This window comes from Lissotriton vulgaris, chromosome 6 (genome assembly GCF_964263255.1).
Source record: "Lissotriton vulgaris chromosome 6, aLisVul1.2, whole genome shotgun sequence".
NCBI classification, from domain to species: Eukaryota; Metazoa; Chordata; class Amphibia; order Caudata; family Salamandridae; genus Lissotriton; species Lissotriton vulgaris.
Genome location: NC_141694.1, coordinates 1,168,112,114 through 1,169,265,546, shown reverse-complemented (window position 1 = coordinate 1,169,265,546; position 1,153,433 = coordinate 1,168,112,114). Strand labels below are relative to the sequence as shown.

Sequence of the window (1,153,433 nt, the reverse complement as noted above, 5' to 3'; positions counted from 1 at the left end):
ATATTTTCCCCTGCATTTGCAAAGGGGAAGGGGTTTTGAGATCGCAAAGCATACATACATGGCTTTGGGGTCGCTATTAGGAAGGGAACGCCCCTTCCTAATAGCGACTCGAATTTCCTAAATAGTGACTCGCAAATAAATTGCGACTCGCTATTCAGGAATTGTACATGATCCTGTCACATTTTGCATGTGCAAACGGATAGCAAACCCGTTTACCCATTCAAAATAGGGTTGTACATCTGGCCCCAGATCTATTGATTTAGCCAATGCTTTTTTTTTACCTTGCTTCCAAATCCTGTCTCTGTGCGTCATGTGGTTTTGGTTTCCATGCCACTTTATTTCCATATTTACTTTTTCCAGTCAAATTCCAAACCAAATGCAGATAGTTGTTGTGAAAAGTCTAGCCACACGTGTTAATCCAGCAGATGATTTACATGCCCAGACCAATAATTTCATCCTTGGTGTCAGAAAAAACAAATCTCAAGATTCTGTCTGCCTATTTAGGCGATATCACGCTGCATCCCTGAGGTAAACGCTATCAGATAAGCTTGTAAAAATGCGAGAAGACAACAAGAAGGCAGCAAGAATTCTATGGCACTTTTAATGCTGGAAGGAAATAATTTTACATGAAGTGTAGATAAAACATCAGAGAAACCATTCAATATACTTGTTAACTGATGCAAGGAACAGTGGCAATTAACGCTTACTCACTCAAAATCAAATAATTGATAAACAACTTTCCCAAATAAATGTGTTCATTTGTCTTTAAAAGGGTTCTGTGTTCCTTAAACGCTTATTGATACCAGGTGCAGACACTGATAATGTCTTCCCACACAGAAAGGCTCAGAAATTACTGCAAAATGTGTAAGAATATTTTCAATTACTGTTTGCAGAGATATTTTGGATTTTTCTAAAAGCTGATACAAGACAGGATTTCAAGACATCCAGGCCAAGGTGGTCTTAGTCTCAGTTAAGGGGCTACTTTTTTCTCCATCATACACGCCTGTCCTCCTTCAGGAGGCAAATACGACCCCAAAATGTTGACATTGCTTTCTACCTTTCACATTTTCAACTTTTAACCAAGATGAACATAGGACTTGTTTTTCTTACACATGTCCGTAGTAGCACAGTCGAAAGGATACAACAGTATTTTTCAGTGACATCTTAAGAGAATCTTGTATCTTTCATGATATGGCAGATGCCCACGTCTGCTTCAGGTATGAGGTTTGTAATGGGAACCAATGTTATTTTCCAAGACTTATTAGAACATTAGAATGTTGAGTGCTCCATTGAAAACAGTAGAGTGGTCCGGGATTCTAATGGCCGGTAGAAACCCCGGAACATCAACATTCCAATGTTTATCAAAGGCCTCACGGAGCCCGAGAAGATTTCACCCCCTTTGGGCTCCCTGAGGCCTTTATTCTACAAATTAGAACATTCTGCTCTCTAGGGGCAACATTTTCTAATAGCCTTAGAGCCCTGCGTCGCGGGATCTTGCGGCCTTTAAAGGCCTGCTCTCTAGTTAAAGGCCCTCGCTGATGCGGGCCTTTAATGACTGATAGAGTTCGCAACGGCGGGCTCTAAGGCTATAATGAAGCAATATATTGTCACAAAGCCAGGAGTGCTTTTCTTATGTTTATGCAATGGAACCATACATTTGGAGGATGGACCAAAATTATAGACTTGTCAGACAAGTGTGGCTGCAAATAATTATACTATTGATTCTAGAGAGCAGAAATACTCTTGCTATTCATCAAAGGTCTATTTAGACAATGATGGAGAAGGATCTAGCCTTTCATATTCGCCAAAGAGAGGGAGAGACCGGTATATCCTACTTTAAAAAAAAACTAAAAATGTTGGCTTAAGTGGCACCTCAGATGGGACACAAACCCACAATCCCTGGCTTAGGAGGCCAGTGCCTTATCCATTAGGTATATCCTACTTTTCCTTCTCTTCTCAATGCACCAGTCTATGTCCCCCATATTATGTAAAAACTATCACTTTTAGCAACTTGCAGACGGTTATCCTTTTTGCAACACCCCCTCTCAATGACACATATGGGAAATATGTTACATGAGGTAAAAAAAACTGGAATGCAGAAGAACAGATGGAAGGTAGGGGAGCATGAATTCTCCTGACCCCCAAACAATAAATAGCATAAAATGGACTTTAGTGATTTTTAGCCAAGACCTTTTGATTTCCCATAATTATATGTAAAATATACTTACGTAAAGGACTTTCAGCCACTTATCTTCATCCGTTGGTATTTTCTTGTGTCATTCGCATTTGGCTCCCGCACACTACAGTCTACAGCATGTGGCAATGGATCAGCATACTTCGTCACTGGTTAGCTTCATTTTGAGTGAATGCATTTAGACCTTTTCCAAGGAGCACATCCACAAGATTGGCCCCTTTAGTGCCAGAATTTTTATTTTGACTATATTATTACTTTAGTGTTTACTCTGTTTGTAGAGTCTTACGTGATAACAAACACACAAGGGATACTGGAGGTCTATAATGGGCTCAATATTGTGTGCCAATTCCAAAGTGGAGCATGCATGAACAAGTGTATGATCAAAACGGAAGATAAAGTGGGAGAACAAGACAAGAATACTCCCATCAGCCCACCACTTGGCGAAAATTCATCATCTGGGATTTTTTGTACATAAACTGGTATCTGTTAGGTCTCTCACCTGATGATAATGTGAGGAGACCTAAAAACAGATCCTCCAGTGACGAAGGAAAAATATGAATGACATGGCTAGAAGGGAGGGATTGCAGTGAAAAGTTGTGAAAAAAAAGAGTGAAATAAAATTACCTAGTGTGATGCCAAGGCAATGTACTTTATTAAGGGGGTCATCACAGAGGTCATTTTAAAAGCAACAGTATGTGGATAGTATTTAAACAAATATTACTATCAATCAGATGGATCTGGTCGACATGTTTCAGCCTATAAAGGCTTTCTTCAGGACCTATGATATGGGATACTACTGCAACAAATGCTATACAAGTTAACAATCACTTGATAGAAAAACAACAAACTATGTGGATGCCTACCATGTACCATGTAGTAGGTCAATGGATTCTCACCTGTATAAAAATATAGAAAGAACAGACACAAGACATACATGCATGGATTATGAAAAACAGCAATGTATACACTGAACAACACTGGCCTTTGGACCACATCCTCTGTCCACTGCTTTATGTTCAAAAATAGGTAGTTTGAGTAATACTCATAATGAATATGGATTAATAAATCATTATCTGTTATTTTTCAAAAGAATAATTTGAAAACAGATATGTTGTTACCTTTTCTATTTCCTCAGAGTGGGGCCTCTTTTAGACCTGAGCAAGTGCCAGGCGAGCTGAGGCCTTTCCCCATAAATTCTTTGGGTGAGTCCTTTTTCACTATATTTGTCCCACATGGGATGTTAGGCCAATATATGTGTGGTTCAGTGTATACATTGCTGTTTAGGTCGAGCAGACCTAAAATGCATGCAAAGCATGCTTTTGTCTGCGAAGACCTCTTTTGCTGGCGTGTCTGGGGGAATGTGAGACGGTGTCCATGCACGAGCCTCTGCCGTCTCCGATTTGCCCTCGAGGGCGCGCACGGCGCAGTGCACATCCCCTGCCTGCCATTCACATGCTCTTGCAATCCAACACCACACACGCATGCGCACACACACGAGCGCCCATGCACACATGCACATACATACAGAGACACCCCCCTCCCCCCGACCCTGCAGCAGCACACACAGAGACACTGACACACACCAGCGCACCTACACACGCACGCACACACACATACAGAGACCCCCGGCCCCCCACCCGCCCCGCCCCACCCCACCACACACATACACAGAAGCGCACCCCCCCTACAACTAAGGCCCACTTACCGCCACTCCGGACATCTGCAGCCTCCGCGGGGCTCTTTGTCTGGCCAGGCACTCCGTGGGCGCGGGCTTCACAAAACGGAAGTCCCGCCCCACAATAGGTTTCGTTTTTGCGAGTGCGCGTGCGCGCGCACGTATTAGCTCTTCAGGCCGGCTTGCACAACTTCCTGCGAAGCAACGCAGCTTTGTGCAAAGCTCCGGCATTTCCCAGGTCTATGATGGACGTGCTCATCCGGTCAAAGATTTTGCTTTGCTTTCTGACACTTGCAGTCCTGTTACTGCTGTAGGTGAATTCCGCACTACACGTTCCAGAATGCAAATCTGCGTTCTACAGCACAGCACCGCAGCAGCTTCTCTGGGGCATTGCAGAAGCTGGAAGCTCTACTCCTTTGGTATATGTGGTATGAGTTTCAAAATTAAAGGACCAATTAGGGCACCCTTCCAGTTGCACACATAGTTTCACTTTAGCTCCCCCGTGCTGCAGTGTGTACAGCCCATGTGATTCCTCTGCTGCACACATGGTTCGTCTGAAGAATCTCTGGATACTCTGAGGCTGCAGTATCTCAGGGCATCGGAGGTAAGTCCAACTTTGGGAAAAGTGCTTTTTGTTTTGAGGGGATTGCCACCTTTGTGTGATCCGCAAAGAAAGGAATGATTTTTACTCTTTTGTCCACTCAAGCCGCTGGCATTACATGCACTTCCCCTTATGCTTCGCTGCCATCACGTTGTCATTTCCACCCCTTGGCTGACCTCTCTTTCCCTACTTACACCCGGGTCTCTGCCCCCCATACTGTTTAGGTTTCTGCTCTGCACCCCTCTCCTGTCATTCTTTCTGTCTCCTCTTGATCCCCCTCTGGATTGCTCTACATTCCGCACCAACTTTTTTTTTTTACACTTTGTGGTCAAAGACTAGCCCAGTTATAAATACTAATTGACACCCTGTCCTCCACGCCTTTTATTTGGTTTCACTTTATTCACGTTGAAGACTGCATCACAATGACCGGATGCAGCCAACTCAGCCCCGTACCGGGATTTATACAATTTAAATTCTGCTTTGCTGGTGAACATGAATCTATATCACAGGAGACGCTGGCTTCTAAATATTGTGTTTTCAAAACATCCCAGTAAAATAACCAAAATCAAATTAATTAGGTAAAGCTGCGTGTCGCCATCTGGCCACTTTGTAATTCCCCAACATTTTTGTTTGAAACCATACCTTTTTTGCTTCAATTGGGTTACTTATAATTCTTATGTCCACCCTTTGCTGGAATTACCAGGCAAAGCCCTGAGAACTCACTATTGGTTAGAAGGTGGCATGGGGAGAGCTACCTGCAGGGCTCATACTCACTGTGATAGGCAAATAATTGACTGTCTAAGTGAAATGTGCTTCCTAAATCCATTATTTCACTTGTATATTCGTACTGAAACAGTTACTCAGCTGTCCCCTACATCGTCAATATTGTAGTACAATCTCTTTTCAGCAGGACCGCTGTAATCATAATGTCCAGTGCAGCCCCTTTCAGAAGTGATGCTCTACTCGTAGTGGGCAGCAGTAGCCCATTCCAGTATGGCTCCCACTTTCATGATAGTATTGTGGTCTATGATTGCCCAATACAGCCCAATCTTTTCTGTCATAAAATGCTGTAAACTTCAGCTGCTACTATGCAATATAATGATACTGAATTCAATGACGTGGGAAGGTTGAAAGACTGAGTTGGTACTGCTAACTATAAAGCTTTTTATGGAGGTTTATCAGTACATACCAATGGGGCTGCCATAATTTCAGCGGGATGGTACTTGCATGTCTGCTGTACTGCCTTATTTATAATGAATTGTTATAACTCTTGCCCGCAGTACTGTTGTATTTTAAATGCAATAGTACAACTACTTTTATGCAGAAAGTACATCTTTAGTGCTTATGTAATTGTAAATGCTCAGTATTTTTACACCTAAAATGGTCAGACGCAAATATGACAAACCTTAAAAAGTTTCTTATCACAAATCATTTAATGTAAGCAGAAGACACGAATTATAGAAAATACCTTTCAATTTATTAGTACTTTAGACTGTGCTGATAAAATGTCAAAGTACAGGAATTTACTGTCCAGCCCTACATTTTGTTCCCCCTCACTCACCCAGTGCCCTTTAATAAAATATTGTGTCTCATTTTATGTAACGCTGTCCGTTTTTAGAGTGTCTTCATCACCCAGCTGGTGCACAACGCCAAACAGCTCACCTTCTCACTTCTTGCACATAAAGGTATCAAAAACACTCATTAAGGAGCTAGTGACACACATAAATTCACCCGGGAGTCCTGGGATGCTACTTTTCCAACACCCTGAACACTGTGAACATAAGGTGTAAGCATACTTGTGTGGTTGTTGGTATTTTTGGCTGCATAGAATATGTGAAAATATGTCCATAACACAGAAAATGTGACTACCGAGCATATAGTATAGTAATATGTACTCTGGAACCTTTCTGTCTATAGTGATCATTTTTCGTGTGATTTTCTCCTATAGTGCTCCCTAGTTTTTTAGAATACATTTACTTTACTACCAATTCTTAATTTGTTCTCCTCCTCACACACACCCACACACTCACACACACACACACTTACTCTCCTATCACACATATAACACACTCCTTTCACTTATACATACAGCACACACACACTCCTATCACTTACACACAAACGCACACTCACAGTCCACACACACACACACGCATACACTCCTATCATTTAGACATACAGCATTCACACAAAATAACCCACCGATTATGTTTTGGGAAACTGAAGGCAGTGCATTAAGCTGCAAGTGTGGCTTGGAAAAAAGATGGCTGCTTGTCGTTTGGAGGTACTAGGCCTTGAGGGCGAAAACCTTTTTACAGACTTTGCTAAAAATTTAATGCAACCCATTGTCATATACAATGCCAATAACTCAAACTTTAATGCTGCGAGACCTATTGCATTGCAAATGCTTGTTTTCATAATCCATGCATGTATGTCTCGTGTCTGTTCTTTCTATATTTTTATACAGGTGAGAATCCACTGACCTACTACATGGTACACGCTAGGCATCCACATAGTTTGTGGTTTTTCTATCAAGTGATCGTTAACTTGGATAGCATTTGTTGCAGTAGTATCCCATATCATAGGTCCTGAAGAAAGCCTTTATAGGCTGAAACATGTCGACCAGATCCATCTGATTGATAGTAATATTTGTTTAAATACTATCCACATACTGTTGCTTTTAATATTACCTCTGTGATGACCTCCCTAATAAAGTACATTGCATTGGCATCACACTAGGTAATTTTATTTCACTCTTTTCTTTCACAACCTTTCACTGCAACCCTTCCCTTATAGCCATGTCATTCATATTTTTCCTTCGTCACTGGAGGATTTATTTTTAGATCTCCTCACAATATCATCAGGTGAGAGACCTAACAGATACCAGTTTATGTACAAAAAATCCCAGATGACGAATTTCCGCCAAGTGGTGGGCTGATGGGAGTATTCTTGTCTTGTTCTCACACTTTATCTTCCATTTTGATCAGACACTTGTTAATACATGCTCCACTTTGGAATTGGCACACAATATTGAGACCATTATAGACCTCCAGTATCCCTTGTGTGTTTGTTATAATTGGATTGGGGATAGGATACTTTGTAGGTCTTTAAATGTGTTTCCCCTATAGACCCTCCCATACAGAGTCTTATGTGATAGCAGGGCTTTCTACCAGATGAGCGCACAGGGCGCATTCCAGCCTTTTCACTTTCTGTCGCCTGATAATGCTTTTGTAAATTCCTTTCGAATTGGCTTTTGTTTAACTGACTGCTGATTGTTCACACTGTGAGAAACCAGGATCTGTTTGCAGTGCCCCACTCATTTTTGCCCCCATTTTTACCACTAGATGCTGTTTTTCTGACTCTGATTAATTCCTGGGCTCTGCAAACTAGACCCAGAGCCTCTGCTCTGTGTTGAAAGTATATAGTACTTGGGTATGATTACATTGGCAATGACAGACCCCTGTCAGTCCCTAGTAAATAAAGGGTAAAAGGTTTCAAACTACCTATCAGTCCCTAGTATATTAAAGGGGGTGGAGGTTTAGAGGCCCAGCAGATTTCCTGCACTTGCATGTGTGCACTGTTGTGGTCCCAGTGTCACTGCTAAAGGATGTCCTGCCTTGCAGGGAAGTTTAGTTATGGTAAGTTGGTATAATTACAAATGGCACTGACAGAACCTATACGTCTCTAGTATATTATAGGGTAAGGGGGTTCAAACTACCTATAAGTCACTAGTATGTAATAGGGCTGAAGGTTTAGAGGCCCTGCAGACTTCGTGCATTTAAATGTGTGCACTGCTGTATGCCTGCTGTCATTTTAAAGGCAGCCTTGCTTTGCAGACTGTTTTAAAAATAAATCATATGCAAATTCGATGTTGGTGGTATGGACACTTTAAAAGTAATAATCTACCTTATTTAAACATTATAGGTGCCCCCATGGTCTCCCCTAGGTGTCCCATGAGGTAGGGGCCCATGTAACAACCATATGCAGGGACTTTAGAAAATGATGTGTTATATGCCCTGGTGATGGAAAAACAGGCAATTTAATTTTTCCCCATTATAGGTACTGAGGTCCATAGGCTAATATTGCAATATTTTATTTAAGTATAACTATTGTTAGGAAAGGAGTACATGTCATTGAAGGACTTAAAAGATTGGTATTGATGAATTCAATAATTTGTCATAACTAGTACAGAAAAGAAGTTCTAAGACTTTCTTTTCTGTGAGCCAATATCCAGCCTTCTAGCAGTCTACCCTGATTGGTGAGTTCTATCAGGCTTATTTTTATTCCAGGGGGTGTGATCTGTTATTAAAATTCTAATGGGTATGCTATCAGATCAAGTAACTGGATCTCGGTATATCACTTTAAACATACAGTCAACATGTTTCAGCTCCGTATTACCCGGCCGGGTCTGTGGAGCATTCGTCAGGACAAAACAGAAAGTAAAATATACTTATACGTCTTGTGTAGTATGTTAGTGGATTTTGTTATACCCACCGTTTTATGAAAACAAGGTTTAATTTACCTTAATTTTCGCGATATCGTGTCAGGGGTTTAAGACCTATGGGTCTCAGGCCGCAATGTGGAGTGTCTCCGGCGTCTGGTGCTGGCGCTGCCCCCGGACCCATTAGAATTTTAATAACAGATCACACCCCCTGGAATAAAAATAGTAATATGGTTGATGACTTGTTTTTTAACATAACTCAACCTTCAAAGTGGTGATACCCAAACTCATCTCTGGACACTGCCACGCTGCTCCAGAGTGGTCCTCAGGCTTGAGGCTGGCATTTTGCACGAATAGATCACCCAATGACAATTGCCAAACGTCTATGAGGGGCGGAGAACTAAGATACATCGCACTTACGAAAAATCATAGCGTTTATGAGGGTTTTCTATACCACTTCATGTAACGTAGTTACAAGTGTCCTTGTCTACTTTTGATATTGAATATCTTGTATGAGGAAGTGACTGGGCACATATTCCTCCTCCCTAATCTTGATTGATATTATATATATTTATATGCAAGCAATATTAACACACTTGGTAAATGCAACAGTTAAATGCATGGATAATAATATGAAATACAAGCAGCAAATAATATGAGATAAAACTCAAGCAAATAATATGGGATGTCCTGCAAGAGATCAGAACGATATATATACACTAAATATATCAAATGATTACTTTGGATGTGCACTCTGACTCACTCACACATCACAAAGAAAACACCTCAAACGACCACAGCCACTGGAACCACGCATCACAGTGGCAATAGTCAGAAACAAATCACCTCACCTGATCGTTCACTCGACATCCTTGTCAACTAAAGCTGGAGGAGCCCGTTACAGCCAGGCAAAGGACTCTCGATCAGGACTCAAATCCAGATTTTTGTGGCAATACATCTATTCTACAAGTGAACTCCCACCCTGGCTGTCAACAACGCTCAGCTTTATAGTCTCACTACACACTAGAAGGTTCGAGAGTCTTCCCCTCTGCACCAAGGAAACTTACTGGAACTGGACAGCTTCCAAGCAAGCATTCCACAGCAAGAAGGAGTTCCCATGTTCCCTCTACATTCTCACATGTTCCAGCTTTTATCTTGACAAAGTTTACGAAAGCCTTCCAGGGTACATTAAACAATCTCTCACAAAACAATGCTGGAACGTGATTGACCCAACCAACTTGCAAACACTCTGGGGGCCTGTCTATGCGTGCAAAAAAGCTCAAGCAAGGCAGAGTTAGAATTCAGGATGACATGAGTCCATGTCAAAGCCAATAGTAAGAACTTCATAATTCTTGCCAATGTACAACACAATGCACATTTGTGCAGCACTGCTCATAACACTGCACTTCGAGACCAAAAAGTACATTCCACACTGCTCTCTCATGCTTTCAAATGCACATCCCACACGTTCTGTTCTTGGCAAGGCTATTCTACGCTGACAGCTCCCACTTCAAAACTACGAGAAGAGAAACAAGGCATATGCAGGACGTCGTACATTCAGGCTAGGATAAAATAACACACCAAAGTCTGTTAAAGTGATGGTACTCAAAGGTCATCACATGGTGTCAGACTGCAAGAGTGCCTCTAGCACTGCACAGGTTTAGGACAGAAATTTGCAGAGGTAGGAGAGGTAATGGAAATGAGCCACAGTGTGGGTTGGTTTAACAAGCTCCTACTCCTCCGGAGAGAAATCATCCATATTGGAGTTTGGAAGTGCAGTCCTTTGTGGGACAAAAAGATGCCACACGTTGGAGGAAGTTGTCATACTTTTGGGTGGCACCCAGTGTTGGACCTGTCAGCCTTAGGGTGGTCTTCCCCTACCTTTTTGCCTTAGCGCATCCCATTTTCACTGTACCTTTTTGTTGGACCTAGGACACTGGGCGCCTCACCACTGCTAAACAGTGCTGAGGTGCAGGTGCTCTCTCCTAAAACCTTGTGATGCTGGCATATCTGCCACAAGCCCCTGCTACTGCAGTGAGGCTTAACTCTCTATAGGCTAGCATTGGGAACCCCCTTATGGAATAATTTCTAACAGAGACCTAATAAGTCTGTCATGTTAGGTCTTGTTGGACTCAGGGCGGGGAACCCTTTCCGATGATACATGTGGTTTGGGCACTACTACGCTAGGGATCCCACTTTAGGAAAGTGGACCTTTTCCTGCCTAAACTTAGATTGGGCACTGCAGACTCCCCCCTCCCCTCTGCATACTGATAGCTGCCTGGGTTGAGAAGTGGCAGTGGTGATTCACACCTTCTCCACTGGGATGAGCTGTGATGGTCTGCCCACTGTAGCCTTAACGGCCTGTCTCTCGTCACTGTGACAGCCAGGTCAGGGAAGGCAGGGAACATACCAGAACTCCTGGGACTCTTACAGAAGCCCCTGCCCCCGGACCCTTCCAGAGACTTCTACCACGTTCTAGCCCCTAGACTGAAAGATATATAAGGGAGGGTCCTGGCCTCACTTATTTGTTACACTGCTGGGCCACGACGACACCCTGCTGGATTGAGGACTGCTGCGCAAGAGGATTGCCATTGGGAAGGAGGCTGACTGCTCCAAGGAACCGCTGCCCCCCAACCTGCTGAGCTGCCCTACTGTCTGCTGATCCTGCCCTGCTAGGGAGAACTGGGTATAACATCACCAGAGTGTCTCCACCATACACTGATTGCTGGGGGTTCATAACGACAGCACAAAATCATGAGAACTGCCTCATTGGGGTTACAGAGCTTTTAAAAACTACCCTTGGGGCGCTGAAACAGCCACGTGTCCTCGGGAACTGCTCTGCAGCACTGAGCGCCTGGAACTGCACCTCGCTTGAAGGTCTGCTGTGCCTAAGGAAGACTTGGTGATCAGAATCGGCACCGCGCGGGGCACGTGAGGCTGTGCCCAACTCGGGACCTGAGCGCGTTGTGTAGCGCTGACACAGGAGTGAAGCCCTGGGGGCCGGAATCACCGCTGTCGGCCCGGGCGCCTAATCTCCTGATCACCTCGGGCACTGGGGAAGGGCTGTGGAAGTGAAGCGCTGTGCCCCCTCAAGTTACCGCTGGCCCGAACTGAGTGCAGTATTCAAATTGCCCCCGGGGTGCTGAGCACGGGCGTCTGCACTCCCTTGGAGACCGTATTTGAACACTGGCACCAGGATCACCGCATGAATCCCTGCAGCCGGCCCGAGAGCCTCGAGTAGCGCGGAGTGAGAAACCCCCGTGACGTCACAGGGACCCCGCTGTGTTTCGTGGAGGCGCCGGGGAGTTGCCTAGGAACGGAAACATCATCACGAGAGCCGTGCTGAGACAGAGGCAAGGCCCTGCGCCCCGCCCCGGTCCCACGATCAACTGTTGCCGGCCGGAGAGGCAGGCGAAGGAGAGACCCTGGGCTGGTGACCGCCCCTAAGAACACCCCCGCAAGAGACCAGATCCCAGGTAACCCCTTAGCGTGCGCGCTGAGGCCGGAGGAGCTAGAATAGCTGCCGGGGACTGCCTTAAAGTGAATAGCGGGACCACCAGGGACTGTTGAAGCACACCCCTGTGATAGGGCCTGCCGGGATCTCAGTGTGACATCGGCCGAGAGTCATTACATTTCCTTCAAGTGCGGGGACTTCAGTCACTTAAACACGGGCCCACCGGGAACTGGGTACACGGCATATGATGACAAACCTGCCAGGGACTGCCTCGATCTGTTAGTAAGCCGCGGTATACTGGTGGGACTTACTCTGCCCCCGTACACTGGCCCAAGCATTACCATATTGTCCCTAGGGGGAGCCCAGGTGGATTCTAGTCCTGGATTGCCCTGAATGCAAAGAACTGCACTACCTAGGCGGTACAAATTAATAATGACTGCGAACAGGAGACAACTTATTGCACACGAGGAACTGACTTTCCTTTAATGAAGAATACTGTCATCCACTTTCCCAGGACATTACACTGACCCCTTTCTGATCATATATGTACCTGTGGAGCCTTATTATTTCCTTTTTATCTTGCGCAATTTCTAGATAGGGATAACTTTACCTCCCCTATTTGCAACTGGCTTCACTTTTATTATTGATTTTGCCTGCAACTGCATTTGTTTGATGATTGATCTTGCCTGAAACTTGAGATAAAGATACTTTTATTTTTATAACAGATTAGTGTAGTGTCTTTTTCTTTTGTGCGTGTTTTACTGGGAAACTGTTGGTGTGTTGCACAAATACTTTACACATTGCCTCTGAAGTTAAGCCTTCTTGCTCTGCACCAGGCTACCCTGTCGGAAGCGGTGGTCCCTACTTGGACTAGGCTGCATACCCCGGCCAACTAGAGACCCCGGTTCTAACACCCAGCATCTCATTGGACAGAGGAATCTGGACTTGCACCCAAAAGCCTACACTGTGAATGACTGTGCCTTCTGCACAATCTTGTACTACAGATCTGGGGACTGTGCCTTGCTTCAAGACGGATTAAGAAGTGGACTACCTACAAGCTACAGGCTATCAGAACCCACCTGCATAATCTCCACCATCCTGGAGTGGACTTTTAAGTATTTGGCCAGGTGCATTGTGGGAATTGTCGTCCAGACATCCCAGAGACCATCTAGGAGATTTCAGACATTTGGATTGGTGTTCAGGACACTTGGAACCTACAAGGATACTTTTAGGAAACTCCTCTGGAAGTTTCGAGAAATTTGTAGAACTTTTGTGAAAAAGCTCCATGAGGTGACCGAACCTGCGTCAACAGTCAAGCCGACTACCTTCAACTGCAACCCTGTCAGGATTTCAGGTTCATCCCGCTGAAAGCTCCAGACTTCCAGGATTTGACCAGGGCCTCGCAGAAAGTCAAGCCAGTGAACCCTCATCGAATTCAGCCCGCTGCGAAGGGTCGAGCGACGTCTGAAGAAAAAGCTCCAGAAATGTTTCTAAGTGAAGGTAAAATTTTGACTGGGGCCTCCCGCTTACTGTATCTGACAAGGGCTCCATCGCGGTAGGCCTCAAACTATCACTTTGTCCCAGTCAAGCGTGACCAGATGTCCCAAAGAGGCCCAATATGTTTTTTGGCGCTATACAGTGGTTAATCTTTAAGAATTCATATCTCTGGTTGCCTACATTGGATGTTTGTAATGTTGGTGTCTATTTATTCCAAACAATAGTTCCTATTGTTATAAATTGGTGTGGGATTGTTATTGTGTGTTGCGTCTTACTTATTTGATGTATTTGTCTTTTTAAATGCTTTACACTCCTGTCTCCTTAGTTAGGCTTGACTGCTCATTGTCAGCTACCAAGGGTTGAGCAAGAGGCTAATTTTCTGAGCTCTTTATTGGACCCTAACCCGTTTTGGTGGCATTATTACTAGTGGTAGGTGCATACTTACCCCTACCGATAACCCACTTTCCAACACACACCATACCATCAGCTCACATGCACCCATAATCTTATGAGAGGGGTCTATCTTTGCAACTCTAAGTGTCTTTCTTTCTTTCTTTCTTTCTTTCTTTCTTTCTTTCTTTCTTTCTTTCTTTCTTTCTTTCTTTCTTTCTTTCTTTCTTTCGTGCCTTCCTCTTTCTTTCTTCATTCATTAATCCATGGTTCTGTCATTCTCATGTTACTTCCACCCACTCCAGCATGTATCAAGGGGCAATGTGGCGACTTCACTAAGAATTGCAGTTTGCTTTCCTTTCACACTGAGCCAATCAACACAAAAAGTAGTTCCCTTCGGTGCCAGGGAGTATTATGGCAATGTGTGATTTTTGTGAGACCAAAGCAACATTTTTGCCATTTGCCAATGTTTTTTTTTTGATTGAAGTGGGCCCAGCAGCTTCACAAACAAATAATATTTTGCAAAAATCATTGCAAAAAAAGAATTGCTAAGAGAGTGGCAGCCGACACCAGACCTATTGGCTTCGTCAATATTTGTTGTCCAATGTATTGTTTCAAAGTAGGGAGACAACAGCACATATTTACCACCTTCTGACCTTTATCCTTGTGTGTCTGCACTCACTTTTTCAGTCACTACCTTTAGTGCTGCGATTTTGAAAAACACTGCTATATTCATCTAAAATATCACCAGTAAACCTATAGCATTAACTGACTATAGAAAGCCAGTTAGTTACTTTTCCTATATTACTGTTGTTCACCCCTGGAAACCCAAGCTAATGTGAAAGGAATGGGCGAAGGGAGAAGACAGCTTTTTCGCAGTATGAGGACAGCAAAGTTTGAGTTAGAAGAAACTGGTACACAAATCAAAAGAGGTATACTTTACATAATGCCTGATAATAAGCAAAACCTGCAGGATTATATTAGCTCCTACATAATGGAGAACATAGTACCGCTGTTATCTCCAAAAACAAAAGCTAAATGGAACAACCACAGTTTGAATTCGAAGTGAAAGAGTTGACAATTAAAAAAGTTAAAATAAACCGAATAGAAGGGCCCTTGAAAATGAGAAATTGTTCATGAGTTCTTTGATCACTTCTAGAGCTGAGTACGCCTTGGCACTAAGAACACAGGGAGAAATCAGGGACCTTACTGGCAGCTCAACTCAAAAGGAGAGAGACCCAATTTGTGAAAAATTATTCCATTTATATACTATGATCAGAGTAGCCTTCCCGCGCACCCTGAAGATATAGCCGAACCATTCACCACCTTCTGTAGGACACCTTATAGATCCAAGGAACCAGACACCCCATCAGCAGAACATGAGTTTTTATATTAAAATGTTTTGCATTACACAACATTAATTCACATGCAAATCTTATTTTTAGATATCATTTATGTTCTTTCAGGTTTATATTGACTATTCCAGCTAATGGAGTCCTCCATTACAAAATGGATACACTTGTTTGTCATCTTGGTTTGTGACACTTGAAGATTTTTTTTCTAAGTGAATTGAAGTCCTAATTAATTAACCACTTGGCTGCTAAGGTACAATTACTCCTCTGCATTAATTTCCATTGAAATCAATGGAAAGTCCATGACGAGTTACCCTTGTCATTAGCGGCGAAGAGGTTAACACAATGTTCTCTTTCCTATTTTTCATGTGAAGAAATGCTTTCCTTCCTTCTTATAATCATGGGATATTTTAATGAGTAGCCCGTTCAGAAGATACCTTCAGATTACAACTTGGTACATGTATCTTATCCTGTTATAGATAGTTTACATTCGAAGGACGCTGAGAGAAGCCTGTATTGTGAAGAGTGCTGACAACTTAACAGGCACGTAATTATAGCATCTTGCGGTCACCTGATTGGACAGCTTTATGAGAACCGCTTCTAGGTGTGTAAAGTGTTAGGATTGTGTGTTTTAGGTTATTGCACTATAGGTTCAGGGCACAAGTCCTAAAAAAAGAAGTGGGGGGAAGCTGTCACTGGAAGTGACGTCATGACAGGAAGTGACGTCATGAAAGGTGGCTCCGATCTCGTCCCAGAGAGGCCAAAAAGGTGAAGTCCAGCTGTTTGGCAGGGGGGACGGTGTCCCCCCTGTAAAATAAGTAGGGGGGCACCGCCCCCCGCGTGGTACCCCCACTCGAGCCCTGTATAGGTTACAGTTCAACAATTTGATGCAGTTTAGAGCAGAGTATGATATTGCAAGTGCTCTCCCAGTGAGCGAAGTGACTTTCCTTTGTCTTTCCTTTTGAGGCAGCCCCCATGCTGGGTCATCCTCTGAATTTAAGATTTTGGTTTACTCTGAATTGCATATTATTAGTAGCATGTAGATTTTGATTACTAATTGATGCTCACCTGATCTTGCCTTCTGTAAATCAATAGCCTTTAATAAACCTTCATAGTTTGGAACATAATCATTTTCTGTCTTTCCTATGGAGCCGCAAGCATTTCAAATGTTTTGAATATTTGATTTATTCAAGCCTTGTTTAAACTTTGATACATTCGATAGTGCTTTATGGCCCTTAAAATGTGCACATACAAAAGTGCTAAAACTGCCAAGGCTGTCAGATGGGAAGGGTCTTCCTAGGTGGGGAACCATCATTAAAGGTTAACCCCTTCTGTGCTGATGACGAGCCTAGGCTCGTCATGCAGCACGGTGCTCGTGTGCTGGTGACGAGCCTAGGCTCGTCATGAGCCATGGAACGCTCACACGCGGGGCTAATTTCCCCGCTGTGCTGAGCGTTCCATTGCGCGGGCGTGGTCATGACGAGCCCAGGCTCGTCACCAGCACACGAGCACCGTGAGCACAGCGGCGCCGTGCGCGGCCCCCCCCCGCGCTGTGGGGAAATTAGCCCCGCAGTGAAGGGGTTAAATTGCATCAGCCATTGTTGACTTACCTTACAACAAATCCCCTGGTTAAAACGCCTTCCAAGGGGCATTTTGTAAGCTCCACAAAATGCTCATTACGGGTGATATGTTTTAAGCTTACAAGAAAACTGAGAACATTGGCTCCCTGACTTTTACATTAAAGAAGGATCATTGGGCCCGATGTAGGTAAATCTCATTTACCGACTCTAGAATACCGAACTTTACCGATTCGGTATTCTAGATTCGGTAAATGAGATGTAGGGAAAAAATCTGTAATTTTTACCGAATCGGTATGATTCGGTAATTACCGAATCTGTATTTACCGATTCTGTAATTGCCATTGATTCCTATGGGCTTTGAGACCCATAGGAATCAATGTCAATTACCGAATCGGTAAATACTGATTCGGTGAAATTACAGAATTGTCAAGGGGGACAAGGTGTCACTTTGACACCCTGTAGCACCCCTGATTCTGGCTTGTGTGCTATGTGACACACATACATGCCCTTAAGGCAATCTATGTGTGCCACATGGCACAGGTGTACATGCACATGCATGTACACTCGAATTCGTTATTTACCACGAAATATTATTTCGTGGTAAATAACTAATTCTTAAGGGCCTGTGGCAGTGTTTTCAGTGCCACCTACATCTAGATTTACAGCATCGGCAAATTTACCGATTCAGTATTTTACTGATTCTGTAAATTTACCGAATCGGTAAATTTACTGATTCTGTAAAATTGAAGCCCCCTACATCTAAAACTCCAAATACTGGTCGGTAACGGCCGAAATTGTCTGTTACCGATCGGTATTTGGCCACCTACATCTGGCCCTGAGTTCTGTACTCCCAAAGGCAAATAAAGGTGCCCTACATTGTGCCAATTACTGTCTGATCTTGGTCATCAATGTAGGCATTCCAATCTTGGCGATAATTTTAGCTAATAGGCTTTAAAATGTAATTACTCAATTAATACACCCATCTCAAGTGAGTGTTTTCCCTTGGAGGCCATCTTGCAATCACCTCCAAATATTGGCTCCCCTGTTATGACTCGTCAAGGATTCACCAGAGAACACCAGGTAATAACTTTATATCAAAAGTGCCATAGTTATTCACCAATCTGTCAGTGCATGTGAATTGCAGAAGCTTCTTTGCCTCCACGTTTGAGATGCACAGATGCACTGATGAACGAGGCAGGCATGTCCTCTCTCTCCCTTGCTGTTGTTTGTGCTGCAAACCGGAAGCCTTGGCATTGGCCTCAATGTTGCTGGAGACGATCAGAGTTTATCCATAGAAGCTGACAAGGCTAATAAGTGCTGTGTGCAGATGACATACAACTCACCCTGTCTTAGAGATGTCACTGCCCTCACTGATTTACCTAAATGACAGGTTTTCCATGGTTTCAGGCTTTAGGGTCAACAGGGGAAAAGTGAGGTTCTCCATATGTTTAATGTTTACTCCAATGCATAAGTTGCGGGCTTTAAGTTCCAATGGATAGGAACCAAGCTCAAATATCTAGACATCCTTAGTAAAAGGGACCTTGAACATTGTAATTAAAATTGGATTTATATAGCACTTACTACCCATAGCAAGGAGTTGAAGCGCTTTGTGGCGAGTAACATTCTACTCCAAAACCCAAGGCTGGTGGGTGGCCCAGTGGTTATTGTTGATTATTGTGATTAGTACTGTGCTTCCAAAAATAACTGCTTGTATTTACTCAATTTACTTTATAATATATTCATACCATGTCCAGGACTGTCTCAATGGGAGTGTGAGTGAGTGTCTCAATAGGGCCTGTCAGTGTGTGTGTGTGTGTCCTAGTGGGTCTGTAAGTGGGTATGTGAATTTGAGGGGTCTGTGAGTGGGTGCATGAGTGTTTGAGTGGGTGTGTGTGTCTGTTTGGGCCTATGTGTGAGTAAGTGGGTCTGTAAGTGGGTGTGTGAGTGGCCAGGCCACATTTGAATGGGGAGGGGAGATACGCAGCCCTCCTCCCCTGGCAGTTTTCCATCGAGGAGACGACATCTCCGAGGGCGTGACCATAGTTAAATGGGGTCGGGGTGTACCGCCCCCCTCCCTGGGCTTGTTTTCACCCTGGGGACCCCATTCCATGGCACCAGCCGCAATAGAATTGGGGAGAGGAGCCTACGTGGCTCTCCTTCCCAGGCCAATTTATGTCCCGGGACCCCGGCCTTTATAGTATAGGGTGGGGGAAAGCATGGCCCCTCTCCACAGGCTGATTTCGTCCCTGGGGGTTCCCATCCTTGAAGCCTGGCCATTATACCATGGGAAGGGGCCGAGCACCCCCACTCCCTGGGCTGATTTTAGCCCCAGGGACCATTTCACATGTCACATGGGCACCCAGTGTGTAATGGGACAGCGGGGTTGCCTCAAGACCCCTGCGGTCTCAGGTGTCTCCCTGCCTCCTGCAGGAGCTGACATTACTGCCGCAAGCAGGGAGCTGCTTTAAGTGGCATATTTGCATGCAAGGAAACAGATGAAAAGCCGAAGCTGTTGTAGAAAGCAGAGCTATGCTTGTTTTTGCTTGCCGGGTGTTGTCAGCTCCCGCCACGCAAAAGCACAAAGCAACCTCTTGATGGTGGGCACCTCAGGAGGTAACAGGAACCAGCCCTGGGGGTGGCGGTCCCCAGGGCCATCAATGGCTAAATGAGAGGGGCTGTGCGGTGCCCCTAATTGTAGTAGTTATGCCCTGGGAGGTGCTTGTCTCTGTGACTGCAGGGGATGCACTGCCCCCTTAATTGGAAGGAATTGCCCTGGGGAGGTGGCTGTCCCCAGGGCTGCAGGGAGGCCATACTGCCACTGCATTAATTCTATCTTTAGCCATGGGGAGGTGGAGGTCCCGATGGTTGTGGGGAGGCCATAATGGCTCCCCACATTAATTTTATGATAAATCCTTGGTACGTGTTGGTCCCTGGGGCTACAGGGGAGGCTGTATGGGCCCCCCACAATAATATGTTTAACTCTGGGGCATATATGCTTTTGAGTGCCCCAGGGAGGTGGTGGTCCCCGGGGCTGCGGAGGGCCTTGTGTGCCTCCTACATTTATTTGAGATTTGACCTGGGGAGGTGGCGTTCCTCAGGGCTTTCATAAGTCCTAGTAGGGGGCCCCCCTCCTGCATATATTTCCTCATGCCCCTGGTCAAACCGGTGGCTAAACATATGAGAAGAGTGGGATCCTGTGCTTGTTTCTTTTTATTTTTGATTGAGAGCGGCAGATCCAATGTGGCTCTCACAGAAAATAAAGAAAGAAAAGGCTTTTTTGCCATGGCAGCGTTCCTCTGGGATCCCATCACCATATCTAGGGGGTCAGGGTATTCCTACCTTGCCTCCTTTTTTTTTCTTTAAACGTTTTAACGCTTTTTGTGGAACTCAGGTGAAACTGAATCCCAAGATGGCTGCCAATACTTCAACCAAGAAGTGTTGAATCAGATTTCTGGACAGGGATTGTCGAATCCTCAGAGGATCTGTGTCCCAATATATACAAAATTGTTTTTCCCTTAATATTTCTAAATCTACTGAACGGGTTTACAGCAATTTATATAAAGGCCACTTTCTGGACCAACAGCTACCTTTCTGCCAAATTTGGTGTAATTCCATTCTGCGGTTTGGGTTCGGTCTTTTCTAAAATCTCAATGATAATAAACGTGGGGAAAACATGTTTTGGAACCCCCCCTTTTCCTTGGCCCCGCTAGATGGATCACCATGAAACTTTCAAGACAGCAGCTGAAATGAGCCTCATATTAGTTTAGAAAACTTAGTGAGGATTCGTCAAATCATACCAAAATTATTGGCAAAACAAAAAAACGATCTTCCTATGAAAACTAGGTCCTAACTATAATTACCTACTGGCGACTGCCGGTAGGTAATATATACACTCATACACATATATACAATATGCAGAGTAATTTTAGGGTTTTAGGGGTGGGTATTGATAAAAAGGTGTTTGGGTTAATTGTAGGATTTAGGGGTGGGTTGTGTTAAAGGGAGGTAAAGCTAATTTTAGAGTTTAGGTGCGGGCAGAAGTATAGGGTGGTAAGGGTACCTTTAGGGTTTGGAGTGGGTAGGGGTAAAGGGTGGTAAGGGTAATTTTAGGGTTCAGTGGTGAGTAGTAGTATTAGGTGGTAAGGATAGTTTTAGGGTTTGGGGTAATTTGGGGTTTACGGATGGGTAGTGGTATAGGGTTGTAAGGGTAATTTGAAAGTTTACAGAGGGTAGCAGGAAAGAGGGTAGGGAAATTTTAGGGTTTAAGGGTACAGAGTGGTATAAGGTACTATTAAGATTTAGCAGGAGGTATTGGTAGAGGGTGGTAAGGTCAACTTTATGATTGAGGGGTGGGTAGTGGAAATGGGTGGGAGGGTAATGTTTGCATTTAGGGGTGGGTAGAGATTAAGGATGGCAAGGTTAATTTAAAAAGGGGAGTTTGTGTGGATTCTCATAAAAAAATTGTAACATTTAAAATAAAATCATATACACCCACACATGCACACACACATATATATATATTAAGGATGGGCTGAACTCGCAAAGTTTCACTCAGTGGAATCCCGCAGACTTACATGAAAACTCTGCAAGATTCCATGGAGTTCCGCAAATGGGTGGAATTGGGGATGTTGCGCTACTGGTGCTGTTTTTTTCACCAGGTGCTCATTTCACACAGAAAAATAAGCATGAGCGGCATCACTCTGTGTGCCAAAGGGCGCTGCTTCTTGAGTTATTTATGCTGCCGCTTGAGTAGATTTTCCATGTGATCTGTAGCTTTTTGACCATGAACGTTTGCGACTGCTTGCGCTGCCCTCGAGTGCCCTCCCACAGACCAAAAATTATGCTAGGGAACGTCATATCTCGCTCGTCAACTGACTGCTGGCAAGCCGTGCACATAAAATAACTCTGTCACGCGGTGGTTGGCTGAATTTGTTACATGGCCAAAACTGCCAAATCCACCAAAGGGGCAGAATTTATTGCCCACCCTAATATACATATATATGCGTGTGGTTTTACTTACCTTAAATATATTTACCATGCTTGGTAAAGGCATCTGCGTGGTAAAGACATGCGTGGTAAAGTCTGAGTTTTAAGGAATGCGTGGTAACATCATACAACCCAGAGGTGGTAATGCCAATTAAATGAAGGTGTCAATATCACAGCTAACAGGCAGTGCCAAATTATCTTGTATCAATAACACCTTTATGATAGGAAAACTGACCCCAAATATGATCTATTTCTTCTAGTATGGGATGTTTCAATGATATTTTTATATGCTGAAGACATCTTTCTTATATATAGTCACTTGAGGACGTCATCATCGCCTGTGCTTATTATCTCCTGGCTTCCCACATCCTGCCCAACAATTGTGACTAACTATAGAAAACTAGTAGTTCATTTTGTTCGAGGCAAACTACCAATCATAATTGTTTGTAGCCAACCTTACTCTAGTGCATGCAATACAGGTCCTCAGAAATATCCCATCATAGAGAGTCACATTCCAGTTCAAGCATCTCCCCAAGTTCTAACTTGCATGTGTGATTTGGTAATGTCATCAAAATGGTGTGATGGCTTGAAATAGTGTCTTTTATGCTCTGCCATGTGGCCAAAAACATCTCACTTGACACAATTTACACATTTCCGCCATTCCCACAACAGGGTATATCACCATGTGTATGAACTGCACATAATACAATATTCCTCCTTTGTCTGTCCCAAAGTCTTGCCTGCATTTTGTAAAATCCTTAACCATGCCCACCCCAAACAGATCTGAAATCATCCTACACCCAACTCCTCTACTTTCATACCAGCGCCTTAATAATGGCCAGGTCAAAATGTACCTAAAATGAACTGGAGTATAAAGTTAAGGGGAAGAAATCAGGCCACTGTATTTACACATTCAATGACAGCTGGAATTCTATGGTAAATACGAAGCAAACGTTAAGTAACAATAAATAGCAACATTTAATTGCAAATGTGGCAAAGCTGTAGCAGAAGCATGTTGACGTTCAAAAACGTGCATGATGAATCAGTGAGTTAGACAGCTGCTGTTGACATAAATGTGGAAAGCAGGTCACAAGTTCAAATCTTAACTGGATATGAGTAAGGCCTGTTATTTGCAGCACTTAGGAATGGCAGTAGTGTCATATAAAGCTATATATCAAAAACAAGTTAGCAATATTTTTTGAGAATACTCACTACTCAAATTAAAAAGCTTGACATCTGAAAAGATATGCCCTAAAGGAGAAATCGGGACTTTGTCGCATGCAATACTGATCAATTAATTGAGTGAGAATGGAGGTTTAAAGGCCTCTACATCGAATCATGGGCTTTTATATAAAAAAAAATCATTGGGGACTCCCTGAACATTACCAAGTCAGACCTCTAGAGAACTGTTTAAAAACCAGAGCAACTCATAAAAAAAAACATCGAAATTATCAATAATTGATTTTGAAAATCCTAACCTCTTATCATGAATTGGGCTAGTCTATGGCAGAGTAAGCATTGGTTAAAAGATCATGTGATTGAAGGAGGGGTCCTGGATGGACTAGAATCACCTACTTGGCCACTGGAAAGCTGGTTCTGCTTGCTATCTAGCATGAATTGTGAGCCCAAGGTAAAGACAGTTTTAACACAGATCTTGATTTAGCAAATATAAATTCTGGGGGTTATGGATCAGACACCTGGGACTTGGATATAACCCACCAGCCAAACATGAACAGTATTTTCAAAAAAGTTCTACGTCATCATGTGTGTAACAAAGAACATGATCACGTAACAAGCCTTGGTTTTCAGGCAACCAATCGTCCCCTAGTGACAGTCCTTTTCAGGATACAGTGAAAGGGAGACGGGTTAGGTGATCAACTGGTTTGAAGCATATGTAGAGCAGCAGTAACTGCTGGCAGAAAGAACTTTCACTGGAGCCTGTATCTCAAAAAGAGACAGTCCAGGGCACGGGTTTCAGTGGGAGTTATAACCCAAAAGGCAGAGACACACAGTGGACGTGGGTAAGGGAAAGGCGTGGCTCTACATCAGTGATTGTAACCTTTCATCCTCCAACCCTTGCGTGTCATTTCAGGCACTAAGAGGGTCAGTACTGCACTTGCTTAGTGCATGAACTGCATACAGCACAGTCGAAAAATATTTGTTTGCGTAGCACTTTTCACCCTAAGTGGGAGGGGTATGCCCAGACGTGGGTCCCTTGCTCACTGTGCCACTGGATTCAAGCTAGCCTGACTGAAGAAAGGGTAATATCCAGAAACCATGATGCTAGTTTCCGGTCCAGGGAGGACCTAGCTTGGCAGTTTGGTCTGGACTGTTCCCATGAGGCACAGGGTCAAGACTGATTTACATATGGCCATGTCTGAACTGGGGTGGCATGGTGAGGTAAAAAACAATGAATTTAACCCTGGTCTTTTCACTGGGGGTGAATGTATGATTTATTCAGCATTCCATTCATCATTTGTTTGCGTAGCACTTTTCACCCTAAGTGGGATGGTTATGTCCATATGTGTGCCCCTTGCTCACTGTGCCACTGAATTCAAGCTATACAAAAGGGGTGGTAATTAACAGAGCATCTGAACCATTCAAACACTCACACCCAGTCAAAAGATCTGGGTTTAATCCATCACCGTTCTTTAGCCCACTCTGCCACCCCAGTTCAGACATGGCTATATGCAAATCAGTCTGACCCTGTCCCTCATGGGAACAGTCCAGCCCGAACTGCCAAGCCATGCCTTCCCTGGACCGGAAACAAGCTTCTGAGGACCGGTTTCTGGCATTCCAGCCGTCTTCAGCCCGGCTTGCTTGAATCCAGTGGCAAAGTGAGCAAGGGACTCACGTCTGAGCATACCCTGCCACAATTATGGCGGCCAAATCGGTACAAAAGGGGGTGGTAATGGACGGAGCATCTGAACCAATCAAACACTCACACCCAGTCAAAAGATCTGGGTTTAATCCATCACTGTTCTTTAGCCCACTCTGCCACCCCAGTTCAGACATGGCTATATTCAAATCAGTCTTACCCTGTGCCTCATGGGAAAAGTCCAGCCCGAACTGCCAAGCCCTGCCTTCCCTGGACTGGAAACAAGATTCCGAGGACCGGTTTCTGGCATTCCAGCCGTCTTCAGTCCGGCTTGCTTGAATCCAGTGGCAAAGTGAGCAAGGGACTCACGTCTGAGCATACCCTGCCACACTTATGGCAGCCAAAAGCGGTACAAAAGGGGGTGGTAATGGATGGAGCATCTGAACCAATCAAACACTCACACCCAGTCAAAAGATCTGGGTTTAATCCATCACCGTTCTTTAGCCCACTCTGCAACCCCAGTTCAGACATGGCTATATGCAAATCAGTCTGATCCTGTGCCTCATGGGAACAGTCCAGCCCGAACTGCCAAGCCATGCCTTCCCTGGACCGGAAACAAGCTTCCGAGGACCGGTTTCTGGTATTCCAGCCGTCTTCAGCCCGGCTTGCCTGAATCCAGTGGCAAAGTGAGCAAGGGACTCACGTCTGAGCATACCCTGCCACACTTATGGCGGCCAAAAGCGGTACAAAAGGGGGTGGTAATGGACGGAGCATCTGAACCAATCAAACACTCACACCCAGTCAAAAGATCTGGGTTTAATCCATCACCGTTCTTTAGCCCACTCTGCCACCCCAGTTCAGACATGGCTATATGCAAATCAGTCTGACCCTGTGCCTCATGGGAACAGTCCAGCCCGAACTGCCAAGCCATGCCTTCCCTGGACCGGAAACAAGCTTCTGAGGACCGGTTTCTGGCATTCCAGCCGTCTTCAGTCCGGCTTGCTTGAATCCAGTGGTAAAGTGAGCAAGGGACTCACGTCTGAGCATACCCTGCCACACTTATGGCAGCCAAAAGCAGTACAAAAGGGGTGGTAATGGACGGATTCAAGCTAGCCTGGCTGATGAAGGGTAATACCCAGAAACCGGTCCCAGGGTGCTAGTTTCCCGTCCAGGGAGGACCTGGCTTGGCAGTTCGGTGTTTCGTGTGTACTGTTCCCATGAGGCACAGGGTCAAGACTGATTTGCATATGGCTGGGTCTAAACTCGGGTGGCATGGTGAGCAAAAGAACAATGTATTTAATCCAGATCTTTTGACTGGGGTGAATGTATGATTTATTCAGCATTCCGTCCATCATTTGTTTGCGTAGCACTTTTCACCCTAAGCGTGATGGGTATGCCCAGACATGGGTCCCTTGCTCACTGTGCCACTGGATTCAAGATAGCCTGGCTGATGAAGGGTAATACCCAGAAACTGGTCCCAGAATGTTAGTTTCCGGTCCAGGGAAGACCTGGCTTGGCAGTTTGGTCTGGACTGTTCCCATGAGGCAGAGGGTCAAGACTGATTTGCATATGGCTAGGTCTAAACTGGGATGGCATGGTGAGCAAAAGAACAATGGATTTAACCCAAATCTCTTGAGTGGGGGTGAATGTATGATTTATTCAGCATTCGTCCATCATTTGTTCGCGTAGCACAGTCGAAAAACAGAGCAGTGTTTGCTTCTCTGTGTTTCTGACAGCTGAGGCTTCTGCACTTGGGCGGGGTAGTGCCACAGGAAAAAATTAAATGGCAATGAAAAGATTTCATTGCCATTTTATTTTTTACTGTTATGCGTGCTGCAGCATCAAGCCTGCCCTGAGCTCAGAGACATACAGGGCGTGTCCTCTGCTGCCGACTGGCAGCAGAAGACAGGAGCAGTGGCTGGCTGGATGTTCCAAAGTGCACATGTTACTTTGGCCGGCTGTCTTGCGCCGGCCTAAGTGACATGCACAATTTGAAGCTCTCCACCCAACTGTCTTAAGACAGCTGGGTGGAGACTAAGCACAGGCCAACACGACCTGAAGGAGCATCCAACCAGCCCGCTCCATCCAATCCTAGTGCTGCTCTTAGAGCATGAGAGCAGTGCCAGGATTGGTTAGGAGAATTGGCTGGGCCCATGCTGCAGGGAAGATGAAAATCGGGACCGGAGTGAGGAGAGTCACCCCATTGCCAGCAGATGATAAAATGACAATAACAAGTTGCTATTATTGTTCTATTTATCTCTGTCGGAGTTATCTACGTCGGACAGAGGGGCGAATCAGGTCAGGGCAAGGAGGACTACTGTGCACTTATAAGTGCACATGTGTTTGGCCAGCTCTGTCAGACCAGCCAAACACACATGCGCACTTATATTTTTCCAACCTGTATAGTACAGCAGAGTTGGAGAAATCCCACAGGCTCCCAGGCACCGTATGAGGGGCAAACGAGGCCGCTCAGACCAACCCTGGCAATGCTCTGGTGCTACATAGCAGCGTCTGGATTGGGTGTGGAGTCTGTGCCTTTAGGCCCTTCCCCTTCCAAGCTTTTGGGATTTGTGGAGCAGGAGGAACAAGACAGCCGGCAGCGAGAGCAGAGCGGCAAGTAAGTGTTTTTTTTTATTATTTATTTGAGTTATATCCCAACCTCTCCTCTCCCCCTCGCCCTGTCGCCCTACCGGTTTTGATTGATGGCAGTCGCAACTGGCAGCCAGGTACGTGGCATATTTTCTTTATTTTCTTGTGATGTATTTTCAAAAGCAGTTTGCCTACTTCACCACCCCACATAGCTGGCAGCCACCACTGGTTTCCGAGCTGTTGTGCCTGCGCTCATCCACTATCGCATAGATTTTTCGAATTCATGCATGTGCTACAGAAAGCACAATTTGGCAAACAGGCACATGGCCTCATTTTTTGTGTGTGTAATGGCGCTTAAGGAATTAATGATGCCTTATCCCGATTCGAAAACAATCACTTTCCATGGTAACAATCCTCAAAGGACCTAAAAAAGTCAACCATCCAGGAATAAAGCGGTGGCTAGGTAATCATGCAGGTGGAACGAAACTATTACAGATGAATACTTCAAAAAGCATGACATAATTAGAAGAGTGTGAACTGTTTGAGAATGAGCTTAATATCCTGACGTATATCCTCTGCTACTCATGCACATTAGTGCTTTATAAAAAACAATTGGTCAAATACGGGAATGTTCCCGGAAACACAGGGATAATACAAAGTGTTTGGAGCCACACTGCACTGACAGGGTCACCATCTATTGTGGGTCCACACGCATAGACCATTAGTCGAGGAAGGAGGGGTGGAAATTCCTCCTGTATACAGTGAAATTGGTCCCGGACAGTGTGGTTCCATGATACATAATTATTGCTTCATCATGCATTATTATTGTTTTGAAACATGTCGCTCCAATTGAATAAATACTAGAAAATCATCAACTAACAGGATGATATTTTTGTGAACGTTTTTTGGACGCAATATTTATGTCAGTAAAACAAATCTATTATTAAACAACAGAAGAGTGACAAATCAATAAAGGACAACCTCGTGGTAAAACACGAAGTGTCTAGAAAAGACAAGAGAAAAGAGAAAACTCAGAGGGGAGGGACAGTACAAAAGAAGTTTTTAAGAACCCTCACTCACCAACCTAGTGGTGACATGCTTCATCACTGGGTTCCCACTGGAAAGACCTAGTGTCTTTCCAGTGTGCTTCAACGCCTGTTTACAGCGGAGCTGGTTTTGTGTGTGTTGAGGGTGTTTTGTGAAGCCAAATAAAGCTAAGTGAGTGCAAGGAAATAGAAAGAAATTAAAAAGTGCAAGTACGTGACTTTCAAATATTTTATTACTAGTCCGATTTGCACTGGTTAAAAACAAGTGTGAATGGACCCATAGGTGTGGCCTCAATTATGATAGACCGCTCAGTCGCTCAGCTTTCTTCAGGACCTTAAAAATTTGATCCTCCGGTGGTGTAAACGCCCTAAGGTGCACCCTGCCGTGAGGAATTTGTCTGAGTCAGTCCGGGCTGCGGCAGTGCTTGATCAGGTGCAGAGAGGGGAGTCGCTGGCAGAAATTTTGCAGCGTGAAGATTACCCCACACCGCCATATGTGCCCATGAGGTTCTGTATTGATGTACCTCCTGTACACGACTCCAGCAAAATTGCTGCGTGGGTCTAAAACGGCTTCACAGCCGTAAGTATAAACATACTTTTTTGGAAAAAGATAATATTTCCAATTTTTTTACACAAATTCCTCACGGCAGGGTGCACCTTAGGGCGTGTACACCACCGGAGGATCACATTTTTAAGGTCCTGAAGAAAGCTGAGCGACTCGGGCTCGCCATAAGCAGAAATATATCGACCAAATTCACTTATATGGACTAGGGGTCTATCATAATTGAGGCCACACCTATGGGTCCTTGCACTCACTTAGCTTCACAAAACACCCTCAACACACACAAAACCAGCTCACAGGCGTTGAAGCACACTGGAAAGACACTAGGTCTTTCCATTGGGAACCCAGTGATGAAGCATGTCACCACTAGTTTGGTGAGTGAGGGTTCTTAAAAACTTCTTTTGTACTGTCCCTCCCCTCTGAGTTTTCTCTTTTCTCTTGTCTTTTCTAGACACTCCGTGTTTTACCACAAGGTTGTCCTTTATTGATTTGTCACTCTTCTGTTGTTTAATAATAGTAAGAAAAGGGGTGTAAGAGTGAAACATCCAAACCCTTTCTCTCCTGTTGTTCTTGGTTGGTAGTAAAACAAATCTATCCACGAAAATCTGACCATCCTCATGGAACCCAGCTTGATTTGCTGATTTAAAACCTGTGTGACAATATGCCACTAGATATGACTTAATCATCGAAAATAATTTGTGAAACAAACTTTTGGCTGTACAAACTGTATTGAACTTTGTTGTTATAACACAGATGTCCACATAAGTTTGTGCAGTTTCACGATCAGACTGACATAATTTTGAATATTTATTTGTAATTAGCGTTGACTGTGCAAATCATTTGAAATCAAGTCGTGTGTGTTCTTTGAAGTATTTCTTGAAATTATTTGTCACCACTGAATCATACTAATCTGATAAACCTGAGCTGGTATTGCAACTTCATCCAAATGGCACAGCTGCATCTATAAAGTAACATTTTGTGGGCATGTATCTAGTATGCATGGGGTTGTGGTACAGAATTCTTACACAGTCCCCTGAGAGACCCTTTTTTCTAACAATCCTTTAAAATCCCCCCTTTAAACTCTTGCCCATATATATCCTGTGAGGAAAGGGTGCTAACGGGCCAATTTTACCATCTGGCTGGTGAACAGATGCAAAAAGTAATCAACATGGCAAAATGTTATAGAGTACAACTAGGTAACACCTCCTTGAGGCCAATGGAACACACCTCCAAGGACCACCAGGTACGTGACTTGAGGGATTTTAAGCAATTAAGCTGGTGAGGAAAACAGCCTGCAAAGACAAAATGTAACAAACATGAATGCGAATTGCTGTCTAGAGTCACTGCCCTACTGGGTACATGAGAAAACAAAAAGAAGCCAACATCAGAGAGGCTGGGTGTGAACTTAAGTGAGCAGAGAGGAAGCCTTCAAAACTAAATACAGAATTCTAAGACATACTTAAGATTCCTTAGTGACTAACACAAATGACATCCTTATAGTTCTACAATGAAACATAACCATTCTAGTATTTTACTGTTGAGCAGGTTAATACAATTACAGGATTCCACACATCTCCCTTCCTTAATAAACGTAATCAGGAAGATATGATGGACGTTTACACATTCTAGTAGAGTTTCTGGTAACAGGAATACTAAAACAGTTTTCACTTACTCTAGGCTTTATCTTCTTATCAACAACCACAACTCTATTTAAATTCCAAATTCGATGATCACAAGTCTTTACTGTATTATTGAAAACCTTTATGACTTCAATAGGTTTAAATTTGGACACAGAGTTTCCAAGGATACCCGGACGTTTGATCATTACAAAATTCCCTACAGCAACACTTGTTTTCCTTACACCTTTTTTTTCATCAAAATACTGTTTACGTTGTATAGCCTTCTCTTCTTCCCTTTTATGAATTTCGGTATTAATAGATTTGCTCTCTTTACCTTTCTCAAACTCATATTTATTCACACATGCAGGTGCTGCTCAAGTATTAGGTACCCTTCCTCAAAACAGCAAAAACTGAATTTTCCCTGTAGTCGAATGAGAAGATAGCCTATACTCCTCAATTTTTTTTAAAACTTCACTCTTCCAATTCAAGGCTGATGATTTTGTTAAGATAATGGTTTCTTTAATTGCCTTATTGAATCTTTTAATCATTCCACTAGCCTCTGGGTGGAACAATGAGCACGTTTTGTGAATAATGCCTTTGGAAGACAAAAAATCTTTCATTTATTTTGATATTAGTTGAACTGCATTGTCTGTTAAAATCGGCACAGAAATCCCTTCTCTGGCAAATAAACTTTCTAAACAATGAATAACATGTGAAGAATCAATAACAGACAAAAAAAAACTTCAGGCCATCTTGAATGCATGTCAATAATAACTAAAACAAAAGTTTGAGAATCATTACTGTGGATAGGCTCTAGAATATCGGATGCAATATCTTGCCAAGGACCAGATGGGCGTCTCCTTAAAACCTTAGGTTGAACTCTGGTATTTTTGGACGTATCACTTAAGGCACATGGAATGCAATCATGAACCACACCTCTGTCCATTCCAGGCCACCAGTAGGACATCCTCAATCTCTCTTTGCTTTTAGTGAGACCTGAATGACACGAATGAACTAAATCAATCAATTCACTTTTCAGAATACTTGGAGGTATAAGTCTCTTGCCACGAAACAATAAACCATTTTCTAATGACAATTCATTATGCATAATCCAGTATTGTTTCGTTGCTTCTGAACCCATCTTGCTGCTCACCCAGTTCGTGTTTAAAAGAGATATTACCTCATTCAACACTATGTCTTTAGACAATTCTTCACTCCATCTTTTCTCAGAAATTATTTTCTGGTCTACAACACAGACCCACTCATCAAGATCATCACAGCACTCATCTCATGTTTTCCTATTGGTGTGAGACGAGAAAGAACATCAGCTATGTTATTATCAACCCCAGGGATGTACTTAATCTCGAAGTTATACTCCTGAAGACTTAGAATCCACTTTGTTATTCTACTCAAAATCGAGTCAAGCCCTTTTTTATTGAAAATTTCAACCAAAGGTTTATGATCAGTGCGTACTTGAAAATCACTGCCTCACAGAAACTTTTTAAGTTTTTTAATAGCCCAAAAGACCGCTAAAGATTCTTTCTCCACAACAGAATACCTTCTTTCTGGATCTTTTAAACTGCGTGATAGAAACATTATAGTTTGGATTCCATCAGAGTATTGTTGTTGCAAGACAGCCCCAAGACCTTTGTCACTAGCATCGGTAAGGAGTACTGGTTTTATTTTAGGATTAAAACTCCTAAGCGAAGGTGCATCTTTAAGTTTCTCTTTTATGTCATTAAATTGTAGTGACGTTCCTATATTCCCAATAAGCTCTGCGCATTGGAATAACATAAACAGCAGAGTAGACGTAGGACTGAGGACATCTAGGTCTCTACTGACTATGTTAGACTTAATTAGTTTTGCCAGCTAGCTCAGAGGTCACTCGAAACTTTCTTGAATGTTCAGGAAAGGGTTAACCGTCCTGATTTAGACAAGAAGGGATTCGTTTCTGACAACCGCATAAACATGACAACTTTGCTCCCTCAGAATAAAGAGTGTATCTCTAGAGTCCTGTGAAAACAATAGACAGCTATTTCACTCAGTCAATCGTGCATTCTTAATTTCACCAGAGTGCAGAGAAATAGAGAGACGGGCGTTTTCAATAAAAGGTGTTATTTTATTGAGCAGTCTTCTTTCTCATGCAAGAGAAATGAATTGCCACAATTGCAATACTTATTATAAAGAAAAGTGCGTACAGTAAAAGTAGTATTATGAAATAATACTGTAAAAGCATTGATATGGTTTCTTATCCATATGATACTTTAAAATGTATAAAATATATACATACATAAAAACATTGACTAACAAACTCAACTGGTGCTTCTAAGATACGCCTACCCTGGTGTACCTGACCTAAGCCTAATACGTGGGAAGGAGTAAGTAAGTTGCAGTTTTAAGTTAAGGTTTTTGCCAAGTATCTGAATCAAGAATTCTCTCTAAGGTTTTAATCAGCTCCGTACCTTGGTTATGGAATGAAGGAGGTCTTGTATCTCGTTTCTCAGGACTCGATCTCCTAGCAACCCGCGAGGGTGACTTGGGAACACCGGAGCTGGATTTTCTCGGCTGGAGAAAAAGACAGCGTCTCTCTCAGTGCGTCAAAGGTAGGGGCGTTTTCCTTCGGCTCTGGCAACAGCTGGGCTCCCGTACAAGTAGACCGTCGCTCTGCTCCCCACCACATTGTGTTTGCTTAAGGCAACGTTGGTATATTTATACCTGAAAGGTGCCGGGTTTGACGTAAGGTTGGACATAGGACGTCACTAAGAACTAACAGTTCTTTCTGGACTCCAGGAGTTCTTGTGCAAATCAAAACAGAAGCAGGGGGAATTCCCGGTCTGCTGGAGGTTTGGTTTGTTTAAAGAATGCGTTGTGCTTTCTAGGAGTCTATGGGAGTAGCCTTGCCGTGTTTTGGACTGCATGGGCTATTACTAAATATGGATATGATTCCTATGCCTTTATAAGGATATTATTTGTTATAACCACATAAGGGCATGAATCGGGAATATCGAATTAGGGTCCTAGATAGAAATACAACACCCACTCTACGTATTAATGTCCATCATTACTAAAAAATAAGCAATATTAAACATAGGATGCATATGTGTTTTCCAACCCACCCCAAGGGCCAGATGTAGGTAAAATAGATTTACCGATTTTTAATTACCGAATTTTACCGGTTCGGTAATTAAAAATCGGTAAATCTAAGGGGTGGATATGTAGGCATTCCAGATGTGCTGGAATACCGATTCGGAAGAATTCGGTATTTACCAATTTGGTAAATACCGAATCGGTAATGCCCATTAAGTCCTATGGGCTTTGAAGCCCATAGGAATGAATGGCCATTACCGATTCGGTATTTACCGAATCGTTAAATACCGATTTTCACAAGGGTGCAGGGGGTGTCCCTTTGACACCCTCTGGCACCCCCAAAACAAGCTCGGGTGCCATGTGGCAGGCATACATGCCCTAAGGGCAGGTCTGCCTGTCACATGGCATAGGTGTGCATGCACACATGTGCATGCACACCGGAATCGGAATGTTACCATCAAATTGGATTTGATGGTAAAATACCGATTCGGTAAGGCCTCTGGGACTCAGAAGAGTCCCACCTACATCTGGGTGCCTCAGAATCTGTAAAATTACCGAAGTTTTATTTTACCGAATCGGTAAAATTACCGAATCGGTAATTTTACCGAATCGGTAAAATAATGCCCCCTACATACCTGTCACCCATTTACCGATCGGCAACGGCCAAAATCGGCCGTTTCCGCTCGGTAAAGGGCCTCAAACGGCCATCTACATCTGGCCCTAAAATACATAATTGCATTTGAAATGGTGTATGGTTTATTCACGAAAATGAGTATTGGTACTGTACGTTTTTTAAGCAGGGTTATCAATCAGTTAAATGCATATATATATCAGCTGAATGCATTGCGAAAATTACACATGAAATGGCTCTGTATACAGAAAAGAAGGTCAACATCCTTTCATCACATATTTATACAATAATGTACATGTGCTAGAGGCTGAGGTAAAGTATTGTCTCTAATGTCTCTAAAAATAGAAGCTCTGTTCTCTAAGAATAGTTCTACTGTAAGCAGAGTACCATGTGCCGGGAAAAAAAAATGGTAAATATTTTTGATGTGAAAGAGAAATAATTTCGCTTTCAGGGGAAAAAATAGTTCCAAATGTTTTCAATAGCTTTGTTTAAAAAAAACTGAAGGCTGAATTCAGAGTTCAGGGAACGCTGTGTGCTTGTTGTTTTTAAAAGTTATTCCTGTTGTTCAGGGGAGAACATCATATCAGACAGGCTTGCAAAGAATAGGTCTACATCATCAGGTGGAAGTTCGACCAAGTTTGAAAATACTGAAACTGTGCAGTTCTGTGCGTGATTGCTATCATCGATGTTTGGATCAGCAATGCTCACAGAAGGTTGTAACTGTTTGGTGCTGCTTTCCTCTCGTACTTCACCACCACCTACTCGTAATGGTGAAGTCTCAACGAATGCCGTCATCAGAATAGGTAGCCGCTGGGGACAACACGTTGCATGAGTCGTTACTGGACACAGCAAAGTATCGATATCCATTGGTACTGCTGATGTTAGTGTAAGACAGACGTCCAACACACATTCTTCTCCGCATAGCAGACATCGAAGCATAGGTAAGATGCAATCCTGCCAGATTGGTCTGAATGAAAGAAACCAAGTTGTACTCAGATTTCTTAGCCGGGCCAATCCGAGAACTTTAGTGATACGGTCTCGGTATCGTATTGCTAGGATCGTTTCTTCCATTGTTGCTGGAGTCTTGTCTGTGGATTGGCTTGCCATATCGGAGCAGAAGGAACAAAAATAAAATCCCTGCTACAAGTCCCAAAATTAAAGGTAGGCCGCCAAAGACAGAATGGACAAAATTCGGGAAGATGCCCAGAACTGTTTCAAATGGTGTTAACAGTCCCGAAAAAATAGTCTTAAATACATGTGCGATGCCACTGGTATTAGACATGTTTAAAATTTGACTTAACATTTCTGCGAAATGCACGGGGCAATTTGTCGATAAAAGGGTATGTATCTCTGCCGCTGTCCTTGCAACTTGAAGATCATACATTTCTTTAGATGAGGTCAAAGGCACAGTAGTCTGTAAAAGAATAGACTTCATTCTGCTTAAAGTATCAATTCGAATAGAAGAGATATTCACATAAGTCCATATTGCCGCCTCCATGTCTGGATTGCTGTTTGGATACAATACTTGCATATAGCAAACGACCCTGGAAGTAACAGTTACGAGATAGCACTCTCCTGGCACCATTCCACAACAGTTGTGGTCATTTATTAAAATGTAGCTCCCGTTGGAAAGCTGTCTGAAGAATGGTTCTATCTGTATTGCAGGAGTGCCTTGCAGGTGACATGAAAGGTTATTCGAAGACCCTTCGCAGGCTCCATGCAAGTTAATACCTTGACACAGAAGTGTACCGCTTAGTGATTTTTTACAATTATTGCCACTAAGGAATACCTCCTTTTTCCCTTCACTATAACATTTGTGTGTGTAAGGTAAATCCCAGGTTGATTTGATGTATCCTTTACCCAACCTTTCATACTGGCCTGCTGGTATATATTCTTGGCAATATTTAAACTGGAAAGTTGTTATCGGAATTGTAATTGTTCCGTGTATTATCCATTCAATAACAGTTCTCTCTGACATTGTCAATGGTAATCTCTCAAGTTTTTCAATGCTCAGAATCGTATAATCTGCTCCTTTTTGTGCCAAACTGATTTGTTTATCAGTAAGGTTAAAGATAGAAAATAATGACGTTATGTTGATTAGACGCCATGGCACGTAGCCTGAACGTAGGTTTTGCAACATCCAGCCAAGCTGTACAATAGAACGCAATTGGGACTAACCATGTTGTAACATTAGCAAGTCTTGCTCTATTATATTAAAGGCAGATGATACAATACTGTCCAGTGAATATATTTTGGAAGACAGAGTCGTTAACCCATTGTCCACAACAGAAAGTGATTTTTCCAAATTTATACAATCAATTTCTCGTATTTTTTCTGCTGTTTCAATTTGCATTACCTTCCAAGCTTCGTTGTATGCAGCGTATATAACGGCCGCTATGAAACGCTTTTGACGCTGTTTGCGAGGTCCCATTATGAAATCTTGTAAGTCAGCACCTTCTTTAAGTAAAGTCAAGTGTTGCTTAATTTCAGCCAGTGTGGATTTCTGTAGCCACTCAAGGCATAGTTTCCCTACACTGTATGTTGTAACTATCCCTGGATGTTGTCTCTGGGAATATCTTGGGTCTGGCCTGGTCATTTTGAACCCCTGTCTTTTTTTCAGGAATCTATCTTGACAGTTGTTTGTGTCTGTGGGCCAGATCAACCATTTTTTCCAATCAGGATTTGTTCTGTTTTGGTGAAAAATATGGGATACGTCTATTTCCACATCCGTAGTACTATTGCCATCAGGTATGGGCTTCGGAATAGGCAGTTTATTTAAGTCTTTTATCTTAGCTAAACCAAGACAAGTAGTTTGTTGAATGGTATCATTCAGGAATATTATTTGTTTTGGGATCATGCAGGCTCTAAATAATGATTCTAGACCTTGTACCTGCCAGTCTTTTGTTCCCCAGATGGTTTTTGTTTCAATGTTATTTTTCCAAAATTCAAAACCAAATGTAGACATTTTGTCATAAAATGTTTCAGAATAAATCAGTTTAGTATTTGTCAACATTGTTTTCATTCCTGTCTTATTTAACATTTTAAAATAAAACGTTTCTGGATCACTGTTGTGAAACCCTGAGAAGTATGGAAATTTTTCAAAAAATGTCTTAGAACTTCCTTTTGGTGGAGTTGGACAATGTTCCCATTGATTATAATTAAAAACATTTCTAGGTTGTGCAGATTTATGCAAATAGTGATGCCCATAGTGATTGTAACAGTATAACTCTTCATAATTTGATGAGCCCTGTAAATAATCATGTTCTGTAAATTTAGCTGACATTAGCCCTACATTATTTAATGTCTACATGTCCCCGCTGGAGGAAGTGGTCACCCCGTTTGGAGTAAAAATCATTAGCTACGCCGATGATACCCAACTGGTAGTATCACTATCCCATCCCAACCAAAAACCGTCCAACCTTCACACCTGCCTCTCTGAAATCTTCATGTGGATGAACAAATCAGCGCTCAAACTCAACGGGTCCAAAACCGAAATCATGCTCCTTGGACAGAAAGGGCCCACTCTCTCCTCTAACCTCTGGCCTACCTGCCTGGGAGAGCCCCCTGCTCCCAAAGAGGAGATTAAGAGCTTAGGGATCTGGATAGAGAAGGACCTGTCCTTCAAAACCCAAGCGAAAAAAACTGCTGGGATCTGCTTCGGTCTTCTCAGATCAGTTAGAAAAATTTTGCCCCTGCTCCCACAAACCTCCCGGAAACTGCTCATCCAAGGCCTGATTCTTTCCAGGTTAGATTATAGTAACGCCATCTACTTAGGAGCTCCTGAAGCCACCCTTAACAAACTACAACGAATTCAGAACGCCGCTGCCCGGCTTCTCACGAACACTCCGGCCAGAACCTCGGCCAAGCCAGCTCTGAAACTCCTGCACTGGCTCCCAATAAGAGAAAGAGTAAAATTCAAGGCCTTCTGTTTGGCGCATAAACTGCTACAGGACAAGGGTCCCCCCATCCTTAAATATTTCATCATGCCCTATAAACCCACAAGGTCCCTCCATTCAGATCACGAACACCTTATCACAGTCCACAGAGTAAAAAAGGCACGCACAGGAGGCCGGCGTTTCTCTGTGAATACGGCTAAACTGTGGAATGCCCTACCTCTCAAACTCAGGAGTGAACCCAGTCCTCTCTGCTTCAAAAAACTATTGAAAACCCACCTCTTCCCATGATCCACTTCCCCTCTTCTCTCCTGGAACACCCCACCGAATCTGCTGTCTCGGTTTTTAGCGCTGGGATGCTCACGGGTTACTATGTGCTCTAAAAAACCCATATTCATTCATTCAGTCATTACTAAATCTTACATCATATTATTAATATGTTCAAAGTCCCAATCATCAGAAAAAGAACTTGGTATCACAAAGTCACTTAAGGAAACCTTAAACTGGTGTAAATACTTCAAGAGCTCCATCGGGCCATAAATATCATAGTCAGTTCTGTCCCATGCTATACCCCCAGGTATTGGGTTGGCTGTGATGTTCACTGATGATAGTTCTCTTTTCTCGATGTGAGAGGATCTGTGAGACTTTAGGACCAAGTTGATGTTCTGTCTTGCTGTGTCCATTGTACTATATTTTCCTTCAATGAATCTACCCAAGCATAAAACCACGATGAGCCAAAAAGTACAGCTAACACAGTCCAAAATTCAATCCATGGTGAAATCAGATATGTTTCTTTTAGTTGGTGAAAAAGCTCGGTCATTTTTTCTTTGAAAGTTTTTGTTGCTGGCTTGTCTCCATGTTCACTTGGATCATCGGAAAAGTCATCAAAGTTGATAAAATAGCCAGATGCAGTTCTGTCAATTGGTGGGATTGCTTCCGGATTTCCATTGATCTTTGCATTTTCTTTTGTTACATTTGTACAGTCTGAGGATACATCGTTGTAGATCGGTGTATCATCATGACTTGTTGCAATTTGGGTTTCAAGAGGCACAAGTTCCATGGCTTTGTTGCATAGTCCTTTTTTATTTACTGCAGGTTTATCGAATGTGATTAGTCTTTCAGTTTGAACCTCTTGGATTGTAGCAAAGTTTGGTCTTCTGCTATTTCTTGGTAGTCCACTGGGCCTGCTATTTATTATCGGCAACATGTTTGTGGTTTCACCAGATCGATGGAAACAATTCGGTTTTCCTTTTCACCAGCAAGTGGCGGTAGTACTACTGATCTTGTTCCGCTGACAGCTAAGACAGGTACTGCTTTTCTGTAAGAAGGCCCAAATTCCTTCTTCACCGCAATCTTTTCTCTGACCAGATCCCCAATCTTTGGAATCCAGACAGGTCTTTCTGGGACAGGTGGTTCTTCAGTGGTTGTTGGCTTAAACTTTATGGGCCAGATGTAGGTAAATGTCCTTTACCGATTCTTAAATACTGAATTTTACCGATTCGGTATTCAAGAATCGGTAAATGAGATGTAGTGAAAAAATCAGTATTTATTACCGATTCGGTAAAAATCGGTATCGGACTTTCGGAATTTACTGAATCGGTATTTACCGTATCGGTAATTACCGAATCAGTAATTCCCATTCACCCCTATGGGCCAAAAGGCCCATAGGAATGCATTGGAAATACCGAATCGGTAAATACCGAATCGGTAAATACTGAATCGGTAAATTCCGAATCGGAAAGCAAGCAAAAGTGAAACTAATGAAAACAGCCAATCAGGTGCTACCACCCTCCCCCTCCCTACCAGGAAGTGGCTACCCAGGCAGCTGCAACTCATTAGAAGGTTCTGGAGAGGCAGTCAGAGCTGAGCAGAGACACAGAGCAGCAGGGAGAGTATTTTAGGAGTTTACAACAAGAAAAATGGCAAGCAGCAGTGAGAGCCAGAAGGCAGAGAGGAAAAGAAAAATTAAGTTCAGCAGCATGGAGCTGCAGGTACTGGTGGAGGAAGTTGTGAGAGTCCACAAGCAACTATTTGGCAGGCAATCCCTCACTGTACCTGAGTCTGCAAAAAGGAAAATGTGGCTTGCAATTGAAGAAAAGGTCAATGCAATGGGAGTCACAAGCAGGAACATTGAGGAGCTGAAGAAACGCTTTCATGACATCAGGAGCCTCACAAAAAAGAAGATGTCAGAAATACATAAGCAGGCTGGTGTCACCGGTGGAGGCAGGAACCCAGCGCCCCCCTGACTGACCTGGAGGAGTTGGTGGCCTCAACCATCGAGCCAGACAGTGTTGTGGGACTTGGAGATGTGGACAGCTCAGCCAGAGCTTCAAGAAAAGGTAAGACGCATGCCAACCTGCTTCCCTTTAGCCTTTGTGTACATGCCAACCCCAGTCCAGTACTGCTAGCACTATACAGGAGCAATGCATTATGGGAAATGTAGTCAGCTAATGTAGGACCATGTGTAAGTGCACAGACATCAGCAAGACACTGAAAGTAATTCAGATAAATGAATGTTAAATGTGCAAAGCATTTATTGTAGTGACTGTGACACAGTAGCACTCAGTTGACATACGCTTATTTATACCTAGGGGCAACATCAGGCAGTCGAGCCACGGCAACAGAAGGGACTGCACCAACGAGGGAGGAGAGTGAGGAGGCAGGGCCAAGCCATGTACAAGCCTCGCAGGAGGAAGAAGACACAACTGCCATCTCCAATGAAGATGAGACAGTACAGACCCCGAGTTTCCGCACTCCCCACACCTTTCACAATCCCCTCCATTGGTTTTCTCACCAGACACCCCCCATCACAGTCCTTGTCTGCACCTGCAACCTCACCAGCCAGAAGGAGAGTCGTGGCCCCACTGCCGGTAATGGAGGCAGCAGAGGGTGAGGCACAAGCCACTGTACATGTGAGTCCTGCTGCACTGCAGTCCACCAATGAGTCAATCACCTCGCGGAGACGCCAACGCAGACCCAGCAGTGCAGGTGGACCTGGAGATGGCACTGTGTTCCGTGGGCTGGAGGGGAGCATGGTGCGCATACAACGGATGCAGGGAAAATCCATACAGGCCTGCCACCGCCAATTTAGAGTCCTAAATTAACAAATAGGAGACATGGGGAAGGGCATCAGAGACAATTTAGAAACTAACAGGGAGGTAGCAAAAACAAATGCAGACATTGCAGCAGGAATGCAGCAAATGAGCAACTCTATCACCCAGCTCTGCTCAAAACTGGACAGCCTGGAACACACAAGGCGCATGGATGCCCGTGTTCACAATAGGGCCATGAATCGTCTGGCCACTGCCACATCCCAGCTATGCCGTAGAGGCATTAATATGCAGGAGAGCCTCACACAGAACACGGCAGAGGTCACCAGGGGCATGGCCAGGATCACTAGTGCCCTAGAGGCTATGATTATATCACACACTGCACTAAATCCTGCCCTGGATGTGGCAGAGGCAGACAACAGCAGTAGCCGCAGCAGCTTGGCAAGCGCTGTAGTTGAGCCACATAGGAGTAGCAGGCGCTCAGCTGAGCCTGCAGGCCATGCGGAAAGCAGCGACCAACATCCCAGTGGCTCAGGGAAGCGCGGGCGCAAGTGACATTGCCGGTGTGGGTGAGGAAACCCGGGACATACAGTCCCCACGTTTATTTAGTTTGTGTTGTTGCACTTCAGTGCATTAACGTTGTGGCAACATTAAATTACGTTCTTTTCATTCACAACCTGTCTGTGTCTCATTACTCACTCTGAAATAGTTGTGTGTAATCTCCTCACGTCTGTATCTGCCATCACTTGGTGTTGACACTCCAGCAGGTTGTGTTTCAGGCACAGCACTGTTGTTGTCATGATCCTCGTAGTCTGACAACTCCACCTCAGTACCCTTCTTCACCGCAAGGTTGTGCAACATGCCACAGGCAGCAATAATCTTACAGCAGGTGATGGGGGTATACTGCCTTGCACCTCCACTCTTGTGCAAGCATCTGAATCTGCTTTTCCAGATGCCAAAGGTCCGTTCGACCACATTCCGTGTGCTTTTGAGGGCCCGGGTATACCTCCTTTGGCTGGGTGTTGAGGGGTTGAGGTAGGGGGTGAGTATAAATGAGCGGAGGGCATATGCACTGTCTCCTAAAAGGAAAAGGGAATACATTGCTCACATGCATACATGTACTTCTTACTGCAATAGGTCTTATGGGGCCAGACACTGTGTCTTACCTAGGAGGTATCCTTCGCCAAATTCCCCTGCAGTCAGCAGTGCATAGATGCCGCTGTTGTGAAAAATATAGGAGTCGTGGCTACTCCCTGGGAATTTAGCCACAAAGTCAGTGATGGCGCACTTTGCATTGCAAATCACCTGCACATTGATGGTGTGGGTGGACTTCCTATTTCTGTAGACATATTCTGTGGCAGCAGGAGGACAAATGGGAATGTGCGTGCCATCTATGCAGCCAATTATATTTGGAAATCGAGCCATCTGGTAAAAGTCAGATTTTGTTTGGACCATTTCAGCATGGGTAGCAGGAAAATATATGTAATGGTCCATCCTCTGTAACATGGCGTCAAGGAATTTGTGGAAAAACCTTGAGAGGCTGCTCTGGGTCTCCCCACCCACCGCAGCAACCACGCTCTGGTAGCTCCCAGACGCAAGCAGGTGGAGGCTGCACAGCACCTGCACATGGGGTGGAATAGCATGTGCCCTTGGGGTAGTGTGCTGCAACAGTGGTTGGAGGTCCCTGATGAGCTCCAAGATGGTGTCAGGGGCCAACCTGTACCTCTGCAGTATCTCTGCCTCTGTGAGCATGAACAAGCTAACCCTCTGCCTGTAGACCTGCTCCTGTCTCTGCCATTCCCTCTCTCCTTCCTCCTGTAGCCAAAGACGTCTTGCAATGACATAAAATGCCGCCATTGTGCTGACAGAATTGCATTTTGGGTCCATTTTTATAGACTGCACCTGGTTACCACCTGATTTGAATCCATGGTAAATACTGACTCTTAAATACCGAATTTGAAGCAAATTCGGTATTTCAGAGCTTACCTACATCTCAATCTTCAATTTTACCACTTCTTAATTACCGATTCGGTATTTTACTGAATCGGTAAATTTTCTGATTCAGTAAATTTACTGATTCAGTAAATTTTCCGATTCGGTAAATTTTCCGATTCGGTAAATTGACCGATTCGGTACATTTACAGATTTAGCCGATTTTCGCTCACCCACATCCCGATTGCTCAATACCGGTCGGTAACGGCCTAAAATACCGATTTTCGGCCGTTACCGACCGGTAAAGGGCTACCTACATCTGGCCCTTAGACTCTTTCTTGTTTCATTCAAATCCTGTAAAACAGCCAAACGATTTTTGATATCAAAAGTTTTTTCTTCTACCACTGAAGTTTGACGATCCAGATCCTGGATAATCATTCTAGTACCAAACAAAAGTTCATACGGACTGATACGTTATGTTATGTTATGTTATGTTATGTTAGTGCTATTTGTATTGCGCACGGCTGCTCCAGCGAAGGAGCGTCCCGGCGCACCGACAAGGTGGCGAACACAACACAACAGGGGAACAGAAAATATTACTAAAATGGGGGAGTGAAGGATTTAACAGAGCTCAGAAAATAAATGGGTTTTAGCGGCCTTGCCGAAGGAAAGCAGGTCACCAAGGGTCCGAAGTTTCAAAGGGAGAGCGTTCCAGAGTGCGGCTGCCCGCACCTTAAAGGAGCGACCCCCCACCCGACTGAGTTTGAACCGAGGGGCTACCGCTAATTCTTGGTCCAGCGAGCGCAAAGTGCGGCCCGGGATATAAGGGCACAAAAGTTGGCGCAGTAAGGGAGGCAATAGGCCCTTCAGAATCTTGAAGGAAAGGCACAAAACTTTAAAGTGGATCCGCTGCCTAACGGGTAACCAATGCAGGGCTCGCAAAGATGGACCGGCCGAGCAAAACCTAGGAAGACCTACGATTGCTCTGGCCGCAGCGTTCTGCACTCTTTGAAGTCGGGTTAACTCAGCCTGGTTTAATCCTATGAAAAGGGAGCTGGCATAGTCCAGCCTAGCCAAAACCGTTGCTTGCACCACCAATTGACGAGTTGCGGCATCAAAGTATTTAAGGGCAGGGCGCAGATTGCGCAAGATGCCGAAGCAACACGCCGCCGTCCTTTTGGTGTGGCCGACAAAGTTGAGGGAGGGGTCCAGCCAAACACCAAGATTTTTGATCTCCGCAACCGGAGTGGGGGTCGGCCCCAGCTCAGAGGGCCACCAAGTATCTCCCCATAGGTCCGTCCGCTTCCCAAAGATCATCACCTCCGTTTTTTTGGCGTTTAGTTGGAGACAGTTGGACGTCATCCAACCAGCCACCGCCCTGAGTCCTTCTCTGAATCTTGGGGCATCCACCCCAGAGTCCCCGCTGATCGTGACCGCTAGCTGGGTGTCATCTGCGTACGACACCATGGTCATACCACAGAGCTTCACAACCTCAGCCAGCGGCCTCACGTAGATGTTAAACAACGTGGGGCTCAGCGAGGAACCCTGTGGGACCCCAAGAGACAGAGGATGACATTTGGACTGGTAGGGCGGGGACGCCACACAGAAGGAACGATCCCTGAGAAACGAACGAAACCACTGGTGTGCAGTACCGATCACCCCTATCTCCTCAAGACGTTGCAGGAGAATATCATTGGAGACCGTGTCAAAGGCGGCGCTTAGGTCTAACAAAACAAGCGCCACCGTTTGACCTGCATCCAGAACTGCCCGCAGGTGCTCGACCATAGATAGCAGTGCGGTCTCCGTACTGTGGTCAGCCCGAAAACCATTCTGGGTGTCGTCCAGAATGTTGGCACGCGACAGATGACCAGTGAGGGCGGTGTTAACATCCGCCTCCGCGAGTTTGGCTGGCCACGGGAGAAGCGAAATCGGGCGGTAGTTCTCCGATTTTGTAGGGTTGAGAGATGGTTTTTTCAAAATGGGCATTACTACTGCATGCTTCCATTTCAAAGGCACCTGGCCTGATGATAGCGACGTGTTGATTAAGTCGCAAACCGGGCGAGCAAAAATCTGGTCTCTGAACATTGGTGGCTTGAGCGGGTCGTCCGGCGACCCAGACTTAACTCGGAGAACCAAGGCCGTGTAAGCCTCCAAAGAGAGAGAGGGGAGAGAGTCTAGCACCACCTGATCCGGCAGGATGGGTGGCCCCATACTGGTTTGTGCAGTGGAGGGGGGGAAGTCCCTATATATGGTCTGGACCTTCTCCAGGAAGAAAGCCGCCAGCGCTTCACAATGAGTATTGGAGCTGATGGAGTTACCGGCAGGCTTCCTTGCCACAAGGTCTTTAAGGGCCTTAAAGATGGTTTTAACAGGGTTCCCACTACTGCGAAACTCCAGAGCGTAGTATTCAGCCCGGGTTCTACAAACCGCGCGGTGATAAGACTTAACCGCAGCCATGTACAGGGTTTTTTTGCTGCTGTCATACCTCTTCCTCCAGTCTCTCTCTGCACGTCTGCAGACACTTTTCAGAGCCCTCAGATTGCCATCATACCAGGGGCTAGGGGCGCGGGAGCCACACTTACTGGAAACCATCGGGATAAGGGAGTTGAGGGCCCTGGTTACCCATCCGCAGAAATGGTCATAACCAGACTCCGCGTTCTCCACTGCACCCAGTGGATCGTCAGTGAGAAGGCGATGGAGATCTTCCGTCTTTAATTTACTCCAGCGCCGTCTGGGCATGGCTCGCAGTGGCACCTAATTCCTAGAGAATTTCTTGGCATGTTATTAAAACTACGTTGGACACTTATTAAACGTTTTACCCACCCATCACCCGAACCTAATACCCTCGCCGTTATAGATTGCTTTATGTCACGTTTTTTTCTTTCCACTACCGCATTTCTCTCAGGATGGAAGGGAGAAGAGTACTGCAATGCAATGCCCATGCTGGTCATGGCCTCTTTGTAAGCTCGAGAGCTAAACGCAGGACCCTGGTTAGAATGTAGCATGCCAATTGCGTATGTGCCGATAAAGACTCGCAAATCTTTTATAACAGTTCTGGCGTCAGCCGAGCGCTGGGGTCTACATTTTTAAGTAAATCTAGTCTTAATAATTATGGGGACGCATTTCTCCGGCTGGATTTCTGCGTATAGATCGCCTGATGCTTTCTAATAAAGGTGTCCTGGCAATAGTTTGGTCCAGTTCGCAACTGCGATCTCTGTTGCAGTCTAGACAATTCCTTGCAAATTTGTAAATCTGCAAGCTCATCCCCGGCCACCAGTATTCTGATTTAATTCTATTAGAGATTTCAAGATCTCTTGGTGCCTCGGACCCAGTGTGCGTCTTCATTCAAGAAAACTCTCCGGTTCATGTTTGGAATTACACTATCCCCCACTCCAGGGATTTGAGCAAAAGGAACGGAGTTTGCATCAATTATGTATGTATTACTGAGTGGATAGTTGAGAGGTAATGCTGCATAATCGCCTCTTAACGACGCTTTTACCGCCAGCATGGTTTCTCCATCTATGTGTTTTTTAGAACGCTTTTTTGTGGCTACGGAAGCCGGTTGAACCGCTTTCGCTTTGGCTCTGTTAGCCAATGAATTCCCTGCAACGTGAACGCCATCACGTTGATGACTCAGTGTATGTATCATGTGAGTCTTTTGTAGTTCTTTCTGTAAAAGAACTACCTGTTCCCAAAGTGTTTTATGCTTTATTGTGGCACCTGTGTCATCTTTGTAACCGTTTTGCTCCATGTCTGCATGTCACTATTGTATGACTTGACGCAGTAATGCGAATCGCACACTATCAGTGTGGGGAATTCGCGATCGGCATTTTCAAGCGCCATCTTTAAAGATCTTATTTTAGCTCGCTGAGCTGAACAGTTTCTGAGTGATTCAGTTTTGGTAATCATTGGTTTGAATTTACCAGAGCGCCAGCGACCTTTAACAATCGCGCAAGCTGCATTGTAGGATTTTTTCTCTACTTCGTAATGGTGTGCAAATCTGTCCATATAGATCACACAGTTATAGTGTTCGAGAGGCAGAATTTCGATTGGCAGAGGATATTCTTGTTCGTATTCTAGATCATCTAGTTTTTTCATTTTCGGGTCAAAATAGTATTTCACGTCGTCTGCAGCAAGAGAATTTTCCCATTGTATACATTTTGGATCTAATGCCACTGCATTCAGATTGCGTGGACTTGTTAATGCCTCAAGGGCAGATTCTGCTGTATAAACAGTTATTCTTTTGCCTTGGGCTAGGGCTCTTTCTCTTGCTACAGCAGTTTGAACCGCTGTCAGAATTTGTTCTGTAGAACTGAATTTCATTTCAGCCTGAGTGTACAAATGTGATTTGTAAGCTATAGGTACCGTTTCTCCCTCATTAGAGGTCAGGTATGTGAATCCGCATCTTCCTGGGATGACTTGGATTACAAGGTTGCGTACGTTTTCGCGAGTTTGGAGTTTTGTTTTAGCTAACATGTCTTTCTGTAATGATCTCAAAATTTCTGTGTGTTTTTGAGTCCAATGTATTGGTTTCAAATCAGGTTTTATCAATTCATAGAGAGGTTTAACCCTCTCTGTATAATTTAGAATGTATGTTCTACCGAAATTCAGGAAGCCTAGTATTGATTGTAAATTTTTCAGCGTCTTCGGTGCTTGGAGTACTGCACACTTCTCTAGGAAGTTGTCTGCCAGGTTTTTGCCTTCACTTGCTAATTCATATCCTAAAAATAGGACTGTTAGATGGGCAATTCCTGACTTTTTAAAGTTGAATTTGTAATCCTCTGATGCGAACCCAAGAATTATGGTGTTCGCTCTTTTTAAGTGAGTCTCCAGGTCATCCTCTGTGAGATAGATGTCATCAACATAGGATAATGCCTCACCATCATATATTTATAGTAACTCTGTTACCCTTGCTGAGAATAATTCTGGGCTATTCTTGAATCCCCGTGGGAGTCGGCAAAATTGTTTTTGCGACCCCATTATTGAGAAAGCGGTCAAATACCTGCTTTCAGGTGCAATGTTTTGACAGAAGAATCCATTAGAGATATCTAATGTCATTTTATATTTTTATTTGCACGATGTTGTTCATTAGTGCTGCACTGTGTGAGTTTTGTACTGCAAAAGTTTTGCAGCAGGAGTTTAAATGTCTGTAGTCCCAAACTAGGCAATATGAATCGTCTGGCTTGGAGACAGGAAACAAAGGATTGTTCATTTGTGAGGTGCATGTTTCAATCACCCCTTGATATTCAAGTTGATCTAAGATCTCCCTGACTTGCTTTTTAGCTTCTTGTTTAATTGGGTACTGCCTTTGTGCAGTGGGTTGATTTTTTAACTGGATTTTGTGGGAAGGAGAGTCCTCATCCCATCCTACATGATTTTTGTATAATGCAGGGGCTTGGGCCACTGCCCATTTTCTTGCAAATGTGTATTTTGTATGAATCGGGACATGATTTGAGAAGGCAGGCATAATCATTTCTTCGCCATGAGGGCACTCCCTGACAAACTCTGGTGGCCAGTCTTTTTCAGCTAACAGGATGTCATAGCCTTTAGAAAGATTCTCCCAAAAGAGACCTTTTATTTTCCTAGTTTTATCTCCCTCTATATGTAATGTTATTTCACATAGTTTACGGGGCACGCTAACTTGTGTGTCTGCAGTTTCCACCTGAATGTATTCATTCGTGCCCCTGTCTCCAGAGGATTCATCAGGATCTTGCGAGCTATAGTCACTTCTGCTGCGCTGTCTAGCATTGTCTAGGCCCACTCTCTGTTTTTCAGTTGTGTCCTCAGAATCCTCGGCATGTTTAATTTTAATACTTGCTACCTTCTTTCTGGGAAATTCTGATTTTTTACTTTGATGAGCAGGTTCTTTGTCTTTGGACTTGACGTGCTCTTCCTTGTGTTCTGACCATCCTCTTCTTTCCGATTTCTGTGAGGAAGTCTGAAAAGATCGAGAGGGACGTGTATCAATATCTTGATATCTATCAGGCTTTCTCAATTTATCCCTGTCTCTAAGGCTGTATCTTTTCTCAGAGGGTTCCCTTTGGGGAGACTTGCCTCTTCGGCCAGGAGATCTTTCTCTCCGTTGAGGAGACCTTCCTCTGGAATGGAATCGTTTTTCCTGGGGAGTGGATTGTTTATTAAAATAGCAACCCTTTTTTGGAGTTTTTAGATTATTTTTGATAAATGTTTTTTCAGGATTTTCAGTTAGTTGGGGTTTTATTGGTTTCCCACCCAAACTGTCTCTTCCTAGCTCTTCATAGGATTTTTCTATGATTCTGGCAAGTTCAAATGGTTGGTCTGCAATATCTCTCTCCTACAATTTCTGGAGGTACTTTATATCGTCCCTTGCCAATTGAACTAATTCTCTATATGCCTTTGTTAATTCTTTTAGTTTAACTAGGAGTTCTTCACTTGACATTGTTTCAATGTCTGGGTGTGTTGTGTAACTGGCTAGAACCGCCCACGTGGCTCCTGGTCTACCTAGTGGACCGTGCCTGGTGATGTGATTTTGATGTTTTAGGGCGCCTTTAAACCAGAGCAGGTGCTCTTGGTAAGTTAGTGGGATTTCAACGTCCTCGAAAGGAGTGTATTTATCCGGAGGTTCCTCTATTTTGTAATAGTGGAAATCTTTTGTCACAGCGTGTGCTGCTGGAAAATGTATCCATGAATAGAAAACCTCTCTCTGCTGATACTCATGTGCTTCTATCACGAATATGACCGTACCACCTCTTGGTGATAGTCCATTCTCTATAAGTTTAAGAGTTATAGTTCTTCTTATATTGACCGGAATGATTATAGCACCCGGGTCATTTTCTTGGATGGTTGTGTCTTCCGCTAAGAGTTGAGTTGCTAATGCTTCTCTATCTCTTTCTTCTTCACTTTCCGTCATTTTACTGAAAGAAAGTTTTTTGTTGCAGATCAAGTTTCAAGGAAACAAAGATTAGGTGCACAATATTTTGTAACACTGTATCCTTCAACGTTGACTAAACCAAAAACTAATACATAGGATTCTCATCCTACTAAGATCCGGCAGATATTAACCTTTCACCCACTCCAGACGTCTATTAGAGTTTTTACGGGAAAAAGGGGTCTGTGTGAAAAGCACGACTGAGTTACTCTAGTGTCTTGCGTTAGATTATCCCCTTACCAAACGTTGGGCGCCATGTAGTGTAGTTCCTATATTCACAATAGGCTCTGCGCATTGGAATAACATAAACAGCAGTGTAGACGTAGGACTGAGGTCATCTAGGTCTCTACTGACGATGTTAGACTTAATTAGTTTTGCCAGCTAGCTCAGAGGTCACTAGAAACTTTCTCGAATGTTCAGGAAAGGGTTAACCATCCTGTTTTAGACAATAAGGGATTAGTTTCTGACAACCGCATAAACATGACTACTTTGCTACCTCAGAATAAAGAGTGTATCTCTAGAGTCGTGTGAAAACAATAGACAGCTATTTCACTCAGTCAATCGTGCATGCTTAATTTCACCAGAGTGCAGAGAAATATAGAGACGGGCGTTTTCAATAAAAGGTGTTATTTTATTGAGCAGTCTTCTTTCTCATGCAAGAGAAATGAATTGCCACAATTGCAATACTTATTATAAAGTAAAGTGCATACAGTAAAAGTAGTATTATGAAATAATACTGTAAAAGCATTGATATAGTTTCTTAGCCATATGATACTTTAAAATGGGTAAATATATACATACATAAAAACATTGACTAACGAACTCAACTGGTGCTTCTAAGATACGCCTACCCACGTTGGTATATTTATACCTAAAAGGTGCCGGGTTTGACGTAAGGTTGGGCATAAGACGTCACTAAGAACTAACAGTACTTTCTGGACTCCAGGAGTTCTTGTGCAAATCAAAACAGAAGCAGGGGGAATTCCCGGGTTGCGGGAGGCTTGCTTTGTTTAAAGAACGCGTTGTGCTTTCTAGGAGTCTATGGGAGTAGCTTCGCTGTGTTTTGGACTGCATGGGCTATTACTAAATATGGATATGATTCCTATGCCTTTATAAGGATATTATTTGTTATAACCACATAAGGGCATGAATCGGGAATATCGAATTAGGGTCCTAGATAGAAATACAACAAAATTCTCTTTCACAAAGATCATTCCAATCAAATTCAACTTCTTTTCTCAACAGTAATCTCATATTGGCAGCACAATCTGCAGTTTTTAACAAACTTAGCGTAATACTCAACAACACCTAAAAACTTTTGTTAGTGGGAGAACACATGTTTTGAATTGTGTTAATCAACTCAGATTTCGGTTTGACTCCTTCACCAGTTATATTGTGTCCTAGATAGTTTATAGAATTTGATCTAAACTTACACTTTTCTGCCTTATTGGTTAGGTTGTGATCACACAATCTCCATAAAACCATTCTCAAGCGACAATCATGTTGATTGGTGTCCTCACCAAAAATCAAAATATAGTCTTGATATACACAGATTCCTTCTAAACCTTGTAAATTATTTTCCATGACTCTTTGGAAAACAGAGGAGGCTGACACCAATCCAAACAGCATACGAATAAATCTATATGTCCCAAATGGAGTTATAAAGGATGTGAGATCTCTACATGTTGTTTCCAATTCAATTTGATGATAGGCAGAACTCAAGTGTAAGGTTGTAAAGACTTTCGCTCCAGCCAATAAAAGCAATAACTCATTGATATTTGGCAATTGGTACCTGTCAACAACCACATTTTTATTAAGCTGCCTCAAATCAATATATAACCTTAGATCTCCATTGGGTTTGCGAGCTGCGACCAACGGAGCCAACCTTTCAGTACCCTCAACTTTCTCAATGATACCACTACTTTCTAATTTGTGAATTTATTTTTGCATCTTTTCTCTAACAGAGAGGGGCACATTCCTAACCTTGCAACATACAGGAACAGCATTTTTTTAGCTTTATCTTATGCTGATATCCTTTTAGACAACCTAACTCCTTTCTAAAAAAAACCCTGAAATTCTCTGTTTAATTTTGCAACCAAATTTTTATCTTTTTTCTCAACAATTGAATTCACTTCACATCTAATTTGAATAGGAGGGTTGGCATTGGGATCAAGGTAAACACCAAGATCGGCTTGATGTATCCAGCCGATCAAGGTAAACAAAAAGATCGTCTTTGATTATCCAGCTAATGATACTGTCTCCTTTTTTTGAAACATAAATTTTCCCAGATACAAACCTATTCCTATACTCAATTAAACCAGTAAAATAACCATGCAATTTGATAGGTTCCCTCCATATGCCAACGGTGTTATGTCAGGTTTCACAAGTTTGACTTTGTCTTTTAAATTGTTCATGAAGAAAGCATTAGACACAATGGTGATTTTAGCACCTGAGTCAAATAAAACATTGGTTTTAGCGCCTTCAACCAATATAACATCAAATGGACAAGATTTATTTTTCCCCCATTATCCACTTGAACTACAATTTGTCCACATTCAAAGTCATTATTGCAAGATTCATCAACGTCTTCATTAACAACTTCAACCTCATTAACCTCATTGAGCCTGCATCAATATGTTGTCACTAAACTCCTGAAAACATGCAGTGAAGCTCCCAATACAGAATAGAGAAATATGTTTGAATAGAAAACGAGTAAAAGGAATCAAATAAAGTTTTCCTTTAGTTCAAGTCAATTTTAAATTTTAAATTGGAAAGTTCTCACCAAACTTTTATCTTGGGATCCTCAGAGCCATGCCGACTACGCCAGTGAAGTATACCATGTAAATAAAGGATTGTCCACATATAGGTTCTTGAAGAATTTATTCATAAGAGGATACCATCCACCAAGCAACAGGTCAGGACAGCAACTGATATTTCTTATCTTCAAAACTAAATACAGAATTCTAAGACGTATTTAAGATTCCTTAGTGACTAACACAAATGACATCCTTATAGTTCTACAATGACACATAACCATTCTAGTATTTTACTATTGAGCAGGTTAATACAATTACAGGATTCCACACACACTCATCAAAAAGTACCAACAATCAGCAAAGAAAGAGTTGTCTAAAAACTCATGTTTTAAAATTCTTTCTGAGAGATTTAAATTCTGTTTCTGTACGTATGTGAGCTGAGCGTGACTTCTAGTGGCTACGTGATAACACAGACAAACTCTAACCTCCAAGTCAACACAGAGATTCATATCCTGAACTATTTTTTGTTTGATCCTAAGAGAGTATCCACTTTCCAAATGAGTTTTGAATCGATGCACTGAGTTACAAGAAGGAGTGCAAAAAGCACTGATAGCCACAGTATATTTTGGTTGAGATGCTGTCCTAACCCTGAAGGAGCAGATAATTAAAGAAGCAAGGGTCTGTGGTCAGTTTCATTATTAGTATAGCTTTGTCTCCTTGCATCATGGTATTTTAGGGCAACAATGAAAATAAAGGCAGTTCAGACGTTGTGATTTTCATAAATGAATGCTAAAATGGTATGGTACCTCTGAACATTCTCGACTGGTTTAGAGTTCAAGTGGGCTAGTAAGGAGGAGACCACTGCTTTGGATGAGGAGAGAAAGACGATTGTTGGATTGAGGAAAAGGACAAAGCTTGAACAATGCAGGTGGGATCCCAAGAGAAAAAAAAACTGGTGGTTGAACAGTTAAGCCCACCATAGGGACAGAAGACTAAAGGTTTGCCCCTCAAAAGAAACAGAACATGGTAGAATCCGTTCATAAGTGCCACAATTGATAGTTCTAAAGAAGGCCCATCGAGTGCAAAAGACCAGTAAGTGTCTAAAGATGTTTGTCTGAGACATATGGTTAGTGGACATGTGGTGGTCATTGAACTGGGAGGTGAGAAATTAGTTCTATGTCACAGACATCTGGCAGATGTCCACCTAAGTTGAAATATTTCATTGTTTCATAGCAACCATTGAGGGAATTATCAGAGACGAACATTGGAATCATCTACATTTCAGACCATTCTGACGTGGTTTTCTTTTGAGAGGTAGGTGGTCGAATTACTATTAATTTTCAGAGAGGGAGCTGATTCAGAAGGCTCCCAGGGCAAGGGATCGCTATCAGCGCAAATCCCCATGAAGCCCAGTCCATCAAACAATCTCCCACTCAGAAGCGGTATGGAACACTGTACAGCAAGTAAACAACAAAGAAAAAGCCCAAAAACCTGTACCATTGAACAATCTCCCTGGATCCACTGCAGTGGATCCTGCTCAGACCTACAAAGACTCTCCTCATCTGCCACTCACCACCCAGGATCCGAGGGCTGGGGAGACCCCATCCAAACACCAATGGTGTAAACGACGGCGACCTACAGTGCAGGGAGCCCGTGGCACTGTCACTGCCCACCCCATAAAGCCCGCCCCTGCCCTAACCCCTCACTCAGCTGCTGGGACTCTCTGACACTCTGGTCCCTGCTGGAAGAGCACTGCCCGGGGCAAAGCTGCACTTGCATTTCTTGCCTTTGTTCGTTCAGTGAGAAAAGGCGGTCCGATCACTGCAGAGTGGGCCTGCTACCTCCTCGACCAGTAGTCATTCGACACCCACTGTGCTCGTCCCTGGCCAGGGGCACGTAACCCTCCAACCCTTTACCCCTGACCTTAAAGGAACCCGCTCGGTCCCTCCAACATGTTCTTTTCAAGGGAATTTGTAGTGGGGTACTGCCTGAACACTGGCGGACCGACATGTTGGCCACAAATACTTAGAATACAAGTAAGACACGGACACTGCGTTTTCTTGGCATGGGTCTGACACCGGAATTCCGGTCTTAATCCTCTTTATTCTTCTTTCCTCTTTTGGCTTTCCCCCCACATGAGTTGTACCAGCAAGAGGTGGTTTACAGGAGCTGACGGGGCACATCGCTCATGCTTCAGTGTGGTGGGACAAACCCACCAAACATACCATTCCTCCTTTGTTTGAAATGAAATAAAATAGTTACCACAATGGGCATCACAATTCCGCATGGAAACAACTGTAGAGGAGAAAAATAGAGTGAGAGAGAGACAGAGAGAGAAAGAGGGAAAGAGAGAGTGAGGGAGAGAGAGATATATTTAGGCAACACTCTAGATCAATATAAAGTCTCTCAAATGGGAAGATGCAGCAGGACTGGGTCTAAGATGGTACCTCCGTCTCCCACAACGGTCATTATCGCCTGGACTGTCACATTCTCAGATCGCTCTTGGGCACAGACCGTCTTCAGGGGCATTTAGAGGACCTGGCTCCGATGGCGGGATGGAATCAGTCTATGTGTTATCTATTGAGTATGGGTCACTGGCTGCAGGTGGCCGGACGATTCCCTCACTGGGCTCAGGGGATACCTCGACCTCATTCGACTCTGTAGTCTCTGCGCTCACTGATATAGGATGTCGGTACTTTTTTAAATAGAATATGTTCCTAGTGTTGGTATCTTTGGCCTTCTGGGCCGTGAACATTGGCCCTTTTATCGCTTGGATGAGACATTAATGCAGCTCGAACAGGAGTTTAAATTTCTCTTTTGGATTCCGATTCTTCACCAGGATCAGATCACCTACAGCGAATGACTTTTCCTTCGCGTGTCATAGCTTGGACATATGATAATTCCTGTCCTACCTCTGTTTTAGCTTCGCTGCTACTTGATCTTGTAGGCGAGATGGTTTTTTCGCTTGGGGAATAACATCCTCCACCTTCCTGTTGATGAATAACAACCCCGGGCTGACTTGGGTCGTAGAGTGGGGTGTTAGTCGGTATTCTCTCAAAAATGTATACAGGGTGCACTCCATGTTCTGTCCACGAGCCACAATGATCTGAAGAAGTTTATTTAGTGTGCGTATGAAGCGCTCTGCTTCCCCGTTGGCTTGGGGCCAGTGGGGGTAATATTGCGGTGCTGAACACCCCGAGAATGCAAATATTCTGGAATCTCGTGGCTGGAGAAAGGAGGACTATTGTCAGTGCGCAACTCTTTTAGGAGTCCATGGCAGGCATTATCATTTCAATGTGGGTTATGGTGTTATTCGCAGTGGTTGATTCTAGGATCTCGACCTCCGGAAACTTTGAGAAGTCATCAATGACCAATAGCATGTGTCTCCTATCTGGGAGACTTCCAAAATCTGAACTTGCTCTGTGCCAGGGATGAAGTGGTATCTGTTCTGTCAGAATCGGTCCAGGTGGTTCAGCTGGGCCAACTGCCTGACACAGAGGGCACAAATGAACTGTATGCTCCACGACTTCATCAAGGTTGTGGAACCACACTTTACAGTATAGACGGGATTTGGTCTTGACAATACCTTGGTGAGTAATGTGTGCTAGATCGACCTCCCGCTGTTCCAATGCCTTGGGAATCACTCTCATGAGGCAGCCTTCTGGTGACACAGCCTGGTCTGTGCGTATGTTGTGTAAAGCACTTAGTGCTGTGCATGCTTCATCATTTCTGCAGGGTGACTTGTCAAGTAACAGGTGCCACTTGCCTGACGTCACTGCCAAGATGGCCATCTGCAACCACTCATCGCCGGTCGTGGTTCTCACGATTGCTTCCAACGAGATGGGCAGAGGACGGGATCGCTCTACCACCAGCTTGACATACTCCTCGACCTCGTCCTCCTCAGATTCTTCCTCCTCAGTAGCTGGTCTGACATGTATTGACAAGAAATCGGCAGGGTTTTGCGCCCGTGGGCGCTTGACCACTTGGAATTGATACGCCTGTAACTGCAGGATCCACTTTTCAATCCTTGGTGGAGGTTTTGAGGAGACTCCCAAGAAGAGTTCAGCCAGTGGTTTTTGGTCTGTGTGGACTGTGAACGGCTGTCCGTAAAGGTACAAGTGGAAATGCCGGCACGCTCAGTGAACCCCTATGGCCTCCTTCTCGATGTGCCAGTATTGTTGTTCAGCCCGACTTGCATAGGCTACAGGTGCCAATTCTTCGTCCTTTTGTCTCTGCGACAGCACTGCCCCAAGTTCAATAGGGCTTGCATCCACAGATAGTTAGGATTCTCAGGCTGGGTCAAAGTATACCAGCCTGGTGTTGGCCTATAGTGCTTGTTTGGTATCCTGAAATGCTTTCTCTTGTACAAGCCCCACTCCCAGTTGGTGCTATAATTCGTATGTTCTCTCAGGAGTGCCGTGAGGTCGGTCAGGTTGTGGATGAAATGACCACAGTATGTGACCATACCTAGGAAACTCCTCACACCGGTCACTGTGGTGGGGGCTGGCGCCTTCTGGATATCACTAACTTTGGCCGGGTCAGGTGATACTCCGTGGTAGGAGAAATGGTATCCAAAGAATGCTATTTTCTTCTGGAGAAACGCACATTTCTCTCAATGTAGAGGGAGGCCGCTGTTGCGTAACCTTTGGAAAACATCTCTCAGACTGTCCATGTGTTCCTCCAGAGTGGGAGAATGTACCAGAATGTCATCACTGACATTTAGAACTCCTTTTAGGCTGGCGAGTACTCCTCGAATGGTATCTTGGAAGACCTCAGATGCTCTGAACAATCCGAAACTGAGGCGCTTGTATCTTCGGAGCCCTACGTGTGTCACAAATGTGGTTATGCCCTTTGACTTTGGATCCAGTAGTAGTTGGCAGTACCCGGCAGGTCCATTTTGGAGAACCATTGCGAGCCGCTCACTTCAGCTTCATTGTCATCTACCGAAAGAGTCAGATGACGCTCCCTCTTTATTTCATGATTGGGTAGCCTCATCTCCATGCACTAAGGAGGTGAGCGGGGAGCCGGTAAATGAGGCGGAGCTGACTCTTGAGTCCTAAGCTGGTTGGAAGGTTGGAAGTGGCGCCTGACCTTAAGATGGCGTCCAGGCGGCGGTCTCGCTCATGATAGGGGAAAAATGAATATACACTGGCTACTAGTCTGGGAAACAGACCTAGAAAGCCATAGATCTGAAGAATCTCATCCATAAGTGCAAGGTGAAAAGGCTGATGCACATTGCGCTGCTACAAAGGTATACCACACGCCTGACCCTAAGATAGCCACCTCAGGCTGAACTTGGCAAGACCACAATTGACTGGGCTCAAGCCTGACTGCCACTATTTAGCATCAGCCTACATGAAGGGCCGCAAAGCGGAGGGGGAGGCCGCCCACCCAAGAGAGGAAGGCCTACAACACAGCCCTTATGCCACAGAAAGAAGCGGCATAAATGGTGTGGTGCCCAAGTGTGGAACTCGTGAGGGCACAATAGCTTGGTGGCATGACCTGGTCACACGGACTACTTCTGGCACGGGCGCTTCCAGCCTGGCGACGCGGTTGGGCTCCCCCACATACTGACCTTGATCCCAGATCTAGAGACTAGAGGCCTGAAGGCAAGAATCATGGATTGTCCCACAATCTACAGACTTAGGCTAGTGGGAGAACAAAGCGGAGGGTGTTTCCCAATTACACTGGGACCAATGCCTTCGATTGAACTATGATGATGCCCTATGGGTGAAAAACCAAATCTGTTTGTAATTACCACTGAACCTGAGTACCATTGGCCTTTACCCGGTGGAGCTGTCCTATGCAGCTATAGAGGAGTCTGGCCATGGTTCACCCCCTCAGCCGTCACCAACCCAGCCGGACATCGGACATTGTTTTTAACGGTGCTTCACGGTCTTGTCTATATTCCACTTTGACTGCTTGTTTCCCCTGAAATCCCTTCTTCCCTCTGGTCTGCCTGATGCTATCTGCATTCCTTTCCCCCTGTGTTTCTGTCTTTGCTATGTAATCCGAAAATAACCTATGTTATCGTGTAATCTCATGTGTTTATACTGTCTGCTCTCACCGCGGAGTCCGAACAACCTTGGCTGATGCCCGGTGGAGCTGTCCTATGCAGCTATAGAGGAGTCTGTCTAGGGTTCACCCCTCGGCCGTCACCTACCCAGCTGGACATCGGACATTGTTCTTAACAGTGCTTCACGGCCTGTCTATCTTTCACTCTGACTGCTTGTTTCCCCTGAAGTCCCTGCCCCCCTCTGGTCTGCCTGATGCTACCTGCATTCTTTTTCCCCCTGTTTACCTCTCCCCATCAACCTTCCATTCCACATAAGATGTTTTGTCTTTGCTACATAATGCGAAAATAACTTATGTTATTGTGTAAAAGCATGTTTTTTGACTGTCTGTTCTACCTGTGTAGAGTCCGAAAAACCTTGGCCGATGCCCGGTGGAGCTGTTCTATGCAGCTATAGAGTAGTTTGGCCCTGGTTCACCCCTTCGGCCGTCACTTACCCAGCCGGACATCTGACATTGTTTTCCTCGCATCCCCATTATGTTTCCCTTCCTCTATCTTTCTCTTATGTCTATACTTGGAATCTGTCTCTGAAGTAATTATGTAATATTTAACTTGCTGATCATCATGTAGAGCGCTCCGATACCTACGGGTCTAGCCAGCGCTATATAAAACGTTGCAAATAAAAATAAAATAAATAAAGAGTTTGGATTTCTTGCTACCACGATGGGAGATACCCAGGATGTCGGGACCTCGACTCATTCGATGATGACGGCGTGCTCTAGCTTCCTCAGCTTTTCCTTTGGCCTCAGTTGAAAATCCACTCTATGGTGCTTGAGGGCCACCGGTTGTATCTAGGGATCGATGTGAAGTCAATCCATGTGGTCTTTGAGACATCCTATGCCTTTGAAGATGGACTTCAATTCTTCCACCAGAGATTCCACGCTCTCCTGATGAACAGCAAACGCGAACACCACAAGTTGCAGGTGCTTTGCTGTGCAGCAGCTTTACAACTTCCCGGACCCTTCCTGGGTGACCTAGGCTTTGGCTCAGGCGGATCGAGAATTATGGGCGATACTGGTAGAAAATGCACCAGCCAATGGAAGAGGAGTCATGAAGCCATATGCAAATACTTGGGTGGATGTGGGCCGTAGGACCAGTTGCGTTAGGAGAGTCTGTAGGATGGAGTGTGCCATGATATTTATGGAGGCCCCAGTGTCTATCAGTCCCTGCATTGGGTGTCCTGCAATCAGTACACTGCATTTTGGGATTTGTGTCCGTGGGCATCCGTTCGGTTGCAAGGCATGAATGACGTTGACAGCTCCCTCAACCTCGTCATCATCCATGTCTTCTTATTCTTCTGTTGTTTTTGAGGTGTTCATGGTGTTGACCTATTTTTCCGCTGTCTCCTTTCTGTGGCGGAGTGGCACAGCTTCGCAAAATGGTGAAGTTTATTGCACACAGAACATTTCTTTCCTTAGGCAGGGCACGGACCTCGGTGGGGAAAAATCCCCCACATCCATAGCATGTCCTGGCAGTGGGTTGTGATTCACTGAGCTCCGGTTTCTTTCCAGTAGTCCCAGTTGCTACAGCATTTACTGGTTCCATCTTTACCTGTCCTTGCAACGCTGCTTCCATGTGCACGGACCGCACCTTTGACAATTCTTTAGACCTCCTCATTGTTAGTATGTCAGCCATGGGCATTCCCAGGACTTGGAGTATGTGTTCTCTCAGTTTGGCGGACGCACATCCTTGGATGAATTGCGCTCTTATTTCATTGTTAGCATCATACAGTGTGCAAGTGTTCGCTAATTCTTTCCGGCGGGCGTAGAAACCATCCACTGACTCCTCAGGAAGCTGCCTCGCCTGACGCAGCAAGAAGCGTTCAAACTCAGGTTTGGCGAGGGGTTCAAAGTGTGCAGTCAGGGCCGCCTTGAGTGTGGTATCCTTGGGTGGCGGGCCAGCTTCCACCACCGATTTTCCCAGCTTATGTAGTGCAGCACCATCCAGGTGCAGTAGCATGGGGCTTTGATGTTCCAGCTTCAGGCCCAGCGCCACAAAGTATGTCTCTAAGTGCTCTAACCAGTCTTTCCATTTGGCCTCCTGCGCGGATGGCAGGCCATCCAGCAAGAAAGCTTTGACTGGGGGTAACGTTGCCATGTTGTGTGGGTGCACCCTCTCCGGGGACAGGCGGGCAGCAAGTTGCTCGAGCGGGTGCTGATTCGTGGGGTCTTGGTACTTGCAGTGTAGTGATGGGTCTTTGGGCTATTCCGTGCCACAGCCCTGGGGTAAATCACTCTTCAGGCCTTAGTGGGTTGTGAGCCTTTATTATGGTGTCGAACGTGGTGAATACCACCTGTCCACAATTAAAGCACCATTTGTGTGCTTGTCTCTGGGCCTCAACACATACTTGAGTAGCCTGATTATCCTCGGTGCCCTCGAACAGTCTTCTGTATCAAAATCATGCACTCCTTTTCAGTGGTGGAGATTGATGATTGACTGGGCCTCAAGGGTTGGGCAGCAGGAGATGAGGGCCTGAGTACTTAAACCCTGCAGCCTTACGAATTGGAGCAGAAAACAGGGCTGCCACGGTCATAGGTGGGTACGCGTGCGTGCCACACGTAGAAATTAGCTGTGGGGCTGAGGCCTCAGGATCAGCAAACATGCAGGATGCAGCTACGCGGCAGGGGCCACAGATCTGGGCAGACACAGTGAGCAGCAAACAGGCAGGTTGGCAGCAAGCTCACCATTGCAGGCATACAACAGGAAACGCTCCACACCTGATACCGCTTCACGTCCTCAGTGGGTGGTATCCAGAGGAACACGGGCAACAGTCAACGTCAGCCGTTGCAGGTGAGAGCGCATGCGGGTCACCGCAACACGACCACCCTCATAGTTGTTCAGTTCAAGGGAATTTGTAGTGGGGTACTGCACGAGCAATGGTGGAACGACACGTGGGCCACAAATACTTAGAATACAAGCACAACACAGACACTGTGTTTGCTTGGCATGGCTCTGACCCCTGCAGCCCATTATCGATCCCCTTTTTTCCTCTCACCTCTTCCAGCTTTCCCCCACATAGGTTGTACCACCAAGAGGTGGTTCACAGGAGCCAACGGGCACACCCCACATGCTTCAGTCTGGTGGGACGAACCCACAAAACATAAGACAGCATATCCCAGGTACCTATGTCAGCAAGAGCACTGCTACAAACTAGGAAACCCTGTCCACGCTCTCAGCAGTGAGTAAAGTCTTGGTCTCACATCTCAACACTGCCCGACCCCAAGAACCCCACCAAATAACAAGGGCTCTCCAAAGTCTGTCTTCATCTATAACTGCCTCACCGGCCTAACCCGGGCCTGACAGCCAAGAGACCTCTGCGCACCATTTGGAATATTCTCCTGTGTTCGGGAAAGGAGGTAAAATGGCCACCGGCACTACAGGGTGGACCCGCTAACACAGCATTATTTGGCATCCAACCTACCCACCCCAGGCTGGATGGCTCTTGAGCCTCTAACCCGAACTAGAAAGGAGCCTGCCAGTCCTGCCTGCACTCCCCTGGAGGTCCCTCTTTACTTTAAAAAGTACATACCCCAGTACTCCCCTGATGGCCCAGGGGTCGCAACCCCCACCTGGCAGCCAAACCTAACGATCATTGACAGGAAAAGCGCTGGTCAGCTGGTTGAGAGTTTCAACCAATGGTAACACCAATTGTTCAACAGGCACCAATTTAACTCTGTTCTGCGATTTGAAAACGGTGCTCCCTTCTGTATAGGAAAAGGCAGAAGAGAATAAGAAGGTCCCAGTGCCACCTACCGGCCTGTACTTATACCTCTGGCTAGAAATAAAAATTCTCAACCAAGCTACATGAAATTAAAGTGAAAGAGCTAATTTATTATTACTGAAGCCAAGCCGATTCACAGAATTCCTTTGTTTAAAGTCAGGATAAGATCATATCACAGAACATTCCCTGCTCCCACTACTCCCCCAACTCAAACATCAGAGGGTCAATACTGCCCTTTAGTGCTCATACCTCTTCCGGGGGACCTGGCCACAGACCTCGATAGATCCCACCCAACAGGCGACCCACTCAGGGGCAGCTGCACCAGTTCCCCTTGATGAGCCTTAAGGCCCCTCCCCTTTGCATCCCAGCACTCAGCCCCTTCTAATTTTCCACGATCCACTGCCCTGGCCCTGGCCCTGGAATGAGCTGCCCCTTGATGGAAACTGGGCCACCACTCGATCATCCTCCTATAATCTTCATGCTTGCAAACTCTCAATCATCCTCCTATAATCCTCACGGTCGCAAACTTGGGACCCTGCTCTTCTGCGCTCTTTCCTCCACACCAGACACTCAACCAGCAGTGCGATCCACCCACCCATTCTCTCCTGCATTTAATTAAACCAAACATCTACACTGGACACTCCATCAGCAATGCAGTATACACACCCTAGTTCTCCTGCATTTAATCAGATGATCCTTCCTTATCAGACACTCCCTTTGCAGTACTCACTTACAACTAGACTCATCTTCATCAACATCGTAAACCCATGCTATTATCCCCCCTAAAACCTAGTGCCCCTTTTACTCTACCATCACCACATTAGCCATCTTCCTATACACCCCCTCATACATCATGAACAACTTAGCTTCTCATTACACAACCTTATGACTCTGATCCCAGCCCATCCCTCACATTAACTATCTGTTCTAGGGATAAAAAAAGCAGTCTGCTTTAGTCACTGCCCAGAGCCCTAACCAAGGGCCACTCCTCTTTGGCGCCACATGACACCTCTGCAACCATACATAACCACTTTCATCTCTGCCATGGAAAGACATGGTCTCAATTCCCACCACATGAAATGTCCACTCAATATCTCCAAACATGCCACAAATCAGTCAAGCGCACTACTCACCCATGAGGGTCTGAAGGTGCTGGGGCGGGATAAGGAGCTCCATTTAGTCAAAGAGCCAGGTCTTCAGGGTTTTCCTGAAGATGTTTAGAGAGGGGTCGTGCCTGATGTCGATCAGGATCTGGTTTCAGGTCTTGGCCGCGATGTAGGAGAAGGCTCGTTCACCCTTTCTGGCTCTGCAGCTGTGTGGGGTTTCGGCGAGAGCGAGGTAGGCCGATCAGAGCTTCTTCTTGGGTATGTGGAAGGAGATTCTCTTGTTGAGGTATAGGGGTCCAGTGTTGTGGAGGCATTTGTAGGCGTGGGTGAGTATCTTGAAGGCTACCCTCTTCTCGATGGGGAACCAGTGGAGGTCTCGTAGGTGTTGGGTAATATGTACATGTCGGGAGATGTCGAAAACCTACAAACACAAACTCCTCAAAGAACACCGTAAACAAACACCGATAACAGCCATCTACCACAGTTCTGTACATGGAGGCCTTATAACAGATCTAATTTGCTGCACTAAAAAACTTGCCCAATGGAGTCGCAACTTCCTACTGCACCCTCAGGTAACGGACACCATAAAAATCCTATTTGGATTGAAACTTATAATATCCCCATACCAACGTTTAGGGGTAACTTACCCATATCCATTTACAGAAGTGAAAACATCGTAATACAAGCCTCAGAACACAATCTCGCCATCTTGGAATGGCACTTCCACATCCTCCCTACCTCCTACTCTTCCGTCACTAAACCAACTCATAGCCCACCATCGTGGAACATTACCTCACTTCTTCTCCTCACACAACTGAGCCTGTCACCCCTCACCCCTCATCCTCCTAAATCCAGACCCCACCTCACCACACACTCTTCCTCCCCACTCCCCATTCAACCTGGAATCTTTAATCCCATCACAAAAACCCTGTTCCCATCCACATCAAGACCTACCCCCGCTCCATTAACTCCCCAGTGCACCCCCCCCCCCCCGAAACCCACACAGGCCACTAACCATTTCAGACCAGCCCCCAACTACCACACCCTCTCCTTCTTATGATGGCCACCAGTCCACACTACTTGCTTCCCCCGAGCCCAGCACATCCCATCTGATCTCCACAATGAACTGCCTAGAACTCAAAATTAACACCACACTGGAAGAAATCAACTCACTTTGCAAGGACTCCAAAATCTACCCCAAGCCATCCTGTTAGCGCTCGACCATGACAAACAAAGTATCTCCCGCTAGCATGCACTCTGACACCCCACACTTCACCACCTAGACAACTGACACCTCATGCTCCTCCACCTGGACAACTACCCCCTTCAATAAGTACCATCTTAAACCCAGATGCGCCACATGTGGATTGTCACAATTTGAAGTGGAAAAGTTGAGCAACTCGTACGCAAATGCACCCAGACAACGCTATCAATCCAAGGTCCCAGTCATCCTCAGCCCTAACAGGATCCCTCTCCCCAATTGCTCCCCAGGCAACAAGCCTCATATTCCATCCAAACCATTGTGAACCAAAATCCTCACCCGCATTAAACTGCATGTTTCTAAACTGTTGGTCATCAGCCAAGCATGCCGCTGAAATACCAGAATCCATCCTTCTCCATAAAATCGATATATGCTTTGTGACTGAAACCTGGCTAAACGACCACTCTTTAGCCATTATTGACCTACTTACTCCACTGGGCTTCTCAATCATTCATGAGGACTGTAAAGACTGTACTGGTGGTGGTCTAGCTATCATTACACAGCAAAGGCACCAGCGTAAAACTCTTCCACACTATCAATTACTCAACTTTCGAATATCTAGGAGTTGATCTCCCATCTAAAGACTCAATCCCCATCAAACTTCATTCCATCTATCGCCCCCGAGGTGAAAAGATGCTATTTCTTGACGAGTAAATAGACCTTATAACACTAAACTCCATGAAAGATTCCACAGACATCGTACTAGGAAATCTAAACTTGCACCTGAATGATGTCAACAACATAACAGTGCCAGGCCTATCCACCTTCCTTGAATCGAAAGGTCCCACTCAACAGTGCAAAAAAACAAACCCACAATAAAAGCTCTATTCCTGACGCAATTCTCTCCAACCATAATGGCATATCCCTCCACTCCATAGTTTCCCTCAACTGGACCAGCCACCACCTAATTTTCTTCTACCTTAACCTCAACTAGCCTAAGCTCTCCAACCAAACTCCTTATCCAAAACACTGGATGAGGAACAAACACCACATCCAGCAATCAGAGCTTGAATCCCTAATCAGCTCCCAAATTCTTAACCTTCCTGAACTTACTACAGTTGATGACCTATTCTCTCACTGTAACGTTAATTTGTCTGATCTCATTGACACCATTGCCCCCTAAATACTCAACAAATCAAGAAGCATCCCCTCCAGATCCTGGTTTAACACAGACCTAAACAAGGAGAGCAACAACTCAGACTGATTGAAAGAACCTAGAGAAAATAACCCTCATTAGCACATCTTTCTCCTCCAAGCGGAACGTATAAAACCAAAAACACATCTGCAGAGAAAAGTCATCTTTCTTCTGAGCCCAGTTGTACCAGTCCAGAAACGGACTCAAGGACCTCTTCAATATCATCAAACACCAAACCTCCTCCATCGTCTCAACATCCTGTGGATACCTCCACCAAGTGCTGGGAAGAGTTCGCAGAATTGTTCTCAGACAAAATAACAAACATTGAACTCTCACTTGTCCCTCTCTCCCTCTCTCCACTACAGCCTCCCAAAGACGCCTCCCCCGGTACATGCTACTCCACCCCACAGAGAACCTCAACACCCTCACCAATCACTTACATTCAAAAACTAACGCAACATGGTCTACGTTCAAAACCATCTCTGAAAATGAAGTCCTCAAAATACCATCATGCCTGAAGCCAACCTACCAACCTTTCTGACCCTCTCTCCTACTCCCTTGTCAAAAATCTCAGACACATCATTGCACCAACTTGGACCAAAGTCATGAACTCCTCCCTATCCAGCGGCTCCATGCCAGCTTCTCTTAAACTCGGCCAAATCATCCCCTTCTCAAAAAGCCTAATGCTGACCCCAGTGACCTCAATAACTATAGACCTATAACCAACCTCCCTCTCCTTGCCAAAACTATGACAAAATGTGTGCTCTCCCAGCTAAATAATCACATCAAATAATTCAACTTAAATGAGGCCTTCCAATCTGGATTCAGGAAAGGCTGCAGTACTGAGACCGCAATCCTAAACATCACTGACGACCTACATAGACCCCGCAACAATGGGGTTGTATTTATATTATCCTTTCTACTCATTATTAATTAGTATGGTCTCTTCCACACATGATGTATTTTCAATATTGTTTTAACCTGTAATAATTATTTATTGTTATTTTGGTTTGTTCCGTTTACCCCACCCTCTGTTATTTTGGAATATGCCTGTTTGGAATGTTTGGTCTGTGACAGTTATTCTCATTCAGCTGAGATGAGTTGAGATTGTGACTGGATATAAGTTATTCCTATGATCACTGCATGTGAAGAATTCCATGCGGACTTAATTCTGACAGATGGCAACTCCTACCTCCTAATCCTCTTGGACCTCTCCTTGACCTTTGACACCGTCAATCACAACTCACTACTAAACACCCTCTTACAACGAGCTAGCATCAGCGGTGCTGTCCTGCAACGGGTTGCATCATTCCTGAATGAAAAATCCCACTTAATCAAAATAAACAATTCAACATCTCCAGCTGCACTAGTCAAATGAGGAGTTCCCCAAGGCTCAACCCTGTTCCCTGCCATGAACAATTTCTAAATGGAACCCCTTTCTGAGATCCTTAAAAAAAATCCAAGACAGCCTACCATATTTACACTGACGCCCAAATCTACATCAAAATCTTGTCACCTAAAGTCATCCAACACCTAAATAACATGCTCTCCCTGATACAAACCTAGCTAACCAACAACCACCTACAGCTTAACCCCAACAAATCTGAACTTCTCCTCCAGCCAAACACTAGCCCGCTCCAATCCACAGCTGGCTTGACAACCTAACAGCACTTAACTGTAAAATAAATCTTCCTGCCAAGCTACACATCCTGTCCTGGGAACATACTGTCTCTCTCCTGACCTACCATGCTATGCCCCATTTCATAATCTCCTTTAACAACCCCAGAACTGTATTGACAATCCTCTTCTTCCCCACTGTATATTCTGCCCTTTTTATATATTGTGTTTTAGTGTATGCTTTTTTCCTGTATTACATCTCCTGTATACATCCATTGTTTTACAGCCCATGTAATTGTTGTTTATGCATCCCCTGTAAAGTGCTCTGATGCTCTAGGGCCAAGTTTGTGCTATATTAAGCTTGAAATAAATAAATAAACATAAGAAGGGCATGCTTCAAGATCCCACCATTGGCCTTTCTCAACCGATAGATGTTGATCAATCTGGTTTTGACCTGGGCAGACAAAGCCATCATAATATAATGAAAACGGTCCACCTCAAAGAGAAGGTTCAGCATGAGCAGATTTAGGCAATCCTGTTTGCCTAGGGCACTGAGAAGGTTTAAGCCTAGGTCAGCATCCTTCATGACAGATGTGATCTCAAAAATGGGATTTGGGTTGCAGGTTATGGTCTGCATCAAAGCCAATTACAGGAACCCAAATGCTGGAGTTTTACTCTGTGGTGCAAAATATGAGACTTTCTGTTTAGAACGAGTCATTATGAGTATCTCCTCTCTCCTTTTCTAGTTTTGTTAGCAACAGAGTTCTTTAACTGGAATTGAGACATCATTGGGATACCACTTGGAGGAGAAACATAAAAACAAGCATTGGAAATGCAATAGGTCTCGCATTAGAAAAGTTGGAGCTATTGGTCTTGTAAATGACAAATATTTTATTTATTTGTTGGTTTTTAAAATAGCTAAATTGATAGCTTTGTCATTTACAATGCCAATAGTTATAACTTTTGCGAATGTGACACCTATAGCATTTGGAATGCAACATTGCTAGCCATAAGTGAAGGACTCTAAAGGAGTGCAAGAGTAAGGGACCGTGAGAGAGGTTTACCGGTGGAATGAAGCTGAGAGGAGTTCAGCGCTGTATGCAAAGTATAACAAGTGTCTAAGGGGAAAGGAATTAGACAGTTAATTACGGTCATATTGCCCAAAAAAGGGGCTGCCATTATTGCGGAAAAAACTTACCACGAGGTGGGGCCAAGGGGAGTATTGAAGACGTCTGTGGGGAGAGAGGGGAGAGTGAACTGGGGTATCAATTACCGAGTGTGCAGTGAAAAAAGGGTGATCTAATAAACGAGCTTACCAGCGGGAACAGTGCCCTTGATGGATAATGTGCGGGAAGGGAAAGTGCACATAAACAATTGACACATAAAAATTGAAGGCGGGTTCAAATAAATAAAGCATGTCTGGAGCCTCGAATATGTCGCGCATCTATAAGGGCTTACCCCACAGGAAGAATTGCAGGTCCGCAATGGGGGTCCTTGGTAGGCGTGAGAGATCTTCACGATACGCCCTCAGCAATGTGTTGTCATAATAAGAAAGCCGCTCGCGGTCACATGGAAGCAAATGACCAATGGGCGCGCGGCAGAAAGTTGTGGCCATTTTGGGTTGGGAGTGTAATGAAAAAATATATGGACAGACCAAAGGTGCATGCAGAGCGTCTGCGGCGGCCCTCTTGAGGGAACTGGAGCCAAGGGGTCCACAATATGGATTGAGGGCATACAGAAGAAAGAGCTTGGAAGCTCTAAGAGTAAGAGTGGTGCAATTCGAGACAACGCTGTAGCCTAGATCTGGGAGGTCCAGTCTTCGGTACAATTCCGGCCAGTGTGCAGGGGGCGGAGCGGGGAGAGGGGAGAGGTGCGACACGGCAGGCAGAGTAGGAGGAGGAGGGGGGAGGAGAGTAGGGGAGGCACGGCCTAGCGGCCGTGCAATCAAGAAGTGAGGGGGCGGAGCTGGGGAGGGGAGCTGGGGAGGAGAAATGCGACGTGCGGATGAGGGAACTGATGTGCACGCGCTTTTAAGCTCAATGCGCATGCGCATTGAGCTTAAAAGTCACGGGCACTGCAAGGAATCGCCACGATTCCTTGCAAGTTGGTTCAAGAGTGGATAAGCCCCCATAGTCTCGCAAGCTCGATGCGCATGCGCATCGACAGGCGAGACCTAAAAAGGGCTTGTCTGCAGAGGATGCTCTCCTGTCCATCGATAAACCGGGACTCTGAGTCCCTACTGGGTGGACTAGTGGATTTTAAAACCACATCTTGATAAAAGTGTATTATAACAAGTCAGAAATTCTTATTGGGGGAGGGGGGGGGTTGTGGATGCAATTACACTGATGGACCCACCCCTTTCAAGCGATCTAAATAAATTAATATTTGGACATTTATTTAAGTAGATCAGTAAATGCCTGTATATTTGCCACCAGGCAGCAAATTGCTTAAGAAATCACAAATGACTTAAAAAAAATAAGTTCCCACTTAATTTAGTGGTAGGCAAAATAAACATAGTCAGAATTAAAATACAACTCTGGCAATTGTTTCAGGGCATATCCTCTGGCATTCCTTATCAGGAACTCATAGTATTACAATCTGTGATACGCAAATATGTATTAGGAAGGGAAAACACCCATAATAGCAAGCATACAATGACAGCTCACCTCAGTAACATTCCGGTGAAACACTATTGCACGAAGTATACAAAAAAATTGATGAGTGGAATGCTAGAGTTATTCTCAGTCACTGCTGGCAATTACTCGGGCCGTATCCCAATCCATTGTTATTTTGCAGACCATGCCATCTAAGATCAAACCCAGCCAGATGCAAACCAGTCTTGACCCTGCTCCAGTAAGAACATTTCAGCCTGAACTGTCAGGCCAGGTCCTCCCTGAACTGCAACACAAGCAACCCAGGTTTCGGTTTGTAGGCAAAAAAATTATGGTGTACTCGTATGTGACCTTGAGTAATTACCATTGGCCGAGATTAACTCAAGCATCCCACCAATCAATTTTTTTCCCTAAAGTGCGATACCCTAAGTGTGACAGGAATGCCCAGTCATGGGTCCCATGTTCATTTGGCCACTGAAACCAAGCTGCACCAGACTGAAGGGCCCCATCTAGGACAGAAACGGTCTTGGATTGCTTGTGTTCCATTTCAGGGAGGACCTGGCTGTTCAGTCTAGAAGGTTTCTATTTGAGCAGGATCATGGCTGATTTTCATGTGTCTGTGTCCAATTTGAAGTGATGTGTGCAAAATAACGATGGACTGTAATTAGTAATTACCAGTGGCTGAGATAGACTCAAGCATTCCTTCCATCACTTTTTTCTTCACTTCAATAGTATCGTACTAATGCATCTGCAGATATAGGGACAGTGGACCAGCTATGAATTCAGAAAACAGTGAGCCCACATGGATGGGACTGTCGCTGGTCACGACTCATGGAGCCACTTTGGTTACCAAAAGTGGACAGGCCTTGTAATCGCTATTGAGAACTACGTTCATACCTGTCAACTTGAAGAACAATCTCACCGTGGGAGGAGGGGGCGGGGCCTTTAAGGTGGTGAGGCTAGGATGACCAGGCATCCTGGATTTGCCCGGAAGGTCCCAGTTTTTTGCCAGCTGTCCCAGCAGATTTCAGGAAATGAATATAATATCTCATTTTTAATAGAGGGGCGACTGAAAACGGTGGGCGGTATCTTTTTATGTTTTGCAAAGCAAGATAGTTAGCAGCTGTTATAAGAAAGTAATTTAATTAACAGGCATGCCACTGGCTTTAAAAACGGCATTTTATGCATGTTCCTACTGCCTCTTCTGTAATTCTCTGCTAAGGAGCACTGTCATTCTGTGCGCCTGGTTGAAGTAAAATTGTAGTCCTTCAATTTCTGGGAAATGTCCCGGTTTTTGGCTTCAAAATTCTGGTCACCCTAGGTAAGTCCTCGTGCCAAAAAGTACCTATGATGCATTTTTCAACCCCACCCAGCCCCCATGCTCTTTCACCAGAAAAGAACAATAAGAATGCTGGCTGAGACTGGTGCCGATGTCCTGGGGTGTTTTCACCCCCCCCCTTTTTTTTAACCAATTTCCCATACAAAAGAACATCCAGCCAACACGTTTCGTTCAAACAGGTTTTGAACTTTGTCAGGGCTCAAAAAGTGTTAAAGTTCCTTATAATCTTGATGCCTGATTTTTTTGTTTTAATTGTATTTATTGAGCACTGCAAGTATCATACAGGAGTACACAGTAAATCAGATGCATTTTGAAAGCATCACTGAGGAGTGATTTGGCCGGAATCTCGTCCGCATGTTGAAACAAAGCATACAAGTAGTGCAAGGAATTTACAGATAATACCGCATTACTAACAGCATAAGTGCATAAACTGTAAATGTTCACACCCCTTAATGGACGTCGGCAGTTCAAAGCCTCAGAAAACAACTGGAAAACTCTATGTCCAGTCAAGTCAAGTCAAATGTACCTTTATTACGGCCAACATGGCCCAGAAAGTGCAAAATTTTACAGCAAATTATTTTTAAAAACATTAGAAAAGAAGAAGCTATGATTTTAAAAAACCCGTGACATATATACAGTTAAACATGTTAGTTAAAAAAAAAATGGAATCAGAGTTTTGTCTTTCTGCCAGAATCTTTACATAACAGCATGAGATTTGATTTCAAAGTGCATGGTGCATTATTCATAATTTATTTGCTCCCCCCCCCTAGTTGGTCTTTTCCAATCCACCGAGAACCAAATGGTAAAAATGAGGGAATTCAATAGCTAATTCTTAGTTGCTAGGACATTTGGAGATTTAAGAAAGACCCTTCTTGTGCACCACATTGAGAACAGAAACCCCCAGTGGTTTTCAGCTCGTCTTTCCTGCCACTGGGTGATATTGGATCCTCACCGGGAGGGAGGGTGGCACCGTGTGAGTTGACAGGTGTGTACACTTAGGATGAAAGTGGCTTATGTGTAACAAAAAATCACTACAGGCCAGATTATAAAAGGGATGTGATCCCTCGTAGACACATGTGATCCGTAATCACAGCTGAAATCTTGGAGATGCAGTAGGCCGGAGGGTGAATTTTTTGCTTGTGAGGTAGTCCTGTTTAACTGAGTTGCCACCTTTCTAAAAAAAGAAATTCCCGTCATTCGTTTTTAGGTCTCGGCCTAGAGACGCGCTGAAAGCGCGTTCTCGGCAGAGAATTATTGCAATCGTTTCAGTCTCCAAAGCCGACAAAAGGAGACAAGAGCTGGGCACGCGCCCAGCATTCTCAATGGGAGAGGTGCGACAAGTGCTGGCCACGCGCGGATTCAGTCGCGCGCACGCTCACGGCGCCAGCGTGCCCGCCGCGCGCCGATCACTGCTCTCTTCCTGGCGGGCATCGCGAAGTTTGGCAAGGCAGTGAGGGGACCGAGAGGTAGGTGCTTGTTCAGAATGTTATGTCCTCTAATTGCATGGACTTGCGGGAGTGTTTGCAGTGTAAAGTACCGGAATGGCGGGAGCAAAGAATGATGTCAGATGTGCTTTGAAGGATTCTGCTAATGTACACAGAACATTCAGTACAGTCTGCTCTCGAAGCGTGCACGTTACTGATCACCTATTCTTTATTGGACACCATGTGTTTTTTTAAATTCAACCCACCAAGATAAACGTGTCTATTCTCTTCTAGAAAAGAGTGTTAACCGTGACCAGTGTAAAATTAATCAGTAGCCTTGCCTGCTTTCAGAGTGGTGAGTAGTGAGTGGTGAGTAGTGAGTGGTGAGTGCAGAGTGGTGAGTGCAGAGTGGTGAGTGCAGAGTAGTGAGTAGAGCGTGCAGAGTAGTGAGTAGTGAGTGAGTGCAGAGTAGTGAGTAGTGAGTGAGTGCAGAGTAGTGAGTAGTTAGTGAGTAGTGAGTAGTGAGTGAGTGCAGAGTAGTGAGTGCAGAGTAGTGAGTAGTGAGTGAGTGCAGAGTAGTGAGTGCAGAGTAGTGAGTGAGTGCAGAGTAGTGAGTGCAGAGTAGTGAGTGCAGAGTAGTGAGGGGTGAGTGCAAAGTGGTGAGTGCAGAGTAGTGAGTGCAGAGTAGTGAGTGCAGAGTAGTGAGTGCAGAGTAGTGAGTACAGAGTAGTGAGTATAGAGTGGTGAGTGCAGAGTAGTGAGTACAGAGTGGTGAGTGCAGAGTGGTGAGTGCAGAGTAGTGAGTAGTGAGTGAGTGCAGAGTAGTGAGTGCAGAGTAGTGAGTGAGTGCAGAGTAGTGAGTGCAGAGTAGTGAGTGCAGAGTAGTGAGTGGTGAGTGCAAAGTGGTGAGTGCAGAGTAGTGAGTGCAGAGTAGTGAGTGCAGAGTAGTGAGTACAGAGTAGTGAGTATAGAGTGGTGAGTGCAGAGTAGTGAGTACAGAGTGGTGAGTGCAGAGTGGTGAGTGCAGAGTAGTGAGTACAGAGTAGTGAGTACAGAGTAGTGAGTAGTGAGTGCAGAGTAGTGAGTAGTGAGTGCAGAGTAGTGAGTGCAGAGTAGTGGGTACAGAGTAGTGAGTAGTGAGTGCAGAGTAGTGAGTGCAGAGTAGTGAGTAGTGAGTGCAGCATAGTGAGTAGTGAGTGCAGAGTAGTGAGTGCAGAGTAGTGAGTGCAGAGTAGTGAGTGCAGAGTAGTGAGTAGTGAGTGCAGAGTAGTGAGTGCAGAGTAGTGAGTACAGAGTAGTGAGTAGTGAGTGCAGAGTAGTGAGTAGTGAGTGCAGAGTAGTGAGTGCAGCGTAGTGAGTAGTGAGTGCAGAGTAGTGAGTGCAGAGTAGTGAGTGCAGAGTAGTGAGTGCAGAGTAGTGAGTGCAGAGTGGTGAGTACAAAGTGGTGAGTACAGAGTGGTGAGTGCAGAGTAGTGAGTACAGAGTAGTGAGTAGTGAGTGCAGAGTAGTGAGTAGTGAGTGCAGAGTAGTGAGTGCAGAGGAGTGAGTACAGAGTAGTGAGTAGTGAGTGCAGAGTAGTGAGTAGTGAGTGCAGAGTAGTGAGTAGTGAGTGCAGCATAGTGAGTAGTGAGTGCAGAGTAGTGAGTGCACAGTAGTGAGTGCAGAGTAGTGAGTGCAGAGTAGTGAGTAGTGAGTGCAGAGTAGTGAGTGCAGAGTAGTGAGTACAGAGTAGTGAGTAGTGAGTGCAGAGTAGTGAGTAGTGAGTGCAGAGTAGTGAGTGCAGCGTAGTGAGTAGTGAGTGCAGAGTAGTGAGTGCAGAGTAGTGAGTACAGAGTAGTGAATAGTGAGTGCAGAGTAGTGAGTAGTGAGTGCAGAGTAGTGAGTAGTGAGTGCAGAGTAGTGAGTGCAGAGTAGTGAGTGCGAAGTAGTGAGTGCAGAGTAGTGAGTAGTGAGTGCAGAGTAGTGAGTAGTGAGTGCAGAGTAGTGAGTGCAGAGTAGTGAGTGCAGAGTAGTGAGTAGTGAGTGCAGAGTAGTGAGTGCAGAATAGTGAGTGCAGAGTAGTGAGTGCAGAGTAGTGAGTGAGTGCAGAGTAGTGAGTGAGTGCAGAGTAGTGAGTAGTGAGTGAGTGCAGAGTAGTGAGTAGTGAGTGAGTGCAGAGTAGTGAGTAGTGAGTGAGTGCAGAGTAGTGAGTGCAGAGTAGTGAGTAGTGAGTGCAGAGTAGTGAGTAGTGAGTGCAGAGTAGTGAGTGCAGAGTAGTGAGTAGTGAGTGAGTGCAGAGTAGTGAGTAGTGAGTGCAGAGTAGTGAGTGCAGAGTAGTGAGTAGTGAGTGCAGAGTAGTGAGTAGTGAGTGCAGAGTAGTGAGTGCAGAGTAGTGAGTGCAGAGTAGTGAGTGCAGATTAGTGAGCAGTGAGTGCAGAGTAGTGAGTAGTGAGTGCAGAGTAGTGAGTGCAGAGTAGTGAGTGAGTGCAGAGTAGTGAGTAGTGAGTGAGTGCAGAGTAGTGAGTAGTGAGTGCAGAGTAGTGAGTAGTGAGTGCAGAGTAGTGAGTGCAGAGTAGTGAGTGCAGAGTAGTGAGTACAGAGTACTGAGTACAGAGTAGTGAGTAGTGAGTGCAGAGCAGTGAGTAGTGAGTGCAGAGTAGTGAGTGCAGAGTAGTGAGTGGAGTAGTGAGTGCAGAGTAGTGAGTGCAGAGTAGTGAGTAGTGAGTGCAGAGTAGTGAGTGCAGAGTAGTGAGTGCAGAGTAGTGAGTGCAGAGTAGTGAGCGCAGAGTAGTGAGTAGTGAGTGAGTTCAGAGTAGTGAGTGCAGAGTAGTGAGTAGTGAGTGCAGAGTAGTGAGTAGTGAGTGCAGCGTAGTGAGTGCAGAGTAGTGAGTGCAGAGTAGTGAGTGCAGAGTAGTGAGTGCAGAGTAGTGAGTGCAGAGTGGTGAGTGCAGAGTAGTGAGTACAGAGTAGTGAGTAGTGAGTGCAGAGTAGTGAGTAGTGAGTGCAGAGTAGTGAGTGCAGAGTAGTGAGTGCAGAGTAGTGAGTACAGAGTAGTGAGTAGTGAGTGCAGAGTAGTGAGTAGTGAGTGCAGAGTAGTGAGTGCAGAGTAGTGAGTGCAGAGTAGTGAGTAGTGAGTGCAGAGTAGTGAGTGCAGAGTAGTGAGTGCAAAGTAGTGAGTGAGTGCAGAGTAGTGAGTGAGTGCAGAGTAGTGAGTAGTGAGTGAGTGCAGAGTAGTGAGTAGTGAGTGAGTGCAGAGTAGTGAGTAGTGAGTGCAGAGTAGTGAGTAGTGAGTGCAGAGTAGTGAGTAGTGAGTGCAGAGTAGTGAGTGCAGAGTAGTGAGTAGTAAGTGAGTGCAGAGTAGTGAGTAGTGAGTGCAGAGTAGTGAGTGCAGAGTAGTGAGTAGTGAGTGCAGAGTAGTGAGTAGTGAGTGCAGAGTAGTGAGTGCAGAGTAGTGAGTGCAGAGTAGTGAGTGCAGATTAGTGAGCAGTGAGTGCAGAGTAGTGAGTAGTGAGTGCAGAGTAGTGAGTGCAGAGTAGTGAGTGCAGAGTAGTGAGTGAGTGCAGAGTAGTGAGTAGTGAGTGAGTGCAGAGTAGTGAGTAGTGAGTACAGAGTAGTGAGTAGTGAGTGCAGAGTAGTGAGTAGTGAGTGCAGAGTAGTGAGTGCAGAGTAGTGAGTGCAGAGTAGTGAGTACAGAGTACTGAGTACAGAGTAGTGAGTAGTGAGTGCAGAGCAGTGAGTAGTGAGTGCAGAGTAGTGAGTGCAGAGTAGTGAGTGCAGAGTAGTGAGTACAGAGTAGTGAATAGTGAGTGCAGAGTAGTGAGTAGTGAGTGCAGAGTAGTGAGTAGTGAGTGCAGAGTAGTGAGTGCAGAGTAGTGAGTGCGAAGTAGTGAGTGCAGAGTAGTGAGTAGTGAGTGCAGAGTAGTGAGTAGTGAGTGCAGAGTAGTGAGTGGTGAGTGCAGAGTAGTGAGTGCAGAGTAGTGAGTGCAGAGTAGTGAGTGCAGAGTAGTGAGTGAGTGCAGAGTAGTGAGTGAGTGCAGAGTAGTGAGTAGTGAGTGAGTGCAGAGTAGTGAGTAGTGAGTGAGTGCAGAGTAGTGAGTAGTGAGTGAGTGCAGAGTAGTGAGTAGTGAGTGCAGAGTAGTGAGTAGTGAGTGCAGAGAAGTGAGTAGTGAGTGCAGAGTAGTGAGTGCAGAGTAGTGAGTAGTGAGTGAGTGCAGAGTAGTGAGTAGTGAGTGCAGAGTAGTGAGTGCAGAGTAGTGAGTAGTGAGTGCAGAGTAGTGAGTAGTGAGTGCAGAGTAGTGAGTGCAGAGTAGTGAGTGCAGATTAGTGAGCAGTGAGTGCAGAGTAGTGAGTAGTGAGTGCAGAGTAGTGAGTGCAGAGTAGTGAGTGAGTGCAGAGTAGTGAGTAGTGAGTGAGTGCAGAGTAGTGAGTAGTGAGTGCAGAGTAGTGAGTAGTGAGTGCAGAGTAGTGAGTAGTGAGTGCAGAGTAGTGAGTGCAGAGTAGTGAGTGCAGAGTAGTGAGTACAGAGTACTGAGTACAGAGTAGTGAGTAGTGAGTGCAGAGCAGTGAGTAGTGAGTGCAGAGTAGTGAGTTCAGAGTAGTGAGTGGAGTAGTGAGTGCAGAGTAGTGAGTGCAGAGTAGTGAGTAGTGAGTGCAGAGTAGTGAGTGCAGAGTAGTGAGTGCAGAGTAGTGAGTGCAGAGTAGTGAGCGCAGAGTAGTGAGTAGTGAGTGAGTTCAGAGTAGTGAGTGCAGAGTAGTGAGTAGTGAGTGCAGAGTAGTGAGTAGTGAGTGCAGCGTAGTGATTGCAGAGTAGTGAGTGCAGAGTAGTGAGTGCAGAGTAGTGAGTGCAGAGTAGTGAGTGCAGAGTGGTGAGTGCAGAGTAGTGAGTACAGAGTAGTGAGTAGTGAGTGCAGAGTAGTGAGTAGTGAGTGCAGAGTAGTGAGTGCAGAGTAGTGAGTGCAGAGTAGTGAGTACAGAGTAGTGAGTAGTGAGTGCAGAGTAGTGAGTAGTGAGTGCAGAGTAGTGAGTGCAGAGTAGTGAGTGCAGAGTAGTGAGTAGTGAGTGCAGAGTAGTGAGTGCAGAGTAGTGAGTGCAGAGTAGTGAGTGCAGAGTAGTGAGTGAGTGCAGAGTAGTGAGTGAGTGCAGAGTAGTGAGTAGTGAGTGAGTGCAGAGTAGTGAGTAGTGAGTGAGTGCAGAGTAGTGAGTAGTGAGTGCAGAGTAGTGAGTAGTGAGTGCAGAGTAGTGAGTAGTGAGTGCAGAGTAGTGAGTGCAGAGTAGTGAGTAGTGAGTGAGTGCAGAGTAGTGAGTAGTGAGTGCAGAGTAGTGAGTAGTGAGTGCAGAGTAGTGAGTAGTGAGTGCAGAGTAGTGAGTGCAGAGTAGTGAGTGCAGAGTAGTGAGTGCAGATTAGTGAGCAGTGAGTGCAGAGTAGTGAGTAGTGGGTGCAGAGTAGTGAGTGCAGAGTAGTGAGTGCAGAGTAGTGAGTGAGTGCAGAGTAGTGAGTAGTGAGTGAGTGCAGAGTAGTGAGTAGTGAGTGCAGAGTAGTGAGTAGTGAGTGCAGAGTAGTGAGTAGTGAGTGCAGAGTAGTGAGTGCAGAGTAGTGAGTGCAGAGTAGTGAGTACAGAGTACTGAGTACAGAGTAGTGAGTAGTGAGTGCAGAGCAGTGAGTAGTGAGTGCAGAGTAGTGAGTGCAGAGTAGTGAGTGGAGTAGTGAGTGCAGAGTAGTGAGTGCAGAGTAGTGAGTAGTGAGTGCAGAGTAGTGAGTGCAGAGTAGTGAGTGCAGAGTAGTGAGTGCAGAGTAGTGAGTGCAGAGTAGTGAGTGGTGAGCAGTGAGCAGTGAGTGCAGAGTAGTGAGTAGTGAGTGCAGAGTAGTGAGTAGTGAGTGCAGAGTAGTGAGTGCAGAGTAGTGAGTGCAGAGTAGTGAGTGCAGATTAGTGAGCAGTGAGTGCAGAGTAGTGAGTAGTGAGTGCAGAGTAGTGAGTGCAGAGTAGTGAGTGCAGAGTAGTGAGTGAGTGCAGAGTAGTGAGTAGTGAGTGAGTGCAGAGTAGTGAGTAGTGAGTACAGAGTAGTGAGTAGTGAGTGCAGAGTAGTGAGTAGTGAGTGCAGAGTAGTGAGTGCAGAGTAGTGAGTGCAGAGTAGTGAGTACAGAGTACTGAGTACAGAGTAGTGAGTAGTGAGTGCAGAGCAGTGAGTAGTGAGTGCAGAGTAGTGAGTGCAGAGTAGTGAGTGCAGAGTAGTGAGTACAGAGTAGTGAATAGTGAGTGCAGAGTAGTGAGTAGTGAGTGCAGAGTAGTGAGTAGTGAGTGCAGAGTAGTGAGTGCAGAGTAGTGAGTGCGAAGTAGTGAGTGCAGAGTAGTGAGTAGTGAGTGCAGAGTAGTGAGTAGTGAGTGCAGAGTAGTGAGTAGTGAGTGCAGAGTAGTGAGTGCAGAGTAGTGAGTGCAGAGTAGTGAGTGCAGAGTAGTGAGTGAGTGCAGAGTAGTGAGTGAGTGCAGAGTAGTGAGTAGTGAGTGAGTGCAGAGTAGTGAGTAGTGAGTGAGTGCAGAGTAGTGAGTAGTGAGTGAGTGCAGAGTAGTGAGTAGTGAGTGCAGAGTAGTGAGTAGTGAGTGCAGAGAAGTGAGTAGTGAGTGCAGAGTAGTGAGTGCAGAGTAGTGAGTAGTGAGTGAGTGCAGAGTAGTGAGTAGTGAGTGCAGAGTAGTGAGTGCAGAGTAGTGAGTAGTGAGTGCAGAGTAGTGAGTAGTGAGTGCAGAGTAGTCAGTGCAGAGTAGTGAGTGCAGAGTAGTGAGTGCAGATTAGTGAGCAGTGAGTGCAGAGTAGTGAGTAGTGAGTGCAGAGTAGTGAGTGCAGAGTAGTGAGTGAGTGCAGAGTAGTGAGTAGTGAGTGAGTGCAGAGTAGTGAGTAGTGAGTGCAGAGTAGTGAGTAGTGAGTGCAGAGTAGTGAGTAGTGAGTGCAGAGTAGTGAGTGCAGAGTAGTGAGTGCAGAGTAGTGAGTACAGAGTACTGAGTACAGAGTAGTGAGTAGTGAGTGCAGAGCAGTGAGTAGTGAGTGCAGAGTAGTGAGTTCAGAGTAGTGAGTGGAGTAGTGAGTGCAGAGTAGTGAGTGCAGAGTAGTGAGTAGTGAGTGCAGAGTAGTGAGTGCAGAGTAGTGAGTGCAGAGTAGTGAGTGCAGAGTAGTGAGCGCAGAGTAGTGAGTAGTGAGTGAGTTCAGAGTAGTGAGTGCAGAGTAGTGAGTAGTGAGTGCAGAGTAGTGAGTAGTGAGTGCAGCGTAGTGAGTGCAGAGTAGTGAGTGCAGAGTAGTGAGTGCAGAGTAGTGAGTGCAGAGTAGTGAGTGCAGAGTGGTGAGTGCAGAGTAGTGAGTACAGAGTAGTGAGTAGTGAGTGCAGAGTAGTGAGTAGTGAGTGCAGAGTAGTGAGTGCAGAGTAGTGAGTGCAGAGTAGTGAGTACAGAGTAGTGAGTAGTGAGTGCAGAGTAGTGAGTAGTGAGTGCAGAGTAGTGAGTGCAGAGTAGTGAGTGCAGAGTAGTGAGTAGTGAGTGCAGAGTAGTGAGTGCAGAGTAGTGAGTGCAGAGTAGTGAGTGCAGAGTAGTGAGTGAGTGCAGAGTAGTGAGTGAGTGCAGAGTAGTGAGTAGTGAGTGAGTGCAGAGTAGTGAGTAGTGAGTGAGTGCAGAGTAGTGAGTAGTGAGTGCAGAGTAGTGAGTAGTGAGTGCAGAGTAGTGAGTGCAGAGTAGTGAGTAGTGAGTGAGTGCAGAGTAGTGAGTAGTGAGTGCAGAGTAGTGAGTAGTGAGTGCAGAGTAGTGAGTAGTGAGTGCAGAGTAGTGAGTGCAGAGTAGTGAGTGCAGAGTAGGGAGTGCAGATTAGTGAGCAGTGAGTGCAGAGTAGTGAGTAGTGAGTGCAGAGTAGTGAGTGCAGAGTAGTGAGTGCAGAGTAGTGAGTGAGTGCAGAGTAGTGAGTAGTGAGTGAGTGCAGAGTAGTGAGTAGTGAGTGCAGAGTAGTGAGTAGTGAGTGCAGAGTAGTGAGTAGTGAGTGCAGAGTAGTGAGTGCAGAGTAGTGAGTGCAGAGTAGTGAGTACAGAGTACTGAGTACAGAGTAGTGAGTAGTGAGTGCAGAGCAATCAATCAATCAATCAGTGAAACTTGTAAAGCACGCTACATACCCGTAGGGTCTCAAGGCGCTTGGGGGGGGGGGGGGTGCCGCTACTGCTCGAACAGCCAGGTCTTCAGCTTCTTCCTGAAGGAGAGGTGGTCTTGGGTCAGGCGCAGGTCGGACGGGAGGGAGTTCCAGGTTTTGGCGGCCAGGTAGGAGAAGGACCTTCCTCCTGTGGTCGCTCTTCGGATGCGGGGGACGGCGGCGAGGGCGTGGTTGGCTGATCGGAGGTGGCGTTTGGGAGCGTAGAAGTTGACTCGGCTGTTGAGGTAGCTCGGGCCTTGGTCGTGTAGGGCTTTGTGTGCGTGGGTGAGGAGGCGGAAGGTGATTCTCTTGTTGATGGGGAGCCAGTGAAGGTCTCTCAGATGTCCGGAGATGTGGCTGGATCGTGGGATGTCGAGGATGAGTCTGGCTGAGGCGTTTTGGATCCGCTGGAGTCTCTTCTGGAGCTTGGCGGTGGTCCCGGCGTAGAGGGCGTTGCCGTAGTCCAGTCGGCTGGTGACGAGGGCCTGGGTGACGGTCTTCCTGGTCTCTGTGGGGATCCACCAGAAGATCTTTCGTAGCATGCGTAGGATGTTGAAGCACGTCGAGGAGACGCTGTTGACTTGCCTGGTCATGGAGAGGGAGGAGTCCAGGATGAAGCCCAGGTTTCGTGCATGGTCTGTCGGTTTGGGTGCGGTGCCCAGGGCGGGAGGCCACCAGGAGTCGTCCCAGGCGGAGGGTGAGGAGCCCAGGATGAGGACCTCCGTCTTGTCAGAGTTCAGTTTCAGGCGGCTGGTCGTCATCCACTCGGCTACCTCTCTCATCCCTTCGTGCAGGTTGGCTCTGGCGGCGGCGGGGTCGTTGGTCAGGGAGAGGACCAGCTGGGTGTCGTCGGCGTAGGAGATGATGCTGAGGTGGTGAGGTGAGCAGTGAGTAGTGAGTGCAGAGTAGTGAGTGCAGAGTAGTGAGTGGAGTAGTGAGTGCAGAGTAGTGAGTGCAGAGTAGTGAGTAGTGAGTGCAGAGTAGTGAGTGCAGAGTAGTGAGTGCAGAGTAGTGAGTGCAGAGTAGTGAGTGCAGAGTAGTGAGTGGTGAGCAGTGAGCAGTGAGTGCAGAGTAGTGAGTAGTGAGTGCAGAGTCGTGAGTAGTGAGTGCAGAGTAGTGAGTGCAGAGTAGTTAGTGCAGAGTAGTGAGTGCAGAGTAGTGAGTGCAGAGTAGTGAGTAGTGAGTGAGTGCAGAGTAGTGAGTGCAGAGTAGTGAGTGCAGAGTAGTGAGTGCAGAGTAGTGAGTGCAGAGTAGTGAGCGCAGAGTAGTGAGTAGTGAGTGAGTTCAGAGTAGTGAGTGCAGAGTAGTGAGTAGTGAGTGCAGAGTAGTGAGTAGTGAGTGCAGAGTAGTGAGGAGTGAGTGCAGAGTAGTGAGTAGTGCGTGCAGAGTAGTGAGTGAGTGCAGAGTAGTGAGTGCAGAGTAGTGCGTGCAGAGTAGTGAGTGAGTGCAGAGTAGTGAGTAGTGAGTGCAGAGTAGTGAGTAGTGAGTGCAGAGTAGTGAGTAGTGAGTGCAGAGTAGTGAGTAGTGAGTGAGTAGTGAGTGCAGAGTAGTGAGTGCAGAGTAGTGAGTAGTGAGTGAGTGCAGAGTAGTGAGTAGTGAGTGCAGAGTAGTGAGTGCAGAGTAGTGAGTAGTGAGTGATTGCAGAGTAGTGAGTAGTGAGTGCAGAGTAGTGAGTAGTGAGTGCAGAGTAGTGAGTAGTGAGTGAGTGCAGAGTAGTGAGTAGTGAATAGTGAGTGCTGAGTAGTGAGTGCAGAGTAGTGAGTGCAGAGTAGTGAGTAGTGAGTGAGTGCAGAGTAGTGAGTAGTGAGTGATTGCAGAGTAGTGAGTAGTGAGTGCAGAGTAGTGAGTAGTGAGTGAGTGCAGAGTAGTGAGTGCAGAGTAGTGAGTGCAGAGTAGTGAGTGCAGAGTAGTGAGTAGTGAGTGCAGAGTAGTGAGTGCAGAGTAGTGAGTGCAGAGTAGTGAGTGCAGAGTAGTGAGTACTGAGTGCAGAGTAGTGAGTAGTGAGTGCAGAGTAGTGAGTGCAGAGTAGTGAGTAGTGAGTGCAGAGTAGTGAGTGCAGAGTAGTGAGTAGTGAGTGCAGAGTAGTGAGTAGTGAGTGCAGAGTAGTGAGTAGTGAGTGCAGAGTAGTGAGTGCAAAGTAGTGAGTAGTGAGTGAGTGCAGAGTAGTGAGTAGTGAGTGCAGAGTAGTGAGTGCAGAGTAGTGAGTAGTGAGTGCAGAGTAGTGAGTGCAGAGTAGTGAGTGCAGAGTAGTGAGTGCAGAGTAGTGAGTACAGAGTAGTGAGTACAGAGTAGTGAGTAGTGAGTGCAGAGCAGTGAATAGTGAGTGCAGAGTAGTGAGTGCAGAGTAGTGAGTGGAGTAGTGAGTGCAGAGTAGTGAGTGCAGAGTAGTGAGTAGTGAGTGCAGAATAGTGAGTGCAGAGTAGTGAGTGCAGAGTAGTGAGTGCAGAGTAGTGAGTGCAGAGTAGTGAGTGGTGAGTAGTGAGCAGTGAGTGCAGAGTAGTGAGTAGTGAGTGCAGAGTCGTGAGTAGTGAGTGCAGAGTAGTGAGTAGTGAGTGCAGAGTAGTGAGTAGTGAGTAGTGAGTGCAGAGTAATGAGTGCAGAGTAGTGAGTGCAGAGTAGTGAGTGCAGAGTAGTAAGTGCAGAGTAGTGAGTGCAGAGTAGTGAGTACAGAGTAGTGAGTAGTGAGTGAGTGCAGAGTAGTGAGTGCAGAGTAGTGAGTGCAGAGTAGTGAGTGCAGAGTAGTGAGTGCAGAGTAGTGAGTGCAGAGTAGTGAGTAGTGAGTGAGTTCAGAGTAGTGAGTGCAGAGTAGTGAGTAGTGAGTGCAGAGTAGTGAGTAGTGAGTGCCGAGTAGTGAGTAGTGAGTGCAGAGTAGTGAGTAGTGCGTGCAGAGTAGTGAGTGAGTGCAGAGTAGTGAGTGCAGAGTAGTGCGTGCAGAGTAGTGAGTGAGTGCAGAGTAGTGAGTAGTGAGTGCAGAGTAGTGAGTAGTGAGTGCAGAGTAGTGAGTAGTGAGTGCAGAGTAGTGAGTAGTGAGTGCAGAGTAGTGAGTGCAGAGTAGTGAGTGCAGAGTAGTGAGTAGTGAGTGAGTGCAGAGTAGTGAGTAGTGAGTGCAGAGTAGTGAGTGCAGAGTAGTGAGTAGTGAGTGAGTGCAGAGTAGTGAGTAGTGAGTGCAGAGTAGTGAGTAGTGAGTGCAGAGTAGTGAGTAGTGAGTGCAGAGTAGTGAGTAGTGAGTGAGTGCAGAGTAGTGAGTAGTGAGTAGTGAGTAGTTAGTAGTGAGTAGTGAGTGCAGAGTAGTGAGTGCAGAGTAGTGAGTGCAGAGTAGTAAGTAGTGAGTGAGTGCAGAGTAGTGAGTAGTGAGTGATTGCAGAGTAGTGAGTAGTGAGTGCAGAGTAGTGAGTAGTGAGTGAGTGCAGAGTAGTGGGTGCAGAGTAGTGAGTGCAGAGTAGTGAGTGCAGAGTAGTGAGTGCAGAGTAGTGAGTAGTGAGTGCAGAATAGTGAGTGCAAAGTAGTGAGTGCAGAGTAGTGAGTAGTGAGTGCAGAGTAGTGAGTGCAGAGTAGTGAGTAGTGAGTGCAGAGTAGTGAGTGCAGAGTAGTGAGTAGTGAGTGCAGAGTAGTGAGTAGTGAGTGCAGAGTAGTGAGTAGTGAGTGCAGAGTAGTGAGTGCAGAGTAGTGAGTAGTGAGTGAGTGCAGAGTAGTGAGTGCAGAGTAGTGAGTGCAGAGTAGTGAGTAGTGAGTGCAGAATAGTGAGTGCAGAGTAGTGAGTGCAGAGTAGTGAGTGCAGAGTAGTGAGTACAGAGTAGTGAGTACAGAGTAGTGAGTAGTGAGTGCAGAGTAGTGAGTAGTGAGCGCAGAGTAGTGAGTAGTGAGTGCAGAGTAGTGAGTGCAGAGTAGTGAGTGCAGAGTAGTGAGTGCAGAGTAGTGAGTGAAGAGTAGTGAGTAGTGAGTGCAGAGTAGTGAGTGCAGAGTAGTGAGTGCAGAGTAGTGAGTGCAGAGTAGTGAGTAGTGAGTGCAGAGTAGTGAGCAGTGAGTGCAGAGTAGTGAGTGCAGAGTAGTGAGTAGTGAGTGCAGAGTAGTGAGTGCAGAGTAGTGAGTAGTGAGTGCAGAGTCGTGAGTAGTGAGTGCAGAGTAGTGAGTGCAGAGTAGTGAGTAGTGAGTGCAGAGTAGTGAGTGCAGAGTAGTGAGTGCAGAGTAGTGAGTACAGAGTAGTGAGTAGTGAGTGAGTGCAGAGTAGTGAGTGCAGAGTAGTGAGTGCAGAGTAGTGAGTGCAGAGTAGTGAGTGAAGAGTAGTGAGTAGTGAGTGCAGAGTAGTGAGTGCAGAGTAGTGAGTGCAGAGTAGTGAGTGCAGAGTAGTGAGTAATGAGTGCAGAGTAGTGAGCAGTGAGTGCAGAGTAGTGAGTGCAGAGTAGTGAGTAGTGAGTGCAGAGTAGTGAGTGCAGAGTAGTGAGTAGTGAGTGAGTGCAGAGTAGTGAGTGCAGAGTAGTCAGTAGTGAGTAGTGAGTGAGTGCAGAGTAGTGAGTGCAGAGTAGTGAGTAGTGAGTGAGTGCAGAGTAGTGAGTGAGTGCAGAGTAGTGAGTAGTGAGTGAGTGCAGAGTAGTGAGTGAGTGCAGAGTAGTGAGTAGTGAGTGCAGAGTAGTGAGTAGTGAGTGCAGAGTAGTGAGTAGTAGTGCAGAGTAGTGAGTAGTGAGTAGTGCGTGCAGAGTAGTGAGTGAGTGCAGAGTAGTGAGTGCAGAGTAGTGCGTGCAGAGTAGTGCGTGCAGAGTAGTGAGTGAGTGCAGAGTAGTGAGTAGTGAGTGCAGAGTAGTGAGTAGTGAGTGCAGAGTAGTGAGTAGTGAGTGCAGAGTAGTGAGTAGTGAGTGCAGAGTAGTGAGTAGTGAGTGAGTAGTGAGTGCAGAGTAGTGAGTGCAGAGTAGTGAGTGCAGAGTAGTGAGTGCAGAGTGGTGAGTGCAGAGTGGTGAGTACAAAGTGGTGAGTACAGAGTGGTGAGTGCAGAGTAGTGAGTACAGAGTAGTAAGTAGTGAGTGCAGAGTAGTGAGTAGTGAGTGCAGAGCAGTGAGTGCAGAGTAGTGAGTACAGAGTAGTGAGTAGTGAGTGCAGAGTAGTGAGTAGTGAGTGCAGAGTAGTGAGTAGTGAGTGCAGAGTAGTGAGTAGTGAGTAGTGAGTGCAGAGTAGTGAGTAGTGAGTAGTGCATGCAGAGTAGTGAGTGAGTGCAGAGTAGTGAGTGAGTGCAGAGTAGTGAGTGCAGAGTAGTGAGTAGTGAGTGAGTGCAGAGTAGTGAGTAGTGAGTGAGTGCAGAGTAGTGAGTAGTGAGTGCAGAGCAGTGAGTGCAGAGTAGTGAGTACAGAGTAGTGAGTAGTGAGTGCAGAGTAGTGAGTAGTTAGTGCAGAGTAGTGAGTAGTGAGTGCAGAGTAGTGAGTAGTGAGTAGTGAGTGCAGAGTAGTGAGTAGTGAGTAGTGCATGCAGAGTAGTGAGTGAGTGCAGAGTAGTGAGTGAGTGCAGAGTAGTGAGTGCAGAGTAGTGAGTGAGTGCAGAGTAGTGAGTAGTGAGTGAGTGCAGAGTAGTGAGTAGTGAGTGCAGAGTAGTGAGTAGTGAGTGCAGAGTAGTGAGTAGTGAGTGCAGAGTAGTGAGTAGTGAGTGAGTGTCAGCTGCAAAGTTTATCAAGATGTCTGCCTCCTCCTCAGTGAAGTACCTCTGGCTCTTGAGAGGGATGGTTGGCATCTCCAATAGGCTTGAGGTTGACTGGCTCCAAACTGACACATTTCACCACCGAAAGAGTGCAGGGTGGGAGAGGAAGAGAAAGGACTAGGTAAATACTAGTAATAGTCCGAGCAGCCTTAGATGTACTTCTACACACAAGTAACATTATGATCAGATGGTTCTTGGAAATCTTACCTTGTGGATCTCAGTGACACACGTAGTATGGTAAAGATATCCTAGTGGCATCTTCCTCTAAGCTGGTCATTAGTCCTTATGTGTGAATCATGTAGTAGTTCATGAAGATCTAAAACTTCTGTGGAAATGACTAACATTTTCCAGTTTGTTTCTGTTTACTCTGGTCTTACAATCCATATTTTCCTAATAGTTTGCTCTGTATTCTAGATTATCTTCTTTCATCTCTCACTATTTCATTCGCTATCCTCAATACCACTTTCTCCTTTATCATTTATCCGCTCCTGCTTCCTAACATAACATCTACTTCTGCACTCTTGGGTTCTTTTAATTCCTTCCAATTCTTACCTCTGTGCATCATGTGTCCTTTGCATTCATGCAACTATATTTCCATATTTACTTCTTCCAATCAAATTCAAACTGAGATGCAAATATTTGTTGCTCAACGTCTAGCCAACTGTGTTGCTGTTGCAGATGATTTACATGCCCAGACCAACATTTTTATCCTTGGTGTCAGTGAAACCAAATTTAAGGATTATCACTGTACTATTTAGGCAGCGTCACATCAACCCTTAATGGTAGATGCTGTGCAGCTGCAAGCCAAATACGGGAGGACTCCAGTTCAAAACGCGTAACGACACTAGGTCTCCAGACCAAAGGGGTAGAGCCCAATTTCACTTAAGATACTCTGGAGATTTCCACTACAAGGGCAAACAAGTCTGGTAATATTGACCATGGCTACTATAGATTTGCTCATAGGCATTCTCACTTCATTGGAATACTTCTTGGGCATCCTGATAAATACATTCATTGCAGCTGTGATCAGCCAGGACTGGGCCAAGACCCATCATCTGACCATTTCTGATGTCATCTCCTTGATCATCGCCATGTCTAGAGCTTCTCTGCTCTCTGCAGATCTTATTTACCTTCTCTATTTCCTTTTCAGGCCCCAAACTAAAGTCCCTCAGTGGCTGAGTGATATGGTGATATATCTTTCCATGTTTTTGGGTTTTTACAGTTACTGGCTGACTGCTTTACTTTACGTTTACTACTGTGCTACCATTGCCAATTTCCACCAGCTGCTCTTTACCCGCCTGAAGGCAAAGATCCCCCAGTGGATGCCTCGGCTGATCTTTGGAAGCACGGTTGTATCACTGTTGTATGCAGTGCCCTCTCCGTGGATTTTCCGAGAATCGATCTCCTACAATTCAACTACTGACTACATTGGCAATTTTAGCATCGAAGGCAATGAAATAAAAACAAACTTCTTCTGGCCAGTGTTTTATTACTCCTTTGGATATTCCCCCCCATTTCTCATATTCTGTGTCTCAGCCATCCTCCTCATCGCTTCTCTCTTCAAGCACACTAGGAGGATGCAACGCAGTGCCAGTGGTTTCAACCCCCCGCACCTGGATGCCCACTACAGAGCTGGGAAGAGTGTACTGGCCTTCTACCTCCTCTTTACTCTATACTATGCAGCTTGCCTTTTTGAAAGAATGACTACACTCTTCCCTCCGGAGACCTGGGGCCTCGTCCACCCTGTAATGACCCAGTGGTACCCATTTGTGCACTCCGCTATCTTAATCTGGAGCTGTCCCAAACTCAATAAGGCAGCAGTGAGGATCCTACAGCAGTTCCAGTGTCGGAAAGAGAGGATTTCATCTCAAGAGCAGATGTAACCTCAGTGATGAGAAATCCTATTGTTGTCATCTGAAGAAAGAATTCTTAGGTGATAGAAGATACTGAGGTGATCTCCAAAGCACAATCACTCAGAACTAGAGAATTGATCTGTACCTATCACACACAAAAGCTGTGCCTGTCTTCAAGAGAGCACTGGGTCCTTAAGCAATGCATCTAACGCAGAAACCAGGTGGTATAACCCCTCATTCCATCTTCCTACCCTGAAAGGGACAGAAATGACTGCCAAGCATTTACGAAGAGAATGTTTCCAAATATTGTCATGAGAAATGCATTGCATTTTCCTTAAGGCTGATTCAAAGTTGTTGAAAAGATTTCACAATTTCAGTACCATGTTCGCGTGGTTCTTCAGTGGAAAAACTACTTTTTGTCCAAGAGGAAACTTATGTCATCTTTCTAAAGAGGCAAATTGGAACCCAGAATGTTGACATCCTGTACTGCATCTTGCCACCAGCCTTTAACGTTTTCATCAATATTGTTTGTCACAATATGAAATGCTTTTCTTACACATAATGCTGCTTTTATTTTCTCTTTTGGGTGCATACTGGTGTTTTTATACATTACATGGTTTGCCATCAGAAAAAATACTTATCTTTCATTAAATGACAAATGTTCAATCGAGCTTCAGGCTGGAGGTTAGCATTGTGGACCTATGTGTTTGACCAAATCCCTTGATGAAAGGTTCACTGTAATGCTTAGAGCCCTTTTTATTGTTAATGTAACACAAGCATACGTTTGGAACATGGATGAAGTGTTGTTCAGACATTGTTTACACTGGGCAGATATACTCTTTCACTCAAGAGAGAGTTCATTTCCAAATAAGTTGAACATTGGCAGGCCCGGACTGTCCATCTGTCCCATCGGGCATTTCCCCGAGAGGCTGGAGCCTTTGGAAGCCGTTTTTTTTTAAATGACAGTTTCTCCGGCTCCTCATTACAGTAGGCCTAGAAGGGGAGTGGGATGGGGAGATGAAGCACGGGGGGCGAGGGAGAGTGACAGAGAGGGAGGGAGACGAATGGAAAGAGAAAGAGAGAGGGAATGGATGGAAAGCATAATGGACAGAGAGAGGTAATGGAAGGAGGGAGAAGGGCTGCTGGTTTAAACACTTTTTCAAGAGCTGATGTTGATTCTCTGCTCTGCTGTGGAGACCAACAGAGCTTTTGACAGTATTTCGAAGTCACTGAAAAAGTACAACTAACTTGTCAGTCTTAGTATTGGTTTGGGGCCCACCTGAACAATTAACAACTATGTAGTAAGAAACTGAAACCACTCCCCAACGTTGAACCACACCACTAATAACAAGACGTGAGCAAAGCTAGACCCTTCCTGGAAGACTTTGTTTCACTCTTCGATCATTGGTCTATCCGCCAATCCTTTCATCCTTCCATCTACCATCCAATCCTAATGTTATCAATTCACCCTTTATTCTTTCCTTTTACCTTTGCTTCCTAAAACCATTCTGGCCTTTCACCATTTGTACTTCCTTCTTTTCACCCATTCATCTTTCCTTACACCCTTCATTCCACTCTTTCAAGTTCTTTCTCACTCTTCCTTTCATTGCCTCTTCCTTTCATCTTTCACTAATCTTTTTCTTTATCTTCCTTTTTACTCTCCCACCTTCTGTACATGCCTCTCTCGTGTCCCTATTTCCCTTTCCACCGTTACCCCTTCTCTATCACTGTACTTGGGAACCCTCGAACCCACCCCTCTGTTCTACAATGCCCTTCCCTTACAGTTTTACTAGTAAACATGTATATTCCCATGCAGACAGAAGAGGATGCGAAATTAGTCAACATTTTAGTGCGAACGAGCGCAGCAGCCAGAGGCTACCCACTGTTTAATTTCTAGATTATGTGACATCACGACACCTGAAAATCCCTATATTAGTAGACTCAGGCCCCGATTACGGTAGCTCTGGTTTCTAAGGATGCCGGAAGCACGTGTACTTGGCATGTTCCATGAATCTCAATTCTAAGTTTTTCGGAGTTCACCACACCGGATAATGGGCAGTTAGGAAAAGGTTCAGGCCCCTGGAAAAATTCTGACAGATCAAACCTTCCAAAATTTAACAGGGGTAAAAGGCCAACGAAATACAGCCCCCCACCCCCCCCCCCCCACCCAACGCCCTACACATTTTGAAGTGTTGGGAATATGGTGCATATCACAACACCTTCAGTAAACAGGCTCATGTTAGTCTTTTAGTTTGTAGTACACCAGGGCCTGACCGTATTCCAAACTATCTTTTTGCGTGACCTGCCCATTAAACGAAAGTTTTAACGCCTCCTATTTAAGAAATAGTTGAATATGGTAAATTCTTGGAATAGGAAGATTGTTGTTCTAATTTATAAATACGGAAATATGGTCCTCCTTGCTAACCATAGAATTATTATTTCATAATACATGCATTATTTGGTTTGCAAACTTGTGCTAAAGAGAAAGGTCGAATCTCTGAGGCTGACACAGGATTTTGGAGGGAACATTCAACACCAGATAACTGCCTGACCCTCAAACGGCTTTTTACAATGTACGCAGGAAGGTCAAAAGGCCCTTTGTGTGATGTTTGTGGATTTTTCCTTATCCTTCAAATGGGTGGCAGATCAAGACTGTGGAGAAAATTAAAGATGTTTTGCATCCTGAATGGCTTGCTCAGAGTGTGCGGGAATGCCACGCGAATACCTCAATCTGTTCAACAATGGGTGTAGCAGGAGACGTTTCAGGTTATATCTACACCCATAGCAGTCTCGAGCAGGGCTGGTTTCTGGTTCCTTTGCTTCTGCCCCTTTATATTTCAGTTCTCCTAGCAATGGCTAGATTTTTTCTTCTTGCTTTAAGTGCATAGGTGTTAGCTCCTTGCTGAAGGTCGTGTGATTCTGAGCAACTCACAGTGTTTATTATTTTTAATGAATGCTTTCATTTCCAGGTCCTTAAAAAGTGGTATTTTCTATCATGAACGAACATGTCCCATAACTACACCTAATTCATGTATATGAACTGAGTTAGTTGCTTTGCAATGCAAACTTCAGCCAGCTGGAGATTGCATGACTTCGGCCTCAAACATTGTTGGCTAAAGAAATAAGGGGCTCATTTATTCAATTTTGGAAGGCTATTCTGCAGGGCAGGAATGCACCTATTTTCAAGCAGTACTGTGCATACCTCTCTGTTAGAACTGGGATTTCTGGTTGGCTAAGGCTTACGCCAAAGCCAGGCAGAAACCACCATTCTAGTCAGGGCAAGGGAGTCACACGCCAAGATAACCCCTGCTCACCCCTTGGTAGCTTGGCACGAGCAGACAGGCTTATCCCGGAGGCAATGTGTAAAGCATTTGCACACGTACACAACAGCAACAACATCCTAGGCACACCACAAAAGGAACTCCACACAAGGTTATATAAAAATAACTTTTGTATTGTCAAAACACATCAGATAATAATCACACAATATACATTGTGCCAACTGGCACGGGCAATATTCACACGGGATTATTTACACCAGGACAGGGCCACATGGGCCACTGTCAGAATCAACACTTAGCAGCAATAGCACTTCTAGAACTTAGAATAAGTGTAGCACAAAATAACAATTATAGACCACAACCAGTAACCACTGGGAACAGGTAGGTACACACTACGCAATACTAATAACCGTAGGCCTAGAACACGCCTGGACACATAACCTCTCTAGTATAACATAATAGGCAAAGCAAACTTCTAAGCATAAGCACCTTTAGAAGTATCACATAAGCATAAAGGCAAAGCACATTACGCATAGTCACATTTAGGCCTAAACTGTATAACTACAGTAGGCAATCTCTCACTAGTCTAAACACATTAGACTCTCCCCCTAAGCATAACTCACATTTAGGGGCGTGACTCACAGTGAAGTCAACTCTCACTAACATAAACCTACACAGGTAAAGTAACCTCACAATCACAGTAACATCACATTGCGCAAAAATCACATTAGGCAATTACCATTATAAACATAGTAAAATCATATTGCGCAGAAATCACATACCAGCCCCCTGGCCATCTCAAGGAGGGCTCAAATGCCCTGTGTCTAGAACGTCAGGGCGTGCTGCCAATGCAGCGCCAGTCAGGGGTGCACCACCGGTGCAAACCTAAACGTTGCAGCTGCCCACTACTTGCTGGGCAGCTGGGGACAATCACAAGACCTAAACGTTGCAGCTGGCACTAAGTGCTGCGCAGCTGTAGAAGGCCTGGCACCTCTGTGCCATCTGTCCCTCCCAGGGACTCTCACTCTCAAATTGCGCCTAAAAGGAGCACCTGCCCACTAATTGCTGGGCAGCTGGAGACAAAACTGCGACAGGGGCTCTCACTAGCCCCTAGAGCAAATCTGCACCATCTGTTGGACCCCTACCGGCTCTGGGCAACCACAAAAATGCGGCTTGGGCCCTCGCTGGCCCTCTATTTAAACAAATGTCACAATCTGGAGCCATCTGGGCTTGGAAATATAGTTAATTAATTATAATTAACTTAGGCCAAGTATAGGGAGGGCGGTGGCGTTGTAAGAAAATAAGGCCAGGCTAGAGCCACACAGGCTCTTTCAATAACCATGCCCCTTCTTGGGAGTCATTTGGTTCTGCATAACAATGCCCAAAACGTTGGAGCGGCCCGCTGCCAGACGGGGCCGCTCTTGACTGCCAGGGGGGGCCTCGGGACCCTCCAGATCCAATCCGGCCACGTTGGGGCGGCCCACTGTGGAGCCGGGGCAGCCCTGACTCTGTCTACCCCCCCGGCGCCACTACCACAGAGAGGCTACTCTTACCTGGCTCTCCAGGTGCAGGGAGCAGTCTCGACTTCCCTTCCTCGCCCGTGGTGGGGGCAGCCTCACGCCCCCTCCTCCTCCACGGCTGCGGCGGTGCTTCACCCGGGCACCCTCCTGGGACCCGGGGCTCCTCTGGACACCACTGGGCTCCCTCGGCTCATGGGCGCCCCACAACACCTCTCCCCTCACTCGTCTGACTTTCTGGTTTGCCGCAGCGGCGGCGGCAGCACCTTTCTCGGCACCGGTACATTCTACGGAATCTGTGGTACTCTCAGTGGTTGATGAGCTCAGACGTAGTGCTGACACTAATTCCCCCCAGGCCTTAGTCCTACTTGATTTGTCTGCGGCCTTTGACACAGTCAACCATTCCATCCTTCTTGACCTTGTCAGGGGCACCGGCCTACAGGGGTCAGCCTTGTCTTGGCTCACCTCTTTTTTAGCAGGCCGAACTCAGGCCGTTCGTTTGGAAGGTTTTCTTGCACCCACCGCCCCGTCTCCTGTGGGGTACCCCAAGTCTCCTCCCTTTGCCCTCTTCTGTTCAATCTCTACATACACCCCCTAATTGCTGCTTTACAGGTTATGGAGGTCACGGCGTTTAATTACGCCTATGACCTCCAGCTTATTTTCAATCTCTTCTCTTCTCCCGAATCAGTATCCAGGGTTCACTCCACTCTTACCTTCATTTATAACTGGATGAATCTCAATCAACTCAAATTGAACCCTGATAAGACGGAGTTGGTTCTTCAACCCTTGGTCCTCTGCTTTCTGGCCCCCCATCCTTGGTTTCCCCTCATCTCCCTCTGCCTCTGTCAGAACCCTCGGCATCAAGGTCAGCCAGGACCTTTCCTTACCCCCCCAGATAAACGCAGTAGTCTCTTCTTGTTTTCTCTCTCTTAGAACTATCCGTAAAGTTTCACATTACTTTTCGGCTGAAGCCCTCAAACTTATTGTCTCGGCTTTGATCCTCTCCCGACTAGATTATGGTAATGCCCTCTTTGTGGGCGTTCCAGCCTATGAATGTCGTCGTTTGCAGCTCATCCAAAACCAAGCGGCTCACCTCATTTTTAGGCTCCCCAAATCTAGCCATACCACCCCTCTGCTCAAGACTCTTCATTGGCTCCCTGTCAAGGAGCGCTCACTTTTCAAGCTGGGTTGTCTGACCTTCATGTCTCTAGCTGGCACTGCCCCTGCTTTCATCAGATCCAAGATCACCGCATATGTTCCTGCTAGACATCTTCGATCCTCCACCCAGCTCCATCTTTTGGTCCCCCGATTTCGTAAGAAGAAATCGGGTGGCTCCAGGTTTTCGATACTTGCCCCCCTTTTTTGGTATTCACTTCCTCTGACAATCAGATCCATCCCTTCCTATCTGGACTTTCGGGCTGCTTTGAAAACTCATCTTTTTTCTTTGGCTTATACTCCTTAAATCTCACCCTCTTCCTTCCTCAGTTTTAGTTTCTGTCTGCAGCGCCAAGAAACCGCTTGGTAGTAGAGCGCTATACAACACCTTTTCAACTTCAACAGACGGGCAATATGCAGGGTAGGCTCCTGCCTAAAAACACGAGCAGGGCAGAGAGCAGCTCCATGCTGCAAAGGTCAAATAAAGCACTTTCTGCCCGAGATAAGGCGCTGGGGGGGCTGCTCACGATCCTGGCAACGTTAACAGCCAGCAAAATGAAGGTCCCAGCAGTCCTGGAAGAATAAAGATGGAGCAACCCAGCTCCCAGTAAGGAAAATCCTCCAGCATCCAGGGGTAGGACATCCAGGGGCTGGGCAGGGCCCAGGGAGGCAAGCCTTCCCCTGGGCCCAAGCAGCAGCACGCCCCTAGTAGATTCTAGTCAGAAACAAGAACCTTTTCAGAGTGTCACAGCACCCTTTTTATACCCAAAATCCTTTGTCTAGCAGGGTGCAGGCAATGTGAGAACCAGCTACAACTGGTTATGGGGAACTCCTTTCACTGGCCAGGCTAGGGACATCAGACGCACCACAGGGGGTGGAGCCAGCTTTGTGGAGGGAAAACCCAGCCCTATTCAGGTGCCAGGTGTACCCCTCCCTCACATCAGCATGCTAATCACTCCATTCACCACCGGGGCAGACCCCTCCCGACTCTTGGAGCCAGGCTCCCCAGCCAGCTCCAGCCAATCACACGCCATACACAAATTACACAAACATGCCAACTTCTAGAAGTGGCACTTCCACACTAGACACAATCATGCCGCATACATCATTGCACAGCATTCAATCTCATGAGTTCGCACATACCAAACTCGACCCTGCACTCCCCACACATCAGGAACTACCATGGTCACATATATTCCCCATGCATTCCTGTGGAGGGCAGGTCACTCTAACCACACACACAGAGAGTGCACGCACTTTACACTGAACCACAGTGAAAAAGTGCGCAGAGACCTAAAATCACCAACACCAGGTTACAGAAATAGGCTAGTAAAAAGGAAAAAGTTTCGGGGTGAACCTGCCAAAAAGGGCCAGGTCCAACACTCTCCTTTCTGACTAAGCTGGTGCTGTTTTCATAGCCGGTGTCAACATAGGCGACGTTGCACCATGGTGCAAGAATACCTCTGTTGCTGGTAGGATTTTTTTGTACAGAAAGGGGCACTTTCTTGCAGAAAAACAGTACTACGAGGCGTTTTCCTCTTCCAATATGTGCTGCATCCCGCAGCACACATGGAAAGAAAACAAATGAGGAGAAATTAACAGATTTCTCCATGTTACGCCTCACCTCAGGAGACGTATGGATTTGACACTTCCCCAGGTTAACGTCACTTTGTAATTCTGGGGCAGAGTCAAATGTCAAGGGTGTTGCAAGGAAAACCCTCCGCAACTCTCATGGAACGCCTCCCTTGGGCAGACGTAAGATTATGCAGCGATTTGCGCTGCGTCACCTTACTCATGATTTATACGGTCACTCAAAGCCACGCATTGTAGCTTCTGGTGGAAATGATGCAGTAAACCAGGCCAGTTGAGATTACAAGGCTGCATTATGAGGGCAGGTAGGCAGTTCTGAAACTCATTACAACATTTTAGAATTCTTGAAATTCATTGCCTCACTAATACAATAAACAAATCCTAACCCCCACCATTAAACCTCCCCAACAATTAAAATCCCCAAATCAATTTTAAGACTATTAATCTTCACCATCCCTTTTCTTTCATCCTCTGACTTTCACATGTGATCCAAGCATTGCTCCCTTGTGTACCCTCTGCCAAAGTCTACCCTGCAACACCTCCAATCTATCTGGCCTGTTGCGAGTTCCTCCATTTCTGCCACCTGTAGGAAAAAATCCTGTCAAGACATTTTTCTTGTCTCCCCCGATTGGTGCATAAAAAGAGAAGACCGTCAGCACCTGAAAAAATCTATCACCACAACAGCCATCCCTGGTGAATGCACTTTGAGCTAGAAATAACTGACTGTCACCAAAACAGCCTGACCATAGTTAACACCCCTTTTGATGGCTAATGTCAAGGCAAATGTTTCCCTAATTTCAAGCAAATATAATTAGTTGCCCATAAACAATAGGTGAACACTATCCTGTCTAAAAAACTGAAAATCTTCTTTTTTGATGTCAGAATGCTCCAGCCAACCAACCCCCCTACTCCTACAAACAAGCTGCATTTCCCAGTAACCTTTCACCTCGCTCGTTTAAGTGCTGTGCTGTGAATTTTACCATACCTAAATTCTTCTAGGCACTAGAGCTGTCAAAAAGTTTTGTACCTGACCTGTACCTGACCAAGACTTCCCAATCATATCAAGATCTTTCTTCATTTCTTTTATCAATCTCAGACCTAAAAACTATACAAAGTCGTTTTCACCTAAATTTAACAGTAAAAAGTTCAAGCACACTCTCTTTGATACCAGATTAGACAAGCAAGGTAGCAGCTGACCACATTTTATGCCATCCCTTAAAACCCTGATAAAAACAACCTCTCGTATTTTCTGTGGCCCAGCCTTGTAACATTTTCCTACCCATCTCACCGGCTGAAGACTCATAGCCTCAGAAAAACTTGCCATAAAAATTCAAACCAGCTAACTTGTCAACAATTGTTGCAGTAGAAATTGTTATTTCTATATTGGTCATGATAAAACCAAAAACATCATCTCTCCGCAGCAGGAGACTTTGCTCATTTTAAGTCTACGAGGCGCCCCCATAGTGCAAAATCCTCCAATGCTCTTCTATAAGAGGTTTTAGTGCTTACTTCCAGAGACATTTCAATAAGTTCAAGCATTCTCAGTACACTAGCTTCCATACCTCATGTGGCACCATTGTTTTCTGCAAATCTGCTCTGGGCACCAAACCACAAAATCTCTGCCACAGTGAACGAGAAAATGCATCTACGATATGTTTATCCTCACTTGGCACATGCTTGGCTCTAAAGACAATGTTCTACGTCAAGCAGCCTAGCAGAAATCTTTGCAGCAACCTCAAAATATGCTTATCTTTTACCTTCTGACCATTGACTAAGTCCACTACTGTTTTGTAGTCCACATTGAAAGTGACTGCATTGTTTTCTAGGCTTTTCCCCCATACTGCCTGAGCCACCACCAAAGGGAGTATTTCAAAGAAAGCGATGCTCCAATCTTCTTCCAACCAGTTCGCTAGCCACTTCTCCGCACATCACCTACCTTCCCGGAGCAAACCAAAACCACTGGCTCCAGATGCATCTGAAAATATCTGAACCATCCAAAAGAAATCCAAGTCGAGGGATCACACGGTGATGCCATTGAACCCTTTCGAGAACAATAACCAAACAAATCCGCTTGCTTGGCTGTGGAAATCCTGATCCTGTGGTGGGGTAGCTTCCCTCCTGACATGGCAAAACCTAGCTGACAAAAAAAATATCCTGCCTGTTCTAACCACCCTACAAGCATAATTGAGATGACCCAAAAGACATTGAATTTGTTTCAGTTGTAGCTTAGATGCTGTCATTGCTTTATCCAGTAAAGCAATGATCTCTTTAACCTTCTGCTCAGGTAACCTCACCTCGATTTTAACTGAGTTCCAATTCAATGCCAAGAAACACTAGACATGTAATAGGATCCTCAGTGTTTTTGGGTGCCAGAGGTACACTCAACTTTACTGTCATATCCTGAAACCATCTCAAAGCCTCATCACAATCTTGATTGCCAGCTGCACCCACAAACAGAAAATCATCCAAATAATGGATAATTGATTAATAATCTTGTCTGAAAGTAAAACGCCGCTGCAAAAAGGTACTAAATGACTTAAACATACTATAAGAGATGGCATAACCTATGGTAACACTTTATCAACACATAATTTGTTTTCAAACTGAATACCTAGCACAGAAAATTCCATAGAGTGAATTGGGAGTAGACAAAAAAGCTGACTTAATGTTGCCTTTTTCTAACTCAGCTCCTGGGCCCATGTCTCTCACTAGACCTATGGCTACATCCACTGACGCAAATTGCATTGCAGCCTCCTTCCTCACTATATGGTCATTGACAGGCAAGCCATGGGGCCAGTAAAGATGGTGAATCCTGGGAAATTCTCCCTCGATTTTCTTTTAGTACCAGGAGAAACCCTCAAATCAGGCAAAGGACAAAATGTGAAAGAACCATCCATTCTTCTTTCTTCTACAAATTTGTTCAGGATGTTCTTTTGCTGTCTTTAAATTACCTGCAAACCTGTGTATTCTAGGGCCCTGATAACCAAGTCTGAAGCCTTCTTTGAAATCTCAATTCCAACTTTGTAGCCTCATCTCTGATAGGGTAACATTTTAACAACAACTCTAACAGTCAACCTTAATTGGCATTAAAGCTTTTGTAACCTGGATGGAAATCTTACCCCCTCCCCCCAGCCCGTGCCTAGGTCACTGCCCCCAAAATGTGCCAGGCCTAGGTCACTGCCCCCAAAATGTGCCAGTTCCTCATAAAACTGGAGGACTGCGTGCTTACCACCTCATTTGGAAACTGTATGTGGATACTCACACAGGTTTCTCGAACAATAGCCATGTTGAAGCTCTAGCAGACACCTGAATTGGGACTTTGACCTCTGCCCCGTGATTTCCCCCGAGGTGGGTGTCCCCAGAATGGACTGATGTGGTATTTCCAAACTACTTTCAGTGCGCATTGTTAGAGGAGGCTGTTGAGGATACATCCATTACAGCTAGAGTTAATTGTGAACTTTCCGCCATGATTTATCTGGTATAAGCACCATTTGGGCCCTAATCTCCTCATCATAGTGCAACTCTGCAAAACCTCAAAATTTCAATTGAACTTTATGAAGGGTATCAATATACTTGAATATGGAGACAACCTTCCCTGGAAATTTTCCATAGTTGATGTTGGTGAATATTAAAAATCCTGATGTACACGTGCCAATTGTTTGGGTACTCTTGGTCTCTTTGCTAATTCCAAAGCCCCTTCTCTAGAAACCTCCTTGGATTGTATATTCCTATGTAATAATTTGTACACATCTACAAACTCACCCCTTCAGATTTCTTCTGTCGTGGCATTGCTCACTTGCACTCCCGAAGGCATAAATAACCCCCATGTAAGGCAATTTTTTCTAAATCTTCCATCTTACTCTTTGCCACATCATCCTTTGGTTGCTCTTCTTTGTCTGTCACCATCTTAGAAGTGTTATCAGTGTTTCCCCTTACATTTGTAGTCTTTCCTGCACCAGCCCCAGTATCCCTCTTACCTGTTCAGTGTGTATCATTTCTGATAGGATCTGTACGAACAACCTTATCCACTGCTTAAAGCCTTCTTCCTTTGTGCACCCTTTTGTGCAGCTCTTTTGTGTTACTGCCCTCCCAACTGCTCCACCATTGAGTCTCACCTGTACTCAATCTGGCCGCTGACTCTGGGGACAATTGCCTGCGTTCACCTTTATCCTGTGTTCTCTTAAAACCCATTCAATTGTCCTCTGAATGCACTTGTGAAACTGTAACCTATAAGATATGATTCTTGGAAAGAAATTTAGCGTTGCCCGTTTTAGCTCCATCCCTTTTGTTCTTGACAACTTGGTATTTCCTCTTATTCCAATTCCTCTTCGTTATCCTCATAGTCCAATTCACATTCCACTTGCCCCCCAGCATAGGCATTACTCACACCTGGACACTTCCCATCACCCAAACCCTAATCAAAATGCTTCCAATCCACCTTTTTAGAGCATTGAGGTGGCGCAGACAACGTCTTCCTCTCCCTTGCCTTCAGGATGGTTGCACCAAATCTCTTCCTCTCTTCAGGTCGGTCATCCCAGGTCGCTGCAAACCCTGTTGACTGGTCCTCACTGCATCTGTGGCCCTGCAAGCCTCCACAACCTGCAGGGACTAAGGTCCTGTTTCCTGCTTGACTTGCATCACCATGGCTAAACGTGGTTCCTCCAGAGACCCATGCCCACCCACCTATAGGTAAAACACCTCTGGGCTCATTCTAGCCTTGACAAAACCCACTGCCCATCTCTTCAATATCTACCTGAACACTGTCACATTGACTGCTTGGTGCATTATGCTGTAATGTCTCTTTAAAATATTTAACACCCTATCCTGCCACCTTCTCTTCTCTAACCAGCAGACCCACCTTAGCTGAATTTCTCAAGATATCCCCTTAGGGAGAACAAGTAAAGGATAGGAGCTCTTTCTCTACATTAGAACCAGCCTCTTCCTGAGAAACACTTCTTATGGCATTTGGTAAGAAAGGCACATTTTTGAACTGAGTGCTCATGCTGAACAACAGGCGCAAGCACTCTGCTGCCACCTGCTGGCCTGTTCCTTGCACCACACAACTCACGCGCTGTTCCCAAAAGCCTCTACTAAATCCCCGGGAGCCTGCTTTTCTTTTGCCGGGCACTTACCTTTAGGCACACATGTGCCTCTGCAGCCACTGCCTCCTCTCCCTTCACTTGACGCACGCTCCTCATGGGGTAAGTCAAATAAGACCTCTGCTTTGCTCGCATCTGCTGGCGCCTGCATACTCTCCTCCCCTTGGCAACAAACACTTGGACAATTCGGGCCTTATTTATGAAGGACTTGCGCCGCCGGTGCGTCACTTTTAACATGGGGAAAAAGTGACGCAACGGCGGCGCAAGTTCATACTTTGTTGCTGAGGCGAATATGCCAACACTGCCGCCGCAAACTCACTGGCCGCAGAGCATTTGGGATGTGACATCCACTAAGGCCTGCGACAACACACCAGGCTTAATGAGGTCTTTATTGCCCGCTTAACATAACACCCAGAGCGCCTCTCTAACTGCTGCAGCTTCATGCACCATAATTATCGTAACCACCACTATAGACCCCAAATAACCAGGACAAGGACAAAAAGAAATCCCCTACCCTGAAGGGACCATAGTTTCGGAATGACGCTGACACTAATGAAAAAAACCTAACAACTATTTAAAAACTCCACCACCCTCACGCAAAAGGAACCAATGGGAGCTACACCATTTGCCTGAAGCTGCCCGGGACTGGACATCCTACGGATGCCACCACCCACCCCCCCATCACATACACATCCAATTGCGTTGCTCCATACATTTTTATGAGAGCCCTGCGTCACACATGTACTACTTTACGAGGTGCCAAAGAAACACAGGGCTCTCATACATAAGCCCCATAGAATGCACCAGACAGACATAATGTAGGTTAATGAATGATTTGGAATTTTGATGTTATAGTAATTACATCCCAGAACTACAGCGCCATATACAATGGCAGTACCTTCAACTGTCAATCATAGTGATTAAGGGCCAGATGTAGGTAGGCATTTACCGTTCGGTAACGGCCGAATTCGGCCGTTACCGACCGGTAAATGCAAATTGAGATGTAGGGCCCTGTATTTTACAGAATCGGTAAATTTACCGATCGGTAAATTTACCGATTCTGTAAAATACCGAATCGGTATTTTTACAGATTTGGTAATAATGAGATGTAGGTGGGACTCTTCTGAGTCCCACAAGCCTTACAGAATCGGTATTTTACCATCAAATACTATTTGATGGTAAAATACCGATTGTGGTGTGCATGCACATGTGTGCATGCACACCTGTGCCATATGACAGGCAGACCTGCCCTTAGGGCAGGTATGCCTGCCACATGGCCCCCGAACCTTTTCTGGGGGTGCTAGAGGGTGTCAAAGTGACACCCCCTGCACCCTTGTCAAAATCGGTATTTACCGATTCGGTAAATACCGACCGGTAAAGCCCCATTCATTCCTATGGGCTTCAAAGCCCATAGGAATGAATGGGGCATTACCGGTCGGTATTTACCGAATCGGTAAATACCGATTTTTACCGATTCGGTAAAAGGGAACATCTGGATTCCCTACATACCCACCCCTCACATTTACCGATTCTTAATTACCGAATCGGTAAAATTCGGTAATTTTCGGTAATTGAGAATCGGTAAATGTTACTTACCTACATCTGGCCCTAAGAGTTGTACTTATATTACTTGCTCTCTTATTACTATGTAGTAGTTCTTTTCTAGCAGTCTTTACAGAGCGTGTGTGACTGCAGACAACAGCCATCAAGAATCCCCTTTGCTGCCTTTGGTTTGCCAATAAAGCTTTTCATTTTACCCTCAATGTTACTGGGCACCATTGATGATTGCTTTGCGAGGGTGTGCAACAGAAATGTAATTTTTTAATACCAACCTGCAGGTATAGAAACTTCACAATATCAACTACCAACATATTGTCAAGGTAAGCAGACATGGAGTTAAGAATAGTTAATTTATTAATTAATGTATTCATTTACACTTTTATGAAAAGCCAACTAGACCTAAGCAGTGTCAGAGGACTGTACAAATAGTTGTTGATTTGGTGCATGATTACAAAGTAAATAGCACATTGCAGATAGTGAAGGGGACGGGGCAGGGCAGAGAAGTGCTAATACGTAATGTATATAAACTTCTTTATTCGTTTTTTTTTTTAAATGAAAAACCATAAAAGAGACATTAAAAAAGTACAAATTACAATACACGTTACAATATTACACAGATAAAGAAGTTCGTTAAAATGTCATACATGTACAGAGTAACAGGCAAACATCATATTATTGAGCCATATTATTAATCAGAAGTAGTATTACAAAATACTGGTTATAGATTTTGCTTATGCTTCATAGTACATTTAAAAAAATTAAGAACAAAGTAACAAACTGTTTCAGATTCAAGCATTTGAAGTCTAAGCATTGCCGGCCTACATTGTCTGAGGCCCCAGCTCCTCAGTATGGGAAGTAACCAAATTATCCTATGTGAGCGGTGGAATTTACAAAACATGATTACATGTAAATTAGACTGAGTTGATTTTTCGTCGCAGGGGCATAAAGGATAATTAGAACCACTCCCTTTTCTCATAGGAAACGCAACTAATCTGAAAAATTTGTCTAGCCTGAATCTTGTCATCAGCATTCTCTCGTAAATTGTTACCTGTAGTGTCAAGTAGGGATGGATGCCATACGTTGTTTGTACCATATTTGCATGAATGACCGAAGTTTTTGACGCTTCAGATGCCAATCTCAGGGACTCTAGATGACGAAGGGCTTGTTGTTTTAATACCTTTTTTGGAAGGTCAATTATGGACTCTGGCTGGAAGTAATATTTCTCAAGTCCGAGATCTTTTAAGAAGTTTCTGATATAGGAGAGCCATCTTACTCTGTCAGACTTGTCGAGAGCCATTGTATCGGCTACGATAGACTGGGTCAACGCGTTTTTGACAGACGTCCAGATGCGCCGCCACAGCATCAAAGGTTGAATCTTGATCAAGTCCTCCAGGTAAGGGATTCCTAACTCTAAATGAGAGGCTTAGGTTGAAGTGCCTTTTGGGGTGGCTAATAGGAATATTAAGAAAGCATTTTCTGCTATCTGGATTGAACTGGGATCAGTATGTCCCCAGACTCCAGCTCCATACAGCGCAATGGCCTGACATTTGGCACTATAGATTTTCAGTAACTCCACTGGGGCCTTTTTCCCTAGTCTCTGGGAGAAGCTCATTAAGGCCGCTATTGATCTTTTAACCAGGTGGCATCTTGTCTCTACGGCTGGCTTCCATGTCAATCGTTCGTCTATCATGATACCAAGGTACGGATACTTGGTGGATACTTGGTGGTAACCTCAAGTTTGTGATTATCGAGGTAGATTTCTTTTACTCCTTTTTTCTTCGTACCTGATATCATGACAAACGTTTTCTTGACATTTACCTGTAGATCCAGACCCCCCATGAAAGTTGTGTATCTATTCAAGGAGTTCTGAAGCTCTCGCGGAGTGCGCGCGAGGATGACCGCGTCATCCGCGTAGAGCAGAGTGGGAATCAGGCGCTGTTTAATGTGTGGGAGGTCCTGGGCCCCCCTCAACATTCCTTCCTCCAAACCGTTGGTGTAAAATGAGAAAAGGAGGGGGGCCAGGACACATCCTTGCCTGACTCCACGCTCTACTCCAAAAGGCGCCGTCAGCTCGCCATTCAGTCCATAGCGTACTCTGGCCGAGGTTCCTGAGTAGAGCTCCCTCAGAAAATCTAAAAGAGGGGATTCCACTCCCATGTGACGTAGAACCGACCACAGCTTTGAGTGCGAAATGCAGTCTATGTAGTTCTTTTAATATCGCTAATAGGTCAGTAGGGATATTATATTTAATCAGACACTCCCAAAGTTTCCCGCAATCCACTGAGTCGAAGGCTGCCTGGAAGTCGACAAAGCAACAGAACAAGTTTCCCCTTTGCTCTACCGACTTCCGGGCCAGCGCCCAAAGTGCATACCAGTGGTCCATTGTGGAATGGCCTTCCTTAAATCCTCCCTGATCCACTGGGATAATTAGATTTGTCTCTACCCAGTTTTTTAATTTGCCTAGTACTATTTTGGCGAAGATCTTCTCCCCAATGTCAAGTAAATTGATTAGCCTATAGTTTTTAGGACTATGCATATCCCCTTTCTTATGTATGGGCCGTATTATGGCCCCTTTCCAGGTATCGGGGAATCTCCCGGTTTCTAGGATTATTTGAAACATATCAGCAAAAAATTTTGCCCACCAGTCTGGCTGTGTTTTGATTATCAGTGCTGGGAGGTTATCAGGTCCTGCCGCTCTCGTAAGATTTAAACTCTTTATCGTTTTTCTAACCTCATCGACAGACAACTCAGGTTTCATACCTACTACCAGACCGCTCCAATCTGTGTACAGGTTCTCTTCCTGATCTGTTTTTGCGCTATACAGGTCCTGTAAATATTCCTCCCGGCCGCCTCCTCAACAATGCTGTTCATTGCCCCTTTATAGCCTTCTGCTGCTGAATTCACTAGTTGCCAAAACTGGCGTAGGTTCCTTGTTTCAATCGTCTCTAGAAGTTTTACCCAACATCCTTCTTTAAATTCTCTTTTTACCCTCCTTGTTAACATGTTGTACTACCTTTTTAGGGCCACTAATGCCTTTCCACTGGCCTGATTCCCATTTAGTGCAAACCGGCGAGCCATTCTCTTGACTTCTCTTTTCTTCTCCAGCCATTCCTTTGTGAACCAGCCTGATAGTTTACCTATTTTTCTATTACTCACTTTGGTTTTGTTATTTCCCCCATTACCATCTCTTAATCCTTTGCAGAGTATTTGGACAACCTCCTCGATTTTTCTTACAAACCAGTCAAGGGTTTGTCCACTAACTATCTGTAGATCTAGATTTTGTTGCAACCTGATTAGTCTTGAGATATATTCATCCGTTAGTTTAGTTGTACGGCGTCTAGGGTAATCCATCTGTTGCTCTAAGACTTGAGGGCGGGGTTCTACCTTTACTACTGGAAACTCTAAGGATAGCACATTATGGCCACTCCCTTCTCTATTTGTGATGCTAAACCCAGAGACTAAGTGGAAGTTCCAGGGTGCCAGAAAACATAGTCAATAGGGCAACTCTGTGTACCCAATTTAAATGTTCTCTTGGCAGGACAGTCTTAGGGGCCCCTTCCGTTTAGGCAGAAGAGATTTTTAGCTCCTAAGACGTTAGCCAACCGTGTGTCCTTTGCACCTAGTAAACATTTGGGGAATGTTGCCTGCGGTATGTCATATGCCTCTAGTATTTCTCGGAAACAGCCATCTACATTCTTTGTGTGTAATTTGTGGTTAAAATCTCCAAGAAGCAAAGTAATGTCCTTACAGTACTTTTCACATAGAGAAACCAAATCCTTTTTAAAAAGAGTCATTTCCTCCACATATTGCTCCATAGAGGCCCATTGGGTGTACACATTTATAATCAGTATTGTATCAAGATTTATACATTCTGATAACATTATTCTACAAACCAGCAGCCATTTGCATCTTACAGTTATTTCCACTACTTCCTTCATAATTCTTGTAGACACTAGGGTCATTATTCCACCTGCAGGACGCCCAAATCTATTCTTCTTTGCAGGTCGAATTAACTGGTAGAAACCATCGAAAATTAGTGTCTTGCCACATAACCAGGTCTCCTGGATACACATAATTTCTACGTTTTCTCCAAGTTCATTTACATTTTTATGTTTTTCATCAGCTCCTAACCCATTTATGTTCCAGGAGGCCAGTCTTATGCCATGTGACATACCTTTTTCCTATTCAATGTCCTCTAACCAACCTTCCTCCCCCTGTTCTTCCACAAATTTCTGTGATGGGCCTGCCTGCCCTAACTCCTTGCTCCAGTTCCCCCACCACTGGTCAATATTTGAGTTATTTGCTGTTATTTTTATGTTTCCTGGCATCTCGCCATCCTCAACCTCGTACTCACAAAACCTGACCTGTCTCTTTCCTAGATCTGCGTGGTATTTAAGGAAGTGTTGCCCCTGCCCTTTCTTCTCGCCTATGTCTACCAATACTTCGTTCTCCTCTAGCAGTCTTATTCCCTCCTTCTGTAACTCAGTTGCTGCTTTCTTGATCGTCTCTATTACCAGGTTGGAATACAGTGTAACTTTTGTAATCTCTTTCCCTTCTCTGACCTGACTGAACCCCACTCCCCTTAGGTCGTTTGTACCAATTGCTTTGAGATTCTGACATTTTGCAAAACCCTGCAGCAGTTGTGACCTATTTAGGGGCGGCCTCTTTCCAAGATTCTTCCCCCCTTTTCTTATTGGGATTTGATCAAAGTATAACTCCATGTTCCCATTAATCTCTTTTCTTACCCTAGATAGAGGGGAGATTTCTTTCATATTAGCTTTAACTACTTTTTCATTCGAACTACCAGGTCTAATCTCCCTTGTGACCCAGGTCTGCAGATTTCCTCCCAATGGCCTTGCGGTCACTTTGGACACAGCTAGGGGGGTATTTCTATCTAGGTTCTTTTGTGTGTTCGAACTCTTGAGACGGGGCGTCACATTTAACTGCCCTTTTGCAGTTTCTTTTTCTTGTGTACTACTATAGTGTGCAGATCCTTTTGTGACTCTTCCCTGTGTACCTCCTACCTTTACCATCCCCGTTTCCTTGACCATTGTTTGTTTCCTTTTACTTATGCTTTTTTTACCTACACCCCTTGCACTTTTGGTTACACTACTTCTATGCCCACATCTATTATGCTCTGCTCTCCTTATTACCCTCATAGGCCATTTTGATATATATACTTGATGGCTCTCCTTGAGGAGGTTATCGGTTTGTAGCTGACTTTCCCCCTTCATATCTCTTTCTGGCATTGACGTTTTATCTACAATCTTTGGCAAAAGCTCCTTCCCTAATGGCGGTTCATTGCTTTCCTCCTGTATCTGTATTGATGACTCATGATCGGGGATTTGTCTTACCATTGCTGGCATGAGAGCCCTTATCTCCTGCAGCTCCCCCTCTATTTTGCCTAAGTAAACAGTTTGATTTTTTAACACTGTATTATTAGACAGGGTTACTTCTAGTAGACCTTGTAAGGTCTTTTGGAGAATCAACATTAGATCCAGCATAGAGACTGCAGACATTGATGATAAATCCCGATTTAAATCTGGATTTATCTCTGGGGTTGTATTTAGTTCGTCGGTTTGCTTCAAGCTGTTATCTAGGGTTCCCAACAGACTTTTAAGGTCCATTCTTTTCTGGGTTGTCCTGCAGCTCAGAGAGATTTCTGACCCTTTCTCCTTCCCTTCCACGGGTGTTGGACTGTCCTGTTGAATCAGGCTATCCAGGGCGTCTCTCTCCAAGTCATATGAGAAGAGTGCCTGTGGTGATGATGACGACAACCGTGGCAAAGGTAGACCCCCCTGATCCAGTAATAACTGTAGAGAGTGGTTGATCATATTAAGAGAATCAGTCTCGTGCACCTCCACCGGTAGGGAGGTGTGAGAAGTTGGCCTGATATATGATTTTTTTTTTTAACATCATTTTTATTGCATCACCAATAGAAATGTACAGACAAAATAATCATCAGTAGATATACAGCATGTACAAGATCAGTATGGTCCAGTCCTTCTTCATCCGGGGGGTGCACCTCGTCCTCGGTGTGGGTGACCTCGCCCCTGATCACTTCTCGTAACTCCTTACAACGTCTGACCGCTACATTAGGCAAATATCTCTGGGTTGCTTTTGTGATTTTCACCCCTCCCCCTCCCCAAATTTCGGTACCCCAACACCTCTCCAAACCAGCCTCCTACCCACCCTCCCCCGTGGTCGCTCTGCGCTGGGCTAACAGTGTAAAAGTGTCCGGTGTGTCGCAGGAGGAAGTAGTCATTTACTAAGGTGTGTTCTCCTGTGTAGTGACAGGGTCTGCCCGGTCCAGTTCGCTCTCGCCATCCTGCCCCTCATCATCCATATCACGGAGCGCCTGCACCATCACTTCCCATGCAGTCGCCCTCTCCAGAGCCTTCTCGTCATTCAACCTCCAGGCCATCTGGTACCGTAGAGTACTTTCACACGCGGCCCATCTCAGGCATTCCCCATACCATCTTTTATACGTGGGTCCCACTCTGGACTTCCAGTTTCGCGTGATCTCCCGCTTGGCCAGGATAAGCCCCAAATCCATAAATTTACTAGTCGTCTTGTTCCTAGGCGTGTGAGGGAACCAATGAAGGACGCCAACCGCTTTAGTGAACTGGATATCCCTATCTGTCGCGCCGTTAAGGGCCCGCCCAACTTCCTGCCAATAATCTCCCAGTGAGGGGCAATCCCACAACATATGGCCCAAATCCGCCCCAATTGTGTTACATCTGGGGCAAGCAGCGTCGGCCACCCCAAAATACTGTTGGATTTTCCCGGGGGTGAGGTATGCCCTGTGGGTGACATAGAAGTGAATTAATTGAAACCTGGCATTTCTCGAGCTCTTCCGTGCCCTCCTTAGCAGCTGGCCCCAGGTCGCGTCAGGTATCTCCACTTGAAGGTCCAGCTCCCACTTGGCCTTCAGGGCCGCCAAAGGCTGCAAGGCCTCCCGCTGCATCCTGGAGTACAAGCACGTGACAGCCTTAAAAGTACCCGCCGCCATCATAGTGTACTGGCAGGCCATCGAGGTGCCCGGTTCCTGCAGTCCTTCCCCCCAGTGGGCTTGCATAGCGCCCGTGACTGCTGCGTGCAGCAAGTAGTCGCCCCTCGGAAGGTCAAACCGCTCCTGCAGGTCCTGGAACGGCAGCAACACCCCATCTTCGTAGAGATCACCTAGCATTTGTATTCCCGCCTCCTCCCATCCTAGCAAGCGTGACCAGTCGCCTCCATGTGGGAGGGCGGTGACCATTCCCAGCGGAATTTCGGGGGCATACATAAGGCGGACACCCGCCCGCTTACGGGCCCGGTCCCAGCATAGCCGGAACGTCTGCTCCTCGACCGTCAGGTCTCCCACCCGGAGCTTCTGGTGCAGCGTAATGTACGCCAGGACGTGCCGCGGGGTACCCTCCACTCTCGCGTCCTCGGGGCCTCTATATACTCTCGCCACCTCCTGAGTAAAAATCTGCAGCTGCGCGGCCAGGTAATACCCTTCAAAATCCGGCACCGCCATACCTCCTTCATCCTTGGGGCGCAACAGGGTGTCAAGCGCTATGCGCCTCCTTCCCGTGCCCCACAAGAAAGCTATGACCAACGACCTCAGGCGTTTGAAAACAGAGCTCGGGACCCATACCGGGAGCGTCCTAAAATAGTACAAAAGCCTGGGCAGGGCTATCATTTTAAGCAGGGAGATTCTACCAGCCAGGGATAGCGGCAGAGTCGCCCAGAAGTCCATGGACCCCCGCAGGGCATTAATACAGCGGGTGATGTTGCCGTCCAGTAAGTCGGTCGGGGTATGATAAACATAGACCCCCAAATAATGCAGACAACACAGCTCCCACCGGAGTTCCTGAGCAGTGAGTGGGCACGGCTCTCCCGGCCTCAGGGGGAACAGGCAGGATTTAGGCCAGTTGACCCTCAGGCCCGACAACCGGCCGAACTGTCCCAGTAGTTGCCGCGCCCCCTGGAGCTCGGGGCCCGCATCGGCCAGAAACATAAGCAGGTCATCTGCATACAGGGAGATGAAGTGCGGCCTTCCCCTGAATGATAAACCTGCGTAGTGGCGGCCCAGTCTGGCCTCCGCAGCGAAGGGTTCCATCGCCAATGCGAAGAGGAGCGGGGATAAGGAACAACCCTGCCTAGTACCACGCCTGATCGGGTATTGTCTCGAGATCAGTGTGCCCACCCGAACCCTCGCTACCGCCTCGGTGTACAGGACCTTGGTCCACTGGATGTATCCGTCCCCCAGCCCGAAGTGGCGCATCACCTCATACAAGTACCCCCATTCAAGGCTGTCAAATGCCTTCTCAATATCAATGGAGAGGACAAATGGGGAGACGGCACCCGGCCAGTCTGCACCCATCAGTCTCATAAGTCTACGAATGTTATGAGTGGTGTTGCGTGTCGGTATGAAACCACATTGGTCACCGTGAACCAGGCTTGTCATGTGTACCAGCAGTCTGTTGGCCAGAATTTTACTGAGGATCTTGTAGTCCGTCGTCAACATAGACAACGGACGGTACGAGGATAAAGCCGTACCCTCTCTGCCCGGTTTCAAGAGCGGAATCATGAGGGCCTCGCACATGGAGCCCGGGAGTCGACCCCCCGCCTGTGCCTCATTGTACACCTCGCGCAGCCGTGGGGCAAGGAATTCTAGGTATTTACTATAGAATTCGATCGGCAGCCCGTCAAGTCCCGGTGTCTTATTTCTGGCCATCTGTTTTATTGCACAGCCTATTTCTCCAAGAGAGATGGGCCGACCCAGCTCTTCCGCCTCCGAGTCCTCCACCCGTGGTAACTGTAGCCCGTCCAAGAACTCTTCAAGCTCCTCCGCCCCTCCCGTTCCACCACTCTCATAGAGCCCCTCATAATAAGCCCGAAACTTATTCAGGATCCCGGGTTGAGTGTGGCAGGGCTCCTCCCCTGTCTCCTGGATCCCCATGATCGGCACTCCCCTCCGAACTGGGTTAGCGAGCCAGGCCAGCATCGACCCCGCCTTATCACCTTCCGCATGCGCCCTCGTCATGTACGCCTTGTGATCGAAACTACGCAGCCGCTCCAACTCCACCGCCAGCCCCTCCCGTGCCCCGCTAAGCTCCTCCTGCAACCCAGGATGATTCGGGCGCCTCTGCTCCAAGTCCCTCAATCGTGCCTCAGCCTTATCTAAGTCATCCAACAGAGTTTTCCGAGCCCCAGCCGTGTGCCCAATACAGTGTCCCCGCACTACCACCTTAAACGCATCCCATTCTACCGCCCTCGTGGAGGCCGAGCCACTGTTCTCCTCAAAGTACCTCTCAATGCGCTCACCCAGGGCCTCCCTGAACAACAAGTCATCTAGGATGTCAGGTTGCAGGCGCCATGTCGGCACGCAGTTAACAGTCACCATCCAGTCCAGAGACATCAACAAAGGGTTGTGGTCCGATAGCGTTCTGGCCAAGTATTCCGCCCCTCCCACCGCGGGGAGCACACACGCCGAACAAAGAAACGCATCCAGCCTCACATGCAGGTCATGTAGGTGCGAGTGAAAGGAGTAGTCCCTAGTGGTGGGGTGCAGCGCCCTCCATGCATCCGTGAGGGCCCAGCTCTCCTGCCATTCCATCCTACGCTTGGCGACCCTATGCACTGGGGACGCGCGCAGCGGGGGATGGGACCTATCTAGTAACACATCCTCCACCGAGTTGAAGTCCCCCCCCAAGAGGACCGGCCCTGCCAAATAACCCGCCAATTTGCCCGAGATGGTAGACAAGAAGGCAGGCAGGTCTACATTAGGAGCATACACATTGCAGAGAGATATCACCCTGCCTCTCAGCCTCCCCTCCACCGCCACATACCTGCCCTCCGGGTCCACCAATGACTTTGTGACCTGGAAGGGGACCCCCGCCCGTATCCAAATCAGTGTCCCCCTTGCAAAAGCTGAGAATGTCGTATACAATAGCTGCCCCCTCCAGCGCCTTTGCAGAGCAGCCCCTTCCTGCTTATTTAGATGCGTCTCCTGCAGGAACGCTATGTGAACCCCCCTACGCTTGAGGTACGCCTGGACTTTATGTCTGCGCGTCATAGACTGCATACCCCGCACATTCCAGGTCACACATTTCAACGCCCCGGTACTAGCCATCCCCCCCTACACAACCGGACCAGATAACAAAGAACAATGTCCTTACACGTCCCGCGACCACGGGCCCACCCACCCACCCTCTCCGAACAGGAAGCCAAACCCCCCCAACAACAACTACCCCCCGAGCAACCCCAACTGCTCGCAACTCCCACCCCCCCAGGACAGGCCCCCCGCAACTGGAAGTACCCCCATCCAAACCAACACTCCCGACCACCCCTCAAGGAAAGGTGGTAATGGTCGCAGTCCCCACTGCGGTGACCTTAGGGGCCAGTAAGGCGTGGCTCGATGCGATAGAAACTCAAGGAAATCAGCCCCGCGCACTCCACCCCGCAATCCCCACATTACAGCTCCCCAAAACCTCAAGTAATAGCGTCCCGCTGCCACGGGCCCAGTGCCCCGGTGTCCAACCAACGAGTTCACTCCACCAGTTCAGTTCAACACGCCTCTAGTATCACCTCCGAGGTCTGTGGTGTCACAATAGGGCCCCGGGCTCCACCAAATTCCGATTGTCCCGTCTCCGAGCCCGTGCCCGGGTCCTCTGAATCCGTGCCCTTCCCGGACTGAGTCCTGGCGGCCTTGGACAAGTCCACTACCGCCTGTAGCGCCGCCTGCCTCTCCGCCTCCGTCTGCGGCACCGATGGTTTTCCGGTCCTCCTGCGGTTCCTCCTGATCCGTTGGGATTGCCTGACCGGTTGCGCCATCTTAGCCTCCTCCTCCCTGGCCTTAGCACCGTCCGTACCTGCTTTATAAGTGTCCCACCAGTCCCAAGCGTCCGCGGAGGTCGTGAAGAATAGTGATTGCTCGTCCACCACCACCCTCAGCTTGGCGGGGAACAGCAGGGAGTACTTGATGCCTTCCTTGCGGAGCTCCCGCTTGAGGGACAGAAAGTTTGCCCGGAGCCGCTGCGTCTCAAATGTATAGTCCGGGAACATGGTGACTTTGTTGTTGTCCACTTGAAAGGGCCCTGCCTCTCTCGCCCTCTGTAAAAGCCAGTCTCTGTCCCGGTAATGAAGCAACTTGAACACCACTGGGCGAGGAGGAAGGCCCAACGCGGGCGGGCGCGCTGGAACTCTATGGGCCCGTTCCAGGGAGAAGAAGGGGGACAATCCTTCCGGTGCCACCTCCGTCCGCAGCCAGTTATCAAGGTAGCCCACCATGTCGTCGCCTTCGATTTTTTCCGGCAGGCCCACTAGGCGTACGTTATTGCGCCTGTTCCGGTTTTCCGCATCTTCGGCCCTCCGTTCCAGCACCTTCAAGCGGTCCATCACATCCGTCATCTGGGCCCTCATCGTTGCTTGGCCCAGGGCTAATTCCTTAACTGTGATCTCCACGGACTTCACCCTGTCCTTAAGTTTATCATGGTCGGCCTTCAGGAGGCCCAAGCCCGTCGCCACCTGAGCTATATATTGTTGTAGGGCGTCCTTGGTGGTGGCGATGGCCTCCAGGATACGATCTTGCATCCGCTGTAATGCCGCTTGGTCTCGCTCCGCTCCCTCCGCAGCCTCAGTATCGGCCGTGCCATCTCCCTTTCCCTTCGTTTTTCCCATCTGGGCCGGCCTGAGCGGTGGTCTCCGAGTATGTTCCTGGTCGCACTCCGAGCGTCGCCGGGTTTCGCCCTCCGGCAGGGTCCCCGGATCCAAGATTGCCTCCAAGCAGCAGGAACTCTGAACAACCGTCAGCCCGGCTGGCGCCAGTCGTGCCAGGGGCCCGGGGCTTCCGTCACTGGGACACTGCCGCGCTATCATCGCCACTACCAGGGGGCGGTCCCCAGCCACCGTCCCAGGGTGCGCCCAAAGTCCACTCCGGCACCTCGGGAGAGGCGCGATACAATCGCCAGCGCCTCTGATTTGTCAGGGAGCAGTCCTCAGCGGGTCTCCGGGCAGATGTCTCCGTCGTCTTCGAGTCTCATGCCACCGCCGCCATTTTAGGGTCTGCGACTTCTTGCCTGGGTTCAACTTTCAAAGTCGAAATCCTGCCGTGGAATGGCTCGGCGTCGTCCACCGTGGGCACCGGACCCTCCGCAGTACCTTCCAGTACCGGATGATGTCGATTACATCGGGGTCCGATCAGATTTTCAGGATATTTACCGGGATCGGGCACGGAGCTCCGAGCTCACGCTGCCTATCTCCTCGGCATCCAAGCCACGCCCCCTTGGCCTGATATATGATGCTCACTAGTTCTAGTGATCCCCTTGTATCAGTCCAAACAACCCTTATGGTGAATGGTTGTAAGTCAACCTTATAGACCAGCTATCCTAGTAGCGTGGACAAAAGCAGTCTTTAGGCTAAACTCTTTATGGCATGTGAAGCCAGCTGTTTTACCACATACAACCTTTGAATACCAAATGAAAAGGACACCACACAGGTTGTTATGAAAATAAACAGTTATTTATTAACTAACATACACCTCTGCACTCTTTATGAGGTCATAGGGCTAAGCACATGACAATACTAAAAGGGAAATACGAGTTCGCACAATATTTACAAGTGCGCCTTAGGGGCACGACAAACCATATACTCAGAACAATGGAATGCGAGGAAAGAAAGTACTGTAAGGAGATCCAGAGGCTGGAGGATCGCTGGGACTACGCTACGAACTAGGTAAGTAAGGAGCAGGAGGCCCACGGGACTCACGTGCTGAGTGGGAACTCTCACGTGGGATGCGTACCAACGTCTATGGATCTTACAGTTTAGAAAGTTACGGATTCCGGACGAACCCGGCTGGATGGAGGGAAAACAACAGTGGACCTGGACACTAAGATAGTGTACACAGACTTCAGCACCTAGAAGCTTTAGTTACCTAACCCACAGGCTGCGGGTGCATAGGGCTGAAGTTGAGTCGGGTTTGCTGCGTTGATCCCGGTGATGCCTGAAACAAGGAGTTGCTGGCAGGCAGCCAGATGGAGGAGTCCGGTGGTTCCAAGGATGGAACTGGAAGGAAGAAGTCCTGAAAGGGAAGGGGACAGAGTCTCGGTCACTAGCCAGTGACGGTGCTGGAACCAGGAGGGAACCAGATGCTGTCGCCGCAGTCAGGTGAAGGAAGGGTCGCTTCTCTCTGTAGCTGCGTGGACCAGGAGCTGCTCTTCACAACCAGGCTGGAGGCACGAGCTGTCCGCCATAGTCTGCTGCTGTCGGCGGTGTCGGATCGTCGATCTGGACAACAGGCCTTGGCTAATGCAAGCCACGCGGTGGAACAAAGATGGCATCTGGTGCGGACCAGGAGGGTCTGGGGTGCTTCTCGTTCACAGGGAAGCAAGGGCCAGTCTGGGGGACCAGACCAGCAGTGTTGGATTCTTCGGGTCGTCGTCTCAGAGGTCACGAGCCAGCCGGCAAGTGACCAGACAACAGAAAAAGCAGCAACCAGGCAAAAGGGCCCCACGCAGATCTCGCGGATGCTGGGGGGCTGGTCTTTGGTGCAGGAGCTGCGTCGGTGTGGGGCTTCTCAGACCTCAAGGCACTCACTCGAGGATCCCTCGGCGGTCGTGCTGGAAGCGCTGTGCAGGTTTCTCAAGATGGCGTCTCCACGGTGCTCGTCGCACCCACGGGTCCCAGCTGTGCCGAGGATGTGGTTAGAGGTCAGAGAGGTCTGGAGGTCCGGGTCTTGTCGAGCTGGGTCAACCGCACAGGAGCTTGATGGTACCTGCGAAGCAGGATGGTCACTCCCTGACCATAGGGGAGATTCTTCAGTCTTCTGATGGTTCAGGAGGGAGAAGGTCAAGAGTTCTTCGTAGAAGTTGTCAAGAGTAATCTAATCTGGAATGGGATCAGCTCCTATCTTTATTCAGCTAAAGGGGGCTGCACTACTACTAGGTCCCTCCTCTGGGTGGGACCAGGAAGGGGGGTGGTTACACCCCCTATCCTTTGTCCGGTCTTGCGCCAGCTCTGGGGCTGGAGTGCCCCAGGAACTGGTTCAGACCGGTGTATGCACAGGGACACCTTGTGTGCCCCAGGCATGTCTCATTCCTTTCAGCCCTGTCCTACCTAATACACAAAATCCTGTCTGGGGTAGTGCTAGCACCTCCCAAGGCAGGAAACCCTTTGTCCAAATCTCCCTCGCTGGAAGGACTCCCAGCAGCAGGAGGTCAGACTTGTGTCTGTAGTGGCGGCATCCATTTTGTGATGCTGAGGCTCGAGTTAACTTTAACCGGGGTTCACAGTTACATACAGTCGTGTCCCTCTAGAAGGGTGGAATGCTACCCCCGTCGCCAGAATTGGCGAGGGGGTAGTATTCCAATTCGTATGACACCTTACTCGACATGTTTTGATAATGCTATACCGAAGTTAGCATTTGACCGCGAGGTTCATAATGCACTTAAGAGTATATGGAATAGCGTTATCATGGAACAGCTATTAGGACTTGGTTCCACAAGCTGCAAACGGGCTCAGCTCATGCCAGAGCACCATCTCACATAATTCCAAGCACTCTGCCTTCAGGATTGACAAGGCCTGCCATAGGAGTGACTGATAGGAATATATGTGTCCATTTTAGGGTTAGATATAGAGATACTATACCTAAAGCAAAGGGTGATTACACCACCTCGCCCAAGCTGATTGATCAGCCAGTTGTGTCAGATTTGGATGGCCAGCCAGGGGTGGCATAATACATGCTGCAGCCCCTGGTAGGCCCTGGGTGCACCTATGCCCTGGGTACCTAAGGTACACTGTACAGGGGCTGATAAGGTGACTCAGTATCCAATTAGTTATGTACCCAGAGTACATGGAATCCATTTTATAGAGAGAGCAGTGGGCCTGGGGTCCTGAATAGCAGGGCCTCAGGTCAACTAATTTGAAAAACTAGCAAAACACCAGGCAAAAAGTTGGGGGCAACCATAGTCAGATATCCACCTTCCTACAGGAGGTACCTCCTTTCTCGCCCATATCAGAGTTCCCATTTCTTGTACCTGTTTCACTTATAGATTTTACGTGGATTCGATTTTTGTCATGTATTTGCACTGATGTGACAACTTTTTTGAAGTGTCTCCCCACAAAATCCTTCATTGTTGTGGCTCTGGTTGTAGGGTCAACCACAGCTTTGGTCTTCTTTAGCCCCCTTCTTTTCCCTTTAACTGGGGACAAGTCTATACTCCCACTGTTCCCTTCCAGGGAACCCGGGCTTACTACGTTTGCCACCTTCGCTTTTGACTTTGAGTTTTGCACCGCCACTTTTTTGCCTTTTTTTGCAGCCATCTTGTCAACTTCTCCCGGTGTTAATGTTACTCTTGGGGCTACTGGCTCTTTTTCGTAGTGTGGGATGGGGGTGGGGGGTGATTTGGTAGTATGTTTTGGTCCACTACTATTGAACTCTACCTCTCCTCTGCCTCGCTTCAGCTGATGAGTTAATACCACGTGGGTCCTCCTGAAAGTTCTGCTGCTCCCACCGTAATGTGAGGGCAGTACGCGGCTCCTACTATGCTGTGAAGAAAATTGCAACTGTCCACCTCACTGGCCACCTCACTAGTGTGCGGTTCTTGCCTGCGCAGTAAGGTGATTACACTAGAGGACCTACTGCAGTGTTGGGTGATAACAGCTACTCACCGCGTCTCACCACCGTCATGCTGTGTGCTCTCTGCGTGCACTCCGCCTACAGCAAGGCAGCACGCTGTGCCTGCCGCTTTGTTTAGTGGTTTAGTTGTTTAGTTATTAAACTCTCCACCGGCTCTCCACCACGCCGGGGGATTGGTAGGGACTGCTCTCTGCCACGTCTCAAATAATTCTGCCGGTGTGCTGCAGCGCCGCGCTCACGACTCCTCTGGGGCGTCCCGCAGCATCCCATGGCACCCGCAGCGTCGGAGCCCACAGGGCTCGCAGAGCTCACGGGGCTCAACAGGCAAGGGGGATCACGGTCCCGATCCCGGTGCTCTGGGGCACTGTCCCCTGCCTGGATAGCTTCTTGCTTTCTTGTCTTATCGCTCTGCACAGGATGACAGAGTATGCCCGCGTTTCTGGCCAACCGCCGACCAAGGCACTGCCCCGGGAGGGGCACGGAGGTCACGATGCAGACGCTCAGGGCTCGGGATTTTGACCGCGCCTCTTAGCGGTGTCTCATGGCATCTCTGATAGCGGTAGCGGTGTCCGCTGTGCTTCCCTCCTGCTCTGCTCCGGACTACTCTGATTGACGAGATTGCAGCAAAGTTGAAAACAGACAGTGGTGCAGGCTACAACTCACCATGAGATGACAGGCAGCGCTTAGGGAGAAGGGTAATATAGGAGGAGATCCTAAGAAGTCGCAAGTGTGGGTGTAGATAGCACAAGATCAACTATTAAAACTACCTCTTGATAGATCTATGTTGTTTTTATTCCTGTCCCCAAAGAGTAGAGGTAATTAAAGAGGTATAATTTGTGTCAATGTGCAAAGTCGACAAGTTTCTGCTCTTATTGAACCCTTAAAGCAGATGTAGAGGCATTCATCAGAACCACAAAAGAATCACCCTGGAAAAGTAGTTAATGTGGTTGGGTTTTCATGCCCCAGTGTTGAGCCTTACTGCTGCATGGAGATTTGCTTAAGAAAAGCTAGATGGATTTTCACAATACCACATAGAATTGAATTGCCAGACCAGTCTAGAACGCAATAGAGCCTGTGTTCCAAGTCTAAAGCCTGCTTCATGGATGAGCTGTTTAATTCCCCCAGCTGTTTCAATTGATGTGTTCCCTTAGCAACAGAATTTAAGTGAGCAAATAGGTTTACATTTATTTTAATAAAAATCCAAAGAATGAAGCAGAATACACAATTCTGGACTATGTTCTAAAGAGTGAAGATTGTTCGGTCATTGTTGTGTGGGCATGAAACAACCGGGTGGAGTGATAAGTAGAAACTTTTGTTGGAAAGGATTATGTTTGATGTAGTAGAATATCATCCATACATTAATTTGATAAAGAGATAAAGGTACTCTGTCTATGTCATTTGAAGAGGCGATTTTCATGTAGGGCGGAATATCATTAGTACAGATGTGGAATTAGCAACTAGTGTTTCTATGGAGATTAGCTAGAGGTTTCATATACAGTTTAAAAAGAGTAGGTTAGAGAGCTAAGCTTTGCGAGACTCTCTGGCCTACTCTAGAGGAGTCAGAATTTTTTTTTAATCCTTGGCCTCTGTTATGAGAATAGAAACTTAACCAATAGAGGACTATGTCTTCCAGGCATATTGTGTGCGTTAGGGGCCTATTCACAAACTGCACATTGTAGTACTACAAGAGTACTACTTACATGCTACTAAATGCCATTCACCAATTTACACAAGGAGGTCTCTACAGTATTGCTAGGCTGTCCACAACACACAGACAACATACAATACAGTGAATTAAACTGACATATGTCACATGAAAAATCTGAAATCCAGTCACAATCACCATGAATTGATTTGAAAGGGTAGTGTGCATCCAAGGCTAAGGATGTTTGGGTGATTCCTACCCCATTTTATTCATCTTGTGTACCCTGGCTTGAGACCAGGATGGCATGGAATATACTTTGAATACATTCCTTAGGGCGCAAATTGTGGTGGTCCTGGATTCTCTCGCTGTTGTTTGCTGTCCTCTAGCACCAAATCATCAGATATGTTTATCAGTTTGTGTCCTGGTACCCATGCTTGCCGCATTGCTCTTCCCATCAGTATTTTGTGGGGACTCAAGTCTGTCTTCTGGTCTGGAATACTTCTAAGTCCCATCAAGACAAGGGGCAAAGCATCTATCCACTCCATTTTAGTCGATTCACACATTTTTCCCAATCTTGATTTGATTGTGCCATTCAGTTGTTCTACCACTCCAGAAGCCTCTGGGCGATATGCAAAGTGCAATTTTTGCGTGATTTTAAAGGCTTCACCGATTTGTCCTATTGTTTCGCTCTGAAAATGCCCACCTCTGTCTGATTCAATTGTGACTGGAAAACTGTACCTAGGTATTAGTTCCCTCAGTAACAATTTGGCTACAGTGATGCTGTCGTTTCTGTGTGCAGGATAAGCTTCTACCCATTTTGAAAATAGGCAGACAATGACGAGGACGTACTTCATTCCTCAACAGGGGGGTAACTGAATAAAATCAATTTGTAATCTTATGAAAGGACCATCTGCTTTTCCAATTGTACCTGGTAAAACTACTGTTTTCTTTCCGGGATTAAATTGCTGACATATCAAACACCTCTGGCAGAGTGCCACTGCTATGTTTCTGAATTTCGAATTGAACCATGTCTGTCTAAAAACACATATCATTGCATCTTTTCCTATATGGGTATCTCCGTGTATCAATCTAGCCATAGGAGCAAGCATGCAGTCTGGCAACACAGGCGTATCATCAAGGTAAACAATAACACCATCCTCATTCCTCCTCCGACAACCAAATTTTCTCCACCTTTCCTTTTCTTTTGGTTCTGCTGCATCCTGTAAATATCTCAGTTCTTCCCATGTTTTTATGTCTTCAAACACCATAAGTTGGCAGCTGTTTCCGCTTACCCCCAAATTTGTAGTGATTGATATTTTGTATTTAGCACAATGTTGAGCCAGTTGGTCAGCATATCGATTACCTGCTGTCACTTTCTCATCACCAGATTTGTGAGCAGCACATTTGACCACTGCCAATGCTTTTGGTAACTGGATTGCTTCCAGTAATTCTTGCACAAAATTTCCATTTCTGATAGGAGTACCTGAAGAAGTCAGGAACTCTCTTTACAGCCACAATTGGCCAAAGTCATGCACAACCCCATAACCATACTGGCTATCAGTGTATATGGTTATTTTCATGTTTTTCCCAAATTTACAGGCTTTTGTCAATGCAACCAATTCGGCTACTTGTGCAGACTTTACTCCATACATATAGGATGCTACTACTGGACCTCCTAAAGTGCACACCGCATAGGCAGCACTTAAGCCTCCGCTCTCATGTCTCATGCATGAGCCATCTACAAACAGCTCATAATCTTCATCAGTTAAGGGTATTGTTCTTATGTCAGGGCGTGGTTTTGTACTGAATTCAGTCAGGTCTAGGCAGTCATGCTCAACTTCTCCCCTTACTCCTGCTGTGAGTGAGTTTGGTAGGAGAGTGGCTGGATTCAAGATAATACATCGAGAAATGGTTACATTGCTTGCACCTACAAGAATTCTCTCATACTTAGTCAGCCGACTAGGTGTGAGGTACTGAGTTTTGGTTCTGGTAAACAATATTACAACTGCATGTGGAACATACACAGTTACAGGATGTCCCATAATGATAGTTTCACTTTGTTCAAGACTCATGCAAGTTGCAGCTACTGCTTTCAGTCATCCAGGTAATCCAGCAGCCACTTGATCCAAAGCAGAGGAAAAATACGCTACAGGTCGTCTGGTTAAACCATGACTTTGAGTCAGGACTGAAAGTGCACAATTGTCTCGTGTGTCACAGAACAATGCAAACTCCTTTGTGTAATCAGGCATTCCCAATGCGGGAGCTGTACACAGACAGTCTCGTAATTTTACAAAAGCTGTCATGCTTTCATCATCCCATTCCACTGGGTCTTTTGCTCCTTTCTTTGTCATTTTTATTAATGGTCTTGCTAGGACTGCAAATCCCACAATCCACTGCCTACAGTATCCTACAACTCCAAGAAACATTCTGATTTCCTTCTGAGTATTTGGTATTTCCATGTTTCAAATTATTCTAATCCTTTCTCTGGTAACCTTCCTGATACCGCTCTCTATCTGGTGTCCCAGATATTTCACTGAGGAGGTGCAGAACTGTAATTTGTCTGGTGATACTTTATGTCCTTCTTCACCTAAATGGTTCAGTAAGGCAATGGTGTCAACAACACAGTCTTTTCGACTTTTAGACGCCACCAAGAGGTCGTCTATGTATTGGACCAGGACTGATTCTCCAGGTAAGACCAAAGATTCAAGGCATTTTTTCAGAATCTGATTAAAAATCGAAGGACTCTCCGTGTACCCCTGAGGGACACGATTCCAGACGTAAACATGACTGTTGAATTCAAATGAGAAAAGAAATTTGCTGTCCGGATGCAATGGAATTAAAAAGAATGCGTGACATAGGTCAATGACGGTAAACCATCCAGCATTCCATGGAATTTGATACAAAATCACTGCAGGGTTTGGAACAATAGGACAACAAGGAACGACAATTTTGTTAACCTTGCGCAGGTCCTGTACTACCCTGTACTTCCCACTAGGTTTCTTGATTCCAATTATGGGCGAATTACAAGGACTGCTCATCACTTCTTGTATAATGTTTGCTTCTAACAATCTTTTTATTTCAATGGCAACTCCTGCTTTTACTTCTGCACTCATTTTATACTGTTTAGTGTTCGGGTAAACTGCATCTTCTTTTATGGAGATTTTAATTGTGTCAAAATTTGCCATTAATCCTATATCTTTCCAGTAAAATCCCATACCTCTGGTTTCACTATCTGTTGGAGTTCTTCAGGTAAGTTTTATATTGTCAGTCTTTTGATTTCTGAGTCAGGTCTTATTAACATTAATTTGTATATTCCGTCTTCATCTGGGGTTTGTATTTCAATGCCTTTTGGTGTGCAAAAGATGGTGCAGTTCATTTTGCACAGCAAATCTCGTCCTAGTAAGTTCACATGACTTGAGTCACAGACAACGAACCTATGCATTTCTTTGAAATTCCCTATTTTGATCTCCATGGGTTCTGTAACTGGGGTACTAATTAATTGATTAGAAACACCCACTACTTGGATCGCTTCTCGCAAGAGGGGTAGGTTTGGAACGCCTGCTGTTCTCACAGTAGAACGGGTAGCACCAGTGTCCAACAGAAAGGTGACATCATTTCCTTCAACCTTTCCTTCAATGTATGGCCCTGTCTGGTCCACCGGCAAGGAGGCACCAAGCACGCACTCCTCGTCCTCCCATATTAGGCACCGTCAGAAAGGTTCATCACAGAGGAATGTGTCATTCAACAGAAATTGCGAAGTTGCTGCATTTCTATCCTCCCTTCCTTCCCAAACCTCTGCTTCCTCACTCTGTTGTGCTTTGCTCCTATAGTTTGGCCTAGGTGCACAAGGCAACTGTTGCTGTTTTACCTGTTGCTGTGTCTTTCGTGGTCCCTCATTCTGCACCTGCGGATTTAAATCATTAATTTGCGCATTATCATTCTGCACAGCCTTACACTCGTCCCTCCAGTGCCCTATTTTTCCGCACCCGTGACAGGGGAACTTAGGTTTAGCTTGCCAAGAGATTTTATTGTCTTTTATCAACTGAGAAATCTCAGGTCTTAACCCTAACACGAATTGATAAATGAAGTGGGTCATGTCCTTCATATCAATGTTATAATAATAATAATAATAATACAGCATTTTATAAAGCGCAAACAACTTCCTCACACGGAGGTGTCCCGGCGCTGGAAGAAACAGACCTAGCCACGAGGACCTGAAATGAGCGCCTAGTGCGGTTGGGTGAAAAGCCAGGCCTTCAGCATCTGCTTAAAGCAGGACTCGGAGGGGGCCTGCTGAAGCGCTGGGGGCAGGGTATTCCATAGTGCCGCCACATTGGCCGAGAAAGTACGTCCTCCCAACCGAGCCCTTTTTGCTTGTGGAACTGCAAGCTGAACGCGGCAGTTAGAGCGGAGAGAGCGGGCCTGGATGTATCTTGGCAGCCGAGCTTTCAGGTAATTTGGGCAGGTGCCATACAGGGATCTAAAGGCCAACGTGAGTGCCTTAAATTTGATCCTGCTGGCTACTGGTAACCAGTGAAGTGAAAGAAGGTGCGGAGAGACCGAATGCTTAAAAGGAATACGCATTAACAGTCTCGCAGCCGCATTCTGGACCAGTTGCAACCGCTGAGTTAGGTACTTTGGTAAGCCCAGATAGAGGCTGTTTGCGTAATCCAGCCTTGATGTCACTGTGGCATGGATTACTGGTAGAAGTCGCAGAATCTTCAGAAGATTCCTCAACTTACACAGACAGCACCCAACTACTTGCTGGATGTGTGAGGCAAAGGACAAACTGTCGTCCCACCGCACCCCTACATTTTTGCCGTTTGGCTAGGTGAAGGGGCCTGTCCCATCGCCTCCAGCTACCAAAGCACCGAGGGTGGAGGGGAGCCTTTGCCAAAGAAAATCACTTCCGTCTTGTTTGCATTAAGTTTTAATTTGTTTGTGTTCATCCAGCACGCAACGTCTTGGAGACAGACCTTGAAGCTTGAGAAGGACGCCTCCGACACCTCCGAATCTAGTCCACTGTACGTTTTGAACACCTGTAACAGTCGTTCATCGTATGAATGTACAGTTTCATCTTGATTCTGGGTAGTTCTATCTATTCAAGTCCAATCTGTCTCTTTTGAAGGCACCTTTCCTTTCAGGTACAATATTACCTGGTCATACTTCCTCATCACCTCCCCTGAAGGAGCTCCTGTCTTTGGGTCTCTGGCATATTCTTCACTTGGCCAATCAACAGCAATTTTACATTCTGTCCACAAATCTACGGGAACTACAATGTCAAAGAACCCATCTAGAGCTTTCAGGAGGCATTTTTGAACTTTAACAAATCTCTCAACTTGTCTGTACCACTCTACAGGTTTCTCTCGTAATTTTGGGAAATCATTTGTAAATGACACAATATCTTGTCTGGACCATGGAACATGTACATATCCTCCACCTGGCACTTCTCTCATAGGATATAATGTTTCTGCATTGTCAGCTTCTTTTAGGACATATTCAGAAGTCACTTGTCTGGGTCTACTGTCTTCCTTTTTCTTTGCCCAGCTGGCTTACCATTTTTCTAAGTCTCCCCATTTCTGTAACAGGTTCAACAATTCTCTTATCTGCACCATTTTTCCTGACACGTTCATGTTTTCTAAATCTTTGTCAGAAAATTTTGCTCTGTAGGGCTTTTGCAACACTTTAGATCTGCTGACGTCTATTCCCATGCTAGCTGCGGTGTCCATTAATTTTTCATGGAACATGGTGTTTCGAGTAATACTTTTACAAATGAACAGTAATTCTTCCTCACTAAGGGTGTCCAGCCTGTCCAGTCCCACGTTCCCAGCCATCAGTTCTTCCAATTCTATTCTTAATTTGTAAATATCAAATGGTTTTGGCTGAGGATTTATTTTCTCTAGTTCTCGGGTCCATCGATCTATTTCTTCAGGAGTCACTACTGTGGCACTTCTAGTACCAGACGAGGACTCAATCTGGACTTCTCTTGCACCAATGTGGATGTTCTTTCTCTGTGAATTGCCTTCTGGTTCCCTTATGGGTAAATCCATCAGGGAAATTACAGACTCGCATTCACTTACCTGATCATCAACTATTAAGGTCTCTTTTCTTGGCTGCACTACAGCTGGAGTTACAACTGGAGTTTTTGGACTAGCCTGTTTATCCCCCTACAGAGGAACAACTGGGCCAATAGTTACCAGAATTGTCAAAGCCTCAGGACTTGTATTTAACTGGGAAATATTCTGGATAAGTTCAGTTCTCTGTTTAATTAAAGCCTCTCTCTCTCGGTCCTGTAAGCCCTTTTCCATGGTGGTTTAATGTACAATCTGTGGGATCAAAGGAGGGTAAAGATTCGGTGCACTTGGATTCACCATACTTGGTCCCTCATTACATGAAGGCCTATAATATGGAACAGTCAATTCGGGCGTGCTCGACCCCTCATTACAGGGAGGCCTAAAGAATGGATTTTTCGTACTCAGGGACCTAGGTTCCTCATTATATGGTGGTGGATTTTTCATTAATAAATCCTCCAGGTATTCATCCTCAAAATCACCAGTAGTCATTAAGTGTCTAGTTTTCTCGGTCCTTTTACCTCCCACGGGTTCGTCTACAGTTAATACTGGGAACAGTCCTTCTACCATCATGTTCTGTCCCCATTCTTTCATTCTTTTCTCTCGGGTCTCTCTCTTAGCCTTTGGATAAAATTTTGCTAACCCTTTGTCCATTCTGGGTCTATCTCGCTCAAAAGCCTCTATTTCCCATTCTTCTAGGGCCTCATATTGCGTTAGTCTGGGTCTGGGATGAAAATCATTCATTCGAGTCCTCAAATTAAACAAAATCCTACCATTAAAGGCACTTTCTAAGGGAAATGCTAAAATTCCGTCATCTTTAGTGTATTCCACCCAACCATACGCAAGCAGGTACCCTCTGTCAAACATCATAAATGAAGCGGGAGTGTTTGGTGGTGGAATGATAACTCCTTCTCTAGTTCTGATTGGCTTGTCTTTTTTAAAATAATTCTTTACTTTGTCTACTAGAGTCATTTTTCTCTTGCCTTCGTACATTCCGTGCAGTCTACGACCTTTCCACTGATCTCTCACAAACCCTTAATATCTAGGATCAGGTCGAGTCTCTGGATGAGTCGGATACCACATATATTTTTGCAAAGACTTAAATCATGTAAAACTACATACTTCTGTTTACTATATTCTTCCAATGCTAGCGCGTCTTTCAATTTTGACAACCAATCAACACTGTGGTTGCAAATAGTTTCGACCAATGGGAGCACGGCCTTTCCGTGAGACGCATTCTCACGCTCCTGTGCTCAACCCTCCTTCACAATACCCGCTCCGTTACACACCCCCTGTTTTGACCAATACCAGCGCGGCACAGAGTGACATCGGCGCAGCTCCGCGACTGACTCCCTCCTTCACAAGGTAACGGAAACTTGATTTCTCTTTCTTAAAGTGCAAGTGCTTTATTTAATTTACAACGTATAACATTCGCCACTGTACTCGAGTGTCTAGAAAGGAAAGATTTGTTTCACTGCCAGTAAACTTCTTCGGTCTACTTTTTATACACTGCTGATAGATCCCTTCTGCCTACCCTTCACACAAGCATTAGAGAACCTGCTACTTCTTTGACTCATTCACTCTTTTCGAGATATACACTAAGTCTAAAGTTTCACTAGCGAACTCTTTTGCTATCACTCAAGCTCCGAAGAACCTACTACTCCTTCCGTGTGACCCTTACTAGGTTATATCACAATTGAAGTTTCGTTAGCGAACTCGTTGCTATCATTTATTCAACTATTTATACAGAAAACCCTAATTAGCGCTTTCAGTTCTGCCTAATCATGCACTAACTTTCTTCGACGTAAGTGACCTCTCTGCAAAGTGGATTCTCCTCACCACCCGCTATTCTGGCCCTGGGGATTCCAGACAACATATAACAATCACTGACGAGTTGTGTTAACACATAAATCAATATCACAGAATTTCATCAAAAATTATTTCAAAGACACATTTCATAACATTTCAAAGCAATTTTTGTTTCATTCGATCGATCGATACTTTTAGCAGCAATAAACTGTTAACAGCAATTATATTTTGCACAGTTATCAGCAAGTAACCTTTCTACCTATCTTAACTAGTCCTTAACCATCACCCGACTAACCAAATATGCACACTTGGGCCCTTAAAATATTGTCATTACACTTTAATCAGGTAACCTACACACTACTACCAGCAATTCAGTTCCTTTCTGTTTATTCCCGTGTACCTGACTTACCAATCCTCGTCACAGGTACCTAAGATCACAATGGATCAAGGAACTAGCTATGGAATAAGTAGACAACACAAATACCATATAAAATTGAATAATGTTTGTACTCTTTACATTGACCACAGACTCAAGAAGTTTTGAAAACCTTTATCTAATCATCATCATCATCATATGCCATGAGCCACAGATTTACACAGATCAAACTGTCTATAACTAGAATTAGAAATATCGTATAGCTATGAATGAGAGTAAGAATCATTTAGAAATCGAAAATAAAGGGAAGGAAAAATAAGGAACACGCTATTTTAGATTAACAGACTTTCACAACTTTACTAAAGGCGGGTAAAGAAAGGGAACATACTAATCAAAGTAGGCTTTTGACATTCACTAACGGTTCAGAGGAAACGAAACTTATGCAATTTGATTTATCCAGATGCACTTAGTTTCTAAGGGATGGTAAGATTGGAACAAACTGTATATGCAAAATGATTAAGTATTTGACTAAAGGTAGGTAGAAAAGTGGAACATGCTAATGGACAATAATGCATGAAAATTTCAATTACAGGAAAAGGAGAGAAAAGGGACGTATGCAATTATGCTTTATTCGAGACGTTAGGAAGGAAGTGTAGAAAACGAACACCCACATGGATTTATATTTACCTAGGATAGATTGAAGACTAACCCTGGCCACGGGTCGGTTTGGAAAGACGGGAAAGGACCCTCAAGGACTTAGGTTGCCAGTAGGCGAGCAGGTACAGCTCATGGACAGTCAGGACAGGATAACCCCAGGATTTGGATCAGGACCGGGTTCACCAAAGGGTACGACCAACACCCGCAGCTTCGGTTGCAACGCCTGCGCTACTCCCTCTCTGCAAGGAATCTTCCAATAACCCCGATTGGGTTCTCGAATCTCCCAGCAAAGTGCTTCGCCAGCACTTAAGGTTCCCCAAACCTGACTGGGTCTGTGGAAAATACGGACAGAGTGCTCCACAGCTCTCTGTATCAGTCACCTATAGAGTACGTTGGGTCAGTGACAGGTCAGCTATTCGGACAAGTCGGACAAATTCTCTAGCTAAACCTAGGCTAGTTATACTGTTTTTGGGGTCAGTGTACCACCCCCCAATGTTGCAAGTGAAAGGATCCCCAAGTTCTGATTGGATAAAGGAGGAGGTTAAGTCATCACACCACCTACAATTTAGACTTTCTCAGGCTTAATATTCATTTTCGAACCCACCCCTTACATTCTATTTTCCCATGGCATATACTTTACAGAGGACCATGGGATATACAGCAGTTTAATACAATTGTTGCGAATTCAGGTACAAGTCAGCTTCTTCAGCTAGGTTGGAGTTCAGGTTCCCAGGAGCATCTTGGCTGTGGCTGCCAGCTGGCTGAGTTCCACTGCTGCATGGCTTTCTATTCCCCCATCACATGACTGGGACCATACGAGCTTCCAAAATGGAGTACCAAGCGCCTCCCAGGCCCAAAGAATACGATACATGAAAAAATCAAATTAGACTATGACTTGTTTAAAAGTTATATGGCATGGTAGCCAGAGACGAGAGAGAGCGCCCGCGGTCGAGTTGCTGCTACTCAACGGCGGACGCTATCTCTCGTCTCCGGCTACCATGCCGTATAACGTTTAAACAAGTCAAGTCATAGTCTGAAAATGAAAGAGTTCAAGGAATTGTAATTTGATGTTACCTAACACAAGTAACTGTCACACATTTGAATCAATGCTAACCACCCATTGAGCCCTGAAGAAGTCTCGGTCACGAGACGAAACGCGTTGGCTAAAAGAGAATTACATGTATATTTGGATTTTTATTGTCTGGATCAAATAATAAAGAACTCATTCCAATCAACAGTGGAGTCCGGACCTGTTCATTATAAAATTCCTCTTTGGACTTGATGAATACAGGCCTCAGCAGGGCCTGCGAGTGCGAAAAGGGTTCGCTCTTCTGTACGCAAAGTCCTCAGACTACATAAGAAATTGGCACGGAAACTGGAAATACAAAAACATAGTTTAATAAACCTTTAAAGGTGGTACTACAGCCCACACAACACTCTACAGTATTGTACAAGGTAGCACAAAGAACTCGGACACGCAGTCCCCTTTTATACACAAAGAAGGGGCCTATAAGTGGGTGGTTACAACTCAAAGAGCATGCTTTACTTCCATATATGGATATTTTGAAGACATGATCGGTACATGGGCGGAGTTAACGGTTCATGGGACCCTTGAATGCACATTCCAATCCTCTCTTACCAAGAACAGATGTTACACATACTGGGCATGCGCAAAACAGGCTAGAACTATTTATAGCCTGTTGCCGGGCAAACTTCAGGGGTGACAGTCAGCGAGGTAGGACTTGCCTCGTGGCGAGCACATGGCGGAGTGTAACATTCAAGATGGACGCCAGAAAACAAGATGGAGTCCGGCCGTATTTTTAAGCATGAACGGGAAAACTACACATTCGGTTTTCTTGGGTAATCTAAATACTCATCATTTATATCGATGCTCATCATATCCGCTATCTCTCTAGTTATAGTTTTCTTATGGGCAGCATCTGCAACAGCTTGTTTATTAGGCACACAAAGTGAAACACACAACGAGCATATCATAGGGCTACATTGAATGCATACACAGTAGGTGAATAATATATCAACAATTATGCATAGCCCAGTAAGAACCTTCCAACCCCATGTGGAAATCAGGGTCCAGAACCACCCAGAGAATGTCCAAGATCCATTTTCTTGATGAATATCAGCTGCAATTTTGTGCAATTTGTTAATGGCTTTGTACACAGAAGGAGTATGATCAGGGATAAACACACAGCAGCTACTTCCGATAATTCTGCAAGCTCCACCCCTATCTGCTAACATAACGTGGAGAACCATTCGGTTCTGCAACACAACAATTCTAGTGATTTGTAGCTCTTCAGTAAGGTTCCCAAGAGCTGCAGCAGTTTGATTAGTAACAGCCTCTACTACTTTCGACAATCGCCGTATTTTCCTGCTATTCAGAGCAGGTCCCACAAAGAAAAACAGTCCTAAATTGAAGTCTATGTACTGTTGCAGACTAGTGTCCGTCTGATCGACATCATCTATAGACAGAGTCTGTTTGAATCGGTTCACAGTTACATTATTCAATAATTTCAAGTCCTTATGATATGAAGCAGGCACCAAGAATACAGGTGGCAATAGGAATGATACATAACATACTCCAGACCAACCGGCTGGTAATCGATAATAAGCCTTATTCCCACATACAAAATAGGTATTATGTGAAGCAAGAAAAGTACTGTTATTCAGGCCATCAATATTCAATACTGTAATACAATCACTAACACCTACAGGAATGTGGCCTACACTCTGTACACATAAATCAGCTTGCGCTTGGGCCACCGAAATCACAAACTTTTCTTGTCCAACAGTGTCTCTAGTGTTCGTGAAGATATAAGGGGTCGATTCCTTGTCTGGTCAATATTCTTCCCACTCCCATATAGTTCCGTTGGCTTGTGGATAGCCATCTTTGTCTTGATGACATTCCTTGTTCAATTTGAAAATCAGTCGTCCTACTGTAGGCTTTCTTGTAGCGAAAAGCAAAGTGTACCATGCTCTACAAGAGCCATTGTGAGAAAAGGGAAGCGGTATGAACGGCGTTCCCCCTTTCTTTTGGTGCGCTGGCATCATCCCACATATCCAGCAATCTGTGTCGTTTGTAGCAACGTGGGTATGATGCAACATCTGAATGAAGGTATTATTCAAATATGACTGTCGATGTTTCAACTCTTGATATGGGAGTGAATAGAAAAAGTGTTCATCAGGGACTGGAGTAGAAGCAACATACAGTTCACGGGCAGGAGCTTTCTCCTCAACAAACCACATGACTGTAGCAATGACTGCTATAACGAATATGAACCCTACAGAACCAAGAATCTTCTTCTTATCCATCTCGAGCAAAATGTACACAGTATCTTCCTGAAACTAAAGTGTTGTCAGAACTCTTACCCCTGAGGTAGCCGTTGTTTTTTTCACCATCGGGCCAAGACGGGTGTGACTACTCTAATGCATGGCTGATCCCCCCCTTGCCTCATTGGCTCTCTGTTTCACAAACCTAGGGACCGTTCTGACAACTTCTCATACAATTGCAGATTCTTTCCTTGGTCGTAGATTGTATCTTCTAGATGCAGGCGTCGTTTGGTCCGGGAAGAACTCCTCAGAATCGTCAGGTACCACAGCACGGCCTCTCTCCGTAGTCAGGATATCTCGATGGTCAATCAGCACAGCAGGTTCCACCAGATCAGGTTGCACTTTCCGGCAGTGAACAGAATGGATCCAGTTCCTGCGATTCGTCACTCGTACTGCTGTTCTTGTGGCCAGGAGGACCTGTTCAGGGCCACACCATCTCGTTTCCAGACTGTTCGACCTCTCGAAGGATTTGATCAGAACAAAATCGCCAGGCCGGAGATTGTGACCTTCTCCTGTGGACCGATCAGGGAGTGCTTCTCGAACCTGTTGATGAATGGAAAACAAGCTATCAGTTAATTGTGCCAAATAGTCATTCATTAAAACACAAGGTACATCATACACTGAACTTAGTTTGGGTACCCCCATATATTCATGGGGCGCCCGAAAACTATCTTGTTGTCCGAGAATGTGGTACCGATCTGATAGACAACAACGCCAAAGGCAGAGCATCTGGCCAAGTCAGAGAAGTGGAAGCTTGAATCTTCACTATCTTCAATTTAAGCGTGCCATTGTACTTTTCCACCAATCCAGCCGATTGAGGGTGGAATACTACGTGGAACTTCTGTACAATGCCTAATCCCTTCAGGACATACTTAATAACATCCGCCACAAAATGGGGCCCATTATCCCTCCACAGCAATCTACAAACACCGAAACGAGGGAAAAATTCCTTCGAAAGCACCTTAGCAGTAGTCATGGCAGTATTGTCCTTGGTAGGGTATGCTTCAATCCATTTACTAAATCCACAAACCACAACCAGGACATACTTTAGATTATTACAGCGTTCCAGCTGGATATAATCCATTTGCAGTACTTCAAAAGGTGCAGTAGGTGTTGCAAATCCTCCTGCCGGAGTTCGTGTCCCTTTTCCCGGATTGTATTTAAGGCAAATCATGCAGGTCTGCACCACTCTCTTAGCTGTGCTAGCAATCTCTGGATGCTCCCATACTTGCGTAAGCAACTTCACAAGTGCCGAAGCTCCAACATGTGCTAGCCCATGTGCCATCTGAACCATAGGTTGTAAGAAGGCTGTGGGTAACTTCCACTTATCCATCTGCTTATTCCTCCAACAACCCTCATCGTCCAATTCTCCATCTTTGGACCATTGCTCTCGTTCTTTCTCAGTAGTAGTCTTTTGTATTTCTAATACTTCTCCCCTAGCATCGTGCCCCCGCTCAGCTTGTGACTTCACGACATGCATTGAAGTAGAGCTAGGCTGCATCGCAATTTCACGTGCCACTTGATCTACAAAAGCGTTTCCTTGTCCCACTTTGTCTGTCACTTTCTTGTGCGGACTACATTTTACTATAGCTATCTTCTTAGGGAGCGTCAATGCAGTCAAGAGGTTTTGTACTAATTCTCCATACATTATTTGGGTTCCATGTGATGTTAGAAAGCCCCGTTCCTTCCAGAGCAGGCCAAAATCGTGCGCTACTCCGAAGGCATAGCGGCTGTCTGTGTAGACATTCACACATAATCCTGCACTAAGCTCACAAGCTCGTGTCAATGCTATCAGTTCTGCTGCCTGAGCTGATTTCTGTGGTATGCGTGCTGTCTCCACTATCGTGTATAGTGTGGTAATTGCATATGCTGCAGAAGTAGTTCCGTCTGGTAACTTTAAACAGGACCCATCCACCCACAGCTCTCCATCCACATCTGTAAAGGGCGTGTCTTGTAAATCAATACGACCCTTTGTCTGTTCCTCGGTCACAAAGACACAGTCATGTGTCTCTTGCGCCTTAGGCTGAGTTGCTGGGAAGGGTAACAACGTGGCTGGATTCAATGTTGTACATCTCTTCAATGTAGTATGAGGAGCCAATAATGTCAGCTCATATCCTGTCAGACGAGCACTAGTTAAATGCTGCGTCTTTGTCTGATTCAAAAGGGCATCAACAGCATGGGGAACCAACACCAACAGCTTATGAGATAAGACTATCCCTTCACTCTGGTGTATTGACACAGCTGTCGCCGCAACTGAGCGGAAACACCCAGGTAACGCTCGGGCAACAGGATCAAGTACTGCTGAGAAGTATGCACAAGGGCGCTGTTTATCGCCGTGCATCTGCACTAACACTGATAACGCGCATCCATCTCTCTCATGTACATACAATGTAAAAAGCTTTATATAGTCAGGGGTGCCTAATACTGGTGCTGAACAAAGGGCCTGACGTAATTGGTGAAAACGAGAAAAAGAGAGAAAGGCTGGGTCCTGTCTCTGACCGGCTGGACCACTCTTTTATACAAAACACAAGAAAGTGCCGGACAGTCTGAATAGATGCAAACAAATGCACACCTAGTATAAGTAATTGCTAGGTGGACAACCTATTCGTGATTGATCACTTGTATTTTATAGAAAATTTTTTTTTTGAAACGTTTTTGGCATCAAAGAATACACACCACATTCAAAAAAAGTACACAAATGCATTGAAACCAAAATACAGTACATAACATTATAACATACACATATAATGATTGTGATTACAATGAACAACTGTGCTATGCCTCACAATGTAGTGTTATACTGAGGCACCAATCCTGAATTACAAATGAACAAGTGGACAGAGAAATGAAATACTAGCCTACTTGTTTCCACCACCCTAGACACGTGTTGATTTTAACATATGGTACAAAAATAGGAACACACAAAAAACTAAGCAGACATGTAGAATTTGTGCGAATTCTGTTCCTATTGTGCCCTAATATTCGCAGTATCTGGGTGGAGCAGGACGCGTCCTGCTCCACCCAGATACTGCGAATATTAGGGCACAATAGGAACAGAATTCGCACAAATTCTACATGTCTGCTTAGTTTTTTGTGTGTTCCTATTTTTGTACCATATGTTAAAATCAACACGTGTCTAGGGTGGTGGAAACAAGTAGGCTAGTATTTCATTTCTCTGTCCACTTGTTCATTTGTAATTCAGGATTGGTGCCTCAGTATAACACTACATTGTGAGGCATAGCACAGTTGTTCATTGTAATCACAATCATTATATGTGTATGTTATAATGTTATGTACTGTATTTTGGTTTCAATGCATTTGTGTACTTTTTTTGAAAGTGGTGTGTATTCTTTGATGCCAAAAACGTTTCAAATTTTTTTTTCTATAAAATACAAGTGATCAATCACGAATGGGTTGTCCACCTAGCAATTACTTATACTAGGTGTGCATTTGTTTGCATCTATTCAGACTGTCCGGCACTTTCTTGTGTTTTGTAATTGGTGAAAAGCACTCTCACATTCATCCGTCCATGGAAGGGGAACTGGGGTATCCTTTGTCAACAAGCCTAACAATGGTTTAACTATGTAGGAAAACCCCAATATCCACTGTCTACAAAAGGATGTAAGGCCTAGAAAGGCTCGAACTTCTTTCTGCGTAGATGGTACTGGTGTGTCTAAAATAGCTTGAATACGATCTGGTGTGAGTGCACGCCCCTCCTTAGACAAAAGGTGACCTAAGTAGGTTACCTACCTTTGGTCTACAATATTGTAGTTTCTTTTTCGATACTTTGTGGTTGTGGGATGCCAAAAAGGTGAGCAAGGACAAAGTGCACTTTTCACATTGTTCAGGGGTGTTGGCGGCCAACAAGATGTCGTCGACATATTGTATGAGCGCCACACCGTCAGGTAAAACAAAGGAATCTAATTGTCGTTTCAATGCCTGACTGTAAATGCTAGGGCTCTCAGTATAGCCTTGAGGAACCCTACAGAATCTGTATTTATTTATTTATTTAGTGTATCTTGTATAGCGCACGGCTACCCCAACGGGGTGTCCCAGCGCTCGTGCTCGGTACGATCTATTATTCAACGTGAAACCGAAAAGGTATCGGCTATCAGGATGAATAGGGATCGAAAAGAAGGCATTCTTCAAGTCTATAACAGAGAACGTTGTTGTAGTTGGTGGGACCAAAGTAAGAAGTGTTGTAATATCGGAAACCACGGGGTATTGAGGTATCACTATCTTATTAACCTCCCTTAAATCGATAATAAATCGATAAATCCTAGTATCAGTGTCTTTCTTCAAAATCGGTAGGATAGGACTGTTGCACACATTATATGGAACTTCCTCAACAACCCCAACTTTGATCAAATCCTGAACTATCTGTGTAAGTGCCTCCTACCCCTCCTGTGATATCCGATACTGAGGCAGGCGTGGCAGCACAGCTACCTCCTTTACACTGATGTGCACAGGAGGGATGATCATCTGTCCCACGTCGGTATCGGACGTGGCCCACAAAGAGTCAGGCAAAGAGGCCAGTGCAGCCTCTATGGTGATCATGTACACCCTCTCCATCGATGGATAATTGTCATTTAAAATAACACGTACTCCCTCCGGGGAGCACCGTATCGTGGCCCGAAAATATTTGAGCATATCCAGGCCAACGATATTATCAGGAGTGTTTGGGGAAAGTAGGAATGGGCATGGTGCAGCAAACTGATCTACATAGAGTGCAAGAGGTTGTGACAGTGGGCTAACAGAAGGCGTTCCATCGAACCCTATTGACGTAATCGTTGAGCCAGACAGGGGAGCCCTCAGAACCAATTTTTTGGACAAAGCGCTACGAGTAGCTCCTGTGTCAACCAGGAACCTATCAGTAGAGCCCAAAACATGTGCTGTAACATAAGGACCCCTCTTATCTACTGGCACTTCAACTGATTCCTTACCCCAGCCTACGCATTCCTATACATACTGTGAATCATGCTGCTCGGGAGGTGCATAGTCAGACATTTGATACTGATTCCGTCGATCAAAAACATTGGACCAATCTCGGGGTCGTACATTAGAATCAAATCTAGCTCGGTCATTCGTGTTATTTCTAGGGCCTGAAAAGTTTCCTCTACCCCTCATAGACACTCGTTCGCCCAATGGCCTCTCTGCCTACAATACGCACATTGATCTCGGGCCAAATCAGTACGACCCGTAGAAGGGTTAGGAAAAGTCCTGCCACCCCGATCCTTACCTCTACGAGGCGGTCCATATACTTGCGCTAACATAACCTTCATTTTCAAATGTTTAGATTTCTTTTCCTCACTACCCTTTGCTTCTAATTCCTGACGCTCGTAATACTGAGCCATCGTCTGGAGGGATGCTGGTGTCGAAGTTGTCCAAGAACTTTCACTCGCTTTTAATCGAGCTGCTATACTTGGCAATAAATTTGAAACATATTTATCAACAAAAAGGTGTCGGCCCGTGTCGTCCGTGAGCGACTGACCACTAAAATCATGAAATGTTTCTTCAAATCGTGTGAAGAAATCTGAAACGGATTCATCTACTTTCTGTTTACATGACGCTAACATAGTCCAATCAATCTTTTTAGGGGGGGATAAGCGTTTTCAATTTAGCTACAATAGCAGCGGGAAGATCTAAAATGGTCTGGGGCGGTTTCTGTGCTGGTCTCCTCTCCCTGTCCTCATCCTCAAGATCCACCCATCGAGCTTTAAATGCCTGAAGGTCATCAACCTTTCGTATTGACCTCCACATATCTGGGGGTAATATGAGCCCAAAGAATAAATCAATATCAGACAGAGTCATAGTGCAGGAATTCAAAGCCCCCTCAACTTCTTCGTAAAAAGCTGCAGGATTCTTTCGAGGATCAGGTAAGGCTGCCTTTAATGCCATAACATCAGCCCTGTTCCAAGGAGTATAAACCCAGTTATAGATAAAATACCCTTGAGCATCAGGAGACCCTTTGTCCGAACTAGTACCCGCTCCTTTAGGAGGAACATACAAAGGCGCCGCCTCCCGCATTGGTTTAGCATGCACTGCATCGATCTTATCTGAATAAAAGATGGATGACTGCTTCCCGCCGCCGCTCAGACTCGATTGTTCCTCGTCCGCTTTCTGTTTCCGTGCTTCATCCCGTAGCAGAAACATTTCATCCCGTAACACAAATAGCCGTCGGATTGCATCAGGTACCTGAGGGGAGAGAAAAAGACCTTTACGCAAATCCTTTGCATCAGCTATCACATCCGCTGGTTCTAGAACATCGGAGTATTTCCGAAAGGCTGACACTATTTCATTAGAAAGATAATCAGTAAAGTACAATTTCTCCCTATCTTCCCATGACTCAAGCTCTGTCAACTGAGCAGCGAGAGTAATAGAATCCTTATTAACCCAATGAGCAATCTTACGAAGCTCAGGCATACGGTCGGTCGATAACATAGACCGCGTATCCACCTTCTGTCTGGGCGGTCTAGAATCCTGATCTCCTCCTCTCGGGGCAGACGGACCAACATACGGGGGCGGTGAGCGATCTAGTAATGAAAAATCATCATCCGATTTATTAAGGACAGGATAAAGAGGCTGTCGAACAGGGTACTGACCAGATATTTGCAACCAACGTTCTTTCTCCTGCCTCTCTTCTAATCCTTTTGCTTCGGGGTTTTTCGCTTCATGCGCTTTCTCACGCTCACTCTTACGTTGCTCTTTCTCAATCAGTGCTTGCTCACGCTTCTCTCGCTCTCGCACCTCTTTCACCCACATTCGTATACATTCAAACATATCTTGCCCCACTCGCCGCTTACACATACACTGCTCTACATACTCAATTTTCCTCAAATCAAACGATCCATACATAGGCCATCGTAACTCAGGATCCTTTTTGGTGTATTTCCGCCACAACGTGCTGTACATTATGGGGGAAAGACCAAACTTCACATACATATCCCTATTCGGCGTCCCCTCTGGGGGAGCCGGCTGTGATTCTTCAAGTACCAACCGATTATTTCCAAAACAGCAGCACCACTTACGCAGTGCGCTAAAAACAGGCATGTCTAAAAATAATGCAAAATGCAATATTATACTAAAATGGCACTTAAAACGTTGCGCCGCTCAAATTCACAGGTCAGGAGAAATATCCCCACATTGCCTGCCTATATGGGTTGCAACTCATATATACCTCTACAGACTCAATAATGTGACTAGTCACTAACAAACAATCAATCAAAGAAGTGGGGGCAAGCGTATAAAATGCCTTGCCAAACAAGACTATCAAAAGCTCGGGGAAAGCATCGTACAACGATTCTTACCAATCAAGAGCGTCCGGATTCCAACTGCCAAGTTCCAAATTCGCCCAAACGGCCACTATGCGGCAAACCGACAGAAGAGGTCTCAGTCGATGACCGGCGCCACCCAGATGGTCAGATCGGAAAGGGAAGGAAGAATACCTCGGGATGGCAGGACTAAAAGGCGCCGCTGGCAGTGATCACGTCCCCGGCAAGGTTCCAATCCTTCGTCACGACCAGTCCTTCGAGCATCCGAGTCGCCGATGAGCCCCACGTGACGGGCGCCAATTGATGAATACAGGCCTCAGCAGGGCCTGCAAGTGCGAAAAGGGTTCGCTCTTCTGTACGCAAAGTCCTCAGACTACATAAGAAATTGGCACGAAAACTGGAAATACAAAAACATAGTTTAATAAACCTTTAAAGGTGGTACTACAGCCCACACAACACTCTACAGTATTGTACAAGGTAGCACAAAGAACTCGGACACGCGGTCCTCTTTTATACACAAAGAAGGGGCCTATAAGTGGGTGGTTACAACTCAAAGAGCATGATTTACTTCCAAATATGGATATTTTGAAGACATGATCGGTACATGGGCGGAGTTAACGGTTCATGGGACCCCTTGAATGCACATTCCAATCCTCTCTAACCAAGAACAGATGTTACACATACTGGGAATGCGCAAAACAGGCTAGAACTATATATAGCCTGTTGCCGGGCAAACTTCAGGGGTGACAGTCAGCGAGGTAGGACTTGCCTCGTGGCGAGCACATGGCAGAGTGTCCATTCAAGATGGACGCCAGAAAACAAGATGGAGTCCGGCCGTATTTTTAAGCATGAACGGGAAAACTACACTGAAGACACAACAACATGTCTTCAGCGAATGCTTAACATTATCACTGTTTTATTTACAACAGACTGACTCAACATAAAAAGACTTATATTTCCTTTATGGGTGCTGATTCCGAATATTTCTAACTGTAATAAACATATATTATGATAAATATATTTTATCAAAATCGCGTCGGGTGCGGCCTCCTTGCACGCTCGGTTCGCGATTGCCCTGTGACCTTAAAAAAAACCATATGATTGCTTCATAACATTTCCCATTGTAACAGTTGGACGACCTCACTCATTTTACTCATTCTCTCCGCAGCGTTTGAGGAGAAACACCTCTTCTGCTTAGAAAGCTTTTTTGAAAAGTGTTTTCCTGTATACGCATATCTTATACTACACACAACATGCAACGATCATCTTGATTAATATTCATGGTCTGTACATTAGACTTCCACGTGTGATTGCCATGCATCTCAAACGTTCCATCAAAAAACAAATATGTGTTACACGATGCCCCTGGTGTGTGTGTGCACATTATTGTGCTCCCTTTCGGCCCGGGTATTCGTGGCTCTAAGAAGAATCAGGAGCCAAGGGCAGAGTGCACATCCTAGATCACATGTGAGAAACAGTAAACAGCAATGTGTAGATTTCTTTTGCTGTACGTTCTGTTGTCAGGCTTTACCAATATAGTAGTGTGTTATATGTGAGATTTTCAGATTTACATTTGACATGCATTGCTTGACTGTAATGAGTGTTATCACTGTGCATGACGTAGCCTCACTGCTGATCCTCCCTCCATCTGAGCACATTCACATGTGTACGCTTTGCGATAGCACCACTTTCAATAATACCGCACACCATTGACATACGTGTCTGCGCATATCCACAATTTTGACAACGACATGTGATGTTCGCCATTCAATCTTTTCAAACACCATCTCAGTAGCGATGATTGCAGCCCTACCGAGACATGCTACACTAATGTAATTCGCACACTCTGTGAGGTCAAAACTACGAAAGAAACACACATAAGTACACTTCCTGGCCAGGCAGGAACTGACCGATGCCCAGGTCCCCGGAAAAATTATTCACACCTCTATGCTGGCCTGGTGTGCGCAAGCCCAGCCCACTTTGCGTACGTATAAATAGCCACGACGCCACATGTCCCTCTTCTTCCACACTGCCTCAGGTGATATGGCCGAATCCACTACGCATATCACAATGCGCAAAAAAAAAATGGGATCCATGAGGTGTACACCATCCTGGCAATCAACACTGGCTCTAAATTGTGAGCCCTACTGCCCGTCATCTTCGAAAGGGATCCATGCAGTGTACACAATTCTGAAATCATCACTCCCGCTGAATTGTGAGCACTGCTGCCCGTAGTGTTTGCTCACACAACAATGACAGCAGGTGAGCAGAGCGGCCTGGGTGCACAGGGCTTTCAATTGAGTGCGGTGCGGCGGGTGGGGTGGGGGAGATCAGCCTGGTTGCGCAGGTGCGAACAAGCGACATTGCCGTGCGTAATGATGTGATCTCTGACCTGAATCAGTCTCATCTCTGCCTCATTTTAAAGACCCGTCTGGGCATACCCATCCCACTTAGGGCGAAAAGTGTTCCAGCAAACAAATGATGTACGGAATGCTGACAATGCAACTGTTGTTTTTGCATTTGTCACCCCATGTGGGATGGGTATGCTCAGACGTGAGTCCTGTGCTCTCGATGCCACTGGAAACAAGCTATCCTGGCTGATGTTGGCTGAAAGCCTAAAACCGGTCCTAGGATGCTTGTTTCCAGTCCAGGGCGGACCTGGCTTGGCAGTTCGGGCGGGACTGTTCCCATGGGGCACAGGGTCAAGACAGATAGGCATATGGCTGGGTTCAAACTGGAATGGCATGGTGAGCAAAATAACAATGGATTTAGGCCCAGATCTCTGTACTGGGGTGAATGTATGACATTGTTCTGCATTCTGTCCATCTACTGTTGTTTTTGCATTTGTCACCCAGAGTGGGACAGGTATGCTCAGACGTGAGTCCCGTGCTCTCCATGCCACTGGAATCAAGCTATCCTGGCTGATGAGGGCTGAAAGCCCGAAACCAGTCCTAGGATGCTTGTTTCCAGTCCAGGGAGGACCTGGCTTGGCAGTTCGGGCTGGACTGTTCCCATGGGGCACAGGGTCAAGACTGATTTGCATATGGCTGGGTTCAAACTGGAATGGCATGGTGAGCAAAAAAGCGATGGATTTGGGCCCAGACATTGTTCTCCATTCTGTCCATCAACTGTTGTTTTTGTATTTGTCACCCCGAGTCTGACGGGTATGCTCAGGCGTGAGTCCGTGCTCTCCATGCCACTGGAATCAAGCTATCCTGGCTGAAAGCCCGAAACTGGTCCTAGGATGCATGTTTCCAGTTCAGGGAGGACATGGCTTGGCAGTTCGGGCTGGACTGTTCCCATGCGGCACAGGGTTAAGACTGATTTGCATATTACTGGGTTCAAACTGGAATTGCATGGTGAGCAAAAAAACGATGGATTTAGGCCCATATCTCTGTACTGGGTGAATGAATGACATTGTTCTGCATTCTGTTCATCAACTGTTGTTTTTGTCTTAAAAGAGCCGGCAGGAAGCGCCCAACACCTCTATCAGACTGGGAAATCTACATAAGAAGTCTATATGTGTTTCCATCTACAGCCAGTGCCTTGTTTGCAGTCCAGCAGTCAGAAAGAAGCATAGGCAAAACGGAAATAACACAGCCCTAGGTGGAAAAGACAATTAACACAAGGTGCACAAACGGCGCACCAGGGCTGAGTGGAATTCCAGCAGCCAGTATTTAAATGAGCCCCCAGTAAATAGGCAGCAGTCATAGCCCCAATATTCCAATCTTATTTGTTAGGGGCATCCATACAGATACATGTAGATGCTCGCTCTTCGTACCATTATACAACAAAAAAGGGGACCGTTCTTGCCCGGGGAATTACTGGTTGATTGCACTCCTTGATACAGATGGGAAGTGCTATGCTAGCATCCTCAACACAGATTTGCAGAAATAAGCAGTAGACAAGAAATTGATTCCCCGCAGTCAAACAGGATTTCAAAAGGACTGCCATATTCAGGTCAATCTATTTTGCATCACACACCTGATTGAGGAGGCAAAGGTGCTAAAAATAAGGTCCTATAAGTATGGTTGATAGACTTCATAACAGTTGTCAATATTGTCTCAAGAGAGAAACATTGGGCGAAGCAAAATAACTGAGGTATCCATCTCACTTCTAAAGGCCATCATATCATTGTACTCAAACATCTGGGTAAAGATCAAAGTGAGCTCTGGAAAGTCCACAACTCCAAAAATCATAAACAATAAAGGCCTGAAGCAAGGCTGTATGCTGGCCCTGTTATTATTCAACCTCTATGTAGTCGACCTATAAAACTACCTTGAAAAGAGAAGGATATTGCTTCCAAGGGCAGACCGCTTAGAGTCCAGACGCAGAAGCATGCAAATGATACGGTACTTCTTGATCAGACGCAGATAGGCCTCCAGAGACGTTTTAATTCACTGGCTACCTGTTCTGAGGCCAACAATTTAAAGATCAATGCAGCAAAGACAATGGTCATGGTCCTCACTTGTATACTTATAAAAGGAGGAGATTGACTTAAACAGGGTATTATAATCAAGACAGTTAAGTCCTAGAAGTATTTGGGGGTGTGGCTAGACAGCAGGATTCGTATTTCTCTTCACATTCTCACTTAACAGGCGGTGGCAAATTCATTGACTTGGGCATTCTGCACAATTCAAAAACCATTGATAATCCCAATATGTGCCCCCTTCTAAGGGTGATGGCTAGCAAGCTATTACCAACAAATACATATGGGTGCATGATATTTATTGACAAGTTGGCAAACTGGCTGGATAAGGGGCAAGCCACCTGTCATAGAAGGATTTGTTCACTACCGGATTGTACTACACATGCTCTAATTTACTTAGAATTTTTCCTGATCTCACAACACCTGACATTGAACGCAAAATTCCAAACTTAATGCGTAAAAGCTAAGCAAGCACAGACTCACACCTTAAACACACAATAGGGATGGTAATAAACTCCCCTCACTGTAGATGGCATAGGTATCTGAATATTTCATTGACTGACCTGGAAGCACAAGACATTTAGCTAAGCAACCTCCCAGCTGTCTGGCAAAAGACATTTTTTCTATTGTGGAAGAACTCTCGCACCCAGATAGGATTACTATTAAACCTCCCCCTCCCAGGCACTTTGTGACTCCCTTAATTTGTTTTTCATTGAAAGGATTGTTAAATTTTAAAACAGTATTTCTTGTTTTGCCCCCCCTGACTCATCTACTCCAGCCACCACTCCTGCTGTTCATAATCCTCAGCAAATTACACAGATACCCCCTATTTCGGAGGACGAGTTTTTAGCCCTGCTAAATAAGGTGACCTCTGGCTCCCCCACTGACTGCTGCCCCCCCATGTCCTGCGTGAGGCCTTTACTGTTTGTCCCACCCCCCCTCTGACTCTTCTCAATAACTCACTCAAAGTGGGCTTGGTCCCTAGCTCTTTTAAAACCGCTGCAGTGATGCCCATTCTCAAGAAGCCCAATGCTGACCCGTCCCTTATGAACAACATTCGCCCCATTTCCCTACTCCCTTACCTCAGTAAAGACTTGAGGCCCATGTCACCCACTTCCTGAGCTCATTTATTGAGCACTCGCAGTTCCTCGACCCTCAACAGGCCGGTTTTCAACCTGCCTATTCAACTGAGTTGGTCATTCTCTCAGTGATGGAGGAGCTGCGGAGGGATGCGGACTGTAACATCAGTCAGGCTTTGGTGCTTCTGGATTTGTCGGCTGCCTTCGGCACGGTCGACCATGATATCCTGGTCGGCCGTGTTGAGGAGGCCGGCATCCGGGGATTAGCCCTCGACTGGGTTCGCTCGTTCGTGAGCAGTCGTCACCAGGCTGTCCATCTCTCCCAGTTCTCTGCTGACAAGGTTGGGTTGACATGCGGTGTCCCGCAGGGTGCCTCTCTTTACCGCCTCCTTTTCAACTTGTATCTTACCCCCGTTATTCGGTCTTTACGAGGCAGCAATGTCACTGCATTTAATTATGCAGATGACATTCAACCAATCCTCGATATCGACCCCTCGGACCAATACATCCACAACTTCCAATCCACTCTGTGCCACATCAGCGGCTGGATGGGGGCAAATCATCTGAAACTCAACCCCGATAAGACCGAATTGGTTCTTATCGGGGGTGCCTCCAACCCGTGGAGCTCTAACTTTTGGCCTACTCGTCTATGTCCCCCCCCCCCTCCCCCCCAGCCCTGCTGACTCCGCAAAAAGCCTTGGGGTGGTCATCTGTAAAGACCTTTCGATGAAACCCCAGATTAATACGGTGGTCTCCTCTAGTTTTTTTTCACTTACGTAAAATCCGCAAGATATCCCGATTCCTCACTACAGAGGCTCTCACCCTGGCCTTATTGGCCCTGGTTATCTCCAGGTTAGATTATGCCAAATCCCTTTATGTTGGCATTCCTTCCTACCAGTTGAATCGATTGCAGCTGGTTCAGAACCAGGCTGCACAATTGATTTTCAAACAGCCCAGGCATCAGCATGTTCGCCCCCTGGTAAAAACTCTTCACTGGCTTCCTGTGGCCGAACGCTGTAACTTCAAACTAGGCTGCACCATCTTTAAAGCGCTGGCCTGCCTCGGCCCAGCCTTCATCTCTTCTCTCCTCTACCACTATGCCCCTTCTCGCAACCTCCGATCCTCCCATCTTGCCTTACATAAGATATCCACCTTCAAACGCAAGAAACATGGAGGGCTCAGAGTCTCGTTTCTTGCCTCTTCTTTTTGGAACGCACTCCCTTTAGAGTTTAGGCCCACTACCTCTTACTCCCACTTCAGGTCTCTTCTGAAAACCCACTTGTTCTGCAAAGCACATAACTAGGTCTTCCTCCTGTCCCCCGTCCCTTTTTTTTCCCCTCCCCGTTCTCACCTCTCCTCATCTATCTCCCTCTTGCCCATAGCGCCAAGAAACCGTTTGATGTAAGTGCGCTCTATAAGAACTTTTACATAACATCCATGGAGTGGGATGTGAGTGCCTTGAAGGGAAAAATGCATGGCAGTCGGGCAGCAAATGCTTTGTGAACTGGGTGTTCAAAATTACCTCTCCCAAACGCTTGCAAGGAAATGAAAAAAGTTGGGATGATCCCCTTAAAAGTTTACTGGTAGGACCAGAAGGAACACGATGACAATGGGCAATGTTACTTTGTGGGCTGGGCAAGTAGAAACTTTGAATCACATTCTCTGTATTTGTAAACATTTAATTCCGCACAGAAGATTATAGTTGTGTCAAATATTTAGAGCATTAAATATCCAGATTTGCCACAATGCTATACAATCCTGCTTGAAATCGAATCTACAAGGTTATCTGCTCGCTTTCTGAAATTAATTTCAAGTTACAATATCACTTCTGCAAACAACCCGTATTACAAATAATATGCATGCAATAGGCACGCCTTGGTTAAACTGCAGAAAAATATAGCTTTTTTTTGCTTTTTTGATGCAATGCACTCTGAACTTTACTGGACTTTCATAAATGGACTTTCTAAAATATATGACCAGAAGTAAAAAACAGTACTTTAACCACATTGTAAATTGATTCCTCTCAGTAGGCTAATCTTGATTCACATGGTACTGTACTGGTCTCCCACGGAAAGGCTCCCAAAATATTTGGCAAAATGGCTATTGGTGCATTTAATTAATTGAGAATTGATTTTGCTAGTTGATAAACTTTCGATAAATATTTTAAATTTAAAGGTATGTTGCCTAATGCAGAGCTTTATTTAGGTCTTGTGTTCAATTGTAATCCTTTTTACCATATGGACTTGTAGACTGATTAGCTTTTATAATGATGGTCTGAGAATTATCGCATTATTGCAATGATTACTGGATTTTAATCATTTCTAATCATAATGCTTAAAAGACAAATGCTTACTGAATTAATAATTAAGCTAAAATATTGATTACTAAAACCCTTTAACTCACACAAATTATCATTATTGGCTATACTAAAGTCTTTAATGATTTTATCATTTATATGGTTTGATGTAGATGATTGCTCCATCTAACTTCTCCTTGTCAACGAACAATGTTTCATACAACCAATGACGGAAATACATAATGATTACACCTGAAGATTAAGATATAGAAAACCTACTATTGAAGGACAATGTCACAAATAGCTCAAATAAACTGTGAGAATGACTGAAATACAATGTAATACTCCTGTAACAGAATCTCTGAATGTAATCTGTAGTAAAATGTTTCTTCTAGCTTGTTCCTTATTGGTGGATATCCTGTGAACCATGAACTTGTGTAGAATGAATACATTTTTTTGGCTAAAGCCCTATAAAAGGATTCATATTTTCTGTACCCTGGAAACCCCTATTCCCTTGTTTTAAAACGTGAATCCATGCTGGATTTTATATGAACTGTACTGAGGACTTTGTAATCATGACTTATGCCCTCTGCTGCTAAACTTACTGATGGCATATTTCATGTATATTGTCTATTAATATTAATTCTTAGCATAAAATGTCGAATTGCAACTCTTGTCTGTACTTTTCAAAAGAATGTTTCAGTATTGATTACTGAATTTGATCAAATGAGTATTAGTGATAGATCCAATCAGGGAGCACCAAGGTCCGTATTGGGACTACACTGCTCCCGTTCCTAGCTGTTGGCACATTTTTTGGAGTATGATCATTTAGGATACGTTTGCATGCCGAAACTAGGATTGAGAGAATGTAATCTGACTTTGAGACTTATGCTACAAGGGTGGATTGCATTGGATCAGACATCACCAGGGGGCCTACAACAGGCTCTATTCTATCAGAGGTTTAGCAAATCTCTTTAGAATAATCTGCACAATCCATTTTAAGTTGTTGTTTCAACTCCACTTTAGACCCTTGCCCACCACAGGTCCTCATTCAAGCTTTTCTGGTAGCGAATGCAATTCTGAATAGGCTATGTAAACAATCAGAACTTTGGTAGTACTGGAAAACTGGAAACATGCACAGCTTATTTCACTGTTAAAAATGGCAACTGCTGACCCTAACAATCTCTGCAAATTTAGGCGCATATTGCTGTTTTTGGCAGCCTCAAAAGTACTGGAGCTGAATATAAAGGAGAAATGACTAGACTTTCCTGGGTGCCAAGACATCCAACCTGCGATTGAAGGAAAGAAACTCTAACCCTGCAAGGGAGGTGGTTTGAGGAAATTTCTGCTGTAGTTCTACCATGAGTAGGGTCTGTCCGACAAATGCTCTCTAAGCAAGTACGCTGATGGATTCACTGAACTCTTTGATCGGGCAGCGCAGTGCAGGCTTCATAATTTATCCCCATTATAGCTGCCAAGTCACCTACAGCTCTGCGCCCATGTGGTAGGGCAGAGTGAAGCCAGGATAAGTGACTGCTAGTGGTCCATATGCCCCAAAAGTTGAGTGCATTACCACAGCACTGCCAAATGTGTCATTGGGTTGGGATCAGTCCTGAGAGGTTACATTGGGCACCTTGTGATGAATCAAAGTCACATCTTCGAGGTACCCTATACCAAAAATAGTTACTGGCTTCCACTGCACCAATGAATCATCATCTAGAGGTATATGGTTGTCGCTTTCAAGAAAACGTGTCAAGTACCCACCAGACTGACAGAATGAGTCACAATCTGCTGCCCTCCAACCTAAAGACGGCCCCCAACAAAAGCATCGGCTCCACCACAACCCACAAGTGATTGGCTATGTGCCTGCTGTCGTGCTACTCCTATGAAGACTGCTGCTTGCTGTCTGGCAGCTTCCCATTACAGGTGAGACCCCACTGCCATAGGAAGGCCGAACGTAGGCCCATGCTCCTTCTACAAATTGGTAAGAGACTGAACTAGTCTATGCTTAAGAGACATACAGGCACATGCATCAATATTGCATTTTGCGATTCCTTAATTGCGAAAAATAAGGAATCGCAATTAAGGAATTGCAAAATGCAATGCTTCAAGAAATTGCTAAAAAGAATTGCGATTTCTTAATATTCCTTAATTGCGACTCGCAAATTGCGAATCGCAATTAAGGAATACCTCCCCATTCATTCCTATGGGCCTAGAGGCCCTTAGGAATGAATGGGAAGACATTCTCAATTTGCGATTCGCAATTAGCGAATCGCAAATTGAGAATGCGATTTCAAGGGTGCAGGGGTGTCCAAAGGACACCCAGTTGCACCCCTGAAATCAACCTGTGCACATATGGTGTGCACACACATGCCCTGAGGGCATGTGTGTGCACAACATGAAACTTTGAAAAATGCAAAAAAGTTTTCGCAAATTACCATGAGGTTCAACCTCATGGTAATTTGCTCCCCCTAATTGCAAAATCGCAATTTTTTAAAGTTTCATGCTTTGCGTTTGAGGAATCGAAATGCAATCGCAATTTGAGAATTCGCAAATATTTGCGAATTCTCAAATTGCGAGGGCCTTCACCTTCATGCATTCCAAAAGCAGATTTTGAAATCGCAAACGGACGATTTTTGCGGTTCGCACCGTTTGCGATCACAAAAATCCTTTGATGCATGTGCCTGTGAGTGCTGAGACTAGATCAAAAATGGTGGGATTTTGAGCTAAACCCTTTGATCTACCCCAAATGTTGAACCTGGGTAAGGGAGCTGAGTTACATGGGGACCCACGGGGGCAGGTGGAGGATTAGTCGGCAGAGGACCCTAAAACACAAATGCTCACATGCATCAAGGTAAATTGCATTCGCAAGCGGTGCAAATCACATTTTTCGGCCGTTTGCAAATGCAATTTCCTGATTTGGGATGCACCAACCTTTTTCAGAAATTCGCAATGTAAGAAATCGCACAATTGCGATTTCTTAAATTGCGAATGCATTGAAGGAATCTCAATTTGAGATTCCTTAAATGCAATTCATCATACTTTTAGAAATTGCGAATTCGCAAATTAGAAATGCAAATTACCATGAAGTTGACCTTCATGGTAATTTTCGAAAATCTAGAAAAATGCTTTTAAATGCATTTTTTTTTGTTACATGTTACACACAAACATGCCCTTGGGGCATGTGTGTGTGTAAGATGTATCCAAAAGCAAATTTCAGGGGTGCAACAGGGTGTCATTTGGACACCCCTGCACCCTTGAATTTGCATTCTCAATTTGCTAATTCACAATGATGAATTGCAAATTGAGAATGCCCTCCCATTCATTCCTATGGGCCTCCAGGCCCATAGGAATGAATGGGTAGAAATTCCTTAATTGCGATTCTCAATTAGAGAATCGCAATTAAGGAATTTGAAGAAATCGCAATTTTTTTGCTATTTTCTTAATGAATTGCATTTTGCAATTCCTTACTTGCGATTCCTTAATTTTCGCAATTAAGGAATCGCAAAATTGAACAATGATGCATGTGGGGGTAAGACTCAAGCCTGTGAACCAGGTATTTGTGCATTATTGATTGTGTAGTGGAATTCTCACGGGTAAAAAGAGCCTGCCACTATAATTCCCCAACTATGGCATGCTGTCATCACTCTGCTCCATGCAGGAAACTTGCGAAGTGGATCATAGTCCTCGTCGCTAGGATGGGTCACTTGCTGTGCCTCTCCTAGTTCAGGACAAGGTCCAGATCCGATCTCTGTCACAGACCATAATTAGTTCAATGCACACACATAGGTTTAGTGTGTGACGTGAACAAAAACCAAATACCAGAATCACAGGTATATGCAGTTCGAACACGAAGAGAAGGGGACACGACTGCACAATAAAAGTTGGTGCACTGCCAAGGCTAAGTAGTGACAGCTGCACCTCAAAAGCATGAACACCTGTGACCACTTCTGCCAGAGGTGAAGGAAAATGCTCACTCCCTGGCCTGTACTTGAAAATATATGCCCTCATTCCTCCAAGTGCAGCCTAGAATTTAGGTTCCAGTGGCTTTCACATGCCATCTAGTGAGCAGTTTCTGCAAGAGTGGCTACCATCACTTTGTGGATATGACCTCCAATAATGCTGGACCTACTCTGTGAGTTCAGATTCTCAACTTGGAAGCGTTATAAAACAGAGCCATCCCCCACTTTCTCTTTCTTTTATGTACAGAAGTAATACTCTCAACGGACATTATTTTTTAGAAGTTTTATACAGCGCTGGGAAAACCGACTGGGTATCAGAGCACTTTATCGCAATGTTACAACAAATTTCAGACAAACACGGTACAATAAAAAAATACAATATCAAGAGTCCAGAAAAAATTTCCGTCAATCTCAGAGCAATAATAAGATAACAGTTTAAAGAACTTGGTAATTCTATTTACAGAAATCATGTGTTGTGATTGCAGAGTTGAGTGTAAAATTGTTGCGTAGAGCGTGCAGGAGGGGTAACAAGCAGCTAGGTTGAGATTCAGTGGTGCAATAGAATAAATTCCTGGAGGGATAAAAGTGTTGGTTTAGGAGAAATTATTTTAGTTGTCTTTTGTAGCTCGTGAAGGAAGGGCAGGTTCTGATATGTACTGGATGAGTGTTTCAAAGTTTGGGGGCGTTGGCTGAGAAAGAGCAGGAGAAGGCTTTTTGTTTGTGTCTTTTTTAGGGGGGGAGAAGAAGTGTGTTGGAACTTCCTAGGTTTCCCGATTGGCCTGCTTTTGTGAGTTTGACTGCAAGGTAATCTGGTTTGCTAGTGTGTAGGGCTTTGTAAGTGAGACAGGCAGCTTTGAAAAGCAGCATGCTTTAATTGGTGGCCACTTTAGATTATGGATTACGGGGGAGATTTGATCATGTTTCTTTTTTCAGGCAAACATTCTTGCTGCTGCATTTATAGTGGCTCTCATGGGGGCAATGTGAGCTTTATCTGCTCCTGTTAATGTGGCATTGCCATAGTCTAGTCTGCACAGGATCAATGCTAGAGTTGCGATTTTTAGGTCATCAGGAGGGAGGAAGGGCTTCATTTTGTTGGGGAGTTTTAAGCTGTAAAAGGCACCCTTTGCTGTGGACCTTATGTGTGATCACATTGTGTGTTAATTATTGTGCAAATGTTTGAATTTCTAAGCCAGTACTGCTTTCTGGAGAAATCTCTCACTCCTTGAATTCTCTCCCCCTTGAGAGTCAAGTGGCTAAAATAATAAGTTAGTTTTTCCAACTGGAGTGCATCAGTATCTGCTGCTGAACTGGGACACCAATGGGAAACAATAATATCCACCACTTAATGGCACAGGACTAAAAGAAAATAGCTCACTGTTGGCGAATGATCAAGGGATAGGTGCTGTTGAAATTGACCATAAGTGCATCCTGTTACCTATTTGTGCATAGTGCTTAGATCAAGGACGATGTATACATCTCACATTCCTCACGGAAGAGGAAATTTAAATCGCAAATGTTCTGTCCTTTGCCTGTGTATTATTATATACTTTAGAAAGAAACACTCTTGTTCAAGTAAGTTTCTAAGTACTTTATTGAGTCCACCACAGGTGATGGACTGCTGCAGTAAGGACTTCTACCAGTTCTGAACAGGCCAAAGAGAATGAGAAACACAGAATGCATATAACATTCTAAGGACAAATACATAAGCATACAAGAAAAATAATGAAACATGTAAACAAACAACTACATCAGACTGTGTACTAACACAAGTATATAACACGCATACTCTGTTGACATAGACTTAACAGGTGAACATAAAGAATGCAGCAAAAACCATAATTTTAAGAGCATAATATAATTGACCATAATATTGAAAAGATTCTCGGTGTTATACACAAGTATGTATAAAGCAAAATGACTCCTGCTTTGTGTAATTTGAAATAGAGTCGCTCATTGTTGGGTTAACTGTTGAAAGTTATGATAGCTTAAGGACACAGTATCACACACAGCTGCATTGGTTACATTTCAGCCTCATCAATCCTTTTCCTAAGGAATACTATCTAACCTTTAAAATTGTATTTTCTGGAAAACCTTTACAGGAATTATTATTTTTTTTTTTTTTTAATAGAATGTGCCCAAGATGATTATATTGCATGATCAGATGTCTTAAAGCTTTTCCCACAAGATTAATATCTGGGATTGTCTGAAGTCTACTCAATAAAAGAGTAAACTAGTGAAAGGCAGTTCAGTTATCAGGCAGCCAGATAAATTTCAAAATGACAACATAAGCAGTGCTCAATATACATCCTATATCTATTTAAATTCAGTATTTTCGCTTAGTGATAGCAGTATTGAAAAAGCATGGCATCAAGTGCCTACTTGATAGGTTTCAATTGCAAGAAAGGGCGCTTAATACACTCCCAGAACAACATGGGAGTAGACTCCATTAACCGTCACCTCCTCCTCCACCTTTTGCAATCTCACACATTTCTTTTTTTTTTCTCCCCCGGGTCCAATGATTAAGCTGACATACTCCTCGAACCTGTTTGTGGCTTCGCCCAATAAAGAGAACAAACTGGGTCCAACAGGCTGAAAGACGCCTTGATGGAGTAAAGATTCCTGAAAGCTTCTCCCGCCAATCTGCTACCATTGTTTTGGCTTGGGAAAGGATCATGTTTTTTGCCCTGTGCCAATTGCTGCTCAAGGTGGTTGGCGCTTTCTATGGAACGAGAGTTCGGCAAATGAGGACAAAAAAAAGACCTGGCTCTTCGGGTTACTCCAGTACTCAATGGAGCCATCCCCTTCCACAGCTCCTTGAGACCCTCACAGGTAAGTAGTTGCCATTTACTAACCCTGATTGATTAATTGAAACTTACAGCTAAATACAATAAAATACATTGTTAGCTTAAAATTCAAGATATTCAACATTCTCTAAACAGCAAGGGAACAATGCTGAGGTAGAAGAGGTAAATCTTAGATTATGAAATCTTTGGAACAGAGTAAATGTATCTTCTTTAATAATATGATTTCAATTTGTTAGCCCTCTAGTGCTCCATCACAATCAGTTTCCAAATGTTAATATTACCGTTTTGATATTTGCATGGATAAGTAACCCCCCCCCCCCACCACCATGTCACCAGGGAGTTATTGCAATTTAAAGTCACATGATGTGTAATATGTGCTACTGTCTCATTTTTGCTCTCCTCTTGTGGACACAAGAGGCATGCTGTCTTTCCCTCCTGATTACATAGCCGACATGGCTCAGAAATGTTGTCATCAACTATGTATCAACATTAACACAATGTCAAATATTATGTGATGACAGTCATTTAAAACATTTTTCTGACATATAGTTTTGCAGTCATCTCTGTTTGTGTCTGCATGGGAAGTCTGCAATATCTGTTAATGAACTTCATTTCTTCGTTAAATGCATCCTCTCGAAGACAGGCACACCTTTTTTTGAAATATTGAAAATAAGTTTACAGATTTAGAGTGTGTAAACTGCCCAGTTTACCTCAGTGCCTGAAACCAACTGATAGGCATTGGTCACTATCAAGAAAACGTGTTCATTATGGCTGATGCTATATGTCCACCTCAGATGGTCCTCTCTTCCTGCAGCACCGAACACGCTGTAGAAGGCTCCCTGCTGCCTTGCTGAGTTTGGGATTGGTCCGGATTAAGAGAGCAGAGTGTGCGGATGCGAACCATAGGGTAAACACTGGGCTGAAGACGCCCCGGGTCTCCAGAGGAAAGAGCAGAAACATAGTTTCACACAAACAGGCTGCATAGTATGCCGCAAAGAGGAGGAAGAAACCCACTACACCCTTCACAACACGATAGTGGGCATCTAAACGTGGAGAGCGGAAGTCACTGGCGCTGCGTTGCATCCTCCTGGTGTGTCTGATGAGGGATGTGATCAGAAGGACGGCAGAGACACAAAATATGATAAATGGAGACGAGTAGCCAAGTGTGTAATAGAGCACAGGTCCAAGGAAGTTTGTTTCTGTTTGGTAATTGCCCGTACTAAAATTGCTAATGTGGTCAGCAGTTGAAATATTGGGGGTCAATTCATAGAAAATCCATTTTGAAGGAATAAGGCACAACAGTGATATAGCAGTGCACGCCAGGAGCAGCCTAGGCATCAACTGGGGAATCTTTGCTTTCAGATGGCTGAAGAGCAAGCAGCGGAAGTTGGCAATGGTCGTGCAGTAATAGGCATAAAGCAAAGCTGTGAACCAGAAGCTGAAAAAACTTAAAAGGACAAAAAAGTATTTGAACACATAACTCAGCCAAGAAGGGGTGTAGAGGCCTGGGCATAATGATATCAAGAGAATATAAGTGAGATCGGAAGAAAGTAGAAAAGTTCTAAACACGCCCAAAATCAAGGAAATGGCATCACAGGAGGTCAGATGATGGTTCTTGGCCCACTTTAGGCTGAGCACAGCTGCAATAAATGTATTGATCAGGATCCCCAAGACGAATTCCAAAAAATATATGATCATCTTCATTAGCATAAGTATGTAATCTAAGGGCATCATAGCTGCCTCCTAAATATCTTCTAGGTTAAGGTGTCTTGTGCCACCCCAGGAGGCAGACTTGTATTCTCGCAATTGTGACGAGGCCGCCTGCCCATCCTTGGCACACAGTTGCAATGTCTCTGGCATTAACAAATGTGTGTGATGTCCCTTTAAATAATGGACTGATAATTCTGAGATTTGCATTCAGGGAAACTAAGAATGAAAATATTAGCCAAAGTATGTAAATATTCTATATCGACAACTCACTTGGCTGGAGTGTGCATACAAAATATTTGCATCTCTGAGTTTGAATTCATTTAAGGTCATTAAAATGCAAATAAAGAATCACACATGCAAAGGACAGGTTACACAAGGAGGCAGGGTTGGGAAGGAATTGAAAGAAGATATCCAAGGGAGAGAGAGGGAAGTACAAATCTATATCCAAGGTATAGAGAAGAAAGTACAAATCTATATCCAAGGTATAGAGAAGAAAGTACACAATAAAGGAGAGAACACTGCAAAAGTCAGTTGATGGAGGAAGGAAGGACACATCAATGATGAAGAGTAAAACAATCGGGAAACCAGACAATTTTGATAATTCTACCATAGCAATTAACATAAACACTGGAAATAGAAATCCTTTATACTGGGGATTTAGAGGTTTATGAACAGCTCCCACATCTATACCTAAGCAAATGTAGCTACTTTTGCAATGGTGTATGTGAACAAATTGAAGTTTACACAAATTCTTACCAAGGTCTAATAAGCTGAATGAAGATCAAGGGCAACATTGGAATATAAAGAGAAGTATAAAATGAAGAGGGTGATCAGGGGACGTGAGAAATAAAAGGTTACAACTAGACAAGAAGAGTATGGAAGCAAGAGAAGTTGAAAAGAGAAATTGGACACAATTAGTCAAAGGCACAAGCAGGAAAACTGATGGGAGAGGGATTAGTAATATATAAAAGAAGACAGATTTTTTCACTTTCGGAAAGGCCACATGACACAAAATTTCCATATGGCAGAACTCAGGATCGAATCAGATTCTGACAGTTTGCACTGTCCAATAGGTGAACGTAGCTCCTCCCTCTTGACCTAAATACACTTAGATTTCATGTACTTACACCTAGAGAACTCTCCTATGTTCTCATTTTTTTTGACTTAAGGCCTGAATTAGAGTTTGGCGGATGGGTTACGTCATCACAAACTTGACAGAAATCCTGTCCACCTCATTGCATGTGCCAAAGGACAGTGTTTGCCAAACAGTGGGTCACCACCCACTGGTGGGTCACCAGGAAATTTCTGGTGGCTTGCAAAAGAGCAATAAATAAAATGCTTTTCCATTTTGTATTTATCTTGACACATTTACTGTGCTTTAAAGACAGGTCAAATGTCGTTTGGCCAGGTATAGCTGAGGCCTCCAGAACAGTTTTGACCCTTACATCCTCCGGCTACCGACAGTTGTCCCCGGCACAAGTCACTGGTAAATACAACCACTGGTTAACACAATCAAACTTATTTATGGGTTAAGGGTCGTAAACGACTACTGGATTTATTGTGTGCACAAAAATTCAAAAACATTTCACATTATTAACGCACAGTAGCCCATCATATTTACAGTTATATTTACAAGAATTAGCAATCTAACTGTAACAGAGACACTAATGCAGTAATTTTCCTAACAATATTTAAAACTTTGCTACTGTGCCTCCACCAGTATTTCTTCAAGTGAGATCTTGACTGGTCCCAGTGTCTCTTGGTCTGAACCTTCCTTGCCCAGCCACGAATTGGACCTGATTGGGTCCCTCCTCATTGGAAGACCCCACCCACCTTCATCACCTCCCCTACTGGTTTATTTCTGTGCCGGGGGCCCGCTTGTCTGCTAGGATAACTACCTCGGGCACCCCCTACACCCTTCCTCTTCCCCCCCAAGGGCCAGTGACAGCTGGGCATCCTTTGCACCTGAGTAGGTGGTTGGCTGATAAGGACCACCTACTAGTGACTTCTCCCGACCCCTCGCACCCCTGTAACCTCACTTCAACTCGCTGCCAGCACCCCTTAGAGGGTCCATGAAACCGTTGTTATTTCTGTCTAAAAGGAAAAGGATGCTCAATATGAACCAAAATTGTCCCATCAATTATAACCTCACCCGCCACAGGCCAGGATAGTTCACCTACTTTCTGGCTCCCTCACTAACCTACTGTGAGCAACGACTCAACCATGCAAGTAAGTTCCCTAGAAACATTTCATTGTTAACCTTTGACAAGAGAACCCAGTCCTACAAGAAAACATGCTTACCCTTCAAGCAATCATGACGTGCGACCGAAAGCCTGGCTGACGGAAGCAACTTACCAATTTTAATATTTACTTGCTTTACCGAATCTTTGAGGGCCTTGACAGACTCACCACCCCTGTAGGGCAACCTGGAAATGATGTTTGATCCTGCAAGCAGAGCCTGTGGCTATATTCCCACCAGCTAACCAAACTTCGACATCACCAGATCAAACAAGCACTTCCTGCCAACTTCCATTAAGTCACTGCAACCAAGATGAACCACAAAGACCCCAGGAAGCGTATACCCGTGTGGCAATAGAGTGTCCAATGTACTCCTCAAATGGGCTAAACAAAGCCCTCTTTGTCCACAAAAAGTGAGCTGGTATCCTGCCTGCCTACCCCTGTCAGCAAAGACACCTGTCAAATAAAAAGCCTTCATGCGCTGAACCTAAGAATGGCCCAGCACCAGCACCTCTGTGTTCTCCGTCACCTCTGGGTTAACAGGGATCATCAAGGAAAGCAGTGGCTGATTCTAATCCCCATGTTTCACAACTACGTCCACAGGAGAACAAAAAGGGGAAAAGGAGGGATTAACAGTAGACTCTACAACATATTCAGTCTCACATAGCACTTTTAACAATCCAAGGTCCATTTGCTGATCCTTTACTAAGGCTGGCCTGTGCGGCCCATTGCCACTGTGGCAGTCCTGAAAGAGTGCTAACCATACTCACTAGGATCTAATCCCACTGGCCTCAAGGCCTGATTACGTATTCTAACGAACTGAAGCCTGGTCAGGGGTGTCACATTCACATGCACCAGGAGTGGACCTCCTTTTTCTCGGGCCCGATGTGGTAGGAAAACCTCAAGGTTGCCCAACAGACAGCATGCATTGCCTGGTGTGCTATGCAATAAGGTGTGATTGCCCCTGTCAGCATGATCCATCTTAGAGCAGGAAATAGCAATTGCTAGGGAGCGATTAAACGACTGGATGTCTCTAGACTGCAAGCCCCCTCAAGGTCCTTTTTAAGTCGAGCATCAGCGTGCATGAACTGTCTGCAAGACCTTTAGCCTTCCCACGTTTTCCTGCCTCCCGCTTGCCATAGGTTCAGACAACTGTCGCTCTTCTTGCCTACCTCCTAACGCGTTGGCTCGTCCGATACCTCACTTCCATTTAAAGCTGAGGAGCACAGGCAAAGCACAGGTTTCTCCTGCATGCATCCTTATCTAACCTTTGAGGGAACTCCTTTTAAATTATTGAATTCCGCCTGTCGCAAACTTCTATTGGCACCGTCACCCCATCTGCCTTGTAAATATTATTTTCGGCTGCCAGGGAGCGTCTGCTTTGTAATTATTCATTTCCGCTGCCAGGGAGCGTTTTTCAGCAACACACAGCTACATGCATGGGTGCCATGCTTTATGTTTCAGCACAACGCCCGATTTTCTCTTACACCCCTTCTGCTTGCTTCCTTTCAGGGAGCTAGTGTTTCTTGCCCAGGTCTGCCCGGGAGCCAGGGCACGGTGGCAGTGTGCACACTAACACAAGCACACAACTGTATGCATGGGCACCGTGCTTTATATTTCAGCATGGTGCCCGAATTTCTATTGCACTCTTTCTGCTTGTTTTTTATGTTATCTTTCTCAAATTCAATCCTCACCATGTTAGATGCTCTAGGGGCCATATTATCAAGAAAGGGCAATACATTATCGCCGCTTTTATCTGCAGGAAACTGCTGATAAAGCGGCGATAATGGGCTTGATAATAGGCCATTGTGAATTCCCATAGAAGCCAAGGTTAACACCAGAACCTGGGCTTCTATGGGAATTCACAAGGGCATATTATCAAGCCCATTATCGCCGCTTTAGCAGCAATTTCCTGCTGATAAAAGCAGCGATAATGTATCGCCCTTTCTTGATAATATGGTCCCAAGTGTTATAAAATGGTGGCATTGAAATGGAAAGAAACTGTGGGGCATATGTGTATGTGCAGGACATCTAACCTGAGCTTCTATTGGAATTCTATAACGTATATTAGCAAGCCCATTATCGCCATTTTAGCGGCAGTTTCCTGCCGATAAAACAGCGATATTTTTATGCAGGGTTCTTGCTAATATGCCCCTGTGATCCTATTTGGCTCAAGCTCAATCTCTTGATTGTGATGGAGATGCGTTTATCGGCCTGGAGATCTAGGCAGGCTTGACAGGTCCCTTCATTTTGCAGCAGGCCTTTGCAAAACTGTCGCCTCTGCGCAAGCTGAGCATGAGAGATCGTATCAAAATTGAGCCTACAATAACAATGCAGGACTCTTCCTGTGTGTCATAGTTTGTGTGCTTCCCTCAAGTGTCTGTCCCTGTGCTGACATCAGTAATGCAGCACTAAAGGAAACAAGCACCTGCAATGCAAAAGGTCTCGCATTTACTCGAGTTTGAACTATTGACATTGTAAAAAACAATGACTTTAATTTATGTGTTTGTTTTTAAAACACAAATAAAAGGCATTTTCATTTACAATGCCAATAGCTTAAACACTTGCAAATGCGTGACCTGTTGCATTCCAAATGCTGGTTGTTTTTGGCCACCAGCTAAGGGCTCCATAGAAGGCTAGGGCAAATGGCGCCCTAAAGCGATGGACCTCCTCCGGTGACCTGCAATGGCTTTTTAGGGTGGCCATGATTGCTGCTAGTTTCGCCGTGTCAATTGGGAATTTCGAATCAGGTTTGACCCCCTCCAGATGCGTCCAACCCCTCAAGGCCCTCTGGACCAGGAAAGGTTTTGTCACATCTGTGCACCCCAATATCCTCGCAAAGAAAGATATCACCGCAGTGTGGCGTCTGGCGATTCCAACTGACCTTCGCCCCTAAGAGACCCCAAGAATGCCATCACTGACATGGGGGCAAACCAATCCCCAACCCCAGTGCACCCCAGGAAATTGCAATATGCATGAAATGCCCCCCTAATAGGCATCCCTCATCATGGGCGCTAGACTGGCCGCCACAAGGTCTGGTAAGCTTGGGCACCAAGGCGCCATATTTGGTCCGCAAAAGCCATAGGGAGCTCTACTGCTCCTGGGTGATGGTACTTAAAAACCTGCGTCTTGGAGCAAGATAGACCATCAGCTGCATTGTTCGGTACACCTGGCACATGTTTGGCTTTAACAATTACATTAAGCTTCAGACATAGCAAAACAATCTCCTTTAAAAGCCTAAGGATAATTTTACACTACGCTGCCTGCTGGTTGATGCAATCTACCAATGTCATGTTGTCAGACTAGAACACCACAGACTGGTTGCGGAGCTGCTCTGGCCAAATGGAGAGGGCAATTATGATGGGGAAAAGCTCAAGAAAACCAACGTTAGCGACTAAGCCAGACTGCACCCAATTCCTATGCCTAACTGAGCACACCATGTGGGACCCAAAATAGCACCAAAACATTTGCTGCTCACCGCATCCGTGAACAAACAAATCTACTTGTTGATCCGGGGTGGGCTGGGCCACACCACTGTCCCATTAAAATCATGCAAGAATGCCTCCAAGACCCTCATTTCCTGACGAACCTCCCCTGACAACCTGGTACGATGGTGTCTCTCCTTCAACCCAGGTATGGCCTGTGCAATTGACTGCAAAAAGGGAATAATGTGCAAATCGAAATTCTGCTGTCCAAGCACCTCTTGTAATTGGTGCAATGTAATGTAAACTTCTTAACCCCCAGGCATGTTTCAGGGTTTGGGAAAAGTGTGCACCTTTCCCAAGGGGAGCCTCGAGACCCCAGCAACAATGCTTCAGAATTTCATAGTAGTCGCTGGCTCAAAAGTCTTACCCTGTGCAAGGGGTACCCCAAAAATCTCCATCACTTCCTGGAAAGACTGCAAGTCCTCAGCATACTCCAATGTCCCGGTAAGACCCAGAAACAAGAAATCGTGAATGTAGTGCAAAACCCACTGATGACATGATTACCGCCTTAAGACCCATGAGAAACGTACATGAGACTGAGAAGTCCATGGACATGCATTTGTCAAATTCAAATGAGCCTTCAAATTGCAAACCCAAAAGTTGAAAATCCTCTGAATGTACCGGTAGCAAGTGGAAAGCTGACTGAATATACATTTCAGCTAGGAGAGACACTTGCCTCAACTTCTGCAGTAAGTGAATTGCCTGGTCCAAAGAAGCATACTTGACCAAGCATAAAGTCCCATCAATATCCTCATTTACTGACTGACCCAAAGTGCAGAAAAGTTGAGTATCAATCTATATTCCTCAGGTTCTTTTTTGGGAACTACCCCCAGTGGAGAGCAGATAAACTCATCAAACGGAAGCGACTAGAAAGGGCCTGCCACCCTCCCTAGATTCAGCTCCTCAAGGATCTTCACCCTCGTTACCCCAGAACTGGACCTGAGTGACTGCTTATTTCTGCAATAAGACACACCCATGTACCCTTTAGCTGGGAATCTAAAGCTGTCTTTGAAACCTTCATACAATGCCTGCGCTGCCGGGGGATTATTGTACATATTGAGCCTTCAAATACCGGAGAAGTACGCCCTGGATACAGAGATGGTCTTATAAAGGTCCCAGTCTTAGTCTTTTACCAAAACCACATCCCCGACATTGGCTTATGGTCGTCCTACTATAACCCTGCCAGAATATTTAGGAGCCGTCCCTGGATTTGCACAAGAGGACTTGCTATACGTCATAGAACACGCACCTTCTCACATGACAAATTGGTTGTTCACATCCATTGGTATTTTGAGCAACACAAGGCCACCATTGTAAGTGCCACTTTGAAATGGAACATAAATTGTTTGCCATTCTCTACCAGCACCAAGTTTAAAACATCTAAGGCTTGAAAAAGTCACTGCATGACAAAACACTTGTCGGATATCATCAATGTATTGAAAACTGCAAGAAATGATCTTTGGAACAAGACTATACTAGGAAATACTCAAACAATGTTTTTCTGCATTAAAGAAAACCCTTTTGTCTAACATAAGTCTTTACTGTTTGGACCTCATTTGTTTCTAGAACATTTCGTACGGAGTGCTGTGGTATTCCTTTCTGTTACATTGAGTCATGGGACCATTACCAACCAGTTGACCGGTGAGGAGGTTGTGACCAAAAGGGGATGGTCATTCCTGTTTCTTAGCACCCCTATCCCTGGACTTTCTGAAACATTTGGACTCTGGGTGTGATGGCAAGCCACAGAATGAGCAAACATGTTTGAGCTTGCAGCCCCCCTGGAGCTGTGAACAGGGTTGTTTGTTAAAGTCCCAACATGAACCTTTCTTACCCCCCACATGGGCTGCCATTTGACCCTAAGCATTCCCAAGAGGATTGATTGGGTGTAGCATCAACGCCCTGCAGCTTCATGAGCAGGGGCGTAACACAGGCCCCCGCGCTCCAGTGGCCACCTTGGCTCTGCACCCCCAGCTCTTAATAAATTAAATCGTATGCACGCTCCAGCCCTGCCAAGTATCACGCATCGGCTCCACCACAACCCACCAAGTGATTGTCTATGTGCCTGCTGTCGTGCTACTCCTATGGAGACTGCTGCTTGCTGTCTGGTGGCTTCCCATTACAGGTGAGATCCCACTGCCACAGGAAGGCCGAACGTAGGCCCGTCCTCCTTCTACAAATTGGTAAGAGACTGAACTAGTCCATGCTCGAGAGACTGAGTGCTGGGACTAGCTCACAAATGGTGGGATTATGAGCTAAACCCTTTGATCTACCACAAATGTTGAACCTGGGTAAGGGAGCTGAGTTACATGGGGACCCACGGGGGCAGGTGGAGGATTAGTCGGCAGAGGACCCAAAACACAAAGACTCAAGCCTGTGAACCAGGTATTTGTGCATTATTGATTGTGTAGTAGAATTCTCACAGGTAAAAAGAGCCTGCCACTATAATTCCCCAACTATGGCATGCTGTCATCACTCTGCTCCATGCATGTAACTTGGAAGTGGATCATAGTCCTCGTCACTAGGATGGGTCACTTGCTGAGCCTCTCCTAGTTCAGGACAAGGTCCAGATTCGATCTCTGTCACAGACCATAATTAGTTTAATGCACAAACATAGGTTTAGTGTGTGACATGAACAAAAACCAAATACCAGAATCACAGGTATATGCAGTTCGAACACGAAGGGAAGGGGACACGACTGCACAATAAAAGTTGGTGCACTGCCAAGGCTAAGTAGTGACAGCTGCACCTCAAAAGCATGAACACCTGTGACCACTTATGCCAGAGGTGAAGGAAAATGCTCACTCCCTGACCTGTATTGAAAATATATGCCCTCATTCCTCCTTGTGCAGCCTAGAATTTAGGTTCCAGTGGCTTTCACATGCCATCTGGTGTGCAGTTTCTGCAAGAGTGGCTACCGTCACTTTGTGGATATGACCTCCAATAATGCTGGACCTACTCTGTGAGTTCAGATTCTCATCTTGGAAGCGTTATAAAACAGAGCCATCCCCCACTTTCTCTTTCTTTTATGTACAGAATAATACTCTTAAAGGACATTATTTTTTAGAAGTTTTATATAGCGCTGGCAAAACCGAGGGATATCAGAGCACTTTATCGCAATGTTACAACAAATTTCCGACAAACACAGTACAATAAAAAAATACAATATCAAGAGTCTAGACAAAATTTCCGTCAATCTCAGAGCATTAAAAAGATAACAGTTTAAAGAACTTGGTCATTCTATTTACAGAAATCATGTGTTATGATAGCAGAGTTGAGTGTAAAATTGTTGCGTAGGGCTTGCAGGAGGGGTAACAAGCAGCTAGGTTGAGATTTAGTGGTGCGATAGAATAGATCATTTCCTGGAGGGATAAAGGTGTCGGTTTAGGAGAAATTCTTGTAGTTGTCTCTTGTGGCTCGTGAAGGAAGGGCAGGTTCCGATATGTACTGGACGAGTGTTTCAGAGTTTGGGGGCGTTGGCTGAGAAAGATCAGGAGAAGGCTTATTGTTTGTGTCTTTTAGGGGTGGAGAAGAAGTGTGTTGGAACTTCCTAGGTTTCCCGATTGGCCTGCTTTTGTGAGTTTGACTGCAAGGTAATCTGGTTTGCTAGTGTGTAGGGCTTTGTAAGTGAGACAGGCAGCTTTGAAAAGCAGCATGCTTTGATTGGTAGCCACTTTAGATTATGAAGTACGGGGGAGATTTGATCATGTTTCTTTGCTCAGGCAAACATTCTTGCTGCTGCATTTATAGTGGCTCTCATGGGGGCACTGTGAGCTTTATCTGCTCCTGTTAAGGTGGCATTGCCATAGTCTAGTCTGCACAGGATCAATGCTAGTGTTGCGGTTTTTAGGTCATCAGGAGGAAGGAAGGGCTTAATTATTTGGGGAGTTTTAAGCTGTAATAGGCACCCTTTGCAGTGGACCTTATGTGTGATCACATTGTGTGTTAATTATTGTGCAAATGTTTGAATTTCTAAGCCAGTACTGCTTTCTGGAGAAATCTCTCACTCCTTGACTTCTCTCCCCCTTGAGAGTCAAGTGACTAAAATAATAAGTTAGTTTTTCCAACTGGAGTGCATCAGTATCTGCTGCTGAACTGGGACACCAATGGGAAACAATAATACCCACCACATGTTGTGCCCGGTAACCACTTAATGGCACAGGACTAAAAAAAAAAATAGCTCACTGTTGGCGAATGATCAAGTGCTGTTGAAATTGACCATAAGTGCATTCTGTTACCTATTTGTGCATAGTGCTTAGATCAAGGACGATGTATACATCTCACATTCCTCACGGAAAAGGAAATTTAAATCGCAAATGTTCTGTCCTTTGCCTGTGTATTATTATATACTTTAGAAAGAAACACTCTTGTTCAAGTAAGTTTCTAAGTACTTTATTGAGTCCACCACCGGTGATGGACTGCTGCAGTAAGGACTTCCACCTGTTCTGAGTAGGCTAAAAAGAATGAGAAACACAGAATGCATATAACATTCTAAGGAAAAATACATAAGCATCCCAGAAAAATAATGAAACATGTAAACAAACAACTACATCAGACTGTGTACTAATACAACTATATAACACGCATACTCTGTTGACATAAACTCAACTGGTGAACATAAAGAATGCAGCAAAAACCATAATTTTAAGAGCATAATATAATTTATTACAATATTGAAAATAATCTCAGTGTATACACAAGTATGCATAAAGCAAAATGACTCCTGCTTTGTGTAATTTGAAATAGAGTCGCTCATTGTTGGGTTAATTGTTGAAAGTTGTGATAGCTTAAGGACACAGTATCACACACAGCTGCATTGGTTACATTTCAGCCTCATCAATCCTTTTCCTAAGGAACAATATCTAACCTTTAAAATTGTATTTTCTGGAAAACCTTTACAGGAATTTTTTTTTTTTTAAATAGAATGTGCCCAAGATGATAATATTGCATGATCAGATGTCTTAAAGCTTTTCTCACAAGATTAATATCTGGGATTGTCTGAAGTCTACTCATTAAAAGAGTAAACAAGTGAAAGGCAGTCTAGTTATCAGGCAGCCAGATTAATTTCAAAATGACAACATAAGCAGTGCTCACTATACATCCTATATCTATTTAAATTCAGCATTTTCGCTTAGTGATAGCAGTATTGAAAAAGCATGGCATCAAGTGCCTACTTGATAGGTTTCAATTGCAAGAAAGGGAGCTTAATACACTTCCAGAACAACATGGGAGTAAACTCCATTAACCTTCACCTCCCCCTCCACCTCCTGCAATCTCACACATTGCCCCAGTTCAGGAAAGATCTCAAGACCTGGCACTTCGGATTACTCCAGTACTCAATGGAGCCATCCCCTCCCACAGCTCCTTGAGACCCTCACAGGTAAGTATTTGGCATTTACCAACCCTGATTGATTAATTGAAACTTTCAGCTAAATACCATAAAATACATTGTTAGCTTAAAATTCAAGATATTCAACCTTCTCTAAACAGCAAGGGAACAATGCTGAGGTAGAAGAGGTTAATCTTAGATTATGAAATCTTTGGACCAGAGTAAATGTATCTTCTTTAATAATATGATTTCAATTTGTTAGCCTTCTAGTGCGCCAACACAAACAGTTTTCAAATGTTAATAATAACGTTTTGATATTTGCATGGAGAAGTAACCCCCCCCACCACCATATCACCAGGGAGTCATTGCAATTTAAAATCACATGATGTGTAATATGTGCTACTAGCTAATTTTTGCTCTCCTCTTGAGGACACCAGAGCTGTCTTTCCCTCCTAATTACATAGCCGACATGGCTCAGAAATGTTGCCATCAACTATGTATCAACATTAACACGATGTCAAATATTAAGTGATGACAGTCATTTAAAACATTTTTCTGACATATAGTTTTGCAGTCATCTCTGTTTGTTTCTGCATGGGAAGTCTGCAATATCTGTTAATTAACTTCATTTCTTCATTAAATGCATCCTCTCGAAGACAGGCACACCTTTTTTTGAAATATTGAAAATAAGTTTACAGATTTTGAGTGTGTAAACTGCCCAGTTTACCTCAGTGCCCGAAACCAACTGAAAGGCATTGGTCACTATCAAGAAAGAAAAAAAGCGTGTTCATTATGGCTATATGTTCACTTCAGATGGTCCTCTCTTCCTGCAGCACCGAATGCTCCCTGCTGCCTTGCTGAGTTTGGGATTGGTCCGGATTAAGAGAGCAGAGTGTGCGGATGCAAACCATAGGGTAAACACTGGGCTGTAGAAGCCCGGGGTCTCGACAAGCAAAAGCAGAAACATAGTTTCACACAAACAGGCTGCATAGTATGCCGCAAAGAGGAGGAAGAAACCCACTACACCCTTCACAACACGATAGTGGGCATCTAAACGTGGAGAGGTGAAGTCACTGGTGCTGCGTTTCATCCTCCTGGTGTGTCTGATGAGGGTTGTGATCAGAAGGACGGCAGAGACACAAAATATGATAAATGGAGGCGAGTAGCCAAGTGTGTAATAGAGCACAGGTCCAAGGAAGTTTGTTTCTGTTTGGTGATTGCCCGTACTAAAATTGCTAATGTGGTCAGCAGTTGAAATGTTGGGGGTCAATTCATAGAAAATCCATTTTGAAGGAATAAGGCATAACAGTGATATAGCAGTGCACGCCAGGAGCAGCCTAGGCATCAACTGGGGAATCTTTGCTTTCAGATGGCTAAAAAGCAAGAAGCGGAAGTTGGCAATGGTCGTGCAGTAATAGGCATAAAGCAAAGCTGTGAACCAGAAGCTGGAAAAACTCAAAAGGACAAAAAGGCTTTTGAACACATAACTCAGCCAAGAAGGGATGTAGAGGCCTGGGCATAATATGGCCAAGAGAATATAAGTGAGATCGGAAGAAAGTAGAAAAGCTCTTAACACGCCAAAAATCAAGGAAATGGCATCACAGGAGGTCAGATGATGGTTCTTGGCCCACTTTAGGCTGAGCACAGCTGCAATAAATGTATTGATCAGGATCCCCAAGACGAATTCCAATAACATGATCATATGCATTAGCATAATAATGTAATCTAAGGGCATCATAGCTGCCTCCTAGATATCTTCTAGGTTAAGGTGTCATGTGCCACCCCAGGAGGCAGACTTGTATTCTCGCAATTGTGACAAGGCAGCCTGCCCATCTTTGGCACACAGTTGCAATGTCTCTGGCATTAACAAATGTGTGTGATGTCCCTTTAAATAATGGACTGATAATTCTGAGATTTGCATTCAGGGAAACTAAGAATGAAAATATTAGCCAAAGTATGTAAATATTCTATATCAACAACTCACTTGGCTGGAGTGTGCATAACAAAATATTTGCATCTGTGAGTTTGAATTCATTTAAGGTCATTAAAATGCAAATAAAGAATCACACATGCAAAGGACAGGTTACACAAGGAGGCAGGGTTGGGAAGGAATTGAAAGAAGATATCCAAGGTAGAGAGGGAGAAGTACAAATCTATATGCAAGGTATAGAGAAGAAAGTACACAATAAAGGAGAGAACACTGCAAAAGTCAGTTGATGGTGGAAGGAAAGACACATCAAGGACGAAGAGTAAAACAATCGGGAAACCAGACAATTTTGATAATTCTACCTTAGCAAATAACATAAACACTGGAAATATAAATCCTTTATACTGGGGATTTATAGGTTCATGAACAGCTCCCACATTTATACCTAAGCAAAGGAGTTGGGCCGGAGTTGGGCCGGACTCCCTGGCTAAGCCCATAATGAACCATCCGGGAGATGGTCTCTCGGGAGCTACCTCCTCGAAAGTGACTCCCAGGAGCCCCCCGTAAATCTCCCCCCTGAGTGTCACCCATATGTTGCGGTTCTTCTGAATGTCCCTCAACTGAAGGATTATCAGTTTGAAACCCACCAGACCCTAAAAAACAAAACCTTGCACTGGCTAAAAACCAATAAACCATTACCTAGGGGCTTGGATGGGTTGATTCTTGGAGTCCGCAGGGTGGGCTGGGTTGGTTATAGCAAGAAACGATTGGAAGGTGATTGTGTGGTTGTCAATTTTAAAGACAACAGAGTAGCCCAGACAATCTGTAGCCAACACCAGGTGGCGGGCGGACCTGGCATTAGTGTAGTGGAACTGACCTATTTCTACCCGCGTCCCGCTCCGATGCATGCTGGGCCAGTATTTGGGGAAACACGCCACAGCACTAGTGGATGCCCTCCATATCCGGTGGTGCCTCAGTTCTACCCTCAGGCAGATTGGCCAGGTGCGAGCTGGGGCTCTATGGGATATTGACTCAATGAAGTTTGTGGGTTGGAGTTGGGGGAACATAATAGTGGAGTGCCTTCCCACCCTATTGAAACATTGACTAGTTTGCCATCCCCAATGGGAAACTATACAGCACCAATGGCCAGTCGGGAACCCAATGGGGGACAGGCCTATACTGGAGAAGGCAGTAGACCAGCCGTCCAGGTCGGGGTTTTTGTCGACTGTGATGCCGCTTCTGGTAACGTCCCAGCCATGACGGATCCAGTTCTTAGGGTCTTCAGCTGGAACGTGGCTGGAATCGGCAGAAAGTTGGCCCTGCCCGACTCGAACGCCTTAGTGGAAGAGTATTCTATCTGCATCTTCCAGGAGACATGGAGTAGGGAGGCCACCCATAAGGTGGGGTATTCTTCCTACTCTATTCCGGCTGTCTATCCAGAATCAGGGAGGGGTCGCCCGTCGGGTGGTCTTCTCATCTGGGTGGCTACTTCTCTGAATTGCAGGGTAGAGGAGCAGCAGACCAATTCTCCTGATCTGCTCAATATCACACTAAAAGATGTTCGGGCCGTCCCATCCTGAATATCTATAACATCTATGCTCGTGGCACTAGGGGTGGTAGTCAGTCACCCGCAATTGCCCTCTTGGAGGGCTTGTTAAGGTCATCCCCACATAAATCTTGCACCCTGGTCGCTGGTGATCTGAACTGTACGTTCGAGCCCCTGGGCTCGGATGACACTTTAGACCAGGAGGAGGGGGACAATAGGAGGGGGATCCCTGCCCTAGAACTAACCCCTATTAAAAGGTGGACTGAAGTTATACTTCAGATCAACTCCCTTAACATGGAATTTGACCTGAGGGCCCTTAATGGGAGGACATGTTCGGACAAGGGAGGTGCCCATACATACAACAGGCCAGGCCCCACGTCAAGGATTGATTACATCCTGTTAGATGTGGGCCTGTGGAGCTCAGTAAGGGATATGGTGATTATTCCATCTGTTGAGAGTGATCACAACTTGCTCTTTCTTACTTTGCTTCCTTGGTGGGTTAGGAGCATAGGGGGTTCTTTGCCCCGTACCGCCGCCAGCCATGGGGGAACAACTATTTCGCATTGTGGCAGGAGGCTGAAGTGGGCACAGCTTACCCTCTCTGCAGACAAGGTTGCAGCTATAACGCAACTTTTGGCTTCAGCCCAAACCAAATTGGCTATTTCTGAGGGCGGGCCTGGGGAGGTAGTCGGGAAGTTTTGCGACCTGACTATGGCCTTAACCAAACTGTTTACTGTTCCGATTGGGCAAAAGGGAGTCAAGAATAGGACATGGAGAAGACAGGGGTGGTACACACATACATGTAGGGTAAGAAAGAAAATGTTGGTGGAGGCTGTCAAGTCAAAATCCCAAGTCACGATCAGGGGGGCTAGGAAGCTCTTTTCCCAGAGTCTTCAAATAGCCAAAAAAGAATGGGAAGAAAAGTTTTGGGCAGACCTTTTAGTTGCCAGTTAAGGGAAGGATGTCAGGGGATTCTGGAACCTGGTGGGATCCAGGACCAGACCTGACGACACATTGAGGACCTGTACTATTCCATCCCAGACCTGGTTCAATCAATTTGGGGCCCTATACTCCCTAGTAGAAGGGCCTCTGAATGAGCCAGTCTCACTTTCCACCTTGGCAAGGGATAGTACCCTCGATTCCTTCAGTGTGAGGGAGGTGGAGAATGTAATAAAGTCTGTGGCACCCTTGAAAGCAGCCGGCCCTGATGGTCTCCCAGGGGACTTACTCCGAGCCTATCCGAATGAATGGGCTAATTTAGTTTCCGCCCTCTTGAATGCCATCCTAGAGGGGGGGCCTGTCCCAGAATCTTGGAAGGGGGCAGAGGTGGTCCCCATTTTTAAAAAGGGGTGTCGGGACAATCCAGGGAATTACAGGCCGATAAGCCTGATCGACTCGACACAAAAGGTGGCCGGGAAGGCCATTCTAGGGAGGATCCTACAATGGGTGGATGAGAACCAGGTCCTATCCGACTTCCAGGCAGGATTCCGTTCTGGAACGGGCACCATTGAGCAGGTTTTTAGATTAATGCTTCTGCACTGGAAGGTGGTGGAGCTGGGCAAAGGCAGTCTTTACTTGGCCTTCATTGACCTGAAGACTGCCTTTGACCTGGTTCCTAGGGTGGAACTCTGGAGGGTTCTGCAGGATCTTGGACTCCCCCCCTACATTTTGTCGCTCCTGATCAAATTACACACAGACAATTTTGCCCAGGTGCGCTGGGGCCAGAATGGGGAAACGACCGACAGGATCCCGGTCTGTAGGGGTGTCAGACAGGGTTGTGTGTTAGCTCCCACCCTATTTTCCCTGTATGTAAATGGCGTGGTAGAGCACTTGCTCCAAGAACCATCGGATGCACCCTCCCTGGGGGGTGTTCGGATCCCCACACTGTTGTTTGCAGACGACACCCTCCTTATTTCCAAGACCCCCCAGGGTCTCCAGGAGCTTTTGACCCGTTTTCAGGATTTCTGCTTGTCAAAGGGACTGGTTATCAATGTGGACAAAACCAAATACCTGATAATCCATCCACCACGGAAACTAGGCCGACCTCCTGTTCTAAATTCAGTTGCCCTGGAGAAAGTCCCTGAATTTGACTATTTGGGAATACGCCTGAACAACACTATGACTTGGACGCCACACATCAACAAGATGGTTCTCAACCACAAAAGGATAGGGGGTGCAATATTAAGGGAATATCGAGCCTCTCCCAAACACTTTGTGGCACCTGCAATTGACATCTATAAAGCAAGAGGAGCCACGTCAGCACTCTACGGGGCAGAGCTGTGGGGCCACTGCAACTTGGACTCCTTATCCAAGTCTGATAGCACATTTTTGAAAGACTTATTAGCTCTCCCCTTGAGCACCCCGACAGTTCCTGTGCTCTTGGATGTGGGCTGCAAGTCGATTAAGGACCAGGCCCTTCTCTGGCCTTTGCTTTTATGGGCCCGCCTGTGGAGGGTCCCAGAGTTAAAATCCTATGCTGATGGGCTGTCCGAGGTGATGGGAATGGGGGGCTGGCATAAAATCAAGTGGCTAAGGGACAATAAAAACCTTTTGGGGGAGCTGGGTTTGGGGGACTGTTGAACTACAAAATCCGCCCCACCAAAAGCTGTCCTAAAAAAACTGTACTGGGACTGGGTCTCCTGCCAACTCATCAGCAACCCACGCCACTGCAATTCGACCGCAGTATTTTTAAGAATCAAAGACATGGTAGCGTACGAACCCTACCTGGACTTGATCACCATGCCAGTGGATAGGGCTCTTTACTTAAAGTTTAGAATAGGCACTCTCCCGATTGGGGACCTTCTTTCCAGATGGAAATCGCCAGTTCAGCTATCGCCTTTTTGTGCCCTTTGCTCCACAAGACGTGAGACGGTGGCTCATATCCTTTTTGAGTGCCCGGATTACATTCGCCCAAGGAGGCATTGGCTTTAACCCTTATTCAGACGTTTGGGGACGCGCCAGCAATTGGTGGCGCTACGCATCTTGTTAACTGACACTTCCCCTCTTATAGTTTGTGGCATCTCCAAATTTTTTAAGTGGATATGGTTGATTCGCAGTAATAGATCGTCTATTTCAATTTAATCTATTTTTAGCTAATTTATTATTGTATATAAGGTATCCTTTTGCCTTTTTTAATAACTGACACATTTGTATTATTTTGATCTGCAGTTTTAAATGTATGTAATGCTTTTAACATATCTCTGCATGTCGAAATAAAGCTTTCAACCAACCTAAGCAAATGTAGCTACTTTTTCAATGGTGTATGTGAACAAATTGAAGTTTACACAAATTATTACCAAGGTCTAATAAGCTGAATGAAGATCAAGGGCAAAATTGGAATATAAATAGAAGTATAAAATGTATAGGGTGATCAGGGGACATGAGAAATAAAAGGTTACAACTAGACAAGAAGAGTATGGAAGCAAGAGAAGTTGAAAAGAGAAATTGGACAAAATAAGTCAAAGGCACAAACAGGAAAACTGATGGGAGAGGGATTAGCGATATATAAAAGAAGACAGATTTTTTCACTTTTGGAAAGGCCACATGACACAAAATTTCCATATGGCAGAACTCAGGATCGAATCAGATTCTGACAGTTTGCACTGTCCAATAGGTGAACGTAGCTCCTCCCTCTTGACCTAAATACACTTAGATTTCATGTACTTAAACCTAGAGAACTCTCCTATGTTCTCATTGTGTTTGACTTAGGGCCTGAATTAGAGTTTGGCGGATGGGTTACATCATCACAAACTTGACAGAAATCCCGTCCACCTCATTGCATGTGCCATAGGACAGTGTTTTCCAAACAGTGGGTCACCACCCACTGGTGGGTCACCAGGGAATTTCTGGTGGCTTGCAAAAGAGCAATAAATAAAATGCTTTTCCATTTTGTATTTATCTTGACACATTTACTGTGCTTCAAAGACTGGTCAAATGTCGTTTGGCCAGGTATAGCTGAGGCCTCCAGAACAGTTTTTACCCTTACATCCTCCGGCTACCGACAGTTGTCCCCGGCACAAGTCACTGGTAAATACAACCACTGGTTAACACAATCAAACTTATTTATGAGATAAGGGTCGTAAACGACTACTGGATTTATTGTGTGCACAAATATTCAAAAACATTTCACATTATTAACGCACAGTAGCCCATCATATTTACAGTTATATTTACAAGAATTAGCAATCTAACTGTAACAGAGACACTAATGCAGTAATTTTCCTAACAATATTTAAAACTTTGCTACTGTGCCTACATCAGAATTTCTTCAAGTGAGATCATGACTGGTCCCAGTGTCCCTTGGTCTGAACCTCCATTGCCCAGCCACGAATTGGACCTGATTGGGTCCCTCCTCATTGGAAGACCCGACTCACCTTCATCACCTCCCCTACCGGTTTATTCCTGTGCCGGGGGCCCGCTTGTCTGCTAGGATAACTACCTCGGGCACCCCCTACACCCTTCCTCTTCCCCTCCAAGGGCCAGTGACAGCTTGGCATCCTTTGCACCTGTGTAGGTGGTTGGCTGATAAGGACCACCTACTAGTGACTTCTCCCGACCCCTCGCACCCCTGTAACCTCACTTCAACTCTCTGCCAGCACCCGTTAGAGGGTCCATGGAACCGCTGTTATTTCTGTCTAAAAGGAAAAGGATGCTCAATATGAACCAAAATTGTCCCATCAATCATAACCTCACCCGCCACAGGCCAGGATAGTTCACCTACTATCTGGCTCCTGTGAGCAATGACTCAACCATGCAAGTAAGTTCTCCAGAAACATTTCATTGTTAACCTTTGACAAGGGAACCCAGTCCTACAAGAAAACATGCTTACCCTTCAAGCAATCATGACGTGCGACCGAAAGCCTGGCTGACAGAAGCAACTTACCAATTTTAATATTTACTTTCTTTACCGAATCTTTGAGGGCCTTGACAGACTCACCACCCCTGCAGGGCAACCTGGAAATGATGTTGGATCCTGCAAGCAGAGCCTGTGGCTATTTTCTCACCAGCTAACCAAACTTGGACATCACCAGATCAAACAAGTACTTTCTGCCAACTTCCATTAAGCCACTGCCGCCAAGAATAACCACAAAGACCCCAGGAAGCGTATACCCCTGTGGCAATAGAGTGTCCAATGTACTCCTCAAATGGACCAAACAAAGCCCTCTTTGTCCACAAAAAGTGAGCTGGTATCCTGCCTGCCTACCCTTGTCAGCAAAGGCACCTGTCAAATAAAAAGCCTTCATGCGCTGAACCTAAGAATGGCCCAGCACCAGCACCTCTGTGTTCTCCGTCACCTCTGGGTTTACAGGGATAATCAAGGAAAGCAGTGGCTGATTCTAATCCCCACGTTTCACAACTGCGACCACAGGAGAACAAATATGGGAAAAGGAGGGATTAACAGTAGGCTCTACAACATATTCAGTCCCACATAGCACTTTTAACAATCCAAGGTCCATCTGCCAATCCTTTACTCAGGCTGGCCTGTGCAGCCCATTGCCACTGTGGCAGTCCTAAAAGAGTGCTAGCCATACTCAGTAGGATCTAATCCCACTGGCCTCAAGGCCTGATTACGTATTCTACCGAACTGAAGCCTGGTCAGGGGAGTCACATTCACATGCACCAGGAGTGGACCTCCTTTTTCTCGGGCCCGATGTGGTAGGAAAACCTCAAGGTTGCCCAACAGACAGCATGCATTGCCTGGTGTGCTATGCAATAGGGTGTGATTGCCCCTGTCAGCATGATCATCTTAGAGCAGAAAATAGCAATTGCTAGGGAGCGATTAAACGACTGGATGTCTCTAGACTGCAAGCCCCCTCAAGGTCCTTTTTAAGTCGAGCATCAGCGTGCATGAACTGTCTGCAGACCTTTAGCCTTCCCACGTTTTCCTGCCTCCTGCTTGCCATAGGTTCAGACAACTGTCGCTCTTGTTGCCTACCTCCTAACTCGTTGGCTCGGCCGATACCTCACTTCCATTTAAAGCTGAGGAGCACAGGCAAAGCACAGGCTTCTCCTGCATGCATCCTTATCTAACTTTTGAGGGAACACCTTTTAAATTATTGAATTCCGCCTGTCGCAAACTTCTATTGGCACCATCACCCCATCTGCCTTGTAATTATTATTTTCGGCTGCTAGAGAGCGTCTGCTTTGTAATTATTCATTTCTGCTGCCAGGGAGCGTCTGCTTTGTAATTATTCATTTCCGCTGCCAGGGAGCGTCTGCTTTGTAATTATTCATTTCCGCTGCCATGGAGCGTTTTTTAGCAACACACAGCTATATGCATGGGCGCCGTGCTTTATGTTTCAGCACAACGCCCGATTTTCTCTTACACCCCTTCTTCTATGGGAATTCAAAAGGGCATATTATCAAGCCCATTATCGCCGCTTTAGCGGCAGTTTTCTGCTGATAACAGCAGCGATAATGTATCGCCCTTTCTTGATAATATGGTCCAAAGTGTTATAAAATGGTGGCATTGAAATGGAAAGAAACAGTGGGGCATATGTGTATGTGCAGGACATCTAACCTGGGCTTCTATTGGAACGCTATAACGCATATTAGCAAGCCCATTGTCGCCATTTTAGCGGCAGTTTCCTGCCGATAAAACAGCGATAATTTTATGCAGGGTTCTTGCTAATATGCCCCTGTGATCCTATCTAGCTCAAGCTCAATCTCCTGATTGTGATGGAGATGCGTTTATCGGCCTGGAGATCTAGGCAGGTTTGCAGCAGGCCTTTGCAAAACTGTCGCCTCTGCGCGAGCTGAGCATGAGAGATCGTATCAAAATTGAGCCTACAATAACAATGCAGGACTCTTCCTGTGTGTTATAGTTTGTGTGCTTCCCTCAAGTGTCTGTCCCTGTGCTGACATCAGTAATGCAGCACTAAAGGAAACAAGCACCTGCAATGCAAAAGGTCTCGCATTTACTCAAGTTTGAACTATTGACATTGTAAATGACAATGCCTTTAATTTATGTTTTGTTTTTTAAAACACAAATAAAAGGCATTTTCATTTACAATGCCAACAGCTTAAACTCTTGCAAATGCGAGACCTGTTGCATTCCAAATGCTGGTTGTTTTTGTCCACCAGCTAAGGGCTCCATAGAAGGCTAGGGCAAATGGCGCCCTAAAGCGATGGACCTCCTCCGGTGACCTGCAATGGCTTTTTAGGGTTGCCTTGATTGCTGCTAGTTTCGCCGTGTCAATTGGGAATTTCGAATCAGGTTTGACCTCCTCCAGATGCTTCCAAACCCTCAAGGCCCTCTGGACCAGGAAAGTTTTTGTCACATCTGTGCACCCCAATATCCTCGCAAAGAAAGATACATTAAGCTTCAGACATAGCAAAACAATCTCCTTTAAAAGCCTAAGGATAATTTTACACTACGCTGCCTGCTGGTTGATGCAAGCTACCAATGTCATGTTGTCAGACGAGAAAACCACAGACTGGTTGTGGAGCTGCTCTGGCCAAATGGAGAGGGCAATTATGATGGGGAAAAGCTCAAGAAAACCAACGTTAGCGACTAAGCCAGACTGCATCCAATCCCCGGGCCGCAACTGAGCACACCATGTGGGACCCAAAATAGCACCAAAACATTTGCTGCTCACCGCATCCTTGAACAAACAAATCTACTTGTTGATCCGGGTAGGGCTGGGCCACACTACTGTCCCATTAAAATCATGCAAGAATGCCTCCAAGACCCTCATATCCTGACGAACTCCCCTGACAACCTGGTACGATGGTGTCTCTCCTTCAACCCAGGTATGGCCTGTGCAATTGGCTGCAAAAAGGGAATAATGTGCAAATCGAAATTCTGCTGTCCAAGCACCACTTGTAATTGGTGCAATGTAACCTTCTTAACCCCCAGGCATGTTTCAGGGTTTGGGAAAAGTGTGCACCTTTCCCAAGGGGAGCCTCAAGACCCCAGCAACAATGCTTCAGAATTTCATAGTAGTCGCTGGCTCAAAAGTCTTACCCTGTGCTAGGGGTACCCCAAAAATCTCCATCACTTCCTGGAAAGACTGCAAGTCCTCAGCATACTCCAATGTCCCGGTAAGACCCAGAAACAAGAAATCATGAATGTAGTGCAAAACCCACTGATGACCTGATTTCCGCCTAAAGACCCATGAGAAACGTACATGAGACTGAGAAGTCCATGGACATGCATTTGTTAAATTCAAATGAGCCTTCCAATTGCAAACCCCAAAGTTGAAAATCCTCTGAATGTACCGGGAGCAAGTGGAAAGCTGACTAAATATACATTTTTGCTAGGAGAGACACTTGCCCCAACTTCTGCAGTAAGTGAATTGCCTGGTCCAAAGAAGCATACTTGACCAAGCATAAAGTCCCATCAATATCCTCATTTACTGACTGACCCAAAGTGCAGACAAATTGAGTATCAATCTATATTCCTCCGGTTCTTTTTTGGGAACTACCCCCAGTGGAGAGCAGATAAACTCATCAAACGGAAGCGACTAGAAAGGGCTTGCCACCCTCCCTAGATTCAGCTCCTCAAGGATCTTCACCCTTGTTACCCCAGAACTGGAAAAGAGTGACTGCTGATTTCTGCAATAAGACATACCCATGTACCCCTTAGCTGGGAATCTAAAGCTGTCTTTGAAACCTTCATACAATGCCTGCGCTGCCGGGGTATTATTGTACATATTGAGCCTTCAAATACCGGAGACGTACGCCCTGGATACAGAGAGGGTCTTATCAAGGTCCCAGTCTTAGCCTTTTACCAAAACCACATCCCCGACATTGGCTTATGGTCGCCCTACTATAACCCTGCCAGAATATTTAGGAGCTGTCCTTGGATTTGCACAAGAGGACTTGCTATACATCATAGAACACACACCTTCTCACATGACAAATTGGTTGTTCACATCCATTGGTATTTTGAGCAACACAAGGCCACCGTTTGAAGTGCCACTTTGAAATGGAACATACATTGTTTGCCATTCTCTACCAGCACCAAGTTTAAAGCATCTAAGGCTTGAAAAAGTCAATGTATTGAAAACTGCAAGAAATGATCTTTGGAACAAGACTATACTAGGAAATACTCAAACAATGTTTTTCTAGTGTGGGAGAAGAGGAAGATGGCGGCAGGCTAACGCCGGCTGCGAGAGCACGTCCCTGACCTGGGAGAGACTGCCGAGTGAAACTGCGGTGTCAATGCCGGCAGGAGCGAGATTCAGTGCTTTAACCGGTGAGGATATGCAGGGCTTCTTTTAGAAAATAATTGTTCCTCGGGATCTTGACTGTTCTGTTGATTTTTTTTGAGATACTGCTGCCGAGTGGGAACCCAGGGGCACTAGGACCTCGCGCACGCATGGGACGACCTCGGGAGAGCAACGCGAAGGACGCGACGCTACGGGTAGCTGCAGAGCAGTGCGGCGCCTGGAGTTTGGCAAGAGTTTGGTGCAGGGCTCGAGCGGCAGCAGCGAGGATTTACCTACATAGCAGTGGTAGAGGCAGGTTAGCGGCGAATACGGTGAGCGTGATCAGTTCCCCTCATGGAAAGCAAAGAGGGGGGCTGCTGAATGATATATGGGTGCCTAATGAAAGCGAGGAGCACTGGGAGCGGTTTGGTGCAGCGTCAGTTGTGGAGCTAAAGGGTCAGGCCCCAGCAGGGTATAGGAACCCCGAAGTAATGGACATTGAGACGGTATCGCCCATAACTAGTGTTGAGGAGAGGCCGTGTCCACTGCAGGGGAGCCAGGAGGGTCAGAGGGGCCAGGAGAGTCAGAAAAACGGAGGGGCAGGCATAACATTGAAACAAGCTTCAGGAGTTATTGTCCCCCCAGTAGTTAGGAATAGATACCTCCTACGTTCATTACATGATAAAGAGCTGCTACTCCCAGGAAGAAGTGGACCAGGCTGCCCAGCCACATTAACCCCCTTAACCCCGAAACATAAGAAAAAAGAAAAAAGTAAACTAGGGGATTGCAAAAAGCAGAAGAGAGGCTGTAATATTGCAAAATCAACAAAGCCTCCTCCCTCTTTGGTATCTTACTTTAAAATAATGGAGAAGACAGTCTCCAGTCCTATATCAAACATTGGATCAGGTCTAAAGGGGGGTGGTAGGCAAATGGAGCAAGTGGAGCAAGCAAGTACTGGTGCAGGTACAGGACAGGCCCCCCCGGCTAATGTATTGGGAAATTCTTCACAATCAAATGTTATGCTCCAGAACAAATATGCCCCTCTGCTGTCGGACCCTGAGACTGACCTGGGAGATTCAGGGGGGACCCCAGAGGAGCTTGAGACAACACCTATATCTATATCTTCTTCTATACTTGTATCTGCATCCATGTCCATGTCAGCGTCAGCATCATCAGATGAACCGCCGAAAGAGAATCAAAGTTTAGAGACCCTTTTACTTACTTTGAGGGAAGATCTCCTGGCGAGTTTGCTCCCTAAATTTGTTACATCGGAAGCCAACCAGAGTGAGATTACTCGAAAATGTACCAGTTTGGAGAATAAAATGGATGAGATAGGTACTAGAACGGAGGCCTTAGAGGGAGAGGTTGCTACCCTCACGAAAGTCTATGAGGCACACTCAAAGGCCATAACTGAATTGAAAGAGCAGAACAGGTCTCTGCAACTAGATCTGGAGCGATTGGAAATCCATTCCAGGAGAAATAATTTGAAGTTTCTAAAAGTTCCGGAGGGAGTAGAAAATGGGGATGTGAAGACTCTAGTATGCAAATTACTGCGTGAAGGTGTATTGAAAGACAGACCAGACATTGAATTGGAAAAGGAGATCCAAAGAGCACATAGGGATCCCTTTCAGCAACATCCTGGGAGGAATGCCCCAAGGAAAATCTTAGTAAATTTCCTAACATTCTCGGTGAAGGAGCTGATTTTGAGCAGGGCACTAACAGACACATCATTGCAGATTGACTCAGTTAAATATTCAATTCGTTCAGATGTAGGCAAGGTAACAGCTCAGCGACAGTAGGAGTTAGGATCACGTATGCAGGAACTGAGAAGTTTTGGCGCTCAAGTCATGATAAAATTCCCAGCATCATTACGAGTTGTTTGGAACAACAAGACATATAACTTCATATCCCCACAGGAAGTAGACCGTTTTCTTGAAGCTATGAAGGATCACCAAGAAGTTCAGCAAGCGCAAAGAGAGGCCCGAAACTAGATAAATGTAAAAAACATTGTAAATAATACAACAAAGAAAGGAAGAAAAAAGAAGGAAGAAGGGAAGGGAAAGGGAAAAAAGGAAGGGAAAAAAGAAGAAAAGCAAGAGAAAAAAAATATATATATATGTATATATATATAAATAAACAGGGAGTTCAGGAGTGTGGAAAGGGGAAGAAAAAACGTTTTTTTTTTCCTTGCACATACATACACAGATATGAGGTGGAGATAGAGGCATTGACACATTATATTTAAATACACAAAGGTGTGGCAGAGACCGGGCCAGGGACAAGGCTCTCACCGGCGATAAGATCGCCAATGTTCAAGAGGGGGGGTTCCTCAAGGGAGGGGAGGTGGGGGAGGGGTTAAAAAATATAAAAGAACATTTTCCTCATATATCAATGTTATTTGAAATGGCTATGAGAATAATAGTAATAGCAAATAATGACGACAGGAGGGTTGGAATAAATGCAGTGATGGTCATCTTTGTCTTGTTTCTTCTCTATGATTAATGGCGGGGATAATTTAAAGTTTATAAGCTGGAATGTGAACGGGCTTAGGGAGGATAAAAAGTTTAATAGAATCTGCGAGTTGTTGAGAAAATCAGAAGCCCATATTATTATGTTAGAAGAAACACATCTTGACCAGAAAGAATGTAAAATAGCCTTCAAAAATCTAAAATGGATACAAGATCTCCTCCGCTCCAATCAAAGCAGCAAAATTAGGGGAGTGGCTATCATTGTTAGAGTAAATAGTGGGATAAGGGTGGAAAAGTATGATACGGATGACACGGGAAGATGGCTGACTGCTTTCTTAACTATTAATAACATGAGGTTGACATGTGGAGTGTACTATGGGCCAAACCAGGATTGTCCAGACGCATTAATTAGCTTAAAATCTAGTCTGTTGGAGCAAGATACACCTATTATTTTAGGAGGTGATTTTAATTTAGTTTTTGATTCGAGCCTTGATCGTACTTCTAGGGCTGTTTCTCTTTCTCTACCTAAATCGAAGAGAGAACTTAAAACTATCATGAAAGAATTTAGTCTCTTAGACGTATGGAGAGTCAAAAACCAGAAAAATAGGGATTACTCATTTTACAGCCACAGGCATAAACATCACTCGCATATAGATTTCTTCTTAATCGATCAAGGGCTCTTATCTAAAGTCACAACCACTTCCTATGTTCCAGCAATATTATCGGACCACTCAGTAGTAACCCTGTCTATAAAGATTCCGCAGGGAGGGCAGGTCAGAAGGTGGACATTAGATAGATCGATACTACAACAGGAGGAAATCAAGGGAGATCTGAGGAGACAGATGGAGGAATATTTTATGTTTAACAAGGCCACCGCTCCAGAACAAATAGTGTGGAAAGCTTTCAAGACTTACTTAAGGGGTCTATTTACAACTATAATGATAAGGAGAAGTAAGATTAGAAAGGAAACAGAGAGGAATTCATTACAAGAGATCAAGCAAAAAGAGCAACAGCTGCAGAAGGCTTCACTCGAACAACATGCTAACATACACATCTTACGACAAGAGTTAGAAAATTTGAAAGCTAAATATCAGGCGAATCTTGATAAGGTTATCAAAGAAAAATGGGATTCAAGTAAACTTCGCAACTTCTCATATGGGGAAAAATGTGGCCGCCTTCTTGCATGGAAGGCTAGGTCTGATAGAGCAAGAAATCAAATCAACGGCCTCAGAGTGCAAAGTTCTGGAGATGTCTCCTATGCTAATGAGTTAATATCGGAAGAAGCAAGAAGATACATGCAGACCCTATATTCCGAAACCAAGGATAAATCTAATCTGGATGTAGATGGATGGTTGGAGGGGGTCAGACTTCCGCAGTGTCAGGAGGAAGACTTTGACTTTGTTAGATCTGAGATAAAAGAGGGGGAAGTACATAATCAGCTGAAGACGATGGCAAAAGGAAAAGCTGCGGGCCCGGATGGACTCCCTGTGGAGGTATATCAAATTGGTGCGGAGATAATTGTCCCAGTTCTCACTTCTCTGTTTAACAAAATATATCTGGCTGGTGAACCTATTCCAAAGACCTGGTTGGAGGGAGGCCTCAGTTGCTTTGATCCTGAAGCCGAATAAGGACCCCCTGACTATTGAATCATATAGGCCAATCTCGCTGCTGAACACTGACTACAAATTTTTTGCAGGAGTCTTGGCGGCGAGGCTGGCCAAAGTAATTAAAACTATCGTGCATGAGGATCAGAGGGGTTTCATGCCAGGTAGGCAGATTAACGAGTTGACTTTTCAGGCCATTACAGCAATAGACTATGCTACTGATAAGAAACTTCCGTTGACCATTGTAGCAATAGACGCCGCAAATGCATTTGATCAAGTCAATTGGGAATATCTCTGGGATGTACTGTCCGGTTTCGGCTTACCAACTAACTTTATTACCTCTATAAAAGCGCTGTACCTGAACCCAAAGGCAAAGATTTTTGTAAATGGGACGCTCACAGACTGGGTTCAAATATCAAGGGGTACTAGGCAGGGGTGCCCCCTTTCCCCCTTATTGTTCAACTTATATATTGAGCCATTAGTGATTAAGTTAATGGCAGATCATTTAATAAAACCCTTTTCCATAACAGATTTGGATCTAAAGTTCGCCTTATATGCAGATGACCTTTTAATGTTCACTTCCAATCCTGAGGTAGCAATACCTAGACTTTTCGAACATGCAGAAGCTTTTGGAGAGACCTCTGGATATAGAATAAATAGGGAAAAAACAGAAACCATGCAATGGAATCAGGAGGTAGTGTTGCCTGAAGCAAAATTAAGGATGAGGTACCTTGGGATCCAGTTAGTCCAGGACATTACTTAGATATCGAAAGTTAATTTGGACAAGGTGTATAAGGACATTTGTGGACAATTACAGCGTTGGTCCGGGCTCCCATTAAACATCTTCGGGAGGGTCAATCTTATAAAGATGATTATACTGCCAAAGGTAACTTTCCTATTTAACTCAATACCCTTATCTTTTGACACAAAGGAGGTGGGTAAACTACAAGGAAAAATAGGTTCATTTATTTGGAACTCCAAAATGCCCAGAATTTCTGCTAAGAAGTTAAGGAGACAATTAAAAATTGGAGGACTGGCGCTACCTGACATTTTGCATTATGGCCATTCCTTCCATTTTAAAAATTTCCGAGTTATGGCAAGCAAGGCAGATGCATCTTTTTTGGGATGTTTGTTTCAGGCAATACTGCATGATATCCCCCAAGGCTATGAATATTTCTTATTTAAGTTTGGAGACCCCAGATTTTATAAAAAGGTCAGACTAAAGGTTTTAGTTACGGCTCTGAAGAATTGGGTTTTCTTCAGGAAAAAACTACAAATTCCATACTATGCTCCTCAGGCCCCAATATGGGACTCTCCAGGGACCCCAGAATGTCTTAGAGACCAACTGTCAACCCCTCTCAAATTAGCAGGGCTAATGCAGTGGAGAGATCTACAAAATGACCAACAGCTATTGGGGTGGGATTCCCTCTTCATGTTGACTGGAGGAACCTTTACAAGATTTAAATATTACCAGCTGTCAAGCTGGTGGTCTACTGAAATATTGGATTGTGCATCTAACCCGAAATTTGATTTTGTAAATAGAAAGGGGCGTTGGGATAAAGAGCTCTCTTTCTGGTATGAGGCATTGATGGAAAAAGAGGGAGTTACTGATTTGGAACTTCAGAATCTCTGGGGAAATGTTGAGGGATTGGATAGTAACAAACTGGTAGACCTGTGGGGGGATTCTTTTAGCCTGGTGAACGGAATAGTAAAGCCAGCTCCTCTTAAACGAAACCATCTGTTCACACTGTACAGGGTGTATTTTTCCCCAAAAAGATTGACAAGGATCACAAACCTGCAATATAGCTGCCCACGGTGCAAATCTTTAGAGGCAGATGACTTACATATGTTTGTTGAATGTCCTAGTCTCAACCTGTTTTGGAAAAAAATCGAGGGTTTTTTGGTGGATGTATGAGGAACACAGATTGTGGTGTCACCGGTAATGATCCTGTTCGGTCTAGAGGCGGATTACCACCTTGATAATCTGCAGACTAAATTTATTTTCTATGTGATGTTATTGGCAAGACGAGAAATATGGAAAGTATGGAAATCTGAAGATGCTCCCACTTTTTCTGAATGCTTAAGGTATATTATATATATATTAGTGAGTCTGATATAGCATGTGATAATTCCTCAGAGTTCAAGATCTGGGAGCTCCTTGTGGCATGGCGGAACAGATGAGAGTATTCCGATGATTTCACCTGGGTACTGTTGGTGCTTAGTCCTCAACCAATCCGGGGGCCGCCAAGTCTCAGAGGTTGGTGGATAAAGCAAACAGTAAACACTAGAGGGGGGTATCTTTTCCTGCCTCCACTGGCATCAAATTCTGTGGTCGTAACATCGAGATGTCAGGGGGGGAAAAAGGATCTCCGTCTAGAGAACCCAAAAAATTGGTATATGAGGAATACAAAAAAAAACAAAAAAAAAAAAACAATGTTTTTCTGCATTAAAGGAAACCCTTTGGTCTAACATAAGGCTTTACTGTTTGGACCTCATTTGTTTCTTGAACATTTCATATGGAGTGCTGTGGTATTCATTTCTGTTACATTGAGTCATGGGACCATTACCAACCAGTTGACCGGTGAGGAGGTTGTGACCAAAAGGGGATGGTCATTCCTGTTTCTTAGCACCCCTATCCCTGGACTTTCTGAAACATATGGACTCTGGGTGTGATGGCAAGCCACCGAATGAGCAAAAATGTTTGAACTTGCAGGCCCCCTGAAGCTGTGAACAGGGTTGTTTGTTAAAGTCCAAACATGAACCTTTCTTACCCCCCACCTAGACTGCCATTTGACCCTGCGCATGCCTAAGAGGATTGATTGGGTGTAGCATCAACGCCCTGCAGCTTCATGAGCAGGGGCGTAACACAGGCCCGCAGCCCCGAGTTGCGGGGGGCCCCGCGCTCCAATGGCCACCTTGGCTCTGCACCCCCAGCCTCTTAATAAATGAAATGGTATGCACGCTCCAGCCCTGCCAAGTATCACGCATCGGTGTTCGACGCATTTGTAGCGCCTCCTTAGCAAGCGGAGCCTAGTACTATAATTACACCACACTCTGTTACACCGAGCTCCTAGCAGCCTGCTGCGCATCACTGCGCTGCTTGCAGCAGGCTTGGTGGCTGGCTTAGATGGTTACAATGTAAAACATTCACCCGTCACGTGACTTCGGAGCTGCAGCACATTTTGTTCACTCAGGAATTCTTCATGAGTTGAGTAAGTTATACCTGAAATCAATACTGTTGAGTCATCCTGCCAGGACACACTGTCTGTGAATCCATTCCACTCCTATAGGCTGTGGGAGGGCAAGGGCGTGGATTAGTGTAAACTTTGGAAGCCAGCACTGAAGCCGGGAGCCCGCCTCTGCTGCAGCTCTAACCGCGCTGTGCTGGGCAGGCACAGAAGGCTCCCAGCGTGGTAATGAACACTTACTACCAACCCCAGGGAGAGTCGTGGCTGCCAGGACTGCAAAAGGTCTGAAAGGCTCTGGCGGCGCAGTTATGCGCCTGAGGAGAAACTGAAGTACAGGGGTGCGATAAAATCTTACCATAGACAGATTGCCGAAGCTAAAAAGATCTACTTCGAGCATAGAATAGACCAGGCTGATAACACGAGCCGGGAACTATTTCGAATTGTGAAGGAATTCACAGAACCGGTGGCGGCCGCTAGGGCTCACTCCCATACTGAGGAGTGGATCAAGCAGCTTGCTGACTTCTTTGTGGACAAGATCCGTAGGATTCAGGCCTCTTTCGATCGGGTGGAGTCCCTGGAAGTGGAGGCAGTTATGGAAAGTGATCTGAAGGTCCTTCCACCCGCTGCAGCCGAGCAGGTGCCCACTCTTTCGACGTTCCCCCCGCTATCCTGCGAGTCCTCTCTGGAGCTGTTTTCCCGGTTGAAATCTGGTTCTCCCTTGGATGCTTGTTCGGCCAAATGCCTGAGCTCGGTGGCACCAGCTATTAACAACTTGCTGAACCCCTTGCTCAACATGTCTCTGAGTTCTGGAGTGGTCCCCAAAGAATGGAAGCATGCTCTCATTCTCCCGCTCATTAAGAAACCTCTGCTTGACCCTTTACAGTGGGCCAACTATAGACCAATCTCCCTCCTCCCTGCCCTGGCGAAGGTGGCGGAGAAACATGTTCAGCATACTCTTACCACCTTTATAGAGAATAACAATCTGCTGCATGACTCCAAATCTGGTTTCCGTGCTAACTACAGTACGGAGACAGCTCTTGTGGAGGTGACCGACGCCATCAGGGAGACGCTTGATCTTGGGGGAAAGGCCATGTTGGTCTTGCTGGACCTGTCGGCGGCATTCGACACCGTCCCCCACGCCGGCCTCCTCCGGAGACTCCGGGAGGTAGGTCTGCGGGGGACGGTGTTGAACTGGTTTCAATCCTTCTTAACCGACCGTCGGCAGGTGATCTGGGCTCCTCCGTTCTCCGCGGAAATGCCTTCGCTAGAGGTGGGGGTGCCTCAGGGATCCATCCTGAGCCCCACCATTTTTAACATTTATGTGGCCCCTTTGGCGAAGGTCGCGGAGGCATTTGGAGCCCGGGTCATTTCATACGCTGACGACACCCAGCTCCTGTTCACCTGCAGGAAGGGAGAGGTTTTTAATGGCGACAGAATCAGAGACTGCCTGAGTGCTGTTTTTGCATGGTTTCAGCACCAGAACCTGAAATGTAACTCGGATAAGTCCGAGTTGCTCTTTTTTGGTTGCGCTGAGGACCCTGGCTGGAAATCATGGTGGCCTTCCGACATGTTCCCCCCTGAGAAACCATCTGCCCAAGTAAAAAATCTGGGTGTGGTATTCGACGACAGTCTTTCTTTTCGTCCCCACATCACGGGCCTGGCGGGGAAATGTTATGGTATATTGAAGATGGTGAGGAAATTTCTCCCACTGCTTTCCCTTCAATATCGCAAGAACATCGTGCAAGCACTCGTGGGTTCGCGTTTAGATTACGCTAACGCACTTTTCGCTGGTCTGCCTAAATATCTGGTATCCAGATTGCAAGTTGTCCAAAACTCGGCGGCCAGAGCCATCTTTGGCCTCCCACGGAGAGCCAGTGCCTCTCTACTGCGCGGCAGGCTGCATTGGCTGCCTATCCCCAGCAGAATACGTTTCAAGGTCCTAACGTTGGCGTTTAAAGCCCTCCACTGCATTGGCCCAGCTTACCTCAGGAAGCGGATTGTTCGCTACGTTCCCCGGAGGAGTTTGAGATCTGCAGATCTGGCCAAAGTGGAGATACCAGTGATCAAACGAGTGCGGATGGGAGGCCGGTCTTTCCAGTTTATGGCGGCTAGGCTGTGGAATGAGCTCCCTCTATCACTCCGCAAGGCTAATAATCTTCTGGCCTTTAGAAAGGAGCTCAAGACGCTCCTATTCTCCACCTAACCAGTGGGCCTACAGTGTTTCTGCCGCTGGGGTTTTTCTTGGTTGTGTTCAGGACTCTCTGTCAAAGCGCCGGGACACCCGCTCTGGGTAGCCGTGCGCTCAAGAAATACAGTTCTAACATAACATAACATTACTAAGTTGTGGCCTGGTGACTTAGCATTGCAGCCTGGTCCCCAGGTATGTAAAGTTAAACTTAAGAGTTCCATGCCAGCCAGACCGTATTTTTGCGTTTGAGTGTAAAATTTAAGCATATGCACGGTAGACTGCCTCAAGGAATGAGCATGCGCGTGTCTGAATAGTGTCTTTATATGCACTTGTGAGGTGAAAGTGTGAGAGTATCTATGTATCTAGTGCTCACCTCTGAAAAGATGCTGCCACCACAAATCCACAATCCTAGCTTTGACACTCTTCAGACTGACACATCGTTAAACATAAGAAAGCGGCGGTGCAGGAATGAGCTGTTGTAATACAGAGCAGGATTCATAAATGCTAGAGTTGCCTCTTAGAATGAGTGCAAGAGTATAAAACTTTTAAAGGAAGTGAAACATCTAGAAAGAAAACAGCGGAACTGGAGGAAAGTAGTAGGAAAATTAGCATGCGGTTCAGAGAGAGAGTACAGGTGCATTTGCCTTGTGTCCTGGTGGAGTATTCTAACAAACAAACAACAGGAATCCACCTGAGTGTGATAGGTATGGTCCCCACATTGGCGGGAACGACACTGTGTACTTTAAATACCCCTCTCACGCCAAAATGGCCCTTGGTGTCATGCTTCATCATAAAGGTCTTCGCACCCCTCTACGGGATGCGGCGTGCTACTAACCAACGGCTACGCAAAATCACTGATGTCATCACTATGTGTGGTGCGTGAGGGTTGAAATAGTGAAGAGAGTTGTGGGGTCAGATGTGAAATAATGCGTGAATGTTAATAAATACCTGGCAAGTGAGGGCTAAAATAATTGTAATAAACCTCCTTGCTGGTATTGCTAAAAAGGGGTGTAGTGGAGGTACTTTGTGTTTAATGTACATTACCTCTCGTGTGGTAAATATAACCACTATCGAACTAACAGACACCCAGAAGGCAGTCCTGGATAAGGGCTTAGGCTTTGTGCCCACTAACAGACTGGACACTTTAAAAATCCATGCAGAAATGTAGGAAATCGTACGAAAATTGAAACTCCAAGCATTCTTCAAAGACAAGGAGGATGTTTCCCCCACACGCACAAACACCGGTCTGAGGCTGAAATCAACATTCAATCCACCTGATGCTACCTAGGACCAGTGGAGCTACTCACTTTCAAAAAAGCAGTAATGACATATCTAGGCCAACTGACTACAGACAACAGTGGCGTCTTTCACAACACCAGCAAATTGGAGCAAGAAGCTATCCGCCAACTTGCTGAAAATAAGGAAATTATCATAAAACCTGCCGACAAGGGGAGGGGGTAATTGTAATTCAAACATCATCAGCATATGACCAGGAAGGCCGCAGACTCCTATCAGCCAGAAGGAACTATACCATCTTACAGGAGGATCCAACAGAGGTATTACGAATCAGAATCATGGGAATGGTGGAAGAAGTCCTAGCACACAACTGGCTGTCCAAAAAGGAGGCAGAGTTTCTGGTCCAAAAATCACCTATGACTCCGTATTTTTACACCATTCCCAAGATACACAAAGACCTGGAACACCCGCCAGGGAGACCGATAGTTTCGGGCATCGGTTCCATTCTGTAACCATTTTATAAGTTTGGGAACACTTTCTTACGCCTACTGGTCCAGGCTACGGATACCTACCTAAGAGACAGCAAAGCGATACTCCAACTTTTACAACATCTAACTTTTGACCCGGAGAAACAACTGCTCCTGAGCCTGGATGTAGACAGTCTACACCAGTCTACCTCATGACGAAACACTCAATATTATGGAGGAGATTCTGTTCTCCGCACCATGGAAATACCAGACTCCCAGAAACCTCATGATGGAATGTATCACCCTGGCACTTACAAAGAATTTCTTTCAGTACAAAACAACTCTGTACTTACAGAGACATGGGACCAGCATGTGGAGCACTTTTGCTCCTATCCTGGCTGGTCTCTATGTCCACCATTTGGAGGAAAACAAAATTATCCACCAGAGTAACCCCTACAAGCAGAACATTAAGACCTGGAGAAGCTACATTGATGATGTGCCGGTAATCTGGAAGGGTGACAGTCAATCCATTGAGCAATTAATGGTGTGGCTCAACGCACAGGACCCCTTCCTGAAATATACAAGAACCACATCCCGCAACCAACTGGTTTTTCTGGATCTGAACATCTACCCGGACTAAGGGAAATTGAAGACAAAATCGTGAATAAACACCGGAGGACCCTTGTGTGTGGCGACCTTGACTTAGAGAAACCAATATTTGCTTATCCGAGGGGCAGGAATCTGAAAGACATTCTGGTTCACACTCGGCCCCGGACAACCCAACCTGAGAAATCTACTGCCCAATGGGTTCAGGGTCAACATCCCTGTGGCAACTGTAGCAGTTGCCATCTAACCAAAAAAAGTAAACGGCAGAAATTCCATAATGGCAGTGAATGGGAACAAAGCAAATTCACCAATTGCAATGGCGTAATGTTGTGTACATGATCACGTGCCTATGTGGCCTCGAGTACATTGGCATGACATCAAGACCAACTAAGATCAGAATTGGAGAACATAAAAGTAATGTCAGATGTAAGAAGAGTACAACTAAAATGGCGTCTCACTTCTTATCAGAAACCCATACAGTGAATGATTTGAACTGGACAATAATAGAACAGCTACCCTCAGAGAATGGGCTCGTTGAAAAGGAGCAACGCTGGTTTTTTTGCCTAGGGACTAACACTAATGGATTGGATGATGATGTTCCATCAAACCAATTCAGTTAGTTACCTTCTCGTATTCACTTCCCTGTTGGGGCCATTATTATCAACTGGAAAATCATTCTTTCAGTTTGCACTGACCTGTGATGTGTAATTTTAATTTACTCCAACTGTCACTGACGCCTGCTCTGCCCTTTACATTACGCCAACTGACGTTGAGAAGGGCCATTTGAAATTGGTTAGCATTTTGTTTGTGGAGAAGCATTCGCTTTGTTCCACCTACAATACCAGGGCTCTGTGCTCATATTCTATGACACAGTTTGTTATGCACAATATTGGAGTGGCTATTTAATATTGTACAATTTCATCTCCATACAGTATTGTTTGGTGACCAATGATGACAAACGGATAGAACTCCCTGTTTTTCCAAAATACACAATATCCATTTTTCCACTTTCTATTTGTAAGTCAGTTTTTTGGCGCTGTCCTGGTTACCCTTCTCAATCACTCCTCTAGAAAATGTGGTTGATTTAAACAACCAAAACCTTGTTTGGGATATCATTCTCTTTGCCCAAGTGTGTATTAATTAACTTTGTGGCCATATGTTACTTTGAAAGAGTGACATTGCGTACAGACTACATGCATGCGCCATACAAGTGGCAGTTCGGCGCTCTAGTTTCCAAAGAATCTAACCCAGACGCGCATGCGTGGGCGAGCCCTGTCTCCACTATAGTCGTGTGGTAGATTTCATGGCCCGGAACTACGACCGGAAGCTCTAGGAAACACCCGACTTCAAACGAATACTTCTCCCCAGCTGTTTCTAATTGTTGGACGATCATCCAATTAAGGAGAGTATTTGTACTGGTCCCGCCTCGCTCCCCAGTATACCACGGAGCCACGGACGGGACAGTCTTGGCAGGTAGCATCTCCTGAATTGTAAGTATGGCATAGCCGATGAGGAAACCACGAGAGCCCAACCACAGCTACTAAGTGAGTACTGTCCTAAGTGCTAATTAAAGACTGTGGATTATTTCTTTTTATCTACTCACTCTGCAGAGTGCTATTAAGCATGAGGTCCCTCCGTTATACAGGCTCATGATGCCATAACCAATTTGTAGCAAGTATGCACTGTTTTTTCCCCCTTGTTCACCTAAAAAATTGACTTTTCAAAGAACCATAGACCACCAAACCAACCAGTGGATTTACGATAGAGTGTGGGCTTTATGTTATGTGTTAGTTTGTCTTGTATTTGTCCATCGTATTAAATAATAATAAAGACATTTATAGTGCCCCATGGTTACGCCATCCCGGCGTGTCCCCGCGCTAAAAGAGAGAAGAAAGCTTGGGCACTGCACCAGATGGATTAGGATGACAAAATATGTCTAGAGAGTGTATTCTCAATTTTTTAGGTCACTATCCCAACATGCTGGATGTTGCAACTAAATATCCCATGTACCGTTTTTTCCCTGTGTTCTTCTTCATTTCAGGTCCTCTTTGCAGGCACTTACGCTTTGGAAACCTATGATAGTCACATTTAGTCTACTTCTGCATTTATTATACATAAATTGCCTGTAATCTAATGACATTACACTATCTTGACGTGAGTAAGGTGGGGATCTGTGCACCCCGTCCTGAAGAAGAAGCTTTAAGCCTCGAAACATGTCGACGCACGCGAGAGGTAATGTACATTAAATACAAAGTAGCTCCACTACACCCTTTTTTAGCAATACAAGCACGGAGGTTTATTAAAATTATTTTAGCCCTCACGTGCCAGGTATTTTTCAACATTCACGTATTAATTCATATCTGACCCCACCACTCACTTTACTATTTAAACCCTCATGCACCACACATTGTGATTACATCAGCGCTCCAGCGTAGCCGTTGGTTAGTAGCACACCGCCTCCCATAGAGGGGTGCGAAGACCCCTATGATAAAGCATGGCACCAAGGGCCCTTTTGGTGTGTGAGGGGTATTTAACGAACACAGTGTCGTTCCCACCAATGTAGGGACCATATCTATCACACTCAGGTGGATTCCTGTTGTTTGTTAGAATTGTAGCCAGGGAGATCAAATCCACTTGTGTGTCCAGGAGGACACTTCCTCTCTCCACTTCCCTTTTTGTTATACTTTTTACTGGTGAGGTATTCTCCACGCAATAAAACGTACCAATGGGCCTTTTGTACCCAAAGCCTCCCATTGCTTTACCCAGTACCCTCCACAGGCCCGTAAATCCTGCAGCAACGTCCCCCGTGCAAAGCATGTGATCCAGCGTGCCAAAGGAAATTCAGTCTCATATGAACAACTCTACACCATGATACTCACCATAATTCATAAATTTAACACTAGGCTCATAAATGACTGAGACATGAATTGACCAACTAATCATATGACCTAATTAATCAGAAACACTTTATATACATTTAATTAAGTCAGAATCATAGGCAATGGATTAACTAATGGTAACTCAAGGAAACAAACAAGTCCAGCTTGTCATTTCAAAATCTATTTTATTAACTTTATTATAGAGCAAAATGCATTTTTAAGCTTAAATTCTTTTATTAGCAATTTTATTAAGCAAAATTATTTATTAGAAAGGCACATTTGACTGTCAGCTCAAATCAAAATTAGCATGAGAAGTGCTCAAACATTTGGAAGTTTCCCTAGACCCTATTTCCCTAACTTTAACTAAAGAAAACCTAAAGGGAAAAAGTAAAGTTCAAATGGCTCTTACGTGAATCAAAAGTCCGACAGCATCTCTGGAGCACAGGAACGAGCCAACAGTGCTCTTTCCAAGGGGGCAATTTTTATACCTTTTTTCTATCTAAAACGAACTAAAAGAATACAAATATCCGAGCGACACGAAGCACGATTGGTCAAGAAATGTCATTCGATGAAGTCATTTGCCTTTCGCATAGCAAAAATCACGTTTCCTCAAGAGCGGCATTGTTCATTGATTATGAGTGTCACAGGCTCTTCCGAGACTCGCAACATTAGGCAAAATTATCCGTTGCTTCCTCCGTCCAAGCCTTTCCGCCGCTACACATCTTGTCCTTGGCAATGAAAGTGTTATCAAAGTTTACTTCAATGCTCCACACAGCCTTGCTTTCATGAGCGTTTTTCAAAGAATTATTGAAGAAAATATTTTCCTTTTCAAACGCTGCTGTGCAAGGCCCAACTTTGACAGGACTTCGGACATCCATTTTAGAAATAGGCCACAGGCCTCTTTTAGCATGACTCTAGTATGCAAGGAAACACAAGACAACAATTAATTTAGGAAATGATAATTATTCTGTTACCCACCCCCTTTGCTAATGTTAACCCATTAGTCTATGTTACCTAGCTTTGCATACAAAAGACAAACATAGCACAGTCACATAAAAAGACCCAACATAAACAAACGCACATTTAAAAGAATGCACATGCTATTATTTGAAACAGCCGCAATTAATATTTGACAAAACAAAAGACAAGGTAAATATATTATTTAAAATGAAATGACAAACACGACAAGAGCACATATAATTAAACCCAAATGTTTATGTCGGTGCACATTATTCTAGGTTGAATTAATACAAAAACATGCAACACTCATTAGTGAATTAAAAATTATGGAAGTTTTAAATCAGCGTACTTAATTCTAAACTTATTTCAAAAGTCCGCTTCATCACATGCATAACGAGTCAATAGTGAGGGGTATTCTTTTGCACAGTGTGCACGCCACGCACGTTAAGTTCTGGTGCTGTCTGCTCTGACTGCACTTGATGTGTGCAAACGGTCATGCTAGGGAGTCATAGGTCTCTGGGGACATAACACGTTATCATTCCAATACTGTCGCATTCAGACCAGTGTTCAGGGGCGGATTGGAAATGCGGGCATTCGGGCATCGGCCGAAGGGCCGGTATCTCCGTGCCCTTTGTGGGCCGTTTGTTTTTCTCCCCTTTCCCAGCCGAACAGTGAAGCTGCATTAATTTCTCTGTCTCTGTCTCCGTGATCTCTGTGGACTAGGAAAGGGGAGAAAAAAAACGGCCCACAGAGGGCATGGAGACAGAGACAGAGAAATTAATGCAGCTTTACTGTGCAGTGATTATCCGCTGTGGCCTCTCCTTCACCCCCTGCCCTGCAAAGCAATCAGGCTGAGGGTGGCTGGGAGGGGGTGATTGTTTGCAAAAATCGGCCTCCCTGGGGGACAGGTGTTGCTCAGGCCTTTGAGCCATTTTCACCTCGGCCCCCCCTGGGGCCCACGCAGCACATAAACAGTGTTAGGTTTTTTTTGTTGTTTTTTTTAATTTATTGCGATTTTATATAGCGCAAACTTTACCAGAAGGTGTCAGAGCGCTTTACATAAGAATCAGTTGCGAAACATAAAAACTTAGGATTACATGCGTTACATAAAAGATACAAGCAGAAAAAATTGCAAATGTACAAGATGTAAAGTCACACAAGGAAGAGATACAAACAGAAAGAAAAAATGCAAATGTACAATTAGTAAAGTCACTTAAGGAAGAGAAACAAATGGATATACTCTAAGAGTCAAATAGGAATGGTAGAGAGTACAAAGGTCTACTGCATATACTAGTGCACAGCTTTCCAAACTGTGTGGCGCAACACATTACTGTGTCGCGCCCCAACCGTAGGTGTGTCGCGCAATGAGATAACTTCTGCCGGGAATCGGCAGAGTCCAGCTGCAGGGGCTCTTAGAAGGGGTGAAACAACAACAAAGCCCTATTAACATGCACAAGGTCTTTAATGACCAGTGAAGTGCTCGGGTGCGGCTGTGAGCAGTCCCGGGATGGGTGGGATGGGGTGGGGGTGGATGAGTGGGGGCTGAACCCCTTTGATGCTAATGGGGGTGGGGGCTGAAACCCTTTGATGCCCACCTCATCTCCCGTAGAAGGCAACCCTCCGGGCACTCATCACCACTGTCGTTTGAAGCTGTCACCCCAGCCACATTCCATTTCTGTAGCTGCAGTGTGTGGATTTCGGTATCTTTGCCTGCCTATTGTATTGACCTTATATCACTACCCTGCTGTTTATTTTTTTTCTCTTTAATATTATCCTCTTGCTTTGATCAATACAGTAACTTTATTACTTTGTTGCTGCCTTTGTATGTACAAGATCTTTTGTACTTTCGCAGTTTGCTAGCCTTTTTCAGCTCAATATCGTAAATGTTCTTGTCTTTACATACTGCTCAAAAGGCTGCATGTAGTTAGATTTTATTCTGGGGTTTTTATGACCCAAGTGCATGGACAGTCGGTATCGAAAGAGGAGTGGAGACGGTATAAAAGGGTTTCATTGCAGGATTAAGAACACTAGCCAATGATGTGCCTTAAAACCTTTATCGTTTGCATAGTTGTAGACTATTTACTTGTTAATGATTATATTAGATCACTTGGGCCACTGGAATTATGCTGAAGGGATGGTCCTAATTATGCAACAGGGTCGACTAAATGATACTGGAAGAAAAGGCAAATTAGGTGGCATAATACATCACAGTTTGTGATAGTACTACTATTTAATTATTTTGTCTTTTTTTTTTACACATTAACGCTATTGTGCCAAAGGTTATACGTCATTAGTACCAGTTTAACACTGAACAGCAGCTATAAGTAACAGGTAGGTGATGAGTCCACCTTTGCAAAATACTTTCCACTGTGTTGCAACACGTGTTCTCACGTTTTATGGTAACTGCAAATTTATAATTTTGAAAAATACGCCCGGTCGTAAAATCTCCTAATTCCAGTAGCTCTGCTTATCACCAACTGAAAACAGTGTTCATCTTCTGCTTTCTGATTCATGTTTAATTTTATAATGTAATATGAAATTGTGCTACCTAAAAGGTAACCAAACAAGTATATCCCTTGAAGATGGGGTGATCAGATGGTAACTTCCAGGCTTTGTTGTAGTGTTAGTCCTATCTACGGAGCAGTTTGAGTGCTGCTCTTGGGGAATTTTTAGCAAAGATGAACACAATTGTCATAAATCTGCTTGTATTCTAGCACAGTCCTTCTGGTGGTTTCCTACAGAGTGCATTGCGTGCTGCTGCTACACTCATAGTCCACGCACCAGATAATCTGTGGTACAATGATAACTTTCCAACTCCCCCTTGCCCTGTGCAGGGTTGATTGGGGGGTGTGGTGAGGGTTGTGTGGGGTGTGTGTGGGTGGGGTGTAGGGGGGTGTAAGGGTGTGTGTGTGGGGTGTGTGTGGGGGTGGGGGTGTGGGGTGTGTGTGGGGGGTTGTGTGGGGGGTGTGTGTGTGGGGTGGGGTGTCTGTGGGGTGGTATGTGTGGGGTTGTGCGTGGGGTGTGTGTGGGGGGTGTGGGGGGTTGTGTAGGGTGTGTGTGTGGGTGTGTGTAGGGTGTGGGTGTGTGGGGTGTGTGTGGGGGTGTGTATGTGTGGGGTGTGTGTGGGGTTGGGGGTGTTGTGTGGCGTGTGTGCGGTGGTGTGTCTGTGGGGTGGTGTGTGTGGGGTTGTGTGGGGGTTGTGTGTGGGGTGGGGTATGTGTGTGTGTGGAGTGTGGGGCCTGAACCCACCATACGGTTGATTGGGGGGGGGTGGGTTGTGTGGTGTGTGTGTGGGTAAGGTGTGGGGGATGTAGGGGTGTGTGTGGGGGTGGGGTGTGTATGTGTGGGGTGGTGTGTCTGTGGGGTGGTATGTGTGGGGTTGTGTGGGGTGTGTGTGGGGAGTATGGGGGGGTTGTGTGTGGGGGTGTGTATGGGGGTGTGTGGGGTGTGTGTGTGGGGGGGTGTGTGTGGGGTGGGGTATGTGTGTGTGGGGCCTGAACCCACCATAGGTGGATCGGGCTCGCTCGCTGCGCTTCCTCGCGTTACCGTGTCCCTGAATTTTTTTTCACAAAAAGGTGTGTCACCAACATGAAAAGTTTGGAAAGCTGTGTACTAGTGATTAGAGTATCTCTAAACACCTAAGGAAGGGATTCAAATGGATATACTCTAAGAGTCACATAGGAATGGTAGATAGTACAAAGGTCTACTTCATATACTAGTGATTAGAGTTCTCTATATACATATATATATACACACATAGTACATTTTCTCAGGCAGAGTTCCATTAAGTGGGGTTGGAGGGGGGATGAAGTCACAGCACCAAGGGAGGGTGGGAGGGATACAAGGGTACGGAGAAAAGGCAAAACAGAAAAGGGAAGAAACATTTGAGGATCAAGGGGGAAACGAGGGAGAAGGGTACAAGACGAGGGAATGGACAAGATGGCGGGTCGGGGTCCAGAGAAAAACGGCCGAGGGAATAGTGGGCGAGGAAGAATGGGTCTCGCTGTGGGGGCCAGGTGATCTTTGCAACTTGCACCATCTTCACCTGAGCCTCCCCCTAGCTACCATGGATGGCCCAGCAGCTGTGTTTTGTGCTCCCCTGTCATGACATTGCCCTGAGGCCTGGAGGGCTGATTAGTTTACTAATTGCAGGGGCCTTACTGCTGTTCATGTGCTTCTGAGCTGAAGGTCTGAGGAGGGATGAGTAGGTTAGTAATAGCAGGGGCTTTGCTGCTTATTAGGTGCTCCTTCCCTGAAGGGCTCGAATAATTTTGTGACAGAAAGGGGCCTTGCTATTTTTAGTTGCTCAGCATGGCGCCATTGTCACATCCCCCCCCCGTGTCTCCTATGCAAGAACAGTATCCTCTCACTTTACTTCATTTCTGTGCCAAACATCTTAAGGATTTTGGGGGCCTTGGGCCAAACATATTTTTGGGCCCCTGTTCGGAATAGATTTGAATTTATAATCCAATTTCTGATCTTTGATGCCCTCTTTCAGCTGGTCACAGGACAGTGCACTACGATGCTTGCCCAAATTCCTAATGTATTTACATCTAATATTCAAGGACATTGACGTGTGTAACCAAATGGTGTTTCATGAAAGGGCACGCCCCTTGAATGTGGGCCACGCCCCTTAATTGTGGGCCATGCCCCTTGAATGTGGGCCACTTTTTTCGTCAGTGCCCGGGCCAAATTGTGATCCCAATCCGACCCTGCCAGTGTTTCATGCAACCAGAGAGTTTCATGTCAGAGAACTCGACAAGGTGGGTGAGGGAAGAATGCCCCCTACCTCATTTTTTCAGGAGCTGTGACAAGACACTAATACAAAGAGAGAAGGGGAGGGAGAGACTAGTCAAGATAGGAAGAGGAACATTGTATAGAAAGGCAGGGGAGTGCGATGGAGTTGCAGAGGTATCGAGAGAGCAGAGCAACGAAGATTTGACTAGCACCGATTTAGTTAGGGAGGAATCAAATGATAATCGGACACATTATCATGTATGACTTTACATAATATAGTGGACGTAGCCACCTTTAGTGAAATATGTCAGGCAAGCATTCTCCAATAATACATTTATTGGATTGCAAAATAAAAGGCACAGATCCTATTATGCATTGTGGGTATAATCCTTATATGGATGAGTAACTTTATTTTCGTTGCTTTTCATGTTTTGTTTTGGAGGAGCGCAGCGTATCATCAATCAGCCTGTAGTATAAGTCAAGTTATATCTCCTCTGCATTGATTGGAGTCACTGTTTGCCAGTCTGTGTGATGATTATACATTTGTTTAACAGTAAGACCAGTTTACAAGGGCCCTACGTTAGTGCCTTTCATTTTCTGGTGCTTTTCAGCACTTTTAAGATCTTATAATTTCTCGTTGCTCAAATGAGTGTAATTTCTAATAGTGTTATGGTTCCCTCGTCTTCATTGCTTGATTTTGCTTGCAAGAAAAGTGTCACTCCTAGGCCTTGAAATGTCACTTATAAATCCTGTGAAATTATGAAAATGTCACACATAGCAATCTGAAACCTTGGCAGCTATGACGCCCGCCCTCAGAGGCAGCTCTTCATTAATTAAATGTTGCGCAAGTACAACTGCGCACACGCGGGCCCCCGCCAGGCCTCAGTCTAAGGCCCTTCCCTTCATTAATTAAATGTAAATGTAATGTAATGTAAATTGATACTTGTATAGCACACTACTCACCCGCAAGGGTCTCAAGGCGCTTGTACGAATACCGCTATGGAACCTATCCTGGCTTTCTCTGTGAGGCGTCCACTCCTGGTCACCTCCAAGGTGGAGGCCAGGCATCCTTAGAGTTGTGAGGGCCGTTGTGGAGATTAAGCAAGCTATTGCCCAGCGTTGCAGAGTGGGACTCCATGATTGGAAAAGGCACCGAGGCAAGAATTATCAGGTTCGTGGAATTTTGAGCCCAAGACCCGCCGAGGCGGGGAATTGAACCCTGGTCCAGGGCCAGACCTTTGCATCAGGGTCTGCCACTCTAATCATTGACCAAGTAAGTCTAGCAAAAATCCCTGGAATAGTTTTAGAGATTACGGCGAATAGGGGACAGATGTTCTTTTTTTTATCCACAGGACCCATACGCCTATTGTAAGGGGACACACCAGAAACCAAAGTATGACGTTTACAATCTTTTATTAAAAATGAAAATCTGGTATTTAAATTTCAGAAAAAAATCAATCAATTCTTCTGAAAACATACATTTCTTTTTGGAAAAAATTACAATGTCAACAAAGTAAATTACATTTCATACTAAAAATTTGGTAAAAAGACACATAAATGACATATTCTGAATTTAAAAAGAAAGTCATATAAAAATGTAGACATGAAACATATACAATACAGTACAGTAATAGCAGTGACACAGAATACACAGAACAAAAAAACCCCACTTGTAATACTTGCTCAAATATTATATCAACTGATCTATGGGATCCAATAGCCTTACTGGGTTTGCATTATTGTACCACAATTGCTAGGATTTGCATACAATTGGTCTCTTCTAGGCTTTATTGGATTCTCAATCTTTTCTGGGCGTCGACGCGTTTCGGTGTTAGTGCCCTTGATACGGGCACACCTTCCTCAGGACATTTAATATTGGGGTCCACAGTTTCACAAAGAAAAAGTTTCTTTCTGTGTATTAAAGAAATATCTATCATTATTGTTCACCTTGAGATTTTACGTTATTGAAATGATAGCTTTTACATTTCCATTTCCATACTGACACGCGTTTACTCTTTACATCTCATAAGGGAACTGATGTATATACGAGGTTGCAGATGTCTTAAATCCTCACCACAAGTCAGTTTCGCATTTAAAATGAATCACTGTATTCTCCACATTTTGCTATCTAGAAATCACCACTAGAGGAAGCAAAGTCACAGGAGTCCCAGCCACTTTAGTCCAGGCCTACCAAATATATAGCATGTTTACAAATCTATACAGTCTTACAATTGACCAACATTTTATGGGTATCCAAGCCTCCGCAATACGTTGGTTAATGATATTAGTAGGATGGGTGTGTAAGGGAGCCCTTAGGACCCTAGTATAATTTTCAATGGTCGGTGGGTTAAAGGGGGTCACATTCCTGGTCTCGTCTGGATTTAGTTGATAATTAATATAAACAACCAGAATCTATTGGCCATTTGACTTCTGAATACCTGGTCAGGACATATAGATTACTAACCTGTAGGGATCTTGACAGAAAGGCCCGATAGTATATTAACGGTCTCCCTTAGCGGCCAGTCTCCCTGGGTTCTTGAGATGTGTATTTACGTTGCGAGTTATAGATCATTTCTATCTGTCAAACATAATTATTATGCCAGTTATATATCCGCATTCTTTAGCCTTTTACTCTGCTCGTTAGTGCTCAAGCCTCATATCTAGCTTACCTTCTGCAAGGGAGTTAAGCATATACATTTGGTTTGTATATTGGTGAATTTTCACGTGGTGTATCCTGCTCTTCGGATTTCACGTGTGGCTACTTCGTGGGTATCTGTGTTATTTAGAAGTAGGTATAAATCTAGCTTAGTTTTTATCGATATATATTTTGTAACAACCCCTCCCCCCTAGGTTATCAGCATTCTAGTCATTGGCTTACCTTTTCTTAAATTTAGAGACAATTGCCCACAAATAGCCTTGCTTACAGAGGGTGGCTGGTTTTGGCGTTTGTCTGCGGTTTCAAAACCCGATATGTTCTGGGGAGAGGAGCAGAATAATGGTAGCTCTACTTATTTAGAAAATATACATTCTATTTCCTATGTTGCTAAACTGATGCGCCAGAAGCCATATCTCATGTTTGCATGTTAGTTAGTAGGTTTGATAATGCTCCCTGGGTATGGACTCGACACTTCTATACTAATTGTGAAGTTAAGAAGCTCCCTCCTAGTCTAGCCTTTTTCTTTTACTTAGTTTTAAACATGCACCGATACCTCCAGATTGAGTTGGGTGCGTTTCTTTTCTTCTATCGAATTGGTCCCTTTAAATACTTGACAGGGTCTCGCTACAGGCTTAATCTCACTGGCGGTCTCACTCCTCTGTTTTCTCCGCTCACCTGCCGTCTTCCGCCCCGGGCTTCCCCTCCTGTGTACCGGCATTGCAATGATGACCGGACTCGTATACTGGCCTCTATTTGAACCGCAATTCGTAATGCGGTTCAGCTGAGAAGTGCGCGGTATTCCTGCACTACATTCTCGCGCATGTGTGTTATTACTCGTTGGGAGCATCTAGAAGCAGCGGCCATCTTTGAATGGGTTTATAGCTGTATTAAACGATGGTTTTAACTTAACTATGTTGTTATCTCGCAATCGTTTTTGTTACACCGCACTTACACCACAGTAAATAAATATTGTAGCTCCCGTTTTTTGTATATAATTTTGTTTAGCGTTCTACATTATCCCCTGCTTTTAATTCCCACCAACTTGCACTGTAATTTGGAAAACCCACCGCTTTTTGCGGGTCCTTGTCCCTTTCTTTGACTTCCTGATTCCGACTTTGGCGGCCATCTTGGGGGTAAGTGGGACGCTATTCCTCACTCGGTCTAGTTGTCACAAGGACGCTAGACCTCCTACAAAAGGTGGACAAACTAGGTGCTCTGCCTTGTTTATTTCGAAGGGGTATTGGCAGTAGGAAGGACGCGCTGCAGTTTGCTTAAGCGTGCTGCGCTTCAGTGCAATTCACAAGCAGTATTTCGCGAATAATTTTAAAACTCCAGTTTTTTGTATATAATTTTGTTTAGAGTTCTACATTATCCCCTGCTTTTAATTCCCACCAACTTGCACTGTAATTTGGACAACCCACCGCTTTTTGCGGGTCCTTGTCCCTTTTCTTTGACTTCCTGATTCCGACTTTGGCGGCCATCTTGGGGGTAAGTGGGACGCTATTCCTCACTCGGTCTAGTCGTCAAAAGGACGCTAGACCTCCTACAAAAGGCGGACAAACTAGGTGCTCTGCCTTGTTTATTTCGAAGGGGTATTGGCAGTAGGAAGGACGCGCTGCAGTTTGCTTAAGTGTGCTGCGCTTCAGTGCAATTCACAAGCAGTATTTCGCGAATAATTTTAAAACGCCCGTTTTTTGTATATAAATTTGTTTAGAGTTCTACATTATCCCCTGCTTTTAATACCCACCAACTTGCACTGTAATTTGGAAAACCAACCGCTTTTTGCGGGTCCTTGTCCCTTTCTTTGACTTCCTGATTCCGACTTTGGCGGCCATCTTGGGGGTAAGTGGGACGCTATTCCTCACTCGGTCTAGTCGTCACAAGGACGCTAGACCTCCTACAAAAGGCGGACAAACTAGGTGCTCTGCCTTGTTTATTTCAAAGGGGTATTGGCAGTAGAAAGGACGCGCTGCAGTTTGCTTAAGCGTGCTGCGCTTCAGTGCAATTCACAAGCAGTATTTCGCGAATAATTTTAAAACGCCAGTTTTTTGTATATAATTTTGTTTAGAGTTCTACATTATCCCCCGCTTTTAATTCCCACCAACTTGCACTGTAATTTGGAAAACCCACCGCTTTTTGCGGGTCCTTGTCCCTTTCTTTGACTTCCTGATTCCGACTTTGGCGGCCATCTTGGGGGTAAGTGGGACGCTATTCCTCACTCGGTCTAGTCGTCACAAGGATGCTAGACCTCCTACAAAAGGCGGACAAACTAGGTGCTCTGCCTTTTTTATTTGTAAGGGGTATTGGCAGTAAGAAGGACGTGCTGCAGTTTGCTTGAGCGTGCTGCGCTTCAGTGCAATTCACAAGCAGTGTTTCGCGAATAATTTTAAAACGCCCGTTTTTTGTATATAAATTTGTTTAGAGTTCAACATTATCCCCTGCTTTTAATTCCCACCAACTTGCACTGTAATTTGGAAAACCCACCGCTTTTTGCGGGTCCTTGTCCCTTTCTTTGACTTCCTGATTCCAACTTTGGCGGCCATCTTGGGGGTAAGTGGGACGCTATTCCTCACTCGGTCTAGTTGTCACAAGGACGCAAGACCTCCTACAAAAGGCGGACAAACTAGGTGCTCTGCCTTGTTTATTTCGAATGGGTATTGGCAGTAGGAAGGACGCGCTGCAGTTTGCTTAAGCGTGCTGCGCTTCAGTGCAATTCACAAGCAGTATTTCGCGAATAATTTTAAAACGCCCGTTTTTTGTATATAATTTTGTTCAGAGTTCTACATTATTCCCTGCTTTTAGTTCCCACCAACTTGCACTGTAATTTGGAAAACCCACCGCTTTTTGCGGGTCCTTGTCCCTTTCTTTGACTTCCTGATTCTGACTTTGGCGGCCATCTTGGGGGTAAGTGGGACGCTATTCCTCACTCGGTCTAGTCATCACAAGGACGCTAGACCTCCTACAAAAGGCGGCCATGCTAACGCGCAGCGGGTACGTGCAGCGGGTCTGTCGTCATTCCGCCGGAGTTACGCCAGAGTTCAGCCCGTCTGTGCCCGTCCGGGCCCAGACGAGCTTAGGGCTAGACACCCTGGCTTTTTCCCCTAAGGTCGGTATAACATAGACTAGAAATTATTTGATATCATTACGCCCTTCGGATGAAGTGCCTTGCAATGTTATCCATAAAAGTGATTTACCGTTTGTGACGTGTAATCGATGCATTAAAGGCCAGAGAGCCATAGGAAATAAGCCTCTACTAATGGCTCTGTTGAACTGTAGGTCCCTCCGTAGTCATTCCACCAAAATCAATTCCCTAGTTATGGATTATGAGTTGGATATCCTATTTTTATCAGAAACCTGGACCACGTCTAGTTCGGGCCCAGATATGGTGCAAGCCCTCCCCCCTGGCTATCTAATTTATCATCTAGATAGGCCTATTGGACGAGGAGGTGGTCTTGCTATCATCTATAGGGACACGCTGGCTTGCAGAGCCCAGGATGGAGGGGTGCTCGATTGTGAGAGCTGTCAATTCTCACTACGGATGTCAGCCACGACCTCCATTTCAGGCCTCCTAGTGTACCGCCCTCCGGGGTGTGTAGGCAATTTCGCCAGTTCATTGATGGAAACTGTTACGCTTCTGGCATCGTCGACTGCCAATTTTGTGGCACTTGGAGATTTCAATCTCCATTTTGACGACCCTGCGGACACACTCGCTGCCGACCTGCTGAGTGATTTGAAAGCCTTTGATATGAGCCTAATCAACTCAGGGGCCACACATTGTAAGGGCCACCTACTGGATCCAGTCTTTTCGAATATGGACAGGATTGAAGCCTCGACTCCTTTGGCTTTACCGTGGTCAGACCATTTTTTGGTTCCTTTCAATTGGCAGTATGACTTAACGGATGCAACGATTCCTAGGACCTACTTGGTTGACAGGGCTTGGTCCAGGTTACATGTAGAGCGCTGGATTGCTAACTTAGATGCTACCTGCCCGCGCCCGGTGCTGGATCCACTAATTGCTGATATAAACTTGGAAAATTGGCTAAACAGGTCCTTGGACGCTATTCTTCCCAAAAAGAAAATGCCAAAGAGGGAGAAAAGAGTGGGATCAGCCCCTTGGTATGCCCAGATGTTGAGAACTCTCAGGAAAGGCTGCAAAAGGCTAGAGAGGATTTGGAGAAAGGATTGGGGAGAGGCAACCCGGAATGAGTATCGTACGGCAATGAGAGGATATAAAGCCGCTCTCCGGGACGCCAAAGCCAAGTTCTACGAGGAGAGAATTGGCAACTCGGCTAACTCCTCTAGAGAGTCGTTCAAGGTCTTTAGAGACCTTTTGAAAACTCCGGAACCGCCAGTGAGCCATGAGAGCCCTCAAAAGAAATGTACGGAACTGGCTAACTACTTTGGTATGAAAGTATAAAACATCGTAAGTTCCCTACCACCAGCCCAGGAATTAGATATAGGCGAACAGCGAGCTGATGTTCAGATTAAACTTGACGTCTTTGGCCCAGTGACCTCTGACGAAGTCCTTAAGGTTCTAGGGGCCATGAAGAGTGGTTCACCGAGGGATCCTGTCCCGATGAGATATCTCAAGCAGATAACAACTACTATCGCGGCACCAGTAACAGATCTTATCAATGCATCTTTTGCGCAGGGGTTGGTTCCACCTAGTTGGAAAAAAGCGGTTGTAAAGGCCCTTCTGAAAAAGCCCGGTCTAGATCCATCTGACCTGGCTAATTTCAGACCGATCTCCTTGCTGCCTGGGTTCGGTAAGATTGCGGAGAAACTGGTGAACAGGCAACTGTCACAGTTCCTGGAGTCCAATGGCTTGCTGCGGAATTCCCAAACGGGATTCAGGCCGGGCCAAGGCACTGATACTGCCCTTCTGGCAGTCGTGGAAGAAGCCAGTAGCATTTTGGATTCAGGAGGATCTTTGGCAGTGATCCTCCTGGACCTTAGTGCAGCTTTTTTTTTCAAAACCAATTTTATTATGGGTTCAAGCAAGGCTCAACACAGCCCTCCACAGACAGGAGGAGACTGTCAACGACAGATAGAAAGAGACACATCATTAGCACAGCATCGAACCCAACGTTATATAGTGAAGGACATCGAACTACCCCACCCACCCAACCCCAAAAAAACACCAACCAGCCCCGCCCCCAGCTACCCACCCCTTATCCCACCCTAACCCAGTGCACGTGATCACAGTCCAGCAACATGAGATAACCTACAGAGGTGGAGCCGGCCAGCGGCCTAGAGTGCGGGATCCACATCCAGCTGTAATGCATCAACAATGTCCACGGGGGGGTCAAGGAGCAGGCCCCGGTAGTCCGCCCACCGTTTCCAGATTTTGTAATGTTTGCGGGGACATCCCCGGGCTTCAAAAACAGGCTGCTCCAGACCCATGAGGAAATCCAGGCCCGCCCTCCAAGCCCCGAGTGGGGGGGCGCGCTCGCTCTTCCAGGCCTGCGCCAGGTCCCTCTTCCCCACCACCAGCCCCAGCAACAGCAAATGGCGTTTGTAAATATTGCCCCCAACATTCTCTAGAACATGAAGAAGGCCCAACCTGGGGGTACGGGGCAGGTCCCAACCCAACACCTCTGACAGGCAGTCCCACACCCCAGCCCAGAATCGAGTCAGTCTCTCACAGGACCATACTGTATGAAACAAGGTGCCCTCTTCAGAACCACACCTCAGGCATTCCGGAGACGCGATAAGGCCTGCCCGCCATAGGCGGTGTCTAGTATAATACGCCCGGTGGAGGTATTTGAACTGGATGAAGCGAAGGCGGATGGCTATAGCAGCACCTCGGGGAGATTCCAAGGCCTCACGCCAGTCGTCATCATCCAATGGACCAACATCACCCTCCCAAGAGGCCCTCAGCGCTGCGAGTGAAGGGGAACAGTGAGTGACCAGAGAGCGATATATCTGCGAGACCTTCTTGTCACCTAGGTCTCCCATAAACAGTTTAGCCTCAATAGGGCTAAAATCAGGGAGCTGTTCCAGGCCCACCAGACTAGGAGTAAGTGCGTGGCGAAATTGAAGGTAACGGAAAAACTGTGTCTTGGGCATGCTAAATTCGGAGCTAAGTTCCCGAAAGGACTTTAGGGTAGTACCAGAGAGGACATGACCCAGGGACGAGATCCCAATCGCATCCCAGCCGTCAAATCCGGACAGAGACGCCAGCGCCGGTAACAGGCCATTCCGCCACAACGGGGTTTCAGCTGTAAGCCGACCCCACCAGCCCACCCGGTGCAGGGCCCGCCGCCAGACAGCGAAGACCACTTGGGTAACTTGCGGAAGCAGTCGCCTCCACCTAGCCGAGTACAGCAGGGTGTGGAGGGAGGCGTCACCCATCAGTGAATGCTCAAGGGCATAAGCCGGATCGCTACGGTCTCCATACCACCATTCGTTGAGCACAAGGAGATGGGAGGCCTGATAGTAAGATAAAATATCCGCGGCCGCCAAGCCGCCGCAGTAGGTAGAGAGGAAGCACGTGCGCAGCGCCACCCTGGCAGCACCGCCAGCCCACAGAAACCGGCCCAGCACAGAATCAACAGTACGGAACCACTGCGGGTCAACCTGGAAGGGATGATTCTGCAGCTGATATAGCAGACGGGGCAAAGCCACCATCTTAAAGATGGCCGACCGGCCGTAGATATTAAGTGGCATGCGCGTCCACGTCTTGACGTCCAGTTGGACCCGATCCCATACCGGCAGGATGTTCCGGTCCCATGCCACTGCTGGCGAGGCAGAGAGGAAGACACCCAGGTACTTCACACCCTCCACAGCCATCTGAAGGGATGCAGCCCAAGGGCAGTCCACTGTGGCACCCCCCAGCACCCACATGGTCGATTTGCGCGGGTTAAGGAAGAGCCCCGATGCCCGACCAAACTCCTGCATCAACTCCAGGACACGAGGACCCGTACGCTGCAGGTCAGTCATGAAAAATAGCACATCATCCGCATATAAAGCTATGCGGTCTGAGTGATCCGCACCCCAGACGAAGCCACGGTAGAGCTCATCGCGGCGCACCCTGGCGGCCAGCGGCTCCATGGCCAGCGCGAAAAGGTAAGGGGAGAGCGGACACCCCTGACGCGTGCCCCTGGACACCGGAAAACGAGCAGACGCCGTTCCCGAGATACGCACCGAGGCCGTGATCTCAGTGTAGAGCAGCCTGACATAGGAGAGGAATATCGGGCCGAGATTCAGCAGCGGCAACAGAGCAAAAAGAAAGGTCCAGCTGACCGAATTGAAGGCACTATCAATATCAGCCAGCAGGAGCGCCGCCGGGTCCTCTGAAGACTCAATCGCTTGTATCGCGGCCTGCGCCCGTCGTATATTGTGTCTCGTTGCCCTGCGCGGCATAAAACCCGCCTGATCTGGGTGGACAAGGGCCGAAATGTGTGGAAGTAAGCGGTTCGCCAGCGCCTTCGCCAGGAGCTTGGCCTCGAAGTTGATGAGGGATATGGGGCGATAAGAGTCATGGCGATCCGGGGGCCTACCTGGCTTCAAAAACACCACTATTTCGGCATGACGCCAGTCCGGTGGAAGGCGGCCATGCTCTCGCGCCTGTTCCAGGGCCCGCAAGTAGAGCGGCCCGAGCTGCAGATGAAACTTCTTATAAAATTCGCTGGGAAAACCGCTCGGCCCCGGCGCCTTGCCTACATTTAACTGACCCAGTGCATCACCCAGCTCCTCAGCCGACAGGGGAAGGTCTAGGGCCGCGCGCACCTCATCAGATACAGCAGATGGGGGAACAGATGCAATATAATCTGCGATAATGGCAGGGGAGAGAGTCTCCCGAGAGGCATACTGGTGCCCATAATAGCGCGCAAAGCTCGTTGCAAGAGTTGCCGGATCTGTAATCGCCACTCCTGCACCATCAACGAGGCCCGGCAGTGTAAGAGGCTGTAGGTTCTGTTGGCACAGCCTATGGAGCATGGTGCAAGACTTGTCGCCCCACTGGTAGACCCGGCTACGGGTGGCTAACCATGCCTGACGAGCCTCGTCCAACAGGACCGAGGAATAAGACTGTTGCGCCTGCAGGAGTAGCCGCAGTGACATATCATCGGGTGCCTCACTGTGCCGAGCCTCGAGCTCCTCCACCCGCTCTGCGGCCGCATCAATGCCTCCCAGCCGAGTCCGGCGAGCCGACGCACACCAAGCAATATCTATGCCCCGCAGGGTGGGTTTCATAGCCTCCCAGACTGTCACCGCATCCATCCCTCCGGTAAGGTTGTCCTGCCAATAATGGGCGATCGCGCTACGCAGATGCTGGGAATAATCAGGGCGCTGCAGATGCCACGCGGACATTCGCCATCGGAAGGGGGAGCGCGCTTTGCACAAGTCAATTTGTACCGCCACTGGGGAGTGATCCGAGAGCCCGCGAGGCCGAATCGCTGCCCCCTTCACCCTGTCAAGGAAAGCCCTCGGGACAAACACACAGTCCAAACGCGAAAGGGAGCCATGGACAGCCGAGACAAAGGTGTACTCTCGCCGTTCTGCATGCAGATGTCTCCATACATCCACCCAGCCCAGACCATCAACCATAGCCCCCAACCGTGTAGGGGAGGATACAAGTGCCACTCCAGGCCTCCTCTGTCGGTCCAAAGCCACATCCATCACATCATTCCAGTCTCCGCCAATCACAGCCATGGAGCGGGGGAACTCAGCCCATAAGGAAAACAAACGTTCAGCTAAGGCCCACTGCAAGGGGGGGGGGCATACACACAGCCAAACACAACCGGCTCCACCCCGACCTTCCCCTGTACAAAGACAAAACGTCCCTGGGGGTCAAGCCACTGACGCTCATGTACATATGCCAGCCGTCTATGAATAAGAATGGCCACACCCCTGGAGCCCCTGGTAAATCCGGCATGGAACACTTGATGGAAGCCAAAGCGCTGCAAACTCTGGGCTTTTGTACCCAGCATGTGCGTTTCTTGAAGGAGGAGCACATCCGCCAAGTCCCTCTTAGCCCAGCGAAGCACCGCCCCCCGTTTAATCTTGTCCAATAGTCCTCGTACATTTCAGCTAAGAATACACATGGAAGCGCCATTGGGCGCTAAGTGAGGAACATCAACCATGATCACAATGCTCCCAGCCCCACACTCCCCGACCCCCGGCCCATGCCCCAGACCCCACAGTTGCAAAATACACAGAGACCACGTGCACCCCCAGAACCAGAACCCCAGACCCCACGAACCCCGAATCCCCAAACCCTAACACCCCTCCGACCCCGACCCAACTCACAAGCAACCAAACACCCCGGTTCCCCCCACCCCCACCCCCATACCTCAAGGAACAATGAAGTATCTGTCGCGGTATACGGTACTTCAGGCCCAAAACACAGCGCCCAAAGCCAGCCATACCAATGGATCCCAACTAGTCCCCCCCGAACTAATCAGACACGCTCCCAGAACCACCCCCCAGACCCAACAGGAGGAGGCAGCCCAAAGTACGTGCCCTGAACCCCAACAAACATACAATAGAGTCATGAGCAAAGCACCACAAGAAAGTTACAGCCCACGAAGGCCCCGGCATTCGCCAAGAAGAAGTAGTCAATACTGCACCAGCCATTGTATGTCCCACCGATCACAGCTCAGCCTCTGCCAGATATAGTCACATATAGAAGGCAACCAGCAGACAGTCCCCATGAAGGGCGATCAGGAGCCTCCATCAGATTGATCCGCATCAGGCTGTGTGTCCCCCAAGAGGGGGTCCCGGGACAGGGACCTCCGCCGGGAGCGGGACTTGCGATGACGTTTCCCTTTGCCAGACGGGTTGCTCCTGTCCTGAGATGAGCCACGCGATGATCCAGAGTGCAGCCCCGGTTGGACGTGAGGTCGGATTCTGACTGTTTCATCGGTCCAGTTGAAGACGGCTTCTGGTGTATCAAAGAAGAGGGTCTTGGAATTGAAGATCACCCGGAGGCGGGCCGGGTAGAGCAGCGAGTATTGGATCTTCAGGCCACGCAGCTTGGCCTTAGCATCCAGGAAGTAGTGCCTTTGTTGGTGGACCAGTTTGGTATAGTCTGGGAAGATCATTATTTTATGATTGTCATACAGCAGGGTGTCCTTCATCCACGCTTCCCGGAGAATGACGTCCCTGTCGTGGAAGTTGAGGAGCCTGGCGATGATCGGGCAGGGACGCTCCCCGGCAGGCGGCTTCTGTGTCAGGGCGCGGTGGGCACGCTCCACTATGAGGCATCGCGACAGGGAGTCCGGTGGTAGCCAGCTCTCCAGCCACCGGGACAGAAAAGCGTCCATAGGCCCCTTCTCGCAGTCCTCCGGAAAGCCAATGAAGCGCAGGTTGTTCCGCCTCGCCCGCCCCTCGGCATCCTCCACACGAAGTGCCAGGCCCCGTTGGATCTGTTCCATGTCGGCAATCTTCTTCTTAAGGGTACCAACATCTCCCTCCACTGCCGTGACCTTGGTCTCAGTTTCGGCAATGCGGGCGACTGCATTGCGAAGATCTTGACGCAGCAGCATCACATCGGCCCTCACCGCGCCAATTTTCGCATCCAGCATGTCGTGGGACTGGGTAATGGCCGCCATCAACGCCGCGTTGTCTGGACCAGCCGGATGACTCCCACCAGCCGCCCCGGCTCCTCCACCATGGCCAGTGAACTTGTCGATGGGTCCTGTCTTAGTGGCCGGCGAGCCCCTCGTCATGGCGGCCGCTCAGACGGTGGAGCAGTGACACGCACCTGTATCAGGGCCGCTTCTCGCGATGGTCCACCAGCTAGGCCCCGGCCGAGGCGTCCCGAACACACCCGGCCGCTCGAGAGTCCCTCGCCACCGGCCCACAGATCGGGTACACCCCAGGCAATGTCGCCCCGCCAAGGTGTATGAAGTCGTCTTCGCGCCCTCCGGCACTGCGCAGATATGGGCCACTCTAGCGCAAACCACAAGTTCTCCAACCGCCGCCCCAGGTACCACAGGAGCCGGATAGGGCAATTATCCGGGCCAGGCGCCTGTTTAACACCTCAGTTCCCGGGGGACCCCCGCCGTGTCCACTCACCAGGGCTATGGGTCTGGGCTGGTGACTTCGGGCGGGGATCACCAAACTAGAGGTCCCGGCTGCACCAAGGCCAGGCAGGCCGCAGATCTTCCGACACCCCCTCCAGCCGCAGGCCCCTCCGCAAACACGGTGAGGAAAGGCAGGGGATCTCACTGTAGGTCGTCAGGAACAGGCAGCCCCGGATCGTGGCCAGCCCAGGCTGCGAAGATCAAGGTCCCGGCTGCGCCCGGCCCCTTCGCCACGTCCACACCACCTGTAGGTCCAGCCAAGCCCTGGGAGGATAATACCAGCGTGTATGTCCTCGGGCGGGGGTCGCCAAACTCGAGGCCCCGGCTCCGGCAAGGCCAGGCAGGCCACAGCTCCTCCGAGGCCCCCCACCAGTCCAGGCCCCCACCGCCGGCAATGTAAGGATCGGCAGGGCACTCCGCTGTGAATCGCCGACGGCAGGCAGCCTCGGATCGCGGTCAGGGAGCGGCAGCGCCGGCTCCGGGTCAGGTCCCCCCGTCGGGGATGCCAAAATTGAGGCCCCGGCTTGTCCGGCGGGCACCAGGCCGCTCGCAGCACTCACTCGCCCCAAGGCCGCAGACGGTCTAGGCGCGTCGTTTCCAGCACCGGACGGTTCCCGGTGTCCTCCGCCAACACCACCTTGGATGCGGTGCACTTTTCGGGGTTCAGGGCCAGGATAATCCTAGGATAATCGGCGGGCCGGCGGGAGCTCTTAGGCAGCCACGTCCGCCATGCTCGCCCGCTAAGTCACGCCCCCTTAGTGCGGCTTTTGACACCGTAAACCATCAGGTGTTGCTCCAACGACTGTCAGAGGTGGGCCTGCCTGGAATGGCCTTGAAGTGGCTCGCGTCGTTTCTTCACCAACGAACCGACCAAGTCTGGGAAGGTAGTGCACAATCTGCCCCCATATCCCTTCAATGTGGTGTGCCTCAGGGCTCCTCCCTGAGCCCCACATTGTTTAATGTCTATATGGCACCATTGGAGGATGTGGTGGCACCACTGGGTATCAAAATAATCAGCTATGCTGATGATACCCAGTTGGTGGTGGCCCTCTCCCAATCGGGGGACCATCCGGACCTCTTGCACTCCTGCTTGTCCAAGGTATATTCTTGGATGGGCAACTCAGCATTAAAATTGAACGGCTCTAAAACAGAGCTGATGTTGTTGGGACATACGGGGCCTTCTTTGCCGCCAGGCAGCTGGCCGAGTTGCCTTGGCGATTCTCCAAGCCCCAAAAAAGAGATCAAAAGTTTGGGTGTGTGGCTTGAACAAGATCTGTCTTTCAAGACCCATGCAAAGAAAACTGTCGGAGTCTGCTTTGCTTTGCTTCGATCAGCCCGTAAGATTCTACCCCTTCTCCCTCCGACCTCCAGGAAACTTCTTATCCAGGGGCTGATTGTCTCGAGGTTGGACTACAGCAATGCGCTTTTCTTATGCGCTCCGGAGGCAACGCTCAATAAACTTCAACAAGTGCAGAATGCAGCAGCAAGGCTGCTGTTGAATATTTCAAGGAGACAGTCAGCAAAAACGGCTCTAGGCAGGATCCCTCTTGCTATAGACCAATTTCACTAATCGATTCTTCAGTAAAGGTCCTGGGAAGGGTGGTCCTGCACAGACTAGGTGATTGGTTGAAGGAGAAAGGGGTCCTGTCTAACTTGCAATATGGTTTTAGGTCAAATAGAGGAGCCATTGAACAATGTCTAAATTTGCATTTATTAGTCAGCAAGTATACTGTGGCCAAGGAGGGCAACTTATACATGGGTTTTATGGACCTATCCTCAGCGTTCGACCTAGTTAATAGGTCGAAGCTTTGGATGGGTCTCCTTGAGCTAGGTCTTGACCCTCCCTTAGTGCACTTTCTTGCAAACTTGCATACAAACTTGTCTGCAAAAATAAGTGTGAGTATGGAAGGGCGTTGTACTAGGCCATTCAGAATTGAAAGAGGGGTAAGACAGGGGTGCATCTTGGCGCCCCTGTTGTTTACCCTCTACATTAATGCCCTAGGGGCTGAGCTGGGGGAGGTCTCACAGGACATTCCACGCATAGGGGAACAGGTAATACCTGTTCTCCTATACGCGGACGATGCCGTACTTATGGCTCGTACCGGGGTGAGCCTTCAAAAACTGCTGAATGCCTTTGGCACTTTTATGAGTAACCTTGATCTCAAGATCAATGCCAAAAAATCCCAGGTTCTAATAGCAGGGAAGGGCAGAAATAAGGGGAAACAAAAAAGCTTTTATTGCAATAATGAAGTGGTATGTAGGGTCCCCTCCTTTCCCTATTTAGGGGTTCTATTTGATGAAAAGGGTACCTGGGGTCCACAACACACAAGTCGTAGCGTGGTTTTTAGTAGAAGTGTTTCGGGGCTCATGGGCTTTGCCAAAAAACTGGGAGGTAGACCGGTTGAAGCTATCATTAAGGTCTACAAAGCAAAATGTTTGGCAGTGGCCTTCTATGGATGCCAGATATGGGGTTATACCACACCTAAAAAAATCCAATTGGTAGAAAACAAATTCCTGAGGGGTCTCCTTTCAGTTCCTCAGTCTACCCCCACTTTTACAACACACACTGAAGTGGGGATTGGCTATATTTCAGACCATATCCAAATAGCACCCCTCTTGTATTGGCTAAAAATCTGGCTCAACAAAGAAATAACCTTAAACCACTCTATTATTAAGGACTGCTTGCATTTAGAGAGGGCCGATAAAATTGAATGGCTGAACTATATTAAAAAGGGTCTGCAAAAAATAGGTCGCTCAGCCATGTTTTACTCTCCCGAATTAATAACAAAAAAGGACATCCTCCCAACAAAAAAGGCCCTAATGGACCGTTTTGCATTGGATCGGGAGGAGACGGAGCTGAGAAAACCTCTTGTAAGAATAAACTATGGGCTGGTTAGTTGCACAGGCCCGGAACCATACTTAATAGTGGTGAATAACCGACATCATAGATTCCTCCTGACAAGATTCCGCCTAAATTTGATCCACTATTCTTTGGGAGTCTTCCATACTTGGTGCGCACCTGACAAGGCGGATCCTTGTTCTTGTGATTGTTTTTCACTACAGGATACGCTTCATTTTTTCATGTTTTGCACTCATTATGACCCATGTAGACGGAAATATCTGTTACCACTCCTGAAGAAGGCGGGCTTTATTCAGGTTAGGCCCGCCCTAATATACTTAATGCAACTGGGTAGCCCTTATGTTTTGTGTGGCTAGTTTTCTGACGGCAGCCATTCGCATAAGACAAAATATTAACAGCTTACCGCAGATCCAAAGTTGTTTTGAGTAATGCTTTTCTGTAAAAAGAAAAGTATTATACTAAAGTAGTAACGCTGCAGTATTAACAGTTTATAAAAGGCACACATTTTTAAATGCTAGAAATTCTTTTAAATAGGTACTGTATTTTTAATATTGATAATGAATGTATTGTATTTTATCCTGTTAACCCCTTCGATGCTCATGACGGAATGGTTCCGTCATGAGCATCGGTTGAGCTGTGCTCATGACGGAACCATTCCGTCATGACCACACCCATTAACATTAGGGGTCAGCACTGGTGATAAATCTGGGCAGCAGCCAAGGTGTTAAATCAAATTGAAATGTGTTATATAAATATGATTGTACCATCTCTTTTATGATATTAATTTTATCGAATAAAAAATTCTTGACTGACTGACTGACTGAGACAGTCAGCAAAACCAGCATTAAGAGCACTGCATTGGCTCCCAGTACGGGAGAGGATAAAATTTAAATCTCTCTGTACGGCTCATAAAATCCTGAGAGGGAAAGGTCCTACCATCTTGGATAATATGGTGCTCCCCTATAAGGCTACTAGAGGCCCTACGCTCTGACCACAAATCCTTGGTACAAGTGGCCAGAGTAAAAAGAGCCCGGACGGGCGGTAGAAGATTCTCGGTGAATGCGGCCAAGTTATGGAATGCGTTGCCCCTGAATTTATGGACAGAGACTGGTACTATTCGGTTCCGAAAGCTGCTTAAGACCCACCTATTCCCTGCTTAATGCTGTCTTTTCTCAGCCCCATTCCTCTGAGTTATGAACGAGCGCTGGGATGCCCGAGGGTAACCACGCGCTATATAAGATTCCAAATAATAATAATAATAATAATAATAATAATAATAATAATAATAATTATCTTTATATTTGCTATAGCTATTTTTGAAAACATGCTCTAGCAATTGTAACATTTCAGTAGCTCTCACTTATTATGAGAATAGTCCGTTATGTTAGATACTCATAAGGGGCGTCAAGAAGCTGTGACCATCTTTGAATGGGTTCATAGTTATAATTAACGATAGTTTTAACTTAACTATGTTGTTGTATCACAATCGTTTCTGTTACACTATAGTTAATCAGTATTGTAGCTTCCATTATATTTGTTTTTACTCCGACTATTTTTACAGACATACTCTAGCGATTATACCTATTTATTAGCTGTCACTTTTTGTAAAAAATATAGTCCGTTGGGTTAAATACGGATTTCAACAGAAAAGATGAGGTGTATGATCTGTATAGTATCTATGTACTCTAGATGCGATTATGTGCTGTTAGGCAACGAGAACCAATATTCTGTGGCCTTATTGGAAAGATTTGACTGTCATGGTACGCTTGTGGGAAGCTACACTCCATATTATTTAGACAAGTTTTACATTGACAGATCTTACGGAGCATTTGTTAGTTCCGCCCGGCGACTAATTTCCCTTGTCCGGTATACCAACTACCTTTTCACATAGGTTGGTGCCAAATTATTCCAAGAATATTGGTTGATAATTGATACTTATGTATTTATATTGTGTATAACTATGTTCATTGAAGGGTATTATAGTATTTTTTATAACCAGAGTTCTAGTCTCACCTAAGTGTAATTTATTTGTGTTTCCTGTGTTAGTTAAATTAAAGAATCCCAGTCCTCTCTTGTGTTCAATCCATTTTTAATGGTATTGAACTTAACCATATACCATTGTTCTTGTTTCCTCCTTTTTTTACTATCTCCCATTCTGGTCTGTTCTTTTATTTTCTCCACTATAATCCATCTAATGTCCTTGTCAATGTGATTTTTTTCATTCCAGTGGTTCACTAGCGGGGCGTTTTCCTTATTTAGTCTAATTGCTGATTTGTGTTCCCCTATTCTCACTCTAAGTTCTCTTCCTGTTTCCCCTATATATCCTAGGCCGCAAGGGCACAGAATCAGGTAGATCAGATTTTTACTTCTGCAGTTATTTAGTGTGCATATCTTGTGACTTGCCGAGTTTATACAGACTTCTTTTGTTACACGACACTGATCGCAGACACTGCAGGATCCACATTTGTGGTTTCCTACCGCTTTTTCTCCAGTGAGGGTTTTCTGGTTCTCTATGATGTCTTCCCTGTAGGTGTGAACTAGGGTCGAACGGAGATTTTTATTTTTCCTATAGGCATATAGGGGTCTAGGAAGCATATTATCTGTTCCGTCATTGAGGATCTTCCAATTGTGGTTGATCACATTTTTTAATTTGGTTGGCAATGCCAGAGAATTGGCTTACCATGACAATCTGATCTGCAACAGACTTTTTGTTTTTGTTTTCTAGGAGGCTGTCCCTATTATAGTAGCGTGCTTGTTTAAGAGAGTGGTTAATCACTTTATTCGGATACCCTCTTTCTTTAAATTTTAACTTAGTTTGTTCTGCATGTTTATAAAAATCCTCTATGGATGTGCAATTTCTCCTCAAGCGGAGAAATTATCCAAATGGGATGTTGTCACGCTGGCTCTTCGGGTGATAACTTTTATAATGGAGAATTGTATTTCGGCCAGTCTCCTTTTTGTATAGTTCCACTGTCAATTTTTTGTTTTCATTTTTTATGGTAATGTCCAAAAAGTTTACTTTTAAATTGCTGTAGGAGGCTGCAAATTTTAGATTACTGTCTCCTAGGTTGATCCACGTGAGAAATTAATTTAGATTTTCTTCTGTCCCTGACCAAATGAAGAAAATGTCGTCTATAAACCTCACCCAGTTGCGGATGTTCTCATAGAAGGGACTGACTTCATTGTAAATGTGCATTTCTTCGAAAACGCTAACATAAATACAGGCCAGACTAGGGGCGCAAGTTGCGCCCATACTGGTACCTTTGCACTGTCGGTAAAGGTCTTTTTTGAAAAGGAAGATGTTATTTAGGAGCACCAATGACACACATTTCACTATAAATTCCTTACTACCTCCTATGATTTCAGTTTCTTCTAGAAGTTTTTTAATGACCTCTATTGTGTCGTGTTGGGGAATGTTTGTATATAATGACTCTACGTCTAGAGTCACCATATACTTACATCCCCCCTCAAATGGTAACCCTTCCACTTTTCTGATCATGTCAGATGTATCTTTGATATAGGATTTCTGTTGTTGAACTAAGGGTTTTAGAAATCTGTCAGCATACTTGCTGAGTGGCTCTAATAAAGAATCGATAGAAGCCACTATGGGTCTTAAAGGAGGATTGTCCAAACTCTTATGGACTTTAGGCAGCCCGTAGAATGCTGGTATTTTTGGACTTTCATTGTGTAGGAACTTATACTCTTCTTCTGTTATGTCTCCTTTGTCTATCGCTGTTTTTAGCATGGTTTCCACTTCTTTTTTTAGAATATCTAGACTTGTTTGGGATATCCTCGTATAATGTTCTGGGTTGGATAGGAGGGACATTGCTCTTCGCTCATAGTCAGCTGTATCTAAGATTACAACCCCTCCGCCCTTTTCTGCTGGTTTTATAGTTATCTGGGTATCCTGGGAGAGAGAAATCATGGCTTCTCTCTGGTTGGTGGAGATGTTATGGGTTTGGAATTGTTTCTTCTCTAGCAATTGACCTATTTCTAGTTTTACCATACTTTCAAAGATGTCAATGTTTTTATCTACCATACCTAAACTAGGGGTGAAATTCGATTTGGCTCTTAATCCTGAGTCTATGGGGGGTTCCCTTTCTGGCTTATTTTCGAAGAATCTTCAGAGTCGTATTTTCCTAAAAAAGGATCTGAGATCTTTTTCAAGTTGGAATTTATTAATGCCCGCCGTGGGGACAAAACTGAATCCCATCTTGAGTACCTGTTTCTCTACACTGGTTAGGGTTCTACTAGAAAGATTAATGATCGGTGTACTTTCTATCTCCAGTACACCTTGTTTCTTGTTCGTTTGTATTCCTGAGGGGCCGGATTGCTCTGATACTCCTGATCTTGATATCTTGGACATGGTTTCCGTGTGTATTACCCTCGTCCCCTGTTTGAGAATCCCCTTTGGGGTCTTTGGGGACGATGATCTAAAAAATCATCAAAGTCTCTGTTGGGATGAGTATACCCTAAGTCCTCTCTCTGCGGGGTATCTTCTTCACCTCCGCTGCTCTCCGAGGACCCAGAGAAGTTTGCATGTTTAGGTCTTCTCTGTTGGAACCTAACTCTTGGTTCCCTCCCCCAGGTTTGTTCCGATTGTTCCGTATAGTAGTCTTTTTAAAGAAAAGGGTAGATGACTTCTTGACTAAATTTGTTTATGTCCTTTCTCAATTTCTGGGTGTTTCTGTTTGTTAGATACTCACAGTATCCATTCATATCCTGGTTGATTTCATCTATTTTTTTCTTTGCCTCCTCCAGAGCATTCGAGTCTAATAATGTTTTCTCTAGTTCTTCCATTTCCCTTTTCTCTATCATGATGGTACTTTGTGCCCTCTCAATTATTAGAATCATCCGTCTCGACTGCATCTGTTGGAGATGAATGTCCAGGTATCCAAAAATTTGGGGTTGTCAATAAAGAGCCCGGGTTCGTTACGGATTTGAAGCCCTATCGGTATGGTGCCTGCTCGCACATACTGGGTCATAAATTCGGCGTGCAATTCCGTCCGAATGATTTTCTTTTTAAGATTTACTAACTGATTCCATTTCCCCCCCCCATTAGGGACCACTGTTACTGTGTTCCCATTTCGATTGGAGCCCAAGATTTTGGTAATTTGTTCCTCACTGAAGCCAAAGGTCCTCAGCGTATCCATCTGAATATTGGATCAGATAATTAGGTTTTTAAGGAAAACCAGAGATAAAACCTGTAAAGTCTCTCCAGCACAAGGCCGTACTTATGAGTTAAGATAAGAGAGAAGACCCCTCATGTTCCAGGGAACAGGGTACTATTTGACCAAGTAAGTCTAGCAAAAAATCCCTGGAATAGTTTTAGAGATTACGGCGAATAGGGGACAGATGTTCTTTTTTTATCCACAGGACCCATACCCCTATTGTAAGGGGACACACCAGAAACCAAAGTATGACGTTTAAAATCTTTTATTAAAAATGAAAATCTTGTATTAAAATTTCAGAAAAAAATCAATCAATTCTTCTGAAAACATACAATTCTTTTTGGAAAAAATTACAATGTCAACAAAGTAAATTACATTTCATACTAAAAATTTGGTAAAAAGACACATAAATGACATATTCTGAATTTAAAAAGAAAGTCATATAAAAATGTAGACATGAAACATATAAAATACAGTACAGTAATAGCAGTGACACAGAATACACAGAACAAAAAACCCCACTTGTAATACTTGCTCAAATATTATATCAACTGATCTCTAAAACTATTCCAGGGATTTTTTATAGACTTACTTGGTCAAATAGTACCCTGTTCCCTGGAACACGAGGGGTCTTCTCTCTTATCTTAACTCTAACCATTGAGCCACACTTCTCCACAATTAAAGAGGAAATGGTGGTGGGCGCGCGTCGCGTAGTTGTCTCCTTCACTCTCCGCGTCTGCGCGGTCTTCAGGGTGGGGGTGGGGCTGGTCCATTGTCTTGTGCATTGTGGAGCGCAATTAAAAGTGCACGTGTTGGACTTGAGGTTAGGCATCCCCAGGACTGAGCCATGCGGCGCCAGAGACTGAGAAGGACAGTCAAACTCTGCCATGCCATAATCTCAATTATTACTAGCCCTGGGCCCTGCCTGGCTAGCGCTAGCCTTGCCTTGCCCTGTCTTCTATCTGCTGCCCGCTTTCTCCTACCTCTGAAGCTGCGGGTGGCAGGCCAGGCCTCAGCCCTCAGCCCTCAGGTGAGTGAGTCTATCCGAAGCAGGAATGGTCCGTGGGTGGTGGCGATAATTTGAAGGGATCATAGTTTGATGATTGATTTGGTGGAGCCCGCAGGGAATAAAAGTAAAGTAAAGCATGATATAGTAGGCCCAGACAGTGAATAACACAGGCCCCGCGTTGCGGGGGGGGGGGGGAGTGGAGGGGGGGGGGAGAGGGAGAGGAGGAAGCCTCTTCATTAATTAAAGGTGTGCACGCCAGGGCCCCGGCCGGGGCCTGTTCCCGCGCACGTTTATTACAATGCACAGCCCCTGCATAGCACTGTGTTGTAGTTTAATTGCATTCATATAGCGTTTACTACTGTTGCAATCATCCTGTGTGAAAAATTGCAGCATGATCCCAGTGAGGGCAGGGCTGAGGGCAGAAGTGCATGACTAAACGCTTCATCAAACACAATGGTGCTACACAGCAGTCTGTGCACCCAAAATACATGGGTTGACAAAGACGATTTGTCTTCAAAGTTCAAACTGTACTTTTTTACAGGAAAAATATTTCTGATGTGAGCGCCTCCCAGAACTGGGCTTCTGTATTTGAAGCTGGCCCTTCTGGGGCAAGTGTGCGTTTTTTATTGTCTCTTTCTTTATAGTTTACTGTTTTATGCAACCAGATCAGACAAACTTTTCAAAGTTGGAAAATACTTTGGGGACTTTGAGAATTGATCACAGGTGATTACCCCTGAAATCCAAGGATGTGGTAGTGAGCATCTTGGGTTCAGGAGCTGGGTCAGATTTTCAACAAAGCTGCTTTTCAATAGGAAGCTTAGTTTACATTCAATGTATGAAAACTTACCTTACAATGATATCCTGAAAATCTGGTGTGGATGCCTGTCTTGTGGACCTACACTGGATTCTTATGCCGTTAGGTAGTGCGGCTACTACATCAGTTGGAGAAATTCAGTCTCATCCCTTTTGCGATAATTTACCAGTGTAAGAGAAGGAGGCACTTTAAAGGTGGGATGTTAGCAATTCCAGTGTGTGAGCCCATGGCAGACTCCAACTAACAGGAGCCATTCACTTTCCTTTATATGTTCTGGTTGGAACAGAAGGCCTTGCAAATCTTTTTAATCCGATTTCTGCTTAGACCTCTGCTCAGCACAGGGGCTTATTCTCCAAGGGTCCTCCTGGAGCAAAGGAACAACACGTGTAGAGGCAGTGTCCCAAAATGACACAACTTAGCACGTTAGCAGGGTGTCATTCAATGGAGGACTCTACGGTGACAACGTTGATTATAGACTGCAGTCACAAGAGAACATAAGTTAGGAGTCCTAGGAGGAGATTGGAAAATAAATTGTGTTTGGCAGACTTAATATCAGTAAGTCTGCATCACAAGCCCGTTAGTCAAACTGCTAATATCCACACAGCCTATTGGTAAAAACACAAAATAACTATCGGCTGGCAGCTACTTACAGTAGCACATTACAGATATCTCGCTAGCCTGGAAACCCATATATTATACACATCATTTGTTAACATTAACATTGGCCTCCATCCTTCTCTTCCACTGACCTCCTGAACAAAGCCTCTCCAGTAACTCCCCAAACTGCCTCCACAACCTGTAGGTGGGCTATTCATTATTGTAACCTCTGCATCTCACTTGCAGGATTAGATGGAAAAAACCTATGGATTCCTACGGCTGTCTCTGACTTCCATCTGGGATGCGTTTTGCCATTGTATTTTCAAGACTATGTGCCTTTGTGTGTGTACAGCAGTTTTTCAATGGACTTGATACATGTAGCATTCTTGCAACTTATTCCTAAGCTTTTCCCGATTGGACTTTAGAAGATACTTGTTGTACGTTTTTGTGGTCTACTCTCCTGCATGGATTATTATTTTGTAGCTACTCACACTCTGCATTGCGATGACAAAATAAGTACATACATTTGGTTGTACATATGTTTTGCGACAAAGATGCATCATAGAGTAGTTATGGAATTGCAAGAAATCTATATATTACAATTATGCCGGAAGGATGTAACCCCAGCCCTTATTTTTTTCGGAAGGTCGGTAGATTGAGTGCCATTAAACTGAGTTATAGAAAATCTCCTATTTACAGTGCTTACAAATGGCAGAAATGTGTTAAGAAGCAGCACTATATAAAACAAGCATTAGCAAAGCCAATAGGTGTCTCCTACAAGAGGTATTGACGTTAATGTTTATTTAACCATGTTGTGCAGCAGCATAAACAACGGAGGGAGGCATGTGGGCGGCAACATAGACAATGGCAGGAGAGCGGTTGCGGGTCAACATGTACAACAGAGGATGGTCAGGAGGGGTAAGGCAAGCAGACGGACAAATGGTGGGCTGGAGAGAAGGGCTGGAAGCAAGCACACAGACAAAGAAGAGTAGAAGGGAGGTGGGTAGGCGAGCAGATGGACATCAAAGGGTGGCAGGAAGATGCTGGGGATATCCAGATGTACAGTAGAGGATTGGCTGGAGGAACAAAGGGGTGAATAGTACAGGAGGGAGATGTAGAGTGTTTAAACACAAAGAAAAAAGTAGCACCGTCAAAACATGAGTGGTTAAAGGACACAAGTAACACGATCATGCTTCAGGGGAGGGAAAATACACAAAGAGGAAGAAAGCCTATGGCAGCTGACCAAGAGAAACAAGCAAATGAGAGTGACAAGAAAGCCAACAAATGGTAAGTGATAGACAGTTTCTGAGCCCACTATTAGAAGACAAAAGGACAGACAAGAGACAACGCATGTGCTGTCTTGGATGAGACCTAAAATTATGTTGTTATTATTATGAGTGCACCTGCTGCATCATACTTACTCATGGAGATTGACCGCAGGTGAACAATTATCATGATTATGTATCATGAAAATCAGCATTGTACCTTTTAAAACAATATCTCCACAGAGAAATTCTGCACCCCCTATAAACTGGTGGTATTTCATTTTTCTTTTCCACCTCAAAAGCACACCTAAGGCCAAATTCACAAAGATAGGTTTATATCTGTAGATCCCCTCATGTGTAGCTCTACAATTACACATGGGTGTAAATCTGTATTCCTTTTAAGTTTACAATTTCCGAGTGTGGATTTATCCCAGGTGTAGACTTAGACTTAACAGTTTCTGCGCCATTATAAGGGGTGGGGGAAGACTCCTACGACTGAATTTATTTATGAAAGCTACTGTTAGTAACTTTTCTCCTGTTTGTGGAGATCTCCTCCACCTGGATTGAGATCTCCCTATAGCAAAACATAGAGTGGTTTATCAATCTTAATTTAAGCAAATCAAATTAATGAAAAACAAAAATAGAACATACATTTAAACAAATAGCGTTAACCTATGACTACTTAACGGAAAAAGATATAAGCCACTACCTCCTAAAATTGACTTGGTATTCAATTGTAAATTAATTTAAATATATTAATTCATTTTTAAAATATTATTTTCGAGCAATACTTTAAAAGTATCACCTACCCTCACCTGCATTTGTATTTAATTTGTAACACACTTGGTTAAAAGTTATGATTTTAACTAATTTTAATTTGTTTATTAGACTTTTTAATCGAACTTAAAATGTAATTTAATTTATTCCAAATTTATGACTAATATTATATTCAAAATAATGAAATGTAGAATTAGTCCTTATGGGGTGATAGTGCTATAGTCTACCTCCTATGCTTTCAATGGAAGTGTGTTTCCGTTCCAGAGGCAGGCCACGTGTGGTGCTTGACTTACACCAAGTCTGGGTTGGAGAACATTACAGACATTTAACCCTATTTTGTCACTATTCGGGCTGAAGTAGAATTTGAAGTGTATTTTGTGACGTAGCGAATGGCTTACTCTTATATGGCTGTGTGTTCTTTATCAGCACTTCCCTCCCTAAACCCTTCTTAAATTTATGTAAACCCCACCCATTTTGTAGCAATTATTCCCCATTTCCCCACCACTCACTCTTGTCCCTCTCACATTTACTACTAAATCCCACACGTATGCGTGTGATCATCTCAGCCACCGGGCGCAGACCTATGCACAGGAAAGACTGGATAAGCAGGGTTGGAAATCTCTGGCGTTGGGTTTGTGAATTGCATTTTGTAGTATGTGAAGTAGTACTACTGGAGTACTGCTTTACGTATTCCACAATGTCTTTTGTGAATGTGTGTTTACATTACCCTACAAGGCAGAAAGGTTAAGCAGTAATCAAAGAGACGGGCATACACAAGCAGTGTGTTTAGAACTATTAAACTCCTTTTTCAAGGAGTTCCTTACAACTTTAGCTGTCAGGTAGCAGGCAGCACCTGCTCGCAGAGCAGCGGGTATATCTGTGCCTTACTGAAATAGTGCGCATCACTGTCAAGAGTGGTGCACACCAGTGGTGTAAAAACAGCCTCCGGGGTGCATGTGGGCCTACTGGCACTGTGCACAGGTGCGCATGAGAGCTCTTGACTGGGTCAGAAGGGTGGAGGGCCCCCTCCATGCACTTTGCAGGGGGCCCCCTCAGCTTTGTTACACCACTGTTCAATTGGCAATGCTCCACAGCTCTATGTTCTATCCACCAGGTGCCTGGACATCTACCAAATCATAAAGATACACATACACATGGTAGCAAACCGTATACAGCAGAAATCAGATATATTGCCGACATGCATATAGAAAAAGTTCAATGTTGGCATTGTTGCAGAACAGGATTACAATATTTACAATATCTTCAAACCATAATCAACCACTCTTCCGAGGGACACCTGAGTTTTGGGGAAATCTCTGGTCTTTACACTACAGGACATAGCTGACATAGACCACAAATGTTGACATATTGTCTTCAACTTTGTGTCTGTGCCAAATACAATTCAAATAATGCCTGAAAACAATCATTCAAAAACGTATTTCTGATCCATATTTCAGCTTTTTCTGTCCTTTGATTCATGGTGAGCCTGCATTTGAAAATAAGTCCAAGTGGGGCACAACTCTTGTGCACCCTACTGTCGCACTGTAAATAAGGACATCTTTCCTACATCATATTTACCATACAACGATTCAGCATTTAACTCTCTTTGACAATGTTTATACAAAATCTTTAGTCATTTTTCTGCTTTAGTATTGCACCACTGCGGAGACAGCATGTTTGTTCTGTGAATTTTTATTCGACATTTTGAAGTGTCTGACGTTGCCAATCCAGGCTTTTACGAAGACATGTGAAGACAAACATGTTCTCAAAAGGGATCTTTAAACGTAAGCATGTCCCAATGCATTTCGAATCTTTTAGATTCTTCGTCAGGGGTTAGCTACAAGTAAAAAATAAGGAAACAGTTCAACTAGCTGTTCAGTCATAGTTTCAGTGCAAAAAAACCCAAGCTCATTTCTCTAATTTCAACCACACCCTAACTCAACAACAAAAAAACAGCTTTTCCCTAAACCAAACATAACCTCCAAGTTTGCTCTTATCCATCCCAATTATCAAAATATACACCCCCCCATTTATGTTAACCTATCTAGCGTCACGTCTCTCATCCATTAAAACAGCATAACAAAAGCTACAAGCGATCATCTCTCCCAATTACCTTATCTGTGCCATGTTTGGCGACATAGCTCATTTCCCTTGCTTGTCACAGAAATGATCGTTGTAACTCCCTCCCGTCCGTAACGTTTTTAAAGATAAAGTTGTTCCCACCTGTTCCCAATCAGGTCATGATTCACTCAACCCCCCTTAATGAAACGTGCCCCTAAACCAAAAAACGACATCTCCCACTGTGCACTATAAATAATATTTGGACAACGAAACCCCTCAACTTGAGTGCCCTCAATTTAAATACATTCCCATGAATTCAAAAATGTGTGAAACCACTAACGTAAGTCCATATTAGAGCAAAGCAAAAATGTTGAGAAACAGTGTTGAAATAACATGTTTAGGTTCGATGAAAAGTGTTTAGGCAGCGAAGTCGGTTGCTTCCTTGATTCAATACCAGAGAGATGAGTCATTACATTTAAAACTTTACACTTTCGATGTTATTTTGCTTGTATCTCCGTCGTGATGCTTTCTTTAAATTTAAACTTAAAATTTGGGGTGCAAGCTCTTGAGGCGATATATTGCGAAGCAAAAGAGTCAAAATAGGGCGGCTGCACTCCTTCCCTTTACTCATTCCTCTAGTTAATCAACTGTGTAGTTTAAATGCGTGCGGAACAGCAGCCGTGGAGCACCTCTTCACGGCTCAATATGAAAATAAGTCCAAGTGGGGCACAACTCTTGTGCACCCTACTGTCTCACTGTGAATAAGGAAATCTTTCCAACATCATATTTACCATACAACGATTCAGCATTTAACTCTCTTTGACAATGTTTATACAAAATCTTTAGTCATTTTTCTGCTTTAGTATTGCACCACTGCGGAGACAGCATGTTTGTTCTGTGAATTTTTATTCGACATTTTGAAGTGTCTGACGTTGCCAATCCAGGCTTTTACGAAGACATGTGAAGACAAACATGTTCTCAAAAGTGATCTTTAAAGGTAAGCATGTCCCACTGCATTTCGAATCTTTTAGATTCTTCGTCAGGGGTTAGCTACAAGTAAAAATAAGGAAACAGTTCAACTAGCTGTTCAGTCATAGTTTCAGTGCAAAAAACCCCAAGCTCATTTCTCTAATTTCAACCACACCCTAACTCAACAACAAAAAAAACAGCAACAAAAAAAACGATGTTTTCCCTAAACCAAAAATAACCTCCCAGTTTACTCTTATCCATCCCAATTATCAAAATATACATCCCCCATTTATGTTAACCTATCTAGTGTCACGACTCTCATCCATTAAAACAGTATCCCAAAAGCTACGAGCGACCCTCTCTCCCAATTACCTCATCTGTGCCATGTTTGGCCACATAGCTCATTTCCCTTGCTTGTCACAGAAATGATCGTTGTAACTCCCTCCCGTCCATAACGTTTTTAAAGATAAAGTTTTTCCCACCTGTTCACAATCAGGTTGTGATTCACCCCACCCCCCTTAATGAAACGTGTCCCTAAACCAAAAAACTACATCTCCCACTGTGCACTACAAATAATATTTGGACAACGGAACCCCTCAAAATTCACAGAACAAACATGCTGTCTCCGCAGTGGTGCAATACTAAAGCAGAAAAATGATTAAAGATTTTGTATAAACATTGTCAAAGAGAGTTAAATGCTGAATCGTTGTATGGTAAATATGATGTAGGAAAGATTTCCTTATTCACAGTGCAACAGTAGGGTGCACAAGAGTTGTGCCCCACTTGGACTTATTTTCATATTGAGCCGTGAAGAGGCGCTCCACGGCTGCTGTTCCGCACGCATTTAAACTAAACAGTTGATGAACTAGAGGAATGAGTTAAGGGAAGGAGTGCAGCCGCTCTATTTTGACTCTTTTGAGCCTGCATTTGAAGGCATTGCATCTAATTTCTCAGGTGAGTTTGTTGTTTATGAAACCAGTGTCTATTTGAAGGCAGGCACAACTTTATTTTGAAAACATTTTGACAGATTTTATGGGGTAAGCTGCCCAGTTCACCTCAGTATCTTGAATCAATGGCGGGACGCTAGCTCATCTATTCTTCAGATGGAGCTCTCTTCCTGCAGCACCAAACATGTTGAAGAATTCTCCCTGCTGCCTTGTTGAGTTTTGGATAGTTCCGGATTAAGAGAGCAGAGTGTGCGGATGAGTACCACAGGGTAATCACTGGGCTGACAAAGGCCCAGGTCTTCACAGGAAAGAGCAGATTTCTACTTTCACAAAGGCACGCTGCAAAGTATGCAGCAAAGAGGAGGAAGAAACCCACTACACTCTTCACTGCACGGTAGTGGGCATCTAAACGCGGAGAGCTGAAGTCACTGGCGCTGCGTTGCATCCTCCTGGTGTGTCTGAAAAGAGATGCAATCAAGAGAATGGCGGAGATGCAGAATATGAAAAATGGTGGAGAGTATCCAAGTGTGTAATAGAGCACAGGTCCAAGAAAGTCTATTTCTATTTGGTAATTGTCCGTACTGTAATTGCTTTGGGAGGCAGCAGTTGAATTCATTAGTGGTACTCCATTGAAAATCCATGGTGAAGGGAGGGCACATAAAAGTGATATGGCAATGCAAACAAGAAGCAGACAAGGCATTAGCTGGGGGATCCTTACTTTCATCCTGGAAAAGAGCACATTGCGGAAGTTGGCAATGGTTGCACAGTAATAGACATAAATCAAAGTGGTACACCAGAAGCTGCAAAAACTCAAAAACATTGAAAAACACTTGAAAATAATATACAGCCACTGAGTGGCATACAAGTTGGGGTACAGCATAAAAAGGATAATATAAGTAAGATGTGCAGAGAGAAGAGACGCTCTAGACACACCAATGAACAAGCCAATGACATCACAAGAGGTAAGATGATGGTTTTTGGCCGAGTCCAAACTGATAACAGTTGCAATAAAAGAATTGATGAGGATGCCCAGGATTATTTCCAGCAATAATATGATAATGATCATTAATTCAACTCTATCTGCCGGGGTCATCTTGTCTTGACAGAGGGATCTTTGCAATAGAGATTATCTGGTGATATTCTCGACAAATGTTTCTTGCTCCCCTTTGATCAGCGATGTATTAGGTTTCTGACATTGGCCTGTACATCTTTAGCTCACAGTTACTCCATGTCTCTCATTAAGAAGTAGGTGTAATGTCACCTAAATAATGCAGTGATAATTCTCATATTTGCATTCATGGGCAATGTAGATGAAAATTTTAGTCTGGGTATGTAAATTTTCTGCTGGTCAACTCGCTTGGTAGATTTTCAACATTTGCATCTCTGAGTTTGAATTCGATTAGGAACATTAAATACACAAATACAGTGTCAGAAATGCAAAGGGTACACAAAGAGGCTCAGATGGAAAGGACTTGAGGGAGATTATTGGTATAGGGGAAGTAAATGGCAAATGAGAGTGGAAATATATGATAAAGGAGAGGAAGTAGTAGAGAATAGATGATGGAGAAAAGAAGGTGACGTGTTTGTACCAGAGCGAGAGTAAGGGTATTTTGTAGGTACCTACTCCTTAGGCCCCTAAATAATATTTCAAAAAACAGAGTAGTAGACCACCTTTTAATTCACATTTTTGATACTGCTTGGCCAATATAACCATGAGAAGTATCTCACTTGTTTTTACTTGTGTCACACTGGCTCCAGAATAAATTCATTTGAGGAGCACATGATGTACACCTTTTAATATTTCACTATTTCCTTTTTTCACATTTTCACCAAAAAAACCCAGCTCCGTTGCAATTGCAGGCGTCGCAGCACACCTAAGTGGCACTCAGCTACTTGGGTGGGCCCCGATGATGAAGCATGTCACCGACCAGGTCGGTGAGTGAGGGGTTTCTTAGAAAAAGAAAAATGTTTTTTCTTTTTCCTTTTTCTTTACTCTTCTCCGTTCTGGATTGCTAGGACTTCCTTTCCTGGTGACTACTCCTTTCTCGTTTTTTTTAAAAGAAGGTGACACCAAGGGAAGTAGCGAAATAATGAGGTATGAAAAGAGATGAGAAAGCGTATATAGTAAAACAATTAAAAAAAATATTGGAATATTTTTCGTAGCAGTGAAAACAAACACAAGAAAATGGTTCTACTTTATATTGGGGATTTAGAGCTTCACGCACTACAACCACATTTATACCTAAGTTAATATATTTACATTTTCAAAGTTAGACATGAATTTCACAATCTACAAAATAAAGAAGTCTTTACTTGTTTTTGGGAAAAGGCGGTAAGAGTGAACATCAAGACCAAAAAGGGAAACATACTAGTAAAGAAATAAAATTAGATGTACTTTATAGAGAAATCTTGAGATGAAGGAGCAGCTATAGTAAAAACTGGGAAGATGGAGAGCAGAAGAACCAGATAGTGAGAAGGGATCTTGAGTGATAGAAGAAAAAGAAGAGAGAGGAGAACTGAAGTGAAAGTGTTAATGAATCAAGGTGAAGCATGAGCAGCAATGTTTGATGATTGTTATCACCTTCAAGTGGCCAGGCTTATGGACATCTCCTTAAACCAGGAATGAGTATGAAATCATATTCTGATAGAACACACAGTTCAAAAGCCAGATGTAACAAGTCCCGTTTGAACTAATCTTACTTATATTTGATGCACTTAAACCATGGGCCCTTTTCTGGTTTCCTAGTGTATTTAAATAGGTGTTTGGTATACCAGCTATTATTTCTGTTCTGATCTACCCCACGAGCCTCGGGTTAAGGAAAATTCCTGACTATTGCTGATCTAAAGTGATTCAACCCTCGTAGTTGGTTTGCATGGTATCCTAATGGTCACAATGTTCACTAAAAAGAAGCTGGGCTTTCACTTTATAGGTAATTTCTATGAAACTCAAGAGGCCTGCACTAGTGTTCCAATTGATTATTGTGTCATTTGTGCCATGGTTGGGCACAGCATCTTCGCAGCTCCTAGAAAGGATCCTACCACGTGTCATGCATCATGGCTGACAGGCTTCTATTATCCATTTCCAGTCTCTGGAATGTATTCATGACAGCATGGGATCCTGCAAATACTTCAGAGGATCATTTATCAAGGAGTCACTCATTTTTGAGAAGTGTGATTTTGTAGGAAATAGCTCATTTATGTCAGGACAGTAAACTCATATTACATGCACTTCCCTTTTAAGTACAGTTCTTCAATGGCAAAACAGGAACATTTTAAGAAGTTAAGTAATTATCAGCCAAATGGGCCTTAAAGGAAAATTACAAGCAAGTAGGATAGAAGTGGAAGCAGGACCCTGCAAATATGAACTTTGCCTAAAGGATAAAATTGCCCACAAGGCATGGATGTGACTGAAGGAGAACATGAGTAGAATTTTAAAAAAATGTTTTTTTTACGATTAACACAGAGAAGATGAAGGAAATGAATATTATGATGCAGGTGAAGATATCTGTGAAGACTGAAATGAGTAAAAAGGATCAATATGTTGGAACATCTGAAGTTAATGATATGGATGTGAGCATACGCTGGGCAGACATCTCATCACAGGGACATACAAGAATAAAGGTGGAATTAAATTGTTCCAGGAGGAAACATTAGTAGGATCTAATAGAACTTATTCTAAATCTGGTCAGACACATTCTGTTCATGGTATTCCAGACCATGTCAAGGGATGGCTCAAGGCCAGCAGTGGTCTGATTCATTACATTCTCTGTGACTTGAGGTCTGGTTGCTCCGTCATCTCTCTTCCCCACTGCAAACAATCCAAAAAGGACTTCGCAACCCAAGGTTGATCCGATTTGGTTAGGTCGCATGGTTGGAAAAAAAAGGTTGCTCTGTCAAGTGTCATGCACATTTTATCAATATAACAGAGTCATGGGTCCGCCTGCCCAAATTACACAGTAGACACCCATCAATGATATCGCTGTTGAAGGTATCATGGGGATTTGTTGAAAAAGAGCACCACAACCAAGGTGGGGCCAACTTAATCGAATCTTACACATAAGCCATGCCCACATTCTGAAGCATAATATAAGTGGAAATACTTGATGGGAGACCGGGAAATTGCGTACAAAATCTATTTTCCTCAGCTTGTATGCCAGTGACTTTTTATATCCCCACAGGCCAGAGCCATACAATAAAATTGGCAATTATTTTGTCTTATGAATGTCCAAAAGTGGAACAATTGTCTTCCTGCCTATCCTCGTGGCCTGGTTAAAAATAAACTCAACAGAGATTATAAAATGCCTCCTTTCCCTCACAAGACATCCGGCCTACATGCATTGAGAGTCAAAATTGACAGTAAGATAGAGGAAATCATGGGTTATAGCAATAGGTTTTGTTTGGAGGGACAGACAACAAGCCTTAGTTTCCTAGGGCCCCAGATCATTATAAAGGTTTTTGTTAAGTTGGTTTTCAAGTTTAATAAACCCATATGATCACTGAAGGCGTCCAACAAAGATTAAAGCCTGTTTTGCATTCTTGAAAGTTGAACTGCATCTTCCAAATACAGCAACACGGAACTAGGCCTTTTTTTTCATAACTAGTATGTCATGGCATTTACATACCAAGGCAGCTTCTAACCCATTAATATATTCTAAAAAAGGTTTGGAGCAAGGACGCATCCCTGCGTGAGCCCTGGCCCAGCCCAAACGGCTTAGTACATACTTCATTTGGGCCATATTTAACTGAGACAGCAAGATCCTAATGTAAGGCCCACACAAAATCCAAAAGTCCTTTCTCCACCCCCCATTGCCTCTAATAACGACTAAAGCTTCGACCTGATCACACTATCAAAGGTGCATGGCAGGTTCATAAATGTTAGGTAAATGGAACTCTGTTTTGCTACAGTATATTTGCCTTTCGAAAGATGCAAATTGAGTCATTGTTCCATCATTCCCAGCCCTGCCCTAAACCCATAATGTGCCTCAGAAAAGATACCAGGGTTCATGACCCATTGAGTTAGATGTACTAAAACAAGCCTGCCTATAATCTTCACAGAACAGAGAGAACAGAAAAGAGAAATCAGACGATAACACCTAGGGTCTTGTCTACTCCCCTACACATGAATGATAACTTCCATTCTCCAAGACAATGGAAAGACAGGTTTAAGGCATGATTAATACAGTTGATAAGGTGTGGGGGCCACAGCTCCTGGTTTTATTTGTAACAGCCAATTGGTACCATATCAGGTCCCAGCACATAATTTGAGGTGCAAATCTAAATAGCTTCTATAACTTCATCCAGGGACAACACAATACTGAGGAGAAAACTTGGCAAGGTTGGATCTGAGTTTTCCTGTACCGTAGGCACAAAGGTAGACAACTGAGAAATTTGCCACCCAATGATCAGTAGCTTTGTTTATAACTAGTTAGTTCCTTGGAGCGTTTAAAGCGTGTTTTTATTTAAAGTATCCCAGAACAGCCTTGTGTTTTTAATCCTGCAGAAGAAAACCTTTCCCACATCTTTCTCTGCAGGTCCAATTTCCGCTATCTCAGGAATAATCTATAGTCTCATTTGCATTTAGCAGTAAAGGGTCTATTTTGGGGGTCGGCCTGGAAGGCAGTAGGAAGCCTGGTGTGCGCTTTTCTGCAAATGCTATCAGACCAGGAGTGTTGAGTATTTTTCTAGGGCCTGATGGTCTTCGTCAACAGGAAACTAATAACGTTGCCCATCTACACAATATCCTAAACCGCAATTCCTCCGATGGATCTTGTTCTGTGCTGAAAGGAACTGGATATTCAGAGGATGAGCAATTATCAAATGAGGACCAGGAATAAGATAATTGCTATAGTTAACGTTAGCTCTAACTTTAGGGAAAAACAATCCATAAGCTTTAAAGTACATCAATCAAATGATTTACCCACAAGCAAATAACGAGGTAAATCAGCAGATTTTAATTAAAAATTTAAAGGTTTAGTTATTCATTCAAGGGTAAGAACATTGAGTAAGGCCATACAATCCTAAATTAAACTCAAAATAGGTTTAATAAAGCAATATCAAACTCTGCGAGATCAAAGGGCAAGGGGAAAAATCTTCCTCAGTTGAGGGAGATTAGAGGATAACTTTAGCAGTTTGTTCAATAGGAAATCGGTTGACCTCATACAAACCCTTAGGGAAGTTCAGATAGTTCCAAGTGACCAGTTCCATTCACCATGCCATACACATATGGACCACTCTGGTCTACCTCTAAGGATGCACCAAGCACGCATTCCTCCTCCCCTCTCAGGCACCATCATTGTGACAAATCAGAATCACTGTCATCAATCTGCATCAAATATTACCGAGTAACATTTGGATTCGAATCAGTTGAATCATTAGTATGAAATCCAATGTTCACATTGCATTTTTTAACTTGTCCATTCATGTTTGGCATAGGAGCTTGTAGCATGTCTATATTTGAATTCTTCTACCTTTGAGCCTGCTGATTCTGCATCTTATCACCTGCTTGGAGCTATACATTTCTATCCTGGGATATCTGCCCATTCACCTGATTGTGTGGGTTAAACCTACACTTGTGCTTCCAACCACCAAACTTGCTTCAAATATGACACAAATTGCTTTTCTTCAACATCTCTTTAGAAGATCCTCTACATCTGGCTTGAGTTGACGCATTCTGTTGTTGTCCATCTGCTACTTTCCGCATGCATGTATTCGCTTGACCCTTTCCCTGTGTGACAACAGTACAATCAGCACCAACACCCATGTAACCTTTCTTTGCTGCCCTCATTTGAACCATTATTAACTCTTCCTTTAATCTCTTATGTTTGAAATCCACTTCATCTCCACAATCTTTTGTATCCTGAAGAATCTCGTCTATGGGTTTGCTCTGCCAGCAAATCAAATGCTGTTGTGCCATGGCACTTATTTCAGGTCTTCGCCCATACACAAAACGATACACTGAATGTACCACATCCTTTCCAGACACATTTTCTATTCTACGGTGCTGCTTAAACACCTGTAAACTCATTCAAAATACACATCTCCTTCAACTCTTGTGGTGTTCTATCGATCTTTACCCAATTAGTCTCTTTTAGAGAAATCTTTCCTTTCAAATGAGTAAGGACTTAATTATATTTTTTCATCACCTCTGGCGATTGTGCACCAGTTCTCGGATCTCTCACAGGTTCTATTTCTGGCAAATCTATAGCAATTTTACATTCAGTCCATAAATCAGTAGGAACCACAATGTCAAACACAGTGTCCAAATCCTTTAGCAAAACTTTTGAAACTTTCATGAGTCTTTCAACTTGTCTATACCATTCCACAGGTTTCTCCCTTAGTTTTGGTAAATCGTTTCTAAAGGACAGTATATCGGGTCTAATCCATGGCACATGAACATAACCTCCCCCTATCACTTCCCTTCCTGTGTTTTCTAACTCCCCTCCAAACATTCGATACATAGGCATAAACTTTTTCCTCGTCTACTTTTTTTTAGTCCATCTGTCTTCCCATCTGTCCAACTCACACCATTTCCCAAGAGTTGTCAATAACTCCTTAATCTGTAATCTTTTTGTAAAGTTTTTGGATTTTTGTATGTCCACCCCACATTTCTGTTCAACCTGAGCTAATTTTTCATGAGTATGTCTAGCTCTCCTGGTAATATCTTTACATACAAAAAACAATTCATCATCCCAATAATATATGATTCTACCTGGGCCGATTGTACCCAAAATAATTTCTTTCAACTCCACTTTAAGTTTTGCTAAATCAAGTGATTTTTCATTTGGGTCTTTACCATAGATGTTCCGTGTATTTCCGTACCTTTGTCAAATGTAGAAGGTGCTAGGGGCCAGATGTAGGTGGCCGTTTGAGGCCATTTACCGAACGGTAACGGCCGATTTTGGCCGTTACCGATCGGTAAATGGGTGACAGGTATGTAGCGGGCATTATTTTACCGATTCAGTAATTTTACCGATTCGGTAAAATAAAAATTCGGTAATTTTACAGATTCTGAGGCACCCAGATGTAGGTGGGACTCTTCAGAGGCCTTACCGAATCAGTATTTTACCATCAAATCCAATTTGATGGTAAAATAGTGATTCCGGTGTGCATGCACATGTGTGCATGCACACCGATGCCATGTGACAGGGAGACCTGCCCTTAGGGCATGTATGCCTGCCACATGGCACCCGAGCCTGTTTTGGGGGTGCCAGAGGGTGTCAAAGTGACACCCCCTGCACCCTAGTGAAAATCGGTATTTACCGATTCGGTAAATACCGAATTGGTAATGCCCATTCATTCCTATGGGCTTCAAAGCCCATAGGAATGAATGGGCATTACCGATTCGGTATTTACCGAATCGGTAAATACCGAATTCTTCCGAATCGGTATTCCAGCACATCTGGAATACCTACATATCCACCCCTTAGATTTACCGATTTTTAATTACCAAATCGGTAATTAAAAATCAGTAAATCTATTTGACCTACATCTGGCCCTATATCTTTAATCAAATCATCGAGTTCCTATGGGGTAAGCCCTATCAGTCTATCTAATGCATTCTCTTGCGATCCTCCACTAGCTCCTTACAGTCGTGTTGTAGTAATCATTTCTGAACCTCATGTAGCCATTTGTAGAGTCTTTCCTACCATGGCTCACATTCCTCTACTAGGAGTCTCTATATTTCTTTCTACTGCACCTGATAATGAAGCCTCTCTCACTTGATTGTGTTTTACATTAGTCTGGGTTGTCTCTACACTAACTCCTAATTCATTTCCTTGATGAGAAATATTACCATTCGGATTTGTCGAATTAAGATTGATTTGTTAGCTACCTGATCTCTGTGAAATAATGTTTGCTCCTCCCAAACCAGTCGGAATGGTCAAGGAATGTACTTGCAGTCCTCTGTTACCTAATTGATAAAGAGGAACCACATGTCCTATGATTACTAGAACTATAAGAGCATCAGGACCATTCAGTATCATAGGGTATTTAAACCCTGCTCCCCTAAATGTTTTCTCTTCGATCAGGAAAGGGTTATTATGATTTGAGCTATTAGGCTTTGGAGGTGCATCTGGTTGAATTCTCACAAAAGGATAAGACCCAGTTTGTGATTGTTTTTTGCTATATGGTGGAGGTTAATTTAATAATAGTTCATTCAAAAACTCATCATCTAGTTCGTTATCAATTTCATCTGTTAATGCCAATGTCTGAGAGCTCTCAAGATGTTTTTTCTTTTCTTTACATATTTCTCCTTTACCCTTTTCTGCAATTAATGCAGGATACATTTGTGCTCCCTCTGCAATATCTTTTCTTCAGATCTTCTGTTGACAATCATAGCCTCAACATACCTAGTTAAGGTATTCTTATATCTTCCCTCATATTTCTGCTTTTCTTTCTGATTGTGCAACATGTTCTGATTCTCAGAGGGCTTCAAATTGCATAGGTCTCGGAGGTGGTTTAATGTCATTCAGCTGTCTTCTGAAATTTTCAAGAATTTGTACATTGAATGTTCCATATTGGGGAAAAGCTAAAGGCCCATAGTTTTCAGTATATTTCATCCAATTCTCTGATCATGTGAATGTATGATGGCCTTTCTCTTGAGTCATATACAAAGCTGGCGTGCCTTTGGGCGGTATCGGTACCCCTTCTCTAGTAGGTTCAGGCATATCTCCCTGTATTAATGTTTTCATACTTTTCAAAATATTCATGGTTCACAATAAATTGTTTCTAATGTCCTTATCAAAATATTTCACACCAACCGACCAATCGTAGCGTAACACTTTATGATATTAGACTACTCCTTACAGCAGCTGACCTTCCTTCACAATAAAACCTGTCTTCACCTCTGATCTCAAATACAGCTTATTAAGATTTCCATTCAATCAGAAATGTATTGACACATTCTGAGCAACACCTCGACTCTACCTAAAAATCCATACGATTAAACTCTGGGCACTTTGAGAAAAACACCAATGATTAAACTTCACACTCTCACAACGTTCCCTTCTCTGGTGGTACTGCTGATGACGCCTCATGCACAGCACCTTCGAAACACATCAGCCAAACTTGCTCAGCATATGCCACACTGAGAACATCCGTAGGTGTATTTTCTGAGATCTTAGGCCACTTCGGACCTGATAACAATATCAATACAACAACCACTTACTCAAACATTAAGCACTAAACATTGCTCTACCAACTCTCTCCATTTACATATCAAGCCTCACACAAGCCGCACACAAAACTCACACCTCTTGTCTTGTTTTTCCCCTTCCTTTTCTTCAGAACTGGCACTAGGCCACATTTCACTGAACTTGGGGTTTGGGTAAATCTATAGTGACCTCAATATGCATCCCCCTTATAACCCAGTTTTGTCAGACAGCTAAAAACATCCGACACACTACCAGAAAACCTGTTATATCGTCTCGCACTGGAACCAAGAATATTTATTACTTGTATTTTTATATTATTTTTATCTAAACTCTAGTTACCATCATAATCAATTGGACCTCCAAACTGTTTTGTGCTGGAGGGACTGAATATTCTGAGAGATAACTTTATCTCTAACTTTAGGGATAAACAATCCATAAGCCTAAAGTACATAAGTCAAATGATGAGATCCAAGGGCAAAGTGAAATATTTTCCTCAGCTGAGGGAGATTTGTCAATAACTTTAGCAATTTGTTCAATTGAAAATCTGGTGAGCCAACTACAAACCTTTAGGGAAGTTCAGCTAGTTCCAAGTGACAAGTTCCAGTTCGTTAAACACAAAAGTCTGTCTTAGCCCATCACTGTGACATTAAAGTCACGGCAGCATGAAGCGAACCCTCTCAGCCGAAAAGGTTCCACTACGCTAGCATATCAGCAGGCAGCAGGTCACAGTATTTTGTCACAGTTCGTCTTGTCTTTAGATGTCCAAGATATCAGTTCAATGTTGCAAAATGGGTGAGCCCAGTTCAGTACTTGGGGCCCAGGTTGTGGAGAGCCTTGTGTGCGTGGGTGAGGAATCTGAACATGATTCTCTTGCTGGCGGGGAGCCAGTGCAGGTCTCTCAGGTGTCCGGTGATGTGGCTGTGTCGGGGGATGTCGAGGATGAGTCGTGCGGAGGCGTTTTGGATGCGTTGGAGTCTTTTTTGAAGTTTGTCTGTGGTTCCGGAGTAGAGGATGTTCCCGTAGTCTAGTCGGCTGGTGACGAGTGCCTGGGTGACGGTCTTCCTGGTTTCCGTGGGGATCCATCTGAAGATCTTGCGAAGCATGTGCAGGGTGTTGAAGCACAAGGATGAGACGGCGTTGACTTGTCTGGTCATATACAGGGAGGAGTCCAGGATGAAGCCCAGGTTTCGTGCGTGGTCCTTTGGTTTGGGAGCGGTGCCCAGGGCCGGGGGCCACCAGGTGTCGTCCCAGGCGGAGGGTGATGATCCAAGGACTTCCGTCTTGTCTGAGTTCAGTTTAAGGCGGCTGTTTCTCATCCAGTCGGCGAAGTCTTTCATCCCTTCGTGTAGGTTGGCTCTGGCGGTGGTGGGGTCGTTGGCGAGGGAGAGGATGAGCTGGGTGTCGTCGGCGTAGGAGATGATGTTGAGGTTGTGCTGGCGTGCGATGGCAGCGAGGGGGCTCATGTAGACGGTGAAGAGGGTTGGGCTGAGTGAAGATCCTTGTGGTACGCCGCAGATGACTTCGGTGGCCTCAGATCTGAACGGAGGGAGGCGGACTCTCTGGGTTCTTCCGGTGAGGAACGTGATGATCCACTCCAGCGCTTTCTCTCGGATTCCGACGTTGCTGAGGCGCTTCACTAGGGTGGGGTGGCAGACGGTGTCGAATGCTGCAGAGAGGTCCAGGAGGATGAGGGCCGCTGTTTCCCCGTTGTCGATCAGGGTTCTGATGTCGTCGGTGGCAGCGATGAGGGCGTTCTCGGTGCTGTGGTTGGCCAAAAACCCGGACTGCGAGGGGTCGAGGAATCCGTTCGTCTCGAGGAAGGCGGCAAGCTGTTTGTTGACGGTCTTCTTGATGACTTTGGCCGGAAAAGGAAGGATTGAGATGGGACGGTAGTTCTTGAGGTCGGTGGGGTCCGCCGTTGGTTTCTTCAGGAGGGCGGTCAGCTCGGCGTGCTTCCAGCTCTCCGGGAAGGTGGTGGTGTGGAAGGAGGAGTTGATGGTGTCTCTGAGATGGGGTACGATGGTGGCGCCGGCTTTGTTGAAGACGTGGTGTGGGCACGGGTCGGTTGGTGATCCGGAGTGGATGGAGTTCATCATGCGGGTGGTGTCTTCGGTGCTGATCGGGGTCCAGATGCCGAGGGTGGTGGTGGCGGGCGCTGGTTCGGTGGTAGAGTGCGTGGTCTGTACGTCGAAGCTGTTGTGTATGTCGGCGATCTTGCGGTGGAAGAACGAGGCGAGTGAGTTGCAAAGGTCTTGCGAGGGAGTGATGTCGTTGTTTCCGGCGCTGGGGTTGGAGAACTCTTTGACGATGCTGAAGAGTTCCTTGATGTCGTGGGTGTTGTTGTCCAGTCGTTCTTTGAGTGCCGTCTTCTTGGTGGCGCGGATCAGCTGATGGTGTTTGCGGATGGCGTGCTTGAGGGCGGTCCTGTTGTCTGTGGTGTGGTCAAGGCGCCAGGCTTTCTTGAGGGTGCGGCAGTTCTTCTTGGATTCCTTGAGTTCGTTGGTGAACCGAGGGTTTTCTTGCTGCTGGGTCTGCTGGGAGGGTTCTTTAGTGGTGCGAGGTCATCGGCGCAGGCGGTCAGGCACTTGGTGAGGTTGCTGGCTGCTTCGTTGGGGTCTGTTGTGCTGGTCGGAGTGTTCTGACTGAGGGAGGCGGTGAGCTGCTCGGAGGTGATCTTGCTCCAGCTTCGGCGGGGGACCTGTTGCGGGTCGTGGTGGGTCGTAGTTCTTCTGAAGCTGAAGTGAACGCAGCTGTGGTCGGTCCAGTGGAGTCCGGTGTCGTGGCTGAAGGAGATGTGCTTGCTGGATGAGAAGACGGGGTCAAGCGTGTGGCCGGCGTAGTGGGTGGGGGTGTTCACCAGTTGCTTGAGTCCGAGGTTGGCGAGGTTGTCCAGCAAGGCGGTGGTGTTACTGTCGTTGTTGTTCTCCAGGTGAAAGTTGAGGTCCCCTAGGAGGATGTAGTCGGCGGAGGAAAGGGCGTGCGGGCTGATGAAGTCTGCGATGTCTTCGCTGAATTGTGTGCGTGGTCCCGGTGGTCTGTAGATGAGGGTGCCTCTGAGGTTGGTCTTGGGGTCAGTGTGTATCTGGAAGTGCAGGTGTTCGGCGGCGGTGAAGGTTTTGTCGGAGTTAGTCGAGATGCGGATGGTGTTCTTGTGTACGATGGCGACGCCTCCTCCCGTCTGGTTGACGCGGTCCCTCCGGGTGATCTTGTAGCTGTCCGGGATGGCTATGGCGATGTCGGGCGCTGAGGAGGCATTCATCCAGGTTTCGTCGAGGAAGGCGCCGTCCGGTGCTGTCTCGTCGAGCAGGTCCCAGAGTTCCACGGCGTGCCTGTGGACGGAGCGGGTGTTGAGCAGGATGCATTTCAGGTGGTTGCTGTTGGTGTTGGACTCGGTGGGGGTGGTGCAGGTCCGGTAGCAGGCGAATCGGCAGGCTCTGCAGGTGAAGGGTCCGTGGGTGCGTCTCGGGGTGGCTCGGTAGCTGGCAGGGTTCCGGCCGGCATTGAGTGCGTTAAGAGTGGCGGTGTCGTAGGTCCGTCGTGTAGTCTTGCATCGGCGGTGGGGGCCAGGGGTCTTCGCGCTGGGCACGGTCCAGGCGCGGACGGGCGCAGACGGGCTTGCCTTTGGCGCGCCTTCGACGCACAATCGGCGCGCCCGCTGCGCGTCAACTCTACATAAGTAGTGTGAGCTGGATAACAAGGATCTTGATGTTATACAGTACTGCAGAGATCGAAGATCAGCATATATAAAGCCAAACGACATCACCCACGATCACATGTTTTTGCAAACACCATTGAATCCCTTATCTTGAATAGACTGCTATTGCTAAAATACAGGGTTTTACCTAGCTTAGCATTAAAATCCTCATGAGGATTAAATTAAGGGCATTATCCATCAAGGGGTACTTACTATGTAGCCTGGCTATGAAATCAAACAAAAGACAAAAAAATTGGATTAATACTTGTAACAAAATCATCATTATAAAAACTAACGATGATCATACTAAGGTTGTTATTGCTTCCTGCCAGATGAAATGCTTGAAATAGATCACTATTAGTGGGGATCGTGCAAATACTACAATCTAGGTCTTAAACCATGAGGTTAGGCCCTTTCGGGCCTACCCTAAAGCTGAGCAGGTACGGGGACTGAATCATAAATAAAACCACCACAACATGCATTGTGAGTGGCCCCTGTTTCCTGAAACAAGGCAATATTGTAGAATTTTACATAATTCACTCACTTTTCCAGACACAATGTGCTCGATACCCCAGCAATGTTCCAACCTAATAACTTAATGAAATTGGGTGAGCCAACTTCTGGGGATGGTAAATATGATAAGGGCCGTAAATTCTGAGATGGAGTGACATCCTCTGCAATTCCACTCCTAGGGCCCGATTCACAGTGCTTAATTTGTAAAATATGAAGTGCAGGTGCTCAAATTTTTGTCGGAGGCCACACCTACTTTTCTCTGGCTCCACCCACTTTCTCCATTGGCTCCAGCCACTTCCTCTATTAGCTCCATAATGGGTTTTTTTTGCGCTATTACATCATTTATGTAATATGACCACATCAGTCAAAACATGACACATTTTAGCAGGCAGTGCAATTGTAGCACAAGAAGAGAGTGTACAGGTGTCCATGGTCAGCACTGGAAATAACCTTGCTTGGCTTTCTGGCCTCTCCTCTTTTGTGAAACCATAAATCCACACTTCTGTGAATTTCAGGCTGGCTCTTCATGTCACCCCCAGACCCCATCTGATTGATCCTGGCTGGGTTTTGGGCTATTGCACATGAAGGGTTTCCACCTGGCCACCTTTTATAGCATTTGTTTTATTGTCCCAGGTGGTACAAAAATGAGGAAAATACCTTAATGCTGGTATTTTTACCTTTTATCATTAAAGCCTTAAAACTGTAACTATGAGAAGAAAGCACTTTAAAATGTGTTCTACAGCTCCTTGAACATCCCAGAGTGATAATTAAAGTACACAAAGACAGGCCACATTAAAACTGAATACAGGTGAATTTCCATAACGTTGTTTTTAAGTATCATGTCCTGGCCCTAGCAGACTCTTAACAAGTAAACAAATGACTAGTATTTTTCTGTGGGAAACGTGGCTACCCTCTTCACAGGGCTTCTCCATGTTTGGGTTTCTGCCACTCTCCTCCTTCCTTGTCAGGGCTCAAGCACTGCTCCCTTGAATCAGTTTATTAAGTGATATACTTTGTAGTTTGATACAGCATGTATCAGACCTGGTACGGGCATGTTACAATAAGGTGAGAGAGAGCGTAAAAATACAAATACAAGAGCGAAATGTATGCACACACCACTAAGACCTGATAGGTGGGAAATGATAAAGTGTAATGAACAAGTCAGATGATATTATACTAAGTAAATTAGCAATGGGAGTCAACACAAACAAGTCATCTGGATGCTGTTAGCGGCGTTCGTTAGCGTGATCTGAGGTATCACCTTGAATGGTGCTGGTAGGTTTGTTGGAGGAGTTAGACTAGGAATCAGTGCTGTTGAAATAGAAGGTTCTTCAACCCACTTTGAAATACATCTGTAACAAACCATGCAATCTGTAGCGTATGTTACACAAACAGCACCATAAAGCTTGCCTCACTTTTGCCGATGATAGAATGTGGCCAGCCACTATTCTACCCAGAACCAGGCCTAGAGCTAAATAGCCAAGGACATGCCCTGGAACCGCTGAGGTGAAGAAAGATGGCTCATTGGAGTAGCAAAGTTATGCAATGTAATTGCTTTACGCTGTTACTTGCCAATGAAGAGGTTACCAGGAAGGTGAGCAGTAGTACCTGCAGGAGAGGTGTGTATCACCGGGAGGCAGGGCAGAGGGTCTGGAGGGGTAGGGAACTGATGGAACAAAAGGTGAGAGTACGGAATGCTGATGGATGAATTGCACACATCGAAGAGCCAAAACAACTGGGAAATGTTGGAAAGCCCTGACGGAGTTCCTGCGCTGAGTTTATATGGTCACTGCCTACCAGAAGCCCGACCCATAGTCCAAAGGTATCCATCAAGTTAAACATCAGGATCCCATGAGCCATATATGCCAATACTGACATTTAAATATAACTGAAGGCATGATGCCTGCATGGCTGAGTATTGGCCTTTCATTAGCTAGATCTTTACCTCCCTGCTAGCAAAAATCTTTACTCCTTTGGACTTTACCTCTCAGAGTTAATTTCTTGGGGTACTGCTGGAGAAATGTAATAACCTGGCGGGCTTGCTTAAAAGAGGCTTGCTCCCAGGATTCTTTTAGAGGCATCATAACTATATGTGCGCAAAATTAACATAATTATGCAAAATTAGAAGGATGCATTTTGCGTTAATAAAAGTGCAAACAATCAAAAGCACATAAACACCAGCCACTCATGTTCTGTTGTTCTAGGGCACTTGAGTCAAACAGAGCGTTCGCTGTAAATGTTCACAGTGAATGGCACCTGGTTGGTTCTGATAGGGGTGCCGTTGCTCACACACACTGTGGCTTCGCCAGTGATGATCAGTCTGACTCTGACCCCTGAGTCTCTAGCATGCTCTGTCGGAGGCTGCGAGGCACCAGTTGTGTGATAGTGTCCCTTCCTCTGCACCCACTCCTCTCCCCCCCACCAAGTGTTGCACACAGTCACACTGCGGCCTCAGTGATGCTGCGTGCCTCCCTGTCGTCTGAGAGTGTTGCCCGGGCCGGGGTTACTACTCAGAGCACTTTGTTAACGACAACGCCAAGCCACCACACCCAAGTCCGACCCGAGAAAGTGAAACCATGGGGCTCGGCTTTGTGCACCAGCCGCCATGTTTGGGCAAGTCAGCGAGTGGCTTGGCGGGTAGGCTAGGGCAGCAGGGCCTAGCCCTAGTTTTACTTATTTCCGCAGCCTGCGCAGGCCAGTACAGTACTGCGGGCCAGCACATTATACCGCTACAGCCTTCAGCGAATCTGATTCTTTGAATGAATGAAAACATGGATGCATTGATGCATTAATAGCAGCATTTGCATCCTACTATTCCTAATAATCACTATTACATTATCGTAGCCTTTGGAGCTGCCGTCTTCCCCTATTGTGAACTGCGCCATGCACAGCACTCTCGTGAGGCACCTCTGAACTCACCGCCACAATGCTCTGAGACAGTCACTCTTGTCTCTGTTGTCGGACATCACCCACTGACAGCCCCCATCGAGAGGTTCACAGCATGCCAGCACTGCACACCTCTTGTCTCCTGCAGCTGGCACAACGGCCCCCTTTCTTTGAGCTTTGCAGCACTACAGAGAGCCACAATCCTGAACTGTGCTGTGCACCAGTGTGCTGGCACTGTGAGCTACCATACTACCTTGACATAAATGTTGCAGGGGTGAGACGCCCAATAAGCTCTAAGACTAATGACGCACATCTGTCCTGACTGGAGAGTGCACTTGTACCCTAGAAGTGCCTCATTAACACAGCTCCCACAATGAACCTCTGTTTTAAGGAGCAGTGCATGGTCTGACATCTGAGGACGGAGACTCTGAGAGCACTCCTGGCACCTGACACGGCCCAAAACGGTTGAAACACTTCTCTCTTTGAGGTAGTTCGGGGGTTAACATGCCTGCTGCAGAGATCTGCTTGGGTGGAGTGAGACAAGCCTCACGCTGCTGTTTACTCTTCTTTGCTCTCCAATACCGCAAGACCTGTATTTCCTCAGGGCAGTGAGTGTGAACAGTATTTTGGTTTGAAAGTGCTCCAAACGAGGCATTTCCAGGGAAATAAATGTTCACACTGCGCTTTCGGGGTGTTTGCTCGTCGTTCCAAGGACGTTTCACAGGGAAAATTACACCTGCTTTGCTTTTCATTGGCAAAGTGTGTCCTGTAATGAACCCGATGGTGTGATTTTCTAGTCATTACTTTACATTACATTCCTGAAAACTGGTACCGAGGCCTGCACGTCCCTGAACCTTCAAATGGCGGATAGACACACATAAATGCAAACTTCTCTTACTCAGTAGTTTACTAACTAATTAATTCAATCTTTTATTTAACGTAATCCTTACTGTTACTCGTGGTGGGCGATCCGGCTCAGTGAATAACTTTCTTTTACGATTAGGCGGCCTGGTGGTCTGCCTGCCCTGCTGCACACAGGCTGCCCTCAGGCTCAGCCTCAACGTCATCATCTGTGGGAGGGAAGTTCGGGCAGCGCCGGTGGCCCGCGGATAATTCAACGGATAACCAGGAGGTTAGCAGTGAGCTGCGGTGGCTATGCGGGGCGTGGCGCCGCGCGCGTGCGTGGTCATGTGAAATAAAAAAAATCTGCGCGCGCTTCGCGTACAGCCCCTACCCCCTAACAGAACCGAAACCAAATCCAGCCGGCCCCTGGTGCCCCAATAAATCAGCGTGTGTGACAGTAAGTAACCAAGGGTGCGGCCGCCGTGATCACATGCAAGCAACTGCAACAAATTGTATACATCATTTATTCTCTTGGACCGGATGAATGGATGGCACCGCAGGCAGGCAGGCAGCCTCAGGGCAGGCAGGGCAGCTATTGTTAACCTCTCACTGTGACGCTGAGCATAGTATTATTACGGTCAGACTCGGTAAATTAAAAAGAACATCAATGTGCACGTGTGACGCACGTTTGAGATGTGTAGACCCGGCCCTGTCAATTAAGTGCCGGTGCTAAGCACCGGAAAGCACCGGCACAAATTAAGCACTGCCGATTCACAGAATGAACTTGAGACTCTATCCTAAACTTACTACTATTTTGGTATTCCCAGAATGCACTTACTACTTTTGGCATTCACAGAATGAACTTACTACTTTTGGTATTCACAAAATGAACTTACTACTTTTGGTATTCACAGAATAGACTTACGACTACTAACTTTACGTCCGCACCCGTGCTGGAAATTCCTCTTCCGGGCTGGAATTTACGGCACTGCAGCAGATTTTCCGATTCCAGGCTGGAATTTTCGATTCCAGACCGAAAGATACAAATGATGGCAGTTGATCATGTTAGCCAAGGGTAAACACCTGTCCAAGAGTTTACCATCCCCCACCATGGATCAGCTGACACACTGCAGCCAATCCTAACCCTGCAGCATGTATAAATGCAGAGCAGACACACACACAAACCCTTTCAACATGTCACTGAATGTCTTTGTTGCACTGCCCCTTGCCATGCGGCAAAACTAATTTAGGAGGAGGAGGAGAGCAGAGAGAATCTTCAGACAGAGGATCAACCTATTTGGAATATCCAGCCAAGATGTAAGGGCCAGGTCCGTTTCCCTCAAGAAGTCATCTTGGATATGGTATGTGAGTGGGAGCAGGAACTTGACTCTGTGCCCTGCTGCTCACATGCAATACGAGCATATCTCAAGATCCTTTATGCTCTCCATTTATTTGCCACTGGGTCTTTCCAAATGGTCTCCAGTGACCATGTGGGCATTTCCCAGAAGAGTCAGTCGTGGTGCGTGCATCAGGTACTGAGATGCATCATTGCTAGAGCCCACAACCACATACAAATGCCACATGCACTGGCCATGAAACAAAGGGCAGCGAGAGATTTCTATCTCCTTGCACAATTCCCATGTGTGCTGGGTGCAATTGATTGTACTCGTGTGGCCCTTCAGCCACCCCACCACATTGCACACATCTTCTGCAACAGACACAGATGGTATTCCATCAATGAGCAAGCTGTCTGTGATGCCAGTGGGAGGTTCATTAATGTGCATGCAGTGTTCCCAGGCAGTACACATGACAGCTTCATATTCCGCATGTCACCCCTTGCCCGACGGATGGCTGCTGGAGAATTTGGCAACATGTGGCTACTGGTAAGTACCACACAATAAAAATGAGTGATATGTGTCATTGATATGTCTGAAAGCCCCCCAATATTAACCATTGTACAATAAGAATCATGGCCCAACAGACACTGCATGTACTAACGTATAGATCATGTTCTGTGCAAGTCAAAGAGGGAAATGTAAACAACTGCCCTTTCGTCCCCCCTCAGGCGACACTGGGTATGCACTCTCCCACATCTCCTTACCCCTTACAGGCGTGCAAACACTGTACCTCAGCGTAGGTACAATAGGGCACACATACGGACTCGATCCATATAGAGCGCACTTTTGGTCTGTTGAAATCGTGATTCAGATGTCTCGACCGTACAGGGGGTGTGCTGCTGTACTCCCCAGAAGTCGTGTGCAAGATCATATTAGCCTGTTGTGTTTTGCACAACATTGCTTTAACGCATGGCTTACACATACCTCTGGATCCTCGGCTAGCTCTGAATCTGGGAAACTGGGCCATTGCACATAAATGACCTCAGGGCATGCAAGTCCGTGATCAGCTCATTGCCACGTTTTTCACACGAGTAACTTGTAATGTTGTGGACAAAATGTGGTTTGCTGTCCGGTGTCAATGATGAAACTTGAATAGACATGACTGTGTCAATAAATTCCACCCTGAGACGAGTTTGCAATCCACACTAACTGCATGTAAGTCACAGCTGCTAACAGTAGTCAAAAGGTGGAGTGTGCCTCAGGTCATGTGCCCATGTCAGCGATCAATGTAGTGGATGTCCCTAAAAACAACTATTCACGCTGATGACACACAATGCATGTCCTGAGAGACCTACCTGGACCTCATGAGAATGGGTCACTTAATCACAAAAGGCCATAACCCTTGCATACTCAGGCCTGTGACCTCAACAGAGATGACTCCCCCACAAATGATGGTCCAACATCGTGAGTGATGATGTCATGGGTGAATCAGGCACCATGGGGCAGATTTACAGTTACTGGTGCATCCCTGCATATCAGCAGGGATGGGCCAGTTATTGTGCATCATGGCAGACACACCTTGCGCCACCATGGATGCGCCGCATTTACAATGCGGTGCACCATGGTGCAAGAATAGACAGATGCGAGACACATTTGCTGCCGTAAAGGTGATACATTGCTGGAGTCGCGTCGCAAGTGCAACGCAGCTCCAGCAAGGCTCGGGGTGACCCCTAACATGCTGCGTCAATCCATATGCCTGCTTCAATCAGCCGCAGGGTTTTGACGCAACATGGCCATAAAAGTGACTGAGTGAAATCTTGTAGATTTCACTCAGCCACTTTTAGGAGGCGTTCCTGTGCTAGAACGCCCCCCCCCCCCCTTTGCCGGAACGCCCATCTGTGGCGCAGGACTTTACAACGTGACACATCTCCCAGATGCATCACGTTGAAAATACGCCGCAGCATGGCGCTGGCTTTGTACTGCCGCTGCATCACAAAAAAGACGCAACAGTGGCGCAAATGTGGTATACGGGGCTTGTAAACCTGCCCCCATGTGTCTGTAATATATCCACACTGCTCCACCCCAATGTTACGTAACACATCACACAACTCTGATAATGAGCACTCAATATGGAATACATGTACCATAATGCAAAGTAGGAGAAAATGAAACTGGGGTTTGATGTTGTGTCACCTCCCCCCCCTGTCTGTGCAGAAATGTCATTAAATGGTCTGTTCCCCCTTTTGTTACATATTCATAATTCTCACCTGCACTGTAATTTCAGTTTTTTTTTACAACAGAACAGCAGGATGGCAGTGGATTGGATTACTGATTGTGGATGGATCAGGATGAATACAAAATGGCTGTCAACTACTTCTTTTGATGTATTTACTGTCTCTCACTTCCTGTATAACATTTTCTCTATGAAATGATGTGTTCCGGGTCATTTTTGGAGATTACGGCCCAAAAACGTAATTTCCGGTTTTGTGGCGTAATGCGCATGCGAGGACCCGACGCTCCGGACCCAGAAACTACGTTTTCGTGTCGTAATCTCTGAAAATAAACTGGAACACGTAATACAGGCAATGTTATACAGGAAGTGGGAGACAGGAAATACATCACAGGAAGTAGTTGGAAGCCATTTTGTGTTCATTCTGAGTCATCCTCTATCACTGATCAGATCCTCAGACATCCTGCTGCTCTCATCACACTTAATTTCCCCAAAATGGCTGAGGAGTATGAAGAGAGAGCACCCCCTTTCACAGAAAGGGAATTGGACATCTTGGTAGAGGGGGTGCTGGACAAATATCCTCAGCTGTATGGGGACCCTGAGTACCAGCTGAGCACTGCAGCCCGGGTCAGGCTATGGGCCAACATCGGTGAGTGCTGCAGTGCAGTGGGAGTCTAGACCAGGAGTGCAAGGGCATGCCGCAAGCGCTGGGAGGACCTAAGCACTGGTCCCGCCACAAGGCTACGGAGCTGGCGGGCCTGTCTTCCAAGCACCATGTGCATCATCCTCGCCTCTCCCCACTGTACAGGAGGGTCCTGCGAGCAGCTTGGCCAACCCTCCATGCTCAGCTGGAGGAGCATGAGCAGCAGGGACCTAGTAAGTGCATCATATGCAATATGTGTCTGGGAGTATGATGTGAGTGAAACAGTGCTGTACTATTGTGTGACCCATGCCTCCATTCACCAATTCCGTGTCCATGCAGCAGTCACCAAGATTAAAAAGGCACACTGTGGCATATGGACTGTACAGGGCAGAGTGCATTTTGGGAGCTGTAGTTTCTTCATGACAACTGGGTAAATGAGCCACACTTTTGCATTCATATTGAATTCTGCTCTGCCAGCACCACTACCATTGAACCAAGGAAATCATAACTGCTGTGTGCATTGGATGAGTAATGGTACAAACACTGTCCAGTGTGTGCATGGCAGGCCAAAGGGTATTGGAGGCTGTGACTTGCATTGCATTTGTAGAGTTTGGGTTCCAATTGAGACAGATCATCATGTGCCATGGAGTCAAGACAGACTTTGAGATCCTTGCCTCACCCTTAAGTGTTCCTAAATTTGCAAGGTGTGTCCACTGACAGACATCTCACCCTCAGTGGCCTGTATGACATTTCATATGTACAGGTTGCTGTCACAGCCACCCAAAACTGTTCACCGGTGTACTGCACTACCTTTTAAGTCAACAAAGCCAATATGTGGCACTGGATTGTCCGATGATGTGTGGAGACGGGAAAAGGCTAGACTCACAATGTAGCTAGAGAAGTAGCCCAGACTCTATGTGGATGTGTGACCCACATTCGGCATTCGTCTTGTCCCATACAATGTTACAAAGCAGATGACACTTGTCCAGACGTTAAATAGCTGCAACTCCATATCAATGGCCAAATTCAATTAAATCTGGACTCTTGAGGGAGGAGCCAAGCTCGCGACCGTGATGGCCGCACTGTAGCTCGGCTCCGCCAACCTTCCTGCCTAAACGCATATCCTGATCTTCATCCTGCTCCGAGGCGACACAGTCGGCAACAAATGGAAAGGTGAAACAATGCTCGCACTCACCGTTTGTCCCGGGGGCTCCTGTGTGCTGCGGATCTGGAGTTATGCCCTTGCTTGGTCCGGGGGCCTCCGCGGCGTGCAGACCTGGGACTTGCCTGCGATGGTCGGCCGGAGTGAGGGTGTCGGCAGCGGCCCCTGGTGGAGGAGAGGGGTCGGCTGAAGAGGCGGTTGTGCGGTGGCGACTGACCGGGCCCGGTCTGGCGGCCTGGGGGCCCGGTGGTAGGGCGTGGTCCGCCACAGATGGTGGTAGACCGCGCAGGTGGCATGCCCCCTCTTTGTTGCCCTGTCCGGCCATCTTGAAGCCCTTCGCCCGGATTCGGTGGGCGGTGTCCGTGGGACGGTGCCGCTGGCGCTCCCCGTTTTTGGTGGCCCTCCTTTCTGCACCAAGGTTACCATTTCCGTGGCTCCCGGGGACCCCAGCGGTGGGCCTTGCTTGAGAGCCCACTCCAGAAGTTGAGGCACGGAGAAGCACGGCTGAATTTACAAGATGGCGACCGGCGCCCTGAGTCACAGATCTACTCGGAGCGGCAAACCTGGGTCGCTGAAGTGCACGAGGGCCGCGTCCTGTGATCATGAGCCTACGATTGGTGATGTCCTTGGCGCCCTGCATTCTTTACGTGAGGCCATGGTCTTCGGCTGCGGTGTGAAAGATAATGGGTCTGCCGCCATGTTTGTTGGATCGTCCCTTATGGACGCGGCTCGACTTTGAATGTGTGCTCCTTCGCTCCCCACGGCTGCTGCGAGGAGTTCTGCCGCTGTGCATCTGCAGGACCGTACGCCTGCGGCCCCGAATCTCCAGGTAGCTTTGATTGTGGCGGGTGTGGGCGTGAGCCCCCGTCCGGGTCCGTTCATGCCCGAATGACTGGGGAGCGAGGTAGATGCTCGATTCGAACTGCTTTGGTGTGGCCCCCCTGTTACCCTGCGGGGGAGACCTCGCTTTATTGGGCGGCGAGACTACACCCATACTTCTTGCTGCTCCTGATGTTGCTATTGGAAAGTCTAGACTGCCGCAGCCATTGCTTGCTCTGCCGTTTGATACTGGGGTCCTCTGGTTTACCCCCCTGGCCTGATTTGTTCTGATCCTGTGCCCATCTCACCTTGAACTATTTGCTACCCACTAAACTATTGCGCATGATGGCTATGGTCAGGAGAGGACAGGGGTGAGCCGGACTGGACCCGGCGGACTACTGGTTAACGGATGGAGATGAGGACTGCCCGCAGCCGTGCCAATATGGCCAATTCCTTCGAATGTTTCTGATACTTGAGGTTGTGTCGATCTCGCTTGGATGTGGTTTCGTGTGTGTGAAGGCGGGCGGTGAGGGCCGAATGACTTGATTGCAGATCTCCTCTCCCACTGATTCTTTTTCCCCCTCTTCTCTGTTTTGTTTCTTTCTCACTTTCTACTTTCCTATACTTCGGGTCTCTATTTAGGGCGACAGGCACGCTGCTGGGGGGGGGGGGGGTAGGCCGTAGCCTTCTGCAGGGGTGCAGGGTGGGGCGGGTGGGATGGGGTTTCTTTACTGTTCGTTTTTTTTTTTTTAGTTCTATGGCTCTTTTGTATCCCTTTATCGGGACGCTGTGGCTGTACCTGTTTCCCATGGTATGATAGCTGGTGGGATGGGGGATGACTTGCTTGCTTCTACGGTATTGATTGCACATATATCATGACTTGCACGCCCTAACCCCGATAGCAGATCTCTCACAGTCTTGCGCGCTTTTATCGCTGTGGGGCGCGTGCAGTAGCGCGGCGTTCTTTCTCTCCCTCTTCTACTATTTTTACTTCCTCCTTCCCCCTTTCTTTTTTTTTTATTTACTTAGGTTAGTATAGAGGATGACTACAACTAAGCTGCTGCTCTGGTTCCTCTGTTATGTACTAGCACATATATAGGTGGTCGACGGGTGCGTGATGGGCCACATTGGGACTGTTCTGAACTGGGGTGTCTATAAGTTTAATTCCTGTTAACCGCGGCTGTCACCTGTTTTTTATCGATGCCCTTCTGTTTTGATGTTGGATATGTGGCCCGCCAAGGGAACTTAGATGGCTAAAAGTTGCAACTGATCCTGCTATACTTCCTATTACATTATAAAATTAACCTTCCTTAATCCTGTTTCCAGCGGTCATATTCAGCCCCCCCCTCTTTTAATATTAGATCGCTTGCTTGTACAACGCTGGGTGACTGCCGGGAAATCTTGTTGTTGGCTCATGTGCTTTCATAATGTGTCGTGGCCGGCCTGACTGGTTGTAGGCCCGTATATGTATACTTCCATCTGCACAATAAAGGTTTTAAAAAAAAATCTGGACTCTTCATGTTCTCCTTTGGTGGACTGGTTTTGGAACTGGCACATGTAGCAGTGACAGGACTCACAGATCACAAGAATGCCAAGGTTGTGGGTTGGCCAATATAGTTGCGTAAGCCACAAAAATACACATGAGATGTCCATGTCAGACTAAATTCAGTAAATGACAGTGAACATACATGTAATGTAAGTTCATAAATATTGAGGGGCAGATTTACAAGCCCCTTGTGTCTCTTTTACACCGCCGTTGGTTCACTTTTGTGACGCAGCGGCGGCACAAGGCCAGCGCCATGCTGCAGGGTTATTACAACGTGACGTATCTGGGAGATGCGTCACGTTGTAAAGCCCCGCGCCACATTTAGGTGTTCTTGCACAGGGGGGTTTCCGGCGCAGGAACGTCTCCTAAAAGTGGCTGAGTGAAATCTACAAGATTACACATAGTCACTTTTAGGGCCGTGCTGCGTCAAAACCCTGCTCCTGCTTGAAGCAGGCGTAAGGATTAATGCAGCATGTTAGAGATAGGGCACCCCCGAGCCTTGCTGGAGCTGGGTTGCCCTTGCGGCGCAACTCCAGCAATGCACCGCATTTCCGCCAGGGAAGTGGCACGCATGTGCCCATCTGAGCGCCACATTGTAAAAGCAGCGCATCAGTGGTGGCACACAGGTGGGCAGATGCGTCGCAACTCTTCTGGCACATCTCTGCTGATTAGCAGAGATGAGCCAGAAGTTGTTAATCTGTCCCTGACAACGGTAGAGTGTGATCAGAGTAAAACAAATTCTGATCTTGGCTCATCTATGTATGTGTCTCGTCCTGCATGAAACAACCACCACATCAGGAATTTGCTTAATTTTCAGCAAGCGCGGCTGGTGATATGGAAGAACTGCAGGAACAAGTCCGGAGTAGGAGGCCATCAGTTCGCAAGTTGCTACACACTCTTTCCTCCAGCGAGGAAGAAGAGGAGGAGGAGGAGGGATCCTCAACATCAGGAGGCCAGGGGATTGCACCCACCTGGAATGAGGAAGAACAGCACTCTGGTGCTACGTCCCGGGTGGAGGCCGTTGACATTGAAGGTGGGGGGGAAGGTCCCGACACCTCTGACCATGATGTTGTGGAGAGCTACTCTCCCCGACACTCTTCACCAGTGGCTCTTGAAGGGGTGTCCCTGGGGCAGGCCAACACTCAATCTGGGCCTGTCATCAGCCCCTCCCTACCTACAGAGTCCCCCATGCCATCGGGGCTCCAGCTGCATCCCCTGCAACCTGACCCCATCCTTGTAGCCGCCAAACCGAACGCAACATCTTCTCTGGAGCTGAGGCACAACATCTCTCCTGTCCCCCCCAGGCCCCTCCCGGTGTTGTTCCTCCTGTGGCTGTGCCAGGGGATTTGACTTGGATGTGTGAGGATCAACTGGTCATGTCCGCTCGCATCATGCTACAAGTGTGTACAGAGATACGCACGATGCGAGTGGACATTGTCCCATCTCTGGACAACCTCACCACCAGTGTCAATTCCATGGCCACAGCCATGCCGTCTTTTGTCTCCCAAATCACTTCCCATACCACCGTCAATGTCTCCCTCTGTCCTTTGTCCCACACTGTTTCCCACCATACTCCTCGTGTGTCACAAGCCCATGTGGTGCCTGTTCCTGCACCAGCCACCCGTGTGCCTGCATCAGACACTGAGGATCTGGACACTGTGGTCCTGGAGGATGCCCAGAAGAACACTTGACTTTTTGACTGAGACGTTGTTGTGGACAAAGATTTCATTTTCCCCTTGTAAATAGACTGGTTTCCCTGACGCTTCCTGGCGTATTATATTTTGTTTGCCCCACCCCAATCCAAGTTCCCTTCTCCTTCTGCATTAAAATCATCATTTGCTTTCCTTTCTCCCTTCCAAACAGACAGTTATTTTCTGTTCCTACATAAATATCTTTGAGGAATTCTACTTAGTTTAACTTGTTTGACTTCATTTTCAAAGTCTGTTTCCGAATACGGACACATATTTTGTGAGTCATATGCTATGCACATAATAGCTTGTTGCAATGATGGGTTACACTTGTAACTGTGTCACACACATATACCTACATCATTAGACAGGACATCATACACAACAGATTATTACGTTAATAGATCTTTATTTTTACTATACACATAAGAACCACAAGATAAATTGACCACGTGAATGTCACTGGCGATCGTACTTGCGACTCCGCAATTTTGGAGGTGATGATCGCTGTGAGGGTCCTGAAACTATTAATTATGATGATTGACTTAATCAATTATAATACCCACAGATTTTTGTGTGTAGAGCAACCACAACCAGTCTGCTCTATTGTACTCAAGTTGCTTAGTACCACGAGATAAACCTACACCACGGTTAAAGAAAATACTTTTAATTTTTTAGCTTGTTTTTCATTGTTTTTAATTTTTTAGTAGTTCATTTTATACACAATATATAATTTCAAAGTAGATAAAAACAGAATGCTTGCCAAAAAAGGAGCGTGAAAAGAAAAAGCGTGATCAGGAGTGTGAAACAGGTGAACAGAAAGGAAAATTCACAGTAGTGGACAGAAATTATTCACATTCTTTGACAAGTAATATCGGACATATCATTTGCCGTATTGGGTACCTGGCCAAACCTTTTTTTTTACTTTTTTCAATCAGAACATTATTACATACAGACATATATGTCTTAAGGTTTTTTCACTATATAAAAAGTTTTAAATAGTTGGTCCAAGGTTATATGAAGATACCGTCGACGTTTCGACTCGTCTTATGCCTAAACGGTGATTTGAACCTGGGGATTGCGAGTCTTCATCAGGACTGGAAAAACTGACTGGGACAACCAAGGGATAATAATAACCCTATGAAAAATAGAGTTGGAGAGTACTAACCGTGGTGGATGAGATTAATTTAAAAAAAACATAACCCATGAATGGGTAGGGTCTTATTTCTTACCCTTCAAAAATGAGAAAGCAATAGGAGGTGGTCCATAGTTACAACTTCCCATCAAGTCTCCTGTAAAACGAATGATACCTAGAATTTGTCTAGGTCTGATAATTGGCAATTCTCTAACCATTACCAGTGTTAAAGAAGGAATTGTTTACCTTAATATAAGATTCTCTCCTCACTCATGTTGGGAGGGCACAATACTTCATGTATGCATCATGGCGAATTAATACCTACAAATAATTCATGATAGTATCAGTATACCATTCACCCTAGTAGAGGCATAAAGGTAAGCACCGGGCCCAAACGGTATCCCGAATGCAATATTTAAGGTTGAATTGAGTAATTGGCCTGAGTTATTAATGCTTTTATTTAATGAAATTCTTAAATCAGGTCTTCTTCCGTGTGGAGAAGTGTGGCTCAGTGGTTAGAGACGGCAGACCCGGAGGCTGAGAGCGGCCGTGGACCAGGGTTCGATTCCCGACGCGGCAGGGTCTCGGGCTCAAAAAATCCACGGACTCGATAATTCTCGCGCCGGTGCCTACTCAACTCACGGGGTCACACTCTGCGACTCTGGGCAATAGCTTGCTTAATCTCCACTACGGCCCCTTGTGGTGGGATGCCTGGCTTTCACCTTGTGGATACCCTGCCGGGGTATCTCACAGGGGAATACCAGGACGGGTTCCCTAAGCAAGCGCCCTGAGACCTTCGGGTGATTTGTGCGCTATATAAGTCAAATTACATTACATTTACATTACATTTTACATCCTGGCACAGGAGTATTATACAGCCGATTTACAATTGTGGCCCACAGGATAATCCGGATAATTACCGTTTAATTACACTCGCTGACGTAGAGGCAAAAATATTTGCTAGTTGCTCGCTGGAAGAGTTAGAGACTTGGGCCTCACAGGAGGAGCTGATTCCTAAATTTCAAACAGGGTTTAGAAGGGGCGAATCAACCCATACAAATTTGATTTTATTAACGTTATTAGGTGAGAGAGCCAAAAGTAGGAAGCAAAGATTATGTTTGTTTTATTGATTTAAAAACCGCATTTGATTCTGTACCACGAAATAGACTTTGGAGGAAGCTACAGAATTGGGATATTCCAGAGTCTCTATTAAAAATGATTATATTGCTATACTCCAACACCTGGGTGCAAATCAAAATAGGCGATGGTAAACACATGACCCAACGTTTAGTTACAAATGTGGGACTAAAACAGGGGTGTGTCTTGGCTCCTTGCCTTTTTAATCTTTTTATGGCTGATTTACCAGCCCATTTTAAAAATATAAATTTGCATTCGCCTTTTATTCATGGCCAGGAAATCAAATATATGCAATATGCAGATGATACGATTTTAATGAGCCAAACAGAAATAGGATTAAAAAGGTTAATTAACTCTTTTAATGGTTATGTTACACAAAACGGTCTGACAATTAATATAAAAAAGACAAAGATAATGACTATGGGAAAAGGAAAGCCTAGGATTAAAGAGTGGAATATTAACGGTATGATAATTGAAAATGTGAAATTATACAAATACCTTGGAATCATGTTTGACGATGGTTTGATTTTTAGACAGCATTTTAACAGTCTTGAAGCTAGGGGTTGCTCACTTGCATTTGCTTTTAGAAAATTAAGAGACAAACTATTATGCCCCAATTACGGCCATCTGATAAAGGTGACGCGAACAAAATTAATGCCATCTTTGGAATATTGCTCATTCATCTTTAGGGGCAAAGACGCTAAAGTGCTCGACGATATAGAGATTAGAATATATAAAACTGTTTTTAAAATCCCCAAATATATTAGTCGAGCAAACATAAGACTGGAATTTGGTTTGAAAAACAATCTCTGGTGCGTCAATCTACATTCTTGAAGTCTCTTTTAACATTCAGAAGAAGGCTCACTGGCAAAGTTATGCTGGCTTGAAATCTCAGAAGGGGAATATTCAAAAAATTGGCAGCTGTATTTTAATGAATGCATAAGTAAATTTGACTGCTCTAATTTGGCTGATGAATTGAGGAGCAGGATAGTTTTTTAAAAAAGAAATGAATCAAATGTCCGCATTATTAACGACTATAGCGGGCAAGGAGGAATTAAGAAAAAAAAGTCATTTCTGGACAGTTGCTAACTCTTTCGGTAGGCTGTCACCTCAATCTTACTTGTCTTATCATTTAAAACTTAGGCTTAAGAATACATTTATGTATTTAAGGCTGGGAAGATATCCGACAAAGGATGGTATACCAAAAAGGGAAAATCTATGGGCATCGAGCATCTGCAGGCTTTGTAGTCAAAGGGAGGAAACACTAACACACATCGTAACCTTATGTCCAGCTGTGGCAGAGGCTCGGAAGTTGATCCTAAAACCTATTTTTAATGAATTAGGAATTAGAACATGCAGGCAAGCAATTATTACCTGTTTGAGTGGGGCCAATATAAAACTTACCTACCACTTTGTTAAGTTCATTATTATTGTTGAGAAGAAACTCAAAGACGAAGAACAAGTAAATAACTGTTTATTGTGATCCAAAGTAAAAAAAAGAAACTTATTTTAGGAATAGTTTAAATCAAAATGTATGCCAGTTGAAGGGTCTATTAGTGTAATTTACTATACTTATGCACATTGCACTTTACTATAGCTAGCAAATGGAAAACAGCAAGAAATATATTATACTAGTATTTCCTACTGCTAACACTGTCACTTTAAGTTACATGCTGCTATAACAGTGATTGCTGCTAATATATTGTACTCTAGTGAATACCTGTATATTAATCGGTGTGTAAACGCTTAAACATTATTATGGAATTTACTGTATTAATGCAATTTTAGATGATCATTTTAATATGATTATAACTCTGTGCATAGTATGTTTGTTTATGTAGGGTGCTTTTATCTATTCTTATTTGTATTGATTTTAAATAATCAACAAATAAAAAAATACTTACCCTCCCTGCGTTGGCCGTGAAGGGGGACTTTGGATCACTTTCAGCATGCCCTCCATCATCTTCATGGCCAAGGCATGGTGTCTTGCACTCTTTTCCCTTTGGATGGATATTCAGTCTCTCATATTCCTGGACATGTCCTGCCAAGTTCTATTCATCCTATCCAAAACTTGGCTCACCCTGTCCACCACCTGAGGGAATTGGACCATGTCCTGCAGGGACTCAGACATGTCTGACAGGGTAGCCCCTATGGCACGAATGTCCTGCCTCACATCTGCCTGCTGTTGGAAGAAGTCCTGCTCCCACTGGCCACCATAGCCAGGTTCGGTCCCCCTCTGCAGGTTTCTGCCATGGGTGGGATGAGCAGGTCCAACACCATGTAGGGTGGCAGGTGGAAGCCTGAGGGCAGGAGAATGGTGCACAGGGGATACCTGCACCACAACAGGGGTGGTACTTCTCACAGACGGTGGAGAGGATGGCAGGGATACACTGTGTGGGGAAGAGCGGGTAGGGGAACCACCATGTCGGGCCTGTATGTGAGTGCTGTGAGGGAGTGATGTCTGTGTTGGGAAGTATGGGAGTGGCAGCTGGTTTGATCTATGCTGAGGAAAGGGAATAGTTTGTTTGGGAGGAGGATGACAAACGTTGCTTGGCAGAGGATGTGATGCCCTGACATCAGTATCATCATCCACAGAGTGGATGGACGTGTAGTCATCATCATCCACAAAGACAAGGTCCTCATGAACTTCTTCCTCCTCTTGAGCATGACTTGCTGCTGACATAACTGCCTGGAGAATCAGGGATTCTCCCCTCTGATTCCCCGTCGGCCAGCACTGGTCGTAGGTATGTCATCCTCTCCCTCAACATCATCTGGAACACAGAAATTGCAACCGTATTAGTGATTGACCTGGTATTACATATGGTGCAACACCAGGGTTGTATTAACTGTACTTTGCATCAGCAGATGAGGATCATGTGACCTGGTTAGGGTACCACCACAAATGACCGCTCACACCATAGCACTGAGGTGTTACACAGAAATGTACATATTACTAGCAAATTCACCAGCTCCAGCCACAACTTTCTGTCCCTTCGCGTTCCCCCTGGTGTAACCTGCTGAACCTGTCTCCTCATAGATGTTGGAGACATAGCTGTAGAGGGTAGAGACAACATTCTCTACATCACCAATTGACAGACAGACACATGTGACACTCCTGATTTGTATTTCACTTTGTAAACAACAACTGTTGATTCCATGCGGAAGGGGATCTCGATCTCTGTCATGGCTTAGTAATCTAAGCTAGTGACACACCTCATGCCAGATTTACCTTAAGGACAGATGCACAAGGGTTTCACTGCTGCAGCCAGGATGTCATGCATCCCCCGGGATGTTGTCCACTGCAGTGGTATTATCCTGTCAGCAGCTGTGATTACACATACATGTCCATATTTTAGTACAACAGATGGTAGCTATGAGCCAACATGTCATTCTCAATACCCATTTGCGGATAATCCAGGACAATGTGTAGCATGTTTACCTCATGAACTTTACATATCGGCACCTGCTCACATGCAGCATTTACACGTTGATTGCAGTGCCAAATTACAGGCGCTGTGCCCACGGACACTCCTCTGAGAATCTAATCTCTATGATTCATTTCATGTAATCCGTTTTTAAAGAATGTGAGAATTTACAATTACTCCTTGGTAAATTGTTGTAATTACTTCTTTAATTCATTCTTGTCTTCAAATCAGTTCTTCAACGTTATTAATTGTTTCATCAAGTATCAACAACTCATGACATTCACTACTTCATTTGATATCCTCTCAAATTGCGACGTAAATTTCCCCTTTCCATTTAGGGACCCAGCCCTTCTTCAGGGGTTTAATTTATCATCTGAAATTCAAAAATTCTACGTTTTACTAATGAGGGCAGTTGACTCCTTCTACAATAAGCTTAAATGTGGAGAAAAACGTGCTTAAGAAATGAAACAAAACCGGGAATATGTGAATTACGGTGATTATTCGTGTTAACTTAGGTACAAAAAAACAATGGATTATGGAAGAAACAGAACCCAATGGTGCGTGATAGCTTAAATGCAGGCGATATTGTGAAGACACATAACGAGATTTAGAAGTGTGAGATAAGCATAAAATTGTGCCCCAAAACAATGGCAGTTCCAAGGGTGAAAAAATGAGTGTTCTTTAAAGTGCAAATCGGAGAATAACGGGTTCAATCGACATGCGGTTGTGGTTAGTTTTGAGTGCTAATCCACGAGTAAGTCGGGTGATAAGACTCTTACCGCATGAGAGTCTAGGACTGTGTGTCGAAATATCCTCGTACCCGTTCGTCGGTAACGCGGAACTCCGAATGAGGGATCCCATGTGTTATTAAAAGAAAGTAACGACGGACTTAAATTTAGCGGCCATCTTAAAGTGGTGACAGAGCTGTGTTGAAAATCGAAGACGGACCTAGGGCCGTGTGTGTGGAATATGACTTAAAAAGGGCTGAATAATACGCGGCCATTTTAGAAATGATAGTAGCTAAAGTGCAAAACAAAGAACACCACAAAAAGAATGTGTGAAACCTATGGTAGAGTTAAGAATATATGGAATAAGTGTCAAGTGTTCCATGTAACTTCGTTTCACAATAATCAGTCAGAATTTAAAATGTACACACATGACAAGGTAATGACAGTATATGGAAACTAGTCCAAATAGAGATTATATGAAATATTAAGGTTGATATATTGAATTCAATTATATCAAAGTAATGGAAAAAATAAGGTGCCATGATAAAACAAGGACAATGGAACGTAAAACATAACAGATCATTCCTCATGTAATTTCGCAATTGATATGCCGTTAAAGAAAGCAACTGTATTCAATCCTGTCATTGAGCCCTTTAGGCTGGCAAGTATCAAGCCTTTTTATCCAAATCAATTTGCGCTGTAGTAGTCTCTTCCTGTTGTCTACACCCTGTTTAAGAGGAACAACTTCCAATACCAAAAATCTAATTTGGCTGGTGTTGTGTTTGTTGTTGACGAAGTGTGCAGCGAATGGAGCTTTCATCATCTTATTCCTGATGGTGCTCTTGTGTTCAGTTAGACAAACTTTTATTTTTCTTTCAGTCTTCCCCATGTAGGGTAATCCATAGGGACATTTTAAGAGATATACCACGTTTTTCGAGTCGCAGGTAGCATTAGTAAATAGTCTCATAGTTTTACCAGAGGTTGGGTGATTCAATGTGTTTCCTGTGATAATATTGTGACAATGACTGCAATTATGACAAGGTCTCGTGCCCGTGAATGTGGTATTAGATGTTAATGGTGTACTTTCCAATAAGTCTTTGATGTTTTTAGATCTCTGGAAAGCAAAAAGTGGAACATGATTAAATATTCCATTAAAATCGGGTTCAGTTTGTATTATCTGCCAATTTCTCAAGATGATTTTCTTGATTTGGGCACTTTTGGTTGAAAATTTCGAGACAAAAACGGGTCTGTTGGTAGATATCTGTCTTGTCTGGATGGACAAAAGATCTTGACGTCTAAGGTTGCCCACTCGTTGTTTTGCTGAATCAAGTATTTTCTGTCTTTAAACTTTGATAGAATCATTTGTTCGTTATTGATGTAGGTTTCTGATTGAGAACAGATTCTTTTGACCCTGAGAAGTTGTGAATATGGTAGATGTTTTTTTAAAGAAAAAGGATGGCAACTGTCAAAGTGGAGAGTGTTGTGCCTATCAGTATTTTTGATGTACAGGTCAGTTTGCAGTTTGTTTTCCTGGTATTTGACTAATATATCCAAGAAAGGTATATTCTGAAAAATCATTGAGTGAGTGAATTTGACATGGTCATCAATGTCATTAATGTACGTAATGAACTCTGAAATTTCATCCATGGTTCCATCCCATATAAGAAAAATGTCGTCTATATATCTCCAGAATTTTTTTATGTTGTTAGACCATCTTGGATTGTTCAAGATGTGATCAAGTTCCAGTCTGTGCATAAAAAGATCTGCATGGCTGGGGGATGCACAATTTCCCATTGATGTACCAACCAATTGTTGGTAATACACTCCGTCGTATAGAAAGTAGCTGTGGTACAAAGTGTATTGTATTAGTTGAAGTAGTAATACTTTTAGTTCTCTTTGATTGGATGTTGCAGAAGGAATGATTCAATCGCCTCTAGACCTCTATTGTGTGGAATGGATGTGTATAATGCACACACATCGATGGTACATAGTATGATATTGGCATTGGGGTCGAGTGAAGTCTGGTCAAGTTTGTTCAAAAAATTAGTAGTGTCCTGTAAATATGTGGACATTTCTTTCACCAATGGTTGTAAATACATGTCAATATATTTTCCTGTTAGTTCGTGGATGGAGCCTCTAGTGGATACTATTGGCCGGAACGGTGGTTTGTTGGAATCTTTGTGAATCTACGGGAGCATATGAAGACTAGGACTTTTTGGATTTGCTTGAATTTAGTATTTCTTGTCTTTCTCTGTGATGGTTCCCATGGCTAGTGCTTTTTCAAGAATGTCTTTTAAAATGTCAAAAAACACTTTGGTTGGATCTTGAGCCAATTTCATGTATAAGTCCGGATTGGATATGTGAGCGATTAAGCTTTCTTAGTAGAACTGTGTGTCCATAATTACCAACGCTCCTCCTTTATCTGCTTTGCAACAGATTATGTTTTTGTTGTTGATGATTTGTCAGATGGCTTGTTTTTGTTTAGCATTGAAATTACAACGGTTAGAGTTCGGTTTCTTATGAAGTTCTCTATACAATTTAGGTTCCCCCAGGGTCAGAGGGGAACACACCAAGAGGCACCCAAAAACAGCCATTTAATTTATATATAGTGAAGCCACGAACAACATTCAGGTGTGCCACGCATCAATACTTTTTTCACATGCAGCATTTGCCAGCTGTTACCTCCATGCAGCACTGACATCAATAAGATGACACATTAACTGACAAACTTGTATGAGACAAGTCTGTTGACAAGTCAGAAAGGAGTTCATGTGTGAGATGTGCAGTAGTCAGGGACATGATGTTGCTCATTTGTGCTTCCCTACCCATGAGGTCACACAGCTCATTTTTGAATGAGAGAACACCGATTTCTTATGTATATCCTTTGAGTGTCCTCTGTTCCCATACTCTATTTCCAACATCATGGTGCTCCTTAGCTGACAACGGGTGGTGTCTTGTACAGCAGACATCCAAACTGCATATGTCAAACACTCATCTATTCATGTGAATATGGTAAAAGAGGAGGCAAGCAGAAAACAACATTTGGTCATGATCACACATTGAGGATAAAGTGAGAATCTCTGATGCTTCCCTCCTGCACTGGATTATTGTGTTGCTCTTCAGCCAAGTTATTTTGCAGGTGTAACTGTATGAAGATTCACCTTAGCAGCCCCTACACCCATCTCAAAGGTACACAACTGGCATCAGTGTGTGCCTCAGCCATACCAATTTCATTTTGATTTAAACATGTATATTTTGCTAGGGATTTATTCTATCATTGAATTGCAAGTCTGCTGTGTTTTGGTCAGTTCATATGATACATTGTTCTATTGTATGTCCATTCTGCACTCACTTGGCATACATTTTGTGTCAGCCTTTCATTTGCCATCAGGGTCTGTTCTGCCATGTGTTCAAATGCCATATGTGAGCATATTGTGATGCAGGACAACAGTGTTGTACAACACATACAACATACGGTGGAGGTGAAACGCCCAATTAATGAGCATTCAGCCAGAATTATTCTAGGGTTGACTTACCTTGACCCAGCACCGGAACAGTGTGTGGTCCCCGAACGGATGTCACGTCCTACCTTGTAGCAGAAGTCAGTGTGTTTCTTTGATTCTGGGAGGACCGCATTGTACCTACAATGATAAGTGTGTTTTGCAACTTTACATTTCTGCTGCCACATGTGATGCACTAAATTTCTGGCACAAGGACGAGCACAAGCAGTTGTGGGAACCACCTTTGCAGAAGTGTGCTATACATAATGTCATGAGTGATCCCACATACGACTTAAAATGGGCCCACTACCTAGATGCAACCTATGTCACAATTACATGCCTACAAATCCAGAGGTAAGGTCCACTATCATGTTTTGTTGATGCCCAAAAAATATTCCATCTAATGTAAGAAGTACATGACCAGTTGTGTGGACTGTGCAATTTAATGTATATTGGAAAGATTTAAAGTTGGACACTGGATGCATTGTCAATACTACTGAGACTGGTATCTCACTGCATGTTCATCATTACCATATTTGTGCAAATAGGATTTCTTGATTAGGTCTACAGACACTATTACAATATAGTTGTATAGTTTCTGGGGAGGAGCCGGGAGCCGAGCGGACATGGATCGCCTCGGCTCCCGGGTCACGAGCTGCACGAACCCGGCTCTGGGCTGATCTGGCCCTTCTTCGGATCCCCCCTTGTTACTCACATGTGGAGGAGCAATTGGGGTATTTGCTGGGCTGCGGCAGTCGATCCTGGCTTGGCGGACGGGTCCGGTATCCCGAGGAAAAGGAGGAGAGGTGCGGCGGCGCTCAAAATGGCGGGCGGCATCTCGCCGTGGACTCCGCCGTCTGCGGCCGCCGCTCCCCCGGCTTGCCCAGTCTCGCACCAATTGTTCGCAGCAGCCGACGGGTCCTGGCTCCGTCTAGCCCCAACTTTGGTATTCGCTGAAGTCCTTACACCATATACCACCCCTATGCGTCTTCTAGAGTTTGGCCAGTCATATCCCTTCCTATGTGTACGTAATTGACCCTTATCACTAGTGTTGGCAGTGGACCTATGTATTCTCTACCACCCCTATGTGACCCCTAGAATTAGTTGTAAAAGGGCAGCTGAAATTCCAGGAGCCTAGTCCCGACAGCTCGACGACTTCGGAGGGCTGGAAGAGGTCCCCCGCTACACGGCGGAGGAGGGCACTGGACATCGAAGGCTGTCCTATGTAAAGCCCTTTGATAACCTAATCGGTTCAAGATCCTGAAATGTGCAACGTAACTGATTCTATGTAAACTGCTGTGATAACATGTAACGGAACTGGTGCTATGTAAAGCGCTCTGATAACCTAATCGGTTCAGGTTCGCGCTATAGAAAACTCTAAAAATAAAAATAAATAAATAAATAGTGGGGAGACCCTTTTGACTAGTTGTGGCACTCGATTACAGGATTGCATTCCCAGGTCTGGGACTGATGGTGAAATACATGTTATGTTCCACAATTACAAAGGTATGATGAGCCAAGACATGTTATATTTTGTCTTTTACTGTTCACAAATGTCATATGGTAAAGGTGAAAGTCCATTGAAAACTCCGATTGTTATGAAGCAAATTTTTCATATGTGGCACTATATGTCCCTCTGTCGTCTCCTGACCATATATGCATTTTGACCATCTCCTGGCCAGTTTGACTTACCAGATAGTGAGGTTGTGATGCCTTCCGTACGTTGTCGATTCCTCCCAGTAGATTCAGGGACCTCTGCTACTGCACTTGTCTGTGTTGTGGCTGAATGTGTCAATGGGTGAGAAGAGAGAAAAGTAACCAAATGGGAAATGTGCTTGTGGAACTTTTCAGGGATTTCCCCATATCTTCTGCATGCTAACAGGGTTGTGAAGTAAGGCCGCAGATAGGGCAGGTAGAAGCAGTGGTGTGTTGGGGATGTAATGGCATGGCAGAGTGGGAAATGGACAACAGAATATGTGTATGACATATTTTGATCTGATGATTCCCTCACCTTATGCTTTGTGATTTGGGCTGGCACAGGTTGATTTACTTCTTGGATAATTTGTGGTAGTTTTGTACACCCCTTGAAAAACATTTACACTGCTGCTGTGTCACTTCTGTGACACAGCGGTGGTGTACAACAGATAACATATTTTGGATTATTCGCAACGTGACGCATCTATGGTGTAGCGTCACTTGTGAAGCCCTGTGCAACATTGAACCTGAGTTAGCTTTGATCTAGGCAGGGTGGGCATTCCTTTGGGATATGCCACGTAAAAGTGATGCAGTGAAATATACAAGAGTTCACAGAGTCACTTTTCAGAGGCCGCTGCAACGCAACCTTACGCCAGCTTGAAGCAGACGAAAGGAGTGGCGCAGCACATTAGGTATGGGCAGTCCATGGACATTGTTGGAGTTGCATCGCACTTGCAACACCACTCCAGCAAAGCACCCCCCTAATGCCATTAGATGCAACACACATCTGTCTATCCCTGCGCCACAGTGCACCGCAATGTAAATGCGGCGCATCCGTGGTTGCGCAAGGGTTGAATTGCATGTCACATTGGGACTGGCGCTTCCCTGCTAATATTTGTCAATTGCTACTTAGCAGGGTTGTGTATGTACGGCAGCAGTTCTGTGCCCATGTTTTTAAAAGGGGGGGAGGGATTTGCCATTTCTAATGCTAAGGATTCTGGGACTTGTGGTGCTACATACAGAGGGTGACACATGAGTCTCTGACTGACTATATTTTTATATACACTTTGGACAAGTTCCTTACAATGACAGTGCAACACAGACAATCTTTTCATGCACTTTCTCTTTTCATTCCATTTACCTAGTACCACGTGGAGGACGTCACTAACAGGCAGCCCATGGACCAAGTGGGGGTGTATTGTGGTAAGGATATCGTCCTCCAGAGGGGTGACGGATGCGTGGTTCAAGGTATGCAGCAGGGAGGATCATGCTTAATTCAATTTTGGAGTACTTCTCCTTCACTCTCTGCCTTTCATCCTGCCACTTTTTCTTGATGTCCTGTACTGTGCACCACTCCTCCCCCAATGCTGAGACAGCAGTGGCTAATTGCTGCCATAGGGCTGCCTTCTGTGTCCCACTGGTGCAGTAGGGTGGGAGTCCATATAGGCGTTTTGTGGTGCCTCACTATGAACTCCACAGCCATAATTGTCTCCTCTGCAGTGAAGTTCCTCTTTCTCCTCATTTGTTCCATTTTTCTATGGCAATGTGAGCGTTATGAACACAAACTCTCTGTTGCCAAACCTGTTCCTTCAATGTGTGCTGCTTTTATGTGTTTTGTGGTGCTGGTCAATTAGTCTTAATTGGCCTCAGCTCGAGTGTGGTGGGGGATGGTAGGCACTTGCAACATTCATCATGGCAAAATGGAACTATTGGCTGCAATTGGCTGCAGTGTGTCAGCTGATCCAAGGTGGGGATGGTATGTACTTGGACAGGTGTTTACCCTTGGCTAACATGATCAACTGCCATAATTCATATCTTCCAGCCTGGAATCGGAAATTCCGGCCCGGAATTGCAAAATCCGCCGCAGTGCCGTAAATTCCGGCCCGGAAGCGGAATTTCCGGCCCGGGTGCGAACGTAAAGTTAGTTGTCGTAAGTCTATTCTGTGAATACCAAAAGTAGTAAGTCTATTCTGTGAATACCAAAAGTAGTAAGTTCATTTTGTGAATACCAAAAGTAGTAAGTCTATTCTGTGAATACCAAAAGTAGTAAGGTAATTCTGTGAATACCAAAAGTAGTAAGTTCATTCTGTCAATGCCAAAAGTAGTAAGTGCATTCTGTGAATACCAAAATAGTAATAAGTTTAGGACTGAGTCTTAAGTTCATTCTGTGAATCGAGCCCAACGAATCTAAGCTCATCCGTGAGGAAGAGTGTTGTTATACAAAAGGTAATTGTTTATCAACTGAGCCAGTATCAGTACTTGCCACCATATACCACACATGTCAATCATTATCTGGCTTTTCATTTAAAAATAAAAAATCTTTTGGAAGTAGGGATGGAAATGACGTGGAGTGTAGGAGTTTTGTCAGATACCAGATCCCCATCGGGAGACTTCAGGGCTCTGTATTTGAAACCCAACAGGAGAATATTAATTGAGTCAGGGCGCCTTAAGCCAGAGAATGATGCCAGAATAAGATTGCCAACAACTAGCAGAGTTCTGAAATTGACAATCATTATTTAAATTTTATTTTTAATTATTTTATTTTTGTATTTTATAGAGCGTGAACTTGACCCGTTAGGGTATCAGAGTGCCTTACTGGGATCATAGAAGTGTACAATAGGCATGGAATCACAAAGTACAAAAGATAAAGAGGGGGCGGGGGTGCAGGATATATAAGTGATAGAGGACACATATGTACAGATTACATTTATGATTACTCAAGATAAGGCCCCAGGATTCTTGGTGAGGTAGCTCGGTACTCAGATGGGCGGTGCAAGTCAGTAGTTTGTCAGGGTCTCTGTGTTGGTAGGAGGCAACATTTAGGAAAGGAATTTACCCGAAAGGAACGTTTTGCCCTCCTTTTTGAAATGTGCCAGAGAATGGATTCTTCTGATGGCGGGAGGAAGAGAGTTCCATATTCTTGGAGCGGCCCCAGAGAAAGCCCGACTGAAAGTTGTTTTTTTCTGGAAAAGTGCAGGTTGCAGTAAGAGGTCTTTGGCGGACCGGTAGTTTCTGATTCTGCTGGATACCACAAGTTTCTGAACAAGATAAACCGGGGAATTTGAGTATAAAGGCTTGTGTGTGATACAGGCCAGTTTAAGTTGCATTCTAGCCTCCAGGGGAAGCCAGTTCACAGCTTTCAAGTGTGGAGAGATGTGGTTGAATTTTCTTGAGCTTGTAAGAAGTCTGACGGCAGCGTTGAAGCAGTTTTTTAATGGTGCCAGGGAGATCTTGGGTAAACCCGAGAGGGTGGAACAGCAATACTCCAGTCTGGAGATTACTAGTGCATGGACTGCACTTTTTAGGTCGGCAGCGTTGAGGAAGGGTTTCAGTTTCCGAAGGTAGCTCAAGTGGAATCTGGCTGATTTGGCCATCAATTTGATGTGGTCCTGCATGTTCAAATTGCTAGCCAGGGTTATTCCCAGCGATTCTGCTGAGTCCACGATGGTTGGTGGGCAATCTAAGGTTGTGATAGCCTTGATCCACATCTGTATCTCAGTATTGGTATTCGGAGGGGAGATTAGGAGAAATTCTGTTTTATTTGCGTTGAGTTTGAGTTGATTGGGGGTGAGCCAATGGACGGTTGATTTCAGGGCCTCATTCAGGGAGAGAATCTCCTTGAGAGATGAGGTTTTGATGTAGAGCTGGGTGTCGTCAGCGTACTTAAAGTAGGAGATATTTCCTGTGCGAAGTGCTTCGGTAAGTGGTTCAAGGTAAAGGTTGAAAAGGGTAGCGGACTGGGTTGATCCTTGAGGGACTCTGATCGTGAGCGGAGAGGCAGCAGATAGGTTCCCGTTGATTAGGTATTGCTGCGATTGGTTTTGGAGGAAGGATCTAAACCATTCTAGATCAGAGCCATCCATATCCATCCTGAGTTTGAAGTGTTCAAGAAGTTTTTCGTGGTTGACTGTGACGAAGGCCGAGGTTTGATCTAGGAGGTTTAGAAGGCAAGTTTTCCCTTGGTCAAGGGCTTGAAGGGCATTGTCAATAATGTGGAGCATGGTATTTTCAGTACTGTGCCCAGGTCTGAAACCAGATTTGAAGTCATCGAGAAGGTGGAAGTTGTTGATATGTTGGCTTAGTTGCTGTTGCACACACTTCTCCAACACTTTAGCTAAGAGGGGGATGTTGGAAATTGGTCTGAAGTTGTCGGGGGAGGCTAAATCCAGTGACAGCTTTTTCAAAATGGGGAGGACTTGGCCAGTTTTCAGAGAGTCAGGAATAGATCCCTGCCAGAGGGAGGTGTTTATTATTGCAGTCCAGCTAGGAATAATGGACTGGGCGAAGGCCGCTAGGCAGTTGGAGGGGAGCGGTTCATTGTAATGGTTATTCGGGTTTATAGACTATAGGATTTTAGAGACTGAGTCTTCGTCATAGAGTTTGAAGTCGGTCCAGAGTGCTTGATTTTTAGGTGAAATCTGTGGGGGCATCGCAAGAGGAGGACGCAGGTCAGGAAGGGATAGAGAGAATATGGCAGCACTAAGTTTGTCTCCTAACTTTGTGACTTTGTTGGCGAAATAGGAGGAGAATTCCTCTGATGATATTAGGGACTCGGGGTTTATTTCGAAGTTTTGGCTAGTTTATTGGATTGGTGTTTGACCAGTTCAAAGAGCTTGCGGGGTCTATTCTTGGCGTTCTCAAGTTCAGATCTGAATTTTTTTATAGTTAAGGATGTTCCTATTCTATGCGGTTTCTGGCCTGACGGAGAAGTTTTAGATGTACGGCAGAGAGGTGCTGCCTCCAGATTCGTTCGGATTGCCGGAGGGATGTCCTCTAATTATTGAGGGATCCAGTGAACCAGGGCTTCCTGTCTTTGATTTGGGTTCTGTTTAGCTTTAGTGCGGCTAGGTCATCCATAATGTTCAAAATAGTTGCAGAGTAGTGATTATTGAGGTCACTGACCGTTGTGATATGCGAGGGGGGGGGGCAGATTTCCAGCGAGCCTCCAGTTCATTGTGGTCTAGGTTCTTAATGTCTCTAACCCAGCTTTTAGGCAGCACTGGTTGCTGTGCCCGTGTCTTGTGGGTGCCCGGTAGTAGGAATGCAATGGCGTGGTGGTCAGACCAGTCACAAGGGTCTATAGAGATAAGCGTGACTGTTGGTTCCTTAGAGATGATCCAGTGAAGGGTGGCCCCTTTCAAGTGTGTAGGGAGTGAACAGGCTTGGATCAGGGCTTGATCGGTCAGGAGGTCTTTGATGTCATTGACATGGGGGTCCTTAGGGTCATTCCAGTGCAGGTTGAAATCACCCAGAAAAATATCTTTATCGATGGAGGAAATCTTACTTGTGATGAGTTCCATGAGGTGATCCGTGAAGGAGTCGTTCCTGCCTGGGGGGGTGATAAAGGATGTGTAGGTTGCACAGTAGGGTAGAGTTGCTGCAAATGGAGAGTGCGAGGTATTCACAAAAATCAGATGTATCTGCCAGGAGTTCCGTGACATTGAGGTTAGAACTGTAGATGCAGGCGATTCCTCCTCCTTTCCTGGTAGATTGCCTGTCCAGCCTGGCAATGTTGTAGTTGGGGGCACTAAGAGGTCCAGGCATGGAGATGAAGAGTCGTTAAGCCACGATTCTGTTAGAATTGCCTAGTCAAAATTTTTGTTCAGGATGAGTTCAGCAATATCGGCGGCGTGTTTAAACGCTGATCGGCAATGTTGGGACTGGGGGTGGATAGGTGTAGAGGCGCTAGGTTGCTTTTTACTACACTTCTGTTGGGAGGTTAGCCGATCTGTTAGGGTTGATAGTGACCTTGCAGATGGCATGTTTGGCAGTTTTTGTCTAGAGGGCCAAGGGTAATTGGGGCAGAGTTGTAGTCGCGGAGGATGTCAAGGATTTCCTCTTCAGTGAGATCCGACAGACTATGGGTGGCAGGCATGGATTTGTAGGAGAGGACGAGAGCTAGAGTTTCCTCCTTCGAGAGGGGGCAAGGTTACTTGCGAAGGTGTCTAGAGGCTAGCGATAGTGGGTGCTTGGGGATCTCTGTGAAATGGAGGGGTGGAGTTCCAATCGGTTTTGAGGTTTGCGAAGGAGAGTTAAGAGAGCTGTAGTGGTAGTGGGTGCTTGGGGATCTCTGTAATTTGGGGGTAGAATTGCGCTATGTTTTGAGGTTGAGGTTGGCGAGGGAGGGTTCAGCGAGGTGAAGGAGATTCATTAGATCCAGTATGGAGATGAGGATGATCTGAGTTAATTTGGCAGCTCTGGAGTGCAGGGTTTCAATGTCCCTATAAGAGGGAGGCATTAGAGGGCAGGGGGGAAGTTGTTTTGGTGCAGTACTATTGGTATCCCTGTAAGAGGGAGGCATTAGAGGGCAAGGGGCAGTAGTTATGGAGCAATACTATCGGCATGCATAGGAGACTGGGTAGAAGGGGTAGCTTGACCTGTATCGTAGGTTTTCGGCAGCAATCCTGTTTCATGGTCAGCGAGGGGAGCTAGCAGGGAGGAGGCCAACGGTCTAGAGACTAATCTATTGGCAAAGCTGGGAAATGTGCTAACGAGGTTCGAGAGATCAGTGGTATAGACTCTTAGAGGGGTGGTTTGTGGGCTGGACGGGCTGGCTCTACCTGCATCAAAGGTGTTTGGAGGTATACCGGCCTCATAATTGGAGTGGGGAGCTAGCGAGGAGGGGATCAAGGGTGTAGAGACAATTCTTCTGGTACGGCCGGGAGCCATGCATGAGGGGGTAGGATGATCCATGTTGGAAATCCTTAGAGGGGTGGTTTGTGGGTGGCTAGGGACACTAGACAGGTTGGTCAGAGGGTTGTCGGGCCAGGTGTTAGTTACCCTGCAGATGGGTACTGAGGAGGGTAAAAAGGCTTACAAATTTGTTAAGGTGTTTTGTTGAGGCTTGGATTAGGACTATGCCGCTTTTGTTGAGGGTGATTGTGAGGTCAGATTGCAGGGTTGCGGAGGGTGCTATTGTAAACATAGTGCCGTGTGGACTGTTCCTGTTTGCACGTACATTGAGGAAGTGCGCAAAGGTTTTGCGCCAAGAGGGGGGTTCTTCTGGTGTAGAAGATTAGTTCATTAATGACTATGCCCTTGTCCACGCTGTAACATAGGTCAGAGATCAATGTCTCAGGGTGGCTTTTCAGAGTGGAGTGCTTGAAAGTTTTTGCAGCGGTTTTGGAGAGGTTAGGAGGGTAAACCAGAGTAAAAAAGGATTTCCCCTGTAGCAATTAGACTGGGCCCTGCCATGGTGGCAAGAGTGTGGTACTATAGGAACGAGAAAGGTCAGTTAAGCAGTTGAGCAGCTGTCTGATCATTGGGGCGAAGTCCCCCAAGCATGCTAGCAATGATCGGAAGAGGCCGCCTGCAAGGGTAGGGCTGCAGTAGAGACTGAGAGGCTAGGCCAGCCACAACGCCTTCATCTTGAAAGATGACAAGGCAGGCAGGGGCCAGTAGACGTCGGAGCTCGCCTTACCACAGGCGATACATTTCACAATGTATTCCTTCTTCACTGGGACCCTTGCAAACATAATCTCATTATGCACATGTTATCTATAATAAATGTTACTATGTAACCAGCGAGTCACCTTATTAATTAGCTGTTCTGTAGTTTTCTCTGACTGTTTGGCTAAGGTGGGCACATCAGCCAAAACTAGGACAGTGAGGTAAGCTGCAGGTGGTAGGTTAAACATTGGAGTCTTGTCAGCTCTTGAAGGTGGAATGCAGGAGAGTTCTTTACGCCCCTCTCCGTCTCACGATTAACTTCTCAAACTCTTTACACCTACCCCTAAAACTTCCTCCATTTTTATATACTTACTATCCCCAGATTCTTCTCATCCTGAAACCAACATAGACTTCAGTAGGGAAGTAGATTTGGGATGTGATTGGACTATACCCTTCTGTTACAAAATTAGGGCTAGAATATTTAAATGTCATGGACAGCCTCTACCACTCAGTCCGTGTTCTTTTATTATCACAGAGTATAATATACACCTATGTCCATAGCGAATGTTTCATCTTTGAGTAATAAAGCTTGTTTGTCCTGTGGTCATCCTCAATGTGATGTGTTACACCATTTTTTTCCTTTTGCTCCCACTGATGCTTTTTGGAAGAAAATTTGGTCACAGGCTCTGGTTTCAGGAACACAAACCATATCAGATCCACACCCGGTTAAAAAGGTGACCACCGAAAGATTTGCTTTGTTGTCAATAATAGAGAGAGGTTCGACCATGTCTCTGGAGAGCGAGAGATACCTTTCTGCTAAATGAATTTCTTTGTCTATTACCCCAGTAGCCCATTCAATAAAGGCATCCAGGGGTTAGTACAGGCTTTCACATTCCACATAACGACTTCAAGGAAGAAATGTCGGGAGTCACAATATAATCAAAAGTGTTCAGCCTCAATTGTTGACACAAGTTACAACTTAAATATCAATGCCCTACAAATGCAAGACAATACCTTTTATTAGTCCCTGTGCAGAGTTGGAGAGCCACGAGTGGGAACACAACCAGCCTCTTTTGTGCAATTACATTTTCCCTCTTGGCCTGGGCTTTGTGGCTTGCATGCATCCCTTGCAGCGGTTGACTCTGCCCAATGCTGATGGCTCCAGGGGCCAGTAGTCCCTTGCAGGTACATCCAGCAAAAGCATCCCACACAGCAAAAGCAGTAGAGCACTTTTACAATGCTTGTTGAATCCTTCTCATGCCTGATGGCTCCCCAAGACTGTAGTCAGTTGCAGGCACCTCCAGCAAAATTGTTTAATAATGTTTAAATGTCCTTTTAAGAATAAAAGGTACAGTGCAATGAGTAGTGGATCCAGAGGCCCAATGAGTACCATCCACAGCATGAACATGTTATTCTTTCTCTTTTTCTTGTATTGTTAGACCTGGTTATTTAACGAAATCCCAATCTGCAAAATGTCCTGTAAACCCTTAATCAATCCATGCCATTAAATTAGAAAAATATCAGCTTTTTTTACATAAGGACACAACCCTAAAAATATATACGAAGAGCTCTGTGTTGTATGGTATTGAACAGGATGTTTTCATACATGGTAAATTTAGATATTGTGCTGAAAGGTTTGATCCCTCCACCCGTCAAGCTTTCTCATTTTTCAGCCAGGATTTCTATTGTCTCCTTTAGACAGACTCTCAAAAAATTATTATCTGACCCACAGTATAAACAAAGATTATTTGCCTTTCTGTGTTCCTTCCCTTCTGTAGTTACTTGCATGTGAATTGTCCAATTGAATTGGCTCTGGTTCAGAGTTATAAACAGATTTATTTCTAAGTTTCTCATGCAATTTACTTCTAATTTCATTTGCTTTTTCCCTTTTACTTTTAGAATTATCACAGTCAATTGGTATATGCCAAATTTGTGCCAACAAATATTTAATCTCATAAATTACCCCGTGTAAAACAGGGCACTCATTTTTCTGCCAGCCAGACTTTTACTAATGCTAATCATTGAAATTAAGTTAGCTAAACGAAGAGATCTTTTTTTACCCTACCTCAACACGTGCAGCTCATTATCTGCTGAATGTGGTATAGCTCTCTGATAAACAATTTGACATAGCACAGTGCTGAATTACTCTTAATCATAAAATATAGGGCACTTTTTGTTGCATCACTGGCATAGACCGTGCTGCCCTCTCTCCAGACAATTTGAAAATCATGAACACAACTCTAGACTCTTGAGTTGTTAAGGAAGAAGAGCAACAACAGAAACTGAGACTACATTGATTGACCAAAATGTCTAGCCTGTGAGAGTCCCCCCCTTTATATTTCAGGTAAGGCCTGAGGAATCTGTGACGTATAGATTATAGCCTGAGAAGGTATTGTTATATTGGAAGAGTTCTTATATTCCTAGAATTTTAGGATTTTAAACAGTACTTTTTGAATTATCAGGAAGAGGTGTACAAGTTGCAGCTAAATGATCTACTCTGTTAGACATATATAACATTTGTTGGCACAGCCATTGATTTTCAGAGTATGCTTTAGGAACTTCGGGCCATACTTATAATTTGTCCACTCAATGCAACACAGTAAGACTCATTGCCTCACTGTGTGAAACGGAGAGGGCAGGAATGCACCAGATCCATCAAGATATGGCACATTCTTTCTCTCCTTATGGTGATGCACTTTTGGCTACCTAGTACCAATACAGACACCCTCACACCATGGTGCAAGGGTGCGTGGGTTGCAAGCAGGATTGTTTTTGTCCTTAAAGGGACACAGTCCTGCACAAATACAATCCTTTGAGGTGCTTTCCTCTGTCTACGTGTGCTGTAGAATGCAACACTTGTAGAAAGAGGAAACATTTAGGGAGAAATAAGATATTTCTTCTCGATATGCCTTCCCTGGTAAGGTGTAGCATTTTGACATATTCCCAGGTCTAACACTCACAGTTGATCTGGGAACAAGCCACAATCCATGGGTGGATGCGTAGGAACACCAATGCTCCACCCATGAAACACCTCCCAGGGGCAGAGTAACGTAACCCAGAGATATGCACTGTGTTACGTTACTCCAGATTAATCAAGCTATGCAGGGCCAACAAGGTTGCCTTGTGTGGCTTGATAAATCTTACTTTAGTGTTGTGTCGCCATGCACTCTCCTTGCAAGGCACCAGGGAGACACAAGAAATAGATAAATATGCGCCTGAGTCTTTTTAACATATTTCTACAAGTGGATAAATCATCTTCATAATTGACCTCCCATGGAGATATATCCTAAATCCTTTGAAGATGCCAAAAACCAGACTGGAAAGCACAAGAACAAGTCTATTCAGTGTTCATCCATGTACCTCTGTTTCTTACAGTAACCAAATCTCATCTCTGAACATCTGAATTTACAACCATCATGACACTGTGGCACCACAGGCTGCCTGGAGAAGAGAAGCACTTCAAGAAAGGAACATGTGTTCCTTGAATGACAACAATCACTCACAATAATTTACAAACTGAAGAGCCATAGTAAAACTTGTAAAATGATTTTCCAAATCTATGCTAAAATATTGACCAAGCACCTACTTCCAAGCCTGATTTACCCAGATCAGTACAGGTTATGCCTAACAGGAGCACCTAACAATGTCTCCGTAGGTAGTATATAGCCCTGATCTCCCTCTCAATGCTAGGGGACCATACCGCTCTTCTCTTATTAGATTTGGAGAAAGCATTTGACTCCTCTAACTGGACCTTTCTTGACAAAGTAATGGTGAAGGTGGGTTTAGGGCCCAAATTTAGATTGTTAGTCCAGGTATTGTACCACTACCCCAGGTCCCAAATCCATACAACAACATTCTCTCAGCCCCCCCTTATAATTGGCTGTGGCTCTCACCAGGGATGCTCCTTTCGCCACTTCTCTTTGCACTTCCAAGGCCCGGTCCCTGGCAGTATGGTGCCCAAGTATGGGGGTTTTACTGGCGTATAGCGGCTACAGAGCACATTGCACTATATGTATACGAAGTTCTTCCAAATATCTACCAACGTTCCTCACAATCCCATGATTGTTACGGATACTTACCTACACAGCAATACCTCAGGGCTACAAATTAAAAGGCCTATATAATGAGTCAGAATGACAGTAGCAACTCACAATATACAGAATCAGCTTTCGATATCCGAGACTACACAAAGTCCTCAAACCAAGTCTCACCTGGAGTCTTAGCATAACGCCCCTAATGTCCCAACTTACGACAGACCTTAGCCACTGGACGAAACTGCCTATTAAAGTCTTCTGCCGTGTAACACTGTTTTAAATAATTTTATTTCCTCACCTGCTGTATACCTGCAAAATTATCCCCTGCTCTTGTCACTGGTTTCGGAACCTCTTGACCAAAATATGCTAATTTATACGGCTTGACAACTCTTCCTGATTTGCCTTTGGCAAATGCACCTAATCAGCCTGGGACAGTATGTTGGGTTGGGTATGGCAGATGTCTGCCTATATTACTGGGCAGCCTATTTGCTAGTGGCCATTGACTGGTTGAACGTTGGTTGGGAAGACCCAGCATTCTGGTTAGAGGTGGCCATCCACGGTCTTGACAAAATTAAAGGTATGCTATATGCGAGCCCCATCCCTTCTCACCTCCCTGAACACACACTGTGGTCCTCCTGAGATGATGTTAAGTGCTAAAATGGATAAAATAGGATAGGAGGGATACACTTGACTATTGTCAGGATGATGGGTCAGTCCCATATCTTTCCTGTTTGGATTTGGTGGATGGTACAAAATAAGGATCTCTACAGTGGAGGATATATGGCAGGGTTCACCCATCAAAAAATGTTAGACTCTACAAGAGGAATCCGATCTGCATAGATCTCAGTTGTTTAAATACACATGACTATGTTATGCCCTTGAACAACACTGTGACTCCCTTGAAACATTCCCGAATACAACCCCCTTGAATGCCAAATCATCAAAATCATGATTTCTTTGACTTAAAAAGCTTTCATGTGACCGGGAAGAAAAATTGCATCAGATTTTCTCATTGTAAGTTGTTGGACTATCATCAACTCTTCTACCGTCCCATCAGCCAAATTAGCTTTTCTCTTCTTATTAGCATAAATGCCCATCCTTGTTTTGGCTTTTTAATCTCAAGTGACATCTTGGTGACAAATTCTCCAACTGAGGTAGTCTGTTGTGACAGATTTGTAAAGAAGGGGTCGCACTCCGACTCCACCCACCAGCAGGTGTACCCCAGGAGCATCATGGTAGATGCAGTCTTTGATAGCGTGTGCGCTAGTTCGATGAAAAGTGTGTTATAGCAAGGTTGCAGCACCAACTCTGGACACCGGTGTTTCGGAATTGTTGTTCCTCGTCAGCAGAGTGTAGGTTTTTCGGGGGTTAGCTGTGCAGGCTGCCAAGTGTTCTCAGGTTGATACCTCTCAAGGCGCGGGTGCGGGATCCGAGCTAGTCAGCTCTAGCTCGAGGGAGCCAATTAACTGTAAAGAAGGGGTCACACTCCGACTCCACCCACCAGCAGGTGTACCCCAGGAGCACCATGGTAGATGCAGTCTTTGATAGCATGTGCGCTAATTCGATGAAAAGTGTGTTATAGCAAGGTTGCAGCACCAACTCTGGACACCGGTGTTTCGGAATTGTTGTTCCTCGTCAGCAGAGTGTAGGTTTTTCGGGGGTTAGCTGTACCTGCTGGTGGGTGGAGTCGGAGTGCGACCCCTTCTTTCCAGTTAATTGGCTCCCTCGAGCTAGAGCTGACGAGCTCGGATCCCGCACCCGCGCCTTGAGAGCTATCAACCTGAGAACACTTGGCAGCCTGCACAGCTAACCCCCGAAAAACCTACACTCTGCTGACGAGGAACAACAATTCCGAAACACCGGTGTCCAGAGTTGGTGCTGCAACCTTGCTATAACACACTTTTCATCGAACTAGCGCACACGCTATCAAAGACTGCATCTACCATGATGCTCCTGGGGTACACCTGCTGGTGGGTGGAGTCGGAGTGCGACCCCTTCTTTACTGTTGTGACAGATTTGACTAATCTTAAATTCAAATTAGAATTTTCCTGTATACTAATGTAAGGTATTTCTATTTTGTAGTAATAGTTAACAAAAAGCCTCATTGAGGGTAAGCCCTGCTTTCTGAACTGTCTGTATAAAAATTACCTGCGATTACCTAAATATAGCATGAATGTCTTGGCGTGTACACCACAGAAGGTGTTGATGGCGTGAGCTACAGAAGATTTTGTGTGTACCCCATTCAGATCAATCACCCCCATAACAAAGTAATATATTGATTTTGATTGCTGTGTATTAACCAAAACACACACATTACACGTGGGAAATGCTTTGCACTAATAGGTTTAAATAACATATTAATTGGTGATGTAAAACGCATGTTTAATCTACTTTGTGCATTTAAGTGGTGTAATAATGCATGTCTGTTTCGTAATGTGCATTGTGCATTTGCATGTTGCTTTTCTGCTTTATTTTTAATGGCTTGCAGTGTGATGCTTTTCTGCTAGGTAACAGTTTTAAAGGGTAAATATTAGTACTGGTGGTTGGGGGGACAGAAAACACATATATTCTGTGTATTTACATTTTCTTTTTCTGTTTATCGTAGTTTTGGTGGGTTGCCAATTCCAAAATGGCTTCGTTTTTCCCAGTTCTGCGCAGTACAAAAAAGCTTAAATTATTTTGCTGAAATAAACTCGTCCATGCTCTGTGCTACACTGTCAACTTTGCAACCTCAGCTAACTATGATTCAAGGCCACTTGATACAAATGCTGGTGAAGTGGCTGCGGGCCAAAGTGATAACCACGAGAACAGCTGAATGTCTGCCAAGGACAAAAGCAGAGTGCCTTTCAAAAAATGACCACTTGGAAACAGCTGAATCACTGAAAATGATCATTTAAACAGGCCTGATGAGGAACAGGAACTGTCGACGTGTATTTATCAGTTTGTCAAACAAAGTTATTCACGGACATCCTGGAAGTTGAGAATTGCATGGACAGTCGAATTTGTATCTGTCAGTCTTTTAATCAGAAAGTTATTCATGGACATCCTGAAAGTTAAACAATACATTGTTGATTAACGAACATCCGGAGAGCTAATAATTGCTATGTCATGACCAATCAGAGAAAGGAAACCGGAAAGTGTTGAAACATTTGAGGGTAGAGAGCCAGAAAATACAGTATAAATATCAGAGTAAAATTGGAGTTTAATGTCACTGGAGCTGATTGCAGAGGGAGAGGCTTTTTGCACTGCAGCTGTTTGCAGAGATGCTGGGAGCCTGAAACTATGCCAGACTGCTCACTGATAAACCCCTGTAGGTTGGAGATTCGTTGCGGGACACTAAGCCTGGGTGAGAGACTGCATCCGAGGAGACTTGGGTTAGTAAGTATAGAATTGGGGTTTAGTGCTGGGTAGGCAGGTTTTTAGTGTAGAAATCTTTAGAATTTAATGCATTTTTTAACTATGGTTCTCTGATGTTTTCATGCAGAATTTTACTTTCAGTTGCATTGACCAAGGTTTGATGTTTTATTTAGAGAATAATGCAATTAATGTGAACCTGAATTTTCTCGTCATGATTTTTCTTAAACAGTTGTACTTGATTTATTGCCTGAATAAATAGCAATTCTCAGTGAGAATTAACAATGATAGAATAAATGCTAATTTTCTTTTCTGCAAATTAATTACATAAAATCTTTTAAATGATTTCAGGTGATTGTGATTCTTTAGAGTCAATTATTTATGCAAATCAATGCATTGTTGTAGTGAGGTTAAGCTGGTCTTGACAATCACCATCAACTTGCTCAACTAATTGGTCCATCAACCTAATTGGCGGGGTACATTGATGCATAGATTAGTTTAGTAGGATTATTGATGAAAACAAATGTTGGTGTTAAAAATCTGTGCTTAGAGGTATCCTGTCATAGGAAAGAATACACTCAACCCATTTTATGTATATATATTTGCAAGGGTCTGGGGTAAAGTGTGTGAGACTAGGTGTGTGGTACTTCGGTGTTATGGGCCCCACCGGAGTGACCTGGACCCTGGTTTGGTGATATTTCTGGGTGAGTGCTGCATCAGAATACTTGGTAGCAGAGTAAAGGTTATTATTGACTAGTTTGGTTATTATCCACGAAAAAGAAAGGTTGCCCCATGGAAGAGCCACCAGGTAGGTTTTAAAAGCACATTTATTCTTGAGATGCTGCAAAACTTTCCATCACAAAACCGGGCTTTAAGTTCATAAACCTCCTTGCCAGACGCTTTTCAGGTTCTCCCCATAATCATTGGCATGTGGTTTGGCGATATTTTTGGGAAGAATACGACTGCTGGTAATTATACATTGGAACCTCCCCCAGTGGGCGTGGCTGCTCCTGCAGCCTGCTGGTTCCTGTAGTCACCTCTATGTTACTCCAGTGAGCTTCTAACCAAAGTTCGCATACAGCCTTATTAAAAAACCCCAGTGGGTAAAAGCAACAGTCTTGTTGGAACGCTTTGCTTTTTTCATGCTTCTCATGAGACTACTACCTCCTGCTATAGCGATGACCTCACCTTTGAAGTCATCTCGGGTCTGCTACAGCAGAGTGGCTTTTCCAGCGGCCGGACCAGCCGCTGTTTTATCCACGAAAAAGAAAGGTTGCCCCATTGAAGAGCCGCCAGGTAGGTTTTAAAAGCACATTTATTCTTGAGATGCTGCAAAACTTTCCATCACAAAACCAGGCTTTAAGTTCATAAACCTCCTTGCCAGACGCGTTTCAGGTTCTCCCCTTAATCATTGGCATGTGGTTTGGCGATATTTTTGGGAAGAATACGAGTGCTGGTAATTATACATTGGAACCTCCCCCAGTGGGCGTGGCTGCTCATGCAGCCTGCTGGTTCATGTAGTCACTTCTGTGTTACTCCAGTGAGCTTCTAACCAAAGTTTGCATACAGTCTTATTAAAAAACCCCAGTGGGTAAAAGCAACAGTCTTGTTGGAACGCTTTGCTTTTTTCATGCTTCTCATGAGGCTACTAGCTCCCGCTATAGCGATGACCTCACCTTTGAAGTCATCTCGGGTCTGCTGCAGCAGAGTGGCTTCTCCCGCGGCCGGACCAGCCGCTGTTTTATCCACGAAAAAGAAAGGTTGCCCTATGGAAGAGCCGCCAGGTAGGTTTTAAAAGCACATTTATTCTTGAGATGCTGCAAAACTTTCCATCACAAAACCAGGCTTTAAGTTCATAAACCTCCTTGCCAGACGCGTTTCAGGTTCTCCCCTTAATCATTGGCATGTGGTTTGGCGATATTTTTGGGAAGAATACGAGTGCTGGTAATTATACATTGGAACCTCCCCCAGTGGGCGTGGCTGCTCATGCAGCCTGCTGGTTCATGTAGTCACTTCTGTGTTACTCCAGTGAGCTTCTAACCAAAGTTCGCATACAGTCTTATTAAAAAACCCCAGTGGGTAAAAGCAACAGTCTTGTTGGAACGCTTTGCTTTTTTCATGCTTCTCATGAGGCTACTAGCTCCCGCTATAGCGATGACCTCACCTTTGAAGTCATCTCGGGTCTGCTGCAGCAGAGTGGCTTCTCCCGCGGCCGGACCAGCCGCTGTTTTATCCACGAAAAAGAAAGGTTGCCCTATGGAAGAGCCGCTAGGTAAGTTTTAAAAGCACATTTATTCTTGAGATGCTGCAAAACTTTCCATCACAAAACTGGGCTTTAAGTTCATAAACCTCCTTGCCAGACGTGTTTCAGGTTCTCCCCTTAATCATTGGCATGTAGTTTGGCGATATTTTTGGGAAGAATACGAGTGCTGGTAATTATACATTGGAACCTCCCCCAGTGGGCGTGGCTGCTCCTGCAGCCTGCTGGTTCCTCTAGTCACCTCTGTGTTACTCCAGTGAGCTTCTAACCAAAGTTTGCATACAGTCTTATTAAAAAACCCCAGTGGATAAAAGCAACAGTCTTGTTGGAATGCTTTGCTTTTTTCATGCTTCTCATGAGGCTACTACCTCCCGCTATAGCGATGACCTCACCTTTGAAGTCATCTGGGGCCTGCTACAGCAGAGTGGCTTCTCCCGCGGCCAGACCAGGAGAGGTGTCAGCTGGTGTTCGTATTGAATTCTGAAAAGCGGGGCAGGCGAACCACATGGAACTAAGCACAAATCCACGGTGTCAAAACTATGAACAATTTACATGAGTTACAAGAGCGCCCCCACAGCGGAATACCTTGATGCACTACGTGTACCAGAAGGCTTTGAAAAAGGCCACGCCCACTGGGGCAGGTAATATGTATTTAAAAGTGTGCGAGAAACATTGCTTTGTGTAACCATGACTTGCCACTGATGAAGGGAAAATTGGGACTCCCGAAACGAGTTTGGCACTTTGACTTTACTGATGCCTGTATCCTGTGTGTTGCCTGCTTGCAAGTGTTCAAATAAACAGCGTGAACTACTTTATCTTCTTGTGGTTGAACTCCTTGGGGCTTACCTGCTTTGTGGCATATTTAGATTGGCTGTTTCCCAGCCGCGGAGCTTCAACCCACTGCTCAAGAGCGGGTTCGTGCTGGCGCCATGATGGTGCTACATTTCACGGAAAGAAGAAGTCGATGCCTCTGCAGTAGGTGTGTCAGCTGGTGTTCTTATTGAATTCTAAAATGCCGGGCAGGCGAACCACATGGAACTAAGCACAAACCCACTGGGGTCAAAACTGTGAACAATTTACATGAGTTACAAGAGCGCCCCCACAGCAGACTACCTTGACGCACTACGTGTACCAGAAGGCTTTGAAAAAGGCCACGCCCACGGGCAGGTAATATGTATTTAAAAGTGCGCGAGAAACATTGCTTTGTGTAACCATGACTTGCCACTGATGAAGGGAAAATTGGGACTCCCGAAACGAGTTTGGCACTTTGACTTTACTGATGCCTGTATCCTGTGTGTTGCCTGCTTGCAAGTGTTCAAATAAACAGCGTGAACTACTTTATCTTCTTGTGGTTGAACTCCTTGGGGCTTACCTGCTTGTGGCATATTTAGAGCGGCTGTTGCCCAGCCGCGGACCTTCAACCCACCGCTCAAGAGCGGGTTCGTGCTGGCGCCATGATGGTGCTACATTTCACGGAAAGAAGAAGTCGATGCCTCTGCAGTAGGTGTGTCAGCTGGTGTTCTTATTGAATTCTAAAAAGCGGGGCAGGCGAACCACATGGAACTAAGCACAAACCCACTGGGGTCAAAACTGTGAACAATTTACATGAGTTACAAGAGCGCCCCCACAGCGGAATACCTTGACGCACTACGTGTACCAGAAGGCTTTGAAAAAGGCCACGCCCACTGGGGCAGGTAATATGTACTTAAAAGTGCATGAGAAACATTGCTTTGTGTAACCATGACTTGCCACTGATGAACGGAAAATTGGGACTCCCGAAACGCGTTTGGCACTTTGAATTTACTGATGCCTGTATCCTGTGTGTTGCCTGTTTGCAAGTGTTCAAATGAACAGCGTGAACTACTTTATCTTCTTGTGGCTGAACTCCTTGGGGCTTACCTGCTTGTTGCATAGTTTGGTGATTAGTAATGGTTATTTTTACTAGCTTAGTGTATATAGAACCCCTATATTCAAAGGTTAATGTATATAGAGTTTGATGTACAGAATTATGACTAACATCTGTTGAGTTCGTATTATGTTATATGTAGTCCTGAGAAGGCTTCCAAGTGTTGCATGAAGCCAGTGCCTCTGTCTGCAGGCAGAGAAAGTGTGGCAAGTAAAGTCGCACAGTGCATTGGTCTGTTTCAAAATAGTAGTATCGTTGTGTACTGCGGTGGTATTGTCATATATCACTGTTTAGGGAAATTAGGTGTGAAAGGATAAATGAGAAAGAATTTGCTGAACTAACAAAAAAATATTGAGAAGAAGTGGCTGATCGAATAAATGTAGTGGAAAATATGGTTGGTCTTGGGTTTTTGGTGATGATTCACAAATCATTCAAGGTATTCAGGATTTGTTATCATCAAAGGAGAGAATTGATGGCGTACAGAAGATTTTGTGTGTACCCCATTCAGATCAATCACCCCCATAACAAAGTAATGTATTCATTTTGATTGCTGTGTATTAACCAAAACACACACTTTACATGTGGGAAATGCTTTGCACTAACAGGTTTAAATAACATATTAGTTGATGATGTAAAACGCATGTTTAATCTACTTTGTGCATTTAAGTGGTGTAATAATGAATGTCTGTGTCGTAATGTACATTGTGCATTTGCATGTTGCTTTTCTGCTTTATTTTTAATGGCTTGCAGTGTGATGCTTTTCTGCTAGGTAACAGTGTTAAAGGGTAAATATTAGCTCTGGTGGTTGGGGGGACAGAAAACACATATATTCTGTGTATTTACATTTTCTTTTTCTGTTTATTGTAGTTTTGGTAGGTTGCCAATTCCAAAATGGCTTCGTTTTTCCCGGTTATGCGTAGTACAAAAAAGCTTAAATCATTTTGCTGAAAGAAACTCGTCCATGCTCTGTGCTGCACTGACAACTTTGCAACCTCAGCTAACTATGATTCGAGGCCACTTGATATGAATACTGGTGAAGTGGCTGCAGGCCAAAATGATAACCACAAGAACAGCTGAATGTCTGCCAAGGACAAAAGCAGAGTGCCTTTCAAAAAATGACCACGTGGAAACAGCTGAATCACTGAAAATGAACATTTAAAAAGGCCTGATGAGGAACAGGAACTGTCGAACGTGTATTTATCAGTTTGTCAAACAATGTTATTCACGGACATCCTGGAAGTTGAGAAATGCATGGACAGTCGAATTTGTATCTGTCAGTCTTTTAATCAGAAAGGTATTCATGGACATCCTGAAAGTTAAGCAATATATTGTTGATTAACGAACATCCTGAGAGCAAATAATTGCAATGTCATGACCAATCCGAGAAAAGAAACCGGGCAGTGTTGAAACATTTGATGGTAGAGAGCCAGAAAATACAGTATAAATATCAGAGCAAAATTGGGGTTTAATGTCACTGGAGACGATTGCAGAGGGAGATGCTCTTTGCATTGAAGCTGTTTGCAGAGATGCTGGGAGCCTGAAACTATGCCAGACTGCTCGCTGATAAACCCCTGTAGGTTGGAGATTCGTTGCGGGACACTAAGCCTGGGTGAGAGACTGCATCCGAGGAGACTTGGGTTAGTAAGTATAGAATTGGGGTTTAGTGCTGGGTAGGCAGGTTTTTAGTGTAGAAATCTTTAGAATTTAATGCATGTTTTAACTATGGTTCTCTGATCTTTTCATGCAGAATTTTACTTTCAGTTGCATTGACCAAGGTTCGATGTTTTATTTAGAGAATAATGCAATTAATGTGGACCTGAATTTTCTCTTCATGATTTTTCTTAAACAGTTTTACTTGATTTATTGCCTGAATAAATAGCAATGCTCAGTGAGAATTAACAATGATAAAATAAATGCTAATTTTCTTTTCTGCAAACTAATTACATAAAATCTTTTAAATGATTTCAGGTGTTTGTGATTCTCTAGAGTCAATTATTTATGCAAATCAATGTATTGTTGTAGTGAGGCTAAGCTGGTCTTGACAATCACCATCAACTTGCTCAACTAATTGGTCCATTGACCTAATTGGCGGGGTACATTGATGCATAGATTAGTTTAGTAGGATTATTGATGAAAGCAAATGGTGTCAAAAAACTGTGCTTAGAGGTATCCTGTCATGGGAAAGAATACACTCAACCCATTTTATGTATATATATTTGTAAGGGTCTGGGGTAAAGTGTGTGAGACTAGGTGTGTTGTACTTCGGTGTTATGGGCCCCACCGGAGTGACCTGGACCCTGGTTTGGTGATATTTCTGGGTGAGTGCGGCATCAGTGTCAATTGACTTACTTTAGATTGCATGGTATATAGATATAGAAAATATATTATCAAGGGTTAGTATATAAGATATTAACGCTACTCCCTAACAATTTTAAACCCTGAATACTCATCTTTATAAAATAAATAGATAGTACCCTGATTCCAATAACACAAATCAATAGTTATTGTTGACCATACGATCTCTGTGTCACAAGACATGATGAGTCTTGGTGTGGAATCTACTTTTTCTATACTTTCACAAAGATGACACAAATATATCACATCATGCCCTAAGGCATCCAATAACTTCTGAATGACATTTACACAATTACCTTTATGAGCAAGGCCAACTACTTTAGTGCTGAGCAAACATGGGATGGGATGAAAATTCTTACTCCTCTCAACAGTAGATCTTCTGCTGGCGCAGACTTTGTTCTTGCCGAAAGAACCCAAAATTAATTCTCTTTGTATTCCAATGTCAAGCATACAGGCTCTGTTTATGTGTGGTAATTTATTGTCTGTGACCACTTAGATTACTTTGCGCAATGTTGCTTCTTTCATTGTTGCTATTATGAATTCACACTTCAGTATTCTCTCTGTTCTTAACCTTTTTTAATGAATGCATGCATTTCTCTGCTAGAAATGTGCCATACTCTGTTACTGGTAATAAATGTCTCTATATGTAATCAGCTTTGCTCTATTTGTATAAAATGATGACGAGGGACTTGAGTGGTGAGTGAATTAAATCCAGTTTATTGAAGAGCATAGGAGAATACGTCCATACATTGAGCCTGGGTCTTAACTGTCATCTCTGGAATCACGAGCGCGCACTGTTCCTGATTCCAGACATGACATCAAGACACCACACATTTCCCTTCGTAAAAGGAAAAAAATTGCATGAACAGAAATGTGTAGAAAAACAATTAGTAGTAGAACATGAAAGCAAAAGAATGATGCATACAGCATTGAAGAGAAAAAGTACATCCTGAAAAATACATACTTGTGAACATATGACAATTGAAACTAGCAATTTTTATACAAAAGATGGAAGAAACCATTACAACCTTAACCGAACCCATTACTTTTCGAAAGAGTAATCTTTATGCCACATAGGACTTTGACGGTTTCTTTGTGGACGTTGATTACAAGGAACACCACGAAATGAAGTAGAAAACTTTCTCCAATTTTTCGCGGCATTGGCAGAATTCTAACAAAAAGGTCCAAAAGAATCATGGACATTTTCTTTCGGCCACAACCAACGAGGAACTTTAACAACTTTAGATAAGCTCCACACATTTCCATCTGATAGTTCAACTACCTGCCTGCCAATGCGTATGACTTTCAAAGGATCTGAATACCGTGACTCTCCAGATTAGCCGTGCTGGGGGGGTTCAGTTCCAAATCACTATCGGAACCCAGAATGCTTTCCTCCTCAGAGGACCTCTCCTCATCTGACCATTCCGCATCCTCTGATACTGAGAAAAAGCATTCGCTACTGTCTTTCTCCTTCTCTTGTTCTATATACATCTCATCCGTAAGAGTCAGCTGAGCTAGAGGAGGGCACAATTGTGTAATCTCTTTCACTTTTACTCTGCCCACATCATCTTCAAACACTACAGCTTGCCCCGGAGCCAACTCCAGCTGATTACTTGACTGTGGGGATTGTTCAGGCACCGGTTGTGCGGTATTTGAAACGGGTTCAATTGACCCCCCACTATCAAGTGTAGCCCCACCGGGTTGTTTGTCTGTACCTGTAAGTGTAAAGAGCTCATCAGCAATCACTTGTTCTTCGGTTTCGGACGAATCATCGGCTTGCCCAGCCACAACCACAGCCACTGGCAACGTCTCATCCACCTGCTCCACCTGCTCCTCTTCTTCATCCGGAAGGGGGGCAAGTTTAGGATCGATACCTGCTTCTTTGGATTCCTTACATTTTTGTGTTGCTGTCTCCTGTGCTGCGGGCTGCAGGACCACCACATCAGCATTCTTTTGGTTCTTGCCACCACAAATCAACAGCTCTGAAATTGAAGGGGACTGCCGTAGGCGCTGTGCCGCTAATTTTCCTCTCCTGGTTTGCGCCGGTGATTCAGCGTTTTCACCTATATTCAGTCCTGCTGAGGGTGGAGAAAGGTTTGTTGTCTCATGCTGCGTTTGCTCTGTGCTTGGAGCATCTGCTTGAGCCATCTGTGCAGTCTGCATTGATTGTGCTGCCTGGGCTTTCTTCTTTGCAGCAGCCGCTGCCCTTGCTAATGCTCCTGCTATCGTTTTCGGGGCCATAGTTAGGCTGGTAATGACTGAATGCAGCCCTCGTTGCAAGTGTCCGAGCAGAGCAGCTCCTCCCGCTGGTCTTCCCTCGGCTCGACCGACCTGCCTTGGCCAAACTCTGACACGCCCCCAGCGCCTCAAGCGTCGGCTCCAAAACGTCAGAACGGCCGCTAGCAGCAGCCTCTGTATCCCGTCTGCAGCCGCGATCGGCCTCGCACTGAAGCCCGCTGCTCCGGTCTTCCAAGGGCTGTGTATCATCCGTGCACCTTCCCTCGGCTGGGTAAGTTTAGACCTCGCTCGGGAGCTGGAAGCAGCGACAAGCCAAGGGCAGTCTTGATTTTCTTTGGAAACTTTGTTCTGCGACAGCTTGTCTCTGAAAAGGCCCGCCCTGATGCAAAAAGATCTAGCGAGGGAGTGACCTTTTTTGTGAGACCGGATTTTTGCCATGCAACGGTCGAGAGGCGGTGGAGACTCCGCCAGTTGATTAAGCCCTTTCAGGATAAACATCTCCAGGTCTACTTGGTGAATCCAGCGCAGTTAAAGATAATTAAGGATGGCAGGACTCTCTATTTCTCGTCAGAAGTAAAAGCGAGGGAGTTCTTGGACTCTCTATAACTCGAATAAGCTTAGATAGCGGAAGACTCAGTCTATTGAGGGGTTTAAAATGCATAACATGACTGTTCTTTTTTTTTTTTTTTGGTTGTTAGATCTGTTTAGTGTTATAGTATGACTTGTGGTATAAGGGTTTAGAAGGATTTATGTTTAGGGCTTCATATTTAGACTTAGTCTAGATTCACTCTTTTGATTTTTCTTCTTTATCTTTTCTTTTTCTTTTTCTCGCAGGGGGGTATGGGAGGGGTAAGATATAGTTCACTTGATTGTTTTGGTTCAATGTATTGCTGCGCCCACGCTCCGTGCTGCTGTACTCAACCATCATCAGCTCAGACCAAGGTCTGAGTGCTTCCAGTGGGAGGGGGGTAGGAAGCAGGAGGGAGGGTGGGAGGGTAGTTTGAGGTGTGGGGGGGTCAGGGGTTTGGGGGATAAAGGGGGGAAAAGCAAAATAAAACGAGAATTTATGATACAGCGATCTTTGTAGTTTTCGTACTCTTAGGAAATTACATTTATGGTACGGAAAAAATCTTCATGTTATATTTTCTGCAGGAAAGAGTAGGGTGCCTTTTTTGTAATAGGTATGGCGAGCCTTAGTGTATATTCAATAAATATAGGTGGGTTGAATGAATGGAGAAAGAGAACAAGATTGGCACAGTTTGTTAAAACCGAACCTATCGACATCCTATGCCTACAGGAAACCCACCTACCATGGGCTAAGAAGCAGCTCCTCAGGCCTGAGGGGTTCAATATATTGGCATGCTCTACTCAAACCTCAACAGTAAGAAGAGTTGTGATTCTGGGGAGAACTATGCTGGGGGCGGTGAAACGGGCTAAGTCTGATGCACATGGTAGATGGGCCCTGGCGGAGCTGGAGTGTGGCCTCACAGGGCCCGATTCACAGAATGAACTTAAGACTAAATCCTAAACTTACTACTATTTGGTATTCACAGAATGCACTTACTACTTTCGGGATTCACAGAGTGAACTTACTACTTTCGGGATTCACAGAATGAACTTACTACTTTCGGTATTCACAGAATAGACTTAAGACTACTAACTTTACGTCCGAACTCGGGCCGTAAATTACGGCCCGGGGGCGGAATTTCCGGCTTGGGGGCGGAGCTTGCGGCCCGGAGGCGGAGCTTCCGGGCTGGAGGCGGAGCTTCCGGGCCAGAGGCGGAGCTTGCGGCCCAGAGGTGGGCATTTCAGCCATGCCTAAATCCCCACTTCTGGGCCGCAAGCTCCGCCTCCGGCCCGGAAGCTCCGCCTCCAGCCCGGAAGCTCCGCCTCCGGGCCGCAAGCTCCGCCCCCAAGCCGGAAATTCCGCCCCCGGGCCGTAATTTACGGCCCGAGTTCGGACGTAAAGTTAGTAGTCTTAAGTCTATTCTGTGAATACCGAAAGTAGTAAGTTCATTCTGTGAATCCCGAAAGTAGTAAGTTCACTCTGTGAATCCCGAAAGTAGTAAGTGCATTCTGTGAATACCAAATAGTAGTAAGTTTAGGATTTAGTCTTAAGTTCATTCTGTGAATCGGGCCCACAATCTGCAGTATTTATAGGTCAAATCAGGATGACCCAGCGGTTTTTGAAATATTGGAAGAAGAATTGACTGCCTGGCCGGTCCCCATCCTTGTTTGCGGGGATTTCAATATTTCTATAGACCTTTCTGCAGGGAGTTTGTATGCCGGCAGAAAACCCAGGGTAGCTACGGCTCTCGGTCTATGATGTCATCCCATGGCCTAACGGATGTCTGGGAGGCAAAGGAGCCTAATGACCCATGCCACACATATTTTTCCTGTCCCCTCCAGAGGTATAGAAAGTTGGATTACTTCCTTGTTTCGTCCACGGAAATTAGTACGTTAAGTATCAGGAAACTCCCCAAGGTCCTCTCGGATCATAGTCCGCTTGCAATCTCATACAATGGTATAGCATTGGTTAGGAACTGCAGGGCTTGGACATTCAATCGAAAACTCCTGTCAGACGCACAGTTTGTGGAATATATGCAAAAATGGACCATAGAATACTTTGATGCCAATAGATATAGCGCATCAAGAAACTGTGTGTAGGATTCATTTAAGGCAGCACTGAGTGGGGAAGTCATTAGCTATACCGCTCATTCCAGGAAAAAAGCTCAAGCCAATAGGAATAGGCTCATGGCAGAATTAGTAAAGGCAGAGGAACAGCATTGTCAAGATCTATCACAAGGAAAGGAAGGAAAAGAGAGTCAAACCAGTATCTGCCTAATTAAAGCGGAAATACAAAAACAACTGGCAGAGAAGGCGGCAGCAGAATACTGGACTTATAGGAGGAGAGTGTATGAGACGGGTGAGCAGGCAGGGAAGGAGCTGGCGTTAAGGGTCAGGCAAGGTAATACTCAAAATACAATAACTAGCATTCAAGAGAATGGAAGGGAGGTTGTGGAACCACAGGGTATCCTTGCAGTATTTGCACATTTCTATCAATCCTTGTACAAGGAAGAAACGGGTGGGGTGCGCCCACTTGGCAGATATCCGGTCATTGTGGGATCAGAGAACAGAGCAAGGTTGGAGCTGGACATAACACTGGAAGAGATTCGGGGGGCGCTGTCTGAACTGGCCTCCGGAAAGGCTGCTGGGCCAGACCGCATCCCCCTTGAGATGTACAAGTGTCTCTCGGGCGAGCTGGCTCCAATTTTGCTGGACCTATTTAACGCTCATCAAATCGCCTCCAATGTGTGGGAATCTCTCTTACTTTGAACAATGGCCAAAATTGGAGGTTAATCCTCATGAATGCCTACGTCCGCCCAAACACAGCATCCAGGAAATCCTTTGTAGACGAAGTAACAGCGTCAGTAGTAAGAGTGCAAACAGGTTTTCCAAACTCAGAAATCCTACTCACTGGTGACTTTAACATGTGGTTAATGTCAGTCCTTCAAAAAAATGAGGATACCAAATCACATGATAGCATCTGGGTGATACCACCGCAAGCTAAGCCTGGTTGGCACAAGGACGGTCCGCATGGAAGTTCTCTACAAGGTAACCTTGAAAATCTGGGCCTAAGAGCCTTAAATGGGCGTTATCCTGCTGACAAGCCACCTCGATTCTCCTATCTATCGAAAAAAGGCACTTCATTAATTGACTATACCTTCATCAGCATTTCATTTCATTGCTCCATCAAGTAGCAGGATATTGTCTTTGAAACAGAACAGAAAGTGATCACTGCCCGCAAGAAATTATTCTGAGGACTTGCCTTACACAACACAAAAAGGTAAGGGACTTGCCATCTGAGAGCCTCACAATCAACCTCAAACGCATCAAATGTTCCTTTAAGAATCTTCAACTCATATCAGCAGAGGCTAAACAAATAATTGAGCGCCAAACGTGCCCGGACAACATATGTGCCAACTGGTCAACATGTGCTACCGAACTTACTGACAGATTTGCGAAACCAACAAAACACAAAAGTCAAACTGATCAAAAGTATACGCCGCGCTCGAATTCTGAGATACTATCTGCAACAAGGTCAATGAATCACTTATGGCGGGCTTTAAAAACTGATCCAATGGATCCAACTAAAATAATAAAATTGAGAGAGGACCGCAATCACCTCAAGAAAGCAAAACGTGAACTACGCACAAGCCAATGGAACCTGTTTTGGGTCAAACTGCAGCATGACATTAAAACAAACAACTCTGCCAGGTTTTGGCGCACAATAAATAGTGCATCTGGGCGCACATCCAAAGTTGCTTCTTCGAGCATTCTTGAAATAGAGTGGGTTGAATTTCTCTCTTCCCACTTTAATGACCAGGAACTGCTCATCAACCATCCAAATCCCCCTCCCATGGACACATTAACACAAACAGAGATTGTCCCGGAACCTCTCCTGAACACTTCAAACTCCCTAAAGAAGCTAGGTCACAAAAGGACACCAACAAAAGAACGTCACTCGACCCAAAGCTGCGTCAACTTTGCGACAGTCCAGGAGGTCGAAATTGAAAAAATAATAAAAAAGGGACGCAAGGATGGCGCGCCTGGTCCAGGTGGAATTCCTCAAGCTCTGTTCAAGGAAGATGCAACTTTCTGGGCTGCGAAACTAAGCCCCCTTTTTAACACATGTCTGCAAAACAACACCATACCGCCCTCCTGGCGTGGATCCATCTTTGCACCAATCTTCAAAGGCGGGGACAAAAAATCCCCAGGGAGTTACCGTCTCATCGCACTCATCGACAACGAAGCAAAGTATTTTGCGGGAGTGCTGCTCAACTCACTTAGGGCATGGGCTGATGAAAACTCTATAATTCCTCCGAATCAAGCCGGTTTCACAATAAACACCGGTACCTCAGTCAATCTCATGACCCTTTCATGCTTGATTGACCAAGCGAAATTCTGCTCTTGTTCACTTTATATGGGTTTATTGACTATCAAGCGGCTTTTGACAATGTCAACAGAAGTAAACTCTGGCAGAAGTTGTCCAGACTTAACATTCAAGAGGCCCTCCTAAGAGCCATACAACTCCTACACCAGGACACATGGGTTAGAATTAAGATCGGGGACGGCTCAAGACTGTCTCGCCCGATTCTGAGGGAAAAAGGCCTCAAACAGGGTTGTGTCTTGGCCCGACACTTTTTAACCTATTCTTAAATGACCTCCCTGAAGCTCTTAAAAAGGTCAACTCCCACGCTCCCACACTATCTGGCTTGCCGCTGACAAATCTATTATATGCTGATGACGTGGTACTGTTAAGGAAAACAAAGATCGGAATGCAAAGTCTTCTGGATGCTACTTCCGACTATTCAAACGACAATGAGCTTCGCATCAACAACAGAAAGACGAAAAATTTAGCGGTGCACTCAAGGAAAGTTAAGAAACTGTCTTGGGCTTTGAACAATGAAAGCATTGTTGAATCAAATTGTCAAGTGGAGTCACTTTCAACAACAATGGAAAATACAAATCCCACCTAGAAGAGCAAAAAAGGAAGGGTACGGCACTCACTTTTGCAATCGGACTAATTCAAAAGAAACTACAAGGCCCTACTCTTGCACCCACACTACAGGTGGCTCAGGCAAAAATCATTCCTACCTTAACTTACGGCAGCAAATCTTTAAAAGGATTGGGCAGTGACCATCTGGATAAAATAATTACTAAGATCTACAGGTCTGTGTTCAAATTACCAAATCATACATCACCGGCACAAATTAGGTTGGAACTTGGTATCTGCAAACAACGATTGGCCAGAGCCATGTCTTTCCTCGTGTGCTGTCACAAATTGAGGTTATCAAAGGAGGGAAGTTTAGGATACCATTTGTGGGCCAGCATTGATAACAACTCATGGCGAGCAGGACATGAATACTGGTCAAAAGGCTTAAAAACCCTGTGCCAAAATGACCTCTGGAGCTTGCACGCTAGCCAGATGGAATTTTAATGGCTAGCAAAAATCAGCACCAAACAATTATCAATATTTGAAGACAAAGCCAGCCTTGCAAAAAGAAGTCATGGGTGGAGGACCCTTCAGTCCTATGCCTTGCTAATTCCACAGCCGTACCTACCTATATCGTTTAGTGCTCAGACAAAATTAAGTTTTTTAAAACTGAGACTGGGAGTTTTTAACCTGTTGACTCATTGGCCAAAATGGAAAAGAGAACATGGAAAAGTTCAATGCCGACTGTGTGGGACCCACAAAGAAGATATCATACACATCATATGCCTGTGCCCTCTACTACTGACAGAGAGACGGGCCCTACTCAAGCATCATTGGAATAGAAACATGATTAGAAGCTGTAGAGCAGCAGTCCTGGCCTGTTTCGACCCTAGGAACACTAAATTAAATTGTGCCCTAGTAAGATTCATGGAGCGCGCTGCAAAAAAACTTACTGAGCTGCCCAGAGTTTGCGACCCCCCATTGGAATAATGCTGTCAAATTTTACTTGCTGTTGCTGGCTTTTTATTTCATGAATATGACTTTTTAAATGGAAGTGTCATTTGTTATCATCTATACATACTGACTTTTAATGAATTTAACATTCTAAATGCAATCTTGAACCTTTTAAATGTTTTGTACTTGCAACAGTTTATTTTTAAATCACGCAATAAAGATTATTACACCTTTCAATTTGTGGTGCCATTTTTCTCAGTGAGTTCCCAAAAACAGTTAGTAGTACCTGGTTTGGTGGTCAGTCAAAATTGTAAATGACTTTACAAATAGTAACATAATGAAATACACGAGGTCAAACTTCTAAGCTTTCATTCTCAGGCTGCGAATAAATGTTTTCAGTTCCACTTAAAACTCTACTACTATATGAATATATGTGACTTGGAGATCTCCTCCTAGTTTGTGTTTTGCCAAAATGTCTCCAAGACCAAAATGGCTATCTTCAACTGCTAGTTCAGTAGAACATTCGGAATAGAAGTAACCCATATGATTTGCGGATGATGTATTTTTCTTGATGGTATCAAACACAGAGTTACAGTCTTGAATCCCTTTGAATGTTGTCCTGTCTTGATTCACCCTCTTAGAGGTGCACCAGTACTTGAAAAGGGATGAACTTAAGGGGCACAATAACCACCCAGGCTGAAAAATGACTATCCTTTCGATACATCACTTGTATGTGAATGGTCTACTTTTCCAGAATCAGGTCACAATCCTTTATGTGAAAACATATGCGTCCAGTTCACATTGTTCTATATTAAACGGCAAACCTATAGTTTCTAAGCAAGAATATACTTCTAAAAGTATGTCATCATGTTTTTCTTGTGAATTTTGAAATATGAGAGTGTCGTCATTACACTTTACACGAAAAATGTACTGGCAGAATCGATTTTTACAGCTTCCTTGAAGACTTCTGCAGTAAAATAATCCAAAACTTAGCCTTGCATGTATAATCAAAACACTTTGGGTTATAAAAGACGTATCATAACGAGATTCTTCATCTAATTCTAGTTTTTGCCATCCCTTGTACTGGTCTAACTTTGATAATGGTGTTGGTCCATTTTAACAACTTGCCATATCTCCTACCAATAGTCTAGGATGTGGTTACCTTTCAAAAGGAGTGGCACAGGTAACAGCGGTGGGCGGGAAGTGTACAGGACGATCAGATGGAGAAAGTTTTTTAAAAAGCTTACTTTGCGCTCACAGCATAAGGTAAGTGGTTTTATTTATTTTTTATTTTACTTTTCCTGTGCCATCAACCGTCCACTTACCCCAACCTGCCCAGACAGGCCCCCGCCCCGGCCCCTCCACCCTACTGCTGTTACCTGTGCCGGCCGCACCTGGCTTTCAATAGTTGTATTAGGAATTCTCATACCTATAGAGATGCATATCTTGTTACCATTCACTTTTACTGGGGACACCACAGGGTTGGTTGAGGGCCTTGCTTCATGATGACTTGCTCTTCCAAACTTCAAACTTATTCTACTTCTTCCTGTAAATGATTGGTAAATTGCAATGATTGTGAGCCACTGGGTAGATAGCCTCCCTAATGTGTACTGTAACTTGGATGTTCTTTAACTTGCTGAGTCCTATACATAGATATTAAAATTACATTTACCTAAAATATGATGCTCAGGTTTTATGAAAAGTCATCACAACTAAATCTAGTAATTGGGCTGTGCAATTTCAAAAGAGACATGGGGCTGGCACTTTCTATTTGAGTGACGTGGGATCATATGCTAGTGTTTCTTGAAAACATTCTGGAGTTGTTACTGTCCTGCTGGAACCCCATTGACATACGTCCACATGTGATGGCGTCAATTAAGGGTTGACATCCATTTTGTTCATATTCAGAGGCACAACTGATATTAAAGGCGCCTCCAGTGCCCAAAATAAAGTAGCTATGTGTTGACCCTAGAGAACAATAGATGTATTTTTCATTTACTGTTGATAAAGTAGATTGATCTGTTTATGTTATTCTGTTACATTGTCATTTGTATTCCTTCATTGCGCATAATCCTTCATTTGTGAGAGAGATCCAATGTATCCTACTCTTCCTGGGTTTCCATATGTTTTGCATATTTGGTTATTGTTTCTGTCTTTTTTATTTGTTTAATTTGATTCTGTTCTCTTTGGCATATATTTACAAAAGTATTCTCTCTGTTGCTTTCACAACATCTTGCCGAATCTGGATATATTCCTTCTTTGGGAAATATAAACCACAAATATATCACATCTTGTCTGATCTAGTCTCTTTTCTTATATTTGGTTTTGTCTCAATAACTCGTTCCAATGTTTTGTTGCATGCAGTTTCCATATTATTTCCCTGCTATTCAGCACTTGCTCAGTGTGAGTCACGACCGCTTTTTCGCACTGCATGCTGTTGAATGATAATCTTCTGTTGTGCATAGACGAATAGTTTCTTCATAATTGAGCTTATGAAACCTAAATATGTGACCACTTTTCAGACCCTCGTGGCAAACTAATCCGTTGACTCATTTGCTCCGTGCCCAGTTGTATTATATGTATAATGTTCAAAATTTGTTTTGTGTTGAGGCTAAAAGTGGTCTTTTAAATATTTCAACATGCACCCCCATAAGTTTGATTTTCCTCTGCTGGTATTGTCATGAGTAAATCTTCCACGTCATGTGTTACTAATAGGAACATTTAGGGCACGATGGATGAAACATTTTACCACTAGCAAATCGCCCATCTAGCCTTTTGAAAACTGTAAAATGCTTTTTGGCATGTACAAAAGGCAAAATGCGACCTAGTAACTTGTTACCGATTCACATTTTGTGATTTGCTACTAGGAATGGGTGTGTTTAGGGTGTCCCTTCCAAATACCGAATAGCACAGGCATGTAGGATTTTTTTGCAACCAGAAATGCGGTGGCAAAACATTTGCAGTTACCACCAACTTGAAGTTGGTGGTTACCCATTCGCAAACGGGAAGGGACCGCCGAAGGACTCCTTCCCTTTTATGAATGTGGGCACCATCATTTTTAGTGCAGGCATCGGTCCGACAGACCACTGTCTACTCTTTAAAAATTAAAAGGAAACTTTTAATTTTTCTTTATTAAATTCAGCATGTTTTATTTTATGGAAAACGGTCTACATTTAAAAAAAACCTCTTTATTTAAAAATCAGTAACAGACATGTTGGTCTGCTGACCCCAGCAGGAAACCATCCATGTGGGTGCTAGCCATTTCCAATGGATAGAAATTGTGACCTGTCTCATTAATATTAATGAGACAGGTCCTTTGCGACCCGTTGGGAATTGCAAACAATGTAAAAGACACTGTTCTACATAGCTGTTTGCGATTTCCTAATAGCGAATCGCAAACTTTCGCTATTAGGAAAACTCAAACAGAAGTCTATGTACATCTGGCCCTATGTCTCTTACGTGCTCATATGTTTTGGTTTTGCATGCAGCCTTTACATAATGTTTAAATTGACGTCTCCACTTTTCACAACTTGTCCCTTGTCTCTGTTATTGTGAAGAGATATCAAAAAAAATTGCTTCAGTCTCTTCTTCAGTTTTTTTCACTGTTGGCATGCTTGTTGTTTGCATGCTTTCCTGTTCCTGATAACTGTTATTCTGTGATGTTGCTTCTTTGTTTTGTTAAATTGACCTTTTTCTTCAGTTTTTTAATATTTGCTTTTTTTTGTTTTTAACTTATTTTGATCTGTTTGGGCATTCAGTTTTCACTTCTCTCTTCTTTTTTCATATTTGTTTCTATTCTGCATCTATTTAAATATTAGTGGGCTCTTTTTCATCTGTGTACTGCACTATGGGCCAGATGTAGGTGGCCATTTACCGGCCGGTAACGGCCGATTTCGGCCGTTACCGACCGGTAAATGGGTATTTGGGATGTAGGGGGCCAATTTTACAGATTCGGTAAATTTACCGAATTTGTAAAATACCGAATCGGTATTTTTACCGATTCGGTAACTTCTAGATGTAGGTGGGACTCTTCTGAGTCCCAAAGGCCTTTCAGATTCAGTATTTTACCACCCAATCCAATTGGGTGGTAAAATACCGAATCCAGGTGTGCATGCACATGTGTGCATGCACACCTATGCCATGTGACAGACAGACATGCCCTTAGGGCATGTCTGTGTGCCACATGGCACACATGCCTGTATTTGGGGTGCTAGAGGGTGTCAAAGTGACACCCCCTACACCCTTGCTGGAATTGGTATTTACCGAATCTGTAAATACTGATTCGGTAATGCCCATTGATTCCTATGATTCGGTATTTACAGATTCTGTAAAACCTATATCCCCCCCCCTCTATTTTACCACTTCTTAATTACCGATTCGGTAAAATTCGGTATTTAAGAAGTGGTAAAATAAAATTACCTACATCTAGGCCTAGGTTCTTTCTTTTCTGTTCATATATTTTTTTGCAAATTTCCTTTGTTTTTATCTGATCCACATTTGCTCATTGTTTTGTTCATGTCAGCTTGAGAGAGCTCTACTTTGTTATTTTCTTATCAAATGCTGCTTCTTCATGTGCACATTACCCTCTGAACGGTCTCATCATCTGCCTTTTTACAGAGGCCTCCCTTTTGCTAAGAAAACCAAAAAAACACTACACATAGCGAAGCCCAAGTCTGAATAGCATTTAACACAAAATAGCATGCAGCCAAGCAAGATATCAATAGGCAATTGTTATTGCAATTGACCAGGGGCCTCGCTCGAAAATGGTCAATTGGAGCAGTAAGCTGAACACATGTAAAATTCGTTCTAGTATGTATACAGTTTCTCTTAATACAAGCCAATGTAGCAGGGTCATGTGACAGCAATTAGTTTTAGCTGAAATTTATCTGGTGTGGGGGTGTCTAGATCTTTCCCACAAGGAAGCACCAGATGGCATTGAAGGGACAATATCATTAATTTCCATAAATACTAACGAAGCCCCCGCTTCCCTTTGCCAGGTTTGAAAAGAAAGTTATGCCTACTAAAATGCGCTGTGAACAAGATGAGACTTCATTGTTCCGAGGCTTACTATAGCTCTGCAGAGGTATGAGCTATTGTCATACTGTGTGAAGCTTTAAAACATAAGAATACATCATTCAGATTTGGTCTTCAGTTATATATCTAAACATAAATATATCTATATATCTATATATCTATAACAAGAAGGTAGCCCCACTGAAGATGCCACCACGGAGAGTTGAAATGCCTTTTATTGAAGATTTCAGTGCGGCAGAATAGCAGTCAGCTTCTCCAACATACAATGCCCAACGCGTTTCAAACACATGGTGTCCTTGTTCACGGGCTGTAGGAAAGGAAATGGCCTATGGCACTATGAAGGTGATGGCTGCACCCACTGGGGTTAAACTGTGAGGAACTACGAGGACCAACAGGCTTTGCAGCACACGCCCACCTGGACGGGTCTTTGAACATTTATCAGCTGTTCCTTAGCTCTGACTGCCATTTCCTTTCCTACAGCCCGTGAACAAGGACACCGTGTGTTTGAAACGCGTTGGGCATTGTATGTTGGAGAAGCTGACTGCTATTCTGCTGCACTGAAATCTTCAATAAAAGGCATTTCAACTCTCCGTGGTGGCATCATCATGTGGGGCAACCTTCTTGTTTTTGATGTTAGCGGCTTTTGCTCGGCCACGAAGATGCCCGCTGCGTGCAATGCAGATCCTGCGGTTGGTATCACCGAACGCATTGGAACGGAGGGGCCGCATTGAGAGATATTTTATGGACAGTCTGACAGACTTTCAGCTGCCTTCTCACCCACAGGGGGAAAACTACGAGGAGCACTATGAAGGTGATTGCTGCACCCACTGGGGTTAAACTGTGAGGAACTACGAGGACCAACAGGCTTTGCAGCACACGCCCACTGGGGCGGGTCTTTAAACATTTATCAGCTGTTCCCTAGCTCTGACTGCCATTTCCTTTCCTACAGCCCGTGAACAAGGACACCGTGTGTTTGAAACGCGTTGGGCATTGTATGTTGGAGAAGCTGACTGCTATTCTGCCGCTCTGAAATCTTCAATAAAAGGCATTTCAGCTCTCCGTGGTGGCATCTTCATGTGGGGCAACCTTCTTGTTTTTGATGTTAGCGGCTTTTGCTCGGCCGCGAAGATGCCCGCTGCGTGCAATGCAGATCCTGCGGTTGGTATCACCGAACGCATTGGAACAAGGGGCTGCATTGAGAGATATTTTATGGACAGTCTGACAGACTTTTAGCTGCCTTTTCACCCACTTTGAGTAAAACTACGAGGAGCACTATAAAGGTGATGGCTGCACCCACTGGGGTTAAACTTTAAGGAACTACGAGGACCAACAGGCTTTGCAGCACACGCCCACTGGGGCGGGTCTTCGAACATTTATCAGCTGTTCCTTAGCTCTGACTGCCGTTTCCTTTCCGACAGCCCGTGAACAAGGACACCATGTGTTTGAAACGCGTTGGGCATTGTATGTTGGAAAAGCTGACTGCTATTCTGCCGCACTGAAATCTTCAATAAAAGGCATTTCAACTCTCCGCGGTGGCATCTTCATGTGGGGCAACCTTCTTGTTTTTGATGTTAGCAGCTTTTGCTTGGCCGCGAAGATGCCTGCTGCGTGCAATGCAGATCCTGCGGTTCGTATCACCGAACGCATTGGAACGGAGGGGCAGCATTGAGAGATATTTTATGGACAGTCTGACAGACTTTCAGCTACCTTCTCACCTACTGGGGTAAATCTACAAGGAGCACTATGAAGGTGATGGCTGCACCCTCTGGGGTTACACATTGAGGAACTACGAGGACCAACAGGCTTTGCAGCACACGCCCACTGGGGCGGGTCTTCGAACATTTATCAGCTGTTCCTTAGCTCTGACTGCCATTTCCTTTCCTACAGCCCGTGATCAAGGACACCATGCGTTTGAAACGCGTTGGGCATTGTATGTTGGAGAAGCTGACTGCTTTTCTGCCACACTGAAATCTTCAATAAAAGGCATTTCAACTCTCCGTGGTGGCATCTTCATGTGGGGCAACCTTCTTGTTTTTGATCTATATATCTATATATATATATGTACATATATATATAATCTCAAGTAACTATAACTCACGCGCCTGCCATGCACAGTTTTCTCATCAATCATTTTATAACAAATGTTGCACTTACTATTAAGATGTTATAGAAAATGTCATGAGTGATGTAATATGTGGGGTAATTAGCAGTGCATGGCGAGATCAGTTCTCTGAAGATTTTAGGTGCAAGACAGAAGAGAAACACTTGTTGGTGGAAGAAGGACACTTCATTCAATTTAACCTCAGTATTAAAAAAGCTGCTAAATTCTTACATGTCTTTTCTGGATAAGTGCCAGATTTAAAAACCTTAAAAGTCAGTGAGGTGAGGAAGGAAAGGCACGCACCCGATAACTTGCTAATAGCGGCCTCAGCTCCCCACAGTGCGGGATGCCAGTTTTGTTGTTGCTACCATTTAACCATGTCTGGGGTGGGACTTCATCTCTCAGAAGTCAGTGAACTGAGGATGAGGGGCATGCACCTGATAATGTGCTAAAAGCGCTTGAGCCCCCTGCGGGATGGGACACCAGTTTTGTTGTTGCTACCATCAATCTCTGTCTGGGGTGGGATACCGCCCTCTAGAAGTCAGTGAACTGAGGAGGCGGGACGCCAGTTTTGTATTGCACCTGATAACACTCTAAAAGTGCTTTCAGGTCGCCGCACCACAGAACACCGGTTTTGTTGTTTCTATCATCAAGCCTTGTCTGGGGTGGGACTCCATCCCTTAGAAGTCAGTGAACTGAGGAGGAAGGGAACATACCTGATAATGGTGTAAAAAAGATCTCGGCTTCCCACAGCATGGGACACCAGTTTAGTTGTTGGTACTATCGAGCCCTGTGTGAGATAGGACTTCTGGTTTGGTAATCTTAAAGAACTTCATTAGTAGAATTGTACCCAATTCAATTGAATTCAAGAATAAGAATTTCGATTACACATTTTATTTTTGCATGTTCTATTGGCAGTGCAGAGGTATTCCAGATTTAACCTGGAAAGCTATGAGTATTTAGTCATTTTGAGTAGTTTTCTTTATTGCATAAACTGTAGCACCAAAGTGCACACTTCTCATGTTTAACTGTATTTTTCCCTGAACAGTGCTTGGATTAGGAGGAGGACAAGCTGTCATTAGGTCTGACCCTGTGAAAATTTATATCACCAACAAAGATATGATTGTTGATAGACAAAATGAATTGGGAGTTTATATGTTCCACTCATTCTTCGACAAAGGAGTTGCTCTCCTCGATGAAGAGAGATAATTGGAATTCTGGTGGATTTAGAGGATAACGACTGAAGCTCTACAATTAAATTATGAAACGTGGCCAGGAGTCAGAGGCAACCAGAGGACAAGGGATATAGGGGCAGATGTATCATCCGTTTTTTTTGTCGCAAACGCTGCGATTCGGAAAATAGCAGCGTTTGCGACAAAAAAAACGGGATTTGGAATGTATCAAGCAAAAAGCCTCGCAATATTAAGGAATCGCAAATTTAGCGATTCCTTAATATTGCGAGGCTTTTAAAGAATCGCAAATTGCGATAACTTATTTGAAATGTATTAAGCATTTCAGTGTTGCGATTTTTGACTAAGAATTCGCAAATTGCCATCAACTTGTAGTTGGTGGTAACTTGCGAATTCTTTTCAAAAAGCACTTTTTTTAAATTCTAAAGGTGCCATATGACGCTCATACATGCCCTTAGGGCATGTATGTGCGCCATATGCGTACACATATCACATTCAGGGGTGCAGCAGGGTGTCCTTTAGACACCCTTGCACCCTTGAAATTATTCTCAATTTGCGATTAGCTAATTGCTAATCGCAAATTGAGTATAATTTTACATTCATTCCTATGGGCCTCCTGCCCATAGAAATGAATGGGAAATTATTCCTTAATTGCGATTAGCAATTTGCTAATCGCAATTAAGGAATTCTAAGGAATCGCTAATAAATAGCGAAATTCTACATACATACCATTTTGCACTTCTCAAATAGCGATTCCTTAACAATCGCTATTTGAGAAGTGCAAAATGGTATCTTGATACATCTGCCCCACAATTTCTGCAAATCATTCCAACTCCATCTCCAATTTGACCTTTCCTGCACAGACCCAAAATTAGAGTAATGAGTAAATCCATGACATGTTTGTACACTTCCTAGTACCTTGTTGCCACCAGAATCATTGGGTCTAGATCCCTATCAATGGTTGAATCAGGATTCGTTATTCAGTGTTTGATCACAGACCAACAATGGTTTAGAATATATTATAACATTGGAATGTTGGGAGCTCCATTGAAAACAATGGAGTGCTCCGGGCTTATAATGGCTGGTATAAGCCTGGAGCTCCAACATTCCAATGTTTCTTTGTTCATAGCTCTGGCTGTGAACAAAGGCTTCAAGGAACCTGAGGAGATTCCAATCCCCTCAGCTCCCATAAGGCTTTGTTCTTTTTTGTTAAAACATTCTACCCTCTAGTGGCAGAATGTTCTAATCGCCTTATAGCCCTTTGTAGCTGACCTATACCAGCTATTAAAGTCTCTCTCCCTGGAGAGGGCCTTTAATTTAATTTAATTTAATTGTGGGTTTCTAATGCGCTAGAATCGACTCCCGAAGGAGTATCTCTGCGTAATAGACCGCTGGGGAACCCGTCCTGGCTTTCCCTGTGAGATGGTCCCTACTGGGTATCTCCAGGGTGAAACCAGGCATCCCCGGCGTATGTGGGGGGCCGTTGTGTAGATGAGGCAAGCTAATGCCCAGAGTTGCCAAGTGTGACCCCAGATTGGAGTAGGCACCGAGGTGAGAATTATCGAGTCCGCTGACCCTGGTCCACGACCCTGCCGCGTCAGGAATTGAACCCTGGTCCCGGGCCGTCCACTGCTCCCAGGTCTGCCGCCTCTAACCAGTGAGCCACACCACTCCACACTTAATAGCCGGTATAACTCTCTACGGCGGGCTATAAGGCTATATTAGCAACGCCTTAGGCTCACAGGGATAGTCTTCCAAAAGTGTATTAATTTTCCCAGGGAAAAGAGAAGTGACAGATCTATGCAAAAGTGATAGATCACTGATCCTCATTGTTCTCTTACATGTTTTTACATCGACATTTTACTTTAATATTGTAGGTGTTGATTACCAGAAGATCAAATTCCCTGGTTAAATAATCCACTTTGTTGAGTAAAGTGCAAAGTCCCTTGGCTAGCTAGTTGAGTGAGGGGGCCCTGTCTACATAAGTGACTACATTTAGACTCAGAGAGGTGATAATGATGATAATGATGATCCAATTTATTAAGAGGTGCAGAGTTCGCATCTCAGTGTGTTTATCAGGAAGTATTGGAAGTATCAGCTCAAGGGCTGGTGTGTAGACAGAGTCAGGAAACATATTATTGCCACTTTAGGCAATGTCCAAAGGATACACGCCGTTGTGAGGAGCCGAAGAAAACACATATGATGGAGAGGACAGGTTGGAAAGAAAGGTGGTTCGAACATTCAAGGATGGAGGAGAAATGGGAGGTCGTCTCAGGAGTGAAGAGATGAAGTGGCAAAGTAACAGGTGAACGAGACAGTTAAAGAATTCCTTAGAAATGTTGCAGGTGTAGGATTGGGAGGGGAGGTCTGGTATTCGGAGATGAGATAGAGAATACAAATTGGAAGAAGGAAGGAAAGTCAAGATGATTTAAATCGAGAAAGGGTTTCTCAGTAGGAACACACATTTTTAGGGAGTAAGGAGCAGATGTGGGCCATTTATTCCACTGTATACAGGAAGGAATGTGTTATTTTTATCCTGTTGTGTGTGCTATGCTTAGCCCCATTGCAGTTATTTGCCTGCTCCTGTTCTTTTCTATCCTCATTTGAAGTGAACTCACCTACATTCATCAACAAACAGGGTAAGGACCCCTCTACAAACTAAGCTAACGGCACATGGACTGCACCCTACTTCGCCATGCAGAATATGGCACCTGTTTCTTGCTTGATCAATCATCCCCAGCATGCACAGCGAGCCGGCAAATTCTCTTCAATTCCTGTTCACAGAGAATGGCAACTATGTATTGCAATTGCATGATCAGACTATTAAAAACAGGTGAATATACCTACAATTGTGACGTGTATACAAACAGAATTTTCCTTCTTTTTTCATGCAGCACTTATGTTTCATTTGTAGACCTGAGTACATTTATTTGCAATTATATTAAATATTTACTGGAAACGGCTACACTTTTCTATGTGGAGTGCTGATCATTATCTGTCCTCTGCTTTGAATGACAAATTATGTAATTACAGTGAAAGGCACTGTGAACTAGTGAATGGTTTCTTTTCTATGGAGAACTCTCCCCTATCCCTTTAAATTGGGCTACTAGGATTCTTTGATATGGCATGTCATTTCATGGCAAGTTCTTAGTTGTATATGGAGCGTATTTATCAGCAAGTGGTCTTTTATCTCTAAGATGATAAGTTCCACTGCAGCGGTGTTGACAAGCACAGAACAAATATTTATTTTACCTGTTTTCAATGTTGAAAGCTATTTTTCGGTTGTTGTAGGTATAGTGTTGTAATTACATGTTGGTAATTTCACTATTCCTAGTCCATTTTTCCTCATTCCATTAATCACTGCTGGAGTTTAATTTGTCAATCAATCAATCAATCAATCAATCTAGACAGGCACTTTGTTGCCATATTTTCCCTTTAGCCTCCTTTCCTCCTCTGCTTTCACATGTTTTTGCACCTCTGTGCCTTATGTACACCATACTCTCCCAAGCCTGAAATCACAACCCTTTATTTTCATATTTAATGGTTCGAGTCCAATTCAAATGCGGAGATGCAAAGATCTGCTCCGGTGACTTCGGCCAAGCGAGCTTACGGTGCACGCAATGTACATCCCCCAAAGCAACATCTGAAATCTCTGGCTGAAGGCATGCAAATCTCACAATTATTACTGCACACTTAGAAAATCTACAAATGTAGGGGGTACCAACAAGCAGAGTTACGTCGCTCTTGCACCACTTAAGTCCTAAATGCGATTTATGAAGCCACACAAGGCCACTTTGCGTGGCTCCAAAATATGGAGTAAAGCAACACAGTGCAAATCGCTGTGTTGTCTTAATGTACCCTGGGAAGCCCTTCCAAGGGTATTCCCACGCAACTCCCATGGATTTTAGAAGCTATCCCAGGTTTACTGGAACTGGTAAACCTGGGAATGCGCCAAAAAGGCACTGCTTCCAAGGGAGACATAACAAGGAGAAATATCTTTATTTTTCTCCATTACTTCCTCTTTCTATGAGTGCTGCATTCCTGCACAAAACAACCCTGCATGCAATGCAGGCACCCTTCCACCATGGTGCAAGGGTGCCTGCATTGGCACTAGAATACCAAAATGGTGCCAATGCAGGGGCAAAAGTTAGGAATGCACAGTGCGCTTTAAATACCCCGTATTCCTGTCTTTTCCCAGTGGCGCAGCACAGCAAAGTGACTTGGTGCGCTGCGTGTACCAGTGGTATTAAACCATCTTCTGGGGAAGACTGGTTGATTGCCATCAATAGCATCATCAATAGTGTTCATGAGCATGGCAAAGTCTGACAGAGAGGGGCTAGTAACAAGAATGGCAGACAATTCACATAGGTTGATTGAAACTGTATATTATGCCAAAGATGATGATGCTCGTTATCATGGGCTCTTGTGGTCAGGAAAGGGTATATCTGTAAGTTTATAAAAAAAATTTAATTTGAAAAATGCTCGAAAGAATTGACCGATACCTAGGTCTATGATGTGATTTTCAGGATTAAACAGAAAATCTAGTATGTGATGTGCTCAGTAATGAGAATGTCCTAGCACTTCTATTGTGTGGAAGCTTCAGTCTTTCTTTGTATTTGATTAAACTCTTTATTGCACCATATTGAGAAACCGACGACAGGCACATGTACAGAAGTGGCGGCTGGCCAATTTGTGCATGGTGAGTATGGCCCCATTAATTTCCTGTCACCAATCATGCCCTGTGGTTTGCTAAACAGAGCGCCCTAATTCAGGCCATACGCGTAGCTAATGACCTTCTCTCATGTATGCACTGCATGTCACCGGCGAGCGCCCATCTTCCACATGCAAAGTGCATGTAAAGAAAGTACGCCTGCAGCTTTACTGCCACCAAGGACAGTGTATGGACAAGCCCTTGCACAGGGAAAGATTCCCTTAATCATTCCCTAGTTTGCGTTTGCCTGTCAGTTTGAGCCACAAGAACTGGCATCAAGGACCTGGGTGCCAAAAGCACAACCTGTCAATCTTGATGCTTTCTTCCTGTTCCTACTGACTAGAATCTGACCATGTGTGGCAGCAGTAAATGTAAGTACTTAATAAAAATCACACCCCGATGTTGGGGACCAATCACTTATTGACTAAAAATGAGAAAATTGCATTTTTGCACCCAAACATAATTATTTCATGAGAAATATGATGCAGGTACATATGTGATTCAGGGATAACAGGTGAGCAGATAACATCGGGGTGGATCATTGGGCAAATGTTTTGCACATTTAGGAGGGGATATGTGGGATCACCCTTCCATTCCTTATATCACCCTTGTGCAGCCTAATTAGGGATAATTGCTATTTCCGGAGGGGTAGAGTATATTCCAAATCAAGGCGACAAGTCGGTATGGGCTAGAGCGAGCTCTGGATCCGTCCTCTCCAATCTGTCAAGATATCCTCTAATCTGTAAAAACCGTGTTGACCAGTTGAAATTATACCCCTTCCTCATTTGTCCACTCCTCAACATCTTTTGCTTATTCATTCTGTTTAGGCACATTAACCCTCATCCATTGAATGTCCCTCTTGTTTCAGCCGGCAATAGGAATAGCAATGAATTTCAAACCTGGTGACAAATAAGATGATACCCATCAGTTGTCATCATCTGATGGGCAGCCTAGTGGAAGTATTTTTCGTACACTTGTGTTCCAATTTGCAGCCACCTTTAGGCAGAAACGAGGCATCTGGAGCTTTGAATTTAGGACAACATCTGCTCCGGTGGCATTACAATTAATTTGTTGATGCTATAATGTGCGGAGAAAAACATTTAAAAGAGTTATCTTCAACCTTGCATTGCTACTCGCTTTTCTAAGACGTGAAAGCACCACTTCCAGTTAATTAAGCATGTAGCATAGTTCTACTCTCTCTTACCCCTCAGAGCTAAGCTTTCCTAAGAGGACTGTGCATTTGTGACATTGTTCTGCTCAATGTTATCAAATCCAATCGTGTAGATAGGGCAGTAGTTACCGCTGGTGCCCCTTACAAACAGTCCCAGGTGTCAATGCCTCCCTTATGAAAACTACAGCATTGAAAAGAAATTGCTTTTGGAAATACATGACATTAATTGGGCATCTTGAAAAATGAAGAATTTTTCATTCTCCTACAGATCTACCATGAACTCACGTTGCCTTTCACTCCAGCTGAAGATGTTCATTCCTTCAGCTATACAGCAGAACTTGGAAAGGCTCTATAATATTGTTTAGAGCATAAGAGGCATCAGATCGCAATGCGTTCAGCGTCATTCTCTAATGTTGTGAAGCCGCTCTAAGCGTGGTTAACTAGCAGGGCCGTAGCAGGCACCCGTCATTTCCACGGAAGACTGGAAGGGTGGAGGCCGCTTTTGTTACTGGGTGCCGGTATCAGCCGTAGTGCTTCACACTTGTCCCCACCCCCTCGGGAGGGGTGGGCTATTCCAACAAAATTGTACGGGGGATGTATGACATTACAACGCATACTTTTACAACACAATTTTTACACCGCAACATCCATTACAACGCATACCATTACAACGCATGCCATTACAACGAATTCTTTGAAACTACCTTTACAACGCATTCTACTACAGCGCATACTACATTTACAACGCATACCATTACAAAGCATAACATTACATTGCATGTAAGGTAAGTCTTGGATAGTGTAGGGGTAAAAATTACTATTCTAACTCCAGGGGTGCAACAGTAGGGTAAGTGTTGGATAGTGTAGGGGTAAAATGTACTATTTTAACTCCAGGGGGTGCAACAGTAGGATAAGTGTTGGATAGTGTAAGGGTACTATGTGTTGTAATTCTATGTGTTGTAATGGTATGCGTTGTAATGACTGCATTGTAATGGCATGCGTTGTAGTGGTTTGCGTTGTAGTGTCATGCGCTGTAATGGTTGCGTTGTAAATGCATTCGTTGTAATGGATGTTGTGTTGTAAAAGTTTTGTTGTAATGGTAGTGCTGTGTAAATTTTGCTTTGTAAAGGTTGTTTCCCTTGTACGGGATGCTTTCGGTTCCTTGTCTAGGACCCTGTTTGTTGGAGTCCTGTGAGACAGGGGCCCAAATACAGCAGTCTAGACTGGCACCTTGGACGAGGTCTCAGAGACATTCCTTGTGATACCTGAGCTTCTGTGGGGACCAGCGGATGACAAACAGGAGCCACACAGACACGTAGTTCCCTTTTCTTCATGACCGGACTGGGAACCAAAACCCTCTTTAGTAAGATCAGGTACATCCTATAAAATACTCAAGGTTACCTATTTTCTTAAACAAAATATACATTAAAGATAAACATCCCATCACATGTTGACTACTTACGGCTGAGTATTCCTCCTACCCCTTTCTGTGGGATGTCGATATTGCATTCGAATTTCTCAATTAATGGCCGGATAATGATTTGTTGTCTCTAAACAGTATTTCAGCTAAATTGACAACGTTGTTCAATATCTTTTAAAAGAGTATTTATTGGATATTAAAGATTTGACCTGTGGGCCTGGCAATATACTCCTATCAGGGTCTTTTTCTTGCTTTCAAGGAGAACAAAGACTCTTACTTCATCTAAAGCTCAGTGTTCTTCATTGTTTCAAAGAATATGAGACTCAAAAGGCTGCTCTCCGATCTCGATCTTCTCAGTTGCTAATACCTTCCATAAAACCTCATGCTTCATTCTCTTCTGTTACTCAACCAAGATGGGTTAAATCGATTCTCTCACAAGCCGACAATGATATTTATTGCTGCGGAGCCCATTCCTTGAGCAGATCCATGGTCTCAAAAGCCTTCACAGCAGGTGCTAAACTGGAGGATATTTTGAGAGAAGACCATTGGTCTTCACCTTCCACGTGTTTGTACTATAAACCTATTCCTCATACTTTCTTTCCTGTGATTATTATGATTTGAAATTGCATAATATGAGCCTTTGGTCTTGAGATAAAATGTGGATTTTCCAAGAGTTGATGATGAGTTAATATTGAAAGCCACAATTGAATCAAAGACACGGGGATGAGTGTTATCCATCATCTATTTCCTGTAAACATATTTACTAATCGTATTGATGTTTGCTGTTTTCATCTATGTTGCTCTTGCCCACATCTTCTGAAACTAAACTGACTTGGTCTGCATCAAGAAAGACGAAGGACTATAACCTCTCTACTATTATTCAGCCTCTGATAGAACTCTATTAACACATCCTTAACCACTTGGATGCTATGGTGCTTCTGGCACTTCAATGCAATTTCCATTGAAATCAATGGAAACTCCATGACGAGTTACCCTTGTCATTAGCGGCGAAGAGGTTAAAGAGCTTCTGTGAGGAAATCATGCCACATCAATGATAGAACTACTCAGTGGGGAGGGGGGTGGTAGTGAATGAAGAAGGAATTTAAATGATTGCTTCTTTCTGAATAAAAAGAAGCAAAATGCACAAAAAATATACTGGGATTATACATTTCAAGGCACGGGGTTACGTGCTTGGTAGTGCATTCCACAATTTGCCACTACGTTAGTTATTGTGTAGTTGTATTGTGTCCATCAGGGACTTCGAGTTTTGCGATTTCTGGTCTGTAGTATGTCAATGCTTTATAAGATTGTAAGCCTTGAGTGAGAGGACTTTTCCTCTTTTAGTTTTGGATAAAAGGTGTGAAGTAACTGAGCTACATTCTTCGTTGGCCTGAGGAGGTGTTTTGATACTTGTTAAATGTTTCATGGACACTGGTGTAGTTAAAGAAGGCTTAGCAACCATTGTTGTTCTATCACAGAGATGTACAATGTTTTATTTTTTTCTTTGGAGGTAACATGCATCTAGCATTGGTGGTTGTTGTGTAACCACCCTTAGATGCATGTATTGAGGTCAATATTGTCTCTACTAATATGTCTTCTGTTACCGGAAAATCAGTCTTGATTGATCAGGATTCAAATCCTGTTAACATTCACTGTCTTTGCCAAAAGAAGTGTTGTTATAAAAGCATTACTAGGGGATCAGAAGCACTTTTGAAATAAGTAATGACCTCCATGTCTGCAACCAAGACCAGACCCCCTAGGACATTGCTGGCATTGGTTTGAAAAATGTTGCTGCAGTGAAATAAGGAAATTATGGGCAGACAAAGCAACATTTGCAGTATTTTTGCAACAGGTACAATATGTGCCTGTCACAAAAATACTGTGGTACCGACAGCAAACCAGCACTACACGGCCAGCATGATCTTGGAAACAAGATGTCTGATGCCAGAGAGAGTGCAGAATACAGTTTAAAATATGCTCTCTCTGCCTCTAGTAGCATACTTACATGTTGTTTTCCAACGTGACACACATACTACAGGAGGGAGCTGTTAATAAGTCCCACTGTGCCCTCCTCCCATCTTAAAGTAAGGTGGGAGGAGTGTGGAGTGGCCTCCTGTAATGACCCCTTGCAACAGCATGTATTTCACGCTCCGCCGTGGTGCAGAAAGTTTTGGAGGAGTAGAAAGGTCAACGGGAAGAGGCGGGATAACTAAAGGGCTATTAGATAGAAGGGGAGGGGCAGGAAAGGAATGGTTACTGAATTAGGGTCAAAAAGCAAGGGCAGGTGGGTGGGGGAGGGCACCATGATGCCTGTGAGGCACTGGATTGGGGACCAGGACAATGCCTGCCAAGGAAGACGCAGACACTCTCCTTCTGTGCCCCATCTCCAGCAAGCTTTCTCCTTTTTTGAGGGCCTACACCACTTGTTTTGAAGTATTTGGAGACAGGTCCGACTCCCAAGAAGTTCAAAGTTGTGTCGCTGAGCAGGAGAAAGGGAATAAAAACACCGCTCTCCTGCCCACCCTACTTTTATTGAACCAGTGCTGTAGCGCAGGGGCAATAAAAAGAGGGGCGAATATGTTCTTGTATTGATTTTGTAAAAATTATAAGATTTTCACAAAAGTCCCAATTTCACATTTTTTCTCTCCAAATTGCTAAATCCTGGAGGGTCTGCTCTAAAAGGTAAGGCAGTTGCATATCGTAATTAGTCCTTCCTATTTTTGGCATGCAATCCAGTCCAGTATTTATAAAAGCTTTTTGGCAGGGCTTGAAAGAAAAAATCAGAGATCCAGTCTTCTTGCAAATTTCATACCATTCATCTTCAATGGTAATGGAATTGTCAATTACCCTAAGTAGACTTAACTGAGAATTACAACTATGCGCCAAGATGGTCCTTGGGAAATTCTCTCATGAGGTCTGCAATGAATGACAGTTAAGTTCAGAACAGAGCCACTTCTCTCTGTATGCTACTTTCTGACTATATACAGCCCGCAGGGGACAAGACCTCACCCACCGCTGCGAACACATAGAAAATCCGCCTCATAACGCTGACACGGAGAGGTTGATCTGGATCGTAAGGCCTCGGGGTCGTGGATACCATGATCTTTGAAGCAGATCCTAGCTAGCACAAATTCTGGATTGCAAGGCCTTGGGAGCGAGGAGATCTTGATCCTGGAAGTGAATAGCTGGCAGGTGCTGCAGTCCCGAAGCTCTGCAGGCTGCATAGGACTTCAGCTAGTCAGCGCAGGTAAGCGGGGGAGTGACATCATCCAACTTGGAGTGCACAGACCAAATTGCCCTATGTATGTTTCTGCCAGCAAATTCCTCTCTTGTATGCTTGGATTGGAGTAGTTGAGTGACCAATGCTGTTGCTGCTTCTGGTAGGAACTACATGTCCCAGGAGCCTTGAGTGAAGAAGGAGGATCACATTTTTCATGTGCTATATGGTGCCTGCTTGTTACCTGCAGCGCAGGGCCATTGCTGTTTCTACTGCATCTGGGAAGTGCATGTCCCAGGAACCTTGAGGGTCGCATACCTGATGCATTATATAGCGCCTGTTTGTTACCAGCAGCTCCAGACGCGCCTGGGCCAAAAGCGGGTACGTTTTCGTCCATCATTGGCAGGAAGAGACTAGGCTGGGCCACCCCCCCTTATGTCTTCCTTATTTATTACTTTTAAGGACCTAACCTTCTCCATGCCCAGCTCTCCCATGCTGCTGTAATGCTCTGCTTCCCCCCCGTTTCCTCTCGAGTGCTTTCTCCTGCCAGTGCCTTATTTTTTTTACTGCTTTCTCCTTCCTTTCACCCTGGTTCTCTGAGTGCTTTCTCACGCTTTTGCCTCGTTTTTTGCGGCTTTCTCCTTCCTTTCCCTCCATTTTTCTGAGTGCTTTCTGCCACTTTTGTCTAGTTTTTTACTGTTTTCTTCTTCCTTCCCCCCTGTGTTTCTGAGTGCTTTCTCCTGCTTTTGACTCATTTGTTTTACTGCTTTCTCCACCCTTCCTACCATTTTTCTGAGTGCATCCTCCTACTTTCCCTAATTTTTAACTGCATCTCCTTGTTCTTCCTCATTTTCTGCTCCCGCCTGCCGTCTGTTTTCCCGCCTTCCCCCTAGCCCCGCCCACTGCATTCCAGCACCCCTCCCTCCTCCCAGGACCTACCTAATGGAAGCTGCAGTGCAACCTCATTGAGAAGGCGCCAGTCCCAGCTCTCCAATGCCTCTGCACAGCTCTGCTTCCTCCCCATTTCTCTGAGTGTTTTATCCTGCTTTTTCCTAGCTTGTTACTGCTTTCTCTTTCCTTGTCCCCTTTTTTTGAGTGCTTTCTACTGCTTTTGCTTAATTTTTCTACTGCTTTCTCCTTATTTCCTCTTGTTTTCTGGGTGCTTTTCCCAAGTATTTCACTGCTTTTCCTTGTTTTTCCTCATTGGCTCTTCTGCCTGCTGCACAATTTCTTGTCTTGACTACCCCCGCCCACAACCTCCTAGTGCCCCTCCCTTTTGCCAGGACCTATTCAATGGAGGTGGCAGTGCGAACCCATTGAGCATGTCCTAGGCCCAGCTCTCTCGTGCTGCTGAACATCTCTGCTTCCTCCCCGTTTCTCTGAGTGCTTTCTCCTGCTTTTGCTTCATTAGGTCGAGCATTCGAGGCCTCTTGTAAATACTTTAGTATATACTTATATCTGTTTGTACTTTGTGAGCTCTGGCGATCAGCCCTAGGACTTGTCTGCTTTCACTTAGGGACTTTTTTTCTGTTCAACTGCCTCTATTTAACTGTCTTGATAGAAAACAACCAGCAGAGGTCAGTAAAATACCAGAATTGCGTTCTGCTGAGGGACTTTCTTTTTTCTATTTTCCTGGTAACTGCCTCTATTTAACTTTCTTGTTAGAAAACGACCAGCAGAGGTCAGTAAAATACCAGAATCACTTTAGCATTCTCTAAATTCCAGTCCATAGAAATTGTATTCCACAAGCACCCGTATACAATATTATTTTTTGCAAACGTATTTTCAGTGATAAGACCACCGAAGGCCCTAATTTTATATTAAAACATAGCTTTGGACTATACCAATTCCCACTGAAAGGCAATATTTCTCTCCATGTGTTCCCATACCTGGTGTGTCACGCAGTTTGGTGTTTACTTTCCCTCCATGTTAAATAACAGTAGATGTTTCAGCACCCAGGCTAAGGTGCTGCACAGCTAAATACATATAAGATCACAAATGCTGGACTGATTGCATTGCAAATGCTTGTTTTTTACTGCTTTCTCCTTCCAAAAGCTTTGAGGCACTTGGTATGAGCTTCTTATGAATTTATGTTGGATTTAAACTTTTCAATTAATTTTACTAAATTCCAAACCATGGCATGTGGACCCAAACACTATTTGTTGTGTACTCTATGTGTTAATGAGAAGAGCTTAGAGAGTGTTCCGAGATTTCCTTATTTTGGTCTTCTTTTTGATGCCAATGGTTCTTGGGCAGAAAACGTCAGGTATACGAACACAATATTTAGGCAAGCTATGTGCTGTTTATTTATTATTTGTGAAGAAGTGGAGGGCAAGCCGATATCTTCATGTATAGAAATATACTCGAAGCAATGCATACCTATTGCCAGTTATGGTATGGTCTCTTGGAGAATATCGGGGTCTGGAGTCAGAGGCACACCACTTTTGCAGGTGTCTCCTTTCACTTCCTCTCTCAACCCCCACTACTTTTGTCATGATGGACTGGCTCTGCTATATCTTGGGTCATGAAAAATCCCAGGGCCTTGTTATGTCCCACCATAATTAATGATTGTGTTCGGTGTGATGGGGTTTTTATATCCCCTGGCTTGAATATATTACGCAGAATTCTGCTGCTTTGTGCAAACAGCTTTATTTGAAAGTCCCTTATCAATATGCAAGACTGACAAACTTTCTAGGAAGCATTTAGTTATGGAAAGACGCTGTGCTATAAGAGAAAGTATGAAATTATGTATACCGCTGGTCAGGAATTACATCCCCCTTAAAATTAACCCTGGCCTAGAATCATATTTTCTTTTTATGTCCAACAACTGGGAAAGAGCCCTATGATTAAAATTCTGTGGTGGCATTATGTTTTATGCTTTGTTTCCCATGGGGATATTATGGGAACCTTGAACGGAGGAAATACGCTTGTGATAATGTGTCTCCTCAGTCCTTATTGCACTTTGTGGTGTTTTGTAAGCTGTACAAATCTTTTAGAGTTCAATAATTATTACCTCTTTTTAACACTTAACAATTTAAAAAATGAAGAGTGGTTCTCGTTCTCCGGTTTTACAAATGCTACCTAGCACTGATGTTTGTTTCAGAATGGTCAGTTTTCTCAAAGCAGCTACATCTTATCGTAAGAGTCTAAAGGCCAGATGTAGGTAACTTTAATTTAGCAAGTCCTTAATAACGATTTTTACCGAATCGCTATTAAGGACTCGCTAAATGGAATGTAGGTAGGAATTGCTAAAATATTAGCAATTCCTTAACATTCCTCAATAACGAATCGGTAATTGAGATTCGTTTTTAAGGAATACCTAGCCATTCATTCCTATGGGCTAGGAGGCCCATAGTAATGAATGGGAAGAGATTCACTATTAGCGATTCGGTGTTACCGAATCGCTAATAGCGGGAGCTATTTCAAGAGTGCCAGGGTGTCCAAAGGACACCCTGTTGCACCCCTGAAATGTACATGTGTGCACATGTGGCACACATACATGCCCTAAGGGCATGGATGTGTGCCACATGGCACATTTAAAAAACTTGAAGTTGGTGGTAATTAGGGATTCCTTAAGGCCGAAGTGCACTATTTTTAGTGCTACGTACATTGCATTTAAGGAATCGGTATTTCCGATTCCTTAAATGCAAGAGCAAAATAATGAGTCACTATTTTGCAAGTAGGTTTCAACCTACCTACATTGCAAATGGCTAAATACCAGTTGCTAACACAGAAATTTAATGAATTTTGGCGTTACCGACCGGTATTTAGCCACCTACATCTGACCCTAAATTTTTAGATTATGATGTTTTTGTAATTACTAGTTTTTCCCATTGTAATACAATATGTCTATTTTTTTATATATAAAATCCATAAGTCACTAGTAAAACCACCAGGGAGACCTATAGTGAGTTCAATTGGGTCTCTATTAGAATCAACATCGAGATTCATTGACATCTTCCTGATGCACTATGTGACTACTCAACCCTCCTTCTTAAGGGACACAATGGATTTTTTGCAGAGAATTTCTAACTGTGAATGGAAATCAACTTATCGAATGACAACAATTGATGTGACATCACTGTACACCTCAATACGCCACGAGGATGGCATTGAGGCTGTAAAAGAGATCCTCAAAACACGTTCTGTCAATTTCTTGGAACATTCAGCAATGTTATTGGACATGCTCCAATATTGTCTAACACACAACGCATTTCTCTTCCTGGGAGACACATATCTCCAAAAGCAGGGGACCGCTATGGGGACATCTTTTGCGCCCACATATGCGAACATCATGATGGGGGCATGGGAAACTGAGGTGGTCAGGAAAGACCAGGAAGACCCGGATGGACCCAGAATTAAACTATGGTGTCGTTTTATAGACAACTTATTCGTCATCTGGGATGGAGACGAGGAATCGATAACAAAATTCACAGAAACCTTGAACAACAATCGATTCACTCTAAAATTTACATCAACTACAAGCTCCCAATCATTGATATTCCTGGATGTGGAGGTATTTATCAAGAATAACAAACTTTGCTCCAGAATCCACAGAAAGCCAACTGCATGCAATAGCATCCTGCATGCCAACAGTGGACACCCAACTAGGTTAAAATGGAGCATCCCATACGGACAAATGCTGAGGGCAAAAAGGAATTGCTCTGAAGTAGAGGATCTAGAGGAAGAGATAAACAACATGAGTCTCAGATTCCTCGAAAGGGGATATCCAAATGAAGTCATCATTTCTGCTAGAAATCGGATGCACCTAAAGAAGAGAGAAGAATTGCTGACACCAAAAGATAAGAGATTGCGCAGAAACCAAGAACATGACACAGATTCAAGTAGCACACCAACTAGAATCATTGTGGAATATGACAATCAGAGCACACAATTAAAGAAAGCCTATAAAAAACACTGGGCAATCTTGCGCATGGACAAAACCCTGAATGAAAGCCTTTCAGCCAACCCGAGCATAACATATAGAAAGACCTCATCCCTAAGAGACATACTTACGCAAAGCCATTTGGGAATATGCAGAGAGAAGAAACCGAGATGGCTGACAACACCTGGCTTTTGGAAATGTCATAAGTGTAAGGCCTGTGAACATGGGGAGAACATCAAGAACTATGTACTTCAAAATGGAAGAAAAGAAACCATCTATGACCACATTACATGTGAATCCAAATGTGTTGTCTATCGACTCAAATGTCCTTGTGACAAGTACTACATTGGGAGCACTATAAACAAATTGAAACTGAGGATACTACAACACCTAAGGGCGATCAAGAACAAGGACCCATGCTACCCAATGGCCTCCCACTTCACTGAATACCATCAAAGTGACACTTCCCTTTTGAAATATTCGGGAATCAGACTATGTAAAACACCAGAACGAGGTGGAGATCAATTGCAACTTCTAAGACGTCTAGAATCCCGAATGATATTGAGTATGGGAACGGAGGCACCGTTCGGCCATAATCTGGACGCTGAACTACATGTACATTTGTGACTTCCTGATGAACTAATGATAATGTTGTCACTTGATTAGATTGAATTCCAAGGAATCATGTCTTTACCTAATTGATGCTGGATACTGTACATTTTAAATCTATATAGATATTGAACCGGTTAATATCGATGGTCCGATACACCCAATGTTATTCACTGAGGAGAGAGATATTGTGGCTTTCTGTCAAATTGAATTTGTAGGGTACTATGAGAATGAGACGTAATAACTTTGGTACTTCACCATAGGAATCTTTCGAAATCTTATAAAAATAACTTTTAAGTTGAATGGGTTGAAAAGAGGCACTTAGAAATCTGATCTTATTTAATATAGAAATTTCACCCAAACTTCCCCTAGATCCCCACATTACTATCTCGTTAGGCTACCACCATACAATCTCTGCCCTACCCATTAGGCTAAATTACCCTCACTCTCTCAACTGATATTGCGCAGTGTATGAATGAATACTACATGCCAGGACCATATTGTATATAATTGTGAATACTTTATTTAAATTACCGGTTCAACTTCTTCTTTCTTCAATTTCAGGGGTACTTCACGTTAATTTTGTAACACAAATATGTACAAATGAGAAATATTGTAAATACTTTATTTTTTCTGAAAAGTGATGAAAAAAGAACATGTGGTAGAGTACTTTACACTAATTGATTGTACATAGTTTTGTGTATATACCTTTAAAATGTACAGGCCATGTGTATACTGCTGGGCGGGTTGGTCAAGATGACCATGGAAATGGTAGAGGGTACTTACACTTACAATACACTATTTAAATCAGGTCTAGACCTAGGGACTCTATGGTCCAGTTGAAGGCAGGAGCCGAAACGCGTAGACCGTCCTTTTTTGTTGCACGTTATGTTTGCACTGGTGTGTAAATAAAAAAACGCTAAAAATTACTGCTGCTGTGCCGTGTCCTTTGATCCGTAAGAAGTGGAGAGAAGAAGCTGTGGCAATATATATATATATATATATATATATATATATATATATATATATATATATATATATATATATACATATATATATATATATATATATATATATATATATATATATATATAATTTATATGCTTTATAATTACTGGATCCGCGTGATTTCCAGGGTCGCTGTGGTCGGAGCCTGGGAGATTGCACTTGATCACATAACGTACCTGAAACCTATGTTTTTTCAGTGAATTTCAATTGTTTTGTAAATGCTAATTTCTAACTACAATGTCCTTGAAACCAATATGGTTTTTAAGTAAATTTTAAAAAGACGTGCATACTTTTTATAGTGAAAAACTAACTGTAACAGTAGTCTGTTATAAGTTATAATTTAACAATGTTTAAAACTTAATTAGCACTAATTAACATATAAGTGTGGAAAAAGTGTGATGCAGCAGCTATGATACCTGACTTCAAACAACAGCATTCACAGTTCGATTCCCGGCTCCAGCGGCAGGTTAGCCCACCACTATCAGCTAGATTCATGAAGCATTTTTGCGGGCGCAAACGGTGCGAATCGCAGAATTCGACCATTTGCACCCGCAAAAATGCCATTTGAAATTTATCATTGGGTCATGTACTCGCAATTTGAGAAATCGCAAAAAATTTGCGATTTCTCAAAATGTGATCACATTTAAGGAATCTCAATTTGAGATTCCTTAAATGCTATTCATGACCCAATAAAAAAATGCTAATTCGCTATTTATTCCCGCTATTTACCGCAAAGACAGACTTCGTGGTAAATAGCGAAAACTGAGAAAAATGAACTTTTGTGCATTTTTCTCAGTTGTATGTTACACACACACATGTCCTTTGGACATGTGTGTGTGCAACATGAGTCTAATTTACATTTCAGGGGTGCTACAGGGTGTCCTGTGGACACCCCTAGCACCATTGAAATCGCATCCTTACTTGCGATTAGCAATTTGCTAATCGTAAATGAGGAATGTGTAGGAATCGCAATTTATTTTGCGATTCCTACATGAATCCTGTTTTGCGAGTCTGTAATAGCGATTCCTTATTATTCACTATTACAGACTCGCAAAACATGCCGATGATGAGTCGGGCTGTATGCCACTGTGGGCAACACCTTGCTACATTTTCCCGATGCCTCTGAGCGCCTGGACACCTCTCTTGGAGTAGCTGTACGCTTTAAAAATGCTGGATTTTTGAAAATTTAAAACCATAGTGATGAGAAATATTAGCACGTATTTTATTTTTCTTTTATTCTGAATTATATTTTTTTTATTTCTTCTATTTGGAATTACGGCAATTAATAGATTGACACGGTTTGCCGGGTAACAGTTTTTAAGCTCTCCAATGTATGTACATATTAAGGAGCTTATACTGGTGATGATCAAAATTGAAACATTTACCGCTTCACGTTTTGTAACTTTTCCCAACATGTGCACAAGTTAAACAGTGACAACGTGAGCACGTGTTAACTGTAAAACGTGACATCTAAATGGGCGGAGCCGCATCTTCCTTCCATAGACTACTCAATAACCAAAAAGTATATAAACCACACCCGTTGATTGATTAGTTTCGTTTTTGCAAGTTATTTACGCGTGCCCATTTTGTGATGCAGGTTCCCTTTTGTAGCGCCGGATTCTTCTTTTGCGACAACAAAACATATTACGGAGTTGTAAGTTGTTTGATTATGGCATAGTACATGTTTATAATACGTAGCTATTTGTCAAAATTTATAGATTTGTATTTATAAAAAATTGTTATTGGTTGTTTTTGCCATTTATATGTAACGTCAGCAGCTTATTTTGAGAAACAGACAGAATAGAGCAAACACTGTTCTTTTTCTGGCTCCTTTGAGCTCATATACTTTGACTTTGTATATTATAATATTGACACTATACTTGACCTCAGAGGTGTTGGTGACCCGTGAGTGCGAAGACTAAAGATTTATATGTAATGTCAACAGATTCTGGTTCTCACTCTTTTTCCCCCCTGGGATCATATAGTGTAAATATGTATATTATAATATTCACAGTCATTATGATCTCAGAGGACTTTATGACCCGTCGGTGTGAAGAGGAAAGATTTCAAAGTCCCGGAGAAAAGAAGCTTTGAACATATTCACCGCAGGAAAATATTTCGATATTGATCTTGTTTTGTGTTCATGACTTTCTTTTTCTTTTTTTTCTTTTCCTTTTGTGTGGCATCAGTTACACTGTATATTCTAATACAGTGTCATATTTTCAGACAACATGAGTTGGGGCTTTGTCGGCGGCAGGAGTAAACAATCTGAAATACAGCTTACTGACCTTTATAACTTACATATATTTTTACAGTGAGATTATTTTTCGAAATTGCAGTTTAAAAAATGATTGCTTGCATAGATACTTTCTTACTGAATACCTTTGATAAACCTTACATTTCTGAAATTTATTGTCGTATTTCTCTTTTTCTCTGTTGCTGTTCCTATTCACCTTCTCCCTATAGAATATATAAGACCAGTAGTGTATATCATTACACTACTATCCTATATGTTCTTAAAGGAGTACATGATTTGTTAGCGGAGCAGTGAGCAACTTCTAAGCACTACAACAGAACTTTCCCGAGTTCTACAGAATAGAAATTGTAAAAAATGATAAAGTGTACATTTTTTATGTAATTTGAAGTAATTTGTGTTTAACTGTTTTTTACTTGTTATTGCTCTTGTGACCTAAGATGATGTAGTGCGGGAGTGTTTCTTGTAGCACTTCTTTTCTACTTTATCTAGAAGTAACTCATGCCCACTTATATTAACAAGAATATGGAGCAACACTTTTACAAACTATAGGCGACAAAAAAAAGGGAGGGTGTGGCTACGCTTAAGGAATATTTGATGAATTGTGTTTTTATTTGTCACCCCTCTGATATATGCAGCTACACTTTCCGAAGAAAGTATATTTGTATTTGCTTAATAAAAACTGTTTAAAACCTAGACTGAAAATTTTGCAGCGTAACCACACCTTCCCGTCAGAAAAGTAAACACCACATTATAAGTAAATAGTGCTCCTGGGAAGTATCCCACCCGCGGACTTAATAAAAAGAAGACCACAACTCACTCCGTTATTTTCCCGCTGTGATTTGTACACCCCATATAAACTATATAAATGGCCCTTAAAATATATTAAAAACTATTTTTACGTTCACAGTCCCTGTATACCACCTGTGACCACTGTACAGAGTTAATAGTGTTCCTACCCTCCCCTATACTACTTTGTTTTCCCGTACTCCTTTGAAGTGTGTCACAAAATAGCTCACAACAGTAAACTGTTCCCAACCTATAAGCATCAAACTTATACTCGGAACACTTTAGCCAATAAAATGTCCATGGTATTCCGCAGACGGGGAGGGAATGGCGGCCAACACTTCTACTTTTAATGCTTCACAGCCAAGGAACATTAAGCTTGGGAAGGTACTGCTTGGAACAGTTTACCCAATCAGATGTCCCTGATACCCCGCGGAGGGGGAGGGAATCTCTGACAACACTTTTACTTTCAATGGTTTGCAGCCAATGAACATTAAGCTTGGGAAGGTCCTGCTTGGAACAGGTCAGCCAATCAGATGTCCCTTCTACTGCGCGGAGGGGAGGGAATGGCTGGCAACACTTCTACTTTCAATGGTTCACAACCAATGAACATTAAGCTCTGGAAGGGCCAGCTTAGATAATGTGAGCCAATCAGATGTCCTTGCTACTCCCCGGATGGAGAGGGAATGGCTGGCAAAACTTCAGCTTTAAAGGCTTCGCTGCCAATGAACATTGAGCTCATTGTTGGAACACCTCAGTCAATTAGATGTTTATTTTGTTCCGGGGACAGGGACAGAACATGCCCTCCCACATAATATTACATTTCCTCTAACAAAGTGACTCTATCCTTGATAAATGTTAACACTGCATTATAAGTGAACATTACTGTGCATTATATTAAAGGAAGGCCACAAAAGGGCACATTGTTGTTTTCCCAATATGATTTCCACAGCTGTAACAACCGGATTTTCGGACCGAATAGAATCAGCTCACCAAGACACCACCAACCCAGCCGAAACGTAACCACCTCCCTCCTCAGGACCTACTTACCTCAGTACCTGGGTACCTACCTGGGGATGGGGAATTTGCAATATACAAGCTTAGATCATCAAAAATACCACCAAATCCATAGGGATTACTAGAAACAACAATCACTAATTGCTACGGAATTCCATATTCTACACCACACTCATATCTTATAGTCTCGCGGCAACTCAGGCCCAGACTATGCTACCCTCCTCCTCATAGTGAAGGGGGCAATTCTGATTACTTACCATTACACACTGACCACAATCAGTGTTCACACACGAGCCATAATCCTGTGGGTATACACACCGTATCCTCCCGGTGCTCTCTCTCTCTCTCAAGCCGCAATCATGTAGGTATACACACCGTATCCTCCCGGTGCTCACGCTTCCGTCACAATCAGGTGACGATACACACCATATCCCCCCGGTGCTCTCAATAAACCCGCTACACAACGGCGATTACTGTCCTATTGTTACCTTCAACTCTCTCTCTCTCTGTTGGGAAGTTTCTCTATATACCTAATATCTACTGGGAATGTCTCATGTATAATATTATAGGTTATGTGATAGATAGATAGTTCAATCCTCTCACACAAGAATGGCCAAATCACGGTATCCAAAGGTTATTCTCTGATTTAGGCGCTCCCTGCTCCCTTGCTCAGTTACCACTTACCCGGACGGGAAACGCATCCGTCCACATAACAGCATCTGACTAGAAGAAAGGTTAGTCCTATCGTAATAATAACAGTTGCACAGTGGTTCACTAAGAACTGGGGTCCCTTTATTACACAATAGCAAATTATAACAACAATATAATACTGCAATATAACATACAGCATGAAAAGCAAAGGAAAGAATTGGTATATGTGTGTGTGCACGCTAATAAGAAAGGGTCGACGTCACCTTATGAGTACGAAGTCTGGACTTAGTTGTCATCTGGGTTCCCTTCTCGTCTGTGCCTTGGCTCATCTTAGGATCACCCCTGCAGTCACGGATACACGTCTGCACCGCTATGCTCTGTCTCGTCTGGTCCCCTCCAAGTCACTGGAACCTCTCTCTTGTTCTCTGTTTCATCTGTCTCACTCTCGTCGTTCTGCACTACTCCTCTCTCGTCTCGATCACGGACTATCTTCACCTTCCAACTTCGATCTTATAAATCAGTTACTGCCTCTCTAGTATTCGTTCGCTCCGCTAACTTCTTCACTCTGCATGCTCTGATCTCAGTATCAAAGCTCACCAGCTGCTCCAACTAAAGTAACTTCAATCTTTCTGAGAGATTATCAGCCTTCGGTCTTCTCGGACTTCAAAATGGCGACTGTCTGCTTCAAATTGATTAACTGCAAGAATGCTAACGACTAGCTGCCGTCTACTAACTGACTGAATGAACTGTCCTCCTCTCTGTACTTTCACTAATATAGAACCCTTTTCATGCATGGAAATTTCCAGCCAGTAACCTGCCGTCCACCAAATTCTTGTACCACCCCGTGCCAAGGACACGTTCTCAGCCGGCCGGCCTGATGTTGTGTCTTTGACACAAAGAAAAATACAGTCTTTCGATCAGGACCAGCCCGAGCCGGTTCTCTCCAAGCGAACAACACCTTATAACTAAAACATCACATTTGACCTAAAAGCATCTCAAGCAGCCGAGGCAGAAAGAAAGATGGAGTCTCTCCCGTTCGAGGCCTACAAGGCCCGAAGTAAGCAGAAAGATGAATAACTCTATCAGGAATATACTAGTAACCTTACAAAAGGACGAAATAATACCAATACTAAGGAATCTGTCCCCTAACATAAGCTTATAGGCCCTAAAGTAGAAAAAAGAATAGGGAATTATGTCAAACATCTTGTAAATAGGCCAAATCTAAGGCTCTAATCCCTCTATTAGAATGATAGTAGGCTAAAGTCACCTTCACTCAAAAATAGAACAAAAACCCGGTCAGAACAACAGCCCACTGAACATTGTCGCAATACTGCGCATCATTGTTTTGCGGACATGATTTCCACGACCTACACAACATTCACACTACCTGTGTGTGCACCCTACACACTGCTTCCCGCAATATGGCACACTGTTTTCCAGATGGGATTTCCAGAGCCTACGCAACCTTGCTGCAATACCGCGCACTGTTGTTCTGCAGACATGATTTCCACAACCTACGCAGCATTCAAACTCCCTGCCTCTGCACCGTACAGACTGCTTAGACTAAGTCCACAGTGTTCCTACTATACCCTCTTATACAATTATTCTCTTTTTTCCCCCTTCGCCTTTCAACTGAGCCACAAAATGTCTGCCAACACTTCCTACTTAAAACAGTTCGCAGCGAATGAGCCGCTCGCTTGTGCTCGTAACGCCTCAGCCAACCAGATATAGGAATTCTCAAATATTGATAGCTGTAAAATTTGATATTTCTCAAAAACTATTCAACAGATTTACCCCATTTAAACAAAAGGTTGGTTTCTGGACCAAGACCTTTCTCCCTGCCAAATTTGGCGTAATTCTGTTCAGCAGTTTGGCCTGTAGCCTTGTCTAAAGTTTCCTATGGAAATTGTGGGGAGAAAACAGGTTTTGGGCCCTCCCTTTTTTGTCAGACCCCCTTCACGAATCACCCTTAAACTTTCAAGATAGGAGCTTATCTGAAAAAAGATTTTTTGGGAAAATTTCGTAAAGATTTGTCAAACGACGCCAAAGTTATAAGCAAATCAAAAAATGTTTTTCCTACGGAAACTTAGTCCTAACTATAACTACCTACTGACGACCGCCAGTAGGTAATATATATCCTTCTGTGTCCCCCCCGCCCCAGATAGGCAGATCGTAGTTTGCTGGCGGAGCGCGCTGGTTTTCAATTTTCTTCCACGAGCCTATATAAACGAACACAAAGAGGTTGTTTCCACCACCAGTTGTTTAATTTTTAGTTGGTACCGCGTTATGCCTGACACAGCAGGCTTGCTCACACACTGAGCTGAGGGAGAGACATGCATATATAATGTGTAGTACACAAAGCAAGAAACAGGAAACATACTTATTACAGGCAGTCATGTATTATGCATTAACATGGCGGTCATATTGGAATATTACTGAGTACATATACATAAGTAAAAACTTAGTGTATTTACACAATTTCTTCACTGTATTTAACCTGCTAAAGATCTATGAAAAATTGCAATTATCCAACAATAAAACACATTAAAATGCATTGCAGTCCCAAACGAAAATAAGGTGTTTAAGTATAATTATGTGATAGGCATGGGAATCGGGTTTGAAGGTCCAGTCCAGTTCTGGAGAAAAAAGAATAATATTTCAATTTTTGTTTGGGACTGCAATGTATTTTAATATGTATATGATCTGTTTCTCGCAGCGTTTCTTTTACAATATAATACACGCTGATGTGCTTATCCTATGTGATGCACTCACTGCTGCATTTTCGTGCTCACGGATGCCTGAAACCTTTTTTCCATTCTTTTCACGATTCAATGTTTTTTGTCCGCTTCCCCAAAATATAAATGACACCAATATGTATGACTTTCTTTCGTTGTCACTGTCTGAACCAATTACATTTGTTACGTACTTCACCACTGTGAATGCTTCATATCTTGAAATCTATCACCCCACAATGGGTCTTATCTCCTGCCTACCAGTATGGCACACCGCCTATGGTCTCTTGCATAATGTGTCTCTGATTCCGTATTTTCTTTTATGAATACCAATAACTTGAATAACACTTCATATCTATGAAAATATTCTCCCCACTCTCTCATTTTTAATTCTAATTTTTTTTTCATCATGTTTGTCTCCATTACGTGATAGTGTATTTTCATGCCAATTATGTCATGTGCGTATGGTTTTTCTTGCTGTATATTGCCTCCACTTAATTACCTTCATGTCGTCTTTCTTTTTGACTTGGTGTTATTTCCATGAGTCTGTTTTTCACCAACCCCCCACCCCCTCATCTCTTTCTCTACCTCACCTTCCATTCACATTGTATTCTCCCACCTTATGATACTGAATGCCTTGGTCAATTATCGTGACTTAATGTACAGCCCTGAGGAAGCCCCGGGCCGGATGGCCATGTAATGGGGTGAAACACGTGTTGGCTGCTTGTTATTTTCTTGCACACCCATTCAGTCTTTCTTCAATGAGTCCCAACACCGATAAATATTATTTTTACAATAAATCCAGCTTATTGGAATTATTCCTGAAAAACTATGATTACCTTGCCCTGACACCCACCTTTGAGTTTGTTAAAGTTTAGGGGGTAGGGGTACCCCCCTGTCCAGGACAAGTAACCTAACAACAAATCTTTGCTCAATATTCAATGACGAGCAAGGGATTGGGACCCACCACCCCTCATATATATATTCTCTATGCTATATTTTATGATTGTCTTTGACACTCAAATAAAGAAAATAATGGTTTGGTTGATTGAAGTTCAGAACAGGTGATCTTAAGTATTATTGTTTTATATTATACATTTCACATACCCATGCTCTGAAAATCTTAGCTGTCTGACTGATCCTTCCTTGTAGTATAAATACGATTAAATCCTTAGGGTACTTTCACAAATAGGTGACCCAGACGCAACCTGATTTCTTAGTAGGCAGCATAATAACTTCTTTATGGATGTCAGCTAATTTCCTCCTTTCCAGAAAAAGACACATATCCATTCCATTAGAGAAATCATGCCATTCCTAATAGAAACACTTATGGGATGGACCAAACATATAAAAAGACAGGAATTTCATAGTATTTATTTCCTTTGGATTTTCAGATGCAAGTGTCACACCCACAAAGAGATAATTCTGATCGAAAGCAGACAGTCAGTTCATTTAATGCAAGATGAATACTGGATCTCTGATCACATCTTGTTTTGTATCAGTAGTCCATTTCCTGTAAGGCTTTTTAATCAACATTATAACGTATACCCCATCTTGGGTTGTAAGAGACACCGAACATTTTTATTTGGACAGCGATATTAGATGAAGGGAGATAATGGTATTTGATCAAAAACAATTTGTCTGATATTTGTTGCTGCTGCCATACAGGTCTTAATACAATCATATGAGGCTTGGTCGTTAAAAGCTAGTGACTTATTCTGAACTGGTGAATACATGTGTTTAGTAATTACTTATGATCTTCTGCTTTGTTATCTACCCCTTTCAGGACTCCGACCATGTCAACCAGAAAGCTAATTTTAAACACCGCTGCTGAGAAGCCTATATAAAAAGCCCATCATGTGTTTCGGATGCCTGATAACTGGAAGCAGAGCATAGGAAAGGATCTGTTGGACAGGGAGAGGATGATGTAAGTCAAAGAAGAGGAACCGATAGAAGTAGAGCAGACAGGCAGCTACATAATTTAGTTCTTTCCTTAAGCCAACCAGATTCTCATTTTTTTCTTGATGGCATAAAGGAGACTGACTGTAGGAACCGAAGGGGTAAAATAATGGCAATTGAAGCTATGTCCCTCCTCACAATTGAGTACCTTTGGATTAGATGCCTTAATGTGCATGGCATGGATGTGACAAGAAGCCATACTTCTCTTTTGAACAAACTTTTTAAACAATTTTAAAAGATCACTGACTGCTCCATCTGACAAACCCAGCTCATGAGGGACATTTAGGTTGAATAAAAAACAGTTTCTTGATTTTAAAGGAAACATCTTTACCAACATCACATGCCACTGAGCTTGATTTATTTAATTAACCGGCTGCTGATGACCTTGGGAATTTATGTACAGAAATAATTGTTTACCATAGTCTTACTTGGTAAACAATAATTTTTTGTACCGTCGATTCAATCACTAAAAACAATGGATGCAAGCATAAAAGCCATTTGTCTAGCCTCACGCACTCACTTATAGAAAATGTATTATCCATAAACAACAGACGTACAGCTTGGCTCACAATAAAAAGAGAGAGAGAGGAAATTAGGTGCTCACCCCCCCCCCCCAGTGATAACACAGAAGAGAAAAAAGTATATCATTTATTTTGACAACCATGTAGATTGTGTATTTGCTTGAGGCACACAGCTCAGAACTATTCATTGAGCAGGGCTTTATTTTCCTGCGATTTAATATGAGAGGCCCATTTCCTAATTGTGTGTGCCATATTTTTTTATGGCGTTTCAACTCCGTTTAGAATATGGAGGTGTCATCAAGAAAGAGCGGTTGAGGGACAACTAGGTGGGAAAATCAGGCCAAGGATATGTTAGAAAGTGTTTAGTGACTAGTTTACAAGGCTAGACTAGCAAAGTAGGTGAGGTACCTGTAATTGGTCATTGACCTCTGAATTAGAGAAGCAGTCTCAATGGAAGCCTGAAAAATGAAACCCAAAATTAAATGGGTAACTTTTAGCCAAGGTTCATGATAGGGCTGAATGTAAGAAAAGAGGGTTTGTGTGTTCACCGTAGTAATATATACTGGCTTAGTGAAGTACAACACTGGGTTGAGAAGAATGGAAATGAATGTTCACTGAGCAAGTCATTGGAGATGGACCTATCGTAAAACTGTCAATCATTATTGTCTTGCAGTAAATTGTGTAGTATTTTGAGAAGTCGCATCAGAAAATGACTTACCTGGAGTAAAGAGTAACATGTAGTCCTGTCAGCAGACATGAATCCTGTGGAGGACCCTGCATGAGGGTTATAATAACCTCATCGGAGGCCATGCGGTCTACTTTCATTATCAGTGATCACCCTGTCAGCAAGAATGAGCCAACCGCGGGAGGTTCAAGAGCACAGAGGAAACTCGAGGGTGGGCACCGGAACCTACAAGCTGCAAACTGCGTTACAATTTGAGAAGCCACTTGTGGGGTAGTAGCACTTCAAGAGGTGCAAAATTCTATGTTTCTTGGTAATGCAGTTAGGTGCGACGTGGTGAGATAGTGCGAACCACCTCTGTCTGAGAGGGGATGAATCCTAGCCCAGACAAGGTGGGAGTACACTTTAGAGTGAGGTTTGGAGAACGTGAGGAAAGTCCACTTCTGAGATTCTACTTAATGGAACATGACTTAAATACATTATGGAAGTGTTAAGGCAAAATTGGAAGAGGAAAAGTAGGGAAAATAAAAAAGAAGTGTAGTCAGTTGAAAACTGATAACATCCCATAGGGCACTCCAATATTTGGGAAATAATCCTCCTCTGTTTAATTCAAAAATCACATGAATTCATTTTCAAAGATTTATTCTTCATTAATCCATCCTTAATTCAGATAAATCGTGTTTTCATCAAACAAACGATGCCATTTATATTGTGGAACATATATATTTTTCTCTCTTATTCCATTTCATATTCGCTCCAATGCATTTCGGGCATTGCCCTTCGTCGGGGAGCATCTAAAAAAAACGACATATGTTGTTCTAAGTGCAATATCACCATTTATAATAAACAAAAATCAACAAATCTCTATTATCTCACTAAAACAATAATCATGTGATACTACAAATGTAACAATTAGATAAGGTATTGTGAATACGATTTACGTGTTAAACGAACCTAATTCAGCGTGTGCTTATATTTATGCAGTGTGTAATAAAGATAGATACGGCGTGCTCTCGTTGATACAGCGTGCTTTAGTTGAAAAGATGAAAATAAAGTCTGCCCCAAGATCCCCTGAATGTGTGGACTGTGGATTTACCAAAGTAAAAAGTCGTGGCTAGACGAAAGTGAGAAACGCGTAATCAGGAAGAGTTAAAGAACTGTGATTAAACAGAGTTAAAAAACGCGAGTTGCGTAAAACAGATGGTGAAGCGGGTTAGCTGGCAGCTCGTGTGACCAAGAGAGGCGTCGAGCAGTCAGGAAAGTCAGTAAAGAGTGAACGAGTTTTAGATAACTTACTAAATGGAAAGCGGCAAGGCTTGTAATGGCATCTTCACGGGGCTGGTCGCTACGGAACCAGTCTGCGGTCAAAATATAATGTGAGAAACCAGGAAGTGGTGTATTCACGTGAGCGTGATGGTGAAAATAAATATAGGACCAAGGTGAATGTAAACATAAAGATAGGACCAGGGTGAATATCGTGGTCAGGATGTAAACATAGATGCAGCTGAAAATAACTGTGATAAAATGCGAAAACAAGATTAACATCAGAATGAACCCTGTAATTTGTAACAATATATAATACTGACGCAAAGTGCCAAATTATAACAACAATGACAGTTAAATTATAATATTATAAACAATAAAATTATAAACAACAGGCCAAATGGATATTCAGAACAGAGAGCCCCCAGCATCGAGGGATGACTTATAAATAACAAGCAAATTCGATGCGTTCATTGATCGAATTGAGTCTGTAAATCCAATAATTTTCGCGCATTAACAATGTCCTGTTATTATCTCTGCCTTCAATTTTATGAATGGTTTCCAACACCATAAACTTGAGTTGAGAAATATTGTGATTCATTTCAACAAAATGACTTGCTACTGATGATTTCAAGTTTTTAGTTCTGATATTAGATTTGTGCTCGTTTAAGCGAGTTTTCATCTTACGTTCAGTCTTCCCAATATATACCATTCCACAAGGGCATTTGAGTAAATATATGAGATTGCTGGTGTCACAGGTGGCTGTGACTTTTAATGAAATGTCATAACCTTTCATAGGATGGCTGACTTTGGTTCCTGGAATGATGTTATGACAGTTATTGCAGTTATTGCAGGGTCTTGTTCCTCTTGAGGCTACTTGTTTCCTGTATGGCTGTTTTAGAATTTCACCTACATTTTTACCTCTCGTGTAGGCGAATAAAGGTTTTGATTTAAACATATTTTTAAAGTCAGGTTCCACTTGTAACATTGGCCAATGTTTTAGCATGATATTTTTGTACAGTTGACTCATATTGGAATATTTTGATACAACAACCATGCGGTCATCTGTAGTTTTAGTGTGTGTTGGTTTAAGCAAATCCTTTCTTTGAGTATTTTGTACTTGTATCTTCGCTGTTTTCAATATTTGTTCCGGGTAACCTCTTTCTCTAAATTGGCCAAACATTTCCTCCATTCTTATCTCCGCTACCTCGGGATCAGATGTAATGCATTTCACTCGAAGTAATTGAGATTTGGGCAAATGTCTTTTCAAAGATGGTTGGTAAAAACTAGTGTAGTGCAAAAGATTGTTTCGGTCTGTTGGTTTTCGAAAAATGTCTGTGATAAGTTCATTGTTGTTTATAGTGATGTGTGTATCCAAAAATGTAATGGATTTTGAATCAATTGTCCAAGTGAATTGTATTCTTTGGTTAACTGAATTTAAATTCAACAGAGCTTCCTCCAAATTCTCTTTGGTATCTTTCCAAAGGAAAAATAAATCATCTATGTAACGTGCGTACATTTTCAAGTGTCTTGCCCATGTTGGATTGGTCCAAATGTGAGTCTGTTCAAACTCACCCATGAAGGTGTTAGCGTATATCGGCGCTGCGCTGTTTCCCATACTAGTGCCTACCAGTTGCAAAAAACAATCGTTCTCATATTTAAAGTATCTGTGATACAGCGTAAACATCATTAATTCCATTAGGAACACTTTCATTGTCTCTTCCACTTCCAATTTTAAGATAGCCTGTTCTATGGCTTCAATGCCTTCCTGGTGCGGGATCGAAGTATACAGGGAAGAAACATCTGCTGTACATAACAATAACTGTTCATTGGGTTCAATTTCAATGACATTTAATTTGCACAGAAAGTCTGTTGTGTCTGGAATATAACTGGTGAGTGATTGTACCATCGGTTGCAGATGGCGATCTAAAAATTGTCCCACCGGTTGATGAATGCTACCACAAGTTGATACTATAGGTCGTATAGGTGGATCCATTATGTTTTTGTGTATTTTTGGAGCTGCATAGATAAATGGACTTTTAGGGTTGGTCTTAGTCAAAAAGTTCTTCGTTTTCTGATTGATAGTACCCATGTTAAATACTTTTTCCACAATTTCTTTTAAAATCCTTGCATATTCTGTAGTTGGATTCCCAGGAAATCGCATGTACGTTAGTTCATCCGATAGGTGTTCTGTCAATTTTAGCTGGTACATGTTGGAATTCATAACAACTAGGGCTCCTCCCTTATCTGCTTTGGTACAGATTATGTTTTTGTCATTCGCTATTTTCAGCAATTTGTCATGGTCCTTTTTAGTCATGTTTTTATATGAGCTTTTTTTTAAATTGATAGACTGTATATCCTTCTTGACCAACTGTTCAAATAGGTCTATGCTTTTATGGCTTACAGGAGGTTGAAAAGAACTAGTAGTCTTTAAGCCCATTAGAGGGTCTGGTTCATTAGTTGTTTGTGGAGGTACTACATTAGTAGAAAAGTGTCGTATTTTTCTAGTCAATTTAAATGTGCTTATCTCCAATTCCAATAAATCTGTCTGTGCAGTTGGTACAAATTATGTGCCTTTTTGAAGTAATTTAGTTTCTTGTTCTGTCAACATGTGGCTGGAAATGTTTATCACTAAGTTACATTTTGTTTCTTCCTGTTGTCTTTCTTTGGCTGTGTGGTACTCCTTGTTTGTGGTGGTCCTTTTTGCTTTACTCCTCCTGGGTCTTCTGGTTCTACGACCTGTTCTAAAAAATCACTATTTAACGAGTTGGTTGAAGTACTTGGAGTTTGTACATTTTTATCACCAGGTTGTGGATCTTGTGTTTTTTGAGACGATTGCATTCCAGGTCTCCTCGGTCGGTTGGTATCGCTATCCGAAGAAGATGTCTCTGTGTTTTGTGTATATGGTCAGCTTCTTCTTTTTTGAGCATACACCTCTGCCCAGGTGTATACTTCCCCTAATTTATGATCTAGGGTATCACGGCGAAATGTTCTTATTTTGCGGTCATTAATATCATTTGTATGTTTCTCAAGCTGAAGTTTCATATCCACGATAAATGTCCACACATTCAGGGGATCTTGGGGCAGACTTTATTTTCATCTTTTCAACTAGAGCACGCCGTATCAACTAGAGCACGCCGTATCTATCGTTATTACACACTGCATAAATATAAGCACATGCTGAATTAGGTTCGTTTAACACGTGAATCGTATTCACAGCACCTTATCTATCTAATTGTTACATATGTAGTATCACATGATTATTGTTTTAGTGAGATAATAGAGATTTGTTGATTTTTGTTTATTATAAATGGTGATATTGCACTTAGAACAACATATGTCGTTTTGTTTAGATGCTCCCCAACGAAGGGCAATGCCCGAAATGCATTGGAGCGAATATGAAATGGAATGAGAGAGAAAAATATATATGTTCCACAATATAAATGGCATCGTTTGTTTGATAAAAACACGATTTATCTGAATTAAGGATGAATTAATGAAGAATAAATCTTTGAAAACGAATTCATGTGATTTTTTAATTGAACAGAGGAGGATTATTTCCCAAATATTGGAGTGCCCTATGGGATGTTATCAGTTTTCAACTGACTACACTTATCTTACACTTGTTCTCATTCGCCTAAAGGGTGGAGGGCGATACCAAAGGAGCACCCTTTGAATAAACATATTGGAGTACTGAATTTAATTCGAGTTGAGGTGTGCACGGGTCAACTAAATAACATAAAATAAAAAAGAAGACATAGAAGAAATACTAGAACGTAAAGGGATGCACTGTTTGTTACTCCATTGTTTAATTCAACTGATGTCTTAGTAATGAGTTGAAATGAAACCTATCCATTTCTTTATTGTACTTAAACCATTTTCGTCGTAGTTCAGCATTGGACCCACTTGCATTCAACTTTTTGTAGGATAGGCCCAACGTTTTCTCCACTTTTTGTTTTTCAGGCTGCCAATGAGACTGCTTCTACGAATTCTATGTTATTTGATGTACTACAGGTACTACACCTTCTTTTTTAGTCTAGCCTTATAAACTAGTCGCCAAATACGTTCTAATATATTCTTGACCTGATTTTCCCACCTAGGTGTTCATCGGCCGGTCTGTCCTAATGAGGACTTGATATTTCCATCTGTCGACAAATACAACACATATACCTAAGAAACTGACATTTTATATTGAGATAATGTCCTGGCGAATGATCAGTTCTGAGATGTGTGTTTCTTGTAAATACAGAAGATAAATATTGCTTTTCATCTGTGTTAACACTAGGAACACTAAACTCTAAATCTCCTCTCACTCTCTTTTCTATGTGTTCCAAGCTTAAAAAGCTGTTTTATGTTTGTTCTTCATGGATAAGAAATCTGCTAGAATCGATTGCTTGAGGTTAGAGAAATTGCTTTTATGGTCACATTCATTGTTTTCAGTGATTAGATCGATTGACCAAACTAACAATGGGGCATATTACCAAGAAATAGCGATAATTATCGCTATTGCTTGGTTAGCGTGAAAAAATTATCGCTGAGCTGCGGCTATTTTTATCGCAAATGTGATAAAAATCGTCCGCAATGCATGAATATCGCTGAAAAGTCAGCGATATTCATGCATTAGCGAGCTAATGCTCTTAGCCATGTTATCCACCTCCCATTGGATAACATTGCTAAGAACTGCTCAGGGCAGGTGTTAGCTTTTGGAGATATTCGCGCTTAGCGCGAATATCTCCAAAAGTTGGTAATAGGAGATAGCGATGTTAGCGACTGTTTCCAGTTGCTAACATCTTGGCAAGCCCACTTTGCATGTCATTAGTGATAAATATCACTGACATGCAAAGTGGGGCCCAAGATGGTCGCTATCTCCTACTAGCTGTCGCTAACTGGTGTTTGCGACAGCTAGGTAATAGGGAGATAATTTTATCTCCGCTTTCTTGGCTTTTCAAGCCAAAAAAGCGGAGATAAACCCCCTTGATAATATGCCCCAATGTTTACTAAGTGAGTCCTTGGCGAGCCATTGTTTCTGTACATACGTTTATGTGCTGGTTCCTACCGATAAAATGGGTTGCTCTTGTATTTCTTAAAGATCAGATTAGGCACAGCCATTTTTGACTTGGAACAATCTCCCAGTCACCCACAATAACCTTTAGGATAAGTGATTCTCAATAGTTAGGAGTCTCCTTAGGTTATTTTAATGAACCAGGATTAGTGAAGCCTCTCGAACAGTGTCTAAAGTAAAAAGGTTAGCACTCTTTTCAACGATGAGGGCAAATTATTAACTAATGGTAGAGGGGTGTGGCTTGCCACCTGGCAACAGAACTCCAGCCTTTCCTTTTCCAGTTTAGATTAAAGTAGTAGGGGAATTTCTTTGTCACCTCATCACAAATTCAATAAAAAAAAAGTTAAAATATAAATATAGACACATACATTTATAAAAGCAAACAATATTCATGTAGATGTTGTAGTAGCAGCCTACGGAGGTGGCCCAATCAAGACTTTTTGGGCTATGTTAGGTTTGCATGTGCAAATTCTTGGCTGTATTTCACCACACACAAGACTGTGGCATACCGATGGTGCATGCAGCCTGGCAGTCTTGTGTAGAATGTGGCCATCGCACCCAGCTGGAATCACAGGTGGGATCAAAAAGCTGGCTAAATCGCCACATGCAGTCAGGAGAGAAGCGCCTAAAACAGTTCTGACAAACGTTGGGGCGTTCAGCGGAGTGAGAGATGAAAAAGCAGCAGAGCACCATTCTCCCCCATCAGGAGCAACAAGGACTTGTGCATTGCCCAACAATCCAATCCAACAATTATTGGGTCCCATCTATAGCTTGAATAAAGAGTGAAAGACAAGTTATTCTAGGGGCCAGCTGCTACACAGCCAGCAGAGGACAGATTCAGGCAGTTACGGAGAAAGGATAAGATGGTGGAGGCAAGTGGAAAAAACAGCAGAACACCCCCAAAGGTAACATTAACACATTTACACCCTTTTGTACCATCTTACAGGGGGATAGAAATGTAGGATGGTATAACCCATTTTGCACTGAAGTCCTCTGTTTATCACTACGTAAATGTGAGGTAATAATGCTCTTCTTCAATATTTAATGTTTGCATGGTTTTGTGGCTGAGATCTTGCACAATACACACAATTCATATCTAATTAGTTTGCCCTGGGTCTCTCGTTTTTTTGTACAGTTGGGTGTTAGGTTTTCTTGGGTGTCTCACAAATTTGGAGCCAATATCTTAAAACATACCACTTGGCAAATTATGGGGACAAAACCATGCATGCCAAAATGCTCCATACATGGTTGAAGTTCTTGCATATCCCTCTCCTTTATAGTATGGTCATTCATATATATGGCCCCATTTGACAGATGCCAGTATGGGATAGTTGGAGGGGGGTAAGGGGGGAACAAAAGGGAGGCAGACACTAGGCTGCAAAGAACAGCTCCTGCATATTCTTCTGATCTCAAAAATAAATTATCCGTTGTAGACAATGGGTCATCGTTCCTGTGGGTGATAGGATGGGAGATATGTTCTCTGATCTACTCCCCAAAGGACAAAAGAATGGACAAAAGATATGCCATTTTACATATGGGTATAAATGTATGCAGGAGTTCACTGGTATTTCTGATCACCCATTGGGGAAGTACATGGGGTAACACTCCAATTTGGTTCCCTGGGTTAGTTGAAATGCAGATGATGAGTAGAAGTCCACGAGAGGTACGCCTTGTACCAGGATACATGGCTTATTCATATCTTTGGCCAGGAACCCAAGACAAAGATTTGAAGTTCTAATTAGTTTCGCAGTGGGACCTGTAATTAGTTTTAGTGTGGGATCTACACTGGCAGCAGAGGACCAAGAGTCCACACCAATATCTGAATGAGAAACACAAGAGATGAGAGGCTAGCAGTACCCATCTGCAATCATTATATTGGTCCCAGGGGTGGCCTAAGACTATGCAAGAAGTAGCGCCTCCTGGAAATAAGAAAAGTCCCAAATGTGGCATTAACAGAGGATGTCCATGCATGGGCACAGTACCTTTTCAAGGGTACAATAGCCTCTATTATTTAGCATTTCAAAATGATCGGGAAAGCCAGTTGATCATGTGTAGTTCTGAACACTTCCATGTGTTCCTTTTCCCATGGAAAATAGGACTGTGTGGGTGTGATTGTGAGTGTTTCAGGGTCGGTTAGGATTTTAGTGTATGTTATTTATTTTTCCTATTGACATTTTACCTGCCAAGGAAAGTGTCTAGCTCTTGTTGAGTTTCCTTGTTTGGTTCGCACAACCTCATTGAAAGCTATTGTCCAGGGCTTTCTTTCCTTGCCTATTTCTATTTATTTTATTTATAGAGCGCCCGAATCACCCCATTAGGGTATCTCTGCACTAGGACCGCACAAGTGAGCTAGGGAAGGACGATTAGAACAGTGAGGTTTTCAACAGTTTTCTGAATGCCAGATAATCCAAGCATTGATGCATATGAATGGAGAGTTCATTCCAGTAACGTGGGGCTAGATGGTAAAAAACTTTTCCACCTTGTCAGGTTTTTTTAAAGTGTGGGACTTGGAGCAATGCTTTAGCTCCCAAGCGGATGGGTCTGGCGGGAACATAGTTAACAAATTTATAGTTTATGTAGCTAGGGCCTAGGTTGTTTACTGCTTTGTATGCCATACAGCAGATCTTAAATTTGATCCTCTTCTGTATTGGCAGCCAATGCAGTTTTTGAAGTAAAGGGAGTGATGCAGTTCTTGGGGGTGGCATTGGTCACCAGTCGGGCTGCAGTGTTCTGAACCACTTGGAGTTTGTTTAAGGAACTTTCATTGGCTGAAATCAGCGGGGCATTACAGTAGTCCAAGCGGCTCAGGATTAGAGCCTGGATCAAGGTTCTCCTGGTTGATAGTGGTAAGAAAGGGAAAACTCTTCTGAGTAGGCTGAAGTTATGGAAACACGCTCCAGTAGTGGAAAGGGATGATCTCCCAATGTGAGTTTGTGGTCTAACCAAACTCTGAGTTTTTTTACCACCTGTTTTGGGCATGGAGTAGGACCTAAATCCTCTGGCCACCAGCTAGGGGACCATTTCACAGTGGCTTCGCCAAATAGCATACTCTCCGACTTAGCAGCATTGAGTTGGAGAAAATTGGCTTTCAACCACTCCGCTACGGCTTTCATTCCTTCTGCAAAGGTGTTCTTAATGTTGGAGTTGCATTTGTCAAATGAAAGGAGAAGTTGGGTATCATCAGCGTAAGATATGGGGATATATCCCAGCTTCCTCAATAGTCTTGCCAAGGGAGTCACTTAGATGTTAAACATGGTGGGGCTCAGCCCTGGAGCCCTGTGGTACTCCCTTGGTCACCCTGGTAGTCTGTGAGTGGAATGGGCCTCGGGTAACGGTCTGAGTTCTATCGGATAGAAAGTTGGACAACCATTTCAAAGCATTCCCTGAGAGGCCTATGTCTCCCAATCTTCTGAGTAGAGTCTGGTGTGAAATGGTATTGAATGCTGCGGAAAGGTCAAGCAGCACCAATAGTACCGCTTGACCATTTTTGAGCAACATCCTGATATTGTCCGTGACTGCCACTAGTGCGGATTCAGTGCTATATCTAGGACGGAATCCCAATTGGGAGGACTCCAGGCAGTTTGTGGATTCAGCAAAATCTGAGAGGTGTTTCTTAATGTGTTTTTCCAGGATTTTAGTGTGTAGGGAAAGTAGGAAAATGGGGCGGTAGTTAGTTATGCTATCTGCGGACATTTTAGGATTCTTTTTGTATTCTCTTCTTTTGTGCACCCTTCAACCAGTAGCCTAGCGAGGATGCCATGGGCGCTGGTGCAAGCAAGGAAAATGGTCCCTTTAACTGTGGTAGGGGGTAGTAAAATGCAGCAATTATCAGGGTTCAATGAGTCCCTCAAGGATCTGGGCCTGTGCTACTGCACCTGTTGCACCAATGGTAGATATGCCCCTCCCTTCAACGTTCTTCTGACTTTATGAACTCCATTTTACCCACTTATGATCTATTTTATCATTTCTCATTTTCACCTCCTCCATCTTCCCTGTTCTGTTTTTTCATCTCTCTTCCCTCCCCTCCAATGCCTTCTGTACACCAGATTCCCTCATTTTACTTTCTGTTCCTTCAATTACGCCACAATATTTTCATGCTTGCTAGTTCTAGTCTAGTCCCAGTCAGATATGCAAAAATCTGTCCGGGGACTCTGGCCAAGGTGAGTTGGCACCATGCATGGTTTATGCACCACAATCAACATTTAAAATCTCCAGGTCAATGCATGCAAATCTGAGAATTATTCAAATACTATTTGGGAAGCATTTTGTTGTTTGTGTCAAAGACAGTACAGACTTGATCTTTAAACTGGCTGGCCGCCTTGCCACAAAGCTTCAGTGCTGGAGTAGAAGGCATCAACCATGTTGACTGTGGAAAAGAATTATGTGCTCATGGGCATTATTTTGCTTCTGGAATACTTGTCTGGAATCCTGATCAATATATTCATCACAGTTGTGATCAGCCTGGATTGGGTCAAAAGGCAACATGTCATCCCCTGTGATATCATCGGCCTGGTCATTGCCTTTTCGAGAACATTAGTGCTGTCAGGAAACATGGTCTATGTTGTGCTCATTAATGTCTACTATGGACAGTGTGTCGCTGTTTGGGTGGATATAGTTTTCCTGTATTTTGGTATTTTTTTGAGTATCTCCAGCTTCTGGTTCACTGCATTACTTTATGTCTATTACTGTGTGACCATTGCCAACTTCCGCCAGATGCTCTTTGTTCGCCTTAAGGTGAAGATCCCTCAGCTGATGCCATGGCTGATCTTTGCATGCACTGCTGTATCCCGGTTGTATGCCCTTCCCTCACCATGGTTTCATAAAGTGTCCATCAACAATTCAGTGGCCATCTTCTTCGGCAACAACAGCAGGAAAGATTCCACAATGGAAACCGTCCACTGGAAACCTGTGCTGTACTACTTGCTTGGTTATGTCCCACCATTTCTTATATTTTGTGTTGCTGCCGTCCTCCTGATTGCATCACTCTTCAGACACACCAGGAGCATGCAAGGCTGCACCGATGCTTCCAGCTGCCCACGCATGGATGCCCACTACCGCGCAGTGAAGTGCGTAGTGGCTTTCTTCCTTTTGTTTGCAGCATACGGTGTTGCCTGTCTGTTTGAAACAATGGGTCCCTTTCTCACTCAGGAGACCTGGAATTTTTTCACCCCAGCGATTACACAGTGGTACCCATTTGTGCACTCGGCTCTCCTCATCCGGAGCTATCCCAAACTCAACAAGGCGGCAAGGAGGGCTCTACGACATGCTCAATGCTGGAAGCAGAGAGCCGCCCCTGAGGAGCAGATGCTGTCTCATAGATAGAAAACAAATTTTATCTTGATAGAAGAAATATGTAGCATCACGATTTGAAATGCCTTCAAATTAAGCGACATCAAAGACAACCCTGAGACAATGGGTGCAAGGATTGTGCACAAAATCAAGGTTTATTTGCATCTAACTGCAGACTACATATGCTGGAATTGGTAGAAAATATTTGAAACCACATAGGGGCCGATTCACAAAAGCATTATATGGGCATAACCCTACGTAAGAATGTTTTGCGACTGCAACAGCGGTCGCAAAACACTCGCAATTTACTGTCCTCTTCAACAGGGTGGTAATGCAGTCGCAAATGGGATGGGGTCCCCAGGGGACCCCTTCCCCTTTGCAAATACAGGGGAAAATAAATTTTAGGGGCAGGTGGTGATCCCAGGGACAATCTACCTGCTCTTAAAAAATTAAACAAAAACGTTTAATTTTGCTTTCTTTAAATGCATCCCATTTTCCTTTAAGGAAAACAGGATGCATTAAAAAAAGAACTGCTTTATTTTAAAGAAGTCCAAGACATGGAGGTCTGCTGAGCCCAGCAGGCCACTATACCTGGGAGGACCAGCCATTCTCAATTGGGTCTCAAATTGCAAGTGTCTCATTAATATGAATGAGGCATGCAATTTGCGACTCCATTCGTAATCGAAATCAGTATCACAGACTCTGTTGTACATACTAATTTGCGACTCGCTAATTGCAATTCGCTATTGGGACGTAATTTGAGAGTCACAAATTCCTTGGTCGTACATATGGCCCTATATGTTTTTTCTACATATGTTTAAAGCATTTTCTCCTCCTGCTTTCCCGTGTTCTTCCTGTGGGATGATATGTCTTCTGACTTCACCATTAGATATTTTGAGATTGCAGAAGATACATATCTTTGAGATTATGGCAGATGCACAAGGAGGTTTAAGCGTGACTGTGAGTAGGATGAGATGTGAACCCATGTTATTAATGTGATCCCATCATCCTGAATCATGTCACTATAATGATTTATTCTAGTGTTTATAGCATAAAAACAACCAATTTGGTGAATGGACCAATGGAATAGACCACTTTAGGAAATCTGCCTATCTGTCATTAGCGGCTACTACTGGACTCGGGTGGTGAGGCAGGGATGGCAGGGCGGGTTAGGTGGGGGAAATTAAAAAGATACAATAGAAAAAAACACTTACCTGGCTACGTCTGGTGTTGCCGCTAACTCTCCTTTGATCCTCCTCATCTTCTTGTCTTCTTCCTGTCTGGAGCCCAGCAGCAGGAAGCCCCCAGGCTCCCAAGCTCCCCGATCGGCACTCAGACCAAGCTGGGGAGCTTGGGGCATGTTTTCCAGCCAGGTTTCAATGCAGCCTGGATGAAGAACATGGCAAGTGCGCACGAGGGGCAGCACGAGGGGGCCGGTCAAAATGTCATGCACACTTGGGGCCCCATTAGGATGGCGGGCGGATCCGCCCGCTATCGGTGCCAGAGTGCCAGAATGACCCCCGCCATATTATTATGGCTGGGGAGTCCGGGGCGGACGGAAAGACCGCCCGCCGCTTTTCGGGTGCCATGTAGTTGCGGTGTCTATCAGATACCGCCAGCCATATCAGAATGGGCTTTTTCCAATGCCTTTCTGTGGTGGCATTGCCGCCACGGAAAGGCATGTAGAGTCTGCTTTGGGGGCCAGTTGCAGGCCCTCAGGGACTCTGGGGGGTGGGGGGTGCATATGGGGGGTACCTATGGTACCCCCCCAGCATTCCAAAGACCAACGTGGTAGGCACAGCGCGGTGCATGTCATGTTGTGCTTTGAAATGCACAACATGTATTTTTGCCATTGAGACGGGCGTGCTTTCAGCACCGCCCACCACAATGTTAAAAATACAGTGGCGGGCGCATCCTAATTTCCCCCACGGGACCCCCGTCCTTATGGCGGACGGTCCCTTTCTACGATGGGATGGCGGGCGGACAAAGTCCACCTGTCATCCTAATGGGCCCCTTGGAGTGCCACCACTCCTCCCCCTGCAGTGATCTGGCGTCAGGGGACCCATCCCCAGCCCCAGGAAACAATGGAGCAACTGCAGTTCCTTTTTTCACTGCTCGGAGAGCAGTGGGGCAAAGCTTCTCCGCCCTAGTGGAGGAGCCGCCACAGCTAACTATAGGCAAGGGCGGCCGGTACAACTCACAGGTAGTGGGGGTTTCGGCCATGGGCTGCTTCAAAAAAATAATACATAAAAATAATTAAAACGCATAATAATACATACAAATAAGTAAAGCTTACCTTACCGCTGATGGGTCCCAACTCTTCTCTCCTGCTCACCTGTGTCTGACTCCAGGTCGGAACAGGAAGCAGGCAGCCAGGCTCCCACCCCTAAGCCAATCACAATGCTCCAATGGATTGGTCTGAGAGTTGTGACACGGCATTCAGCTAGGGGCTGTAGAGGTAGGCATTTTCTCCATGCAGGCTGCGATGCAGAGCAGACCAAAGAGTCATTGCACACTCAGGAGTGAGCAAACTCCTCCTCCCCTGCCCTGGTCCATAAACAGGGCAGCCCCCCACCCGCCCTCCGGACTGAAAGACATAAAATGGTAATAACTAAAAGTTATTACCATTTTATGTTTTTGCTTCTTTCACTGCTAGAAAACAGTGGGGCGACCTTCCTCCACCATAGTGGTGGAGCTGCGACTGTCTGTAGGGCTATTCTTAATTGATTGAGGAAGCTTTGTTGTTCACTACAGAGAGATCTGGTTTGGCATAAAGTGAGAACAATGCAGCTCTTCAAATTTGGTAAAGTAATAACACACAAGGGTCTGTTATCTCCTGTGTACCTTACCTTTTCTACAAATAATTTAAATTCTTCCCTCTTCCTTACAAGATATGATATTCTCAAGAAAAAGAAAGGGTCATTTAATTGTAGTTCTTTCCAGACAATATTATAAACTTTTCAATGCAGGTGAGGCTGAAAATATGTATTGGGTCCTATGTATCCTAGTATGCCTATAGAATGTGTAAAAAGTTTGCTATTAATATATTCAGCCAATCTTGACATGCATATGTTATGGTGATGGCAACAATTACATTTGTTGCTGGAAGGACTAGATTCACTGTACTTCCTAGGATTTTATTTCTGTGGTGGGAAGGAGTGATAATTGATAGAACCTTAAATATTTTATTTCTCAGAAGAGTTTGCTGAATGTGATCATGTAGAGCACAGACCTATGGTTTCCTCGCATTTTAACAGCTTCAGTAGATGTACACAATGATGTTTCTATGCAAAAAACTGAAAGTAAATAAACTGAAAAAACAGAAGCAAGAAAAGAACTACATCCAAAATATTGACTGTGATTAAATATATCCCTACACAAATATCATATCAATCTTTTTTAACTTAGTGATTCCAGCAAAAGTCACTTCCAACCTATTATACGACTGGGTAACTATAATCTAACTCATGCCCAGGCAAATTTAGGTGGCAAGTGATCGACCATGATGGTGGATATCAACATTTCTAGGTAGATATTTTTGTATGGTAAATAGCTTGTATATAGGTGACTTTTCTTTATGTTTTTAGTTTGTTTTTACAGGTACATTTTATTTTCTATACTTTCACTCAGTATACTGAAAAAGGTAACATGAAATGTGCCTACATTTAAGGCTCTAATTCCTAGTTAAAGGGTAAATTCCGACCCCTGCACTGAAGTTTTGCCTTGAAAAATGTCCTCAGGTTAAACCAAGCATAACTTCTTGAATGAAAGTAGGGAGACATGCAGATTTCGGTGTGATAAACATCCATGTGTAATGCTTCATTCCTGGAGGGAGGGTGTCTTGGAATGGGAAACATCCATTCCTCTGCGGGCATTGCATCGCAATGCCTTTACATCGTGGGTATTATAACGCAAGTCGTTACAACGACTTGCGCTGGATGGCACTCTAACCTAAGAAATAGTATGATTTACTATTCCAACACCTTCCCTACTGTACGTAGACTGCTGTTGGAATAGTAAATCATACTATTCCTAAGTCCAACGCCCTCCAGCGCAAGTTGTTGTGACAACTTGCATTGTAAAAACTGTGATATTACGTACCGCGATCATTTTGATCACGTCGTAACGTCACATATTCTCTCGGAACAGGAGGTATTTACTGCACTCGCTAAATATCTTATCCTGGGAAATTGGTATTCAGCATGTGTGGTAAATACCCTACTATTTTCTATAGTCAGAATCAGTACCGAATTGATTGTGCTTTTTCATAAAATCCACTAGTCTTTGCCACTCTATTTTTTTCTTTTAAGCCCTGGTTGTACTGAAGTGAAGAAGTGTAATCTATTCCATCTGAAGAGAATGTAGGAGTGCACCATACTCACAAATAGTCAGCACTCTAATATACTCTGTTTTAACTAATGTACTAATAGGAGTGGGATATTATATACCAAAGATATTTTGTTTTGAAACATGCATTTAGAATGGGATTAATATGGTCATGTGACAAGTTAGGTATTTATGCGACAGGAGAAAATGACATGAAATGTTGTATTTTGAGATACTTAATTAGGATGTGTGCAACTAATGTTTAATGTTTATATGCATAATTGTATTTAATTAATTGCAGATGCATTTACACTGAAATGCTTATAATTAATTTTACTTATTCGTCCTCTAAGCAGTTGCATTGATTTGTTTGCACAGGGGTGCACATATTCTGTATCCCTGTGCACATGTCAACTTAGTAAACAAGGCATTGAGAAGAAATTCATTCAGTTGCTGCTCACATTAAGATTTGAAATGTAATTCACATTTAGCCTGCATTATGAAAACTATGTAGGTGAATTGCTTCTATTGGAGGTGGATAAGCTTTATTATTTAGTCTTGTGTTAATAGTTAGCAAAGCACAAGAAGGAGGAGTCGGCAGAAATAATCAAATGTTTTTTTTTCTTTTTTCAAAGATACTGAATTAATCCCTCTGAAAGTATGTAAAAAAAACTTGTTGTAAAGTATTTCTACATCAAATAAGTTAAAAGCCTAACAAAAATAATTGAACCAACAAGGGAGGAGAGGAGTTCTCATGGGAATGAAATGGGCAAGCATGAGAAGTGATAATGTGTTATTTGGCTGGTAGAGGTACTGAATGTTTTCCAATTGTGCAGGAGCTCTGGAAATCTCCCAAGAAGGAGCCACATGAGAGTGTTACATCAACTGCAGGCTATATTGTGTGCTGTGTTTAGTTAGGAAGAGTCTATCTTGGGTTTCCTAAGAGAGCAGACCTAAGCTACTGCTTGCATGGCTTTAGGCTACTTGACCCATTATCGAAGTATTTTTATTGAATACTCTAATGGCTGACACCTTTCTCCCTTCCTAACTTGATTATGCCCTTACTCATATTCTTTAGTTTAGGTTAAACCTTTTAGGTAGCAGAGGGAAAGTTAGGTTACTCATGCTTGTTAAGGAGAATCATGTGAAGCAATTAAACCTTCATTTCTTCTTTCTGATTACCTGCATTGTTATCTTCGTTAGTAATTTTTGTACTATATTGGGTTCATTTCTTAAGGAGATTAGACTTGGATCTTTTTGTATTTTTGCATGATTATATTGGGAATTATTTATATTCACTTGTTTCTGAATTTGTACATTGAATTTATGAAACTCAGATCAAAGAGTCCGGTGGATTAATATGTGGCCACATTGGTTACACTGTACTGATATGCTAACAAATTATTTGATTTCTTTCACCACTTACTCTACTAGAAAGACCTGTCCCCTCTTGAGAGAGATGTGTAAATGACATAGGCTTTAACAGTCTGAAGGTTACCTTTACTCAGTACTTTTACATAACACCATTATAGATGTGTTTACTAAGTTTTGTTTGGTTCTAAATTATATTGTTTTGTATGTTTTGTATATAATTCTGTAATTATAAATGTCTGAAACAGAGCAAGACAGAACGAGAGGGCGAAGGAAGGGAGCCTGACTTGAAAAGAGAGAGGAAATTTAGAAGCGAAAGTGAGAAATGGAAGGAAAGAAAGAGCTATATAGGTAGCGGATCACTGACATAATATTGACAACAACAATATCGACCTACCAGAATATCGTGTCAACAATATCGATGTAGCTGGAGATTGGTCAAAAAACTGGGCCTATATGCGGATGACATTATTATTTACTCTTCTAATCTACATCACTCGCTGGATAATCTGGTGAAAATAACGAAAGAATTTGGAAAAGCTTCAGGTTATCAAATAAATCAGGATAAAACTAAGATAATGGCCTGGAATCTAAGTACAGAAGGAGTAATTAGCAAATCTGAAATGAGGTATCTGGGGATTAGGATAACTCACAAGATTGAAGATCTTGCTAAAGTTAACTTTTTTAAGATCAAGAAAGAAATTATGGCTACTTTAAAAGGATGGATGAATCTTCCTTTGTCACTGTATGGTCGGACTAATCTTGTGAAGATGGTGATTGTACCGAAAGTTACTTATCTGTTTGAGACTATACCGCTGGGATTTAGAAAAGAATGGTTGGCTAAGTTGCAGAGTGAGGTAGCTTCATTTATCTGGGCATCAAAAGGTGCACGATTATCATGGAAAAAGCTGAAGAGGAGAATTAACAAAGGCGGCTTGGCTGCACCAGACTTACAAATGCATGCGTGGGCTTTTTGCTTAAAGAACTGTAGGATGATGTTTAGTACCCTAACTAAATCCACAATTGGAGACATATTTGGTGCGTTGCTAAAATGCAGTGGGTTTGATGATTTTGGTTTTCTATATAAGTTTGCAGATCCCACATTTTTTAAAAAGGTGAGACTTAAGATTTTGCGGGACTTGGCGGAGGTATGGTATAAAATAAGAAGAACATTGAAATTGCCTTATTTTAGTTACATGGCCCCAATATGGGATTCTCCTGGAGCTCCACTTTGGACAAAGGATGCTTTGGCTTTTCAGTTGAAAAAAGAGGAAGGATTGCAAAGATGGAAAGATTTGCTCCAGGATGGTAACTTGCTGTCTTGGAGCCTCTGTCAACAACTATGGGGTCAGGCTTTTTCAAGATACAAATACATACAGATACAGAGTTGGGCAAGTGATCCGGAAAATGTGATTGGGACTCAGAATGATTTTGAGATGAAGTTGGGGATAGGGATTTTTAAGAAGGAAGTGGCCACATGGTATTGGACGATACTAGAAATGGAAGATGGACCATTCGTGCTTCCGGAGGCCCTGTGGTTGGAAAGCTTGCCGAAGATTGCGATGGAGAGTCAATGGCAAGTAACGATGTCTATGCTCTACAGTATTGTTAAACCTGCAAATTTAAGGAGGAATCTTTTGTTTACTATCCATAGGGCATACTGGTCCCCTCGTAGATTATCCAAATTTAAAACTGGTGGAGTTGTGGGGTGTCCGAAATGCAAGACCCCAAATGCCGATGATCTACATATGTTTGTCTTTTGCCCAAATATAAGACAATTCTGGTTGGACGTAAGTAATTGTTTATCCAACCTGCGAATGGAGGTAAGCCCGAATTCATAATAACGGGGAGATATAATTTAGAAAATAAATGTATGAATTATAATGTAAGATTTATTTCTTATGCCATACTGCTAGCCCGTAGAGAGATATGTAAGTTGTGGGCCTCTCCATCTAGCCCTAACTTAATGGATTGGATTCTAGCCATGAGGTATGTGGCTAAGCTTGATACTTTAGACCATACTAAGAGAAATCGAGGATTTTGGGTACCTTTTCTTGTAGTTTTTGGTTGATTCTATATTATTTGGTATGATTTTCCGATGATTAAGCCTGCGGCTATCTTGCTGGTATTAATTGTATGGGACCCTAGGTCGAAAACGGAGTAAGAGGTGGACACACCCGGTGAGTCAGATGGTCAAGAAAGGTTGCTTGACGAACGACCAGACTCAAAATGGGTGTAGTTTTTGCCACAATACTCTAACTAGCATATGAGATAAAATGCCCAGTGGTGGACTTAGTTAGAAGAAATGGGTGGCGAGACGGCAAATGAGGAAAAAAAACAAACAAAAAAAAAAAAACAATATCGATGTCCAGAATATCGACATCCCATCTACAACATGTTAAGTACAAAAATAGCGAAAATAAAATATCATTGTTTAAAATATCAAAGTTAAATATATTGTTTTTTTTATGTTAGAATTTTTTTTGTAAAATAAGGAAAAAATACTATTAGCTTACATTTTTTTAAAAATGTATTTGTAAATGTAAAAATTTATAAATATTAAATTTAATGTAAACAAATAAACATACATATTTACAGCTTAATATAAAAATATTTACTTTAAAATAATTAATACATAATCTTTTTATTTAATTATTACATATTATAAATATATCAAAAATACAATTAAATATATATACACAAACACCTGTAACATATATATATATATTATAAATGTAAAAAATTATATTATCATTTTAATATATAAAATAGTAATTACATTTCAAATAATAATTTAGTACGAAAGTAGGGAAAGTGTTGGATAGCGGAGGGGTACAAATTACTATTCCCACTCCAGTGGGTGCAATAGTAGGGAAATGGTTGGATAGCAGGTAGGTAAAATTTACAATTCCCACTCCAGCGAGAGCAACAGTAGGGAAAGTGTTGAATAGCGGAGGGGAATAATTTACTATTCCTACTCCAGCAAATGCAACAGTAGGGTGAGGGGGCGTGGCTTGGATGCCGAGGGAATAGGCGGCGTGAGCCCGGAGCTCCTCGCCCGATCCCCGCGTTTATCCTGTATAACAGCACGAAATTCATCGTGAATCGGATGATTTGAGCATAAAAAGACACCGGAACGGCGGCGGACCCCCAGGCACGGGGTTTAAGGCTTCTCCAGTACCACATTAGCCCAGCAAAAGAACAAAGAGACACCGGGCACGCTAAAGCAATATGGCGGCCAGAACTTGGAATCAGAGACGATAAAGATCAAGCGAGCGCGGCGCTCCCTCAGCGACGGCCCGAAACAACGGTAGTGCCACTCAAACTTGTCTGGGCTCCCCTCCTTGCCTGCGGACAGGGGAGCCACTCAATCCTGCAGCTGAGGCGACTTGGATCCCGAACGGACGGCGATTACAGAGGGCAAGATGGCGGCCGTCCCTGAACTCAGCAGCCGAGAGAAGCCCTATGTGTAATGGCGGAGCAGGGGGATGTCAGCCGCGCTGAGCAGAGGCAAGCCAGGTGACGAGCTTTGCTGCGGGACGAGCGGCGACTTGAGGCTCCGGAGTGCAAATCCCTCGGAGATCGGAAGCAAGCACCAAATAAGCCTGACGCGGGTAGTGCAGGGCGGAGAGCAGCGAGCGGAGGCTGCTGGATCAGGAGCCTAGCCTAGCCTGCTGCGGAGACTGGCGCGCGGGCCTGGGGCTGCGCTGAGCCTCATTGCGTGTTGGATGGCTCTGAGCCCATAGGGGCTGACCCGGCGGACTGCAGAAGGAAATCCTCCGAGGGCGACAGGAACTCGAGGGAAGCGGAGATGCCCGCGTCAGTGAGGCCAAGAAACACGTAGGGAGACTGGCGGTCCCCTGCGGGAGCAGACCCTGCCCAGGGCTCAGACGAATGCTGAGGGGCTGACTGAGAAGCCCTAGGTCGACCCGGAATAGTGCCGAGACTCTTTGAAACTCGTTGCTAGCTGGGACTGAGCTGCGATTGTGTTGGAGACCCCTAAAGATAGCAACACACCAAGAAGCAGGTCAGAGCGAGAGCTTGAACGCTGTGGCGGCCTGGAGCGAGAGCATAGAGGCACAGGACGTCGAACGGGCCTCGGAACACTGGGAGAGCGACCACTAGTAGGGGGCATTGGTGGTATCACCGGCATATCGGGGTCGACCGAATCCGAATGGGCACTGCGGATTTGAAGTGGTACTGTACCATACCCACGGGCGGCTGAGAAAGCACAGCGCTGCGGAACTTGTGGGATATCAGCGCTAACTGACGCTACCTGGCGCCGGCGATCCGCTGCCTGGGGATCATCGGGGGTATCCAGAGGCCGGGTACTCACCACTCACGGCGCCTGAATAGCGGACCCGCTTGTTTCCTCTTATCCAGGAGAGAGTGGGGAAGAAGCTCCCCACCCCTCCCCCCATCCGGGAAGGTGAAACGGAGCCTAAGTGCGGGCCCACACCTCCTGAGAGAACCTGGAGGCAGCTGAGGTTACGTGGGGACCCCCGATCCCAAGAGGGGGAGCTTCATTGGAGACGGCTACTCGAGCTGGGCTGGGATAGCGCAGATAGGTTTGGGAGGCCAAGAGTGCCGTAAAGTGGGCAACGACAGGAGCGGCCATATCCAGCCCGAGGCTTCAACATAGGCCGGAGATGAGCAAAGCAGTGACCTGTTAGGGGTGGGGGAATCCCTATTTCCTGGCGGAGCGCAGGCCTGGCAGCGGCTGAAGGGAGGCCTAATACAACATAGATGACTAGACCAAGCCGGACAGGGCTGATGTCGTGAGGGACCCCGCCTGAACTGGTTACTGTCACGTAAAGGGAGTTGACCGGAGGATGCGACATTGTGAGCTGGCCAGAACGTACAGTCCGGAGTCTGCGGTCCCATTGGAACGATTCACGAAAGGGCAGTTGAGCCACCCCGGGACAGTGAGAGAGCCCCCCTCCCTAATTTTGGGTTTTCAAGGAGAGAAGCCGCCGGCAGGCGAACAAATCGAGATGGGGAAGCCAAAAGGAAAAGGGGAAGGAGCTACTGGCTCTGAAACGAAAGACGGAACAGAGCAGGGCCCTACAGAATTACAACAAATGCAAGATCGTATATTGGAAGCTATCACGGCCACAAAAGAAGCTCTACAACAAGATATAGCTCAAGTAGCAACAGGATTGGGGCTCCTGCGAGCGGATCACGATAAATTAAAGGACAGAGTCAAGAGCACGGAGGTCACTCTACAAGAGATAGTACCGGAGCATAAATCTATGGAAGGACGGTTGGGTGATGCTATAGACCGAATACTAGGGCTGGAACGGCGAGCGGAGGAGGCTGAAAATCGTAGTAGGCGCAATAACGTACGCTTGGTTAGCCTTCCAGAGAAAAAGGAGGGTGACGACATGGTGGGATTTCTGGATAACTGGTTGTGGACGGAAGTGGCGCCAGAGGGGCTTTCACCTTTCTTCACGCTGGAACGGGCGCACCGGGTCCCGGCCAGACCACCTGCCCCCGGCCATCCGCCCCGTCCAGTGGTGATAAAACTGTTGCATTATAAGGACAGGGACTGGTTGTTGCAAAGGGCCAGGGAAGCGGGCCCCTTCCCGGTGGACAATAACAACGTTACAATGTTCCCGGACTTCACATTTGAAACACAGAAACTGTGAGCCTCCTTTTTGTCCCTCAAGCGTGAGCTGCGTGTGGAGGGCATAAAATATTCACTCCTCTTTCCGGCCAAGCTTAGAGTTGTTGTGGATGACAAAACACTCTTCTTTCCCACATCAGCAGATGCCTGGGCATGGTGGGATACTTATAAGGCCGGGACGGATGGAGCATAGTTCAGAGCTGAGTAGGATAAGCGGAGACAGCCGACCCGAAAATCACAGCGACTCCGGAAGCGCCGACAGAGAACTAAGAAACCGACAGCATCTCAAACGGAGGAGGAGAGGAGGGCAGCACTATAAGCGGTGGTGGACTTATCGGGAACGGTGCGCAACCAATCATGTAAGGGCTCGGACTCTGAGGGCCAGGCCAAAGGCTCAGAAACGGACCTCTCAGAACTTGGTGGTGCCAGGGGCCCAGTGGTGACACCACAAACATCGGAGGAAATTATAGAAGCTTGAGAGGAAAAGCGTACAGAACTATATATACGAAGTCCCTGGGGGGATCGAGACCCCTCGATGCAAAAGACTATGGCGAAGAAGATCGGAAACTCGTGAGTGATTATGGGGGGATTGTGGGGCGGGGGGATGGGATTGTGGTAGCCAACCTCGGAGTCGTGTCACGCCCTGCTGGCCCATAAGGCCACCGTAGTGGAGACTGCGGAGTAAAGGGATAGCGATTGGGATAGTTGACCCTTTTGTTGAAGTGTGGATGGGAGCTGCTTTTGTAAAGTTGGGTCTTGTTCTGGGGGGAGGATGCCGAGAGTAGTTGGGGGGGCTCAAGGCGAGGGGTGTGGGGTTTGGGGGATTGTTGCATGGGGGGGATGGGTTGGGGGGAAGCCGCCATAAGCGCCTGGAAGAGGACTGGTATTACTGAGAATTGGTTTACAAGAGACAATGGCTAGCTCTGGAGTGCTGAAATGTGTGACCTGGAATGTGCGGGGGCTGCACACTATGGCGAGGAGGCACAAGGTGCATGCTTATTTAGTTTGTAGAGGAGTTCAGATTGCACTATTACAGGAAACACACCTGACAAAACAGGAGGGCATAGCGCTGCAGCGAAGGTGGAGAGGGCAACTGTTCACCACCACATACTCTGCATTTGCAAGGGGGGCGCTGATATGGATCCGAGCGGGGGTTCCCTTCCAAGTGACTAGACAAGTAATAGACCCGGAGGGCAGATTTGTGGCCATAGAGGGGAAACTTAGGGGCCGGGACATAGTACTATGCAGCGTGTACGCACCCAATATTGCTCAGTCAGCCTTTTTGACAAAGCTTTCAGGCACACTGGTGAGCTACTTAGCAGGCCCTATCGTCATGGGAGGAGATTTTAATTCCGTGGCAGACATTACGTTAGACAGGTCTCACCCACCACTGGCAGCATCGCCGGTGCATAGACTGGCGAAGCGTAGGCTCGAATGGCAGGAGAGATGGGAATTGGTGGACGCTTGGAGGGCGCTGCACCCAACAGTGAGGGATTATTCATATTACTCTAGTCTACACGATCTTCACGTCCGTCTGGACGTGTTTTTGTGCTCCTCGCTCGTAATTTCTACTGTGGCAAAAGCTGAGTACTTGACCCGCACGCTGTCCGACCACAATCCCCTATTGTTGACGTTAAACTGGATGACCGAGATCTCGCGAGTCCCGACGTGGCAGCTACGACTGGACATCCCGGACGACTTACTGTTCAGGGAAGCGCTAGGGGAGAGAATCACTCAATACTTAGAAGAAAATAGTGGCACCACGACCTCCAGAGCGATGGAGTGGGATGCCTTCAAGGGTGTCATCAGAGGACATTGTATCGGGAAATATGCGGGAGCCCGTAAGACGCTCTTGGACGATCCAGATAGGGCTGAGGGAGCACTGCGGAAAGCCGAGTTGGCGCGTCCTAACCATCCTGAGCTACAGGAAGTGGTTAGCAAGGCCAAGGAGGCAGTGGCGGTTGAAATGGAAAGGCTACGGAGCTTTGATCATAAGGTCTACCTGACGAGGGCGCATGCCAAGGGGGACAAGGCAGGGATGATGCTTGCCTGGTTGGCTAACCCAACTAGGCGTAGTCACCCGATCTTGGCCATTGAGGAAGAAGGGGGAAACACCTACAATACCCAGGCAGAGATCTTGGACAGCTTCCGGTCATATTATGAAAGGTTATACGAGAGCGGATCAGAGGGCCAGGAGTCTGAGATTGACACCTTTTTGGAGGGACTGCAATTGCCACAGCTAGAACAAGACCAATCAGATGATCTGGGTAGGGACATTACACTGGGGGAGATAGGGTGTGCGGTGAAGCAGATGGCTCGGAACAAAACCCCGGGATAGGATGGCTTGCCCATAGAGTTTTACAGTAAATACCTGGTGCACCTAGCTCCGCTGCTCCAGGCGTTATACAACGAAGCTAGGTCGAGAGGGAGGCTGCCTCAATCCATGCGGGAAGCTCTAATGATCCCGTTGCTGAAGCCGGGGAGGGAGAGTAATAAACTGTCCTTCTATCGTCCGCTGTCCATGTTGACGACGGACTATAAAATCCATTAGCAAAAAACTGGCCAATAGACTGTTGAGCCACATGACGGAGCTGATCCACAGGGACCAATCCGGCTTCATTCCCGCGCGGAACACTACCATCAATATACGCCGACTGATACGACTAATTGGGGACCCAATGTCAGAGACGAGCATGCCTTTGGTGTTATCAATTGATATCGAGAAGGCGTTAGACCATCTGGAACGGGAATATCTTTATAGGGTCATGAAGCGCTTTGGCCTGGGAGATAATTATATTGGTTGGACCAAAGTGTTGTACACGTCGGCGAAAGCACAAGTCCGGATAGGCTCCCTAATTTCGAGCCAATATCAAGTGGGCCGCGGCACTAGGCAGGGGTGCTCGCTATCTCCTCTGCTGTTTGCATTGGCGATGGAGCCTTTTGCGGTAGAAGCACGGACGGGATGATATTACAAGGGCCTAGTCCACAGGGGGAACCCGCAGGCTATCTCGCTGTATGCGGACAACCTCTTATTATTTTTGGAGAATGCGGATGAGGCACTGGAGGGCGCAGTAAGACTTCTCGAACTTTTTGGTACGCTATCAGGCTTAAAGGTTAAGTGGGCAAAATCCTGTTTATTCCCACTACGACAGGGGGAGAAGCGGCCTACTAATCTCCAGCTACTCAAATGCGAGCCTAATTGTTTGAAATACCTGGGAGTATATGTGTACCATTCGGCGGCAGATATGTTGGAGGGCAATGTATCAGGGCATTGAAGGGAAGCATGGCCTTTTGGGCCACTCTTCCGCTCTCGGTGACAGGCCGTATCTCCTTAATGAAAATGATAGCCATACCGCGTCTCCTCTACTACTTCTGCACGTTGCCGGTGTGGATACCGGGCTCTATCTTTCGGCAGCTGAGATCGTTGCTGATATCATTCCTATGGGTTACGGGCAGACGCAGAATAGCTTTAGACACGTTGATTAGACCAAAAGACGAGGGGGGCATGGCAGTGCCGGATTTTGAGTTCTACTACCTGGCGGCTCAATTGCAGGTCTTCACGCAGAAGGTGGCGAGGATGTACCAGGGCCCAGAACAAGAAAGGGACGGGGGCACCCCCCGACATGTGCTTGCGTACATCACCCTACAGCAGAGACCCCTCGATGCAAAAGACTATGGCCAAGAAGATCGGAAACTCGTGAGTGATTATGGGGGGATTGTGGGGCGGGGGGATGGGATTGTGGTAGCCAACCTCGGAGTCGTGTCACGCCCTGCTGGCCCATAAGGCCACCGTAGTGGAGACTGCAGAGTAAAGGGATAGCGATTGGGATAGTTGACCCTTTTGTTGAAGTGTGGATGGGAGCTGCTTTTGTAAAGTTGGGTCCTGTTCTGGGGGGAGGATGCCGAGAGTAGTTGGGGGGGCTCAAGGCGAGGGGTGTGGGGTTTGGGGGATTGTTGCATGGGGGGGATGGGTTGGGGGGAAGCCGCCATAAGCGCCTGGAAGAGGACTGGTATTACTGTGAATTGGTTTACAAGAAACAATGGCTAGCTCTGGAGTGCTGAAATGTGTGACCTGGAATGTGCGGGGGCTGCACACTATGGCGAGGAGGCACAAGGTGCATGCTTATTTAGTTTGTAGAGGAGTTCAGATTGCACTATTACAGGAAACACACCTGACAAAACAGGAGGGCATAGCGCTGCAGCGAAGGTGGAGAGGGCAACTGTTCACCACCACATACTCTGCATTTGCAAGGGGGGCGCTGATATGGATCCGAGCGGGGGTTCCCTTCCAAGTGACTAGACAAGTAATAGACCCGGAGGGCAGATTTGTGGCCATAGAGGGGAAACTTAGGGGCCGGGACATAGTACTATGCAGCGTGTACGCACCCAATTTTGCTCAGTCAGCCTTTTTGACAAAGCTTTCAGGCACACTGGTGAGCTACTTAGCAGGCCCTATCGTCATGGGAGGAGATTTTAATTCCGTGGCAGACATTACGTTAGACAGGTCTCACCCACCACTGGCAGCATCGCCGGTGCATAGACTGGCGAAGCGTAGGCTCGAATGGCAGGAGAGATGGGAATTGGTGGACGCTTGGAGGGCGCTGCACCCAACAGTGAGGGATTATTCATATTACTCTAGTCTACACGATCTTCACGTCCGTCTGGACGTGTTTTTGTGCTCCTCGCTCGTAATTTCTACTGTGGCAAAAGCTGAGTACTTGACCCGCACGCTGTCCGACCACAATCCCCTATTGTTGACGTTAAACTGGATGACCGAGATCTCGCGAGTCCCGACGTGGCAGCTACGACTGGACACCCCGGATGACTTACTGTTCAGGGAAGCGCTAGGGGAGAGAATCACTCAATACTTTGAAGAAAATAGTGGCACCACGACCTCCAGAGCGATGGAGTGGGATGCCTTCAAGGGTGTCATCAGAGGACATTGTATCGGGAAATATGCGGGAGCCCGTAAGACGCTCTTGGACGATCTAGATAGGGCCGAGGGAGCACTGCGGAAAGCCGAGTTGGCGCGTCCTAACCATCCTGAGGTACAGGAAGTGGTTAGCAAGGCCAAGGAGGCAGTGGCGGTTGAAATGGAAAGGCTACGGAGCTTTGATCATAAGGTCTACCTGACGAGGGCGCATGCCAAGGGGGACAAGGCAGGGACGATGCTTGCCTGGTTGGCTAACCCAACTAGGCGTAGTCACCCGATCTTGGCCATTGAGGAAGAAGGGGGAAACACCTACAATACCCAAGCAGAGATCTTGGACAGCTTCCGGTCATATTATGAAAGGTTATACGAGAGCGGATCAGAGGGCCAGGAGTCTGAGATTGACACCTTTTTGGAGGGACTGCAATTGCCACAGCTAGAACAAGACCAATCAGATGATCTGGGTAGGGACATTACACTGGGGGAGATAGGGTGTGCGGTGAAGCAGATGGCTCGGAACAAAACCCCGGGATAGGATGGCTTGCCCATAGAGTTTTACAGTAAATACCTGGTGCACCTAGCTCCGCTGCTCCAGGCGTTATACAACGAAGCTAGGTCGAGAGGGAGGCTGCCTCAATCCATGCGGGAAGCTCTAATGATCCCGTTGCTGAAGCCGGGGAGGGAGAGTAATAAACTGTCCTTCTATCGTCCGCTGTCCATGTTGACGACGGACTATAAAATCCTGAGCAAAATACTGGCCAATAGACTGTTGAGCCACATGACGGAGCTGATCCACAGGGACCAATCCGGCTTCATTCCCGCGCGGAACACTACCATCAATACACGCCGACTGATACGACTAATTGGGGACCCAATGTCAGAGACGAGCATGCCTTTGGTGTTATCAATTGATATCGAGAAGGCGTTTGACCATCTGGAATGGGAATATCTTTATAGGGTCATGAAGCGCTTTGGCCTGGGAGATAATTATATTGGTTGGACCAAAGTGTTGTACACGTCGGCGAAAGCACAAGTCCGGATAGGCTCCCTAATTTCGAGCCAATATCAAGTGGGCCGTGGCACTAGGCAGGGGTGCTCGCTATCTCCTCTGCTGTTTGCATTGGCGATGGAGCCTTTTGCGGTAGAAGCACGGATGGGACGATATTACAAGGGCCTAGTCCACAGGGGGAACCCGCAGGCTATCTCGCTGTATGCGGACAACCTCTTATTATTTTTGGAGAATGCGGATGAGGCACTGGAGGGCGCAGTAAGACTTCTCGAACTTTTTGGTACGCTATCAGGCTTAAAGGTTAAGTGGGCCAAATCCTGTTTATTCCCACTACGACAGGGGGAGAAGCGGCCTACTAATCTCCAGCTACTCAAATGCGAGCCTAATTGTTTGAAATACCTGGGAGTATATGTGTACCATTCGGCGGCAGATATGTTGGAGGGCAATGTATCAGGGCATTGAAGGGAAGCATGGCCTTTTGGGCCACTCTTCCGCTCTCGGTGACAGGCCGTATCTCCTTAATGAAAATGATAGCCATACCGCGTCTCCTCTACTACTTCCACACGTTGCCGGTGTGGATACCGGGCTCTATCTTTCGGCAGCTGAGATCGTTGCTGATATCATTCCTATGGGTTACGGGCAGACGCAGAATAGCTTTAGACACGTTGATTAGACCAAAAGACGAGGGGGGCATGGCAGTGCCGGATTTTGAGTTCTACTACCTGGCGGCTCAATTGCAGGTCTTCACGCAGAAGGTGGCGAGGATGTACCAGGGCCCAGAACAAGAAAGGGACGGGGTCACCCCCCGACATGTGCTTGCGTACATCACCCTACAGCAGAGGCTCCTCCTCAGAGATCTCTCCCTAAAGGAGCAGCCATTTAGGCTCTGTTGGAATCGAGCGCGGCGGAGAGCAGGGGTATGATGTATGTATGTACCTGAGATACGGTTGGGAATGGTGACAGCACTCCCTCACCGCGGCGACTGGTCACGACTGCAGGGGTGGGAAGATGCGGGGTTACAAATGCTAGGTGACCTGTATGAGAACGGGGTATTACTCCCATACCAGACCTTGCAGGATCGATTCTATTTGCCGAGAGGAGACTATCTGATGCATGCTGCTGTGACCAGAGTCATGCAGGCACACTGTGGGGGAAGGTTGCAGGAGCCCGCCACATCCACGGCCTGCCAGTACACGATGATGGCAGTTGGCACTTATAAGGCAGTGACCTGCCTTTACTCTCGAATGCTACGAGAAACGTTAAAACCACTGACATCACTGAAGGCCAAATGGGAATTGGACCTCCAGCTGGAGATTCCTGACACAACTTGGGCGCAACTGCTGAAGCGAGCGAGGAAGAGCACGAGAAATGCACAATTTCAATTGATACATTTCTATATCCTCCAAAGGGCCTACCTCACACCGGGGAAAATTGGGGAAATACTTTGGGGTGCAAAATGCAGCTTGCCCCAGATGTAATACAGCAGAGGCGGATTTGGGACATATTCTATGGGATTGCCCACATTTACGAGACTATTGGCAGGAGATTGGAGAGACATTGAATAACGCAATGGACAGGGAGCTACAGTACACTAAGGCGGTAGGAGTGCTGCACTGGTTTCCGCACACACCCAAGAATAAGATAACTAGTAAGTTTATAGATATGGGATTAATATTGCTAGGAGGGGAATTACTAGAAATTGGAAATCAAAAAAAGGACCCACGTACAAGCGGTGGTATAATGAATGTCTTAAATGGGCGGCGAGCGAAAGTACACTTAGGTATCAACTAGCCCGTCGCAATGCTGACGAAAAGGCGCTAGAAAGGGCGACAGCATGGGAGGCACTAGTGCAAGCGCTCAGAGATAGTACGCTGGAGGAGGAAGAGGGGCACTCTGACTCAGGACCTGAAGATACCCCTGGCACACTAGGAGCACACTCTTTGTGAACAACGCGTTCCTCCTGGCAACGGTCATATACATACACTAACTGCAAATCGAGGCGTAGGCGAAGGCATTGGGGAAGAATCGGGGGGGGAGTTGGGAAGTTGGGGAGGAGGAGAAGTTAGGGGGGGAGCGGCGAAAAATGTAAAAGCAGACTGCAGACATATTTGCACGAGGATTTAAAGTGCTCAGGGATTGCTTAGAGGGGTGCACAATTGTTTGACGCCGCCATACCTCTGGGTTGTGGGCCAATAGGCTGTGTAGACGAATCACCCGAGCAAGTAATAAGTACTGTTAATGGTTATGTAAAGTGCTCATAAATGTATGGTATAAGTAAGATCTGGTTCAGCAATAAAAACGATGTAAAAAAAAAATGCAACAGTAGGGTAAGTGTTGGATAACGGAGGGAAATAATTTAGTATTCCCACTCCATCAAAATAATTAACATTAATTAACAAATATTTAAATATTCAATAATAATTTACCTCCCACCATATTCCCCTATAAACAAACCCACCAATATTGTAGAACATGACAAAATTAACATAATTAATTGACAAATAATTAACTAATACCAATTAACAAGCAAATTAAAAACAATCACTAATAAATTACTTCACACAATGGACACTATAAAATAACTTTAAAGTAATATTATTAATCCTCCTACTCCCCTATCAATGCACAACAAACGCGTTAAAAAGGCACAATTAACATAATTATTAAATTAATATTTATTTATTTATTTATTTGCGAGTTTATAACACGCTTGAATAAACTCCCGAAGGAGTAGCTCCGCGCTCCAGAGACAACAGTGGCAAAACCAAGGGACAGTAATCCTGAACAAAGAATCATATATGATTAAATCTTGGCATAGCTAGTTTAGGCCTGAAACAAGAAGGTTTTCAATTTTTTTCTGAAGGCAAAGTGGTCCGAGCACTGCCTTAAATAATCAATAATAAATTAATAACCGCATTTAACAATATCAAATATTAAAAACATAAATAATAATTAATACAAAAAGGAAAATTATAAATAAATTACTTCCCACCTCACTCCCCTATAAACCCACAACCCACTCCTAGAAAATGAGACAATTAACGTATTTAACAATTAATTAATAAGTATTAATAATCAATACATAATCATTAATATTAAATTAAATTAATAATATATTAATTAACAATATAAATTCTTAAATACATAAATAATAATTATTAAACGTCATTAATTAATTCATATTAATTAAATTACTTCCCACCCTATTCTCCTACAACCGATTACGGAACTAAAAAGCAAAATGTTGTTAACAATTATTTAATAACTTATACATATGTAACACATATATTAAAATACAAAAGCAATACTTACACAAAAATATAGAACACATACATTTAAATGAAATACTAACATACATAACACTAACTAAATATTTTAAAAACCGATATTTCATACCTTCAACTTGATATTCTTGTCAATGATATTCTGACTGTCGATATTCTGGCATGACGATATTTCCACATCGATAGTCTGGTAGGTCGATAATTTCAACTCAATATTTTGTCTGTTTACCATAGGTAGCAAACAAGAAACCGAAAAAGTCGCTCAGAGAGTGGGAAAACAGTTATAGAAGGAGTATTGGGAGAAAAGCAAATACAATGGGGTGACACCAAGAAGGTCTGTGCAGGAAATCAGAAAGGGAATTTCTTCCTTTCTGAATTCATTTTTCTACTAATATGAGACTAGTCATTAGTGCCCAAGGATTATTTAATAAATATACAGTTTGTTTTGGCTCTTATTTCCACATTGCCTTTCTCAGTGCAGTAATTCTACGCCATTGTTCGTGCGCTAAAAATACTATTCACACCATAGATGTTTGTACAGGCTCTTGTATTGTTGGGAAAGTACAGCCTGGGGTGGAAGTTCTTTGGAAAATATGGATTCAAGTCATCCATTAATTACATCACGGATTAGCCTTTTGTGTCTTAGAGATTTACACATGAAGAAAGGATTTCCTGCAAAGGAGAGGTGTGACTACCTCTCTTTTAGAATTAGGTGGAGTGGGGCACGTCAAACCACCAACAGACTGCATTGAAGGGCACATTTGGTGCCCTCCTTGCATAAACCAGTTTGGCCAGTTCAGAAGCCCTTTACTCCCACTCTGGTGTGAAACTACATAAAGGATAGGGAAGTGTTCACTCCCCTGTCCAGCTCCTCCCTATGGAAGTGCCCAGAGATCCTCCATGTGGCCACTTGATTCTGACATGTTGAATCTTGGTCCCTGTTAGCATTTGATAAGTAGAGTCTCTGGTGGGTCACCACAGAAGAAGTCCTTCCCCCTTTTTGGTTTACTTAAGGGCTCCCCTGAGGGTGGGTCCTTAGAATCGTCCAGACAACATCTTCAAGATTCGACTGCCTGTCCTCTGTTAGGATCATCTAAGGACTCTTCTTCTGGTGGGCACTGGAACTCTGCTGTTGCTTTGTGCCAGGACCAAAGACAAGACTGTTCTTGGTGGAAAGACTCCTGCCACAACTTTGTCTCCAAGTTTCTCCAACTCCATGACCAATCATCCGCCGAGTCAGAAAGGACTCTGCAAGCATCCCTTGGAATGAAGGGGTCACTTCCCTGCATCCACCAGCACCTCAGTGTCGACGACAGGTCTCCTAATACTGCTGTCCCAAGGATACCTCCTGGTTCTGCAACACATGTGAAGGTTTGTTGATTCTGCAGAGGCCTGACCAGTTTTCCCTGCAACTTGGGAGACTGTAATCCCTCTCTAGACGGCCTGAGCTGCATCCCTGTGCACAGAATCTGTTTTTCATTGCCATGGCTTGGTGACTCTCCTGCCTGAAGTTCTTAAAGCTCCAAGAAGCCCCAGCATCTCAAAGCTCCAACAACAATGTCCTGCCTGTATCCTCTGCATCGTGGGCCTTCATCTGCTACGTGCTTCTGTGGTTTCCCTGTGACTCTACGTGCCTGCTGCCAGAGGGTCTTTGAGTGGGCTCCTGCAATTCCTGATGACTTGCCTGCATGCTGAGTACTAGCCCTGACTTAGCCTTGCCGGGTTAGTCCCACAGAACTTGCTGGTCTGCAACCAAGCATCTGCTGCTTCAACCCAACTGTTGCCTTTGCCAAGCTTTGTTGGTGGTCCTGTCGGCCACAAACTCTCCTGCCTTCTTCAACTATCATGGGACAGTTTGTGGATGACTCCTGTGCTCCTGCATCATCACCTGGGCTCCACAGCTGCTTCATCAACACTGTTGTGCTACAGCAAGTACCTTCAACAAGGGGTGGCATTGTGCTCCTGCTCCTCCTGGTCACCTCTGGGTGGTTTGGACTCTGTCCCCTCTGCTTTCAGGTACTCTTCATGCAGAATCTACATTTGGATTCCACAGGCCTGGTCCATGAGTCGCTGTAGCTGCTGGACTTCCAAGATCCTCCATTGCCATCAGCGGGAGGTTCCAACACCACTTCACTCCCATGCACACAGGCTTTCTGGTGTGGGTATCCTGGTTCCATAGATATACAATGATGGGAGCCCTCCAATCTCCTCTGAACCAATTAGTGTCCTCTGGGTCATTTGGGAAGGGTTCTGAAACACAAAAATACCAACCACAACTTACCCCATTATCCTATCAACTTTGGACCTGGTATAACCACTCTTCACCCAGGCGCCTTGGGGTCCCTAGCTAATCATCTTTAGTAGCTCTCTGCTTCCTCTGAGCCTCTCCATCCATGGGTGATGGTCTCATTTTGATACCTAGTCACAAACAACTTTCATAGTACATGACGTGCCCCCCTCCCACCCCTGTAGGGCTCCATGTTTTTTTCTATGCTACTTACAGTTTTTGAAGTGTTCCTGATGTGTTTTTGATATCTCTGGGATGGAGATATACTAAGTTAGTCGTTAGTGTTTTTTATAAACTCTTGTGTGGCGTTTTCTTGTGTGAAAACTTGCTGACTTACTATGTGGTAAATGTGCCCGCTTTACACCCTCCTGAATAAGCCTTAGCTGTTCTCCACAGCTACCCCTTGAGAACTTTGGTTATCAGGGACCTAAACACTATAACAAAGGGTTGCCTGGACTCAATGCACAGTGCCTCACCATAGGTGGACACTATATACTGAGCCAGCCTCCTAAAAATACTGTACTCAATACTGATCATAAAAAGGGGTAAGAGGATAGGAATATGAGAGAAAGCTCAGAAGAGAAATCGTTGAGTTGTAGTCACACATCTTGTCTCATCAGATTGAGGTTCTATCAGTGTTCCTCAATCTCTCTTGAGTGATGGATCTTTTATACTAAACAGAACACAAGACCACAGTTACTCTTACATGAATTTAAACTGCATGCAGTTTTATTCTTCTTTTACCTGGATTTCACATGATGGTACTATTCTACAGGAACTAAAATAATATGCAGGAATCGCTCACACAATACGTGCATTATAATAAACACTTAACATATGAATGGCTTTTATATTTCATACAAAAGAATGAGATAATGCCAACAAAGTAGGTTAATTCTGCATCACCAGTTCCAATCAGCTGCTGGCTTACAATACAAACTTTCTGCAGACGAAAGTTGACAGCTCGTGGAATGTTCAACTAACACAGTAAGATAAGTGGTGAAAGGTAAAAGGTGAATAGGATGCTTCTACATTGAAATGTGGTATAGTCCAATAAGTAAGAAGTATAAGAGGACTGAATTACCATAATGGCATAGTACATTTAGTTTGATAGAGTCAACGTATTCATTGATAGACTTGTCTCGGTCCGATGTCATATACACAGTTGTTAAAGTGCCACAACTTGACACATCGAGCAGACTCAAAGGTTTACTCAGAATTTATAAGTCGCTCAGCAAAAGCTCAAGAAACAGTTGAGCAACAGTTGAATAACTTAGAAGCAAAATTGCAATATTTAGGTGCAAAGGGAAATTATAGAATCCAGCACTAGTTTCATATCCCAAACATAAATCTACCTCTCACTAGCTAATCACTATCAAGAGACCTCTGAAGATATTGCTGGAGGAGATTGAAGAGTGTTAAGGTGGGAAGAAATTATTTGAAGTGATGCTATAGAGGACTGCCTCAGCTAGAGAGCGAGGGACACAGGTGAAGAGCAGATTGCAAGCAGAGAAACACAAATGAATATCAGAGTCTAAGCAGAGGTTGCTTCTCATCAACAGGAAAAAATCCGAGCTCCGGGCCATGTACTGGGTGTGGCTTTTATAGCCTGTGGGATCCTTGAACTCTGCAGTAGATCCCGAAACCTCTGTAGCCTGACCTTCAGATGGGGCATAACATCAGAGTTTTTGGTTTGCCCACATGGGGACAAAATTGGGATGGGCTGGGGATTGGAGATAAACTGAGCAGCTACAATTCTGGATGACAAGATGCCTGTCACGCCAGGATGGATCCCATCCTGAGTGGCAATGTCATGTGCAAGAGGTGGAAAGGATAGTCATTAATCCATTGAATAATAATGAGTTCTTGTGAGAAAATTCTGAATCCATGCAGTGAAGTCCTGGCTGCAGCATCATTGTAGCATGATTCCCTAGCTAAGTAAGCCTTGAACATTAAGAAAAAGTTATACCAATAATGCAATGCTTCCTGGGACATGCAAGAGTTTGTGGCCTGCTAGGAATCGTATTACCAGCATATTGCCATTCAGTGTTCTCTGTGTGCGTGCAGCTTCAGTCCAAAGAGCGTCAGCACTCCAAGATGATGTGAGACTTTTGTTCTCCTGAAAGGCACCCAATGCCTCCATACACATGGCACCCAAAATAATTGGCAAGCAGATCCTCTGTAGTGAAGGCAGGGCCTTGCTTGCACACATTGCTATGTTAGCCTAAACTTGTTAGAAGTTTAAATGCCATTTTGCCTTTTTACCGCTTTGCACACGACACTGCATGTAGCTGTTGTCGTAAGTTAGACTTCGTGAATATCTTAACATGAGAATGGCTTGTTTTCAACATCCCTAGACTTACATTGCGACCTTAGTCTGCACAGTGAGTTCTGAAGCCTCCAAAGCTATCATAACAATTTTAGCTGTTATTCGGGCTGATCGGCTCACGCTTAGACACAACATGCACGCAGGTGCAGCTAATTGAAATTCTGGTGCCTTTAATATTGCACTGCATACATGATTTTAGACACTTGGAGAAAATCAGTTTCCAGAGAGACAGAGAGCTTTTGCAGATCCTGATGTGATTCATGTCTGCTGATCTTGGAGGTATGGGGTCCCCTATTCAAGCCTAAGAGACCTACTATATTTTATAAAACATAGTTCCTAGCTAGGGAGGGTGGCATACAAGGCACTATAGGACCTGTTTACACTATCATTATAATATGATTTCTCCTTTTGTGTTTTATGGAATTGTAACAATGTTGATCGTATTATTTTTAATCATATGCCTGCTTATGTTTGCAAAAATACTGCATTTTAGAGCATGTCATTAAAATAAACATTTTAAACTTTAGTGTGACTCTTTTTACCCATGTTGTGAACTGGTATGAGAATACAATGAAAGAGTGCTCTTGATTCCCACCATTCCTAAGAGTGACCTAAGTCACATGTTCTGGGTTGTCTAATCATTGGTACCTTTGCTATAGGAAGAAGAGCTAATGTGACACTGATGCTAGTCGGTTAGGAGTCCTAGGTACTGAGGTGACTTTTTTGGTCCACCACAATTCACTGATGTTCTGGGTCTCTGTGCATAGTTCTGTGTCTGAGCAGAATCCCTGCAACATGGTGCACCTCATGATGTGGTCTTATTTTGAGACTATCGAGTAGTGCTTATATCAGTCCACGACACCCTCACTATTATTTCCGGTTGACAGTGGTGACGTATTAACCTACCTATAGTGACATAGGTTTTTTCAAGCTTGATAATTTAAAAAAAGGTTTGCACTTTGAGTTGCTACCCATTAGTGCTATGCTTCATTTTCTGTGTACTTCTCTACTGTGTCCTTATGGCTGACGTTGAGAATGAGATCCCTCAATATAGTAGAGTGGCCGTCCGCAATCATATGGCGTCAATGTGGATGGCATGGCGGTTGTTTTTGTGGTGTGTCCTGAAGCAGCATACCCGTTTGAGCTTTTCTACTCATGGGTTACCTTTCCTGTAGTCAATGTGGATTCTGGTCTGTATCACGTTTACACTCCCACAGCCATGCCTCTGAACTAGACCCCATATAGGACACCGGAGATTCCTATTTCAGCTTCGAGTTTGGGTTAATGGTGCCCTTCCCCAATCGGGAACACCAGTTCCGTTGGGCCCTTTGTCTATTCCTGGGGCCATGTGGCCAGTTTTGGCCGGTACACACCGCATCCGCGTTATCTGCAAGTTACTATAGAAGAGTTGTATGCTCATCCACAATGAGACCCTTCGCTGACAAATAGGCAATGGCCACAGTGTATATTTGTATCCCTGGCATAGATAGCACGCACACATTTCCATTGTTTCAAGTGAAATTAAAAAAGGGAATGATGTGTTTTAATATTGCTCACCAAAAGACAAATTCTAGCTCCACAGTAGCTCCACAGTTACTTTGGCAAACACCATTTGCCATCACTGCCTGTCCCAGGGGGAAGACCTCACACCCTACCTCTACTTATAAACCTTCTCAGCAGATGTGGTCTCTAAGTGCCACTGCCTCCTCAAAACATTTGAGGACTTGCATTGACCACTTTCTGATTTCATAATAGCTTTAAATATCCAGTGCCTGTGCCATTATGCCATCAGGTGGAGTTCTGTGCAACTCTTTCAAAGGCATGCCACTTGATTTCACTGCATATGCATTCATCATTGTCTCAATGGGGTAATGAGCATCAAAGGCCCAAAGAAGTAATGGGCATCAAGAACAACAGGTAGTAACAAGCTTCATATTAGGCATTTGTTCATCCCTGAAATTAATAACACATGCATTCATCTACTCTCCCACTCATTCAAGCAACATTCATTAATGTATCCACCCTTTAACTCATTCTCATTTCCACCCACTGACCAAACTACACAATCACACAGAGAAAGGCTCTAATAATGACCCGCTGACTTCATTGATGCCCATCACTTCTGTGTTTTGATAGAGCAGCTGTCAAATTGACCTATTGCTTTGAATGTATAGAGAGTGGGCTTTGGGCCTGCTCCTTTCAACCAGTACAATCCAATGCGGTGACCCAGTAAACCTCAGGTGACGGGTATCATGTATTATAAACAACAAAAATCCTGTTGGTTGCTAATTCTATGTAAGACCAAAATAAATAAAAGGGCAACCAGAAGCACTAATTAACGACAACATGGGGAATCAAAAGACACCACCAGTGGAAATGATTACTGCACAAAGCATTATTCAAATGTTAGTACAAAAAATAATCTATGTGCAATAAACTGAAGGTTGCTCTAAAAAGTGGATCAGTGTGACATCAGTGCTCATGCAAAGTGAACAGGTGCAAGATAAAGTGACTAAGAGTAAAAGACAATAAAAGATAAAACAACACAGTGCTTAGGCAGCCTCCAATCTGTTTGTTCAGAACAAATCGAACAAATCCGTATCAGAGGGGCATCTAGAAATTTCTTAGAGATCTAGGGGGGATCTTTTGCTTTAGCACAGACAATCAATATCGTCGATTTTTCAACCCCGATGGTCGCTATAGCTTGGAACCATCACAGGTAGTCTTCATCAAGACATGGTAGAGGGGCAACCTTAAGTTGCATGAAAACTCCCTTCCATGGAAGAGGACATATGGAGGGTGGAAACACAGCAAGCCTGCTTGGCTTGGCTTGGCTGAGTTCTAGGACAAAACATTGGTTGCCTCAACTCGACCTGGGTCTTTCCAATAATAAATGTACAAGAATAGGACAATAGGGGATGTGCTTGCCTTCCTAAGTAAATAAGAAGAAAAACCCTCCTTGCACTTCTATCCCTGCTGAAATTCCCACTAAAACTACCTCACTGCCATTTCTCTCTTCTCTAGTTAATAATCAATTAATGTATTTATGGTTTTATATACAATGAACTAGACCTTTTAAGGTGGCAGAGAACTCTGAAAAATAGAAATTAATAAAATGGGTATAGTAGAAGAGGGAAGATGTACAATTTCCACAAAAGTCAAATTTACATGTATTTATGAATGTATATGGTATTTTCATAGCATAAATCTAGCATAAAGTCAGAGGTGTGCTGTAGGTGGTCAAAGTCCAGTATATATCAGCGAGTGAATGGAGAGGTAGCTGGCTTGTGGAATGTTAATGCAATTTGATGTAGCACATAAAAACAGGCAGTGGAGTACAATTAGAGAAGAGGCAGATGATTTACTGTTAATGGGGTAGGAGTTGATTTGGGAAGCGGCGAAAGAAGAGCAACTTGTTGACAGCTAAGTCAGTAAGATGTAAAGGGAAGGGAAATCAGTAGATTTCGAACAAGTGGTTAAACAGTAGAATTTTTTTGTTATGTTTAAAAAGCTTTATTAGATAATATCAGGAGATGCATAAGGCCAGCAAATACACGAAAGGCATGATAAACAAAGGAATACAAAGTACAGCAAGCAATAAAAACAAAAAGAAAGCTGTTTATATTTTATAAGGGCAATAAGGGTGAGGAAGTAAGGGGAGGGAAGGGAGGGGGAAAAAGGTAATACTCTTACAACTGAGTAACAAGCATGTTGCATAGTCTTAAATGATTGTAAAAAGCAATCTTATTATGAGTAGAAAAACAGAGAAATGAAAACATTTACGGATGTTTGAAATTTTCTGAATATAAACGAGAATTTTTTGTTAATAAATTCTTATCTAAATATGATGTAAGTGGCGACCAAAATTGATCTGTATTAAAAAATGGATCACATGAGGAGGCAAAAGCACTATCTAGTCGATAAAAATGGCACAGATTATTCCACTAGTGCTGGATGGAAAGTTTTGTTAAATTGTTCTAATTAAGTACTATTTGTTGGAAAGCTAAAGCCACCATAAGGTCAAATACACCATGCTTATGAGTAGATAGAGACAAGGATTCTAGTAAACTCCCAGTGAAAAGAATGAGAGTAGAAAAAGGAAGATGAATATTAAATGTAAGAGAAATATAGGACCATATTTTCCTCCAAAAAGAAATAACGACAGGGCAAAGAATGAGAAGGTGCATGAGGTCAGCTGTAGGGGATCCACATGTCCAACAGGTCTTGCTAGTGGAGTGGGAAAAAGTAGCTATAGAAATAGAGGTGAAATAAAGTCTATGATAAGATTGAGTATCAGTGGCAGATCTAGAGATTTTGAGACAACGGGTCCAGAATTTGTCCCAGAAATTGATGCTCCATTCACATCCCAGATCCGATTCCCAGGCAAGTTCTACTTTACTCTTAGGTTGATCAGGAGAGAAGGCATGTTTACATATTAGAGAAGTCTTAGGAAGGGTAACAAGAATCTTAAGAAGAAAGTTTTCTCCAGAAGAAAGAGGAATTGATGGAAGAGAATAAAATGTGTCAAGAATAACTGCCACAAAAATAGAGAATTTCTGCCAAAAGTAACAGGGACAGTAAAAGGTGGATTGGAGTTGAGAAAATGAACAGAGAGTCGAACCATCAAATAGGTCATTGACCCAAGCTATTCCCTTTAGTCTCCAGGATTTACAAAAGACAGTTATGTTATTAATGGTAATAAGGGATTATGCCATATTGGTGAACATAAAAAATATTCCCTGGAAATAATCTTTGGCTGGGTCAAAGGTTTCAACAAGGAACACGTGTGCCTGAAAAAAGGAAGAGAAGTGTGAGGAGTTTTGGCTGAAAAGACCAGAACTTCCTTTATAGAAAAGGGTAGAAGCAAAGAGCGTTCAATAGTAAACCATAGAGGCGTAAAAGGGGAGGGATCGGAAAGGAGCCATTTAGAGGCTTGACAGAGGCAAAAGGATTTATTATAAATACGAAAATCAGGAAAATTTACACCTGCATTGAATTTTGTCTTCCAAAGAAGTGATAAGGTTATTCTACCTTTTTTATTTTTCTAAAGAAATTTGGAAAGGCGAGAATCAATCTTCCTAAAATAACAAGATGGAATATGAATAGGGAGCATAGAGAATATAAGTAAAATAGGATTGATCATCATTTTAATGGAGTCTAGCCATCCCCACCACAAGAGAAAGAGGGGATTCCAAGAATAAAGTAATTTGTCAATGCAAGATAAAGCCTCTACCATATTTAGTTTGACAGAGGAAGATATAGAATTAGAGAACCATGTTCCTAAGTACTTCATTTTAGATCTGTTCCACAAAAGACTAGTCGAAGAAAAGGAATATCGAGTATAAAATCTTGTAGGGGAAGAAATTCAGTATTATCCAAATTGATCTTGTAACTAGAGACCAGGGAGAATGAAGAGATTTTGTGTTGTAAGGAAGGTATAGATATTTCAGGGTTGGAAATAAAAAGTAAAATGTCATCCGCATATGCAGAAAGTTTTAAATGGTGCTTACCATAGGAAAATCCGGATATAGAATCCTTATTGCGGACAGATGATAAAAAGGGTTCAAGGGCTAGGATAAAGAGAAAAGAAGAAAGGGGACAACCTTGACGGACTACACAATGTACAACCATTAACTAACCAAGGCTCCAGGGGAAGAATATAATAAGGAAATAGGAGAGATCATTTCGGGACCGAAGCCATGTCACTTCAGAGATTCTAATAAAAAGGACCATCTACCCTATTGAATGCTTTTTCAGCATCCACAGAAATTTCTGCTAAAGAGGTGGAAAGAGAAGGGATTTTGTTTAAGACATTAAGAAATAGACGAGAGTTATCCAAGGTTAGTCTACCCTTGACAAACCCACACTGCTCCTTACCAACCAAGTAAGACAGAAGAGGAGAGGTTCTAGTCTTAGAGGCGGTAATTTAGCAAATATTTTATAGTCTACATTGACCAAAGATATAGGGTGATAATTTTTACAAAACATAGGGTCTCAACCTTCTTTATGAATCAAACAAATTGTGGCTTCTTCAAAGGTACTGTTCGCTTTACCGGAAAGAAAAAATGAATGAAAAAGATATAAAAATTTAGGAAACAATACAATAGAGAAATGGAGAACAAATTGGACTGTAAAGCCATCGGGTCCAGGGATTTTACCTTTTTTAGAACTGTGAGGGCATTGGAGATTTCTTTAAGATATAGATCCGTTTCAAGTGCAGAAAAGTTGAGATGACCATTAGAAGGGGCATGGATTTTATTGAGATAAGATTCGATGAGGGGAATAGAAGGAGGGGATTCTGGAGAGTATAAATCTTTATAAAATAACATAAATTCATTGAGGATGTCCGGATCTTTATGGATACGTTTTCCATCTGAGGAGTAAATTGAGTCAATTAGAGTAAGATCCTTCTAGGATTTAAGGTAATTAACCAGAAGTTTACCCACTTTAATACGTCTGCTGCAGTAGCGAGCGCTGCTCCGGAGAAGTTTAGATGATGTGTTATCAGTAGTAGCTTTATTAAAATTTAGCACAAAGACGTTCTTGTATGATAGAGTCCAATGGTGATGTGCAAAATGTGTGCTCTAGGGATTTAATATTTGCTAGTGTAGCTTTGTGTTGTTGAAGGAAACATTCTTTTTTTTTAGACAAAGTCTATGATAAAACCTCTAGCCGTAGCCTTAAAAGAATCCCATAATATATGGGGAGGAGTACTATTATCATTATTCATTTAATAATATTCTTTAGCAAAGGAGGTAAATTAGAAATGAGGGTCTAGCAGAAGGGAATTACTAAATCGCCAGCAGGAAGATCTAGGATGTGGAGGGCGCAGGTCAAAATTAGCAACAATCGGAGCGTGATCAGAAATAACAATAGGTCGATAGAGGTAGAGATAAGATTTTGAGATAAGGATTGTGAATGAAAGATATAGTCTAGTTGAGAAAATGAATAATGAGGTGGAGAGAAAAATAAAAAGTCAATAGTGCCAGGGTAAGGAAGCCTCCAAGCATCCACAGGTGTGATTGGGAAATTGGATTAAGAATTTGCTTATGGGATTTATGAGGAATGAAGCGTACCTGGGACTGGCGATCAAATAAGGCGTCAAAAAGCTCTTTGCAATCACCTCCTAGAATAAAGAGATCGTCACTAAACTGAATACATTTGTGTGTAACAGTAGGCCGAAAAGAATAGTCCAGATGCCAAGGGCCATAAACATTACATACAGTCAAAGAGGTATTATTAATGAGCAATTTTATCAAACAACTATCTCCCCTCCGTATCTACCTCCTGCGATAGAACCTTACATTTCAATTTTTTATGACATAAAACTTTCACACCATTTTTTAGAGATAGTGGGAGAGACTAAAACTGAACCAACCCAACCCATTTTCAATTTTAATACCTCTGGTTCTGTAAGATGGGTTACTTGTAGAAAGGCCAAATCAGGGTTATAAGAGGCAAGATGTGATAATATTCTCTGTCTTTTGATTGGCCTAATGAAACCTTTCACATTCCAAGAGATAACTCTGAATATAAAATATCAACAATATATAAAGAACAATGCATTCAACAGTGAAATAATAATGCAAGAGAAGATAGAAGGAAGGGAGAGGGAGAGATAGAAACTGCAGTGGTGTCAAGGAGAAAGAAGAAAATAAAGAGATGAAAAATATCAAGAAATCATGAAAAGGGAAAAACATAGATGACAAAGAATGCAATAACACCAGGAGAATGAAACGGAAATAGACATAGAAGAGTTACGAGGAAAAGGGGAGGAAAATTAAGAGTAAGAGGAAACAGTACATGACAAAATTTTCTACTGTAGTACATACCTTCACGGGGGAACAAAGGAAAGAATGAGAAGCAGCAATGGACAAACGAAAACAGCACACCCAACAAAGTGCAACACACCACACCAGGATGTCAATTAAGCATAGACAGGAGAGGGAAAATTAGGCAGGTACACAATGAGTTCCAAAGGACCTGTAATAGGAATCAGAAAGTCATGTAAACAAGAAGACAATGGAACTAAATAACGTGCTTCAATAAAGCAGAATAAATGATACGAACACTACAGAAGAACCATTAAAGTCAAGTGTTAGCAGGAGGGCCAGCAATCTCCATTGAGGAAGTAGAATCAGACTGAATGAATTTTCTGAGATCCGCAGGATCCTCAAATATAGAAGTTTTGTTTAAGAAGGTGACCTTAAATAGGCACAGGTGGAATAATCCATTCCACGCACCAAATAACAAAGAGCAGGACGAAGATCCAGGAATTCTTTTTGTCATTTGGCGGTGACCATAAAAACATCCTGAGAAATAAACAGTTTGTGCACGCCAAATCAGTTGTTTCTTGGTTTTAGCTGCACTTAAAACTTGTAGGAGGTCCGTGAACTTTAGAAATAGAAGAATTACTCCATGAGGCTTAGATGGAGCAGATGAGAAAGACAAGCATGGACCCAGTCTATGTGCTCGTTGAATATTTAATTTGGTCAAAGCTGGAAGACCCTAGAGCTGTGGAAGGGAAGTAGTAAAGTATGTAACAAGGTCATCTCCCTCAAGGCATTCAGGAAGACCATATTAGCGCAGGGTATTGTGACGATTTCTATTTTCAAGATCTTCAATCGACCTTCCTAGTTGTAGAACCTCTATCTCCAAAAATTACATTCTGGAAGATGAATCCTGTACATCGCTAATATGTTGTTCCACCACACTAAGGTGGGATTCCATAGACATCTACATGGCGAAATTTGAGAATGATTATATTCTTAGAAACAAGGAATGGACTCAAGGTATAGCACAATATTGTCGATACATCGATGATATCTTTTTGATCTGGACCCGCCCAAAAGAATTGTTAATACAATTCATTGAGGAACTCAATAGTAGAGAACCCAGGATTAAGTTAACTTTTTCTATCAGTCAAGACAAAATCAATTATTTGGATGTCCTCATCAAGAAACAGCAAAACAAATTGAGTACTGAAATCTTCACAAAGCCCACTGATCGCAACAGTACACTGATGCATTCAAGCTTTCATCCTAGGAGTCTTGTGGAAAATCTTCCGTATTCCCAGTTTACAAGGATCAAAAGAATATGTTCGGACCCTGAGGTTGCAGAACAAAAAATCGAAGAATTCAAGGAGAGATTTGCCAATAGAGGTTATCCAGAAACACTACTACAGAAAAATATGGCTAGAATCCACATGAAGGAAAGGGATGAACTATTTGTGAAGAAAGCAACGAAAGGGTCAAACACCCTGACCTTTGTCTCAAAATTCTCCAACAAATCAACTCAAATTAAGAAAATCATCAAGAAAAGATGGGAGTTGTTGGTCAACGAACCTGAGTTTCATGGCATCTTCAGAGAACTACCTACGTTCGCATACACGAGGGCAAGAAACCTTCAGGAACTGATACAGTTAGGATCCAGTAAGGTTAAAAATGTGGAGTATAAAGGGACTCAAAAGTGTTACAATTGTATACACTGCAATAACATTATAACTGGTAAAATCCTTACACACCCTATCACAGGTGCTAAGATCAAACTGCGGCATACTTCAGACTGCAACACAACTAATATAATCTACAGTTTAAAATGTCCATGCGGTAAAGCATATGTAGGTAAAACTGAGAGGAAATTTAAATTGAGATTATCAGAACACAAAAGTACCATAAGACTCAAAAATCTAACATCGGGTGTCGCTACACATTGGGCTGAGGAGAAACACACAATAGCTCAACTTCGGGCACAAATAGTGGAAGTGGTCACTAAAACTGATGGAATAGACAACACCCAAAAATTGTTACAGCGAGAGGTATTCTGGATAGAGTTCTTACAAACCATGCAGCCAAAAGGTCTAAATGATAAGTTAGACATGAGTTGTTTTCTGTGAACGATAGTAAGTTTTGTGAATACCTCATAGGGTTCAATAATAACAACATAATGGACTGAATGGCATAATGCTTGTAATATCTCCTATGGGAATACAGTTTTTAGCATGTAATAACTTGCCACTAGTCTAACATAGATGAACATGGCTCAACAGGGAATACTAGACCTCTTTTTGTTTTTATGAGTTGTATTATACAGTGCAATATGTTAGGGGGTATACATGTGTGTTTAGCTCCTATTACCGTGCAATAGTACAAGAGGAAGATAGTCACACATGTTTTGCTGGTTAACTTCTTGGCTTGTAAATATCTACTGCGAATTGTCAATTTGGACTGTTGAAATGTTAACTTCTTGGTTTATAATCAACCATTGTTAATTGTTAATTCGGACTTCTGAAATGTTCACACATCTGGGAACTGCAAAGTCGCTATCTCTATAACTTGAGTAAAAGACTAGAGGTTACATAATTCTATCAGTTTTTACTATGCATATCTACTTGCAGACAATTTGTATGAACCAAAATTTGAATGTGATATTAAGTCAATATGTGAACCGATAAACGTTTTGCACAATATTATTATTTTACGTTGCTGAGATTTGCCGGTCCCCACAGGTATACATGTTTACGTTATATAATTTTTTAGCAGACATCATATAGGGTCTAGACAGCCGAACACCAATTAACACTATAAGGCAAGAGAAGGGTAAACTTGGACAGTGTCCGCGTGTTGAACATGTCAAATCATAGCAGCTACAGAAACGCGATTTAACTAACAGAATATGTTCGCCCTTATGAGGAACTACATAACCCACCTAACCTGCGGTCATATGACAGTAACAAACTTAGTACCCATGAAAGGAACTACATATCCCAGCACTCCAGCGGCCACAGGACAGCAAGACTATGCACGCATTAAGTGCGTTTGGCGCGCCAATCTAGTGTCGAGACATTTTCCCGGGAAACGCCAGCAGACACGGACGAGAGTAGGAAGAGCAGCGTCATTCAATCAGTAAGTGGATTGAGATAGGAGAGCGTTACATAGCTTATATAGCTAGCACGATACTGATCATTTAGTAACTAAAATTAATCATTTACTCATTTAGAATGCAGAGGAACGAACTGTAACGAATTGACGATCGGAATACACTGCCCAGTCACAACGGCACAAGTAAAAAGCACAATCAAAAGTAAGTTGCGATTGTGAACATGTTCGACGTTTGCGTTTTTGGTAAAAGCTTTTCAAGAAGATGAGACCCATTGGTCCCTCATTTCTCTTTTAGTTAATAGCGAAGAGAAGTGAATCAGAAATAGCCATACACAGTGAGGGAGGTCGTCTTTTCTTCTGAGTCGGGTGAGTTAGTAATGACAATCACTACGTTTCTTTTAAAACATGTAGACAGAAAAGACAAATGGATTAAATAAATGATACATTTAGTTGCAGACAAGGCTGACATTGTATCCTGATTATTCCTCGAAGCAACAGTAACCATCATCATAACACAGAGAGTTGCACAGGTAATTCAAGTGGGTAGAACAAGGTTTCTATACTTCATTGGTACTAGAAGCACCTCATTCCTCCATGTAATGTTATGCAAAATAGACATCTCTATTTATTAGCAATTATCAATATAACTGTGCATTCTTGCAACAACAGAAGGATTAAAGTGACACCTTTTGTGTGCATATATCCGTACCAGAGGTATTGACAGCAATATTGATGTTTCATTGTACACCTCATTAGTTGCCTATGATGTTGCAGTTAGTCAACATAACACCTATGAATAAGTTGATATACACCGATAGTTAACTATGCATTATATGGACAATGTCTAGAGAAAGGAATTTGTTATTATGTATAAATGATTTATGTTGAGATGTTGCAATGGTAGACCCCATGAACTTTAACACTGGATGAAATGTATAAATATTAATGTATAGATACATGTAGAGTAATTGCAATTTTTATTTGCAGAGTACAGCCCCTGAGGAAGGAACTACGTTCCGAAATGCATTGGGCCAGATACTAAATATGGTTCAGTAGCTACAACATGTGTATAGAAGAACTTAAGGAGAAAACTTGTATAGAGTATATGGATGATTTTTGAGATTAATGAAAATACCACTTTGAGTGTCATATGATTATGAATATGCATTTATATTAGCTATATAACTATGTTTTTGGTTAAAAATAAGGAAAAATAAGTAAATACAAGAACAAAACAAACTGAATTTGTGGCATGATGAGTATTATTTCAAATTAACTAAATGTTAAGAATTGTGAACATTGTGTTCATTAGGAACAGTGCACACTAGAGCAGGTTTTCCTGTTCCAGGTCGGAGGGGATTCCATAGACGACCATTTGTTATCCATAGTCTGTAGGCAAGAGTTTGTTCCCTCAATGAATGGTCTTAGGGCACGAATTTCCACCAAAAACAACATCCAAAGAAACAGGAGAAACAGATTTGGGAGGAATTTTTAATTCTCTTTTGAAGACTTTCTGCAAGGTATTCATTCTGATAGAGGGCCGGATAAAAGTTCCAACCGCTGGGTGCGCATCCTGAAAATATTGCAAGGGCGTTCCTTTCTTTTTGCAAGTAGTAGACTGAATCCGGAGGGTGTCACACCTCAGTTGTCATCTCTGGCTATCAGAGCTGGTCAGCTTGTGGGCAGGTTTATTTCTTTTTAATTGAGCATGACTTTCTGGTTTATAGATACCAACTTATGTGTACATCAGGCCTCAACCGGGAGCCACTTTGGTGAAATCAAGACTGAGGTAATGTGATCAAGCTTACTGGTGACCAGTCTGGCTACTGAGTGCATGGCTGCTTTGAGGGAAGCTAGACGCAGTGTCATCAGTTTGAGAGTGGTAGAAAAGGTGAGAGTTTTTAGGAAGAGATACAAGAGGTACTAAGTATAGATTAAAGAGAATCAAAGATAGGATTAAGCCTGTGGAACACCCTGTTTTTTAAATGTTTTAAAAAAAATAGATTTATATTGTGCGAACCTGACCCAAAGGTATCAATTATCAGAGCACTTTACAGGAGCACCAGTTGCATTACACAAGAACACACTCATTTTTTGCAGGCACGGGGTGATTAAGTAATTTGCCCAGAATCACAGGATGTTGAGTGTCATTGCCGAGACTAGAACCCAGTTCCCCAGGTTTGAGATCGACCGCCTTAGCCCTTAGGCTACATCCTCGACCCATTGGAGGAGGGAGGGGTTTGAAATGAATTCTGAGATTATTATGTGCTGTCTTTGATTGCCCATGTATCATGCAAACCATTTTAAGACATAGGGCCAGATGTAGGTAAATCCAAAATACGGATTCTAAAAAAACAAATTTTACCGATTCGGTATTTTAGAATCGGTAAATGGGATGTAGATAAAAATTCAGTAAATATTACTGAATCGTTAATATTCGGTATCATCCATTCGGTATTTACCGAATCGGTATTCACCAATTCGGTATTTACCAATTCGTTTATTCCCAATCATTCCTATGGGCCTCCAGGGAATTAACAAATCAGTAAATACAAAATCGGCTATTCCAAATAAGAAAAAACCCAGGATTAAGCCAATCAGGTGCAACCACCCTCCTCCCAACCTGGAAGTGGCCACACCCATCCAGGTGCAAGCAATCAGAAACTTCTGGAGATGCTGTGAGAGCAGAGCAGAGCCCCTGAGCCACAGGAAAACTTTACTACTTTTGAAAGTGACAAAATGGCAGACAACACTGAGAGGGAAGGTGCAGAGAGGAAGAGGATGATCAAAGTCAGCACCACGGAGCTGCAGGTCCTCGTGGAGGAGGTGGTAAAGGAACACCAAAAATTGTTTGGGAAGCAGTCCCTGCTGGTGGCAGAATCTGCCAAAAGGAAGATTTGGCTGACAATACAGTCAAAGGTAAATGCTGTTGGAGTGACCCCACAGGAGATTGATGACCTGAAGAAGAGGTGGTACGACCTCAGGAGCTTGACATAACAAAAGATGGCTGAGCTCCACAAACAGACGAACCTGACTGGAGGAGGGAGGAACAGGGCACCTGCCCTGACAGAGCTGCAGGAGCTGGTGGAGTCCACCATTGATTTAGACGTTAGATTGTGGTGAACAGTCGCACTCCTATAGTTCATTACAGCTTTAAAATCCAAGTGAAATGGTGGGTAGGTGCAATCAGGTGAACCCTCCTGAGGTTAAGGGTGTGAATGGATTCAGTAGAAGCGTTGTCCCAACAGTGGGCAACGGGACTTGATTGCACTCTTTTCAATAAAATTAATTCCATTCAAAATAAGATTGGTAGGATAAGGTTTTCTTAGCTGTTCATTATTTTTTATTTTTCTTTTGTCAAAGTTCACATTGATATATCCAAATTCAGATTATTTTAATCATAATCGTTGCCTTGTATGCCCATTGCATTTCGGGGCTTGCCCTTCATCAGGGGCCTTTGAATTTCTATTAGAAGTAGAATAAACAAACAATTCAGTGCAATACTCTCATGAAAGCAATACCAACACAACATTTCATATGGTTGTATAACAATAGTGACTGTGAAATGCAACGCACCTTTTGAAGGTGAAAAAAGTGAGGAAAAAATTGTGAGAAAAAAGTGATGCAGAGGGTACAACGTCGTGAACGGACAAGGAATTAGAACAGGCGGTGCATTTAGCAACAAAACGCAAAGATGAGGTGAATGTGACGGAAATCAGGTAGGTAGTGAGTGATGTATTAAGATGCGGAAGTATTGAGAAAACAAGTGACAAAAAAAGATTCTATCACTGATGTGAAGTGACAAGGTTTGAAACGTGAAAGGAAAACGAATGTGCCAGTCGCAAGACTGCTGTGAGAACGGGTGAGTGCTTACGTGATATCTCCGAGGTATTCAAATTTTCCCGAAGATGCGCTTAAGAAGGCGCACGGGTATGGTACCTGAAATCGAGTATGAAAAGGTGTAATAAAGAGTACTCAATGTTTTCATCATTATGATGTGCCTGAAGAAAATAGACTTACATGTATCCGGTGAGGTCTATAATTTGACCATACAATTGCGTTCGGAACCGGAGTAGTAAACTGTAAATGAAAAATGCATCTACATGAAATGCGCAGTGTATGAAAAAGTGTCAAACATTAACGCTCTGCCGTCAGCAATACGGAAAACTTACGATTTCGGGAAGAAGGTAGCGTTCTGCCTGGAGGTCCACCATGACACGCGGAAGTGAGGGGCTTAAACGTGTACTCACGTGTGAATGACGTGTAATAGACAAAAAAGCGGAAGCGATAGGAAAAGCCAGTCAGTGAAAAGGAGAAGTCAGATCCCGTAGGAAACGAACGGAGTGTGTTAGGGGCAAGCTTGCCATGGAAACTAAGAGGGATATAAAAAAAATTGACAAATGTGAGTTGCAACATAGTCCACTATACTTTAAATGCCACTAAATATAAACATGCATACCTGTAAATAAAAAATCATTATTACCAAGTGAACAAATGTATATCATATGATAAACATTTTCTAATGACATCCATAAACTTTGCAAGAATAAATCAAAATGGAATATATCTATCAGAGTGGGCAGTTCTGTACACGAGTGGTAACTTCAATGTATCATGCTATAGTTCATTAAAGAAAACAGTGTAAGTCCACCCGTTCATTCAAACCCTTTGGTTGGATGGTATTCAAATAATTAATCCAATGTATTTCCCTGCGCAATAAGTGCTGTGTATTGTCTCTTCCAGGGAGTGGTGTAACCAGTTCCAACACTAGAAAATGTAGCTGACTGGGATTGTGGTTGTGGATATTACAATGGCATGCGAAAGGAGATTTAAAAATTTTTGTGTGTACATTGCTCTTGTGCTCGATAAATCGTGTTTTTATTTTTCTCTCCATTTTGCCCATATAACCCACTCCACATGGGCATTTAATCATATATATATGGATGCTACTGTCACAGGAAGACGTTACTTTCAATTTGATTGGTGTACCTTTATTTGGATGCGTGATCTGTTCTCCTTTAATTATGGCATTGCAGCTACCACAATTGTGACATGGTAACGTCCCTTTGTGTATCAGTTTGAAAGTTTCATCGGCTTTGTTAAGAATTTCCTCTAGTGTAAGTAGTGACCAATGTTTCAGGATGATTTTTTTGATGTTGAAGCTCTTTGTCGAAGATTTAGAAATGAAAGTCATTCTAGGTTCACCCGATTGTCTCCTTTTTTAGAGTAAGTAGTCTGTCTCTTTGGATGTTAATGACTTTGCTTTTGGCTTCCTCCAATATTTTTTCAGGATAAGATCTATCTTTAAATTTACCAATGGTAATATTAATTTTCTCTTCAATTGATTCTTGGGTAGATGCGATTCTCTTAAGTCTTTGTAACTGTGAGTATGGAAGTTGTTTTTTTAATGCTGGCTGGTGAAAACTCCTGCAGTGCAACAAATTGTTTCTGTCTGTTGGCTTGGTGTATACCGTGGTCGTCAGGACTCCATTCTTATTGCAGACCTATTGTTTCCACGGTTAACACCATTCATGAAACAGTCGGACAATATTTGGATAAGCATTTGCAACCAATAGTAAAGAACATGACAACATACATAAAAGACACCATGCATTTTCTCAATATTCTGAGTGAAAACCGATCCAAATTCACAACCGACATGATCCTGTGCACTATAGATGTTAAATCATTGTACACATCCTTTCCCCATAACCTTGGCTTAGAAGCAGTGGCATCTTCACTAATGATGACTCACATTGATGACGACTTAAAGGAATTTTTGATGGACCTTCTCCACTTTACACTCTATCACAGTCATTTTGAATGGAACAATGAATTTTTCATCCAAGCTTCTGGAACATCCATGGGAAATTGTGCGGCCCCGGCTTATGTCAATATCTTTATGTACTGCTTCGAACAAGACCATGTTTTAAACCAACCGGAATGGATTGAGAATTGAGAGGATCTTTTACTATATAAAAGATACATAGATGACATCTTCATCTTATGGAAAGGGACAGAACAAGCTTTGGTTCAAGCCATTGAAATACTGAACCAGGTTAACAACAGAATCGTTTCACAGACAACATTGATAAAAATGCCATAACGTTTCTGGATGTTATGGTTCACAATGAGAATGGAGTCTTGACGACCACGGTATACACCAAGCCAACAGACAGAAACAATTTGTTGCAATGCCAGAGTTTTCACCAGCCAGCGTTAAAAAAAACATATTCCATACTCACAGTTACTAAGACTTAAGAGAATCGCTTCTACCCAAGAATCATTTGAAGAGAAAATGAATATTACCAATGGTAAATTTAAAGATAGATCTTATCCTGAAAAAATCTTGGAGGAAGCCAAAAGCAAAGTCATTAACATCCAAAGAAACAGATTACTTACTCCCAAAATGAGACAATCGGGTGAACCTAGAATGACTTACATTTCTAAATATTCGACAAACAGCATCAACATAAAAAAAAATCCTGAAACATTGGTCACTACTTACACTAGAGGAAGATTTCAATGGAATTTTGGCCAGACAACCGAGATTCGCGTATTTGCGAACCAAGAACATCAAAAAAAATCTTAACAAAGCCGATGAAACTTCCAAACTGATATACAAAGGGACGTTACCGTGTCACAATTGTGGTAGCTGCAACGCCATAATTAAAGGAGACCGCATACACATCCAAATAAAGGTACACCGATCAAACTGAAAGTAACGGATACCTGTGACGGGAGCAACCTTATATATATGATTAAATGCCCTTGTGGACTGGCTTATTTGTGCAAAACAGAGAGAAAAATAAAAACACAATGTATCAAGCACAAGAGCAATGTACGCACAAAACATTTCTAATCTCTTTTGGCATGCCATTGTAATACCCACAACCACAATCCCAGTCAGCTACTTTTTCTAGTGTTGGAACTGGTTAAACCACTCCCTGAAATAGACAATACACACCACTTATTGCGCAGGGAAATACATTGGATTAATTATTTGAATACCACCCAACCCAAGGGTTTGAATGAACGGGTGGACTTACACTGTTTTCTTTAATGAACTATAGCATGATACATTGAAGTTACCACTCGTGTACAGAACTGCCCACTCTGATAGATATATTCCATTTTGATTTATTCTTGCAACGTTTATGGATGTCATTAGAAAAATGTTTATCATGTGATATACATTTGTTCACTTGGTAATAATGATTTTTTATTTACAGGTATGCATGTTTATATTTAGTTGCATTTAAAGTATAGTGGACGCTGTTGCAACTCACATTGGTTAAATTTTTTAACATCTCTCTCATTTTCCATGGCAAGCTGGCACCTAACACATTCTGTGTGTTTCATAGGGGATCTGTCTTCTACTTTTCACCGACCTGCTTTTCCTATCGCTTCCGTGTCACGCGTTTATGTCTATTACACGTCATTCACGTGTGAGTACACATTTAAGCCCCTCACTGCCGCGTGTCATGGCGGACCTCCAGGCAGAACACTACCTTCTTCTTGAAATTGTAAGCGTTCCGTATTGCCGATGGCAGAGCGTTATTGTTTGACACTTTTTAATACACAGTGCATTTCAATGTGGATGCATTTTTCATTTACAGTTTACTACTACGGTTCCGAACGCAGTTGTACGGGCAAATTATAGACCTCACCGGATACATGTAAGTCTATTTTCTTCAGGCACATCATAATGATGAAAACATTGAGTACTCTTTATTACTCCTTTTCGTACTCGATTTCAGGTACCATACCCGTGTACCTTCTTAAGCACACCTTCGGGAAAACTTGAATACCTCGGAGATATCACGTATGTGCTCACCCGTTCTCACAGCAGTCCCGCAACTGGCATGTTAGTTTTCCTTTCACGTTTCAAACCTTGCCACTTCACATCGTTGATAGAATCTTTTTTTTTCACTTTTTTCTCAATACTTCCGCATCTTAATACATCACTCACTACTTACCTGATTTCCGTCACTTTCACCTCATCATTACGTTTTGTTGCTTAATTCACCGCCTGTTCTAATTCCTTATCCGTTCACAACGTTGTACCCTCTGCATCACTTTTTTCTCACAATTGTTTCCTCACTTTTGTCACCTCCATAAGTTACTTTGCATTTCACAGTTACTATTGTTATTCGACCATATAAAATGTGTTGGTATTGCTTTCATGAGAATATTGCACTGAATTGTTTGCGTATTCTACTTCTTATAGAAATTCAAAGTCCCCTGATGAAGGGCAAGCCCCGAAATGCATTGGGCATACAAAGCAACGATTATGATTAAAATAATCTGAATTTGGATATATCAATGTGAACTTTGACAAAATAAAAAAAAAATAATGAACAACTAAGAAAACCTTATCCTACCAATCTTATTTTGAATGGAATGATCTTTATTGAAAAGAGTGCAATCAAGTCCCATTGCCCACTGTTGGGACAACGCTTCTACGGAGTCCACCATTGAACCAGACAGCGTCTGTGGGATTGGAGATGCAGACAGCTCAGCCAGAGCTGCTACCATAAAAGGTAAGAAGCATGCACAGCAATCACCCCCACCCCATCCCCTTCCCTTTCCCCTTCCCCTATGTGGTAGTGTTAACCCCACTCCAGTAGAGGTAGCAATATACACCAGCAATGCATTATGGGGAATATAGTCATTGAAACACCTACCATGTCATACAGCACACCAAACAACAAGGCATGCGACACACATCAGTGATAAGCAAGCTGAGGCAAAAGCGACAGTGTTTCAGAGATTAGAATTTACTTGTATAAGCAGTGCTGCAGGACCACAGAGCTAATGTACGAATTTCTGTACACAGGCGAGACATCTCACAGGCGTACCAACCAAGGAGAAGGAAGGCAGTGCACCACAGAGGGGAGTGACACAGGAGGCAAGCACAAGTGCAGGGAATACCACACAGGAAACTGGTGCACCAACAGCACAGCCAGCCTCCCAAGACCTTCAAATGTCACCACAGCTGCAGGCCTCCCCAGAGCATTTTGGCTCACCTCTACTCCTGTCCTCACCTGAACTGCTTGCGTCACCGGCTAACGCAACACCTGCAGTCCAAAAAATCAAGAGGCACGTAGTTGCACACTAGTTCAAATGGAGCCATCAGCAGGTGACACAGTGGGGGGTGATGCACCAACCTTGGCTGGTGAAGAAAGCACTGCCAATCAGCAGTCCAGCGCCAAGGGGGCCCGCACAGGTACCAGAAACCACAGGCCCAGAGACAGCAGTGATTCGCAACATGTTGAGGGTCCCAGTGTCTTCCGTGGACTGGAGGGTAGCATGGTGAAAATACAGCGTATGCAGGGGGAGGCCATCTAGTCGGTGCAACGTCAGATGAGGCACCTGAATGAGAACATGGCAAACATAGGAAAGGGCATCAGCTCAATGGTGGATGAAAACAGAGAGTTGGCAACAGGCATGAGAGAGATGGCTGTGGGGATTTGGGACATGTCCCAGCCCGTGCTGCTCTTGAGCACCAAGATTGACCAGGACAGGGCAACAAGGCAGAAGGACAGGCAGCAAGCACAACAACACACTAAGCCTGGCCACTGCCACTTCCCTACTTTGCAGGCAATGCGTAAACATGTAGGAGGGACTGGCACACAGCAGCAGTGAAGTCTTCAGCGGCCTTGTGAGGGTGGCAAGTGCTGTTGAGGTGCTGCTTAATGCGCAGTCAGAACATACTGTTGCTCTGGATGTGGGTGAGAGTGAGGAGAGCACCAGTAGGAGCAGCATGACAACCCCCCCTATTGCTGACACATGGAGGAGCAGCAGGCTCCATGGGGCTGCCACTGCCCACACACCCAGTGAGGACAGCCAGCCAATTTCATCTGGCACCGGCAGACATGGCCGCAGATAACTAATGCTGCCCACACTCCCTGACCTGAATGGGGAAGTAACCCAGGACTCCCAGTATGGATGGATACAATTTGTGTTGCACATTTGTGCCTTTGTGTACTGGCGTAGTGTGTTGTGTACATACTCCACCTGGGTGTGTCTCTTTACTTACTTAAAAGTAGTTGCGTGTGATCTCTGCCCGTCTCTGTCTCCCATTTGTTGCTGGTGCCACTCCTGTTGTGTTGGGCTCAGGCTGTGCACATTCATCATCGTGGTCCTCAAAATCACTTAATTCCACTTCTGTACCTTTCTTTGTAGCAAGGTTGTGCAACATTGCGTAAGTTGCAATGATCTTACAGCAGATGAGTGGTGAGTACTGGTGTTGGGTGCTCCAGGAGTGGGTGCAGGTCCCTAATCAAGTCCAGGATGGTGTGAGGGTGTAGCCTGTACCTTTGCAAGATCTCTGCCTCAGTAAGTTGGAAGAGAGTGATCCGCTGTCTGTAGACTTGCTCCTCCCATCTCCAGATCCTCTCTTCTGCTGCCTGTAGCCGTAGCCGCCTTGCTATCACATAGAATGACGCCATTCTGATCACACTGTTGCATTTTGGGGCCTTTTTTATAGCCTGCACCTGGTTACCACCTGCTTTCAATCCATGGTAATTACTGACTCTTAAATACCGAATTTCATTGAATTAAGTATTCAGAAGTTACCTACATCTCTATTCTCATTTTTTACCATTTCTTATTTACCGATTCGGTAAAAAGGAATTCTGTATTTTCCGAATCGGTAAATACCGATTCGGTAACATCCGATTCGGAATTTACCAATTTGTATTTACCGAACCGGTCTATTTTGGGTTCCTACATCGCAAAAGCCCAATACCGGTCGGTAACGGCTGAAATTTGGTAATTTTGGCTGTTACCGACCGGTATTGGGCTACTTACATCTGGCCCTATATCTTTTATTAGCTTCTTTCAATGAGAATTTTCAAACAAATATGATTGATGAAAGTGTAAAGTTTACGGACAGGTCTCAAATGATGAGTAGACAAGACTCCCCATCATCTACAATGGGTAAGGCATTATCAGGGATTTGCTAAATTGACAGTCTCACACTGCTGCAGCTTCACATAAGACAAGGATGGAAGCTGCTGAGAAGATTATTTTAATAATTTATTGTTTATTTGGATCTCTACACTACTTTCCATGACTTTTGCTGGGAAGGATATATTGGAAACGTTAAAACACCTTCATTCAGCAATTTTCATTCCGCATACCTTTAGTCTGCATACCATTAGTACGAAAGTACCATCAGTCCGCAAAATTTTAAAACGCATGCCATTACATCTTATACGGTTTTACCACGTATACTTTTACAATGAAATTCGTTGTAAAAGCATGAATGGTAAAAGCATATGTTTTTAATTTTTAAGTGTAAGGTAAGTATATGGTTTTAGTTTGGGGGTGTTGGGGTATATGTTTTAGGGGTTCAAGAGTATTTTAAGAGTGAGTTTGGGGGTGTTGGGGTATATGTTTTAAGGGTGTTTTTGGGTTATTGTGTATAGGGGTATTTTAAGGGTTCAGAGCTAGGCTTGGGTTTTTGGATACAGGGGTATTTTTAGGCTTCAGGGCTAGGTTTGGGGTTTGGGGTCCAGGGGTATTTTTAGGCTTCAGGGCTAGGTTTGGGATTTGGATTACAAGGGTATTTTTAGGGTTCTGTGATAGGTTTGGGTTTTGGGGTACAGGGGTATTTTTAGGGTTCAGGGCTAGGTTTGGGGTTTGGGCTACAGGGGTATTTTAAGGGTTCTGGGATAGATTTGGGTTTTGGGGTATAGGGGTATTTTTAGGGTTCAGGGCTAGGTTTGGGTTTTGGGGTACAGGTGTATTTTTAGGGTTCAGGGCTAGGTTTAGGTTTTGGGGTACAGGGGTATTTTTAGGCTTCAGGGATACGCTTGGGTTTTGGGGTACAGGGGTTTTTAAGGGATCAGGGATAGGTTTGGGTTTTGGGGTACATGGGTATTTTTAGGGTTCAGGGATAGGGTTGGGTTTTGGGGTACCGGGGAACTTTAAGTGTTCAGGGATAGGTTTGGGTTTTGGGGTACAGGGGTATTTTTAGGGTTTATGGATAGGTTTGGGTTTTGGGATACAGGGGTATTTTTAGGGTTCATGGCTAGGTTTGGGTTTTGGAGTACAGGGTTTTTTTAGGATTCAGGGCTAGGTTTGGGTTTTGGGGTACAGGGGTATTTTAGGGTTCAGGGGTATGTTTGGGTTTTGGCGTACACGGCGGTTGTTGACCGGGCTGGGCCGGTGGTGGGTGACTGGCCTGGCACGGCGGTTGTGGACCGGCGAGGCCGGCCGGTGTAGGGTGGATGATGCAATGTGACTGTAAAGGGGGTCATGAACAGCCATTTTGAATTTCATCATCACAAGGATGTGTTGGCCTGCACCTCCCCTGCGGAATGCGTGCACCGCCATGGTGGCGCTACTGATTGAACATTGTTGCAAAAGAAGCATCTGTCCCGGAAACGCGCACATGCGGTTGCCGATGTGTGACCGTGACGGTCCGTGCACATGCAGCCAATGGGAAGAGGTAATGCGGGGCGCGTATGCCCAATCGAAAATAGCGGAATCCGTGCACCGCCACACCAGGGCCAGTCATTGGCCCTTTTTGAAAGAGGCATCCAGGGGGAACCAATTGCTGCCGACGTATGCCACTCACATGGGCTCAGGGCCCTATATATTTGTGATTTCCAAAATCACACATTCACGGCTGTGATCCAGTGCTGCCTGTGACCATCACCTCGACCTGCTGCTGCTGAGCTGACCAACGACTGCTGCCTGTGACTATCACCTCGACCTGCTGCTGCTGAGCTGACCAACGACTGCTGCTGTAGTGCCATAGTCCAGGACCTTGCCATGCAGAGAGTGCGAGAGATCCGGTCTCGTTCCTTCACCGCAGCGGAACTAGATGTTCTTGTGGCCGGTGTGCTCAGCCACTACAAACAGCTCTCTGGTGCACCCGGACAGGTGGTAAGTGCAGTGGTGTACATGTTGTTGGCCCTGAGGGAGTCAGTGGCTCCTGTCTTCTGTAAGCCTGCCGGTGTGCTGTGGGACCTTCACATGTGTTGTGCAGAGCATGGCTGCATGAAGATACGTGTTTCTACGTAGTTTGTGCATGTCATACTGTCCACTTACGTTATCCTCTTGTCTCCCATCATGGTAGGTAAAGCTGCACCTTCGCAAGGCCGTGTGGAGGACCATAGCACGTGATGTATGGGCAGTGGGGGTGTGCAATAGACAACACACACACTGCCACAAGCGCTGGGACGACATATCCAGGCTTAGCAAGAATGTAGCGGAGATGACACTGGGGATGATTCCAAGAACGACACGTCTGGCCCGACGCACCATGACCCCTCTTATGCACCGTATCATTGCTGTGACGCATCCTGACTTGTCCGCCCGGCTGAGTGTGGATCAACAGCAAACTAGCGGTAAGCAGACTGTATGTGTATGTTACTTGGGAGTGCAATGCATGTATTGGTGCTCAGACACAGTAGTGACTTCCGTGGTGCGTATGTTTTGCAGGAATACCATGTTGGTGCCATTAGCGGAGTGTAATTTGCCATCCGTGTCCGCCATGTTGACACGCCACTTGCTTAGTAGTTGAGGGTTCAAGGACATGCCGTAGAGGTCTGTGGTCCCATGGCAAGACATGTGTGCAGATCTACATGCACTTGCCCTGTTCGTATGATGTACATGTTTCACTGCCACCACCAGTTATTTCATGTGAGGATGACTGGTAGGGGTGGGACGTGTGCAGGATGGGGGCTACATGTTCTTTGTCTGAAATGGAATTAGAGATTTGTTGTCCTTCTGTACGTGAGTATGGGACTTACTTACACCTCTTTTCTCTCTATTTCAGCTTTGGCAGAGGGCACTGAGCCACAGACGACGGAGATGAGTGGTGGCAATGCATCCGGATCAGACATCACACACACGCAGACTGACACAGAAGAGGGCAGCTCCGGAGAGGGGGACAGGACCGTCCCTGAGGACTCGCATGTCGAGACACCATTGTCCTCATCTTCCGACAGTGTTGGTGAGTCAGCACTGTTGTCACAGACAGGGAGTGGGCAATCAACACCTTCGGTCGAGCCATAGCACACAGGGCCCACACTGCCGCCAACTGCACCAAGTACTGCTCGTGCACGCAGATGTAGGGGGAGCAGAGTGGGGTTCGGTGCAGGCACTGCTGCCCCTGCCCCGGTGACACAAAGTGCACTTTGTGCTGAGGCTGCTGATCTGCTGTGACAGCTGTGTGTGGGGCAGACCAACATGATCAATGCATTCCAAGACCACGATAGGAAGTTGGGGCAGGTGGTGGCATTCATGGAAGGGATGCATGGCGATGTTGCTGGTCTACACAGGACAGTTCAGTCATTGGCAAACACTGTGTCTTCTGCCATTGTACAGTTGCATAGACAGGGTGCTACTTCTGTTCCCCCATCTACACCACTTGATGTCTCAGGGGGGAGTGAATATTCTGACCAGGACTCTTTTACAGGTTATTGCACTAGAAGCAGCCACAAGCAGCATGGCAGGGCATGGAGGGCACAGACACCATCCCCTAGGACAGGAAAATCTGTTACCAAAGACGACGTGAGATACACTGGAGTTCACACACAGGATCCCCATGTGGTGTTGGGGGAAATGCCTTCACATGCTACACAGGCATCCCACACAAAAGGTACTCCCAAGGCAAGGGATACTCCCAAGTCCAGGGACACTCCCTTGGACAAGAACACTACAAAGACAAAGGCACCTCAAAAGAGCAGGGACACTCCCAAGGACAAGGACACTACTAAGGAAGGGGCGACTCCCAAAAGCAGGGACAAGGACACTACAAAGGCAAAGGCACCTCAAAAGAGCAGGGACACTCCCAAGGACAAGGACACTACTAAGGAAGGGGCGACTCCCAAAAGCAGGGACAAGGACACTACAAAGACTAAGTCACCTCAAAAGAGCAGGGACACTCCCAAGGACAAGGACAAAACTAAGGAAGGGGCTACTCCCAAGAGCAGGGACACTCCCAGGGACAGGCACACTACAGAGGAAGGGGCATCTCCCAAGGGCAGGGACACACCCAGGGACAAGGTGTCTTCTAGAGACAGGTACACTACAAAGGACAAGGCCTTCTGCCAGGGACAGGGCACCATCCAGGGAACAGGGAAAGTCCAGAGACAAGACTCCTCCTACGGCCAAGGCACATCCAAGGGACAAGGCTTCTCCCATAGACACTAGCTCCATCAAGGACAGGCATACATCACCCCTGGCTGCACTGAGGCTGATGTTGTTGAAGGAACGGAAAACAGATGTCTCCGCGGCAGAGTACCCCCATACCTCCACTCCCATCCAGGCCCGTCAGAAGCAGAGGAAGGAGTACCCTGTTGTTGCATCCCCCATTACACATGATGCAGAGGCCAGAAGGCAGGCACACAGCAAACGACAAGCAGGGTCCAGCACGTCCCCAGAGAGCAGACCCCAGCAGCAGATGCTCCACCTTTGGTGGGTGATATTTCATTAGAGTGCGCACCACTTGCCAGTCCTGTCATGTCCAGGGTGCCCTCACATATCCCTAAGAAACGTAGACACACACCATTGACACCAGACCACCCCGATGTCGCTCCAGTACAGCTATCCCCAGCTCCCAGAGCCACCCTGCCTCCTGGCCCATACAGCCCTGTGGCTCATCATTTCGGTGTGACCAGTGGCGCGTCAGAGGTTTACTCTCAGTTGTCAGATAGTGGCACTGTGTCTGTTGTTTGCTGTCATGCATCATGTAGTGGCACTGTCTCAGTTGTGCCCTCTCCTGTTTCTGGTGCTGGCAGTGTGTCTGGGTCTATGGCTCATGTGTCAGTCAGTAGAGCTGGGTCTGTGTGTCACACTCCACGTTCTGGTGCTGGCAGTGTGTCTGAGTCTATGGCTCATGTGTCAGTCACTAGAACTGTGGCTGTGTCTCACACTCCTATGTCTGGTGCTGGCAGTGTGTCTGGGTCGATGGCTCATGTGTCAGTCACTAGAGCTGTGGCTGTATCTCACACTCCGGTTTCGGGTGCTGGCAGTGTGTCTGGGTCTATGGCTCATGTGTCAGTCACTAGGGCTGTGGCTGTGTCTCACACTCCTATGTCTGGTGCTGGCAGTGTGTCTGGGTCTATGGCTCATGTGTCAGTCACTAGAGCTGTGGCTGTGTCTCACACTCCAGTTTCTGGTGCTACCAGTGTGTCAGAGGCAAGTAGTTCAGGCAGTCCACCAGCTCAGTGATGTGAGGTGTATTTACCTTCACTCACATGTAATTTGACTTGGTGTGTAGATTGTCCATTGTATTATTTTTGAAAGTAGGGGACCCCTATATATTGGTAAAAATATACTTGCTATACATAGGGAAGTAACTCAGGTTGCTGCCTCTGATGTACCTGTTCGATGCCATGGACTGTTGATGCACTTAGCCCCTCTCATGTGCTGCCTCTGATGTACCTGTTCAATGTCATGGACTGTTGATGCACCTAGCCCCTCTCATGTGCTGCCTCTTATGTACCTGTTCGATGCCATGGACTGTTGATGCACTTAGCCCCTCTCATGTGCTGCCTCTGATGTACCTGTTCAATGCAATGGACTGTTGATGCACTTAGCCCCTCTTATGTGCTGCCTCTGATGTACCTGCTCTGTTGGCCACAATGCCCTGTTGCTGTTCTGATACTGCAGTCTGCCCTCTCATGTGCTGCCTCTGATGTACCTGCTCTGTTGGCCACAATGACATGTTGGTGTTCTGATACTGCAGTCTGCCCTCATGTGCTGCCTCTGATGTACCTGTTTGATGCCATGGACTGTTGCTGCACTTAGCCCCTCTCATGTGCTGCCTCTGATATACCTGTTCAATGCAATGGACTGTTGATGCACTTAGCCCCTCTTATGTGCTGCCTCTGATGTACCTGTTCTGTTGGCCACAATGCCCTGTTGCTGTTCTGATACTGCAGTCTGCCCTCTCTTGTGCTGCCTCTGATGTACCTGATTTGTTGTACTCAGTGCCCATGCTCTTGCATACTCAGTGATTATACCCCTATTATGTCTAATAAAGCAAGTCAATCATGTGTAGTGGTTTGTCGTTGTCATTCCTGCTTGTGTACTCCAATTGTGGATATCTATTTGCGATGTGATGTGGTTTCTCAAACATGACACTCCCCCTCCCAACGTCATGACCCTGGCAGGTACTCCCCTTCAAACAGCAAATGGTGTGTTGCGTACCTGCGTCGTCGTCGATGATGGTCCATGACTTGCAGGTGGTGGATCGCGAAGAGTATCAGAAATGTGTGTAGCGCTGGGTCCATGACGGCGAGCAGCTTGTGGTCGGTATCTCTGCTATGTGTGGTTTCTTCGCTGTGGGGAATTCGCTGTGTTCAGGCAGGTTGTTTTTCCGCAGCGGTTTTATGCGTGTTTTCCGCCATCTTGATTTGGGGGACGGTCGTTGACGTCAGTCTGTACGACGGTGTCTCTGGATTGGTTACGTCCGCCGCGGGGTCGGTGTAGTTAGGCGGCGGTGCGTGCTCTTCTGTCGCGCACAGACTCTTGACACTCTTTACTATCCTAATATGGCGGACGGAGTGACCGCGGCAGGCGGACACGGAAAAGGCATTTTCCGCCTACTCCAGGACTGCGGTTGCACTTCCGTTTGCCATCCTAATGAGCCCCATAGTTAATTATTAGCACTTAAAAAACCTTGCAAATTTACAAAAAAAACCCATAGGTTTCAGGCCATATATAGTTAGGAACTAGCATTTAAAAAACCTTGCAAATTCAATGAAAAAACCATAGGTTTCAGGCCATATAGAGTTAGGAATTAGCATTTAAAAAACCTTGCAAATTCACTTAAAAAACCAAAGGTTTCAGGCCTTATATAGTTAGAAATCAGCATTTAAAAAACCTTGCAAATTCACTTAAAAAAATAGGTTTCAGGCCTTACACGATTTTATAAAAAAAAAAATAATAATTTTGCCCTTGGGGGACCTTCTAGGACAACCTGAGAAGGGTTAGGGGGTCAGGGGGTCTCTACCCTGCCCCCCTTTCCGCGTTTTCCACTCTTGTTTTGTGCTCTCTTGTGCCTCACTTCTCCTGAGAACCAAGATGGCTGCTCAGGTGGTCCCAGAAGGATAATAACATATATAAACGTTATCCGCTAATAGAATTAGCATTTACAAAACCTTTGAAATTTATTGAAAAAAAATATAGGTTTCACGCCTGAAATAGTTAGGAATTAGCATTTAAAAAACCTTGCAAATTCACTTAAATAACCATAGGTTTCAGGCCTTATATAGTTAGGAATTAGCCTTTAAAAAACCTTGCAAATTCACTTAAAAAAACATAGGTTTCAGGCCTTATATAGTTAGGAATTAGCATTTAAAAAATCTTGCAAATTCACTTAAAAAAACATAGGTTTCAGGCCTTATATAGTTAGGAATTAGCATTTAAAAAACCTTTGAAATTCACTGAAAAAACCATAGGTTTCAGGCCTTATATAGTTAGGAATTAGCTTTAAAAAAAACTTTGAAATTCACTCAAAAAAGTTTTAGGGGTGTTATAGTTTGCTGGACATTTCACTCATACAAAACCATTGAAATTGCTCCTATATAGTTAGTTGGACTAACTATATTTCGCGCACCCGCAATGCACTGCTGATGATGTCACATATTAGATCATTCATGACATGGTCAGTGACATCACTGATGACATCTCAAATGACATCACTGATGGCATCACTGATGACATCATCCACGTGACAATCACATACACCTTTTCATACACTAGTAAAATCTTTCATCACTCAATGTAAAATACAGAGTATCATATTTGAATCCATTGTCACAGCAATACAAGTATCTAAAAATCCACTCAGTGATTCATAGATGTATGCACACATCTAATCACTTACCTGTAGATTCACTCATACATGCTGTCAATGAACAATTAAACACTTTCAAAAATACTTATACACCTATATCGACATTAAACAACAGCACACATCCTATTCACATGTGAAGTCATCCTACTCACTTAGGCAAACAATGGATCATACTTACATACTTACTTAACTACACACTTATACAAACACCACTTCATCTATTCCTTTAGATAGTAAGTCATACTTAGTGAATCATAAAATCATTATTACAAGTATATAGTTCTCCATACAGTCACTCACACAATCATTGAGTCTTATGGATACTTATTTATATACAACAACTGACACGTACACTTCCTTTTATTTTTCTAGTTTGTTGGACATGTACAATTGAGAAATATATTTGCTCATCACTACACCCTTAAAGAGATTCACTCACCCAAACTGTTAGAACATGTCATTTTAACTTCATATATCTACTTAATCAACTATTCACACATCTTTGGGCAGTCACACACCCCCAACAAACCACACACACTTTCACTCTCCCATACAATACGCAGTTATCTAATCAATAACTAATAGAGACTTTCACATAGCTAGTAAGCAACTGGAGAACCAGTTTACACAACAACTGACAAAGTGATACAGATATTCGCAGTTTAGTCCCTATCCACTATATTTAGTGAGACACTATAAATTGGTCAAGTAAACAGTCAATTACACTGCTACTAAATCCTCCATCCAAATATTTATTGATATATATCCACTCATTCTTCAATGCAAATTGCTATATATATAATGCATATTTAAATAAAGAAGCAAACCAAATTCACTGGATGATGTCATCAGTGATGTCATCAGTTATGTCATTTGGGATGTCATCAGTGATGTCACTGACCATGTCATGAATGATCTAGTATGTGACATCATCAGCAGTGCATTGCGGGTGCATGAAATATAGTTAGTCCAACTAACTATATAGGAGCAATTTCAATGGTTTTGTATGAGTGAAATGTCCAGCAAACTATAACACCCCTAAAACTTTTTTTGAGTGAATTTCAAAGTTTTTTTTAAAGCTAATTCCTAACTATATAAGGCCTGAAACCTATGGTTTTTTCAGTGAATACACATATATATATATATATATATATATATATATATATATATATATATATATATATATATATATATATACATTCAGTTTCACAACGCGCAGCCTGAACTGCGCCAATGCACTCTTCTCCGAAAGTAAGAGATCACGCCAATTACCAATGCACAGTCCATGGAAAGTTTAATTCCTTCATTGCAGCATGTGAAAAACGGGCAGTGGAGCAAAACCCCAACGCGTTTCGGCAAAACACTCGCCTTGGTCACGGGTATTTTTACAATGATGCTAGACAGTAAATAAAGTTTATTTCAACAAACAACTCTCGTGTGAGTACAAGTGTGAGAATAAAGGAAGGAATAAGGCTCGTTACGAAGCGGCCATCTTATAGCGGTGTATTCCTGGTATAACAGTGAATCAATGGCTAAACCAGTGCAAGTGCATTAAGAATGATATAAAGGCAAAACACTCTAAATCATTGGTGACAGGTCATAAGAATATTGTTTTAAGCATAATCTCAATAACCAAAATTCTGACACAAATTTGTTAAACATGTTCCTTAGCATAAGAGGGTAACATTCTTAAGTATTGTCCATATCCATATCTGTACAAGTTAATTCTGACAGTATAAGTGGCCAAGTGGCACCCACAATACATATCCAATAACCCCAGTGGGCAAAGGTAATGAACTAAATGTGGTGATTTAACCCAAATTGAATTTGTGGAACATATCTGATTAGTCCCAAGTGGGAATTTCAAACAACGAAGTCCAAGCAGAATGATGGTTCTTTAACAAAACCCCAGTGGGTACTATATCCGGTGACCTGCCATTCTTAAATTGCCTAAAAAAGAAAAAGAAAAATGGTGGAAGCCAATCAGACTAGGGATATCTGATAACCATATAAACACCACAAGGGACCAGTACGGGCCAAATTTATTCAACAGTTCAAAATAATAAAATCAAAAATGTGCGTGAATTAAAACCAACATCATAAGAAGTTAGGAGGACACTTGGATCATCAGTTAAACATGACATCATTAAAATTTGGAATGATATGTACATCAGCAACTGTAATGTCATTAAGAATTGAAAAAAGGCGGTGGGGGTGTTTTTATACGGGGATGCACCCATCTAGGACACTATGACATTCTAATCACCCAAATGCCATTTCATTTCTTCTTCAGAATTTAGACCATTTGGCATCGAGTTGTCTAGATTAAGAATGTAACGGTTCTCCATTTGTCTCAGTTGCCGAATCTTATCACCTCCTCTGCTCATCATAGGGAGTTTGTCAAAACGAAGAACTTCAAAAGATTGCGGCTGCTATTGTGAAGTTCCTCGAAATGGCGGGCAACTGGCGATGTCTGGTCTTTATTTTGGATGGCCCGCATGTGCTCCAACACACGTTTCTTTGCAGGGAACATTGTGCTCCCTACATATTTTTTGGAGCAAGGGCACACCAAGATATAGACACAATATTCTGATAAACACGTCAGATGTTTGCAAATTGTTTTTTCTACAGCTTCTACTGGGAAAAAAAACCTTTTTAACATTGTTGCTAAACTTGCACGCTTTACATTTCATGCAGGTATAGAAACCCTGTATGTCATTAGTCCTAGATACAATGGTGCTCACTTCGTTTTTACTCAACTTATCCCTAAGTGAGTTAGCCTTCCGGTATGTTATGTTAGGAATGTCCCCCAAAACGTCCACTAAGGTATGCTCCGTCTTGAGTACATTCCAGTGTCTTTTAAGGCTGCTTTGTACCTGGCAAGATATATATATATATATATATATATATATATATATATATATATATATATATATATATATATATATATATATATATATATATCTATATATATATATATATATATATATATATATATATATATATATATATATATATAAAAAATAAAATATATATATATATATATATATATATATATATATATATATATATATATATATATACAAATATAATTATAAATAATTCAATTTAAATGAAGAAAAGTTTATTTTTAAATTAAGTAAATTATATTTGTATATATGGGTTGCAGTTCTGACTGTTCGTGTATATATATATATATATATATATATATATATATATATATATATATATATATATATATATCTCGCAACGCACTTCCAAACAATTACGTCTAGAAAAACGGCAAGCACTCCGATGTTGTGATCAAAAAAGTTGATTTATTTCCAAACCCCCTTCACCCCCGACAGACGCGTTTCGCTCACAGGCTTCGTCAGTGTCAGTATTGTGCAAACTTTCTCGCCATTTTAAACTATCCTCCCTCCTTCATATCATCAAAATAGATGACGGTCAATTACTTTTTTCGTGGCGGCCATCTTGTAGTATGTAAATACCAGGATTTTCACAGTGTTCGAAAATGACGACAGATAAAGTGCTAAGTGCAAAATTAAAAGTGTTTGACAACAACAAATAATATTACAATAGAGTGCACATTTTAAGTATTTCATGTTGGGTACCATATATTTACAAATCAGTTCAGTTCGTTTGGGTTACTTCCCAAAAAAAAAAAAATATATATATATATATTCTGTATGCAGCCCTATATGAAAGTAGATACATACTGTACATCATTTGAATTTGAAGTTGAATTTGTTTCTTGTTTAAATTGTGATAACATTATCCGATTTATTGAATGTGTTTTGATAGTCATATTCGTGACCAAAGTAGAGACGTAGATTGTCCTTGGATATACGAATCATGACGATTATTTATTATTCACCTCACTTTTTGTCACTATGGTAGAGATACTGTATTATGTCTCGTTCTAGTCGAGGTTAGGTTGAAAGGTGCAATTGTATCTTTCCACTATTTTTAATACATTTAACACGTAACATATTATTTACACAGGGTACTTGTGTTTTGTAGAGAAATCTAGAAAGCAGCTTCTTTATGCACTTATTCTTTTGTATATCCCCCCCCTTCTTTTCACTGAAGTCACAATTCAGAGTATAGCAATATGCATTCATGCAGTTGAAATTGTATCATTGCACTTTTTTAAGTGTTTGTGGATTTAACCAGGAATGTTTGGCGAAATGCTAAAAATGTAATATGCGTTCTTGAAATTATTTAAATTATAATTTCATTTTAAACTGCTATGACGCATTAATATTGCAAATGAAATTTCCGATGTATATACCGATATATTTGGAATAACAGTGTCAAGGTTTTGCAAAAAATGATTTACGCCTTGATGGGACAGCTTAATTACTTTGATTAATTATAAATCAGGCAGTCTTTCTGCTATGTCCATCGTTTTGTTCTCTGAACATGTGACCCCGGTGGGAAGGGCATTTTATTTAAAAATGGCTTTAATCACACACAGCCTTTATGTGAACAAGGGCGCCTGAGCCCGAAACGCGTCATCTGTCGACTGCTGTTTGGTTACATTAAACATCTTGCCTGAATTCAGAAGTGGTTCGTGTCTCTTTCTTCGCCACCGAGGCTTTCTGGTGGAAGTGGAAGGAGAAACCTGCTCGTAATATATATATATATATATATATATATATATATATATATATATATATATATATATATATATATATATATATATATATATATATATATATATATTGTGCTTTTACAAAATATATGCCTTCACCACGCATGCCTTTGCGTTGTGATGGCATGCGTGGTAAAGGCATATGCTGAGTGAATGTTTGCGGGATCATGGTATTTCGTTATAAACGCACTTGTGTTATAAAAAATGAGGACTAATGGTATGCGGGATATTATCCTGCGGCATAACGTCACATATTCATTGGAAACAAGCCAGAAGTTGTCTTCCTAATTCACATATTTTTAGTGTAGCAGAAGAAACATGACAATTTATTAGGCAGTCTGTTTAAGAGTATAGCATTTTTGAGGTAGGTAGAGAAGGCCACTAAAGAGAAGGTGATGTCTTCAATGAGGGACGGGAATGTAATCTATGAAACGCAAAGGTAGACTAAGCTTAGTATAGTGTCGCGCATACCAGAGGAGGTGACCTCTTTAAAAGAAGACCAAGTTCCCTGAGTTTTTCGCATAGTTGCTGGGTGACATTTGAGCTTGTGAGGGTGGGTGAAGGAACCCTCAATCGTGTAAAGTTCATTCTCACGAAATATGGAAAATGTTTGTATTCATCATTGTCATAAATACTCTTTGTGTACTTTATTCTCTGTTTAGACAGTTTTTCAAGATTTTTGGTCAAGTGGTTATAATACTATAGTTTTTCTGTGGCTCCAAGAGCTCTGCTTTCATAGTTTAGTGGCTTAGATTTCTGCCTCATCAGCTTCTTTGGGAATAAATCATCTATAATCCTGTTCATATTTTCAGATAATAGATTAGTCAGGTCATTGGCCTTTTACAAAAACTGGATTTCCTGGTGATTCAAGGATATTCTATATGATAGGGACTTTACATTTATGTCCTTGTAATTCCCTAAATATTGTTTTGGTAATTCAAGGTGACCACTAGCACCAAGTCCTGAAGAAAGAAAGTTGAAAAGTACCTGGAAGTAATCAAACCACTTGACCGGAAATGGAGTCTCAAACTTCAGGATCCCTTCATTTGTGATTCTCAGGTTCAGCACACAGCTTCTTTTATGTTTCAGAGAAGTGGAGAGTATAGTGAGTTCCCAGCTTGATATGAATGACACCCATTATGAAACACAAGCAATACTTTGGTCATCCCAGTGAAGATTAAAGTCCCAAAGAAAAAGGTGGTTGAAAAATGGATTGTTTGTCTATCATGTATCTGTGTGAGAGTGCTGGTTTTTTCAACAAAGACTAGTTTGTGTCCGCACACAACATTAGATGTAATTTTAAAGGAACTTTGTCAGGCATTGCTATTTCTGCTACAAGGGATTAGAAGGTAGGGAATTGGTCATCATACAGATTCTTGGATTTGAGAGAGTTTATCCCTAATGAGATAATCGCAATCCACTCCTCCAGCACAGAGTTCTCTTTATCAGATCTTCTCTAATGATTGTGTACCGATTAAGGATGAGTAGGTCACTTACTGGCTGGGAGGCATAATTAAACCAGATTGTTGTCAGGAATAGATGGTCTAGGGCCTTGAAAGTGATCAGGTCTCCAATCCCTAGTCTGTGTTTGGCAAGATAATCTACTGTAATGTAAGAAACAGCTTGGAGTGGATTTCCTCATTTTGCTCATTTGTGTGGTTTCAGGCATCATTTTAATAAGGTTTCTCAAATTAGGCTACTTCTTACTCAGTATAAATCTGTTGCATCGATATGGGGATTGTGATCATTGCTTTTATGATCTGTTGAAATTTTTGTTCAGCTAGAAGGGTATCTATTTCAGAGGCAAGTGTGGTTAAGACAGTACATAACTCTGGAGGCAAAGAGAGGCTCTAAGTAGTCCTTCTTTGGAGAGAGTTCAGAGATTTGTGTATCTTTGGAATAGTTGAATGAGGGACCATGAGAAGGGCTATTGCATGAGAGATATTGGATAACTATCTTACTCAGTATAAATCTGTTGCATCAATATGGGGATTGTGATCATTGCTAGTGGTGTTAGTTGTTTCTTACTATTTTCATTCTTAGAGAAGTATTTTCACATTCTCAGTTACCGTGAGACTTGTGATTCACACATGGATGAGAGCTAGAGAGGGAAGGCGGGAGTTTTGCTTGATAAAGTTTTAAATAAAAAAGCAACACCTGAAAACGTTTATGATCTGTTGAAATTTTTGTTCAGCTAGAAGGGTATCTATTTCAGAGGCAAGTGTGGTTAAGACAGTACATAACTCTGGAGGCAAAGAGAGGCTCTAAGTAGTCCTTTTTTGGAGAGAGTTCAGAGATTTGTGTATCTTTGGAATAGCTGAATGAGGGACCATGAGAAGGGCTATTGCATGAAAGATATTGGATAACTATCAAGGGGTGTGTAGTTAAGAAGATTCGTTGATTGTTGTGCAGTGTTTGTTGAGTGTATTGGCTTGTTATGGGAAGGCATGCTAAAGTTTAATTTAACTGTGGTGTATGAGGATGGAATGGGTGCTGGAAGGGTATTTGGTGTAATTGTGAATTTGAGAATACTGCATCAGTAGCTTAAATGTGAAAAAGAGGTTGAGGACATTAATGTTGAAGCATTGTGTCTATAAATGTTACTAGTACCATTTATTTATTTGTGCTCACTTTCATAACTGTCAAGGGTTAGCTTGGATGGTACATTTCTAGAGGTGAGCGTGAAAATATGTTATTGCTAGGTGCACTAGTAGTGGGCATTTCTTATTTAATGATGAGATTATGGTTGAGAGGGGTGTTTTTCAAATTCATCCTTGTTGGAAAGATGGAAAATGGCCCTAAAGATCTGTAATCATTGTTGGAAGTTTGGTCATCCCATTACTGAATACCAATATGGATAATTCTGCAGATAGTGAAGTGGAAGGGGCAATGGTTAGGTTCATTCTACAGGGGATGTTGGGTTTGTGAGAGCACATTCATGATTCAATAAAGGTCTCATGCCAGAGTTGTGTTTTGTTACAAAAGAATATGAGGTCCAGTATCTGTTTGCCCCTATTGGGATAGAAGTATTGGTGTGAGATGAGGGCTTCCTGGAGTTCTTCTATCAGTTTCTGCTTCAATTTTTAACTTACATTTTTCTATGTTACATTGGGCGATTTTGATTATTTTAAAAGATTCAGAAACAGTTTTCAAGTGATTCAGAGATATATGATGGTTGGACTTTGATGACATGGTAATAGTAAGGGAATCTCTGGAGGAAGAGGAGAAATATGCGGGTAAAGGGCAAGAAAGGGAAACAGGGTGGGAAATAGTCCAGTAGATGTTTCTGGTATTACTGGGCATGAGCAGTAGGGTGTGACCTTGTTGACAAAATCAAAGGGAGTCAGATATAGTTGGAAGATCACCAACTGATACTCTTACAATTGAATCTAGTTTAGATGGGATACAGTAATAGATTAAGAATTGCATTTCACCAGAAAGAGCCTGTTTGTCTAGTGATTGTTATTGTATAGATATATCAGTGTGGATACATGGCCTATCTTCCCTACCAGTCTGAAACAGTTTTTATCTAAAATAATGATATTGAGCTCCAGATAAAAAGGAGCCATATACTACTGCTTATTTGCTGGAATACCTGCCCGTATGTAGCTGCCCATTCCATTTCCAACTACATGGCTGGTATCTTCTGGAGTAGCAGCAAAAACGGAAGAAACTCCAACAATGTGTTGAGTGCCTGCCCCAACATTGCTTCCACCCCACTGCTGCATGCTCATCCTCTCTTCTGATATTGCTTCCTGAGTATTGTGCTATTGCCCATACTCTACCTCAAAACAGCTTCTGCCACCTGTCGCCCTCTTCTCTACTTCGCATCAGCTTCCTCTCCCATCGTCTCTGCCACAACCGCTTCACAACTCTTGTTTCCTCTCCCTCCTCACCATTTCTAAATGGTGTTTTAGCCACATATAATCCAAACAGCACTGTAAAATTATAAATAGATACAATACTTTTAACATATATGCACAAATTATAATTACATATATTTAAAATAGAACTAAATACAAACCAAGTTTCCTACAGCAGTGTCAAAAAAATAGCATTTCTACAACAACAAACATAGCAATTAAACTAAATAAATTCAAACCAACCAATAAAAATGACCCATTCTTAAAACATCCAATCAAATTAAAGAACTAATCAAATACACAGTATAAAAGGATTATTCTCCAACTGCTATTTCCTGCTTCTAACTCTAAAGAAAGAAGAAGGTGACACTCTGACCGACTGTTTCCTGAGAAAAATACTTTTCCAAACAAGACTCCTACAGAAATAATTCAAGTAAGTTAAACTATTTTTTGATTAACACAAAAGTAGTAGACTAAAAGTGTAACTATTTCTCTAACAATTTAAATAATTTTCTTTTTTGCCTTTACATTTCTTCTACACAGATCTCCAAAACACAACAAAAACACTTAACTGTTTATTCACTAGAAATTCCTTATTGTAAGTATCTTTAAATGTTGTTTGACAAACTAACTACATTTATTAAACCCAAGTTTCTAATACACATTTTATCTTTATTCTATGTTCTTTACCGAAATTTTGAAAACATCCAAAAACTACTGCAGCAAAGCTAAAGACTAGACAATTTAAACAAGTGAGTATATTTGTTACATTTTTTAAAAAGCGTTAAATGCTAACTAGATGATTGCTTCCCCTATAAAAGACTCAAATTGTAATAAAAGAATAGATCTTCTAATTTTTGTAATCTTCTACCAACAGAAATAAAACAAAGCAATACAAGAAAAAGCTTGAAAACACCTTCTCAAAATTTCAAATTACAACACAGAATACATGTAAGTAAATGCTAAGCAAAAGAAAGCTTCCCCCTAGAAAAGGCTCAAAGTGTAATAAAAGAATAGATTTTCTAATTATTAAAATTTTCTACCAACAGAAATAAAGCAAGCAAATATAATAAAAAGCTTGAAAACACCTTCTCAACATTTCAAATTACAACACAGAATAAACGTAATTATAATCATTGAAAGAGGAATGTATAAAAACTAAGTATAGCAATATTTAAACTTAAAATATATTTCTTTCTAATATTTCCTACCACAAGAAATAGAAAAATGACTGAAGGTGCTGAGTTTGTTATGTCTCAGAAAAACAAGCTTTTACTGTGTTATATGGGGTTAGTGTATACGCAAGAAAAACAATCAAGACGCAAAGTATTTTGGAAATGTAGTAAATACTACTCTAATAAATGTTATGGTAGGGCTACAACTGAAGAAGCTAATGTATTATTTACCAAAGAACACAATCACCCCCTAATGTAACTGAAATTGAGGTCAGGGATGCTCTTGAAAGCATAAAAGAAGCAAGTACAGGAACTGACAAACCACCTACCCAAATACTGAAAGAGGAACTATTAAAAGTTCCTCAACATGCTTCTGGTCAACTACCATCAATTGACTCTCTAAAACGCACAATTGCCAGACAAAAAAGAGTCACAACAATGACTCAACCTAAACCCGAAACATTCGAAGAAGTTGTCATTCCTCCTGAATTGAGTATAACACATAATAAAGAACCATTTGTACTATTTGATAACAAAAGCCCTACCAACCGAATTATGTTTGCTACTGCAAACAATCCAAGAAAACTCCACGAATACGAAACAGAAGATATTTCCCTCATGACCTAAATTACTTTACAATTGTCAACATTTATACTTCCAAAAGAGACCTTCAACACACAGTGACTACATATATTTTTTTGATATTTATGACTTTTATTAACTCTTTTTATATTCTTTTTTACAAAATTATTATTTTTTACTGTGTTTCTTCAAGTTCATCATAATCATTTTACAAAAAGAAATTACATTCATTTAATTAGCAGTACATCTATGGACAGTTAAAGATACCATATAGAGAACAATTCTAACTCACTCCAGGAATACGAACACTGGATGATGGATGGTACTTTTAAAACATGCCCTAAACCATTTTATCAACTCTACAGCATACATGGATTGTACCATCATTCCAACATCCCATGTATTTACTGTTTGTTACCCAACAAACAACAAAATACTTACACAGAAGTCCTGAATACAATTAAACAAGAAATCAACAATTATTTTCCCAAAAAAATAATTATTGATTTCGAGGTAGCAATGATTAATAGCATATTGAAAACATTTCCCCACACAGCAATACAAGGTTGCTATTATCATTTCAATCAGAGCATTTGGAGACATCTCAAAAAAACCTACCTTAAGCGTGCAATATGCTACCGATAGCACTTTTGCATACCAAATAAAAAACATAATTTCACTATCCTATGTCCCTGTTACAGATGTAGCAGAACATTATGACATACTAATTGACAGCCCATACTACAAAAAATATGAGGAAAAACTAGCCCCACTCCTAGACTACTTTGAAGATACATGGGTGGGAAGGCTACTGATCAGGACACAGACGCCAACCTAAATTTCACATAGCTTGGTGGAATGTAAATTTAAGTACACGGAATCAAGAAGCTAAAACAAACAACTGTGTAGAAGGATGGCACAATGCATTTCAAGCTACCACTAGCAGAGGAAAACCCACCGTACAGAAACTAATTGAAGCTTTACAAAAAGAACAAAGCTACCAAGCACTACGCATCGAACAATCAGTAACACAAATAGGACCAAAACTAATTAAACAAACAAAACAAATGTTTACTCTACTCCAAAGCCAAGTCACCCTATATCCTTCTACAAGAGGCCTAGACTACCTATCCCTAATAGCAAAAAGCCTACTGTGAATTATGTGATCCAAAAAAACAATACCTTATCAATATTAAAAATAAGTTCAAATTAACTAAATAATATTGGATCATAAAAAATATTCCATAATTGTCATACATAATTATTTCAAATTAAAAAACATTGTCTAGACAATTACGAAATATTTATTATGACATCAAATATACCAACAATAATAACAATACCATTTCCCACCCAAATAATAAGAAATAAAAACTCTTACAATTTATGTTGCTGAAGAATACGTATTCCAGCCACTTGTTATCCATGTACTCCGCTGGTAATCCATTACAAATCCAATTGACAAAACCCTCAAAAACCCGAAAATAAGTAAAAATATGAAAAAACGCTCCAGGAAATCCAGATAAAAACAAGTGTGGCAACTTTATTAATTAAAGTGACATACACACACTTTTGGTTAAAAATAAAACGCATAGTCTTCTCCAAATCCAAAAAGATACCCTTAAAAACCCGAAAATTAGACAAAAAGATTAAAAATCGCTCCATGAAACCATGAGAAAAGTAGAGAGAGAGTTTAAAACATTACTTTAATAAAGTAATACACTCTTTTCTCCCAAAACAAAAAAAATGCATCCATTTTCAGAACGAAACCGCAAAATCCCGGAACCTATAAAAAATGGTTACAACAAAGCCACCCATACAAACACCAAAACATTTCAAAATATACATAATCATCATTAAAAAACATTAAAATAAACATATTATAACATTAACCTAAAAAAATACACTAGGCCTTAAACAGTCACAACACTTCCGTAAAAACCAACTTACACCTAAAACATACCAAAACCACGACTAAAACCACACAATAACACAACACACCTCCTAAATACACTCAAACACTACTACTCTATAACATATAATAATTAAAAAACACCTTACCTTTCCGAACGCGACGCAGCATCCAACCGAGAGCTTCTCCAGTCCGGAATGAAGCAAAATAACCTTACGCGGTGAAAAAATAGTCCCATTTAAACAAAAATTGAAACTTGAACATTTTTAATACAATGTTCTAAGAAAAACAAAATACATTACTAGACTTAAAATTTAATTAAAGAAATTCTAACACTTATAAATATAATATTTAATTTAATCTCCTTAGTAAATTCATGATAACTAATAATAATATATTATTAATTATTATTAATACTTCATTAAATATGTAAACATTATAATAAATACATAGAACAAATTAATTTTGAGTTTATATAAAATTTTACATTTACAAAATACGTGTGAAGTTTCTAGACAAATATATATAATTTGTAAATTAATAATAATAAATATAAAATAATATTTATTATTAATATTAATCATATTTATGTATCTAAATTGTAAATAAGTATAAAAGAAATATACACTCGAGTTAATATTTTTAAAATATGTTTATGTTGTTTTTAAAAATATGTAATAATTAAATAACATTTGTAAATTAATAATAATAATTACTACAATACAATAATTAATGTTATTAATTATATCTATGTATGTAAATAATTTTAAAATACATATCAAACATTGTATCCAACTGTAAAACTAAATTACTTTTTCATTCTGTATTATAATTAGTTTTTTTGGTCAAAGCACAATTATATTGTTAATAATAATTCATTTCAATTTTTTGTCTTTATTAAAAACATTGTATTTAATATGTAAAGATATTATAAAAAACATATTTTGCATGTAAATGATGCAAATATATACTTACCTTTTTATTATTTTCTGTTTATGTAAATATTCTAAATATATAATTAATAATATTAATATATAATATATTAACATTATTAATTAAATATTTATTAGATAGAAAAAGTAAATGTTTGTAATTATTTAATTAAAGTTACAAATTGTTTACAAAATTTTCTAAAACAACAAGGTATACTTTTTTTATAAATACTGTTTACAATATTTTTTATGGAAATGTAAAACATTTATGAATACAAATAAATGTAATGTAATACATTCTATTTACCTAATGTTATAATGAAAACATTAGAATTATTGTATACTGTACAGTACATATTATGAATACAATCTATCAATAAAAAATTGCTAAAACTTGATGTCTACTTATTTGACAAAGAATATTAAAAAGTTATTTTTAAAATGTTATTATTATAATAATATTATATATGTACATCTTCCTTTTCCATTACAAAGATTTATTCTACAATTAGAATATAACATCATAATTTCATTTTACAAGCCTTTTCAGAAATAATTATAAAACATATATAAATTACTATTCCCACTACATTCAAATAACAGTGAATAAGGTGCTGGACACTGACCCAATATAATTTACTATTCCAACTCCCGTCTAACAAATGTCAGGGAAGGTGCTGGATACTGACTCAATATAATTTATTATTCCAACTACAATCTAACTAATATCAGAGAAAGTGTTGGACACTGACACAATATAATTTACTACTCCAACTCCAGTCTGACAAATGTCAGTAAAGGTGCTGGATACTGACCCAATATCATTTACTAATCCAACTCCAGTCTAACAAATGCTAGGGAAGATGCTGTACACTGACCCAATATAACTTACTATTCCAACTCCAATCTCACAAATATCAGAGAAGGTGCGGGACACTGACCCAATATAATTTACTATTCCAACTCCAGTCTGACAAATGTCAGGGAAGGTGCTGGGCACAGACCCAATATATTTTACTATTCCAACTCCAATCTAACAAATATCAGAGAAAGTGTTGGACACTGACACAATATAATTTACTATTCCAACTCCAGTCTGACAAATGTCAGGGAAGGTACTAGACACTGACCCAATATAATTTACTATTCCAACTCCAATCTAACAAATATCAGAGAAAGTGTTGGACAGTGACACAATATAATTTACTATTCCAACTCCAGTCTGACAAATGTCAGGGAAGGTGCTGGACACTGACCCAATATAATTTACTATTCCAACTCCAATCTTACTAATATGAGAGAAAGTGTTGGACACTGACACAATATAATTTACTATTCCAACTCCAGTTTGACAAATGTCAGGGAAGGTGCTGGACACTGACCCAATATAATTTACTATTCCAACTCCAGTCTGACAAATGTCAGGGAAGGTGCTGGACACTGACCCAATATAATTTACTATTCCAACTCCAATCTAACTAATATGAGAGAAAGTGTTGGACACTGACACAATATAATGTACTATTCCAACTCCAGTCTGACAAATGTCAGGGAAGGTGCTGGACACTGACCCAATATAATTTACTATTTCAACTCCAGTCTCACAAATGTCAGGGAAGGTGCTGGACACTGACCCAATATAATTTACTATTCCAACTTCAATCTAACTAATATCAGAGAAAGTGTTGGACACTGACACAATAAAATTTACTATTCCAACTCCAGTCTGACAAATGTCAGGGAAGGTGCTGGACACTGACCCAATATAATTTACTATTCCAACTCCAATCAAATAATTATCATTGAAGGTGCTGGACACTGACCCAATATAATTTACTATTCAAACTCCAGTCTCACAAATGTCAGGGAAGGTGCTGGACACTGACCCAATATAATTTATTTACTTTATTTATTTACGCAACTTTTATAGCGCAACAAATACCCTGAGGTGTCTCGGCGCTGTGGAGCTACTAAATTCAGCTATCCTCTTACTAGTTAAACAACCATGTTTTTAAGAGCCTGCGAAAGCTCATCAGATTAGGGGCAGTTTTGATGGCAAGTGGCAAAAGATTCCAAAGTTTTGGTCCAAATTAGGTTTTACTATTCCAACTCCAATCAAATAATTATCATGGAAGGTGCTGGACACTGACCCAATATAATCTACTATTCCAAATCCAATAAAATAACTTTGACAGAAATTGCTGGATAATAATCATATCAACGTTACTATTCCTACTTCAACATTTTAATTGTAATATAATTTTTTTATAAGTCTAACAATATATCACATAACCCATATTAACATATCCTCCCATCAAAATATGAATTTTTTATTTTTGGAAAATAATATTTATGTGTAAAATTCATACATTTTTCATTTCTGTAATAAAAATTCTAATCTTTTTGTTTTACAGTTCTATAATAATATTAAACAATTTCAAATGTGAAAAATATTTAGAAATAATTTCTAAATCATATATTGATTTCTAAATTTTGTACATATTTTATTGAATACATTTGAAAAATTTAAATCAAATTTTATTTTGAAATCTAAATAACATTTTTGTAAAAGCACCCACATTTTTCATAACATTTACATTAGATTTATATTTTATAAGTTAAAATTTTCACCATTACACAGAATAAATGAAATGTTAAATTTAAATTTTTTGAAATTTTAAATTTCTTTTAAAAATTAAAAAATTTAAAAAAATTTAAGTTTAACATTAAATTTATTCTGAGTAATGGTGAACATTTTAAATGATAAAATATAAATCAAATATAAATGTAATCAAAAATTTGGGTGCTTTTACAAAAATTTAATTTAGATTTCAAAATAAAATTTGATTTACATTTTTCAAATTTATTCAATAAAATATGTACAAAATTTAGAAATCAATATATGATTTAGAAATGAATTCTAAATATTTTTTAAATTTGAAATTGTTTAATATTATTACAGAAATATAAAACAAAAAGATTAGAATTTTTATTAAAGAAATGAAACATTTATGAATTTTACACACAAATATTGTTTTTCAAAAATAAAAACTTCATATTTTGATGGGAGGATATGTTAATATGGGTTATGTGATATATTGTTAGACTTATAAAAAAATTATATTGCAATTATAATTTTGAAGTAGGAATAGTAACATTGATATGATTATTATCCAGCAATTTCTGTCAAAGTTATTTTATTGGATTTGGAATAGTAGATTATATTGGGTCAGTGTCCAGCACCTTCCCTGACATTTGTCAAACTGGAGTTGGAATAGTAAATTGTATTGTGTCAGTGTCCAGCACCTTCCATGATAATTATTTGATTGGAGTTGGAATAGTAAATTATATTGGGTCAGTGTCCAGCACCTTCCCTGACATTTGTCAGACTGGAGTTGGAATAGCAAATTATATTGTGTCAGTGTCCAGCACCTTCCATGATAATTATTTGATTGGAGTTGGAATAGTAAATTATATTAGGTCAGTGTCCAGCACCTTCCCTGACATTTGTGAGACTGGAGTTGAAATAGTAAATTATATTGGGTCAGTGTCCAGCACCTTCAATGATAATTATTTGATTGGAGTTGGAATAGTACATTTTATTGGGTCAGTGTCCAGCAAATTCCCTGACATTTGTCAGACTGGAGTTGGAATAGTAAATTATATTGTGTCAGTCTCCAACACTTTCTCTGATATTAGTCAGATTGAAGTTGGAATAGTAAATTATATTGGGTCAGTGTCCAGCACCTTCCCTGAAATTTGTTAGACTGGAGTTGGAATAGTAAATTATATTGGGTCAGTGTCCAGCACCTTCCCTGACATTTGTCAGACTGGAGTTGGAATAGTAAATTATATTGTGTCAGTGTCCAACACTTTCTCTCATATTAGTTAGATTGGAGTTGGAATAGTAAATTATATTGGGTCAGTGTCCAGCACCTTCCCTGACATTTGTCAGACTGGAGTTGGAATAGTAAATTATATTGGGTCAGTGTCCAGCACCTTCCCTGACATTTGTCAGACGTGAGTTGGGTCAGTGTCCAGCACCTTATTCACTGTTATTTGAATGGAGTGGGAATAGTATTTTATATATGTTTTATAATTATTTCTGAAAATGCTTGTAAAATGAAATTATGATGTTATATTCTAATTGTAGAATAAATCTTTGTAATGGAAAAGGAAGATGTAAATATATAATATAATTATAATGACATTTTAAAAATAACATTTTAATATTCTTTGTCAAATAAGTAGACATGAAGTTTTAGAAATTTTTTATTGATAGATTGTATTCATAATATGTACTGTACAGTATACAATAATTCTAATGTTTTCATTATAACGTTAGGTAAATAGAATGCATTACATTACATTCATTTGTTTTCATAAATGTTTTACATTTCCATAAAAAATATTGTAAACAGTATTTATTAAAAGAATATACAGTGTTGTTTTAGAAAATTTTGTAAACAATTTGTAACATTAATTAAATAATTACAAACATTTAGTTTTTCTATCTAATAAATATTTAATATTAATGTTAATATATAATATATTAATATTATTAATTATATATTTAGAATATTTACATAAACATAAAATAATAAACAGGTAAGTATATATTTGCATCTTTTACATGCAAAATATGTTTTTATAACATCTTTACTTATTAAATACAATGTTTTTAATAAAGACAAAAAATTGAAATGAATTATTATTAACAATATAATTGTGTTTTAACCAAAAAAACTAATTATAATACAGAATGAAAAAGTAATTTAGTTTTACAGTTGGATACAATGTTTGATATGTATTTTAAAATTATTTACATACATAGATATAATTAATAACAATAATTAATGTATTGTAGTAATTATTATTATTAATGTACGAATGGTATTTAATTATTACATATTTTTAAAAACAACATAAACATATTTTAAAAATATTTACTCAAGTGTACATTTTCTTTTATACTTATTTATAATTTAAATACATAAATATGATTAATATTATTAGTAAATATTATTTTATATTTATTATTATTATTAAGTTACAAATGATATATAATTGTCTAGAAACTTCACACATATTTTGTAAATGTAACATTTTATATAAACTCAAAATTAATTTGTTCTATGTATTTATTATATTGTTTACATATTTAATAAAGTATTAATAATAATTAATAATATATTATTATTATTTATTATTAATTTACTAAGGAGATGAAATCAAATATTATATTTATAAGTGTTAGAAAAAAAATTATTACATTTTAAGTCTAGTAATGTATTTTATTTTTACTTAGAACATTGTATTAAAAATGTTTAAGTTTCAATTATTGTTTAAATGGGACTATGTTTTTACCGCGTAAGGTTATTTAGCTTCATTCCGGACTGGATAAGCTCGCGGTTGGATGCTGCGTCGCGTTCAGAAAGGTAAGGTCTGTTTTAATTATTATATGTTATAGTAGTAGTGTTTGAGTGTATATAGGAGGTGTGTAGTGTTATTGTGTGGTTTTAGTTGTGGTTTTGGTATGTTTAGGTGTAAGTTGGTTTTTACGGAAGTGTTGTGAGTGTTTAAGGCCTAGTGTATTATTTTAGGTTAATGTTATAATATGTTTATTTTAATGTTTTATAGTGATGATTATGTATATTTTGAAATGTTTGGGGGCTTGTTTGGGTGCTTTTGTTGTTACCATTTTTTATAGGTTCTGGGATTTCGCGGTTTCGTTCCGAAAATGGATGCCTTTTTTGGGGGGGAGAAAAGAGTGTATTACTTTATTAAAGTAATGTTTTAAACTCTCTCTCCTTCTCTCGTGGTTTCATGGAGCGATTTTCAATCTTTTTGTCTAATTTTTGGGTTTTTAAGGGTATCTTTTTGGATTTAGAGAACACTATGGGGTCGATTCCGATTTGGGAAAAACCGCTCCGAATAGCCGTTCGGAGCGTTTTTCCCGTACGAATCGTACCCTGCTACGTCCCCCGTACGTACGACGAAGTATGATTCGTACCAGGAGCCGTATTCCGTACGAGTCGTACAAGACACTGTACGACTCTAATCTCCGCACGATTCTCCCTCGAAATCTGCTGTACGCGACATCTGTACGGTTCGCGGCTGGTTTTTAAGACCCAGCAAGTACGATACGTGTCGGGTACGCACCGTACAACCCTTTTTCTACGGGAGCTGAAAACAGCTGTAAAAGCAGAGCTCGTGCCGAAACAGGTACGGAACAGCCCCCCCGGGTACGGTGCGTACCCTCCATGATCGCAGGGGTACGCACCGTACCCCTGCAAATCATGGGGTGTACAAGCCGTACCCCCATTGTACGATCGGTGTACGATCGGTGTACGAGCCGTACCCCATGTACGATCGGTGTACGAGCCGTACCCCCATTGTACGATCGGTGTACGAGCCGTACCCCATTACGATCGGTGTACGATCGGTGTACGAGCCGTACCTCATGTGCGATCGGTGTACGAGCCGTTCCCCCATTGTACGATCGGTGTACGAGCCGTACCCCATGTACGATGGGGGTACCGCTCGTACACCGATCGTACATGGGGTACGGCTCGTACACCAATCGTACACCGATCGTACAATGGGGGTACGGCTTGTACACCCCATGATCGCAGGGGTATGTGCCGTACCCCTGCAATCATGGGGGGGTACGCACTGTACGGGGTGTATGTAATCGTGCGCTTTTCCGTACGAATCGCCCTTACCTGACGTGGACCGTACGAATCGCGTCCTGATTCCCCGGTCCGGATCGTACTCGTCGGGTCGTACGGCGTGTGTACGAGTCGTACGGTTCACAGTCTCAGCCTTGCAATACGTACGGATCGCGACGATTCGGACGGATTCACGGAAAGCGGCTCGTACTAGGCGACTCGGACGGATGGGTACAATTCGTACGGAAAGGGCTACGAATACGAATCGTACAGTGGATTTTTTTACCGGATCGGAATAGAGCCCCATGCGTTTTATTTTTAACCAAAGTGTGTGCATGTCACTTTAATTAATAAAGTTACCACACTTGTTTTTATCTGGATTTCCTGAAGCATTTTTTCATATTTTTACCTATTTTTGCGATTTTGAGGTTTTCGTCAATTGGATTTGTAATGGATTACCAGTGGAGTACATGGATAACAAGTGGCTGGAATACGTATTCTTCAGCAACATAAATTGTAAGTGTTTTTATTTCTTATTATTTGGGTTGGAAATGTCATTGTTATTATTGTTGGTATATTTGATGTCATAATAAATATTTCGTAATTGTCTAGAAAATGTTTTTTAATTTGAAATAATTATGTATGCCAATTATGGAATATTTTTTATGATCCAATATTATTTAGTTAATTTGAACATATTTTTAATATTGATAAGGTATTGTTTTTTTGGATCACATAATTCACAGTAGGCTTTTTGCTATTAGGGATAGGTAGTCTAGGCCTCTTGTAGAAGGATATAAGGTGACTTGGCTTTGGAGTAGAGTAAACATTTGTTTTGTTTGTTTAGTTAGTTTTGGTCCTATTTGTGTTACTGATTGTTCGATGCGTAGTGCTTGGTAGCTTTGTTCTTTTTATAAAGCTTCAATTAGTTTCTGTACGGTGGGTTTTCCTCTGCTGAAATGCATTGTGCCATCCTTCTACACTGTTGTTTGTTTTAGCTTCTTGATTTAGTGTACTTAAATATACATACCACCAAGCTATGTGAAATTTAGGTTGGCGTCTGTGTCCTGATCTATGTAGCCTTCCCACCTATGTATCTTCAAAGTAGTCTAGGAGTGAGGCTAGTTTTTCCTCATATTTTTTGTAGTATGGGCTGTAAATTAGTATGTCATAATGTTCTGCTACATCTATAACAGGGACATAGGATAGTGAAATAAATTTTTTTATTTGGTATGCAAAAGTGCTATCGGTAGCATTTTGCACGCTTAAGGTAGATTTTTGGAGATGTCTCCAAATGCTCTGATTAAAATGATAAAAGCAACCATGTATTGCTGTGTTGGGAAATGTTTTCAATATGCTATTAATCATTGCTACTTCGAAATCAATAATTATTTTTTGTGGAAAATAATTGTTGATTTCTTGTTTAATTGTATTCAGGACTTCTGTGTAAGTATTTTGTTGTTTGTCGGGTAACAAACAGTAAATAAATGGGATGTTGGAATGATGGTACAATCCATGTATGCTGTAGAGTTGGTAAAATGGTTTAGGGCATGTTTTAAAAATACCATACATCATCCAGTGTTCGCATTCCTGGAGTTTTCTTAGATTGTTTGCAGTAGCAAACATTATAATTCGGTTGGTAGGGCTTTTGTTATCAAATAGTACAAATGGTTCTTTATTATGTGTTATACTCAATTCAGGAGGAATGACAACTTCTTCGAATGTTTCGGGGTTAGGTTGAGTCGTTGTTGCAACTCTTTTTGTCTGGCAATTGTGCGTTGTAGAGAGTCAATTAAGGGTAGTTGACCAGAAGCATGTTGAGGAACTTTTAATAGTTCCTCTTTCAGTATGTGGGTAGTTGATTGTCAGTGCCTGTACTTGCTTCTTTTATGCTTTCAAGAGCATCCCTGACCTCAATTTCAGTTACATTAGGGGGGGTGATTGTGTTCTTTGGTAAATAATACATTAGCTTCTTCAGTTGTAGCCCTTCCATAACATTTATTAGATTAGTATTTACTACATTTCCAAAATACTTTGCGTCCTGATTGTTTTTCTTGCTTATACACATACCCCATATAACACAGTAAAAGCTTGTTTTTCTGAGACATAACAAACTCAGCACCTTCAGTCATTTTTCTATTTCTTGTGCTTAGGAAAGATTAGAAAGAAATATATTTTAAGTTTAAATATTGCTATACTTTAGTTTTTATACATTCCTCTTTCAATTATTATACTTACGTTTATTCTGTGTTGTAATTTGAAATGTTGAGAAGGTGTTTTCACATTTTTTATTATATTTGCTTGCTTTATTTCTGTTGGTAGAAAATTAAAATAATTAGAAAATCCATTCTTTTATTACACTTTGAGTCTTTTCTAAGGGGAAGCTTTCTTTTACTTAACATTTATTCTGTGTTGTAATTTGAAATGTTGAGAAGGTGTTTTCAAGCTTTTCCTTGTATTGCTTTGTTTTATTTCTGTTGGTAGAAAATTACAAAAATTAGAAGATCTGTTCTTTTATTACAATTTGAGTCTTTTCTTGGGGGAAGGAATCTTCTAGTTAGAATTTAAGGTTTTTAAAAAATTTTTACAAATATACTCACTTGTTTAAATTGTCTAGTCTTTAGCTTTGATGCAGTAGTTTTTGGATGTTTTCAAAATGTCTGTAAAGAACATAGAATAAAGATAAAATGTGTATTAGAAACTTGGGTTTAATAAATGTAGTTAGTTTGTCAGACAACATTTAAATATACTTAAAATAAGGAATTTCTAGTGAATAATCAGTGAAGTGTTTTTTGTTGTGTTTTGGAGATCTGTGTAGAAGAAATGTAGAGGCAAAAAAGAAAATTATTTAAATTGTTTAGAGGAATAATTACACTTTTAGTCTACTACTTTTGTGTTAATTAAAAAATAGTTTAACTTACTTGAATTATTTCTGTAGGAGTCTTGTTTGGAAAAGTATTTTTCTCAGGAAACAGTCGGTCAGAGTGTCACCTTCTTCTTTCTTTCGAGTTAGAAGCAGGAAATAGCAGTTGGAGAATAATCCTTTTATACTATGTATTTGATTAGTTCCTTAATTTGATTGGATGTTTTAAGAATGGGACATTTTCATTAGTTGGTTTGAATTTTTTTAAATTTAATTGCTATGTTTGTTGTCGTAGAAATGCTATTTTTGACACTGCTGCAGGAAACTTGGTTTGTATTTAGTTCTATTTTAAATATATGTAATTATAATTTGTGCATATATGTTAAAAGTATTGTATTTATTTATAATTTTACAGCGCTGTTTGGATTATATGTGGCTAAAATGTTTAAATTTATTTATGTGTTTAAAAAAATGTTTATTGTTTTTCTAATATGTATTGTGGAGTGTATTTTATATTTTAAATATATAGTTGTATTGTATTTACAATGTTTTAGGTATATTTAATAGTGTCGATATTCCTTATTTTTCGATATTAGTGTTATCTATATATTTGCATTCGATATTTTTGTAGTGTACTGTTTATTTTTTGACAACACAATATTTGGTTATTCTATATTTTGTCTTTTGATATTAGTGTTTTCGATAATTAATTTACTCAATATTTTGTAGTCGATATTTTAGTAGTTTCTTAATTAAGTATAGGATGTCGATATATTTGTAGTCGATATTATATCGCCGATATTTTGGTAACTCGATATTGTTCTCGTCGATATTATGTCAGTGATCCATATATAGAATATATGTATTTATTCTAAACACATCCCTCTAGTCTCTTTAATAGGCTAGATGCAAAAGTACAATCAGTAAACTTCTTTAGCACACAGTAAATTAGCACAATATACGTTGAGCCCTAGCGGCGTACCAAACCATATATTAAGAAAGTGGTATAAGAACCACGACTGACATAGATACAAGGCCTAGAGCCTTTAGAACCGCTGGGGCCACCGGGAACCACCGAAGGTAGTGACACAGGGGACCCACGGAGGACTCGTGCAGTGTCTAAACACAGCCGTGAATCACCATTACCTTCTACGGGGAAAGTCGCGGTTGGAAATTTAAAGATTAAGGACACTTAGAAGAGCACTTGGAGCAAACCCCTTTAGAACCAGGCAATTCTAGAGTCAATATCCAAGGGAGCACTGGAGTACTCGAGTTACCCCACCCAGGGAAGCCGGGTGCATAGGTGTCTGTATTTTTTTGTCGATTTCAATGACGACCTGCTGCAAAGTGCTGCTAGCCACCAAGTCGAAAGTGTCCGGGTGGATCCAGGGGTAGATTGGAGATCTGAAGAACCTGAAAGCAGAGGGGACAGAGTCTGGGTCACTAGCCAGTGACCCGGAAGGCGATGAGTGGATGCCCACCGATGTCGGGTGATTTCAGGTGAAGAAGGTGAAGCTTGACTCTTCAGCCATGAAGACCAGGAGGCCTCGAGGACAACCAGGAGCTGGATTTAAGCTTTCCCACAAACGAAATCGAGTGGTCCGGTGTCGGTTTCCAGATTGGACCTAACAAGCCTTGGCAACAGCAACCTACACAGAAAGCAAAGATTGGCTTTGGTGCAGACCAGCAAGGTCTGAGGGACTCACCACTTGGTGGGGAGTAAGGGCACGTCTGGAGCAACCAGGAAAGTTCAAGAAACAGAAGAGTTACCTTCGTGGGGACCCACCAGTTGACGGACCAGGGATTGCAGTGGGGCCTTGAGCAGAAATGCTAGAAGCAGGCTCACGGAACACTCATGGAGTGTAGGCCCACAATCTTTTTAGTGCAGATGATGCTCGGGGCTTGGACTACAAGTAGCCCAACGCACAACTTTGGGAACGCTCAGGAAGTTGATGCAATTGCAAATGTGCACGGCATCCAGGAGTTCCAGTTCCACCTCACTCGTGAGGGCTGCGGGTCTCAGCTTTGCTGGGATCTCGTGTCGGCCTCTGAGAAGTCTGGAAGTCCATGTCCTGAGTCACAAATACTTCAGGGTCCAGCGGAGCCTTGGATATGCAGACTGGCAAGATGCTTCTTTGTTGCCTGTTTGAACAGGGGAGTCACTCCTTGATCCCAAGTGAGATTCTTCCATGTAGAACGGCAAAGTTCTAGGATATATGTTGCAAAGTTTCATCCAGGTGTAATCTGACGTCCTAAGAACTGGAGTCCCATATTAATAAAGGGGGTTTGACATACTCTGGGGACCCACCTATGGGGGGGTCTGGGAAGAGGGGTGGTTACACCCATTCCCCTTGTCCAGTTTTGTGCCCCTGCAACCGGTTTGAACTGGGGTATGCACTGGGACACCTAGGGGCACATTAGGATAGCGGGCGGAAAACCATCCCGACCGCCATGGAGGCGGAAAACAACCGCCCGACAGGACAGCGGAAATACCGTCCGCCAAATTAGGATAAACCGTCACAAAAGACCGACTGCGGCGGTAGTGGGCCAAGAAAATCCGCCCGACGTGGGCGGAGACGGCAAAAAATTGACCGCGGCGGTCGGATAAGCAGCGGAAAAGGCACATCCCACCGCATGGAAAGCGGACACACCGCACAGTAAATTACGATAACCCCGAGGGTGTCCCGGCCGGAAACGCCGACACCGACCGGCGCGGTCGCACCCTGGAGTGAATGGGAGAAATGGCAGGCAAGCAGCAGCACAGCCACCGCAGCGGACAAACATGAAAAATATGGCGGTTGATGTGAAAACACCTCAGTGATGCCAAAATCCCATGAACAAAGTAGCACTGGCCCCAAAATATACAACACACATACACAGAAATATAAATTAGTAAAATTAAAGACAAAACCACAGAACCACACCCACAACACACTTGACAACCTAAATTCAATTGGACACACCCACACAGCTGAGTACAAAGCCACCCCCTTCACTGACCACAATCCTTTGCATCACTCCAGAAGAGAAGGCCATACACCACACCTGACAGGAAAGACTATAGAGCAAAGCACACATACACACCCACCACCACCATCAACACTACCATCACACCATCACAAACAAACCCCATCACACAACTCACCTCACACATCGCCACCACACCCCTGCACCCACAAACACCTCAACCCTCACAAACCATGACAGCACAAAAAATGCCTAAATTCACCGAGAGTGAGTTGACAGTCATGGTCAACGAAATTCTGAGAGTAGAGCCACAACTATTTGGTAGCCTGGTCCAACAGACACCATTAGCCACCAGGACACAAATGTGGGAAAGGATAGTCCAAAGGGTGAATGCAGTAGGGGCCTCCCCAAGATCCAAGAAGGAAATCCAGAAGCGGTGGCATGATCTGAAGAGGTTTCTCAAGGAGAAGAGGATCAATAACTGGACGCTGGATAACCAGACTGGCAGTGGCCCTCCCATCCCACCGAAGACCTTCACACCATGGGAGGAGAAGGTGCTTGCCATACTGCTACCTGAGAGTCTCACGGGAGTAGCCGGGGGAGCGGAGGCTGGTAAGTACAGACAAATGACAACCACCACAATGCCAATTACTACCTTGCAATACACAAACACCATTACACTGTCCATCCCCACCAAACATGTAGCCAGCCTTCCTGCTGAGGAGGCCTGTATGGGGGAGGGAGGTCTGTATACCAACTCACACCATAGCCCCTGCCCCACACCCCAGCAGCATGTAGGCCTCCCCCACCCAGGAGCATGTGTCAGCCATTGGACAGTTTAACAAACAGACTTACAGGTTGGTAGCCATCTTGCATTGGAGATTTTTTGTGGTGTGGGAGGCCTGCATCACTACTCCCACCATTCCCCCTGTCCCACACCCCAGCAGCATGGAGGCCTTCCCCACCCAGGAGCATGTGTCAGCCATTGCACAGTTTAACAAACATACTTACAGGTTGGTAGCCATCTTGCACTGCAGCTTTTAAGTGGGGTGGGAGGCCTGTATCACTGCTCCCACCATTCCCCCTGTGCCACACCCCAGCAGCATGGAGGCCTCCCCCACCCAGGAGCATGTCTCAGTCATTGCACAGTTTAACAAACAGACTTACAGGTTGGTAGCCATCTTGCATTGAAGCTTTTTCGTGGGGTGGGAAGCCTGTATCACTACTCCCACCATTCCCCCCGTCCCACACCCCAGCAGCATGGAGGCCTCCCCCACCCAGGAGCATGTCTCAGCCATTGCACAGTTTAACAAACAGACTTACAGGTTGGTAGCCATCTTACATTGGAGCTTTTTTGTGGGGTTTGAGGCCTGTAACACTACTCCCACCATTCCCCCTGTCCCACACCCCAGCAGCATGGAGGCCTCCCCACCCAGGAGCATGTCTCAGCCATTGCATCCTGCACAGTCACCTAACAGGCACATATCTACAGTAAATCCGCATGAAGTGTGTGTGTGTGACCTGCATCCAGAAAACCTACAACAATAGAACCCAAAGCATTGACAATCAACATGTATGACTCCATGATGTCCCTCAGCACTATGAAATGTTACACGGTGTTGCCATGATTAGTACTACTGATGAATGCATATGTAAGTAGTGTACAGACAGATGATGATACGCAGATGACACAAAGACTGACCACTCCCTATCTACTCCACAGGTGACGAAGAACTCACTGCTGAGGACAACACCAAAGACCAGCAGAGCCAGTCTCCACCCCTGGCACATGGACTCTCAGATGTGGACTCCCAGGACAGTTTGGATGATGAGCTCCAGCCCGGCACATCTGGTGTGCCACAGACCCAGAGGTCCCAGGCCCCCATCCTCACCACCACCACCTCTGCTGCCACTACAACGCAGCAGACCCCTGCTGTCACGGCCTCTACTACCGCAACCACCACAGCCACCAGCGCCACTGCAACCAATATCACCAGTTCCACCAGTACCAGCAGCAGCACCCTCCCTGTCCCTAGGGATGATCATCCCACACCAACAGCTGTGGAGGGCAGGGATAGAGTGCGTGGCCCCCAGTGGAGAGGGAAGAGGTCCGTGGCAGCAGAGCACGTGGGAGGGCCAAGGTCACTACCAGACCTCGGGAGGAGTGGACACCATTCCTGGACCACTTCACCAGAGTGGTGGAGGCCTACCAAGAGGTCCAGGGACAGAGTGGCCGGTCTGATGAACTTTTGAGGGAGCTCATCCTGCTGATGAGGTCCATCGATAACCGCCTGGGACAGATGGTGGACCTCATGGGCCAGCAAGTGGCGTTGCAGAGGGACAGGCCTGTGTCCCAACTACCACCTCCGTCCCCTTCTGTTGCACCGCAGGATAACAGTGCACCATCCTCCCCTGTGCCAACAGAGAGGGACGAGTCCCCTGACGCCGCCGGCCACTCAGCAGGCCCCCCACCGCCCAAAAGATCTAGGGGGCGTCCGAAGAAAAGCCTGGGAGTCTCTGGAGGCAAAGCACTTACCACACGCCAGTCACGGAGCCAGCCGTGAAGACAACCCTCTTCCCAACTGCATTCACTGTTTGGACTATCTTTCCCCACATTGCCCTGGCAATGGCACCTCTCTGTTGGACTGGGTCACCACATCCATGTGGTGTCTACTCTAGCATCTCATTGAACAGGACTGTCAACTCACTGCTCATTCCACACCTTTATGTAAATATCACTGCACCAATCACATGTCCACTTGCAAAATAAAATACCTGAAGCACACGATTTTGTGTAGTGATTTATCTAGTCCAGTATTTACATTGTTGATAATGTCCATGATGTGTACAAATGATGTACAGTATGCAGGGCACGAACCCTCTGTAGCACCTAGGGAGACACAACAGAACAACAGTCACTGGTCTCATTGTGGCAACACACAGATCACAGCACTAAAAAAATCCAAGACATCACAGGCATATTACACAATGTCTAGCAGATGTGCACAAAATCAGTCCAATATACATCTCGGCACTGAACGTCAATTTCACAAATAACACACATGGGTGACAGAACATGTGCCTATCGGTTACATCCGCACATAGCCATTCATAACAAGAGCAACAACACCAGACAATGTACACGTGTCAGGTTTTACGATCATCAGCGCGCCTGCCTAGCATTTAAAAACTACATCTCCCAGAATTCCCGGTGTAACAGAGGGGAATAAAAGAGGGGGCGTGGCATAGAGACGTTGCACGTAATTTGTTATTATTGCCAGAGTGTTCCTGGAAGAAGGCTGTGTCGCGGGGTATCCGAAGCGACTTCTGTGGACCTTGGTAACTTGGAGAAAGGGAAGTTCCCTCGGCTGTGTGAACGCTGTTCATACAGCGACGTCAGGTATTTACGGGCGGACTGTGCCTAAACAGTTACTCTCCTTGCCGGTGTCTTGTGTTCTCCGGAGCTGGAAGAACGGAGGGAACTCTAAAGAAAATCTCAGCGGGCTCGCTGTGATTGTTGTTCGATCTCTTCATTTTCTAGCACGCGTGACTAGGTAAGAAGATAGCAGTGTGGTGGTGATCCGGGGTTTCAGGAAGGAATTTTCATCTGTTTCCCCTAGAGCGGAGGATAGTGGGGTAGCGCCCTACATTCTACCGTTTCTTGGCGTCCTTGGAACTTTATCTGATAGTAAACGGAGGTGGAGTTGAACTTCCTGTTTGACTGTCTCGCGGATGATGGTAGTAGGAAGCTACATCATACCGTGTGCTGGTTTTGGCATCATGTATTGAATACTTTACTTTGGAGCACGTTTTTTGGGAACTGAACACTTATGATTTACGCTTGAATCTATTTCTGAAGGAGTGGAAATAATACTATTTGGGAATACTTCACGATAACACATTTCTAACAAACCAGGAGGGTAGGTGTGTGCTGTGGTGTGATCTCCATTTTGTTTGGTATGAATATTGTTGGCCAGAACATTAACCTGTGTCTTTGTTTCATGTAGGGGCTGTTTTATACGAGATAGTACGAGGTGCTACTCACTGAATGGAGTTGTGGGATTCTGTTATTCAGGTGAATATAGGATCAAGGGAGGGTAGCGAGAATGAAATGAGAGTAGGATTAAGATTGGTGTATTAACCTGTGGATTTTTCTCATTTCAGCTATCCCTTCCCTGCTGACCCCTTCCTTCCCCTCCTGGTTCTTGTTTTGTTCTTTTATAATCCCTCGCTTGATCACTCGAACACCCTGTATATACAAAAGGGGTGTTGGTGAGATCAGGAGGTGGACCCATATTGCTACAATCGTTTCCTGCGGAGTCCGGCCTTGACAGAATTACGTGCCCACGAATTATACTCCGCAGGGTTCGATTGTGGTAGATATGGCCACCTTAGATGATGTACTGCGGGCGTTAGTATTGGTGCAACAGGAATTGGTAGCCTCTAAGGCGGAGGCCGTAGCATTGAAAGATAGGGTGGAACAACTATCTAAAAATCCTTTTTCGTCTGGTCCAGCTCAAGTCCAGGTTACGGTTCCTCCTCCTATCCCTTTGGCCAACCCAGAGCGTTTTTCAGGGGATCCTCGCAAGATTCAGGTGTTCCTCACTCAGGTGCTGCTTCATTTCTCCTGCAAACCAGCAGCTTTTCCCAATAACCATTCCAGGGTGGCGTTTGCCATTTCGTATTTTGTGGGGGAGGCAGCTAATTGGGCCGTTCCTCTGGTTAGGAATGACGATGCTATACTCTCGGATTGGAATGAGTTCAGGAAGGCTTTTGAGAAGGTGTTTGACAGACGGGCTAATACCTTAAGTGCGGATAAGGAATTGATGGAGTTGAAACAGGGAAGAGGCGAGTTAATCACGTATCTGACCTCCTTTAATCGATTGGTGGCAGAATCTGAGTGGCCTGAAGGGAAGAGAATGTCTCTTTTTTATCAAGGGCTCAGGGATGAGATTAAGGATGTGATAGCTCAAATAGATCCCCAGCCCACCACATGTATCGACATGATCAACTTGGCTCTAAGACTGGACTGCAGAATGGCAGAAAGAAGTGGGGATAGGAAAAGATGGGAAAAAGGGAGTTATCGGTATGATAGATTTCCACGCAAAACGGTGAGTGTAGCAGAACCAGGAACAGAACCCATGGAAATAGGAGCTATAAGAGCACCCCTATCTAGAGAAGAAAGGGAGAGTAGAAGGGTCCAAGGGTTGTGTATGTATTGTGGCAGGAAAGGCCATTATGTCCGGGAGTGCCCAGTAAAAAACAAGGGAGCTAACAGTTGGGATAAAAACAAGAAGACTGTGGCGTCATCCACCGTAAAGGCAGTGGAGGGTAGGGAAATCCCGCAGATGGGGGAGGACGGAACCCTTCAGTGGAAATTGACATCTTTATCTACTAATGTGATAACAGAGACTGAAGCCCATTTGGTACTGACTATGCTGGTCGAAAGTGATAACAGAACCCATAAGGTTCTAGTGATGTTAGACTCTGGAGCCACCGGCAACTTTATAGATAATGGTCTGGTCTCTCGGTTGGAGCTATCCAGGGTTCCAAGGGATAGCCCAGAGGAGGTGTTGGCGGTTGATGGGCAACCGATTAAATCAGGACTCATTACAGAAAAAACAGCAGAAATGTTGGTGTCTATCGAGGTGGAGGAAGGGAGGCACTCAGAAATGTTGGAATTGAACATCATAGAAGCCCCACAGTACGAAATTAACTTGGGCATGCCCTGGTTGACGTATCATAATCCCAGGATAGACTGGAAGTCCAGAACCATACATTTTCTCCCGGAGTTTTGTCAAGAGCATTTGATAGCTAGTGAAGTCTCTCATGTAGCAGTGTTGGCCAGTTCGTTTCTTGTAGCTACTGCCGCTGAGAAGGACGTGAAACTTCCGGTGGAATATACAGCCTACGAGGACGTATTCAGTGAAAGTAAAGCTGAGGTGTTACCCCCACATAGGGAATACGACTGTCGCATTGACCTGATAGACGGGGCTACTATACCGTCCTGTCGAGTCTATGCACTGTCGGTCCCGGAGACTAACCATTTGAAAGAGTATCTGGACCATTATGTGCAATTGGGGTTCATTAGACCATCTAGATCTCCTGCAGCCTCCCCCCTTTTTTTTATAGCGAAGGCCAATGGGGATCTCCGGGCATGTGTGGACTACCGCGTCCTGAATAAAAACACAATACGCAACCGATACCCTCTCCCCCTCATTACTGTTTTGATCGACCAAGTGAGGGAAGCAAGAATTTATACCCGATTGGACTTGCGGGGTGCTTACCACTTGGTCAGAGTTCGTGAGGGGGATGAGTGGAAAACGGCTTTCAAGACGCGGTACGGGTTGTATGAGTATTTGGTCATGCCGTTCGGCTTATGCAATGCCCCCGCGGCTTTCCAATTTTTTATCAATGACGTGCTGAAAGAGTATATTGATCTGTTCGTGGTGGTATACATTGACGACATCTTGGTGTACTCCATGGAAACATCTAGTCATTCTGAACATGTGTGTATGGTGTTGGAAAAGTTGAGAGAACACTGTCTATATGTTAAACTCAGTAAATGCGAGTTTAGCGTGTACAATGTAGAGTTCCTAGGGGTGATGCTTAGCCCTAGAGGGCTGCAGATGTCAGAGCGCAAGGTACAAGCAGTCCAGGATTGGCCTATTCCTAAGAATGTTAGGGAAGTCCAGAGTTTCTTGGGCTTCGCCAACTACTATCGTAGATTCATTGTACAATTCTCGCAGGTGGCTGTTCCCATTACCAGACTACTGAGAAAAGGGGTTACCTTTACCTGGACAAGTGAGGCGGGGGAGGCTTTTGAGAAGTTGAAAACTGCATTCATTACTGCACCAGTCTTAGCCCATCCGGACTTGGAACATCCTTTCGTGGTAGAAGCGGATGCTTCTGATGAGGCCATCGGTGCGGTGTTGTCCCAGAGAGACAAACAAACGGGTCAGTTGCACCCGGTGGCCTATCTGTCCAAGAAGTTGGGTTCGGCTGAACTCAACTATACAATAGCCGAAAAGGAACTTCTGTCTATCAAAAGGGCATTTCAGGAGTGGAGACAGTATTTGTGGGGAGCCCGTCATGTCATCACGGTATATTCCGATCATAGGAACCTACAATATATGTCCTCCGCGAGACATCTGACGCAGAGACAAATGCGTTGGATGCTCTTCTTCGCGGAATACAATTTTGTGGTGACCTTCAGGCCGGGTTCTGAAAAACCGCAAAGCTGATGCTTTATCTAGACAGACCTTACCAGTGCGGGCTCAGGAAGAGGAAAGACAGGCAATAATCCCAGCAGAGAAGGTGGTGTGTGTGGTGAGAGCTGAGACCTTTTTGGAGGAGATTAAAACACATAAACATCCTGGGGGTTGGTCAGCATGGGCAGATGGTAATCCAGCCAGGAAGGTGAAGCAGGGATTACCGTTTCAACATGATCGCTTGTACGTTCCTGAACTCCTTTTGCAAAAGAAGGTATTCCGATGGTGTCATGAAGGGCCTATGGCTGGACATCCGGGAATACGTAAGACGATCGTCACCGTCCAACGACATTTCTGGTGGGAATCCCTTGTTAAAGACGTTACCTTGTGGGTAGGGCAGTGTGATGTATGTGCCCGAGCAAAAGGGGTTACTACAGGAAAGGCGGGTAAACTGATCCCAATGCCCACTCCTAGTCGTCCTTGGCTAAACATCAGCTTAGATTATGTGACGGGGCTGCCTATGGATCAAGGATATAATGCCATTCTGGTGGTGGTGGACAGCCTTACCAAGATGGGACATTTCATCCCTTGTAAAAACTTGCCTACAGCTGGTCAAACGGTGCAATTGTTGGCCAGTCATGTGATCAGATTGCATGGCCTGCCTAAGGTGATAGTCAGCGACAGAGGGCCTCAGTTTGTAGCACGCTTCTGGCGCATGTGGTGTCATGCGTTAAACATTGATGTGTCTCTTTCTACCAGCTTTCATCCCCAAACAGATGGGCAAACGGAGAGACTCAATCAAACTTTGAAAAAATATCTGAGGTGCTATTCTAAGGAAGCCCATGAATCCTGGGTGGAACTGCTGTGGATGGCTGAGCTGGCGTATAATAATGCATGGCATAGCTCGACGGGTATGTCTCCCTTTAGGGCTAATTATGGGTTTGATGCACACACACTACCAGTGGACATTCCAGAGGAGGTTCAAAATCAGCCTGCTGTGAGAGAGCAGATGAGACTATTGAGGAGGGTGCATAAGGGGGTGCAGGCTCATTTGATCAAGGCTAAAGAAACCTATAAGAAATGGGAGGACAAACACAGGGTGGAAGGTCGTCAGTATGCTGTGGGCGATAAGGTCTGGCTGTCAACAAGAAATATTCGATTTAAGTTGCGTAGTGTTTTTCATCCCCGCTACATCGGCCCCTATCCAATAGTTAAACGAATCAACCCTGTGGCTTATAAACTCAAGTTGCCCGGATCGCTGCGGATACACCCCGTGTTCCATGTCCAATTGTTGAAACCAGCTTTGGCATCTAAAAGGGCGGTTCCTCCGCCGGTGATGAGCAAGGGGAGTGTGGAGTATGAGGTCAGGAGTATCTGAGATTCGAAGTTGCGCAGGGGAGTTCTGTGGTACCTGGTTTCCTGGAAGGGGTACACTGCAGAGGATGACTCCTGGGAGCCCTGGTCGAATGTCCACGCCCCCAGGGCAGTGAGATCTTTCCATCAGCGTTGTCCGGATAAGCCTGGTCCTAGGAGGCGCTAGGGACGGGGACATACTGTCAGGTTTTACGATCATCAGCGCGCCTGCCTAGCATTTAAAAACTACATCTCCCAGAATTCCCGGTGTAACAGAGGGGAATAAAAGAGGGGGCGTGGCATAGAGACGTTGCACGTAATTTGTTATTATTGCCAGAGTGTTCCTGGAAGAAGGCTGTGTCGCGGGGTATCCGAAGCGACTTCTGTGGACCTTGGTAACTTGGAGAAAGGGAAGTTCCCTCGGCTGTGTGAACGCTGTTCATACAGCGACGTCAGGTATTTACGGGCGGACTGTGCCTAAACAGTTACTCTCCTTGCCGGTGTCTTGTGTTCTCCGGAGCTGGAAGAACGGAGGGAACTCTAAAGAAAATCTCAGCGGGCTCGCTGTGATTGTTGTTCGATCTCTTCATTTTCTAGCACGCGTGACTAGGTAAGAAGATAGCAGTGTGGTGGTGATCCGGGGTTTCAGGAAGGAATTTTCATCTGTTTCCCCTAGAGCGGAGGATAGTGGGGTAGCGCCCTACATTCTACCGTTTCTTGGCGTCCTTGGAACTTTATCTGATAGTAAACGGAGGTGGAGTTGAACTTCCTGTTTGACTGTCTCGCGGATGATGGTAGTAGGAAGCTACATCATACCGTGTGCTGGTTTTGGCATCATGTATTGAATACTTTACTTTGGAGCACGTTTTTTGGGAACTGAACACTTATGATTTACGCTTGAATCTATTTCTGAAGGAGTGGAAATAATACTATTTGGGAATACTTCACGATAACACATTTCTAACAAACCAGGAGGGTAGGTGTGTGCTGTGGTGTGATCTCCATTTTGTTTGGTATGAATATTGTTGGCCAGAACATTAACCTGTGTCTTTGTTTCATGTAGGGGCTGTTTTATACGAGATAGTACGAGGTGCTACTCACTGAATGGAGTTGTGGGATTCTGTTATTCAGGTGAATATAGGATCAAGGGAGGGTAGCGAGAATGAAATGAGAGTAGGATTAAGATTGGTGTATTAACCTGTGGATTTTTCTCATTTCAGCTATCCCTTCCCTGCTGACCCCTTCCTTCCCCTCCTGGTTCTTGTTTTGTTCTTTTATAATCCCTCGCTTGATCACTCGAACACCCTGTATATACAAAAGGGGTGTTGGTGAGATCAGGAGGTGGACCCATATTGCTACAATCGTTTCCTGCGGAGTCCGGCCTTGACAACACGTTGTACCTCGTCAGCCTCCTTCAAGTGAAGTAGTCTTCAATGAGCTGTTGGCGCAGGTCAACTCCTTCCTCCTCTCCACTGTCCTCATCACTGGATTGAGGTCCCTGAGCAGGTGGTGGCCCTGGTTCATCACCATCGTCCAGGAGCAGGGGGACACCCCTGTGGATGACCAGGTTGTGCAGCATACAGCATGCCACAAATATCTTACACACCTTCCCAGGAGAGTATGCCAGTGCGCCTCCGGTCCTGTCAAGGCACCTGAACCATGACTTTATCAGGCCGAAAGTCCGCTCGATCACCCGTCGTGTCCTGCCATGGGCCTCATTGTAGCGGATGTCTGCTGGTGTCTGGGGATTCCGGAATGGGCTCAACAGCCATGGGCGACTGGGATATGCTGAGTCACCTGTGAATGACAATCACACATTGCAATGTTGTACAGCCAAAGTGCAGCAAGTGACACACAGCACGCCATTGCAGTAGTGATACTCACCCACAATCCAGGCACGTTCGGGATGCAGATTCTCCATCATCCATGGCACCATGCTGTTCCTCATGATGTACGAATCATGTGCCGAACCTGGATACTTTGCACACACATGTGATATGGTCATGTCCGCAAGGCACACCACCTGCATATTCATGGAGTGGTAGTGTTTTCGGTTCCGATAAATGTGCTCCATCGTCAGTGGTGGCAATAGACCCACATGGGTGCAATCGATTGCACCAACTACATGTGGGATGCGCCCTAGGGGATAGACGTCACCCTTCACAGCAGCCAATTCACGTCCCCTGGGAAATGTATGTAGCGATTGCGATATAGCATCATGGCCGCAAGAACATCCCACAGCACCATGCTGAGCATGGGCTGCGACATCCCCCAGCATTAGCCACGGTCTCCTGGAAGGAACCAGTCGCAAAAAAGTGGAGTGCTGCCATCACCTTGTAGGTGGGTGTGAATGCCGTAGGATAGTGACGGCGAGGCAGCAGGTGGGGCTCCAATAGATCACACAAGATCTTCAATGTTGGTCTGTCCAGCCTGAATTTCCTGATGATTGCCTCATTCTCCATGTCCTCCAGCACTGTTAGTTGATGTAGGAGATCCGGCCTCCTCCTAGTTGAGGAGTGAAATGAAAATGTCAGTGACAAGCATCATGAGATGGGCATAGCACAAAGCACCAATAATGTCATGGGAAAACAACGAGTACCAGAGAGATGGATGGCACTTCAGGTTACATGGCTGGCCAATAGCTACACAGAGACGGCACGCCTCTCCAGTGACAATACACAAGTGGCACACACACATCTGGGACTGTGAATGTGGATATAATGGATTAACAATTCACATGTGCAGACAAGGTGCAGCAAGACCCGCCAAGGTACTGTGACTTACAATGTCTATCATACACATCTGCTGTACCTGCCACACCTCAAGGCATCATGTAAAGTCAGTACACATTCATCAACACAATGATCACAGTAGCAGGAACAATTCCGGTTGTCTGCATGAGCAGTTGTGATAGCAGAAGTCTGGTCCGATACAATGCGGTGCCACCAGCCAGGTCAAGGTCTGCATTGACCATCAACTCATTCTACGTAATGACATGATTTACAACAGCTGAAGTCTGTCAATCATCATCAGCCATCACATTTGTCACTAAAATGTCTGAACCACAGGCCAAAGTCACTCACACTGAACGTGCATCCACCTGTGGATGACATGGCTGTGTGGCATTGTGTGTACAATGATGTCCCCTTCTCCATGTTGCTGCAGGGTGCTGATACAGTGTCCTTGATTGGCATACACACCAATGTGTACGGAAATGGGAGTACCTACCGCCGGGCCCCGGTGGTGTGACCCCAGCACCACCATCACCCCAGACAAGGTAGCCATTGGCATGAGGACATGTGTATATGGCGGTGGGTATGCTCCGCCGCATGAGTCGCGGTACCTACCGCCGTGCCCTGGCGGTGCATCACCGCCATGGGGCATTGCATGCTGCCAATGGCAGTGGCATGATGCATATTTGAAAATCGCGGAAGGTGTGCTCCGCTACCGCGGAGGCGGTCATTGGATGCTTTTGAATGATGCACCATTGTGGTAGCGCTTCCAGGGCACCCGCGGTGCGTCACATCCTTGGAGCATTGCATGCGGCCAATGGCAGCGATGATGGCAGTGGCATGATGCATATTTGAAAATCGCGGAAGGTGTGCTCCGCTACCGCGGAGGCGGTCATTGGATGCTTTTGAATGATGCACCATCGCGGTAGCGCTTCCCGGGCACCCGCGGTGCGTCACAGCCTTGGAGCATTGCATGCGGCCAATGGCAGCGATGATGGCGGTGGCATGATGCATATTTGAAAATCGCAGAAGGTGTGCTCCGCTACCACGGAGGCGGTCATTGGTTGACTTTGAACAATGCAGACCCGGACAACCAATTGTAGCAGCTTTTGACCTTCCATACAACCCCAGGGGGCTATAAATCTGTGGGTGTGATCGTCACATTTCCACTGCTCACAGAGCCTGCTGCCTGGGACCCTGTCCTGCTGCTGCCCCAAGAGCCTGCTGCCTGGGACCCTGTCCTGCTGCTGCCCCAAGAGCCTGAGCCTGCTGCCTGGGACCCTGTCCTGCTGCTGCCCCAAGAGCCTGCTGTATCGGAGCCCTCACAACTCACTTCCGCCACAGGTCAGCCATATCCACAGGGATGTCAAGAACAGATAAGATCAGTGCCAGTCCATTCACGAGTGAGGAGCTTGATGTCCTTGTGGACGAGGTGCTGGCACAGTACCCACGGCTGTTCGGTGGGCCCAATGTTGTGGTAAGTCACCATGAAGGGAGCTGCAGGGTGGTGTGAGACGTGTAGTGGTGATGCTGCATTATATGATTGGGGATGTGGGGTGATGACAGACACGGACAGACAAGCTGTCTCCACCTCGAGGGAGTGTGTGTGTTGCCATGTAACTCTTTCCTAGCCCTGTACTCGTATGTGTGAGTGGGGTGTGTTACATTGTCGCCCATACAGAACCAACGGTTGTTGTCCTTTTAGATGGCAGGACAGTGAATGCTTGTGAGGACATTTGTGGGTGCCCCTGTAGTCAGAGTCAGTGTGACCCACAGAGTAGGTTCAGTGGCAGCACTGACAAACGATGTACATCAACAGACTCACCTGCTACAGTAGCTGCACACTGAATATTAGATATGCCCCATCAGTGCCCTCTACAATTACTGATTTACACACTGCTGCCGATGCATTTGTTTTGAAGCATCATGCATATGTATGAATGTCATTGAGACTAGGAACCACAATGTGTGCATGAATTCACTAATGTTTATGTCAAGCTGAGTGCCCTCGTGAGGGTACCCCCAGTTAGGGAGGGTGGGAGGTTACTGTGAGTCCTGAGTCAGTGTCTGGCTGCTGTACTGATAGATGCTGACTTTTCACATTTCATAAATGTTCTTTTGCACTTCTTAACTCTCATACCTGCAGCTCAAGGCACACCAATGTAAGGCCGTGTGGAGGGCCATAGCAGCAAAGGTGTGAGCCCTGGGGGTATCAAACAGACGACACACACACTGTCACAAGAGGTGGGATGACATCAGCCAGCAGGCTAAGCAAGTGGCAGAGATGACCTTGGGGATGCTACCGCGCACAGGGCGTTTGCACGGCGAACCATGACTCCGCAGATGGGACGCATACTGGCAGTGACCAATCCAGACCTGGCTGCACGTCTGAAGGGGCATCAGCTGCAATACAGAGATGGTGAGTATCTGGGGAGGGATAGTGTGTCTGGGAGTGGATGCATGTGTAAAGGGCCTGTGGCAGCGGTGACACATGTGATGTGCGTCTGTTGCCATGCTGTGATGTGTGATGTGAGTGGCGACTGTGAAGTGTGCCTGTATGAGGCATTGGCCCACCATGGCCTTACTGCGCTGCTCCTGCCTGCAGTCCTCAATCCGTGACAGGTTTATTGTGGCCACATGGTCACTCTTCATTAGGATGGTGTGGGGAGTCCATATTGTGCCAAACTGCAGTGTCCACTTCATGAGTGTGACTCCATGTCTGTCTACTTTGCATGCACCATTAGGTTTGAGGACCACACATCCGACAACAATGTGAAAACAGATTGGCAAATGGTGCTTGCTGTGGCCTGGTTGGCATTGTGGCATGCGTAGTGAGTACAGATGTGTGTGGTCCCCTCTGGTTCAATGTATGGCTGTCAGTGGTGATGAGTGTTGTGGCCACATCATGTCCATGGGGCAGGTCTATGTGGGGTGGGGGCACCCCATCCACTGGCAGGGTGTTGTGCTGTTTGGCATAGACATGCCTCACTGCAGGCAGTTTGTGTGCATGACAGGCACTGTTGTGGACTATGTGTTGTGTAGCTGCATAGTGATTGCAGGGTGTGATGATTACCATGTAGCCCAAGGCCTGTACAGTGCTGCATTGATCTGTAATCGTGTGACCAGATAATGACACTTACACAACCCTGTTTCTCTCACTAATGCAGAATCGCAAGACACCACAGCGGAACATGATCCGGAGCCAAGTGGTGGCGAGACCAGCATGACAGCGGCAGCGGAGCCTGGTGAGACTGAGCCAAGTGACAGTGAGCAAAACAGCGCTTCTGAGGGTGACAGGAGTATGCAGGAGGAATCTGTGGCTGAGAGACAGAGTACCACTTCATCTGATGCCAGCGGTGATGCATCCATGTTAGCAGGCACAGGGGATGGGGAGTCTGCTGCTGCATCTGACAACCAGCGGCCAGTGCCCAGCCTCCCATCCGCTTCCTCTGGTGCTAGCCGTATCCGTGTTACTAAGATGGGAAGAGTGACATTCACACATGGCTCTTCTGCCCCTGCACCTGTCCCCCCTGCTGCCCTCGGTGCAGAGTGTGTCGAGGTCCTGCGCCAAATTTGCGTGGGCCAGACCGCCCTGCTTAATGCCTTCAGTGCACACGATAACAAATTAGGCCAGGTGATAGCATTCATGGAGGGCATACACTCTGACGTGGGTGGGCTACACCGTACAGTCCAGGCATTGTCAGCCACAGTCACGTCAGCCCTCCAACAGAAACATGCTCCCATTGAAGCTCATGTGCCTGTGACGACCAGCCATTCAGTGGCCACATCAGATCACAGTCACTACTTGGCACCTACATCACCTACAAGATACAACACTAGGAGCACACGTCAGTCCCAGACAAAACAATCATGTCCGCAGACTCCATCCCCAAAGAAGAGCAGCCCCCCCCCAATATGCACGGACAAGGAAAAGTCACAGAAGAGCAATGCCAGGAGATCATTGTGGCAGACATCAGGCTCATTTGATGCAGAGGCATCTCCAGTAATTGAGTCTCCTATGCCCACAGAGGATGTGTGGCATGTTATGAGTACACCTGGGGGAGCAGAGGGACACAACCACCCGCCACATCAACCCCAAAACACAGTACATCGAGGAAGGTGGAGGAGAGCCCTGTTGTGAGCAGCCCAGTCATTGAGGCAGAGGAGAGCCCTGTTGTGAGCAGCCCAGTCGTTGAGGCAGAGGGAAGCCCTGTTGTGACCAGCCCAGTGATTAAGGGAAAGGAGGCCAGTGTTGGGTGAAGGCCAGTGATCAAGGGAAAGGAGGGCAGTGTTGGGTCTAAGCCAGTGATCAAGGGAAAGGAGGGAAGTGTTGGGTCCAGGCCAGTGATTAAGGGAAAGGAGGGCAGTGTTGGGTCCAGGCCAGTGATCAAGGGAAAGGAGGGCAGTGTTGGGTCCAGGCCAGTGATCAAGGGAAAGGAGGGCAGTGTTGGGTCCAGGCCAGTGATCAAGGGAAAGGAGGGCAGTGTTGTGACCAGCCCTGGCAAGAAGGGACAGGAGGGTACTGTAGACACCACCCCTGGGGGAAGTGGGAAGGTGGGCACTGTAGGGGGTACACCTTCCTCGAGGGTAAGATGGGCCGGAGGCGTAGCCAGCCAAAGCGTTCTGCAGGATCAAGCACATAACCAGAGGGAGTGCCAGTGTCAGCCCCTGATGTGGGACAGTTGGTGTGTGTGCCTATTGTGCCATCACCACTTCCCATCAACCCCAAGACAGGGAAGCCATTTCATGTACCAAAAAAGTGGAAGGGCACCCCTCTAACCTCTCCCACCCACACTGTGTCAGGGGTGTGCATGACTCCACCTCCACGTGCCACTGTGCCACCTGGTCCACACAGCCCTCCACCTTGCAGGCCCTCTGTTATTACGACATCACATGGGCCTCTTTCAGCCCAGTCAAGTGGGCCTGCTGTCCACAAAACACAGCCAGGTCCCAGTCCGCATGACAGCCAGGAGTGAGTTGTTAACACACTCATGCGCCTGTGCCCCACACAAGTGTGCTAGTGAAGACCATTGTTTGCAACCTGTGTGTGTTGCTGGCCCTGTTGCTCTGATGTGCTGTACTCTCCCCTGCCATGGACTCTGGGCCTGTTGCTCTGACGTGCTGTACTCTCCCCTGTGCAGCCTCTCATGTACTTGCTGTCTCCCCTGCCATGGACACTGGGCCTGTTGCTCTGATGTGCTGTACTCTCCCCTGCCATGGACTCTGGGCCTGTTGCTCTGCTGTGCTGTACTCTCCCCTGTGCAGCCTCTCATGTATTTGCTGTCTCCCCTGCCATGGACTCTGGCCTGTTGCTCTGATGTGCTGTACTCTCCCCTGCCATGGACTCTGGGCCTGTTGCTCTGATGTGCTGTACTCTCCCCTGTTCAGCCTCTCATGTACTTGCTGTCTCCCCTGCCATGGACTCTGGGCCTGTTGCTCTGCTGTGCTGTACTCTCCCCTGTTCAGCCTCTCATGTACTTGCTGTCTCCCCTGCCATGGACTCTGGGCCTGTTGCTCTGATGTGCTGTACTCTCCCCTGCCATGGACTCTGGCCCTGTTGCTCTGCTGTGCTGTACTCTCCCCTGTGCAGCCTCTCGTGTACTTGCTGTCTCCCCTGCCATGGACTCTGGCCCTGTTGCTCTGCTGTGCTGTACTCTCCCCTGTGCAGCCTCTCATGTACTTGCTGCCTCCCCTGCCATGGACTCTGGCCTTCTTGTTTGTGTTTCACTTGTGCATAGTCTCTGCCATTTGTACATGATTTTGTGGCTTGCTTTTGTCTACTAATATTGTATTGCTACATCTGTGCAATTAGTGAATAAATACAGTTAATTCTGGTGTGTTTTTTCTCAGTCTCCTTGCTGATTAAAGTCATTTTCTTGTTTGCATTAGCTTGACTGTGTACCATGCTCTATTTATCATTTCTACATTGCACGGCTCTTTGTAGCCATCTGGTTTGTACACAGGGGTGACAGGGTCTTCAGTCCATTCTGGCACTACTGATGTACTCTGTGATGGCTATTTTACAGGACTGCAGTTCTCTTGTTGGTGATTTGCTATTGTTGCATACATTGTTCACAGGTCATGTTGGGGGACACTGGCAGCACAGGGTGTGCTGCAGTTCAGTGAGTTTGTTGCTGGCTGTGATGTCATGAGGTATGTGTGTGTTTTCCTTTCTGTATGCCCAGGCGTGTATGTGTGTAGTCATCTTGAGTTGAACATTAGTCCTGGTGGCATGGCTTACATGTCATGTGTGGTGTTGGGTGTAGCAGAGGTGTGCAGCGTGCAGGGTGTAAGTTTGTAGTGTATGCATGTGTGCCCCTGTATAGTGTGAGACACACATGTGTCAGCCAGGAGTTGTATGCCTGTTGTTTGTTTTGTCTTGCCCTGTGTGGATGGTTGTATGCAATTGTGTGGGCTGTGGGAGTGCATTCGTGTTGTGTGTTCCTTGTTAGCCAATCCTGCAGTGCCTGTGTCCCTGGCTGTGTGTTGTGTGTTGCTGTGTGTGTGTATTATGCTTGTTGTTACAGTGCTTGTTAGTGTGCATGGGGGTGCATGGGATGAGCACCTGGCCTGTGAGTAGCTCGGGTGGGGTGCAGTGTGGTTGTGGGTGGTCTGTCCCTGTGATGTTTGTGCCCTGCCCATGCCTTGGTGTGGCCCTGCCTTCTGCATGGTGTGCATGTGTTGACTGCGGCGGTGACGTGACCGTGTCCGCGACGTCGCTGCTGGTTGGCGGACGATGTGTGTTCCGGATGCTGTGGGGTGCCTTGTTGTGAGGTGGGTGATGTGTGGGTGCCCATGCGGATGTGTTGTGCCCCCCAGCAGGTTGCCTGTGTGGTGCTTGGGCCCTATGTCGGCATGTGTGTTGTGTGGTGCATATGTGTAGTGGCGTACCTGCGGCGGCGTCCCCGGTGGCCCATCTGGCGATAGTGTTGCAGCAGGTACATTACCAGATGCATATGGAGGGCTGGTTCCATGGGGTTCATGTCGGTTCTCGGCGTTCGTGCTCCGCTGTTGACTTTCCGCCTGCTTCAGCTGTGCGGTGTGTCCGCTGAGGTGCGTCTGCTTGTTTGCGCCATCCTGATTTGTCGGGCGAGGCGGATGTCATCGGGCGCGGCGGAGGGTCTCGATTGGCTCCCTCCGGCGCTGTGGCGGGCGCACTTTGATGGCGGTGCGCGGCGCTCCGCGGCGGACGGGAAATGACCTGTGTTTACCTATCCTAATGTTGCGGACTTGAGTTCCACTGCTCGCGGGCGGTAAATTCTGTTTCTCCGCCCGCCACCACCGCGAAGGTGCCACCGCCCGACATCCTAATGGAGCCCCAAGTGTGCCCCCAGCACTGTCTGAAAAGCATTCTCTGAATGCACCCACCGAGCCCCAATACACTATAGCCTGTCTGGGAAGTGGTTACACTTCTCTAAGACACGATACCTATTATCCAGGCCTCCCCTGCCAGAGATTTGTCCAGCAGCAGGAGGTCAGACCCGTGTCTGTGGCATCCATTTTGTGAAGCCAGGGCTCTTTTAAACTATTACCGGTTAGACCAGTGTGCACATGTCTCTCCCTCTAGAAGGGTGGAATTCTAACCACGCTACCAGGACTGGTGGGGGGGGGTAGGATTCCAAAGTTTTTGACACCAAACACGACATGTTTCCATGCGGCCCGTTTAAAGCTAGCATTTACCGCAAGGTTATAATGCACTTAAGAGTATGTGGTCTGGCCGTATCACAGTACAGCCTCAGAGAATAGATTCTGGAAGCTGCAGGAGGGTCCTGCTCATGCATGGGCACCCTCTCACACAAAACCAAGCACTCTGCCTTCAGGATTGATATAGCCTGCCATAGGAGTGACTTATAGGTTTATATGTGTCAGTGATTAAAGGTAGATATAGGTAAACTATATCTTAGTAAGGGGTGCATGCACCACCTTACCCAGGCTGCAGTAACAGACCTGGGTGCCATTTTTGAAGGATTCCCAGGGGTGGAATAATACATGCTTCAGCTCCAGGTAAGCCTCTGGGGTACCTATGCCCTTAGTACCTAAGGTACCATATACAAGGGACTCGCAAGGGTAACCCAGTAACCAATCTGGAGGGTACCTAAAGTACATGCAATCAATTTAGAGAGGAAGCAGCTAGGCTGGGGTCCTGAAAAGCAGGCCCCCAGCCAGACTAAAGTAAAAAAAACAGTGAAACACCAGCATAAAGTAGGGGTAACCATTGTAAGCAGATTCTACACTCCTACAGTCCTGCCAAGCATAATACGAGTTTCATCTCCACAATGGTATTCATGGTGGTTCCTCCTCCATCAAAAACTCTGGCAAAGAGGAAACAAGTCCCCAGTGTGCCTCTGCGCCTTGGGGTGCATGCAGTTAGGGACAACATGTACACGTCTGTGTGCATGCTCCCCAGTTCCTGCACGGCATGGACTTTTCAGTCCATGCCATGCACAAAATGTTTTTGGTGTTCTTAATGTGGTGCCCATTTTAGAGGCAGCACTGTGGAAAGACCCATAAAAAGGCAGTCAGACAGGTGGAAACTCCTAATCTGGCTGGTGGCCCAACCACAGCTTTGGCGGTGCGGCAGCTGGGCGAACCCGACATCACACCGCCAAAGTTGTAATCAGGCCCTCTGCGTCCTACCTGTCTCTTCTTTCACCATTGCTTCCCCACTCCTCTTTCTTCCTTCTTTCCTCTTTGCCATACGTCGCTGCCAGTTATCTCCTCCCGACATCTCCTCCCTAGATACCAGTTTCTTTCTCTCCGTCACTTACCTGGCACATTAAAGACATGACTCAATGACCTATTTGTACAAACATGTACTTGCACCTCAGCACAGAAAACAAGACCTATTGAACATGGGAATGCTTATTTCTAATGCCACTTTCCATTTGAATTTGCTTGGAGGGCCCAATTCTTCTTTTGTGTCTCGTTTGCAATCCGCCCAACCCCTCCTCTTTTATCGAAATCCAATACAAAATCAGCATTTTGAGATCTCGGGTATTAAAGCAGTGCAGCTGGTTAATGAAAGTCATGAAAACATTTTTTTATTTGATTTTTTAAATCATTATAAAGTGAGATCAAATCAAAAGACACCGCTGAGAATGTGTTAAAAAGTGTAACCTTAACAAACATTCTGCAATGGAAGTGTTTTGACAACATGGAAAGATGACATGAAGTCGACACAAAGAAATATTTAATATCTAGAAGTAGTATTGTATGAAAATAAGCACAAAAAACTTATGAATCGTAAAAAAAAGTTAAACACTGAACTTCAGCAAGTGTTATTTACTACCTGGACGCACAAAATGTGGCTGGAAAATGAGTGACCGCTTCTTAAAATACTAACTTCAACTGCAGATTACTGTTTGGAAAAGGAGGGACTTGAGATGGCGGTCTTCATTTTTGGCCCAATGTATTTGTGGGAGTCTTGCCATTGAAAATGTGTATATACTAGTCTGCTAAGTAACCTAGATAATTGAGGAGAAAGCAGAGAAAATCAGATTTCCATGAAAGGAGATCAATAAATCTAGATTAACAAGTGTGATGACAGCACAGAAATCAAATGCAAAATGTTCCTACGTGCATTGAAATATGAAATGGAAAGCTGTGATTTTCCACCTCCCATTTGCATTTTGAAGAGCTAAAATTGGAGTCAGCAGCTGGAGGTTCCTCTCCATGAAGATGCTATTTTTTTCTGTAGGCAAATGTCTGTCGTGCTCTGTTACACATGATCTGCCACGGCAAAACCACCTGCATTTATGTGATCACGCACACGTGGTGCACGTTTGGCATACCATCAACATACATTGATCACTTCTAAATATTTGCTAAAATATTATCTACAAATGGAGATGCCACAGCAGAGAAATACTCTCAGACTACATAAATGTAAGCAGTTGCTTCATATCCTTCTGTGGCCATTCTGTTAATAGCTAGGATTATAGTTCAGATTATAGTTTATCTTGGCATTTAGGGGTAAAACTTTCAAATATATAGTGGAAAACATCTTGATCAGACAGGTGTGAGAAACACAGAAGGTATTCGACGGTGGGGGTTTTACTCTATTTTCACACAAAGTTTCATTCATTGTGAAGCACAGATAATATTTGTGTCCAGTATTTTGGTGTGTCCCTGTGAGAGGCAATTAATATGAACAGATCTATAATACAAAGAGTTCTTTGGTGGTTCGGATGGGGACTGGGAGGATCGTTGTATCCAAAGAGGGTATTTTGCTAATATTCGTGTTAAAAAACCTTGATGATAAAAGTGAGAAAAATGGTTACAGCATACAGATACAATCAAATCGCAGCATGGTTTTTTCCAAGACTTCACAGCAACATCTAGGATATTCTACCACTGCCTGTCTCAGTGGTGTTTCTGAACAGAGCGGCCAATTACAAACTGAATGGTAGTCCTGTTAGGGATGAAAACTACTGTTGATGGCCGAAACAGATTACTAGTGGTGCGGTTTTACTGCACCTGCAACCAGGTGCTGTAGAACCAGGCCACAGTTCCGCTTACTGAAAGCATGTAGAATATGTGCCTGATTAACTTGCCAGGTAATAAGGGAAACCATGCAGAAGCTGGTACTGTAACTTCTTTTGCCAAAGAAGTCTTGGACTAAAAAAACCTGGGCATCCCTAAATTACATTTGAGTTTGATAAATTTGCTGCAGGTTCCAAAGAACTAGCTCTTGCCCTCTGAGTTATGTTCTTTAAACGCAAAACTGAGCAGAAACTGAAATAAAAGTCAGAAAGCTCAATAGCTCAGCGAGATACCTTGTAGCGCCCTGTCTAACACTTTCTTTTCATAACTGAAGTGTGAGAACCGAAGCCTGGATTAAACCGAAAGGAACCTGAAGTTTCCCCAGGTCTTTATATTTCGTTCTCACAGGATAACATTGCCCATGGCCGTTTTATGGTCTAGTTTGACAGCACCGCTGTCCTCGGGTAGTTATGTTAGCATCACTAGAGAGGGGCCTTGGCTCCACCCACATGTTGGGAGGAGCAAGGAGGGCATATTTTGATTGGGCAGTTGTGTGCTTCCACAAAAAAGTGCTTGCATCCATGCAGCTGTGATAATTGTGTTTATTTATCCAGCTGCCTAAGATTGAACTTTCAGTATCACACAAATGACAATGGGATGCTATTTAAGTGTCTTAGATAAATAGATAATTTATGTGTGCTTCTGTGTCAGCAGCACAAATTGGAGGAGGGCAGTCATTAACCTACATGGATTCTTAGGCAGTGGCGGCCGGCACAGATTGGGGAGGGGGGGCGGTGAAATAAAAGAAGAAAACTTACTGCCTTGTTGCTTCCTTGCTGGGTCCCTCCTCCCTCGTCTCTCCTCCGGCCGGATCAGGAAGCACTCTCAGGCTCCACTAAGACAATCCTAATGCTGCAATGCTCAGACAGGCAGTGGGAGCCATGTTCTCCACCCAGGCTGCAAAACAACCTCGGTGGAAAACATGCAAAGTGCGCATTATTGTTTTGCCGTCCCGAGACGGCTGGCCAAACATTCATGCACACTTACAGAGTGTGCTCACCACTCCCCCGCTTCTCTGTCATCAGAGCAGACACGCCTGCCCTGCAAAACTACCACAAACAGGACACAATATAATGCTAATAACATCAAGTTATTATCATTTTATTTTTATTTTCTTTCACTGCTACAAAGCAGTGGGGCTATGCTCCTCCATCTTAGAGGAGGAGCCACCGCTGTTACCAGGTCTGACTTACCAGTGCAACTGTCACCATACCTTTATAAATTCCACCAGCATTATTCTACAGTTCTTTGCTCCCACTCAACTTTATACATATTCCCATGCTATTTGCTTGTATTCCTTCACATTACCAATCAACTTTCCTTTATAGCCAGACCTATTGGCATTTTCAATGCCTTCTGGAGAGGTATTAACTTTTTTCACACTGAATCTGAGCCCCAAATCTTCATCAACACAAATTAAGGTTTGAGTGTTCCTCTATTCTACAGACCATTCTGAGGACACTGCAAAGTGTCAAGTGAGGTGAAAAATAGGGAGGAAGGCATAAGAAGAGACCGTTGCATTAATCAAGCTTGCTCAAGATAAAGGTATTGATCAGAGATTATTGATTGGGAGTAACAAGTGGGAAGGATACGATCTGCTTCCATTGGGGAAAAGGAGATAGAACAGAAAAAAAGAGGGTCTTAGTTAAGGAACACAAAGCACACAGAGAGATGAAAGGAGAGTAAAGTGCAGAAAGAGAGAGATGGGACAACCAGTTGTATGTTGATTTTTCGAGAGAGGGCGAGTAAGGAGTAGGAAGCGAGCAGGAGAGCAGCGGCGGCTGAGGCGGAGACCCCCGAGGACCTAGCGGGGTGAGAGAAAGCTGAGAAAAGCGCATTGAAACCCCGCACACCTGGAGCGCCTTGAAGTGCCTTGAAGCAGTGGAGCGCCGCTCAGCCATGCAGCCGTGTAGCTGTAACCCACGGTGCTGAGTCGCACTGGTGTTGCGTTGGCGTGCAGTGTGTGGGCGTGCTCCAGTGCAACGGCGGAGCCCTCCTCTCCCTAGCGGCAAGGTGTACATCGAGTGCAGAGATCAGCGAGGAGCACAGGTGCTGCGGCAGTGGCAGCGGCGAAGCCGCCGAGGCGCGGATCGCAGAAGCCGGGACCAGCCGGCACTGAACAGGGGCTCTGAGAGGATAGGAGCACAGGTGCTGCTGAAGCCGGGACCAGTTGGGATCAGACCACCAAAGAAAGGCAAAGCGGTTTGTTGTAGAGCTAGCGCTTACCTAACGGCCAGCCACCAGCCCCTAGCAGTGGAGCTGAGGAGCTGAGGAGAGCGTGGGAGCCTGGCGGGGGGCAGCGTGCAGAGTCGAGCAGGGGGAAGCCAGGGGAAACCCCCGCTCCTCTGCCCCTTTGTTCCCCTGCCGTTGTCGTCGCCAGTAATAGCCCAGCCAGTAACAGCCCAGCCAGCCAGCCAGCACGCGGCATCTCTTCATTCTCTCTCCTGGGAAAAACCCTGCCAAAGCAGATGAGAGTAGCCACACATCAACCTCCAACTCCATAACCCCACAGGTATGGGGAGAAGACAGCTGGGCTTTAGGAGTGTAGCACAATAGGAAGAAACCAGGAGGACACAGCAGAAAGCAGAAGGCAGAAGGTAAGAGGCGCAAGGTGCGAGGGGCTTTGGGAAAGCTGTCCCTAAGGGAGGCTTGTGGAAAAACATATCAGAATATTATTAGATCAAAAACTAAAATTTACGTAACCAACCCAAGTCTTTTTACCATCGGGGGAGCGAGCAGTCGTTCACACAAAGGCAAAAAGGCAGACAGAGGTCCTTCAACAACACACAGCAAGACACAACTTGCAATCCAGCCCAATTAAGCCACCACAACCCCATCAGCCACGACTCAAAAAATCCAAAAGATCTACAAGAACAACGCCAAAGTACCAAAGCACCAAAGCACCAAAGCGCGTCATGAGGTCAGGAAAAGTCAGAAAAGCAACTGTCAATGCCCCGGCCAAACGGCGCAGGGCAGAAAAGCGCAAACACACAAACAACTCAGACCATTCGCAGATTGAACAAGAAGATCCTCTATTATTAGATACATCGCTAGAAAGGACAGAAAGGACCGACATAGACACAGACATAGACATCAGTAAAATAGATAGAAAAAGCTATTCTATTCTATTTTCTCATTTTTGAAAGAACCAGGCTCATTTCTAAGTACCTCTAACAGCAACCTCAAGGGGCTCCCTTCGCCAATGGAGCCTGAAGGGGGTTGTCAAAACTCACACATAGAAACGGCAAAAAACAAAAAGTGTGGAAGCAAGTGGAACCAGCACACTCCCGAGAAACAGAGTGCACAAATGGAAAGCCTCGATAATGGCAAGAGCGGGGTTGACAAGGAATCAAATATACACCTAAGCAGTAAAAAGGGTTATCCCCTCGAGCCAAAAATTGTAATACAGACAAACGTGCAGTTACCAGCCATAGCAATAGGGGCATAAAATAGCAGTAAGGAATCTAACACCGACATTAAAACAGCCCCACCGGGAACTGGCGAGTCAAACGCCCCAAACCAGGCAGATATGGAGCCTCCAAAGGAGGCAGAAGAAATAAACAAACTAAATCACAACTCAGGAAGCAATATCTCCACTGCGAAGGCGGAACGTATCACTGATCGGGAACAGGACACAGCCCCGGGGAGTCAGCTCGCCCAAAAACTTGGTCATATGGGCCAGGGTAGAGAGTCAGAGAAAACGCCGGAAAGAGTGGAAATGGAAACATCGGAAACAATAGAAAAAGCCATAAAACTGGACATAACTCAAGCACACGACCAACCAGTTGTGGCTGACATAGAAGATAACTCCCAGCTAACAACAAAAGAGTGGGAGAGGCTGGTAGCGTCATACTTACCAGCTAATAGTCAGGTCGATCACAACACAGAAGAGAGAACACCAGGCCCGGACAAGACTCCACCAACCAACGATCACCCAAAAAGTGCTGAAGTCCTATGGTCATCATTGTTAAACACTCTCCAACTATTGATAAAGGCCATGCAGTACCACTCGGATAAAATAGACATCCAGCTATCCCTTTTAAATTTCTTGGCCATACACGTAGCCAAAATTGATAACAAGTTGGCAGACATGAACGACATGATAAAGAGGGTGCAAGCGGAAACTAACATAGAGCAGCCAAGCTGCGCCTGCTACACAATAGTGGACAAACTCACCTCAATCCCCCAACTTCTGGGCGACATTGTAGCGGATTTAAAACAGACAGCGGGAAAAACAACCGCAATGGATTCAGACCCTAGTGAGGAGGGCCCAAAACAATTCCACAGACAGCACAGTGAACAGTCAGACATTGTAAATCAACAGAACTCATCTACTGTGCCCAACAGTCAAAGAGGAGATCATGCGTCAAACACCCCTATCGGCCCTGAAACTAGTACATTTAATCACAAAACCTATGCAGGTGTCGCAGGGACATCCCTAAGGCAGCTCCCTGACAATCAAAGGAGCGAAACCAAGGTGCAAACAAACACAAACCCAGGAAACACGCAAGGGCTAAAGCTAGAAACCTGCAAAAGCCCCCACAACAAAATCACTGGGAAAGCAAGCAAGGAAGAACTGAGGGTAGAAAATAAAAAACCCCGAAAACAAAATAGGAAAGGAAGAAATAAGATGGTCAACATAAAAACCTTTTTCAACAAGACAACCAAGACTCCAGAAAAAGAAAAAGAAGTGGTAGATGTAACAGATAGTCCGCCCATGACCTCAAAAAGATCTCCGCTCAAGGAGACATCAAAGACGACAAAAAGGGAGCATCCCACCCAATTAATCTCAAAGGGGGGACCGACGGCAGACGGAAGTAAGGGACCCACCCTGAAACATGAATTTATAGCAGCCATCAACACGAACAATGGGGCAGTGCAGGGGGAGGACCATACAGTAGCCAAGACACACGATAGCCCAGGGATAGAAACGGGCACAGAAGACATCAAAAAAACGGAGGCTGGGCAGGTGGAAGCAAACTGAGGCATAATACTGTTCATTCCCGAATATAAGTGAAGATGCAGAGGGGACACTCTCAACCGAGGTAACATCTTACACCTACTATCAACGTTCAGTAGCCTGTCGGACATTAGTACAAAAGATCTAGTGGCAGTGGAATTCACCCACTGCAACCAACTGTCAGATCTGGAGATTACCAAAACAACATGGGTAAGGAATGAAACTGCGATGAGAATAATGGAACTAGAAGCACACTTTCTATCCTGGGAGATTCGCCTAAAAAGACTGGAAAAAACTGGGTACCCTGAACCACTACGCCAGGCATATAATGAGCAACAAAGCCAAAATCAGACAAACAAACAACCACAAGCAAAAACTAAAATGTCTTAAAGGGGGCCAGAAGCCTTTCAGTTTCCAGGATGTCCCCTGAGACCAATAGGCAAACAAACAGGCCACTTGGCCATGACGAATGGAACTGGATAGCAAGGACAATCAACACAAGGGCCCCAAGTCTCTGACAAAACACTCAACAAAAACACGCAACACAACAACAGTTAAGAATATGTTCTTGGAGCATAAATGGCCTAAGGAACAAAAGAGAAGACCTCGAGCTCTTTGATTACCTCCAAAAATTTGACTTTATAGCATTCCAGGAGACCAGGCTAGACCAACCATACCAAATTCAGGGCTTCACCTCACATTATCTCCCAGCAATAAGAAATGCCAAATATGGCTACTTAAAAGGCGGACTGGCAATATACACTACCGTTAAGAGCTTCAACGACCCCATCCACATAAACGCGACACAGACAGGCAACAGTTGTACACTCACTATAGAACTAGAAGCGAGGGGAAAAGACCAAATCCAAAAGTTAAGATTTATGAATGTATATCTACATCCCCGGGAGAAAAAAGCTGGAATGAACCTCTTGATGGAAGAAATCTCAAAAACATTGGCAGAAGCGGAAACCCCCAACCTCATAGTAACAGGACACTTTAATATGTTCCTGGGAGGGTCTCAAACTAGGGATACATGTCTGGAGGACCAGTTCCGTGCATGGAACATACCACAACAAGCAATAAGCAAATGGGACAAACAAAATCGGCTGTCAAGGACTAGTGTAAAGGACCTAGAACATCATAACCTGGCAGCGCTAAATGGTCGCTTCACAAACGACATCCCCCCGTCAGCCACCTTTCATAACTCATCCGTCAGTTCTATCCTAGACTACACATTCTCATCTCTTCAACTCTTTGGGAATATCACAGACTTCCGAATAGGCACAATGTCTGTCAGTGATCATCAGCCGCAAGAATTTAGCCTTAACTTCCAGGGGGCCGCGACAAACTCACCAGCAATAAATTTAGGTTGTTCGCTGACGATGGTACAGAAAAGAATAAAATGCAACACGACAAACCTGGAATGCTTCACAACGGATGCGAGAAGCCGGTGGGAAAAGATTATCACAAATCAGCCCGATCAGTTAAGCGCCTGGGAGCAATTCACGAGCAGCCTTGGACAGGCACATGCCAGGGATCCAAAGAGCCACATAAACAAGGAATATAGAAACAGCAACATACAGACAAAGCTGTCGGAACCAACCGGAAACCGCTACAAGGCCACAAAGCAAAACGCCAAGATCAAGCACCGGAAAAGAAACATCAACAAACTACTGCGGAAATTACATCGAGATGGACCTAACACCACAATACAAAAGGAACTGCAAAAACTAAAACAGAGTAAAAAAAGAATAATATGGCACGAAAAAAGGGAAGCAGAGGACGAGTTATGGGCCAGACTTCTCCATGATGCAAAAGGAATCAACACGAGCGGTAGATTCTGGAAGACAGTCAACAAACTCCAGTATTCTAGAAGCACTAGCATAGACTCCTACTTAACTGAGGATGCCTGGTCCAACTACCTTCAGGCCCATTTCAGCACAGCAAAAGAGCTGGCAACAATCAGACGACCAGAGAAGGGCAGAAAAACTCGAGCTGGGCCTCCAAAACAGGTCATTACTTCATTAAATCCTACCGAAAAACAAATTATAAGCAGGATCGTTAAAGGAAAAGCGGAGGGAGCGCCAGGCCCCAACGGGATACCGCCAATTCTCTACAAACAAAACCCGGAATACTGGGCTACGACCTTACTACCTCTCTTCAAACAGGTAATAGACACCACAACAATCCCAGCATCGTGGAGAGGCTCGATATTAGCACCAATTCATAAAAAAGGCGACGTAAAGGACCCCAAAAATTACAGACTAATAGCCTTAATTGATAACGAGGCCAAATACTATGCTGGTCTTCTACTAGAAGAGCTCACAGAATGGTCGGAAGCAAATGCAGTAATTCCCATCACCCAGACAGGATTCCGAAAAGAACTGGGCACATCAACAAACATTTTGGCCCTCTCACTTCTCATCGACGCCTCGAAGACAGCTAATCTACCCTTCTACTTATGTTTTATTGACTTCGCCGCAGCGTTTGACAACATCAACAGGAACTTACTATGGTCAAAGCTGGAAGACAGGAACATTCCATCGGGGTTACTAACACAGCTGATCTTATTACATACGGGCACTTGGGTCCAAGTCAAGTTAGGAACAGGAGACCTCCTATCAAGGAAAATACAAACCACAAAAGGCCTAAAACAAGGGTGCTTGCTGGCGCCAACATTATTTAACATCTTTATGTCTGACCTAGCACAGCAGCTTGATGAAAGCAACTCTCATGCTCCAAGCATAGGTGGCTTCACTCTCTCAAATTTAATGTACGCTGACGACATTGTCCTAATTAGTAGAACACCGATAGGGCTACAACATCTAATCAGCACAACCTTTAATTACGCAACAGAGAACAGCCTAAGTATCAACCTCACAAAGACCAAAACAATGAGGATTAATGCCAATAGATCATCAGTAGGGCACTGCTGGCACATGGGAGGGCACACACTTGAAAAAGTGGAGGAATACAAGTACCTCTGCGTAATTGTGGACAGCAAGGGCTCATTTCAACAGCAAAAGGAAGCAATTAAACAGAGGGGTATCAGCATAGCAATAGCACTAAGGGGCCTAAAAACGAAAGTAGCTGGCCGAAGCTTTACCCCCCTGCTTCAAGTACTTCAGGCAAAATTGACACCTGCCATAACGTATGGAAGCAAATGTCTACGAGGGAGAGACGCTCAGCAATTGAATAGCACAATAGTGAAGGCGATCAGAATGATATTCAGTTTGCCCACTTACACCTCGCCGGCACAAATAAGGCTGGAATTTGGCCTAAGAAACCAAGCGCTGGAGCGAATGGGTGGCTACGCCAAAAGATGGCACAAAATCCACAGAGGAGAAGCTGCTAGTCTCAACTTCTACCTATGGAAAGAGATAGAAAGAAAGAGCAACAGCGCGGCCGCAAAATATTTAAACCAATCAATAAACACCTTGTGCCTACAAGAAGCCTGGAAATGCAGCGGGTCCCATAACATCTTCAAACAGCTAGTTAACAAATCTGTCAGAGCTATCTCATTTACAGAGGACAAAGCAAGCCTAGCCAATCGTGCGCACGGCTGGATGGTCATTAAAAGCTACACAAGCAGCCTCAACCAAAGTTACCTAGGAGCTGGGTTCACTAGGAGCATAAAGGAGAAGTTCTTACATCTACGGCTGGGCCTACTCCCATCTCAAAAACACCTTCCTCCATGGAAAAGGCCCAAAGCAACAATCAAATGCCGAATATGCGGAAACGCAAAAGAAGACATTCAACATCTAATTTGCACCTGCAAAGGCTTGGTCACAGAGCGCAGATTACATCTAAAAGTGCCCTTTAACAAACTGGGCATAAGAACATGCCGGCACGCGGTCATGGCTTGCTTCAATGCAAAACACATCCAATTAGCATGCCATTTCGTAAAATTTCTAGAGAAAGCAGAAAAGAAACAGGAAAGCCAGATGGCAGACATCAGCTGCAGTAAAAATCAAGAAGCAAATTAAAGGGGCACTGAACAGTGAGCCAAGTCGTACATTACAACGAGGCTTAAAACCCAGGGGCAATGCCTTTTACACAGTCACCGCAGGAATATAAGGGACCAATGCTACCGTAAGGGTTACACGGTGTGAAAGCAGTATACATTTTAGCAGCAACAACTTCCTACCGCACAAAACTATTGTCATCGTGTATTCGTTTTTTTTTTCCAAGGTGTAAGACTTTTCTTTCAAGTAACACAAGGGACTTACGGATTTTAACTCACGTTTTGTGGGAAAGTTGTATAAATTTCTGTAGCAATGACTATTAACATCATGAACCTATAGTCATTTTATACTTTTTATAATTTTATTTTTCCCATGTATTAATATTTGCAATGGTTTTAATTAACTGAGCAATAAAGATTACTCATTCATTCAGTTGTATGTTGTAATAGGGATTCTTCAGATAGAAGGCCAACTAGTGTGCTGTAATGATGATCTCTTATGACAGAAGGTGAACCAGTTGTGCATTGTAAAAGTAATTTTATGGACTTAAGGGTACCTACTATGGAGGGGTAGTGAACTATACTGAATGCTAATTGAAGACTGACAAGGCTAAACAAGAGGTAGTTGTGACGTTGTTGAATAGTCACAGTGGATTTTAAGCATTGCGAGCAAGAAAAAAAGAGGAAAAATGGGTTCAGTGGTTTGGAGAGTACGATACAGAAAAGTAATAATTTGTGGTCAGAGGGGATGAGGGAGGGTTAGCAGACCAAAGTATAGGAATAATCTCTGCTGAGGATGTGGTAAATTGGGGGTGAAATGAGTAGAGGAAGAGAGGAGGAGCAAGAAGAGCAGGAGTGTGGCAGCGAGGCTGCAAGAAGGATGTTGCAGACACTCCTGAGGAAGATATATGAAAAGTAGAGGAGGTAGACACCTGAAACCAAGTGGCTTGTTGGCAAGTAGGAATGGAGTGATGATTGAAGGGAAGCAAGTATTCTGGATCAATATGAGCGAGAAGGTGAAGCCAAGTTAGGAAGTCATGCTCACAGGCAATTTTTCTGAGTCAACAACTATAGATTTCGATGTACTAGGGCTAGTGCATTTTCTAACATATGAGGAAATGAGTGCAAATCTGCACTGTAGACAGCAGGGGATGAACCAAGGTACATTATCAATATTTTAACGTTCTTTGTTTTGTCACAATAGTCATATAATTCAAGACATACTTGAGAATTATTTCAAAACAAAAGACATTTTTGTATTGCTGAGATGCCCGAAGCTACAAACAAAATGTTAAAGTGAAGATATACAGAATGATATCTTTCATTTCCGTTGATATTTGCACTGTTTCAAATATAAGATATTAAAGAGGTGAAGGATCACAAAATTAACTGACAAGACACTATCCAGATTCAGATGGAAATTTGGAACCAAAGTCCAGAATGAATGGCAGTATGAAGGATAACTTTACAGACAAAAACCTTCATGAAAAAATCATTACACAAAAATGCTCCAATGTAGACTCCTGAATGAATGAAGTAAGTACCACAAAGTCCAAACATTATGGCTGTTGTGTAAAACACTTACACTGTAAACTAGATTTTAGCATGTCTGCTCTATCTCTTCTAGAGAAAATACATTTTAGTCTTAGAGATCTCAAAACCTTTTTTCACATGATACACAGTGATTACCTTCAGCTTTCTGAATTAATCATGGTTCATTTTCTTTCCGAATGGCAACTGTTGTGCTGGTCAGGTCTTGTCTCTTTTCCCTTTATGCCCTTAGTTGGATTGCTTACATTCTTTCTTTATTGTGTCTAATCTTCAATACTTCACTTAATTAGATGCCTTACTGTTTACTGTAAGTCTGGCAATTATCCATTTATATTTGCTATTTGATGTTGTGATTTTGTAAATTACTGTCTTGCACCATTTGCATTCTGCGGTTTTCTAAAGACTCTTTCTATTTGGTTCAATTTGGTTAAAAAGAAAAAAAGGAGTCATGAATTGTTAAGACTAATGTTCTGCATTTCCATTCCCTTATACCAATGAGACACATTGTTTATTGTACTCACATTTTACCAAAGGGAGCTACATTTTTTATGTTTGTGTAGAGTACTTTTAACAACAAGAATATTGAGATAGGCATCGAAGTTGTAATTCTTAAAACCTGTGCATTGCAAATGCAACAGCTGGATTCCTTTAACAAGACTGGAGTCCTTCGGAACTTTACTAGATGTCACTCGAGTCAGAAACAACTGACTCAAATGCCCATCACAAAGCTAAGGGGATGTGGCTTCAACATACAAAATGTACATATACAGCCATGTTTGCTGCAACAAGGAATTGTGCTAGTTATCAATAGGATAAGTAAATATGGCAAAGCTGGTTTATGATAATGATGCACTACTGCAACCTTCAATAATATCTTTATTAGTATTGAACAATTGTGATGAAAGCCTAATAAACAGAGGTGCAAGCAGTCATTGGTAATTTCAAGTGCCTTACACTTTATTATTAGTAAATAGGTGGTTGGCTGGAACAATATGGGTGTGTTACTAACTTGTTGTTGCCTATTTTAAAATTGTCCTATGATGGGGTTGTACTGATCAACTACCAGTGTGCTTTGTGCTGTGGTAGGCAGAAACAACATGCCAATGTAGTTGAGCAGATAGGTAGATAAAGACAATTTATGAAAGTTCTTTTAATTCCTATACATCTATGCGTTTTTACTATGAATTTCTTTTGAGGCAAGTGAGACAATCACATTTCTGCAATACCTCGTGGTTACTAGATGCCCCTATCAAGTTAGATCCAGCTGCTCCAATTGCCATTCACAAACCAAAGGGGGTGTAGCTTCAAAATGACAATTTACATGTGCATTTTTGTGAATCTAATGAGTAGTGCTTGCTTTCCATAGGATAAGTAAATATGTCAAAGCTTGTTCATGAAAAAAGTAATTTCAAGTGACCTACGCTATTTTCAGCAAACTCTTTTTTCACTGGCACTAAAAGTGTGTGTTACTAAATTGCAGTTGGTTATAATAAAGTGGGCTGATGACTAAATTGTGCTGAGCCAAGGCTTTGTGCCGTGATAGGAAAAAACAAAATGTCAATGTCAGCTGAGCAAACCAATACATAAAGAAATGTGAAAAAGGTCAATGTATTCATTTATATATTAGTATTATTCTTATGATGTATTATTGATGTGAGCAAGACATTCACGAATTGGCAATATCTCAAGTTGTTACTACATGCCCTCTTCTGAGTCAGATCTAAAACCTTGAAAAGTATTTTGCAATGCTGCAGTACTTCAAGTGGCTACAAGGTGCCCCTCTTGTGCCTGGTCCTACTACTTCAAATGTCCTTCAAATGCTTCAATAGACATGTACATTTGTGCTACTCTCATTTACTATATGATAGGTACATATGCCAGAAGGGTTTAAGATGTTGAGACAATATTGTAAGTTTGAATAAAGGTTTGTATTGCTATGGAACATGTGATTACATCATAGTATTGATACATGTTAGCAGTCAGTGGTTATTATACATGCCCTCAACCTTATTCTTAGCAGACTGTGTTTGAGTGGCACTATACTTGTGTGTCAGTAATTGCAGTTGCTTATAATATAGCCCATGCCCCCATGCTGTGCACAGTGGTAGGAAGAAGCAACATGGCAATGTCAGTTGAGCAAAGCAATATTAGATAAAGATATTTGAAGAAAGGTTCTTATTTTATTTTTCTTTAAGCTAGCAAAACAGTCACACCTGCCATACCTCAAGTCATATTACCAGAGTTCCCTCTAGAGTCAGATACAAAATGCTTGGATTTCTTTCACATCACTGTAGTACTTCAAGTGTTTACAATATATCCTGCTTGAGGCAGGCCCAAGTGAAGTCCTCACAAACCCACAGTACCAGAAGTCATTCCTAGAGGCACCTCTCGAGTCAGATGCCAAAACCTAGAAATGTTTTCATAAAGCTGCAGTACCTAAGTGGTTACTAGGTTTCCCATTCAAGTAAGATGCAAGTGCTCTAAATTACCTTAAAAAAACAGAGGGATTTGGGTGCTCGAACGGAACCAGGTGTGCACAGCCTCTAGCCGTGTGCAGGTATGGTTAACTATGGGCCTGCACCCAACATATTAATTTGCTTGCAAACTCTCCCTAGCTTAGTGAGTTGTCATTGCTCTACATACGATGAATAAGTATGCCAACAATGGTTAATGATAAAGAGTCAAAACTGCAGATTTCAATAATGATGTTTTTTTAAAAGTAAGTGTAGACACCCTACTAAACAGAGGTACTGGCATTCACTGGTAAAACAATTCAGATTATGGAGGGGAATTTGGCTGGGCTGGATGTGTGGGGAATCCAATATTTAGGAAATTTTTGTTTCAGTGAATATATATATTCACTGAAAAAAACATAGGTTTCATACCAGTTATAGTTAGGAATTAGCATTTAAAAAACCTATTAAATTCACTGAAAAAAACATAGGTTTCACACCAGTTCTAGTTAGCTGGAAATTTTACTGACATAAAACCAATGAAATTCCCACGTTATAGTTAGTTGGACTCACTATAACTTGCGCGTGTAATGCACTGCTGATGACATCACATATTACATCACTCACGACATGGTCCACTTACAGTACCTATATGAGATAAATAATTTTAAACATTAGACTAACTAACTAACTTTTATTAACTATTACCGTCTTCAAAGGCCAATTACCTTTACTAAAACTTTGGTTTTAAAAACACTAGGTAAGAATTTTTAAAGTCCTAAGGCAAACGTTGTTTATAAGTCAAATGAGAATCATTGCAGTAGCTCCAACCTTTTTGACATTTTAAATAGCATGTATATTGTCCTGATGTTGTCGAAGAACCGTCATGATAAATAATAGCTACAGTTGTAAAGGTTCTTCCTGAAATTGATAACTGAGAAGCCACAACATTTTTGATAGAAGTTGTCAATTTAGTTCCATCAGGTCTACATCGTGGGAAAATTAAAATGATATACTGACCATAACTTTGTATAAATAATGTGGATAGCATTGGACAATTACATTGGGTACACACCATATTATGATCTGCTGCTTTAATTAGATTTTTAAATGACACTGATTTACAGACTGGTAAAGTCAAATATATAAATCTTTCAGTGTCTATTCTAGTAGTATTTGATGAACTACAGTTGTGGCAGTCATGCTGCCATTGATAAGAAAGGCTAAAAAGATTATCTACATCTACACCTTCATCTTCCAAAACACCAAACATATACATTAAAAATTCCTGACAATCCTGCTGAATGTTCTGTGAAAATTTATCTTGACCGTAACACATATCTAAAATATTTCGAATTTCTGTTACACTTTCTATTTTTGTTCTATCAATGCTACATTTTTCAAACACAGAATTCAATAAACCACACAATCATTGATCCCGATTTTCAACAATATGTTCTTGTAAAGTTGGAAGAAAAAAAATAACATTAACCACTACATTAGCACAGCAGTTGACACCAGAACTGTTTTCAAACTGAAATCCAACAACATTTTCATCAGAATCCTTTTTCTTTCTGTTTTGAATTACAGTTTCATCTACATTTTGTCGTTTTACCACTACCTCACTGCAATTATCCTCATTTCTTCTTTTTCGGCCTACCACACGTTTTTCAAACAGAGGATATTGAGGCAAATATGGAGCATACTCTCTTCTTAACCTATTGCATTCTTTAACACAATCTAGATCTGCACAAATCTTTGTCTCATCACACTCAATCAAGTACAATCCTGATAAAGTTCTGACTCGTGATAATGCCACATATGCCATACCCTCTTTAAACACAGATCTTCCAATGTTCACCAAAGCACTATCTACACTTAAACCTTGAGATTTATGAATTGTCACCGCATATGCCAAACAAATAGGAAACTGTTTTCGGCGAACATATAAGTCTTTTACAAGCAAAAATCTAGCAGAACAACGACTGATTTGTTGTACTTGCTCAATGCCATCAAATTTTATTTTTAAAAATTCATTTCCATCTCTATTTCTATAATTCACAAAATCAACAACATAACCCATTGCTCCATTTACCAGACCTCTTTCAACATTTAAATTCCTTCTCAAAATGATATGACAATTTAAACACACATTCAGAGTCTTTTCAAAACCAGCTGTTTTAGAAATACTTTTCTGTAATGAATCCAATTTTGTTTTCAAATTTTCTGACAAAACAATTGTTGCACCCATATGCTCTATTTTATCTATTGCTTCCAGTTTCACAATCTCTTCATTTTCTAACTTTAACATTTTGTTGTTGAAGATGGAACATTCTTGCAGAGTTGGCATCAAACATATCCCAGATTTCTTCTCAGTCATTTTTTTAAAAATATTCTCTGGAAGAAGGTTTTCATTTGGATACAAATTTGAAACTAATCGAGCATGTAAAGCTTCTTTTCCAAGCTCACTTACTTTTCCGATTCTTACATCTTGTAGAATATTTTTCTAATCTTCATCCTTTGCCTGTCGCATATTTTGAAGCAGTTCAGCATATTTAAAATTTAACCATATATTAACGTTTCCAATGCTTCCAAGGGACTTCCTGGTATCTTCATGCGTAAGCATTTTAAACACTGGTTGTCCTTTTACTGGAGTCAACTGCAGTAGATCTCCAAAAACAATAATGTGTTTTCCTCCAAATAACACATCATACTCTGTTCTAAGAATTTCTTGCATTCTCAAATGCACAAAAGCAAGCATTAGATTTGAGACCATGCTTACTTCATCAATGATAAGAAGTTTCATTTTCTTCAAGACTCTGGAAACTTCAGAACACGCATCACCAGATAGCTTGTTGTAATGCAATTTATTATCATGCTCAACTGGCAGCATCAGTAAACGATGTAGAGTAATCCCTTTAATGTTATGTGCTGCCAGTCCAGTTGGAGCGGTTACAACACAAGACAGCAGTGATTCAGTCCTTTTCTGCTTTAATCAGAAAACTTTTTCCTGTTCCCGCTTCTCCACTTACGTACAGTCGAACAGGCTTAAATGATGTACATGAGCACACTTTTTTCTCATGTCTGAATCCATGTTCAATCTGTTCTGTAACTTCGTCATATATCTTTTTCTGCTCAACGTTTAGTTGCTTTACCAAATCTTCTAAGTTAACTCCATCCTCTTGAGCTTGTTTCATAGCTCTTTCCACCTCATCCATGGCAGTTGCAGCTTCATTTTGGATAATTGGTCCTCCTAGTGGATCCTGACTCAATGAAGTAGAACTCTGACTGTCTTGAGAACTATCTCTAGCAATCTCTTGAGCAATTGTGGTTTCTTGCTCTATTTCTTCGTTCAACATTTGCAGATAATTTGGAAAAACAGGACATTCTATGGTATCCTTAGTTGCATTAAAAGAGTCTTCATAACAGAGAAAATCTCCAAGTAGTTCCTCTTCTGTACGCCATGGCTTAAAGAGTTGCAAAAGAGCTAAATAGTAAAATTCTCTTTTATCTGAAGCTTTGCAACTCAATTTTGGATGATTAATCAAATGGCCTTTTCTCTGCTTCACTAGACATCCTTCATACCCAATGACAGCATATTTTCCATTATTGATATCTTCTGTGATGTTCCTCTTATAACTGTAGTTTTGCAGAACTTCATACAAACAAGTGTTCTCAAGGTGAGTACTTCTATTTGGATAGTATGTATCCAAAATATTTGTCTTCAAAATATCTGTACTGTTTGGTTCTTTGTCCGCCAAATATTCAATTTCTTGTACAGATTTCAAAACTCGGTTTCGTGTTGCAGCAAGACCTAGACTCACCCAAATGATTGTTCTTGATTTGGCATAGAGACTTGCTGATGATAACCGATCAGAACATTCATATGCTCCAATTTCTCGATGCGACAACATCTTTAGACTGAAACTGTATAATTTCTTGCTTAGACTCTTTTCATGTGAAATGTCCTCCCACATTTCCTTCAGTTCTGTTTTTTCTTTTTTTGTGATTTAAGATGTCACATATCGAGCCACAGCAATAGAGTTGTCAGCAACGAACTGAATATCCATGTTAGCATTCCACATGGACAAAATCACTGGGTTGTAGTCGTTGATGTACTTGGACTCTTCGTTTCTTTTTAAATTATATGTATTTTTGGGTGATTTCCTCGTCACAGTATATCGTAGAGATGACATCAAATTATTTACTCTTCCCTTAGAAATCACTGGTCGTGGAAACGCAAAACGGCATTTCGTGTAGTACTTTTCCTTGTTTTTGAATTTTCGATGACAGTACTTTCCACAACGATGAGATTCAAAACGTAAAGCTTGTTGCTTTAAACTGTTTTCGTTAGTAGTTTTCGGAACAGCACATGTTGAATACTCTTCAATGAAACTCATCACTGTTTCATCCGAATCTGATCCAAATTTGGGTGCATCTTTAATCCATAACAACATATGTATATGAGGAGCACCTCTCGCTTGATATTCCTTCCTCCAAAAGAAATCCAAAACCTCTCCAAGGGGAGGATTTATTTTGTTGGTAATAAAATACATCATAGCTTCAAATCTATGATTAAAATATCTGCAAACATTCACTGGATCTAAAGAACACAGTTCTCCAGGTGTTTTCAATTCTATATTTTGTATGTTTCCATGTGCCTCTCGTAGAAATTGAAGTAAGTCGTCCCATGCATACTCAGCACAGCTAAGAGTGAGGCACCATGTAGGAGTTCCTAAGTTTCTTAGCATACATTTCAACTCCCCATGACGACCGAACCAATACTCGTTTGTTCCACGTTGACATGCCATGAGATTGATTAGCTGAGATTCCAAAATACTGTCTTGCAGATTGACTTTCTCCATAAAGTCCCTTGCTGAAACATTTTGCAGATGAGCTCCACTTTTCAATATATGATTAACTGCATATGAAAGCCCAGATAAATCATTTTCATACAGTAGATGAAACAAATACGGAATGCATTGACGAAACCTTGGATCTTCAGCATATAATCTTAAAGTCCGGTATTCAGCTGCAGGAATTTGAACTGGTCGATCGTCATATCGTCCACCTCGGCCTGTTGGAAAAACCTGTGGAAAACAACGAGCTTCCAAACTTTCTTCCCATACACTAATGGGACTTTCTTTTGCTGCTTTCATTTGAAACAAGTCAATTGCATTCCCCATTACTTCTTTGGAATGCAAAGGATGAACAGTATAATGTTCATATATTTCTTCACTTCTAGACACATCAACTTTTTCAATTTGGCCAACTGAACAATCACTGTCTTCTTCTGTAGCTGTTTCCTCTGCTCCAACACTTACATCTTTCTAGTACTCATTGTTTTTGACCAAATACAACGTTGCCTTTTTGACTTTCCTAACATCCACTAAATCTTGCCAGATTTTCTTACTCTTTGTCGGAACCCCATTAACTAGAATAACCAGAGGATCCTCTTCTACTCTTTTTACACCAATTGTATCAATATTTTTCTTGACATCTAGAGGCAAATAAACAACTCTTCCCTTTAATCCTCTTTGTAAATCTGTAGGAGGCAATTTCCCTATCTTAGGCTCCATGCGAATAATAGCCCTAAAAGGATGGACACATTGAATCAAAATACATTCATAAGTATTTAAATCCATCAATTCAGAAGGAATATCTATCAACTGAAGATTATTATGAACAGCTCTAGCAGGCATTCTATTTTCATTTAATTTTTTAAAACAATAATTACAAATTCGCTGATCAAAACTCAAATCAAGAAGAATTCTCCACCAACAAATAACTTACAAAATCCTTGCATTCATTATTGTTTTCCATTTCACTTTTTACATATAAATCAACTAACCTAGTCTGAATCTTATAATGAGTCAGTCGACAACACACACAAGTTAAATTAGGCCTTTCACTTGATTTCACCTTAAATTTGGTAATTTCCTCGTCAAACTTTTCTGTACTTGAAATCTGTATATTGTCTTCTGCATTACAATCCATTACTATATCCATTTCTACACTGTCCTCTTTGTTCCCAAAATAACAAAACTCAATTTCTTCATAAATAGTCTTCACATCTACTTCAGATCCATGCAAAAGAGCACTGTTTAACTGTTTAAGCTTAAGTGCTGGACTTTTTGCATAATACAACCTTCTCACTAATTTACTCACCGTATTATGATGCACTGCAAACATCCTAAACTGATGAAAAATACTCTGACATACTTTTCTAGAAAGACAAGCCAGTGAATGCCCATGCAAACCTGTGTTTTCTCTCACTCTGCAAGGATCTAACACTTGCAAGATCTTCATTTTTTGTTTTAGACTTTTCTTACTATATGTACGTAAGAAATTTCGAAGCAAATCAATTGAATCCTGTTGCACACTACAAATACTACTGCACTTCCATGTGTACACTGGACCCTTAGTATGTCTCCCTAAAACTTCATCACTTAACAACTCTTCTGCATCTCTAGACATAAGTTTATCTTTTTCCATCACACAACCATCTTTCACCTCATATGCTCGACCACTGGTGTCAACTGCATGCACCAAATCATTTTCCTGAAAGTAACTCTCCTCATTAAAAAATGGCTCAGAACTTGAACGATGCATCCATTCTCCAGAAAATACTTCACAAAAATTAATGCGATTAATAATTCTTTTCCATCTACTGTTCGATTTGAAAACATCAATTGCCTTATTAAGTATCCTAATTCTATTGATTACTAAAATAAATAATTTTTTCTTAACTTCAAAAGCCTGATCAACAATCTTCTCTACACTTTTCTTTTTCTTGTAAAAAGCAGCTCTCTGTTTACCTTTCTTTTCATTTTTTTAGCAAATTTAAAACTACCCTATTGCGAAACATTCGTCTACGAATGTCCCTAAATTGATTTAACCTTCTATTGCTATCCATACTCTTCTCTCCTGCTCCAATAGAGACATTTTTTGAGGGCCTCTCCTTCCTTTTTAGATTTGCTCTCTGCTTCTGGATCTTCACATTACCGTTTACATTTCTTTTTGATCTACATAAATTGTGAAGAAAAGACTTAATTGTCTTACCAGGAGCTTTTCTGGTGTTTTTTGAAGTACTTGTTGTAGAGGATTCCTTTAATTCCTTTGATGATTTTGTTCTTTTACGTATGGTATTTTTTCTACTCCTTTGCCTTGACGGCATTTTTGCTTGCTTTTAAAATGTTGATTTCAATCTATGGTTCTGAAACAAATAACACATTAAAGACCACTATTAGCAAACAACAAAATAATGACAAAAAGCAAACAATATAAACACTATTTTGCAACATATTAAAGTTTATACCACAGCAACTCAGGGCCTTATTTATGAAGGCCTTGCTCCACCAGTGCGTCCCATGTTAAAAGAGTGTAAATACCATTGATTTGCCCCCAAAATCGTTTTTTGAATACCATTTTAGAAACACAGCGAAGATCCTATGTACAAGCACTCAATTTCACTACTGAATCCTCACTATTTCACAAAATACGAATCCTCTATCTTGCAAATGTCGATATCAAGCATTATCAAGAGGCAAGACACAAACCAACAACAAAAAAACTCTGGGCCTTATTTATGAAGGCCTTGCGCCACCAGTGCGTCCCATGTTAAAAGAAACACACCGGTGCCACAAGGCAATCATAAATAAGAACCAAATGTAAATACCATTGATTTGCCCCCAAATCGTTTTTTGAATACCATTTAAAAAACACAGCGCAGATCCTATGTACAGCCACTCAATATCACTTTTGAAACCTCGCTGTTTCCCAAAATACAAATCCTCTATCTTGCAAATGTTCATAGCAAGCATTATCAAAAAGCAAAAAACAAACCAACAGCAAACAAACTCAGGGCCTTATTTATGAAGGCCTTGCGCCACCAGTGCGTCCCATGTTAAAAAACCAGTGCCACAAGGCAATCATAAATAAGGACCAAATGTAAATACCATTGATTTGCCCCCAAAATCGTTTTTTGAATAACATTTAAAAAACACAGCGCAGAACCTATGTACAACCACTCAATATCACTTTTGAAACCTCACTGTTTCCCAAAATACAAATCCTCTATCTTGCAAATGTTCATAGCAAGCATTATCAAAAAGCAAGACACAAACCAACAGCAAAAAAACTCAGGGCCTTATTTATGAAGGCCTTGCGCCACCAGAGCGTCACTTTTTTCCCATGTTTAAAGTGATGCACCAGCAGCACAAGGCAATCATAAATAAGGGCCAAATGAAAATACCATTGATTTCCCCCAAATCGTTTTTTGAATAACATTTTAGAAACACAGCGAAGATCCTATGTACAAGCACTCAATTTCACTACTGAACCCTCACTATTTCACAAAATACGAATCCTCTATCTTGCAAATGTTGATATCAAGCATTATCAAAAAGCAAGACACAAACCAACAACAACAAAAACTCAGGGCCTTATTTATGAAAGCCTTGCGCCACCAGTGCATGACTTTCTTCCCATGTTAAAAGTGACATACTGGTGCCACAAGACAATCATAAATAAGAGCCAAATGTAAATACCATTGATTTCTCCCAAAATCGTTTTTGAATAACATTTCTGAAACACAGCGCAGAACCTATGTACAAGCACTCAATTTCACTTTTGAAACCCCACTGTTTCCCAAACTACAAATCCTCTAACTTGCAAATGTTCATAGCAAGCATTATCAAAAAGTAAGACACAAACCAACTGCAAAGAAACTCAGGGCCTTATTTATGAAGGCCTTGCGCCACCAGAACGTCCCTTTTTTCCCATGTTTAAAGTGATGCACCAGCAGCACAAGGCAATCATAAATAAGGGCCAAATGAAAATACCATTGATTTCCCCCAAAATCGTTTTTTGAATAACATTTTAGAAACACAGCGAAGATCCTATGTACAAGCACTCAATTTCACTACTGAACCCTCACTATTTCACAAAATATGAATCCTCTATCTTGCAAATGTTGATATCAAGCATTATCAAAAAGCAAGACACAAACCAATAACATTTCTGAAACACAGCGCAGAACCTATGTACAAGCACTCAATTTCACTTTTGAAACCTCACTGTTTCCCAAAGTACAAATCCTCTATCTTGCAAATGTTCATAGCAAGCATTATCAAAAACCAAGACACAAACCAACAGCAAAAAAACTCAGGGCCTTATTTATGAAGGCCTTACGCCACCAGAGCGTCACTTTTTTCTCATGTTTAAAGTGATGCACCAGCAGCACAAGGCAATCATAAATAAGGGCCAAATGAAAATACCATTGATTTCCCCCAAAATCGTTTTTTGAATAACATTTTAGAAACACAGCGAAGATCCTATGTACAAGCACTCAATTTCACTACTGAACCCTCACTATTTCACAAAATACGAATCCTCTATCTTGCAAATGTTGATATCAAGCATTATCAAAAAGCAAGACACAAACCAACAACAAAAAAACTCAGGGCCTTATTTATGAAGGCCTTGCGCCACCAGTGCATCACTTTCTTCCCATGTTAAAAGTGACATACTGGTGCCACAAGAAAATCATAAATAAAAGCCAAATGTAAATACCATTGATTTCCCCCAAAAATGTTTTTTGAATAACATTTATGAAACACAGCGCAGAACCTATGTACAAGCACTCAATTTCACTTTTGAAACCTCACTGTTTCCCAAAGTACAAATCCTCTATCTTGCAAATGTTCATAGCAAGCATTATCAAAAAGCAAGACACAAACCAACAGCAAAAAAATTCAGGGCCTTATTTATGAAGGCTTTGCGCCACCAGAGCATCACTTTTTTTCCCATGTTTAAAGTGATGCACTGGCAGCACAAAACAATCATAAATGAAGCCCAAATGTAAATACCATTGATTTGCCCCCAAAATCGTTTTTTGAATAACATTTTAGAAACACAACACAGGACCTATGTACAAGCATTCAATTTCACTACTGAAACCTCACTGTTTCACAAAATACAAATCCCCTATCTTGCAAATGTTCATAGCAAGCATTTCCCAAAAACATGCCACAAACTAATAAAAAAGAATCTCAATATGCTTCTAAATCTGAGGTAATGCAAGTGACATCATTCTAAAAGCTTCAAATATATTTATTTAATGAGGCAAACACTATTAATTACTTCTCAAAAATATAAAAGCCATTCTTTTACCCCAAAATCGTTTTTTAAATAACTTTTTACAAACACAGCATAATTCCTATGTACAAGCAATCAATTCCACTACTGAAACTGCACTATCTGCTTCCAAATATTCTCCATAGAGCAAACAAGTCTCTATTTAAATTAAATGAATCATTACTTACCTTTACAAATGCTCTGGGAGATTGAGAACAGTGTCAGACACACACACCAATTTTTCTTTAGCAGAGCAAAAGGTGTGCACTCAATACACTGAAACCAAGACTGGCATAGAAAATCTCTAACTTTACACACATATGCCTTATTTCAACCAATCAAAAGTCTTCCCTCACTATTTTCAAACCAACACCCTTCCCCCTTTCAGACCTTTCTATCTGTTACCATAGCAACTCCCTCCTACCTGAACTCTCAGGTTCAAAAGTTTATTCTACAATGTTGCAAATAAAGTCAGCAAGGATGTTTGACCTCTCAATACACCAGCTTATCCAGGGCATTATTGCTTTTAGTGACTTTTTCTTAACCATTCAAATTGCTTCTTACACACAACACAACCATGCACCCTAACTTTCAGTTTTCTACTATCTGAATCCACCAATCATTACTTGGGATTCAACAGCAGGGAAACTCCACAATTTTTTTTTTGTAAACTCCTACTGTTCCAACTGCCATTTCATTCCCACACTTCATCTGACTGCACCATAACCTTTTCACATCATGTATTCTGTATGGATTATTGGACATAGCTACATCCACTGGGCTCAAAGGTATGCAACAAGCAGAAATTATCACAACCTTGATTTATCAAATGTGAAAATCAAGTGGATTGGCCAGAGAGGATTGAGATGTCACCAATTGATACCATTGGTGAAAACCTTTTTGCATCTGCCAAACCCTGATCTCTTAATAGTGCACTGTGGTGGAAATGATTTGAGCACTATGACTGGGGTTGGCCTGGAAATGCTTTTAAAGGACACCTTTGATCAATTGATGACACTTTTTCCACAAGCTGCCTTGGTATTTTCCAATATATGCCAAAGACAGAAATGGAACTGGTCCAACCAATTTTGTCCACAATTTGAGAAAGCACGGAAACATGTGAATAAATCTGTTTCTGCTTACATGAGAGACTACGGAATGGATTCAATATACAACAACAACTTGCGTTACAACATGCAAGACATCTACAGAGGAGATGGTGTGCACTTCTCAGATGAGGGGAATAGAATATTCCTCCTGAATTTAAGACTGTGCATTGGAACCTACTTGTAGGTACTTAAATCAGCCACAGAACCCAAAAGCTCTTTTCAGAGCTACCCTACATCTGATCACTCATAATGATTTTCTTTTTCAAACTTTTTTCACTATTTTTCACCAAAGTACGCTCCCCGGTACGCTCCTCGGTGCGCATACCGGGCGCTACTCCAGCAATTTTTTTTTAAATTATTTTTTGGCCTATATGAGCCTCCTAAGCCCCCCTCAGAAAACCTAGGGGGACAGGGGCTGTCTACCGTGCCCCCTTCTACACATTCCCAACGTTGTTTGTCCTCCATCTTGTGTCTCGATTGTACCGAAACACAAAATGGAGGCCTCCCGTAACACTGCTGGTGCGCGTAACGGGGCGCGCACCGGTAAGCGCTCCCAAAAAAAAGGTGGGAAAGTAATTTACAGAAAAACCACTGAAGACACACCAAATATAGAATACGCCCTACTACATAGCAGTCCCTACCATTTACCCAAATTTGGTGGTATTCCATTGAGCCATTTGGGCTGTAGCCCTGTCTAAATATCCTGAGGTAAATTACATGACAAAAACACATATGAAACTGTTTGAATTTTCAACCAATTAAAATGTTACTTACATTTTGTACTTTTATGTGCTGACATTTGATTGGTTAAATACATGAATATATATGAAAAATGAGAGGGAATCACAGCCATTTTGACTAACACTACCTAAGGTACATTTGGAAAAAAGTTTGACAGAAAACTTCAACTAATTTGAAAAAGGTAAGTTGTTAATTTGGAAGGGGAACTATGTTATGCACTTTAAGTTAATTTGGGAAAACGTTTTCAGATAGTTATATACTGTCCCTCTGCAAGAGTTAGACATTGAGATAGGCTTATCTATTATAATTATGGATTGAGTTAGGCTTCTCTGGTATAATTATGAATTTACTTAGGTTTCATCACAGGCACTTTTTAATAGTTCTACTTCCTGCCTGAAACCATACACTGCCCAAAGATAACTTCACTGTTAAAAACTCACAAGTACCTGTCTGAACTTAAACCCAACAGTGCCCTATCTCTACTGATATATTTATTTGTTATGCAATTTACAGCAAGAAAATGGAAGGACAACAAAAATAAATTAATATTTCATTTGAAATTAATATGGAAAACAATCCTAAGGAAGACAAAGATGAAATAGACTTTATGGATCACTCTCTGGACCAAGACTTAATTAATTGTGTAGAAGAAATTGAATCATGGAATGAAAAGGAGGACATACCTGATGAATTAATGTTGCAAATTCTTTTAGATTTTGAAAAATCACAATAAATTTTTATTTAAAAATTAAAAATTGTTTGAGACATTATTCTTTTTTATATGTAAATTAGGAAATAGTACAAAAATAGATATAATATAAATGGAGACTTAAAATATACTATGCAACTTTTTTGTGTTACATAGTAAGTTTGCTCATAGTTGCTTCCTTTCTCCCACTATATTATCTCCATTGTGTATTTAACATCTCTTTATCATCTCCTGCCTCCATGTTGTTTCTGCTTTCCTGACAGACTATGGTATGAATTCCATATACCACAATACCTTCTGTAACAACATGCAAGATATCTACAAAGGAGACGGTGTTTATTAAATTTTAGACTCTGCATTAGTACCTACATGTTGGTACTTAATAAAAAAAAACAACAAAAAGAACAATTATTAAACATACATTTTTTAAAAGTCTGTCATTCTTTTTTCCCAATAGTAAGCTCCCCGGTCCGCTCCCCGGTGCGCGTACGGGGCGCTACCCCCCGCAAAAATCGAGGAAAAAAATTACTTTTTTTTTGGCCCGCGGGGCCCTTTTAAAGCTTCCACATCAAACCTAGGGGGTCAGGGAGGGTCTACTCTGCCCCCTTATGGTCAATTCCCCCTTTGTTTTGGCCACCTCTTGTGTCTCGATCCTACCGAGACACAAGATGGAGGCCGCTCTGGACTGTTTAGAATGTTTACAGACATCCGAGAGCCAATCAGCTTTCCGTGCGCAAGTCGCGTGGCGCGCCCGGTGCGCTCCCCGGTGCGCACACCGGGGCGCGCCTATATATATATATATTTTTTTTTTAACCTAAATTACTCAAAATTCACTGGAGCACATATCTTGAGACATAGCAAAGGCACATCGGGCTACCAGTCCCCACAATTTTGCCAAGTTTGGTGGAAATCCATTCAGCCGTTCGGGCTAAAAGTGAGGTTGACTGCCCTAGGGAAATTAACATGGGGAAAATGCGTTTTGGGACCCCCCCTTTTATCTCGGCCCCCGCTTGACAAATCCCCCCCAAACTTTCAGGGAAGGACCGGGGCGCCGCGAGGCCATTTTGAGGAAATTTTCAGGCAGATTCGTCAACCGGCGCCAAAGTTATTCCAAATAGAATTTTGAGATTTAACATTGAAAAAAAATCCTAACTATAACTACCTACTGGCGACCGCCAGTAGGTAATATATATATATATATATATATATACTCACACACACACACACACACATACACAATTCAAATACTGTCACTTAAAGTGTTGGTGTTTTGTTGCTGCAGTGGGCTGATCTCTTTTATATGCTTTGGTGAGAGGGATCATAATTTACATGACAGCTAAGCAAGATAGTGGATAACAACCTTATATGTACATATATTTTAATATATTTTTTCAAGTATATATTGCCAACTTTCAGTAATTGTATTTATTATATTTGTGATGACATTCCACTAGATAAACATTGTAGCCGTCCTTGGAAATGTTAACTATGGTGAGCAGAAGCAAAATGTCAATCTCAGTAGAACAAAGTAATAAATATATTCCATGAAAATGTCATGACCACTTGCTACCATGGGGGCCTCTGTACCCATTATTTGAACAGTATTGTTCTTTAAATCTAATGAATTATATCATTAATTATGTGGTATCTGCATTAGCATCTCAATGCTCATGTACGTCAGCCTCATCCTTAGGAAAGGATTTAAATTAATCTCCTCCTATTCCAAAAAAAATAGCACTCAGTAGGGTCTCACTTTTGTCTTGAATACAAAACGTTGGCACTCTAGTTGTCTTTAGAACTCCATGGTTAAGCTGCAGTTGATAACTAGGGCGCTAACTGACAGACGTCTGCTGGAAATACATGTTTCACTCTACATGTCGAACTGTTTTATTGACATTGATGAAGAAGATATTTTAGAATTTATAGAACATGTCTCCTGATTTTAGCTTTCTAGAGCTCTACCTACAGTTTCATTGACAAATAAAAACAACTCAATTTTTCAGTTACTGAAGTATCTTCTATAGGAAATGTTCTGTTTTACAGGTTTGATTCCATCAAGTTGGCATTCAGGTATTCCACACTTTTGTCATAAATATATAATTTCAGCACTTTGACTGTCCATTAGAAAACTGTGGGGAAACTGCTGCAAAAAACTGAAGAATCAACTAACAGCCTGCTGCTGCAATTGGAAGTACATGATTTATGTGAAATAGCAGACTTTCCCCCAGATGCATCAAGCATCCTTATTAGCGAAAAATAAGGAATCGCTAATAAGGAATAGCAAAATGCTATGCAAGAAGAACTTGCTCAGAAAATAGCAAATTCTTAAAATTCCTTAATTGCGACTCGCAAATTGCGAGTCGCAGTTAAGGAATACCTCCTCATTCATTCCTATGGGCCTAGAGGCCCATATGAATGAATGGGAAGACATTCTCAATTTGCGAATCGCAATTAGCCACTACTATTATCGAAATCGCTAATTTTTTAACTTTGATGCATTGCATTTAAGGAATCTCAATTTGAGAATCTGTCCCTTTGAGAGCAGATTTTACCTTGATGCATCTGGGCCCTTGCCCTCACAAGACTGAGAAAAATAGCATGAACCGTGTTCTCATTTTAGCTCTGTGAGAAAATCATGAGAGAAAATTGTTTTTTCTCAAACATGCTTCATCAAATCCCAGCAGAAACTCAGCATTTATCACAGGGTAAAGTCACCTTAGAACAACCACGTTTCTTAAAATTTTAAAGGAACTATTGACAAACGTTTTACATTGAGGCTAAAATCTGTTATCACTCTTTATAAGTGTACCTTTTTATGATCCTTTAAAGCAGGGATTCACGACAATGCAATATAATGGAGATCATGTCCCTGTGTCCTGTAATGGCTTTCACAACATGTTGTCAATGTTATGGCAAGGCAATCAATCAGATGGGGTCCCACTGAACCCCAAATTCTGCTGGGGTAAGGGTTTGCTCAACCTGCCAAAATTGGTATAATTATGTTTAGCCGTTATTTCTAAATCGGAGAGCAACGTTTTTATGGGAATTAAAATGGTAAATCTATGTTTTGTGTTTAAATATGGATTTCTTTGAGGCTGGAAAAACATGAATAAACCTGCAGAACCTCAAGCTATTAATAGAGGTGCCTTGATAGTTAGAGGCCAAATCCTCAAATTTCTTTCACAAAGCTGCAGTACTTCCAGTGGTTACTGGGTGTCGTTCGAGTCAGAGCAAAATGAAGTCTTCACAAACCTACAGCACCTCAAATAGTGACTAGAGGTCCTCTCAGGTCAGATGCAAAAGCTTGGAAAATCTTGCATGAAACCGTAGTACCTCAAGTTGGGTATTAGATTCCTTATCAAGTCAGATGCAAGGGCGTTAAATGACATTCCCCAAGCTGAGGGGGAGTGGCTCCAACATATACATTTCTGTATCAAATTTTGCTATTTTAATGATTTGCTCCTTTTCCATAGTGTAATCATATATCATATGATTCTAGTTTATGATACTCTGTCAATATTTCAGATTTCAATACATTTTTTGATTTTTAGCAAATAAAGAGATGACAGCCTTCTACTCACAGGACACTAACAGTCAGTGGTAAATACAAGTGACTTCAAACATTTAACATTGGGGTACTATTTTATGTATTTTGATGAAATAGCAACCTGCAATTTTGTTAATGTGACGGTATCCAATTGTTGAATTGGGTTGACCCATTATCTTGTTTTGTAGGGCTTTTGTGGTATGAAGCCTAGCTTTTTTGACATTTGAGAAACACAGCCCATAAAGAGCATTAACTAAAAGCCCCCTAGATGCAAGCAGTTTTATTGTGAGTAGTTATCAAAACCTGAGGCTAGCAAGAAAGCTAATGCTACCTGTATGTCAAACATAGAACGACACAGTAATATTACATACTAGAGGCATTTTTTCCTCAAAATGAAAATAGAGTTTTAAAAATTATGATCTGGGTATGGGCAAATGTACAGACATTATCAATTGTATATGTATTTGTGAAGCATACCGATGAGGGAAAACTAGGATTGTAGGTTTACTAGGATTACCTTTTCCAGCTCTGTATTCAACAGATTAACATGACTTGAGAACTGGCACTAGAGGAAAGTCTTATGAAGACCCTTTGACAATGTAGCACAGCATACAAAAAATTGTGCACACACATTTTAATGCATCTGTCTTTATTTTTATAGTACAATATACTAGTTAATATAGATTGTGTTTCATTGTCACTTGTTAAGTTCTAGCCTCTCATACTCCAGCATAAATGTTTTTTAGAGTTGTATTGCAAAAATACATCGAAAATTAAAACAGAGTAGAATCAACACAACTGAAGTAGTAGTGATCTACCTAGTTCAGGTAGTTTGAATTGTTGCAAACATCTTTATCTTGATGCATTCATGAATTGATGAATCAAACCTAGATTTATGATCTAAAACTCATAGTAGCAATATTCCACTTTGTGACATTTGCAACAGAATGATCATGAATATATCTGTCAACATTTACACAAGAAATTCATAATCAGACTGTAACAAATTATGCAAAAAGTTCCCCAGTTGTATGTTTGTGCCGTTCTCATGTGTCTGAGCTAATAGATCACATTTTTGTAAAATGATCATGTTTGAAATATAAACAAAATATGTTGTATTCTAACATTTGTACCTTTGGGATTTTAGTGCAACCTTAATCTAACACACAATTCTCTACAGAATTAATTAGTTGTTTGTTTTTTAAATATGATTCTCAAAAGGAATTGTCTTCTCCTTTGTGAGTTTTGTTACCATGGAAGGAATTTACCTTCTGTGTATAAACATTAGGGGTCAGATTTACTTTTCTTTCACACAATGCAAAACAGCAAGACAACTTGCTATGCTGTGTTACACGAAAGAGTGTCAGGTCTGTCAGGAAAGAATCTGAGGCTTCTCATGAATGGCAAGATGATAAAAAGGGACTCCCCTTCAGGCACCACTGGGTTACTGGACAAAACTTACTAAAAACTAGTTTATTAATAATTACAACAGTGTGTGTATGTCTCAAATTCTATAATCCCATATAATGTATGCACTTATAATACCACTGGTAACTTCAATAAATGCCTTGAAACTCAATATTTCCATAGGTGGATTGGTTTTCGTAATATGATCCTTATTTGTTTTCAGGAAACGTAGAGAGAAGAAAGCCTTACTACTATTGTTTTTTTTCACAATGTTCTCTCATAAACAAAAATAATGCATAGGTTGCACCATCTAGCTAGGATTATGTCTTGTGATTGTCTTCAGAAAATTGAGTGCCTTTCTTCAGTGTTATCAATTTGTTATGCCTTAGATTTTCACATGACCATGCTTACATCAACTTATTTTTTGTGCCTTTGAATCTCCAAACAACTGCACTTTTTCTCAGCACTTGATGCTTCATTAACACTGCTATAGTTCACCTGAACTGAGCTTTCCTCAGAGCCTTTGAATTTGAAAGCAGGGTCAAGGAATCTTCTATCTAAGTTCGTATTTGTCAAAGTGTTGCTCATGGAGCTCACCCATATTAACATTTCAAAGTTGCACTTTCCTGGAATTTCTTGAAAGAAAAAGTGAGCTTTACATTTCTCAGAAGAGTTCATTATTGGTGAAAGTCTTTTAACTTTTTTAACTGAATGCAGTTAACAGCGTTCACATCCAAGCGAGGCAAATGCACTTGCCTCGAGCTTCTTGATAAACAAAGTGAGACTTATTTTTCTCTAAGAGTTGATTGCTGGTAAAAGTCTTTCAACTTTTAATCTGAAAGCAGTTAACAGCGTTCGCTGCCAAGAAAAACAATTGCATTTCTTCCGTACTTAATCTGAAAACTAAATCAGATATGCCAAGATGTTATTTTGATTTGAACAAAACAAATGCGCTTCCACACCGCTGCTCACTGCACATCACAAAAGTGGAGCAGAGGCCCCATTCACTCGGCTGATTTACAAGCAACTAATTCCCACAAGGATTCTGATTGCTGAGATCTTACAAACTCTCCTTTCACGGTTCCACCATTTTGTAAACTGAAAGTCAGAGAGAGCTCTCCCCCTCTCTGTCCAGCGAGGGATTTTCGAATAGTAAGCATTGGTAATTGGGTGTGCCTGCCTTATCAACAGGGGATGCTCAGTCAGATCAGGGCAAAGGATCATGGTACTAGTAGTCCTGTAAAATAAAGGTTTCTTTTCTTGTTTTATCATCCTTGTCTATGGAAATACACATAAAACGGTTAGAACAATTCCTGTCCATGACAAAGGAAGAGAACAGAAATGTGCCATATAAACCGAGATATGGAGCTCTTCTGCTCTCTCCCAGTGCCGACAAACTGTGTGCGGCCTAACACTAACACGGGCACCCTTGCACCATAGTGCAAAGCTGCCTGTGTCACAGGCAGGATTGTTTTTGGCCAGGAAGGGATACCTTCTTGTACAGAAACAACTCTTATAGGCACATTTCTCTCTCCAAAGAAGAAATATAGATATTTTTCCTTGTTGCGTCTCTGTTGAGTAAGTGTAATGTAATGTGTCTTGTAAAGCGCACTGCTGCCCTGAGGCGTCGTGGCGCTGTAGACCGCTGGGGAACCCGTCCTGGCTATCCCTGTGAGATGGTCCCTACTGGGTATCTCCAAGGTGAAACCAGTCATCCCGGCGAATGTGGGGGGCTGTTGTAGAGATGAGGCAAGCTAATGCCCAGAGTTGCCGAGTGTGATCCCTGGTTAGAGTAGGCACCGAGGCGAGAATTATTGAGTCCGCTGACCCTGGTCCATGACGCTGCTGCGTCGGGAATTGAACCCTGGTCCCGGGCCATTCTCTTCTTCTGGGTCTGCCGCCTCTAACCAGTGAGCCACACCACTCCACTGGACCATTTTGGCGCAAACCCAGGTTTACAAGTCTTTGTAAATCTGGCTTTATGTCAAAACACATTGTTGGATGCATGAGAACACTCATGCTCAACTGATGTAACACCTACCCAACACAAAGTAACACAAGGCAGTACTATGTGCTGAGTTGCGTTACTTTGAATTTATAAAACACTCAAAGTGGCTTTTTTGCGGCTTAGCAAATACCAAACATATTTTGCATTGGAGCTGCGCCACTAAAATAATGCAATACAATGCAAAATCATAGTAAATCTGGCCACAATTTTAATGACCAGATGCTTAACCACTAGTGAGAAATATATACATTTTGATCTTCTCCATATTGCCTTTCCACCTGATTAGAATCTACAGAAGTAAGAGAGTAAGAGACTGAACATCTGTATATCTAGAACCTGATTTACTAGAAATATGTCTTCCATTATAGACTGAAATATGGGAGATTGACTAGCCTGTTGGGTATTAATCACAAATTGTACCTTTAAAATACCTAGCAGAGAGCTCTGCATGAGTAACATGAAATGTAACATTAACGTGTTAGGTACCAAAAGAGCATTACCAATGAGGTCAGAGCTTTGCACTGCCTGTTCACAGCCTGTAAGAACATGAGCATACAAAAGAGTGTTGAGGTAGATTTTATGAAGCGTTACACAGACATTAGTAGGATCTCTCAAACCTATCGCTAACCTCCGGGTTTGAGTTTGGATATGTTGAAATGGTCACACTAATGAAGATGATATCAAATCCTATTCAGTTTCTAAAGCCAAACCAACATTAAAAGAACACAAATCATCATCCAAGCAGCTGGAGATCACATTCTCTTTAACATCTTTAAATGGCTCTGCCTCATGTTGAGATCATGTTTTTTATACTTAAAATGCTGTGACAGGGTGCCCATAAAATCTGTGGATAAAACGAGGCCTTACCAATTACATTACGATCTTCTGATGTGGGGACAACAGAAAGAACTTTGAGGCTTCTGAATTTCAGAACCAGGAAGTAACATCAGCACCTGCGGGATCGATCTGAAGGTACATCCTGGCGTATTCTCAAAAGCCACAGACATGGAAAAATGTTTGGTGAGGAGTTTGTGAGACCATAGAGAGCAATAGTGTAGAGGAGAAGAGTAGACGCAGAGCAGAAGAAAAGGGTGCAGAAAGTGAGACACAGGTGTTGGGAGCAGGGTTAAGACCAGATGATGTGCAAAAGAGAGGAGAAGATGGAGGGGGAGAAGTATCCAACAGCAGGTGACTCAGGAACACCAGAATGAAATTAGAGAGGAGCTGAATAAAGCATCATGAAAGCCACACATTTGGAAAAGATGAGCTGAGTAGTCAAGGTCTACAATAGACACCAAGACCATTCACGACCCAGACCTAGTGGTCACAAGAAGCCAGATTCAAAGAAAACTTCAGCCATGTGCCAAGAAGGAGAAATTGCCTGATGCAAGCATTTGGGGTGCTCCTATATAGAAGAGAGCGTTCAGCTAGGATGAATAAACACAAGACCATTTGGCCATAATATAACAGGGGCTTTAATTCTAATATTGCAGCGGGAGTGACACACACAAACCTTACCTACTGGTCTCTCAAAAATCTACTGCAAGTGGCCCATATGTATAGGCCTGAAACCCTCATGCTAGCATAGTTTGCTACTCTATAAGCAATATCAATTACAGATTATCTGTACCAAATGTTATTGTTTACATGATTTTCTTTAACATAAAAAAAGATAAAATGTACTAAGTTACAAAAATACATTTAAGAGAAATATAGTATATCATTTGAAATTCTTCACTGGACTATGTGAACTCTAAACCTTTACATCCATTAATTGTGTTCTCATGTCAGAAACCCCTAATCCCTGATCTAATTCTGTCTAATATATTTTTCAACTTGGGCCCAGATTTGATAGAGTTTAGCGTGACATTTTACGCAGTGCAAAGAGTAGCAAAGTCCCGCAGACATTTTCTTGTTTTTGCGTCACATCCACATGGCTGCATGACACATAATAACACTGGCGTTTTTTGCATGAAAACTATGTAAATCCATGCAAAGTTGGCATGGTTGGGTGTTTCCTATGCAAAATGATGGTCAAACCGGCGCTAATCATATTTACTAAAGTAACATAAATCTGCGGGAGGTAGTGCATGCGGCATTTGCGTGAAAAAAAAAGCGCAAATGTAGAGCAGGGGCAAAAGAAGGCTGAGCAGAACATGCAGAGACTGTGAAAGGAGCAACACTGGAGAAATTGACCAAAGGGTACCAAAATGGAGATAGTGATAGTCAGACACATTCGCCGCCTCATTTTCAGAAGGAGGAAAGAGACAGCGAAAGGAGCGAATTTTCAAGCAACGGGTATACTTGTTTGATCTGCATGAGGATCCCTCCCCCCTTCCACCTTCACTCCACCCCAACCTTCTGCAAACAATTGTCTCCTCCCCACCATCCCTTTCCTCACTAGCGAATCTCTGTCCCCTTTGCTTAGCCGCATTAAATCGGGCTCTCCAGTCGACATTGCCCCGGCACGCATTCTCAGCCAGTTTTTCTCGGCGTATCCAGCTCCCGCCCTAGCTCTGCTGAATTACTGTTTCACTTCAGGCTCTGCCCCATCCTCCCTGAAAACTGCCATAATTTTTCCCATATTAAAAAAGCCAGGAGCCGTCCCCTACAAACTACCGCCCCATATCCCTTCTCCCTTTCCTGGGAAAAGTAGCAGAGTCCCACGTTACCCAGGTACTCAGCTCCTTCATAGAGAGCACCAACTATCTTGCTCCCTGTCAGGCGGGCTTTCGTCCCCGCCACTCCACTGAGAAGGTGGTGATCTCAGTCATGGACCAACTTAGGGAAGGACTTGATACCAACACCCCCCAGGCCTTGATCCTCCTCGACCTATCCGCCGCCTTTGACACGGTTGACCATTCCATTCTTCTGTCCCGTGTCAAGGCGGCGGGTATAGGGGGACAGGCCCTTGCCTGGATAGGATCCTTCTTGGAGGGGCGTACACAGGCAGTCCATCTGGCGGAGTTTTCCGCCTCCCCCAGCAGGGTGACATGTGGGGTTCATCAGGGCTCCTCTCTTTCCCCCCTTTTATTTAACCTTTATATTTTTCCCCTCATTTTTGCACTTCAACAGATGGAGGTCACAGTCTACAATTATGCTGATGACCTCCAGCTGATTTTTAACTTCTCCCCCTCCTCACTTGGTGCCTCCAGCTTCCAGTCGGTTCTACTGTTTATCCGGGCTTGGATGAATGCAAACCATCTTAAGCTCAACCCTGATAAGACAGAGTTGCTCTGGACTGGAGGCCGCAGCAATCCTTGGTCACCTACCTTCTGGCCCAACTCCTTTGGACCTTCCCCATCCCCTTCCAATGCCGTCAAGACCCTTGGCATTACACTCAATCACCACCTGACACTGCACACCTATATAAGTTCAGTTGTTTCTTCTTGTTTTTTTTCTTTACATATTATTAGAAAAGTATCCTGGTTCTTTTCCCTTTCAGCACTTAAACTGGTTGTCATGGCCATGATCTTATCTAAGATCGATAACGCGAACATCATTTACAACGGCGCTCCCGCCTACGCACTCCAACGTCTCCAGTTGGTGCAGAACCAGGCAGCCCGACTGGTGTATGGCCTTCCTAAATTCCATCACTCCTCCCCGCTCTTGATGGCTCTTCATTGGCTTCCAATCAAACAGAGAGCCCTCTTCAAACTCGGTTGCCTTACCTTCCAAGCTCGAGCAGGCTCGAACCCTGCATTTATCAATTCTACCATCACTAATTACTCTCCCGCCAGAGACCTACAATCCTCTTCTAAGTCCCTGTTAGTCATCCCCCGGTTCAGGAAAAAACGATCTGGTGGCCAGAAATTCTCGGTATTGGCACCCACCCTCTGGAACTCCCTTCCCCTCCCTCTCAGATCCTCTCCCTCTTATATGGAGTTTCGTAAAGCTCTAAAGACCTTCCTGTTTGAGCAAGCCTTCAATCCTCAGTCTTTCTTCCCTCAGTTTGAAACTCTGTAGCGCCAAGAAACTGCTCAGTGTATGCGCGCTTTACAAATAACTAAAAAATTCAAAATTCTAATTAAAAAAAAGTTCAAATGCAGATAAGGGTGCGCTTGATTAAACAACATAGCCTGTGTATTTGTATTCAGAAACAGAGAGCCATAATCTGCAACTGCAGAGTGCAAGTGAGATGAATGCAAGGCTGCACTTTGGTGGATTTACCCCATTACAAACCAAATGGGGTGATAACAAAAGTATTTACCGACATCAGGGGAGGCTTGCTTCTCCTCTCAGGCACACACAAAAGGCAATGCTCGTTGTAGGCAAGTAGGATCTTCTTTCATGGTCACCCCCACTTTTTGCCGGTGCCATTATGTTTTTTCTGATTAGTCTGACCTGGATCCTGCTAAACAGGACCCCAGTTTCAGTGCTTCTTCCCTAATTTGAACATAGTGGGTACCTCGGTACACTCCAGATTGGGTACTGGGGTACCCTTATAAGGCCCTAGTATATGGTACTAAGGAACCCAGGGCATAGGTACACCAGGGGACTCCCATGGGCAGAAGCATGTATTATGCCACCTATTAGAGACCACACAAATTGTGAGTTCGGTCTGCCTTTGCAGCCTTTATAAGCTGGTGCTAGCAGCACATACGACAGTTATAGGTTTCCCTATATCTGAGGTCACTACACTTAAAACCGATAAGTCACCCCTAAGGTAGACCTTTCAATCCTGAAGGCAGGGTGCTGGGTCTTGAGTGTGAGGGTGCCTCTGCATGATCGTGGCACGTCTACAACCTTTGGAGTCTATTCTCCTGGGTTGTAAGTGCATCAGCCATTATAACATATAGAGTGGCTATGCGTCATTATGTGATGACCATCTCTAAACTGCCTGTAACAAACCCTGTCAAGTTTGGTCAAGGTAAAGGGTGTGAGAGTTATGATTCCATGCACTGAAAAGCTCCTCCAGAAGGCCCTCAGTGCTCTAGTTCCAGTCTTCCAGAACCGGACAGCAAGCTAGGGCTGCTGATGACCAGAGACACGTTTCTGCCCTCCTGCTGCTGAGACAAGCTTGAGCAGGGGAAGGCAGAACAATAGATATCCTGTCACAGGGAGGTGTGACCAAGTCCCAGACAGGGTTTAGTGTATTGGGGCACGGTGGGGGCCATTGAGAATGCTTAACCACATGGCTGCTGGGCGTTTCCCCCCCCTGTGCTGGAAAATGCCATTTTAGTGGCACCATGACGAGCTCAGCTCGTCATCAGCACACGACACCCGTGGGTGATGACGAGCTGAGCTCGTCATCAGCATCGAAAGGGTTAAAGGGAACATTTGGTGCCCTTCTTGCATACTTCAGTTCAAACCAGTTCAGGGAGCCGTTGGCTCCTGATCTGGCGCAAAACTGGATAAAGGACACGAGAGTAACCTCCCCACTGTCCTGCCTCTCCTCTGGGAGGGACCCCTGAATCGTTTCAAACTTCTCTTAAGGGTACTTAAGGGCTTATCTGTGAGTGCGTCCCTAGATTTGTTTGGGACAAGATTCAGATCACATACCACTTCAACTTCCACCGTCTGGACACTCTGGACGTCGCAGGACTTCAATTTGGGAACCAAGACTGCAACTAGGAAGATTCCTGCTGCTCCTGGTCTTGTTGTCTTGCTAATCTTCGGCAACTTCTGTGCCCATGCTCCATACAAGTTTTTCTCAGGCCTGTGGACATCCAAGACACCTGAATAAATCTCCCTTGGAGTGAAGGAGTCACTCCCCTGCATCTGCAGGCACTGTAACACAGTTGACCGGTCTGCTGGTACAGGGCTCCCACAGACTTCTAAAGGCTCAGCAAACCAGGTAGTGGTTCTGCAACTCCATCGAGGCCTGCACTGTCTTCATACCGAGTTTGAGGCCGTATCCCTCATCAGAACCGCTTGAACAGAACCCCTGTGCACCATGTCAACTTTCCGTTGCCAAGGCTTGTTGAGTTTCTCCTTTAGAGATCTTCGGACTCCAAGAAGTTCCAATCTCAAGCAACTCCTGCACTCTTTGTCCTCACCACTTACTCTGCACGGTAGGCCTTCTTCATTGGTGAGCTGCTCGCGGTCTTCTTGCGACAACTGTGCAGCCGGCCTCCTGTTGAGGGTCTTCTTTGACTCCAGTGGGCTCCCCTGCTTGCTTGGCCTGCTCTGGCTCACCTACTTAAGGTGAGTCACTTTAACCTTGCTGGTACTGACACTGCAACTTTTTCATTGACTAGATTGTAGGTATCCTGGTTCCTGGGGCATCAATGGGTGGGGTTTCTCTCCAACCTTCCATATTCTGCAGGGTGTCTTCAGGGTCCTATTGACTAACATTGAGCATACAGTTGTGTTCCAACTTTGCACACGACCTCCGTGGGGTTCCTAGATACTCACCTTGGGTGGGTTCTTGGGTTCCCTGGTCTTCTATGTCTTGTCGGTCCACTCTGGTCTTGAGTCGTGGTTCACATTCCACTATTTTAGTATATGGTTTGGTCTCCCCCTGGAGGCCATTGCGTATTTGTGCTTCTTACGTGCTCTATTTCCTAAGTATTATGTGTATTGTGTTTGTATCTCCAGGTAGGAGATCATCCAATGTGTTAGTGAGTGTTGGTAATAAAATACACATTTTTATAACTACACTGTGTGATTCTTTTTCACTTAACCTATACCATAAGATTAACACCTTGGCTGCTAGGTGTTTTCCCCTCCTGTGCTGACTTTTGATTATTTGCATTCTTTCATGACGAGCTCAGCTCGTCATCAGCACAGCTCAACCGTGCATCATGACGAGCTGAGCTCGTCATGAGCATGGAAAGGGTTAAGTACTGGTAAAACAAGCTGCTTTACTCTCCTTCTGCACTAAGCCTGAAGGCTGCTCTCTACAGCTACCACTTAGAGAGCTTTCTAAGGTTGTCTAAGACCACTAAAATCACCATAAGTGTTGTCTGGATTAGTGCAGGGTGCTTGCTACACTTACATAAGTGAGCACCATATACTAAGCCAGCCTTTCACACTTGTGAAAGGAAGGCAGCCACAGTGAGAGGTGGGAAGTGGCAAGAGACTAAACAGTGCTGGTGACTGCACAACGAAGAGAAGGAACTTTCAAAACAACTGTTCCCAGAATCCACCATGGCTAGAGCAAAGGAACAAAACTAATCCTGGAGCTGCTCTCATCTAGGAACACAGCTCAAGGGTGGGTTGGAGCAGCTTAAGCAGTGCTCTTTTTCAGACTATGAGCCTGTGTCTGTAGTCCATGGTGCTGTTATACAGCTCACAGATTGCTGCAGTCTGGAGTGCGTATGTCGGGCTGGCCGTGGCAGGATAGCTGGCCTATCCAACAGGGCACGCTTTAGGCAACTGTCTGCAAGCTGAAATGGCCCAGTCCCATCCTCATTCGCAGGGTGCACTAGATTGGTAATCACCATTATCATTTTAGTTTCATGCAGCTGCTATGGTCCCAGCAGGTGGGGCGTTGCTTCTCCGCCCTAAAGGAGGAAACGCAGTAGGTCAATTTACTAGAATCTGCAAGTACAAAACCCACAAATGTTATCTGTTTGACAACATACAAGTGGGTAGTCAGTCAGTCAAATTTGGCTTTATTTCGATAAAAGACATATCTTTAAAAGCAATGTACAAACATAATAAAAAGATAAAAGAGCCAATCCACATACAATACAATACAATCATACAAAATGAAGTGTGAATGGCATCAATAAATTACATAAAATAGTCAGCATAGAGATTAAAAATTGATTAAACAATATGCATAAGCCTTTTTGATCTGATTAGCCATGCCCAACTTAAAAACTTCGCCATACCATAGACAAATAGGGGCCGTGTATCAGATTTCAGTATTCGCAAAACTTTGCTATAATGTCTGGTGCCCAGCTCTTTACACAAGGGTTTAAGCCACCTATAGCGAGGAGCTTTATAGGCAGGGCATTCAAATAAGAAATGGGGGATCGACTCCATCCTAGAGGCACAGAAGGGGCAAAACTTACTGGTCTGCGCCGGGATCTTCCAGCGAGCGGTCAATTCACCCAAAGCGAGCACTCCAATTCTAAATTTAAAATATAAAGCTCTATCTCTAGATTTTGAAATTGCATCGAGATAAGGTTCACATAGGGTTACTTCCTTTACTATTAAAAATTCTCTGGTAGTTCTACACAGATTAGGGTTAGTATTTCTTTTATTCAATACCCACTGCCAATAAGCTTTTTTTAGGCCAGCCTTAGGGGGAGCGGACATAGAGTGCCAAGCCTCGCCAGATCCCAATTCTCCAAGGAGATGCTTAACATCCCTTAGCCATCCTATTTTGCACCAGCCTGGCCGCGATAAAACCTCCTTTAACCCTTCCGCGTAGCAAGTGGGTAGTGTTGTAAGGATATTTTCAGATATAGCTTCTGTAAGCATACATGCGTTCATTTACACATTTGGCCTCACCCATATCACAATTTCTATCAAGATTTATGGATGTGGAATCTTGATTCCACTTGTCCTATGACCTCTTCCTAAAGTATACCTACACAATGCATTGTTTAGGATTGACATATGTGCTCAATGTTTGCCCTTCATATTTTCTGCTTTAGGGTCTGATATATGGGTACATGTGACCATGATCATCTGTGTGACATATATAATGGGGTTCCACTGCAGATGTACTATTGTTGTGAGATAATCATTTGCTGCCTGTGCAAGTATTTTGCTATTAGATGTGTATGAATACATGTTGCACATGTACTTACTGGTACTTGTATTGTCCACAATTATGGCTGTATCTGACCCTTCTACTCCTTCAACCAGTTCTGGTCCTATTACTGCTGCAACTTGCCCCTCCATTGATGTTAAAACAAAACCAAAGGGGATGATGGACGGAGTGTTGAACAGTCCAGCCCGAACTGCCAAGCCATGTCTTCCCTGGACCGGAAACAAGCATCCTGGGACCGGTTTCTGGCTAATTAGCCTTCATCAGCTATGATAGCTTGAATCCAGTGGCAAAGAGAACAAGGGACCCGTGTCTGGGCATGCCCTGCTAATTTAGGGCGAACAAAGCAAAAATAAAGGGGATGATGGACGGAGTGTTGAACATTGCGAGCACTCCCCCCGCTCAACTAATCTGGGTTTAATCCATCATCATTCTTTAGCTCACTCCGCCAACCCAGTTCAGACATGGCCATATGCAAATCAGTCTGACCCTGTGCTTCATGGGAACAGTCCAGCCCAAACTGCCAAGCCATTTCTTCCCTGGACCGGAAACAAGCATCCTGGGAATGGTTTTTAGCTAATCAGCTGTCATCAGCTAGCTTGAATCCTGTGGCAAAGTGAGCAAGGGACCCACATCTAGGCATACCCTGCCAATTTAGGGCGTGGGTCCCGTGCTCACTGGAGTCAAGCTATCCCGGCTGAAGACTGCTGATAGCCAGAAACCGGTCCTAGGATGCTTGATTGCGGTCCAGGGAAGACATGGCTTGGCAGTTTCCGGCTGGACTGTTCTCATGAAGCACAGGGCCAAGACTGATTTGCATATGGCCATGTCTGGACTAGGGTGGCTTGGTGAGCAGAATAACGATGGATTAAACCCAGATCTATGACTGGGGGTGAATGTTTTGCCATTGTGCAATATTCCGTTCATCATCTTGTGTGTTTTACTGGACTCAAGCTTTCCTGGCTGAAGAGAGGTGAAACCCCAAAATTTGTCCTAGGATTATTGTTTCCAGTCCAGGGAGGACCAGGCTTGGCAGTTCGGGCTGGACTGTTCCCATGAGGCACAGGGTCAAGACTGATTTACATATGGCTGGGTTCAAACTGGAATGGCATGGTGAGCAAAAAAACTATGGATTTAGGCCCAGATCTCTGGACGGGGGTGAATGTATGACATTGTTCTGCATTCTTTCCATCAACTGTTGTTTTTGCATTTGTCAGCCCGAGTTGGACTGGTATGCCAGACATGGGTCCTGTGCTCTCCATTCCACTGGAATCAAGCTATCCTGGCTGAAGAGGGGTAAAACCCCGAAACCGGTCCTAGGATGCTTGTTTCCAGTCCAGGGAGGATCTGGCTTGGCAGTTCGGGCTGACTGCTCCCATGAGGCACAGGGTCAAGACTGATTTGCATATGGCTGGGTTCAAACTGGGATGGCATGGTGAGCAAAAAAACTATGGATTTAGGCCCAGATCTCTGTACTGGGGTGAATGTATGACATTGTTCTGCATTCTGTCCATCAACAGTTGTTTTTGCATTTGTCACCTCCATTGATGTTAGTGGGATGTAAGTGTCCTGACCCCCACCTGTTGCCATTGTGCTATGACGGTTGAGTGCCATTTTCTCTTTTGTGTGCCTCTTGCAGTCCTGCCACCTTTTTTCTAGCTCATCATCATTTCACAATGTTTTGTGATGACCCTGCTGCTGTTCTTCATTGTTTATTTGGAGATCTTGTTGACTTTGCCATCTCTGTTCCATTTTGCGCTGCTTGCTCTGCTTCACAGTGTGTATTTTCACCTTAGTGCTGCCTCGTGCTTTTTTTCGTAGCTTACGTGACACTGCGATGTTTTGTGTTATGTCGTAATGCTATTTTTTGTGCTGGCGTGCCTTCGCAAGCATCTGAGTTTTAAATTTGGAACAGTCTTCGTGTGGAACAATGGCGATAACGCAGCACTGTTTTTTTCCACGCAAAACATCGCCAGATAAAACTTTAATAAATCTGGCCCTCAGTTTTCTCTAACTTGTGTTACATTTAAAGTCAGATTCCAAAGCAGTTATGATGTAGCTTTCTCACCATTTTAGAACTGCTAGTGTTTTTATACATTCCAATACATCTTATTTACAGTTTTAACCTACTAGTCCACATGTCCATTAGTCTACTTTTGTTTTAACCATTGTGTGATTCCTTAACCAGACTTCCCGAGTTCTTTATGTCAATCTGTATAATGCCCACCTTCTTTACCATGCCAATGTATTTTTAAACAGTAAATATTCTGTGAACACATGTGCCCATGTCTGGTTTTAAAATTAACTTAGTATATATTCCAGGAAAAACTTTAACTCTAGTGACCTCTTGCACCGTCTTAATAAATGTTTACCCATCTCCCAGCATTAAAATTTCTTATTTCAGCGTTTGATCTGCTGACAGACCTACACATTCTCCCTAACAGATATATGTTCTACAGATGTGACCTACAAACTGAAAGCATGTGATTCAGAAAAAGCTTAAATAAACAGTTTAGATGTGGTGGGCATTCCCCTTAATGATTTAGCCTAGAAACGTGAATTGATCTTTAATTAAATATACTGTTCCAACATCCACTGCTAGAATCTGAGGTGGGGTCTCTGCATGTTTCATATTCTCCGTAACAGGAGGGAGAACCTGTAGTGGTGTAAATGAAGATCAGGTCCACGTAGGTTCTTGTAATAATAGGTATTTATTGAGTATGATGGTATGAGGGGGTAATTCATAAATATTAAGATAATAAGAATAAGATAAAACCCCACCAGGAGCTGTTACCTTTCAGCTCAGTCCCAAACTCCCAACTGACTAGAGCTAAGAACCTAACATTCTAATATGTCATCATGAATAATCACATACCAAATGATGACAGCAGTGATTAAGCTGGAAAGCCAACACAACAGAACCTCACTTGGTAAAATGGGAAACCTAACAACACCCATAGCCTAGGGGCCTGGCCAGGCTACAGACCAAGATGGCCGTGTAGCCCTGGAGCTCCGCCGATCCACCCGACATCCTGGCTTTTAAGCACGCAAACTGCAAACTATCCTGACCTCCGGAGGTAGCCTTGTGACAGAGACTTCTTGCCCGATGGACCGCGATGTTCCCGGTTCAGTGGGGCACCCTGGAACTAGAGATACTTCAAAAGCCAAATCCTACCGACTGTGGCGTAGATGGTAGCGCTGGACTGTTCAACACACAAGGAACACAGCCGATCGCTGTGAGTAGCTTGTACCTGTTCAACATGAAGAGACCCTGCGAGCGCCCACCTTGAAGTCGCGGAGCCTCTTGGCTCCATACAGGATTAACAACAGTGAGAACCGGGGAGGTGGCGCAGCTGAGAGCACCTGCCCGCTCCATGTTGAAGGGCTTGGCTGATGTTTGAAGCCATTGTGTTCGGATATTGTGAACGCTCCCCCGCCTGAGAGACCGTGGTTCCGGAGACTACAAACAAGGCCAGAGGCATAGCGAAGCCCGGTCTGTCCCCGGTAATGGCGTCCAGCACTGATTACACCTAATCTGCGAGGACCTGAACGGAGTACATGTGCACGGCCCGCTGGCCATCCGCATTCCTGTCTAATATAACCTCAGCTTGCAAGCCTTTCCCCGGGTGCCCAGAGGGGGTAGAAACCATCAGGTGACTAGGGAACACCCTCGCTGGCCTGGCGATATCACAGCCTAGGTGCAGGTGAGCTGGCAGACCGTTGAAGCTGAGCGAGGTGTGCTGGGGAGACCAGTAAGAACAGCTAAAATGCCTAAGTAGGACAATCTTGATTACAGCTATATTAATCCAGCATTGTTAATCAGAGACTGGTGTGAACAGCTGTGTCATTTCTTAAGAACTTTACTACCCCTGGGTAGCAGTGGGGCGCCAGGGCTGATCCACTCAGTCACAAGTTAGCCCCTACGGATAAACGCTATACTGGACTATCTCTCACAAATATATTACAAAGTATTACCTGAGTATTTGTCCCTACCAGCCTAGCCGCCCTGGAGACAGTCAGACCTTATAAGAGGGAATGGTAAGGAAGAAAAAAGAAGACCCTAAACAGAAGTTATTGCAGTTCCCTAAGCTTGGCGCATTGGTGGAGACAGCAAATCCTACTTGGCGGAGGGCGACGGCGAAGCGCTGTGCACTGTAGAGGCACCCCACAGCGCAGACTCCATCATGGCAGAACTGAGAGCTGGTTTTTGCTCCTTGGATGGTCGGTTCGACTACTTGGAAAAAAGACTGGACGCCATGGGATCCAGATTGGATATTCACAAGCGTCGTCCAGACACTGCGGAGGGACGGGTTTCTGACCTAGAGGACAGGGCTGCACAATCTGTGAAAAAGTAAGACCGACTGGAGAAAATCTTTAAGACTACAGCACTGAAAAATGAAGACTTGGTAGCAAGAAGTTGTTGAAACAGCCTCCATATTCTTGGGTTAGCCAAGTTCACAAATAGTGGCAGAATGGACCATTTTGTAGAATCATTGCTTACGGATTTATTTGGTAAGGAGGGATTCACTCCAATGTTCCTTATTGAGAGAGCGCACCGCTCTCTAGGCACCGTCTTAACCCTGGTGCCCCTCCCAGACCAATCATCGACAGAATGATGAACTTTCGAAATCGAGATACTGTGTTAAGACTCTCGCGCGGAATGGGAACGCTGTCCTGGCAGGGCTCAACTGTATCAATTTTCCCTGACTTTACGGCAATGGTACAAAAAGCCCGCAGGAAGTTCGTTGGAGTAAAAGCCACACTGCAAAACATATGACTCAGGTATGGCATGTTGTATCCTGCCCGGCTAAGAGTAGATGTGGAAGGGAAAATAAAAGTGTTTGATACACCTACTGCTATCCAAGAATTTTGTCGGGACTTTAATTGAGTGGGGGGGCTCCCAAGTAGAGCGATTGGCTGGTTCCTCTCCCCGCAGAGTGGTTCAGCGGCCAGTGTGGAACTGTTCACTTTGGACTGAGTCGAGTTCAGCTATATTGAACTAGGGGGTTTTCACACTAAAGTATGTTACACAGGGGGGAGGCGCTTAGCGCGCATCCAAGATGGTCGCGTGAGCACAGGGCTCCCCGGACCCTCACCACTCTCCGCAACTGATCCTGATATCATCCTGAATTCTTGGACGGATTCTTCAAGATGAACCTTGGCTGAGTCCACAACTCATTTCAGATTTTAATTCGGACTCAGGAAACCGGAATTACAGCGATTTGAACTTTTGAGGCCCACCTTGAGGCGAGCCGGGGACTTGGTGACTCGTGAAGCCGGGACGAAGTTGCACAACAACGGCAGTGGGGTCTCCTCAGTAGCCCTACTCCAACTTTCGGTTTCGTTTCTGAGTCCTGGCATGGTCTGATTATGAGACAGTTTCGCTTGGTTGGGGACCTGTCCAGCCTCCATTCAGTGCGAGTGCTACCTCACCATCACAGCCGCTTGGGTCAAGTCGTGACTTTGTTTTTGCCGCAAGAACCAGTTTTTGTGGACTTGTGGTGCCTTGCCCGCAGGCGGCCATTTTCACTAGGTCTCGCGGGCCCCTCCGGGGCGCATCTTACAGCATGGCAGCCAGGGGCGACGTCGAGAAATGGAAGACTAAGACGCCCGTTCGCGGGGGACCGGTCCAATCCAACGTTATGGACCGGTACACTCAAGCCAAAGGATCCCCTGGAGTCTCCAGTCGTACCCCGGAGGACGCCAAAGAGGACCCATCCGCCCCTACAGATTTGTCCCTGCAAGACATCATGGGCGCCATTACCAACATGAAGGAGACCATCGGCCAGCAATATGAGTCTCTTGCTCATAAAATTGACACTGTTGCCATTGATGTCACCCTAATCAGGGCCGACCTGTCCAAGACCAATGAGAAGGTGAAGTCGTTGGATCTGAAGACTTCTAGCCTCACGGCCGAATTGTCGGAACTTCAGACCGAACTTGGCAATTTGAAATCGGCCAATGACTTGATATCCCATCGGCTGGAGGATTTTGAGAACAGGGCAAGACGCAGCAACATCCGCGTCATAGGTGTCCCGGAAAACCCCGAGATTCATTCGATTGACCTCCTGGTTGAAGATCTTATCCTGAACCACCTTGCCCCTTCTGGACTGAGCAAGTTCTTCGCAGTGGAGCTTGCCCATCGTGTTCCGGGCGGAAAGCCTAAGCCGGGCGCTCCTCCGAGGCCTATCATCGCAAAACTTTTTCATTTCAGGGATCGTGATGCTATTCTGCAGGCATCGAGAGTGAGCGGCCCGGTGAAATTTGAAAATTCCACGCTTAATTTTTACCCGGACTTTACTCAGCTTGTTCAGAGACAAAGGATGGGCTTTCAGGGAGTTAAACAACGTCTCCGGGACTTAGGATTGAAGTACGCGATGCTTTTCCCTACTAGGCTTCGTGTGGAATACGAGGAACGGACATTCTTTTTTGATCGGCCTGAAAATGTGAATGACTGGCTGGATTCCCTGCCTGGCCGAAACGACCGGACGGAGCACCCTGATGGTGCCGAGGGTGGTGAGCCTACACAGAAGTGACTTTTCGGCCCCTGATCTCCGAATACTAGACATTGCTCATCTGGGTTCTATTTCTTCTGTATATTATGTTTTATTGTTGTCCCCTTTCGGGTGGCGGGAGGGACGGGCCTCTTTCCTCCTCCAGGGTCTTTTTGTAGAATGGGAATGTTAGGGAGACAGGCACACTGCATGTTGGGGTGGCTTTACTACAGGGGTGCAGGGAGGGGGGAGTTGTAACGGGCGTTGGTTGGGGGGTGGGTTGGGGTGTTTGTGAATGTGTTTTTCTTTCTCAAGGCGATGTATTGGTTTCTTCTTTTCTTCAAGTGTCCTGCTCTTTGTGGGGTGACTCATGCATCACTTTGGGGGATAGGTGGAGTGGGTTGAGTATACTGTCTTGGAATGTCAATGGATTGGGTGATCGCATAAAACGGGGTGTTGTACTGCAGTATCTGCGTCGCTTGTCTCCTGATGTGGTACTTTTGCAGGAGACGCATTTGGTGGGAAATATGTGTCATGCTATGAATAGGTGGGGTTATCGCTTAGTCGCACACTCCGGGTTCACCACTGGCTCCAGAGGGGTGGGTATTCTGGTTCGGTCTTCTCTCCCTCTAGAGATTGATAACGTAATCCTCGATGACAGAGGGCGATATGCCGCCCTCACTGGTAGGTGGGAAGGTAAGACTCTTCCATTGCTCACTGTCTACTTTCCCCCGGGTCTCCAGACCTCCACCTTCTCAGATGTTGGCCGTGTGATGCTGGAGCTCCCTGATTGTATTCTCCTTATGGGTGGGGATTTTAATTCTGTGCTTTCTGGCAATATGGACCGCCCCCCCCCCCGAGATCTTTCTAATTTCCAGTCATGGCTCAGTGGGTTCTTGGACACCTTTGGTCTGGTGGACTGCTAGAGGTTAATGCATCCTACACAATGTCAGTACACCTTTCACTCTGGGGCCCATGGGAGTCTCTCCAGGCTTGATTACATCCTTATGCCTGCTGCCCAGTCTTCCTCTGTTAGGGAGATCAGACACTTGGCCCGGGGCATTTCGGATCATTCTCCATTGTGGCTTTGTATGGACACTGGGGTGCACGCTGCGGGGCGGATCGCCCCTATCAACCCTTGGTACCTTCGTAATCCCAAGACTCGTAACAGTCTGATAAAGGCCCTAGACCACTTTTTTCTGGAGAACGAAGGGTCCGTTTTGTCCTGTGTGTCCCTGTGGGAAGCCTTTAAAACTGTGATTCGTGGACAGGCCCTATCTTTAATAGCTGAGACCAAGAAAGCTAGGAATCAGAAGGTTGTGAGTCTGGAGGCTGAAATACTGGAATTGGAGGCTGACCTAGAATCAGGCCTTACCCAGGATAGACTCCACGCCCTTGGTCTGAAGCAGTTTGAATATAAATCTCTTGTCACGGATGCAGCTAAGACAATGTACAGGGAACAGCAGGGTAGACTGTATGATGTTGGGGATAAGGCGGGTGAACTGATTGCTTGGCTTGACAAGAAGGAAAGAGCAAATCGTGTGGTCCCTGTTATTCATACTTCGGATGGTGTGAGTGTGACTGACCCTGGCGAGATTGTTCAGTATTTTGCTGATTATTTTCGTGTGGTGTACTCCCCGGTGTCCGATAGAGACGAGGATGACTCCCACTCATTTCTGCGGGACATTGCGCTGCCCTGCCTTTCTGAGGAAGATCGAGACTGCATGGAGGCCCCGTTGTCTGTAGATGAGATTGCGACCGCAATTCGTTCTCTCCGTTCGGGCAAGGCTATGGGCCCGAATGGCTTGCCTATTGAGCTATACAAACTGCGCCCGGATAAAGTCGCACTATATCTTCGCGATATGTTTCTGGAGTCTTGTGATCTCTGCGTCCTCCCTTGTGATCAGCGTTTGGCGATGATCGTCGTAATTCCCAAGGAGGGCAAGCCTCGTGATCGTTGCGCATCATACAGGCCTATCTCCCTGTTGAATGCTGAGCATAAGGTTCTCGTCAAGGTCCGCGCTAACCGTCTACTTACAGTAATTTGTGATCTGATCCATTCGGGTCAATCCGGTTTTATTCCACACCGGAACACAGCTCTCAATTTGCGGCGCTTACCTGGTGTTCTCGCTAGGGCGGGGTCTCTTCCGGAGCCGGCCATCTTGGCTTCCTTGGACGCCACAATGGCCTTCAGGAAGATTGAATGGCACTATCTCTGGGCTGCCCTGGCGAAATTTGGTTTTGGATCGGAATTTGTCGGATGGGTGAAACTTTTATATACGGAACCGCTGGCTCAGGTGGTGGTCAATGGTCGAGTGTCCCAGTCCTTTACTCTCGGGAGGGGTACTAGGCAGGGGTGCCCGCTGTCCCCCCTGCTCTTTGCTCTTGCCTTAGAACCGCTTGCAGCTTGGCTCCGATGGGAGCCGTCGATAAAGGGCATTCAGTGGGCCCCCGATTTTGAAGACCGAGTCTCATTGTACGCCGACGATATCCTCCTATACCTCACCTCCCCTCGTAAATCCCTTAACGTCCTGTTTGACGTTCTCACCTCGTACGGCAAGAACTCTGGATTGATCATAAATTGGTCTAAATCTTGTGTATACGACATCTCGGGCGGCCTCCCCCCATTACCAAGTCGGTTTCCCATTCAGATCTCTCAATCCGGCTTCAAGTATTTGGGGGTCTTTGTATCGCTAGACCCAGCTGCCCGCTATGAGAACAATCTCCTTCCTCCTCTCCGACGATTGAAATTAGACGTGGTTCGGTGGTGTAGATTGTCGTTGTCGCCACTTGGTCGCGCGGCACTCTTTAAAATGTTGTGTTGTTGTACCAGCACAAGAGGTGATAGTAACAGCTGTTATTTACAGCGCCTAGAAATACACATGCAGCAAAAGGCACTATATGTTCAATTAATTTTACTTCTCAGACATTCACGCCACTGAAGCGCCATAACAGTTTTCTTTTCGAATACAGGCAAGGTGACATGGGACAGTTTGCGAGTGTTGTATAGAAAGAGGCGTTCTCTACGTGTATGTAAACGGATTTTCAGTCACTTTGCTAACAAGGTGGGAGAAGTGAAAAATTGTTCTTTGTTTAAACGTTTTGTCTCTGCATCTAAAGTGTTTATGATTTACAGTTCAAAGATCTTTCTGGAGTCTGATCGCTCTAGCCTTTCATGCGTCTCTCTGAAGCCTAAAACTTTGTTGTGCATCTAAGCACTGTAAAACAACAGATATTTTAAACTAAAATCAATTACGCTGATATTGATGACCTGAGAAAGATGAAACACCGCAGAAAAGACTGTAAACTACGGAGGCAAAATAAATAAAAATAAACAAGTCCAGGAGTGGTGCGTGCACGTGCGCTGAAAGGAATTTGCACCAGGGCCTGCGCGACTGTCATCTGTTTCCAATAAAAATAATTGGGAACAGATTGTATTGTATTGTAATTGCATTTATATAGCGCTTACTACCCCTGACGAGGCGTTGAAGCGCTTTTTCGGCGAGTAGCACGCTACTCCGGGACCCATAGAGGATTAGTTTTGAATTAGTATAATGAAACATGCAAGTACATTTTAAGTGGTGGATAGGTTAGTCAGTTAATTGGATTTGTATTGATAGCAGAAGGATAGAGGAGGACAAAGTTTTTTATTTATATAGCGCTTGTTGACGCACGCTATTCAGGAAGCCTACAAAGGATTAGTGATGAATTAATATGGTGAAATATGAAGTAATTTCAGTGGTGGTTATTAGTCAGTTACTTTGAGTGAGAAGGATAGCGGAGGGATAAAAGGGGAGGAAAGATTTGCATTCATATAGCACTTGTTACCCTTGATGGGTGTTGAAGGGCTTTTCTGGCGAATAGCACGCCACTCTGGAACCCGCAAAGGCCAATAGGTGTGATGAAAAAAAAGCACACTCACGAGCGTGTAGTGCAAGTTGAAAAGCCATTAGTAGAAGCCCCGCCTTGCATCATATGCGCGCTGGCTCAGGTGAGACCTAAAAAGAGGTGTACATACAATGATTCCAGACATCACAAGCCTGGGCTCAACTATAAATAATGCTTACATAGCTAACATAAATCGCTAACTAAACGTAGTCATGGTAGCCAACTTTTCACATAAAACAGACAGTAATTTTGCTAATGCCCAGCATACCGACATGTTATCACACTGCAGAATTATCCTCAACAAGTCATCGATGCAGCAAACCTGCAGCTTTTTGAAAACTGGCAGTAAGAGACTGCTTCTTATTTTAGCACAGTGAGCACAGAAGACGATAATGTGCAAAAGTGACAGTAGTACAAGATGTGTTATCCAGAGGGGAAGGCTTAGCCCGAGAAAGGTCCAGATAGGTATCTCCAGATGTGCCTATATTGTATTAATCTCACGAGTAGTCAGGCGGCTGAGGGTCAAAAGGGCCAGTGTATGGATCTTATGGATAGCCTGGGCTATCCCATAAAGGGCAGAATGTGGAACACCCTATGGTTATTAAGGCAGATGGGATGTATGTGGGTGAGGTGAAGCAGGGAGGGGGAAGTGGAGAGGAGGGAAGAGGAGAGGAGTAAGAGGAGAAGAAGATGAAGGTGGAAGTTGGAGATGGAAGGTGGAGGAGGAGTTGGACAGGGCAGGGGAAGCAGGAGACTGTGGGCTCTGTCATGGTGCCCCTTATTTTGGTCACTGGCTCAGGATTCAGCTCTGGAGCTTCCTCAAAATACAATTTTCTTTTAAGGGGTATTGAGGCTTTGGTGGAGGCTGAGTGATGATCCTGCCAGTCTGTGGGTGGATCACAATTCCCTTTTGTCTGGCATCAAGCTTTTCCTTGATTCGTTATAGGATAGGCTGACACTAGACCTTGGATGTAGTGGAGAACAGAGCTCAAGGCAATGGGCATTTCTACGTCAAAGGTTTGTTCTGACTCGTTGGTGCCGAAATTGGTTTGGATGCCAAAGGAGTCTTTGGAGCCGAAGACGGTTTGGAGGGTGTATTTGACTCCAGCGCCGAAGGAGTTGTCGAGGGCACGGTGGGCGCTGGGAGCCGGGGCTTTAGTATATGCCACAAAGCCGAAAGCTGGCTTGGCGCTGCAACCCAAGCATGTTTTCATACTACCATGGCCTTTAGGCAGTGGCAGCCCCAGCCCTGCCAAGTACCGCGCATGGGGAGTTAGACTAACGCATTTCAGCATTTCATCACTACACTGAAATGCAAAGTCACGCAAGTGGGTATGGTTTGCACTCCTGACTTTACTTATATTTAAATGTGTCACACAATTAGGGTGACAACTGGCATGGGTGCAAATTCAGGACGGGGAGTGTAAAAATTCAGGACAAAGGGTCAAAATTCAGGACAAAAATTCAGGAGAAAAGGTAAAAACTCAGGACAAAACTTCAGGACAAAAGGTAAGTTTTACAGACGCGTCAGAGGAGGTCGCGCAAGAGTATATAAGTAAGTAAATAGACAACCACTTAAGTACAAGTTAAAATAAGTTTATATTAGGTTGAGACAATCGTGCACTTCATGGTTTTTCAGTATAGCCGCTGCTTGCTACCTTAGACGTTTCAAAACTGGCATCTCACTCCAGCAGGTACATTAGTCACCAGACGATGGTGAACCACACCTGAATATAAGTGAGGCTGCTTTTATTGTTGGTTCAAAACTATTGGATATACAAGGAACTTGGCAGTGCCAGCCCCAAGTAACAAAACCGCTCACCCCCCTTTCCAGCCTCCCAGGGAAACACCTGATGCCCTGTTGGCTAGTCCGGCCTTGCAACCACCCTCCAATGGTGCCCCTCATCTTCACATAGACCGTCTCTCATGTGTATTTAATTTCTCTTATAGTGTTACGCATACCAAGTATGTAGGGCAGGGTGTCAGAGCGTGTTACATCACACACACATTATGTAGAGACAATGACTCATATAAACGTGAAAGTCAATGTATAGGAAATGTTACTTAAGATAAAAGGTGTAATCATTCTTTTATATATCATTCAGTCTTTCACCATTCATTCTGTCCTTCCATCTATTTTCCCATCTATATCCAAACATTCAACCATTTGCAAACCTAGCCATCATGTATCCTTCCATCCATCATTTCAATCATTCACCCCTTCATCCACCCTTTCACTCATCCATCCATTATTCATCCACCCACCCTTTTACCCCATCCATCTGTACAGTCATCCATCCACTCTTCTACCCATCCATCTATTCACTCATCTATCCAGCCATTTACCCTTTCACCCATCCAGCCATCTTTTCACTTACTCATTCATCCACCCAGTCACTTCTTCTTCCACCAATTCGCCCTTTTAGTCATTCATCATCCCTTTCTCTCTCCATCCCCTTTAACTTATCCATCCATCCTTCCACCCACCCACCTATCTACTCATCCATTCATGAATCCATCCATTGACCCTATTACTTATCCATCCGTTCTCTCATCCATTCACCCTTTCACTTCTTCACTCATCTATCCATCCTTTTGTCCATTTATACCCTTTCACTCACTCATCAATCCTTACATCCACCCTTTAACTTATCCATCCATCCACCCACCCTTTCACTTATCAATTCATCAATCCATCTGTCACAGGGATTCCGTGCTCATACAGAACTGTGCATAGAGGCTTGGAACCTCTGGGAATTAGGGTGTGCCAAAACTCACCTTAGTACCCAAAAATCCCCTACCAGACTAGCTACAGTGTCTCATTGGTTATCACAAACTCCCAATGCTTAGACAAACCAGAACATGGACTTAGTAACCTCAGGTAACGTAGAACACATGAACACTCTTTCGTTATACAATCATTACAATCCAGAACAAGGAGTAAAAGAGGACACGTGCATATTTGAAATGTTTATTCACTAATGCAGTGTTCTCAAACGCAGTATCTTAGCTAATACAAGCAAACATATTATAAGAAACAAAGTAATCAGCATAGTCACTAGTCCATAGAACACAAACGGTGACAGCATGGTATTATGCTAAAATGAATAGGGTTTAACAAAACCTAATTCTCACCCTCCCTAGCTAGTATATTATATTATATCTAAGAAGGTCTCTTGTGGGTTTTAGCAGAGCGGCCTCATACCTCAAGATCCTAGTGGTAAGGGATCACATCTTCAGCAACCAGCTCTTCTGCATGCGAAGCACCATCAATTGTGTTTGTATGCTCTTGTGAAAAGCAATATAAAATGCGCCTAAAGACAGAACTTGGCTGCAACTGCATGTATGTTATGTCTAGGAACGTGCGAAGATCAGTGCTCACAACAACTACTGTGTTGAGATATCCTTGAAGGTTTCAGCACTCACTGTACAGACACAGCTCGCCAAGCAAGGCTGATATCAGTGTAACAACATATTATTCTCGTATGAATCGAAAACATTCTACTAGGCTCAAAGCTAAAGCAGCAGCTATGTGTCGTGTGCAAAAGCAGCAGAAAGGTAAAATGGTGTTTAAACTCCTAAGAAGCTCATGCTGACTTAACACAGCATACAGGCTATATATATCTTAATATCACATCCATCCTTTCACTCATCCATTCAATCACCCATTATCTACCCTTTCACCCATCCATCCGTTCACCCACCCATCCATTCATGAATCCATCCATTGACCTTGTTACTCATCCCTCCTTTCACTCATCCATCCATCCATCAGTTCTCTCACCATCCACCCTTTTACTTCTTCACTCATCTATCCATCCTTTTGTCCATCTACACCCTTTCACTCACTCATCAATCCTTACATACACCCTTTAACTTATCCATCCATCCACCCTTTCACTTATCAATTCATCAATCCATTCCATCATTTCACTCATCCATTCACCCATTCACTCACCCATTATCTACCCTTTCACTCATCCATCCGTCCATCCTTTCACACACCTATCCACCCTTTTTCCCCATCCATCTACCCTTCCAACCATCTACTTACCCTTTCTCTCATCCATACTTCCACTCACTCATCCATCCATCCTTTCTTTCATTATCTATCCATTCATCCTTTCACTAATCCATCCAGCCATTCACACATTCCTTCACTTATTTACTCACCCACCTTTTCACATGAGCTGAACCTTTGTCTGCAGAGCTGCAGACAGAAGAGGCCCATCAAGAACTTCACCCCTGCTGTAGTTCCTAAAGCAAGGGGTGGGGGAAGGTTCACTATGACCCTGCACATAGGCAATCTGAAAACTAGAAGTCATGAGTCATGCATGATGCACAGTGCCAGGATGTGAGGTGACTGTGACATGGTGTTGTTTCCAGGGCTTTAAGTGGCGTAACAAAACTGGGGGTCTCTTCCATGTATTCAATGTAATTAAGGGTGTGGTATAAAACATCTAGGCAAAAAATCTGTGTGTAGCATATGTTTCGCGCAACTGGTATTATGTTGTTTCTGTCATTGCAACCAGTTATATAATACAGCAAGTATCATTACACCAACAACAAGCCAGGACTATTGGCTTTGTCAATGGTTGTTATTTGCTTAAAATAAAAATCAGTAACCATGGCTTTGTTGAATATAATATTGAAAATACTTCATTTCTAAACTGATGAGATAGTGAAAGAACATAACCTGTTCTTTTTAACTTGTTTTACAGGCTTCTTTAAATAAAATGTTCTCTAACGTTGCAGCATGGGCGTTTTACCTTTTATCTAACCAAATGCCCTTCTGTACACTGAGGCAGGAGGAGGCCACACATGCTGTCACACACCCAGACTGCCCAATTGACATTCTGTATGCGGCAATTAGCCGGCATGCAGAATGACAATAGGCGAGAGGGGCTGCTCTCGTGTTCGAGGAGGAGTGCGAGGTGCCAGCATCAAGGGGCTAAGGCTTCTCACAGGGGAGCAGTGGTGTTCCCTGTGAGGCCAGAATTACGGACAAAAGGCGTCCGTAAAAGGGATCCTCACGGACATGGACGTGAGGGTCCCAATTACGGACAGTCCGTGAAATTTACAGACGGTTGGTCACCCTACTCATACCATGCTGCTGCCATGCTGATGCCAACACAGCGCTATGGAAATTCATATCATGCTTGTATTTTGACATTCATTGTGACACAGCCCTGCCAAGTACCATGCATCAGGCATTAGACTGAGGCATTTCATTGTCGTTGTCCGCATCACAACACTGAAATGCAAAGTAATTCATCAGCTGTCTAGAGCGCTCTTACCACTGTGTGCCTGAGCAAGCTGGTGGCAGCGCGCAGTCTGCACTATTTGCGGCAGGCTTAGGGGCTGGCTCAGCTGACTCTCCTGATGTCAGTGCAGCTACTGCACCCGTGTGACAGGTGATTGGTTACATTGTAGCCAAAGGGAGCTCATCTGAGCCAGCCCTCGAGCCTGCCACAAGCAGCGCGAACCACTCTCTGACACCAGCTTGTTCAGGCACACACTGGTAAGAGCACCCCGGACAGCTGAGGGAGTGCTATAATGTGTGACTTTGCATTTCAAAGCGATGATGCAGACCACCACACCGAAATGCATTTGTTTAATGCCTGATGTGGTAGTTGGCAGCGCAGTTCACATACCGACCAAGTTCCCAAGGTCCACACGTGATGTGCTGTTCCAGTCCATTTTTTCCTTTGACTCCTGGACTAGTAGTCATGTTTTATAATGGCATAAACAAGAATTCAAGACCCAGGAATTACAGACAAAAAACCAGATTGAAGCAGGGCATAATACAATGACCTGAAAAACTTTGACAGCTGTGTGAGTCCAAGTTACCTCGCATCCTCCAAAACATGAGGCGAGGGAGGTGCCACCTTACTGGGTGGCTGGCTTGTATCAACGCTGGAGTTTTTCTTGCTCCATCGTTATCTTATCCACCCATTTAAGGTTCTGGAGAGGGTGGGGATCTGTGAAATTCTTGGGCATAGGTTGTCTTCCTAGTTTACGCAGGGTTTACTTTATGTGGACTTTAGCGGCTACTATATTTAGGTGGGGCCTAGAGCAGCGCATGCGCTGCTTGCTTGACTTTTAGTAAGGAGGTTTTCAAAGTGCTACACACAGGCTTTTGCAGGCCACCCGCTTACTGTTACGCACACAAGCACGCGCGATGTGCACAGCTGCCATCCTACATCGCGTGAATCCCCTCCCCTACCGCCTCCCACACCCTCCTCGTCAGTGTAATTTTTGTTTTCAGCACTGATACTGACAGACTTTGTGTGTTTCCCGTACTTCAAGGCAAATGTGCGCATTTATGTTGAGCCAACAACAAGGATCGAACACTGGTCTTTAGCTCCCGAGTCGGCAGCTCTCACCTCTGAACCATAACCTCTCCCTCCCCAGTCCAGCCAAGTATCACGCATCGGGTGTGACACTAACACATTTCAGTGCGGTGATCTGCATCACCGCACTGAAATGCATTGTCACGCATAATGCTACTCTCTGAAACTCGTGCTTTACTTGTGTGCTGGCTCTGCTGCTCCCCGGCGCTGCAGACTCACTACAGCAGCTGGCTTAGTCAGATAGTTAAACAGTTAAATCTGTCTTTCCTCTGCGAGTCTGTGAGGTGCTACAATGTTGCCATCTGCCGCTGCAACGGACTGCCCTGGCTGTATTTTATTTAATCCCGGGCCCTCGGCACGGCTGTCAATCACTGAAGACTGCCTGCCCTCAACTCAAGAGAGCAGAGGTTGGCTGCCTGTCGCCGTCGGAGGGGGGATTATCGGATTTTGGGACCTCAATTCCGGCTGCCTCCAGAACACAGGAAGTCATTAGAAGTGGCGGGTGACTTGAGAGGGTCGAGCTTCTGCTGCCTCAGAGCCTGCAGTGCGCATGAAAATATCATTATTACCGCGGATCAGGCATTGTGATCATCCATATTGCAGTGGGAGAGTCTGGAGACCCCCCCTGCGGCGCAGTGACGTGACTCAGAGAGATAGAAGTAAGTAATGGCCAGGCAGCCCCCTGTGCAATGCTGCCACTGACGTACATTGTATGTGTGAAGTTGTGGTCTTACTTGTGAGACACAGTTGCAGGCAGGGCTGCTCTCATCCTTCTGACTGGTTTATCTGCAAGATAATATTGATCTGAGAATGCTTTTATGAGACAATAATCTGCAGGCCGCAGTGGAGGGCTGCTCTCTGTTCCGTGACACCTTAGGTTTTTCACTGGGCTCTGACCTCCACCTCTGAAAGCAGCACTTAAGTGTATTAGTATTTTAAGTATTTATGGGCTAGGCAGCCTGCTGCCACTCAGACTTGTAGTGTGTGTGTCTGTTGTAACTTGTCACACACAAAGCGCTGAGCCGAGAGCACGCACTGCAAGATCTGATCCTTTAATTTCAGACACAATTGCAGGCAGGGCTGCTCAGAAGCCTTTCACCGTATCAGTCGTGCTCTGCCAACAGAGCAGAGGGTGATTTCCGGACATTTACACCCGAGCCACGGCACAGGCAGCCAGGGCCTCTAGGAACTGCTGGAGCTAAGTAAGTACACAGGCAGTGAGGGTTTCCAGGCAGGCCCACTGTTAGAACCGAGTTGGGGTACAAGAATGATAGCAAATAAACATTTTTCATGTGTTTAAGCGTGCATTGGCAATACATTACTATTTTAAAATAACTCCAACATTGTTATTCCAGATCTGTAGTGCTACTTTTTAAATAAAAACGTTGTTTTATTTGATTCTTGCATTTAACATCACTTCTCTTCTTACATTTTAGTTAGTAGTCACCATAAATAAGCAACACGTTTGCATTCTTGTACCTGTGCATGTAGTGTACTCTGAAGTTCTATGTCAGTGAAGGGAGATTATTCTAAGTAAATGCTATTTTAATAGCACAAACCAAGACAAGTCGAGTGCTGTACTGGGTCAAAGGCACAAGTACAGTCAGCGAGTGATGGGAGAGGTACCTGGGTTCTGTGAGGACTGAGGAGACATGTAATATTACTACATTGTGCTGTCATGCTCTTCTACAACTCTTTCCTCAGTTAGAGCACTGTTGAGGTAGTCCATCGTCGAGACCCGGTTCAGAGGGCGCATGCAGGTTTACTAACGGGTGCCTGGCGTGACGGGCGGTGTGCCAAATACGCTACCACCCCCCTCCCGAGGTCTATGTGGTGACACTGTCTCACCTTTCAAGTGCATTTTAATTTTTACGGTCTCCCGAATTGAGAGACCCTAAAGGGAATTTTTGTTTTCCCTTTTTGCTTGCACTTTTTCTAACGATTTTGTACTTTCATGTCCCTTGGTAGGGTGGGCCTTAGCGTGTCCATACCGCCGGGGTAAATTCCACCTTAGGTCCTGATGAATGCCAGGTAAATAAAACCGACATTGGCAGAAACATGTTGACCATCACCTAATATTACTGGAAACAGACCAATCAACTCATTTGGTCTAGGTTTCCAACACATTTTTAATATGTCTTATTGATCAGCCAATAAAACATTTTTTGATACTACTATGGCATTTTTAACCCACCACTTACACATTTCCTAATCACTAACACGATCACTTAGCTCTCACATCTTCACGTTACCCGCTCCGCAGTAAATCTGGCGTTGAAGCACACTGGGGTGACACTCGGTCACTCCCAGTGGGGCCCAATGATGAAGGTATGTTACACTTACAACGCAACTTTTACGTCGTAATGCTGTTACAACGCAGCTATTACAACGCAGGATCCATTACATCGGATGCCATTACAACGCATGGCATTACATAGCAGATGCTATTACAACGCATACCATTACATCGTAAGTATTGGTAAGTATATAATTTTTTTTATGTTATTTAATATTATATAATTGATTTAATTATTATTAATTATAAATAAAAATATTTATTTATGTTTTTAAATATTATAAATTAAATTTATTAATTTAAGTAATTTTTTTAAATAAGTATGAGTATAGGAGTATATGTTTTGGGGTACTGAGGTATATGTTTTGGGGTGTTTGGGTATTTTTAGGTTTTAGGGCAGGGTTTGGGTTTTGGGGTACAGGGGTGTTTTTAGGTTTTAGGGCAGGGTTTGGGTTTTGGGGTACAGGGGTGTTTTTAGGTTTTAGGGCAGGGTTTGGGTTTTGGGGTACAGGGGTGTTTTTAGGTTTTAGGGCAGGGTTTTGGGTTTTGGGGTACAGGGGTGTTTTTAGGTTTTAGGGCAGGGTTTGGGTTTTGGGGTACAGGGGTGTTTTTAGGTTTTAGGGCAGGGTTTGGGTTTTGGGGTACAGGGTGTTTTTAGGTTTTAGGGCAGGGTTTGGGTTTTGGGGTACAGGGGTGTTTTTAGGTTTTAGGGCAGGGTTTTGGGGTACAGGGGTGTTTTTAGGTTTTAGGGCAGGGTTTTGGGTTTTGGGGTACAGGGGTGTTTTTAGGTTTTAGGGCAGGGTTTTGGGTTTTGGGGTACAGGGGTGTTTTTAGGTTTTAGGGCAGGGTTTTGGGGTACAGGGGTGTTTTTAGGTTTTTAGGGCAGGGTTTTGGGTTTTGGGGTACAGGGGTGTTTTTAGGTTTTAGGGCAGGGTTTGGGGTTTGGGGTACAGGGGTGTTTTTAGGTTTTAGGGCAGGGTTTGGGTTTTGGGGTACAGGGGTGTTTTTAGGTTTTAGGGCAGGGTTTTGGGTTTTGGGGTACAGGGGTGTTTTTAGGTTTTAGGGCAGGGTTTGGGTTTTGGGGTACAGGGGTGTTTTTAGGTTTTAGGGCAGGGTTTTGGGTTTTGGGGTACAGGGGTGTTTTTAGGTTTTAGGGCAGGGTTTTGGGTTTTGGGGTACAGGGGTGTTTTTAGGTTTTAGGGCAGGGTTTTGGGTTTTGGGGTACAGGGGTGTTTTTAGGTTTTAGGGCAGGGTTTTGGGTATTGGGGTACAGGGGTGTTTTTAGGTTTTAGGGCAGGGTTTGGGTTTTGGGGTACAGAGGTGTTTTTAGGTTTTAGGGCAGGGTTTTGGGTTTTGGGGTACAGGGGTGTTTTTAGGTTTTAGGGCAGGGTTTTGGGTTTTGGGGTACAGGGGTGTTTTTAGGTTTTAGGGCAGGGTTTGGGTTTTGGGGTACAGGGGTATTGTAGGGTTCAGGGGTAGGTTTGTGTTTAGGGATAATTAAATTATATTTACCCTTTTTAAATTAATTAAAATATATTTAATAAATTAAATTAATTTTATTACCTTAATAACATTTTTAAATTAAATTAATTAAATTAAATACATGATTTCAATTAATTCAATTTAATTTCAATTATAAAAATATGTACATTAAATTAATTTCATTATTTTAATTAAATTAAATTATTTCCATGTTTTATTAAAATTACATTTATTAAATAGATATTATTTTATTAAATTAAATAATGGCTATTTTAAAATGTATTTTAATTAAATTAATTAAATTAAATTAATTAAATTAACTTAATAACATTTTTTTAAAAAAGGTATACTTACCTATACTTACGATGTAATGCCATGCGTTGTAATAGTATCTGCGCCATGCGTTGTAATGGCATCCGTTGTAATGGATCCTGCGTTGTAAAAATTCCGATGTAACGGAATGCATTGTAAAAATCCGCGTTGTACTGACACCAATCCATGATGAAGCATGTCACCGACCAGGTAGGTGAGTGAGGGCTTTCTAGACACACCAAATAGGTGTGGTTCTCTTGTGTGCTCGAATACCCTTTTCCTTTAAAGTTACTAACACTCTTTCATTGTTGTTCAGTAGTCCTGATGGATACAGGAATGTTTTTCCAGATCCTTCATGCAAAGATGGAGAAAGCTAATTACCTATTTTATCATTTTTTAAAGTTTTTGGTCACCAGTTTGGTCCACACCCTTTTAGCTTAACTATGTGTGGCTGAACACATGATCCTAAAAACCATACTTTCTCATATTTATATGTCTCCCTAATTTTCATTGCTTGATTTTGCGCGCAAGGAATTGTCACTCATAGCCGGTGAAATGTCACTCATATTTACACTGAAAAAATGAAAATGTCACACATAGCAATCTGAAAACTTGGCAGCTATGCCTCCGAGAGCAGCATTATTTTAAATGCTTGTTTCTTTATTCTGATTTTTTTAAGCAGTTGCTCCTACTCATTTTTTTCTTATTTGCAATTGTGTTGCATCGTCTCGCTACACATAGTGGCCATCTCTGTTGGAAACGTTTCATTTCTGTGCTACAAACATATGGGCAGGCATCTTACACAACATGAGCACTTCACAGTCGCCTTTCTTTATTATTTATTTGCATTGAAAGCCCTCCTTGGAGCTCCAAAGTCGGCTGCTCTCATGCTACCCTTTATTGCTTTCACCCTCCCGGATCGCTCACCCTCCTAGCTCGCTTTCAGCCTTCTCGCTACTCTCCGAGTGCAATTGCAACATTTCTCTCTCCCCACCCTTTCCCTGTGCATCGAGTAAGGCACCATCCATGTCTTTATCTGGAGAGGGAACATTTAGGCCCTTTTCTACAGGCCACTTGGCTGCTGTTGAAGAACGTCAAGGGATCCCAGAGGTAAGACTGGAGGCGGAAGGTAATCCAAATGGGAGAGGAGCACACCGACTAAAATCCAGAGCTCATAGGGGTAAGAGTGAGCATTGCAACAGACAGACACAGGGACGAGGCAGTGTTGGAGTCGGTGTGCTGTTTGCCCCAAAGCAGTCCACAAACCTAATCATAAACCTCATAATTATTTTTACACCCTAGTGTCGCATTATTTTCAGCTCTGTATCCCATTCCCTAAGCCTCATTTTACCATACACCCAGTGGTCCCACTGAGTTTTGCTCAGGAAGAAATTCTCGCTATTCTTGCCCCCATACTTTTTCGTCTTCAGTACCGTGTCACTTTGTACGCAAAAGCCTTACCCTTATGTCAAGAGAAAATTCTATGTCAGGACAGGAGGCTCTGATTATACTTTCTCATTTCTTTATTAGAAATGCTCGGCAGCCAATAAAAACAGTAAAAAACTACAGTACCCATGAACACCAAGGTAACAACCATAGAGACCATAGTATAAAAGGCCATGGTCTCTCTTCCTCTTTCGTTGCTGCTCCGCAGCCAGGTAAGTGCATTTTGCTTCTTATCTACTGTTATATATGCATTTCTTGCTTGTATAATTACTTATATGCTGTTGTTTGCTTAGCGCTTCTACTCCCGCTTCTCTTCGCGTCTCACGCGCTTTGTTTACCTTTGCGGCTTGTATTTCATTGCCGCGTTGTTTGCTTGGCCGCTTCTGCGTGCGTTTCGACAGGGAGCGTGGGCGCACCTCCATTTTGACTGGGCGCTTGTTGCCCGCGTCTCTTCTTTGTTGTGGAGTGGGAGACCGGGGTTTAGGAGGCTAGCGCGCTGGGTGCGCGAGCTCTTCTCTTACTGTCCGGAGGTGGCCGTTACCGCGCATGCGCGGCAGCCATTTTCCGGCTTTGTTTGTGTGTTTACACAACGCCGGGAGCATCAGAAGGTCGCTTCACACATCAGTGCCCACTGCCTCAGGGAATTAATACCATATTACGCCTTTCGCTTCCAGACTGGCATTGTACAACGAGCATAGGCTTTGCCTAGAGTGCGTTTTTTGCTTGACAGCAAGCCCTCCCTCCACATTTTAATAATTACTGTGTGCAGGTTTTGCCTGTGCTGCTGGCTGGCTGTGGGGTTTTTGTCACTCCCCCTGCATTGTGCCTTTGGCCACGTTTATTTTCCGTCATCTTGTGGGCATTACTTTTACACGCTGTGTAAACATGGAAGAATATTATGATGACGAAGACTACTACTATGAGGAGGATGCCTCTGGCTCTTTGGAGCATGATTTAGTGGAAGCTTTGGATCAGGGTGTGCAGCACTCAGTGAATAAGGCACTTATGCGTGCCATTAACCCTTTGAAGCACCATTTGAATGAGTATGCGCAACAGCAAGGTTGGTTGCCTGCTTCACGTAAGTCCTCTAAGTCCCCTGTCAACCCTCACAAGTCTGACTTTCAAAAGTTGGCTAAAAGTTTGGCATCTGACAAATCCAAGTCCGCTGTTGGTGCGTCGTCAGCCGCCCCTCCTCCTACTGATACCGACGAACACATTCTTCTATTTCTTCTAATCATGATGATCCTCCCCCTATAAAGAAGGTGTGTAAAGAACATTTTGTAGATGCCCGCATCCTCAAGTGTGAACATTTGATCCTTCGGATATTGTTCATCCTCACTCCACTTCCTGGCTTGCCTCCCCTGCTGTGGCAGAGTATGACCAGACACACATACGCCAACCTTTTGAAAAGGATGTCAAGGCTCAGCTTCGGTCCGAATGTCCTCGACCGGATCTCGCAGACCACCTGGCGGAGACTCCAGAGGTTGACCCCACGATGGTCACCTATCTCAAGAAGTACGCCAAAGATCCGAAGAAGGGTCTGGACAGATCTTGGCGTTCCTGTTAGGACAAGCTTCTTTATTTATTGGGTCCTCTCACCAAAATCCTGGATCTTGGTTTTCTAGTCAAAGAGTCGTCGGCCCCTGTGGACAAGGATGAACTGATTGAGTGGGAGCAAACGGCTATTTGCCAGTTGGGTAATGCCAACTGTGCAATTTCGTGTGAGAGACGCCGTTCTATTCTTCTAAAACTTTATCCAAAGTTGGCTGAACTCTCCTCCTCAGAATATGGTCCTGCGGCTCAAGGTCTGCTGTTTGGACAGCCCTTTTTAAAGGAACTCACAAAATTTGTGGCCACCTTCAGTGGCTTGGATAAAGCTCAGGCTTTGCTGCGGCGAGCTTTTCGTCCGCAGGGCCGGATGACATAGGGGACGCTCGTTCGGCAATGGCTCTCAATAATAATCCCAGAGAGGGTTCCAGTCCCAAAGAGGAGGTGGTCAAGATGCCAGCTACAATACCCGATCCAATTTCTATCCCTCTCGCAAAGGGAGAGGGCAATATAAAAAAGGATGTTCCGGCAAAAACCAAGGTGGTTACCAGGATTCCAACACTTCAGGTGAGCCTGATTCCTGCTTGCGATGTGGTTCTGGGGAGCAGGATACGATTTTTTTCTAAACAATTGGCGTCTGATCTCCAGCGATGCTTGGGTGCTGGAGACTGTTCAAGGTTACAGAATAGAGTTTTACCAGCCCCAGCTTTAGAAATAGACGCGCTCCTCCACAAGGGGGCAGTAATTCCGACTGTCCGTCATCCCAATGGGTTTTTTTCAGCACGGTGTTTCTGGTCGAGAAGAAAAGGGGCGGTTCCCGCCTAGTTCTCAATCTGAAGGAATTCAACGGAGGGGTCGTTTACTGGCATTTCAAGATGGAGGAAATCCATATGTTGCGAGATCTTCTGTGAGAAGGGGACTGGATGGTTCGTCTCGATCTCAAAGACGCGTATTTGTCGATTCCCATCTTCGGTCCTCATCGTCGGTTCCTTCAATTCCATTGGCAGGGGACTTGGTTCGAGTACCAAGTTCTCCCGTTCGGCCTCTCGTCAGCACCTTGGTGCTTCAAGAAACTTCTGAGGCCTGTCGTGGAAAGCTTACGCGCTCTGGGTGTTCGCCTGATTATTTACTTGGACGACATTCTGATTATGGCAGACTGTCCGCTCACACTCCTGACTCATCTGGAGTGGTCCATCGACCTTTTACAATCTCTGGGGTTTCTGGTGAACATTCAGAAATCAGTCTTGACTCCAACACAAGTGATAGAATTGATGGGCTTCAAGGCCAATTCACTTTCGTGTAAACTTCTCTTACCCAATCAGAAGATTCGGTATATCAAGAGGGAATTGACTTCGGTTATATCCAAACAGACTCTGTCATTGAGATCGATAGCACGAGTTGTAGGCCTGTTGGCATCCTCCATTCAAGCGATCTTCCCGGGTCCTCTGCATTACAGGGCACTTCAACGTTTGAAGATCCGTCATCTCCAGAGAGGCCTTCGATATTCAGATCTGATTCCTCTTTCGGAGGAAGCGAGGTGGGAGATGCAATGGTGGTTGGACCACATGGATGCTTGGAATGGACGCGCCCTGTTCGGTGCATCGCCGGAACTAGTGATAGAGTCCGATGCCAGAATGTGGGGTTGGGGAGCCCGGTGCGGTCCTGTCTCGACGGGGGGTCGGTGGTCCTCACAGGAGTTGTCTCTCCACATCAATTGCCAAGAACTCTTAGCAGGGTCCTTTGCGATTCGATGTTTCACTCCCCTTCAGTCCAATTGCTGCATACTTCTCCGCATGGACAACATTTTGGCAGTCCGCTATGTCAACAAGCTGGGCGGAACGAAGTCCAAGATATTGGCGGAGATAGCCAAAGATTTCTCGCATTTTTGTCTGCAACAAAAGATCACTGTTATTGCAGAGTATCTTCCCGGCCGCAACAATCAGATTGCGGATTGGAATTCGCGGCACCTTCGGGACTTCAGCGATTGGAGGCTCCATCCTCGCGTTTTCCGTTCTCTCCTCAGGGTCTGGGGCCAGTGTCAGATCGACCCGTTTGCCTCTCGCCTCAACACTCAGCCCCCGCTGTTCTTCAGTTGGAGGCCGGCCCTGGAAGCCCTGGCCACGGATGCCTTTCTACAGACTTGGCCAGCGAGTCTGTGCTATGCCTTTCCACCGTTCATGATGATTCCCAGAGTCTTGGCTTGCACGAAAGGTTATCGGTCGGAGTTGATTCTGATTGCTCCTTCGTGGAGGGCTCAGGCGTGGTTCCCGGTTCTCCTGGAAATGTGTTGTGCAGTGCCGCTCCTTCTTCCCCAGAAGTGGAATCTCTTGCTGGATCCTCTCGCCAATCCGCATCCCCTGATTCTATCAGGCAATCTCCATCTGCTGGCATGGCAAATTTCGGGGATCGCTGGTAGGTCCCAGGCCTTTCTCGAGACGCTTCCAAATTCATTAGTGATGCCTGGTCACCCAATACTCACAAACGCTACAAGGGATCTTGGAAGCGATGATGTGACTGGTGTGATTAACAGGAGGTTGATGCCACTTCAGCGGATGTCTCTATGATCATTAATTTTTTGGCCTCTCTTGCTTCCTCCGGTTTGGCACATCGGACTGTCAACCATTTTCGCTCTGCCATTTCAGCGGGCCATATACATATTGCTGGTAAACCTGCGGGTGAGCATCCTCTGATTGCCAAGTTGCTTAAGGGTATCCGTCTGGCCAAACCTCCATGTCCTAAGTACGTCTCTTTATGGGATGTTTCCATTGTTTTAAGATTTTTGGAGGCTTGGCCTCCCAATTCTTTATTATCCCGTAAACAGCTGTCGGCCAAACTGACTATGTTGTTATGCCTTGTTTCCTACAAAAGGGTGTCTGATGTTCGGGCTTTGGACTTGGCAGGTCGCAGCTTTACACCTGAGGGTGTTCAATTTATCATTTCCAGGCGTACCAAAATGAATACTACTTCAATTAACTATCCTTCCTTTCCCCATCATCCAAATCTGTGCGCTGTTCAATGTGTCAAAGATTATGAAGTAACTACTGTTCCTTTACGTTCAGATATGCAAGGTCAGTTATTAATTGCTTTGCAGAAGCCTTTTCGTCCCGTTACCCCAGCTACTTTAGCTCGCTGGGTACGATGGCTCATGTCAGAGGCTGGCATTGATGTTTCTATTTTTGGTGCACATTCAGCACGTGGGGCGATGGCTTCTAAAGCATTCTCAATGGGTGTCACTCTGTTTGACATTATGAAGGCCGCAGATTGGTCTTCCGATTCAGTGTTCAAAACGTTTTATTTTAAACCTATTGAGCATATTGCTTCTGTAGTGGTGGTTCAGCTTTAAAGAAGCATGATCAGAGCCTCCTGTCCTGACAAAGAATTCATAAATTTGAGAACATACGTGACAAGAATTTTCAATTTTATTAAGGACAAGGAGGCGAGAATTATCCTACCCGTTGTTATTGTTTCTCTGCATATATTGCTACTGTGAACATGTTTTGATATTTGCATATGGATTTCTGCAAATCCCTTGTTTTTTCTACTCCCCTGATTTCTGCTTACAACATATGCAATGGATGTGTATTAAGGCTATATGTCTCTTTTCAGGTTCTGACCCGAAGTAGAGGTTTTCTGTTACACCTGGCTTCGCTTCCTTGCCATGGACTTTTGGTTCCGGTGTTCTTCAGTTGCCTGCTTCCTCGTTCAGCTTGGACGTCTGCTGCGATCATTGACTTCTTTCCTGATGTTCTGCGTTTTGGATTTCCTGTTTTGATTTGAACTGTTTTTCCTCACCAAAGAAAGAGGAAGGGAGACCATCTACATGGCCTTTTATACTATGGTCTCTATGGTTGTTACCCTGGTGTTCATGGGTACTGTCGTTTTTACTGTTTTTATTGGCTGCTGAGCATTTCTAATAAAGAAATGAGAAAGCATAATCCTCGCCTCCTTGTCCTTAATAGAATTGAAAATTCCTGTCACGTATGTTTGCAAATGTTGAACTATCCCTTGTGTTTTGTCTTAATTTTTTCACGCAGCGAATGCGATGAGTGTAATTTCTAATTGAATCGAAGGTAAAGCCTTAACTTTCCACTCAAATTAAATTGTCCAGAATGATGAGAAACGTTTCATAGGAAAATGTGAATGAAATCAGGTTGGATGCTTAGCGATGTTGACCTATATATTTGTGACCCCGTATACGTGTCCTCCTTCTTTCTGTTGACCCTTTCCGGGTATCCCGTATTAATTTGTTTTCTTTCTTTCTTTTCCCCTATGTGCAGCGTAGAAGCAGTTGATGTGGAGACATTGCGTGGTTTAAACTTGTGTGTGAAGAGGCAGAAGAACTTTGTTTGGCTTATTAGTCTTTAACATCCAGTCTCTCATATGAGGGTAGCTGCAGATCCCTTGCCTCCTGAGATAGGGAGCCACTATTGCCAGTCACGTGGGATGACAATGAGCAGGTTTGAGGCCAGAATTGTATCACCTTGATTTCTCTTTGAACCTCAGATACGGTCTATAAATGTGTATGATTGGGCTGTACAAAATAGAAGTCTTGCTGGCCTGTAGCACACACCCAATCCGATTATCTGCAAAATCTGACGAATTTCCAGCATTCTAAATAGTGTTCTTTCACTCACTCACTTGTTTATTTATTTTTGGTACAATAGAAGATGGGCCTGTATTTCTGTCATACATATTTTTTTCACTTCAAACAATAACTCTAGGAGGTGCCTTTTTGTTTGTGTGAGAACAAAGTGTTCAGTTAAAGGTACTGGAAGAGGCCTCTTCCTGGCTCAAAAGCTATTCAGTATTCCTGAACAACTGCAAAGAGCTGAATTCTATGGTTTGTAGCTGCGGCTTCAGGGGTGGGATCCTCCCCTTTCATCAGTATTAAAAGGTCTCCTCACGGTGCATGGCAGTTGTTTGTCCTAGTGCAGGCATCCTGTTGTTCCATTACACTTACAGATGTCACATATCCATGCTTTGGCAGAGCTAATAGGTCTCGCTTTTGGGACCTTATAAGTATTTAGTTATGCAGCACAATATCCTTGGTGCAACATCATCAACTGTTGCATGGCTAAACACTTATAATGTCCCAAAGGCGAGACCTATTGGCTATGCCAATACTTGTTATTATTGTATTTAAAAAAAAGTTGTGTGCACCAGTGGTGGCTCCTCCACTAAGAACCTCGGATCTCAGACCAATCACAGGGATGCATTGCAGCATTGTGATTGGCTATCAGGAGGATTGGATACGGGTGCTTCATGCTGCTTTCTGCATCCTGCTGCAGGACTGGAGTCAGGAAGAAGAGGATGGAAGAGAGGTGGCGGCGGCTGGCCATCACAGGTAAGTGTTCTTTTTTGCGTCCTCCCACCCTCCTTTCCCCGGCCCACCACTCAGGTCGGCAGCAGCCACTACTGGTTTGCACGTGTATTTCTTACTGCTGATTTATGGTGCCACTGATAGCGATATTTGCACATTAAGGAGTATTTATATTAAAGCACTGGGCCCCTCACAGACCTTTTTGATTGGACTGTTTTAATTATTCGGTAGCTGCAAAGATGTTAACCCACTGACTCCGAATGGTAGCTAAGCAAAGGTGCTGATAATCTTTCTAAATGATTTATTTAATCCGTTGCCATCGATATACAATAAATATCAGTCCCCACAAAATAGAAACGTTGATTTGTGAGAGTTTTGTAAGGAGACACAAATTCACTGTACTAGATTCGAACGCAGTTTTGCACATTGGGGATTTTACTTGTTGTTTACTTCATAGTAGTGGAATGTGTGTTCTTTTTGTAGCAAGCATATGTTGTTTCTTTATTTAACGTACAAGCAGGAAACGTTGGGATGGTTGCACTGTGTTTAGACGCAAAACTTTCTTTCACTTTTCAGTGAAATCCTGGCGGAAAATTGAACAAAACAACCTGTAATTCTTCCACTGTCCACTTGATGGCCATCACGGATTTTCAAAATAGCACTCACCAGAATTCTGTGTTATTTGAAGGTGTGCTATGATGAATTTTTATTTTGTAGTTTTGAGTCGCGAGAATTCGACACAAAGGTATCAGAGTGTTTAACACGAGCACCAGTTGCATAACAGACGGACACATTCCTTTTTTAGACCAACAAGGTTAAATGATTTGTACAGAATCACAGGATGTTTGGGCCTAGGCTGGAACCTGGCTCCCAATCTTTAAAGCAGGCCGCTGTAGCAGTTAAACCACAACCTTTTTGAGAGTCAGCTGGTTAACAGAATACGCTGCCCCATTCTGATATCCCTAGAAATGTGATGTAAAATTACACGTGTTGTTAAGCGGGTTAATTTCACCGTCGCTGTTTACAGGTTATTTTGCTAATTTAACGGAAATAGAGTCGATCCAGATTCGCAACTTTTTTGGTGTGTTCAAACGGAGGTACAGCGCACGTGTTACGAGTTCCTGTCTGGTGACCGATATTTGGGTTACTTAGGGACCTAAAAACTTGTTTTATGGTGTACTTGGAGCAATATTGTGTGACACATTTAAATATATGTAAAGTCAGGAGTGCAAACCATACCCACTTGCATGACTTTGCATTTCAGTGCGGTGATGCGGCCCAGCTCACTGAAATGCGTTAGTCTAACTCCCCATGCGCGGTACTTGGGAGGGCTGGGACTGACACTGCCTAAAGGCCATGGTAGGGGCTGAAAACATGCTTGGGTTCCAGCGCCAAGCCAGCTTTCGGCTTCGTGGCATATACTAAAGCCCCGGCTCCCAGCGCCCTCGACAACTTCTTCGGCGCTGGAGTCAAAGACACCCTCCAAACCGTCTTCGGCTCCAAAGACTCCTTTGGCATCCCAACCAATTTCGGCACCAACGAGTCAGAAAAAACCTTTGACGTAGAAATGCCTATTGCCTTGAGCTCCATCCTCCACTACATCCGAGGACTAGGGTCAGCCTATCCTATAACGCCTCAAGGAAGAGCTCAATGCCAAACAAAAGGGAATCGTGATCCACCCACAGACTGGCAGGATCATCACTCAGCCTCCACCAAAGCTTCAATACTCAATTCCCCTTAAAAGAAAATTGTATTTTGAGGAAGCTCTAGAGCTGCATCCTGAGCCAGTGACCAAAATAAGGGGCACCATGACCGAGCCCACAGTCTCCTGCTTCCCCTGCCCTCTCCTCCTCCAACTTCCACCTCCATCTTCTTCTCCTCTTACTCCTCTGCTCTTCCCTCCTCTCCACTTCCCCCCTCCCTGCTTCACCTTTCCCACATACATCCCATCTGCCTTAATAACCATAGGGTGTTCCACATTCTGCCCTTTGAGGGACAGCCCATACAATGGCCCATTTGTCCCTCAGCCGCATGACTACCCGTGGGATTATTACAATATAGACACATCTGGGGATACTTATCTGGACCTTTCGCGGGCTAAGCCTTCCCCTCTGGATAACACATCTTGTACTACTGTCACTTTTGCACATTACCGTCTTCTGTGCTCACTTTGCTAAAATAAGAAGCAGTCTCTTACTGCCAGTTTTCAGAAAGCTGCAAATGCTGCATCAATGACTTGTTGAGGATAATTCTGCAGTGTGATAACATGTCGGTATGCTGGGCCTTAGCAAAATTCCTGTCTGTTTTATGTGAAAAGTTGGCTACCATGACTACGTTAAGTTAGCGATTTTTGTTAGCTATGTAACAAATATTTATAGTTGAGCCCAGGCTTGTGATGTCTGGAATCATTGTATGTAAGGATCACTGACATAATATCGATTACACTAATATAGAATTGCACAAATATCGAGGATAAAATATCAAATGCAAAAATATCGAATTCCTATCTACAAACAGGTAAGTCCAAAAATATCGAATCAAAAATATAGTTTAAAAAAATATAGTTAGTCAAACTGTCGATTTTTTTTTAAATGTCTTAAAAATAATTTAAAATTCATTAAATATTAAAAATAGTTAACTAAAATATACTTAAAAATACTTTAAATAACCTTAAAATTATTAAATAATTAATTTAAATTATAAAAAAACAGGTAACAGGTAGGTACACACTAGGCAATACTAATACCCATAGGCATAGATTGCGCATGGACACATAACCTCTCTAGTACAAGCTAGACTAGGCAAAACAACCTCCTAAACATGAAAACATAGTTGGAGGTATCACAGGCATAATGGCATTGCACATTACCCATAAATCACATTGAGGCCTAACAAGTAAATACAGTAGGCCATCTCCTCGCTAGTCTAAACACATTAGACCTTACCCTTAAGCATAACTCACATTTAGGGGCGTAACTCACAGTGAAACATAATCTCACTAACATAAACCTCTATAGGTAAAACTATCTCCAGAGGTATCAATACAGGGTGCGTAAAACATACTAAATGCATTACATTTCCTAGCACCACATTTAAAGCACATGAATCACATTAGGGAATCATCATCACAAACCTAGTAATCACATTGCGCAAAAATCATATTAGGCAATTACCATCATAAACATAGTAAAATCACATTGCGCAAAAATCACATTAGGGCCTTGCGCCCTATCCACATACCAGCCCCCTGGCCAACTGGCCATCCAAGAAGGGGCTCAAATGCCCTTTGTCTAGAATATCAGGGCGCGCTGCCAACGCAGCGCCAGTCAGGGGTGCGCCACCGGCGCAAGCCTAAACGTTGCAGCTGCCCACTACTTGCTGGGCAGCTGAGAACAGTAACAGGGGCCTAAACGCTGCAGCTGGCACTAAGTACTGTGGAGCTGTGAAAGGCCTGGCACCTCTGTGCCATCTCTGTCCCTCACAGGGACTCTCTCTCCCTTGGCGCCTAAACGGTGCAGCTTCCCACTAATTGCTGGGCAGCTGGGAATCAGCAAAGCTGCGACAGGCCCTCACTGGCCCTAGGAGCAAAGTCTGCGCCACAGGCTCTCACTAGCCCTTTAAACAAAATTGCGCCAAACTGAGCCACCTGGCTCCGGCAATACAAACTGTGGCACAGGGTTGGAGCCCTATAGGCTCTAGAAATCACCATGGGGCACTTCAAGCCCCGCAGAGCGCAGTATCCACACAGGGATCTGGAAAATAGACACTGTACCCCCTGTTAGCCACCTAACTCTCTAGATTACTGGGGGGCCTTGGAGCCACGGGGCTGTTTAAAGAGATACAGGCCCCCCAAGTCCATCTCAGGGACTCTTAAATCACTCCGGGCCATCGTGGGAGCCATCTGGGCTCTATAAATAACATGTGCCCTCCTGAAGTGCCCTAGCGCTTTGACAATGAAATATGCCCCCTGAGCCTCTCTGGGCTCTAAAACAAATCCTGCCCCGTCGTTGGAGCGGCCCTCTGGCATCCGGGGCCGCTCTAAGGAAAATACAGTCCGGGTGCCTCAAAGGCACCACTGCGCCCACCCGGAGCTTCCCCCCAGCCCCAGCCCTTAAACACTCACGGGCTGCTGGGGGAGCTTCTCTGATGTGGGACTCTTCTCTTGGAAGCGGTGGGGGCAGGCACCGGCATCGTGCCTCGCGCCCCCTCTGCAGGAATCCCGCTGCTGGGCTTGCTTCGGCGATGCTCCCTTCTCCCCCCGGGCCCCCTCCTGGGTCCCGGGCTTCACCACCGTGAACTCCTCCAGATGCTGCAGGGCTTCCTCAGCTCACAGGAGCCCTGCCGACCAGCCGCCATGCTTCTTCTCCCTCTCCCCGGGAGATTCAACGCGCTGCCCAATCCTAGCGCGGCTCACTGGATGAGCCCCTTGTGACACGCCAGCTTCTTCCCGGGGACCCGCCAATCAGAGCGCAGCTCCATGGGACCAGCCCCCAACAGCAGCCCAATCAGAGCGCGGCCCCTTCGGTTTTCCGTCCGCGGCCCCGGGCTGAGGACGGCGATTTCTCTGGTGATTTTAGGGCAGAAAAGAGGGGTGGGCACCCTCGGTACCAAAACAAAACATAGAAGTGGGGTGGGCACCCGCTAAGGCACATAAAAAGTGGGGTGGCACCCTTAAATATAGATATAAAGGAAATGAAGATGCAGGGTGGGCACCTGCGCACTCGGGGCATCCAAAGGGCAGGAGCGCTTCCCTCCTCGGGAAAACGACAGCGCTCTGCCCACCAATGAAAAATAAAGCGCTCTCAAGGCGCTGGGGGTACAGACAGCACCAGGCCCCTCAGGAATGGCCCCTTTAAGCAATCAGGGCCCTAGCACAAAGTTCCTCCTAGGAGCAGAGGGCAGGAGGGTCCAAAAAGAAGTCCTCCAGCATCAAGGACATCCAGGGGCTGGGCAGGGCCCAGGGAGGCACAGCCTCATTTTATACAGAAAATCCCTTTGTCTAGCAGGGTGTAGGCAATGTAAGAACCAGCTACAACTGGTTATGGGGAACTCCCTTTCACTGGCCAGGCTAGGGACATAAGACGCACCACAGGGGGTGGAGCCAGCATTGTGTGGGGAAAGCGCAGCCCTATTCGGGTCCCAGGTGCAGCCCCTCCCTCACATCAGCATGCTAATCTCAACACTCACCCCTGGGGCAGACCCATCCTGACTCCTGGAGCCAGGCTCACCAGCCAGCTCCAGCCAATCACACGCCAGACACAAATTACACAAACATGCCAACTTCTAGAAGTTTTGTATAAAAACACAGGAGTGGTAACCCGTCAACCTTGTTGGGATTGAGGTAGAGAACTGTATATGTAGAACAATATCCCAACTGGTATAATTTGTAGACAATTAGTAAGGATATGAATGCAACATTATCAAGCGAGAAACAAGGAGACTGTATATTTGTCATGTGTGCTCAAGGCATCATTTACTCCATATTTATCTCAAAGGATCGGGCAAGTACAATTACAGTTAATATCAGCACTGCAATTTACAATTCAAGCATAACAACCCAAAGTTGTACAAAGTGCACGAGTGAAGAGGTGAATAACACTACGGCGACACATGTGACAGAGTGATCAGTATGAGCGGCGCAAGGTGTGCATAAATATATACAGTGAATAAAAACAGAGTGGTTTCGAAATGATTGGAAATAGTTAGTTTCCGTTTGTCAATCTTTGCGAGAACCACTGTGTGAGGGTCGCGTAGGGTCTTGCTGACAAGTCGACGGCATTTTGATCCGTAAAAATTGGGATCATCTTCAGGACTGGGTGGGTTGGTGGCAGTGCGTATATCGCGTCTGGTCGGCTGTGTGAGGGAGGCCAGTTTGTGGGAATACTCCACTTTGTCTGGAGAAAATGGGCTAATTCTCTTACTGCAACGGGCGTTGAATACAGATTTGATCCAAGTCTAAAAAGACAAGCATTTCTGCAATATGAACAGGAATATCTTCTACCGAATGCAATCTTGCCTCTAGATCAGTATGAATATATAATTTACACTGACGGATCTGCTCAACTGGCCATAGGGAGTAAGCAACAATACAGTGTAGCATGTGCTATAGTTAAAGGTTGCATGCGGGATGGGAAATTCCATCCAAATTGCACAAAAACGCAATCTCTAGGAGACTGCACAGCTCAGTTGGCAGAGTTAAAAGCACTAATACTTGGACTTATTAATACGGATCACAAATTCCCCACACTAATTGTGTGTGATTCCTTTTGCTGTGTGCAGTCATAAAATTAATATTTACATCATTGGGAACGAAAAGGGTTTAGAGATGCAAAAGGTGGCACAATTAAGCATAAAATGCTATGGGATCAGGTAGTTGAGTTGAGGAACGAACTACCACTTGTTCACGTGATACACACACTGAGTCATCAATGTGATGGCGTTCACGTTGAAGGGGATTCATTGACTGATAAGCCGCGAAGGGGGCTGTACGCATGGCTTTCGTAGCTGCAATCACTTCTTTGAAAATGAGAATAGACGGTGAGATTATGGTGGCTGTCATTGCTTCGCGACAAGGCAGCTCAGCAGTACCAAAGACATTTCCACGCAAGTACTCCTACAAGTTAGATGCAAACAACATTCCATATGCTCAGATTCCTGGAGTGGGTGATAGAGTAATACCAAATATGGAACTTAGGCAAGGTTTAATTATTGCTGCACACGAGAGTTTGGGCTCTGCACATACAGGCATTACAGCGACTATTTCATTACTGAAACAGTGCTATTGGTGGCCAGGTCTAACAAAACAGACTAAAGACTATGTCTTGAAATGTGACATCTGCCAACAGATGAAAGGCTCCCCCATAACTCGCCCAGCGCAGACACCGTTACTAATATCTGACAAACCTCTAGCATGTGTGTATCTGAGCCACTGCGGCCCCCTACAATCTGATGAGGCTTACAAGTATATCATAGTTGCAGTGGATTCATGCTCAAGATTCCTATGGGTTTGGCCTCAGCGCTCGACTTTCGCTCGAACTGTTATCAATTATTTGTGAGTCTTTATAGGGAGTCTTTATAGGGACATATGCAGTTGGCACGTTACATTCTGACCGTGGCCCGGCATTTAGCTCTCAGGCTTACAAAGAGGCCATGGAAAGGTATGGGCGTTGCATTGAGGTACTCCTTTCCATACCATCCCGAGGGAAATTTGGTGTGGAGAGGAAGAACTGGGACCTAAAACGATCTTTAACAGCTAGGGTATTAGGAAATGGCGGTAGTTGGGTCAAATCACTTATATGGGGTACTTCGAGCACTCAATAACCAGACAAGAAGTTCTCCAGGGGGAGTAAAGAATTTTTTAGGAATATTCTCTTGGGTAAAGTTAAGATACAGAAGCCTGAAATTAGACCTTGTGCCTATTGTGGGGGGCCCATAAAACTGTTTGGTTTCTTCTGGGGTCTTTTGGAGTGTAAACACAGGTTTACTAATGATAAAGTCTACGTTTTGCAGAAGGGAGACAGCATTCTAAGCTGGTTTCACAAGAGATTTCGGTGTCATTCTAGATCCTAACAGTGTTCCACCTATAGTATTAAAGGAAGATTTTCTAGTCAAAGAGTTTGACCTACAGTCAGGTGACGATTTCAAGTTGGATTTTAGTCACAAATTTCCTATGGTGTTTAGAGAAGAACTTGGCTGCTTACTGGACTATGTCCATCACATAAAATTGGTTGAGGGTGCTAAGCCATTTGAAGGGAAGGTACGCACTGTTCCTGTGTCAGTCAGAGATGAGATGAGGGCAGTGTTGGATAAATTACAAAGTAACAGGGTCATTGAAGAGGTTGAGGGGACACAGTGGCTCCAGTTGTGGCTGCCCGCAAGACGGATGGTGGTCTGCGTTTAATTGTGGATTTGAGGGAGTTAAACAAATGTATAATTAGAGACAGGTTCCCTTTGCCCAAGATTTCAGACATGCCTATGGCATTGCAGGGAGCAACGTTTTCTCCAACATAGACTTTAAGTCTGCATACAATCAGATAAGACTAGATGAGTCATCCAAGGATCTCACTGCATTCACCACACCGTTCGGCATTTTTGGATTTGTTAGGTTGTCTTTTGGGTTGGTTTCAGCTGTCTCTGTTTTTCAAAGGGCGTTGGAAAAGGTGTTGAAGGGACTTGATGGGGTGAGGATATACCAGGATGACATGTTAGTCTTGGGAAAGAATGATAAGGAACATGATATGAGGGTGCATCAGGTCTTGAAAAGGTTGGATGGCTCTAATCTTACCATCAGGTTGGATAAGTGCAAGTTTCGCTGAAGCTCTATTGACTACCTGGGCCATACTGTTAAAGATGAAGGTGTGATGTCTAAAAAGGAGTTGGGGAACACCATACAAAATTTTAAGTCCCCATGTAATAGCGATGAATTATTGAGATTTCTCCGCATGGCCGAATATTACAACAAGTATGTGAGAGATTTTACTGGTTTGTGTGAGAACATGAGAAAACTACTCAGGAAAGGAGTGGAGTTTATCTGGACAGAAGCTTGCGAATTAGAGTTCAGGCAGGTGAAGGATGAATTGATGAATTGAGTAAAGCTCCCAAATTGTGGAGTTTTGATCCCAAAAGGAGGTCAGTTTTGATTACAGATGATAGCATCAAGGGATTGGGTGTTCTCCAAAAAAAAGGTTCAAGGTGAAGAGAGAGTAATTGTATTCCTCTCGCGCAGTCTTCAAAGTGCAGAGCTCAGTTATTCTATCATCAAGAAGGAGGCGCTTGCTCACAAATATTTATGTGAAATCTTCAAAAAGAAAGGCATTGACTCAGTGTCCGGTAGGATCACTAGGGCGGTAGTGTCCTTACAGGAGTATGATTTACTGGGTGTAAACAATAAAGTTGCTGATGCTTTATCTAGAATTGTGGAGGTGTCTGTGGAGGACAAGTTTCAGTTGTGAGGAGAGTCCTGTGGTTTCACTGAGCATGCATGGAGGGATGCTGTGTTGCATGATAAAGAAATGCAAGAGGTATTTGTGAATTTAAGTGGTGGTTGGCCATCAAGAGCGAAGGGTGCCACTGAGAAGTATTGGCAAGTGAGGGATGGATTGTCAGTGAGAAATGGTTTATTGTTCAGGGGCATGAAATTGATTCCACCAATTTCTTAGAGGGAAGGTCTTATTATTCTAGCACATGCAGGTCATCAAGGAATGTCCAAAACCAAGGAAAGGCTCACACTAACTTATTGGTGGCCGGGGATGGATCTACAGGTGGAAAGGGAAATTAGGGAGTGTGCTCAGTGTGCTATGAGTGAGAAGACTGCGAAACCCAAAACGCAACCCATGGTAATTAGAGAACGCCCGGTCAAGCCTTGGCAAGAGGTGGCGTTAGATATTTTGGGTAATATACATGGGGGTGGTGGAGAATCATAGGTAATGGTGGTCATAGACATGTTCTTTCAGTGGCCGGTGGGGAAGATTGCATTGGGAATTGAGACCAAACATGTTGTGAGTTTCCTTAAAGAATTGTTTGGTAGAGAGGGGATTCTGAGTGTTTTGTTGACAGACAATGGTATGCAATTGGTGTCGAATGAGAAGGAACAGTTCTTGAAATCCAGTGGTGTTTTTTACAAAAGGTGTTCGCTTTATCACCTGGAGACCAATGGCATGGTGGAAATGTTTAATCGTGTTTTGAAGGAGACGGTTGCCATGGCCAAAACTGGGGATTTGAATTGGATTGAGGAGGTGTACAAGAAGGATGAGGCCTATAGAGTCTCTCCTCATGCTGGCACAGGAAAATCTCCATTTGAGTTATTTAAGGGGACACAACCCAGTACTTTGGTAGCTCCACCTTGGGTTAAGGACTTGATACCACAGCCAGTCATGGTAGATGATGGGGCAAATTGGAGACTCTAGGAGGAAACAAATTAGAGGCTCGCAAGAAGAATTTTGACAATAAGTAAAGTGTGAAGGTGATTAAAGTCAAAGTGGGGGGTGTGGTCCTGATTAAAAAACCTTCCACTTTAGGTAGCTCATCTCGGTTTTTAAAGTCCATGAGGGTGGGGAACGTTTTGTTGAATGCTGTCAAGACTGAGGACTCTCACAAATGTAACCTAAATAGAGTGGTGCGTCTTAAGGAAAGTGTTGCAAAGAAAGCAGCAAAGAACCTGACTGCTTCAAACCTCTGTTCTAGTGTGAAAATAATGCCTGAAGGTCATGTGAGAAGATCTACCATAGAGGGGAAGGTTCCTGGATATTTCAAAGACTATGTTATGATTTAAACCGCTGGTTGTGTTGCAATGTAAGTAATTTTTTTCTGCATAAAGCATTGTTTTGTGTATCTTTGTTTTGTCCATATGGAGGGTAGGTGTGTGGCATCCTGCAAGTTGCTCCACAGGCAAGACAGTTTAGGGGATACCATGGAGATGGAATGCGAGGTATGTCATAAGTCAGACTCCGAGTGACAGTTATTAAGAAGCTGCTGTTGTGTGTGGGTAGGACCCTTATTATTGTCTTCAATAAACTTCATCTTGAACTTTCCTTTTGCCTGAAGAGGTTTCAATCACGGAGGACTGCTTGTTTCACCCCCTTCTTCTTTAATGAAGTGAACAAGATCTTCATGTTATAATGGATGAGAAAACAGCCAAAATTCTTCCTTTAAGAAATCCACATTGCAAAAACAGAGTTAAAGTCAGCTTTCCTAATGTTTCTTTGTTATTCAAAGCATTCAGATGAAATCAAGCCATCCATGGCAGTACTCGGCTCACTTGACTTGATTTTAACAGCTGGAAAGTCCAGCTGGTAAAATTGGTTCCGCTGCCTTACAGCTCCAACCATTTCCCACCCTCCACCTGATTTTGTGCCATGACCTGTAATGCAAGCAGGTGGTAAATGTCTGTGTTAAACCTCTTGATAGCAGCAGTGCCATGCCGAATTAGGCCCGGTCCACACAGTTATACCACATTCCAAAGGACTGAACTTATAATTGCATTAATTCAATGTGGTAATTTCAGCTGCTTGGGATTTTGACATTAAATTTCTCACAACTTGCAATCAGGCAATAAATATATTAATTTTTACGCCGCCGGTGTGTCACTTTTTGTGACGCACCCGCATTGTAAAAAATGTGCCTTGTTGCACCATATTTACAATGTGACGCATCTAGGTAGATGTGTCACTTTGGAAACCCCTGCGCTACATTATACCTGCGCCAGGTATAATGTATGCAGGGGGGGCGTTCTGACGCAAGAAAGGGTCATATAAGTGACTCAGTAAAATCTATAAGATTTCACTGCACCACTTATAGGACGCAAATGTGTCAATTTCTTACGCCTACCTCACAGCAGGCGTAAGACTGACACAGGCCCTTTCACATGGGGCTTGCCCCATCTGAAAGGACACATTGCTGGAGTTGCGTCAATTTTGTGACCCACTCCAGCAATGCGTCACTTTTGCGCCATACATATACGTCAGAAATAGTGACATATCTGTAACTCCTTGCGTAATGATTCATCACACTGTAAATATGACGCATCATTGGTGTCGCAAGGAGGGCGCAATGAAAAGTGACGCATCACTGTTTTCATGCAGCGATGCGTCACTTTTCATAAATGAGGCTCATATGTGTTTTTATATGCAAAAGAATGCAAACAATTTCACAGTTCCACTTGTCTACTTTCACTTTCAAAATAGTAAACTATGCAGAGGACTGTGGTAGGGAAAGGAATGCACAAGTCAGTGTCGAGAACAGGAAAAATAGATATCAAAAAGGCAATAACGAGCCAACAGCAGGGTGCCAACAACAGAGTGATACTGTACTGAAAATAAAATTAAAAAGTATTTTAAATATTTTTTTCATTAAGCATTTTACATTGCCCTAAATGAAAGTGACCTCTGAATTTCCCGATATGTTCCAATTGGACAGTCTGCCTCTTTCTCACTTAAAATTAAAAAGTATTTTAAATATTTTTTTCACTAAGCATTTTACATTGCCCTAAATGAAAGTGACCTCTGAATTTCCCGATATGTTCCAATTGGACAGTCTGCCTCTTTCTCACTCAGTGTGGCTTAGAGGATAGGTATTTGAATTGTTGATTATATTTAAAGAAAACCCAACTTCTTTACGTTTTCGTGTTAACCTCTTCAGTATTCAAGTATTTAGTATTCAATTATTTTATTCATATATATATAACGACAGAAAAGCAATGTCACTGCATTTAGAAAGAAACATACACTTCATTATTTATACCTTAAGCAGAAAGCTACATTCTCGAAAATATCATAATTAAAGCCTTAATAATATGAAATGTTGCAGCTGTGACAAATATATAACATAAAAATGAAATGTGTTAAAAAAAGTTGCAATGAGAGTACATTTCAGATTGATACTTAACTAGGTAATACTATGAAAGTGAAATGGTAAGCGTGAGGTATTCAATGCGGCGTGTCCTCTTCCCCACATTATTTTTGCTTACCTAGTACACAAGGCATCACAAAGAACACCAATGATATCACTATTTTTTTACCATTAGCTATATGAGGTAGGACAGAACGATAGCAAGCAACACATAAGTACTGTATCTTTTCGAATCTGAGTATGTTCTGATATTTGTGATTCTTATACTTTACTCACACATTGGCCTATCAATGTTTTCTCTTATCTTAGCATTTCAGCTCTCCATGAAAAAGGTAGATCCATCCTCTTCAATACTGTACATTCTGAACTATAAGTATGATTGTCAAGTGAATGTGTTTATTTAAAGAACAATAGCAATAGCATTGTTGGAAGAAATTATGCACACATAGCACAAGGTTTCACAGTCGATTGATGAAATACTGGATGCATTTCATGACCTTTTGAAAAGAGAGAAAAAGCTGTTGTGTTTTACAAAAAGGTCTTGTCCTATCAATGTAATACATCATGGCTCCCTTGACATCTAGTATCTGAAGAGCCCTGTCTGCCACAGAATCCGTGTGTGGAAAGAACACTGGTATTTAAATAGTTTGATTGTGGTGGAAGGAAGATACCACTATGCTAATGGATGTGAACGAGAGGTTCCTCCAAGGTTAGAGCCTGAAACTCACCAACACACCTGAGCAAGGTGATGGCTACTAGTAAGACTATTTTCCAGGAGAGGAATTGCAAGGGGCACTAGTGAAGTGGTTCGAAAGTATGACCCACAAGACTTTTGAGAACAATGTTGAGGTTCCAGACCCTGGGTGGAATGATTCTTTTGAGTCCTTCCATGAAGAACTTGGGGACATATGTATCAAAAAATCATTTTGCGAGTCCTTAATAGTGATTTTTAGTGAATCGCTATCAAGGACAAATTGAAATGTATGTAGGTTTCGCAATATTAATTGCGCTTCCTATGTGTTCCTTAATTGCGAATCCCAAATTGCGATTTGCAATTAAGGAATATATTCCCATTCATTCCTATGGGCCTAGAGGCCCATAGGAATGAATAGGAAGACATTCGCAAATTGAGAAGGCAATTTCGAGGGTGCATGGGTGTCAAAAGGACACGCTGTTGCACCCATACATGCCCTACATCCCAAAAGGCTTTTTTCCATTCGCAAAATGGCCGATTCTGAGAATCGGCCCGATTACAAACGGGAAAAAGGCTCGATACATATGCCCCTTAATGACTGGAACCCTGAAGAGTACAGTGTGTTTTCTATTCGGAATATAAGAAGCCACTGCAACTAGATTAAATCTGATGGGTGTATAAGCGAGACTCGATTACTGCAAGTGAAGCAGGTAACAATGTGTTGGGGTGCTTCCTTGAGAGGGTCAATGTTTTTTAGGTGGCAGTAGTGGACAAACCTCTTCCATTTGGCTGTATAGCAGTCCTGCATTGTAGGTCGGCGTGATTCCTTTAGGATAGTCATTCAGTCCTGAGGAGCTCAGGAATGGTGGTAAACTAAGCAGCCTGGCCCAGGTGGGAGTCACCAGGATGAGAGTAAGGGATGTTTGTGAAGCTTCTAAACCATGAACGGATATAGTGGGAGAGACGGAAAAGCATAGGAAAAATATCCCTGATCAGTTTGTCCATAGTGTTGTGGTGTGGATATCTGGCAGTTAAGCTTGGGCCTTTGGGGTTTTCGATGGTGGTGAAGAGGTCTACGATGGGAAATCCCCAATGGCAGACATATGGGAGTAGGGCTTGCGGGTGGAGTTCCTGCATCCTGCTGAGCAGGTCTTTTGTTTTCTGCAATACATTTCAGTGCTCTATGTTTAGTATTGATAAATTAGAAGGAGCAGAGAGATTGGGTTTCTGTTTGCAGATCTCTCACCAAGAGTCTTTTTCCGGCATGTTAGTCTATCATCCCCCTGGACCTTGATCTCAATTTCTGGATTAGCAGTATTATTGGCTTCAGTATTCCAATTTAATATTTCTGTCTGACCTAAACTGTCAAACTGAGGACGATCAGAATGGCAGTGCTAGGACACTTGTTGACCATCTAACTACTCTCAATCTCACTCAGTTGGTTACTAGTGCCATGCAACAGGCTGGTTATATACTGGACACAGTCTTTACAAACCAACAGTCCCTCAAGGATGGCTCCCCAGAAGCCTAGTTATGGTCAGATCACAAGTTTATTCCACTAAGACTTATTATCAAAAGCCTTCAGAACTAGTAGTAGGGCCCTAAGAAGGACTGGTCTTATGTGCTCACGATGGGGCAAACTCTAGGATTCTGCTTTTATTCAGTGACTTTCCTGTTCTCGTCCTTTGCTATCAGGGGTGATAAAAAATGACTTAGGTTTAATCATTGGCTCATTGAGGCCATTGATGAGCAATTACCTCTGATTATCGATACCTGGAAGTACAGTCTCGTTGTGCCCCTTGGTTTTCACACTCATTGACCCAAGAACATCTAAACTGTAGGAAATTAGTGTGGGCCTGGAGACCAATGTACGCTCAAGCAGATAGAGCCATGTATAAATCTGCCTTGAAAAAATACCATGAAGCTATTTATAGAATCCACTAGGCTGTACTTTACTCCAAAATTATTTAGCTGCAAATAATAATTCCTGTATCATCTTTCAAATCTCAAAAGATGTTCTTGAGCCTGAACACGGTTCTCCTGATAGCAAATAATTGCAGGAACTCTGTGATAGGTTGGCTGACTTTTTGAGTATGAGATTACGACCATCTTCTCCGGTTTCATTCCTTGTGTTAGACCAAAGGCAATGCCTGGTGAGGATTTTATTAAAAGGCAGCCTCCATAAAAGAGTTCAGTGCCATCACTTTGGAGCAGTCTAAGCAGGCTATTATGCAATGTAAATCTGAATCACCATTAGACCATCTATCTGTGCTAAAAAAGGGTAGTGAGAACATTAATCTGACTCTGAATGTCTTACATAATTAGTCACTCCTTTCTGCTCTTGTGCAGGCTAATTGGAAGCTAGCTATTGTCAAATCACTGCTTAAGAAACCCAATGTAGACCCAAAGACCTTGTGCAACTACCAGCCTATTTCTTTATTTATGGGGCCATCCAAAATAACGGAAAAACTGGTCAATATCCAACTGGTCAATTTCTAAGAATATCTTAACCTTCTTCACTGTTTTCAAGCTGGTTCCAGACCTAGACATTGTACAGACTCTGCGTTTCTCAAAGTTTCGGTATCCCTTAAGTTTATATTAGGTAGTGGAAAAAATGCTGATACTTTTATATATGTTGGCAGCCTTTGACACAATTCATCATGATATCCTCCTTCAACTTCTTGCATTTGTGGTCATACCTTGGCCTGGCTTATATCTCTCTTAGAAAATAGGAAGCAAGTCATCACTTTGGAGCCTTTTAGGTCAAAGGAGAAATTGCTTAAACATGGTGTCCCCCAGGGCTCGTCACTCAGCCCAATATTATTCAATGTGTAAATGTCCCCCCTTATTACTCTCATTAAAACATTTGGTATCTTCACCATGTGTTAAGCGGATGATACTCAACTGATTTTTTCCCTTGACAAAAATTCCACCAGCTCAGAACAAAATTTTAAACACTGCCTTTTGGAAGCTATCACGTGGATGAATTACATTTTTTTAAAGTGCAAATGCAGAGAAAATAAAAATCCTGCCTTTAGGAAAGAACAACCAGTTATTTGCCTCTGATAGGTGGCCGGACAATTTTGATTGCACCCCACCCTTGCCACCAATGAGGTGAGGCACTGGGAATCAAGTTCAAAGATGATTTGTCTTTTCTCCAACTTGTGAACTCCCTGTCAGGGATATGTTTCTCTGTGATCAAGCCCCCAATAATTTTTCTTAACTTACTACCCCTATCAGCAAGGTTGACAGTTGTTCATGCTCTGATCCCTTCAAGACTCAACTTTTGCAATAGTCTTCTCTTGGGCTTGCCTAACTATTTGATTAAAAAGGTGCAGGTGGTTCAAAATGCGGCAGGGAGTCTGGTTCTTCAACTCCCTCACCAAAGTTAAATGGCAGAAGGTCTGTGGGAGCTCCATTGGCTATCAGTCGGAAAACAGATTTTCTTTAAAGCTTTAACCATTGTGTAAAGGCCTATTATCAAATTTGTCCCAAATTCCTCTACAACTGTTTTGTTTGCTACCTCCCATTGAGAATGCTGAGATCTGCCTGAATTTATCTACTATCAATCCCAAAGTTCAGGTTTCAAACTGGGTCGTGGTGCAGATCTATTTCTGTCCTTGGGGCACAGGCATGGAACAATTTTATTCTAACTCTAAAGCAAGTATCTAATCTTGCCACTTTCAGAATGCTTCTCAAAACCTGTCTTTTCATTTAACCATAAGTATTTATTTATTTTATTTCTTTGAGGGGCAGGCCTTCATTCCGTTTCATTGGGTTTTAGAGCTGAGATGACTTTTGGGGTGGTTGTTGCACTTTACAAATGCCAATTTCATTCATGTCTGCTAAGTCGTTGTCCACTCAGGGGAAGTACTTTGCAAGAAGATGGATACTGACTGTGATGAAGTGCCCGCTGCCAAATGTGCTGTGCTGTTGATAACTGTGGAGACTGTGTTCCCCCTTGGTTCCTAAGGTAGTACATAGAAGTCATATTGTCTGTTTAGATAAGGATTGCCTTGTGCTGAATGTGACAGAAGAAGGCTTGAGCGCTAACTGGTTTGCAAGAGTTTGAGGCAGTTGATATGGACATCCAGTTGGGACAATGTCCACCAGCCTTACATGGTCAGATTCTTGGTGATCTCACTGAAAAAGTAACTTTAAAAATGGAAGGCTTGGATTCTTGCTGGGCTCTGATAAGCTCTTCCAGTGACTGAGTTGAAAATTGAGCAATGAATGGGCTAGACTTCAAGGGGATGAAGGACTTTAATGTGTTGATGGTGAACCTTATGTCAGGCAAGAGATCTATGGTGACTTGGGTATGAGCAAGGCATTGACATTTATTTGCACACTTGATCAGCAAGTCATCCAAGTAAGGGAATTCCTCAATGCCTCTCCTCGTGGGATGGGTGGCTATCACAGCAAGATTCTTTGGTCCCATTAATCAACCTAAAAAACAGTAGCAAACGGGCAGATTGCACCCTTGAAATTGCATGCACAATTTGCGAGTACCTATTGGGTACTCGCAAATTGTGCACGCAATTCCCATTCATTCCTATGGGCCCTGAGGCCATAGGAATGAATGGGAATCAATTTCTTAATTGCGATTCGCAATTAAGGAATTTGAAGGAATCCCAAAATGTTATGCATAGGCAAATGTGATTCTTTAATTGCAATTCTTGAATAATCGCAATTAAAGAATCGCTATTGTCTACGTTGATGCATTTGCCCCTTTGTGAACACCCTTGGACTAAAGAGCGGGCCACTTACTATTAACTGAAGGTACCAGCAATGTATAGGGTGGATTATGATGTGGATGTAGGCATCCTTCAGGTTGACGGCAGTCATGGGGTCGCCTTGCTGTAATAGAGGGATGACATCCAATAGTGTGGCCATGTGGAAGTGCTCTGACAGGATGTATTTGTTGAGAAGCCTGAGGTCGAGGATAGAGTGGAGGGGATGTCTTTTCAGAAGTATAGGGAGTACACCCATTGTCTGCATTGATTTGGCAGCATGGGTCTTATAGTTTCTTTGGCAATGAGGGAACTTACTTCCTCTTGAAGGAGACAATGATGTTCTGGGGAAAGGGTATGTGTATGGAGGGAATGTAAGAAAAGATTGCAGTGAGTTCTAGACAGTATCCCTGCCCTATGGTGGAGGCGACCCACTAAGTGAAGGTGATGTGTTGCCACCCTCCTAGGAACCCCTGAAGTCTTCCCCCAACAGGTGTAGTGTGATCAGGAGGAAAGTCAGTGAGTCACTGCTTGGAAGTGGCAGCTATCTTAACCGCTCTGCCTTTTCTTCTACCCCTGCAACGGTTCCCTATGTTGCCTCCCCATGATTATCCCCATGAAGGGGTCTGCTGCTTCTGTGGCCTCTGATAGGAGGTAGTGGTCTTGGGGGATGTGGTTTTAGTGTCTCCTTTAAAATTAGATCTGCAAAAGGCACTCCGGGGAGAAGCAGTCTGATGTACTCCCAAGGCTGCGATACAATTCCCTTTGAATGGCAGGTTGAGCAGATGCTACTGTACTTCTGGCTTAAAGCCAGAAACATGCAGCCAGACATGGTGCCAAATTAGGACACACGTTAATGCGGTCTTCTGTGGTGTAAGCAGCATCTTGGGCACACCGGATAGTGGTGTTGTATATTACTCTCTACTCAAAAAAGAGTGTGTGCTCTAGCTTTCTGGACTGTTCTGGGAAATGGAGGAGTTTCTCCATTTCATCCCACCAGTGCCTTGGGCGTTGGCATGCTTCTGGGCTGTATGTACTACCTGGAAGTTTGGAGGTAGTTAACTCCTAATTCATGTGGGTTGTGAGGCCGAGGCTTTGTATTTTGTGTCCACCCTTGGGGTGAGTACGGAGGGCTCGACAGGGCTCCTTGAATACATCATGGATGGTTTTCAACATTTCCATTAACATAGGGAAAATCTGCATAGAGCGCTGGGTGGAGGATAGCATCTCCATGAGGAAATCCTCATCCTCCTGAATTTTATGCACTTTGTAATAAGTGGCTGCCCGCAGCAGGACCTCATGGTACAAGATTTCGTATTGCATTGTACATCTTATTAGTTTTATATCATGTCAATTAGGCAATACAAGCCACACATCTCATGACATGACAATAATAAGATAAAATTCAACAACATTTCTAAAATCATCATTCAGAACAACCCATATTTAAGTACAGATCAAGACTCCAATTAAGGAGCTACATGATGGTGCACAGGATAAAAAAGAGTACACACATAAAGCTAAAAAAAAGATAGTTACAGTTCAAACCTTGCCCGAGTAACTGACCCGAGACTACTTGAACAACACAACCCTGGACCTAAAAATATCACATATGTACTATAGAGGCAAATTGTGCAATAAAGGTATAATTTCTATAAAGGCAAATTGTGAAAAACGGCTTAAAATTCACATTCATCAATTTAAGAAGAGGAAGCAGAATACATTTCATAAAGCCCCACTGTCAATAGTGTTTTGCAAGGAACATTTTTTTTTAACTGGCATTCCACCAGTAGAAAACAAGCACTGGCATAGCCAATAGGTCTCGCCTTTGGGACCGTTGAGGAAATATAAAATTTTATGGTCAGAAATGTTCCCTAACGTGTACCCCACCGTCTCCATGTACGAGCTTAAAGTGCATGTAACTTCCCTCCTGTGCCGGGGGGCGGAGCTAGCCGGCGTCGATGGCGGACGTGTGAGCTTTCGGCTCCTCGCTTTAGCCCCTTAAACATCCTGCAAAACTATCCTGCTAAATGCCGAATTGACTGGGTTCGGTGCCTGGTGACCCCCGGTGGCCCCCTGACCCGGTTGAGTGGCCCGGAGCGCCGGTGGCTGTGGGTAACGACCCGCACAAGATTGGCGACGGAGAGAGGCGCGGACCAGGCCTGAAGCCGCGACCTGCCCTGCGGAGCGGGCCGCACGACGTCACCTGACGTGCGGCCCTGTCACCCGGAGGAGCCGGAGAGTGCAGCACGCAGATTCTGGGGCGGAACGCGATTCGCATGCCCGCCGAGGCCCACTTGGAAGACCAGACGCAGGGAAGATACGCCTGAAGGGACACTATCATTAGTACGCCTGTCGAGGCCAGACACTGTGCTGGGTGGTTGGCGCACCCCGACACGAGGAGCACCCCGGAGGTTATTTCTGCGACGCAGCCGCCATTTTGGGCTCGCCAGTGCCGCCGTAGCTGGGACTGAGGAGTGTGCGGTACTCTGCACTTGCGGCTCTGCCTGGACATTTACAGGGTGAGACCCGCACTGGTGCCGGATCCTCACCATGGGGAAAAACGATGCAACGCAAGCGAAACTCTCGTTTGACCGCCGGAAAACGAGGGGGCCGGAGTCACAAGCGGCAGAGGCCTCCCCAAAAGGGGCCGCAGCGTCCTCGACCCCTGCGGACCTAAGAGAGCTGCTGGCGGCGATGGAGAAAGGAATTCAGAACAGCACAGAAGCGGTGGGCTCCAAGATCGACGATTTATCGTACCGCATGGACCGCATGGCAGAACGCGTGGACAAACATGCTGAGCGCCTCGACATGGCAGAACGGCGCCTCACGGAAGCGGAGGAGGCACAGACCGAGTGGGATAAAGACCGTCGACAATTCGGCAGGCTGCTCCAAGTGATCCGTGATAAGGCCGAGGACTTGGAAGCGCGCTCCCGCAGATCGAACATTCGTATAACGGGAGTGGCGGAATCAACTCAGACGGGCAAAATGGAGCTCTACGTGGAACGCCTGCTGAAAACGCTACTTGGGGAGGAGGCCTTCTCCCCAATGTTCATAGTGGAGAGAGCGCATCGCACTTTGGGCCCTCAACCCCAACCCGGTCTGCCACCTCGACCCATCATTGCCAAGCTCCTAAACTACAGGGACAGAGACACGGCCCTGCGACTAGCGCGGGAGAAAGGACAACTACAGTTGGAAGGTATGAAGATATCATTGTACCCCGACTTCACGGCCAAAGTCCAGGAGGAACGCCGCCAGTTCATTCCGCACAAGAAGCAGCTGCGCGAGCTGGGCCTAGACTATGCGATGCTGTACCCGGCCAAATTGAGGATAAACACCGGCGGGAAATCGTACTTTTTCACGGACCCGAAGGAACTGCAGAAATCACTGAAAACTTGGGCCAAAGAACGCAAGGAGCACCGACAGCGGCACGGAGAGGACTTGGAGGAGGCATCACCGATGGAGGAACAGGACTGAGGCGTTGCGCCAGCTTTATTTTCAGTAGTAGTGTGTTTGTCGGATTAGATACTACGGATGCACTCTGAGTCTCCCTGTTATGGGCCGTGGCCTGGACTCAACTAGAGGTAATGGCCGAGAGACGGGTGGAGGCGCGTCACAACGACTCATACCGCCTTGTTGTTACTGGTCCGATTCACGAATGCTGGTGAGGTGATCACTATGTTATGCTCGGAGGCGGGTTGGGGGGCGCGGGGGGAACCGAGTGAATTCAGTTTGAGGCATTGAAACACGGGGGGGCTGAGCGGGGGGGCAGAACTGGAGATAAGAGAACTTCTACACCACTGGTGGTTATTACGCAGTTTCGGCACGCTTTGCCCCTGTGCTTTTGGCTGAGGCACTCCCCAGGGAGTTGGGACTAGTTTCGCCCGCTACTTTGGGGCATTTGAGTTGATGGGGAATTGTGGGGGGTACTGTCTGGCCGGGTTGGGGGTGGTCAGCTGTGGGTGGGGCGGGGTCAGGGGGGAGGGTGGATGGACGAAAGTTGAGGGGTTTGTTGTTCGGGAATTGAAGGGCCTGTGGTTTGCTATGAATGCCTGGCGAATGGTGCGTGAGAGTGAGCGGGGTGACTGTCTGCCTGTCTTGTGTGATGACGTATTGTTTGGGGGTCCGATGCCTCCCGATGGAGTCAATATGGCGTGCTATGATGCAAGATGTCTGCTGCTGTAGTGTCTGAGCACCCGCAGCTGGTGCGCGCGCTGTCCCTGATAACCTGGAACGTGCGAGGGCTGAATGACCACCGAAAGCTGCGGAAGGTGATGAGCTTCCTAAATAGGCACCAAGTGGATATAGCCCTGCTGCAAGAGACACACCTGCCTGTCCACAGTAAGATGTTACAGGTCAGAGGGTTGGCAGGGAATATAGCAGCAGCGGGTTTCACCTCACACGCCCGCGGTGTAATCACCTGGGTTAACCCTGCCTCGAGATTGAAACTTACCCCTCTATCTGTGGACACTGGGGGTAGATATGTAGTGGCTAAGTGTACGGGGAGGGGGTTGGACCTGCTCCTGGTGAACGTTTATGGCCCTAACCATGACAGCCCGGAGTTCTACACAGCACTGTCAGCTACCTGTAGGTCACACACATACACCAAAATGTTATGGGGGGGAGACTTCAACTTTGTGTTTGACCCCGACAGGGACCGTTCGGCGGGCCCTGTTAGGAGACCAGTGGCGTTTGCTGTCTACATGAGAGCGGAAATGACGAAACTGGACCTGGTGGATGTTTGGCGGGAAAAGCACCCTACGCAGGGCGGTTACACGCACTACTCCGCATACCACAACATACACACTAGGATAGACTACTGGCTCGCCTCCTCCTCGGTACTGGGTGGCATCAGCTCGTGTACAGTTCTCCCGCGCACGTTATCGGATCACTCCCCGGTCTTGCTCAGTCTCTCCACTGCCAGGAAGGGGATCCCGCCATATACTTGGCGTTTCCCGCCCTATGCGCTCCTTGATGACGCCTTCCGCGGGGAACTAGCGGAAGACATAGAAAGGTTTTTCGCCACCAATACTAACTCAGTAGATAGCTTCTTCACCGTGTGGGAGGCCTTCAAGGTCTATATCAGGGGGATGGCCATGTCCAAACACTCCAGTGTCCTACGCTCCATTAGAAGGGATCTCTCTACACTCGAGAACAAGATTGCGGCCCTGGAGAGGGAACAACTAACGGATCCGGAGGGAGAGGCGGGACGAGACCTAGCGCCCATGTTGGCGGAATATCACGCGCTTGCGGATAGGGAAGTTCTCTATATGGGAAAGTATGCCACGGCTCGGGCTTATGGAGAGGGGGAGAGGCCGGGGGCCCTGCTGGCGCGTATGGCCAAGGGGTCCCGTAAACCATTGGTGGTAGACGAATTGCAGACTCCGGAGGACGTCCGAGTGGTGGAGGAGGACCAAATATTGGAGACGTTCCGCCGATATTACTCGGACCTGTACCGTGCTAGGGCGGGGGTGTGGAAACCGAGATAGATGATTATTTAGATTACATCTCGATGCCGTTCCTTAAGAATTCAGACAGGGAATTCCTGATGGCCCCCTTTCATGAGGATGAGATTCTGGATGCACTGAGTGGTATGCGTTCGGGGAGCGCCCCGGGCTCTGACGGTCTCACGGCAGGCTTTTACAAAGCCTTCAAGGACCTATTACTCCCACACGTGCTTGCCCTCTTTGACACAATCTGCGAAGAGGGCGAAATGCCGACCTCAATGCGGGAGGCGCTGCTGGTCACGATCCCGAAACCAGGGAAGCCCCCGGACCAATGTGGGTCGTACCGCCCGCTCAGCTTGCTGAACGTGGACGCGAAGCTCTACGCGAAGGTCCTAGCTAACAGACTCGCGCTGCTGGTCCCGGACTTAGTGGCGCCGGAACAATCGGGCTTTGTACCTAGCAGGAACCTAACCTATAATATCCGTACGGTGCTGGGGACGATACAGCATGTGAAGCAGGAGAACCCCGCCTTGGCGATATTCTTAGATATGGAGAAGGCGTTCGACTCTGTCGAATGGCCGTTCATGATCAGGGTCCTGCGCAAACTGGGGCTGGGAGAGCCGTTCCTTCAGAGAATAGGGGCCCTTTATCATCGCCCCTCAGCCCGCCTGCGTCTCGGCGACAGGGTCTCGGCACCGATACACATCGGTAGAGGCACCCGACAGGGATGCCCCTTGTCCCCCCTGTTATATGCATTGGTGGCTGAGCCACTAGCGTGTGCTATGCGAAAATATCATAGCCTGGAGGGTGTCAGCTTCCCCACATACAAGATTGGCATCTCCACTTATGCAGATGACACCTTACTGTACGTCCGGGACCCGGTCACTAATCTAGCACCGATACTCAGGGAGGTGGTCCGGTTTGGGGCGATGTCGGGACTCAAAGTGAACTGGGATAAGTCCATTGCTTTCCCCCTGACCCCAGTCACGCGGCCGTTTGAGATGGAATATCCCCTGCAATGGACGGACGACTCAGTGAGATACCTGGGCATCCGTCTCCACACGGACCCAGAGATCCTGATTCGCGATAACTATGGGGTTGCGTTTACCAAGCTTGAGGATGATGTGGACGCCTGGATTAAGCTCCCCCTCTCCTTGTTGGGAAGGATTGCCCTTATGAAAATGGTGGTACTTCCCCGGTTTCTCTTCCTCTTTGTTAATATTCCGGTTGTTTTGTCGAAATCGTTCTTTAAGTGCTTGAACCAAGTCCTGATTAAGCTCGCCTGGGGCGGAAAGCAACCTCGTGTTAAGTGGACGACACTGATGCTCCCATGTGAAATGGGGGGCCTGGGGGCGCCGGACCTGGAGCGCTACTACCGGGTGGCACAGGCGACCCACTTACACTCCTGGATCCATGGAGATGCCCGCATTCCGCATCTCATACTGGAGAAACTATTCGCTGACCCACTTCCCTTACCCGCCACGATTTGTCTCCCAACAGACCGAGCAGTTGGGCGAATGGACTCGCTTAAGGCGACGAACCATGCGTGGCAAGCACTGCTGAGAGAAAGGGGATGTCCCTTACTGTACTCCCCGCAGATGCCGGTAGCCTGGGCCCTGTGGTTGGATCCGCTCAATGAGAGGGGGGTGACGGAGGTCTTGAAAGCCCTGGGCGTGCACACAATGGAGGACTTGTTCTTGGACGGATCGCTGAAAACCTGGGAACAACTCCCCCCTGTCGCCCCGGCCCCATCGCTGCTGCAGAAGTTTCAGTATCACAGGATACGGTCGGCCTGCAGAGTAATACTGGGCCCCGCGCTAAAGGAGCCTGAAGAGATCCCAGAACTGACGCACATCATCAGAACGAAAACTCCGGCCAAATTGATCTCTGCGGTTAACAGGCTTGGGCCTGCATTTCAGGCATTCACTACTTCGGCCCCTAGGGCGGCGTGGGAAGCGGATCTCCAAACCCCCATAGACGATGCTATGTGGCGCTACTGCTGCGCCAACACTCGCAGGGTCTCGCTTAATGGCAGACACCGCTTGGTGCACTTCAAATATCTACAGAGAGTATACTATACACCGGAGCGGCTACACCGCTACGGCCTACGTGGCTCCCCGGAGTGTGAGCGCTGCGGGACCGGGTCCGCTGGTTTCCTTCATCTGGCATGGCTGTGCCCGGGAGTGAGTGCGTTCTGGGAGGAGGTCTTCGCGGAGTTGGGACAGATTATAGGGGAACCGCTGTTGAGATCCCCATCGCTTGCGCTACTGGGCTTCTCCAAGCCGTTGGCACCTGCGCTGCGCAGATTAGTAGACGTAGCGTTACTACTGGCCAGAAGGGTGGTGGCTGCGTGCTGGATGCGCGGTCCTCTCCCCACCAAGGCGAGATGGCTCAGGGATCTCCAATACTGTTGCACACAGACGGAATTGTACAGCGAGCTGCTGCCGCCCAAGAGTAGACCGAAATCCTTTTGGGAGCTTTACAAGGAGTACCAACAAAAGGGGGTAGTGGACGACAGTGACATGTCGGAGGACGTGGACCCCCAAGATGAGGGGTTAGATACTGCTATGGAACGGAGACAATTACCGCAGGGGGGGCTTTAGTGTTCCTCTGGGGGGAGGTGGGTACAGGGACAGTGTAGGCGAGTGACGGGGTCGGGGGGATTGGTGTGTTATGGCTTAGGGGACAGGGCTAGCGGGGGACGGGTGCAGCACACACACGGTACGTACAAGACATCGCGCACACAGGTAGCGCCACTAGGACTCCCTCACGGTACTCAATAGCAAACGGGGTGGGCCTGGGGGGTGTTTGGGGGTAGTTTGGGTTAGTTTTTCCCTTTTCCACTTTTGCTTTCCTGCCCTTTCCTGGTTCATGAAAGACCGCACTATTATGCTTCCATTTCTTGACTGTCGATGGTCTTGATGCTACGCTGGGGACCAACTGTGCACGATCGCATTGTTCTTAATTAAGTTATGACATCGAGTTACGCCGCTGGGCCTCCGGGATGCCGGCACACAGGCTGTGTATTAGGAGCAGCGAATCTGCTCTTGGAACTTATGTAAACTTTGATGCACTGTACAGTCGAACTGCAATGACATCTGTATTCTGATGGTTGGCAACATTCGCAATAAAGGTCTTTTTTTCAAAAAAAAAAAAGAAAAAAAAAAAAACTTCCCTCCTGTGCCAGCTATGAAGACGCAAATACATTTGCGTCCAACGTTAACATGTCCTCTTTCAGATCCGCCATGAATGGATCGATAATTCAGTTCCTAAGTATGCCTTGCCAACGTCTTTTCATGGTGCACTCTCACGTTTTTCCCTAGTCAGGGCTAGGCCCTGATTTCTGCCATCAAGCCTTTCTGTTCTCTGCCTCCTGAAAAGCTGCAACGTGGGATGCTCCCTGACCTCTGTCCTACTCCCTGCGCGGCGAGCGGTGCCCGGCTCGGCCTGATTGCCTGCCAAAGACAGTATTTTGCCTTCAAGTTATCAGTATAGCCGAGTTCAGCTCCTCGAAAACACATTCCAGTCTAGCAGAATAGATAAACAATTCCCCGGCTGCAGAGCAAAGGGCCCGGCCTCTCTGTCTCCATGCAAGTAATTCATTGCTCCTGTTACCATGGTAGGCCCATGGCTCCTCGCATTACACGCAGACACGTAGGCACATATGCACTCAGTATAGAATAGCCTCTGCCCGAGAGACCTTTTCCTTCTAGATAATATAGTTCCTTAAACACAAGATATCAGATATGATTTAGGAACGAGTTGATCTGACATGCCAGACTTCTGTCTCTCCCCTCTAGGGCTAAATGTCAAGTCCCCTGCACCCTCCAGCCTCACGTCAATCACACGTCATGCTGCTGCGCGCGCATCCTTGCCACAGATTTCTGCTGACACTGCAAGATTCCACTAAGTATCCACCCACTTGTGACACCTTCATGTGATGTTTCCTAGCACACGCCTCTGTGTACGCCCTAGTGCACGCCTTCCGATTACGTATTGCTATACACATGTGTCCTTATCTCGTTTTCTCTCAGCTGTTACGCCTTCTGTATTGGTCACCATTCTGTGCATTAACTATAAAAGTTATGTTCTGTCAATAAAGTATGCTCTATCCCTTCCTGATCCTTTATGGTGACAGGAACATGATATCCAGGTTCGAACCATTCCATTTTATGGAATAAAACCCACTTTGAAACTCAGCTGCCACGGACTTTGTGTCTCTTTATTTACGATTGAGTTATTATTATTGAACTTTACCGCATAGAAATTCAGTCGGTAAATTACTATTTACCACATAATTTTGGCGCCCGAATAGGGACCCCTCCCCCACCCCACGCGCCGGTAGGTGCGTTGCAGGTTTCGCCCCCTGCTCCAGCCAAGACGGACAATTACGCGTACCCGCAGGATTTCCTGTATCTCCCTCAGGCCTACGGAGGTGACGGAGACTGCGATCAGCACCCAGACGAGGCGGTGAGGAGTGCGGAGGATCCCGACCAGAGCCCAGCCAAAGAGAACAAGGTCCGAGGTATCTAGAGGCCCACCAGTTCCGAAGTACCTACGTCACGAGTCGAGTCGAGTCCAGTCCGGTCCAGTCCAGTCGAGTTTCCGAGGCCTTCTGTTCCGTGCTTCCCGGTGAGTACCGTTGCTGGGGACGCATCTAGACGGGTGCATTACTATGTATCCGGTAAAGACGGGTTTGGGTACACAGACCCGGTCTGCACTGTTTTAGCGGTGTATCTGTACTGTTTAGCAGTATATCAAGAAATTCAGACATTCAAGGGTTCGATTTTTGTTTTCGTTTTAGAATTCAAGGGTAGTCTATATGTGTTCAAAATGTTTTCATGTGGTTAATGTCGTGGTATGAGTGACTGTTCGATATACATTACTGTGTTTCTGTGTCGAAAAGTGTGTTCAGGTTCAAGTAAGTATCAAGTACCAAATATCAAGATGCCGTTGTTCAGCAAATTAAGACAGATAGGAACTAGGAAAGGGATATTAGAGGAAGCGATTCCTGTCCCCCCTAGGGACACTCCCGGAAATTTTATGTACCACAAACATGGCTTCGAGGCCATACTATACCTAGATTTATGGGCCGATTACACTAAGCATCTGGAAGAGAAATATAGATGGCCCGTTACAGGGACATGGGATGCAGATTGCATCGTGAGAGTAGAAGAAGCACTATGGAAAAAGAAAGCCAGACAATCACAGAAAGATGCCATAGAATTGTGGCGTAAAGAATCTCATAAATGAACAGAAAAAGAATTCAGAAAAGCCGAGAAACATAGGGAGGATTCACAAAAAGCCCGAGAAAATGAATTAGTTGAGGAAGGTATACGAGTCAAAACAGAACAAGTAGACCGACAGCGAAACACTCTTGCGAATGGTATGTATCCTCTCTTGGCCGAGGGTTTACCTAAGGCCACCCCGGAAGTACCGAAAGACCTGCCCCCTCCTTTAGTTCCGACTAAAGTACGCCACAAGACCGCAAAGGACATATTCCTTTCTTCCTATTTAGACGATGTAGCTCCCGCATATACAAATCCACGTGTCCAGGCACCACCCGCTGATGGCACTCCGCCCCGAAATGACCAACCACTTCCGCAACAACAAACTCCTCCTCCCGTTCCACATCCCGCACCTGTTCCCCCAGCCCCAGTTCTTCCTGCACCTATTATTCCTGGCATGAATCCACTGAATCCCTTTTTACCTGGCACCTCAGGAGGTGCGACAGGAGGTTTTCAGACACCGCCACAAACACATAGACTGACTTATAGGGATTTAGCAAAACAACGTACACCCCAGACAGCGAATTATGACATACTTAAGGAACCTCTCACAGACTGTAGATATGATCCAGTACCCGGTAAAGACGACAGAATGATGCTAGCACGTCTATGACGAGTTGCCAACCATTTAATGTTACTACCAGGAATGATTGATCATCTAGACAGAATATATCATTTTGTCCAAACGGGGGTAGGTCCTGAAAGTATTGGCGAGGCCATGGCACATCAGAAAGTCGACATACAAGGCATGATATTATGTTTCTTCATAAACTGCTTGATAAGAGATCAAGACAGGCCTGGCGTAGACCAAGATGAGATGAATGCGCTTAACAAATGGGGTCAGAATATAGCAGATGGAAAACATGATAAACAGAATTGTATGAATAGCATGTACAAAAAGATCCGAAAAGCAGTAGTACAAATACACGAAAGAAGACAGCCTGAAATAGGAATAGATTCAGACAAGAATGAATCCTCTGGGGAAGAGGAGCAACCCAAGACAATGACACAAACATTGCAATTACCAGCTAAAGAAGTGATAGCTTATGTAGGTAAGGGAAGATACTTTAATAATAATATGCGTCCAGTACGTCCAGAAAGTAAGAGAGTTTTTCAAGCAGCCATGTCAAATCCAAGGACTCCTGAACATTTGTTTCAGGCTACCGATAAAATACTTCAAGATCGAATGGGGTACCATGTACTCAATTCTATGGATGAACAAGAACTAGCTCGGTCCGCCGTACAATGGGCTGACAATTCTAGCACGTATAATGATGATGTGGTAGCTCAGACGTTCTTGAGCCTTTCCCCTGATGAACAAAAATTAGCTAGTGTATACATGATTCAGCATCTCATTAGTCTGTTTAAAAGCCAACATTCTGATCCAGGTCCCTTACCGGACATATTGGTAGAACTGCTCTCTAATAGATGGAGAGGTCTAGGTACCGATCTAATTAAAGAAATTCTAGAACAGAGACTCAAGTATAATACGTTCCTGAAACCACAGTTTATGTCAGCTCCACCACCCCAAGAAAGAAAAATGTATTACTTCGACAGACAGAATCCCTTACGAGAAGTACATCCAGTGAGAAAAGAAGATGACACACTAGAACGGGTATATGTATATACACCCCTCACTAAAATAGAATTGCTAGAAATGAAGAAGCTGGTACCCTGTCACGATAAAGACCCTGCAGGTTTTCACCGAGAAATTAAAGATATGCTACTCATGGGTGACTATACATATTCAGATATTATGAAAATGTTAAAAGTACTGTTGCCAGCCGGCATTTACGAGAAACTCAAAGAAAAAGAATGGGAGGTGGGAGATAAAAAGATTAATTGGACCGAAATAGAAGACGAGGAAAATGGTCGTACTCCAGGGGTAGGCCTTGGGGAAAAAGCTAAAGCATTACCAGGATTAATTGTACAGGTTCTGCCAAGATTATTGACCACGAAAAAGGAAGACTGGGATGCAATCTCAGCCTGTAAACAGAAACACGATGAAGACACTAGTGATTATTATTCTAGATTCGAAAAATGTTTTATTATTAACAGTGGCCTGAAACCAAGTAGCGAGTCATACCCGCACCTTTTTGTAACCAAATTAGTCGAGAATTCCCTGCCCCAGGTTAAGAACCGTGTATATAAAGTCGAGAGCACATGGCAAGCAAATTCACCATCCCAAATGTTACAAATGTTACAGTACCACCAGAACAGAATTAGAGAAGAACAGGATCACGAACAAAGACGTATGAAAGATACGAAAATGAAAATGTTAGTTGCTCAGTCAGTCCCAGCTGACGGTCAGAAAAGGGGTATGACACAGTCTAGTAATTCGGCGGCTCCCGTTAAAGGGACGTGCAACTATTGCAAACAGCCAGGTCACTATGTAAATGAATGTGCCGTCCTGAAACACAACATATCCACAGGTAAAACTAAAGAGCGACCCCGTCAGCCTAGACAGGACCGGATCCAACATCAGGTCCAGCAACATGTTCCACAGAACACTCAGCCAATGCATGCTCCCCAACAGACAGTACAGACGGTAGCAGTACCACAGCCTCAGCCTATTGCCGCGGCACAGCAAGTTTCACAACAGATGTACCAGTATGCCCAATCTGATTATCCCGATTATCAGCGATACACATGAAACAGCCTAGAGAGGGAAGTTGGCTTGCCTCTTATTGAAGTACCTGTAGATCAAGATGGTCCTTATGTACATAGTCAAGTTTTAGGAAAGGATAGAAAGTTTCTAATTGACACAGGGGCAAGTCGAACAACGATAAGTCACAATGAGGTTCCAGGGGCACCCCTCTCAGGCACACAGAATGTTTCCCTTGGTTTTTCAGGACAGCCTATTGTTAATGAAGTATCGAAACCCGTTCCCCTGGCAGTTGGTCCATTGTCACGTACTACAGACTTATTACTCACGAAGTCATGTCCAGAAAACTTGTTAGGTATCAAGACACTGAAGGCTCTAGGAGCGGTCATATGTTGTTCTCCGGAAGGAGTTAGACTATTTCTGCGTGACTTTAAGGGTCACTATGTGTTACGAGATTTTGATGACAGATTGAAAAATGTACCAAAGCATTTATGGGCAAAAGGCCCAACTGATGTAGGTTGTATGCACATTACACCATACCGTGTTACACTCAAGCCAGGTGTTGTTCTGCCCCGAATCCGACAATACAAGTTACCACCCGATGCTGTAGTGGCTTTACTGGAAATCATTGAAGAGCTCATTGCACAGGGAGTGGTTGTCGAAACCGACTCCAATCTATGTAATTCCCCTATCATTCCGATTCTTAAACGTACTGACCCAAATGCACCACCTGTTTATCGGTTGGTGATTGATCTGCGAGAACTAAATAAATGTATTGTGCCACAGTACCCTGTGGTCCCCGACATCTCATCCTTATTGACTGCTATTAATAATAATCTTTATTGCATGATTAATTAAAATCTTTGCAATTCGGCAGTGAAAACAAGAAAAAGCAAAGTACATAAATAAAAAGAAAAATAAAAACATTTCGAAAAGTTAAAAAGTGAGAGAAAAACCCTGCGGGAAGTACAGTACTATACATTAGGAAAAAAGGACTTTCACGATCGATTGTGACTTTGATTATCAAAGGAAAATAGTCTTGAGAGGAGAAGCCATTCACGGTACGACAAATTTAATTACTAACTGCTGAGTTTAGGGCCGTGTTGACTAATTTCATAAAGTTCACTAGCCTGCATGCTAGTTGGATGTTTTCTCCCTTAAAGCTCATCAACAGAGCTTGTCTATGGGTTCGCACACGTCTCTGATTCCAAGGCTGTGTTAGTAAGCTCTTTCGGATACTATCTAGAGCTTTGCAACTACACAGCAGATGCAAAACGTCGTCCTTAGCATTGTCACAAAGCCTACACTTGGGGTTGCAGTCCAGGCGCTTCCAGGGGGCAAGATGTGGCTGAGATGGTATTACCCCCATCCTCAACCGCAAAAAGTCTTCCTTCGCCTTCCTTGAAAAGCCGGTGCTAAGGTATGGCTGTGGTGAGGCGCTGGTGTAGCCTTGAATCACAAACCACCCATGAGACCTCTTGGTTAGTGCTGTTTTGTCCTCCTCCAAGGAAATTATTTTCACACATTTATTGACCAGACGCTTAAAGCACTTGTCTGTGCAACTCGAGTCCCAAGGATCTCTTAGCGCAAGGGAGTTTATGGCTGCTTGGAGGTAAACCATTGCAGGGGAGTCCTTGTTTGTTTCCAATTCTTTCCAAAGATGGGCATTCAGAGAGTCTGCTTCCGCATTCTTTACTTTGTGCCAGCATTTTGCATATGCACCTTTACGTGCGATTTGCTGCTTTTGTAGGCCAAACTCAAGCCTTAGCTGTGCTGGCGAAGTGTATGGAGGAAGCGCAAATAATATTCGCAATGTTTTACTGACCACGTTGTCTAAGATGGTCTCATCCTTCCCTCTCATACATTCACTGCCATATGTAATTGACGGCAGCAATTTCGCACGAAATATGTCAAGTAAGGGGATTAAATTTGGGCCCGCTATTTTATTTTTGATGTTTTTTAATGTTATGGCCAATGAGATCCCTCTGTTCCTTATTGATGTTAGTTGTTGCTTGAAGGATCCTTTTGAATCAAAATGTATGCCCAGATATTTGTATTCTTGAACTGTTTCCATTTTTTTGTCTTGGAGAGACCATTGGAAAACATGCCTTTTTGATTTTTGATTTAGTACCATCACCTTCGATTTATCATTGTTTACGCTTAACCCATTCTTTTCGGCAAATTTGCTCGTGGTGTTAATAAGGTGTTGCAGGCCGACTGGTGTTTGACTGATTAATAGCAGGTCGTCTGCATATAGTAGGTTGGACAGCGTAAAACCCCCTAACTTTGGGGCATGGTGGTTACAGTTATCCAGATCTTTGGAGAGGTCGGACATAAAAAGGTTGAACAGGGTCGGTGCGAGAACGCACCCCTGTTTCAACCCTTTTGTAGTTGGTATTTTTTTCGACAAACAGTTGCCGGCCCCCAGTTTTACTTGGATCCAGGTATCTGTATGTAGTAACATCAGATGTTTCAGCAACTTGGGGTCGATTCCCCACCGTGAAAGTTTTGCCCACAATTTTCCTCTGTCAACGCTGTCAAATGCAGCGGAAAAATCGATGTAACACACATATAGTTGTTTTTTGTGTTTGATTATAGCATCTGTCATCAGGGAAAGGGCTAAAATGTTTGTCGTGGTCCCCATATTTTTTTGAAAACCGGTTTGATTAATGGGGATTAATTTTTTACGTGATGCCCATGCAGTTAATTCTTCTAAGAGAAGCCCCGAAAAATATTTGGCGTCTATATCTATAAGGGCTATGAGCCTGTAGTTCTTCGCCTCGTTCTTGTTGCCCTTTTTGTAAATTGGGGCAATTATTGAGCCCCTCCAAGAAGATGGGAGTTATTCGGCCCTCCAGATTTCTACAAAAAGCGGGAGCAATTGGCCGGCCCAATAAGTCGGATCTTGCTTGTAAAGGATGGGTGGAATTCCATTTGGGCCTGGAGCTCCCTCCTTCCGGCCTTTCGCAATTCGGCCCTTCAGCTGGACTGTTGAACCTGGGAAGTCGGACTCCTCAGCTAAGGGTTTTGAAACCGTCTGTATCGCTTGACGAAATTCAGGACTGTGTAGATTTCTACCTGGACCATCATTGTTAAAGTGTCTAAATAGAAAATTTGCCCAGGTGTCCTCAGTAATGTGAGAGTTCACACCGTGAGCATTCAGATTCTCTATTTTATTGATGGTTTTCCAGAATCTTGCACTGTTGTTGTTTTTTGAATCATAGAGCAGTTTCGCCCAAATTTGTTCATTGCACTCCTGCTTGATTCGCCACAGGATTTTGTTCTTTTGGCACTTTAATACTCTCAGTTTGGTAATTAGGTCGTTATCACTTCCGGCTTTCCGCAGGTCGCGCAGTGTTCGATTTATGGCCGTTTTTATTGCCCCTAAATCGAGAGATAAAAGAGTCTGGGGGTGTTTTTTTGAAACGCTGATGGGCCTGACGGATGTTTTTTGGGCTATCTGTACATCAATTTCTTGAGGCAATTTGGACTTGGAATTCGAGAGGGCAAAAGATTTCAAGAAGGACTCCCAGGCAACGATGTTATCAACATTCTGGTCTGCAGCGCTTTCCCAGCACTTCTTCGCATCTTCCGCTAGTCGCTCCGGGTCATTGATGTTGCACTTGATTCGTTTGCATTTTGTAGTTGTCGATAGCTTAGGGCCATTGGTGGGAAATGTCAAAGCTGTTCCTTGAGCCCATAGTGTCAGTTCTTGCGGGAGATGGTCGCTACAGTCGAATGTGCCAATTCTGAAGGCTTGTACTAATGTGAACATTGAGAAAGATAGAAAGGTGTAGTCGATCGCCGAGCTGGCCACGGTGTTGTGGAAAGTTGCCGCCTGGGGTATGTCCCCCAGGGACCGGCCATTTATCGAAATCAGGCCCAGATTTAATAAATCTTCCATTAACCTTTTTGATAGGTTTGTCGAAGTGCCCCATGGACATGCTTCCAGTGGGGGAATCCCCCTGACAAGCAGGTGATCTTCCATTGGCAGAATCTCGCCAGATGACTTCGAAAGGAACAAGTTGAAGTCTCCTGAGACAATAAGGTTCGAGTTTTCCGCTTCCGTTATTAATTTAGTCAATTCTGTTACTAGGTGTTTAGCCCCGCTTTTTTTTGGCTTTTGGGTGCAAATAAGTGTTAACCAGGATTAATTCCTGCCTGATGGTTCCCGATGTTGATATTTCCAGCTGGACTGCGATGATCCCGTTTGCGATCCCCGAAGTATTTTTGTTAAGGAGTTCTTTTGCGTGATTTATTGTTTGGATCGAGGTGTATATGATTAAGCCGCCTTTCTCGTGACCAAATTTTGAGGTTCTCCTTGCTGGGAGGTAGAATGTTTTATAACCCTGGAGATGGAATGGTTCTGCTAACCAGGTTTCCTGCAACAAAATTAAGTCATATTGCTGAAAATATGATAGTAGGTCTTTGTTAAGAGTCTTTGCTCCTAGTCCATTTATGTTCCAGGAACATAGTTTTAGTGGCGGCCTTATGTTTGGAATGGTGCTGTTTCTTTCATTAAGTTGTCATTGGTCGGGCTGTCTGGTGTTGATTGTTTTTGCAATCCAGTCCCATTCTTGATGTGGGCTCCTGTTTTTTTGCTGGGAGGATGCCCCGGCCTTTCTTTCGGCTGAGCTTCCACGTGCTCCTCTTAGTATAGATATTTTGAAAGTCCCTGGCTGGGGTTTACTCAAGGTCGATATAATCTTTTCTTGGGGGTTACGGAGTAGAGGAACCGGGTAACCGGGGATGAGGTATGTTTTGATTCGAATCCCCCATTCTTTCAGTTGTTTTTCTTCTTTTAAAATTTTCTTCCCCGTTTCTCCTGTATTCCAGGTTGTTTTAGTTATTTCCTGCTCGGATAGGTGTTTCATGGTAATAAATTCAATAGATTCCAGGTTTTTGCTAGTGAGTGCGCTTAAGGATAAGATCGAGTTCAACACTCGAAGGATGTTGCTTCGGTTTAAAATATCATCATGGCCTTTGGATCTATAGTCAGGAATGAAGAGTATTGTTTTATACTCATCATCACTGGTAGCCTCCTGTGGTAGTTCATGTTTTGTTGCCCGTCCCATACTTTGATGTATATCGTAGGCTTGTAAGCCCCGCACTCTCTGGGCTTGTAACCCTTGCTCTCTCTCGGTCAAGGGACACGAGTTGACTATAGGATCACAGAGGTCATGTTCATTGTTCTCCGGTAATGGACCAGATTTAATCTCGGGTACAGTATTTTCAGCTGGACCTGAGACTTGAACTCTCCGGGTCCGAGAATCCGTATCAAGCTTTACATTAAGTTCTTTTTTGCTGGCTGTTGAAAAGATACAGGTGGCGGGATTCCAGGGATTAGTGCCTCCAGTCGGTTGGGCGACCAAGTTGTGTACTGTAAGTGGGTCCGCCATCTGGGGTTTTTTTGCACTTTTGTTTGTCGCCACCAGCTCGTCACATTTTAGCCCTTCTTCGTCTGTCCCCTTCGTAGGTTGTTCTTCTGTATGATTGATCTTGGGAAGAGTTGTCTCTAAACCCTTAAGATCGGGAGCAGGGAGGATGTTCTCACCAGACCTGGGGCTTAATTCCTCCTTTGTACTCCCTTGATCCTCCTTTATTTCCGCCAGGGATTTTTTTACTTCTAGGAAATAAGTTTTGATGGAACCTGTCTTGTTTCTCCCTTTTCTCTTCATTTTCCTTCTTTGTTTAGCAGTCAGTTTTCGATTGCCCGGTTGATCCTGGCTTTCGACAATTGTCTTGGCCTGCTGATGTACTTCTGGCCGGTGATCAGATGAGCATCCTGCTTGTTGGAATCTTGGTTCGTTCGAGTCTTTAGGGTGATCAGTTAAGTTATTTTGGTCCGTGGTAGAGTTGGAGATGGTCACGACCTCAGTTATGTCACTTTTTTCCTTTACCGGATTGTTTCTCTCATTACTTGCTGCTACCCGCACCTCTCTTTGCAAGTTGTTTACGGACTTGAGGTCTGTTAAAAGTTCTGTCATTGCGTTTGGTAAGGTGGATAACTTGTCGATGATAGAGTAACATGTACAGCTGGGTGGGCTGATTGTGGTTTGTGATTGAACTCTTTTAATCAGCTCATTCAAATCTAGTAACTTAGTGTCAATGTTAATGACATGAGTGGTTAGTCTAGTTAGCAAGTTTAATTGAATGTCCATTTTGTCCGAATGGTATTCCATTGCCTTTGTCACTAGGGTCATGGTATTTAGAAGTGACGCCCATAGACCACTTTCTTCTATCCTTTGATTCTTTGCTGAGTCGTCAGGTTTGCTTTCTTTGTCTTGAGATAGCGTCACCCCTTTTCCCTGGGAGTATGTGTCCACCATCTTCTCCCATTCTTCAGTTGTCAGGGAGAATGAATTGGTTCCAACTGACCCCAGGGGTCGAGTCTGCTGTTTGATGAAGACATTATTCTGTGGAGTAGCAATTTTGGTTTGTTGCCAGTTTGCGTCCTGCTCAGTTAGAATTGTGCCAGGGAGACTAGGATGAGGTCGAGGTGGAGTTATTTTCTCCAGAGCTAGCTCGTGGGTCTCCGACTTGGGTTTTTTAACTGGTGTAGAGTGGTGCGATTGATTTTGTAATGGGAGTTGTTTTAGATGCTCGTAGAAGGAAGACTCTTTGCCTTGGTCGTCGTGCTCACCTACTTCAAGGCCTCTTTTTGCGCTCACTTCCTTATTGGCTTCTGGTTGTTTGAGTTGCCTTGCTCCATCTTTTTCAGTCTGTTGATGAATGATGGCTGCTGTAATTGAATTGAGCGTAGACATAGACATAGATGAATTGGAGGTAGGGGCCCGGCGGGCCTGTAGAGGACTTTCATTTTCCGGGAGAGTTGCCAATGTCGTTGCCGGTGGAGAGCATCTCCCTGGCCCTATGCCTTCTGATATTATCGCAACGGTTTTCTCCGGAAGCAGAGGGAAGGGAAGGTCCCTCTGCATGAAATTCATGTAGTTTAGCCCTGCTCCAGCATCTTTTACAAAGGCAAATTTGGAATAGATTTTTGGTTGAGAAAGAGGTCTTTTTAGTTTTTGTTTGATATGGTTTTGTGGGTTAGATTGATCTGAGACTAATCCCTCTAGTTCGGCGTCGCTGGCCAAAGTAACTAGGGTATCATCCTCAGGGCCAGATCTCGGTTGGCTTGTTAGTTTCTCATTGTTGTCGGAGGGCACCTTAAGAATCTTGTTTTTTTTCTTCCGGTTGTTCACTAGTGATGAAATGCTCCGTCTTTCTTTGCCCGATCTCATGGTGCCTGCTATTCTGAGAATAGGTTGCGACCCGGAACTCCAACTCCAAGTGCACACTTCTTTCACTTATACGGCCACAATACCCCTCTGCAGAATCCCGCTTCTCCTTTCTCGCTTTCCTGCTTCTCGTGATTCGCTATCGAGTTTTTTATACGGTTCTTAAATGCTCCTTAATGATATTAATGGTGTAGTAGCACCAGAGCACAGATTCTCCGTGGTTACGGAGACTTTTTTAGCATCTTTTCAGCATCTGCATCAAAGCCGCAACAGAACCGATCGCCCACAGTTCTCTTGCAGGGTATATCTTCTTACGGGGATAATCGTGCAAATTGTTGGCTTATTAGCCTGTGCAAATCACATATGTTTGTGTTTAGTTAGTGCTTTACTTTGGCTGTTCTTCGCTAGCAGTTTGTTGTTCAGTTTGTTGTTCAAAAAGAGTTCCAAAGTGCAGCACTGCGAGTCAAAAAGTTCAGGGGGCCTTGCTGCTGGTTTGAACACACTTAAGCACCCTGCACCACCAACTGAGTCTCCAACAGCACCAACTGAGGCTCTCACTGTTCTTATTTCAACCGCTGTTATGTGGGGCACTATTTTCGGCACTTTTGGACTTTGCACTTCTCGTTGTCTGAGCTGAGCTGAGGTGCGCACTGTGTTCTGGAGTTGCACACCCCCCACCCCCACAAAGCTCAGCTATTTGGGGGGCTGCTAACACCCACTGCAGCCACTGCAGCCACCGCAGCCGCAGCCTCGGCGCACTCACCGTTGTCTTGTGTCCGATTTCCGGTTCGAAGGTCTCTGGCGCCCCCCGCGAGTCCTCACCGCCAATATTTCGCCGCTACTCCCTCTACCGCCAATATTTCCCCAATATTCCTCTGTGTGCAATACTACAGGGCTGCCGCGGCTCCCACTGCTTCTTGACGTATCTCGCTCAAGCCGCTGCCGAGATTTTTGCTTTCCCGCTACCACTGGGGAGAGGCTCTCGCGGTCTCCTACTGCCAGGTGCCTCTTGCTGCCGAAGGGTTTTTCGTGAACTCTATCACCACAGGAGAGGCGCAGGAGAGGCACCACAGTCTCCTAACTCGCCTCGGTACCGCTGCAAGCCATAGGGTTTTCGAGATTTCTTTCCGCCGCTACCGTAGGGATGCTTGCGGTCTCCTGCCACCTCTAACGGCTCCCGGTTCGCGGCACGGCTTGCTTGCTTGCTTGCCTGCTGCTTGCTGCTTGCTCACTGTTTACTGCTCGCTGCTGCCCCCTAGCGTGAACTCGACTGCTATTGATTCAGAGGCGACGTTCTTTACTGTAATTGACCTCAAGAACGCCTTCTTCAGTGTCCCCATTGATCCGGAAAGCCAATATCTCTTCGGATTCTGTTTAAATGGACGAAGCTTCAAATTTGCACGCGCACCTCAAGGATTCACAGAAAGCCCCAGCATCTACAGCCAAGCATTAAAAAGACAACTTGACAGTATTCAAATGCCAGTTAACACTGCCTTGCTGCAGTACGTCGATGATCTGCTGATCACCGCTCGTAGCGAACCTGAATGTGAACACGCATCACTGACAGTCTTACATTTTCTAGCTGACAAAGGACACAAGGTTTCCCCTTCAAAGTTACAATTCTGTGTTCAGCAAGTGGTGTACCTTGGGCACTTGCTGTCCAAGAGGGGGAGACAGCTAACACCTGACCGCATCGAGTTAATTGCACACTTACCGCAACCCACGACACAAAAGGAAGTGCGGGCCTTCATAGGCCTCACCTCTTACTGCCGACAATGGATTCCCCAGTACGCATTTCTAGCCAAGCCACTTATACAGTTGACAACACAGGAGGCAGCGACTTCGACTGCCCTCCCTTGGACTCAGGAACATACACAGGCTTTTGAAGAATTAAAGAAAGCATTATGTCAAGCACCAGTTTTAGCAACACCATGTTACAGCAAACCTTTTACACTCTTTGTTACAGAACGTGATGGTACAGCATTGTCTGTCCTCACACAAGATCAAGCAGGTTCACATAAGCCTTGTGCTTATTTTTCAAGTACACTAGACCCAGTAGCCCAGGCTCTGCCTGCGTGCTTAAAATCTGTTGCAGCAACAGCCTTAGCAATCCGACAAAGTGATTCCATAGTGTTAGGACATCCTCTGACAGTACAAGTTCCACACTCTGTGGAAGTTCTTTTAAACAGAACACAGACTCAACACTTGACTATAGCACGACTGACAGGTTATGAATTGACATTGTTCCAGCCACACATAGAAATCAGACGCTGTAACATACTCAATCCTGCCACACTGTTACCTTCAAACATTACAGATCCAGCTCCACATGATTGTATAGAGATCATTAGTGCAGTAACAAAGCCCCGACGAGACTTGACAGATGTTGCACTGACTAACCCAGACCTGACACTTTACGTGGATGGTTCATGTATGAGAACAAGCACAGGCGAATTAGTGGCCGCATATGCAGTGACCACTGAAACTGAAGTCAAAGAAACCCACCGTATTGATACATTGTCTGCTCAAGCTGCAGAGCTTATGGCTCTGACCCGAGCCTGTATAATAGCCAAAAACAGGAATGTTAACATATACACAGATTCACGTTATGCCTTTGGAGTCGTACACGACTTCGGTGTGCTCTGGCAGGAAAGAGGTTTCTTGACCTCTCACGGAGCAAAAATACAGCATGGTCCCCTCATTCAAGCACTTTTAGAAGCAATACATCTGCCTTCAGCCATAGCCATCATGAAATGTAAAGCACATACTAAAGTTACCGATACCATTTCCCAGGGTAATGACCTGGCAGATCAAACCGCGAAACACACAGCTCTGACTCATACATCTGCAGCTGACATGACAAAGACAATAGTTCCGACATTGACACATTGCATGACAGTGAAGGATCCCACACTAGATGTAATTGACATACAGACACATGCTACTCCAGACGAAATAAAGAAATGGACTGAACTAGGAGGGGTCCAGACAGATCAGGGATGGATGACGAAGGGAAAAGCCACATGGTTTCTCCCCGACTCTATGGTTCAAGTTATGATCAACACTGCACATAGTCCAGCACATCTGGGAGAAAAAGCCATGTTAGACAGTTTACAGAATCTCTGGTACAACAAACATTTACGAGCAGCAGCAAAACAGAAAGTGCGTACTTGCATGATCTGTTGTCAGTTCAATCCAGGCAAAAGTATTCCCGTAGAGCAAGGTGGATTCAATCCTCCCGATTACCCTTTTGAAGTCCTCCAGATGGATTATATCCAGATGGAACGATGTCGAGGATTCAAATATGTCCTCGTAGTTGTTTGTGCACTTTCCCGTTGGACAGAAGCATATCCAGTCCCAGATTACACTGCTCCAACCACTGCCAAGCAGCTGGTTTGTGAATTCTTCCCACAGTACGGTTTGCCTCGTGTCGTGTACTCAGATAACGGCCAGCCATTCTCATCCGAATTAATGAAGCAGGTTTCCCTCTTGCTAGGATATCAGTGGAAATTCCACTGCGTCCGACATCCCGAGGCAGCAGGTCTCGTGGAACGCCACAATCAGACACTGAAAACTCGTCTTGCAAAAATATGTGTCGAAAAAGGGGTCGACTGGATAGTCGCCTTGCCAGTTGCATTATTTTACATGAGAATGGTTGCGCACTCGAGAACAGGGCTATCCCCGTATGAGGTGGTCTTCGGTAGGCCACCGAATATGTGGGGGACGCCTATACCAAGAAAGTTAACTGATGTTGATAGTAATATGTTGACAGATTACCTTGCCTCCTTGATGTCTGCACTACATCATGTCGTTCACAGGTAGCTGCAGCTTTTCCCGACAACACCGAGGTGAAGCCGCACGAGATTACACCAGGAACATTCGTTTTTGTGCGCAATTTCGACAGGAAAAGCCCGCTGGAGCCCCGCTGGCAGGAGCCGAAGCTCGTCTTATTGACAACAAGGACAGCCGTGAAACTTGAGGGCCGTAAAGGATGGGTCCATATGAGTCATGTTAAGAAGCTTTACGGAACACCGCTAGAGACTGACTCATCCTCCCCCTCTAAGGACTGCCCAGATTCCAGTGACTCTAAACTCCCCCTGGTAGAGAAAACTCCTCAACAAGAATATCGTTTAAAGCTGAGGTCTAGCAAGTCAGACAGTTTAATTGTTTAAGTCCTCCCCTAGGTGAATCGGTTAGAGAGTTTCTGACATGTATCCGTTAGACCCCAATAGAGAGAGAGATAGACAGAAACAGCTCAAGAAACGAGAATATTGTAAATCTTTTCGTAGTCACTGTATTGTGACATTACTGATTATGTTTTTTCTGAGTCTTACGATTATTGCTACAAGTATTCTATTACATATGTACTTCCCTCTCTCCATACATGCACATTTCTTTTCAAACAGCACTGTCGAGCATACTTTCAGTGAACTACCCCCTCATGAGTTATCTTACCGACTTGCGCTGCGCAACAATACCTTCATCAGTATGTTACATCATTCTCATCAGACCAGCAATGCTACCAATTGTTGGATATGTGGCCGACTTCCTCCCTATCAGAAATACAAGGGAGTCTTGCCTCTTTTCCCGTATCCGTTCACACATAATGGTTCCTGTGGTGCATGGTTTAGTTTAATAAATTCCTTAGACTCTGAGTCCATAGTTTACCAAGGCAGTTGGATATGGGGAAATTTGAACACAGTTCTGCATAAAGCATGTTATCCTAACAAGGAGGGTCTTCCACAAAGGACAGGGACCGATCTAGAAAATGAAGTATATGGATTAGGTAATTACACACTCAACCTCATGATTCTAAATGTTCAGTCTGATACAGGACCAGACTTACCCTCTATGTCAGTACTACCCGTCAAAGGCGAATTATGTGTCAGAAAGAATGGTTCAGTACCTCTAGGTCATAGTAAATGTACTACTGTGATCGAATTCAGTGACAAAGGCAAGTCTACATTCAAAGCTACCCGCCATTCCTATTTCATTTGTGGTCATACAGCCTATATACGTTTGCCACTAGATTGGGATGGGACATGTTACATTGCATTCCTTCTGCCACCTGTTTTTCTAGCTCCACCTGATTATCATAGAAACTCCCGACTAGTACCTAACAGACCCAAGAGAGATCTCCCGCTTGTCGACTATACTGAAACGGCATGGGAACGATACACAGATTACAATAAAGGTTTCTTTCCCTACTTAGGTGCTATCTTTAATAGTAAATCTATACGTCACTTGACCAGAACCCTCGAAGCAGTAGTGAATGAAACTACTTCCGCCCTAGGTAACTTGACCGAGGAACAGTCTGCTATGAGACTTGTCGTTCTTCAAAATCGTCTCGTCCTTGACGTCATCCTGGCCGATAGGGGCGGGGCCTGTAAAGTTCTCGGATCGAGTTGCTGTGTTTTCATTCCTAATAATGCACCATCAGTATATAAAGCCATTACACGCCTCCATAAGATTGCAAGTCAGATACACCAGAATCCAGGTACTTGGACTTGGTCCGGTTGGTTCTGGAGCGTGTTGTCAGCCTGGGGATGGAAGGTCCTATCCTTCCTCGGAATAGCTCTTCTCATAGTATTCAGTTGTTGCCTATGTATCCAATGTGGGCCGGCGATTTGCGGCCTGTGCGCCACATCCTGTTTTCCTCATCCAAGTCCGCGTTCTAAATCCCGTCTAAAAAAGGAAGAGCAAATGATGTTATATGAACAAATAGATGGACTAATGAGGATTGATGTATCATGAAGGGTCCGTAGGGAACAAGGAGGGAATGAGGAAATATAACATTTTATGGTCAGAAATGTTCCCTAACGTGTACCCCACCGTCTCCATGTACGAGCTTAAAGTGCATGTAACTTCCCTCCTGTGCCAGCTATGAAGACGCAAATACATTTGCGTCCAACGTTAACATGTCCTCTTTCCGATCCGCCATGAATGGATCGATAATTCAGTTCCTAAGTATGCCTTGCCAACGTCTTTTCATGGTGCACTCTCACGTTTTTCCCTAGTCAGGGCTAGGCCCTGATTTCTGCCATCAAGCCTTTCTGTTCTCTGCCTCCTGAAAAGCTGCAACGTGGGATGCTCCCTGACCTCTGTCCTACTCCCTGCGCGGCGAGCGGTGCCCGGCTCGGCCTCATTGCCTGCCAAAGACAGTATTTTGCCTTCAATTTATCAGTATAGCCGAGTTCAGCTCCTCGAAAACACATTCCAGTCTAGCAGAATAGATAAACAATTCCCCGGCTGCAGAGCAAAGGGCCCGGCCTCTCTGTCTCCATGCAAGTAATTCATTGCTCCTGTTACCATGGTAGGCCCATGGCTCCTCGCATTACACGCAGACACGTAGGCACATATGCACTCAGTATAGAATAGCCTCTGCCCGAGAGACCTTTTCCTTCTAGATAATATAGTTCCTTAAACACAAGATATCAGATATGATTTAGGAACGAGTTGATCTGACATGCCAGACTTCTGTCTCTCCCCTCTAGGGCTAAATGTCAAGTCCCCTGCACCCTCCAGCCTCACGTCAATCACACGTCATGCTGCTGCGCGCGCATCCTTGCCACAGATTTCTGCTGACACTGCAAGATTCCACTAAGTATCCACCCACTTGTGACACCTTCATGTGACGTTTCCTAGCACACGCCTCTGTGTACGCCCTAGTGCACGCCTTCCGATTACGTATTGCTATACACATGTGTCCTTATCTCGTTTTCTCTCAGCTGTTACGCCTTCTGTATTGGTCACCTTTCTGTGCATTAACTATAAAAGTTATGTTCTGTCAATAAAGTATGCTCTATCCCTTCCTGATCCTTTATGGTGACAGGAACATGATATCCAGGTTCGAACCATTCCATTTTATGGAATAAAACCCACTTTGAAACTCAGCTGCCACGGACTTTGTGTCTCTTTATTTCCGATTGAGTTATTATTATTGAACTTTACCGCATAGAAATTCAGACGGTAAATTACTATTTACCACACCGTATGTGTTTAGGAAGAATTTTTGGCTATGTTGTAGAGTATTGTGGCTGCTGTGCATTATGTTGAAAAGTTATAATAAAAAGTGTTAATCATTTTTGTTACTTTTATAAAAATGAAGATGACATTATATATAACTGAAAAACCTTATTAAAGAAAGATTTTAATGAAACATCTTCTATTTTTTTTACTTGTATGTGGCGTGTAATTATGTGGCATTTTGTGGTATTATTTGTAGTGTATGTTGCACTGAATGCAGTGTATTTATGTAGCATATAATTATGTCACTGAATAGTATATTTTGCAGTGTAAGTTGCATTGAGTGTAGTGTAATTATGTTGTATATAATTATGTGGCACTGAGCAGTATTGTGTGGTGTGTATGATGTGTTTAGTAGTGTTTAATTATGTGGTGTGTAATAGTGTGGCATTTAGTGGTGTTTGGAGTGTATGTTGCATTGAGTGCAGTTTAATTATATTGCATTTAATTATGTGGCAGTGTGTGGTATTATGTGGTGTGTTTTGAGGTTGCATTTGCTTTGAATTACTGTACCACAAAAACATTGTTTACTCACACAAAGTGTTTAGAAAAACTAAGCGATGGAAAGAAAAAAGCATTGTCAGAGTAACAGAGTAGAGCATGGGCCCAGCACCACTTTCTTTGTAGCAGATGTGCACATGGGAACAAACGAAATGGTGTGCTCACAGAGCAAAACAGCCAATGGTTGAAGTGGGCTGACTCATCGCCCCATGATGAATGCTGCAGTAGGTGGACGCAAAATGTGAAAGTCAGTTGAGCAGACCAAGGGAGGAAGAGGGTTGACCTGGAGCCCCTCTACGTAGGTATGTATGTAGTATTCGATTTTGTTTACATGAGGTTGAAAAACACCTAAAGCGGTCTCTAGGCCAGACCTAACAACTGGACAGGGTGAGCTACTTCTACTCGCAGCAAACAAGAGAGTGATCATTCGACAGTTTCTTCACAGTGAAAATGCTTGTTTGGGTGGGGAGCAGAGGGGCAGTAAAGGTAAAAAAACTCAGATCCCATAGCAGGTAATGTGACGTGAGATAATCACCAGGGCTTGGGTGCCTCACAAATAGTGCCTTTAAGTCAGGGATTAGTAAAACACTGCCCCGCAGCCTACACAGATTCTTACAAAGTATCAGTCTGTGTCATGAAAGACTGTCAACACGCCCAAAGTGGTTTCTTCTTGTGAAAATGACTGGAAGAATAAATTGTGATATTTTCAAACACTGACAGCTGGCCCCGGGCCACCTTCCCCCAGTCCTAGTGAGCTCAGGTGACACCATTTTGGATTCTAGGACTTGTTGTTTTTTCTGCAGAGCTAAGGAGGAGCACGCCTGGAAACCCCAGACTGGCTTATTGGCAAGTCATGTGTGGGTCACATGACTAACGATTTCTGAGCATTGTATTTGTTCCTCGTCCTGTCTTTTGTAAAATGAAATGTATCAATGCGTATTATATGCAAATTAAAACAAATCCAAAACAAAAGCCATTTAGTAGGAATGATAACGTTAACAGGGTCACCTTTTTAGTTATTTCCTTTCATGGCTGCTTGGACCTCTTGTGGTGTGCTCAGCAAGTTAACAGTCGCCCCCAACACTCTCCCTTCATCTGAAGATATGGGCGGGTACCGCCTAACCCCCTTTCCCACAATTTGCCCGAGACCCAACGTGTGTTAGGGACCCTCCCTTTCCCTTCTCCCTAAATGTTACATACTTCAGACACCACAACTTCTTTGGATTGGGGGTCGTAGACCCCAGCCGTATTTATTACAAATTAATAACATAAAAAAAATTATGATTATTTACATTATATACTATATGCAGAAAGTTCAATACATGGATAGGTACACGGTGTTCATGATTTACTTTCTGCATAACCCTGTTAGAGCCTACTCCAAGGTCAATGACTGGCAGCCCAAGATCCCAATCTAAAAAGCTCCTTGTGATGTTGCGAAGGAGGTCCAGCTTACTGGAAAGATACCTCCCCTGGGCCCCTCCTACGCCCAGACCCTTAACTCCATGACGGGACCCTGTGATCAAGCGTGCATGCGCCCTTGAGCACATGCGGGGTGGCCACCAGGGCGACTGGAAGCGTGGCTCCCCGGCCCCTGCACCCATTCAACCTACCGGCTGGACCTGCCCTTTGCCGAGAGTTCTATGAGAGAGACCCCAAACTATGCTCACCAATCATGACCTTACCGCCTGATCAGGGAAACACCAAAATATGACAGTTATTTTCCTGCAAACTTAAAACGGGGTTCAAATTTTATTCATATCCATTAAATCACAACAAAACAATTTAACATATAATTGCTCCTAAAAAGGAAAACAACATCCATAATTGAGAACAATCTATTTTACATAAGAAACATCTGCTTTAGGGGATGGTGGGTGCGGAAATAAAAAGTTAAAAGCAGTCCTCCCCCGGCCCGAACAAGACAGGTGTGTGTCCTGTAGCAAAGGGGCAGCGGAGCAAAGAGAAAGCCTCTCCTCTCCGCTCCCCCTTTTAATGCCTGAGATTAGGTAGACCAGTTTAGACTGGTCTGCCACTTGCGTTGTGTAGCCGCCACTGCCCCGGAAGCACTTTCAAGTGCTTTCGGGTCAGGCTGCCTCGCATGAAGATTGGGTGATCCCTTGGGGGGGGTCGGCAGCCGATTCACTATTGTGTGCGGCTGCCAACCCCCTTCCTTTGACTATCGGGGGGTAGGCGGGACCGCCATACTGGCGGCAGGCTTGATGCCGAGCCCACCTGTTCAATATGGGTGGGTACCGCCTAACCGCAATTTGCCTGAGACCCAACGTGTGTTAGTGACCCTCCCATTCCCTTCTCCCTAAATCTTACATACTTCAGACACCACAGCTTCTTATTTTTTAGAATGTAATAACATTAAAAAAGTTATGATTATATACATTATATACAGTATGCAGAAAGTCCAAAACATGGATAATTACACAGTGTTCATTGACTAACTTTAACATGTCTCCAATACATATCCATTCCTATCTTATACTAAATGATGAACATGATTTACTTTCTGTGTAACCCTGTTAGAGCGTACAGCAAGGTCAATGACTGGCAGCCCCAGATCCCAATCTAAAAAGCTCCTTGTGATGTTCCGAAGGGGGTCAAGCTTACCAGAAAGATACCTCCCCGGCCCCCCCTAGGCCCAGACCCTCAACCTCATGATGGGACCCTGTGATCAAGCGTTCATGCGCCCTTGAGCAAATGCGCGTGCGGGGTGTCCATCAGGCCAACTGGAAGCGTGGCTACCCAGCCCCCGCACCCACCCAACCTACCGGCTGGAAATGCCCCTTGAGTGAGTTCTATGACAGAGACCGCACACTATGCTCATCAATCATGACCTTACGCCACAGGTCAGCATAGTTGACCGACTATCTGGCCTCCCCCTCTGCTCAGCCCGAAAGGTCATGCCATGCACCCTGCATCCTCCAGCCATGCCAGAATGTCCTCCATGAAGGCCTGTTTCCCTCTAGTTGAGAGGTGAACCCCATCGGGCAAAAAGAAATGGTCGCCCTGTATGTACCCATGTCCTATTGATCCCAGTTTGGGGGTCCGGCACAGCTTTTCCATCTTGTTGTTGATCCTCTTTACAGAGTGATTCAAAGTCTGCACCGACTCTCCCCCTCTCCACTGGAACCTCTGGATCATGTGGGACCAAACTATAATTGCCTCGGGGCATCTCCTTGCCAGCCGTCCGACCTCAGTGAGCAGGTCTTCCCCAAGCTCCCTACGCGTCATATGCACCAGGTCGTTACTCTCAAAGTGTAAAATACAAACTGAAGGAGGCCTTCTGCTGTTACGCAGCATGCGCTCCATCAGGTCCCTGAAATGCTTAATGCTCAGAACACCGTGCCCATGAAATACCAGATCCACCCCCCCTTGTCGTGCCCTAGCCTTGAATCCACCTGTATAGAAATGGGTTAGTCGGCGAACATACGAATGCCCGATGATCCAGACATCCTGTTCCTCCTGGGCCCAGGCGTGGGCTTGTGCCATGATGCGTGCTGTGCGATGATAGTTGGCCTCCTGCGTGGCAGGATGGCAGTGCTTGTGTTGTGTGCTCTTGTGGTGCTGAATGCTGGACTCCTGCATGGCAGGTAGGCGCCGCCTGTGCCGTATGAAGGTCCGCTGCATGCTCCTCCCCGCGTTGCGGGTTGAAGAAACTGCAAAACTCAACAGGCAGAAAAACAACCATCATATGACCACTCTGTATTTGATCACAGCATATGTAAGAGCATGTAGCGTTTATAACAGTTTGATGACCATCTTCCTATCCTTTGGACCTCAGTCTCGCTAAGCCCTTTGGCAAATGCTTCGGTAGCGGCCCCCATTCTTAACGAGTGAGACCCAAATTCTGCAGGATCCAGGTTGGCCTTCTTTATTGCTAGCCGCAAAACCCTCCTGAACTGAAAATTGGTGAGAGGAGTGCCATCGGCATGAAGGAGAAGGGACCCCTACGCAGCCCTTGGTCTTTGTGCCATGCATGCCACTAACCTGGAGACCAGGCAGCAGGGACTGCCCCTAGCCCTGTGCAGTATTATTCCCCCCTGCCCTCCTGATCCATTTTTGATCCGGGTAGTGATATCATAACTGACTCTTCAACTACTTTGACATGTCCCATCTGCAAGCCCCCCTGCCAATCCCTTTGGTTCCTTGCAACCAGTTCACCCACCCTGAGTGACCTGTTGCTTTCCCTGAAGAACTACACACGTGTTCTAAGGCTACATTAAGCTGGCCTGAATGTGAATCCCAATTGGTCGTCTCTCATCGGGTTGGCCACCCTGAAGACTCTGCCATCCCTTAAGGGCCTGTCGCACCATGAAAGCACCTGTTGGGTTGACCCCCCCTTCAATTTAGCAAAAAAGGAAATGGCTGCGACATGACGCCTAGCTGCTGCTGCAAGGCCCCCCTCCTCCCTCAGAGCCCTCAAGTTTGAAATCAAGGAACCAATCTTCTTTATTTTTTTACTCCCAGTTGTCCCCCAAATAATGGCAGTATGCCCAAAACGCCCCTTCATACGCCTTCCTGTTCCTGGGTGCTATACTAGCTTCCACGAGGTCCGGTAGCTGGGGCACCAAGCTGCCAAATGTTGCTCTGGGAAGGGCGTTATCATGCTACAGTTTGCCGTCTAAGTATTAATGCATTGCACTACTGCCATATTGTCTGACCAGAATGCAACACTTTGGTTTCTCAATTGATCATGCCAAACTGCCAGAGCCACCAGGATGGGGAACCGTTCTAGAAAACGTATGTTGGTTGTTAACCCCTTCTCTACCCACCAGGTTAGCCACCGCTGTGCTCCCAGGCCGAACCCAGGATGGCACCAAACCCCTGGCTTCCAGCCTCATCTGACATGAGCCCCATCTCTGGGCTAGACCTGGAGGGGCTGGGCCACACCACCCTTCTATTGATATCATGCAGAAATGCCTCCCATATTTGCCTGTCCTGTTTGACCTCGCTGGTGAGCCTGGTTTGGTGGTGTTTCTGCTGCAGTCCTGATATTGCTTGTGCAATGATGATTGAGAACCGGCGGGCCATAGGTATTGTCCTGAGAGCAAAGTTCAACTGACCCGCCACTTGCTGCAGCTGGCGAAGAGTGACCTTCTCCTTTCCCAAGCAAAGCCATAATGCTTTCACAAATGCCTCCACCTTCCCCACTGGTAACCGTGACACCCCTTGTACTGAGTCCAATTCTATTATTGTCTTTTTATCTAGGAACCTGAATCAATATTGCTATTTTATGCCCTTGTACGGCTATAATCAATAATATCCCTATAATGGCATAAGAATCAGATCCATGTTCAAGTAAATAGCCCTTGCAGTCCAAAGCACAGCAGAAGCTACTTCCTTAGATTCCTAGAAAGCACAACGAGTTCTTTCGACACACCAAACCTCCAGTAACCTGGGAAATCCCCATTTGCTTTTGTTTTGATTTGTCATTAAACTCCTGCGAACACTAAAGGAACAGTCATTTCTTAGTGACATATTTATTGACGTCTTATAATAATAATATTAATAATAAAACCATTTGTAAAGCGCCTGGTTGCGCAAAAACAGTGTGTCCCCGCGCTATATGTCCAAACCTTACGTCAAACTCGACACCTTTCAGGTATAAATATACCAACGTTTGCTTAAGCAAACACACAGTGGTGGTTTTGGAGCCGAGCAGCTATCTACTTGCCGAGAGCCCAGCTGATGCGAGAGCCCACGGACGTTCCCCTCCTCTATGACGCACTGAGAGAGACGCTGTCTTTTCTCCTGCCGAGAAATCCAGCTCCGGTGTTCTCAGCCGCCTTCGCGGGCTGCTGGGATATCGAGTCCTGAAAGAGAGATACCAGACCTCCTGCATTCTATTACCCAGGTACGGAGCTGACTAAATCCTTAAAAAAGAATTCTTGAGTCAGATTCTTGGCAAAACCGACTTAACTTAAACTGCTACTTACTTACTCCTTCCCACGTATTAGGCTCAGGTCAGGTACACCGGGGTAGGCGTATTTAGAAGCACCAGTTGAGTACGTTAGTCAATGTATATATGTATGTATATATTTTATCAATTTTAAAGTATCTTATGGCTAAGAAACCATATCAATCCTTAAACAGTATTATTTCATAATACTCTTTTTACTGTACGCACTTTACTTTATATTAAGTATTGCAATTGTGGCAATTCATTTCTCTTGCATGAGAAAGAAGACTGCTCAATAAATTACACCTTTTATTGAAAACGCTCGTCTCTCTTTTCTCTGCACTCTGGTGAAACTAAGTATGCACATTTGACTGAGTGAAATAGCTGTCTATTGTTTTCACACAACTCTAGAGATACACTCTTATTCTGAGGGAGCACAGTTGTCATGTTATATGGTTGTCAGAAGCTAATCCCTTCTTGTCTATCCAGGGAGGTTAAACTCATCCTCGTTTATTCGAGAAAGTTTCTAGTGACCTCTGAGCTAGCTGGCAAACCTTAAGTCTAATATAGTCAGTAGAGACCTAGTCGACCTCAGTCCTACATCTACACTGCTGAATATATTATTCCAATGCGCATAGCCTATTGGGAATATAGGAACTACACTACACGGCGCCCAACGTTTGGTAAGGCAATAAAAGTAACGCAAGATGTTAGAGTAACTCAGTTGTGCTTTTTCACACAGACCCCTTTTCCCGTAAATACTCCAAAAGACGTCTGGAGTGGGTAAGAGGTTAAAATCCGCCTGAACTTAGTAGGAAGAGATTCCTATGTATAGTTTTTGGTTTAGTCAACGTTGAAGGATACAGTTTTCCAAAATGTTGTGCACCTAATCTTTGTTTCCTTGAAACTTGATCTGCAACAAAAACCTTTCTACCAGTAAAATGGGGGAAAGTGAAGAAGAAAGGAAGACAGCTAGAATAGCAGCTCAACTCCTAGAGGATGACACGAGTCTCCTACAGAATGACCTGAATGCTATACTCATTCCGGTCAACATAAGAAAAACTATAACTCTTAAGCTTATAGAAAACGGACTGACATCACGAGGTGGTACAGTCATATTCGTGGTAGAGGCCCATGAATATCGGCAGTGGGAGGTATTCTATTCATGGATAAACGCTGTAACACACGACTTCCACTATTACAAAATAGAGGAACCTCCGGATGAATACACTCCTTTCGAGGACGTTGAAATCCCATTAAATTACCAAGAGCACCTGCTCTGGTTTAAAGGTGCCCTAAAACATAATAATCACATCACCAGGCTCGGTCCACTAGGTAGACCAGGAGCAACGTGGCCGGTTCTAGCCAGCTACACACCACATCCAGACATCGAAAAAATGTCAGACCGGGAACTTTTAGCCCAGCTAAAAGTACTAATTCAAATACATAGACAATTAGTCCAATATGTAATGCGGACTTCAACAGTCCAACCAGCTATTAACATTCCACAGCTGAACCCTCATCAGGGAAACACACACAAAATTACACCACAGAACATACACTCATGTCTTGGTAAAACACACGCAAAACGGGAACAAATTCCATTCTGGCTAGCACAAAAGATAACTCAAATAGAGGCGGTATTTCCGAATACTACCCCTAGTGAGAAACACAGAATTCTGACCATCTGCCTTCCAATGGGGATCGCACAACATGTGGAGGATTGTGACACTTGGGGCACAGTCTTTGCTTCTATTTACACAATAACACATGGTGTTCCGTCCATGGCGGTAATACCAGATGTACTAAGACAGATTCAAAATGAATACAGTCCAGAACCTGCTTTAACTCTGGGTATGAAATTACTGAAAGACTTAAAGCAGGTCTCGGCTATATTATTAGCCAACATAAAAGGAGAAGCAGCATCTGTGGCGATCCGCCAGAAATTGAAAGAAACAAATATAGCAGACCAACCAATTGAACTTGCCAGAATCATAGAAAAATCCTATGAAGAACTAGGTAGAGATAGTTCGGGTGGGAAACCGGTAAAAACCCAATTAACTGAAAATCCTGAAAAGATATTTGTTAAAAATAATCTAAACGCTCCAAAAAAAGAGCTGGATGGAAATAAACAATCCACTCCCAAAGAAAAAAGATTCCAGTCCAGAGGAAGGTCTCCTCGGCGGAGAGAAAGATCTCCGGACCAAAGACACCCTCTGAGAAAAGATACAACCTTAGAAATAGGGATAATTTGAAAAAGGCTGATAGAGATCAAGATATTGATACACGGCCTACTCGATCTTTTCAGACTTCCTCGCAGAAATCGTAAAGAAGAGGACGGTCAGAACACAGGGAAGAGCACGTCAAGTCCAAAGACAAGGAACCTGCTCAAAGTAAAAAAATACAATTTCCAAGAAAGAAGGTAGCCAGTTTTAAAATAATCAAACATGCCGAGGATACTGAGGACACACCTGAAAAACAGAGAGTGGGCCCGGACAATGCTAGACAGCGCAGCAGAAGTGACAATAGCTCGCAAGATCCTGATGAATCATCTGGAGACAGTGGACACGAATGAATACATTCAGGTGGAAACTGCAGATACCAGAGTTAGCGAACCTCATAAAATATACGAAATAACATTGCGTATAGAGGGAGATAAGACTAGGAAAGTAAGGGGTCTGTTTTGGGATAACCTTTCAAAAGGCTATGACATCCTATTAGCTGAGAAAGACTGGCCACCAGAGTTTGTCAGGGAGTGCCCTCGTGGCGGAGAAATGATAATGCCTGCCTTCTCAAATCATATTCCGATTCATAGAAAATACATATATGCAAGAAAATGGGCAGTAGCCCAAGCACCTGCAATATATAAAAATCATGTAGGATGGGATGAGGACTCTCCTCCTCACAAAATCCAGTTAAAATGTCAACTAACTGCACAAAGGCAGTACCCAATTAAGCAAGAAGCTAAAAAACAAGTCAGGGAGATCTTAGATCAACTTGAATACCAAGGGGTGATCGAAACATGCATCTCTCAAATGAACAATCCTTTGTTTCCTGTCTCCAAACCAGACGATTCATATCGTCTAGTCTTGGACTACAGACACCTTAACTCATGTTGCAAGACATTTGCTGTGCAAAACTCACACAGTGCAGCACTAATGAATAACATTGTTCGTAAAAAATACAAAACAATATTAGACATCTCTAATGGATTCTTTTGTCAAAACAATGCACCTGAAAGCAGGTATTTAACCGCTTTCTCAATAATGGGGTCACAGAAAAATTTCTGTCGACTCCCACTGGGATTCAAGAATAGCCCAGGATTATTCTCAGCAAGGGTAACAGAGTTACTACAAATGTATGATGATGAGGCATTATCTTATGTCGATGACATCTATCTCACAGATGATGACCTGGATACTCACTTGAAAAGAGTGAACACCATAATACTTGGGTTCGCAGCAGAGGGTTACAAATTCAACCTTAAAAATCACGAATTGCCCATCTAACTGTCCTGTTTTTAGGATATGAAGTATCAAGTGAAGGCAAAAGCCTAGCAGACAACTTCTTAGAGAAGTGCGCTGTACTCCAGGCACCAAAAACGCTTTAGAACTTACAATCAATACTAGGTTTCCTGAATTTCGGAAGAACTTACATTCTAAATTATGCAGAGAGGATTAAACCTCTCTATGAATTAATTAAACCTGATTTTAAACCAATCAATTGGACTCAGAAACACACAGAAATTTTGAGATCATTGCAAACAGACATGTTAGCTAAAACAAAACTACAAACTCGCGACAACACACGCAACCTTGTAATCCGAGTCATCCCAGGAAGATGCGGATTTACGTACCTGACCTCTAATGAGGGAGAAACGGTACCAATAGCTTACAAATCACATTTGTACACAGAAGCTGAAAAAACATTCAGTCTTACAGAACATATTGTAAATGCGGTTCAAACTGCTGTAGCAAAAGAAAGAGCCCAAGCCCAAGGCAAAAGAATAACTGTTTTTACAGCAGAATCAGCACTTGAGGCATTATTAAGCCCAGTTAATCTAAAAACAGTGTCATTAGATCCAAAATGGATACAGTGGGAAAATTCTCTTGCTGCAGAAGACGTGAAATACTATTTTGATCCGAACATGAAAAAACTGAAAGATCTAAAATATGAAGAAGAATATCCTCTGCCAATCGAAATTCTGCCTCTCCAACAGTACTCTTGTGTAATCTATATGGACAGATTTGCACAACATTACGATGTGGATAATAAATCCTACAATGCAGCATGCGCGTTTGTTAAAGGTCGCTGGCGCTGTGGTAAATTCAGACCAAAAATAACAAAAACTGAATCACTGAGAAACTGTTCGGCTCAGCGAGCTGCAATCAGATCTTTAAAGATGGCGCTTGAAAATGCTGATCCTGAATTCCCGACACTAATAGTGTGCGATTCGCATTTCTGCGTCAAATCTTACAATAATGACTTGCAGAACTGGGTTCAAAACGATTAAAAAGATTGCACAGGTGCCACAATAAAGCATAAGAAGCTTTGGGAACAGGTAGTTCTTTTGCAGAAAGAACTACGAAAGACTCATGTGATACATACACTGAGTCATCAACGTGATGGCGTTCACGTTGCAGGGAATTCATTGGCTAATACAGCCACAGCGGAAGCAACTCAACCGGCTTCTGTAGCCACAAAAAAGCGTTCAGAAAAATACATTACATTACCACCCTCTTTTGTATCGCTTTTGGCCGCCATAAGTGTGGCAGGGTATGCTCAGACGTGAGTCCTTTGCTCACTTTGCTACTGGATTCAAGCAAGCCGGGCTGAAGACGGCTGGAATGCCAGAAACCGGTCCTCTGAAGCTTGTTTCCGGTCCAGGGAAGGCATGGCTTGGCAGTTCGGGCTGGACTGTTCCCATGAGGCACAGGGTCAGACTGATTTGCATATAGCCATGTCTGAACTAGGGTGGCAGAGTGGGCTAAAGACTGGTGATGGATTAAACCCAGATATTTTGACTGGGTGTGAGTGTTTGATTGGTTCAGGTGTTCCGTCCATTACCACTCCCTTTTGTACAGAAAAATACATAGACGGGGAAACTATGCTGGCGGAAAAACGTCTTCAAAAGGCGACTGTGCAGCACTACCCGTGAACTATCCACTCAATTATACATACATAATGGATGCAAACTCCGTTCCTTTTGCTCGAATCCCTGTAGTGGGGGATAGAGTAATTCCAAACACGAACAGGAGAGTCTTATTAATAGCAGACGCACACATGGGTGAAGGTCCGAGGCACAAACAGATCAAGGAATCTCTGAAAGAATTACAATCAGAATACTGGTGGCCGGGGATGAGCCTGCAACATTACACATTTGCAAAGAGCTGTCCAAACTGCAACAGAGATCGCAGTAGTGAACCGACCGGAGTATCGCCATGGGCATTCTTGTAGTTAGCATAAGGCTATCTATACATAAAATCCAGCGTCCCATTAATTTCCTTTTAAGACTAGATTCACTTAAAAATACAGACACCAGCGCTCGGATGACGCCAGAACTGTTATAAAAGATTTGCGAGTCTTTATCGGCATATACGCAATAGGCATGCTACATTCTGACCAGGGTCCTGCTTTTAGCTCTCGAGCTTATAAGGAGGTCATGACCAGCATGGGCATTGCATTGCGGTACTCTTCTCCCTTCCATCCTGAGGGAAATGGGATTGTGGAAAGAAAAAATCGGGACATAAAGCAATCTATAACGGCGAGGGTATTAGGTTCGGGTGATGGGTGGGTCCAACATTTAACAAGTGTCCAACGTAGTCTTAACAATCTGCCAAGAAATTCTCTAAAAGGTTTCAGCCCGTACGAACTATTGTTCGGAACTAGAATGCATATTCAGGACTTAGATAGTCAGACTTCAGTGGTAGAAAGAAAATGCTTTGATATCAAAGATCATTTGGCTGTTTTACAGGACTTAAATGAAAAAAGAAAAGACCTGAGCAACATAAAGTCAAAACAGCAGCCAACAGCCACTGAAGATAAACCACCTGTCCCAGCAAGGCCTGTCTGGATTCCAAAGATTGGGGATCTGGTCAGAGAGAAGATCGCGGTGAAGAACGAATATAGCCTTCTTACAGAAAAGCAGTACCTGTCTTAGCTGTCAGCGGAACAAGATCAGTTGTACTACCGCCGCTTGCTGGTAAAAAGGAGAAACGAGTTGTATCCATTGACCTGGTAAAACCACAATCATGTGGCCAATAATAAGTAGTAGGCCCAGTGGACTTCCAAGAAATAGCAGAATACCAAAATGTGCTACAATCCAAGAGGTTCAAACTGAGAGACTAATCATATTTGATAAACCTGCAGTGAATAAAAAAGGACTATGCAACAATGCCATGGAATTTGTGCCTCTTGAAACCCAAATTGAAACAGTTTGTCAAGAAACACCTGTCTACAACGATGTAGCCTCAGACTATGCTAATGAAAGAAAAAATGAAAAAGCAAAGGAAAATTCGGAATCAATTCCAACAATTGACAGAACTGCATCGGGCTACTTCATCAATTTCGATAACTTTTCTGAAGATCCAAGCGAACCTGAAGAAACACCAACAGCATTTCAAAGACAAATTAACTGAACTCTTTCATCAACTCAAAGAAACCTATCTGATTTCTCCATGGATTGAATTTTGGATTGTCTTAGGTGTACTTTTCCTCCTGCTTTGGCTCATCATGATACTTTGTTTGGGAAAATTCATTGAGGGAAAATACAGTACAATGGACACAGCAAGTCAGAACATCAACTTGGTCCTAAAGCCACACAAGTCATCTCACATCGAGAAAAGAGAACTATCATCAATGAATGTCACAGCCATTTCAATACCCGGTGGGGTAGCTTGGGACAAAACGGATTACGAAATCTATGGCCCGGTTGAACTCTTGAAATATCCACATCAGTTCAAGGTTTCATTAAGTGACTTTGTAAAACCAAGTACATTCTCTGATGATTGGGACTTTGAAAGCATAAATAATATGATATAAGATTTAGTAATGTCAGCAAAATTTACAGAACATGATTACTTACAGGGTTCGTCGAATTATGAACAAATGTACTGCTACAATCACTTTGCACATCACTATTTACATAAATCTGCTCAACCTAGAAATGTTTTTTAAGTATAATCAATGGGAACATTGTGCAACTCCACCTAAAAGCAGGTCGAAAACATTTTATGAGAAATTCCCATACTTCTCAGGGTTTAACACAAGTGATCCAGAAACGTTTTATTTTAAACTGTTAAATAAGACAGGGATAAAAACAATGTTGACAAATACTAAATTGATTTATTATGAAACATTTTTCTGAAAAAATGATTACATTTGGTTTTGATTTCTGGAAAGACAACATTGAAACGAAAACCATCTGGGGTACAAAAAATTGGCAGATCCAAGGTTTAGAAGCATTATTTAGAGCCTGCATGATCCCAGAACAAATAATATTCGTGAATGACACCATTCAACAGACTACTTGTCTTGGCCTAGCTAAGATTAAAGACTTAAACAAACCGTCTATTCCAAAGCCAATACCTGATAGTAATACCACTACAGATGTTGAGATAGACGTATCCAATATTTTATACCAAAACAGAACACATTCTGATTGGAAAAAGTGGTTGATCTGGCCAACAGACACAAATAACTGTCAAGATAGATTCCTGAACAAAAAACAGGGGTTCAAAATGACCAGACCAGACCCTAGATACTCCCAGAGACAACATCCAGGGATAGTAACAACATACAGTGTAGGGAAACTATGCCTTGAATGGCTACAGACATCCACACTGGCTGAAATTAAGCAACACTTGACTTTACTTAACGACGGTGCTGACTTGCGTGATTTTATAATGGGACCACGCAAACAGCGTCAAAAATGTTTCATAGCGGCCGGTATATACGCTGCGTACAACGAAGCTTGGAAAATAACTCAAATTGAGACAGCAGAACAAATACGAGAAATTGATCGTATTAATTTGGAAAAATCACTTTCTGTTGTGGACAATGGGTTAATGACTCTGTCCTCCAGAATATATTCACTGGACAGTATTGTATCATCTGCTATCAGTATAATAGATCAGGACTTACTAATGTTACAACACGGTCAGTCCCAATAACGTTCTATTGTACAGCTAGGCTGGACGTTGCAAAATCTGCGTTCAGGTTACGTGCCATGGCGTTTGATAAACACAACGTCATTATTTTCTATCTTTAACCTTACTGATAAACAAATCAGTTTGGCACAAAAAGGAGCAGACTATTCGATTCTGAGCATTGAAAAACTTGAGAGATTACCATTGACAATGTCAGAAAGACCTGTCATTGAATGGATAATACACGGAATAATTACAATTCCGATAACAACTTTCCCATTTAAATACTGCCAAGAGTATATACCAGCGGGCCAGTATGAAAGGTTGGGTAAAGGGTTAAGTCATCATGGAAATTGCCTTACACACACACATGTTATAGTGAAAAGAAACAGAATGTATTTCTTAGTGGTAACAATTGTAAACAATCACTAAGCGGTATACTACTGTGCCAAGGTATTAAATTGCATGGGGCCTGTGAGGGGACTTCAAATACCCTTTCATGTAACCAGCACGGCACACCTGCAACACAAATAGAGCCATTCTTTAGACGGCTTTCTAACGGGAGCTATATTCTAATAATGGACCACAGCTGTTGTGGCATGGTGCCAGGGAAAGCCTATCTCGTAAGCGTTAGTTCCATGGTTACTTGCTGTATGCAAGTATTGTATCCAAACAGCTCTCCAGATACGGAGGCGACGATTTGGCCTACTTTGAATATCTCTTCTATACGAATTGATACTTTAAGCAGAATGAAGTCTGTTCTTTTACAGACAACCGTGCCTTTAACGTCATCAAAAGAAAAGTATGATCTTCTAGTTGCAAGGACAACGGCAGAGATACATACCCTTTTATCAACAAATTGCCCCGTGCATTTCGTAGAAATGCTAAGCCAAATCCTAAATATGTCTGATGCCAGTGGTATCCCACATATATTTAAGACAATTTTTTTCGGGACTGTTAACACCCTTCGAAACAGTTCTGGGCATTTTTCCCAATTTTGTCCATTCTGTCTTTGGCGGCCTACCACTACTTTTGGGACTCGTAGCAGGAATTTTATTTTTGACCCTTCTGCTCCGATATGGCAAGCCAAGTCGCAGACAAGACTCCAGCAACGATGGAAGAAACGATCCTAGCTATACGCTATCGGGACCGCATAACTGAAGTCCTTGGATTAGCCCGGCTAAGAGATCTGAATATGACCTGGTTTCTTTCATTCAGACCTATCTGGCAAAATTGCATCCTACCTGTGCTTCGATGTATGCTATGTGGAGAAGAATGCGTGTTGGACGTCTGTCTTACACTACCATCAACAGTACCATTGGATACAGATACTTTGCTAAGTCCTGTAACGGCTCATGCATCGTGTTGTCCCCAGCAGCTACCCATTCTGATGACGGCATTCAATGAGACTTCACCACTACGATTAGGTGGCAGTGAAGTACGAGATGAGAGCAGCATCACCCAGGTACGACCTTCTGTGAGCATTGCTGATCCTGACATAGATGATAGCAATCATTCTCACGAAGGCACTGTCATTTTCAAACTTGGTTGAACTTTCACCTGATGTTGTAGACCAATTTTTTGCAAGTCTGTCTGAAACGATGTTCTCCCCTGAACAGAAAGAATAACTTTTTAAGCAACAAGCACACAGCGCTCCCCTGAACTCTGAATTCGGCCTTCAGCTTTGATAAACAAAAGCTACTGAAAACATTTGGAACAATTTTTTCCTCTGAAAGCGAAATTCTTTTTTCAAAACTTCCAAAATATTTACCTTTTTCTGGCACATGTACTCTGCTTAAAGTAGAACTATTCTTAAAGAACAGAGCTTCTATTTTTAGGAAACTCTAGAGACAATATATGACCTCAGCCTCTAGCACATTTACAGCAACTGTATTTATATGTGATGGAATGGTCTCGACCTTCTGTTCTGTATTAAGAACCATTTCATGTGTAATTTTTGCAAATCGTTCAGCTAATATATATAAGCATGTTTAACTGAATGATTACACTGCTTGAAAAGCGTACAGTACCAATAATCATTTTCGTGTATTTCGCATACACCATTTCAAATGCAAAACAATTATTTAGGGGTGGGTTGGAATACACATGCACCTTTAAATGTTTACTATTGCTTAGTTTTAGTAATGATGGACATTAGATCGTGGAGTGGGTATTGTGTTTTTATCTAGGAACCTGAATCAATATTGCTATTTTATGACGTTGTACGGCTATAATCAATAATATCCCTATAATGGCATAAGAATCAGATCCATATTTAAGTAAATAGCCCTTGCAGTCCAAAGCACGGCAGAAGCTACTTCCTTGGATTCCTAGAAAGCACAACGAGTTCTTTCGACACACCAAACCTACAGCAACCTGGGAAATCCCCATTTGCTTTTGTTTTGATTTGTCATTAAACTCCTGCGAACACTAAAGGAACAGTCAGTTCTTAGTGACATCTTTATTGACGTCTTATGTCCAAACCTTACGTCAAACTCGGCACCTTTCAGGTATAAATATACCAACGTTGCCTTAAGCAAACACACGGTGGTGGTTTTGGAGCCGAGCAGCTATCTACTTGCCCGAGAGCCCAGCTGATGCGAGAGCCCACGGACGCTGCCCCTCCTCTTTGACGCACTGAGAGAAACGCTGTCTTTTCTCCTGCCGAGAAATCCAACTCCGGTGTTCTCAGCCGCCTTCGCGGGCTGCTGGGATATCGAGTCCTGAAAGAGAGATACCAGACCTCCTGCATTCTATTACCCAGGTACGGAGCTGACTAAATCTTTAAAAGAGAATTCTTGAGTCAGATTCTTGGCAAAACCGACTTAACTTACACTGCTACTTACTTACTCCTTCCCACATATTAGGCTTAGGTCAGGTACACCGGGGTAGGCGTATTTAGAAGCTTAAACTATTGCTCTGTAGTAAAGCTGCAATGAACATCATTAGCGAGATTTAAGACTTAAACTGTGGTTTACGGAATTAGATTTGAGGTGGTAGACAGCTTGTGCACAGCCAAACTCACTTAACTTAAAAAACAGGATATAAGGTGTGTTTCCAGGCATCAGCCATCTTAAAAAACAGGACATAAGGTGCTTTTGGAGAGTAGATTAGGTCGCTAGCTCCCATTAATACATTTGCTCAGCCAGCATATTTGCCTCCAATGGTCAGTGTGGTTAAATAAAATAAAATAAAATATAAGCCATGTACATTGAGGGACCATATTCTATATACATTCTGTTTCAAGAAGTGATGGACCTTAGAATGAATTGATTGTCTCTGAGAGCACCAAATAAGTACAGTTTTTGAAAGTTCATCATTAAAAAACATGTCATGTACAATTATCAATCCTATTTACAGCTTGTTTAGGATGGCTCTGCGTGTGTACCATATGGTGAATAAAAGGCGTGAGATTGAAAAAACAATGGGCGTGCGCGTGTCAAATTTAAAAGATCCTGTACATGTTGCGACAGTGTCTGGACCCCAAATTCCTACAGAGATGAATAAGCCATCGCGACCTTGCCTTCTTGAACCCCTGACAGAAAAATATCACATGGAGATCAGTCTCTTCTACATTGGGATACACAGGGCATTCTGCATTTATATGACCCTCCCACTTTTTGTAAATGAACGCAGCATAGGACTCCATACCTGAATTGCAGATAGAGCTTTTTTGCCAAAAGCGGCTGTATGTCGTCCAACACTGGTTCTAAAAAATATATTGTTTTTACATCCAGAAACTCGTCCGTCAGTCTCCCTAGTGAGGGACTCCTTTCTAGCTGGGAGAGTTTATGATCTCTATAGCTCTCTACCAAGGCTTTCCTGGAAGTTAATTTGGAGGTTTCTTCAGCATTAATCCACAGGCTGCCCTGCCCAGAACCTCACGTTTTCCTAATGTACAATAGACAGGGTAACTTCCCTGCACCTCGCAACCCCATAACATCAGTCAGTTCTTCTCTATAGCAGACTAATTCATGGGTAGACCACAGGCACCGCCAGTATAATATAGGTCTAAGGGCAACTTCTTCTTCGATAGGTCTGATCCCTAGATCCATACATAAAGGTGTTAAAGGTGTACTAGGTGGCAGACCCATAAGTTGTCTAGCAAATAAGTTCTCAGTACAGCTAAATGTCCTGATGGACAGTACCCCCATAATTCTGCTCCATAAAGTGCAGCCGTCATAGCCTGGGCCTTGTAAATTTCCACCGCCGGACTCACCAGTTTTTCAGAGCAGGTCCTATATAGTTTTAAAATGTCACCCGTGGTCTGGAATAGTTTTAGACCTATTTTGCTAATTTGTGCTCCCCAGTCCATTCTTTCTGTCAATGTAATTCCCAAATAGTAAAAAATGGATAACCTCTCCTGGGGACTACCATCCAGACAGGCGATTGGGCGGGTGGAATTGCCTACATTGAAAGCCATGTACTTTTTTTTGTGCATTAATTTCTAGTCCCCGTTGTTTACAGAAGGCGCTAAAGTTATTCAGGGTCCTTTGGATTCCCATGGGGGATTTGGCAAGCAGGAGCGTATCATCTGCAAACATGAGGGCATGTATTTTGCGTTTCGCCAACCTGGGAGCGTCGATGTTCATCCCAGCGTTCAGTGATTCAATAAAGTCATTAACGAAAAGGCAAAAGAGAGTTAGGGCCAAGACACAGCCTTGCTGGACCCCTCTCTTGACAGGCAAGGGAGATAAAAGTCGGCCATTTTTGCCAAATCTAATTAATTATGCCCAGGGCCTCGTGTACTTCTCTCAGTGAAATTGGTGGACATTCTACGAATGTCGTGCACGGAGAAGGAGGGGGTCTGTTAGCTAACCCTTCCCTAACTTCAGCCCTTGAATAAAGTGATCCAAAGTGGGCCTTCCACATTTCCTCGCTGATGTTGAGTTCTAAAGCTGATTTGCCCTACTGAGACCCTGAGTTGATGATATTCCAAAAGGACCTCAAATCATGATTTGATAGGGCACTTCTAAGCTCGACCCATTTTTGCGATTCCCAACTTTTTTTGGCCTTGGCAATGTCATTCTTATATTTTGCCCTTGCATCTTTAATCACTGGCCTAACTACTTTTGATAGCAGTGAAAATGTCCTGTTTAGCCATACAGCGGTCCGAGTTAAACCACGGATGTTGAGACTTTTTGGTCACCCTAGGCTTTTTATTTTGATAAAAGAAAGTGGCCATAGAAGTGAACAGCTCGATTGTTTTTAAAAAATATTGAATTATAATTAGGAGTGCCCTCTGCCTCTACAGCTTCGTATGCAGCCTTAAGATATGGAAGGATATGTTGGTAGAGCATGGCCAGTTTCTATGAATGTCGTCTTTGGCCCATGTTTCTTGAAACATGCATATTTCGTGCTGCTCTTTAAAGCAACCCCATTGCGGACAGTCCAGTTTAGAGGATAGTCCAGCTATGTTCCAGGAAAGAATTTGTAAGGTGACAGGGCCTGTTTTGTCTATTAGGGAGGGGGGAAATGTAATTTCATTACCTTGACTACCCAGTGGGAGTTGGCAGCAGTCCTTTTGCGGTGCTGTACCGATACTATTAGCTAGGTCGTGGGTGCCTTTCGGGGTATATAAGGTGTGTGCTACATCCCTCCGAACTGTGATCGGGGTCTGCGTTTCCTGGTGAATAAGATCAAGGGTTGGAGGATTTGTGAGTGCTGTCCTATGTGTACTCCTCGATGGCCTAGACTCTCCTGTCTCACATTCCATTTCTTGCCCCTTGCTCTGCATTTGGAGTTTTCTTCTCAGTACCCTTGTCTTTTGCTGTGTCCCCACCTTTCCTAGTTGATTAGGGAACTCTTGTGGGGAGACCTCACTCAAGAGTCAATCTACTGATTCCAGGGGGTTGAATCTGTTTTGCACTGGAATGTTAGGGCCAGATGTATCAAAGGGTTTGGCCCATTCTGTGTCTATGGGGAAATGTGTTGATACATATGGCCCTTAAAGAGTAAGGGAGATGGTTGGCCCTGGCCTACTGTGGAAAATAAATTTCCCTGTGGCCACTCCTCCCTTCAATGACCATGTCTTCCTCTTGCTGGTGGGATATGTGTGCGGGGGGGGGTAAAAATGGCCTAAAGGTAGACCACTAATGCCCCCCCTATCCCTCTGGTAGAAGCAATCTAAGAGGGATTCCACAAGCACTGAATTTTTAAAGTTGATCACAACACAATCACCGGAAGTGTTTTTTTGGTCTCCATCCCACCTAGCTCTCCCTACGGGCCATGATGATTTCATTAATGTCTCTGTAGGAGAATTGTTTGCTGTTAACTAGCCAATGCAAGCATTTATTTCTTAGATTGAGATATGACTCTCTATCCTCTTTTTTCAATTTGGGGGCACCAGCTAGTATGACTACATAGGGGGTTGACTCAGGGGGAAGATTTATTGCTGGAAGAGTTGGCCTTAGATCTTGTCTGCCCTTGAGTGGGACATTTTTGTTCCCTGGTCTCTCACTGCAAGCATTGCTCACCTGAGGTCTGGTTAGGGATTGGACTTTTTCCTTTCCTGGCAGTGTCCCTTGTTTGGGCTCCTGGTGGAGTGGGCTAGTTCCTTTTCCTATCCCCACTGTGTTTTTCAGTCGCATTCCCCCACCCTCCTGGTTGGGGTGGTTTGATAACATGAGTGTTGGTGTGCTATTGATCACTAGGGGTTCAGGATTAATACCTTGGGGGGCCTGATTTATGTTTGCGGGGTTCACTGATTCCTTTGCCCTTGGTGCTGCGTCAAACTTGTCCACTCATAGCTCAACCAATTTGGTAAGTTTGTCTAGCCTTTCCCATATATTTTTTATCTAGTCCTTCACAATAGTCCTTCCTTGGACCTGTAGATCCACCATTACGTCCATAACCCAGGGTGGCTGCTCCAGATCTGTCTGTAGTGGTATTCGCTGGGTCGCCTCCCTTTGGTTACCAGGAATTAAATGGGCTATTGTTTTTTTTTTACGCTTCTGGTCCAGTGGTGCAGCTGTTTTGTTTTTCTTAACTTTGGGGCAAGCACCTTTATGATGTGACAGATCCACAGGACCCGCTGCCCAAGACCTAGAGGGGGGGGGAGTTGAAAGTTCCTGGGGTGTAAATGACGGTGAGCCAGAATCGTCATGTAAACTAGTTGGAATGGCAAGGCCAGGGGTGAGAGACAATCGTGTTTCCGTTAGTTCTATTTCGATGGCAACTACTCCAATGGTTCTCTGTAGCATTCTGTCTATAGAGGTCGGTTTTTGTGAAGAAGAAGGTTGAGGGAGTGTTTTAGTCGGTTTCCCCACACCAATCTGCCTACCCATATTTGTATCCAGGTTAGACTAGTGGCGGGAAGGGGAGTTCGTAGTGCAGGAATCACTGACCTTGCAAGCTGTGTCGGGCTGGATCTGTTTTCAGAGCTCTACGGAGCGCCCAGTAGAGAACCAAGGGTAGTGGCCCAGCCCAGCCCAGCCTCTTCCTGCCTCTGACGGGTGCAGACGGGCCCCCCTTGGCCCAGGCTTTGCCCAGGCACAGCACAGGCACACCCGTGCGCGTCCCGTGATGCGGGAGGTCAGCAGCGTTTTTATCGCGCCTCCAGATGTGAGTGCGGCATGGCGTGCGCGTAGGGCTGCTGGGAGATGTAGTCCTCGCTTGTGCACCCAGCGCCAGGAATTTCTGGCTGTTTCCCTCATGGCATGGCTGTAGAGAAGTGAGGGATAGCCGTTCCCCTCACGGCATAACAAGACCGGGTAACAAGTTGGCCGTTTCCCTCACGGCAGGTGGCAGGTGAGCTCTGCCGGACCTTGCACGTCCCTGGCCCTGGTTAGTGAGTTGAAATAGGACCCTGTGCTCCTTTTAGAAATAGTTTGCGTCAAATGGACGTCCCACGGGTAGTACGTGGCCATTCCTTGACACATGGTTGTTTGCGCAAAGCTCTGTGTACTAAGAAAGCTACACAGTGTTTTGCGCCCATATGTTATGCCTCCTCAAGGTAGCCACAACATTGGGGAAAGTTTTCTTTTCTCCAAACAGTTTCAATTTTTTGTGTGTGCTGGACTGCACAGCACACATACAAACTTGGAAACATTTTAGACTATGTCTACGCATACTATTTTACACTGGAAGTGTACCTTTCTAGTAGAAAACCAATGCTAGACATCACACACACACACTTTTACACTTAGGTTCAAGGGTGCGTGCATGGAGCAGATCAGCCAAAAGTGTGACAGTGCACTGGGAGAGTGATACCGTGTCATAACCTCATTGATATGGAACTGTTCTGCTCTCTCCTTTTCACGTAACACAGCACAACTATGATTGCTAGTTTCATTGAAAAATTTGTAAATGTGGACCTTTTCTTTTTTTTTATTAATTGCTAGAATCACTAATTAGACATAGTGTAGATTGATTTATGTCCCATGGAGGAAGCTAATTAACCACTCATTTTGTTTCGCAGGTGGAGCTCAGAGGAGTAGAAAACAGAAAGGCAGTGGCTCTGTTTCTACTGAAAGAACAGCATTCACAAGGTCACATGGAAATAGTAAATATGATATGCTCCAGACCTATACTCCAATTTATATTTAAACCAGAGAAGCCCCCGAAACATATGATCTCTCTGATTAAATGTTCTAGACCTTCCTGCAGACATAAAGGACCACATTGTCCGCATACAGGGATACCAACAGTGGCCCGGTTGTGAACTTCAGTCCACTGTACAAATGTTTCTCCTGCAGGTGACTGACCAACGGATCTAAGGCTATTATAAATAGCAATGGTGACAGCGGGCATCCCTGCATGGTGCTCCGGGTCAATTGAAATTGGGGGTGGAGGATGCAATTCAGTCTAAGTCGGGCAACGGGCGATATGTATGGGAGCGCAGTAAGCTCAATAAAGCCTTTGGGCATTCCCATTTTCCTCATCACCGCAAGAAGGAAAGTCCATTCCAAGGAGTCAAACGCCTTTTTGGTATCTAACAGTACTGCAGCAGCAGGGGTGTGCAGGTTAATTACCATGATACAGGTGTGTGATATGGAGCAAAGGTTGCAAAAGTAGTTAAAAAAACAGTGTCAGGCAGAAAGAGAAATTATGTAACTAGTAAAGAAATTATAAGTGAGAGCAAATAGAGTGAGAGAGTGCGAATGAAGGATGAAGAATAGAATGCAAATCAAGAGATAACAATGGAAAATAAAAAAGATCAAAAGAAGAAAGAAGGATGGAAAGAAATAAGAAATAAGAAATAAGGACGAAAGAAGACAATGGAAGGAACAAATAAAATGAAGAATTGAAGGAGGGAAAGAAATAAATAAGGAGAGTTGGAAAATAGAATGAAATAATGGAAAGAAATGGCAGACAGAAGTGCAAAGGAAGGAAAAAGAGAAAGTATTAACACATAGAATGAATAAAAAAAGGATAGGTTCAAGGGGTGAAGAAAGGACAGGAGGATAATAAGAAGAACGGAAGGAGCAAGAAAATAATGAATTAGAAAAAGGATGGGAGCAAGGAAAGTAAAGGAAATTTAGTATAAAGAAGGTCTGAAAGGTAAAAACAATAAAAGATGGAACGAAAGGATGGACAGACAGAAAGAAAAATGAAAGCGGAATGAAAGGAGAATGCAAAAAAATTAAAGAAATGATTATAGAAAGCATTAAGGATTGATTGAAAGTAGGATAGGATGAAAGGATAAAAAAGAAATAAAGAAAAAAAGGAATGAAAGAAAGAAATCAATACAGGTTAAATGCAATATTTTACCAAATTCCTTTAAAATCATGTTTGTAAAAGGCAATGTTGTACAAATTTTCCGTGAGTGAAAAATATATACTGTGCTTTATAGTAAACATTTGACATTGCGCACTGTGAATCATTATTCCATTTCATAGAGCTCAAAGAGAGGTTTATTTTATTTTCCTTTCCTCACCCTTACCTTAGCGTAGGCCTGACTTAGCCAACAGCGCGTTACACGCTTATACTTTTAGTTTCGGTTTCCCCTTAGAAACATGGGCCTACAAATCGCATCCTGCACACTGACTGCTTCTGGTTAAAAAGGCTGGACTACTTAATCGTGCCGCGCAGCCTCGGGCCATTTATTAGCAAACACAATTGTTTAACCGCTGAACGGCACCAGTGGTTCCCTCTCGCCGTCGACTCCTCCCAGAGTTACTGCGTATACCCACCCTCCCCTCGCTGAGTCCCATGATAAGCTTTGACGTGCAGCTACATACAGCATGACATAACCGGGTTCGTAAAGGCAGCGTGCAGGCGTCTCGTGCAGCGCTCTGTGACGTTTCCTTTCCCCCGATTTCTGACATGGATTCCGCTGAAGTTCAGAAGCAACGAATAGCTGTTGTTGGAGGAGGCTTGGTAAGACTGAAGTCTGAATGTTTTAAATGTAATCTGCTTTTTTAAAAAATCTTGGTGTAATCTGCTAACGCCTGTCCAGATAGCCTTTGATTGTTGTGGGCATTCTGCCTGTTGACTTTCAGTGAGTAATTACACGCCCTTAAAATATAAGAGGCGGGGTCAAAAAGGTCCTTAGAGAAGGAGAATGTTTGCACTTTGTTCTTTTCTGGGTTAACATGACCTTGTTTTTCTCGTTCTGCACACTTCGTAATTGGAAAGAGTGGTCTCAGTGTTAGTATTGTGCTACTATATTCTGCTTCTTGCTACATACTCGTAGTTTGAAAGCACAATAAGTAAAATGGGACGCATTTTCATCATTTTGACCTTTAAATTCCCAGTAAGGTAATGCACTTGTGGGTGGCATGTTACTTAGAAGGATTCACAGTTTCAAATAATTATTTTCTTCTACATCCCTACTCTTCCTCTATTTTTATAACACTCTTGAACCTCGTTTTTCATTCCATCTTTCTTTCTATTTACTTATTTTCATATATTTTTCTCAGTTAAATCACTTTTCTGTCTTGCTTGCTTTTCCTTTGGATCAAAGTCTGATATAGTGGCGCTGGAAGTAGAGGCGGAAATGCTCCAGCACTCCCAGATATCCTTGATTAAGTGCAGATGGAGAATTAACAATATAGCAAACATTTTTTATTGTCATTGAGATATTTACTGTGCCCTCCAGTACAAACTTTCACATGGCACGCCACACTGTGTCAAAGTGCTGCTAATTCTTTTTATATGCAGGAGAACTGTGTTTACTGTTTCATTCTCTGATTGCAAATGTACATTATTTTGTCATTTTAAGTGGTTACACTCATGCTGAGGTAAAGCTGAAAATACGTACGAAGAAATTGCACAGCGCGTCGCTTTAGGTAAAATTTTGCGGACCCACGCAGTGACATTTCCAAAACGCAGGATGAGACGTATTTACGAGATTACTGTGCACCCCTGTGTTTTCCCTAGCGTTGGCATTAAAATATCTGCCTAGCGCCAATACAGACACCCTTACATCATAGTGCATGGGTGCCTGGGTTGCATGCATTGCGGGGATATTTGTTTATGTTGTTCAAGAAGTTGTCCATTCCTGCACATCAACAAACAATAATGGCGATTTGCGTTTCTGCAGAACACATAGAAAAGGCAAAAACAAGGAGAAATAAAAGAGTTTTTTCTCATTGCGCAAATCTCACGCCTATTTTTGGCTCTGCCTCGGACTTACAGATCCGTGTAAATCTGAGGCAGCGTCAAAAAGCGATGGGTCTTGCAGTGGAAAGCCCACAGCAACACCCAATCCAACCCCCTTTCACGGAGATACCTGCGTGAAAAGGTACCATAATTACAAAGTGGTGCTAAGCTACAGAAAGTGGCTTAGTGGCACAATTCCCTTGTACATATGTCCCAGAATGTCACAGTATTCTCAAGGTTTTTTAATATAGATATATATTTGTGCTTTTTTTTAAAGTAAGGTAGAAATATTTCAAATTAAATAGCCAATTGAAAGTACAGACAAAGCGCTTATTCCCTCAAAAAGATGCGTAATATTAGCAACATTTCACATATTATGTGAAATGCTGATTGGCAGAATGGTAAGGGTGCACCACATGTGTAAAAGTCACAACACAAGCTTTCCAGAGACTCATTTGAGCAGAATATATATCACAGCCACCTATCAATTTCAGAGTTCTCTCAAGGGGGAAACATCCTTTACAACGCAACTTTTACCACGCAGTGCTTTTACATCGTAACTTTTACAACGCAAACCATTACAACGCATTGCGCTGGGGGGCGCTCTAGGATAGGGAATAGATTTAATTTACTATCCAACACTTTCCCTACTATCCACGGGGACTGGAGTTGGAATAGTAAATTAAACTATTTACTATCCAGCACCCCTCAACACTATGCGTTGTAAAGGCATGCGTTGTAAAAGTTGCGATGTAAAAGCATGCGATGTATAAGCATGCCTTGTAATGTCATTGTAATGTCATACATCCCTCTCAAGGCACTCTTGTAGGCGAATATTTAGGTTAAAACGTCTAACCATCAAAAATTAACTATGAATTACTCATGATTATCCTCACATATTAACATTTTAAAATTTTTGTTCCATCCTTTTTGTTCCATCCTGGCTGGTACTCGCATTATGTAAGAGATTATGTAAGAGATTTTGATCTGTATTGCTAACTGAGTACTTTTTACTTTTTGAAACATAAAAGTTACACAGTTTCTGCAAGGCCATTTCGAGAGCAGAGTATACAAAAACATTCTGAGGTGTAAAGGGGTTGGACCACATATGTGAAGAAGGATTTTATATGCTCTAAAGTACAAAGTTTTTCATAAAAGCTGCACTATTTATTCATTTAAAAGTTTTATATAGGGTGTACTTGACCCTGGTGGGTATCAGAGTGCTTTACAATTTAGATAGGCATTACGAAAGTAAACATAATACAACAAGATAGTCGTGCAACATAGTTAAGGTATGTGGGATACAGACCATGCAGAAGAACATTTGATAATCTTTGCTACATAAATGAGCATGGCAGGCGACTGCTGGGATTCAAAAGTGTCCAGCAATCTTATTGTCAATCAGGTGGTAATCAATGAGCAGTGTGCCAGAGGTGATTTAAGGCAAGAACTTAGCCATTAGGATTTTTTTTTACTTCCTTTTTAGGTCGAGCATTCAAGACCTCTTGTATATACTTTTGTATATACTTATATGTGTATGTACTTTGTGGGTTCTGAAGATCAGCCTTTGGACTTGTCTGCTTCCGCTTAGGGACTTTTTCTTCTGGCAAATGCGTCTATTTACATTTCTTGATAGAAACGACTAGCAGAGGTCAGTAAAATACCAGAATCACTTTAGCATTCTTTAGATTCCACTCCATAGAAATTTTCTTCTACGAGCACCCATAGACAAGAATATTTTTTTCAATTCTTGTATTTTCAGTGAGATGACAACGAAGGCCCTGATTTTATATTAAAAACAGAGCTTTGGACTATACCATTTCCCGCTGAAAGGCAATATTTCTCTCCATGTGTTCCCATACCTTGCGTCTCACGCAGTTTGGTGCTTACTATCTCTACATGTTAAAGAACAGTAGATATTTCACCACCAAGGCTAATGTGCTGCATAGCTAAATACATACAGTTGCCAGAAAAAGAAAAAAGAAAGTCCCTCAGCAGAAAGCAATTCTTGTATTTTACCAACCTCTACTGGTCGTTTTCTATCAAGACAGTTAAATAGAGGCAGACAAGTCCTAGGGCTGATCTCCAGAGCCCACATAGTACATACACATATAAGTATACACTAAAGTATATGCAGGAGGTTTCGAATGCTCAACTAAAAAAAAAAGAGGTGGAAAGAAAGAGACAAGGATCAAGAGAGAGAAAGCCAAAATAGATGAGTGTGGTGAAAAGGAAAGGAGCGTAAGGAGAGAGATATTGAGAGAAAAAAAGGAAAGGGCAGTGTCAGAGTCACTAAGGTCAGCGGCCAGGGCTAATGAGAGAGGGGAACGATATAGGGGAAATAAAAGAGCAAAGAGAAGAAAAATAGGTGACAGAGAAAGAAACAGGAGTGCTAAGGGAGGGAGATAAAGAAATTAGGATCAAGACAAATCAGAAGGGAAGGAATACGAGTGGGATGGAGAGAGGGATTGAGGGAGACATGAAAAAGAAAGCGAAGGAGCTACTGATCCACTGGAGCTAGTTAACAATGGGTTAAACTGTGGAGGAAGTAGAGCACTATGCAGAGGTAGAGAAGAGAGCGAGAGAAGAGAAGAATTGTATAGAAGAAGAGAGGAGGACAGAAGGAATAAATTAAAAGGAAAGAAGGGCAATACAATGGGGAGAGAGAAGGTGAGTCAACAGGGAAGAGTGATTCATTTCCACCTAGCCTTTATTATGATTTTCTATGATGCCATTGTCAAACTCAAAGGTTGTTTTTGCCATATCCAGTGACATCATTATTATACCAATGAGTTGTGTTAGAACTTGAAACATCATGCATCTTTTTAATCATAAAACGTTGGCACATATTTTGTTAGTGGCTGCCACCTTATAAACCCCTTTGCTATACTATTATCGGTTGTGCTGCAATTGGGTTCCTGCAGATGGTGCAACACTCTCAGATGATGTGAAGGCATGTAATACAATGAACAAGTAAAAATAAGGCAATTTGAAAGCAATGTTTGTGTGTGCTTATTTGTGTGTGTGTGTGGGTGTGGGTTTAATGACACACTCCCACTGTGGGGACTTGATTGCACTGTGGGGACTTGAACCCTGGTTCCTATAAGGCAATGCCTTCTAAATGATAAAAATTCACTTCAGAAACAATTGTGAAAATGTTTACAACTGTTAGAAATGCTGGTCTCTAGGTGGCAGAGGTAGGTACCTTTGTCGAAATAGAGACCCTTGATTTTAGTCAGGGTAAGGGGGATACACACTTTAGATAACCCCTGCCACCCCCTTGGTACTTGGCACGAGCAGGCAGGCTTATCCCAAAGGCAATGTGTAAAGTATTTGTACCAACACTCACAGTAACACAGTGAAAACACCACAAAAGGACACCACACCAGTTTAGAAAAAGAAAGTATTTTTATCTACACTAAAGACCAAAACGCCAAATATCCTACTTAAACAGTTTAAAATATTACTTTAAAAAGGTTTCAAGAACTTGTACCATAGAAAACTATGGATGCGTGACTTTTCACCAAAGTACTTGTAGATGCGTCAAAGTTCATAAACCAAACAGTTGTGGCGTCGGAAAACAGACATGCAACACTCCTGAGACCTTGGGGAGGCAATGTGACAGTCCCACTGCACGCAGAGGAAGGGTTGAGTTGAATCTGGTCTGTACGGGGAGTGATGCGTTGATTCTTCGTGGCGGTTGCAGTCCGCGGGTGATGCGTCTGAAGAACTTGCCGCACAGGTACGATCCGTGGAAATCCTGGATGCGTCGGCAATCGATGCAGTGGGGTGAGCGGTGCTGCGTCGGTCTTCTTCAGCCGTGATCCCTCGTGTGTCGATTCTTGCAGTGGTGACAGGCGCTGCAGCGGTTTCCACAGCTACATAGCAATGCCTGGAAATTCTTCTTCCACCGTGGAGATGCGTTGGGAAAACAGCTGCAAGAAAAGCAATGCGCCAATTTCTGTAGTTCTTTAAGTTTCTTCTTGCTTTCAGCTCCCAAACATCAGCAACAACGTCCAGAGGCCCAAAAGTGGCACAGGCACCTCTTGGCAGGTCAGAACTCACAGCAGCAGAGTTCAGGGGAACTGAGGGGGGGGAGCCTTTGTATCCCTGAGACTTCAGAACAGGAGGCCAACACACTTCAGGCCCTTGGATATCTCCTTCAAGCAGGGTACACAGCACACAACAAAGTCCTTCTCCTTTCCTTGGTAGAAACAGCAACTGCAGGGCAAACCCCAGATACAAAGCAAGGGCATTACTTCTCCTAAGTCTCTCCAGCTTTTATTTATTTTTTAATTTTTTATTAAAAGACCTTTATTGAAAGCAAAGCCATTGACGCCACCAAGATTGTACATTTTCCCATTGCACCATATCTCACTTTACAAAGAACATGCGAGCGATGATCGAGAAGAACCATACACAGCCTTTTAGCCGGCATCCCGGGGGCCCGGCGGCAAATTGTGTGTCGTTATTCCAGTTTAGCCAAGTGCAATGTTTCTCCAAAGGCAGCATATTGGAGCAGTGCGTCAACTGGCAATCCCCTACTGCGATCGCGGCACAAAGGTCTAGTATTGAGACAAGGTCTTTAGAACTACCCCAATAATCCCTCACCCCCACCCCCAGAGTGTGTCAGTGGAACTGCTAACCCCATTCAGTCATGTGTGCCTCAAGGTGTGCCTGCCATGTGTCCCGTGTCGTCCCCCCGTGAGTCTGCCTCCCCCAGTGCCATCCTCAATCGTGCCCCAGGATCTGGAACCTCAGTGTAGCCCCCCCGTCCCGAAACTCACCCCCACCCACTCCCCTAGGGAAAGAAATGCATGCGTTCAAACCACTATTCCAACACCCGGTCCTGGAGTTCAGCTACCTCAGAAGTGTCAGAGTTGCCATCCCCCCCTTTATGCAGGTATTCTTTGTAAAGATCCCAGAAATTCTTGGGCCTACTCCTGGGCGGTAACAGGTCGCTGTAAAGTTCTGTTTGAGTGCAGCAGTACTGTAGGTCCCGCAACCATCTCGCTTTGGCTGGGAGGGGCCCACGCATCCAACAGGCCGCAACCACCCTCCTGGCCAACAGCAGGGCCATATCGACTAGCCAGCGCAGAGAAGGGGCCAATGGCTTAGAGTAACCAAGGAGCGCAAGTGCCGGGGTGCGCGGCAAGGTCTCCCCCAGGATCTGGTCAAGTTCCGCAAACACCTCCCCCCAGAATGCCTGTACACCGGGACAAAGCCACGCTAAATGGAAGAAGCCAGCCACCAATGTTCGGCAACGCTCGCACTCCGCAGTGGGGCGAAGGCCATAGCGGTGCAGTCGTTCGGGGGTATAGTACACCCGCTGCAGGAATTTGAAATGCACCAACCTGTGCCTGCCATTCAGGGAAATCTTGCGCGTGCTGGAGCAGCAGTATCGCCACATAACGTCGTCTATGGGGGTTTGCAAATCGTCCTGCCAGGCCGCTCTAGCTTTAGAGGGTTGTTGGCGCTGATGCGCCACTCCCAACCTGTTGACCTGCGAAATTAGCTTTGCAGATGATGTGGATTTAATAATATAGGTCAGTTCCGGGATCTCCTCAGGCTCCTTCATGGTGGAGCCCAGGACCTCTCGGAACGCAGAGCAAAGTTTATGAAATTGAAATTTCTGTAGCAAGGAAGGGCCCGACTCCGTAATAGTGAGTTGATCCCAAGTTTTCAAAGTGCCCTCCGAAAACAAGTCCTCCATTCCCGCTATGCCGAGGGCACGCAAGGCTTTGACCACTCCTCTCTCACCCAACGGGTCCAGCCAGAGGGCCCATTCTACCGGCATCAATGGGGAGTACATAAGGGCGCAGCCGCGGGAGCGCATCAGGGAGTTCCAGGCATGATTGGTCGCTTTAAGGGAGTCCATACACCCTATCGACCGATCCGTGGGTAGGCAAATAGTGGCAGGCAGAGGGAGCGGGTCCGCGAACAACCGCTCCAATATGAGGTGCGGTGTGCGTGCGTCACCATGGATCCACGAGTGCAGGTGCGAAGCCTGCGCGACTCGATAGTAGAGCTCTAGATCTGGAGCTCCCAAGCCCCCCATCTCACAAGGGAGAGTCAGGATCCTCCACCGTACTCTTGGTTGCTTACCACCCCAGGCCAGACGGATCAGGACTTGGGTAAGTTGTTTAAAAAATGCTCTCGACAATACCACAGGTATGTTGAGGAAAAGGAACAGGAACCGGGGAAGCACTATCATTTTCATAAGGGCGATCCTGCTCAGAAGAGAGAGCGGGAGTTTGACCCAGGCGTCGACATCATCGACCAATTTATTGAACGCTACTCCGTAGTTGTCCCTGACCAGGACCTCAGGATCCGTATGCAGTCGGATACCCAAATAACGGACTGAGTCAGAGGACCACTGTAGTGGGTACTCCATAGCAAAGGGTTGTGTCACCGGGGTGAGAGGAAAAGCAATGGACTTGTCCCAGTTCACCCTCAAGCCCGAGAGCGAGCCTAAGCAAACTACCTCCCGGAGAACCGAGGTCAGGTTAGTTTCCGGGTTCCGGAAATACAGTAGGGTGTCATCCGCGTACGTCGAAATCCCTATTTTGTAAGTGGGAAAACTAATTCCCTCCAGACTGTGGTACTCTCGTATAGCGCAAACGAGGGGCTCCGCGACCAATGCATAAAGCAACGGGGATAGCGGGCAGCCCTGCCGAGTGCCTCTACTAATGTGTACCGGCTCTGACACTCTGTCTCCCAGCCGTAGTCTGGCAGAAGGCCGATGGTACAGCGCCCCAATCCTCTGCAGGAACGGTTCTCCAAGGCCCAGCTTTCGCAGTACTCTAACCATAAAAGGCCACTCAACAGAGTCGAACGCCTTTTCCATGTCAAGGAAGATTGCCAGCGCGCTGTTCTCCTGCTTGACATGTTGCATTGTGCCCAGCACCGTGCGTATGTTGTAAGTTAAATTCCTGCATGGGACGAATCCGGACTGCTCCGGGGCGACAAACTCTGGGACCAATAAAGCCAGCCGATTGGCCAGGACTTTGGCGTAGATTTTTGCATCCACGTTCAGCAGGCTGAGCGGCCTGTACGAGCCTCAAAGGTCCGGGGGTTTCCCAGGCTTAGGTATAGTGATCAGCAACGCCTCACGCATGGTGGGCGGCATCTCGCCATCCTCGCAGATAGCATCAAAGAGGGCAACCAAGTGCGGGAGCAGAATGTCCTTGAAGGCTTTGTAAAAGCAAACCGTGAGTCCGTCGGAACCCGGCGCACTCCCCGATTTCATGCTCGCGAGAGCCTCTAGTATTTTGTCCTGGTGAAAGGGGGCCATCAAAAATTCCCTATCCGAGTTCTTAAGGAACGGCATGGCAATGTGTTCCAAATAGTTGTCCATTACGCCCTCCACTCCCTGCGTCTTAGACTGATATAGTTCCGCGTAATATCGTCGAAAGGTCTCTAGTACCTGCTCCTCGTCCGAAACCACGTCATCCTCCGGGGTCCGAAGCTCCTCAACGACCAGAGGCCGTCGAGAGCCCCGAACCATGCGAGCAAGCAAGGCACCTGGCCTATCCCCTTCCCCATAAACTCGGGCAGTGGCGTATTTGCCCATATACAGAATCTCTCTATCCGCCAGAGCCTGGAACTCGGACAGGAGTTGGGTGAGCGCCGGGCCTTCTTCATTACCAAGTGTCGACAATTGTCGAGCCTCCAGCTCCGCAATCCTAGTCTCCAGAGCAGTGAGTTCCCGCCTGATGGAGCGTAGCACACTGGAGTGCTTAGACATAGCAATACCCCTGATGTACACTTTAAAAGCCTCCCAAACTGTAAAAAAATCTTCGACCGAGCCGAGGTTGGTATTGAAATATTGTTCTATCTCTTCCACAAGCTCCCCCTGGAAGGCGTCATCTAGCAGAGCGAAAGGAGGGAACCTCCAAGTGAAGGCTGGGATCCCCTTTCTGGCAGTGGAGAGGTGTATAAGAATGGGGGAGTGGTCCGAGAGTGTGCGTGGGAGCACCTCGCATGCGCTGATACCACCCAAGACCGAGGGAGATGCTAACCAGTAATCTATCCTAGTGTGCACATTGTGAAAGGCCGAATAGTGCATGAAGCCGCCCTTCGTGGGGTGTTTGTCTCTCCAGACATCCACTAGGTCCAATTTAGTCATCTCAGCCTTCATATGTGTACCAGAAGCCACCGGGCGTCGAGTAGGGCCCGCGGAGCGGTCCCTGGATGGGTCGAACACAAAGTTAAAGTCCCCCCCATAACATCCCAGGCTGAGCATAGGACCTGCAAAGAGCAGACAAAGTCGCATAGAATTCAGGGTGATCATAATTGGGGCCATAAACATTTACTACCAGCAGATCCAGACCCTTACCCACACATCTAGCCAGGACGTATCTGCCCTCCGTGTCTGCGTGTACCGGGATCAATTTCAGTTGTGATGTAGGATTGGCCCATATTAACACCCCCCGGGCGTGTGTCGTGAAACCTGCAGCCACTATATTCCCCGCCAACCCCCTAGTTTGTAACATCCTGCTGGCGAGTGGCAAGTGCGTTTCCTGCAGCAGGGCTAGATCGACGTGATGTCTATGGAGATAGCCCAGGACCTTCCTCAGTTTACGAAAATCGTTCAGGCCCCGAACATTCCAGGTCATCAAGTTCAGCTTATTCGGGATACTCGTGGGTACATTCAGTGCAGCACTAGACATTGCATGAGCTCATGAATTGTATTAGCAGCAGGGATGGTCAAAACAGAACAAAGCAGTACATTCGGTCGCAAGTCTGCCAGTCGGCATTTCCAAACAGGCACAGTTCCACTTAGCGGTCCACACTCAGTATGCACAAACCCCCCAAACAGTTCAAGGCAACAACCCCCCCCCCAACAGTCCAGTCCCCCGGTCCCACCCCCGAGCCCCCATCCACCCACAGCCGACCACCCCCAACCAGGTCAGACAGGTCCCAAGAATCCCCCCATCAACCCTCAAGAAGCAGAGTATTCGTCAGTTCGATACCAACTCCCTGAAGAGTCGCACAACCAAAGGCACTGGGGCGAAGCGCGCCAAAATAGTACAACACCACAAACTGTCTCTGTGAAAAGTTCAGATCGGCACCTCGATCCTGCCCCACTTGTAGATCAGTGCCCTTCGAGTAGCAAGTATACCGACCCCCCCACAACCCTACCAGCCCCCCCAACGATTCAGCAGAGTTCAGATCCCCCCCCCATCAGTAATAAACGACCTCCTCACCGGCAGTCCATAAAGCATAAGTCCGGGTTGTGTGGCCGCCACCCCACCAGGTAGTTTCGGCAGCGCTCCTGTTGACCAGTCATACCGCCTCTCTTGGGGTGGCGCCGTTGTACCAGGCTGCGGAGACCCACACACGTGGAGAAGGTCCAAATATCCCGGCAGTGCCCTCTAATCCTGTTCATCCAGGTTCGATGCTGAGCCAGCGTCGTCTTCCTGGCCATGCCTAGCCTCCTTTCGCTCCCGTGACCATGTCTTTAGAGATTTCTGGAGTTCTTTCGGATTCGTAAAGAAATACGACCGCCCTCCTGCATTGATGCGGAGCTTGGCAGGGTACAGCATCGCGTAGTCGAGGCCCAGAGTGCGTAGTTGTTTTTTATACCGCGCGAACTGTCGTCTCTCCTCCTGCACTTTGGCCGTAAAGTCTGGGTAGAGGGAGATGTCCATACCCTCATGTTGAAGTTTCCCCTTCTCCTTCGCCAAGCGCAAAGCAGTATCTCTGTCACGGTAGTTAAGTAGCTTCGCGATGATGGGGCGAGGTGGCGCGCCTGGCTGCGGTTGGGGGCCCAACGTGCGGTGGGCCCGTTCCACTATGAACAGGGGGGAAAAAGCCTCCTCCCCGAGCAGTATTTTTAAAAAATTTTCTACAAAGAGTTCCATCTTCCCTGTCTGCGTTGTTTCCGCCACTCCTGTAATACGAATGTTGGATCTGCGTGAGCGCGCCTCCAAGTCCTCAGTTTTATCACGGATTACTTGCAGAAGTCTATCAAACTGCTTTTTATCTTTGTCCCACTCGGTCTGGGCTTCTTCTGCTTCAGTGAGTCGACGTTCCACCATGTCCAGGCGCTCCGCGTGTTTGTCCACTCGCTCCGCCATGCGGTCCATGCGGTAGGACAAAGAGTCTATCTTAGTGCCCACAGACGCAATGCTGTCTTGGATGCCCTTTTCCATTGCAGCCAACATGTCCCTGAGCTCCGTGGATGCTGGGGCGGTCACAGCGGCTCCCTTCGGGGATGACTCCGGGGCCGTCGCATCCGGCCCTTTCGGTCTGCGTCGTTCAAAGGAGAGCTTCGCCTGGCTGCGTCGTTTTTTCCCATCTTCCGTCCCTGTTGCAGAGGGACCTAGAACAAAAAGGCGTCTCGCAATCAGCAGGCCACAGGGGCTATGCAGGGGACACTCCAGCCAGCGATCCTCTGCCACTAGATACCAAGTCTGAGCCAGAGGCCCGATGTGGCTAAGATGGCGTCCGTAATGGCGGACGAACCGCCTCCGATCACTTCGGCAAAACCCACACTCTCTAGACACAGGGTATTGTTAGGGCTACAGTGCCATCACCGGTCAACAGTGCACCACCGAGGCGTGAGGGAGAGGGGACTGCCGGTCGCTGCCTTGGAGATCCGGACCAATGATCACATCGATGTGGCGATCGCACCACCTCGTGGTTCGGGTGCTCTGTGTCCTCCCAGTCGGTGACCCTCCACTTGGGAGGACAAGTTGTTCCCCTGTGGGGCAATCACAGACCAAAAGGGGGGGGGGAGGACGCTCCGGCAGTGGAAAAGTCCAGGTGTTGGTCCGGTCGGTGATCAGCCCGTCCTCTCCCGTCTCTGAGGCTGCACGTCAGGCGACGTCGCACGGCCACCTCTCCAGGATAGTGCGCAGCCTCAGGCCCAGTCCCCCTCGGCCGGGTCGCGAGGAGTCGCCTCTCAAACAACTTGGAGAGGCTCGCCAGCAAATGTCCAAAGAGGCCCCCAATAGAATCTAGGGGTGCCGGCGGGTGTAGGAGCGCCCGCTATGGCATATAGGACACGGTTTAGGATAGATTATCAGGATTATTCCGGGGCTTAGGCGAGGAGCCGAGAGCTCACGCGTCCGCCATCGACGCCGGCTAGCTCCGCCCCCCGTCTCTCCAGCTTTTCTCCTTGGCAAAGGTTCCTCTTGAATTCCAGGAATGATCTAAAATCTGGCTTTTGGGGTTTGAAAATATACCCCAAAATGTCATTGTTCTCATTGTGCAAGGGGCTCTGAGCCTAGTTCAAACCCGTTCTTCTGGGGGGCACTCTGCCAGTGCACAACAGCATCCAATGCCAGTGTGAGCTTTGGCCCCAAACACACCACAGTTGGGTGGAGCCAGCATTGTAGAAGGTAGGCACATCCCTATTCAGGTACAGGTGCTACTCCTCACACCACTCCAAATGCAGATCTGGCCTATTCAGCCTAGTGCTGATTCATCCAGACTCCTGGAGCCACTGCACCTCCCCAGCCCCTGTCACTCCAAAGCCAGATAGTCAATCCACAAACAGGCAGAGGCACACAGGATGGTTGAACAAGAAAATAGCCACTTTCTAAAAGTGCTATTTTCAAACTCACAATTTAAAAATCATCCTTACTAAAAATATGTGTTATTAAATCCTGAGATCAGGGATACCAAACTCAATTTTTCGATATTATCCGATGGGAAGGTATGCTTGTAAAATGTTACAAAGCATTCCCTGATCTGTCCTATGGGGCAAGATAGCTTTTCAATAGTGAAAAACAAAATTTGAGTATTTCACTGTCGGGACATGTTACAAACACCAGTACATGTCCTACCTTTCACAAACACTGCACTCTGCCCAGGGGGGTACCTTGGCCTACCATAGGTGAGCCCTATATGTAAGAAAAGGGAAAGTTAGGGCCTGACAAATGGGTACACTTGCCAAGTCGACATGGCAGTTAACAAACTGCGCACAGGCACCGAGGCGGCAGGACTGAGCCATCTTTCCAGGGCTACCCATGTGAGTGGCACAATCAGTGCTGCAGGCCCACTTGTAGTATTTGATTTACCAGCCCTGGCACACTCAGTGCACTTTACTAGCGACCTACTGGTAAAACAAATATGCAAATCAGGGAGTAGCATTTGATTTACCAGCCCTGGCACACTCAGTGCACTTTACTAGCGACCTACTGGTAAAACAAATATGCCAATCAGGGAGAACCAATCACAATACCAATTTACAAAGGGAGCACTTGCACTTTGATACTGATCAGCAGTGGCAAAGTGCCCAAAACATCTAAGCCAGCAAAAACGAAATCCAGTGCAGCATCAAAAACACAGGAGGTAGAGGCAAAAAGTCAACCACACCAAGGATGCCAGGTCTAACAACAACTTTTAAAACTCTGACCTTATGGGGACTTGTGTTTCATTGTGTGTAATTATTTTTGTGTTCGGCTCTGCCTCTAGACATGAGGAGTTGCTGCAGTGTTAAACACACCAATGGATTTAAACACATTTCAGCAATCTGACTTCAGTCTAGCAAAAGACAGGAGAATAATTACAAACCTGGCATTACCTTCAGCCTCATATCACAGAGGTGTTTAGCTGTGTTAATAATGATCAGTCAATCCTGGGAGCAGAGCTGTGCTATAAGTAACTACTCCTTCCTGAATTTCTTGTCTTCCAAGAAGATCCTTGATTCATTACTGACTAGGAGTCCCAGTGGTGCCACTTTGGCCCTCGGGTATTCCATCATTAAAGCCCTTTGTTGGAGCTTTTCCACTTGGTACTTCTTCTGTTCTGTTAGATATTCTCAATTCTGGGCCTTGGCTAAGGCCTGTGAAATGTTGGTATCATTTGAGAAAGGTGGCACAGAAAGTTTTAGAGATACTGTTGGACCTGGCCCTTTCTTCAGGGTTATCCCCAAACTTTTTGCCTTCTATCTCCTATTCTTTCTTGACCTGTTTTTGTTGGCTTTAGAACTCTGGGCACTTTATGACTGCTAACCAGTGCTAAAATGCATATGCTCTATGTTTAAATTGTATTGGTGATTGGTTTATCCATGATTGGCATATTTCATTTACTAGTAAGTACCTAGAAAAGTACACCTGATGTGCCCAGGGCCTTTAAATCAAATGCTACTAGTGGGCGTGCAGCATTGATTGTGCCGTCCACACGAGTAGCCCTTTAACCATGCTTCAGACCTGCCACTGCAGTGTCTGTGTGTGTAGTTTTAAAATGTGATGTCGACCTGGCAAGGGCACCCACTTGCCAGACCCAACCTTTCCCTTTTACTACATGTAAGGCACCCCTAAGGAAGGCCCAGGTCAGCCCCATGAGCAGGATGCAGTGTATTTAAAAGGTAGCACATGTACTGGTGTGGTTTACATGCCCTGATAATGAATCATTGCTAATTTTGTTTTTCCCTATTGCACAGAATGTCTCTCCCATAGGTTGTCATTTGAGTGCCCTTATAACCCCTTATAAGTATAAATTCCAGTTGGGAAGAGATAAAGAGTTGGAGTTTGTGGTCCCTAAACTCACAATTTAAAAAACATATGGAGTTGGTTTTTAGGTCGAGCAGACCTAAAAAGCATGCGAAGCATGCGAAGCATGCTTTGTCTGCGAAGACATCTTTTGCTGGCGTGTCTGGGGGAATGTGAGACAGCGATCGCCCACGCGCTTCGCTGTCTCAGATTCCTCCTCGAGGGCGAGCACGTCGCCGTGCACATCCCCTGTCTCGCATTCTCTCTCAATCACACACAGTCACGCATGCGCACACACATTCCCTCGTGCACACACGCACACGTGCACACACTCCCCCCCTCCCCTCCAGGCATACACACAGGCAGGCACGGAGTCCCCTACGGGGGACTCTAACTTCACATCAGCCCTGGGCCCCACTCACCGGCTGCTCTCTTCCGGCGGGGCTCCTCTCGCGCTCTGCTTCTCACGGCGCGTCTCCTCTTCTGGATCGGGGCTCCCTCAGGTCAGAGGAGCCCCGCAACAGGCGCCTCACTCCTCCTTCTCCCCGGGCCCCCTCCTGGGGACCCAGGCTACCCAGGACCGGCAGGACGCACCATGCGCCGGCAGGCCTTCTTCTCCCGGACCTCAGGAGGCGGGACTTCCGGTCGGCCGCAAGCGGATTGGCCGGCCGGCCAAGAGCTTCCGGGTTGCCGCTGGCAGCGCGGCGGCCCGTTTTCAGACAGGCAGGCGGCAAGGCAATCCAAATATCGGCGTGGGCAGCCGAAGTGTTTTTCAAATGTTGGCAGGTAAGCTACTCTCACGTGTTGTGCAGAATGGCTGGTCAGCTGTTTGTTTTCATCACAACTCGCCTTGCAAGCAAAAAGAGTGAGATGCGCAAAGCGCCTGTAGTAGCCACAATAATATTTTAAGAACACGAATAATTTTAGTGCAATTTCGACGCAGCAATCTTGTTTTGTCAATATATCTAGAATCCTTCCTTTGGATGGTAGATGAGGGTATTCTATTGTAATGGTTGATACCGAGGGAGAATCTGTGATTATTGATATGTTTGCTTCATCTTTAGTGTTCAATTTAAAATATTCTTCTGTTATTTCCTTGTTTTACAAGTTGAATTTCGTTTGGACCCGCCGACCGGAAAATAAAATAATGACCTCAGTGGTACGTATCTATATTGGGACTTCCAGATATAGTCCTCCTGATATGGGGATAGTAAATGGCATGGATAGCCCTTTTGCTTGTGTTCCAAGCGATGGTTGATTTCAAATGGTTTAAAATAACTCCCTGTCCGATTGGTGTCAACAGGGCTCAAAAATTCCGGCGGCGGGACTCGGGGGTTCTGTGCTCCTTCCTTGAACGATAGCGGTCCGCTATCGTTCAAGGAAGGAGCACAGAAGGGCTATCCATGCCATTTACTATCCCCATATCAGGAGGACTATATCTGGAAGTCCCAATATAGATACGTACCACTGAGGTCATTATTTTATTTTCCGGTCGGCGGGTCCAAACGAAATTCAACTTGTAAAACAAGGAAATAACAGAAGAATATTTTAAATTGAACACTAAAGATGAAGCAAACATATCAATAATCACAGATTCTCCCTCGGTATCAACCATTACAATAGAATACCCTCATCTACCATCCAAAGGAAGGATTCTAGATATATTGACAAAACAAGATTGCTGCGTCGAAATTGCACTAAAATTATTCGTGTTCTTAAAATATTATCGTGGCTGCTCCAGAAGAAGGCGCTGGTTCGCCGAAACGCGCGTAGAGATTAAATTAGCCACATTTTTCTCATTTCATTGTTTGTGTATTTTATATAAATTCCATCTGTTGAATTAATTGCTTCTTTTAATACTGGTGTTATATTTCTGATTTATTAAGATATATGTGTTGAACATAATTTGTGAATGTATATTTTTTCCTATGTGTTTTTAAAGAATCTTTTGTGAATAAAATTGTACCTCCCCTCTTTTTACAAAAACCTTTGTTTCTAGCTCAGTTCATTTCAACCAACTAATTTGCTGTGTTGCCTAGATTGATACATATCATTTGATTTGCTTTCCCTGGTCTAGGAACTCTATTTCCATGTACTCAGGGGGTCCTTGATAAATATTCTCGTCAAAGCGCCTGTAGTGCCAGAAACCCATTGGTGCATGTGATGAGAGACACTCGGCGTGCATGGAATGCAGCTGTAGGCTCAGAAGGGTGGAGATCGGCTAAGGCAGCCTGCTCATTCATGGTCATCCAGTTTTAGTCATTGGCTGCTGTTACGTGACTAGCCATCAGGTGACCTCTGAAGAACCCCCCGGTAAAAAAGATCTTCATTGGTATTTCAACGTCAGCCTGCGTGACCGGGCGGATACGAAGGAGGAAGCGACCTGAGCTTGAAACATGCGAGCTCAGCAGCTCCTTTAAAGCTCAGAGGACGGTTCTCACCGGTACTTGTTTGTTTCACAGGACCCAGTCTTACACTATACTTGAGACATGTCTTCCTGTGCGCACCCTGAGCTCCTCAGGGACGTGTGGACGAGCACCAGGACCTGAATGTTAAGGTGAGTGGGAGCTTGGACGCCGCGTGCTGCTTCCGTTCGCTTGCTGAACAGGATTCCCAGCCGGCCCTCAGCTAGCCCACTTGTTCTCGGCTATGACAAACAAACGTAGCTCTGTTTTTAGTAATTTATTTAGACGAGAAGACCCCCTGATCAAGGTGGTATTGTAAAAGTGAAATATTTGTAGTGGGCACGCGCTCCTGGATCTTGGTAAAGCAATGCACTGGCTTCAGCAGTGGGCTATAAATTCTGATACTGGTAGCAACTGAAATTGCCATATGTCTGTTTTTTCCATGCTGCAAAAGCCTCATTACACATTGTATAGTTTTAGGTATATCCGCGATGATCATTTATAAGCACAATATGTTCTTTCGGAGTTGAAGGATGACAACGTTAATTGCAGACAATCATTGGGTCACATCGCACGTTGTAGTACCTTATTCTGCGTGAGTTGGTTATGCAGCCCCCTGTTTTTACCATTTCATTCACCCAAGACCCCCTACGGATTTTATCGATCTTTGAAGAATGAAAGGCTGGGGCGTCTTTAAAATGACGTAAACATTTGTATGCCCTTTAGCCCACTCACAGATGTTTGTAGCTGTGTACTAAGCTAGTGATCTATCAGTTCATGCTTTGCTTATCTTTCGAAATGCAGTGGACTGATGTCATATTCTTCAAATGAGTGCGATTGTCTTGTCAAACTTGTAACTTGGTAAGCCAGGTTTAAGGTGGCGATGCTTAACTACTATCTGTCAAGAGAGGATATTTTATTTTGCACCTTAGTGGAAAGGTGACGGACTTCACTGGACAAGTCAAAGTAATCTGGCATTTCTCTACTGTAGAAAAGGGCTGTTGTATATGACCGGTCAGATGTTACAACAAGCATTTGCAATGCAATAGGTCTCTCATTTGCTAGAGTTTGAGCTACTGGCATTGTAAATGATAATGCCTTTTATTTACGTTTTAAAAACCAACAAATAACTAAAAAGCATTGTCATTAACAATGTCAAAAGCTCAAACTCTCGCAATTGCGAGACCTATTGCATTGCAAATGCTTGTTTGATTGTGTGTTTGAAAATGCCACTTTTAGAAAGTGGACACTTTCTTGCTTTACCACTCTGTGCCTCTGCTTGGCTGTGTAATCCAAGTCTGAGGGAGGGTAACAGTTGGACTGTTTGAGCATTCACTCTAGACAGTTACACAAAGGGAGGTGAGATGTGACCTGCATATTCTGATGGCCCATCACCAGGTTGATAGGTCTTCCTGAGCTAGAGTGGTGGTAGGAGTCACTGACACCTAAATAGGACTGTGCCTGTCCCCACACAAAGCTGCTTCCACCCCTGTTGTGTGTTTGGAGCCAGGCCACAGGAAGGCAGGGTCTTGTGCACTACAAAGACTTTTCTTTGAAGTTTGCCTCCTCATAGGCTGAAACTGTTATAAGTAATGGAGCTGTGACACAATGACTTCAGAACACTTCTGGAGTAAGTGGAGATTCTGCCAAAAAGAAGATCTGGAAATGCTATAGGAGGGGAGTTGCTGCTCTGCTTGTTGCAATGTTGTGCTGGCCTACTGCTTGCAGCTTCTGTCTTGGGCAGTGAAAGGACTGGGCTTTGCTTTTTGTATTTCACTTACCAAGGTTCTATAAGGGCTTGTGTGTGCCCGCCTCCTGTTAGGAATTCTCAGGGCTACCGTGGAGGAACATAGCGGCTGCTAGCCTAACGCTGCGGTCATGCTCCCTCGGGCTCTCTGTTGGGGGTCTGTGATGTCGGAGCCCTGATTTGAAGTGTGTTTATTCCCTCTCTCACATACCTGGGGGGCAGTGATGCCCTGCGAGCTTTCCTTTTTACCTTCTCCTTGTCCCGATGCTTGTGTGCTTCTGGACCCCTGCCACAGCCCGCCGGGAGACTAGTGCTGGAGGTGGAGAGCAGCGGCGGGAGTGGAGACGCCAGGGTGTAGCTCGCTTCCTGCTCCAGATCACCGGAGGCAGGGGCAGTACAAGTGCCGGGTTCTGTGTGGGTTTTGGAGGAAGTATCGAGCTGCAGGCGGATTCCAGGAGGTAGGAGGTTGGCTCTGAGGCCGGCTTTTCGGTAGGGCATTGGAACTCTATTTTTCCGAAGGAAGCAAGTGCCATCGGGCTGAGTGGAGGTAAGAAGGAGCGTATACTACTCCCAGATTGCTTCTCTAATAGTTACATTTGTGGCACCTATCTATATTTCTGCAAGAGGTCACTCTGCATCCTAAGGGTGCCAGTGGGGGGGAGGTGCCCCATTACTGTATGGAGACATGCGAAGTGGCAAAAGCTGACTCCTTTCCACCCAAAATTAGCAGATATACTCTACGGGCATTAACGGCCCACTCCTCCCTTAATACAGATATTACTCAGCCTATCTTAATTCCCAGAGTATCCTCCCCTGTATCAGAAATTAAAGTATCAGGGAGGCAATAGAAGCAGAAAAAGGATACAATGGACTGTGGCCTTGCCATCAAAGGGAGACAGGTTGGCAAGGGTAAGGAAAGAGGCAGGGGAAGAAAATATTGCCCCGAAAGGTGAAAGTCACACCATGCTTGAAAACATATTACAAAGTTATGTTTACCACAACAGCGATAACCAGTGCACCCATAAAGAGTACAAGCGTAAAGAGTGTAGACCAGGTTACCTCCTAGGGGGATGCACATAGTCCACAGTGCCTTAAAGATGTGGATGTAAGTAAACTTCCCGATCAGCGGAGTGAATCCTCGGAGGATGTGTATCCCATCCAGCCGAGCAATCTAGAAAGGCCACCCTCCCCGAATAAGCAAGCCGAGAGTGCGAGCAGACTAGCCATCCACTCCAGAGTGAGCCTCTCTAATAGGTACTCTCTTGCCACATTTCATCGTTCGAGCGGATTGTTTGCAGCGCTTTGGAACTGGTCCTTAGAACTCACGTTGCTTGAGCGGATTGTGTCCAGCGTATTGAATTTGGACCTTTGAACCTACACCTCGCAGAACCCGCTTCGCGGGTCCCGCATCGCCTGCATTGTTCCTTGACACCTGGAAACTGCTGTGGGCGTGGTCAGAAGCACAGGGCTGCGAGCAATGGGTCCGGGACTCTGTTTCCCAGGAGCCCCGGTAAACCCGGGCCCGACCCACCTGGGCTGCTCTCCCTGACTGCCCCGCCCACTGATTAGAGCAGCAATAAAGCACCTGGGCTTTTACAACTGTGTGGGACTCTCTTGCCACATTTCATCGTTGGAGCGGATTGTTTGCAGCGCTTTGGAACTGGTCCTTAGAACTCACGTTGCTTGAGCGGATTGTGTCCAGCGTATTGAATTTGGACCTTTGAACCTACACCTCGCGGAACCCGCTTCGCGGGTCCCCCATCGCCTGCTTTGTTCCTTGACACCTGGAAACTGCTGTGGGCGTGGTCGGAAGCACAGGGCTGCGAGCAACGGGTCCGGGACTCTGTTTCCCAGGAGCCCCGGTAAACCCGCGCCCGACCCACCTGGGCTGCTCTCCCTGACTGCCCCGCCCACTGATTAGAGCTGCAATAAAGCACCTGGGCTTTTACAACTGTGTGGGACTCTCTTGCCACATTTCATCGTTCGAGCGGATTGTTTGCAGCACTTTGGAACTGGTCCTTAGAACTCACGTTGCTTGAGCGGATTGTGTCCAGCGTATTGAATGTGGACCTTTGAACCTACACCTCGCGGAACCCGCTTCGCGGGTCCCGCATCGCCTGCATTGTTCCTTGACACCTGGAAACTGCTGTGGGCGTGGTCAGAAGCACATGGCTACGAGCAACGGGTCCGGCACTCTGTTTCCCAGGAACCCCGGTAATCCGGCGCCCGACCCACCTGGGCTGCTCTCCCTGACTGCCCCGCCCTTTTCTCCAACTAGAACCAGCCCGATATAATTAAGTAGCACTCACCGCTGCGCGGTAGCGCGCGGGAGCGCCCGGGGCTAAGCCCGGGCAAAGGGCGGGCCCTCTGAGGCCCTCAGAGGCACGAGAAGGCTAGGCAAGGCCAGTCCCCCAACATCCCAACACAACATATCCATCTCACATAGCGGGACATACGGTATTTATAGATTATTTGTCCATAGCCCCCCTGCCCCTCCCCTTTCTCGGTATCCAGACGGGGGTCAGCTGGTGGTGGTACACGAGCCGCCGTTGAATCGCCCAGGTTCCTGGGAAGGGGGCAGTAACTCTGAGGAGGTTTCAATACTGTTGCATCCCTCAACGAAGCTTTTGGAGGGGAATTAGGGTCGTTCCTGACTTTGGTCTCCATGGGCGTTGGGAAGGGGCCCTCTTTTTCGTCTCCTATGCCGTCTATGGGCAAAGAATAAGGGGGATCGCAATCCCTATATGTGTTGTGTTGATATAGTCTGATCGTTTTTTATTTTCCTTTGTTCTCATTTTAACCATATGATCAAAGGGGTAGTATTGTATTTTTTGTATGTTGAATAGTACGTTTTCTTAATTATTTTTAATTAATTCCATTGAGTGAGATGATGGCAAAAAAATGAAGGTCTGGGAGAATATTAGTAGGAAGGTCATGTTAAAAAACCAAATGTAACCCCCTTCGAAATAAGACTAGCCAGGCTGCCCATTTGAAAGGCACTTGTCAGCTTTTTAACCTTTGGGAAAGGGGTAAGAATAAAGCCATAATGGTGGATACCATATCTGAGGACATTAAGGCCTCTGAGGCAAATCATTCAGATATGCTATCTAATACAAAGGGAGCGGTGCCTATAAACAGAAAGGCAACCGTGGATAATTGTTTAGTCGCAGTAAGAGCAGAACCTACACCCCCTGAGTATAGTTTTTCGCCTCCTCTGTTCTCCACAAAGGAAAAAAATATTGATCTAGTTCCAGAAGTTATTATAAAAACAAGTAAAGAGATAGAACATGTTCTTTTGCACAATGTGATAATCCCCCATGATGACAACCACCCCTCATTGAATGCCTCACCATTGAGAGGCTCTCTCAATAATGGCCTGTCTCCTATGGTCCTAGATAAGGAACTCTGTCGAAGATACATAGATACTGATCTAGACAAGGTTCAGATTGACCTAAAAACACCGGCAACATCAACCCATGCAGGCCTCCATCTTTATAGTAGTACCCCCTCTAAGACCTCACACTCAAATTTTTCAATGAGTCCCAACCTAAATCTAACTGGGATAAACGCACTTCAACCCCATGGGATGGACAAACCCATCTCTGATTCTCTTTCTTCATTAGAATACTTATTGTCGTCTATTTTGCAATTATTAGAAAAATTTGTGGGGGGCTCCGATTGTGTATTAGAAACAGTGACCCAAATTCTGAAAGTTTTGTTGGACAATTGACATGAGAAGGTCATTGTCCAGGATGTAGTCCCAAAGGAGCAGACCCCTATGGCACCAGATGATGTAGTTCCAAAGGATCTGTTTCCTATAGCCAAAGATGAGCCAAAAATGGTAAAAGAGGAAGCCAACTCAAGTTCTATCCACCCAACTTCTACCTCGAGAGCTCCTTCTTTAAATTTCTCAATAGATATTGATTCTGAAATAAAGTTCTTGGGGGAGTCCCCCCCAAAAACTGGGAATGATCTCTTTCCGATCTTTAAGAGGCAACAAGGAGAGGGAGATAGGGAGGCAGTTGTCTTAGAGGAGAATAGTAACAAAGGGAATCCAGAGAAACCTAGAGGAAATTAATAAGATGGATAGAAAAAAATAGGCGGAGGAAAATCCTTTTTGGAAAACACCTTAATTCCTCTACGAATAAAGAGGTACGCCAAATACCCCAGGCGGCAACTGAAAATGATAACAATTCTGAAAATAAGAACATAATGGAAAACATCATTTCCCCGCCCTCGGCTGCACCTCTAGCAGTTACTCCCTTTCCCTTCCTTCCTATAACAACTGTCACAAATCACCTTGGCCAACCAGTTGATTTTAATAGGGATACAATCGGAACTATTAACTCAATACCTCTGGGACAGGAGCACAACCCCCCCGGACATGTAATTCCAATTCTTAATCCCTTAGCAACATCCTTTGCGGGAGCAGTTACTCGAGGCATTTCATTAAAGGAAACTAAGGAGAAAAGCATTGACACCATGTGGTTAGAATTCTCCCCCCTTTTTGAGGCTGAATGCACTTTGAATAGATCTCTTTTACTCAAATACTTCCAAGAATCGGCTAATCTCACACTAATACAATCTGCTGATTTAGACAGGGTATTCATATTAAAGTCCGAGATAGGGATGATAACTAGGGTGAAGTTCCAGTCTAAACTAGTAGCAAATTTAATCCTGCAACGCTCTGAAGATTTCCAGAGCAGAGGGATAGACGTAATCCCCTTGCTAGGGTACACTGGACAAAATAGAGTCTCTAAACCTGTAATCCCTTCAAGGTCCCCTTTCTCAATGTTGCAAGCAGCAACAGGTAGCACAAAACAGGCAGGTGATCTTGCGGATTTAAAAATATGCAAGTCTAAGGACCTCTGTTTAGTGTCCTATGTTAATCCGCCTTTGCTATCTCGCCAACCTGATTCCGGAGATGAAAGCCATCAATGGTATTGGCTACCTGAAGTTCTTGCAGGAAAACCCCTAAACAACCAAACGTCTAATCCGCATCTTTAGCGACAAGATGTCTATAATATCTTGGAACGCAGCTGGTTTAAAAAATAGTCCGGAAAAAATGCAATTCCTCCTGTCTCTGGAGGCAAATATAATATGCCTCCAGGAGACATGGTGCCCAGATAAAATTCAGGTAGGGAAAGATTATTTTGTATTGGAAGGCAGTGCCACCATTAATAAGAGAGGTCATGCCAGTGGGGGTATAGCTTGTCTTTTATCGAACCAACTAAATTGGAATTATGCCCACTATATGGACCCCTGCAATCTTTTTCAAGCAGTAACTCTATTCAGTCGTGGCAACACTGAAGTTTTTAAACCCTTAGTTTTGATTAATGCCTACATTCCACCGGAAGCTGGCTTTAATGTAACTTTGAAAAAGGTTTTTTCTTACGTTCAGAGTATCAGGGAGAAAGACCCCACGATTGCCATAATTCTAGTAGGGGACCTAAATTGCAAAATTTCCAATTTAAGCATGAATTTATTTCACGATAAATTCAAAGAAGAAACTCTCCATATTCCTCCGGCATCATTCCCTGAAAATATTAAGACAAATAAACGAGGGAAGTTACTCCTAAATGAGCTGGCAGACATGGATGGAATTATTGCAAATGGGAGACTCCCCTCGGATTCCCCTGCCAACTTCACGCATAAATCCTATCAGGGTGAATCGATTTTGGACTATGTAATAGTGGGGACTCACTCATTTGAGCTACTGAAGGATCTCAGCATTATTGAATAGCCGTTCAGTGACCACAAAATACTTTTTATCTCTGTGAATGTAAAGCCCCCTAAATGTGATCAGTGGTCTTTAAATAGTGAGTGGATAAACTTTGGCGTTAAATCAGGAAGGTGTCATTGGAATGCAAGAGCACAACGAAATTTGGAGGGAATGCTCGATGTAGCAATAAATGATCTTCCTTCCTGGTACGGTTTGGAAATTGAAAACTTTTCTTTGTTTATGAAGGCAGTAATAGCGGCGGCTAAAAACTCTAATAAGAAAAAGCCTGCTAGAATACTTCCAAGCCCCCTGAGATTGCTCAATATAGAAATCAACAAATTAGTAAGGGCTCAATTTTTAGTTAGGTCTGCTGATACAGCACGAACAATATCATCGCTAAAAAGGAAAAGGAGAAGGTTATTGTCCACAATACGTAAGAAAAAGAGGATGCCATTTGGATAAAAATAAGAGAAGCCTCTATTAACGGTGAAAGGAGGCAGTTTTAGTCCCTTATAGGCGAGGGGTGTGGATTGAGAACAAGACCTCTCCCCATCCCAATTGAGGAACAAATATGGGTGGACTTTGTTTCTACCCTCTATGCAAGTAATAGCTCTGTGGCCCCACAAGCATGGCCAAAGGAGAATGGTCTGCCCTTGGTACCATTCTCAGAAAAAGATATAGACCTAGCCATCAGAGAAATGCGGCGTTCTGGGGCAATGGGCCCGATGAATTGCCCATTTCTATACTAAAGCAAAGTGGGGCCAAATGGAGTAAATTACTCTGTCCCACATTTAATATTTGCCTACTGAGAGGCAAGGTTCTACCTTTCTGGAAGGGAAGTATCCTGGTTCCACTGTTTAAGAAGGGTGATCGCTTGTCCCCTCAAAACTATCGCCAGATTGCATTGTTGGATGCAATCGGCAAGGTCTTTACAAGATGTTTGCTGAAGCGAATAAATGACTGGGTGGATCATTCAAACATACTTCCACTCGAACAGACTTGTTTTAGGAAGAACCACGGTACTATGGATAATTTAACAGCCCTCCAGGTAATAACCGATAAATATATTAGAGCCAGAAAAGGGAGAGTCTATGTGGCTTTTATAGATTTTTCCACAGCCTTCGACCGACCACTGCTGTGGAAAAAACTATCTGCTCTCGGTATGCCACCCAGGCTTCTAGACTTGGTACAGGACTTGCATGACAATACTTGGTGTAGAGTACTATTGGGGGGAGAAAGGGGTCTATCCCAGCCCATCCCCTCTGCCAATGGTCTCAAACAGGGCTGTCTATTAGCTCCCCTTTTGTTTTCTCTTTATGTTAGTGACCTTCCCCGCACTATATCCCTCTGTGAAGGAATTGCTCCGCGCTTGGGAGACACATACAGTTCTTGTTTAATGTATGCAGATGACATACTAGTCTTAGACCTTACCCCGAAAGACCTTAATAACCGTCTGCATGCCCTACACGTATTCTCCGAAGCACACTATCTGAAAATAAATATTTCTAAGAGCAAGGTAATGTGTATGGAGAGGAGGAAAAAACAGAAATTGGGTCACATTAGTTGGGAGCTCAAAAATTGGAAAGTGTACAATCATATGTATTTTTAGGTAAAATAGTTAGTAGCAATTTGAGTAACAAACCCCATATAGATAACAGTTCCCGCAAAGTCGCAGGGTAATGGGCTGAGAGCCTTATATAAATCAACCGGTAAAAGACATTTCGTGCATCTTTTAGAGGCATTCCGGGCAAAAATCCCTGCAACCTTGCTCTACGGTATAGAACTCATTGATTTAGGTGAATGGGGTTTTTTGGACACTACTGAGGGTTTCCTCTTGAGAAATCTAACATCAGTCAATAACAGTTGCACTGCAGCATCCCTTCGATTAGAATTTGGCTTAAGAAGTAGCTGGGTACAGGGTTTGGCAGGAGTGATTCGCTGGGTTGGCTGTTTGATTAAAGGAAATCCAGCCACTCTAAGATCTCTCATTAAAAAAGAGTTAATGGTCCCCTAAAAGAGTATTCGTTACTCATAAAGAACTTTAGGAAGGCTATTACACTCTTGGATCTGGAGGAAGCAACCCTCTTTGACCTTTCTGCGCAACAGCTAAAAACTACATTAAAACAGGCAACATGGAAGTTAAGCTTCAAAAGGGATCGCAACTCTACCATTTTAAAGAAGGGGGTTACTCAAGTTGTTAATTCATATCTATTTAGACAATTACAACCTTATGCCTCTTGGAACATGCCCCATGGTTTGCACCGTTTTTGGCTACTCTTAAGGCAGGATCTCCTTCCTTTGAATAAGTTATTGGCCAAATGATACGGTATCTCCAACATATGCAGTTTTTGTAATAATTCGGTCCAAGATACTGTACATGTTTGTCCTGCCCTAATGGCTTATCGTCGTTCGTGGGTGAGACCAGTATGCATACAATTGGGCATTTTATCGGCAAGGTCTTTCATTGATGCTATTTTCTGTCCTCCCAATGAAATTTTTTGCAATAGAATTTTAAAATTTTTCAAATGCTTTTTAGAATTGTATTAAATGATTTGCATGAAAATTTGTTCTATCATGTCAATAATAAGCTGGTTTAATATGTTGTTTTATTTTCATACTGCTCCTTTGTCACTTTGTTATATGTGGATCTCTATGGAGTTCCAAATCATATACTCAATAAAATTGAAATAGAAATAATAGGTACTCCATTTTGAGAATCGAAGACAGTACAGAAGACAGCACGGAAAACCAGCCAAAGGCTACAAAACCTACAAAATCTACAAGCGACATTATCACACCACACAATGCTGTCTTATATTCTGCAACCAACTCATTGGCGGATTTATTACTATCCATGAAAGAGGAGATCCTTGGCTGGTAGGTTTGCGGTCTCTGAAGCAAACCAGGCTGAGATGGCTAGTAGGTTTTTTGTTTCAGAAGCGAACCAGGCAGCTATTCAACTATCATGCGAAGTGCTGACCCAGAAACTGGATGAAGTCATTGCGAGGACGGAGGCAATAGAGATTGAGATCCCTAACCTTAAGGAAGCTATATATGCCAACTCTGTGGATGTGGTAAAATTAACTGCCCAAAATTAAGAACTTAAAGATGATCTTGAGTGCCTGGAAAATCATTCCAGGCAAAACAATCTGAGGCTTTTAAATATCCTGGAAGCACTTGAAGGATCATATATAAAGGAGTACATGATGTCGCTGTTAATGGGAACAGTCTTAAAAAACTCGCCTAGTATAGATCTCTCACATGAAATTCAAAGAGTATATCGCAACCCTTTTAAGAGGAACCCCGGCAGGCAAAGACCAAGGAAGATACAGGTTAATTTTTTTTCATACTCTGTTACGGAGTTAATCCCAACCTGTGCCCTCAAGGAAGGTACTATTACATCTATATCAACATCCATGGGACAAACTCCATTCTCCTTTACAATAAGATCAGACATCTCACATATCACCGCAACAAGACGGGGAGAGGTGGGGAAGAGGCTGGAGGACTTAAAAAGCTGGAGGGCAAAAGCTTAGTGAAGGTTTCCTGCTTCATTACGCGTGATGTGGGATAACCTGATGCATCTGTCCCGCATGACCGAGGAGGCAGACGCATTCATAGCCAGAATCAAAATGGAGGCGAAGGGGAGAGAGGGAGATCATTGAAGATATGAGGGGGCTTTCAACATCAAGGTTCCCCTGTCTTAATTAATTGCATTCACATATTTTTCAGGAAGCGGTGATTGAATAGGCTTAGCCTATTGGAAGGGATGGTTCCTCATGGGAGAAGGGTTCACAGGGCAAGGGGGGTGGGAGGACAGGGAGCACTGGGTGGAGAGCAGTGGATACAATTAAAAAATATACCTCGTCTCACCTGAAGCTTAGGAAGTTCTTGTTTAGTCAGCACCAAGGGCTGTAAGCTGATGGCAGGAATACCCATAAAAGACAGTAAAGTCAATTTTATCTCTTAGAATATATACAGGCTAAGATGTCCGCGCAGGCAAAGGCTGATCTTGAAGTATTTAGAGCTCTCTCCAGCTCAGGTCTGTCCTTTACAAGAGACCCATCTGAGTTTCATAGAATGTTGTTCAATATTCTCTAGAATTCCCTGGATAAAATGTTTTTGTTTTTCACAACAAACGATCAATAGCAGGGGGGTAGCAATCCTGATAAAGCAAGGGGCTTCCTGGTCTATTAAATCAGTGCAGACGGATCAGTCAGGGAGGTGGATTGTGGCACAATTGGATTTTGGAGGGTCAGAATTAGTCTGTGCCTCCTTTTATGGTCCAAATGTTGACGACCCAACCTATATCTGTAAGTTGCAATCTAAACTAATTACGGCAACTCCACGTATGGTAATTGGAGGCGATTTTAATGTCCTCCTCGGCCCTTTAAAAGACCTGTCAAATCAGAGCCACTTTATAGGGGCCCCACGGATCAGATGAGCAATGAAAAACCTATTGCACGATTTAGATCTGATGGATGTCTGGAGGGCAAAGAGGAGAGATCTCCAAGGGTTCACTTTTTATAGCAAAAAATATTGTCAAGCCCTGGACAGTTTGAAGGGAGTCTCAGTACTGCCAAGTCACCTCTCAGATCACCCCCCAATATCTTTTTTTTATTTTAGGAAGTGTAACACACTACAATCTAGATGGACACTCAACAGATGAAAGTTGTTAGACTGCGAAATTATACAGGCTACTAAATTATCTTCTCTAAAATACTTTGCTCTCAATATCAACTCTACGACTATGGCTTTTGTTTGGGATGCCTTTAGGCCCACCTTGAGGGGCAGATTGCATGGTCTTATCTACTCTAAGAATTGGTCTGAAGCCCAGGAGTTAAGTAATATGAAAGGGAGAATCCAGCAATTAGAAACAGAAAGGAATTGACTCAGCCTGGGGAGCCTGGGGGGCCCAGGAAGATTAGCAAAAGTTGAGGGAGACCTAGAGGGGGCCAAGCAGAGTATAGGAGTATAGGAGGAAATTGGACCAGAAATGCAGGGCGCAATGGCTCATTAAGAGCATGCAAAATTATAAGTATGGAGAGAAGGCTGGGGATTTGCTGGCCTGGAAAGCAAGAACTGATCGATCAAAGAACAATATTAATGAGCTTATAATAAATAACAACAGGGAAAAATCAAGTGGAGTAGAGGACATGTAGACCTGTCTTCTCTCCCTCTTATCAGACCTCTACAGAGAGAACCGAGCCCCCTCTCCAGATCAAATACAACCATGGTTAAGAGGTAAATCTTTGCCAGTAATAACCGAAGCAAGCCGTAATCTTCTTGATGCCCCTACAACTCTAGAAGAGATTAAAAATCAAATAAAGAAATCCAAAAACAACAAAGCATCCGGAATAGATGCACTGCCGAATGAAGTTTATAAACTCTTATCAGAAGAACTAGTACCAGTATTGGATACCCTGTTTAACTCAGAATATAGCCCAGCAGGCCAGATTCCCACATCCTGGAAGGAAGCAACCATAGTACTAATACCTAAACCCGGTAAGGACCCATTAAAACCAGATTCCAAGATCTTTATGGGTATTTGAGCAGGGAGACTGGCTAAATGGGTCCCCAATCTGGTCAATATCGACCAGAAGGGCTTTGTAGCCAGGAGATACATACAGTAGCAGACACAGCTGCTGATAGGCAATATCGACTTGGCCATAGTAAGATCAGATCCCTTGGCAGTAGTGGCCTTGGACGCGGCCAAGGCATTTGACAGGGTCTGCTGGGTGTATCTATGGGAGGTTCTTAGGACTATGAGCTTTGGCCCCAATTTCATTCAGATCCTGAGAAAATGCTATCAGTGAGCATTTGCAAGGAATCTATTAAATGGCATTCTCACCTCTAGCTTTAATATCCAGGGGGGAACAAGACAGGGGTGTCCTATCTCACCCCTGCTATTTAATATCTATAAAGAGCCACTGGTACAAACCATCAGACTGGACAATTTAATTTATCCCTTTATATCCCAGAACTATCATTGTAAGTTAGCCCTATATGTGGACGACGTAATATTATACACTAGCAACCCCGGGGGGACCATCCCGAGGGTCGAAGCTCTCCTGGAAGAATTTGGCTCCTTCTCTGGCTTGTTAGCGAACTCTTCCCAAATCGAGGTGATGTGTTGGAACATCGAACAATGGGAGGGTCCCACCAGTAAAGAGATAAAATACTTGGATATTTATATAGTAAAAGAATAAAAGAGTAAAATCGTGAAAGAAATTAATCGTCTCTTTAATAGATGGAGGAACCTTCCCTTGACAATCTACGGGAAGGTCAACCTGGTGAAGATGGTCATCCTCCCCAAAATGACTAACCAGTTTAACTCAGTCCCCTTGGTTTTCCCCACCTCATGTATCTCTAAGATTCAAAGTAAAATTGGAAGCTTTATCTGGGGCAATAAAAGAATAAGTCTATCCTGGAAGAAGTTGAGGCATAGGCTCAGTAAAGGAGGGTTGACTTTACCGGACAACAGATTGTATTCCGTGGCATTCCAGTTTAAAGGTATTCGGATGCTACTTTCTGAACTGGTGGATTCATCGTGGGGGAGAATGTTGGGCGAAATGGCTATGATGGAGGGCGGAGGAGGTGGAGAAGGCTTTTTATACAAATTTGGGGCCCCAAGGTACTTTAAACAAGTGCGTCTTAAGGTCCTTAGGGCTGCCCTGGAAACATGGTATAAAGTGAGAAGGTGGGGAATTGGTTACTATTCAGGATTTGCACCTATATGAGTTTCCCCTGGGACACCAATCTGCCTCCAAGATAGTCTGGCTGTTCCCATTAGGAGAGCAGGCATAACCATCTGGTCGGACCTGGCTGACGCAGAAGGTATTCAGCGTTCGGATTTACTAAGAGTCAAGATAGAGCCTGGGTTCTCTAAGTTTAAGTATTTACAACTTAAATCTTGGTATGAAGCAGGAAAGGGGGAAATAACTGGAGACTGGGAGACGGAGATTCTTTTCCAATCTGCACAGCCAAAAAAGAAAGAAATCTCTATCTGGTATAAGAAGTCTTTAGATGCAGAAGATTTGTATCTTCCACCAAAATCCTCGGTCTGGAATCAATCCCCCTTTAAGTCCAACATTGGAGATTTACTCGAGCCCTCTCTGAAATTATTATACAAATTTAATGAACCAGCCAGTCTAAAGAAAAATCATTTTTTGTAACCAATCGACTCTACTAAACACCAGCTAAGATAGCCAAGTTTGCCCTGCAGCCACCCCAAAATGTCCTAGGTGTAAGGCACTCAATGCTAATGACATCCATATCTTTTACGAGTGTCCTGAATTAAGAGCCTTCTAGAAGGGGTGGGGGATACTCTCTGTGGCATCTTTAAAGTAAACATCAAGGCCAATCTATCACTGGTATTCTTTGGAAACAATGGCATATCTACTACTCTGAACCTTTCACAGATTCAAAGTGGGTTGCTCCTCTACATGATACCACTGGACCGGAGACAAATATGCATGAAGTGGAAAGATCCGCATCCTCCGAAGAGAGAGGACTGGCTTAAAGGCGCATTTTCTATGACTCGCCTAAACCCACGACGGAATTGAGGCTAGCTCTACAAACATCTAGCAGCCCCTCTCAAGCTGGGGCAGAGACTTGGGACTTATATAATCTTTGTCGGCTCCTCCTACCCTCCTATGATTACACCTAGCCCTCAAAAAATCAGGGCGGGTCTGGACAACCTAAGCAAGTGCAGTAAGCCATAGGGCACCCAGTCGTCAATGGATTGCTTTGTAAGATCTGCAGAAGCTTATGGGTGAGATGAGAAAAAAAAATTAATAATTCTCAGGTCCATCAAAGACTTCAGCTGCAGCCCCTGAATTCCTTTGCTGGGGGTTCCTGTCATGGGCCCTTGGAGGTGGTTTTCCTGCAAAGAGCTCAAAAATAGCCACTCATCGACCTTCAACGCCTGGTTTTCCTGATGCAGCACCACCGTGTGGTTGAAAAAGCAATACATCGCTGCAGTGCATCCAAAGAATCAAGGCAGTGCCTGCCGTGTGGCTGTAAGATCTCTGCAGCCCGAGTCTAAAGCACTGTGTCACCGACGCCCGGGGCACCTGTTCTGGTTCCAATGCAGGCCCTGCTGTGTGGCTGAAGAAATTGATGCCTCACCTGCTTTGCGGCTGGAAAATCTAAACAGTGCCTGTTCTTCTTCTGCTACATTGACCCAGCAAGTCTGGATTTTTTACACCTCGTCCCTGTGTGCCAAGTTTTTCATCAATATTGCCCAGCAGTGCTGAACCAAGGCCACATTTCCGGAGATTGATGCATCACCTCCCCTGGCAGTAAGGAATCAACACACCACCTCCTCTGTCAGTAAGGAATCAGTGCATCAACTCCCTTGCGCTGCATTAAGGAATTGATGCATCTCCTCCCCTGGCAGTAAGGAATCGACGCATCGCTTGGTTTTTCCGGCACCTCCCCGCTCCCTGTGCCTCTTTTCGTCTTTGATTTTGACGCATTCCAGGTATTTTGTGATAAAAATGATGCACCCATAGTTTCCTATTGTCTGAACTATTTTGAACCTTTTAAAAGTGATATCTTTGCTTGTGTTAATTAGATTTGTCGATTTGGTCTTGTAATGCAAATAAATATTGGGCATTTTTCTAAACTGGTGTGGTGTCCATTTGTAGTGTTTTCACTGTGTCACTGTGTGTGTATGTTCAAATGCTTTACACATTGCCTCTGAGATAAGCCTGACTGCTTGTGCCAAGCTACCAAGAGGGAGAGCAGGGGTTATCATAGCTGTGTAATCTCCTTACCCTGACTAGAATAAGGGTCCCTACTTGGACTGGGTGCAATCCAATGCCAACTAGAACCCCCCATTTCAAACAAACACCATCTCGTCTGTGTACGCTATTTCAAGATGTTCTCTCATGGTGATCCATGTAAATGGTGGCAGAAAGAGGAAAAAAGGAAAAAGATCCCCACAGATATATGCCGCACAACTACTTTTATATACAGTAACTGGGGTCTGAAGGGAGAGGGAGACCTTTATGGTGAATGGGACATTTTCCCTCATGTTTATAACTTAATATTGAAACCAATGGTGACTGTTCATTCCTGGTTGCCCCAAGAAACTATTATTTCATTTTTCACATTTTTCCATTCCTTTTTTCATTTCAGTCTTTTTTAGGTACTTTTTAAGTCCCATGATTGTAAAAGCAGATTAGGTTTACATAGAATCACAGGGATCTAATCTTCCAAATAGAAATGCTCACTACTCAAGTGTTTCATGGAGCGATGCCAAACACCCTCTTATTTTATATTGAATTTCTTTCATAATAAGAGTAAGGGCACAAGGCAACACAGTTCCACCTTTTTTAGGTCTTGCGCCTAGTGTTGCAGTGCGCAGCACGAGACATTTAGTAGCTGAAAAAACGGGTTTCAGCACTGACCTAGGAATCGCTCGTGCGTGTGCTTTTCCTTATGTGCGACGCAATTGGCCTTTGCTTGCCTCTTTTTTTATAAAAGACTGCACGCAAAAGGCCAAAGGCGGGTGCATTGCTCCGCCCATGGACTATTGGTGTCTATTACGCGCACCAAAGGTCATGTGGTTTCAATTATCGTGCCCAGACATGGGCGCAATAATTGAAAACACATGTTTCGATGTGGCACGCGCGCACCACTCGCGGGCGTGTTTATTTTTGCCAATAGGGATCACTTTTGCGATCGCTTTCAGTGCCGCTTTTTTTCTTTCTCCCTGTACAAAGGCTTCCCTGGAATGTAGTTTTCTGTCAGAGCGGTCCCTGGCTCCATCCACTGCTGACTTATTGTTTGCAGAGCCTGTTCAGAGACCGACTTTCCCACTTCTTCTCTCCTCCTTCCCACTGCCCGCCTCCGCCTCCTGCTACCGCTTCCCACCCATCTCAAAGGCTCCTGCCGAGCTGTGAGCCCCCCTCCCATATCTATGGTTACTGCAGGGCTCTTAGCACCAGGGGCGGGGCCAAGAGCGACCTGCATGTGGCTTTCGCGCTATTCCTTTCGTGCGTAGGCTCTGTACCAGCTATATTTAGATACCCGCCTTCTGAAGGTGAGTGGGTGCACAGGCTACTTTGTGCTGAAATATGCCCCGTGTCTTTTCGAAGTAGCATCCTGTCGACATGCACCCGAGCCGTTGAAGAACCTCTAAGAGACACCCTGGTGGTCGTGGGCGTACCACAGCAATACTTAGAAGCAACAAGTGGACACATCACTCGCCCCCCTGAGCCTGCCGAAACTTGGTGCCATATATAGGAGAACAAGGCATATTACAGCACAAGCACGGTACCTCCCAGTATTATACAAAAGAAACTGAACACCAAGACTTGGGAACGAAAGAAAGCTTGCGAGAACAGGCATCTTCCCTGACTTACCAGTGAAAGCAGTTCTCTTGCTCTACTATGTGCTTACCCCGGGAGATGGTTAGGAGTATTAACTGATGGTCATGGTAGAATATGGACACCCACGCGCCTGCTTATACTGCAAGTGAATATAAGACTGTGCTTGCTGTATCTGAACAGAAGGTGGCAGTCTATGTTTGCCACTTTTTAAGAAAGTGGCCAAAGTTCACTATCAGAGTCACTTATATGTTAATGAATGTGAGAGTTCAGAGATGATCTGAATGGGGCAGTGAGATGAAGGTCAAGAAGCCCAGGATCACTTTATTTGGGGACGGCTGAAACCTTTATCATGTTGGGATTTGCAGGCCGACCTAAACATAATGAGAATATTGATAGGGGGGTTGACCCAGTTAAAGTTACGGGGACCTGGGTTAGTAAGCGAATAAATGGAAGGGGTCCCAGTAATAAGGAGACATTAACCAAGGAAATAAAAATAATCAAACCAACAAAAATTCAGTCCACATTGTTTTATTCACAATGGGATGATATAGTGAATATGCATAATTTACACAATAATCAATCAATGGTTAATTACAGTGCCCCAAAGGTAGAAGCGGGGAGGGTAATGTGATAGTGATGGGAGTTGGTGAGGAAAAGAGAGAAGATTCTTAAGTGACAGTAAAATCAGCAATTGAGACTTGTTTCACAAAGTTACAAACTCTGTACCAAAAACAGGACCGACAGGTTCATGTATATTATTTTTAGACGTAAATCATACTCCAAATGTTCAATGAATGAAACCAATGGGGTGTGGAGTTGAAAATGAAAGGCAATCAGATGTCGACGTTTCGACCCTCGTACGCGCAGATATTAATATAATCTTGCTGTGGGGTCTTCATCAGGACTGGAGTGTGGGGGACACGTAACCTATTTGGTACATAAATGTATATATTACAAAACACGGGAAAATATAACCCTACTCTTGTTTGAGAAAACAGTGCACATCACCCACATCATGGGCTTGACTATGGTTGACATAGAATCCCGCCAGATTTGCTGGGACATTGGGCAAAAAATGCACATATTTGAGTTAAGCGCGAAGCGCACATGTTGCATGTAGTTAAGTGGCGTTAAAACATCACAACTATTCAGTGCAAAAATGGAGAACAAAAGGTCGAGAGCAATTGAGGATAGGCTAGATCAGCTGGGGTGGACAGTTTGAGGAGTCAGTGAAAACTACTGCTGTTTTTTAGGTTAATCACCCGAGCGAAGGGGTGACACACAGCTTGCTAGTTGCATGCATTGACACTAGTTGGTGCTAATATTAAAATAACTGACAAGTAAAACTTACCACAAACGTGGTATAAATAGGACCCGGTAGCACGTGGGTTCGAAGTCAATTACAAGGAAGGATCTGTAAGATTAGAGTGTAAAATTTCAAACTGTATATACTTTGAAAAGGGGTGGAAGCGGTATTTGTATTAACTAATACAGTGGTGAGAGACTCACCATGATGTAACCCAGGTGCTGTTCATATGATTCCACGAATTCAGGGGGGGTCCCTTGTACCATCGATAATATATAATCTAATAAATACAGGGCAGAAACGCTGATTAGGGAACCATGAAAACATTGGAAATGATCAAAATGATTGGTGCTGATGGAACGGGATAAGGACTTACTTGCACGCCGTAGCCAGGACACGTCCGGCGGAGATCGTGTTCAACGGCGATCAGGCGGAGGTGGATCAAGAGCTGTGTCTAAACACAGGGGGAGGGAGAAACTACGTTAGCGATCGAGCACTTTGACGAATCGCTTAACAAATTGAGAAAGCCTCCTCAGTCTGGAACCGCTTACCGGTCATGGAGTTAATGCTGCTCTAGGTCTCATCTCGCTGTTGCAATGGCGACGCGGAGTTCCGGGTTTCAGAATATCACCACGGTAACCGGGTCACGTGGTGATTCCTGACTCGGCTAGACATAGTTAAAAGACTACCTGGGATTACTAGTTTACGGGGAGCCTAGCAACTAGAATCTTGCCTGCACATAAATGTCCAGTGAGTGATCATAGTTCATGATAATTCGAAGAGTACCACAGGGGAGCAGCGAGTGTCGCCGTCGTTCACGTTATTGTTTAAATAACATACTAGACATACCGGGTTGCTGTGTGCACGATAATTAACAGGGTAGTGTATACAATTAGGATGCGTGACATTTCGCCTCAATGAAGTCATTAGTGTGGCATACAAACTGCGATCTGATGAAAGATTTTTGTTCAGATAGCAACAGTATATGACTTAATAACAATGTTGGTAAAACATCTTTTGAATGAATTAGAACCTTTAGTAGTAGTAAAATGACATAATAACCATGCAGTGGCGTACCTCTCACACGAGGGTAAAGGCCACATAACAAATCCACTATACCTATTTTGAGCTTGTGACTAATAGGTAATTGTTGTTAAATGACATAATGACCATACGGTGGCGTACCTCTCCCACGAGGGTAAAGGCCACATAACAAATCCACTATACCTATTTTGAGCTTGTGACTAATAGGTAATTGTTGTTAAATGACATAATGACCATACGGTGGCGTACCTCTCCCACGAGGGTAAAGACCACATTACAAATCCGCTGCACCTATTATAAGCCTGTGACTAATAGGTAGTACATGCATTTGGACCATCATATCAAGTATGAACATGACATTGCCATGACTTATAAAGAGAAGGCGTACCTCATGTTATGCGGGTAAGGGCCATAGTACTTTAAATAAGACAGTGTTCAAGACAGGGTGGCTAATTGGGAGAAAGAGCTGTCCTGTTCATTGAGCCCAGATTCAATCGAGTCAAAGGTGAACATACATTTTAGCTCACGGGTATTGAGGATGTTAGAGATGTTCCCACCTCGGGGTCCGAGTGTGGCTTTTTCTATGATTACCCATTTTAAACTCTCAGGTGTATGTCCTGAGGTTGTGAAGTGGTCAACCAGAGGTGCGCCTTGTACTTGACATCGGATACGACTCATGTGTTGGAGTATCCTCACCTTTGCTTTTTGCTGAGTCTGGCCAATGTATATCAGTTGACATGGACATAGAATGGCATAGATAATGTTTGCAGAGTTGCAGTTAGTATGTGTCTTAAGCGGAATTTGGTGATGACGATATGCAAACTCTTTTGTCTGGATCGTGCTCTCGCATGCTTTGCAGCTGCCACATCTAAAATGGCCCACAATCGGAGGTAGATTCCACAGAGTGGTGATGGTGGGATCCTCTGGTGTCTTGAGGAAGGAACGCACCACATGATCCTTGACACTTCTTGCTTTTTTGAAAGCATGTAATGGCGGGTCGGTTTGTAGGATGTCATCTGAAATGAGTTGCCAGTGGTGGTTAATTATGCGCTTTATTTGGTTACTTTTTGTGTTAAAGGTGGTCACACAGACAATTCTTTGTTCAGATTGGTCTTGTTCAATCTTGGGAACAAGTAGCTCTTCTCGAGGGTAGAACCATGCCCTCTTCCTTGCTCGCTTGATCAGTTGTTTGGGATATCCTCTGTTAACCAGTCTTTGTTTAAGTTCTTCTGACTCAGTAAAATAGTGGTCTTTATTAGAGCAGTTCCGGCGTATACGTAGGAATTGCCCGAAGGGCAGGTTATCTCGTAATGCTCGGGGGTGGTGGCTGTCGTAGTGCAGGAGTGAATTTCTTTCAGCAGGTTTCCGGTAAAGCGTAGTTAGTAATTGACCTGAGTTCTCATAGATTGTAAGGTCCAAGAAATTAATCTGATGATTGTCCGATTGGATCGTGAACTTGATGAATTGGGACTGCTCATTCAGCCAGCCAAAAAACACCATTAGTTCTTGCAAGTCGCCATCCCATATCAGTAGGATTGACGCAGAAATGGGCAATATTCCTGAAATTTAATTGATTGTCTCCTGTTCAGGTCGTGGGAGTTGAATTGTTTTTGAAAACACTTTGTTCTTTTTTCTCCCCGTGTTCTAAAAATGTTTGGAAGAGGTTTTTTTCATTCACAAATGTACAAGGTTATTTGTGTCCATCTTCTATAATATATTCATGGTGATATTTGTTTTTTGGTAAAAAGTCACTTTTTTTAAAATGTCAAATATATGTTTGGTTCACTGTATATATGTATAAAGTGTTTTTGAAACTGTATATGGCTAAGGCATGAGGTTGATAGTGGTCTTAGTTCTGTGTTTTCTGAATTTCTCCTTTTGTTTGTAAATTGAGTACAAATTGAAAACATAAACTGTTTTGGGTAAACTAATAAATTGTGGTTTACTTGTACATGAACCAGTGTGTACTTTAACTAGCTCGGAGGCATAGGCAAATATTTCTATTTCATATTAGTGTGGCCCTGCCTACCCTCCTTCCCATTGGGCCCAGCCACCCCTGTTTTTTCACATTATTTGGCTTGGCTTGCCGCACGATTTACTCATCCCTGCCACACAATCTGGCCATCCCCTATTGCATAATTCCAGTGGCCCTAACCATTATTATTTCAGGTCTCTTTATGCCTGAAATGGCAAACGTGCTAAGCTGGGTACTTCCGAAGGAACCAATGGGCCTATTCAATGAGCATTCACAGGTGGGAAATTCTCTATTTTTTATTTAATTCTTCCTGTGCGCCTACAGCAGCTCTCCCTCCAATCACATCGCTTGCATGACAACCAACCCTGCTGTGTTTGGGAGATAGGTGCAGAGTAGGGAAGAGAGCTGCTCTTAACACATCCCCACCTCAGACACACAATACTGGAGGGTAGGGAGCAACAGAAGGCTAAAACAAAGGGCAGAATGCCGGCTTTAGACAAAAATCTTCGGAGGAAGAAGTTGTGACGTGACCTACAATGGCTCTCAGTGGACTTCACAAGAAAATGTAAATAAAAATGTATATGAAAAAAGCATCTCTCTCACTGGTGGTTTGTTTTATTTTCTCCAGTGGTGTTAGGCTATTCATAAAAAGTACCAAGTGAAAACTAAATTAACTCTTAACAAAATAAAAAGAACATCCTGACACTGGGTCAGCTAGAACATGTTTTTAATCATTCTATTCAAGGTAAGCGACTCACCTGTGCTTGTGTGTGTTAATGTTGTTCATTAGGCAGAGTTAAACGTTTACGCGAAGGACACCGATTTGAATGCAAGCAAAGGCATTTCAGCCTTTCATTCTTCTAAGGTGGATGAATAAGTTGCTGTATAGTCAGCCACACTGTTATTTTAAGAGCTATAGAAGAACAATAGTTACTTACCTGTAATCTGTGGTTCTCCAGTATTGGGGTCTTTCATAGATTCACATGCCTGAATCATTCCCGTCGTCGGAGTGGGAGTCTCACGGTACATAAAAAAGCAATAATATGTCTATAGAAAAACCAAAACCTTGGTGATAACAAACCAGGAAGTAAAGTAGGCCTAAGCTACAGTGTACAAAACATCCACACTCATGACTATCCTAGTCATTTTGTATAGACCAAACTGCAGCCAATCAGGCGACAGCACCCACCAGAATGTTCTCCTCAGAGGCTCAGGCTCTCAGATTTTCTCGCACAGGAGTGAAACCAAAATAATTGCCTGAGGGAGCCTCTGAGGGGTGGTGGGCGGGTGCATGTGAATCTATGAAAGACACCAATGTGTCTTTCATAGATTCACATGCCTTAATCAGAGTGGATAGCAGTACAAAAGAACATCATGCTGATTAGACGCTTATTGTATCATAGGATAGATGCATAAATAGCCAAGCAATAATAACATGTAAGAAGCGTCTAAAAACATGGAGGAGGAGGGAGAACAGAGGCTCACCTATTTGAAAAGATTGCAAAGAACTGCTCTTCCCACCGAAGCATCTGCATCACTGACCGAGTCCAAACAGTAGTGTCTGGTAAAAGTGTGCCTGCTGGACCAAGTTGCAGTTCTGCAGATCTGAGGAAGAGGCACACCCGCAAAAAGAGCGGTGGACGAGGATACCTCTCATGTAGAATTGAAGTACCGAAAAATATTTACCACCTCCCAATTAGAGTTATATTCACAACCAATCCTATTACCATTACCAATAATCAGTCGGTTGGCAGTGCAGAAGGTCCAATCGTTTATTATAACAAACAAACTCTGCCAGAGGAGCTCCTTGCGACCTAACCCCATGAGGTCCGCCAAGAAGACTGCTAGCACATTATCAGAACATCACATATATACAGTTACATTCTCGAAACCGTTACCTAAGATGGAAAAATACAAGTTGGTACAGGTTGGTGCAGCGGGAAAGACCATATATGGGAGACAAAGCGCTCTTGGTTTAGCTCATCCTAGATTAGCAAGGTCGTCCGGGTGACTCCCTTCTGCTAACTCCGAGAGAGTCCTCCCCGCACCCCTCCCGGAATGTGCCTATCGGGCCTCCTCCTGCTACCTATAACCTTGACAGGCCTAACGAGCTGAGACAGCAGTATTGCAACAGTTGGGCTATTTCTCAGGGGAACGGCTTCATTGCAATAATTGAGTAAGGTCTGTTAATGTAGGGCTTCGAGCGAGGCCACAAAATGGCGTCGGTCAAGTCAAGCAAGTGTAAAACGTGCAAAGCAGTGTATGTTAGAACCCTAAGTTACTGCAATTCAGGTGTATGCTAGTGTTTGCGTACTTTGCGGTAAGTAATCTAGATACATCATGCTAATTCTAAATAATCGATTATATGCTTTAAATAACCGGAAATCAATTCCGGTTCCTCAGAATGCGCTCTTGGTAAAGACTGCACAGGTCTTCTTGCTTGTTGATGACAGAGTCCAATTGCTGAGGAAACCCATCGGGCTATAGTATTTTTGGATACCGCGCACCCCTGGCGCAGTCTTCCATAGGCCACAAACAGTTGGTCTATCTTGCGAATAGTGGCTGTTCTTTGAAGGTAGCACTTGAGACATCTCCTGATGTCTAAAGAGTGTAAAGCTCTTTCAGCCGCTGATTGTGGATTTGGAAAAAATGTTTTGAGAATCACTGGCTCATTAAGATGAAAGTCAGATGGAACTTTGGGCATGTACCTAGGATTAGTGCGTAGTACCACAGAATCTGAAGTAAATTGCAAGAAAGGATATTTTGAAGTGAATGCTTGTATGTCACTGACCCTTCTAGCTAACGTCAAAGCCAAGAGTAAAAAGACCTTCCATGAAAGGAATTTTAGATCAATTTTATGAATGGGCTCAAAGGGGTGACACATGAGTTGAGCGAGCACCACATTCAAATGCCAAGATGGAGGTGGACGTCGAATTGGAGGAAACATACGGAATAGTCCTTTAAAAAATTGTTGAATTAGCCTTGAAGAAAAGAGAGAGTTTGATCTGTCCTGACGGAATCTGGAAATGGCTGCCAGAAGTTGAATGCGATAAACCTGATCTAGCCAGATGAAGGAAGAAAGGCAAGATCTGTTCCGGTCTAGAATGAATGGGATGCAGATCAGCAGAGCGACACCAGACACAAAAACGCTTCCATTTGAGCTTGTAGGTCTTAATCGTGGCTGGCGCTCTAGCATTGGCCAGAACTTCTAGACAATCTGCAGGGATGTCTAAGTGAGCGAACTCATTGTCTTGAGGAGCCAAGCTGATAATTTCAAGGAAGCTGGGTCCGGATGGCACACTTGGCCCCCTTGAGTGGTCAGAAGATTCAGTATTTGTGGCAGTTGGATTGGACTGCACTCCGAGAGGAGGAGAAGTTCGGTGAACCAATACTGTTGGGGCCACCTTGGAGCGATCAGAATTAACTGACATGGTTGTCTCTTCATCTTCCTGATGACCTTGGGGATTAAAGGAATTGGTGGAAAGGCGTATGCAAATATCCGAAACCAGTTCATCGAAAGGGCATCCTCGCATGAGTTCTTGTGGGGAATCCAGTTTGCAAAGCGTGGGCATTTCCGGTTCTGATTTGTCGCAAACAAATTCAGATCAGGGTGACCCCACTCTCGGAATTCTCGATCCAGGGTTTGGTTACAGCAGACCTGCTGAGGGAGTCTGCTGGAACATTGGAAACCCCTGGAACACTAAAAGATTGATGTTGTGATCCAGAGCCCAATTCCAGATATCTTTTGCTTGACGAGATAACTGGGCCGACCTTGTGCCTCTCTGTTTGTTCAGGTAATGCATGCTGGTTGTATTGTCTGTTCGAATTAGAACCGTGGAACCTTCGACGATTTTATTAAAGGACTTTAGAGCGAGAAATATGGCTCGTAGCTCTAGGAGGTTTATGTGCCACTTTTTCTGTTGTACGTTCCATTTCCCATTGATTGTCATTCCCTGGAAGTGTGCGCCCCAACCCTCCAGAGAAGCATCCGTGGTAAAGATGAATCTGGGCACCTCTGTCAGGAATGCACACCCCACCCGCAGGTTGCACGTTTGCATCCACCAATGAATGGAGTTCCTCATCCGAGGAGTTATGCTGATTATGTCCTCGAATGATCCTACCACTTGCACCCACTGAAGACTGAGTTCTTCCCGCAAGGACCTCATCCTTAGATGAGAGTTGGGGATGAGAGGGATACAGGACGAGATCATCCCTAGGAAAGAATTGCACTTGCGAACAGAAACGCACTCTTTTTCAGCAATATGGAAGCCATCCTGTGGATCTTTATCTGTCTTTCTTTTGAAACAAACACTCGGGCGAGTTGCATGTCCAGCGTTGCTCCCAAGAAACACTTCCTTTGGGACGGAGTCAGATCAGACTTTCCGTAATTTACTGAGAAACCGAGGCTCTGGAAAAGTGACAGGCACCTTTGAGCGTGAGCTTCTGCTGTGACTAAAGAACTGGCCTTGATAAGGCAGTCATCCAAAGATGGGTAAATTTGAATTCCTTCCAATCGAAGATGAGCTGCTACCGGAGCTAACATCTTTGTAAAAACTTGGGGTCTGAACGCAGTCCAAAAGGGAGAACTTTGAACTGAAAGTCCCTGCCAGCCACTCTGACCCTTAAAAACTTCCTGTGTCTGGGAAGAATGGGTACATGGAAGTATGCGTCCTGAAGGTTGAGTGTTGCCATATGATCCCCTTTTGAGAGAAACTGGAGGATTTCTTGAAGTGTTAACATCCGGAAGGACAATTTTTTGAGGTATTTGTTGAGGGCACGCAGGTCGAGGATGGGGTGCCATTCCCCGACTTCTTGCGAATTAGGAAAAACCTTGAATTAAATCCTTTCCCTCTTTGCAATCGAGGTACTTTTTCGATTGCTCCTTTTCGAATCATGGTATATATTTGGGAGAACAGCTCTTTGAGATGAGCTGGCGGTGGACCCTTTGGGGGAGAATTTGGAGGGCCTTTGACACATTCTAGAATGTGGCCCCTGGACACAAAGTCCAAGACCCATCTGTCCGTAGTAATCTTTGACCAATTTGATAAAAAGTGGGATATTCTTCCTCCATTTTTGTAAATTTGGCTTGGGTAGAGGTGGTGGCAGGTTGTACTCCTCATTTGCTCTTGTTGGTGTCTCTTCCTCGAAAAGAGGTTTTCCTTCTTGTCTTGGAATAATTATTTCCTTTCTGACCGTACATCTGTTGTCTTTACGGTTGGTATCTTTGGTTACCCTGCGTGTTGTTATATGAACGCTGCTGCGAGTAACCTTCTCTGTTTGAGAAATTGCCTCTTCCTTTTGCACCACGAAAGGAAGACTTATGGAATTGTAGAGTTCCTAGCAATCGTGCTGTTTCCGTGTCCTTCTTTATGGCTTGTAAAGCCTCATCCACGTGTTACCCGAAAAGGAACTCTCCATCATAGGCCATGTTCATGATCTTAGACTGGACCTCCCAGCGAAAGGATGTAAATCTTAGCCATCCCTGCCTTCTCAGAACAGCTGCACCCGCCAGCTGTCTAAAATCTGTAGCCTCCCAGTCCACTGCAGCATCATTTATTTCAGCCGATGCACATTCACCTTCGTGCAAAATCTTTTTGGCCTCAGACCTCTCAGGCTCCGGAAGCTTATCAATGTAAGACGCTATGTCTGACCACATCTGCCTGTCATACCTCCAAAGTATTGCTAGGGCGTTCGCGGCACGGACAGTAGTTGCTGCTATAGTCGAAACCTTCTTGCCTATTGAGTCGAGACGTCTTCCCTCTCTATCCGGGGAGCAGTGATTTGCGAAGAAGGATTTCTGTCCCTCCTCTGAGCCGCCTGGGCAACAACTGAATCTGCTTTAGCTTGACCAATAAGGCATGCCGGTGAAGTGAGATGCGCCTTAAATTTATTCATCTACTCGAGGTAGAACTGCCGGCAGAGAGTTTGGCGTGGCCATTATCTTCAAACCTTCCTTCCAAATAAAGTCAATTATTGGGATGGTTTTCACTTGTCTTTGCGGTAGATCCTTAAAATCATATAGGAAGCATTCATATTGTTTAGCCTCCATGGTGATAAGAAACCTTTTCGTTGCCCTGTCCATAATTTGATGAAAAGTCGCAATGTCTACCAGCGGAGAGTCCGCTGCGGGTGGACCAGCTGGAGAAGGAGTTTGCGCTTGAAAGTCGTCCGACTCCGACAGTACTGACTTGTCGTCTACCTCGCCTTCTTCTCTTTCCTCATCAGAAGTAACATCATCCTGGGTGTGATGAAATGGTATTGGCGAGGGAGGTATTGTAGGTTGTGTCTCCGAAGTTGGCAGCGGAGAAGATTGTCTTGGTGATCTTAATGGTGCCGTAGATGTTTGTGGCATAGGCGTTGAGAGGCGTGAATCACCTGATTCTGAAGGTGGGAATCGGCGGTAATAATCACTCAAGATATACTGCAGGTTATGCAGTAGATCCAATGGCATCTGCGGCGAAGGCACCGACACAGGAACCCGTCCAGAAGGCTCAAGGAATTGTTCCTCTTCTTCAGGCTCCTCATCCTGGTATTTTATGAGCAGCTTAGATGGGCTTCTGGCTGCACAAAAACTTTCATCCTTGTAGGATTCCTCCTCTTCCTCTTTAGAGTCTAATAACTGCTCTGGCAATTTTAATGGAGATAGAGCTCTTAGGGATGATTCACCTCTCTTTAGCAATGAAGCTGAAGTAGACGGTGAAGGAATAGGAGTTGTAGACAGCTTGGCTGACCACACTTGAAGTTCTGTACAAGTTGACAGTGGAGGCGTCGACGTTGCCACCGTCGTCAGTGTCGTGGACGGAGAAAAAACAGTATCCATCTGTGGAACGGCAACATTCGTCGACGGTGTGGCTGTCGACGATACCATCTTCGTCGACGATGACGTCGTCGACGGGAGTGTCTTCATCTTCGCCGACGATGACGTCATCGACAGGAGTATTTTCTTCTTTGTCGAGGATGATGTCGTCTACAGGAGTATTTTCTTTGTCGACAGTAACGTCTTCGACGGGAGCGATTTCTTCGTCAACGATGATGTCGTCATTGGCAGGGGGATCTTCGTCGACGAGGGTGACGTCGGCGGGCGAGTGATCTTCCTCGACGATGAACTCGTCAACGGTATGACAGTAGTCGACGCCTCTGTCGACGACGAAGTACTCGTCGACGGTACCTTTAGGATCTTCGTCGACGAGATGGGACGAATTGATACGTAAACCAGCGTCGACTTTGAGGAGGCTGAAGACATCACCATATCTGGTCTTGGTGAGGAGAATGTCTCCGTAGATGTTGAAGAAGCGCTGATGTGAAGAGATTTCGACGGTGGAGCTGTCATCGACGCTGAAGTGGACAAAGTCTTACTCTGAGGTAACATTTTATGAGAAGCTGTCTTGGAAGATGATGATTTTCCAGTTTTCCTTGGGGGCGTACCAGGACCAGATTTTACAGGTGGAGAAGCCTTTTTTGAAGTAGAAGGCACACCAGGATCCTGAGAGGATTTGACTTTCTTCAACACCTTTGCCCCAGGAGAAGCCTTCTCAACCTCAGCATTCCTCTTTCTAGAGGACATAGTAGACCCCGAGGCTATACTCCCTACCTCAGAAACGGGGTTTTCCTGGTCCTTGATTTTTTGGAGCCACAGGAGAAGCCGACCCTCTCTGTCCCTGAGGGTTTTCTGAGGAAAGGTTCTGCAGATTTTACACTCCTTTACCTCATGATCTGGATATAAACAATATATACATTTCTTGTGAGGATCCTCCTTAAAAAGCCTCAGCTTCCCACAAGAATCACAAGCCCTAAAGAGGGATCTTGAAGTAGACATATTTAGAAGGTAAACAACCCAACCAAAGTAAGAAGAAACTGAGCAGAGCTCAGGGAGACTCCCTTCACATGACGTGCGGTAGAAAATCTGAGAGCCTGAGCCTCTGAGGAGAACATTCTGGTGGGTGCTGTCGCCTGATTGGCTGCAGTTTGGTCTATACAAAATGACTAGGATAGTCATGAGTGTGGAAGTTTTGTACACTGTAGCTTAGGGCTACTTTACTTCCTGGTTTGTTATTACCAAGGTTTTGGTTTTTCTAAAGGCATATTATTGCTTTTTTATGTACCGTGGGACTCCCACTCCGACGACAGGGAATGATTCAGGCATGTGAATCTATGAAAGACACCCCAATACTGGAGAACATCAAATTTTGCTTGAGCAGGTACTATATAAAACAAAAGTTAAATTAAAAAAATTAAAAACAATGCAACAGAAGTTAATGTTACAACGGACAACACCATTTAAAAAAAGTAAACATCTAAAAGTGCTGAAATACTCAAGGCCAAATAAAAAAAGAATAAGGAGCAGTACAAATATTTTACCTTACCATGAGCACTGTCAGGTCAGGTGTTGTGTTTTTTCTATAGTACCATGATTTTGAAAAAGCAAATTAAATTATGTATTTCAGCTCTTTTGAGCTACTAACCAGACATTGGATTTTGGTTAGTTTTTTGTGCATAGGTGTAAACAGTCGTTGGGAGTCATTTCTAATTTCTCCTGGTTTAATGTTTATAATAGCTCTGGTAACAGCCCATAAACAACCTATGTTGTTACTGGGGGCTTCAGTGGCGTAGCTAAAGCTTCTAGCACCCGGGGCTATCCCTCAGATTGCCGCCCATGGCCGATAGCGGGAGGGGGAGGGGGGGCCTGCGGAAAAAAGAACGTATTTGCGCTGGAGCCCCCAATGAAGACAACCGTGTAGCTTGGTCCTAGCGCGCCAAAAACCTCCAGCTTATTATTGATATATAGAAGTTCATTTCACACAAGGCATAGTGAAGTAATCGCACACTGCTTTTGTGTTCTGACATTCTTGGCATGCTTTACGTCATAACGGTAGACATACTCCATTATTTCATCCTGTTACCATGTATTTTTAACCGTATTCCTCATCACCGGATTCAGTACCTTCCAGCCTGGGTTGTTACCCCTAGCTACGTGTGTGCCCATCCATTTCTGGTGCTTTCCAGCAGTTTTAAGATCTTCTTATAGTTTCTTGTTGCTTAAATGGGTATAATTAATAATATTTATGTTTCCCTCATCTTCATTGCTTGATTTTGCTCGCTCGGAAGTGTCACTCATAGTTGTTGAAATGTCACTCATAATTACACTGAAATTCTAAAAATTTCGCACATAACAATCTGAAACGTTGCTATGCATTATGATGCTCTTTATTTCAAAAAGACATATTGAGCAGTTTAATAAAGATCAATTCATTGATTACAGCACTGCACGCAGCGCCACCAGCTAATATTAACCTAAGGCTGAAAGTAAGTTGCATGGCTAGTCTAAGTAATTACATTACAATACAATGAGGCATGATGGGGGGGCAAGCCTCAAAAGAAGAGGCTGACTGAGGTACACATAGCCTAGATATCTATGCTGTATTATTTCAAAAAGACACTTTGAGACACTAAGTAGTAATGATCCTAAAACTAAACGTAGGATCCATCCCCAGCCAGACTCCCTCTTTGTATCTGGCTGTATCCCTAGCCGGGAATACACGCACAATCATGCTCTACACTGCTTTCAGCTCCTGACTGTTCACCAGTAAATGCAGCCGGTACCTGTGCAGGGAGCCCGACCACTGCTGTCCTCAATGTTCGGCCTCATGGGGGCCCTAATGAATGCACCGCTTGCTGCAGCAGTACTAGAATAGAAACCTAATAGGAGTTCACTGCAAAAGAAAGCAGAATGGTAAACTGTGGAGCACTTAGTGGTTCTGGTGTGGCACCCCGTATTTTGTAATGCCTTAAGCAGCCGCCTAGAATCACATACATGGGGTGTACGATCAACATAGGCGGCCCCAAACCCAGATTTAAAGATATGAAACAAATTGTAGTATTTGAACATCTGTATGACAATTCTTGGTCTGATATTGAGTAGAAAAGGGATATTGGGAATTACCCTAGGTATCAGAGGTGTCAATAATTATATTCTCTGAGCAAAGGCATGTTTGGTGCCTGCTTACGTACCCTAGAGCAGAAGAATTCCAAAAAAGGTACAGTGATTATTCCAGTGAGCAGTTGGAGATTAACGGTGCACATTGAGTGAATTTCGTAGGACAAAGGTTACTAGATGAGCCAGATACACCTAACTTATGGTTGGTCACAGCCAAAAAGCTCACTGTACTAGAGAAAATGGTTGAAAGTAACCAAACCAAGATCAAGTGGGCAGTCCTGGCAGTAGCAGTAAAATCTGGTAATGGGGAGAGTTTTCTCAGGAATCACAACAATTTGAGGTTGAGAAGCGCCTGTCATATTTGCTGGTTCTGGAGGAGACTGACATGCAACTCCAGGGTCACCGCTAATACAAGGGAGAAGCCCATACTGACTCACCCTCTGGGAACCACAAGTCCCACAATCCCCACTGCCTTTGCACCTGTGCTCGACCTCACTGGGAATGTAAGGAGCATTCCTTGTCATATTTGCTTGTTCTGCGGGTGCAAGTACTGCTGTCTGGTTGATACCATCTGTAGGACCCTGTCACATCCAATACACAGGGAACCAGGGAAAGGCCTTCTGGACAAGACCCGCTGTCCCCTCTCCCTGCACACTTGTGCTCAACCACACTCTGGATACCAAGAGTGTTGCAGTCCCACAGAGCAGGACGCGCCCAGGCCAAGATTGGGCCCGTCCTGCGCGTGTCAGGAATAGGTGGGGCGGGGTCCCCCCAATTGACTTCTCTCCTCTGCATTCCTGGTTGGGGTAGCAGGACTTGGCACACTGGGAGCGGCGGACCATTAGTTTGGAGGCGCTAAGTCACATACTAGTGGCACCTTGGACAAGTACCCTCACGGGAAGAGGGAGCCCCCTATGGTGGACTCAGTGGGATCGGAACAGGACTTGAGGGCTGAGAGGTAGCATTTATTTAAGTTAAACACTAGTCTTTGTAGCTTTGAAGTGGGTGGTTTGTATTCAATCTGATTAAGCTTGGGACGCAGATGAGGATAGCTTGTATCATTGCAGGCTTGTTTCGCTCCCTGGTTGTTACTTGGTTTGAGTAGGTGCCCTATGAGAGCTAACTATGAGTACAAGGAAATCTACTGCTGTTAAAGCATCTACGCCACCAACTGTTCCAGTGAGTTGCCACTATCGAGGAATTTTTGACCAGGGCTGTCTCGGTAGTCACGAAAGAATTCAAACTCGTGGAATGAAGGTTATCGCTAACTAACACCATGAAGAAAACATGCAGCCCATGGGGTTCGCGCTATTTCCGCCGACACTAAATGCTTACAAACAGGTGCACTGCCAAGGCCGTGGTCACCGTGCAAGTTCAGCCAGAGAGCAAAACAAACTATTCTTTCCGGCACGCTGGTGAATGAGTGGACACTAGATGTTTTTTATTAAAAAGCACATCCGAGTTTTATATGAGGACAGCTGTGTGTAAAGCGAATTGGAACACATTTAATAATACAAAGAACTGGAGTACGACCACACACACATTTTTTGAGGGTCTCTTACCGATCTGATGCCCCCAGACTTGTTGCCCTAACATCCAGGTCTGAACATGGAGTTATTTTTGTCCTAACTAAAAATACCCAGTTATGTCTTGTCACACTTCCCTCTTTCCTAAACCCACCCACACCTAGCCACAAGCAAGTGAACGTTATATTATGCACCATATATATTGGGCCTTTAACTAGATTCATGTGCAACAATGCATTTTGCAAAGTACATGCAGACTTCATAGCTCTTACTAGTAAAATGTGTTTGCAGCCCGGATGGCAAGCAGCCTTCCCATGCCTCTGGGAATTTCTTTCACGTAATGACGAATCAGAAATTGAGAAACGAAGAAATAGCTTTAAGAAGTTTCACACTCTTATATTGTTATCATTTACATTTAAAGCTCCAGTTTATCCCAGGTACACATTAAAAAACATATATGACCTGTTCACTGAGGCAGCGTGACTCTACCAGTGACGATCGGCCCTCAACCTCTCACCACTGTTATGTTCCTGAAGGTCCGCCCCCGATGTCCGGAGGGACGGACAAGTTGGTCATGTGACCGCCCTATAATAAAAAGAGGTCGAGCACGTGCGAGGGCGTTCAGAGAGACGCGCCGACCGAGCAAGCAACTTTATTCCCAGTGTCTGGCTGAGTTTATTCTAGGACCACGTGTTAGGCCTAGTCAGGATTAGATGCCCCTTGAGTGTAGGTCCCAGAGACAGTTCCCTAGGGCTATCCTGATTCCCCATCACCCGACACAACAATTGGCGACGAGGGTGGGATGTCGACCCCCCGCTCGGGGTGCGTGTGTGGGTCCCTCTCTGGGTGAGGCGGCTGCGGGCACTCCCACGTGTCCGCGGTGCTCGTGCCTTGCCACCGCACACCCCCCACTCTGCTTGCCTGGAGGAAAGGCTCCGATACCTGGCTCATCAGGTGAGCGGCGCTGGCTTACATCTTCCTGCGGCGCACAGGAGTCTGATTGGTCGCGCGAGGTGCTCCCTCCGTGGACCCTCCACCCGCGCCTAGTGCCACGCCGCGCTGGGCTGCACGGGTGTGACCCGCACGAAGGTACGCCTGGCCAGGCGCCCCGGTTGCCACCGGAACACATCCCGGCTGCCCAAGAACGTCCTCCCAAGCGTCTAAGGCAATGGCTAACATTCCGCCCATTGAGCCGTTCGTGGTGGAGGGTGCGCCGTCCACTCTCGCACCGAAGTGGAAAGAATGGGTGGACAGGCTCTACATTTTCTTCGAGGCCACCAAGGTCCATAAGGAGCAGAAGCGCGCCATGATTCTCCATCTTGGTGGCAAGGACATTCATTCCATCGCCCGCACCCTTACGGAAGCAGCTCCCAAAACCCACCACACACTAATAAATGCACTCAATGCGCACTTCGAACCAATGGCCAACCAAGATTACGAACGATTCATTTTCAGACAAGCGCGGCAACTACCAGATGAATCGTTGGACGCCTATCACTCCCGACTAAAGAAACTGGCATTAACGTGTGGGTTTCAGGATGTCACGGAGGAAATCAGAGGCCAGATCATTCAGGGTTGCGCCTCTGCTAAACTACGCGAGAGAATACTGGAGGAGTCGGGGAAACCCCTCCCAGACATTCTCACGCTGGGCCGCACAAAGGAGCTATCCAAGGCCAGGGCAGCCCACATGGAAGCAGCTCTGCAGGCCAATGTGAAAGTGGAACCGGTTAACAAACTACAAGTCCGCCCACAGCCCAAATGGGTGAAGCGAACAACAACTCCACAGGGCGGGGCTTCGGCGCAGTCATGTGGGTACTGTGGAGGCCCGAGACACCCGGCGCCAGAATGCCCAGCACGGGGCAAGATATGCTCCGGGTGCGGAAAAATGAATCATTTTGAAAAGGTGTGCCGGTCCAAAAGGTTCAGCAAGCCCCGACAGACGATACATACGGTGGCGGAGCCCGAAGGCGCAGAAGGAGGACCCAGCAACAGTGATATGGACGACGACGAGGAGGAGCGGTCTGTACATAAGGTGCACATGATTGGCACGGCCGCCCGACGCACCAGGACACTACCACAGTGTGCGATACAAGTGGCTGATCAGGACATCATGGCAACTGTGGACACGGGCGCCTCGATAAATCTCATGAGTGCGTCCCTCTACGGAGATATGGCCACCCCTCCCAGCCTCCGCTCCACTCCGATCACCGTTTTTGCCTACGGTCAGGACGTTCCCCTCCGCATTAGGGGAAAGTTTAAAGCAGCAGTCCGGCACGGAGACAAGATCACGCGTGCCAACATCTTCGTGTCGGAAGAAGGTCAAGGCATGCTTCTGAGCTGTCGGACGGCAGAGGACTTGGGAGTGGTCTCCTTTGCGTTTGGGGTGCATGAGGAATCGGTGCAACAACTGATTGCGGATTTTTCTGACCTGTTTGAAGGGATTGGCTGTTTCAAGGGTCGGGAAATACACCTGCATGTGGACCCCACCGTTCAACCGGTGGCCCTGCGGCACCGGCGGGTCGCGTTCCATTTGAGGCCGCTGGTCGAGGAAGAACTACAGAAGCTGGAAGCAGCGGGCATCATTGAGAAGGTGTCCGGACCCACTCCCTGGGTGTCCCCCATTGTGGTCACAAGGAAGCCAAAACAGCCTGGAGCAGTCCGGATATGCGTGGACATGCGCCTCCCCAATGCGGCCATCAAAAGGGAACGACACATCACCCCTACGATCGACGACCTGATCGGAGAGATGGCCGGGGCCCGGTGGTTCTCCAAGTTGGATCTTCGGGCGGGGTACCATCAGCTCGTGCTGGATAAAGAATCCCGGAACATCACGACGTTCTCCACCCACGTCGGACTGCGCAGATACACCAGGTTGAGCTTTGGGATATCTAGCGCTGCCGAAGTGTTCCAGAATGTTATACAGGAGCTCATCTCTGGCATACCGGGGGTGATCAATGTCAGTGATGACATCTTGGTGCATGCAAGAACAATCCCCGAACACAACCAACGGTTGGCGCAGGTGTTCCGCAGGCTCCGCAGCGCTGGACTCACTTTACACCGAGACAAATGCGAGTTTCTTCAGACCAAACTAGGGTTCTTTGGATACGTGTTTTCAGCCGATGGCGTCAACCCTGATCCCGACAAGGTCAAGGACATCAAGAATGCACCTCCGCCTACCACTGTCACGGAAGTCCGAAGTTTCCTCGGGATGGTAAATTACTGTGGTCGCTTCATAAGAGACCTAGCCAATCTGACCCTCCCTCTGCGTGAACTCACCAAAGACTCCACTCCATGGAACTGGGGACCTGAGCAGGAAAGAGCATTTCAAAACATTAAGAGTGCGTTGTCCAGCAACACCACCTTGGCATTCTTTGACCCCAGACATTCCACTCTCATTGCGGTAGATGCCGGACCGGCAGGTTTGGGGGCCGTTCTAATGCAGAGGGCCCGAGATGAGATAGACTGGGCCCCTATTGCTTTTGCCAGCCGGTCCCTCACGGACACAGAACAAAGGTACTCCCAAATCGAAAAAGAGGCCATTGCGATACATTGGGGATGCCGGCATTTCCACTTGTATGTGTATGGCAAGCCTTTCACAGTAGTGACGGACCACAAGCCGCTGCTGTCGTTGTTCTCACGTACCTCCTCCAAGCCACCTCCCAGAATTGAAAAGTGGATATTGCAGTTACAAGAATATAACTGTGCCATCGAGTACCAGCCAGGGGCCAAGAATCCCGCGGACTACCTGTCACGACACCCCAGAGCGGCCACCCCAGAGGAAATGGAGGAAGCAGAAGAGACGGAGGCATACGTGCAATGGGTCGTGGCCAGATCATGCCCGCGCCCCATATCCCTAGAAGAGGTTGTGAGTGCCACGGCTCAGGATGCCTGCATACAATGGGCCAAGGATCTACTCAGAACGGCTAACTGGCAGAGAGCCAAGGAAGGCTGGAAAGTACTCACACCAGAGGCTCAGAAAATCATGGACAGCCTGTACCACGTGAGGGCTGAGCTGAATGAAGACGCGGCGGGATGCCTTCTGCGAGGGCACCGCCTGGTGATCCCGACGGCTTTGACAGGACGAGTGGTTCAACTGGCACACGTGGGGCACCAGGGAATGGTCAAGACCAAGGCCCGGCTGCGGACAAAGGTGTGGTTCCCGCTCATGGACGAGATGGTGGAGAATGTGGTGCGAACATGCACGGCCTGCCAAACCACGGGCGACAGCCCCCGTGAAGCCCCCATAATTGTGGAACCCAGGCCCAGAGGTCCCTGGGAAAGAGTCAGCATGGATTTTGGTAGCCTCCCGGATGGAAGGCACACGCTGGTAATGATTGACGACCACTCTAAATATCCGGAGGTTGAAATTGTTACCGGCACCAGTGCAGACTGCGTGATCCCCAAGATAGAAAAAATCATTGCCACCCATGGAACCATGAGGGAACTCAGAACGGACAATGGACCACCCTTCCAAGGTCAAGATTTTGCTGAGTATCTCTCGTCCCTAGGAACGCGTCACAGGCGCATCACACCAAGGTGGCCTCAAGCCAATGGGGAGGCCGAGAGGTTCATGAGGACTTTAAACAAGGTCATCCGCATTGCGCATGATAAGGGTCAGTCAGTGGAAATGGCCATATTCACATTCCTCCGAAGTTATCGACAGACCCCGCACTCCACAACGGGGGTAGCTCCTGCCCACTTACTCCTAGGACGAGTAATAACTGACTCCATTCCCCATCACCCCCAGTGGGCACCTGAAATGATAGATGAACGCACAGTGGAGAGGAGGAGACAGTCTGCATGTGACAAGATCAGCAAGAAACGCCGGGCTGTGGTCCCCCACTTCAAAAGAGGTGACCTAGTGCTCATCAAGAATCGGGCAACGGGTGGCAAATTCAAACTCAGTTATGAAAAACGACCATGGCGAGTCAGTGGTGTAAAGGGCACCCGCATCACAGCTACTTGAGGACGAGACAGGGTGACTCGCAATGTGTCTCACTTTAAACTCTATCACCCTTCGAGCAGTGAGCCACGGCGCCAGCAAGGCGGCGGACAAACCGAAACTGCAACTACGTTGCCCTCGAGGGAATCAACATCTCCGTCCGAGGTCAGGCCACGTGGTGAGCCTCAGGTTTCTAGTGAGGAAGTGGGCGGTGACACGGAGGCCCTGGATGAGGCCCCAGATCCGGAGGGGGCCGACAGCGAGGCGCCAAGACACGAGGTGGAGGCTAGAACAGAGCTGATGACTCATCGGGGGTCCCAACGCCAGCTACGTGACAATCCCACCCCCTCCGGCTGGCTGAGAGACTACTTTACGTAAGACTGTTCTCATTTACAATTATGCACGTGATGTTTGAGTAGATTGCACTGGTTTTTTTTGAAGGACGCTGAAGGTATCGATCCTGAAGTTACTAAGATGAAGGTTATGGTTATGCAATGTTTAATGTTTGCAGTTTGTTTTGGGTTTTTGTTGTTTTTCTTGTTTTAGGAGAAATGTTATGTTCCTGAAGGTCCGCCCCCGATGTCGGGAGGGACGGACAAGTTGGTCATGTGACCGCCCTATAATAAAAAGAGGTCGAGCACGTGCAAGGGCGTTCAGAGAGACGCGCCGACCGAGCAAGCAACTTTATTCCCAGTGTCTGGCTGAGTTTATTCTAGGACCACGTGTTAGGCCTAGTCAGGATTAGATGCCCCTTGAGTGTAGGTCCCAGAGACAGTTCCCTAGGGCTATCCTGATTCCCCATCACCCGACACAACAACCACGGTCTCTTGAGTGCATGACGCAGCACTCTCCTTCCTTTACCCATTGGCATTGTGTCCGCCTGTCCGGCCCTGGCTCTCTGGATGTTCGGAATATCCATATCCCTGCAGCCTCCAGACCCGAGAGCGCGTGGCGGTGACGCACGCCACTGCTGGGGGCTGGCCAAAAATGATTCCCAGAGCCATCATTGGTAGCGCTTTCGCGTGCTACAAGATTGATGGCTCTGGGATCCACATGCGCGGCAGCCGCGCAGAACTGATGGCCCATGACGGTGGTCTTTATAATTTATTTGGGGACACTGTCTCAGTGTCCCCAAATAAATTATAAAGGCCACTGTCCTGGGCCATCAGTGCTGCGTGGCCGCCGCCCCGAAAATAGTGCCGCCTGGGGCTGACCGCCCTCCCTAGCTACTCCAGTGGGGGGCTTATTCTCACGTTTCTGCTAGTTTTCACAGAGCCTTTGAGGAATGCGCTTCCTCGAGATAAGCATAATTTTTATATTATCCTTTTGTTCCACTGTCAAAATTCCTGGTGTTCTCTTTAGAAGTGGAGTGGGGCAGGGGTTTTATCACTCTTCTGTCCGTTTGTCTACAAACCTCCGGTGCTGTGTTACAAATGTTGTGGTCAAAGATTTACTGTGTGCGATAAATTTAGGGCTTTTTTTACTGCATCTTTTAATAATTGTGTATGCTTGTTAATTTAGTATAATATGGCTATTAGTGCTTCACATGTGAAAAAACAGTGTCACAGCTTAAAACAAGCATTTGCAATGCAATAGGTCATTGCAAATGACAATGCCTTTAATTTTTGTTTTTGTTTTTAAAGCATACATTAAAGGCATTGTCATTTACAATTCCAATAGCTTAAACTCGTTCTGTATCCCCTCTGCCTCGTCTCTAATGCCTTCTATTCTCTCTTCCCCCTCTCTCCTCGCCAGTCTTTCAGCTAATTTTTAGGTCGAGCCTGTAGCAGAGTGCATGCAAAAATGCAATCCAATAGCTATTGCTTTTGGTGTTGTATTATTATTAGCAATGACAATATCTCAAACTTTAACAATCCGAGACCTATTGCATTGCAAATGCTTGTTTTTTTAGCAGGTAATTGATTGGGGTCTTATTTCCATGTCACCCCATCTATCCTGCTTGGAGGCCTGGTGGCAGTAGGGACTCGATTTCCCAAAATACCATCAAAGATCAAGGAGAAGTGATGTGATGACACGGTTGAGCTTCACCTTCTAATTATGGGCCCGACTGTTGGAACTGCCATGACACATTTAAAAGCAACGCCAGATCGCGTACAGATCTCGTTGAGGTGGGTATGAGTGGGACCACACTAGGTATACTGAGGCTTGGTACCCATGACAATGTGAGTATGGGACTCCATCCCAGAACTAACAAAGTTTACTTCATGCTGATTTGATTAAGCTTTCTATTATACAGATGTTTCTTAACTCTATGACCATTCTATCCCTACCTCCGGTGATGTTTTAAACAAGTAGTGTGTGAATTCAGGGACAAGCTCCCCTGCCCTGAGTGGTTGCACTGTTACTCTAAAGAGTGTAAGTGGTGGCATTTAGCATAATCTTTAATAAAAATGCATTACCTGGTGTTTACAATATCCCCTATGACCCTTTTTTCTCATTTTTAAAGCATGGCGTGCTACTGTGGTGTGACTAACAAGGAGCACAAATTAGTGCATGTGAAATTGACAAAGATCATGAATATTCTTTATTGTGTGAAATACATGAGATGCACGAGTGATGGGAATTGCTTGGCATATACTGCTTATAAATAAGCATGGTGTGGCACATAAACACGAGACGGTCGCTAACACCTTCATTGCGTGGCCTAGAAGATAGTTATTACACCTTCTGGACATCTTTCCATGAGGTGTTTTGTAATTCAGAGGGTATACAGGGATACACATAGAGTGAGTGGTAATGTTCTGTCATTCTCATGCCTATCAAATACTGGAACAGTGGGCCTACAATGGGGTGAATAAATATACTTACATTGCATGTAAAGTAGAGTTGCATGCTAATACAAAAATTCAAATATATCCCACCGGGGCATTTAATGTAGAGTGCATCCTGATGAAAGGCCTGGACCAAAGAACTCGTAAGATAGGGGTTGAAACATGTAGACAATAAATGTAGGGTCATAGGACCATTATATCCTAAAAAAAACCTTGAGAGAAGTTTTATTTATAGCTCCGAGCAAGACCATTAATAAAGGGATACTGTGAGGATCTGGGTGTACTATATGATATGACTGTGGGGCATTATCGTTGAGTACACTCACAGATGACGTCACCGGTCCAGTCAGTATCGCTTACTTAAACTGAGCTGAACCCTGGGTAGCTTTGGCTGTATATAGTAAGGCTTGGCAAAGGAACGCAGTGTAAAGCATTTAACAGCACCAAACAGCACCAGAATAAGATAATCACACACCAATAAAAAGACTTAACAACAATGTATAAAAATAGAGCCTATATTTTTATACATTTTTAGAGACTTTGATCATTAAAATCCATTGGAGTGTTCTATAACTACAGATTTTAAAACCTTTTATTACTTTTAGATAAAACTGCAGACAAGCATTGGCAAACGTGAAGTTTGAAAACTTTTGGAAAGAGTTAGTGTGAGTACTCTGGCCCAGCTTGGGCGATCAATTCCAGCAAGAATAAGGTCTAGAGGGCCAGAAAGAATACTATGGACAGTTATCTGGCCACCAGAGCATTTTTGATGCAAGTTCCAAACTTTACAGGGCAAAGACGATAGAAGTCAATGGAGTAGTCCCTATGCTAGGGGATGCAGGCAAAGATGCCCACAAGGATGCTTCAGTTGTGATGCAGTCGATGGGGGTGTCTCATTGGAGATTCCTCAGACCATGGATGATGTGGGGTGACTCGGTACGGAAATGGGGGCCCCTCGAACTCTCTATGTTGCAGTAGTCAGACAGGCGATGCTGTACTACTTATTTCTTTGTACTGTGGTTGGATGCAAACTATTTGATGGGGGCTGGTATTTCTTGTGAAAAACAAAGCCACACTTGGACAGCACTCCCAGGTCTGCCAGACTTGGGTGCAGGTCTTGCCTATTTTGTATTTGGCCTCTGTTATGCCCTGCAACTGGTAGCAGCAAAACCTCTGCAGTGGCTGCCACTTTGTCCGTTTTCGCTCTTTCAACTCTTCTTGTCCTAGAGCTGAACCCGGGAGATCAGCCACCTGATCCTTGGAGTCAATGATCTTATTGAAGTTGAGAAATCAACTTTTCCTGGGGTCGGAGCTGCAGGCACAGTCCCAGTCTCACTATTCTAGTACACAAATGCAGTAGGTGCAGTCGTCTCAATGGTCCAGCCTTTCTTTGCTCTATTGAAGGGCAGCTCTTCAATCCTTCTTCTTCTTCAAAGTGAACTGAGGGGCAGGGTGCCAGGGGTGCCCTACTTATCTTAGGAAAGTGCCCTGAGGGGACCACACGGTCACTAGCTGATGGGCTTCTGGGTCCTCTGCTCTATATTGATGAAGTTCCTGTGATGTGTGGCATCTGGCTATCCCAGAGTGCCCCGTTCTTGTCCCCTCCAAGAAGGCACAACACTTCCTTGGTTGTCTGCAGCAGGGTAGCCCACCCTAAAGGTGTGGCTTCCAGTGGGCTACATATCCATGGGAAAACCGGGTTGGACACAGCTTTCCCACACTTAGCTCTGTCTCCTAATTGTCTGCAGGAACAAAAGACATCCTGCTCAGGGATGTTGTCACAAGAGCCCCTCATAGGGCAGCTTCACCTTTGAAGCCTGCCTTTTGGGCTAACATCCTACATGGCCATCCTGGGAGAGGAGGTGACACCTGGCTCTGCTGCAACTACCTTTCTCCCAGGGACTCATTTACACGTCTCCCCAGGTGGTTGCAAACTCATCTATTTGTCAGTGCCTTTGTGAGGCTGCTGTACTACCTGGAGTGCAAAGTGGCAACTTTCCAAAAGTTGTTTAACTTTATCAGTGACTTTAAACATTGCCTGGGCTTCAGGCCGGGTTTAATGTCACAATAAATGTAATGCGTGTATCAAGAGGGAGAGAGAGGACCAGATAGCTAGTCCAGATCCCCGGTTTATATGTATATTTAATCAAAAGAGGACTAGCTGTGATGGGGTTGGTATGATATTATATTGTAATCATACTGGTGACTCAGTATAGTTTTGTCAGGGGGAGATGGCACCTGTTGGGTGTCTTTAGAAAGCCCTCACCCACCAACCTAGTTGGTGGCATGCTTCATCATCGGGCCCACCCAGTGACACCTAGCGTGTCCCGGGTGTGCTACGACGCCTGGCTACAGCGGAGCAGGTATGTCACTGTATACAATAAATGTAATACCTTACGTGACTTTGTTAGGTAGTCCCATTCAGAAGTTAGTCTGGCTCGGGGGCCAGCTGGTAACCCTGTGTTAATCAATGGGGCTCTAAACCTTGCCACAGCAAAATTACAATTGGTAAGTGTTGCTGCTAAGACATATAAAAAAGGCCTTACTTAGTAATATATAACTTCCTGCCAAAGGACTCTCTAGGCCTTTCTAAAGGAGACTTACGTATTTCCTGAGGGGAAGTGGTGTCTTTGCCATTAGATGCAATGGCAAAGTCGAATTGGCAGTGTGCCACACTGCCCTGTCAGTCTGCAGTGGCAGGCCTGGGTCCATTTTTTCTCTGTCACATGCAAGGTGCCATAACCAATGCTACAGCCCTGGGTGAGCACTGTCCTAGATGCCCAAGGTACCTGTGTTACCATATACTAGGGACTGATAAGTAAGTCCGTATTTTCGAATTGAGTACATCGAATTCAACATAACTTGGTATAGGGTTAGAACACTGGCACTGGGGTCTGGTTAGCAGGCCTTGGTGCACTCTCAGAGTGGGGGTATACATATAAAAAAAGGCATTTCCATACAGATACTTAGGTCTGGTGGAGGTATTTTTAGTCTTTTGGATTCCCGGTCACAAAATATATCTAAAGTGCTCCCTGGAAAATGATCGAACCCATCTAAGCTGTTAGGGGCTAGGGTGAGACCTGATGATGAAGCATGCCACTACTAGAGGGTCACAATAAAAAAAGATTTATTTGTATTTTTTGAGATGTCGCAGGACATCAACGTGGAACAAATACTGTATTAGACACGGGATACCCAATTGTCATAGTATCGTGTTCTAGGGACAGTATATGCTTTGGGCCTTTATTCAACATAAAGGTCTACCTCTCCCTTCAGGTAGGTAGGGCCCTAGTTGGAGGCCTGACCTACTGTTAGTTTAAATGTGCCATTGGAGCAAAATTTGATCCAAGGATGCATTTTGGGCTAAGATATAGCGTGAAATGACAGGTTTTCATTTTACTCAAACAAACTGTAATTTTGCATAGATGCGCAAAATCAAATGAACTGAATTTCACACACGCCTAGTCATAATGATGTAAGGTTCTTAATCCAAAACGTTCAAGCTCAAATATTATTTGTGCTGGGCATCTGTGGGTTTTTACACCTGAGGTACATATAGAAATAAAATATGGGAGTACGGTGCATACACTCTTATGCTCCAGTTTTGTGCATGTTACTATAGCATTTTCCACTGTTTGTATAATCTGGTAGCAACATCAGGGAGCTGGTGATTGCAACATGTGCAAAATGGGAGCAGCACAGTTTGCGCTCTGCACAACAAACCAAGTCCAAATTATGTTTGTGTCTATTTTTATACTAACGTTCAGGGTGGAATGAACCTTTGTAGCTTTATGAAATGCTAATATAATTATGTACACCCCCCTCCCCAGTGTCTTAGTAATAATGAAACTAAAAGATACATGAAAATAATGGACTTGAAAGCTATGTTATTGTTAAAAAAAGAGCCAGTAAACTCACTACACTTATTGTGTAAAAGTATATGGATTATTTTAAACATCTGCTGGTTGAAGACATTTCTTAATGGTTGCTGAAAAAACAATGCCTAATTTTTTAGACTTCGCAAGTACTTCTTGAATAAAACGCAGCATTTCTTAGGAGTCTGCAGGTTTTAAAACACTTGGCCTTACTTGAAATGCTAATTAGCCAGGAAACCAGCTGATAAGGGTTCAAGTGACAGCATGAAAAAATAGCCCATAACAAATCGCTAATGTTGCTCTCCTTCACCTGGCTATGCTTTTTTTTAGCAGCATAGGAAACACAATTAGATTAACAATTCAATTCAATTCAAAAGTGCTTTATTCGAGTAATTACTCATAAAAGCAAGACATACAAACACATTAAGAAGCAATTAAATGTACAAATACTCAGAAAATACAAAGCACTTACAAATCCATAAAACCTTTATATAAAACATGCCACAATGTTAATAAACAATTAAAAAGGTGTAAACGTTCATTATTAAAATCTTGATTTTAAATGACCAAAGTTAAGAACCTTAATATACATTTCATGGAGACACTGTCAATACATAAGCAGGGAATAGTCAATTCACTAGCAATCTCTGCTTGTCATCGGCAGAGAATAGTTACATTACTAGCAGTCACTGCCTGATGATCCAAGCCCACCCAAGGTATTTTGCAGTGGCAATTATGATCCATGTAAGGGAAGTTGTACATAAAATACGCAACGCAACTCTACTACATGTGGTACCAAGGTTTCTGCACATAGGTGCCAACCAGACTCGTCTAGGAACGCTATACACTTTGCAAGAAAACAAAAAGTGTCCGAGAGATTCACTACCTGAGCCACAAGCAGGGCAGATAGTGGACCCTCCAGAGCCCCATTTTGCTGTTAGTGATCTTAAGGGGAGTGAACCAGCTCTCATTTGGAACAAAAGTTTCCTGTCTAAGGGTTTAGATATAAAATCCCAGTACATTTCAAATACAGGAAACAATTTGACCTCCAGAAAACTAACAGCCATGGACCCATTATTAGAATTACTCAAACTGACGTTAGCAACATATTCCCAATACATATTCTTTAAGATTGACTTAGACGGAAATAAGGCTCCTGATGGGTCAAACCACAACTCACTTAACCCGAGCTCAAACAACATCAGTTTTAGCTTTTTAAACCAAGTAATCTTATGGAAACAGTCTGCTTGGATAACGTCAGTAAATCCTTCCGCATAGTGGGCGAGCTCAGGGGTAGTCCAGAGCCTACGCCAGTATAAGATTGGCCGTAGTCTGGCTAAGTCCATAATTTGCTTCCTGCCAAGATCGTATCTCAAGGGCAGTAATGGAGTGCTATTCGGGGTACCAGTAATTAACCTCAAAAATGTATTCTCAGATATTTGGAGCGCACTCAAATTTTCATAACCCCACATCTCTGCCCCATAGAGCGCAGACCCGATTGCCTTGGCTTCATAAATCATCAAAGCTGGTTTAACTGGTTTAGTCAAAGACTTCTTATGTTCCAGATTGATAACACCAGCTAATTGTTTATGGCGTACAGTTGCTATATCAATATGATGACACCACATATTGTTATCCGCTATGTGGATCCCCAGGTAGGTGAATGAATTTACCACATCAAAAGGACGACCACTCATGACGATTTTGGACTTAAAACTAAGATGTGGATTAAATATGAGCTTCGTTTTAGACACATTCACCTCCAAGCCGTGATCCACACAGAAGGTATCAAAGATGGCCAATGCATGTTGTATACCATTTTGGGTTTTGGATAAAATTAACGTGTCGTCCGCAAACATTAAAATAGGAACTTTTACACCTGCAAGAGAGGGAGCATCCACTGACTGAGATAACATACGTGGGACAATACCGTTGATAAATAGGGTGACCAGGGTTGGGGCCATTGAACACCCCTGCCGAACCCCGCGCTCAACGGGAAATTCAGCAGTGTCCTTTCCATAACCCCCCCACTGGATTTTTGCATAGGTTAACTCATGAAGTCTCATGATCATAGTCAGAAGAACCTCAGGAACCCCCAGAACCTCCAGAACCTGCCATAGTTTTGCCCGCGGCACCAGGTCGAAGGCAGCCCGTAAATCGACAAAAGCCGCATAGAGACTGCCTCCTCCTAATACCACGGTCTTCCACTGGATCAATTGAAAGCGAAAAACTTGATCCACTGTGCTGGTTGCCCTTCGGAAGCCAGCCTGGAAAGGTGATAGGATGTTATTATCATCTGCCCATTCAAGCAATCTATTAACAATCACTCGGCCGACTATTTTTTGTATAGTGTCGATCAAGCTTATTGGGCGATAATTACTTGGCTGAGCACAATCTCCCTTTTTGTGCACAGGAATAATCACAGCCCCCCGCCATGATGCCGGAATGTCAGCACCCATAGTGATGTGGTTAATAAGCAGATGAATGTATTTGCACCATCTCTCTTTATCATTTAAGAAAACGTCCGCGGGGACGCCATCTAAGCCTGGTGCACGTCCACTATGCACAGATTTAAGGGCAGACAAGATTTCATTAAGTGTAAATGTATTGTCCTCTGCTAAGGACTAGCTCGGGGAATTCCCAGCTTCCACCTGGGCACTTGCCGCCTACTGGGAGCTAAAAAATGTCACCCAGTCATCCTGTGCGACATTATTATTGGGTGGCTCCTCAGGTCTTTCACTACCCCATTTAACGATATTCCAAAACATCCGGGAATTTTTCCTATCACTAGCACATTTCAATTTATTCCAATGTGCCTCATCCCAGGTTCTTTTGGCTTTCGCAATACAGGCTTTATAGTTCTTTCTAGCAAGGCGGATATCCACTACCCCCTTGTTCCTAACTGCCTGTCCCAATGATTTTCGAGCCAACCTACAGTCATTATTGTACCATTTAGCTGGTTTGCGTACACGGGATCCATAGTTTTTTGTTGGTTTCATAAAATGGCATTTAATTTTGCCAAAAAGGTTATCATGGATTTTGGTCACGTCACCCAAGCCAGGGGACACACCTTCAATTGACTCCAGGGCCAAGATAGCTTTATCTGCTTCCTCTTTGATATTTCCAATAGCCTGCTGGTCAGTCATAACGCTAACCCACCGTAGCCTACGCATATCATTTTCAGGGATAATCAGCGGTGGAACAAGAGCATCAGAGCAGTTAGAATCACCAACATTGAGCCACCATTTATGCACCACACATAAAGGATTGTGGTCACTTTCAGGTCTTAACATAACTTCCATGTCACAAACAGTCGACCATAAAATCAAGCTACAAATCACATAATTGATACGACTTTTGTGTCTCCCATTATCAAATGTCGCGGAGGCTGTCTTATCTGACTTAGTCCTACCGTTTAATGCTCTTAGTCCTAATTCCAGACACATAGCATTTAGACCTAGGATATCTTCTGTCCAGCGTAATACTGGATTGGTCTCTAGGGTAGGGATGCCCCATTGTAAATGCTCCTCATTACCAAGAGGGCCTTCACCAGCGACCAGGGGTTCAAAAGTTCGATTCAGGTCACCAGCTATTACAATCCTATGACCAGGAGAGTATGTGTCAAGAAGGTTATAAAGAGCAAGGAGGACCTCAGATCTACCTGTCTTACTGCCTCTAGCATATATGTTATAAATGTCTAGTACATCAAAGGTACCACTAGTAATCCTAATTAGCTGGGTATCTTTTTGACCAGTCTCCAGGCTCTTTACTGTCAATTTAAGGGACTGACGAACCCAAATAGTAAGACCTCCCATAGGTCGTCCCTTTGGTCCTTTAGTAGCTGGTACATAAAAATTTATATATCCCAAGGCATAAACAGGTTCACAAGCCCAAGTCTCCTGAAACATGCAAACATCATATGTGCTGACAAAGCCTAGCCAGTTTCCACACACTAACTTTGAGCTTAACCCAGCCACGTTCCAGGATAATAAACTACCCGTCTCAGGCAGTGACTCACATGTTAAGTTTGAAGTAGTGACAATATTACTTGGTGCAGCATCACCTTGAATGATGACATTATCTTGGCAAGCATTACCCAGAATAACAAAGTTTCCCACTCCCTGTGGATCTGAGACTAAATCACAACCTTTCCTTTCTGTACCATCAACCACTTGCGGTCGTTCTCAATATCCCTGCTAGCACATGGGTTAAATATAGGTTGAACTGCAAACTTTGAACATGCCAGAAGTCAATCACATTCGTTCAAGTTGGAAAGGGCAGAGAATCTGTTATCAAGACTTATTTCCCAGTCATTAAATGCAGGTGCATTACTCCCCCGGTTACGCACCACATCCACTTTGTCATTAAAGTACAGGGATTAACATATATATGGTTACTTGGCAACAGCTTCTAACCCTCAAAGTCCTTTTGAGTCTCCACTCATCTCCCTACGGAAAGCACACATTTAAAAATAGTGCACCCTTGGTGTCTTGAGCAGTGTAATGTGAGGTTCATGATAAAGTTTGGAAGATAGATATGGTGAGATTATAGGGGAATGCATCTAGAGCATTCACAGATCTATGGTCAAACTTTTAGGAAAATTAATTACAATATTTTGACAATCATAGAATTATACACATATTACGAGAACATAATCTAAGAACGAATTGTAGACTGTCTGCCTAACTATTTTTAGGTCGAGCCTAGACAGCGCTTGCGCTGTCTCTTCAAGACATGTTTTATTCTGTTTTGCGGGTTTACAGCCCACCTCTGTTTTTCATTTGTCAGTGTCAACGTCCGTTAAAAACCCTTGCTTCTAAGTAGTTATTTTTCCAATTTACAGTGCTTAATTTGAGTCGGTGGTTTCCAGTGCTCAGCACCCGCACTTCATTATCAACACCGACGCTTTTTATGAGCGCCAGTTAAGGACACAATAATTTATGGGGATGTTATGTGATTTTTCCAGAGTCACAGGATGTTGAGCCGACGCCAAATCTGATTCTCTAGCTCCTAAATCAGTTGTTCTGACCGTTATGCCACACCCTTTTACTGCTTTCTTGGTTAGTAGTGGTTCTGTTTTAGGCGGCGCTAACATGAGAAATGGGCTGGTGCAAGCAGCCTTCTAACGAGAGCCCAGCACAAATTAACCGCTGCCTATTTGTCCCTCCTCCTTCGCTGTTAGTTCCCTCTTATGGAGCAGGCCCCATTTCTTATAGGCTTCCACTTGTCCCATCTTAGTTACTGGCGCAGGGATTCTTTTCTAAACATCTGAAAGAGCATTTCTCCTGAGTGGTCACGTTTTGACGAGCTACAAGCTTTTCTGTAAACAAGGCTGTAAATTGCTGTGTTATCTCTGACTTCTAAGGGAGAAAATTTCCTTCATCCCTTAACCCTCTTGCACCTTGCTCCTTTACCGGTTCCCACATCACCTTTTTTTCTGTGTGCATCAAGTGAGGCAGCAAGAGGTCCGTGCACCCGCTGAGCCCTGGATCGCTTTTGGTTTCCATCCACTGCTCTGCTCTTGTTTTCTTGTTTCATCTTGGAACCAAGGCGGAGTTACAGTGACTTGCAGCGGGTGGTATCTTGGGAATGGAGGTTTTTACAGGGCAGTCTAATTTTTCTTCTTTTTTATCACTAGATTATGTTTTTCCATGGGTTTCTCTGGTTACACCGTCAATAGTGTAAAGCAGCAAAACGATGCCAAAAACTTTGCAACCTGTATTGCTTTGTTTGCGCACAATCAAACGGTTAAACGGGTGCTGTGGTTAATGCTGTCATGGTTAGATAAAGGAGCCTTGCAGCTCTGCATACTCTTGTACACACTCTACTCAAAGCACATTGTAGTTTCTTAGGAATGAGCGGGATGGAAAACGTTTGCAACCAAATAAATAGCTTTTTCCAATAAGCACTGTCAGCTTGTTAAATCTGTTGCATTCTCTATGATTTTGAAGGATAAACTGCCTGGCAGTGTGTCTGAAAAGTGGCAGTTTTTATTTATTTTTTTTTTAAAACTTTATTGGTAGGAAGGAATAATGGTCAATCAATTGCATACAATCATTTTGTAATCCTGTAGTTCGTACATCATTTCTGTGCAATAATTCGCGGGCTACAATTACGTAATCAAGACATGGTTCCTGCCGTTACATGGGTCTCGTCTAAGCTTTCGACTTGCTCCATCTGTTCACAACGTGCATTACCTCGACGACCCCTCTTCCCTGTTCCAGTGATAGTTATGTCTCCCTCCCCTAACTACTAAGAACAAATTCCCCAACATATCCCCCCAACCCCGTGTCATCACGTCCCCATAACTCCCCCCACAGCTCGTAGTCACCTGTGCCGCTGGTCGTATCACAAGAAATGTTCAGGCCAGGGCCACCTGTATACTCATGTTACATGCCTGAGGCCACCGCCTTTCAGTTAGTCATTCACTCCTCCTCCCCCTCGGAGTCCGATTCCTCTCCTTCCGGCAAGGGCTCACAAAGTTCCCCTCTGTACAAGTTCCATGCTGCCCAGACTTTGTTCCATTTCCTGGGCGCCGCTCGAATCACATAAACCGCTCTCTCTGTTACCATTAGGATGTCCATGTTTTTAGCCCACCTATTGGCGGTGGGTGCTTCTTGTGCCCCCCATTTCTGTGCTATATCCCGCTTAGCCACGGTCAATGCCAGTGTCGCCCAAATCAGTTCATATCTACCCAGGTCGTTCGGGTCCCAAATGTTTAGAAGGCATTTACGCGGTTCAGGCAGGACTGAAAGTTTTAGGGCCTGGGAGATGGATCGGAGCACCTGTCTCCAGAATTCACGTATCTGGGGGCATTCCCATAGTGTGTGGAACAATGTCCCTTCCTCCCCGCAGCCTCGCAAACAATAGGGGTGTGTTGCTCTTTGTATTTTGTGCAGCAGTGTTCTGGTGTAATAGATGCGGTGTAAGATTTTAAGTTGGACCAGTCTGAGCCTACTAGAGATTCCCACCTCCTTTGGAGAGGCCAGGGCCTCATTCCACTCAAACTCGTCTGCATCGCCTAGCTCCCTCTCCCATTTCTCCTTAAGTTTTAGCGTCGGGTCTTTAAGGTTGTTGATTAGCTTCTTGTACGTGAGGGAGGTGGCACTCTGGAGCATGAAGTCAGTTAGCAATCTATCCTCCAAAGGAGAGGAGTCTGGCAGTGTGGTGCCGGCCGGGATGGCCTGTAGCAATGCATGCCTAATCTGGACATACCTAAACGTTTCTGTGGGTCCGAGGTTGTATTGCTGTTGCAACTGTGGAAATGGTAATACTGAGTCACTTTCCCAGAGGTCTCCTATTGTAGAAATACCTATCGAGTCCCACCGGTCAAACCCCTTACAGCTTCTCAGATTCCCCAGCGCTTTCGTGTCCCACAAGGGTGTCATTTTAGTAAGTCGGCCTGCCCACCCCAGACGGGTCTGCGCCACGTGCCATAGTGCCGCCGTGTGTTTGGTCGGACCGATCAGGGCCTTCAGTTGTGACTTGTTGTAAAGTGCGGACAGCATACAGTCTGTCCCCAGTTGTGACCAATCCGCCCGATAGGCCGGGTCGTTCTTCGGGGCGTGGATCCAGTAGTTTATAATCTTAAGTTGGGCCGCCCAGTAATAGAGCTGAATGTTGGGGAGCGCTATGCCACCCTCGTACCAGCTCTTTACCAGTTTGTCATATGCTATGCGCGCCGGGCCCGTGTTCCAGAGCAGGACCGTGACCAGTGCCACTATCTGTTGAAAATAACGCTGCGGCACCAGGTGCGGAGTGTTTTCCAGTATGTAAAGGAGTCGTGGGAGGGCCATCATCTTGTACAGCGCCGCCCTGCCCAGTAGGGTCAGGGGGAGGGCTGCCCAGTGCTTAACATCCGCTCGCAGGCGGTCTATAGGCGGTTTTAGGTTGTTGACGAAAAAGTCTGTGCCCTCGCTCGCGATGATGATACCCAGATACTTGAAAGAGGCCGACGTCTTAAGCATAGGACAGTTCCCCTGTAATCTCGGCTCTGGGCCTTTTAGTGTGTATATGGTGGATTTCGACCAATTGAGAGTGTAACCCGATGTGTGCCCATGTGTGTCGCAAAGATCTAATAGTGCTGGGATGCCGGTCTCGGGTGTGGTCATATATATGAGCATATCGTCTGCGTATAGCGAGACTTTGTCCTCCCACCCTTCCTCCCATTTGATGCCCGCGAATAATGGCGTTGATCTGATTTGGATGGCCAAGGGTTCAAGTACCAACGCAAAGAGCAGGGGGGATAGGGGGCAGCCCTGTCTGGTCCCCCTGCCCAGTGGGAATCTAGGCGATGTGTGGCCGTTGGCCACCACTTGTGCCACGGGCTTCGTGTAGAGCAGCCGTATCCACCGAATGTATTTTGGGCCAAAACCCATGCGTTCCAGCACCACAAAGAGGTATTCCCATTCTACTAGGTCGAACGCCATTTTGGCGTCGAGGGAGAGGATTACCGCTTGTTCCGTGAGGAGGTGCGCACGGGCCAACACTCCGTGGACTCGCCGGAGATTTAGCGCCGTACTCCGGTGGGGCATGAAGCCCGACTGGTCAGGGTGGATTAGGGTGCTAAGATGGGGCATCAACCGGGTAGCCAGAAGTTTAGCTAGTATTTTGGCCTCGATGTTCAGTAATGATATCGGGCGGTATGAGGTGCATTCTGTCGGCGGTTTTCCGGGCTTGGGTATTGCTACAATCGTCGCTGTGCGTTGGTCCAGCGGTAGCTCTAGTCTGTCTCTACTCTCTAAATACATAGCTAGCAGCGGGGCACTGAGGTCCACCGCCATGGACTTGTACCATTCTACCGGTATTCCATTCGGGCCCAGTGCTTTACCTGACTGTAACGCTTGGATTGCCAGCTGGATTTCATCCCCCGTTGGGTCTAGTTCTAGTGCGTCGCTATCCTCCTGTGTTATGCTAGGTATGGTAATGTCAGCAAGTGTTGCCCTCGCCATTTGTTGTGTGACCCTCCGTCCCGGTGTATAGATGTCCTGATAATGACGAGCCAGTTCGCCCACTATTGCTTCCGGGTGTACCAGTGTCCGCCCATCCTCCGTATTGAGTCTATGGATACCTCTCACTCCACTCCCTCTCTTGTCCAGCCACGCCAGCATTCGCCCCGCTTTGTCGCCCACATCATAGATTCTATGTCTAGTGTTCGCTATGTATCCCTTCTCTGTCGTTTTGAGGTGGGCTAGGTATTGTTGCTGCCGGAGCGTGAGTGTGTGTATCGTGGTCGGGGAGGGGTCTGCTCTATGAGCGTTATTGGCCGTATCTAGTGCAAGTTCTAGGTCTGTAAGTTCCTTCCGTGAGTCCCGTTTGTGTCCCGTAATCGCGGCAATGGCCGCCCCCCTGAGAACCGTTTTGTACGCCTCCCATAGTACGGAGGGTGACTCCACTGTGCCCGTGTTTTCATTAAAATACAGAGACGTTGCCAGTTTGAGTTTCTTCCGGATCTTGGGGATTTTCAGGAAGTTGGGGTAAATTGGGTATGGTCGTGCATTTCGCTTCCCTCCGGCGGCCAGTGATAGGACAATCGGAGAGTGGTCTGAAACCCCCCTGGGTAGTGTGTTTAATTTTTCTACCATATCCAGTCCCAAGCCCAACGTCATGAAGTAGTCTATGCGAGATAAGCTGTTGTGTACCGCTGAGTAGTAGGTGTAGTAAGTGGTTTCTGTGTGCAGTTGCCGCCCGAGATCCACAAGGCCCATTGCTTCCACAAAGTCTGACAGTGGTGCAGTGCCTCGCGGCCGGGTTCTAGAGGGAAAAGTGTCTTTGAGTGGATCCATGACTGCGTTGAAGTCTCCCCCAACAATCATGTCGCCATCAGGGAGATCAAGAAGGAATTTGCCCAGAGCTGGTAAGGCCACCGAGTGTAGGGCTGGTGGAATGTATACTGAAATCACATTTAGGGTCCTGCCCTCCCACTGTCCGTGGATTGCCGCAAAGCGACCCTGATCGTCAGCCACACAATTGGATACCATAAGGGGGGAAGATCTTCTCACCAGTATGCCCGTTCCCCTGGAGCCAGTAGTGAAGTCGGCGTGGATCGCCATTGTGTACCCACGTCTGTCTAAGGCTTTGCAGGTGGATCCCGTGAGATGGGTTTCCTGTAGGAGGACCACATCCGGGTTCTGCCGTTTTATGGCCTGGAGGACCAAGCCTCTCTTGATTTTGTCACCCAGGCCCCGGACATTCCATGTCAGTATGCGCAGTGGGGGAATCGTGCCGGTTGTGGAGGGGCCCTCCGCGGGCGTGCGATTAAGTGGCCTGGCCATTGGGTTGATGAGGGAGTCTGGCACACAACACGTGCTGCGGCTTAGCCCCTGCTATGACTAGTGTCGTGTCGTGTAGGGGGCCTGCTGATGCCAGGGTGATACTACTGTGAAGGTGGTGAGTGATGACTATAAACAAGAATAAACATTTCAACAAATAAACTTCAGTCCCTTCCCCCCTCCCTGCTACCCTGCTCCACGGACAAACTCCCGCCCGCATCCCCAACTTTGCAGAGTGCTTCAGCCCTCCCCTAAACCTCTTACTTGCTCGTAGGGTTGGTGAGTCCCCTCTGGGCACTGCCTGTGCCCACCCTACTCAGCTACCTCCGAGCCACGGTTCCGCGGCCCACACAGTCTCAAGAAACAATACAGTTAAATGTTACACTGGAGCCGATTGTCCTGAGTCCAATGGATCCCTCTCGAGGTCGGAGTCAAGTTCTGTCTCGCCTCCCAGGTGTTGTCGGTGGGAGGACTGACTGGGCGAAGTCCGTTCATTTTGGTGTCGCGGCTGGTCTCGCTGTGAGCGGTGTCGTCGCCCTGCTGGCCGCCAGCCCTCCAGCCATTCTTGAGCCACCTCCGGCGTGTCAAAAAACCAGGTCTTCCCCTCAGCCACTATCCGAAGTTTAGCCGGGAACATCATAGAGTATGGCAGCTCTCTGTCGCGTAGTGCTTTCTTAACCTCTGTGAAGGACTTACGTCTCCTGGCCACCTCTGCCGTGTAGTCCGGGAAGAACGCTAAGGTTGCATTTTGAATCTGTACTGGTGGCGAGTTCCTCGCCGCCTGTAATATTGCGTCTCTGTCTCTGAAGTTGAAGAGCCGTGCTAGCACCGGTCTTGGATTCGCCCCCGTCTTGGGTGGGCCTCCCGGGACCCTGTGCGCTCTCTCTACTGAAAAGAAGTGCGACAGGCCCTTGGGCCGGAGCTTGTTCTTGATGAGGTCTTCTACATAGAGGTCCATGGCCCCCTTCCCCTCCGTCTCTGGAAGCCCAAGGATACGCACGTTGTTACGGCGTGAACGCCCTTCCTGGTCGTCCAGCTTGTCGTGTAGGAGTTTAGTGACTTTTTGCATCTTTTCCATTGCCAATTGGAGCTCTGAGGTGTCTTCTACGAGTGACTTCGTGACCACTTCCACCTGCGACACCCTCTCCGCCATTTTGTGGAAGTCCGCTCGCAGCAGTGATACTTCTGAAGAGATGGCCCCCACCGTGGTTTTTACTTCTGTGAGCGTCTTCATGATGTCTTCCAGCGTTATCGTCGACGTCTTTTCCGCTACCTGGGCCTGGCCCGTGGAGGGTCGCCCTGTAGGTTGTTGCTGCCCTTGGTGTCCATAGGCGAATTTATCCAATTTGGTTTGTGCGGATCCGCTCCTGAGGCCTTTTCCCGCCATAGTGCTGGGGCCCGTGGGTGTCCGAGATATGTTCCAGGTGACCGCGGCTTGTGGGCCGACGGAGGTCACCGAAAAGCGTTATCAGTCAGCCAGGAGTAGGTCCCACTGGACGGTAGCGCAGAGGTCTAGGAGCCACCGCTGCGTACCGTGTCGTTGTCCCCGGTTGTCTCTCTCCGAGACGGAGCTATCTCTGCGGTCCCCCCCCTGCTGTTCTGCACTGCACCTTGATCTGTGCGCTGGACTGGCCGCCGTGCGATGGGCACCGCTGGTGTGTTGACGCTGCTGACGGTGGGCCCGGGGGTCCCCTTGCGTTCTTCGCTACTGCCCGGTGTTGCGCCGTCCCCCCGGGGCACCTGCCGATAGTCGTTTGTTCTGGCTCTTTGTGCGGGCCCTCCGTCTCCCCGCCTGCATGTGGTGCCTTAGATTGCCCCCAGTAGCGACTCGGCGCCAGGTATGTCTGTTTTCAAGGGGGGGGGGGGGGAATTTGCTGCAAGGCGATGTCCCCGTTTCTCGTGGCCCAGGCTGGGGTTACACTGACCTCCGCTTCGGTCCGGTCCTGCGTGGTGTAGGCGGCAGCCTACTAGTCACCGGAGGATTCCGCTAGTAGTGGCAGGCTTGGTCCGAAGGTAGCGCTATGCACCGGGGTGCGATCACTTTTTCCGGCCGGGTCCGTCTCACTTCCGCCGGGGCCGAGACTTTACGCAAGGCCGGTGCTTCGCCTCCCGCTACAGGCCTCAACTCGCCTCTCGATGCTGCTCGGGCTCCGGTGCTCCGATTTTTACGAGACTTGGACCGGTGACACCGCTTGGGTCCCGGACTCGGACGCCGCCGCTTCAGGCGCGCTTGATGGCGGATAAGTATGACGGATTTCTGAAAAGGCAGCAGTGCCCTCGGGAGCTCTCACGCTAAGCGGCCGCCATGCTTGGCTGCTAGCCACGCCCCCCGGCAGTTTTTATTTTTAAGTAAGCTTTGCAAAAGTTGGAACCTAGAGGAGATTTTTGGGGGGAGAGCTTAGCACTGAAATATCTATCTCTGCATGCTTTTATTGTTTTTACATTTATACTCGATTTAAAATGAATAAATAAAAGTTCACTAACCCGAACGGCCGCCACCCCTCTTTTGTCTTTTTCCCTTCTGCCAGAAGCAGGGAAGCACACAGGCTCCCAGACTCCCCTTAACCAATCACAACACTACTGTCAACAGCAGCGTCGTGATGGGTCTGATTTGCCTGGTTCGGTGCTCGTCAGGGAGTAGAAGCCAGTGCATTTTCTCCACCCAGCTATGCAATACAGCCAGGTGGAGAGCATGCTAATTGCGCATGACGGTTTGGCCCGCCCAAGACGGCTGGCCAAACTGTCATACGCAATACCACTCCTCCTTCCTTTCCCTGTGAGACAGCCCAACCCGCCCTGTTCTAACCTGGCTCAGAGTCCTTACGGATAAACAAAATGATAATAACGTAACTTTATTAACGTTGCGTTATTATCATTTTTTACATTCAGTGGGGTGACGCTCCTCCCCCTTAGCAGAGGAGCCGCCGCTGGCCAGGAGACATGCTCCATATGTGATGCAGCCGATTTCACACATTTCACACATTTTTTTGGTGAACTTCAATCACTTATATTTAGTTGAACATATTAACATAATTTCTTTTTTAACAGTGTACTTGCATGTTATTTGAAGAAATATCACATTATTAGATACACATTGCTGCTCTTCAGAATCACAAAGAACAACTAAAATGTATGACACCATAGATGTGATCAAAACTTCCAATAAAAATAAAGCAAGCAGAGGAGGGCAGTATTGTACTGTAGCTTTTGCATTGCGCTTACTACCCATTTATTTTATTCGAAAAGTTTTATATAGTATGTGGGGCACTGAAACGCTTATCGTCACTTATGTCATGCTTCACTGTATTCCTGAGCCCATATTGGAAGTGGTTTCATGTCGTGCATGAGGACCACAAAGTGCGCCTATGGTGTTATGGAATGCAGAGCCTGGCAGTGTGATCAGTGAGTGTATGTGAGATATAGATGTAATAAGGACTAACTAGCTCAGCCATTGGCGGGCATGTCCACTAAAAGCGGGGGTAATCGGAGAAGGCCTAGTTCTGCCTTGCAATGATAAACTTAATTTAATTCAAAACCGTTTAGTAAAGGGTTTCCAAAAAAGTTGATTTTCTGGATTCAGCAGGGCAAATTCTTAAAAATGTCCAAACACTGGAAGGGCATGGCGGGCTAAAGGTGTCAGCTAAGACAGAGCAACGTTCAAGTATGGTGAATGCTGTTAAATTATACATGGGCAGATGTGATTGCCATCTGTGGACAGAACAAAACCATTATATTGCATCGGAAACAAGGGTACTGTTAAAATGTCTCATTTTAAAATGTTATTCTGAAATGGTCAGTTTAGAAAAAATGTGAAATTGTTTAATTGATAACAAAGATGTGTGGATATTATCTTGTGTTGGTGAGAGCCTTGAGAAAAATTCTTTAAATCAGAATTTGTACACAAGCAGTATTGGCCGCTGAATGAAAGCAAACTGAAAACTTCAGGCAAATGTGACTGCTATGCATTCATCCAAAAGAAGTGTTCCTTTCAATGCTATTGCACTGATGTGTTTGCACTTTCAGCCCTATTCCTAGGACAGTGCAAATGCAACCAACTTTGTGTGATTATCTTCCATTTATAGCTGAACCGGAGTGCGCAGTTTGTCGGAATAAAGTTTAAGGTGGCGGAATGAGGAAGAATGTTCGACCTACTCTCTGTATTTCTTTCTCTGCATACCACACTTGTTTTGCTGTTCTCACATCATAACAGCAGGAGGGTTTTTTATTTTTAACTTCATATTAAAACATTGGAATGTGGAGCACTCCATGGAATACAATGGGGTGCTCCGAGCTTCTACGGGCCGGTAAAGGCCCACAAAGCAACATTCCAATGTTGTTTTCACAAAGGCCTCTCAGAACCCGAGTGGATTTAAACCCCCTCAGGCTCCGAGAGGCCTTTGCTTTATTTGTTAGAACATTCTGCCCTCTAGTGGAAGAATGTTCTAATAACCTTATAGCCCTTCGTAGCTGGGCTATACCGGCTATTAAAGTCCTGCTCCCTTGTTAAAGAACCTCGCCTTCAGCTCGGGCCTTTAATGCTTGAGCGGGCCTTTAATAGCCGGTATTGCCCACTACGGCGGGCTATAAGGCTATATTAACGGATTTCTCCAAAGTGTCATCTAGTTCATCGATCCACCATCCACTGTTATAACAGTAGACTGTGAACTGACACCCTAATCAGGATATGTGCATGGGTCTAATTGTACTAAATGCTGCCTTTGCTTGCTAGATATCAAGGTTACATTTTCCTAAAGTGTTTAATTCTAATGAGAAAAACATTAGTTAGTTTCTGAGGCATAAAACAAAAAATGGCCCCTTCATTTTTACTAATCCATGTTGACCAGCAACCGTCGTTCCGTCAAGGCCTTCTCATGGCACCCTGAGTCCTTCCTGTCACTTTTTGTTTTGTTGACGCATATGTGAAAAGCTTCTGCTCTTTTAAGTGGCCACAAAGGAGGGAACGCAGATATGAAAGTACAATTATGGTTGTATATTTCTCTGTGATTAACCTAATAGTTAAGTATGCTAAGGGATCATCTAGAGTTTGGCAGAGTGAGGGACACATCTATTCAGTCCAAATTGGGAATCCTGAGCAAGTGCAGAGGCTGGGCTTTATACCTGGGTCTCCAGGTTCCAAAGTCAGCAGCTCTAATCACTAGGCCATGTCACCTCCCGAAAAGTTAACATATAAAATTACTTACAGCAGTAAAATGTGTAAGGTTTTCAAAGGATGCATTTCTTATTGGAGCCAGCACTGACTTTAGTGTTGGCAGTACCCGGGGTAACAATCATTGTTGGTGACCCCCAAATAACATTCTTCCTCAAGGTTTTCCTCAATAATACCCACCAATGGTGCCACTCATCTTTCTTTAGCACCTTTCACATTAATTTTCTCTAGTACATCACTGTTCATACCAATGTAGTTGAAGGGTGTTACAGCGTTTTACACCACAAACACGCACAGTGACAATGAATCATTCAAGTGTGTAAATTAAAATTTACGGTGTCTAAGAGCTGCTACTTAAGACATAGAGGGTTATAAAATGTAGGACTCATGGTATCCATACTGGAGAAATGAAGGGGCAGATTTACTAAGTTTGTATACAGTGCAAAAAACAAATCTGCTACGTTGCATGAAAAGGAGAGATGCAAAAAGAACAATTGATGGACAGAATGCAGAACAATGCCATACATTCACCCAAGTACAGAGATCTGTGCCTAAATCCATCTTTTTTTTGCTCACCATGCCATTCAAGTTTGAACCCAGCCATATGCAAATCAGGCTTGACCCTGTTCCCAGTGGGAAGACTGCAGCCCAAACCGCCAGGCCATATCTTTCTTGGACTGGAACCAAGCATCCCAGGAACGGTTTTGGGGTTTCAACCCTCATCAGCCAGGATAGTTTGAGTCCAGTGGCATGGAGAGCACGGTACCCACGTCAGGGCATACCCGTCCCACTCAGGGTGACAAATGCAAAAAGAACAATTGATGGACAGAATGCAGAACAATGTCATAGATTCACCCCAGTACAGAGCTCTGGGCCTAAATGCATCCTTTTTTGCTCACTATGTCATTCACTTTGAACCCAGCCATGTCCAAATCAGTCTTGACCCTGTGCCCAATGGGAAGGAGAGAGCATAAGAGTGCCATATCTATTAAGATATGGTGCTGTTTCAGTCTCTCTAGCACTAGCATAATTTAGGCCGTCTTGTGCCAATGCTTGCAACCTTGTAACAGAGTGCACAGGTGTATGTGATGTCAAGCATAGGTTTTGTACTGGAAAGGTACCATTCCAGCATAAGATTATGTGGTTTTATAACGTTTAACACGTTACTACTCTGTATGTGTGCTGCACAGTGAAGCACACATAACAAGTTGGCAAGACTTGAGGAAAATAAATATTTTGTCCAACTTTTCACCTGCCTAGAGGTGAAATAATTTTCGACACAAGTCTCTTTCACCAGTTTAGCATATATAATAGGGTTTAGTGTCAATATCTACGGCTGATTGCATGGGAAGGTGCATGTATCACCCATGGTACACATCCTTGTCTCAAAGTAGCGCATAGTACAACTTTGCATCACTGTAGGGCTACTTTCCAAGGTAATTCAGTATTTGCAATGGTAAGTAAATAGCAAAACAACAATTTGTGCTTGTTTTGCATCACTTTTGTGATGCAAACCAGAAGCAAAATGTTATCAGATATACACAATAAATTTAGAATTTGAAACATAACAAAGAGATTGGAGTGTTCTATACTATTAACCATGTTTAACTGATAAAAAAAAAGACCTTGATAGCAACCTTAGAATAATACAATTTTGAGGGAAAAACAATAAAGTTCTACACCTATGCCCTGTAGTTTGCATGCAGTTCTTTGAATCGTGTTCAGAGTTCACTGAGCTATATTAGAAAGATTGTAACTTTTGACTTTAAAGTAACAAAAAAATAACTGTGTCATAAGCAGTCACCCACTGAGCTCCTTAAATAAAATACAAATCTGTGATCTGTATGTTTGCTTTGCAGCAAGGACATTAACTCCATGCCACTTTATGATGAGTCAAAGGGCGACAACAAAAATTACAGATCTTCCCATCAAGTTCATTGACCATCAGATTTAGCTGCCTTTTCTATTATTCCCTGAAAATGGGGGCCCACAAAGATCACTGCAGGCTGAAGTTACCTTATCTGAAACGCAAATGGAGTCCCCTCAAACTTGGTGCTCGGTGTGGGGGCACTGATCACACCGCCCTAGAGCTGGCCCTGTGTGAAAATGTGAATGGCAGGAGTTGCAATACAAAGGTTCATACACTAGTCAGGGAATGAAAGAGAAACAGAGAGAAGTATGGTATTTGAAATACAATTACTTAAAATAATTGAAGAGTGGTGCCAGTCTATGTACACTAATCTCCCTAACTGTGATAATAACATGGTAGCCTGTATGGCACAGGGGGACCATCTACTGCCAGTGTATAAAGAAGATAATATATTTTTTTTCTGGTGTCCCAGGTCAATCAGAGGTTACTGGGCATCACATGCTAGGGTTATTACTTTTACCATTGGTAGCCTGGTATAGCTTCTGACTACCTGACCACGTTTTTCCTTTTATTCCTTGACTCTCTCAAGTTTGCAGAGTTAAGCAGTCAAGGCATATACCAGCAGGCTGTGTGGGTTTAGAAAACCAAAACAGTATAACTCAATCGGAGCAGCTAAGATCTTGATTGTGCAGTTAGTTCCTAACTTTTAAATAGAACACGGATCTATTACAGTTGAGTAAACTAGACAAACATACATTTATGATACACATCTAAACCAGTACTGCTAAGTACCTTTGGGGGGTGCGAGACCCAGCACTAAAATGTATTTTCGCTAACTCACAGTAGGTGCTAGAAAATACTTTAACATAGAACCCTGTGGTCAATGGCCTTCATTAGGGTCTGCCTCCTGTCTTCATCTAGATTTTTGAAAGCATTCAGGTTTCTTTTTTAAACCCCAATGCCTTTTCTTACCATGGGTCTTGCGTCGTATCCCAAAGGCAATGCCTCAGTGATCCATCAGTGCCTCCGCAGACATTTGGCCTGATTCACAAAGGTAGCTTACACTTTTGAGTGAGTTAACTACTTTTCGGTATTCACACACTGCCTTTTGTAGTTACTTACGCTATTGTAGTAATATACAGCTAGATTCATGAAAGAAAAATCGGCTCACAAAGGGCCGGATTCTGCGAATCTGGCCCTTGGCGAGCGCAATTTTTGCATTTGGGATTCATCATCCCAAATGCAAAAATCGCTAATTGCGAAATGAAATGAAATGAAATAAAATGATGAAATGAAATGATTACGCTCTTGTATAGCGCACGACTACCCGTAGGCATCTCGGCGCTTGCTTAGGGAACCCGTCCTGGTATTCCCCTGTGAGATAACCCGAACAGGGCATCCGCAAGGTGAAAGCCAGGCATTCCGCCGCGAGGGGCCGTCGTGGAGATTAAGCAAGCTATTGCCCAGAGTTGCAGAGTGTGAACTCGTGATTCAAGTAGGCACCGAAGCGAAAATTATCGAGTCCATGGACATATGGACTCAAGACCCTGCCAAGTCGGGAATTGAACCCTGGTCCCGGGCTGACCACTGCTTCAGGGTCTGCCTCCTCTAACCAGTGAGCCACACTTCTCCGAAATCGCATATTTGCGAGGAATTGCATTTAAGGAATCTCTATTTGAGATTCCTTAAATGCAATTCATTATCCATTTATTATTTGCGAATTTGCTATTTCTGGCCGCTATTTACAGCGAAGTGTAACTTCGTGGTAAATAGCGAAAACTTAGAAAAATGCACTTTAGTGCATTTTTCTAAGTGGTATGTTACACATACACATGTCCTTTGGACATGTGTGTGCGCAACATCAGGCTACATTTACATTTCAGGGGTGCAACAGGGTGTCCATTGGACACCCCTGCACCCTTGAAATCGCAAAATCAAAATGCGAATCGCTAATAGTGATTCGCACATTGATATGTCTTCCCATTCATTCGTATGGGCCATTAGGCCCATAGGAATGAATGGGGAGTTATTCCTTATTTGCGATTAGCAATTAGCTAATCGCAAATAAGGAAGCTGTAGGAATCGCAATAAATATTGCGATTCCTACATGAATCCCGTTTTGCGAGTCTGTAATAGTGATTCCTTATTATTCGCTATTACAGACTCGCAAAACATGCCGATAATGAATCTGGCTGTTACACTTTTGCAATAAGTCCAGCAATGCACATGGCCAACCCCTAGAACTGCAACACCTTTCCCATAGAAAATAATTGAGGTAGGGACATACTACTAAAGTGTAAGTTACTACAAAAGTGCTGTTTGTGAATCCCGAAATATATCAACCTTACTCAAAAGTGTATGTTACTTCAAAAGTGCAGTGTGTGAATATAACTTTGTAGTACGTTTTGCAGAACTACTGGAGCACTAGTACAAAGCATTCTATAAAGTACAATTTGTAGATCATGCCAATTGTGTTTATTTTTGCTCAACTCTGCCCCCCAAATGTAGGAGGTATTACTGCAGCATTAAAAACATAAAGGAATATAAACACACTTCAGTAATATGATCCTTAGGACTAGCATAAATAGAGTGCTGTTTCAATTGAAAAGCATAGTATATATTTTACCTGAATGCAATGGCTTTTTTCAATTTCATTTAAACTTCTCTCTTTTACATCGCACATTTTAAATTTAAGAATACTTATTTTGGTTTTAGGAGCATACTTTTAAACAATTTGATCCAGTTTCGTATATTACCAATATTTAACATAATCACTATATGAAATGCAAAAACAATTTCAACTTCAGTAAGGGAATTTAATCATCAGCTTTAGCTGCAGAATGCAACCAGCCATTGGTTAGAGCCCAATATATATTTTTTCCTTATTGAATTGTTACTGTCGAGCCTAACTTGACTACTGTTGGTTCTAATACATCGCTGCAAATACTTTGCACTGCCCAATATGCATGTAGCCCACTCCACCCCCGCTGATACCATAATGTACACTTTATTCATTACATATAGTCAAAATTTAATATTGATCACCGTTGGTAATAAAGATCTATTTTTTTTTAACTGGTAAATGCTTCGGCCTTGCTACTTAGAACTTATCTCACTTCTTTAGTTGTGCAATTGAATTGGAAATAGAAGCATGTCACTATATGCTAGTGTGCAAATGGTTTGAAATATTATATAAGGAATGATTGATGTACTGTTGGAGCTCATAGTTTCATAGTGTTCAAATGCAGTGTGAGTATGTGCCAAGCTGGCTTGTTTTTTGAAAGGTATTGTGTCCTGTTTGAATGTCAACATCACCTGCTGTAACCTTCAGCACCTTAGACAGCATATGTAACTTCAGAGGAGTAATGGCACCATCAAGGTGAAAAAAAAACAAAGGTCAACTTTAACTCTATTTCATGCAATGTAGCAAGACAACTTGGTCCGCTGTGTGAAAGGGAGGGGGGTAGGAATGCACCATATTTACCAATAGATGGTGCATTCCTGCTCTCTGCCTGTGCTGGCACACAACCTGCTGCCTAGAGCAAGCGCAAAAACCATTGTGCCAGTGTGCAATGGTGTCTGTATTGTAGACAGGGATGTTTTTGTGCAGGATGGGACACCTTTCTGCACAAACAAGCATTTACAATGCCTATTGCATTGCAAATGGTAGTCATCACGGACAATGTGAGGGAGGGCGGAGGAAGTCACGGACAAAGGGGAGGGAGTGGGGTGAAGGCACGGACAACAGGAGTGGGGTGGTGGGAGGAGGGAAAAAGGCACGGACAGCGGGAGTGCAGACGGAGAAAGGGTGAGAAGGGGGCGAGAAGGCACGGACAACAGGAGTGCGGGCGGGGGAGGGGCTATGAAGGCATGGACAATGGGAGGGAGGGATGAGTAGAGAAGGCAGTAGGAGAACCTCGTTAAAGAAAATAGTGCTGACAGTCTAAATAACACGTACTGTGTAACACTCAAAATAAAGGGACCAGTATGTTACGTTATGTTATCAGATATTAATAGAGTGCGCGGCTACTCCCAGGATTGTCCGGGCACTGGGAACCGAGACCACATAACATCATACAGAACATTCCCCTACAACAGAACTCGAAGCTGAAAGAGCCATGTTTTCAGACTCCTCCTGAGTAAGGAGGGCCGGAATCTGTCTAAGTGAGAGGGGTAGGCCATTCCACAGCCAAGAGGCCACTGCTTGAAAAGATCTACCCCCAACCCGGGAGAGCAGGACCTTCGGAGTTAAGATCAGAAGCTGAGTAGAAAATCTCAAGGTACACTGTGGTGTATAAGGTTGAAATCTTTCCCTAAGGTAGGGGGCTCCAATTTTCATGAAACGCTTTAAAAACTAAGACTAAGACTTTAAAATTGATTATTTTCCGCACCGGAAGCCAGTGTAGGGAGAACACAGCAAAACCAAAGGGAATGATGGATGGAGTGTTGAACATTGCAAGCACTCACCCCAAGTCAACTGATCTAGGTTTCATCCATCATCATCATTCTTTAGCTCACTCCGCCACCCCAGTTCAGACATGGCCATATGCAAATCAGTCTGACCCTGTGCCTCATGGGAACAGTCCAGCCCGAACCACCAAGCCATGTCTTCCCTGGACCAGAAACAAGCATCCTGGGACCGGTTTCTGGTTAATAAACCGTCATCACCCAGGCTAGCTTGAATCCAGTGGCAAAGTGAGCAAGGGACACCCCGCCTGGGTATACCCTACCAACTTAGGGCGACCAAAGCAAAACCAAAGGGGATGAAGGACGGAGTGTTGAACATTGCAGGCACTCACCCCCAGACCGAAGAAGGTAATCTCTGACTTTTCAGAGTTACACTTCAATTGATTGTGTCTGAGCCAGGAGAAGACTTCAGAGAGGCAGGTGTTAAGTTGCTGTTCAATTTGACCCCCTTTTTGCATGTGAACAACAGCTGGGTGTCGTCCACATACAACACTATTTTGGCCCCGCATTTCTCGGCAAGAAGAGCAAGAGGGGCTATATACAAGTTAAACAAAGATGGACTTAATATTGAGCCCTGTGGAACCCCGACATTCATGGGAGGAATCACAGCCGCAAAAGGTATAGACCAGATAGTTTGTGAGTGGTTAGCTAGGAAAGACGTGAACCATATTAATACTGTGCCGCCAATACCGCTCTCCATGAGTCTTTGTAGTAATCTGTTGTGGGGCACGGTATTGAGTGCTGCGAAGAGGTCCAACAATACCAAGACCGCATTACCTCCTCTATCCAGCGAAGCTTTAATTGTCTCCGCAAATTCTAGCAGGGCCGTGTCCATGCTGAAATTAACTCAGAAACCCGACTGACTAGGGTGCAGTAAATGATTGTACTCCACGTATGTCGTTGTGACTTCATTGACATATTTCTCCAAAACCTTGGAGAAGAAAGGCAGGAGTGATATAGGCCTGTACTAACTGGCGACCTCACGATCTGTCGTAGGTTTCTTAAGCAGTGGAAGAATTTTGGCGTGTTTCCAAGTTTGCAGTGTGAGCCCCTCCTGCTAGGCGGAATTCAAAATCGGGTTAACTACAGGGTCAATCACTTCTGCAATTGAGGACAAAACTTTTGCTGAACATGGGTCTTTTGGTGAGCCAGACTTGAGAGCTTTCATAAGCGCTCGAGATAGCTCCAAGGTAATCACAGGGAACTTCATAAGGGAGTGGTCAGTGCGGGGACACACGTCAAAGGGAAGTCCATTTGCAACCTCTAATTCTGGCGACAGAGCTATGAAGGAGTCCTGAATGTTTTTAATTTCATCATGGAAAAAACAAGCCATGCGACTAGTCCAGCCGCTTGTGGGAACAAACAGTCGACTAATTGTCATAGGAGAGGAAACATTTTTTACAATATTGAAAATTACTCACTTTTATTGCCCACCTGATCAATTTTTGTAGAGAGAAAAAGTTTATTTTCCTCGCGTACTTTCCTTTAATGTTTTTTCAATTCTTGTTTATTGATGGATTTGTCAGTGGGTCTATAGTTTCTCCGCCACTCTCTTTTGAAATGCTTACACACCCGTTTACTTTCCCTTAGGGCTTCCGTAAACCAGGGGGCAGAGACTCGGGTAAATTTAGCAGCCCTCGTGGAGGGGGGGGCAAGTTCAAGGGCACAGAGTTGTAGCCAACCCTCCAGGGACTGCACGTCCTGTTCTAGGTTGCCACACAGGGGAATTGGTAGGCGACTCAGGGCGCACTGTATTGCCTCTGATGAGAACAAATGAAAGGGCCTAAAACTATAGCTGACACTGGTTATGCCCTGTAATTGAGACCTGTCTGGCTCCCTACATACTTTAGAACCTGCCAGGTAATAGTCTGACCAGGTTAGAGCAAGGAGGGCATCAGTTTGGATCCGGTTTGGTAAAAAACCTGGTCCAATGTGTGTCCTTTAACATGGGTAGGAAGACAGACATACAGGGTCAGGTTAAGAAAATCAAGGGATTCACATAACCTCATGGACTCAGGATCAGAGGACTTGTCCATATGGATATTAAAATCGCCCTGGACCAAACAATGGCTGTATTTAGCCGCTATGGGAGATATAGCATGGCTGATGGACTCCAGAAAATTCCCCGCTGGTCCAGGAGGGCGGTAGATTATTACTCCCGTGATGGACTGATGGGCCCAGATGGTCAGAAGAAAGCCCAAACTCTCAGCCCCCTCTATCTCCATGATTGTTAACGGCACACACCTAAGGGAGCTACTGAAGATTAATGCGAAGCCTCTGCCTCTCCCCATGGGACGGTCCTTCCTCAGGATCTGGTAACCCCGGGGAATCACGTTAGCAATAGTGGGGTTGGAGACATTACTCCCCTTCATATCAAGGTGCGGTCTGCCAAACATACTTCCACCGTTGTCTAAAAGGCAGTCTCTGCCGTACCTAATTATCTTGGAAAGCTCTGGATGAAAACCGGCAGCATAACCAGCCGGGGACGCTGACAGGCGCAGATGGGCTTGCCAGCGAGGCGACCGCTACGCACTCGCGCAGTGTCCTGTTTTACGGTGGCCAGCGTAAAACAACTAGACCGCGCCGTCTTGAAGAAAGATGGTGGTGTCGATCAAAAAGCCACTTTGAATCAGGGTTCAATTCCCCCTCCCTCACCAATCTGAAATTCCCAGTTTAAAATTCACCACACAATTAAATTCAAACCACAGAGAAGATTAAAACATAAGTAAAAAGCTGAAAAGTTTCTGAAAATGTTTAAAGTACGCAAAGTAATCACAGCCGCAAAAGGTATAGACCAGATAGTTTGTGAGTGGTTAGCTAGGAAAGACGTGAACCATATTAATACTGTGCCGCCAATACCGCTCTCCATGAGTCTTTGTAGTAATCTGTTGTGGGGCACGGTATTGAGTGCTGCGAAGAGGTCCAACAATACCAAGACCGCATTACCTCCTCTATCCAGCGAAGCTTTAATTGTCTCCGCAAATTCTAGCAGGGCCGTGTCCATGCTGAAATTAACTCAGAAACCCGACTGACTAGGGTGCAGTAAATGATTGTACTCCACGTATGTCGTTGTGACTTCATTGACATATTTCTCCAAAACCTTGGAGAAGAAAGGCAGGAGTGATATAGGCCTGTACTAACTGGCGACCTCACGATCTGTCTTAGGTTTCTTAAGCAGTGGAAGAATTTTGGCGTGTTTCCAAGTTTGCAGTGTGAGCCCCTCCTGCTAGGCGGAATTCAAAATCGGGTTAACTACAGGGTCAATCACTTCTGCAATTGAGGACAAAACTTTTGCTGAACATGGGTCTTTTGGTGAGCCAGACTTGAGAGCTTTCATAAGCGCTCGAGATAGCTCCAAGGTAATCACAGGGAACTTCATAAGGGAGTGGTCAGTGCGGGGACACACGTCAAAGGGAAGTCCATTTGCAACCTCTAATTCTGGCGACAGAGCTATGAAGGAGTCCTGAATGTTTTTAATTTCATCATGGAAAAAACAAGCCATGCGACTAGTCCAGCCGCTTGTGGGAACAAACAGTCGACTAATTGTCATAGGAGAGGAAACATTTTTTACAATATTGAAAATTACTCACTTTTATTGCCCACCTGATCAATTTTTGTAGAGAGAAAAAGTTTATTTTCCTCGCGTACTTTCCTTTAATGTTTTTTCAATTCTTGTTTATTGATGGATTTGTCAGTGGGTCTATAGTTTCTCCGCCACTCTCTTTTGAAATGCTTACACACCCGTTTACTTTCCCTTAGGGCTTCCGTAAACCAGGGGGCAGAGACTCGGGTAAATTTAGCAGCCCTCGTGGAGGGGGGGGCAAGTTCAAGGGCACAGAGTTGTAGCCAACCCTCCAGGGACTGCACGTCCTGTTCTAGGTTGCCACACAGGGGAATTGGTAGGCGACTCAGGGCGCACTGTATTGCCTCTGATGAGAACAAATGAAAGGGCCTAAAACTATAGCTGACACTGGTTATGCCCTGTAATTGAGACCTGTCTGGCTCCCTACATACTTTAGAACCTGCCAGGTAATAGTCTGACCAGGTTAGAGCAAGGAGGGCATCAGTTTGGATCCGGTTTGGTAAAAAACCTGGTCCAATGTGTGTCCTTTAACATGGGTAGGAAGACAGACATACAGGGTCAGGTTAAGAAAATCAAGGGATTCACATAACCTCATGGACTCAGGATCAGAGGACTTGTCCATATGGATATTAAAATCGCCCTGGACCAAACAATGGCTGTATTTAGCCGCTATGGGAGATATAGCATGGCTGATGGACTCCAGAAAATTCCCCGCTGGTCCAGGAGGGCGGTAGATTATTACTCCCGTGATGGACTGATGGGCCCAGATGGTCAGAAGAAAGCCCAAACTCTCAGCCCCCTCTATCTCCATGATTGTTAACGGCACACACCTAAGGGAGCTACTGAAGATTAATGCGAAGCCTCTGCCTCTCCCCATGGGACGGTCCTTCCTCAGGATCTGGTAACCCCGGGGAATCACGTTAGCAATAGTGGGGTTGGAGACATTACTCCCCTTCATATCAAGGTGCGGTCTGCCAAACATACTTCCACCGTTGTCTAAAAGGCAGTCTCTGCCGTACCTAATTATCTTGGAAAGCTCTGGATGAAAACCGGCAGCATAACCAGCCGGGGACGCTGACAGGCGCAGACGGGCTTGCCAGCGAGGCGACCGCTACGCACTCGCGCAGTGTCCTGTTTTACGGTGGCCAGCGTAAAACAACTAGACCGCGCCGTCTTGAAGAAAGATGGTGGTGTCGATCAAAAAGCCACTTTGAATCAGGGTTCAATTCCCCCTCCCTCACCAATCTGAAATTCCCAGTTTAAAATTCACCACACAATTAAATTCAAACCACAGAGCAGATTAAAACATAAGTAAAAAGCTGAAAAGTTTCTGAAAATGTTTAAAGTACGCAAAGTTTAACAGCGAGTTCTGCGTAGGACATGCAGTGTTCTACGGTGGCCAGCGTAAAACAACTAGACCGCGCCGTCTTGAAGAAAGATGGTGGTGTCGATCAAAAAGCCACTTTGAATCAGGGTTCAATTCCCCCTCCCTCACCAATCTGAAATTCCCAGTTTAAAATTCACCACACAATTAAATTCAAACCACAGAGAAGATTAAAACATAAGTAAAAAGCTGAAAAGTTTCTGAAAATGTGTAAAGTACGCAAAGTTTAACAGCGAGTTCTGCGTAGGACATGCAGTGTTTGATCAAGTTTCGGGGTCTGGCAGGCTTGCGCAGCATCCCGTTTTAAGGTGGCCACCGTAGAACAACTAGACTGCACCGTCTTGAAGAAATATGGCAGTGTCAGTCAAAAAGCCACATTGAATCAGGGTTCGATTCCCCCTCCCTCACCAATGGGAAATTCCCAGTTTAAAATTCGCCAATAATAATATTCAAACCACAGAAAAGATTAAAACATTGGTAAAAAGCTAAAAAGTTTCAGAAAATGTGCAAAGTATGCAAAGTTTAATAGCGAGTCCAGTATAGGACATGCAGTGTTGGTTCAAGTTACTGGGTCTCTATCCTCCCAGTAGCCATGGGAGGATACAAATGACAACATGTCTGTAATAAGGAGGGACTGACAAACCTATAAATGAACCCAAAGACATTTACAAAGGACAAGGACACAAGCAAATTAAAAATATGGCTGGGAGAATGGGCGGGACTTCCCTTAAATACTGAACTACAGCAGATCTTCACCATAGCAGCGTTTGTGCGTTGACTCTAGGCTAAAAACAATCTTTAGAGGCTTTTTTCTCTTTTAAGTGTGCTGCTGAATACAACACTCTTAGAAAGAGGAAATCACAATATGAAATAAATATCTTATTCCTCGTTATGCATTCCCTAGGAAGGCATAGCATTTTTCATGCATTCACAGGTTTAATAATTTTGGTATATGTGGAAATGCATCAAAATCTATTGGTGGATTTGTGGGAACACCCACGCTCCACTATTAGAATGTCTTCACGGGGCAGAGTATTGCAAGACACCGAATGGGCTGCCTTGCATTACTCCAATTTTCAAAAGAAATACAGGCCCATGTAAGATGGCCCTGCATTGCTTGGTAAATTTGATTTAAGTATTGCGTTGCCTTTGTGGCCAGAAATCTCATATCGCATGTTTAAGTGTCCTTTTCTTAGGGTGAACTTACACATAAGGGTAAGAGTCTTGCCCCTTACTTTTTGGATAAGTGTGCCCAATTGCAATCTGCACATACATTTAAGAAACTACATGCATTAGGACTTTTTTATTTTGCCAAAACCTACATAATTGATTATGCTGAACACATTACATCACTATAGGAATTAATGCATCCTGATTTTTCCAACAATGTCTGGACATCAGAACACACAGATACACTCAGACTTTCTTGCAACACGTCACTTACATACATGTGTAAATATCACAAACGTAGTCATCTTTGTTTTATTGGCTGCAGTTTGAGTCACATATAACACTTTTAATGGTGGTGACACAGTGCAGATGGCATATAAATTGCATTATATTCCAATGCGGAAATGTGTGTTTGCCTCCACTTTAAAAATACTGATTACTGTGCAAATGGCTATTAAAAAGTGGCCACTTCCACAAGGGAAACACATTATTCTTGTTATTTCTGTGGCATCCTTATCTGCTGTTAATGTTGCCTACGTGTTTGACCCATCTTTACAGACGCAAACATTTCTACAGTATGAGCATATTTATCCCATGCCAAGCTCAATTTTACCTCTTGAACAGTATAAACATATTGTTTACACTGCGGGTTCAGCTCAGCCTGCTTTAAGCTCCATATAGAAATATTCAGCTGTATGTGCCACAGTTGTTGGTGTAATGTTGGCATCAAAATGTTCGTTCCAGACCTTGATGGTCAAGACATTGTGGTGACAGCCACACCCTTTGATCTAAATGATCGTTGTGCTGTCTTACAGGACATACACATGTTCTGTGACACCCAGTCCAACGATTAGTTGAAGACTTCTGCCTCTGCAAGAATCAAGGAGAAACCAGAAACTTCCAGCTGGATTCCACAAGTTGGGGATCTTGTGTGCGAGAAGGTAGTGATAAAAACAGTGTCTGGCTCATCATACCGAGCACCAGTGGCAGTCCTTGGCATTCAAGGTACAAGAACTGTAATCTTGCCACTGCTTCCTGGTTCCAAAGACAATCATTTTGTCTCCATTGATAACATCAAGTTACATCATGTGGCCAATTCTAAAAAGTAGGCCACAAAGAGCCCTTGGTAGTTCCCTAACTCCTCTTACTACAATACAGGAAATTTTGCTACAGCTAGTGAGCACCACCAAAACTGTTTTTTACCCACCTTGGGGACATGTTCACGCTGGACAACGCCTTTTTTATCTTATGTGAAGAAGAGTGGAGGGCCAACACTCTGTTGACCAGTTCTGTAGCAGTGCGTTCTGTAAGATAGTGTCTATTAATCAGCAAGAAAAAAACGGTCACAAATCCAATCCACTGGAATAGAAAAACCAAGGAAAGTGTTATCCAAATAATTATCCAATGTGGGATCAGATAAGTGTGTTTAAGCCATTTTAAATGCATTTAATGCTGCCAGCCTTGCTCACTTTTTGAAAATTTTTTGGTTCTACCATAGTCAGTTCTTGCCAAAAAGTCTTGAAGTAATGCCGGCTTGTATTTATTCCCTTGTTTCCAGTGTTTACAGGGGCCTCCCATTGGTGTTATTCCTCAATTGCGGCATTTTGATTCTATTTTTGTTCCTCTGCAATCGATGTTCCCTCTTGAAGCATTCTGAAACTACCATCGGTCCAGCTATGTCATGAGTGCATGGTAAAGTTATTCGGAATCCTAATGCTCAAAGAACTGGATATTGACTGGTCATTGACATTCCAACCTGGATGGTTTGCCTGCACTCAACCCGTGTTCCATTGCCTATGGTCCCCATGTAAATGGGCACTGGATATTTGCCTGGCTATGCAAATGCTGGTTCCTGTGGACATAAACATGTTGAGTCCTTTAGCAACCCATTTTCGGAGTTATGCCATTGGCTTGTGGCTGCTGCGCATTGCAAGGTATGAGCCCCTCCCTTTAGAGGATATGAGTTCTTTGGCACATAACTCATTTAACTCTGTCTCTATAACACGGATGCAGGTTGACCGGATACTTCCTCAGCATCCTCTATTACCAAAGATCATGTCTGTTCTCTTGGTGATTTGAACTGGGCTATGGTGGATTCATCGTCTGCGGAGATGGAGTCTACCATGGATTCACTTTCGATTGAACTCATGGGAAACATCATCTAAACCTCCAAGCCACCTTAATCTGGTCACGTTTCCAAATTGACATGTTAGCTTTTTTATTATTAACATTATAATTCTTATTGTATAGCCTACTTGTTAGCAACGCATTGAATTTGCTTAGCTTGTGCTTTATGGTGTCTATTTAGTTGCAACAATTGTAAGGAGGGAGCTGCCCTCTTGCCAGGAAAAGGATTGGGTCAACAATCTTAAAAAACAGGGTTCCTTCTCCTGAGATCAAAAGATTCTAGGTGGTATTACTATCCCCAGTTAGGGTTGTTAACCATCAATAAGAGGGATTGGAATGTTACAATGGTTACCAAATTCACAATTTCATATATCTATAAGTGGCCCACATGTATAGTTGAATGACATGAAAGACATGAAACAATTTTATGAAAACTTTTTTCATTCATTTATTTAAAAAGAGAAATTTTTATAAAAAATGTTTGCTAATAGCACATTCTCGTATTTAAAATCATATACATCAACATTTATAATCAGTTTCAAAAATAAAATCATACATTATTCCTTAAAAGTTGCTGATCTAGCAAGGTTTCACAAAAACATTACATTAATAATATCATCATTACTCTTTCGAAAAAAATTTAAAAATAGATTTTTGGGGGAACGAAATTGTCGACGCTGCGTTTCGGTGCCTCTTTTGTATCCTGCACCTTCTTCAAGGACTCGTTCACTGGTTTAATATTATCTACAAAACATGTCACAATACATATCATTAGGCCCGAAGGTTTTTTTTACATCAATTGCACTTAGATTACTTTGACATTTCAACACCTGTCCTAATATTTGGTAACCCCGAACATTTCTACAATCCCAACACTGGTTCTTTCTCGTAGTGTATTATTACTTAATTCCCTCTTTTTGGGGGTACTCAAAGCCAAGGTGTAGTGGGCTGAGTGGTTCATTGTTAATGTATAGTGTTTTCTTATTATTTGCTAAACGAGATAGGGCTTGTTCTTTCATAAACATTATCCCAGAAGGTGAACAGTAGGTTATAAGTCGTTCATTAATACACCATCCTGTTCTTCGATTTTGTTTAACTTACCCAGGTTAAGGTTTTCCCCTGGTAATGATATTTTAGTCTTTGAGAGCATGTGTTGAATCCGCTCATCTATTCCCTTAATTCTTCTATTCTGAAAGGGAATATACCTCATTATAGGCTACTATATTTCCTCTGCATGGTATAATGCTTTTACTGATCCCTCTCCCAGATCTTTACCTTATGTTTTGGTTTTATTCAAACTTCATTCGGTTTGGGGAGAAAATGGACCGACTATTTAGTTGCTCCTTGACATTACTAACTAAGAGGAAGAGTTGTGAGTTCCCTTTAGGGCCCACTTATTTCTCCCTTATTTTAGCCTAACTGTTAGTTGTAGGCTGTTTTGCACACATTACACACAGCACGTTATTTTGGTATCATGATATTGTTTTAGAAATATTTTGCACGTTTTTGTTATTTGGTACTTTCTCTGGGACTCTGTCTGTACACTTCGTATAAGGTCAAACTAAACCGGGACCCTGTTTTTCAGTGATCGTTTAGCAACGTAGCTTGGCATTTGACACACCACAGAAGAACATCGGCTGTTTTCAAGTCGGGTACCTCTTATCATATACACCAAGACTTGCCTTTTGCAAACAGAAAGGGGAATTATTGCAGAAAAAAAGATCCTGAGATAAACGTACCAGCTTTGCGCAACATGAGATGCAGATTTCTAATTACAAATTGCAAGTATTGGAGCCAGTTCTAATCCCATAGATCTCTGATATATCACTGTGCCCACATAGTGAGGATAGGATAGAGCAGATATATAATTCACCATGATAGGGTTTCTCATTGTATATAGTTTACTTGTAATGATAATTGCTTTGCTGGCATGCATATGTTTTCTAGTTGCAACATAGTTGTTTCATAATAGAGCACACTAGTTTCAATAAATATTGTAAACTTTCCTCGTGTCTTTCTGTTGTTTATCAAGGACATGCTCAAGTGAGAATACGAAAGGTGACGATCTGTTTCTACAGTTCCACTGGGGCTAAAAGGTTGTGTTCTGGGGTGCCAATTTACCTGTTACTCTGGGAAGGGTAGGAGGGCGGGTAAGGCACTATGAGCTAGTTGGAACTGGGCCAATAGATACTGATGTGGCATGGTGACTCATTTCCTACATTTAGACGTCCTGTAGTCCCAGGTATAGTTCTGTTTTTAAATGGAATCCCTGCAACAATTTCTGATAACTGTTCTGGGAATCATCACCATTCCAGTCTATAGTGTTTTAGCTCATCAGTGCAACTACAGAGATCAACTTATGTGAATCAGTTTTGGTCAACCCACCCAGAAACTGTATAAAACAAAGTGCCAGGCGATGTACTGTCTGAATGTACACACAGGCAACCACACACTAGTTCATCAATCAGTGAAGTGCAGCTTGAGTCCTTTGACACAGTGAGCTTGGAATCTATATCTGGGCACACTCATCCTACTTAGCGCGACTCATTTAGACAGAGCAAAAATGATACATGGTATGCTTGAATTACTCTCCGCCACTGTTAGTTATTCTGGGCCACATTAGAGTTCATCTTTTTAGGTTTTCGCTGTTATTACAGATTCGCCAGCCATATGCACTCCATGCAACTAGTCTTGGCACTACCTACATGGGACTTTCCAGACTGAAATGTTAGTCCATACCCCCTCTGAAAGGGAACCTAAGTAACCCCAGACAGACTTTGGCATTGCTAGACCTCATCAGTGAGGGGCAGCTTGAGTCCTCTAGCACAGATGGCTTTAGGCCCATGTGTGAGTATACCCATCCCACTTATGTAGACCAGCGTAATGGCCCACAGTGATTACCAGTGTCTGAATTTATTTTTTAGGCATTCTACCTATCACTTGTTAAATGTGTGTAGTGCTTTCAGTTGTATACATTTGTCTGTGGAATTATTTAATTAACCTTAGGAAATCATCAATAATAAAGTTACAGAGTTGTTTCACATATTTCCTTTGCATAAAAATATGATTGTTGAACAAAAGCTTTAGCCAGAATCGAGATGAAAGGTTAGGTGGGTGGCACAATGTTGTATTGAGTGGTGCCTAAGTGTTGTGTGTTCAAAGGGTCAAGATGAAGAAGTTGTGTCCCTTAGCAGTCATCGATCCGATGTAGCCCCAAGCAGGAGGCACCCTTGCATTCTTTGCCTCAAACAGAGGTCAGCAGCCACCATTTTATAGAAAATGCCCCTGAAACAGAACAGGTGTGCGAGCCAGTTTTTTAAACTCTTGCAGAAGGGACCATAGATGAATGTGTTGCCCCTTCAGTAACATGTATCACGCAGATGTAAAATGTAGTCCAGCATGATCACAAGCCGGTGTTTCCTTATGTGCATGGTGGTCTGGCCTCATACAAATAAGGGGAACTCTTTGCCCTTGTGCCTACAGCATATTAAAGATGCAGGGGTTATGTCAAAAAAGCTATCAAGAGGCGCATAGATGTGGTGCTCAGTCACTATACCATTGACAGAGCGTTTTGGAACAAGGACTAGGGGTCCAAAGAACCCTCAAGGCATGCTTCCTGCGGGTGGGTGCAGTTAGTCACTGCATCCGCCTACAGTAGGAATCCTTAGCCCCTTTCAAACTCAGGCTAAATCTCTACCTGCAGTGAAAGGCAGAGTCGTGACAGAACAGCCAGTCTGACTTTTGATAATGCGCTATCAGAGTGCATTTTTGGCTGCACTCTGAACCGACCATTGACTCAAATATAAGGCACTCTCCTAATCTATTAAAGGTGCAAATGGATGCTGAGTGGGACAGTGTACCATGTTCATACTATTACTCCAGCTGAGGATACCCGGGATCCACCAGCTGTGAAATGTGTTAGGTTGGGTTGTGGATTGGAGGATATCTTGGGCGGGAAACATCCTTTACAACGAAACTTTTACCACGCATTGCTGTTACAACGCAAGTATTACAACGAAAACCTTTACAATGCATTACACTGGGGGGCGCTCTAGGTTAGGGAATAGTTTTAATTTACTATCCAACACCTTCCCGAGTGTCCACGGGGACTGGAGTTGGAATAGTAAATTAAACTATTCACTATCCAGCATCCCCAAGTGTAATGCGTTGTAAAGGTGTGCGTTGTAATACTTGCGTTGTAACAGCATGCGTGGTAAAAGCATGCGTTGTAACGTCATACATCCATCTTGGGCATATACCACCAGGATTTCTGGGTTCAGAGTCAGCTAGTGGGAATTTGGTTATTTTCTTTATGTAGGTGGCTGTGAGGGTAAGGATCTTGGCACTGCAAAGAATGGTTGGCTGCGGAGAATCTGGTTCACATCATATTAGATAATTCAAATTATGTATTTCAGATTTTTGGATTCTAAGATCGAGCAAGTGAAGCAGAGGTTTGTTTTTCTTGGATATGATTTGATTTCCTGGTAGCAGTATTCGCTATCCTGGATTGGTGTGGGTAATCAAATATATTTATCATTGTGAGATTTAGGTGCAAGTTGATTTAATGATGGATGTTTAAAGTAACCTGGCAAATCTTCCTTTTAGTGGATTCTCTGCAAAAGGAGAGTCTACCTGCTGAATTATCACTGCATTAGTGACCCTAAACCTGGCTAGTATTTTGTTAAAAACAAGGAATCTGTGCATTGGAGAAAGCACTAAATGTGTAGGAGACTTCACCATTGGAAGAACCTCAACCATATTAATGATATAGTGGATAGCATTCTGCAGCAGACTATCATCCAGGTTCAGCACTTACTCTAAACAGAGGACTTTCCATCAAGACCTAACTCTAAATCAAAGTTTTTTTTTTGGGGAACCTTTATTATTACTTCAAGCAAATACAAGCATGGGCCTACAACCACCCCGGCCGGCCACTAGTCAAGTCGTAAGTACAGCAAATCAATGTGAGAAATATAGCAGCCCGAAAACCGGGGTCTAACAAGTGTCCAAGATATGACTTGTATGCAAGTGTACTGGCCGAAATTCAGGATTCATGAAGGTTCATTTTACAATATTGAAAAAACGAAAAGTCAATGCCATACGGTCGTACATGGTCCTACAATAACAAGCATGAATCAGGAAATCCGCAAGTAGTGCAAATACAATTGAAGTATTGGGGGTAAGGTATACGAGTCAGGATAAATGTGAACACAAACCTGTTCCATAGCAAAGCTGTACCCCACCCCTCAAAACGAAACATTCTGTAGGAATCATGAAAAAACAACAACATCAAAAAGGAAAAAAGACAAAAGGGCCATAGAAACAAATAACGGACAAATTAGCAAACCCCATCCCCCTACCCCCCACCCTGCACCCCTGCAGAAGGCCACGGCATACCCCCCCCCCAGCAGCGTGCCTGTCGCCCTAAATAAGAGACCCGAAATATAGAAGAGAGGAGAAAGAAGAGAAGAAGAAAAAAGTGGAGAAGAGCCCTCGATATTGCCACCCGCCCCCACCCCCCCCCCACCCCCGCGCCAAGTAAACATCCCAAAAGCAAGATCAGAATAGCCATGGAAAACATTAATCACCGATAGCACCGTCAATAAAATCCCCGTTGAGTGTCCCCCAAATCACCGTCAGCCATCAATAAGTCCACTAGATCCTAGACGGTATCACCCATGGCCTTTTCTATCAGTAGTACCAACATACGTCCACTTATCAATCGGCATACAGAGCGGCGTGGAGGGTCCAAGTGATCTGGGCGGACCGGGTCGTGTTAGTACTCCATGGGACTTCAGCAACCAAAACCCAGCCGAATATGTATTGCGGAAATCTGTCTGTGTCGGTATCGACCCCGAAAACATCCTCAAGTCCGAACACAGTCGCACCATCCAAGGAGAGAGAGTCACACCATCCGGCAAGCGATGAGACGTCGCCGGGGCAGCCCAAGACGTAGATCGGCGCTGTTTCCTAAGCCGCTGATTAGACATGTGCCCCGACGAGTCACTCACATGTACTACAGATCTGTCCAAGGCGATCTCATGAGCCCGGTCTTCCAGCGTCTCCACGAACCTAGGCATAGCCGGAGCACTCTTCACCGACATAGAAGCGGGCACGTCGGCACTTCCTTGAGATCGATCTGTGCCCGTGTGGAGCTGCGGGACAACAATGGCAGCCATCCTTCTTACCAGGTCCCGGGCGTTACGGGTCAGGGTCGCATGCAGGGTCGTTAGAGCAGCCAATATATCTTTGGACGTGGGCTCTTTCTCATGCCGCCAGACCCCTGAACTCTCCCGCACGGCAGCTTTTCTATCCGGATGTGGTCTGCATAGGAGGGTGTGAGCCGCCATCTTAGCTGATCCGGCCTCGTCCTTCTTCACCTCACCTCGGGACTGGGTCCCATACCAGGGCGCAACAGGAGTCACAGCGAGGACCCAGAAAGTCAAGGCAGGCTTCCCGGAGAAGAGTCACCAAAGGGCTAAACAAAATCTCTGCCGCTCTCCGGGAGCCGCCCGCCAATTCCGGGGGAAGTCCTTAGTTATGCCCGGACACAACACTGGAAAGGGGGCCAAATATCATGCACTCCCCTCGAGCCTGCTTTGCCACGCAACCCATGAGGCACTCCGCTAGATGGACTGGGTCGTCACTGTCGCCATCGGCCCATCAAACCTCCGGCGCCCTCCGGCCAACTCTCCACCTCCACCAGTGGCCGCTGTTGTCGCCGTCGCGGCCGGCTGTGCTTCTCACTCGACACCCCCGTCCCAGCTCCATGAGGGCCGCAAAACAGTCGGGGACATTTCTTCGGGTCTGCCGCACGCAGAAGCCTCAGGAGCAAACGGTCAGTGAAAGTTTTCCTTCGCCTACTTAAATATGCCGTTACGGCTCAGGATAGTTGCCAGGATGTATGCGCGGGGTGAGAGGGCTCACGGAGCCGAGCGTCTATGCGGCCATCTCGGTCGCTGGCTTGGCTCCTCCCCCCCAAAGTTGTATTCTTACATTTTTAAGCTACTTTTTAATTTGCCAGATGGTATAACAAGATTATGGGACAACAATATCCACAGCACACGCCAAAATATCACGTAATTAATGTACACAATTGATACACAATCTTCTCTCGTTCGATGTCTTCAACTTCTTGATTTCATATGCCCAGTCAATACGTGTTTTGTCATCAGGTGAGGTCCCCATGACTCCTTCAGGGTGTATTCCACCAATTTATCTTGGCATATTGAACCTCCAAGCCAGTTTTAATTCTGGCCAGGCCGTTCAATATGTGTCATCCAAAGTATCCGTTCTCTGTATCTTGTGCCTCTCGGTAATTGCCGTTTGTCAATTGCTACTCATATAGTGGGTGCAATTAATAATCTCAATGGATGTCCCATGGTCCACCAGAGAACACGAATTTTACTGCAACATAAATGGTGGTGGTGATGGCTTTGTTATTGATGCAGCAGGTTTTGAGGATGGTGCAGACTTGCAAGGGGAGCCAATGGAGATCCATTAGGTTGGGAGTGATGTGTTCATATTTCTTCAGGTTGCTTCAGGTTGCTGCTTGTAGGATTCCCCTAAGGGGAGACAGTGCGGATTCTGGGAGGTCATGGAGCAAGTCATTATCACCAACCAGATGTAAGAGTCTGAGAGCTTGACCAGCAGTTCTGAAGTCATTTTCTGGAAGAGATCGGTTGATATTCTTTAGAAGAGAGAGATGGTATTGGATGGTCTCTCTATTTTTTTCAATGTGTTCCTTGAGGTGAGGTTGGTGCCCATGGTAAATGCAAGTGACATAGCATTCAGTGAAAGCTGGGGATTGAAGCCATCACAGTTTATGTCATTGAGCCAGGTTTATGCTTTATTTTGTTTATTGTGTTTGGCTAATACTAGGAATTCTGGTTTGAGCTTTAGATAGGCTCTGGGCTGGTCTGCATGATGTGCAAGCACTGTTTAGGACATTGGATGCCTAAAGTCGAGGGCTAATAGAGTTAATTGTACCTCTCAACCCTAAATCATCCGAGATGCATAACACAAAATAATGTTTGTGAAATAAGTGCTAAAATAGGAGAATCCACTGAGGAAATTTCCAGCTCAGCTCTTTAGTGGTTGTATGGACAATGTATAAGATGGTTAGTGTGGAGTTTTCAATGGTGCTGTCTCCATTATACTACCCATATGTTGGCGAAATATCTACTGGTAGATTCACTCAAAGAAATTGCCGTTACTCCATAAATAACAATTATCAGCAACCTCAGAACTCTAAACCAGTTATTTTGTGCAGATTTTAATTTCTTCGATTTTGGCAGATATTGGAACTGAGACTCAATTAGGGTCCGGCCCATATTTAAAGATGGGTGAGTTCGAAAATCTGCAGCCTTGTGAAGGTACGCATAAGGCATTTTTGTAGAATTCTCAGCCAATGGTGGACGCAGCAGCAGAATTACCATGCCATACGAATTCTATGGTGGACTTAATTCCACGGTCAGATTCTTACTGGCAGCTAATCCCCAAGGTGCATAAGAACTGGGCCAGAGGAGAATACATCCTATGTGTCCTTGCTGCACAGCAAAGCCAAAGCTTTCACCACTCAAAGACTTTCCTCCCTAGCTTAATTCCGCCTACATAGGAGCAGAAAGCACAGAAAATGAACAAAAACCCTGTTAAATGCACAGACAAAAACAATTAATGCACTTAAAGCAATAATACACTGATCTCGAACTGATCAGCATAAACTGAAAATCACCAATCAGTTAATGAGAGTTTGCATTTATGTGGATTTCAAGCGTGACAATGCAACTGTAGCAAATTAAAGCTTGGCTAGTACAAAAATATACTTAAAGTACGCAACATATCAAACAATTGTCACTGAGCAAACTGTGAAAAGCTTAAACAATTCTTCTTGCATCTTATTTATTATTTATTACCCATAAATAATTGACCGTGTGTCTCTTAATATATGCTAGTTATGTTATTTGATGTGTTCTGACATTTGATTTATGATATAATTGCTTGGTTCATTCGATTCATGTTTAGCGAATCCCAGAGTGTTTGCCCAGTGTTCCTGTGCAAAGAAAAAGAAAAGGTGTCAGGGCGTTTCCATGGTCGGCCAAAGATATGAAAATACATATATCTACATAACGAAGAGGCAGACTGTTACCTAACATTGATGAAAACACCTCCAGGACATGAGGGTCAGAGACTGGGAGATGGGCCTTCCAACATTGTGAACGCAGTAAGCACACATTAGTTAAGTGAGATGACAAGACAGGAGGTATGAGCAGTAGTTGCGACTCGCCTGAAACCTTAGCGCAGCCAGAATGAGGGTGAGCACCACAGGCTGAGGATATACCCAAAGCATTTTTTTCTGTGCTTGCACCAAAAACATGTAAAAAGTATTGTTTTTAAGTGCAGCAAATGCTGTTTTGCATTATTTTTTATAAAAGCTAAAGCAGCCGACTTTGGGATTTAGAAACCAGGTTCAAATCCCGGTGTTAGCTCAACCTCCAGTGATTCGGGGCAAAGCACTTAGGGGCAGATTTCTCATTCTTTAATGCACCTTATCTAACAAGATATGGCGCATTCCTGTCCTCTCTCTATGCTAGCGTAGACAGACAAGTGCCAACTCCGACATCCTTGCACCATGGAGCAACATTGCTTGCGTTACAGGGAAGATGTTTTTTGTGCAGGAAGGTACACCATCATGCACACAAACAATCCGTAGAGTCATATTCCTCTTTCTGAGTGCACTGTAGAAATGCAGCATACTTAGAAAGAGGAAACAAAGAAGAAAAGTAAAGATACTTCTCCTCGTGCCATGGTGGGAAGGCATATAGGGGCATATTATCAAGGGGGTTTATCTCCGCTTTTTTGGCTTTAAAAGCCAAGAAAGCGGAGATAAAATTATCTCCCTATTACCTAGCTGTCGCTAACACCAGTTAGCGACAGCTAGTAGGAGATAGCGACCATCTTGGGCCCCACTTTGCATGTCAGTGATATTTATCACTAATGACATGCAAAGTGGGCGTGCCAAGATGTTAGCGACTGAAAACAGTCGCTAACATCGCTATCTCCTATTACCAACTTTTGGAGATATTCGCGCTAAGCGCGAATATCTCCAAAAGCTAACACCTGCCCTGAGCAGTTCTTAGCCATGTTATCCAATGGGAGGTGGATTACATGGCTAAGAGCATTAGCTCGGTAATGCATGAATATCGCGGACTTTTCAGCGATATTCATGCATTGCGGCGATTTTTATCGCATTTGCGATAAACCTTGGTAATACCAAGGTTTATTTGCGGTACAAATCGCCGCAGCTCTGCGGTAAATTTTTGTCCGCAGAGCTATTATCGCTATTGCTTGGTAATATGCCCCATAATTGTGACGTATTCCCAGATCTACCAGTGTTTTTAAATCTGGGAATGTCTCGGAATACACAAGTGGATGTATGGGAGCACCCATGCACAACCCATGTAATGCCTCTAACACGTAGACTAACGCAAGCCAATGTCTTGCACTGTCTTGCGTTCCTCCGTGTTTTCTGAACCACTCAGGGTGGCCTTGCGTGGCCTGGTAAATCTTATCTAGGTTTTGTGTCACCCTTTCGTTACCTTGCGTGGCAGAAGAGTGCTGCAAATGTTTGATAATACTGGCCCTTAATCTCCTTGTCCCTTACGAAAAAATCTGACCTTGTGTAATGTAACTACTGTAACCTGGTGATCATGTAAAGTGCTCTAATGCCCTTGGGTCATGATTGCACTACATTTAAAAAAAATGGCTATAGCCCAGGAATTGTCACGATTTAATAAGAGCTAATTATTCTGTATGAGTGAACAGCAGTGAGTTCACCTGCACAAGCGCGCAGACATTTTCACACCAATGCTTATATTGTGTTATTAAGGAAAACCCTTTAAAATTAATATTTTAACTTCTAGGCATTAGTTTTCCTTGAACATTTCCGTGGTCACCGCCATCTACAATTTTGTATTTTTTTTTAGGTGGGATGCATTTCTGAAAATAACTAACCTCTCACATGCTAAAAGCTCCTGTTATTTAACCCTTTTGATGCTCATGACGGAACGGTTCCGTCATGAGCATCGGTTGAGCTGTGCTCATGACGGAACCGTTCCGTCATGACCACGCCTGTTTCCGTTAGGGCTTAGCACCCGGCGGTAAATCGTACCGCACGCAAGGTGTTAAAAAAAAAATATTTTACTTCAAAGAGTGGAGGTTCAGCATATGTGTGAGCAGGATGTATGTCGTTACTACGCATGCTTTTATAACGCATGCCTTTACCACACTGGTTTTACAACTTGCGTTGGGGGCGCTGGATAGTGAATAGTTTAATTTACTATTCCAACTCCAGTCTCCGTGGATAGTAGGGAAGGTTTTGGATAGTAAATTAAACTATTTCCTATCCTACAGCTCCCCCCAGCGCTCGTCGTTTAACGACTTGCGTTGTAAAAGTTGCGTGGTAAAGGTACTGCGTGGTAAAAGTTGCGTTGTAAAAGCTGTTCCTCATGGGAGCAGTGTGTGTATATATGTGTGTGTGTGTGCGTCTGTGTGTGTGTGTCTGGGGTTGTGTGTGTGTGTGTGTTTGGGGGTAAAATTATAAAAGGAAAAGGGTGTACTGAAAAAAACTAAAAGTATGGCTTTGCCATAAGATCTGACAGACACATACATTTGGTCGAAAAGGGCCTTGAATCACTGGGCTCGCTGAACAATGCAAGCCAGGGACCACAAGGAAACCTGTTTACTCTGTAGACTGCGGAACATACCCGAAGTCAGTTTCTCACAAAGAGGAAACTATTTCAACTGCCTTGAACAGTACGTGACATATCAGCCAAGCTCAAATATATGTAAAATACTATCTTGCTAAGTGATGACGCGCCGATATTCATGCCAATAAAATAAATCTTAGAACATCAAGGCAAAGTTGCATTACTGTGCTCAGTATACAAGGACCTGGAGAACGCTCACCATTATCTCATACATGGCAGAGGTATCTCCATAAAACGAGCATATCTTATACTGCAAGTAGGCTTTGCAATGTGGGAGATACTTTGCAGTTCAGAAGTATAACAAAAGGTCAGCAGAAGGGGTTTCTAATGCCAAGGTGATGTCAAAAGTAAAACAAAATGCTAAATATGGTCATCCGCGAACCAAGATAAGCGACATTCGTGAAATGACACTTTCAGCTCTGGCTTCTGAAGTCAAATACAATATTTACAAATATTGAGCACATATATAGCTCACGCCTATAAATACAGTTGCCTGTGGGCAAATGTTATAATGCCACTCATTTATTATTAAGTATAGAAAGATGCAAGATTGAGTTGACACTAAAGGGGTGTTTAAACCTGTGACCTTGTGTTACACCTCTAACTATAGTAAATGTGTTTTTGGGGTTTTTCAAGATTTTATATTTTATTTATTGTCTACATTAATTACTATATTTATTTTTTATTATTTTGTCCATATTTTTGATTGTTTCATTGTGTAAGTATAATGTATGTGTGTGTGTATAAAAATACTTGCACAATAAAACAATATTTTGGGGCCAAAATTGAAATAAACAGCAATTTTTGCTGCGATCCAAAGGTATTTAAAAATAAAAATGGCAACTGTGAGTTGCATAGCGCCATATAATGTTAAATACTGTTCACTCCTGCCCTCTCCCTTTCACGCAGTGCAATAAGATGACTTTCTTTTTTCTGATAAAAGTGCCCCTAGATGTTTATTAACAATCTGAACACACACACACGCACACACACCCAACCACACACCCACAAACACACACACACACACACACACACACACACACGCACACATGGTGAAATCTAAAGAGTTAAGTCATTGGCATCATTTGAAAATTGATATGATATATTAATGAAATTGTGACATTTTAGAGATGTTGAATAAGTGCATTTTAAAATCAGACCGTGATTGAAGCGCAGATCAAATTGATCAACATGAATTTATAATGATTGGGTACATCATCCTGTATAGAACTGATAACTCAGCATGGTATATCTGTTAAGGGGCTCCCTTTCCCCGTAACCCTCTTCTGTGATTTAACTTCTAAACATAGGGGAGTCTTATCTGTAATATGAAACTTTTAGTGCATAAAGTTGTCATGAGAAGGGAAAAAAAGAGAAAAAAAAGCTGAAACATTTTATGTTCCTTTAACAACCAACCAAACTTTTTTCTATGGGAGAGAGAGAGTGGTTAACCTACCTCTTTAAAATCACTTTGCACGTTGTACACTTTGACCTGGACAAAGGCCTCTGGCCGAAACACGTAGGTTGTTTTATCTCTGAATGCTCTGACTGCACTTTGCACTTTATTTGAAACGAATGCAAAAAAATAAGAAAATAAGACTTGCTTGAGCTACAACCTGGCGTGATCTCACTGTGTGGAGTTCTGCCTTTCTGTGTCCTTTGCAATGGCGATGAAACATACGTGAAGGTTAACACAGGAAACTGTTTTCCCATATATATGTATGTATATATATCCCTACAAACAAAGTTCGCTCTTACCCAAGACTTCTTGTGACAGCGTTCACGTGACGGGGTGGCGAGTACCAGCAAATCCTATCAAACGCTGCTTGGAAAATAGATGAAACTGCATGCCGCGGACTCAGATTCTTTGCAAAAGTGTGATTTTAATGGTGGCACAACAACTCTACATGTTTCGGAGTCAACGCTCCTTGCTCACGAGTAACTTTTGTCATAGTAAAAAACACTTCAAATAAACAACCATGTCACATTATAGATCATGGATACTTTAAACAGACTTAAGTGATACATCGAGTTTACAACTCATCACTCGATAAAAAGATTCTTCTTTTAGTGAAAAACATTACCAATTGGTATTTTTCATTTTATAATATGATTTTAAGGCAAGTGGGAATATTAACAATCCGTTTCAACTCTGCCTGATCTCCCAAACTCAACTCTTATTGACAGTAAGACTTTGGATCAACTTTATGGTTTGTTAAAAACCAGACACATTAACAGCAATATACTCGCTATGTTGATCACGTATCTTAAGGGTGATTCCGTATTGCACATAGAGCCACCTCTATGTGTATTAATCATAGCTTGATCGCTCAATTAGTTTTTGCAATGACAAAAAATAGTAATAATAAATCTATATAACAATATCAATCTGGTGGGCACAGATTATATTCCACTGCTACCACATGTTTAGGGAACACCTTCCCTAACATCAAACCCAAAAGGGAGTCTTCTCATTGTTCCCAGAGGTTGCCCAAATGGGCAAACGAATATATTGCACCTGGCATGGCATTTACCTGAGGGTCACCCTAATTATATGCATTACATATTTGTATTCATAATACTGCCCCAGTGGACTTTACCGGTCACTGTTGTTTGTTCTGTATTGCAGACTCTTCAATACCAACAATCCAAAATCTACTCTCCAAAATTCATGTCTATCCTTGTGTTGTTATGATAAAGCGATCATAGTCAGTAGATACATATTAGCTCCATTGCCTTCCACTTGCTACAGTATTCCACAGAAATCTGTAGAAACATAATAATAATAATTAACAGTCACATTTCGAACCCTTAGTACTACAACCAAAGTGCATTAAAGAAAGACAACATAAAGTGAGGTTAAAATTCAAATTACTGATGCAGTAGCCTAATGTAAAAACATTAAAAGTATGTTAATCAGCAAGTTTCAGATGTTTGAATAATTGTATCCTGATTTATAGGCAAATTCTCCCATCCCAAATGAACCGATAGTTCCTCATCCCCATTGTGGCACATGAGCGCCATAGTATGATATCGTATTATCAGTTTCGATTCCATGCATCTTAGTCCCCCCTCGTTCAATAATTGGACCAGTGTTAAGTACACAAAATGACAGATAGTACTGGTCTGATTGTGGTGGGTCTTGAAATGTCTGGCAATAGGATATTGTTTGTCTTAATTTTTAATGGCACACAGATGCTCTAAAATTGTATTTATTTGCTTTATGTATCGTACTGCCAATATAATATTTGTTGCACAGACATTTCAAAGCATACACCACATGGATAGTGGTGCATGACACATGTTTTCTGATCTTAAAGGGTTTACGTAAAGGTGACAATTCTACCTCTTAGCAGTTACTGCTGTATTTGCACGCTTTGCAACTTCCACATTAATAGAATCCTTGAATGCCTGTTCTCTTAGGGTTTAGTGTGGGAAGAGAGCTACATATGGTGTACAGACAGAATATCGAGTTGTTTATTTCGAACTACAACAATATCGAGTGTGAAATATTGAGGTACAAGAATATTGACAGCAAGTATATCGTGGTACAGATTATCAACAGTAAGGTAAGAAATATCATGTTTTTAAATATCGAAGACAGTAATATCATTTGTAAAAATATTGTTGTTAATAATATTGATATTCACATTAGTGTTCTGTATTTTAGTATGTGATGTAATTTTTTGGTATAAGTGTAGTTTTGTTTTTAATGTATGTGTTAAATATTTAGCACTAATTACTTTTATGTAAATTAACGTTTGCATATTTTAGTTATGCAGCTGGTTGTGGGTTTATAGGGGAATAGTGTAGGAAGAAATTTGATTATAATAAAAAAATAATATTTTTTATTTATTATTATTTATAATTAATTTATAATTAATTGATCAATAATTGGTTGTTAATTAATATTAATAAATTAATATATGATTATGTTAATTGTGTTATATTTTTAGGAGGGGATTGTGGGTTTATAGGGGAATAGGGTAGGAAGTAATCTGATTATAAAAACGTAATTATGAATATAGTATTTATAATTAATTATTAATTAATTATTAATTGGTTATTTATTTTATTAATTATTCAATTGATAATTATGTTAATTTTAACCCTCTGCTATCCAACACTTTCCCTACTGTTGCACTCCCTGGAGTGGGAATAGTAATTTTTACCCCTAAGCTATCCAACACTTTCCCTACTGTTGCACTCTCTGGAGTGGGAATAGTATTTTTTTACCCCTACGCTATCCTACTCTTTCTCTACTGTTGCACTCACTGTAGTGGTAATAGTAAATTGTACCCGTTCGCTATCCTGCCCTTTCCTACTGTTGCACTCTCTGGAGTAGGAATAATTTTATCCCCTCGGCTATCTAATATTTTCTCTGCTGTTTTAGTTAATGTAGTGTAAAATGTATTTTCAAAAAGTTAAAAATATTATTATTTTTTAATTTAAATTCTTGGTGTATGTGTATATATATGTATTTATAATTTTTAATATGTTCTTTAACAATTTATAAGTTATTGAATTCATTATTTAGAAATAATTTTAAGTATTTATTTGATATTTTATACATGTATATGTTTAATTTATTTTTACATTATATGTATTTCTAATAATTGTAACTATTTTTTTATTATATGTATTATTTACTTTATATTACATTATTTTTTAAACATTAAAAAAAGATATTTTTAACAACAATATTTTTAACAACGATATGTTTTTTTTCTCAATAGTTTTGTACTTACCATTATGGGCCGATTCCGATCTGGGTCGGAAAGCACTCCGACCCAGCCGGATCTGGGGTGTTTTCTGAACGAGCCGGGGTCCTGCAGTCCGACCGAGCGAGTACGATGCAGCCGTATGCTGTCGGACTCGGCTCGGTCGGACTCCCATAAAAGTCAATGGCAGCCGGTTGTACGTCGCGTACATAGGCTCACATTGGCTGAACGGGTACATCGGACAAGTGGCCCCCCCTACAGTGGGTATGAGTCGGCGCCATCCGCACCGTATATTCCTGTGTTGGGGAGCACCATGGGTCTCCCCCTGTGTCCAAGTCGTAAGGCTGCGGGTAACAGGGGGTCTAACGCAGACCCCCAAAGTCCAACCCCGGGAGCTATTGCGAGCCGGACGCTCCAACTCGATTTGGCTGTCTGAATCAAGCATCGTACTAGCTCGGTCATGAAACGTTTGCATTGCGCACCACGGTTTGCTTGTGACCGAGTCGTACGGAGCGGTTCGGACCCGACAGCGATTCGGACGGAGATTTCGTGCTTGTTCGCATCGTACTTTAACGTCCGGACCCGTGAACGACTCAGACCGAAATCCAGCCTCCAAATCCGATTCAGTGCCCTTCTGATCGAGATCGGAATCGGCCCCTAAGTAAATAGGACTTCGATATTCTGGACATCCATATTTTTGTGTCGATATTTTTGTACCTTGTTATTCTGACTGTTGATATTCTGTCTGTGATTCCTACAGATAGTGTCTTTAAGTGATTTTGCCTTTCTGAAGTTAATCTGTGGGTAAGGAGAAGACCCCGTTATGGGTTCGACGTTAGGGAAAGGTGTTCACAAACATGTGGTAGCAGTGGGATATAATCAGTGCCCACCAGATTGATATTGTTATATAGATTTGATATGACTATTTCTTGTCCTGGCATAAAGTAATTGAGCGATCGAACTATGATTAATACACATAGGGGTAGCTCTATGTGCAATAGGGAATCACCCTTAAGATAAGTGATCACCACAGCAAGTATATTTCTGTGTCTGGTTGTTTAACAAACAATAAAGTTGATCCAAACCCTTACTGTCAATAGGAGTTGAGTTTGGGAGATCGGGCAGAGTTGAAATGGATTGCTAATATTCCCACTTGCCTTGAAATTATATTATAAAATGAAAAATAAGAACTGGTAATGTTTTTCTTTGAAAGAATAATGTTTTTATCGAGTGATGAGTTGTAAACTCGATGTATCAGTTAAGTCTGTTTACAGTCTCCATTTTCTATAATGTCACATGGGTGTTTATTTAAAGTTTATTTCACTACAACAAAAGTTACTCGTGAGCAAGGAGCGTTGGCTCCGAAACGCATGGAGTTGTCGTCCCACCATTAAAATAACACTGCTGCAAAGAATCTGAGTCCGTGGCATGCTGTTTCATCTATTTTCCATGCAGCATTTGATAGTATGGTGGGTGAACAAGACAAGGGATTGCCAAAATAGACAGTGCTGCTTAGGTTATACACACACACATATTTATATATGTACATATAACATACACAAATATATATATCTATACTACTATAATAAAGCAGAAACTTTCAGGCTTTGAGGTGGGTAAACTCGGGAACCACTGCGCCAATCTACACACCCGATACACAGTTGAAATCGTCAGGGTGTGTAGATGGTTATAGGCTACATAAATTAAAAAAATAAACGTTATTTAAAATTTTAGATTAAAGAAAATTAGTCCCTCAAAAGTAGCGCCGGCCGCGTCGTGCGTGGTCACGTTAGGAGCACGGGTAGGAGCGGTGTCTGAGGAGCGGCGGACATGGCGCGGGGAGGAGCGGTGACGTCAGGAGCAGAGGACCGGCGGCGGAGGAGGAGCGGCGGACATGGCGCAGGGGAGGAGCGGTGGTGGGAGCGGACAGGCGGGAGCAGCGCCGGCGGAGGTAAGGGCACTCATGTAGGGGCAGGCGGGACGGGCGGCGGACGGGATGGTCGGGCAGCGAAAAGACAAACGGTGCATTACAGAAGGAAAAGGAGGAAAAAGTGACGTGAAGCCACAGGGGTTTTAGATGGAGGAGCTCTGGCGGAGGTAAGGGGACCCCAAGTCCATTGAGAAGTGGTTCGGGTCGGGGAAGGCGGGGGACGGGCCGGGCAGGGGCCCGGCATAATGGACAATGTAGGGGCGGGCGGGGGTCGGGGAAGCTGCCTGTTGCTCCCGGACAAGGTCGGGACGGGCGTCTAGTACATATATATATATCAGCACACTTTCCCTCGAACAAGAAAGGATGACGATGCTGTGTCTTGACAAAATTATGATTTAATTGTCAGCTGTCGGACGCGTTTCGTCTGACCTGCAGGCTTGCTCACCAACAAATTCAATAACGTTTTAAGGCATTTTAAAATATGCTTAAGTGTCGTTTGACATGTGAAACTACTAAAAAAGTGCATCAGAAGACAGACTGCTAGTTTTTTCAATGAAAAACACAATGTTTGATAATGCACAAAAATTGACTTTGACCAAGGACAAATCTATATGTTTGCGAAACAATTTGCAACCCTCCGTCATCAAAGGATGAATGCAAGTGGAAAACCAACAGCAGATCATTCCAAGCTCTGAATTAGACACTGATGGAGACGAGGGTCCCAGGGGCTCCACAGCAAGACCAGCTCCCTCCGTGATTGAAGAATTCGTTTTTTTAGAACAAGAGAGGAGATTCATCCTCCGTCCCAGGACATTTGTAAACAGCGCAAAGCCGCAAAGAGGAAGAGGCAGAGGTAACAGAGGAGCAAAGGCACAAAACAATCCAGGCGCCGAAGGGAGCTCCAAGAACAAGCAGAACAAGAAATGACTATGGGAACTGAGGCTTCAATCATAAATCTGACAAAAATTGCATTAACTGAAAAAAGACATCCTAAAACTGGGTTGATCTTACTGTCTGGAAGAGGACTTTAACTATGTAAAAACAAGGGTTGACGTCTTTAAATTCGTTCGAACATTAAAGTTAAAGAAATATTTTGCTGTTAATTCTAAACAAGCACCAATGCCATCTACCAGTGAAACCAATTTGAGTGATGTCCAGTCAGTGGATCTTGTGGTAAAAGATCTGAATCTGATGCTGGACTTAAGGCAGCTTGAAGAAGAATCTGGAGTCAATATCTCAAATACAGGGAGTGATACACAAACTATTATGGGTTAAGCATCTAGATTAGCTGAAATACAAGGCATAGACATTGCAAGCAACGATCTGACCAGTTTTAAAGTACTTCTAGATTTACACCTATGTCAAGTAAAGACTCTGCTGACATCTATAATGAACTGGTGACAAACAAATTGACAAGTTTATGTAAATACAAGAGTGAAAAATATAAAAAAAAGTCACAGAAACAGAGATTATACTGCTCTGGTGAATAAACTCTCTGCAAATAAAGACTGTATTGTGCGTAACACAGACAAGGGCCGGAATGTTGTACTGTAGGGTAAACAGCAGTAGATGCCATCAAGAATGGGGATAGAACTTATCCGGGGGCACGACATATCGAGCAACACCATTGCTATAGCACACAGGGATTATCTTATTTTGCAATCAATGCTATCAAAACCAATATGAGGGGTGGAAACCAGGAGAAACAATAGAGAAGGCTATAATCTTCTTATATAAGAAAGCTGAATACTAAAATCCCAAAGGTTTTATTATGGAGGAAGATCTACATACTCACCTGCAATTAACTGCAGTAAGGAGGGAGTCATCTCCCCATTCGTTATGTTTTTATCTGTTTACTTTCTTTCATTTTATAAAAAAATACCGAATTTATTTTGTTTGTAAGCCCTTGCACTTTTAGAAGACATTGAAATGTTTATAAACAAGCTATCTCTGCCATTAACATATGCCCACTTGGGCTTGATTGTGATAATACTGCACTAAGATGTCTCGGCACCTGCAGAATTGTGTTTGTCATGCAGGAACGGTATATGCATACTTAGGCGTTATGCTGCTAACAATTAGTAAATTTTGAGCACTTGTCCATAAATTCACGCCAAAACAATGTTAGCAAAATAGAATTGCTACACAGTAGTGTTTTCAAGTCGGAGGGGGACCCCACATCAATTTAGGCAGGTCGATGGGGAAAGTAACAATCAAACACAGGGAGGGGACCTGCCCGCAGTAGTTTTAAACGATGGCCTAGGAGAGGTCCTTTGTATTATAAAACTTGTCCTGAACCCAAGCAAATCATATAACCAGTTTGATTTTATCAAAATTTATTTTTTATTTCTATGAATTCATTATATTAGTATATAAATATAAGTTATTTAGCATCAGAATAAATAAACATCATGACAACAATTAAATGGTGGTTCTAACTTCATACTGACATACCCTTAACATTCATACGAAGACATTCACACATCATACATCCTACGACACTAGGCAAAGATGGTTTTAGGTGACAAGGGGACCGTTGATCAAATGTCCGGGTTGGTTCAGTAGGTTCCTTGATAGGAACAGACGCCAACGCGCGTTTCGGTGTGTAGCCCCGTCCGGGGCAACACCTTCATCAGGGCGAAGTGGGGTAGAGAAGAAGGAACCACACATGTATAGAACTTCTGTATAGGGAAACATATTAAAAACATCTATTTTAGAAGACATACTTGCATGGGTTCAAGGAACAATGAAACAAGCATACGTAGATACTCAAACAGATAATGACTGACAGTTTGTGCCGATCCGACTAGGCCCAGAGACAATAATAGTACAATAGAGGTACCACATCAATGTATGAACATTTTAAATGAGAGATCAAAAAGAAAAGGAAAAACTTTAACACATAGATGGAAGTATTAACTGAAGAGACCTCCTTAAGTCTGAACATACCCTAGTTACTGCATAGAATATTACCTGCTAGTAAAGGATGGGGCTGGCGTGTAATTAACCCAGAAGTTGGCAATTTGGTAGTGCCAGCATGGTATCGCGTTTCCTTAGATAATTTATCAGAGATAGATGGAATCCTGTCCCCGAATATACGTGGCAGAATAGGTAAGGATGAGTGTCCCTGAGGGGGATGAAAAGGCACATTAATATACTTATCTAGCCCGAGGCTGATCTAGCCTGAGAGTGGAAGGCACGATATAAGATAACAATGTATGAACGCATACCTTCACTTGAACAGGGAGATACCATCTAGGACCTTCGGGTGATGCTGACCTTATCTGCTACTTGTATGGGATGAGTGTACCTGAAACATGGGGATAGGCAGTTTAATTAAGCGCTGGCTGCAATTATCGTCCTCACTGAGAGGAAAAACGCGTAGAGACGACATAGAGAATTATTTCTGGGATACCTTTTCGAAGATGGAAAAAACACCCACAGAGGGATTCTGGTCAGAGCTGGGGCCGCCGGCTGGGGGTGAGAGATGAGCTAATCTACAACAATAAAAGAAAAATAGAGGAGTGGTGAGGTAAATAAGGTTCGTTTGCACCGGGTGCCGGCTGAGGATGAATATCAAGAGGGGGGCCAGCCTACCCATGCGGAAGTCTTTGGAGAATAAGTCCGTTCTGCCGTCCAGTGGTTTTCAGGTTGAGTCGGGTCCCTTTAAATTGGAACCTAGAGGGCAACAGGCAAGTATTACCGGGAAGGAGGGGACAGGCAAGAATCAAGGGCTGGCATAGAAACTGCTCGGTTTAATCAGCAGTGTGGGCTTACCTGGTATATCGGCAGATGGCAGTCTCCCAACGGCGGTCCGGGTCACACGCACGAGGACAGGCGAGGCTAACGGCATAAAATGCGTCTATATATACTCGGAGAGCGGGTCCCGATGTTCGGTTCAGGTGAGGAGGCGCGGGAGATTCCTAGCTTCTAAGCGACATAGAGGACGGATTTAGAGAGGTGCTGATCCCTGTGATGAAACAGAAGCGGCCATCTTGTAGTAGGGACCCCTCATTACAGAACCAGGGTTAACGATAGAATCTCATAAAGGGTAATGTGACTTAAAACGGCGATCGCCGGGGGTGGAATCCTCTGACAGGGGGTATTGGTTCTGAATAAATTCCAGCTATTTGCCTACAGATGCAGATCAGAGATATGGTCGTGGAAACGTATATTTACCTGCACTATATGTGGGATGGAAACCAAGACGTTCCGTTGAAAATGAGTGGGCAAGGCAGGGATTAATAACAGAAGAAAAAGGGATTAAATACAGAGGGGAAATAATGAAGGGATTTATGGTGCTTTAAGGTGATAGACAGACTGGAGGGATACACTGAGAAAATAATGGGGGACCAGAATTTACAGTAGGGCATTAGCCCACGGGCATTCCTCATTCAGGCCTTTCTCCATGCTGTTCAGAAAAAAGATCCAAAAGACCTCGCGTTTTTTTCTTTGCAATGTGGGATCCATGCCTGTCGGAGTTTGAATCTTTTCCAGTATTGACCACCTGAGGTCATTTTCAGAATGCCCCTCAGATGTCCAGTGTTCAACTAGAGGAGCTCCTCTTTTGCCAGTGCGGATGTTGGATTTGTGCTCTCCAATGCGCAACCTGATCTCCCTTCCTGTTTCTCCAACATATGGTATTCTGCATGGACATATGATGATGTAGATACAATTGGAGGACCTGCAGTTGCTCATTTTGGAGAGGTGGATCGTGCGGGTGGGAGTCACTATTTCCTTTCCCACTATGGCATTCGGGCATGCCTGGCATTTGCCACATTTGTGGTTGCCCGTCACTGGACCGGTCCCAGTGATGGAACTCTGTGTTAAGGGTTCCGGCCCTCGCATTTTACCTCTCACTAAGTGATTTTTGAGGTTTTTGTTGCGTTTGAATGCAAAGATGGGTTTGGGTAGTGCACTTTGGTCTGGATTTAAGTTAAGCAAAAACCAGCTGGAGTTGATGGCCTGTCTCAGTTGGTTGTTTATGGTCGAGTGTCGGGTGATACAGACAATGGATTCCCTGGGATTGAGATCCCTGGGTTCGAACATGGCTTCTCGGTTGTAGTAACGGGCCCGTTTGAAGCTATCCTTAACCAGCCGGTAAGGATACCCCCGTTGCAACAACTTCTCCTTCAAAATATCCCCCTCAGTTAAGAAGTCTTTGATGTTTGTGCAATTCCTTCTAATACGAAGGAATTGACTGAAGGGGATGTTGTCACGTTGGCAACGGGGGTGGTAACTTCCGTATTGCAGTATGGTGTTTCGGGCGGTAGGTTTGGTAAAAAGAGAAACTATGATCTCTTGATTACTGTGTTCGACCCATAGGTCCAGGAATTCAATTTTGTCTTGACTGAAGTGGCTCGTGAACCTCAGATTGGGGTCCGCTGCATTGAGCCATGCAATATATTCAGTTAAGGTGATGTCATCCCCCTCCCAGATAAAGAAAACGTCGTCGATGAAACGAGACCAGGCTCGCACGTTCTCATAAAATGGCGACATCTCATTGTAGACGTGGATGCGTTCAAATTCGCCCATGTATAGGCAGGCGATGCTGGGGGCGCAGGCCGCGCCCATGCTTACTCCGCCTACCTGATGGTAAAAGTCGTTATTGAACTCAAAATAGTTCTCCTTTAGAACTATTTTTAGGCAGTCCATGATAAAGTTGGAATTTTGTATCTGGGGGTTGGATATTAGGATGTCTTGTACTACCGATAGGGCACCTTCTTGCGGGATGTTAGAGTAAAGGGACTCCACATCCAGTGTCACCAGGAGTTCCCTATTGTGATGATATGGGGTTCCCTCAACCTTAGAAATGAAATGGCCAGTATCTTTGATGAAGGAGTCCAGAGCTCCGACCAACAGTAGTGTTACCCGGTTACATTCATTTGTTCTTAATTTCAGTATCATGTGGGGCAAAGTTTTTGTGTATTATCAAACATTGTGTTATTAATTGAAAAAACTACCAGTCTGTCTTCTGATGCACTTTTTAAGTAGTTTCACCCGTGACACAGCACTTGAGGATATTTAAAAGTGGATGTAAACTTTATTGAATTTGTTGATGAGCAAGCCTGTTTTGGAGCAGCGACTGGTTAATACAAGCAACGAGTGTTGGATATGTATATATATATCCAAAATAGCCAGTACAGATAAGGCAAAGAAAAGAGCGCAGATCACCGTGGCTCGTTACTTGCTGTTTATTCAGGTTCCTGGATCAGCGCAGCAGCCATGACGTGTTTCGTCCCTCGCAGGGGACTTGATCACATGACGCGCTTTAGGTCTAACAATTGGATTAAATACTTTTTGTCTTTTTTACGTTTTTTTAGATGCTTGCAGCATGTGACCTTAATTTTTAATGTGACAGTGCATTGTAAACAAACCGTTTTGTCATTAAAGTGACAGTTCAAAACATCCTGCTTGATGATTTAACATTCACTTGCATGTGTCCAGGGCTGGAGTTATTGCATAAATGCATTACCATATTTAGCAACAACCATTTGTGCATTCATATAAATATATTATTGTATAAATACAAATAAGAGAATTATCTCAATATGTAAAAATGCCAACCATTTCATGTATATATGTATACAAAAAGACCTTTCATAACAAAAAATGTTGTTGCTATAGCCACTTATAAATAGGAGTCAATTTGATTAAAATAACAGTTTAAATACCTTAGATCATCTCCTATGTAATGCAAAGAAAAAGGCATGGATGTTTTATATAGTTACGTGCAAACAATCAAAAGTGCAAATAGTGATTCAACTGTGCAAAAACCAAAAATGAAATAATTTAAAAAACAGGGCTGAGTTTGTTAAATACGTTCAAATTATGGTTTGAAGATCTGGAAAGAAGAAATAGATATATATAAGCTTGTAATGCTCATCACGATAATCCAATATAGTTACAGATAATCAAGACAAAACCAATAGATTGATGGATATATACGATAGAAAGGGGATATATATGTCCTGTATACATACATGTATATATGCGGGAAAGGTACAATGACCTCTGCAAAATGATGCATCAAAAAATACATATCTAAAATCTTAAAAAGCTCATTACATATACATATATTTAAAATAAAATCCTAATTTTATATATATATACATATAACCGATAAATATCTAAAAATATAACACATCTGCACAAGCTACACTTCCCTCAATAAGATGTCTACAGAATACAATATAATTTTGAAATGGTAACCATAGTTTCCTTGGTTTGGTTTAGTTCATGTATCAAGGCTCGAGTGCAGTTCCTCCGTGGTGTTTAAACCCCCCGGGTGCTTGGTGTCAAGGTTTAAGATGTACATCATCTCTAATCTACGAAGGGCTTTCGTTCGGTCCCCGCCCCTCTTTGACATTAGGACAGAATCCAATGAATAATATTGAAGCTCCTTCGGATTGCTATTATGTGTCTCATTGAAGTGGCATGCCACCGAATAGGAGGAGTCATTATTTTTGATTGCTCTAATATGCTGTAACACTCTTTTATGGCCTTGTAAAACAGTAGTGCCGACATATTTTAGTTTACAAGGGCATTCAAGTACATAAATTACATGGTCTGATTTACAGTTTAAAATTTTGTCAATTACAATTTCTCTTTCACTGAACGGAGTTCTGTATTTGGTCATTGACACCCCATGCTGGCACACTTTGCATGTTTTACACTTAAAGAAGCCAGTGCGTTGGGATAACCATGTACCCTTGATTTGAGGCCCACAGGGATCATTTTTAACCAAACTGTCCCTCATGGATTTACCCCGACGATATGTGATTTTTGTGGAACTGTTTTACCAATGATGGGATCCTGTCTGATTAAGTGCCAATTTTTCTTTATTATTTTTCTGACTGCACCCTCTTAAGAATAAATCTAAAATTATCTTGAGTTTTATTCTTTTCTGTCTCTTTGTGTTTAGTCATCAATGTTTTGTCTCTTGTTACTTCTTTGCATTTTACAAGGGCTCTGTCTAGACACTTCTTATTGTACCCTCGCTCTTGGAGTCTTTTTATGCATTGGCCCTGAGCTTGCACCAAATCCTGTTCATTACTACATATGCGTTTAAGTCGTAGTTATTCCCCATAGGGGATACTTTGAATTAAGTGCCCAGGATGGGCACTACTGGCATGTAAACAGAATTCCCTGCAGTAGGTTTGCTGTGCAAGCGAGTCTCAAAGTTGCCCTGGTCCACATATATTTCCATGTCCACAAAGTTCCAGATTTATCACTGATGTAAGCACTAAAGTTAAGATTAAGTTGGTTAACATTAATATCGCTGATACATTTTTCAGCTTCTTCTTTAGTGCCTTGCAATACCAAGAAGAGGTCATCAATAAACCTTCACCAGGTCCTGATGTGCCTGGACATGGTTTCCCGGTGCTCTACCATGAGAACCAGCTCCTCCCACCAGCCCATATGCAAACAAGCATAGCTGAGGGAGAAGCTGGCTCCCATGGCGAAACCTCTTGCCTGCTGATAATAGGTATTCTGGAATAGGAAAATGTTATTGGTCAGGCAACTTTCGATCATATTCAAGAGCATATTGGTATGTTCATTATGTTCAGGGCCTCTGCATGCTAAATAATATTTGATCGCTCTGAGGCCATCTTTGTGTCTTATAGACGTATACAATGATGTCACATCAAGTGTAATCAGCAGGAAATCATCACACCATTTAAAATTAAACATCTTTTATAAAAAATCCCCAGTGTCCCGAATATATGACTTTAGAGTCTGAACATATGTCTGTAGGAAAAAGTCAATGTAAATAGAGGTTCTATCAAAGATACTATTTCTAGCTGATATTATTGGCCTTCCTGGAGGAATTTTTGCATCCTTATGTATCTTCGGGATGAAATATAAAATCGGTGTTGTGGGATTGTTATTCCTTAAGTATTTATATTCATCCATAGATAACAATCCGGTGCTTCTCCAGGCCGATAACTTTAAATTTTAGATTTAGACCCCGTACGTTGCCAATAACGTTTGTTTGTTGCAACGATTGTAGCAGTCAATGTCATTCAGATGTTTCATCGACTCGCTAATGTAGTCTTCGCGTTTCCATAAAACTACGTTGCCACCTTCATCTGCGCTCCTTATGACTATACTGTTGTCATTACTGAGTTTGGTCACAAGTTGATGGTATTGGAGCTCCTTTATGTTTTTTCTTTTTCTGTTGTAAGCAGAGGTAGTGCTTAGAACTTTTCTATTTAGATTTTTCAAGTCTTGCACAACTTGATCTTGAAAGCTGTCAATAGTATATATATATATATTACCTACTGGCGGTCAGCAGTAGGTAGTTATAGTTGGGACCTAGTTTCCATAGGAAATCCGCAACATTCTATTTGGAATAACTTTAACGCTGGTTGATGAATCTTCGCAAAATGCTCCTTCCCTGAAAGTTTGGTGGTGATTCGTCAAGCGGGGGCCGAGAAAAAAGGGGGTCCCAAAACGTGTTTTCCCCATGCAATTTTCCATAGGGACCTTTAGACACGGCTACAGCCCGAACTGCTGAACGGAATTACACCAAATTTGGAAGAAAGGTAGAGTTTGGTTGGCAGATTACGCTTTTTGTTAAATGGTGTAAATCCGTTCAGCAGTTCCTGAGAAAATCATAGCTATATCCATAGACGAAGTGCAGTACGCTTTCAGTACGCGTACCTTCCCGAGCACGAGCGTTATGCTAATTGGCTGTCAACACTCCAAACCAGGAAGTGTTGGCAAACAGAAAAAGAAAGGCGAAAAACACGAAAAGGGGAGAGGGTAGAACACCCTGACCCCCTAGGCGCGGGATGCGCGTATGGTACGTGTAACCTGCCGATAAAAAAATAAATGTGCATATTTTTTTAAGCCCCCAGGGGGGCCAAATCCCAGGGGCAATGGACTCTTTGTAAAGGGGGCCCAGAGGGGCCCCCCAGCCCCGGGGACCACCACCCAGGGGCTTTACTAAATTATGGGCGGGGGGCTCTGAGGCCCCCCCAGCCCGGGGACTGCCACCCCCGAGGCTTGGCTTATTTTAATAGGGTGGTGGGCTCTGAGGCCCCCCTGCCCAGGGGACCGCCACCCCCTGGGGCTTCTTTTATTTGTAATAACCGCCACCCCGGGGCTTCCACTAAATGTATGCGGGGGCTGCGTGGGGGGCTCAAGCCTCCCCACACGCCCCGGGGACCGCCACCTCCCCAGGGCACTAATATTCAAAATCGGGGTGGTCCGTGAAGGACCCCCCAGCCCCGGGGACCACCCCCCTGGAGCTTTTACCAGTTGGGAAGGGGGCCACATGGCCGCCTTCCTGGAGCCTTGTGGTGGCCCTGGGACCGTCACCCCCCAGGGTCGGCTCCTGCAGTGTCCTGGGGTGCCTACCCCCGGGACATTGTTGTGGCTCCCACCCTACCATAGCAAACTGCTTTGGTTTTTGAAACCTTCTCTCTCTTGCAATAATCAAAGCGGATTGCATTTCTGCATGGGGAGCAGCATGTTAGCGGCTCCCCAAGCAGAAAAGCAATGCCGGCTCCCGGGTGGGCCAAGTAGCCCTCAAGGAACCTCCAGTATGCGCAAGGGGGCTGTGTTGCAGTAAGGTGTAAAAAGGGGCGTGGCCTCATTACACCTCTCTGCAACACAGCCCCCTGGCGCATACTGGAGGTTCCTGGTGAGCTAGTTGGCCCTCAGGGACCCCAGTATTCAAGGGGATTTAGTTCCCCCTCTGGAAACGAACCAGGGGGCTGCGTTGTAGAGAGGTGTAATGAGGCCAAGCCCCTTTTTACACCTCTCTGCAACGCAGCCCCCTGGCGCATACTCGAGGTTCCTGGTGGGCTAGTTGGCCCCCAGGGACCCCCAGTATTCAAGGGGATTTAGTTCCCCCTCTGGAAACGTGTCAGGGGGCTGCGTTGTAGAGAGGTTTAATGAGGCCACGCCCCTTTTTACACCTCTCTGCAACGCAGCCCCCTGGTGCATACTGGAGGTTCCTGGTGGGCTAGTTGGCCCCCAGGGACCCCCAGTATGCAAGGGGACTTAATCCCCAAACTTAGATCGCGCTACGGGCGTGTTTACACAGTGGTGAAGGTGGGGGAGGGGCTTGAGGTGATATGTGTGCAAACACGCCCTGTTTTGATTTGAGGAATTAATTTCTCTTCCATCCAGAGGTCCCCTAGGGGCCAACTAGCCCAACAGGTACCTCTAGTAAGTGCCACGGAGCTGTGTTGCAGAATGTTGTAAAAAGGGGGCATGGCCTCTGACCACCTCTCTGCAACGCTGCTCGCTTGCGCATACTTGAGGTACCTGGTGGGCTAGTTGGCCCTCAGGATTGAAGAGGAATTAATTCCCCAACTTAAAACGCGCCACAGGGTTTGTTTGCACACATGTCGCCTCAGGCCCGCCTCCTTCCTTCACTATTGAGCAAAATATTCCTTCAAAATCAGCCACACTACGAATTCCGATTTACTCACCTGTTATCACGAGAGACCTCAGTGCTGCATCTTTCAGCCCAAAACTAATCCTGAAAAGTAATTCTAACCTTACTTACACTAACTTGAATTTTCTTCCATAGGCTAACATTGACTGGTTTCACTTGGAAATTCTTCTAAGTGTGGAGTTTTGGAACTTTAAAAAATTCCTCTAAAATCAGCCGAAGTAGGAATTCTGATTTTCTCACCTGTTATCAGGAGAGACCTCAGTGATGCATCTTTCAGCCCAGTACTGATCCTGAAAAGTAATTTTAACCGTACTTACCAGTAACTTGAATTTCCTTCCATAGGATATCATTGCCTGCTATATAAAATATATATAATTTTTAAAAAAATATAAAATTAAAAATATATATATTACAATTTCAATATTTTTAAAAACAATTTTTTTTCAATTTATATTCAAAATATGTAATGTAATTTAAAAATAAAATATCTAAAAATAAATACTTTAAAACAATGTAGTAAATCAGTATTAAAAAAACAACAATTAAACATTTAAAAATTATCATTTACAAAACCTTTGAAATTCACTGAAAGAACCATAGGTTTCAGCCATGTTATATTTAGGAATTAGCATTTAAAAAACCTTAGAAATTCATTGAAAAAACCATAGGTTTCAGCCACGTTATAGTTAGGAATTAGCATTTAAAAAACTTCAGAAATTCACTGAAAAAACCATAGGTTTCACACATGTTATAGTTAGCTGGACATTTCACTCATACAAAACCATTGAAATTCCCCCGTTATAGTTAGTTCAGTTAACTATAACTCGCGCGCCTGCAATGCACTGCTGATGACGTCACATAATACATCACTCATGACATGGTCAGTGACATCACTCATGACATCACTGATGCCATCTCAAATGAAATCACTGATGACATCATCCTTGTGAAAGAGTGTCAGACCTCCTCTCACCCTAATATAACCTTTGATACACACATTCAAAAATAGAAACTAACATTTTCAAAAAATGGAGATACCAATACCAGTGACAACAACCTATTAGGTAATTCCAACACCTACATACACATCCACTCATTCACCAACAGTTCTATATAGTCTCTCATACATGTACTCGCTCATCATATGTACTCCTACACCTATACATCCTGTTACACACCGATACTCATCCATAGAGTTACTCACACACATACTCACACATGCAAAATAAACATCAATTTACTTGCATATACAGCTATACACACACCACTACACTTATTTCTACAGAAACGTACACATACTTACTCTCCTAAACAATCACTTATAGAAACACATACTTATTTATACAGGAACTCTTCCAATCTCTCACTCTCACATATAATAATAATAATTATAAAAGAATTTGTAAAGCGCATGGTTACGCCATCTCGACGTGTCCCCACTCTAAGGTGGGAGCGGAAGAAGCAGCACGTACTACGTTTACAAGACAACTGCGGAATTAACTTAAGAACAGATAGGTTTTAAGCACCGCTCTGAATTTAACTTCAGAGGTCTCCATCAGGAGTTTTAGTGGGAGTTTATTCCAGTTCTGAGCTGCCAAGAACCGGAAGGATCTACCTCCCATTCTGGCCCTCTTCACCTTTGGGATCTTCAACAGGCCTGTCCCGCTTGATCTCAGGGACCTTCCCGGCACATAGCTGGTAACGAGATCCCTCAAATAAGAGGGACCAGTTCCCTTGGTGATGCGATGGCAAGTACAGAGTGCCTTAAACATTACTCTTTTCCTTACTGGGAGCCAATGTAAGGTATCCAGGGCTCTTTTGGAGGCAGCCCTCCTAGGCTGCATAAGAACTAGACGTGCGGCGGTATTCTGCATAACCTGCAATCTACCAAGACATTTAGCAGTGGCACCCAGATAAAGTATGTTGCCATAGTCTAGGCGAGACGTTATAAGGGTATGGACCAACGTCTTTCTTGCCTCTATCAGAAATAGATCCAACATTTTGCGTAGGTTTTTTAGAACTCCAAAACATTTCCCCACTATGTGTCTGGTGTGCACTTCATAGGAAAAAGTGGGGTCCAGCCAAACCCCAAGATTTTTCGCTTGGGTGCACAGTGTAGGAGTCGGGCCCAGGCTCGGAGGCCACCAAGCCGACGTCCACCCTGCCGGATCACCCCCTACCACAACCACCTCTGTCTTGTTGCCATTGAGTTTTAGGCAGTTCTTAGCCATCCAGGAGGCAAGCTCCTGCATGCATGCCCTGAAATTAGAGGCTGCCACCTCCGGTGCCTGAGACAGGGAGATCACTAGCTGGGTATCGTCGGCGTAAGAGATGACCCCCACACCAAAACCCTGTGCTATCTCCACCAACGGAGTAACACACAGGTTGAACAGGGTCGGGCTGAGGGCCGAGCCTTGAGGCACACCCTGCTCCAGTTTAAAATCCCTGGAGTAGTGTGCTCCCAGTCTAACCTGAAAACTACGCTCAGCCAAGAAGGACTATAGCCCTTGCAGGGCCGGGCCTGAGACACCGCCCTTATTCAGGCACTGTAGCAAGGTGTAGTGAGCTACAGTGTCGAAGGTGGCACTCAGGTCCAGCATAATCAAGGCCATGGTATGTCCAGCATCGGCCCCCTTCCTGATTGATTCCGTGGACAGCAGTAGAGCGGTCTCCGTAGAATGGCAATCCCGGAAGCCAGATTGAGACGGATGTAGAAGGCTAGAGTCTTCAATATAGGTCATGAGCTGTTGGTTAACCACCTTCTCTGCTACCTTCGCTAAGTATGGCAACAGCGAGATAGGTTTTACATTTTCTAATATATCCGGACTCATATTTGGCTTCTTCCGGAGTGGTAGAACAACCGCTCTTTTCCATCTCCCAGGCACCGTATGTGATTCAAACAAGACCTCCAACACATGCCTAATGTACGGTTCAAGAGCCTCCAGCCTCTCGCCCAGCAACTTAGGTGAGGCGGGGTCTCTTGTTGACCCAGATTTAATGCTGAGACAAATTTTACTGAGCAACTCCGGGGGAGGAGTAGTATACTTACTTATATACATCAATACTCGCATATACTAGTTTAAAACATATGTAGTTATTCATAAAGATACTATTGAGACAGTCATTCACTCACTAACACATCCATACAAACACCTCATCCACCCATACAGTCCTGCACATATGCTGTCTTCAAAACACATACAAACAGTGAGTGAGTCATTCATACATCTGTGCGCTAAGTAATACCCCTCCACCAAACCATACAGACACTCATTCTGATACTCAAAAAACCAACTAATAACCCATGTAGACACTCATGTAGCTACTCACCAACGCGTGCACCCACTTATACACAAAGTGAGACACTGATACAGATATTTATATATTTAAACATTACTCGCAAATACATGTATTCACTAAGATACACTTAATAAGTCAGTTATACAATCAATTTTACAAAAAAAATCCATTTAGACACTTATTTACCCATTTATTCTTCCATCGACCTTTAGATATACATACATAAAAAATATTTATTTTTCAGAGAGACACACATTCACTGGATGATGATGTCATCAGTGATGTCATTTGAGATGTCATCAGTGATGTAATTTGAGATGTCATGAGTGATGTCATTGACCATGTCAGAAGTGATGTAATATGTGACGTCATCAGCAGTGCATTGCGGGCGCCCAAGTTATAGTTAGCTGAACTAACTATAACTGGGGGAATATATAAGCTTACCTGCTTGTTGCTCTTCTGAATGGGGCAACTCTTTTGGATGGATGTTTTACGTCCGGTCCCGGTCGTGGAAGAGCCCTGCCATTGTGTTTGGACCGAGGTGCAGTCAACCGACTAGCAGCTTAAAGGGCAGGAAAGGTCGCCCTTTGCAAGTATTTATTGGCAGCCCAGAGTTTGCGGGACACTTTCCAGACCCACTGGGGTGTTATTTCTTACACGGATACATAGCGCAGGAGCAGCTCACTGCAGCGTTATTTCAGGCACTACAAATACCAGCAGGCTGTGAGAGAGCCGACGCCCACTGGGGCAGGTGCTAAGTATCATTTAAATCACCAGTGCTCTGAGCTGTGTTTGAATCAAGCCTCTGAAGAAATACTTTGCCAGCATGAAACGCGTCAGGCTTTTTAAAACATTTGGACAGTAGCTTCCCTCACCTGCGCTGTCTCTTGCAAATAAACGAAGACTTAACTCCTGCGCTGTCACTTGCAAATAAACGAAGACTTAACTTACCTGCTTGTGGCTCTTCTGAATGGGTCAACTCTTTTGGATGGATATATATATATATATATATAAATATATATATATATATATATTTTTTTTTTGGGGGGGATATATTCACACATGTATATAGATAGATATACACATAAACCACCATAATGATTAATGTTTTTGTGACAGCTGCAGTCACAATGGTGGCACGGCCTGCAAATTGTTAGGCAGCGTTTGTGGCATTCGGTCAAAGGTTCAGTGGATGTCTGACAATAATAGTCCTATCATATTGGGGAAAAAATTGATGATATATATATTTTGTTTGATTATCTCTGTTTAACAAAAACAAGAAAAGAGAGGTCAGATCAAACACTTGATCAGTTTAAGCGTAAACTACATAGACCACAATTCAGGGAGTCAACACAAGATTAGATTCTCACACCCGATTTGGGTGATAAAGAAAGCCCTCACACACTGACCTAGTCAGTGTCATGCTTCATCATCGGGCCCCACCGACAGAGGCCGAATGCCTCTGTGGTGTGCTTCGACGCCAGAAAGACTGCGGAGCAGGTTTTTTGTGTGTGGAGGGCGTGCTCTTGTTTACAGTGAAATATTAAAAGTGCCTACAGCAAGGGTATCGGAAAAATATATTTAATAAATGATCCCTGAGGCACAAAAATAAGGAGTATTACGTGTCTGTATTTATATGCCAAGGTTCAAGGTTGGTGAAATACAGAATATACTCAGTTCATTCCAGTCAACATGTTTCAGCCATAAGGGTGGTATATTACCGTGGCATTCGTCAGGACTATACCCCGGCGGTATGGGCTCTCTAATCACCCACCCTAACCTGGGGACGTGAAAGTGAAAAGTAAAAAAGTGAAAAAAGTGCATAAAAGTAGTGGAAGAGTAAAAATACTCAATTCCAAAAATACTCCGTAATTTTGGAGTGTAACTGCACCTGTAAAATAAGAAAAACACATAGACAGACAGAAGACAAACATAAGCAATGTTAATATGAGCCTTCCTGGCTAGTCACAGTGCTCCATGAAGTGTGACTCAAGTGGTAAATCCCAAGGTAAACATAGATTTTATGCACCATCCAGATAGCCCCTAAGGATATTAGCAGATATCTCTGGGAAGTGATGTGCTAGAAAAGTGCTATTTACAAGAAAAACGATTAAAATGGGGGATTTTAAAAAAACGCGATTGCGTGTACTCCTTATGAAGGGATCAATGGACCTAAGAGGTCTGTGCCCCTTCAAGTAGGTATTAAATGGTTCGTGTCTCACTTTCAAAAGGGGCGCTACTCGCACCATGGGTCTCGGGAGGGGATCGGAGCGACCTGGCACATCCTAAGGACAGACAAAAAATATATATATACATATGGTACAATGGCGTCGCCCAAACAAGTACTTAGCTCTGGTCACAGAAGGCGTAGTAGTATGTGTGTCATCGTAACTCACGGCCTCAGCGCTTCCGACCCGCTGATCAACCTAGTAGTGACCTCCAAACCGGACCCCGAAGATAGACAACCGGGGCCGGTAGAATTGTTTTTAAGCACAGCGGTCGCGTGTGCGCCCTATTTCCGGGAGGGCGTGTCAGGCCGAAAGAGAGGCTAGAAACGCACACGCACACATTGCTTAAAAACAATTCTATTCTAATCTTGTGTTGACTCCCTGAATTGTGGTCTATGTAGTTTACGCTTAAACTGATCAAGTGTTTGATCTGACCTCTCTTTTCTTGTTTTTGTATGACTAACCGGGGACTAAGAGAGTGCCTCATTCTCCCTACCTCTCCTATTGTTATTGAATATCTCTGTTTAACATCAAAATGATGGTATTTGGGGCTACAATTTGGTATTTTACCGTAATTTTATTACCCAAATCATTGTCTTTATTTTACCAACATGCATTATAAAGACTTGCCAGTATGTTTTCTATGTCTACTATGATGTAACACTACCCTCTCATGTGACGATTATCATCCAATCACTGGCAGTATATAAGGGTGTTTCTCTTAGTTGAACATTGTCATGTGAACAAGGCTCTTGCGAGCCGAAACGTCATGAGACTTCTACTGCACCTTAAATAAAACTTGGAGCACTACAACTGGTCCGTGTCCGTTGGCTTTCTTCCTGGCTGGAGTTGGTCCAGAGCGCGAGAGAAGTGACGGTGTGTTTGATATATATATATATATATATATATTACTTCATTCCATACTTTATGATAAAAGACGGCGCTGACTCTGTGAATCTTATATATATATATATTCACTGAAAAAACCATAGGTTATAGTCGATATATAGTTAGGAATTTGCATTTACAAAACCTTGAAAATTCAATGAAAAAACCATTGGTTTTAGGCCATATATAGTTAGGGATTTGCATTTACAAAACCTTATTTTACTTGCATAAAACCATTGAAATTCCATATATAGTTAGATGCGCTAACTATATATCGCGCACCCGCAATCCACTGCTGATGATGTCACATATTACATCATTCATGACATGGTCAGTGACATCACTGATGACATCACTGATGACAACTCAAATGACATCACTGATGACAACATCCAGTGACTGTATGTTTCTGTAAAGTTAAAATATGTCTTACATATTGAAGAATGAGTGGATGTATAAATGTCTGGATGAAGGATTTAGTAGGTGCATGACTGATTGTATGAGGGAGTGATTAAATGTGTCTCACTGAGTGCATGGGTTAGTGATTAAACTGTATTAATTTGTGCATCATTATATCTGTTGTTCTGTAAACTGCTGCATGTGTTGATCAGTAGCTATATGAATAACTATATGGGTTATTGATTGGTTGCTCAAGTATTTGTATGGGAGACTGAGTATGTGTGTGGGTGGCTGGGAGGTGTGTGACTCTGTGCATAGATGTGTAAGCAGTTGATTCACTAGATGTATGGTTTCAAAAGTGCTACATGTCAAAGTAAGTACATATGTAAAACACAGTACATGTGAGAGTTAACATATATAAATAACTGTGCATAAGAGCCAGTGAATGTGTGAGTGGCTGTATGGATCATTGTGAACATGTATCAAGGATTGTATAAGAGAGTAAATATGTGTTAGAATATGTTTCAATAAGTAAGGTGTGTATAACTGTATAGTTGAGGAATTGGAGGTGTGTTTGATTCTTTGCATGACTGTCTAGGTGTATGAGTAACTCCATGGATGAGTGGCAGTCTGTGAGTGTCTGTTTTCACTGAGTGTATCTAAGGATATATCAGAGTCTGTAGAGGTTCATCGTATTAACACATGAATGATGTCATCTGTGATGTTGTCAGTGATGTCATTTGAGTTGTCATCAGTGATGTCATCAGTGATGTCATTTGAGATGTCATCAGTGATGTCATTTGAGTTGTCATCAGTGATGTCATCAGTGATGTCACTGACCATGTCATGAATGATGTAATATGTGACATCATCAGCAGTGGATTGCGGGTGCGCGATATATAGTTCGCGCATCTAACTATATATGGAATTTCAATGGTTTTATGCGAGTAAAATAAGGTTTTGTAAATGCAAATCCCTAACTATATATGGCCTAAAACCAATGGTTTTTTCATTGAATTTTCAAGGTTTTGTAAATGCAAATTCCTAACTATATATCGACTATAACCTCTGATAATCAGGCGTATCGGCGACTAAGACAGCAGGCCGAGTCTCTTTTACTCAACGGCTCCGTCATGGAACGAAGAAACGCCCTTTTTCTCGAAAAAGGAATATATTTTACTTGCAGGACAGTTGTAAATTTTCCGGGAAAGTACATTAGCCTGGAATATTATAACATATGTTTAAAAAAAAATAATGTTCGAAAACAATAAAAAGCGTAATTTTTAGGTCATATGACCAAGCTTTTAATCATTAAAATAACAAAAGTAAAATGAACCAATGAAAAGTTTTATTAACAAGTCACATGACCTGTTATGCTTACGTTACGCGCTGCGCGCCGCGCCTCGGATCACTTCCGGGTGCGCTAACGCGGCGTGTCATATAACGCATTACGCGACAACGTAGGTCAAGAATATAGTCAAAATGTCTCCACCAACCAGCGTTCGGAACACAACCCCTTTCAGCAGTCCAAAAAGTTCTGTTAAATGACAACAGAGGGGACAGGCAACAAGAACCATCAGTCAAAGAGGGGAGGGCAAGTTCTTCTCTTCCGGGTCATGTTGGGGCGCTACCGGAACTGATCGAATTGGTAGTCTACAGCGTTTCTGGATGTTTCAGACTGAAGCTGGCGTCAGCATGAGAGCACCACCATCTCGTGGCTCCGTCGTGGTCATTCCGCGAGCAATCATGGCAGCCGCTCCCCACCGGAAGCCTGCGGGAGTCGAGGGCCCCCAAGACTTTTGTAGAATCTTCACGGCTGAGGGGACGCTTTTCGAGAATGGAGCCCAAGCCCTAGCAGGCAAGCCTCCGAGTTCCAAGGTGTCCCAGGGCCATTTTAGTGGACCAGGCCCAAAACCGAAGAGCCGTCCGCCATTTTAAGAGTCATGTGGCAGCCGCCTATCGCTGCACTGCAAGAGTGGGAGCAACTCAACAACATGGTGAGCGAGACGCTGTAGCCGCAAGAGCGGGCGCAACTCAGCTGGATGGCCGCCACCTGGGGAGGCCCGTTCACGCCGCCTCCCCCACGCCCCCCCCCCCCGGGCCGCCCCACGCCAATTTTCGGAGCAGCATTGTAGGATACCAAAACCAGTGCGGCAGTTTACTGGACATCACCTGGGTGCCATCAACATCTCAGCGCGTTTTGCTGCCTTGGGACTATTCGCACAACAGACCCCTACTGACGAGGCCTCCCCCCGCACCACCCGGGACGCCCCACGCCAATTTTCGGAGCAGCATTGTAGGATACCAAAACCAGTGCGGCACCCAGGCGACATCACCTGGGTGCCGTCCAGAACTCAGCACGTTGTGCTGCCTTGGGACTATTCGCACAAAAGACAGCTTCTGACAATTGTTCCTTTTTTTGGTGAAAAATGTTTAAATGTTTTTACAGTTTTTGTTCCGTTCATTATATTTAAAAGTTAATAAAGTTTTATAATGTTACTTTGTTGGAGTGTTATATATTTTTTTTTAAACGGGTGAATGGGGCCTTGAATCGGGTTATTGTCATGTGTGGGCTTTGCAAGTGTACTGCTACAGGATCGGACATTTCAAACTCAAATGCACGTTCTTTTTCTTACCTTTCCGAAGCATGGAGCGCAATAGCAGGCAGAGAAAGGGTGATGCAAGTGTTGAACACTGCCTAGCCTGGAAGTTGCTGGCATTCCCCCCCCCCCCTCGCCCGCTCCTGAAAGAGGACACACACACACCGCCGCCCCGAGTACTTCACAGATCTTTAAAAGACCATGCGCTTGTTTATGAGACTTAAATGGTTTATCACCCCTTCTAGAACCCCTGCATCGACCCTCTGACGTTTCCTGGAAGAATTACCACGTAACACAATACCAAGCCCTGTCAGCTGAAACCCCCGAGGAATCATGGGGCATATTATCAAGGGGGTTTATCTCCGCTTTTTTGGCTTTAAAAGCCAAGAAAGCGGAGATAAAATTATCTCCCTATTACCAAGCTGTCGCTAACACCAGTTAGTGACAGCTAAAAGGAGATAGCGACCATCGTGGGCCCCGCTTTGCATGTCAGTGATAGTGCCCTGAGCAGTTCTTAGCCATGTTATCCAATGGGAGGTGGATAACATGGCTAAGAGCATTTGCTCGATAATACATGAATATCGCTGACTTTTCAGCGATATTCATGCATTGCGGCCGTTTTTTATCGCATTTGCGATAAACCTTGCTAATAGCAAGGTTTATCTGCGATAAAAATCGCCGATGTGCGGCGATAATTTTTGTCTCTAAACAAGTTAGAGACAAAAATTATCGCTAGTTGTTGGTAATATGCCCCCGGGTTTTTGCTTGCAGAAATCGGGAGGCGGGAGACTAGCACTGAAATCAGTAGTCTCACGCCTGAATCGGGAGGGTTGGCATGTCTGGATTCTCTACAGCTGGGGCCATAAACTACATCCGCAGGGGTAGGTGATAGCCTGGGACCAGCCTGGCATCTAAAATGGCTGCCGTGCACGACAAAATTGTGGCATTGGAAAAAAGGCAAGATGGCGCAGACAATGTTTATCAATAAGGATTAATTTATAACAAAATATTTTATCGCAGTGACAAATTGGCGGTCAACACTTCCTGATTTCCATCGAATCGAACGTTAACAGACGTCACGCAGCAAAAAAAATAAAAAGCTCACGCACAGCCGCTGGAAGAGATGTATCAACATATATGAGCCTCCTCAGCCACCCTCATGAAACATAGGGGATTAGGATACGTCTCCCGCACCCCCTTATACCTAGTAATTTAATTAAAACGAAGCACAAAATGGCGAATTCCCGTTTCGCTACCAGTTTGCGGCCCAGTTCGCGGCCCGTGAAGCGCTTCTACCGTGAAAAATCATTTTTTTTTTATTTTCCTCACGGGACCCTTTAATAACCCCAACAACATTCCTAGGGGGTCAAGAGGGGTATACCTTGCCCCCTTTCATTAAATTCCCCCTTCGTTTTTCACCTCTTCTTCTCTCTCGATCCTACCGAGAGATAAGATGGCGGCCGCTCCGGACTGTTTAGAATGTTGACAGACACCGGAGAGCCAATCAGCTTTCTGCGCTCAAAGTTCCGTTTCGCGAAAAGTAAGCGAACCGGAGCGCAGCCTGGAGCGCTGTTACAGATATATATCTTGTTTTAAACGTTAATTTCTCAAAAACTACTGGAGCACATATATTGAGACCTAGCAGAGGCACATCGGGCTAACAGTCCCTACAATTTTGCCAAGTTTCGTGCAAATCCATTCAGCCGTTCGAGCTAAAAGTGAGTCCAACCGCCCTATGGAAATTAACATGGGAAAAACGCGTTTTGGGACCCCCCTTTTTTCTCGGCCCCCCCCTCGACAAAACCCCCCCAAATTTTCAAGGGCTGCTCAGAAACAAAATGTGCCATTTTCCTGAAAATTTCAGCCGATTCCATCCACAAACGCCAAAGTTATTAGACATAGAATTTTCAAAAATCCCATAGGGAATAAATCCTAACTATATATACCTACTGGCGATAGCCAGTAGGTAATATAATATATTTGTATATATTCACACATGTGTATAGAGAGATATACACATAAACCACCATAATGATTAATTTTTTTGTGACAGCTGCAGTCACAATTGTGGCACGGCCTGCAAATTGTTAGGCAGTGTTTGTGGCATTCGGTCAAAGGTTCAGTGGATGTCTGCCAGAACCGCCGTTGTCCGCCAGCATATTGTGTTCGTCGACCCAAGGTTGATCAGAGCACTGTAATGCGAGTCAAGCGAGTCACAAGAAAAAAGATGCAAATTAAAAGAAAAGGGTGCAGGTTAGAAATACCATGTCCCCCTAGTCCTCTTGTGCAAGCCCCACAGGTACACACCAGGGCCCTAAAAAAAACAGTGTGAGTCACATTGGATTCACAACTCCAGCCAATGAAAAAAAAATAAAGCGCTGAGTCACACACTTCATTTAATTTTGGCCTGGGGGGGCCAGGTCCTGGGGGCATTATGAAAATAATGATGGGGGCCCACAGCCTGGGGCACACATACTTAAGGGGACCACCACCTCACCAGGGCTTACTTCACATAGGAGGAGGGGCCACGCAGCCCTCCTCCAGAGCCCTACATGGCTCTGGGACCGCAACTCCCCAGAGCCAGCTCAAACAATGTCCCTAGGTGCCCACCTTTGGGAAATTGCACTTTTCTATGGTTTGGCAGGTGCACTGCTCTCGCCAAGCCATAGCAAACTTTGCTCCTCTTCATGGAAGCGAGAGCATTAAACAAGCATTTGCAATGCAATCGGTCTTGTATTTACGGAACTTTAAGCTATTGGGATTGTAAATGACAATGCCTTTTATTTATGTTTTAAAATTGAAAACCAAAATAAAAGGCATTGTCATTTAGAATGGCAAAAGCTTAAACTCATGTAAATGCGAGACCTGTTGCATTGCAAGTGCTTGTTTTAAGAATGGACTTGCTTAGAGGGAAAACAAGACACTCCTGGATAGTCTGCTGTCTCTGAAAGGCAACAGGCAGGAGGCAAAGATAGTCACACGTCATATTTAGCCTCAGGTCTTTGTGTTACGTCAGGACCTACGTGATCGTGTTTATTGGAGCGACTGCTTTCCACAAGAAAGTATTAAAGTATGCTTCCACAAGTTCCACAAATAACATCTGAAAACTAGAAAAAAGAGGTTGTCTTAAAAGTAGATGGATTTCTGTAAGATCGGTATTTATCGTCCCCAAAAGGCACAAAAAATAATGGTCACTTAGGGGCTTGTCGCCATACGTTTTACTGTGTGTTGTCAGGGTTTCACACTTGCTAAGCTTCAGGCGGGTCTCTCTTTGTGACGTGAAACTGCTCTACTGCAGGGGCTTCCATTTTGTACCCTGACTGGAATGCAGATGTAACGTATGGCAAGAGTGACGCGGGACCTAATTCAAACATGGAAAATGCACTTGCTGTCCTCTGTTCGATAGTGAAAAAAATCTACAGTTGGAATATAGAGGGGGTTCTCGCAGCCCTTGGCCCCAGGGCCACAGCACCTGATTTGCCATTGACAGCTGCACTCAGGGATACAATGCTTCTCGAGCCTTATGAGGAGGGCGTCCCATTAAGACAGTAAAACCGCAATAAAAGGGTCTGAACTTTTGACTAACTCCTCTACCTTAAGGTCCTTTGACAAGCATCAGCCTTTAAAATGATATCACTATTTTCCCCTTGGGTCAGTCAGGACTTCTGAAAGGCACGGACACATTTGTGTAATCTGTTACAGAGTCTGAATTTCCTAAGAGCTAAGCATTAACCAAGAATGATTTTATTAAAAACAAACTGCCCCTGGGTGTTCTTTGTAGTCAAACATGACATTTCAGTGAAAAATCCTGATGTTCAAAGGTTGGATGCAGTGAGCGTCCAGTGTCATAGGTGCAGAGTGGGATAATTTGTTCGCAAACCAGGGCTGCCAACACAGCCCGTGGTGAAAATGAGCACAAGTGAAATTTAATTGGTCAAGTGGCCGACACTGAAGGAATTACTGGTCTGAAATGACTTAAAACCAGCTGTCCGTGCACTACGGAAAAGAGCTAGAGTTCTTGCATGGCACAATTCTCGGGCCTTACCAGCTGCCATTACACTTGTCCTTGCCTGGTGACACTGGCACCTCTGGGTACTGTCTTCCTCGGTATTCAAATACATGTAGTTGCTCGTGGCATGCCACACACAGCATGAAACAGTCGCACCTGTATGTGCAATTGTGTCAGACGTGCTTCAGTAGTCCGACTGCTGGTCGGAGCAGTCAGAAGAATCGGTCGTGAGGTGACAGATTGGTGCTATACATCTCCCGGTGTATGAATAAATGACCGCTTTCCAGTTGCTGTTGTTACACCTAAACATCAACATGCAGCTCAAGAGGAGTGGTGGGGGTGGGCACAGTGAGACAAGGTGGAGTAGGGCAGGCGGGCAAAGATGGCACAGGGACACAAAGAGGAGTGGTAGTGCCGGGCACACGGAGACAATGAGGCACTGCAACTGCTGCCCTGCACACCTCTGCACGCTCATGTGGCAAAATGCCATGTGAGTGAACCTTTCAGAAGAGGTGGGATATGCACCTACCTTTAGCCATTTGACGGCTTTGATTAAAAGTCAACCCAATGCATGGGAGGAGTCAGACCCACACAGAGTAGATACAAGAAGCCTTACAGACCAGCACATGAAGCAGAGCAGAAAAGCTTTTGGACTGGGGGAGCTGCATGTTAGCAACTCACTCTGTCCAAAAGCAATGCTGGCTCCCATAGGAGCCGTGGAGCTCGCATGGACTGCAGGGGCCTTCAGGCTCCCTCCATGGTCCCAAATGAGGTGGCCATGCCCCCAGGATGGGGTCTCCAAGTCAATATCTGAGGAGGGCCATGTAGCCACCCTTCTATGCACATGTTTTAAAATAATGGGCAGGCCCTGGGGAATGGGGTCCCTGGGGAGAAAATTGGTCTTGGTAGGGGAGGCCATGCACCCCCTTCCTGTTTTCTATAAAAGAAAACGGCTGGGCCCCAGGGCATAGGACCCCCGGGCTGTAATCATCCCAGGGAGGGAGGCTATGTGACCCCCGTCTCATTTCAAAATAGACTCATCCCATGGGATGGGGTTGCCGGGCCGAAATCAGCAGAGGGAAGGGGGGCACCCAGCCCCCTTCCCTATAAAAAATATTTAATTTAAAAATAAAGAAACTCGGGCAAGTCGCTGGGGGCCACTTCCCCTTCACCACCACTCTGCAAACGCACCTCCAGGTGCAGTGGTGGTTGGGGAATTAAGGGCCAGATGTAGGTAAATCCCATTTACCGATTTTGAAATACCGAATTGTACCGATTCGGTATTTCAAATTCGGTAAATGGGATGTAGGTCCCAACATCTGGATTAGTTACCGAATCCTTAACAATTCATTAATTACTGATACGGTAAAGACCGAATCGGTAATGCCCATTCATTCCTATGGGCTTTGAAGCCCATAGGAATGATTAGGCATTACCGATTCGGTATTTACCGAATCGGTAATTAATGAATTCACAAGGGTGCAGGGGGTGTCACTTTGACACCCTCTGGCACCCCCAAAACAGGCACAGATGCCATGTGGCAGGCATACCTGCCCTAAGGGCAGGTCTGCCTGTCACATGACATAGGTGTGCATGCGCACATGTGCATGCACACCGGAATCGGTATTTTACCATCAAATTGGTTTTGAGGTAAAATACCGATTCGTTAAGGCTCCTGGGACTCTGAAGAGTCCCACCTACATATGGGTGGCTTCAAATCGGTAAATTTACCGATGTTTTATTTTACCGAATCGGTAAAATTACCGAATTGGTAATTTTACCGATTCGGTAAAATATTGCCCCCTACATGCCAAATCTTGTAAACCGGTTGGTAACGGCCGAAAATACCGATTTTCGGCCGTTACCGACCGACCTACATCTGGCCCAATATCCCTTAGAATGTCGAGGGTCTTCGGGGGCCAACAAGCCCCCCTGTTACCTCCAGTAAGTCTTAGACAGTGGGATTGCGTAGAAGACTTTAAGACCATGCACCCTTTCTCCACCACTCTGCAAACGCACCTCCTAGCACGCTTCTGGTTGTGGAATGAATTCCACTTTACTCCTGAGGGACTCAGGACTAAACAGACTACTTCACTCAACCTGTTGTATGCCAGGAGGCACGTTTGCAGAGTGGTGGAGAAAGGGGGCGTGGCCTCAAACAACCTCTCAGCAGTCCCGCTGTGTGGGTCATACTCGAGGTGACAGGAGGGGTAGGTAGCTTCCAAAGGCTCTCAAGAGCCAAGGGGACTTCATCCCCCAACTAGTAGTGCACCAGGAGGCATGTTTACAGATTGGTGGAGAAAGGGTGTGTGGCCACCGAGAACTTCTCAGCAAACCCACTGTTTGAGACCCACTGGAGTTAACAGGAGGGGTAGTTGGCCCCCAAGGACCATCTTGACCCAAGGATGTCCTTGAGGGGCAACTACCCCTCTGGTTACTGCCAGTAAGTCCCACACAGTGGGATTGCTAAGAGTTCTTTAAAGGCCACGCCCCTTTTCTCCACCACTTCGCAAATGCGGTTCATGATGCACATGGTTGGGGGATGAAGTCCACTTTACTCCTCAGGGACCAGGGCGCCAAGAAGCACTCCAGGTACCTCCTGTAAATCCTACACTACGGAATTCCCGAGAGCTGGTCAGAGGCCGAGCCCTGTTTCTCCACCACTCTGGAATAGCAATTACTTGTTAAAAAAAATAAGACTTCACTGAAAAAAAACAAAGATTACAAGGGCGTTATAGTTAGGAATTAGCTCTTTAAGAACCTTTGAAATTTACTGAAAAAAGCGAAGGTTACAGGGACGTTATAGTTAGCAAATAAAACTAAAGAACATTAGAAATTCACTGATAAAAAACAAAGGTTACAGGGACATTATAGTTAGGCTCAGGTTTCACTCGTACAAAACCAGTGAAATTCAGCGGTTAGGTGAGCTAACTATAAATTACACCCCTGCAATACACTGCTTATGACCACACATATTACATCGACCATGACATGGTCAGTGACATCACTGATGACATCTCAAATAACATCACTGATGACATCATCCACAGATTCTCTGATGCACCGACTCACACTCCAATATAACCTTTAATACAGGCACTCTAACTTCAACACTACAATTTTCGAAATCATTGACACACACATAGCAGAATTTACACACCTACTTACTGATTCAGAAGTCTACACACACATCCACTCAGTCACCCATACAACCACCAACTCTCTCACTAATACAGACACTGATATTTATTTTTATTTATTTATTTATAGAGCCCGACATTCATCCTGTTGGATATCACGGCGCTGGGTTGCAGGAAAAGCATGGTTGAGGTGGCCCTGGTTGCATATAGACTGTAAGCACTTAAACCTTGGGAAACAGCTGAGTTTTAAGGTTTATCCAAAATGTTAGATAGTCCACAGTGAGATGCAGTGCTTGAGGTAGTTTGTTCCAGTGCTTAGCCGCCAGATATGAGAATGATCGTCCTCCTGCTCTCACTTTCTTTATGAGTTTAGACCTGGCCAACGCTTGATGACGTGACCTTAGACATCTCGTGGGGACATAGAATCTGATTGTGTTCTGAAGAATTCTAGGGCTGTGGCAGTATAGGGCCTTGTGTGCATGACTAAGCAGCTTAAATCTTGCTCTTTGCGCATGGGTAGCCAGTGTAGCTGTCTCATGCATGCAGATGCTGAGCTAAATTTGCTTTTATTGCACACCAGCTAGCCACCGCATTCAGTACCATTTGTAGGTGTGAGAAAAGGTCATCTGCCGTACCTACGAACATTGCATTTCCATATTCCAATTTGCTGATTAGTAAGGCCTGTGTGATAGTTTTCCTGCATTCTAGGGGGATCCAAGAGCTTCAGAGTGCAAATCCTCTGCCACATAGAAATAGCACATGATTCTGCATGGACAGAGTAATGTCAATAAAAACTCCCAAGATTTTGCGCATGATTTGCGTGCTGGAGCATCTCCTAGGGATTGAGGCCACCACGTGGCATCTCAGATTAAATTGGCTCCTCTGACGAGCAGGATTTCAAATTTTCCCCCATTCAGCTTCAAGCAGTGTTCAGACATCCAGGTTGCCATCTCCGATATGCATGTATTTAGTTTTACCCTGGTGTCCTCATGCCTTTCTTCAATGGTTATCATCAGCTGTTTGCCACCCGCATAGAAGCAGATACCAAATCCCCATTTCCTGCTGATCATTGCAAAAGATGACACATAGGCATTGAAAAGCGTAGGACTCAGGGAGGCTCGCTGTGGGGCACCTCAGCTGACACTTTTTGGTTTAGATGAATACTGTCCCATTTGTACTGTTTGTGTTCTATGGCTCAAAAAGGAGCTAAACCACTGAAGGATTTTGGCATAGATACATTTTTTATGGAGGGTTTCCAGTAAAAGGTTTTTGTGAGACCATGTCCAATGCTGCTGACAGGTCCAACAGGATCAGGGCGACAGCTGTTCCCTGATTGGTCAGCGATCTGATATCATCGAGGCCGGCTAAGAGAGTACCTTCAGTACTGTTAGTGGCTCTAAAGCCAGTTTGAGAGTAGTCCAGTAGTTCGTTGGATTCAAGGTAATTGGACAGTTGTCTGTTCACCAATTTCTTCAGGACTTTGGAGAGGTATGGGAGTTGAGAGATAGGAAAGTAGTTTTCTGGATTCTGAACATCTGATCCAGCTTTCTTCAATAGACTGGTCGCTATAGCCTTTTTCCAAATCTCTGGAAATACTGCTGTTTCAAGAGATTTGTTGAACAGGTGTGTTACATATGGACATATTGTAGGTGTGATCCTGGAGAAGATAAAATGGGGGCATGGTCCAGGGGGATCCTTATTTTACATCCCCAATTGCTTTGGCAACATCTTCCTCTATGAATGAGGAGAGGTTACCCATGCATGCTGATGTATCTGGATGTGAAGGCAGGTGTACCCAGTTAGTTGCAACTGTCAGGTATTAGTGCCAACTGAGGAATAGGTGTTACTAATATTATCAGCAGAAAATGTGCTTATCTTTTCACAGTCTCTGAGGAGACCAGAGTTTGAGACATGGTAGCTGGCTTGCAAAGTTCCCTCACTATTCTGTACAGTTCTTTTGCCGAGTTGCAGTTCTCATTTATCCGCTGCACAAAGTAGGTTTTCTTAGCCTTCTTGATCGCGTTATTGTAGTTCCTCAACTCTATCTTATATTTTGTCCTGTCTGTTTCCTGTTTGGACGGTCTCCAGTCGTGTTCTACCATTTTACGCTTTCTTTTCAATGCCCTAAGTTCTGGTGAGTACCACTTTTCAGATTGAGATCTGTTTCTCAATGTAGGTTTTAGTTTGGGAGCATAACCGTCCGGAGTATTAGTAATTTCAGTTTCTAGTTTTACTGCTTCCATGTTGACCGGAAGAGTGTTGTGAGCCATAGTTTTCTTGGGGGAGAAATGGAACTGAAACGAGTCAGTGGTGACCAACCTCCAGGCTCTGTTTGCAGCTCGCAAAGACTTGGGGGGGGGGGGGGAGGGGGGGTTGGTTATGTTTCCTGATAGGCTGAATGAAAAGGATATAAGTGAGTGGTATGTCCAGGATAGGGGTTTGATCTCCTGGATTCTAGTAAACTCTATATTAGAGAAAAGTAGATCTAAGGTGTGCCCTGCTGTATGTGTGGGTCCTTTGACCCATTGCTTAAGCTGAAGGATCTGCATTTCATTTTCGAGGTGCATTACTGAGGGGTTGTGTACTTTCTCAAAGTGGACATTGAAGTCTCCTATTACTAGATAGTTCTGATGCTTCAAGCAGGAGAGGAATAGTTGGGCAAGTAATTTGGTACTAAGTTGTGTTTGATGTCCTGTTGGGTTATAGATCACTGCTCCACCGAGTATTACATGACCCTCCCTAGACACCTGGAATACTAGTACTTCATTTTCTCCTAGTGGTGCAACTTCAGTATGGAGACAAGCGAGATGCTCTTTAAACAGAACAGCCAGCCCCCCCTACCGTCCCTGTCGATCTTGTTTTATTATTTTGTATATGGTGCGTAGGGCATTGGCAATATCTGGGGAATTGTTTTCATCCAACCAGGTTTCAGTTATGAAAACCAGGTCAGGCTTCTTCTCATTAGGATATCCCAAATATCAAGAGAGTGTTTGGGTACTGACCTGGTATAGGCATCTATCTTTAGACTGATCCACTGTCTCTATGTGAGGTAGATCTGCTTGTGCTAAGCTATGCCATTTGCATCGACGGCAGGAAAATGGACCTTCCGTGTTTCCTGGATGAGCTTTCATACACTGTGTTTTATCACTTGATTAATGTTGGAATATCGCTAACAGTGTCTCCTGTGAGTAGTGGTATGTGGTATTAGGAGTAGAGTTAAAAGATGCAGGGGTCCTAGCTTCTCGTTCTGGCCATTCGTGACGGGCGCAGACGGGCTTGCCTTAGGCGCGCCTTCGGCGCTCCAGCGGTGCGCCCCCTTTGCACATCCACTGCGTGAATGCTGACAAATCGACCACTCATATACTCACTCCGCTACTCACACACTATCAGTCACCCGTTGAGCTCGTCACACACCTACTCACTCAATCATAGAATTCACCACATAGTCACTTACTCATCTATACAGTTATACAAACTTGTTCATACATATGCTAACTTATACTCATTCACCTAGACAGTAACTGACACAAACACCCAGTCACCTATACAACCACTCCCACAATCACTCACTCATACATACAGTCACTCAAATACTCAAACACTCACCTATCCTGCTTTTCACACATGCAGTTACTTACCCATATACCACTTACACATCCATTCACTCACCGACACAGCATACACACACTCAGTCACCCATACAGCCCCTCACCGAGGTACTCACTAACCTATACAGCCACTGACTCATCCATTCACTCATCCATGTAGGCAGTCACACACCCCCTCACCCACCCACACAGACACTGAGACACCCATACAGGTAGTGAGATAACCAATCATTCACGTAAACTGCTACTCACATACCCACTCACCAAACCAAACACCTCATAGACACAAACTGACAGATTGCTACAGACATTAACACAACCTAGTCACTCACCCATACATTCACCGAGATATACATATACACACCCACTCAATCATCCATGTGAAAAGTTGGCCTGGTATATGATGTTCACTATTCTAGAGAGCCCGTTGCACCAGTCCAAACAACCCTTATGGTGATGGTTGTAAATTCAACCTTATAGACCAGCTATCCTAGGGGTAGCATGGACAGAGCAGTCTTAGGCTAAACTCAAGAGGGCATGTGAAGCCAGTTGTTTTACTATATGTAACCCCTTTAATACCAAATGAAAGGACACGACACATGATATATATAAAATATATATGTTATTTATTACTAGACAGACTCTCTGAACTCTTTATGAGGTCAGAGGCATAAGCACAATACTAGATATTAAATTAAAATACAATAAGTTGCACAAAATACAGTAGGGCCCTAGGGGCACGCTAAACCATATATTAAAATAGTGGTATAAGGACCACTACACAGAAAGTGAATAGGCCTAGGGCCTAGGGAATCGCTGGGGCTATGCTGAGCTACCAAGAGTTAGGAAGCAGAAGGCCCACAGAATGCGTGTGCAGTGTCTAAACACACACGCAGGTTACCATTGAGAATGAATGGGAACGTAAAAGATGGTAACTAGTTCTTTTAGCGTACTTCTGACTGGACTCAGTGAAAGTTACTTGAAACCTGGACAGTGAGATAGTTAATACCCACAGGAGCACCTGAGTTCCCGCGTTACCTCACCCACAGGAAGCGGGTGCATAGGTGTCAAAGTGTGTCGGGTTTCGTCGTCGAATCCTATGGAGCCTGGAAGAAAGATGCTGCAGGTGACCAGGAGAGAAGTGTCCGGGTGGATCCAAGGGTGGATCGAAGATGAAGAGGACCTGAAAGCAGAGGGGACAGAGTCTGGGTCACTAACCAGTGACCAGGAAGGAACCAGGTGATGTCGCGTAGCAATCAGGTGCTGATTGGAAGCTTGTCTCTCCAGCCACGTGGACCAGGAGGCGTCGACGATGACCAGGAGTCAGGCATGGACTGTCCCCTGAAGGCTCTCGCTGTCCGCAGTGTCGGCTTCAGGATTGGAGTCAACAAGCCTTGGCAAAGGCAACCCATGCAGGAAACAAAGTTGGCTTCTTACTCAGACCAGCAAGGTCTGAGGGGCTGCTTCTTTTGCGGGAAGCAAGGGCCAGTCTGGAGCAACCAGACCAGTGTTGTAAATTTAAAGGATCATCTCCAAGATGGCCCCTAGCCAACGGGCAAGTGACTAGGCAGACGCGTCGAGCAGGAAAATGGAGAAGGGCCTCACGCAGAACTCGTGGAGTGTGCAGGGCTGATCTTCGGTGCAGATGATGCACGGGGCTGGGGCTTCTCAATCCCCAATGCAAAGCTTTGAAGGGGCCTCGGAAGTTGCACTGTAAGCAAGTCGATGACTTTTCAAGATGTCCGGTCCCACGTCTCGCGTCGCCTCCACGGGTCTCAGCTTTGCTGGGGCTGTGGATCGGGCTGAACGAAGTCTGGAAGTCCGGTTCTTGTCAGGCTCTGTGCTCGGGCTCTGGCGGGACCGTCGATAAAGCAAGTTGTGGATCGCTTGGATGGTGCGTGCTTGTGCAGGGTGGTCACTCCTTGACCACAAGGGAGATTCTTCAGTCGTCTTCTTGAAAGTAGATCGTTTAAGGTCCAGAGTTTCGTTTCAGAGTTTGTCAGGTTAATCTAAAGTCTTGGGACTCAGCTCCTACCTATATACAAAACCTAGGGGCTGGATTACCTACTACGTCCCTCCTATGGGTGGGACCAGGGAAGGGGTGGTTACACCCCTTTCCCTTTGTCCAGTTTTGCGCCAGAGCTGGGGCTGGAGTGCCCCAGCATCGGTTTGAACTGGACTATGCATGGGACACCTTGTGTGCCCCAGGCAGTGTCTCCTTTCTTTCAGGCCTCCCTGCCCTAATACACAAGAGCCTGTCTGGGGTGGTGCTAGCACCTCCCAAGACAGGAAACCTATTGTCCAAGCCTCCCATACTGGAAGGACTCCCAGCAGCAGGAAGTCAGACTTGTGTCTATGGCAGCAGCATCCATTTTGGGATGCTGAGGCTCTGGGTAACATTAACCGGGAATAGTAGGAGCAACATGTCTTTTCCCTCTAGAAGGGTAGAATGCTACCCCCGTCGCCAGAACTGGCGAGGGGGTAGTATTCCAAATCGTATGACACTTTACTCGACATGTTTTGATAAAGCCAAACCAGAGTTAGTATGTAACCGCAAGGTTCATAATGCACTTAAGAGTATATGGTATGGCAATATCCTAGAACAGTTATAAGGACATGGTTCCGAAAGCTGCAGATAGGCTCAGCTCATGCTAGAGCACCATCTCACATAAAACCAAGCACTCTGCCTCCAGGATTGTTAAGGCCTGCCATAGGAGTGATTTATAGGTATATATGTGTCTAGATATAAGGTTAGATATAGGAATACTATATCTAAGCAAGGGGTGATTACACGACCTTGCCCCAGCTGTGTGATCAGTCAGTTGTGTCAATGTGAGTGGTCAGCCAAGGGTGGCATAATATATGCTGCAGACCCTGGTAGGTCTGCCTTGGATGCACCTATGCCCTGGGTACCTATAGTACACTGTACAGGGGCTCATAAGGTGATCCAGTATCCAATTGGTAATGCACCTAAAGTACATTGTAGTGAATTTAGAGAGAGAACAGCTGGGCTGTGGGTCTGATTAGCAGGCCCACAGCCACATTAAGTCGAAAACCAGTGAAGCAAAAAGCAAAAAGTGGGGTGACCATAGGAAAGCAGACCCTACTCTCCTACAATCCCTACAGGCACTCATACACTTATTGATACACCAATACGCCTTGGTGTATATATATTTAAAACTTTAAAAACACTCAGTAATGTTATCAATGATGTCATTTGAGATGTCATCATTGATGTCACTGACCATGTCATGAGGGATGTAATATGTGAGGGGGTGCGAGTTATTGTTAGCTCTGCTAACTATAACTGTGAATTGTACTGGTTTTGTACAAGTAAAACTTGAGTATAACTATAACATCCCTGTAGCCTTTGTTTTATTCGCAAAGGCCGGTCGCCAGTAGATAGTTGTTAAATTTGGGGGTCTCTAGTTGGCACAGGTAGGTACTTGTGACAAATAGGGACCCTTGCCCTAGTCTGGATAAGGGGATTACACTCCTAAAATAACCCCTGCTCACCCCCTTGGTAGCTTGGCACGAGCAGGCAGGCTTATCTCAGAGGCAGTGTGTAAAGCATTTGTGACCACATACAGTAACCCAGTGAAAACACTACAGATGGACACCACACAAGGTTTTTATATAAAAAATAAGTATACTTTATATAGAGTTACCACAAGACCATAAACGACAAAAATACACAATACTGTTACTTTAAGATGGTAGATTTAGCTTAGTTCAGTTCAGTTCTTAAGATGCAACACTTTGCGTCAATGTACCTTAGGTTGCGTTGTGCTTCCATGACAAGCAATGTCGCAGCGAGGGAAATGCAGCAAAGTTCAAATACAAAGAAAAAAAGACGTGAAGATCTTCCAGATGTATTATTAAGGAGAACAACGGTCCTTAGGATTAAAAGTTTAAACAATTCAATGGAATATAGACTCCAATCAGTACTATATCAGAAAGTTTTTCAGTACCCAGCCGGGCCTGAATCTTTTTAATCAAAATGTAAACATAAATAAGAAAGACCACCAGAAGGGTCTGATTCAGAAACTGATAGGGTACAAGCCTGTACCTATCCAGAGCACACTCGAACAAGGTTCGGGGGTGAGAAAGGTAGGAAAGGAAGAAAGGTTAAAGAATATCAGGCAAAGAGAACGTGGGAGCCAACTGTCCCTTGCATCATTAACATAATTGTAAAGCAAGTTCAGACAGACAATTACTGTAACAATATTGACACAATAGAAAAGATTACAGAATTGTAAAAAATGTTGACGACGTTTCGATCCCTGGCTCCTAGTGAACTGGGATCCTCATCAGGACTTTATAATAGATTGCCTGTTTGTACTTTTTGAAAAAGCCTATTAGAGCAATATGCAATGTGCTCCAGTGAGTCGAGAGAAGGTTGGGATCGGTGGTTTGAGGACTGGTTCCTCGAAATTCCTATTTGGTGGACATGTTACTGTCAACCGCTTGTGATAATTCTTCACAATAGAGGATGTGCATTAAAATTCAGTCCACACGTTGGTGGGCACTCAAATTAGGTCTTTGGTAAACAGACGCTGCTGCCTTGCTCGCAATTCGAGCAGAGATCAGTCGGCGTGCTCAATGGCACTGTTCCGACTATGCGAGAATCCGGACTTCACTTGGAGTTGCGATGGCAGGCACAGCGACGGCGACACGCTCTGACCTCGTTGCGAGACTCTTCTCTCGATGCAGTGCAGTGTGACAGCTACAGCGGTGACACCCTCCTTCGGAGTTGCGAAGGCAGCAGCAGCAACACGCTTCCTCTTCGTTGTGGCACGCTTTTCTCCGATGTAGTGCAATGCGACAGTTCCAGCGGCGACACCCTCCTTCGGAGTTGCAACAGCAGGCACAGCGACGGTGACACACTTCTTCTCGATGACTCGCGCTTCCAGCTCCTTGCAACACCCAGTTCTTCAGAAGGCCCAACATAGAAGTACCCTATGCACACACACAGTATTGCTGTACACGTAGGTGGTAGTACATAGAAATTCAAAGAAACAATATTTGCAGAGAAACAGTAACTATTAAAACAATTGGAAAAAGAAGAGTGTGACGTGAGGTAGTCCTTTGGTTCTTTTTAATTTCTCAAAGCTTTACAACAGCCAGCCGACACGTGTTTCATCGCTTGCGCAAATCTTCAGGGCTCTAGGTAGCTGCGGTCCATTACCAGGAACACGGCGACCCAGGAGCAGCACCTCTGCAAAAACTGACAACGATACAAATAACGAATCATGGAGGGGACAGAGCTCCCCTCACCACATTCTATAGCGAGACCACGAATAAAATTGGAGTTATCCGCTCCTAGTGGGACATACTGAAACGCTCCCGGGCATAAGGCAGAAGCTATCATAGCTTCAAGTCCACGCCCTCATTTCCGTATTCGAATTTTAAGATGGTCTTGGGCCCTACCGGGTCGGAAATGTCACCGGCAGAGCGACCTTTGGCTTATACGTAGCTACCTAGAGCCCTGAAGATTCGCGCAAGCGATGAAACACGTGTCAGCTGGCTGTTGTAAAGCTTTGAGAAATTAAAAAGAATCAAAGGACTATCTCACGTCACCCTCTTCTTTTTCCAATTGTTTGAATAGTTACTGTTTCTCTGCAAATATTGTTTCTTTGAATTTATATGTACTACCACCTACGTGTACAGCAATACTGTGTGTGTGCATAGGGTACTTCTATGTTGATTTTGTTGGGTTTTGCCAGTTTTCTGGCCTTACCTTTGAGTGGTTATATGGTTTTCCACTCACCCAGTTGCACCACGGAAACTTTTTGTTAGTGCTTCTATAACAGGCCGTGCGCCCAGTGCTATATTGACATCTAAAAACCGTTCTGTCTTCCTCAGAAGGCCCAAAACAGCAGCAGGCACTTTCAAAAGGATTCTGGGGAGCTGGGGGGTGAGTATGTTGTCCCTGAGACTTCAGCAGGAAGCAAGCTCTATTCCAAGCCCTTGGAGATCCTTCACAAGTTGAAAGCAAAGTACACAAAGTTCCTTTTTCCTTCCTTTGGCAGTAAGGCAACCACTGCAGGCCAATCCCCCAAGCAGCACTTCAGCTTTCCTCTTTATGCACCCCTCTTGCCTCTTTCTGCACCTCTATTGGATCTTTCTGAGCCTCTCTTTCTTCTTCCTGCATCCTTTTTGCTTCTTTCTGCTCCCCTCTTCCCTGATTCTGTACCCTTCTTCCCTCTTTTTGCACCTCTCTTGCCTCTTTCTGCACCAATCTTGCCTCTTTCAACACTTCCCTTGCCTCTTTCTGCAACTCTGTTGCTCATTTCTGAATGTCTCTTGCCTCTTTCTTCACCTCTCTTGCTTCTTTCTGCATTTCTCTTACCTCTTTCTACATCTTTCTTCCCTCTTTCTGCACTTCTCTTCTTTCTGCACCTTTCTTCCTCTTTATGTACCTCCCTTGCTTCTTTCTGTACTTCACTTGCCTCTTTTGACACCTTTCTTCCTCTTTGCAGTTATCTTGCTTCTTTCTGTACCTCTATTTTCTCTTTTTGCACCTGTCTTGCTTCTTTCTGCACTTCTCTTCCTTCTTTCTGCACCATTCTTTCCTCTTTCTGCACTTCTCTTTTTGCATATTTCTTCCTCTTTCTGTACCTCCCTTGCTTCTTTCTGTACTTCACTTGCCTCTTTTGGCACCTTTCTTCCTCTTTGCAGTTATCTTGCTTCTTTCTGTACCTCTATTTTCTCTTTTTGCACCTATCTTGCTTCTTTCTGCACTTCTCTTCTTCATTTCTGCACCCTTCTTTCCTCTTTCTGCACTTCTGTTAATTCCTACTGCATTTCTCTTGCTTCTTTCTGTACCACTCTTGCCTCTTTCTGCACTTCTCTTGCCCTTTTCTCCACCTCTGTTACTTCTTTCTGCACTTCTCTTGCCTCTTTCTGCTCTTCCACTTCTCTTGCCAGCTTCTGTACTTCTGTTGCTTCTTTCTGTACTTTTTGTCTTCTTTCTGCACCTCTCTCACATCTTTCTGTACCCCTCTTGCCTCTTTCTACACTCATCTTCCCTCTTTTTGCAACTCCCTTGTCTCTTTTTGCACCTCTCTTGCTTCTTTCGGTACTTCTCTGGCCTCTTCCTGCATTTCTCTTGCCTCATTCAGGACCTACTTTGCTTCTTTCTGCACCTTGCGTGCTTCTTTCGGCACTTCCCTTGATTGTTTCTGCAGCTCTCCTGCTTCTTTCTGCACCCCTCTTGCCTCTTTCTGCACATTTGTTGCTTCTTTCTGCACTTCCCTGGCTTCTTTCTGCACCTCTTGTGTTTCTTTCTACATTCCGATTGTCTGTTTCTGCACTCGTTTCCCCTCTTTCTACACATCTCTTGCTCTTTCTGCACCTCTCACCTCTTTCTGCACCTCTTTTGCTTCTTTCTGCACTTCTTCCGCCTCTTTTTGTACCCGCTTGCCTCTTTCTGCTCTTATGTTGCCTCTTTCTGTACCTTACTTGCTTCTTTCTGTATCCTTCTTGCCTTTTTCTGCACCCGTCTTTACTCTTTTTGCACCTCTCATGGCTCTTTCTGCACCCCATCCCCTCTATGCACCTCTCTTGCCTCTTTCTGCATTTCTCTTGCCTCTTTCTGCAACTCTGATGCGTCTTTCTACACTTTCCTTGCTTCTTTCTGCACCTCTTGTGCTTCTTTCTACATCCCTCTTGCCTCTTTCTGCACTCCTTTCCCTCTTTATATACATCTCTTGCCTCTTTCTGCCCCTCTTGCCTCTTTCTGTACTTCTATTGCCGCTTCTGTACCTCTTTTGCTTCTTTCTGCTCTTCTTCTGCCTCTTTTTGTACCCGATTGCCTCTTTCTGCACATATGTTGCCTCTTTCTTTACCTTACTTGCTTCTTTCTGTACCCCTCTTGCCTCTTTCTGCACCCGTCTTTCCTCTTTTTGTACCTCTCTTGCCTCTTTCTGCTCCCCGTTTCCTCTCTACACCTCTCTTGCCTCTTTCTACAGTTCTCTTGCCTCTTTCTGCACCTCTCTTTCCTCTTTTTGCACCTCTCTTGCTTCTGTCTGCACTTTTCTTGCTTTCTGAAACTTTCTTCCTCTTTCTGCAGTTCTCTTGCTTCTTGCTGCATCTCTCTTGCTTCTTTCTGCATTTCTTTTGCCTCTTTCAGCACCTCTGTTGCCTCTTTCTGCACTTCTCTTGCGTCATTCTGTACTTCTCTAGCTTCTTTTTGCACTATTCTTCCTCTTTCTGTACCTCACCTGCTTCTTTCTGCACCTCCATTTCCTATTTTTGCACCTTTCTTCCTTTCTGCAGTTCTCTTGTTTCTATTGGCACCTCTCTTGCCTCTTTCTGCACCTCTCAATTCTTTCTGCACTACTCTTCCCTCTTTATGCACCCCTTTTGTCTCTTTCTGCACCTATGTTGGATCTTTCTGCACCTCTCTTGCTTCTTTATGCACCTCTCTTGCCTCTTTCTGTACCAATCTTGCCTCTTTCGGCACTTATCTTGCCTCTTTCTGCAACTCTGTTGCTCCTTTCTAAACATCTTTTACCTCTTTCTTCACCTCTCTTGCCTCTTTCTGCACTTCTCTTGCTTCTTTCTTGACTTCTCATTCTTCTTTCTGCATTTCTCTTGTTTCTTCATGTGCCTTTCTTTCTCTTTTTGTACATTTCTTCCACTTTCTGTGGCTTTCTTCCTCTTTCTGTACCTCTCTTGCCCTTTCTGCACCTCTCTTGCTTCTTTCTGCACTTCTCTTCATTCTTTCTGCACCCCTCTTTTCTCTTTCTGCACCTGTGTCCATTCTTACTGCATTTCTCTAGCTTCTTTCTGCTCTTATCCTACCTACTTCTGTACATCCGTTGCTTCTTTCTGTACTTTTTTTTTACTTCTTTCTGCACCTCTCTCACGTCTTGCTGTACCCCACTTGCCTCTTTCTACACTCTTCATCCCACTTTCTGCACCTCTCTTGTCTCTTTGTGCACCTCTCTTACTTCTTTTTGCACTTCTCTTGCCTCTTCCTGTACTTTTCTTGCCTCATTCAGGACCTTGTTTGCTTCTTTCTGTACATTTGTTGCTTTTTTCTGCACTTCTCTTGCTTCTTTCTGTACCTCTTGCTTCTTTCTGCACTACTCTTACCTCTTTCTGCACCCCTCTTCTCTCTTTCGGCACATCTCTTGCCTATTCCTTAACCTCTCTTGCCTCTTTCTGCACTTCTCTTGCCTCTTTCTGCACTTCCCTAGCTTGTTTCTGCACCTCTCGTGCTTCTATCTACATCCCTCTTGCCTCTTCCTGCATAACTTTTACCTCTTTCTATACATCTCTTGCCTTTTTCTGCACCTCTCGCCTCTTTCTGTACTTCTCTTGCCTCTTTCTGCACCGCTTTGGCTTCTTTCTGCACTTCTTCTGCCTATTTTGTACCTGCTTGTCTCTTTCTGCACTGATGTTGCCTCTTTCTGTACCTTACTTGCTTCTTTCTGTACCCGTCTTTCCTCTTTTTGTACCTCTCTTGCCTCTTTCTGCACCCCGTTCCCTCTCTGCACCTCTCTTGTCTCTTTCTGCACTTCTATTGCCTCTTTCTGCAACTCTGTTGCTTTTTTCTACACTTCCCTTGCGTCTTTCTGTACCTCTTGTGCTTCTTTCTACATCCCTCTTGTCTCTTTCTGCACTCAGTTTCCTTCTTCTACACATCTTCTGCCTCTTTCTGCACCTCTCGCCTCTTTCTGCACCTCTCTTGCCTCTTTTTGCAGCTCATTGCTTCTTTCTGCAATTCTCTTGCTTCTTTCTGCCCCTCCTTTTCCCTCTTTCTGCACCCCTCTTGCTTCTTTCTGCCCCTCTCTTGCCACATTCTGCAACTTTCTTCCTTTTTCTGTAGTTCTTTTGCTTCTTTCTGTACTTTTTTTTACTTTTTTCTGCACCTCACTCACTTCTTGCTGTACCCCTCTTTCTGTACCTCTTGCTCTACCTCTTGCCTCTTACTGCACCTCTCTTGCTTCTTTCTGTACTTCTCTTGCCTCTTTATGCATCCTGTTCCCCCTTTCTGGACCTCTCTTGCCTCTTTTTACAAATCTCTTGCTTTTTTCGGCACCCCTCTTGCCTCTTTCTGCACTTCTTTTTCATCTTTCTACAGATCCCTTGCCTGTTTCTGCACCTCTCTTGCCTTTTTCCGCATTTCTCTTGCCTCTAGATGCACCTCTTTTATTTCTCTCTGCACTTCTTCTGCCTCTTTTTGTACCATCTGCCTGTTTCTGCACCTCTCTTGCCTCTTTCTGCAGTTATGTTGCCTCTTTCTGTACCTTATGTGCTTCTTTCTGTACACCTCATGCCTCTTTCTGCGCTGTCTTTCCTCTTTTTGCACCCCTCTTGCCTCTTTCTGCACCTCTTTTGCCTCTTTCTGCAGTTCTCTCACCTCTTTCTCCACCTCTCTTGCCTCTTTTTGCACATCTTGCTTCTTTCTGTACTTCTCTTGCTTCTTTCTGCACCCCTCTTCCCTCGTTCTGCCCCTCTCTTGCTTCTTTCTGTATCTCTATTGTCGCTTTCTGCAACTTTCTTCCTTTTTCTGCAGTTCTCTTGCTTCTTTATGCACCTCTCTTGCCTCTTTCTGCACCTCTCTTGCTTCTTTCTGCACCTCTCTTCCATCTTTCTGCACCCCTCTTGCCTCTTTCTGTACCTCTGTTGGTTCTTGACAGGGATGTTATACTTTGGAGTTAGCATTTAAAAAACCTTAGTAATTCACTGAAAAAAACACAGGTTTCAGGAACCTTATAGTTAGGAATTAGCATTTAAAAAGCCTTCGAAATTCACTTAAAACACAGAGATTTTGGGGACATTATAGTTAGTAATTAGAATTTAAAAATCCTTAGAAATTCACAGAAAAAAACATAGGTTTCAGAGACGTGATAGTTAGGAATTAGCATTTAAATAACCTTAGATATTCACTGAAACAAACACAGGTTTCAGGGAGGTTATAGTAAGGCTGGGATTTTACACGTACAAAACCAGAGATATTCAGCCTTTATAGTTAGCCAAGCTAACTATAACTCACGCCCCTGCAATGCCCTGCTGATGACGTCACATATTACATCACTTATGACATGGTCAGAGACATCTCTGATGACCTCACTGATGACAATTCAAATGACATCACTGATGTCACATAATTTATTGTGTGGGGAAAGCAAAGTGTTTCTAGACAAGACAAACTACCCTAATAGAGAATATAGCATAACAACAGAGGATACATAAAGTCAACAATGACAGCTATATATGCTGAATTGCAGAACCCTACTTAAGCACAGTGCAGATCTTATGACCTTTTAGTAGACTAAAAACCCACAGCCCTGTTCCTAGCAGAAACATGGCTCTGAGACTATTCAATGCTAGATATTGCAATGACGATACCTTCAGGATACGCAATTGCCAGGCATGACCGAGATTGGCCTGGGGGTTGGCCATTGTCTATGAAGAAGACTTAAAAAATTACTTTACCCCATTATCTATCCCATTTAGTGAATGTGTGTCATTTGCTCTTGAACTGTACCTCACCTTTATTTACTCAGGCTTTGTCATATATCGCTCTCCTGGCCCTGCCCTGCAATTGATACAGTCTTAGTCTCTTCCTGACATAGTAGCAGAAAATAGCATATTACTGGCCAACTCCACAGTGATTTGGGACTTTAATCTTAATCTGGAGAACACTAACTGTGAGGTCACCAAAATGTTTCAATGGACTTAGCAGCAGTCCAACTAACTCAACGCGTTGGATCCTCTACTTACAAGCATGGTCACCTACTTGACACCATATTTTTTAATATTTCGCAACTGGTGATAGGTGATCCATATGAGATTGTTTAGTTAGCCCACAAAGTAATCCCATTTCAAATAAAATCCACTAGCATTGAAATCATGACATCTAATTGAAGGAAACCCAAGAATAAATGGTCTAAAATATTTATAGGCACTTGAGAAAGTATGCTTACAGAAACCATTCCTGAAATGAATGAGGAGAGAGATAAGATATACAGTAGATTTTACACATAGATCCAAAGCATCTCAAATGCGCGAGTCCCTCTTAAGCAATATACTTGCTCACGGAACGGAATGAAAGCCCCATGGTTCTCATCATAACTCTTAAGGAAACAATTTAAAAAACTAGAGAGAATATAGAGGAAAACTATGAAGCTATAGAGAAAGAGACCTATAAGAGAGCAATAAAAAAGTACCACTATGCTATTAGGACCGCAAGAGTAGACTTCTTTGCATCTAAAATGAACAATGCTGCCAGTTCCTCAAAAAGCTTATTCAGTGTGGCAAATAGTTTAGTGAAACCCACAAATAAAAAACAAGTCCCCTACTATCAGAATTATGCTGCAACATGTTTGCCATTTCTTTTTTTAGAGAAGGTGAATAATATCATTTTATGTTAGAAGACAGAAATTGATTTAAACCCTCACATACATGAGGGGTAAAATTTGACTTATTTCCAGAAACGACCCACCCAGGAAGACACTGAAGAGATTTTGAAGTCTCTAAAATCAGATACTGCACTTCCTGATATTATGCTAAAAGAAGTGAAAACAGGTATCTCTATACTGACTGATATGTTCGACTACTCACTAGGCTTAGGTACTGTGCCAAGGGGTGGAAACATGCTATTGGAAAGCCAATATTGAAAACAAAAGCATTGGTGGATCCTAAAAAATGTAAAAACTACAGGCCAATCCCTCCCTTACCAGGACCTCGCAAAATCTGCCAAAAAATAAGTCAACAAAAAGGTCACATCATACCGTTTCCGTCCAGGCAATAGCATGGAAACTGCTTTGCTTGCAGCCACAGAAGGGCTTAAAGCCACTTTAGATCAAGGTGGTACCGCAGCTCTTATCCTTTTGAATATGAGTGTGACTTTAGACACCATATCATGTGCTAATTACAGGGCTGTAGGGAGTTGGTATTTCCGGAACAATGTTAATGTGTCTAACCTTGTTTTTTCATAGTAGAACATTTCAAGTCTGCAAGGAAATCACCTTATCAAAATCCTACTCTCTTGCATGTGGGGTCCCACAGGGGTCCTCACTAAGCCAAACACTATTCAATCTGTATGTAATCGCACTGGCAGAAATCATAAACAGTCATGGCTTTTCCATTATATCTTACGCAGATGACACTCAGATTATCATATCCCTCTCCCACTAATCGGACAAGACTTTGACCCCCATTAACACCTGTCTCAAGCAGGTTGCAGAATTGATGGCTTCTAGCAACCTTAAACTTAATAGGGATAAAACAGAGGTGATGCTAGAAGGAAATAAGCCCTCCAGATGGATGGAATTGAACTGGCCTGAATCCCTTAGCAATCAACCGATCCCAAAATCAGAAGTCATAAGCTTAGGTTTTTAGCTCAATGATAAGATGACTATAGTAGTTCAAGCAATAAAACTGACATCAGCATGCTTTGACATGTTAAGGACAATGCTGAAACTGCTCAGATGGCTGCCAGAGCCATCATGGAAGATAGTGGTGGAGGGTTTATTCATCTCAAGACTTAATTGTGGAAATTATTTTTTCTAGGCAGCCCAAAGTCAGTCACAGGAAAACAGCAAGTTATACAAAATGCTGTAGCACGTAACCTACTTAAAAATCCCAAATGCCACTCTGCCACCTCTGCTCTGGCAGGCCTTGACTGGCTGCTAGTAATAAAAAGGATACATTTCAAGGTATTTTTCTTGGCCCATAGAGCAATGCACAAAAGAAGTCCCAAGCTAATTAAAAATGTACTTACTCCATACAACCCCATTAGATGGCTACAATCTAACACACAACAAATGTTTGGAATCCCTGGGATAATGAGAGCACATAAACTTTGGAACGCACTCCTACATAACCTAAGGCATATTAAATCTGAATTAGCCTTCAGGAAATTGTTAGAGGCCACCCTTTTTTAACCATTATTTCATCTACCCTCTTTTACTCTAATCTTTTCCGCATAATACTTGTTTGTCATAGTGCTGGGAGGCCCTTTTGGGTAGCCAAAAAACACAGTTGATGGACAGAATGTAGAACAATGTCATACATTCACCCCAGTACAAGGATCTGGGCCTAAATCCATCGTTTTTTTGCACTCCACACCACCCTGGGTTAGACACTGGCTACATGCAAATCAGATCTGACCCTGTGCCTCATGGGAACAGTCCAGTCCGAACTACCAAGCCATGTCTTTCCCAGACCGGAATCAAGCATCCAAGGACCGGTTTCTGGCTATCAGCCTTCATCAGCCTGGATAGCTTGACTCCAGTGGTGTGGAGAGCCTGGGACTCACGTCTGAGTATACCCAGCACACTCGGGGTGAAAATTGCAAAAAACACAGTTGATGGACAGAATGTAGAACAATGTCATACATTCACCCCAGTACAAGGATCTGGGCCTAAATCCATCATGTTTTTGCACTCCACACCACCCTGGGTTAGACACTGGCTATATGAAAATCAGCTCTGACCCTGTGCCTCATGGGAACAGTCCAGTCCGAACTACCAAGCTATGTCTTTCCCAGACCGGAATCAAGCATCCAAGAACCGGTTTCTGGCTATCAGCCTTAATCAACCTGGATAGCTTGACTCCAGTGGTGTGGAGAGCCTGGGACTCACGTCTGAGTATACCCAGCACACTCGGGGTGAAAATTGCAAAAAATACAGTTGATGGACAGAATGTAGAACAATGTCATACATTCACCCCAGTACAAGGATCTGGGCCTAAATCCATCGTTCTTTTGCACTCCACACCACCCTGGGTTAGACACTGGCTATATGCAAATCAGCTCTGACCCTGTGCCTCTTGGGAACAGTCCAGTCCGAACTACCAAGCCATGTCTTTCCCAGACCGGAATCAAGCATCCAAGGACCGGTTTCTGGCTATCAGCCTTCATCAGCCGGGATAGCTTGACTCCAGTGGTTTGGAGAGCCTGGGACTCACGTCTGAGTATACCCAGCACACTCGGGGTGAAAATTGCAAAAAACACAGTTGATGGACAGAATGTAGAACAATGTCATATATTCACCCCAGTACAAGGATCTGGGCCTAAATCCATCGTTCTTTTGTACTCCACACCACCCTGGGTTAGACACTGGCTATATGCAAATCAGCTCTGACCCTGTGCCTCATGGGAACAGTCCAGTCCGAACTACCAAGCCATGTCTTTCCCAGACCGGAATCAAGCATCCAAGGACCGGTTTCTGGCTATCAGCCTTCATCAGCCTGGATAGCTTGACTCCAGTGGTGTGGAGAGCCTGGGACTCACGTCTGAGTATACCCAGCACACTCGGGGTGAAAATTGCAAAAAACACAGTTGATGGACAGAATGTAGAACAATATCATACATTCACCCCAGTACAAGGATCTGGGCCTAAATCCATTGTTTTTTTGCACTCCACGCCACCCTGGGTTAGACACTGGCTATATGCAAATCAGCTCTGACCCTGTGCCTCATGGGAACAGACCAGTCCGAACTACCAAGCCATGTCTTTCCCAGACCGGAAACAAGCATCCAAGGACCGGTTTCTGGCTATCAGCCTTCATCAGCCTGGATAGCTTGACTCCAGTGGTGTGGAGAGCCTGTAACTCACGTCTGAGTATACCCAGCACACTCGGGGTGAAAATTGCAAAAAACACAGTTGATGGACAGAATGTAGAACAATGTCATACATTCACCCCAGTACAAGGATCTGGGCCTAAATACATCGTTTTTCTGCACTCCACACCACCCTGGGTTAGACACTGGCTATATGCAAATCAGCTCTGACCCTGTGCCTCATGAGTATACCCAGCACACTCGGGGTGAAAATTGCAAAAAACACAGTTGTTTTTTGCAATTTTCACCCCGAGTGTGCTGGGTATACTCAGACGTGAGTCCCAGGCTCTCCACACCACTGGAGTCAAGCTATCCAGGCTGAAGAAGGCTGATAGCCTGAAACCGGTCCTTGGATGCTTGATTCCTGTCTGGGAAAGACATGGCTTGGTAGTTCGGACTGGACTGTTCCCATGAGGCACGGGGTCAGAGCTGATTTGCATATAGCCAGTGGAGAGGCGTAGAGTAGAGTGGCATACAGTGGAGTGGGGCACAGTGGAATACCGTAGAGTGAAGTGGCGTAGAGTGGAGAGGCATAGAGTAGAGTGGAGTGCAGTTGAGTACTATAGATTGGCATAGGATGGTGTGGCATAGAGTGTAGCATTATACAATCAAATAGCGTATATAGTGAAGTGGCAGTTGAGTAGTGCATCAGAGTAGAATGAAGTAGCGTAGGTTGGAGTGTCCTGTTGTTAAGTGTGAGAGTGGCGTATAGTGGAATGGCATTGACTGGAGTGGCACAGAGTTGAGTAGCATGTCGTACATTAGAGTGGAGTGCCATAGAGTGGAATACCGTACAGTGGAGTGCTGTAGAGTGGAGATGCTTACAGTGGAATACCGTAGAGATGAGTGGCATAAAGTGGAGTGGAATAGCGCAGAGCTGAGTAGCATAAAGTGGTGTGGATTAAACTTTAGTGGCATAGAGTTGAATAGCATAGAGAGGAGCTGCATACAGTGAAAAAGCCTGCAGTGGAGTGGCATAGAGTTGAGTGGCGCACAGTGGAATACTGTACAATGGAGTGGCATTGAGTGGTGTGATGTAGACTGGTATGGGATAGATTTGTGTAGTGTACAGTGCAATAATGGAGAGTGGAGTGGCATGTAGTTGTATAGCACATAGAGTAATGGTGAATGTATGATCACAGTACCAAAGCACTCCCAAAAGTAGTCAAAGACAGTAGTTTAAAATGTTGATATTCATATGATTCTACATATAAAAATTCAAATGGTTTTAGACCGTAGCGCGTATCAAGACCAAGGAAGAACATCATGTAGTGACTTCTTCAAGGCTAGGTTTACATTCACGTAGCCATGAGTAGTAGAAGAGAAATATGCATCATACTGTATTGTTGAGGATTGATGACATTGTGGTGGATATTTTTTTTCATGGTCTCTCCTGAAAACTCAGGACTCTATGTAGGGTCCTCTCACTCCTTATCTGCTGTCTGTGCACCCTCCTCCTCATTGCCATCACTATCTTACTCTACTGAGGTGGACTGGTGCCTCTGCACCTCTTCAAAGGCCCTTAGACCTACCTGGAAATCCAGATTGGTAGCCCTCTTGTCCGCTTTCAGCCCCCTCTCTTTGCAGAGTTTCAGTAGCACAGCCCTGCTGAGGGTGTCAAAGTTGTCCAGCTCCACCTCCATGGTGCAAAAAAGGAAGCTAGGGCACTAGAAAGGAGAGAAATTAGGCACTGGAAAACTAAGGAAGAATTTAAAAAGGGGTCACTGTGATGTCAAATTATTTATCTGGGATTTTTGTGTCACACAAATCACTGTATGGTACTGCACAAACACAAGTTCTGATCCCGCTGCTGCCACCACTGTGAGGAATTCGATTTTTGGTTGGCTGGGAGGTGAGCCCTGGTCAAGCAACAGCCACAATTCCTTGCAGGGTGAACCACAAAAAGTCACTAAATTAGACTGTGCTTAACCCTGGGTAGCTTGGCACAAAAAGCAGTCAGGCTTAACTTAGAGGCAATTGTGTAAAATATTTATGCACCACTCAGAGTAACAAAGTGAAAACACCTCACAAGAAAAAACCCAAACCAATTTAGAAATGTGGAGGACATTTTTATAAATTATTAGACACTAAAACAACAAAAATGGAATCAGTAGAACCGGAGTAATGAATTTTAAAGCTTTTTTTAAATTAGCACCTAAGACATCCAAGCGCCAACCATGGACATCTGGTCAGGCGACACTGGGTCAAAGTCAAAAGTAATGGCTGACCGCAATGGAGCATGGTTCAGATACAAGAAGGGGATTGGACCTGGTCAGCGCTTACCTTCGGGCTGAGAAGAATATTCTGAGAAAAAAGTGTCTGAGAGGGTAAAAGTCAGCGGGGCAAGGCTGCAGGAGGTGTCCAAGGATTGAACATCATTGTCGGATAGACTTGAGTTGACCCTATGGTGAAAACTTCTATGACCCAACTTAGTTGTTGAAATGGAAGTCTCCTGAGGGACGTGGCAGAAGGATGTAGGTGAAAATAGTTCCACAAGATTGGATACCCCTTTGGTGAAGGACAGCTGGAAAAGATTTGCTGCTGTGGAGAAGAATGTTGCGGGAGAAGGCACAAATGTAATCTCTCTGGCGGTGCACCTCGGCAAGATAGGGGAGCACATTGTTGCTGGTCTCCTTTCTCCTCGCTTTCTCATAGCAGTTTTTGGCCAAAATGTTTCTTAGTCCTCAGTCTTGTGATCTGCCCAGATGGCACTACAACCAAGGGTCCAGGGCTAGTGGGACACCTCTTGAGAGTTCAGGCCTTACACTGGCTGGGTTCAGGTGTGGGTTCACCATGGTGGGAGCCTGCTATGTCCCGGTGACTCTGAACAGGAGGCTAGCAAACTAGTTTTTGGAGTCACACTGGTAGTCCTGGGTGCAGGTGAAGATGTAAGGCTCAACAGTAGGGCTGTCCTTCATGTAGGTTCCATGCAGCTAACCAGTCTTCCAGCTACAGCTGCAGTCTGACTGAGCCACAAACGAATCTTTCCAGCTACAGCAGCAGTCTAGCAGAGTGCACAGCAGGTCACAGCAGCAGGCAGTCCTGACTCCTTTGCCCTGGCTCCAAACTGGCTGCAGAGACAATGCAAGGTTGTTAGACACGTTTTGTAAAAACAATTCATAGGCTATTCAGTTGTAAGTGGGGCTGTGCTCAGCTCCTCCCCACCATCCTGCTAGCAAATGACCCTCTATTGTGTTACTGTCTGGGAGAAATTCACAAAGTCTAACTGTCAGCTTCACCTAGTCATATGACCAAAGACTGCCTGCCGGCAAAAAGAGCTAAGGGTAGGAGCATGCCAATATGTTAACAGTGGCATTTTCAAAATTGTAATGAAAAATCCAACTTTGGCATTAATTAGGATTTATCATTACAATTTCATAGATACTAAGCATGAAATAGCTCTCTGCTCCTCATTAAATATAATAAGCAATCTCCAATGTTGTCCTACGTGATGCATAGGCCACATAGTAGTAAAAAACTAACTTAGAAGTTTTTCACTACTAGGACATGTAAAACTTAAATGTACATGTCCAACCTTTTATTTGCACAGCATCCTGCCTATTGGCTACCTAGGGCCTACCTTAGGGGGGGTGGGGGGGTCTAAATGGAATATAGCAAGAATTTGGCATGGCTGTTTAAATGCCACTTCGACATGTCATTTTAAAACTGCATTAAGGCTGCAATGGCAGCCCTAGGCCATGTTGTAAAGTGCTACTGAAGAGGGTGGCACAATAAGTGCTGCAGGCCCACTGGTAACATTTCATTTACAAGCCTTGGGCATATGGTATACCACTCTGCATGGGACCTATAAGTAAATTAAATATTTCAATTGGATGTTTGCCAACAAATCCATGTTAGAGTGAGCACAGACACTTTAGCACTGGTAGCAGTGGCAAAGTGCACATTGTCTTAAGTGTGGGACACACTTAACCTCAATGCACTGTTGCTTTTGTGGTTCAAAGAGAACACCACTTTGTTTAAACACAATCTATACAAAAATGATAATCAATCTTTTTCTTTTAGAACTGTTCAAATTTACTTAAAAGAATCATAAAATTAACGTTCGTATACATTTAACATTAACAGGATTTTGTTTGAATCACAAAAATAGCTAATACAGTTTGAACACTATCACAATTGTTAAACATCAATAGCGATTAACTCTTCTCTGTGCCCAATGCATTTCGAGCTCTTGGAGCTCTTCATCAGGGGCCTGTGAACTGAAATTAAAAACGGACATTATTTCAACTCTGTGGTTACAGAAATGTCAAGGATTCTCAAGGTACTTAGAAAACAGTTGTAAAAATATTGAAAATGAGAAAATGATGAAACTCAAAGCAAAAGAAAGAACCCTATCACCCACCGCTTTGTGTATCAAATACCTCTTATACTCACTAATTGATTGGACAAAAAACGTTCAGTGTCCTGCAACAAAAACAGGATCTATGTAAATCATTCGAAAATTCATTACAAGTGACTATAATGTTGACAGTGGGAGCCTAACCACCATCTTACCTTAGTGCCAGCTACGGGTTATTCTGTGCAGGGGAACCTTCTACCAAGTCTTTTCACGCTCGCAACATCCGCTGTTCAAGTTACTGGCAACAAAGTAAAAAGCCAAACTTATTACCACAGACCTAAAAAACACTCATGTGTCTATAGATCGACAAGTCTCTCAACCCTTACCTCTCAGGAGTAATCACTTCACTTCTACGACTCGCCCTTGCGCTGTTCAGCCACTTCACTGAACGGTGACCACCTCAAACACAGGTACCGCGATATCACTCATTTACATCGGAAGACCGAAACTGAAAACGGACTCATCTAGTCACTTGGTAAACTCAAACGCGAAACGGTGCTCTATCTGCAACAGTCCGTACTTAGACAAACTGGGGCATCGTCTATACTGTCACTCGTGGATTACAGTAGGCTCTAAGAAACAAGAGATTACACTAGAGACAAACTCAGATGGAAACCCGATGGTAATGCGGGCGCCATCTTGGAAAGGTATATCTACCAAAACCACTAAATCTAAGATAAACTGATAAACACCGTGTGAGAAACACAGAAGGGTGACAAAGAAATGAAACTAAGAGGAGTGCAAATGAATATAAATAAAAATGAGAGTTGAACAACAATAAATGAAATTGCTCAGTATATCGTGGTGACCCAACTGGATCATATTTACAAAATACAAACGGCAACCTTTTTAGCAGATCCAAAGTAGAAAGCTCATTGAAAACACGTAAGATCTATTTTTTCATTGAGACCTATTGAGAGGTAAGGGTTGAGAGACTTGCCGATCTATAGACACATGAGTGTTTTTTAGGTCTGTGGTAGTAAGTTTGGCTTTTTACTTTGTTGCCATTAACTTGAACAGCGGATGTTGCGAGCGTGAAAAGACTTGGTAGAAGGTTCCCCTGCACAGAATAACCCGTAGCTGGCACTAAGGTAAGATGGTGGTTAGGCTCCCACTGTCAACATTATAGTCACTTGTAATGAATTTTTGAACGATTTACATAGATCCTGTTTTTGTTGCAGGACACTGAACGTTTTTTGCCCAATCAATTAGTGAGTATAAGAGGTATTTGATACACAAAGCGGTGGGTGATAGGGTTCTTTCTTTTGCTTTGAGTTTCACCATTTCCTCATTTTCAATATTTTTACAACAGTTTGCTAAGTACCTTGAGAATCCTTGACATTGCTGTAACCACAGAGTTGAAATAATGTCCGTTTTTAATTTCAGTTCACAGGCCCCTGATGAAGAGCTCCAAGAGCTCGAAATGCATTAGGCACAGAGAAGAGTTAATCGCTATTGATGTTTAACAATTGTGATAGTGTTCAAACTGTATTAGCTATTTTTGTGATTCAAACAAAATCATGTTGATGTTAAATGTATACGAATGTTAATTTTGTAATTCTTTGAAGTAAATTTGAACAGTTCTAAAAGAAAAAGATTGATTATCATTTTTGTATAGATTGTGTTTAAACAAAGTGGAGTTCTCTTTGAACCACAAAAGCAACAGTGCATTGAGGTTAAGTGTGTCCCACACTTAAGATAGGTTTTCAGTGCAGGCACGGTGAGGACAAACGTGCCACCTCGGTTGCACGCTTATGTTAAAAGAGTTAAATAATCAAATTATTTTCCCCAAAACACATAAAACAGGTGTGCTTCTCTTATCTATTAACGCAAAGTGCACATTGTCCCAAGCCCAGCAAATATTAATTTCAACAAAAATTGGAGGTAAGTAGGCATAAGGATTTTGGGGGATGACCATCATATGGCTGCCAGGTCTAAAATACTGGCAAGGAGGTCTCCAGATAATTGCAACTCATGTGTCAATAATCGCTATCATCATAAAGTCAGCAACCATTATTTCAATGGGGATGGCGTTGACGTTCCGAAAGTCACCATACCATGTCAATTAAGAGCACTCGATCCCAATTAGAGGTCTCACATTTTCCTCACCCAGCATGCAGTAGGCAACACCCTCTGTTGTCTATTCCACTTCCCACCTCTAGACTGAAGACCCAATCTACATTCCCTTGCAGAATGTAGATGGTGTCCAGGAACACGCGCTTTAAGCTTATCAATTATTATGTCCTTTACAGATTGTACTTAACCCCAGAGCACATCATTAGATACTTTCAGTTGGCTAATGAGTCTTGCTCCCTGTGTGTAGAATGTTGAGCCCCATTTGTTCTTATTTTCTGCTCCTGACCTTCTCCTTAGGGCTTTCTGGGGGGGGGGGGTCATAGCCACTGTTGCAGATTTCACAGGAAAGGAGATTCCTGATTTCCCAGGCCATTGCCTCCTAGGATGGTTTCTACACAGCCAAAAACATAGTCACAAGTACATTTCAGGATTTGGCCTTTATCCCAGCCAAGCGAGAAATCGAGAGGAAACGGAAGGCAGTAGGAGGGCCCCTAGTAACAACATGGAGGAGAGAGGTGGAAAAATGGGTGGAATGTGAGAAGAAGTTGCTCCTATAAAAAGCCAGGCACGAAGTGTGTACCATGGACATGGCCAGAGCCTGGGGTAGCCTTGTGGATGCCTTCACATCTCCTGACTCTTGACACTCCTGAACCCTCCATACTGGGATTCTCCATCGCCGGTTCAGATTGAGACCGTATTAAAGGAGGGAGTGACATCATTTGTGTACTAATCCCTGTGTAGTTACTGCTGTCTAAATATGACGTGAACACAGTGATACTCCTAGGACTGTCTTCACGGTAAGCAAGATCATGAGGGGAATAAACTAACAATAAGTTGTGGGAAGTAGCTAGTATGTCCTCTGGAATTGTACTGCCCATTACAAAGAGTACTAATAATTCTTGAAAAAGCATTCTTGAGGTAGGTCCTGGCTTATTTAGGCTGGAAAACTGCATTAATAATAAGCTTAACTTGGATTTGTCTATTGATGTTCTGTTGACCTCAACCAATATTTATAAACAAATAATGATACTCTCACTCATTACGACATCACAAAATAAAATGATGGATGGAGAGTTGAAAACACTCACCCCAGTCACAATTCTGGGTGATACCTCCAAACTGGTTTCAGGTTGCTTGTTTCCTGTCCAGGGAGGACCTGGCCTGGCAGTTCTGGCTGGACTCTTCCCCTGAGGAGCAGGATCAAGACTGATTTGCATATGGCTGGGTTCAAACTGGGGTGGCATAGTGCTCAAAAGAACAATGTATCAAATCCAGATATCTTGACTAGGGGTGAGTGTTGAAATGATTCAGCCCTCTATCAATTATCTTGTTGTGTTCGCTACCCTCACTCATTAAACAGTGGAATGATTGATTCCTCCTCAACATCATCAGATTTCTTGGTTCATGAGGGATTCCGTGCAGCTCTTAAGCAACGTTTTTGTATCATAGAATACTGCCTATACTAATCAAGGAGAAGACCTGTTTCTCTTATAACATGGACCAGTATTTCCTTCTTCTTTCTCTGATGTTGGGGGGACCCTTAATAAAAAATGTGTAGGGAACAGCGAGTATTATTCCAGATATTGTGATGTATCTCACATTACTAAAAAAAGCTAAAATTATTGTTTTAGGAGTCACTTCAATGCCATTTAAATGTTTTTGCCTTTCTTGCTGCCCTCACAGGTCATGAACATTTTTCAAGAGAGGTCCCTGATGATCTTTTTTATTAGACACCGCCCCGATGGTTCCATCTTGAGTGTAGTGCGAGGAAAGTCAAAAACCCTTGACATACAACTTATCTGATATGTATCTCAGAGAAAATAACCCCTTGCACTCTTGCTGCTCAAACAAGCTCAATTGGTATCCTAATGAGTGGGCTTAGACTCACTTTGCCTAGGACCTCTGACTTCTCCCCTCATCCAATCTTGTTGTTTGCCCACATTAGATAGACTGTGACTCATTTTGGAGAAGTAGCATCTCGAATCTTCAGATCAGATCAGCATGTCGGGATTAAGTTGGATGAAAAGGAATTCTAGTCTGATGCCACAGCCCCCTGTAAAAATGTAGTATACATTTTCTATCATGTACTGTGAATGGATGCCCACTGAATACTAACTTGTTTAGATGAAATATCTGTTACATTTTAGTTCATTTTGCAATCTGTCATTTCTAGGCAGTGTAAATAACATGTTATCCTAGAACCCAATGCAAAGATATTCAGTTACCGACCTCGGAAGATTGAAAGCTAAGTCGGCCTTGCCAGGATTCAAACTGGAAAAGTGCCAGCCCCCATATAGTTCTCCCTCATGCGTATACCTCACTAACCCACTTTGCCAGCAGTGGCATAACACAAAATGATAGGGTCCCCCAGGAGAATTTGATGATGGGCCCCTAAGTCTCCCATATCTCACAAATATTAATTGGCTTTACACTGAATTGGATGCTCTTGAAGGGTTGCGGTGGGCTCTTGAAGGGTTAGACGCCCCTCTGCATCATAGAGGCTGAAGGGGGCTGTGTTACAACTTTGTTTACCAATTGTACTAGTTTAGTGAATAAAGAAATTATGTTACGTACATATACACATATGAGGGTTTAGCACCAAAATATTGGTTTTAATATATTGTTGCTAAAATTGTTGTCAGCAAAATATTGTCAAGACAAATGTAATGGGAGCCATAATGTAATTTAATCATCATATTCCCACTAAGGTAAGCGTGAGGTAAAGTTTAGGTTTAGGTTCCAGATTAGGGTTAGATTCAGGGCTTTCGAAAGGCTTTAGTTCAAAGCTAAGATTTGATTCAGGGGCTGCAAACTGGCTATTGGCTTTGGTTAGGTTCAGGGCTAGGGTTGGGTTCAGGGCTAGGGTTAGATTCAAGGTTAGGTAGAGTGGTTATGTGTGGTAAGGAGGTGTTAAATGTCTTCTGCATGCACAATGGCAGCATGAGCACTGATCATCATCAAGTGACCTTTTGCTTTCAAAAAGTCATTGAAAGATGTTAGGAATCATCCTTCAATGTATAGGGTACTTTATTTTCATGTACCAATCTTGAGCGCATTGTTGCATAAACCACGCTAGGAGTCTCTACCATGGGAAATCAAGGTCTTGTTCTATACGATAAGGACACACACACCTTAGCCTTATAAGAATGATCCTTGTATTGTGCCCCAATTTTTTTTAACAGATTCACAATTTTGAGCCTTAAGCAGTAACAGATTCATATTTTGTTTATGCAGACCATCTTTTTAATTCTGATATTTACCAATTCAAAATACTTAGTTTATCTTTTGATTTTCTCCAAATGTATTATTGCAATACCAATTTCTAAATGTTGTGCTGCATCCACTCAAATTATAGGCAAATCCAAACTTTTCTTTTAAATGAGTTTCTGGGATTATGGAGAGAAAAAATACAGTGAGTGGAATGCTAATAATATGCTCAGTTTCTGATAGCACCTCATGGAATCCTCAAACTTCTAGTCATTATGTTTTAGCTCAGCTGTGTAGCTACAGAGATCAAACTATGTGAATCAGTTTTGGTCAACACAGCCACATTACTGAAGTGCATCTTTAGTGCTTTGGCACAGTGAGCTTGGAATTTATATCTGGTCACATTCACCTTTCTTAGAGAGACTATCTCAGGCAGTACAAAAATGATAGATGGTATGCTTCAATTACACTCATCCACTGTTAGTCTGGGCCACATACCAATCCATTTTTCTTTAGCTTTTGTGTGTTATTGCAGATTGGCAGTAATATACAAACCATGCAACAAGCCTTGGAAAAGCCTACATTGAACTGTCCAGACTGAAATGTTAGTCCATAATGTTGGTGTTGCTGGGCCCCATCAGTGAAGTTCAGCTGCAGTCCTATAGAACAGTTGTGTAGTTCCTACTAATTCGTAGGATCTGTACATTGTTTGAACAACATAAACTAGGGACTTGGTGCCAGAATGATTCCGGTCACCCCCACAGGATATTTTGGCCTATAGACTGCTAGCTCACAGTGCCAGCATAAGCCCCCCTAACCCACCAGGGAGCGAATGGTTTCTGATAACCACTGAACATGACAACCATGACCCCTCAGGGTTCATGGAAACAGTTCCGACCCTTTCGCTCAGTCACTCGTGCTCGTTTATTCTCAGAGAAATATACAGAGAATACACAGTGGGACATTTTCAATGATATTTAATGAAGCAATATTATTCTTGCATAAAATACATGTGCTGCAATGATTAATACACATGAGAGATGGACGTGATTACAAGCAACGAAAGTGTAAATAGTAGATATAATTCTACTATAGTGCCAAGGTAATGTATATATGCAGGCATAAAAAACAAGGCAGCAATCAAGCGTACTCCTACGATGCAAACCCTACTCTATGTGTACCTAGACTGTGTGTAGGTGTAAAGCCAAGAATCCCCCCATGGGCCGATCCAACCCCATTACCTTATGGGAGAGAACAAAGGACCTGTCTTGGTCATGAACTGAACACCACTCACGAGATGTCATTCCACTACAAGGACCCTCAGTGTCAGCTGAAGTGCCTCTTCTACCAATCTATCGGGATGCTCATTATTTATAATTAAGGCTGCCTGTTTTCCATTTTAACAGATTTTTACAGATAAATACAGACAGAAAATAATGTGTTTGCTGCCTGCATTTGTTTTTAAAAGTGAATAAATTCAGAAAATTGTGCTTCTTTTGAATGACTTGCCTTGCTGTTTTTCATGAATTTTAGCTCAATTACTGAGCAGATGGACAGCATGGTTAAATAAAAAACATGATGATATTTCTTTAAATAAAGGCATATGTCAACATACATTTGTGGTCTAATGCTAAAATTTAGTGGCTGTATTGTTACGTAAAATATGGCAACTTAAATAGATAAATCCTGACAGACATCAAAGTATGAGTGCATCTGTCAGTTATATAAATATGTAAATGTACAGTTTTGTAACTTTATTTATAAACAAAACACAAAATAAATATGGATAAATACTGAAAAAAGTACCCTAAAATAAATATGGATAAATACAGACAGAAATGTTAAAAAAATAAATACCATGAAACTGGGTGCCCTAATTATAATAAAAATCTGCCTTGCATGGTACTCGTTAGATTAGCGATGTTATGGATATGTAGATAGAGCTGTTCCCCTGTGGATAAAGATAGGACGACCTTTGTACATAGTGCATAAAGAGGCCTAGTACATGGTGTTCGAGGCATCTTGATCCTGTTGTGCAAAGCTTGATGTGTAAAGAAAGTAGTTGCAGAGAAACTAATCCAACATTGTTGTGCATGCAAATGTATGTAAATTTTACAGCTGAAATGTTATTTTCTATGACAATTTAAGAAATAAACTGCTTAACTACATGGTCCTAACCAGGGTCGATATATAAAAGCTATCTGAAAAACCATTCGACCATAATGGAATAAAAGTATAAAAACGTTAAACCTAATCTGAAAATCATCTAAAAGCAAGCTTCCCTTTAAAATATCATAAAAGCTTTGAAGTCGTTATACTATTTGAAATTCTAATTACTCTGAAAACCATGGTGCCTAAGAAAAAAGAAAACAAAATTGTTTTAAATCACTTTGTCTAAAAACAAGCCAAATTGTTTCCCATACCGAAAAAGTCAACAATTTTATGTGTCTGGGTATTAGACACAACATTTCTGTTCTTTACCCACAACTGCAGACGACGATCCTAGAGTCATGCCTCAAAGCATGTTTATGGAGCAGAGGTGATTCCATCCTGTTTCCACAGCAGTCGCTGAAAAAGGGACTGCATCCTGTAAGTGTATCGTATAACTGGTGTCCATTTCACTAGGAGCTAAGACATTCCAGGGCGGCTCGAAGCATTAATTCATCAGCAATGGAATATGGTGGGGACAACAATACCCATGGGCCTTTATGGGGTCCAACAGAACTTCAATTTGTATTTATTTTGTATTTATTTTATTTGTAAAGCGCTAACATTCATCCTGAAAGGACATCACGGTGCTGAGGAAAAGTTTGCAGGTGATTTTAACGGCAGCACTAGTTGAGAATTATTGATCTGACCTGGGGAAGAGGAATGTCTTTAGTTGTTTCCTAAATGAGAGGAAGCAGTCAGTTGTTCTGAGTTTGGGGGGTAACTCATTCCACTTTGTTGCGGTTATGTGAGAGAAGGCCCGTTCTCCCATCTTGACAGTCCGAGCTCGGGTGATGGATGCTCTACCTGACGTCATAGATTGTAGGTTTCTAGAGGGTTTATGAAATCTGATCATGTCATGTAGGATGATGGGGCCTGTATCGTGGAGTACTTTGTGTGAAATACACAACAGTTTAAAAATGGCTCGTTGTCGCATTGGAAGCCAATGAAGCTCACGCATACAGTTTTTGGCTGAGTCGTATTTTCTTTGATTACAGATGGCTTTGGCAGCGGCATTCTCAACCATCTGTAATTTGGAGAAGAGGTAATCTGCCATTCCTACAAACAGGGAATTGCCGTAGTCCAACCTACTCATCAATAGTGATTGGACTAGTGTTTTCCTGCAATCTGTCGGAACCCAAGGAAAGACTCGTCTAAGCATCTTCAGAAGGCCGAAGCCTCTGCCGCAAACTATGGAAACATGGGATTTCATGGATAAGTCCCTATCCAGTGTTATTCCTAGATGTTATTCCTTCAATTTCTGATGGCGCAACCAAGTGTGAACCGAGGCATAAATCCAATACACATTCGTGGCAGCAATGCAGGCGGTAGAATACGGGTTGTATGCAGTGAAGCTAGACAGGCCTGAAAGATAAGAACCAGTGCTGGTCTAGTTCTCAAAGCCAAGGTGTGCCAAAGCAGTATACCATGCGCTTCCGGCATTGCAGCACAAGCAGTTCTGTCTCCATTCGGAGCTAAACTGGGACATCCATTAACACAGGATACCCGCCACAAGTAGTAGGACAAGGGGGAGCCCTCCAAAAAACTCCTCCCAACACAGAGTATATGAAAGGTGGAAAAACTCCAAAGATCGTCTGAAAGGTGCTAAACAGTCCAGAGCAGATACTTTTGAAAAATACAGTACTCCTTTTGTATCAGTCATATTAAAGATATGATGGGCCAGCTCCCCATAATGCAGAGGGAAGTTGGTATGGCACAGTGTCTGAATCTCAGATGAGTACCTTGCAACCTGGAGATAAAACATCTCTTTCGCTGAAGTTGAGGCCACATCCTTTTGAAAAAGGAATGGCTTGCGGTCTTCTTAGAGAATCAAAGCATATGTTGGAAACATTTATCAAAGGCCTCAGCGTAGCCTCCCTAATTTTGCATTCAGGTAGAAACAGTACTTGTGTACAACAAGGCACTAAGGAGTTAACCGTCACTAGATAAGCGATGCCCTGTTCCAAACCGCAAAAACAACAATTGATGGACAGAATGCAGAACAATGTCATACATTCACCCCAGTACAGAGATCTGGGCCTAAATCCATCGTTTTTTTGCACTCCACACCACCCTAGTTCAGACATGGCCATATGCAAATTAGCCTTGACCCTGTGCCTCATGGGAACAGTCCAGCCCGAACTGCCAAGCCATGTCTTTCCTGGACCGGAATCAAGCATCCTAGGACCGGTTTCTGGCTATCAGCCGTCTTCAGCCAGGTTAGCTTGACTCCAGTGGTGTGGAGAGCATGGGACTCACGTCTGAGCATACCCATCCCACTCGGGGTGACAAATGCAAAATCAACAACTGATGGACAGAATGCAGAACAATGTCATACATTCAACCCAGTACAGAGATCTGGGTCTAAATCCATCGTTTTTTTGCACTTCACACCACCCCAGTTCAGACATGGCCATATGCAAATCAGCCTTGACCCTGTGCCTCATGGGAACAGTCCAACCCGAACAGCCAAGCCATGTCTTTCTTGGACCGGAATCAAGCATCCTAGCACCGGTTTCTAGCTATCAGCCGTCTGAACTGGGGTGGTGTGGAGTGCAAAAAAACAATGGATTTAGGCCCAGATCTCTGTACTAGGGTGAATGTTTGACATTGTTCTGCATTCTGTCCATCAACTGGTGTTTTTGATGTTCCAAACCGCAGCAACCCTGATCATTCAGCATCAAAAAGCTCCCATTTGAGAGCAGTTTGAAGACCGGACGTATCATGGCAGCCGGGTAACACTTGAGATAACAGTTTGTAACTGAAGCATTGCATGCTTCATGTAGAGAATGTCCTTGCAATTCAAGGACCCACTTAAAGCATCCTCACACACAGACCCACTAAGGAAAACATCTGTGTCCATTCCTGCATCTAAACCTGAATGGTTACTCCCAATACACTTGCACATGACCTTCCAATAGAGCTTCATCCCTGCCTACCTGTTGGTTTTGGAGACAATACTGGAACCGGAAAGTCCTGATCGGCAAGGTGATATAACCATGGATTATCAAGTCTGTGGATGGTGCATCAGCAATGCTAAAAGGTAATTGGTCTAATTTTTTATTGTGCAACATGGTGTACATTGCACCTCTGCGTGCCATTGCTATCTGCCTTTCCGTAAGAATATATTCAGAGAGCAGGCTAGTACTGTCGATGTAACGCCACAGTACGTGGCCAGAATGTAATGCTTGTAATGTCCAGCTCAGTATTAAAATTAGCTCTCCTGGTTTAAAGAATTGAGGGCCAGATTTAGGTAATTCTGAAATACCGAGTCCTTAATAGCGAATTTTACAGATTCGCTATTAAGAACTCAGTATTTCCGATCTAGGTAAAAAATCGGTAAAAATTACCGATTCGGTAATGATCAGTAGTGTGGCAGCGTATGCTCAGACGTGAGTCCCTTGCTCACTTTGCCACTGGATTCAAGCAAGACGGGCTGAAGACGGCTGGAATGCCAGAAACCGGTCCTCGGAAGCTTGTCTCCGGTCCAGGGAAGATATGGCTTGGCAGTTCGGGCTGGAATGTTCCCATGAGGCACAGGGTCAGACTGATTTGCATATAGCCATGTCTGAACCGGGGTGGCAGAGTGGGCTAAAGAATGGTGATCGATTAAACTCAGATCTTTCAACTGGGTGTAAGTGTTTGATTGATTCAGATGCTCCGTCCATCACCACCCTCTTTTGTACCGCTTTTGGCCGCCACAAGTGTGGCAGGGTATGCTCAGACGTGAGTCCCTTGCTCACTTTGCCACTGGATTCAAGCAAGCAGGGCTGAAGACGGCTGGAATGCCAGAAACCGGTCCTCCAGAAGCTTGTTTCCGGTCCAGGGAAGACATAGCTTGGCAGTTCGGGCTGGACTGTTCCCATGAGGCACAGGGTCAGACTGATTTGCATATAGCCATGTCTGAACTTGGGTGGCAGAGTGGGCTAAAGAACGTTGATGGATTAAACCCAGATCTTTTGACTCGGTGTGAGTGTTTGATTGATTCAGATGCTCCGTCCATCACCACCCCCTTTTGCACTGATTACGAATATATGAGGCTTAAAATGGTATATGTCCACATTCATTTAACTGATAAACATGTACTCTTACTTTGCTGCCTGCCACGTTTTAGCAAATTAAGCAGCCAAATTTAACGAAACACTACACCTACAGGAAAATATCAGCTTTATATTACAAATATATGTTAAAATATGCCTGCATTTAGGGAAATCTCAACTTGTTTGCAACTTCCCATTCTGTCTATGTCCATGCTGCTCGGCTGCTACCCTGGAAATGATGAGAAACAGCATGGAGAGTCGCCAAAAATAAGCACAAATTTCCATATTTTTCCACTTTTAACAATAATTAACAACAGGAAACAAATTGTTTTCCTTCTGTATTTATCTATAAAAATCAGTAAAAATGAAAAAAAATGGAGCCTCAATTACGATGGACTGTAATTGTGACTGTCCATGTTGTAAAATAGACATGTCTTGCTGTTTTATGTCAATTGCAGAAGACACTGTTGCCCAGTGAATGAATTCTTGATGATAATGTAGTCATACCATTGTCAACCACAGCCAAAGCCTTTTCTATATTAGGCCTGTCGATCTTGCGCAAACAGCTACCTGTTGAGAAACTTTCACAGCTCGTTGTATATTCCATGCAAAAAGCGCTTTTTACGTTGGTTCATGGGACCTAAGAAAAAATCCCTGAGATCCATGTCATCAAAAGTGTTGAGGTTTTAAGCCAATCTAGGCATTACTTCCCCACACTATATGACATCACCACCGAGTGTTCTGTCTGTACATACCGCTGATCAGGCCTATTGATCCTCAACCCTTCGGTGTTACTCAGGAAACTTGTTTGGCACCCATTTGTGTCTACAGGCCAAACCAACCATCCCTTTCAGTTGGGGTCTGATAAATTGAGAAATCCATTATGTATCATGGTATCTAGTGTATTCTCACTGAGGTGTGTTAAGAGCTGCCAGTACTTGAACTGTTAGACTGTGGGAATAAGCAGTGTGTTCAAATCCTTTATTTTGGCTATACTAAAACAAGAGGTTTGTTGCTCTGTTTTTTTCAGGAAAATCATTTGAGGCAGAATGAGGCATGCTCTAAATAAGGCCTCTGGTCCCTGAACCTCCTAATATTTTGTCCTCAGACAGCTTTTTTTTTCTTGTCCTCATACGCCAGAAAAGATATTTCAGTATTGATTATACCGAGAATCTTTATAGATGCTCTTTTTGCAGACACCCAGTATGTGTCTCACGGTACCACCATGTAAACAGTCAGCTCAGTTTCCCAATTTTTCAGACCCTTAAACTGATCTTAGGGTGGTCCATTCCGCAAAAAGGCATAATCATTGGACAAAGTTGTTCATAGCCCATCGAGCCAATTAATGCAAGGAGTCCAAAAATGCTTCCTTCTCTTCCAGACCACTTTATTCAAACTGAGAGTATGCCTAATTGCCCTAATCCAATCTACATATGACGGTGCATTAGGGCTCACCCACAATTTACTTATTTCAATACGAGCTAGAATAATTAAATAAAGAAATAACTTATTAATGTCTTGAGGTTCTTCCTCATAATTAGAAGGGATTCCAAAAAAAACTTGTTGCGTACTAACCTGTATTTCATACCCAAAGAGGGCTTTCATACCTTCTTGTACTTCAAGCCAAAATTCTCTAAGCGCAGGACAGGTCATAAACATATGGAGGTCATCTGCTTTTTCCAGATTGCACTTTGGACAACATGGAGTAGGCCCCTTTGAAAATTTAGCCAGCCTAGCCGGAGACCAGTATACTCTATGGAGAGAAAACAAGTGATTCCGCTTTAAATTTTGCCTCCTTCCTCGTATACAGATGTAAATAGCAACTGCAAGACTGGTATGACTGCCAGTGCTAAAATTTTGTAGATCTCAGAAGGTAGCCCATCCGGGCCCGGGGCCTTACTTCTCTTAGCGGAATCTATCGACGAGGCTATTTCAGTCGAGCTAATCCCTCTATTAAGATTGTCCGAGGCCTGGTCATCCAAAGGCCATTGAGACTCCTCCCCGGGCTTCTGATCAGTGTATGTTAAGAGGGCTAGGAATATGTAGCTTATTGATATTTAGCATATATTTATTTTGTGTTTTACGAATATAAGAGGCTTAAAATGGTATATGTCCACATTCATTTAACTGATAAACATGTACTCTTACTTTGCTGCCTGTCACGTTTTAGCAAATTAAGCAGCCAAATTTAGCAAAACACTACACCTACAGGCAAATATCAGCATTATAATACAAATATATGTTAAAATACGCCTGTATTTAGGGAAATCTCAACTTGTTTTCAACTTCCCATGCTGTCTATGTCCATGCTGCTCAGCTGCTACCCTGGAAATGATGAAAAACAGCATGGAGAGTCGCCAAAAATAAGAACAAATTTCCATATTTTTCCACTTTTAAAAATAATTAAAGACAGGAAACACATTGTTTTCCTTCTGTATTTATCTATAAAAATCAGTAAAAATGAAAAAAATGGAGCCTCAATTACGATGGACTGTAATTGTGACTGTCCATGTTGTAAAATAGAAATGTCTTGCTGTTTTATGTCAATTTCAGAAGACATTTTGTTGCCCAGTGAATGAATTCTTGATGATAATGTAGTCATACCATTGTCAACCACAGCCAAAGCCTTTTCTATATTAGGCTTGTCGATCTTGCGCAAACATCTACCTGTTGAGAAATTTTCACAGTTTGTTGTATACTCCATGCAAAAAAGCGCCTTTTACGTGGGTTCATGGGACCTAATAAAAAATCCTTGAGATCCATGTCATCAAACGTGTTGAGGTTTTTAGCCAATCTAGGCATTACTTCCCCACACTATATGACATCACCACCCGAGTGTTCTGTCTGTACATACCGCTGATCAGGCCTGTTGATCCTCAACCCTTCGGTGTTACTCAGGAAACTTGTTTGACACCATTTGTGTCTACAGGCCAAACCAACCATCCCTTTCAGTTGGGGTCTGAAAATTGAGAAAACCATTATGTATCATGGTATCTAGTGTATCCTCACTGAGGTGTGTTAAGAGCTGCCAGTTCTCGAACCGTTAGACTGTGGGAATAAGCAGCGTGTTCAAATCCTTTATTTTGGCTGTACTAAGACAAGAGGTTTGTTGCTCTGTTTTGTTCAGGAAAATCATTTGATGTAGTATGAGGCATGCTCTAAATAAGGCCTCTGGTCCCTGAACCTCCTAATATTTTGTCCTCAGAGAGCTTTTGTGTCTTTCCAAAAGTCAAAACCCTGTATAGACTGTTGGGAAATAAAGGAAGCAGAATATAATCAGCTTGGTGTTTGTTAGCATATTTTTGTGTTTATTAACCATATTTTTCTTTGCAGGTGCAATCCATTAATAATATGAGGCTGGGACAGATGTATCAAAACCTGAAAAATAAGCAAATTTCTGTGCAACAGTCTGAGACCTACATGTAGCTAATTGCTCTAGACCTGCTAGCAAATTATGCAGTTTCAAAGTCCCAATCATCAGATAATGTACTAGAGGTAATGATGTGCTTTAACAACATTTTGAACAAATATGGAATTTGCAAAAGTTTAGTAGGACCATACATATAAAACAATACCCTGTCCCACACTATTTCTTCAGGACCTGGAACTGCTGTAATGTTCACAAGTTAAACAAGTTGTGCTGCAGAGAGTTCTGGGAGATAGTGTCCATTCCGAAGTAGAAAAGAGACAGTCACCAAACCAATCCATAGGACCAGGAAAAGTAACCCAGTTGTAATCCAGAGATGTGTCCATGGAACAACAAAGTATGTATTTTTAGCCAAAGATATAAAATATATACTCACAGTTTAAAAGGGACTGACTCCGTTGGCAATTCAGGTTCACTTGGATCCAAAGAGGTTGTCATAATGTCCAAAGTAGCCAGAGCCATCTGGTCTATTTTTGACAGCTCAGCAGGTTTTGTAGAACCAGGAGATGACTCGATCTGTGGCATATTCACATAGACATTGTCAAGTTGTTGAATTTAAATTCCTATACTTGTTGATTGTACAGTTGTAGTTGTTTCAATAGGGAGAAGTATCATTTCATTGGTTACTGCTTCTCTTTGGAGAGTGAAGTCTTCAATTGTTATTAAAGCTTCCATCTGAACTTCCTATTTGGTAGAGAGGGGAGTTCGGTGGCTACCCAGGAGCCCAAGTGGCCTACTGTTGAGAATCAGTTATGAATCACCAGGTTAGTTGTGTTAACATGTGTAAGCAAATGTTTTGAAGCTATCATGTCAGCTTTGCACAGAACATAGAATATCTGTATGTTCATGTGTCCTCTGATGTACTGAAAAATTAGGTCTAATTAAGTTGAAGAAAGGTTTCACCCTTTTCTGCTTAATCCAAATTGTAAGTCCTGCCAAAATCAAAAAAATCCTAAAATAGATTGTAGTCTCTTCAGAGTTGTTGGAGGTTGGAGCAGTGCACTTTTTTCTAAAAATTGTGCTGCCAGGCTCTTGCCTTCACTTGTTAATTCATAGCCCAGGAACAGGACATTGAGGTGGGTGATTTTTTTAATTTGTAGACAAGATGAACGAACCCAAGAATGATGTGGTTCACTCTAGCTAAATGTTCCATTAATTCATCGAACGTCAGATAAATATCATCCCAGTAGGACAATGCCCCTTATTCAAAATTTTGAAGTATCTCTGTCACTGTGGCTGAACACAGCCCAGGGCTATTTTTAAACCTATGTGTTAAATGACAAAATTGACGGCAGTCTTCCCCACAAAGAAAATATTAAAAGCACTGTATTGGGACTGGGTGACCTCAAACCGTCATCAGAGATTGCCTGCCTGCCTTTCTAGTAAATTCATTGACCTCAAAGATGCCCCCAAGCTCGAAAAATATTGGGACCTAATCACCAAACCAATGGATCGTAAATTGTTCCATCAACTTAGATGTGGTACGCTTCCTTTAAGGGTATTTACCAACAAATGAGGTTCAAGTGGGTCTGAAGGTTGTCCTCACTGTCAAGTCCTGAGCGAAAGTGTTGATCACTTTTTGTTTGTTTGCCAACTGTATGCTGCTCCAAGGTCCAAATGGCTCAGCCCGGTTTGCAGATCCCTGGGTACTCGCTCAGCTATTGAGGCTAGCAGAATCTTAAGAACCAACCTAACGCCTCTTATTGTCATTGGTGTGGCAAAATTCCTTGGATGGGCGTGGGTGATTAGAACTAGGTATTTAAAAATCAACCAGTGCTAGGCTTGCCTTTGATCATTTAAACGTGACTTTTATTGTAGTTCTAGGTCTTCCAGGTTTTTACATTGTATTACTAATTATTGTCATGTTCCCATTATAAGAATGTCTGTTACAACTGATTTAATATTTTTTTAACGTCACAATGAATTAATGTTTTGTACCCATTATAAGAATGTAGGTTACAACTGATTTTATATGAATTTGTTATTTTATCATGTATATTTTGTATGTACGTCTTTTAAGATGAAATAATCGAATAAAGACTTCTTAAATGGTAAAATGGTAATGGACAAAATTGACGCTGTGACCCTAGTGCCCAGAATACAGTCAGATTTCTTCTGCCTCTGGGTGCTATATTTTGGCAAAAAAATCCATATGAGATATCAAGTGTTGTTTTGTATTCTTCCCCAGTGTTAATCATTAGTGCTGCACTATGTGCATTTTGTACTGCAAATGTACGCGTGGATGTGTGTGAATGTCTTTATTCTAAGACTAGACAATATGAATTATCAAGTTTCATTGCAGGAAAAGAGGGATTATTCTTAGGCGAAGGGCAATTTCCTATCACACTCGGGTACTCAAGTTGATGAAAGAACTCTCTGACTCGTTTCTTTGCTTCATGTTTTATTGGGTACTGCCTCTGTGGTTGAGGAATGGATTTTATTGGGATTTTGTGATGAGGTGACTTATCATTCCACCCAACATGGTTTCGGAAAAGTGTAGAAGCTAGTGCTAACGCCAACTCCTGTGCATATGAATTTTTAACTGATTCTGGTATTTGTCCGGAAAAAGCTGGTTAAATAACTTTTTCCCCCATAGGGCAATCCACTATGAAATCAGGTTGCCAATTCTTTTCAGCCAAAAGAATGTTGTAACATATGTCAGGTTCTCCAAAAGAGATCCTTCACTCGCCTGGGTGTGTCCCCCTCCAATTGTAGCATTATTTCATATAAACGATGTTGGACACTCACCCTTGTATCAGTGTTTCCACCATGATATGCTGACTCAGTGCTACTGCTGCCAGATAATCCATCAGGTTCCAGCAAGTTATTATGACTTCTGCCGTGCTGTCCAGCATCATCTCTGCCCATTCCCCATTAAGAAGCAGAGTACTCAGTAGCCTGGGAATTTCCTATTTTGATCGTGGCTACCTTCTTCTTTTTAAATTGAGGTTTAGAAGTCTTTTGCTTGTCTTCCTGTTTAATGATGTAGTCTGAAGTGCAATGTTTCTCCCTCTGCATCTTGACTCACTTTTCCGATCTGTGCGCTGACCGTCGGTCTATCTCCGAAGGTGTTTTTCAGATGAATCCTGAAAGGAATCAGAGGAAGGTGTATCAGTATGCAGATACCATTCAGGCTTCCTAATATTTGCACACTTTCTCAAATGTTATTTTCTCCCAGTGTATTCCTGTTGAGGAGACCCACCCTGTGACTTGTTTATTCTTTTGTTTATTATCCCATTTCATCTTAGAAGAATCAGGTGCTTGCTTAAAGCTATCCTTATCCTTTTCAGAATTGGTCTTAACTGTTGGTTTCTGAGGTCTGGCTCCCACATTATCTCTTCCAAGGGAAGCATATGTTTCTTCGATAATCTTAGGGAATTCTCGTTTGGGCTGTGCAGGAGTGAATTGCCTTAGACGTAGGCTTATAGCCACTGTTGCTGCTTCTACTTTTATGTTACCTAACATAATAGGAGAAACTTGGGCACAATTGCCCATTAGTTTCATCCCCAAGTCCAGGGCAGGTTCTGCCCCATACTCATTCTGCATTTGTTTCAATACATCTGTTATAAACACTATTGAAGGGGTACCATGAGTTCTGGTATAAACAGCAGCAAAGATTGAACTTCAAGACACAATCTTCTATCATAAGAGCCATCCCCATTGGGAAGCAAATTGTTAGTTTTCTGTATTTTTCCTGCGGGACAGTATCAGGAAAAATCTTTCCCATAACGGCGTTCAGTGTTTGGGGACTAATACCTGTAGTGGCCATATGTGGTTGTACAGCTGGAGCAGCTCTCACAGGTTGGACAGTCAATGTTCTTATAATGTATTGAGTAAGATTTCTGTAAAAGTTTACTAAATCTCTATAAAGTGTATGCATTACTGCTGCTGTTAAAGTAGCAATGTCTGGATGTGGTGTATATGAAGCTAAGACTGGTCAAGTTGCTCCTTCGTTACTGAACTGACTGAGTCTCACATTTTCTGTGGTATGGGGTTTGGTGCTTTTAAACCAATTAATATGCTCTGCTGTTCTGCTGCTTTCTGCTTCTGTCTTATTCAGTGAAAGGACTGGACTTTGCTTTCTACATCCTTCCTTGCCAAGGTTCTCAAAGGGCTTGTCTGTGCTTGTCTTCTGTTAATAAGTCTCAGGGCCATCGAAGACTTCATCTGCTGCCCCTGAAATCCTCTGCTGGGAGTTGTAACCTGCCAAATGGTGCCAGTTCCAGTTCTTGGCCCCGGGAGATGACTGTGGTGAAATGTACCCCTGTGCAGTTAAAAAAAACACTGCATCGCCAAGGTGCAGCCAAAGAATTACTGCAGCACCTGCTGTGCAGCTAAAAGATCTTTGCAGTCTGAGTCCTGAGCACTGTGTCTCCTCCATCTCTTGATTGTGCATCTTAGGGATGCACAGTAAGTTTTGGTGAGTCAAATGCAGGTTTCTAAGTGGTTGGTACTTTTTGATCTTTTTTCTAATATACAAAAGGTCCTTCTGTTGCAATGCCCTAAAAATAAAAAGAAAGGCTTTGAATCCTCTTCTTTGGTTAATAGGTAGCCAATGTAGGGTCTCTAGGCCCTTCCTGATTGAGTGCTGTTGAGGAATGTTCAAATGTATCCAGATAATAGGAGTCAAGAGGGACATAAAGGACTAGGTCGCCCTCCACTCAGTCAAGCACTCATCACAAATTGACCCAGTCCCAAAGGCAAACAATAATGTAGAACTGTAAACAGCTATAGTTAGTCAAATGATCATTCTAATTTTATCTCTAATTATAGGGATTATTTCTCTGTTTCAGTCCAATGCCGTGAATAAAAAATAGCCCATCTCTGATAAACAAATAACCAGACACCACAGTACAAACATTCACTAGAAGGACAACATTTGAAAAAAATTTGTGAATAGCTAGATGACACCTCACGGGCGCACCACCAATGGGGCCCCTGGTTGGTACTCACCAGGATGGCCCTGTTCTCATCATCGGTGTCAAATAGCTTAACGTAAACGTGTCCAAAAACCCAAAGTAAAGAGAAAGACAGTGAATGGTGCAGTGTACACACAACGTATATGTGACAAGGACTAACAACGTTTAACATATAACACACAATATACTGCGCAACAAGATGCAACTACCTTTTTATTTATATTTTCTTGTTGCTTACAGTAAACATGTAATATAAAAAGGGGGTACAAATACTACCTATCGATTCATACTCAGCCCACAGCCGACATGTTTCATTGCCTTAGGTATTTTATCAGGCAATTTCTTCAGGGCAAACGAAAATTAGGGTGCCACTGCCAGCGGTACTGTGCTTTAAATGCTGTAAATCAAAAAAATGGAACACATATATGTATATATATGTAAACGACTGCCGGTAGCTTTACTGCGTAATTAACACTACATTGCACCTAGTAATAGACAATAATGCTCGTTACCTGGGGGCACCTTTAGCTTGCATACCGTTACCAATATGGCTATATAACAGTCTTGGACCCACTTCCAACCGGTAAGTATGGTCTTGACTCCCTTATATTTTCATCTGACGGAAAAGAATGAAGAGAGGGAAAGGCGCCGTACGGGCGCATGTTAAAATCAGCAATTCTAATCTCACCGTATCAAAGTTATATTGTCCAGGGACAGCGCGTTTACCAGTGGAGGGACTTCAATCGGCGTCTTCTCGGCACCGGAGCGCCGAGAGTATGGACAATATAACTTTGATACGGTGAGATTAGAATGGCTGATTTTAACATGCGCCCGTACGGCGCCTTTCCCTCTCTTCATTCTTTTCCGTCAGATGAAAATATAAGGGAGTCAAGACCATACTTACCGGTTGGAAGTGGGTCCAAGACTGTTATATAGCCATATTGGTAACGGTATGCAAGCTAAAGGTGCCCCCAGGTAACGAGCATTATTGTCTATTACTAGGTGCAATGTAGTGTTAATTACGCAGTAAAGCTACCGGCAGTCGTTTACATATATATACATATATGTGTTCCATTTTTTTGATTTACAGCATTTAAAGCACAGTACCGCTGGCAGTGGCACCCTAATTTTCGTTTGCCCTGAAGAAATTGCCTGATAAAATACCTAAGGCAATGAAACATGTCGGCTGTGGGCTGAGTATGAATCGATAGGTAGTATTTGTACCCCCTTTTTATATTACATGTTTACTGTAAGCAACAAGAAAATATAAATAAAAAGGTAGTTGCATCTTGTTGCGCAGTATATTGTGTGTTATATGTTAAACGTTGTTAGTCCTTGTCACATATACGTTGTGTGTACACTGCACCATTCACTGTCTTTCTCTTTACTTTGGGTTTTTGGACACGTTTACGTTAAGCTATTTGACACCGATGATGAGAACAGGGCCATCCTGGTGAGTACCAACCAGGGGCCCCATTGGTGGTGCGCCCGTGAGGTGTCATCTAGCTATTCACAATTTTTTTTCAAATTTTATCCTTCTAGTGAATGTTTGTACTGTGGTGTCTGGTTATTTGTTTATCAGAGATGGGCTATTTTTTATTCACGGCATTGGACTGAAACAGAGAAATAATCCCTATAATTAGAGATAAAATTAGAATGATCATTTGACTAACTATAGCTGTTTACAGTTCTACATTATTGTTTGCCTTTGGGACTGGGTCAATTTGTGATGAGAGGAATGTTCAAAAACAACAATTGTTGGACAGAATTGACCCAGTGCCCAATGGGAACAGTCCAGCCCAAACTGCCAGGCCTGGTCCTCCCTGGACTGGAAACAAGCATCCTAGGACCGGTTTCGGGGTTTCACCCCTCATCAGCCAGGATAACTTGACTCCAGTGGCATGAAGAGCATGGGACCCACGTCTGGGCATACCCATCCAACTCGGGGTGAAAAATGCAAAAACAACAATTGATGGACGGAATGCAGAACTATGTCATACATTCACCCCAGTACAGAGATCTGGGCCTAAATCCAGCGTTGGTTTGCTCACCATGCCATTCCAGTTTGAACCCAGCCATATGCAAATCAGTCTTGACCCTGTGCCCTATGGGAACTGTCCAGCACAAACTGCCAGGCCTAGTCCTCCCTGGACTGGAAACAAGAATCCTAGGACCGGTTTTGGGGTTTCATCCCTCATCAGCCAGGATAGCTTGATACTAGTGGCATGGAGAGCACGGGACCCACGTCTGGACATACCCGTCCCACTCGGGGTGACAAATACAAAACAAACAATTAATGGACCGAATGCAGATCTATGTCATACATTCCCCCCAGTATAGAAATCTGGGCCTAAATCCATTTTTTTTTGCTCACCAGGCCATTCCAGTTTGAACCCAGCCATATGCAAATCAGTCTTGACCCTGTGCCCAATGGGAACAGTCCAGCCCAATCTGACAGGCCAGGTCCTATCTGGACTGGAAACACGCATCCTAGGACCGGTCGAGGAATATTCAGCACCAACCATGCCGCAGAATTCTGTGCCCTCTTCAGACTGTTTATCAACTCTTGTGAGGACTTGAAGAGCAGGTTGTTTGCATAATCCAGCCTTGATGTGAGCAGGGCATGGATGATTTCTTTCTGTGTATTTTCAGGCAAAAACTGGAGGGTCCCTCTCAGAGCTTTCAATAAGGAAAACCAGCCTCCTGCTGTGATCTTCACCTGGGACTTAAAAGAGAAAGTGGTGTCAGTCTTAATCCCCAAATGTTTTGCAACATGGTAGGAGAGGAGGGATTTCCCATTAATTTCCTTTGGCCAAATTCTAGTCATGCCAAGTGTAGAGAGTGTGTAAAAAATCAGGATCTCAGATTTATCAGGGTTAAGACAAAGGCTATTCTGATGCATCCATTCAGCTACTGCCAAAAGGCAGCCCTGACAATTGTCCATGACTGATTTGTCCAAGTGGTTAAAAGCATACATCAATGAGTGTTGTACGCATAAGACATAACGCTGAAACCGCAGTGGTCTTTTGAGGCAAGGGGGGCCATATAAATATTGAGTAACATTGGGCCTCATTTATGAGCCCTTGCGTCACTTTTATGCCGCCGGTGCGTAATTTTTTGTGACGCACCAGTGGTGTAAAAAAATGCGCCTTGTTGCACCATATTTACAAAGTGACGCATCTAGGTAGATGCGTCACTTTGTAAACCCCTGCGCCACATTATACCTGCGCCAGTTATAATGTATGCAAGGGGGGCGTATTGACGCAAGAAAGGGTCGTAGAAGTGACGCAGTGAAATCTATGAGATTTCACTGCGACACTTCTAGGACGCCGTTGCGTCAAAATCTTGCGCCTGCCTCACAGCAGGCTTAAGACTGACGCAGGCCCTTTCAAATGGGGTTTGCCCCATGTGAAAGGACGGATTGCTGGAGTTGCGTCACTTTTGTGACACACTCCAGCAATGCGTCACTTCTGCGCTTACAGATATGTCAGAAATACTGACCTATCTGTAACTCCTTGCGCAATGATGAGTCCTAATGTAAATATGACGCATCATTGGTGTCGCAAGGAGGGCGCAATGAAAAGTGACGCACCGCTGTTTTCACGCAGCGATGCGTCACTTTTCATAAATGAGGCCCCTTGGGTTTAAGGCCAAGCCTTTCAGGATCCCACACTAGACCTCCTGAAATGCTGGCATAAAGGGGGGTATGGAATCTGCTTGATTTTTGTCAGAGAGGAAATATTTTAACCAACTCCAAGCAGTGCAGACAATCCCAGTCTCGTTAAGTCTTTGTAGTAGAATGTCATGAGACACCGTATTGAAAGTAGCAGATAAATCAAGCAGCCCTAATATGGATTTTTTGGCAAAATCAATTCACGTTTTCCTATAATCTGTCATCTTTAAGAGGGCTGATTCAGTACTGAAGCCAGCACAAAAACCAGACTGTGAGGGAAGCATTCAACTAGTATCATCTATGAATTTGAGGATTTGAAGACCTACCAAAGATTCTTGCACCTTTCCTAGCACAGGAATTAGGGAAATGGGTCTCTAAGTACTCAAGGTTAGTGGGCCCGAGCTAATCCTTTTTAGCAGTGGAAGCGCCATTGCCTTTTTTCAGTTTGTGAGGATGGATCCAGATTCTAGGGAACGATTGAAGAGAACTGATTTGAGAATTTAGGGAATTTCTCGCACACCTCAGAATGTGTGGAGGGCAGATGTCTAAAAAGGAGCCCAGCCAGGCTTTATGAATGATCACTTCAAAGTCTTTCTACACTATCTTTTTTCTCGGCTCCCACTTGATGGATCACCCCAAAACTTTCCAAGAAGGTGGTGAAGTGATTTTGGAAAGTTTTGCGAAGATTCGTCAACTGGCACCAGAGTTATTAGCAAACCAAAAAATGCCTTAACTACCCAGACTCATGCCCGTTGGAGGTTTGACTTCAAGTATGGGAGCAAAATAGCACTTTACATGAAAACATAGAAATTCACTAATAAAAAAACCCAAAGGTTAAAGTTACATTATAGTTAGGTGTGATAAAAGATCTGTTTTTGTTTAAGAAAAACCTTAAAAATTCACTGAAAAAAACAAAGTTTAAAGTGGCTTCATAGTTAGGTGAATATGTCAATGACAACATTAATGTTTTGAACTGAAAAAACCACATCAATTCACCAGTCATACACTGATTATTAACCTTACATATTACATCACTCATTACATGTTCTATGACATCATTTATGACATCTCCGATGATTTCTCAGATGATGTAATTGATGACATCACTGACAACATCATCCAAGCTTCTTATGTACACATTAATCTTTTAACTAGTATGACATTAGAGGCCTGAAAGTAAGTACAAAATAGCTTACATTATTACTAAGCATCATTAATGCCATCACAGATTCTGCCTCCCATATTGGACAGCTAGTTATCTATGTTAAATGCAGGCTCCTCCTCCTGCTTTCACACTCTATGCATGCCCTGAAAGATTTTAGGTGGCTCCAAATCAACACCAGAATGACTGTCACTCAGCCACTCTTCATCAGCAGGCTGGATTACGGGAACACCTTCTACATTGGAATCACCACACGCCTCTGGATGAGACTACAGACAATGAAAAACTCAGTGGCAAGACTCATCCTCGACCTCCCGAGATGGACACAGAGCTCTCTGCACGGCAAGAAGCTACACAGGCTCCTAATTGAGAAGAGATGCCAGTTCTAGATGTTTACACAAGCTTACGAAGACCTACAAAACGAAGGACAAGCATATATCAATACACAAATGACCTTCCAATCACAGACCATACACTTGTGATCCGCCTCCCTCTTCTTTTCCAACACTCCCCAGTTCCGCTGAGCAACCAGTCGAGGACACTCCTTCTCTCACCTGGCATCCAAAGCCTGGTACAACCTTACCCTGCACCTTAGGACCCTCGCTATGCAAATTCAGGAAATGGCTCAAGATCTGCCTGTTTGCATGAACAGAGCACCACAAAGCAACAAGCAACTCCAGTGTGGTGAGACCCTCACAGGTAATTTGCTGTGCTATATAAATCTTGATTGGTTGACAGACACAACTCCCTTAGGTGTAGCAAGCATGTGAAATGTGAAAGATTAACCTTATTACATACACTTCACGAGTACCCTAGTTCACATTAACAGTCAACCTAAATTGAGAAATGAAGTTGCTATGAGTAGAGCAGTTTGTACTTTAAACAGTATTTACCATATGGAGAAAGTTTACTCTGTACCACACTGTCTTCAATGAGAAATACACCATAGTGTATTAAAAAGTATCTACCGAGAACAATGTACACTATGCTTAACATGCCCAAAGATTGACTTACAATACCCAAAGGCTGAAGGTGCTAAAGGTCATACTACCTGCAGCCATCATTTTTTAGAAAACCTTACAGATGACTCATCTTCTGAAACTCAGCAAGCACATGTACAAAGGTTTGTATCTGATGGGCACAGTCTTCAATGTTATGTAGAAATTGCCATACTGAGAGGATTTTGGCAAAATCCTGAGGTACTCACCACTTCTGTGAGGCTATTGCAGGGTCTTTGTACCCCTTTTATTTTTGGTATAGGTCATGGGCTGCATTTTACCTGGCGTAGTGGAAAATAAGGGTGTGCAGGCAAGCGTTATAGTAATGGGATAATGATTGCTAAAAGGGAGGTACGAACCTTGGTATTATTTATCAGTGAGACGAAGGTGTCTGATACTAGGATATGGTGAATGGCACCGCCATAGGGATCACAACCTTCCTTCCTGCCAACTTATTAATGGCGGGCACCCTGCCATAAAAACATTGGCAAAGAGGAAGGTAAGGGGCAATTGTCAGGCCTCCAGACTGCTCAACAAACTCAGACTGTGTATTACTAGTCAGGAAAATCAAGAAGAGGAGAAAGAATTGAACTCCAGGTGCCACTTGGAATAAGTGTTGGCACAAAAGAAACTCAAACATGGCCGCTGATCTCTCAATCTGAATCGCGGTCTAGTTGTTTTTCCAAAGAGTGATTTAGAATCTTTATGAAGCTATAGTTTTCGGAGTTTGTACCTATCTAGAATTGCTCCATTCGTCTTTGAGCTCGTCAGGTATTATGAGCCCCTAGTGTTCAGAGTTTGAGCCCGCGCACTTCACCTGAAAGAAGAACTTTGTGGGTGTTTTCTTGTCTCCCAAGTGTTCCTCCACAAACAAGATTAGGGCGAGTTCACTGAAGGAAGAACTGTATCGGATTGAAGACAGAGTCAGTAGTCTTGCGACAGTTCATCTTGAAGAAACTTTTTTCGCTGCTAAGTGGCTTCTCAATTGCAGTTAAAGTGGGACACTTATTTCGCAGCTAAGTGGCATTAATATTGAATGCATATCTTATATTGGTCTATGTATATACAGGTTGATATTAACAATATAAAAACAAATGTACCTCTGTGTGAAGACTTTCATGCTGAATCTAGAGGAAAAGAAAATACAAGTTTAAAAAAACATTTATCCATTCCTTTCTTTCAACAAAATGTTACCAGCGTAATACATCTATAGTAAGAATAGAACTATACAATAAAAGAAGAGAAGCTCAGTTTTAAGGAAGTTTGAGTAGGTTAAAATATATTAAGGAAAATAATAGAAAGCGTTAGAATAGAAATAGAATAGAAATAAGCAGTAATTGTGTTCTTAGTTTCCTCAGGTTTCTCTGTCTGAATTGTACGCAGAATAGACCAGTACCACCAGTACCAGAGGGAGAATCTGGAAACCAAAAGTCCTGGAAGGCCTCTTCTATTGTTTGTCATTTTATCCACTCCCATTTCCCCCTTGGCGGTCTTTTGGAGGCTAGGCGAAATATCGGGCCTCCAGAGTATCCCTGAGAGGGAGTTGGGAAATAAGCAACTTCTGTACCCGTGCATGTTCCTGGTAAGAACGCTCTGCTCCTTGATGGCGATTCAGTCCAGTGGGAATAGTGACTGGGGGCGCATGTTGTACCCACCTGTGCCTGCACTGTTGTGCGTGCACTGTGTGCCATGCATGACATGGTGCATGGTAACAGTGCACCCAACATGATGCAGGCACTGCAGTGTGGCAGCATTGCCTTCAGGCTCACTCATTACGCTAAAGCATGCCGCTGCTAAAAGACTGCCGCTGGCACACAGCAAGCCCCGCGATGGCCTCGTGATGCAATGGTTGGGATGCTGCCGGCTTAACAATGTTCTCCCAACCTCTGCTATGGCGGGCTGTTGATGTGCCTGCCAACATCGTAATCGTGCCCCTGATCTTTTAATGCTGCATTTGGGTTTATTAGATCAATAGGATGATTCCTGCCAGCTCCTGTCTGAGCTTAAATACCCCTGTTATCACACCAGGCCACGCCACATCATTTCATCAAAAATTGAAGACCGCTAGAGAACTTGACCTTTTAGATAAGGATGAATACAAATATTTCCAAAGTAAACCATCTAATAAGGCCTAGAATTAATTTTTTTCGTAAGGTCCACAAAAAATTTAAAATCTGATAGGATGTCAAATTGTTAGCTCCATTGGCTCACTATTAGAGAACATTTCCAGGATTATTAATATCTTCCTATTCCCCTTCCTCATAACATTACCATCTCATCTAAGAGACTCCACATATGTTTAAAAAATGATCAACAGCATCCCCAGGCAATCTATGGCAACCGTAGATGTGGTGTCTCTCTGCACAGCAATGCAACATACTCATGGCAATAACACATATGAATACTATTTTAGATCCCAATCAGTTAGTCTGTGGGAACATTCAAGGATTTTAATAGAAATGTTGAAATTTTGTTTGAAGAATATTTTTTTTATTTTTGATGGCAAGTACTTTCTTCAAACTCAAGGAACAGCTATGGGTACACCATTTTCTCCAACATATGCAAAGTTAATGATGGGAGGGTGGGAAGTTGAAGTAGTTTGGACAGAATGGAACCTGGAACTATTAGAATGTGACACTCTAGGTTAATTATATTGATCTCTTTTTAGTCTGGGAAACAAGTAAAGATGATTTGAAGTCCTTCATTATCTAATTGAATGACAATGATTTAAATCTGAAATTCACAAACGAAATCAGTGAACATGTGATAATCCTTTTGGACATTGAGATTAAGAATAGAGATCATGGGGTATGGTCTAAGATTCATAGGAAAGCTTCCAGATGTAACAGCATACTTCATGCTAACAGTGGGCATGCAACAGTTTTGAAATGGAGTGTCCTTTATGGTGAATTCCTGAGAGCCTGAGGAAATGACCCTGATTAAAAGGATTTTGAGTTTCAAGCCATGATAATGTTTGAAAGATTCAGATAAAGAGGTTACCCATCAGGAGTGTTGGAAGATCTATTACGGAGAGCACTAAAGAAAAATAGGGATAACCTACTCATAATAAAGTTGAAGGAATACCCCAGTGAAAAAGGAGGCTGCATAAGATATTTAATGAATTGTGATGGATACCATTATAATCTGAATAAACTAGTAAAGGACAATTGGAAAATGTTAGGAACAGCTTAAGGAAGTTCTACCAGAACAGTCACAAAAAATGTAAAGGAAAGTAGCTTTGTTAGGTGACTTACTTAAACAAAGTTATATGTTAAACTTAAAATCGAATACTTGTGGATAGATCAATAGGAGTCAAAATGGCTTTTTGGAAGTGTCTTCAATGCAAAGTGTGTGAACATGGTATAAATAAATCATATTAGTAGCTTGAGAATGGGTAGAAAAGGAAGATCAATGAATATATCATATGTGAAACAGCCTATGTAGTTTACACGTTGGAATGCTGTTGCCGTAAAAAAGATATGGTGGAACCACAAAAATACATTCAAATTAAGAATATTACAAGATCTCTGTGCAATTAAGAACAACACTCTTTCCTATTTAGTGGCAAAACATAACTGGGAAACATATTATGGTGACACAGAGCGTTTAACTTAGTGTGGTGTCCAGGACATTGCCAAAGTAATGAATGGGGGAATCCAGGTAGTTGATTTTTCAAAGAGCTGAGTCAAAGTCTAGAGACCCCCTGAGGGGTGAGTGTAGATATAGTATTTTATGTTCATCTTTAGACAAATTTTATAATTGAGAACGTGGTCAAATTGCAATAGACCTTTGTTTGGGATGTCTTCTGACTCTCCTTTATGCATTGGTGCGGAATTAGAAATGGTACAATTGTACATCAAACATTTATAATGTGGTCTTTGTTTATTACTTTTGAATATAATGTTCTTCCTTGGGTTTACTGGATGCGTACTTTACCCAATGTCAAGTTAATATACATCTCTTACTTTTTAGATTAGGGTGTTAAAACTTCAGAGGCTAAACCTCTTTATTAATTTAATATGGAGCGTCCCAAGAGGTGTGCATTAATTGATATTGGATGTTTCTGAACTGGGGGACAAGAAATCAGTAGAGACAATATTGAATTGAACATAACACCTTAATACAATCGGTTCAAGCAATGTATACAATAACTGATGCAAGTATTTTATATCTTTAGACACGCATGCACTTCAAGTCCAACACTTTATCCTGTATCTACAGAACATACACTTTAAATTAGGCACAGTATGTTCTATTCACGCAATATGAAATGTCAGCACAAGCACTTTATATTAGGTAATCTAGCTGAACCAAAATGTTAATGCCATGGTTTCACAGTATGTGTGATTCTATGCCTGAAAGCGTTTTGTTCTGACTTATACTGGGTGCTCCCTTGTGTCTGGACAAAGCTATACCTCTCTGAAGACCTCTAATGAGAGCAAAACAAGTGTCAGGGTGTCGATTCCTTATGCATTTCCCGATTCATGAGAAATCCAGTCCTTATTTAGGTATAGTCCATGCTACCCAAATACAGGCATGGCTACTTACATCCGTTCATCTACGTCACAACGATTTCGTGGAAAACCAGACTCTTAAGCCGTTAGGGACATCCCTTTGCTTGAATATTGATTTCTCCAAGAAACTCATTAGTATGCATGAACATCTATTCCCTAGATTCATTCATGACGTTCATATCCCCAACTTTTATGTCAATACTGGCATTCCTAAACACCTTCAAGGTATAAATATACCTTCACTTGCTATGGCAATTCACAGTGTGGTTCGGTGCAGTTTGACTACCTACTTGCACGACGCTGCTCGCCACAGCAAGTACCGAAGGAAGCCAGCTCCCCAGCTGACGTATTGCAGAAGCTGTCATCCTCCTGCCGAGAATCCAGCTCCAGTGTTTCTGACTCCCCTTGCGGGGCGTTGGGAAATCGAGTCCCGGTAAAGAGATACCAACCTCTCTCATTCTAAGGTATGGAGCTGATTAGAACCTAGAGAAACCTTTGGCAATTCTTTGCAAAACTAAACCTATGCTAAACCAGCACCTACTTCTTACCTTGTACTAGACGTAGGTTAGGTACACTGGGTAGGCGTGTTTTAGAAGCACCAGTTGAGTATTTTAGCCTGTGTTATTTATGTATGTATTTTTATATATGTCATAGCAACAGACAATGCTATTACAGTATTATTTTATATTAGTGTTTACGCTGTACGCATTATACTTTGCATTCTGTCTAACGATTGTAGCAGTTCATATCTCTTGCATGAGAGATAAGACTGTTCAATAAACTCCTTTTATTGAAAAGCCCATCTCTCTATTTCTGTGCAACTCTGTAGAAATGAAGCATGCACGATTGACTGAGTGAAATAGTTATCTATTGTTTCCACGACTCTGAAGATATTGTTCCGACTCTAAGGGAAACAAAGTTGTCATGTTTATGCGGTTGTCAGAGACTAATCCCATCTTGTTCATTCAAGAAAGCTTCTAGTGACCTCTGAGTTAGCTGGCACACACAATTAAGTTTAATGTACTTATTAGAGACATACTGACCTCAGTCCTATGTCAAATCTATAGTGTATATTATTCCAATGCGCAGAACCTATTAGGGATATAGGAACTACACTACAAGGGGTTGCTTTTATTCATTTCAGGTTGGCTTGGATGTATTGTACCAATCCAAAGCTGTAATACTGTGCCTGGAGTGGTAAAAGGCTTTGGTCATTTTACAGCTCTGCATGGATAGCACTGTGCTAATCCTGAGCTTAAAGACTTTAATGTAGAAATGGCAAAAGACTTTGTCCCTTTCTATCTCAGCGTGGATGGAAATGTGCTAATCCTATACTTAAAGACTTTGATAGAAAAGCAGACATTTGAGGTGAGCAAATTTAGAGTGACTCTGGTGTTGAGATTGCTTTATACTGGAGCAGCTTTCCAACTAAACCTGAGAACTACCCAGTGTTCTCTGCTCCTTTTTATGCCTAATATATGCATCGCTCTATGCCTGAAAGGGTTTTGTTTTGATATATAAATGTACATAAATACATTCCCATTGTTTTGATGGGAAGACTCTTCAATTTGTAACTGTCCACAGTAAGCAGGTTGTTATATAAATACACACTGTGGAACTGTAATACACGAGCAGACCTATGATATGTCGTCACAGAGGTTTTTTTACCAGTACTTTCCTTTGTATAGGACATCAAAATCTTTAGCCAAAAAAAGTCTGAATTTTGGTGGTGGTTAATTATGTAGTCCTTTATATATTTATCGAAATAATGAGCACAATGTCACTTTAAATAGGAATACACTTTTCAATCTTTCATGTAATCAAGGCCTTCTGGGCCGAAACGCGTCATGGCGGATGTGTACAAAATAAAACAACTTGCATTCAAAATCAGGATCTGTGTTCCAACGTCTCCTTCAAGATTGATGCAACTGGTATTGTTAGATATATATGTACATATATAAATTCCCATTGTTTTGATGGGAAAGTTTTTTCTGACTCTTCAATTTGTAACTGTCCACAGCAAGCACATTGTTAAATAAATATACACTGTGGAACTGTAATATATGAGAAGACCTCTGATATGTCAGCACCGAGGTATTTACAATTGTCATGTATGCGAAAATTGAGACTAACACAGCTTCGCATTGATAAAAATGATAGCCAACAGTACCAGAGAGCAAATGGATACAAAACTGCCTCTAAGGGAAGGGCGGCGTTGGTGTCTTTCATTCAGCCATTTGTTAGGTTTAAAAGCCATAGGGCCTGATTGCGATGGTGGTCGAACCGACCAATCAACCACCTTGGCCGCGGTCTAGGTCCGACTGGAAAGACTTCAAAGTTACCCAATGATGCATGTAGGCCAAACCGCTGACTGCGGCGATTGGAGTGTTTTTCATATGAGCAACAATGGTTGGAGTAACCTTCGCATGGGCCGTGGCAGTTGGAAATGTTGCTAATAGGGAGTCCAATGCCGTCAGGGCTGTGCAGCCACCGCTAAGCATATTACGATGAAACCCTTGTACTGGCGGTCCCTTATCGGCGGTTTCACAATTATGCTAGACCGCTTTGCTCCTGTCACTGTGAATCACCACAACAGTGCACATTGGATGCTGGAAAAACAACTCTGCTGATAGACATTGCCAAAATGGACACACCTACAAATCACACTATGAAACACACCCCGTCCCAGCCCATGATCCTTTGCCTCTATATTGCAGCACAGCAACTCAGAGCAGCAATATTGGTCACATGAGGCAGCATTTTCACAAAACCCCATCACACACAACACCCTCATGTTTTTCACATTTTTCGACATATTTCCTTGGTGTAAAGGCATTTTTCCTTTTCTTCACTTACTCCTACTCAGTTGATTTAATTAACTTGTCACTGGGCAACAATCCACGTTTTTCTCACACCGAGTTGTCAGTGATGGTGAATGAAATCATTAGAGCAGAGCTACACATTTCTGGAGCCCAAGTCCATCAAACTTCTCTCGCTAGGAAGAATGAAATGTGGGACAGGATTGTCAACAAAGTAAATGCTATAGGTTCCACCCTGCACAAAAAGGAGGGCATCAGGAAGAGGTGGCATGAACTCAGGACAAGGGTGAAGAACCTTGTCTCTAGGCACCACATTGCAGCCCAAAAGACTGGCGGTGGTCCTCCCAGCCCACCATTAGAACTCACACCCTGGGAGGTGCACACCATCCTGCATTCTGAGGGCTTGGCAGGAATACTTGGGGAAATTATGACTGGTAAGTAATACCACACCAACTGTCACAACATATCAATGTTCTGTTTGCACCACAAACAGTGTGCATTGGATGCAGAAAGACACAATGCAGTTGATGGCCATTGCCAAAGTGGACACACTTACAAATCACCCGATGATACGCGTATTAGTCACATAAGGCAGTCCTTTTCACACAATCCCATCACACACAATCAAGACATGTGTTTTCACTTTTTTTCTACACATTCCTTGGTGTAAAGGCATTTTTTGTTTTCTTCACTCACTCTATTTAATTAACGTCACTGACCAAAATTCCATGTTTTATCTCATACCGGGTTGTCTGTGATTGTGGATGAATCAAATCACTTGCCTCCAGACACTGCTGCTTATCATACCTCCTCAACGTCAGCTGCTGTTTGCTATCTCTGGGAGCTGGCATGGCATGCTGTACAGGGACAGGGCCCCTGCCTTCACTCCAGAGGAGCTAGAGACCCTTGAATAGCCAGCTTTATTGCTCCTCAATGAAGCAGGTGAGTACTGCTAATATAGTCTGTACTTTCAAACACATGTCCTATCCTATCCCATAGGCCACCATATGGCTCAGAGACCCAGACTAACATCAGTAAGTCAGATAGCGTGTCCCCTACATAGGACAGTCATGCCATGGTTTATGTGGCACTGCAATTTGAGGACTTTACAAAACCATATTGATGTGTAATTAGTCGAAAATCCTACACTGGTTGCATGCACATACCTATGCATGTATAATTGTTTTGTTGTCTATGACGAATTTGCTATTCAGTAAATGGAAGATGTGCTTTCAAATGTATATGCCTTACACCCTAACTTGTGTATGTTTCCTGTAAGTAGCATGTGAGGATTAAGATGAGATATGTGTACAGTCCCACACATCACTCAACCCACATGAGGCCTCACCAAACTGTTGTCTTTGATGATACTAACACCTGCCAGATCTCTTCAGAGTGACCCTCAGTGGTCATGTCATATATAGGATGGCCACAAGATGTACTGTAAGGTATGGAAAATGTGGGCATATGACGGTCATGTGGGAACTGTGTGCTCAGACTGCAGAGAGCAAACCCTGACATTGAGTTGTGCCCTGTATGGTCCATGACCCACACTGTAGTAGGGATAATGTGGCCATGGGACTGATGCACATAGTACTCTCCCTGTAGATGTGCTAGTCCTCAGAAGTGGCCTAAATTAGTGTAACTGGACCATAAGTTGGCCTAAACCTCCTACTTTTACTACAGTTGGTATGGTGCAGACCACTGTTCTATGGGCCTATAGTGTAACTGTGTGTCATTGCCTTAGGACAGGCACTTTACTCCCACATGTCTGGAATTTTACAGCCCTATGAGTGATGCTAGCATTGTACAGGAACATTGCTCATATGAAACGTACGCTAGATAGCTGGTTCCATTTGCAGTGGAGCTCAAGAGTGCATCACCAGCTGTGTTAGAATGAGCAGTCAAGCAGTATGTACAATGGTACTTTGATGTCATCCTATACACACTGACACATAAGGTATACGGTGTGTCCATTGATGCACTAGTTCTGTACTGTTCAGGACGACCCAATGGTGTACTGTGTTACATGTTAACTCTTTTCATAGCACATGTGTGTGCTAGGGCTACGTGATGTCAGTGGGCTGGCCTTGTCACTAAAGGTATAATCAGGATTGAGGACAGTCCTCAGATGACTTAGTGTATAGTAATGCTTTTTGTGATGCTCAGCACGTGCCCCTTATCCATGCAGTGTGTGCAATATAGATCAATGGTTATGCTAACTGACTACAACCTCTGTGCCACCCTCACAGATAACCTATATCTTGCATGTCTACTCAGTCTCTTCATCAGGATTTCCCCTTTCTAGCTCACTGTCTCAGCGCCGGGACACCCCCTTTGGGGGTAGCCGTGCGCTCTACAAGTTTCATAAATAAATAATAAATAATAATAAATAATAATCTATTGCATCTATACAGGTCAAAGCCTGTTAGACCAGGTACCATTGACTTGAGCCTCCCTTCCATTTTTCACTGATTGCCTCCTCTGTTTTGATATGTTTTTGCTGGTTAGATGCTTTGGGCACTGTGCCACTACTATTCAGTGCCACAGTGCAAGTATACCCTAGGTTAAATTAATGTTTTGATTACTGACTCCATGATCAACTTATTTGGCTTACTGTCAGACCCTCATATCGTGCACCGCAAGTGCCCGGGACTCGTAACTCTGCTGGTGGGCTTGCAGCACCCATTGTGCCACCCATAGAAGCAGCCCGTAAAGTGTAACTGCAACTGCGGAGCCCGTGTGCAGTCTTGTACTGTCATGTCAACTTAGGGAATTGCAACCACTCGCCAGTCCTTAAACCTTCCCTTTTCTGGATATCAGTCACCCCTATGGTAGGCCTACGGGCAGGGTGCATTGTATGTAAAAGGTAGGACATGACCTGATGTGTGTGGCATGACCTGATAGTGAATGACAACCTATTTTGGTTTTGACTATTTCAGGGCTACCTGTCCCTATAGGCCAAAACAGGCTGTTTGATTATAACACCTTATAATCCTAACTGACCCAGGGGACGAAGTAGAAATTCGAGTTTAGTACACCTGAACTCAGAATGATAAAACGCAAGTTTTAGTAAAGTTGGTTATAACATTTTGTGTTTGAAAATACCACTTTTAGAAAGTAGGAATTTTCTTGCCTAACCATCCAGTTGGCCTCTGCTAGGCTGTGTATTGTGTGTCTGGTTTTGTGAGTGACAGGGGTGGCTCCAGGAGACAGGGTGAATCAGCACAGGGCTGAGTAGATCTATCTACCCTGCCCTAGGCAGCGCACCCAAACCAACAGACCACGCACGCAACCTGGGCTTCATCCTGGACTCCTCCCTCTCCATGACCAGACAAGTCAACGCCGTCTCCTCGTCGTGCTTCAACATCCTACGCATGCTACGCAAGATCTTCCGGTGGTTCCCCACCGAGACCAGGAAGACGGTCACCCAGGCCCTCGTCACCAGCCGACTGGACTACGGCAACTCCCTCTACGCCGGAACCACCGCCAAACTCCAGAAGAGACTCCAGCGGATCCAGAACGCCTCAGCACGACTCATCCTGGACATCCCCCGTCGCACCGGACACCTGAGAGACCTGCACTGGCTCCCGGTCAACAAGCGAATCACCTTCCGTCTCCTCACCCATGCACACAAAGCCCTGCACAACCAAGGCCCAGGGTACCTCAACAGCCGCCTCAACTTCTACGCTCCCAAACGCCAGCTTCGATCGACCGGCCACGCCCTCGCCGCCGTCCCCCGCATCCGAAGAGCCACCACAGGGGGAAGGTCCTTCTCCTACCTCGCCGCCAATACTTGGAACTCCCTCCCGACCCACCTCCGCCTGACCCAGGACCACCTCGCCTTCAGGAAGCAGCTCAAGACCTGGCTGTTCGAGCAGTAGCGGACCCCCCCTCCCCTAGCGCCTTGAGACCCTCCGGGTGAGTAGTGCGCTATACAAATGCTTTGATTGATTGATTGATTATCTGCATGTAGAGTGGTGGGAGGAATAGCACCTGGCCTAAATAGGACTGTGCCTGCCTGCCTCAATTCTGGCTCCACCTCCTGTTGTGTGTCTGATGACCCTGGCCCACCCTGCCCAAGGAAAGAAGGAGTCATGTAAACAAAGTGCTCCAGGACTGCATAGAACTGGTTTGGACTAGGTACAGGACCCTCTGCCATCAGAGGATAAAGAATTTGCTAGTATAAATATTGGGGCCCAGACCCCAGGACTTTGGATTACTTCTGGAAACACAAGTCGACACTCTGCCGAGGAGAAACACCGAAGGAAGCTGCAGGAATTGTACTGCCCCTCTGCCATTGTACTGTAGTGGGTTGGCCTGCAGTGGTGTCTTCATTACCAAGGAGAGGAGAAGGAACCATTTAAAAGGAACTTCATCATCTTGCAGAATATTACTCCAAGGGATTGAATCGAGCTTGCCTCTTGTCCGAAGTCTCAGGGCTACAAAAGACTTCACCCCTTCTGTTTGCATGCTGCAGGAACTTGCTGTTTCAGTCACCAAGGGAGCACTCTGCAACTCCAAAAGCCAGCAAACAATGCCGCCCTCTGCATCGATTTTGTGAGCGCTGCTCCGACTTGAACCGTAGGCCGATGTCTGCTGCTGTGCCATATTGACTCCGAGACCAACATCTGTACGAAGCCGATCCTTTACAAAGGTGACCAAGAATTCATCGACCTGGCGACATCATAAGGAACCGTGGTGCCAGGGCCACTGCAACATCACCTCGTCTCCGGTCAGGACCGACGCCTCCCCTGCCTGCACCAGCATCCAGGCTAACGATGCATCGTTTCCCCCGAAGCAAGGAACCAACGCTGCAACGCGCCAACGACATCGCCTCTCCTGACACCGTGAACGGACTTTGTTTACTTTCTTCAGGTACTGTTCTGCTGGGGTCCAGTTTTGACTCTGGGCACGACGCTGCGCACCTCGCTGTCGGTGCCATACCTTGAGAACACTTTCGCTTCATTGTAGTGATAACTCTAGTTGGGGTTATCTGTTGCTAGACACTACTGACTTGAAGAGCCTATTTTTTTATTACTTCTACCATCGTAAAGTATTGCTTGTAAATACAGTATTGTGGATTTTTGTCGTTTATGGTCTTGTGAGGAGCCTATTTAAAGAAAACTTATTTTTATAGATCCCGGTGTTGTGTCCGTTTGTAGTGTTTTCACTATATTACTGTATGTGTTCACAAATGCTTAACACACTGCCTCTGAGATAAGCCTGTCGTTTCCCCCGAAGCAAGGAACCAACGCTGCAACGCGCCAACGACATCGCCTCTCCTGACACCGTGAACGGACTTTGTTTACTTTCTTCAGGTACTGTTCTGCTGGGGTCTAGTTTTGACTCTGGGCACGACGCTGCGCACCTCGCAGTCGGTGCCATACCTTGAGAACACTTTCGCTTCATTGTAGTGATAACTCTTGTTGGGGTTATCTGTTGCTAGACACTATTGACTTGAAGAGCCTATTTTTTTATTACTTCTACCATCGTAAAGTATTGCTTGTAAATACAGTATCGTGGATTTTTGTCGTTTATGGTCTTGTGAGGAGCCTATTTAAAGAAAACTTATTTTTATAGATCCCGGTGTGGTGTCCGTTTGTAGTGTTTTCACTATATTACTGTATGTGTTCACAAATGCTTAACACACTGCCTCTGAGATAAGCCTGTCTGCTCGTACCAAGCTACCAAGGGGTGTGAGCAGGAGTTATCCAGTAGTAAAATTCCCTTTCCCTGACTTAGACGCAAGGGTCCCTATTTGGACAAAGTGTACACCATTGCCAGCGAGAGACCCCGAGTTCTAACAAAGCCCATCAGAAGCTGTCCATGTGGAAGGCCATCAACTAGAAGGTGTGGACCCTGGTGGGTAAATTGTCTGCACAGTGTTCACTGCAGAAAAGGTGGGAGGACATGAGATGCTGACCTGTAAGATTGTGGATGTCCAACTGGGACTGTCTTCCCAAGACAGAAGAGTCAAGCGCCAGGCCCTAACCCCCCCTAATTGCCGGTATACTGGTGATAGCATACCCAGACATTGATGGCAGCTGAGAGCCCAACAACAGCTAGGAGGGGGGAGGATTGGGCTGAGTGAAAAAATCTGCATGACCATATATCTTTTGTTACAGGCTGCTATTTCCCCATCAAGTTGAATGTGACTCATGTTCTACGCAATGAAAGAGTTGTTCCGTGTGTAGGTTTGGTAGTTTATAGATCTGAACAGCCATATGGCTGCCTAATGTCACAGATCACCTACTTTATCTTTTGCTGTCATTTGTGACAGTGGTCCCAAATAGGCCACTTGTCATCTAGGTGTCTGGGATAATGCTTCCTCATTACTGTGTCTCGTGAGATGGTGGACCACTTACTTGTGGCATGTCATACAATGCACTCCAGATGCAGAGACTGAGCACTTATTCCCCTTGGTAAATAATGGGAATTATACAATATCTTGATGTGGATAACACCACTAGTGCCATCTGAATTGATGCCCACTTGCTGGCATGTGTACCTTCATGTGTTGTACTGTCATATGTACAGCTGTTCCAACTATGATCTGAGGGTCTACAAGGTTTTCATTCTGATTGCATCACATTCGTATGGGTTGGCCAATATGCACATGACAATGGTAGTCCGTGATGGGTATATGGAGTAGATATAAACACATACTGGGGTGTGTAGATGTGGGTAGGTGAGTCACACAAATATACTCTGACATTGATGGATGTCATTAGCCATGTCAGATTGTTGAACAATGACACACATGGTTGGAAGACTTCCAGTACTATCTTGAATTGTGAGTTTGCATGTCATCGAGATAGGTATATTCAGTTAGGTGTGAGGCACAGGTGCATTTATGGAGGGCCATTCTGTGGCTGGTGAAATGCATCAGGAAGTGACATGCTGACATGTTGGGATCATATGTGTGTCAGCACTCAGTAGTGCATTAGTAGTTGTGTTTGCGAGACAAGGTAGAACAATGTATTCCCTTTCCTTTTGGACACGAGTAAGACCTCGATATGGATTTCCTGAGCCTTATGTACTTTCAGTGTTCTAATGGCAATTAAAAATTGCAATATGAAAAAGGTGTGCTCACATGATCCATTCTCGATTGGGGATGTTCCTAGGCAGACTCAAGTACAATGTTTCTTTGGGCTGAAATCACAGACCATTTGGAGCCACATTCTCTCCATTCAACCAACTTTTCTGTACTACATGTGGCACATAGCTAAGTTATTCATGTGCAGCTTTCAATTGCGTCATCTGGCAGTGGACAGATGTGAAAGTGTCACTTGGGAAGTGTGAACAGCTTGGAATGGCCACTTCAATGTCACCTTCTCCTTGGTAGTCACATATTGCTGCAACTTAGCTGTAGCAGGTGTCCAGCAGTTCTACATGTTGTGTGTTAAGGACAACTGATTATTTGCAGATTGCAGGACCATGTGTGGATAGGCAGTGATGCATTCCATGTGGACATCTTATTTGATGACATCAGGTAACAATGGTATGCTACAAGGGCCTAGGTTGACAGGGTGATGACAGGTATCTCCTGCTACCCACATGAGGCTGGGTTTAGGACAAGATCACACATGCAGTTGGAGCAGACTGTGGTTATGACACCATTGTGTGTGACTGTGCGCAGGTCATGTAGCATTTATGCATGTGCTCATGCCAATATTAGAGGCAATGTAGTCCTCCTATGTTTTGTGATATGTGCAGTTGTGGAATATGGTGTGCTAGGATCTGTTTGCACAAGTATGTTCAGGCAATTGCAATTGACCTATTTCTACTATTTTATGAGCATCAGCCCAGGGCAGCAGAGGAGACAGGGCCAACACTGTTGGGGAAGCAGCTGACCACAGTTGTTCCCACTGTGTTAGTGGCACAGAGGGAACCAGTGGCCTTGAGGGTGATTGTAGTGCCATGTAGGTGCCAGACGACACATCAGCATCGTCATCATCTGCGTCGGGCTCCAGTAGCCACTCCCTGTTGGTGGCAGACCCCCCTGTACCTCCGTCTGCAACATCCATGGCTGTCATCCCCGTTGTATCTCCACCTTCTCTGCTGCTTCCCAGTCAGCTGTCCAAACCCGCTCCCCTAAGAAGGGAGGAGTCTCCTTTGCACCAGTCAGCTCACCCTCTCATCCTGTCTCCCCTGCAGCCGTGAGTTTGGAGGCAATTGACATTCTGAGGCAGACCTCTGTGGGTCAGACTGCAGTGCTGAATGCCATCCTGGTGCAAATCCACCAGCTAGCATAGATGGTGCCATACCTGCAAGGCATTCATGCTGACATGTCTGTCCTACATTGATCTTTTCAGGCTCTAGCTTCCACACTCATGGCAGCCTTCCACCAATTCCAGCTTTCCACCCAATCTCTTACCTCTTCCCCGTCCACAATCCCTATTCCCATACCTACCCAAGGCACACACACACATAAGCATGCATCCACCTGAACATCCACTTGCAACACATGACACCAGAAACATAAAAAACAAAACAGACACACAACCACTAACCAGGTAGTCGACCCCCTCACCATTGCATCCAGTGACATTCATCCAGACACCTCACTCGCTGCAAGACATACATCCACAACACATATAGATCTGAACACCACACCAGCAGATACAGCCACTACACACATAAAGGCAGACACCACACAACCAGACACAGCCATTACACACATACAGGCAGACACCATACAAGCAGATACAGCCACTATTCACATACAGGGAGACACCACACCACCAGACACAGCCACTACCAATATCACACACCGAGACACCACACCCACAGACAAATTATATATTGGCAAGCACTGGTACAATATATTTAATAGGGAAGTACCTACACTTCTCAGGAGTAAACCGGTCCTGTTGGGAGTGAGTACCAGCACTTTTATGTATCCATTTAAAGTACTGGATAAGCTGCTCTGCTTTGTGTGATTTTAGCAGGCATCAATTTGCTTTGACTCCTATTGGTGTCTGCACAGTTCCCGCCTTGTAACACCCACTTTGCATGCATTATCAGGATTGCACTACATGATGCATTGGCAGTGCAAAACTGAAGTATATATACTATGCTTACAAAACTGAAATATATTTGCTGTGCTTGCAAAACTGAAGTATTTATCGAACTTTCGATAAATCTAGAGAAAAGTTCCTAAATCTGTGGGGTGCGCCCCCCTGGGGGGGGGGGGGCGAGACACTATCTCAGGGGGGGGCGCGCACTCCACTCTAATCTTTCCTTCCTTCGTCTTCCATTGTCCCGCGTCACAAGTCTTATCAGGATTTTTTTATTGGAGAACTCCAGTGTGGTTGAAGGGGGTAGGGAGGGGAAATCAATAGAGATGACGTGCTCATGTTTTTGTCATGTTAACCGTTCCCACGAGGGGTTTAATTCGTAGAGCTGAAATGCTTTAGCTGCGGTGAGAGGCAGGAAGTGTCCTCTGCTAAAACTGAGAGCAAACAGACAGTCCTGTTCCTTCGCATTCGATTTCATAGCAGAGGAGACTCCTTCCTCCCACTACAGCTGAAATTACAGTCTGTTCCTTTCTTTCAGTTTTAGTAGAGGAGACATCCTGCCTCACACTGCAGCTGAAGCATTTCAGCTCTATGAATTTAACCCCATCCTGGGAGAGTTAGCTTTTCCCAGAAAGGAGACAAACCTTCTTTGAAAATTACACAGGAGGCCCGCAAAATGTAGCCAGCCATGTGTTGTTTAAACAGCCTGCAAAGTGCTTGTTTTGGAACAAAATATGGTTATAAGTAAAGAAGTATATATTCATTTGTAAGGTGAGTTTTCAGTCTTTGTTCCCTTTAGTTATCAGTCACGGATCAGTCAGACAGGCCTGAAACACAATTAAAAGTTCTTTCTATTTATATTTGCTGTTCAAGGTATCCACAGATAAGTGCTGAAAATACAGCTTTAGGTGACTGCTTATTTTTATACCACCTGGGACATCAAAATAATGAGCTGGCAACCCTAATCATAAGACTGGAAGTTTGTTGCAAGATCAGCACATTTATTTCCTCCACCCTGATCCCTGCTTTATTCCATAATAGCAATAGTTTAACACACCTGAAACCCTACGCTGCCATCAATAACATGCTGAGTTACTTCAAGTGTCTGGGAATGCACCCTGCATTCAGACAACTCACTCCTCATTCTTGCACTTCACTTTCACACTCACCCTTCACTCACAGCCATCACAATGTCCTCACACTGATGCACTCACACCATTCACTCACTTACCCTGCACTCACAATGATAACTGGACTCACAATGCACTTTCGCTGTTCACCCTGTACCTAACCTGCAGTCACACAAGCACACTACTCAACCTGCACTCCTGTGACACTTCACTCACCTGTCCCCCTCACTGCTCACTCCGCAATCCCACTCAAATTAGCCCATCACTAACCATACATTCATTTGTCCCACTCTGCATTTACAGCCACACCCAAATACATACGGTCACCTCACTCACTATGCAGTCACTCCTCTTACCCTACTCTCACATTGTTGCATGACTCACCGTGCACTCACATGGGCACTCCTGCCACCTACACAGTGCAGAGGTTTAATGAGCCTGCTACGAAGAACATGTACCAAGCAGATCACTGAACTGAGTGTGAGTAAACAATGAGTAGTGCTATAAAAAAATTGAAATGTTTGCCAGAAAGTGCTATAGAGAGATAACTTGCATCATTAGTGGTTGGTAGTGAGGAAATTCATGGAGAAGGAGAAAATATGGAAGGGGGTGCCAAAAAAGACTGTTGCACTGTGTGCGACCAGTGCTATGGCCCTGGCTGGGAGTGTTAGCCCCCACCCGATGTTCAGGTCTAGTTGCCCCCCTGGACACAAGTATGGGCATGTTTTGCCCCATCAAGGATTTCATCCTAATTTACAAAAGGACACATTTACATGCATTGCAGTCCAGCCTTTCAGGAGGCCCCTTGATAGAGACAGCTCTGTTTTTGCCCTGAGGGACTGGAAATTCCTAAACAGATTCTTGTAAAAACCCTTTTGTTTAATTTCTTTTTAATGTGATTGATGTGAGGAAGTCTATTGCTATTTGCAGAGAAATGTGTTTGTTTCATGCAACAACCATAAAAAAGTTTATATTGAGATCCAAGCGGGTCCTCAAATATGAGAAATTGGAGGATATCATAGATATATTTCACTGTAAAATGAGTGGGCTGCTGCTTTGTTACAACAGTGAAAACACATTACTATCTCTGAATATTAGATGTAAATGCTTTTAAAATTTCAACCATAGTGCCTATGCACCGTTAGTAGCCTGGCTAAAGAGCTGAAAGTAAATCATTTAAACTCAAAGCTGTACTGAACAGGGGCTCCCAAAATAGTTTTGGCAATCGTTAACATGTCCCTGCCATCACAACGTCTGTCAGGCAACATTGCTCTGAAGTAAAATAGACAACTTCATTAATTTAATATTAGTTCTACTTTTCTATAAACATAAGCCCGACATGTCCTAAACGCCCACTGCTTCCGGCAAGCAACTTATCGTACCACTAAGGAAAAACAATTTGCGCACATTTTATCTTGGAAAATTGAGTTTTGAGCTGTGTAATAAGCCTCTGTCATTTCACCACACCCACTCACAAACCTGCTGTTTACTAAACACTCTTCTTGTGTTGAACATTATTTGCTGGATATGGCCTGGGATATGCGCGCTGTGGTCGATTATGTACTGTACTGATTCCAGAAATTTCTGTCAGGTGTTGGGGGGGGGGGCAAACATCTAAAAGAAGTCTGCTGGGGGGCTCAACCCTCAAATGTTTGAAGACCTCTGCTCTAGAGACTATATAAAGCAAAATCAAGTCCCCCAGAACCTAGGAATGCCAGAATTCGGCATACGTTATAAAAGTTCACCATCTTGCTGCAAGGACCTTTGTGTCACGAGGCTGTAAACCTTAGGATGTTATCTCCTGGTTTGAAATCTTGATCCACAAAGCATTTCATTGCTTTGGTTCCTTCCAGGGGTTGGTTTGGTGTGTGACAACACCCAAATAAATGCATCCATTGCTTTGTACTTGGGCCTGGTAGTCCTGAGTCGGCTCTGCTGTTACCCTGTCGGTCAGTTTTCCTTTTGTGCTCCAAGAATAAAAGGCAAAAGAGGTAACCTTTGATATAAAACAGGCGAAAGAGAGAGATACATCAGGTAGCTGAATTTCAGAATGTGAAACCATATAACCTGGAATCAAAACCAGCTTCCCTGATTGTCCAAATTGTGTGACCCTAAACAAACATTTTATTACACAGAGCATCCTTTTTCTTTATTATCAGTTATGAGTGCACTTTTAAATACTTTCAAGATGGGCGCTGTACACACACTTCTTATGTATAATTTAATCGACAATAATGTTGCTCCATCTATATTAAGAATCTAGGCCACTCTTAGTGTGCATAACTACTGACGTGCCGCTAAGTTCCCTAATGGAATTTTAAGTGGGTGTGAGCTGTTAATGCTTATAAGTCCATGTTTAAAAACTATCACTTTTAATAAATGTTTGTCTATGCAGAAACATAATCTGTTGTACTGAGGTGAAACTAATGGAGCAAGGATTTGCATATAAGCAACTTGCTTGTTGAATTTTCTTGTATAATCATAATAAAGAACTAATAAATGTTTGTCATACGAATTTACACGAACTTCGTACACAATTTAGAAGCAGGAGAAGCTTGCCTATGTGTCTACTAACAAGTAACAGGACTGAGATTAAAATGGCCACTAAAAATGCGGGAAACAAATTGCGCATGCGCCAACTAAATGATGTCATAACGCTTGGAGGGAAAGCTTTGCTTCTGCGCACTAACGTGCAAAATGGCCGCTTCAGAACTCACATGCTAATCATCTGCTCTGCCTAAAAACTAAACTGTGTTTTATACTAAGTGCTAATGCATAAATAATTATTTTGATTAAATGGGATTAGAGTAGACATAAGTGGTATACAGTGAAACCATTTTATTTTTTTTACTTCTCTGTTAGTTCGTAAATGTGCCTAAAAATGTGAGACGAGGTGAAACCCATGTGGCTAAAGCACTCAGTTGCAGTGGAAAGCAACCCTGGAGTCGTGATCACAAGTCTTGGAACCTGATCAAGGACGAACTTTTCTCAAAGGCAGAAAAATGAAGAACATCCTGAAAACTCAATGAACAAATATATAAATGAAATAAAATGTTGATATAAATATGAGAAACGGGTGGGAATAAAGCTTGAGTGAAACAAATTAAATGGGCAGGAAAATAAGAAAATGCTTTAAAAAAAAGTAATAAACTTAGTATGGTGTGACAATCATCCCCTTGGCTTGTCCAATGAGAACACACAATTTACACAAGTTTGAAACATTTGGGGTTGGAACATACCACCAAAAGGTATAATTGGGATAGTTAGCTAAATGAAGTAGCCTGATCACTGCAAGAACACTGAGAGATGGTGATGCTTTCCGATTGCTGATCAATCCACTTGAAAGCAGACTTAACATTTTTCAAATAAAACTTAAGAACGAGATTGTGGAAGAGGACCGAGGAGGCAAGTGACCTAGGAACAAGATGCCGAAGATAGTCGAGGATGGAAACTAGTATCAGATAGTGGTTTGACGCTGGCGTGAAATCCAGAAGAGGTGACTTGTCCTGTCTTATTCCTGTCCTAAACCTGTTACCTGATATTTCATGGGGTCCAAACTTTTGGTCAGAGGGGTCTGATCTCACACCATTCTTGGTAAATATAAATGCGCATGGTGTAAGCATGGGCGAATTTTGCGAATCTCGCGTTCGCGAATTTTGCGGATTTGCGAACTCGCAATCCGCAAAATCCGCGAATTCTCGCGAATTTGCGGATTTTTTTTTTTGTGTTTGCGCGGGTTTCTGCCAGTTCGCGAGGGTTTTGTACAATGTTGCAAATTGCGAACTTACCTGTCGGGTCGCAAGTTTCGCGAACTTGTTGTTTCTACGTGTCCAGCCTGTTTGGGACACTCTTCTTCATCACTGCCACTCTCTGTCACCACTGCCACTCTCTGACTACTCATGCCACCCTCTGGCCCACCCATGCCACCCTCTGTTTCATCACAGCACCCTCTGGTTGTCCAGTCAGTGTACATTATTGTGGCAACGCAAGCACACCTTCCCTGCCTCAAGTGACCTGAATTAATTTGGGGCTGATTAATATGTCACAGAATATTTTTTTAGCTGGCACCTGCTTCCTTAGTGCTTCCTGATTAGTGATCTTTTGCACTTGCTAAGTGCTTTCATTGTTGCAAAATTAGTTACAACACCTGCCCTGCCCCAACTGACAATAATGAATTAGGGGCTGATTAATGGATTTGAACTTCCAGCCTGGCTCCTGCTTGTCTCCCTTAGCTGTAATTCAGGACCTTTGTGGCATATGTGTAACTATTCTGAGGTTCAGAGCAGGGTCACATAATAGTTTCAACTGGCAACTGAACTCTGGAGGGGCCCCTCAGGAAGCACTACAGGAAATGGCTACTAATGATGAGCCTGAACTTTTGAACCTGGTAAGTAGTTTCAGTTTTGCTAAGATCGTATTTCTGCAATTTTGCACTTATTCGCGGGGCGCGAACTCACGCGAACAGTGCGAACAGTGCGAGCAAAATCCACTGCTCGCGGATTTGCGGATTTTGTGGGAGATTCGCAAATCTCGCGGATTGCGAATTTACCGAAAATCCGCAAAATCCGCGAGCGAAACGGATTTTCCGCCCATGCTTAGCATGGTGTCAATGTGCCTTTTTTCTCTGTCCTAATTTAGGTAATTGAACCTTACCTTTCTGGAATGATAGAGTTAACACTGTAATTTGTACTTGATTCACTAAATATTTCAGATAACATTTTAAACTTAAACTCAGTCTGTGATTATTCAGTGAAAAAATATGTAAATGTTTTAATGTCGTTATTTACTAACTCTAATTAAACTAAAATAGATCCATGAGTAAGAAAGGGCTTAGTAATCAAATAGGATCAATTCTATAGGTAAACGTACATATAGAAAAGCCCCCAAATTGATCTCCGGTGGGGTTTTCATCAACCGGATACTGTAAGTGAGTGTGGTGTATGGGCCCGAATGTGTGAATTTTAGTGATACTAGTCCGCAGGTTGGTGTCCTGCTGGATCAGTTTGCTGCTAGTAGAGGCATGGTTTTTATTGATTAGTTTGGTGATTATTGGTTATAGATTTAAGTATTAACAGAGTTGTTTGTATATTATGTAAGTGTTGTCTGGAAATTACCGGGAAATGTATAGCGGGTGATGAATGGAAATCACACTGCAGTGAGGTTACTCATCGATTTTTGGAAATGTTGTTGTGAAACAGTGAGAGTAATTGATAGTAAAGGGTTCGCTGTTGAAATTTTGGTGTCATATCACCTAGAAAGGATAACTCTAAAAGAGTAGTAGGTTCTTCTGAGCTTATGTGAAGAGTAAATGGAAGAGTTTTACTTGTAATGTCTGAAGAGTAAGCAGAAGGTTTTACTCGTAGTGAAAGAAACTAATAATTGATTTTGTGAAATTGACAGAGTAGCGAATGTATCTATGTTGTCATCTAATGACATTTTTGTTAAAGGTTTGAGAAAATAAGTTTTCGTACTACCTTGTAAAGGGAGGGTTAATTGCCGAAGTTGCGCTGACGTCACATAGTGATGCGCTGGGATTGGACAGCGGGCGTGGGTGAGACGATAGATAATTGTAAAGGAGGGGTTGGTTTCTGCGCTGACCTCATCAGGTGCCGCGTTGGGCTTGGTCGAGACACCAAACGTGTGAGTTAGGAAGGAATTGTAAAGGAGGGGTCATTAGTGAGGCGTGAATGCTCTGCGCAGTAGGGGCGAGAGGTATTGGGGGGTTTGCAGCGTGGTAATAAGAGGGTATGTATAACTCCCCTTTCTATATGGTGCTCAGTGTATCCTATTGCCTGTAAATTACGCCCAGCAGTCTAGAAGGACAGCCACTGTAGATGGCATGCATAGTAGTATGCTCTGAGATCTGGTACTCCCAATCCTCTTCTGTCTGTACCAAGCGGTAGCTTTTTAAGGCTTATTCTCTGCAAGCCAGGTCCCTATATGAGATCAATAAGAATAGTACTTTATATTTTGAAGGTGGTCTGTGGTATTAAAATTGGTAAATTAGTAAAATAATAAATTAGTCGTGGGAGTACCACCATTTTAGATATGGCTGCTCTTCCTATAACTGACAACGGTAAGGTAGTCCAGAAGGCAACACTAGAGCGTATGGCTCTAATCGCTCTGTTGAGGTTGCCTTCCAGCATGTCGGTGTGAGTCCGATATACATGGATACCCAGATATTTGAACGTATATTGCGCTCCCTGGAGCATTGTGGACCCAAACGCAATTTCTATAGGAAAGTCATGCGTGTGAAAGGAAAAGGCATGTCACTTTGCTCGGTTGATGGTTAGGCCCGATATGTGTTCAAATGTATCGAAAATATCGGAGACAGGAGCCAGAGTAGGCCGAAGGTCCTTAATGTAAAGAATTATGTCAGTGTAAGCGGAAAATAAATGCGTAGTGGCCCCTATCTGTATGCCCAGCTCATGTGCATCCGTACACAACTTAAGCGCTAAGGGTTCTAATGCTAGTATAAACAGGAGTGGGGATAGCGGGCATCCTTGCCTCGTGCCTCTATATATCTGGTATTCGGTCGAAATATGTCTCCCTGTGCGAGCGTGGGCAGTAGGGGCATCATATAATAAACTGAGCCATTTGATGTAATTGTCCGGCAGCCCAAATTTCTCCAGTGCCTTGAACATGTATTCCCAATTAAGCGTGTCAAACGCTTGGCGTAAATCCAGTGATATACACCCTGCATGTTCAAAGCGATCTTGGGCAGCCAACATGAGATGGTGTATTCTATTAGTGGCGTCCTACGAGCCGGGAGAAAGCCAGTTTGGTCTATATGTTTCAGTTTGTTTAAGATGGGCAAGAGTCTGTTCGCTAGCACTTTACTGAGTATTTTGTACTCAGTTGCCAATAACAATAGTGGGCAGTAACTTGCCATATCAGTGGGATCGCTTCCCGGTTTCAGGAGTGAGACCACCAATGCCTGGGCTGTGATTAGGGGCAAGGTGCCCAAGTCCAGTGCTGTGTTGTATAGGAGCTCCGGTTGGGGGAGGAAGGGGTCTGCGTAAGTACCATAAAATTCCTCTGGTAACCCGTCTAAACCAGGAGTTTTATTACTTGGGAGTCCCTTTATTGCGATCTTGATTTCAGATTTGGTAATGAGACCTGTTAAGACTTTCTTGGCTGCTGCAGTCAGTTGCGGGTATGGCAGTGGTGATAAAAATTGTTCTATGTGTGTATTCTCTCTGCTATCAGGTTTACTGTACAATGAGGCGTAGTATTGGCAGAAAGCCGCATTAATGTCGCTTTGGGTGTGTGCTTTGTCACCTGCTATGGTATTGACCTCGTTAATTATAATGGCAGGGAGGTCATCTTGCAGTAATTTGGCCAGTAATGTCCCAGATTTGCCGCCTCTGTGTGACGCATCTGCATGTACCTTTGGTGATCTATGACACGGAGAGATTCTAACAATTCCGCATGTTGAATACGCACTTCTTGGAGTGGGGCTTGTTTATTAGTGTCATGTGTGGCTTCCTGCTCCAGCTTATTCATTTTGTGTTCCGTTTCTATAAGAGACTTATGAACTTCCTGCCTAGCACCCACTGTGGCTCTGATTGCCTTGCCTCGTATGACCGCCTTGAAGGTGTCCCATCAATTAGACCATTAGAGGCCGTATTGCTATTTTACCGCAAAATAATGAGTAATAGTGTCAGCTATGGCATTACCGAACACTGCATCTTCCAGTAGGTGTGGCCACATTCTCCAGATGTGTACTGGGGTAGGTATTCTACCCCGGCTTATTGTTATTTACAGGGGATAATGGTCAGAAAATGTTTTGCTAAATATGTAGCATGGGTTACCTGCATCACAATTGTGTTTGAGCAATATATTCTATCTATTCCTGTATGTAGCATGTGGACCGGGGAGTAAATTGTATATTCTCTAAATGTTGGGTGGCACATTCTCCATGCATCAAATATTGCCCAACCCTCTGCCCAGCCACAAAGTGCCTTTGCCTGTTTAATCACACCAGCACCATGTAAAGGGGCATGAGGTCTGTCTAATGTAACGTCCATTAGTGTGTTACAATCACCGCCTATGATCCAGGGATGCATCTCCCGGCCTGCTAGTGCTAGATTAAGGGTAGTCAGAAATCTTTCTTGTTCGATTTTTGGTGCGTAGGTACTACCCAGGACTACATGTTGACCATCAAATGACCCTCGTATGAAAATGTAGCGTCCCTGCTTGTCCACTCTTTGCTCTAGTTGTGATATCTCGTGTGTATCCAGAGTACTTATCAGAGAAAATCGGCCCTCTCCATTTCTTACGGAGCTTCACTGCTTCCTGGTCCATAATGTGGGATTCTTGCATATATACTATTTGTGCTTTGCGTCTCGGCTACTGGGTGTGTGTCCTGTGTCGCTTCTGCACAGAACCCAGGCCTCAAGCGTTCCATGTTATTATGTTGTATGTACTAAGTGTATGCATTGTAGTGCCAAAGTAGGCAATTGTTCAGGCTGCATTGTGTATGTGTTGGTAAGCCACCCCAGAGTAGCGGCAAGAGCAGGACTGGTACCCTCCCTGAAATTCCCAATACTCGGTCCTGTCGTGGAATTGTACTGTACCATACAACTGAACATAACATATAAAACTATGCCCTGTACATAGATTGCATTCACAGATTGGGGGTCATAGCCAACGCCACCCAGGGGATGTAGTCTAGCATTCCTATATACAGCAGAGCTCTAACCGAACCTCCGGCTAACAGAGTGTGTGTGCATGCACCACTTTAACACACATAAGGAAAGGATATGCTATTGTTATCAGTGTTTGGTCCATAAGCAGTAGTGTTCTTTGTCTGTTATCCGAATAAGCCATCTGCCATCTATGGGGTCACAGTAGGAAACAGGGCCACACTCCCTTCAGAGTCAGATCTGTTCACATTTTCGTCCGAAGAGGCTGAGTCCTCAGTAGGTGCAGTTTGTTTAAAGGTAGCAGCTGCTATAAGCACTTATTTCCTGCTCTGCTGCATCTGTTGCGATGTTGGGTTGATCAGCCGAGATTTCCGCTTGTCCGCCTGTTGAGGCAGTTGCCTGTCGTTTCAACGCGATTGGGGCTGTTGAGTGTGCTTTGAGAGGCATTGTCCGTGAGTTTTGCTGGTTCCGTCACCTCTAGCCACTCCTCGACATCTTCCAGGCTCTCGAAGAGATGTGGTTTTTTTTCATGAATAATTTTTAGTCGAGCCGGAAAGAGTAACGCATATTTCAGATTCAGGCCTCTCAATTTCTTTTTGACTGCCATGAAGGAAGATCGTTGTCTTTACACCATGAGCGTGTAATCCGGATAAAGCGATATTCGGCTATTCTTGAAGCTGATCTGAGTCAGTTCTCTTGTCTTTTGTAGTAGTGTATCCCGATCTCTGCAATTCAACATTCTGACTATGAGGGGCCAAAGAGGGGCACCTGGTCTTGGCCCCCCAGTGGATATCCTGTGCGCCCTTTCCACACAGTACTGATTGGAAAGTCCCTCAGAAGTGGCATGTTCCCGAAACCACTGTTCCATATATCGAGTTGCGTTGGTTCCTTCACTTCTTTCTGGCAGATCAATGACGCGGATGTTGTTCCTCCTTGCTCTCCCTCCTGTGTCTTCGACTCCGTCCATCAGGGCATCAACTTGTTTCTGTAGCTGTTGTATTTGAGTCGTACTTTGTTCTGTTGTGGAGACAGTTCCGCCAGTGCCAAGGTATTAAGTTGCACCTTGTCGGTGAGCTTGGTATAGTCCGCCTTAAGCAGAGTGAATCCGGTCGTGAGGGCACCAATTTTTTGTTCAATGGCCTTCCTGGAGTCCCTCACTTCATGGAGGATTAAGTCCAATTTATCCATGGGCCCTTCCTTGATGGTAGGTGGTATACAGCTGAGCAGCTGTGAGATGACATCGTGCGCCGCATGTTCCGAAGCTGTACCGGCATTGGAGCCAGCGTCCTGCTGTTTCCCTTTTGTGCTCCCTATCACGGTTTTCCCAGCAGTATGCACTGGGTTAATAATTGTGGTGCCCCTTGGTTTCGGGTTATTGTTGAGTGCCTTATAAATGTGCAACACACCCTTACAGAGTGGGGCTGCCTCTCGACCATGTGCGCAGCTAAGGCAGTCTCCCACTCTGGGTGCTGGCCCCTGTTATTACTGCGCCACCAGATGTAGGCGGAATCCTCTAGTAACCTACCACCCTCTTCAGCCCCTATAGTTATCAGTCCTTTGTTAGTAGTGTCTTGAACACACTACGGTTTACTTGTGCCATATAGAGGGTCTTCACTGGTGTCTCACATTCAGGGCTCCCACAGAGAGGGGGTACCCACGTAGGTAATGCTTTCAGGTCTGGTGGGTGAAAGCGGGTCCCACTCGCGGCAGCTCAAGAGCGCGGCTGGGGGGGCAAGTATTTCACCCAGTGGCACTATACGCTAGGGTGCATATCCCTCATCTGAATTCCGTCCTCAGCATCTCACCGCCTGTGTGTCTTTAGTGTTATCAGTGCCCATCTTCATTGTAGATTCCTATGGTAGGGTCAGTGGCTTAGGGCAGCATGCAATGTGGTTGCTCGCTTTTGTACAGTGCCTCGATCTCTGCCACCTGTACAAGTGACAGCCAGCTGTGCACCCTCGCCGGTTGAGTTCCCGCAGTCGGCCGCCGCTGCTCCCACGGATCCACCACCGGGGCGTTTGCTATGGGCTGTACGGCGTCTGCAGGCCTCGCATAGTTTTGGCCCCAGGCTCTGCTCCGGGCGAGCGCTCCAACTCATCTCCCAGATCCAGGTCAGACCTCAAGAGATACCTCCGCCACTCCAACGGATCTTTTCGAGTGGAAGGCCCGCTTGGCCTACGGCCTTCTGCTCGGCTCTGCCTCTCCACCAGCACCCAGGTTCCAGACCCCGTATTTCACCACTCAGCAATTTCAGCGGGTTGGAGAGCGGTTCCGATTGACGCTGTCGCTGTGCGCTATGAGTACATGCTGCAGTGGACCTCACAGTGCGGCATGTAGCGGGTTATTTTTCAGGATTGTGGAGCCTGGGTACAGAGCTTGTCTAAAAGATGACTGCCAGGTTTAGCAGTTGGCCACACCCCCCAAGTAGTTGGAGTTTCTAACAGATAGATAAAAACCCCATTCACAGAGCCAATGGAAGCGTGTATAGGGAATTTTAAAGAAATGCACATGTTTGTGGTTTGTGATTCTAGTCCTGTTAACTTGTTAGGTAGGTATTTACTTTGTAAAATGAACTGTACCATATAGTGTACACCGGATGGTGTGACAATCCAGACCCCTGATGAAGATAGTATCTATGAATTGATGTTATCAAAACAAGGAGCAGAGGTAGATGAGATGTTCTCCATGAGGACCAAAGATGACCTACCAGAAGAGCTAAAATTAACAGTAAATCCAAAAGTCTTCGGATGGAACCGTCTGAATTAAGGTTCCGGGGAAAACTCAAAACGTTTTTGTTCTCTATCATGTAAACCCCCCCTAGGGCTTTTCAATATCTGCCTCTCGAAATCTATCAGCAGTTAGCGCGGGGACACACTGTTCTTTGTGTAGCCAGGCACTTTACAAATGACTTATTAATATTATTATTATTAAGTATGGGATTTCACTGGAAAAGAAGTAGGATTAATGGCAGGTGTGGACCCAGTGAAAGTGAGTGTAAAAGAAGGTGCCACCTACCCATATACAAGACAATATAAAATGAGTCCAGAAATAAAATCAGGTGTCATAGCATAAATAGAACGAATGATCCAATAAGGGGTTTTGAAAGAAATAATGATCCGCCCTTGTAATTCACCCATAATTGGCAAAATAAACGTAAAATATTGGATAGTGCAAGACCTTAGAAAAATAAATAAAATAGTGGTACCTTGTTGTCCTGTAGTGCCAAATCCAGCAGTGATTTTTTATCAGATACCATGGAATGCAGTATGGTTCACAGTAATTGATTTACGTCATGCACTTTTTCTATCCCATTACACCCAGATAGTCAGTACCTTTTTCATTTAAATTTGAAAATCTAATTTATGTGTGGAATCGTGCTCCTTAAGGGTACACTGAAAGTCCTTCAACTTTTAATCAGATTCTAAAAAAGCGCCATTAGTCATTGGTAATGCCCATGAATTTAGTTTTGGTCAAATATATTGACAATTTGTTAGTGGCTTAAAAGGCACGAGAAGATTTTGTTTTGGATTATATTGCATTGTTAAACCATCTGGCAGATGAAGGTCACAAACTGTCACCAGAGAAATTACAATTTTGTCACACAATGTAAAATATTTGGGACATCGACTAGAAAGAGGAACAAGGAGGGTGACACCTGAGAGAATCAGAGTAATAAAACAGATGTAGTTACCCCAGACCCAGAAGGAAATTAAAATGTTTCTTAGTGTTGTAGGACATTGTAGGCATTAGATTGCAGGGTTTTCTGTACTGGCTAAGCCTATGATATAGTTAACAAAGAAACGAGCAAAGGATCCTGTAGAGTGGGTTGATGAAACCATGAAAGCTTTTGTAAAATTAAGGCAATGTCTATGGAAAGCTCCTGCTTTGGGAATGCCAGATTACACCCTTGCCAGTATTATTCCAAAGACATGGTTTGATGAGATGTCCAGTGGCGTACATTTCTGACACCTTGGACCGAGTAGCCGCTGCATGTTTGAAAGCGGTAGCTGCTACTTGCACAAGTCTTAAACAGAGGTAAGCAATTGTGAAATTGTGAAACTGTTAAAGTATGTGTTCCACATTCAGTTGTAATTCTTTTGACTAGAACTCGAACCCAGTATCTCACACCAAGGCGAATGACAAAATATGAGAGAGTTATTTTGGGAGCAGAAATGTCTGACTGTAATCCGGTGCACAATTTTAAATCCAGCTACTCAATTACCTGATGTGTACAGAGAAGTGAGGGATGATGTTGATCATGATTATTTAGATGTAACAGAATATTGCAAATAACCTCGCCCAGACATTCAAGACAAACAATTGATAAATTGTTAAAATGAATTATTTGTGGATGGCTCATGCCTGAGGCATGATGAAGGAGGATTGAGTGCTGCTTATGCTGTGTGTACATTGGCTGGAATAGTCGAAGCATCCTATTTACCTAGAGTCGGGTCTGCACAAGTAGCCGAATTGATTGCTTTAAATAAAGCATGCAAAATTGGGGAAAATTGGAGAGTAACCATTTACACTGATAGTCAGTATGGTTGCGGGGTTGTGCATGACTTTGGCCAACTTTGGATGTGACAGAGCTTTTAGAAGCCATACAGTTGCCAAAAGAAGTAGCTGTTTTCAAATGTGCTGCACATCAGTCAGGAAATGACTGTGATGGCAGGAAATTGTTATGCTGACCAAGTTGCTCAATATTGTGCTAAAACAAAGATGGCAGTAAACAAGCAAGAATCAGATGCCAACTTATGCCTATTTCAGCATTAGAAGCATAGGATGAAGTGAGAAATGTACAAGATGAAGTAGAAGTAAGCGGAAAGGAAGAGTGGATCAAAATAGGATATTAAAGAAGAGAAAGTGATGGTGTTTGGATTCATCCAGATGGCAGATCAGTCATGCCAGATTGTTTACTTTCACAATTAGCAAGAATGTATCATGGAGACACACACATAGGTAGGGATGCTATGATCATACTCTTCAGACAAGATTGGTACAATTCGAAGTTTAGAACAGTTGCAGAGAGCCTTTGCCAGAGATGTTTAATTTTCCAACAGAATAACCCAGGTAGAAAGACAGTGGTCAGTTGGGGAAGAATTTGAAAGGCAGAAGGACAATTTGTGAGGTTACAAGTTAAATTCATTCAGTTACCAACATGTAGGAGACTAAAATACATACTAGTTATAGTGTGTTTATTTCCATGATGGGTGGAAGCATACCCAACCAGGAGAAATGACAGTATAACAGTTGCCAAACTATTGTTGAGGGAGATTGTTCCGCGTTTTGTTTTTCCAGTAACGGTGGAATCAGACAGAGGAATTCACTTTAATAATGAAATTATTCGATTGATCTGTGAAGCGTTCAAGATTGAACAAAAGTTGCACTGTGCCTATTGTCCATAGGCTTCTGGGATAGTGGAACAATTGAATGGCGCAATAAAATCAAGATTGGTGAAGGTGTGCGCATCCACTTCACTGTATTGGCCAGATGTATTGCGTCCTGTTCTGATGGGACTCCGAGACATTCCTGACAGAAATACCGGGTCGAGTCCCCATGGAAGAACAATTAGATTAGCTTTCATACTTTGACACAGATTGTTGAGCATAACTGATAATCTGGTATTGGATTATTGAAAAAGATTGGCTGAGCTAGTGCGTTCTGTCTCTCGCCAGGTTGGAGAAGACACAGAGGCCAGGCAACCGGATCAGGACATGATCTAAATTTTGGTGACTGAGTGGTAGTGAAGCATCACACCCGAGAAACGTGTCTTGCACCCAGGTGGAGTACCCCAAAACAGGTCATATTGGTTACAACAACCGCAGTGAAATGTGCAGGATTGCCTAACTGGATACATGCCAGTCATACAAAGAAAGTACCAGCGACTGATGAAGAAAATCAACAACAAGAAATTGAAGTTGAAGGTGCAGAAGGTTGTACAGCTGAAAAGCTTAGAATAACAAACTCTGAAGTAGCTGATCCAGAACAACCAAGCACTAGTCAGGAGGATTGGGTACCAGCAGTCGATTTACCTGATGCAGGAGTAAGAATAAGGAGGAGAACAAAAACGGAAGCCAGAAGTAGATGAGGATCAGATAGAGATAGGAGATCAAGTTCAGGAAATCGAGAACGAAATTGAAGACGCTGAACAAGAACAGATAAGAATAGAAAAATACACACTGATTTGAGAAATAATTTTGAAGAAGAAAAACGTGAACCAAACCAAATAAGAATAGGGAAACAAGAACAGGGAGAAGAACAGATTAGCAGGGAATCAGGACATGGTCAGTTTGACAATGCAGAACATGTTCAGGTGAAGAGTAGTACTTTAAAAAGTCCCGAATTCAGTCAACTAGACAGGGATTCAGAAAACGAAGAAAATCAAGTTGTGCCACAACAAAATACAAATAAAATAATACTTGAAAGTGAAGAGAAAAGTGAAAATACAGTGCAAATCAAAAGAGTCAGAAAAGGTGATAATTGGCCCAGATAAGTCAAAAGATTGAGAAATAAAACAAATTTTGTAGTGTGCACTGCATCCCCAAATGCGATGCAGTGCATGCAACGAAATGTGTTTTATTTATTTATATGTTTACTTACCTGTAAAGCTCCGTAATCCATAGATTACTACCCCCCACCCTGCCCCTCCCCCTCCCTCTCCCCATGTCACTGCCCAGCAGGTACTCCCACTTCCGACCGCGGCTGCCGGATACTGTAAGTGAGTGTGGTTTATGGGCCGGAATATGTGTATTTAAGTGATACTTGTCCGCAGGTTGGTGTCCCGCTTGATCAGAACACTTCAGCATGTTAAAGAAATATATATATATTTTATTTCAGTATACTGTATCTTATTTGTACAGTATGTTGGTTGCACAATAATTAAAGCAAGTATTTTCATGGCTTGGCTCGAGCATGAGCTCTCAGAACCAAGCAAGACCCTCGGCTTTACTCTGGCTCACCCTATTAATTTGCTGGCGCACCAACCTCTATTTGTGACTCAGGCTTAGTACATGGGGCCATCAGTCACAAGATAAAATTATTTGTAAAAGCAGAGGACTTGAAACATGAAGCCCAGTCTACATGCACCGATTTGTCAACTCAACCATGACGACAGAGAGGAAGAAGAATGTGAGGATGAAAATACATTTGTGTTGTACGTGACAGTAGTCATACATTCACAGAGATAACTATCAGGCCCAAATGGGACTGACAGATGCGTAGCTTGAGGGCAGATTGCGGTTTGAAATACCCCACCTCGATGCAGGTATGCTATGTCTGTCAAGAGGGGGCTGGTGTGTGACAGCCCCATAATGCAGTTTTGGCTTGACAGTTTGGTCTCGGGCCCTGAGTCAGGTATGCTATGACTGTGTCTGTATTTCTCCTCATTCTTATTTCACTAAGAGCTTTTAACTCGTTCATTTTTAAGAGCGGAAACTTAAATATATGTTGAGACTGGTTTACTAAAAAAGGAGTAATTCTGCAACCATAGAAGTTCTCCTTGAATGTGTTTAAATTTACCACTGTTTGGATTTCACAAGCATTGGCAGTAATAGGCTTGGAAAGTGGCACCATACCCAGGCTTCCAGGCATAGTACTAGCAATCAAACACCCAAAAGGTGATGTGATAAATGTCTGCAAATAGGCTAACCAATGGCACTCTCTCAGGGTAGCACCTCCGTCCATTCGTTTTCATCCTCTGGGTTACTCTAGATAGAGACCCACCTAGTGCAACTCAGTACTGACATTGTTCCTCATGGATACAGTTCATCCCAAACCTTGGTCATCTAACCCCTCCACCGTCCAAGCCACTGCTTTTTTAGTGGGGAAATTCGATTTTTACACCTCTCAAATCTCACTGACTAAGCTACGACCCTGGTTGCTTCCTCACTTCCTGCTCAGTCTGTGCACGCCTTTGTAAGACAATGTACCAGTACACGAAACCCACCACTATATAGTTTGGAACGCAGCACTGACTAAACTGCTCAAACAAGCCCCATTCCCTTCACTTCCCTTTCATCCATCCATCCATTATCTCTCTCACCTTCTCTTCTATTTTTTTTTCTACCTCTCGGATCGCTTTCACTCGACCTTCACTCTCCCTTCTTCTCTCTCTCTGGAAGCCTCCCTGTGCCTGCTGATATTAACCCCGGAAGCTGGTGAAAGTGACAGAGGCACCAAGAGAAGGGCTTTCAAAAATAGCCTCCAAGGGCTTAAGTCCACTGGGGAAATGCTCAGTGAAATATAAAGGCTTGTCTGGTCCAGTAATTAGCAGACCATAACTCAGGGTATATGTAGCGGCAGCTGGCACAGGTAAATGCTGTGGGGCAGTGAGGTGAGGTGGGGCGGGATTGGGTGGGTGTTAGTGGAATCCGGCGAATATATGATGATACAACGAATTCCGTTGCAACGCATGCCTTTACCACGCATGCGTTACAACGGAATTCGTTTAGCACGCATAAACCTTTCACCGACTATTTGCGCGGTGACGTCATACGTCGTTAAAAAAAACTGCATTTTTTTACCGATTTTCTCTTAATCGACTCTGATGCCGACGTGACTTATGGTGAGTTGTTTTATTTGGGGGGGAGACCCCCCCAAGCCCCCTCTTTTTTTTTTACTTTTACCACATATGCCTTTACTACAAACATCGTGGTAAAGGCATGCGTGGTAAAGGCATTAGTTGTAACCACGCATGCGTTGTACTGCATGCGTGGTTAAAGATTTCGTGGAAACGGCTTCGTTGTAAAAGCCGTTTCCCGAATCCGACATACGACAGGAATGTGAAAACTAACTAAATAAATCAGTAAACCCACTTAGCTCGCCGCCTCACAGAGTTTGGCGATGCAGCGAGTGCAAGGTAAGATGTTTTATTTATTTATTTATTTAGTATTCACATTCCCGTCGAATGTCGCATTCCACTACCTTCACCCCCGTCCGCCTCACCGCCCCACAGCATTTATCTGTGCAAGCCAGCACCTGGTATATGTCTTCAAATCAAATTAAGTATTGTTCACATGTGGTAATAGGATAAGAATAAACCCATTACCTAAGACAGTGCACATTACTGTTTTGTAATTGTTTAACATACATAATTTCGTAAACAAATCCATTTTGTTTGAAGAGACCTCCTAGCACTATTGCACATGCAATATCTTGCAAAACAACCCTCTCGACTGCTCTGCCAGATTATTGCCCTTTTAATTCAGGATGTATACTCGCTAAAGCAACAGCAAATGTCACAACCATGTTTTGTTATTGTTTCAGGTGGGGTCTTTAAATGCTTGCTTTTTTGCAAAGAAGGGCTTCAACGTTGATCTTTTTGAAGGAAGAGAAGGTAAGAATTGTTTCATTTATTAAAAGAAAGAAAACACAAAACCCCCAGGTGCTTACGAGTGCTTAGTTTGCCTCTGGTTTTTAAATAGACAAAAGAAGCTGACAGAAAGGAAGCCTTGAAGTTAAACATTTAAGAGCCTTTATGCAAATAAAGATGTTTTATCTAATTGGCGGCGTCAAAGAGGCGTAGAGAAAAACGCCAGATATCCAAGGAAAGAATAGAGCGAGTTTAAATATTTTGGAACAGCCACTTTTTTTACATGGACGAGATGTATTTTGACAGATATTTCGTTGTTAATAATCTGTAATTTCCTCTACTTAATTAGAAAAGGCAAAACGTTTCAAACCAGCCTTTGTCAGTGCAAATGATCAAGACAAGCAATTCTACACCACTCCAGTGAGAAAGTATCCAACCCTATGAAAAAAATGAAAAAGTGGACCAAATGGTGCATATTACAGCATTTGTTTCTGAAATGTTTTGCCTAAAATGTTTTAGAATTTACGTGCATTTCTCAAAGGGAACACCTACTATAATCCAGAACTTTAAGGTGTGCCACAGTACCCTAGAATACTGTTTATCTAACGCAGAAAGTCATGCATGTGGTTATATCAAATTTGTGTGCCAGAACCCAAAAAGAATGTATGCAATCAGGCAAATGTCTGTCTCGCGTAAAATGCAGTGTCCCAATGAATGCTCGTACAGAATCCGGTGCCAGGAAGAATATAATGTGCCTGTTAGAAGTGTGGGTCTCTAGTTGGCACAGGTAGGTACTTGTGACAAATAGAGACCCTCTCCTCTAGGAGGATAAGGGGATTACACTCCTAAAATAACCCCTGCTCACCCCCTTGGTAGCTTGGCACGAGCAGCAAGGCTTTATCTCAGAGGAGTTGTAAGTTAAGCATTTGTGACCACACACAGTAACCCAGTGACAACACTACAAATGGACATCACACAAGGTTTAATATAAAAAATAAGTATATTTTATATAGAGTTACCACAAGACCAATAACAACAAAAATAATCCACAGTACTATTAGATTTCAAGAGTTCTTTTAAAAAGGCTTAAATCTAGGTTCTGTGCGAGTACGTAGCCTGGTCCGGCTACAGCGTTGTTGAAAATAACACAAAGTCTAGCAAATCCAGCGGACCACGTCGGTACGGGCCCACTCAAATGTCGAGACTCAGTCACAGTACGTTTTACTTGAGGCGGCCGGCACGGATGTGCCAGCCGGTTCCGGTGTTCGACGCGGTGCAGAAAGGAAGCGCTGCTGGACATGTTGTCCCTCGATGCGGTGCAGGCAGCGGCCCGTTGACAGAGTCAGTGGATCCAAGGCATGTGTTGCAGGGCAAGACGGTGCCTTGTTGCGGTGCTTGCAGCTTGAGTTGCGGTGACAGAGCCGGAATTCGGGAGCTGGCGTCGATCAGTCTGGACAGCAGTATGAGTCGGTGCGTTTGCGAAGCGTGCGAGGCGGTGCCCAACTCCGGTGTGGTCACAGGACTCGGAGTCAGCAGCAGGAACCACTTTGGTCAGACCAATATGAGTCGGTGTAGCGAGGCGTTGCACGTCGCGGTGTCCACCAGTCACGGTGCAGGCTACGGCTCGTGACGGCATCAGGACGGAGTCGGTGAGCTCAGAGCTTGCGTTGTTCGAGGTCAGACGTTGCTTAATGTAGTGCCTACAGGACACCGGGCCGGTCGTGAGAGTCGGTCACAGCTCCCTGCCTCTGTAGCCACTGAAACGCCGTTTCCAGCAGCAATCCACAAAGGCTGGGGAAGTCTACTGGTCCTGAGACTTCGGTCAGGGGGCAAGCTCTCTTCCAAGCCCTTGGAGATCCTTCACAAGTTGAAAGTAAAGTACACAAAGTTCTTTCTCCTCTCTTTGGTAGTCAGGTAACCACTGCAGGCCAATCCCTCAAGCAGCACTTCAGCTTGGGAATAGTCTCTCCTCAGTTTCTTCAGGTTCCTCTCCTCAGCAAAGGTTTCTTCTTGTAGTCTAAAAGTGATCTAATTTCTTGGGATCAGGGTCCCAATATTTATACCCCAAAATCCTTTGTTCTTTGAGGGGAGAGGGGCCTGTGCCCTGTCCAAACTAGTTCTGAAGCACTCTGTTTATCAGACTTCTGCTTTCTTTTCACAGTGCAGGGCAGGAACATCAGATGCCCCACAGGAGGTGGAGCTAGCATTGTGGAAGGCAAGTACAGCCCTGGAGCACTTTGTTGACAGGACTCCTTCTCTCCGCAGGGGGTGGAGCCAGCACTGTGGGGGCGTGCACAGTCCTATTCAGGTCCCAGGTGCAACTCCTCCATCCCATCTAGATGCAGATCTCTCTATTCACCACTGGGCTGACTCATTCTGTCTCCTGGAATCCCCCAGCCATGTCACTCAAACTCCAGACAAGGAATACACAACCTCGCAGAGGCAGGCTTAAATGGTTGGGCAAGCAAATCCCAGGCATATCAACTCACATTTCTACCATGTTCCCTGAGTCTGCTAGGATTATAAACATGTAACAATCTAGCAGCCCATTCTGGCCTATTGAGAACAGGTAGCCTTGCAAGAGTGAAAAATGAAAATGGCTGTAATTCACTAGTAGGACATGTCACACCCATCAGGGCTTGTCCTACCTTATACTTACAATGCACCCTGACCGTGGGCCTACCATTGGGGTGACTAATATGAAGAAAAGGGAAGGTTTAGGGACTGGCAAGTGGGTACACTTGCCCAGTCAGCATGACAGTTCCAGACTGCACGCAGGCTCTGCAATGGCAGACCTTAGGCCGCTTCTGTGGGTGGCACAACCAGTACTGCAAGCCCACTAGCAGCATTTGGAATTACACGCCCTGGGCACACTCAGTGCACTGTACTAGGGTCTGACAAGTAAACCAAATAGTCAATCATGGAATCACCAATTAATATATTAATTTACAATAGGGAGAGCATATGCATTTTAGCACTGGTCAGCAGCGGTAAAGTGCCCAGAGTCATAAAATAGTCAACAACAGGTCAGATAAAATATAGGAGGAAGGCAAAAAGTTCAGGGATGACCCTGGAAAAAGGGCCAAGTCCAACAGTGCCATTTAAACATGTATCAACAATGTTGTCATGATAATAATAGCAGGCAAAATATGCCAGTTTTCCAGTCATGATCACTGATGCTTCAAAAGTTAATGAACTGCTTTGTGTGCCAGGGCTGATTCTTATATTAGCCCAGGCCTAAAACATTTGAGTATCCTCTAGTATAAGTTTTGGCTATAATGCCACTTTCCACATTACCACTGAATGTATGGTTGGACTAGCCTATAGGGCAATCAGGCAGTGTCTCATGGGCTGGTCTGACAGGTCTCTGTGTGGGCCAGATTTTTGGCTGTTTGTGGTCCTGTTTTTTGGTCTGCTGGACAAGCTTTTGCTGTTCATTTAATTAAAAGTTGCATAAACAAACCATTGTTTACCAGCACTGATCACTGTATCTAGCGCTGTCCACTGTACACTGTACATATATATGTTAATGTTCGTTTATAGGAAGCATTGGAAACCTTGTATGTATTTCACATATATGTCACTAATTTCCTAGGTTCCGTTTTTCACTGGGACACCTCTCACTCAGAACTATATGTTCAAATGTATTACTTTGTAACAGTATTTCATTTCAAGGATTATATAAATATTTTTGATTCAAAAACAAATCAGAGGTGTATTCGCTTCCTTCTCTCTCCAATATCACTGTAGACCCAATATATTGCCATTGTGCCCTTATACATTGAGATTACTTCATTAAATGTCCACAGGAGCCTTTGTTTTTTGATTATAAGTTGATGACCCTGGTTCAGTGTGAGTAGGGTTCCCTTGTTTCTGTCCTACTATGCTACGTTATGTAACACTTGCATAGCTTTCACTCGCCTAGAAAAGTTTCACAGTGCTAAGAAGAAAAAGGGATTACGTTAGAAAAAAACAGGACTAGTAATTACACACTACTTGGGTGAGTATTTCACAAAAAGAACCCAGGTCTTGATGCATTTTTTAAAACTACGAAGATTCCCTGCCCGGGTACTCGTAATAACCACGCCATACATGGAGCTTATTATTACACGTCTATATTCTGCTGTGTGTAACTGCAAACTCGGCATTCTAAAACAAGCTTTCATGACAATGCCCACTGACGCCTAAGTCACAGCTCTACAAAGCCCATCAGGAGCCAAAAGCGTTCTGTTCTAAAATATTGCAAGACGCTAAAGAGGGGTTGCTGCTTACCCAAGGTAATGTCAATAATTCGATTTTACAAGAGAGAAAAGATTCACAGGGAAGATATTCCCCTACATATCTTATCAGAAAGTCAGACCAGTGCCAGACTGGGCATTTAAAGCATCGAGCAAGCCCCACTGGGATGGAAGCATGGAGGCCAGTGTTGCATGGACCATGCTGTTCCCAGTCTCAGGAGTTACGGTAGACGTCAGCGATTCCTTGCACTGTCACAATCTCTGATACATGATGCACCAATACATAGGCGACTGAGAATTACAGTACAGAGGCTGAGAGGTTGTGTGTTTCTCTCAACACAGAGACCGCCAGCAGACATTGGAACTCACTCCCCTCCACTTAAAAAAAAACACTTGGTGGAGGTGGTTCCTGAAGTAGTGGGTGTCGGCATGTGTACACTGCAGTGCAGAATTTCTGCAAAAGTAAGTGCATGGGCCCAATGTACCACGGAGGTAGCCACTGCAACATGCACCACCAACTGTACCTGCTGCAAATCGGAAAAGCGAATAGCCTGGATATTATTATTATTTAGTGAATATTGAATTGCTAAATTGATGAACTCTTCTAATAATAGAAAGACAGCGCCACCAGGTAGTGGACTGTCATCAAAAAAGTGCTGGTGTTAGGAATTCAGTGCTGGAACATACTGTCAGAAATTGAGCACCTGTACTTACTTCCTGCCAACATCTACTGCAGTGACTTCCACCTGCAGCACCTGCTAAATTGAAATTGACTCTGATTGTGTGAAAGTTTGCATATTTTGGTCTACAAATTTTGGGAGTTTGCTTTGGTGAGGAAAACTCCGAACTTTCCTAGATGCTGGCCCTTTGCCAGGCCTATTACCATAAATTGAACAGTGCACTAAGGAAAGTGACCTAAAAGGCACTTGACAGGCTGTTTGCACTCGGAGAGCGTATAATAAAGTCATAACATGACATTATTAAGATGACCAAATGTTATCCTTGCCGCTGCATTATGTCTAGATTTTAGTTCATTGAGCGGGAGTTAGATCAGCCCGAAATAGAGCACATTCCAAACCTTGATCAAACAACTGCTGCTGCTTTCCTGCCATCTAATGTAAGAAAAGGAAGGATTGATTTTAGCTGCTTCAAACGAAAATGTTAGGCCAAGGTAAATGTGCTAATCTGGTAAAGTTTGACTCGTAGATTTTTAATTGAGTCATATCTAGGAAAGAACCTCATAATATCAACCAAAACTCCTTCCTTTCGAGATGTAACTGCACCTCTTCACTATCATCACCGTTGTATTGTATGAGTTGAGCCTACGCCAGTAGAAAACCATCCACACCCTGACTCTACCATGAAGTGCCCAAATACTTGCTGTCAAGGAGAATAGCGACCCACATCATCATCACCATCTGCGTAATCATCAGCGTACATAAAGAAGAGGAGGCCATTGCAATAGAGGAACCCTGCTAGTGGCTCAATGTACACAGTGGAGAGGTAGGTAAAACATGAATGTCCTGTGCATCTCCATATGCTAGAAGTGGCGGGGCAGAAATATGGAATGGTAGGAGAACCTTTTGTGTTGTACCATTTAACGTCAAGGTAAATCAAGTGAGCACTAGGCTTCCAATGCAAGCTTCCTTTAGGCCTATCTTGCAGGAAAGCATTGTCGACAGTGTGAAATGCATCTGAGAGATCTCAAAGAATCCAGGTACAGTGCCACCTCCATCTGTCAGTATCCCTAGGTCATCTGGAAGGCAACCAGCATTGTGGCCAAAAACCTGCACTTGGTCTTCTAGTGTATCTTGAGCCTCCACGTAGTGTTGTAACTGAATTGCAGCATAAGACTCCAAAATCCAATAGTCTAGTGGTTGTTGAAAATTAACCAACCAGCAAGGTTGGGTCCATGCCTGTTTTTATAGCGGGGGCACCGCGATGGCCTCCTAAAAATGCTACGGTATTCTGTTCTGAGCTAGTGGTAGTTTATAAATGAGTGAATGGGGGAGGTAGAGGGCGCCAGGCACAATGGCCGCACATTAGTGCAGCTCTGCTGGCTAATCACCAATCCGAATAATCCCAGCTACAAAACGACTGCCCCGTGCAGCGCACCCTCCCAGCCCGCGCCTGGAGCGAGATCTTCATTCGCGGTCGGCTGGACCGGGCAATATTCTCTGTTGCGTGGCTCGCCTGTTTCGGATCGAAGATGGCGATCGCTGCGGCCTGAGCCTGATGTTCGGCCGGCCGCGGAGGGAGAGGACAGCTTTGACCCCTCTGGACGAGAGAAGCGGAACCCTGTGGAGAATTCTGTGATGGCTCTGGGCTTACCGAAGTTGCAGCGGCGCTTGAAGAACCAGCAGCTGTCTGGGGCTCCGGCCAGAGTCTAGGATCAGACAAAGAGGCGGGGGTCCCGGAGCAGTGCCAGTCGGTGTCCTGCATACCTGAGTCTCCAGTGTCCCAGGAAGACGCAGCATTACGAGGCCCGCAGTCCGGAAGAGGAAGACAGCGATCCGTGTGCACTGTTGAAGGCCCCTTACGCCGGCAGCTGGAGGCGGTGAGTGGGTCGTGGCCCTGTTCAGGTCTTCTCTGCGGAGGCGGGGGTAGGCCTACGTGCTGGGTTGCGGCCTGCGGATTGTGGCCTTCCTGCTCGGCGCAGGCTTACGTGTGTGCCAGTCTGCTCTCGACCGACACAGTGCCGTAGACCTGGGGGCCAAGTTTAAGGCTCATGAGCGCACAGGGCCCGTGCTTACCTAGCAACTGATCACTGAGGCCCCAAGGAAGCCATTGTCTTTGGGTGTACGTCTGGATCTCTACTTGCCTGAAGTGACTGGTGCACTGGGCTGTGCTCGTGGAAACTTAATCTGTGCCAGCTTGTACACCTTTGCTCACTGACAATCTACTGCTGCGTGCCCTCAGAGCTTCCCTACACGAGCCTGGAGAGGTGGAACCGCGCCACATTCGTTAAGCTCCCCTGGCACTGGAGTACTGTGGCTGTGTGTGGGGCGTGTGCCATCTCACTCTATGAGCCACTCACGGCTGGAGACTGGGGGTTCGGACGGGTGCAGTAGCGGCTGCTGCTGGTTGGGGCTTGTCCCCCCTTATTAATCTGTGGAGTGGGGTGTCGCTGGAGGTACAGCCCGCAGACGCTGACTGATACCCTAGATGATGGATGATATTGTTTCTACACTTGTACCTGCTAGAGTGCCGTGACCCCCTGCTGATAGCGGCACTACAGGGCTTCGGGCACACGTGTCACGGCTTACTGGTCATTATATTTCCTTCCCTGTCTTCTTGTTTTGAACTCGCTATGGGTAGGACAGATAAGTCTCAATCCCACCTGACTTTTGAAACACGCAAACCCAGCAAAAACCCACAGAAGGCCGCCTCAGACTCGGAAGCCGATGCCCGTGGTGGGGGGGAAGATGGCCCGTCCATGCTGGAGGTCACCCTACTGGCAATGCAGAAAAGCTTTAAATACATCGAGGGTACTATGGCCGCTGTGAATCATAGGCTGGACCACATGTCCTCCACGTCGGAGAAACAAAACGCTAGGATGGGGAGATTGATCAGTGAGTCTCCACCACTGAAGATGGGCTGAGTGAGGTATCAGGCAAGACTCTAAATAAGGAGAAGGTACTGACACTGATACAGGCCAAGAACGAGGTCTTGGAGGCCAGGTCTCGTTGTAAAAACCTTCGAATTACAGGCCTGCCGGAGACGGCGAACATAGGGAGGATGGAGACCTATATCGAGACCCTGCTAAAAGACATCTTTGGCCAAGAGAATCTGTCCACCATGTTTATCGTGGACCGGGCTCACCGCTCTCTTGCGGCGGGGCCGGTGCAGGGTGCCCCGCCGCGACCCATCATTGCTTGCTTATTTAATTACAGGGACCAAGACTGTATCCTGCTGATGGCTAAAGAGAAAGGCGCTATCGATCATCAAGGGTACTCTATCATTTTTTCCAGACTTCACAGTGGCCGTCCAAGGTGCTCGAAAGGAGTTCGGAGTTGGGAGAAACTCCTTCAAGCTGAAGGCATCTCCTATGCCATGCTGTACCCAGCTCGCCTACAGGCCAGGAGAGAGAGTCGCAAATCTTCTCTGACCCTAAAGCAGCAATGGACCATGCCAAAAAACTGAAACGACGGAGGCATGAGTCTGAGACTGAACCAGAGGTGGTGGAACCGTGATGTGTGTAATCGCTGGAAGATGTGCACTGTATGTTGCCTATTGCTCTGATGGCTGTTTCCATGCTATACCTGTGCTGTGTGACACTATCACTCGGCCCGACAGGGGTTGCTGTGAGATACACTACATATTCTAAGAGTGGGGCGTAGGATGCACTAAGTATCTATCCATTGTCACTTCTATTTTTCTTTTTAGCCCAAGGATATAGTTCTGATTAGCCACCTCCTACCATATGGGAGGCAGGTAGCTCTCTAGTGATCCCCTCATGGGAGTACCCCAAAGTTCACTAACTGTTAGATTTGTTGGTTGGGGGTTGTTCGTTTTGGGTAGGAATTGCTTTGGAACGTTGGGCACGCTGAAATGGGTGGGGAGTAGGGGGGTTATGATTGGAAGGGGCAGAATGGCACTTCATGTTTGTTGTATTGTGCATCGTCTCGTTCTTGATTCACGGGTACTTCTATGTCCTTCCGGCCTCGTTAAGGGAGGCTCTGATAGTGATGCTTTTGAAACCTGACAAGTAATCTAATAGCTGCGATTCCTATCGTCCGCTATCCATGATTAGTCTTGACGCCAAGATTTTAGCTAAAATGATTGTCCTTCGTCTTCGGCCACTGGTCCCCCTGCTGGTACTTTCTGATCAGTCAGGATTTGTGCCTGCTCGCTCCACCACGCACAACTTACTCTCTCTTTACGACCCTCCACTATTTGACCCCGACTTTCAGGCAGTGGCGGTACTCCTCGAGGCCACGAAGGCCTTTGATTCTCTTTCTTGGGAGTACTTGGTCACTGTGCTCACGAGGATGGGGTTTTCACCCTTTTTTCTACAATGGATCAGGGTGTTGTACACTGAACCTGCTGCCAGAGTTCGGGTGAACGGGTGGGTGTCGTCTGCGTTCCCCATCAGCAGGGGCACACGGCAGAGCTGCCCCCCGATTCTATTTGCCTTAGCGTTAGAACCGCTGGCCTGCAAGTTGCGCCAGTCGCATGTCCCGGCTGCCCTATACTTCCGACAATGACCCCTTGTTGTCTCCCTTTATGCGGACGACATGCTCTTGTACGTCCGAGAACCAGCAACCTTCCTCCCTGCGCTGCTCCGCGAATATGTGAAATTCAAAGGATTCTCTGGCTTGGGGATAAACTGGGCCAAGTCAACAGTATTTCCCCGGCCAGCTGGAACCCGTGAGGTTGATCTAGACTTTCCATTGTCCTGGACCCTGGACCCCATGAAATATTTGGGGATATGGTCACATAAGGATCCTGAGCAGGTCATCTCCATGAATTATGGGCACACTATCACACAAATCACATACAAGGCCAATCGGTGGGCCCACCTACCTCTCTCGCTCGCGAATTCCGGCCTTTGCAAATCGAAAAAGGCTTGATACATATGGCCCTTAATTACCAAATTATATTCTGCATCCCTTCACGAGAGGGAGGTGGAGGATCCCCATCCCATATCATGTAGAATGAGGCACTGGGGGGCACGTTGTCTGCAGAAACTTGGCAATTCTGTTGTAAGTTAACTGGGTGTCTTACAGCTAATTGTAACCTTCTCATTCTACACTTTACATTTTTGCACCAGTTCTTTTATACCCCCGCCCAATTGCGAAAATTCAGGTTCAATCAATCAATCAATCAATCATCGTATTTATATAGCGCACTACTTACCCAGAGGGTCTCAAGGCGCTGGGGGGGTGGCGGGGGGGGGGGGGGGGGTCTGCTACTGCTCGAACAACCAGGTCTTGAGCTGCTTCCTGAAGGCGAGGTGGTCCTGGGTCAGGCGGAGGTGGGTGGGGAGGGAGTTCCATGTAAATGTATGTAAATGTATAGGCATTTATATAGCGCACTACTTACCCGTAGGGTCCCAAGGCGCTTCGACCGCTGCGAAACCCTTCCTGGCTTCCCTGAGAGATGGTCCCTTAATGGGTATCTCCAGGGTGAGACCAGGCATCCCCGGCGGTCTGGTGGGGCCGTTAGTGAAGATGAGGCAAGCTAATGCCCAGAGTTGCCGAGTGTGATCGCTGATCAGAGTGGGCACCGAGGCGAGAGAATTATCGAGTCCGCTGACCCTGGTCCAGAAACCTGCCGCGCCGGGAATCGAACCCTGGTCCCGGGCCGTCCTCTGCTCTCGGGTCTGCCGCCTCTAACCAGTGAGCCACACTACTTCCATGTCTTGGCGGCGAGGTAGGAGAAGGACCGTCCCCCTGTGGTGGCTCTGCGGATGCGGGGGACGGCGGCGAGGGCGTGGCTGGACGAACAAAGCTGGCGTTTGGGAGCGTAGAAGTTGAGGCGGCTGTTGAGGTATCCTGGGCCTTGGCTGTGTAGGGCTTTGTGTGCGTGGGTGAGGAGACGGAAGGTGATTCTCTTGTTGACCGGGAGCCAATGCAGATCTCTCAGGTGTCCGGAGATGTGGCTGCGACGGGGGATGTCCAGGATGAGTCGTGCTGAGGCGTTCTGGATCCGCTGGAGTCTCTTCTGGAGTTTGGTTACACGATTCGTCTTGTTGTGTGCGGTGCGGACAACCAGAGGCTGACTTTTTACATCTCTCCTGGCTGTGCGGGCGAATAGCTGCCTTTTGGGTCAAAGTTGTGGGTGTGCTGATGGAAATTGTGCAGGAACGAGCGAGATGTGTGCCTGATTTATGCCTGCTGAGCAATGTAATGTCTTTTAAAACCCTGCAATAGGAGGCTGGTGGCTGCGGCGACGCTACTGCCCAAACCAGCCGTGCGATGTGCTGGGGTGCAAGGGGATTGCCCACGATCAGAAAATGGATCAGGGATATGGTTTATTGTCAGGAGCAACTGGAGGCATATGCCGAAGACTTGTCTGAATCGTCTCGACCCAGAGACTTTTGGGCCCCACTGACAGTATACCTCCTGAGTCACCCTGATCTGTAATGCGCCACACATATTCACTCATACCCTCATGGCGCCTGATGGTATTGGACATGCATTGATGTACCTCTATAAAGGTGTAACCCTAGTGGGAGACAACGCTTTTTTCATTTATGCCATAATTGCCACACAGTTCCACAGGGAGGAGAGGGGTTGTGGTTTGTGTTTAGAGCAATAACTGCCACATATCTGCTTCGTCTATTTGTTGGCATATTATGTGTTTTAAATTGCTTACATTGATGCCCATTCAGTGAAGTTTGTGTAATGATTATACTGTAATGTAAGCGTTTAATAAACAAAGAAAAAAAAGAAAAAAATGAGTGAATGGAATATAACTGATTAAAGTGATTTAGTCAGAGTACTAAAACATGGATCACATACTGATCCTGATTGGCAAGTGCTGAGTATTATCTCTAATTTGGAAATTGGTATCAAAGTAAAATCTATCCTACCACAAACCAAACTACACAGTATCTCAAACCACCTTTTTAAAACTAGTACCGCTGCAAGCGTGATATTTTCCTCCTCTCCTAATCCCCTCTCTACAGAGATCTGTACAACAATGATATTGGGGTCTGTGACTGCATCCACTAGGTTCTGCAGGGCCCTTCTACCGAAAACTCCACAGAATTCCAGCTGCTCAATACAGCACTTCAGTACACAGCAGCAGGATCACCCAAAAAAGAAATTTTCAATGCATAAATGTGCACATGTACTGTAGCACTGATTTATAAGTTGTTGTTCCGACCCAGAAATACATACTCTTTGTAATCGGTGCTGCTTTCAGGCATGGGAGTCACTGTGCCAGTTGACTGGGTGTGAGCCTTGGCAGGGGATTGTAGTCAGAATGAGAGCATTGGGGCTTTTTTGACTAGGTCATGACAGGCCATCCATCCATAAATCATCTCCCTAACGTGCAGCTGACGGGGATATGCCAATATGTATAAAAGGCTAGTCTAACACAAAGTATGATAGCTCCACCCCACTTTCACTATTCTAAAATGTAAGCATCCCTCTCCCATTCAATAAAAAAACCCATAGATGAATTACCATTAGAACATTGGAATGTTGGGAGCTCCATTGAAAACAATGGAGTGATCTGGGCTTATAATGGCTGGTATTAGCCTGGAGCTCCAACATTCCAATGTTTCTTTGTTCACAGCTCTGGCTGTGAACAAAGGGTTCAGGGAGCCTGAGGGGATTCCAATCCCCTCACGCCCCCAAAAGGCTTTGTTTTTTTTGTTAGAACATTCTGTCCTCTAGTGACAGAATGTTCTAATAGCCTTATAGCTCTTCATAGATGGGCTATACCGCAATTAAAGTCCCTCTCCCTTGTTAAAGGCCCTCGCCTTCGGCTCTGGGCCTTTAACGCTGGAGAGGGCCTTTAATAGCGGGTATAGCCCTCTACGGCGGGCTATAAGGCTTTACTAAATATGAATAGCTTCTTTTAATCAAATATTAAGTATTGTGGCTCATGATGGCAACCAATGGATTAATGCACTTTGACTTCAAAGTAGGCTAATAAACACATATGTACTGATTCGCCAAGACATTTACGGACTGAAACCTACATGTATGGCCAAACATGGCTCAGTCTACTCCTGTCAGGTAACCACAATTCCATACAATTACATAGTAGTAGTAAAGCCCATGCAAGGGGTGGGGTGTATGCGAATCAAGGTGTGGTGTGCCATGAGAGTTTGTGAATGCAAACAAGCATGATCTTGTGGACATTCACAAACTCTTCGCCAACCCTTTCCTATGCTGGAAATAGTCATGCAAGCTGGGAAGAGGAACAGAACACCTCCAAAGTTTGTGGCAGGGTAGGCAAATGGGTTTCTCCACTGGAGAAACGTGCATTTTTGAGGCAGACTGCCTTTCTCCAATGCAGAGTTTACCTTGTGTACAGCTCCGCATTAGGGAGTTACCAGATGACATTCTAGGCAGCATACCTGTAAAGTTGTGTCTGGCACAGCTTTCCATGTCTAACACCCATATTTTTTCTGTTTAAAACAGTCTCCCACAGGAGAATAGCAGGCACAATTACAAGACAGTCAAATGGCAAAAACAGATCACAAAATGTGAAATTTTCACAAGATTTGGCTTTTGTATTGAAAGTTTCACCTGTGTATAATGAATGTCTCCCGAACAAGGAGCAACCATTCGATCCTATGTGCTTCCTCACAAGCAGTCAAAGTATGCCGACTAAGAGGAAAGTTATCAAATTCTGTAAAAACAACAGTTGATGGACAGAATGCAGAACAATGTCATACATTCACCCCAGTACAGAGATCTGGGCCTAAATCCATCGTTTTTTTGCTCACCATGCCATTCCAGTTTGTACCCAGCCATATTCAAATCCGTCTTGACCCTCTGCCCCATGGGAACAGTCCAGCCCGAACTGCCAAGCCAGGTCCTCCCTGGACTGTAAACAAGCATCGTAGGACCGGTATCGGGCTGGGGAGGTGTGGTGAGCAAAATAACGATGGATTAAACCCAGATCTGTGACTGGGGGTGAATGGTTTGCCATTGTGCAATATTCCTTCCATCAATTGTTGTTTTTGCATTTCTCACCCCGAGTGGGACGGGTATGCCATGCCAGTCTTCCATGGTTGGTTTGTTGACCCTGCCCTCCTTTTCCCTGCCCTCCATGGTTGTGCTGCCACTGCCACTCATGCCTGCCTAGCATGGTCATATTGTTGCCTTTCACCGCCCTTCATGAGAGGGTATTTTTCCCATAGAAATTTTGGTTAGTGCTCTAAACAACTAAAATTAGTACTTATTTTCTGTGCTGTTGAATAGCCACAAAGACTTTTAAATAGATTGCTATATTTATGTTTTTTTATCTAGTTGATCACTTGATTGTATGTTACACTTAAGGGAGAGGATGTGGCGTTACAGGCAGAAGTGCAGGCTTTATAACTTTGGAACCAGGTTCGAGTTTTGGCATCAGCTTGACATCCTGGGATTCTGGGCAAATTACTTACTCTCCCCATGCCTAAAACCAAAATGAATGAGTCCTTGTGTAATGTAACTGATGCTCATGGAAAGCACTTCAGTACCTTTGGGTCAAGTTTGCACTATATAAAGCTGCAAAGAATTTAGTGTTATGCGCACTTCTGTCATTGGGCTTCACTTGGGCTACATTTCGGTCATATTTGTGCTATGTTTGGGCTCTTTTTTGTCTCTGATGGCTATCATGGGAGACTTATTTGTTATAAAGCTCCCAAATGTCCTCATTTACTGCAGTATCTTTCGGATGTGCCACACTTTTAGCATGAACTCAGAATATTAGCACTCTAGTTGCTCATTAGAACACTGTAGTAAAGCTGCTGATCACCAGGGAGTTAACCGTCAGTCTCCTGCTGAAAGTGCATGTTTCAGTCTGCATGTCAGAATTTTCTAATGAAATAGCAGTGGAAGATATTAGAAATCTCACTTAAAATGTGTCCTAATTTGTTTTTCTACAGCAATAACCATAATTTGTATGCGAAACTGAACCCCATAATGTTGCTCCTTTCTAAATTAAATGTTTTAAGTTTTACCAGTTTGATTTAATCAAGATGGCTTCAGGTGAGCCTTACTTTTGTCATAAGTAGGACTATAGGTGCTCTAGTTGTTCTTTAAAACACTCTGGGAGACTGCAGTAGAACACAAGGGAATCGACTGGCAGGCTGCTTCTGTTGGAAGTACATGGTTAACTGAGAATGCCGAACTTCATTCAAGGTCAAATAAGTCTTTATTTCGACACATGTCATAAAAGACTGGACAATTTATAAAAAAATACATTTGTTAAAAAACCAGGGAGTAACTGTATTGCACTGTGGTGTTGAAAACACATTCTTCCTGCCAAGTAATCATGACTTCTGGTTATTCCGTTAACAGTTAATTAATTACAATCATTTAACATCATCAGTATATTAAAAGGAAAAATATACAAAATTTAAATTCTGGGCAATAATTTAATTTTAAAAAGGTGTTAGGTCATTATATCTTTCGCAATACATTGGTGGTAGTACTTAAGAAAATTTAAAATGAAATAAAAACATTTTATTTATTTAAACGTGATTTGATTTTAATTTTTTCCTTCGTATTACCCAAATCCAGTTCAAAAATTTAGAAACGGCAATTATTATGCTTTCGGAACAGACCGTTTTAAAGATCCTTAGTGCCTCTGTCCCGTTACTAATGCCCTTCAGCAAACATATAGTGCCAGATGTAGGTGGCCATTTACCGGCCAGTAACGGCCGATTTCGGCCGTTACCGACCGGTTAATGGGTTTTTGGGATGTAGGGGGCAAATTTTACCGAATCTGTGAATTTACAGAATCAGTAAATTTACCGATTCGGTAAAATACCGAATTGGTATTTTTACCGATTCGGTAACTTCTAGATGTAGGTGGGACTCTTCTGAGTCCCAAAGGCCTTTCAGAATCGGTATTTTACCACCCAATCCAATTGAGTGGTAAAATACGGAATCCAGGTGTGCATGCACATGTGTGCATGCACACCTATGCCATGTGACAGACAGACATGCCCTTAGGGCATGTCTGTGTGCCACATGGCACACATGCCTGTATTTGGGGCGCTAGAGGGTGTCAAAGTGACACCCCCTGCACCCTTGCTGAAATCGGTATTTACCGAATCGGTGAATACCGATTCGGTAATGCCCATTGATTCCTATGGGCTTCAATGCCCATAGGAATCAATGGGCATTACCGAATCAGTATTTACAGAATCGGTAAATACCGAATCTCAACGATTCGGTATTTACAGATTCTGTAATACCTACACCCCCCCTCTATTTTACCACTTCTTAAATACCGAATCGGTAAAATTCGGTATTTAAGAAGTGGTAAAATAAAATTACCTACATCTAGGCCATAGACTTTAGCCACCTGTGGAGTGGATGTTTGTACTCTGGACAAATAAAAAAGATGTGGGCTATACTCTCCGGTTGGTTAATACAAAATGGACATAATACACTGTTTCCAATCGACCATTTACCAGTAAAAAAATTAACGGGGAGAGTGCCCACCCTGTACTGATGAAACCGTTCCCTATCCTCGCGGTTGTAATAATGTCCTAATAACATTCATAGGTTGGTTCGTGCTTGAGCTCTAGAAAGTCTCGTGTTAGTGATGGGCCATTGCATCTTTGGAAGTCTCGCCTTGACACCATTGACCAGAAGAGCTCTTTTAGAATCTTGCGAGGTGGAAAAGGGTTTTCTACAGGTTGATCCCACAATCTGCCCAGACCCATAGCATTATAAACCACCTTGACCTCTCTAAACCAGGGAATTCTACTTGCTGTATCCATGCCCCTGACTTTGAGGAGAGCCTGAGCATACTGGGAGAGTTCTGGTTCTACCCAGAGCCTCCTCCATTCTCATATTGCTAAGAAAGGTAGTGTGAATTTACAGAAAATATGCTCTTGTGTTAGCTTCTGGAGCACCTTCCATATGATTGATGAAATATGAGCAGAAGGCTTCTTCATAGGAAAAATTCACCATCAAACACATCAAATTTTCTAAAATAAGTATGGTACCATCAAATATGATTTACATTGTAACTAAAATCTGTTATCACCCTTTATTTGTTCTCCTTTGTTTTGTGAGATCCTCAAAACCTGCCATGCTCTATAATGCATTTGAATGTGGTGCTATCATGTATATTGGTCCCAAGAGCGCTGCCAATACTTCCTGGATGAAGTGTCGGTAGCCAAGCAGATCCTATGTGATCTGTGCATAGGCTTTGCCCAGATATACAAATTAGAATTTCCTTTAATTACTCGAAAACTACTGAATAGATTTACACCAGATAAAAAAAGCATACTTTCTGAACCAAGAGCTACTTTGCTGTCAAATTTGGTGTAATTCCATCTGCTGGTTCAGGCTGAAGTTGTGTCCAAAATGTCAATAAGATTTAACATGGAAAATGCACGTTTTTTTACCTCCCCATACCTTGGCCCTCGCTTGATGGATCACCGCAAAACCTTCTTTGCACAACTAGAATAAGCGAGGCACTTGTTTTCCTTAAATTTCGTGAAGATTCGTCATTTGGCGCTTAAGAGATAGGAAAGTCAAAAAATATTTTTCCTATAGGCACATGTGCCCACATGCATCATTGTTTCATTTTGCACTTCCTAATTTGCGATTTTTAGGGAATCGCAAATTAGGAATTGCAAAATGGGATGCATGTACATTTTCGCAAAATACTTGAGAATCAGTAAAAATCGCAATTTTTACCCATTCTCAAATATTATGCGTTTAGCAAAGTGCGAATTTGCAATTCCCATTCATTCCTATGGGCTAAAATGCCCATAGGAACGAATGGGAATTGCGAATTCGCAATTTGAAATCGCAATTCAGCAATGCATTTCAAGGGTGGAGAGGGGGGTCCAAATGACCCACCCTTCACCCATGAAATGTACTTTTGAGTATAAGTTACATACACACATGTCCTAAGGACATGTGTGTCTGTAACTTTACAGTTTAAAAAATGCATGTTTGTGCTTTTTTAAACAATTTCGCAAATTACCACGAGGTTCAACTTCGTGGTAATTTGCACTTGCAATTTCAAATTTCGCAATTTGAAATCAAATGATGCATAGCATTTTAGAAATCGCTAAATTGCGATTTCTGAAATGCTATCGCAATTTTAGAAATCGTAAAAAAGTTGCGATTTCTAAAAAAGCATGATGCATCTCAAAAAGCATTTTTGGAATCGCAAACGGCCGATTTTAAGGAATCGCACCGTTTGCGATTCCAAAAATGCTTGATGCATGTGGGCCATGGTCCTAAGTATAACTACCTACTGGTGAGTTATGGCTTTAATCACACTCTTTATAATAAAAATAGTGAATTATAATTCATTAAGAATAAGGAAGATATATTGACCACAATAATCTGTCATTTAAACATATACATCTATTCTGACATTTCACTAGATATCCATGAATCACAATGGATAACATGTGAAGACATCCAGTGCCTATAGATTGTGTTCACACGTTTTTTTGTTGACACTTTTCGGTAGACTTCTTGAATAGATACCACCTTCCTCAGGACTCTCACATATATAAATCTTCCATATTTAAAACAAGAGAATTCTCAAATACATCTACAAAAATGGAAATATATGAAAATAGATGACATGTATTCTATCCCACAGTAAACTTCATTTATATCAAAATATTAGCAATACACATCCAACTAATATAAAGTAATTACCATCTTTTATTGCATTTTTTGTATATAATTAAAATGTTGTTCCTCATTAAAAACACTTTTTAAAGCCCATGTTCATCCCTGAATATTTCAACATGCATCATGCAATACATTTCAAATTTTTGAAATTCATTCTTTTCACTAAAACATTACATGAAAAAAAGCACATATATATCAATATTCTTCAGTGGTACCAGTGTAATATCTTCTTTGTCAATAATTGTATTTTCCCACTTTGTTTGTTCTGTCTCATGTTCTGCAATCATTCCTTAGGACGAGGTAATGTAAAACCATAGTAAATGACCCATTCAGATACATATCTACTATATAAGTCACGTTACTTTAAAAATGAAATACAAGTGTGTTACCCCCAATTCTGTGAGTGCTACTTCTTTCCCTTATAATTGCATTGGAGTGTCCAAGGGAAACGTTTCCATATATCTTCTTTAACATTTACCAATGCTTATATTTAACGTCAATGATGGGTTACCTAAAGTGATGGGAAAAGGCAATCTGCTCAATTAAGCCATCTACTTAGATCACCTGCAATAAAAAACTACGAGGTTGACCTCCTCACTCACTTAGAATTTTTTTCGAATATGTTCCAAGGGATTTTAAAAACTGGCTTTTTCCCTGATAGTTGGAAAGAGGCTATTGTTAGACCCATACATAAAAAGGTGATGTAAACTCTCCTAAAAACTACTGCCTAATAAACCTTCTGGACATAGGTGAAAAGGTTTTCTCCAAAGTGATTTTAGGTTTACTAAAGGAGTGGGCGGAAGATAAACAGATAGTACCCCCAGAACAGGGGGGGTTCAAAGAAGGTCACTCAACGGTTGACCACTGTTTTGCCCTTTGGTCCACTGCACGGAAGTGGATTGATCAGAGGGGTAACTTATTCTGCTGCTTCGTGGACTTCCATGCAGCGTTCGATCTGGTGGACAGGGAGCAGCTGTGGGCAACATTGGTTGGGTATGAAATACAGTGTGACTTGTTAGCCATAATTCAAGCATTGCATACAGAAAACTGGGCTCAGATAATTCTGGACGAGGAGGGAGGATTGACTGAGAGGATCCCAATTGGAAATCGTTTGAGACAGGGGTGTTTACTTGCCCCCCTATTGTTCTCCCTGTTTCTAGCTGATCTACCCCAAAAATTAAGAGAGGTTAGAGGGGCGAGCCCGAAACTGGGAGCAAACCAGATATCGTGCCTACTTTATGCCGATGACTTGGTGATCATGGACCAGACGGAGATAGGCCTTCAGAGAAAATTAAATAGGTTTAAAGAATATTGTATAACTAAAAAATTAGTAGTAAACATGTAGAAGACAAAAATTGTATGTTTTGGAAGGAGAAAAACGAAGTTCTCATGGTATCTTGGTACAGATTTGCTTGAGAGGGCATCATATTATAGATATCTGGGAATGTGGTTCACCGGTACCCTGAAATGGTATACGCATTTGCAAACTTTAAAAATGAGGGCATCGGCCTCTGTAAAAGGCCTAAAAAGTTTTAATAGTACCTATGGAGAAATGTCGGATAGGCCGGTCATAAAAGCCTAGCAAGCGATGGTCCCCCCACAATTTCTGTATGGGGCCGAGGTACTTTACTTAAGTGGTAAGAACTCCTGAGATAAAGAGGAGGGAAATATACTAAAAAGCTTGTTCTTGCTGCCTAAATCATCAATGGTACAGGCAGCAAGACTTGAGCTGGGAATTAACTCCTGGGCTATAATTGCTTGCATGGCCCTGGTACGTTTTTGGCAGCGATTAGGAGCAGGGGAATCTCCCAAAATCTCCCAATGGGCCAAAGAGGAAATTACCACTAGCGAGCTGCCCTGGGCGAAAGAGACTAGAGCATCAATAAGTGATGCATATGGGCTGCTTGATTTGAAGGTACGTCCGCTGCAAGACCATCGGACAATAGGCAAGAAAGAACTAAGGTCTTTGGGATTTGAAATGTCCCGTTTATATGATCGCAAGTACCTCTCACAAAAAACCTTGGTGGCCCATATGACATTGGTTTGGGAGATTGATCAACATTTCCCCTATGTGGACCGGCTACCTACCTAGCTACAGTTTAAGGCGGGAAGTTTTAAAAATGCAAATTGGGATAAACCCATGTTATGCGAATAACGGGGCCAGAAACCTTATGATAGATTGCAATGGTAGATGCACTTGTATATTAGGTACCACCTGTGATATTTTACATATTTTATTAGATTGTATGAGGTTTTTAGACATATGAAAGGAGATTTTATGCCCGATTTTTAAAAATTATAAGATTAGGAACAGGATGCAAGCTGTAAAACTTTTGGTGGAAATGGGGAATTTAGATATAGCCTGTGCTATGGGAAAATATATGAATAAAGTTAAGGTGTTCCTCAAGTGCGCAGAGTAAGCACTAAAAGTGCCCCCTTAGGATTACACGAAATGGAACTATCAAGGGAATACTGTATTACATGCCATATATATGAAGGATTTGATGTATATGTATGAATTAATTGATTTTAATAACTTAGAAGGTTATAACACTCCGATTTTAAAAAGAAAGTTAAACTATATGTGTTTTGATGTGTAATATCATTTTATGATACCGCTGCGCTTATGTTTTTTAATGCCATGATAAGAGGTAAATTGTACTTTTATGGTTGTAACAAACCAAATAAAGGTTTGTTTGACTGACTGACACTTTGATTTAAAATCATATGTAATGCGTGGGCACCTCTTCAAGCATGTATATTACTGACCACAGAATATCAGTGCCCATACTCACTGACTCGATCAAACAACATGTGAAAAAGGCAGCCTTGGTGTGCCACATTTGTTTAATGCCTGCAGCTTCCTGTTTCAATCAGTGCACCTGCGGCTATCAAGTCAGGTGTATTTCCTGTTGTACGCTTCAAGCTGAGACTTAAAAACTGACTTTTGTCAATACCATCATAAAACAGTTTATAGTCATGAAAATACTAGTAACGCTTTCAAGAAGACAATACGAGGACCTTTCTCAATATTAGTTGTTTTAAGATAAAAACAAAAATAATATAAGCCCTCCCCTCTAGTATTGAATACAACTACAAGGGCAATTAATTAATACTTTTGCACCATGACGGACCTAAACAAAGTATTTTCTCAGCACCATCTTCAGGAGGTATATAGCCATAAAATATTAGTAAAGATTTCAAGATTACGATACAATACTTCCCACTATTTAATCCTAATCTGTATGTGTTACATTTAAACTGTTCCCGAATTTTTAGCATGTATTAATTGTACCACCGCTTCTCTTTACTTCCAATTTTTCAAAACAAAACCATTCTGTTGGTTATGCTCTTTTTCTAGGAAATGCTCTACCAGTGGGGCTTTGATCTTCTTAGTCCTAACCACTGATTTATGTTAATTTTTCTTAATGCGTAGTTTTTGACTTATTTCATCAATATGCCCTATGTTGCATGGACAAATAATTAAATATCTCACATTTTTACTACGTTAGTAGGTGAAGAATTTTGTCTCGTGAGCCACTCTATGTAAGGAAACTTAGAATTTCTGATGCATTGATGGCATACGCTACACCCCTCGTATCTATAATTTCCCATCACCTTCTTATTATTTACATCTACAAGAGCCTGTGGCTTCAGTTGTCTACATGTATGAACCAATTCATTTCTAAAGTTCCTGTTTCTACGAAAAGCAAAAAATGGTCTCTGTATTTTACCTGATTATCTACTATTTTAAATATTCTAATTCTTTTAATTAACATTTTTCACCCTGTTCCTAACTCCTGAAAAATTACTTACAAAAACTCTTCTCTCAATGTTATCTTTGCTCTTATTACTCCCAAACTAACACTCTTTATTATAATATTTAATCCTTTTGAAGGAGTGCTTTATCAATGATTGGGGGTAGCCTCTTTCCTGCAATTTACTCTTTAAAAGTGCTTGTTAAAATCATCCACAGTGATATCGTTTCTTCGTTGAAGTGCAACGAGGTGTTCTTGTCTGTTAGTTTTTTAAAAGTTCAATTTCAAGATGACCTGAAACATCTTCAATAGATATGTTTAAATAAATCACAATTGTGTTGCTTTTAGTAGCAGTAGATCTCAAATTACTATCTCCCAAGTTGATCCAAGTTATATATTTATCTAAATGTTCCTCTGAGCCTCTCCATATAAAACAATCTAATCTTTAAAATGAGACCAATGTTTTGCATTTTCACAATAAGGAGCTACCTCATTATATACATGCTTACTCTCTAACTCCAAAGTTGTGCCAACCCAGAAGCACTTGCTTATCCCTTTCAACTGTAAAATATCTTGCCCTTAAATAAAAAAAACATTATTCTTCAAAATCATTATCACACATTTCACTAGAAACTCGGTTCTAACTCCTTGGATGCAAGATTCTTCCAAAATCTCCCTGATGAAAGTAATGGTACCACCCTTAGAGATATTTGTATAAAGAGCGTCGAAACTCGGTTCTAACTCCTTGGATGCAAGATTCTTCCAAAATCTCCCTGATGAAAGTAATGGTACCACCCTTAGAGATATTTGTATAAAGAGCTTCTATGTAATGGAACTAGAAACTCATTATATACGCCAACATCCAAACCCTCTACCTTGGAGATCATGTGTGCCGGATCTTTGATGTAAGAATTTTGAAGGCCACTAAAGGCTTCAACAAATAATCTGCATATTAAGTAAAAAACTCCAGCAAAGAAGTAAGACAAGACACAATATGGCTAAGTGGTGGGTTGTTCACATTTTTATAGTTCTTAGATAATCCAAGAAACATGGTAGGCATACAGAGTAACAGCATATAAATAAATGGTGGAATAGATGGGCGATATAGTTCAGAGGTAGCAATAGAATGTTATTTCAGGGGTAGGAGGATTAAATGAAGAGATTATTTTCAGAGGTAAATATGATGAGATTTCTTGGAGGTTGAGGGAAAGTGCATCAAGGCAAGTCATAATATTTTAGATGGATGGGCTCAGGTATTTGTTGAGAAGAAGTAATTCGAGTTTTTTTCTGAACTGTAGGAATGATTGATTTTCACATAGGTTCTGTGGCAGAGCGTTCCAAATTGTATGCACATTCCCATAGAAGGAGTGATTTTCTTCCTTGAATTTGGGGGGAATCAGGAGTAGTGTGTTTTTACTATGCAGAGGCCAGATTTTGGTAGTTTGTTTCTGAAGTAGATAGGTTTTTCAGTGTAGAGAGCTTCGTGGGTTATGCGGGTTGTTTTGAATATGCTTCTCACTTCGATTGGTAGCCAGTTGAGTTTCTTAAGTGTGGGAGCGATGTGATAATAACAGCATCTGCCAGAGAGAAATCTAGCTGCTGTGTTTAGTGTGGATTTCATAGGGATAAGGTGGCTTTTTGGGGTACTAGTGATTCAGTCTTTTTTTTTCACTTCATCCAAAGTTTTCAACACTTCTCAATTTATTTTGTCTAACCTTCCTTGTTTAACTCTTTGGTAATGTTCCTGCACTATTAATAATTTCCAAACCTGTTCTTCAGATTCAGAGGTGTGAGATATAAGCTTCCCCCAGCCCATGTGCCACCCATATATATTTTTGAAAACCCAGATTTACAAAGACTTATAACTCTGGGTTTGTGTCAAAATGGCGCGCCTACTAGATAGAGATGTAACAAGGAGACATATCTTTATTTCTTTTGATTATTTCCCATTTCCACATGTGCTGCATTCTACCATACACATAGAGCAGTAATATTGCTGTTAGGAATTGTTTTGTGCAGGAAGGTGTACCTGTATTGATGCTAGGCAGTAAACAGTGCATCAGTAAAAGGAGAGAGAAGAAATGCTCCATATCTTTGTAAATATGGAGCATATCTATTCTCTCCCTTTCACGCAATGGAGCACAGCATGTTCTCTTGCTCTGCAGTGTTGCGTGAAATAATAGTGTTAAATGTGCTCCTTGATCACCTGCCCTTATGTTTTATTTCTTTTGCCTGAGACTCCATTTTGGGAGCATTATGCTTTAAGGTGTGATGAACATTTACCTCACTGGGGTTTAATAAGTCGCACATCACCATTATCAGTAGAGAGGTAAGTTACGATTTGTAAGCAAATAGGAGCTTTCACACAAATTGTAACTTTAAGTGTGGGGTAATTAATGGACATTTCTAATACACCACACCTGCAGATTTTCACAGACATATTTTGCCAGGAGAACCATGGTGAAATGATCATGGTATGAATAGCTGGGTAAAAATAGAGGAATATGAGGTAATTGGGGGTTCAAAACATCGATATCATGTGCTATACATCCTTGGGCCTGTAAAACGTGAAATAGTTGAGATTTACCACACCTCACATATACCCCACCCCCATGCAATGGTATTTACTGGATGCGGTAATCACCACCTAATTTCTGCAGAACTCAGAAAGAGGTCATCATCTATTGCTGATTCTGAGCAAGGTCCATCTGGATCATTTACTTCTTTGCCACCCTATGGTATTTTTATGTGCATGTTTTCCTGCCACTTATTTTCATGGGTGTATCATTATTGACTCTTGACAGGGGATGACATTATTTCTCTTAATTTTTTCTAGATATTCGAACAGCTAAAATTATTAGTGGTCGAAGTATCAACTTGGCCCTTTCTCACAGAGGACGTCAAGCCCTTAAAGCAGTTGGATTGGAAGAACAGGTACGGTGTGACAGGAGCCAATTTGTCCTAGTATGGGCTAGAAGAAGGCAACTGCTATCTGAAAATGTATTTTGCCCGGCTTCTACCTGTAACTCAAGGTATGAAGAAATGTAGAGTGGAACAGGGCAGGCGGGCAATTAGAGCCAAATTTCGGGAGGCTAATTCTTCCTACCATAGACAGAGTGGCTGTAAGAAGGGGTAAACACACAACAAAAACCTAATTTACGTGTAAATGGTCTTTTAAAGACCTGTTAAGTACTCGGGTGCGGCTGCAATTAGATGCTCGCCAGCCACACGACGGGGGGGGGGGGTGAGGGGGGCATATTTTGATCTATCATATATACATTTTCACATAGTACAAGTCAATGCAAGAATGTTATGTGACAACAATTACTTCGTTTCTGCCGAGACTTATCTAACCTGCAGGCGTCCAGAACTTTTCTGGCCTTGAAAGAAAGTTGGTATTCATATCCTAAAATACTGACTCTATTCTTCTCACAAATTATAGCTTCCCTGGCCAGGTTTGAACACGAGGTTGCATGTGCTAAAATGTCAAATGTAGTACCCAAGACATAATAGCTCCTGGACCTCGCATGGCCTAGCAAAATTGTCAGCGAATACAATACAGTATAAAGCACTGAATCATAACAGAACAGTTGCTTTCCAACTGCACACATGGTATACACGCACATTATTATAATTGCTTTCATGCACTTCTTTTTATGGCTATACTTCATGAAATCATTTGTTCCTACGCAAACACTGGGGTTAATATAGCATAATAAAATATGTCATGCATTGCAAAGATCCAAATGCTAGAGTCTTCAACTGCCAAGTGATTTGTGGTATTATCTTCCTCTTGAACCTAGGAATGTACACAACTAGCTCATTTGTAGGAATACATCTATAGAAGTGGGTGTTTAACTTCTAATTGCGTCTCTAAGCAAATATTTGCCCCTTTTCTTTGAAACAAAGGTGCTGAGTCATTTTTTCACATGTGGAAATATTTTTTATAAATGCATATTGTAATTATTTTTTTAATAGTGCATGACGTGAGTCCTGCACAAGTAATAGGTCAACAATTGTCTTCTTTCCGAGAACCAAGTACCCATTGCATCACTTGACTCTCTCAGGGTAATGAAGCAGAGCAGTCCAGGGCCTGTTCAGGAGAGATCGTGTGGGCTTCCCATCTCCATCTAATGGCTTGCAAAACAACACTCAAAAAATAATTTTCCAGTTGGTGCCTTTTCTTTGAAAAAGGAAAAGGCTAATCAAAATTGCAGGTGGGTGACTATTTCTTTACACTCATCAGTCCACCTAATGCAGCCATAGGACCAGCCACTAGTGTACCGGCACATCCGAGCCAAAGAGCCAAAGAGCACCAAGCATCAGCTCCAGGAGTGCTTGAATAATGCTGATCAATCGCATCTGGTCATGTATCTTACGACCTGAGAGACACAAGTTGAGGATTTCAATAGGGTAAGACTGCGCAAACTCCTGCAGACTTTCGCAACACATTTCAAAAACATTGGTGGGCCCCATGCCCCTTCTTGGGGCACCACAAAGCATTCGGAATATTGAAATTAGCTCCTAAAGGAAATCATGGGGCACTCCAGTCCAAGTGCGTGCATACCAAATGAGCGGGCTTGCGCGGATTCCTGGGCACTCCTGGGTTATTTGCAGAGATAGAGGGTTAGTGCCACATGCTCTGATACTTGTTTTTTAGAAGACAAATTGCAGATCTTCATCAGAGTTTAACTCCTGCCCAGTGGGCAAATGATGTCATTTTCATTTTTTAGGTCTCGCTCGAGACCTATTGCTGTTGAGTCGGCTCTCAAGGGACATAGACAGGGGCACGCGCGGCGATTTCACAGCGCATGCCCAGCCCCCCCCCAGCCGTGCACATCTCCAAGTCAGCCATGCCTCTCTGTCGAGCGCGCACACACGCAGATACACACACACTACATACACACTCGCTCACACCCCCCCAACCTACTCACGCACACACACACACATTCACACACGCACATCCACACACTCGAAGTGCCCATCTCCTGTCTCGCTAGCCTGATGCACCAAAAAACAGTGTTTACTCACCGTGCTGATTCAGGAATCCCCCGCTGCTCTCCTCAGGTGCTTTCCTCCTCAGGTGTGTAGGGTCAGCGGCTCAGGGTCTGCAGCAGGCGCGGCTCTCCATGAGCACGGGAGCCCCGCTAGCTCACACACCGCAAATCTTCCGGCTGGCTTCACGATGACGAGTTTCCCCTAGACGTCCGATGTGCATGCTCACGGCACACGGAAACGCGCACAGCGTGACTTTGAGTGCGCACCCGTACAGCTGAGGTGCATGCTCGCACGATCCTTCGCTTGTTCTCTCCAGGGCCGAGTATTTCCTCACCTAAGACCAGAATGTTATGGTGTCAGTTTGACTTCTTGAGTAGAATTGTGGCTGTGATCTGCCTTCAGGTGAATGTATGTGTTACCCTGGAGGGGATATTTATGACCCACGATTGTTATTTCATGAACACCTTTACAACAATATCTGTGGTGCATTTGACACAGTACACATCCTTGCCAGGACCTCAAAAGTATATTGGAACATATTCAAAAGCCTCTTCACCCGGTGATAAATACTTCTGGGGGAACTATGTGGCTTGTTTCTTTGTACATTTAATGGTAGGCGTCGGAGGTTTCTAGCCCATCACAATTTTATAATGTTTGTTGCTGTTGTCTGGCCCTAGATGCCTCCCAGAGATTGACGTAATGCGCTGGATTGACCGAAATGAAACCACATTTGCTTGGCTGGTCATGTAGTACTTACAGTGCACTTTTGTATATGACAGCAGCTCACGACACCTGTGCCATCACGTGGCCGCTTCAGAGATGGGTGTACAAGTGTACAACCTGAAAATCACTGGTTCTGGTGCCTCTCGGCCCCCTCAGCCTCCGTAGCTTTAAGGTCATCAAAATGAGCACCAGATCCTGTTAAGGCCTCTTTAGCGGTGAAGTTTACCGTTCGTTAGTTATTCTGTGCGAAATAAAGAAATCCCACAAATATACTATCAACTAGTGCACACCACAGCTCAGCTGATTATCAGTGCTTGATTGGTAGGCGTTATTTCTCAGGGAGATGGGGCTCATTTTCTCGACGACCTGCGGATGTTGGTCAGGTCAGACTGTTCCGTGCTGGTCCTAAAACCCGCGGTATGCAGTTCCCTGGGGAGGCGCCGAGCCCATAGATAGCAGGTAGTTATTAAGTAAGGAGATGAAAGGGCTGTCGGTGGGAGGCTCCGCCTCGTGCATGGTGTGACTGTCGTTATCACAGCCCATCTTACTTTATTATATTCACGGACGTCAGAGATATGGCTACTGTGCACGCGGGAGCTTGCAAATGACCCTGACTGCTATCCTTCTGTTATGCAGTGATAACATAATTATAGTGCAATTAATAATTTTCTTCCTTGAAACTTCGTTTAAAACGTTTGAGATTTTATTTTATCAGTACTCGGTCTAAAGAGAACAACAGGGTTTGGGCAGCGCTTAATATCGCTGCTCATTTACATTAGACATGTGCAGCATGGTTATTCTAGATTTTCGCTTCATTTTTTGCATGCTGCAAGCAAGTGTTCCAGTTATAATGTGAAGTTCTCTTGTGTGCACATTTTATATGCATGCAGTGTTTGCTGTTTTTTCTGTTAACATTTGACGTTAAATGTAACTTTTAAGTTCATGTAGTATATAGAAGATTCTAAATATTGTTTACCTAAGAAACACATAATTTATTTCTTTAATCATTTATTAATGGGGTTCAGTGCAGGTGCTTTTATTGCCCCAATAGAACCCTCGAAGTTTGGGAAGTAGAGGTTGTTAACTATGCCTCTTGCAGGGGTGGCTCCTTTGTTTCAACGGGGAGGAGCGTCGCCCCACTTAAAAATCCCCAGAGATGAATAATAAAATTGTATTTAATATTTTATTTTTTATCCCCCGTCCCAAGCGTCAGGACAGGGTGGGGCAGTTGCTGAGTGACAGGAGCATGTCACTCAGCAGGGAGGAGGGTTGGCTAGTATGGCACTGTTAAAAGTCAGGGCTCGAAAAATGCAAAAAATGGTACTAGTCCTGCAGGAATACTACCTTAAAAAATGTCCTCGACCTAACTGCAACCTACTTGACCTCCGTCTCTGAAAGCGGAGCAAATGTGACAATATAACAAGATTTAAAGGCATCTTTATTGCTCATTAACTTTGTGAGCAATAAAAATGCCTTTAAATCTTATCTTGTCACATTTGTTCCGTTTTCACAGACAGAGAACAAAAGTTGGTTTGTTTTCCTACTCGCCAGAAAGGGTGAGTAGGACCTAAAAACAGCTCGACCTTGTTCCGTGGAAGTGGCCCGTTTCCACAACGCTGCGCTCTGTGCGTCCGAGGGACCAGAGAGTCTGCAGCCAAACTCTCACCAGATCTGAGCTGCCTGCGGCCCACGCAGGGAGCCCCCATAGTAGAGCCGCCACCACCTTAGTGCCACAGGAGGGCACACCCGACATGCTAGTGTTTGGACCCACTGGGGGTCCTGCGCTGTAAGGTTGAATTTTCCATCAAAAAGTCCCAGCTCTACCGCCCATCCAACTAACCAGGAATAGAAACCCTTCCTATCAGGGCCACTGTAATTATATGATTTTTTTCCCCCACATAATTATGAATTTGGCGCATGGGCTATACAATCCATAATCTGCTGCATAATTTACAGATTTTGGGGGAAAAAATGTTTTTAACTCAAACAAGTTACTTAATTTTTTTTTAAAACAGCAACACATGTTGCCATGCAGTGGAAAGCCCTTCACAAAGGTTATTTGGTCATCTTTCAGTAGCTTATTGGTACTGAGGTGAGATGTTTGCTAAAACACTGATAAAAATAGTGAAAATTACAACATTTTGAAGTCATTCTATCACAAAATGTGCTGTATTATGCCACCTAATTTGCCTCTTTTTGCCGAATAATTTAGTCAGCACGGCCGCTTAATTTGGTCTTCTTCTGCTGTTTAATTCCAGTGGCGCTGCATATAAACTAGACCCCACCCCACTCCTAAACATGGTTCCCTATGTTCATTCTTTTATAGTCCCGCTGGTATTTTAAGTGTGTTTTTTCACGTGTTCTCGCACGCGGGCGCACTGAAGTTGCTTCAAAGTGGAAAAAGCACTGTAAATATGATCTAAGAAAATGTGTTTTTTCTTTTATGATGCAATGCATGATGAAAAGGCTGCGTCTTGGCACCATATGAGAGGCTTTGGTGTATTCCTGAAAATTCTGCATCGAGCTGTCGCCCTGAGTACTTGTGACTCCCAAATGGCCCTCGAATTCTCTTCTTGAATTTTTCTCAGATAATAAGTCCTTAAAATGACTTTGAGTATTTAATTCAAAAGGCTTGAAAGCCATCTACTGAGCCTATGAATAGCAGAGGCAATTTGTTCCTTTTAAAGCTTAGCAGTGTTTGTTTCCCTCTTCTCTCCCCCAGTTAATCTTTGATTGAGAGTCCTTTTAAATCACAAAAAATATACACAAACGCTTCTTATGCAATCAGTGGGATTAGCAGCACTGACACACAACAGCCCGTGCACGTATTGGTACAGCATGGGCTGCGGCAGCGCACACTGCTCTACCACGGGGTCTCCCCAGTCCTGCCCTGAAGTGAACTAGCTATCTCATGCTCCATTCCCTTTCAAGTCTTGGCCTCTCTTCTGAAACCACAGTGGCACAAGCCAAAGTGTGTAAAATCCGATGAGGGCATAATACAAGCATTTGCAATGCAATAGGTCTCGCATTTACACGAGTTTAAGCTATTGGTATTGTAAATGACAATGCATTTTATTTATGTTTTAAAAACCAAAATATAAATAAAAGGCATGGCCATTTACAATGCCAATAGCTCAAACTCGCGTAAATGCGAGACCTATTGCATTGCAAATGCTTGTCATTTCATGAAGCTTTATTCTGTACATGTTATACAATGACCATAAAAGCGCACAAGCAAAATATTATACAATAACAGATACAAGTTAAAACAGGGAAATATTTAAAATATCATACTTTTTCTAAGCTGAATTGATTTACATAGAAAAGTAGCAATATAAAAACATTTGTCCCGGGAATTCATATTATAAATCAACTTTATGGCATTGTCCACATTATAAATATCATACTTTACAAACAGTGGTTTCAGGTAAGCAACCCTAACATTCAGAAAGAGAGTACAAATTAACATAAAGTGCAGTGTGCTTTGTTTTGAATGACCATCACATGGGCAAGGTCCTACTGGGTGCTTCTTTAGTTGAGGGAAGGCCACCTAAACGTAAGCCATTCCAAATCTAAGTCTAGTTAGAACAAACCTATGGGCTGGTCTGGTTACCTGGCTCAAATACAACTGGAAGCCTACACTTTCAATATATATATTGTACAGGTTAACTGTAGTAAGGCGACCATTAACTACTAGACGTTTTTGGGCTCTGTACGTCATAAAAATATTTTTCATATCCTGCTTGGAAAAATTTCCAGCAGAACACAGGTCTACCAATATGTCGAGTCCATAAAAACTGTCTACAATATAGTTAAAGTAATCCAGAGGCTCCCCCGTCTGGGGAGAGAACACCCCTGTGCACAACCGGAACGGACCGAGGTCTTATTCCATATAGAAAGGATCAAGAGTCAAGATTAACCATCACTGGATTTTATTCAGTATGATGTATAATTTTCGAATTTTATTCATTCAAAAAGTTCTTTTAGAAATCAAAAAGCATGTCTTCTGGTTAAATCTTTAGGTGACATGATAATCCTCAAACATCCCGATGCATTTCGGGCAGATGCCCTTTGTCAAGGGATTACTCTACAAACAAGTTAGAAAATGACCATAATCAGTGACATGAGTAAAAAACAAGAATGAAGCTAAAATGCAGTGACTAGCGTTACGAGTGCAAAAACGTATGATTTGGTGATAGTGAACACATAGGGGAAATGAACGTGTGCCAGAAACAGCAGTATGTGCAGATCCACAGTTTCCCTGGAAATATAGAAATCTGTTAAGAAGAATGAAATCCCAGTGTCAATCAAGGCAAAGCATGCTAAAACGCCGGTGTGCGTTAAACAGAAAGACCCTTCGTGCAAGTACACGCGAAGCGTCCGAAAAATAGACCCGCGATATAATTTAAACAAACCCAGTGAAGATATTGAGGGAGTCTCCAGTGGAGTACTTACATGAGGCAGGTTGTAAGATCGCCCGCGGAGATACGGCGGAGCGGTTGTGGAGGTGCGGAGCTACCACAAAGTGATAAAGAATAACCGGAGCGTATAGACACAAACAAAGGACTATAGTGAAAAACGGGCCTCAGTGCAAACAAGGATAAAGACTCAAAAGTACCGCCATTTTAAAGAGTGGCGGAAGTGAGGTGAAAAGAATAAGTGGAATGAGACATATATGAACCAGAAAGAGATAAATGCAACAGTAAATCATGCGTAATCAACAGGGTACATAATTATAAGTAACACAAAAATTCAATGCGGTCATTGAGCCCATTAGGGACCATCGTGGACAAAAACCGGATCCAGTAGTTTTCGCGTTTCAGTAAAGTGTTCTTGTTGTTGTAAGTGATTGGAACCTGTTCCAAAATTTGAAATTTGAGTTGTGCCACAGAATGTCTATACTCAACTCAAATTTCAAATTTTGGAACAGGTTCCAATCACTTACAACAACAAGAACACTTTACTGAAACGCGAAAACTACTGGATCCGGTTTTTGTCCACGATGGTCCCTAATGGGCTCAATGACCGCATTGAATTTTTGTGTTACTTATAATTATGTACCCTGTTGATTACGCATGATTTACTGTTGCATTTATCTCTTTCTCGTTCATATATGTCTCATTCCACTTATTCTTTTCACCTCACTTCCGCCACTCTTTAAAATGGCGGTACTTTTGAGTCTTTATCCTTGTTTGCACTGAGGCCCGTTTTTCACTATAGTCCTTTGTTTGTGTCTATACGCTCCGGTTATTCTTTATCACTTTGTGGTAGCTCCGCACCTCCACAACCGCTCCGCCGTATCTCCGCGGGCGATCTTACAACCTGCCTCATGTAAGTACTCCACTGGAGACTCCCTCAATATCTTCACTGGGTTTGTTTAAATTATATCGCGGGTCTATTTTTCGGACGCTTCGCGTGTACTTGCACGAAGGGTCTTTCTGTTTAACGCACACCGGCATTTTAGCATGCTTTGCCTTGATTGACACTGGGATTTCATTCTTCTTAACAGATTTCTATATTTCCAGGGAAACTGTGGATCTGCACATACTGCTGTTTCTGGCACACGTTCATTTCCCCTATGTGTTCACTATCACCAAATCATACGTTTTTGCACTCGTAACGCTAGTCACTGCATTTTAGCTTCATTCTTGTTTTTTACTCGTGTCACTGATTATGGTCATTTTCTAACTTGTTTGTAGAGTAATCCCTTGACAAAGGGCATCTGCCCGAAATGCATCGGGATGTTTGAGGATTATCATGTCACCTAAAGATTTAACCAGAAGACATGCTTTTTGATTTCTAAAAGAACTTTTTGAATGAATAAAATTCGAAAATTATACATCATACTGAATAAAATCCAGTGATGGTTAATCTGGACTCTTGATCCTTTCTATATGGAATAAGACCTCGGTCCGTTCCGGTTGTGCACAGGGGTGTTCTCTCCCCAGACGGGGGAGCCTCTGGATTACTTTATCGATTTTCACACTGCCTGGCCAGACAGTGTTCATACCCCAGTTGCACACCACAGCCCGTTACAACCCTGCAACTCAGGATTAAATCGCTGTGCGAGCTCCTTCCTACTTTGAATTTATAATATAGTTAAGCCAAAGTATCTTTGTATAATTATCCAGGTCGAGACAATCCCTAATGACATGCTGGTTAAAGGCTGTCTCTTCCTTGTGCCAAATCGCGCCCAGATCATTAAAGGCCTTAATAGAATGAGGCCACTTAAGTGGGCAATCCCCACTTCCCTATGGATCAAATCAGTTGGGGCTGAAGTAGGTAGGCAAAGAAGTTTTTAAGGGAGGTGTTTTCTTCCTTTTGCAAGGAGCCTACGTTGATGTAGCCCCACAGCCCCGCCCCATATAATGCAATAGAAACACTCCTTGCCTTATAGATTTGCATAATGTCCCTGATACGTCTATCGCCGATCTTGGAGGCAAATTTAAATATACCATAGGCACTTTTTACCATCTTAGACCTAACATTTACTAGATCCTGAGACCAACTACCATCACATGAAAAAATAACACCCAAAAACAAAACTTTTCCACTTGCTGCACTTTCACCCCATCTATAAAAAAGGTGTGATTTTTATTGGTTCTAGCACCACAGATCATCATATGGGTGTTATTCTTATTGATTACCAGCTTCCTTTCTTTTATAAAATCGAAAAACCGATCCATCAGGCGCTGGAGGCCTATGGGGGTCTGTGACAGGAGCACAGCGTTATCTGCATAAAGCAGAACTGGCACACCTGTCCCATCAACCTGGGGTGTCTCAGCTTTAACTGTTTTTAAAACAGAATCTACAGCATTAATAAAAAGGGTAAACAGCAAAGGGGCGAGGACACAGTCCTGTCTTATTCCGCGCTTTACACTGAAGTTTGTGGTACACTCCCCACTTGCCCCGTAGCGCACACAGGTTTGCATCTTATCATAAAGTCTAGCTAAGAAGAAAATAATAGCCTCTGGTGCACCAAGTTCCAACAGGACTGGCCATAGAATGGAGTGGTCGACCAGATCAAATGCACTGCTTAAATCGGCAAAGCAAAGATATAAAATACCAGGCTTAGCCTTGGTATATTTGCCAATTAATTGTTCTAAATTCATTCATTGATCTAGTGTCCCTCGACCCTTTCTGAAACCATATTGGGAGATCGCAAGAATCCCATTCTCGTCAGCCCACTCTTCCAACCTAAACAGCAGCACTCTACTCATGATTTTCACCGATGAATCGAGCAAACTAATTGGACGATAATTACATGCTGCTGACTTGTCCCCCTTCTTATAGATAGGGACAATAATGGAATCTCCCCATGTAGTAGGAATCAGGGTTGATACTGCTGCGTTTAATACCAAAGTAAGTATAGGTCCCCACAGCAGCGGGACTGTCTTGTAAACATCAGTTGGTAATCCGTCAGGTCCCTGGGCCTTACCCCCCTTACTGGCCTTAATACTACGTTCAACCTCTCCCAAGGAGATATCTAAAGGGACTATAGGCCAGTATCTTTGTTCAACATCATAGGGACCAGCGGCTTGGAATATAGCTGAAAAAGGAGAGACCCAGGCCTCGCTGCTGACGTTGGATGCAAGGTGTGGGACTTTGTCATCCTTAAGAAAGGGGGAGTTAACCGTGGACCAAAACAGGCAGCTATCAGAAGTCGCTGCTGCCTGCGTTAGATTGCCCCATGCTTCTTGCTGCAACTCCCTCTTCCTTCTGGAAAGTGCCAATTTATAATCATGTCTTACAACTGTAACTTGATTCTTATCCCTAGTTCTAAGTGCTAGAACCTGTTTCAATTGGGAAAGAAGAGCTGTACAGGCATGGTCAAACCAACCCTTTTCACGGGCGGTCTTTCCTAGCCTTCTTCCAGTAAATGTGGCATCAATTGTTTTATTGATATTAAAAAAAATATTCAAAATGGAAACAGATGCACTACCTGATGCCAGGATGCCATTAATATCAACCAAAGATTTTGATATAATAGAGGTCATTACTGTTGCAGATTTTTCCCCTTTCCACCTTAACCTAGTTCCATTTGGCCTGTGAAGCTCAACGTTACATAGGGTCCTAGACACCCGCTAACTAATACGTTTCCAGATCTCTGTTTTCATTACGATGCGATTGTGGTCACTTAGAGTACTTTCCTCATTTACCGATGTCAGGCAATTTGGCACAATGCTAGACGAAACCATAACATGGTCGATGTGGGAGTTAGTCTTCCTTCCAATATAGGGATATTTTGGCCACTAACATCTTTTGCAGGCTGCAATAGCTCTAAGTCGTAAGTTGACATAATATTATTTATTGCCTCACCAAAGGCATTGTGGGGGAAGTGTGGTGTGTTAACACCGCTATTGTTTTGCACCCCACATGCCCTAGAAAACGACAATGGACAAATCGAAGAATTAAAATCACCTAGCCAAATATAATTAAAAGTACATTTTGCTTCTGCTACAAGCTTCACAATGGCACTTTCTAATTCCTCTATAACTTTGTGCCGTGTATTATCGAAAATATTGTTATAAAAATGTATTAAAAGCACATCTGGGCCTTCCTTCTGTTGTACCCCTAGAATTTGTGAATGAGTTCCTACTTTTACATGTTTAAACCACCCTTTGCTCTACCGTGCCTAGACTCTGAGGCTTCTAAACTGTAACAGACAAAACCATCAAGGCTAGGTTTTGTGGAGCACCATGTTTGCTGGAAACATAAAATATCATATGACCTAATCAGGTCCTCCCACCCCAAATTTTTCCCTTTGGATGCCCAGCCAGCTATGTTCCAGCTAACAATAGATGTTCCCCCTATGGTGCAACTTTTAGGTTGATTTTGTACAATAGTAAAGGTAACCACATCCACACAGGGTTCAACCTCAACTAAACCAACATTTATCTTCTCAGTACATGTAGATTTCTGATCTTTTACCACCCTCTCAACAACAGAAACAGGTTCAAGCCTATTATCAATGATCGCTATGGGGACACCATTCATGGCTTGCTCTGGGTCTATACTAGTCCCATTCAATTGATTGACTTGGGTATTCTGAGTTATACTCAGGTGCGGCCTGCTGACCTTTAGATGTCAATCATTTGAGTCCAAAGAACTCAGGGCTTGATACCTATTCTGTGTTTGAAACCTCAAAAGTTGGATGATGGTTAGGAATAAAGGGTCTACCTCTATTGATAACCTGGGGAGCCTTAATAAGGTGATTATAAAAATAGCCCAAAGGGTGTACACGCACACTATTCTCATCTGAGGTTAGAGAGGCTGCTTTAAGCAAAACAGTTGTGACATGTTGGGGGTGTTTAAAATTAACAATAACACAATCACCCCTGCAGGTTTTTCTTGAGTTACCAATCCAATTTACTCTTCTAGTTGTTAATATCTGATCGGAGTAGTTGGTTGGGAACCCGCATTGCCTGTGCAGCCATGAGACTGTTTTATTTTTAAGTGAATCGTGTGATTCCTGATGTGGTTGGGTCAAGTTAGGATCCATAGGCGGTACATTAGAAAGAACAACTACATAGGGTGCACAATCAGGTGGGAGGTTGATAAAACGGCTTTTCTGTGATGCTATCACTCCCTTCGTACTTTTGTGTACCACTGTTATCTGTTCTTTCTGACTAACCAGTCGCGGGGGTCAGGTATAACTGCAATATTTGGAGCCAACCTTCCATCATGCGGTTTCGGTACAACGTTACTGACTGATACACCCCTCTCTTTGAGCCTGGTGCTTTCAACCTTACCAATATGAGCATCCAAGAGGCTACCTAGCCTAGACACTTCAGCTGAGATTAGGTCTAGTTTATCCGCTAAAGGTTTAACAATAGTTTCAAAATGATCCTCAATGATACTAACTAATAAATCAAATTGCTCAGTGTTCAAACTAACAGCAGTTCTCAGTCAGGGTCTCCATGTTACGGACTTTACTCTTTGGCTTAATTTCGGCTCTTTTCTTGTTATGGTTCCCCCCACGCTTAAGTTGCACTTTCCTACACGCCCTCACTGCTCTCTTGACCGGGGTACGCCGTGCTGGGGTATCATAAGGTACATCCGGTGGGTCATGAACGGATGCTGACGTTACTGGTACTTCCATCAATAGAACTTCAGGGTCGCAGTTAGCAATCACAGACAGTGCAATATTAGCAATAGGTGATGTAAGGAGTAAGGCGGGTGAACTCCCCCGACCCAATGATTTTCTCCGTTCACTATTAATTTTATTTACTATTTTTACAAGATAATTATCCAGGGTAGATGACTGCTTTGACAATATGAATGCTGATAGTTAATCCCAGGAGCTCTAAATATGAGGAGTACAAGCTGCTGGTCACGATGAGGTAATGACTTGATCAGCACAGGGAGGCCAGGGGCATAAAAATACCAGCATTAAAATAAAATCCAATAATAAGGGATAAAAAGTCTCTCTTTGCTTACTAGCAAATCAATTTAACAACCGACAAAGGGAGTGGCCCAGCCCAGCCTCGTCCTGCCCCAGACTGCCCCGCCCTTGTCCCGGGCTTCTCCCGGTTGCTCCCGTGCGCGACTCGCTTGGCGAGAGGTGCTCCTTACTCTTAAAGCGCGTCCGGCGCCTTGTTGCCGTCAGCGATCCTGCGCCGGTCCCCAGGGCAGCTTGGAGTTGTTGTGTCCCGCTGGCGGTGGGACCGGCGTTTGCTGGGGCTGCTGGATCCGCTGGAGCTGCTAGGGCCTTTGTCGATACCCTTACAGCGTGGGTCACGATATGCTGGCCGTTCCCCTCACGGCGTGCTGGGTTTCCAGGTGAGTGCCCCAGGAGCGTTCGGCGCTCCTTACTCTTAAAGCGCCTCCGGGCGCCTTGTTGCCGTCAGCGATCCTGCGCCGGTCCCCAGGGCAGCTGGGAGTTGTAGTGTCCCGCTGGCGGTGGGACCGGCGTGTGCTGGGGCTGCTGGGTCCGCTGGAGCTGCTGGGGCCTTTGTCGATCCCCTTACAGCGGGGGTCGCGATATGCTTGCCGTTCCCCTCACGGCGTGCTGGGTTTCTAGGTGAGTGCAAATGATGTCACTATGGGAGCCATCCAGCTGCCAGGTTCAAGTTGAATATTTACAAAAAGTCCTCTGAAGGTTTTGGGCAGGAATATGATAACTAAGCATTTGTGACCACATACAGTAACCCAAGGACCACACTACAGATGGACACCACACACGGTGTTATAACAAAAATAAGTATACTTTATATAGATTTACCAGATATAAAACCTTGTGTGGTGTCCATCTGTAGTGTTGCCACTGGGTTACTGTATGTGGTCACAAATGCTTTACACACTGCCTCTGAGATAAGCCTGTCTGCTCGTGCCAAGCCACGAAGGGGGTGAGCAGGGGTAATTTTGGGAGTGTAATCCCCTTATCCTGACTAGAGGCAAGGGTCCCTATTTTTCACAAGTACCTACCTGTGCCAACTAGAGACCCCCATATCTAACATTGGTGGTCAGCGGTGAGGATTCTGGACTTGCATTTGTGACTCATGTACAGTGATTGGTGAACACTACTTAGTGATTGCAGACCATAACGCAACCCATACTTTTTGGTAGATTTCTTTTGGGGATTTTCTATTTTTGCCAAGAACTGCCAAGTTAAATCACCATGAATAAAGCAGCATCCATAGCATCTGTTGATTTTTATTGTGAGGACAGAGAGATATGGAGGATACATGAAATAGAGCTGGCCAAGCTTAAGTGGAGTGGACAACTGGAGTTAGAGAATAGGAAATTTGCTCTGGAAGAAAAGAAAATGCAGTTTGAGCATGTCTTGATAATGAAGGAGCTCAAGAGGCTTGAGGCCATGAGTGTCTCAGCCCAGCAACAAGAAATGTGTGTAGCTCAGAGATTGAGCTTTGCTGAGTTGGAGATGGAGTCCAGCTCAGATGGTGGCAGCACAATTGAATTTTCTAGTGCTGAGGGAGTAGTACACACACCCAGAGATGTGGCGCCTGACTTGGAGGGGGTTAACATACACCAGGAGGTTCAAGGACTTTAGGTAGCTCCAGTAGTGCGCAGTGTCTTTGTGGAGAATGGGATACCTGGTGCAAGGGTTCATGGTCCTAGTGGTGGGAGGGACACTCTACTGACTCTAAATGAGAGGTGCAGGGAGAGGAGTTCCCCCAAGGTTAAAATCATGGTATGTGAGTGTGAAAACCGCCCAGAAGAGTGTGGGTTGAGTGACAAAGACAGTCAGATACTGTCCTGCCAAATTCAGGAGAGTGGTGTGGTGTAAGTGTGCGAGGCACTGGATTGCGAGGTGAAGGATGGTTTGGTTAACCCCTGTAGGGGGCTGTGTGATCCAATTGTGGGAGAGCATATTGTAAGTCCCTGTTTTTCAGAGCTATGCCAACACCTGTTGGATAGTGAGTTCTCTGACCGTAGGGGGCTCACATTGGAGACAGACCTTTTGGTGAATTGCAGAGTGTCTGGAGAGGCATTGGGGAGTGACCCTGTTGGTGGTGGCTCAGGTATCTTCTAACCCAGAGTGGTGAAAGTGGTGCAGAGTATCCCAGCTAGGGGGTGTAGGGGCTCACGTCCTGTCTCAGTGGAGAAGGAGTGAGTGTGGGGCTGCGTGTCCCCAGGTTCCCGAAACCCAGTCTCAGAGCCTGGATGGTTCTTTAAGGGAACACCAGGTGGGGAGCCTAGGCTGTCCTGATGGGCCGCCCATTGAGGGAGGTCCCCTAGTGTCTGGTGAGCTGGGAGTGTCTGTTATCAGACCTCCATCAGTTCTGGTGTCTGTCAGTGCCGCTCCAGTTGGGAGGGTTCAGAGGTTCAGACTGAGGGGTGACAGGGGGAAAAAGTCCCCAGTGGAGGAACCAGTGGGTCAGGGGCCAGCCAGAGGCTGCGTCACCAGTGAATGACCATGGTGACACCACTTTTGTCCTGGGGGATCTTCACGCACTGTCAGATGGACAGGGGTCGGGAGATCTGCGCCAGGCAGACTGTTACACAACACATGAGTTATGTGTTACCCTCAGGGGGGGCATGCGTGCTCCAAAGAAAGGCCTGGTTTGCCAGGCAAGTGTTCAACCGCAGGGTTTGGTCCCTGGGTTGGGAAGCCAGGTTCAGGTGTTGTTCAGCTAAGTTTAGTTCAGTTCTTACGATGCAAAACTTTGCGTCAATGTACCTTACGATGCGTTGCGCTTCCACGACAAGCAATGTCCAAGCGAGGGAAATGCGGCAAAGTTCAGGTGCAAAGAAATAAAGACATGAAGATCTTCCGGATGCGGGACGCTTCTCTGGGGAAGTGATAAGTTCTCGGTTCGATGCGTGGACTGCAGCGGCGACACCCTTGTTCAGCGATTCGAGGGCAACAGCTCCAACTACGACACTCTTCTCTCATGATGCGTGAAGCTTCCGCACAATGCGACAACTACAGCGGCGACATCCACGATGCGACAGCAGCAGCTCCGACTGCAGGTCGCTTCTCAGGGATGCAAGGCGCTTTCCTCGATGTGGTGCAATGCAACAGTTCCAGCGGCGACACCCTTGTTCAGAAGTGCGACAGCAGGCCCAGCGACGGCAACACGCTTCTACCTCGTTGCGAGACTCTTCTTCGATGCAGTGCAGTGCGACAACTTTAGCGGCGACACCCTTGCTCAGAAGTGCGACGGTAGGCAGCAGCGGCGGTGACACGCTTCCTCTTCATTGTGGCATGCTTCTCTCGATGCGATGCAGTGCGACAACTCCAGCAGCGACACCCTTGTTCAGAAGTGCGTCAGCAGCAGCGATGGTGACACGCTTCGATCTCGTAGTGTCGTGCTTCCAGCTCCTTGTGACACGCAGTTCCTAAGAAGGCCCAAAACAGCAGCAGGTACTTCCACAAGAGTTCTCGGGAGCTGGGGGTTGAAGTCTGTTGTCCTTGAGACTTCAGCAGGAGGCAAGCTCTTTTCCAAGCCCTTGAGATCCTTCACAAGTTGAAAGCTAAGTATTCAAAGTTCCTTTCTCCTTCCTTTGGCAGTAAGGCAACCACTACAGGCCAATACCTCTAGCAGCACTTAAGCTTCGGAATAGTCTCTCCTGAGTTTCTTCAGGTTCCTCTCCTGAGTAAAGGTTTCTTCTTGTAGTCCAAATGTGATCTACTTTCTTGGTATCAGGGTCCCAATATTTATACCCCAAAATCCTTTGTCCTCTGAAGGCAGAGGGGCCTTTGCCCAGTCCAAACCAGTTCTGGAGCACTCTGTTTACATGGCTCCTTCTTTCCTTTCACAGTGCTGGGCAGAAACATCAGACGCCCCACAGGAGGTGGAGCCAGCATTGTGGAGGGAAAGCACAGCCCTGGAGCAGTCTGTTGACATGACTCCTTCTCTCCTTTCACAGTGCAGGGCAGAGACATCAGACGCACCACAGGGGGTGGAGCCAGCACTGTGGGGGGCAGGCACAGTCCTATTCAGGTCCCAGGTGCAACTCTTCCCTCCCATCTAGATGCAGATCTCTCTATTCACCACTGGGCGGACTCACCCTGTCTCCTGGAATCCCCCAGCTCTGTCACTCAAACCCTGACAAGGAATACACAACCTAGCAGAGGCCGGCTTGGATAATTAGACAAGAAAATACCTACTTTCTAAAAGTGGTATTTTCAAAAACAGAATGTTAAAACCAACTTCACTAAAATATCTATTTTATCATTCTGAGCTCAGGCATACTAGACTCAAATTTCTACCATGTTCCCTGAGTCAGTTAGGATTATAAAATGAAAATCGAAAATGGCTGTAATTCACTATTAGGACATGCCACACACATCAGGGCTTGTCCTACCTTATACTTACAATGCACCCTGCCCTTGTGCCTACCATAGGGGTGTCTGATATGAAGAAAATGGAAGGTTTAGGGACTGGCAAGTGGGTGCATTCGCCCAGTCAGCATGGCAATACCAGACTGCACACAGGCTCTGCAATGGCAGGCCTTTGACAAACTTTTACAGGCTGCTTCTCTGGGTGGCACAACTAGTGCTGCAAGCCCACTAGCAGCATTTGGTTTACAAGCCCTGGGCACACTATGTGCACTGTACTAGGGTCTGACAAGTAAACCAAATCAGCCAATCATGGAATCACTAATCCATACATCAATTTACAATAATGAGAGCCTATGCACTTTATAGAAGGAAGGCAAAAAGATGACCCTGCAAAAAGGGCCAAATCCAACAGGCGGCCACTAAATTGAAAGCTGACTGTGCCGTAAATTAAATAAATAAATAGGCGTGGGCGCTATAGTTAAAGCGGACTGCGCTGTAAATTAAATAAAAAGTGGGCAGCATGCTGTGACGTTGTGGGTGGAATAGGGGAAGATCATCAAAGAAAATAGTGCTCACCAACTACATAAAGCAGACCGTGTAACAACACAAGTAAAAAGTCCAGTCATTATGGGAGATTACAAATGCAGACAAGGTGGTACCAAGGAGGGACTACTAAGCCTATTCATGAATGAAAAGCAACGATTTCAAAAGGACAGCCACAGGAGCCAGTTGAAAAGATGGGTGGGAAATGGGGGAAGATTCTATTTCATACTTCAATACAGCATGCCTCGAAGAGCATCCCACCCTCAACCTAAAAACAGCCGGCACACTGACATGTCAGACTAGCCCATCAGGCCCTGCCTGATTGTTCTACCGGCCAGTCTGACCCTGCCCACAAAGTCACAATCTAGTCACTAAGGAGTAACAAAGTTTTCCGCGAGGAATCCTGAGCTTACCTTTGGCAACTTATCACAAGCAACAATGCCTTCCTCAGATAATATGACCAGTGGGATATAAATAGAAGCACTAAAACACAGTTACCATTATGAAATAAACAAGCTAACATTCCAAATTCAATATAGTTAGAAAATGCAATCTTTAGTGATTCAAATGACAGACATAAAGTAATCCCGATGTAGGGATTAGGAGTTATTTTATTAAAAGTGGGATTTACTTTAAATCAAAAGGAACCTTTGAAAGTTAAAATAAATAAGCAATCCAGTAAACAGACTATGAATCTCAAATGTGGCCACGAAGAGGTGACGGTTTACATACTTTTAGTATGAAACAAAGCAGTGCCTCTCAAGAAATGGAATTAAAAGAAGTAGCTGTTCTTTAAAATTATGGTCGTTTGCAATAAAGCAACTCACTCAGTACACTTGGCTTTCTTCATTTCCCAGAAATACTGCAGATGTTTAACTTGGGCTAGTTGAAACAAATATATAGTCTAAGGGTATTGTAGACAGGCCTGGAGGCTAGCATCCCTAACCCTCACAGAAGCATTTCTGGTCCAGAGGTTGAAGGCAAAGGCCCCTATTCACAAAGTGACCTAAGACTGCACTTAGGGCAGAATCTCTGCAGTGAACCCTGCAGCGCAGAGATGCCGCGCCAAGTGCGAAGATTCCGCCACGGGTCTGGTGCTCCACCCGAGTCCGGAGATTCCACACTTGTAACTTTACGCATCATAAATCCCTCTGTGAATCAGGACCAAAGCAGGAGTCTGAGCTCCTTGTCCTTTATCTTGCAGCAGAAGTTCTTCTTGCCTCTCCTTCTGTCCCAAGCAACTCTCTGCCTTGATATTGATTTCATAAGTCACTATGGTATGTTCTCCACTATGAATGGTGATTTATTATGTGGTAAACCATCTAGAGTTCACATACAGCCCCCTCATGTGTGTCTAAGTTGCATCAAGCTGGCAGACTCTCTCCCACAGGACCAATTTCCAGTATCCTCGTTTCCCTGAACCCACTGGTGAGGATGCAATAGATATTTATTCTGGCCAGGGGTAGATCTTATGAAAGGGGAATCGAACCAGAGAGAGAGAAACAGAGATAGTGGATATCTTTACTGCCTGTTCTGATTGGCACAACCTGCGCTGCAGTCATTGACATTTACACCAAGAAATCGCTCTTTTCGGCAGTTAAATTACAGTTCACTATTTCTACCATGACATAAAAATAAGTTGGGTTCAAATATGAGTCCCTACCGGCACTGTTGCGCAACCGGAACATCACTTTTTCGAAGTTCCGCTGGCTCAAGGTGCAAATGGCATATTTATAAGGCCACGTAAAACCCTGTTACGTGGCTATTAATGACCTTATAAATATGTGCACCTTTCACGTAGAAACTGTGTGAAAGGGGCGTTCCAAGGGTGTTGCTGGGGGTGTTTCCAGCAACATTCATGTCTTTTTGACACTGCCCCAGATTTACGAGAAATCATAAGTCTGAGGCAGCGGTAAAAATGTAAGGGAGGCACAACGAGAAGAAATATCTTTATTTCTCCTTGTTTTTACTCTTATTTTGTGTGCTGCAGAATGCAGCACACATAGAAAGAGGAACACGTCTCCTGTGATTGTTTTTGTGCAGGAAGGTTTCCCTTCCTGCACACAAATAATCATCCCTGCATTGCAGGCACCCTTGCACCATGGTGAAGGGTGCCTGCATTTGCACACAGCAGCCCGTTGTGCACCGGTGCGGGGGAAAAGGACAGGAATACACGGTATCTAACAGATACAGCACATTCCTGCCCTTTTCTTTTGCCATAAGGCATCGCAGCAGCAAGGCCTGCTGTGCTGCCCTACGGCAAAAAAAACCCCATAAATGAGGCCGATTAGGGCAGAGGAGCTTCGCCTCACCAACTGAAATGTCCCCAGAAAAGCCCCAGAGCTGAAAAATATAATGGTAATAAAGGCAATTTATTACAATTTTATTTTTCACTAACCTGCATCCCGAAACCAAGTGTCATGATAGGGTGGGGCCATTGTTGCTGAGTGGCAGCAGCAGGAAGGAGTGGTGGGCTGGGCACGTAAGTTGAACATGTGCATGTAACTTTGGCTTACGACTGCCAGCCAGCCGTGCGTGCTTTAACCCTCTCTAACCCAGCTGCCCCAGGCAGCTGGGGTGAGAGCAAGCACAGTCCTCAGGTGCACTTGAGAGTGGCCACTCCCTCCAATACTGCCGCTTCTCTCATGCTGGTTAGCAGCATGAGAGCTGCAACAGGAATGGCTAGGGTACTTGTCTGGGAACAGTGCCTGAGCGAGGAGAGAAGAACACGGGGACCGGAGTGAGGAGAACGTGTTGTGCAACAAGCAAGGTAGGTGACTATTGATTTAATAATATAGGCGGCTACATGTAGCATGTGTGGATGCACCCACCCACCACCCATTTACCTGTCCCACTGCTCTCTATAGTTAACAGCTTCCACTGGTGTGGATTGCTCACGCTCAGCACTGACCAACCAACAGACACAATAATTCCAATTTGTAGCCTAGTACTTGTCTTTTCAAATAAAGAAAGTACTTTTAATCACACAGTTTTATCAAAATCTAATCTACGCAATTCCAGTTGCCGTACAGGTTACTGTCCCTAAATATGATTCATCTTCAAGGGGTTAAACACCATTCAATCCCCTAACTAATACCTGTCTGCTTACCCTTTAGCACCGGGTTCCCCCCCTGGGAACTCAGGTAGTTGCATCCTCCATTTGGGCCTATGATGATCACCGCAGTTGCATCCCCGACTGGCCCTACAATGATCACGGTTGTTGAAGCCTTGACCTGGCCAACAAAGGTCAGGGCAGTTGAAGCCCCTATCTGGGCCTATGATCACAGTTGCAACACCAAATTGCACTGCGATGATCACAGCAGTTGTGGTTCATGGGATAAAAGACAAGGGGGTCCCCTTGTAAAAAATGGGTCTTACCTAGCCAGGGCTGGACTGGGAACCAAAACAGGCCCTGGCAAAGTGCTCGGCCGGCCCCTCGGGGGGAGGTTGTGGGTGCCACGGAGCTCTTTGACAGGGCGGTTTTCGGACGATTTTGTTACAGGAGGCTGAAAAAACCGTCCTGCAACGAAAACGGCCCCCAGGGGCCCAAAAACTGCGCCCACCGTTTCGGCGCAACGGGTTATTGCCCGGTGCCCCCAATGGCCAGTCCGGCCCTGCACCTAGCTCGCTCTCAGGCAGTCATCTCTCTGTGGATATCTCTCAGCCACCATGCGCACACTGGCCCTGTCATTGACAGTCTATAATCTTGAAGGACCAGGCATATTCCTTCCCTCTCTCAGCAGCCTAGCATGTTTTTGGGTTCATCAGGCAGAGCCCCTGCTCCTCCAGTAGGATGTTAGTCCTTCAGGTGATGTCCTCCCGCCTCTTGCAGACTGGCTCTGTGGCAGACATCGGCCATGGTTGCACTGCAGTACCTTGAGTACTCTGAAGCACAACCTTCTACAGGTAATAAAGAACTTGGAACTAGAAGAAACCCATTGCTGTACACAACTTTTAGAAAAGGAATGTGGATCAACTGTCTCAAACTATAGCACCAGCTGGTGATATTCCTTCAAGCATTCCAACCTGGAGTACCAACAGAGGCGCAATGAGGGTCAAGGTTTCTGCACCCGGCTGTCATCAATCCAGCTGAATGAGTAAACTGGGACAGTCAGAAGGGCGGGCATGACCTAGAAACTTCCTCATATTGACGTAAATAATTAATTTACTCTCTTAATTTCTATGCAGGTATCAATAATAGCTCAAAATCAGAAGAAGGAGACAGAGTCCGTGGTGTTAGAGTTCTTAGGGGTTTTATTCCTTAAAAAGGAATGGTCATGGCCAGGATATCATGTTCTGACCACCACAGGGGTGTCAGAAGGGATAGAGCGCTACATTTATTTAACAGTACATAGCTTATATACTTATTTTACACCATTGGAAACAGTATAGAAGGCGTAACAGCTGAGAGAAGACAAGATAACAGTTTACACGTGGTACATGTGCGTAATCAAGAGGCGTGAACTAGAGGTGTGTTCTAGAAACGTCACAAGTAAGTGTCACAGAAGGGGTGGCACTAACAGGAATGTTGCAATGTCAGCAGAAATCGGAAGCTTGGATGCGCGCGCAGCTACATGACGTGTGTTGCACGTGTGACTAGAGGGTGCACGGGGACTTGACATTTACACTGACGGAAAGAGACAGAAGTCTGGCATGTCAGATCAACTTGTGCTTCTATCATATCTGGTATCTGATGTTTAGGAACTAAGCTATCTGGGCGGAAAAGGTCTCTGGGGCAGAAGCTATTCTACACTTGCTGTGAGTGCGTGTATAAGCGCCTGAATGTCTGTATGAGAAGCGTGGGGGCACGGGCCTTCCATGGGAGCATGGCAACAAGGGCTATGAATTACTTGAATTACTTGCATAGAGACAGGCCGGCCCTTTGGCTCTGCAGCTGGGGAAGGATGTTTACTGAAACTAGCAGGCAGGAATGTATTTTCGGAGAACGGAACAGATAACTCGAAGGTTATAGTCGATCTTGGCAGGCAGCAGGCTGAGCCGAGCGCGAGGGGCCGCGCTGAAAGTAAGTCAGAGTTCACGGGTACAGAGACAGCCTGGGCAGAGGCCCTTCGAGTCAGAAGCCAGAAAAGAGGCTCGGTGGCAGAAATTCAGGGCCTACTCAGCCAGAGCTGAAAAACGTAGAAGTACGCTACAAAAAGACGTTGGCATAGCATACTTAGGAACGGACCATTCAACCCATTCATGGTGGGTCTGAAAGAGGACATGTTAACGGTGGACGCAAATGTATTTGCGTCTTCATAGCTGGTACAGGAGGGAAGTTACATGCACTTTAACTCGTACATGGAGACGGTGGGGTACGCGCTAGGGAACATAACTTGACCATAAAATTTATATTTCCTCATTCCCTCCTTGTTCCCTACGGACCCTTCATGATATATCAATCCTCATGAATCGATCAGTCTGTTCTTGTAACATTATTTGTTCATCTTTCTTTCTTTGACTATTTGAGAGAAAACTGGAATGTTCAATGCATGATGTGGCACACAGTCCACATATCGCCGGCCCACACTGTAGGCACAGGCAGCAGCTGAATACTATGACCAGGCCGAAACCTAGGAAGGATAGGATCTTCCATCCCCAGGCTGTTAACGTTGTCCAGAACCAACCGGACCAAGTCCAGGTGCCTGGATTCTGATGTATCTGATTGGCAATTTTATGCAAACGGGTAATAGCTTGATAGACAGATGGTGCATTTTGTGGAATGAAAACACAGCAACTTGACCCGATGACCTTACAGGCTCCACCTCTATCTGCCAAGATGACGTCAATAACGAGACGATTTTGAAGGACAACAACCCGCATAGCAGATTGCTCCTCTGTTAAGTTACCTAAGGCGGAGGCAGTTTCATGTACTACAGCTTCAAGTGTTCTAGTTAATCTACGTATTAATTTACTGTTTTGGACAGGCCCTAGAAAGAAAAAGAATCCTTTATTGAAATCAGTGTACTGTTCCCATGCCGTTTCTGTGTAGTCGACAAGTGGAATATCTCTTCTGGGTCTATTCTTTACTAGATTCGTATTTCTATGATAATCAGGGGGAGCTAGAAAAACAGGTGGCAGAAGGAATGCAATATAACAGGTACCATCCCAATCTGGAGGCAAACGTATGTATGCGGTATGACCACAAACAAAATAGGAATGGCTGATAGCTTTAAAGGACGATTTACCATGGTCACTGAATTCGACCACAGTAGTGCATTTACTATGACCTAAGTGTACTGAACCTTTCTTTCGGACACATAATTCACCAGTGACTGGTAATACTAGCATATGGGGCAGAACTGGTGCAGCTTCGGATTCAACAGTAAGGATCATGAGACTAATTGTGTAGTTACCTAACCCATATACTTCATTTTCTAGATCAGTTCCTATTCGAGTAGGGAGTCCCTCCTTATCAGGGTAACAGACGTTGAGCAGGACTAAGTTCAAGTTTCCCCAAACCCAGCCCCCATCGAAAACAGCAATATCAGGATCTAAGGAATTAATTATTTTAAACCATGCCCCACAGGAGCCATTGTGAGTGAACGGGTACGGAAAGAGGGGCAGAGCTCCCTTGTAATTCTGGTAGGGAGGGAGTCGGCCACATATCCAGCAGTCTGTAGCATTGTTCGTCTGATGGGAGTGGTGTAACATACTAATGAATGTATTGTTGCGCAGCGCAAGTCTGTAAGAGAGTTCGTGTGCAGGTAATTCACTAAAAGTGTGTTCAGCAGAGACATTGTAAACAGATTGTTCACGCTTGAAAATAGGCCAGTAGATAGGCAGCAGAATACTGGCAACAATAATTAGAATACTTAGGAAAAACATTATTAACAACGTCACTATACAGTGACTACGTAGTGATTTGCAGTACGTATGTCTTTTAACTTGTCTCTCTCTCTCTCTATCTCGATCTAGGGGATACATGTCAGAAACTATTTAACCGATTCACCTAGGGGAGGACTTAAACAATTAAACTGTCTGACTTGCTAGATCGGAGTTTCATACGGTATTTTTCTTGGGGAGTTTTTTCTCGTTCGGATACTGTAAAGTCTTTTTCCTCAACACAGTCTTTGGTGGGGGTGGACGAGTCTCGATCAGGTTTCAGTCCACAAAATTTCTTCACATGACTCGTATGGACCCACCCCTTTCTCCCCTCAATCTTCACGGCGGTCCTCGTGGTAAGAAGGACGGTCTTCGGAGATTTCCAGCGGGGCTCCAGCGGATTTTTCCGGTCGAAATTCCGGACGAGTACCAGGTCCCCAGGACGGACCTCGTGCGGCTTTACATCAGTGTTGTCAGGGAAAGCTGCGGCAACCTGTGAACGACATGATTGGAGTGCAGACATCAAGGAGGCAAGGTAATCTGTCAACATATTACAATCTACATCAGTGATTTTCTTCGGAATGGGCGTCCCCCACATATTCGGTGGTCTGCCAAAAACCACTTCGTATGGGGATAGCCCTGATCTCGAGTGGGCGACCATCCTCATGTAGAATAGTGCCACGGGCAGGGCGACTATCCAGTCGACCCCTTTTTCCTGACATATCTTGGCAAGACGTATTTTTAGTGTCTGGTTATGCCTTTCTACAAGGCCTGCGGCTTCAGGATGTCGGACACAATGGAATTTCCACTGGTAACCTAACAGTAAAGAAACCTGCTTCATTAACTCGGACGAGAATGGCTGTCCGTTATCTGAGTATACGACACGGGGCAAACCGTACCGTGGGAAGAATTCACGAACCAACTGTCTGGCAGTGGTCGGAGCAGTGTAGTCTGGAACTGGGTATGCTTCAGTCCAACGGGACAGAGCACAAACAATTACAAGGACATATTTGAATCCTCGACAACTGTTCATCTGGATATAATCCATCTGGAGGACTTCAAAAGGGTGATCGGGAGGATGAAATCCACCTTGCTCTACAGGGACGCTTTTACCTGGATTGAACTGACAACAGATCATGCAAGTACGCACTTTCTGTTTTGCTGCTGCTCGTAAGTGTTTATTGCTCCAGAGATTTTGTAAACTGTCTAACATTGCTTTCTCTCCTAGATGTGCCGGGCTATGTGCTGTATTAATCATGACTTGAACCATAGAGTCGGGGAGAAACCATGCAGACTTTCCCTTCGTCATCCAACCTTGACCTGTCTGGATCCCTCCTAGTTCAATCCATTTCTTTATTTCTTCTGTGGTAGCATGCGTCTGGATGTCAATTACATCTAGGGTGGGATCTCTAACTGCCATACACTTTGTCGGTACTATTGTCTTTGTCACATCAGTAATCTGGGTGTGAGTCAGTGCTGTATGTTTTGCTGTCTGGTCTGCCAGGTCGTTACCCTGGGAAACAGAATCTGTAACTTTAGTATGTGCTTTACACTTCATGACTGATATGCCCGAGGGCAAATGTATTGCTTCTAACAGTGCTTGAATGAGGGGACCATGTTGTATCTTGGCCCCATGAGAGGTCAGGAAACCTCGTTCTTGCCAGAGGACTCCGAAGTCGTGTACAACTCCGAATGCATAACGGGAATCAGTGTATATGTTAACATTTCTGTTTTTGGCTAGAATACAAGCTCGGGTCAGAGCGATGAGCTCTGCTGCTTGAGCAGACAGTGTGTCAATACGATGTGTTTCTTTAACTTCAGTTTCAGTGTTCACGGCATATGCGGCCACTAATTCTCCGGTACTTGTTCTCATGCATGAACAGTCCACATAAAGTGTCAGGTCTGGATTTGTCAGTGGGACATCTGTTAAGTCTCGTCGTGGCTTTGTTACTGCATTAATGATTTCTATACAATCATGCTGGACTGAATCTGTCATAATTGTAGGTAGCAGCGTTGCGGGATTCAGGATACTGCAGCGTCTGATTTCTATATGTGGCTGGAATAGCGTTAATTCATAACCTGTCAGTCGTGCTATGGTCAAGTGTTGAGTCTGGGTTCTGTTTAACAAAACCTCTACAGAGTGTGGTACTTGAACTGTTAACTGATGACCTAAAACAATTGAATCGCTTTGTCTAATTGCTAACGCTGTTGCTGCTACTGACTTTAAGCACGCAGGGAGTGCCTGGGCTACTGAATCCAATGTACTAGAAAAATAAGCGCAAGGCTTATGTGAACCTGCTTGATCTTGAGTGAGGACAGACAACGCTGTACCGTCACGTTCTGTAACAAAAAGTGTAAACGGTTTGCTGTAACATGGTGTTGCTAAAACTGGTGCTTGGCATAATGCTTTCTTTAATTCTTCAAAAGCTTGTGTGTGTTCCTGAGTCCAAGGGAGGGCAGTCGAAGTTGCTGCCTCCTGTGTCGTTAACTGGATGAGTGGTTTAGCTAGAAATGCATATTGAGGAATCCATTGTCTGCAGTATGAGGTGAGGCCTATGAAGGCCCGCACTTCCTTTTGTGTCTGGGGTTGCGGCATATTTACAATTAACTGAATGCGATCGGGAGTGAGCTGTCTCCCCACTTTGGACAGCAAGTGACCCAAGTACACAACTTGCTGAACACAGAATTGTAGCTTCGAAGGAGACACCTTGTGCCCCTTATCGGCCAGGAAATGTAAAACTGTCAGTGATGCTTTTTCACATTCGGGCTCACTTCGTGCGGTGATCAGTAGATCATCGACGTATTGCAGTAAAGCGGTGTTAACTGGCATTTGAATACAATCTAGTTGTCTTTTCAGTGCTTGACTATAGATGCTGGGGCTTTCTGTGAATCCTTGAGGTGCGCGCGAAAATTTGAAGCTGCGTCCATTTAAACTGAATCCGAAGAGATATTGGCTCTCTGGATCAATAGGCACGCTGAAGAAGGCGTTCTTGAGGTCAATTACAGTAAAGAACGTTGCTTCTGAATCAATGGCAGTCAATAGGGATGAGATATCGGGGACCACAGGGTACTGTGGTATAATGCATTTATTTAATTCTCGAAGATCAATCACCAGCCGATATACTGGCGGTGCATTGGGATCAGTACGTTTAAGAATCGGAATGATGGGTGAATTACAGACATTGGAGTCTGTCTCGACGACCACTCCTTGGGCAATGAGCTCGTCAATGATTTTCAGTAAAGCCACTACAGCATCGGGTGGTAACTTGTATTGTCTGATTCGGGGTAGTACAACACCTGCTTTGAGTGTAACGCGGTACGGAGTGATATGCATGCAACCTACATCAGTTGGGCCTTTTGCCCATAAGTAATCTGGTACATTTTTCAATCTGACATCGAATTCTCGCAAAACATAATGACCCTTGAAATCCCGCAGAAAGAGTCTAACTCCCTCCGGAGAACAGCATATTATGGCTCCTAGAGCTTTCAATGTTTTAATTCCTAACAGATTTTCTGGACATGATTTCGTAAGTAACAAGTCTGTAACACGTGATAATGGACCCACAGCCAGGGGAACTGGTTCTGATACCTCGTTTACAATAGGCTGACCTGAAAAACCAAGGGAAACATTTTGTGAGCCTGAGAGGGGTGCCCCTGGGACTTCATCATGGCTGATCGTAGTGCGACTTGCCCCTGTGTCAATTAAAAACTTTCTGTCTTTTCCCAATACTTGACTGTGTACATAAGGACCTTCTTGATCTACAGGAATCTCAATAAGAGGCAAGCCACCTTCCCTCTCTAGGCTGTTTCATGTATATCGGGGATAATCTGGATATGCGGACTGGGCATACTGATACATCTGTTGTGAAACTTGCTGAGACGCGGCAATGGGCTGTGGCTGTGGTACCGTTACTGTCTGTGCTGGAGCTGAGGAAGCATGCATAGGCTGGGTATTCTGTGTATTCTGTGAAGACTGATTCTGGTTATGGTCTTGTCTAGGCGGGTGCGGTCTTTCTTTAGTTTTACCTGTCGCTATGTTATGTTTCAGAACTGGGCATTCATGTACGTAATGACCTGGCTGCTTGCAATAATTGCATGTCCCTTTAACGGGAGCTGCAGTGTGACTTGTCTGGGTCGTACCTTTTCTGTGACTATCGGCTGGGACCGTCTGTGCTACTAACATTTTCATCTTCGTGTCTTTCATACGTTTCTGTTCCTGATCTTGTTCTTCTCTAATTCTGTTCTGGTGATATTGTAACATCTGTAACATCTGTGATGGCGTATTTGCTTGCCATGTACTCTCGACCTTGTATACACGGTTTTTGACTAACGGTAGGGAATTCTCCACTAACTTTGATACAAAAAGATGCGGGTACGATTCGCTACTTGGTTTGAGGCCACTATTAATAATAAAACATTTCTCAAATCTTGAATAGAAGTCACTAGTATCTTCATCATGCTTCTGTTTACAGGACGAGATGGCGTCCCAATCTTCCTTTCTAGTTGTCAATAATCTGGGCAGGACCTGTACTATCAAACCTGGTAATGCTTTAGTTTTGTCCCCAAGGCCTAACCCTGGGATCCGTTTCTTTTCCTCGTCCTCTATTTCTGCCCATGCTATCTTTGTGTCCCCCACCTCCCATTCCTTTTCCTTTAATTTCTCGAAGATACCCGTGGGTAATAGTACTTTTAACATTTTCATAATGTCATCATATGTGTAATCCCCCATCAGTAACATGTCTTTAAGCTCTCTGTGAAAACCTGCAGGGTCTTTATCATGACACGGGACTAGTTTCTTCATTTCTAACAGTTCTAATTTAGTCAGAGGCGTGTGTACATACACGCGTTTCAAGACACGATCCTCACCCATAACAGGGTGCACTTCTCGTAAGGGATTCTGACTTTCAATGCCACTCAGGCGTTGCATGTGATACATTTTCCTTTCTGGGGGCGGGGCGGGAACATATTCGGAGCTTACAAAGGTATTATATCTGTGTCGCTGTTCTAGAATTATTTGAATTAATTTGGTGCTTAAACCTCTCCATCTATCCATGAGTAGTGCTTCTAGTGTTTCGTGTAAGGGACCGGGATCAGAATAATGTTTTCTGTATTTGATGAGAAGGTGCTGAATCATGTATACACCTGCTAATTTCTGTTCGTCGGGGGAGAGGTTCAGAAATGTCTGCGCCACCGTGTCATCGTTATATATGTCTGCATTTTCGGCCCATGATACAGCTGATCGGGCTAGTTCTTGTTCATCCATAGAATTGAGTACGTGGTACCCAACTCGATCTCGAAGTCTTTTATCAGTTTCCTGGAACTGATGCTCGGCAGAATTCGGATTTGTCAAGGCAGAGAAGAAAACTCTCTTGCTTTCCGGACGGATTCCCTTCCTAAGGTAAGTTCCCTTACCTACATATGCTATGGTGCCTGCAGTCTTTTCTGGTTCTTCAGATTCTTCTTCCTCCTCAGAGGAAGCTTTGTCTTTCTCTTTCTGGTGTACCTCTATTACTGTTTTTCTTATTTTTCTGTACATAGTGGCTATGCAATTCTGTTTGTCATGTTTTCCATCGGCTATATTTTGACCCCACTTGTTCAGTGCATCTAATTCACTCTGATCTGTTCCAGGCCTATCTCGTTCTCTTATTAGACAATTTATGAAAAATCGTAATATCTGTGCTTGTATGTCAACTTTCTGGTTTTCCATGGCATTCTTGATACTGTCAGGGTCTTTCCCTGTCTGTACAAACTCGTATATCCTATCTAGACGGTCCTTCATTCCTACATAGCTTAGCAAGATATCAGTAGCAGATCTTAACCGTAGTGATGCCAATATCATTAGATCGTCTTTACCGGGTACTGGATCGTATCTACAAACTGAAATGTTTTCCTTGAATGCGTCTAAGCGGGACAAGTGAGGAGATCTGAACGTGAGGGGACTCTGTATATCTCTGACATTTAATCTGTGTGTCAATGGCGGGGTCCGAGGACCCGCGGTCGCACCCCCTGAAGCGGAGGCTTGGCTATCATCTCTGTGTACAGTCTGTATTTGAATTTGTCTTTTAGTAGGATCCGGTAAACGTGGTTTCGGTAGATCTGTTTTAGGTGCTGGAAGTGGCGGGGCTGGCGGAACAGGGGAAGTCTGTTGCGGTACCGGCGGAACATGACCTGGGGGCGGAGTGCCACCCCCGTCCCTGTCAGTAGGCAGGGCACGAACAGGCAGATTGGTGTAAGCTGGAGCTACATCTTCTAGGTAAGAATTCAGGAATATATCTTTAGTAGTTTTATGCATTACTTTAGTTGGAACCAGTGGTGGCGGCAGATTTTTCGGTATTTCTGAAATGGCGTCAGGTGTACCCTCGGCCATAAGATACATGCCGTTTACTTGGCCATTTCGGATGCGATCTATTTGTTCTGTTTTTACTCGGATTCCTTCAGTGACTAATTCATTTTCTTGAGCTCTATCTGATTCTCTAAGTCTGTCTTCTCTACGGAGTGCTCTTTCAGCACGTTTATGTGATTCCTTACGCCAAAATTCTATGGCGTCTTTCTGAGATTGTCTGGCTTTCTTTTTCCGTAATGCCTCTTCTACCTTCACGATGCACTCGGCATCCCATGTTCCATTAACTGGCCATCTGTGTCTCTCGTCTAGGTGCTTGGTATAATCGGTCCATAATTCTAGATACAATATGGCATCTATGCCATGCTTGTTATACATAAAGTTACCTGGAGTGTCCCTTGGGGGGATAGGAATCTCTTCCTCTAACATCCCTTTCCTAGTTCCTATCTGCTTTAACTTGTTAAAAAACGGCATTTTGCCTACTTGATTCTGAATGCGCGATCCTTGATACTTAATTCTGAATATAACTAGTTTATACAAGAAAACACAATAATACACATAAAACGGTCACATTCATACCACGACATTAATCACATGAAAAGACATTGGAGACATAGATGACTACCCCCTATACCGGATATACTGCTAAACAGTACAGATACACTGGTGTAACAGTGCAGAATTTCAGAAATTCGGAATACTAGATATACTGCTACACAGTATAGATACACTGCCTAAAAACAGTGCAGACCGGACTTGTGTACCCAAACCCGTCTAGATACGTCCCAGCAATGGTACTCACCGGGAAGCACGGAAACAGAAGGCCTCGGAAAACTCGACTGGACTCGACTCGAAACTTCGGAAAACTTCGGGAAACTTCGGAAAACTTCGGCAAACTTCGGAAACCTGGTGGGCCTCTTGACACCTCGGACCTTGTTTCTTTCAGCTAGGCTCTGGTCGGGATCCTCCGCACTCCTCACCGCCTCGTCTGGGCACTGATCGCAGTCTTCGTCACCTCCGTGGGTCAGAGGGAGATGCAGGAAATCCTGCCGGTACGCGTATGGTCCATCTAACTGATGGCAGGGGACAGAGCTTGCAATGCGCCAACCGGCGCGTGAGGTGGGGGAGGGGTCCCTATTCGGGCGCCAAATGACGTAAATAATTAATTTACTCTCTTAATTTCTATGCAGGTATCAATAATAGCTCAAAATCAGAAGAAGGAGACAGAGTCCGTGGTGTTAGAGTTCTTAGGGGTTTTATTCCTTAAAAAGGAATGGTCATGGCCAGGATATCATGTTCTGACCACCACAGGGGTGTCAGAAGGGATAGAGCGCTACATTTATTTAACAGTACATAGCTTATATACTTATTTTACACCATTGGAAACAGTATAGAAGGCGTAACAGCTGAGAGAAGACAAGATAACAGTTTACACGTGGTACATGTGCGTAATCAAGAGGCGTGAACTAGAGGTGTGTTCTAGAAACGTCACAAGTAAGTGTCACAGAAGGGGTGGCACTAACAGGAATGTTGCAATGTCAGCAGAAATCGGAAGCTTGGATGCGCGCGCAGCTACATGACGTGTGTTGCACGTGTGACTAGAGGGTGCACGGGGACTTGACATTTACACTGACGGAAAGAGACAGAAGTCTGGCATGTCAGATCAACTTGTGCTTCTATCATATCTGGTATCTGATGTTTAGGAACTAAGCTATCTGGGCGGAAAAGGTCTCTGGGGCAGAAGCTATTCTACACTTGCTGTGAGTGCGTGTATAAGCGCCTGAATGTCTGTATGAGAAGCGTGGGGGCACGGGCCTTCCATGGGAGCATGGCAACAAGGGCTATGAATTACTTGAATTACTTGCATAGAGACAGGCCGGCCCTTTGGCTCTGCAGCTGGGGAAGGATGTTTACTGAAACTAGCAGGCAGGAATGTATTTTCGGAGAACGGAACAGATAACTCGAAGGTTATAGTCGATCTTGGCAGGCAGCAGGCTGAGCCGAGCGCGAGGGGCCGCGCTGAAAGTAAGTCAGAGTTCACGGGTACAGAGACAGCCTGGGCAGAGGCCCTTCGAGTCAGAAGCCAGAAAAGAGGCTCGGTGGCAGAAATTCAGGGCCTACTCAGCCAGAGCTGAAAAACGTAGAAGTACGCTACAAAAAGACGTTGGCATAGCATACTTAGGAACGGACCATTCAACCCATTCATGGTGGGTCTGAAAGAGGACATGTTAACGGTGGACGCAAATGTATTTGCGTCTTCATAGCTGGTACAGGAGGGAAGTTACATGCACTTTAACTCGTACATGGAGACGGTGGGGTACGCGCTAGGGAACATAACTTGACCATAAAATTTATATTTCCTCAATATCTTAAACAACAGAGGCTGGAGTCCCACATCTCACACTTACCATACACTAAATAGCATTGCTCCTGAAGCCTAATCAGCAGCTCCTTGCTAACAAAAGGGCTCAAGGAATGTCTAAAGGTTGCCATTTCTCCATTCTTCTGTGTGTTATTTCCTTGCACAAGTCTCTAAAATGCAGGCAATACACTTCCACTGTCTGGGAGAACCGTTCTCGCACTACATCTTCTTCTTTGCCAGGCCAGAGCCATCCAAAATGGATCCCACTGGGCTCCATACTTTAAGCTCAGTCACATGTTATCACAGTGCATGTGTTACAAGCACTACACATGCATATGCACTTAACATAGTTATGCCATTCCAACACAAGGTTTTATTTGAACAGGAAGAAGAAAATAGGTGAACCAGTCGTACAGACAATCAAAGTCACAATCAAGAATTAAAGGAGAAAGTGGGTATACTTTATGCTATAGAGGTGATATGAGATGTTAATGAGAAAACAAGAATAAAACATGGCTGAAAAGCAACAAAGAGAATCAGTTGAAATTAAACTGCTTGGTACTCATGTGGTACACACATCGAAAAAAAAATCCAAAATTGTACACTTAACACAGTCGCGATATTGATAAGGCAGTCCAGGTATGAGTCTATATACGCGATTATAGCTTCTCAGATTGATGGCTCATTGAGCATAAATTAGATGGCCTTTGAACCTATAAGGCGGGGACTGTCATAGTCAGGACTGAAACGATAATATTACCGGCCCAACAGTGGGAAACATTGGCATCCTTAAAAAAAATCAAATAATGTGTATGATTGCATTAATTAATGGCAATACATTGCATTAATTAATTATGAGCGAGCTCGAGATAAAAGCTAACTGTCCCTTTTCGAAATTAAGTTAGCAGTGGACGATGGAAGAGAAACTAGAATGTAAGATCAAGAAAATAAAATTATAAACAAATCTCTTTTCCCAGAAAGAAGTTTATTTAATTACCTGGCATCCATCCACTTGCAAAATATCCCGCAGATGTGAAAAATCCTCTTGAAATGTAGGCTGGGTATAGAACTTGCGATTCAAAAATAATAATTATGTTTTCATTGCTTTTTAGATATTTTCCAAAGGAATTCCGATGCACGCAAGAATGATTCATTCCATATCAGGAAAGCAGTCTTCAATTCCCTATGGAAAGCGAAACCAGGTAATTGCATGTAGGGTTTATATTTTACAAAAATAAGGTTCTTTGCACAGAGGAAGAAGCAGGTTGAGATAAGCGTAAGAGCTTGAAGCTTGGTTGTCATACTAGAGTTAATATCCTTGGCCTGTCCATTGGCCTGAAAGACTGACTCTATGCATACATGTGCAGCTTACCAAGGAAAGGCAAGTGTTAGTGGGTGAAACATGCAGGTCACTAATCATACCCCCATCTCTGTGGGTGGATCAGGCATTGGGTTATCCCTCTTCCTTTACTCATTATGAGGGATATCCTCCATCCTGGTAGCAGGCCACTCAGCAGCCTACACATCTTAGAGGTACACATGATAAGTCGGCCATTTCCCAGCTATAGAAACCATAGAAGAAATACTTCCCTTCGTACGACCAACATGCATGTGTTGTCTTGCCCATGTGGCAGACAGTGCTTAATTGGAGCCAGTGGTTTTCGGTGCTCGGTGCTGGCACTTAATTGCTAGTACCGGCGCTTATGACAGTCTGCCATATGGTGGTGCTGCCCGCTTAATTTAGGCATGTGCACAACAAAAGCGGTTTATTAATTCAATTTACATCTACAATGACTAATGCCTGCCTCCGATGCCATTCTAATAGCTTTGGGGGCCAGGAATAGTATGAACTGTCACACTTGTAAGAGGATCAAACGTGATAACTGGGTGGAGAGTTGTGGGTATCACTATGATCCCTCTTCAAGAAAGAAATCTCCAAAGACAATTTGGGGAGAGTGGCACGTACCTCAAATTCCTTATGATTAATTGGAGGCAAGGCAAAATCTGGGCTCACAAGTAGGCATTGGCGGAAAATCCGTTCCGCTCGCGGATTTTGCGGATTTTCGGGAAATCCGCAATCCGCGAGATTTGCGAATTTCCCGCAAAATCCGCAAATCCGCGAGCAGCGGATTTTGCTCGCACTGCTCGCACTGTTCGCGTGAGTTCGCGCCCCGCGAATAAGTGCAAAATTGCAGAAATACGATCTTAGCAAAACTGAAAGTAACTACTTACCAGGTTCAAAAGTTCAGGCACATCATTAGTAGCCATTTCCTGTAGTGCTTCCTGAGGGGCCCCTCCAGAGTTCAGTTGCCAGTTGAAACTATTATGTGACCCTGCTCTGAACCTCAGAATAGTTACACATATGCCACAAAGGTCCTGAATTACAGCTAAGGGAGACAAGCAGGAGCCAGGCTGGAAGTTAAAATCCATTAATCAGCCCCTAATTCATTATTGTCAGTTGGGGCAGGGCAGGTGTTGTAACTAATTTTGCAACAATGAAAGCACTTAGCAAGTGCAAAAGATCACTAATCAGGGCGCACTAAGGAAGCAGGTGCCAGCTAAAAAAATATTCTGTGACACATTAATCAGCCCCAAATTAATTCAGGTCACTTGAGGCAGGTAAGGTGTGCTTTGCTTTGCCGAAAATAATGTACACTGGACAACCAGAGGGTGTGGTGATGAAACAGAGGGTGGCATGGGTGGGCCAGAGGCCAGAGGGTGGCATGAGTAGTCAGAGAGTGGCAGTGGTGACAGAGAGTGGCAGTGATGAAGAAGAGTGTCCCAAACAGGCTGGACACGTAGAAACAACAAGTTCGCAAAACTTGCGACCCGGCAGGTAAGTTCGCAAATTGCGAAATTGTAAAAACCCTCGCGAACTGGCAGAAACACGGGCGAACACAAAAAAAAAAAATCCGCAAATTCGCGGGAATTCGCGGATTTTGCGGATTGCGAATCCGCAAATCCGCAAAATTCGCGAACGCGAGATCCGCAAAATTCGCTCATGCTTACTCACAAGTCTCTAAGTCTTGGATAATTTGAGACTTGCATTATGAAAAGATCTCGCAGCTGTGTTTTTTTTAAGGTTATCGAAATGCTAACTGATCTCAAACTGATGTTGTATTGCCCTTTAACCATGAGTTGGAGCTGCAATGGCCCCTCGGGGAGTTTTTTGAGTTTAAGTGTAAAATTCCGTAGGTTGAGGTTGTGAAACATGAATGCAACAGGAGGATGGAGAAGTAGCCCTTACCTACATGTATGCCATAAAAGTCATACCTCAATAATATTTGGGTCGACATATTAGACAAGGCAGGCCACGTGCCATTTGGCATTCTGATATTTCTCTGGTGTTTACCTCCTTCAGAATAATGGATTGTGCCCATCTTCTTCACTGACTGCAGTCAGTAGCTCTTGCCACCGAACAGTAGTTCACATTGTCCTCACCAATCAGTCCATGAAGTAAAACTAGGCAAATTCCCAGTCTAAGAGAAGACTGTAAGTATCTGTGGGGGAGGTGGTGGGGTACGGGGTGTTGAGCGGTATAGGGAAGGTGTCTGGGGAGGGGAGGCTAGCCTCTCTAGTGCAGCATTGTTCGTGGAGGGGACAGGAAGGTGCCTTTTTGGTGCCACTGGTCCTATTTTCTAGTGTTTTTACCTGATGCCAAACTGTATCGAGTAAAACCAGGACCGGTGTTTCTGGACCCAATATTTTCTTGTAATTGCACAGAGCAATGGGCCCTGGTATGGGGTAGGGAAGACTCAAATAAAATGGGGACATCCAGTCCATTAATCTTAATCAAAGAATTTTAAGGTGTTGATTAGAGTGTGCACAGATGACTGCCAACTCAAGGGACATACAGTTGTTTTTAGTCTTTGGGGATCTACCATAGCTGCCAAGGTTTCAAATTGCTATGTGTGACATTTTCATAATTTCACTGTAATTATGAGTGACATTTCAACGACTATGAGTGACTCTCACAAGCAAAATCCAGCACTGAGGAGGTGGGAAACCTATAATTATCAGAAATTACACACATTTGAGAACAATAAACTCTAAGACGATCTCAAAAGTCTTGGAAGTAAGTGGTCAGGGCCTAGCAAAACATGAATGCATATACTTAAAAAAACTTAACTGTGGGTTTCCTTTCAGAGTTTTGAAACATATTTTAATGATTTAATGTAGCAGATATTCTTGGAAGTAGTGTTTTGGGCTAGGCAAAAAATGATATATATACAATAACCTCTGAGCACACACCCACAATTCACTTGTATAATTCAAATGTATATATGGCAAGTAACTCCAATCCTCCGGAGTCGAATTAGTAGGTATAATTTCCAAAGTCAATGTCAAAAAGAGTCAACTTCCAATATGAAAAGTCCTTGTAGTTTATTTCATAGAATATTCAATGTTGATTACACCAGCCAACACGTGTTTCGTCGTGCACCTAATAGTACCTCGACTTCTTCAGGGCTGTAATCAAGCAAAACATATCCCATGATCATTATATGTATTACATATAAATCGCTATATAGGTGGGACAGTACCAACCACCATCTAATAAGATAAAAGCCTGCAGAGTGAAGGGTTTTGAAGTAAGAAAGAAAATAGTCAAAAGCCACTCCAGTATGAATATACACCCAATATGTGATAAAAGTTAGAACCCTCCAACCAAGAAAAATAATCATGGTAGGGGTAAAATATCACCTCTGAATTTAACAGTTATCTATCACTTTAATATGGTCCTCACAGCGTGAAACACTAATAATTCTGAAAAACAGAGGCATATCAAAATCATATATACCTTCAATACTCTCTCTTGTATCTATAGAGTAACAAAATAGTCCACACTCGGTTCCAAACAGAAGTTGTTTGCCAAAAAAAGTTTAAAATTCACCCCCTATGTTATAGTTCAAAATTTGTTTACCTTCGTATTCTCATCTAATTCAATCCAGTACTCGTATACAGCGTTCAATTCTCCACTCATCTATATTTTTCACTGGAATCAAATAAATATATAACACTCAGAATATCCTGCTGGAAAACACTTGGACAAGAAAATATATCCTATAACACTCACCCAGTCTATATCGTCTGGTGTGTTCTACAGAGTAATATCTTTGGTTTCACTTATCCACTGCACTGTAAACAGCAAAATAGTACATGTCATTCCCCAATTTAAGGTCCATGTAACACAGTCCAAACAATATGCCATTCGACAAGCATAGGCATCTCACTCGAAAAATATCTCCAATTCTAATTCAAAGCTCGATATACAAATAAACCTGTTAAACAGATTAATACCTAAGGCTTCCCTTGTCCACTGCACCACAGTTTTACTAATCCCCCATAGTTACCGAGGATTCCAGAGTTGTCTCAACCCCGTTGGTGGTGACAAAAAGTTTTTTCACTATCTGTAGATAAGCGAAATGGGAAGGCTTCAAAAATATATCGTTTTCGTATGTACATATCCAAAGTTACTCCTATGAGAGAGCATAGACTTACCGACGGTTTTTACTATGATATATTATGCACAGGGTCGTTATCTTCTCTGGATCCAATATGCGGCTATCTGTGTCAAAATAATGACAATGTATCATAGCCCATAAGTATACGGATAAAGCTTATAATATTTAAAGCTCTCCGACACTCACCAAAATTTTCGTTCCTTCTAATTTCACGACTTCCTAAAAAATATAGAAAACGGTATCTTAGTATTTTAGGTCGTTCTAATATTCGAAATATCGGTAAAGCTCCTAGCCAACGTTACTTTTTATTTACCTGTGTTCAGCTCAATAATAGCGTGTCTCGTATCGTCCGACGTTACCAAGAACTGGCGTCTAGCATAGGCGCCATCTTGGAATGTCCTTAAGTAGGCATAAAAATGGGCGCCATCTTGTAACATGTTCGTACTGCTTACGAATGTATAAGCAGGCGCCTGCCCTTGAGTACGGGCGCCATTCATAAAACATGTTTCGATAATCAAAGAACGGGCATCATTGTATTATTCATTGTATTACTGATGCGCATGTTACCTTAGTATCATCAGCTAGACTCTGCTTAGATGTTATTACCTTATAACAAAGCTTAATATCCCAGTTTCGATCGGGTTGCCGCAAAATTATTCCTAGTTTTAGATCAGACCCTGTACTCCACCGTAAATTCCGGGATAATGTACTAATCTGTTTTTGATTACAAATATAAAGAAAGCACCAATTACAACCATTATATGCATGCATCATATTCCATAGGTATGGGTGAGTAGAGTTCATGAAGGATAAATGTTAGTCAGTTAGCCAAAAGAGAGGCAACCGAAAGTGCAATTTTATCCTAACTACTAACTGTCATTCAATATAGAACAAAATGCAAATAAATGGGAAGCGAAATCATACAATATCCTAGGGAACAAGTGTCCCTGTACAGTCTAGTACCAGAAAGCAGCTAGATGTCAACAACAGGCATATAGTATACATAATCAGTAATCACTCAATATGCGGAACACATAATATTGGTCAGAGATCTACACAGTTATTACTCATTGCCCAAGAAGTACTGGTACTCATTATCAATGTTAAGCCCCTGTTGAACCGATTTCAATTTCATAATCCACAGAACTTCCCTACGCCTGAGTTTCAGAGTTCTGTTACCTCCTCTAGGGTCCCGAGTTACATGTTCTATTCCATGGTAACAAAATTGGTGTTCTCCCTGATTATCAATATTCTGGACAAAATGTGCAGCAATTGGGTATCTGGTGTCCCCATTCTTCCATGCCCTAATATGTTCCATCATCCTGTCCCTGAGTCTTCTTATCGTGCTGCCCACGTAAATCTGTCCGCATGTGCAAGCTATAATATATACAACAAAGGAGGTTTCACAATTAATAAAGGTATCTATTTCATACACTGCTGAATTATTGTAACTGAAACTCACAATCTTTTTACAAGCCCATCTACAGCAATTGCATCGCCCACATTTGTAGAATCCCCTTGTCATATTCCTAGGCCAGATTTCTCTATTCCTAATTGGATAACTTGGGCTAAGGTCATTCGCTAAGGTTCTCCCTTTCCTAAAAGTTATAGATGGTCTCTGTCCAATATGTAGTGATAGATCTTTGTCAGCAGACAACAAATGCCAGTGTCGATTTAGAATAGAGTATAATTTATTAGACTCTGTGCTGTAATTAGTCACTAGGCGAACCTCACGTTATTTCTTTTCTGTAGTAATTTTTTCTTTCAGTGTATATGATCGTTCAAGATTATGTGCACGTCTCTTTGCCTTCTCAATAACTACCCGTTGGTAGCCTCTAGCCGCAAATCTGGTAGACATATCCTGTACTGTATCATTAAATTCATCATTCTCCGAGCAGTTTCTCCTAGCCCGAACCATCTCACCATATGGGATGGATTTAATTTGAAAATTAGGGTGGCAACTCTTAGCATGTAATAATGAGTTACAACTAGTCTCCTTTCTGTACATCTTGGAACACAACTTATCTCCCTTGGTGTAAAGCTCTACATCAAGAAAATAAATTTTCTCCTTATCATATTGAGTTGTGAACCTTAGGTTAACATCATTACTGTTTAGATATTCAAAAAAACACAGGAGGTCTTCAAGGCTGCCAGTCCAGATCATGAGACAGTCGTCTATGAAACGACCCCAATATTAAATATATTCAATCCACCTGACCCCACGATGACCCCAGATCCACTCCGCCTCAAACCATCCTATGATCAGGTTGGCAAAAGACGGAGCAAATCTGGAGCCCATCGCGGTCCCAAGACGCTGTCTGTACCAATTACGATTGAACACAAATACATTGTTATTGAGTACAATCTGTGTCATATCAAGAATCATCTTTGTGTGCTCAAAATATTCAGCTGGTCTTTTGTTGAAAAAGGTTTCTACTGCACGAATACCTAAGATGTGGTCTATATTAGAATACCGTGACACTACATCAAGTGTTACGAGGTACATATCTCCTTGCCAGGTCACATCTGACATCATGTTTAAAACATGCTTAGTGTCTCGAATATAGGAGGGCAAGCTCTCTACAAACGGTCTCATAAATATGTCAATATACTCTGATATCTTTTCAGTTGGACCACCGATGCCAGAGATAATAGGCCGTCCGGGTGGATTCTCTCTATTCTTATGCACCTTAGGCAACCCGATCGAAACTGGGATATTAAGCTTTGTTATAAGGTAATAACATCTAAGCAGAGTCTAGCTGATGATACTAAGGTAACATGCGCATCAGTAATATAATGAATAATACAATGATGCCCGTTCTTTGATTATCGAAACATGTTTTATGAATGGCGCCCGTACTCAAGGGCAGGCGCCTGTTTATACATTCGTAAGCAGTACGAACATGTTACAAGATGGCGCCCATTTTTATGCCTACTTAAGGACATTCCAAGATGGCGCCTATGCTAGACGCCAGTTCTTGGTAACGTCGGATGATACGAGACACGCTATTATTGAGCTGAACACAGGTAAATAAAAAGTAACGTTGGCTAGGAGCTTTACCGATATTTCGAATATTAGAACGACCTAAAATACTAAGATACCGTTTTCTATATTTTTTAGGAAGTCGTGAAATTAGAAGGAACGAAAATTTTGGTGAGTGTCGGAGAGCTTTAAATATTATAAGCTTTATCCGTATACTTATGGGCTATGATACATTGTCATTATTTTGACACAGATAGCCGCATATTGGATCCAGAGAAGATAACGACCCTGTGCATAATATATCATAGTAAAAACCGTCGGTAAGTCTATGCGCTCTCATAGGAGTAACTTTGGATATGTACATACGAAAACGATATATTTTTGAAGCCTTCCCATTTCGCTTATCTACAGATAGTGAAAAAACTTTTTGTCACCACCAACGGGGTTGAGACAACTCTGAAATCCTGGGTAACTATGGGGGATTAGTAAAACTGTGGTGCAGTGGACAAGGGAAGCCTTAGGTATTAATCTGTTTAACAGGTTTATTTGTATATCGAGCTTTGAATTAGAATTGGAGATATTTTTCGAGTGAGATGCCTATGCTTGTCGAATGGCATATTGTTTGGACTGTGTTACATGGACCTTAAATTGGGGAATGACATGTACTATTTTGCTGTTTACAGTGCAGTGGATAAGTGAAACCAAAGATATTACTCTGTAGAACACACCAGACAATATAGACTGGGTGAGTGTTATAGGATATATTTTCTTGTCCAAGTGTTTTCCAGCAGGATATTCTGAGTGTTATATATTTATTTGATTCCAGTGAAAAATATAGATGAGTGGAGAATTGAACGCTGTATACGAGTGCTGGATTGAATTAGATGAGAATACGAAGGTAAACAAATTTTGAACTATAACATAGGGGGTGAATTTTAAACTTTTTTTGGCAAACAACTTCTGTTTGGAACCGAGTGTGGACTATTTTGTTACTCTATAGATACAAGAGAGAGTATTGAAGGTATATATGATTTTGATATGCCTCTGTTTTTCAGAATTATTAGTGTTTCACGCTGTGAGGACCATATTAAAGTGATAGATAACTGTTAAATTCAGAGGTGATATTTTACCCCTACCATGATTATTTTTCTTGGTTGGAGGGTTCTAACTTTTATCACATATTGGGTGTATATTCATACTGGAGTGGCTTTTGACTATTTTCTTTCTTACTTCAAAACCCTTCACTCTGCAGGCTTTTATCTTATTAGATGGTGGTTGGTACTGTCCCACCTATATAGCGATTTATATGTAATACATATAATGATCATGGGATATGTTTTGCTTGATTACAGCCCTGAAGAAGTCGAGGTACTATTAGGTGCACGACGAAACACGTGTTGGCTGGTGTAATCAACATTGAATATTCTATGAAATAAACTACAAGGACTTTTCATATTGGAAGTTGACTCTTTTTGACATTGACTTTGGAAATTATACCTACTAATTCGACTCCGGAGGATTGGAGTTACTTGCCATATATACATTTGAATTATACAAGTGAATTGTGGGTGTGTGCTCAGAGGTTATTGTATATATTGCCGCTTCTTATGAAGCCAGTGATGTAGGATACGCATCATTTCTCTAGAGGCACCGTCTTATGATTGTTAATTGTGTATAATTTTGTACCCTGATGTCAAGGTAGTGCACCCATAATTGGTTGGTATCCCCCATTTAATTGTAAAAAATGATATATATTTAAGACTACTGCCCTTTCAGAAGCTCAGCTCTACCAGGTCATGAAAACTCATGAATGCGTGGATATTCAGCAAAACAGACGAGACTCTAGCATGGGTAAGGAGAGCCAATTCACATGTAAAGGAATGATACTGCAGAAAGACTTTAATGAGCAGCGCTGTTAGCACAAGCACCCCTTTAAATGTTGGGTGTTCCCGACGAGCCCAAAAGAAATGAAGTTATTCCTATCCTACATTATACATACCTGCGTGGAATCCGGGCTTCCGTGACCAGACCTCTGTTTTGAACACAAGTGAGCACAAAGCAGTTCATACCGGCATCTCCTTGGCTATCAGTGACACCCTGTTTAAATAAATTCACTGCCCGAACTCCCCGGGGTCTCGCGTCTAGGAGTCTGGGAGCAGACCTCCTCTAATTGCCGTCCCAGCTCTGGATCAAATACGGAAGCCGGCTGCAGTGTGGGCCTGCGTTGATGTTGCAGTGTTTTGAAGGTAGTTGCTCCTAGAAAACGAAAGCTCCGATACACAAGAGCGAGTATCTCCTCATCCTGGCTCCCTGCTGCGGTGAAATCGGCGAGGTCAGGAGAACTTCAAGAAGTGCGGGCGGCAGGAAGTCAATTAACTTAACCAGTGGGCACTGACTGCAGTGACGTCAGTTTAATTTCAGCGCCACGTGCCTCTACAACTTGGATACATTGTAGCAGTACTTGCAGAGCTGCAAGCAGATCTAGCCAGCCCCATTAGCCTCTGCCTGATGGGAGCAGTGCGCACTGCGCTGACTGGCGCTGCAGCTCAGTTCATCACGTGCATTTTTATAGCAGCATTGGAGGCACTATAATGCGTGACAATGCATTTCAGTGCGGTGATGCGGATCACCACACTGAAATGCGTTAGCGCACACCTGATGCGTGATACTTGGCAGAACTGATCTACCTCTTACCCTATTTTGATAACTTGCTCATTCTCACCCCTTGACTTCACAGGCAAATATAATAAATAATAGAAATTTACTGTAAACAAACTGCAGTCAATTAATAAGGAACAGGTTTTGTGGAATAGCGATTTAAACAGATAATCAAATTTTTATCTTTTTTACAAGGAGTTTTTCACTTGGATTATAAATGTAATATATTCTCTCATTGTCTGTTGAATACAAGTCAGTGCACTAAGGGCCAGATGTACAAAGCTTTTTTTGTTCCCAAATGGCCCGATTGGGCCGTTTGCGAACGAAGAAATGCATTTTTCAATGTACAAAGGCCTAATTTGCGATTTAGTAAGCTATTACCAAATCACAAATTGGTTTGCGATTCAGTATTAGGAAGGGGTGTGTTTAGGGCATCCTTCCTAATACCGAATTGCAGTGTTATGTGTAAATATTTTGCCCAAAAGACCATCCATCCCCCTTAGTGAATGCCTGTAGAAACATTTTTTAAGAGCAGCCAGTGGTCTCATGGACCACTACATGCTCTTAAAAAGTGAAAAGCAAACTTTTAATTTTTCCTTTTGAAACGCATCCTGTTTTTCTTTAAACTGTTGCGTGCGTCGGACGGCCCCCTGCTGTCTGACGTCACAGTGGGTTTGTGCGGAAGACGGCCGGGGGCCATCCGAAACACGCCCACTCATTAATTCCGTAGCACTGCAGCGGAATTTACGCCGCGGTCAAGGGGTTAAGGAAAACAGACTGTATTTGAAAAATAAGAATTGCTTTTTTGAATTGCAATCACAGACATGGTGGTCTGCTGACTCCAGCAGGCAGCCAACCCTGTGATTTTTGCAATTCCCAATGGGTCGCAAGCCGAAACCAACCTCATGAATATTAATGAGGTAGGTCTATTTATGACCTACTGGGAACCGCAAAATGTGTTAAACATTTGTACATTGCTGTTTACGATTGCCACGATAGCGAATTGCAAAAAATTGCTATTTGGTAATCGCAAACACTTATCTCTGTACATCAGGCCTAGGTCTGTTATGTAATATGCATCCAGTCATTGAAATGCCTTAAATGTTGTCTATTAATGTATCCAAAATACTATACCAACATAGTTTTAATTAATATTTCAGCAAGACAGAAATAAACTCTTATATCAAACAACTAAGGCATCTTTATTTCAACGGATACAGGAAAACATGTTAATGGAAGTGATTTGTGAAAGGAGATAGCTTCTATATGCATAAGTATTTACTACATATAGCCCTTATTTTTTTTTGCAGTATATTCTTTCGGTTGACCGAGCAAACCTGAATAAGGAACTGCTAAATGGTGAGTTCTGAATCCATCTTTGAACCTGAAATATTTTTTTACTTTTGTACAATAGCTAGGAATCTGAATTCTCTGTATGGTATAATACTCTTTGTAAAGGTTGTGTTAACTTGTCAAAATACAAGCCGCAGCTAATATTAACATCACACCTCACATCACATCACAAACTTAATGATATCGAATGATCAACTTTGTTACTGCATGCCTTTTTTAAATCGGCCATTCGTGCAAGCAATGGTAAGGTTAATGTATGTTTCTCTCTTTGTCACATATTATTTATTGTAAACTCAATATGGAGTATTTTTTATGTCTCGTGAGGTCTTTTTGTATCAGTATGGCTTTCTTGTATTAGATGAAAAGTGTTTTTTAGAGAGTGTATTCCATAGATCCAGATTGGTACCTTATTTTTAAATTTTAATTATTGATTTTACCTATTTGCTTTGTGTATCTAATCTGTGGATTCTTTTAGGACCTAAACAGATCGAATAAAGATTTTGAAATTAATGAATGATATGAAATGAGGTGTCCTCATATAATCCTTCACCATGGTGTCATCACGAGTCTTTTTGGAAAGGAAATGCATATTATAATGTATTGCGAATAATGTAGTTGTGCGGCCAGCAAGATCTCTGTATGTGTAAAATTAAGAGTTTTCCGTACAAAGGTTTGGAAAAACATCACAAATGATACACTTTGGAAGTATTTCATTTTTAGATCTCTGTTGTGAGAGCTGTTGTCATCAATACATCAACTAGCGTAGAGAGGTATATATATATATATATAGAGAGAGAGGGGCTTTTGGTTTGGGCGGGGTCTCCCGATTGTTGGCTTTCATGTGTTTTTCATGGGATTCTATAGTTTCTATGGGCCCTCCTTCAATACCATAGTATTTTATGGATTGCTACATTGTCCCATTCGATTTTGGTGATAGGAACTAATAGTCGATTGATTAAACTGCAGGTATAGCTTGACACATAGCTGGAAATTGAGACTCAAAGTGCGTTCTATGCGTTTACATTGCTGGGGCAATAACATTTAAAGTGCTAATTTATGGATTTACTGCTTCCTGCTGGGACGCCCAAGGCTGTCATAAAACGAAGGCACAGTGCCATCCACTAGTCCTGGTAACCACAATGTTCTTTCGTTTTTTTTTGCTACGTGATAAAGTTGGAGGATTCTTTTTTGTTGATGCAAAGTATACAAGTTTTGGCAAGTCTTTTTAAAGATGCAAAAAAAAATACTGGTCTTTTGACAAAAGTGTGACAATTAGGGGGGTCAAGTCCGTCCGCGACCCCAGAGCATGAAGGAGCGTCCGCATGGGCTGCGGCGTTCCCTCTGTGCAGATTTGGATGTGACCGCCAGGGTGGCGGTCACATCCTCTATTTTTAACATTGCTGCGGGTGGAGCTTCAAGCTGCACCCGCAGCAATGTTAAAAATGCATGCACAGCATTTGCGTGCACAAAGCGGCAGGCACCGCGCGGTGCCTGCTGCATTGTGCACGCAAATGCAGGGGGGTACCATAGGTACCCCCCATGTGCACCCCCCACCCTCCACTACACCTAGGGGCCCGCAACGGGCCCCTGCAGTGCAGTTACACATGCTTTTCCACGGCGGAAAAGCCGCCGCGGAAAAGCATGTTCCCAAGCGCATCCTAATCTGGCTGACGGTGTCTAAGAGACACCTTCACCATTTTAGTGCTTTTCCGCCACGGTTGTAAGCCAGCCGCGGCGGAAAAGCTGCGGACCTAAACCATGACCCACCAGCCATCCTAATGTGGCGGTGGGTCCTGGTGGGTCCGCAGAGGATTTTCCGCATCCTCCGGGCCGGCGGTGGCTTCCGCCGGCCCGGAGGATGCGGAAAATCCTCCATCATAATGACCCCCTTAGTGTGTGATATTTTGCAATGTTTCCCTACGTTCAACACTTACACGCAAACTTCATCTTCTGTTTTGATTTCATGACACTCCTTTTTTCTTTTTGGGGTCACACCTGTGTTTCTTCTCTTCGTTCCCTTTCCCTTGCTCTTTAAGGATCTTTCTAACTTTCTTCAACAAGAATCCAAATCAGACTCCCAATCATATTTTTTCACACAAGGAAAGCGGGAAACAACCTTTACAATGCATGCATTACAATGCATGCTTTTACCCTGCATGCCATTACAACGAAAAGGGCTTGCTGAAGGGGGTATAAGGTGTTGGATTTAACTCCAACACCTTCCCTACTGTTGGACAGACTGGAGTTGGAATACTAAATTATACTATTCCAAACACCAGCGCAACCCCAACAGCAAGTCCAGGTTAAAAATTGTGTTGTAACGGCATGCAGGTTAAAACCATGGTTGTAAGATCATACAACCGAGGAAAGCACCAACCTCTTTTAGACGCCATGTTGCTCTGGTTGATATAGCTAAGATGAGGGACATTCTTAAGGGATAGTCAGACACTGCCATTGCAGTTTCCTGTTTTTGCTTGCAACTAGTTTTGACAAGTGGCGGTGGGTCCATTAGGGCGCTGTGGCATTGCCCCACAAACCACCAGCGCCCGCAAAGCTGCAAAGTAAACACACAGTAATTAACTAACAGTGCATGTCAGACATGATGCCGGGGGCCGGACAGCCCACCCCCTTCAGAGTCTAAAGATGGTGGGCGGTTCGGTGTCATGCTGGGTGAATTTCTGAGAATTTTTCCGACCAGCCCAGTCATGCGCACTAGTGTACTGTCTGGCTGGCGGCTGCGCAATAGGAGACCGAGGGTTGCTCAACGCTGTAGCCCTCGGTCTCCTAATGGGAGGCAGTGCGGCGAGTAACCCTGCTAAGCCAATACTGGCGCAGCTGGAGCAGCTCCAGTATTGGATTAGAGGAGTTGCCACTCCGGTGACACCGTGCGGCTGTTCCTGAAGATGTTGGGCGCCAACGCGGGACCCCGGGTCCGGCCCAGGAGCAGAGGCAGTCAGGTAAGTTTCCTTAATTTTATTTCCTGAGTGAGTCCCCCAGACCCCCACCCCCACGAGTATTGCGAGCCCCACTGTCCCTCCTGCTTACCTTCCTCCATGCCCGCCATTTCCCCTTCTTCCCACACTAATATAAGCAGCTGCAAAGCACTGTGTGTAATCTGAAGGTCACAGGTCTGAATATTGGCAAGAAAGCGTAACAGGTTCCTGCATTCGTAGCTTTGACCACATTGTTCAAGGTTGCAAGTTAGAATCGTGATAAAATAGCTCACTAAGTTATGCAGCCACTGCAAAGGTTTGCTTGTAGTTTACAGGAAGTGTGCATTAATGTGCAGTATCTTCTTGCATGAACCAAAGACAGGACATTGCATATTTTTCATTGATATCAACTTTCTTTCTTACTATTCACATTTTGTTCGCTTCTGTATGGTGAGTCGCTTCTCTTCTATGACTGTGTAAAATTGTAAACTTTTACTCATCTGTTTAGGGTATGCAGATAACTGGATTGAGAAGCCACATGTGTGTGTGTAAGGAGTCAGTAGGCCCAGGCTCTATGGACTCGCACAGGGGCAGCCAGAATACACAAAGACTGATGTGTTTCTTCTGTCCATGTCAGAGGGCACGCCACCTGCAGAAAGGGTATAATTCACAAGTGCAAACCTGAAGGGACTGACTCACGCTGTCATCCTTCATAGGTCGATAACACGAGATCCACTGAGCTGTGAAATACCAACATTTAGTAGAGTAAACAGAATGGAGAGCAAGGGTTTTAGGGGCGAGTCCCTACCGCAGGTATAATCAAGTAAACAACGAGGACTGGCCCACTGTGTTCGAGTGATACCATGTCACCTGTAAATGTAGCTGTGTCAGCTGGGCACAAGCAGTCTTAGTTTAAAAACCCCTCACACACCAACCTGGTTGGTGTCATGCTTCATCATCGGGGTCCAACCAGGCAGCCGAGTGCCGCCTGGTTGTGCTTCAACGCCTGACTACAGCGGAGCGGATGTCGTGCAATAGTGTGAAGTGAATGAAAGTGAATGTTAAAATGCACCTCTGGGAATCCTTGCCTGGTAATTTATTCGTGGCAGCCCAGGGTGTCAATTAAAAGCTATGTGCTGCAACTAATAGTAAAAAAATTATGATTACTAAGTTGGCTTAAAAACGGTCTACATGTTTCAGTCCTAGTAGAGTCTGAGCGGGACTTTCTTCAAGACCAGGGTGAGTGGGTGGCAAAAAGAAAAGCCATGTGTTTAAATATCCTACACACGCGCTAAGGTGTGTGGAAAATAGGCGGAGGAAGGTGCGCCTGTGGAATACAGGCACCTTCAGGGAAGCGAAAAAATCATCGCTACTTAAGGAGGTCCAGAGAATCGGGGCACAGGGAGGGAGTCACTCCTGTCACTATTTGTGAATGCAGAAGGCTCCGCAGTAAACCTGTTCAGTAGTCCCCCGTGGCCACCGAGGACTACTGAACAGGGAGGACTACTGAACAGGTTTACTGCGGAGCCTTCTGCATTCACAAATAGTTACAGGAGTGACTCCCTCCCTGTGCCCTGATTCTCTGGACCTCCTTAAGTAGCGATGATTTTTTCGCTTCTCTGAAGGTGCCTGTATTCCACAGGCGCACCTTCCTCCGCCTATTTTCCACACACCTTAGCGCGTGTGTAGGAGATTTAAACACGTGGCTTTTCCTTTTGCCACCCACTCACCCTGGTCCTGAAGAACGTCCCGCTCAGACTCTACTGGGACTGAGACATGTAGACCGTTTTAAGCCAACTTAGTAATCATAATTATTTTACTATTAGTTGCAGCACATAGCTTTTAATAGACACCCTGGGCCGCCACGATTAAATTACCAGGCAAGGATTCCCAGAGGTGCATTTTAACATTCACTTTCATTCACTTCACACTATTGCACGACACCCGCTCCACTGTAGTCAGGTGTTGAAGCTCAACCAGGCGGCACTCGACTGCCTGGTTGGACCCCGATGATGAAGCATGACACCAACCAGGTTGGTGTGTGAGGGGTTTTTAAACTAAGACTGCTTGTGCCCAGCTGACACAGCTACATTTACAGGTGACATGGTATACTAACTAGATCCCATCACTCGAACACAGTGGGCCAGTCCTCGTTGTTTACTTAAATACTAACATTTGCCATTAAAGCGCTTGAAAGTGTTTAAGTACTAAACATGAATTCCTTATTCAGAACTTCTCCTAACAGCCCCACGCTGAAATCCCAGCCTCGGTGGAAAGTTGTGTTATTTTATCCCAACATGTGTGTAGAGTTTAACTGCCACTGGTGTGGCATCGTAGGTAGCACTGGAACTGTCCGGAGCATGTACTATAAGTGGACGTGCATGTGTGTTTGGGAGAGTGTGTGGTTATATACTGTAATGTGTCACTTTATGGCATTGTTTGGTAAGGTGCGTACTGGGGTTGTTAGGGCATGCTTCAGGGGGTCAGAGAGGGTTCTGGCAGCTGATCATCGCTTCCACTAACACAGTAAAAGGGCTGGAACAGAGGTCTGCTTCAGGGAAAGAGGTTTGCACGTTTCGGCGCCAGGCCGTCTGTGTCTCTTTTGAAATGTGCATTCTAAACCTAAAGGGAGCTCTCTGTTTGTTTTTGGACATGGTACAGAGCTAAAATTGTCTGCATTAGTAGCATTGCCAGGTTGTTTCCTTGTGGTGTCACTCGAGCTCAGGGCATGTGCGAGACCAGGGCACTTGCTTCTGCTGAGCTTACCTCCCAAACTGCTCATAATCACAATTAAATACCTCTCATTACATCTTTTTGTTCTCTTCCTTTAGTACCTTATTTTACTTCTGTTTCACGTTCTTCTTCTCTGCGTTCTTTCTCCCTACCGGCCCCTCACTTCTAAATTGGTACGAATGGGCATGAAAGGGCAGGAAGTGCGTACGTGCTTTCTCCCAGCATGCTAGATATTACAGGGGCTTCTGTAGTGCGACATGCATAATAAAAGTCTGTACCGTGCGAAGTAATTCAGTGTGTGTGGACTGCATACGTAGCTATAGTATGGAAAGGGGCGACCACTCGGTCCCCCCGAACGTATGGCAGAGTACCTCGATCCCCCCGGGAAGCCATTTTGGGCGGGAGGCGCGTCTCGGCTGGTATGCCCGAAGCGGCGTAGCCGGGGCGCGCTCTTTCCCGCCCTGGAGTGGGCTGGCCTAGACACTGACGCAGCTGGCCACGCCCTCGGGGCAGGCAGGGGCGGGTTTACGCCCGCCCTAAAGACGGATAAAAAGGGACGCAAGACCGGAAGACATCCTCTTGTTCCTGTGCTCTGAAGCTGCACCTCCTCGCTGCACGTGAGCTCGAGACGGAACGAAGAGCCAATTTTGAGCGTTTTAATCTTTCTTTTTGTCTTATAGATACTTGGTCGGAAAGATGCCCAAAAAAGGCGCGAAGAGAATGACGACGGATCAGATGGTTCGGGTCCTCATGAAGGAGATGTCCGAACTGAGAAAGCAGGTGGCGGAGCGAGATGGGGAGGGGGGATCGGGGCGTCCATCGGCTGGAGCAGCCCCTGAAGGGAGAGCCAAGAGGCCGAGAAGGGGCCCAGCCGGGGGAGACGTCCCGGTTCCCTGTACCCCGCTCGAGGCGCCAACCCCGGTACCGGTGGAGGGGAATCCGATTCCCGTCGTGGTCACCCCGACATCCACTGAGGATATGCCTCCCGAGTTGGCGGCACAGCTAGCAGCGTGGTTGGGCGACAGTAGCGAGGGCGCCACGGCTGCCGAGGCACAAGTACTGATGAAACAGTTGCGCGAGAAGCGAGATGCAGCCAAGGTGCCCGCGCCGGCTGCAGTGATAGACAAGCCGCAGGCCCCGGTTGCGACCACAGAAGCAGCGTCCGGTGCAGGTAAGCGGCCATTGCCGATCGCGAGGGATGAGTCAGCACCCTCTCGTAGAGAAAGGTTGGGGCAACATGTTCCTTTGGCAGTAAAGGAAAAGATTTGGGCAGGGGAATATGTGAACATTTTCTCCTTGCTTGATCATTATGAAGTGGAGCATGTTAAAGGTCAGAAGGATCTGATGCATCCGAGTGTTTGGCGCGCAAAAATGGCCGCCTTTAAAGTGAATGAGAATATTGGCAATTGGGGCAATGCATGGGGAATTTTTACGTCGATCCTAGGGGAACGTAGGCCCGAATTGCTTTCTGAGTTACCGATCTATCAGTCACGAATTATGGGGTACTCAACGTCTCACCAGGGTAACCATTGGTTCTGTTATGATAATCTCTTCAGGAAGGGGAAGGAGCATAACAAAAGTTTAACCTGGGACTGTTATGATTCTTTGACATGGGATAAAATGAAAGAGTCAGGAATGTTGAAAATGCCGTTGGTGGGGAGCAATGTTGGCGAGTCCTCCCGCCAATATGCGGGGACGCCCTTTCGGTCAGGTACGAGTACCGACGATTACTCGAGATCTGCCAGTAATACAGGGAAAAGGGGTTTCTGCTTCAATTTCAACAAAGGTAAATGTACTAGGCCACAGGGATCGTGTAAATTCAAGCACGAATGTAGTGGTTGCGGTTCGTCCCATCCTGAGTCCTCGTGCAGAGCCAGAACGGGTGAGAATGGGGGTAGGGGAGGCGCCAAACAGGTCTAGTATAGTCCGAGGGGCGCCTTTACCAACCCCGATTGATACCTTGGCGATGATTCCCTGGCTCAGTGAATACCCAGATCGTACTTCTGCTGGATTGCTGCGAAACGGTTTTTCATATGGTTTCCGCATTCCGGTGGGGGACTTTCAGGGTGTCGGGATATGCAAAAATCAACTTTCCGTCCTGCAGCATACGACTGTAGTGCAGGATAAGATCCGGAAAGAGGTTATCCGAGGTCGTGTCGCCGGCCCGTTTACTGCACCTCCGGTACAGAATTTTGTTTGTTCTCCTTTAGGGGTGGTCCCCAAGAAGGACCCGGGTGAGTTTAGATTGATTCATAATTTGGCAGCTCCACGTGCTCTTTCTGTAAACGATGCAATAGACCCAGAAGTGTGTTCGGTGCGGTACGCATCCTTCGATGAGGCCGTAGCCATTTTGAATCGCCTGGGGCCCGGGGCGCTGATGGCGAAGTCAGATATCGAGTCAGCGTTCCGGTTGCTCCCGGTACACCCGGACGATCAGCGTCTCCTAGGTTTTAATTTTCAGGGTTGTTATTACATGGATAAGTGTATGCCGATGGGGTGCTCTATATCTTGTGCCTATTTCGAGAAATTCAGCAGTTTTCTGCAATGGGTCTTCACAAAGAAGACGGGTTTCCAACATGTAATGCATTACCTTGATGATTTTCTGTTCCTTGGGGCAGCCGGGGATCTCGAATGTGGCCGGGCCTTGGCCGAATTTTGTGTATTAATGAAACAGTTTGGTGTGCCATTGGCACCAGGTAAGACGGTGGGTCCTGCGACTTGCCTCGAGTTTCTGGGGATCGAGTTAGACTCCAGAGAAGGTTGTTTTCGTTTGCCAGCTGACAAAGTGTTCAAGTTCAGGGCAACCCTGCAAGAGTGTCTAAATGGATCTAAAATCACGCTGCATCAGTTACAGCAGTTGGTGGGACAGTTGAATTTTGCCCTTAGAGTTATACCGATGGCCCGCCCCTTTTCTCGTTCAATTGCCCAAGCTATGGTCGGCCTAAAGGAGGGCCATCACCGCACGAGACTATCGGCTGAGGTCCGCCAGGACGTGCGTATTTGGTTAGCATTTCTGGCGGACTTTAATGGTCGAGTCATATGGAACAAACCAGCCGTATCCTCTGAAGAGCTGGGGCTATGGACAGATTCTGCAGGTAGCATAGGTTTTGGTGCCATCTTTGGCACAAAATGGTCGGCACAAAGGTGGCCGACATGGTGGCATGACAATGGTCTCACAAGTAATATTGCTTTCTTGGAACTTTTTCCCATTTTGGTGGCCTTGAGAACCTGGCCAGAAGGGTTCAAGGATCACTCTGTGATATTTTGGTCCGACAATATGACTGTGGTCGAGTGCATCAATAGCCAGGCAGCACGATGTAAACTGATTTTAAGACTGCTCAAAGAGATTGTTTTGTTGTGTATGCAACTGAATGTGCTGTTCAGAGCAAAACATGTCCCAGGGGTACAGAATCAGGCGGCTGATGCACTGTCTCGTTTTCATATGCAGGCTTTCTCGGGCTTCCTTCCCTCAGCGGACCCAGGGCCGGCACCCTTCCCCGAGGCTCTCTGGTCTCTCGGTGCCCCGAACTTCGTCACCTCGTGGGAGAGAGTCTAGCAACACGGACGAGGAAGGCATATGAAGGGGCGTTTAGGTCCTATTTAGCCTTTTTGGGGTCTGATAGAGAGAGACTTTGGGGCCACGAGGAATGGGTAGTGAATTTCCTGATGTCCTTACGTAGGGCTGGGAAATCTGTGGCTACGGCTCAGAGGCATCGTGCTGCTATTTCCTTTGTTGCCAGGGCTCATAGTATCCAGGACCCAACGGCGTCTTTCGTTGTACAGAAAGCGCTGCGTGGGTGGCAACGCCTTGAGGGTCGCAGAGTAGATGAGAGGCGCCCGATAGGTTTGGATAGGTTGGCCCAGTTGTTGGCTACACTCCCTGCCACATGTTCATCTCCGTTTGAGGCGGTGTTGTTCCGAGCCGCTTTTACGCTAGCATTTCACGGGGCGATGCGAGTAAGCGAACTGGTGGCAAGGAACAAACAGGATGTGGCGGGGGGTTTGTGCCTAGAACACGTTCAGATCAGAGGCGAGGCAATGACGGTCTCCTTTGTCAGGTCCAAGACCGATCAAGATGGGATGGGTGACTGCATAATCATACGCAGGATTCCCGGGTCCTCCATATGCCCGGTAAAGTGTTTAGAAGATTACCTAGCACGAAGGGTGGCAGTATGGGGGGGGACCTTGTTGAGACACGCGGACGCCACCCCACTGACGAGGTTTCAGTTTCAGCGGGTGCTTGCGATGTCAATTGCCGCTGCGGGCTTGAACCCGGGCGAGTTTGGGACCCATTCCTTTCGGATAGGGGCTGCTACAGAAGCTACAGCCAGGGGTCTTAATGTTGAACAAGTGAAACGAGTGGGGCGTTGGTCCTCCAATTGTTATAAGAGGTATGTGCGGTTACACATGTTGTAAAGCTGTAATGATGTACTCACGCCTCTTGTTTTTGTTTGGTTTTCAGTTGCGCAAGCCTACGAGGCGGGGCGGACTTTGCAGTCGACCCAACACCGGGCCAGCGGTCAGACATCACCGGCTGTGAAAAAGGAGGTGTGGGTCGTGGGCCACTCATCCGTGAGGCGTGCCGCGGACGTATTCAAAGCAGGTGACATGATTCACGTAGCTGGGGAATACGGGTACAGGGTGTCCTTCTACGGAAGAGGCGGTCTCTGTATTGACCAGTTTCAAGCATATTTTGAGGATTTGTTAGGGCGGACGAGGTCACCGCCGTCTATAATCATAGTGCATTTAGGGGGCAATGATTTGGTCACCACCGGTAGACGACTTCTCCTGGAGGCAATGCTTTCCACTGTAAGTTGGTTGGCGAGGAGAGTTCCGGGGTGCACAATTGCGTGGTCCCATATGATCCCACGAAAGGTGTGGCGGGGGGCTATTTCTATTCCTGCTTTGAATCACTCTGTTAGAAAGCTTAATAACAAAGTGAGTAGGTTGTTCCGTTCCAGGACATTGCATTCTATTTCGCATGGCTGTATTAATGATGACAGTGCGTATTCGGGGGATGGTGTGCATTTGTCTCGGGTGGGGAATGAGTTACTCATAGGAGACTTCTTAGCGTGGTTAAAAACGTTGAAGCATGACCTTTAGGTAGGAGCTTTGTGGGGGGTCCGGATAGCCGGTCAACTATCCGGACCTGTGGCGGTAAGGTCATGATCGGTGAGCAGTAATTGGAAGATCCCTATGAGTGGGCGTCACCCAACACGGATGGGAGCGCTCGGGAGAGGTGGCCATTGGCCCCTCAACGGGGAGGCGGTCCTGTCTAAGGAGAGGCCGCCGGAAGGAAAGGAAAGGCGGTCAAGGCCCCTTCCTGTGTAGGAGGGGTTACAGCCCCCTCCTGGGGAATTTCCCGGGGCCAGTGACGTCTGCGACGGCAGATGTGGTAAGTTGTGTGGGGTTTGGGGGGAGGTCTACGCTACCTTCTAGATACTCACACGAGTCCTCGAACGACCTTTAAGTGGCGTCGAGTTTATTGGGGCCCCCGACAAGTCAAAGGGAAATTGGTAGTTGCACGTGGGGTACGCCTCAGTGCTGTCGCCCCTCCCAAGTGGGGGGGGGTATTTCTGGTTAGGGATCTTGACACCGGTTACGACCTTGCCGTTGGCCCTTAAACGTTAGGATGTACAATTTCATTATTTCAAGAAAATGTTTTGCAGGTTGGTAGTTCGGCTAGGAGAACCTCTGTATTAGAGAATCTGTTAAGGTTAGCCAAACATCGCAATGTGGTTATGAAATTGTACATTAATATGAACTGTTTAACGTTTAATTTTGTTTTAATAAATACGGCCGGGGAGGGTCACTCCCTCCCTCTTCCAAAAACTTCAAGAACTGTTTCCGGTTTCCCTCCTTTTGGGGATTGTGTTGAGAGGGGGTGGCGGGTATCTCAGCCATATGGAAAGAGGCGACCACTCGGTCCCCCCGAACGTATGGCAGAGTACCTCGATCCCCCCGGTAAGCCATTTTGGGCGGGAGGCGCGTCTCGGCTGGTATGCCCGAAGCGGCGTAGCCGGGGCGCGCTCTTTCCCGCCCTGGAGTGGGCTGGCCTAGACACTGACGCAGCTGGCCACGCCCTCGGGGCAGGCAGGGGCGGGTTTACGCCCGCCCTAAAGACGGATAAAAAGGGACGCAAGACCGGAAGACATCCTCTTGTTCCTGTGCTCTGAAGCTGCACCTCCTCGCTGCACGTGAGCTCGAGACGGAACGAAGAGCCAATTTTGACCCACCCACCAGCCCCTGAGGACAGCTAGTTGTTTTAAGATGGTTCGATAATTCTAATTTTTCGTTTACAGGTTGTGGTATTATCATGTTGATATTGAGTGTGTAATAAAGTTGGCCGTTTTTATGTATGTTCTGTGATTAAAGATATTCTGTTTTTTTGTCCGTTGGTATTATCATGTTGATATTGAGTGTGTAATAAAGTTGGCCGATTTTATGTATGTTCTGTGATTAAAGATATTCTGTTTTTGTGTCCGTTATAAGCATGCTTATTCGGGTCATAGTGGCCAATGGATTGTTGGTTTAGGTAGCATTGTCGTATTTATTTGGTAGGCGGTAAGGTCATGATCGGTGAGCAGTAATTGGAAGATCCCTATGAGTGGGCGTCACCCAACACGGATGGGAGCGCTCGGGAGAGGTGGCCATTGGCCCCTCAACGGGGAGGCGGTCCTGTCTAAGGAGAGGCCGCCGGAAGGAAAGGAAAGGCGGTCAAGGCCCCTTCCTGTGTAGGAGGGGTTACAGCCCCCTCCTGGGGAATTTCCCGGGGCCAGTGACGTCTGCGACGGCAGATGTGGTAAGTTGTGTGGGGTTTGGGGGGAGGTCTACGCTACCTTCTAGATACTCACACGAGTCCTCGAACGACCTTTAAGTGGCGTCGAGTTTATTGGGGCCCCCGACAAGTCAAAGGGAAATTGGTAGTTGCACGTGGGGTACGCCTCAGTGCTGTCGCCCCTCCCAAGTGGGGGGGGTATTTCTGGTTAGGGATCTTGACACCGGTTACGACCTTGCCGTTGGCCCTTAAACGTTAGGATGTACAATTTCATTATTTCAAGAAAATGTTTTGCAGGTTGGTAGTTCGGCTAGGAGAACCTCTGTATTAGAGAATCTGTTAAGGTTAGCCAAACATCGCAATGTGGTTATGAAATTGTACATTAATATGAACTGTTTAACGTTTAATTTTGTTTTAATAAATACGGCCGGGGAGGGTCACTCCCTCCCTCTTCCAAAAACTTCAAGAACTGTTTCCGGTTTCCCTCCTTTTGGGGATTGTGTTGAGAGGGGGTGGCGGGTATCTCAGCCATATGAGACAGTGCCAATGCTTGCAGCTGGACAGCCTCTGGGCGCTACTATCATTTTTTCGAAAGGATACTTCTGCTGGCAGCGATTTGTAACAGTTCAATATAGCAGGACTGTGGGCTGGTTAGAGGCAGGGCCGGGGTATGGGAGAAGGACGTACGGGGACGTAGAAGGCAGGACAGAGGGAAGACTGGAAGAGTCAGTACCCCGGGGTTGGGATGAATGATGTGTAGTGAAAGCGGGAGGCAGTATTAAAAAACCGACTACATTTTAGTTTTTGTTCTTGTTTGGAGTTTTATGTAGTGCGAACTAGATCCGAAGGTATCAGATCGCTTTACATGAGCACCAGTTGTGTTACAGACGGACACTCTCTACTACAGAGCTGTTCAGCATTGAATTTTCTATGTAAAGATTGTAGAGTTAGAGACAAGTCTCTCATCGCATCCATATGTGTGATAAAATAGCGTCCTCACATTCAGTGGCTTCGATGTGGGCAGGATGGATGCAATGTGTATTTGACGTTTCTTTATTTCCAGAGGGAAAACCCTCATGTGTAAAAATATCCTGTTTTGATGACCTTGTTGCATTGTCCCTGTCCCGCTGCGCTTGCGCAGCCTGCTGCAGCAACTTTGGGCCAGACATGGGTTTCCCAGCAGTTTATATATTTTGTAGCTCCAATATTCACCCAAACCTCATTACCAGCACCTAATGAGACCCCCTTTACTCCGTGACGTGCAACCGCTCCATCTCATTAAGGAAATCGTTCTTCAATGCTGATTATTTTATTTGCAGCCATAATTATATTTCTTTCGGCTAAATCACAATTTAATCGAGACAAAAGTGTGATTGTGAGTTTAGGCAGCAGCGGCTGAAGAACGAAGGCAGCAGTGACTGAGAGATAGCTCAGCATTAGTACATGTGAAAATAAATAGATTCATTTCCACTGGTGGAACAAATCATATTGAGGCACATTTTAATTGGAAAAATGTCATGTAAAAAGGAGTGGTGAAAATGGCCTGAAAGAGCAGTAAATTAACAATAAAAATGGGAGTAGGAGAACTTGATTTGAGCTCACTTCAATGTTTGCCCAGAATGCACAGACATTAATACTGGCAGGAAGGGCTCACAGTACAACTTTGCTTTCTAAAATTTGCTTGGAAATGCACCATTTGCCTACACTTTTTTCAAAAATTTCTCAGGGGAAGAACCCCCCTTAGGTTGTCAGGGCTCGCTCGCTACACTTGCTTGCCACGGTACACTCCAACTAAAATTTTACGTCACACCACTTTCATATGTCACCAGCCGCCACTGGTTTTGACTGCTTTAAAACTTCAGCAATTTATGCATTTTAACTCGTTTTCTTTTTAATTTAAGAATGGCATTGGCCTTTGCTAGCCTGAGCAGCTAGGCCACTGTGCGGCTTATCAAAAAATTTGTTGATCAATAATTTGAAGTTTCCATAAAAAAGTTTTACAATATTTACACTGTGCTGTTGAGTAGATTTAAGTTCAGGGGAAGTCATTTTCTGTGATGTCATCGTACAATGATAAAAAAGTGTGTTAGGTCTCAATCAACTTTGATTTTCAGAAACACTTCTCTACTGCAGGAAAGAATAGAAACAATTGCTGAAAGTGATACATTACCACATGATGGGCTGTAGACTTGTATACATTGACCATGAAAGATGTCAAAGATACTGTTTACAGGTCTTTCCTAGTAAGAATCGTCCTCAGCAAGTACTATGAGACTATAGCTCACTAATGTTCTGTGCAGAGTAATGCATTAAGAACTTCTCTTTGAGAGCCATTTCAATGGAGATAGTAGTGTTAGGTGGCAGATAAATATGAGTGTGGTGAAATGATATGAATTAAAATAGGTTCTAACTCTTGGACACTTTAAATCAGATTCATGGGAGTTAGGTCTGGATAAAAACAAAGTGCAAGTTAACTAAATAAGACATGATGTGTCAGACGTTTGCTATATCGAGGGAAGTTCGACATGTTTCATGCCATTGTTGGTCTCTGGAGCAATCCACTGCATTTCTCCAGGACCATAAACAAAGTACCTCAAGGTGCTCTTATTATTAACCTCAGTGATAAGTACAAATACAGGTAGCCATTGCCATCCCTTTGGTGGATGGGATCCTGGAACCCATGGCCTTATAAACTGGTGCCTCATCAGCTGCACCCAACACTAGGCTTAGTATCGTACTTTCAATATAGTGGAAGCTCAGCTGTAGTCCTACCAAAGTCCCGGTGTGCTGTTAGAAATTTGGTAGAAAGGTGGTGGGGTGGCCATTTATTATAAGGAATCAAATATCCCCTGCTGTACATAATAAGGATACTGCAAGTCACAGGAGAGTTCCATATTCATATAGAGGAAGAAGGCCAAAGGCTGAGTTACTTCACAAGGTTATAAAACTCTGAGGTGACTAACAATATCCTTATTATGTACAGCAGGGGATATTTTTACTTCTAAAACATGGTCACACCACCACATTTCCCACAAACCTTAAATACTTGGAGCCTTATTTACAAGAAAGAAATGTGACGCGGTGCGGCACGCCATTTGAGTCATCCCTGAGCTCGCCCCTGCGCTGGCGCACAATTGGCTGCCATGTGACATTGCAGGGTGGTGCAAGGGTGCCTGCATTGCGTGGATGATTTTTTTGTGCAGGAAGGGACACCTTCCTGCACAAAAGTAATCACAAGAGGGGTTTTCCTCTTTCTATGTGTGCTGCATAATGCAGCATGCATAGGCAGAGGAAAGAATTAGTATCTCTCCTCGTAGCGCCTCCTTATGCCTTTCTTGGGGAGGATTCTGATGCTTTCCCGAGTTTACGAAACATTGTAAATCTGGGAATGAAGTAGAGTCCATGGGTGTTGCGTGGGAACACCTACAGCAACACCTATGGTATGCCCCTTTTACGTAACGTGCTGAGTGAAAAGGGGATGTATTTACAAGGCCAGTAAAAGCCACGCTGGAGACTTTATGTGGCATTGTAAATATGGAGCACCACTCTGCGCTGCTGGTACGTCAAAACAAGTGACACACCGGTGGCACAATTAACTTGTAAATATGCCTTTTGGTGCAAAGCTCTTTCTTATGTAGGAGAAAGCATGGCTGCAATATGAAGAATACAAATAGAATATTTACTGCAACAGTGAACAAATCAAAAACTGTTACATATTTGAACAAAAAGATATTAGGTTTAATATGAGTCAGTTTAAGCCCTGTGTTCTCCCTAGTGCTTGGAATGCAGGGAATAATTGTTTATATGCAGGAATGGGTCCCAAAACTCGTTTTCCCATGTTAATTTCCATAGCAAATTTTGCAACTTGCTACAGCCCGAACTGCTGAACGGAATTACTCCAAATTTGGCAGAAAGGTAGAGCTTGGTTCAGAAAGCAACCATTTTTTAAATAGTGTAAGTCCATTCAGTAGTTTTTGAGAAATTAAAAAAATAAGAGTCAAAAAATCAATTTCCCTTAGGAAACTTTGTGCAAGGCTACAGCTGAAACTATTGATTGGAATTACCCCAAATTCGGCACAAAGTTTGTGCGTGGGTCAAAAAGCAACCTTTTTTTAAATGGTGTAAATCCGTTCAGTGGTTGCTGAGAAATTAGAAAAATAAAAGGGTCAATATCTGGGAGGAGCCTAAGTCCCCTGCACGAGCTTCTCTGTGATTGGCTGCCAACACTCCAAACCAGGAAGTGTTGGCAGTCATCTTGTGGCTTGGTAGAAGCGAGTCACTAGAAAACAGAGAAACAAAGGTAGAAAACAAGAGAAGGGGGCAGGGTAGAAATATATTGCCCCCCTAGACCTTCAGGGCCCAAAAAACATTTAAAAAAAAATGAAAAATTGGTGCAATTCGCGCTGGGGTCGCGGGTTCCTATGTTTTATTTTAATGAGACCACGGGATGTGCTAGGTCCCGGGGGCATTTCTTAAAAAATAATAGCGGGGGGTCGCTGGGGCTGCGGGGGCCTGCTGGGGTACCCGCAGTCTTGGGGCTTCACTCTTGTTGGGTAGGGGGGTTGCGCGGCTCCCCTCCTGGAGCCCTCCATCCTCTTATAACTTTGACGTCCTTTCACGATTTTTCATGAAATTTTCCAAAAAGTTTCTCTTTTTTGATTAGCTCCTATCTTGAAAGTTTAGGGGCGATTGGTCAAGGGGGGCTGAGAAAAAAAGGGGGGAGTCAAAACATATTTTCTTAATGCATTTTCTATAGGAAACTTTGGACAAGGCTACAGGTCAAACTGCTGAAAGGAATTACGCCAAATTGTGCAGGGAGAAAGGTCTTGGTCCAGAAGGTGCGATTATGTAGAAATGGTGTAAATCCGTTCAAATGTTTTTGAGATATATATATATATATATATATATATATATATATATATATATATATATATATATATATATATATATATATATATATATATATATATATATATAAAATATATGATCAGTGCATAACTCCTGAGCGCAAGCTTACCTCTGATTGGCTGCTAACTCTTCAAATCAGGAAGTGTCCTCTGATTGGCTGCTACCACTTCAAACCAGGAACTGTTTGCAGCCATCTTGTGCCTCCTATCGAGAAAACACATACACTGGATGATGTCATCAGTGATGTCCTCTGAGATGTCCTTTGAGATGTCATCAGTGATGTCACTGACCATGTCATGAATGATGTAATATGTGACATCATCAGCAGTGCATTGTGGGGGTGTGAGTTATAGTTAGCTCAACTAACAATAACGGCACAATTTCGATGGTTTTGTATGAGTGAAATGTCCAACTCACTATAACGTCTCTGAAACCTATGTTTTTTTCTGTGAATATATATATATCTCTCGTCGTGAGAGGTGACAAATAAAATACTTCTTGCCTGAAACATTTGCTGCTGAGGCCTGAGTTTCCTTCTTCGCCTGGCGTTTGCTTGGAAGTGGTGGGAATTGTCTCGAATATATATATATATATGAATCAAAGGTTCCTCCCCAGCCTGCTCTGCGTTCGCAGACACCGCCTCCACGCCAACAAGGAAGAGGACCGGACCAGCCAATTCAGCAAGATGATTTTTATTAAAGATTTAAAACAGAACCAGCGACGCGTTTCGGGCAAAAAGATATATATATATATATGTGTATATATTCATTGAAAAAAACATAGGTTTCAGAGACATTATAGTTAGAAATTATCATTTAAAAAAACCTTTGAAATTCACTTAAAAAACCTTAGGTTTCTGGGACGATATAGTTAGAAAAGAGCATTTAAAAAACCTTAGAAATTCACGGAAAAAAACACAGGTTTCAGGGACGTTATAGTTAGTTGGACATTTCACTCGTACAAAACCAGAGAAATTCAGCCGTTATAGTTAGTTGAGGTAACTGCATCTCAAATGACATCACTGATGACATCAACCACATGATAATCTAATACACCTCCTCACATCCTAATATAACCTTTGATACATCCACTCTAAAATACAGACTGCCATTCTTGAAACCATAGACACACCATTACCAGTTATTACATACCCACTCACTAATTCCTAGGTCTATACACACATCCACTCATTCACCCATACAGTCACTCATACATGCAGTCACTCATCAATACAGCAGTGTCATATGCACTCATACACCTATACAGACATTAACATACCACAACTTGACCATAGAGTTACACACACATCTACTCAGTCATACAAAGAATCAATCATACTCCCATTTACTCACCTATACAGTTATACACACACCACCTCACTTATTCATACTGATACTTATACATACTTACTCTCTTATACAATCACTGATACAAGCACACACTCTTTATTTATAGTCACTCTCACAATCACTAACTCTCACATATAGTCATTTATTTACTTCAACACTCACATATACTACTTTTTACATATGAAGTTACTCACACATATACCACTGAGACATCCATTCAGTAACCAATCCACCCATACACACACTCACCCACCCATATAGCCCTTCACAGATTCACTCTTGAACCCATACACCCAGTGAATCACCCACTCACACATCTATGCATAGATTCACCCACCCACACAGACACTCAGGCACCCATACAGCTACTTAGACAACCAATCAATAAACCATACAGACACTACACATCAACCCATGCAACAGATGACACACAAACTGACTGACTGATACAGACATTCACACAGTTTAGTCAATAACCAACGCATTCAGTAAGACACATTTATTCACTCACTTATACATTCAGTCAAGCACCTACTAAATCATCCATTCAGACAGTCATACACCCACTCATTCTTCAAAACACTTTACAGAAACACAGAGTCACTGGATGATGTCATCAGTGATGTCATTTGAGATGTCATCAGGAAGTTATAGTTACCTCAACTAACTATATTGACTGAATTTCTCTGGTTTTGTACGAGTGAAATGTCCAACTAACTATCAGGTCCCTGAAACCTGTTTTTTTAAGTGAATATATATGTACGATATTGCCGGCAGTCATACAGACTGTTGGAGTTACGGCTATCTACCAACTCCTGTGTGACGTGCTGGGAACCCTGACGGTTTGACGAGGGGTCCCGCTAGATAACCGTCACCACAGCGTAGATGGCCAGAACAAGAGGATGTGTGTGTGTGCTTCGGAGGGGCCCATCTGGGGGCGCAATGTGAAAAAGAACATTGACATTGGCATACAGTTAAAGAACTAAATATTGAAAATGCCAAAGTACGTCGATGATATGTAAAATCTGAAATGGGGCATTGCCATTGGCCCATGATCGTCTAATCCTCTCTCCTGTTTCTGTGCAGGGACCAATGAAGATCCAGGTATGAACTTAAAAGCACAACCATGCCAATGACATTTTATTTATGAAGCAAGCAGAAATAGGCATACAGCTGAAACGCGTCCTTGCAAATAATGTTATTTAAAAGGGACCCCAAGAGTGCAGCAAGTTTCTTTGAAACTGGAGCGCGGATATTTGGCATGGACCCATCTCCGTACGTGCATGCAACTTGTCGTGAAGAGTGCACGCTGCGCCTTAAGGTGGACTATGGAGCAAAATATATATATATATTCACTGAAAAAAACCACAGGTTTCAGGGACGTTCTAGTTAGTTGGACATTTCACTCATACAAAACCAGAGAAATTTGGCTGTTATATTTAATTGAGCTAACTATAACTCACGCCCCCGCAATGCACTGCGGATGACGTCACATATCACATCATTCATGACATGGTCAGTGACATCAGTGAAGACATCTCAAATAACATTACTGATGACATCATCCAGTGACTGTGTGTTTCTGTAAAGTTTAAATATGTTATATATATATAATTGCCAATGTGTATTGAAAAATGAGTGTGTGTATGGGTGTCTGAATGGATGATTTAGTAGGTGCATGACTGACTGTATAATTGAGTGATTTAATGTGTCTTACTGAATCCCTGGGTTTGTGACTAAACTGTGTGAATGTCCGTATCAGTCTGTAGTTGGTGTGTAAGCAGCTGAATGGGTTGTGAGTAGCTACATGACTCTATATGGGTTATTGATTGGTTGTCTGAGTATCTGTATGGGTGCCTGAGTGTCTGCATGGGTGGGTGGGGATTATGTGACTCTGTTCATAGATGTGTGAGTGGGTGATTCACTGGGTGTATGGGTTCAAGACTGCATGTGTGAAGGGCTGTATGGGTGGGTGAAAGTGTGTGTATGGGTGTGTTAGTGAGTGAATAGATGTCTCAGTGGTACATGTGTGAGTAATAACTTATGTGAAAGGCAGTATGTGTGAGTGTTGCAGTATATGTGAGAGTGAGTCATTGTGAAAGTGACTCCATGGATGAGTGTGTGCTTGTATTATTGGTTGCATAAGAGAGTAAGTATGTGTAAGTATCTGTATGAATAAGTGAGTTGGTGTGTGTATAACTGTATAGGTGAGTAAATGGGAGTGTGATTGATTCTTTGCAAGATTGACTAGGTGTGAGACTAACTCTGTGGATGAGTGGCATTGTGTGAGTGTCTGTATGTGGGCATATGATAGTGCTGTATTGATGAGTGAATGCATGTATGAGTGACTGCGTGGGTGAATGAGTAGATGTGTGTGTAGACCTAGGAATCAGAGAGTGGGTATGTAGTAACTGGTATCGGTGTGACTATGGTTTCGAAAAATGGTAGTATGTATTTTAAAGTGGCTGTATCAAAGGTTATATTAGGGTATGAGAAGGTGCATCAGATTATTACATGGATGATGTCATCAGTGATGTCATTTGAGATGTCATCAGTGATGTCACTGACCATGTCATGAATGATGTAATATGTGACGTCATCAGCAGTGCATTGTGGGGGCACAAGTTATAGTTAGCTCAACTAACTATAACAGCCAAATTTCTCTGGTTTTGTACGACTGAAATGTCTAACTAACTATAACGTCCCTGAAACCTGTGTTTTTTTCAGTGAATTTCTAAGGTTTTTTTAAATTCAAATTTCTAACTATAACGTACCTGAAACCTGTGTTTTTTTTCAGTGAATTTGAAAGGTTTTTAAATGATAAATTCTACTTATAACGTCCCTGAAATCTATGGTTTTCTAAGGTTTTTTCAATGCTAATTTCTAACTATGCCCACAGAGGTAGGGCATGTACAGAAAGAGGAAGAAAGGCGCAGAAGCAAGCAATAGAAATGAAGAAAGAGGCAGAAGAAGTCAAGACAGACAAAGAAAGGTGCAGAGAGAAGTAAAAGATATGCAGAAAGAACCAACAGAGGTGCAGAAAGAGGCCTTGTTGCAAAGTCATCATGTGCCCCCAACTTTTTGCTGATGGGTACTGTTGGTAACTGACTCTGACTAACCAGGCCTGGAGCCAGTGCCATGCTGAAAGACATTTAGAATACAGTGAAAACACTTACATGCACTAGGGTACACTATGGGTTGGGTTACCCCTGTGATTGGTATGACCTCCCCTGTAAGGCCCTAGTATATAATAGGGCAGGAGGATTAAAACTACCTTTAAGTCAGAGGTGCAGAAACATGCTACTTTAACTAGTAGTTGCATTTGCAGAGTGGTAGAGAAAGGGTGCTGGGCCTCCGACCAGCACTCAGGAATTCCTCTGCATAGGTCTTACAAGAGGTACCAGGAGTGCTTCTTGGTCCCCAAAGTCCCTCAAGAGTAAAGTGGACTTCATTCCCCATACTGTAGTCTGCAAGGATGCACGTTTGCAGAGATGTGGAGAAAGGGGGCATGGCCTCCGAAGATGTCTTAGCAACCTGACTGTGTGGGACCTACTGGAGGTAACAAGAAGGGTACTTGGCCCCCAAGGACATCCTTGGGGGCCAACTACCCCTCCTATTACCTCCAGGAAGTACCACACAGCTGGATTGCTAAATTCTCATAACAGGTCACACCCCCTTTGCCCACCAGTCCGCAAACGCGCTACCTGGCGCTCTCTTCGATGGGGATTGAGGTCCCCATCACTGCTGGGGGTCCTTAGGGGCCAACTAGCCTTCCTCTTACCTCCAGTAAGCTCCACACAGTGGGATTGCTGAGAGGTGGACACAGGCCACGCCCCCTTTCGCCACCACTCTGCAAACGCACCTCCTGGCACGCTCTTGGTTGGGGGATGAAGTCCCCTGTCCTCATGAGGGCCCATGGGGGCCAACTAGCCCACCAGGGACTTCCACTAAGCCCCACCCAGCTGCAGATTGCTGAGAGTGCTCCGAGGCCACACCACTCTGCAAACGTGGCCCCTGTCACACTGCTGCTCGGGGGATGAGGTCCTCCTGTGTCTGTCCTCAGGACACAAGAGGACCTCATCACCACACCAGCAGTGCACCAAGAGGCTTGTTTGCAGAGTGGTGTAAATAGGGGTGTGGCCTCGGACCACCTCTCTGCAATCCAGCTGTGTGGCGCATACTGGAGGTACCTGATGGGCTACTTGGTCCCGAGAGACCCTCAGTATTGAAGGGAACCTAATTCCTCAACTTAGAACACACCAGTGGGCGCGTTTGCAGAGTGCTGCAGGGAGGGGGTGGAGCCTCCGGTGAGATGCCGGCTTTAAAAAATATATATTTTTAGAATGCCCATGAGGCAAAGGGTCAAGTCTGATTTGCATGTGGCCATGTCTGAACTGGGGTGGTGTGGAGTGCAAAAAACAATGGATTTAGGCCCAGATCTCTGTACTGGGTTGAATGTAGGACATTGTTCTACATTCTGTCCATCAACTGTGGTTTTTGCATTTGTCACCCCGAGTGGGATGGGTATGCTCAGACGTGAGTCGCAAGCTCTCCACACCACTGGAGTCAAGCTATCCTGGCTGAAGACGGCTGATAGCCAGAAACCGGTCCTAGGATGCTTGATTCCGGTCCAGGAAAGACATGGCTTGGCAGTTCGGGCTGGACTGTTCCCATGAGGCACAAGGTCAAGTCTGATTTGCATGTGGCCATGTCTGAACTAGGGTGGTGTGGAGTGCAAAAAAACGATGGATTTAGGCCCAGATCTCTGTACTGGGGTGAATGTATGACATTGTTCTGCATTCTGTCCATCAACTGTGGTTTTTGTATTTGTCACTCCGAGTGGCATGGGTATGCTCAGACGTGAGTCCCATGCGCTCCACACCACTGGAGTCAAGCTATCCTGTCTGAAGACAGCTGATAGCCAGAAACCGGTCCTAGGATGCTTGATTCCGGTCCAGGAAAGACATAGCTTGGCAGTTCGGGCTGGACTGTTCCCATGAGGCACAAGGTCAAGGCTGATTTGCATATGGTCATGTCTGAACTGGGGTGGTGTGGAGTGCAAACAAACGATGGATTTAGGCCCAGATCTTTGTCCTGGGGTGAATGTATGACATTTTTCTGCATTCTGTCCATCAACTGTGGTTTTTGCAAGTGAAGTGAATGGAGGCTGTGTGCCAAATTGGTGGGTGGCGGCTTTGTGACAGTGAGGTGAGTGGCGGCTTAGTGTCAGATAGGTGAGTGGCAGCTGTGTGTCAGATAGGTGAGTGGCGGCATAGGTGAGTGGTGGCTGTGTGTCGGATAGGTGAGTGGCGGCTGTGTGACAGTGAGGTGAGTGGCGGCTGTGTGACATTGAGGTGAGTGGCGGCTGTGTGTCAGATAGGTGAGTGGCAGCTGTGTGACAGTGAGATGAGTGGCGGCTGTGTGTCTGGTAGGTGAGTGGTGGCTGTGTGACAGTGAGGTGAGTGGCGGCTGTGTGTCAGATAGGTGAGTGGCAGCTGTGTGTCAGATAGGTGAGTGGCAGCTGTGTGTCAGATAGGTGAGTGGCTGCTGTGTGACAGTGAGGTGAGGTCTCTGAGGTCGGAATCCCTGCACCTTGCTGTTGTCCCTCGGGTAAAGAAAGCGCGCCTCGGAGGCCGCTCTTTTGGATTGCTGGCATCACAGCTGTGGAACTCCTTGCCACTGGCTCTGCGGGGAGCCACTAGCTTGCTGGCTTTTAGGAAAGGCCTTAAAACTTGGCTGTTTACTCAGTAGCCGGTCTCTCGTGAATCTTTGGCTCACACTTCTTTTATTCTTTTATCTGGTGTTATGTTAGTATGTTACAGTTTTTTCTCTTTCTCCAATAAAGCGCCGGGACACTCTTTTTGAGTAGCCGAGCGCTATAGAAATGTATAATTAACATAACATAACATAACAGTGGCGGCTGTGTGTCAGATAGGTGTGTGGCAGCTGTGTGTCAGATAGGTGAATGGCGGCTGTGAGTCAGATAGGTGAGTGGCGGCTGTGTGACAGTGAGGTGAGTGCCAGCTGTGTGATAGTGAGGTGAGTGGCAGCTGTGTGACAGTGAGGTGAGTGGCCTATGTGTGACAGTGAGGTGAGTGGTGGCTGTGTGACAGTGAGGTGAATGGCAGCTGTGTGTCAGATAGGTGAGTGACAGCTGTGTGACAGTGAGGTGAGTGGCAGCTGTGTGTCAGATAGGTGAGTGGAATCTGTGTGTCAGATAGGTGAGTGGCGGCTGTGTGACAGTGAGGTGAGTGGCGGCTGTTTGACAGTGAGGTGAGTGGCGGCTGTGTGTCAGATAGGTGAGTGACAGCTGTGTGTCAGATAGGTGAGTGGCGGCTGTGTGACAGTGAGGTGAGTGGTGGCTGTGTGACAGTGAGGTGAGTGGTAGCTGTGTGACAGTGAGGTGAGTGGTGACTGTGTCAGTGAGGTCAGTGGCGGCTGTGTGTCAGATAGGTAATCCGCATCCAGGGGTACAGCTTGCCGTGTGAACGCTGCGTGCCAGGGTCAGAGGCATAGCCTGAGGCCGTGTAGTGTGAGGCCGCGAGCTCTGCTCTTGCTGGCAGTTTATAGCGTCCCTGCTCACTGCCCCCTCTGACTCACGGTGCCCCCAGAGGCACTCCTCCACGATGGACTGGTGTTCTGTCAGCCTGGGGGGCTCTGCCGGAAGCACTCCAGCTCGTCTCAACGAGTTCCATAGCCATTCTCAAAGTAAGCCCCCAGGCCCTCTATCATGCCCTCCATGGACAGCGCCCCGGGGACGAGGTGGCCACAGCTCTTTCTAATGATCTGTGTCGAAGCCGCCTCGAAGTGCAGGACAAGAGTGAACAGTCATACCGGAGAGGACAGGTGGGGTACCCATCCCTCCAGGCCCTCCTGAGGCGCCCGGCCCAAGCCTGCTGGGTAAATCAGCCTCACCGTCGAGATGCCGCGTTCAGTCAGCTCATGGGGGAAGCAGTCAGATGCTCTGAAGCAACAGGTATTCATTCACTAGTGCCCCCTCCCTACCACTGAGTTCACAGGGCATCGCACGCATCCAGCGCCTACTCAGTTTACTTACGGCTTGTCACTATTTACCCATCCGTGCAGGCCAGAGAAAGCCTTCGAAACGTTTTGTAAGTGCTTTCGAGGAACACTCCTAAGGCGCAATGCAGAGGCCCTGGGCCAGAGCCCACTTTCCCTATGCCTTATAAAGTCTCTGCCTCTCAGAGATCTGGGGTGTATTTCTAGTCAGTGTCTCAGAGTTGATACTTAACTGCGTGTGTCGGGACACCATGTCTGCACTCCTGTCACTAAACAGGCTTGTCAGGTGAACGATCACCTGAACTCGTGTCTCGAGCCATGGAAACAAACAGAAAATAACTGGGTGCGGGCCTGTCATATGTCGTGTCCTGTAACCCAGGAACTCACGCAGGACACGATATTGATTTATGTAAGTACTCTTTTATTTATGGGCTTACATCATGCCTGTATCATGACCTCCTTCCTCGAGGTCCAGCTCCAGAATCCTTCCTCTCCCCGCCCCTTGACCGGATGTGGTGTCCGGTGTCCCCTCGCCCCTGTGCTGTCCCAGGGTCCTAGTGCCCTTGTCCTGGACAGGACATCTCCCCCCTTGTTGCAAAACAAACATTTTTCTTTTTGAAAAAGGAAAGAGAGAGAGAGAGAGAGAGAGAGAGAGATAGAGATGTTGCTCGATGGCCCATAGTCCTCTTCATTTACACCTCCTCAATTAGTCTCTTTTGTTCCATTTGTTTCCTTCTTGATCGCTGTTTTCTGATGTCCGCTTGAGCTTCTTCCTTTTGTGTGTCTTTCTACAGTTCTTGCTTTGACCTTTCCGCTTCTCTTGCTTCTGCCTTGCTGACATACGACAGGTGCCCTGTGACGTGACACTGGCCAAGCTGCCGCCTTTGCTATCCGTTCTTTTGCTTTTGTCATCTTCAATTTGCCTCCGGGATCTCGTTGCCACATTTCCTCGCTTGTCCTTCTTTGACCATTGCGATTTCTCCTTTCTTTTACTGGTAAGTCTCTTCGGTCTGCACTTATTTTGTCTTCCACTGGTGGCCGTCTCGTCTTGTTCAGCTGTCGGGTGTTACTATCCATGCCTCTTCCATGGTGGTGTCTTTCTTTGTCTCTTGTTTTAGCTCTGACGTTGTTGCTGATATCGGTGCGTTGTTCTCTAGGATGTAGTTTAGGTGATCTTCTGCCCTTATTCTTGCGTCTTTTTTTGTATGGCCGTGGATGTCTGGACATGTAGTCTGCTAGATTTTGTTCTCTTTCATGCTTGTTAATTATTTTCACTTCGTAGTCCATCAACCTTCTTCCCCACCTTTCTGTCCTTGGTGGTATATTTGCTTTTCGGTTGCCATAAATCTTTCTTAGCGATTGGTGGTCCGTCACTACTGGTGATCTTGGTGATTCTTTTTCTGCTTTGTACTCCAGGTGATCTACCATTGGTGTTACCCAGGCTGTCGGTCCGTCTGCCAGCTCGATGATTTCTTGACTCATTAGTGATTTTCTCCCTTTCAGCTTTCCTAGTCCTCTTATTTGTTTCTGATGTTCTCTTGAGATGTTCGTGGCGCCGCTGTCGAGCACGAGCCTCGCTTTGTGGGGCCCCACCTGTTCTTCTTTTCTATTTCTAGCACTTGTTCACTGACTCTTCGTGCTTTCTGTAATTTATTTTGTTCTTTTGCTCTTTTTGACACTTATTTTCTTCCTTTGTTTTACTTTATTTCGCCTCTTCTGGGCTTTCTTAGTCCTTTTTTCTTATATTCTCCTTTTCTCTTTGTGATCTTTTGTCCCTTTTTTTTCCTTTGTTTTACTTTATTTGGCCTCTTCTGGGGTTTCTTTCCTTATATTCTCCTTTTTTTTTCCTGGTATGCACTTGTATTATTTCTTTGTCTCTTTGTTTTATTTCTTTGTCTTCTCCTTTTCTTTATTTCTCTTTCCTAGGTGCTCTTTCTGGCACTCTTCTGCTTTCTGTGTTCTTCTTGGCACTCTTCTATTCTCCGTGCTCCTCCGGCACTCTTCTATTCTCTGTGCTCTTCCTGGCACTCTTTTGTTATTTCTTCTGTTATCTTTGTCTTTTGTCCTCTTTTCTACTCTTCTATTCTCCGTGCTCTTCCGGCACTCTTCTATTCTCTGTGCTCTTCATGGCACTCTTTTGTTATTACTTCTGTTATCTTCTTTCTTTTATCCTCTTTTCTTTATCTCCTGTGCTTGTTTCTTTTCCTGGTGCTCAACTCGGCACTCTTCTTTATTTTCTCTTATATGTCTTTATTTTCCTTTCTTTCTTTTTATTTGTTGTCTTTTTTTTTTATTTACTGTTTTTGTCTTTGCTTGTTCTTTATTAGCGCTCAATTCCTTTAGTTCTATTCTCTTATTCGTCCTTGTCACCCTTTGTTCTTTCTTTATTTTCTTCTTTGTCTGTGCTTTGTTCTCTTGTATCTTCTTTATTTGCACCTGTTCGTTGTGCTGTCACCTTCTTTTCTGTTCTTTGCTCTATTGCTGCTTGTTCAACCCTTATTTTCTTAATTTGCCTCTTTTTGCCTTTGCATATGCTTGTTTGTGCCTTTTTCTTAATTTCCTTTCTTTTCTTTTATTTCTTGCCTTTTTCTCTTATTTGCTGTTCTTGTCTTTGCTTGTGCTTTATTAGTGCTCAACTTGGCACTTTCTGCTCTTTTTCAACTGTATCTGCCCTTTTATCTTGACATTCTTATATCAATTTGTTTTCCTTTTTCCTCTTGCAGATACTTTATTTTCTCTTGTTTGTTTACTCTCTTTTTTTTCTATTTTCTTTCCTTTGTTTAGCCTTTATCACTGATTCCTTGTCTTTGCCTGTGCTTTGTTTGTCCTTTTTCTTGCAATCGGCACCTTTTCTACTTTTTTCGAGCTTTTCCTGACTTTAAAATGGCCGCCCAACTTTCCTGCTCGCTGATTGGCCCTCGCGCCTGCCTCCAAAATGGCCGCCGAGACTCTCGCGAGACTTCTTAGCCAATCGGGCGCTGCCTGACTTCAAAATGGCCGCCGCGCTTATTCTTCGTTTCTATTGGCTCTCGCGCCTGGCCCCAATATGGCCGACGAGACTCTCGCGAGAGCTCGCGCTGGCTTTTCAGCTCTTCGAACTTCGCGCTCCTGTTGCTGGCGCTTACCGGCTTTGTTGCTTTTTCCTTTTGCGGCGGTCGGGGTGGGCTCCCACGTCGCTGCTGATTTCTGGAAGGCGCTTCACTCTTCCCTCTTCCTTTTGGCCACGACGCGATCCAGGGTGGGCTCCTGGTTTCAAATCGCGATTTCTGCACGCAGGGACCGGATCCGTCCTTCGTCGCCAGTTGTCGTGTCCTGTAACCCAGGAACTCACGCAGGACACAATATTGATTTATGTAAGTACTCTTTTATTTATGGGCTTACATCATGCCTGTATCATGACCTCCTTCCTCGAGGTCCAGCTCCAGAATCCTTCCTCTCCCCGCCCCTTGACCGGATGTGGTGTCCGGTGTCCCCTCGCCCCTGTGCTGTCCCAGGGTCCTAGTGCCCTTGTCCTGGACAGGACATCATATAAAGACCAGGACTCAAAAAACGGTAACTGGATTGGAGTAAGGTGTCACCCCTGGGGTCAGTACAAACAGACACCCCCCCCCCCCCCCCACGGGAATGAATGTGCACAGAAACCCAAATTAACCCTCTCCGCTGAGTTCTAACAGCGGCAGACTAGGAGCTGCCACTTAAAAAGTTACCTAATTAAACAGTATTTCGGACACCGATCTGGAAGGATGAAAGGAAGCAGTGGCCCTGCTGAGAATGGAACTTGTGACTGCTCTTGGCGAGGCTACAGTTGCTGGGACATCTTGCCAACCCCCTCCTACTTTAGCCAGAACAGTTATTATTATTTTTAAACTCAGTCACTTTGTATTATGGAGCTTGTAGTTTCAACTTTGTTTTACTAGTGAAGGCCTACCAGCCCCAGAATGCAGGATGGTAGTTACTACAAACTGTGAGCGGCTAGAGTATGAACTTAGCACACTTGGCCCATTGATAGGTTCCGCCAGGGAAAGTTTACAACAAGACTCCGCGTCACCTGGGACATCACGTTCCATTTCCGAAAAAAAAAAAATTCTAATGGATTCAATTGAGGAGAGTACTACATCTCCCAGACTACATTGGGTTGTTAAGTGAGAGAGTGCATTATTGCCCGCAAGGTACTAAGCAACGTAAAGTTCCTTGGGTGTCTTGATGAAGGACTCCTTCATCAAGACACCCGAGGAACTTTACGTTGGAGCTCACTACGGTGGCACTCGCGGGGGAGGGGTGGTGAGAGGGGATGCCGTGTGCACAGACGGTGTTTCTGCTAAAAGTCAGACTACTTCCCACCAGGGTGCTTACAGAGGCCGGTCCGAGAGCCTTTCAGCACCTTCGGCTCCTTTCCGCGCTCTCATATTGTCGAACAAACAAGTAATGTCGCATTTCTTGAACAGAAAGACACAAAAAAGAAAAAAAAACACCAGAACAGACCAAATCCTTCAGCCACACCTCTTGTGAGAAGGGGGTCAGGGGACGGATAATTGAGGGAAGAGATTGGGTTTGTTGTTCTGACAACTTAATTGAGGACAACTTTATCCTGAGGTGGTGACAAGTGCTGCATTTCACCCCTCCCCCCACAAGACCACTGCCCGGCTTCAGAAGAACTTGTTTCATTTAAACATTTCCTGGCACACAATGTTGAGTATTTTATCATTTATAGACGTGTCCTACAGAAACATACTAGCGGTAAAGAGTGTCTCATATTCTCAATAGCGCCCTGAATTGGACAGAAGGTGGCGTGTGTGCGCCGCACCAAGTTAAGCAAGCGTTTGCCAGGCAGCCGTGTGTTTATTTTCCCATCGCCTTTTCACTTAGAGTGAAAGCGCGATGGGAAAATAAACACGTGGCTGTCTTTTCCAAAGCTGAATGTGGGGATACCACAAAGGCAGCCGCATGTTTATTGTCCCACCGCACTTTCACTTTAAGGGAAAGCGCTATGGGAAAATAAACACGTTGCTGATTACCTCTTTTCTCTGGAGCAGAATGGATGGTCAGCAAACAAGCGCAAATGCCGCAAAGGCAGCCGGGGCAACGTTTGGTCCCGGGGACCCCATTACCAGGGCATGGCCTCTTCTTTTTTAAATATTTAAAGGGAAGGGGGGACACGTTGCCCCCCTTCCCTGGGCCACTATTGGTCCCTGGGACCCAATCCACTGGGGCTTGGCCATTATTTAAAATATTTTTTTATGAGGACCTCCCCAGGCCGATTTACGCCCCGGGGACCCCATCCCTGGGACCCGGCCATTCTTTTTTTCTTTTAAGTCAAAGGAGGGGGCCGCGTGGGGCCCCTCCCAAGCCACTTCTGGTCCCGGGGACACCATTCCCTGGGACTAGCCCTTAGCCTGGGAGACTGTGGGGAGAGCCCCAAAGCCCCCTGTCATGACCTGACAAACAGATGACGGACAGGGCGACAGGACAGTAGGGACAGCAGACACTAGGACCCTGTGGGTCGTGAGGGAGGTGACCAGGTCACCGGACACCACATCCGGTCAGGGGACAGGAAGAGGACAGATTCGACCAGGGCGACCACGGAGAAGGACGTGTGTGTGACCAGCTGTTGTAATACTTGAATAAAGAATCGTGAATGCACCTACCTGTGTCCTCGAGTGATTGTGCTGCGCAGTGCCCACATCGTAGACACGACAACTGGCGACGAAGGGTGTGAGAGAAACCGACGTGCATCTCGACGCCATTGACATTTGAAGAACCAGGTGCCCACCCTGGATGTGCCCAAAGAAGAAGAGTGAAAAGAAGCGACATCGGAGCCCACCCGACCGCCTCTGACTAACAATCCGGCAAACCTGTGGTAAGCGCGAAGGAACGCGCAAAATCTCAAAATAGGTGCGAGCTCTCGCGAGAGTCTCGGCGGCCATTTTGGGATCAGGCGGCTGGGCCAATCAGAGGCGAGATCGGGGAAGCGGCCATTTTGGGGCAAGGCAAGCGAGATTTCGAACGCGAAATCTCGCGAGAAGAGCGGCGGCCATTTTAAGAAAAAGACAAAAGCAGAAAAAGGCATAGGAATAAGGAGAGCGGCCATCACGGAGTCAGACGAAGAAGAGAAAGAGCAGCAAACAGTTAAAGAAAAGACAAGGAAAGCACAGAAAGGCTAAAAACAAAAGCAAAGGAATAGAAGTAGAAGAAGACAAAGAAGAAATAAAAGAAGAAAGAGAAAAGAAAGTAATAAAAGAGACACATAAGCAAAAGGAAACTAGAAAGATTAAAATAAAACAAAGCAGAAGACGAAAAAAAAAACAAGGGGAAGAAGAGAGACAAAAGAGAAAGGAAGATAAAGCAAGAGAACAGAAGAAGAAGAAAAAAAAGAAGAAATAAAAGAAGAAAGAGCGGATAGAAGAAGAAGAACAACAAGGGGAAGAAAAGAGACAAAAGAGAAAAGAAGATAAAGCAAAAGAACAGAAGAAGAAGAAAAAGAGGAAATAAAAGAGGAACGAACAGATAAAGGAAGAAGGAAAGAATGGCAGATCCAAAGCCCAACGCACAATACAGCAGACCACTACCGTTTAACCTATCGGAGCCACAAACAGGAATAAGGTGGGAAAAGTGGATCAGACGGTTTGAAAGATATGTAGACGATACAGATGTAGCAGCTGGAAAGAAACTGGGACTACTATTGAACTTGGCAGGGGACGACGTCGAAGAACTTCTGGTGACACTGCCGACCGAAGAAACAAAAACATATGACCAACTAAAGAAATGTCTAACAGCCAAATTCGACCCGCAACGAACCATTGACTTCGAACTATATACTTTTACCATCGCATGTCAACAAGTCGGCGAAACACTAGACGACTTTGCGACACGGCTGAGGAAATTGGTGACACATTGTGAGTTTGACAAATTTGATAACGAGCAAGCAATCAGGCTACGGATTATAGAAGGCTGTCGCGACACAGGATTCAGAGCAAGAATACTTAAGGAACCAACCTCATTGGAGAACATCCTGTCACTAGCGAGAGCAGAGGCGAGAGCAACGGAACATGCCAAGGAAATGGAAAGAGGGAAGAGCGTTGAAACAGAAAACGCACACTTTACGACAAACAGATATCGCACAGACCAACGAAAGAATGACTGGAGGGAACAAAAAGAGAGGAGACGACCTGAAAGAACATGCTACAAGTGCGGAATGGAATTTCCACACAGAGGTCAATGCCCAGCATTTGGCCAGACGTGCAGAAGATGTGGTGGAAGGAATCACTACGCCAGTATGTGCCAAGGTGCCCCATTAAGAGACGACAATGGGAGAACAGGAAGACAACAGGAATCGACGACAAGACATGTCAGGTATGTTGACAACGAAAGGAGGAGTTCATCAGGAGGGTCAGGTGAAGAAGAGGAAGTAGAGAAAGTAGAAAGACTATATCACATGTCGGAGGTGCACACCGAGCAGAGCGAGGAAGAAGAAGCAGGAGAAACAACACAGCCAGCAGACAGAAGCACCCGAGGAAAGACAGACCATGCAAAGATAAGAGTAGGAGTGCATGAAACAGACTTTGTACTGGACAGTGGTGCAACCTGCAATGTCATGTGTGCATCGGAGTATGAGAGAATGGAAGTAAAGCCGACCCTAAGAGCTTCCAAGGTAATGATTTTTACTTGGGGGGCAAGGAAAGAAGTAACTATCTTGGGGAAGTTCACAGAGGAACTGAGATACAATGACAAAATAAATAAGGAGGACATTCATGTTCTACAAGGCGATGTCCCAAGGCCATGCCTGATGAGCAGCAGCACCGCCCAAACGATGGGCCTTATAACAATGACATATAAAAAAGACAACAGCTATGCTGAGAGCAAGCAAAGAGAAGACTCAGGAAATAAAGAAAGAGGAAGAGAACAAAAAAGAATAATGGAGAGAACAAATACAACAAAGGGCGGCTGTAGAAAGAAAGAAGCAAGAAACAAAACGGAGGGCAGAGAACAGCGATCAAGGCGACGAGAGGCCGGCAAAAAGAGAGCAGAAGGAGGACAACGGAAGAACCGAAAGAAGACTAAGAGGAGAGAGCAACGACAAAGAGAAAGAGAGACTGGCAAACTGAGAACAGACGGAGAACGACTGAAGAGCAGAAAGAAAGATGACGGAAGAAAACAACGACCAAGGAAGGGATGCAAAGGAGAAGTGTGGCTCACCGGTTAGAGGCGACAGACCCAGAAGCAGAGGTCGGCCCGGGACCAGGGTTCAATTCCCGACGCGGCACGGTACGGAACCAATGTCAGCGGGTTCGATAAATCTCGCCTCGATGCCTCTCTAACCATGGGTCTCACGCTGCAACTCAGGGCAATAGCTTGCTTAATCTCCACAACGGCCCCCTCGCTGCTGGGGATGCCTGGCTTCACCTTGGGGATGCCCAATAGGGACCATCTCACAGGGAAAGCCAGGACGGGTTCCCCAGCGGTACACAGCGCCAAGAAACCCTGGGGTGAACGTGCGCTCTACAAATTCATACTAACATAACATAACATAAAAAAGAGACTACGTAGAAAGAAGTAGGAAACAGAGACTGGGGAGAAGGGTCGACGAGGCTGAAAATCTCTCTCTCTCTCTCTCTCTCTCTCTCTCTCTCTCTCTCTCTCTCTCTCTCTCTCTTTCTCTCTCACTGCAACGGCGAGTCGATGATGTAAATGGTGGTGACACAGAGTGATTAGTAGAACTGTACCACGAACTGTTGTTTGCAACAAGGGGGGAGATGTCATGACCTGACAAACAGATGACGGACAGGGCGACAGGACAGTAGGGACAGCAGACACTAGGACCCTGTGGGTCGTGAGGGAGGTGACCAGGTCACCGGACACCACATCCGGTCAGGGGACAGGAAGAGGACAGATTCGACCAGGGCGACCACGGAGAAGGACGTGTGTGTGACCAGCTGTTGTAATACTTGAATAAAGAATCATGAATGCACCTACCTGTGTCCTCGAGTGATTGTGCTGCGCAGTGCCCACATCGTAGACACGACACCCCCATGGTCCCAGCTGGCTCCCCCCCTCCTGCGGGAGCCGGCATTGCTTTTGAGCAAGGGAAGCTGCTGAAATGAAGCTTTTCTTGGTCAAAAGCAATCCTGCTTAGCTTCGTTGAAGCAAGAGCAGGTTTCCTGCTCTCGTTTTAACTAAGCAAAGCTGTATTTGCTGTGGCAGGGCTGGAGCTGTGCTCCTGCACAGCCATTGCAAACAACATTGTCCCAGGCTTGGGCACCCTGGGACATTGCAGGGGCTAGCCCTGGGAGTTGGCGGTAACCAGGGCCATCAGGGGCTCCAGGAGGGGGGGCCGCACGGAGTTGGTGGTCCCCGGGCCGTGTGTTCGCAACGGACCCCTGCATTTAAATAAACAGTGCCACGGGGAGGTGGTGGTCACCGGGGCAGTGTGGGGGGGCTCAAGCCCCAGGGAGGTGTTGGTTTACCTGGGGCTTGGGGGGGGGGGGCACGAGCCCCTCCCCACCTTATTACAATAAAGCCCCGGGGAAGTGGCGGTCCATGTGGCTGCGGGGACCCCTCCAGGCCCCAGCTCTACAATTCCCCATTGCCCCCGCCGACTGTATGCAGTGTTTGTTATGCCACCTACACAGAGCTGGCCTATGCCCAGAGAACGCCCTGGGCAAACATACATTTGTGCCCCTTTCAACACTTTTCTTTGGACCAAATCTAGTGCTCTAAATGGGGAAAAATAAGTTCAGGTGTTCATCAAATTCAGCTATGGAGTAGTGGCTAGTGGGCAGGGCTAGGGTTGGGGCTAAAGGCAGGGCATGAGACAAAGACATTTCTGTCAGGTATTCATATTTCACTTTCATTGCCCTGGTTAGTAGTCTAAAATATACTATATGTGCAGGTTACCTCTGTACATGTGGCACAACAGGTAAATGGTGATTCTTAGCAAGCTGCTGCTATGAGCCACTGAAATATGTATGCAACCAGATGCATTTTAAGTGATCTTGACCTATGCTGTGTGGTCTTTGGCCAGAAATGTACGGACTAAGATCAACGTTGTTATTTTAAGCCACCCTTTGTCTTTCTTGAGCCATGGCTGTGATTTCGGCCATGGCTGTGTTATATTGGACCTCCGACATAGTATCTAGTGCCAGTGTTGTGGAGTCTTAGCTCAGCCCTCTCGGATCTTAATTCAGCCTTTTCAGGTCGGTGCTTTTTTCCCCACATAAGACACGAGCCATATGCATGAACACATTTTCCCATAGACACAGAATGGGCAAAACACTTTAACCCCTCCCCTGCTGATGACGGAACCGCTCCGTCATCAGCCGGCGTCGCCCTGTGCTGATGACGGAGCGGTTTCGTCACGGCCCGCTCGGCACGCCTGCGCGGCGCGGATTCCGCACCTGCGCCGAGCGTTCTATTGAGCGGGCGGGGCCGTGACGGAACCGCTCCGACATAAGCACAGCGCAACTGACGCTGGTGACGGAGCGGTTCCGTCACCAGCATGCGCCCCCCGCGCGGCCGCCCTCCCCCCTTAGCACTGCGGCAGAATAGCCACCGCAATGAAGGGGTTAATGTATCTGGCCCACAGACTCTTAAAAGATCAGGGTGAGCTCACAAAGAGCTGCACTTAGTTCTTAACGGCGTGGTGAAGTGGCAGGAGGCTTTTAGCTTAAAATTATAGTTTTATCTAACGCTTTTCCCTTCATTCTCAAGAAACCGAAGAGGAAAATAAAATGATTGAAATTTATGTCTCTAAAACTAACTGTTAGGAATTCCCAATATGTCGGCATTATATAATGTGGTATGTAATATGAGAAGTCATCGTCCTTCCACCTATCTTTACTGCCATGGAAGGAAGGTGGGCTCCAGCCTAGCAGCTTCCATATTATTGCTTTCCCCGTTTTTTCTTTTTAACCAGGTGACACCAATCAGCGATAGTGCAGTTCTGGGCACCCGCCCCCTTCAGGACCATAGTTTTTGATTGATCCTTGTGTTCAGGCCTCATTCTCTGTTATACCCAATGGCAATACTCACACACTGTATTCCATGTATATGGACCAGCCGCATCAGACCATGCCAAGGATCCTAGAAGGAATTTGGGGAGTTAAAACTGTGGACATTGGCCATCTCTCTGCGTGATGTTAACCCCTTCCCTGCGGGGATAATTCCCCCACGGTGCGGGGGGGCGGGTGGTGAGCACGGCGCCGCGGTGCTCGTGACGACACCAGCTCGTCATGAATCACGATGGAGCTGTGCTCATGATGAGCTGGTCTCGTCACGACCCCGCCCACTGATTAATTTGCCCGCACAGGTGGGGAATTAATTGCGCGTAGACGCGCTGAGCCATTCTGACGAGCCCAGCTCGTCATGAGCACAGCTCCATTGTGACTCATGACGAGCAGGTCTCGTCATGAGCACCGAAGAGGTTATGCTTGCATGTCAGCCACCATTATATCATCCCAGCTCTGTGGGATAATGGGCTTTGGTGGATAGCATGTTAATTTAGGCCACTGCTGCATAAGAGACAATCATGCTGGGTCTGTGCATTGTGATTCCAGGTCCACATTGGTCCATATTGCCACAATGCGGAATGATCTTGGCCTACCACTGTGCCTTAACATGAACTGAGCCAGCGCTGTATTGTGAGACGGGTGCTACTAATGCGCCAACATTTAGTTACGTTTATTAAATTAATTGAAAGTGCATCCCCAGCTCTCTTCTCCGGCTGCTGGTTTTGAGAGCACCCAGTAGTGGTGGACCAAAACCCCTCAGAGAGCCAGACTGGATGTAGCTACACATGGTGGATAAGGCGTGATAGGGTACATTTCTTTACAAGGGGACAATTCTACCTTTACATGTAGCCGCGGCTCCTGCAGGTAAGCGCGGCGGGGGGGGGGGGGTAGTTGACAGACTACGGAATATGATTTATTTATTTATTTTATTTTCCCTATTCATTCATCTGTTGACTCCATCCCCCTGAACCCACCCCCCCCCCCCTCCCCCGCCCTGGCCCATCACGCTTACCTGTAGAGGCCACGGCTATTTACATATAATAATATAGAGTGATGGGAAGGCCTGCTTGGAAGAAGCCCTCAACCAGAAGGGAAGACATGAATGCAGCTGAATCAGCAACAGCACTCTCGGGCCAATGGCCAGTGTGCCCCTGGCATCTGATGAAAGAGACTGTGGAATAGAAGCATTAACAATGACTCCTACATCAGTTGGAGCACAAACAAAAACATGTGTTAGATGTAATGAATTAAAAACAGGTTGACTTGTTTCAGAACACATGAAGGCCAAAGATCATGTTATAATAAAGTTTTCTCGTTTTGCGATATGTGTAGCTTCTCGATGCGAAATTGTTATTATTTGTTTACATTGGGCAAAATATCCCTATAGTCTCATGTGCGCACTCACACAGGGGCACAAGCCGACATGCACACAAATCTATTAACACATTTTTTAAGTACCTTCTGAGAGTGTCAGGATTCTCTCACTTCCTCTTTCGCACACACAGCGCCTCCTCAGGGGTATTAAGCGCTATAAGAATGAAAATACAAATTCACACACAAGCAGCGAAACGCTCACGCAAGCAGAGTGACACTCATTAAAATGCTCACGAAGGCTTAAAAGCATTTTTAACTCCTTACCCCCCACTGTATACTCCAGCCACAAACAACTCGCCCCTCCTCTCCGTGGTTTTCTTATATACCCTCTCATCTGACTGCATGGATTGCAGTGGGTGCACAAGTTCACGATTGTGTTAGGGATTGGCAGTACAGGGCCTGGATGGACCATGCTCTGTCGCACATGAACAGACAGGGTGCACTCTGACAGCCTTATGCTCAACCGCACTAGCAGCAATGAGCCTAGCTTTCATGAGTACCAGTACTGTCCTTGGCTGAGGAGAAGTGTTGGTACTAACAGTGAAAAAAAGATAAGAAGTGCCGGTACTCAGTACCTGTGAGTACCAGCTCATTTAAAGCACTGCCTAAGTCGCAGGGAGAATGGTGCAAGGAGCTTCAGCACCCCCTGTAGGTCGGCGTCCGTTGCATGGTCCCAGCTCGCAGATACTAAAGGCCTACCTGCACATAACAGTACGCCACAAAGTCTGCTGCACAAAAAGGTTGCATTTGTTTTGTTTATATGCATGTTTTCCTTGCTCTATTTGGGATTTATTTGCGAAATAAAAATGTGCGACTCGGCTAAGACCTTGATGACTGATTTTATTATGCGGCATCGAGTTACATACATGTCTCTTTTGCTGTTTTCCAGCTGCTGAACGATTCCCCAACGTGACAATGCACTTTGAACACAAGCTCCAGGACTGCAAACCCCAAACGGGGGCAATGTCCTTTGTTAGGTAACAGTGGGCGGTCAGCCTTCAGAATGTTCGTCATTGAATGTTTTTGTTTAATCATTTAAAGACCCTCAAATAGTGAAGGGTCAAAGGTAGACTTATTCCGTTTGAACACCCGTCTGAGATCTTGATGTGCGCTGGAAGCAAACAGAAGAAAACAAGGGACCCCTGAAAAACCGATATGGGTTACGGGACAGAAGAAAAGCAACATTTGAAAAACAGACCAATCCGCTTACCCTACATTCCTTTTTTTTTTTACTGGTACACACTTCCAACTAATCAACAACAGAGTGAATATCACAGAGCCAAGCAACACAAACTCGTATCACACCTCATTAATGCATTTTATTGTATCATCAATTTTATAAAAAATATCAAACTATTTACTAATAATATTACACACATGATATACAAAATACTTCATTATTAGACTATGGTACACAAAAAACTTTGAGAGTATATTTTATATTATAAGAGTACACACTGAATAATCCCAAAGTAACTCAAGGAAAAAATGTAAAACATTACACATTCAATCCTTCACCACCTTTCAACCATAGACACACTAAACCATTTTAAAACAGCTCAAGCCCCCAAGGCATCTGATCTTCTTACTTTATCCTTCCAAAACATCCTTTATATATTTGTTTCACTTGATAGCACATCCCATATCTGGTAAGTATAGGAGGTGCTATCAACAAGTGAAAACATCCTTTATATATTTGTTTCTCTTGATAGCACATCCCATATCTGGTAAGTATAGGAGGTGCTATCAACAAGTGAAAACATCCTTTATATATTTGTTTCTCTTGATAGCACATCCCATATCTGGTAAGTATAGGAGGTGCTATCAACAAGTGAAAACATCCTTTATATATTTGTTTCTCTTGATAGCACATCCCATATCTGGTAAGTATAGGAGGTGCTATCAACAAGTGAAAACATCCTTTATATATTTGTTTCTCTTGATAGCACATCCCATATCTGGTAAGTATAGGAGGTGCTATCAACAAGTGAAAACATCCTTTATATATTTGTTTCTCTTGATAGCACATCCCATATCTGGTAAGTATAGGAGGTGCTATCAACAAGTGAAAACATCCTTTATATATTTGTTTCTCTTGATAGCACATCCCATATCTGGTAAGTATAGGAGGTGCTATCAACAAGTGAAAACATCCTTTATATATTTGTTTCTCTTGATAGCACATCCCATATCTGGTAAGTATAGGAGGTGCTATCAACAAGTGAAAACATCCTTTATATATTTGTTTCTCTTGATAGCACATCCCATATCTGGTAAGTATAGGAGGTGCTATCAACAAGTGAAAACATCCTTTATATATTTGTTTCTCTTGATAGCACATCCCATATCTGGTAAGTATAGGAGGTGCTATCAACAAGTGAAAACATCCTTTATATATTTGTTTCTCTTGATAGCACATCCCATATCTGGTAAGTATAGGAGGTGCTATCAACAAGTGAAAACATCCTTTATATATTTGTTTCTCTTGATAGCACATCCCATATCTGGTAAGTATAGGAGGTGTTATTAACAAGTGAAACAAATATATGAAAACATTTTGTCACGATAAGGAAAGAGATGCCATGTCTTATTGTAATTGGATAATATTAGTAACTACTTTCTTTTGATGAGGCACCTCGAGGGAAAAATTGAATACACTGCTTTTGTCGCTATCCTCCAGGATACAGTGAAGACTGTTACTGCTGATTCGATTGCAAAATTTAAAATTCAAAATAGACTGCTAAATAAAATCTATGTTGCCAACTTACACTCTGACAAAATAGCCATGCCTAAGAACAAAACATGTATAGAGTTTTTGAGTTATTTACTCATGGTCGGGTGATGTGTGGTAAGATACAGATTGCTTACTTAAAAATGCTAACGAGAGACAATTCTGCAACAGAAATTGGGAAAAGTCTTTGCAGTGTTACTTGGGTCGCTAGAAGCTGTGCTGAAATTAAGGAGGTCCAGTCTATAGCTGTCCACATGATAGCATATAAGAATGGGATTAGTCTAGTTTCCACTGCTACTAAGCACCAGTTATGTAGATCAAGGGACTGAGGCTAATAACAATGGTGATAAATGTAAACTGCTGAAGAACCGCCATTGTTATTCGCAGCAACCAGCCTTTCCCACCCTCCGTCATTGTTTGGCCTCTTTGAGAGATGCACATTTTGTGAACTTGTTTTGTTTTATCCATTTTGTATCTCACTGTAGACCTTGCAAAGAGAAAGTAGAAATGTCGTGTGATCTCATTGTGGCATGCGATGGCGCCTTTTCGTCCGTAAGGAAGCAGTTCATGAGGCAACCGCGGTTCAGCTACAGCCAAGAGTACATACCTCATGGCTACAAAGAGTTGACTATCCCACCCAAAGACGGTGAGGTGAGTACCCTTCCACTCCAAGACTCTCATGGCTTTAGTGGCCTGACCGAACACATCTAGATTGTGCTTTGCTTGAGGGAATTAACTTTTTGCTGGATAGCAATATCAAGGGGGAATGGACATGAGATAATGTTCTGAAGCCATGTGTGATTGCCTGTATATGGTACCCAAACGCCAAAAACATTCAACTTTTATAAAAAAAACAATAATTAATCAATTAGTCAATTTTTTTAGTAGAAAAACTGTGCTTTTTTGTGCAAGCCAAGACATCTCGCATCTAACTGATTGTTTTGAGACCCCAGTTAGGCTGGCACAAATCTGCAACGGGTTTACTCGGTGGATTCCAAAACACCAGTGCTTACTTTGTATAAATACGTGCAGGGGGTCCAAAGTTTTTCTAAGGAACCCACGGCTTTTCCCACCAAATACAAGGGTTGCCAGATATCAAGGCTTCCTAGTCCTCATTCCACCTCATGAATCTTTTTATTACCCTGCTTCCTGTTTCTTTATCTCACTCATGCATGTTTTTTTAAATCCAGACTTTCTCCATTTGTCTCCGATTTGATATATTCTCTTCCTGCTTTCTCTTCTTTCTCCTTTTTATGCCGTTCTCTTGCTTTCTATTTCTCAAAGTCTGATAACGAAGAATAAGTCCTAGTCCCCAAAAATGAGTGCTAGTGTCCACTATCTTCAACCACAGCTCTTTTCGTTTCCAAGTCGTTTTTTTTGTTTTTTGTTTATAAAAAGGAAAAAGGGTGATACCAAAGGCATTGCTCTGTTTACAAAACTGATATCACCCACACCCGGGTTTGAGTCACCTCAAATTCACAATCCAAAACCGATTTGCACTAATTTACGTCTGCAACGATTTAATAAAGGGCCACTGAGGATTGAGTATCCATGGAACCACATGCCATTTCTCATGCTCTTCTATTCCTTTAAATTCCACATTTGTGAAGCCCGTACTTATCCTCCTAAGGGTATCTAGGGGCTGGGAGGCCATCGGGGAGAGTAAGTGATCTATTGCCCAGAGTCACAGGATGCTGAGCTGAGCTGCCCCTGACGATCGACCCTTGAGCCCTGCACTCCGAAGTCAGCCGCTCTTCACTTCAAGCCCCAATTGTTTACTCGTCAACAGGTATAGGGGAAGCCCAGATCCTTGGTTTATCCTGCTGTGCTTCCATTCATTCCAACTTCAACAGCTCTACACATGGTCCCATGGTCTTTCTGAAATCGTGTGGACAACCTTTGCTTTCAAGAACCACCCTTTCTGAACTCATATATTGGTCCATACCAATGTATGCCATCACCTCAATATTCAGCTTTGTCTCTCTTGGTTAGGGTCAACTTCTTCCTGGGCATGTCAACACCGTTCAGGATACTTAGGATAGCACAGTGTGGTGGTAGCAATACTCCTGTTTCCAGGACCCTTGATAGATGTCACAGACCAGTATGGCTGTAGTATATTCCAGGAACCACACAGAGATTATCCATCTAGCATCAGGGCCATTGTGTTAAGCCTGCTTTTGTTGTGGTTTCTCTATGGAAGATTTACAGTTGGAAGAATCTTAAACTAGCTTTTCTAACCTCTTCTCTTCGGTGCATCATGGTCGTCTCCCAACTTATATCCTCCTTCGAACCCCGGTCATTCTCCTATCTTTCCTGTAAGCCATTCAAGTGGTCTGGAGGGTTGTGGACTCGAATTTTAGAAATGCATGACATGGCTCCTGTCGTAAGCTTTTCTGTTAATGGGGGTGACATTGGGTTCGGTTGCCGAGTCAAGGCATTCGCTGCAAAAACTTGTTTCATTTGGGTGGATATTTTTCTTCCTGTTCTTTTGAAAGTTCATATTCCTTCTCCATATCTGTAAAGGTTTTCATTCACCAATTCCTACCACATCAACCAGCTTGGACAGATAAAGAAGGTGCCATTGATTGAAAGCATTGAGTTGCATCTTTCTTTCTTTCTTTCTTGAGCTATTTTTCCCATTTGTGTTTTGTGTATTAGCACCTTTACGCATCCTGTCTTTTCCATGTTTCTCCTCCATGCCTCCAGAACATGAGAGGCAGCAGTGCAGTCTTTTATTTCCTCTCTTAACACTTCTGTCCAGTTTGATGGAGGGTTCTGATATTGGTATCTACACTCAGTCATTCAAGACCATGCAATGTGTGGCCCAGGAACAATCCTGAATATTGGGGGAGCCCCACTCCCCATTATATACAGGCCAATAGTGTGTGGTCAAGGCAATGTGTCGAGGCTATGAACGGTCTATGGATTTTGCCATTACATCGTCACCACCCACATGTGCATCTGCCGGTTCTTCAAGATGCAGGGACCACAATGTTTCTAGTGTTTGTGTTTCTAGTCTGGGAAGTGCATACATGCTGAAAATTGCTTGTCTCCTCGCACCCCAGGACCCACTCACTCCTACGTATGTTGATTTGAGGTCCAACCATACCGTGTGTAGTGCAAAGTGGATTTTTGAATCAGTGTGGCTACATCCTAGGAGCCTCGAGTTAAACTGGCATGCGCCAACGATCTATATCTCTGCCTTCCAAGGAAGGCACAGGTTGCTCTCAACGTGTGGTTTCCTGTGAGAGGAGTTGGCCAGGCCTAATTGTCTTTAGATGTGACTTGACTTTAGCACAGAGTCTATTCACATTCCAAATTAAAACTCTGGTCATGGTTGCTGCCCCTGACCTCTGCCCAGCTCCCAATGCTTTGCATTCTTTCCTACATACATGGTGTGACTTTTTAATGCGTTGTTTTAGCAAGCACGTTTTTACATTGCAGATTTAACCACACATACCATTACCACATATTTACAATTGCTCACAATTCCATGCACACTTTTACCACACATTTCATACAGTTTCTCAGTCCTTCCAAGTATCACACATTAGGTGTGATGCTCATGCATTTCAGTGCGGGGTTCCGCACCACCGCACTGAAATGCATTGTCATGCATTTTTCCACCTGCCTGTGCGCGCCACCAGTGGCGCCTGTGCACCGGGCTCTGCTGCTCCCGAGAGACGTGCTGGGTTGCTGGCTGAGTTCCTAAATATTTAAATCCATCTGCTCTCAGCTCTGGAGTGGCTGAGAACGATACAATGTATCAAATCTGCCCAGCCTGTGTCTGGCAACAATACAGCAATTATTCTGGCTGCGGTGGTGCGGCTTTATTTACACACTCTACTCACTCACTGCTGCCGAGGGGGGGGAGGGCATGCCCTCCCAGTAGTCGATGCTACTGCTGTCAGTGACACTGTGGCACACCATGGAGGCCGGGATTATATCCGGATGTGGGGGTAGATTGTGTCACTTCCGGAGTAAGAGGAAGTGAGGCAGAAGCGGCGCGGGCTCAATTTGAGTCAGTCGACAACTCGAGTCTGCTCCTAGTCTCTCAATGATGGCCTCCCGCGGCGCAAGAGGCATGATAGACTGCATCGCGGCGGGTGGCCGACGGCGCAAAACACTACTACTGCGGGCTCAGGCTGACTAGTGGCGCCGGGACCGAGTGAGAGTCAGCAGCCTGGATTGAGAAGAAGAAGACTGCTGTAGAGTGCATCGAAGAAGATTGCTGCAAAGTGCATCGATTCATGCAGCAGAGTGCAGTCAAGGACGGGACCGGGATTAGTCTCTGAACTCTACAAGTAAAGTGTTTAATACAGTTGGTGACACTATACAGGGTTAAAAGGGTAGAGATACCTTCAAGGGATTTTGATTATAGAATTTGGATATTTTAGATGATTTTAATCTAAGACCCACATGAATGGCAGTCTGTAAATTAATTCAACAATTTTTGTTAAAAAATTAATTTGATATAGTCACACTATGTGATCCAAACATAAGAAAAAAGAAGAACTCATGTGTATGTAAAAAGTTGTATTTTATACGTATTGTGAATCATAAATAGGGTACTGAAAGTATATCAACAGGAATACAAGAAGTGCACATATTAGACATCAAACAACTTCATTGTAACTGTTGTGAACGCTTTTCTTCTATATTACAGTTTGATATTTTAAATCCAGGAAGAAAGAGCGTAGGTCGACGTTTCGGTCTCTATAGATAATATATCGAGACCATCTTCAGGACAGAAAGGATATACAAGAAGACCCCTGTACAGTGTGGAGCGGTTGATTGTCCAATTAATGAGACAGATATCCAACAGGTACTTAAACGAATTTCCAAACAGGACTGTCAGATACTTATAGATGGTTATCGTCCTCAACGGTTAAATCACGATGCAGAAGTCTGAAATAACTTTTTGCAGAATCGTCTGATTTCTCCACTTCGTACCAAACGCCCTAAACCTGCAGAGAGTTTAAGCATATCCGTTAGGTTTCTTTAATTCAATCAGCACTCGTGACTCCTACTAAGTTAGAAGAACGGTTGTGAGCCCACGACCGTTCTTCTAACTTGCAGGTAACAAAATATATATTTAGCAAGGCTGTGTACAGATGGCACAAAATAAAACCTCACTCTAAAAACAGAGCACGTTTGCCTACAGTTTGAAACCGGCAGCAAGTTATGATGTATTAAAGAGTAAGATTTCTAAGCAACATTACTTTCCATTCTCCGCATTCTGTTTGGATTTTTCCATCAAAGGTTTGGGTTTTGAAACTGCCAGCATGCAAAGTATTGTTGCCTGAAAACTAGGACTGGCTAAGGCTGTCACATATAACATTGGCCAGTTGTCAGTCATATGATCAGCAATAGCTGTTCACTTTTGTAGCTGCTTGCCTCCCTTGACATGCGTTTATATAAAAAAAATAACAATAATAAAAAACCCTGGAGGGGCTGACTTTCAATCAACACCCGCAGTCCACCTCTCCTGCATGGACAACTCATTACCATATGGTCCAGGGGTCACTGACTCGCAACTTCAGTGGGACCTGCATGATCACAGGTGGGAGCCATAGTGAAAAGGGAACAAACACAGAGCAGGAGATGGCACAATGAAACAACTGGGGGACAAGAGATAGGTGTCACGCAAGGCAGAAAGGCTGTGAATGTAGGAACAAGTAGTTCTGAGGAAAAAAGAAATAATATGGGTAGGCCAGCTAGAAGGTGAGACAGCACCTACGCAGAGAGGTAAGAACTGAGCAACCCTTTGCATTATTACAGCCCACCTTTCCCCTTAGTCCCACAAAGCACTGCGTCAGGTATTCACACCCACTTGCCCGTAGCACCTATTACTAACTACATGAGTCATGATCTTCAAAAAATAATTTTACACAAATAGCATCGATCTGCAGGGCTGCTCTGTCTGGTCATCATAACAGAGTCAGTGAGCCTGAGCCCTGGTTTCGTTGATTTATCACAGTAGCAGGCGGCAGCCAGGCAGCTGCTCTATCTGAGTCTCATCTAGGTACCAATGAGTAGTTGGGTATTATCTTCAAGTCGGGTCAGTGCGTGACCGTTAACAGGGCTCTCTCTGCAGTGTTCTTCACATGAGTGGTTTTTTTTTCTAATTTGTGCCAGCCTGTCCGGCAACACACTGACGTCACACACAGACGGAAACCTGTTGAGTTCAGTGGCTCCTCTGCTCACACATCCTGTTGGGGCTTGCTTGAACGGTCTCTGAGAGACCTGCCACATGAGACTCGAGGCCCAGGCCAGGGGTCTATCTTGTTGTTAAGGAATGGGCCGGCCACATGATCCTTTTACAAGGCAAGGGGAGGAGAGACCTCACTGTCCGGTTACAGGAGGGACCACTAGTCTTTGTGTCGTTCCATTTCTGGTGCTCTGCAGCAGTTTCAAGAAGTTCTTGGAGTTCCTTGTTGCTCAAATGGCTGTTATTTCTGATATTTAGAAGTTTCCCTCCTCTTCATTGCATGATTTTTGCTCGCCAGAAAGTGTCACTCATAGTCGTTGAAATGTCACTCATAATTTCACTAAAATTTTTAAAATGTCACACATGGCAATCTGAAACCTTGGCAGCTATGGTTTCTTTCTTTTTTAATCACAGTAACTGACATTGCAAATAGCACTGCAGAATTGCTTGAAGCTGTGCTGAGCTGCCTGAAATCAGTGCAATGTATAAGGTCTGCCCTCACATCCTGTCTGAGAATAATTTATCATTAGTACAACACTCCTACCTACTGGTGTTCATTATTCGTGTAGTAAATGTAGAACTGTTGAAAATTCGTGCTAAAGTCTTGCCTTGTAATGCCTCGTGTGCCAACACTCACTCTGTTTTAAAAAACAATTGGCGGTAAATATGTAACAAAGTTAAAACGTCGGAGTAAAGGTTAGTTCACGTGTTTTATAAGCCACACGGATCCTGCCAGTTTCAGTTACAGTTTTGATGAGTGTGAACCAGGGCTCGAGTCGTGGTACCACATTGGTGTTCGGCGTCCCCCCACTTATTTTACCGGGTGGACGCCGTCCCCCCTGCCAAACAGCTGGACTTCACTCTTTGGCCTCTCTGGGAGAAGGAGCTCAGAGCTCACAGTACGCTGCTCACGCGCTGACTTCTCAGATGCAATCGCATCTAAGGGGTGAGCGAGAGGATGCAATGAGCCCGATGGTGCAAGCCACCTTTCGTGATGTCACTTCCTGTTGTGACGTCACTCCCGGTGACAGCGCCCCCCCACTTCTTTTTTTAGGACTTGTGCCCTGGTGTGAATGGTATATCCTGCGACAGGACCTAACTCCAGAATTCTACGAGTGTCTGTTGCCCCCCTTTACCCATCTCAACTAACATGTCATGGCAATCATATTTATTACCCCTTTTTGTAATGAAATGTGTTGCCTTCTGTTCAGAAACATAGTGTCATTTAACATCTTTGTGGTGTCTTTGCATTACCATCTTCCGCCGTGTTTGGTTTACTTCTCACGACATTGTTTTATGCACTATTGTTTTCTTTGGATCTGTTGCTTGGTGTCGTTCATCACTTCCATGCTTTGCAGCTCTTCTTTGCTGATTGTTTTGGCTTCCCCTGACTTGGACTCCAAGGGAGTTCTGATGTCCTCCAACTTCCTCAACTTGTCCTATGTCCAGCCATTCCCAGACCTCATCGGGTTCTGTGAAGGTTGTGATTTACCATTGTGTATACCCCTGAGTGTGGCTGGCTGTAGGAACATATATTTCAGGTCTAGGGCCCTCAGTGTTTGTTTCTTCATAATTATTACTAAGTTTCTGAACATTTGAGTACTAGCTGGAACAATTCTGATCATGTTATTTCTGAATCTAAGGGGCATATTATCAAGGAACGGCCTTAAAATTATCGCCCCTTTAGCGGCAGGAAACTGTCGCTAAAGGGGCTATAATGGGCTTTATAATATGCCCTTGTGAATTCCCATAGATGCCCATGTTCACACCAGAACATGGGCTTCTAAGGCAATTCACAAGGGCTTATTATTAAGCCCAGTATCGCCGCTTTAGCGGCAGTTTTCCTGCCGCTAAAGCAGCGATCATTTTAACGCCGTTCTTAATAATATGTCTCTGATTTCTTCGCATGCCTCATGTTTTGGAGTAGCAGGTCTCTGTCTGGGAAATTACACATCTTTGTAATTATTGCAACCACAGGTCCTCCTTGGGGAGGGTCTCTGACCGTAGCTGTTTAAGGCCTTTCCAAACCGACACTCAAGTAAGGTGCCAGTCCTGTTACTTTTAGGTTGTCTAATATCTAGTTTTTTCTATCAACTATGTTTTATTCAACTCAGGGACTCCAAGGAATCTTACCATATTCCTCAACCACATACATAAATTAGGCACTACCCTTTATGGCTGAAGTGAACTTTTTCCCCAAAGTCCTATTCCTTATTTCAAGGTGAAGTGGGGGAACATAAACGGAGAATCAACTGTTCATTCTGCCATTTCTAAATGTACTCATTTCATTGGCCTTGGTAGGGTGAAAGGCTAAGTTAGTACTGCAGGGGGTCAGCCCTGTGATCTGCAAGTTACTCACTGCAAGGTAAGCCTATGCTCTATCTTAACCAGTTGGCTGCTAGTGGTTTTCCCCTCCTGTGCTGGAAAGTAAGATTTATAATTGTTCATGCCAAGGTCAGCTCGTCATAAGCACAGCTCCACTGTGCCTCATGACGAGCTGAGCTATCCTAAAAGAGTTAAAACATGAGACTAGCTTTGTAAACCAGGTACACTAAAACTTGTACTAATGTACGGTGGTGCACAGATCCTAAGTGGGCACTATTGTGTGTGAGACCTTCAGCCAGTCCTGGCTTTTTAGTCAAAACACACACAAACTCATTGCATAACGAGACATGCCCACTTGGCAGCTATAGTCTTCCAGTGATGTGGGCTTGTTAATAAAAGACCCCGAGCCTTGCAAGCTCCTTGCGCCGCTAATGCGTCACTTTTAATATGGGAAAAAGTGATGCACGGGTGGCGCAAGGGGCCCCTTTGTGGGCCTAGGACCCACAACATAACATTGGAGACGAGCTGGTCCGACCCGCGAGTAGATATGCAGCAGGGTAGGGAGACAAAATATCGAAATTTAAATATCAATGTACAATAATATCGATGCTTAAATTTCGATGGTATAGAATATCGATGTCCAAAATTTCGACAGACAGAATATCGTTTTTATGGTATGTATGTTACAAATATCGAAATTTACTAATATCGAAATTATGTTTAGTGTTATGTATTTTATTATGTTGTTTATATGTTTGTTAAATATGTTATTAAATGTATGTTTGAAAATTAGTAATTTAGTTTACATTTGCGTTTTAGTATCAGAGCGGGTTGTGTGTTTATAGGGGAATAGGGTGGGAAGTAATTTAATAATAATTAATTAATTTATATATTTATTTAAATATTTTTAAATAATAATTAATTGGTAATTAATTAATATTAATTAGTTAATTACATTAATTAGAGTTATTGTGCAAATTGTGCAAATATATTGATTTTTTTGTTATTTTTAATTAAAAATTAATTGGTAATTAATATTAATTAGTTAATTACATTAATTAGAGTTATTGTGCAAATATATTGGATTTTTTGTTATTGGTAATTAATAATTAATTGGTAATTAATTAATATTAATTAGTTAATCGCAATAATTACGGTTAATATGCTAATATATTTAATTTTTTGTTATTGTTAATAAATAATTGATTGGTAATTAATAATTATTAAGTGATTAAATGATATGAATATTTTATGTGTAGTGGGTTGTGTGTTTATAGGGTAATAGGGTGTCATATAATTCAATGTAATTAATTAAAGAGATTGTATTTCTTGGTATTTATTGTTAATTAATTGGTAATTAATATGTGTTAATTAGTTCAATTAAAATTACATCAATTTAATAATGTTAATTGTTATTAATTGATTAATTGATAATTATATTAATTGTTTTTTTTGTATGTGTACTTTGTTGTGTGTTAAAGGGGGAGTAGTGTGTGAAGTAATTTTTACCGATTATATATTATTTATGTATATGTTTACTTACCTCTAATCTGCCATATTCTGTAGTTTACTACCCCCCATCCTGCCCTTCCACCGCCCCATGTCGGTGCCCAACAGCACTCCCACCACAGGCCGCTACTGGTGAGGTGAGCCCCGCAGGCTGCTGAGCTTGAGTAGTGAAGTGTTGCAGCCAGCATTGAGAGTGAGTCACCTGCATGGGACAACCCCTCCCACGCATCAGCAACTACCGCGTTGGTGAGGAGATTGCGCTCACCCTCTAACAGTGCAAGTGCCCGCAAAGGAGAGATGCACAAATCACCCTGACACCCTGCACAAGAGGACTATTTAGTGCCCACAAATTTGTGCCCTGATAAGTGCCGGCTCCCAATGGGGAGTACATGCAGTCACATGATGGTGAGATACAGGGGCGTATTGGCACTGCGGGCACTTAGGCATGGGCCAAAGGGCCGGTTTGTCAGAGCACTCTGTGGGCTGTTTCTCCCCCCCCCCCCCCCTCCCCCCCCCCCTTACCAGCCCACAGAGAGCACTGACAGGGAGAGGAAAGTAGCTTCGCTGTGTGGCTGGCCAATCAGTGATGATCAGCTGTGGCCTCTCCTTGACCCCCTGCCCTGCCAAGCAATCATGCTGATGGTGGGCTGGGGAGGGGTGATTGTGTGCCAGAATCGGTCACCAGGGGGCCAGGTGTTGCTCAGGCCTATGAGCCATTTTCACCTTGGCCCCCCTGGAGCCCACGCAGCCCATAAACAGTGCTTGCATTAGTCCTTGCCCACAGCCCTTCTCATTCAGGGGCTAGGAAGAATGGGTCTCACTATGGGGTCCAGGTGATGTGGGAACTCACATCATCTTCAACTTAGCCTCCCCCCACCCCCATGGATGGCCCAGAAGCTGTGTTTTTGCTTTAACCCCTCTCCTGCCACGCCATTGCCCTGAGGCACTGAAGGGCTGGGGAGGGCAGAGTAATTTACAAATAGCTGGGCCCTCACTGTTTTTCAGGTGCTCCTGCACTGGAGGGCTGTGGAATAATTTTTTAAGAGAAAGGGGCCTCGCTGTTTTCAAAGGCTCCTGTGCTGGAGGGCTGGGGAATAATTTTTTAAGAGAAAGTGGCTTCGCTGTTTCCAGATGCTCCAGCGCTGGAGGGCTGGGGAATAATTTTTTAAGAGAAAGTGGCTTCCCTGTTTTCAGATGCTCCTGCGCTGGAGGGCTGGGGAATAATTTTTTAAGAGAAAGTGGCTTCGCTGTTTCCAGATGCTCCTGCGCTGGAGGGCTGGGGAATACTTTTTTAAGAGAAAGTGGCTTCCCTGTTTTCAGATGCTCCTGCGCTGGAGGGCTGGGGAATAATTTTTTAAGAGAAAGTGGCTTCGCTGTTTCCAGATGCTCCTGCGCTGGAGGGCTGGGGAATAATTTTTTAAGGGAAAGTGGCTTCGCTGTTTCCAGATGCTCCTGCGCTGGAGGGCTGGGGAATATTTTTTTAAGAGAAAGTGGCTTTGCTGTTTTCAGATGCTCCTGCGCTGGAGGGCTGGGGAATAATTTGTTAAGAGAAAGGGGCCTAGCTGTTTTCAGGTACTCCTGGGCTGGAGAGCTGGGGAATCATTTTTTAGGAGAAAGTGGATTTCCTGTTTTCAGGTGCTCCTGCCAGGAGGGCTGGAGAATTATTTTTTAAGAGGAAGGGGCCTTGCTGCTTTCAGATGCTCCTGCGCTGGAGGGCTGGGGAATAATTTTTTAGGTTTAAAGTATTTTATTGAAGCAGGGTAAGGAAGGAAAGAACAAAGTACATGAAAAAGAAAACCACAGGTGCCCTCATACTGAGTGCGTACGGTACATTAGATACATCAAAGCAATTCTTTCGCCACAATGGGCACCATCATGCTTGGAAACACAGCTCGCGCACCTGTGGGTGGAGACAAAAAAGGGGGGGGCAGGGAAGGAAAGGGAAAAAAGGAGAAAGAAAAAAGGGAGGGGAAAACAATCCTGCCCCATTTCCAACCCAGCCAACAACCCCCCAACTCCCACACCCCATCCCCACCCCCTGTACTGTGCCATCAACCACTCGCAGCAACCTATCGTTAGCCCCCTCTACCAGATGCCGGCTTAGACCAATCAAACAGGCGGGTCCGGCGGCGGTGTCAGCCGCAACAGTCTGAGATACCTAGGGCAGGTCATTTCTTTGAATTCAGAGCACAACAGATTATGGAAAGGCGCCCACAGCTCCTCAAAAGCATCAACGTCCCCTGCCACCACTAAGGACAGCTTCTCCATGCCAAGGACATGCCACAATCTGTGCAGCCAGCCGACAACAGTGGGGAGCGTGGTGGAGCGCCAGTGTATGAGTATGTTTTGTACAGCTGACCCCAAAGCTATCGCTATCTGTCTACCCCTTTTAGATCTGAGAGGGTACATCAATCCATTCGGCAATCCCAATGGGACGTAGGCAGGGAATCGGGGCAGCTCTATCCCAAAACATTTGTCAACCTCATTAAGGACCTCCTCCCAGTACGAAGCCAAAAGAGGACAGTCCCACAAGATATGAGTAAGCGTGCCATGCTGACCACAGTTACGCCAGCACGTCCCCGGTATTGATCTATCCATCTCATGTAGTTTCTCAGGAGTGCGATACCAATAGGTTGAAATTTTGGTGAAGGTCTCCGTGAGCCCCGTGTGATAGGCAGAGTGGCGCGCCCGGTAGGAGATGTGGTCCCATTAAGTATGACTCAGCACTCGACCAAGCTCCCGCTCCCAGCGCTCCCTACCCGGGTTGTGGATATGAAAGAGGGGGGGCTGCAGCATCTTGTACAAATCGGAGATGAGCTTAGCGTCCGACGTGCGTGTGACTAGCCAGCGCTCGTACACCGTGATCTCCCGGTCTGCCATCGCGCGCACTTGAGGTTGTAGCGCCCAGTGGCGCGCCTGCATATACCGCATGAGCTCCGTCTCGGGGAGGCCATAATCCCGACGTAGATCCTGGAAGGGGACGACACCCTCCGGGCCATATAAGTGATACAAGGTGTAGCAGCGGGCCGCCCGCCAGTGATCGTAGGCGCCAGGCTCCATACCCGGGCCAAAGTCCGGATTGCCAATCAGCGACGTGAAGGGAGAGGGAAAGGTAGTGAGTTCATGCCTAGTAGCCACTGAGTCCCACACCCGAAGCGGGACCCGCGTCACAAAAGAGGCGTAAAGGTTCGGGGGCCGATGGGCCCGTCTCAGGAAAGGCACCTCCTGTAGCGTTCTGCCTGCTACCGCCTGGTCCTGAAACAGCCAGTGTTTATCCGACTCCCACCGGCTCCACTCCACCAAATAGCGCAATTGGGCGGCCTGGAAATATTTCTGCAAGTCTGGTATCCCTAGTCCTCCAGACTCAGGCGCCAGCGTAGCTATGGTCCGTTTGATCCGAGGCCTACGGCCTTGCCACACAAAACGTGCGATGGCCGATTGAGTCTCCGCGAGCCATCCTTTGGGGGGCTGTAGCGGGAGCACCCTAAACAGGTATAGCACCTGAGGTAGAAGGGTCATCTTCACTGCGGCCACCCTGCCCAGCAGCGATACCGTGCCCTTATCCCACCGGGCCAATTCCTCTCTGATTTTCGTGCTCAAAGCCGTGTAATTGGCCGTGACCATCGCGGGGAGTGAGGGTGCCAAGAGGATCCCCAGATACGGAATCCGGTCCCCCGACCAGCTCAAAGGGAAAAGCCTCTGCAGGTCAGCTCTGGTGGCGCTAGTCAGCGAGATATCGAGGGCAGCAGACTTCCCGAGGTTCACTTTGAAGCCCGCCACTGCGGCAAAGAGGTCCAGTTCCGCGATACATGCAGGCAGGGACCTCCGTGGGTCATCGAGCGTCAAAATGACGACATCCGCGTAGAGGCTAAGCGCATGGTGAAACTCTCCCATCTTGACCCCTGTGATATCGGGGTTCTGTCGGACCCTTTGAGCAAACAGCTCCATATAAAGAGTGAAGAGCAGAGGGGACAGTGGGCATCCCTGTCGCGTACCACGTTCTATTGGAAGGTGTCGGGAGCTGCCCCCATTCACCCGGACCACCGCGGACGGAAACCGGTAGCAGTTGAAAATCAGGTGTCGGAACTTCTCGCCGACCCCAAACTTGCCCAGGACCTTCTCTAGATAGGGCCAATGCACCCTATCAAACGCCTTTTCCGCGTCTATGGAGAGAAGCATGCGTTCCCCGGGAACCTGGAGGCCTTCTCAAGAATATGAGTCACCCTCTTCGTATTGTCCACCGTCTGCCTGCCTGGCACGAAGCCGGCCTGATCCGAGTCGACCATGCCCGGGAGATGAAGTGCCAGACGTGCTGCCAGTATGCTAGTGAAAACCTTCAGGTCCGTGTTCAGTAGCGAGATGGGGCGGTAGGACCCGCAGGCAGTCCGGTCCTTGCCCGGTTTCGGGATCACGGAGACCGTGGCCTGGAGAAATTCGGGGGGGATGGCACCCGGCTCCGAAAACGTATTGAAGAGGCGTGTCAACAGAGGCGCAAGTTCCTGACAGAAGGTCTTATAGAAAAGAGGGAGGAAGCCATCCGGTCCCGGGGCTTTACCCGTCTTAAGCCGGGAGATCGCCGTAACCACCTCCTCGATCCGAATCTCCCGCTCCAGATACTGGGCCTGATCCGGCGTCAACGATGGGAGCGACACCGATTCCAGATAGTCCGCCTCCGCCCGGGCGGAGGGGGCCTCGCCAGTGTAGAGATCAGCGTAGAAGTTACGGAAAACATCCGCGATCTGCTCGTCCTCCGTGACTGACCCTCTGGTAGGAGTAACCAGCTCTTTCACCCGGTGCTGCTGATGTTGCACCCTGAGCTTGTGCGCCAAGAGCCGGCCGCACCTGTCTCCACCGGTGTAATACTTGTGCTTCAAGAGAAGCACCGCGTACTCCGCCCGGTCTGTGTCAAGAGCAGACAAGAGTTTCCTGGCGGCCTTCAGTTGCATCCAAACTCTGGGGGCGCCCGTTCTGTGATGTACCTGTTCCAGCTCCCGCACCTGCCGAGTAAGGTCGTCCCTCTTGAGCTGGCGATCCTTGTTCTCCGCCGAGGAGATAGCGATAAATTCACCCCGGAGCACAGCCTTCAGGGCAGCCCATTGCGTCGCGCGGGAGGTGTCGTCGTTGTCGTTTACCCGCTGGAAGTCCGTTATGGCCGCGCGGATCTGTTGCACCGTCGAACGCCTGTGCAGCAGCGTGTCCCGGAGACGCCAGACCCCTCTCGGACGAGCCACCGGGGATAGACTGAAGGTACCCTCCACCGGTGCATGGTCAGAGAGAGAGAGGACCCCCATGTCGGCATTCGAGGCTAGTGCGAACATCGGGCCTGTCACTAGGAGATGATCCAGTCTCGCGTAGGACTTGTGCGCATGAGAGAAATAGGAATACGCGCGGGTCGCGGGGTGGAGGCGGCGCCACATGTCGTGCATATCGAGCTCCTCCAGTCGGGTACGAACCGAGTCCGAAAGCTCTCCCAACTGGTGGCGCCATTGCACAGACCTGTCCAGAGTCGCATCAAAGACCAAATTCAAATCTCCCCCTAGCACTATGTGCCTGTCAGAGGTGGATGCCACGTCTTCCAATGCCCTGTGCAAAAATTGGTCCTGGTGGTCATTGGGGCCGTATATAGAGCCTACAGTCATCACCAAACCCCCCACCTTGATCCTATATGCCAGAAGCCTCCCCTTCTGTTCCGCTACCTTCTGCAAAACCTCCCCTCTGAACCCCCTAGAGAACAAGAGCGCCACACCTGCCGTTTTAGAAGCACTGGAGGAAAAGAGCTGCATGGGGAACTTGGGGGTACGCATTCTGGGACAATCCTTGGCCAGCAGATGGGCCTGAGAGTTCTCCAACAGGGACAGGACGGCCCGCCTTTTAACCGGGTTATTCAGCCCCTTCACATTCAGAGTACCAACTTTAAGAGCCATCAAGGAGGGGAACCCCAGAAACGCACATGAAGGCGGGCAAGGCCCAGCGGGCGAAACACAGAGGCCACCGCAAAAAACGTCAGCACACAGCGAAAGCAAACATCCCTACGGCACAGTACAGTCCCCGAACCCCAAAACCCCCCAACTAAGTGGACCCCCCCCCCTTCCCCCGGAACTTCGCACACCCAGCTCCACACTGCCCCCAACTCCCATCCCCCCAACAAACCCCCCAACTCGAAACATTCCCCTGCAACTCCCCTTCCCACCCCCGCTTCTCAAGCCATTAAAAAAAGTCATTGTCCCAGTCCGGTCCTTATCGGACAAGGCCGTGGAAAGTCGATTGAGTGGACGTCCAGCCACCACCACCAGCACCCCCGTCCCCCCCTACCCACAGAACCCTCGCACCTGCAGTGATGAAAAGCTAATGTAGACTCCCCCCGGAGTAAGTTCAGGCCGTCAAGGCCACATCACTGTTCGCCGTTGCTCTGGAGGCCTCCTGGATAGCGCTCGACATGTCCGCCCGAATCGTGGGCGAGTCAGGTCGCTCCGGGGGCGGGGAGCGCCTCTCCCCGATCCGCTGCCAACTGTCTCGAGTGCTTCGCCTGCGGCGCGGCGCCGGGGTGTCTGCATCCGAAGCCGTGATCCCCAATACTGCGCAGACATCCTGGAGGGACCGGAGCTGGTGCAATGTCCCGTTCCACCGGAAGATCAAGCGGAAGGGGTGCCCCCAAGAATACTGCGTTTCATGCTCCCGAAGGAAGTCCGTGGCAATTTTAAAAGATTTCCTCTTCTGCAGCGTGACCGTGGATAAGTCTTGATAGAGAGCCACCGGGTGATCTCTGAAGCGGAAAGGCTGCTGCCTCCGCGCCTCGCGGAGAATCCGCTCCTTCAGGGGGAAGTCCGGCAGAAAGGCCAAAATGTCCGGGGGGGCGCCGAGGCTCTGCGAGGGCGGCCCACCCTGTGCGCCCTGTCGATACGGACTTGAAAGTCCTCTGACTCCCCAAAGATTGCGCGGAAGAGGGCCTTCAGGTAGGCGGTCACGTCGTCACCCTCCTCGTTGGACGGGACGCCCCGGACCCTGATATTGTTCCGCCTGGACCGGTTTTCAAGGTCTTCGGCGTGGGCCTGCAGCTCAATCTGTTGCTCCCGCAGCCGCAAGACCTCCTGCTGCAGGTGGGTGATCTCTTCATCTCTGGAATGACCGGCCTCCTCCACAGTGTTAACTCGCTCCCCCAGGGAGTCCACCTCTCTCCGGACTTCCCGGACCTCTCCGGCCACCTCTTGCTTCAAAGTCTGAAAATCCTCCCTCAAGGAGCCAAACAGCGACTCCAGGAACGATCGAGTCACTGGGGGCTCTCCGCCGTCCGCGCCTCTGGAATGGGCCGGGGAGCTCGGGGCGGCCTGGCTCCCCCCGCTGCGCAGGGCACCACGTCCCAACATGTCCGGCAAAGTACGGTCGCCTCTCCTCTGACCCCTGGCATTCGACATCTTGGCGGGGCGGGAGTCACCGATGGCCGCAGCTTGGTGAAGAGGTGCCTAAGGTCTGGGCAGCCGAGCAGCGGAAGCCGGCTGGGCACTCAGTCGTCGGTCAGGAAGCACAGCTGCGCAGAGGCCCCGATCTAGGCCGGGCGGCCGGTCCGAGGTCTCCAAAATGGCCGCCCATTACAGTCAGTGGGGCCAACGGCCAGGGAATGAGGCCTACCTCCGTCACGGATCCAAATGCGACACACACAGTCGAAGGGGCGGCCCGCAGGGCGAGAGGCAACTAGGGCCGGCTCGCCTGGATGTGCAAATACTCCGGAGGCGCGACTCTACTCCGCCATGGCCAGGGGTGAGCCGGAGCAGCCACGTGGAGCAGGCGTTCTCGAGCCCCGGTCTTGCGTAGTAGTCGTAGGCCGGCTACGCCTCCGTCGCCTTTCTCCGCTCGGCTCCGCTCCGCCGGCGAAGGCCGCCTCGGCACCCACTCGGTCGCTGCAGCGCAGGTACTCCAGCAGGCCACTCGCAGTCGCTGGATCACGCCGCCGGGACCCCAAGCCTGAAGGTCTTGCGGCTCTCGGGCTTCCCACAAGCCGGTCAGCGGGCGCCGTCTCAGTCGGTATCTGGGCGGAATCACCACCGTGGCGGGACACCTGGGGCTCGCCGACTGCTCTACACCACCACGGGGGTCACCAGGTGTGGTTACCGCTCGATCCGGGGGGGATCAGCGGATGTAAGCTGTGCAGGGTTTCCAGGGGCTCGGGAGCTCTCGGCGAGCGCGTCCTCTCAGCCCGCCATCTTGGCCAAGACCCCGGGAATAATTTTTTAAGAGAAAGGGGCCTTGCTGCTTTCACATGCTCCTGCATTGGAGGGCTGGGAATCATTTGGTAATAGCAAGGGGCCTGGCTGTTTTTAAGGTGCTGATCTTGTAGGACATTGTCACCTTGGCCCTGTGTCCTTCTCAAGAACAACATCCTTCCACCTACATTCCTTGTGCATTTCATGAAAGGGCAGTGGCGCGAATGTGGGCCACGCCCACGAAAGTTGACCTTGCCCCGCGAATGTGCGCCACACCCCACAAATGTGTGCCATTTTTTTCGTCAGTGCCCGGGCCAAATTGTGATCCCAATGCGACCCTGGTGAGATAGCTTGCCCGCTTGATGTACACTGCGGGTCCCTGCAGAATACGGTGACATGAATAGTGGTAGCAACACATTGGAGTGGCCTGCCTGCAGAGGGAAAGAGCAGTGCCTGGGGCCACACCAGCATTGAGAGAGTCCCTTTGCTCACCTTCCCAGCCCAGAGTGGGACCCAGCAATGCCAGGAAGACCTCGCCCTCCCTACTGGAGTACAGGTGTCGGGAGAGAGGATAACTGTACTTGCTTCCTACCAGATCAAACGAGAACTGTGGCCAGGTGGCTTGTCCCCCTCCCACCCCCCCTTCCCCACACAGAATCACCAGCAGTGCGGTAAGCCCAGTATCTGCATCTGCAGCAAGTGTTGTGACCTTCAGTCAGAGGAAATTCTGCAGGAGCTGTAAAGAATAGCATTGCAGTGCCACCTAGTGGGCATTTGGAGTTATAGCACCAGTTACAAGTCAACAATTTGAAAGCCAACGTCCCAAAACACTGGGAAGGCTGCTGTGGCCTACAGTCAAAGTGAAGTGAGCGGGTGCTTCATGCCCTTCCACGAAAAACAAAAATACCCTTGATCACTGCAATGCCCTGCTCATTATCAAGTAAGAAATAGAGAGTCCTGCAGTGTCTTTGCCCCAGGTAGTAATCAAAGAGACAATGCCCTAAAGGAGCCAGGACGGGTGCCGAGGGGATTGCGTGCCACGCTAATGGCCGCTTGCTCACCACTGCAGCGCTGAAGAAGTGGTGTGCTTCAGGACTCACCAGCCAACATCTGCCAACAATGAGGGAGTAGCTAGATGTCCTTACAGGGTAGCCTACACGCGAAGCTACCATAGGCCCGGGTAACAAGTATCAGAAGGAAGTGAGAACCTAATCTTGCGACGGCGCTCTAAGCAGCCACAGAAAAAGACTGTTCAGAAAGAGTGCCATGCACACCCAAGTGAACTGTCTACCCTTTGAAGGACAAGAGTCTGCAAATCCCCACTTAGCAAAAAGCCACAGGAAGCCCAAAGCTGCCACAGGCAAGCACAGCACAGCCAAGGTAGTGATGGCAAGGCCAAATGCCTAAGAAGGATAGAGGGTATGTCCACGAGGAAGAAGAAGGGGCACGGCAGCATAAGCATCCGAACCACAAGCTGCAGCACCTGTGAAGGGAAGGCATATAGGGAGCCAGCCAGGCCCACCCCAGAGAGACTTAGAAGCTTCACAGTTGGGAGTGGTCTGGCAACTACCTCACACATGCCCAGTGTCACCAGAGCTTCCATGAGAAAATATGTAAGTAAAGAGAGTATCTACATCTCCACTGCAGAAGCACCACCCCTCAGTGGGCCAAAGTTTTCAGGGAGTGCTCTCAACACTGTCTTAAGACTGTGTCGTACATAGGCCCCTTACCATTGCAAAAACAAGGAGACCCTCATCTCCCACAACAATCCTGAGTTGCACCTGGAATACCTTATCGAGGAGAATAAAGGTATGGAAGAGGCTGCAGACCAGATCCATCAAAGCACACCTACCTCCACGGCTATCCACGAAATGACTAATGCACATGCGAGGAGATGCCCATTTCCACAGACAGGACTGGACCTGTGAGTGGTCCAAGATGATAGAAGATGCAAAGTCCAACGAATGTGACAAAGCTGGCATGAGGTACCAGTGAGGAGTACTGACAAAACATGATCTAACACCACCTTGCACATGATGAAGAGAACACTTGCAATGCATAGCAGGATATTACATCACAAGCAAGAACTGAGAAAGAAAGAGAAGTGTGTGACCAGACCTATCAAACTGACCAGCCGACAACAGATGAGCAAGGGCAGAAGAACAAAGTATGAAGAGAAGGAGAACTCGTGCCACTATGTGAGAGTGCACCCCCAAACACAAGCCAACACAAGCCAACCCCGGGGTGCAGTGATGTCACTGGAAACAGCTCCGCTTGAGTACCCAATGTAAGCCACATGAATGAGCGCACCGCGTATCTGCCCCATGCTTCAGAGTTCCACTGTCCAGCCACCTATCAATGGCAGCTTGAAGCAGATGGCATCCTTGCTAGCAACTTCACATGCCAAAGATGAAGAACCACACCAATGACGCAATAATTAAAGAGGCCACAAACTTCCTCCAGCCATCCGTACACCTGCATGTACATACAACTGGTCGTCCAGGCCAAATAGCAACCAATCCATCATTGTCATGTGCATCACCACCACCCGTGGAGCATCAAATAACCAGACTGGAGTCCTGTACCACTGCCGTACCAACTGACAAGAAGCTCGAGTGACGATCTGAAGAACCACTGACTATCTGCTCACCTGGCTTGCATCCTGATCCCGGTAGCAAGAACGCATTTTGACGAGGACTCATCTACACCTGAGGTAGCACGAGCAACTAGGTAGTGGCTCCTGGGCGGTCTTGCAGCAGAAATGCAGCCGCAGCGAAGCCCACAAGGAGTCCCGTGGCAAAGCAACCAAGGGCCCTTCCCCAAGCTCAAGAAATGGATTTGCCGCACCAGCGGGTTCCAGGAGGTAGCCAGGCCATGTAACGGATACTCCAACAGATCACAGCACACCAAGACTGTCTTCAGTGGACGAAGCAGCGCCATCATTAAACCGTCACAGTGGTCTCTGACCACGCTCCTAATGCACTAAGTTTGAACTGTTTGAAACCAACTGTATCACCGCAAGAGCATGCAGGACAGTCCAACAGAGTGTGAGTTGACTTTGACCCAGCTGACATGCTGGCAAAGAATCCTGACTCCCTCTACACAGTGTTCGTGCCCAGCGGAGGCTGATTAAACCATGGATGCTTGCAGAGATGCCTGGGTGCTTCCTGCTGCACCTGTCTACTCCTGTCCTGCGGACTGTGTCTCGAGGCTGCAAGACTAAGTTGTGTATTCTGTTTTGTTTTATTCCCCACAGGTTGGACTTGTTTTGGTTTTTAATAAAATGTGGTAGAAATGTGGTGGTTTGCCGGACATATTCTAGTGTTTCATACCATCCACTTCCACAAGGGCTGGTTTCTACACCCACCCCACACCCATCTACCACAGGCATCACAAATGATGTGGGCCTGTTAATAAAAGGGCCAGAGAGCTCGAGCTAGTGGGCAGTTCTTAGTACCACACTAACGTTGTCCGTGTCACTTATTTACTTAGTATGTGGGCCTAGAGCCCACAACATACCAGGAACCAATGATGCCGAACACAGTACTGAGCTGTCAGTTGGAACTATATTGAGTAAGGTTGCAGGTAATTCAATATTGTGAATAAAAATAGCATCTCTAGAAATGCTTGAACGACTGCTCCTTGAATAGGTTGGTGTTTAGCTGCTTTCTGAATGAAGGTACACGCTGGTGGGTATTGTCTTTAATTAAACAAGAACAAATCCCAGCAACATTGCAATGTACAGTTTTAAGGTAGAGAGAAAGATGCAACCCTATTTAGGGGCATATTACCAAGGGCATTATCGCCGCTTTAGCGGGAATTTTTCCCGCTAAAGCGGCGATAATTGTATCGCCCTATTACCTAGCTGTCGCTAACACCAGTTAGCGACAGCTAGTAGGAGATAGCGGGCATTTAGGTGCCCACTTTGCATGTCAGCGATAATTATCGCTAATGACGTGCCAAGATGTTAGCGACTGGAAACAGTCGCTAACATCTCTGTCTCCTATTACCAACTTTTTGAAATTATCGCGCTAAGCGCGATTATCTACAAAAGCTAACGCCTGCCCAGAGCTGTTCTTAGCCATGTTATCCAATGGTAGGTGGATAACATGGCTAAGAGCATTTGCTCGGTAATGCATGAATATCACTGACTTTACAGCAATTATTCATGCATTTCGGCCGATTTTTATCGCTTAGGGGATAAACCTTGATAATAGCAAGACTCCTAAGCGATAACAATCGGTGGAGCTCGGCGATATTAATATTGCCGCTAAACCAACATAGCGATAATCATTGCTAGTTGTTGGTAATATGCCCCGAAGTTCAGTGACTGAAAAGTAAGAGCACAGACTTGATCAGAGTCTAGACAATCAAGAAGGCCAACACCTTTTTATTAGTTCACCAGGAGCTGTATTACAAAGAAGGCCCTCTACCCCTGTTTGTGCCACGGTGCATCTTCAAATTGGTATTCCAAGTGCAAACAGAGGCAGTGCGCCCTATTACTGATAACACCCTATCCACAGAGCAACTGTAAATTCGTGCATGCCTGTAGCACAGTACATTACTAAAAGCCGAAGTGCCTGCTTAAGGCAGCTGCTCCCTCTTTCACTGTGCAGGCAGCAGAGTAAAAGACCCCCCAACCCTGTGAGCAACTGCATCCGTACCATACTTTTTCTCGCATATATGTGCTATGGCCATACTTGAATATGTTCCCCTTTTTGTGTAGATACGTTGAGTGATCCCCAGTGCCTTACGCTCCCGGATCCACCTTCCTTATCATGCCGGAAAGCAAGATTTAGTCTGATATGTAAGTCTTATTTAATTGCATTTTCCCTATGAATAATCTCATTCTTTAAAACTACGGACTTACACTATGTTGGCATTTTCCGTAGGAAGCATCGCTCTCTCTGCGGACTCTTCCTGACCATTGACCATTAAGCACTGATTAAGTCAGGTATGCTTTATACACGGTGTGTTCCCACTTTATTCTAATATGTTGCAACTATGATGATTTCTAACGAACAGAGCAATAATATGTATCCATTATTAAGAGGTTGCTAGCCCACACCCCCTTCGTCCTGATGAAGACCCTGACGCAAGGATTTCATTGATTCCTGCCTAATCTGGGGTCGAAACGTCGACAAATCCCCCGTATAACACACAGCCCCTCCTACCCACTACCTCTGTATATTATGGAACGCAGGGCATGTGTACCATGAAATATTGTATTATACTATGACTGTTTTGTTATACATTGACTATTGAATTTTTGCGAATTTTTGATATATACTTGCTTTTATTGTCACTATTCCCTACCTGCACTACCCTCACGATCTCACATCCTCCTTACCTCCAGGGGCACCATTATAACGATAATGTTTGAAACTATAATTGTTTGTCCGTCCTATAATGTGAATAAAACATTATAGACGCATTTTTTGTCTAATTGACTTAATCGTATGTACATTTAATCACTCCTCCTTAACTGGGACCCCTTCCCTCTTAGTGCTGATACTACCCAGGTCCCAGTGACTTACTTTGGGTATACCCCCCTTTTTGATACTATACTTCATGCAGACGCTGGTCTGCGAGGTCCTTTCCTTTAGAATTCAATTCTATACCCCTGGGTACTCACACACCATGGTCGAACGTGAACTACTCTCTTATTCCGAAGATTACATAGAGAAACTCCTAGACAACCCTGATAAAATTTTTCTATCCACTGACCTACCCACTATAGATTTCACTCTAAAAGATAAAATTCAACGCTTAGAACGACTTGAAAAGAAATTGATCCGTACCCGCTGGCACGGGCATCTACTCACTAGATACCTGAAAGAGAATATTATTCCTATTGGCCTACAGATAAAGATTGAACCAGCTATCTTTGTCGAAATACCCAAATTTAAGGAAGGATTTAGCCACATATCAAATAATTGCTCTCGCCATTGAATGGTGCTCGGCATAGAGACAGCTGCCGAACAGATTCAATTACTGACAAGTGAAATCAAGACACTCAGAGCTGAGATTGCTGTCGATGCTAACCTTGCTGGTGCTAAGGAAACCCTTAACAACTTGGAAGCTACATTGAAGGATTTTGATCTTACCACTCAGAACCGGAAACTAGAAAAACTTGCCAGAGACATCAGGCTATACGACAAAAAGAAAACATATCCATACCTTCAAGACGACTATTACAAACAAGATAATCAAGGTCGCTTCATCAACAGAGGACGAGGGAACTATCGTGGCAGAAGAAATTACACCACCTTCTCCAACTCTTCCTACAGCTCGGAGGGAGAGCAAGAATTTGCTGGTCCAAGCCGTCCTTATAACTACCAAGAATACGGATACCACTCACCTCAATTCCTCCCTTTTTTAGGACAACGCCCCGGACCATGGCGACCCCCGAGAGGCAGAGGGAGTTACTCCAACAGAGGCCAATCAACTGGGCAGACCCTGAATACCACCAACTGGGAATCTGGACGCGGCCAAGCTCAGAAACAGGTTCACTTTCAACAAGAACAGCATGGCGAAAGAACCACACGCAACAAGACATATCGGTGGTAACTGATACACCTGCGACTAATCCCATAGTCAACATTTCCAAATACACTCTGAATGAACATAAACAACGCGCACTGAGTAAAGGGTTATCATATGTCCCTACGAACAGACCGGATCCATTTACAGTCCGCACTGAACTTTTCAAATTCTTTAGAAAAATCAGGCTCAAGTACTTCTTCAGGAACGCTGGACCATATAAGAATCCATCCTATACTGGCCTCAGGACTCCTTCCACTTTTGTTCCACCTTCATGCACTATGTCCAACAAAATCCTGGCATATGAAGCAGTGGTATGGAGAGATGTCAACAGCATATTACTTAACAAAACTTACACCAAATATAACACCAGCAGGGTGGAAAAAGCTGCTCTTCAATCATTGGCTAAAAATACACAGGTTGTCATCAAACCTGCTGATAAGGGTGGAGCTATTGTCATCCAAGACGTTTCAAAATTTGAATCCGAAATCAAACGCCAACTAATGGACGGGGTCAGCTATCATAAACTTAGATCTGATCCATCTCAGGCAATAGCATTGGAAATTCTAGAAATAACTCAACTTGGACTTGACCAAGGATTCCTGTCGAAAAATGAATTTGAATACCTCAATCAACAACACCCTCGCCTGGCAACTATCTACACACTTCCCAAAATCCATAAGAATATGGTTGACCAACCAGGGCGCCCGATTGTGTCAGGGTGTGGTTCCATACTTGAACCGCTCGGCAAATATATTGATTTCTTCCTTAAACCTCTAGCGGAGGCAACACAGACATATCTGAGAGACACCTTGCAGACGATTAATCTTGTTGAAAATGTACCATTTAATCCACTTACCCACTTGCTTGCTACCTGTGATGTGGTATCCCTCTACACCTGCATCCCTCAAGAGGAAGCTCTAGCGGTCATTACCAGATATCTTCAACAAAGACCGGCACCTATGCAAGTACCCACTGAATTCATTACAGCCCTGCTTCGGATAGCCATGACAAAAAATTTCTTTACATTCAAGAATGAATTTTTCCTACTGACTCAAGGAGTGGCGATGGGGACCCCTTTTGCCCCGGATGTAGCCATTCTATACATGGCGGCTTTTGAAGACAGCACAGTACTTAATATCCAGAATCCTTTCAGAGACCATTTACATCTATGGGTTCGCTATATCGACGATATCCTGTTAATTTGGTGAATCAATAGCATTAACAAGGTTCCATACTTGGCTCAATCATCAGCTACCTCACCTACAATTCACTCTAAAATCGGACAATCAAACTATTGACTTTCTTGATATCACTATATATCAAAATCAAGGTCATCTTTTAACAACACTATACAGGAAAACTTCAGAGAGGAACTCCCTACTCCAATATAACAGTCATCACCCCCGGGCACTGAGAGACAATCTCCCTTTTGGTCAGTACCTACGTATCCGTAAGAACTGTTCCAACAAGGAACATTATCTTCAACAATCTGAAGACCTAGCTGACCGTTTAAAAGTACTTGGATACCCCAGGAGACTTGTCACCAAAGCCCGTAAAAGAGCCTGGTTCTACCCTCGTGATGAACTTCTAAAACAAAAAGACTCCACCACTAACCAATCCGACCGCATTGTCTGTGTCACAACATTCTCTACTAAGAGTAATCAAATCAAGAAAACCGTCAACCGCCATTGGCAACTCATCTCGGATGACATAAAACATCCAGGGAATCCCCTCCACGCCTTCAGGAAAGCGAAAAGCGTTAAGGACTATGTTGTGCGATCTCTTCTTCCCCGTATGGAGGAACCCACCATAAGATCGCTTTGGAATCTCCAGCCGGTCACAGGCCATTACAAATGTGGTCACTGTAAAGCCTGTGATACGACTATACAGACAAATGAATTCCAGCACAACCAAGCCAAAATACCACTCAAGACACTGACAAATGGCAACACTTCAGACGTAATTTACGCCATTGTCTGCCCATGCAATCTCATCTACATTGGTCAGACACAACAGAAGGCTAAACTACGCATTCTGCAACACATGAGCAGAATCAGGTGTGAAGCAGTAGGTGCACCTCTGGTGGAGCATTTCAGATCAGCATCACATCCTCCTGAGAGCCTTAGATGGGTTATAATTGAAAAAGCTACTTTCGGACCCCGGGGTGGTAATATCACTACCATTTTGAATATCCGTGAGCTCAAAAAGATGTTTTTCTTTAAATCGATACAGGCAGGCCTTAATGAACATGACAGTTCTTTCTCGCAATTGACAACTTTACCCTGAGACTCTGTACTAACTCTGATTACTCCTATCCATACTCTGCTAAGAACCAGCTATACCAGGTCTTTACCGTCATGTGACAGGTACAGCTGTGAATTCTATCTTCCAACTTGTACCGGATTCTGCCAACCATTATCTGGATTCAATTTTAATACATCTCTGACTAACTAGCATGGCCTTTACCATCATGCGATAGGTACGCCATGCCAATCTGTCTTTAATTCCTCATATGCACCTTTATAATTGTTATGGGTATACTGTGCCGTAATATAATGTGTTCTGTTTTAACGATTCCGGGGCCCTCCCGAAAATGTCAATGTGTTTCCTCCACCTGAATTTTGCCCTGTAAGGGACCTTTGTGTCAGTATATTACTACAATACATGACGGTCTCGATTTGACCGATTTGCAATCACCTTCTCTGAATAAATCCAACAGTCGCACTGTCAGCTTTTCCTTCCCCAGTCAGTTTAATTTATTTGATCCATTGCCCTCCAGCGATCATTCTTCGCTATTTCCTTGGAATATAAGACACAATGAGTCTTTTTTCCAGCCCCATTGGTAACGTGTTACTGGTGTTACTATGACTACGACCATATCAGGAAGCTCGGCATTCCGCCTCGAGGCTCCCGAAGAGACGTCGGTTTAATCTAACGTCGGTAAGTCTACCGATCCCCCGCTTCCCATTTCGGAATCGCTCTGGATGATTCAGATCACCATATTGATTACACTGCCACTCTTTGTCATTTGTCCAGTTTACGATTCCCGACTAACCCGGATGTTCGTAACCTCAACGGGGACGCTCCAAATTTCTTCACGTCATTCGGTAAGCCGTCCCCCTGCCTGACCATACTTTTTCTCGCATATATGTGCTATGGCCATACTTGAATATGTTCCCCTTTTTGTGTAGATACGTTGAGTGATCCCCAGTGCCTTACGCTCCCGGATCCACCTTCCTTATCATGCTGGAAAGCAAGATTTAGTCTGATATGTAAGTCTTATTTAATTGCATTTTCCCTATGAATCATCTCATTCTTTAAAACTACGGACTTACACTATGTTGGCATTTTCCGTAGGAAGCATCGCTCTCTCTGCGGACTCTTCCTGACCATTGACCATTAAGCACTGATTAATTCAGGTATGCTTTATACACGGTGTGTTCCCACTTTATTCTAATATGTTGCAACTATGACGATTTCTAACGAACAGAGCAATAATATGTATCCATTAATAATAGGTTGCTAGCCCCATCCCCCTTCGTCCTGATGAAGACCCTGACGCAAGGATTTCATTGATGCCTAATCTGGGGTCGAAACGTCGACAAATCCCCCGTATTGCACACAGCCCCTCCTACCCACTACCTCTGTATATTATGGAACGCGGGGCATGTGTACCATGAAATATTGTATTATACTATGACCGTTTTGTTATACATTGACTATTGAATTTTTGCGAATTTTTGATATATACTTGCTTTTATTGTCACTATTCCCTACCTGCACTACCCTCACGATCTCACATCCTCCTTACCTCCAGGGGCACCATTATAACGATAATGTTTGAAACTATAATTGTTTGTCCGTCCTATAATGTGAATAAAACATTATAGACGCATTTTTTGTCTAATTGACTTAATCGTATGTAAATTTAATCACTCCTCCTTAACTGGGACCCCTTCCCTCTTAGTGCAACTGCATCCGCCTGCAGACAGATATCTGTGTGGGTCCATAGGTCCCTCTTTCCCTATACAGAGGGCTACCCCTGTTTTCCTTTGTCAGGGGCTTCCCTCTGGGGATGTACTGTGACTGTGCACCACCCTCTTCTGGAGCACAGTGAGTGCGCCCTTTGATTGCGCCCTTTGATTGCCTCTGTGTCTCTGCACCCTCGTCCAGAATTCGAAGCGAGCACAGACTCAAAGTGGTACTCTAATTGGCATGGGGCAAGGCAAATGAAGGAACACCCTGTTAAGATAATTGCAGCACTGTATGTGCACCAGTGCTGTGGCCTAATGGCTAGAGCATCCAACCTCGAAGCTGGGGAACCGGGTTTGAGTCTCAGCAGGGACGCTCAACATCCTATGATTCTGGGCAAATCACTTAATCTCCCTGAGCCTAACACAAACAATGTATGTGTTCGTGTGTAATGAAACTGGTGCTCATGTAATGCGATCTGATATCTTCAGGATGACTCCACACTATATAAAAGTAAAAAAAAAAAGTACAAACGCCCAGGCCCTTCTGTAATACCAAAGTGCTCCAGGGCACTGTACCTATTATGACCCCAGAATCCTTAATGTGCAGAGATGTTGGTGCCATATCACATAAAGTTTGCATGGGAAGAGATCAGTCAAGACACAATTACTGCCCCAGATTTGAGCTGACTATTGACTTAAATTGTTGAAAAGCTGGATTCATGCTATTTTACTATCTTAGACAGAGAAAAATGGTTGCTTATCCCAGGAAAGTTCAAGGGATGTGCTGTGTATGGCTAAATATGTGGAAACATTTAGCAACATATCTAAAGTAAACAACATAACACAATAACATACATCAAGCAATAAGCAATATAGCAATATTTAAAACATAGGGCACATTACAACAAAACAGTCAAAACAGAGTGCACCACAACTACCAGAAACCAATACTAAACAGCATCAAAACAACGCAACACATCATCACCACAACAAAATACCACACAGCAAGTGTACACATTACAAACTATCACCTCCAGAATCCAGTTTTCATAATGGTAAAAGGTGCTAACTCTGCCCTAACGTACCACCAAGGACATGACATAGCTACAGGGAAAATGTTTTGTGATCTGCCTGCTGGTGTTTTTCTTGAGCAAATTGTACATATAGTGCAGCAACACACAGACAGAGTCACTTGTTTATCAAGCTGTATGTTGGGAAAATTGTTCTCTGCATGGCATTGTTAAAACTGTAGGAATTTCCTTATAGAATTCTCGGCAAACTGCCTGGTTTTTTTGCCAAGGAGCTCGACCATCATGCAAGCCCGTTAGTGATAACCTTATTGCTGTCCTATTTTGTCAGCTTCAGGGCTTAGCTGGTTTTCAATGCCAGTGGATGCCCATTTTGTACTCTTTTTGTGTGAGAGTGACTACTGTCCTCTCAGACAAGGCCATGCAGTGACTCATAATTGTGACATCTTGTTTGCAGTTAAAGGACTGTGGGGCATATTACCAAGCAATAGTGATAATTATCGCTATTGCTTGGTTAAGACAAAAATTTACCGCTGAGCTGCGGCGATTTTTATCGCAGATAAACCTTGGTATTACCAAGGTTTATCGCAAATGCGATAAAAATCGGCCGCAATGCATGAATATCGCTGAAAAGTCAGTGATATTCATGCATTACCGAGCTAATGCTCTTAGCCATGTTATCCACCTCCCATTGGATAACATGGCTAAGAACTGCTCAGGGCAGGTGTTAGCTTTTGGAGATATTCGCGCTTAGCGCGAATATCTCCAAAAGTTGGTAATAGGAGATAGCGATGTTAGCGACTGTTTCCAGTCGCTAACATCTTGGCACGCCCACTTTGCATGTCATTAGTGATAAATATCACTGACATGCAAAGTTGGGCCCAAGATGGTCGCTATCTCCTACTAGCTGTCGCTAACTGGTGTTAGCGATAGCTAGGTAATAGGGAGATCATTTTATCTCCGCTTTCTTGGCTTTTAAAGCCACAAAAGCAGAGATAACCCCCCTTGATAATATGCCCCCGTGTTATTTTATTTGTACCCCTATACCGAGACTGACCACAGACTCTCCCTTATTTGGGCATTTGCATTCATCACGTTTCGGACATGTATGTTTGAAGGCTGTTGGTAACATGCATAAAGTGTGTGTGTCACTGGCGTGTGATGGGTTATCATCTGTGATTTAACCACAACCTCTCAACTCAGTCCACCAATGGGTTATAAGGTCAGTACTTGATTCATCCTAATTGTAATATTCATCTTCGTCGACTGGAAAAAGAATACAGACAGATAGTGGCGCTTCTGTGTGTTTCCCATTCTTCACCAGATTGGGCGTAAGTCTTGGAAGTTTGCAGGTTTGTCTTGCTGCTTAACTTATGCTGAGATAAGTAGACCTGCACAGTAGCTTGACTGCACCTGACAGAATTAGTAATCACATCTGAAAGAAGGCAGCTCAAGGTCCAGCTGACTCACAAGACAATTGTGAGGACAGCTCGAGAAACCCAAATTGCCAAGAAGTCACACAGTTATGCCTTCCTGGCTGGGAGAGTTCCACATACCTGTCAAGTAGCTGCTACATCACTTTCAAGAGTCAGAAGGCATGAGCTTTTTTCATCCATCCTTCTGCTTATTTGTAGGGTACCAGTTTCCAGGTTCTGTTCTCACAATTTGTTCTTAATAACCATGGTACACTAATAAGTACACTGACGTCAGGCCCAGTCATCACTAGCTGCATTATTCCCCAGTGATACTTGGCTTCTCTTGGAGACAGGGCCTGTTGTTTTGCATTCCTGTGTAAAACACAGCCCACATAGGACACTGAGACATGTGTAAAACCAAGAAGGGATTTCTGGTGACCAGGAACAGTTTAACTGGTGGATAGAGCAGTGAGGTATTGCAGAGATTGTGGGAACTATTCACATACTACAGGGGCTATTGACAAGGTAACATATTCTTTTGAGACATTTACACCAGTTTTCTTTGCTTACACTTTTGAGAAACTTTACACTTGGATTTTGGGACTAGCCTAAAGTAGTAAACTTACTCAAAAGTGTAAGAGTAAATTCACATGGAGTGGACATGGGTAACACTGGGGATAGCTCTAGCCGAAAAGAACATTGCAAGATTCTGGGGCAGCACATGTGCTGCAACTGATGGACTGGCAGAAGGATATGGACTGGTGTATGTTGGCTGAAAGAGTACTGTATGAGGGCCGCGGATACCCACAAAATGGGTAAACATTTAGGGGCATTGGAATGAATATTGAGGTTTCCTTTGTGATTATTTTGCTTCAGCTGCTCTGGAAGGGTTGGGGTCAACCTTAACTATTATCGGTACTGAGGGAAGAGGATAAGAAGCTGTACGTAATATCGTATGCCGAGATGTTATTTAAATTGCTGACCATGTCGGTCCACAAACATGTTTTTTCGGAGTTTCTTTCTAAAACATCAATAAAAACATATATAAAAAAATGTAAGAGTAAATTGGACATGTAAATTACTCATAAGTGTAAGTTAACTTTTTGAATAGCTCCTGCCGTTTCTGAATTGCTCCCAGGTCCTTTAATTTGGTGGAGATATGCAAGTTATGTTATTCTTTGTAGAAATGTAAACTTGGATTATGTGAATAGTCAAAAAGTAGTAAACATACTCAATATGTGTAAATTACCTTTGTAAATCAGGGCCTTTGTGTTCAGTGACAAGGTATGCAAAGTGATTGTGTGTTCAGAGACAAGGTAAGCAAAGTGGAAACACCTCCCATGACGTAATTGCCTACTTGCCCCTGGAAAAAGGTTGCATTTGATATTCTGGGTTACATCTAGGGGGAGAAGGGTCACCAGAGTATCTTGGGTTTGATGTATATGTTTTCAAGGTGGGCACTGATAGCAGTGGAAGGAGATATTATTTCAAATCCTGCAAAAAGTTATATTAATATATCTTGATTTTGTTCATTTTATATCTATCTTTAACTATCTTAATTTCTTGAATGTGAATCTATTATGCATGTCACCAGGGAATGGATCTCAGTGGCAAATTGGCTACCTATCTCATCTGGAAAATATAATGCAGTTGCAAGGAATGATTGATGGGCAAGCTTATTTTCTAGAGTATATAATATTGATGTGGGTTCTGAGTGGGGTCAGTTAGCTGGGGCTGTTTTGGCTTTTGTACTTCTCACACACTAAACATATTGGGGCACATTTATGTTGGTAATGCGCCACGTTTGCGTCACGCAACTGCGGCGTAAACGTGGCGCATCCCTACGACCCATTTACAACGTGACGCATCTCGGCAGATGCGCCACGTTGTAAAGCCCTGCGCCACTTGTGGGCGTTCCGGCGCAGGGTGGGCGTTCTGGGGCAGGTGCGCCTCGCAAAAGTGGCTGAGTGAAATCTATAAGATTTCACTCAGTCACTTTCAGGCCTATGCTGCGTCAAAACCTTGCGCTCGCTTGAAGCAGGCGTAAGGCTTGACGCAGCATTGCACAGATAGAGCACCCCCGATTCTTGCAGGAGCTGCGTCGCTCTTGCGACGCAACTCCAGCAATGCGCCACCTTTATGGCACAGATGCGTCACGCATCTGTGCCGTTTTTGCCCCATGGTGCGCCGCATTGTAAATGCGGCGCACCATGGGTGGCGAAGCAGCGGCGCAAAATAACTGGCGCATCCCTGGGGATGCGCCAGTTATCATAAATCTGCCCCATTCTATTTTGCATTTAGCTACTCATTTTAAATCTTCATAGAATAGCTACATTGTTGTTTGAGTGGTCACACTTTTTATCCAGAGCATACTTGGGTACCACAGACAGCCACTTCAAAGTTAAACTTTAGAACCTGCATCCCTTCCTGCATTCCGTCAATCAACCCTGTCATTTACTATGGGGCCATATACTTGTGTAAGGACCCAATCCAACTCAAATAACCACCCATACCATGACATTAACCATGGATTTCAATGTTATCCTGATTTGTAAGGCCTAGCACAAGGGGTTATAAAATACTCAAGGTGCATACAGATTGTGTGTCTATAAGCCCCTCCGCTTATGGGAGTGTAACTGGCTTGTGACCCTGACACACTAGTAATAAGCAACATTGCCCAAAACAGCTATTGTCCAGTTAACCTCTAATGGCCCTGCACTCGTAAAAAGTCTTCCACTTCAAAATGAAACATTGGAATGGAGAACTAGGGAATAGCTTGTCTAAAATAATAGCATTTTTCATGTCAGCATAATTACAACCCAAGGCATGGTTGATGGAGTCTGGGCCCACTTACACAATACCACTTAGTTGACAATATTTATCTGTGATGTGAGAGGTAAGGGAAACACTTTCTTTTCAATCTCCAAATACAATTTATCCACTTTGGCTATGCAATAACTCAGTTTGATACCAAGTCTCAAGTTAGTAAGATTATTCCAAATTCAGACTCAGTAACAGATTAGTATATATTAGTATGAGCAGTATCATATAACAATGCAATACAAACAAGAGGAAGCCAAATCTTCTGAAGCGATGTACCCTTCATAATAGAAAGTAAACAATGAACTCAATTATTGCTATGTAAGTAATAAGGAAAAATAATTTTGTGTTAGATTGAATCAATTTGTCAACAATAGGTGGCATTGATCCTATATCTGTCCATACACTCTTCTCAGGCGACAACCCTCAATCTTAAGCAGAGATTTAAAGTAAAGTGAAATTAGAAAGGTATCAGCTGCAAGAGTCCTCCGTAGAAGAAACTCCCAACACGTGTCAAGTAGCATAAAGCCACACTAACTGAAGGAGAGGTCTGTACCTCAAGGTGTCCTAAGTCAGAATGCCAACTATCTCTCACTATGTTGCATCATAATATCAGTTACATCTAAAGAACGTCCCACAAACTGTACTCAGTAAATTTCCATACTATCAGCACACACTGCTTTCTTTACACTGCCTTGCCATTCTCATACATAGTTACTCCAGCCATCTTTGGTCTTGTTTCTTTCTCCCATGAGAACGCTCCTCCCATCTTGTTATCGCATTTCTTCGTACCAGTTGCTGCTTCACATACCTCCCTATCTACTAAGAACAAAGACCCTTTTCTCTCACTTTCAAAATCTTATCCACCTGCAGTGGGAAATTCAAAATACATGCAACATTTCTACTGCAAGAAAGAAATATGGATTCAAATGTTAACTGGAACATGACCTCGAATTCAAATACATCTCAAGCCCACAAGCTAGGCTAAATTAACATCTGCACGGATTACATTATATCCACTTCTCGTCACACACAAAAATCGAATTTTCAACATATGCTTTAGAAATGAACATAGTAATGAGTGTTCTTTTAGCAACGAGCAAATTTACTGCGTATTCGTGAACACATTATCAGACATTTCTCATGAAATAGTAATACATAAGCACCACAGTTCTATCAGTTACGTCTCTAAACAAACATACATTTAATTAATTTGCAAGGATAATGTAAATATGCAATACCACACTGTCATTTTTAACATTAATCACAGAATACACATGAGTGCGGTCTACAGGTGGTTATAATGCACTCTTAATGCATCTCTTGGGGTGGAGTCATTTTTGCTCTACTCCATGGCGACAATGATAAAACAGTGCAAACTGTATGTTTCCCACAACCATCAATGGTGTTGCCCGTCACTTCTACTAACAACAACAAAATAACACCCTGGATGCTGAAATTCTGGATAATAATAAAAGTGTTTGAGTTTACTAGTGTGAGCAGTTCACATATTTTTATGTCTAATGTGTTTCACAACAAACGCATACTCTAGCTCTTAGAATTCTTTCTGGTTCACAGGCTTCCTGTTTGAATCTCTACAAAATGCAAGGAATCAAGTCTGGTTGTCAAATATGCACAATTGTCTTAGAGCGAGGAGTTACAACAATACTGTGTTCCTTTACTTTTAGTGATTTTAGATTCAAGCAATTAGCGCAATTTACTTTTCAAAACAAACCCATATTAAACCACTGCCATGATCACAAATACACAATTTAGAGAAAATTAGGTCACTCTGCAATAGAAGTAGGGGCGAAAAACTGGATAAAATACTCCAACAACTAGCTTGAACTATTCCTTTTATGAAAAATCCTTTTCTCCTAATAACTGATAAGAGTGGTTTTCACTACTTTATTCTGCTACCTTTCAAGGTCATCCTCTCGCCTTTACTGTGTCTTCACATAGGTTACCCAAAAGATTCTTCACACAGAGCACAGGCCGCTCGCCTCCTTGAGTGAAGCAGAGGGAATGCGCTCAATGAGGCTAGAAAAGTTTATTGTTTCCGTTAATTAAAACCATAACAATACATTTTGTAAAATCAGACACTACGAATAAAACTCTTAATGTTTTCCTACTTTTTGTTTCTCTAAACCATAAAACTTTCCGTTTCAAGTGCAAGTATTTTAAAAAATAGTAATTTTAACATACACAATGTCATATTTTTAAAAAGGATCGGAAACGTTTATTGGTCCATGTGAAGTGTTCCTCCTGATGTTCTAGTGTTGTTCTGTGTTGTGTTCGGGAGTACACTCTACTTCAGAGTTGGCCGTCCTGTTTCCCTTTTGTAAGTAAGGCACAAGGTTACATTTTAGTGCATGTATATGAGCTAAGAGGAACTTTATTAGTTGGCAATTCAATGGAGTGTCAGTTGGATCTAAGGTCGCCATGAATGCCGATCTGCACGTTCTTATGCCTCTGGAGTTCATGGCTTTTTTTAGAAAGATGCCTTGTGCTTGAGTTAAGTTCTGACAAATGCAGATAAGATGGATGAAGTCCTCCCTGCTACTCCCACAAAGTCTGCAGTCTTTGGGCCCGTCATGGACCCAGGTTGGCTGGTCCATGATGGATGGGAATTTACCCAAATGTTGGGCCATTAGCTGTAGTTTTCTGTGGACCGGAAATGTAATTGTTAAGTATGGAGCTGAAGTGAGTGATTTGTAGTTGGATATTACCATTCAAACATGTTTTCTCGTGCTAAAAGTGGTTTTGTCCGCTAGCAGCGAGTGGAATTCTGCTGATCTGTTTATGGCTTGCTTAAAAGCCGGGTAAGGCAGATTGGTTTCCCAGATTTCTCTTGTGCAGGTGTTTGTTAGGGCTTTTTTAAAGAATTGGTTGTATGGGAACTTTGCATCATTTTCTATTTCGTCCCACAAGGCCTTATTCAGTTCCGGGGCTGCTATGTTCTGTTTCAGGCTGTACCAATGCTTGATAGTTGCATACTTCCTTCCCAGCGTTTCATATATTACTCCAAATTCTAATCTGGTCTGCGCTGGTGAAGCTCCCTGATCAATTTGGAAGACTGATTTATAGATTGCCATCTGTACTTTTGTTAAGCAGGTCCGCGTCTTTCCCATAGAGAGCTGTGCTGCCATATGATAGCGTAGGTAACATTTTGGCTTTTATTGTTGCCAGTAGGGGTTTGTATGATGGCCCTTAAGCTTTTTTGTTAGGGACCTGAAGGCGAACGATAAAGCGTTTGCTCTCTGGGAGATGTAGGCTTTTTGCTGATGGCGATTGTGCCGATTGTCAAAATAAAATCCCAGGTACTTGTAATTAGGCACTGCTTCTATCTTTTTACCCTCCAATTGGGTATGTTGATTGACCGTCCTTCGTCTGGTGATGAGCATTTTTTTACTTTTTGAATGCACTCAATGCTTAATTGAAAGCTCCAGTGACATGTTGCCACATCTGAGAAGCTCTCACTACAAAAAGAATATTCTGAGTAATCTGCTACAACATACAGGGCACGGGTTCAATAGCTGTGGTGTTCAGGACGCATGCAGGTTGGAAGCCCATCCAGTTTACAGTACTGCACGCAGGGTCGGACTGGGAAGTCAAAACAGCCCTGGCAATTTGGTCAGTCCAACCCCAGTGGGAGGGGACAGGGGGCAAGTGTGAAGCACTGCTGCTTTTGTTACTGGGGTTCAATATTGCATCACAGCTGTAAAACAGGCCCTCTGTAACAAATCCCTCCCCCTACCTCTACAAAACTGGCCCTCATCCTTCCAGCCTCCTGGGGAAATGCCTAAGGCCCTGGAGGACCAGTCCGGCCCTGTCTGTGCATCTGATTGACACTCCCACACGCAAACAGACCTTTATTACGGGAGAGAGCTGCGATAATGGGGAGGAATGGTATTTTGAGGGTGTCGCGGGACGGAAGGCACTACCTGAGAGCTGGGACAAAATTTGACTGCCAGATGTTAGGTCCATTTGAAATGAGAGACTAATGGGATCTCCAGGGTCTCCCAGTGCATTCAAATCCTTCTGCATTCAGCATGTTCTCTAGATACGCTAGGACTGCTATTGTTATACCCATGTTTATATTTCTGTCAAGACCAAGGGGCCTGTCCATATTCTACTTTTGAACAGGCTTTAATGAGCAGAAAAGAGATGGAATCAGCAACGTAATATTTATCTTAGTACCATCTTTTTAAAACAAAAGATAGGGCTTACCCACTTTTTAAGGCCATGTGAGTTGAATTCATTGTGTTGCAACCATCTTTGTTTGGGATACAAACAGCAAAAGACACAGTAGCATGACTGGCATTCATTTCAACATGGAAGCAAACACCTCTGTTAAAGTAAGAGTACATTTGCTGGTGAATATTCCCACGCATTTGCACAGAGAAATAGTCAAAGGTAGCCTAGCGACATTTTATTGTGAGGACTGCTGATGCATTATGTTGCTACTATTGAACAATATGTCCTTTCGTCCTTTCTCTAGTTTGCAATAAAGCCCAACTATCTCCACATCTGGCCCAGGAACACTTTCATGATGATCGCGCTCCCTAATCTGGTGAGTGGCCCATTGACTGTTTCCTTTTCTTTGGGTGTATGCATTCAGTTTAGCGTGTGCTCATGTTGCCTGGGTCGCCCGATGATTGTTGCCAAAATCACCTACTGTCCAGGTGGAAATGCTCATTCGGGTCAGACTTGCTCCATGTCTCCTCCTCGTGGTAACTCAGTATTTCATTCTGTTTCAAATAAAATCAGCGGGGGTCATCTGCTATGGTGGAGGAGTGTCGCACCACCTGCCAGCAGCTACAAAAAATAAAAAATAAAACAATAATAACCCCTTGTTTATTATCATTTTATTTTTTCTCTTTGAGCTGAGGCTTGGGTGTTGGGCCAGGTTGATAAGCTGTTGGAGGAGTTGGTTGCACTTCTATTCAGTCTCTTCCAGGCGCTCTCATCCAGGTCAGGCATTTTTCTCAGAAACTGTGAAGGTGCTTGGATTGCCCTTGTAAGTATAAACAAGGACACACAAGTCACAAGTGTCATTGATGCACCAGTAGGTGGGCCTAGTGCTATGAAATGGAAGATGAATCCAGATGTATTCTACAATGGTTCCCAGTTACCACTAGGAAGTAGTTTATACTTAGCTGGTTGTTGCTGATGATTCCATTAGTCAAAGAGGAGGTGGGAGGAAGAAGCTTTAGCGAAGGAAAACACAATGTTGGAGCCCATCTGATATTCTTATTGTTGGGTAGTACAAATATTGTATCATTCAAGACTGCATGTTATGATTGCCACATTCTGATCATCTCAAAATACTCCACGCCTCCCAACATTCACTGACTCATCCAAGCACATACACAACACATGCACCCCACATAACACAAGGTAACAGCACAATTTATATCCCTTGAACCATGGCATTTTGATTTCTTCTTACTCCGCTTGGCAGCATCTATGAAGGTTGGGTGGGTGAAAAGGAACAGCAGGACTTTCAAATGGTCCTTGGCTTCTGCTCACCCTTCTGTGTGGCCAAGGATACGAAGTCTTGTCTTTTGTCAGTAGTAGGATTAGCAGCAACATATTCGTAAGAGATGCAGATATTTTTCCATTTTTATACGCACAGCGCAGTGTTTAATAGTCAACCTGTAAGAACGTGTATACATTGTTGTTGTACCCCCAAATTTCTTGTGGATAGTACTCCCTATGTGCTACTTTAAAGACAGCATGCCACTGCTTTTTTTAAGCCCCGATACTATGAATAACCTGACACTTGATTGGTAGGTGTGAATTATTCATACATGTACACTGTAAATTAACAGTCAGTAGGATGGTACCTGTCTATTGACAAGTACTTGGCTAGTAGATGTGAATTATTCAAAGCCAGTACACTGTGAGTTGACAGCCCATGAACAGGATCGCACCTATCTCGTTATAGGTACATGGCCTCGAGGTGTGAATTATTAATAAACAGTATGCTGTAAATTGACTGCTCATGCACAGAAACGCATAAGACTTAGCGTATGAGTACTTCTGTTGTGAGGCTCTGGGAAGGTATGTAACATTTCCCCAATTCTGAAGTCTCACAGATAGGCAACTTCTAAAGTTATATTTCTATTAAGTTCTAACTTCGGTTTTGTTAGTATGTCTGGCCCCATTCCCCAACCTTAACCTGCTAGACTGACTTTTGATCCATACAGAAGGTTAAGTCCAATATTTGACCAGCCAGAGACTAATGCTCTATTCAACCACGTGCACTAGTTGGCCACCCACCCTTGAGCTCCATGTCCTGAACCAGGCCCAGTGAATGAATTTGCTATTTTGTGTGATTTTTTTCTAATTTCTTTATCGTTTCTGTCTCTAGCTAGTATAATTTTAAATGCCTTAACATATTTTTTTAATCTTTTGAGCTGTACCCTCCATTTTTATAAAATTGGTAAACTCTAGTTATTTTGCCAAATAAAACAAAATTTGAACTTCCACAACTTAAATAAAAAAGAAAGTAGTTTGTATAACATACAGAGGGCTATTTTAGTCAAGTTAAGCATGTTAGTATGACTCAATCCAGAAATACCTCATTCATGCCTGAAGTTTATATTTTCCTATACTTTGGGTGGCTACTCACTATCTTTCTTTAAAGCATATATTATAGAATTTCGGACATAGTATTTTTAATGAAGAACTGTGGAGATTGTATTTCAAGTGAAACAGGAACTGAAGATCGGAAACCCATTGTTAATTCAGAAACGTTTTCGATTTGGAAACATAGAGAATATTTTAATGAATAAAATTACACCTTAATAACAAAAATCCAATCTGTTGAATCTAAGTTATGAGTTTTTTAAAGTATTATGTAAAAATAGCGCTAAGAGTTGCTAAGCACCAACTGCGGATAGGCGCGTAACACTGGAACTAAATCACAAGCTGACATGCTGAAACGCAGGCCGGATACAGAACCAAGCTTGTCCTGCTGGGATTTTTACCTTCCGACTTTGTTTCAGGATCTGTGCAACACTGCTTTCAGAGCTCTGCGTTGTTCGACGTCGGATCTGGTGACTCGCGCAGCTGTGCAGTGCAGCAAGGCTCTGCAGGGCGCTGTGTTACTTGGTACCGAATTTAGGGCCAGATGTTGGTCGGTCGGTAACGGCGGAAAATCTGTATTTTCGGCCGTTACCGACCGGTTTACAAGTTTTGGCATGTAGGGGGCAATATTTTACTGAATCGATAAAATTACCAAATCGGTAATTTTACCGATTCGGTAAAATAAAACATCGGTAAATTTACCGATTTGAAGCCACCCATATGTAGGTGGGACTCTTCAGAGTCCCAGGAGCGTTAACAAATCGGTATTTTACCATCAAAACCAATTTGATGGTAAAATACCGATTCCGGTGTGCATGCACATGTGTGCATGCACACCTATGTCATGTGACAGGCAGACCTGCCCTTAGGGCAGGTATGCCTGCCACATGGCACCTGTGCCTGTTTTGGGGGTGCCAGAGGGTGTCAAAGTGACACCCCCTGCACCCTTGTGAATTCTTTAATTACCGATTCGGTAATGCCTAATCATTCCTATGGGCTTCAAAGCCCATAGGAATGAATGGGCATTACCGATTCGGTATTTACCGAATCGGTAATTAAAGAATTGTTAAGGATTCGGTAACGAATCCAGATGTTGGGACCTACATACCATTTACCGATTTTGAAATACCGAATCGGTATAATTCGGTATTTTAAAATCGGTAAATGTTTTTTACCTACATCTGGCCCTTAGTGAAGCTTTTAGCTGTGCAGCAAGGCTCTGCGTCACTCGGCTTCAGATGAAACCTTCAGTCGGGATCTTCTCAGAGTAGGTCTGCAAGACACTTAGGGCCATATGTAGGCAAATGGCATTTACAGAATCGTAAATACCGAATTTTACCAATTCGGTATTTACAATTCGGTAAATGCCATGTAGGTAATAATTCGTTAACAATTACCGAATCGGTAATATTCGGTAATTACCTAATCGGTATTTACCGATTCGGTAATTGCCATTGATTCCTATGGGCCCTGAGGCCCATAGGAATTAATGGCAATTACCAAATCGGTAAATACCGAATCAGTAAATTTACCGATTTGTCAAGGGGGACAGGGTGTCACTTTGACACCCTGTTTGCACCCCTGATTCTGGCTTGTGTGCCATGTGACACACATACATGCCCTAAGGGCATGTATGTGTGTCACATGGCACAGGTGTACATGCACAGATGTGCATGTACACAGAAATTCGTTATTTACCATGCCATTGTATTTCATGGTAAATAACGAATTTCGGAGGGCCTGTGGCACTGTTTCCAGTGCCACCTACATCCCAAATTACCGATTCTGCACATTTACCGATTCGGTAATTTACCGAATAGGTAAATTTACTGATTCGGTAAATATACAGAATCGGTAATTTACTGGCCCCCTACATCTGAAACTACAAATACCGGTCGGTAACGGCCGAAATCGGCCGTTACCGACCGGTATTTGTCCACCTACATATGGCCCATGGTCACTTGGCATCAGATCAGGTGAAGGCCTTGAAGCTGCACGGCTCTCCGAGGCTTTGTGTCGCTCGTCGTCGGATCTGGTGGAAACTTCAGTTAGGAAGGGAGAAGAGCACTCTTACTCAAGGATCCAGGAAGTCCCATACTCAAGGATCCAGGACCTTGCGAACAGAGCTGAAGGTCAGGCCTCACTCCCACAAAGGCCAACAGAGGGTTCCAGGTTAGGTCTAATTGGTACTGGTCAGCGGGAGAGAATGAAAGGCCTCTGGAAGCTTTATGTGTCACTGCAGCTCAAACAGGAGGTCAGCCAACTGACCCTTGGAGTCACGTCTGAGGTCCTGGGTTTAAGGCAAGCAGGTCTAGTTTTCCTCCTTCAAAAAGCAGGACAGTTCTTCTGATTCTTCTCAGGTTCAGGAGTATTCTGAATGTAGGTTCCTGGGATGCAACTTTTATGCCCAGTGCCAGCCTTTGGGTGAGGGGCACCCATTGTCTAGCTCTGAAACTGGGTCTGATCTGTTTTTTTCCATTCCTTTGCGTATGGCTACAGTCTCTAAAAGGAAACAAAGGGCAGACAGGCCCAGGTATGAGCTGAAATTGCCAGTGACAGTTAGGCATCTTCTGAAGTCGTAGAGGCTAGGTATAGCTGTCAGACTACCCTTTAAAGCTTAGGAAAATAAATCCCTTCCCCACACTCAAAACCAGTGGTCCACTGTCTAGGAGGAAAACACATCACAGGAGAGCCATTAACAGTTCGGTAACCCTGGTCACTGACAGTAAGGCAAATTTTGCTTGGACAGGAAAATGCTAACTTTCCAAAAGTGACATTTTCAAAATAGTATTTAAAATCGTAAGTCACCATTAAAGATAATTTCAAATTACAACTAAAGAGAGAGCAATAAGTACTTCTCCAGCTGTTTCTAAACTGAGTTTAGCAATTATGAACTGTAGTAAGGTAAACTAGTGTTAATTTATGGGAGGCCACAGCCTCGCCATAGTGAGAAAACGGTTTGGAGATGTTTCACTGCCAGGACATGCAAAATCCAAAACACATGTCCTACTTTTTAAATACCATGCACTCTACCCTATGAGCATTTAGGGCCTTGATATGTCACCTCCAGGGTGATGTATCAGTATTTAAAATCTCATTCATTAATACGATTTGATTGTTATATTAACTATCATAAAGCATCAGGAATAGAAAAAGCATCTTTGGGTCTCTAGTTTTTTCCATACACAACATTTTTTTGATCTCAATTATAATCGAATTTCGCCAATACACAAAGTGTTATCTGACAAAGGAAGAAATATGGGGAAAAGTAAAAGTATTTGAAAGCACTTAGGCAAACCCACAAATACAAAATAAATCACCCCCCAAACAACTTCACCTTACAAGATATAGATAATCTAATAGAAGAGATAGGACCGATTCTTTGTCCTGCTGCCCAAAAACTTCAAACTCTAAATCACGTAACCTGCCTAAAGTTGCCCCTTTATTTAACAAAATGGGCACCTCATCAAAGCCTCAGAGCACTAAAGATCCTCTGGATATTCCCTCTCAAACTCCTACTTGTAAGGCTCCCTATTAATACCATGCTTGCCATCTGATTGCTGTGTACGTGAAGTCTCCCCAGAACCCAAAACAGTCTGTCCAACTTGAGTTCCCTTGGAACCCACAATAGTGTGTTGAAACCGATTCACAGTGCTGTCCTCAAATGTAGAGTCCACTACTGAGCCTTGAGAGAGGACTATCCGCACAGTGCATCCCGTAAAGACTGTGGCAGAAAAGATCAAATAAATGAACCCCGGGAAATTATTTCTATCATAAGGACTAAAATTATGGATCTAAGAACCAAGGTATGTGTACTTTCAGAATCTCTTTATGCATGGTCAGTCAGGGAATTCTGAGAGATTTCTAGTTGCCCTTCTTTATTTATTCCTAGGCTTCCTCCTGGAATAAGGAAGCCTACTCCCCTTCCGTTTCAGTCTGCTCACCTAGCGCTTGACTTAGAGATCTCAAGGGGATCTGCTAGCCCTACGTTTGGGAAAGACCCTTCCTACTCAAAGCTGTGTCTCCCTAATATTACTAGCCACAATGCACCTACCATTAATTTCCATTCTGAGACTTCAAATGGCCTGCTAACTTCAAACTTGGTAAAGGCCTTTCCTATTCTAGGATGAGTGTTCCAAATATCATTACCTCTAATGTACCTACACCTAATGTCTTCATGCCCCCACTAAAGAACGCCAGCAGACAAACCTAGACTCTGACACCTTTGTGAATCTCAGGTCTTTCTACATGGCAGGAGTTCCTAAGCTTCAGCCGCACTATAGTGAAAACCAGGCCTTACTCATCAACAAATCTATCCATTGGATAATGGCTGTCCGAAGGTGTTACAGTGAAATTCTTACACTGGGCCTCTGGGCTGTCATCTCCAGCTGACGCGTTTGATTCCATCAAGTTAACTTTTTCCCACCCATCCATAGTGAATGGGTTATTATCACTAGAAGTACGAACATTTCCCCAAGTAAATTCTAACATTCAGTTCAAAGTTTATAAATTATTGCAGGAGATAGATGGCTTCAAAAAAGTTTCTCAGTCATCCTTAAATGACTGACTAGAGCCTGAAAGGAACCCTGTCTCAGATTTCCTTTTAAGCCCCAATATCATTTTGGTGATAGAGCCTCCCAAGATGAAAGTACTTTGGCAATCTGCATGACCCTGACTCCAGTCCCCCAAATCAACTTTGTTTTTCCAGGCCCTTAACAGTAACCTGGCTTGGTGCCAGGACATGTATTTCTACATTCTTTTTGCCCACCTTTTGATGATCGGGAGACTGAACATCCACAAAGGAATCCCCTGAAAGTATCTCCAACCAAGGGGGGCTACCTAACATTAATTTCCTGGAATATTGCTGTCCTAGAGAGTATACTGGCCCAGGTGGACTGGGGGGCTCTTATATATAGCAGTGATATTGTTATGTTCCAGGCAACCTGGGAATTGGAACCTTATAAACATTTTTTATACCAGCTCAAAAGTCTCCAGCTGGCAGGCTGTCAAGAGAACTTGTTTTATGGTTTAATAATACTCTGGTCTTCTCTGTTCAGCAACAAGCCATCAATTCCCCATATCTGCGATGGTTGGAAATTTCCTCTGGCTTGGGAAGACATTATTTCTACATAATGTCTACCTCATAAGTGATGCAAATAACTCAGAGTCTCCAACTATATTGATACTAAGAAATCAAATTGAAGGAATAGCCAGTGACACAGCAATCATTCTTGGCCGAAATTTGAATTTCTCTTTTGAGCCTTCTGTTCTGTAGAACATTGCAAGTGAAGACGATCAAATTTGATGAATTCTCCAACTCTCTGGACAACCTATACGATCTTTGGCTAAGGCTGACTTACAATTGATAGACCTATGTCTAGGTAGCCATCAGAGAGCTTACAATGGTCATGCCCAATCTGACTTGACTAAATATCCTACCTTAAAAAGAACACCTTCCAGAGCAACATTGACTATATCTTTATGGACCTGCCTTCTTGGTCTACCCTCATTGATATGGAAATTATTTCTTGACATGAAAGTGTTCATTTTCCCCTGCTTCCTACCCTCTGAGGCAACCCTGAACAGATAGCTAAACCTTTGCATCAGGCCTGCGGTAGTCTATTTGTAACTAATAACCGGAGACATCATAAATGGAACTCCATACCTACTAATGAGGCTTCTCTTGCCCAAATATATTTATATCTGGGCACAATTTTGCCTGTCTTTGCTGATATTGGCACCTCCATCCAGGCTGTTATTGCCTTTCTTGATAAGTGCTTTCGAGAGCTAAGAAAATCTTATTTTACTAAGCCATCTTCCCAGAAGAATTCACCTACTGTTGAAAGCCACTCCTGGTTTAATAAGTCCTGCAGGATGGCCGAACAAACATTAATATCAGTTATCAAAGTAGGTACCCGCTCTTCAATCCAGTCTGCCAGAACTGAGTATAAAGGTGCCCAAAGGTAGGCAAAAATAGCCTGGAATACTTCGGTGTGGGACAACATCTTGAATGCCGCTTGCACTGGGAATCAGCCAGCGTTCTGGCATTTTATTTGCCACAGCTCAAAAAAGTCCTCAATGAGGCCAGAGAACCATATTCTTCCCCAGAATTGGGTTAACTATTTCAAGCCCTCTATGGGGAGGGAATAGGTGAGTCCTCCTCTGTCTTCTCTATAGTTTATGAAGACACAGGTCATGACTCCAACGCAACCCACTAGTTCTTCATGATAGACATGAAATCAATGGTGTTTTTGATTTTTTTTCTTTATCTTGGTTGAAACCTTTTTGAGCTCAATTCCTGGGCATCTTTGAAGGTCTGAACCCACTGTCTGGCCCCCCTATCTAAATTGTGTATCCAACACTGTTATGGCTGGTGCACAAATCCCTGCTTCCAGGAAAAGAGCAAAGATAATACCTACTTTCGGAAAAGGCTCTAAATCAGATCCTGGTAAATACCGCCCCATAAGTCTTATTCATGCCACACCCAAAAATGTTTATAAACAAATTCTAGATCTACTCGCTTGGATGGAAAACAATATTATTTTCTCCCATTGCCAGGCTGTATTTTATTTTAAGAATATTACAGTGGATCAAGTTTTTAGATTCTTGCTTTTGAAGTGCAAGGTACTTCACCTGAGCGGGGGTAGCCTTTATGTGGCATTGGTTGCCTTAAGGTCGGCCTTCAATATCGTCCTAGGAGAACATTTTTGGTCCACCTTAAGAGATTTGAGCCTCCCACCTTCCTTACTGGACATCATAATTCACTTGCAAACTAAAAACTTTCCACAGGTGAGATGCGGCCCAAATGGAGAGACATCTGAGTGGTTTAGTGTGGCCAAGGGTGTCAGACAAAGCTATGTACTCACCCCAACCCTGTTTCTCTTCTATATAAATGGGTGTGTCTATTTCCTTTTAAATTGTGTTAATGGGGGTGTCAAAATCCCAGCTTTATTATTAGCTGATGTCCAAAACCCCAAAACGGTTAGAAACCTTATTTAACAGGTTTAAGTTGTTCTGCTTTAAGCAGGGGTTGGCCATAAACACATCTAAATCTACGTTTATGGCAATGCATCCCACAGGCACTTTAGAGTGGTTATTAGGTTAGATGATGTGGATCTTGAAAGAGTTTTGGACTTTGATTATTTTTGGCTATTTACCTAGTAGCATTTCTTGGGCAAGACAGATCTCAGAGCACGCTTTTGGTAAATCACAGGGCTGCATCTCCACTGAAATATGCAAGTAATACTTCTCTCCATCCTATGTCTCCCGTTCTTGTAATATGGGGAGCCCAAGTGCTGGCAGCCCAACTTATCGGGCAGAATTATGGGGCTACTGTAACATTGACCCCCTGGGAGTTGCAGAGAATACATTTTTAAGGGCAGTTCTTGAATTCCCCAAAGTACAAATTACTCTGGCCCCTCCCCATTAATGATTGTACCGACCTCAGGTAACGGAATTCCGGGAGCCTCCAAATGCTTGGGAGTGGTACTTTATGGCCCTGGCCCAAAAATGTAAAATTATGCCATCCCCCAAAATCGTGGCCCATCCCAGGTGGCTCAATGTTGAACTCTATAGTTTCTGAGTTTTCTGGGTAGTTAAAGGTAGGACCATGTTTTCATAGGACATTTACCTTTTAGTTTGCTAATAATTTTGGTGCAGTTTGAAGAACATTCCAAAAGTTCCATCCACCTCAGCTTCTTTCTGGAAAGTTTCAGGGTCATCTGTCAAGCAAGGGCTAACAAAACAGTGAGTGGGTCCAAAATACACTTTCCCATGCAGTTTTGTATAGGAAAATTGAACACCGATATAGTGAAAACAGTTGAACAAAATTACACCATGGCAGAAAGCTAGATATTCCCTCAGGAGGATTTAGGAGGAGGCTTGCACTTCCCCTCTCCATTAATAATTATACTGGCTTCAGGCGGTGGAATCCCAGGAGACACCAGGGGTGTGGGGAAAGGGAGCCTACCCAAAAAACAAAAATCGTGCCATCCCACAACCCCCACAAGACTACGAAGGGTAAATGTTGAAGTATATAGTTTCTGGGTAGTTTTATTTAGGACCAGGTATTCATAGGAAATTGATTTTTTAGTTTGCTTATAACATTGGCACCATGTGACAAACTTTCCAAAAGTCTCTTCTGCCTCAGCTGCTTCCTGGAAAGTTTCAGGATGATCTGTCAGGCAAAGACTAAGAAAAAGGGGTTGTCCTGAAACACATTTTTTCCATGCAAGTTTCTATAGGAAAATTGAATAGCAATATTTCAAAAACGCCTTAATGGAATGACACCAAATTTGTCAAAAAGCTAGGGCATACCCAGAAGGTGTGCTTTTTACGATATGGTGTAAATCTGTTCTGTAGATTTTGAGACTTGATGGTTCAAAATGTATGTATATTTCACACTGCAGAGACTCTGCAGACCAGCCAGATCCAAAGATAAGATCTGATCATCTGCCACAACATCAACCATAATGTAGGGGCAGTCATTTTATGACTTAAGGACTCAGTCCCCGGTTAAAAAAAATAAAAATATAGAGGAGTATGATTGGGATAACACACTTTCATGGTTGTTTGTAATTAAATGGTTTTAATCTTTTTTGAGTGTATTTATATTGATTATTTTAGAATACAGTTATAGAAAAATTATTGTGGTGACTTTTTGACAAAGCCAATAGGTCTTCTTTATGTAAATTGAAGTGCTGATCTCTTGCTCACACCAGTGGCTCTGCCTTGTATATGTTAGCATGCTGATACTTTTACAAAGTCAGTAGTTGGCTAGTTGTGTAGGAGTTGTGATAATATATTACATTAAGTTAAAAACTAAACAAAAATTGAAGTAATGTTATATTTAGGTATGGGAAAAGTACCTAAACCTACACAAAAAAGCAAGAAATTTACTGAAAAAAGGAAAGGTTAAAACTATGTTATAGTTAGGTGACAAAGTGACATGCAACATAACGTTTACAAAATAAAAAAACACTATAATCTGCCAGCCATGACAGGTTAAATGGCCTACTTGATGACATCACTGATGGCATCTCAAATACACATCATTGATATCTCCAATTACATCATCCCTGTCACTGCTATTCACATTGGTCCATAAGCCCTTACACAATAAAAAAAAAAGAAAGTAAGTTACAGCATAGAGTTACTGGGCCCGATTCACAGAACTAAACTTACTACTTTTGGTATTCACAGAATGCACTTACTACTTTTAGTATTCACAGAATGGATTTACGACTACTAACTTTACGTCCGCACTCAGGCCGGAAATTCCGTTTTTTTTTCAAAAATATTTAAATTCCTAACTACATAAAATTATTAAAATGTTTGCAAAATAAAAAATATCTACTATATAAATAAAAACGACAAACTAAGTTATCAAATATTTAACCCTAAATAAATAAATGTTAAAGAAAACACTTTCCTCCGTACTATGTAAGAAAACACAAATACCCCCAAAAATGTAAGTAGAAGTAAAACCTTACATAATTAAAGTAACATGTAAATAAAACAAATAAAATAAAATCAATAATAAATATTAAAGTACATTTTACAAAGTTTACTACTTAATACACTTATCAATCAATTTGGAAAGAATTAAAACACAGCATATATAAGTCACTTAACAAATAATCAATACATGTATTTACATAATTCAATCTCAATGATATATTTAATGACCCCAGCATTTTAATGTAGAATACTATTATAATTTACAGAAATTATCAAGCTGGGTGCCTACAAACTCAACAACTTGCTATTAAATTGTAAAAGAAGATATACATTAAAAAGCATAATTTAAACATAAATAAATAAAATAACATTTACTCAATTACCATAAGCATTTATTAACATTTATTAAAACAATACTTTATAATTTACATAACTTGCCACTCTATTCTTTCACGAACTCAACAGCTCACTACTTATTTAAAAATTACTAATAAAATGTTAAACAATTAAAATTTTCACATTTAAAATTACAAACCCCATTAAAAAAATACATTAATAATACTAACACCTAAAATGAATATACTAATACATATTAAAATGACTAGAAACTATATTTATTACAACTATATTAAACATTTAAAATACAACATTACAAAAAGTTATACACATGAAAAATGATATTCTCACCTTTGATATTCTTTTCCTTGATATTTTTGTAATGACAATACTTTTGACACAATATTTATGACATGCAGTACTTTTTTAATCTCATTTCAGCATCTAACTATAACGTCACTTTAACCTTTGTGTTTTCATTACATTTCTGGGGTTTTTAATCATAATCTAGGTTGAGCATATGCCAAAACTCCTCAGGCAGCTAGCGCCCATCTCATTGTGGATGTGCCTCCCCTATTGCACAAAGCCTTTAGGATATGCAGCGATGGGTTGACTCTGTGCCCAACCCATTGCAGATGGTCAATCCTCACGGTGCATGGCCTTGTCAATGCAGCTCTGAGTTAGTCGAAGAGCCAGATCTCAAGGCTCTTCCTGAAGGTGTGCAGAGTGGGGGCGAGGAGCGTCTGATGTCGATCGGGAGCTCGTTCCAGGTCTTTGCCGTGATGTGGGAGAAGGCTCTTCCACTCGCTCTGGCTCTGTGGGTGCGCAGGGTTTCGGCGATGGCAAGGTCGGTGAAGCAGAGGTTTCTCTTGGGTACGTGGATGGAGACTCTTTCGTTGAGGTATTTGGGTCCGGTGTTGTGGAGGGATTTGTAGGCGTGGGTGAGTAGCTTGAAGGTTACTCTCTTCTCGACAGGGAGACAGTGGAGGTCTGCAGGTGTCAGGTGATGTGTTCATGTCGTGGGATACCGAGGACGAGTCTGGCCGCGGTGTTGTGGATGGTCTTGCGTAGCAGGGATTTGTTGATTCCGGTGTAGAGGGTGTTTCCGAAGTCCAGTATGCTTGTTATGAGTGCGTGGGTGACAGTCTTTTTAGATTCATGTGGGATCCATTTGAAGGTCTTGCAAATTACGTGGAGAGTGTTGAAGCAGGTGGAGGCAATGGTGTTGATCTGTCGGGTCATTGGGAGGGAGGAGTCGAGTATGATGCTGAGGTTCCGGGAATGGTCCGTGGGGATGGGGGGTTGCCGAGGGCAGTGGCACACCAGGTGTTGTCCCATGCTGAAGGGATAGGCCCGAGGACGAGAACTTCTGTCTTCTCCGAGTTGAGCTTCAGACAGCTGCTGCTCATCCAGGATGGGACGTCTTTCATTCCTTCCTGGAAGCTGAGTCTGGTGCTGTCAGGCTCCTTCTTGACTGAGAGGATGAGCTGGGTGTTGTCGGCGTGGGGCACTATGCTGAGTCTGTGATGCCTGACAATGGCAGCGAGGGGGGACATGAAGATCTTGAAGAGCCCGGGACTGAGCGATGACCCTTGGGTTCTCTGAAGTTGATCTCTGTGGGTTCGGAGAGGAAAGGCGGGAGTTTGAATCTTTGTTTTCTGCTGGTGAGGGTCATGGTCTTTCTGTCCTGCTCCCTCCTACATGGGCATTCATTTTTTTATAAGGTCTTGTGTACTAAGTCCCCGAGCCCTGCAATGGTGGCTGTAATATTTTCTTCAGTGTTGCCACCAGCCAATCAGATCATTGGGTACAGTGATGTAAGCACTCATACCGTGGTATCCAAAAAATGAACAGAACTAATAACTCCCACAGCCTAATCAGAAGTACCAATATTTTTTGGGGGGACTCCTGTAGGGTCAATCATCCAGAAATATCAAGTAGTTTCTGAGAAATAACTTTTTAATTCCCACCATGAGCTCCTTTTTAAATGCTAGTTTCTCAGAAACACCAATGTTAATTCCCACTATGAGCTCCTTTTTAAATGCTAATTTCTCTGAAAGACCTGAAAAACAATTCACAAAAGCACATATCCTGAGTAAAGTTCTAACTTTTTGCCAAATATGTTGTAATAATTCTGCTCAGCTGTTTTGTTCTGTATCAGAGAGCAAAGCTTCCAATGGGAATTAACATAAAAAATCACACTTTTAAGACCTCCTCTTTTTCTTAGACCCTGCTTCACCGATTGATTTAAATGTTTCCATGGTACAACCAAGGTAGATTAACTTTTTTGAAAGGTCTGTGCAGATGTGTCAAACAGTGCCAAAGTTATTAAACAATCAAAAATGATCTTCTTATGAAAGCTTCAATGTTGCCTTTATGTAATATATATGTAGGTATTGCATTTACAAAAATTTTTGTTCTGATACTTTCACTTTATTAGATTGACATTACTGAGATCCAAAACCTGGGGCCAGTGACACTAATCTACTCATTCAGTAGGTATCTGTGTCATTAGCCTGGACTTGAGTTTTACATTTCTGAAACTGCTTTTTTGAGGTGCCTCTTGCATCTGCATCCCTTCCTCTGGATTATGCTTACATGAGTTTTAGAGTGTTTGCAATCTGACAGACCAGCCAGACACATTAGGACAACCCCAAACTTTGCTATTTTATCACATGACATATTTATTATATGCGAATCTAATATACATTTTTTAAATAATTTGGCAATCACAAATGTTATGTTGAATAAGAGATATAACACCCAAACATTATTAATTACACATGCCTAATTGGTTAGTCTAGAACTCCCTATCTGGTGTGCATTGTTGTACTATTGTGTTGTTTATTGCCAAGTCATGTAATGTTCCCCTGCATACCAGTTGTGGACCTGAGTTTCTCCACTTAAATGCTCGAAAAGGCAGCATGTCCCTTAGCATTTAGTTCCTCTTTCTGCTTCCACTAATGATGAAGGGATTATATACCATCTCCTTCATAGTATTTCCATGGAGCTGATGGGGGCCCTTGCACTTGGAGCCTCATATTGTTAGATCAAGCCAAACAAGATGCTTTCATTTGAAGAATTTGGAAACTTAGTTATTTGTCCATTATTATAGAATCCAGTTACTGTGATCAAAGCCGTAGTAATGCTTCAATTACTTATCGGTAATTGCATTACTCTGAGTCCTACTCCCTCGCTTCCCTTACTTACAAAATGAGGCATCCCTGCCTCACCAGACACCCATACCCATGTGATTTGTCACGTGAGGATTATAAATAGCAGGTAGTCGTAGATTCTGATTGGTTGTGGTCGTGATGGTTTGTACTGCTGCACATGGATCCGGGTTCACGGAACGAGAGTTCCCAGACGAAGGCCAGTGGGCCGAAATGCATTGGAACTAATGGATAGTTGGGAATATATGAATTGTTGAAAAAAACATATGAATATTGAATATTAACCATTGAATACCTTCATCGAAGTATCAATAAAATACTGCAATGAACAAGGAACTTTAAGCTTGGAATACTTTTTTGATTGAAAATAGCTGGTTGATCCAGCACACGAATAATCAGTGCCCTTTGTGACACTAGTGCCGTTCAGTGCTAGTGCGTCTTTCAGTATATAGCACATACTCCAAAGCAGGGAGTATACGAAGGAGCACGGTTCACGCCTTAATCCAGAACCTAAAATCCAGCTGTGCACGACTATTATCCAAATTATCCAGATTATAAATAGTCCCCAGCCCCCACACACCTCCTGTAATACCACATAGATCAAAACCACATCAAAAGGTTGGCCTGGACCATCAGGGAGGGAGGGAGGAATGTAAGTAAGGGAAGCGAGGGAGCAGGATTTAGAGTAATGCAATTACCGGTAAGTAATTGAAGCATTACCTCATCGTCCCTCCCTCGCTTCCCTTCCTTACAAAATGAGATGTACAAAGCCAAACAGGACAACCAAAGAAGGTATGCAAAACACAGGTTTATTAAAAAACACAGAAAACAAGGGAAAATCCACTATTCAGGAACCATAGTGGAAAGAACCCTGTGTCCAAAGACATCAGCACAGTCAACCTCCTGTCCAATCCTGTAATGAGAGGCAAAGGTCAACGGGGAAGCCCAGGTGGCAGCCCGGCAAATCTCAGAAATGGAAGCCCCTTGGACCTCCACACAGGAAGCAGCCATGGAGCGAGTTGAACAACCCTGAACCCCCAAAGGAGAAATGTGCCCCCCCTCCTTGTACGCCAAAGAAATCAGCGAATGAACCCAATGACTCAAGGAAGGAGTAGAAGGACGTAAACCCCGATTAATAGGCCCAAAATTAACAAAAAGGGAATCCGAGAGACGGAAAGGAGCGACCCGCTCCAAATAGACCAGGAGAGCCCTCCTAACATCCAAAGAGTGAAGCCGCACCTCAGACTCCGAGGACGGGGAATCAAAAAAGGAAGGAAGAACTAACTCCTGATACCTGTGGAACTGAGAGTCAACTTTAGGACGAAAGGAAAGAATCAGCCGCAACATGATCCTGTCCTCAAAAACCCGACAAAAAGGGTGTTTGGAAGAAAGAGCACCCAGTTCACCCAGGCGGCGAGCAGAGGAAATGGCCACCAAAAATAAAATCTTGAAGAACCACAGGCGCAGATCCACAGAAAGTAAGGGCTCAAAGGGAGAGAACATCAAGGCGTCCAAGACCAGAGACAGATCCCAGGTCGGAAAATGCCTCAGAGGGGTAGGAAGAACATTATCCAAACCCTTAAAAAGGCAACTGACCAACCCCTCAGAATCCGAGAGATTGCCCCCAAGAGCTCCTAAACACCTTAATCGCAGCCCATTGCAAACGAAGGGAAGAAACCTTCAAGCCCAAGGCAGCACCCTCCTGAAGAAACAGCATCACCTCAAACAAAGAAGAGGAAGTAGGGTCCAAACCCTTGACAAGACACCACCGACTGAAAGAACGCCAGTGCCTCAGGTAAGACTTGTTGGTCGACGTGCGTCTAGCCGCCTGCAGAGTAGAGGTCAAACCAGCCGGAACCCCTTGACGCAGAAGACCTAAACGTTCAACCTCCAAGCCGCCAAGCGCATCCGGGCCAGAACATCCTCTTGTAACGCCGGGAAGAGCAAAGGGGACGGAGACAGAGGCAGCAACCACTCCACCTCTGACCTCATCACCACCAGGAGAGGAAACCAGGAGGCACGAGGCCAAGCCGGAGCCACCAGAATCACAGAAGCCCCCGAGGAGCGGACCCACAGCAGGAAGCGGAGAAGAAGGGGGAAAGGAGGAAAGGCATACAGAAGCCTGCGGGGCCAAGGGCCAGAGAGAGCATCCTCCGCCCAGGCCGACTCCTCCCGACTGCGGGAGACAAAGCGGGACACCAAGGCATTGTCCACATTCGCAAAGAGGTCCACCACAGGAACATCCCAACGCATCGTCAGAGCCACAAACAACTCCGGACAAAGGCAGAAATCCACAGAGGACGGAATGGCCCTGCTGAGGGCATCCGCCAGGGAATTGGCCACCCCCCGAATATGGATCGCCGAGAGCGCCAACAGATGAGACTCCCAGAACCGGAACTACAGCCCCAGCCACTCAGGGCCAGTGTCTCCGTCACCCGGAATCCGTCCGCCCAGCCGCCGAGAAGTGCACCGCTACTCCAGCAACGCGGTGGGGAAGGCTCGTGCACACCAGGCCGGCGCCGCCAGACCCAGCAGGCATCAAAAAGCGAGGGTGAAGCCCTCAGAATGTTGAACGACCGCAGCTCCGCAGAACGGCCAGTGCGTGGGATGCGCGTCTCACAATGGTGAGACAAGAAAAAAACAGGAGGTGTGTAGGGGCTGGGGACTATTTATTGTCCTCACGTGACAAATCACGTGGGTATGGGTGTCTGGTGAGGCAGGGATGCCTCATTTTGTAAGGAAGGGAAGCGAGGGAGGGACGATGAGGTAATGCCATTCTACAGGAAAAGTTTCACATTGTAACTGCAGCCACTGGAACATACAGAGCAGCAAAGAAATAAAAAATTCTTCTTTGCCCAAGCACCAGAAAACAGAAGGCATGTATCAACTTTGCACACCCATAATAAAACTTTATTCTGCTTGCTAAACACAAATTAATAAAGAAAATTACATTACTTTAATGGCCTCATTATGAGGCCTAGTGCTAAGCAGGTGTGTAACACAGGCCCCTTGCACCCCCTGTGGTGCAATGGTACCTAAACCCTCCAGGGGCCCTTAACTGTTCAGTGGGGTGTCCATTGAGTCAAAGGCCAAGGAATATCTGTAGGATGTGAGAGACTCGGAGGCCCCCTCGTAACATTCTGCAAGGAGGCCCATCATTTTGTGTTACACCAATGGTGCTAAGTGAGCATAGGCAATGGACAAACAAAGAACCTGTTAACCTCATAGCTGCTATGGAACGTCCAGCTCCAGTGTTGGATGTTCCATTGCGCAGGTGAGGTTCGAACGTTCAACGGCCGACGGCAGCACTACGGAGGTAGTGGTGCCGTCGGCCGCCGAACGTGCGCAGCACCTAAGGGGTTAACATATATTATGTCTTGTAATATTTATTAACACTGGGAAGCCACATGTAGTAACTGCTATCCACCACAGGTGTCTAAACACAATGTTGTTAATGTTCCAGAAACCCTAAAATTCGGGCCAGTGAAACCAATCTATCTTTTCAAGACCTAGCAGTATCATACCTGCATTTATTTACCCTGTTTCACCCGTACCATGCCCGGTACTTGGTAGAAGCGACTATTAGTCCAGAGTTAAGGTAAATGGTTGTGAAATTCTTAGGCAATGAAGGACTAAGGACCCGATTACAACTTTGATGCCGTTGCGCCTGCTCTTTGCTGGCACAGCTGCACCAAAGCAGCACAAGGACCGCCCACCTTATTATGTGTTGAACTCATGTAAGGCAGATGGTCCTTTGGCCTTCCTATGGCGGTGCCGGGGCAACAGGCACCACAATGAGAACAGCAAAAATTCCAGCACAACATGGACGATGACGCCTATGCCCTGCTGGAAGTTTTGGGGAATATAGACATGGGGGCACATGTTTTGCCCCACTGAATGTATTACCATGGTGGGGGGCATGGGAGCCCCATAGGGCCTCCTTTGTTCCTGCACCGTCAGCCTTTTCATGGCAGAACTTTCACCGCGAAATAGCTGGCGGTGCAGGAACTCATAATATGCTTAGCGGGACTGGAGCAGTCCTGCTGAGCATTTTACATTGTGGCGCAGCTCTGCCATCTCTAGGGAATGACTGTTTCCTGTGCAGCTGGTGGACTCCTGCCGGTACGCCTTTGAAAGTCATAATCCGCAAGACAGTGACCCACCACTGGTGTGCCACCGCAAGTGCAGCGGTTAGAAGACCGCCGCACTTGTAATCCTGCCCTAAGTTGTTGCACGTGCTTCTATGTAAGTCACCAAACCAGTAGGCATTGGCAAAGCAAACAGGTGTCGCTTTTAAAGAACATGTGCATGCCCTTAAAAAGCTTCGATTGACACTTCTGCAATGTAGGCTAGTACCTTATACTGTTAGTAGAGGTCCTCGAAAGTTAAACATAAATGCTTCCAGTAGTAGACTGCCTAATGTTGGTACTCGAGGTCCTTTGTGTTAGACACACAGGCATGCAATAATAGACAACAGTAGATAAAGCCATTACCAAAAGTTCCCGAGGCTTCCACCATTGCCCCTCGATCTCAGAATACGATAAAATGATAAATAGAAACCAATTCATTGTTTGTCTCCTTCTTTAAATTGGAAAATAATAAAGGCGAAAAGTGCCATTGTGCTTTAAAACTGAACACACAAGTTTTAGAGAGGACCTGCCTTTGAAATATAAGTTTGCGTATTCACTTTTTTTTTAGCTGGTTGGTTTCTGTGGCATAAGTAAAAAAAACCAGTGCTGAGCAAAGATGCAACTGGTGGTGAAGGGAGACATTAATGATGGAAAAGTGTATGTGAGCAGTGCACTCTCCAGGGATGTTGACCATTGCTAGTGTGTGGCAGGAGCAGTTGCAAGAGAAATAAATTGTTGTTAGTCATAATATTATTATTGTTGTTGTTGTTTTATTGTAATTATTGTTTTTTCTTTTTATTGTTGTTGTTAATATTGTTGTGACTATTAATTTCTTCTTCCTACAACTTCAGTGTAAGTGACCCGTAAACAGAACACAACCTCTTATTATGCATAACATATATGCAAGTTTACCAGTAATAAGATTACTTACAGCTGCCTGGATAAAATCTGTGCAAATTATATAATGATTTGTGTTTGCTTACCAGTCTTTCAGGATTATCTAATAATCAGAGCATTTATACAAGAGTAGGGCGGGACTAACAGATTACAAGCCAGACTGATGCCTTGAACTAATGGTTCTTGCAGTCCTCCATTGAAAGAGAGAGAAAGAGTCCCTCCGCTGTAGTCTTTCATTGACAGAGAGGAGGTGGGCAGAAATAGGGACATGCCAAATAAGTGCTGTGGATGGATGTTTATGCAGCTATAAATTGTGCCGCATGGAAGAGCTGGGAGGGGTGGGGGGTGCTGGTGATTCCTGCAACGGCCGCAGATAAGAGCGCGGGAGAGGCCGCCGCCCCCAGAAAAAGTGCCGCACGGGACAAACTACCCCTCCCCTCCTTGCTACCCCCACTGTGTTTCTGATGACATGGCAGGGAATGGACCAACAAGGGAAGCTCTGCTCAGGCAAGGGGCTTAAAGGCATGTTGAGAAGCGGCAGATGGTGGAGATGAACAAGGAGTAGGTAGTGGGAGAATCAGCAGATGGTACTGATGAACAGTGTGAGTGTGGCAGAAGGGGTTGAGAATGAATGGAGAGCTGGCAGCAAGGGAATGAGCAGACAGTGCACCCAGGAGATGGAGGGAGCAAGTGGGAAGGCAGGAGTGAAATGTGGACAGTTATCTTGGAGCTCCTCAGCCATCAAGCATGAAGAACAAATGGCTGCAGTAACACACTAAAGGTAAAATTGTCCCTTGATATCAAAAGTAAAAGAATACGACTCAACCATTTTTTTAAACCAAAATGCTCTTCTATTCTGCCTAAACAAACCTGACATCAGGCAGAGCAAAATCTTACCACAACCACTGGGTGAAAGTGCTGTAAGCAATTAGCATATTTAATTTTACCGTAGTGCTTCTACAGGAATACCCATTATGGAAGTGTACAGAAGGAGCAGTCGCCTCACTACTATCCACTGAAATAGGACCAAATCTCTAACCGAACTGCTTTGCCACCAGAGACAATTCAAAATAGCTAATGGGTGGTGTAAGAAATTGGGTTATTTTTTGAGAACGGTGGAAACCCCACTGAAGTAACCAACACAATCCTTGTCAGGGTAAACCACAAAAGTCACTTAATCAACCTTTGCCTAACCTTGTAGTTACTTGGCACCAAGCTTTCAAACTAAAGAGGCAATGTGTAAAGTATTCATGCAGCACACACACAGCAATAAAGTGAAAAGAGAACACATGAAATATCCCACAACAATCTCCTTTTCCAGAGCTCACTTGTAAAGCCTTATCTAATGACAATCTACAAAGCATGACATGCTCTTTGAGCCAAAAGCATACTCTGTGTGGCCTCCCCCATTGCGAACGGAACTCTGCCTGCTGGACTTGAGAAGGTAAGTCTTCAGCAGGACTAACCTGGTCCCTACACCTAGTCTGTGCTCCATTGCGGTCAGCCGAACTTGTGACTTTTCCCCGGTCTAGCATTGCCAGATAAATGTTAGTGGTGCTTTGTCCTTTTAGGCACTCATTTTACCTAAATCTTTTTTTTTATTTCTTTATTAGTTTTATGTCTCCGAACCATTAGAGCATGCGGAAATGCAAACATACAACATTTCCATCTCAGCCGGGGTGGTGCTCGCGACCATAGTTATACATGACAGTGTGTAGACCGCATATCGCCTCCTTGGAAATTCCGCTATCTTCAGAGTTCTCCTTTCCATTTCACGTTTAAACATAACTCAAACAGTAATGAATTCTCCCCCCACCGCCCAATTTTACCTAAATCTTTAAAACGTAATATCTCTGGTTCCACTAATTAGGTTTTGTTCGTTTTTATGTCATTTTATTCATCAAAATATACTCTGTGTTTCTGGATTCATCTTCTTTTCCCAATTAGTGAACATGTTGTGCCTTTAATGGCTTACTTGAGAGAAACACAAATTATGACAGACCCATGTATTCATAATCGATCCATTACTCTTGCCTGTTTTTGTTTGGAATCACTTCTTGTGGTTGGAACCTGTTACTGCTTTGGTAATTCCCCATATAGCAAGTACTGTGATGATAAAGTACTGATTGCTTAATTACTTATAAATAATCTTCATCACACCAAGTCTGCCTTTTCCTCACTCCAGTACTTGTTTTCTTTGCTCATTTCCTCTGATTGTCAAGCATCAACCTCAGTATGGCTATGATGCTGTGGGAGACTACTAGATCTTTTTAGAGGTATGGGCCGATATTTGATGTACTACATAATTAGGCAAGTAGGAATGGCAAGCAGGGTACCTAGCTTTAGGCGCAGAAAGCCTTCGTAGAGTAAATGCAATATTTAGGAAGAGTCAGAGCAAGACCATGTTATAAAAGTATTAATTGTAAGTCACCAGGGTTCTGATGTACTGACAGACATCTCTAAAATAGTGGAAGAAATGTTTTCCAACCTGTCTTTAATCGATGCACTAATAGGTCACATTGCACAGGGTCCAGTTGCAGCAGGTCTCAGGACGACCTTCGTAATAAATATTAATTAGACAGCTCGCTATTTGTGACTCCTGTGATTGGCCGCATATACATGGATGGTTGCCTATAAGAAACCTGTATTGGTATTCCCAGATGGGAACCATTTTGTATTTATGCAGCTTCTGTTCCTGAAAGGAATGTGTGCTTCTGTTTCCGAAAAGATCTCATTTGGGAAGATATTAGGTGAGTAACGTTGGCCCTCTGGACCACTGCCTACTTCCCTGAAGCCGCCCAACCGAGTTCTCAAAGGGGTAACTAACCAACAGGGAGGGCTCCCTCTTTCAGAATGAGTAACTTACTCCTTTGAAGTGTTGGTACCTTTTCAATGGTTTCTAACTGCAATTGCAGTCACAAAACATTAAAACATCTCATTGTGATATGCAATTAAGTTGTGACGCCCCATTTTTGTCCCCTTCGAATTGCAATTCTAAGTCCCAAAACCTATTTTACAATTCGGTAAGACAAGACTCATCTAAATAACAAAAGGGGTTTGTTGTAGGGGCAACACGTCGGATCCAATCCTCCAGGGGCATCGCCAACACTTCAAAGGGGCCCTCTATGCAGCCGTAGGCTAATGAATATTTCTAAGGTGTAAGGGACTCAGAAGCCCCTCATCACATTCTTCGGGGGGGGGGGGGTGTCATTTTGTGTTATACAACAGGGTTGGTACATTTGTCAACCTCATTTAGCGTTCCCAAACCCTGGGATTTTGCAACCTCAAAATCCTTTTGTCCATCTGGCCTCAACCCATTTACCATCAGTTGTTAGGACAGTATTATGCTGGTGTACTTTAATACTGCAACAATCATGAAGGATCCCCCAAACACAGGTGGTTCTTGCAGGTGTGTTGCTAGTTTGTTCACCCAACAAATATGAGGTTGCTTACAGAAGGAAAGGAACCCAAATTGTGAGGTTGAAAAGATGGAGTTGTATGTCAACAAGGAACCGAAAATGTGCCACCATCCATTAAACACTTTGAGATACATCTTGCTTTTGTTCCACAGGATAAATCGTTCACATGCACTCTCTTCATGCCATTTGAAAACTTCGAACAGCTCACCACTGGGGATGAAGTGCTGGAGTTCTTCAAAACATACTTTCCAGACTCTATTCCATTTATTGGAGAGTAAGTTATGGCTTCTTAGTTTTCCATCTGTTGTAACTTGGGGGCTGTGACCAGACCTTCATTGCCAATATAATTTATTTGTGGTGCATTGACATTTTGAGGGGACCTTTGCATGATGATGGAGTTAAAAACTGTTTACAAGGGACTTCCAAAACTTTTGTCGCATGCTGTTTCATATGGAAGGAATACATGTTCCAGAATTATTTATAATACATGGGATACTCCAATCCTTGTATAAAAACCCTTCTCTAATTTCTTTATAATCATCAACTTGTCATTTACCCAGTCACTCATTATAAAGAAATACCGTCAGAACTCAACTGTAATCACTTATTACAATTGGGTTCTGACATCACAGTGTTTGTGCTACAGCCAGTAGACAAGGGGAAAGGCAGGTCAGGTCTGAGAGCATAACTAAAGTAGCTGTTTAACCTATGAAACAAACATCACATTTTCTTCTACTCTGTTTTTCTAGCTGTGTATACTCAAAAAGAAAGGAGGTATCTATAGCAACATGTTTATTTTTTCTATTCTTATTCCCCATGTTTGCAAACATGCCTTCTCTTCCATAAGAAAGATCTATGCACAAAGGATTTAAGGGGATTGTGAGAAAGGTGATGTGACCACGCATTATAAGGAAGAAAGTATCCTGTATATGATAAGAATATTGAAGGTCACCTTTGAGTTCCATAACATTGTAAAGGAACTGGGCATTCAGCCTCGTTCTTCTATGTGGCCATGGAACTTCTTGATGACTTTCAATATTCATATAATATGCGGCAGTGGATACTTTACCTCATATATAATATATAAAGATCTGTAATACAACCAGAGCAACCATTATGACCATATTTCAATAGCCAAGGAGGCAATGAGCGTTTGGGGTGGATGGCACAGGTGAATTTACCCAAAGGGTCAATTCCAAATTGAAATAACTCATCTCCACACAGACAGTAGCAATAATGTTTGATTCACTCACAAGCTTTCATCCCTGGCTTGTGAGTGAGAACTACCATCTTCCGGTTCATATACTAAATAGTTAAATACATCGTAAGCTGGGGGCAAGCAGTCGCACTCCATGGGCACAGTAGAAGGCCTATTCACAAACTGCATTTTGTAGTAAGTAAAGATAGTGTTACAATAGTACTGATCTCATACCACAAGAATGCTATTAGCTAACAAACATGCAGAGACTGCCACCACTGCTGCTTCAATCTTTTCTGTATGGTGGCGTCCAACCCATGTGTAAAGATCTTGGCACACTTAGCGCTATGTTTTAACATTAAATGGCGAGGGATCGGGGAGTGGCTGGAAATGGGGAATACATACACCTAACGTACAAGGGTTTAGGGAGACGTGGAGGTTTAGTGAGGGACAAACACCCACCCATAAACTTTAGGTGTGGTTTAAAAGTCAATTCCATTAACTGTGGGGTAAATCCAGCAAGGAATATTGGCATATCTCTGTTGTAGTTTGTCAGTAATGCCTGAGAAACCTCCAGTTTCATTACTTAGTTTTGCAGTAGCCAGTGGTCTTGAGAACATTTTAGAAATTTCAGATTGTAATTAGTAGAAAATATTTTGTCAAGTGACTCCTTCTCTGGTATTTTCTGGTGGAGAGCTTGGCATCGAACCACTTCGTGTCACTTGAGCACTCACACAGTACAGTGGTAAATTTGTCCCTTTGTGTTATCTTCATCCCCAGGTAAATCGACAATATGATGTGAAGTCAAACATTATCATAGTGCACAATTATCCTAAAATGTGCAGAGGCATTGGGTGTCCCTGATGTGATGGTGACAGGCGGATGGGCATGGTAGTGCAGTAGGAAGGGTGGTACTGCAGTGGGGGCTGGTAGTGCAATGCCATGTGTGATTATTTGATGGTGAAATGCTGCGGTTGTGGTGACAACTGTGTAGTAATGAGGGGTTGAATAGTGATGTTGGAATGGCAGTACGGCATTTTGCAGGAGGGCTGTGTGGGGATTGTACTCCTTGACCAATGTATATTGTACTTGTACAATATACATTGGTCAAGGAGTATTCTGACTGGCGCTGAATATACCCTTTCTGTACCTCCCTCATTAGCTTTAGGAATTAATTGGATGAACTTCTGTATATCATTTGTTCCTATGTATATTTTCTGTTTTCCCTTGTTTTATATACTTTTTAAAAGTGTTTTTTAATCTGTTTTTTAATTATAATAATAAACTGTGCATATTGAATCTATTTGTCTTTACAGAATTGGGTTACTTATTGCATTGCTCCGATTGACATGTTTTTATGTTTGATGAATTGACGTATAGTCTGTATGTATAAATTGTTTTGTTCTTATTAAGGTGCCCAAAGGGAATTTCTCTTTTTTGACACAGTTGAATATAGATTGCACTGTCGCCATGGCACTATTTATCAGTAGTGATCAACTCATCTGGTTCAATCTTTGAATTTGCTTCACCCACTGTCTGAGTGTTACCTACTGAGACACGTGCCAAACAGGCACTAGCTTCAGGGGTTCTTACTTTACCTTGTGCTTAGACACTGGAGACTGCTGTCATATCATGACTTCTGGAGTCGTTAGTTTCTTCGACCATCTCACCCCTTTCGCCTGTTACACTAATTTCCACTCTCACAGGCACTAACTGGAGAATTACTTTTTCAACAACATAATTGTCTGTCCACGCTATATGACTCTGGTGACCTCAAAATAAGTTATTAGCCACGGGATAAATATATAAAGAGCCTATTGAAGGTCTGCTTCTCTTTATTGCTGTTCTTCCACCTCTTTTCTTGTTATGAACATTGGGAATTAGATACTCCTTCCCACAAAGATTGCCTTCCTGTGCCTTGTAGCATTTTGTTTTGGGTCTGACCATTTTGGGATTTATTGATCCTTGCCTTCTCCGCACATCCCATTGGATTGTGAAGGTGGCTTCTATTTTAACCAAAGCTTATTTACTATTAAGCCAGCACCAATAAATACTGGGCCTGATCCTAGTTGAAAAAGAATGATCATCCCTTACTTTAATGCCCCTACAATGCACTTTACTCTGTTTTGCTACTTTTGGAGAGCAGGCTGAATGTGGTCCTAATACTAATAATATTAATAATATTAATGATAATAAGGAATTTGTAAAGTGCATGGCTACTTCCAATAGAAGTGTCCCAGCACTAAACAGTCTTACAGGCGCCTTCCCATTAAGCGTCATAGTGAGTATTGATGCATCTTCTTTGCTTCAGCCTGTTAGAGGCACAACCCTTCCGACAACAGTTCCCTTCTCTTTACCCTGCTTAAAATCAACCATCCCTACATGCAGGAGTACAGGGGTTCCTCCTCCTCCATTGCCCAAAGCGATCCCTACATCAGGGTGGAAGGGAATCCAAGACAGACCTCACATCCACACTGCAATGCTATCACTCCTCTACTTCACTTACCAGGTAAGAGTGGAAGGGGGCAGAAATAGTGTAGGAACGAGCCTTGCAGTACCATGTAGAGCATTCAAGAAATCCTGTGGCAGAGTGCTAATGCAGCACACATAGAAGTTGTAAAACGCCATTTCTGATTGTTTATGTGCAGAAAGGGAACCCTTCCTGCACATAAACAATCATCCCCGTGACGCAGGCATCCTTGCACCATGGTGCACGGGTGCCTGCGCTGGCGCATGGCAGCAGTTTGAGCGCCAGCGCAGGGGGAAGCACAGAGATGCAACTTATTGTTGTAAATATGTTGCATGCCTGTGCTTCGAAACTAACGCAGCACGGCGCAGCGCCACAAAACGACTAGTTGCACTGCGCTGCGTTAGTTTATTGTAAATCTGCCCCCCTGTTTTTTTCACATACTTCTCGGTATGAAGAGGTGGCGAAAGGGCGCTTACAAATCAAAAAGGCAGCAGCTGGGTGGAGGAGCCCCCAAGTGACGTGTTAGCTGGCCGCCATCTTTTCCTCTTCCAGTGTAGTCTATTTTTAGGTTAGAACGAATGCTATTGAGAAACGCTCATTAACGTATTTGGTTACCTATGATTATGACACATATGCATTACATGTGTGCACCAGAAGAAAATGATACTGCAGTGGTGGAATATCAAAATCGTTGTCATTGTTCGGGTTCAAAACAGAACTATTGTAGAATGAGTTCCCATACATTAGACAGTTCTTGCACTGATTACGTAGTTTATTTTGAAAAAAAGTGTTAGTTTAGTTACTTGATGTCATCGAAAGAAATGTTAAAAGTTGCAAATGGCTCTACAGGAGTAAGTCACTTAGAGGAACCCAGTAGCCAGTCTAGGAAACCCCCGTATCTCTGCTGTGACCACCAGCTCGTCCCCTTGTTACTTGGGGGCCGTGCAATCAGGAATATTTAAATAATAACAATTATAATCATCTATATTTGGACTGGTATATTAGGAAAGACACAGAACTGATATTATATACGAGTAATGGAAACGTACTTCTTGTGTTTGTTTTGAGTCATTTTTTTGTGCGACCTGACTGTTGCGATTTTACAGGGCTGTGCAGTAAGCAGTCGAAGGCAGTTAATTAGACATCCATCAGGCAATGGCGGAGAAGAAAAGAGCAGCAGCATGACTTCATTTCCGGGTACAGATCACGTGGTCTCCGAACAGAGATAATTTGAAGAAAGTGTTATATACTCTTTACAGAAAAGAGTCAGATATTGTCCAGGAGAGCGTTGTACAAATCCGGAGCATAGCAGGAAAATGCGTGGTTTGCTGCTCATTTGTACCTCAAGGAGCAGTAGACATTTAGGGCCATATGCATCAAGCTAATTAGCATTCGCAAAGGCCGAAATTCTGCGAATTTCAGCCTTTGCGAATGCTAATTTGACAAATGGTATGTATCAAACATGTTTGATGCAAAATAAGGAATAGCAAAATTTGCAATTCCTTATTTTGCGATTGCACTTAAGGAATCGCAAATTTTGCGATTCCTTAAATGCAATGTATCAAAAAATATTCAAAAAATGCCATTAAGGATTCGCAAATTACCACCAACTTATAGTTGGTGGTAATTTGCGAATTCTTTTCAAAAAGCTTTTTTCCAAAAAACAAAAGGTGCCATATGACGCCCATACATGCCCTTAGGGCATATACGTGCGCCATATGCCCCCAAATGTCTTTTTCAGGGGTGCAGCAGGGTGTTCTTGAGACACCCCTGCACCCTTGAAGAACTTCCTAATTTGCGATTAGCTAATTGCTAATCGCAAATTGCACCTTCATTCCTATGGGCCTCCTGGCCCATGGAAATGAATGGGTAATTTGCGATTAGCAATTTGCTAATCGCAAATTAGGAATGGTAAAGAATCGCTATTTAATAGCGATTTTGTACATACATATCGTTTTGCGAATTTCAAATAGCGATTCCTTAAAATTCGCTATTTGGAATTCGCTAAACGGTAGTATGATACATATGGCCCTTAGCTACTTGTTAAGTGTGACAGGCTAGCTATACAGAGTTTATTAGTGTATGTTTATTGGTGGTGGTAGATGGCATGTCTTATGCACAGCACTTCCAGATTTTGTCCTGGCATTTCAAAATGCGTTCAGACTATGCCCCTTTGGCAAGCAGATACAAAGATTTGGTTGCCTGTGTGTGAGACATGAACCCATCTAGGTAGCTGTGACCAAGAGCACAGAGCACTAATAGCAGTGGACTTCGAGGCCTTCACTCCTGCGTCTACAGAGAGGTAACAAACAGTATTGACCCATTGTGCAGTCTTGATCAGAACTAGCACCCACTCTACAAAAAAGCTAAGGCGCCCGGGGCCTGAGCAGGGTCTGCCCATCCACACAGGGGAATTAAGCATTGTCTGAGGAACCCTGCTAAGAGACTGAGATTAGATTTAACGAAATCAACTCTTGCCCTTCTGCGCTAGCACCCCCCGGCGCCTGGCACAAAAAAACATTCTGCCAGTCATTTAACATTCCCACAGTGAGTGTGGGCCCTTACAAACACCCTGAAGATGTTGCTGTACAGCTGTTGATCACAGTTCTGATGTGAGTTCCTTACTCTTTTTGCTTGCATGCAGGCTCTTGAGACTTGAGGATTTGGCCTACAAAGCTGTGTTGTTCGTTCGTGATCAAATATGCTAATGATAAGGTGATGCCCATTTAAGCACAATAAATTAAACCGTTTTAATTTGGATTTCTTTTAGGCAAGCTCTAAAACGGGATTACTTCCTGCTGCCACCTCAGGCCTTGATTTCAGTCAAATGTTCTTCATTCCACATAGGCTCCAAGTGTGTGCTGATGGGAGATTCAGCGCATGCCATGGTGCCCTTCTATGGACAAGGAATGAACGCGGTGAGTATTTTTTGCTGGTTTTTTTAATTCAGCTGTTTCCAAGAGTAAATAAAGAAATAAATAGAATGTATCTACCCACCTTTTATAGCCACTCTATGAGAACAATAAACTATCCCACAGTGACCAAAACTCACACTTAAACATCATGATACTGGGAGGAAAGGAGAGAGAAAAACACACAAACAGAAATAACAAGATCACAAGATCAAATGTAATCCCCTTATGACTCTAGACTAATATAGGTCAATCCTTCACATGGTCGCAAGCACATTAAACACGAACTTAGATCAAGTAATGGGTTCCCCGTGTCCCTGAGTCCCCCACAAAACGTCGTTGTCTCCAGGAATTGCCAGGCTGATAAGGGCTGTGTGAAAAAGAAAGTTTTGCCCACATGAACTACTTTGGGTTTCACTGGAAAGCAAAGTGAGTCTTCAAAATGTTTGTCTTTCTTAATCCCTTGCAATTCCGGTCTCTGTTTTTTTTTAGGGTGGCCCACTGATATCTGGGAAAACATACATTTTACAACCGCTGATTGATGGATCTCTCTTTCTGGTAGTGGCCCTTGTCTCCACTTCCCTCTGAGATGGCCGTAACAGATCCACAATAGCAGTCCCAGAATTTGGGGTTAATATAACTGGACCTCTAATTTGGGATCCTTAATGCACTACAAACCTTCAAAGAAGCCTATGTTGCTTCTCCTAAGACTAGTGCTCTCCTTAGTTACAGCACTAGAGCCTCTAATGCATCATCACGCTAATCCTAGTCGCTGGTACAGAATCATCCACACACTCCATCTCCCATATCAGTTATAGCACCGACTGACGGCACGATCCCTGAAGTTCCCAAGTCTGCTCTTCGATCCGCCGGGGTATCCAACCCCATACATTTCTGTTTAATGTCTTGTATCTGCTTCTTTCAGAGCAACCTACCAGTCAGTGGCAGTGGTTGTACCCCATGTATGTTAATGTAGATCCGAAAGCAGACAATCTAATGAGAAAGAGTGTCAAGTTGCATTTTCTCCACATTTTCAACTTCTTCAGAACGATTTTCAGCCAGGGCGTGGCTTGAAGAGAAAAGTCCTTCTCTTTTTTCTAGTTTAGTTTATTTTCCTTTGGAGGCGTTGTGGGTATGCTAAATATCACACTATTCCATTGACTGTTATTGGAGAGAGCCAATAGACACACATCGGGCAATCCATCTCTGTCTCAAACTGTGGCGGGGTCCACTGTCAGGGGGAAAGAAATGGGGCAAGATAGTCTAGAGTGACAGAAATAGGGCCAGATGCTCTAAAAAATCTCATCTGAGATTGCAGTGATTTGATTGGGCGCTGGATGTTTTGAGGATCCTTGTCTCCTGACCATTATCGTTTTCATTGAAGTGATTTGATGATGCTTCTGACAACAGTCTATGGTATACATTTCCACTCACTGGAGGGAGCATCCTTAACTCTTATCCTGATGAAGACCGGGCATTCTAAATATTTAGCCTTTGGATTTGGATTTACACATACATATGCTTGGACTGTAAACATTAAGAATGTCCTACATACCTTGAGCACAAAATATGAAACTTACAATTTTCTCCTTGAAAAATGTTCTAGGGTAAATGTTTTGTGCAGGCTAACATACATCTTTTTGGTACATTATGTGCTGGAACAAATAACGCAATACTGTGGCTGCAGTGTATTTCTTATTATAAATAGTGTACAATAAATTGGTTCAGCTATATGAAACCTGTAAACAATTCACAGTTAACTGTATTAGAAGTTTAAAAAAAATAATCAGTAACATAATAGCATAACTAACAATGACACAGCATAGTTAAAGTTCATCAATAGGAAGGTAACACAACACATGTATCAATATTACAGAAACAGGTTCATGTTTACAATAAAATGTCGGAGCAGCGCCAAATTTGGAAGGGTCGCACTCTGACATTTTCAAAACACAGGGATGCACCGTATTCACAAGAATATAGTGCACCCCTCTGTTTCCCCTAGTACTGGCACAAAAAAAGCAGCCTAGCCCCAGTGTAGGCACCCTGCCACCATCAGACAAGGGTGCCGGCGCTGTATGGATGATTGTTTATGCATAGGAAAAGACTCCTGCACATAAACAATCAGTAATTGCGATTTGCCCCTTCTGTGTGGGCTGCTGAATGCAGAACACTTCTAAAGAGCAAAAAACGAGGAGAAATTAATAATTTCCCCTCGTTTCGCTGTTCTGACACCCGATATTCCATTGCATTTGTTTTTGGCGCTGTCTCAGCCTTGTAAACACGGGACAGCGTCAAAAAGCAATGGGTGTTGTGGTGGAACGCCCACAGCAACACCCATTGCACGCTCCTTTGCCACAAAGGATTGTGGCGGAAAGGAGCATATTTACAAGGTGGCACTAAGCCATGCAAGTGGCTTAGCGCCACCTTATAAATATGGAAAATGTTGCAGCGCCACAGGAGCGTCAAAAAAAGTGACTCTCCGGTGGCGGTTATGGCTTGTAAATATGCCCCACATTGTTAATCTAAAAAATCAGCCGCACTGGTAAACAGAAAATCCACCACACAAACTGTAAATCAGACCTCTAGTGTTGGGAACTGACCTCTGGAGAATTGTCTTAGGGGACTGGCTGTAAGACAGGCCTCTGCGAAACTTAATGGCGAAAAAGCATTATTGCGAACCTCACTTACAGTACTGCACACACGTACCGTAAAGTAATTCATTTCATGTGTGTAAAATACTACATCAGTATCAAGAGGGTTTGAACTCTTTCTATCTCAAAATTAACACAAATTCCCGAGCAAACTCTCCATTCGAATCTATTTTGTCTAGCTAATGTATATAACTTTCATTGCTTGCTATCCTTTTTAACTACATTTTTTCTCTTTCTATACTCTGTCCTGATGATTATTCTTAAATATCAAACCCATTTATGTGTTGCTGTTTTTTGTTTCAAGAAGCTGGGCTCATGATATCTCTTTGCAAACAGAACACACTGTGAGGCCTTTCCTTTGGCAGTCAGGGGTTACTGATCCTCAACTGTACCATTTTGTGATTTACCACCAGTGTCTTGGGGCTGCATTTCAAATGTACTTCAGCTGAATGACCAGGTGCTCTCTTTTAGCACTCGACTGTGACAGGATAGTGGGATCAAGTAATCTAGGCTTATTCAAATGGATGATGGAAGGTTAGACATCCAGAATGCAGTTTGCACAATAGTAAGTTTCATTGAGGTTAATGTCTAGTCAATTCCTAGCAAGATATATGGTCCCAAACTGTAATGTTGCTCCTAACTGCTACACTTTATAGTTACTATTAGCATCGGGGCCTAGGGCCGTTGTGACTATATGGAAGAGGTTTGCGAAAAACATTACAGTTTTAAAGATGTACTGCAAAGCGAAAGTAAGTCTTTAGGTTTTGCTTTCTCTAATTTGGTTTCAGTGGGGTTTTAAAGGGTTTTTGATGATGAGGTTTCGGCAAGTTGCTTCGATAAATCTGCTACAAATTATTGCACAGCTCCTTTAGCCTGCCCTTTTCCAAGTCTTTCTTTCTTTTCTTTAAAGTCTGCAAGCTAAACTTGGGAAAAATGTGACAGGGGGATATTTCCTGAAACATAGTGATAACCAAATAATGTGTGCAAAAAAGCTGCCCAGAGTGTATCAGCCTGTTTATAATTGAAATAGTGATATAATTGAGGCCCATTGCAACCGATGCTCTGGCGTCCCTGATAAACCCCACAATCTCTTGAACTGAAGGAGACCCATATAATTCGTACAGTTCTGAATCCACTCTTGGATTTACAGGGTCAATAACACTTTGGTTATCAGCATACAAATTGGAAATATCATTCATCCAGCCAGCTTCAGAGATGGAAATTGCTCATTCTGGAATCCCTATGCAGTGCAACTAGTCACCAGTACTTTCTAAGATAATGTGAAGCTGCAGCTGCTCTTGAATTAATCCATTTCTTGTCAGTTTCTCTTTTTCAATCTAGGGCCTTTAATCTAGATCTCTTTTGTTTAAGTCGACACATTTCACTTCGTCTAGTTGGAGAAAAGGGCAAATAGTTTTATTACCAGCTGATTTCTTTCCTGATTTACTGCATATAAGTTCTTATTATCTTTTTGAATGTAGTGTGGGACTTTTACCTTTACTCGCCTGGCTAAGGAAAATGTCATTTGCCTTTCACACCAAATTTAAGGGTCCCTACATTTTATACTTTCTTTGCCCTTAATAGGCTCTGAAAGTCTAGAACCTAAACCCTATGTACTGCTGGAGGCCCAGAAAGTGCGACCATTTGAGTTATTAATAACTACAACACCCCTCAAGCAATTCCATGGTATTGGTACCTGCATCATTAATTCAAGATTCATACAGTGATCAAATGCAGATGGTCAGACATCTAAATTAGAATAAGCCAATACATCTGATGCAACACGATCATATAATCGATCAAGGACTGTCCATGAAGAGAAAAAAAAGTGAATGATGTGGGCGTATCATTTGGAATTTGCCCATTCAAAACACAAATTCAAACTTTCTAAGAGAATCCTGCAATATAACACCCCGTCTTTCCTATTCTTAGGGGGGAAAACTGCCTCTGGGATTGTCTAGGCGTCTTCCTTTTCCAGGTTTGCAAAGGACAAATATGCAGAGTTGGCGATGTTTTCCATTTAGGTTACCTGCAATTATTTACTTAGGTAAGTCTTCCAAATTACTAATATCACATGTTAAAAGTGAAGATTGAGCTTACTAGATCTAGACTAGGGGCTTTCAGAAGAAAAGAGGAACCCCTTAACCTTTCTTTTTTGACCATTTTAGTTTTAGACACATGCATAAATTGGAGGGATGGATAAGCAATTCATGATTCCAGTTGACTTTCAGCCTGATTCATCAACAACCTGTTTTGCAAGTCAATAATAGCGATTCATAAGGAATCGCTATTACAGGCTCGCAAAACGGGATTCATGTAGGAATTGCAAAAAAAAATGCGATTCCTACATATTCCTTATTTGCGATTAGCAAATTGCTAATCGCAAATAAGGAATAACTCCCCATTCATTCCTATGGGCCAAAAGGCCCATAGGAATGAATGGGGAGTATTCCTTATTTGCGATTAGCAATTTGCTAATCGCAAATAAGATAGCGATTTTAAGGGTGCCAGGGGTGTCCAAAGGACACCCTGTAGCACCCCTTAAATGCAAATTTTAACAGGTGTTGCGCACACACATGTCCAAAGGACATGTGTGTGTGCAACATGCAACTTAGAAAAATGCTTTTAAAAGCATTTTTCTAAGTTTTCGCTATTTACCACGAGGTTTGACCTCGCGGTAAATATCGGGCCGAAATTGCGAATTCGCTATTTTAAAATGGATGATTAATTACATTTAAGGAATCTCAAATAGAGATTCCTTAAATGTAATTCCTCGCTAATTTGCGAAATCGCAATTACCGATTTTTGCATTTGGGATGATGAATCCCAAATGCAAAAATCGCACTCGCAAAAGGCCAGATTCTCAGAATCTGGCCCTTTGCGAGCGCTATTCAGCTTGATGAATCAGGCTGTTTATTCCTTAACAAAATCGCAATTCCCCCACAAGCATGCCCCTTGGAGGTAGAATTTGCATCACAATCAAAAAACGAATAATTTTCATGCATAAACACATAACAGGCCAATGTTTCTTGCAGGCATATAATTGCTGGATTGAAGAACTCTAAGAAATTCTATTTTGATTATGTTTGGCCAAACCTGCCAGATTCCAAGATATAATAGATTCACAGGAGCTACCTCCATGACTCCCAACAGTTTGGGGCAATTGTTGTTCAAAGTTCCCTCCACCCAACTCCATTTAGCTATCTTATTCCCCTTCTCTAGTGCTTGAATATGATGTGGAACAGTTTGCCAGATTTTTATAACTCAGCCCCCTTTGCCTCTTGATACAACAACATACTTGAGGTTTTCTTGCAGCATGACCTTATCAAGCCCTGGGAACAACCATTTCTTATTCTTACTCTGACCTGACATCTTAGCCTTGTTAAAATTTAAATCCATTCTGTGTCCAACAGGGATTACATTGCTGCATTATTAGATTTACAATAATCGTGTACCCAAAGGTAATACTTGTGTTGGGTAAAGGACCTGAGGAACGTATATTCGGCCTGGCCGGACCTCTAGGAGTTTCGCTCCGCGGAGTTACCAAAAAAACTCCACCAAATTCCACAGAGTTCCATGAGCAGGGGTGTAATCCTAGGCCACCTACAACATTCACAAAGTGCCCCTGATCCCTGCTTCCTCTCTGATCACAAATGCTGCCAACTAACTCAAATCGCTATGATTTGCAGTTTCCGCTCCAACTGGAACAAGCGGCACTGGCTGCCCCAAAGTAAAAAACAAAATGGTCGTTACTTGCGTTTTAATTCCAGCATACGCAGTTAAGTGCAAGTAAATTTCCTATTGCACGGGGTAACCTGCCAGTCTCCAGACCATGCCTGCTCACTCTTTGTCCCAACTTGGTGTGTGGCTGCGCCACCCCGGCAGCAGTGGGGTCAGCAGGATGAGCAGGGGCCTTCGAGGTTACTTGCACTGAAGGGGGCTCTGGAGTGGGGAGTGGAGAGAGGCAGACAGATACTGCCAGAGTCACAGGAAGCAGGTTGTGTGCCACAGCTGCTGTCAGATGCGCAGTGGGAGCCCACTGCACGCTGCTGCCCCTCCACAGCGAGACAGCGGGTTGTTCTTCCACAGATAATCCTGGGGCTGCTGCTCCGTCTCACGATCCACGCCATCAAGATCTGGTCGGGTGAAGCATCCTTCTACTAGGGCTTCAGTTCACGAAGCAGACCTGCACAGGAAACTAAATGTAACACACAGGAGATGGTACAGTGTGTAGAAAACCCAGCATTCTAGTGCTATAGTGGAACTATATGGTACTATCTGAAGTTCGTAATTACAGTGGTGGTTGCTTCAGTTCTTCCAGTGTAGACCGGACTGACACTTCCGTGGTGCCCATGGAACATGTTTTCATACTGGCTACTTCACTTTCCAATTGAAATCTCAATGGCACCTTACAGCCAAGAGCTTCTCCAAGTACCGCCTTTCAGTTTGTGCAAAGTAGGTTTCCCGTAGGATCGGATTCAAGACAGCAGGTAAGCTCTGCATTCAGGAACTCAGTGGGTGGTAAACTTTGCCACGTGGCTGGTGTCAGAGTTGTGGCAAAATGTTTTGCTGTACTCCATGCTCCAAGATGAGTGCAGAGTGGCAAACCTGCGAACTCCTCTGGCGGAGTGGAGTTTTCCACCACGCCCCCTAATTTATATACACACTTTTTGATATCACTGCTTTTCACTGATTTTAGTATCTCAGTTTCCGAAAGAGAATGCAAAATGGGCCCTCTATTAAAAATATGCATTTCATTATAGAACAATAAACGAAGTCCAACCTTTTTGATCTAAACCCAGATGATCTCTATTTGAAATGCATGAAACATTTCCAGAAACTGTTCGATGCACTTGTGAGACAAAAATATTTGCCCCATGATTTAATAAACCTGAAGGCCAAGAATCTTTCCAGGCTTATACACCTTGCCAGACAGTATTAGGGACCATATTATCATTGTTCTCTGCTGCACCTTTTGGATAGAAGTGTCTTTACTTTAAATAATCTTATGTTCCAGCCGTAATTTGTGAACTATTTCTTCACTAACTAGAGCATCAACATGATCTAAACATTTAAGGTTATCCCCAACACAAGATTGAGGATTTGAAGTAAATCCCATAACATTGTCAGGTGCTGACGCAATGTTGGGGTGCCACGATAGGCATTTCAGCAAAGTCCACCTCAGGCTTAGCAGATGGATTTTGACTGTGAACAATGTGAAAAGCCAGAATTAAAATATTGGCTGGTGCAGGCAGGGGAGATAGAAGAAAAGCTGGCTCAGGATTATTCACAGGTGACACATTCTCAGATCTGATTTTCTTCACTTTTGTTTTATGATGTGCCTTTTGTTCTTACTTCTCCCTTTCTTTTTCTTATTGCCGGAGGGTCTTAATTAGGTTTCTATCCATGCTTTGATCACCCTTTGTAGAATCAAGAGTATACTTTGATGTAGCTGGAAATTGTATACACACAAATAATGTTGGCCCTTGACTAAAGATTGAAAGCCACTCTGCTTTCGATGACTTTAAAGAAGCCTTTTGCATTAGTTCTTCAGATAATGATTTTAAACAATATACTTGCTCCTGATTTGATTTAAATATTTTAGAGTCTGCTCTACATGAGAGATCTTTTACCATACTGGATTTGCCCAATTGAACAGCAGTAATATTGACCTCACATTTACCATCAATAGCAATTGATTTTGACTCCTTAATAATGTGTGATAGTGTTCAGCCACCCCATGGGGAGTCAGGTTTGTAACCCCTATAAGGATGGAAAACAATATGTCCAATACATGACTGATTTGACCCAGATTTTTCCAAGAGTGACAAAATGAAGGATACAACTTTCCCAATACAAGTCTAGATCTAGTGCCAGAGATTTTAAACCAAAGGAGGGTTCCTTCAATTCCCCCCTCCCCGCCTCCTTTCCCTCCTATCCGGCTGATAAACAGAAAGAGGGTCATCCATCCCATTCTTGACCATTAGCTAACAATGGCATAGTCATATCCGTACGCAAATTCAAGTGAGGATTTAATTGGTCTGAAGGACTAACCAGAGCTAATTAGGAATTAATGACTTCTATGCCTTGTGTAACGTCTGTGACTGCTTTATTGGATTTTGTAAAGAAATCAAAAATTACTGGACAAGATTTGGAGCAATTGGAGTATTTTTTGTGCTCATTGTGCTAATGAAGACAGGAACCATCATTCTGCATAACAATCTTCGTCTAATTCCTCTAGTGACAGGCCAGCCTAAACTTCCAGGTTCCTTCCTATATCAGCCTCTAATTGCTTCAGCTGTAGTATGCCACATTGGTGAAGTGTGGTTTAATGGACCTTAGCACAGCAGGCACTGGAGTCAAGTCATACCTGGTCCACTTAGAGTGTCTTGCTGGGAAAACAAAGCATACACCTTTATGGTTACAAAGTTTGAAATCCGAGCTATTTGTAATTTTTCTGGCTGCAATCCAGTCAGTCAGTCAAATTCACTTTATTCAGTTAATTAAAACCATAAAAGTATACTACAACAATACATTACAAACATTTTTTACAAAAAATATTAAATAAACGTAATCATCACGATTTATCAAAAATGACATAATTAAATTATTAATATACAGAATAAAAAGGGGAACATTTCATACAAGTCCTGACACCAGATTTACAATATTAGCAGCACTTCCTTTCTGCTTAATCCTGACAGCCGTGGTTAAAAAACTAGCTATATAAAAAATTTCCCATATATTATTCAACATTTGCAAATAAATAAAAGCCGGTTTTGCATGAGTAAAACCTTTGCCTTTTCAAATCGGTATTATGAAACGATTACGGATATGCAAAAAATATTCACAAAATAAAACAAAATGCAGAGAATCCTGAGTAGAGAAATTGTCACAGGTACATACATCTAATCCAGTCAATTTGTTTGCAATCCAGTCAATTTGTTTGCAAATCAGCCCTGATATTGCTCCAGTAGACGCAGGCCAGCCAGAACTTCCAAGACACATCCTCTTTGAAGAACAACTCCAGAACAGTTAATTATACTGTCAACTTAAAAGTCTCTCTCAAGTATGGGTTCCTGAATGTACATGAGAGAACTATAGACATATCAAATGCATCGTTGACTCCTATTCAGTGGAAATTAGTATCAGTATTGCCTATTTGAATCGCTGCAAAAGTAAATGCCAAAAATACAAAATAATGCGCATTTTCATAATTGATATAGCCTTTTTTTTTTAACAAATAGGTCGTTGTAATACGAGATATGCTTTAAAAGGTAATTTGACTTACCAACAACTCACAGTAGATTATTACCTGTTAGCCTGCTCACAGTGAGCCTTTTAGAAGGGCTGCAAGACTTTTTTCTGACTATTCATTTTGGGGAGAGAGGTGATGTCCTTGGGGGCCTGTGGCCCAGGACCGGACTTCTAACTATGGTAGAATGTGGTGCTGAAATCTGCTACCCCGCCAGAACATGAAAAGAGCTATTTAAAGGTTTCCTGGAGGGTCTTCAGTCTTCCCGTCACGTTTTAGTTGGGCCAGTATGCTTTGCTATGTCATCTCTACCACTCTAACCAATCAGCAAAGCTATTGCTGTCCAGATTATTCTGGTTCACTCAAGAGAGTTTTTTAGAGGTTAATACAGAGCTAGCAGAATATGTAATGCCTCTCCAAGGCAGGTGCTTTACGAAACTACTAACACAAATGCCCACTGGACAAACCCCTAACGGGCTTGTTAGATCATGGGTTGAATATGTGAGTCACAGCAAAAATATGGCTCTTTTACAAATTTACTGCAAATATTTCCAAAAATCTTAGTTTTGTTTAGGAGTTGTAAAAACCTCAACCTCTAAAAGTATTCTTTGTTTGTAAATAACTAATTTGCTCTCCTTTATGATTGCAGGGATTTGAAGACTGCCTGCTTTTTTCGGAGTTGATGGAACAGTACCAGAATGACATCGGTAAGGAAACATATTAAAATAAATGGTAAAGGAAAATCCCGAGTTAGGTAGGACACAGGAAATTCAAATTGAATGCTGCATTCATTTTTATTAAGTATTCGGTCATCAGGCCTTTGGGTATCATGATCAAAGTGCAACATTAACACATGAAAGTATAGAAAGGGCTGTCTTTGTCTGTATTCTCTGCTATAATTAAACTTTTTTATCATACTTCACTCTAGTCAAATTTTTGAAGTCACGAATAAGACAGTAAGGAAGACTAAAATGTTTGAAAACAGGACAAAACACAAAACAAAGACATACTGCAGAATTTTCCTATTAATATGCTGGATTGATTTAGGTTTGCACAAGATGGTTTGGCCAAGCCAACCGTGATATTCATAAAGCACTATCAACATTTCTGTTGTTATACAAACACATTTTTGTTGAAGCAAATAATAGGGGGTCTCTTACATCTCTAGGAATGTGGATTTTTTGCAGGGGAAGGAGTTCATACAACGTTGTAAGATGTGCATATCCCCAACAGTAGTTGGGTACTTTTTCTATTCTCATTCATATAGTTACTCCATCCTATATGGCAGACTGTTGATATGCTTCAATGTGATTGAAAATAAATATACTGAGAAGTTAGATGACTATCAACAAAGTACTTGCACAGATCAGAAACCATTTCCGTGGCAATAAGTTTCACCTGTCTGCGTACATTTCCACAGATCCAGATGATGTGACTCGGGGTGTAGTATTTTCGCCACTCCTAGGTCCATCTAGGGTGCCCCAAAAATCAGGGGCGGTACATCCATTAGGGTGCTTGGGCGTTGCCCCACTAATTCATTTGAGCATGAGTGGAGGAGTTGACTGAGAAACAAAAGTGTGTGCCGTTGCCGTCACTCACATTTACAAATTCAGGCCGCCGGAAGAAGTCAGCACAGAAGGGGCAGGGCAGCAGGAGTTCAGTGAAAGTGAGTTGCACAGGCAGGGAACCGAGTGCCGAAGGCTGGGGCTTCTAGTTGGTGGACTTCAGGCCAATCAGAGCTGCTTGTCGGTTAGGCACAGACAGCGCCAATATGCGCAGAGGTGAAACCGTGCTTTCTCTCCAACAGGGACGGTGGTGTAGTGTCTGGCACAGTAATCCACACAGACACGGGGTGATATTCAGAGACCTTCTTTATTTGTGTGTTTCCTCTTCCTAGACTAACGGCTAACTGCCGTTCCTGGTCCCCGACTCCTCCCTTTCCGCCCGCCCTCGTCCCACTTCGGGCTGGTCCTAGTGACTGCCATGTGTGGGCATCACTACATCTCCCCCCTCTGTACACAAAAGAAAAGCAAAAGAACACAGCATTATATTCACACACAGTAACTGTTTACAGTTCTTCAATCAGGCGAGATGGTTTTGTGATGACCCATCTGGGGGGTGATTCAGGTTCAGGATTGTTCAGTTCTGGTTCATCAGGGGTCCCCCTTAGAGCTTGACTGTGACTGGTCAATGTCTCTGGTTCTCTTCTCTCAGCTTTATGTTCCGTCAATAGTTCTTTGACCTCAGGACTGCATCTTTTGAAGTACGTCGTATTCCTGGTCATGCGTTTTCCATCGTTTTCCGCCGTGATCATTGTTCCTTTTTGTTGTATCATCTTCAGTGGCGTCTCGTGATATCTGCAGTCAGACTTTCGGCGTTGTTCTTGCCGTGCCAGTACCCAGTCACCTTCGCGGATTTGGGCGGGGGTGGCATGTCGTCGTTCATCCGCATAGTCCTTTATTTTCTCTTTCTTTATTTTGTCCTTGGCCACTATCTCTTCGTGGTCTGAGTCTGGATACCGTTAACTCTCTGCAGTGATCATCATCGGTAGCCTCGTGCGCACTGGTCGCCTCAGCATGAGGGTGGCGGGGCATTTGCCTGTGGTTGAGTGGGGCGTGTTTCGGTAGGCCCTTAGCACTTCGTTTAGTGCTGTCTGGATGTCCTTTCGGGTGAGCTCCGCTTGCTGAATGTTTTTTTTAATTGTGGTCATGAAACGTTCGATCATTCCGTTCGCCTGGGGCCATAGTGGCGTGATCTTCCGGTGTTTGAAATTGAGGTGTCGGGCAAACTCGGCGAAGTCATGGCTGTTGAATGGGGGCCCGTTGTCGGACTTCACCACTTGGGGGATGCCCCATGCGGCAAATACCTCCTCTAAGATCGGTATGGTGCTAGATGCTTTCGTGGATGTGCACAGATGTGCGATGGGGAATCTGAAGTATTCGTCCATGAGGACCAAGACATATTAGCTTGATTTGACTGGCCCATAGAAGTCGAGGGCGATTTGTTGCCTGGCGCCCTCCGGTAGTGGAGACATTTGTAGCGGAGCAGGTGGATCTGGGCGGCTTACCAGTTGGCATTGTGGGCAGTCTTTTAATGTTGTTTTGACCATCAGATCCAGCGTTGGGAACCAGACTCTTTCGCGGAGTGCTCTTTTAGTGGCTACTATGCCCGATGTCCTTTGTGTGCTAGGTTTATGACTCCTTGTCTGAGTTCTCGTGGTACAACAATTCTGGTGTCTCGTAGGATGAGCCCATTGGTCGCTATTGATAGTTCGTCATGGACGTGCTTGAATGCTGTCAGGTCTTGGTCTTGTGGTCCCCTGGCTTGTGGGTGTCGCCAGCTGTTCGTTTGGATCCGACGTTTTACTTTTTGTAGTGTGACATCGGCTTCAGTCGCTTCGCAGATGGCTTCCAACGGAACGGCTGGGGGTCTTGATTGATCTACAACAAAGTGAAGGTATTCGTCTGCGATTGATTGCTCTGAGTGACTGTATTTGGTGGGGTGTCTGGACATGTAGTCTGCAGGATTTGCAGCTTTTCCTGGCTTGTGTATGATGGTATAAGTATACTCTTGTAGCCTGAGGCCCCATCGCTCTATCCTCGGTGGCATTTTCGCTCGAGGGTCTCCAAAGATCGTGGTTAGTGCTTGATGGTCGGTCACTAGGGTGAAGTGTTTTCCAAAGATGAATGATTGGAAGTGTTCGCACGCCCATACTACGACCAGGCTTTCTTTTTCTGGCTGGAAGTATGCTCTCTCAGTGTCTGTGAGACTCCTGCTGGCGTATGCCACTATGTGTCGTTGGTCTTCTTCTCTGTCGTATTGTGCCAAGATGGCTCCCAGTCCTACGGGGCTAGCATCCACTGTTATTTCCGTTTTCTTCTTTGGATTGAAGTAAGCCCGATTTTTGGCTGACTCTGCCGATCTCTTGATCTCTCTGAATGCTTCTTCACAGTCGGGGGACCACTGAAATGGCTGTCCTTGTTTGGTGAGTGTTCTCAGTGGGTGGCTTATTGTGGTGTAGTCAGGTATGTAGCGTTAGCAGTAGCTGGCCATGCCTAAGAACGAGCGGACGTCACCAACATCATCTGGGCTCGGTGTGTCGTTCAGCGCTGCTACCTTTTCAGGGTCTGGTTTCATGCCATTTCCAGAGAATATGTGACCAAAAAATGTCAGCGTTGGCTTGTGAAACTCGCATTTTACTTGGTTGAGTGTGAGGTTGGCTTCCATCAGGGCATGACAGACCTGATCCAGTGCTCTGTCGTGTTCTTGAGTGGTTGCTCCGTAGAATAGGATGTCGTCACTGTAATTTAATACATGAGGGATGTGATGAATTGTTCTTCTGATGGCTTCTTGGAATATTTCTGCTGCTGAGGACACCCCAAAGCTTAGTCTTTTATACCTGAATAGTCCCAGATGCATCGAGAAAGTTGTGATGTATCTTGACTGTTCGTGAAGTTCAAGCTGGTGGTATCCTTTGTTGAGGTTTAGTTTTGAGAATATTTTCGCTCCATTCAGTGACGTGATCATGTCACTGATGTGAGGGCCTGGATGTCTCTCCCTCTCTATGGCTGTGTTGGGTGCTCTCATGTCCACACATAGACGGACTCGGCTAGTGTCTCCTTTCTTTGGGACTACCACCACTGGCGATACCCATGGTGTCGGTCCATCCGTCCTTTCTATGATGCCAGCTTCTAGAAGTTCGTATAGCTCTTTCTCTACGGCTTCTTGCAGGTGAAAAGGGATCTTCCTGTGGTGCTGGGCCACCAGTGGGATTTGTTCATTGATATGCAGTCTTATTTGGCAGTTCTTCATTTTTTCGAGGCCTTGGAAGAGCTTGGGGAACTGTTGGATGACGGTTGGTTTGTCCTCCACTTGGAACAAGACGTCAGCTAGTTTTAGCTGCTCGGCAGTGGCCAGACTTAGGAGGCAGTCTGCCTCGGGCCCTTCGATGACGTGGATATAGGCCTGTATAGTGCGATCTTGGTACGACAACTCAGTTGCGAACTTCCCCAGACACGGTAGTGTTTTTTTTTTACATCCATATATATACTCGTACGTGAGCGTCGACTAATTCGGGAGGTGGTCTCATGCGTTGGTACTCCACTACGGGTAGGTAGTACAGTGACGTCCCCACTGTCCAGCAGGAATTTGGTAGGATGAGTACCTACCCTGATGTCCAGCCGCCGATATTCCTTCAGCCAGTCAGGGTCTGCCACACAGTAGACGTGTTTGTTTCGGACTCTTGGGATGGGAGAGACAGATCTGGACTCCCTGGATGATGATAGTCGTGACTGATATGTTCGGCAGGAGTGGCCGCTCGATTGTGACGACCCAGTGGATGAGTCTCGTCTATCCTGGACTGCTCGGACGTGATGACGACTGCTTGAATGATTGTGTTGTCGCGGTGGTCCTCGCGGGTCTCTTTTGTACACTGTTCTGCACATACTTTCAAAGTGATCATCCCGGCCACACTTTTGCATCGTTGTCCTAGTGCTGGGCAGGCGTCTGCATGTGGGAAGTCATAACCGCACCTATAGCATTTGAGTTGTTTGTCGGAGTGCCTTTTGTTGTGGCTCGTGCTGGTGTGTCTCTTGGATGATTGTGAGTAGTGTTTCTTCGATCTGTGAGACCGCCCTTGAGGCGGCGATCGTCCATGCGCTGGTCGAGATTGTGTCCTGAATGCTTGTTCTCGTGTCTCTGGTTCTCGTTTCTCCCCTCTGTCGGTTTCCATTTTCTTTGCATGTTCATCGGCTTGCTCTTCTATTCTCGTCATTTTTTCAATGTCCTCCAGCGAGTAGCTCTTCTTGAGCAGCTTGCGTCTCAGTGTCTCTGAAGTACAGCCTTCTATGATTCGTAGTCGAAGGGCATCTTTGGTGGAAAACTTGTCGAAGTCACAGTATCTCGCCAGCCGTCTCAGGCGCGTGACGAATACGCTTATTGGTTCCCCTCTTTCTTGCGTGGCGAGATTGAATGTGTACCGCTCATAGTCTACATTCTTCTTGTGTGCAAACTTGCGATCGAGTGCTTCACATACTTTATCGCACGAGTCTGCAGACTCCGTGGGTAGTTCCTTTATTATTTGACCGACTTCTTTTCCGATCAGGTTCTTGAGAACCATCAGTCGTTCTTCTTTGTCCATTACTTTCGACGCTTTCATAAAGTTTGTAAAGTCCTCCATCCATTCTTGCCATCGTAGGCCCATGCCCCCGCCATATTCAAGAGCGAGAGGCTCTGGGCGGCGCAAAAACGAGGCCCCGTACATCCCCATGGGAGTTTGTTCAACCATTTTTTTTTTGGTTCTTGACTGCTCTTGCGGGCTCTTTCTTGCTCTTCGTTGCGCTCGCTGGTGTTTGTTTACTTCGTTCGTTGCACTCACCAGTGCTTGTTTATTATTTTTTGTTGCACTCGCCAGTGCTTGTTTTACTTTTTCGTTGCACTCGCCAGTGCTTGTTTACTGTCTTCTCTGCACTCGCCAGTGCTTGTTTATTAGGTCTGTTGCACTTGCCAGTGTTTGTTTGTTTGATCTATTGCACTCACCAGTGCTTGTTTATTGTCTTCTTTGCACTCGCCAGTGCTTGTTTGTTGGGTCTATTGCACTCGCCAGTGCTTGTTTGCTATCTCTGTTGCATTCGCTAGGGTTTGTTTGCCAATTCAGGTCTTCTGCCTGACTTCAAAATGGCCGCCGGTGATCCCTCGCAGGGGATTGGACAATGTTGCCTGACTCTAAGATGGCCGTTCGGGAATCTCGTTTTCGGCGAGATTTCGGTCGTTTTTGTTCGTTTCTTCTACTGGAGACACTCAATTACTTGGCGCTTCACTCCCCACTCACAGCTTGTCGATTACAGCCACGATCTACTGCCAGAGTCACCACTGCAGGTGGGGTTGCTTTTCTTGCCTTTTGCCGCCAGGGTGGGCTCCCGGTGGGCACTTTGAGCGACGCGCTCCAGCCTCCACACGTGGGGCGAGCTCTGCTTCTTCCGCCGCCGGGGTGGGCTCCCGGTGGGCACTTTGTACAGCGCACTCCAGCCGCTACACATGGGGCGATCTCCGCTCTTTCGGCCGCCGGGGTGAGCTCCCGGTGGGCGCTTTTATGCAGCGTGCTCCAGCATCCACACGTGGGGCGAGCTCCGGGCTGGTCAGTTACCGCCTGGTTGCTGCAGTAGCCGTCCACACGCCTGGGATCTGGTCACCTTCGTCGCCAGTTGTAGTGTCTGGCACAGTAATCCACACAGACACGGGGTGATATTCACAGACCTTCTTTATTTGCGTGTTTCCTCTTCCTAGACTAACGGCTAACTGCCGTTCCAGGTCCCCGACTCCTCCCTTTCCGCCCGCCCTCCTCCCACTTCGGGCAGGTCCTAGTGACTGCCATGTGTGGGCATCACTACAGTCATAACCATGTAGGCAGAAAGACAAAGGGAAATACGGCAGATAGAAATGCAACTGTGCAAAAAGGTCATGGAAGAGGAAACAGAAGAGAGCAAAAAGAGAGAGGTAAAAGGGGAGGAAAATACTAATTGGGGGAAGGACAGGGGAGCAAGAAAAAAATCAGTCAATGAAGGGAAGCAGAAAGAGTACCAGAGAGGAAGAGGACAGTACAAAGAGACATGTTAGAGGGATGTGGGAGAAAGGAAGACCTGAGGAGAAAGAGAAGGAAAAGGAACAGAGGAAGAGAAGAGTAGACCACAGAGAGACGGGTGTGAGAGAGAGAGAGATGAGGGACGGAGGAGAAAGGAGGGGGCTGGACTGGCTAACATCCATGCTTTGAGTTTTTTGCGGGGAAAGCTGATGCACATTTTCTTATTCACAGCCAGCACGGAACACTGGAAAACAATAGCATACATTTTAAAGTGCTGAAGTTGTCATGCAGAACAATTAACATATTACAGTACCTGTTGAACAAATTAATGCAAGAAGATATGGGCGGTTTTTAATGTGTTTAATATTTCAAGACCATACATTCCCACTGCTTAATAAGTCTTGCTTTATCGCTGCATTCATTTGCTTTAAATTGCACCATTTGAAAATCTTTTTTTAATTTCTTTCTCAGGAGAGGGACTCTCCCTAGACCCCTGGTTTGTCCATTGAACTTGTTCACATCACTAACTAAGGGTAGAGCCAAAGCAGTCTTGCTTAGTACCCCTAGCCCTCTTCAGAAGTCAGACTTGCTTGGCATCCCAGAAATTCTCAGAAATAATGTTTGAGTTTTCTTTTATGAATGAATAGAAGAACTGAATTTTCAGTCCATTCATCTCAGAAATAGTGCTCAAAATAGCACCAAAAAGATGCCAATTTAAAAAAAAATTCTTCACTGGGTTGAACCCCCCCCGAATCCCCTTAATTGCCGTCGGTCTTGCTCCCATGCGTTGATTTGATCTCCATACGCCTCACCAGTTTCAAATTCCACCAGCCGCCCCTGCCAAAAATGCAGAGACTGGTCAAGACTTCACTGCAAGGTTTCTTTCCTTTTTTAACTAGTGGGAATTGTTCCACTTGTTTTAATGATATCTGTATTCACACAAACGTGTTTTGTAATGGTTTTTAAAAAAAACTTTGTGTAAAAGGTCATTTTATTTTCCAGAGTTCTGCCTGCCTGAATTTTCAAGACTGCGGGTGCCAGATGCTCATGCTATTTCAGACCTCGCCATGTACAATTATAAGGAGGTAAGAAGAGGCCCACGTCTAAAGAGCTCGCCAACTGCTGACATGTAATTATAATAAGGATATTCTCCATATGAGTGGTCCCATTGGGGTGCATGCCTTTTGAGTGTTCACTGTGCCAGCCAGTGCCAGCTTTAGAACAGTGCACAGTGCTGCCACACCGAGCGCTCTCAGACATAAAGTCCGGGAACCTAACTGCCACAGGCTGTGCTGCTCACACTGCAAAAGAGATTCTTACAGCAGCAGTTCTAGCCTGTTTTCAGAGCTGGCTATCTTTTATTTTATCTTCTACAAAGTAAAAATCAATGTGCATATGCATAATGCGTGCTGGGCGCCAAGTCCGCGATGCAAAGGGAGGCAGCAAAGCCCGTCAACAACATGGTTCTGGTTGCCTGCCTGTCCTGGGCCTGGCCTTCACACCAGTTTTTGCTCCTTTAGGAGCTTATTTACAAATCCCTTGAGCCGCCAGTGGGTCACTTTTAACATGGGAATAAGTGATGTACGGGCGGTGCAAGGGGTTTGTAAATAAGTCCCTTAGTTGTTGGACTCCAAGAGAGTCTTATGTGGCAATCTAAGCCCCAGTCAGGCCTATTAAACATTCAGGATTCAGCAGCGTGGGAAGTGGCAGGAGGATGGCCCATTTAATAGAATGCAAAAAAGATTACAGCACGCACATAGGTCAATTAAGAGTAACATAGTTGAGACGGTTGATAGTGGAGGAAGACTGCATAATATCTGAGGCTCAGTGTGCGGGTGTTAAAGTGATATAAACAAGAAAACGGCTAAATTGTCAAAGACAGAACAGGTGTGGCGCTCTCACTGGCCATATGACTAAGGGGCAAGGGTTATAAAATGTGCCAGATCAAGATCAGTGTCTGGTCTCTGGCTCCCATCAGTCACCATTCGGAACCGCCCTTCATCATTTGGGGCTCCGAGGATCAACACTATACCAGATCTTGGTGTTCTAGCAGAAAGGGGTAAAACTTCCTGTTAGTCAGTAAGTGTTAGTGTTATGGTTGAAACCATATGTGTTGGTAAAGTGACTGACAGGGTTGAAAAAGGTGTAATGTGCAGTGCAAGAAAAAACCAGGAAAAGTATAAGAGGGTGAATACAATTGGTTTTAAGGAGCAAAAACTAATTTAATGAGGTATAACTCCTAGCACCAATGTTAAAAAATAGCCAAGACAGGGTGAATTTATAACCTGTCTAGTGGTGTGACGTGGTCGACATGTTTCAGCAAAACTGGCCACTAGCCTTGCTTTCTTCAGGACCTATTAAATACAGCTACTGCAAACAAAGAAACCCAACGTGACAGATAAGTGAAATGTAGTGTAGGAACGACACAGAAAAGTCACCTGAACCTCCAGGTTGTGTCTGTTCCAGATCTCTTCATACACTCAGCGATGGGCTGAAATAAAAAGCATGGCGTGAGCTAATCCCCCCATATACCTGTCTGAGACAAGCCTGTCTAGTAAACCTGGTGCAATAAATCCACATAGGTGTGGTCCATAACTTGGACTCTGAACAGGCACACTGACCAGATTGGTGTAAAATACAAATAGTGGAAATTGAAGCATTTCAAGTTTCACAGGGTACTTCTTACCTGATTAGTAAGAAGTATACACCTCACCTCGCCTGGCTGCGGCTCAGGACTGGTGAAGCACCGCTCTAAAAAGGGTGAATAAATTCAAAGAAGAATCATCCACCGTATCATGCCTGGATTTGATCAATGAGAGCACATGTCATTGCTAGATGCTAGCAGTTGGAGTGTGGCGGTAGAAAATTTCATAACCGTTTGTACCCGGAGGATATATCCTATTGCATGTTGTCTTTAGTTACAGGACCCATTGCCCACTAAGCTTAGCCCAAACGTAGGAACATCTAATGTCCGTACTAATGCGAATAACACTGCGTGTCCCATGCGAGGATGACTGCAAATGCATGGAACAAGAAAACTCAAAGGGCCCGTTAGTAACGGATCGCATGCTCAAGAATGCGTGGTGTGGCTCAAAAAATGCGTGCTATAGCTCTGACAGCGCTGCGCGCACTCACCTATCCGTCGGTACTTCCTCGCGGCATCTGTGCCGTCTGGGGAGGTGCCGGCGGTGTGTTGTTGAAGGGAATATATTACGCGTGCCCTCATTGGTCACTGTCGTACACGTGACGCGCTATTGAGTGCGTCAAGCGTCAGTGATACAACGAAGTCACTGATAGGGGCAGTGTCCCGGCTAGACAGCCAATAGCGAGCCTAATCAATGTAAACAAAAACAAAAACCTCAGCTTGATCCTTCGAGACTAGAAGTGAGAGTTGTGCTAATTTGTGTAATCAGCCGAGATTACGAGTAGTGCTACCGCACAGGCAAAGTGGAAGGCACCGTTTGGGACACCTTAGATTTAAACAAGGCTGACCGCAACAGTGAAATCATTGGTCTCACAAAGCTGACAAGAAAAAATATATAATCATCTCAGAAGTCATATGGAAATGGTCATTAGTTTGTCATACAGTAGAAGGCATAACGGGTAACAGAAAAAGTATTGATAGGAAAATATACCGCGCAGTCTCCCAGGAGTGTAACTTGGGATGATGCAGATGTCATATTAGCTTCAAATACATAGCCCAAATGCCTAAAGCTGTGTGTGTATTAGATGACCATTAGGGCATATCAACAAAGACTGATAGCCACGCTAAGTCAGAAGCACAACAAGGGGATGATTCAAAACGAGGACCAAGGGATGTCATCATTCAGCCCCGTGCGGTCAGTCCCCAACCTCAGTACCCATTTCTGTTCTTTCTTAAGTAAGAAATTGCTCACATTGGTGACATGGGATGGAATGAATGGTTTCTCCAAGACCGTCCATTTGAAGGACGTGGGTGTGTGACTTTGCGTGATGAAATGGTTGGTGAGTTTGGTAGCCTGTCTCCTGCAATTAATGGTACTTCTGTGCTCAGATAGCCGCACCTTTATTTTGCGGGTGGTCATCCCTACATATCTAAGCTGACAAGGGCAGGTTATGAGATAGATTAGTTTATCGCTGTTGCAGTTCGTGAACTTCAGTTGTCTCCACGGCCTAGAAGTCCCGATGTCTATCTCAGTTGTTCTGGACGTTTGGGCACATGATTGGCAAGTGCCACAGGGATGGTGGCCAGACACAGGGGGTAGATCCCAAAGGGTACCTACAGCTCTCGGAGTCTCATCAGGGGGTCTGGTGTGTACCATTCTGTCCCGCAGATTGGGTCCCCTTTTGAAGGAGAATAATGGTTGTAAAATAGAATGTGGTCCTGAGTTCAAGATGGGCCAGCGTTTCTTGACCACTTTCTTAATACTGTGGGACAGTGTGCCAAAGGTGTGTACAAAGGTTAGCCTTTCTAGGGGTGCTTTAGGAGTGGTAGGTTCTAAAAGTGCTGCCCTATTATTGTTGCTGGCCCGTTTCAAAGCTCGATGTACCAGACGGGGAGGGTACTTTCTTGCAACAAGCTGGCTTTTGAGTGCAGTGGAATGCGTTCGGAAAGCAGTGCTGGTGGAGCAGTTTCTTTGGACTAGCAGGAACTGTCCAAACGGAAGATTGTCCCGCAATGACTTGGGATGGTGACTGTCATACAACAACAGAGAGTTCCTGGACATAGGCTTTCTGTACAATTCGGATTCTAAACCCGTGGACGTGGCTTTAATCATGAGATCAAGAAAGGCTAGCTTGTTTTCGCCAATCTCAAAGGTGAAACGTAAAAAGGCATTCCTGCTATTCAACCAACCTAGGAAGTCTTGACAACTGCTTTTGGAGCCCCGCCACACCACCAAAATATCATCAATATATCGTCTCCATGTTCCGACTGGGCTTATAGTCACCAATGCCCCCAGACTATTTCTAAATGACAAAGAGTTCTTGAAAAACTGGGCCATGATTGCCTGGCGGTGCACGAGGGATTGGCTGATCTTGATCATCAAGACTTCCAAATCCGCAGCTGATGCCATATTGATCGAAATACAGATCACCGAATCTAAGATTAAAGCTACCCTCTCTGATAAAATCTTTCGGAAGAAAAAAGAAGAGTCGGACAAAAGTAATAGCGATTACAAAGACCACATCCTTTTTACTAAAATGGAAAAGTTTAAAAAGGACCTTGATAAATTCAAATTTGAAAGAGTGTACCCTTACACCAGCGATTCGTATGTCCCACCAGTATACAATTCCAATAGTCGCAAAACTAGCTCTAACTATGGTACTTCTGACTCAGATGGCAGCTCCACTGGTAGTGATTCGGGTAGTGACAATCAATCCAGACCTAGCAGGGGTCGAGGTAGAAGAAACTTTAATCAGTCTTGGAGAGGTAACCAACACAATCAGGGCCCACAACAGTGGTGGCCACCGAACCCGTGGCAGTATGGGGCTCCTAATTTTCCTCCCAACCAACAGATTCCCTTCCAACCTCCCATGGGTCCTTTCCCTCCCAACTTTCCACCAGCCTTCCCCACCAACTTTAATGGGCAGCCTTTTTTAGGGTATGGCCACGGCAGGTCACGGGGCAGAAGGAGAGGACAGTCCATAACCAAAACACCAGTACAACCACAACCCCAAGTACAGTTCAACTCTCCGCCAACAACGAGCTCGACTCGGAATCTACGGAGTGCCACTGCCAAGAACAAAGAACAGACCCCCACGGAGACAGCATCGTGATCAATTTGAGTAGCCGCACACTCACCCAGATTGAGCAAACGGCTCTTAACAGAGGACTGGGCTTTGTTCCAACATACAAAAACGAACATTTTGAAACTCGTGTGGAATTGGCAAAATTTATCAGAAAGGTGCGACTACACTTCTTCTTTATGGACAAAGAGAAACCGGACCAGGAAGAAGTAATGACCAACACTGGATTAAGACCAAAATCAACGTTCAATCCACCCACTCATCTTATGCCAGCGAATGTCCTGGCTTTTGAGCAGGCGATTGAAAGGGACATCGATGAGCTCTTCAAACACGACAGTAAAACCTTTTGTAATCTCCCTAAGGCTGAGCACCAGGCTCTTAAATCTTTATCGGCTGACAATTCCATAACGATAAAGCCAGCCGATAAGGGAGGAGCAATCGTCGTTCTCGACACGGAGACATACAGGGCTGAATGCCTTCGCCAATTAAGCGATGTCAGATCCTACCGCCTCCTGGACCAAGACCCCACAGCAGATCTGCAGAGGACGATTCGCGATATGACAGAAGAGGCAGTGAACGAAGGTTGGGTAACTGAGTCAGAGGCCCGGTTCCTCAATACTGAATATCCGGTGACTCCTTACTTTTATATACTACCTAAAGTACATAAGGAGAAACGCCCACCACCAGGTAGACCCATCATTTCGGGCATTGGGTCCGTTCTGGAACCCCTTTCCACGTTTGTCGACCATTTTCTACGCCCCATGGTCCAAACTATGCCAACCTACCTCAAGGACACCACCGACGTCTTACGCATATTACCTGACCTCGATTTTGACATCAATACGGACCTACTGGTCTCGTTTGATGTAGAGGCGTTATACACCTCTATACCCCAGGACGAAACCCTGGAGGTCATTTACTCCTTACTGGACACCACCGAGAGAGATACCATCACCCCAGTACATTTTATCATGGCTTGTGCCACCTTAGCCATGAAGAAGAACTTCTTCCGGTTCGAAGACAACATCTATTTACAAGTGTCTGGAACGAGCATGGGGAGCGTTTATGCCCCCAGCCTGGCAAACCTCTACGTACACTATTTCGAACAGCGGTTTGTCCTTAACGAGTCCAATCCATATCGTGAACAGATAAGAACATGGAGACGATATATTGATGATATTTTGGTGGTGTGGCGGGGCTCCAAAAGCAGTTGTCAAGACTTCCTAGGTTGGTTGAATAGCAGGAATGCCTTTTTACGTTTCACCTTTGAGATTGGCGAAAACAAGCTAGCCTTTCTTGATCTCATGATTAAAGCCACGTCCACGGGTTTAGAATCCGAATTGTACAGAAAGCCTATGTCCAGGAACTCTCTGTTGTTGTATGACAGTCACCATCCCAAGTCATTGCGGGACAATCTTCCGTTTGGACAGTTCCTGCTAGTCCAAAGAAACTGCTCCACCAGCACTGCTTTCCGAACGCATTCCACTGCACTCAAAAGCCAGCTTGTTGCAAGAAAGTACCCTCCCCGTCTGGTACATCGAGCTTTGAAACGGGCCAGCAACAATAATAGGGCAGCACTTTTAGAACCTACCACTCCTAAAGCACCCCTAGAAAGGCTAACCTTTGTACACACCTTTGGCACACTGTCCCACAGTATTAAGAAAGTGGTCAAGAAACGCTGGCCCATCTTGAACTCAGGACCACATTCTATTTTACAACCATTATTCTCCTTCAAAAGGGGACCCAATCTGCGGGACAGAATGGTACACACCAGACCCCCTGATGAGACTCCGAGAGCTGTAGGTACCCTTTGGGATCTACCCCCTGTGTCTGGCCACCATCCCTGTGGCACTTGCCAATCATGTGCCCAAACGTCCAGAACAACTGAGATAGACATCGGGACTTCTAGGCCGTGGAGACAACTGAAGTTCACGAACTGCAACAGCGATAAACTAATCTATCTCATAACCTGCCCTTGTCAGCTTAGATATGTAGGGATGACCACCCGCAAAATAAAGGTGCGGCTATCTGAGCACAGAAGTACCATTAATTGCAGGAGACAGGCTACCAAACTCACCAACCATTTCATCACGCAAAGTCACACACCCACGTCCTTCAAATGGACGGTCTTGGAGAAACCATTCATTCCATCCCATGTCACCAATGTGAGCAATTTCTTACATAAGAAAGAACAGAAATGGGTACTGAGGTTGGGGACTGACCGCACGGGGCTGAATGATGACATCCCTTGGTCCTCGTTTTGAATCATCCCCTTGTTGTGCTTCTGACTTAGCGTGGCTATCAGTCTTTGTTGATATGCCCTAATGGTCATCTAATACACACACAGCTTTAGGCATTTGGGCTATGTATTTGAAGCTAATATGACATCTGCATCATCCCAAGTTACACTCCTGGGAGACTGCGCGGTATATTTTCCTATCAATACTTTTTCTGTTACCCGTTATGCCTTCTACTGTATGACAAACTAATGACCATTTCCATATGACTTCTGAGATGATTATATATTTTTTCTTGTCAGCTTTGTGAGACCAATGATTTCACTGTTGCGGTCAGCCTTGTTTAAATCTAAGGTGTCCCAAACGGTGCCTTCCACTTTGCCTGTGCGGTAGCACTACTCGTAATCTCGGCTGATTACACAAATTAGCACAACTCTCACTTCTAGTCTCGAAGGATCAAGCTGAGGTTTTTGTTTTTGTTTACATTGATTAGGCTCGCTATTGGCTGTCTAGCCGGGACACTGCCCCTATCAGTGACTTCGTTGTATCATTGACGCTTGACGCACTCAATAGCGCGTCACGTGTACGACAGTGACCAATGAGGGCACGCGTAATATATTCCCTTCAACAACACACCGCCGGCACCTCCCCAGACGGCACAGATGCCGCGAGGAAGTACCGACGGATAGGTGAGTGCGCGCAGCGCTGTCAGAGCTATAGCACGCATTTTTTGAGCCACACCACGCATTCTTGAGCATGCGATCCGTTACTAACGGGCCCTTTGAGTTTTCTTGTTCCATGCATTTGCAGTCATCCTCGCATGGGACACGCAGTGTTATTCGCATTAGTACGGATATTAGATGTTCCTACGTTTGGGCTAAGCTCAGTGGGCAATGGGTCCTGTAACTAAAGACAACATGCAATAGGATATATCCTCCGGGTACAAACGGTTATGAAATTTTCTACCGCCACACTCCAACTGCTAGCATCTAGCGATGACATGTGCTCTCATTGATCAAATCCAGGCATGATACGGTGGATGATTCTTCTTTGAATTTATTCACCCTTTTTAGAGCGGTGCTTCACCAGTCCTGAGCCGCAGCCAGGCGAGGTGAGGTGTATACTTCTTACTAATCAGGTAAGAAGTACCCTGTGAAACTTGAAATGCTTCAATTTCCACTATTTGTATTTTACACCAATCTGGTCAGTGTGCCTGTTCAGAGTCCAAGTTATGGACCACACCTATGTGGATTTATTGCACCAGGTTTACTAGACAGGCTTGTCTCAGACAGGTATATGGGGGGATTAGCTCACGCCATGCTTTTTATTTCAGCCCATCGCTGAGTGTATGAAGAGATCTGGAACAGACACAACCTGGAGGTTCAGGTGACTTTTCTGTGTCGTTCCTACACTACATTTCACTTATCTGTCACGTTGGGTTTCTTTGTTTGCAGTAGCTGTATTTAATAGGTCCTGAAGAAAGCAAGGCTAGTGGCCAGTTTTGCTGAAACATGTCGACCACGTCACACCACTAGACAGGTTATAAATTCACCCTGTCTTGGCTATTTTTTAACATTGGTGCTAGGAGTTATACCTCATTAAATTAGTTTTTGCTCCTTAAAACCAATTGTATTCACCCTCTTATACTTTTCCTGGTTTTTTCTTGCACTGCACATTACACCTTTTTCAACCCTGTCAGTCACTTTACCAACACATATGGTTTCAACCATAACACTAACACTTACTGACTAACAGGAAGTTTTACCCCTTTCTGCTAGAACACCAAGATCTGGTATAGTGTTGATCCTCGGAGCCCCAAATGATGAAGGGCGGTTCCGAATGGTGACTGATGGGAGCCAGAGACCAGACACTGATCTTGATCTGGCACATTTTATAACCCTTGCCCCTTAGTCATATGGCCAGTGAGAGCGCCACACCTGTTCTGTCTTTGACAATTTAGCCTGTCTCACGTTTGACCCTCTGATACTCTTTTGTGATTACTGTTAGGTGGGCATGTATTCAGAGCTGGTCATTAAACTGCCCATGGGTCCCCTTTACTGTATGTGTTTTGGATAAACAAGAAAACACCATTTCCATTTGACTTTTGTCGCTCTGCAATGAGTGTAAGAATGTGCAGTCTGATGTGCCGTCCTCTAGTGGATCATGGTCAAATAAACTATGCTGTGTTTTCAAATTGAATTTTGTGCAAATTTGGAGAGACATCTTTGCATTTGTATGCCTATTCTGTTCTGTGTATGCCTTATTTCCCACCATACAGGCATAGAAATCCATTGGGGGCCTATTTGTTAAAAAAAATCATGCAGCACAAGTCTGCTTGCTGCACTGCATGATAGGGAAAGGGCAAGAATGTGCTGCATCTAACATTGTATGGCGCATTCCTGTCTTTTCCCTGTGCTGGCGCACAATGTGCTGCCTAGCGCCAATGCATGCATCTTTGCACCATGGTGAAAGGGTTGCTGCACTTTTGCACCCCGTCTGAAAATTTTGAGCTCTTGTTTTCTATTTTTCATGTCACCCAAAACATTCAATGCAATACTGGGAATCCACGACTGACCCATGCCGCATACCCCCCTCCAGCCTTCCACCTGTAGTGAACAGTGACTGCAGAGTCACTTTTGCGAGTGCGCTACCAGTTTACGCTCCCTTTCACATTTTGCACATGGGCTTGCAATTTAATCTATGTTTTTTAAGCATCTGTGTTGCTATTGTTATCTTCTACTGCAGTGGTACACTATAGGCAGTCAGCGCGTCAGTTTCCACGTGGCAACTGACAGGATGGAATTAATAAACAGTTGTACTTGATGGAGAAATCTGCCAGTTTTGACTCATCTGAAAATAGCGCAGAAGGTTAATGCCAACTGAAAAGCAGAAGATGTATTTTATGTTGATTACTCACTGGGTTATTGCTTTTCTCACAGAGATACTTGTGTTACTTGCAGTTCATAAGTTATGATCCATTTAATGCAGCAAAATGTGCTAAGAACTGTTATCAAATAGATACATGAAAACTGTACGCATAGGTTTAAGTTAAGTTTTTGTCTCTGTCTTTCTTTATTTTAAGGCTTCTAAAAATTGTTACTTGGATAGCAATACATTCCTATTGGTATGGACAACCCCAGTTACTGACTTACGTTTTAAATCCTGATTTTGTGTTTCACCAGACCAAGCACTGTAAATATATAAAGCCTCTCAGTATGGATGGCGCCTGCCTGACACCCACAACTTGTAGCGCCTACTCTTTTATGCAACATTTATTATACATTGGTTTACACAATTACATGATTGTCTGTGTGTGTGTGTGTGTGAGATGAAAAGCGCTCTGATGTTCTACATAGAGATGAGTAGCGCTATGACAGAAATTATATAAATGTGGGGTGATGGAGAGATGGAGGCCACCTTTGGGAGGTGGAAGTGAAGGGATCCGTGGTGAAGGAGGTGATGATAGGCGCCAACAAAGATTGTCACACCATGTGCCACCAACTCTAAAGTGGCCCATAGTTAGGACACACAGCTATTGTGAAGCCCACTTTTAAATTTGTGTAATTTCCCTCCACTTAGCACACCTCGGGGTTTCTCACAGCTATTTGTGTTTTTTCCATATTTCAAATACATCAACTAGAAATTACTGGCACATATAAATAGTGTTTCTCTGCTGCAAACCACACACACCTTTATAGTTAAACCAAAGCTAACTTTCTTCCATCTTTCGAGGTTAGATAGCAAAACAGCGGAAAAGGTAACTAGATACAAAACAAGTCACCTCGAATCACTGTAAAACCCGCACAAACAGAAGCTTGTGGGAAGCGTTATGTTACAATGAATCTGTTTTAGTAGTCACCGAGCTGAGTTGCACTGGCTTAAAATGTAACTAAGGGCCATATATATCAAGCAAATTAGCATTCGCAAAGGCCGAAATTCGAATGCTAATTTCCTAAATGGTATGTATGAAACATTTTGGCAGCAAAATAAGGAATCGCTAAATTTGCCATTCCTTATTTTGCAATTGCACTTAAGGAATCGCAAATTGTGCGATTCCTTAAATGCAATGTATCAAAGGAAAATTAATTCAAAAATGCCCATAAGGATTCGCAAATTAACACCAACTTCAAGTTGGTGGTAAGTTGCGAATTCTTTTAAAAAAGCTATTTATTTAAAATCCAAAGGTGCCATATGACGCTCATACATGCCCTTAGGGCACGTATGTGCGCCATATGCCCACACATGTCATTTTCAGGGGTGCAGCAGGGTGTTCTTGTGACACCCCTGCACCCTTGAAAATATTCCTAAATTGCGATTAACAAATTGCTAATCGCAATTTCCCCTTCATTCCTATGGGCCTCCTGGCCCATAGAAATGAATGGGAAATTTGCGATTAGCAATTTGCTAATCGCAATTTAGGAATGTTAAGGAATCACTAAAAAGAAGCGATTTCCTACATACATACCGTGTTGCGATTTCTAAATAGCGATTCCTTAAAAATCGCTATTTAGAAATCGCAAATGGTCATGATGATACATATGGCCCTAAATGTATTTCCGAAAGAGTTTCAAGTTGTAAATATTCATGCTCAGCGCTTACCAAAACATAAGTGGGCCCTAGGCCCTTCCCTTGGAACCACCAGTTATGAAAGAAGACACCTAGCAGGTTTTTGGTATTCATGAGTAAGCTTTATTTTCAAACGTATCTGTTTTATGTTGTGTGCTGTGCAGATTGTTTACAAATACGGAAGTGATGTGTTAGATATCTCTACAACGATCAAAATGAATAGGTTAACATTTCACACATTTACAATATTTCCATTCCTGTTATGGTTCGACCTCTGCAGCCAAAAACATGTGCTTCAGTGATAATTAAGCAAGCACATGGCCTCCAGCTGAACACAGGACAGTAACTAGGGAAATGCTTCCTATGCCATCCCTGCTCAGGGCGCCACGTGTCCATTATAGTTCACGCCCCATGAAAAGATCATACGTTTGTGCAAAGCTGGTTAGGACCAGTGGGTCTGGCTCGCCAGAAGGTCAGGCACCGTCTCTAACCAGCCCCTGTGCCAGCTCACACTTTCCTGGATAGGGTTGGGGTACAGCAGATGAAGGTGTTTTAGGCCATAAAAATTGTCTTTTTGCCATCATTACCGCTACTATGTCTGGCAGAGTGTTGGTAATATGAGCTTCCGGGTGGGTTGGCACACAGCATGTGTAGTTACTACTTCTGCAGTAAAAATATGAGTACCCGGGGGGTGGCGTGGATTTTAAAACTCCTTACCCTGCCCCCAAGGTGCAGCACACTCCAGCCAGAAATAATGCCCCCTGAGAGGTGACCAGCAGGTCAGAAATGGCCTGTTAACTTAGAGGAGACATAGTGGCCCGTCCTCTGTGGGACACTTCCTGCCCAGAGTGCACCTGTTGGTGTCCCTCTACAATTTGCGGGGTAGGGGCAATCAGCAGAAGAGTCTCATGGGCAATCTACTTGAGCAGTTGTGGGGTATTTCCAGATATTCGGGTCAGTTTTACTTGTATCGACCACTTAATGAACATCCTCAGGGGTCTCATTAAAAACAATCTGCTAGGCTTCCTCTTGCTCCAATAGTTCTACATGAAAAGAGCCCAGCAGGATAGTAAGAACCTCGGGGTTACTCCCCTTAATTGCCCCAGAGCTTCTTGAAGACTGTAGATACCTTTGGCAGGTCAAAGCAGACAGCAGGCTTGCAGATTCTGTTGTCTCTGAGAAGTCAACATGCATGCTTACACTCCAAGCAGCAGTTCTGGGTGTAAAATGTCTTCTCTTTTTGTTTTGAGGGCAGTAGTATTACATCTCGAGAGAGCTGTTATACTTTTTATGAGTCAATATTATAGTTTCTCAACAGGGATGCAAAACAGTAAGGGAGCCAGTAAGTAGCACAGCACGTGCTTCATAAGAGCGAGAAAGAAATACTTTTAAGAACGTTAATAATTTTTCAATTTAATATGTAAGATGGCCCATTTGTTTTTTGTTGCAGTATGAGGTCGCATGGCTTTTTCACGAACAATGCATTTGAAGGCATCAGCAGCATCTTTAGGTTTCTCCCTCTTCTACCGTTAACCCGCCTTCCATTTGTATGATGGAAGAAATGCTAGCTTTTGAATAAATTGCGTTGTGCCAGCTGGAAGATCTGTAGGAGCAGAACCAATATATTCACTTTAACATTTCTAAATCAGAAAGGGAAAACCTTGACAGCTTTAAGAGTAGCTTGTAAATAGCTTTCAAGCCAATTTATAACAGGGGAGTGATTGTGGTGCATCACGAGGCAGTAGGACAGTTGTGATGGCTATAAGAAACCGTTTCCTGAAGAGCAGAAACAAATGCAGAACTTCACTGAACAAGCCAAGTTCAATTTTAAAAAGCTTAATTCGGTTTGCGTAACACAATCATGTAAGCTGAACAATTATATCAACATTAAAATTCAAAGTTTAAAATATCTGTACTCCTCTATCTGTTTAACGGTCATAAATACAAATATGTCAGTACCCCTCTTCCTATACAGTTGTTTTAAACTCATTCTCGCGGATCAAACTTTATAAAAACCTTTAACAAAACTAAGAAAACATACTGTTATACGTTCAAGGTAATAAATACTTCCGAATAAATAGGCAATTTATACAGTTTTCAATATGCTATACTAATTTCCAAAGTGCATTGTGCTATAAAATATCATGTGCCAGGATCCAGATGTGCAAAATCGCTATATGTAACTCACTGTTACAGTACTCGGAACTGTTCAAATTCGCTATAAAGTGACATATGCATAAGTGCAAATTTGCAATTTAGAACAACATTTCACAGTATATTCGATTTTCTAGCAGCTCTGCATTTCATTATAAAATTCGCAACATAAAAACAGATGTCTGGGCTTTCAAGTGAACATAATAATTTCATAGCATTTACAGTTAATCGGATATTATATTTTAAAAGGATAGGCTTTAGATAACATTTCCTAAGAGATTAGTAACATTTACAAAATAATAAAAAATGGCAGCAACTCTGTTTTGATATGTTGTCGCATGGACACTTCACATTAGAACTTTTTCCCATTTCAGGGAAGGCTACGGGATGGTGGGCAATTCCCAACCTAAAGGCGTGTTAATACAAAGATGCGAAGATCTTGACACATCTACCAAATATGCCTGAAGGCCACTTTTAAGTTCAAGTTGACTGTAGAACACAAATGTCGTTTGGGTCCCAATTAAATTAGCTCGTTCTCTCCTCTTAATAGACAAAAAGGGGTCTTTTATCTATTTTTTGGATAATGGTATTGGATATTCGAACTCCTCATGAATGTTAAACTCAAATAATAAGTTAAACCAGTGAGTAATGTAACTTAACCACGGTATGCGGGAGCAGTGATCCAACCGTAAACAGTCCTTAATTATAGACTGTGTAAACTCAGTTTCGCTCTTGGACTAGATAGAGCGCCATAAAAGTAGGGGACGTAAAGCAGCCAAATCAGTCCAGTTTCTGAATGAATTAACCCAGTAGAAGCTGAGGCCGGTGCACTAAGCAACCGTTTGAGGAAACTGTTTTTGACCGTTTGGAGTTGGACAGCAGGACAGTAGCCCCATATTCCAGCCCCATACAGGGCTGAAGAAACACATTTGCGTTGTATATGGTCATCATGTCCTTTACCCTGCGGGCCCCTAATTTGGCGGCAAACGTGAATATACCATTCCTATTCTTGACCATCTTGTATTTAATATTTTCTTGTTCACTGGTCCATTTACCATTTCCCGCAAAAGTGATACCTAAATAACAAAAGGTTTTAACTGCTTGTATTTTAGAACCATCTAAAAAGAAGGGCCTTAATAACTTTGTTTTCTTCCCACATGTCATGATATATGTTTTTGATTTGTTAATTAAAAGTTTCCTGCCTTGGATAAAATCTGTAAAATTGTTGATAAGCCGTTGAAGGCCTATCGGGGTACGGGAAATTAAAACAGTATCATCGGCATATAATAATACCGGCACAACCTTGTTGTCTATCATTGGTGCGTTTGCTGGGATCTGACTTGATACCGTGGCTATTTGGTTAATAAATAGAGAAAATAAAAGGGGGGCCAAAACACACCCTTGCCTGATACCTCGTCTCACATCAAAAAAGGGGGTTCGTTCACCATTTGGCCCATATCGAACACTGCAGGATAGTCTCTCGTATACTTGTTCTAAAAAGAATACTATCTCTTTTGGGGCCCCAGATTCGAGCAGTACGGTCCATAAAAGAGAGTGATCCACTAAATCAAAAGAACTGCTCAGATCAGCAAAACACAAAAACAGATTGCCCATTTCACTGATGTATATTTGTTAATTAACTGGTGAAGATTCACACATTGTTCTAGGGTACCTAGGCCCTTCCTGAATCCATATTGAACAGGAGATAAAATCTTATGATCAGAAGCCCAGGTTTCCAATCTTTTTAAAAGAACCCTGCTCATCACCTTTATTGATGAGTCCAACAAAGATATTGGACGGTAATGGCAGGCTTCGGAACGAGTACCCTTTTTATGAAGTGGGACAATTAATGATTGGCCCCGAGATATTGGTAAGTTCCCCAAGGCTGCAGTGTTAAACATCCTTGTGAGGATCGGGGCCTATAGATCCATTTCGTTCTTGTATAAATCGATCGGGACTCCGTCCGGGCCCGGTGCTTTCTCCTCTTTACTATTTACTAGCCCCTCCTGTACTTCTTCCACATCAATGAACATAGGCAGTGTGGGCCACGTAAAATCATAATTTGGAAATAAGGTTAAAAGCACCCTATCCGGATTAAAAATATTAGAAAAATGTTCAATCCATTCTGTACAGTTTACATAGGACATCAATTCAGGGGTACAGTTGTCTTTTAAAAAAGGACTATTTACAGTTTCCCAAAAGTTTACTGTTCTTGGTATTGGCTGCCATGCCTAATTTGTCCCATGCGTCCACTCGAAGCTCTTTTTTGTGGGCCATTATGACTTGCTTGTATTCGACTCGAAACTCATGAATATACGATTGGTTACGAGGTTTAGTCCCCAGCGCCAGTTTCAACTTATGCAATGCCTGGGTACATTTTGAATCAAACCACCTCCAGCCAGCCTTTTTAGGGCCTTTAGTGCTTCTACTTAATAAACTCTTAATTGCTCTGTTCATATCAGATAATGCAATTAACAGTGTGTCAGGGAGGACCTCTTCAATAAGGCAGTATTTAATTTCATTTGTACAGTTAGTGACTACTTCCCTATGAACTTTTGGTGGGTCTACTCCATCCCACTTAATTCTCATACCGTTGGGCCTAACAGGGAGGATGTCAGAAATACATTCCTCGGTGTTAGTTAACTTATTACCCCAATCTAGAAGTACTATGGAAATACTATTATGGTCACTGACCACCTGCTCAGATATCCATAGATCAGTGTAAAAGCTATTTTTTGAAATTAGAATATGGCCTATGTTGCTGTACGCATTCCTCCCAGTAAATGCTGGACATTTAAAATGGCCCTTTCTCATGGAACAATCGAATAAATCAAGGTCAAATTTTGCCATTATCGTATTTAAAGTTATACCATATCCACAATGAGGGAAATGTAACAAGTCATCATTGTTCCTGTTGGTATTGTTGTAGGTCTTCATGAACCCACATGAGTTAGTTTGTATTGAGGGACAGACTTGTATGTTAAAATCACCAACCCATAGAATGGTGGCAAGTTTACCAGAGAGTGCCAGTAACCTATCTATCTCCTTTCCCAATGCATCTAATGGTGCTCCCCTGTCGCTGGTAAAGGTAGTATTATAATAATTGATTAAAACCAAGTCCTTACCCTTTGGAAACTCAAGTCTCAGCACTTGGCTGTGATTATTAATAGATGAGTAGCTTATTATTTTGCACCCTAGTAGTTTATTAGGTATGAGCAACAACAGTCCTCCCTTCGCTCTTCCTGCTGGGGAGGGTATAGCACTGAAACAGTGTGATGTATAACCTTCCACTACAACCGGGTCTATACTCCAAGTTTCCTGTAGGCAAATAAAATCATTGCCAGAGGAGATAAAATCCTGCCAAAAAGGGGTATCTATTTTTTTGCTAAGGCCGGCAATATTCGATGTTGTAAGTGTATAACCCTCCTGTATTACGGTTTGTATTCCTCGGCTAGCGATGGTGTTTGTAGTCACAGCTACGTTCACCGGGATCTCCGCACCCTCTAACCTAGTCATAGATTCTTTGACAAAATTTATGGTAGTATAATCACCACTCCCAATACTATCAGAACATGTATACACTTGCTTGGGATCTGTGTATGGGGGTTGTGCATCACTTATTTCATTTCCCCTTTCAGTTAATCTGTGAACTACCCTCCGACCTAATTCATCCTTTGGGGATACCCCCACATGTCTCTTGCATCAATCATTGTCCTCCAGCGGGCTCAAGGGCTTGAATCTATTAAACAGCGGTATGGAAAAGCATGTAGGTCGGGCTACTAGTGAAGGCAATAGGTTAATATTAGAATGATAAGCCTTTTGGTTGGCAACCGAGTCACATTAAGGGGGTGCATTAAGTAGGGTTTTATATGCCCAACATGGTGACCTAAAATTAATTATTATACAGTCACCATTTAATTTTTTAGATAGTGGGCCTATCCACCCCACTCTTTGTGTAAGTATTATCTGTTCAGCCCCCATTGTTGGAAAACCACAGTTTTTTGATAGCCAATGAAGAGTTTTATTTTTGAGAGATTCATATGTTTCTGATTGACCTTCCCGCAATTTGGGTACATTAGAGAGGACTGCAACATATGGTCCACATTCTGGTGGTAAGTTTATAACTGCTGGTATATCAGTAACTTTAGGGTTATCTGTATTACTTGACCCTCTGGCCTGCTCCGGGGGCTCCTCCCTTAATTTCCCTTTACCTATTGATGGCATTACACTATTCTCCTGTGGTGGTTTATTTCAGTTCAGTTCAAAAGTCTTTATTTCGAATATCAATTCATAAAAGACAGTACATAAAAATACCAAAAATTTTATAAAGCCATGATAACAATCATCATCTAAAATTGTTCTTCATCTAAAAAAATATTAAACCATTTGATAAACAGTTTAAAAAAGACTTCTAGTTATAATAACAGCCAACGTTATCAAAATATAAAATATATAAAAACAAGCATTAAGAGACATTGGGGTTCCTAGGTTTATTTCGTACCTCTAAGTTTTTATCATCATCTAAGCTTCTGACTACAGTCATACTTGTACTTGGTCCAGCCATCGTTAAGGTTGGCTGATTAATATTTGCCAAATTAGCGGTAACATTATTTGTGGTCACATTAGCCTGGTCCCTAGGGTTGGATATTAGATCTCTTAGTCTAAGTTTATCCACGTGTCCGCTAAGTTTATGTAACTCTCTTGCCAAATCATCAATTTTTTCGTGTAGTGGCCGAATTAGCTCAGTTATTTTCTCCATAAAAACATCCATACTGGATGTACACTTGGATTGTTCATTACCAGGAGCAACTCTCTGTTTTGCCGAGATCCCTCTTGTGGTAATTGGCTTTTCTTTGACTGTCTTTCTATATTCCTGACCTGTATTTTTCTTTTTACACCCTTTGGTTGGATTTATGGGCTGAGGCGAGGGTGGAGGCGAGGGGGATAGATTGGATAAATTGGGTGTAGCTGAGATATGTGATAGGTGAGACTTTTCTACTTCAGCTACAGCTGAGTCGGGTATCACCTCTATTGTATCAATGGCCCAGTCTGTAATGGTCAATCCTTCTTCCCTATTTGTATGGATGTCAGCAATCAAACTAGCTTGTTCCCCTCCCCTTGTACCAGTTCCCATAGATATACGTCTTTCTGTGCTGTCTATTTCTTCCGCCAGAGCACTAACCGGTTTGGTAAGGTAGGTATCAATAGAATTATGCGTTTTATCCATTAGAGGTTTTACTCGACATCTAGTCATGGTTAGGTAATATCAAAATATATACTATATATCACAAGGGACACTCACAACAACAACTAGCAAGGGGAATTGTGGGTTACAGAAGATGATATCCTAGCAGCCTATGGTTTCGACGTACTAAGGCAAAATATAAAATGATGCTAGCCAAGACCTCCTACTACATCATATATAACTCATCGGTTATTACAGAAGAGGAAAAAAAGAAAAAGGAGGAAAAAACCCCAGCAGTCTTACTCAATTTGCCAATGTCAATGTCAATAAGGTGGCCCAGCCCGGCCTCAACCGACCTCGGACGGCCTCAGATGGCCTGCCCTTTGCCCGGCACGTCCCGCAACGCGGGAGCTCAGCCTGCCTTTCAAGTGCCTCCGGGCGCGGAAGTGGGCGTGTGCGCCTGCGTCAGAGCGCAAAGAGTCGTGGTACCTGTAGTCTCCCCTCCCAGCGGCCGAGCATATGTCAGGAGCAGCGGCGGCGGGGAGACCAGCAGGTGGTGCTGCCGTGTGCTAGGTAAGTCTGGGCCAGGGTTCAGTGTCCCTGCGGTGATGCCGGTTTTCAGCTCTGCCTACTTGCAAGCAACAATCGCCCCCGCAGTAATTGGTGTTGCTTCAATGGAGCCCCCACTCCACCGGAGCTCAGCCTGCCTTTCAAGCGCCTCCGGGCACGGAAGTGGGCGTGTGCGCCTGCGTCAGAGCGCAGGGAGTCGTGGTACCTGTAGTCTCCCCTCCCAGCGGCCGCGAATATGTCAGGAGCAGCGGCGGCGGGGGAGACCAGCAGGTGGTGCTGCCGTGTGCTAGGTAAGTCTGGGCCAGAGTACAGTGTCCCCGTGGTGATGCCGGTTTTCAGCTCTGCCTACTTGCAAGCAACAATCGCCCCCGCAGTACTTGGTGTTGCTTCAATGGAGCCCCCACTCCACCGGAGCTCAGCCTGCCTTTCAAGCGCCTTTGGGCGCGGAAGTTTGGTTTCTGCGCCTGCGTCAGAGCGCAGGGAGTCGTGGTACCTGTAGTCTCCCCTCCCAGCAGCCGGGCATATGTCAGGAGCAGCGGCGGCGGGGCAGACCAGCAGGTGGTCCTGCCGTTTGCTAGGTAAGTCTGGGCCAGAGTTCAGTGTCCCCTCGGTGATGCCGGTATTCAGCACTACCTACTTGCAAGCAACAATCGCCCCCGCAGTACTTGGTGTTGCTTTAATGGAACCCCTTACCTGGTTTGGCTGGGTTCGGAGGCGGTTTGGACATGTTGGTTGCAGGGCGGGAGGCACTCCGCTTCCTCTTTTTATGCTCTTTTACTTTAAGAAAGAGGACTTTATAGCCAGACGAAGAGAGTGATAACCTCTGAACTGACAGCAAAAAAAAAAGGTTGTGCGTCTGCGGCTTGGATGTGTCCTGCAGGGTCCGTGGTCTGCTGACTGCCAATCCCTGGGGCTATTGGATCCGCCAATGCTGGACTGCTGTCAGCTCATACGGAACCTCCTCCTGCAGCATGGAGGATGCGGAAGCGCCCGCCTGTCAATCACTGCAGGGGGAGGAGTCTAGGCGGTACCACGCAGGGCAGGACTAGGAGAGGAGAAGGGGCAGAGCTTCCGTCTGAACAAGCCATATTGATTCCCATCCTTAGGAAACATGACCTTGAGCAGCCACTGTATCACGTATTTATCACGTATGAGCCCCTAGACCTAGCGCAGGGCTGGACTAGGGGAGGAAAAGGGGCAGAGCTTCCGTCTGAACAAGCCATATTGATTCACATCCTTAGGAAACATGACCTTGAGTACCCACTGTATCACATATTTATCACGTATGAGCCCCTAGACGCGACTTAAAAACCACAAAAACCTGAGCAATCATACAGGAGAGTGGAGGAGTGTGGCTCAATGGTTAGAGCGGCAGACCCTGATGCAGAGCTCTGGCCCGGGACCAGGATTCAATCCCCGCCTCGGCGGGTCTTGGGCTCAATTTCCTCGGACCTGACAATTCTCGCCTCGGTGCCTATTCTAATCATGGGCCCCACGCTGCAACTCTGGGCAATAGCTTGCTTAACCTCCACACCGGCCCCAACAGCGCTAGGATGCCTGGCTTCACCCTGGGGGTGCCCAGGAGTGGACACTTCACAGGAAAAGCCAGGAAACCGCTTGGTCACAGTGCGCTCTACAAATACCTTGACATTTACATTTACATTTAGGACTCCTGATTGTGTCTGGCTCCGGGTCAGCAATCAAGCCACTGTTCCAATTTGTGGATTTCTTTATTAAAAGATTCCGTCTAATACCAGGGACAGAACAGGCTTTATTATATACTCTGCTGCCTTAGGCTATACCATTTTTTAAAGGCCCTGCACATGAGTTATAGACCAGAGCAGCGCTCCTCTGGCCTGTAAAGAGGGAGAGGGCTTTAACAACTGCTACAGCCAAAAACAGAAGGGTTACAAGGCTACAAGGTCATTCCACCCACTTTGGGTTATAAGTTCTAAATAAACACGTTCAAACAGAAAAAAAACATTACAATGCCGGAGTAAAAAAGCCTATACTAGCCATTATTGGTCCATTGCGACTCCACTACCATTTTCTTCAATAAAACAGCACTCCACCCCGCTTTCAGACTTTGCAGAGGTTTTTTCACTCTGTGTAGTGCGCAGAGTTACGAAAAACTCAGCAGAGTGGAGTTTTTTTCTTGCTCACTGTCATCAACGTTAAATAGGTGAGCATGAGCGAGGAAAATCTTACTCTAGACCAGTGTTTCTCAAACTGTGGTCCGCGGACCCCCAGGTGTCCGTTAGACATTCCCAGGGGATCCGCAGGACTCGAGTGCCTGTCTTAGTGAAAAATAAAACGCCCATGCGTCCTCACAGCACATAAGAGCTGTGAATGTTGGCGCAGGGGTGGCGAGACCACAACAATACAATTAGAAGGCGGGGGCAGCGAATGGGCAGTGGGCAGTCAGGTGGGCTGGGCTGCAGGGGGCACAACGGCTGGGGAAACTAGCAGAACAGAAGGCGAAAGGGCACAAAAAAACGAGTGGAAAAGAGGACAGAAGGGCCCAAAAAACAAGGGAAAAACAAGTGTAACAGAGGGCAGAAAGGCACAAAACACGAGTGGAACAGAGGGCAGAAGGGCACAAAAAACGAGGGTAAAACGAAGTGGAACAGAGGGTAGAAAGGCACAAAAATCGAGTGTAAGAGAGGGCAGAAGGGCACAAAAAACGAGTGGAACAGAGGGCAGAAAGGCACAAAAAACGAGTGGAACAGAGGGCAGAAGGGCACAAAAAACGAGGGAAAAACGAGTGGAACAGAGGGCAGAAAGGCACAAAAAACGAGTGGAATCAGAGGCAGAAAGGCACAAAAAAAGAGTGGAACAGAGGGCAGAAGGGCACAAAAAATGACAGCACAAAGGACTCTGCTTACACACAGGCAGGGAGGTGGAGTAAACATAACACTCAATATATATAAGATGTCCATGATGGATCTTCCCCTTAAGTGAAGTTGGTTGCATATATTGTGTTTCAATCCTGTTTTTGTGCTAATGTGATGTGTGACTAATAGATTTTGTCATCTACACTTTATCTGTTTAGGTTGTATCCGTGATAGAGCTGTGGCCCGGGGACTATGTAGTTGGTAGTTGGCTTACAAGAAGCTAAGGTGGCTGGGTCATGAAGATATATATTGTTGATGATAGGGGAGTTTGCTTTAACAGACGTTAGGACTACTTATGGAATCTGATTAGTATTGATGTGCAGGCTTGGACAACCCACTATTAGAGTAATGAACATTGGTTAGTGAAAACAAAATATAGAAAACGGAGCACCTGGGCTCATTTGAAATGCCATTATGTAGTCAGTTTATCTTACTAAATAATTCATTAGGCAACTTCAATTATTTATATCACTGGAAATAATATCCATAATTATCCTGTATAAGTAGAACATGCTCACACTTACCTGATTCGTATGTGGCAGAGCAAACTATACCTCACTAAAACATGAATCTTTTAAGTATGCTGTTTCATTCTTCATATTATACACCTTCATATAAAGTGTGAGATACAGGACCTCAGTGCTCAATTGTGGTTACACAGGTGTGATGGATGAATTCCTGCATACATATCATAATTTGATTTGGCTTGCAAATATGTTTTTCTAGTGATACGAGTTTTATTGTAAAATGGTGAAGTCCACTTAAAAAATAATTGGTTCAGTCCATCAAATACAGGATGCTCCTATGTTCCTACGTTTTGTTCCTAACATAATTTAGTGGGCCATCCTAAGGAAGAGAAAATTGGAGGCTGGGGTTGAAAGCTACTGTGGCAATGGGCTGTGTCTCCTTGCTGGCATAAATGATTGTGGTGGAATTGTATAAATTGAATATTAGTTAATTTATGAAGAACTGGCAAGATGACGCTAAAGTAATTTGCAGAGAGACTAACTGGAATAATTTAGCATTTTATAGCACTAGTTCCCCATGGACAAATGACTAGTGAAAATAGTACAATGTAATGTACCTGCTATACGTAACTCCAGTTCAGCGCACAAACTTTCAAATTCAATATTAGATGCCTTTTCTACATTTAAAGATGCACAAATAACTTGCTTGGGTAAATGGATTTCAATTGGCCAGATTTTTATTAATTCTGGATTGGAATTTTGTATATTTATTAATAAAACACTAGAAATGGTAATTAAACACGAGAAGATGCTAAAGTTGACATTCATTGGATCTTATTGAGATTTGAGTTTGAGTAAAGCCCAGTGTAAGAATGTTATTTTGTTCTATTCAACTGCTGGTAGAAAACAGACAGAGGCACGTTGGAAAGATGGAGAACCACCCACAATATAAGAGTGGGTAAGCAAGGTATTCTAAATGATGGTGCAGAAATAGATGCTTATGCTTGGCTGGATCTTTATTAAAATAAATTCTCACACAGATGTGGCAAGGTCAGAGAGGATGTGTTAAATCTCAAGCACGGAATGCTTGAAGATTGAAAAGTAAGCTAAACTACTGTACTCAATGCTACTGTTTATATAATACTGTTTTCTTACGTGGTCCTTTCTGCTGTATTTTTGTTGAAGAACAATACTCTGAAAGAGTCTAACATTCTCTCTCTCTGTTAAAGTTGTTGTATATCCTTTAGATTTTCTCTATTTATTATTATTACAATTCTTTTGTTGCTTATGTCATTTGCTTCTTGTCCAATAAACACGTGCAGTTTCTCCTTTAACAAAGACACTCAGAGTGTCCCTTACATCATATAGGAGAAGACATTTTATGCATTTCTATGCATCGCTTGAACCTAAAATAGATCTGTCGTTTATTCAACACATACTTTGTGTTTATCCACATCCAAGTTCTTTCTTTACTCTTCGGGAAAAGATCCGTAAAGAAAAGGATCAATGTCTGGTTGAAAAAAGTTGATTCTATTAATTTTCTTTTCTTACGGAACACATTGATTAACTCAGAGTATGTGAGATAGATCTGCTTTTGTTTCTTGTTCTGATATAAATAACATGTCTTGCTTTCCCATTTTTAAGTAGCTCCAAATTAAAGTTGCATAGTGTCTCACAACTTGTACCAGTCCCTTCATCGATTATTTATAAATAATATTGTCATCTAAAGTTTGGGCAAAATGTCTGTCACCTTAAGATTAATTTTCTTTTGTTCATGACTGAGCATTTGATCCACCTGCCCTCCTGTTCCTTGTGAGATCATAAATACATAAGGATCATAAATCCAGGTGAACTTCTTATCAATATTGCATTTGCTCTTGCTTTAATTTCCTCTTCACCATATTGTCTTGGTTTTATTATCCATATTCTTTACTTCTTAATCTTAAATAAATTCATTTTATCTTTATTATTCTTTTAATTGTGTTTGGTATTCATTTGGTATGGTGCTATTGTCAGTCTCAGCTTGAAATATTTCAAAATGATCTTTAAAGCTATCACTTTTTTCTGACCTAGAGCGGCTTCAGAGTCCACTCCAACCCCATCTGTTTGCATACTTTTTAGGTCTCGCCTAGACGAAAGCAAAAGCGAAGCTTTTGCTGTCTATGCGAGACAACTTATGTTGCCACTTTTCTGGGAATACTGTGGACATCAGACTGTTACGAGCTTTTTCTGCTGTAGTCAGGCTGTCACGAGCTTCTCCTTTGGAGATTTGACCTCGTGAGCGCGCCTTGACTGCATCTAATGGGCCGTGCGCTTCCTTTAGTCAGTTTCACTTTGTTTCATTTCAAAGTGCAGGCGTCAATGTGTCTGGTAGTTGTTCATGTGGAGTGCCTTCTGAGTTCGTGAGCGCGCCTTGACTGCATCTAATGTGTGTGGCTTTTTTTTTCAACGTGGCCCGGGCGCTTGCTTCAGTCAGTTTCGCTTTTAAGGTGCAGGCGTCAATGGGTCAGGTACTTGTTTTATTTCCATTTAATGCTCTTTGGAACAACAATTTTATATTACTTGTGTGTATTACCACTGGCCAGAATTTCAAAGACTTATATTCACGCAGGTGAAATAATACTATTGTGATTAGGGCCGATTTTTGGAGTCTGACCGTTCAGAGTGCAGAGTGGAGCTTCAGAGTGGAGCTTCAGAGTGGAGCTTCAGAGTGGAGCTTCAGAGTGGAGCTTCAGAGTGCAGAGTGGAGCTTCAGAGTGGAGCTTCAGAGTGGAGCTTCAGAGTGGAGCTTCAGAGTGGAGCTTCAGAGTGCAGATTCAGAGTGGAGCTTCAGAGTGGAGCTTCAGAGTGGAGCTTCAGAGTGGAGCTTCAGAGTGCAGAGTGGAGCTTCAGAGTGGAGCTTCAGAGTGCAGAGTGGAGCTTCAGAGTGGAGCTTCAGAGTGGAGCTTCAGAGTGGAGCTTCAGAGTGCAGAGTGGAGCTTCCGAGTGGAGCTTCAGAGTGCAGAGTGGAGCTTCCGAGTGGAGCTTCAGAGTGCAGAGTGGAGCTTCCGAGTGGAGCTTCCGAGTGCAGAGTGGAGCTTCCGAGTGGAGCTTCAGAGTGCAGAGTGGAGCTTCAGAGTGGAGCTTCAGAGTGCAGAGTGCAGAGTGGAGCTTCAGAGTGGAGCTTCAGAGTGGAGCTTCAGAGTGGAGCTTCAGAGTGGAGCTTCAGAGTGGAGCGTGGAGCTTCAGAGTGGAGCTTCAGAGTGGAGCTTCAGAGTGGAGCTTCAGAGTGGAGAGTGGAGCTTCCGAGTGGAGCTTCAGAGTGCAGAGTGGAGCTTCCGAGTGGAGCTTCCGAGTGCAGAGTGGAGCTTCCGAGTGGAGCTTCCGAGTGCAGAGTGGAGCTTCCGAGTGGAGCTTCAGAGTGCAGAGTGGAGCTTCAGAGTGGAGCTTCAGAGCGCAGAGTGGAGCTTCAGAGTGGAGCTTCAGAGCGCAGAGTGGAGCTTCAGAGTGGAGCTTCAGAGCGCAGAGTGGAGCTTCAGAGTGGAGCTTCAGAGTGCAGAGTGGAGCTTCAGAGTGGAGCTTCAGAGTGCAGAGTGGAGCTTCAGAGTGGAGCTTCAGAGCGCAGAGTGGAGCTTCAGAGTGGAGCTTCAGAGTGGAGCTTCAGAGTGGAGCTTCAGAGTGGAGCTTCAGAGTGGAGCTTCAGAGTGCAGAGTGGAGCTTCAGAGTGCAGCTTCAGAGTGGAGCTTCAAGTGGAGCTTCAGAGTGGAGCTTCAGAGTGGAGCTTCAGAGTGGAGCTTCAGAGTGGAGCTTCAGAGTGGAGCTTCAGAGTGCAGAGTGGAGCTTCAGAGTGGAGCTTCAGAGTGGAGCTTCAGAGTGGAGATTCAGAGTGCAGAGTGGAGCTTCAGAGTGGAGCTTCAGAGTGGAGCTTCAGAGTGGAGCTTCAGAGTGGAGCTTCAGAGTGGAGCTTCAGAGTGGAGCTTCAGAGTGCAGATTCAGAGTGCAGATTCAGAGTGGAGCTTCAGAGTGGAGCTTCAGAGTGGAGCTTCAGAGTGGAGCTTCAGAGTGGAGCTTCAGAGTGCAGAGTGGAGCTTCAGAGTGGAGCTTCAGAGTGGAGCTTCAGAGTGGAGCTTCAGAGTGGAGCTTCAGAGTGGAGCTTCAGAGTGCAGAGTGGAGCTTCAGAGTGGAGCTTCAGAGTGCAGAGTGGAGCTTCAGAGTGGAGCTTCAGAGTGGAGCTTCAGAGTGGAGCTTCAGAGTGGAGCTTCAGAGTGCAGAGTGGAGCTTCAGAGTGGAGCTTCAGAGTGCAGAGTGGAGCTTCAGAGTGCAGAGTGGAGCTTCAGAGTGGAGCTTCAGAGTGGAGCTTCAGAGTGGAGCTTCAGAGTGGAGCTTCAGAGTGGAGCTTCAGAGTGGAGCTTCAGAGTGCAGAGTGGAGCTTCAGAGTGGAGCTTCAGAGTGCAGAGTGGAGCTTCAGAGTGGAGCTTCAGAGTGGAGCTTCAGAGTGGAGCTTCAGAGTGGAGCTGCAGAGTGGAGCTGCAGAGTGGAGCTTCAGAGTGGAGCTTCAGAGTGGAGCTTCAGAGTGGAGCTTCAGAGTGGAGCTTCAGAGTGCAGAGTGGAGCTTCAGAGTGGAGCTTCAGAGTGCAGAGTGGAGCTTCAGAGTGGAGCTTCAGAGTGGAGCTTCAGAGTGCAGAGTGGAGCTTCAGAGTGGAGCTTCAGAGTGCAGAGTGGAGCTTCAGAGTGGAGCTTCAGAGTGCAGAGTGGAGCTTCAGAGTGCAGATTCAGAGTGGAGCTTCAGAGTGGAGCTTCAGAGTGGAGCTTCAGAGTGGAGCTTCAGAGTGGAGCTTCAGAGTGCAGAGTGGAGCTTCAGAGTGGAGCTTCAGAGTGCAGAGTGGAGCTTCAGAGTGGAGCTTCAGAGTGCAGAGTGGAGCTTCAGAGTGGAGCTTCAGAGTGCAGAGTGGAGCTTCAGAGTGGAGCTTCAGAGTGCAGAGTGGAGCTTCAGAGTGGAGCTTCAGAGTGGAGCTTCAGAGTGGAGCTTCAGAGTGGAGCTTCAGAGTGGAGCTTCAGAGTGGAGCTTCAGAGTGCAGAGTGGAGCTTCAGAGTGGAGCTTCAGAGTGCAGAGTGGAGCTTCAGAGTGGAGCTTCAGAGTGCAGAGTGGAGCTTCAGAGTGGAGCTTCAGAGTGGAGCTTCAGAGTGGAGCTTCAGAGTGGAGCTTCAGAGTGGAGCTTCAGAGTGCAGAGTGGAGCTTCAGAGTGGAGCTTCAGAGTGCAGAGTGGAGCTTCAGAGTGGAGCTTCAGAGTGCAGAGTGGAGCTTCAGAGTGGAGCTTCAGAGTGCAGAGTGGAGCTTCAGAGTGGAGCTTCAGAGTGCAGAGTCAGAGTGCAGAGTCAGAGTGCAGAGTCAGAGTGCAGAGTCAGAGTGCAGAGTCAGAGTGCAGAGTCAGAGTGCAGAGTCAGAGTGCAGAGTGGAGCTTCAGAGTGGAGCTTCAGAGTGGAGCTTCAGAGTGCAGAGTGGAGCTTCATAGTGGAGCTTCAGAGTGCAGAGTGGAGCTTCAGAGTGGAGCTTCAGAGTGCAGAGTGGAGCTTCAGAGTGGAGCTTCAGAGTGGAGCTTCAGAGTGGAGCTTCAGAATGGAGCTTCAGAGTGCAGAGTGGAGCTTCAGAGTGGAGCTTCAGAGTGGAGCTTCAGAGTGGAGCTTCAGAGTGGAGCTTCAGAGTGGAGCTTCAGAGTGGAGCTTCAGAGTGCAGAGTGGAGCTTCAGAGTGGAGCTTCAGAGTGCAGAGTGCAGCTTCAGAGTGGAGCTTCAGAGTGCAGAGTGGAGCTTCAGAGTGGAGCTTCAGAGTGGAGCTTCAGAGTGGAGCTTCAGAGTGGAGCTTCAGAGTGCAGAGTGCAGCTTCAGAGTGGAGCTTCAGAGTGCAGAGTGGAGCTTCAGAGTGGAGCTTCAGAGTGCAGAGTGGAGCTTCAGAGTGGAGCTTCAGAGTGGAGCTTCAGAGTGGAGCTTCAGAGTGCAGAGTGGAGCTTCAGAGTGCAGAGTGGAGCTTCCGAGTGGAGCTTCAGAGTGCAGAGTGCAGCTTCAGAGTGGAGCTTCAGAGTGCAGAGTGGAGCTTCAGAGTGGAGCTTCAGAGTGCAGAGTGGAGCTTCAGAGTGGAGCTTCAGAGTGGAGCTTCAGAGTGCAGAGTGGAGCTTCAGAGTGGAGCTTCAGAGTGGAGCTTCAGAGTGGAGCTTCAGAGTGGAGCTTCAGAGTGGAGCTTCAGAGTGGAGCTTCAGAGTGGAGCTTCAGAGTGCAGAGTGGAGCTTCAGAGTGCAGAGTGGAGCTTCCGAGTGGAGCTTCAGAGTGCAGAGTGCAGCTTCAGAGTGGAGCTTCAGAGTGCAGAGTGGAGCTTCAGAGTGGAGCTTCAGAGTGCAGAGTGGAGCTTCAGAGTGGAGCTTCAGAGTGGAGCTTCAGAGTGCAGAGTGGAGCTTCAGAGTGGAGCTTCAGAGTGGAGCTTCAGAGTGGAGCTTCAGAGTGGATCTTCAGAGTGGAGCTTCAGAGTGGAGCTTCAGAGTGCAGAGTGGAGCTTCAGAGTGCAGATTCAGAGTGCAGATTCAGAGTGCAGATTCAGAGTGCAGAGTGGAGCTTCAGAGTGGAGCTTCAGAGTGGAGCTTCAGAGTGGAGCTTCAGAGTGCAGATTCAGAGTGCAGATTCAGAGTGCAGATTCAGAGTGCAGAGTGCAGATTCAGAGTGCAGAGTGGAGCTTCAGAGTGGAGCTTCAGAGTGGAGCTTCAGAGTGGAGCTTCAGAGTGGAGCTTCAGAGTGGAGCTTCAGAGTGGAGCTTCAGAGTGCAGAGTGGAGCTTCAGAGTGGAGCTTCAGAGTGGAGCTTCAGAGTGGAGCTTCAGAGTGGAGCTTCATAGTGGAGCTTCAGAGTGGAGCTTCAGAGTGGAGCTTCAGAGTGGAGCTTCAGAGTGGAGCTTCAGAGTGCAGATTCAGAGTGCAGATTCAGAGTGCAGAGTGGAGCTTCAGAGTGGAGCTTCAGAGTGCAGATTCAGAGTGGAGCTTCAGAGTGCAGATTCAGAGTGCAGATTCAGAGTGCAGCTTCAGAGTGGAGCTTCAGAGTGGAGCTTCAGAGTGGAGCTTCAGAGTGGAGCTTCAGAGTGCAGCTTCAGAGTGGAGCTTCAGAGTGGAGCTTCAGAGTGGAGCTTCAGAGTGCAGATTCAGAGTGTAGAGTGGAGCTTCAGAGTGGAGCTTCAGAGTGCAGAGTGGAGCTTCAGAGTGGAGCTTCAGAGTGCAGAGTGGAGCTTCAGAGTGGAGCTTCAGAGTGCAGAGTGGAGCTTCAGAGTGGAGCTTCAGAGTGCAGAGTGGAGCTTCAGAGTGGAGCTTCAGAGTGGAGCTTCAGAGTGCAGAGTGGAGCTTCAGAATGCAGAGTGGAGCTTCAGAGTGTCAAGAGCAATGCCAATAGCTCTAACTTTAACAAAGGCAAAACCATTGCATTGTAAATGCTTGTTATTTTACCGAATCACATGCTCATGCTGCTGCCTGGTTTGTCTACATGCACACAGGCAGAATCACTCGGTACAAAATGGCTCCTGTTCACTCGTCAGTACGGTCTTGCGCCGCCCCACCTTCCCCCTGCCAAATACATTCATTCCAAATACTGCTTATTTTCATATCAGACTGACTTCTCACATCTGGGATAGCAGGGGCACCTTCCACAGTGATTAGTGCTTCACAAAAAATAATTCTCGGCTAGCGCTCAGAAGCCTTGAAGCTTTGATTGAATGACACTGCAGTTTGATGCCCCGCTCGTTTTTTGATGCTATGCGTTCCAGACACTGATTTTATTAAGACTCACTTGGAGCTCTAAACTGTCACTTGATCTTTCTTTGGGTCATTTCGTTTGCCCGGAAGGACTAACATATCTGTGAAACCTCTTCTTTTATAGTTTGAGCATCGTCTTCGTTTAGCAGGATAACATTATACATTTGAAAATACAAATATCCGGGAAGAGCAGAGAGCAAATCTCCGCGATGTTGGGCATTCTCCTATCATAAAGGAAGCGTGTTGGTGGGACCTGTGGCATCTAACGCATCATTTAACCCTATATGCGTGGGCACCTACCACAATAATGTATAGGATGAGTTTGTTCCGTTCCCGTTTTTAATTTGATGTAAAACTCAAATCACTGCACACTCTCTACTACACACTCTCTACTACACACTCTCTACTACAGTCACTACTCTCTACTACACACTCCCTACTACAGTCACTACTCTCTACTACACATTCTGCTACACACTCTCTACTACAGTCACTACTCTCTGCTACGCACTCTACTCTCTACTACACTCTACTACACACTCTCTACTACACACTCTACTACACACTCTCTACTACAGTCACTACTCTCTGCTACGCACTCTACTCTCTACTACACACTCTACTACACACTCTCTACTACACACTCTCTACTACAGTCGCTACTCTCTACTACACACTGTACTACACACTCTACTACAGTCACTACTCTCTACTACACACTACTACACACTCTCTACTACAGTCACTACTCTCTACTACACACTCACTACACACTCACTACTACAGCCACTACTCTCTTCGACACACTCTATACTAGACACTCTCTACTACACACTATCTACTACAGTCACTACTCTCTACTACACACTGTACTACACACTCTACTACAGTCACTACTCTCTACTACACACTACTACACACTCTCTACTACAGTCACTACTCTCTACTACACACTCTACTACACACTCACTACACACTCACTACTACAGCCACTACTCTCTTCGACACACTCTATACTAGACACTCTCTACTACACACTATCTACTACAGTCACTACTTACTACACTCTCTACTACACACTCTACTACACACTCTACTACACACTCTACATTACACACTCTACATTACACACTCTCTACTACACACTCTCTACTACACACTCTCTACTACACACTCTACACTACACACTCTACACTACACACTCTACACTACACACTCTACTACACTCTACTACACACTCTGCTACACACACGCTCTACTACACACTCTACTACACACCCTCTACTACTCTCTACTACTCTACTACACATTCTCTATTACTCTACTACACACTCACTACTTTCTACTACACTCTACTACAGACTCTCCACTCTCTACTCCACACTCTCTACTCCACACTCTCTACTCCACATTCTCTACTCCACACTCTCTACTTCAATCTCTCTACCTCAATCTCTCTAATTCAATCTCTCTACCTCAATCTCTCTACTTCAATCTCTCTACTTCAATCTCTCTACTTCACATTCTGTATTACACACTCTCTACTACACACTCACTACTCTCTACTACACACTCTCTACTACACACTCTACTACACTCCCTACTACACATTCTCCTACACACTCTACTACACACTCTACTACACACTCACCACTCTACTACACACTCACCACTCTACTACACACTCACTAGTCTCTACTGCTCACTCTCTACTACACACTCTCTACTACACACTCTCTACTACACACTCACTACTCTCTACTACACACTCACTACTCTCTACTACACACTCACTACTCTCTACTACACACTCTACTACTCACTTACTACTCTCTACTCACTCTCTACTACTCACTACTACTCTCTCTACTACTCACTACTACTCTCTCTACTACTCTCTCTACTACTCTCTCTACTACTCTCTCTACTACTCACTCTCTACTACTCACTCTCTACTGCTCATGACAATGCCATTTATTTATCTGTTTCCAAAACCAACACATAAATAAAACATTTGTCATTTACAATGCCAAAAGCGCTAACTTTTGCAAAGGCGAGACCGTTGCATTGTAAATGCTTGTTGTGCTGAAGATACCTATGTCTTTTCCTTTTGACATGTTGGATCCAATATGGGCATAATTTATAATGAAGATATACTAGATATCATATATTTTAAAACTGCTCAACAGCAGACCTCAGTTCAAATCTTTTTTATCAGCATTGGTGCATATCTGTGGTCCAAACAGGATTAGCAGCTATCAGCTCATAGCCATTTTTCATTTTCAGATGGTGAAAATATGGTTGAGTAATATGCGAAATTGTCAAGAATTCTTCTCAATTTACCTTGATTAGCTTTTTTTCATGACAGGATAAACTCATTTTCACTCTCTGCCACACAATCATCGTGCCTTAGGGTTTCTTATCTTATTTTTCAGTTTCCCTGCTTATTTACCTCATAGTTCATCTCTTTGTTGTCCCTTCACTGAAGGTTTTTTCACCTTCAACTTTTTCTAGATTTTTTCCTGGTTTTCTATACTTCAACATGAGTTTGAATCTCCACCTTTTTACTTATGACTGATTCAACTTGTTTTATGATATGAAGGGTTCATTGTAATAGGAAATGATCTTCTGTTCCTGCTCTCACCGCTGGTTCACTCACAAGTGACAACATTTGTTGTGCCCATATCTATCTATATAATTGTGGTCTATTTGGATTCACTAGGGGATGGCTCTAGTCTTAGATGAACGGATGTATCGAGTAGGAATGGAGATCACACCGGCGATCACACCGAAGCTTTTTTCACCTTGAGATACCGCACTGTCCATCTATCGACCCAGTCCTCATGAAGATCCCAATTTTAGAGGATCGAAACGCCGTCGACACGCAGCGCAATTGAAGGCGCGAACATACAATGTGGTTCATCTAAGACTAGAGCCAGCCCCTAGTGAATCCAAATAGACCACAATTCAGCTGGAACCATATTGTTGCCTCAAGTCACTGTATATATTCCTGCACTAGTCACCTTGCGCCGTTTTTGCTGTTCACATTGTCACTTGCGTCACCACCGTGCACACCACTTGCACTTGGTGTTAAAAAGGAGAAAAGTTTTTATTTCTCTGAATCTTTCCAACTTTGAATATGTGCACTGTGAGAACAGCTGATCTAGACATACTATTTTGCAATGTTAGAGAGTGCTAGCTCACACTTTCTTCAAGGTCTTTTAGTTCTAAGATGTTTGCATAATTGGGTGAAGGCTGAATATTCTCTTGTGAATGAACACATACTGTAGAAAATAAATGCCTTTTTTCCATGTTTTCAATAGGTTTACCTTTAAGATTAGAGAGAAGGTAGCTTATTAGATCTTAAAGGGTGATTAAACATAAGCTGAAAAGTTTAATAATTTTTTCACCCCCAGTACCCTTATTTAGGGATTATGATAGACGAGAAGCTCAACTGGAGAGCAGCCATAGAAGCGTGTAAACACCAACTTCTCCGATCTATTGCTGCTCTTATGAAATTCGCCCAAAAGCTGGGGAAAAAGCCTCCAGTTGAATTACTTCAGATCTATAGAGCTAAGTGCCACTCCATCGCACTTTATGGGGCGGGCCTATGGGGACATAAAAACACAAATGCCCTCCAGGTAGCAGAGAATATCTTTACGAGATTCTTGCTTGCGGTTCCAAAAAGAGTCTCCACTTTCGCCTGTCATGCAGAACTGGGACTACCACACATCGAAGATTTGGCTAAAGTCGAACCCGTACACCAAAGCCATTATTACGGACTGCATGACCTTAGACAGTGCTGAAAAAATAGACTGGCTCATATACGTAAAAAAACTTTTCACAGACCTAGGAATGGCGGAGTATTACTATAATCCCGAAACCATTGCCGAAATAACAAAAAAAGAACTAAAGGCAAAGGCGCTGAGCCATTTCGAAGAGCTACGTATTACCGTGGAGATTAAGAAACCATCCGTACAGCACTTCATAGCAGCCAAAACCACCCTGGAAATGGAACCATACCTAACCTATGTAAACTCACAGTTTGAACGTTTTCTACTTACGAAATTCAGGTTGAACATTTTCCATAGGGTGGTAGCATTCCCTAAAAGAAACAGTTGGGAAGATTGTCTAACTGCCTGCCCATGTGATGAACTATCAGAGCAGTCAACAATGCACACCGTACTGTTTTGCAAATTTTACTCTGCACACCGTAAACTTTGGCTAATCACTTTGCTCTGATCTTTTCACCTTAGAAGATGCCGCCCTGCTATGCTTCGAATACAATTTTTAAACTCTGCATACGTTTGTAAAGTTGTTAGCACCTTTTTAAAATGCATTTTTAAGCACAGGCTAAACCTTCAAAATAATAATCCCTAACCTTTCTGATAAAGTAATGATGACTTTTTCTCTTAATGAATTGAATATCCATTAGCAATGTTAAATTTTATGAAATGCTTGTACACTTTTATGGTTTTCTTTGTAATAATGAAACCGAATAAAGATTTTACTTACTTACTTAATCATTTTTTCACTATCAGGAATGCTGAGAAGCTTGAAAGTGAGCAATTTTTTATCCCACATTTCTTTAGTGAAATATTAGATATTTGCAGAACCCTGGTTATTATACGTCAAAAGGAGGTATTTAAAAGAACATTAAAAATGTATTTTAGCACTGCACACATCTGGCTTGATTTTGAGGTAGATTGAGACTGCTGATTTGTGTCCGCATTCGGATTCAGTTCTCTGCCAGAGGAGAATCCCACAAGCAGATTTTCCACCACATCAATGTCCGTAGGATGATGGTAATTCTGCCTCCTGATTTCCTGAACAGCAGAGAATCAACCAAGAGGATATTTTCTATCTTGTGCAATCTCGCTATTTATAGTTACCACTTTTACTTCATTTCATTTCTTAAATGAGAATATAATCCAAATATTCAGTAGCCATTCCCTTCTCATCCCTCCCTCGCTTGCCTTGTGAGGTTGTCCTGCATCTACAGACACCAATCGCCATGCCCCTTTCAAATAAAATCAGACACCAATCACCATGCCCCTTTCAAATAAAATCAGACACCAATCACCGTGCCCCCTTCAAATAAAATCCTCCTCTCTACCTCTCTCATCCTGTTAAGTTTCTTTCACAGACTTATCAATCCAGCAGGTGCACAGCAGTGGCTGCTTCATGTGCGTTTTTTAGGAAATATCTTTTTCATGTGGCGTTGAGTGGTGGAGCACTACAGGGCAGGCTGACCCTTCCTTGAGACACCGCCATGCTGCTGGAAAAGGATCCGCTTGTAGGTTCAGCAGCGCGTGCTCTGACAGCTGTTCAGGATGGCGTCCAGCTGGCCCTGAATTGTATGGGGCTGTTCTTCAAGGCCGGAAGAGGCATGATCAGTGCGTTTCCAGGACAAGTAATCACTGCACAGCTTTGGAGGGAGTAGCAAGGCTTCCCTAGAACTCAGGACAACCACGAGGATGTTGAAGCTGCCCAGTGGGATGTTCATAATTAATTTCAATGATGTATGCATTTTTGTCCATTGATTTGTGTCATGTGCAGGTTTTCACCTGTTTGCTATCAGCTCTAGAGCACCCATTTGTGGCTTGGTGAGAGTGCATTTTTTAAATTGATGTTTTGTAGTTTAAAAAGGGGATTGTGTCAGTTCCTTTAACCCCTTCCATGCTGGTGACGAACCCCAGCCGTCATGCACTACAGTGCTCGTGTGCTGATGACGGCTGGGGTTCGTCATGGCCCGCCCGTGTTCTGCCGGCGGCCGCACACGGGGAAAATCGCGGCCGCACGGAAGGGGTTAAAGCGATGGAGGGGAAAAAAAGTATTAAAAGTAGGGGTGGGCATAACAGCCATTATTCTGACTAATGTAACTACTTGTAATTACTGCAAAATGACACATAATAATGGGTAGTTATGTAAATAGTGTAATCCAGTCTTTAGCACTATTTTTCATAATGCAAAATGCCCCCTGGTGTTCCAAAATGGCCAGAGGATTTATTTTGCGCTACGAAAATAGAACTAAACACAACAGGACACAAACAGAAGTAACCAGCAGTCACTCACTCTCTCTTCGTTTTTTTAAGCAGATTTTATTAGGGTTTAACATCTCAACGAGCAGCACTCAAGAGCATCAAGTCAGCAATTATTGGTAATACATTGAACCATAATGCTCTCTGTTCATACTTTATATTAACCCAACTTCCCATGCCCCTCCCTCTCCCGGAGTCAACACTGCATAAGCTATGTAGCACCCTATATAGACCTGCCCATGTATCCCACCGAATCTACATGAGAGGGTGTGGAGTTTCTTAAACTAAGTGTGATGTACTGTACAGGAAGTGGGAGGGGGAGGGGCAATGTAGCATCAGTGAGGGACTGACACGATCCATCAAGAAAAAGGGCGGAGGAGTGGATGTCTATGTCCTCTCTTGGGAGCCCGCTGGCGATCCCGCCTCTGGAGCGACCAAGCTGTCTACCAGCCCGTCCTAGGCCCTTGTTGCTTCAATTATGCCTATTCCTCGTTTAGCCTCTCCAACCAGTAGCTGCCCTTTTCAGCCAACCATTTTTCCTATTCTTTTTTCCAAGCAATTATTTCGGGTCCTCCTGGCAATTTCCAACATCGTGCAATTTCTCGCTTACACATAATTAATATTTGTAATTTTTATTTTGGAAGTAATTGGGGACAAACCCAGCATGCAAAGAAGGGAACCTTCTTTCCTATAACAGCCTCTACTATGTTTGGGATCTCTTCCCAAAACAGGTGCAGCCTAGGGCACTTCCTGAACAAATGTAAGATGTACACCTCTTCATTTTTCCATCTGGAGAAAGCAACCTCAGCTACATGAAAGTATTGTCTAATCCTTGTGGGGGTGAGATTGAACTTGTGCAACACATAATCATTGATGAGTTTGAAACAGGCGTTCCGGAATGCCGTTGGCATCCTCTCCAGTATCATCTCCCAGTCTCTGTCAGGAATAGTGATACCCAAGTCCTCTTCCAGTTGCACCTTCAGGCGCTCCAGTGGGTGCTGACAATCAGCCAGTATTGACATGAGGAGACAGGACACTGTTTTTATTGTGCCAGCAAACAGTGCCACATAATAGCAGCGCTGGAGAGCACGCAGCTCCATAGAGCCCATGCCCCAATGTTTCATAATCGCCATTGTGAGTGCTCTTTGTTAGAGGAAGTGACCCTGTTGCAAGTTAAATTCTTCCTGGAATTCCACAGATGGCAACAGCATGGAGTCTTTGAAGAGATCCCCCAGCCTCGTCACCCCCGCTTCCACCCACATATTTATATCTCTCCTGTAGCCTCCATGCTGCAAGTGTTTTAACAAAGCGATCGGCGGGTCTGGGGACTAGGGTACCCGAGTACCTCTGCAAACATCTGTGCCAGTAATCACTCTGAACACTTGCGTATCTCCTATCGAGGGTCGTTGTATTCTCAGCAACACTTAGGAAAGGGTGGTAGAGGTTGGCACAAACAGGCTCAAAGCCCTAGTTGGGTTTCTCGTGCTGCCAGCCACTGAACAACCGATCAAGTAGGGTGCCAAAATCATACGTTTCAAAGTCGGAGACTGCCAGACCTCCTGATGTTGTGGGTTGCAATACAATTGGCACCAAATGTTTTCACAAAAGTATTGGGTCTGTGGGCTGCACTGCTTCATCAGGAAGTCATCCTCCTTCACCCTTACCTGGATGATTGGCTGGTTCATTCATCAGCGAGAGGTCAGATGGACCAGCAAACACAGCAAGTGTTCTCAGGTGTAAGATTCCATACGTTTTTGATAAAATTGGAAAAGTTGCAGTTGGTGCCATGCCAAGGATAACTTTTCATAAGATCACAAGATTTCAAATGGACATTGGATTGGTAATGCTTCCAGACGAGAGAGTTGTTAAGATCCAGTCTCACGTCATGGATTTTCTCTCTCAATCTTCCCTGACTGCTGCACATTGCTTACAGATGAAGTCCACCCCTATGAGGCATGACTTAGGTTTGATGGATACACAGAGTATGTTGTGAGGGTCCCCCTCCCCCTCCCTCCCTCTGCAATAATCATAAAGATGCATGCTAGCCTGACAGGTTGGGGGCTTGGTTGAAGTACCAGCAGGTCCAGTGTGTTTGGTCCCTGATTCCAAGGAATTGAAAGTCATTCTTGGAATTCATGGAATTGAAAGTCATTCTTGTGGTGCTTATGCATTTCTCTCACTTGCTGAAGAGAAAGATCACATCGATCAGAATGGAGAATATGACTGCAAAGTTATAGATCAACAAACAAGGTGAGAGAAAGATTGGCTCCTCTCTCTAGAATTTCAAGCCAAATTCTTGCTTGGGCAGAACTGAATGTGATTTCTGTCTCACAAATCCACATTCAGGGAATCTGCCATGCCATTTTGGACAGTCTCAAATGCAATAAGAACAATTGATGGACAGAATGCTGAACAATGTCATATGTGCACAGTCTCAGCAGGGACATTCCAACATTCTCTTCCATTACAGGTGTTTGATCAACTATGCCCGTAGAAGGGTCAGCCAGTAGTATTTCTGTTTGCCTCTCCGCTCACTTCTCAGGTGGAGAAATTTGGGCAAGGGGGAAGGACCATGTCCCAAGTGTCTTATTTATGCTCTTTTTCCTTTTAACAGAATTTTTAGGTGATTGATCACCGTGATAAGAAAGATGACCTCAGTGATATTTATTGCTCCAGTGTGATCCTGTACCTGCTAATTTCCCCTCCTGATATCGATGAGGGTCTCTCAGGAACTAGTGTTCTTTACAAACCGATACCCCCTAGATGTTCGAATTTTGGATTAGAAGACTCTCTCAAGGTTCAGTCTACTTGACTGGAGGTTGAACGGTTAGGGTTGAGGAGTTTGGAACTGTCTGATTCTCTGGCTTCTTCAGTGCAGGCTTCTAGAAGGACATCTGAATTTAAGTCTTATGCCAAACTTTTGAGATATTTCATCATGTGGTCATTCTAACATTCTATCGTCGGGAGATACTTTTAATGATAAGCCCAATGTATTTCGGGCTGGGCCCTTCATCAAGGGCTGTTTCCTGATGTGTAGATATTAGTTCTTAAACATCACATTTGGTAAACACGCTAGTGAAAGCATAGCGGGTTTTAACTAACGCGATGATTACATTTGCTTCAAAGAACTCTATAAAGACAAATAAATTGAAATGAAAATTGCCATGGATTAATGGTTTCATTTTTGAAATCTTAATAAAGAGAGTGCAGACTGGGGATGTTTTTGACATTGAGGGAGGAAAAGGCAGCATTAGTAGTTCTACTTATCCCATGTCTCGTGTTCAGGTGACGATACCCATCAGGACCCATTAAAAGATAAATGGAAAAAACAGTGCAAAACCAGGAGTGCGATTGTCAATCATTTTCTTCTTCTAATCAATTTCACCCTTAGACAGTGGGTTTGATCTCCATTCTTTCTTTTGTGCCTGATGGTTTTCATCTGGAGCTTAAAGCATCTACATTGTTGATTCACTGGGAAGCTTTCAGGGCTATCAGGTGTGCACTGGATCAGCTAGGGAGGCCTTCCACAACTGGACAGTGAAGGCATAAAACAGGATATATATTATTATACAGGGTTTGGTGCAGTGTATAGTTTAAGAGTGTTAATAACATTTGCTATATCATTGCTTCAGTTCTTCCTCCTTGATATATTTTGCTGTTATGAGAGGCACTACAGGACCTGGCTTTTGAGCGTCTAGATCCAGTAGATGTTAGGAGTCTAACATTAAAAACGTTTATTTCTAGTGACAATATCATCTGACAGACGTTTTGATGAACTGCGGTCTCTTTCCGGTAGATACCCTTCCACCTCCTGGTCCATTTTTTGTTCCCAAGGTGAATTCCAGATTTTCCAAGCAGCAGGAGGTGATGTTACCTAAGTTCTTTTCTTCTCCTACTTTAGAGGAAGATATTAGCATTTAAACCCTTAATGTAAGAAGAGCAGTTCTCATCTAGCCTTTGGCCCCAACTCTAAATAGATGGATCAGGCCCTTAATCTCTCTAAAATTGCAGCTCAGCAGGCTTGCTTTCTCCTCCTGGGGTTCAGGGCAAGCCATCTAGGGGTATGCCAACTACTGTTGCAGACATCCAGAGTACCTATAAATATTGTGGAAATTTGCAAAGTGGCCAATCGGTCCCTTCAATGTAGTTTTGTGAACTATTAAATAATTATGCAAGACCTGGACTTAAAGGATATTTTTGGCTCCACGTAAAGTGATTAGAGGGAGGGTGTAGGTGTTGGATATGTCTAAAGAGTCTTCTGCATTCAACCCAAGTTGTACTGGATTTGCATTGGTACATTTCATGTGATGGATTTAAGCAAGGAATGGACAAGATGGTAATGCCTCAATTACGTACCAGTAATTGCATTACATTGCAATCCTTATCCCCTGATTCAATTCAGTGCCCCCTCGCACCGCCCTGTACTTTCAAGATCAACTTGTTTTGGTTCTGTCTCTTGCTTTGTACTAACAGGACGAGCATGGGAATGGGCTGTTTTATTTGAAGGGTCATTGGTGTCTTGGAGGCAGTTCTGCCTCATAATGTGATAAACTGAAGCAAAGGACAAGGACTCAGAGTAATACAATTACCGGTAGGTAATTGAGGTTTGTTATTACACAAGATCAGATAGCTGTTATTGTCTTCAAAATATACTATTATGAAGGAATCAGATATGTTTAATTAGTTTTCTCTTGTTTCAGATGCGTGCACATGTCAATTCTAAATGGTTCCTGTTCAGAAAATATGTAGACAACTTTCTCCATGCCATCTTCCCTTCTACAGTTGTTCCATTATACACAATGGTAAGATTACATTTTAACATGCTTGCCTGATTTGCAAATCTATGCTCTGTACTTCTGTCATGGAATTGTTGGAGAACATATCTAATACAATTACTGTATGTACAATATGTCAGAAAGGAAGATCTTTCCCTTCACTGGATGAGCAGGGGGATGCCTTCCATAACTACATGATGAAGGCATGAAACAGGATATACTACTCTGGTTGAGATGCAGTCCAATGGTTAACAGTTGAACTAAGGCTGAACAAAATAAAACACAGACAGTTAGAATGCCAGTGGTGGAAAATGCTTTCAATGCCAACCGATTACATTTTAAGGAAGCTCTGAAAGGCTATAAAATCAGAAAAGCCAAACAAAGCATTCTAGTCACATAAGATCATGTGCTTTCTTTACATGCTGAACATTTTTTTTGATCTACAGTGTATTGACGGACATTTCCAGCTTGAGCTTCTCTTTTTCGAGAAAGTGGAAATGATCAGATGGAGCACTGAGGGTGGTCTCTTCATGATGACGGTGACATCCAAGGATGAAGTAGTGGCTATGTTAGCAACGTTTCCCCTGCTAACGACTGCAAATTTACTGGGGCTGATGAAACTAGGGTGCTCTGATGAACCCTGAATATTGACGATTTTCAACCATCTTGTCGCATTGATTGCACAATCTTTATGCTACATATTACATTTCTCACTTGAAAAAGACCAGATGTAATGCATTTTTTAAGGAGGCAGCTGTCATTCCACTATTAAAAAAATCAGACTCAAGCTATCTCTCTATTTTGAAATGTTTGCCCTATTTTATTATTGCCTTGTAGGGCAACCGTGCTGGAAAGGTATCTGGCATCCTCTGTGAGCATTTACAAGCTCATAATTCTTTAAGTGAGAGCCAGATGTGTGTCTGTCAGTCCGGGACACAGCTTGGATCATTTCCAGTATCTATCCTGGAGGAGCTCAAAGATTTTTTTAAGGCTAGACACGTCTGCATAGGAGGGAGGATCAGAAGTCAAAAATTATAATCAACCCAACTAGGCAGGATTTACAGCTGCCAGACATGTGTGAAATTTCTATAGAATACCAAACCTAATTGAATTCTCCAGGTAATACCATATCTCAGTAGTCCTAGTTTCCAATAAGAGAAAGGGCTTCCGGTCCCAGTGATTTGTCTTTTAAGGCACAGATTTTGCCAGGGTTAGGTTAAACAGATTTATTACAGATTTTGACTTTCTTTGAGGGTGCGCAAGATTGATTCCCCTCGTTATCAATGGTATTTACAAAGGATGGTGAATCTCAGAACCTTTAAACATCAAATATTCAAGAGAGGAACACAAGCTGGCAATATAATGGACAATTCCTGAATCCCAATGAGTCGATTCTCCATTCTGCCATCTGTAGAATTTGCTGACTTGAAGATCGAGCAGAGATGCTTGATTATTTTGGATAAATCTGGTGCTCTGAGCTTAACTCTGGAATCTGCAGAAAACCCGGGTACCTAGGGACTAATATTATAAAAACAACCCAGAGGAGATTTAGGATACACAAGAATATATGCTCTGTGTTCCTAATGAGGGCATTGTCAATACATAACTGTCATAATAAGACGGGACACAGGTTCCAGAAGAATAGCCTTTATTTCATGCCTCCACTGCTCTACAACTCTTCAGCAGTCTGTTTCCTCCGCAAAGCATCTATCATCATTCTAAGGCTAGCTCTCTGGCCAATTTATGGAAAGTTCTAATACTCTAAAGGGTCGGGGGTATAGGAACACCTTTTCACCCCTACCTTAACTCTTTTGCACAGCATGCTTAGACAGTTCAAGATGACGTCTTCCAGGAGTCACTGGTCACATCTGATCCTGTGACCCAGCCCCACCCTTCACTGACATCTCTGGCAGGACCTTTCCCACCAAAACTTCAAAGAGGATCCCATTCCTATGTTGGCTTTGGTTATCTGGGCTTCCTCCTTTGCTCACTGTGCCTGGGCTGTCCCCAACCCTGGTACAGTGTGACAGGTAAGTACTAGATGCACATATGCATCCGAAACCCTTTCTCCTCAGGAGCTGAGGGAAGTACTGTTAAATATACATTTTGTGTGGGGTGGCCTTTGTTGGATAGAAGTATAATTAACTTGGCCCAGCAGGGTGATAAAAAGACTGGGCGGTGTTCCTGAGCTGAGCCAGAGAAATATGACAGTACTGGATGACCCATAAGATGTACATGTATTGTCTTGGAACCTGCAAATATAAACTGGGCGCACCCTTTCCACCCCAGTTCATACCTCACTGGACTTTGCCTTCCTAAGGGAAGCAAAACTGCACTTTAAGGCAGATTTTCCTCTATATATAATAGCAAAGTGGCACCGTGGACGAAAGAGTAAATCACACTGACTTTACCTATTTGTGCCCGTGTTGCAAAGTCATCCTGTGCCTTGGCACCCCCTATAATTTGCTGACTGGTACTGGTGGTAACTGACTCTGACTGACCTTGGGCTCTGCCGAACCAGGACCAGGGCCCGTGCTATGCTGAAAGATACACTTAAATACAGTAAAAACACCTACATACACTAGGATACACTGTGCGTTGGGGTACCCCTGTGATTGGCATGACCTCCCTATAAGACTCTAATACATAATAGGGCAAGGGGATTGAAACTACCTCTTAAGTCCCATATATATAAAACAGGACATGGCAGTTTAAAGGCCAGCAGTCCTTTCTGCATTTGCATGTGTGCACTTCTGAAGCCTGAGATAAGTTTAGAAGTAGCTCTGTGTTCGAGGACTGCTCTTGAAAAGTAAATTGTGCCCAAACTCGACTTTGGTATTTGGGGCACTTATAAATAGATAACCTACAATGTGTGGGTAAATTAGGTACCACCAGGGTCTCCCTTAGGTGCCCCAGTGGTATAGGATCAGGTATTTATAAAGAAGACCCTCGTAAAATGAATGCTATATGCCCTGGGTTAAATGAAATTGCACATTTCAATTCCCGCATTGTTATAAAGTGTATCCCACAATCGACTTTGGTGCTAGGAGCACTGTGGAGGGAGTATCTACATTATTTATACAGATTCAGGACCCCTAAATGTTAAATGTCGTATACTTGTAAAGCGCACAGCTGGCCCAGCAAAGGGGCGTCCCGGTGCTGTATACCGCTGGGGAACCCGTCCTGGCTTTCCCTGTGGGTTGGTCCCTAATGGGAATTCCCAAGGTGGAGCCAGGCATCCCCGGCATTGATGGGGCAGTTGTGGAGATTAGGCAAGCTAATGCCCAGAGTTGCTAAGTGGGACCCCAGGTTAGAGTAGGCACCGAGGCGAGAATTGTCGAGTCCGCTGACCCTGGACCACGACCCTGCCGCGTCGGGATTTGAACTCTGGTCCCGGGCCAACTTCTGCTCCCGGGTTTGCCGCCTCTAACCAGTGAGCCACACCACTCCACCTAAAGTCTCCCCTAGGTGTTCCAGGGGTGGGCGTTCTGTAGATATAGGCAGAGTGCTTAGAAAATATGTTTGTATAAGCTCTGGTGCTGGAAAATGGCCCAAGTCATTGTTCCCTTGCAATTCCCCTGCCACACAGGTTAACATGGTGAGAAGGTATTAACTGATAAATCCTGATAGGAGGATGATACAAATAGCATTCAAAGACTTCCCAGAATGGTATTGATGAATCCAACAATTTGATATTGTTGGATTTCTCCTAAAATGTACAGACAAGAAATTATAAGACTTTCCTGTCTATAAGGCCAGAATCAGCCTTCCAGTAGTCTGCCCGGATTGGTACGAGTTAAGTGGATTAGCCAGGCTCCTTTGAAGAGGTGATATAGAGCCCCTGCGATTAACCAGCTCTGCTGGGAAGGCCGTGTTCTGTTACACAGGAATGCCAGAGCATGGGGATAAGTAATAGACAATGGACTTCAAGGGAAGGTGAAGACACCAGCATCATTTACAACTCTACTCTTTTGAACCCAGCCAGATGCTAGGCTTAAGGAAGGAAGGAGCAGATGAAAGGGGGGATAGACTATAGAGGTTAGTCATCCTAGGGGTGTGATTGGCCCTGCTGGAAAATCAGCCATGATGAATTTGGAAGAATTGGTGCACTCTGGGACAAAATAGTGCTACACTTTGCAGGATGTTGTTAGACCTCTGGGGTGATACCGTGGACCCATTGGACAGTAGTGCCCACCTGCTTGACCCAGAAAACTTGGAATAAGTATCTGAGAGGGGCAGAGCCTCTCAGTTCTGCTGCTTGAAACCTAAGGAGCCCTTCTGCACCATCTGGACCTACAGCCCTGTGGAATGCCTTGCTGTAAAAGGACTAAATAGTGAACTCCCCTGCAAGCTCCAGGTTAACAGAGCTCACTTGAAACATCACCACCAATAATCCTCAACCTGGAGCAGTACCAGTGGATTTGCAAGGGTTCTGTCCAAGTGAATTGTGGGAATTGAAGTCCTCAACTTTCAAGAATCATCTTGGAGCTTCCAGACCCTTGGAGTAAGTTTGAGGCACTTTGGGACCCTTTGGAGAACTTGAGGAAGAAGTTCCAGAAGTTTGGAGGAGTTTGGAACAAATTTGGAAAAAAAGATCCATAAGTAGACCGACTCAACCTGGCCAGCCAAGCCACCTGCCTTCATTTCGAGCTGGTCTGCCATCCAGGGTCGTCCCGGTAAAAAGCTCTGTCTGTCTGACTTCCAGGGTTTGACCTGGAGTAGGCAAAATCCGAGGCCGGCGTAACCTCACCGAATCCGGCCTGGTGAAGAGCATCGAGGGGCCCCGCAAGAAAAAGCTCCATAAATGTTGCTACGTCTGAGCGAAGAAAAGGTGACCAGGAGCCTCCTGCCTTCAACCGCGAGTCGGCCTGGATCCTTGGTTCATCCTGCTGGAATGCTCTGGACTTGCAATTTGTCCGGGAGCTCATCGCAAGTCAAACCCTCAACGAATCTGGACTGGCTGAGAGCTTCAAGAGACTCTGGAAAGGAAAGCTCCAGAAAAGTTTCTAAGTCGGAAGGTAAAAACTTTGACTGAGACCTACCGCGAGGGGTAGCCGAGCAGGGCTACATTGCAGTCAGCCTGAAACATTGACTTTGGCCCTGTCTATCGGGACCAGATGTCCTGATAAGGTGCTATAGGTTTCTATGAGCTATATAGTGCTAAATCTTTAAAAAAAATTATATCTCCTATTCCCTACATTGGATTTTTGTCTTTTTGGTGTCATTTTAAAGATAAAAATAGTTCCTATGTTTATAAATTGATGTTCGATATTTATTGTGCATTGTGTCTTAATTATTTACTGAATTTGTGTTTTTAAATGCTTTACTTACCTGTCTTTGAAGTTAAGCCTGCCTAGTTACCAAGGTTTGAGCATGGGAATAATTTTCCAAGAAGTATTCTGAGCCCTATACTGTATTAGTGACCTTATTGCCAGCAGAAAATATACAAATATACATTTGCCCCTACTAATAATCCACTTTCCTTCAGCCCATTAATATTATAAGGCTAATCCCATATCATCATCTAATCCTTCAAAGTCCCCTCTGCACAAAGATAACTGTGTGCAGTTACCAGGCTGTCCACACACATGTACCCAGTAAAGTACCCCTTACCTGAGCTGCATCGCAGCAACCTTACCTTAGAAGGTGGATACAGGCAGTAAACAGGTGTAGTTCATTTACCATGTGATTACTGTAGGTGAGACACATAGTGAGATTCACCCAAAGTAAAAAAGGTCTAAAACCAGGTGATCTAAAAGGCAACAAGTCTGGGTTTATTGAATGGGCAGAACCCATTTTGCAACTCCAGGGTATCCCTAATAGCTGAGAATGTTGCTTATTACAACTAGTATATTAGGATGACAATGAGGTGTGACAACTTTGTTACTTGCATGAGCCTGTCCGCAATGTGAATATTATTTTGTGAAACAAATACATGCTTTGGTATGCAAACACAGAACAATAACAAAGGTGCAAGAAAAGATCTTCTAATTGAATATTTGTAAATGTTTTTTTCTTCCTTTAGGTAACCTTCAGTAGGATCCGATACCATGAAGTAATACAGCGGTGGAATTGGCAAAACAAAGTTAGTTAACAGTATTTGTTTGAACTAAAAGCTCTAGCCAGAATTTAAACGTATTGAAACCAAATTCAGGCTGAATTCTTTATTGTGAAAGATTACAAGTAAAATGTATGACATATTCAAAAACCTTTTCCTATTAGTGACGACTGTGTGGATAAGTGAGTAAATGAAAAGATGCATTTGTCAAGCAAGAGCAGCTTCACCTAAGTAAGGGACATTTCAATGGCATTCAAATGAATGTCCGAGTGAGACAAATATATTTTAAACATAGATTCAAACTCCTTAATGGGGTGAGACAAATATGTTTTGAATATAGATTCAAACACCTTAATGGGGTGTATTTATTTTATGATAATAGTCCTGGGCACTTTAATAACATATTGGTTGTTTGGAATAATGTTGTATTTTTTGTATGTGTCAATATTTAAAAAAGTAGGGCCAGATTTATGTCCAGATCAAGCAGCGCAACAAACTATATTGCTGCGCTGCATTGCGTGACAGGGAAAGGGCAGGAATGCGTTGTATTTAAGTCAACACAGTGCATTCCTGCCCTTACGCCTACGATGGCGGCCTTTTAGCTGCCTAGCACTAATGCAGGTACCCTTGCGCCATGGTGTAAGGCTGCCTCAATTATAAAGAGGTTGTTTTGTGCAGGAAGACATGCCTTCCTGCACTAAAATAATGCACGGAGGCCTTTAAAAACCCAGGAGAAATAAACATACTTCTAATTACACCTTACCTGGGAGGCAGTTTTTTGGCACATTCCCAGGTCTACCATATATGGTAAATCTGGTAATGCTTCAAACTCCATGAATGTTGCATGGGAACAATCACGCAACAACCATGAACAAGCATCCCTGACGCAGAGTAATACTACCCTTCTATGAGTGGAACTCTTTGAGTTTCATGTTACTTGGAAGAATTTTTCCATTACGGATTTATTCCTCATTGGTTTTTGCTCCAGTGAATCGCACTTAATAGCTTTTTTTCTGTGGCTTACTTTTATCCAGTCCTTATCTCATTCTTACATAGGGCCTGAATTAGATAGATCTGGCAAAACACAATTTTATACTATCTCTGTCCTAAAGGGTTGCTGCTGGTAGCTTCTGATCATGATTTTGTAAAAGAAGAAGGAAACTGATATACTCATGTCGATAAGTGAAACTATTGTAATCTGTGTCAAAATGATCTAATGCAGGCACATTGCGGGCCAAATTTAGAAGTTGCCAGATAAGGGGAATCCATCAAAAACTGTGGATGCTCTGGACACTAGCCTCTCAGTTACCTCACCTTTAATTTGAGTTGGGGAAGTGCAGGGTCTCCAATGTTGGAGTGTCAGTTAGCTCTGCTGTTAAAAACCATTGACATGCTTTCCTAAATGCCCCTGGGCCTCCAAAACCAAGTGAAGATTACCCTAAAATATTTATGGCAGGGTAACCATAACTAGATTTCCTTTCCCAGGTCTGCCATGAAAGATTATCCCATCACCAGAAAACTATGGGCACACATGTCAAGAAGTTATACAATAGCCAAGATGTATAAAAAGTAAATTTCCCACCCCTAGAGGCATACACCTAAATAAACAGAGAATCCCATAGGATTTTAGTACTTTTCGAGTATCCAGATTACAATTGTCCATAATGTGCTGGAAATGTTCTCCCAGCACATCAAAGACAATTTGATGGGTTTCTGTGCATTGGTGCCTTGCAAGAGGTTGCACCACCCGAAATCATGGCATAATATCCACCATAAATTGGGCCTGACTCTATGACTGGCAGTGTCACATCCACCCAATTGGTCTTTCAAATGGTGGAATCAACAGCTACTCCACCATTGGTAACACAGTCTTCCACTGCATTCAGAATACCGTGGGGTAACATATACGTGGGGGAATGGCATTTTAACTATTGTATGGCAGCTGTTCCACCTCAAAATCAGGCTCTCAATCCCTTTATTGAAAATATTTTTGGGAAGAATGTTTCAATATATTCCTACTTGAATTCATGTTCTGCCTTTTGTGGGTTGTTCATAATTAAATAATTTCTCAGAGCAAAAGGTTTGTCGTGCAAAGTAGTATTCCTCAATTTGAGGGCCATCAGAAGGTTTTTGATAGTGAAATACAACAGAAAGGTGAGAATCTAGGCAATCACAAGGTTTCCTGAATGCCTCTGTCAACAATTGAAGGCGTTTCAAAACTAGAACTAAAGTTTGAGCATACCTCCTTTGCTTACCAGTTGTCATCGATGAAGCAAACACTTGGTGAGATGAAGTGATGTATGCGATCCTAAAACATTATGAGAATAAAGGCCTTTAACAATCACTGCTGCTTTCAGTGATATAAAGTTTAAATGAATTTTGGAAATTTTCACTAAATTTATCTTCTAGGATGCATCTGTAATCAAGATTTCTTGGCAGTTCTCATGAGTACCAGTGGATCAATGAACACGATTTCTTTATTAGATATGTTAGCAGTAGCATGTTTCTATTCTTGTGGAAATAATTTGGCCATTTTGTTTTCCCTCTCAGGTAATCAATGGTGGACTTCTAGCTTTGGCAGCAACCTTTTTATTTAGTGGTCCTTTCCTGATCATAAAGTATGTGCCTCTTAGACCCAATATTTCCTTGGAAAGTTTGTGGACCTGGATCAGCCATGTGAAGAATGGTGCCAGCATCTCATTGCTAAAAAGCCGCAGTTAAGGGGCCGTATTATGGCCTAAGAAAGCAACCATTTCAGACTGAAATTTTACAGACATTCAAGTAAATTGAACATCATGTACTCAAGCCTGTTACCTGAAAATATACCAGACAAACATGAAGTAAACATTGTCTAAACTGTGATAGATATCATAAAAAAGAGTACATTTTTGCTTTTAATACCAACAAACCTCTTAATGTAAGCTTACATTACAATATGGTTCTTACACTTTTCATTATAGCAATTGTAGGCATTTGTTTCTTAATTAATACATGCCTATATTGTGTTTGTATTACATGCTTTGTTAAATGTTTTGATTATTTAAAATAGGCAAATTAAAGTATTTTGCATTAAGCATAAGCCGTTTTTCTTCTAAAATTATCTTACTAATATTTGACATTGAACATTACTTTCTGTAATTTTATAACAGCACAATCAGTCCTTTTTTATGAAATGCTGCTCCCTATTGACATGCTTGAAAAACCTAATGAATTTGTTTGTCTGGCCTGAGTGCATTTCTAGAAAAAAGAGTGTCCTTTCCTTTTTTCCCCTAAAAAGATTCTTATTATGCATATGTAGAGGTTTTTATCCTGTCTGCATCGTCACTACTATGATTACCAATTTCTGCTATTAGAAAAAAGTTGAACTTACTAAACGTTTTATCATTATGCATTCATTGCAAAACAAAGTTCAATTTGGGTGCACACATTTTTTGTTGTTGCCCATTTTGAACATATGGTGAAATTTATGAAGATTCAAATTTAGAGTTAGTGGTGGATATATTGGAATACCCGTGTGGACTACCTGTGAAATTAAGTGAACTCCACATGTTTTTCAAAGCTCTGCTTGCCAAAGGGGTATGCAAGCATACCTTCATCTATTACAAAAAGGTATCGACCAGTCTGATCTCCATAATCAAGTACTTAAGTTTTCAGCATTCATTGTTTAGTTCAACACTAGGTGGTGATCATGATAATAAAAAGAATTGCAACACAACAATCAAATTAAAGAATCACCAACTCCTGGTCCCAACTCACTCCCTGCCTCCCCATAATAAGACCATTTCTAAATCATCCATGATCAGTTCAATCATATAATTCCTTTTTTAACGTAGAACTCACTGCCAGGTTATATGCTTCTACCGCTCAGGTGCACTCTATTTATTCAGAAAGCTAAGTTTGTTTTCTATAGTTAAAGAGGTATTTATTCAGAAAGCTAAGTTTGTTTTTTATAGTTAAAGAGGTCCATGGCTCTCCATTGTGGTTGAAGCAGTGTGCTCAGTAAACCTTTCCACATTAGTTAATACACTGTTTTCTATTTGGTGTCAAATTGAATGTAGGTGCCTTTCATTTTACTGTTCAGCAGCTCCATCGCTAATGCGCTCCAAATCCTATGGTACCATTGGATGATGGATGATTTCTCTACTCTCTTCCAATCAAATGCTATATTTAACTATGCTTCCCCTAGGCATTTGTTGTAATATTTCAGGTTGTCAGCAGTACGCAATCTAGTGTCTGATCTGCTCATATCTCGAGTGTTCTATTTCATTTACAAAGAACTAAGGTTGCGCCATCTTAACGAATTTATCCTATAGGATTTCTACTTCAGCAGACAGGATATCCATCACCATTGTGACGGAGTAACCCGGCTGCCCAGATCTAAATCGGGCCCTAAGTCTTACATTGCTCAAACGTTTTGGGCAAATTATCATGATACATGACAGAGATCATTCTACATCCCCATGTTTTTCAAATAGGTGGCCTCCTATTGCTGGAAGGAATTAATTATTGTTGTGTGTGAAAGGCTAAAGCTGGGTTATCTCATGAAGCCATTACTCTCTGCAAATCCTCCCCAGACCCTCAATGCCCCAGACCCTCAATGTTGTGCTAACTAAGGTACTTAGGACAGCCTTCTTTTTTTCTACTCGAACTAAAACACATAGGGGCCTTGTTCTTGTATGGTTCTGCCTTGCACCATTACATAGCTATTCATAATTGTACTACCTTGTAGTAATGCAGAAGGCTGAGTATGGCTAACCCACTGTAGTCTCTGGACTTGCAAATGAGCCTTTGGAACAGTCTGTTTTTTTTTGTTGTTGCTCCAAATCAGTTTTAAAAATAGCTTTTTGATATGATACAAAAACGTTATTTCAATCCGTATAAGAAGGGCTTGGAAAAGGCATAAGACTCTTAGGAGGATTTTCGTAGTATTGACTGGTGCTCATAATAGATGTCAGTGATAAGGCCACTGAATTCCCTGTCACCAGATTCCACTGGTTGAAGCTTGAGAGCAAGAGTCCTGATACTGGTCAAGGATGTGATCACTTGAAAATGAGTGGCCAAAATTGGTGGCAATAGGATTAGAGAGTGCTTTTCCCCAGCCAAACCTATGGAACAGTGAAATCCCCCAACCCCACATGCTTCCAATCATCTTTATGATCCCACTCTGCAGTATAGTGCAAATGGTGTGAAGCCTAAAAGACTGAGCATTAGACTTGCCTATAACTGATATAAACCTGGCTACTTCTCTGGGGTGGCTCGAAAATACCTCTCAGAGGGGTCACCAGAATGCTATCAGAGATGTTGTTTCTACCAGTAATGCATTGGAGTGTCATTAGGATTTGCAACGTCAGCGATAGAACATGATGAAGAGTGGGTGGCAGAAGAGCGGCTTCTTGTATTTTATTCCTATACATATAGGAGTCTAGGAATTATCCAACTTAGTAAACGAGTGACACTAAGAAACCTTGTCCAGACACGTTGCTATCTTTGATACCACCAAGCATCTAGTTACATGTATATGCTTTATGTAATAAAGACAGTTGTTCAGACCAACATAAACTTGTTGCATTTATTTACATAGGAAGAAAACTTTAAAGTACCTTTAGTTGTGATAGCAACAAAGGGATATAAACGCTGCCAACTACCCAATTTTGAAGTGTTATCAGAAATAGAATAAAAACATTCTCTTGGGACAAGGGAAACTTGTTTATTTCCACTGTGTAAATGTAGTGCCTCGTGACTCATCCATGCCAACGTGAACAGAGCAGTATTTGTTTTAATCGGTGTCACTCAATTTAGTGATGTGATTTATTATTAAATATATAAACATATAAATCTGTAAAGAAATTACACAACCTTTAATTTTTTTGAAAAGTCAAAAGTGCTAGGCCCGGGTGAAAAAGTAATTATACTACCAATATTCATGAAATTACAGGAATTATTATTGTTGTGCAAAATGTCCGATATTATGCCACGCCAGGTAATAACGTGCTCTTCGTATTGAAACATTTCTCTGAGGTAGAATAAAACGAACAGCGAGAAACCTGAGTGCCTGTTGCTCATGCCACTTGTGTTTTTGTCCCATTTTCTGTTAGCATAAAATGCATATTTTCAACCGACATGGACATGACTGATTTCACGCCAAAATGTAGTGCTAGATGACAGTTTGCATTTTACATAAAAATATGCAATTTTGCATAGTTTTCCAAACATTTCATGTAATTATACAAAAGCAGTTTACGAATATTTTTCACACCCCTAAGAAGTACACTGCATATGAGGTGTGGTTTACATGCCAATTCTTTTTGTAGTTTGTCTTGTGCTGTAGCTTTAAGGGGCAAGGTGGACTTGGGACTTCTGGTTCTGTTGAAGTTCTGTTCTTCTGAAAGAAATTCTGGCTTGCCCCATCTAGCAGGAAGTGAGCTAAACATTTCTTACTCTGGCAATTTGCACGTCATTTTCACAAAATATTACCTTGAATTTATGGTCACATGCAACACACTGAAGAAAAAGAAGCAATAACATAAAGAAATGGGAAAAGTTATTGGGGGAAAAAGTACTTAGGTGACTAAAGTAACAGAAATAACTCCCCTGTTTCACAAGGATTAATAAAACATAGGAGTTGTTTTTTTAGTCTTGGTTGCAGACCTATTTTTACATCAGCAAAGGTGCACCACAAACAATGGTGTGTCAAAGTATATTTTACAAAGAATCGCAGGCGATGAGTTTCTTTTTTGGATTTCCAATCTTTATTCAACAAATAAAGTACCACACAGCCAACGCATTTCGTCCCACGCAGGGGACTTCTTCAGGGCTTGATATAGTTAATGTTGACCTCAGAGTATGGAAAGTTGCTATTTTGAGAGTCGGTATTCCTCCGGCCTCAAGTGTCTTAATGTATTATATTTTGCCAAAGCAAATAATCAGAGATATCTCTTGTCTCACGGGAAAAGTCAAAAGTGGCTTATTTCACCAGTAACTGGAGAGAGGTCGAAATATATAGGTCTCTTCTCAGCATAGATCAGGTCCGTAGTAGTTCAGAGTTCTTTTAAGAAGATCATGGAGATGTAGTATATCACCAGACACGGGCTGATTCAGAATTTATGTATTCAAAAACCAGTCTTAATAGGACTGTTCAGTGAGTATGAAAGGGGGTCCTCCGTCCGAAACGCGATAAGTCCTCCGGATGGGGCATCCGGAGGACTTATCGCATTTTGGATGTAGCTTGACTCAAGTCTCTGTAGGGTTTTCTGCCTATCACCCCCTCTGGTATTGACTGGTACAGCATCAATAACAAAGTATGTTAGTCCACTCACATCTTTGTTGTGGCATTGCTCAAAATGATGGGCAACTCGGTATATTTTTTCTGCATTTGTTATGGCTCGCAGGTGCTGCAGCACCCGATTGTGCACTTGAAGAATTGTGCTGCCCACGTACTTCAGGCCACACGGGCACTGAAACTCTGTTTCTACATGAAAATTTCCCCTTTATTTTCTGTTCTTTCCTGGTGAACCCTGGTAAATAGCTACTAGTATTTTTTCAGAAGAAACAGGCCTAGCATTTTGTGCATTTTATAAACCCGTCCTTCCTAGCTAACCATGTTTTGCTTGCTTTAGATGCTCTTCCAGCTCGTAGCATATTACTTACTAGGGCCTGTTTCAAGGAGTGTGCCCTTCTAAAGGTGATAAGGGGCCTTCTTTGAACACACTTCTTCAAAATTGGATCATTGCAAATGATGTGCCAATGTTTTTGTAAAATACGACGCAGTTCATTGTGTTGGTTGTTGAACGTGGTAATCATCCTACCTTGGGAGTCACCTGTCCGATTTACGGCTTTATTTTTACTGGGATTGAAAAGTATCTCCTCCCTAGATTGTTTGGTTGCTTTCTGTATTGCTGCCCCAATACATTCTTGTGAATACCTTCTCATAGCTAACCTGCTTTTTGAACAATCTAGCTCTTCCTCAAGATCTTCCTTGGTGCTACAATTCCTCATGGCTCGAAGACACTCCCCATAGGGAATGCTTCTAACCAAATTGGCCGGGCGGAAACTCGTTGCATGACGCAACGTGTTCCCATCTGTAGATTTGCAGAACAATTTGGTGTGTAATCTCCCTTGGTGAATGTAAACTGTCAGATCTAAAAAGTTTACCTCTGAACTGCTGAGGACACTAGTAAATTTCAGATTCAAATGATTATCTTGCACATTTTTCACAAATTCTCGGGCACTGCTCTCATCTCCCTTTCATACAACAAATAAATCGTCAATATAACAACTCCACTGAATCACATTATCTTGCCATTCTTGTTGAAAATGCGACTGGACCACCTGCTCGTCCCACCAGCCCATATGCAAATTAGCATAGCTGGGGGCGAAGCAGGTGCCCATCGCCGTACCACACAGTTGATGATAAAGATCTTCGTTAAAAAGGAAAACATGATTTTCCAAACATGTGGTGATCATGGATAATAGCATATGTGTATGGTGCCAGAGTTTGGCCGGTCTCCCTCCTAGAAAATACCTGACAGCATTTAACCCGTCACCCTGACGAATACTGGTGTACAGGGTTGTCACGTCTATTGTCATTAAAAGAAAATCAGATTCCCATGGCACATCATACACCCTACGTAGAAAATCCCCTGTGTCTTGAATAAAAGATGGGAGCTTGTTGACTAATGGACACAGGAAGGAATCAACACATTTTGATGTGTGTTCAAAGGTACTGTTGATAGCCGAAATAATGAGGCGGCCTGGGGGATTTGCTATATCTTTATGAATTTTGGGAATTAAGTAAAACACCGGAGTGGTAGGATTGGATATTTTAAGATAGGACAACTCATCCTGACTGATCAAGCCCTGTCTTCTCCACTCCAATAACCGGATGTTATACACATTAAAGCTTTTATACATAACATAATATATACATGCCAAGGTGTATTGAAGAATGAGTGAGTGTCTGAATGGATGATTTAGTAGGTGCGTAACTCACTGTATAAGTGAGTGATTAGATGTGTCATAGTGTATGCACAAGTTATTGACCAATCTGGTGAATGTCTATATCAGTCTTTTAGTTGGTGTATAAGTGGCTTCATGGGTTGGTGAGTAGCTAAATGATTGTCTATAAGGGTTAATGATTGGTTGTCTGAGTACCTGTATAGGTGCCTGAGTTTCTGTGTGGGTGGGTGTGGCGTGTGTGACTCCCTGCATGGATGTGTGTGTAGGTGATTCACCGGGTGTATGGGTTCATGCGTGCATCTGTGAGGGGCTGTATGTATGGGTGAGTGTGTGTATGGCTGTATTACTGAGTGAAGGGATGTCTCACTGGTACATGTGTAAGTAACTACATATGTGAAAGGCATTATATGTGAGTGTTGGACTATATGTGAGAGTGAGTGATTGTGGCAGTGGCTGTATGGATGAGTTTGTGCTTGTGTCAGTGATGATAGAAGAGAGTAAGTAAGTGTTAGTATCTGTATGAATAAGTGAGGTGGTGTGTGCATAACTTTATAATGAGTAAATCACAGTGATTGATTCTTTGAGTGACTGACTAGGTGTGTGAGTAACTATGGATGAGTGTTAGTATCCGTATAGTTTTATGAGTGCATATATCAGTGTCTATATTTATGTGTGACTGCATGTATGAGTAACTGTATGGGTGAGTGGATGTGTGTGTAGACCTATGAATCAGTGGGTGGGTATGTACTAAGTGGAATTGGTTTGTCTATGGTTTTAAGAATGGTAGTTTGTATTTTAACCCCTTCCATGCTCATGATGGAACGGTTCCGTCATGAGCGTCGGTTGAGCTGTGCTCATGACGGAACTGTTCCGTCATGGCCGATAGGCTCATTAGAACTTTCAGCACAGCGCGAAAATTCGTGTCGCGCTGAAGGGGTTAAAGTAGGTGTATGAAAGGTTATATTAGGGTGTGAGGAGGTGCATCAGATATTAAATGGATGATGTCATCAGTGATGTCATTTGATAGGTCGTCAGTGATTTCATCACTGATGTCACTGACCATGGCATGAGTTATGTAATATGTTACGTCATCAGCCGTGCATTGCAGGAGCGCGAGTCATAGTTAGCTCAACTAACTATAACGGAAGAATTTCTCTTGTTTTGTACAAGTGAAATGTCCAACTAGCTAGAACGTCGCTGAAACCTGTGTTTTTTTCCGTGAATTTCCAAGGTTTTCAAAATACTTCAAGTGAAGTCAAGGAAAGCTTTATTCAACTGCATTTTTTAACAATTATGAAAGCACAAAATTCATAAAATTAAACTCAATCAAAAGAACCACAATCAAATAACAAAATGTAAGATTCAAAATAATAATTAATGCAACAATGATAAAACCATCTAAAAAGCGGCAAATGTCCATTCAGTAATAATATTTTTCCTTTGGTGGAGTACCTTCTTCAAGAACATTGCTAAGCACCTGGCTATATGTTCATTCTCCAGGAACTGAAGTTTAATTAGTGCCCGGCGGCATGAAGGACCGGGTTTTAGAACCCAGCGGCGTCAGGGAAACCGCCCGATGCCTTCAAGTTCCCCTGCCTTGGCAAACAGAGACACGGGACACTTCTCGATGATGTCAAAGACCAAAGTTTATTGGTTGCAACCAGGAACAGAGGTCTACGAAGCACAACATGGGTGGTTCGCTAGAGACTGCACAAATTCAATGAGCGGAGCATGGTCTTTTATGCCAAAAATCAAGCCTCAGGCAACATTCCAAATTAGCATTGGGTTCATACAAACTGACCAATAGAAATGTGACATTTGAAGGTAGCGTATGATGACAATCCCACCATCCGTTGTCCAGCCCACCAGAAATGACCAAGCAAATTCCAATATTCTTGTTCGATCAGGCCGGACAAACCCATCATAAAACCCTCAACCCAAATCAGGGATTATGTCATAAAGGAAGGAGCAGAAACAGATTGGAAGCAAGATAGAAAGGTGGGTGCAGTGTACTGTTAGCTTCTGCATGTCCTGCTCTTGGATCTTTATCTGACCAGCTGCTTAACAAGGAACTGGCTCAGCGAGGTCAGCCTCGGGCAAGGGAGTCAGTTCGGCCAGGTCACCCAGAAGTCAGCTAAGGTGTACGTGTCCCAAGGACTCGTCCGGCCGTAGTCATCGGCTTATGTGAGGGCAACCACACAAAATGGCTGCCGTACACAAAATGGAACCCGAAGGTTCAAACAAAATCCCTGAATACGTAGTGTTCTCATTGATCGATTAATGCGAAAACACTTGTACACACTACACTCGTGATTTGCGGTCTTCTGACACCAAAATCGTCTATTTCCGACGATCTTTATTAAACAGGTTCGGAACCTCTGAACCTCACCCACAAACTACAGAACTACAGGCATTGCCTCAACCCCTGGTGTTTTAAAAGTGGAAGAAGCCATAAGTTCCTTAACGCTATATAAAATTTACAAAATAAAACTAAATGAATAGTGGTCTGGTCAGAATGATTATCACAAGTACAAAATTGCAGTTTCCATGACCAGTCATTCATTTTAGGAAAGGTCACGAGTCTGTGGACATTGTCCAGTCTAAGGGCCATATGTATCAAAAGTGTATTTTTGCAAATCTCAAAATGCTAATTTTCGCGAATCGTAATTTGAGATTTGCAAAACCAGATGTATGTAAAACAGCGCAAAACTTTACCAAATTGCAAAAAATCGCTAAAACAAAATGCGAACACCCATTTTGCGATTCCTTAACCCCTTCGATGCTTGTGACGGAACCATTCCGTCATCAGTCACGGTTGAGCTGTGCTGATGACGGAATGGTTCCGTCACGACCACACCCAGTTATGGAATGTCCAGCACTGGGGGGGGAAACCGGGGCAGCACGCAAGGTGTTAACTGTGTATTCTCAAATAAGGAATCGTAAATTAGAGGATCCCCAATTCAGGTGCGGCTTGATGACATCACAACCAGGAAGTGTGATTGCCCATGCTGCACCTGATTGCCAGAAGCTGATTTAGAGGCTGGTAGGAGAGTGAAAGAACTGTGCACTGCTAGTCAGAGAAGGAGAAATGGATCCCCAGGAGAAAGAGAAGGAGAAGGAAGAGTCTGGACGAAAAAGAAAGCAGAAGTTTAGTGAGAGGGAGCAGGAGGTGCTCATTGAGGAAATGGTAGTCAGCCATGAGATCCTCTTTGGGAAGAAATCCCTACGTGTGCCAGAGGCACGTAAAAGGAAAATATGGCAGGACCCACCGCACAGTGGAGGACCTGCACAAGAGGTGGTATGACATGCCCCTCAGATCGAAGGAGAAGGTGGCAAGAAGGTAGTTTGGCAGAGGCGAAGAAGACTGGTGGGGGAACATCCACTGTAACAGAGTCCACACCCCTGGAGGAGTTGGTGGAGGCCACCTTTCAGCCAGAGAGTGTCAGCGGGGTGGCTGACCTGGACAGCTCCGACCCTCCAAACACCAGACAAAGTAAGATGCAGGCCATTACTCACCTGATACATCACCACCTCACTCACACAATCGGGAAACCCCCAGAAACTAAATAGAAGGAGGAGTCTGGCCAAAAAAAATGCAGAAATTTAGTGAGAGGGAGCAGGAGGTGCTCATTGACCAGCATTTTTAACGCTTTTGAGAGTGCCTCCTTCCTTAGTAGCTGGAAATTGGCGCAGGTCAGGCCAATTCTTAAAAAGCCCAATAGCAACCCTTCTATTTTGTCCAATTATAGACCAATATCCCTACTACCTTATTTTGGCAAGGTTCTTGAATATTTGGTAAACAAACGTGTGTCTTCCTACATTGAAACCCATGCATTTTTTGACTCATCACAGGCACCATGGCACCGAAACCGAGTAATAGAAATAGTGGATAACATCTGACTCTCCTTGGATAGAGGTGAATCAGCCATTCTGGAATTATTGGATCTTTCCGCTGCCTTTGACACCATCTCCCACAGCATTTTGAAGCACCGGTTGTGGGTGGTTGGTGTCAGAGGCAATGCTTTGGCTTGGTTCGCGGACTATCTCAAGGACCGTTATTCCTATATCTGAATGAACTTTCATGTATCCGCCACTATCCCTCTTTCTGTGGGGGTCCCGCAGGGTTCGATCCTTAGTCCCTTATTGTTTAACCTTCATCTTTGCCCTCTGGCTCATATTAGAAAATCCTATGGCTTCTCTACAGTGTCTTACGCAGACGATACTCAGGTACTCATTACCTGTAGATCTAATTCCCAGGAAACCTGCACCAGTTTTAAACAATGTATGATCCACATTAAGAACTGGATGAGTGATAACAAACTTCAGCTCAACTGCAGTAAGACCGAAATCTTACTATTCGGCAAGGCCAAGACCTTCTGGTCTCAGGACTGGTGGCCTCAGGATCTAGGGCCGTGTCCTGAGCCTAAAGAAGCCGTAAGAGACCTAGGGATCATGCTCGATGGGGATCTTTCCATGAAGGTTCACGTCAATCAGGTTGCCGGGACCTGTTTCGGTATACTTCGGCAACTGCGTAAAATCTTCAAATGGCTCCCACCTGAAGCCAGAAAGCCCCTGGTCCAGGGACTGATCGTCAGTAGGCTCGATTATGGAAACGCTATGTTCGCCTCCATAAATGAGAATCTGCTGAAAAAAATTACAAACTATTCAGAACGCAGCTGCAAGACTAGTGCTGGGTCTGCCTCCTAGGTCTGCCTCTAAACCTACTCTTAAAAAACTGCACTGGCTACCTGTGTGCCAAAGATGCCAATTTAAAATCCTGAGTTTAACCCATAAACTCCTTCACGGCATATGCCCTTCTTACTTAACAAAATAATTAGCCTGGTATACCCCGCCCAGAGTCCTTTGATCCTGCTCTAAGTGCTTGCTGTCTCAGTCTAGAGTCCTGACGTCCAGGAACGGATCTCGATCCTTTTCATATGTGGCCCCCCAACTATGGAATAAGTTACCCACTTATCTCCTGTCCCTCTCCAATCATTTGGAGTTTCGACAGGGTTTAAAGACGTGGCTCTTTCCGAAATAAAACCACCCAGTGATGTGTCTCCAATCTGGTAGGTCAATTACTTTCTTCTGCAAAGCGCCTTAAGACCTCTTTTGGTGATAAGTGCGCTATATAAAAGCATCTGACATTTGACATTTGACATTGAGGAAATGGTAGTCAGCCATGAGCTCCTCTTTGGGAAGAAATCCCTACGTGTGCCAGAGGCATGCAAAAGGAAAATATGGCAGGACATCCAGGAAAAGGTGAATGACATCAGCATGACCCACCACACTGTGGAGGACCTGCAGAAGAGGTGGCATGACATGCACCTCAGATCGAAGGAAAAGATGGCAACAAGGTTGGCAGAGATTAAGAAGACTGGTGGAGGAACATCCACTGTAAAAGAGTCAACGCCCCTTGAGGAGTTGGTGCAGGCCACTCTTTTTTTAGTCGGCTCGCCTCTCTCCAATGGCGGTGAACGCGCGCACTGTGTTGCGTTTGTTTAAATATCAGATGGCCTCAATGTCCGCCTCAATTGGCTGACGGTGAAAACAGCCCCTATTTAAAAACGGACCGGTTCGATCCTCCGGCGCCTCCCCTTCCGCTCGGATTGAAGTATGGGGTACCGACGGACAGAGCGGGGCCTCAATTGTCCCGAGCAGTTGCCGGGCGAGGTGAGGTCTTCACCCACACAAAGCTGGGAAGAAGATTATTTCTGTGATCAGTGGACACTGGGGTTCCAAGTTTTGAGGGACAGATGTGACTCTCTTAAGTATATTACGATTTACTCATGTGTATACAATTACCACACTGTTTTGCAGTAGCTTACCATGTTTTTTAGGTCCTGATGAAAGCTGGAGCAACTCTCCTTCTAGCTGAAACTAGTTGACCACTTTGTACAGCGCCATAATGTAGTCTTACTCAACCACTACTAGGCGTGTTTTTAATCTTGGCACCTAGATCTATTCTTGTAGCGGCCCCCTATATCTAGGTAGCTAATTTTAGCAATCACACTTTTCAACAGCACTGCACTCTTTATTACATCATTTTTTGAGCACTACTGTGGCTGAATTTGCCGCTCTCCATATATGCACCGCCACTTTAAGGTTGAGGCGGTGTTTGGAGCAACTACTTATTCCCATATGATGAAATCCGCCAAATGGGTGGTCTGATGGGTTCCTTTTCAGCCCAGTATGACTCAATATACTGTTTTCGCACTTGTATCCGTGTGATCTCATCTCACCATCCAAGCTAGTACACCACTATTGACCTGGTCCCCTTTTGTTTGTTTTTTCATGTTATTGTAAGGGGCATGAGGAGACAGGTCGTTAAATTATTTCCCCTCCTGACCCTCCGCACATTTGTATTTTTAGCAGGCCACTCTTCAGCCAGAGGGTGTCAGTGGCATGGCTGACTGCACAGCTCCTACCCTCCAAACACCAGACAAGGTAAGATGCATGCCATTACTCCCCTGATACATCACCACCTCACTCACACACTCAAGAAACCCCCAGAAACTAAACAGAAATGTAACTCCAGTCCATGTTAACAAGCACACCCAGCACTGCATTATGGGAGATGTAGTCACATGCACCAAACAGTGGAGCAGTGAGACACAGCAAGGTCGAATCATGATGAGTAAGTCAGGAAAGGCAAAAAACTGACAGACAGTACTCAGGTAACTCAAATTCTAAAAACTGTATTGCGTGACCAGTGCGAGGCAGGACACCAAATTACATTCACAGCACCACCTGAAGCACAGGAAGACAGTGCAGGAGCTGAGTAGCCAGCCAACAATGAGGACCAGGCAGAGCAAGAGGAGCAGGAGAAAAACACACTGACAATCCCTGTGCCAAGGAGACAGCGCCACATAATGCCACCACTCCCACTGCTGGAGGCAGGACCACAGAACACAAGTGGAGAAGCCCAGCCAGTCCAGGGCCAGCGTGCAGTACAGCACAGAGCACAGTCCCCTAACCACCATAGTGAAGGAAGTGGGTTCAGACGCAGGGCACAGCCGTCCACCAGTGCTGCTGCCGTAGATGAACACCCCGTGTTTGGCGGGCTGGAAGGGACCATGGTGAAGGTCCAGCACCTGCAAGCAAAAGCATTGCGGTCAATACAGCGTCAGTTTGCCTCTCCCAACTATAACATGAGCGAGATGAGGGATGGGTTCAAGGACAGGTGCACTACAAGGACTCTGGACTGAGATGAGGAGAGACCACGCAGCCAGCCACAGGGAGAGACAACATCTCTACAGCCGGCTGGGCATGTACAACAAGGATGTCAACCGCCTGGGTACTGCCACGTCCCTTCGGTCACGTCGCTGTGTAAGGTGGAAATGCTCACTGCTGTAATGATGTGAGCGCTGTTATACCTAAGCTCCTCTGCAGTGGCTGGATTCAGGCACAGAGTCAGGATGAAGTCTCGTACAGCATACGCACTGTCACCTGCAGGATGACAAGAATTAGGTTAAACACTGTCCTACCACTTCAGACCTTTACTGATTGTGTGAATGAAAGCCATGCATTTACCTAGCAAGAAACCCTTACTAAACTCGCCATCTGTGAGTTGTCGGTATATTCCACTGTGGCGAAACATGAATGAGTTGTGTGTGCTGCCGGGTATTTAGCAACAATATCAGTGATGACTTTTGGCATTGCACACTACCTGTATGTTCAAGGATTGATAGGACTTGTGGTTCCTGAACACATACTGATTCTGTGATGGGGGTGAGAGTGCGACATGAGTCCCAGCTATGTAGCCAATTACGTGGGGGAATTGGTCTATATAGTAGAAATCCTGCATAGTCTGATCTAGTGCCTGTTGTGTGCTGGGGAGTTGGATGTGGTGATGCAGCCTCTGTACCATTGCATCCAGGAAAGCGTGAAAGAAGCGCGATAGACAACCCTGGGAGACCCCTCCTGCTGTAGCTATCACCCCCTGAAAACACCCGGATGACTGTAAGTGCAGTGAGCACAGGACCTGTACATGGGTGGGAATGGTGCATGCCCTGCGTGTGGGGTATTCTAGTAAGGATTTGAGCTCATCTCTTAAGTCCATGATTCTGGCTGCATCCAGCCTATACTTCACATGGATCTCCTCCTCGGTCTGCTGGAACAGCGTAATGCACACTCTGAAGATCCTTTCCTGGCATCTACTTCTCTGTGCAGCAGCTCTGATTCGCAGCGTCAGGGTATCACATACAGAGCAGCCAGTGTGAAACCCCCTGTAGCATTGTGGTCCTGTTTAAATAGGTTGCACCTGGTTACCACCTGAGTTGGTGGTAATTGCATTTTGCGATTTTTACATACATCTCCTCTGGATTTCGCTATTTGCGATCAGGTTATTAGCGATTATCACAAATAAAGCGTTGCAGATAGCGAATTCGCAGTTTTTTCACAGAATCTGTGACTCGCAAAATTGCTAATCGCAAAATTTGCTAATAACTTTTTGCGCAGTGGGTCCCTTTCATACATAAGAAGACTCTGTTTTGTGATCGTAAACACTGTTTTTTTGCAATTTGCAGTGTTTGCGATCGCAAAACAGCTTGATACATATGGCCCCTAATCTGGTTAATAACCGCCTGTCAAAACCACCAGGTACAAATGTTAAGTATGGTTCCATGTATTAAGTGATTAAAATTAACTGATTTTGTTTAACACTGGGCTTTAAAATCTCTCCCGACATTCTTATTGTAACCAATAACTGGAGACCCTCCTGTCTTAGATCCTTTCTGGTGATTGCCTGCATAGATATAGGGTCAGAAAAATATTCTGCGTGCCCTAGGTCATTCATAAAATCACACACATACCTAACCAGTGAATCTTTAAGACCCCTTCCAGTTTAAGGCAATCCTGTGGAATCTCCCTGTTTAACTTGGTCCGATCTTTTGACCAAATCCTGTGCCATAGGAGGATGGGTTCCAGTTTCATAAGGTCAGAAATGAAAGGAAGGCCCAGCATATCGTGGCAGGCATAAGATAGAGAACTGGCTGGAACCGATAAAATAGATCTTAAAAAGGATTTTTTTGCTACTTGTATCAGGTGGGTTTTAGCAAAACCGCAGACCTCTGCCCCGTAGATTGTAGTAGTAGTGCATTTGGCTTTGAAATTGGAATGAGCTCTCCTGGCGGTTTCCTACCTAGCTTCTTTGAAAAAGAAGAGGGCAGCTGTTGTCTTAATAAGCTCCATTTTTTCACAGATATGGCTTGAGCCCATAAATCGCCTTGGTTAAATAAAATGCTGAGTTATGAAAAACTCTTTGTCAGGGCTAACTTCTACCCGTCCACAAACATATCTCTTGACCTTTGCCTTCCATGACCACAGCTCACATTAAAAGTCTTTGAAAAATAATAGAGAGGCCTAGGTCCTTCATAAAATCAGTAAAACTATCTAGGACCCTCTGGAGACCAATTTGTGTTCTAGACATTAATACTGCATTGTCCGCATAAAGGAGAGCAGGTATATGTCATCCACCCACTAAAGGAAAATCTTGATTATTCTTGAGCAATGCTTCATCCAGTCCATTAATAAAAAGACTATAAAGAAAGGGGGCCAGCACGCAACCTTGTCTGACCCGCTTCTAAAGGAAAAGGAAGCTGTACGCTCGCCACCGAATCCGAAGAGCACGCTTGCCATTGCATCGCTACACAGATGCCATAAAAAGAGAATAATGTCAGGGTCAACCCCCGCAGTCTCAAGAACCTCCCACAATCTGTCAAGCCTTACAGAATCAAGCTTCCCATCTTTGCTCTTGTGTATTTCCCCTCTAATATGGCCAGATTTAAACTCTGCTCGGTCGTCCCCAGCCACTCTCGAAAGCCATACTTTAAATCTGATAGCACCAGGCTGTCTTCTGCCCATGCTTGCAGGCACTCCAAAATAACTCGCCCGATACTTTTACCATGGAGTCCAATAAGGAGATGGCCCTATAAAACCTTGTATCGTTACAATCCCCTTTTTTTAAATTGGAACAATAATAGAGTCCACCCAAGTCTTCAGCATTGAATACAAACAACTGGTGTTAATAACCTGGGTCACTAAGGGCCCCCAGAGAGTGATATTTGATTTGAACAGGTCCACTGATACTCTATCAGGGCCAGGAGCCTTATCTCCCTGGCTCACTGACAGAGCTCTCTCTACTTCCTCCAGTGTGACCTGCAAATCTACTTTTTCAATATTTTCCTCTAACGTATCAGTAACTAGTAAATTAAGGATTCCCTGACCATTATACACCTTTGAAAAGTATTTGATCCAGGATTCCGCAGGTATGGAGTTTCTATGGAAGGACCGCCCACAGGTTGTAAGAAGGCCGTTTTGACTGCTCTCCAAAAGGCGGCACTGTCTTTCTGTTGTGCTGCATTGTGAAGGGATTCCCAGGCTTCCCTTCTCATAGCACATCTTCTTTCCTTAAAGTGCAGTCTATAGTCCATTCTTGCCTGCCTAACATTATTTGAAATACTGGGCTGCCTATGTAACTCATTTTTAAGGTTGGTGTATGCTCGTGTGCATTTGGTGTTGAACCACCCCTAACTTCTGACTTTATTATGGAGTTGCACAAATAATAACTCCCTGACCCTGGCTGATATTATCTGAAAGGATGATAAGATACTGTCATGGGAAGGTAAGTCACTCAAACAAATATCCAGGCGGTTTTACACTTCATTATGACCACCGTAAGGAATAACCATTGATTTTAACAAGTTTTACCCTTCCTGTGGCCTCTGTGGCATCATCCGCCCTAACAGACCTATGTGATGGCAGATTGATCTTTAGGCATAGAGGGAAGTGGTCACTCATGGGGTTATCACCAACATTAAAAGAGTGCAGCCTGGATGCATATTTGCGGGATACCAGTATATAGTCTATGGTTGAGCATAAACCTCTTCCATTAAATGTGTAGGGCATGGGGATAGGTCTAACCAATAAATCATTCACACAACTAAACTCAGTATTCAACATCACGTCACTAAACAATTCCCCCACCAGTGTTTGGCAAAAATGAGTGTTACATGTGCCCTCTTCATCATTGAAACCACAGATTCTGCTATCCTTATGTGGGCATAGGGCACAGTTGAAATCCCTCACAAAGATTATCATTGTGGCTTTTGCACTAGCATTAGAGAATAAATTAAGGTCACTGACAATATTTTTTACAACCTTTCCAAGCTTATCTGATAGGATGTTATTATAAAAATTAACCAAAACAATGAAATGAGTCAGGTTTTGATGTAATTTGATCAACTGATAATAACTATCCCCCAGCTTTGATACCATTTTGTCTATGGCTAACTTACTTGATATATATGTACAAAGCCAACCCTTTGCTTACCCCCTTGTCCTACCACTGCAGGTGTGTGAAAAGTTTTAAATCCATTTATATGAGTTGGTTCTATGGTCCATGTTTCCTGGAAACATAATATGTCATAGTTTAAAATAAAATCACACCATGTTTGATTATTTGTCTTATTGCATAACCCTGTAGTGCTATTATTATTATTTAGCTTATAAAGCACCTGGTTGCTCCAACCGGAGTGTCCCTGCGCTAGAACATCAACAGATCCCTAACAACTAACCTAAGCTAGCAGCCTAACTATGCCACTGACTGCCAGACCATCAAAGAGACACTATTTTCGTCCTCCATGCGAGTGTCGAAAAAGACAGGTTGTTAATTAATTATTTCCTGAACAAAGTTTCCGACACACACATCTGTAGATCGAGAGGCAGATCATTCCATGCCTAAGCCACCAGGAAGCCAAAGGATCTCCTTCCCCCCCGAGCCTTACGTGCCCTGGGCACTGTCACTTTGGCTGTGCCCAACGATCTCAGGTTTCGGCTAGGTCGATATGCAGTAAGAAGAGGAAGCAAACATCTCTGCCTCTTTTGATTAAGGATCCTCTGTCCAAAGCATAGGGCCTTAAAAGTAACTCTGGCCTCTATAGGGAGCCAATGGAGTTTCTTTAAGGCTTTCCCCACTGATGCCCGCCTGGGAATGTTCAGAATAAGCCAAGCTGCTGCATTCTGAACCTTCTGCAATATATTAAAATTTCTGGCGGTCACCCCTAGATACAGTATGTTACAATAGTCAAGGCACGAAGTAACAAGGGCCTGTACAATGGTGAGGTTTGCATCAAGTGGAAGTAGGTCCATGATTTTTAATAACATTTTAAGAATGCCAAAGCAGGCTCCAGCTACTGCTGATATCTGTTCTGAAAAGGACAGATTATTGTGAAACCACACTATCAAATTTTTGATATCAGCTTTCGGGACCGGAGTAAGTCCCAGTTCCTCTGGCCACCATACCTGAGACCAGAGTGAGGCTGTTTACCAATTACCAACACCTCAGTCTTCCCCACATTCAACTGAAGACAACTGTGTTTTATCCAACCAGCAAGCACACCCAAACAGATCTTAAAATCAGATGCCATTCCAGATTCCTTTTGTTCCAGAGTAACAATCAGCTGAGTGTCTTCGGCATATGACACCAGCTTTACCCCATGCCGTAATACAATATCTGCCAGGGGGCGCATGTAGATATTAAATAGGGTCGAGCTAAGGGCCGAACCCTGCGGCACCCCATGTGACAGAGGGCAGACTCTAGATATAAAAGGACAGTTGGCGGTCAAGATGTTTCTCCGCAATTTTTGCAATGAAGGGGAGCAGAGAGATTGGTCTCAAATTTTCTAGAAGGGCGGGGACTAATTAATGTTTCTTCAGCAAAGGTACCACCATAGCATGTTTCCAATTGCTGGGGACCTGCCCTGAGCTGAAGGACATATTCAATAATGCGGTAAAAACCGGAGCAATAGCCTCCTTCCCTAACCGCAAAAATGTAAGGGTAATTGGGTCCAAAGGGGACCCACGTCCATCAATTGCCGGATCTCACTTGCCGCAGAAGGGTGAAAGACATACCAATCCTCAAGTCCCATGATCCACTGTGGCAGTGACAGGGACAAAATTCCTACTGCTTTCCGGAAAGGTGGCATACATTTTATCTATCTTGCCCAGAAAGAAGTGTTCCAAGAAATAACCTTACAAAGAGAACTGTCAAGGTTGATCAAGGATCTAATTGGGGCTGTAATAGAAGGTGTGAGATTGGGATTTCCTGTGAGGGGTGCTGCTTGAATTAAGGGCTCACATAAATAAGAGAGTGGGGCTAAACTTCTAGTAATAGACTCTCTCTCACAGGTTTCCCTCTTGATTGGGGAGTGGCCTGAACACTAAGTCGTCTCGATCTGAGGTGCTACCATTTAACAATGTTACGTCATCACAAACCCTGGATATGCCCTTGTCCTGGTTTGTATACCAACTTAAAGGGACCAGTCAGTCAATGTCCTCTAAGGTGTTGAAGATATCATAATGATTGCTGCCTGGAACAGCATACCTAGGCAGTCTTATCCCGAGCGGTCTCTCTTCCTCTGGGATATAATGTGGGAGGATATGCGGTTGATTAAAGAAGCCCAGGGGTAAGATGTTTATCTCAATAGTTCTAACTGGCCAGTTGCCCCCCTTATCTAGTATGCTTCAAACCATATCTGGCGACCTAAATGTTGAGACTACACAATCTCCTGATAAAGCCTTATTGGAACGTCCTACCCAGCCAATCCGCCGCGTTATCTTGAACTCTGCAAATAGCATGTTCGTGATACCAGTCGTTTGCACTTAATAAGTGTGGTGACTTATTCCTCAGTGTTGACCAGTGTTCCACATCCCAAGATGACAGGGGGAACATTGGCCTGTACAATAGTGTATGGAGTTACTTCAGGAGGAAGATGCATGTTACTTGGGCTTGGCGAGTTACCCTTTGACAGGTCAAGGCGTTGTGAGTCACTTAGAACCTGAACTCCCTCTCTACGCGTGTGAGTCTCTTTCTGAGTGTTTATCATCTGGTCATGCCCAATGGTCATCCCCTGTGTGGATCTCAATCCCAAGATTGCCTTCAGCCTAGTTAACTATTGAGCCAACATTCCTACAAGGCAATGCAGCCTTAGTTCTGCATTGACAAGTCTCGGGCGGGGCTAGGGAGGTACTGCTGATGAGATTTTCCAGTTTACCTAGGCCTGCGTCCAGATGAATAATTTAAGCACCCATGGATTCAAAAGGGCCAAGGATTAAAGAGAAGAGTTCTCCCAATTGTAATTTAAGGTCCAGAGGAGGGAGGAGAAGAAACCAAAACAAAAAAATACCTCTAGTCAGACCTATATATTTTTTTCTGTGATAATCTTCACAATATATTTAAAAAAGGATGCTATATATATGAAGAGGACATTAAATGTATTCAAACATACTGTGTTTATTTTTTCATTTTTTTCATTTGTTCTATTTTTCTTGTAATAAATACATAGCAATTTATTTACATGCAGAAAATTAAGCACCAGGTTTTATAAATCACTCTAAGCAATACATAATTGGACAAAAGAAGAAGAACCCCAACAAATTAATCTTGCACTCATACCATTCATTCCATCATGTATACCAATACATTCGCTTCCCGGTCTAAAAAAACTGTGTGGACATATCAAACAAAAAACAATAAACATACAGTAAATTATTCTTGAGGCACCCCTATAAGTTAATTTGAATAAAAGTTCTGAAATCTATTGATTTTTTGATTTGTGCATTTTCTACAAGTCTTTGCTTCTTTCTCTTTACGTACAACAGATGATTTTCAATATGGGGGTCTCAGATGCGTACGGCCTACGTTTCGGTGATTGCCGATATTTGGTTCACCTTCTTCAGGGCCAAAGCAAACTAAACAAACAAACAACTACATACACCAAATGCTAAAACCAGGGGGTTCTTGGGTTTCTGAAAAAAGAACATGTCACAATGCAAGTTAATTTTATTTCTTTTGATGCATCCTTATAACAAATCACACTGTTAACTAAACATAATTGTAAGTTGCTTCACATGCTATAGTATTTAGGGACAGGTAGAACCTATTGTTGGGACCTGTTCTGTAAGAGAGCTCGAGGTGGGAAATGAGATTACCCAGTGTCTACTAGTGCATTATAAGTGTGATATGAAAGCAAGTAAAGTGAAGCTTAAAAATATTCAGTCAGAAAGGTGAAGTTGGAGACACAATGATTGGAAAACTTCCCCTCACCATGTTTTAAAAAAAAAATAAAGTCATATAGCATTTGGATTTGCTAAACCAATTGCTATTGGAGATATTAACAGCTATATTTTAGGAAATTACCTTTGACGCAAAGTAGCGGTAGAGACCAATCCCCAGCTCTTTACTGTGGTGAAAGGCTCAATTCGTTTAGATTCTGCATCAAAGAATCATTGGCAGTCATGAGACATTGTGTTAGCCAACAACAATGTACATATAGGCATAAAACCTGTGAGGGTGTTACCCGAGTCCCGGGTAGATCCTGCATATGCCTGATTTTATGGATGCAGTGGGAAAACCTGTTCCGTATGGGTGTTTCTTGTTTATTGAGATTCTCCGTATGGATTGACCTAGGGACATGTAGTAATGAGTATAAATATAAACTTATATCTTATGGATCTGCTATCTTAATAGGCAAAAGTACACATTCTTTGTTTTTACCTGATGTTTTTTTCAGTTGGAAAGATCAAACAGGGGCAAGCTGCACTTCCTTGCCTTGTTGTATAGGTTGCGATCTCACGTCCCGATCTGTGAAAACAAACCCAGGTTTTTACATTGTTTTATTAAAACCAGCTTGTTCCTAACTGCGGCATTAGCTATTTATTAGGACTGGATCAAGTACTCTGATGAGATAGACCATATATGGTGATATATTCGGTTCACTATTGCAGTTAAGTATAGACGCAGAGAACCGATGTATTACTTTAGCTATCTAATGTCTTTTTTTGACTATCCACAGGTAAAACCAAATGTCTGGTATAGGTCTATACTGTGAATCTAAAACACAGGCAGGGTTTTTTTTTATATATAATAGACGGGCTTCTCTCTAGTCGGTTCATAATATCCTCTATGTTTTCTTACATATGCATGTAAGTACTGATAGTTGTTTAAACGAATATTGCTTTACGAGAGGTTAGGAAAATGAAACTGAAGGCGCGATTGGAAGCGCTTTGTAACTCAGACTTAGGGGTTAGTTATATCTTGATTCGTCAAAGTCGCTCTTCGATTTGTTTGTTTGGCGCTTGATTTTAAGCTTCTAAGGAGAAACGCTAAGGCGTGGTGCAAATTTACAGCGGGCCATCTATTAAGGGGTCTTACCTTTTCCAACATGTGGCTACTCATCCATGGGGGGTCCTCCGGTTTGCGTACCGCTACCGAGTGATCGACATCATTGCGGTGATATATGAAGGGATTTCAACGTCTTGAAAACGCTATATCCCATGTGACTACAATTAGCGTACGTGGTTTGAACTTATTTGACAACATAGTGGTAGGACTACTGCTACTATTTCGTGCAAGATTCTTATTGAACATAAAGGTAGGACTTTCTGGAAGAAGTCAAACTCGTAGAATGATAAACTCAAGATGGCCCCTATGTAGTTTGTGAAAGCCCTGATACTACAGCGAGATTGCCTCTATGTTAAATTAAAATAGAAGCAAAAATGAGTAAATGTTACATGTTCTATGCAAATGTGCATGACTAATCTCGCGTAAGGGATTATCAATCTCAGGAACGATGATGTCATAGATGTCATGATATGCATCATATTTATGATTAGAAGCTAAACGGAGCGATTTAGAAGTGACCTCTCAAGTCCTAACAGTATCATATAATGTCATGTGGCATCTATGGGCGGATGACACTATGCAGTCACTATCCACAATATTTCTTCATTGTGGCCATGCCTTACAGTGTCAAGATTGTAAATCCAGTAGGTTTCACGCTGCTTCCTTAAACTGGTTATGTCTCTGCCTGGGATGGCATGAATGCGTTCTAAAATAAGCCATCGCATATCTTTTTCAGTGTGGCTATATTGAATATAGTGTGATACCATGGGGGCATTCACCTTTCCTGTTCTCATTGCTGATTTGTGTTCTGAAATTCTGGTTCGCAGTTCTCTTGCTGTTTCTCCTACATAGCCAATGTTGCAGGGGCACATTATAAGATAGACTATGTTTGAGGTTTTGCAATTTGTCATCTCTTTTAGCTGACCAGATTTTTTGCCATGCCCATGTGTCTCCTAGGATGATTTGGTCACATGCATGGCAGTTGCCACATTTGTAGTTACCTCTGGGAAGTGGTTTTCCATCTATGGTGAGCTGACGGGTGGTCACTTGGTTCTTCCACCTGCTGTGGACTAGTTTGTCTCTCAGGTTTTGATTCCGCCTCAAGGCTACTATGGGTCTACTCAGTTCTTCAGTGTGTTCATTAGTGTTTAAAATCTTCCAGTTTTTGTTTATTATTTGTCTGATTTTATTGTTTAAGGTTGAGTGGTTTAGAACACAGACTAGTTTTAGACTAATGGCTCTTTCAGTTGGGTGGAGTAAAGCATCTCTATTATAATATTTGGCTCTTTTCATAGATTCGCGAACTAATCTTTTGGGATAACCTCGTAGCAGTTTGGTTGCATGTATCATAAAATCTTTCATGTTGGTGGATTTTCTTTTTATTCTAAGGAACTCCCCAAAGGGAATAGAGTCTTTTTGACATGCTGGGTGGTAGCTACCATGCTCTAAAATTGTGTTTTTCGCCGTAGGCTTTCTATATAGGCTAACTGTGAGTTCTCCCTCTGTGTCTTGGATCCAAATGTCCAAGAATTCTACTTTTTCAAACGAGAAATTGCAGGTGAATTTTAAATTCTGATCTGCTAAGTTTATCCATTCTATGAATTCCTTTAACATATCTTCTGACCTTGTCCAGATGAAAAAGACATCATCTATGAATCTATGCCATCTAGTTATATTTTCATAAAAGGGAGCAAGTTTATTGAAGATGTTCTTTATTTCAAACTCCCCTATATAGATGTTTGCAATGCTGGGGGCACAAGATGCCCCCATGCTGACTCCCTTGATCTGTTGGAAGAGTTCTTGCTTGAACTCAAAGAAGTTATTTTGGAGGACAATTTTTAAACATTCTAGGATAAAGACATCAGGTCTTTGCCCCGGTGTCCTTGCCAGGAGCGCTGCCACCGCATCCATGGCTTGGTCCTGGGGTATGTTTGTGTATAAATATTCTATGTCACATGTCACTAAAAACTGTGTGGCATGGTTAAAGGGTGTATGTTCTAAAGTTACAATCATATGGCCAGTATCTTTTATGTAGGACTCATAGGTAGTGGTAAGGGGGCATAGGAAGGTGTTGAGGTATTTTGAGAGGGGTGCTGTACTGGAGTTGATGGATGCCACTATCGGTCTCAGTGGGGGGTCAGTAACATTTTTGTGTGTCTTGGGGACACCATATAAGGCTGGAGTTACTGGGTTAGTTTTTATTAAAAAGTCCATCTCTTTTTGGCAGATGTACCCTTCTGTGAAAAGGGCCAAGACAGTTGTTTCCAGCTTTTTCCAGAACTCCACATTATCAAAGTCCTTGACTGAGGCTGAGGCTATTGGAACATAGTAATTTTGGGCTGTGTTGTGTCCCAAACCAATCTCCCTCACTGCAATCTTTTGTTTACGTCCCGTTGTCTTGGAGAGGGGATGGGGGTAATTTTGCTTATTTGGACCCGGCCCCTTTCTTTTCTTAGGTGGTGGTGCAGAGCTACTCCTTTGGCTGATTTTTATTTTCTGTCCCCTAGTTACTACATTCGGCCTAGTTAGTCTATCAATTGACTCGTTAACACCAGTAATTTCCAAGTCAGATGCCAATATATGCAATTCAATAGATATAGGAGAATTTGGTTTGGAGTTGTTGTGTTCTACAGGAACATATATAACCGAGTGACTTAGGGGACAATGTGGCTGCAATGATAATCTACGCTCAGTGAGAGCAATTTCATGTATTAGAGCCGACTCAGCATTTAGTAGGAAAGCGTCCATGGTCCCTACAACTCCCTGCCCCATTAGCGATTTACGTCTGCTCATGGTTTACTCCCCGTCACTCAATGCAATATAATACAGTATAATACAATCACTAATTGCGCGTAGTGTGTTTGGCTCCAGTACCTTACTGTCACAGTTCAACAGGTGTCCATGAGCAGCCACTAGTTCTTAAAATGTCAATAACAGGGCTCAGCCTAGCCTCCTTTGGCCTCTGATGGGTTTGGATGGGCAAGGTCTTGGGTAGGGCTTTGCCCGGGTGCATCCAGGGCCACGGGCCATGCACATCACCCAGTGTTGCAGGCAGGGCCTTCCCAAGGTATGACTGCAGTGGACACCAAATTTCACACAGTTGTGAAGTCAAGGGTAATAACTTGGGGTAAGTATTGAGCTGGGCCTTATAAAAAATTAAATCATCTAGCCACTCCTTGAATTTGGGAGAACACCCTCGCCCCCATCTAAGTGACACTCTACGTTTAGCCAACAGTATCCCCAGTGTGATGAGCTTTCTGTAGGGGGCCTTAATTTCCTCTGTGTATCCAGCTATGCCCTGACCTGGGTGAGATGTATATGCGTGACTATCTTGCGCGACAAGGCGGCTGATACCCTCGGCCAATAGTCTTTTACTATTATGCACCCCCATGCAAGATGCAGGAAATCTGCCCCATTGCTTCTGCATCTGGCGCAGCAGTCATCAGGTTGTAACTCATATCTGTGGAGTCTCACTGGAACATAGTAAACTTGAAGTATGTATTTGTGATGTATAATATGCATGTGACTACTAGCTGTTATGTTTGTGTTCAGCAATAGAGCCATTGTTTATCTGTGAGTGGTGTATCTAGCTCTGAATCCCAGCCAGCTTGTGCACCATTCTGGCCTTCAGGGCACTCTGCCTGGGCACCTCGGTAGAGCAGAGACACCATATGTGTGGGTCTCAAAGCCCACAGCAACCTATGTAGTGTATATAGTGTAGGGGGCTCCTGAGGGAAGTTAGGTGTAGCTGCCTTAATGTCATGTCTGAGTCTAATATATAGGAAGAGTTCTAACGGTGTACCTGTCTCAGCCTGTAACAAAGTCTTGCGGTCTTTGAATGTCCCTTCATGATAGGGATTCCCTCATGTAGCTATACTCCTTTTATCCAACATGCTGCAACAGGCAGTCTTGTGAATAACTGGAGTTAGAGGATGGTAAGGGAGGGGCATCAGTGGAGAGTATAATACGGGTATGCCCAGCCTGTTTGCCAACCATTGCCACACAAGAATAGTGCATGCCACTATTGTGAAAGAATTACCTGTAATGGGGAGTTTCGCTCCTAAAATAGCATTAGTGAGAATGGGAGCCATTTAACCCTGCTCTATTGCTAAGTGAGGCATGAATCGCGGCGGTTGAAACCAATATGTTGCAAAATGGGCCTGGGCGCACAGGTAGTGTAGCTCCATGTCAGGAGCTTCAAATCCCCCTCTTTCAAAGGGCTGGGTGAGTGTTTCCCAGTGCACTCTGGGTTGCTTGCCATCCCAGGCCTGTCTGATCAACTATGTTAGCAAAGTATGGAAGAAATTGCGTCCAGGAGGGTACGATATATTGAGAAATAAGTATAATAACTTTGGTAGTACAACCATTTTAATTAAAGAAATTCACCCAGCAAATGTTAGAGGTAAAGAGTTCCAGCAGGACACTGACGCCATGAGTGAGGTGATAGCGGTGCCGTAATTTTCCTACAGCAATGCCTCTCTATCCTGAGAGACCACAACCCCCAAATACTTTGTTTCTGAATCACACCATGTCAGTGGGTAATCAATTGGGAATTTAGGAGTATTTGTTGTAAGAGAACATCCGAGACTTACCCTAGTTAATGGTCACCCCAAGACCTCTTCAAAGCAGATTAACTTCTGGCTAGGATTCAGACTGAGTTGTGGGTCCCGGATGTATATGGTAAGAAATGCGTTACTTACCTGTAACTGCAGTTATCCAGTATTGGTGTCTTTCATAGATTCACATGCCTGAATCATTCCCCGTCGTCGGAATGGGAGTCCCAGGCATATAAATAAAGTAATGTCCCATAGACATATAGGTAAATAGGCCTAAAGGCCTCACATTAGTAACATATCCCTCTCCTTTTGTAGAAAGGACCAAACTCTAGAAAAGAGCCAATCAGCTGTCACCTCCCTCTAGAACCCTCCCGGAAGGAGCCTCAGTCCCACAGATTTTCATACGCACAAAGCTAAGTAGGCGTATTACTGAGAGATGTAGGTGAGCCCTTCCAGGGGAGGCGGGAGGGTTGCATGTAAATCCATGAAAGATACCAATATAGGATAACTGCAGTTACAGGTAAGTAACGCATTTCTTATCCAGTATTAGGGGTGTCTTTCATAGATTCACATGCCTGAATCAGAGTAGCAAGCAATGAACAAAGCACATTTTGGATGGTATAGGATATACAAGTCATTAGATAACAACATATCAAACGACTAATAGAAACATGCATTTGCAAACAAGAAATACCACCAAATCATACAATAGTGAAATGTGCATACATGAGAAGGATGGAGGGTTGAAAGAGGGCTCACCTTTACTGACAATGACGAAGTACTGCTTGTCCCACTGCAGCATCCTTCATGAGTTCTGTATCTAGGCAGCAATGCCTAGTGAAGGTATGTGGCGACTTCCATGTTGCCGCTCTACAAATGTCTATGGCCGGTTCTCCTGCAAAAAGCACCATAGATGTAGATATTGCCCTGGTAGAGTGGGCTCACACTAGATTACAGGGGCTGCCCTGACTGTTCATGACAAAATGAAATAGCTGCAGAAATCTAGCGGGAAATACTTTTTTTGGTGAGTGGAAGACCTCTCCTGGGCCTACTGTAAGCCACAAATAGCTAATGAGACTTCCTGAATCAATCAATCAATCAATCAATCAATCAAAGCATTTATATAGCGCACTACTCACCCAGAGGGTCTCAAGGCGCTAGGGGAGGGGGGTCCGCTACTGCTCGAACAGCCAGGTCTTGAGTTGCTTCCTGAAGGCGAGGTGGTCCTGGGTCAGTCGGAGGTGGGTCGGGAGGGAGTTCCATGTCTTGGCGGCGAGGTAGGAGAAGGACCGTCCCCCTGTGGTGGCTCTTCGGATGCGGGGGACGGTGGCGAGGGCGTGGCCGGTGGATCGAAGCTGGCGTTTGGGAGCGCAGAAGTTGAGGCGGCTGTTGAGGTATCCTGGGCCTTGGTTGTGTAGGGCTTTGTGTGCGTGGGTGAGGAGTCGGAAGGTGATTCTCTTGGTGACCGGGAGCCAGTGCAGGTCTCTCAGGTGTCCGGAGACGTGGCTGCGACGGGGGATGTCCAGGATGAGTCGTGCTGAGGCGTTCTGGATCCGCTGAAGTCTTTTCTGGAGTTTGGCGGTGGTTCTGGCGTAGAGGGAGTTGCCGTAGTCCAGACGGCTGGTGACGAGGGCCTCGGTGACCGTCTTCCTGTTCTCGGTGGGGATCCACCGGAAGATCTTTCGTAGCATGCGCAGGATGTTGAAGCACGACGAGGAGACGGCGTTGACTTGTCTGGTCATGGAGAGGGTGGAGTCCAGGATGAAGCCCAGGTTGCGTGCGTGGTCTGTTGGTTTGGGTGCGCTGCCTAGGGCGGGGGGCCACCAGGAGTCGTCCCAGGCAGAGGGTGAGGATCCCAGGATGAGACTTCCGTCTTGTCTGAGTTCAGTTTCAGGCGGCTGTTCTTCATCCATTCGGCTACCTCTTTCATCCCTTCGTGGAGGTTGGCTCTGGCGGTGGCGGGGTCGTTGGTGAGGGAGAGAATCAGCTGGGTGTCGTCGGCGTAGGAGATGATGTTGAGGTTGTGCTGGCGTGCGATGTCTGTGAGGGGGCTCATGTACACGTTGAAGAGGGTTGGACTGAGCGAGGAGCCTTGAGGAACGCCGCAGATGACTTCGGTGGCTTCAGATCTGAACGGGGGGAGGCGGACTCTCTGTGTCCTTCCGGCGAGGAAGGAGATGATCCACTCCAGTGCCTTCACCTGGATTCCGACGTTGCTGAGTCGCTGCACTAGTGTACGGTGGCAGACAGTGTCGAAGGCTGCTGAGAGGTCTAGGAGGATGAGGGCCGCTGTTTCTCCGTTGTCAAGAAGAGCTCGGATGTCATCGGTGGCTGCGATCAGGGCGGTCTCGGTGCTGTGGTTGGCCCGGAAGCCAGACTGCGAGAGGTCGAGGGATCCGTTCGTCTCGAGGAAGGCGGCCAGCTGCTTGTTGACGGTCTTCTCGATGACTTTTGCAGGAAACAGGAGCAGCGAGATGGGGTGGTAGTTCTTGAGGTCGGTGGGGTCGGCTGATGGCTTCTTTAGTAGAGCGCTGAGTTCGGCGTGCTTCCAGCTCTCCGGGAAGGTAGCGGTGTCGAAGGAGGTGTTGATGATGTCCCGCAGGTGGGGTGCGATGACAGCGTCGGCCTTGTTGAAGACGTGGTGAGGGCAGGGGTCGGTAGGAGATCCGGAGTGGATGGAGTTCATTGTGCGGACGGTGTCTTCGGTGCGGATCGGGGTCCAGGCGCGGAGGGTGGTGGTGGGGGGTGGTGGTTCGGTCGTGGCGTGCGTCGGTTGAGTGCTGAAGCTATTGTGTATGTCCGCGATCTTGTTGTGGAAGTAGGAGGCGAGGGAGTTGCAGAGGTCTTGCGAAGGGGTGATGTCGTTGTTTCCGGCGTTGGGGTTGGAGAGCTCTTTGACGATGTTGAAGAGTTCCTTGCTGTTGTGTGCGTTGTTGTCCAGTCGTTCCTTGAATGCGGTTTTCTTGGTGGCATGGATGAGTTGGTGGTGTTTTCGGGTGGCGAGCTTGAGGGCAGTCATGTTGTCCGGTGTTGGGTCTCTGCGCCAGGTTCTCTCGAGGGCTCGGCAGTTCTTCTTGGAGCTCTTGAGTTCGTCGGTGAACCATGGGGCTTTCTTGCTACCGGGTCTGCTAGGCGGGGTCTTCAGCGGGGCGAGGTCGTCTGCGCAGTCGCTGATCCACTTCGTGAGGTTGGTGGCCGCTTGGCTGGGGTTCGTTGCGCTGGTGGGTGGGTTCTTGCTCAGAGCGGTCGCGAGCTGGTCGGCAGTGATCTTGTTCCAGCTTCTGCGTGCAACTTGTTGCTGGTGGTGGTGGATCGTGGTCCTTCTGAAGCTGAAGTGGACGCAGCTGTGGTCCGTCCAGTGGAGTCCGGTGGCGTGGCTGAAGGCGATGTCCTTGCTGGATGAGAAGACGGGGTCGAGTGTGTGTCTGGCGTAGTGGGTGGGGGTGGTGACCAGCTGCTTGAGTCCGAGGTTGGCGAGGTTGTCCATTAGGGTGGTGGTGTTGCGGTCGTTGTTGTTCTCCAGGTGGAAGTTGAGGTCCCCGAGGAGGATGTAGTCAGCGGAGGGGAGGGCGTGCGGGCTGATGAAGTCGGCGATGTCTTCGCTGAATTGTGTGCGTGGTCCTGGGGGTCTTTAGATGAGGGTGCCTCTGAGGGTGGTCTTGGGGTTGATGTGGACCTGGAAGTGCAGGTGCTCGGCGGGTGCGAGGGTGTCGTCGGTGTTGGTCAAGGCTGAAGGCTTTTGTCTTTTCAATATAGAATTTTAGGCTGCGCTTAAGATATAGAGAGTGCGACGACCTTTCCGCTGCCGTCGTGGGATTCGGGAAGAAAGAGCGTAGGACCTTAGGTTCGTTGAGATGGAAGTCCAACAGGACTTTTGGAATAAACTTTGGATTTGTCCATAAGATTACTCTTTCCTGCTTGAATTGCAGGAAAGGCTCCTGTATTGATAAAGCTTGGAGCTCACTCACTCATCTTGCGGAGGTGAGTACAAGCAGGAGGGCTGTCTTCCAAGATAGGTATTTCAGGTCAGCCCTGTGAACTGGCTCAAAGGGATGCTTCATAAGCTGGTTAAGGACTGTGTTCAGGTGCCAGGTAGGTGGCAAAATTCTCACAGGAAGAAAGGTTCTGTAGAGACCTTTTAAAAACTGTTTGATCAATCTGTGAGACCAACGAGAAGGGCCAATAGGAGATCTTCTGTAACGAGATATCGCCGCCAAGTGGACCCTGATGGAAGCATGAGCAAGGCCTGAGTTCGCCAGATGGAGAAGATAAGGCAATATTTGTTCCGGAGAGGAAGAGAAAGGATGTATACCTTGAGCCTTACACCAGATGCAAAACCTCTTCCATTTTAAAGAGTATGTTTTGTTGGTGCTATCCGCCCGTGCCCGAGCCAAGATTGCTCTACATTCTGGCGGGATAATCAAACTCTGAAATTCTCTGAACTCAGGAGCCAAGCAGCTAATTTGAGTGAGGCCAGATTTGGATGCTGGACTTGCTGGTTGCTCATCGTGAGGAGAGACGTGAACTGTTTCAAGCGTATCAGTGGCTCCAGAGATAGGCGGTGGAGTTCTGTGAACCAATGTTGGCGTGGCCAAGTTGGGGCTACCAGAATGAGAGTACAAGGCTCCGCTTTCACATTTCTGAGGACCCTGGGAATCATTGGAAATGTTGGAAAGGCGTACGCAAAGACGTTGCATCATGCGATCGAAAATGCATTCCCTAGGAACTCTTTCTGGGGATGCCAACTTGCAAAGTGTGGGAATTTGGTGTTGGACCTTTTGGCGAACAGGTCGATCTGAGGAGTGCCCCATCTCGAGGAGATTTGATTGAGGATTCCTTGATCCAGTTCCCACTCGTGAGACGTTGTCCTCTGTCTGCTTAATGAGTCGGCGAGCACATTTTCCATGCCTGGAACGTACTTATGAGTTATATTGTGTCCGATTAACCAGTTCCAGATTTTCTGCGACTCGTGTGAGAGTGTCAGAGAGCGAGTCCCTCCTTGTTTGTTGAGGTTAGTCGTAGTGTTGACTGTACGGAAGAGCACTAGGGAAATTTTGATTCTTGGAAGAAAGGCTTGAAGGGCGAGGAAGACTGCCCGTAGTTCCAGGAGATTGATATGGAGCCCTTTTTCTAAGGGGGACCACTTCCCGCTTATCTGTAGCTCTTGGAGGAAAGCTCCCTAACCTTCCAATGAGGCGTCTGTTGTGATGATATGCGGTGTAGCCGGAATTAGGAATGGTAAGCCTTGAGAAAGGTTCCGAACAGATATCCACCATTGCAGGGCCTTGACCATCTGAGGAGTTACTTTTATGAGATCGTCGAAAGACCCTGTACACTAGACCCATTGTTTTGAGAGTGCCTCTTGGAGGGGACGCATCTGTAGACGGCAGTGAGGTATCAAGAGGATACATGACGACATCATTCCCAGCAGGGATTCGAAAAGGCGGACTGTTAAGGTCCTCTTTGAAGCCACAAGCATAGCCAGTGTTAAAAGCTTGTTCTTTCTCTCTTGAGATGGGAAGGCTTTCCTTAGTCGTGTATCGAGGGTTGCACCTAGGAAGTTGATGCGCTGAGAAGGTAGAAGGACTGTTTTCTCGCGATTGAGCGTGAGTCCTAAATGATTGAAAAGTTGCAGACAGGCGTTGGAAGACCTGGACGCGTCTTCTAAGGATGGAGCCTTGATCAGCCAGTTGTCCAAATATGGAAATACTTGATGATGGTGCTGTCTGAGATATGCAGCTACAGGGGAGAGACACTTTGTGAAGATGCGAGGTGCAGACTTGAGCCCGAAGGGCAGGACGCGAAATTGAAAGTGTCTGCCTGCCACTGCAAATCTTAAATATTTTTTATGATTTCTGTGAATCGGGATATGGAAGTAAGCGTCCTGAAGGTCCAGGGACGTCATGTAATCTTCCCCTTCCAGGAGTTGTAAGACCTGGATCGTTACCATGCGAAACGACAGCTTCTTCAGGAATTTGTTGAGGGCCCTGAGGTCCAAAATCGGTCTCGACTTCTTCTCTTGTTTCTGAATTAAAAAGAAGAGAGAATAAAATCCCCTCCCCCATTGAGACAGGGGTACTTTCTCTATTGCCCCTTTTTGGAGCATAAGAGAGACTTCTCGGAGAAGCGGCCGTAGATTTTTGTGAAGCATAGGGCGGGGATGAGTTTGGGGAGGAATATGCGTGAATTCTAGAGAATGGCCGAATTGAACTAATTGTAGGACCCAACGGTCCGTGGTAATTTTTTTCCAATTTTTTAAGAAATTGGAAATCTTTCCTCCAAATTTTGATGAGGGAAATGAAACTGGGACTGGCTGAAGAGATAGGTCATTGTCTACGTCAGTTGTTTTTTCGTTGGCCTTTACCACGAAAGGGCGACTTGCCATAAAAAGATTGTTGTCCATGTAGCTGGCGCTGCTGATACTGGGATCGACTCTGCCCTGAAGAATATGAAGACCGGTATTGGAAGTTCTCTCTATAAGAGGACTGTCTGAAAGGACTGGTTTTTGTACTGGAGAGTGCCCAATGCTCTAGCAGTGTCCGTGTCCTTTTTATATTCTGCAGCGCTGCATCAATCTTTGAGCCGAAGAGAAATTGTCCATCATAGGGTATATCCAATATTTTTGTTTGTATCTCGGGACGAAAGGAAGTTGCCCTTAGCCAACCTTGTCGTCGCAAGACTGCTGCACCAGCCAGTTGGCGAAAACCTGTTATAGTGATATCCATCTCACAGTCTATTATTTCTGACGCCGAGGTTTCACCCTCTAGTAATATCTTTTTTACCTCTTCCTTGGATTTGTCAGGCAGTTCTGATAGGTATGGGGCTATATCTGCCCATAGTTGTCTATTGTAGCACCCCAAAAGGGCTAAGGCATTGGCCGCCTTTACCGTCACTGCAGACATTGAGGAGAAATGCTTCCCAATGTTGTCTAATGAATTTCCTGCCTTCCTTATCCGTGGTGCTGATAACGGGGCAGAAGGATTCCTGGAGTTCTTCTGGGCCGCCTGTGTCCCCACTGAATCCGGTTTGGGGTGTCCTATTAAACAGTCCCTTGCAGTATCAAGTGCTCTATACTTTTTATCCAAGCGAGGCACCACCGGAGGTACCCAGGAAGGGTTCTGCATGACTTTAACACCCTGCTCCCACAAGCATTCAGTAATGAGTATTGATCTAACAGATTTGTTGAGATGCTCCTTAAAATCATACAAGAAACAGTCTTGTTCTTGAGAGACCATTGGTATTTTTAAACGTTGAGTGGCCCTCTCAACTACATTATGGAACCCTCCAATGTCGCCTGGTGGTGAATCTGCGGGCGCAAGCACTGGAGACGCGGGAGAGGGAATGACATAGTCATCTCAGTCATCATGGATAGATTGAGTATCTTGCAGTTCTCCCTCTTCCTGCTGTTCTTCCTCTTACTCTTCCTCATCAGTAGTCGGAGGATGTGGTAGATCAAACCGCTCCGGCTGAACACTCAAAGGTGGAGGCCGTGGTCTTGGTCTTGGAAGGTGGAGGAGCAGGAGACTCTGGAAACCTCTGTCTGTAGTCTTGTATGAGGTATCTCAAGTCAGTAACTAAAGAGGCTGGAAGGCAAACCATAGGAGGAGGTGGCGGATGATATTCCTCCTCCTGATCCTCTTCTTTGTCCGATCTCTGACATTTAACATGAAGCTCTGAAGGGCTTGTTGCCGTCTGAAACATGTCTCCTTCATCTGAATCCTCTTCCTGAAGAAGACATGCTGGGGGCAGTGGTTGGACTCTGCTTGGCGATGTTAAAGCAGGCGTCAGCGCCTTTTTCGTGGTCTTTAGGCGCACACATGTGGTTTGTAGACCAGAATCTATCATCGTCGACGAGCCAGTCGACGGTGTGGTCGTCGACGGTGGAGCGTCAACGGGTGTCGTAGTTGGTGGAGTCATCGTCAACGGGGCCACCGTCTACGGTAGAGACATCACTGTCGTCGACTACGTCTTCGTCGACGGTATCTTCGTCGACGGTGCTTTTGAACACGAAACCTTCGTCGACGACGTTTTCGTCGATGGTGTAGACGTCAACAATGTTGGCTTCGTCGTCGAGGTCGTCGCCGATCCCGTCGTCTGCGAGTCCAGCGTTGTCCAGCGTCGACGGGTTCTTCGACGTAGATGGTGTTTTCTTGATGGTTATCGTCGACGACGCAGTCTTACCTGCCGTCGACGATGGGGTCATAGTCGCGACGAGGATAATGACGACGATGCCGTCGACGTAGAAACTGTCGTCATCAATGTTGATACATACAATGCAGTAGACATAGCTCTCCTCGATGATGAAGACGTCGTCGACGATATCGTCATTGACGGTGTCAAAACAGGCTTTTTGAAGGTGCGAACTTCCTGAGAGGAAACCTTCGCAGAAGTTGCCTTGGAGAGAACCTCTGAATACTTCTTTGATGTCTTCTTTTGAGGAGGAGCCGTAAGGCTAGGGGAAGCCACCCATGGTCTCATTAGAGAAGATTTTGAAGAGACTCAAGAACCTTCACTTTTCTCAGAAGATTCTAGGTGGTCCCTGTCTTTCAGCCTCTGGAGCCCAATTATGAGGTGTCCCTCACGATCTTTGAGGGTTTTAGTGGAAAAGGTACAACATACTTTGCAGTCTTTAGAAGAATGGTCCGGATACAGGCAATACAGACAGTCTTTATGCTGGTCATCAATATGCAGCCTTTTCTTTCCACATGAACCACCGGATCTAAAAAGACCCTTTTTTGGTGTGTCAGCCATGATAATATCAGCAATCACAGATGAATCAGGATAAAATATCCAAGAACACTGGAAACCAGTTGTGAAGAAAAAAACTGAGCAGAGCTCAGAGGAGACTCCAACAGCACAACGTGTGGTAGAAAATCTAAGGGACTGAGGCTCCTTCCATGAGGGTTCTAGAGGGAGGTGACAGCTGATTGGCTCTTTTCTAGAGTTTGGTCCTTTCTACAAAAGGACAGAGATAGGTTACTAATGTGAGGCCTTTAGCCCTATTTATCTATATGTCTATGCGACATTACTTTATTTATATATCGGGTACTCAAATTCCGACGAAGGGGAATGATTAAGGCATGTGAATCTATGAAAGACACCCCTAATACTGGATAATGTCCTCTGCTTAGAGCGAAACGAGCAAATGTCGAGTAGGGTACCTCAGTCAAGGGTTCAACTGCCAGTGAAAATGGTAGGTGTGACAAAGGACATCCCTGCTTGGTGCCACAAGAGATAGTTTTCAGCCGGGAGCAGCGACGGTTGATCTGCCCAGTTGCTTGTGGCTGACAGTACAGGAGGGCCACCCTGGCCAGAAAGGAAGGGGGGAATCCTATTCTCTGCATTATTGTAAACAAGTAGTCCCACTTCCAGAGAGTCAAAGGCCTTAGTGGTGTCCAAAAAGACCACCATCGCAGCCAGCTCAGGGTCTATATTCTGTATCAGCGCCAACAAAGTCAGCAAATTATAGGAAGTAGCTCATCTTGGCATGAATCCCAACAGTGCATCCATCAGCAGGCTGAGTCGATTGGCCAGAACTTTTGCCAGTATTTTTGCATCACAATGAATTAAAGATAAGGGCCTATGGCCTTACATTTGGTTGCAATTTCTCCCGGTTTGAGGAGGGAGATAATCATAGCTCCACGCATAGAAAGCATCAGGATCCCACATAGCATTTATAAAAATCTGCTGGTAGGCCATCTGTCCCTGCTGCATGGCCTGATCACAGCAGCATTATCGCCGCTTGTATTTCCTCCTCCTCTATCTCTGCAGCGAGTAACTTTCTGTGCCTGTCACTAAGCCAAGCCAGTGTAATATCATCCAGATACAAGGTCCCATTTGCCGGTTGGTCTCTGTGCATGGAATAGAGCCCAGAATAATACATGGAGAAAGTCTTAAGAATGTCTGCGGTGTCTCTCTGTGCAAGCCTGCAAGCATCCTCCACCTCCAAAATGTAGTTGGAGAACCTGGGAGTAGGCACTGCCTCGTCCAAAGCTCTTCCCAGCCGGTAGCCCTCACCATATTGGTGAGTGGGGTAGTACTTAGTGTGAAAGAGGCATTAACGCACTGCCTCCGATTGGTACTCAGAGACCAGTTCAAGGAGACTGGCGTGCATCTTCCCATCAGATGCAACTGCAATCTGACCTCAGTTATCTTATATCTGCCTCTAGTTTCCAAAGTGTCCCTCGGATATCAGGCAGAGTGCCACCACCCTTTGCAATGCAAATACCCCCTACTGTTACTTTAAAGGCCTCCCAGACCACAGCTAAGCTTGGCACCGAGTCGAGATTCCTGGTGAAGAATTTGCATATCTCCTGTGTCACTCCTCCCCTAAAGCATGCATCACATAAGTTCATGGGAGAGAGTCTCCATGACTGATGAGGGAAGCCAGATATGGGTGATCTCAGTTGCAGTAGTTCTGGAAAGTGACTGGAATATGTGCAGGCAAAATGCTCTGTTTTAGTTAGCCGGGCCTCAAGGCCTCTCAACAGGAGCCAGTAGTCAATGCGTGACCAGCTGGAGTGTACACTAGAATAAAATTTGCCCTCTTTGCATGTAGGAGAGGTGCCCTCCAAGCTTCTAATATTTGATGGTCTGTTATGATTCCTCCTAAATGTCTCTCCACCCTACTCTCAGGACCTGGTACATTGTGGGAGTGGTCCATCCAGGGATCGAACACTAGATTAAAATCTCTTTCCCAAATTTCAATATGTGAACCCAAAATCTATGATGAGTCACCATAACCTGTCAAAGAACAAAGCATCATCTGCAATGGGGCCGTAGCAATTAACCATTGTGACGAAATATGAAGAGAGACATTCCAATATCATACAGTTGAGGCCCTTGCGTGTCCTGGAGGGAGCCTGAGGGATGATATGGAACTTTTAAAAATCAGGATAGCTGTTTCCCTGGTGTAGGTAGAGTATGAGGCAGAGCATCTATGGGCAGCCTATTTTGCCGCACAGGTTGCTGGTGCGGCAGGGTCAAGGTGTTTCTCTTGCAACATCACAATCTGAATGTAGTGCCTTTTCAGGCACCCAAGTATAGGTCTGCATTTACAGGGGGTCTTTCAATCCCCGCACATTCAAGGGTAAAAGATTATAATTGGTGCAGTCGGAAGTGTCTGGCACAGTCATTGGTCAGGCCTTGCATATATGCCTACAGCCAAAGGAATTCAAAACAGCACTTGCATAATCAAAAAGAACTAAACAGTAGTGAACAACAATAAAGTGCAGAAGAAAAATAACAGTTCTTGATCCCATTACTCCCCCAACCCATACCAATGGCCCAAACCCGCTGGCGAATCCCAATCCACCTTAATACAGAACTATAAAGAAAGAGGGGTCACGGCTTGCAATTCCGCAGCAGTCGAAGAAGCGTGTTAGAAAAACTGTGCCAACTTTACAATAAAGTCAGGTAAAAAAGAGCAGATGGCAGATAGAGAACTTAATCAGGGTATAGCAAGAAGGGGAGAAGGAACGTACAGTACAGAAGACATGTAAAGAAGAAAGTACAGCAGAGAAGTGAAGAATAGCAGAAAAAAGTCTTAATCAATGACATTGAACCAGGAATTCTCACAAGGGGTATCACCAGGGAGTCAGACAGATACCCTCGACTTAACTAGGGTGTCAGGTATGAAGATTTAAGCTAGCTTAAACTCAGAGTGTTTCGACTTCCCAGTGAGGCTTCTCTGCAGGGAAAAAAAGTAGCAGATGTGTTCCATGTCCAGCTATAGCCAATTGGGGGACATATACCTTGACAGGATAGAGGACCTGTGAGTGTGCAGCTCAACGCAACCAGCTTTGGTTTAAGGTCTGAAAAGAATAAGGGGAAACACAATATAATAAAGACAATTATAGCAGTGGGGTGTCCCATGTCCACTTGCCAAACAATCTCCCACAGTGGTGATGTAGATCTAGAAGCAGGCATGTCTTCTTTTGATGGAGAGCGAGGTCGAACTTCTCATTTAAGAAACTCTTAGGTTAGATTCTGCTTTTCTCGGGCTAGTCACAGGATAGTGCTCGACAGTTTAACAGTCTATCGATGATAGGCCTACAGGTGGAGCCAGGAGGGGGTCCAGCCATTAATGAGCGGTCTGCCCTTTCCATAACCAGCTGTTTAGAGAGGAACGAGGCACAAATAGCGCCACCAGCATGCGCTCTAAATACTCGACAAATAGCTGTGGATTTGGGAATACCAAAGATGCGAATGTTGTTTCTACATGATCGCGCCTCCAGGTCTTTATTCTTAGCAGAGCTGGCCTTCAGGAGGTGTTCACTGGTTTGTAAATTCTCCCTTCTCTGCATTGAGATGCCTTCCAGACTAGAGATCTGCTGTTCAGTTTTGCAGATGGGCCCATCATGTTTCTCTAGTCTCTGGGTAATAAAGTCCATGCACATACTCATTGAGTCCATTTTAGCTTCTATTTAGAAGAGACTTTGATGCATGGTATTCAGTAGGGAGTGCACATCAATGTCTTCAGGCTGTATCTGCAATTGCTGCCCCTCAGCCATGCCAACATCAGTCTCCAGCAGGTACTCATTCAGATTTTCGGGTGCTCCAAGGGAAGTTTGATTTGTTTGACCTCTGTTCTGCCTATAGCCATGGCCCACTGTCATCAGAGGGGGAACAGAATAGTGAGATGCCGGTAGGACGGAGCTTATGTGGAAAGGCGGTTTCTTGATTTGGCATGTGCTGTTTATGAAAGAATGTAAACACTCAGTGCAGGCCTCTCCCATAGATCCCCCCGGTAGGCACCACACCACCTCTCAGAAAGAGGAGTCCACAATTGTTAGCACCTCTTGCTGCAGGTCTTTAATTCTCTCTTCTGCTTGTCTCTCAGGATTGGCCGTAGATGGTCCCACAGCCGCCACTCACCTCCAAAAGGCTGATCACTATTTCACTTGAGAGCCTGTCTGCCAGCCACCTTGTCATCGGGTTAGCCCGCTCGAATTCACAGCACATGTCCATTCTGCTGTGGTGCTCCCCACTGGTGGCCCTTAGGATGGGCGCCCACCGCGGGCTCCAGCAGCGCAGAGGTCACATTCCGGGACCACCACTGAGCACGATGGGGGAAACTACCTCAGGCTCATACAGTATGCAAAATCTTCGCAGCCCAGGCCCAAACTTCTTTCTGATCTGCGCGCCACTCAGAATCAACTCGTTGCCCCGGATCAGCCCTTCATCCTCGGGCCAGCGAACCACAGCAGCAGGGTCTGCAATTCCAGCCCCACAAGACACCAGCCCATATATTGTCTACGGCAATCTCTGTGCTCTCTCGCTCACTCAACCCAGCACCGGAACACATTCAGCAGCTCATGAGAGTGAGAAGCTCTCAAAAGTATCATTGAGGGCAGGATTATGTAGGATTCATGTCCTGGACTGAAGGAGCCTCACTCAGGTGCGGCCATCTTACTCACCGGGTTACTCGCACCCCAATCGGACAATTTTCTAACTAGTGGCAGTGCTACATATGACATTCCACCTTTAAATACAATACTTTCAATATTTACAAAAGCTGCATCTACACTTCAACCTTGTGATTTATGGACAGTTGCAGCATATGCTGGACAGAGTGGGAATTGCTGGTGCCGCACATATAAGTCTATCACTAGCAAAAACATACAACACAGATGCCCATGTGCTTCAAGCCATCAATATGATCACATTTTATGGCCATGTATTCTACCTCCTCCGTAGGTGGGAAATTAATAACATTGATTACTTTACACATTGCACCATTTTCTAACCCTTCCTCTACATTTAAAATACAGTGCAAGAGTATGCGACATTTTCTGCTTATGCATAAACACTTTTCTAATCCTGTAGTTTTCGAGACAGATTTTTCTAAAGTATCCAATGTTGCTTGCAGTTTATCTGTGAATAGTGTTGTGCAGCGACGGCCCGTGGAGGGAGTTACGGTGGGGCAGGAGGGCGGGGAGGGGGAGGGGCAGGGTGGAGGTTGCTAAAAACCGGCATATGGATAATTGCAGGTAAGTAAACAATTTAATTAATAAAACGAATTTCGTAGTGCGCCTTGCATCGCAAAATGCAATGCAATGCGAGCTACGAAATTCGTTTTATTAATTAAATTGTTTACTTACCTGCAATTATCCATATGCCGGTTTTTAGCAACCTCCACCCTGCCCCTCCCCCTCCCCGCCCTCCTGCCCCACCGTAACTCCCTCCACGGGCCATCGCTGGTGTTGTGTCTCCCTGATGTTCCATTTTATTAATAGTTGTAATTTCCATAATATCTTCTTTCTTCAGTTGTCGTAATTCTTCATTAAACTTGGAGCACTCTTCAAGTGTTGGCATTAAACAAACTATAGACTTCTGTCCTTCAAATGAAATTGTGCATTAATTCAGCTTTTGTAATATTAGTTGGAAAGAGTTTCTTCATAAGTTCACTTTCCAATGCATGTTCCCCCTCTTTTGTTAGAACCCCATTCTAATGTCCTTCGGTATTTCTGCATAATTTACATCAGATGCTAGACGCATATTTCTCACTAGTTCTTTGTATTCAAAATGTAACCAATTTACATTGCCAATGATCCTCAGAGAGTTTCTTGTTTCATTATGCACAAGTATTTTGAAAACAGGTTGTCCTTTTACAGGGGTCGGTTGCAGTAGGTTACCAAATACAATCAAATGATTTCCTCCGAAGAGTACATGGTAGTGTGTTCTCAAAATATACTGCATTCTTAAGTGCATGAATTCAAGCATTAAGTTGAATACCATGCTGATTTCACCAATAATAAAAGCTTCAGCTTCTTCAATACTCTCATGGCAAGCTTCACCAGATAATTTCTGGTATTCTAGTTTATTGTCATGTTCAACAGGTAGCATTAAGAGGTGGTGTAAAGTAATCCCTTTTATGCTATGTGCACCTAATCATGTTGGTGCTGTTACTACGCATGACAAATTTCATTCTGTAGTTTTATGTAGATACCAGTAAGGACTTTAATTAAGAAGCTGTTTCCACTGCCAGCTTGATAATTGATGCATAGTAATATTGGTTTGGATGAAGAACAGTCACGCTATTTCATCTAATGTAGAAATCTATATTCTATTTTCCCTTTAACTTCATTGTACATTTCTTTTTGTTCTTTGCTCAGTTGTTCCACTAAGTGTTCTGTATCCATAGTGTCCTCTCTTGCTTGCTGCATTGCAGTCTCTACCACATTCATAGCTAAAGTTGTTTATTTTGAACAATGGGTTCAGCAAGAGGATCCTTAATAGCAGGGGAAAAACTTTGGCTGCTTTGTCAACTCTCTTTTGCCATCTCGCTACCAATCTGATGTTTTAACATTTGCAAGTAGGTTGGAAAGACTGAGTACTCAAAGCTGTCTTTCACAGCGTTGAAAAAGTCTTCATAAAAGTCAGTGTCCAAGGACTTCTAATTCAGTATGCCCTGGCTTGAAAAATGGCAGTAGTGCCAAGCAAATAAACTCTCTTCTATCTAGGGTTTGGCAACTACGCTTTTAGTGGGTAATTAGATCCCGTTGTTGTTTCTCACCAAACAAACATCATATCTAAGTACTCCATATCTTACCTCTTTGTTTTCAGTTATGTTACTTCTATATGTGTTGTGCTCAAGTACTTCATAGAGACACATCTTTTGAAGATGAGGACTCCTTCTTGGGTAGTATGTATCCATCATGTTAGTTTTCAGAATTTCTCTTCTTTCTGGATCGAATTCTGTGACATACTGTATTTCTGGGAAATGCTTTAGTACTCTGTTTCGACTGCTTGCAAGCTCTAGACTCACCCACGCTAGTTCTCTTGACTTGGAGAACAAACAAGCTGAACTCAACATGTCCAAGCGTTCATAAGAACCTATTTCTCTGAGGACAAACATTTTCACACTGAATCGGTACAATTACTTGGTAAGACTCTTTTCTGCAGAAATCTCCTCCCACATCTCTTTTATCTTTTCTGATTTCGTTATAAACAAAACCATGTAGCTAGCAACATCAATAGAGCTGTCTGAAACACATTGTAGATTCATAGTTGCATTCCACAACTTCAAAATCACAGGGTTGTAGTCATTGGTATACTTCCAAGTGTCTGCTCTTCCCAGTTTGAATGTATTTTTGGGTGATTTCTGTGTCAGGTTATATCTAATTTCAAGCAAAAAGCTGTTGACTCTTCCTTCTGAGATGACAGGTCGTTGGAATCCAAAACAACATCTAGTGTCAAACTTTACTTTGCATCTGTATTTTCGTCAATAGTAGTTTTCACTTTTATGTGTTTGAAACTGTAGAACATGTTGGCTCAAGCCCTTGTCTGCACTGTCTTTTGGGATGGAGCATGTTACATACTGTTGTATGAAAGACATGATAGACTCTTCAGTGTCTGTTCCAAATTTTGGGGTGTTTTTTTACCCATAACAGCATACAAATATGTGGAGCCCCTCTAGCTTGATGTTCTTTGAGCCAAAAGAAATCACTTACTTGGCCAAGAGGAGGATTAGGTTTGGTACAGATGAAAGCCATCATTCTTTTTGGCCCCCTTCACTTGGCCCCCCTCCCTCTCCTGTTCCCTCTGTCAAAACCCTTGGATTTAAAATCAATAATCAACTCTCCTTACACTCTCAAGTTTCTGCTGTGGTTTCCTCAGCCTTCCTTTCACTTAGGCCTATCCGCAGAGTCTCTCGTTTTTTCGCCCCAGAAGCGCTCAAACTAATTCTGTTAGCCATGGTAACATCTCGCCTAGATTATGGTAATATCCTTTACCACGGCATGCCCAACTACCTCTTGAGACACCTTCAGCTTGTCCAAAACCAGGCTGCTCGGCTGGTTTTCAACCTTTCTAAGTCACATCACGCAACCCCTCTCCTCTTTACCCTGCACTGGCTCCCCGTCCGACAACGAATCTTATTCAAGCTTGGCTGCACCATCTTTAAAGCCCGGGCAGGATCTGCCCCCTCTTTCATCAACTCAACCATTCAATCCTACACGCCTGCACGAGACCTTCGATCCGCCTCTCACCATCTTCTCCTGGTACCCCGTTTTAAACGGAAGAAGTGGGGTGGCTCTAAATTTTCTACTACGGGTCCAGTTTTCTGGAACTCTCTTCCATTGCACCTCAGAACCTGCACCCAATACCCCCTCTTCCGTAGAGACTTGAAGACTTTCCTCTTCACCCAAGCCTTCCCATCTTAAATACTCATCTCACCCCCTCTCCGACCTGCCTAGTAGCAATTGTCAGTGAGCGCCAAGAAACCGCCTGGTGTACGAGCGCTATACAAATCCCTTCAAATTCAAATTCAAATTCAATTCCTTGAAACCTGTGGTTAAAATATCTGCAAACCTTTGTAGGATCCAGTGAGAAACGTTCACCCAGTGTCTTCAGATTGATGTCTTTTATGTTTGAGTTTGCTTCTCATAGGAATTCAAGGAGGTCATCCCATGCATACACAGCACAACTGAGTGTTAGGAACCAAGTCAGTTCTTCTAGGTTTCTCAACATATATTTAAGCTCACTATAATCACAATACCAATTTTATTTTGTGCCATGTTAACACAACATCAAATTAATCAAGTTGTATTCCAGGTTCTCATCTTTTCATTCAACCTTTTTCAAGAATTCCCTTGCAGTGATATTGTGCAGATTCACTCCTTTGCTCTCAAATAATAGATGAAATATATAATGAACACACTGGTGAAATCTAGGATGCTCTGAGGACAGTCTAGTTAAATCTATACTCAGCTGCTGGTATCTGTACAGGCTGGTCATCTTACCTACTCCCCATTACTGTAGGGAAGAGATGCAGAAAAAGTGAGCTTCTAAACATTTCTCCCACACACTCAAGGAAGCTCCTCTTACTTCTTTCTTCTGAAAGAGATCAATTGCCCCACCAATAATGTCTTTAGAATGCAGAGTGTGGATACTGTAGATTTCATAACTGTCTGATGATCAGTATCGATTCACCTTTTTATTCTGACCTCTTGATGTTGATGCGTTATTCTGCATATGTGCTACATTTTGAGGAGGAACATTTACATCTTTATAATAAATGTTATTATTAACTGATATAATGTTGCTTTCACTAACATCTACTAGCTCTTGCAATATGTTTTTGCTTTTTGTAGGGACACCATTGACTAGCATAATTAGTGATTCTTCCAAATCGTTCTGTACCCCTACAGTTTCAATAATCTGATTGAAATCTATTGGCAAGCACACAACTCTACATTTAAGACCTTTCTGTTGGAGGCAACTTCCCTGTCTTTGACTCCATATGGACTGTAGCTTGGAATATACTGTATTAGAATTGATTCATAAACATTGAAATCTTATAATTCTTGAGGGATTGGAACTAATTCTAACTTGTTGTGGACTCCCCTAGCTGGCATTTTATTGTCCTCCGACTTATTAAAACAATACATACATTTAATTTGTTGTGTGGAACAATTAAAGTGTTCCTCTGCAAATAAATAAGCTTCAAATTCTCACCACTTATCTGTGCTGTGTTGTTCAGTTTTTGTTAACACAGTAAAAATAACGGATTTGACATTTGTAGTGAGTGCTTCAACAACATATGCAAACACAATCTGGTTTCTCTAAACACACTGTGTTAAATTTTGTAATCTCTTTGTGAAAGTTACCTACAGTAATACCTGTCTTCTGTATAGGTATACCTGCAGATACTACATCATCATTTTCCCTACACTCCTCTTCAGGACCAAAAAAAACAAAATTGGACATCTTCACAAACATTTTCAACAGATGTCACTATACGATGCAAAAATAACTCTTTTCATTTCTCCGAAACATAAGAAAGGCATTTTGACATAGTAAAGCTTTCTAACTAATGTCCGCATTTCCGAATGGGCTCTAATCTGTGCACTGTAGCTATTTTCTGCTTCAGACTTTTGCAGGGAAAAATACTTAGGAAATTTCTCAACTTATCTATAGATTCCAGCTGAAAAGTACAAATGCTGCTACAGTTCCACTTATATACAGGGCCTGTCTATACCTTCCCTGTACCTCTTTAGATATCTTTTCCTTTACATTTCTAGAAACCATTGCCTCTTTTGGAATAGGAGTAGCATCCTTCATCTCATAACGTTTTTCAGTTTCATCAAATGCATGCATATATCTGTTCTCTTGGAAGTAGCTCTCTTCATTAAAGAATGGCTCAGTACTAGAAGTATGTATCCATTCACTGTTGACATCTTTGCAAACGTTAGTTCTATTGACAAGTCTTTTCGTTTAGTTTCTTCTCCTCATGCACAACACTATTTTATTAAGTCCTCATTCCACTTAGAATCAAAATAAATAGCTTCCTCTTGAGGGCAAAGGCCTTATCAACTAACTCCTCACATTGTTCTTTCTGTTTGACTGCCTCGCTTCTACTTTTATAGTTCTTCATACTTTTTTTAGATTCTGAATTAACTCTACTATGGAACGTTCTAATTCCGATTTCCTTTAACTGTTTCCTAGTTAAATTGTCTCATTTTTTGTTTATTTTTTCACTCCTCATAGAATATAGGTTTTCTCCTCTCTTAGTTGTTCTCAAACTTTGTTATCTTATTTGAATTGATTTAGCTGTGGTTCCAGATGTGCACAAACTGTTTTAAGAAATGTCTTTGTTCTCTTATCAACAGCTTTTTTCTCTTTCACCACTTTCTCCACATTTTGCCCCTTTTGTTTTTCAGTTTTGAAGAGATAGTATCATCGCCTCTGTTTCTTTCTTGTCTCATTTTTTGATGGCATTATAACACTTTGTAGCTAAATAGAAATTGATGCCTAAGAAGGGGAAAAATCAAGTACATTTAGCTTTTAATTTTGTACTATCTGATTACACAATTTAAATATATAACTACCGATATAAACATTTGTGCAATTATATTATAGATAACTTTACCCTCTGCAGTGGCAGTCCTGACCTAGAAATGCACTGACACCCTCAACACTAGTTGGTAAGTTAGAGAGACGCTCTATGTTTTGGAAACATGTATGTCAGTTGCATTATGGGAGGTATGCTCTACGTACTGCTTGGCACAGAAGCCTGCAAGTGCACAAATTACTCACAGAAACTAAATAGGACATCTCTCAATCTTTACAGCACAAAGTATTGTGCTTTTTGACATACCTACAGCGTATCTCAGAGATCACATATGTCTACTGAAAAATGAATTTAAGAGTTGACAAACAGCCTTTACATGTCAATTGTAGCTGGTAGTCACATTGCACTGACAGACTCTTCAGTAGTAGGCCTGACCCATGTTTAAACAACTATTTGTCTAGATGGATGACTAGGTTGTGTCACTACTTGCCTCCATATCTGAGTGAGTGTAGGAGTGCACCTGTAGCTGTGCCATTGGATGTTAAAGTAAATGTGCTGGTATGTGACTGTATGTTCTTGTACTTCTATGACTCTCTAACTGTGCATGCAAGTGGCTTTACAAATTCCTCAGGGCCTGTGTTAGTCAATGTACAGGTGTGTAGGTGTATCTGCAACTACCTTTGACGCTGCTTCATAAAGTAGGTGCTTCTGAGTTTGTGACTAAATCTATAAGTTCTTCTCAAGCTGTTTGACTAGGTGAGAAAAAGGCTCTATGCTTTTATTAACATGTATGTCAGTTGTTGTATGGATGGCACACTCTATGAAGTACTTTGCACAGAGACTTGCAAGTGCACAAGTAACGTTTGAACCCACAAGGACATCTCTCATTTTCTAAACCCAAAGCACCATACTTTATAGTCTACCTATCGTGTATCTCAGAGGTGACTACTGTGCACTAAAACAGTATTTGGAACTTGACAAACAGCTTTTACATGGCAGGTAAAGCTACAAGTGAGAGTGCACAGAGGGAGTTAGAATTAGTAGGCTTGACCCATGTTTAAACACTGCATATTTAGCTATGCCTATGACTCTCATACTACATATTAGTATTAGCTAAAGGGCATATCTTACCAGCAAAGCACATACAAACTTGCCATATAATATATTTACACCTACCCTGAAGGATATCTCATGTGCCATGGGATAACAGAGGGTATTTAAAAACAATGGGCATGGAGCTGGTAGTTTGCTCCAAACAAACGGGTGTGAAAAGAGGAGTTGCGATTCTTAAAAGAAGGGGGGTTGGAACCAGTCTTAATGCTGCGGCTGACAAATGGGGCCGTTGGGCCATTTCAGTGATTAAACTGGGACAAATGAGGTTTACATTGTGTAATGTCTATGGACCAAATTTAGATGATACTGAGCTATTCAACTTTTTAAATTTAGAATTAGCACAACAGACTTTGCCTATGGTACTGTGTGGGGACATGAATATAAATCTGGAAGCAATTGTGGATGTTAGATCTAACTTTGCTTATAATGGAAGAAAGAGGTTGGTCTTTAAGGCACTTCGGGCTCTGATCATGGATCATGGTTTATATGATGTCTGGAATTTAAAGCATCCAGAAGATGATGGGTTTACATTTTACTCTGCTCCTCATGCTAAATTTGTGCGTTTAGATTACTTTTTTATTACAATTTCACTTATGGCAAGTGCTAAAATTGATATTCATCCTAAGCTGGTCTCTGATCATAACCCGATGATACTGGAGCTTGATGTTGAGCAGGAAGAGAGGGCAGAGCCTCAGCAGTGGTCGTTTGATAGAAAATTGCTGATGGACGGCGAATATCGTCAGTTTATGGATAACAAAATCCAGGAATATTTTGAGTTCAATAAAGGTACTGCCTCTATAGCGACAGTCCGGGGCGAAACCCTAAGTTTTATCCAATTTAAGCGTAAAAGGAACCTGTTTAAGCACCAACAGGATTTTGATCAGACTCTACGGGCCAAGAAGAAGTTGGCAGAGGCGTTAAGGGTTGGCGTGGAGTCAGATATATTTAACCTGATTCAGAAGGAACTCACTATCTTAAGGTCTATGGCTTATGCGAATATAGCTGACATATAGCAGCAGAATATGTTCAATATAAAGAAGAAGTGTATGAGTTTGGTGAGAAAACGGGTAGAGTATTGGCCAAAAGGGTTAGGGAAAAAGCCGCCTTTAATGACATTCCCAAAGTAAGAGATTTGCAGGGGGTGTTCCAAGAAACTAAGGGAGGCATTCTGACTGCCTTCCAAGGATTTTACCAGGATTTATATACTGATGATATTGGGGAGGTTGCCTTGGGCGAGTATTTTAATGAGGTAATCCCAGCAACACTGTCCAAAATGCAAAAATCTATTTTACAAGAGCCACCAGAATGGGGGGAAATAGAGACAGCCATATTAGGACTCGCCCAAGGGAAAGCAATGGGTCCAGATAATATCCCCTTGGAATTCTATTGGGTATTTAGGGATAGCCTGAGAGCGGAACTGGTTGAAGTTTGTCAGGAAGCCTTTCTGGGGAATGCTCCCCCGTCCTGGGCTAATGCCACGATAGTGGTGTTTAAAAAGAAGGGCAAAAAAGATATTGAAATGGGGTCCTATAGACCAATATCCTTGCTAAATTTGGATAGTAAAATCTATTCGAAGCTGATAGCCAATAGGCTGAATGATAAGATGCATGGCTTGGTTTCATTAAGGCAACATGGCTTTATACAACATAGGGAAACCACTAATCATATAAGACGGATTATCTCAATGTTGGACTGGGCACAGGGGAAGAATTCTCCGGTTGGCGTGGCCCTGTTGGACGCTGAAAAAGCGTTCAACAGGGTCTCGTGGAGTTTTTTGTGGCTAGTCTTGGCGAGGAAGGGGTTTCCCGAGGCCTTTATTAGAGTAATTAAAGTGTTAGATAAAGAGCCAGTTGCATTCATTCGCATCGCAGGGAAATTATCAGGGAAGGTGTTGCTAGAAAGGGGGACGAGGCAGGGTTGCCCCTGTTCCCCCCTTCTTTTTGCTATATATATTGACCCTTTTATTTTAACATTAGAGAAAAACTGGGCTATTAAACCTGTTCAGATTCAAAATAGGGAGTTTAAAGTCTGTGCATATGCAGATGATATTGCGGTGGTATCATCTGACATCGCCAGCGCATTACCTAATATCATAGAGGCTGCAGAGGCATTCATCCGGCTGTCCGGCTATCAACTAAACGTAGCAAAGACTCAATTTATTCACTCAGAAGCCGGCCGACCAGGAAATATTACATTTGAAAATGAGGCGACATATTTGGGTATAAAACTTATGGCTAATGTTGAAAATATTATCCCTGCCAACTTGGATCCTATAATAGCTGCCTCCAATAAAACATTAGAGAGATTAGATAATTTAAAACTTTCACTTGCTGGGCGTAGTAACGTATTGAAAATGCTTATTTTCCCCAAATTTTTGTATATATTTCGGGCTATACCCTTTTTAATATCTTCTCATTATTTTGCCCGAATAGATAGAATGTGCTCTAGATTTTTATGGGGGTATCATCGGGCCCGGAGATCTTTTAGAAAATGTACTTTATCTAGAGACAGAGGAGGCTGGGGCATCCCCAATTTTCAGTTTTATCACTGGATAGCAATATTACAGCATATGGGGGTGCTGTTCTCACTAGTTGATCCTACTGAAGATTTTTCTGCCCCATCTATCTATGAGATGCTTCTGGGTGAAGAGGCTAAACAATGTTTAAATAGAATTATGGAACCAAGTTATTACAAGAAGACCAAATTTTAAATAATTTACACAGCCTATTTGGTATGGAGGATAATTAAGAAAAAACTTGGAATCACCCACAATTTAACACTATATACACCTCTTCAGAAGTCCTCTCTCCTTCCTGAAATTTTTAATGATCAGGTGATGTTAAGATGGAAAGATCAGGGGTGTGTGATCTAGGAGATCTGTTTCAAGGGAATAGTTTTGCCTCCTTTGATCACCTTATGAGGAAATACAAGCTGCATTGTGCTGATTTTTTAAAATATCTTCAGCTTCGGAGTTTTTGTGAGCAGAAGCTGTCAGAAAACATGATTGTACTAGGAAAGATAGAGATTATCGAAGCAATTAAGGGTAGGCATAAAATGGGCCCTCTGTATCAATTGCTTCTTGCAACGGTAGAAGACGATCTCCGGGCAAATGAAGAGAAATTGCAAGATAAGTTGGGTGTAGAACGAGTCAATCTGGAAAGAAGCATAGAGATAGCCACTACCGTATTATTAAATGGGTCTTTCCAAAGCCAGCACTATATGTCGGTGTTTGATCTATACTATACACCAGGTAAATTGGCAAAATGGAAGTCGGGAAGGGGTAATAACTGTAGCCGATGTAGCCTATATGCTGCTGATGCTGCTCATGTATTTTTTCTATATCCAAAGCTTTCTCAGTTTATTGGGGATGTGGAACGGTATATTATGCAAAGCTTGGGCATCCGTGTTAGACTAACTACACAACTGGTTATATTTGGTGTGGAAGAAAATATGTTGCATAAATGGTCACCTGCAGAGGAAGCCTTTATCTTCATATTTATGTCTGTATATAGATCTTGCATTACATCGCAGTGGATTGACACGGAACCACCAAACTTTATAAAATGGCAAGCAAAATTACTGTCAATATATCACCTTGAATCCTCATTGTATAAAATTAAGGGCATAAGGCGGAAAATGTTTGGGTATAAATTATGGTTACCAATTGCCAATTGGATAGGTCTGTAAGGTTTACAGATGTGGGTTTCTTTTGGTATGCGTTTGTTTTTGTCCCAGCTGGTATTTAGCATTGTTATGAAGCAACTTGATCCAGCTGCTTAGTGTCATTCAAACCTCTGTTATGGTTCATGTAAATTTAAGTACTTGTTTACGTATCTTTCTCCTGTCTGTCTGCTGATAAAAAAATCAATAAAAATAATTAAAAAAAGAAAAAATACTCTAAAGGATATCTAATACATAGCTGCCACGTTTCACAGATTCATGGGTGACCTATACCTACAGTGCATGTTTCTTCCTTTCAATTCTCAGTCTTGTGCTCCTGTTTCAAAATACAATTAACAGGTCTAGAAAGCAGGGGGGGGCCGGACTTCAAACCACAACCTGCCTTGAGGTAGCAAGCTGCTGTCACTGCATTCCGTGCCTGGAGGTGCCTATATCTTGTTTTGGGGATCCCGCTGCATTTGAGGTCAGCAGAGCACGGGCCAGACTTTGAACCTCAAACCGCCTTGTGGCAGGAAGCTGACACCACTGCCTTCTGCGCCCAGCAGTGCTTAATTTGTAAAATTTGAAGGGCAGGTGCTCAAATGTTTATCGGAGGCCACACCTACTTTTCTCCGGCTCCACCCACTTCTTCCACTGGCTCCACCCACTTACTATATCCGCTCCACCCACATCCTCAACTGGCACTGCTAAAAGTCAGATGTAATACCCAATCTGATTTTCAGGATAGGAGGTTCCCCTGCCTTGTGAACATTTTGAAAAAGATTAAACCAAAAGGTGCATTTAACGCACAATTTTGGAATAAATTAGCTAAAATCACTAATGCATTGAAAAGGAACAAATCGAGTGCTCTATGTGCCGATTTGGGGAAATTACAATATTGGGGTATCATAAGGAGGACATGTACCTCTCCAGGTGCAGTAACAACAGGCCATGTTGCTAATGCATTGTGAAAAGTGGAAGAGCTACTTTAGTCAGCTGGTACTTTTTTTCACTAATGTGCTGCTTCCATAGCAGGTGTGAGGTCACGGCTGCCCGGAGAGAGGGGCAGTGCTTTATCTGTGCACTGACCAAGTCTGCATCTGGCACACCCACTTAAAGAGGCCAGGCTTGTTCACTGGAATATTGGGCTGCAGTTTAAGACCCATGTGTTTCTAAGTTCATCAGATGCTGATGCTCTTATATCAATCCTTTCTGGTCTGATGCTCTTGCCAAGTAGAAAACCTGCTCTCAGTCTCACTGGCTATGCTGCAGCCTTACATTACCTCTTTGAGCCACTATTGTGCATTTTCAGGTTCAACAGATGCTAAATGCTTGCAGAGGTAACCCCTGTCAGTGCTAGTGCTCTTACCCTTCAGTCCAACTATAGTTTGTGTTTGGCTACTGTTTACTCACACAGATGACAGGAATGTCACGATGCACTCTACATGGATCTTTCTCTTCACCTAAATGTTAACACACCTCCCGTTTTTACCAGCTCAAAACAAGCTCCCAACAACTGAGCAACAGTATAATAAACAGCAAGTGTTTTTTGAATTATAAAAAGTGCAAGCAGAGGTCATGAACTTGGAATTAAATACTTGATCAGCAATATAAACACACAGTGTGTGAAAAGGTCTTGTATACATGTGTGGTTTTTCAAAACGGAAATCTGTTCCTATTCAATTTATGAATTTGAAGGTACTTCAAAAACTGTTATCTGGAATATTACAGCAATACATGTTTTAAGTTTGCTTGAGTTAGATAACTTGTCGGTAATGTAGAAAGCAACTCAACCGTTCCTTAATATACTTTGAGAGTTGCAGTGCGAAAAGGTATCGTTGCAGATCACTCATCACAGCAGACCTTTGATGGATCCCCTAGAAATGTGCTCTACACTGTGGAAACACTGCTTGACTGACAAAGTTTTTTTTTCTTCTGTTCATCAGGGATCCCAGCCAACATTCCTTCCCCTTGATAGCTAAAAGTAAATGAAAGGCAAACTGCGCAGCACCTTCTGTGCCCCATCTCAAAGTTTACGATGCAATGCAATTCACATACTTTTAGGTCATTGTGGGGGGCCCCAAGCACCACAGAGGTTGCAGAGGTCTCCATCGCGCCCCTGTAACACAGATCACACTGCAATAAAGCAGCACTCTGTGGCACAAAAAAAACAGAAGACTGACATCATCAAATGTGTGACACATTACACCACGTCCAGAATCTTGTTTCCATAAGATGGTGATAATTTGATAAGATAAGAGATGTGAGCAGCTAAAGCAGCCTGAGTAATCATCCAGTACAACAACTAGTGTGCCAGGATACAATGTTTGTGCACTGGGCCGGCGCAAGAAAATCTTAATTTAAACAGACTCTGGTGCAGTGCCCCACCAAGAGGCTCGTTCGGGGACCCAAGCTTCACCACAGGCTTGGGGCAGATGTATGACTGCCTCACGTTCTTTCTGTTCTTTCTGTTAGACAACAAGAATGTCTCGATGTCCCACCTGCCAGAATACAGGACTGTCTTTTGTATTTTGTATCGAGTAATATGAGTGTATCACTGTCCTTTCTGCCAGATACAAAGGCTGTCTAGTGCTCCCTCAGACAGTCAGGGCTGTCAGGTTTTCATAACCTGGGTAGCGCGCAGGCTGAGGGCGCGCCATTAATGACTCACGCGGACACCTTACTTGGTTCGTCGCGTGGTCCCGACTAACTCGGGGACACGCCCACCTTTATTTAAGTAACCTACGCGGCGCCGTGCGCCACCGCGTATGCGTACGTCTACGCACGCTGATCAACTAGACCGCAACTGTGCGGTCGCAACATTACATTCCTTTTCACCTTTGGTATGAACAAGGATCCCCCCCCCCTTTTTAACAAAAGTCTTGCTCTGAGTGTCCCACCAAATAACAAAACATGGCCATCCGGCCTGTTACCAGTCTCTTCAGGATCTCTCAGCCCACTGCATAGTCAGCCATCCTGGATGAGGGCACCGGGTTTCTTCTCAGCCCATAGCCGGCCGCTTGACCACGGAACAGCACTCTCCGGGGTGGTTCACTGGGGGGCGTGCTTATGCCTTGGGGGCTCTGGGGGTTCTCAGGGAGAGTGGCACTGGATGTGCCGGAGGCTCGTGGTTCCTCTGCAGAGTCCATGCCCCACTCCTGTATGGCGGCTTCGGGAGTGCTTTGGTTGCTTTCTGGCCGGGTTGGTGATGCTGTTGATCCCCCCTTCCTCTCGGAGCTGGCTGGATCGTTTTGGGGTTCGGCAGCTCTTTTGAAGAATGATACATTCCTGGTGACCGTTTCTCCCTCTCGATGTGCGGTGACCATGGTCCCGTTCCGGGCAGTGACAGTCCATGGTTGCGGCTCAAACGGGAGCCTGAACTTGCTTCCTGGATACCTGTCTCGGACGTACACTCGGTCATTTTCGGCAATGGATGACTCTTTGGACTTCCGCCGGAAGCTTGCATAGTCATTGGACCTTTTCCTGTTGTGCACAGTCCTCCATGATTCTGCACTGGCGGGGTTCCAGGTGGGGTGATTTGGGAGGGTGTCTCGGATTATACGTCCCATCGTGGACGGACCTGGTGCTGCCTCAGTGGTGCAGTGTGGGGTGAGCCTGTACTCTCGGAGGAAGGAGTAGATTCCCCTTTCCACCGATGTCCCCTCAGCATAGGCAATCCGGATGGTTTTGTTCAACGTGCGCATAAATCTTTCCACTTCTCCATTTGATTGCGGCCATCTGGGTGTTATTTTCCGGTGTAGGATCCCCCACTCCGCTAGATACTCCGCAAACTCTTGGCTCTGAAAGGGGGGACCGTTGTCGGTCTTGACTCTCACGAAGATGCCATGGGTTGCGATGGTTTTCTCGAATTTGGCAATCACCTCTTTTGCAGTGAGGGATGTGATAATCTCCACTTCTGGATATTTCGTGTAGTCATCCATGATGACCAGCATGTGTCTTCCATCGGGTAGGTGACCGAAATCGGCACTGACGTGTTCCCATGGTCTTTCCGGGCCAACTTCTGTGATGACTGGCGGTGGGTTTTCTGGGAGTCCCGCTGCTTGGCACCACTGGCACTCTTTGACGGCCCGTTCCACCTGCGAGTCCATGTCTGGAAACCATAGCTTAGCACGAAGTCTGCTTTTTGTTTTCACCACTCCCTGGTGTCCTCGGTGAGCGAGGGCAATGGCTTGCTGTGTGAGAGTAGCCGGCATCACGATTCTGGGCCCTCTTAGCACGCAACCCTGGCTATCGACTGACAGCTCCTCCTTGACCCTCAAGAATGCTTCCAGGGCTGTTTTTGCTTGCGGTGTTCTCTGGCCCAGTGACGCTTGGAGCGTTTTCCACTCGTTCGTGCGTATGGCATTCGAGACAATCTGGAAGATCTCGTCATTTTGGGTGGCTTTGATGATCATTTCCATGCTCATGGGGAGCGGCCTGGATCTTTCAACCACCGCATTCACAAATGACTCAGTGTCTTCAGCATCTTCCCTCTCTCCCGGGGTGGCTGCCCTCGGATGGCGTGATAGAAAGTCTGCTGGGTTGGTGGCTCCCGGTTTGAACTCTAGCAGGTAGTCATATTCCTGTAGCTGCAGGATCCACTTCTCAATCCTGGGCGGTGGTTTTGATACTGTTCCCCTGAATAGTGGAATTAGGGGCTTGTGGTCTGTGGAGACGGTGAACGGGTGTCCATACACGTACATGTGGAAATGTCTGCACGCCCAGTGGATAGCTATGGCCTCACGTTCTATCTGAGAGTATCTTTGTTCCGTCTCTGTCAGCGATCTGCTGGCGTATGCAATCGGTGCCCAGTTATCTTCTCCTTGACGTTGTGTGAGGACGGCACCCAGGCCGAATGGACTGGCGTCGACGGCGATATTGGTCTGCTTGGAGGGGTCAAAGTAAGAGAGCGTCTTCTCTGCCGATAGGGCTGCTTTCGTGTTTTGGAATGCGTCCTCCTGCTCTTCGCCCCACTGCCAGGGGGTGGACGTCTTCGTGAGCTCGCGAAGAGGTCGGGTGATGTTGGAGAGGTCCGGGATGAAGCGACCACAGAAATTGACCATTCCTAGAAAGCTCCGCACCTCGGAGATGTTTGTCGGGGCGGGAGCCATCTGCACATCTTTGACCTTCTCTGGATCAGGGGCAACGCCTTTGTCTGAGAAGGTGTACCCGAAGAAACTGATGGTGTTGCGGAGGAATTGGCATTTTTCGCGGTGTAGGGTGAGGCCCGAATCCTTGAGTCTTTGTAGAACTCCCCTCAGCCGCTGGTTGTGTTCTTCCACAGACTGGGCATATATCAGCAGGTCGTCGCTGACGTTGAGTACGCCCGGGAGTCCGCTGAGCACTTCGCGGATAGTGTTTTGGAAAACTTCTGCGGCACTCGATATGCCGAAGTTGAGCCGGCGATATCGGCGTAGGCCCACGTGGGTTGAAAAGGTAGTGATGTACCTGGAGTCTGGGTGGAGTGGAAGCTGGTGGTAGCCTGAGCGGAGGTCGACTTTGGAAAACCATTTGGCTCCATTGAGTTCGCTCAATATGTCGTCAATAGTGGGTGTCAGGTGACGCTCTCGCTTGACTGCGGCGTTGGGCAGGCGCATGTCCACGCATATGCGCACCTGCCCTGGCTGCTTGGGCTTCCTCGCTACTACGATCGGTGACACCCAGGGCGTGGGCCCATCCACTTTCTCAATTATTCCTTGTCTCTCTAGGCTCTCGAGCTCTTCTTCGACCTTCTTCCGGAGGTGGAAGGCAATTCTCCGGTGCCGGAGTGCCACTGGTTGTATAGACGGGTCAATGTGCAGCGAAACCTCTTTCCCTTTTAGGCACCCGATGCCCCTGAACATGTCGTCAAATTCTTCGATGATGGTATCGAGTTCGTCTTCTAGGACAGCCATGGCGTAGAAGATGAGTTGAAGTTCCTCGGCGGCCTTCCCGCTGAGTAGCATGCCACTCCCTTCTTTTGTCACATATATGGTGGAGGGGACCGTCCTGTCTAGGTGACAGATGTCCGTCTTGAAGCACCCGATGAGTGGTATCGGGGTTTTCTGTCCGTAGGCGAACACTCGGATCTTTGCTTTGCTCAGGGTTGGCTTGTCACGCAGTTGGTTATACACGTCTGCTGCCATTAACTCGATGGAGGCCCCTGTGTCTATAGTGGCCCTCACCTCTTGTTGGTTCACTCTTATGCGGCACTTCGGGAGGCGCTTCTTCTTCCTGGCCGGCTGATCGATGGCAAACACATAGTGTACAGGGTAGTCATGGACATCGTCGTCCATATCTTCGCTATCGGGGCTGTCCCTGATGGCGTGCGCTGCCTCCGTCTTCTGTTTCGAGGACCTGCATACCGAGGCGAAATGGTTCCACCGCCCACACGCGCTGCATTTCTTGCCGTTCGCCGGGCAGTCTTTCGCTCTGTGAGGTGTGCCCCCACAGTACCCACACTCCTTCCGCCTTTCCGGTGGCTTCTTCCCTCCGAGTGACCTTTGTTTGGGGCGGACAACATGCACTTGTTCTGCGACATTGGTTTGTTCACTTTTGGCTGGTCTGTGCAGTGCTGCCTCCATGTGCGAGGCTCTCGCTTTCGATAGTTCCTTGGAGCGGCCTAGTTTCAGGATCTCTGCTAGGGGTTTTCCATCTTCTTGGAGAATTTTGACCCTGAGATCGGAGGAATATAAATTCTGGATTATCTGACCACGTATTTCTTCTTGCTCCTCCCTGAATCCACAGGTGCTAGCGAGCTCCATCAGTCTCCCGTGGAAGGCATCTAGAGACTCATCTGCCTCCTGCCGGGCTTGGCGAAAAAGGAAGCGATTGTAATCCTTGCTGACCATGGGTTCAAAGTAGGCGTTAAGCGCTTGCAGGAGCGTGATGTAGGTGTGTGGCGTGGCTTCTGTCAGCGTCTTGTAGATGCGGTGAATGTCCTTACCTCCTAGGTGCAGGAGGAGTGCTCGGCGGCGGTCCCTTGCTGTCCCCGCACCTTCAAAGTAGAAGTTGAGGCGCTCCGTCCAGTCCTTCCATCTTGGCGCCAAGGAGGCAGGTGTGCCGTCGATCACGAAGGGCTCGATTGGGGGGATGGTCGTCATCGTGGCGCGGGCCCTGGTTGCTCCACTAGGGGCGCTGTGCTCTGTGTCGTGAGGCGAGGCTCCACCACGTGGGGATGGGCGCCACTGGCAGGGCAGCCGCTGCTGGGCACGTGTTGCGGATCAGCGAGGACGTGCGCCGCTCTCGCGAGCCATCAACAGCATGCTCTGTGACCAGGAGGCGCCACGAGATTGCGAGGCAGGGCGACTCTGAGGTGGCTCCAGTCACCTGTCCTCACACGGGCCACGGCCAGGGCCTCGCCGTGTCAGGCGGGGCAGTGCATGGAACCTGGGCCGGATCGTCGATGTAGTTCGGGCTGTGCGGGGGGCACAGCGTGGGGTCAAACACCCCTCGTCGCCATTGTCAGGTTTTCATAACCTGGGTAGCGCGCAGGCTGAGGGCGCGCCATTAATGACTCACGCGGACACCTTACTTGGTTCGTCGCGTGGTCCCGACTAACTCGGGGACACGCCCACCTTTATTTAAGTAACCTACGCGGCGCCGTGCGCCACCGCGTATGCGTACGTCTACGCACGCTGATCAACTAGACCGCAACTGTGCGGTCGCAACATTACAAGGGCCTCTGTGTGCCACATTTCAGCATGTCGGAAACTGAAACTTGGAGGGATCAAAAATGAGGTTAAAAGCTTAGAAATGTATGTATTGTGATCGTGTGTAAAGTAACTTGTGCTCAGTGACACTTACCCCATCAATGCTTTGTTGATGTCACTGCCCTCCTAATGGCACCACTGCAGTTTCACCCGTGGTGGCAGCTGAACTCTCCGCAAACAGCAGTACCGGTTCTTGCCGGGCCAGGGCTGGGCTGTGTCAGTCACTCCTCGCTGATTGTCAGTGAGCACTGATTGATGGTGAAGGAGGCATGAAGGACGGGCCCAGCTGCGACGTGCAGTGGTAGCACAGCCCGCCCGAGAGGAGAGGACTCGAGTGCCTTGCACAGATCAGGCTGCATTCGGAATTTTACTTGGCTGCAGGCCGCTGCACTCTGCAATAGCCGTGGGCCCTATTGACTTCAGATACGGGTGTGGCGGTGCCCAGTACAGAAGGGGCTTCCTGGTGCGTGCGGATACCATGTTCTACCGCCGCACTTGGAAGGAGAGATATTGGCTCGGTAAAGTGTCACCCACCACTAAGTTTGTAGGGTCAGTGGTACGATAGGTGAATGACGGTCCACCGCAAAGCTTGCCTAGTCACGCGGCACAACGAGGTGAAATAACAGCGGCAGACTACTTCCCGCCTGTGACAGCTTGAGCAGGCTCATTCATACCTTAAATGTACCGCGCGCGCGCCCAATTGCGTCACACTATCGGCTGTTGCGATTGGATGCAGGCCTACCACGTCAATACCACGCATCATCATTGGGCAACCATCATCACGTTGACAGACTCTCGTGAGCAACAGGTGTTAGTAGAACACTGTAACCAGGCGAGTCCAGAGCAAGCTCAGCCAGCCCCCAAACTTAGTTTACTGGCTGCAAAGCAGCACAGACGCACAATCTCATCTAAGGCAGGAACTCTGAACACTCTGTACCGAGTCTTGGGGAAATCAATAAATATCATGTGGATAATGTGACATCACGTGCAGCAGACGCATAGACCCGGCCCTGATAAGAAAGTGCCGGTGCTAAGCACCGGAAAGCACCGGCACAAATTAAGCACTGGCGCCCAGGGCACCTATATATTGTTGCGGAAGACCCGCTGCATGAAATGTGCCAGGGCATGTGCCTGGGAAAACACCAGGCCCATCTTCATACGTTATTGCTTGGAAGAGGCTGGGCTGGGCCACCCCCTTTGAAATTCTTGACAAAAAGGAGCACTATGTCCATGGTGAGTAATATTTTATAATTGTATCATGGAAAAGCACAAATGTTATGTTATGTTAAATTTTATTTGTACAGCGCACGTACTCCCATAGGCTTCATGGCGCTATTTTTGAGAACACAGCATAACACTTGGGTACATTGGACAAAAGTATATTTCATATCAATTTATATTAAAAATAAGCCTGTCTAAAAAGCCAGGTTTTGAAGGCCTGTCTGAAGGAAAGAAGATCGTCGCTCTGTCTTAGCGACATTGGTAAGGAGTTCCATAAGGAGGTGGCAAGAAAGTGAAAACTACTGCCGCCCTGACATTTTCTCTTGTATAGTGGAACCATTAGCAATTCTTGATGGGCCGAGCGAAGATTCCGTGAAGGGATATATTTGCCGACCAAATTCCTTATGAATTTGGGTCCCTTACCCTGCAGAGCTTTAAAAATGATACAGCCGGCTTTAAATGCAACTCTCTGAGCTACTGGCAGCCAGTGGCGTTTTTCTAGTCCTGGTCTGATGGATTGCCATTTAGGTTGCTTACAAATGAACCTGGCTACCTGATTCTGAACATACTGTAATCTCTTCAACTGACCTGCTGGAAGACCAAGATACAGGCTATTTGAAAAGTCAAGCCAAGATAGTACTAGCGCAATAGTTACCTGAATCAGAGCAGAATAAGTCAAGAGATGGGAAATTTTCTTTATCTTTCCCAGTTGAAAAAAACTGGATGAGACTACCATCCCAATATGGCTTTTTAGCGAAAGATCCTCACTGAGGGTCACCCCTAGGCTCTTAACTGTGTGGGATTTAGAGGATGGAATTCCCATGTCCGATGGCCAGAAGTGGGGACCCCAACTGATTTCACTTTTCCCGGGCAGGATAAGTTCTGTCTTGCCCGGGTTAATTTTGAGGCGATTCAGATTCATCCATCTCTGGATATGGGACATAGTTTCCTGAAATTCCACCACAGCATCAGGGGAGTCCAGTGAGAAAACAAGTTGCAAGTCGTCTGCATAGTTAAAAATTGTGACTTTATGGTTTTTCAAAGAATACAATAAAGGGCGTAAATATAAATTAAAAAGCAATGGAGACAGGGAGGATCCCTGGAGGACACCACAGGTAGAGGCAGTTTTTAGAGCTGTAAATGTCCCCAATCTAACAGACTGAGTACGTTCAGAGATGAAGGACTTCAGCCAACTCAAAGCAGGGCCCCTGAGGCCGGCCTGCTCGACACGGTTGACAAGAATGGAATAGTCAACCGTGTCGAACGCAGCCGACAAATCAAGGAGCACCAATGCCTGATGAGCGTCTCTAACTGCGTTAGATCTCAGGGTATTCTGGACCGCAAGTATCACTGTCTCGGTAGAGTGGCATAGGCGAAAACCTGCCTGATTTGGTTCTAAATATTCAGTTAATTCAATAAAATTCGAGAGACAGAAACATGGGCTTTCAGAATTTTTGATAGGTAGGGTAAGAGGGAGATCGGCCTGTAATTCGTATGGTCATATGGGTCAGTGCCAGATTTTTTTGTTAAAGGAATCAGCAGGGCATGCTTAAATCTGCTGGGTACCTTACCCTGCGCAAGTGATTTATTTAATAAAGGGAGAATACTTTGAGGGAGAGCAAGTCCTATTTCTTTAAAAATGTGGGGGGGGGCAAATATCATCAGGCGATCCGGATTTAGCACGTACAAGGAGTTCAGAAAAGGTTTTAGGCTCAATGGGAGAGAAGGTATCCAGTGTGCAAGAGTTACAGAATATATCATTTAGTGGAGTTGAAGTAGGGGAACTGATTATGTTCTGTTTAATGGTGATGATTTTTTCCCTAAAAAAGTCATTCAGAGAGTCACATAATTTTTGGGTAGGGATTATAGGGGGGGCTGTCCGATCGTCATTGCAAAGATCATTTACAATTTCAAATATCTCCTTTGATTTATTCAAGGAGTTCATGATCTTTGCGGAAAAGTAGTCAGTCTTGTGTTGTAAAATAATTTTTTGATATGTTTTCCTAGCAGAGCAATAAATCTCTTTATCCTGTGATAAATAGTTTGCTCTCCATTTCCTTTCTTTTTGTCTGATCTTAAGTTTTAATTTCTTCAATTCTGGAGTGAACCATTTATGGGCATCCTTCCCTCGCGATCTGAGAAAGCTTACCAGGGGAGCATAGAGATTTACAGCTTGGCACAGCCATTGTGAAAGTGCCTTTTCACTGGATTCTATATCCTCATATTGAGGGGGAAGGGTAGTAGCCAGAGTATTTAGGAATGCGGGTAAGTCCGGAGACTTCCACTTCCGAATTTCTCTGCCCGCTTGTGGCCTAAATTTGACAGTCCCAGTAATAGTGAATGAAAAATTTATAAAGAAAATGGTCTGACCAACTGCAAGGATGTATAGAGAGCGGAGGTAAAGGCAAATTGTATGACCAGATTTGATCCAGACTATGGCCTTTCTTATGAGTAGGAGAGTGGATATGCTGTTTCAAATTTATATCCAATAATAAGTCCTTAAGTTCTGCTGCTTGGGGGTCTAATGTTACATTGTCAAACCATTAATTCAAATCCCCAATTAGAAGAATTTTGGAGTAGTTGACAACACATGAGGCTAATTGTTCTGCTAAAAGAGAAGGAAAAGTGGCCATATACTGCGGAGGACGGTATAATAGGACCAGTATTAGCGCCCCACTATCAGTATCTAACTAACAGTATCTAACACAAATAACAAACTGGCCCTACATCTTCTACGCATTTCTTACCCAGCATTTCGTAGGATGCTTTCTAAAACCAGGCAGTGAATGTGGTCTCAAAGGTGATAAAGTTGGCAGAGAGACGGTTATTGCTGGATAAGGGGAAAAATGTAAGTTTTGTCACAACACTGTTGAGTTTGACTGAACAGGGCAATAAAAGGTCACCCCCTGAACTTGGGAGGGGGCTCCAAAATGATATATCAATTGAGGACGGTACTGAGGAGGAGAGGGAGAGGGAGGGGAGTTTGGGTTTAGTCATGGCGGTATCGGCTCCCTTGTCGAAAGTTATCGTGGACGAGCCAACACAAATAATTATCAACAAGGGGAAGTCTAGTTCCATCTTAACTTCCCGTCTGAAACCTGGTCCCAAACCCAAACCTACCACACAAACATCTAATATTGAGGATTCTCATTTTATGGTCTCCCTTGAAAGTATAAACTTAACCATCAATGAGCTTAGGACAACACAGGCTGGCCTTTTGGAACAAATCATAAATATCTTGGTAGCAACTATGGTCCCTTTTTGGAAAGGATATCTGCTTTAGAGATAACTTTAAAATCATTAGTAGATCTGGCCAATCCACAGTCACAACCAGCAATGGGCTGCTTCTCGGGGTCTATTTCTTGATTGATACAAAACTTAATTTCAATCAAAAAATTCTGTCAATTTATCAGGCCACTCCCCAGGGGTGGTAACCCCCTGTAATGACCTGCTTTTCTGTATATTTTGGTGCTTCTGTCAGTCACCAGGCCATTACTTACCACATCCTTTCTCAGGATCCAGAAAGCCACCACATTTCACAATACTTACCCAAGAAAGGAATAAACACTAACAACATATAAGACTATTGCAGACGAGCTTGCAAATAACAACAAGTCACAACACCTCCCCATCTGAGAGGGTACGCAGCAAATCACAACACCTCCCAATCCGAGAGGGATTGTATAGAATAATTAGAATTTAGACATCCCTGCTGGGGGGCCGATTTCCCTCCCGTATTAACAATTACCCATTAGAGGGGAATCGCCCATCCCTCTGTAAGTACTTGGTAAAAATGGGGCCAGACCTTCCCTCACAAGAAATGAGGACAAATTATATGCTCTAAGGATCTTTTATTACATGATAATAGGATGACAAGGAAGAAGAAATAACTAAATATCACAGTAAACATTTATAGCAATCACCACCACAATCATATATATAAAACCTGAAAATAAATGGCAGAGTTAGATAATGTTAGATATACATGGACCACCTCACCATCATCTTAGGCATCTTTGTATCTGAAGAAGGGTCTGTCTCACTCTTCCTCTCTGGTTGGGTCAGGACTCTCTGTTCCACAAACACAACTGCACGTCTGCACCGTGATGTATCATCAGATTGCCAAAACCACCAGACCAGCATCCCACCCTCTCTCGGACCCCCTTTCTCAAATATAGGATGCAGCTCTCCATCGAAGTTTCTAGCAAACTCCTCCTACCACTCTCACTGGATTCCTGTACCACCTCGTACCAAGAGAGCACAACAAGCAGCTGGCCAAGCGTTTTGCTATGACTCCGGCATCGAGTGAGCACATTCCTCTGATAAGAACCGGTCCTCTCTAGTTTAGCAAGAGCGAATAACAACTAGGAATTAAAACATAACCTCTCACCTAAAGAGGTTTAGAAGATGGCTGCAGTTTAGAATATGGCTACTCCTGCAAAGAGCCAAAATTAGTATGCAAGAAGGCATAAGATTATGCCAAAGCCAATAGGCAAGCCCTGCCATTAAGCAAGATGAAGTCACAAACAGGCCTAAATATCACTATATTAGGCTAAAATATACTGAGATGGTAGTGGGCAATGGTCATACTCGAGCCACTTATCCATAAAAATAGCTCAGTCACTACACCCCCCTGTAATAACAGGCATACACAAAGGCTGTATACAAGAGGGGAGTTCATTCTCTAAGACTCAGAGGTCACAGTCTCCTGCCCTTTCAAGTCATTCAACGCTCCCAAATATCTAGCCTTCTAAGAAACGTCCCCCAGATCATGGACCCCATCTACCCCCAACAGCCTGTAAATCTTTCTCCAGCCTGTTGGCCCTATACAGATAAACTAGTACTACCAATGTCATCAAATAAGGAGGAGAATTTTATAGATTTAAAGAATAAGGTCACCCAATGGCTTACAAGAAAATTTGCTTTTTCCCTAAATGAATATGATGAAATTCTCATGTTGAGAAGAGTAGGTTGGGTTGGCTAGTCAAGAAAAGCATTAGAAGGGGATTGTATAGTTGTTTCTTGTAGTACCCCTGATTATGTGTGTCAAGTGATTAAAACCGGAAGTAGGCCGGGGTCCAATGGTCTTCCCAACTCTCTTTCCATTGTCCATTTGGGCTGTTTTTACCGGCCGAAATGTTTTACGATCCAATTAACAAGCAGGGTCCAATTACATCTAATATTAATCATTTGGGGGATTACACAATTGAAACACACAATAGGTTTTAACACCCTTGCCACTTTGGATGAAAATGACTGACTTGACAACAATTGCACCCAGCAAAGTGTAGGGCCTCCTGGAGGAGATAGCCCATTAATGTTTTTCAAGACTAGCAACTCTCCCTTGTCAGATGACACCTTGGGCACTTATGAGGGGAATCTGGATCGGGTAATCAGGATCGGCAAGTAGTTATTCATGATATGGAAGCATCCTATGCACGTGGCAATGACCATGGAAAACCTCTGGTGGAGAACTTAACTCAAAGGAAGACACTGTTCTCACAGGGTCACAACACTTACAATTTGCCATTGATTGCCCTGATAAATTAGAAACCCAAAAATCCAAATCTCCAACTGTGAAGCAAATAAAGGACTCAATAGCACTAGGAATATGTCCCTCCCCCACAACATCTGCTAAGAATCTTGGGGTGATGATAGATCCAGCCCTTGATATGGGCAGTCAGGTGAGTAGAACGGTCTCCACCTGCTGGGGCTTGATTCACACCCTGCGAAGGGTCAGGAAATATCTTTCCCTGCAGGCTAGAAAGCAAATAGCCGTCGCACTCATTGGCTCTCGTTTGGACTACTGTAATGCGCTGTATGCTGGGCTAAACCGGAGACACCTACAGCGCTTACAGGTGGTCCAAAACGCCATAGCCAGATTTGTCCTGGACACCCCCAGACGCTCCTCAGCCACTGCGGCCAGGAAAACGCTGCATTGGCTACCGGTAGAACTTCGAATCCGGTTCAGAGTCCTTTGCATGGCCTACAGAGCCATCGCTAAAAACAGAGACACGGGTATTGGGTCCATCATCTCCCATTACATTCCCGGTAGGAACTTGCGTTCCTCCGGTAAATCGCTTTTGACAGCCCCCCGCGTACGAAGAGCTAAATGGGGTGGCAGGGCTTTCTCCACGCTAGCCCCCAAATGGTGGAATGATCTTCCTCTTGACCTGAGATCCCTTCCATCTTTACAGAAATTCTGCATTGCCCTAAAAACTTGTTTCTTCCGACAAGCCTATATGTAAGGACGTCTGTTTCAATTTTGATTGTATTGTTAGGCGCCTTGATACCAGCGGGTTATTGTTCTGCGCATTATAAATTGTTATCATATCATATCATATCATAGCACCCCTTTAGTCCAGAATTAAGGACCATGATAATCTTTCCTTTATGTCTTGGAGCGTAGCAGGTCTATGCTCCAAAATATGTAATTCTGATTGGTTATATTTCATTGATTCTTATGATATAATCTGTTGGCAGGAGATCAGGTTGTTTTGATGATGTATTAATAGACAGGTTTAGTTCTTTTAGTTCACCAGCCATTCCCTCATATGCAGGTAGGGAGAGGGGAGGGTTTGTTACTCTGATATCAACTAAAATTAAGAATTCACCTGTTTCCTTGTTGTTAGATACACCTTATTATCAGATTTTAAAACTTTTACTCCCAAACGAGTTTATTATATTTTTAGGATATTTTTATTGTAACTTTTTTACTTCACAGCTGATGAATAAAATTGAGAATTTGGCAGAAGTACTCACTTGTTTGCTTTAGGAGGAGACAAAAGAGACCATCCTTCTTTGGGGATTTTAATCCCTCTAAATGCATCTACAATTGGACTCAGGTGTGTTTTTTTTACAAATTGGCTGGGCGATACTGTGGCACTTTTCCTGCACTCCCTGTATGGGGAAAATATAACAAAAATGTTGTGGACTAGCAATATTTACTTTATATCTACTTATGGGATGGTTTGAACTCAAATACCATCCCTTACTTCGGTAGTAGTAAGGGGAGTGTCACTGAGCATATATTAATTTCTGAAATATTGACTATCAGCCTGATTCATCAACGACCCGTTTTGCGAGTCTATAATAGCGATTCATAAGGAATCGCCATTACAGGCTCGCAAAACGGGATTCATGCAGGAATCGCAAAAAAAAATGCGATTCCTACATATTCTTTATTTGCGATTAGCAAATTGCTAAAAGGCCCATAGGAATGAATGGGGAGTATTCCTTATTTGCGATTAGCAATGTGCTAATCGCAAATAAGATAGCGATTTAAAGGGTGCCAGGGGTATCCAAAGGACACCCTGTAGCACCCCTTAAATGCAAATTTAAACAGGTGTTGCGCACACATATGTCCAAAGGACATGTGTGTGTGCAACATTCAACTTAGAAAAATGCTTTTAAAAGCATTTTTCTAAGTTTTCGCAATTTACCACGAGGTTTGACCTCGCGGTAAATAGCGGGCCGAAATAGCGAATTCGCTATTTAAAAATGGATGATGAATTGCATTTAAGGAATCTCAAATAGAGATTCCTTAAATGTAATTCCTCGCAAAATAGCGAAATCGCTATTACCGATTTTTGCATTTGGGATGATGAATCCCAAATGGAAAAATCGCACTCGCAAAGGGCCAGATTCTCAGAATTTGGCCCTTTGCGAGCGCAATTCTGCATGATGAATCAGGCTGTAAATCTATTAGCAATTTTGATGTCCTTGACTCTCCTTTCAGTGAACATCAACCAGTTGTAGCTTCTCTTGGGATTTTGCCAAGTATTCAATGCCCTGTCCTGTGGTTATTACCCATGCCTTTCGCCCCAAATCAAGGGGTGCGTAAAGAATGGTGTAACATAGATCCCGCTAAAATTCAGGCAGATTTGTTCAAGGTTAGCTCAGAGGAATTTGGGATCTGTTTATCTGAAAATAGAGAATTTTTGGCATGAGGGAAAATTTCAATGCAATCCGTATTTCTATTTATGAACTTTTAACAGTAGTAAATCCTCAGCCAGAGCATTTGTTTTATTCTTGGTTTGATAATGACTGCACAAAAGCATATAAAATCCTGAAACAAGCCACTACTCAAATCTCACGATACATAACTTCTGTCAGAGTAGCAAGACAGACTTATAGCACTACCTTAAAGAAAAGGAAAAGTGAGATAAGGAAGGGCAAGAGCATGGGAAGATATAGAGCGAGCAATTGCGCTCAAAGATAATAAAGCTTTTTGGAAAGTAAGAAACTGCCCGTTTTTACTGAAAAAAACAAATTCAGAGGCTGACACACTCATTTTAGAACAGGATTAGGTCTCTCATTTCTTGAAGATTTTTTAATCTTGGAAGGGAGGGTTGAAATCCCTCCTGATAGAAAAGATGTTATTTGTAATTTATTTTGATGATCTGTCAAAATTTTGCATAGCGATAACTGTGGGGGAAGTGAGAAAGGCCATATGTAGCTCAGCCTCAGGCAAGGCAGCCGGCCCTAGTGGGTCCCAGTGAGTTTTTTAAGTATAATCTTGATTTATGGGCACCCATTATTACCAATGTATTTAGAGCCATACTCATTTCAGGCCCGCCAGACTCCTGATTGTAGTCTGTGACCCCTCCCATATATAATATAGGTAACAAGAACGACCCATCAAATTATCCCTCATTGACTGCTCTGCAAAAAGTTTTGGTAGTTTGGAAGACTAGGCGGGAGATAGAGCCTTCTTTTCGGAGGCCCAATATGGGTTTCGTCCGGGTTTGGCCACAACCGAACAGGCCCTAAATCTGTCTTTTATACTAGGCAAATATGTTCAGATCAGGAGCGGGCCACGCATATGGCATTTATGGACCTCTCCTCAGCATTTGACCTAGTGGACAGAGACAAATTATGGGACATTATGGAGCAATCAGGTGTTGATACCCCCTATTATTCACTTTGAAAATGTTGCCTCAAAATACCACAATACGTGTTTGATATATGTAGGTGGGGGACCTGACATCTCCTATTCAGGTTAAAAGGGGAGTCAGACAAGGCTGCATATTTGACCTGTTTTAATTTCTGTTTCATATTAATGCACTGGATGCTTTTTTAAAGACACTAACCCCTGACATACCCAAAATTGGTGAGAGATCCGTCCCTGTCTTGCTTTACGCAGATGATGCAGTGCAGGTATCTTTCACCCCAAATGGTCCTCAAACTCTACTGGATGGCTTCAAATTTTTTAATATGGATTTAAAACTTGAGGTTAATTAAAAAGAACAAAATCATATGTTTTGACTAGTGGTCCCAAAAACACATGTGCTAGGAAATTTATGGTGAGGGGTATACCCAATATAAAGATATTTAGCTATTTGGGTATTTTATTTTCTGCAAATTTGGTTTGTGATAGACTGCTGACTCAAAGATGTCAGCACTTGGAAGCCTTGTGTGACACAGATTTTAGGTTTGCAAGTGAACAGGGTAGCCGACCTCCAACTAAATTAGTGATGCTCTATTGAAGCAAGTGCCAGTCCATGTACGCTTATGTGGGGTTTCCCTCTGGGAAGGGCTTTCAATCAGTAAAAAATACATTTCTAGCAGGACTCTTAGGTCTCCCGAAATATACATGGCGTATTATAAGTCATAATGAGGTAGGCCTAGGGTTTTTAGAGGATTTTCTGGGACTGGCACCAATCCTGTTATGGATTAAACTATGATCTGTACCAAAGTTAAAGTTTACGTGGGATATAGTGGAAGAATTACATCTAATAATATGCAATCTACCCATAGCTCAACTATTTTAAGAAGTCCTTACAAGGACTTGGGATGAATAAGGATGGGCAATAGAGTCAATATTAATTCCTTTTTTAAAGCGCAGGTCAAGTCACAATATTTTGAATAAGAAAGAAAAAGAAAAACTTTAAGGCTTTAGAGAGAAATTAATATGGTAATGGTCCAGCATTACACTCTGATTGCTGCAAGCAGTGGTATGGAACCCTACCTTTTGTGGATTAAAGCCCCACAGCATGGATTTTATCTTTTACAGATGTGTCTAAATATGATTAATTTCTTTGGAGCTTTCACAGTTATGTGTTCCATTGTTTCCCTCGTTGCCTAGTTGCAACTGTGATTGGCTATCTTGCCAAACCACTAGTCATTGTATGTCATTCTGCCCTCTTTATGATTATTATCATTCACATTTTGTATGTCCTGTGCTTAGAGGGAATTTGTTTAAATCATTTAAGGAGGGCTTCATTTTTGTACATCGTCTTGATTCACACGTGATTTGCATAGCAGTTTTAAATTTTATCATAAAGGCCTTGAGGTAAAGCAAAATAGATATCTCTTGACTTTCTTTTTAGTGATTGATAATCAATTTTTACATAAGGTCTCTGAATAACTAATCATGTATACTTAAAATTCTTTTTTTTACAGAGTTTTATATAGTGTGAACCTGAACCGAAGGTATCGGATATCAGAGCGCTTTGCATAGCACCTGTTGCGTTACATGAGGACACATTCATTTTTGTTTTTTGTCTTTTGTGTTAGGCAAGGGAGATTAAGTGATTTGCCCAGAATCACAGGATGTTCAGCGTCATTGCCGAGACTCTTCCCCAGATTCGAAGTCGACCACCCTTGACCATAGGCCAACTCCTCTCCCCAAATAATTTACTGGAATTATTGTCATGAAAATCGATTATGGATTAGTGAGGATGGGTTTTATTCCTTTTAATATGCTCAAATTGTTATATGATGGATTTATTGTATTTTTTTAAATGTGCCTTTATGATTTTTTACAAACTCAAATAAAGATGATATGATGATGACAATGATGACTCCAGTCCCAGAATTCAAAGAAAAACATATAGGGGTCCGATTATGATGCTGTCGGAAAAGGCTCTGACCCTTGTTTGGAGCAGTTCCGACCGCATGGTAATCAGTCGGTCGGATTCCTTTCCGACCAACCCATTATGAGGGAGTCGGTCAGATAGGAAGGCGACCGGTCATTGCGACTGGCTTCCGATGGTTTTGGAGAGCCCGTCTGCCAGTCGGAATGCTTTCAGTAATCCCAAGGGCGGCTCTTTCTTTCCAAGGGATTACGAATCGGGTGAAGATAGCCTTTCTGTTCCGGTCCCTCTGATACAGAAAGGCTGTTGGAACTCAAGTTTGGGGGCCCCCCAGTAGAGCCCCCTTCGGTGCACAGCCTCTGGTTGGAGGCCGGGGGGGCACATATGGTGCCCCCCTGTTTATCCCTGAAGCTTGTGGCAGGCACCTTGAGCTTCCTGCCAAGGGGTGCAGGGATGAATTGCACCTCGCATTCTTACAATGGTAACATACATGCCGGTCAGAATGCATGCTACCATTGTAAAGTATAGGAGTGCGGCCCGTGTACGGTCACATCCTAATTAGTCGGTCGGTTCCTTGACCGAGATGATATCAGGCAGAAAAAACTTCACCTGAAATCGTAATAGGGCCCTAGGTGTGAAGAGCACATCATATATAGATATGTAAATCTTTCCACATCTTCTGATACATTAAGTATACATTTAATCCTTAACATATTGTTTTTTCTAGCAATTAGACCATGCAGCACAACAGCAAATGTAACAGATACAATTCCAGTGCAACACATTGTGAAACAACTTGTCACACACCAAGTCTGCACATTAGACATACACTTACATACTTATAAAGAGTCTTACTCACCTTTGATTGTTTTTCCAAATTAAATGTAATTCACACACCTGAACACTGAGGGGCATATTATCAAGCACAGCGATAAAATTATCGCCGATTTAGCGGCAGAAAACTGCAGCTAAAGCGGCGATAATGGGCTTGATAATATGCCCTTGAGAATTCCAGTATAAGTCCATGTTGAGAACATGGGCTTCTATTGGAATTCTCAAGGGCATATTATCAAGCCAATTATCACCACTTTAGCTGCAGTTTTCTGCCGCTAAAACGGCGATAATTTTAACGCCCATCCTTGATAATATGCCCCTGAGTTTGGTGATCAAATATTTTTTTTCTATTATTAGATACATCCAATTCTCTTAGGAGATGCAAAAACTAGGCATAAGAATGGGATACCCTTCTCATACAAAGGAACCATTAATGGTAACCTTTTCAACTTTGCACTCTCTGATAGTGAGGAAGGCAGAAAATAAAAACATATCCTTCATTTTTAAAATGTTGTAACTCCACTTCTGAATGGTTAGTATGTCTTAACCCTTTCATACACTTTTATGAAGAAGCCCAGTAAGGTAGGTTAATTGTGCATAATCGCGCGAAATTCGGGAAAAAATACGGGTGTCCTAAAACATATTTATCTTGCTACTTTTATAACTTTAGGAGCACGGTGCACTTACTGGGAAATGTAATTCTTGTTAAACAACAATCAGTCTAATGATCTCTAATTTCTTAAAACCGACAACTCTGTCTTTAATACCCTTCCCCAATACACTCTTAGTACAGTATCCATAGCCGGCCACTAAAACCAATAGGTCAAAATTGTGCAGTAGATTCTAGAAGGGATACTAGTTACAAAATGAGCTGCAGCAGGTGCAATTTCGGTACCGATTTAAAAGGATATCCAGGTCTCCATTACACTTTTTTATTTTTCCTGCAGCCAATCAAGGATCTAGTTATTTATACCATCAAGACAGTACCTACTTGTATTCTCCTCTATATGCACAGCATCCAATCAAGTATGTTTTTTTTAAAACCAGGAGCACATCTTCATTTTAACTGCCATTTTGAAAACTGTCTCATTCAGCTCCAGCTTTCTCCTGCCTGCTACTGCTACTTCATTTCAAAATGGTTAGAGTGTGGATTGTGGCCACAAGCATGTCCTTTGGGCTAGAAAGGCTGCTAGAAAATGTGGTATTGACAGGGACTTGGTGTTGTCTAATGTGGATATTACTTGGGATGGCCAGAGAGGGTTGTAGCTGTATAGATTTCTGCCTTTGGTTAAATGCATTGTGGTTTCCCAACACTCTAAGCTCATATTTGTGCACTGTGGTGGCACACTAACTGAGGTAGGACTGGAAATCTTAATGAAGGATGCCTTTGCACAATTAATGACACTTTTTCCTCATACTTCCTTGGAGTACTCCAACATATGCCAAAGGCAGAAATGGAAGTTGTCTAATCAATTCTGTCCACAAATGAACAAAACCAAGAAATATGCTATCAAACTGTTTCTGCATTCCTCAGAGACCATAACACCGGCATTATTTACAATAACAACCTGCGTTTTGACATGCATGGAATATATAGAAGTGATGGAGGTCACTTTACAGAAAAAGGCAACAAGGTGTTTCTCAGAAACCTGAAACTCTGCATCCAGTCTTATGTATAGCTGTCACATACACACAGTACAGGACAGGCCGAGAAATTGGCTAATGGAGCCCGCCCCGCCACACTAATCTTTCGACCTGTCCTCTGGCTCCAGGCTGCTGGGATGGGACTTGGTCCCACAGCATTCCTGGTGATTGTTGTTGGTAGCATTTGGCGAGGGAGGCATGACCAGCCCTCTGGGCGCTACAAGCACTCCTGGGGGCTACTGCAGCACGGGAAATGCCAAGAAATGGGCAAGTGGAGCCTGCCCGCCCGCACTCACCTTTCTCCTGGCCTCTGGCTCCTGGCTGCTGGGGTGGGACTCGGTCCCTCAGCGTTCCTGGTGGCATTTGGTGCGAGAGGCATAGCCAGTCCTCCCGGTGTTACAAACACTCCGGGGGGCTCCCGCAGTGTGGAACGTGCCAAGAAATGGGCTAGTGGAGCCTGCCTGCCCGCACTCATCTTCCTCCTGACCTCTGGCTCCTGGCTGCTGGGGTGGGACTTGGTCCCCCAGCATTTCTGTTGATTGTTGTTGGTGGCATTTAGCGCTGGAGGAGTGGCCAGTCCTCCTGGCTCTACAAACACTCCTGAGGGCTCCTGCAGCACAGAACACGCACAGGAATGCCTGTCCTGTGCCTGGGCGAAGCCCGGGCCAACAGCGGGCCCGTCTGCACCCATCAGAGCCCCAAGAGGCTGGGCTGGGACACCCCCCTAACTTCCTGCAACTGAGGAGATCTCAAGGTACTCGGTACTCCTGTTCGTGTTGTATAACGCACTCACAGTGGCATTTGTCTCATCTGCATGGGCCTAGGCACTGGGTCGTACCTCTCGGGACACCACAGATTACATTTCTTTACAGGATAAGATCGTATAGCTGTGTCTCTTTTGTAACCACCATTTCTGCCCCCTCCTCCAGCTATTTACTCAGGATCTTTAAAACCTACGATGGGAAAACACACTGGCCAATGACCTGCTCACCCCGCTATCATATTGGGCAGCATGTTGGAGAGGGTGATCAGCATTATATCCTCAGAAATAGAACTAACAGAGCACAGACCGTCCCTGAGGAATGAGGCAACACACATCGATCTCACACCTGGAGGGACCTGGGGGATACCAGCTGACTCAGCACATGATCCAGCACCTAATGTGACACCCTGTGATCCTGCGCACCAGACAGCTGGTTCTAACAACGTACCGCTTCTCAGTGGAAAAAAATCTGGTGCCGAAGGGTCTGCCTCGCCCAGGACACTACAAGTTACGGTTATGGTCACTCCAAATGCAGTAGTCACAATTGCTGTGAACACTAAATGCAAAGGGGAACGCAGGATGCAGGTTTGCAGTAAAAGGAAACAGCCCCCATGTGCCAGTTTCTCCTGCAGCTGCTTGTCATCATGGATGTAATCATCCTCATCATTGGGTGCTAGTACTAGTACTTCAGACCCGGTGCCAAGCAGGAATTCTAGATACTCCATTTGCACCCATACGAGGTTAAGCGCATGAGACCTTGGAGAGTTATTTCCATCTGTTTGCATATTATTGACATAATAAACATGACATTTTACATCCTTATGGGGGCTTTTGGATCATTTGGACACTGTAGTGAATAAACTTTCCCAATGGGTGGAGACAGCCCTAACTCTTCCTTCACCAAACGCCCTAACAAAAGTTAATTCTTCCATCGCTGTTCCGTGCCCACCTGCCGGCCTCCCAGCTATATCCTCTTGTAACACATGCACCCAATTAAGGGAATACCTCCTCCTGAAGGCCAACGTAGTGTCAAAACCTCACCCACCCGATATCGGGCTGATTCGTCTGTGCCCCTCCTCCCTTAATTCGAAGCCATCAATGGTTTTATTAGTGATTGACCAAAGCCATGTATACTTAGTAGCACCTCTTGATCCTTCGAATAGGACCCATCCCAGGCCCAATATAGACATGCTGGGCCTGCCGCCAGCAGCATGCCCCTATGATCTGGCAGGGGCAGCGCCCCTTAAGAGGGAACAGAGGGACATTTGGGATCAATTGCCTCACAAATGCGTGGATTGTGCAATCGTGGACAGTAGAACCCTACAAGGAACTAGCACCTAATCTGCTATCCCCTATTTGTTATAAAACAATGGGAAGTGCCCAAATGATGTGTACACACAGTATATGCACCCAGTGTCACAGTGCAGTCCACCACTCGGCTTAACAATGTTTAGCAAAACATAAGCAAGTGGTGCACCCCTTAATGAACTATAACACAAAAGTAATGAAGTCTGTGTTCAAGGTTGTTCTTTAAATCTTCCTTTATGTATTCTTAATTATTTAAACATATCAAGTTGATTAGAACAGCCAACACATTTCATCCAAAGAATTTGACTTCTTCAGGGCTGTAGAGAAACATATATATACACAAATCAGTACAATAAAAACACTTAACATTTAAAAGACACAACCTATACAATATGACCAAGAAATAATTACATTGTTACAGCACAAACTGTGCATATGTGCAATTTTGAAAAAAGTACTACACTAGGACTTTTTTCTGAGGACATGAAACATAAACAGTGACAACATATACAATAATTCACCAAGACAGAACTCTGTACAACAATATATTTACAATAAAATTATTTAGGTCCACTACTGTATCATTGCCATACACTGTGAGGCACTAACGTTCTCCCCATCAGGGAAACTATTTTGATGGGGAGTCCAGAAAGGTTTTAGAGTATCCCTGAGCAACAACAAGACTCCAGGGATACAGATTTGTGGTATTTGGGCCCTAGGACCTCATACTAATAGAATGAGGTGACGCACACAGATGGTATGGTCAGATAACTGGCCCTGAGCACGTGCACGCAGCCCTTTTTATTTAGCAGGGTCATCTGACTGATGACGCCTGTAGTGGGTGGGTGTTCAGTGTGTGTGACAACATGCTGAACACTAGAACGTATCCAGTGTGATACTACATCCCTCCCAAACTTTAATGAAGGCCCAAACAAAATGAAGTTCGAACCTGTGGGAGAGAATACAAAATTGCAAACCAAACATAACTCAATGCAGATGACTTCCACATAGTCTCTGCGCTGCTGGTCATCTGCCGGTGAGGGTATTCTTGCAGCCGGGACCATTAGTTCTCCTTGGCACAATGTTCAGGTGCCCTATGGATGTGCTCCTTTTGTACTGGCACAGTGGAAGTGTGCTTTACAGTCCCTTTCTTCTGACACGGCAGTCGGAGAAAAGTGCGGATGGAATGATGGTGGATCATTGGTGTGTCCACTGTGTAATCCTGGTTGAGGTGTTTTCTCCAACTGGTGGCTGTCTCCAACAGGATTTGCAGTTGTAGGATATCCCTCTTACGGATACCCCTCTCTCGTGGGTGTCCCCTCTCACTAGACGACCCGGAGGCCCTTTGCTGCCAGGCTTCCACTGGACCCGTGGGCTGCCGCCTTGTCGCTCCAAATGCATTGGAGGAGTCGCTACGGGTCTCTTCCCCATGTCCGAAGCTTCACCTGAAAAGGGTGTTGTTGGCACTTGTTCTGTCGCATGCTACCGTTGTTCTCCCTGGATCTCCAGAGCAAGCTTCAACGGTCCATCTATCGTTTTGGGGCCCGCTGCCACCGGTGTCCCTGAAGCTTCTGCCCCTTGGATAGCCACGGATCTGTGTCCGTTCCATCCTAGAGGTGGTTGTTACCAACGAACCGGCCTGCTCGCCTCTGTCGTTCCTGGGTGAACTTCGGGTTTGCACATAGATGTGTGCTCCCCGTAGTGCTGAAGCCTTCCAGGTACAGTGTTCAGATGTCCATGCACCCTTTCACTTTCCCCATCAGGTGTTCTCCTTCTCGTGCGTGTTGTGGTGTTCATTCCACCCACCCTTCTTTGCTCTTCTCCTTTCCTCTTCTGGTAATCACCTTCTGGTGTGTGTTGTGTTGGTCTGTCATGCACACATCTTTGCTTTTCTCCTTTCCTCTCTTCTTCCTTCGTCGTTGTATTGTACCACTCAGGATTGGTCTTCTCTTTCTTCCTTCGCGACTCGGTCTGGTCTTCTATCTGGTTGGTCTTCCCTCACCAGGCGTCTCCGTGCAGCGTGCACTCTACCTGGTTCTCCCTGGTCTTGTTCTTCCCTAGGACACAATCTTCACATCCATCATGACTGGACCTGTCGCCGCGACCTTCTCTCGCTTGATTACTTATGACTTTTAGTTGATGTCATTAGACTTCGCTTCAGTCTTCTTCTTGGTCCTCTTCGTGGACATCTCCTCAGTTGTTCTCTTCACAGATGTCTTCTCCATTCTTCTTGTCGGATGTCTTTGTCAGATCTCTTCGCTCGCTGACTTCTTGCAGGTCAGCATCATCCTTGCGACTAAACTGGCAGGTCGGCTTATTCCCTCTTGCGACCAATGGGGTGATCGGCTTCTTCCTCCTTGCGACCAGCGGCATGGTTGGCTTCTTCATCCTTGCGACCAACTGGGTGGCCGGCTTCTTCTTCCTTGCGACCAAACTGGGTGGTCGGCTTCTTCCTCATTGCGACCAAATGGGTGGCCATGTTCTTCTTCCTTGCGACCAAACTGGGTGGCCGGCTTCTTCCTCCTTGCGACCAACTGGGTGGCCGGCTTTTTCTACCTTGCGACCAAACTGGGTGGTCTGCTTTGTCCTCCTTGCGACCAGCGGGGTGGTCAGCTTCTTCTTCCTTGCTACCAACTGGGTGGTCGGCTTCTCCCTCCTTGTGACCAACTGGGTAGTCGGCTTCTGGTGGTCTGCTCAACCCTTCCTTCGTCTCTCCTCAATTGTAGTGCTTTGGCGCGCTCCTGACTGCGCTCTCCTGTCCCTTCAGTGACTTGGTGCTTTGGGCGGTTGTTGCTGCGTACTTGTTGGTGCTGGGTTCCTGACTCACTCTTGTGTTTCTGGTGGTGCTCCTGCCTTTTCCTGCTGCTGCAGTGACAACCTGTGGCCACCAGGTACCACTGCGCCTTCTGCCTCCGCTGTGTTCAGGGCACCTTTCTCGCTGCTGTTGTGTTCTGCAGCTCCTGTTCCTGTGCTGCCTTTCACATTAGACGCTCTTCAGGGTTTTCTTGGCACCATGAGCTGGCTCCTCGTGCGCTATCTCTCGCGCATGCTCGTCTTGCTCTCCTTCTTGACATTACTTGATTCGGTATTCAGAGTATGTGCATTGTTCATACCTGATATTTGCCTCTTGGGCCTCAGTGCAACTCTGTGGTTGGGTAGAGCTTCATATGTGGGCAGCGGTGCTGCTGGCTTCTAGGCACTGGGCTGTCTGTTCCAGTAAGACCTGGGCACAATTTCCGCTTTGGACTCCCAGGTGTCTGTGTCAGCATTTGGCACGTCCTGCCTCTGTTGTGATGCAGGCTCTCACGTGATGCTTGGACTCCAGGCGCAGTTACGCCATTGGGCCATTCGGTGGCAGTGTAGCATCACTAATAAGCGTGGCTCGACTGTTCGTTTGGGAACAAACACCTCGCGCTATCTCTACTCTTCTCCGAGGGTGCTGTGACCCGGATTGTCGCGTGACCTTGGCTGCGCCTCATCACTGTCCCCCACTTATTTCAGGCACTCGCAGCAAGGTAGGTGGTTTCCACGCTTTTGACTGTCCAGTTTGTGGAAAATGCTTTTGTGTGCGCACACGTGGCCGGGGACTTATCTGCTGCTCCTGTCCACAGGCCTTGCAGCGCTCTACCTTGATTGCGGCCTTGTAGGAGGGTATAGTGCATAACTGCTAAGTCCTGGGGCAGACTCTATTCCCCTGCACTTTCAAAACACGGCAGTCTGTCATTTACTTTCAAAGATTTCCACCCATCCCAGGACACCGCTTCTCTCTCGGGCTGCGCCGGGGGGGTGCTGGCTCTGGTCAGCCGTGGGCAGCAAGCATTCTTTTCTTTCCCCACCCTACCGCAGCAGTCTGACATGGCTCATATGCTGTGCAGGTAGGGGCTGGAGATGCTGTGAGGAATGTACGTCGCATAGCTGCGGGCACTACAGTTCCAATGCGGGTGTGCTTCAGCTGGGACCTTGCTTTAATTCACCTGCTGTGCGGCCTCCACACGCGCTTTGGGCATTCACATCATCCCGCTTATCTGGCTACTCCATTTCGGTCTGCCTCACAGCGGGCTCACCTCATCATTAGATGCAGAGTGGACTCCTGCTGCTCCGAGTTACTTCTTCTCTGCGTGCCACGGCCCCCCGATACCTTCCGCTTTCACGGGCTCACCTCCTGGCTTGCTGGTAATCGCCTCGACGCGGGTGGGCTCCACTTGGCCTCGTGGCGCTCTGGGTCACTTCCTTTTGACCACAGCCCCGCACTCACTCACCAGGCTCGCCGCCTGCTAGACGGGTCATCGCGGCCGATGCGGGTGAGATCCGCTCGGCTTGAACTTCTCACACGGGGCACTTCCTCGCAGGGGTGGCTCACACCGGGCTCATGAGGTGCGGGGTGAGCTCCTGATCTCCTCATGTCTCGAGACAGACCCAGGGCTCGGCACATGCCCTGCGGGACTTCAGGTGCGGGGTGGGCTCCCTCTCCCTTCTAATCAGCATACAGGCCCGGGGCTCATCACACACCCAGTGGGCCTCCCGTCGGGCAGCGCTGTTCACGCTGGGGGGGTGATACCACCCGGCAGCTCTCTCCCCCTTTTCTTCTTCTGCTGGGCTGCTGCACGCACAGGCACAGCCCCCTCATCGCCAATGTGGTATTTGGGCCCTAGGCCCTCATACTAATAGAATGAGGTGACGCAGACACAGTTGGTATGGTTAGATAATTGGCCCTGAGCATTTGTGCTCAGCCCTTTTAATTTAGCAGGGTCATCTGACTGATGGCACCTGTGGTGGGTGGGTGTTCAGTGTGTGTGAAAACATGCTGAACACTAGAACGTATCCAGTGCGATACTACAAGATTGTGAAGAAAGTGATAGGCTTGAGAATAGAGGTTTTTGTGGAGAACGAAAAATGAGCATCAAAAAAATCCCCAAAATATAGCCAGAAAGTGTGGCGGTAATCAGTTATGAAAAGTTGCGCGAAAAAACAAGGAACATTCATTATATGTGGAAAGTCCCTACATTTAGGAGGAGCCATATAAGCATGAATATAGGTATAATCTATCCCCAAATAGAAACATGCGAATGAAGAGAGCACCATAGAGCAAGAACGGTTCCAAAGGACAAATGAGGGCAATTGATAATACCCACCATCTGCAAGGCACTCCTAACCTACAATGACAGGGTATCCAAGGTGGATGATTGTAACCAGCAAATGGAAATGGATCATTCTGTATCCGCTCTATCTAGGCAAGGAAGAAAAAAAGCATGTTTCAAATACCTCGAAAAGTATTCTAAATGTGTCTGTGAAATAAGGGTATCTCCGAGGCAATATCTGATACTCACTTAGTATGAATGAACCAGTGCTATGCGTTAGTGATAAAAAAACGGACTCCAAATGTTTCCAAGTAATAACATTTGTTCAGTCACACACGTATGCGGCGGGCCAAAACAGGAGCAATCAAAAGTTCCACACCTATATATAAAACATTAGAGCATCTTACATGGAGCTCATATTAGTGCCCTAAAGATCCTAATGTCTTTTTTTTAAAAATATGTGCGTCCATCAGCATGGGTAGTTCATGGTCATATTGATATATGTTTGCCACACCAGAAGAGCAAGTTATTACTCAGTATGTACCTTTAGGATTAGACAACATGTATATAAATGTAAATGTATGACTAGAGGACCCTGGGACCACGAGCTGTAAATACTGGAAGCGGATGAGGAGGAAAGCAGTAAACTCGAACCTCATCCACCCTTGAACACCTACAATCACGGCCGAAAGGGAAGTGACATCCCTTCCTTAATTGATTACCATACAGCATCCAAGGAAGCCTCTCTCCACCCCATGGGGTTTTGGGACAACGCAACGTGCACACAGAGGGACCCATTGAGATAATTATTCAGAGCCACAACAAAGCCTAGCTTCCTTTCGTGGTGTCGTTGGGAGAGACCGCATAGCGTAACCAAATTTAAAGCCTGCAGTTTATTACAAGCACGGGACAGCTGTGGGGGGTTGTGTCCCAATGCTGCATGCACGCAGGAGTGCCGTAGTGGTGTAAAATGGCCACCATCTTTAGATAGTGAACAAAACCTTAATCAGATATTCCCCTAATAAGGAGGAAAGAAAACACAGATAATGTAATAATGGTCATGGCATTACCAATACATATTAAATAAGCGACTTAAACCTATTTAGGAGGCCCGGTGCAAATAAAAATTAGATAAATAAATAAATATGAAAGCCATGGCGGAGATATGAGAAAAGATAGTTTACATACATCTAAACAGAAAAAAGAAAAGAGCCCCTATAATAAAAAGACTAATCACCCCAAACAAGGTATACTTAGATAGCCGCCATGTGGTAAGGGTAGATGCTGATTCAGTTTGTAATATGAGCCCCCATACTGTGGAAGAAACACCAGTACCTGTGGTCTGCATATCAGTATATGGCAACAGAAATATACTGCCCAGCAGCCTCTAAAGATCAAAACAAGTTAGTTAAGCCGAAGTATATCACAAACAAACAAAGAGCAAGGAGTTGAATGCTGTACACATAGTGGTCGCCATCTTGGAATGATTTGACACCTGTGAAAGCAACCAAGAAGGACCCTATATACCCTTACTGTGTATGATGTACCCCTCAAAGTACACAGAACGGTATGGGTGAACAGATAGAAAGAGATCATAAAAAGTAAGAAATGAACAGAGAAATACAGGAAACACAGGGAGGGGTCACCCTGTGAGCAAATAAGAGATACAGTGATCATGTCAATAATCATGATATTCATTGAACAGCAACATGCATTATCAGTAACCATAAACTGGATGCCATTATTTTAATCAAGTTGTGAGTTTTTTCAACATATATGCAGTCAGATTTCTTTTTATCCACATGAGATGACAAAGGGAGGGTAATAGAGACTGCAATATATAAAATGGTACACATATTAAGCGCACATATCAGCCATGCATCAACCTATGCAAAGTATTGATGTACATGAGATTTTTCATGATTTTCTTTATGCATGGCAGTATATGTGACCTCTATTCATGTCATCCAACATAATGACAAAGAGAAAACAAGCAGATACTGGAGCAGTGACCACGTTATTACAGGAAATATTGTAGCACTATTATGACCAAATGCCACACTGCGTAATCTACAGATCCAGCCCGCCTCATTTTGACTTACTGACAATTCCCTTTCACCCCTCTGGGATTGGTTGGTATATGGTCCATTCCCATAAACCAAACATCACTGCAGATTGCATGATTTTCCTGCATATGAAAAGTGAGGGGGTATTTGAGGTCACTATTTTGTATCACACGTGTGTGCTCCTGGATTCTCATTTTCAGTGGCCTAATAGTACTGCCAGCGTAGATCTTGTTCCACAGGCTGCCCACGACATAGGTGACATATTTTGTCTTGCAGTTAATGAGGTGATTGATATTATGTACTCTGCTTTTGTTAAAACTGAATGTCTTAGTTTTGTCCTTCTCTAGTTTACATACATTGCAGTCTATACAGATGAAAAAACTTTTGTTTGTTTGAGACAACCAAGTTTCCGTCCTAGGAGTGGTTTTATAGCTGGGACATAGCCAGTTTCTCAGGTGTTTTCCCCTCCTGTACGTCACTCTAGGTCTAGGAGCTATAGACTCTTTCAAAATAGGTATGAGAAGGTGCCAATGTTTCCTCAGCACATTGTACACCCTTATTGCTCTGACTGTTGTATTGCATGTTGAATGAACCTGGAGCTAACTCAGTTTGCCTAACTGTCAGGGTCGTTTCTCTAGATATTTTAACAATCCTCCTCTCTGCCTTTTCGAGAGTAACTGAGAGATATCCCCTTGTCAGAAAACGATCTTTAGTCTTCTGGATATTCTTTGCAAATGTCTCTTCAGAGCTACAGTTCCTCCTAATGCGCACCATTTCTTCTTAAGTGATGTTGTTAATCACATGTTTAGGGTGTGCATTGTGGAAATGTAGGGTGCTATTGCAGGCGGTACCCTTGCGATTGATGGTGCTCTGTATTCAATTGTTTTGGACACAAAAATGAATGTCCAATAATTCAATATGTTCATTACGCTAGTTGATGGTAAAATGTACATTGAAGGGATTGTCATTCAAGAATGCATGGTATTCCAATTATTTGGTGGCAGGTCCACCCCAGAGCATAATAACATCATCAATGTACGTGCCCCAAAAAATAATGTGTCCCATCCAGTTTACAGCCCGGCATCTCCAGACATGCTCCTGTTCGTACCAGCCAAATAAAGAGCCCGGCATAAGCAAGAGCAAACCTGGAACCTATTGTGGTGCCCTGCACTTGATGGTACCATTGATATTCATGCAAGAAAAAGTTTTTGGACAGTATAAAAATCAGTCATTTACATTAGTACCTTGTTGTGCATATAATGGTCAGCTGTTCGCTGTCCCACGAAGAATTCTAAGGCTGTAACCCCTAACTCCTTCTTGATGCATGTATATAAACTGGCCACATCCATGGTGACAAAGAGGAGATTTTCAGACCACACCAGTCCCTCAAATTTGTTGAGGATGTCCTTACTGTCTTTGATGTAAGCTGGCAGATTGAGGACCAAAGGTTGTAAGAATTTGTCCACGTATTCGGACAATTTCTCTGTGGGAGAATTAACCCCAGAGATAATTGGTCATCCAGGTGGAATGGGGTCCCCCTTATGTATTTTGGGGAGTACATATATGCAGGTAAAAGAGGATTCTCTGACCATGAGGTAATTACATTCCTCATCACTTATCAAGCAACTCTCTAGTCATTCAACCAATCTCATAATAATGTGACTACTAAGTGCTTTGGTCGGGTTCTCTGATACTTTTGTACAGCAGGATGTGTCTGCTAATTGGCAGTTGATTTACTGCATGCGCATCACCCTACTCATCACCACAATGTTGCCCTCCTTATCTGCCTCCCTGATCACAATGTAAGGGTCAGATGTGAGTTCCTTTAGTGCATTGTTTTCCGCCACAGTGAGATTGTAGTTGATTTTGTTAGCGGGAATGGAATGTTCAAGGAGTTTGTAAAAAACCTTAGTAACCTTCTCTCTGAAAATATCAATATTCAGGTGTGTTCTCACTGGGGTAAATTTGGAGCATGTTTTCAAACCACTAGCAATTTCCACATTTGCAGAAATATTCAATTCAGCTTTTAGTGCATTTACATCATTTGGTGGGTCATCCTGTAGTAATCTAAGGTTATATTAGGCTGTGAGGAGGTACATCAGATTATCCCATGGATGGTGTTATCAGTGATGTCATTTGAGATGTCATCAGTGATGTCACTGACCACATCATGAGTGATGTAATATGTGATGTCATCAGCAGTGCATTGCGGGAGCGCAAGTTATAGTTAGCTGAACTAACTATAACAACCAAATTTCTCTGGTTTTGTACGAGTGAAATGTCCAACTAACTATAAAGTCCCTAAAATGTATGTTTTTTTCTGTGAATTTCAAAGGTTTTTTAAATAAAAATTTCTAACTATAACGTCTCTTAAACCTATGTTTTTTTGTGAATTTCAAAGGTTTTTTAAATGCTAATTTCTAACTGTAACGTCCCTGAAATCTATGCTTTTTCAGTGATATTTAAAGGTTTTTTTAAATGCTAATCTCTAACTATAATGTCCCTGAAACCTATGTGCTTTTTAGTGAATTTCTAAGGTTTTTCAAATGCTAATTTCTAATTATGCCTACATAGGTAGGACATGTGTCAAAAGAGGAAGATAAAAGCAACAGAAATGCAGAAAGAGGCAGAAAGAGGCAAGAGAGGTACAGAAAGAAGCAAGAGAGGCTTGTACAACATTAGTACCAATTTAAAATCCACATTTAGCAATAAATAGGAGGTGACCATTCTAGTTTTGAAAAGGGCCTTCCCCGACGCTATAACACATGTTTCTGCATTTTTGGTAACGTTTGAGCTGCTTGAGCTTGAAACAAGGTTTTGTTTGTTCAGATCTGTGGATTATGCAGCAGCAGATGGATTATGTGGCTAATGCAGAAAATGTATAATAGTCCGAAAGTCGGTGCAACCAAACAGTCGCATAATTCCAGTGGCCCTGCCCATACCTCTGACTAGGTCGATAAGTACTCCTGAGTAGTTCCTTCTTTTTTTTGTCTCATTGGGCTTACAGCTTTATTATACCGTCCATAGGTTGCATCACCCAATTAAAATATCCCCAAAAAACAGTAATTTATGAATGTCCATCCAGTAGTAAACAATACTCAGTTTTCTATATTCTTCATTTGTAGTTGTAACAAAACACTGGGCAGCCAACACGTTTTGTTCTTTTTAGAAAGAACTTCGTCAGGGCTGTAAAAACAGTAAAAAATATGTATAATACAATATTATAAATATATTTACATCCAACAATACTTGACACATAATACATACTAAAACAGGAGACACTCTCAAGGATGATCTTACAGAAATTCCTGTCCTTATTTTGATTTAAGTATGATTTAGTCAATGCACATTAGATTGAGCACCACAGCTTCTATCGCTTTATCTTGATTCATTATTGTCAATCACAATTTTTTGTCAATATCCGATCAGTCCTCTTACATACCTCAGAACAAGTCCCAATTATATACACCCTTATCATCTGTTAATACATCCATTTGTTTGTAAGTGTCATCATGCAACCTTACTTTGCAGTTCTAATATTGCCCCAAATGGTACGTCAGGCATACTTCTCATAGAGGGAAGAGAACAGACCTGTATAAACCATTTAAAGTTGTAAAAACAAAGGTTAAAAAAATTATTATTAGCAGCCGTTATATTCTATAGAAGAGCTAAGAAAAAGGGGGGCATAAACAAATTACTGAACATTATATGCCTCTCTAGTGGCTAGATTAACATTATCTGCCTTATGAAGACAACTTCCAAGTAAACGTCATACACCTACCAATTCAATTGTTAGCAGATGCTTTTTGATCTGAAGACGCCTCAAACAGGATAGATCAGTTACGAGCTCTCCATGCACTTCCATGCACTTCCACCTTGCGTCAAGAATCCCATGTTAAGTATAACGGCTGTCGTGCCTAATAAGAATGATGGTATGTCTTATTTATTATGCTTCTCAAACTCACTCCTATTAAGACACACCCCATCAGAAGCTACTAAACATTACTACCCTATATGTGGTTATGTATTTCAAACTAAAAGAAAAAAAATATTTTTTTGTACTTTACCTATTGTGCCATAATGCCTGATATAGTTATTACCCTTATGGCGATATCCTATTACTTGGCTCATGTGCCTGTAACAGAGATTTTTTTATTATTTACTTGGCTCATGTGCCTGTAACAGAGATTTTTGTATTATTTACTAGCTTACCCGTCGCGCGCTGCTGCGATCTCAGAAGAAAGGAAATTTAAGGAAACTTGTTATGATAACATTCAATTTACATTGTGTCATTTTTATTGAAACCTATTCATTTTAATATGGAAAACATTTTAACGTGTTGTTTCAATTCTGTTTATTTATTCAAGTGCTTGTGGGTACACAGTATTTTTCATTTTTCCGTCTGGTGCGTACACAAATAAATCAGAAGGTTTTCCGACGCTTGAGCTGGCCACATACAGTTGTCCATGTGAGAAGCACAAATTCTCCAAATGTAGTCCACACACTTGCAGCGATTGTCCTTGTGCTTTGTTGATGGTCATTGAAAAAGCGAGTCACACCCGAAACTGTAAACGTTCAGTGATGGAAAGATTATGAGGGCCCTGGGGGGCCGGGGGGCCGATATAATTAACAATTTTTTATTTTTTTGCCAGAAATCTTCGCGGGAGTGCACTCAACAACTTAAAAAAAAATGTTTAATTTATTATTTTTAAGTTTTTTGCCAGAAATCTTTGCGGCAGTGTACTCAACAACTTTCCAAAGTGTCATGGCAATTGGATGAATGGTGAGGTAATGCATAAAGGACAAACAGACATACTTTAGTTTTTATATATATAGACTAGCTTACCCGTCGCGCGTTTCTGCGATCTCAGAAGAAAGGAAACTTGTTATGATAACATTCAATTTACATTGTGTCATTTTTATTGAAACTTATTCATTTTAATATAGAAAACATTTCAAAGTGTTGTTTTAATTCTGTTTATTTATTCGAGTGCTTGTGGATACACGATGTATTTTGTTTTTCCGTCTGGCGCGTAGACGAATAAATCAGAAGGCTTTCCGACGCGTGAGCTGGCTACATACAGTTGTCCATGTGAGAAGCCCGGATTCTCCAAATCTAGTCCACACACTTGCAGCGATTGTCCTTGTGCTTTGTTGATGGTCGTACCAGAAACTGTAAACGTTCATTATTGGAAAGATTCGCGGGAGTGTATTCAACAACTTTTTTTTTTAAATTACGTTTTTTTTTTCCAGAAATTTTCGCAGGAGTGTACTCAACAACTTCCCAAAGTTTCATGCCGATCGGATGAATGGTGTAGTAATGCATAAAGGACAAACAGACAGACATACATTCGTTTTTATATATATAGATTAAGGACTTTGTTCCTTTCTTGAGACTCAGCTATATAATATCTATACGCACCGTGTTTGCCACAGGTCATATTCACCCCAACAATATTAAAACGTAAGACCTGAAAACTTCAGACCAATTATTAGGAGACTATCCTTGATTTCCAATTACATTTATACTTCATTTCAAAGGCTTGTGGATATAAATCATAACTCCGACTTAAGGTCACATAGTTCATTTTACAGAAAAACAAAACAATTTTTTAACACGCAAATGTTAATTAGACTTCACATTCATTGCAGCATTATGTCAGACCAAACATGTTCAAACTTTTCAATGGGAAGTGCCCCGAGGTCACAGGCCATTTATAAGAACTGAGGCAAAAACTAATACCAACTCCCAGCACTCAAAGGGTACCCTCATTTCCCATATATTAAGTAAACATGCCCGAAGAGACTCTCAAATTCACGGGCCATGTCTAGGGAACTAAAGCAAAATCTATTTCCAACTCACAGCCAGTAAAGTGTACACTCGCTTCCATTAGTCAACCCCTACAAGCCGCCCACATAGCCTCAGTTCTTTCAACCAAGTATCTCAAATAGCGGTAATTCCTATACACTAAATACTACATATTTTCTATCCACATAATTTCACTGCACAACATACCCCATAATTCCACTACACACAATATTCATCCACTCTACTCCAAAAAACATGAGTAGAAAACTTTTACATTTGCAACACCAATAGCTCGGACTCTCGCAAATGTGAGCCCTATTACATTGCAAATGCTTCTTTAACTAGTAGTCACATTTGCAGAGTGGTGGAGAAAGGGGGCTCGGCCCCCGACCAGCGCTTAAGATGTTCTCTGCGTAGGACTTACAGGAGGTACCAGGAGGGCTTCTTGGCACCCAAAGTCTCTCACAAGTAAAGTGGACTTCATCCCCCAACCCGTAGCGTGACAGGACGGGCGTTTGCAGAGTGGTGGAGAAAGGGGGCGTTGCCTCTGAAGACCTCTTAGCAATCCCGCTGAGTGACACTTACTGGAGGTAACAGAAAGGGCAGTTGCCCCCCAAGGACATCCTTGGGGGGAAACTATCCCTCCTCTTACTTTCAGTAACTCCCACAAAGCAGGATTGCTAAGTTCTCAGCTGTGGAAAACAATGAGCTTCCAAACTTCTTTCCCAAACACTCATGGGAGTTCCCTTTGCTTTCTTTATTTGGAATAATTCAATAGTATTTCCAATCACTTCCTTTGAATGTAAAGGATGTACACTAAAATGTTCATAGATTTCTTTACTTTTGGAAATGTCCACTTTTTCAATTTGGCCACTTGAAATTTCGCTATCAACAACTAAAGCGATTTCCTCTTCTTTCACATTCACATTTTTGTAGTAAACATTGTTTTTTGTGAGATATATAACGTAGCCTCGTGCACTTTGGTGACATCTACTAATTCTTGCCATATTTTCTGACTCTTCGTAGGAACACCATTAACTAGAATAACTACGGGTTCAGTTTCCTCTTTCTCTACACCAATAGTTTCAAGATTTGTAAATAAATCTAAAGGTAAATACACAGCTCTTCCTTTTAAGCCTCTTTGTAAATCTGATGTAGGCAGCTTATCTAATTTAGGCTCATTACAAACAATAGCTTGAAACAGGTGCATAGATTAAATCAGAATGGACTCATACTTATTTAAATCTACCAGTTCTGGGGGAATAGCAACCAACTCTAGGTTATTATGTACAGCTCTAGCTGGCATTTTGTTCTCGTCTAATTTGGTATAACAATATTTAGAAATACGTTGATCACCACTCAACTCAAAGCAATCTTCTACCAACTTCTTAAATACAGATCAACATTCCTAGTTAGATTTTTATAGAGAGTTCGTCAACAACAAATACAAACATAGTTTGGTCTTTCACAGCAAATTACCTTAAATTTTGTAATTTCCTCTTCAAGCTTCTCAGTACTACTATCTTTCAGGTCTCCTTCAGCACCTACACTTATCAAACTCTCACGTTCTCTACACTGTTGTTCAGGACCAAAGTAATGAAACTCTATTCCATTACAAACTTTTTTTTACATCTGATACTGACCCATGCAAAAGAGCACTGTTTAAGCCACTTAAAATTATTCCAGGATTTTTTACATAGTACAATCTTCGTACTAACTTCCGCATTTGAGAGATATGTACTGCTAACATTCTCAAA

The 1,153,433-nt window shown here is 44.2% G+C and overlaps 2 protein-coding genes across 3 annotated transcripts; both read left to right on the top strand.

Moving 5' to 3' along the window:
• The first annotated feature begins 346,205 nt into the window (after positions 1-346,205).
• LOC147708583 (taste receptor type 2 member 40-like) lies at positions 346,206-347,168 on the top strand. Its single transcript, XM_086925752.1, has one exon. It carries the CDS (start codon positions 346,206-346,208, stop codon positions 347,166-347,168), a length of 963 nt encoding a protein of 320 aa, XP_086781878.1.
• A 242,772-nt stretch (positions 347,169-589,940) lies between these two features.
• On the top strand, positions 589,941-1,063,256 carry KMO (kynurenine 3-monooxygenase). 2 transcript variants are annotated; one of them, XM_086927254.1, is made up of 16 exons: positions 589,944-590,114; positions 697,622-697,767; positions 813,486-813,555; positions 838,655-838,752; positions 873,474-873,563; positions 884,775-884,823; positions 923,805-923,892; positions 926,132-926,297; positions 964,174-964,245; positions 987,833-987,954; positions 994,119-994,266; positions 1,004,819-1,004,876; positions 1,012,751-1,012,833; positions 1,054,051-1,054,152; positions 1,060,151-1,060,210; positions 1,062,734-1,063,256. In XM_086927254.1, the coding sequence occupies exons 2-16, from the start codon at positions 697,648-697,650 to the stop codon at positions 1,062,902-1,062,904; spliced, it is 1,497 nt and encodes a 498-aa protein (XP_086783380.1). In that variant the 5' UTR covers positions 589,944-590,114; positions 697,622-697,647; the 3' UTR covers positions 1,062,905-1,063,256. The 2 variants fall into 2 exon arrangements, with proteins under 2 accessions (XP_086783381.1, XP_086783380.1); XM_086927255.1 differs by lacking the exon at positions 697,622-697,767 and having other exon boundaries at positions 589,941-590,114.
• Positions 1,063,257-1,153,433: the final 90,177 nt, after the last annotated feature.

Excerpts from the sequence above, each read along its gene's own strand:
- LOC147708583 (XM_086925752.1), top strand. The coding sequence starts at position 346,206 with ATGTTGACTGTGGAAAAGAATTATGTGCTCATGGGCATTATTTTGCTT.
- KMO (XM_086927254.1), top strand. The coding sequence starts at position 697,648 with ATGGTGTACAGACAGAATATCGAGTTGTTTATTTCGAACTACAACAAT. Across the intron at positions 987,955-994,118 it reads TCTATTCCATTTATTGGAGA|GCAAGCTCTAAAACGGGATT; the intron begins GTAAGTTATGGC and ends GATTTCTTTTAG. Across the intron at positions 1,060,211-1,062,733 it reads GGTGGAATTGGCAAAACAAA|GTAATCAATGGTGGACTTCT; the intron begins GTTAGTTAACAG and ends TTTCCCTCTCAG.